We start from the raw sequence: 1153433 nt of genomic DNA on the forward strand, positions 1-1153433 counted from the left end.
GCTGGATCTTAGACCTTTGTCAGATGCATACTTTGCAAAAATTTTCTCCCACTCTGCAGGCTGTCTGTTTACTCTTTTGATAGTTTCTTTTGCTGTGCAGAAGCTCTTTAATTTAATTAGATCCCATTTGTCAATTTTTGCTTTTGTTGCAATTGCTTTTTGCATCTTCATCACGAAATCTTTGCCCATTCCTATTTCCAGAAGGGATTGCCTAGGTTTTCTTCCAGGGTTTTTATAGTTTTGGATTTTACATTTAAGTCTTTAATTCATCTTGAGTTAATTTTTGTATGTGGTGTAAGGGAGGGTCCCAGTTTCAATCTTTTGCATATGGCTAGCCAGTTATCCCAGCACCATTTATTGATTATGGAGTGCTTTTCCCATTGCTTGTTTTTGTGAGGTTTGTGGAAGATTAGATAGTTGTAGGTGTGTGGCTTTATTTCTGGGTTCTCTGTTCTGTTTTATTGGTCTATGTGTCTGTTCTTGTACTAGAACCATGCTGTTTTGGTAACTGTAGCCCTGTAAATAGTTTGAAGTCAGATAGTGTGATGCCTCCAGCTTTGTTCTTTTTGCTTAGGATTGCCTTGCCTATTCGAGCTCTTTTTGGTTCCATATGAATTTTAAAATAGTTTTTTCTAGTTCTGTCAACACATATTTAAAATTGACTTTCTCATAGTATAGAGCTCAATTTCTGACACTGAGTTGGCAGAAGGGAGAAGTAGAGATTTTCTTTTTATTAAAATACATATTTACATGACAGAATAAACCATTGGCTTTTAAACAGTGCTCTAGAGTGGCTGAGAGTTTCCAGTGATCTTTGTCAGACAGTGGATAGGGACTTAGTGGCTGGACTTCAGTTTCTCTGTGCTTCTGCCCCTTCTCACCTGCTTTTCCCTATCTCTCACCTCACCTTCTCCAGCTACTTCAGTCAGAAGAGCTTCACTTTCATTTGTGGGGTTTCTCAGCAAGATTCTGTTTTATGAAAAAAGTTTGAAAATTGCTGGCCTCAACAACATGTAAATGTTATATTAACTGTTAGCATAGCTGTTTGATTTATTACACCAGTATCTTCTTAGTCCTAACACCAGATAACGGAACATGTCTATCTAGGCAATCTCATCTTCTTGATTAAAAAAAAAATGTTTGAACCAATCTGGAATAAACAAATAGAGAATGCTCACTGTGGATGAGGCTCTGTATGCTACATTGTTTGAGGGAATAATAAAACAGATAAAATACAGCTCCTTAGCTTCACTTAGTTGGAAAGATAAAACAAACATATACAATAATGAAAAGTCAACAGAAGAACTGTTTCACTAGGCAGTATCCTATAATCGTGAACTAGATCACTGCATGCCAGTCTAGAAGGAGTTAGAGGAGAGAAAGTTCATGTCTGATCCATCCTCTAGAAGGCAGAGAGGGCCTTCTAGCTGATGGCACATTATGTTTGGGTTTCAAGTTCTATGAGTCTAAGGATTAAAAAAAAGTCAAAAAGTCCTTTTATGTTACGAATTATTTCTCCATCTTTGAATTATCCAAATTCCTAAGTGCCTTTGTAGAACTTCTGGGAAAATACAAAAAGAGTTTTAAAAATAATCTCATATTCTTTTTCCTCTTTTAATCTGATATCACCAGGTCTGAAACGAAAAGCAAAGTCACAGAATTTTATTTTTGTATGTGGAGGGTAAAATGCTTTTATTTGGACTGTTGCACTAAGCAGATGCACTGTTAAATTAATACATAACAAGTTGCACAGAAAACTGGAGTTTTTGTGTCTACGTGTTTTACTTTGATTTTGGTCCCTGTGATTGCCTGCTAGGTAAAGTTTGATTCTATGTTTTTTCATTATGTCTGGTTTGAAGGCCTTAGTTCTATTCTTCCTTCATGTAAAACACTCTTAAAGCCATTTTGCAGTGAAATCCCACCTGGTGAATGGACTCACATAGAAAGGAATTCCAGAAATAAGAATAGACGTGCCCTTTCTGTCATTGATGTAATGGTGTTTTTCAGCATCCTTTAATAGTCATGAGTGGTGTTTTGGAAATCCTAGATATCTGACTGCGTTGCGGACCGCTACCTTCTAAGGGGGACTCAGGGGAAAGAATATTATTTTAGGAATATTATTTATTTTTTAACTTGAGAATGTTATTTGTTACCACAATGGTAATTTAAAAAGTTTAAGATTTTTAAAAGAGTGTTTCTGAGGAATATAACAAAATATATTCAACACACTCGTTCTAAAACAGATTCCTTAAAGTAGACTGGTATAAGCTTTTTGATAACTCTTCAGCTCATCTTTTTACAGTAGCTTAAAATTGAGGGATTATTAAAATAGTTACCATCTAAAGTGGCAGTGTTAACTTGAAGATCTGCACTTACAAATCCGCCTTGCTTTTATGTAATTTTTTTCTAGAAATTATTTCTTCCTACAAATTGAGCTAAAACTCTTAATTTTGTTTTGTTTCACATTACAGATGATTTGTATAGCTCTCTCTCTCTCTTCATTTTGCATACTTTGGAATTCTTCCTAGGAACTCTTTTTATCTAGATGTTTCTTCTAGGTGACATGAAACTAAGTATCTTAGGTTATAAACTTACCTATGTTCAGCTCAGTTAATTAACTTAGCTTCTTCCTTAGGCAAAAACTGTCCCTTAGCCTAGAAGTTCAGTAAGCTTCACACGTGGTTGCACGTGAATTGGGTTTGTGTAAAACCAGATTGTTTTAGTTAAAGTAATCAGTGTACTCAGTGTTCTACCTGGATGTTTGGCAGAATTGGCAAGACAGTCCCCAACATTCCATTCAGAGGCAGAGTCTATGAAGCTGTCAGGGTTTGTTTTGTTTTGTTTTGCCTGTTTGCCTTTGCCACAGTTCTAAATTTCTCTTCATTATTAGGAAATCAACTCTAGTCTTCTAGTTTCATATTTTATGCTAGTTTTAGTTTTAAAATTAGTCTTTTTTGGAAAGTTTTTTTTTTTCAAGAGAAACAGACATTAATTATAACTATGTTTCATTACAATTGATTAAAAGGTGAATAATCCCATTTTTGGTCAGTGTCTAAGCTAAAGTGCTCTACATATTTTATCAGCCATAAAAACTGAAATACTTGCCCTAGAGGCAGGCAGCAAGTATCTGACCGAGAGTTAAAAGATAGTAATCATCTGAGCAGTAATTACCATAAGGAATGTTAGACTACCTGAAAATAGTCCATTGTCTTGATCAAAAACAAATTACAAGCTCGTTCATAATAGGTCATTGTCAGCTGTTTTTAATGGAGCATAGTGTTTAAAAGCAGAAACTCTGGAGGCAGAAAATTCTGGATCAAATCTCATACTGCCCCTGACTGGCCATGTGATACTGAAATAGATACTTCAGCTTTTAAAAACCCCAGCTTCCTCATCTAAAATATAATGATACCTACTTCATAGATGGATTAAAGTATTTAGTGTTATACCTGGTTCGAATCAGAGTTCATTAAATGTCAGCTCTTATTATGACTACATTCAGTTTATTTTGCATTATTATATAAACGTATTTCACCATCTAAAAACCTTTTGTTCAAAAATGCTTTGTCTAATGATCGCATCAGTTAAGAACATGGTGGCCATTGCCAGCTGAATATTTTGATATATTAGGAGTTATCCATAAAATGGCTTCTAATTCTATAATCAGAAGTAATCACCATTAACATATTTGCAAATTTCATCTTATTTTTTTCTATGAATATATTATGGATTTATTGTTTGAAGAGGGTGGCTTATATTAGTTTTCAGTGTTATGTTGTGAAAATGATTTCTTTAAATGGTCTTCAAAAACACAATTTTAAGTGACTAAATAATGTTCTATTATATAGAATAATAAGAATGTAACTGATTTAAATATTTCCCTATTGTTGGATATTTAAATTGCTTGCAATTTTATTCATTATGAATAACATTGCCATGAACATCCTTCTACATATGTATTTAAAAGTATAATAAATACATTCTAATATATGAATATTTTAAAGGAATTTGACATATCCTAAAGTGCTTTGCTGGAAATTTGTAGCAATTTACCTGCTCTTTAGTACTGCCTCGTAGATTTGTGAACCCCAAATGATGAATATCTTTTTTTCTTTTTCATTTTGATTTGTTACTCCTACGTAATAAATGAGTGAATTTTTGCTAATTTTCCCCAGAGTTAATGCACACACAAAATCTGCCCTAGCTTATTTGACGTTTAGCTGCATATCTCAAATCACGTGGAAGTTTCAATAGTTATAATTCATTTCTGAAGGAATTTTAAGTGCAACGGAAAAAGGTATCGAGAAGAGAATTATATTACTGAGTCTAAGAGATACAGGGATTTAAAAATGGCTAATCATTACAAAGAACAGAAAGGCTGGGCTACAGTTATTTGTATTTTCTGTCCCATTTTCAAAGGTGAAAGGCAACCAGAACGAGAAAACGGATGATCATTATTGGTCCAACTGCTTTGTCCTTTGTGTGAGGTATATTTTCTTTGCATTGTAATTCAAAACTATCTTTTCAGCCAAAGTATGTTTACTGGATGTCAGATTTAATGGGCATATGGTCAATGGAGTTTATATGAGAGTGCACATTACACATATAGCCTGTGTGTGGGATTCAATCATTTATTCTTCAAATATTCACTGAGTACCAAATGGGTGCTGGGCCCCACTGTGAGCACATCCATGAAATAAAAAGAAAAAACCTTTGTTCCCCTGGAATTTATATTTTGGTGGAAGAAGACAATAATACACAAAATCAATACATTCTGTAGTATGTTTGGAAGTAGTAAGTGCCACAGAGTGAACTAAGACAGAGAAGAGCAATCAGAATCTTGGGGTAGGAGTGGGGGTTAACACTCTTGAATGGGTGGTCAGAAAAGGCTTCCCCGACAAGGTGGTTTTTTGAGCTAAACTTGAAGGAGGTGACGAAATGAGCTATGCAGATGCCTGGGGCAAGTGTTTCCACTGTGTTCACTGCTGGGGGTCCAGGCATGTTTGGTTGGCTGGGGTACTGGCCTCACAAAAGCCTTTCTGAAGCAGGTCCAAGAAATCTGAAAGAAAATGGCTGCTAAGAGAAGAAATCTTTACGTAAAATGAGGTTGATCCATGTGCCACTGAAGAGGTGGATGAGAAATCCTGATGGTGGCTCTTATTTAAATCTGGTTCTGGATATGTCCAGAAATAACTTTGCTGCCCATGCACCATTAGTGCAGAGTGTATCACAATAGAAGAAGACTCATGTGGCACTTGAACTGTGGATACTGGTGGGGCTTGATGGATCTTGGGGGATAAGGACCACCACCAGTGAAGAACTACTTCTCTGCATGAAGAAAGATGGAGCAGCCAAGTGATTATGGTGGCAGGAATCCTGAGCTAAAGATAGCACATGGCAGAGCACAGTAGGCTCCAAAGGAAGGGAGGACATAGGAAATACCCTTTGGGAACTTGCAGAGATGCATGGGTGTGGGGGCTTCATAGGCATAGAGGTTCTGTCAGAGTAATTTGCATATGAAATTTACTTACACCTAATATGTCTGCAAATGCAAATACATAGATTATCGGATAATGTCTTAGCCTATTTCAATGTTGAACCAACATTTCGATAATAATAATAATATTTTTTTCTTTCTTTAGCCCAAGGGTATTGAAGACCAGCTCACCAAGTTGGCAACAGGAAAGATCAACAGTAAAAACCAGTACTAATCTCCATAGCAGAGGAGTGGTGACTAACAGCACAAATCTGTAACTTAGCAAACTCACTTAGAAAAACTGAATGTGAATGATCACAGCTCTTATACACTGCAGTTTTTACCTAGTTTTTGAAGACAAGTTCATCAAGAGAGACCTAGTTCAGGGGCAAAAGACTTCGTTGCTAACAAGAGCAAACAGCTGGAGCATTAGCATATTTGATGTCCTATCTCCTCACTCTTCCTGGGTCACCAGGTGATACCTGCATATGCAGTAAGCTGTGTTGCAGGATAGAAATCCTGCGCTTAGGGGACCTGAAGATTTCATACAGGACAAGAAGCATGTAAGCCCATTGTCTGAGAGAGAGACTCTATCTTCCATGACTGTTCACAACACAAACATCCCCCATGACTGCTTACTATGCAAACATCCTTGCAAAGGTAGTTTGGAACAAAAGCAGTTGATGAGTCTACTTGCAAGATATGCAGAAAAGTGAGAGACAACAATATACCCCACTGATTTTAAGAAAATCAGTCAATTGTGCACAACAAACTTTAAAATTTTCTTCTTTTCAAGATTACACCTTGCCTGGAAGAAACTCTGCCACAACAAGTTGCCACATGGCAAATTCTCAATTTGGCATGCCCTTGGGACTGTTAGCCACATATATCAGGGCATTGTGTCTTTTCTGAGACAGCCCCTGTGAGCAAGTATTGCCAAAGTTCTTCAGCTACAGTCATTATAGCTGAACAACTTCTCCTTGTTTATTACTTTCTTTCATATACTCTGCTTCATATTCTGTAGGACTGAAGGCATTTGATCCTAAATAAGTAGATCTAGCTATCTGGTTACCCAGTGTTCTGGGGTAGAGCCTGAGATGAGGAAGAAGAGATTGCTGGAAAGGGCGTCTGACACAATGGCCAAATCATAAACCATAACTCCATTATGTCCTATTTTCATATTGAATAGGCAATGAAATTGTATTACCTGTCTCTACAATGGAAAGAAAAATCAATATTTGCTGTTTTTTCATTTAATGAATGTTCTTCTTGATCCTCCCTGTTGATGCTACCCCCAACACTTTACATTAGCATGATAGGAAACAGTGGAAATTGTGAGATAGGCCTGGGTCTTTAGAAGGTGATTTCTCATATCAGTCAGTGAATATAGTTTTTAAACCAGTCATTTGTCATTATGGCTAAAAAAAAGTGCATCATCAGGTTAAAGCAACATATGTTATTGAACAAAGATTTCTTCTACCACCTCCAAGGTTTCTGGGAGTTGTAGTTAAGCACGTATTGTGTAATGGAAAAAGTGCTAGATCTGGAATTCACTTCAGCTCTGCTTGAATTACTTACATGGTCTTGATTAAGCCACTTAATGTCTCTGACTGGCAGATGTTGATATTTTAAATAAGGGAAATAATCTTTGTTCTGTTAACCTCACAAATTCATGATGATTGTTAAAATGAACAATAACCTTCTTATATACATAAGAAGGTGCTTTGGTAATCAAGCCTGATATAATTGTAAAATGATATTACAATTACAGTCATATTTAAACAAAGTAGGACCTTTTCTTAATATTAATATTGAGGAACAGGTTTAATATGTCCTCAAATTTCAGTCTTTTGCAACATAGGAAGCATAATCTGATCCATAAAAGACAAAATCCATGTAAGAATGAGTAGCATTCTAGAGTATGCTAGGAGAATCTAAGTAACAACTGGACAATGTTGCTCTCACTTTTCAATAACATGTTTTTCTTAGTTGCATAATCCCCAAATGTAACCAAGAGTGGTGACTGAATAGTCTATTCAAATTTCCTGGAATGTCCTCTGCAGTCTCTTCATCTGAACCTTCTGAGATAATATCACCCCTCAGTTTATGACTCCAATCATAACACTAATGTTTTTTCTTTTTAACAATTGGAAAAGCTTAATAGGAATCAACAAATATACTTGGGGTGGGTTGTAGAAAAAAGGGCTTTGTCTCTCTACATGCAACTAGAACAATTCATGGAAACCATGACCTGCAAAGCAACCTACAATATCTGCTTTTGTTTTAAACTTAAAGATAAAACATACATCCACAGTTGATTCCTTGGATTCTAGTAACTAACACGGAGAATTGGTACTATATACACAAGTACTGATTTTTAAAAAGTAATTAATTCACCACTTACTTATGTAAGTTCTCATCTTGAAACTAGTGATGGCTGACACAGACATATTTCTAGGACCAAAACTGAAAGCAGGTAGATGCCGTGGTTGTGTAACTAAGAATATCAAATCTGCTTGAGTTGAAGATGTGTTGAGGTTGCTGAGATTTGGTTCATTGAACAACTGGGTGAAGTAAATATAGTTTAGATATGACTTCACACTTGGAATTTCTTTCAGCAGCTCAATGGGTGCTGTGTGTGTGTATGTGTGTGTGTGTGTGTGTGTGTGTGTGTGCTACATGCCTATTTTATAACTCAGGTGTTAGTTCTTTCCTTGGACACCAGGAACCAGTGGTCTCACTAGAATGGTATTAACTAAATTTGAGGGAACAAGTGAGAATGATACAGAAGGTAAAAGGAAGCTCAGTGAAGCAAATACATTGAGTCCTGTTTCCTGGATAAACTTAGATCAGTCAAAGCATCTCAGCATATCTGGAATGCTGGCTAATATCCAACTTGGGGAGGTCAGAGTCACCTTTTGGACATTATTCAATGCCTAGACTAAGTATTCCCAAGGCCACTAGCTTTCCTGAGTGATGCAAACCCATGATGGAACAGGCATAACTCATTTTATCGTACTCTGATTTATTGTGCCTCACAGATAATGCTTTTTCAAAAAAAAGAAAAAACAAATTGAAGGTTTGTGGCAACCCTGTGTCACGCAAGCCTATTGGTGCCATTTTCCCAATAGCACATGCTCAGTTTGTGTCTCTGTCACATTTTGGTAACTCTCACACCATTTCAAACTTTTTCATGATTATCATATCTGTTACAGTGATCTGTAATCAGTGATTTTTGATGTTACTATTTTAATTGTTTTGGGGTACCAAAAATCGCAAACTGAATTGATAAATTTTGTATGTGTTCTGATTGCTCCACTGATTGGTTGTTCCACTATCTTACTCCCTCCCTTCGGGCCTCCCTTTACCCTGAGACACAACAATTTTGAAATTAGGCCAATTAATAACCCTACAATGTCCTCCAGGTGTTCAAGTAAAAGCAAGAGTTGTAAGTCTCTCATTTTAAATCAAAAGCTAAAAATGATTAAGCTCAATGAGGAAGGCATTTCAAAAGCCAAGATAGGCCAAAAGCTACGGCTCTAGCAGTAAACAGACAAGTTGTAAATGTAAAGGATAAGTTCTTTAAGGATATTAAAAGTCCTACTCAAGTGAACACACAAATGATAAGAAAGTGAAACAGTCTTCTTGCTGATATGGAGAAAGTCTGAGTGGTCTGGATAGAAGATCAAACCAGCCACAACATTCCCTTAAGCCAAAACCTAATCCAGAGCAAAGTCCTAATGCTCTTCAATTCTATGAAGGCTGAGAGAGGAGAGGAAGCTTCAGAAGAAAAGTTGAAAGCTAGCAGATGTTGGTTCATGAGGTTTAAGGAATGCAGCCATTTCCCTAACATAAAAGTACAAAGTCCAGCAACAAGTGCTAATGTAGAAGCTTCAGAAAATTTTCAAGAAGATTTAGCTGAGATAATTGATGAAGGTGGCTAAACAATAGATTTTCAGTGTAGGCAAAACAGCCTTCTGTTGGAAGAAGAGGACCTTTAGGACTTCCACAGCTAGAGAAGAGAAGTCAATGCCTGGCTTCAAAGCTTCAAAGGACAGGCTGACTCTTTTGTTAGGGACTAATACAGCTGGAGTGAATGCTCATTTACCATTTTAAAAATCTTAGGGCCCTTAAGAATTATGCTAAATCTACTCTGCCTGTACTGTATGAATGGAGCAACAAGGCCTGGATGACAGCTCATCTGTTTACAGCATGGTTTACTAAATATTTTAAGCCTGCTATAGAGACCTACTGCTCAGAAAAAAAAAAAAAGAAAGCATTACTGCTCATTGACAATATACCTAGTCACCCAAGAGCTCTGATGAAGAAATACAGGAAATTAAAGTTGATTTTTATGCCTAACACAGCATCCATTTTGCAGCCCATGAATCAAAGATGAATTTGAATTCCAAGTCTTATTATTTAAGAAATATTAATACATTTCATAAGGCTATACCTGCCATTGATATTGATTCTTCTCATGGATCTGGACAGAGTAAGTTGGAAACCTTCTGGAAAAAATTCACAATTCTAGTTGCCATTAAGAATATTTGTGATTCATCAGATGAAGTCAAAGTATCAACATTAATGAGAGTTTTTGGAAGAAGTTAATTCCAATCCTCACATATGACTATGAGGGATTCAAAACTCCAGTGGAGTTTTGAAAACTTGAAAAGGTGAGGAGTTGCTTCTTATGGATGAGAATATAAAGTAGTTTCTTGAGATGGAAACTACTCCTGGTGATGATGTTGTGAACATTGTTGAAGCGAAAAGAAAGGATTTAGAATATTATGTAAACTTAGTTGGTAAAGCAGTGGCAGGATTTGGGAGGACTGACTGTAATTTTGAAAGAAGTTCTACTGTGGGTAAAATGCTATCAAACAGCGTCATGTGTTACAGAGAAATCTTACGTAAGAGGAAGAGTCAATCAATGTGGCAAACTTCATTGTTGTCTTATTTTAAGAAATTGCCACAGCCACTCCAAACTTCAGCAAGCACCACTCTGCCCAGTAGCCATCAGCATCCAAGAAAGACCCTCCACTAATAAGCTTATGACTTGCTAATAGCATTTTTTTCAGCAACAAAGTATTTTCTTTCTTCATTTTTTAAATTATGCTTTACATTCTGGAATACATGTGTAGAATGTGCAGGTTTGTTACATAGGTATACACATGCCATGGTGGTTTGCTGCACCCATCAACCCATCATCTACATTAGGTATTTCTCCTAATGCAATCCCTCCCCTAGCCTCCCACTTTCTGACAGGCCCCAGTGTGTGATGTTCCCCTCCCTGTGTCCATGTGTTCTCATTGTTCAACTCCCACTTATGAGTGAGAACATGCGGTGTTTGGTTTTCTGTCCCTGTGTTAGTTTGCTGAGAATGATGGTTTCCAGCTTCATCCATGTCCCTGCAAAGGACGTTAACTAATCCTTTTTTATGGCTGCATAGTATTCCATGGTGTATATGTGCCACATTCTCTTTATCCAGTCTGTCACTGATGGGCATTCCGGTTGGTTCCAAGTCTTTGCTATTGTGAATAGTGCTGCAATAAACATATGGTTGCATGTGTCTTTATAGTAGAATAATTTATAATCCTTTGGGTACATACCCAGTAATGGGAGTGCTGGGTCAAATGGTATTTCTAGTTCTAGATCCTTGAGGAATAGCCACACTATCTTCCACAATGGCTGAACTAATTTACACTCCCACTAAGAGTATAAAGGCGTTCCTATTTCTCCACATCTTCTCCAGCATCTGTTGTTTCCTGACTTTTTAATGATCACCATTCTAACTGGCATGAGTTGGTATCTCATTGTGGTTTTGATTTGCATTTCTCTAATGACCAGTGATGATGAGCTTTTGTTCATATGTTTGTTGGCCACATAAATGTCTTCTTTTGAGAAGCATCTGTTCATATCTTTCACCCACTTTTTGATGGGTTTTTTTTTTTCTTGTAAATTTGTTTAAGTTCCTTGTAGATTCTGGATATTAGCCCTTTGTCAGATGGATAGATTACAAAAATTTTCTCCCATTCTGTAGGTTACCTGTTCACTCTGATGATAGTTTCTTTTGCTGTGCAGAAGCTCTTTAATTAGATCCCATTTGTCTATTTTGGCTTTTATTGCCATTGCTTTTGGTGTTTTAGTCATGAAGTCTTTGCCCATGCCTATGTCCTGAATGGTATCACCTAGGTTTTCTTCTAGGGTGTTATAGTTTTAGGTCTTGTGTTTAAGTCTTTAAACCATCTTGAGTTAATTTTTGTATAAGGTGTAAGGAAGGGGTCCGGTTTCAGTTTTCTGCATATGTCTAGCCAGTTTTCCAAACACCACTTATTAAATAGGGAATCCTCTCCCCATTGCTTGTTTTTGCCAGGTTTGTCAAAGATCAGATTGTTGTAGATATGTGGAGATTTTGGGCTAAGACGATGGGGTTTTCTAATTATACAATCATGTCATCTGCAAACAGATACAATTTAGCTTTCTCTCTTCCTATTTGAATATGCTTTATTTCTTTCTGTTGCATGATTGCCCTGGCCAGAACTTCCAATACAATGTTGAAAAGGAGTGGTGATAGAGGGCATCCTTTTCTTGTGCTGGTTTTCAAAGGGAATGCTTCCAGCTTTTTCCCATTCAATATGATATTGGCTGTGGGTTTGTCATAAATAGCTCTTATTATTTTGAGATATGTTCCATCAATACCTGGTTTATTGAGAGTTTTTAGCACGAAGGAGTGTTGAATTTTATTGAAGGCCTTTTCTGCATCTATTGAGATAATCATGTGGCTTTTGTCATTGGTTCTGTTTATTTGATGGATTACGTTTATTGATTTGCATATGTTGAACCAGCCTTGCATACCAGGGATGAAGCTGACTTGATCATGGTGGAAAAGCTTTTTGATATGCTGCTGGATTCAGTTTGCCAGTAATTTATTGAGGATTTTCACATCGATGTTCATCAGGAATATTGGCCTGAAATTTTTTTTTTGTTGTGTCTCTTGCAGGTTTTGGTATCAGGATGATGCTGGCCTCTTAAACGAGTTGGGGAGGAGTCCCTCTTTTTCTGTTGGTTAGAATAGTTTCAGAAGGAATGGTATCAGCTCCTCTTTATACCTCTGGTAGAATTTGTCTATGAATCTGTCTGGTCCTGGGCGTTTTTTGGTTGGTAGGCTATTAATTACTGCCTCAATTTCAGACCTTGTTATTGGTCTGTTCAGGGATTTGACTTCTTCCTGGTTTAGTCTTGGGAGGGTGTATGTGTCCAGGAATTTATCTATTTCTTCTAGATTTTCTAGTTTATTTGCATAGAGGAGTTTATAATATTCTCTGATGGTAGTTTGTATTTCTGTGGGATCAGTGGTGGTATCTGCTTTGTCATTTTTTATTGTGTCTACTTGATTCTTCTCTCCTTTCTTCTTTATTAGTCTGGCTAGCAGTCTGTCTATTTTGTTAATCTTCAAAAAACCAGCTCCTGGATTCATTGATTTTTTGAAGGGTTTTTCATGTCTCTATCTCCTTCAGTTCTGCTCTGATCTTAGTTATTTCTTGTCTTCTGCTAGCTTTTGAGTGTGTTTGCTCTTGCTTCTCTAGTTCTTTTAATTGTGATGTTGGGGTGTCAATTTTAGATCTTTCCTGCTTTCTCCTGTGGGCATTTAGTGCTGTAAATTTCCCTCTAAACACTGCTTTAGCTGTGTCTCACAGATTCTGGTAGTTTTATCTTTGTTCTCATTGGTTTCAAAGAACTTACTTATTTCTGACTTAATTTCATTATTTATCCAGTAGTCATTCAGGAGCAGGTTATTCAGTTTCCATGTAGTTGTGCAGTTTTGATTGCGTTTCTTAATCCTGAGTTCTAATTCGATTGCACTGTGGTCTGAGAGAATGTTTGTTATGATTTCTGTTCTTTGCATTTGCTGAGAAGTGTTCCACTTCCAATTATGTGGTCAATTTTAGATAAGTGCAATGTGGTGCTGAGAAGAATGTATATTCTGTTGATTTGAGGTGGAGAGTTCTGTACATGTCTATTAGGTCCGCTTGGTCAAAGGCTGAGTTCAAGTCCTGAATATCTTTGTTAATTTTGTGTCTTGTTGATCTGTCTAATATTGACAGTGTGGTGTTAACATTTCCCACTATTATTGTGTGGGAGTCTAAGTCTCTTTGTAGGTCTCTAAGAACTTGCTTTATGAATCTGGGTGCTCCTGTAGTTGGTGCATATATATTTAGGATAGTTAACTCTTCTTGTTGCACTGATTCCTTTACCATTATGTAATGCCCTTCTTTGTCTTCTTTGATCTTTGTTGGTTTAAAGTCTGTTTTTATCAGAGACTAGGATTGCAACCCCTGCTTTTTTTTTTTTTTTTGCATTTCATTTGTCTGGTAAATATTCCTCCATCCCTTTATTTCGAGCCTATGTATGTCTTTGCATGTGAGATGGGTCTCCTGAATACAGCACACCAATGGGTCTTGACTCTTTATCCAATTTGCCAGTCTCTGTCTTTTAATTGGGGCATTTAGCCCATTTACATTTAAGGTTAATATTGTTATGTGTAAATTTTATCCTGTCATGATGGTGTTAGCTGGTTATTTTGCCCATTAGTTGATGCAGTTTCTTCATAGTGTCAATGGTCTTGAGAATTTGGTATGTTTTTGCAGTGGTTAGTTCTGGTTTTTCCTTTCCAGATTTATTATTTCCTTCAGGAGTTCTTGTAAGGCAGGCCTTGTGGTGACAAAAATCTCTCAGCATTTGCTTTTCTATTAAGGATTTTATTTCTTCTTCACTTATGAAGCTTAGTTTGGCTGGATATGAAATTCTGGGTTGAAAATTCTTTTCTTTAAGAATGTTGAATATTGGTCCCCACTCTCTTCTGTGAGAGAAGAAGAGAGGCTTGTAGGGTTTCCACTGTTAGTCTGATGGGTTTCCCTTTGTGGTTAACCTGACTTTTCTCTCTTTCTGCCCTTAACACTTTTTTTCCTTCATTTCAACCTTGGTGAATTTGATGATTATGTGTCTTGGGGTTTCTCTTCTCGAGGTGTATCTTTGTGGTGTTCTCTGTATTTCCTGAGTTTGAATATTGGCCTGTTTTGCTAGGTTGGGGAAGTTCTCCTGGATAATATCCTGAAGAGTGTTTTCCAACTTGGTTCCATTCTCCCTGTCCCTTTCAGGTACACCAATCAAATGTTGGTTTGGTCTGTTCACATAGTCCCATATTTCTTGGGGGCTTTGTTTGTTTCTTTTCATTCTTTTTTCTCTAATCTTGTCTTCACACTTATTTCATTAAGTTGATCTTCAATCTCTGATATCCTTTCTTTTGTTTGATTGATTCAGTTATTGGTACTTGGGTATGCTTCATGAAGTTCTCATGCTGTGTTTTTCAGCTCCATCAGGTCATTTATGTTCTTCTCTAAACTGGTTATTGTAGTTAGTAAGTCCTCTAACCTTTTATCAATGTTCTTAGCTTCCTTGCATTGGGTTAGAACATGCTCCTTTAGCTCAGAGGTGTTTGTTATTACCCACTTTCCGAAGCCTACTTCTGTCAATATGTCAAACACATTCTCTGTGCAGTCCTGTTCTCTTGCTGGTGAGGAGTTGTGATCCTTTGGAGGAGAAGAGGCGTTCTGGGTTTTGGAATATTTAGCCTTTTTGTGCTGGTTTTTTCTCATCTGCCTGAATTATCTACCTTTGGTCTTTGATGTTGGTGACCTTTGGATGGGGTTGTTGCATGGACGTTCTTTTTGTTGATGTTGATGCTACTCCTTTCTGTTTGTTAGTTTTCCTTCTAACAGTCAGGCCCCTCTGCTGCAGGTCTCCTGGAGTTTGCTGGAGGTCCACTCCAGAGATTGTTTGCCTGGGCATCACCAGTGGAGGCTGCAGAATAGCAAAGATTGCTGCCTGTTCCTTCCTCTGGAAGTTTTGCCCCAGAGGGACACCTGCCAGATGCCAGCCAGAGCTCTCCTGATTGAGGTGTCTGTTGACACCTGCTGGGAGATGTCTCCCAGTGAGGAGTCATGGGGGTCAGGGACCCACTTGAGGAGGCAATCTGTCTCTTAGCAGAGCTCAAGTGTTGTGCTGGGAGATTTCCTGGTCTTTTCAGAGTTGGCAGGAAGGATCATTTAAGTCTGCTGAAGCTTGCCCACAGCCACCCCTTCCCCCAGGTGCTCTGTCCCAGGGAGATGGGAGTTCTATCTTAGGCCCCTGACTGGGTCCACTATCTTTCTTTCAGAGATGCCCTGCCCAGAGAGGAGGAATTTAGAGAGGCAGTCTGGCTGCAGTGGCTTTGAGGAGCTGTGGTGTGCTCCACCCAGTCCGAACTTCCCGTCAGCTTTGTTTACACTGTGAGGGGAAAACCACCTAGTCAAGCCTCAGTTATGATGGACACCCCTCCCCCCACCACCTTGAGCATCCCAGATCAACTTCAGACTGCTGTCCTGGCGGTGAGAATTTCAAGCCAGTGGATCTTAGCTTGCTGGACTCTGTGGGGGTGGGATCCACAGAGCAGACCATTTGGCTGCCTGGCTTCAGCCCCCTTTTCAGGAGAGTGAATGGTTCTGTCTCACTGGCATTCCAGGCACCACTGGGGTATGAAAAAAAAAAAAACAAAACTCCTGCAGCTAGCTCTGTGTCTGCCCAAATAGCCACCCAGTTTAGTGCTTGAAACCATGGGCCCTGGTGGTATAGGCACCAGAGGGAATCTCCTGGTCTGAGGGTTGTGAATACCATGGGAAAAGCATAGTATCTGGGCTGGAATGAACCATTCCTCAAGGCAGAGTCCCTCACGGCTTTCTTTGTCTAGAGGAGGGAGTTCCCGACCCCTTGTACTTCCCGGGTGAGGCAACACCCCACCCTGCTTCTGCTTGCCCTACTTGGACTGCACCCACTGTCTAACCAGTCTCAATGAGATAAGCTGGTACCTCAGTTGGAAATGCAGAAATCACCTGCCTTCTGCATTGATCTTGCTGGGAGCTGCAGACTAGAGCTGTTCCTATTCAGCCATCTTGCTAGCCACTTCAGCATTTTCAATTTTACTTTTAATTTGTTTATTTTTAGAAAATGGCATGAGTATTTTTTTTCACTTTTAATGAAGCCCAATTTACACAGAGCAAAATTCACCCATTTTGATATACAGACCTGCAAGTTTTGGCAAGGGAATACAGTTGTTTAACCACCACCACTTCGTTCAAGATATAGTACAGTTCCATCACCCCCAAATATTTCTCATGCCCCTCTTTGTAGTCAATCCTTCCTCCCAACCCTAGACCCTGATAACAACTGATCCTTTTTCTGCTTCAGTAGTTTCATCTCTTCCAGAATGCCGTATGAATGAAGTTACTCAGTATACGTAGACTTTTGAATATAGCATGTTTCACTTAACATGATGCGTCTAAGATTCTGTTGCATGTATCAGCAGTTGCTTTCTTTCTGTTGCTGAACAGAATTTCATTGAATGGAGGTGCCATAATATTTCTGTTCATTCCCCAGTTAAAGGACATATGATTTTTTTCAAGATTTTAGCAATTTTGAATAAAGATACCATAAATATTCACATATAGGTTTTTGTGTGAACATAAATTTTCATTTCACACAGTTAAATATCTAGGAGTTGAATTGCTGAGTCATATGGTTAGTTCATGTTTAATTTTACAAGAAGCTTCCAAACATCTTCCAGTGAGATTTATCAATTTGCATTCCCACCAATAATGGATGAAGGATTCCAGTTTCTCTGCATTCTCGCCAGCAACTGGTAATGTTAGTTTTTTAAAAAGCCATTTTAATGCCTGTAATCCCAACACTTTGGGAGGCTGAGGTGGGTGGATCACTTGGGGTCAGGAGTATGAGATCACCCTCGCCAACATGGTACAACCCTGTCTCCACTAAAAAAATACAAAAAATTAGCTGGGCCTGGTGGTGCATGTCTGTAATCCCAGCTACCTGGGAGGCTGAGACAGGAGAATTGCTTGAACCTGGGAGGCGGAGGTTGCAGTGAGCCGAGATCACCCCATTGCACTCCAGGCTGAGCAACAGAGCAAGACTCTGTCTCAAAAAAAGAAAAAAAAAAAAAAAGCCATTTTAATAGGTGTGTAGCAGTATCTCATTATAAGAGAACTAGACTTTGCAACAAAGTGTTTTTGCAACAAAGTATTTTAAAATTAAAGTATGTACATTATTGTTTTAGACAAAATACTATTGCATATTTAATAGACCATAGTATAGTGCGAACATAAGTCTTACATACACCAGAAAACCAAAAAGCAAACCAAAACAAACTACAAAACTGCATGACTCTCTTTATTGCATTGGTCTGGATTAGAACCTGCAATATCTCTGAGGTATGCCTGTATATGTGAATGTTCTGATTTAGCATGTATTAGAACCACCTGGAGAGCCTTTAAAACACAGATTGCTTGGCCCATCCAAAGATTTTCTGTTCAGAAGGTCAGGGGCAGGGCCTGAGAATTTGTATTTGTAACAGGTTCCCAGGTGATGCATGTATTGCTGATTGGGGGAATCACACTTTGAGATGGAGAGCCCTGAGGCAAGAGTTGGTTGGAGTGGGGAGAAGGAACCAAAATCTCTCTTTCGTTGTATGCAAATTTTGAAACATTTATTTGACATACAAGTGGAGACATCAAGTAACAGTTGAGTCTAGAATTGTGGGGAATGGTCAGGTTTAGGAGAGAGATTTGGGATTTGTTAGCATCTGGATGGTGCTCTTTTTCCAACAGTGGATGAGCTCACTAGTGAGAGGGCTTAGATAGAGAAGAAGGCTAGGAATGAGCTGGGCACTACCAGGTTTGGAAGCCTGTTAAAAGGAAGAGTCAGCAAAAGAGAGTGAACATAGGACATGACAGCCTTGTGTTAGAGAAGCAAAGAGGGGTGTTTTGAAAAAAAAAAAAAAAGCAATCAGTTTTGCTGAATGGTTCTGAGAAGTTGAGAAAAATAGGAATAAAGAAGAGAATATTGAATTTGGCAACATGAAAGTCAGCAGTGACTGGTCAGAGCAGTACCTAAATGTTGGGAATGGATGCCTTTAAGAGTACAGAGAAGATTTTGAGGTGAGTACAGACAATGCTTACAGACAAATTTTTCAGCTTCTGGGAGGTAATATAGTTTGGCTTATTTGATTTATGCTCAGAAACCAATGATCTCTCTTGATTTCTCCTTCTGCCATAGCCAAATTCCTATCTCTGTCCTTCCAGATACTTGGAGTACAACATACAAAAGCTCCTAGCCATTGTCTTTGAGAAGGTCATAATCTAATGACAGAGAGATTCACATAAATAATTACAATGTTCTGATAACTCTATATTAGAATTACAGGGGATTATAGATTGAGAAGAGAGTTAACATTTTTGCTTATGTTATGCTAGGCACATTGCATATGCTACCTGAGTTAATCGTCATTGCATTCCTGAGGTTATCTCAATTTTTCTGATGGGGAAATGGAAGCTCAGGACTCATTGTTGTCAGAACTAGTAAATAATGAAGCTAGAATTTGATCCCATGTTTGCTGACCCCTGTGTCATAACCTTCACTATACTGTAACATTGCTTTTCATGGTTGAAGAGGGGATAAAAATTATGCTTGCTAGACTGCGATTGATACTTCACAAATTGCAATATAATTCCTTACTGTATTAATACAGTAGAGTTGTATCTTATTCAGTGTTTAGATTCTAAAGCCAGTTTACAGGTGTAACATTTCAATTGGTGAAAATTATCCTAAAAATTCTGTCATATCACTCGTACATCCCTGAGAAATTTTCACACAATTGAGCCATGTAGGAGCTGAGGCCCAAAGAAGAAATGTCAGACTTGTGTCTCCCCTCTCATTCAGGGAAATACAATCATTAAGGGGACTCATCTGCAATACTGTCATTACTATTATTATTTGCTGTGTACATATGGTTTAGTTAACATGTTAAATCAACAGAGCATGCAAATCTAATAATAGCTAACATCAACTGAAAACTTACTGTGTATAGTCAGTGTACCAGGGACATTACATTCATGGCTTTATTCAAATTTTAATCCCTACACTAACCCTGTGAGGCAGGTATTTTTATCCCCATTTTGCTGATGGGAAGCCTGACTCGTCTAAGCTCACAGACCTGGTAAGCTGGAGAATTGCTTTCCCAGTTCCAAATGACTCCACCGTGGGCACTGCCTTTCACTAAGCACAGGGTCTTCCTGGCTTGCAATCTCAGGACCAGCCAAGCAGATCCTTCCTGTTAGTTAACTCTCAGGGTTCCTTAACCCTGTGGACTGCCCATTCTTCATCATCACAGCTTTCTCCTTAATCTCTGTCTCATACTTTCCCTCCTTCCTTTACTAAGGCTCCCTGAGGCTTACTTTCCTTCCTAAGACCCTGCTGGAGCTCATCAGTATCTGTGGATCAGCTAGGGAATTTGCATAACTGTAAATAGGAAACTAATTCCTACCTCAGAAGCCATTTAGGACCCTGTGACCTGTTTTAATGTAAACACAATAAATACATCTCTGTCAAAGTAAAAATTAGCTCTTTACCATTCAAAGTTGTCAGAGCAACTATTTAAAGAGTTTTAATATTTGCAAGTACTACCTAAAAGGCTCAATAAACATACTGCTTAGCTCAAGTCAGATATAATTTGACATTTTTATTAACATATGCCCCCTTTAAAGGTTATTTACCACTTTTTTTGGGTTGTTTTCAATCCTCCTAAATGACTCTGGATAGTGCCCTATTTCTGTAGATGGCTAATGGGCATTTGCTCCTGTGCCTGCTTGGATAATGCAAATCTGAATTTTAGGGTTTTATCGATGGGATTTTCCCCACTCTTTGACTCTGGTCTGCTTTTGAATGTTAATTCTCTCTTTCTGGAAAATGTCTTGAGCATTATGAGCAACCATTGTCTTCCAAGTCTCTCTCTTGGTGGAAAAGAACAGCCTGTGATATTACTTAATTCACTTCTTTCAAGATTACAGTATAAGACTCAAGGGAGTCAATGATGAAGAGCAAAATCAGAGCTTGGCCGGCAGTCTGGAGTGACTTCTGCATCTTCATTGGCTCCCTGGAAGAAGGCAGTAATGACAATTATATATGGGTGTCCATCTAATGAGATTTGGATTGGAAATTAATTCTCTCTTTTTCTTTTTTTGAGACGGGGTTTTGCTTTGTCACCCCAGCTGGAGTGCAGTGGCACGATCATAGCTCACTGCAGCCTTGAACTCCTGGGTTCAAGTGATCCTCCTGCCTCAGCCTCCTGAGTACTAGGCTAGGACTACAGGCATGAGCCACCATGCCCAGCTAATTTTTTCATTTTTTGTAGAGAGACAGGGTTTCATTATGTTGCCTAGGTCTCGAACTCCTAGCCTCAAGTGATCTCCCTGCCTTGGCCTCTTAAAGCGCTGGGATTACAGGAGTAAACTATCATTCCCTACCCTGGAAATCGATTCTGAGACACTGTGTTATATCAGATAGGCTAACTAATGTTGTACTAACAAAAAACATGAACATCTCCATGGTTAACCGAAACAGTATATTTTTAGTCATGCAAAGCTTCTGCTGGCCCAGGAATCTCTCCAGGGGTTCTCTGTGTGGGGATCCAGCATTCCAGTTGCTTCCGTCTCATGGCACTTTTCTCTCAGCATGGGGCTTCAGGGTTTGTCTGAGCAGAGCAGGAGCGCATCGAGGATTACATATTGGCTCTTAAGTACTTCCTCACGAAAATGCCCCAATCCACTGGTCAGACTTAGTCATAGTCTCACCCAACTATGAAGGGGTCTGGGAAATATAGTTTTCTGTGTGTGTAGGAGGGGTTGGAAAACCAAGGTGGGCATTAGTAATGTCTATTACAGACACCTTTGGAAAGTGTTCCTTCCAGCCGTATGTTATTGGACATTCAGATGCCTGGGGTGCATGGTGTATGACCGGAGGTGGAGGAGTATCTAGGGAGAAATGTGAGGCATTTGTTCCATCTTGAAGACAACAACTAATGTCTTTATCTACAAGCCTAGATGATAAACTTCTAAAATGTTTCTTGTATGCCACCTTGGCACAGAGACAACTAAAGGAAAACAGACTAATCTTCTTATAGGCCTGAGTAAATAACTACACTTTTACGAGATATTTTATAAGGTAGCCAAGGACTTTATATTAAGGGCTTAGTTAGATCTGGATACTACTACTAGGTACAAAATAGACAAGTGAAGATTTATATATATTGAAATTCTGCTTCATCCAAGGTTTGTTTTAGGAATTAAAAATTAAAATGGAGTTCAGGCAGCGATGATGAATCAGAAAGGGAATGTAGAAAGCTTGGACGCATATGTGATGGATAAACTGTAAATCTGTGAGCCTTCTCTAAGAGACAGGAATGGAATCGTTCATTTAACAGTTTGTTATCCTAGGAGCAAGTTTGGTATCAGTTTCTCATTATGGGAATGGCGATCAGGCCCTACTGGCTTACAAACATCATATATGTGTGTATACAGTCTCACCTCTAAATTTTCAAGGTAGTAGAAAGTAATCTAATTATGTGGATAATTAAAAACAACCAAAGTACAAGTTTAAAACTTGTACTTTTATGACTGCAAAGCAGGCTATCAAAATGACAGGGTGTCTGGATGGGATCGTAGCGCGCACCCAGATTAAATGAGTGCATTAGTTGATTGTTTCTGGTATGAAGATAAGCAGAGAAAAGTATAATAATGCTGGCATTTAAGTGGACCTAATTAGGCTTCAAGTTTAACACTCCATTAAGATGAATGGGAAAGGGTCACCCCCATTCAAGCTGTGGCACTGTCTTAGTGTGTCTGGATATTGCCTCTGAAGACAACAGTCTGTCAGCGCACATTCTCACAGTCACCCCTGTAAAGCAGACTGGAAATTTAATTCTTTTAAAATTAAATCTCAGGTTCTGGAGGCCACAGTAAAATCCATGGGGAGATCTTAAATCCTCAAGTTCTGCAGCTGTATTAGTCAGAAACAACAACAATAATAAGAATAATACATTCCCACGTCCACAGGAACTTTCAAGTACAGACTTCAGTGTTTTTTGAATATGATCTGGTGAAACTAACAACCGCCAGTTTACCACTGAAAGTCCTTGTTCATAGAGGGTGAATGACTTGACTACAGTTACAGAGCATGTCACTGGGAAAGCCAGAAATAACATGGAGGGACTATTCAGTTTTTGTTGCAGTAGTCTGTCATCCCTCAGGGAAAGAGAGTAAAGAATAATGATCTCATCTACTAAACAGAGTGCACATGCATTTGAAAGAAAATCCAAGAATCAAAGGCAGCATGATATAGTAGACATGTTTGCAGAGAGATGACTGGGTAAATCCTGCCATCCTGCCATATGGAAATGTAGCTCAGTAGTGTGTGAGTGGGAAAAGAGTTTAGTTGTGCCAATGGCCAAGGTGCATGGATGTGGCCTTAAAGTTATGTGACTCTGGAACCACATTGACAGTCGTCACCCAAAGAGCCACAGGGTCATCCTATGCCTTTTAGGATGAGATTCAGAAACTAGATGTCTGGAGATTGCATAAGGAGACATTTGGTGACTGCATATTGAGAAACCACAAACGGCTTGAAATGAGTGTTTGGATGATGGTTGTCATGATTTTCTGACTCTTTGGAAGGTAATATGGCTACATCTCCAATTGCAGTCTTGGGACTAGTAACTTCTCCAGTTGCTTATTTTTAAAATTAATAAGGTGAAATATGGTATGCTTATCAAAATCCTAGGTTTTGTGACTGTGTTATTCGGCAAGATTGCAGAAAGAAAGTTTTGGTGTACAACTGGTGCCGACAGACTCATTACGATGTCTTGTCCAACTCCTTCCTAAATAGCTCTACTTGTAAAATTATTACAAATTTTAGAACTCTTTGAGTGAGTCCAATTTTGATAAGATAATGCCAGTATTTTTCTTTATTAAAAATAGACCATGGATGAAATCACTGATCTTAGGATTTTGGAGTTAGATGGAAGAAAATGTAGTTCTTGGAGCCAACTTCCTACCAAGTGCTGGGATTCTTATTACAGATCCCTAACTCATGATATACCATAGCTTTTGGAGCATTTCTGATAATGGAGAGTTGAGAATGCGATATTCTTTCTCAGTATGGGTCATATTGGGTTGTTGGTTCTTTTCATTCTGTCTTGTAATATTCTATACCAATTGATATTAAATCTTGATTCTGAGCATAGAATGTCTATTCCTTCTGCTATTTGATAGCCTTTAGATATCTTAAGCAAGTGGTAATGCTAATCCCTTTGTTTTCTGTTTTTCATTCATTATAGGGCATACAGAAGTTTTCAGAAACTTCACTGCTTCAAAGGCTTCCCTCAGGCTTTAAAATTACATGAGAATTCAATTTATCTTTACAAATGTCCTGTGTCATATCATTTTTATTTACTTATTCCCATTAATTGAGAACAAATAAGTTAGTATTTGGAATGTGTTCTTTTTCACCGTATATTTCACCTTTTAAATTATTTTTGTCTTAGGAAAATCTCAAATTAATTTGGGTTTATTCTAATTAATTTTAATATTTATTTATAGCTTGCTTTATTCTAGAATCAGTCATTGAATGCTACTTTCAATAATACATGGACAAGATAAAAAATATGGAAATGGCAAAGGAAAAAAGAGGAAGAAAAGATTAAGCTGGGTAAAGTTCATTACATAAAATACATTTATGAGGTTATTACATAGTTATTTGTGGTAAGTCTCAAATTCAATTTGAACTTGCTAGCAGCCAACTCAAAGAGAGAAACAAGATCAGTTACATGTCTAATAGCATCTAAAACATTTTTAAAACCCAATTAATTGGAAGAAATTCAATAATTTTTAATCCTGAGTCCTGAGAGTATTTTTTTCCATAAGTTCTCATAGTGAGGACACTGTATGACAAAATAAAGAATATCTTCAGTAATATTCTCTATTTAAAATTTTTTATTATTACTGGCTGGGTGTGGTGGCTCATGCCTGTTATCCCAGCACTTTGGGAGGCCAAGGCAGGCAGATCACTTGAGGTCAGTAGTTTAAGACCAGCCTGGCCAACATGGTGAAACCCCGTCTCTACTAAAAATAGGAAAAAAAAAATTAGTGGGTGGTGGTGGAAGCCTGTAATCCCAGCTACTCTGGGGGCTGAGGCACAAATCCCTTGAACCCGAGAGGCAGAGGTTGCAGTGAGCCGAGACAGTGCCATTGCACTCCAGCCTAAGCGATGGAGTGAGACTCTGTCTCAAAAAAAAAAAACCAAAAACAAAAACAAAAAATTATTATTACTTACTTATATTTTTAAAAAATTGATAGATAAGTTCAGCAACATTCTTGTAGTGAATTCCACAACAGACTTTATGGGATTTCTTTTAAATGAAAAAATGCCCAAGTACAAGTGGCTGATACTTAGTAAGTGCTTGTTGTGAGTTTGTGTCCACCCAAAAGATGTTGGAGTCCTGACCCCTGGTACCTGTGAATGTGACTTAATTCAAAAATCAGGTAATTGCATATGTAATCAGGTTAAGATGAGGTCATAATGAATTAGGGCATACCCTAATCCAATGTGACTAGTGTCTTTATAAAAAGAGGAGACACAGGCAGACACACAGGGAAGACAGGAGACGATGAAGGCCGAGATTGGAGTTATGCTGCCACATGCTAAGGAATTCCTGGGGCTATCAGAGGCTGGAAGAGACAAGAACATGTCCTCCCTTAGAGGTTTTGGAGGGAACGGAGACCTGCCAACACACTGATTTTGAATTTCTAGCTTCTGGTAGTGTGAGAGGATACATTTTTGTCATTTTAAGCCACTCAATTTGTGGTACTTCATTATGGCAGCCCTAGGAAACATATATCGCTCAATAAATATCTATTAAGTATATGGATGAATTTTATATACCAATTGACTGGTGAGAAGGGGCTCCTCAGAAATTTACAGACAATGCTGTGATCACTCAAGAAAACAATTGGACATAAATAATCCCACTAGATATATTTATATCCATTTCTATTTTTACTGAAGTCAGTATTTCTGTATGGAAGATTGATTTATTGTGGAGTTTGTAATTACTAACCCATGATCAGGAGGTCTGGTGTGTAGATTCAGCCACTACTATGAACTATTTCCAGTGAAATTCAACTCTTCTAAGAACCTAGTGTAGTAACTAGCCTTTAAGTAGATGTTCAGTAAATGTTTATAGAAATAAGATGTATGGTAAATTCTATTATTACATGATTCATTTATCATGAAGGTAGGGGATGGTCCTGTCTCAAAATGCCGTCAGTATAAAGGGGGCACATTACTCTTAACAGATTTTAATTTGCTGTGCCACAGGACTGCCATAATCTCCCCTTGTGAATGTTACATATGAATGTTCCTGCTTCTTTTGCATGAGTCTGGTTCTCAAATACATACCATGACTTCAATCCTGATCATCGGTACTCTCCTTCAATGACTCCTTGAACATGGAGAAGGAGAGAAAACCAAAAACGAGTCAAGAGGAAAAACAATGTTCTGATTCTGCTTGGAACACAGTCTACCAATGTTGTGGCAAGACCAGTTTCAGCCTCTTCAGTACCGGCTTCCTCTCCTACTCTATCCTCAAGGCAGTCAATTGGTTATGATAAGATAAAGGCAGCAAGTCATGGGTTATATACCCACCACAAATTAGGAAAACCCGAAGAGTCTCCAAACAGATAAATAATCATGCATGATGAGCTGGTTTGGAAAAAAAAATTCATGTTCTTCTCAATAACCTAATATTTTATTTGAACTAATAAAACTTTCAATAATCATTTAACTACTACGAAAGATGAGGCCTTCAATTTAAAAAACAGAAATGAAGTCTCTCAGGTATCATTCTGGACCAGAAACGAAAAAGAAAAAAAACCCCAAACTTAAGCAAACAAATTAAACAAACAAAAACCCCGAAGCATGGCCAGCACTCTCTAGCGGACCCACGGAAATATGGAAGGCCTCAGTGTTCACATGTCTGCAAGAAGTTCTGCTCTATTCATCTTTCTTTCCTAGATTCAACCCACCGGCAGTTCTACCCCTGTCAGAAATATAATGGCTCACAGTTGCGAAGCTGCCCTGTGCTTGTAGGTTCTCTCTCTCCCAAAATTTGAGCTGTGGCACTTTTCCTTTCTAAAGAGCAGCATCTGGCCTCTTCGTGCGCTCATTTGCATGCCAATACTCGATTGCTCTCCCAGCGCACAGCTATTTAATAGTGGTGCTGGTGTCCGAGCTCTGGGAACAAACCAAATGGTTTGGGTGTGCTTTTGTGTGCAGTGCGGGTCGTTGCTACAGTGTGCTTATTTAGAATAGTACACATTCATTATAACAAGATTGCTCTTTTGCTCAGGGGCCATCACAGCGCATTCTGTAAATGAATTAACAGTAGCATGCATTTGTGTATTATGGGCCCAGAAGATGCATTTGTTTATTAAATAAATCTGCAACACAGAAGTATAGCTGAAAAAATATCTAGAAAATAATCACAGTGCGCATGTACAGTAGGTATTTTTTTTCTCTGAAACCTCAACGTCTTGGCGAGTTTTCCTCCTTTGTTTCTTTTAAAATAACCAGAGATCACAGGCCACATTATAGACTAACAGCCTCCAGAAACTGATGTAAAAAAAAAAAAAAATAGAAACTGAATTTAAGTTACAGAAGCACAAAACATTTCCAGAAGTGGTATTGTAAATAATCCCATACCTTTAAAATAATTTAATATTATGATTCTTTTGCTTTTCTTTAAATTCTTTTGTTTTTCTTAAAATACTTTTTCCCTAAAAACTGTTCTTATTTTTTTAAATTTAATTTTATTTTTAGCTAAAATTCAGTTTGCATCATATACGTAATTTTTCCCATTGAACTTTGTTTTCTTTTGAAATGCAAGCTTTGCTTTGGGGGCATTCAGCTAATATTGATTCATTTATTTCTAACCTTTTTGTCCAGATATGGCTGGTATGAGAATATTAATAAATGTGAGTCAGTCTGTTGGATTTTATTCTAGTTAACTAATGACTTTTTTAAAGCCCAATGGCAGTTCACAAGTGTACTGAGAACTCAGAACGTGTTTTTAATGTGCCTGTTGTCTATTTCTCTCCATTTATATTTTGTATCTTGCCGTCTTTACGTGTAATCTACTATGTTGAAAACAAAGTGTAATGGAAAAAAATGGAATATTTTAAAACAGGAAATGCTGAAAGAGTCTAAAGCCATACCAGGGATAGTAGGAAGTCTATTAAAATGAACCAAGGAAACAAGGAAAGAAGAAATAGCACAAAATTTTTGAAATTCTTATGTTATTAACAGAACGAATGATTTTTAAAAAGATAAATTGATTTTGTATTTGATTTCCTGAAATCTTTCTATGAGATCCCGGGGCACTAAGTGAAATCTGCTGAAATATTTTAAAAGAGAAAGCCTGGTAGAACGAGGGGATTAGGACTTCATAGATTTCTAGCTTAGAAAAGATCTATGACACTATTAAAAAATACTCAGCTAATTAGTACGTATACAATATGGAAAAATATGTTTTATAAGAAACATAGCAGGACTTATAAAGATATTCCATATGCAGTAAAAACACGTAACTAATCGAAGCAGGATTACACTTTTCTCCCACATAGAATCTCAAATACTCACTGTTTTGTTTTTAAAGAAGTAATATTCAGCTCTGCTATTTATTAAAAAAAATCACCATACTACTATTGATTTAATAATTATGGAAAGGAAAAGAAAATATTTAAAATCCCTTTCTTTTCTTTCATCTCTTTTTTTTTTTTTTGTAAAAAGCTCTATTTTTTTCAGAGCATTTTATTTATTCCGCTGCAGCTTTTAGAGAGGCCAGCCAATCAGAAAGTCTGTGAAGGCCCAGGCCCAGGCTCAGTGTTGAGCTCCAAATGCGATTCCAGTCCTGACAGGGGGATTATAGGAAACAGATGACTTACGCTTCTAATTTGTGGCCTTAAATTGCAAACAGAATTTCAGGAGTCGAGCAGAGTAATAAATGGCAATAGAAAAAGCCACACACAGCCAAATCAGTATGTGGTGGTTGTAGGTTAAACTAAATGGGAAGAGACAGGTTATGATGGTTCAGTGTATTACAGAGAAGAAAGTCTTAAATTACTAGTGCTGAGAGGTATTGCTCCATGGCAGACAGTATTGCATTGTGTAGTCCACGGACATCACAAGCAGAACAATAAAAAAGCAGGTTTAACATAGAACCTGTTGCTAGAGGAATTGTGTTTTTTTTCTCTCTGTCTTTTAGAAATGGAAGCGGTGTTTTATGTTTGTTTTGACCTCTGCTGTATACTTGGCCCCTTAACATCTGTTTTCTACCGTTGCAGTTTTTCACACCAAATTAAATGTCGAGGAGTCAGATAAAATAAGTTCAAAATATGTCCAAATTATTTTTGTTGACTTCCAACAAATGTCTCAGTAACTCTTCTCACACGGAATGATACCATTTAAATGCCAACTTGGAAAATTATTTTCCTTTCAAGATCTTAAGAGCTAAAGAAAGGAATTTTGAGGTGTACTTAAACTTGGGAAATATTGTATTGGCCTTTTTGGTAACTTGTATGACTGTTTCAGACTTGCTTTAAGGCTATTCCATTATATAAAGTTATGTGTATTTGTTAGATAAAACTTCCAGAAAAATTTAACAACCGTATATAAAAAAGCCATTATTCAGAGCTGCTTCATACCATAAATACCAGGTAGACTCAAAAGAGATCCACTGTTTATCGGGTGGAATCCAATATGTATTTCTTTTCCTTTCTAATCTTTATATGCATGTGTTTCTGTGTGCCTGTGTGTGTGTGAAACACACTATAATTAAGAGATAAGATGATAATGACACAAATTTCCACTGCCATAAGAAATCTAGCCATCATAAGTGTGTGGTATGAAAATTTAAACATGGCATTGCATTTTCAACTTCCTATGCAATAAATGTTTTAGTAAAAACAGTCTTTCCTTGAGAAGAATACTGCCTTCTTTTAAGAGCCAACAGATTTGTTTATCTGGGATTGACAACTAATTCATGATAAAGAGTGACTAAAAAATAATTACCCCATCCTGTATTATTTATTGCCAGTATACCAAAATAACACTTTCTTAGCAAATGATAGAAACAGGGCTAACTTTAGTCCAGAATGCTGTGCTTGAAGTGGGGCCATCTAGAATCTCCAGTTTTTCTTCCCCTTTCTTTATGAAGAAGAAATCTCTCACACTAAAATTCAGATCTTCTAAACTACTATGTTAACTTTAAACTTGAACCTTTTGTTTTACACGTTGAGGAAAACCTATTATGTGATTGATAATGCGGGGAAAAATAAATGATTTTCATTGTGATATTAAGCAAGTCTGTTGATAATCATTGAAGATGACTGGCTAAATAGATTTTGATTAATCACTTGCAAAAATTATGCTTGTTAGAACCACTTTATATTCTGTGTCAAGGTGATATCAATGTAGGTTATAGCTATTCCTTTGTAGATGGTGTGTTTTTTGTTTTTAAATCACCTGGCAAAAAGAGAAAACAAACCTTAGTTGAAAGCTTTTGTCTCTAACACAGAAACCTCTTTTCATGCCTGTCTTTTTTTTTTTTTTTAAAAAGAAATGCTCAATTATTATTTGTGTCATAGTGGGAAGACTGGGTCTCTATAGGGCCTGAACCTTTTCAAAGAGGAGATAGCTTTTGTTTTTGTACCCCATCAACACCGATCACCTAATTAAATCTGATATCTCTGGCTGAAGCAAAATGATTTGTAATAGTTCTTTGGAGTTTACTTAATTAGTTTCGATGTCTTTTGTGTGGTAAACACGGTGATATTTTGTAAAATGGGGCTGAAAAAAGAGAAGGAAAAATGTAGTCTTGCAAGGGATGGGAGAGAGGAGAGGTGACAGGGAGGCCAAGCCAGTTTGACCAAACCTTAAAGCAAGGTGTAGTTCCAACGCAAGGGTTTGCAGACCGGAGTCATTCATTAGTTGAGATCATCAAGCAGATCTGAACTGGAAAAAGGCTTCCTGTCAAATGTAGGCCTGGGCGTCTCTCAGGGCCCCAGATTCTACACCTTGATCAGCCCAAGACACTGACACCATTTTCTTTAACAAACACCAACAGCCTTTTTTCTCCTTCATTTTAACATTTCTCAGGGGTTGGATTCCCTTTCTTCTCCCTCTCTGTAGAGAGTAAAGGGAGCTTGTTAACTTGCTTAGATATTTTGACTGTGGATGCTCTTTGGCCACTTGCCTGTGGTAACAATGTCAAAGCATAACTTGGTATAATTGCTATATTTGCAGTCAGAAGAGTGTTCTGTCTTTATGTTCAAGCTGCTGAATAAAAAGGAAGTGTCATTTTGGAAAATTCTGTAAATTATCCTCAAAGTTCAGGCAACATACAATGCAAGACATACCTGGTATGTCTTGTGTTCGTTGCCAAGACATGGAAGAGTACAATAATGTGATTTTAACTACGTCAATTAAAACCTGGTAAATTTCTGTGTTTCTTATGCGGAGATTGAATAACAATAAAATAAAATTAAACTTAAAACGAAAGCAACAGAACTGGGCTCTTTATAATTTAAAAAGTAACTGGAAAGCATTAAAATGTTTAATTATCCATTGTGTCACAATTTATATAAAATATGGATCAGAAATGACCATTTTTGATGGACTTCCATATAACTGAGACATGCATAATTTACAGACATTAGTAATACCCATTCTGCAAGTGGAAATTAAGATTGTAATGGAACTTTATCTTATTGATAGATAATAATATATAGCAACCTAAAATCATGTTTTTTATAAAATGCACATTTAATGTGATAGAGTTGTTTCACTGCGTATTTAGTATATTTTCAAAGAATTGTTATAGCAGGAAAAATCTGCAAAATGGAACTTGTGGCTTTTTTCCCCCTTAATATATAGCAATATGAAATTTGAGGTGATGAATGACAGAAAACTATGGATATTCCTCTGGCCTTTCCCATGCAAGATGCATGTGTGCACATCCTCAAGAATGATTTTGACAGAGGGAGTACCAGCTACACGCTACATCACACTGGTGGGCACAGAGCTGCCAATGCTGGCATTCTTTAGTGTGAGAAAAATGATCCTTCCAGTTAAGTAGAGCCTCCCTGTGTCTCACAAACTGTACAAAACTGTGTGCTGCTGGCAGGTAATGACTTGCAATTAGCATGGCAGGCAGGTAATGACTTCAAAGCACCTGCCAATTGTTTCTGAGTGTTTGCTGTGTTTCAAAACTCTGGATGAGGAGGAAAGTCATAAGGGGCAGGGGCTATAAAGATGCAAGCAGAGAAAAGGGCAGGGACACAACCCAGGAATCTCTCAACAGAATGTCTCCCTACTTAGTTCTTATTTTACTCCCAGGTCTTTCCTGAGCAGCTCCAAAGAGGCATGGAGAATTGGCAGGTTGCTTTACCTGCCTGCCGCTCCTACTGGGAGAGATGGTGCCTGTTGAGAAATTCTGCATTGTTTTGGAATCAAACCAACCTCCTTAGAGTCAGCCTCTACACTAGGAAATTGGGATTGAGAGAGCAATCACGGTTCAGCTTATTTTTAAAAAAACCCACGAAAAGCTTAAAGCCAGATTTTACTTCCCTGTTACGACCTACTTCTTTCTCTTTCATGAGCATGCCCCAACTTCAAGCAAAGCTGTTGGTGTTGAAGCAAGAAAAATTGGGCAAAAAACCTGTTCAAAACTGAGGCTGGACCGCTTCTCTGAAGATCCCCACAAATGTTTTAGAGTAGTATTCACACACAAATAGGCATATAGGGGCCAAGTAACATTGAACATACAGACGGTCCCTGACTTTCTATGGTTTGACTTAAGATGTTTCGACTTTACAGTGGTGCAAAGGCGATCCACATTCCGTAGAAGCCATACTTCGGGGTTTGGAACTTGATCTTTTCCTAGGCTAGTGATAGGCAGTGTGACAATACCTCGAGATGCTAGGTGGCGGCCATGAGCCCCAACTCCCTGTCAGTCAGCCATGCGATCACTAGGGTAAATAACTAATACTCGAGAGTGTACCCAGGCAACCGTTTTGTTTTTCACTTTCAATACAGTATTTGATAAATTACATGAGACATTCAACACTTTGCTATAAAATAGGCTTTGCGTTAGATGATTTTGCCCAACTGTAGGCTAATGTAAGCCTGTTCTGGATATGTTTAATAGGCTAGGCTAAGCTATGAGGTTTGGTAGGTTAGGTGTATTAAATACATTGTTTGACTCGTGATATTTTCAATTTATGGGTTTTTTCAGGCCACAGCTCTTTTGTAAGTCAAGGAGCACCTGTATGGGAGGTGGGTAGGGAGGGTGGAAGTAGTGGCCAGCTGGACGGTAGGTGGCCTTTCTAAACTTGAACGACATCTATTCTGCTCCAGGCAATTGCTAGAATATAGGTATAGGGTGGCCAGATTTCCTAAATTCTTAAAATGAACTATAAATCTGGAATTTTATGTAAAAATATTCTGATTAGCATTGAAAACTGATTGAAAAAACATTAAATCTTAGTGTGGGTGAAACAAAACCAGTGGCTTGATTTAGGCTACAGTCTGCTAGAGGATGACAATCTCTCTTTTAAATTGTATTGTTCTATTTTCTCTCACCTTTTCTTTTTGTAACCTTTTTAGACCAGTAAAGAGAAAACAAAAACAAAACCAGAAAAACAAACAAAACAGAGAAAGACTTACACATGTAACAAGTGTTACTGGGCCTTTATGCTTCTTGAGATTGTTATGTCCAAAAGCTTGGAAAAAGATCTCTTAGGAAATTGTCCTCCATAATGTCTGCTTGGCTTTAAGTTTTCCCTAAATACTGAGGGCTTTCTTGGGCCAATATTGTGGGGTCCTTTCAAAACCTACTTTTAAAGAAGAACCTCTCCGGACAGGGACTGATTGAGTCTAACAGGTCATTGTTCAGGGGAATCAACTGACCTGGGCTTCTCTTAGATTAGCAGTCCCATAGGCTCCAAGGAACACAGTTTAGGAGCCAGAAAGGCCTGGATTTCATTCAATTTGGGTTCTGCCTACTTACTACCACTGTGACCTTGGGCAAGACACTCCATCCAACTAAACCTCCATTTCCTCACTGGTAAAATAAGAGCAATGTACCCATCTTGTAGGTCTGTGACCAGAATTAGAGAAAAATGCTTAAGTTATGTCTTTTATTCATCTTCCATATAACACAGAAGAATAGATTGCCGTCATGGGACTCAATACTCAGATATATACTTTACATTGGTTAAAATCCAAATCATAAATACATTTTATGTTTATGTGAATTCAAACCCTCCTATGCTTTTCCAGAATTATTTAAAAAGTTAGTAAGCCTTCTTTGTAAAGCTCATTTTCAGTTTAAACAGTGTCAAATAAAATCGTATTTTGACATCTGGAACACTAACACAACTAGACGATAAGTTTTTAAAAAGATGTTCAAAATTTAAATAGAGAAAAATAAATCTAGCACCTCAATGTAAAATCTGAAGGGAAAACTTTGCCATCCTCTGATTTTTGGGCTTGGTCTATTGGACAAAATGATGAGAGTAATTTTTTAAATAATCAGGTTATTATTTTTTCACATACAGATAAGAAATCATTTAGCAGATGAAGGTTAGTAGGGGTTAGTCATGCATAAAGGAAATTTCTTAGGTTTGTATGGGAGTGGCAGCAATAAGTGAGGCTGGTCATTCTGGATGTGCCAAGGACTGGAACAAAAAGAATAGATGTCTTCCAGTAAGAGGGCCAAATTTCTAAGGTGGCTTCAATGCATTCTAAAAAATAATTATGGCTACACTTTAGATTGTCTTTCTATGCAATTACAGCAATTTTAGAGGAGAGGTTTCTAGTTACATTACATCAAACTGAAAAGTTTTTTTTTTTCTTTTTTCTTTTTTTGAGACAGAGTTTCACTCTTGTCATCCAGGCTGGAGTGCAATGGTGCAATCTTGGCTCATTGCAGTGCAACCTCCGCCTCCCAGGTTCAAGCGATTCTCCTGCCTCAGCTTCCTAAGTAGCTGGGATTACAGGCTCTCGCCACCATGCCCGGCTAATTTTTGTATTTTTAGTAGAGATGGGGTTTTGCCATGTTGGTCAGACTGGTCTCGAACTTCTGATCTCAGGTGATCTGCCCACCTCAGCCTCCCAAAGTGCTGGGATTATAGGTGTGAGCCACCAGGCCCAGTCCATAATTATTTGTTTTTCCTTAGTTGGCTCACCTCAACCCTCCTCCCCCACCACAGAAGGCAGGTAGTAGAAAAATCAAAAACTGTTCTCTCAAACTGACAGAGAAAATTGAATCTATACGAAGGCAAAGGTGCAACTGGCCAAATTTGTCCTTCTTTCCAAATAAATTTTATGTATAGATGATTAAGCAGTGTATGGACACCTTTATCCTCTTTCTACCTGCCATCAATTTTGTATAATAAATTCTCTCTAAAAATAAGGATATTAAAATCAGTGTTACATTCAGCTGCTGGCTTTCAGTTTTCAGACTTTGATTGTTCAGTTGTATGCTAATTAAGACAAACTTCTAGCCATAAAGTTCTTTGACATATCTTTTCTCAGGGTAAAATGAATGTGGCACCTAAATAGTTTGAAGATCCAGTTTAATTTAGAAAAGGCAAAACCAAACCATAGGTATAGAGACCTATAAGTATTATCTAGATTTATCAGTTGAATTACTTGTGCTATTTAAAGACCAGAGAAGTTCCGTTTTTAATACATTATTGTTATTTTTCTGAAATATCTGACTGTAACAGAAGGGACTTATAATAATATATTATGATTTGCTCATAGTCTGATGGCTACAGATCCTGAGATATTACTCATCTTCTTCATCTGTTTGCTTTTATGTGTGTTCATCTCAGTATTAAATAGAATATTAAATGATAGATTTTTCATAAAGTAGGACTCTAATAGAATTTAAACAGGGAAATCCAAACATACCTTATGAATAATTGCATATAAAAATTGCAATTCTTATGTAGTTTATCAGGATGAAAATGAAATAATAGCTCATCATCACTGTGTAAAGCCATCAGGTTTATGTGATGTTAGGAAAAATCCTCTTAAGGTCAGATAATTATTTTGTGAAATAAGCAGAATTCCCTATTATAATTTGTGAAAACTTTAAAACTAGATGAATTGATATTATGCTTCTAAAATATTTTTTTAAATTATTTGCACCCAGAGTCTTATGACTCCTTAGTCAGATTTTGTGCATTTTCTCCAAGTACATTATTTTCTTTTAAAAAGCTAGCCTCAGTGGGGCTGAGAGAACTCAGGAGGCACATACATAAATTGTCTTAATTTCTGAGAAGTGTGGGTCTGACAATCACTTAAAACAATACAGTTGATATGGCTGTCAGGACAGACTCTTTTCAAAAGAATGTTTTTATAGAATATCATCATGACACTTTGCTCAGATGGATGTCTTTAGCAGTATTTGATTAATGTAACGTAATAAAAGAGATGCACACCAAAGTGTCTGTACATGTCTTGTTAAGTATGTTTGATTCATTATATGTGGTTCTCAGTTCTTTCCTCTTTCCACAGTTCATTTTTTATCATTTCAATAATATATCTATAAATATGAAAAAGTTGGCCCTTTCAAAGTCTTTGACATATATAGCTATTAATTCATAACTCTAAAAAATTGTATCTTTCAACCTGTCATTTTAAAGCTTGTAGAGTTTATTACAGCAAGTAACCTGTGTTAGAAATTAGATTTTGAACTTTAGCAAGAAGATAAATAAGCTCATGTACCTAAATGTTAAAGAAAAGATACCTAGACATAGTTCTAGGTTAGAATGATATGAAAAGATCACTTATTAAAGATTATAATTTTAAACTCCCTGAAGATAATATTAAAGTTTATATTGTTTACCAGTTTCCCACTTATTTTGTTTTCCATCTCCAGATATCAATCATTGAGCAAGTTTGTTATAAACAAAGCTCTCCAATTACAGTTCCATGATCATCTTTGTTGCAATGAGTTGATGAGTTCAACTTCATGGTTTATATACCAATGACATAGAAGGTTTTAAGTAAAAGTATTCTGATGGCATACTAATAGCAGTACAATTGAGTATCCCTAATTTGAATGTCTGAAATCTGAAATGCTCCAGATTTTGAAACTTTTGAGCACTGATAGGACATTGAAAGGAAATGCTCATTGAAACATTTCAGATTTTCAATTTTTGGATTAGGGATGCTGAACAAGCATAATGCAATAAAGGGGAAAAAAAAAGGTCCAAAATCTGAAACTCTTCTGGTTCTAAGCATTTTGGGTAAGGGATGCTCAACGTGCCTTTATTTATATACACATTTTAGGTGTTACTGTTTTAACAGGGGTAAGCCCTATATGGTAGATGCTCTTTTACTTGCATTTCACTGACGAGGAAGCTGAGGCAGAAATCACATGCCCCAGATCATACGGATGCTAAGGGGCAGAGCTGGGCTTAAAATTCAGCAGTCTGGCTCTGAAGCTCTTGACCTCCTTGAGAGAGCGCTAAACTTGGAATGTTTTCTTCGTGGTGCCTTTGGTCCTGCTTCATATTCTTTAATGCATAGGTAACAGCTTGGCTCCCTTACTTCCCATGCTCCTTTTCTTGGTTCAATTAAGCAAATCATGGCCCAACATCAGGATAGCAAGCCTGCAGTGTTCCATGTAATGAGCTGTGACTCATGGATGATTTGGGGGTTTTGGGTGCCAGGCTAGCACATCATGTGTGAATAAGCTTGTGGCAGGGGCTGAGGGTGAGGCCTGAGGACATGGTTTATGTTGGAGCCTCACGGTATTCTGGGTGACTCATGTACACTCAACCGCAGAGTCATGAACCGCTTACACACACCCAATGTCAGGTTCACTCCGAGGCTGTTCTCCCACAGCCATTTTACAACTCTGTCTGTGAAAAGCACAGAATGTATTTTGACCTTTTCACCGTGGGATCCTGAAGGGGACTTAAAGAACAGCCTTCAGGTCCTGCTGGTCCCTTCCTGGGAAGACTTTTATTCCCTCGGAGCTAAGAAAGACACCTAGATGGTGCCTTCCTCTCTCTTGTGCTGCTTGGAAGGCATGGGCTTTGGGGTCAGCTAGACCCTGGGCTAGCTCTTGGTTATGTTCCCAACACCTCTGAGACCTTGGGCAACTGACTTATTGTTCTTGGACATGCCTTTCTTTGAAAACCATAAAACTTATAGAATGGGATGGGAGCATTTTGAAATACATTTATGGGAAATTAACACAGAAGACCTTGTTTAAACATTATTTTTAGTGGTCACTCAGCCAATGGCTTCAGCTTAGGAATGACTGAGGCAAAAGCACTAATTAAGGATGGTAATTTTCTTCATCTTTGTATCTGTTTAGTGTCAAGTTGAAGGAAGAGAGGGTTTAAAATATGAGCTAGTAACCCCCCCCACACCCCGAGACTTTTTAAAACTATGAATAAAGTTAAGAAAACTATGCAAGAACTAAGAGAAGGTCAAAGGAAAAGAAATGATGGACATTGTAGGTTCGAAGCACACCAGGCACCTTCCAGGAGAGGAGAAAGTTCAGGAATGTGGCCCTCCCTGCACTGCAAATCCCTTTGTGGCCCCTTCAAGCCTCTAAGCTCTTTTACCTCAGCTCATTATTAATGCTGATCTCCCCAGGTAGGGGAGAGGAGGTGGACATAGGAGGCTTAACTATATTGCTTAGGATTGTATATTTCAGAGACACTGACTGATGTGAGTCATACAATTATAGTTCTGAGTCCTCCTCTGTTCTTGAATACAGAGATTGGAGAGGAAAGCTGTGTTTGTGATTTTAGAGTGCCCAGGTCAGACACTTCCTTTTTGTATGTGTTTTGGGCAAGCCCCTTACCTTTTGGAGCCTAACTTACCACCCCTGGGAAGTGAGGGAACTGAACTTAGTGCTCTCTAAGGCCCTGTTTGAGTTTGCATGCCATTGACTCTGGACTTTTTTAAATAAACAAGTAAACTTACAGTTACCATGGAGAATGTCTGTGTCCTTGCTGATCATTGTAAATGTCCCTGATGTCAAAATGCAGGATGATAAAAAGTGAAGTTGAAAAATGAGGAAGGGGTGTGACAGGGAGTGATCTTAATCGTTTTGCAGGGTGTGCACTTTTTAGGCTGCCTAAGGGCAGAATTGAAATATATGCCTTCTGCTAGCATATTTCAGAGTCAGCCGAACTACATTTTGGTTAGGAACTACCTTGTCCAGAAAGAGAGGGGATGATAATCAAAGCAAGGGCAGTCCCAGAGCTCAGACGATCCCTTTTTCCTGGTGAAGGATATCCTTGGATGGTTGTTTTTCTATTGAGCCTTTAAAAGAGAACGCTAGGCTTAACAAAGGGTCAAGAGTCCACAACTGAGGAGGCCGAGAGGAGCCAGGGAAAGGAAGTGGTTTAAAAGACTTACTGCTATTATATTAGTAATAAATTTTGTCGAATTTATTATTGAAATTTATATATATATTTCAAAAATATACCAAAATAGAGTGAAGTGTATAATGGATCTCTACATTCCTATCAAGAGTCAACCATCAATTCATGGCCAATCTAGTCTAACCTGTATCTTCATTTAATTTTGTTTTAACAAAATTCTTTTGAGACAAATCTTGTTCAATTTCATCTGCAAATATTTCCAAAGGTATTTCTAAAATTAAGGGCCTTTTTAATTTAAAAGGCAAATGCAATAATGTTAAAACACCTAAAAATTAACAAAAAATTTTTAATTGTATTCACCAGCAAGTCAATGTTTAGATTTCTCCAATTGCCTCATATACATATTTTTTTAAAAATTTGTCTGAATCTCGATCCTAATAAGGTCCATAGAAAGCTATTGGGGAATATGTGTCTTAAGTCTCTTTTACTCTACAGGTTTCCTTCCATCTTTCGTTCTTTCTTTCTTTCTTTCTTTCTTTCTTGTGAAGAAACTAGGCCATTTTTTCCTGTGAATTTTCTGATTTTGATGATTAAATTTCTGTGTTATCTTTTGATATGTTCCTCAGTCTTTTCTATCTCCTGTAAATTGATATCTAAATGTATGATTAGATTCAATGAGTTTTTTTTGGCAAATATATTTCATACATGTGTCATGTATTCTATTAGGAGACAAACAATGCTTGATAGTCTCTTTTTTGTGGTATCAGTAGCCATTATTAATCATTGTCCAGATCCCTTAATTCATTAGAGGCTGCAATACAATATATTCACTCTATGAATATAATTCCTTTTAATCTAGTAGTTGTAATGTTTCTAGAAGAAACTTTTCCTGTTTGATTACACTGAGGAAATATATGTTCATTATATTATCTGTATATAAAACCCAGGCTAAATACTGGATTTAACCCCTCATTTCCAGTTTCAGCCTATTTTGCAGCCTTCTTCAGAAGTGACCAATGATAGCTGTGTGTGTTTTAAATTGCATTTTTTTGAATGCATGGACTTAAAAATATTTAGCCTGGAAACTTTCGAGTCAGATGAATATAGGTTTGAGCTCTGGCCCTGCCTGTTACCTCAGACAGTCTTTCCCTTTCTTCTCATGGCTAAAGCCTAGTCACTTTGGGCTCTCATGGGTCTTCTGTAGGGAAGCTTTCCTTAACTTTCCTGAGAAGGGCAAATGAATCTCTCTGAGACTCAGTTTTCTCATCTATAAAATAGGGGCCATACTACTGATGCCATCTGACATAGTTGTGAAGATTAAGTGAGATAGTGAGTACAGAACCATCCATTATAGGCATTCAAAGTTCTCCACTTTTATTGTTATTTTGTATCTAACAACTTTGGACACTTAACTCCTGTGGTGAATTGTTTTGCTATTATCTCTATCTTGAAAGTATTGTTGGAGAAACAATCATGAAAAAATATTTTTCTACTTCTGTTTATGAAGATGCAAAGTCACATGGCAAATTATCAATATTTTTTATGAAGATGCAAAGTCACATGGCAAATTATCAATATCTAAAATGTTCTGAAAGGTGGAAGAGAAAGAAACAGTATTCAAGAGTCTTGTCCCAAGGTGTTGTGGGGGAGACAAGGTAATAATTGAGAACTATATATGAAAATAAGTACAAAGCATTGTATGAAGCAATTAAATCTGATGGGCTGGATGGACTTACTTACGTTAGGGAAGGGTGTCTAGGTACATTGGATTCAAAAGCGGAGGAAGAACCTACTTTGGAGGAGTCTTTGTGAGTGGAAGGGAAATCCTGAAGTTAGGGTTGGTCTCCTTCTCAAAAAAAGGAAGTTGTTGCTTTAGGAGGGTTGACTAAATACCCTGACAATACTCACTTGACTAAAAATATCTCTTCCATGGGCTTGAAGTCCTAAAGCCAGAACCAGAAGCGTAGCTTGTTCCTGCTGCACACCGTTCTGTGTTCCACCTCCGGAATCTTGCCCAGGCTTATCCTTCCTCGGGAATGTCCTTCTTGTTTGCCTTCTTCACCTGCTTACTCCCACTTATTTTACATGATGCCAGGAGTCAGGGCTTTAGAGGGTCTTTCTCAGCCCCTTCCTTTACTGCACCATTGGGGTAGGGCCTCAGTGACGTTTTCCCATCTTATCCTGTACACGTTCCCATCACAGCATTCATCATACTGCTTATATCCACTGACTTCTCTGGACTCCAAGCACCACAAGGGTAGAGACTCTCTTAATCTTCTCTGTAACCTCAGCACAGTGGCCAGCACATATGTGTGCTTAAGAAATAATAAATACAATAAATTTGTAGCTGGGTGCAGTGGCTCTTGCCTATAATCCCAGAACTTTGGGAGACTGAGGCAGGAGGAGTGCTTGAGCTCAGAAGTTTGAGAGCAGCCTGGGCAACATAGCAGGACCCCATCTCTACTAAAAATAAAAAAAAAATCAGCTAGGCATTGTAGCCCGTGCCTGTAGTCCCAGCTACTCGGGAGGCTGAGGCAGGAGGATCACTTGAGTCCAGGAGTTGAAGGCTGCAGTGAGCTATGATTGTGACACTGTACTGCCCCTGAGCAGCAGAGGGAGACCCTGTCTAAAAAAAGAAAGAAAGAAAGAAAGAAAGAAAGAAAGAAAGAAAGAAAGAAAGAAAGAAAGAAACAGAAAGAATGAATGGGTGATTGAAGTTTTACCTGTTTATTTGTAAACTTAAATTTGGACAAGTTACCCGGAAGTGTAGACCAGTAATGTGTTAACACATGAACCTAAATGAGTTATCTGGTTGACTCCTTTATAGGAGCAGGAACAGGGTGGTGGTGAGTTAGCATGGCCCAGCAAGCTGGTTTGGGGGCAGGTAGGCAGAACAGGCTGGCTGGCTTTCAGCCCTGGCTGAGGCAGGTTTGAAAGAGCAAAGGTGAATGGCCTAGATTGTATTATTCTTATTCTTATTTTCCCAGTACTGCCCTTGGGTGAAAAGTGGGAGAAAGTAAGAAGTGTTTAGGGAACAGCAATTAGCCTTTTGGATTTTCTTGACTAGATTGTGGAAATTGAGCAGATGCAAACCATATAGAGGTTAGATGGGCCTGGATGATTGCTGGGGAGCTTTGGAAACACAGCCATGTGACAAGGTTACATGTAGACATGTCCATCTTAGGAACGCATAGTAGTCTGTCCAAGAAAAAGCCATTTGATATTAGTGGGGTGTTTTGTATATTTGCACAGAAAACTTGCTCATTTATCGAGGTTCTTAAAGCACTCAGTTATTTGCCTAAGGAAGATGCCTTTTCACATAAACAACGGTCTACCTGGTGTCAGAATTTCTCAACAGATAAGACACCCTTGTGCTCAGGAAGTAACTTCTGCAGGCAGATAGCACACCAAACTTTTATTGTTAATATGGGAAGAAAGGCATGCATCAGAATAACAGGAAAACCTGCTCTTGTGTGTTGGCACCTGAGGAGGGGGAGGGGACACCATTTTTATCAGGCACACTGAAAGCAGCCGTTCATTCTTGCAAGATGGACTGTTCTAGATTTTGTTGCTTTCATGTGAAATTTTTGGTACACAATTTAAGTAAGTTTTTGGCACAATTTAAGTAAAACCCAGGATTATTTCAGACAGTTAGAAATGAACAATAACATGTTTATCATTAGAATCAGACTCTCTTTGTCATATTTCATAGGGTTTAGCACTCGTCTGTTAATACCCATCTCACTAAATGTCTCCATTCATAACATAGGTTTTCTTCCCCTGGGTGAAGGGATGGGGAGGAGTGAATCTTTTTCTAATTTCTTTTTCTTCCATCATGTTTATATGTATAAAATTTCACAGACCAACATTTTCTAGAACCTCTGTATTCGCGGAACAAGTTCCTTTAAATACAAAGATTTCTAAGTGACATTTTGACTTCTGATTTACATGGAATCTTAATAAGTTATGCCAAATAAACTCTTAAATTATACTGAGTAAGAAGTCTGATTAAGAAGTTTTTCTTCTCAAAAGGAAAATAAGTATTTTCAATTCTTTTTAAAATATGTTTTTGTGTTTGGCAGTGCCTTGGTCTCACGGCAGTAAAGAGATTAAGTAAAATGCTAACTTGTAGTAACTCTGTATTTGTAAATTTCTTACCCTAAAAACTAATACAGAGATAATTCCTGAGAAACCTCATTTCCCTGGCAAGTCAATAGCTTACTTTGCTTCTTGTTATTTGCTTTTAACAGTGACAGGGATTTTTATTCTTTTTTTTCCTTTTCTTTAATTTGCAGAGTCAATTAAACTGCTTAACCAAATAGATCTTAATAGTGTTGATAGATTCTTATTATATTCCTGTCATAATTATTTTTTAAAACTGGCAGGAAGACTTCAGTATTCAACATCATTTACGACCTCAGTGAATGGTCATGTAAATGGACAATTTGCAGAAATTCCAGCTGGGGTTAACCTTAGAACAGGGTTGTTCCAATATAAAGCTGCTGGCTTCATTTACATTATTATGGATTTCTGTTTGTTTTCTTTTTACTTTTGGGCAGGCTTCCCCTGAGAAGTTTAGATGGACGATTTAAGGGAGGTGTGTTTTTAGGAGGACTTAGTGGTGATATTGGAAAAGTCTTAGTGAAATGACGGCCGAGGTCATTATAACATGGCCTTGAGTCTCATAACTCGGGAGGAAGTAGGTAGGAGGTGGTGGCAGAAAGGCAAAGATACTGAGGTGTTTCTAACACGAGCACAGGAATATGAGGCAATAATAGAACATTACTAAAGTTCTCCTCTAGAATGAGTCATTGACAAATATAATTTGAGGCTTTAGGCAGCCCCAAGAAAATATCAATTTCTATGATTTTTATAAACTTACACTTTGGAACGGTTGGCAAATTGATAGACAATGAATAAACGCATTTAGAATTCAAAGTTGACATTCATATTATGGCCTCAATTTAGCTAGGTGAGATATTTAGTGACACTTGGATGTCTTTCCAAGGGTCAGATTTGTTAAAACATTATGCTAAAACAATTTGAGAGATAACTTTAAGTATTCTAGGCTTAACTAGAAAGCAAATTTTGCATTACAGTTCAGGAGTAGATAGTAACTTTGCAAACCCAAATCAAGAAGTCTAACCACATTAAAGAAATGGATTTTGTTGTAAAACTAAAATGATTACATACTGTATTTCTTAACTTAATGAGGGAGAAATGTACCTCTGGTCTAATAAGCTCCATATTGTTAAATGTCAATGTTAGCATCTCTCTTCATCAGTGTTATCCAAAATTTAATGCTAATATTATTTTACTGAATCTGTGAAGAGATTGTACTATTTTTCTTTTCTTTCTTTCTATTTTTGGAGGTTGGGGTGTGTGGAGGGATGGTGTTTCAAAGTTTGGTGTTGAGATTGTATGTATTTCCAAAGAGTAATACTGAAATAGGTTGTGAAATTATAACCAGAGTTCTACATCCTCAACTCTTTATATTCAAGAAGTTTTGCCATTTCAAAGAAAGATGAGAAGTTTAAAAAAAAAATTATGACAGGACTGTAGTAAGAGTCTATCAACACTATTAATATCTATTTGGGTAAACAGAGAGGCAGATACCTTTTCCCACTTGAACTATTTTTTGATCAGTATAAAGTATGATAAAATATGAAAAAAAGCAAAATTCAGGATACTTTTGTAGGTAGACACATCAGATATTATATAAAATTAGCTTAAATATTCAAACACTGTAAAATGAGAGGCAGATAGGATATCATCTCCAAAGAGGACATAGTGAAAACGATACTTTGAAATGACAAATAGTGAAATATGGGCATAACTTTTTCATATTAGAGAAACCTTATTGCCTAGACAAATGTAGTAGTAGTGTGTATTTTACTTCTAAGAATTTAGTGACTAAAGTACAGTGCCTTCCCCATCATGTTCTCATAATAAAAGCTCATATTCTGTGAACATTTTACACTTTTTTTGAGATGGAGTCTCCCTCTGGCACCCAGGCTGGAGTGCAGTTGCGCCATCTCGGCTCGCTGTAACCTCTGCCTGCTGAGTTCAAGCAATTCTCCTGCCTCAGCCTCCTGAGCAGCTGGGATTACAGGCACCTGCCACCACGCCCGGCTAATTTTTGTATTTTTAATAGAGACAGGCTTTCACCATGTTGGCCAGGCTGGTCTCAAACTCCTGACCTCAAGTAATCTGCTGGCCTCGGCCTCTCAAAGTGTTGAGATTACAGGCGTGAGCCACTGCGTCTGGCCCACACTTTTTAATTCTCTGATTTCGTGAAGAGTTCTTAACTCCCCCCAGCTAATGCTAAAAATGTGTCCTGGTTCTTACACAGGCACTGCTAGTAACGTGGCAACCTGAGCCTGTTCCCAGGCTCAATTCACAGGAGCCCATGTTCAGTGGTTATTTAATAGCTTTGAAATGCCATTCACCTGTGGCCCATTTCAAGTTTCCCATGATTCTTAGGAAGACCCTGGCCTCCATCTTGAAAACGGAAAATAAAAACAGCAGACCTCTGAAGGTCGAAGGGGAAGAAAAGCTGTATCGATTGTTGAGATCTGGCGACTTGTTTAAATTTCATCAGCCTCACTTCTATGAACTCTCAGGTAAGCACTCTATTGATTTGTAATTTTCCTGCAAACTTTATAAAGCAGAGGAAAATGGCCGACATAGCGAAGTGCTTGGTTAGAGTCCAAGCTGCAGTGTTGGTAATTAGCTCAGGGAGGGGGGAAAAAGGAGAGTCAGGCAGTTTGCTGGAAGCTTGAGTGCAAATTTGACAAGGCAAGGAAAATGGATTGCACTCCAGTGAGAGCTAGCTTAATACTTGAATTCAGAAAACTCCAGAGTTCCTCCTTGTTGAGTCCTGCAAATAAAGAGGAGGGTAAGAAAGAAGCGATTCTGAAAGGGGGGTCGGAGAGTAAACTGAAAATTTCCATGGAGATAGCCGTTTTTTTTTTTTTTTATGACTTTTTAAAGCCACTTTTAAGCTATTGCTTTCAGTTTACTTCAATGCACTCACTGAAGTAAGCTGAGAAAGAAATCTTTGATATGCCAGATCAACCAAAAGTTTTAAAATATTCTTTTGTGTCTCCATTTATAATGCAAATAGTAAGTTGGTGTTTTGGGTCCATTTCACCATGATCTCTGAAGTGGGTTAACATACACAGAATAAGGAAGTGGAGGGAGTCCCAAAGAGAGCACATCTTTGATAGTTCAATAATAATAAAAAAATGTATTTAGGTCTTTTCTAAATACCTTTCACCTCCTAAGAATATAAAACATGAGAGGAAGATCTAAGAAGAATAAATTGTGGTTTCCCTCTATGTTAGCTGAGTGACTAAAGATATCGTATTGTTCTATGAATTATCCACTACTTAAATATTCCTTAAGTCTAGCCTTTATGAGCTCATAAAAAAGACTTTGCTTATGTGTCTAGGAAAGCCAGTATCTTTATATGCTGTCAGAACTGAATTTAACATACTGTTTCAATATAACTTTGAAAACCAGCAGATATTTTGTTATAGGAAAGCAAGCTAGGCAAGCACCTTAAACCCATGTTTACATTTTAGTTTTATCAAACATAAACATTTCCTAGTTGGAATAGTTTTAAAAAGTGGTAATCTATGCTTGAGAATGATGGAAGGAGATGGAATTCTGGTTGAAATAGTATTGCCACTGTAGTGTTTTATTCATGAGAATCTCCAATCTTTTTTCATATATGCTAAAAAAGCCAAAATTAATTAATGTCAGAAACACAAATGAGGATTGGCAATGATCATCCATCCATGCTGGGGGAGGGAAGGCTGGGCATTCTGTATGGTATAAACTCCAGATTCCGCTTCCTCACTGAGCACCTCTGTAAAGCCTCCCGTGCATTTGGAAGCTTCAGAATTTCTTCTGGGCAACTAAAGTCAAATATAATTTTTGACAAATACCAACTCCTCCCTCAATGCAACCAAGAGCAATAATGTTTCAGGAAGCTCCAGCTGAAGTGTTAGTAATAACCATCAAATAAACAGAAGTTTTACCATCTTCTGTTTCATGATTGAGCTTTTTCAAATGTAAACAATTTATAGGGAAAAAAGTGGGCCATGTCGGATATGAGAAACAGAGAAAAGTTTGGTGGGAAAAATCAGAGGCATTCTTTATCAGGAGATAGAGTTAGGACATGCCTATGATTGCACACTGTTTGGGTAGATTCTTGTATTCATCCTTCCTCTCGGGTTATAAGTATCACTTTTTCTTCCCCTTCCTTCCCTTCTCATTCTCCCTTGGGCATGGGCATGACTTCTCTTACCTTTGCCTTTCTCTGGGACCTCAGTTGACAGCTCTGTCACACTCACCTTCTCTTCTGCCCAAGCTGCTCCCCCTACCCTTCTCCCACTTGGGCTTGCTGAGGAAACCACTGCTCCCCAGGCGCCCTGAGTGCCTCAGCTTTACCTAGGTACCTCCGGTGTATATTTCTTAATGGCTGTATTTTAGGAGCGAAAAAGTCTCCCAGTGACCCCCTTTCATTTGTTGTCTGACCTGAATTAAGCTGCAGAACTCTGATTAGAGACAAATCTTTCTTTTTCCACACTGTTGCTCTTTCTGCTGTCTCGTTTAACACAGCTGGTATAAAATGCTAGAACTATTTAGCATAACAAGACCTATTTGCAAAAATGATGAGAAAATACCATAAAAAAGGCCAGAAATATATCTCCTGTAGGAGATGCTATTGTTACCCTGCTTAGATACGCTTCAGTGGCTGGTACTTGCTTCCCCACTGCCTCCTGCCCAAGCTGCTTTGAGTGTGGCTGGTGACCTCATAGCTGCCTTCTTCCCTGGAGACTTGTCCTGTGGCCAATGACTGACAGGGATAGGGGTCAAGGTAGGGGGGAGCTGACAAAATGCCAGCCTCTTTACCTCAAGGTAGACCTAATGCTGTGGTGTGATTTGTGCTCCAGAACTTCCAGATCAACTGATGCTAGCCTCCAGCTGAGCCCACACTTGGTCAACATTCTTTCCCTCTCATCTCCTCCCCTTCTCCTTAGAACACTCCCTCAGTAAATCACTTGAACCAAAATTTTTACCTCGGGCCCTGTTTCTAAGGAATCTCACCCAAGACATATATATTTTTTTTAAATTAAAAACAAAACCTTGGAATTATTTGGCTAAATCTTAATATACATGAAGTGACCAAAGATGGAATTGGTGTTGATCCAAAACATTAGATTTGGCAAAAACGGCACAAAAACTTAAGATATTTCATAGCAAAACTTAACAACTAAAGAGATATTATCTTTTGCCTCATTAGAAAGGAATACTTTTTGAGGAGTTGCAAATATTTAAAATGTTATTAGCCTGGAGAAAATCCATGAGTAGGACTGCAGCAGTCTCCTTGTTACTTACATTATGACTGGTTTTATAGTTTCCAAAGTAAGTTTCAATTTCATGACCCTGAGTCAATCTCATGACAATAATGACAAACAGGGATACTTATTAGCTGCATTTTCCACATATCAAGATTTTGTCCCAGAAAGCTTAAATGGCTTGATTATGTCTCACAGTTATTAAGTACCTAGCCCGTAGTTGGTGCTCAAACCCAGGTTTCTGTGAGAAATATGAGGGAAGATTTGCTGATTAATTTAAACCAAATTCTTACCTTTATCATAGATGGAGTTTTCATAATTCTGTTATTAAGTCTATTAGGGTTGCACTTGTGATATACCTACTGATCTAGACTTAATCTTGGTCAAAGTTGTCATTTTCCTATTAAATGTGTGTATTAGTTATCCATTGTTGCATAACAAATTATCTTAAAACTTAGCAGTTTAAGACAACGAGCACTTATTATCTTATAATTTCTGTGGGTCCAGAATCAATAGGTAGTTTAAGTGCCTCTATCTCAAGGACTCTCACACAGCTACAATCAAGGTGTTGGCCAGGGCTGTGGTCTCATTTAAAGCCTTAGCTGAGGAGAGACTAGCTTCTAGCTCAGTCAGTCAGTTGTTAGAAGGATTTGATTCCCTGGGAGCTTTTGGACTGCAGGCTCCATTTCCTCACTGGTTACTGGCCAGAGGCCTTCCTCAGTTCCCTGGCATGTGACTCTTTCCATAGGACAGCTCACAGTATGGCAGCTGACATTCTACAGAGTGAGCAGGTGAAGGAAAGAAAGAAAAGGTAAGGTGGAATTCAAAGCGTTTTTGTTACTTGATCTTGGAAGTGGGAGCCCATCAATTTTGCTGTATTCTCTTGGTAAGAAGTGAGTCACTAGGTCCAGCCCACACTCAATGGGAGGGTATTACACATGGACATGCATACCAGGAGCCAGGGTGTCCTGGGAGCCATTTTAGAGGCTGCCTATTGCAGTGTGTCTCTTGGCTTCCTCATCTACAGGGCCCTGCAACTTGATCCAACCACTGTTTTCTGTATAAGGAAGTACTGGATTATTTTCAATATGTTAATTTCATGGGTTTAGGCATATGTGCTGTAGTTTAATGCGCTTCTCACTTGTTCTTCCTCCCACCCACTCTTCAATTTCTCTTCTCCTTTTGCTCTTCCTTTCTTGCTTCCTCTGTCCTCCTGCTTCTAACTCTACTCACTTCTCTTTCAAGCTCCCTGTTTTCTCTCTCCTCCCTTCTCATGCTCTCACGGTCACCTTCCTTTCAGAATCCAAATTCTCTGTGTCTGTTCCTGCTACCATGGCCCTTGTTGCTCCTCCATCTGCTCACAGGGACCATGGCCAACCGGCAATTTTAGATGCTGGCTCTTAAGTTTCTAAAGAAAATGATTCAATTCAACTCTTGGGTCTAGTCTTTCTACCAAGTTCCTCTAGGAAGATGACACCATGATGAAGTGAGACAAAGTGTTTTTTATAGAACATTGAAAATCCTGTTTTAGAAGGTGGGGGGAGGATTTTTTTTCTGTATTTCTCTATGCATAATGTCAGATCTGAATTATATCTAGTGTTGTCTTGTGTGTTTTATGTTAAATTATTTTAAAAGATAAGATGATGAGAATGATGATGATGATGCAGGCTAAAGTACACCATCATATCACTTATCTAAAATTAGTTGTTTAATCCTGATGGTAGTGACTGCAACTTTTATCTCTATTTCCAGTATCTAGAATCATCTGAATGAATAAATGAATGAATGAATGAAGCACTATAGCAGAACTAAGTAGATTGGATAGGTTGGCTATTTTAGCCATTGAAGGTAGAGTAGAAATGGTTTTCCCATATCTTATGTGAAATCCAGGGAAAATATTACTAGTATCTCTATTTGTATTTTTCAGCAATAGAAGATGCTGTCAAAGAAAGAAGACAAATTTGACCCAGCAGAGAGCACATTTCATATGTGGGATTAATGTGCAGTAATTAGCCTGTTTTGGTCTAGGATGACTGATAGTGATTCCATGGCCCATTTTCCTGATATTAGGCAAACGTTCTTGGGGCAAAAATGTGATGAGAATATGTTCAACTTGATGACATGTATGTTAAAGCTATTGGCACATACCAACCAATTTTATTGCATGACCTATTGCTAGAAAACATCAAAAGTGGAGGTCAAATCATTTGAAGAATAGTTGTTTAGTGAGTTAGAATGAATTAAGTCTTTAGTGAATGCTGGCATCAAATTCTGTCCTAGTTTGTTGCTTGTCATGCCCTATTCTCCATCTGGGATGCCCCAGGCACTCTTTTTGGGGACACTTGACCTACCAGTCATATTTCAGAAACTACTGATTTGGTGCTTGCTGATTGAGTTTAGACTCCAAGGAGTCCGATTGCTGGATTACATACAGACTAATGACCCATCAGTCGCTAAAGGCAAAAGCTTAAAGTGCACTAGTGAATTAAGCCATAGCATTGTCGGAAAGGAAGAATTTATTATGTCATTAAACTTGATTCAGTAAGTTTTGCTTCTTTAGATACACTTCACTGAGGGAAACGTAAGAAATTAATTAGAAACAAGTGTTATCGTTTTTCTTCCACTTTCTCAGGTAAAGGATATTCACGTGAAATTAAGAGACAGAGTATTTCATTGGGATGAAAAGAGAGCCATTAAAAGGAATAATAAATTGTGAAAACTGGGCATAACTGCCTAGCCAGCCATGTACTTGTAAGTTCAGAAACTGTGCGTCAGCTGGTAAACACAGAGGAAAACCAGGCTTGCCTAATTTGATGACACCCTGGGTGAAGTTTTCAGGACTTTGCATACAATCTCAGAGACTCATTGATATAAAGATGTCAGCAGTAATCATGGTTGATGCTTAGAATTTAATGTGAAACTTAGAATGGGCACAAAGTGGAGATCACAATAGAGATTTTCTGCTTCAAATTTAGGAATTATAATGATACACAGAATATTCTCTTAATGTGAAGATTACCATAAGACATAAAAATGTAAGCCATTTGTTGTTGAATCTTTCTACACATACCTCATGGTTGCTTTATAGCAATAGATAAAATGTTTATAAATGGTAACTTGAGGATAATTGAGAAAATTGTGGAGTGTACGTTTTGTAATTTATCAATCAGAGTACTCTGACAATCCTCTCAGGCATTCTAAAATGAATCTCTCTTATAGAGGTAAATGGTAAAAAAAAAAAAAAAAAAAGAATACATCATATCTATAGTGTCAGTTCTGATAATGGAGGTACTTTTAGTATTTATATTCTAGGGAACAAAGTATACTTTCTGTTAGTAATTATGCAGTGGGATTAAAGAACAGATACTGGTCATTGTTTTAACTGAATACATTCCATAGCATATGACTTATGTCAAATAAAAGAAAATGAACTACAAGGGAGGTCTGTGTCCAAGGGACTATTTTAGTTTCATTAGAATTCTGTCCTATCACAGGATATGCAATATTCTATGCTCCAGATGAACATAGAAACAAGAAGCAAAGCAGATTTTTTTTCTTTCATTCACTCCTAAAAGGTGATGGCTTTTTACAATTTTACAAAGTAAGGATTTTAAAGTCCATGTGATTTGGAATTTTCTCTTTTTTTCCTTCTTTCCTGCCTCCCTCTCACCCCATTTTCCTTTCTCCCTCCCACTCTCTTTCCTCCCCCCTCTTGCTTGCTCTCTCATGATGGAGTCACAAAGGTTATTTTTATTTTATTAGTAAAATTATTTTAATCTTGAACCATTACCAAGAATAACAGACCAAAACGTCTCCCCTTCTAGTTATTCAATATTCTTAGTAATACAAAGAATATATATAATATTAGCTTTTCCTTAGGATGTTCCCAAATTTAAGGTAAGACATAATTTGGGAGGAAAGAAAAGCTGAGGCGGAAAATTTGTCTGCTCTTGGTAGAGCTCCAATCTCCCCCAGAGATACTCCTTCACCCTCTCCCCAACCCCCCGCCCTGTGCCATAATTCCAGGATGAACATCTGGCTTGATTTCTGTGTCAACTGCTTCTTTGCCAAGAATAGAAGGTTATAAAAAGAGGTTACAGACCAAAGTTACCATGGCTGCCCACAGAGATTTCCTAAAGAACCACTAGGGCCTACTAGGGAGTGTCAAAAAGGAAAACAATTTCCACTCATAAATACCATTTAAACATCTTAATGTATTAGAGAAACTAGGTTTTAATTCATATGTTTACACTTGTGGTCTTTATACCTACCTCGCTGAATTTATCGTGGGGGTTAATTGCATAAATGCATATAAGCTCTTAGAAGAGTGCAGGGAAAACCACTCTATATTCTCTTTCTTTTTTCCCTTCTCCTTCCCTCCCTTCCTTCCTTTATTCTAAGTTCAGTGCTTCTCAAATTTTAATGTTCATAAGACTGATCTGGGGATCTTGTTAAAATGCGGATATTAAGCCAGTAGGTCTGGGGTGGGCTCCGAGATGCTGGATTTCTAACAAGCACCCAGGACACCTCACCCATGAATGGCAACCATTTAGGTAGTGACTTACCTGGTGGTTTAGTTACAACAGTGTCATTAAGTCTGTAAGGTTTCAGTTATGATTGGGTTATGGTTGTCTTTTACTAATGGTCTAGAGGCCTATGTACGAAAAGTTTCACAATATTATTTTATATGTTTCTTGACCGTAAACTCATTTGCAATCTTAAGGATTATGTGATGCAGCATAGGAATAACTGTAAGTGTAATCCATGATCTAAAGTCTACTCCATAACTCCTCCAACCCTCCAGGTGATTCTTATTATCCTTTGGGAACCATTGAGGTACTTGGGAGAAATGGGTGCTCTGTGAGAGTAAAAGTTTGTTTTGTAAATTCAAAAAACATATTCGGTTTTGGCAAATTCAAAAACATATCTGGTTTTATTAAAAGAAAGTGTTCACAGTGAAGCCTAATTGGTACCCCTCTGAGAAACCTCTTAAGGATTTTACTGCAGGGAAGGTATTTAGTGAGATCCAGGTGCTCTCCCTGATCAGCAATAGGTAGCTGCTGGAACATTGATTGCACTGTTATTCATCCTGGCACAAGCTGTGACCTGCCAACCAGTGTTGCCTGTACTGTTTATTTCAGGTACTTGGTTGTGAATATTATGCACAAGCCTTTTCCCGCTACAAGATTTTCATCCATTTTTCTTACTGTGTTGCACATATCCTTAGATATTAGTAGGAACTTATCACTCTGATTTAGCATCTTTTCTTGCATTGTACTTTGTCTTTCACTTGATTCTCTGTAGCCCCAGCTTGACTGTACTGGTTGCTAATATAGGGACAACTTAATTTGGAAAAGCAAACCAAATAAAACTTGTGAAACAACAGCATTTTTTGGTCTGATCCTGCCTCTCTAATGATCAATGACTATAGAGAAAATCCAGGTGGAAATTAAGATTTTAGAATGATTCCCTTCTGGAAAAACAAACAAGCAAACAAACTAGCATTGCAAAGATAAAGAGAAAAAAATCCAGCAGCTCTACTACCTTTTTTCTGAGTGTCATATCCTTAAATTTGCCTTAAGTATATTATTCTATGGCCATTCCCCCTACCAGCTAATTATTTCAAGTGACCATGATGGAGATACGGATTTTCTATCACCTGTGTATTTTTCACTATGCTAACAGCTCACTTATCCCGGGATGTGGATCAAATATAATCAGAAGATTGTCGTAAATAAGGAAGCAGCTACAATACATACGTCTCGTGCATGTAATAGACTTACGTACCTCATTCATTGACAGCAACCATAGACCTTCACTCATTAAGAGTTTAGTTTTCTAGCTTGGGTATCTGGTTTCCTGGCTAACATTATCGTAGCAGCAACAAGTTGGAAGAGAATAAAGATTGCTTTTAGAATAGCTTGCTTTATGAGTAACATGGCAGCTTCTGGGAAGGGAGAAGATTTTTTGAAAAGCCTGCAAAAAGACACAAAAATGGAAAAAGAAATTGTAATCTTAAGTATTTGCTCTGGAGGCAAATGGCTGGCTATATATCGGGGCTATATTACAATGCAGTTCAATCATTAATGGCCATAATAGTGTTCTAGAATAATTAAGACAGGCTAAACTTGTCCATGATTTATTCCTATTTTGGGAACTAGGACATTTACTATATAGTCTTAAAACACTTCTATACAAATTGTTTTTAAAATGTGATAGAGGATTTATTTTTTAAAGAAATAGATCTTTTTTTGATGCTGCCAGATAAATCAAGCATTAATGTGTTTTTAATTTAAATCTTTTTCAATATAAAGAATAGAATGGATTATGAGTGAAAGAAAGACGGTTAGAAGATTCAGTTCCATGAGCGTTTCAGTTTTTTATTTATATTCAAACTTTTGTGGAAAAGTAAATCTTATTCTTATTCTGGGAATGGAGTAAAATGGAATTAGGGAGGAATTCTGACTCAAAGTTGGAGTTTTCAAACCCACACATCAGCAAACCTGACAGGATTTGTGAGTTAATATTTATCCTGCACCTTGATACCTTCGGATGAAAAGTACTACGCAAATACCAAGCCCTGTAGACTCTGTGGAATTCTCAATCCTTACAATTTTCTAACAGCAAACCACCCAAGGGCTTGTTGGAGAGGTGGCTTCTTGTGCAGAATCACAACAGCATTGGTTTATGCTGGTGACAGTTCTTACCTGTTTTCTTTCTCAGACTATAGCTGAAGTTTTAGATCACCAGTGATGTAAACTATTTTTTTTCTTCAGAATATTTTGGCAGAAACTTCAGGTATGAATAGCCTGAGTAAAAAATTATTTGTAGTCAAGTCCCATGAATTCTATAAATAGAGTCTATACCACCTGGCATTGGTTACATAAAACTCAAGGTTTGGTCTTGCCGCTAGTGCCTGACTCTAGCAGTAGCTGCCTCTCTGCGGTGGGTCTCCGAGATGTGCACCAGGCCTTTCTTTACCTGTCGAGCTCAGGCAAGGGGAGGCTGCTCTAAAGAATCTTTATAAGCTGGTGCTATTATGGAAAGAGGTGTTTATTTATTTACTTTTTTTTTTGTTTAACTGGAAGATAATCCATAATATACAAACACAGCTCAGAAGGCAAAATAGTACAGAAGAAATCTTTCTTACTTCTGCAACAGTTGCATTAGTTATGGTCTATTATATGTTTTCAGAAATCCAGCATTTTAATGACCACAGTTCAACAGTTTAGGAAGTAGCCCGTCAAACACTGAAGCAGTGAATTTTGTTAGCTCTCTCATAGAAATAGGATGTAGAATTACCCACTTCAGTAAGTAAAAAATAAACTAATAACATTCTCTCTCTGTCTCTCTCTCACACACACACAGTCTTACACATTCACAAACATACTGGTTCTTGCCCCAAACTTCACGTAGAAAACAAAGTTTAAAATTCTTATGAGAAGGGACTAATTTTTTAAAAGTTAGATTAAGACAATAATGAGCTGATATTAATAAGTAATTGATAAGTTAATAGTGCTTGCATAGATACAGAGGTTTAAAGACTTTCCCAAAAATGTAAATACCAATTCCAACTGTGTCCCTGTTTCAGGCATTGTACTCTTCTCCCCACCCCATGTCAGAAACAGAATTATTTTCTCCTTCAGACAAAAAGAGTTTCTATACATGTGGTCAAAATACAAGAAACAGATATTGGGAAGCTTCAGGAAACCAGGAAGAATAATTGTTATAACAGTTAACCTAATGTGCAGTATATGGCAAATACTGCCCCAGTCTCCCCCTCACACCTCCTCATCCTGTCCCTCACCCCACCTGGAATCATAAACACAAATGCAGAGTATTTTTGTTGTCTTTGCTTTAGGGTACCCACAGATCATGATCCTTTTTCTGACTACAACTTTTGAAGTGTTTTACTTTCTCCCTGAAGATTTTTTTCCCCCAACACTATTTGCTTATAGAGCAGTTGGTCTTTCAGGCTGTACTCTATATTGTTGTCTCTGAATCTTTCTAACATTGCAGTGCTAGTTGCTGAAGCTTGGAGTTGCCCAGGTGGTAGTTATTAACTGACGTGTCATGGTTCACGGTGAACAAGCTAGGTCAACAAACTTGTTTTTCATCATGGCTGGTTTTAATTTGAAAGGAAGCTTGTTACCTATTTGATAATGCTTCACTGAAGTTCACCTATTTCAGGTAGATTAATAGCTTGTTCAGGGATGAGGAGCCCAGGGGCCCTGTTGTAACCATGTGCTGTAGGTTCAAGGTTCAAGCTTCAGAAAGTATAAAAGTCCTTGTTTTTCATCTACCTATTTGCCAGTGCATGCCTCAGTGAACTTTTATACTTGGTAACACTTGAACAATCACAGGTTTGGTACCTTATAGTCATATTAGAAGCTGTGTTATATAATTAAGAAAGAGATGTGCCCTGTTAGTACTTTCCAGATTGGAAGACTTTTCAATTTTGAAGAACATGGAGTTGGTGGGGGTTTAAAAATTATATATATATTCCTGATCATTCACTAGGAAAAAGATTAAACTCTCTCTAAGGTGAAATGTTAAATTCCAGACAAATTTATAAACACTATAGGTAAGTATTAGATTGAAGTAAATAGATGAGAAAAGGCTGTTCATGTCTGGGCCAATTCACAATGGTGACAGATCAATAATTCCTAAAAATGAATGTCTATAAAACACATTTATACTACATTTTAAAATTTGTAGTATTTACTGAAAAATTTTCTTCTTTTTAGAAAGGGGAGTTTTATCACATTTGTTTCCTTTAAGTCATTGATGCAATAGATCAGTGGGCATGAAAGGCATATCATCTGGCTCTATCCATCTGAAGAAGAAAAAAATTCAACCTTATAATGTGATTCTTATGAATTTCAATGTAGCTGAAGTTCCCACTCAGATTTTGCTCCTGAAGCATTTAAATTCAACTCTACTATTTGAAGATTAGACCACAATGGAAATATGATGTCTCTGTACTGAGAGCAGGTTGGCAGTCTTTTAAATTGATAGGTTTCTAAAGAAACTCTCCATTTAAAATAAGGAGCTGATATTTGGATCTCCTAACCAGTCTGAAATGTAGTTTACCTACATAGATTGGCTATCTAGGAGCTTGTAAACAAATTCATAAATTTGTCATGCTGATTATAGTGTTGGCAAACACAATGGCTGATCATGTTATAAATGTTTATCAACACCCGCACTCACCCACCTGCTAAGAGGTGCTACGCTTTAATGAAATTGTTTGAATATCAAGGCTGGTTGCTAAGATACAATGTTCTTGTTACCAGGGATGTGATGCTTGCAGATTTCTGTTATCAAATAATGATTAGAGATGTGCTAACCTCAAGGTGCTCAGTGCAGTGAAAGGTTTACTGAGCTACAAATTAGTAAACTGTCTGCTTGAGCAGGCACTGGCAGAAGAAACATGTGCCTCATCCATACACGACTGGCATTTTAAAAGAAGACAAGAGAGGACAGGGAGTGCGGCCATAAACGATGGATCCTTGAAAGTTTGCCATGGAAAGGTTTTACCTACTCCATTGCCCAGCATGATATATCTTTAGCCAGCTGGGGAATTTGTTGAAATCCATTGCAAATAACTCCTTTCTTATGAAAAATCTCTTCTTCACATTTCTGTTAATTGGTTGTTATGGAATTATTAACATTAAACGTGTCACATCTTTTCGTAAGAAATAAAAGTAAATAAAAGTATAATCCCACAGACTGGAAATGTATTTTAACACAAACACATTTTCAAAGATGACACCAGGTTTAAAAGACCTGTTGGTATAACTGTCATCTTTTGTGTGATGAATTCTGCCAATAATGATCATAAAATGTCATGTAATTTTTTATGTTGAGAATTTAGTCCTCCAGAAGATTTAATATATCAAATATCAATATGTGAGTGTTGGAATGTTTCTTTTTTGTTTTCATCTTATCTCAAATAGTACAATGGTGATGACTAAAGCCATATTGCCACGTTGGTCTGATAGTTCATCTCATTGAATTAGGACCTGAATTGCAGTATTACACTTATACTGGGAGACTTTGAACACAACACTTTCACAATGAAAAAAATCTATGTGATTTTATGACAGTCCCTGTAATTCCTGAGTGTTCTACTCATAACCAGTAATATTTCAGAAATGTGTGGGTAGCTATACTTCTAGTGTCATGTATAACTTTTGTTACTTTGTAAGAAATTTCAATTACTAGGATCACAGATCTAATGGTTAGTAAATTGACTCTTGAAAGTTCCCCTAATAAAAATGGAAATTGTAGGTATATTTTAAAAATGAAAGTGTTAAAATCGAATGATTTCTGCTGTAACATCTGGCCTTCCAGTAGATCATGAATCTTGGGAAGAGCGGAGACTGAGTCTGTTTTTGCTCATCACTGTCTGGTCATTCCCCAGAAGAATGCCTGCACAAAAGAGATGTCCTGTGAATGACTGAATGATACCTACCTCTAGGAAAATTTCACTGATATCCATAGCACATACTTGGGAGTTTTGTCAGCTAAACTCTCCTGCCTTTTTGTAGAGTATGAAAAGATCTGAAGGAAAATATGACACTGTTTTATCTTTATGAAATAGATTTTATATATGTCAATTTTATAGATAAGGAAATTGAAAGAATAAGCTAATGAATTTCACAATAGCACACAACCAAAGTAAGGCAAAGCTGGATGCAAAACTCAGGTCTTTTGCAAGTCTAGTCCTGTTTTCAGGAACCCCACCTGCCTTTCTGTTATTGTCAGAGCTGAGTGGAGAAGATGGGGCTAACAATTATGTAGCCATGGATGAGAACACATTTAAATTCAGCAAACATTGTGTATCTACTTGGTATCAAACATATAGGTAGTCATGTAAAAATTAAAAAGAAATAATTTATAAAGTCTTTGTCCATAAGAGGTTTTCAGTTTATTTGTGGAGATATCATAGGTTGACTTTAAAAGAACCAGTGGACCAAATATGAGTGCCAGGGAAAATACGTTTAGCCTGAACTCAGTGTGGGTGAGGTTAGGTGAAACCAGTTTAAAGGATAGGTATTTGGTTGAAAGATGTGACTCTGTTACCAGTGAGATCTAGCTTTGAATTCTTGTTCTCCCACACACTGGCTATGTAAATTCAGCCAAATTTCTTAACCCCTGAAAGCTTTTCTCTTTTTGTTACAGTTTTCTCATGGATCACATTAGGTCAGGCAGGTAACGTGCTTCACACATAGTAAGCAGTCAATACACGTAATTCATTTCTAAGACACACTCATTGTTTGTGCCTTACAGAATTGAGCTTTCTTACACTTTCTCTAGCCCCAAAATGACTTCTGAAGCTTAAGTTTCTCCTCTTTAATGAGATACTTCATTTGTTTTTATACTGTCGAAAATTGAGTTCGATGGAACAGATTCATATTTATTGATGAATACAAAAGAGACATTGTAAAAATATTCCCATGTTCTTCTTATCATATGACATTTACACTTCAAATAGATTTATGAGCTAGTGCGTGGTTAATTATAGCTATGCAGAGATGGATATGTAAGCATTGCCTGGGCGGGTTTGTGCTGTCATGGTGGGAATGACCAGAGCTGGGTGGGGTTATCTGAGAGAGACTTGTTCTTTGCCTACTCATGGAACACTTCTGAGGCTTTAATGAGAAGCTAGATCTAAATGTCAGAAGTGGATCCAAAGTCAAGATAATTCAAGTTACAATGTGACACCCTATTTCAAGGAAGAAGGAGTAAGCAAACAAACAACCCAACAAACATCTTAAAGTTTTCAGGACTATTGTGCTTGCCAGTGATGCCACATGTACTGACTTGTCTTGGAAATTAACCATTGTTGATTTTAGCAGCACATTTCTCTACTTTCTCTGATTTCTTGTTTTATCATAATTCAATGGTGTTTTCTTTCTTCTGGGCCTTCTCAGTGCTGTACTTGCAGAGTATTTTATCTTTTGTCTAAATAAGAACACTAAATATTTGGCCCACTGGCTCAGAAGCCAGTTTCTCTAAGCCAAAAATTGTCTCTACTGTCTAATTTTTAAGGCTATATTTTAAAATGCTTCTTATTCACTAGTGAGAAAATTACAAAATGCACTATTAAAAAAACATGAGGTTTGTGCCACTTAGAGAATGTATTCTATGCACCAAAACACCCATTGTTCATATTTAGAGATGCCCCTAAATATAGATGTACTGAACTACCTACATATAATTCAGATCATGTCAAAGCACAAACCCCTCTCAGTGTGGGGTAGTGTGGGCATTTTGTTATCTACAGCAGCTGTTGCCTCTTTTTGAGGGTAAAAAACCTACTCCTGTTTAAATTTATATTGCATTGAGCAAGTTGTATTGCTTGCGATTATATGTGGCTCAGCTGTGTCACGTGGCATGACCTGCTATAACCTGCCTTAATGCAGTCCACATGTTGTACTGAATGACACACATTAAAACATTCCACTTCTCCACGGAACTGTGTGAGCAGGTGATTTCTCTAAATGGCAGACACTCGCATGCTTGTATTTTAAACCTCCACCAGTTTAGCTAAAAATATCTTCAAAAGCCCACCCAAAACATTTCCCATGGTTATTTTTGCAAATCGTTGGGTGACTTACAAAGAGCAGGGAGGGATGCATAAGAGGAAGTTTTAAATTATTTACATAATTTGATAGAACGGTGCCTCCTTTAAAAAATCTACTTTGTGGAAGTCACAGAAAAGAACTTTACTTCACATAATCAGAGTCCTAGGGAGGGGACCCAGTCATATGATTATTAGCTTGCTGCTGCTTGGATTCCAGCAAGTTGATGATTATATTTCTCATCAAGCTAAATGTAAAAATAATGAAAAATTACTGTGTCCCAGCAAACAACCCTCATAGGAATGCACACTATTTTTACCAATATTTTTATCCCTCCTGTGTGAGAACAGAGGGCACCATTTGTCCTGAATTCACCTTGAAGTGTTTGGTCATCAGTGATAAAATTTTGTATTGAGCCACTGGTTCATTCGGTGACCAAAGGAACACATTGGTAGCACAATTTGGAGCAGAATTCTTCTTTGTTATTAAGCAAACTAACCTAAACGAGATCTAACATATATATAGTCCCGGTTTCTCCAGCATCATGCTCTTACCAAGTGAGGCAATTAGCCAGTTGTATGGCATGGAAAAGAGATCTGAGCACCGTAAGCAAGCATAAGTCTGGGAGTTGAGCATACTGCTCAAATCCCAGTTGTAGTTCCAGCATGTAGTAGCTGGGCAACCCGGTGCAAATCACTTAACCTCTCTGAGCTTTCTCCTCTTCTAAAAAATGAAACGATAACATTATGCATACTGTAGGATGGCTGTAAAGAGGAAGTTAGCTAAATTATGTGAAATGCCCTGTAGAATGCTTGATATATAGGAGGCATTCAAAGTGAGTTGCCATTAGCTTTGTTAAGTTCAAATACAGAAAGATAAAACCAACAACTCCTCTCAAGTAATCTGAGTAAAATAAATCTGCACATTTACAAGAGACTCCAAGATCTCCTTTGCTTCTTTTTTTCTAGACATGTTTGAGGCCCCAGTGTATCATTTAAGTCAGTTCTGGGCACTTATTTTCTGAGAAATCTTGTTTTGGGTTTTAGAGCCTTTGTTTTCATTTTCCTTTATTTTTATCTAAAGTATTTGAAAATGTGAAAGACCAGAAGACAAAGTGCTGCAGCAAAGAGAAGAAATAAAGCATTTGCTTACTTGAGACATTAATTTTCACGATGTAATGTATACAGTTTTAGCCTAGTGTTGCCAAGATCTCCAATACTGTTTGGCTCACTGAAGACAAAATACTAGGTTAATTGAGCCTATCAAGAAAGGTAATTATTTCTCAGTAGAGTACCTATTAATGATTAAGTAATTATCATTTGGAAAGTGCATTTGTACCAAGATATGTCCATATTGGGTGGGGCATAGATGTAACACAGCAAAAACACAAATCTGGTGGGTTGGATTTGGTTGATATTTAACATAAAGTTGAATGGGAAAATGGTTGCTGTATTGGAAAATTTACTCTTTGCCCCCCCAAAAAAATAAGATATAACTAACTTAACAGTTATGGTTCTTTCCTTCTAATAAGAGTATAAGAGTAAAGGTGATATAGAATGTTTTTCAGTCATTTCTGAGGCTGTAACTTTATCTTTATTACCAACCATTATTTTCTTGTGTGCAGATGAAGTTCACATCTTCTCTGCTCTTAGTAGTTTTCTTTTTTCCCTTTGACTTTTGGGGGACTTTTCTCAAGTTAAATATAAGGTTTTTCTGCTTTCTCTCCATATTTACATTTTCTTTGAGCTGCTTTTTGTTTTTTTTTTTTTGTTTGTTTGTTTGTTTTACCTTTTATATAGTATGTTTTAGAAACAAAATAGTTTACTGCACTTCATCTAATATGACAAAATTGGAACTAAGCAGCTGGCTTGGTAGCTGATTCATAGTAGATATTCAGTAACTTCATATTGAATGGATGAATGGATGAGAAAATGAAGCAGTGAATTAAGGAAAGCAGTATGAAAGAAAAATATGGTTTGTAATGAATGCTGTATGCCATTGTAATTGTTATATTTCTCACAGTTATTGTTATGCTGCTTTTTGAGTTTTTCTTGTGACATGCAGCCTTCCATTAATATATGTATTTCCTAGATTAATAATAAACCTGATAAAAGCCTTCACTTAAAAAATTTGAATTTTGCCGGGCATGGGAGCTCACTCCTGTAATCCCAGCACTTTGGGAGGCCGAGGAGAGTGGATTGCTTGAGCCCAGGAGTTCAAGACTAGCCTGGGCAACATGGTGAAACCCTGTCTCTATAAAAAATTAGCTGGCCCAGCACTTTGGGGGGACGAGGTGGGAGGATCACGAGGTCAGGAGTTCGAGACCAGTCTGGCTAACATGGTGAAACCCTGTCTCTACTAAAAGTACAAAAATTAGCCGGATATGGTGGCAGGCGGCTGTAATCCCACCTACATGGGAGGCTGAGGCAGGAAAATTGCTTGAACCCGGGAGGCGGAGGTTGCAGTGAGCCAAGATCACACCTCTGCACTCCAGCCTGTGCAGACAGGGCAAGACTCCATCTTGGGGGGGGGGGAAGGGGCGGAGAAATTAGCTGGGCATGGTGGTGCATGCCTGTAGTCCCAGCTACCTGGGAGGCTGAGGTGGGAGGATCACCTGAGCCCAGGAAGTCGAGTCTGCAGTGAGCCATGATCGTGCCACTGCATTGCAGATGGAGCAAGACCATATCTCAAAACAAACAAAACAAGAAGGAAAAGGAAAGACAGGATAGTTGGTGAGATGGAAGTGACTGGCCTGAGTTTTACAAGTAAACATGTTATTGTACTCCTGGAATGTTATGCACAGGTGGTAGTCTGAGTTTCATAATAGGGAACACTACGATTTTCACTAATAAATCACCTTTACAGAAGCACATGTGTTAAATATATGAGGGTAGGAGGTTGACAGTTTGGTTTGGGAAACTGGCTGTAATTTGAAAAGAGCTTCCTGTTAATGTCTATGTTTTATATAATACATCTACTAGACCTTATCAATGAAGTGGGAGACACAGAGGGGAGAATTGTTTTTGAAGGGGGAAACTTTGGTAAACCTGGCTACAAAAGTGCATGGCTACAATTATAATTTCTTTTTTTCAGAAATGCAATTTAAAATAAATAAGGATAAGCATTCTGTTTATGTATCATCTAGTCTGAGCCCTTTCTTTTACAGGTGAGGAGAGTGAGATGTAAGGATGTTCTACTACTTGCCCAAAATAGCACTAATAGTTTACGGCATAAAATGTCAACTGAGGTCTTTTGACTCCCAGTCCAGTGCAACTTTCAGTATGTGACATTTCCTCTCAGTTTATTATGAAATAGTCAAATGATAGCATTCTCAATAGCAAGGTAGCCTTTGTGCTATACTTATTACTTGTCAACACTGTGAAGAAGGAGGACTGGGAAATTAAAGGAAAACTAAAATAAAAGAATTTATAATGTGACTGAGATTGAAATAATACTCCAGTTAGAAAGCAGTACAAGAAAGGACGTACTCCAAACTAACTTATGTTCACAGAAACCAAATTGTGCAATTCACATTGAGAAAGGAAAGGGCTGGTGGGGAAGTGAGACTTAATGTAGAAAATGGCTTTTGAAGGGACAGTAATGTTTGCATAGTTGGGGAGGAAGAAGGATATCCAATTAGGGGGAAAAACCTGATGTGAAAGTATGTATACTGTAAATGGGCCTGTTGCACTGCTGGCTGGGCAGTAGCCAGGGGTTCGGAAAAGGGAAAACAGGTTTTGATGTGTAGAGACAAGTGAGATTGACCTGTGTGGTGTGTTGGGAAGATCATAGACTTCAGAGCCAGATACACCTGAGTTTAAAGCTGCATCCATCATTTAACAATTTGGCAACTTTGCACAAGTTACTAAACACTCTGAGCTTTGGTTTCCTCTTCTGTATAATGAACATAATACCCACAGAGCTGTGTCAAGATAACATATAAAGTGTTCAGAGGGCCTCCCGCATAATAGGGGAACAGTAAACATGCCTCTTTACCTTCTCCCTTCCATTGGTTTCTCTCTAATGCATGGCATACAGTTCTAAGAAATATATATCAAATATGAAATATATATTGAATAATATATATGAGATATATTAACAAATATATGTCAACTATATAAGATGAGACAGTCACTATATTGGTTCTGGGACTATTACAGAAACAGTGCAGAGAACTGTCCAAGATCAGAAGTATATTCTGTAGCAGCACTAAAGAGTGAGAATGACTGGGCCATCTAGCTAGAAGTATACAAGCTTCACCAAGTTAATTTTTGGTCCAAAGAACTAGACTAAGTGTTGTGGAGAGAGATGTTTGATTGATCTTTTATTTTAGCCAAAAATTATTTGCAGAGCATGACACAAGTACTTAGCCAAGATCTATCTGCAGAGCATGCCATAAGTACTACATTATGTATCCAGAAGGTGAAATTTAATGATTCCAAGTACATGGATTACTTTTATAGAATAGTCAGCTTTATGAGCACTTAACGTCTATGAAGTATATGTATGAGTATTCTGTGGTTGATATGCTAATTCTTGCTTCTTGCTAATTGGAAAAGTGTGCATAAGGACATATGAATTGTGGGAAGGGTCCTATTTACTCTCAAACTTTAAGGAACTTGTATAGAAAAACACTGATTCAATTCAAATGGATTATGGTAATGGGAACAGTTTTGGGTGAATTTTAGGTTTTCCATAATTCCACAAATTAGCCCAGTCTCTCTTTTTTGGCTGATCAATATCAGTCTGTATTTTATTGTCGACAGCAATTCTGTGGGAACAATCACTGCAAATACGCATTGGCCACATCATACCTAATTATAGGACAGTTTAAAGATTTTAAATGACACCTGTGGCTTGTTCATATATATAAAACAGTTTTCCCATGGATCTTGAAAATAGTAGGTTTTAGGTACTTTCACTCATTCTCATCCATGGCTGTGAACCTAGGATTTTTTATAAACCAGGGGCTATTATGGAATCCTCCCCCTATTTGGAATAATGAAAATATTTGAATGAATGTCATCAAATAGGTATCAGTGCAATTCTGCCTAACTGACTTCTTATATCAAAAGGCCTACATTTAACAAAGGTATAAATGCAACTTACTTAAAAAATATGAGAATTAAGCATTGTAAGAAAAGTAAATTAAAACAAGTTAAAATAATTTCAGTTTAGAAAACCTTAACATGGCGAGTTTCTTTTGTCCCTATAATTCAGTTTTCCCAACATTTTCTGTAACACATGAGTCCCTGAGGGTGAGGCATACCTGTCTGGAGTTCTTTTGGCTCTGTTCTGTGTATACATATTCCATACTTTCCAGAAGTTACAATGTGATTCTGTGTTTGATAATCTGGTATAATAGGCATTGTTGTGGTAAAGAGCTTTCCCTTTATGGAAAGTAATGAGACCACATTTGTTCCTTTTTCACTTTTTCATTTCGACGATGTAAATGCAGGTGGTGCCTGGTGTTCTTGGGGCCATCTCCCTCTGGCTTTATATGTCAAAGAAGTCATATCGGATTTCAGTGTCAACTTTTCAATTTTAATCAAATATTTTGACATTCAGGCACATGGCAGACATATCTTGTCTTTGCAGAGGTTGTTTTTTAAAATAGGGAAGAGGTGAACTGATGAGAAAAAGTGTAAAGAAAAAACATGTTAATAGAGGCACTATTGAAATTTATAATTTTTTTCTTTTAAGATTGTGCATGGTGATAATTCCTGATCATGAGGCAGAGAAGAAGTTTACCATTTTTTTGATTGCATACACTTTTTTTTTGCTCAGTAGTGTTTTTAAGATACACATTTTTCATGTTTTTTTCTTTTTCTCAAAACCCTCTGTATATATTTTCTCTTCGCTTTCTAATATATTTTCTACCAGACACCATATGGTTACTTCCCAGACTGTGGGCTTCACAATTTTATTTAGTTTACCTTTACTGCAAAATCATTATAATTAAGAAAAAAAAAAAAAAACTTAGGGATTTCCTGTGTCCCAGTAAAAGAAGGATCAGCTAGGCTGTGCTGTTTAGCAAAAACCTTCACAGTTCTCATGTCTTAAATTAAAAGGTTGGCTGGGCGTGGCGACTCATGCTTGTAATCCCAGCACTTTGGGAGGCCGAGGCAGACAGATCACGAGGTTAGGAGTTCGAGAGTAGCCTGGTCAACATGGTGCAACCCTGTCTCTACTAAAAATACAAAAATTAGCTAGGCGTGGTGGCGTGCCTGTAGTCCCAGCTACTCGGAGACTGAGGCAGAAGAATCGCTTGAACCCGGGAGGCAGAGGTTGCAGTGAGCTGAGATCATGCCACTGCACTCCAGCCTGGGCGACAGAGCGAGACTCTGTCTCAAAAAAGAAAAAGAAGAAGAAAAACAAAAACAAAAAACAAGGTTTTGTTGTCACTTACGCTCCTTGCCAGTCATAGATCAGCAGAGGTGTTCTGCTCATTGTAATCACTCAGGATCCCATACTCATCCTGAACATTTTCAGGCTTCCTACAAGAGGAAAAAAGAGAATTCTGAGAGGTTCTGAACTAGAAATTATATGGTCCACCCTATAAGTGGCACAGCTCATATTTACAACACGTTACACAGAACTACTCACATATTCCTGTATAACTCAGGAGATCCAGGAAGTACAGTTCTGCCATGTGCTTGGATCGAGGTGGGCTGGAACTGCATGAAGTGCTATAGCAGGGAGATTGCTGTGGTACCTTGATGTTAGTTAGAGGTCCTGAGTCTCAGATGGAAGCCTAGCGAGAGTCTTGGCTCTGTTCGGCAGCTCTGAAGATGACTGGCATCTGATAGAGTCTACCCTATAGCCAGTGAAGCTCCACCATGCCTTGCACTTGTGGTTTGAACTCCAAGCATGCAGTAGTGTTTTGGCACCATTCTAAGAGTGGAGATAGCATCACCTAATGATGTTAAACACAGGCTTTTGAGCTAGAGAGTCCTGGATTTGAAGCCTCAAATCTACCATTTACTGTCCAAGTCTTCTTTGGAGGGTTATCTAATTCTTTGAATATTAATTTCTTCATCTTTAAATTGGGGATAATTATAATATCAATAAATTATCATGTTTATTGTTCACTCCTTTCTCCATATTTACAAAAGTGTAAGCTTTATGAAGGCAGGGCTTTTTGTCTATTTTTGCCACTGATTAATTGCTAAGTTGTTAGAACATTGCCTAATACATAAAAGGTACTTAATTTTTGTTGAATAAATAAATAAAAGCAGAGGGTTTTTATGAGCATCAAATGAGGTCATATATCTGAAATCCATTACAGTGACTGGTACATATTTAGGGATCAATAGATAGTAGCTATTAGTTTTTACAATTCTGGAAGAAAATGAAGAGATAGGTTGAGGTTTGCAGATAATAGGAGAAATCTTTCCTAGGTCTGTTTATGGCAACATATATTGCAGGGAAAAGCCAAAGTTAAGTAAACTGTGTGGTGTGTTTGGAGGTCCAATTTGATTTCAAATTCAAGAAATATATTTGTATCCTAGAGAACTTCCAGAAATCTGGGACATTCTTGTGACTGGCATTGTTTTGCAACTGTCCGGCATAATTTGTTGCTTTTCTTGCTGTCAAGACAAACTGCAATAGAGTCGCATCGAGTTGAGACTTCTCCAAGGGCCATGGGGTTGACATCTGTATTCTCAGGTTTGATAACTTCTTCTTAAATCATCTGACCATCCATCTATCCATCCATTGAATTCAATATTCAGTAAATATTTATCAAATACCTACATTGTTCCAGGGAGTGAAACTTTCCTCCAAAGTTTCTTCTTCTTGTGATTTTATTTTCTGGTAGGATAACAGAGATTTTAACTTTAGTATTTGAAGTAATGACAAAGATCCATAGTTCAGATTACCATAGAACCCTTCTGGCAACCCAAGTGCCCTATTATATGACAGTGCGTTCTTTCCCATAGAATGATTATGTATTTTGCACAGCTTTGTGGGTGAACTAAACTGAACTAGAAATCCAGCGAATATTCTAGCAGATTGAGTGATTATGATGCTCACCCTTCTGTTGTCATCACTTGTGGACAAGGGCTCTGCCCTGATTAGCACCACCACTACATTTTTGGTGCTAAGTGTAGTTAAATGTCACATCAAGAGTTTAAAACTTGAGAAATTGTTGGAACACATTTTTATTTTGAATATTTGTAAATGATTCAGCATAAATACGAGAAAAATTTATCTGCTGTATTTATTTATGATACTTCTCTGTTGAGAAACAATAATCTTTCTGCTTCTTAATCTAAATTGAACTGCAGTGTACCAATAAAACAAGTCACAACATAAAAGTAAATTTTCTCCGTATAAATAATTAACTCTTGAAGATTTATTGGCCTTTCTCTATTTCCCCTTTTCTCTGAGTGGTGTAATCCAAATAAAATGTTGCATTTATTCTTGTCTGATAAAATATTCATAAAAGAAACCACTACCTTTGAATTTGGATTAAGAAACTATGAAGAAAACATGATTATGAAAGTTGACCCTTGTGGTAACTACTACCTAAAGCCCATTAGCTGAAATCAACTGTCTGCAGGGAATCAACTTTTACCTTTATTTTTGTTCTTTGGTTCTTATTAAACTTTTTATTGCCTTTAAACTACTACATGATTTTGAAACAAACAAAAGCAAGTGATTAGTTTGTGTTTTCATCATATATAGGCTATAATAAGTAAGCCAGGACTTTGCTAAAAAATCATCTTGAATGATCTGAGTGACTTTGGAAATAATGAAGACAATCAGGAAAGATTTCTCGTCCCTCATAAGCAGATTTTGCTGCTGTTTAAGTAATACTTAGAGTTGAGATTTTGATATTTTATGGTTGTTTGGTGCTCTTTGTCATATGGAGGAAAATGTATCTGAATCGATGCTCAAGGCACACTCGCTGCCCTGCCCCTTGTTTCTTCATGGGTTCATGTTCATGTGTAGAACAGCAGGTTTATCTTGGCTTTAGCTCTTATCCAGGCTAGATGATTCCAGCAAGACTAATAATATTCTGGTGCCCAGTTAGGAAACTGAGTTTACTGTGAGAAAAGTTCTATTGTTAGCATTCTAAAAACCCCAAAGTCTGTAATGATGGACAGAACACAGTAAGTGTTCTTAAGAAAGGTAGATCTTGATCTATGATGCTATTTTTGCCCTTTACAAAAGATCTAAAATGGATGATTGTATAACCAATCGCTTGATTGTTCTTTGGAGTATGTCGGTTGGAGGAACAAATAATCCTTTGTGCTTTGGCTCGTTTTATAATAAGTTTTTAATTTTATGATAATCCTCAGTTCAAAAATGAAACCACCTTTCACCTGCAAGGGAAAGCCTAGCAGAAGAATCACTGGGTCGCCTCTGTTTGCTGATAACATTTTCAGTGGATAGTGTTACGCCTACGTTTTAGTGTGTGGTTGACACATTATTTTTCTTGAGAAGCTGAATATTTTGCTTTGAGATCATGCTCTTTTTAATTTTTTTCATATAACAATGTGGTTTCTTTTATAAAATAATGATGAGAATAGAAGGTGGCAAAGTAAAGTTTTTTGCCATGTAGGTCCCTTATTTTTTGCTTGAAATAGGTCAATTCACAAAATTTTAAAGTCTGGGAACCAGTGAACTGAACAACATTAAACCTGGAAAGAGGCCTTCTATTCCAAGTGCAGCCAGATTCCTCCCTTCTAATTTCGGGGGTTGATTGTCTTGGTGAGGCTAAGTATCATCATCTGTCCTATCCCAGCCTAGTCAAATGGTATTGCAAGGGTTAGGGTTCATATGTAGTATTTTAAAGGAAAAAAAGAAAAGAGTTAAATTTGACCAGAACAGCAAGCCCAAAGAGGATCTGAACCAACAGGAACTGACATGGCTTTTGTAGGTGAAGTGTCAGCATTTGACTGCCTTGTTGTAGGGTAGACACATTTTAGTGTTAGTGTCAGGGTTTTGAGTAATTCTTATTTCCTGACGTGAATGAGTCCCTGAGTATTTCAAGACAGTTTTCCTTTACGTATTATCCTGTGGTTGAGTATTATTGGAGGAGTTATTTCATTTTACTTATGAAATGATTACACTTACTGCTTAGACTTAATAAACCCTGGAGAAAGATGTAAAACTCTGCATATGTATTTGCATTACATATTTTAAATTAGATGTCTAATGAGAAAATTTAGAAACAAGTGAAAAATAAAATGAAGAGTTTACACTCCTATTCCAAGAAATGACAACTGTTAATGTTTTGTTACACACTCTTCTGGTCTACTTTATGTATCTGTTTAAACACTTGGGATCATACTGTATATAACATTTTGTAATCTGATCTATTTTTGCTATTTAACAACATGTAGTGAATATTGCTTTATATCCTTTATCGATCTCCAGCAACAAGAGTTTTAATGGTTGCATAATATTCTTTCTTGTGTTTCCATCTTTTTGGATATTTAGTTTGTTTCCAGTGTTTCATACTAGCAAATAATGCTTTAATGAGTATCCTCATATTCACACTTGATTTTTTTTTTCTTAGAATGGCTTCCAAGAAGTGTAATGAATATCCTACTTCTGGGTTGAAGGGTATGCATGTTTTAAAGAGCTAGAGAAATCTTTAAACATTTTATGAGAGGGAACAATAAAATTAAGATCCTGTTTTTGAGGCATACATCACAATCCAGATTAAATGGATGGCCAGAAAACATTTATATTTTCTGCTGGAAATCTTAGGAGTCCAAGAAAAGGAATTATGTGGGGGAAAGAATAAAAAAACTGAGCTGTAACATCAGTGTGACGAGATAGGAATGTGGGAGAGCAGAAGAATATTGACTTGCTAGTGCTTGCAGTGAGGTTGGAAAATGTTGATATACACGATCACACTTGGTGGTACTATCTATATTTACAGGATTAAGAACTACTCCAGAAAAATAGAGTAGTCCAACAAAGTGGACACAAGATTAGTTACATAGTATTAATTACATGGCATTAAATTTATCTATGCCTAAGAAATTTCAGGTTGCACCTGCTGAGTTTTTGTGTGTTTCACAGAAAATATGAAGTTTTGTGGTGTTGGTGGAGGCAGTTTTTCACTCTGAGTTCAGTTGATGAGGAAGGCTCTATTAAAAGAGTGGGGATGAAATGCATGTCAAGTATCAGGTTTCAAGTAATTTATGTCTTATTTTGTTGTGTGATTTTGACCTGCAGTTTTTCTACTTACACCTTTGCTGGTGAAACATGATGAGTCAAACATGCTGTGTAAGCATCATTCCACCATTTACTGCTCCATGTGCAATCCGATCACACCTCCAGCTCTGTAAGATGTAGCCATGGCTTTCAATTAAATTACCACACTGACATAAATCTGATTTTGGACTGGATTTCATGTGTTTAAAATATTAAAGCACTATTTACCAATCCCTAATGAGAAGTAATCAAAGAATTCAAACAGCAGTACAAATACTTATATTTAACTATAGATAGAGCCAAATTAAATAGAAGTACATCTTTATGAGAAAATATGTTCAAACATACCTCAGAAATACTCACTCTGTTCTATTCAGTTAAAAAGAGGAAAAGTTATAATTTATTTTAGACACCTTTATTTGGGACATTGTCCAATTTGAAAACTAAAGTTATCACTTACATGATACAAACTCCCCCGGAAGAGCGTGTTCTTTTGATGGTTTCCTACATCACAAGGAATAGATAGTCATTCACTTCTCCATCTGGCCTCAGTACCCTATGTGTAGCATTAGCGCTGTTTATCATTTGTTTACTGTCTGCAGGTATTCCTTTCCAATGAGGTTGTGGACTTGGCAAAGTCTGGCTCTGAGTCTTAGCTGTCCCTGTTTTCTAAGCTCTTGGTACAAATAGATATTTGAAACTTGCTTATTTAATGCATGCTACATACAGAGGTTTGCAATTTAGTAAACTGTCAAGCTATCTAAATGCACCTGATTTCCAAAAAAATGCTCTGTGGTTATTTAGTTTTTATTTTTAATTTCTTGTCTATTTTCAAAGACGGCAAATACAATACCCCATTTCTCAAAATTTCAATAAGATGCACTACAATTTGTAGGTTAAATGAGAATGTTCCATGCCTGGAACTGAGGAAAGAAAATAATGAATACTACCATTAATAATACTTACTGGAACCTTTTGATGGTGCAGTGCAGTTTGCTCTCCCCTTAACATACAAGTAAGAGAACAGCCCTTAAGGAATGAAGAGTCTAAGAGAAAAAAGTACAGCATTTCCTAAATTATGTTAAGGGATTGTGCTGTTTTATCTGGTAGCCACATCAACAGCATTATATGTCTTTGGGGGTTGCTGGGGCACAAAAAGGTAGAGCATGGAGATATCAAATAAAGTCTTAACACCCTCATCCTGAAAGTGACATGTTACTTCCACTCATAGCTCATTGCCCAGAAGTGGTCACATGGCTTCAACCAGAGTTAAGTGAGAATGAGAAGTCTTTCATGTGCCAAAGAAGGACGAGTCCTGAAGTTGGTGAACATTAATAACTTCAAAGACTAAAAATGAAAAAATAACTTTAAATGAATTAACAATTTAAATTATGAAAGTGATAAATGGATAAATGATGATGTTAAAAAATTCAAACAGTATAAAAGAGTATAAAGTGATTCATAAAAATCCTTCCCCTAATTCAGATATCCCGAATATAGCTACTTTTAACAGTTTTTATGTATCATTCTGGAAATTTTCTATTTTAATTATGTATAAACACGTATTATGCACACATGTATAATCATACTATGGATGATACAAAAATAGAATTATACCATAGATTTTTTCCGGAACATTCTCTATTCAAATAAAGTATAATGAGCATCTTTCTCTATTAGCATATATTGATATGTCTTATTATTTTTTTATGACTCCTAACTGCATGATTTTCCATTTTTAAAGACATAAAATTATATAGAGAGTATTGGTCTAAAAGTGATGATGATGATGATGATGATGATGAGGAGGAGGAGCAGTTGGAGAAGAAGAAAGCAGGTGATGTCTGATATCAGACCAGTGCTATTGCTGTGGGCCAGGCTCTGTACTAAGCACTTTATGAGCAGTATCCTTTTCACTCCTCACAACTTTAGGATGTGCAAGTTAGGTACTATTATTATCACCATTTCCCAGAGAAGGAAACTGAGGCATAGTGAGGTTAAAAAAATTGCTCAAAATTGCATAGCAAGGAGGTGACAGAACAGGATATGAAAGATATGTTTCCTCTCCAGGGTATGAGACTTAAGTTTAAAAAAAGCTTTCTTTATTTCTAAATATAATTTCAACTTTTATTTTAGATTTAGGGGGTACACATACAGGCTTGTTACATGTATTTCATTCTTATTTATGGCTGTGTAGTAGTCCATGGTATATATACACCAAATTTTCTTTTTCCAGTTCACCACGGATGGGCATCTAAATTGATACCATGTCTTTGCTACTGTAAATGGTGCTATGATGATCATGCAAGTGTACGTGTCTTTTTGGTAGAATGATTTGTCTTCTTTTGGATATATATCGAATAAAACATGTCACATAGTATATTGTGTGGTGCTGAGCTTTGGGGTATGATTGATTCCGTCACCCAAGTAGTGGGCATAGTACCCAATAGGTAGTTTTTCAGCCCTTGCTCCCTTCCCTCCCTCTTGCCTCTAGCAGTTCCCAGTGTCTGTCATCGCCATCTTTATGTCCATGAGTACCCAGTATTTAGCTCTCACTTATAAGTGAGAACATGTGGTATTTGGTTTTCTGTTCCTGTATTAATTTACCTAGGATAATTACCTCCAGCAGCATCCATGTTGCTGCAAAGAACGTGATTTCACTCTTATTCATGGCTGTGTAGTATTCCATGGTGTATATGTAATGTACTACATTTTCTTTATCTAATCCACCATTGATGGGCACCTAGATTGATTCCATGTCTTTGCTATTGTGAATAGTGCTGCAGTGACCGTGCAAGTGCATGTGTCTTTTTGGTAGAATGATTTGCTTTCTTTTGAATACATATCCAGTAATGGGATTGCTGGATCAAATGGCAGTTCCATTTTAATGTCTTCGAGGAATGTCCGAACTGCTTTCCACAATGGCTGCACTAATTTACATTCCCACCAACAGTGTATAAACATTCCCTTGTTTTCCCCCAGCCTCACCAGCATCTATTATTTTTTGACTTTTTAGTTAATAGCCGTTCTGATTGGTGTGAGATGGTATCTCATTGTAGTTTTGATGTGTATTTCTCTGATGATTAGTGATGTTGAGCATTTTTTTCATATTTCTTAGCTCCTTACATGCCTTCTTTTGAGTAGTGAGACTTTAAATTTTGATGCATATTTCAAAAGTCCTCTCCAAAATGTTGACACCATAATATGATGAAGAGTGCCTATTTCCCTACACCTTAATCAAACTTGAGGTGGTTTAAACTCTGTCATCTTGACGTGTGAAAAATTCTCCTTTTAAATGCTGTGTTGGTTTGTGAATACCTCCAGAGCTATGAATTGGAACGTGAAGCAAGAAAGATGCTAGACACTTCTGGTACATTCTACTTGTTTTACAAGAATTGCTTACATTCATACTAAGGGAAAGGATTTGACAAGGTGATTAATTTGTCTTTTCTCTTACCTAATTGCTCATTTACCACTCATTTGAAGCAGAGTTCCTTTCCAGTGTCAGCATCAACACCATTGTTGACCATTTGGTTATATTTCGCTTTGAAGATTTAGCAAGGAATAAGAAATATCATTTCCCTGGATTCTGAAAAGTGTTAATTATGAAAGTAGATATTCAGGGTTATGGGTTGCTCTGTGCTGTGGGCTGTGTATCCTGAAAGCCACACGGCAAAGGCATGATCTATTCATTTCTTTGTGTGTGTGCGGGTGGTTGAGTGGGTGGGTGGATGGTATGGAGGGAGCATTTAAAGAAGAGGATCATGGCAAGGGCCCATCTTAACCAAGTCTGAGGGCAGTGCTGAAGTTAACAATTATTTATTGAGCAACTACTGTATACCAGATCCTATGCTGAACACTAGAAATACAATGAGAACTAAAAGAAGCACTGTCTCTACTCTCACAGAGCTTATAGTTTGATGCAAGGGACAGAACATAATTAAATTAACGTAGAAGCAAGTGTCAGCTGAGCCAAGAGACAAGCGGGAGTAGTACATGATATTGTAAGAGCCTATGGATAGTCATACATTTCTTCCACAAGGGAATGATATTTGCATTAAGGCCTGAATGATGAGGAATCCTTAAAAAATTTCCTTTCAGAGAGGATCACATTTGTTCCCTATAGACGACCTGCCTGAAGACATGACAAATAGTGCTGGGAGTGTTATTGTCATGGTCTAGAGAGAGACAGTAATTGCTGAGGTTCAGGTGTTGGTAATAGAAATAAAGGGGAACACAGTCAAGATATGTTTAGGAGAGTAAGTCAACAGGACTTATTGATGGCATTGATTTGGGTGGTAAGGAAAGGAGCAGTGTCAAAGATGACTCCAGGTCCCTGGCCTATATTCTTGGTGGTGCCATTCTCAGTTACAGGATAGAACTGCATTTGGGCGATGGGCATTATGAGTTTGGTTTTGGACAAATTTAACTCTCAGTGTCTTTGAGACACCAAGAAGACAGGAACCTTATCTTGTCACTCAATGCCTAGAGTGGTGTCCTGCATTTCAATAGGTACTAAATTAACACATTTTAAAAGTAATTAAATGAAGATCTTTCTTAATAGCATTTGACATTTTACTCAAGTAGGTTTTACACAGTTCATAATTTTTTTCTATATTGTTTCATCTCTTTTGTTGTTCAAATGGGATTCCACTCCTCATCACATTCTCTAATGGGTTATTATTCATTATTTATTTTAAATTACTGCAATCAGCTACTTAATATTCATATTTTTCTAATGGATTTTCAATCAATTCTCTAGAATCTTACAGATTTCATTATTTGAAAATAAAGATAAACTTGCCTCATTATTTTTTATTAAAAATACTTTTGAACATATATCATTTAATCATTCCCATGACTAAAGTTCAAACATTCTGATGAACTTCTTTCCCTAGGTAAACCAGCATATAACTTTGTAGTAGAACAAAGTTACATTCCATTTCGTTATAAATTCCTTTAGAAAGACAAGTTTCAAAAATTATTTCTCTCCAAGTGTATCAGTGTGACACCACATTAAGAAAAATCAAAGATAAATAATAGGACTATGGATCCTGCAAATTTTGCCAATGCCTGAAGACATATTCATACATTCATTCATTCATAAATATTTATTGAGGGCCTGGTACATACCAGGAACTATTTTCTATGTTCTGGGGATATAACAGTAAAACAACAACAACAAAAAAACCTATAAACTCTCTGCCATGATGGAACTTATATTTTAGTGCGGAAGAACAGAAAATAACTAAGACAAATAAAGAAAACGTATGATTTGTTAGATACTGATAGTTGCTAAGGATAAAAAGATAGTAGGGGAGGGGAATATAAATTGTCAGGGAGGAATGACAACATTTTAGATGGGATGGCAAGTGAAGGCCTCAATGAAAAGATAACAGTTTATCTGTTATCTTTGATAACAATGAAAAGATAACAGGTTAGACAAGATGAGGGACACACCATCTGGCCTTCTGGGAGGCAATTCCAGGTAAGGGGGCATGTTCAATGCAATGGCAAGAAGGATCTGGTCTGTTCTAGGAATGTGCTGTGGTCTGTGTGCTTGGAACAGAGAGATGGGTGAGTAATCAAAGAACTCAGAGATGTAATGAATATGGGTGGTGAGGTTGGGGACAGATAATTCAAGGCCTTGGGTCATAGTAAGGACATTGGCCTTTCCTCTGAGTGATATCAAAAGCCATAAGTAGAATTGAAGGAATAATAGGATGTAACTTATGACTGAAGAGGGTCACTCTACCTGCTGTATGAAGAATGGACTGCAGGAGGGCAAGGATATCTGTTAAGACCTGTTTTAGTAGACCAAACAAGAGATAATGGTGGCTCAGGTCAAGTTGGTAGCAGTGGACATGATGAGAAGTGGTTAGACTATATATGTATTTTGAAGGTGGAATCAACAGGATTTCCTAAATGATTAAATATGAAATATGAGAAAAGAAGTTCAGTTAATGATGCACCAAGGTTTTTGGCTTGAGTAACAAAGGATAGAACTGCCCTTAAGCAAGATGGGGTAGGCAGTGGGAGAAATGGTGTTTTTATTTTGGATGGAGGGGTTGGTTATTAAGAGCTCAGTAGTACAATTAGAGCAGTAGAACTTTAAGGATGGGCAGATGAGTCTTACAGGGGTTTACCACTCCATTCGTTCCTCAGTCCTTACCCTTAAGACCCCCATGATGGCAATCCACTGATGACTGGGTAACATTGAAGGAAAATGTCAAAATGGTCAGGGGAAAGGAAAGACAGCCTGGCCATCTGCTTCTGTGTAAAAGATTTAGCTAAATTTACTTATCATGATGGCATTTGTTGCCGAATTGCAGAATGTGTTATTATTCACAGATAAACCCTTTATAAAGACTAAGCTTTAGTCACCATTTTATTTATTTATACAATAAACGCTTACCAACTATCTAATCTGGGCCAATTTCTGTGCCAGGAATTGGGGTTAACAGAGAAGTATAAGATTTGGTCCTTGGCCTAAAGCAGTTCACAGCCTGGAGGGCAGAGATACATAAATAAAAGATGAGAGGTATTATTACAAGAGCATGGTCCCAAACTATAAGATTAGAGAATAGAGGGCAATGAACTATCAGGTGGGCTGGGCTGTGTATTTCTCCTTTTCTATTTAATTCTGAGATTCTGTTTTATTGGTATTCTTATTTTTCTTTGTGAATCAGAGGTTTAAGTACTAAGAGTTTGCAGGGTAATGTATCATAAGACTCTATGTTGCCTGAGCTGAATTTCCTTCAGGACTTGCAAAATCTTGGGTCATGGGATTCCAACCTAAGATTAAAAAAAAGTCCAAAGTTTCTGTTCCTTGTTTGTAATTCTCTTAAATACGATTATCTAACTTCTTCTCTAAGTGCCATGACAAGGCAAACTTTTCTAAAAAAGGGGTACCTATGTGTAACTTGAAGGTACTGTTTGTGTTCTTTGTAATTGGGTACTTGAGAAGTATGACTAGTAATTTGCAGCAGTGAGCAGTTACAAGAACTTTTTCTGATGGTGAAGAGTTGAAGATACCTGCATATATTGTATTTTGTTGTTTATCATTTTGAAGGGCTCCATAAGCACCATCATTCATTCTGTGGAGCATGCACTTTGTACCTGTAGCAATTTCCTTTTCTGTTTTTGGTGTAGACTAGACATCCAACAAGGTTCAGCAGACTTGACTGTTGGTTGTTATAGGGTGGTAATAAGCTTCTTCGGTTTGGTAGTAAAAGATTCACTGAAAGAGACAGTCCGTCTTTCTGCCTTTAAATTTATACAGCTATAGCAATTGCTTCTGATTCATAAAGAACAGCTTGTAAATTGTCTACTGAGCCTAAGATTGTCTCATCTTTGAGCTATTTTCTTTTCAGAGTCTTCTGATTTCTGAAAAATAGAGTGTAAGGAAAAGAAGGAAATTCATGGGAAAATAAAATGATAAGTGATATTTATTAATTTATTTGTATGATTTTTAAGTAGCTATGCGAGTCATTTTTCATGGTTGATTTGTGGGGACCAACAATTAGGTTTGTGTCTGGGGCAGGTTAAAAGGAGATTTCACCCCACTGAGTTTGTGTTTGGGGAAGTGTGACTTTGCTTCAGTGCTCCACCACCCTTACCAAGCCCACACCCCTGCAGCTACCAAGAATTATAGAAGTAGTGGCTTAGTGTTCTTCCTATCCAAAGTTCTCCTCCCACCACCTCCCCATCTGGAGCTACCCTATGACTTCTGCTCCATTATCCACTCAATCTACCTAGTTTGGCTAGAGTCACATACTTAAGATTTGTTTGTGATGACTTCTAATGAAATAATTTTGCATTGATAACAAAGAAGCTTCTTTAAACACTGAAGAGAGCAAGAAAAGGTTAGATCAAGAAATCAGGTATTTAAAAATATGTCATGATATCCTTTTTTTTTTCCTGATTGCTTGTGAACCTGGGGTATAGTATAAATTAAACCAGATCATGCTTGCCCCTGGACTATTTTTATAATAAACTCAAATTAAAATCTTCAACTTTTTATTTCCAATTTTGAATTTTAGTTGTATTCAGCAAGATGACATGATTGAAACATGGCACTTGTCCTGCAGGAACTCATGCTTCAGTGAAGCACATTGGTGTGCAATGGTAACAACTATCATAGAAGTCACCATGTTTTAGGTTTTCATTAAGTGCCAGGCACTCTGTTTGAGTTTTTTTTTTTTTTTTGACTTTTACCCGCTCCTCACAATACTTGTGCAAGGTTGTAAATGGTTTTCAGATTTAAGATGAGAAAACTGAGGTTCATGGAGGTCTAGTCACTGGCTCAAGATGACAGGCAGTAAGTGGCAAATTAGGGTCTAATATTCAGATTATCACATTCCATGTCTTGTGCTCTTGTGACACATTGCTTTCAAATACAAAGAAAATCCATATTTCTGGAGCAATGTGAAATGGGTTGATGTGCTTTTGTGTTTATTTGGGTGCCATAAATTAGGAAAAAAATTTCTACACAGTATCCTGATTATATTGTTTTGATTGTTGTTTAACACGGGATAAAATAAGTTGAGTTCAGTTTTCTAGGAAACTGAAATAGGAGGGCAAATAATATTATATAATTTTAGCAAGCATCTGAAACTTACCAAAAGATGTCATCTTCTCCAGGGTAGTCATATTGGGAAAACTACATTTAACCCAGTGATATTTGCCACTGTTCAAAACTTTTTTGTCCCTTTTTATTGTAATTTTCTTTGGATTTATTCTTTTATTCTTCACATAACTAAATTTTATTGTTTTGTGATCCAAATTATTTTTTATTTAAAAGAAGACTTGGTCGATTTAACATCAAACTTGGCTCTGAATAAACTTTGGATGTTTACAAAAATAAAATCCACCATTTAAAGAGGACTAGTGGCTATATTTGACATTTAAAACAACATGAGGAAGGCTCTGATGGCAATTCCATAAAAATTCTTGAGCAATCAGTAGAATCAATTAAGGTTTTCCAAAGTCACTACTTGGAAGTGGGCAACACTTGCTTATTGGTTTGCGTTCTTATATTTTCAATGAGTGATTGATTATATTATGTATCATCCAGGCAGATTTCCTGCAAGGCGGTAACAACTTGAAGTGTTCACAACTGAAGTGTTCTGGTGTGTGTATGTGTGCGTGTATGTGTGTGCTTCTTTCAGTGTCAGCTCTCGTAATCCTGGTCCAGTAGCACCTTCCAAAAGATCAGGACTCATTACCAAAAAAAAAAAAAAAAAAAGAAAAAAAGGCAGCAAGTGAGAGCAAGAGCAAGAGAGGGAGAAAGAGAAATCATCAAAATGAGGAAGTAATTCCTCTAATTATCAGAAACAGGAGCAAAGTAACAATGGCTGCAAGTTACCTCCCCACGGGGGAATGAATCATCAAAATAACTGGTGGAAAACAAGGTTGTGCAACCTTGACTAGTGTGTGTCACCGGCTGGTGGAATTTTTAGAAAGGAGCAGTTTGGGTTCATCACTGTGGTTCGTGATTGCACACACCTGTTTGGGGCATGGATTTTGCAACCCCCCAAAAAGGGGAAACTGAACTTGCTGCTCCTCCTGAGCTGTGTAAAAAAGCAGAAAACCACAGCTGCTTGAGCAGTTAACAGATATCAGTAAAATACCCATGTTACATAATTAAGGATAACGTTCTTGAAGCATATGGGCCGGAGGTATTATACTCTCATTAAAACTTTAGGTAACAAACAATTTAGCATATTCTCACACATTTCTAGGGTTGAATTCTATAATAAATGTTTGTAATTAGATATGCTTTAAGCAGTTTATTAAATAATACATGAAGAAAATGGTTGATGAAATATAGACGATTCTGAGGTCTGTGTACAAGTGACATAGAGGCATTGAGATGAGACATAAAAAATTTCTTCTCAATGACTTGATAACTAGTCACTTTGGGCAGCTTAAGTAAGACTCATTCTTCAGGCCAGCCTGTCTGTAATGTTAAATAAATAGGAATTAATGACTTTGGATTTTTTCTTTTCTTTTAAAGTACATTATATGTAGCAGTCTTCTTTGAACTGCTACTCCTAAATAGGAGGAGGTGCTTTTGACCAGAGCATTACAAAAATCTCATGCACTTTATTCTGGCAGGAATAGATCAGCTTGATAGGGAATAAAAGGGATGGATACAACCAAACATGACCTAAATCGACATTTAAAAAATCATACCTTAGCCAACAGGTTCTGTTATTTATAAGTTTGAGAGGAATAAGGAAGAGAAGTCTCTTGAGAAAAACCAAGGCAGGTGTTTGCTCCCTGGGGAAGTGATAGGAAACAGGCCTCTAAGATGATATTACATGCAGGAAAGAAATTCTTTCAGTTCTGTGTCTCTGTTTGATATTCAAGACAGCTAATAAATGATCAACAATTCTACCTGCATGAGGAGCGTGTGATCTATGGAAAATAAACTTGGATAATCCTAGAAAGTACCCAAGGAAAGAACGCCCATTTCCTTAAGCCATTGAGGCCATCTAGATATTTTGTTTTTCAATGCACACAAATAAAAAAGCCGGTAACAGAACAAACATGAAATTTGGAATGCCTTCTAGAACATACATGGGGAAACTGGCAAGGTTGACATAGCTTTTACTGATTTGTCTGTTTAGTAGGTAAATGGGGCTGCCAGTCTGGCAGTTTGCATTGGCAATAAATCACCACTAGACATTTTATTTAAAAATTGGCACTGGCTTGGCGGAGGTAAGGGATTGTCAATTTGTTTTTATTTTGAGGCCAGGCACAATCATAACATACACAGGCCACCTGGAAACTTCAGCCCACATGGAGAAGCATGGCTCATGTCTCTGTGGCTATATTTTTGCATGCTTGGAGAGTGCAGAGTTAAATCAGAGTCTGAAGTCTAACCAGAAAGATCCTGGCAGACTGGTACAGCCTGGAGACATCCCTGTTGGAAACCAGGTTTGTTCTAGAATTACTATGTAGGAAGGGTATCATAGATATGATATTGGAGAGAACATTTGGTGGTTTTCTCTTTTATTGAGTGTGGAGGGAGACCCACAGAGCTCATGCAGAGCACACAATGTGTGCATTCCAAAAATCACTCGAATATTAAAGAATTGGGTAGCTTGTTCTTTTTTTTTTTCCTGACTTATTTTGCTTGGAAGTTCAGATTCAAACTTGTGATAAATTGAGTCATGGTTTTGAGAGGAAAAAATATACTGAAGTAGGGGATGATGCAACCACTGTCCTCATGTAAGCAATGATAGATGTTCTTTCTTTGAAAATCAGTGTAATTAAAAGATAGTAAGATGGAGAGAAGAAAAAGATTACCTTAGACGCTTGTAACTACTCCAGTGGAAATAGTTGGGAGGAATCCCCTTGTTTTCCTCTGATTCTTGATTTTCTGAATATCCTTCAAGGCTTCACAATATTGTTGAACAATTTTTTTTGTTTATCCATTTTGAAAATATGAGAATTATTGCATCAGGAAAATTATTTTGCAAATATATTGATTTACCGAATTACCAATCTTTTTGTCTCTGTTGACATATATTTATAAATCTTAATTGTACTTTATATTGTTACTATGCAAACTGCTAGAAAGGATCTGGTTAAGATAGAGATGTGCTGACTTAACCAGAGCCTCATGAATAATTAAATTTGCTCACTTTCTGGAAATACCCGATTTGCTCTTGATACACAAATATTTGAATTGGATTCAACTTGTCTCTCAGATTTTTCCCCCTCCTGGATTTCGTATATATAATTTTGATGCCACTGTCTATCAAAAAAATAGGAAAAATATACGCTACGGTTTCTGCTTGGTAAAGTCATTCAAAGTGATATAAAATGTCAATAGCAAACAAGGACACCATTCCAATGATATGTCGAAAGACCTGGCAGATTTCCTGGTATTTGGGACATGGGAGTATTTAAAGATATGTGGCATTAATTACTCACAAACAGTTGAAGCATCAAATATCTAACTTAATAAGATTTTTCTTTGTTTGTTTTCAAATATGTAATGTTAGACTCTTTAGCAAATATTTCCAAATTTCTATTGTGAATGCAGTGAGATCTGCATATCTTACACCACAATGTCCCACCAGTTGCCTGCCTGTAATTGACAACATTCATGAAATTAAAAAAAGAAAAGTAGAAAACTGAGAAATCCCCCAAAGCAGTCACTTGAAAAAAATCCCACAATTCTGCCAGTTTGAGCACATTCAATGCCTGTACTAAATGTCGTATCGGCAAATCTTCACTCAAAGAGATCAAGATGCAGCGTATACAAGACTGAGGATGAAGCAAAGTGTTGAAATAGCTTGGGTAGCCTCCAAAGCAATGTAGGTAATTAGCAGGTGTTTATATTTTTCATGTTGATTTGCCCACAGATAATGTTTTGAAAATAGTAATGTAGGGCTGGGCATGGTGGCTCATGCCTGTAATCCTAGCACTTTGGGAAGCTGAGGCGGGCAGATCACGAGGTCAGGAGTTTGAGACCAGCCTGGCCAACATGGTGAAACCCTGTCTCTACTAAAAATACAAAAATTAGCCAGGTGTGGTGGCGCACACTTGTAGTCCCAGCTATTTGGGAGGCTGAGGCAGGAGAATCGCTTGAACCTGGGAAATGGAGGTTGCAGTGAGCTGAGATCGCGCCATTGCACTCTAGCCTGGGCGACAGAGCAACACTTTGTCTCAAAAAAAAAAAAAAAGTGATGTAAAAGTTTTCATCTTGGCTTGTATTTCTAACATTTGCTTGGATTTAATATACACATTAACTTGGATTGAAGTGTTCTGATCTGGATTTTTCAAACTTGATAGCCTTTAAAGCTAATATGTGAACATTTACAGGGTCTTGGGGTTTTCAGGTTAACCTGTTGATTTCAGGATATTAAGCTTCTAGTCTTTACCTTGATCTTTTTCTCTTCCTGTGTTATTGTGGGGCAGAAATTGCATGTGTGTGTGTATGTGTGAAGAAAGTGTTAACTCACTTTGTGACTTGTAGTTCTAATCCTATTTTCACTGTTTAGTTAAAAAAAAAATCCCTTTCTTTCTTCCTCCAGAAGTTTTGAAGTGGATAATATAGTTTGTTTAAATGAAATTAATGAGATATGAGATATACTAGGGATAAAAATGATTCAGAGGAAAGTAATATATTTTTAAAAAGATATCTTATTCTGCAAGAAAATAAAATGTCACTAACATTCATTGAGTTTTTTAAACACAAAAGGGCACATCCATGCACATACATTCTCGCACTCGCTTGCTCGCTAACTTAAGCAAAAATAGTCTCTGAGGGAAAGAACTGCAAGAATGGTGCCAACTTCCCCAACATACCCAAGACTTACTTTATTTAGAACCTCCCATGTGCTATTTTTTTTTTTTAAATCTCTGGAATCTCAGGGATTTTCCCATCCCTGTACATGCTTGAGACGTTTCAGAGCATGGTAACCCCCTGTTGGAATCTAACTCTAACTCTTCTGTTTTATTTTTAAAATGTGGGCAGTATTAGTATACAGGGAAGTGACTGTTCCTATGACAAAGGAGGGTAAGATTCCTAGCGTGCATGGGAATACCGCTAAAGATCACTGTCGGGTAGAGAAGCTGACACCGTGACTCACCAAGGCCTTCAAAATCAAGAGATTTTAATCGAGATTTTAAGTCAAGAGCTTTCTGAGAAGGTGGGCAGAGCCATATATCACAGCATCAATAGAAAAACTTAGTTCTATTTCATAGAATATTCATAAGTAACAGTAGATCTTTGCCAAGAGCCCAAGATACAATAGATGTCTAGTCTTTTTCTGTCTTTCAAGTTTTAATAGATTCAGCAGACCTGAATTTTGATAATATATTTGTTTTTAACATGAGTAATAGCAACTTGGCTCTTTTTGTGCCAATCTGTGATAATCTCTGAAGCAATTATCCTCGTATTGTTCCTTTGCATTGTATGCATGAAACCAGTAATATATATTTAAAAGTATATCATATTTACATATTGTGTTTCTGATATAGCACACTGCTGCCTTTACAATAAAGCCCAATGTGCAATTGCAGAAAACTCCTTTTCACTTATGAACGTCTGAGTCTGAGATTCACACAAACCACACTTTTGTTAGACTCCAAAATGTGGGTGCCAAATGAATCTACTGCACTAGGCTTATGAACACTACTGCAACTGTGCAGCCACTATTTCTCTACTGGGAGAATTGTTTCAGCAGATAAACCATCTGGCTTGAAACACAGCCCTCTTTGAAAATATTCCCCATTATGTTAGCTCCGAAACAATGTGTACAACTATGCTCCAGTGGAGGACATGGTTAACAGAGATTCAATGTCAAACAATATCTGCTCTGTAATCTCTTGCTAAATGTAAAAAAGGAGGTAATCAAAATGCAAGATTTTAATTCTTTAAAGAGTCATTGTGAATGTGGCATAAGATGAAAAAATTCAGGAAAATATTTAATAAGAAACTATAATAGAGTGTTTAATATAGCAACTTTTTCCTTTAAGGATCATCCATGGAAAATGTGGTTCCTTTTGCTATAAATATCATGAAGAAGGCACATTAATGCTTGTGTTCATTAATTTCCTTTTTAGTAAGGGTTTTCAAATATGAGTTGATTTTGTATGATGAGAGAATTGTTGGGAGCTGGTATTTGTAGTTAGAGATCCTAAGTGAGCTTGGGTGACTTAGTTTGACTTATGAGTCAGGAACATTATTAAAAAACTGAAACAAATGATATCAGGTAGAGAAAATTAGTATGCAGTGGCAACAGGTAATATCTGTAAACCAGCTGAAGACAGTTTGCTAGAATAGATTTTAAGAATCCAAGCCAACAATGTTACTGTTTGGGAAAGGGAAAAAGAGAAAAAGGGGTTTAAAAAATACATTATCTAGATTTGAATCTATTTAGAGTGATATTAAAAGAGATTGCTGAATTAAGTCATAAGAAAGTTATTGCAAAATTGAGCACATCTGAATCTATCAAACCAGAAAAATCCATGGGGGGAGTGTTTGAGCCATTGGCTGGGGTGATTATAGGGAGTAGCATATTACTGAAATGAAATGAAATTTGATTAAATCCTGGAAATTACTACAAAGTATATATAGTGAGAAAAAGCTAAGAAACTGAGCTACTTAGTCAATTGATGGGAAAGATTGATGCCATATGATGATAATTCCCATGAGGCAAAAAAGAAAGTGGTAGTACATGGAGAGGAAACACTGAGTTTTTCCTTCATCTCAGAATTGCCTTGTGCATCAACGATTTTCAGTGTTTTGTCTTAATTTTTATTAGATGGAATTTAGTCTTGATTACTTTGTCATTTCTTCACTCTGGGCTTAGCTATGCAAACACACATTTCATAACAAACATCTCAACTTTAGACTTACAAGGAACTATGCTGTTACTTTTTAGTAGTACTTTTGCAGATGAGAGAACTGAAGTCCATAGAGTTAAATCACTTTTTCTTTCCTTTTATAATTTTATTGTACTGCATAACCAAGAACTTGTATTAATCAAAGGCCTCATTGCACATGCTGTGATTTCTGAGTAATGATGATTCCTGAGTAATGGTTTCCAATATAGGGGCCTGGTGAGCCATGTGAGTTTACTAAAGGACCCAGGAAGATTTCTGTGGAGGCCTCACCTATAAGATGTTGTGTATACAGGGAGGAGAACAGAGGTCTGTCCCTGAGTGGAAGAAAGGCTCTTTTGAGGGTTAGGATAGCAAGCAGGGAAAAACACAAATATTGGGTCCTCATAATATAATTAAGTGGTGCATAGTGAGTGGAGTAAATGTTAATCTGTTATTATTTATTTCTCACCACAATAACTTTAGAAAAATTTTCAACTGCCTACCACATTGGTACCAACTCAGTGACCTACAGAAAACAGAACCCACAGAAACTTAGTCCAGTCCGGTTCTACCATTGTTTCCTTGTTGAAGAGGAGGGATACATAGAGTCTCTCTGTATCCTGGGAAGTACACTATACAGTCCTAGAAGCTCTGGGATTTTCAGTGCATTGACGGCCATTAGCCAGAGCAGGCACTCTATTAAGTTATATTGTGTCTATGTTTATGACTAGGAAGTGAACTCTGGATTATGTCTCTAGCAGGAAAAGAACAATCAGCAAATTAATGTATTGGACTTCTATGAAGTCTTCTTTGGTAAAGGTTAATTATCACTCTGATACTGTAAGGTCTGCTGCCGTGAGGAGAGTACTTAACACATGAGCTGTGTTTGCATGTCCCAGTTTTTTTTTCCTCACCAGTGAGCGAGACATACTGCCACATGGAAAGGACAGATCTTTGTTGGAGAGGAAATTGAGTTATTGTTAGACATTAAGAGCCATTTAAATTTTTAAAAAATGTCTAACCCTTCTCCTGAAATTTTATAGATTATCTCTGTGTATGTGTTTATTAAATGGCCAAGGCTCTGACAAGTTTTAAAGGTTCACCAAAAATATTTAGATATCAAATAGGATTAATCTTTACTTTTTAAAAGATAAACTCCAAGTAATTTTCATTGTAAAACAGAAAGAATGGAGGATGACTGGAATCTGGAGAGACAAATATTTGATGCTACATACATAAAATTGAACTTCTCTATGTTTTGGGTTAGCATTTTGATTGCACAACTTTTAGAATGGACAAGACAGTTATGCCCACTGATCACAGAACCAAGCATGGGATTCTGAAAAAATCTGAGTTCTTTTCCCCATAGAGCTAGGTAAGGGGGCAATGGTGAATGATGTACTTCTTGCTGCCTTGTATATTTCTTCAGGTAGATGGTGTCTCCTGACCCTTCTAAACATGACAAAAGTCAGTGCTGCAGATTCCAGTAGATTACCTCCTATCTTAGATGAAAGAACACGAAACTCCCTGTAATCCAAAACAGACTGTATAATCTGATGGTTATCACTGTTTATCCAAATAAATTAAGCAATTGTTGAAGTAAAAAAAAAAAAAAAAGAAACAAAAACCGGCCCCACTAACTGCACTGAGGTGCCAGTGTTCAGGGCAGGTAAAGTAGATTAATAACAGGCCACTCCTGAGAAGGTTTAGGCTCTTACTGTCAGAGAGTAATAATTAATGATCAACTGTTAATGGAGATACTGGGCTGTTGATGTCATTAATTCAGCTCAGTGGAGCCAGTTCTGCCCAGGACCTGCCACAGCTGTCACTGCATTTGCTTAATTATTCCAGTGCCTTCAGGCTCTTTTTCTTTCATTTTTTTTCCTTTACGCTTTTTTCCCTTACTAACTATAGGACATTATGTTTTCACTGACGCAGAATTATGAAGAGCATGCTGCTTTCTGGGCAGTGCCAAGCCTAAAATACGTGAAAACCCAAAGGCAACAGAGGAGACCGTCACTTTTTACTTAGATGAAAAGATGGAAAATGCTGAAGAAAGGCCATCTTTAAATAGCTTGATTGTGCTGATATAATTTTTGAGTTCTTTAAGGATTTGGATGTCGAAAGTGAACTCTGAGCTGTGTAAAATGTCAAAGTGCTCACCCTCTCCCACAATCAAACAAAGAGAATATAGAAAAAGTGGCGCAAGAGTGTTGGTAAAACACAAGGCTGTACAATCATTCATCCAAGAGGGAACCAGAAAGTTAGCTTTGCTGGGAAGATTGAGGCAAGGAAAACCATGGTGAGGGAAATGCCACTACTGTTAAAATTCAGCTGTAGGAGTACATGAATTTGCCTGCTGTGCTTTCAGAACCTTCTTGCATTTCTTTAGCTTTGTGTCTCTTTTATCTATCACACTGCTTTTAGTTTTAAGAAAACCACTCTTTGCTTTGTAAACATCATTTGAATCTTTCTCCCCTGGCTTGACCTGGTAATCACTATACTGTTTTCTAATTGGAATGAGGTGTTTATTTGGCTTTTCAAAGACCACCCCCCCCCCAACCCCTGCAGCCCCGCCACCTTTCAAGAACTTAATTTTTAAAAACTAGTTCCTTGGTTTTTAGGTATATATTTCTAGTTCTGATGTGTTAAACTAGTCCAATGTGTCTTGAGCTTCCATGCTGGAATGCTGCTTGACTCTCTTCCAAACTGAAGTGCTTAAAAAATGTGAGGCACTACAACTATTTTAAATCTCTCTCTACGCTGCACATGGTGATTTAAAATAATTGAAGCTCTTCAAATTTTTACATGCTCTCAAATTTGGAAGTGATTGGTTCTGAGCATGTGCAGTACACAATGATTTAAGGTTATTAGAGTCTCTCAAATTTATCATGAGTGCTTCAGCTTGTGAGTGATAGGGGAACCTGGACTTTGGCAGCTAAAAATAATTTAAAAATTATCATTACACTCTGATGTTATAGAGGTGATCAGAATTCTGGACACTTGTGTACATTTTAAAGCTCACTGTTAAAATGACTCCTTTTTTAGATGGAAAAGATAGTATTAGCTCACCAGAAGATGCATTTAAATAAACCACCTAAAATGCACCATAACAGAATTTTACTTTCACTGGGGAAATGACATATTCCCCATTGATGACCTGAATAGGAACATGATTTTAAAGCCAAATGCTCAAATTTGGCAAGAAAAAGAACTGTTGTCTTCTAGCCCAATCATAAAAAAGATATGTATTCAGTAAAAATACCTGACACGTTCTGGTGACAACATGTAGAACCTATAGTCTGTCCTCATAAATTATACCATTTTTTGCTTTAAAGGACAAGGGGCTTTTGAACTACTACATAAATGATCACTTCTAATACATGGCTAAATTAGTTTTTTATTTAAATATTCCAAATAAAGTGCTTTTATTAAAGGTTATTAAACTTAAAAATGTGTATTTTATCCTCTCTTAGATGAAATATATGTGTTCATTTCTTAAGCCTTCTGTTTGCTTTGGTGGATGTTGAACCAAGCACAAAGGTACTTACTTATGAAATGTACAAGATAGAATACTCAGATGATTTACTTGGTCACTTGATGGTCACTTAACATTCCTTAGATCTTTTACCAAAGGATATTCTCTGAGCGGGAGCAGGAACTTTTGCTGAGTGCCCTGATGCCAAGATTCTAACATGTAAGGTAGATTTATGGTTCAAAGTTAATATTATATAAGAAGAAATCCAGTCATTAAGAAGTCAGCTAAAATTCTTAACATGTTTTGTTTGTACCTTTGAAAGCCACATGGATGCTCTTTTACTTGATTTAAATGAAAGTGACAAAGGTGAAATTCCAGCACATTTCTCAGTCACTTCCCTTCCTCAGTAAATGTTTTCATTTTGATAAAAATTAGGATAAGTTGATTATGGATTTTATTTTTTTAACCAAAACCTGGAGTTGGATTTTGAAGTATTCTGGCACATGAAAACCATCTGATCTTATAAACTAGCTTTATAAATCTCCATATTTTTAATAGGGCAGAAATTTAACAGGATTAGAAATAGAAAATGCTAATAATAGAAACTATGTTGTATTTGGGATTTCTGTAACCCTGGGGATTTAGGGCTGTGAACTATGTAAAGTTCCACATTTGGCATAGCAGTCAACCTTTGCCCTCCAATTTATTATTAGTTTTTAAAGTTTGAAAAATTTTCTTATGTTTATGTATTTTTAGTCTCCAGTATTACTTTGCTCGTTTGTGCTGAATTTTGACAGGCAGAAAAACAATCTAGGCGAGCTTGTTCAATTATTTGTGGCTGTGCTAAATTAAGAACATGTCAGTGGACTAGTGTTATGCTATTAAATAATTGAATTAATCTTTATTTAGGTCACAGGTAGAATGAGTATAATCTTTGCCGAACACGGAAGAATGCCTGGAAATTGCCTACTCCCAAAACATAGTTACACCAAAATGAAGTTTGTGCTTTTAGCTCTATCAGTTTGGAAGTCCTTGGAAATGGGAAAGATTACTTGGAAAGACTAACCTACTGTTTGTGCTTAAACTCGAAATCTTTCAGGAGAGTTAGTTCAGTAGACCAATTCAAGTAAACATCTTGTATGTATTGATATGACTTTAAAAATAAAGAATGCCATTATTCCGTATTTTAGTATTGCCTGCAGGGATAGCTGTTATAGTTTCTGAAACAATAAGAACATGAGTTACCATTAAAAAAAAATAGCACACAGAATACACAACCCTTGGCCTTGAGAGACTGTTAAGGAGGTTTCTCAGGTTAAAACTCACTGTCCTTTTCAATTGCTTTGCAGTTTTATAGAAAGATCAGCTTAGTAAATCTTTTTCTATCACATATAAAATAGATCCCAGGAAGAACAAAAGGGATAATTAAAAACACCCTGAAACATAAAACTCGAAGCATGATATATGTGTTGTTGTGTAGGTGTAGAAATATTTTTAATTTAAAAATTCTAAGGGAAATGATCAATACATTTGATTTCAAAGCAGTGAAGAGAAAAAGCCACTTCTGTACATCAAAAATAGCAAAATTGAAATACAAACAATAAGTAAGAAATATTTCTATAGATTTCACAGCTGAGTTAATATCTATAATACAAAAATATCTAAATATATATAAAAGAATTAACACCTTAGTAGATAAAGAGGAAGGGGTAAAAAATGGACGGTGAAAATAAAAATAGTTAAATTTATGAAAATAAGATATAATGAAATGGACTGTATTTAATATAAAATGAATAGGTTGAGATTAATATAATTATAAAATTTCTTAATTACGAGCTGTAAACATTTAAAGAAGGCCGTCATTTATTAGGTACATGTTTTTGAGTCTCTGCCAGGTACTATACTAGGTTCTGAGGATATAGCTGTGAGCAAGATGTAGATAGTATACAGCCTGGAGAAGCTTGAATCTCTGGTTGGATTACAGAAAGTTAACAGGCAAATACAGGATGGTGTGATGATCACTTTACACCCAATCCAGACTTGGGGAGTCAGAAAAAGCCTCTCAAGGGAAGGAAGACATGGGTCCAAATGATTAGCATCATCCTTGTCTCTGCTTTTTCCCACAACCCTCATCCAAATCCCTCAGCAGACTTCTCATAACTACTTTTGAGATACACCGAGAGTCTGACCACTTTTGCATTCTTTAGTCCTATTATTCTGCCCAAGCTGCCGTCACCCCTCTCCTGGATTATTGTTATAGCTTCCCACTTGGTCTCCTGCTTCCATTCTCCCAAACTATTCTGTTTTTGACACAGCCACCACTTCTGCCTTCTTTAGTCCTATTATTCTGCCCAAACTGCCCTCACTCTTCTCCTGGAACATTGTTATAGCTTCCCATTTGGTCTCCCTGCTTCCATTCTCCCAAACTATTCTGTTTTTGACACAGCCACCAGGCACTTATAACCTGTGCCTTCTCACAATCCTGCAGAATTTCACAAGAAGACCCAGAGCCTTCTCTGATCTTCTCAACCCTTCATGGTCCACCCCAGGAGCTTGTCTTATCTGAACCATGCTATTATCATCCTCTTTCTTCTCTTCCCCAAATGCACTAACTTATTTTACCACTTCATGAGTTTGTACTTGCTGTCCTCTAGACTAGGAATGCTTTTCTCTCAAATACGTGTATGACATTGCTTACTCACTCTGTCCATGTTTCTGCCCAAAGATTACATCATCAGACGCCTTCCTTGACACCCTGTGTAAAATGGCGGTCCGTGTCTTGCTCTGTGCTTTCACTTTACTTAGCTTTTCCTTATATTATTTATCACGTCTTGACATATTTACTATTCATTATCTGTCCCTAATGTAAGATTATTGAGATCAGGGACTATCTCACTGAGGGTTCAACCAAAGAAACAGAATCAATAGGAGTCTGCCTATGTATGTATATATGTATGTATGTATGTATGTATGTATCTATCTATCTATCTATCTATCTAGGAACTGAATTGTATGATTGAGGAAGCTAGTTAAGCAAGTCTAAAATCCAAAGGGCAGCCCTTCTGAAAGAGAAGATTATGGTCTGGCTGAAACTCACAGGCACAGGCCTATGCTGCTGCCCACAGGCAGAATTTTTTTTCCAGGAAGCTCAGTTTTGCTTTTAAGGCTTTCCGATGAACCACATTGGCCACCCAGATTATCTGAGATGTTTTTTCTTACCTAAATTAAGTGATTATGGATTTTACTTATATCTGCAAACTCCCTTTACATCAGCATCTAAATTAGTGTTAGATCTAGATTAGTGTTGGTTAAATAACTGGAGACTCTATGCTTGCCAAACTGACCCATCAGAAAAACCATCAGATTGGAAAAACTTTATCTGGGAATCAATAGAACCCTAGACACACAGAGGGAATTTAACTTATTCAGAAGCATTTCTGCATAGGTCTCTGCTAGGTGCTCAGAGAATATTTGGGAAAAAGGAAGAGAACTGGAGAGAGTCCCCTCAATGCTTTAGGTGTGAAGGAGGTGATTGGCTGCCAGGAGTAGGGAGATATAAATCTCCTTTCCTGGACACTTTTCTGCTATGAAGAAAAGAACCTGTCAAGGGAAAAGCAGTAAAGCCCCTCTTTCAGGTTCAAGTATTTCTTCTGAGGAGAAGAGGAAGCAAAATTTGTCTGCTTCTTGGGGAGGGGACAGGAAAAGGGAGGGATAGGAGATGATCTCTTAGGAAACAAGCAAAATTCCATTGCTGTTAGAAATGATGAGATAGTGGAAACAAACAAACATAAAACATCCTATCCCCAGGAGAGCAGCAGAAACCCGCCTTGGGCTCAGAATCCAGTATATATAACAATCAGAGATCTGCTACTTTTAGGGGAGAGATGGAAAACTCCCACCCAACTACAGATAAAAGGTGGAGTATTGCTGCCATGAATAGGTGGGGCAGTAATGCTGAGAGGGCCCAGGCATGGGCCTAAGACTGAGGCTGGACTGGGACAAGAGAGAACTTCCTTATCCTCATCACAGCTTGGTGCTGAATAACAAGGGACAAAACAGTTTACTACTGAGGGAGGGAACAAGGGCAGGGAGAGAAACCCATATGTGGTGTAGGTCTTCACCATAGGCTGAAAGTTAATGAGAGAACAGAGTCACCCAAACTCTAGTCACATCTTGACTAGATTGGCCGAAATTCCCCACACTAATCACTTTGTAGCAGAAGGAGGATGCATGCTTCCAAACATAAACCTTATTAACTACACTCTTTACTATTATTCGTGATACAATGTTTGACATTCAATAAAAAAAATTACAGGACACACACAAAAAAGCAAGAAAAAGCAACCCATTGTCAAGAGAGAAAACAATTGACAGAACTGGAATTAGGTATAACACAGATGTTTGAACTATCAGAAAGGGATTTTAAAATAATGACAATATGTCAGAAGCCTTGTAGAAAACATGGAGAATATGCATGAATAGTTGAGAACTTTAGCAGAGAAAATGAAACTATCGAAAATAAGGTGAAATGAGAATGCTAAAAAAAGAGAGCAAAAGAAAACAAAAAAACAAACCAGACACATGGTATTCAAGATGAAAAGTGGCTTTGATGGACTTATCTTTAGACTGGACCTAGCTAAGGGAGGACACACTGAAGTTGAAGAAGGGACAACAGAAGGTATTCAAAATGAAGCATAAAGAGAAAAAGGAATGAATAATAAACTTAGCATCTAAAGTCTGCACAACATCAAGTGGTATAATGTATGTGTAATTGTAATCTTGGAGAACAGAGAAGGAATGAGGAAGGAGGTATATTTGAAAAGATAAGGGCTAAGAATTCTTTTTTAAAAAAGTAAGAGATCAAACCACAAATAGAAAAGCTTAAATAATGCCTAGGAGGTTACATACCAAAACAGAATGAAACTAAACCAAACCACATCCAGACACATTATAGTGAATGTGCCTAAAGCCAAAGAGTAAATCTTGATAGAAGCTAGAGAGAAAAGAAATATTACATTCAGAGGAACAAAGATAAGGATTACACCAGAATATCTGTCAGAAACTATAGAAACCAAAAGCCAATGGATTAACATCTTTAAAGTACTAATTTAAAAACTCCCCACAAAACTGTCAACCCAGAATTTTATACCCAGAGAAGATATCATTCAAAAATGGACGTGAAATAAAGACACTTTCAGATAAGATGAAGTTCAGGAATTTATTGCCAACATGCCAGTACTACCAGAAATGTATAGAAGTTCTCTAAGAGTATGATACCAAATGGAACCTTGTGTCCACACAAAAAAATAACAGAAGCAATGATAGAAACCAAGGTAAATTAAAAGATTTTAAAAATATCTGTTCACTTTAGAAGATAATTGCCTACAGTAATGATTTAAAAATGTATTGTGGATGCATAAGTTATGTAAAAATCAAGTGTCTGACAAATGTAACACAAAGAATGGGAAGGAGGAATTGAAAGTATATTGCTGTAAGTTTCTTACACTAAAAATAAAATGGTATGTTATTACTTAGAAGTAGATAGTGATGAGTTTGAAATTTATATTGATATTCTATGGCAACTCCTAAAAAAGGCATGATAAATAATTTGAGATTAAAGAAAATTATGAAAAATAATTTGCTAATACAAAAAAGCAGGAAGAGAGAGAAAAGGGAAACAAAGAACAATTTGGACAAACAATGCAACTAACAAAATGACACTTTTTAAACTAACCATATCAATAATTACATCAAAAGAAAATCCTCTAAGCACTCCATTAAAAGACATTGTTAAAACAGCAGGACTCAGTTTTATGCTATCTATTAGAAACTCACTTTAATTATAAAGACACAAATAATTTAAAAGTTAAAGAATTGAAAAATACTATGAAAAACCCAATCAAAAGAAAGCTGCAGTGGCTATGATAATATCAGATAAAGTATTTTTCTTTTATTTTGTGGTTTTGAACTTCCGTTTATATCTTTTATTTTATTTTATTTTATTATTATTATACTTTAAGTTTTAGGGTACATGTGCACAATGTGCAGGTTAGTTACATATGTATTCATGTGCCATGCTGGTGTGCTGCACCCATTAACTCATCATTTAGCATTAGGTATATCTCCTAAAGCTATCCCTCCTCCCTCCCCCAACCCCACAACAGTCCCCAGAATGTGATGTTCCCCTTCCTGTATCCATGTGTTATTGTTCAATTCCCACCTATGAGTGAGAATATGCGGTGTTTGGTTTTTTGTTCTTGCGATAGTTTACTGAGAATGATGATTTCCAATTTCATCCATGTCCCTACAAAGGACAGGAACTCATCATTTTTTATGGCTGCATAGTATTCCATGGTGTATATGTGCCACAATGTCTTAATCCAGTCTATCATTGTTGGACATTTGGGTTGGTTCCAAGTCTTTGCTATTGTGAATAGTGCCGCAATAAACATACGTGTGCATGTGTCTTTATAGCAGCATGATTTATAGTCCTTTGGGTATACACCCAGTGATGGGATGGCTGGGTCAAATGGTATTTCTAGTTCTAGATCCCTGAGGAATCGCCACACTGACTTCCACATGGGTTGAACTAGTTTACAGTCCCACCAACAGTGTAAAAGCATTCCTATTTCTCCACATCCTCTCCAGCACCTGTTGTTTCCTGACTTTTTAATGATTGCCATTCTTACTGGTGTGAGATGATATCTCATTGTGGTTTTGATTTGCATTTCTCTGATGGCCAGTGAAGATGAGGATTTTTTCATGTGTCTTTTGGCTGCATAAATGTCTTCTTTTGAGAAGTGTCTGTTCATATCCTTTGCCCACTTTTTGGTGGGGTTGTTTTTTTCTTGTAAATTTGAGTTCATTGTAGATTCTGGATATTAGCCCTTTGTCAGATGAGTAGGTTGTGAAAATTTTCTCCCATTTTGTAGGTTGCCTGTTCATTCTGATGGTAGTTTCTTTTGCTGTGCAGAAGCTCTTTAGTTTAATTAGATCCCATTTGTCAATTTTGGCTTTTGTTGCCATTGCTTTTGGTGTTTTAGACATGAAGTCCTTGCTCATGCCTATGTCCTGAATGGTAATGCCTAGGTTTTCTTCTAGGGTTTTTGTGGTTTTAGGTCTAACATTTAAGTCTTTAATCCATCTTGAATTAATTTTTGTATAAGGTGTAAGGAAGGGATCCAGTTTCAGCTTTCTACATATGGCTAGCCAGTTTTCCCAGCACCATTTATTAAATAGGGAATCCTTTCCCCATTGCTTGTTTTTCTCAGGTTTGTCAAAGAGCAGATAGTTGTAGATATGTGGCGTTATTTCTGAGGGCTCTGTTCTGTTCCATTGGTCTATATCTCTGTTTCGGTACCAGTACCATGCTGTTTTGGTTACTGTAGCCTTGTAGTATAGTTTGAAGTCAGGTAGCATGATGCCTCCAGCTTTGTTCTTTTGGCTTAGGATTGACTTGGCAATGCGGGCTCTTTTTTGGTTCCATATGAACTTTAAAGTAGTTTTTTCCAATTCTGTGAAGAAAGTCCTTGGTAGCTTGATGGGGATGGCATTGAATCTATAAATTACTTTGGGCAGTATGGCCATTTTCATGATATTGATTCTTCCTACCCATGAGCATGGAATGTTCTTCCATTTGTTTGTATCCTCTTTTATTTCCTTGAGCAGTGGTTTGTAGTTCTCTTTGAAGAGGTCCTTCATGTCCCTTGTCAGTTGGATTCCTAGCTATTTTATTCTCTTTGAAGTAATTGTGAATGGGAATTCACTCATGATTTGGCTCTCTGTTTGTCTGTTATTGGTGTATAAGAATGCTTGTGATTTTTGTACATTGATTTTGTATCCTGAGACTTTGCTGAAGTTGCTTATCAGCTTAAGGAGATTTTGGGCTGAGACGACGGGGTTTTCTAGATATACAGTCATGTCATCTGCAAACAGGGACAATTTGACGTCCTCTTTTCCTAATTGAATACCCTTTATTTCCTTCTCCTGCCTAATTGCCCTGGCCAGAACTTCCAACACTATGTTGAATAGGAGTGGTGAGAGAAGGCATCCCTGTCTTGTGCCAGTTTTCAAAGGGAATGCTTCCAGTTTTTGCCCATTCAGTATGATATTGGCTGTGGGTTTGTCATAGATAGCTCTTATTATTTTGAGATATGTCTCATCAATACATGGAGGAAGATCTACCAAGCAAATGGAAAATAAAAAAAGGCAGGGGTTGCAATCCTAGTCTCTGATAAAACAGACTTTAAACCAACAAAGATCAAAAGAGACAAAGAAGGCCATTACATAATGGTAAAGGGATCAATTCAACAAGAAGAGCTAACTATCCTAAATATATATGCACCCAATACAGGAACACCCAGATTCATAAAGCAAGTCCTGAGTGACCTACAAAGAGACTTAGACTCCCACACAATAATAATGGGAGACTTTAACACCCCAATGTCAACATTAGACGGATCAACGAGACAGAACGTTAACAAGGATACCCAGGAATTGAACTCAGCTCTGCACTAAGTGGACCTAATAAGACATCTACAGAACTCTCCACCCCAAATCAACAGAATGTACATTTTTTTCAGCACCACACCACATCTATTCCAAAATTGACCACATAGTTGGAAGTAAAGCTCTCCTCAGCAAATGTGAAAGAACAGAAATTATAACAAACTATCTCTCAGACCACAGTGCAATCAAACTAGAACTCAGGATTAAGAATCTCACTCCAAACCGCTCAACTACGTGGAAACTGAACAACCTGCTCCCAAATGACTACTGGGTACATAACGAAATGAAGGCAGAAATAAAGATGTTCTTTGAAACCAACGAGAACAAAGACACAACATATCAGAATCTCTGGGACACATTCAAAGCAGTGTGTAGAGGGAAATTTATAGCACTAAATGCCCACAAGAGAAAGCAGGAAAGATCCAAAATTGACACCCTAACATAACAATTAAAAGAACTAGAAAAGCAAGAGCAAACACATTCAAAAGCTAGCAGAAGGCAAGAAATAACTAAGATCAGAGCAGAACTGAAGGAAATAGAGACACAAAAAACCCTTCAAAAAATTAATGAATCCAGGAGCTGGTTTTTTGAAAGGATCAACAAAATTGATAGACCACTAGCAAGACTAATAAAGAAGAAAAGACAGAAGAATCAAATAGACGCAATAAAAAATGATAAAGGGGATATCACCACTGATCCCACAGAAATACAAACTACCATCAGAGAATACTACAAACACCTCTATGCAAATAAACTAGAAAATCTAGAAGAAATGGATAAATTCCTCGACACATACACCCTCCCAAGACTAAACCAGGAAGAAGTTGACTCTCTGAATAGACCAGTAACGGGCTCTGAAATTGTGGCAATAATCAATAGCTTACCAACCAAAAAGAGTCCAGGACCAGATGGATTCATAGCCGAATTCTACCAGAGGTACAAGAAGGAACTGGCACCATTCCTTCTGAAACTATTCCAATCAATAGAAAAAGAGGGAATCCTCCCTAACTCATTTTATGAGGCCAGCATCATCCTGATACCAAAGCCGGGCAGAGACACAACCAAAAAAGAGAATTTTAGACCAATATCCTTGATGAACATTGATGCAAAAATCCTCAATAAAATGCTGGCAAACCGAATCCAGCAGCACATCAAAAAGCTTATCCACCATGATCAAGTGGGCTTCATCCCTGGGATGCAAGGCTGGTTCAATATATGCAAATCAATAAATGTAATCCAGCATATAAACAGAACCAAAGACAAAAACCACATGATTACCTCAATAGATGCAGAAAAGGCCTTTGACAAAATTCAACAACACTTCATGCTAAAAACTCTCGATAAATATTTTTCAAGGCAGGGAATATTATCAGGGATTAAAAGAAACATTGTATAATGGTGAAGGGATCAATTCATTAAGAAGACATCACCATTCTTTATATACGTTTACCTAATAGTAGAGCTTCTAAACATATGAAGGAAAAACTGATAGACTGGAAAGGAGAAATAAAAAAATACTCAATTCATTTGGAGATGTCAATACTCTTTCCCCAATAATTGGTAGAAAAATAGGGTATCAATAAAGAGAAGACATTAGGAACACTATCAACCAATTTGGCTTAATAGTCATTTTTGAACGTTGTACCTAATAACAGCAGAATATGCATTATTTACAACTGGATGTATAGACCATATTATGGGCCATAAAACAAATTTTAATCCATTTAAAAGAGCTGAAATTACACAGAGTAGATTCTGTGACCACAGTGGAATTAAACTAGAAATCAGCAAGAGAATGTTAGATAGAACATTCCCCTAGTATTTGAAAATTAAACACCACATGTCTAAATAAATGTCTTAAAGAGGAACTCACAAGGGAAATTAGAAAATATTATGAATTGAATGAAAATTAAAACAGAACATGTCAAAATCTGTGGGACAGAACCAAAGCAGTGATAAGAAGGAAACATGGTTTTTAAAGGCTTGGATTAGAGACTAGGAGAAGTGTCATAACAAAAATGTAAGCTTGACTTAAAGAAACTAGGAAGAGAAGAGCAGATTAAACCTAAAGTTAGCAGAAGAAAGAAAATAATAAAGATAAGAACAGAAAAGTAATAAAGAATGCCAATAAACTGAAGAGCTGGTTTTCTGAAAAGGTGAACAAATGTTATAAACCTGTAGGCAGACTTATCAGGAAATATAGAGACAAGACAAAAATTACCAATAATAGGAATGAGAGAATATCACTATAGATAATTTAGACTTTAAGAGGACAGCAAGGGATATTATGAACAATTTTATGTCAAGAAGTTTGTTAATTTAAATAAAATGATAAAATGTACAAATTTTTCAAAGACGTTAACTGCCAAAGTTTACTTGAGAAGAAAGAGATAATTTTGATGTGTCTGTAACTATTAAATAAATTAAATTTATTGCTAAAACTGCCCCCAAAATAAAATGTCAATTTCTGATAGTTTTGTTGGTGAAGTCTACTGTATTAGTCCATTTTTATTCTGCTATGAAGAAATACCCAAGACTGGGTAATTTACAAAGAAAAAGAGGTTTAATGGACTCAGTTCCACGTGGCTGGGGAGGCCTCATAATCATGGTGGAAGACAAAGGAGGAGCAAAGGCACATCTTACATGGTGGGAGGCAAGATAGAATGTGCAGGGGAACTCCCCTTTATAAAGCATCAGATCTCATGAGACTTAATCACTATCACGAAAACAGCATGGGAAAAACCTGCCTCCATGATTCAATTCAAATACCTCCCACTGTGTCCCTCCCATGACATGTGGGGATTATGGGAGCTGCAGTTCAAGATGAGATTTGGGTGTGGACACAGCCAAACTATCATCTTCTAAACATTTTAGGAAGACATAATACAATGTTTACTTAAAAATTTTGAGAAAATTTAAGAATGGGAAGACTTCCCAACTCATTTTGTGGGGCCAGCATTATCTTTGACAATAATACTTGAAAAGGACGAAACAAGAAAACACACGGCTACAGAATATATCATATATCAACATAAACACAGAAGTCCTTAACAAAACTTGGAAATTAAATCTAGCCACATATAAAAAAGATAATATATCGTGATCCAGTAGGAAGCAAGTTCATTTCACAATTCAAACATCAATCAATTTACCATATCAACAGCCTGAAAAATAGAAACAGTCTGATCATCTCAATAGATACAGATACTTAGATCTCAATAGATACTAAGTTCAACATTTCACACATTATAAAACCCTCAGGAAACTGGGAATAGAATGGCATGTCTTCAATCTCTTAATGGACATCTATGAAAAACTACAGTTAATATAATACCTAATAATGAAAGACTGAATTCTTTACCCTTAAGTTCAGAAATAAGTTAAGGATGCCCATTTTTATTACTCATATTCAACATGGTACTGTAATTCCTAGCCAGTGCAATAAATCAAGTAAAAGAAATAACATGTAGATTAAATAAGAAGAAATACTGTTCAAATAAAAAAACTCAGTTCTCAATTAGTCTACCAAAAACACTCCCAACCATGAAAACTAATCTGTGAGTTTAGCAAGGTGTCAGAATAGAAAAATTTATTGTATTTCTTTATACTCTCAAGAAAAAGTTAGAAATTACAAATTTTAAAAAGCAGTACCATTTACAGTAATGTTGACAACCATGAAAATTTATGGATAAAACTAAAACACATTTATTTGCATGCTGAAAATTACAATACAGGTGAGAAAATTTAAACAAGATAGAAATAAATGGAGAGTTATAGCATGCTCATAGATGGAAGGCTTCATATTGTTATCATGTCATTCTCCCCAACTTGCTCTAATGGCTCAATGCAATCCTAATAAAAACCTTAACAGGAATTTGTATAAAGATAACAGGTTGATTCTAAAATGTATATGAAAAGGTAAAGGACTTAGAATAGTCAAAGCAGTTTTGAATAAGTTATGAATTGAATGAAAATGAAAACAACATATCAGAATTTATGGGACAGAACCAAAGCAGTGATAAGAGGGAAATATGTAGCCTTAAATGCTTGGATTAGAAATCAAGAGACATTTCAAAACAAAAATGTAAGCTTCACCTAAAGGAACTAGGAAAAGAAGAGCAAATCAAACCCAAGTTAACAGAAGAAATAGTAAAGATAAGAACAGAGAAACAATAAAGAAAGTCAATAAACCTAAAAGCTGAATAACTCTTACTTCCTCACTTAAAATCTAACTATAATGCTATAGAAATTAGCAAGTATGGTTTTGTAGAAAAGTCAGACATATAGATCAATTGAACACTATGGAGACTCCAGAAATAGGCTCATATATATATATATATATGACCATATATATGTGTGTGTATGTATATATATACACATATATATATGGTCATATATATATATACACACATATATATATGGTCATATATATATATATATATATATATATATAGTCAATTGTTTGTAGACATAGGTGTCAAGATAATGCAATGGAGAAAGGATAGTCTTTTTAATACATGGCACTGGAACACCCCATAAAGTGCTGGAAATTAATGTTAACCCATTCCTTACCTCATTCATAGAAATTAACTAAACATGATTCTAGACCTAAGAGCATAATCCAAATTTCTAGAAGAAAACATAGAAAAAAAATCTTTGTGATGCTGGGCAAAGTAAATGTATCTTTTGTACATATATATACTATATATATATATGTATATTTTATATTTATAAATGGGGTCTCGCTATGTTGCCCAGGCTGGTCTTGAACTCCTTCCACCTTGGTCTCCCAAAGTGCTTGGGATTACAGACATGAACCACTGCACCCAACCAAATATTTCTTAGACAATACCCACAAGGCAGAAATCATAAAAGCTAAAAACTTTTGCTGTTCAAAAAATGATGTTAAGGCAGAGGTTTAACATTATAAGAAAATGGAAAAATTTTATAAGAAGCTCCAAAGTGGGTATATGTTAAATGGGTATATGTTAAAATGATGTTAAGAAAATGAAAAGACAAGTCACACATTGAGAAAAAGGTACTTGTAAAACTCTTATTTAGTAATGGGTTTGTATCCAGAACTCTCATGTACAAGAACTCTCACAACTCAATAATTTAAAAATCAACCAAATAAAAAAAAACAGGCAAATGATTTGAACAATTCACCAAAGAAGCAATACAGATGGTAAAGGCACATATGAATAGATGTTCAGCATCATTAGTCAATAGGCAAATGCAAAATAAGACCACAGAGATATACCACTATATGCCTATTAAAGAAGGATAAGAGTTAAAAAATATTATACTGATGCTTACAAGGATGTAGAACAATTGGAACTCTAATACATAGCTTGTAGGAATGCAAAATGTTATACCCAATTTGGAGCTTCTTGTAAAATTTTTGCATTTCTTTATAATGTTAAACCTCTGCCTGTTACTTGACTTAGCATTCCCACTCCAAGGTATTTACCCCAAAGAAACAGAAATATATGTTTACACAAAACTCTATGTGAATATTTAGAGTAGCTTCATTCATAACTCTCCCAAACTGTAAACTACCTAAATGTCTATTAACTGCTGAAGTATGAATAAACTGTGGTACAACCATACAAGGAAATATTGCACAGCGAAAAAGAGAACAAACTGCCAATTCATGCAACAACGTGGATGAATCTCAAAAGCATCATGTCCAGTGAAAAAAGCCAGATCCAAAAGCAAACATACTGTATTATTACACTAACATAATATTCAGGAAAGAAAAATCTGTTGAGACAAATATCACTGAGGGGTATGCTTGGGGTTGGGAACAGAGGAAGACGTTGATTATGAAGGAGTCACAAGGAAACTTATGGGGTAGTGGAAATATTTTATATTTTCAATTCTGTTATAGTTAACATAAGTGTAACTCATAAAAGTTACACCTGAAAACCTTGTTGAAAAACACAACACAGTTGCAAATTTTAAAACCACATGAACCTAAGCAAATTTTAAGGCACTGTCATATCTACAATAACATCTCTTCTCTCTCTTCTCTTCCTTGAAATTCAGATGGTAATGAACTGCCAGTTTTGTAAGAGACAACTTTAGTATGCCTTTCTGATAGATGTTGACACATAGAGAAATCCATATTTTCCATTTAAATTTTTTGGAGGACAATCACACTGGTTTCTGAAACACTGACAGAACTAGGGGTTTAGCTGTGTGCATTTCAGGTAAAAGTAAAGATCTGTGTACTAACTGTTGAAGGATTGGTCCACCCACAAAATGGGAGCTCAGAGCTCTCCAACAATAAAGATTAGCTTGAACTTGACTTTTTAGTAGGCTGTTTTCTGTATGTGGTTCACAGCCTACTTTCATGAACATAAAGAATTTAGTGATAGCAGAAAAGCAACAGTATCTGTTATCTTTATAAGAAATACATAAAACAGCAAGAATACCTGGAGTTCAAGCAAAAACTAATCAATTTTAGAAACTTAGTTTTCTTCAATTGTCAGTGTCCAGATGTCCTTGAAATTGCATCTGTTTGGTTCATTCTGCCAACTTCTCACTTTCTTTGCAGCCATTGATTTGAAAGGGGTAACAAGAGAACAGAAAATAATGTGCATTTTTGCAAGTGACAATTAAAAGAATTCATCAAATGGGACCCCATAATTCAGTTCTTTCTACTGGAGTATACCTGTTAGAGTCAGCAAAAGAGGATCATTACAATCACTTCTGGCCAAGATGGGAAATTAAAAAAAACCCACATTTTGTTAATCTATAGACTATTAATAATAAAACTCTATTATTTCTTGTCAGGTGCTTCATTCACATTATCTTATTTCTCACAACTACTCTACATAGTAGGTATTTCTAGCCTGTTTTACAGATGAGGAAATAAAGACTTCAAAGGGATGATGTGACTTTTAACTGAATCCACAATTTATGATTTTTTCCATTATATAATGCTTTGATCACTCCCTGTTAGTTGACTATGTTGACCTTTGACACTCTAGTGACATGTCCTGCTCCACTGGCTTTGGTGACTGCTAGCATACCATCCCAGTTCCTAATCACCTTATGCTTGTAATTCTACAATAACACCCTAGTTCATTATCCTTCTTCAGGTGTTTCTTTACTGTAATCTGTTCCACATACTTGTACCTCTACACTATTCTAAAACATCATTCCATCATAACATTTCTGAACTCAAAACGTGTCATCTTCTTCTGTTACCTTATTTCGTACCTTTTCTACTCAGCTTTCTTTTCTGTAATTTAAGCTTTTATTTTAGATTCAGGGGGTACATGTGCAACTTTGCTACATGAGTATATTGCATGGTGCTGAGATTAGGGGTATAAGTGATTCTATCAGGTGGTGAGTATAACACCCAATAGGTCGTTTTTCAGTCCTTGCTCTCCTCTCTCTCTTCTCCCTCTAGTTGTCCCAAGTATCTGTTGTGCCCATCTTTATGTCCCTGTGTACCCAGTGTTTAGCTCCCACTTGTAAGTGAGAACACATGGTATTTGGTTTTCTGTTTCTGCATTAATTCGCTTAGGATAATGGCCTCTAGCTGCATCCATGTTGTTGCAAGGGACATGATTTCATTTTTTAAGTGGCTACATAGTATTCCATGGTGTATGTGTACTACTACTACATTTTCTCTGTCCAGTCTACTGTTAATGGCTACCTAGGTTGACTTCATATCTTTGCTATTGTGAATAGTGCTCTGATGATCATATGTGTGCATATACCTTTTTAGTAGAAGGACTTTATTTTCCTTTGGTTATATACCCAGTAATGGGATTGCTAGGTCAAATGGTAGTTCTGTTTTAAGTTCTTTGATAAATCTGGCAACTACTTTCCTCAGTGGCTGAACTAATTTACATTCCCACCAACAGCGAGTAATCCACTCAGCTTCAAAGACCTTATATAGTCTGCTTACAATTTATTCATCCTTATATCTCACAGATTCCCCAAAAGCACCCTTCACCCTGGTCAGGTTAATCTCTCTCCCCACAGCAAGCTCAATCTTGTGCTTTGATTCTTGTCTTCACGCTTTGTCCTGTGTCTTATTTTCTTTTTCATCTTTTTGCCTCTCCAAATCCTACCCATCTCTCAAGGCCTACTCTTCTTGCTGTACATCTTCCTAATCCCACTTGCACTGACCCTTTACTTTATCAACTACAAATGCATTTAGTATTTGTTTTGGGATTTGACAGTTAGTTGTTTTAAAATATTTTAATGGTGTCAGATTAGGTAAAATGCCAAATTATTTCTAAGGGTTACCCCAAACAATTATTATTGCAGACATACCTTCTGACCTACAAAATGCTTTTTGTGCATGGAAAATTTGATATCCAAGTGTGTTCTAAGTGAAGGTTTGTATTACTGGTCTTTTGTCCTGGGAAGTTATTATATTTTATTTGGTTATTGTTTTTTAAATCAGTTTTTGCTGGGTAAACTCTTTGGACCCCATGTTCACGAAAAGAATTCCTGCAGTCACAAGCATTTTGTAGAATGATTGGCACAGAAGTAGGCAAGAGTCCGTGGCCTTTTGTTTCTGTATCACTGTTTTTAAACTCCTGAAACTATTTTCTAATAATTAAAGATTATTCTAGCAGGATAGGTACATTTAAAATCATTTGGAACACTAGAGAAAGAATTTAACTTTGATTGTAAGTCCGAAGTTCAAAGTCATTTCTGTCATACTGACTATTTCTAAGGGCAAGTCAACTCATAAGAAAAACCATATCTTTATATTAAGATGCTTTTGCTATGATCATTTATTCCTGCAACTCCTGTATTCCCAGGATTTCCCAGTACCTAAGGACATTGTGGATGCAGTCCATGGTTGATCCCAGAGTTCTTTCTTGAATCATAGTGACACTAGATCTGAGGAATGTATACCCACCAGGCTCTAGTAATGAACAGTTTATTAATCCAAAAGGAAGATGTGCCAACACACCCACGTTTTAAGCTCATTAAGAATCTCCAGTTATTTTACAAACGGTTTGTTTTCAATAAAATCCCAAATGCTTTCTATCTCAAGTATTTCTCCTCCCTTAATTATTTTTAAATGATGTCAAGTAAATTTTATCCATATGTACTTGCTTTCAATATATTTATTGGGTCAATTATTATTTGTAAAGTTCATATAATATTGTCCCTTTTCAAAAGCAGGGCCCCAAATATGCTTTTAAAATGTATTTTCCCCTGTTAAATGGGAAGTTAATTTCTATTCGGGGTAATCTCCCTTGTAAACCAAAGTTTGGGTTATAGTCAAAACTAGCACGTCTGAATTAGCTTTGAGTTTCTTCTTTATTCCTCTGTGTTCCTCTGTGTCACTTCCATCTGGATATATATAAGTATAAAACTAGAAACATGTTCAGATTAGGAATGGCCTTAAGTAACCCACTCCTGATTATTTCACTCTTTCACAGACCAGTTACGAGGTCAATTACAACTGGAGTAAACATTCTCCTAATGTACTCCTTCTATTGTCCTTATTCCTGTGCCTTTAAGTTCCCTGAAAATCCCTATGCACAGTTAGGCCAATATATTGTATAGAATGCATGAGAATGTAAGTAAATTATTTAAAGTTGTTACTCTAGACTTGGAACTCTAAAATATTCTTTTATTTGAACTGTTAAACTATATCTATTAAGTAGTTATTGTGTGAAATGTAAAAAGGAAGAGGTTTTTACTGTGAAATATGTCTATTTAAAATTATAAATTTATTTAAATATGTCAAAGGAGAAAAAGTTAAGTAGTTCATGTTCATGATAGATAAGGCTTAGTTATCCACTTAAATTATTCTAGGTAAATGAAATCATTTTTATCTTTTTCATCTTCTAAATATTGAAAATGCATTTTTCTTTTGACATTTATATTAATATAATAAAAGGCCTGAAATTATATGTGTAGTGGTTTTTGCGTTTCAAGATTGTGGAACTTGTTAAACTTGGTCAAAACTTGCTCTTTAAGCTCAAAACTATCTCAGAAGACAACTGACAGCTGACTAGTGGCCTATAGGGAGACCTTTTATTTAGAACTTTTCCAAGGAAGAGAGCATCCCAGACGTTTTTGCCATGAATGACTAGTGACCTGGTACTATAGAAAATTAGAGAATATCTAAAGGTGCTAAATATGATGATGGGTCACTAAAGGTATATCTGATTTTGAAATTGCAATTTGATTTCTGCCTGCACTGAGGAAGGGCTTTGCATAAAGATTTTGTTATGCCAAAATTTCAAAATATATTCTAAATATCTATACACAAATTATACAGATATTTAGATTGGTGAAATCATTATAACCTACTAGGTAAATAGCATTACTTAGAATATCCAATTTGTATTTTAAAGGCAGATTCTAATATTCCAAAATAAAATATGTAAGTATATTTTAAGTACAAACAATTGGATCAATAATATGTTCCAAAGTCCTTGATGAGTATTTGTATGATCTGGATTTCAAAAAGTCCACAAATAAGTATTTACACATCTTTAGAACCTTTACAGTCTATCATCCCATCTTCTTTACACTTCTATGAGGAATTTCTTCCATTAAAAAAAATCTGTTATAAAAGGAAATTAACAACTTCTAAATAATACTCTTAGAGAAACCTCCAAAGCTGGGAAACTAAAAGTGAAGGCTAACACTTAATTCCTCACTTTTTCTGCTTATTACTATGTGTTGGAGGGATCTCAGATCAGTATGGTACAAGCCATATGTGCTGTAATAACGAGATACAATGGAACAAGTTGTGTATGGATTGTGTCAGCTTGCCATCTCCCCTCCCCAGATTCCTCCCTTTCCTCCATTTAGTGCAAACACAGAAGGAAAAGTGCTTCTGAGGTGTATATCTTTTGTATTTTCTGGTGCATTACAATCCCAGTTGCCATAGTCATAGTATCAGATGACTTAAAAAGCTCTGCCTACAAAATAAAATACAGCTCATTCATCTGAGGAGTTAGCATGCGATTGCATTACCTGGTTAAACATGTTCAGCTGAAATATTAATTTTATGTCTTGTTAAGTACTGGATTCATGGCTGGAAGTGAAAATGCATGCAATGTAAAAATATGCTGGAAAACAGTTGTAAAACCATCATTAGGTCTCAGTATTGCATGACTTCTTGTGAGACAGAGTGACACATTTCTTAAAACAGGATCAGCTGTCATTTTCACAAGTTTATCCAAATAGTTTATATGGTAAATTATATATTCTAAAAATGTAGGTGACAGAAGGTAAGATAATTATATACCTGAGCCTAATATCTCAGAGAAATGAATATTATAATGGACTATTGGTCAGAGTTGGAGAAATCTTTTCTGACATGGAAAAAGCGTAATAACCATTAGAGTTTATTTTATATCAAGAAATCATGGCTTCAGTTTATTAGTACTTATACAGCTTTACTGTATGGTAGCTCTGCCATAGAAAGTTTAAGAGGTCTATGAAGGTGAGTGTATAAGAAAATAATAATTATTATTTGTGGTGGTTTATTTTATTGGTACGTTCTATATTGTTGCAGGATGTTTTGCATTTATATTTTTAGTTTATTTTGGAATAAATATGAAAACATTTATTAGAGTTATATAAAATAGTCATGATAAATTCACCTTTCCTTTGTAGAAGATCTGTTATGAAAGTTTGTGCAGTCCTATTTTCTACACCAGGAGTACAATTTCTATTTTAATGTTGTTAAAAAATTAAACCTCTTTTATTTGCTGTTGTTGTTTTTCATTTTTTGTTTTGTTTAACCTGAGCAAGAAGTTAGTAATGTTTTTAGAGAGAACACTGTAGCAAGGAAGCAAAAATTTAAGTCAACTGACTACTTTAGTTTTCTGGACACATTACATTCTAAATTAATACGTTTGCAATTCCAAAAAAGCAAAGTTTCACTTACTGATTATGAGCAACAATGGACTTAACTTATGGAAGTGTTTGTTAATAAGCTTGTTGTTATAAAGCTGGCAATTTTCCCCAAGGGCATTAAATATATAAAGTTTGGCATTATTGGATTGAAAGAAAGTTAGAAATACATTTCTACCTCACAGATAAAAATAATAAAAACATACTTGAGAGGGTCATTACATTTTAATGATAGTAATTGCACACATCACCTTCATCTCTGAATTTTAAAGGGGACAGAAATATTTACTTTTTAGGCTATTATGAGGATTACACTGACACTTAGTCCATGTGTCAAGCAAAGCTCATTGAGTATTAGCTAATATCACCATTATCGTAAGCATTATCATTGTCCCTATCTTCACTTTAATTGTTATCAACGTCATTAGCCTCATTGTTTATGAATGTCAGGGTCTATGGTCATCTAAGTAGTAGTTCTTTGGCTGATCAATATTTTCAGTGAGTATCTACATTTATTAAGAGTTTCCAGAATATGCCATTAATTAATTAATTCATTCATTCTACTGTTGATTTAACACCTATAATAAACTGAAGCAGGAATACCATGGTGAGTAAAATAGACCCTTCAGTGGAACTTATTGCTTGGGTACACAAATCTGATGACTGCATAGATAACTTTCATATTATAACTGTAATAAGTGCCACAAATTAGAGGTACAGGGAGTTATGAGATCATGTTATGGGGAATTCGGCCTAGTCAGAAAATTCACAGAAGGCTTCTCTGAGGAAGTGACATTGGAGGTGAGATTAGGAAGAACTGATAGAGGCAGGAGGGAAAAACTGTTCAACAGAGGGAGCATCATGTGAAGCAAGAGGGAACATGGCATGTTAGAGGAACTAAAAAAAAGGCAGGCATGGCAGAAGCAGACAGTAGGAGAGGAAACATGCAGGAGACATACTAATGAAGTGTGTAGAGGAGAAACCATGAAGAACCTTGGTCTTCATCTAAGACCCAGACTGCTGAAGTGTTTTATGCACTGGGTGATATTAGCGCATTTATTTATTTATTTACTTATTTACTTACTTTACTGTGGTTTTAGTGGGGCTTTAGTTTGGATGTTGCAAGTTTCGAAGTGAAAAGCTCAATTTTGAGACTATTTTAATGGTCCGTATACGATAAAATAGTAGCTTGAATGAGGGTAGTGACATCAGAGATGAACTGAAATGGATGAATTCAGTGAAAAATTGGGGGAAATCTTATAGGAGTTTCTGATAGATTGATTAAGTAGGGAAAAACTGGTGAAGAGAATGGTTAAAAATGGCTCCGACATTTCTTGCTTGCACGACTGGGTCAATGTGGTGCCATCAGGAAGCATTTGGAGAAAACCAAATTCAGGATTGAGAAAATGAGATCAGTTCTGCATATCTTAAACATGTAATTCTGTAAGATAGCCAAGTGAAAATTTCAAGGCAGTTGGTGACCTGAAATGGGAGGTCTGGACTGAACAGTAAAGTTTGTGATTTATCTTTTTAAAAATTGCAAGAGGTTTGAAGAGATTGTCTAGGAAGAGAATATATAGTAAAAAGAGAAAGTGATGTAACTTTGACACTAATGCCCAGGGAGAAGAGAATCAGCCAGCAAAGAGTGGCCAGAGTAGAAGGGAAACCAAGAAAGTGACATGTTAGGGAATCCAAGGGAAGTGAATGTTTCAAGAAGAGAATAGTAAAAAGTTGCCTACGGTGTTTTTAGAGGCCAAGTAAGATGAGGACTAAAAATGTGCCAATTATATTTAGTGTCATTTTTCTCATTGGTAACCTCAGTGGAAACTGCTTCCACATACTATGTGTGTTTGTGTGTGTGTTGGGGAGGGGAAGAGGGGCTGCAAAAGACAGACTGGGCTGGGCTGATGGCTGAGGAGAGTGAGGTGAGAAGAAAGAAATTACTATTTTATACAATGGTTTAGAGAAATTTAGAGCTGCCTTCAACGTGTATAAGGTTTTGTTTCTTTACTGTTGAGATTTAAAAAAAAATTTGAGTTGGAATTTGATTAGTTTTTCTCCCTCTTTTCAAAGACTTTCCTATTGTGAAGCCTACTGTAATAATTTACACTTTAATATTACACTGTAATATTATACTGTAATAATTTGGCAGGATTTTCATTTTTTAAAATTGTGATTGTCTCTAATAATAGATGTCTCTAGGGTTGCCACTGTACTGGCAATGTAATGACTGGCCCAGGGTAATGACTTGGAATTGGTCAAATCAATTACAGTATCTTTACTGGGTACTTTCGTTTAGACACACACAAGAGACTTTCTTACATGTTGATATAGTTTTTATATTTTGCAAAAATCAAACAACAAACAAAAATTATAGAAACACTTGAAATGAATGATGAATGTTTCTTAAAACTTCTATAACCTATTTTTTTTTCAAATTTTGGGCTTTATGAAATTGAGATTTCTATATTTTCAAGTTCATAACACATTTCTCCTCCTAAACTGAGTCGTTGTTTTTCAAGAGACATTTAATTTACAAATAGGTTTCTCCCTTGACTAAATAGAAACCTAGGTTGTATAAACAATTCATGTTCTTGTTTAAAAGTAATTAATGTTCTGCTTCTGGTCTACCAGGCCTACAAGAGGAATAAAATACAAGAACAATGATTTGCTGCTCAAACTTCTGTGGTGCCCAGAGCAAACAGAATGGCAGAGTTTAAACTTAAGAGTAGAACCCATTTTTGAATGGGTTCTCTCCAGCTCCTTCCCCTCCCTGGCAGTGCTAAAATATGATGATGCAGTCTCCAACACTGTTAAATCAGCAGGGATAATCTGTAGCTAATGGTTAAGCTTTCTTCTTCTACATTTTGCCTAAGTAAATGGGTTGTACTGTCAGTTCTAATGAGTTTGGAAAAGACAGGCAAGCTCTTAGTCCTCTCATGAAGTGTTATGTTAGATCTCACCATATGAAACAAATATCTTGATCTGTACTTCAAACCGTGGCAATGCATGCTTGCACAATTCCAGCAGAACACCAAAATGTCCCACATATTGTGGCAAATTTCCCATAATGTCCTGCAAATTGCAACAGAGCCATGGGAAAAGTAGGAGGAAATTATCTTCTTGCATAGGGATAGCTCATGTGGGAAGGCTAATCCACAGGTTCCACAAGAATGGAGGAATACATCTGGTACATTTTTGAAGCACATCACGGAATGGTTATTTTGTATCAGTGTTACACATTGGGAGAAGTATTTGGAACAAATGAATTTCTAATAGATGACTCTAGATTATGTGTTTATACATTGCACCTTTTTGCTATTAAAAAAGTTGCTTCCCAAAAGAATGGATATGGCCTCTGCAATACAGAAATATGGTCATTTTTTCCAAACTTTAGGTTCTTAAAGCAATTAGCATTGACATCACAAGTAGATGGCAAGCAAGCCCTGAATGCATCAGCTTTTAAAAGGGCATTTCCCAACAACTTAATTGGAAAGTATTAGTGTAAATTAAAGCATGTGGAGAGGCAGTATGTTTACACTTTCTTCCAAGGCAATAGAGAGTCAAGTATGCTAGCGAGTAAGTGAATTTTCTATGGAATTTTATTATTCCTCCGTATACTTCTTTCATACCAGGTGGAAATCAGGTTTCTACGAGTAGTTTTATTTCTATGCCTCTATAAGAACTTTATCATTTTACAAGTAGAATAAATATGATAAGTAATCATTTATCCTTTTTGTGCTTTTCCTTCTCAACAAGGGCAACTGCTCTCCACTGAACATTTTACCCTCCCAAGCTGAGTTTGACATAATTACCACACTGGAGCTAAGATTCATAAGCTGATTGCCAATGTCAATGGAAATGAAAGCTTTCATGAAAAACAAAACCTGTTAAGTATACTCAAGGCTCAGCGTCAGTCCCACTCATGAGTAATTAAAATATCAATTTATGATGCATTTGTCTTTTACTGGTTAATCTGGAAATCCTGTGGATTTTTTTTTTCTTCAGACATAGATGCTTGAAGGAGAATAAATTCCAAGGACAGTTAATACAGCTTCAAACTTTGGATCAGAATCCAATTCCAGAAATAATACTTTGGAGTACCTACTATGTGTGAGATAGTCTAAATTAAACTGAAATCATTTTACAGTATTTTAGATTTTCTTAGTCCTAAGTAAACAGGAATCTTTGCAATTTACACTGGTTGAATTTTTGTTGATTTTTTTTAACTGTATCTGGGAATATGGTTCAAAGTTTTCCTTAAAGGGGGTAAAAAGCTAGTTTCTTTCATCCTAGGCTGTGTGCTGTTAACTGTCTACTTACATTGCCTATTTATTCTCTGCATCAACACTATGGGTAGACATTATTATCTTCATTTTAAAGAAGAACCTCAAAAACATGGAGTGACTTGTCCAAAGCCACACAGTCATTCAGTAATAGAATGGGGTACACAGGAAAGTGCAGACAGGGTCTGTACAATACCTGGTTAGGAAGGAAATAGACTGTACTCAAAGAAATTCATGACCTTGCCAGGTTTTACCAGTAGGAGATTATGTAGCACATATAAGTAGCTTCAAAAAGTATTGAGTCAAGGAGGAAAAATATAAGATTATATTGGGATAAATTTATCTATATGTTGCATTTACTTGAGTTTTAGATATAATGTGTTGGGTCAACCATCTGGGAATGATGTAAAAATAGTGAGTAGAAGACTAGACTCAATGGTCATCTAGAGTCAATGATGAATAAATGCTGGAGCCTCCCTGGAATATTTTAGTGAAAGAAGTCCTAAGATCAGAGAAATATAAACGTTGGGATGCATCTATTACATATAATTCATTCAGCCACCCACTACACATGTCCCTGAGAAGAAACTCCCTTCACCTGAGCGTTCAGAAATGTATTGGTTGGGAAAAACAACAGCATTTGCAATGGCTGTTCTTTGCATGCTGAGATGATAGTGGGAGATAATGCATTGGCACTGGAGTCCTAGATTTCAATGGAATAATGGGATCACAGAGTGGTAGAGGCCACATGTCACTGCTTAACCAGCAGAAACAAGATGAGTGCAATTATCTTAATAAGCTGCAATGATGGAGTGGTAATCAGAGTGTTTGACCCACAGGGACTTGTGGCAATGACTCATTGATCATGGAATCCCTACAGATGAAAATGGATGTGCAGTTTAGTGAGGTGTTGCTTCTCATGTGTGGAAAAAGTCTATGTTTAGTGGGCAGAAATCTGACTTGAGTTGCCAAAGTGAGCATTAACGGCCTCATATTCAATTCCTAGACCTAATCCAACTCACAGATCCAGAGTCCCTTATTGAGAGTGGGGCAGCAGATCCCTTGAGGAAGTAACCTGCAATACTGATATAAGGATGTATGGTGAATCTGCCTCTGTATTTTCTTTACTCTGGGAAGTGGGAGTGCTATACTACAACATGTGGCATATGCTTAAATGTTTCAATGAATATGTGGTGCTGTCTTTCTCATAGCCAAAATGTGTGCTTCCAGGAGCCAAGGAGCAGAAGTGGAAATGGTTTTTCTCTCTCTCTCTCTCTCATACCTAATAAAGTCATTTGAAAAATTTTTGTTCATGATCCATAAACTTGAGCTAGGTAGCTTTGGAAGTCCCAATCCTTATGAAATAAATACTTCTTCCAGGCACCACAGTCATGGTTTCGTTAAGTTAGGAAAAGATTTCTCACTGGCATTTTGGCAAAGAGTGTTCACTTTAGTATCAGGGAAGATTGGTCCCGGTTACCCAGAGAAAATCAGGTTGCTGCTTCACAAGAGAGGGAAAAGAGCATCATGTCTGCAACTTAGATGATTCACTGGGATACTTCATGATCCTTCCATGTCCAATAATACTGTTCAATGGGAAATTGTGGCAATTCAGTAAAGAAAACAATACTAAGAACACAGATCATGTCGGAGTTAAGGGTTGGGTCCTCCATCAGGAAAATTCTGGAGTAGTCCAGTTGCTGGCAGAAGGAACAATGGTGGCAAATGAAGGAAGCCGTGATTATCAACTTTGTCACAAGGCTCTGACAGCAGCTATATTTTTTACAATTTATTTTTTAGTTTTTAGTTTTTAAAATTTAATTTAATTTAATTTTAAGTTCCAGGATACACTTGCAGGACGTGCAGGTGTGTTACATGGGTAGATGTATGCCTTGGTGGTTTGCTGCACCTATCAACCCGTCACTTAGGTATTAAGCCCTGCATGCATTAGCTATTTATCCTGGTGCTCTCCCTCTCCCCACAACCCTCCCACCCTGACAGGACCCAGTGTGTGTTGTTCCCCTCCCTGTGTCCATGTCTTCTCATTGTTCAGTTCCCACTTGTAAGTGAGAATATGCAGTGTTTGGTTTTCTGTTCTTGCATTAGTTTGCTGAGGATAATGGCTTCCAGCTCCATCCATGTCCCTGCAAAGGATGTGATCTCATTCCTTTTTATGGCTGGATAGTATTCCATGTGTATGTGTACCACATTTTCTTTATCCAGTCTATCATTGTTGGGCATTTGGGTTGATTCCATGTCTTTGCTATTGTGAATAGTGCCAGCAGCTATATTTTATATTAATTATTTATTTATCCCCAACTTTTTCCTCTACTGCTATATAAGTTTTAGGTTTTCGTTGGGCATATGGCTGAATTGACATAATCCTCTAATAGTATGGCAATAGATAGGACTTTGTGTGTGGGTCCCCTATGTTAATGAAATGTTTTTCATTGGCACAAAGGACAATAGTGGATGGTGAAGGTCAAACAAGAAGACCTATCCAGTAGGATATTATTTGTTTGTCCCTTCATACTCGCTCTTCACCCTTTTTCACCCGCCTTTGTGTCCCAGAAGGCTAAACTCAGTGGGTTGCATGAATAAGGCTCACTCTCTTGCTATGTGACTTCTGGTTGGATTCAGCCAATTTATGGCCAGGAGGAGAGAGGCTGGGAAAATATTCACTTGCCCTGTTCCTTCCTTGCTGATAGTGAACAATGGATATATTCCTCTCTACGGTGTCATGTAGAGGGAGAACTTCTCTTAAAGCAATTGTTCTTTTGGAATTCTAGTAGCCACTTCTTTCTTTTAACGATTTAGTCTCAGGGCTTTGGACTATTATGACTCTACAAATGTTTCTCTATCCTTTGTGGGAAACTTGCTCATATATTTGTAAATAATCCCTGTCAAACTCTCTTCAGTTACTCTTTGTAATGTAACTGATGCATACAACTAGAATCAATCTTAATTAAACTTTTCAGAATTTTTCTGGTAAAGGGTACACATAATAAAGTTCTCCAAATATGCTGATGATAGGAACTTTTTTATTTTATTTAATTTTATTTGAGACAGAGTCTTGCTCTGTCACCCAGGCTAGAGTGCAGTGGTGTGATCTTGGCTCACTGCAAGCTCTGCCTCCTGGCTTCACGCCATTCTCCTGCCTCAGCCTCCCAAGTAGCTGGGACTACAGGTGCTTGCCAGCATGCCTGGCTAATTTTTTGTATTTTTAGTAGAGATGGGGTTTCACTGTGTTAGCCAGGACGGTCTCAATCTCCTGATCTCGTGATCCGCCTGCCTCGGACTCCCAAAGTGCTGGGATTACAGTTGTGAGCCACCACACCTAGCCGATAGGAACCTTTTAAACTATAGCAGGCTGACTAATGGCCCCCCCAAAGATGTTCACATCCTAATTATTGGAACCTGTGAATATGTTACATTATATGCAAAGGAAGGATGATTGAGTTAAAAATCTTGAGACAGGGATATTATCTTGGAATATCTGGTGGACCCAATGTAATCACGAGGTTTCTTGTAGAAAGAAGGCAGAAGGGAAGAAAAGATGAGTCTGTGGAAGCAGAAATTAGGGTGATGTACTTTGAAGATGGAGGTACGGCCCATGAATCAAGGAGTGCAGGCAGCCTCTAGAAGTGAGAAAAAGAAAGGAAATGGGGTTCCCCCTGGAGCTTCCAGAAGGAACCAACCAACCCTGATGACATTTTGATTTTAGCCCAGTGAGGCTGATTTTGGACTTCTGACCTCCAGAACTTTAAGATAACAAATTGGCATTATGTGAAGCCATTAAGGGTGTAGCAGTTTGTTACAGGAGCAGTAGGACCACACAATGGCAAAATGCAAAGCTGTAAAGGAAATGGGTGAGAGGCCTTGCTTGGCTGTTTAAGTTGGCAGAAAAGTGACCAATTAATTTCACTGCCAACAAATACAAGGGTGTACATATCATTTAAAACTACAAAATCTCTACCTTAAAAGATGAAATTTAAGCATTCAGTTATAATTAAGGATAGGAATTGAGAATTGCTCTATTGCCACTTCTCTGAAAGATGAGTGTAAGCTGTCTGTGCTATAAAAAGCTTAAAAAGGCTGCACGCGGTAGCTCATGCCTGTAATCCCAGCACTTTGGGAGGCTGAGGTGGGCAGATCATGAGGTCAGGAGATTGAGACCATCCTGGCTAACATGGTGAAACCCCATCTCTACTAAAAAATACAAAAAAATTAGCTGGGCGTGGTGGCGGGTGCTTGTAGTCCCAGCTACTTGGGAGGCTGAGGCAGGAGAATGGTGTGAACCCAGGAGGTAGAGCTTGTAGTGAGCCAAGATCGCGCCACTGCACTCAAACCTGGGTGATAGAACAAGACTCCGTCTCGGGGAAAAAAAAAAAAAAAAAAAAGCTTAAAAAAAGGGCTGCTTTGATTCATAGAAAATAGTGTGGTCCACTAGGGTAAGGGTGTCCTCTTTTTTGCTTTTTTAATTTTTTATTTATTTTATATTTTTTTAAATCAATCCTTACTTCTCCCAAAAGATTAGTCAGTTTCAGGAAGTCAAAACTGATTCTAAGACAGAACCCTAAGGCCATCCCTGGGCAAATATCTGTCATTTTACTTCTCCCATTTTGCAGCTGTTTTTGCAGTTGGAAACCTTCTTTTCTTCCACAAAACAGACAGCTCCCTGGATTTTGTCTTGGCCTAGGAATATTTAGGTGGGTGGCTAAATCTTGGGACAAATACTCTCACTTTTGCTTTCAGAAAAGAAAGCGGGGCTCTGAACCAGCTGGTGTACTCAGGGGTAAAATCTGAGATGTTAGTATGGGTTTAGAAAAAATTGTAGGTCACTCAGTATGCTTTGTTTATGCCTCTATTTTGCTTTTAACTAGGACAAAGGAGTTTTTTTTACTGGTCCAGTCAACTACAGTTCTGGTTCTGCTTAGGTATTGCGACCAAAATCCAAGTTAATAATGATGGTTAATTTGCCTTACTCTGACATTTTTATTTATACTGATATTTCCACGGGGATTTTGTGGAGTTGAGACGTGGCTTGGCCAAGACAAGATGTATGTATACTGTCTCTTAATACTGTCTCTTGAAAGCCCTCCTCTCCACAACATCTAGAGATGGTATACACAATAAAAGTTTTACTTTATCCTTAGTATCTAACGGGAGTACTATGGACTTGATTCTAGCTTGCCCATTTTAAGAAAGAGATAATGAAAGAGAAACCATACGCACAAACATGGGATAACTTTCAAATTTGCAAATCGAGTCATTTATTGAAAATAGTCCCATAGACGTGAATGGGGCTTTAGTTGGTTTACCACTTAAATATGCTTCTAAGATTAATTCATAATGAATAGGTATTTCTAATCATTATTTCCTTTATATAAAATTATGAGATGTAGATATATAAACATCTAGATACATTTGATAGCTTCTCATTCATATTTAGGTCAAAACTTTTTTTTTCTTTTTCTTTTTTATTTGTTTGAGACAGAGTCTTGCTCTGTTACCCAGGCTGGAGTGCAGTGGCGCGATCTCGGCTCACTGCAAGCTCCACCTCCCGGGTTCACGCCATTCTCCTGCCTCAGCCTCCCAAGTAGCTGGGACTAGAGGCGCCTGCCACCGCACCTGGCTAATTTTTTGTATTTTTAGTAGAGATGGGGTTTCACCGTGTTAGCCAGGATGGTCTCGATCTGCTGACCTCGTGATCTGCCTGCCTCGGCCTCCCAAAGTGCTGGGATTATAGGCGCGAGCCCAGCAAAACTTTTCTTAAAGTTAAAACTCCTCTGCTCTCAGCCTATTGGAATTGAACACAAAAATCTAGGGTGACATTTAATAAATGCAAGCCGCACCCTTGCCCCAAGGTTATGTTTTGCTTTGTTATTCAATTTAGTAACCCCTGATAATTTCTTTCTTTTAGTTTTTGTGGGCACATAGCAGCTCTATATATTTATGGGATTGAGGTATCAAAATAATCACATCAAAATATCAAAATAATCACATCAGGGTAAATGGGGTATCCATTACTTCAAGCATTTATCCTTTTTGTTACAAACAATCCAATTATACTCTTTTACTTATTTTAAAATGTACAATTAAATTATCATTGACTATAGTCACCCTGTTGTACTATCAAATACTAGATCTCATTCTTTCTTTCTGTGTTTTTGTATGCATTAACCATCCCTACTCCCTGCCCTCACTACCCTTCCCAGCCTCTGGTAACCATCCTTCTACTCTCTTATGTTTGTGAGTTCAATTGTTTTCATTTTTAGCTCCCACAAATAAGTGAGAACATGTGAAGCTTGTCTTTCTGTGCCTGGCTTATTTCACTTAACATAATGGCCTCTAGTTCCATTCATGTTGTTGCAAATAACAGGGTGTTGTTCTTTTGTATGGTGGAATAGTACTCCATTGTGTATATGTACCACATTTTCTTTATCTGTTTGTCTGTTGATGGACACTTAGGTTGTTTACAAATCTTGGCTATTGTGAATAGTGCTGCAGTAGACATGGGAGGGCAAATATGTCTTTGATATACTGATTTATTTGGGTATATACCTAGCACTGGGATTACTGGATTGTATAGTGGTTCTATTTTTAGTTTTTTGAGAAACCTCCAAACTATCCTCCATAGTGTTTGTGCTAATTTACATTTCCACCAACAGTGGACAAGGTTTCCCTTTTCTCCACATCCTCACCAGCATTTGTTATTGCCTATCTGTTGGATAAAGACCATTTTAACTGGGGTGAGATGATATCTCACTGTAGTTTTGATTTGCATTTGAAATTTACTTCTCGAAAACTTTTTCAAGGAAGGATTTTCCCACCCCAAACCTCAGGGTTTTCAGCATAAACATTTCATTAAATTTTAGCCTTTTTATTTTTTAAAAACGAAAGTTATATTTCTGCAATACTTGGTGGCGGAAACTATGGTGAAGATTGTGACTTCTACATGTGAACTTAGGAGTACCTTTTCTTCTCCACTTGGTGGCAAAAGTTATGTGAAGAGGAAATGACTTCTACATTTTGGCTTGCTCACAATGGTCTTTTTCCCAGACAAAGGAAACAATTTGTCAAATTTAAAGAAGGTGACTTTGATATGAGAGTGCTGAGGGGAATAGCGTGGTCCCTTTAAATGATGTGGAAGGAGGGGAGAGAAGTGCTGGGTAGAGGAAGGCATAGTTTTTGGCTAGGGCTCCATACCCATGGACCTAGGTGAGGACAGGCACTTCTGCCTTTGCTCCCAAATGTTGCATTTTCCAAGACCACCCTGGCCCATCACACCCTCACCCTCTGCCTATAAAAACCCAAGACCCTAGCAGGCACACACACACAAGTGGCTGGACGTCGTGAGAAACACATCAGTGGAAGAAGACACAAGTGGCTGGTCATCCAGAGCTTGTGGGAGGAAGAGCACGCTGACAGGCACCAACAGACACTGGCGTGCTGGCAGGCTGTCTGTTGGGATGAGGCAGACTTTGGTGGGGCAGTTGGAGGAGAGCCGGAGCCTCCAAGTAGCCCAACTCCAGGGGAAAACCATCTCACTTCTGGCTCCCCCATCAGCAGAGAGCTACTTTCCACTCAATAAAACTTTGCACTCATTCCCAAAGCCCACGTGTGGTCTGATTCTTTTTAGCTGGTTATCACAAGCTGCTAATAGATGGCAAACTAACAGCACACTCTGTAACTCATGCCCACTAGGGCTTCAGAAGCTGTAAACATTCACCCCTAGACACTGACATGGAGTTGGAGCCCCACAGCCTGCCTGTCTGTATGCTTCCTTAGAGGTTTGAGCAGGGGGGCATGGAGGAAGTGAGCCACACCCCCATCACACACCCTGTGAGGGGGACAATGGAACCTTTCCTGTTTCAACTTTATCTCCCTTCAGTCAGGTGTTTGATATTAATGTCTTATTTTCTATTATTTCTCTCTTCTTCTCTCCCTCTTGGATCATTTCTTCCTTTTTTCCTACCTTCCTTCCTTCCTTTGCAGTTTCGTCATCTTTCTTGTTTTTTTCACTCTTTCGTTTTTCTTTTTCACCTCTTTCCTTCTCTCTCTTTCTTCCCTTTCTTTCTTGATTCCTTCCTTTTCTGTCTTCCTTCTTTTCTTTTCATTTTTAGAGGCAGAGTGTCACTTTGCCACCCACCTGGCATGCAGTGGTGTGAACACAGCTTACTGCAGCCTCCACCTCCTGGGCTCAAGCAATCCTCCCACCTCAGCCTCCTGAGTGGCTGGGACTATAGGCAGAAGCCACCATGCCCAGCTAATTTTTGTATTTTTTGTAGAGATTGGGTTTTGCCATGTTGCCCAGGCTGGTCTCAAACTCCTGGGTTCAAGTGATCCATCTGCTTCAGCCTCCCAGAGTGCTGGGACTACAGGCCTGAGACAAAGCACCCAGCCCCTTCTTATTTTTTAGTACTCTTTCTTTATTTCTCTTTCACCTCTCTCCTCTCCTTCTTCCTTTCTTTTCTCTTCTTCCTTTTTTCTTCTTTCCTTTCTCTCTTTCCTTCTTTCTCTCCTTCATTCCATCCCTTTCTTCCTTTCTCTTTTCTTCTTTTCTTTATTCATCTGTTTTTAGCACTTATCCAGACAAGCTTTTTATGTAGACTAATTATAAAGTAACAGTGCTATTTATAAGCTTAATTAAAAAAAAAACCCACTCAAAGATTCCAGTTCTGGGTAAAATGGGGTAAGTACACTCCAATCTGTCATTCTCACTGAATGCATCTATAAAACCTAATCAGAATGATGGAACAGTTATTTGAGGACTCTGAGTAGAATTTGAAGTATCACTGAATGAACAGCACATTTACCATTTTCTGGTGTCTACCCCAGCCTGGGTTCAAGTAGTGCAAAATATGGAAGTAAGCATCAACACAGAGAGACAACTTGGAGAAAAGCCTTTTAGTTCTTGTTCCATGAGCTGTTGCAGGAAGTCAGGGACCCCGAACGGAGGGACCGGCTGAAGCCATGGCAGAAGAACATAAATTGTGAAGATTTCGTGGACATTTATTAGTTCCCCAAATTAATACTTTTATAATATCTTATGCCTGTCTTTACTGCAGTCTCTGAACATAAATTATGAAGATTTCATGGACACTTATTACTTCCCCAATCAATACTCTTGTGATTTCCTATGCCTGTCTTTACTTTAATCTCTTAATCCCGTCATCTTCGTAAGCTGAGGATGAATGTTGCCTCAGGACCCTGTGATGATTGCGTTAACTGCACAAATTGTTTAAACAATATGAAATCTGGACACCTTGAAAAAAGAACAGGATAACCGCGATGTTCAGGGAACAAGGGAGATAAGCTTAAAGTCTGGCTGCCTGTGGGTCGGGCGGAACAGAGCCATACTTCTCTTCTTTCAGAAGCAAATAGGAGAAATATCGCTGAATTCTTTTTCTCAGCAAGGAATGTCACTGAGAAGGAGAATGCATTCCCAAGGGGAGGTCTCTAAAATGGCCGCTTAGGGCCATTTATGGTTGTAGATAAGGGATGAAACAAACCCTGGTCTCCCGTAGGGCTCCCAGGCTTATTAGGATGAGGAAATTCCTGCCTGATAAATTTTGGTCAGACCGGTTGTCTGCTCTCAAACCCTGTCTCCTGATAAGACATTATCAATGACAATGCGTGCCTGAAGTTCATTAGCAATTTTAATTTCATCCTGGTCCTGTGATCTCGCCCTGCTTCCATTTGCCTTGTGATATTTTATTACTGTGTGAAGCATGTGATCTCTGTGACCCACACCCTATTCATACATTCCCCTTTTGAAAATCCCTAATTAAAAACTTGCCGGTTTTGCAGCTTGGGGGGGTATCACGGAACCTGCCTACATGTGACGTCTCCCCTGGACACCCAGCTTTAAAATTTCTCTTTTGTACTCTTTCCCTTTATTTCTCAGACTGGCCAACACTTAGGGAAAATAGAAAAGGACCCATGTTGAATATTGGGGGCTGGTTTCCCCCGATAATGAGCAGTAGTATACAGAACTTCTGGTAGCAACAGTTGTGGCAGCAGGAACCTATAATGTGCTTTAAATTTTGAGAAATAAGGACATCTAATGGTTTTTTTTTTTCTTTCTATGTACTCCTTTTGCTTGGTCCTGGATGCATATGCATTCATGGGAAGTGTGTGTCAGGATAGCATAGCTAAAGACCATGCTTTCTGGGGAACTGAAAAGGAAACCAGAAAGGGAGATAATGGAGGCATAGGAATTTGAGAAACCAATTCCATAAAATTGTTTATAAACTCCTGGATTCACCCTTGAGCTGCAAGTGCATGGATCTAATCCTAAACATATACCATGTATTTTGAGAATGAAACTTTGAGATGGGCTTCAGCCCACTTCCTGGACTACCCACTGGGTGACAAACACACAAGGCAGATGTGAATAGCACTGTAAAGGCATTGAATACTGAAATGTACATCGAAACCACAACCACAGAAGGCTGGTCAGGATGCGGGGATGGAATCCAACTGGGCTGATTGCTAAAGCAAAATATCAACATTTTCTATAGGGTTTAAACAGGACTCATTGTCTCATAAGAAAGTATTCAAAACATCCAGAAGACAATACATAGTTAATTGACAAGCAAGAACCAAGGAAAACCTCAACTCATATTGGTAAAGACAAAAAATAAACTCCGATATTCAAATGTTGGAATTATCTGACAAAGACTTAAAGCAGTTATTGTAAAAATGTTCGAAGTATGCACACTCTTGAAACAAACGTAAAGAAAATCTAAGCAAATAATTAAAAGATATAAAGAAGTATTAAGTGGAAATTCTATAACTAAAAATATAACTTCTACACTCTCCAAAAATAAGCAAACAAAAAGAAAAACTCTAAGCAAACAAACACAACCTTTACTACTGGATGGACGCAGTAGTATATTGGAGATGAAAGAGAAAAGAGTCAATGAATCTGAGGATAAATTAATGGAAGTTAATCCAAAGAACAGAGAAAAAAGAGACAAAATAAACAGCTTTAGAAACTTCTTGGGCTATACCAACAGGTCTAATTTTCATGGCATGGGAGTCCCAGAAGGTCACAATAAGAGTGTAGTACAGAAAAAAAAAAAATGAAGAAATAATAGCTGAAAATTTCTCAAATATGATGAAAGATATAAACCTACAAATTCAAGAAGTTTGGTAGGCCCTAAAAGGATAAACACTTAAATCCCAACTCAGAAATGTCATAATCAAATTACAAACACTAGCAACAAAGAAACAAACCTTAAAAACAACCAGAAAAAAATAAGTTTTTAATAGGATATTCAAATAACTGCAGTTTTCTCACCCAAAATCATGGGGGCCAAGTGGTAAAATATTGAGTCTAAGCAGTTAAAAGTTAAATATGTATTATAATGCCTAGAGCAACCACTAAACACCAAACAAGCAAAACATACAAAGAGTAATAGTTCAAGAAATCAATTTCAGTGAAATACTAAAAAATCAAATAATAATTAAGAAAACAGAAAAAGGACAACTGAGAATTAAAAAAACAGAGGGAAGAAAACAGAAAGCAAATAATATAATGGTAGAACCTAAACCTAAATATATCAATAACAAATGTAAAAGCTCTCATATCACTTAAAAGACAGATTTTCAGAATTAATTAAAAAACGACACAAATATGTGTTGCATATGAAAAACTCATGTCAAATATAATAATATTGGTATGAGAAAAATAAGAGGGTAAAAACAGATACACTATGCAAACACTAATCAAAAGAGAGAAACCAGGAGTTACTATGTTAATGTCACAAAAAGTAGACTTCAGGGCAAAAAAAATTATCTAGAATAAAGAGGCACAGTGCATGATTATAGAGGGGTAAATCAACACAGAAGACACAACCATCTTAAAATGTATCGACAAACAACAGCACTTCAAAAGATAAAATAAAATTGACAGAACTGAAAGAGAGATAGACAGATCCACACTTGTAGTGGAGTCTCCAACACTCCTTTCTTAGAATCAGAAGTAGTGATAGAATCAGCAACACTAATAGAATCAGCAAGGATTTTTATCATGAATTAACTGGATCTAATTGACATAAACAGAGCACTCCCCCAAACAACAGAAGAGCACAGTTTCTCTTCAAGTATAACATGCAAAATTCACAAAGATAGGCATATCCCGTGTCATAAAACAAACTTTAACAAATTTGAACTAATTGAAATCACATGAAGTATGTTCTCTGAAAACAATGGAATTAAATTAGAAAATTAATAACATAAAAATAAGAAAATCTCAACACTTGGAAATTAAACACTACATGCCCATAAAATCTTTATGTTGAAGAGAAAGTCTCAAGAGAAATTTGTAAATATTTTGAACTCAAGGAAAATAAATATATAATGTTGAAATGTGTGGGATGCACTTAATGCAATGCTCAGAGGAAGATTTATAGCATTAAATGCTTATATTGGAAAACAAAGGTTTCAAATCAACAACATGAGTTTCCATCTTAAGAAAATAGAAAAAGTACAAAGTAGACTGAACCAAATAGAAATAAAAAGCAATAAATATAAGAGCACAAATCAATGAAACTGAAAACAGAAAACAGAGAGAAAAATCAATAAAACCAAAAGGCAAAATTATCAAAATGATAAGTAAAATTGATATGGCAGAAAAAGAGGGCAGATACAGTGATCAATATCAAGGATAAAAAATGGGTATCACCCCATTCTCTGTAGATATAAAAAGGATAAAATGGATATTATGAATACATCTATGAATAATACATAATTCAGTAGGTTAGGTGAAATGAACGATTATTCCAAAACCAAAAACCTCTAAAAACTCTTTTAGGGTGAAATAGATAACCTTAATAGTTTAGTAATGATTAAACTTCCTAACCCATTATTGAAATCTTGTGAAAAAGCGATTTCCGGGACTAGATGACCTTAGTGCTAAAATTTACCATACATGTAAAGAAGAAATAAACTCAAGTCTACACCATCTGTTGAAAAGGAGAGAACATTTCCTACATCATTTTATGAGATGAGCATTACTGTGACAAGAAGAAAATACCCCAAAACTTCAGATCAATATCACTCATGAACATAAATGCAGAATCATTAAAATACTAGCAAATTGAATATGGCAATGTATGAAAGAATAGTATAATGTGACCAAGTAGTATTCATCTAATGAGTGAAAGGTTGGCTTAGTATTTGACAATCAATCAATAAAATATAACTGATAGTCTAAAGAATAAAAATTATATAATCATATCTATTAATACAAAAACAAAAAGTATTTAAAAATATTTAATATTCATACATAATGAAAACTCTCAGCAAATTAGGAATTGAAGGAAAGTTCTTCAGCCTGATAAAGGACATCTACAAGCTAATATAATACTTAATAGTGAAAGATAGTAATATACATTTATTAGAATGGCTATATTGACAATATCAAGTGCTGACAAGGAAGTGGAGCAACTGGAATGCTCATACATCACTGATGGCAATACCAAATATGACAGCCATTTTGAAAACAGTTTGGCAGTTTATTGTAAAGCTAAACATGTCCTTATTACATGACCCAGCAATCCCTCTCATGGTATTTTTTTTTTTTTTTTTTTTTTTTAGTAAAGTGAAAACCTGTGTTTTCACAAAACCTGTACGTGAATGTTTATAGCATCTTTAATTACATTGGCCCCAAACTGGAAATAACCCAGTGTTTTTCAGTAAGTGAATGGAAAAGCAAATCATGGTATAACTATACAGTGAAATATTATTCAGTAACACAAAGAAATAAATTATTGATAACAGAACAATTTGGATAATTCTCATAAATATTATGCCATGTTAAAAAATTCAGTCTCAACAGTTTACATATGGTTTGATTCCGTCTACATGACATTCTCAAAAAGCAAAAGAATAATAACAAAGAACAGAACTGTGTGACATTCTCAAAAAGCAAAAGAATAACAAGAACAGAACTGCAGTTATCAGGGATTAGGAGTCAAGGGGAGGGGACTACAAAGAGGAAGCATGGGAGTTTTTTTTAAGAGTTGGAACTGTTCTGTATCCTGATTATGATGGTGTTTACACTAATCTGTTCATGTCTTAATAATCATAGCAATATATATCTCCAAAAAGTCCATTTTAATTTATATTAATTTAAAAAATGAAATAGAGCCAAAAATAAGCACACAATGTAATAGTCTTAAAAATCAAATGATAGATTGATTTTTTCATCAAGTTGCTGAAATCATAGCATTGGTAGGCAACTCTTCAAATGAAAGTAAAATTTTACACAATTTTAAGTGGAACAATAAAAATAAAAAGGGGATTTGACCAAATTGAAAAAAATAATTTATCAAATCCCAGTATATGAGACACAATGGAGTACTATTCCACCATTAAAAAAAAAAAGTTAGAGTTGTTTCCAGAATTCATTGTGCTCTTTGTTAGTGTTTTTGTGTACTTTTGCTACTAAAAAATTTCTTCAGGTTTTCCTTGTGAATCCATTAAACATTTCCATTTTATCTTGCTTAAAGTCTACTATATTTTTGGAAGCATATAAATATACTAGTTAACATATGAAATAAAGCAGTTGGCAGTGTTTCCTTGACTAATTTGTTGTTTTCTATTAAAAAAGAGAAAATGAGCGAAACAATGCAACAAGATATGCAATTACATGACCCTTGTCCTCCTGTCTCTAGCAAAGAAAAATATTAAGTTTTTTGCATTTTATTTTCTGTAAAGGTATTAGGCCTTTGCCTCAAAGGTGTACGGTCAGAATAACAAGACATCCTCTTTTGACTTAGCTCTGACCTTCTCTGCATTCTACTCATCCTTTATGGCAAGTCAGCTAAATACACTGCTGGATATTGTTCCCCTTTAGGAAAATCTTCCTGGAATCCTGTAGTAAACTTTCAGAGGAAAAAGGCAAATAAAGTTAAATTTCCTTGAGGAATGCTGAATATAAAAAAAAAAAGGTAGTATCACTTTTGACTTTTTTTCCAGAAGTTTATCATCAACTGATTATGCTGTCTTGATTTAAATTGTCAATTGTCTTCAATTATTCCTAGTTTGAGCTGAATAGTTTTAACCAGACTCCTTTAAAACAGAAAGAATGCTCTTATCTCGAGAAGAACTAATTCTAATACCCTTTTAGTTTATTGTCTTTATAACTGAATTATCAAAGTAATTAGTGATCATAAGTGATTTGATAGTTTAACATGTGATGTTAATAAAAAATAAGCAGAAATGTGAGAGAATAACTTATCTGCCATTGAGTAGCAATATTTTTGTGCTGTGGTTACAATGTTAAGCAAACTAAAATAAGCAAATCTTCATGCCAGGGTCTTAGTTAATGTCATTTTGCTTGGCTGAGAAAATCTGAAACTTCTCTGAGCAGACATATTTTAAGAGAGCATTAGGACATGCATATTTTAGGATGCTAATAGAGCCTCTCACCCTTTTTGGTTTTAGCTGCCAGAAATTATGATTCATAGTTCTTGATAGCATAGAATAGAAAACATTGTAAAGGGAAAGAAATTCTAACAGATTGCTCAGGAATGATTTCGGAGTGTCAGTTAATCAAACATTTCTCTTTCATCCCTTTAGGAAAATGCACACTTCTGTTTTGAAAAATGGATCTAGAAAAATCTTTACTTTTGCTTTGGAATGGCCCACAATTATTGATGAACTCTTACTGGTATTAGAAAACTGATTGGTGAAAGAATATATAGCATAATAATAACTTATAACAGCAAAAATGACACAGCTGAAAAGTTGCCTGTGCAGAATGTTTCAAAAGAACAAAGGATGTGCTTTGTCATTGCTGTTTTTAAGATTCTGAAGAATATAGTGATATTATTGTATTGTATTACTCTATTTGTGCTATTGTTCTGGAAAGAAAGTTTAGCCACTTAAAGAAGTACCTTTAATAGATTTTTAAAAATTATTAGAACATAGAATTTTAAAATTCACGGTAACATTCTGAAGCAGTTGTATTATTCTAGAAAGCTCTGGCATAATTTAGATTTAAGGTTGAATAGGAGTTACTTTTTATCATTATAGTTAATGGGCAAAGTATTCTGCACTGAATAACAACTCTTGTAGAAATCCAAACTTATACATGGCTTTGATTGTGATAATACATTTTCTGATGATGCTGGTTCTTGATTAATGTTGACTTTCCCACTTGTGACATGGTTTTTTCTCAAATTCTAGTTGTCTCAGCTACAATTACCTGTTTAGCTCAATAGATTTCTACATCCTGTTTTTCATTAATAATATTTATTTTAAAGATCACTTTTAATTGTAACAAATATAAAGTCATCAGTGTTTTCCGAATTGTCAATAATGCTTTAAGTAAAAAATACATTAGTAAAATGTAAGTTATATTGTATTATAATATCTGCTACAGTTAATACCATGAACATACACACCATATACCAGAAAAGCTTATGCATTATTGGAAGTGAAAAGAAATGTGATATAACTGCTATATTGTCTGATTATAAATTCATGCTTTGGTCAGTTCTCTTCTTCAGGGATGACATTTACTTGTACTTTGTTGTTGAGGAACCTGAATTGGATGTCACAAATTCTGCTGCATTTGCGTGTTAGTGCTCTCATGGTTGTCTGTGTACAGGGAAGGTATGATTTCACCAGTTACAAGTGAGACACAGGAAGTGTTGATAGGGGCCATGATGTCTTTCTACTCTTGGATGTGTCTTGAAGCTCCTTGGCAAATTTCTGAATAGCACTGTGACAGACCAGTTGGATGTCTGATGTTTGCATGTTTGTCTTTTCTACTCCTTTCTGTCAACAGTGCATGATGTAAGGAAGTACCAGAAAGAGGACCAGTAGCTACTGCTGAGGACACAGCCAGTATAATTAAGAAATCCATGTACTTGTCTGCTTTTCAGACAGTCATTTTGAAAAGAGTTTGTACTCTCCATCATCACTAAAATTCCCCCTCCACGAATCCCTTCTGGATAGGTGGCCACTTGCTTTGTTTTATCAACCAAATGAATTTTTGCACCAGTCAATGTAAAATGGAATATAAAATTTTTTAGCACATGTTATTACAGGCTCCATTTCTTGACTGCATCTCAATTAATTCTGTGGATTTTCAACATCTTGTAATCAAGAAGAAAATGGGACATCGGCACCAATCCTGATGAAAATGCCCCCCTTTGGGCCATTAATAGGAAGCAGAACCATGCTGCTTCCTATCTAGGGCCAATGTGATGTTTATGTCATTCAGTCCTCTGGCCACAGCACATTTTTCTCCACCCTGACAAAGTTCCCAAGAACCTTCCTGGCCAATATTTCTTACACATTTATATTTTGAATGAAGATTTCTGCTTGATATGGCAACAGGAAGTCCTCTGTTGACATTATATTATCCAATTATGCCTTGCAATCTCAAAGGTGCACCTATTATAGGCAATTATATCAATGGTAGTTGGTTTCTCCACATTTTCAGTTGTTGGAGAGCCATAAGGACTCTCTCACTATATGGTGTTCTTTGGATGAATAGGAGCCATCCAGGTCTTTCTGAATAACCCTTTCAATTTGTTTTAAATGCTTTGGGATCATCACTAATCTCACCAGGTTTTGGTGAGGTGGAAATTTCTCCTAAAATACTCGTTCCAAAGCATACACCAAAAGGACACTTACAGATGTGTATGCATTCTGATCAGAGTGCACCTTAGAGAAAATAATGAATACTGTCATCAAGAATGTGACAACCATCACAGGCTCATCCCGCGTGTCCCCTGAACTTGTCCTATGCAAGCACAGGGGTCTTCAGGATACCATCACCAGGTCAATTGCATTATTGGGCTGACGAGGCCAGTAGTCCTCAAATCTCCCCTCCCCTCCCTTTCTTCTTTCCTCGCAGCTTGGCTAGTTCTACTCTTTTCTTATTAGAGCACATTTTGTTGTACAGAGAAATGCAAAGAGAACACAGTTGCCACTGAGAGCTTTGTAGTGTGATGCTTATTTAGCTTTTGAATGGGCTTTCACACAAAAATTCCTGCTTTGTGGAAATTTTCAGGTATGAGAAAATATCTTACAAAGTAATCCCCTGTTATCCAACTGATCAGTCAGTATTAAAAAAATGCATGTGGAGGATATTGCAGATTGAAGTGTGCAAAGCATTTGTGTTTTAATTAAAATCTTAGAGGAAAAACTCATTCACATGAATTAATAGCAGCATTTTTAGCAGGTTGCATAAATGGTGACAAAATTTACATCTTTGTATTCAAGAAGAGTATAGAGTTACTTGGTGAAGATCACTACATATGTTAAATCCTTTCAACATGTGCTATAAATATTAAAGATCTATGGCTATTAAATTACGTGAGAGCAAATGACTCATGAGTAATTACAAATACCTGTTCTGCTTCTACTTATCACTTATTTTCTAAAAAGCAGCATGGAAATGAAATGCAAATATAACATAAAAGAGTATAACTTCCTGTGAAATGATGCTTTATCATATAATGGAATATTACAGCCTAATTCAATGCAGGACTAAACGAAGATTGGAAGAAAATGAGAACTCTGGAAGCCAGAAGCCTCAGTCTTCAGAAAGCTCCATACTCTGCATGCTGTTTACATATCTCTTTGTGTTTATGTGGGTTCTTTTCCTAACTATTCCTGTGAAATAGCAAAAGACTTTAGATTAAAATGGATTTTACTAATCATGGAAGTCAAAAAAGCAAGTAAATATGAAAAAAATAGCGCAAAGTTGTACAGAAACCATCCATATAACTAAGGAATGAAATGAAGCAAGTTTAGCTCTGTTAGAGCTTTTATTATCAATCAAATATATCCTTGATAGTCCTCATCTTTTTGTCTTTTGGGGGCTTCCCCTCCCCCCACCTGTTTGCATTTTGACTTTTTCACCTGACATGGATGAACAATGGGTGTGTTCCTTCTAATACCCTGTCAAAGGGAAAAACCACCATCTAGGTCTTTGGGCACACAGTCACTTTGTTCCCCAGAAGTGATTGTGTAGCAGCCACAGCGTCTTACAATGTTGGAAAGGAAGAGACTGTGTTGCTTGGAGTCTTAAGATACTCTCTGAGGGTCCTTGGAACTCCAGGCTTCCCAATAGGTATCTCGGTGTGAGTGGGTTTTACATATTGACCTTCCAACTCAGATAGCATCTGGAGAAAGGATGTCACTTCTGAGAAAAAGACTGAAGATATCTAACTGAAATAGTGCCTGGAAGTTTGAATGACCTAGGGAAGGGCAGCAAGATGCTCAAGTGCCTCAGACTTCCCAAGGTACACAAAGTGGGAAGCAGCACTGGTAAACTCTTTAGGAAGAATACAACTCACACCTTTTACAGTTTCCATCACATTTCCTTTTAATGATCATTCGTGATCCCTAGCAGGGATTCAGCCATTCCCCAGAATCACACAGCACATGAGTGGTGGGACCAGAAGAGATTTCTCGTCATTTTAGTTTAATTTAATTTTTAACTTTTATTTTTGGTTCAGGGGTACATGTGCAGGTGCAAGTTTGTTATATAAGTAAATTACCTGCCATGGGGGTTTGATGTGTAGATTATTTTACCATCAGGTAATAAACACAGTACCTGATAGGTAGTTTTTTGATAATCACCCTCCTTCCCCACACCCTGAAGTCGGCTCTGGTGTCTGTTGTTCCCTTCATTGTGTCCATATATACTTAATGTTTGCTCCCACTTATGAGTGAGAACATGTGGTATTTGGTTTTCTGTTCCTGTGTCAGTTCACTTAGGATAATGGCCTCCAGCTCTATCCACATTGCTGCAAAGGACAGCTCTCATTCTTGTTTATGGCTGCATAGTATTCCGTGGTGTATATGTACCACGTTTTCTTTATCCAGTCTACTGTTGATGGGCATTTAGGTTGATTCTATGTCTTTGCTATTGTGAATAGTGCTGCGATGAAGCTATGTCTTGTGCGCCTGTGTCTTTATGATAGAATGATTTGTATTCCTTTGGGTATATACCCAGTAATGGGATTGCTGGGTTGAATGGAAATTTTGCTGTGAGTTCTTTGAGAAATCGCCAAACTGCTTTCCACAGTGACTGAACCAATTTACATTCCCACCAGCAGTGTATAAGCATTCTCTTTTCTCCACAACCTCTCCAGCATCTGTTATTTTTTGAGTTTTTAGTAATGGCCATTCTGACTGGTGTGAGATGGTATTTCATTGTGGTTTTGGTTTGCATTTATTTAATGATTAGTGATGTTGAGCATTTTTCCATATGCTTGTTGGCCACATGTATGTCTTCTTTTGAAAAGTGTCTGTACATGTCCTTTGTCCACTTTTTAATGGGACTGTATCTTTTTTTGCTTGTGTATTTGCTTAAGTTCCTTATAGACTCTGGATATTAGGCCTTTGTCAGATGCATAGTTTGCAAATATTTTCTCCCATTCTGTAGGTTGTCTGTTTACTTTGTTGATAGTTTTATTTTGCTGTGCAGAAGTTCTGTAGTTGAATTAGGTCCCATTTGTCAATTTTCATTGCTATTGCAGTTGCTTTTGGGATCTTCATCATGAAATCTTTGCCAGGCCATATGTCCAGATGATATTTCATAAGTTATCTTCCAGGGTTTTTGTTGTTTTAGGTTTTACATTTAAGTCTTTAATCCATCTTGAGTTAGGGTTAGGGTTAGAGTTATTTTGAATCTTGGTTCTCATTCATTGCTGCTCCCAGTAAGCAGAGTGCAGCATATTCACAACTATCGCTGGAGCAGGAGCAAGCTCCCTTCTGTGATGTCACAAGGATCTGACCTTCATTGGTACTTTTCTCCCAACTGAATGGAACAAAATTCTAAGATGATCAGCAGCGGGAATTCTCTGCTTCCTTGTTCCCCTTGGGCTAGTACAAGAATCCTGGGTAGGCTGGTCTCATTTTAAAACCTATACTTTTCCTCCACTGGACTTTGCTAAGGCTAGAATGGGGGAGGCAAGAAAGGTAGTGGGTAGGGTATGTTAGGTAGCCTTTGACCACAGATCTGAGGCCTTGTTTTCAAATCAACCTTACCTATTCCTGGATAGCTGTCTTTTTTGGGAGGTGGTGGTCGTGGTGCTGGGGTTTATTTTTTAATTGGTTCTAAACCAAGGGGGAGAAAGAGCAACTGCTTATTTAACTGTATAGAAACCTCAAATTAATATTATTTCAGCATGATAAGAATGGGAAAGAGTCCTTAAAAAACTAGGCAATGCCAGTACTACCCCAATCTGCTCTTCAAGTTTATGGCCTATTTATGGCCTATTTCTGAAGGTGACAGGAACTCAAACTAGGAATATTTCTATTAAGAGAAACCAGCTTTTTACTGGTTTGCCCAATCAAGTACAATGTGTTTGGGTCTACCTAAGCGAAGACCTGCAGGTGTCCCTTCAACCCTTGCATGGTTCATATCTGATACCTGGGGGGGGGGGGGGGGGTCATTCCTGCCATTGCTGACTTCCTCATCCTTACACCTAATTGAATAACCAACTCCTGTTAATTCTGTCTTCAAAAGAGCTTTGGAACCCATCTGTATCTCTCCATCATCACCACTCTTACTCTATGCTAATCAGTTATCTTTTTTTTTTTTTTTCTCCTGTGGAGTTTATCACCACTGGGATAAATTCCTATTGGTCTTCCTGTTTATTGTCTCCTCATAAATTCATTCCTCACATAGCAGCCACAGTGATTAAATCATTTTCATCTCCTGCTTAAATTCTTTCAGTGGTTTCTTATCACGCAGACAGTAAAATCTAAGCCCCTTGCCATGGCCCATATGGCCTTTTATGCTGTGACACCTATCCATATCCTCGTACTGCATCTTGACCACTCTCATCAGTGACTACACCTCATCCATCCTGCTTGTCTTTTAATTCCCTGATGGCCTATACGAAGTTCCTTGACTGGGCTGAGTTTTTGCCTGCGTTAGAACCTTCCTGCATCTCTCCTGTCTATAATTTTTTTTCCTCCTGCTCTTCCTTTGAGCTTTTATTAAAGACCAACTCTGTTCTAGGCACCATGTGATAGGCATTAAAATATAATGCTGATCCAAGAAAAGTGAAACAAAACATGTCTCCTTGGCAGAAGGAGAGAGTTGAGCTTTACTTTTTAGTAAAAATTTTTCTATCTTTGTAAAAGTTGTATTAAAACCTTATATCACTAAAAGTTTCAAAATGAGAAAAATAATGCTTATGATTAATAGTGTCTTTTTCCCCAAGTTGTCTCAACAATAAGTAAGTCCTTGGTGAATTGAACATAGTCTAGCTGGGTCCTCATCTTCCCGCCCTCAGAAGTTTGATTTCAATTGTATACCAAGAGCGAATCCATTTTTCAGTGTGACTGATGTGGACAGTCATAATGCCATTTTATTAATTTAGAGTAAAAAATGCAACTCATAGTCTGATAAACACATTCACTCACTCTGGCCAGATCATACACAGGCACCTAATTTATTAACAGAAGTATGCTTGGTGATCCTAGAATAAGAAGAGGAATATGATGAATCAAATAGTAAATGGGTTGAGGTTGTTGTATCCACCTTCACAATGGAAATGTGATCACCACATAAACAGAATTAAAAACAAAAATCACATTATCATCTCAATAGATGCAGAAAAAGCATTCAACAAAATCCAGCGTTCCTTTATGATTAAAACTCTCAGCAAAATAGGCATACAAGGGACATACCTTAATGTAATAAAAGCCATCTATGACAAACCCATAGCCAAAATTATACTGAATGGGGAAAAGTTGAAAGAATTCCCTCTGAGAACTGGAACAAGACAAGGATGCCCACTCTCACCACTCCCCTTCAACATAATACTGGAACTCCTAGCCAGAGCAATCAGACAAGAGAAAGAAATGAGGGGCATCCAAAACAGTAGGAAGTGAAACTGTCACTGCTGGCTGACAATATGATCATTTACCTTGAAAACCCTAAGGACTCCTCTAGAAAGCTCCTAGAGCTGATAAAATAATTCAGCAAAGTTTCCAAATGCAAGATTAATGTACACAAATCAGTAGCTCTTCTATACATCAACAGCAACCAAGCAGAGAATCAAATCAAGAACTCAACCTCTTTTACAATAGCTGCAAAAAAATAAAATACTTAGAAATATATCAAACAAAGGAATCTACAAGGAAAACTACAAAGCACTGCTGAAAGAAGTCATAGATGACACAAACAAATGGAAGCACATCTCATGCTCATGGATGGGTAGAATCAGTATTGTGAAAATGACCATACTGCCAAAAGCAACCTACAAATTCAATACTATCCCCATCAGAATCCATCAGAATACCACCGTCATTCTTCATAGAATAAGAAAAAAGTTCTAAAATTCATATGGAGCCAAAAAAGACTAGCATAGACAAAGCAAGACCAAGCAAAAACAACAAACCTGGAGGCACCACTTTACCTGATTTCAAACTATGCTATAAGGTCATAGTCACCAAAACAATGTGGTATTGATATAAAAATAGGCACATAGACCAATGGAACACAGTAGAGAACCCAGAAATAAACCCAAATACTTACAGCCAACTGATCTTCAACAAAGCAAACAAAAACATAAAGTGGGGAAAGGACACCCTTTTCAAAAAATGGTACTGGGGTAATTGGCTAGCCACATGTAGGAGAATGAAACTGGATCCTCATCCCTCACCTTATACAAAAGTCAACTCAAGATGAATTAAGGACTTAAACCTAAGACCTGAAACTATAAAAATTCTAGAAGATTACATTGGAAAAACTTTTTTTGACATTGCCTTAGGCAAGGATTTCATGACCAAGAACCCAAAAGCAAATGCAGTAAAAACAAAGATAAGATTGTGGTTCCAAGATGGCTGAATAGGAACAGCTCCAGTCTACAGCTCCCAGCGTGAGTGACGCAGAAGACGGGTGATTTCTCTATTTCCAGCTGAGCTTTGAAGAGAGTAGTGATTCTCCCAGCATGGAGTTTGAGATCTGAGAACCGACAGACTGCCTCCTCAAGTGGGTCCCTGACCCCCGAGTAGCCTAACTGGGAGGCACCCTCCAGTAGGGGCAGAGTCGGTTAGCTCTACTAATATGTGTCTTTGTGACTTTTTTCTTTAAATCATTCAATGGCTCATTTTTGAATGCACGCATGTTTTTTTAAATTTATTTCTGTTAATACAGTTATTTCAAGACAAATCTTGCAGAACTTGGAAGAACATTTCTTCTTTTAGGTGACTATATATGTCTTCTCTGATACACTGTGTGATTAATTAAATTTCTCAAAACGAAATCTGCATTTCAAATATTGAAAATAATTTGCTTAAAAATACTGCATGAATCAACATTCAATTATTCTTTGTAGGCTAGCTCGCTAAAATTGCTTTTCAGCCAATCACAGAAGTAAGGAATGTTGGGAGTAACAACTGGGATAGAAGAAAAAGAGCAGAGAGAACTCTAAACATAAATACCATTCTGAAGGTGCCTCTATTTGAGGCACATTGATGCTTGTTGGCTTGATTCCTATTTAGTGTGGACAGTAGAGAGGGTCTGCAATTATTTGAACGTTTATGCCCTATCCAAAATTCACAATAAAACTTAAATCCCCTATGCAGTAGTATTAAGAGGTGGGGTCTTTGGGAAATAATTAGACCCTGAGGGCTCTGCCCTCATGGATGGAATTGGTGCCTTATAAAAGGGTTAGAGGGAATTAGCCCTTTTTGCCCTTCCAACTTTCCACAAGATATGGAGCAGAGTTTGTCCCTTCCAGAGGACCCAGTAACAAGGTGCCATTGTGGAAGCAGACAGCAAGCCCTTACCAGACTCCAAACCTGCTGGTACCTTGATCTTGGATTTCCTAGCCTTCAGAACTGTGAAAAATAAAGTTTTGTTTTTCATAAATTACCCAGTCTCAGATACTTTTTTATAGCAGCACGAATGGGCAAAGACAAGGTCTTTGTTTACTAAAAAATTTTAAACCTGGGCTACTCTTTTTCCAGGTGAAGTATCTTACTACAAAGCCTTTGATTTGGATTTCAAATAAAAAATTTTAAATTGACTGATTCAATTTTAATTTTAATTAGTATTTATTCATAATTTTTGTGTTGTAGCTAGCTAAAGCACCTTAAATTCAAATATTATTTATTTTTGATTGCATAGTTCTTTCTTTTGCCTATTCAGGGTCCTCGTAAGAACTTCCATTTTATGTTCTTGTCTTCTCATCAGTTTGAGTTGTGTCTTTAACATGGGAGAGAAAAACAACTTGCAAGATTTTCTTTCGGTATGAACCATTCTGAGGTCCTTCAGTTCTTTGTAAGTGGTTTCAGAGAAGTTAAAGTTCAAGATCACCATGAATATGGGGCATTGAAAATTTGGGGACATTCTCTTGTGTGTTTGCACCGTCATCCCCTGAAATGCATCTATGGGTTTGTGATTATGATTGAAAAAGAGCAGAAAGAGATCAATTAAGAAAGAAATATTTAGTAACAGACCAATAAAGCTATATTTTCTCTTTACCAAAGATGAGAGTACTGTTAATAAAAAATGGAAATAAATTAAAAAAGGAAATAAATGAAAAACTAAAAAAGTTGATTTATAATTAAGTTAGTTAATTTACAGTTAACTTAAAATCTGTAGTTGGATGTTCTCAATTTTTTAAATGAAATCAGATGACTGGTTTCCAGACTTTTGAAATAAAGTATTTGCTTTGGAATAAACAATCTGGATGTCATTGTAATAACAGAAAACAGGATCATTGGGTAATTTTACGGATATCCTGCCCAGTTTGGGAAGAAAATTTCTTTATGTAGTACTAAATTTATCTCAATCGTGGTAGATCAGTCTTACAGTGTAGTGACTTTAGAAAATGAGTAAGATAATTTTTATTCCTATTGTCCTGAATATCGAGTAATAAATGTTTTTATAAGATAAAAGCATTTTGCCATACTTTAGCTAAATCTATAAAATCACATACGATCTGGAAAACTGTAAGCTTACAAGACTGGCAGGATGTAAGTTCTTTTTCTGATTCACAGGAATCAGGTTCTTTGAGTTGCTGCCTAAGCTTTTACTTGAAACAAAGGAACATAACTGTGACTTCGTATACATTGTAATATTTGAGAAAAGCAACTGTTTTACTGTTTGCCAGTGTTATTGCAAGCTCTGGTAGAACTGTGAGTTCTAAACTGGATGGAGAAATACTCCTTCCAGATTTGTCATGAATATGCTAGTTGCCCTTTAAAAGGACCAGAAGGGAACCTCTGCCCAGGTATGAATGAGATTACAGGCAGAATTTTTCAGGAAACTAGGCAAGAGTCTAGATGAATACCCTCGGAACAGTGGCTCCAGAGTACCAGTCAGTGGACACAGGCCGATCTGTGATGACATTTTCACTGGATTGAAGTGAAGTGAGATATTCAAGAAAATGATAAAAATTTCATTAAGTATACTATTTTTACTGAATTATCCTTTATTGACAGATTCTATACTTCCTACTCTTTTAGTGTTATATGATATAATGATGTAATGGCAACAGTGGATCTGGTTTTATTCTTACCATTTAATGTCCTTCCTTGGCAATTTTTTTTTAAATGGTAACTTTTGTTTTACTTTCTAACATTTTTGGAGATGTTTTACTGGTTCGTAAAATCCCAAAGCATAGAGAGTCCGGGATTAAAAGAATGTTAGCCTACAGTATACACAGGTTCTTATTCATCTTTTTGCTTAATGTGACATTATGATCATTAAAATTGATAACTCTGGCCTGATTTAATCTGAGATTAGAAACCAGATACAAGGGAAGTTATAAAGCTATTTAACGTTACCCGAAGCTTCAGATTTTTTCTTTTTTTTGGAAAATTTGGCCAATATAGTTATGGCCTAAATATTGTTAACAGAGGGCCACTGTCAGATTCTGGAAGTGTCTCATAAACAAGTATTACATTTTATACTGGCACAATTTGTTTGTTTGTACATTGTTTATGCTTAACTCTGACAAGTGATAGAAACAAAGTGGATTCTGCACCTTTAGAAAACATGTTGCCCAGTTAACAAGAACATTTTTGTAGTTTATATGCCAGAGCTAATCTGGGTTTCCATACCTTGTAAGCATACCTCTGAAGACTAAGCCCAGCCCTTCCTTCTTTCGGTAGCTGTCCTGCATACAGCACAAGCCTAGCTTAGCCACTGCTGCCTAAATTGTGTGAATGCACTCAAAAACAGTGACTTGTGCTGCTTACTAAAATGGCTGAAAGGGAAACATAGTTATGAAATTATTGACAATTTAGGTGAAGGAGACTTTAGAGTTCCTTTAAGTCAACATTGCTTGTATTTCAAATTCCTAGACTATCTAAGTTCTCTACAATAGACCCCAAGCATGGGCTAGAAGAGAAAAAAGAGGATGTGGGTGGGAGGGAGAAGCTGGAATAAAAATTTTGCCTCATTATTCTGATCCAAGCTCTGTCTGTCTATAAAGACCTTGCTGTATTTCTAGGTGGCTCATTGTATTATTAAGCATTAAAAAATCTTCTATATTTTATTCAAAAATAGATATTATCAAACCCTAAATATCTACCTTTATTTTTAAAAGACTTTAAAGCTATAGCTATAGACTATTATAATAAATTATTGACAATGATTTATCGAAAACAAAACATTGCTGAGAATTTTTTTTTTACTAAGGGATGATTGGCACATAACTCATAATCATATGTCTAAATATATATTTATTACTTATGACCATGGCTGCATGTTAGTATCAAATGGGGAGTTTGAAACCATACTGATGCTTGGGCTCACCCCAGAGGTTTTAGTTTAATTGGTCTGCTTTGGGCCTGTACCTGACGGTTTTTTTAAAGCTCCCCAGGTGATTCTAATGACCCCGCAAATATACATGTTCTATCTTAAAGCAGGTGCTTTGGAAAAAAAGTAACTTTACAATGAAACAGCTTTCTTATGTATTATTTGCCCTTATGAAATTTCATTCTAAAGATTAAATTTTAGGTGTGTTTGTTTCTAGAGGATTGAGTTTTAGTGAAAGAAATATTAGAAAGAAGATAACTTTGAAGGGAATCTTGTTCCTTAGTTTTTACCACATCTTTACAATTTTGTCTTCGTATATCATCTTTTATTTACTTCCTTCCATCTCTTCTAGAGCTGATTACCAACTCCTACCACTGTTAACCCTCATCCAGGAACAAGCTTATGTCTTTAACATTCTGAGTGGGCTTCAGCATCCTTGCATATGTTCAATTCTCAAAAACCTGTTGAAATAAAAGATCAGGAGACATAGGAAGGATGCCAGAAGAGAGCGTGGTAAGTGGGGGAGAATCTTTCCCCAAGGGATTGGAGGTATTTCAGGATTAGACTATGTATATCTATAAGCATGCATATATATTTATGCCTATGGTACACATGCATACCATGTATGTTCTGTTGTGTTCCAGGAATGTGGAAAAAACACTGCACTGCGTGCTGCTGAAGATTAGGGATCTTGATGTCTTGTTTTGTATACTCATCTTCACACAATGGCAGCATATTGATGCTCAGTAAATGTCAATAAAACAAATGCATGTTAAAAAGAGTAAAGGATGAAGAAAGGTAGAAAGATGTAATTAAGTTGGTTTTCCACATGACAGGACAGAGAGGAGGTAGTTTAGATGTTTTCAGTTGTGCTAGTAACTATCCTCTGCCCAGGTAGTGGAATGCTTGGCAGGGTCAGGAAGGTGAGAAAGGAAGCAGTTCAGCAGAAACTGGCCCTTGAGGTTGCATACATAAAGCCTATCTCTATATGACCCATGACCTGGGATCCCTTGTGTCTCCAAAGGAGCCTCGCCCATTGACATAGGAGGCAAGGAAGGCTGAATCATGAATGGATAATAGAAATCTAGATCTCAGCCTCACTGTTGGGGAAATAGGTTTTCAGTGTCTCTCATTCCCCACCAACTAGAAAATGGTACTTCTATATTTCTAGGCGTCGTCTTCCTAAGATTGTTTAGAAGGTAGGGTGAGAAATAGCAGTTTGTCCGAAGAAAAAGGCTTTGTCTCTAAAATGGTCCAGAGAGCGGTTAGATTCAGGGGATCCATGGATTCCAGCTTCTAAGGGTTAACACATTTTCCAGGGCTCCATCGCAGAGTACAATAGGAAAATAAAAAAAACCGTGCCTCAATCCTTTTTTTCCCCTTGGTTACCTGTCTCTCCTCTCCCCCTCTCCCCCTTTTTTCCTCCTCATTCTCTTACTTTTCCTCATATATTGTAATACCTTAACTGGATACGTTCTATTTCTCAATAGTAGAGAAATTGAGGCTGATTGCACAGTGTTCAAAGTTATCTATAATTTTATATATTCTTATATTTTATTATAATTTTGTATATCTTAATAGTTTTATAATTTGATTTCTATTTTTCTTTTGAAAATAATTCAGTATATGGGTGTATACATATGCATTTTTTAAAATGCCAGAGTATTGTCAAATGTTCTATCTGAAAAATACACCTTTTTTGTTTGTTTGTTTGTTTGTTTTCTGATAAGGTTATTAACATTTTATAAAATGTTAATCAGTGTGTCTTCTCCACTATTAAATATTAAAAGCTCTGTACTGGTTATCTTATGACTGCACTTCCAGTCCGCTCTCTGCCAGGGAGACTGATTTCAGGTGCTGCCCTCTGCTTTCTGATTGGTCTCTGTCAAGACTGACAATGGTAGAGCAGAGGGTTCTGTGAAGAGAGTGGGATTGGGATGTTGATTCCTCGATTCTCTCTCTGGTGAGTGGCTGTGGGGTGGCTGGGGTGCTCTAGCAAAGCCACAGTCCCTATTGAGTAAGTCATCCTCTGCACACACACTCTCAGGGATGTGGTAACAATTCTTTCCTTTGACCCTTCAGGCCTCACGTGTACCAGCACTCTGCTCTCCTTTGCCTTGGGACGTTCCATCCCTGGAAGTTTCCCTGCCCACATCTTTGTAGAGAGTCCATTCTCCAAGCTTCAGTGTGTCATCTGTGAGGACTGTGACCTACCTGGTACATCGCCTCAGGGCATTCATTTCAGGCTCCTTCTAAATGGTCAAGGTACAGTTGACTAAATACCGTACTCCATTTCTGGTATGTTTGGAGAGACATCTGTTTTTTGCATTTGGTCTTTCACTCTTTGTTTTTCTCCGGGAGGATTATACTTTGTTTGTTCCTCTCAAACTTTACCCAACTGAGAGTGCTATAGAGTGCTGTGATTTAAATATCAACAGATTTCTAGGGACATATGCACTCTCAGAAATATGTGCGTTCTCAGACCTGAGTACCCTGGTGTGGGCTTCGTGGTATTTTAGGAAGCATGAATTGAGATCTGAGGGCACTAGGTTTATCCTGAAAGCAGATGTAGGTAAATTGTCTCGGTTCTGCTGTGATCTCTAAGATTATGAAGGTATCTGGAACTCAGGGGAAAAAACACCTATTTTATCACATCATTGAAAGTAGTTTCTTATCATTTATTAAACATTGGCTTAAAATAATGATTTTGCCATTTTTTTCCTGTCACATTGCAAATGCTTATCTATTGCTTTGACTAAGTTTGCATGCCTGCATTTCACCCTTGAAAAAGTAAAGTGTTCAGTTTTTTCTTTTTGTAGATAGTATTTAGATCACCTTTATCAATCTTAAAATAAGAAACCTAATAAAAATAACTCCAAATTGCAAGGCATCTCTTTAATACATAGATACTTTGTATCTTCATTTTAGTTGAAAAGTTAAAATTATCTGTAGAGAAAGCATAAGACTAGATGATACCTTTTAATCTATTGTGAGAGATATGTAACATGTCAGAAGATGAAGAAAGTAGGAACTGTTTTATAAACCTCCAATCATCAAATAAGTTACATGTTTGAGTCAATTTAAGAGGTTCCCAGTCCGCTGATGAAACCATTTGAAGAAAATGTGCTGTTTGATGTTACAGAAGCCAAAAGCTGTATAAATGTGTCATCTGCTGTTCATTTTAATTCACTGTTTCAGAAGTATTTACTGTGTATTAAAAAATCTTTTTACCCTTTCAAATCTTTTGGACAACCTGGAAAAATTGAGAACAGTTTAACATCTATCCATAAAAGCACATTCTCAGCTGAGTTATCTTGTTCCTATGTGGTGATATTAATCATATTACATATGAACTTTTAAAATCAAGTAAGAAGGCTGTCATTTGACTAAGTAGCTGCTGATTTTTAAACAGAATCTGTAAATATGTATCTATATGCTGAAAGCTTTTAGTTCAATCAAAAATTAAAGGTTTTTTTAATACAGTATAAATCTGAAAGGTATTTCTAGGTTCAGACAAAAATATCTGGAAGGATGTTGCCTTTAAAAATAAAGCCTTTTTTATAGGACAATCTCTGTTTTAAGAAATGAGATTATTTCATATTGTTGTCCATGAGAAAATATTACTAGACTGAGAGATTCTTCTTATTTAATTCTCCCTCCAACGCCATCCTTCCCTTGCAATGAACGCCCAATCACCGTTACTTTTTTTCTCACTATTTAAAAACCTCTCTCTTGCCCACAGAGTTGCTTTTTTAAAAGATCCCTCTCTTTTCCTAGATGCTCTTCTTTCCTCTTTTCTCTGCCCTCACCCTGGCCACCCCCTCCTGCCTGGGTCCATCCGGTCCTACCTCTTGACAATGCTAATTTCCTCTTCTCAGTTTGGCTACTAAATTTTACACTATGCTGTGAACAGGCTACTTGTGATGCCTCTGGTTATTCGTAATGCATAGCCAAAAATACGCTAAGTGCCACCACTCCTTAATTCACTGATTTCTAGCCAGAAGCAGGGAGAGAGTAAAAATATCAGTGCTTTACTTTAAAGCCATTGTCTTCCATTGGTTTTCATTAAAGGGACAGAAGAATTATATGTAAAATGTAATAATCTTCAGGTTTTCCTGAGTGTTTTAACAAGCCACGTTCAGGCAGTAGGGTTGGAAAGTGATGAGGGAAAACGACAAGGGTGTTGAAAGTCCCTAAACGGGATCCTGTAATTTCTAGAAAAGAAATGGTTCTGCAAACAGGAGACATGATTACATAGGCTTAATTAACAGTTCAAAGTATTGGGGAGGACTTATCATGGTAGCATGCATGTTTCTCGTTCTTTAATGAGTAAATGACCCATTTGAGTGCATGAGCACATATCAGAAGCACATGGCGATGAAGAAGTGTGGTGGTGGTAGATCTGATCAAAGGTTTTCAAAACTGACTCCAAGTATTTGATGAAGAAGATTAACATGGAGACAATTTACCAAACAAATACAGCATAAAGAGCCAAGAGACCTTCTAAGGGACTTCAAGGCTCCAGCTTGCCCACATAAAGAATATCATTAAACAGAAAGAAAACAAAGACTAGAATAAATATCTCGTATGCTGAGTTCATAGAGTAACAGAACTGTCGATTGATGATTTTTTTTTGCTTTATTTTTTAATATACACACCAGAGGATGTTTTCAGTTTTTAAATGCAAAACAAAGCAATGCAGTTGACCTGGGTTCTAACTGGGTAACTCTCTTAAGTGTTCTAAAAGATTTCTGGACCAGAATTGGTTAATTAGTGCTTTGTGTTGCACTGTGTTACATATGACCTAACCAGAGATAAAAAGGTTTAAAGGTCTCTTGTAACCCTGCAATGCCATTTGTAACACAAAAATAACCCCCTTTCATTACTGGCATGCCACTGTAGCACGCAGGTTATTTTTTCCCTTCACTGCAATAAGGGCAGCTTTCGCATCAGAAGAATTCTTGGCAAATTAATGCGCTACCTCTTGGGCTAATTAAATTAGAAAGGATCAAAAATACAGAGCGGCTTTTGTGGTGGACACAATGTCGTGCTTCATGCATCTTGCTCAGAGAGGAATTTCTGCCATTTAGCCCCCTTTTGCCTCTAGCAGTGTTCTGGACTCTCTAACACAGTCAAGTTCCTAATTTGCCTCAATGAGAGAGAATTATTAACTGATAATAAGAAAAGGAGCATTCACAGCTTCAGGCTTGGCTATGTGGAAAAGGGTGATCTACCCAGCACCTGAAGCACATGCAATTTTTATTAATTCCTGCCTAAAACAATGCATTCAGGAGTAAAATTGCTGTGCAGATGACAAAAACAATTACGCCTTTGATTCGTTCATTCTAAAAATGTGAACTACTTTAGCTCAAATATAACCAGATTAAACAACTAAAGTAGTTGCTCACCTCTCCTTAAATCCAGTTTGGATTGCAGCAAGTGTGTTTTATGTTGAGAAGTTGCCACTGCCACTTAAACTGATTGTTCCTATTGAAATCGCTGAGTGCACAAGTGATTTTGACAATAATTAATATTGTTCTCTCTATACTGTGGTCCTTTGTTTGAAGATGACACTGATGATGGTGTTGCTATCTTTATGGGCATTAATCCCAGAAAGAGAGATGGAAGCTCCTGCAGTAAATCCTTGCATGACTATTTGCTTCCGTAGACTTTCTGTGATTTGCTGCTGTTTATAGAGTTTTTAGTTTACAGGTCTGTCTCTTTGCGTTTTAGATATCATGGTAGCTTTGATCAAAACAAGATACCTTCATTTCTACATTCTGCAACATCACTAATGGCCTGTTGCTTCCCAGATAGTGTTAGTTCACAACAACTAGAGATTCTTTGGTTGTTGTTTGCTGAGTTTCTTCTACTGTTATTTTGGGGGGGATAACTATAGTTATCCCAAATTAGTGAATTAGTTGGTTATGCCGTTTTCCAAGTTCCATATGTTCGCAGTTAATAGAGTTTGGACTAACTTATATCTGTAACAATGTGAAGTTGAGTGTATTTATTGATGTATTAATATGAGTGACAAATATGTGTTTCTAAAAAAAGATGTAAAAAGTGTTGTCGATTGTACTATGTCAAGCTTCTTATGTAGATCATCAAGTTGGTCATAATTTTTATTTTGCATTTCAAAATGAAAAAACCTCATAATGTGGTTGTTTTTGTGTGTGTTTTTATTAATTTCTGAGTTTCCTTTCAATGTAATAGGAATTAGTGGTTGTTTTGGATATTCTGTTAGGATCTTTGTTTTTTTCTGAGATTTTCATAGTATATACAAATGCATGACCTTGATCTGCTTTGAAACTTCCAGGTTGAATTTCAATCTTTGCACTATGATCAGAAATCCTTTCCCTGTGTATAGGTTGGACTAGAACCCAATTCACTGGTGAAAAATTCAAGGGCCATTGTTGATATATGCAAAGTGTCAAACCAGTGGTTTCCCTGAAAGCTCTCTGGAGTCTAATGTCATTTTCAAAATGTCCTGTTTGAATTCCAAAACATAATGGACATCCAATTTGTTATATTTGAATATGTCACTCTGCTTTTTAAAAATCATTATTTGGGTACTAAACATTGTTCTAAGCTAGGATTGTCTATTTTGCGCTCATTGGTCGTTTAACCATGCAGCTGTAACTTTAACCTGAAACTTCATTCATTCTATGTAATCCATACCTCCTCTTTAAATATTCATCTCAAGCACCACCCACATGAATTTTTCTCAGATTATTTCATATCACACTCATAAGATTTTCCCTTCATCCTTCTAGAATTTGATTCATGGAATAGAAAGATTCATGATTGTTATGTACTAAAAAATCTTGGTCTGGTCTCTGCAATTTTATTCATGCATGATCTTTTAATTACTTGAGGATTGATATCATGTAGTTAGTTTTCTTTTATTGCCCATAGCATCTAGCTTGGCATACTGTAGATACTCATTAAAGTCTTTTTGTTTTGCCAATTGCTTTCTTTAATGGGTACCAGGGATCGGTTCTCTTGGCAATGTTAAATGTTTGTGTAAAAAAAAAAGATGTATAGAGGCACTTATATTATATATGGCTGGGACCTAATTTCTAAAGTCTGGATACAAGAAGAAAATTGTATTTAGACAAAATTACCTTAAGAATCCTTCCTTAGAAAGCTGTCACATTGGAGACCATGGATTCTATTTCCTTAATATGCTCAAAGCAGCAAGGTTTTCTCCCAATATTGGAATAGATTGGTGTTTTTTGCTTTAATGTAAATAAAGTAATTAGGCTTGCAGTTAGGGTCATGCGGTAGAAAAGAATGGTTACCTCTATACACTAGACTCATCCTCAGTGCTGGAAGCTGTTTAATATATGAGAGGTACATGAGAACTGGGACTGACTTAATGAAGAGTGCCTTCATGTCTCTTATTTCAGGCTAATTCTGTAGAAATATCTGGCAGAATTGCCTTGGTACATACATAGGTTTTTTCTGTTTATTTATCTTTTTTGGCCAAGTTATGTATAGTTGTGATCATATAACTTAAATGTACATTATGACATGTCTTCATTGTGCAATTGCTTCTTGTTCCAGGAAAATTCTCTCTGCTACATTTTGAACAAGATGTATTCAGTGCATGAACTTCACTTGTAAATGCAGCCTTGGGGCTCTTCTTTTAACCTGGCACCTACTTTGCACTCTTTTGTCTTCATTATGACTGTTTCATGTGTTGGTCAAGACACATCTGACATATAATCCTTTATATGGAAAGGATGTCACTCCTTTAAATTCCAATGTTGTCAAGGAAAGCACACTTTAGGGAGATGGATATCTGCCAGGTTGGAAAAAAACCATTAATAAGCTTTCTTGCTGCCCCCACTGAATCCTGTAGGATTTTCTCATTGTTCTGCAGGACACACACACACACACACACACACACACACACACACACACACGAGCCAGGTATGTGCTCAACCTCCTTGTTGCATGCTGAAGTTTCAGCTTTGCTGTTATGATTTGCCTGAACTTTTCATTAGAAAGCTGACATCTTAAAAGTTTGGAAAAGACTTGCTGTGGGAGGGGCTATTAGTCCTTACTTGGCAGTTTCTTATCTTTAGAAAACGGACTTTCAGGTTAGATTTGCAGGATTTATGGCAGTCTTTACCTTGAAGATCATTTCCTATAACTTAGGGTTGGCTTAAACATAAGATTATATTGATATTAATAAACAGGTCAAACTATTCAGTACTTTTTTTTGAAAAAGGGGATTTTTTTATCATAATATAGTTTTAGATGGTTGAGATTTGTCTACAACCTCTCATCCTCACATAGTGAGGATGTGAAACATCCAATCCACTTTTAACAATGGAATGCACATGCTGTCATAAACTTTCATATTAGGAAGGACTTTCATATTAGGAAGGACTGCATAAAAGAAATAACATATTTCTTTTCTAAATGACAGTTGCAACACCTTAAAGTAGTTCTACAATCTCTTCTTGGTCCTCACTACTTTTAAGCTTGTATTTTCCCTGAAAGTGTATTGGACCCAGAGAAACAGAACATGCCTGACTACTTTCCTTCTGGTATGAGAATGCTGTGCTTAAAAATATCATCTGTATGTGCTTTATTTTTATTTCAACCATACGTGCTTTTATAAGTATTTGAAAAGAAAATATTTTAAAGATTTGAAATAGAAGGAAGGGCTATATGTGAATTACAGCAGCCTCAGGGTAACAGTATCTCACATACTAATGATTCACATGGAGTTTATGTGTCTATTTATGTTGTCATTTATTTAGGGGAGGGGTGGCTAGAGAAAGAAAGCAGTATATAGCATATTACCTAAATACCAGTGGTTTCTGAAAAAAGTAAAAAGAACACCCTGAACATTATCCTCATTTAATTAGAAGCAATCATTACATAATTATTCATATTAATTCAGTTTCTTACAACAGTGTTACATTTATTGGCACTTCCTCTTTTTTTTCCTTCTTTGTTCTAAAAGAAGGGAGAATTGTTCTTTATTATTTGAAAGGGAAAAGGAAAGTGGTTTTATTTCCTGATAAAGCATTTACAAAAATGTCCACATTTGATGTGGCTCCTGGGGTCACATGGTTTCTGAATGTTCAACATGATCTTGGATCTTTCTGTAATTATTTCAGACTCATTAATAATGGTATCTTTATAGGAACCAGGAAACTTGAACTCATATCTTTGTCATGAATGCAGGATTTATGTTACCAGAGTCTAGTTTCTGACCTTGAGGAAAGGGCTGAAGCATCTAAGCTGTAAGTGATGACATAAAATTAAAAGTGCATAGGGGAACATAGTTAGTGTAGCCTATTATTGATGAGCAAAAGGTGGTATAAATGGGTGAAATATTATTGTCAGCATACCAGGGAGATATTTTTCCCAGATTACTTATTCACATAGTTTGTCCAAAAACTTAGCTTCCTCAGAGAAGTTATAGGAAATAAAAGAGTTGTCTTCATTTTCATGTGTCTTAATACAGTCCAGGTAATTATTATTGCTTAGTGTTAAGCACATAGATTCATTTTTGCCATCATCACAAGCCTGAAAGAAAGGGCAGATGAGTCTGAACAAATTTTCTGAGGTCACTTGTGTGTGTGTATGAATGTGAGATATCAAAAGGAGTAAAGAGTAAAAGTTGGGGAAATTAATTGAAAAATTATTAGTTCTTAAAATGCAGAGGCAAGAATAAATTAAAGCAGATGCACATTGGGAACTTTCCTTTCTGCTTTACCCACACATCCATTTTTTGTGTGTGTTTTGCAAATGAATAGAAAAGAAGGAGAAAACTATTTCCAGGTGTCTTCACTCAGTCTCTCAGTTTCAGAAATATTGATATATGACTACTACTGACAGGGAATAGAGAAAGAGAAGCTCATCTCTTTGACTGCTGTGTTACAAATATAGTTACAAAATGTTGTAGAATAGTCCTTTTGAGTTTCAGATTTGCAACTACAAAAATTAGGCATTTCTTTCTTTCTCCCTTTGCTTGAAAATCAAGTCCACCCTGTCTTGACCACATAAATAGAACAATTTTCCTCTGTGAACTGCTTGATGAGGCTGTGGCCAGATTCATATAAATGTCATAAAAACAGAGTACAGAATGGATTATTTTATGATTAAGATCTGTATGGATCTTTGTATGAATGCAACGTGCTTTGGCAGGGTTCTGCTGCACGCACACTAGTTTTAGTGTGTGTGGTGGAAAAAATGGCCTGCCACATTGTCACTTTAATATCTTTCTGAAAAGCAACAAAAATCACTGGGCTCCATCAAAGGTTACAGCATCGTACCAAGGTTTGGTCTGCTAACCAGTACAGTGTGTGTTCTATTTCTCATTGAAATAATAACGAGAGTAAGATTCAGTAAAATGCCACAATATTTCTCAGCACTGTCATTAAATGACATGTTGATATCTAATTGTAATCATAAGGTGAAACTTTCCTGTTCTCTAATTTATGTAATAAGATTCAATTTTCTTTCTGTATCTTTGATTGTGTCTATGAGCTGAAATCTTTCTCCTTATGTATCTTTCTCTTTCTTTCTTCGGTTCAGGTCTTTTGGGGGAAGGAGATGCTTCATTTAGATTTATTTTTTTGAGACACCAGACAAGCTGCTATCAGTACATGGATGCCAAGATGGTCTTTTAATAAAGAATTGTGGTTTAAGAATTTCAACCAAAGGATTAATGTATTAAACTGAATAATAGCATCCAGACAGTAGCAAAGATGATGATCAGAGTTGGTGAAAGAAAGATTATTGATCATCTGGCTCTATCAGTCACAAACAGGGAAGAAGAAAACAAAAAGGAGGAAAAGGAGATTAAAGAAACAAAAAATAGTTTAGTAATGCCAGCTGATTCTGTTGCTAATTATAAATCTTTGGCAAGAAGCCTTAGCTATACAGTAACTCTCCAGTTATCTGGTGGTCAGATTTCCAGCAATCTTTACCGCTCAGAACACAGATGAGATCCTGGAATTGTATCTCTCATAGCCCTGGCTGCATAGGAACAACTTTCTTTTCTGGATGCATTCAGCTATTCCCTGGAAGGTTTATTAAATTGATTATGCATATACATTTAAGATTGCTTATTTAATATATCTGTTTGTCTAGATTTTTAAAGCCCCTTTAAGTTTTTCTCCAGGTTATGGAGGGAAGTGGAAATAGGGAGGGGGTAAAATGCACTGGGGATGGGGGAAGGACGTGTAGGTTAGCAGGCTATAAAATAAATAAAACAGACATGAATAACTATTATTTTGCAGACAATGAATATTCAAGAGAGAGATTGCTCAATTGTCTTGATACTTAGAAGAAGGAAAGATAGCTCTTAGCTTTGGAATCCAAGAAAGTCTTCATGGAGAGGGGACATTGTTGTCAGGCCTAGGGGTTATCTAGGATTGAAAAAGGTGGGAACTGGGAGATGGACATTCGAGAAGCCTTGAGGTAATGACCCGGGGATAATAATATTAGGAATCATTAATGAAGTGCTGAAAATTTGGTTGAAGCATAAGGTGAATCTATGAGAGTCATGGAAAATATGGCTGAAGTAGAAATAAAGACCAGGCTATGGAGACTTTTGAACGCCAAACTCAAGTTTTCAGACTTCATTGTAGGCCATTAGAGCTACTGAAAGCATTTGATCAGGGGAGTTGGGATGCTAGGGTTGTTTTGCCAGGGTTGGGACAAGCATATTGGGAGAGTGGAGACAGTAGAGTGGGCAATGTACTACTTGAACTTAGGAGCATTCAGCAGATGACTAGCCCATTGTGGGGGATCACAAGAGAGGCTGGAGAGAGATTTGGAGTCAACTAAGTAGGGGCTAAAAGCAATAGTTAAATTCAAAGATCAGATGAGATTATTGAGGGAAAGAATGTAAATAATGAAAGAACAAGGAATGACAGATCCTTGGAATCTCTATTAGAACAGTACTGGAGGAGTCTGAGAAGTTATATATAGAGAGTATAACAATTAAGAAGGAGGAACATAGACTGCAGTGTTGTAGAAAAGGAAGAGTAGAAGAGGAAGGAGCAAAGAACTAACACACATTGAGTATCAACTCTATATCCAGATCCAGCTGTATGCAATGTTATTTAATCCTTCCATGCATCCTATTAGAGATATATTCTTACCCTAATTTTACAAAGGAAGAAATTGATGTTCAGAGGGGTTAGGTTACATGTCCAAAGCCACCAAATAGCAAGTAGCTGAACTGCGATTTATGCTCAAGTTTATTTGATTCCAAAGCATATGCTTTTGCACTGTTAAATGCTGCCAACAGGTTGAAGCATCTAAGAGAAGAGAAAGGGTTGTTTGACTGGTTTACCTCAGGAGAGTTGTGAGAGCAGAAGCCATATTTCACAATAATAAGAGATAAATGGGTGATGGATTCAATTTAGTTCACATACTGTTTATTGGGCATCTGATGTGTAATGAGGAAATTTTCCAGCTACTGGAAATCCAAAAACCAATAGAGCTGAATCCTCGCTCTCAAGGAGTATGAAATTTGGGAGGGACAAAACACACACATAGATCATTTCAATATAATATGGTGTCTGCTTTGAGAACCCAGTTTGTCCTTTCAAGAAACAGAATAAAAATTTAATAAAAAGAGCAGAATAAAGAGTTTTTACATTTTTAAGATAATGTGAACTTGAAGATGTTTGTAGATTGATTGGATGGTGCATTGGTGAAGGGGCCAGTGAAGATGTTAAAATAAGAGCAGATAAGAGGAGAATGGCAGACATATGGGATTGGGAGGGTGGGCAGTAGACTTGAGAAAAAAAGAGAATAATCTGATAATATTCATGGATATATTTAATAGATGCCCATTACTATCTTTGCATATTCTATGGAAAAGTAACTGACCTGAGAACATTAACTTAATATTTTGTTTTGGATCACTATTGTTTGTTAGACAGGCTACTCTGCCACCTTTGGCCACTCTTGGTGTTCCATTTATAGCGGGCATAAACTCTGAGCAGTCAAGTTCAAGGTCGAAAAAGTCCTTTAAATGTATTTGTGCTTAGGAAACAAAAATTGAAAACCACATCTGGGGCAGATAGAAGAGTCTAAAGATGATTATATGAGTTTCAAATTCTGGCCAATTTTTAAACATAAGGCAAACAAACAGATACACAAATTATATAGAAGTATCTATTTTGTTTAATCATTCTAATTTTAAAGGGTAAATAATTAAAGTACATTTCAATACTGTGATTAGAGGCCACAAAAACTTTGTCCAAAAAACAGTGCTCCTTTCTCATCAGAAACATCTAAGAGGAAAAGAAAATGTTGTGTTCTTATATTAGAACAGCTTTGCTTAAATGATATGGTTGTCATCTCATTGTTTAATGGGAATAGAAAGTAACCAGAAATCTTGTGTCCATAGTGTTCCCTATAAGCTATTTGCCTTTTTGAGTTGTACTGTCTTTTCCCTATGTTCCTATGTATTTACAATTTTTCTTGCAGAATTCAGGATATGATCTATGATGATGTAGCCTCTCCCTGCCCCCACCCCTCATCTCTCTCTTTCTCTCTATATATTTTCATACATTATTATTTCTTATTAGCAACTGTAGTTCTGAAAATAAAATTTAATAATGTATTTTGCTAGAGCAATAAATGCCATTATGTGCTTAAAATGGAAAGATGGATGTGAAACTCAATGATACCCTAGTATTAATACAAAAAAGGCACCTAGAAAGAATGATCTGTGTCTGCTAATGTTTGACACAGCAGATATTAAATAAATCATTTCTGCTTCTCAAGAGTAAAAGTTTTTTAAATCATTTCAATTCTAGTAACAATGCAAAAATACTTGAACAGTTCTTTTTTTAAAACCATACAATAATAGTCATATGGTCTGTAATAACAATAATCACAAGTTTGTTAATTTACTAGAAACAATTATGACTTTCTTTAGAGCAATGTTAAGTGGAGTAAGCTCTGGACTTGATGAGCGTAATTTAGTTGTTCAACTGTCAGTAGCACTACTGGGACTCTGTGATGGAAGATTCCCTCATGGAATTGAGACGAAAAGCATCCATCAATCTGGTGTCAAGAGAAAAGTCTGCTATTGTGTAAGAGATATAACAGTATCTTTGTCACCTCAGGATTATGAAGATTATAATCTTTGGTCATTCATGTTATTGTCTTTATCACCAGCAGTGTCTTAACTATATCAACCAATGCTATATGGGTTTGCTTCTGGATATATGGAAAAAAGAGATTAAGAGACCACCACTGATTTTCAAAAGCAACAATAATCTAACAGCAAATTTCAAAAATAGCAATAACATTTTATTTAGTTTTTGAGATGTATGTTTTATAATGCTCTCTATTTCAATTTCTAATAAGGTTAAAACCCTCACCCAGCCCAAAATGACCTACAGCCCACAAGTTTTATCTCATGTTTTGAGAATCTCATAATGACTTTGGTCTTTTTTACTGAATCGTAAAACTGTGGTCCACTCACATTTTATCCTAGTATTATAATGCTATAATTCAACAGGATGCTATAATATTTTATAATCTTATATCATATATAATAGTTTTCTTCCTTCCTTTTCAGTTTCAGGGTTGTTTATCTAATTGGGATGTTTTTCTCTCATTTTCTTTTTTTCAGTTTTCTCCACAGTCTTATCAAATTACGTCTTTTTAAGTCTCTTTTTCTTTTTTTTTTAAAAAAACTATATCTTTCACCCCTATTTACTCATATTATGTTCTTTAATGACATTTTATTTTATACTGATCTAGGAATACCGTAATCATGGGGCAGTTCTCAAAGGGATTCGAGAGAATACGCATAAAAAATCACTTGTCTACTACTGTATTGGTTGCTGGTGCTAAAATTTTTACCCTCATTGTTTATAAGTATCTGTTCCTAGGTGAAGACAAATATCTCAAAATAAACTATTTCTTTTCAGAGGTGATTAGAACTCTAACAAATGTTTCAGGACCATACTAAGAGGCTGTAACCATTGACTGTGGTGGACGTATCAGATTGAAGCCCTGGGGCATGGCCACATCATTATGACAACAGTTTAAGTTGTTAAGAAGCTCAAGGACCAACAAGTGAGAATGGAATTCTCTATCAAGATTGCCAGCTGTTTTTAAGTGTTTGGAGACCAAGATGAAGACCACAAGAATCAGTGGCAGATTGTCAAAGCAATGATGCAGAAGCCTACCATTACCATTATGAGCCACAAGAGGTACAATTGTGTTTTCTGCGATGATGAAATCCTCGTTGAGCTCATTGAAAGCCTGGGTATAATTAGTTTGTAAACATTTCTGGAATTCAAAACTTTTTTTTTTTTAAGGAAAAGAATGATCTGAATATATAGCAAATGAAATAGTGCCTATGTTTGTGAGAGGAAACTGGGAAAGAAAGTCATTTGCACAGTTATTTTACTGACTTAAACATTCTTAATTAGATTTGTGGATTTTATATGAGAATGTGTAAAGGGGCATACTGCTAAACTTTTGCTCTAAAAGCTTTTTTTGGAGCTCAATGTAGATATGTGCTTTTCTACTGGCAAAATGTAACAAGAGAGAAACATCTATCAGAATTCTTATATTTAAATCTACCTCCATTCAAGACAGTTTCAAAGATTATGACAATAATCTGGAACTTGAAATATATGCAAATCTAGGTTTGGAATAGTTATGCTAATTCTGGGAGGGAGATAATATCACTTTTATTCATCTTCCTTTTAGTGTCTTTTAGTGAATTAGTCCCCTTTTATTAAATAATAAAACTCTTACTTTCAACATGACAGATAGAATCCTGGCTTCAAGGTGATGGCTATTAAAATAACCCACGCCTAAACCCAGAATTACACATATTCCTTCCTACTTTATGCTTTGAAAATAGCCTTTCTGTATGCTAGTAGAGGACCCAATATATGGCCTCAACAGGTGTGTTATACATAAGGCAGTATTTAAGACTATAGATTTAGACAGAAATTGGATCAAATAATGAGACCTTAAAAAAAAGTGTATGGTCATCTTCTCATGCAAAATATGAGTAATGTTATCTAATATCTAGGATTATTGAGAAAATTACACATGATAATACCCATACATTTATTGACACACTACCTGACATTTCCTAAATATTCAACAAATAATAGCTATCACAGTTAGAATTGTCTTAAATTATCCTGGCCCCCCATGGTTCACACAAAGTCTTTTTTTTAACCACACATTTACCACTTAGTGAGGTCGAGGCAATTTGGTATACCTCTATTTGAAGTGGTTGGTTAAATTTACCATGAATAGTTAAACATAGTAGGTTTAAAATGGCTATCATTGTGCAACATTAGATAGTGATCCATTTAGAATGTGTAATTATGTTTTTCATATGGTATAATCCTTTTTTAGATTTTTTTAATAAGCTGTTTGCAGTCAACGTTTACTGTATTTGGTAGTCAGTGTTTACCGTAGTTTGGAAAGCATATTTTACGTGGTAGAAAGACATACTGGTGTAAGAATAGGATTGAATATAAGTGATGAGTTGGATGTTTTCACTTGGGACATACAGGATCAGCTTGTACAAACTTCTTGTTTAGTAGGTGATATAACTGAGGTTCAGGGGAGTAAAATGATTTGCTAAAATGGCTAGAGCCATAACTGGAACCCAAGGCTCTTGACTTCTGGTACTGTGGTACACTGCTTCTCTTTACAATTCTTACTTATTTGAAGAATGCTTAGCACATCTATTTAAATATGCCCCGTATAAGATTTTTCTTATATCAAATACTATTTTCAAATAGTGTATGCGCTCTAGTCTCATTTGAGGCCCTTTAGAAAATGTTCACAGGTATTAGAAACAAGTTTTAGACTCTATAAATTCATATCCAGATGAGGTTTAATGCTTAGTAATGAATAATAATGAAGAGTCTTTCCCACAGCCTTGATGCTGCTATCTCAATTTTTCATGACTTATTTGTCTCGTTTCAGCTTACCTTTTAAATAATTCTTGGTTACCCATTACTTAGGGCATGGTAAATGTCTTGAGGGTACCATTCAAGTATGGTTCCAGAAGTATATCTACAGGTGGTCCAAAACCCCAGCTCACTATGAAAATACCATTACATTATCGCCCAGGCTCTATCTCCCTAGCATAAATAGTGAACTTCAGTTTCTGTTACTGGATGTGTGGGGCCTAAGATGAATTAAGACACCTTTCTTATTCCTAGAGTTGAAAAGTGATGGAAAAAAACATTAAGTTGTCAGATGCTGAAAACAAGAGGTCTATACTTAGGGTGGATACACATTTCTGGAATTTTGCTAGAAGTTATGCAATCAATTTTGGCTTCAGTTATATTCTTTCATGGTGATGTGATATCAAAAAGATTGGGTTGATTAAGTGAAAAATATAAATCAGTGTACCTGGCTATTTACACAGGGAATATAACTGTGAGTAGCATGCTGAATGGTTATGTAATACGAAACTGTTGAAACCACACAGATGATTTAAGTTGGATTAATATCTTGAAACTGCATTTTTTGGTCACTATTGGGAACATGAATTATTTTGCGCATCTTAGTGATCTACAAGATTATCAGCAACTATGACAGTAAAATGGGAACATTTCTTTGTTAAGATTGTAGAAAATGAGATAAATTATTTTAGTTCTATTGATGTCAATAACTTTTGAGTCTTTATGTATATTGTCAAGCAGGTTTGCATTACTTCATATTAGCTGAGTTTTTTGGAATGTTTTCAGTGCTGCACAGGTTTCACATGGCACATTGCATTCAATGAAAATGTGTCTCTCCATTTCAGGACCAAGAAGTCGACATAAAAGCTCCATTATTCATATAAAAAACTGTTGTAAGCAGTCTCACAGTGGCTTAGGTATTATTCATGATACTGAGTTTTATTATTTGAGGCCCTTCAAGTCCTTACTTCTTCCAGGAAAAGGCACTGTCATATATTGTCATCAACACTTCAGATATAGGCATACTTTTTAGAGCTATTGCTTGTTTGGTTCCAGACCACTGCAATAAAGCAAATTTCACAATAAAGCCAGTCATGAATGTTTTGGTTTCTCAATGCATATAAAAGTTGTGTTTACACTATACTGTAGTCTATTAAGTGTGCAACAGCATTGTGTCTAAAAACAATGTACATACCTTAATTAAAAGATACTTTACTGCCAAAAAAACTGCTAATAATCATCCAAGCCTTCAGTGAGTAATAATCTTTTTTTTGCTGGTGGAGGGTCTTGCCTTGATGTAGATGGCTGCTGACTGATCAGGGTAGTGGTTGCTGAAGGTTAGGATGGCTGTGGCAACTTCTTAAAATAAGACAATGAAGTTTGCACATCAGTTGACTCTTCCTTTCACCAAAGATGTCTCTGTAGTACATGATGCAGCTTGCCAGTATTTTACTCACAGTAGAACTTCTTTCAAAACTGTAGTCAATCCTTTGAAACCCTGCTCTGCTTTATCAACTAAGTGTATGAAATATTCTAAATCCTTTATTGTCATTTTAACAGTGTGCACAGCATCTTCACTTGGAATAGATTCCATCTCAAGAAACCACTTTCTTTGCTCATCAATAAGAAGTAACCCCTAATCTGTTCAAGTTTGATTATGAGATTACAGCAATGCAGTCACATCTTCAGGCTGCACTTCTAATTCTATTTCTCCTACTGTTTCTACCACATATGCAATTACTTCCCCCACTGAGGACTTGAACCCCCCAAGTCATTCATGAGTATTGGAATCAACTTCTTCCAAGCTCCTGTTAATGTTGACATCTTGACCTACTACCACAAATTACAAATGTTCTTAATGGCATCTAGAATGGTGAATTCTTTCGAGAAGATTTTCAATTGAGTTTGCTCAGATCCATCAGAGGAATCACTATTTATGGTTGCTATAGCCTTATAAAATATATTTCTTAAATAATAAGACTTGAGGAGGTGGCTGATAAGATGGCTAAATAGGAACAGCTTGGGTCTGCAGCTCCTAGAGAGATCAATGCAGAAGGTGGGTGATTTCTGCATTTCTAGCTGAGGTACCCAGCTCATCTTATTGGGACTGGTTAGACAGTGGGTGCAGCCCAGGGAGAGTAAGCTGAAGCAGGGTGGGATGTCGCCTCACCCTGGAAGCACAAGGGGTCAGGGAACTCCCTCCCCTAGCCAAGGGAAGCCATGAGGGATGGTGCTGTGAGGAATGGTGCATTCTGGACCAGATAATATGTTTTTTCCACGGTCTTCACAACCTCCAGACCAGGAGATACCCTTGGGTGCCTATGGCACCAGGGCACTGGGTTTCAAGCATAAAACTGGGCGGCCATTTGGGCAAACACCAAGCTAGCTGCAGGAGTTTTTGTTCATACCCCAGTGGTGCCTGGAATGCCAGTGAGACAGAACTGTTTGCTCCCCTGGAAAGGGGGCTGAAGCCAGGGAGCCAAGTGGTCTAGCTCAGCAGATCCAATCCCCACGGAGCCCAGCAGGCTAAAATCCACTGGCTTGAAATTCTTGGTGCCAGCACAGCAGTCTGAAGTTGACCTGGGATGCTCAGGCTTGCTGGAGGGAGGGGCGTCCACCATTACTGAGGCTTGAGTAGGCAGTTTTCCCCTCACAGTGTAAACAAAGCTGCTGGGAAGTTTGAACTGGACAGAGCCCACCAAAACTCCGCAAAGCCATTGTACCCAGACTTCCTCTCTAGATTCCTCCTCTCTGGGCAGGGCATCTCTGAAAGAAAGGCAGCAGCCCCAATCCGGGGCTTATAAATAAAACTCCCATCTCCCTAGGACAGAGCACCTGGTGAAAGGGTCAGCATGTGGCGCAGCTTCAGCAGACTTAAACATTTCTGTATGCCAGCTCTGAACAGAGCCATGGATCTCCCAGCATGTGCTCGAGCACTGCTAAGGGACAGACTGCCTCCCCAAGTGGGTCCTGGACTCCCATGCTTCCTGACTGGGAGACACCTCCCAGCAAGGGTTGACAGACACCTCATACAGGAGAGCTCTGGTTGGCATCTGGCAAGTGCCCCTCTGGGATGAAGCTTCCAGAGGAAGGAATAGGCAGCAATCTTTGCTGTTCTGCAGCAACCGCTGGTGATACCCAGGCAAACAGGGTCTGGAGTGGACCTCCAGCAAACTCCAGGAGATGTGCAGCAGAGGGGCCTGACTGTTACAAGGAAAACTAACAAACAGGAATAGCATCAACATCAACAAAAAGGATGTCCACACAACAACCCCATCTGAGGTCACCAACATCAAAGACCAAAGGTAGGTAAATCCACAAAGATGAGGAAAAACCAGCACAAAAAGGCTGAAAGTTACAAAAACCAGAATGCCTCTTCTCCAAAGGATCACAACTCCTTGCCAGCAAGGGAACAAAACTGGATGGAGAATGAGTTTGACGAATTGACAGAAGTAGGCTTCAGAAGGTGGGTAATAACAAACTCCTCTGAGCTAGAGGAACATGTCCTAACCACTGCAAGGAAGCTAAGAACCTTGAAAAAAGCTTAGAGGAATTGCTAACTAGAATAACCAGTTTAGAGAAGAACATAAATGACCTGATGGAGCCGAAAAACATAGCACAAGAACTTCGTGAAGCATACACAAGTATCAATAGCTGGATCGATCAAGTGGAAGAAAGGATATCAGAGGTTGAAGATCAACTTAATGAAATAAAGTGTGAAGACAAGATTAGAGAAAAAAGAATGAGAAGGAACAAACAGAGCCTCCAAGAAATATGGGATTGTGTGAAAAGACCAAATCTATGTTTGATTGGTGTACCTGAAAGTGATGGGGAGAATGGAACTAAGTTGGAAAACACTCTTCAGGATATTATCCAGGAGAACTTCCCCAACCTAGCATGACAGGCCAACATTCAAATTCAGGAAATACAGAGAACACCACAAATATACTCCTCAAGAAGAGCAACCCCAAGACACATAACTGTCAGATTCACCAAGGTTGAAATGAAGGAAAACATGTTAAGGGCAGAAAGAGAGAAAGGTCGAGTTACCCACAAAGGGAAGCCCATCAGACTAACAGTGGATCTCTCCGCAGAAACCCTATAAGCCAGAAGAGAGTGGGGGCCAATATCCAACATTCTTAAAGAATTTTCAACCCAGAATTTCATATCCAGCCAAACTAAACTTCGTAAGTGAAGGAGAAATAAAATCCTTTACAGACAAGCAAATGCTGAGAGATTTTGTCACCACCAGTCCTGCCTTACAAGAGCTCCTGAAGGAAGCACTAAACATGGAAAGAAACAACCAGTACCAGCCACTACAAAAACATACCAAATTGTATAGGCCATCGACACTATGAAGAAACTGCATCAACTAATGGACAAAATAACCAGCTATTATCATAATGACAGGATCGAATTCCCACATAACAATATTAACCTTAAATGTAAATGGGCTAAGTGGCCCAATTAAAAGACACAGACTGGAAAATTGGATAAAGAGTCAAGACCCATCAGTGTGCTGTATTCAGGAGACCCATCTTACATGCAAAGACACACATAGGCTCAAAATAAAGGGATGGAGGAATATTTACCAAGCAAATTGAAAGCAGAAAAAAAAAAGCAGGGGTTGCAATCCTAGTCTCGGATAAAACAGACTTTAAACCAATAAAGATCAAAAGAGACAAAGAAGGGCATTACATAATGGTAAAGGGATCAATGCAACAAGAGCTAACTATCCTAAATATGTATGCAACCACTACAGGAGCACCCAGATTCATAAAGCAAGTTCTTAGAGACCTACAAAGAGACTTAGACTCCCACACAATAGTAGTGGGAGACTTTCACACCCAACTGTCAATATTAGATCAACAAGACAGAAGGTTAACAAGGATATTCAGGACTTGAACTCAGCTCTTGACCAAGCAGACATCTACAGAACTCTCTACCCCAGATCAACAGAATATACATTTTTCTCAGCACCACATTGCACTCATTCTAAAATTGACCACATAATTGGAAGTAAAACACTACTCAGCAAATGCAAATTAATGTAAATCATAAAAAATAGTCTCCCAGACCACAGTGCAATCAAATTAGAACTCAGGATTAAAAAACTCAATCAAAACCACACAACTACATGGAAACTGAACAACCTGCTCCGGAATGACTACTGGGTAAATAACAAAATTAAGGGAGAAATAAACAAGTTCTTTGAAACCTGTGAGAACAAAGACACAATGTACCAGACACAGCTAAAGCCCTGTTTAAAGGGAAACCTATAGCACTAAATGCCCACAGGAGAAAGCAGAAAAGATGTAAAATTGACACCCTAACATCACAATTAAAAGAATTAGAGAAGCAAGAGCAAACAAATTCAAAAGCAAGCAGAAGGTAAGAAATAACTAAAATCAGAGCAGAACTGAATGAGATAGAGACACAAAAAACCCTTAAAAAATCAGTGAATCCAGGAGCTGCTTTTTGAAAAGATTAACAAAATATATAGACCACTAGGCAGACTAATAAAGAAGAAAAGAGAGAAGAATCAAATAGACACAATGAAAAATGACAAAGGGAATATCACCACTGATCCCACAGAAATATAAACTACCATCAGAGACTACTATAAACACCTCTATGCAAATAAACTAGAAAATTCAGAAGAAATGTATAAATTCCTGGACACATGCACTCACCTGAGACTAAACCAGGAAGAAGCTGAATCCCTGAATAGACCAATAACAAGTTCTGAAATTGAGGCAGTAATTAATAGTCTAACAACCAAAAAAAGCCTGGGACCAGATGGATTCACAGCCAAATTCTACCAGAGGTACAAAGAGGAGCTGGTACCATTCCTTCTGAAACTATTCAAACAATAGAAAAAGAGGGACTCCTCCCTAACTCATCTTATGAGCCCAGCATCATCCTGAAACCAAAAGCTGGCAGAGATACAACAAAAAAAGAAAATTTCAGGTCAATATCCCTGATGAACATCAGTGCAAAAATCCTCAATAAAATACTGGCAAACTGAATCCAGCAGCACATCAAAAAGTTTATCCACCACGATCAAGTCAGCTTCATCCCCGGGATGCAAGGCTGGTTCAACATATGCAAATCAATAAACATAATCTATCATATAAACAGAACCAATGACAAAAATCACATGATTATCTCAATAGATACAGAAAAGACCTTCGATAAAATTCAGCACCCCCTTCATGCTAAAAACTCTCAATAGACTAGGTATTGATGGAACATATCTCAAAATAATAAGAGCCGTTTATGACAAACCCACAGCCAATATCATACTGAATGGGCAAAATCTGGAAGCATTCCCTTTGACAACTGGCACAAGACAAGGATGCCCTATCTCACCCCTCCAATTCAACATAGTATTGGAAGTTCTGGCCAGGACAATCAGGCAAGAGAAAAAAATAAAGGGTATTCAAATAGGAAGAAAGGAAGTCAAATTGTCTCTGTTTGCAGATGACATTATTGTGTATTTAGAAAACCCCATCATCTCAGCCCCAAAACTCCTTAAGCTGATAAGCAGCTTCAGCAAAGTCTCAGGATACAAAATCAATGTGCAAAAATTACAAGTACTCCTCTACACCAATAACAGACAAACAGAGAGCCAAATCATGAGTGAACTGCCATTCATAATTGCTACAAAGAGAATAAAATACCTAGGAATACAACTTACAAGGGATGTGAAGGACCTCTTCAAGGAGAACTACACACCACTTCTCAAGGAAATAAAAGACACAAACAAATTGAAAAACATTCCATGATCATATATAGGAAGAATCAATATTGTGAAAATGGCCATATTGCCCAAGGTAATTTATAGATTCAATGCTATCCCCATCAAGCTACCATTGACTTTCTTCACAGAATTAGAAAAATCTACTTTAAATTTCATATGGAACCAAAAAAAGCCTGTATAGCCAAGACAATCCTAAGCAAAAGAGCAAAGCTGGAAGCATCATGCTACTTTGCTTCAAACTACACTACAAGGCTACAGTAATCAAAACAGCATGGCACTGGTACCAAAACAGATATATAGACCAATGGAACAGGGCAGAGGCCTCAAAAATAATGCCACACGTCTACAACCATCTGACCTTTCACAAACCTGACAAAAACTAGCAACGAGGAAAGGATTCCCTATTTAATAAATGGCATTGAGTAATTGGCTAGCCTTATGCAGAAAACTGAAACTGGACCCCTTCCTTACACCTTATGCAAAAATTGACTCAAGATGGATTAAAGACTTAAATGTAAGACCTAAAACCATAAAATCTCTAGAAGAAAACCTAGGCAATACCATTCAGGACATAGGCATGGGCAAAGACTTCATGACTAAAACACCAAAAGCAATGGCAACAAAAGCCAAAATTGACAAATGGGATCTAATTAAACTAAAGAGCTTCTGCACAGCAAAATAAACTATCATCTGAGTGAACAGGCAACCTACAGAATGGGAGAAAGTTTTTGTAATCTATCCATCTGACAAAGGGTTAATATCCAGAATCTACAAGGAACTTAAACAAATTTACAAGAAAAAAACAACACCATCAAAAAGTAGGCGAAGGATATGAACAGACTCTTATCAAAAGAAGACATTTATGTGGCCAGCAAACATATGAATAAAAGCTCATCATCACTGGTCATTAGAGAAATGCCAATCAAAATCACAATGAGCTATCAATTTACACCAGTTACTAGAGAGGATGTGGGGACATAGGAACGCTTTTACATTGTTGGTAGGAGAGTCTAGCTATGAAAGTCCTAGATGACATCTTCTAATAGAAGGCTATTTAATCTACATTGGAAATCTGTTGTTTAGGGTAACCACCTTCATCAGTAATCTTAGCTAGATCTTCTGGATAACTTCTCCATCAGCTCTTGCTGCTTCACCTTGCACTTTTATGTTATAGAGACTGCTTCTTTCCTTCAACCTCATGAACCAACCTCTGATAGGTACTGACTTTTCTTCTGCTGTTTCTTTGAGAGCCTCATAGAATTGAAGAGTGTTAGGGGCTGCTCTAGCTTATGAGTATGTTGTGGCTGGTTTAATCTTCCCAGATCACTAAAACTTTCACCATATCACCAATAAGGCTGTTTTGCTTTTTTTGTAATTCTCCTGTTTACTGGAATAGCACTTTAGTTGCCTTTAAGAGCTTTACCTTTAAATACACAACTTGGCTGTTTGGTGCAAGAAGCCCGTTTAGCCTCTCTCAGCTTTCGACATACCTTTCTCACTAAGCTTAAACATTTGTAGCTTTTGATTTAAAGTGAGAAATATGTGACTCTTCCTTTCACTTGAACACTTAGAGGCAATTGTAGAATTATTAATTGGCCTAATTTTAATAATGTTGTGTCTCGGGGAATAGGGAGGCCCAAGGAGAGGGAGAGAGGTGGGGGAATGGCTGTTTAGTAGACCAGTCAGAACATACACAAAATTTGTGGATTAAGTTTGCCGTCTTACATTGGTGTGGTTCATGGTGCCCCACGACAATTAAAATAGTAACTTTAGAGATCACTGATACCAGATCACCATACCAGATATCATAATGAAAAATTTGAAATATTGTGAGAACTACCAAAATATGACACAGAGACAAGAGCTCATGCTATTGAAAAAAATGGCTCTGATAGACTTGGCTTGATGCAGGGTTGCACAAAACCTTCAATTTGTAAGAGACGTGGTTATCTGTGAAGCTTAATAAAGCACAATACAATAAAACCAGGTATGCCTGTGTGAATTCCTTTAATATAATCCTCATAATAATCTAACAAGGTAGACATTATGCCCATTTGATAGAACTAGGAAATTGAGGCATAACAAGGTTAAGCAAATTGCACAAAATCACTTGCTTTGTAAACGGCATGATCAGGAACCAAACTAGGCCAGCCTGATGCCAAAACTTGTTCTTAATGCACTAAATTGATTGGTTTCAAGACTTAACTCCTGCTGCATTTAAAAGTCTTCCTATCTCATTGGTTCCCTTTATTCTCACTTCTAATGGGCATTTTGGGTAAACTTTCACGATTTAGCTTCTTTGAAATAGCAGGTAGATTTCTTACCTTTGAGCCTCGCTCTGACCCCTTCCCGGTAGAAGACTCATGAACCATAGGTTGAAGGTGCCTTCTACTTGCAGGGTATTTTGGTTTAGCTGGATGGGGGAGGGATGTTGATCCCTTTTTTGATTGATTTACATTTGGTGGCTCAGCACGATAAAGTAGAAAGAATATTGATGGAGTAAGATTCAGTAGATCCAAATCCCAGATCCAGTGCTTGCAGCAGCATCACTTCAGGAAAACTTGAAGAGTTTTTCTGAGTCTTCCTATCACAGATTATAGGATTTCTATAAATATTTAGTTGGAATATGTAACAAAATAATTAGGAAAGTTAGTTTTCTTTCTACTTAATTGGCTTAAAGCAATTCTGTAATTTTATTCTTATCAGTTTAAAAATATTATCTCCTCCGCTATTTAACATCTGATATTATATTACTTCTAGCACTAGATGCATAATCAATGTTGTGGTGTGTTTGAACCAGGGAATTTATCAGTTTCTGAGGATGTTAGAAATTTAAGTGCCTAATGTAAGAACCATGCCCAGTTTGGCAGAGAAATTTTCAGTTCAGAGACAATTCAAGTACCCTCCCACATTTCCCACTCCTCTAGAAGTTAGGCAATCCTGTCTAACTACTTCTGGCCAGTGGGCTGAGATGGGAAGTAATGTGAGTCTCTTCCAGGCAAAATGCATTTATGAGCTGGTGTGTGGTGCTTCAGCTCTCTTTTTCCCTAATGCAGCAACCTTGAAGTTGAATATTCCTGTTGACATAGTTAGAAGGTGTAAGTAGTCTGAATCCCTGTGACATCACTTGGAAGCCAGCAAACCCACAGAGGACTTTGCATGAGCAATCACTAAATCTTTATGAATTATACTGTGATTTGGGGGATTTGTTTGTTATTGTATTATAGCCTAATCTAACTTTACTAATATACATAGCCTTTGGAGGTGTGTGGTTTTTGCTTGGTAAGGATATAGGTAACTAAAAAATACTAAGAAGGGTTGCAGCAGACACCCAAATCTAAGTAGACTCCTAATCAAAAGGTCATTGTTACCAATAACTAGTTCTGTGGTTCTATAGATAGAGAAAAAATTTTTTTGGTAACATTTTCAAAGCAAACATTTTGTCACACACAATTTTCCTGGAGAATTAGACGTTTATTCAGACCAGCCTATGCACAATATAAAACCCTTCAATATGAATGACAACAACAAAAACAAAAAACTAATCATGAAATACCAGGTTAAATTAATGCTATCTTAGCTAAGATTTACCTCTCTTGTATCAAAAATAAATATTTTGAAGCAAGAGTGGAAACTCCAGAGTAGAACTGTTCACTATATGACAATTGTCTATAAAGATAATTCAATTTATTAAAAAACTATAGAAGTTTCACAATTCACTTATTTTACTTAATATAATGACAAAATCAGATCATTGACCCTGCAATCCAATCAGCATCACAGTATCTTAGTAAATGTTCTGTAATTGGTTGGATAACTTGCATGGCTATTATGACAAATAGGCCAGTTACAGACTGGAATGCCTTTACCTCCACAGACTTCATTTACTGATCTGCTGAAAATATTTGTATTTGGCACTTTGGAGACACAGAAGTGAACTGAAGTTTTGATTTCATGATCTGTATGACTTGATTTAGCATTTTGGTTAATGAGCAGTTGATATTTAAAATATATATATGAGATCCTTATTGATTATGGTAAATTGATAAAGTTTTTGTTTTAACTGGAAAGGCAAAAAAATGATATTTCAAAAATGATTCTTTAATCATGCATTGCTATGCCTGGAGCTGTAGTTGTTGTTTTGTTAGTGATTACATGATAAATGAGTGGATCATGGCAAGACTGGCCAGAATGCCTGTTTGGCTGGAAATCAGGAGTTCTGTGGTTGTCTCAAGGTTTTATTACAAATGCATTGGTTACCTGAGTGACCTTGGGCTGGTCACAGAACTATTTAGGGCTTTACTTTTCTTACCTGTAGAGTGAAGATACCAATACCTTTCAGTGGTTAAAGCATTGGTATAAGAATCAGATGAGCTAAAAAGCATGTGAAAATGGCTTAATGACACACAATGTTATATATATTTATTTAAACTTATGGATAGATATGTGAACAAATAATGTTTTATTTGGCCAAGCCTATTCTCTTGGTTCTTTGTCTTCCAACTTGAAACACTAAGTCTGTCCCCAGTCTCCTGTGGAGACATTTCCTGACCTTTCACCCTATGCCTAAATCTTGGCCAAATGCTCCTTATCTATGTTCCAGAGAACCTCTGCATAACTGCATTATAGTGCTTACCAAATTACATTGACAGAATTTGTCTCTGCCTGTCTCCTCCATTAGACAGTGAGCTTCTTGAGAGCAGTGGCAATATAGTTTTTATTTTTGTATCTGCCATTTCCAGCATAATGCTTGGCATATTGTAGATGCTCCTAAATGTTTACCAAACTGATCATAAAGCTTGGAGACACTATGGTGACTACTGTATTTTAAAACAAATATCCCCATTTAAAAATATTCCACTTGGCTGGGTTGACAATATACAATAAATATGACTTTGCAATTTCTAATCGCAAACCTTTTAATTTCTTAATTAGCTGCCGATAATTTGTTACATCCAATAGAAAGCAATAAGAGAGTAATTATTTTTTCTGCTTCTAATATTACTAGGAATATTTTTGCAAAACACAAAAATTCTTTGCAACTTTTTCCCTTTAAAGTTCTACTGAGCAGTTTACGGAATGGCACCCTGCCAAATGGTGATCCATTTTCTCAAAACATCGTTTGAGACCACGTTAACCATGCACACTAAGCTTATCTACTGCATCATAGTACAGTCACATACTTCATGCAAAATTATGTTTGACATTAAATTATAAACCCTTAACGTAATAATAAAAAAATAAATAACCCTAAAAGCAAATTAAAAATATGTTTTCACTGGAGCAGGTTATTAGCGCACTGGAAACTTGATCTGTAGTAGTCAATCCTTGGGCATGCTTCCATTTCTGGAGGGGTTTGAAATTTCTCTCTGTGCAGAGAAAAATCCCTAATTCATGAAAGGAAAATTAGCTAATAAAATAATTTTTTCCTCCTGAACTGCTCTGTTGATGAAAACATGTCCACTGCAATCATAGAAATGAGTGACTTTTCAAATAAAGTAGTTAGTGTTGCCATAAACAGAAGGATGGTAAGCCATTGCTTTTCTTTGCCAAGGGAAAGAGTAGCCAGCTGTGTCCAGCTTTTTTTTTTCTACTGCAGTATTTATATAAATAGGCATTTTTTGGGACTGGAGTAGTCCAAATGAGAGCCCATCTAAGAGAGTCTGAGTTTCCTCTGAGTTTGTGCATTCTGAAGCCTCAGTCCTTAGTAAAAAATTTTCTAAAAATCCAGAAAAACAAAGAAGAAAACCCTTAAAATGATGAAAAAAAAAGCCTTCTACTTGATTACACCTGGTATTTCAACCATTGTGACTATTATCATGTCCCAAGTAGTTTTCTCATTTGTTGACACACCTGCAAATTATAGAGTTAGATTTTGATGGTGTTTAGTGAGTCCTACGTTCTGATATGCAAATCCAGAAATTTATATTCTGGTTAAAGCACATTAATTCATTGCAGTCCTGGCTTCCCTTAAGCTGAGATTAAATTATTGCATAGGTATCTCCCATGATGAACCACAGTAACAACCATGCAATAATGACAAAATTTACGTCCAACTTATTTATTTACATGATTTTTCATTCGTTTTCATATGAGCAAAATGTTTGTCCTAGCTTATTTGTAGTAAAAATTAGTATTACTGTTCTCATAGTTAAAATATATTTTAATATCTATATAAATGTTGTATTCTTTTATAATGTGTATATTTTCTTTAATGTAATGATAAGTAAAGTCCACGAATCAGACAGACTGGGCCTGTGAGGCAGATACAAGAGTACATTTTACCCAAGATAACATTTCAAAATGATTGCCAGATAACCTGCAAAATTGTAATGTGTTGTGCTGCCAAATTCATTTTAGCATTGGGAATTAATTTTCTAACGTGTTTTTGGTGAATTAATTATTGCAGGCAATGTGATATCTTTGGAAGTCTGAAGTTAGACAGTGATTCAGATGAACATGGAATCAGTAATATAATTGGACTCAGTTCCTTTATCTTTCAAGGGCTCTTTTACATGACAACACAATATACACACTGCTCCAAGGGATACCTTTGGCACTTCTACAATTCCAATTTCTTTCCACACTCTCATTCATTGTTGATTCTTGGAACCTATGCAGGATAGAGGGGGATGGAGCACAGCTCTGTGTCCGTCTGCCTTCTTCAAGCAAGCTTCAAAGTCTCTTGTTTGTTCGAAGAGCATTTGGAGAAGTTTTTCCAGAGAGAGCAATTGCTCTTCTTAGCTGGGAATGAAAAGCTTTGCTAGGCGTTTCAGTGGGATTCCTGGCCCAAAAGGGGTCTGAAGGTGAACGGTACTCACCGGCGTGCTGGGATTGATCACGCACAGTCTCGTGGAGGAGTTGCACATTTAGGCTTGCAATGTGCCACAACATTCAACCAGGAGCTTGAGGCAGAATCAGGGGGTTTAAATCTGCTCCCACAGATGAGTTTAGAATGCTGTCAAGTAATACATGTTTGCTCTTGATATCAGAGATCCAAAAGACTATTTCAGCGGTGGAAAGAAGTCTCAGGCCCCTAGAAAAGAATAAAATGACATTAGCTTGTAAGGGAGTGTTAATCTGTCTCTGCTGGCAGTTACATTTCCTCAGTGTTTCCCTCCTTGCCTCAGTTTTTTCGTGTTTTTTTTCCCATTAACAAATTATTTTCAGAGCAGAACTAGATCAGTAAACATATCGTATTAAAGTTTATCTGGTAATAATTGCTAAGAGGTTCACATTCTGTCATAAGTTTCTTTTTGTTTCCTCCTCTTTTCATATTAATGGGTGTAAAAGGAACTTCAGCTGGTAAGGCAGTGATCACAAAAAAAAAGTAGTAGCTTAAATAGTGCAGATGGTTTTTTTTGGGGGGGGTCAACAGGCTTCCTCAGCTGCAAGTCCACCCTGTCAAAGGCTCATTGGTTATGAGTTAGCTGCGCTTATATTTTGGCCTTGGAGTTCCAGATTGAACATCTCTCCTCTGGCTGAGTTTTATTACCATGTAATAAAATAAAATCCAAGGTACTTAAACTCTTTTTAATGAGGACTACCAAAATATTTTTAAAGTTATCCTGTGGCTCTCCCTTTGTCCTGTCCATATTTTAATGAGACATGGAGAAAAAAAAGAAAGAACGTTTCGACAAAGTCTATGTAACATTAATATAATGATGGGGGCATAAAAATTCCAGTGGACAGTCATTTTGTTTGTTTGAATGTGAAAGAAAATGACCAGGATTTTCTTTTTTCCTGCTGAATTAATTAGATTAACTAGGAAACACCTAGGCAAACAGCCTCAGAATTAAGGCAGTTACAGAGAAAACAAGATGACTTGTGTGCCACTTCTCTAGTTGCCCTTTTCTTTTCATTTACCTTAACTGTTTGTTTATTTTAATCTTGAATGTGGACCCCAACATTCTGTTAAAACAATAAGCAAACAACAAACCCAAATTGGCACTTCTATTATAGTATTTTTTTAAAGATTGTTTTTTTTCAAACTGAGGAACTGACATTTTAAAGTTTAAGACTAAATTTATCTAGAACACAAGGTTCGAATGCGTTCTTTGCTGATATACTGACAAAACTATTGAATATATGTACAGAGAACCATAATGCTCATTTAAAAAGGACTGTAAGCAGCAAGTTTCTTTTTTGTTTATATCACTTTGACTATTTGACTACATGGTTAATATTCTGTTGTAGTCTTCCTTTCTGCTATGAAAATAAAATAGACAACTAGAGCAATACCATAGCTAAATCACGGTAAAATTACTGCAACTGAATTGTTGAAGTGAATTTTTTTTTAATGACTTACTCTTGACTTTTTCAATGAGAAGCAATATGGTCTTCTCTTCAGGCATTCTGCATGTAGTTATTTGAAGTTGCACTAATTCTGTATCAGATAAAGAAAATTACACATATCTTCCCTAACCAACACACACAGCAGAGCACACTGGCTATGTCTCTTGCTAGCATATGGTGTTCATCATTAGCAGTAGCGGCAGCAGCCACCTCTTTTAGTTCACTGGTGGAAAATAGAGCTCCAACTCAAATCTCTGTCTGCTCGCCATAGCTCTTTCCAGTTAAATTGGTACCACAATCTGTATGGTTTCACCACTCCATTGGCAGTTTAATATAAACATCTGTTTCCAGTCTTTTATATCCTATCTGAGATTTATTCAGTCCCTCTGAGTTATCTGTCCTTTTCTCCTTCCCCATTTATTTCCCTTGACTTAGAAATGATGTTATATTTTCCAATATTTCCTTGATCTTTTGCTCAGATGTGTGAATCATTAAATGTATTTAATTATCTTTTTTCTTTTCTTCTAAGCCTGTGCTGTTTGTTTATAATCTCTTCTAGCCTTATGCATTATTAAGCTCTTTACCCTCACAGCTCAACTTTCCTTGAAAAAAGTAATGCGACTCCAGGTTTCTACGATGGAGGTCATTATTTCATTGTGATTGGCATCAAGATCAAACTGTGAAGAATCTTATTCAAGTTAATTGATTTTGTCTACTCTCCATCCATATTTTGCATTTACCGCTGTAAAATGCAAAGATCTGAAGATTCTGGTGCTCGGGATTCATATTATTCTACTTTCTCTTTCATTAAATTTGTAATGTTGGAAAGTAAGGGTATTTCCTGAGAGGTAATAATCTCTGGTAGAAGCAGAGACCCTGAATCAAAGACAGTTGAGTCTTTTAATTCAACTGTTGGTTAAATGTCAGGAAATGTCCGGCCCAGAGGTCATTATTATTAAGTCAAATAGAACACTTTTATTTTCCTATCTCCTTTTTATTTTGGAAGCTGTTCATAAAGATTGATGCTGTGTAAGTCGCTAACTACAGGGAAATGGTGGAATTCTGTAAACAATTGGCAAGCAGAACTTTGTTCTTATTGTCCCATTAAGCTTAATATGAGGTGTTAAATTTAATGAAATGTGGTGAGTGAAGTGTTATTTTCCTATTGGTTACTGTAACAGTCATTAACAAGTAGGACACGACTAGTACTGAAAATAGAATACTGTATCCATGACAACATAGAGTTCAGCTTTTCCGTTTTCAGCAAATGGGGCAGCAATTACTTAATATTTCCTTGATTTATTAATTTCCTTATAAGTGGGAGTAACAAGAAGACTCTTGAACTGGGGATTTAATAATCCAAATTAGCCAAAGTTTTTTTGCTACATCATGTATGTAATTAGTCAATCATTTACATGTTCCCATGAACATTTGTTGAGATTCTAGTGTATGGTAGACACTAAACATACAGAAATAAGTGAGACGTAGTTCCTGCCTACAAGTTGTTCATGGTCTAATTTATGCTGTGGTTTGCAAAGTGGTATCACCAGACAAGCAGCATGGGCATCACTGGGAGCTTGAAAGAAGTGCAGGTTTTCTGAGCCCATTCTGGACCTGCTCCATCAGACACATCGGGATGAGGCCCACTGACCTGTGTTTGAGAACCACCAGTTGAGTGGAGAAATTAAACTCTTTTCAACTAATATCTTGCTTAATGTTCAAAATGAATATAAAAGAAGATACTTTCATTTAAGAGAGTTGTAATTCTTTCAGAGGTTCCACAAATATTTATTCTTTAGGTTTTTGGGCAAGAAACATAGGCCATGGACTAACTACACATGATTTACTAAAGCTTAAGGAAATAAAAATATTCCTAATGGAACCCTTACAAATTCCATGTCTTTGTTTTATCTCCTTAGTGAACCCATCGTCTCATGAATAGTAAAGAACCATCCTTAAAATAGAATTGCATAAGATGCTTGAAGGAAGGACCACTGTTCTATTTATTTTACAGTCCTCAGTCTACCACAATGCTAGACAGATAAATGTTCCATAAATGCCCAGCCCACATATGGATTTAAACCCTGAAAAAGATTATTTAACCTCTCCACTTATATTTTTTCTTTTACAAAATGAGAGTGGAATTAAACATTGGGAGATAGGATGCTCTCTCATGTCTCTTCCAATCTGAATATTTTATTATTCTATCTTTGGAAGTCTGTGTTTATTAATAAAGGAGCTCTCTCTCTCTCTCTCACACACAGGTGTATATAACTGATTTTACCTCGTGTATTTATTCCCCCTATTGCTTATTAAATCTTGATTCTTAGTACAATTATATCTTGGTTTTTCAGTACACTCATGGCCTTGAATCTTCATCCACTCAGAGCTCCGTGTGCATTCTTCCAAGCCATTGCTCTATACCCGGAACCGCCTTTTCTTGAACACACCACAGGATACCTCACCCATCTGTTCTGTGAAGCATTCCAATGACAATAACCACCTACCATTTTGTGCTATTATACAGTTATCTCCTCCCCCTTCATCCTGTTGGTATTGTGTATATTACTTAAGATGAGCACTCTAGTTCTTTATTTGCTTGTAAATTATAAGTGGTGGTGTGGTTTATAAACTCATGAAAATTATATTTCACTTGGGATGAAACTGGTAGAACCATTTATAATAACATCATGTTGTTATATGGTATATATATTATATATAGGTATATATATACACCAATATGAAGAGTGAATTACATTGTAGGTAGGGTAATAGATTAGCTCAATTGTTTAGTGTAACGTCAAGCTATTTGTGGTTCAGGTGTGAGCCCCATAGGACTAGTTACCTTACTATTTGCTATAGTTGAAAACTATAGCTCTACAATAAGCGGCTGTTTTAAGATGAAGATGGTGTTACACGTAGTATGGCAGAGACAGAGTGATATACTCTAAGGAACATTGTTCAGCCAATCAGACCTGGGTTCAAATTCCATCACCACTGTTTACTTGCTATGTGCTTCCAAACAAACCCTGTAAATCTGTTTTCTAAAATAAAAAGTTATGAACACATAATCTCATGTTTTGGGATTGCTATGAAGGTTAAATAAAGTGAGGAATATTTGGGACAATCTATCACAGGGCCTGACACAAACTAGTTCAACATATGTCTGTATCTGTAATCTAAATCTCTACCAAGAAATTTAAAAACTTGAATTGCTCCATGTGAATTTTACCCCAAGCTCTTGGTTTCAACATGCTGAAAAATTAACTCATTTTCCTCCCAAACCTCTTTCTCCTGTATTCTATCATTGGATGAATGGCATTTCTACTCACACATTACGTATCCAACCAAGCATTAATACCAAATGGTTTTTGCCTCTCATATTCATCCCTACAGTTAATTCCTTAATGAAGACTCAAAACACCTGCTTGGATCACAGTATAGTCTCTAAATCAGCCTCCCAGTTCTCACTCTAGGATGACGCAATTCATATTTCTTACACTGCTACCAGGGGTTGTTTTAAAATAAGAATCTTGATTGTATTATTCTCCTGTTTTAAACCATTCAGTGGTTATAACATTTTTAGATAAAATGCGAACTTTCTGGCATGATATTATACACAATGCTCTCTTTAGTTTCAAAGATAACTATGCTTTCTCATACACTCTGACCTCTCTTGTTACTACCAAGCATTTTACTATAGTTACCCTGAATAAATTACGTTTTGTCTTAATTTGGATTCTACTGAAAGCAGAGCCTGAGGCAAGGACTTGGTGGCAGGGAGTACATTTGGGTGGGTATATAAGGAAGTAGTACTAGAGATACAGGATGTGTTTTTGTTAGCATGTGTTTTTGAAGTCCCTATAATGGGCAATAAGCCGTCATTCCTTGAAACATCTGAGAAACCTATAATACTCCCAGAATTGTCAGAAGGACAGAAGGCTGAGTCATTGATCCACCATTTCCTGTGCCTCACTGGTTGGTTGAAGAATGCCTTTGGCTGCATTTGTGCAGGAGCTAAATGGGCTTCCTGAGAAGTCCTTGAAATGGGAAATGCTTGAAGGGGATGCTAGCTCTGAGTTTGCACAGTACTGTGCAGCTATAGGAGAAATCACAGATAAGCCAAGGAGACACAACACTGGGGGTCAGAGAGGGGGCTCCATTGTGCTCTGCTGCTGTGTTTTTGCATGAATAATTCTCATGTACCTAAAAAGTCTTCATTGCTGCTGCTTTTTCAAGTTTATATCGTTTACTCATACTTATCCTTCTCCTGGGATTTTTTTCCCCTGATCACAAGCATTATCTGAAAGTAATTCTTCTCTACATCCACATTATTTAGGATGCAGTGCTGCACCATCCACATATCACAATAAATGGCACTTGTTGTCTTACTTTTGTCCCTAGAATAAAAGCACATTGAGTATGGGAAATGCTTGCCTTTCCTCTGGTTCATAAGACAATCAATGCCTGGATATTCTAGGACTCGAATCAGTGTTTGTTGGATAAATGAGGGCATACATGAATAGGAGAAAAATCTCCCAGTAATCATTTTAAAATGACATTTTTTATCATGTCATCTCTCTCATCAAAATTGTCACTGACTCTACCCTCTCTACATGTAATGGCTAAATTATTTAACTTGGCTTCTCATGTCTATGATATAATCCCAAACTGCTTTTCTAACCTGACTGACCATTTCTCTCATTTTTTAATCTTTCACTCCAGCCATGCCACTCATTGTCCTTTATGTAGTCTCCTAAGTCTCCATCCTCATGTCTTGGCCACACTCTTCTGTATTTTAAAAAAATGTATATCTGATTCTTACACATATTTTGAGGTGTAGTTGTTAAATCATCTTTTCCTAAAAGGAAAAAAAAACATTTCTCTGACAATTAGCTTGTAGTGGTCATTTTGTCTTCTTTGAATTCCTGCATATTTTGTTGTTTCAATGGGTATGAATGGCAGTGCCATGTGTATGTTTTCTGCATGCATTACCTCTCTTCAATTAGACTCTTATGTTCTTTGAGATCAGGTTCTCTGTCTTGTACATACTTTCGGATGAGGTTGTAATTCTTAGTGTCTAATCTAGTGCCCAGATGGATTCTGGCATACATTGCAAGCTCAGTGTTTTTTCTTTATGGACAAACTGTTTAGATGTTTACTTTCATATCAGTGATTTCAACACCACCTGTGATTCTGGATACCTGAGTAGAACTGCATGTTATAAAGAACAACAGCATTGACCTGACTGATTGGGGCAAAGCAGATAAACATTTGCTTAAAACTTGAGCAAGGGGAGAGGAAGAATTGTTTAGAAGTGGAAGTGTTAAAAAAAAAAAAAGGAAATTATAGAGAGGGATTATCTAACAAAGCAATTCAAGAATATCTACTAGAACAATGGAAATTTGCCAAATATAAAAATAACCAGAGAATGTAAGTTCACTTTTGAAACAATTAAAACCACACTGATATTCCTATTCTGATCTTTATTTTTTATAAACATTTGTTTGACTTTATAATGTTTTAGTGAGGGAAAGTGAGGTACGGTTGAATGATCTTAAATATACCTAGCTATTAATTATGACTATTTCATTTTATAAATTACTAATATTTAAAAGATGTGGCTGTTCTTTTCCATTTATTTATCAAAAGTCTTGAGCTTCAAGAGATATGGCCTTTTAATTTGGGAAAAATTTAAAAATTGGAAAGAGGGACTTTTTTATTTTTGTTTTTTGTAGAGGAGAACTGGGAGGCTGAGGATTGGAGATGGGATACAGATTTTCACTGTAGTACCTTTTCTAAAAAACATTAAAAACCCACTACTATGTATTATTTAATAAAAAATACAAAATATTGAAAAATATTTCCTTGATTTTAATTCTTTCAAGAAATGAAGCATGAATATGGAGCATGACAATATTGGCAAGTTAACTTTTTGCTCTGTGTGAGTATCATTTAATATTGGACCAATTACAAAATACGGAAATTATACACGTTTAAATAGACATTGGTTAAATCAATCAATGAAGCTGAACTAAGAGACTACATTGAATGATAGGAAAATCATTCGTTAATATTTAATGAATTGAACAGATAGACCTTTGTTTAAGTGATATTTATAAGCTTTGATTATAATAGAATTCAGACTTCCCAGCACAATATTGTTTTCAGGTTAATTCTGTGGGTTTACTTTTTAAAAATGTGATTAATTTAAGCAAGAGGTTTGCTTATTGTGTGATAGAAAAAGAAAAAAGAAAGGATTAAGAACAGTCTCTCCCTCCCCCCACTTGGCTACCTTCCTTCTAATTCTTCCAACATTAATACAATGTTGCTGACGATGTTATGTTGTTACTAGGTTGTGTCAAATCAAGAGAATAATTGGACATTAAGATTCATCTCTGAATACATTAATTAGATGATTTCTTTATTTCTGTCTTAAGTTACTAATGATTTCCTCTCCATAACTGGGGAAACTCTGTAAGAACTCATTATCCTTTTGGGATTCTATAGCTACTTCAAGATGATTTTTGGTAACAGTAGACTGTATATTAAGTTCCCAAAATTAAAATTTCAAAAAGCAAGGGTACTATTTAGATCTAAAATGTGTGCCCTTCAGGGAGTTATTTCTTTTCAAATGAAATATGTTCTATGACAATGGTACCTATGGAGAGACATGAGGACCCCATGAATACTAATATGTTCATCAAGATGATTGTTGATAAGTCACATTTTCTCTAAATGCTGAGATTCTGCAAATATCTCCTCTACAAGTGGAAATCATGGCCATAGTTCTCAGCTCAGAGATGATGTGCCTTACTGCACTAGCAACTCACTGCGAGTAGGTTATCAATTTTTCTGTGTTCCTAGTGCCTTGCCTAGTGCAGATTATAAGAGACACTCAGTAAATATGTTATTAGCTAATTAATAAAATAACCAAACCTCTCAGAGTACACAGATGCTAAGCTAGAAATTATCTGAGGATTACTCCTGTTGTAATATTCTGTGAACTTTGCATAGGTATGATTTTGTAGGTGGTAAAACTTTACAAAAAATTTATTTCATCAAAATATCTCAAATTGTTATAATTTGATGACATATTCCATAAAGTTTCACTTCAAAATGATAAGAAATTAATCAGATACTTTATATTCTTCAATACATCAATACATATGGCTAAAACTCACCAAATCTTAATGCCAGGGAACATGAATGGGGGTGATGAGTTAAAGAATTACCAATATGGAGTTCAGGGCTGGTAATGCCGGGGAGGAACTCCAAAGAAAAACTCAGCTTCATTCACTATTTAGTCCTTAAAGCACTATTTTTCCCTGCCACCTTTTGCCCAGTATGCTTCGGTGCCATCTTCTCTTTGACACAATGGATATTATTCCAAAATCTTTAGTGTAAATCAAATTTTTATAAATTAGACCACAGCATTCAGTAGAGTTGCTGTACTATGGCACATACTGTGTTCCAGGCTATTCAGGTAGGGCCAGATGTTGTCCTCACAGATCTATAATCCAGTGAGAGAAACACACAGACACATAAATGATAATAACATGAGACAGAGTACCACTGAGAGGAAGAGAAGAAGCATTCTGCCTGGGCCTAGCATGGAATGCTGTAGGTAAAGGTGCCCTGTGAAATGCCCTAGGGCTCAACAACAAAATGAAGTAGGTTACGAATGCTCTTCAAAGTTCTTTTGTTTTCAAATAATACACCCTGAAATGTATCAGTAATATATTTAAGTTTTCTATATGCTTACTTTTTTTTTGGGTGATAGGTTTTGCCAAAGAACTGAAATCAAATGACTCTTTAAAATTTGTAACACAGTAAGTTCTTTTACTGCCTCCACTGGCTGCTGCCCATATAGAATTGTTTATGCTCCTGAAAGCTGCCAAATGTACTTTCAATTTTTATATAACTGTTATAGGTAAAGGCAGGATTATGGATTTCTTTCAGTACCTTCCTTGAATTGACAATCAGGATCCCTCTTTGGCAAGGAGATGGAGTTGTTGCTTTTCTGTTCATTGTAAGTTACAATCTTATAAGTGTTACAGTGATTTGTTAACAAGCAGAAGCGATTCTAATATTTTGATTTTTTAATCTTGCCCCATTCTGTTGTTTTACCTGCTTAGTTTGGCTAATGAAAATGACATGCTACAATAACTCAAGGCAGGCTAAAATTGAACTACTGGATGAATTCTTCTGACAAAATTATTGACTATATATTATATTCTAGGCCTTATGTAGAACTCTGAAAATAGAGATAAGGACCAAAACAAACTCAGTTCCTGCTCTAAGAATGAGGTTTAAGGTCTGTTAGGGAAGACACACGTTAATCAGATAATCACACAATAAATGTATACTGACAGATTTACGTAGTAATAATAATAGCACTAGAGCCATAAAACTCAATTGAATAGTTTTAGGTGTGTGTGTGTGTTCTCATGTGATCATATTAACTTTTATGAAGAATTCTGTCTGCAGTGTAATTGGCATTGCCAACAGTGGATACGAGCAAACCAGTCGGGAAGTCCAGAAAAGACAGCAATGCTATTTTATACTAAACAGTAGTGACGATGAGAGAAGTAGACAGATGACCCAATTACTACTTCAGTAAAGGATTTAGAGGAATTTAAGCATTAATATTTATCAAGTGCCTATAATGTGTCAAATATTCTTTTAGGTACTAAGCATACAAAAATGAATACATTAAAAATCCCTTTCCTTAGGAAGCTCTCTGTCTACTCTGACATTCCCAAGAATGGTCAACTATGCATTCATGTAAGAGAAAAGTAACACAAAGCAACTGATGTCAGGGGATTCGTATTCACTTACCCTTTTGACTTTGGGGTATAATATGTGACTTTTTGCTTTTAGAAATCCTTAAGAATCAACAGAAACAATGCATTTGAAAATACTCAAAATATAAACACAAATAGAATGTCATATTAATTTTCTTCTTTATAGCTTTCCAATTATACCTAGCATAGGCTAATATTTAAATAGATTTTTGTTACTTGAGCACACAGAAATTGAGGAAGCCTCCAGAGCATGCTAACCAGTGACAAAACGATGTCCATTGAAATTTGCGTTTGGTAACAAGAAGGTGATAGAAAAACATTTGGATTACCAAATAACTTGTAGCGGTATCACCACTGCGGTACCTGCACTGCCTCTGTCCCCATCCCTCACAACTGAAATCAAACTAAAATGGATATATTAGATTAGTAGATTGCATCAACTAAGTTAGAAACAAATTAGAGTTGCTATTATTTTATGTGTTTGAATTCAGGATTTTTGAAACCATCGAATCATTATTTATTGTTTATTATAAAAAATTTTAAACATAAACAAATGTGGGCAGAATAGTAATAATAATGATTGCCCTATTCCCATAATCACTTTCAACAATGATCAGGAGTTTAACCATCTGATTTCATTTATTTCACACTTTTTTATTTTTTGGTTTTACTGCAGTATTTTTAAACAATTCCAGGTAAAATAATGTCATTTCATCCATTAAACTTCATTATGAATTTTACCCAATAAGGATTTTTTTTTGACAGTGTCTGGCTCTGTTGCCCAGGCTGGAGTGCAGTCGCATGATCTTGGCTCACTGCAGCCCGGACCTACCTCCTGGGGTCAAGCCATCCTCCCACCTCTGCCTCCTGAGTAGCTGGACTACAGACCTGCACCCCCACATACACCTAATTTTGTAATGTTTTGTAGATATGGGGTCTCCCTGTGTTGCCCAGGCTGGTCTCAAGCACTTGGGCTCAAGTGATCCTCCCATCTCTGCCTCCCGAAGTGCTGGGATTACAGGCATGAGCCACTGTGCCCGGCCTAGTTTCAGGTTTTTGCTTTAAATTTTTCAGGTTAGAACATTTCAGAAGTGATTCTGTGTATGCTTTTTGTACGAGGCATGCTCGAATGGTGATGTCAGCGTTTAATGTTCCCTAACAAATTTTCAACTACTGACTTTACATTCATTTCATGTCTATGTTCATCATTTCTTTCAGGGTTACAAAATGGTGATTTTTTTTCTAATTCCACCATTCTTTATGTATTTACTAGTTGGAATTCTTCTGAAAGAAAATTTTTCTTTCATTAACTACTTAGTTGGCTTAAAATGTAGTTTATATGGAACTGACAGGATAAATTCTTGATACTTTTCTCTCTAACTCCTTTAAAACTCAATTTTCAGGATAATGAATTGCTGCCTTGACCACCTCCAAGGCAATTCATGGAATCTTACTAGCTTCTTCTAAACAATAGGACGGCATTACCATACTATTAAAAATAGTGGTGGGATGGGGAATATTTTTGTTGTTGTTGATGTTCACATTATTAACAAATTATCAGGCTCTCATATTAGTAAAGGGGAATATTGGCAGAGCAGGACGAGTAGATAATTCAGCAGCAGGCAAGAGACAAAGCAAAAATCAGCTTCTGATTGTAGTGCAAAGTGGGTCAATGGAGTATGGCAGGTGATGGTCTCTATATTGGCAAAATCACAAAAGAGTTACTTGCATAGATTAAGAGATTTGAAACCCCAGATTTATGCTACATAGGTGCATTTTAGAGCTCTTAATTTTCAAAATAGGAACCTGGTCCTTTTTAGTCCTATTTTCCAAAAATGTGTTATTAAAAATGTTTAAGCCTGTGGTGCCAAATTAAATTGCAAGCTAACCAGCTAATTTATCTCACAGCTAACTAGTGGGACCTGCCCACTCCAATTAGCCTGGGACTTTCCAGTTTGAATACTAACAGTCCTGAATCCTGGGAACCCCTTCAAGTCTTGAGCAAAATGAATGATTGATCGCCTTAGCTAAGAGAAATTTTTTTACTTACAAGATACTCATACCCAATGTTCAGTTCTACAATTGAAAAGCATATGTACAATTTGCTTTGTTTGCTGGCCCATCCAGTCATTTTTCCCTTTCATTCCCGTTTGTGACCACCTGCCCATGTTTACAAGAGGCTATGAAGGAAAGGCTACATTCAAGGAACTGAGAAAGTGAGGTCACCAGGCCATATGAGAATCCAAACGTTGCTGTTAGTTTTACTAACACCTGTTTTAAGTTTATCTGAAAATGAGGGTTGGAAATAATGATTTCTGCGTAATTGTTTTGTAATTTTGTTAGTTACATCTTGCTTGGAAAAAGTAATCTTCTGAAAAATTATTATTACTATTTTTGTAGTTTTGAAATGGAATTGCCAGCATGCTAAAGATACACCATTCAGTTCTCATCCCACTTTGCATAGCTTGGAATCTATGATCCTGCAAATATCTTTCAACTGCATTTTGGTAAATATTTTATACTATAATATTTTTATATAATTAGGTAGCCCCAATTGGTGAGGGTCAATTATTCATGCGTATACAAATTTTTATCTCACCCTCTGAATACCTATTTATGGGATCAAAGTTCCATTTCATATTCTCAAAATACATTTTATCTAGTTATTCTCCTCTATGCTGTTGTCCTACTCCAATATAGTGTAACCAGACAGATGTATTGCTATCCATTGAAACTAGCCAAATGTTGGGATTTTATTCCCATCAGATCAAGCATATCCACAGATGGGATGAAGAGAATGATTCAGCTGCTTCTCAAAATCCCTACCTCATTGGCAAGGACTTTTCAACTGTGGCTGTGCCTAAGACAATTTTAGCAAAAACCATGTGGGAAAAATGTAGGAAATTGTTAGTGCCCAATATACAGACGATAGCAGTACAAGGTGCAATCTAAAAAGGAAGATAATTAACAGCCATATGGGTAACTTCAGTTCATATTTTTGCAGAGAACTTTGGGAATATTGACTCATGGAAATGGAGCCTGTGTAAGACACAAATGATACTTTTGAACATCTGCCAGCAAGTATGTCAGCTACCTGTCCAAGAAAATAAAGAACTATTGTTGCTCCAGCTCAAGTCTTTGTCTTCATTTGTATTTCTTTTTTGATGGCACAAATATAAATAATGCCGTTTAAAAATATCAGAGTTGTTTCCAATTTGGACTAAGGAGAGTTTAGATTCTTAGCCTGGGGAGCCAGGGGCAAAACAAAAAACAAAAAACACTCCTCTGAACCTGGGCATCCTCATCTTTAAATGGGTGACAGCGATGGCTCTTCAGTCTACCTCACAATCTCCTTATCAGAATAAAAGGAGATAATGTAGGAAAAAGTGATTTTAAAATAATATACCCCAGTTAAATGTTAGTTATAATTATAGAACTATGTTTTACTAGTATTTGAGAGGGTACTTTCTATTTATTGATATATTTCTTATAAAAATGTCAAAAGTTAAAACATGCTCAACAGCATATTATGTAATGATTGGTACCTACTAGACATTCATAAATATATTCTTTCTTAATTTATTGGATCAGACAGCGTCATGTGTATTTCATTCTAGAAAGAAACTTATTAAGATTTGTCTCGCGTTTTTCCTCATCTGCACTTCAACTCTGGCTGGGGTTTTCAAATGCTCTATCTATAGATAGATATTCTCTTATTTCATACTCAGCTATTTTAGGAGAGAAAAGAGACCTTGTTTATTTCTAATAATACAAGTTTTACTGCATAAAATATATCCCAGTTACTTTCTTTACTGTTTTAAACATTTTCCCAGGGAAAAAATTTTCATCGTGTATTAAACTAGATGTCTAACTGGATTGATTCTCACCCTGAAGTCACTGAAACAACATTTTATTGCCACTTTCAAAATATAAATTTTGATGTGGTTTTCAAAGGCGAAATGAATAAAAATTTTGAAGCTAAAAATAAATAAAAGAATGTGACAGTCATCTTACCACCAAAAATACAGGCATCAGCACTCCATTTGCTCTTTTCTAGTTTAAATAATTAGAAAAGACATCAACAATATATTTTTGTCAGGTTTTATTGTGCAGAAGACAATTATCAGACTCTTTTGGAATGGCCATTTAAGGCCTTCTGATATATCTCTTTAAATTTGCTGTAAGTGCTCCCAGTCATATTTGATTTCTTTAATTTTACAGGATCAGAGGGAAACAGACCATTTTCTATTGTGACAAAGAGAGAACCCAGGAAAGGGGCAGTGTTTTTCACCTCACAGGTGATGGAGTTTGTATAAAGAATGCAGCGGATAATGGCAGGCTTGTCCTCTGAACAGATGGTGATGGTCTTGTTGCTAGGATGAGGCCTCAAGAATTTAGTTTTTAATTCCACATTATTTGCCTCAGTGCCATGAATATCCCTAGGTTTCCTGAGGCAAAAATACGAAAAAAAAATCCACAGAAAGAGTGACACACAGAGAGAGAAAGAGCAAGAGATGGGGCAACTGAGCAGAGACTGGAGCCCGGTCAAGAGAGGCTTTGGGGAAAATGCCTGCTCAGCTGTCTGCAATCACCTGGGTTTAAAGCAGGCAGGAAGGAAGATTGGTTTGGCAGGAGAACTGGCCCTTTGATGCCTTCGATACCACAGAGAAAAATTCCCATTTCTTCCCATTAGAAGTCTGTTTACTTTCCTAATTAAGATAAACATGTTTCTGAAGGAGTTAGCTCTTATAGCATGACATTTATAAAATCAACTATATATACACACAAGAATGTTTGCCAGGAATTTGGGCTGATGGTGATTGTATGAAGCATTTTATAGAAATATTTTTAAATAGTTGCCTTATTTAAAAGTGAGCGACTTTCATTCCCTCCAGTCAATTAAATATCTAATTTCAACTCTCGGAGATAATAACTGAAGTAGTTTTTTTAATAAATGAATGAACAGTTAGAAAACTGTTAAACACATAGCCCTGAAGCATGAAAAATATATTTGTTGAACAGCTTTATTCTTTTATTGTTAATTTACTTCAGAGAATATCCACGCGTGTAATTTTCAATAAAGTACTCTTATTTTGAAGTCTCCTTTATTGAATATAAGAGTGATGTATGTGATTATAGGCCAGTAGGCTAAAGAAGTTAGAGATTCTGAACACAAGGGTGAATGAGGGTGTAACTAGGTATCAGAACAGGATTACCTACCAGAATTGTCAGACCACCTGCCTGAATTAGTCACTTCAGTCAAACAGTTACGTTCCATGCCACCCCTCCAACACATACACCGTAACTGACATTAATCACTTGTCTCAGAATTATCTGAATGCAACTTTAATAATTCAGTAATTGACCACCTGAATTTTTTGGCATAATGTGACTGATGGCATTGTACACAAGTCTCACACTTAAGCTGTGTCTCACTGTAAAATGTTCACGTGTGTTTGCCGAGTCTTACACTATGGTTCAGACGAAGATCAGGTACCTGCTAGTGATGAGAAATCTATCCCTCGCTCAAAATGGTTATTAGTAATTCACAGTGGAGAGCTGTCACTGAAGCCTGTATTATTTAGCCTAGAAGCATAAATCACCTACTATTACTGTGTTTCAAAAGCTGTCAGTCACACTCAGGTTTTATATTAGTTGGTTTGGAGGGAAATGATGCCATAGGTTTTCATTCCTCCATGTCTCCTCTAACCGTATATGGATGACTCTCCACAATTCTTCCTCCCGTGACTAACTGTCCAGTGTTTTAGGGGTCCTTCTTGCAAAATGACCCAACATTTGTGTTTTTTAAATGCTTACTGTCATCAAAATTACCTGTTTGCTATTATACACACCTTGGGCTCTTAAGAAAACTGTTTGTATGGTCTGATTGATTTAATTCCAGGTAAGGTGCTAATGACTTATTAATGGCTTCCTAGGTAACATGTTTGTTTTTTGGTAAAGATTTTTAATGATGTGAAAAAAAATAATGACTAGTGATTAGAATTCTAAATGCTACAAGAAAAATGATAATACACACCTGGGGAATGTCATGGGGAGTGGGACAGATATTTTTGGCAAAGACACTCTCCAGTGTTTCTCAATGCACATCTACTAAATATCTATTAAATATCTGACCAACCCTGTTTTAGAGAATTTTTGCCATATTCAACTGTGTATGCATCTGAAGATGTGACAGACGCTATAATCTGGCTCTTTATTTCTACTGAAACATGCTATAAAATGTGTCCTCCAAAAAAGTAGACTTGGTTTATAAGCAATTATTTAAAAAATGCCCAATTACTAAACTATTCACTTAGCCAAATTTATTTTAAAACATTATTTCCAAACTTAATTTGCAAGGATATTCAGTCATATTTTATCTTAAATTAATTCAAGCTTTCTACCATAAAATATTGGATAAGCATTCGTTGAAAAAATGCATGCATGAGTTTTACCTAATTGTGTAAGTCACAAGTGATTTTGATATATTCCTCTGCTTTTTGGTATTGTGTCCAACTTTAATAAATTGACAAGCATTACTTTATAATTTTATATAGAGAAAACCTCAAATATTTTCAGATAAAAATACTGTACTTATATGTCTTTTAAATTTAAATGGTTTACATTTTAGGATATTTTACTTTGAAAGTATCTCACTTTATGTTTGTTATTGCCAATATTTAAGGGCATATATGTATATCTGCATCTGCTTTATATTTGGATGGCCAGATTAAAAAACAAACAAACAAACAAACAAAACACACCATATTTCAGAGTTACCAGATCACCAGAGAGCTGAATTTAATAACTGTGAAGCCCTGTTGAGTGTGGTCTTAAATTCTGCGCCCCCCACCTCCTTTTAAATATGGAGTGTTCATGCTGGTAGCAGACTTTAAAATGATGACTTATGACTACTCCCACTTAACACTTTCATGATTTGAATGACCATTCAGTCAGCTTTGAAACCAAAAAGAAAAAGTGAAAGGTCATGGCTGAGTTAAGAAATCATATTGGGTTTTGTAGGTCCCGTTACTTCTGACTGAGACATTTTCACTGGCCAAGCTCATCAGAGACCATTAGGTGATGAATTTTGTTAAGAGATCTGGGAGGAAGAGGAAAAATATTACGGATGGAAAAAATAATCATGTGCTTTTTAAAAACAAAACAAAACCTTGTTTTCTTCACATGAACCCCCTGTATTTCTTGATTTTTAGTGTTGTGTATTTATTTCCTGACAAATCACAAAAGCTATGTGATAAGGAGAGAAATGCAATTGTATTATTGGTTGATTTCCTGTGGTAGCACCTCAGGGGCTCCGGGCATTTACTACAAAGTTCAGTAATTGTACTATCTAGCTTGGTGGGTAAGTTATACAAAAGGGAACAAACTGAGAAAATGGTGTGTGCTATTTTTCAGTGAGGATGTTATCAATCTGTTTAAGTAAACTTTGGTATTACCCAGAAGATTGTTCTCTGCTTATTACATTGCTTATGCTGTGTTCAAATTGTGTGATTGTTCTGTCTTAAATGAACTCCACTGCATGTAGATTTTGCAGGGATCTCTAAACAGTGGGTAGTTTCATTACACACGACAGCTATGGATATTTTACATGCAGCTAAATGCGTTAAAGACAAAAGTTATTTTTTAGCATTATTTATTTGCTCAGAGGCCATTACAGTTTAACGAAAGGAGTATATTTGTATACAAATGTGAAATGTATAGAGAAAAAGTGAGGTATTGTATGGTTTTATATCTGAATGTAAAATCACCCTGGTGCTTTATGTCTTGGCAGTCCCAAAAGAGCTTACCCTGTGTAGAGTAGACTCGATATTTGCCGAATAAAATAAATGAATGATTGATATGATGGATAGTAGTGAGTTACATACAATTACAGTCCAACTCTATGTTTCAAGTGTGAAAAATAAAGGGAGTAGGTTTAGGAAAATTGTTTGCGAAGAATTTGGGATTAGAATAAAAGCAGGAAGCCCAATTAAGAAAGCATTTTATTCCACATCAAAATTCCAATTTGTGGGAGGTGGACTAGCTGAAGAGAAAGAATGAACAGAGATAAGGTGAAGGAACATGTTGTTTGTTTCTGGAGTCTGGAATTCATTGACTTAGATAGGATTTGAGAGTAATTGAGAGAGTCATTTGCACCTAAGCAGAACTTTTGAGATTATAAATAAGTAAGCTGGATTCTGTATTTGAAGCTTCTCCCTGAAGTTGTGAAAAAGGAGTAGTTCTTCCAATTGTCCAAATTGACAATTTCTTTGGTACATAGGGAATCTGACTCAATACAGTACAGGCAGTACACGCCCTTCCTGAAACGTTATCTGAACTATATGTTCCCTACTATTCTTGGTACTATTTTTGAAGGTTACAGAGATTGATTCACCCTCTATCTTGTAATGCTTTTATCTTATTTTTGGAAAAATTCATGTATTGCTAAGTATATATGTTACTATATTCTGCATGTAAAAATATAAGATCATTTTTAATGCTTTAAGAGGATGGATTATTTTTATTTCAATATCTGCAGACCATTTTTTGTGACATGCTCTTTCTATTTCATTTCAACAAATGATTTTGCTCTTCACCCTGAGTTCAATACCATAGAGTTAAGAATGAGGGAAGTGGCAAAATAGAAAGGAAATACACACATATGTACCTTCTAGAAGAATACACTTAAGATTCTAAATGTATTATCCATGTTGATGTAAAGCCTGATTTACTCAAATGAGAGCCAGCCTTATTCAGTGCTCTTTCTCTAAGTCTTAGAATTTGGCTATGAAGATTACGATATTTGGTAACTCATTTCAATAATACCCAAAGGGGCTTTTTATACTTCGTTCTTTTTGCAGAGAGCAAAGGTGGACAAATGTGAGAAGGAAATAACATTTAGCACATAGTTATTTGCCAGGCACTGTCATAAGTACTTTTTAATGTCTTTTCTTTTTCTGTAAAATTTAATTTTTACAGAAGCTATCCAAAATAGCTATCATGATCCTGATTTATCATGTAAGAAAACAGATTCAGGGATAATAAATAACCTGCCCAAGCTGACAAATGGCAGGGACATGTCTGTCTTTTCTCTCTCTCTCTCTCTCTGTCACTGCTCTCCTCTCCCTCTCTCACTCCTCTTCTCTCCCTCTCTCACTCCTCCCCTCTGTGTGCCTAGCAGGGGCTGGCACTTCACTAGTGCTCATTAAGCATATGTTTCAGTTGACATTGAATCTGGTTCCAAAGCCAATGCTTTTCTCACTATTATTACAGCATCCATACTATGAAATAAACTAAAAGCAATTACTGAATTGTGTTAGCTTTGGCTGTATATTATGTATAGTTGGTGCTATATGTTCGTATACTTCAGTTAGCCAATGTGGTTTTGGTGATAGCTATAAGACATTCCTCATTAGAAAATTGATGAAACCTTTATCCAATAATTGTCTCTGTAGCTCATATCCAAGTTCCATTCCATCTGTTCAAAATAAACCACCATCCAAGCCTAGGCTACCCCTCAACACCACAGGATCAAGAGAATATGGTCAGCAGATCAGAAAATACTTTGGCTGGCCACTTTGACACCCATTCTCAATATTTCCCCCACATCTCCATTACTCAACACAGGTCAGTATGAGTGTCAGTTCCCCAAATTTTCCTAAGAAGGAGCTAGGCTACCCAGCTATTCTCCATATTCTGAGATCTCTTATGTACACAAAGTTTATTCATTTTTTCCTTTTCATTAGCCTCTGAATTTCTTACCAGCAACAATCATATTAGAATTGTTTGTTACTGATGGGCAGCATCTAACACAGCACCCAGTCTGTAGTGTTCTGGATGAATGGGTAAATGCCTTTCTCACTGGCTACTGTTTACTGATGGAAAATTCTGAGTATGTCCTGTTACTTCATTTAAACTTAACAATTATATGTTACCACTCTTCTCATATGTATTTGTTTGCTTGGGCTGCCATAACAAAATACCACAGGTAGCTTAAACAACAGAAATTTATTTTCTTCCAGTTTTAGAGGCTAGAAGTCCAAGATCAAGGACTTGGTTTGTTTTTTTCTGAAGGCTTTCTCTTTGGCTTGCTTTCTCACTGTGGATAGCTGCTTTCTCACCGTGTATTCACATGGTCATCCCTTGGTCTGTGGCCTAATCTCCTTTTCCTAAGGCTTCCAGTCATAGTGGATTAGGGTCCATCCATATGACCTCACTTTACCTTAATTACCTGTATTTCTAAATGTAGTCAAATGCTGAGGTACTGGGAGTTAGGGCTTCAACATATGATTTTTTGTGGGACATGACTTAGCTCATAACATCATAGGACAGTGTGAAGAGCAGAGAGAACTGAAAATGCCCTCTCCCCTATTAATTTTCTTTTCTAGGGAGTGGAGTGGAAATTCCTCCCCATGTAAAAATATGAGAATTGAGGAACCAGTATATGCTCCCCCAAATCTTACCTCTCACAAATGTATGAAATGCAAAGCCTCCAGCAAATGAATCTCCCTTTTAATGTTAGTATGTTCTATAAATGCCCCTCACAACATACCTGCAACTTCCCTATGAAAAGATGTTATTAGTCAAATAATGATTTGTCCCTGCAAATGCCCACAAAATCTATAAATCTAAGATGAAGAGCTTTTATGGACATTCCTACTTTTAAGTACAACAAAAATATATTCTAAGTTGTTTGTTGCATGAATTATATCCTGGATGTCACTCATAAAGTAAACTTTTTTGAATTTTGTATTAGGTTGGGCATGAGTACCCTGCTAATTTGATCACTGGCCGGTAATATCATATGAGCAAGAAATAAAATTTAATTGGATTTATTTGTTTTTACTGTCTGCCTCACCTAATTAAAATTGAAATAAGTATCTTGAAGTATATTGCTTTCACATCAAAAATTTAAAATGTGGGGCATTGACTTCTAGTGGTTGGCAGGAGGAAGCAAGAAAACAAATATTGGGGGGGGTGAAAATATATTGGAGATCTATATTATATAGTGATAAAGATTTGGTAAAACTATTGTGTACAACAACCTGAACGGCGATAATACTGAGCCTGCCAGTCTAGGAAAAGTTGTTAGAAAGAGCCAGAATAACTTGGAACCAACCCAAATGCTTGTCAATGATAGACTGTATAAAGAAAATGTGGCAGATATACACCATGGAATACTATGCCGCCACAAAAAAGAATGAGTTCATGTCCTTTGCAGGGACATGGATGAAGCTGGAAGCCATCATTCTCAGCAAACCAACACAGGAACAGAAAACCAGACACCACATGTTCTCACTCATAAGTGGGAGTTGAACAGTGAGAACACATGGACACAGGGAGGGGAACATCACACACTGGGGCCTGTCGGAGGGTGGGAGGCAAGGGGAGGGAAAGCATTAGGATAAATGCCTAATGCATGCGGGGCTTGAAAGCCAGATGATGGGTTGATAGGTGCAGTAAACCACTGTGGCACATGTATACCTATGTAACAAAGCTGCACGTTCTGAACATGTATCCCAGAACTTAAAGTAAAATAGAAAAAGAAAAGAAAGAACCAGAATATTCGTTTGTTGCTCTCTGTTGCAATTAGCCAGATATTACAAGAATGAGATAATTTCAAGAAAGAATATGATGATTTGTGAGTACGAATTCCTTTCTAGAAATGTAAAGGCTATTGCTTCTGTACACCAAAGAGTAGGCAAAAAGGCTGAAAAAACCTTTGACTGCCAAAGTCCCAAGAAAACTCCTCAATTAAAGAAACTAACTCAACAATATAGCAAAGATAAAATTAAGGGAATTGGGAGTTCTACTTCTGGAGTGATAGTATGAGGAGTTCTGCAGGCCTCCTCCTCATTTAAACTGGTAAACTTTTTTTTTTTTTAAAGTAAGGTCTCTGAAAGAAGCCCTATGGACATACAGCACAAGAATAAATATTTAAACATCTACTAAAATTAGGCAAGGAATGGGAAAGTCTGTGGTATTTGAACCTCAGTTCAATAGAGACCTGGATTCTCCCTCTCCCTCTTAGCTTAGGGAGACAGAAATTCCACTCCAAATGAGCTTAACCAAAAACACAGGGCTCCGTTTTTCTTTCAGCTGCCAGTTGGTGGGCTCTCTTCCTGGTAGGGGCAGGACATCAGTATTCCTCATCCTGTCTCAGCTACTTATTGTCGAGTCTAAATTCTGGGGAAGTATGGCTAATTGAGTCTTCTTCTACTCAGCTCCCACTCATGGGAAAGAGCTCTGCCTTGAGTGTGGCATTGCTGAGAGTACTGGGGCCTTGGTTGCCCTTGCTCCAGATCAAGGGCTAGGAATTCCACACTGAGAGAAGCAAAATGAGGAGACCTGGGGCTAATGACCTCCTTGCTCCTTCCACAATCTACTGAGGGCTAAGCTTCTGAAGTGGGGTTATCACTCAGGGAGAAATGTGCCATTGTCCTTGCCTCTCCTAGCTATGGCTCAGAGATTTTTCTGGGGTTGGCAGCAGAAAGAGAAGAGGAAGTAGGCCAGTGGACTAATATGAACCTATATATCCAAATTTCTCCTCAGAGTAACTTATTTTATTTGCAAGAGTGTGAAGAAGTTCAAGGCTAAGGGCACTCTCAAAAAGAGTAGCAGTTGTGGTGAAAGGAATTTGATAGAGAAGTGAAAATGGACACAGTTGGAAAGAGACCTCCTGGAGTCAGGGCAAATCTCAAATACTTCTCTAGAAACTGTTCCTGAAGAAGCCTGACCTTGATTGGATTAGTCTGTGAAGCAAATTATGCCCCAAGGTATTGGTGAAAACAGCAGAGCCAAAAAAGCCCTGTCCAAACCACTGTCATCCCATGGGTATACACAATATACACAAGGCTGTACCTCCTGAAGAGCAACAATAGAGGGTTTACGCTGTGGGGGTGGGGGTAGGAGAATAGACTTCACTAAAATAATCCAGCCAGTCACTAAACAAGTAAATAAGAAACAACAACAAGAGTTTCTGGAATATATTATCTAAAATGTACAGTTACTGACAAAAATGATAAGTAAGACATGCAAAGAAACAAGAAACTATGATGCATACAACATAAAAAAGCAGGTGATAGAAACTGTAAGAACAAAATGTTGAATTTAATAGACAAATATTTCAAAATAGTTATTAAAAATATGTTCAAAGAATTAAGGAAACTTTAAAAAGTAAAAGATGCTGCATCAAATACAGAATATAAATAAAGAGAAATGATGAAAAGGACCAAATTTAAATTCTGGAGTTGAAAAGTGTAATAACTGAAAAATTAAAAAAATTATTAGAGGGACTCAATAGTAGATTTGAACTGGCAGAAGAAATAATTTGCAAACTTTAAGATACATTGATAGAGATTATGCAATCCAAAGAATAGTAAAATATCAAAAAATAAAAAAAGTAGTGCCTCAGAGAAGTGTAAAACACCATTAGTGCAACAGCATAAACCAGTGGAAGCATCAGATGGAGCAGGGAAGGAGATGGAGAGAGAAGCAGAAAAATATTCAAAGAAATACTGGCTGAAAACTTCCAAAATTTATTGGCAGATATGAACCTAATGATGAAGGAAGTTCAAAGAACTCTAATTATGATAAACACAGAGAAATAACTACTAGCAGACACATTACACTAAAAATGCCAAAAGGCAAAGACAAGGAAAACATCTTGTAAGCTTCAAGACAAAAATGACTCATGACTTACAGAGAACACCATTAAGATTTACAGCTGACTTCTCATAAGAAAATATAGATGCCAAAAACGGTGAGACAACATATTTTAAGTGCTCAACCTCCTGAGTAGCTGCGATTACAGGCACCCACCACCACGCCTGGCTAATTTTTGTATTTTTAGTAGAGATGGGGTGTCACCATGTTGGCCAGGCTGGTCTCAAACTGACCACAGGTGATCTGTCCGCCTTGGCCTCCCAAAATGCTGAGATTACAGGCGTGAGCCACTGCACCTGGCCTTATTTGTCTGTTTTCATGTCAGTACCATGCTGTTTTGGTTACTACAGCTTTGTGGTATAATTGACGTCAGATAATGTGATGCCTCCAGCTTTGTTCTTTTCTATCAGGATTGCTTTGGCTATTCTGAGTCTTTTGTGGTTCCATACAAATTTTAGGATTTTTTTTTCTACTTCTGTGAGGAATGTCATTGATATTTTGATAGTGATTACATTGAATCTGAAGATCACTTAAATAAGACATAAAAATGGTCAACAGTTATATAAAAATGGTCAATCACTATCAGAGAATGCAGTTATATAAAAATGGTGCAATCAGAGAAATGCACATCAAAACCATAGCGTGATATCAACTCAATCTAGTTGAAATGGCTTTTACCAAAGAAACAAAAATTAATGGATGCTGGCAAGATTGTGGAGAAAGGGAAATGCTCATGCACTATTTGTAGGAATGTAGATTAGTACAGCCACTATGGAAAATGGTATGAAGGTTCCTCAAAACACTAAAAATAGAATTATTATATAACCCAGCAATCCCATTGTTTAGTATATATACAAAAGAAAGGAAATCACTATATTGAAGGGATAGCTGCACTCCCATATTTATTGCAGCACTATTCACAGTAGCCAAGGTATGGAATCGATATGTGTTCATCAATAAATGAATGGATAAAGAAAATGAGGTATGTATACACAATGGAATATTATTCAGCTATGAAAAAGAATGGAATTCCGTCATTTGCAACAACACGGATGGAACAAGAGGACATTATGTAAAGTGAAATGATCCAGGCACAAAAAGACAAACATTGCATGTTCCCATTCATATGTGAGAGCTAAAAAGGTTGATCTCATGGAGATAGAGAGTAGCATGATGGTTACCAAAGGCTTGGAAGGATAGTAGAAGGGGTGATAAAGAGGTGTTAATGGGTACAAAGATGCAGTTAGATAGAAGGAATAAGATCTAGTGTTTAGTGGCATAATAGGGCAACTATAGTTAACAGTGAATATTGTATATTTCAGAATAACCAGAGGCATGAAATTTGAATATTCCTAACACAAAGAAATGATAAATGTTTGAGGTGATATACCAATTACCCTGATTTGATCATTACACATTATGTGCTTATATCAAAACATCACATGTATCCCATACATATGTACAACTATTGTGTATCCATAAAAATTAATACAAAAAGAAACAATATTTGGGAAACTTAAAAATATGTAAAAATTAAACACTCACACTCCTAAGTAATCACAGGGTTAAAAAAGAAATAAAAAGGAAAATTAGAAAATATTTAAAGATGAATGACTATTAGACACAAAATACCAAAACTTATGGATTGCAGGTAATGCAGTCCTTAGAGGGAACTTTATAGCTTGTAAGTGCCTATATTTCTATAGAAGTAAGTTCTCAAATTAAGCATGTAACCTTGTACCATAAGACAATGGAAAAAGAAGAGCAACTACACAAGGATAATAAAGACTCAAGTGGAAATTAATAGAAAAGAGATTATCGATAGAGAAAATCAGTAAAATGAAAACCTGGTTATTGGAAAAGACTAAAAAATTGGCAAACCTTTGCTAGATCAAGAGGAAAAAAAGAGCAAAATTACATGAATCACAAATGAAAGAGGGCACATTACTACTGACCTTAGAGAAATAAAAAGGATTATAAAGGAATACTATGAACAATTGAATGCCAACAAATTATACAACTTTGATGAAATGGACAAATTCCAAGGAAAACCCAAACTACCAAAGCAACTCAAAAAGAAATAGATAATCTGAACAGACCCATTAGCAGGAAGAGAGATTGAATGTTTACATAAGAATACCAAATCTTCACAAATTCATTAAAAACATAAAAAAGTGGGAACAATTTTCAGCTCATTCCATGAGGCCAATATTACCCTGCTAACAAAACTAAACAAAGCCATAACAAGAAAACTACAGACCAATATCTCTTATGAACATCAATACAAAAATCTTCAACAAAAAACTAGCAAACTGAATCCAGCAGTGTATAAAAGAATTATAACATAAACAAGTGAGACATTGTAGGAACAATGTTGGTTTAACATCTGAAAATCAATTAATGTATTATGTCATATCAATTTAATAAAAAACCAAAAAGCCCCACATGAAGATCTCAATAGATGCAGGAAAATCATTTGACAAATTCAACACCATTTCATGGTAAACACACTCAACCTACTAGAAATAGAATGAAACTTCCTTAATCTGATGAAGGGCATCTGTAAAAAATTCACAGCTGACATCATACTTTATGGAGAAAGACAATACTTTCCCTCTAAAATCAGGAACAACACAAAGATACCCACTCTCACTATTTTTATTTAACAGGTTTTAGCTAGGGCAATTAGTCAACAAATAAAAGGTATCCAAATTGGAAAGGAAGAAGTAAAACTGTATTCACAGAATACATGATCTTATATGTAGAAAATCTTAAAGAGTTGACTAAAAAACTATTAGAATGAAGAAATGCATTCAACAAAGTTGTGAAAACACAAAATCAATACTCAAATATTGTATTTCTATACACTGTCCATAAATAGTATAAAATAAAAATTTAAAAAATTTTTATTTACAATAGCATCAAAAAGAATGAAGTATTTACGAATAAACACAACAAAGTACAAAACTTACACTCTTAAACCTAAAATACATTACTTAAAGAAATTAAAGAACATACAAGTAAATTGAAGAATACTCATGTTTTGCGTCGGTAGACTTAATATTGTTAAGATACCTGTAATCTCCTAATCGCTCTACAGATTCAATGCAATCCCTGTCAGAATAGCAGCTGGCTTCTTTGTAGAAATTAAAAGTCTGATCCTAAAATCTGTATTGAATTTTGAAACACCAATATAAAACAATCTTTAAAAAGAAGAACAAAGTTGGAGGACTCACACTTCCCAATTTTGAAACAGATTATAAAACAAAAGTAATCAAGAAAGTGTGATACTGGCATCAAGATAGACATATGCATATATGGGGCAGAATAAAGAGTCCAGAAATAAACACATGGCTTCTGTGGTTTACTGACTTTTGGCAAGGGTATTGAGGCTATCCAATGGGAAAAGAATACTTTGTTTAACAAATCGTGGTGGAACAACTGGATAACCATAGGCAATACAATAAAATTACACTTTTACTTCATACTTTATTCAAAAATTAACTCAAAATTAGTCAAACATCTAACTGCTAAAACCATAAAACTCTTAGAAGAAAGCATAGCGGTAAATGGCCATGACTTAGATTTAGCAATGAATTTTTAGATATGACACCAAAAGCATAAGCAAAGGCAAAAATAATTGATAAATTAGACTTCATAAAAATTCACATTCAAGAAAGTGAAAAGACAAAGCCCAGAATAGGAAAAAATATTTGTAAATCATATATTTGTTAAGGGACTCATATCCAGAATATATAAAGAATCCTTACAACTCAATAATAAAAAGACCCAATTGACAAATGGTTAAAGAGGCTTAATAGATATTTCTCCAAAGAAGATATACAAATGGCCAATAAGCACATGAAACTTTCTTGACATCATTTGTCATCAGGGAAGTGAAAATCAAAACCACAATGAAATATTACTTCACACCCAGTAGGATGGCTATAATAAAAAAGTCAGATAATGGCATTGGTTGGTGAGGATGTGCAGAAACTGGAATTCTCATACACTGCTGGCAGTAATGTAAATTAGTGCCGCTAGTATGAAAAACAGTCTGGTGATTCTTCAAATGATTAAACATATAGTTACCATATAACTCAACAATTTCACATTTAGATATGTATCCAAGACAAATGGAAACATGTTTCTAGAAAAAAATGGGTATGAATGTTTACAGTAGCATTATTCATAATAGCCAAAAGGTAGAAAAGTCTCAAATACTTATTGTCTGATGAATGGAGAAACAAAATGTGGTATATCGATGCAATGGAATATGATTCAGCCATTGAAAGCAATGAATGCAGTGCTGATACATGCTTTAACATGAATGAACTTTGAAAACATGCTGAGTGACAGAAGTCAGTTACAAAAGATCACTTGTTATATGATTCAATTTTTCTGAAGTGTCCAGAAAAGGCAACTCTGTAGAGATGGAAAGTAGTAGATTGCCCACGTTGGGAGGATGGAGAAGTAGATATGTGGTAGGTAAAGGTCGCAGGGTTTCCTTGTGATGTGATGAAAATGTTCTAAAATTGACTGTGATGGTGACTGCAAATATCTGTAAATGTACTAAAAACCATTGAATTGCGGACTTTAAATGGGTGAATTGTATGTTATGTAAGTTATATCCCAAAGTCAATACAAAAAATGAAGTGGGTTACCTTCCCACCCAAGTCTATTGTTTTAGATGACCTAAAGTAGCTACCGTTAGGTTGAGAGAGGTACATGAGCTCTAGAAAGCAAAAGATAATAAGCAGACAATTAAACAAGCCAATGCAAGAGGTGTAAGTTTTAAATCTGAAAAAAGAATTTAGTAGATGATTACTGACTCGAGGAACTGAGTGGAAACAAATAGATCAGAAGCTATGCGTTTAAGGGAAGCACATTTCCAGTAAAACAATAATTGCAGCTTTACAAAACTCCGTGATTATGAAACACCCCTTGGTTCCCCAAACTTACATAGGCAGAAAATGGACAGCAATGGTTTTGATATCTGAAAGTTGTCGCTGAAAGTGTGCTCACTGAAAAATGTACTTATTTCAGATATGGTCATGTAGGATAATGGACAAGAAAAAAAAAAAAACCTTTTAACCAAAACAGCATCCCAGAGGGTAGAGTCAGAGCAATGGAGAAGAATGGACACAGTAGATTCTCCTGAAGAGTTGAATCAGGGACTTAGAACTTGCTGAACTCTCATGAATTGGGGTTTCACTCTTCCTGCCTAGCAGGATTTCATAATTGGAATGGATCTATGATTGCTGTATGTCTACCCTTTTCCTCTTTTCACAGTTGGAAACTTTGTGAGAGTTATCTTGTTTCTGCTTTACCATTGATGTAGAAGTATACATAGAGGAGGGAAAGAACTTGTCTTCTTAGTTCACAGGTCATGGGATCACAAGAAGCCACCTCAAACTTGAATAGAAAGAAATAGAATAACTCTGTGACCCATGGTCTTTGAGCCAGATGCAATAAGTAGACTGTCTCTTTTTAGGATATTCTTAAATGTGTTCTATGTGTGGGAAGAAATAACATGATTATGGTGACCAATAGGGCAGACAGTGGCAGAGACTGATACCCATTAAAAAAAGAATCCAGTCTTGTCTTCTTCATGATCACACAACTACATTTCCCAGCCTCTCTCACATTTACTTGTGGTCATGTGACAAGGTCCAACTAATAGAATGTGAGAAGAGATGTATATCACATCCAGGCCTGGCTCATTAAAACCCACTGCAAGCACTTCTCCATTTTCTTCTCTCTTACTTGCTGTCTTGGAAAGAGCCAATCTCCATGGTGACTCTGAAAGCCATGTGTTGAATATGGCAGAGCCTGCATTAGCCTCACTCGAGTGACTACATGGAGGAAGGTCTATCAACATGTTTATCCACTCAGTACCATTATTTAAATAGCAAAAATTCTCTTGCATTTGCACCATTACCCATTATTTTCAGTCTGGTATTTTTTTAAAAAGCAATTAGCCACCCCTAACTAATATAACTCTTATCATTGAATGCCTTTCTTGCATTGAGTTTAATAAATTGTTCTCACTGGGTATTTTTATCTTTTTTTCCTCTGATTTATGTACACTCTAGGAGGTGGTTTCAATGACTACTTAGGCTACTTACATTCTCTATAAAGTGATTTTTTCCCCTCTTGAGTTTTATATCTTTCTCCTTGTTAGTAGTTTCCTTCCTATAATTTCTAGTTTTATGCATGATATATCTGTAATATGATTTGAAATAAAATGGGAAACATAAGGAATTTTACCCCAGAAAATTAAAACAGAGTGAATATAGACTGGATAAACACATATTATGGCCTTTCCACTTGTCTTCCCCACTCTGTACACCGGAAAGATAAGATTTTAAAAAATATTACATTGGGGTAAAATAGTTTTGGGGTGTGAAGGAGATAAATGTAGGTCTGGAACAATCAGTCTAGACTTTTAGACCTTTTTAACAGCTAATTTGGATTACTATTCAATAAATTTGGTTGATGACTGTGCAAGCAATATATACTATGACCCAACAGTTTGGATGGACTATGATTGTGCTATACACAACTTTTAATTTGGTTCTTGTTTCATCTTGATAGTATACTATGTTTTTTTCATCCTTTTCAACTTGCAATGCTGAAAAAAATTTCTAGAAAGTAGCATATTAAAAAAAGCCAGAGTGTTACTCATTTAAATAATTTATTTTTCAATCAGGGACATCAGTTTGATGATTAATACTCTGCATTCATTTTCTCCTTTTAAGAAACCTGAAACAAACAGGCTTGCGCAGTGTATATATAATTCATTTAGGTGTTGAAGTCTGAGCCTACATTTGTAAGAGAAAATTTCAAACGAGCCATAATTAATATGTCACTTTAGGAGGAGCAGTGGGATGAGGGGGTGGAAGTAAATGGATCTACCTGATGTTCTTGCAGTGTATGCGTGGAAAGGAGAAACTAAAGTTAATGCACAAAGAAAGGATCAGCTTTGCAAGCTCATTTCTTTGAGTTCATGCCAAAGTAAATAGGTATATCTGTGGTATCTCCTTCTGGAGGTGTGGAAAGTGTAGGTTAAGTGTGATGGACTGCAGCACATTTCAGGAGAGGAAGCTTGAACAGTGTATTAATCTAGAAGGCCAACCTTGTTTTTTTCTCAGCTCCACTGCCATTTACTGGGTGAAATGTAAAAAAGCTATTTAGCAACTCCAGCTCCCAATTCTTTCTTGAATAAAGAAAACCAACAGATCTTTTTTTACCTCATCTGTTAATATGAAGTGAAAAATTGAAGCAGAAATGCATTATAAACATATATCACACTATTTGCTTATGTACATCTTCCTTGAAATTTTGATTCCGTCATCACTGGGATAGAAATTTGGTATGTCAATCCAGGTAAAAAGATTCTCTGGCAGTCCTTTAAGATGAATCTTCAAGTATTTCCAGTGAAATTTGGTGAATTCAGTTCTTTTCCCCATACATAGGGTGAGGAAGGGCTTCTGTTCTATCACTGTGATGAAATTTGTCTGGGCCACTCCAGACAGAAAACACCACTTCTTTCTTTATTTCTGGTTGATTTCAAGACCATCACTCAAGGATTGTGAATATGGAAAGTGATACATCTTCTAGCTATTCTTAGAATGTGACTGACATGTCTTTACACATAATGTTAGAACTTTGAGATGAAAGAGATTGGAGCTAAGAATCAGGAGACTTACTATTCTTGGTGATCAAATCCTTATGGAGGGTTGTGCCTAGTTAAGATCCTCTTGGAAGAGATCTCCTTCCTTAAGAAATCTCTTAAAGTCCCCTTAAAGAGATCCTTGGAAGGCCAGTGGGCCCAGGGGAAGAAGAAAAGACAGTGAGAGAACTTTCAAGAACAGTGAGTCCCCTGTTTTTTGAGGAACTGTGGTTGGAAGTGAGGATGTTTAGTCTGGAAATGAGATGCTTTATGGGAGCCATGATAGTACAGTTATAGTGTATTCTTCCAGAGAAGAAAAACAAAAATCAGAAGATGAAGAAAACCAACACGGAACTGGTGGTATACATTACAGAATTAAAATTCAGTTGAATGTAATGGAAATAAACATTCTAATAACTGTTGTTGTTAAATAATGGTAGTGAGGTTCATATCACTGACATTGTTTTAATAGATATTAGTACTACATTTATTAAATATGTTTGCAAACTTTGGGAAATAAGTTATATCATTTGAATTTCAAAGTATAGGGTTAGGATAAGAGTGTAGACACAGAAATCAGATGAATTGAAATTTCATCCTGGATTCTGTCATTTACTATGTGGATGTCTTTGATATTTTATATCTTCAAGCCTAATTTTCTCTTCTATGAAATACAAATGATCACAGTATTTATCTGATTGGGTTGCTGTCAGTATTAAATAAGACAATATATTTAAAGCATTCAATACAGTTCTGGAATACAGGAGGTGATCAACAAATGAATAGTATTTATTCATTATTATTATTACTGCTCTATGACTTTCAACCTGAAGAATTGTGTATGATGTGTTCTTAAATCATTGTAACAGATATTTTTCTGTGGAAGAATATCTTAATATAGCTAATACTTCAATTTTTTACCCATAGTTAGAAATATTGCAAAAAGTGTTATTAAGAAATCATTAAAATTTGCGTCTTATTCATAAGATTGCTGTTAATATTATGCCGCATTCTGTGTTTGTGTGGAAAGTCCATACAACCCTTCCTTAATAAAAAGGACATTCACAAAGTAAGTGCTACTGATGAGCAAAATGGAGACTCTCTGGAGGAAAATCAAGTAACTTTTCTACCTTTTTATAATATATCTGATATTTGCATATAGATTGAGATTTCCCTTACCCTACACTCCAAGTTTCTCTCTGCTGTTGTAGGAAAATTTTATGACAGTGGCTTTTTGGAAATTAATGATGTCATCAGTTACTTGTTCATTAATAAGTCATGGAGAGTTTGAGGAAGAAATGAAATGAACACAGGCTTTTGTTGTTGTCTTTGGGGTTGTGAAGGTTTATATCCCATCTTGCCAAAAATTAGAACAAGTAGCTAGAGAATTTAGACAAAAAATTATCCAGGGGAAATTCACATTAATAGCCTTAAGTGTCTAATTAATTTAATGCTATTTCTTGCATTTACATAAACAGGTTTAATTTTATAGGAGTTTGCAATCTGTGATATAGGAGTCACAATTTCTGTGAGCTCCTTGAAAACTCTTTCTATGTTCTCATCTATTCTCCTCTCCTTTCATAAATTTTGGTGTTAGAAAACTGTGTCATAAAAAGGCATTTATAGTTCAATATAATTTTCCTTCTTTTTCTTTTATTTTCTTTAAAATGCAGTTTTAGAAGTAATAAAATCCTTCCTTCTGTAAATATTCAATCTTTTTTCCCTAAGGGAAGATTAATTTGTAAATATGCTAATGGATTTGTATAATATTAAACTTTCCCAAGAAAAATTACATTACTTCATATGAATGAACACATCTATCTTATTCAATTTATAAACTAATGGCTGAAAACCCCAAAACTGTTTCCTACTATGTGTCTTATAACTAAAATGACTGCAGGCACAGCCACAAACTTGGCATTTCACAGCAAATTTATTGGATGAATTTTTTTTTCAGCCCCTTTATTGAGTTTTCCTCATTTAGCTGTATTTGGATTGTAACTAATAAAATGCAATTCCCCTTACAAAAAGGTGAAAAAGTAAACATGCCGCTTAAAATAGAAGCGATTTCTAAACAGGAAGTAGACTAAAAAGAACAAATGTGTAGTTTAAAAGTGCTATCAGGAGTCGGGATGCTGTGATGGAGATGTTCCCACAGCTAACTTTCATTAAAACAGCAGGGTGACTGCCTAGGTTAGGCAGTGAGCTAAGGACCTGGTGGTTCAGTTAGGTAGCTCTTCAGATATTGTGCATGAGAAACTTAACCCCTCCTCATCTTGGTTGTTTCTTTATTACTTATTTTCACCGGCTAGATCCTTCCATTGCATAAATTATTTCCTGGAGTCAGGAATTAATACCTTGGTGCCCTGCTAGTATCCTGAGATGACCTTAAGAGTGATGTTGGCTAATGTCCCCAGGCGATACTCCAAATTCTGAGGTGACGTTTGCATTACTTATGCGTCTCCCTCTGAGGGACACAATGAGAGCTGGCTGGACTCATAGGAGAAATATGCAGGAGGAGAAGGGGCTCTAAATTGAGAATTAACACGAATAGTTCCATAGCAGATCTAGAAAGGAACTTCTTGGAATTCTGAGAATTCTTCCCAATAATTAGATACTCTGTTTTCATAAAGGCTCTTTGCTAGTCACTTGAAATAATCCTCATTCGAGGGAAGATTGCAGTGAAGGGCAATTATGACGGTCATCTCACTTCTTGTATTTTACAGAAGAGCATATTAGGAGGCTCCCGTGCAATGGTGAAGAGAAACAGGATCTGGTGAGCAGTCCCCACAAAGGTCAAGGAATAGTTGTAGAAAATAATTTATAATGATGTGACTCTTTAACTTATTTTTTTCTTTAAAACTGGGCCTTTGCTTTCTGTATTTTTGTTGACTTTCGTGACATGATTTAGGGAACGTGATTTAAGTTCTTCTTGCGTGGGTTTTGTTAAATGGGACCCACTGACTTCCTCCATGCATGCCAGTGGTGTGGATTGCATTTGCCAGGTTGTTCTGATTGCTTATAATAGAAATCCAACTTAAACTAGTTTAAGCTGGGTGGTGGGTGGAAAGGAAGAATGTATTGGCTTGGCTAATTGAAAGTCTCAGGAATATAGCTAGAATCAGACATCGTTGCATCCTGGGGCTCACATTATGCCACTAGGGGCTGGTTGGCTTCCATCTCTCAATTCAACTTCCCTTGGTTTGGTTTTATTTTTAGTCAATTACCTGTGGCCACCAACTTGTCCAGTCATACATTTTCTCTTTTGCATCGATCCTAGAAAATCCTAGGGCTGTCACTATCCATCTTCAACCATGTGCCCACCCTTGAAGCTAGCCTGTGAGGGTCAGTTTCTCTCTACTCACAAAGAGTCTGAGTGGGAGAATAATTCTTCAGAGCAAAGTAGAACAACTCATTCTAGATACAGGAGGAATGTGTGCTGTGCAGTCAAAAAGGACATGTCTCTACCACCGTTATGAATGAATGAAGAGGCATGACATAATAAACAGCTAGGAAAAGGGACCCAAATGACAAGACCATAACAAAAGGGACATCTTGCTATCACATGAAGACTGCCTAGGTCATTCTTTGTTGGGCTCATGCCATTCAAAGTGATGTGGTTGATTGAAATGTTATCTAAGCGGGTCTAGATGTAGCTGGGAAATAAGGCATATCCTTGGCTTATGAGCAGCTTTATAATGTTCTGTGTTTTGTGTCTTCCAACTAGAATACAACTTTTCCAAAAACAGGCACTGTATTATACTCTACTGTACTTCTCTAAGAACATAGCACAGTGCTGGCCACAGAGCAAACATTAAGTACAGACTTCTGATGGATTCATTTCAGCTGTTTGTAATGCTTATCACACAAGGATTTCTCTCAAAAACCATCCTCACTGACAGCTACATTTGCTTCCCATTTTTCCATATTACTTGAGGAGTCTGAATATGTCCTTTTAATGTGCCTCCAGGTTTCTGTGCTTTCTCTCACACCACCAACGCTCTGTCTGGCAGAAGCTGAGACCACGGCTGCTGTCTTTCTTCCCCTACTGAAAGGCTGTGCTGCACTAAGTATTGCTTCATGCTGCTTTCCTGATCCGCTTTGCATAACTGCCTGGAAGAAAGTACTTTTATGGATAATCCAAAGAGGGAAATATATTGAACATTACTTTACTTTAGCATATTTTATGGGTTAAATCCATTAAAAATACTATTACAGTGAAATTCTCTATAGAGCAAGCATTTCTCCAATTCTAACAGTGTTCAACTAGTTTTAAAGCATATTTCATACCTTGTAATTAGAAAACAACCAAATCATTAAGATAGTTTCCTAAGAACATAGATTGTAGAGGTCTGTCAGAGTTCTTGATTCAGTTTATGGAAGGGGCCTTAGAGATAATATAATCCTGGATAAGAAATAGATTCATCTTGTGTGCCAGATTTGATCAGTTGATGGTGGCTGCCTGGAGAGCTGTGTTAAGAAATAATATATGGCTAAGTCCAGACTCAGTGGAAAAAAGTGCCGGGGTTGATTTTTTTAAATGTCTACCACGATTAAAGAAGGGAAGAGTAGCACCATATGTACCACCTATTTGCCGACTGGGCACAGTCTCTTATTTTACAAAATTAGAGAAATTAGTCCAAGATTACATTACTAGTTAGTAGCAGAGCCCAGTCTTTTTAGCTCAGTCTCTCAATATTCCCTCAAAGGCTCTTTTCAAATGTGTTAACTGAGAGAGGCCTGCAAAAGTAGTCAAATGGAGCTTGGTATATCATCTTACTCCTGTAACTATTAGCTAAATGTGACATTTAATTAAATTATACATTCCTTTATTAACCAAAGAATTAACAAATATTTATTGACCACATACTATGTACAAAGCAGACATGGTGCTTGGCACAGTTGATGAAGATGACATCTCAATTTGTTCTTCAGTGGCTGATCATTTTTTATACCAGAAAGGAGGAGCTAGATTGTGTCATGATTCATCTCTGGCTATGTTGTTTTGCTTTCATTCAGTACTAATTTGGTTCCCTCTTTGAATCTTATAGTCTACCACCCATAGATAAAGGAGAAGTGTTTCACTAATATCCTGTGTATATTGTCTACTTTGCTAAAAAAGTACTACCCTTTGGACTCTATGATAAATCTTGTAAAAATGGAATTATATTCAAGGGAATTAGCAGCACATTGTGGACCTAGTTTTTAATAACAGGTGTCTAATGTGTGCATGTGACATGCAAAATACGCTGATGCAAATGGATGATTGCATGTGCAAAAATATGCAGATTAATGTGCAAACAGATGTTCAAATAATTTCCCATTATTGCATGCCATTACCCTTTTTGAATGCACAACTGCATATTTTGTATACAGATATGTTTGCATTGTTTATATTTCATGTGTGCAATTTATACACATCTTTTCAAGGACTAGTCTCCATCATGTCCCTAATTGGGAAGCCTTAACCTTCCAATGCATTTTCCATTCCCTGAGAGAGTTCTCCGCACAAAAAGGAAAATACTATCACTTACCATTAGAAAGCTCAATATTACCAGAAGATAAATGCTAATTTTTATCTGTCTCTCTTTGTTAGAAATGTGGTCCTTTCCTATCAATACAGCTTTTGATGTCAGTGTAATAAAATGTAAAATCTGTGCAGATTCTCAAACTGTCAAAACAACAGTATGCACTTAACGAAACTTATCTAGCTCTTGGTAAGTATTTAATTTTTTTTGTTTTGTTGGTTTTTCTTACATCTTCATTCCTGCAGTTATCAGTGCTCAGAGATAGCCCCATGAAATATATCTTTGATTTTGAGGTAAAAGAAATCTTGGCTTACGATGGACTCTTTTAGGGCTTATTTTTCTGGACAATTTTAGATATCAGATCAAAAAATGGAAAATAAAATAAAGTTATAATCTCATTTTTATACCAAGCATTTTAGATGATTGGCTGTAAATTGCTATATTTCATTACTAAGTTGGTTTAGTGCAATTCATATACATCATTTGAAAACTAAAATCACAGAGGCTTTATATCTTTCTCTGGTAGTTGTTCCTAACATGATATTTTCAAATACTCCAAAGTATATATTTCTAGAATATTTCACCATATCACCGTTTTCTTCAAGCTGAGTTTTGGCATTAATTGATTCAACATTTTCATGTATTACTTCATTAATAGGACACTTTATTCTGCTATCATTTTTTTTCAAATTATCCCCTCCTCAAAACGCTGAAACGCATACTGCCCCACCCCCACCAGAATGGCGAGGTATCCATATCTATGTTTAAATAGCACTTAAATAATAGTGCAGGCAGGTTGGGGGAGGTAGTGGTGGGGGAGTGGAAAGAAGAAAACACTGATGATTCTATAGAGAATTACTCCTCTGTTTTATAAAGAAAAATTATGGTGAATCATCTATTATTATGCAACTGGTAAGGTAACTATTAAAATACAGTCTCATATATTGCTACAATTTAAAAAAGTAAATGTGGTGGGGGAATTCAGTGTGGTTGTTATTACTCTAAATATAGACATAGAGGTTGTGTTGGAAAGTAATATTTAAGATATAGCATCTCATTCGTGATCTCTGAAGAAAAAGTTGAACATGTTTTCCACCCTGAAACCCGAAGCAAAGTGGAGACAAGAGTTAAATGTTTGTTGGCTTTTGAGGTGCCCCTCCTCTGATGCCACTTATTATTATGAGTTCTGAGGCATTAAATCTAAAGGCCCATCAACTCACATCTTCCAGCCCTGACTGTCTGTGGACAGGACCCTGTCTGTCTGTTTCCTCTATTGCACTATTTTGTTTGTACTACTGTAATCATTTTGCTGGCCCAGATCTGTGTGGGTGTGCTGGCAGCTTTACAACAAAGTTACATGGGAACAGAGTTAAGGTTGAATATTTATTAGAAGAAGCCATCTGGCGTCAGGCTGTCTGTACAGGGGGGCTCGTTTCTTTAGTAGGCTCTCCTCTTTCTCTAGAGCTCTTCCTCCCTTTCTCTGTCCTGTGCTCTCTCCCCCTGCTCCTCATTTCACAGTTCTGAAGAAGTTGAATGTGCCTCTCTAACCCATTAATTTTGTCCTTTGCATTTATGCTCTTACAAAAAAATCGCCAGATCGTTCTGTTTCTTTTAAATTTGTTCTTTTTTCTTGGAGGCAGCTTGTTGCTTGTTTCCATGCTGACAGTGCCCACAGAGGGACACCAATAGAAGGCAGCAGGTCCCCCACAGCAGAACAGTGGCTTCACAGGTGGGCTTACAAGTTGCCCTAAACATCCATTTTCTGTTTCTGGTTTTCTTTTCCTTTTTTCTTTTTCTTTCTTTTCTTTTTTTTTTCCTTTTTTCCTCAAGTGGGCAAACTGTATAAAAGCATCTCTCTCTGGAGCCAGGTTAATGTCCACACAGGCAATAAGATGCATTCCTAGAGGATAAGTCATTTCCTCAGCCTTTGCCATCTTGCTGCACCTCAGCATCTTAATTGATTACCAACTTGTCTTTGAGGTGTTTAGTTTCTTCATTTACCATTTTTGTATGAGTCAGTTGTTTGTTTTCCTTTTCTGTGAATGTTCCTTTCTTTCCTTTTTTTTTTGTTGTAGCTACAACTCCCTCTGCCTCTGTGTGTTCTTCACCACTCCCCCAACAGCATCTGCTGAGAGCCTTCCTCAGCTCATGTAGCTTGTCCCATAGCTGTAAGTGTGCTTCACAAGATGCCATTATCACCAACTTGATTGAGCGATGCCTATTTTAAAATACACAGGGTATGTAACTCATGCAGCCAGACAGAGGGAGGCTCATGAGCCCAGCATCACCACTACACTTGAAAATCCATTCAGATGTGGCAATAAGTATTTTGTGAATGCAAGGGGGGCCTGTCATTCCTGTTTTGCTTCTTGTGGGATGACAGCCAAATTCTAGGTTAGCTTCAGTTACGTCCCCATAAGTGAACTTCTCCCCCCTTACTCTGCATTGTGCGAAACCGCCCAGAGAGAGATTCCATGGGGAGACTGCACTATGGAAAAGACGATTTCTGTAAGATCTGGTAAATCTGTAGTAATGCATTTATTCTGGTATTGGAAGAGTGGCGATTTGTTTACTCAGTTCTTTATCTTTTCCAGAGTATAGGAGTTATCACAGCAATCAGAGGGGAGAAATTAAAAGATTAGTGCAGCACTGAAAACCTCCAGTGCGGATGGGCTATTAGGAATCTAAAGAGTTCAACAAGCCTAAATCTAAGTCAGCTTCGTAACTGCTGTCTCTGCTTCATTGTAGGGCTGGATTTTTTTTTTTCTTTTCCTGAGCACAGTTTTTCATCATTTTCTCAGGTGGGCTATGGACTAGCCAGTCATTTTAGTAGAGAGCCCTTATTTCAGGCAGCTTCAAATGCCTCATCATTTCTCAATGAGTTCCAGCTCCAGGAGATTTCAGTGCTGGAAGAATTGCAATAAGCTATGAAACTTTATCCCTTCTCAAGACTCTTCCGAGTCACTGGGGAACTCTGGCTTCCACGGGTAATGGTAATCGCTCCACTCACTTAGAGAAGGAAGGTACCACCTCGGGGGTCACATGACAATACCAAAGAGGTTAAATCAACTTCCAGCTGAGGTTTTACAGATACTTTTGGGATCTTGGAATGATATTACCATATTATTGTGCTTTTACTCTTGTTTCTTTTGGCTCAGGACTGAGGGAATAGTCTTGTGTAATAGATTTACCCAGGGAAGGCTTCACCTGATGCAGGCAGGACTGGGCTCTGGCGTCACCCCGTTTTGGTTTAACGAATCAGAAAGGTCTCAAAGAGAGATGTTGTTGGTACTCTGAGACTTGTATTTATCTTTAATTTCTGGAAGACTTAGGATAAGAATGCAACACAGTATCTCTGGGGAGATGAGTAGGGGATGAGAGTAATAGCTATTAAAATAAGAGAGGCGTTCAGGGAAATGACTCGTCATTTGATGCTTTTTTTTTTCCCTTCAAAAATCTGCCTAAAAGAGTTACCTGATTCATATACCACTGGGATATCTAATTGTGCCTATTTTTAAGAACTTATGCATCTACCTATGTTTTCCTGCAAAGACTTAATTGGATAAAGAAATAGCTTTAACCCTAATGGTCACACTAATCATCAAGATTGAATTATGGGTTAATCACTGACAACCATAAGGAAAAAATAACTTTTTAAAAATTCTGTATACCTCCTTCTAAAGAAAACAAGGCAAGGGTATAATACCTGGTGAAATTTTTTTCTATATAGCAGATTTTCTAGACTTTCTTAAAGAATGGATTATCTATTATTAAGGATGAATAAGATTCCTGTTCTGAAGGATTTAACAATCTTACACAGGAGACCAGCAAACCAATTACTAGCAGAAATACATAAATACAATAATGACCAAAAAGTATTAGTTTTCTGCCTGTAAATTTATCGATGCATTCTTCAGTATCTGGATATTGGAAATATGCCACATACTATCTTGTGTATTCTAAGCTAATTTAATACAGCCTTTCTCCTCCAGGACCTTACAGTATAGCTTGGGAGAAGGGCATTTTCATTCCTTTTAACCAATAGAATAGAGTAATTGCCATAAAGGTGAGGAAAATAAGAAGCTAGAGGGCATGGCCAGGGAAGGCTGCACTGTTAGGTGATAATTACTCCGGGTGTTTTAGGAAGGCTTTTTTTTTTTTAATCAGTTTCCAAAAGGGCAGCCCATATATAGAACATGGTCCATCTTAGAGCATAAGACACCTTACAGTAGTAGAAAAAAAAAGAAGGCCAGGACTGGATTGCAGAGGATCTCGAATGCTAAGGTAAAGAGCATTTACTTAATTTGAGGGTTATTGGGCATATTTGAGTAGATAGTGATGAAATCATAGTAGTGTTGCACCACTAGTGGCCAGGATTTGGGCATCAGGATAGTGTGAAAGAAGTTAAACCAGAGTTTTATGTCTTTAGAAGCAGATTAAGGTAGGGGTAGTTATATAGGAGTTGGAAAGAATGAGAAAGGAAATGAAAGCCCATGTATAAAAAAAAGATTGACCAACCTCAGACAGCTTACTGGATGAGGAGGGAAAATACAAAAATGCAGTCTAGAATTCTGAGTCTGGCAAGCATTAAAACTTTGGGAAAATTAAATAGATATCAGGAAGTCACATGAGGAAAGAAATTGCAAGGGTAAGTTGAATATTTTGATTTTAGAAGTATTGAGCTTGAGATGTCTGGCCATTATTCAGGTGGCCAGACATCCCAAGCAAACTCAACCCACACAGCTGAAGAAAAGGAGGGGATATAGTTCAAGAGAGAATCAGCCTGAAAACTAGAGATTTATGAGTTAAATGCATCCAGGTAATAGTTAAAGATGTGAAAGTATGTGAAAGTTTCAAGGAAAAGAATATAGGACATCAGAAGAGAGGGTGGCTCAGGATAGTATATGCAGAAAAACATTGATTTAAAGAATGAGAGGGAAAAAAACAACAACAAACAAAGTAAGTATTGATTAAAAAATGATGAAAAGATGATCAAAGTCAAACAACACAGACAAAGCAAGAGTATAGCAAGGATGAAGAAAATCGAAAATAAATGAATTTATCACTCATCTGAGATAGAGCAGGCTCAGTCATTGGTGAAAAGTATTCAAGTAAAAAGCCATTCTGAAAAAGATGCATGGATGGTGACAAAGTGAGAAAGGAAAGGTTGACTGTTTTTTCAAGAAATCTGGCAGCAACAACAGGTAGGAAATATATGCCCAGCTCAAGGGAACAGGAGAAAGTAATTTTTAAATTGGAGAAACCTAAGCCAATTTGTTAGTAGAAGAAAGATTAAAAATCCAAGAGAGAAGATATAATGATAGAGCAATGTCCAAAAGCTGCCTTTGAGGCCTTTGCATATTTTCAGGGGAATAATGTCTTTCCTTATTATTTCATAGGATTTAAAAATAGTATTTCTTTTGATGGTAAAAGTAACACATTTCTCAGTGAAAGCAATACAGAAAAGAAAATAAGAACAACTTTTTATTTTCCATCCAGTGATAACCCATCTTAATCTTTGAGGGGTGTGTGTGTGTGTGTGTGTGTGTGTGTGTGTATCACAAAATTATGATTATACTATATGCAGTATGCAATCCCATTATTTTCAGGTTCTTAAAATTTATTGAAACATTTGATTTTCATGAAGAATGTATATACAATGAATCTATGTAGAGATAAACATTTATTTAGTCATTCTTAATTTGGGGCTTTTAGGTGAGTCTGAACTTTGTGGTATTAAAATTATGATAAATATCTTTTTACATGTATATTTTTGCTCACCATTGCTTATTTCTTTAGGATAATAATTGGTAGAAGTAATTTCAGGAATAAAAAAGATAAACATTTAAAAAACGTTTGATATAAAATTTTCAGTTAAAAAACTTCTTACAAAACGTAAACGCTCATAAAATATTTGCCAAATGGATAGATAAGTGAACAAATAAGAACATGTACTAACTTAACCTCTAAACAGCAGCGTATTCATTTAAACCCCAACAAACATGGAATATTATGTTACACTATTTCTTTCTAATTTTGACAGAGTATCTTACAGTTCTTTTTCTTTTGTAATTAATAAATCTGCACATTGTTTTTCACATTCTTATTACCACTTTGTACTCCTATTGTAACTTGATTATGTAATTAGGCTTTTAGGCTTTACTTAGTGATTTGTGTGAGGAATTTACATGCTAGGACTATAATAAATCTGTAAAATATTTTCATGGCCTATTGCTTGCATTTTAATTGTGTTATTTGATGTGAGAATTTCCTTTTAATATTTTGCAGTCAATTCTTTATAGGATAAACATGTAATTTAGTTTTAAAAGTTCTAAATAGTGAATTAATTATTAACTAATATTTCCCACTAATAGATTAGGTCACTTTTCTTACATTTGATACTTTTATGTATGAATTATGATTTGTTCCTGAGGTATTTATTGTATTCCATTTTCTGTCTGCTGATTTGAGGAAAGTTCCATGCTATTTTAATTATTGCGCTTCTGTGATGCCTTTTAATATGTGATAGGAAAAGTTTCCCATCACATGCTTGTACTTTTCAGACTTCCACATCTATTCTCACCTATATATTCTTTCAGATACATTGTGTCATTGTTTTTAAGTTCAAAACAAATCCCATTGGGGATTTGTTCTGAATTCAGTATATTCTGGATATTACAATATTCAGGAAAAGGGCCTACATTTTAATTTATTCTAAACTTTATACCCTTTGGCAAACCTTAATTTCTTTCTTTATATACATTCAATATTTTCCTTGTCAAATTTTTCCTTTGTGTTTTATATTTTTTTGGTGATTATGAATGAAATCTCTTTATCTCTAAATCGTCATTACATAACATAGAAACACTGGATTTTTGTAAATATAATTGTACTTAGGCTATCAGTTTCTATTAATTATAATTTAAAATTTATTATAAAACTGGACTTTCCAGTTATACAATAATAAAATCTGCATGAAGGGATAAATATTACTCTTCAATTAAAATAGTTTATACCACTTATTTTTATTCCATATTATGTTGCATTAATTGAACCTTCAGGAAGTTTATATATATATATTTATATATACGTATGTATATGTGTTTATATATATATATTTATATATACGTATGTATATGTATGTATATATACTTCATAACAACACTTTTCAGCTATATACCTTTAGAACCTGCCATTTTGCTAGCCGTAAAGCTTATTATATACTTAAGCACAGTGTTAGATGCTTAATCTGCCATTTCTTATTTCATCTTCAAACTAGTACATGAAGAAGGTATTCCTCATTTTACAGCTGAGCAAACTGAATGGCAGAAAGATTAAGAAACTTGACTGTGCTTGGGTAGCTAGAAAATGACAGATCAGGTATTATAACCTACCTCTCGCTTTAAACTACATGTAATACATGTATACTCAGTAAGTATTTGTTGACTGACCAAGCAAGCAAATGACTGAATGAATGGACAACTGAATGAACAAAAGATGTGGGATCAAATAGGAAAAAGCACAAGAGATAGAAGTAAATTTTAGAAAATCTCTTATACTTTTTCCCCTAAAAATGAAGGGATGGAAGCAAGAGAGAAAATTTGTCCTAGCAGTAGTTTTGAGATGGAGGAAATGGAATTTAAGGACAAATATCACATGACTTTATTCTTCTCAGTGAACAAAGAAATGAAGTTGGAGTAAGGAGAATGAAGTGATTTGATGAGGGGTTGAAGACTAAAGACAGGAGAGATTGTTTGGAAAGCTACCATGGGAATGTTATTAGCAGTAAAGAAGAGATTAATAGAAGGATATCTGAATAGATGTGAGGATCCAGCAGGTGAAGTTTCAGAGTCTTATTCAGTCTGGGGATCAGTTGGTGGTGCTTTGTCAATGAGCCAAAAATCACATGTTGACTAAGGAGCTAGGCAAAGGTTCAAAGATATTAAGAGGAGAAAATAACATGAAATATGGAGTGCCCTATATTATACATCCCTGAATCTGGGAACATATGGTTTACTCCATTTTAAGCCCTATTTATCTTTTTCTTTTCTTTTTTCTTTTTAAGAAAGGAATAGAAAAATTTGCCTAATGGATCATAAACAGTATAAAACAATCTGTACCCTTAGTTATTTAATATATATGACAAATAACTAGATATATATATTTATACATATGATATATAAAAAACATATCTTCCCTTGTTTACCCTTTTCAGGGAAAAGTAATATATAACTTTTCCCCATAGTCAATATGATATCTCAATCATTGGCTAGTTACCTTTCAACAGGATTATTACTTATCTTGTCTGTCAGTCATTACTTAATATGTCTGCTAGTTATTTAAGTTAGATTATAATCCAGTAACATGGAAAACATTTTAAAATTAAGTAGTGGTATAAAATTTTATTAGTATCAATTTACATTTTAATAGCAGTGATAATCTATAATGCCTATATTATTTTAATCATTAGTATAAATGTATATCTAGTTTTTTATTCAATCTTTTTATTCTCTCTCCCTTGATTTCAGTTTTTGTCTTAAAGCAGGCTATTATGTTCTGCAAACAACAGAAAGGGTAATAGCAAAACCTCAAATTAAGAAAAGTTAAAGCAGATGACTAGGTTTTATGAAGCAGCCCCACATAGGCTATTGTTAGGACGGAAGCCACATGCCCAATGACACAATATGGCAGGATAAAGAATCATTGGTTGGGCGATACGGACACTGAGAATGTTCTGATATTTCTGAGCGCATAGCATAGTGTCTGTTTAGAAAATTCTGGGAATGTGTCAATTAAGTGAATTAGCCACTTACTCAATTTTCTCCCCTGATGTATGCCTAGGAAAGATGATTCTGAAGCTGTCAGCGTGATGACTATCCAATGGTCAATTGGGAAGACTACCATGAAACTGCAGTTGCAAAATTTAATACCAATTGACTCTTTCTTGTTTCAGGAGGTTAAAATGTGTCAATCAAAGAGTGTGATGAGTGGCTCCTGTGTGTATGTTGTGCTATTATTTTTGGTCCTCAGTTCACAACAGAGATTATAATTTGCTTCTTGGTTTCATTAGAATTTTGCACATATACTAACTTCTAATGCATGTACATGTTATACAAACCATCTATATTTTGAGGTATTTCATGTTAACTAGCATTGTTCTTTACCAGTTGTTTTATAAAATATTCACCAGTATTGCCAAAAATGGCATGTTGAAGATATGACGCATGCATTAGAAGGATTTAAGTTGATTCCTCAACTACTCAGAAAAATATTCCAGCTGTTTAAATCAGACAGAATCAAACCTAATTTACAAATTAGTGCATCATTTAAACCAAACCATTTTTGGTGCTTTTTACTCAAACAAAATATTTTGTTTTTCTTGACTTTTTCTTCTAAGCACTAATTTCTTCAGGCTGTTGTTAGTTCACCCAGAAGGCAAACAACTTGCTTTAGCAGGAATTTCAGTAAACAATGAGCAGATACTTTAATGTCTAATGATAAAAATGCTCAAGTATTTTATAATGATATTATGTGTGATTAAGATCATTGGAATAAAGTAAATAATACTTATATTATGATGCATTTAAAATTATTAAATGGGCTTAAGCATTAAGAATTGAGAACTAATTTGATACTTATATCAGTTATTCTGTAGAAATTGCATCTATATTCATTTTTCACAAAATATGGCTGTATTTTAATAAAATATGGATGCCTTGCTGTTTTAGGTTTATGTTCGGAAATTATGAATATTTCCTATTTCTTTTGAGGCTGTTACTAGCACTTAGAAACATAATAAATTATCAATTATTTGGAAGTAATAATTTAAGAAAAAAGTCTTATAAAGCTATAATTAGCTAAGATAAAAATATGTTACTTTTGTTTTTGAATAATATAAAATGGACTTAAATTTGATAATAAAAGCTTGATTCTGTACCATTTGTATATTGAGAGTATATTTGGTTCAAACTGATAATGATGATCTTCCATATCTTTGAAAATACATTGTTACATTTTCATAATATAGCAATTTTGTTACTCTTCAATAAGAGAAAAAATATCTCCTTCAATAATTTTTCAAGATAATATAGGTTTTTGTCCGTTTGGATCATATAAAGCAAAAAAAAAAAAAAGGAAAAAAGGATGGGGGTGGAGGATTTCTTTGACTTTGAATTTGAAAATAAATAGGGCAATACTTGATTAAAGACAAAATTTTAGTGATTCAGAATGTCCCAGGAATGATACCATGATGTTTGTGGGCTTTATCATTTGCATACGATGTGTGCTCTGGTTGGGCTTCATGGCCTGTTTTTACTTTTAGCTTTTGCATTCCACAGGACTAAAACGTCAGCAGGGACAGTGCTAATTAATTTATAATGTTGTTTTGTGTTTCTGAACAAGGTACCTCAGTAATTAAGTGAAATATTTATGATGAATGTAAAACAAAGCAAATTTATTTGTTTGCCTGAAAGCTAACTTGTTATTTATTTAGATTGATCTTTTGAAGGATTCTTTAAATTGAATCATAGAATGAGGATGCATGATATTTAAAACAGAGATGGAGATAATGCTATGGATTAATGCATTAGAATATGTTACACTGTAAGTCAGACAAAGGGTAATCACAAAAACTTTGAGCAAATTGATAAGTTCTTAGTTTCGCTTGAGGAAGAGAATAAACTATAGTGAGAGTGGATCAATAATAAATTGCAAAAGGAAAATGTATAACTTACATATACTCTATAGTGCTCAGCACAGTCCCGTGGTTTAAAATTGTGTGTGTGACATTATAGAAGTATAGAAAAGTCATAGCTCTATGTGCTGTTTTGTAATAAACTGTGTGACCATTTTTCTTTATACAATATATACTTAATCTGGACTTATCTCAGTCTATATTAAATGACAAGACTGCTCTACTTTTAATGACAGCAACTAAACTATACTTATTCTCCCAGAGGGGAAGGATACAGTTTATGCTGTAGTTCATGCAAATAAAATATCTTCATAATCACAGGTAGAGGATTGAAACACTTACTTTCCTTGGAAACAAGGCCACATTTTTCTCATCTTTCAAGAAACAACTTTAAATGAACATTTGCAAACTTAAAAAATTTAGTTAATACCACTCTTTTTTTATGATAATGATCATCAAAGTTGCAATGGAAATATTGCAAAACCAAAAGAAAACAATAAAAACTTTTATGTCAAACTGGAGGAAGAAAAAGTTGTTCCAGCCAATGGGTTGCCTGTTTTCAAAGAAAAAAAAAAATCCTCTGGAGCTGCTAGGTGGGAAATGCACTAGTCATACTGACTACATTATTCTTCGTTATGGGATTATTATACAGTTTCTCACATTATGATACCTGGTATTGGAGACTGTATGTTGACAATGAATAGCATGGTATTAGAGATTATATGCTCACAAATAATAATTACAGCTAACATTTATTATGTGTCAGGCATAAATCCTCATCATAATCCTATAGGAGTAACTACTTTAACTTTGCCAATGGGAAAATTGAGGCAAAGAAAAGTTAAGTACAAAGTCCAATCTCAAATCCCTTCCAAATGAAGAAGCCAGATATATTAGTCTATTCTCATGATGCCAATAAAGACATACCAGAGAGTAGGTAATTTAGAAAGAAAAGAGGTTTAATGGACTCACAGTTCCACATGGCTGGGGAGGCCTCACAATCATGGTGGAAAACAAAGAAGGAACAAAGTCATGTCTCACATGGAGGCAAGCAAAGAGAGCACATGCAGGGGAACTCTATTTTATAATACCATCAGATCTCTTGACACTTATTCACCATCATGAGAACAGCGTGGGAAAGACCTGCCCCCATGATTCGATTACCTCCTACTGGTTCCCTCCCATGACATGTAGGAATTATGGGAGCTACAATTCAAGATGAGATTTGGGTGGGGACATAGCCAAACCATACCTCCAGATTAGAATCCAGGTAATATGCCCCATAGCTTTATTATTTGTCACAAGACATCATTTGAAAAAATAAATCTGTTTCAGGACTATATCAAAACAAAGTAATGGGACAATTGCTAGCCTAGGCCTATCTCGTAACCTCTAGCCACACAAGGCTATTTAAGCTTAAATTTGGGTTAATTAAAATGAAATAAAATTAAACAGTTGTTTTCTTAATCACACTAGCCAAAGTTCAAGTTCTTAATAGCCACATATGAGTAATGACTACTCTTTTGGATAATACAGATATAGAACATTTCTAACAACGCAGAAATTTCTACTGGACAGCACTAACTGAGGCTAAGGACTTTGAAGTTTACTTAAAAAGTATGTTTTCTTTGGTGAGATGTAAAAGAGTTCATGAAACTTTCTAAGACTGATTGTTGAACAATTAATCACATCTTTTGAGACTTTTAGCTTGTTAAATATTAAAACAACCCATTATTAATCCATTCCTATTAAAATTATTTGTTATTATGAGAAATCTGATCCTGTTTGACCGTGAAGAATATCAAGATAGTATTAGTCTCCCATTTAGTCAGTGGTTGAATTGACAATTTTCTATTGTATAACTCCATTGTATAAGTACATTTTCTGCTGTATATAGCCCGTTTTCAATATGCCTCCCAATACCCCACTCCTGGTATTGATACCTTTGTACATACCACTCTCCCATTGTACCAGTATTGGTCTGACCAATAGAATACCGCAGAAGTGATGGAAGTGACTTTCGAAATTAAGTTAAAAACACATTGGAGTTTCTATCTTGATCTCTCTCAGAGAATCTGTTTTCTCTCTTGGGCCACTCACTCTGGGAGAAATAATTTTCTAAGTTACGGGATGCTATACAGCAAGGCCCACAGAGAAACTAACTGAGGTCTCCAGTGAAAAGCCAACAAGAAACTCAAGGTTCCACAAGCATCCAGGTAGATAAACTTGGCAGCAGATCCTTTAGGCCTCCTCACACCTTCCAAAGACTGTAGTCCTGCCCACAGTTTTCATGAGTGATGGAATCAGAAATACTAGTTAAGTTGCTCCCATAATTCGTATCCTCAGAAATTTTATGAGATAAGACATTTTTGTGGTTTAAAGTCTGAGTTTTGGGGTAATTTGCTATATAGAAATAGATAACCAATAAAATTCCTGATCAGAAGTTATAATGTAATAAATTATAATTTTTCAGATACATTATTGGTAACTTGCAGAGGGTATGATAATGGGGAAAAACAGCCCCTGTCATCAAGGTACTTACCAATGATTATAGTACAAGTATAATAAGGTAAGTAACGTAAGTGAAGGGAAAGATTTTTGAGTATTTCCAGTATGTATGTGGGATAGGGGATTGTATCTAGAGGAGTGGAGAAAGAAAGCCATCCTTAGGTGGGTAGTCACTAAGTCTTGAAGGAAGAGTAGGATATTTCCAGGTGGTGTAAGAATATAAGATGCAAGCATTCCGCTCGTTGGGGACAGTGTTTAAAAAGGTCTGAGCTGAGAAATTACAGGTGTGTTTGGTAACAGCACATGGTTCAAATGGATGAATAAAAGTGAAATTGATCCAAAGAAGGTGGCTGAGACCATTTTGGAGAACACTTAGAATATTAGGTGAGGAGTTAATTTTAACCAGAGTCCGCTGGGGATTTCAAACTCATCTAGTAGGAAGCTGGGCTTCTAGCCTCAGCAATAGGCAGGTTCTTTTCCTGCCTTGTTTTCTTTATGGGCATCTCATGACTAGAACTTCTTCTCTCTCTCTCTCTCTCTCTCTCTCTCTCACACACACACACACACACACACACACACAAAATTGACAGTTCAAGTCCTGGGAGTCATCAATGTTTAAACTTTGACTGGCCCCTGTGCAAATAATGGATTCAAGGAAGAGAGATGAGTATCCAAGTGATCTATCAGAAGATTATGCTAGACATCCAGAGAGAGAAAGCCTGAACTAATGCCAGTATTAACAATATGACAGAGAGAGAGAAAGAGAGAAAATGGGAGAGGGAGAGGGAGGGTGAGGGGAGAGGGAGGGGAAAGAGGAGGGGGACAGGAAGGGAGAGAGGGAGAGGGAGGGGAGGGGGAGGGGGAGAGAGAGAAGGAGAAGGAGAGGATCCAATATTAAGGACCTTGCAGAGGAAAAGTGTGACTTAGCATCATCATTAAATTGAATGATGTTCGGGGGGAAAACACAGCCTTCTAAAGCAGAGATATGGTTCTATCAATTTTTTACTTAAACAGTTGTCATCCATCACCTTAAACATGGTCAAAATTCCTTTGCATTTCCTGCAAGAGCCTTCACCCCATCCCTATCTTTCTGGCCTTGACTTCATTCTCTCTGTTCTGAATATAGCGGGATATTTTACAATTTCTGGGACTTGCCAAGCTTTCTCATACTCTGCTTTTAGTTCTTCCACTTAGATTTTTCTTTTCTGCCTGGCAGACTCTTCCTCTGCTTGAAGACCCGCCTAAAATGTGACCTTCTATTCATAGTCATATTTATTGCATCTTTATTTGTCGCACACTGTATTCATATTTTCTCTGTCAAATTTTGTGTTGGTTTGCAATTGTTATTTTATTAAGGTTTATTGTCTCTTTCCCTTGCCCGACTGTGAAGAGCTGAGAGATCTTAGTGCTTAGCACAAAGTAAGCACTCAAATATTGTTCAATTGCACTGAAACAGGAATAAAAAATACCTGAGAATTGAAACCTGCAGAGTGAAGAACAAAGTTGACAATGAATCCTGTTGCTGATGTTCCCTGATGCTACCTCTTTTATTGCCCTTCCATGAAATACCTCTGTCTGTCTGAGGGCTCCATCCTTAATCTCCCTCTGTGTTTTATTGTTAAGTGCCACATGAGATAAGCCAGGGACCGCAGGCTTGTCTGAGTTCAAAGCCAGGGTTTGTAACCACTGGACTCCACCACCGTATCTCTAGCTTGCCACCACTTGACTTGAACTTGGTTGGAACTGACCTATTCTAAGTCTGCTCACCAACCTATCAGCTATGCACATTAAGGGGTGAATGCTGGTGATTAAAATGAGGTTACATTGTGGTTCTGTAGCCACTGCTCATTTGTCTTCTACTTTCTCCCCTGAGATCTTGAATTATAAAAGTCATTTTGTTTGACTTGACAGTAGCCCTTGGTCATAAAAATGACATTGTGCGTCTAAAGCACTGTCCCATTTAGGTGAGACACTGGGTTGGGTTTGTAATACTGAGAACAGGAAAAAAAATCCACAGGATAAATCATTTTAAGATTATAGTTTATTTAGGAAACACTTTTACAGAGAAGGATTTCTGGAAACGTTTTACAGACTTAGGAAGGAACAATTAAGAAGATTTTTTGGGCGGTAGGTATAGGTTAATGAACTAAAATGCCTAATCTACTTAGAACTCTGAATATGGTGTTGGGTAGAAGTCTTTGCTTTTGCTATATATTTTTTTCTTTTCTTATTGTTGTTCTCATGTCAGATATAGCTAAAAAGAAATGAGAACCTCTTGATGCAAAGCTGAGAGTAGCTTCACAATTCACCAGCTTCTTTGAGCAGGAACTAGGTACCAAGCTCTAGTCCAAGTGCTATTGAGAGGGACCTCCAAATAGGAGTAAAATAAGATTCCTGCTTTGGCTAAACTTACAGCCTGTTGAGGGAGCCGTTCTTTCCCTGAATCTTAAACAACAAATAATTGTGAGGGCATGCATATAGCTTAAATAAAACCAATATTTACTCTTTAACTTTAGTCTTTACCATATGCTAAAATTTTAAAGAGGAGGTCACACTGTGGGGATGTGGCTAAAAGAACTAGAAACAGGACTTAATACTTGCAAGGACTCTCACCAGAGAAGAGAATGCTAATTGAGAATGGCACAGGGTATTCTATTCTCTTTTTGTTTGTTCATTTTATTTTTAACCGAGATTCTCTTGCCAGCACCCCACATGTTTAGACGTAGGGAGCAGGTAAAAAGATGACTGTGAATTTGGGGATGGCAGTTTTACATGTGCAATGCTCCAAAAAAGCTTTTATTCCCTTGCTTTATGCTTACAGATATGAATGTCCATCAGTTTTCAATTAGTCAATATGCAAACCTCTGCCAAGTGGACCAAAGTTCACAGTGTGCTCTGATGTAGTGTTACTAGGCAGGCCAGATTCCGCCCATCATGGGCAAAGGTGCCCCACATCTCAGGAGCAAGAGCAGCAAAATAGCACTGTGTATTCTGGGAAAGGTTGCAGCCTGCTTTGCATTCAGAAATTGAAGCTTTGCACTTGGGGGAAAAGATTCAAAGGAAACAAAACAGAATGAAATGGAAGCAAAATGTTGGCAAAACTCAAATTGCATTGGATTTATACTTATTGGATTTTTGAAGTAAGCTGACAAGAAAAATTACCTTCATTGCAAATCACTGAAGGGCTTTTCTATAGAATAAACACACTCACAGAGAAGAGCTAATTCAAAGGAAGCTTCAATATGTTAATATAATAATTAAGCAGTAAGGCACAACAGGCGGCCCATTTCCAAGGAGCGCAGCCTGCCTCAGGTGGAGTATAAGGTACCAGGCTGAAGGCTAAATGACTTTAACCACCTGAGATTGCCTATAATCATTTTAAAATATGATATGAGGTGTTGGAAGGTATTTACCCATGCAAATAAGGGGAAAGAACCAAATTCTCTGTATATTGTGGGCAGTCTTTAGGAGTTGAATTATTGGAATCAGCCTGAAAACTTGGAAACTTAAGTGCCTTTAATTGGAGTCTACATTTTCCCATGTTCTTGGTGGTCTTTTTTCTTTTCTGTGTATCTCATTCTCTCATCCTTTTATTTGAAACTTCCTCAGGCCAAAATTATATTTTGTTTGAAAAACTTGTGTAACGCCATTTGGTTTATTAGTTGTGTGTGTGCATTTAAAGTGTTTTTTTTTTTTCCTTAAGTAGCTAATCAGCCTAGTACTTGGGTAGCTTCCTTTATCATGAAGCAGATTAGAACCGTCTTTCACAAACTTTACTAGGCACAGAATCGTCTGGGATCTTGTTAAGACGCAGACTGATTCAGTAAGTCTGGGGTGGAGCCTGAGATCTTGCATTTCTAAAAAGCTCCCGGGAGATTACAACGTAAACAGCAAAGTCTATTATGTCTTTTAAATATCAGGGAGCCCTGTAATGATAGGAATAGGGCTGTTAGATAGGAACAGAAGGGAGGTGAAAAGACCAATGTTTTCAAGCAGTCGACTTTATTTTCTGCTTTTTGGTGATTGATCTTATAAGGAAGAAATGACAGCACATGAACCATGAGCTTGCTGGGGATTTATAGATAAACATATTTGTCTTATTTTGGGTCTAGTTGATATAGTTGAAGACAAGGGAATTCCATTTTGATACACATGTCACCAGAGTGTCATAAGCCAGTGGTGTATTATTGCTTTGGAGCTTTGTTGGCAGTTCAAGTTTTGCTCAGGTAAGTGTTGACTAGAAATAGATCAAGAGAAAGTGAAACCTCTGGTTTTAACTAAATGGGCAGAATGGATTTTGTGCATGGCTGGTGTCTGTAGACACCTGATGCTCTCCTCCTGCATTGTGGTGCTCTGTTATACCTGTGGATTTCTTTGGACTCTAAAGGTAATGTGAACGTGAGTTCTAGAAATCCATAGTAAATGAAACTGGTAAGAAAAACAAGACAAACGCTGCTTTCCTGAATTGCTCGTAAATGGAAACAAATGATGTTTCCCTTTGTCAGTTTATTTTGTCTTGCTTTTGTTTTTCCAAATAAGAAATGTCCAGGAGGGGAAGTGCTAAGTATCCTGAGCACTCAATGGGAAGCACACTGCATCTCCAGCTTCTTACTGCAGCAATATGGAATCCTGAATATTTAGCACTAATAATGGGCTTGTCAGCGTAAAGTCCTAAGGAGGAATGATTCTTTCCTGAGATGCTTTTAAAAATTTAATTGGCTTCTATTTTCAAGTTGACTCCAATTCAATTGTGTTTCCTTAAAGCAGCAACAAGTATCTGAGAAACTAAAGTGTGGTCTCCCATAAATTTGCTAACTGACTCTCAGAAATATTTCTAGGTGCTGGTACCTGCTCTTCATCCTCTTTGCATCTGCTTGGTTAAGTTCCTTGTTATTTTTCCTCCTGTGGGCTATTGTCCTCGCAAGTGGTGGAGAATTCCATGGAATGTTGTTCCCACAGTAGTCCATGAAAATGGCACTCTCATGGAATTGTGCAGTGCACAGCCTCTGTAGCCCTACACAAGGGCACTCTCTCTAATGGTGGCCTTTGCCCCTTTAGGAGTGACCCTTGAACACTTTCCACAAAGTTGTTATTATAAAAATTACATAAATTAATGCTTAATTAGCTCTCCATTCCCTTCAGGCCAAAACCTTCACATCACAGGCCATCCTAGTCCTAATTACACCTGCAGTTTCATCTTCTGTCACCCTACCCAAGTCTAAGGCACTGGATGTCTAACCTGGCCCACACCTCTTCGTTTGCAAGTCGTTTCTCCTGCCTGGAACTTTAATCAGGTGTCTCTTCCTCTAGGATCCTTCTCTAATGTTGTTGAACAAATTTAGTTGCCCATTTTGTTAGTTCTTCCATACTCTCACCTGTTTATACCTATATGTCTGATTACATTGTGTTGAAGTTATATTTGTGGCTATTGTCTCTACAAAACAGTTCTATCTTTGATTTCTTATTTGTATAGCCCCAGAAGACAATTTGGCTTTGATATCTGACTTCTGAAGGTTGACTTCACTAATCATGCCAGTTAGGGTGGGGTCCCCTTCCTTACTTGACACTTCTGCATGTGACATTCTCTTATCCTGCATGATGGGGTGCTGATGGCAGCTTTCTCAGAGAGAGGACAAAAAACAGGATATAGGACTGCTGTGACCCATTAACACAGCCTCCCCCCAAATCTTTCAAATCCTCAAGTGTCATGTGACTTGGTACATTCCACATAATCACTATTACTGATTATTTTTACAAGAATAAAAATGCTAACACTTACTGAAGATAAGTTGTTAATACCAGGTATTAAGTATTTTTATGCATGATCTTCTTTAATCCTCATCCATCCCCAGAGGCAGATATACCATGAAGGTAATGAAGTTTAAATTTCAAGGCTATTCACTTACAAGGACCCCTCCCAATGCTGTTTTTTAAGTTCTCATTAAGAAAAAAAGAAGTGTAATTCTGTTTCTCATTCTAAATGAGCATTCTCTTCCATACCTAATTTCCTATTAATAATTTTGTATATACCTGTATTTTTTTCCTAAAAAGGCCCCCCAAATTGCATAAACCCCAAGTCCTATAAAACCAGATTTACCTTGCTTGGCTCTGTATACAGAGGTCCCCAAATCCCAGGCCATGGGCTAGTACCAGTCTGTGGCCTGGTAGGAAGCAGGCTGCACAGCAGGAGGTGACCAGAGGTGGGTAGGCATTAGCGCCTGAGCTCCACCTCATGTCAGACCGCGGCTGCATTAGATTCTCATAGAAGTGCAAACCCTGTTGTGAACTGCGCATGTGAGGAATCTAGGGTACACATTCCTTATGAGAATCTAATGTCTGATGATCTTCTGAGGTGGAACAGTGTCATCCTGAAATCATCCTCCCTGGTCCATGGAAAAATCATCTTCTACAAAACTGGTCCCTGGTGCCAAAATGGTTGGGGACCACTGCTCTATGAGGTAGGTACTGTAAAACACCTCTAAAATACCAAAAGTGTGTCTAGAAAAATTAATCACAGAAAATGCAGGGTTGTATTATTGCAAAATTAATGAAAATAATGTTTTTTACTTGGCCTATTCTATCACAAAAAGCACAAAACTTGAGATGTTGAGATTTATATTAGAACAAGTGACCATATACTGACCTGAAAGAGTCCCACATGACGACAAGCAATCACTTATGCAACCCCAATCCTGTTTGGCCAGCCTTCATTTGAGGATGGGAACTGGGTGAAGACTGATAGCTAGTCACCTACAAACGTAATCAAATATGATTTTTCATTTTACCAGGGTTTTACTTAGTATGTGTGCTTATTTCATATATAATAACTAAGAATCAGAGAAGTTAACTAACTTATCAAAAATTACATAGTGATTGAGCTCAGATAAACACATATCTCTGGCATCCAAATTGAAGTCTATCTCTATGTTTGCAGGTTGATTTAATATCTAAAATACAAGTGAATAGAGAACATAATGATTGACTTCCTTCCAATCCCTTTTGTTGCTCCCTCTAGAATGTCCTTATTCGAACTTTTTCCCCATGGCCCCAGAGAGGAGTGAGGCCTGTTGAAGGTCGTGATGAAAAGGTTGAGGCCTGTCCTGCTTCTTTTTTTACTCCTGAAATCCTGTTTCAGACTGCCATTAAGGCTTTGGAATTGGTCTGGCTCATTTATTTAATTATTGTAAGTCGAATTTCCAAAATTTCTTAAAAATAAGACTTTGACCCATCTGGACTCTGGCCTCCCCTGTTCTGACTCTTGATTATTTTGCTTTCTATTGTTTAGTTTGGGACCTTTGGTCCTTTCTGTTTCCCTCTTCTACTTTTCACCCTAGCTTGGCTTTGTAGGTTCTTTCCACAACTAATTTATTTGAGCTGGGCTCTGGAATATGACCCTGAAACCTCTTCTTACCCAGACACACATCACTCTCTGGTATCCTCATGGACATCCCTTAACAGGCAGGAACTAGCAGAATTCATTTTATACAAGATCTGTGACACAAATTAGGCACACATCATAATATATAGGATTTTACCAGGGATAAGGCATTCCCTTTATGGGTTTCTTTTCTAAACTATAAATGAAGCAGCCACCAGTGAAATAAAATATTCCTACTCAACCTTGTCTTGGAAAATCTAACATGTATGTCAGCACAGAGGCATTTTTTCAGACAAACATTAGTTGTCTTGAATTTGGAAAATTTAATCTTTTGATGGAAATAATCCTCAAATGTTATTTCTTTTCTGTCTTCTTTGATGTGCTACACTGAAGAAACTCTTCTAACGATTTCCTGGTGACTCGGGATCATCATAGTCAACATCAGCTATCTTGTTTGGCAAAAACTTCGTGATACCCTCACTAAAGGCATCTCTATTTAATGCAGAACAAAATATTTGTCACTCATATTTATTGTAGTGGTGTTCACACTTAGGCTAGTGATTGAAGCTCCTACACTAAATGACCCTAGAATGCTATGCAACCGGTTGTTATCACTATTTTGTTTCATTTCTTCGTCTTTTCTGAAGCTGTCAGCTGTTGTTTCTTGCTTTCCTCTGTAAGCCTGCCTTTAACAAAGGTTAGTGCTCTGCATCCAGAACAACAGTTAACAGGAGCAATTTTGCCCCTTAGGGCACACTTCGTAAGTATGGAGACATTTTTAATTGTCACTATTTAACGGCGGGGAGGACATTACTGGCATCTAGTGGGTGGAGGTCAGGAATGTTGCTAAACCTCTTATAATGCACAAGATAGACCTCCACAACAAAGATTATCTGGGTCAAAATGACAGTATTGTCCAGGTTGAGAAATACTGTTCTAGGATTGTGGAAAAGTAAGTAAGTTGTAAAGGCAGACCCAAGAGGTTTGTTTAATGCTATATTTAAAAAGTGTATAATGGTGGCCCATGGTCATTGTTAAGGTCAGGGTCTAGCTTCATTTACTTCTTAAGAACAAACATGTTCTTGTGGATTGAGGTCCTTTGACCTCCAGCTGAGTGAACCATAAGTATTTGCCCTTAAGTTAACATATTCAATACCTGTGTGCACACACAAACTACTTTCCTTTAAAGAAGAGTAGTTTGCTTTTTTTTTTTTCTCTTCTGTAGTTAGGTGGCTCAAATGTCATTGCTACATTAAAAAATATATCATTCCAGTTTAAACACCATAGTGTGTATATAGTATATTTCAAATATCTATTTAAAACTACTTTTATGCTGACAGCAACCTAATTGTTTAAATCATAAGTTTTTTTTTTTCTGCTGTGATTTGATAGTATTAGAAAAATTGGTGGACTACTGACCAAATCCTCCCTACTTTTTTATTTTTTACTTTATTTATTTATTTATTTATTTGGAGATGGGGTCTCGCTCTGTCGTCCAGGCTGGAATGCAGCGGCGCGATCTTGGTTCACTGTGAGCTCTACTTCCCAGGTTCATGCCATTCTCCTGCCTCAGCCTCCCGAGTAGATGGGACTACAGGCGCCCGCCACCACGCCCAGCTAATTTTTTGTATTTTTAGTAGAGACGGGGTTTCACCGTGTTAGCCAGGATGGTCTCGATCTCCTGACCTCGTGATCCACCCGCCTTGGCCTCACAAAGTGCTGGGATTACAGGCGTAAGCCACTGTGTCCGGCCAATCCTCCCTACTTTTTTAAACCACATTCTTTGGGAAACATTATTTTGACCCACAAAAGTGTAAAATGTCTATAGTGACATAGCTATTTTTAAAGTTTATTCAAATGAAAGTTAATTGGTTGTAATCTTTTTATTCTTCATCCTTTCTCATAGCTTTTCCAATAGTTAGAGGTCACTGACCCCAAGGAGAATCTTGCCACCTAGGGTTTGGGCCTGCCTGAACCCTACAAAGTGCACGAGTTCTGACCTGCTCACTTAATGGTGCTCAACTTAGGACATCATTTTTTTCTTTTCAGTTGTAGAATAAAGACAAATTGCATTTTCTCAACTCCAGTCTAAACTCAGTGAAGGTTTATTCTGCTTTACTAGATTGGGAAGTATAATTATTTTATTTAAATTATTTTACACAGATATGTAAATCATTTTCTATAATAATATATAGCATATATCTTACCAGATATCAATATATAGCAACGCATAAGATAGGGAAATACTTTTTTTAACAATGCATATTTGGCTAATTTGACTTAATTCCCATGCATTTTATCAATTATGTACATTTATTTAGTGCATGAAAAGTGTAACAATTAATATTGAAGTGTAAATGAGTATGCATGTTCTTCCACTGTTTTATTCAAATGTGATGTGTCAAAATCAATTTGATATGAAAATCAGAGTGATAGATGAGAGTGATAAATTTAAGGGATGCACAGTACAATATGGAATTTTGTCAATCTCTAAGTAGCATTTCAAAAGAAAAAGTGTACTACTTTTAATTATAGCGATTTCTTTCTGATCTTGATGCACATGAAATTGATCAGATATATAAATGGGGGTGATACATTCAGAGAGAAAACTTAACCTATATAAACTGTGACTTTTGTGCAAATATTCATGCCATTTTTCTTGTTCATATAAAATTTAAAGAAATTCTGAAAGTAAAGTGATCCAATAAAACTTCAAATAATTTTTAAGAATTCTTGCTAGTTTTTAAAAGTTGCTGTTTCATAAGCATATTTTCTAAGTTTTTATTTTCCTTTGGAAAGTTACCATAAAATTTTGCTCATATTTAAGATTTTTAAAGGCTGCCTCAGTATTTTTGCATATTGTTTATTGTCATTTTTAAATGAAAAGTATTCTTTATGTGTCTGTTGTGACATTTGTAATTTTAAAATAAGAAAAAAATTATGTTTCTTGAGGTCTCAGAAATCATACTGTTAAATATAATAATCCCATTGTTGAGTCCTCCAAGAACTAAGCAAAAGTAGGGAAAGGGCACAACATCGTTCAGTATGATCTGTCCTCTGCTTAATATGTCAACTTGCAGTTGCATATTAATACAGTATTTTTAACTTAGAAAATATAAAGGTTTTACTTAAAAAGAAAAATGTCATTTTTGTCTGCTGAAAATATTTCTGAAGATGAAGTTTTCAGAAAAGATTAAAGAAGGATAAAAATAATTGATGATTCTCTTATTCATTTTTGGAGAAAAAATACATAGTTATTGTCTCACATAAAAGTTTTTCTTAGAAAACTGCACTTATATCTCAAAAATTATTGTCGTATGGAAACATTAACATATAAAGTATTAATACATGTAAAGTTTTCTTGTAGTTGGAAAACCAAGTCTATTTTAAATAACTTTTCTTAACATCCCTCCCATCTTTATATATACATTTTTAAACAGTCATAAACAAGGCAATATTTCCTGGAACAAAGCTAGAATACAGCTAGTTAAACACACCTCATATTGTGAATTAGACTTCTTCCTAAAGTGTCAAAATACAAAGTGCTGATATTTTAATGTGATGGTCAAAACCTTCAATAATCATTTGGCTTTTATATTCCCTTTTTCCTGATACATGTCTCTTTAACCACATATTTTACCAGTTTTTACACAGAAAAAGAAAGTTGTTTTTACTAACCCTTCACTGTCACCAAGAAAGATGTACCTAAATTTAACATAGCTAGAAAATATTGATATGAAATTAAAATACCATATTCTCTATGCATTCAAGTGATTTAGAACTTTCTCATTTTCTCGTTACGCTTAGATTTCATATCAGATCGATGGAGAAGTCAATCTCTTTTAATTGTTCCCTTCAGTACTATGAGACGCAGATTCTCTGAGATAAGTTTTGAGCATGTGTTTTCACACAGGGCTTACCAAAAGTTTAAGACTCAGCCTAAAGAGTATAAATTTAGATGCCCTTATTCACTATAGCTGCAAATTGCACTATGTAAAGTGAGTGCATTGCACATCTAGAAAAATCTGCTCTGAGCTTCCCTAAGACGATGCTGAAATGCTGCATTATAAATTCTAAAATGAATTAATGAAGAACAACACTGGAGATGAAATGTATATGTGTGTGTATCACAGCTAACATGGCAACTGGAATACAAAGCCTTTTTTTCTCACATTTTGCCAGCCATAGCATAAGCTTCCCACAGAGGATGGGGATTAACAGCCTGTCTCCTCTGAGGTGGGGGAAGTTTTGAGTCGAATAAAATGTAGAATCTGCAAATGGAGCTCTGAAATGATGTAGTTAACGTTACATATGTAGTCTATTATGGTAACTGGGAACATGTGTGTCATAATGTTGGGAAAACCTATTCTAAAAATGGCAGAGAACAGAACAAAAACTGACCCCCAAATTCTGCTCAAGACCCATCATCCAAATGAGACACACTTTTAGGAAAGATTTGATGGAGCACCATTTTCCCCCTGTCCACCAAGCTTATCCCTACCTTTTCTACCCATCCTCACTTACCCCTCCTATTTTTTAGATATATTTTTCATTTTTCAATTTGAATGACTAATTTTCCCTATCATGCTGGAGTGCCAGTGTGTCTTTAAGTACTAGGCTTTTCTGAACCCACGGATATCTTTAAATATCATGAACTTGAAATATCTCCCAAGAAAAAATAAAGGAAATGCTCTGACACAAGGACCTGAAAGAATCTAGGGGACTGGCAGACGTCAAGGCTTTTAGACTTAAGGAGACCCCGACCATGCATTTGGCACCTTGATCACTTATATCACTGGTTAAAACCTCTGATGCTGTTTGTGCTCAGGTATTTGTAGGCCTTTCTGAAATCATTTGAAAGAGAACATAATGAGAAAAGGGGAGTAAGTACAAATGTGGAAATGATAGCTCGATTGCATCTAAGGAATGAGTAAGTGCAGAGTAGAAAATAAGTGCTGAAAAATTAGAGCACATAAAATAATTAGACCAAGTACCAAGAAAAGGAAAGAAGCAAACATTTTAAAGTGTGAGTGGGATAAAACATGGCAGATTATACAGATTCTGAGTACAGATGCATTGATGTAATAAAGTTAATTTGAAATTTGTCCAAATTTTTTTATTCTTTTGGGGTCTTCTATTTTTTCTTCTCATTGTTTTGATGACTTTTGCTTGTTTAGACTTTTGTTGATTTCTATTTATTATTCATCCTAGGATGTGAACATGTCTTGATACAATATACTTAAAAAAATTGTCAGTAACCTCTTATTGGTGCTTTTGTAAACAGCTGTGTTTTAACCTCGGTTTTTGGGCACACCACCCCTATTCATTTTCTAGGGATTCCAGAATGCTGGCTCATCAGCAGAGATGTTTTTGAATTGAGAGGAGTGGGGTGGCAAAAATATAATCTGTAGTCAGTGTATAGGTAGAAATTTAGGTGGAGGGTGAGCACATGATACTCGGGGATTGTTCACTCTGTCACATGCTCCTCAAAAAGATAGAGAAGAATAGGCAAATCACTACCTCCCCTCCTTCCTTACATTGCTACCCCAATAGTTCTAACAGACATGGAAATTTACAGGATAAATGCCAGGTAATACTTGCCAAGGGAAAAAATAGAATTTCTAACTTTAAATCCAACTGGTTACTATGCCTTGCCAATCGTTTCTCTGAAATATCTTTACAGCATTCTTTATCTCTGTCATTCTTGTAGCTAAGTGCAGTCCTCCTTTCTACTTGCCATTTCCACTGCTTCTTTCTGCTACGTTTTCTTTGCTGCTTTTGTCCCTTCTCATTTCAATTCACTTTATGAACATTTGCCAATTTAATATTCCCATGAAACCTCTCCTGCAATGTAAAATGTCATATCCTTTCTCAAAAATTTCAGAAACTTTAACCAAACATCTTTAGTGGATACTCTCAATGCACTCTCCTGATATGGTTCTACTTTTTCTTTTTCTTTTTTTTTTAAACAAACTTGCCTCCTAATGCGTAGTTTTAGGCTCCCTTCCTCTAGTCAAATGGCCCCACTCTTGTCCAAACTCAATTCATAGTGTGCCTCTCTCCCGCCTTTGCTTTTTCTGGTCCTGGGCCTAATAAACCTGCCTCCTCCACTGTCTTGCATTCCGTGGGGCCATGATGTTCCAAGACTGTTTATTCCATGAAGTCTTCCCTGATCCTTCCACTGAAATAATATTGAAATTTTTATATTTGCACTTTTTTTTTTTTTTTTGAGGCAAGATCTCACTCTGTCATCCAGGCTGAAGTGCAGTGGTGCGATTATGGCTCACTGCATTCCCGACCTACAGGGCTCCAGTCATCCTCCCACGTAGCTGAGACCACAGTGTTGTGCTACCATGCCTGGCTAATTTTTAAATTTTGTTTAGAGATAAGGTCTTCCTATATTGCTCAGGCTAGTCTCAAACTCATGGATTCAAGCATTCCTCCCACCTCGGCCTCTCAAAGTGATGGGATTTCAGGATGAGCCTCTGTGCCCAGCCTGAACTCCTATCTTATAGCATAGTTCACATATACAGCTATGTGTGAGTCTGCATCTTTATCTGCATCTATATCTGATGCGTCTTTCTTAGCTCCGTTATTCAATCCGTGATCCTTAAGTGCATGGTCTGGCTAATATTTGTCCTTATATTCATATAGCTCCTAGCACACCATGTGACTCATAAAAACACTCAAATATCTGTAGCATGGATTAATAAATATGCTCAAGGGTTTTCATCAATTGTTAGAGGTGAAATTAATTTGTTACTTGCAGTTGTATGTAAGAATAAGAGAAACAACTTGTCATTTTGATATCATGTAGATGAAAAAATTAAAAAAGTAAAGAAAATATTTATACCATGTAATCACACAAGATATTTATAGCTAGTAGGTACTCAAATAATTGTGGACCAATGAATTTTGGCTTGAGTTAGCTGACTTAACACCACTCTTCTCTTCTTATATAAACTGAGACTAAAATTTTCATTCATAATTTTTATAAATTGTAATCATTTTGTCCTATTGAAAACATATTTGAGTCTATGCTTGTCAAAATGAATGTTTGAAAAATGTTTTTAAAAATGAGGCAATGATGTCTTTTTTTTTTTTTTTTTTTTTTTTTTTTTTTGAGATGGAGTCTTGCTCTGTCACCCAGGCTGGAGTGCAGTGGTGCAATCTTGGCTCACTGCAACCTCCTCCTCCAGGTTTCAAGTGATTCTCCTGCCTCAGCCTCCCGAGTAGCTGGGATTACAGGTGCCCGCCACCAAGCCCAGCTAATTTTTGTATTTTTAGTAGAGACAGCGTTTCTCCATATTAGCCGGGATGGTCTCCATCTCCTGACCTCATGATCCACCCGCCTCGGCCTCCCAAAGTGCTGGGATTACAAGCGTGAACCACTGTGCTCGGCCCGGCAATGATATCTTTCACATAAATACATGTCAAAAAACTGATTTGGCCAATTTTGTGATCTATTTCATAACTTCAAAACTATTTTCATGTACATTTGTTGATTAATTTTTTCAATTAACCCTATGAGATGAGTGAAATTAATTTATTTTACAAGCCGAGTACAGTGGCTCACACCTGTAATCCCAGCACTTTGGGAGGCTGAGGTGGGTAGATCACCTGAGGTCAGGAGTTTGAGACTAGCCTGGCCAACATGGTGAAACCCTGTCTCTACTAAAAATACAAAAAATTAGCCAGGCGTGGTGGTAGGCACCTGTAATCCCAGCTACTCAAGAGACTGAGGCAGGAGAATCACTGGGACTCGGGAGGCGGAGGTGAGTATAATCTTTTAGAAAGTGGATATATCTAGCACAGAGTTATATTTCATGAGTGAATAGCAGTAGACTAAATTATGTTATGATTATGTAGACTCTGACTCTCAAAATAAAATGTAGAATTACCTAAAGGTTTTTCTTCATACAAATCTTGTATTCTGTATGACATTCTTTTGAATGATTCTGATACAGGTCCCTATTGGACCCGATAATCTTTATAGATCTGTTTACTTCTAATATTGAGAATATACTACTGAAATGATGGTTAGAGTTTTTATAGGTATATGACTGATAAATTCATAAATTTTCTAAGATAAATTTGAACGATAACACTGCAGCGGTAACACTCTAACGGCAACACTGAAGTAATTAATGATTCCTGATTTGCTGTCAATTATGTGATAATTTGTTAATCTTCATATCTAAATGATTCCCTTACTCTTTTGTATATGTTTAATTTTAAAATAGCAGTGAAAACACTCTGGGCTATGCATTTCGGCATGTTTATTACACCTCACAGGTGGTTAAATCTACTTTAACTGCCTTTATCTCTGGATTCCATAGCTCACCCACAGTTTTGACCGTGTTAACTTTTAAATTCAGGGGTTTTATTGAATTTTAATTAAGGGCAATGTTAAGATATTGCTGCTTTAAATTTAGCAAACTAGAATGACATTCATGTTTTAACAAAATAATTAAAAAGATCTCTGGAGGGTAGCACAGAATGCAGGTCACAAACTGAACATTTATTTACAAATATTGATTAAATTTCTAGTATGTTTCAGGAGCTGAACTCTGAGTGGAAAGCCAAGAAGCAGTTTTCAGTTATGTGTATGATTTTATTTTCTCTTAAAACCAGGAAAAATAGTCATTCAGCGTCTTGGATTTCAAATTTACAAAAGGGAAATAACTAAGTAGGTGAGTTTTAAGCACATGGCGTATTTTATAGGTGTTGTAACACTTTTCTATTAATAGGCATATATAACTACTTTTTCCCTTGCTTAGAAGTACATTTCATTCATTAAGTTTGTGAAAACTCTCTAGTTTTATAGGTATTAGCATTTTTAAGAATGAAGCTCTCTTTCCAATATAACAAAATTTTCTAGGTCATAACATGTTGATAGTTGTACTTCTGTTATCTGTTGATTGAAATAATCCATAGTAGTAAAAGACGATTATCATTTACTAGTAGTGAATTTATATTTTATCAAACCTAACACATTCTGCATATATTTGAAAAATAGCTAATATGTATGAGTGCTATACCATTTATTTTATCCATAGTGTTTTGTTCCCAGCAGCCCACTGAAATAATGGGCTTTTCAATGGAGGTGAATATGCTGATTGTCACTACTGTAGGAAATATAGTTCATTGTCTCACTTTTTGGGAGGATTAAAGCTCTTTTGGTTGAAAACAGTTTGGCCTGAAGGTCACATCAGAATCGCACAAACCTGGGTTCTGGTTTCGGTCAAGCAGTTACTGGCTGCATAATAAATGACAAGTAATTTAACTTCCCTAAGTCTCAATGTTCTCATCTGTAAATTGGGAATATTGACAACACCTACTTCAGAGGGTTGATGCGAAGGTCAAGTTATGTTATAAATGTGTAAAATAATGTGTATGCTTCCCGGCGCAGACTATGCATTTGGGGATGTTCTTGTTATTATTATTATTGCTGTTCTTGTGTTATTCAAGACATAAACTCCACTGTACAATAGTGTTGTCCTACTATGATAAGGGTTGGTATATATACTAGTTATTCAATGAGATAGTATGCCTATAATATGCTGAAAACATGAAAAGGTGTATAATTCAGTTAGTTAAAATGTTTACTGAGCTCCCTTTATGCTTTTTTTATTATGCAGTTTTCAAGATTGTTTTGGCTGTAGCAAAACAAGTTGGAACATTCACATCATCCAGTAAGTTAGAATTCATTCAACATTTTTAAGCATATGCCATATGATAATTTTAGGAAAGAACAATAGTGCATCTAAAATTAACCTAGCAGTGAAAGACTGAAGTCTTTTCTGAGAACATTAGAGAGTGCATATTTAAGAGATATTAACCAACCTATAGATTATTTTCCCTCACTGAATTGATACATTTCTCAAAGGCTACTGCTTATAGAGTTATAAGGTTTATACTTTTAAATTATATTAAGTTGGTCTAAAGTAGTATCTGTGCCTTTTTATATATATGCCTAGCTTGCCATGGAGCTGGATGAGCCAAATAGGGCTCAGATGGAAACAATTAGTTCTACAAATAACTGTGGAAGTGGCCTAATTAACTCTGGACCAATGTCCTTCATTTTACAATTGATGAAACTCAGTGTATACAGTGTCCGTAGGATAACTTTAATGGTGGTTTTGAAGGAGAGCTGATATTTCTGGGTCTATAGCATGTTTTGGCCATGCTTTCAAGTGTAGGAAATAAGGGGGCTTGTATGCTGTCTGCTGTGGCTGTGCTGACATAAACCCATCAGGAGAACACAGGAAAGCACCAAGTCCAGCATTAGGAAACATGTTGATTTGATAAATTAATAATGGTGACCACAAAAATTGGAATTCTCATACACTGCTGGTGGGAATGCGAAATGGGACAGCCACTTTGGAAACTGGCTGGTAGTTTCTCAAAAGGTTTAACATAGAGCTACCATAGGACCCAGCAATTATCTATGTAACACTCTTAGGTGTATACACAAAAGAAATGGAAACATATGTCTGCAGAAAAACTAGTGCACAAATGTTCATGGCAGCATTATTCATCATAGCCAAAAATGGAAACAACACAAATGTTCATCAAACGATGAATGAATGAATTAAATGTGATATATTCATACAGTGGATATTATATAGTCCTAAAAACAAATGAAGTGATGATACATACTACCATGTAGATAAACCTTAAAATATTATTCCAAGTGAAAGAAGCCAGTCACAAGAGACCATATACTGTATGGTTCCATTTATGTGAAATATCCAGAATAAGTAAACTCATAAAGACAGAAAACAAATTAGACATTACCTAGGGCTGGGATAGGATGAGGTGGGAGGAAATGGAGAATGACTTCTGGTGGATACAAAGTTTCTTTTTGGTATGATGGAAAAGTTCTAAAACTGATTATAGTGCTGGTTTCACAACTCTGTGAATATACTAAAAAACATTGAATTATGTGCTTTAAATGGCTAAATTGTATGATAAGTAAATTGGATTTCAATAAGGCTGTTATATGAGAAGACAGTGAGTATCCCATCTTGTTTGCCCACAAATCTTATGATCAGTTTCATAAACCAGACTCTCCTGAGTATTTTTCAGGTTTCAAGTTCAGAATAGTCGAAACAGGCCTTTTCAAGAACAGTATTCATTGAAATGCATCAAAGCATAAGTGCAGTCCCTGAAGAAACACTTTAACTCATGAGCTTAAATAATAACCAAATTTAATTCATTCCAGGTACAGTCTCATTAAAGAAACTGCTGGCCAAAATGTTGAAATAAACATTTAGCTACTAAGTGAACAAATTAAACTCCTTTATGATTTAATTGCACCAGTGAGTATTTCTTTTTGGAATGTGTTTCTGCTTTGATACATTGCAATACACATCATGAATTATGTTGAATGATGGCATTTCAGAATGTGTGTGAGTATGTATATGCATATGTATTTTCAAAATGCATCTAAAATGTTATTTAAAATATGTATGCATGTGTACATATGAACATTCCAATTTCTATGTTTATGTGTATGTATACAATACAGAAAGACATATTCCCGTAAGTCCCAAGCAATGTAGTCATATTGTGGGGTATATATTTGCCAACTAGTTGCAAGCATTAACAGAAATATTCTCTCTGCCTCCTCTTCTCTCTACTCTCTCTATATACATATGTGAATGTACAAATATTTGATAATGTTTATTTATCATGTGATAGACCCACAGTATTTATAGGTGGATATTTTGATCATCATGCATATTTTGAACCACTGGAGCTATTTCGAGGAATTTTTAGAGCTTTGAAAATATACAGCATTTCACTGCTAGATGCATGCAGATTCATGGCAGTGATTATAGAAAGGAATGACTATAAAAAAAAACAAAACAAAACAGAATTCAACCCAAATCTTTTCATACTCCTTCAAATCTCAGTGCTATGCTTTTCAGCTAGTAGCTTCTTTCTCACTGAATTCTTTCATAGTGTTAATTTGAAAAGTCAAACATTTCTCCTCTCCTGTTGATAATCTAATGAGAAATGAGAATTTTCCTTCCAAAAGAGTATTTACTTGAAAAGTATCTGAAGTATTAAAAATTTATTTTCTTTGTGGACTCACACACACACAGAATAGTACCTCTATATTTTTTTTTCTTAGCTGATTTTAGCCCTAACCAACCTGGCTGTATATTTATTAACTATATTAAAAATGGTCTGAAGACTCATATCGCCACCTCTTTTTCCTATAGTTGAAAATCACCATTTTGATTATTTTCCTCTCTTACCTCTCCTGAAACAGCCACTTACCTCTGCTACTCACAAACCACTCAGAGATAATTATTGTAATTATTCACTTTCCCACAAACGTGTGCATGCATCACTTTCCTATACCTTTGAGTAGGACATGACTATAATTGTGAAATGGTAAAAGATGCTGCTGAAATATGCAGTGAGGTAGGATTTTTTAAATAGCGTTTAAGCAGAAATGTGGTGGCAGTCCTCTTTCTGGCTCATAGGAGTTCTGTTTTCAGCTCAGTTTGTGCCATACAGAGCACAAAGAGACAAAATGCAGATTAGAAAAAAAGAGAGTCTACCTTGTCAAAGGGAGGCACAGAAAGTCAGCCTGAGCACGTAGGTACATTACACAGACTCCAAGCTGAGGAGCCACAGGTGGTTCAAAGAGAAGGACGCTGTCCTGCGAGCCAATTAATTTACAGAATGTATTGGAGGAAAGTTGAGCTCATTAAATATACCATGGTGGACTTGGTATTTAATAAAATGTGACCACTAGAAAGTATACAAATTTCCTATAAATAACAACAAATGATACACAAGAACAATGCATACTAGTGAGGGTCAAGAATAGTAGCCAGTGGCAGGGTGCAGTGGCTCATGCCTGTAATCACAGCACTTTGGGAGGCTGAGGTGCTGAGGTGGGCGGATCACTTGAGGCCAGGAGTTCGAGACCAGCCTGACCAACATGGTGAAACCCTGTCTCTACTAAAAATACAAAAATTAGCCAGGTATGGCAGCACAGGCCTGTAGTCCCAGCTACTCGGGAGGCTGAGGAAGGAGAATTGCTTGAACCCAGGAGTTGGAGGTTGCCATGAGCTGAGATTGCACCATGCCACTGCACTCCAGCCTGGGTGACATAGGGAGACTCTGTCTTTAAAAAAAAAAAATGTAGCAGGCTCATAGAGGAGGATCCACAATGGTTGAATCTGGAGAAGCAGAGATGTCCAGCTTGGAAGAGCAATGAGTCTCACCGCATTCATGCCCAACACTCAGACTATCACTTAGAGATTGCTGAATAGAACTATGATTGGGAGAATTGTATATATTTTTCTGGTTACATAGGGTTGCTTCAGTCTTTTTCATCTGCTATGTTATGGTCTTCATAAAGTGCTGCAACTCCTCATGGATTGATATCGGGCCTTAAATTGGCCGTATATAATTATCTCTTGTTAAGTTTTTGGTTCCTGGGGTGAACAAAATCAGAAAACATGATACTACCAAATATTGTTTGTGCTACACCATTTGTAGTACAATAGGATGTCTTTTTGCACTTCTCCTACCTGAAAAACTTGTATTCATTTCCTTAAGCTCAAGTGAAATGCCACTTCCTTTATGAAGTCTTCTTTGATGTTTTAGCTGAATTAAGTTTGTCTTCCACCATGAACCTGTAACTCTATGTAATTCTCTGAAAGCAGTTAACACTTTCATAGATATTTACTAGGACCTGAGATTCATTAAAGGGGCCTCATAGTATTTAGTTTGATATCTATAGTCATTAGTGAACTTCCTGAACATGGTACATAAACATGGAACCAATAAGTAGAATCTGCTGATTGTTCTGTTTGAGCTTAGGATACAGTGTTCCTTGAAAAATTGCCTAGATTTGCCCAATTCATTTAGTCCCAACTAGTGCTCATTTTGCCATCACTTCTGATCTTTACTTAGAATAGAATATGAGGACATAGCACCTGAAAGTCTAAGGATTCATCCAATAACAAATATTGATATCTTAGAGAAAACTAATAATGTCAGAACTCCCTTTCACTTTTAACATAGGTCAGAGAGAATTACTTACACGTCCCTTGTTGTGACCCTTGCTGCTTCCTAGTCTTCTCCATTCACAGGGGAGTTCTCTCATATCTTAAAATCAGGGGTTGTGAGGCATATTTAGCTCATACTTACCTTTTTGTGGTACATTCTTCATGACATTGCCTATGAGATACCCGTCAACCGACAACTTTTCCAGAAATTTCCCTCCACTCACTCCCTCTCTTCCACATGGCTGCAGCTTAATAGTGGACTATCCAGGGATAAGAACTTGTAGTAAGAAATCCCCATCTGGAGATTTGGATTTGGAGCCTCGGGTGGCTGGACCACTATGGCATACGATTCCTCCATTGTCATAAAGGTAGACCATATGGTCTAGGAAACAGAGGACAGCTCAGAAACAGAGAAGAGCTGAACATATGTGCAAAGAAGAGAGGTGAGATGGGACAGAGAAGACAGACCTCATCTTTGTAAGTTCTTGATTGCATCTTTTCCCTGAGACCTGGCCACATCCCTAGCCCTAGATTTCATGAGACAGCCCAGTATCTTTACAATAAATTTTCTTTCTGCACAACGTCGCTAAGTTTATATTTCTAGTAGTTGATTATAATGATTTAACTAATTTGCCTTTGTGTAACTTAATGAAATGGTTAGGAAATGATCATACCTTTCCTTTTCAATCTATCCAGTATGCATATCCCATACTTCTGTGACTGTTTTCTTAGTATAGTCACTCAAAACCTCTGAGAAATCGGGTCACCACTGCTCAGTGTGCCTGGTCTCTTGATGTCTTATAGGAGACTTAGATTTGTGACCAATGTCCAGAAGCAGATGAACATCTAACTGGCATATACCATGAGCTGACAGCATTATTTCAGTGTTAAAGGGAGTGAGCAATAGATGTATCATGTATATAAATGTCATCCTCTTTATTCTAAGACAAATAGCAGTTGGGGTAATTAGTGATATCTTCACTACTGGCACATACCATGGAAGTGTTACCTTAGGGAGTTGGAGACGTTATTTAGGCCCAGAAGAGCTATGGAAGTACCTGAAGACAGAAGTGGGGAAAGAAAGCCAGTGAAGTAATATGGGCTCCGGTTAAGGAAGGTGACATATGATACAGGTGTAGCAAAAGGTCAAAATCACAGGAGCGAGTAGTTGAGCAGAAGCTGGTAAGTGTGTGCTTGAGAGGAGAAGACCTTGGACTAAAGCAGAGACATTTATCAAGTGTTTTCCTAGCACTGTGATATGTACAGGATAAGAAGTGCATTTTTATTTCCTGTTATAAGTAAACAACTGTGAACATTTGTCATTTTAACTATTTATTTGTTCAGGGTGTTCTATGAGTACCTGCTGTATACTGGGCCCTGTCTTACACTATTGTAGAAACAGACACAATCCTAACTCCTGTGAGGCTCAGTCTAGCAGGTGATAAATAACAAGTAGAAGAACTGGAGGAAACAAATATTTGATCACACATTATGATGACTGCTGTGAGCACGTGTCTTGAGTCCCCCACATCATAATGCCATCCACCGTTTCCTTTTGGAGTCAAGTATTTTCAGTTCAGAGATGAGATTAAATACTTTGTAAAGAACACCCGGTATCAGTTCACAAAGTTCAAAAGATAACTTCTAAAATAATGTGCATCACTTTTCCTAATAAGTAAACCCAATACGACTTCATATATTCACTTGCTTCTGAGTGATTCAGGTTGAAGGGGATGAGAGATACCCTCTAGGTGCAGGAGTGAGCTGGTCTGGCCAATATGAAGAGGATCAGGGACTTGACTCCTGCCTTCTAGAAGTTCAGGCAACTCAGCAATGTCAGAAAGAGGAGAGGGTATTGTGCCTGTCAGGACTGGCCATTTTAAGAAACCCATATTAGAATGTGATGTCATAAGTTATGTCAAGTCTTATGGCTTAATTTTCCCAGTGGGGATTAATGGGAATGGAGAGATGAATTGTTCTGAAATTAGGGGTTTCAGGTGGGAGGCAAGGACAAAGTGTGTCACTTCCACCATTGCCCCAGTCCCGACGCTCACCTTTGGCACCAGCACAGTCCTGCAATTACCATCCTAGATTCACCAGGATGGACTTCACGTCCTGCAAGATGCTTTCTCAGAAAATTTTTTCTGTAAAGGGCCAGATAATAAATGTTTTAGTTTTTTCAAGCCGTATAATCTTTGTGCCAATGACTCAACTTTGCTGTTGGGATACAAAAAAAGTCAAAGATAATATGTAAATAAATGGGTGTGGCTGTCTCCAATAAAACTTTATTTATGGTTACTAAAATTTGAATTTCAAATAATTTTTATGTTTCACAGAATGTTAGTCTTCTTTTGATTTTTTGCAACCATTTTAAAACATAAAAAACTGTTCTTGGTTCACAAGCCATATAAAAATAGTCAGTGGGCCAGATTTGGCTAGTGGGCCATAGTCTGCTGATCTCTGCCCTAAGCAGTCAATACACATAGTTGTCTGGTTGACTGGCTAGATAATTGTGAGAAATTAGTTGCTATTTAGGCTGAACACATGATGAGGGTATGCATGTGATAAAATAAAAGCCTGTGTAATGACATTCAATTTCCAATATAGAAATAATTATAAAGGACAGAAAAAGTACTTCTAAGGTAGTAATTAATAGGCAAAGCCAAAATGACGCAGAACTACATAATTAATATCAAACTAAAAGATTTCTGAATAAATTCATAGTGCGTGTAGACTCACACAATATGAACCATAGCAGTCTGTCCTCACCAAATGGCAGGGACTTTGGTGGCCTGTTAGCTGCTTCTGTGATATCTTGCCCTCCATCCTGATTGATCTGGCTTTGGGAAACAAGTAGCTTCTATTCCCATGTCTGGTTCTCACTCTCTGCTCCCCCACCCAGGCTCATATCCAATTATTTAATTATTTGAGCACATTGGCTGCTATGCTTTCATGTGACTCTTTAGGCAGATGGGATGTCTTTTGCAAATAATTGTATTGTGCTCTGGCATTTTTCATGTTACTATTTTAGGGTTGAAAGAAATTTTTAGCTTGTGATGAGAAAGCATCTTGCAGGACGTGAAGTCCATCCTGGTGAATCTAGGATGGTAATTGCAGGACTGTGCTGGTGCCAAAGGTGAGCGTCGGGACTGGGGCAATGGTGGAAGTGACACACTTTGTCCTTGCCTCCCACCTGAAACCCCTAATTTCAGAACAAATCATCTCTCCATTCCCATTAATCCCCACTGAGAAAATTAAGCCATAAGACTTGACATAACTTATGACATCACATTCTAATATGGGTTTCTTAAAATGGCCAGTCCTGACAGGCACAATACCCTCTCCTCTTTCTGACATTGCTGAGATGCCTGAACTTCTAGAAGGCAAGAGTCAAGTCCCTGATCCTCTTCATATTGGCCAGACCAGCTCACTCCTGCACCTAGAGGGTATCTCTTGTCCCCTTCAACCTGAATCACTCAGAAGCAAGTGAATATATGAAGTTGTATTGGGTTTACTTATAGGAAAAGTGATGCACATTATTTTAGAAGTTATCTTTTGAACTTTGTGAACTGATACCGGGTGTTCTTTACAAAGTATTTAATCTCATCTCTGAACTGAAAATACTTGACTCCAAAAGGAAACGGTGGATGGCATTATGATATGGGGGACTCAAGACACGTGCTCACAGCAGTCATCATAATGTGTGATCAAATATTTGTTTCCTCCAGTTCTTCTACTTGTTATTTATCACCTGCTAGACTGAGCCTCACAGGAGTTAGGATTGTGTCTGTTTCTACAATAGTGTAAGACAGGGCCCAGTATACAGCAGGTACTCATAAAACACCCTGAACAAATAAATAGTTAAAATGACAAATGTTCACAGTTGTTTACTTATAACAGGAAATAAAAATGCACTTCTTATCCTGTACATATCACAGTGCTAGGAAAACACTTGATAAATGTCTTTGCCTTAGTCCAAGGTCTTCTCCTCTCAAGCACACACTTACCAGCTTCTGCTCAACTACTCGCTCCTGTGATTTTGACGTTTTGTTACACCTGTATCATATGTCACCTTCCTTAGCAGAGCCCATATTACTTCACTGGCTTTCTTTCCTCACTTCTGTCTTCAGGTACTTCCATAGCTCTTCTGGGCCTAAATAATGTCTCCAGTTCCCTAAGGTAATGCTCAGAACGATATGCTTATATCTGGGGATAGAGAGAAAAATGGCAGAAACCTTGCCACTCAGCAACTCACAGATTAGTACTCTGAATGGCATGATCTCAAAGCACTACGGGATCCAAAACCCAAATTCGAAAGATCATGGAAAACTCTCAGGATCAAAGGACATATCTGAAAGATGCACAATTCATTGATACCCATTTGGAAGTGCATTTGTTTGTTTCCCAGAAAAAAAAATCTTTTAAACTTCCCCAAATGTATCTTTGGTCATATCTTGGTAGAGTTTTAATATAGTCTTGGATTAGTAGTTGAAAGATTGAACATAAAAATTTTTTTTGTTCTCACTGATCTACTATTTAAATGTTTTAATACTGATGCTTGTGGAAAGTGGCAGCAATGGAAAAGCTTGTTCTGATGCCATTCGATCAGTGTTGGGTGGTTCATTTTGAATCAAAATGGAATCAAACCAATAATGATACTAATGAGGGGGATATCAATAGTTCAGATCATATAATTCCTAGTGGTGTTAATACTTTATTTGGGTAGCCAACATGAAAAGGTTTTCAAAACATGTGCAGCTCCCTTTCTGTTTGAATCTTCTATATAGAGCAGTGGTTAGAAAAGTGACCTTTAGAGTCACACAGACCTAGATTCTAGTTCTTACTTGTTCATCACTTGCTGTCTGACCATTGTACATTACTCCCTAACAAAAAATGTCTTCATCTCTGAAGAGGAAAGAATACATTTTCTTCTGCTTTGTAGGATTGTTGGGATACAAGCGTACAAGGTGGTTAGCTTAGTGCCTGGCATACAGTAACATTGAGTATATATTAGCCATGGTTATTAATAAAAATAGCCAACATTAAAAAAAGACAAAGATGTAAATGAAATATAAAGAATACTTACGTATCCTAATGTCCAGTCCCCCAACAGGAACTTTCTGCATAAAGTCCACTAATCTGCAGTTTCCCTCAAATCTGGCTGCTTATAGAAACCAACTAGACATTTAAAAAAAAACACAGATTCTCTACCTTTATTCTGATCTTTTGAATACGAAACCTTGGCAGTGGCTCTGGGAATTTTCATTAAAAAAAAACCACCAACAACAAAGAAATACCTCCCCAGGTGTGGAAATCACTGAAGTCCTTAGAAATGAGACGATGGTGAAATCTCTCAAAGCATATATAAAACATTTGTCCTTCAGAACATAACACTATTTTGGAAAATGTGGGAAATATATAATATGAACAGAATAAATAAAGGTATTCATGGTAAGGCAACACTTCAGAAAATAGTCTTGTGGTGCCTCTATGTAATTTATGTAAGGCAAAGCCTCTCAGTACATATTCTATATTATCTTTCTTCTGATTAAAACCAGAATTAACCTTTCAACATATTATAATAGGGTTTTGTTTTAGTCAAAATTGTAATTTCTTTTTATGCTTTTCTCAAGTGTTCTATTTTTCCCTCATCAAAGCATCCGCTTTTATTTTACTTTAGACTAAGTCCCAATGTTTCATAGACATGAGCTAAGAACAGTCTTATTGAGAAGAGAGAAACATTGAGAATAATAAGAGTTGTTACACACACAGTAACAAATGAAATACATCTTTTGTAAATAACTCCCACCAGAAATCTTATATTTCCAGGCATCTATGCATATACCTTCATATAACAACTTTTGCGTTCGTAAAACATTCATTGAAGGCAGCTCTGCAGTTTTATAGAAAAACAACGTGCCAGGGATGCAAGAATCTTGCCAGTTCTGTGAAAAATGACACCAATTAAAGCTTAAATTGCTTGTTTTCTCATAAGGTACATATTTTCATAACTTTGAAATCAAATAATTGCTGCTTTTATATTAAATACAATAAAACAAAAAGGATGCTAGTTTAGAGGAACTGCTACAAGCATTTTAATATAATTTTCCCACCATTTAAAGTCACAAAATATGGAAAACAAGTCAAGTATGCAAAGTTCCAAGGAGATAGAGAAACTCCTTCAGATTATTACATCATTTGTCTTTTGTGTCAGGAAATGTGTATATGATTTCATTGTTTGATTAAATGCCAAAAAAAGGCACATTGCTCTTATCTAACTGATTACAGATTTTATTCATATGAAAAAGTATTTGTTAATGCTTTACCATTAGAAGATGTTTTTATTTTTTTTTCTTTCTTAAGTTCTAAACATGCATTTCCAAAAAAAATAATCTTCTAACTTCCCAGGCTTTATTTCTTTATTTTGCATTAACAGTACATGATACTCAAATTTCCCGTAGTGAAATCCAGTCCCTAATGATTTCATATCTGCAAACTGAACAAACAGTTCCTTTCTGACTGGGTAGAGTGAGTGTGTCTGCATGTATGTGTGTGTGTGTGTGTGTGTGTGTGTGTGTGTGTGTGCAAGCTCTGAAATATGTCAATTTTAAAAAACATTAGAGAAAATAGTTTTAACATATTGAGCTACCTAAAAATAAAAGGTTTTTGATATGTGTGTCTGGAACATTACTCTGGGGCATAATCAGAGAGACAAATACAATTTAAAATCTAAATCAAGTGTTGTAATATGTTTTAATACTTTTATATAGTAATTTTTAAATATACATATGTAAAGCTGCCATTGAGCAGATGAATTATAATTTTCTTAGGCAACATAAAATACTGATTAATAAACTTGTGATATTTAGTAAAAATATGTAAAAGTGTAAAACTGTTGTCACATTGATGGCTTTTATTTGAATCTGCGGGTGCCTGAGTGACAGCTATGGTTTTGGAGAGAGAGATACCATGTGCTTTTCATGGTATAAACTAGCTGTCTGCATTAATAATAAGCTTGTGCTGAAGCCAATTTGAGGCTACATCGAGGGATTTCAAGGTCATTTGCCAATGGCCTGGCCTCCATTAACTTCTTCAGTAAAAGTCCCAATGATCCTTATTTTGGCCTTGAGTGTGGGTTATCAAAATCATCCCTCTTAATATTTCCACATAAATAGCTTGTTTCCTTAAATAGTCATTATGTTCAGTGGGGACAGTTTCTGAAAGCTTCTCAGTTCAATAGAAAAATGCATTTGGAAAAATCTGTTATATTAAAGTATATCTGTATTTGGAGAAAGAAGACTTTAAGAATGCTTTGTGTATTTAATTAGAAGACATTAAAGACAGCTAAATGTTCCCCTTGTCATGGAGAGCATGAAGTGATATAAAACAGTGAGATTTCCAAAATACTGGGACTGTCAGTTTGCTAAAAGACAAGAAAGTGGGGTAAGTAATTATGTAACATTTACATACATATGGTTTTTTTTTAAAAAAGTATTTCGATTGCTTAACATGTTAAGTACTGAATTTTGATATTAACCCCTTGAGCTTCTTCCTTTACCATGCTCTTTTGGGAGTCTCTGCACCCCTCCAAAAAAGTTGTCATTTACATTAGAATGTGTAGACAATGAAGCACTTTAACAAAGAGGTCTTGGAAGAGATTAGTAAGAAAGACTAAAGAGAAATCGAGTTCTTATTTATTGTGTTATTTAAACCTGAGTTACATTACACCATCTTCCATTTAAGAGGCAGCCTGCTAATGCAAGCAAGGGTGTCTCCTGCAACGAGACAAAGATTAATGCCATGTGTACTGATGATGCTCTACCACAATTCAGAATTCTGTGGCGCCATGACGCCCCTGTTTTATATGGTGGTTTGCCAAGAGAAAATTACTTAAACCAATTGTGAATGCATTCCTTTTTTACTTTTTATACAACCACATTTATGTAAGTAAATAGTATAATGAATATTTTTGAAATGATCCATCATTTTGAATTCACCTAGTTTGTATAAAATGCAATGTACAGTTTTTTTTTCTCTTGAAAGAAAGACTTTCACATGGGAATGTTCAGTTTTTCCCCCTATGAAAAAGATTTCTCATAGACAACCAACCACAACTGGAATAGATTCTTTTAAACATATTGTAATGTGAGAATTTTCTTCAGCTGGAGGGTGTTTTATTCTTTAAATTGAAAGCCGTTGTTCCTCAGAACTAGTATGACATGGTAATGCATGATGTGCTAGTCACTCTTTATATGCAGAAATTGATATGCTTAGAATACATATTAAATATTGAAATGTTATGTGATATTTGAAACTCCTTCAGTGTTTCAGGTTTGTGGACTCTGTAACTGGAGTTACCTGTTGCACATAAATGTGGGGATTGCAAAGTGTGTACAGCACTGCACATTGAGAATCATATCTGTTTCTTCTAGATTCAGCCTAACCTGTTGGTTAAAGATGATGAATTTAACAACTAATAATTTTGGGGCAGTAATATATATATCATAAAATCATCACTTCTCACATTCAACAATTAGCCCAATTTATTCATGAACAGCACCAAAAGACAGTGAATGTTGAAAGTAAAGCTTATTTCATTTCTCCTTGGAGAGTAGTTTCTTCCAAAACAGAACTGAGATCATTTATAGGAGGTTTTGGTGAAACAATTTTCTGGATTCGTTCATTATATTTTTCCAAAGGGGGATTTAGTTTTATCATCCAATGGAAATGTGTATACATGTGCAAACATGCACGCACATTCCTAAAGTAAGCACGTTGCTGGTTGTGATTTCTGGTGAAAGTGTTAAATTAATATGTCAACATTTGAAGGAGAATTTAATTTCTGGTGCTTTTTATCTCTGACCCAAGCAACACTTTGTTTCACTTTTTTCTGTTTCTTTTGAATGATTTGCTTTTTACACTTACTGCTCTGTTTTCTTATCTGTAGAATAAATACTAGTATCTAATTTATAGGGTTGTTTGTAGAATCAAATAAGACTTTTGTATAAAGGACCTAGTGCAGTGCTTAACATAGTAAGTCCTCCATGAAGTTATTGTTTTCACTCATTTTATTCTTCTTCATCACTCACCCCTTGTTCTAGATATATAAATGGTGAATGATGACTTCATATTGGGTCTGAGCCATATGGATTATGCTATTCCTCTCATGGGTTATGGCCAAACTACCTGATATTCGAGGTCCTTTGTACTTACCATTTTGCCATAGAGAGAAACTAACAACTAATTCATTAACCCATTAGACAGATATTTAAAGGGTGCTATGTGTACTCATGATTCTAGGTCCTGGAGACAGTGGTGTGCATAGAGACATAGCTCAGGATTTTTGCCCTTCCATTTCTTAGTTTTCAAAGAGTTTTTTGTTGATTTTCCAAAACTTCAAGCATATTTCAAATAAGAAATGAGTAAGAAAAAGGTTACATTTCACTACCCTGTGGTTTTCAGTTTCTAAAGACTTAATTCCAAAATTAGAAACAAAGATTAAAAAGACATTTAGTTACTGATACACAGTGACCCCAAATGAAGCTACCTATTCTGTTCACGGGACATAATTTTAAAGTTTTCAAGAGTATAATTATTTAGGAAGAAACCTGAATACTTCCTGAGCACTAGGTTATCATATGGTCTACCCGGTGTCAGAGGCATCCAAATGTATGGCGAGTTACTGTGATTCTCCGACAGCCTCTGCATCCTGAAAGACTCAACGCTGAATCAGCGAATAGTACTGCAGAGGAAATGAGAAAGAGAGCAGTACTAAATATTTTTTTCGTGGCCCTTCTGTATCTGCCCTCCATCTTTTAAAATTCCGCTCTGTGCCTTGGGAAGTGACCAGTGTGAATGGTGTCAACAAACTCCTTGGCTTCACAGCTTCTGATTGAATTTACCAGCAGAGTATATCAAAGACCAGAGAGTGAGACTAAGGTATTTATTCCTGTATCCACTGCGTGATTCCAGATGGCTGATCATTGATTGTGTTCTTCTACTGCACACATCTCTGGTGTCTACAAATATGCTTGGGACATAGTAGGCTCTCAATAATTATATGTATCCACTTGTCAATCACTCCCCACTTCTTCCTTCTCTTTATCCACACAAATGTATGCCCCCATTCATACCTTCTTCACCACGCATATACATCTTTCAGATTATTGATAACCCCTTTTTAATATCTATTTTTTTACAGGCTGCTTGGGGTGCTTTTTAATTGGATGACATATAGAAACAATTGTTGGCATGGGACTTTGGGCACACTGTCTGATTGCCCTATTACCTAGGCCCTTCAGGTTCCCTTGAAATATTCATTGACTAAGGCAATGCATCAATAAATTATGTCACTAACATGAAGTGCTTCATTCCCAAGGAGGGAACTGGGCATTGGGGAGAAATGGTCTCAATCACTGATTTATTCAGCCTATTTTTATGTCTTCAAATAAAAAGGGGTACATCAATAGAAAGTTTAGGGCTAATGATAGAACAGTTAATATTAAGTGAAAGAAAAACCAAGGAGATGTGGATGAGATTTGAAATGCTTTGAAGTCCGGATGAGGCGGGATTTGGTCTTTTGCCTTCTACCTAGAATACATAATTAAGATGACTTTGGCTCCAGTGGGACACATGGGGACTGTGGATGGATTGAGCATTTTAAGGATTTAGAACATGTCTGCAGTTGTCTCTGCCTTAATTACATCAGGGGAAAGCTTTTATTTTAACTTTGGCCAAGGAAACCCTAGTCTTGAAACTGTTTTCATTTGACGAAATGTTTATTCTCACAGGAAAGAGGCAGGGCTGTGCACAGTTGATGAGCCAACACTGATGTGGTTATAAATGAGGGGAGGGAGAGATCCAAGGAATGGGCATGGAAAAGTTGCCAAAATTATCATGACATTGGGGTCATAGATCTAACCCATGACCTTCTTGCAAATCTTGGGAAATTTGTGTTTTCAAAATGCATGGCACCATCATGAAACTTCTAAAGACATTCTTCAAACAGTCATGTATTCCAAATTGCTAAATTGTATATCACCATGAATAAAATGTTAATATTTCAAAGACTTTAAAAGCAAACATTCTCATATATGCAAATTTCAGTTATAGAGAAACCCTTTTTCTAAATCAACTGTGCATACCTTTTCTTTGCACAAATATAGCCAAACTGCCAGGCAGCTGAAAGATAAAGACAAACACTGAGAACAAAGCACAACACTAGAGTTAAGAGAGATTTGATTCATGTTCTAAGGGTCCATGCTACTTCTGACTGCTGTGAGATGTTTACTGCTCATTGATTATGAGCTCACTTGAAAGTCTCTCATACCCAGTAAACTGTGTTGCATTTAGGAGGTCTGGTAAGGAATGGCTGAGACCACCCCGTCAGAACGACTGATCTGGAAGTTCTGACATAATCCTGCCTAGCCCCAGAGATTATTACTTGATCAATAAAAACTTCATTTTGCAATGCTAGAATGATGAAGATAAATAATACATGCACAATTAATAACTGTGGCAGGGGTCTGGAATTCAGCAGCCTTGAAGACTAGTCTCAGTCCCTCCACTGTTTTACTGTGAAATCAAGGGGATTGAGCTCTTCTTCCTTCTCTGACTCAATTCCATTTACCTACTATGTACAAGCCACTCTACTAGAAGATGGGAGATCCCAAGATGAATAAGAAATTTTACATGCAATAAAGATTCTAGCCTGGTCACAGTAAGATAAATTAATACCTACAGCATGGAAGACATTAGGATTAAAAAGTCATGAATGTAAAGAGTCACAAAGTAGAGCTGTGTGAAGACAATTCATATATACAAATCTGTGTTGAGCTCATGGATGATAGTATAAATTAGAATATATATTATTTTACTATTGATTTGTATTTGTTGATTGCTCACATACGCTTGACACTTTAGTGAAGGCTCAGTTTTCATCATTATACCAATTTAATTCTAACTAGGACTCAACTTGGATTTTGATGACATGCAAACTACACCAATTCTGCAGAAAAAAAATGGTTCAGGGACAAAATTATGAAATTGTATAGCAAACAGCATTCTTATGCAACCTTGTCAATTGCTACCATGGCATGGCAGTCAGAGATTTACATTGATGTATTAAGAATGTCTAGGCTGGGTGCGGTGGCTCACGCCTGTAATCCCAGCACTTTGGGAGGCTGAGGTGGGTGGCTTACGGGGTCAGGAGTTCAAGACCAGCCTGGCCAAAATGGTGAAACCCCGTCTCTACTAAAAATACAAAAATTAGCCTGGTGTGATGGCGGGCACCTGTAATCCCAGCTACTCTGGAGGCTGAGGCAGGAGAATTACTTGAACCCGAGAGGCGGAGGTTGCAGTGAGCTGAGATTGCACCACTATACTCTAGCCTGGGTGACAGAGCAAGACTCCGTTTCAAAAAAAAAAAAAAAAAAAAAATGTCTAGCAGTGAAAACCAAACATGCTGGATGCTCAGAAAACCTTTTCATCATTGTTGGATTCTCCTATGAACCTACATCCACCAGTGTAATATCTGGTTAAAATGAAAGCAAGAAAAGGTGTTAAATTAAGTCAAAAGAATATTGATGAACAGGGAAGGGGAAATTAATTAAATTAAGACATTATTTTCTTCTCAGATTCCATTTTGGATTGAGCCTCATGGGTAAGTCCAGTCATTTAATAATGCTCTGATGCCTACTCAGCAGCAAAACAAACAAAGGAAGAGTGGATTAATCTGATCAGGCTGCCATAGCAAAATACCACAGACCAGTGGCTTAAACAATAGAAATTTGTTTTCTCACAGTTCTGGAGGCTAGAAGTCCAAGATCGTGATACTGTCAGAATTTGGTTCTGGTAAAGCTTCTCTTCCTGACTCTTCCTGACTTGTGGAAGGCCACCTTCTGGCTGTAATTTCAAAGGGACTTTCCTCAGTGAGTATGGAGAGATAGAGATGAGAAAGAGAGGGAAGAGTCACTCTGGTGACTCTTCCTCTTCTTATAAGGACACCAGTGCTATCCAATGATTGGGGCCCCATGCTATATGATTTCATTTCACCTTAGTTACCTCCCCAAAGGCTGTGTCTCCACATTGGGGGTTAGGTCTTCAGCATAAGAATTTCAGGGAGATGCGTTTCAGTCTCCAACAAAAAAGAATCCTGTTTTAGTTAACACTAGGGCTAAGTAACTAGGGCTTAGGACTGTCATAACAAAACACTGCAGAGTGAGTGACTTAAACAACAAAATTATTTTCTCGCAGTTCCAGAGGCTGGAAGTCCAAAATCAAGCTGTCCAAAGGATTGCTTCTTCTGAGGCCTGTCTCCTTGATCTGTAAATAGCTGTTTTCTTTCAGTGTTTTCACATGGTGCCTCTTTATGTTGTCTATATTCTCATTTCCTATTCTTGTAAGAACACTAGTCATATTAGATTATTAGATTAGGGCCCACCTTAATAATCCCATTGTAATGTAACTATTTCTATAAAGGTCTTATCTCCAGATGGTCACATTTTCAGGTATGGGGTGTTAAGGCTTCAATATATGATTTTGGGGCTATAGAACTCAGTCTGTAGCAAACACTGTAGGACACATCTGTTGAAAGAATATTTCAAATTGGAATTTGAGAAGGATCATGATTTTGACCATCCCACCACCATATTTGTTGAAAGCCACAGGCAAGGAAAGGAAGTGAGGTACAGAAAAAAAGAACCCACTTGGCACCAACATTCCACCTACGCTGTTGCTCCAGAGCAACAGCTTCTAATTCCTTGATCATTGAACAGCAGCAGTCCAGCTTCTCCACCTTCCCACCCTCCACACTTTCAACTTTGTGCAACTTACTATTTCAACTTTTGGTTTGCTGTGAACAATAAAACATGGAAAATGGTTACACTATGAGACTTTCTCATATCTGGCTGGGCTCACTCAGCCATTTGACTTCAGCCTCAGCAAAGTACCACTAAATCTTGGTGATGTTAGTGCACTGAGGGAGGTTTAAAAACCAACCAACCAAATAATTCACTACAAAAAAGGTTGGACTTAATTTGTGTCAGGAAGAAATGTGACTACTTTTCAAGAATGGGTTCCCAGTGGTGCCATTAAATGGTTACATAGTTAACAGTTCAAGGCTTATTTTGGGAAGGTATGGTGTTATACCTGATGGAGCATGCTTTCTACATTTTGGTAGGAAGGGGCACTCATTTTCAGTATTTATTGTGATTGAATGCAAATCTTCCTGCCAAAATGTGTTTAAAGAACCATTTATCACAACTGGTCAGAGAACAGTGTGAAGTATGTTGGAAAATGACTAACAACTGGCTCTCTTGTGGGGGAGGGGGTGATTTTTAGCTTTTGCCAATTTCCGTGGTGTAAATACTCCTGTCATGGATGATTTCTATGTAGAAGTCCTATGTAGAATTTTGCTGATGACTACTGCAATAATGCAATTGATAAAAGCCATTCATTGAGCAAATGAATGAAGGCAGGAGAAGGATTTTTTTTTTTTTAAATTAACAATGCTAACTTAAGGAAAGGAGCAAATTATGTGGTGTGAAAACTGAGCAACATAGTGAAAGGATTCATACTAGTCTGGTCAAAAATGTTTTGCTAGTCACAAAATATGTTTTTCTTCTTTCTTTTTTGGAGAGGCAGGGGAAGAGGCATTGGTTTTTAAATTTTTTTTTGTGAACAGCCAATGGGATCAGAACCCACTCTGTGTTCTTTGAAGTGTGTAAGTATGTATAGTTAACTATGTACCTTTCTCATTACAGGGGTGGGCCTGATTATTCCCAGCAAGCCATTTTCTTATCTAGATATAAAGAGTCCATCTGGATGATGTTGAATAAGGCTACTTGGATCAAATTGACTCTGCCTGCCTGCAAAGGCAAAGCAAAACTAAAGCCACTCCCCGACTCCTAGTAGCCTTATTTGAAATGCTTTTTTCTTGTCAGCTTGTATTACATATAGTATTGGAAAGTCCCGTCCTCTGAGTTACTAAATATCGGAAGCCATCATTTTCCAGTTTATTATGAGCATGACCCTTTGGAAGTTCTTGATGGAGAGGCTTGGATACAGCGGTGGTGGTTCTGCATGGGAGGAGAGATGGCTGCTCTCGGTACTTCTTTTGCAGCTCAAGCCCCCCTCCCACGTGTCTATTGTGTGCTCTGCCACGTGGACTGGCTTCAGTGATGAGCTTCAAGGATATGCCTCTGCCTCGATTTCTCATAGTACCTGCTGCTGCCTCTACCCACTGACTTCTAGCAGATGACAATTTGCCATCTAGAGTAATTATTTTTATTCATTTATTCAGTTCCATTTTAAATAAGATTCAAATCAGTAAAGTAAGTGTCATAGACAGTAATAAACATGTTTTAACTTCCGCTCTATAAATCCCAAACTGCTAGGATGCTATATAATATCTTCAGAAACTTGATTAAACTGAATTTCTCGTTAAAATAGGTATATACTTTTTGTGCTGAAACATATATATATAACTATGTTTGTATAGTTTTTACAGATCATAAAGTATTTGCAGATATGTTAGATTATTTTATCAAAACAATAACCTGGGGATATTGATAGAGATCTTTCCATTAATCCCATTTGTTGATTAAAAAATTAAATTTCAGAAAAATTAAGTAATTTTTCTAAGTAAGTGAGAGAATAGAAACTTGAACCTGTATCTTCTGACTGTAAATCATGGTAATCCGTGTTATTTTTAAAATATACAAGGGATTAACATATTTGACTTGAAACATCTCTCAGAATTTTAATTTAGTATTTTAGTCAGAGACCCTTTAAAATCTCATTTATTCTCTGTGTTTATCGTCTTCTGATGTTTTTTATGTATATCTATCTACTAGGAAGAAAGTTGATTATTTCTCAAAAATGTCTGCTTAAGCCTTGACCCAGGCTGGTATTCTTTTCAAGAAAAAAAAAAAAGTCTTGAAGTGTTAGAATTGTACAAAACACTTAAAAAACACTAAAATGGTTATTTGCTTCTTAGTTAGAAGTTTTTATCATTTTCAGATTATGAAAGATCACCTACAATGTGTTTTTAGTGCTTTACTCCCTTCTTTCTCCCTCTCTTCCTACCTTTTTTAGGATTATTGATCCATTTTGAATTATCTGGTACTTGCTGTACCTGAAGTATGGATCTAGTATTTTGTTTTAGATGGTTATTCAGGGGTCCCAAGATGTTTAGAAAATAATTTACCTTTCTCCACTGATTTGGGATGACATCCTTATTGTAAACAAAATTTCTGTTTCTATTAGACACACTTTTGGATTTGTTATAATATTTTATTAGTCTATTGGTATTAATGTGATATTAACATACTATTAATTATTAAGAATTTAGAATAAATTTTAATATGTTAGAGCCAATCTACCTCTATTGCTTTTCTATATCAGGGTTTTCTTGGATATTATTGTAGGTATGGTTTTTTTCCATACAAATTTTTCAATTATCTTGTCTAGTTCTTAAAATGAGAAAAAGCAAAATAAACAAAAACAACACAAAAACTCATTGTAATTTTTGGGAGGGCTGTATAAAAAATGTATGAGATAATTTCAAACAAATTGGCCTCTTTATGATGTTGGGTCTTCTAGTCCGAGGTAGGTTTTCCCATTAATTCAAGTCTTCATTTTTGCCTTCAGTAGCATTTACAATAGTTTCTTCACATAGGTCTTGCACTTTTTTTTTTTTGTTTTAGTTATGCCTAGGTACGTTTTTAACTCTCATTTTCATTCTCTTATATTTCTCTTGGTTAGTACCTTTTATATAATGTTAACAATAGTGTTGGTATTGGACATTCTTCTTTTTTCTTACATCCAGTGTATTCCAAATAAGTATGATGCTAGATCTGGGAATGAGAGAGATATTTTTTCATCATATTGAGGTGCTCATATGTTTTTATTTTATTGATCTTTTAAAAGCCAAAACCATATTAATGAATTTGACTCATGAAAAGCTAAGAAAAAATTGTGTATGGCCAAAAACTATATAAAAGTCAAAAGATAAACCAAAATCTGGGAAAATTCCTCACAACTCATACTTTATAAGAAGTTCTAATGTAATAAAAATCTTCTAGAAATCAATAATTTAAAAAGACCGATAATTAAAAATATATAGACAAAAGTTTTAAAAAGATAACATACGTTTGGCTCTTAAATACATGAAAACAGGCACAGTAATACCCTTAGTAAGAGAAACATTAATTGAACTATATCATAATACCATAGTTTTTTACTTAAAGATTGCGAAAAGTCAAGAAGTTGAATAAAATTCTTAGGCTGTGGGGAAGTAGAAATTATTATGACACTATGAAAGCCATTTAGATATATCCATTAAAATTACAAATGCAGTACATTCTACTTCATCAATTTAACTTCTGGCAATTTTTCCTACATATATACTGCATATGTGCAAAATGGAATATTACCAGGTTATTCATTGCCACATTATTTGTAACAGTAAAAGACTCAAAACAACCTAAGTGTCTATGTTAAATGACTGGTTAAATAAGTTAAGTACACATATGCAATGGAATACTATTCAACTCTAAAAGACAGGAGAAATCTCTGCACATAGTTAGATGGGAAAATACAGGGTTCAGAGCAGTGTGCTACATTTTGCTTAAAAAGGGAGAAATGAGAACATATTTCTGTGTGTGCTTATATGCTCATTATAAAATTCTGAAGGAATGGCAAGAAATTGATGACAATAATTACATTCATGGGTTGTGGGTGTGGTACTAAACTGAAGTGGGACTGACCTAGGAATGAAAGTTTCACTGTTTGCTTTTGAAATATACTTTTAAAATTGTTGAGCCATGTTAATGATGTATGCTCTATTTAAAATTATATTTAAAGAGATAAATCTACTTTTGCTACATTTATTTCTGATACTATAGCTTTAGTAAAGGTTTCCTTTCTTACCTAGGTTGTTCTTAGGCTCTTCTGGCTACATGAAAGATACAAAGAAAAAAATCTACACATTATTATCAAAGTTTTTCGGAAGAGGATAAATGAAGGAAGACATTGTAAGATATTATAGGAAAGCATTCAAGATAGAATTCAGGATTTTTTATTTTTAAGATTCTTTGAGATAAATCTAATTGAATTTGAAGTTATTAGATTTTCTCATTGATTTTAATTGAATGTAACAATTATTTCTATACATCTAGGAATTTTAATAAATGCATAAATAGTACATACAGTTTTATTTAAGTCATCACTTGGGAGTTAATATGCTTTCAATGGGATTCTTGTTGTGTTTTCCAAAGCAAAGGTCCTATAAAGGCAGAGGAAATCCTCAGGTTTCCCATTCCTACCTTGTAGACTGTGTTCCTCTGGGAGTGCAAGCCCATGGGCAGAGAATGCCTCTGAAGGACGCAGGGCCTGGGGGAGGACCTTGGGTTCAGCAGCAGTTCTGGGGCTTGTTCTGATGTGCTAATCCTGTGACTGATTCTTGGCTTTGCCCATGGCCTTGGCTCCAACTCTTGGCTTAGATCTTGAGCCTTGGCTTGGTTAACTCTGTGACTTCTGGTTCTGAACACTGGCTGTGACCCCAGAATAAATACTTGCAGCAAACTCATTAGAACTTCTGGTCTGCGGTTCGATCCTGGTTTCCTGGCCCTAGGCTGCTTCTCTAAAGCCAGCTCACAAACTGAAGACTTTGTCCAGAGCTGTATGAAAAAGAGTTTTAAGTAAACTATGATGAGCTATATAAATGTTTAAGATTAGTAATATTATTTTAATATTACATTAATAATATTATTCAACCTTCTGGCAAAGGCAGTAATAAGGAATGCTAGTGTACAGTGATAAGGGGAAAAGACATGCAAAGCCTTTGATTATACATATCAAAGACTGAACTAGAGACTCTTTAGTCCTGGGTTCATATTTGAAAGAATTAGCTTCATATATGTACAATGTATTCATCCCATTGAGGAAAATATTATCTCTGAAATTAATCTACTGTAATTGCTTCTCTCTTGTGTTTCAGACCCATATAGCCAACTTCCCTCTGGGCCCCTCCCTGTGGGTGCCCAGCAGGCAACACAGGTAAAGCATGGGTAGAACTGAGCTCATCCTATTCTTTCTCTAGCTCTGGTTCCTCAGCCTGCTCCTTCTTCTGTGCCTCCCAGCTCAAGGAATGGTAACACCATGTCCGAGGTGGATACCTTGGCAGCAGCCTCAGTTCTCCTGGCCTCATTCCTAACTAACAATAATTCTGTTCATCTCTTTAGATTTCTTCTGTTTCTCCTCTATTGTGGCCAACATCACCTCTTGAAGGTACAACTGCTATTGTCTTCTGGTTGGTCTCCTTGCTTCTAACCCTGCCCTCACTGAAGTACTTTATGAAAAAGAGTGGTATTTTGAAAACACACATCTGATCGTGTTGCTTTTTGGATGCTATTTCTTTGAATAATCATTCTTCCATATCCCAGTAAGTTGATAGCTCCTCGCTCTTCACATTCAAGCCTAGATATCAAAACCTCCAGGAGTGTTTCCTCAAGAACCAACTCTTTTAGGACTAACTTACATGTCTCTTCTCTTTATTCTCACAGAACTCTTCTGTGATCAAAGCATTTATCACATTCTATTATCATTGGCAGGTTACCTGTCTATCTTCTCCAAAAACTATAAGGCATGTGGGGTAGGGGCAGCATATGTTTTGTTAATTGTCGTATTCTTAGTACCTTACATGATCCAGGAATACAGTAAGTATTCAGTATTTGTATTTTAAGTAATTAATTGAATGCATGAACATTTAACATGAAATGTAAAATAATTCAATTACTAAAGCCAGAAAAATACCTGTTTAGTTATTCAGAATGGCCAATTGAGTGAAAGAGACAGCTAAAGAACAACAAGAAAATACTCAGAGTAAAACACAAAGAGATTAACAAATATAAAGACAAAGATGAGAACTTTGCTAGTTCTACTAGGTAATGCAGAAAATGAGATACAGAGAGAAGGATGTGACCTCCACCTATATTCTCCGAGACACAAGGTGGGGGCGGGGGGAGGGAAGAGAGAGAGAGAGAGAGAGAGAGAGAGAGAGAGAGAGAGAGACAGATACCAATACACAAAGATAAATAGATTTTTTAGACTTACCAACTCCCAGATGGCAAAGAGGATGCAATAGATATCCTTGAAACTTATTACTATAATTCTTTGAATCTCTGATAGGCACAAAGAATGAATGTTTTACTAAAGTTTTGCAGTACTTTTCATAAGTGGAGTGTTGACTTTTAGCACTTCCTCCATGGGTTACCTACAATTAGGTTGTTCATGGGAGGTTTCCCAAACACTAGCCCTCTAATAAAGGAGATTTTACCATCAAACAAATGCTAGCTTGTATTAAACTACTGAGCACGGCATTTTCAAACTAAACCTTGGAATACTGGCAAGAAGGCTAGGATGCAAACTTTCAATAATTCTGCTTTATTATGATTCATCTTTATCTGGTTAAAAATTCTTGTACATGAACTGGATATTTTTTATTTATTTGAAATATATTATAAATTTACTATGTACAAAGTTATTGGATATTATTTTTCTACTCAAGACCCTTGAGCAAAGAGAATTTTGGTCTTAGCCAGTCTTAACTGATCTCAAGCTGTGAAGTAGCCATGGTAGTTATTGGGGTTTCAGAAATGCCATGGCGGTATAAATATAGCTTTTCTAAACTTAACCTCACCTACTATTATATTCTTTATTTCTTTTAATGAGGAAGTTGTTAATTCTACTCTAAGAAAATAATGGAAACAACTATTTATACCTTCATCCACAAAAGTATGCTCAACAACAAAAGTCTTTCAACAACTCCCTTATGTAGTTTTTGTCCTATGTCTACATCTAAAGTCATATTGTTTAGTTAGATACAAATAGTGAAACTGTTGCCTTTCAAAACAGTGGGAAAGAAAAAAACCACTATTAAGAAATTTGTATTAAAATTCACTCTCTGACTCACGCACTACTGTGTAGGGCAGGGTCTCTCAGTCCAGGCATGATCGATGTTTGAGACTGGATAATTCTTTGTGGTGGAGGCTGTCCTGTGTGTTATAAGATGTTTAGCATCATTCTTTGCCTCTACCCAGTAGATACCAGCAGCGCCTTGCCACCCCCCCCACCCCCCCCGGCCCCGCCAACTATGACAAACAAAACTGTGTTTAGACTTTGCTAAATGTCCCCTGGGAGGTGAAATTGACCCACATTGAGGACCACTGCCCTAGGTTTTGTAGTTTGTTTCTGTTTTATACATACAGTCCAGGCTATATTGTGGCTACTCAAAACTGTCTTTTTAAATGAATAAATAAAAGCCGTCTATCCTCCTTCTGTTCTAAATAGGTGTCGACCACAACAACAAAAGTTTCAGGAGACTTACTATGTGCTCAACATTGTATTAGGTATTATGGTTGACCCTAAAGAAGCATCAGCTTGGCTTTGCACCAAAGAAGTTTTTAGTCAAGTTGGAGAGAGATCACTACTCAAAGAACGTGAGAGACTAATGGAAGACAGAATATATTGGCAACAGACTAAAAGGCAGAATGGTCACACTTCAAAATGTTTGGTACAAGCTATGGTGATGTTATTGATCTTCTGATCTGATGTTCCTGTGAAGGTTCTATGACCTATTTTGATATGTAGACAGTGGTAAAATGCTCAAAGCTCTTTGCTACGATATGTAATAACAAAGGGAACAGTAAAAAATATTCTGTTTCAATAAGCCAGATCACTTTTACATGTGATGGCCAAGCCATGCAGGGGAGGAGGTGCTGAGCCTGGTTCTGTTAGTAACTGAGTGGTAACTGAAGAAGACAAATCTAACCAGGCATGGCAAGTCTGTGGATGCCATGAGAGCCTGTGCATTTAGAACTAGGGCACACTAACAGAGATCAAACTAAGTTTTTCCACTAACATCAGACCTTTGCAATTTAATGATTATAAAACTTTCCTAACATTTGCAAGTTTCTAAACATTTATTTTCTTTTATTCTGTGCAATTCCTATTACCATTGAAATTATTTAGGTCACATATTTTTGTGTTATTTAAGTAACACTCAAAGACAAAACCAAGAAATTCTTTTTCTACTTTTAACCATCCTGATTGGATAGTTTATATTTATATCAAGTTCTAATCTCCTAAAATTTTTAGTGTGTTTAATAATGAATCTTTGAAGAATATGATACACTTGTATAATAGCTTTTTCATGTGATAAAATTTTCCAAAGTAAATAACCTGACAAATTAAAAAAAACTCATACATTAAATGCAAAGTACTATTTTGTTATAATCATAGAATTTAATAAATTAAAAGGATTTTAGAGAATATTAAGTTGATGGAAGTTACTATAACTCACAAATATTTTGGTACTCCCACCTTCTGGGCTTATAGCAGAATTGCACTTCTATACTGACTTGAAGCCAGGTGTGGACATATGACATGCTTTAGCCAATTAAACATGATCATGTGTTATTACTGGGCAAAAGCTTTAAGAAGCAGTGGGTGGTTTTCCTGTGTCATTGTGACCAGTGATGTTCCAGGCAGTGGTAGCTCTGTTATCTTGAATCTTGGAGTGAGGATGATGACAAAGCAGAAACATGATCCCAGCTGACCTGCATAGAACATCTAGAGGGAAGGAGAAATAAAATTTTTGGTTTAAACTACAAATACAGTGAGCAAACACAAATGCAGTCAGTAAGATTTGGTGATTGTTTGTAACCTCAGCCTAACTTAGATCACCCTGTTTGATACAAAATCCACATTCCCCATTGTCAAAAAGTTATTTAAGGCACAGAGAAATTGCAGCACTTGACTGTGGTTGCCAATGAGGTTGACAAAATCTTTTCCAGAATCAATATCTGCTGCCTAGAGTAGTATATTTTTCCACTGTACCAATGTTCTTCCAAATTTGGCATGTGTACCAACATTGAATATGAGGTGATTTTGTGATATAAATGTTACTTTAAATGATAATGTATCACATGGGCAGAAAGTTAATGTCTTTTCAGTTGTCTTTCACTCTTTCTGACTAATGAAAGGAAGAATTCTCTGTTTGGTGTTAGCATGTCTATAACTGTGGATATTTAGCTGCCTTCCTTTAAAAAAAAAAAAAAGAATGAGAGAACAGGACTCAGGCTCTGAGCCTTCCTTAGGCATCAGACAGAATTCAATAAGTGTTTGATTTTCACTGAGATAAATTTTACAGTTACTTTTTGTTGTTGTTGTTGTGGAGACAGAATCTCTCTCTGTCGCCCAGGCTGGAGTGCAGTGGCGTGATCTCGGCTCACTGCAAGCTTCACCTCCCAGGATCAAGTGATTCTCCTGTCTCAGCCTCCTGAGTAGCTGGGACTACAGGCACATGCCACCACACCCAGCTAATTTTTGTATTTTTAGTAAAGACAGGTTTTCTCCATGCTGGCCCGACTGGTCTCAAACTCCTGACCTCAGGTGATCCGCCCACCTTGGCCTCCCAAAGTTCTGGGATTATAGGCATGAGCCCCTGTTCCTGGCCACAGTCACTTCTTTTATAAGGTTTTCCATTTTCATAGTGACATAACATTTACTTTAAAGATATATTTGTTCAAGAACCAAAAGTTAAAGAAAAATATTAGCTAAATTACAAGGCAGGTGCTATGCAGATATGGCAGAAATTGCAAGAGTAATTAATACACAGTGGTGAGTGGTGAGATGAAAATAACTGGTGCTGGGTAAAGAAATTCTACCATGTTGAAGTACTGACATCAGATCCTCTCTTTTCATGAAAAACAGAAAAATAGGGAAATATATATTCATTTATTCTATGAGTTTCTATTCAATTCTGTTGGCAAAACCCATTCCTTTGACATCTACCAAAGAGAATTTGCTAGGTCCCTGGTGGCGCAAAGATGTGTACAGTCTTGTCTCTAATCTTCAAAGGCTGAATGTCACATATAACTGGGAAAAAACTCTTTTAATATAAGAAAACAAAAAAATCAGCAATTTTACTGACCTTCTGTGATCTCATTTGAACCTTGTCTACACTCGTAGGCTTAATAATCTATTTAAATAATGCTTGTATAAATTGATTTCGAAAGTATTTTCTATTGTTATTGTTTTTTAATTTCAGATCTCTAAATAGTGTCCCTAACTGACATTTCTTTTGTATGTGGGTAGGTAAAATTGATTTTGTCTCAATTAGATAGCACCTATCTCTTTGTTGGCCTGGTCAGGGTGAGGAGCAAGTGAATGCTTTCTATATTTAGAATAACAGTGGAGAATGACATAATTAACTAAAAGTAAGCAACATAGAAGGAAGAGCAGGTTTCAAAACAGTATACTGGGTACAGTTTTGAACAGTGATTCCATTAAACTTAACAGCGAGCAGAGAAGCCACAATATTGAGCTACATTAATCAACTTTCAACAGAATCTCAAAATTAAGATTTAGCAAATTTCAATATCATGTAGGACCATGGGAATCACCTATTTTTTACTAGATGCATGGCTGTGGTATAATTTATTAGACGCATATGTGTGCATATCAGTTTTTAGTATCCAGGATCAAACTCCATTTAAAGCCACAATGGCCTTATAATGTCTTTGTTTTATACTGTTCTACACTTTACTCTCTGCTACCTTAGCAGTCAAAGACTATATTATCAGAGTGGTATATTGCAATGGCTCTTCTGGCATTTTCACCGGACAACATGTGTTGAATGCTATTATATTAAATGCGGTTGGAGAAAGGGCTTCCAGATATGCTACTCAATAGTCGTTGCTCTTAAGAAATTTAAATTTAGATAAAACAGATTTTTTTAAGGGTATAAGAATCATGCAGACTGTACCAGGATGATTCTGTATTGATCAGCCTGAGATTTATATTGTATTTCTATTTCATTGTGTTGGAAGATGATAGAGACAGTCTTGCTGTGATGCTCACATTGAAAATATGAATTTGTTCCAATGTGACTATCAGGGAGCAATTTGCATAACATAAATTTTGCACTTGTTTATGTACAATTGTGTCTGTGAGAAATGCAAGATGAACATACAAAACTGCACTCAATAGAACTGCACTACCTAGGAATATACAAAATGCACACGTGCACATACTTCAAACATCTACCAGCTACCCTGTTCACGGTATGTGTTATGAGCCACACCTATCCACATCTGGTATTACAGCTTGCTGTATAATTTCATGTAGCCCTCCATCCACCCCTGCACATTAACTTAAGAGCTTTTATCTTTCTGAGGCTCACTTCCACAAGCACACTTCAGGTCTTTTTCAAGGTAAGGTGACACATTCTGTAGCATTTATGCAATTCTTAACCATTTATCGTTATGTAAAACTATGCTATCATTTTTATTAGGTATCTATCTTTTTTTAATGAGTCACTGACAAAGTTTTTGAGTGTTGCATCCCAACACCATTTTTTTCCCACAAGCCCTGTTGTTTTATTGCATGATTTTGCATATCTAATTATTGCAGATATATATGCAATATGTATCTGCATACTGACTGTACATATGTCTGCTTATTTTGGTCCAGTATTAATAGAGCTAATACTGGCAGTGTTAAATCTATGACACTGTGGGAGTTGTATAGAAACTTAAAACTATAGCAGGATCCTGTATTTCAATCTGGTACAGAAATCTCTAGAATTTTTGAAACATTGCACTTGCCTCATATAAAAAAAATTTAGACACATCTGTAACTATGATAGTATCTGTTGCAAGAAGCAATTGTTTCCCAAATATATGGCAACTATCTCATCTGGCAAAGATAGGTCTTCTTGGATAATCAGTAAGTTCTCAGTTTAACAGGGCCAATTATTTCCCTTTCAGCAAACAGGGGAATAGGGAATGAGGTCCAGTTTCCCAATGTATTCCTTTATCGATATTTTTGGCAAAATTTTATTGAGCAACTACTGTGTATTAGACATAGTGGATATTGTGGTAAGATAAACCAAATCCTTGCCCTCAACTTACATTTGCTATCAAAATTATAGATATGCAATCACATGAGTAATCAAAGAGAATTAATAGTAGCTTTCTTCTGTTTTTAGTTTTAAAATGAGTTTGTGAGTAGCAATCCTTCAGATTAATTTTTAGTTTCAACCGGTCTCTGACAAATTAGATTTAGGTAGTCATTCTCTCAGAAGGGAAGGCTAAAGACAAATATTCTAGAAAACATGCTCTCCAAAGAAAATTGCTTGCTATTAGAATGATCAACAACCTTGAACAGGCCAGGTTGTGAATGTGTGGCCTGGTGCTATGTCCCAGGGGTGGGTATGTGGTAGAAAGTTGCAAGAAAGACTGGTTTGGCTTCCAGTGGTTTCTAAATTGAATTAGCCAAGCAAACATTTCAACTATTCACTACCAGTTGGAAACATTAACTATTCAAATTAGACTATTACAATTTTTGACTGTGTTTTAGTTTTGAATATAAAATTTAGTAGAACTCATTTAGTCTCATAGGAAGAGGGTTAACTTCTCTGGTTTCTTCTAAATATAAACTTGCTTCCTTAGTCCAGGACCCTTCCCAGTTCTTCTGGCTCGCCCTCTCTTTTCCTGATCGCCTTTTGTTTTGCAGAGGACTCCCTGCCTTGGGTGAGGCTCTGAACTACAATGCTGGAGGATGGGGGCCTTTGTGGTCTGTTTTGAGCCCTGCGAAAATGCATCGGATAAGTTTTACTTTCTTAGAGTGCTATACAATGATTTTTTAAAAATGTGTCTAAGAAATGGAAACATTTTGTCTCATATAAAAAAGAAATATTTTTATACTGTGCTCCACTCACAGACCACATCAGAGGTATTCTAAGAATAGAATAGATCAAATATATTTTATGGAAATATAATGAGAAAAGGATGTGTTCCCAAAACTCACTCTGAACAAAGGAATGCAGCATAGTCAGGAATACTTTAATGCTCCTAACAATTTTCTCATGTGAAAGGCTGAGGAACGGCACTGGTTTGAAGAAATCTCCCACTTCTCCCCAGGCTCCCTGAACTTGAAATCAGAACTAGGAAATCTATACATTGCAAAAAAGAAAACGTGTGGAAAAAGTGACTTAGGGCATTAACCAAAAAGGCATTTTTGAAAGAAGAAAACATCAGTATGAAACATTTTGTCATATTTCATTTCATTGATCATATATTTATTTTATGTATTCCAGAGTACTGAAGCTTAGAAGTAACTGAATTTCTGGGGATTCGTATTAGATTTGTCAGTCTGTGTTTGAGGGAACTTACTGGGAAACAAAATATATTGCAATCATTCACTTTTATCATGCTGTTCTGTCATGTATACAAAGAGCAGTAAGACTAAATACACTGAACGTATATCTTTTCTGAAAAACAAAGTACATCAGGGACTGAATATATCATCAAATAATATTCTTTTCACAATTATAACTTACAGGTATTCAAAACACTGCATGTGCTGGCTTATTGAAATCACTTGACTAGAGGTAGATTTTCTTCTAATCGTATTACATAATGCATCTTAGCAATATGTTAGTTTGCTTTTTTGACTTTTAAATTTTAGCTGTTACACGAATGCATAAGTGTGATTTTCTTGCTTTTTCAAGACTCTGTGTTCCAGTTTATATACTCATGTTGATTCTTCTGCTGGATTCAGTGTTGCCACCAAATGTCTGATTGTCTTTCTGAGTGTATTTGGCTTAATAATTTTACATTTTGAAATATTCTACATTAGGCAATAATATTCAGCTCCCTTCAATTCTATTTTGTGTTTTCTCAAAAAAATATATGCATTCTCAATAGATTACTGTTTATTTACTGTATATGCTGTAATAAAGTCTGAAGGGACTACAGAGTCCCATGAAAGGAAAATCATCATAATATTTATGCATTAAACACACATATTCATGTACATATATCTATTTTTTGAAAAACCCAAAATGCATATGCTATCATGGCCCCCAAGGTAGCAATAACATATGCAGAGAAAATTTATGCAGTTCCAGGCTGTGAACAGGATTTCTAAGAGCTACTTCCAGAAAACATTACCCCCCTCCTCGTTCTTCAATCTGTCCACTTGCTTCACTCTGAAGACCTCCTTCTTTTTCTAAATTGACTAGTGAGCTGGGTGAGTTAGTCTAATCATTTAGGTTTGCTGTTTTGTGACTTTTGCAGGGTAACAAAAACATTTTTAGATGTGTGTGTTTGTGTGTGTGTATGTGTGTGTGTGTATGTTACCATGTTTTTTCCCCCTTATAGAGAATTTGCAGGATAGATAGGCTCCTTAAACATAGGGAATAGTTTTATTTTAAAAAGTCAAAATAGTATTGAGGTTGCATTTTTGTCAGCTCAAATTCTCCTACGTATTTTCAACTAGAAAAACGGATAGTAATTGTGTGGCTCTTAAAAATAATTTTTAAACTTTTCAGTAGATAAATCTAAAAATGTTTACATTTAAAAATTCCCTCAATGAGGAATGAATATATGCCCTGGAAATCTTACTGCTTTCACTATTTAACAGGAAATGTTGATGGAGGGTTAAAAACTGTCAAAAGCAAAATCATGCTCAGTTTTGAATGACATACATTCACAATGTCTGTGATATAACATTTAAAATACTATGTTTTGTATTCATTTACTTTATACTTTTGAATATGTAGTCTATAGTTTATATGTTACACTTGCTATAATATAATTCTGTATTTTTAATAAATTAAAACATATTATGTATCATAAACGTGAACTATAACTACAATTTTGTTATTTGGAAACTGTTTCTCTAGGTTTTGACAGGACATGAGGCTTATCATTAGAATTCTGTATTAGAATATAATAAAATGAAAAGGACTTATGAAATCTTGAAATCTCATTTCATTTGCATTTTTTGTTTTCTGCCTCTCTTTTTCTATAAAGAAATTGGACATGGCTTATGGATGTATATTCAAGGTCCCTTTCATAGTTATAAATTAGGATCAGGTGGCCCATTCTATATTTCAGTTGATGTTAATCCCTGGTAATATTATTAATATAGAGTCAAATTTTGCCTCTTAAAATATTCTTTTTTTTTTTCTGCATCAAATGAGCATCTTCTTTTTTTTTATTATTATACTTTAAGTTTTATGGTACATGTGCACATTGTGCAGGTTAGTTACATGCTGTCCCTCCCCCCTCCCCCCACCCCACAACAGTCCCCAGAGTGTGATATTCCCCTTCCTGTGTCCATGTGATCTCATTGTTCAATTCCCACCTATGAGTGAGAATATGCGGTGTTTGGTTTTTTGTTCTTGCGATAGTTTACTGAGAATGATGTTTTCCAATTTCATCCATGTCCCTACAAAGGACATGAACTCATCATTTTTTATGGCTGCATAGTATTCCATGGTGTATATGTGCCACATTTTCTTAATCCAGTCTATCATTGTTGGACATTTGGGTTGGTTCCAAGTCTTTGCTATTGTGAATAATGCCGCAATAAACATACATGTGCATGTGTCTTTATAGCAGCATGATTTATAGTCATTTGGGTATATACCCAGTAATGGGATGGCTGGGTCAAATGGTATTTCCAGTTCTAGATCCCTGAGGAATCGCCACACCGACTTCCACAATGGTTGGACTAGTTTACAGTCCCACCAACAGTGTAAAAGTGTTCCTATTTCTCCACATCCTCTCCAGCACCTGTTTTTTCCTGACTTTTTAATGATTGCCATTCTTACTGGTGTGAGATGGTATCTCATTGTGGTTTTGATTTGCATTTCTCTGATGGCCAGTGATGATGAGCATTTTTTCATGTGTTTTTTGGCTGCATAAATGTCTTCTTTTGAGAAGTGTCTGTTCATGTCCTTCGCCCACTTTTTGATGGGGTTGTTTGTTTTTCTCTTGTAAATTTGTTTGAGTTCATTGTAGATTCTGGATATTAGCCCTTTGTCAGATGAGTAGGTTGTGAAAATTTTCTCCCATTTTGTAGGTTGCCTGTTCATTCTGATGGTAGTTTCTTTTGCTGTGCAGAAGCTCTTTAGTTTAATTAGATCCCATTTGTCAATTTTGGCTTTTGTTGCCATTGCTTTTGGTGTTTTAGACATGAAGTCCTTGCCCATGCCTATGTCCTGAATGCTAATGCCTAGGTTTTCTTCTAGGGTTTTTGTGGTTTTAGGTCTAACGTTTAAGTCGTTAATCCATCTTGAATTGATTTTTGTGTAAGGTGTAAGGAAGGGATCCAGTTTCAGCTTTCTACATATGGCTAGCCAGTTTTCCCAGCACCATTTATTAAATAGGGAATCCTTTCCCCATTGCTTGTTTTTCTCAGGTTTGTCAAAGAGCAGATAGTTGTAGATATGCGGCATTATTTCTGAGGGCTCTGTTCTGTTCCATTGATCTATATCTCTGTTTTGGTACCAGTACCATGCTGTTTTGGTTACTGTAGCCTTGTAGTATAGTTTGAAGTCAGGTAGTGTGATGCCTCCAGCTTTGTTCTTTTGGCTTAGGATTGACTTGGCGATGCAGGCTCTTTTTTGGTTCCATATGAACTTTAAAGTAGTTTTTGCCAATTCTGTGAAAAAAGTCCTTGGTAGCTTGATGGGGATGGCATTGAATCTGTAAATTACCTTGGGCAGTATGGCCATTTTCACGATATTGATTCTTCCTACCCATGAGCATGGAATGTTCTTCCATTTGTTTGTATCCTCTTTTATTTCCTTGAGCAGTGGTTTGTAGTTCTCCTTGAAGAGGTCCTTCACATCCCTTGTAAGTTGGATTCCTAGGTATTTTATTCTCTTCGAAGCAATTGTGACTGGGAGTTCACTCATGATTTGGCTCTCTGTTTGTCTGTTGCTGGTGTATAAGAATGCTTGTGATTTTTGTACATTGATTTTGTATCCTGAGACTTTGCTGAAGTTGCTTATCAGCTTAAGGAGATTTTGGGCTGAGACAATGGGGTTTTCTAGATATACAATCATGTTGTCTGCAAACAGGGACAATTTGACGTCCTCTTTTCCTAATTGAATACCCTTTATTTCCTTCTCCTGCCTAATTGCCCTGGCCAGAACTTCCAACACTATGTTGAATAGGAGTGGTGACAGAGGGCATCCCTGTCTTGTGCCAGTTTTCAAAGGGAATGCTTCTAGTTTTTGCCCATTTAGTATGATATTGGCTGTGTAAGCCCTTATTATTTTGAAATACGTCCCATCAATACCTAATTTATTGAGAGTTTTTAGCATGAAGGGTTGTTGAATTTTGTCAAAGGCTTTTTCTGCATCTATTGAGATAATCACGTGGTTTTTGACTTTGGTTCTGTTTATATGCTGGATTACATTTATTGATTTGCGTATATTGCACCAGCCTTGCATCCCAGGGATGAAGCCCACTTGATCATGGTGGATAAGCTTTTTGAAGTGCTGTTGGATTCGTTTTGCCAGTATTTTATTGAGGATTTTTGCATCAATGTTCATCAAGGATATTGGTCTAAAATTCTCTTTTTTGGTTGTGTCTCTGCCTAGCTTTGGTATCAGGATGATGCTGGCCTCATAAAATGAGTTAGGGAGGATTCCCTCTTTTTCTATTGATTGGAATAGTTTCAGAAGGAATGGTACCAGTTCCTCCTTGTACCTCTGGTAGAATTCAGCTGTGAATCCATCTGGTCCTGGACTCTTTTTGGTTGGTAAGCTATTGATTATTGCCACAATTTCAGCTCCTGTTATTGGTCTATTCAGAGATTCAACTTCTTCCTGGTTTAGTCTTGGGAGAGTGTATGTGTCGAGGAATTTATCCATTTCTTCTAGATTTTCTAGTTTATTTGTGTAGAGGTGTTTGTAGTATTCTCTGATGGTAGTTTGTATTTCTGTGGGATCAGTGGTGATATCCCCTTTATCATTTTTTATTGCGTCTATTTGATTCTTCTCTCTTTTCTTCTTTATTAGTCTTGCTAGTGGTCTATCAATTTTGTTGATCCTTTCAAAAAACCAGCTCCTGGATTCGTTAATTTTTTGAAGGGTTTTTTGTGTCTCTATTTCCTTCAGTTCTGCTCTGATTTTAGTTATTTCTTGCCTTCTGCTAGCTTTTGAATGTGTTTGCTCTTGCTTTTCTAGTTCTTTTTATTGTTATGTTAGGGTGTCAATTTTGGATCTTTCCTGCTTTCTCTTGTGGGCATTTAGTGCTATAAATTTCCCTCTACACACTGCTTTGAATGCATCCCAGAGATTCTGATATGTTGTGTCTTTGTTCTCGTTGGTTTCAAAGAACATCTTTATTTCTGCCTTCATTTCGTTATGTACCCAGTAGTCATTCAGGAGCAGGTTGTTCAGTTTCCATGTAGTTGAGCGGTTTTGAGTGAGATTCTCAATCCTGAGTTCTAGTTTGATTGCACTGTGGTCTGAGAGATAGTTTGTTATAATTTCTGTTCTTTTACGTTTGCTGAGGAGAGCTTTACTTCCAGTATGTGGTCAATTTTGGAATAGGTGTGGTGTGGTGCTGAAAAAAATGTATATTCTGTTGATTTGGGGTGGAGAGTTCTGTAGATGTCTATTAGGTCTGCTTGGTGCAGAGCTGAGTTCAATTCCTGGGTATCCTTGTTGACTTTCTGTGTCGTTGATCTGTCTAATGTTGACAGTGGGGTGTTAAAGTCTCCCATTATTAATGTGTGGGAGTCTAAGTTTCTTTGTAGGTCACTCAGGACTTGCTTTATGAATCTTGGTGCTCCTGTATTGGGTGCATATATATTTAGGATAGTTAGCTCTTCTTGTTGAATTGATCCCTTTACCATTATGTAATGGCCTTCTTTGTCTCTTTTGATCTTTGTTGGTTTAAAGTCTGTTTTATCAGAGACTAGGATTGCAACCCCTGCCTTTTTTTTTTTCCATTTGCTTGGTAGATCTTCCTCCATCCTTTTATTTTGAGCCTATGTGTCTCTGCCCGTGAGATGGGTTTCCTGAATACAGCACACTGATGGGTCTTGACTGTTTATCCAATTTGCCAGTCTGTGTCTTTTAATTGGAGCATTTAGTCTATTTACATTTAACGTTAATATTGTTATGTGTGAATTTGATCCTGTCGTTATGATGTTAGCTGGTTATTTTGCTCATTAGTTGATGCAGTTTCTTCCTAGTCTAGATGGTCTTTACATTTTGGCATGATTTTGCAGCGGCTGGTACCGGTTGTTCCTTTCCATGTTTAGCGTTTCCTTCAGGAGCTCTTTTAGGGTAGGCCTGGTGGTGACAAAATCTCTCAGCATTTGCTTGTCTGTAAAGTATTTTATTTCTCCTTCGCTTATGAAGATTAGTTTGGCTGGATATGAAATTCTGGGTTGAAAATTCTTGTCTTTAAGAATGTTGAATATTGGCCCCCACTCTCTTCTGGCTCGTGGGGTTTCTGCGGAGAGATCCGCTGTTAGTCTGATGGGCTTCCCTTTGAGGGTAACCCGACTTTTCTCTCTGGCTGCCCTTAACATTTTTTCCTTCATTTCAACTTTGCTGTATCTGACAATTATGTGTCTTGGAGTTGCTCTTCTCTAGGAGTATCTTTGTGGCGTTCTCTATATTTCCTGAATCTGAACATTGGCCTGCCTTGCTAGATTGGGGAAGTTCTCCTGGATAATATCCTGCAGAGTGTTTTCCAACTTGTTTCCATTCTCTCCATCACTTTCAGGTACACCAATCAGACGTAGATTTGGTCTTTTCACATAGTCCCATATTTCTTGGAGGCTTTTCTCATTTCTTTTTGTTCTTTTTTCTCTAAACTTCCGTTCTCGCTTCATTTCATTCATTTTATCTTCCATCGCTGATACCCTTTCTTCCAGTTGATCGTACCGGCTCCTGAGGCTTCTGCATTCTTCACGTAGTTCTCGAGCCTTGGTTTTCAGCTCCATCAGCTCCTTTAAGCACTTCTCTGTATTGGTTATTCTAGTTATACATTCTTCTAAATTTTTTTCAAAGTTTTCAACTTCTTTGCCTTTGGTTTGAATGTCCTCCCGTAGCTCAGAGTAATTTGATTTTCTGAAGCCTTCTCTCAGCTCCTCAAAGTCATTCTCCATCCAGCTTTGTTCCATTGCTGGTGAGGACCTGCGTTCCTTTGGAGGAGGAGAGGCGCTTTGCTTTTTAGAGTTTCCAGTTTTTCTGTTCTGTTTTTTCCCCATCTTTGTGGTTTTATCTACTTTTGGTTTTTGATGATGGTGATGTACAGATGGGTTTTTGGTGTGGATGTCCTTTCTGTTTGTTAGTTTTCCTTCTAACAGACAGGACCCTCAGCTGCAGGTCTGTTGGAATTCCCTGCCATGTGAGGTGTCAGTGTGCCCCTGCTGGGGGGTGCCTCCCAGTTAGGCTGCTCGGGGGTCAGGGGTCAGGCACCCACTTGAGGAGGCAGTGTGCTGGTTCTCAGATCTCCAGCTGTGTGCTGGGAGAACCACTGCTCTCTTCAAAGCTGTCAGACAGGGATGTTTAAGTCTGCAGAGGTTACTGCTGTCTTTTTGTTTGTCTGTGCCCGGCCCCCAGAGGTGGAGCCTACAGAGGCAGGCAGGCCTCCTTGAGCTGTGGTGGGCTCCGCCCAGTTGGAGCTTCCTGGCTGCTTTGTTTACCTAATCAAGCCTGGGCAATGGCGGGCGCCCCTCCCCCAACCTCGCTGCCGCCTTGCAGTTTGATCTCAGACTGCTGTGCTAGCAATCAGGGAGACTCCGTGGGCATAGGACCCTCCAAGCCAGGTGCGGGATATAATCTTGTGGTGCGCCGTTTTTTAAGCCCGTCGGAAAAGCGCAGTATTTGGGTGGGAGTGACCCGATTTTCCAGGTGCCGTCCGTCACCCCTTTCTTTGACTCGGAAAGGGAACTCCCTGACCCCTTGCGCTTCCCAAGTGAGGCAATGCCTCGCCCTGCTTCCGCTCACGCACGGTGCGCGCACCCACTGACCTGCGCCCACTGTCTGGCACTCCCTAGTGAGATGAACCCGGTACCTCGGATGGAAATGCAGAAATCACTGTCTTCTGGGTCGCTCACGCCGGGAGCTGTAGACCGGAGCTGTTCCTATTCGGCCGTCTTGGCCAATTTTCTACTCTTTGGATCATACCGATTTTAATCCAGCCTCATCTACTTACTCATTTTAGAGAAAACACCAACATTTTTGTAATGGCCTGCAAGGCCTTCCGAGATCTGCCTCCTACAACTCAGCTTCTCCTGTGCTCTCCTTCTGGACTCACTCTGCCTCAGCAACACTGGTCCCTGTTGCTCCACCAATATGCCAGGTAATCTGTGTCCTGTGGTAGTGTATTTGCTTGAGTGTTTTCTCTGCCTAGAACATTCTTCTCCTGTTATCCAGTTGATTGATTCCCTTATTCCCTTCCATTCTTTGATCCCTTCAATAAGGTCAACCTCATCACAGTATTAACTGTGCAACTTATCACCTTACCCTCTTCCCAGCACCCCAGATCCTCTTTTGATTGTTCAACATTTTTTTCCATATTTATTATTTATTATTACCTTCTAATGTTCTACATGATTTACTTACTTATTATAATATTATCTGTTATTCTTTAAACATGAGACAGGTATCATTGTCTATTTTATTTGCTGATATTCCCAAGTGTCCACGTTTGTGCCAGGTATAATACACTCAATCATACTCAATAAATGGATTGAATGTGTGAATGAATGAATACAATATAGCTGTTTTCTGTGATTGTAATGGTTTACCAATGCCCCTCATTCTAATATCTGTTCTCTGAGTATTCTCCAATGTATTGGCATTCCTGTAAAAGTAGTATCCCACAGTTTTCTTGATATAGTTGGATCAATTTGAAGTATAAAGGGGAAGGCATTGCAGTGATTTGGGGCACTATACTCAAGTGTTTCTGTCTTGAGGCAGTCATGCTGTTGACTCACCTGGAAATTGTAATTAACTAAAATTCTGAAGTACACTTTTATATGAGGTGCCCTTAAGCTTCATGCTCCCCATTCTGCACATGGGTAGTTGGTTTTATGGATATAAATGTTGGAATTTGCACTTATTCATTTTACATTAGATTTTGTTATATTTGACATAATTATTACAGGTTATTGAGATCTTCACCCTTTCATTCATTTAGACGTTGAGTATTACTTAAATGTCTACCATACACTAGGCATGGATGTGGAATGATGAATAAGAAAACAAGTATGCTGGCAGCTCTTCTGTAACTTACAACCTTGGAGGAGGGGATAGACATTAACACATAATCACAACACACATTAGGAGCTGCCACAGGAGGCTCTCCCACCATAAGAACTTGTAACAGGGGACTTGATCTGTCTCTAAGAAATGACATCTGTGTTGAGAGCTGAAAGATGATTTCACTAATAAAAAGGTGAAGGCAGAAGTTTCCAACAGAGATAACAGAGTAGAGAAAGTGCTTGTGCATAAAGCGGCATGATACACATAAGTGTCTGAAAGAACACCAAGGTGTCAAAGTCAAGGACGTGTAGGGAAATGGGGTGAAGTGGGATGCAGGTAAGTAGGGGCCTGATCTCGTAGGGTCAGGAAGCTTGGGTCTCTTAGCTGCCTGATATTTAGAGGTTCTCAGATGCAAAAGAGATTTTGTCCACTCTATCAAAGAATTGTACTAATGTGGAGTGGTTGTGTTTTAGCTACCTTGGAGAACTACAATATTCCATAAAAGATTTATTTCAGTTAAGATGCAATCACAGTCTTCAAGTATATGGAGCCAGGGGAATAAGAATATGGAGGTTGAGGAAAGTTTGGTAATAAACAGTTCTTCTTTATCACCTCTGAGGATAGCACAGTTGGGAGTAGTTTTAAAATACAGCACAAAGTTGTGTAGAGCCTGGAGGCAGCACATGGATTCCTTGCTGTCTTGGCTTAGATTTATAGGGTCAGGGAGAAGACTTGTTACGAACCTTCTTCTATTTAGAATTGGTTTATCAAATGTATTGGATAAATCTTTGTAAATTCAGAGTTCTAGCATCTTTTAAAAAAATCTCATCCTGAACATAAAGGGCAAATATAAAAATTGTTAAACAAATGACAAAATACTAACTAGATATTCGTTTAATGCAACCTGAAAGTCCTTCTTTAATATCTCAGAGTACAAAGCTGGCAATAATTTCCTTATTTCAGTCATCACTCCACCCACACATTTGCTTATTAGCAGGAAGTCTACTACAGGGAGAAGTCTCCTCCTTACTCTAGAATTGTTCTGGGAGCCCAGAAGCTTGGCTAATATGAACGTAGTGTAGGCAGGTGTACTGCTTTCCAGAGTTTGTTGTTCAGAGAACTGGAAATTCTAAGGCTTTTCCCTGCCATTTCTTGAGCCCCCTGTTTGTCCGAGCCCTGCACAGCTCACAGAGGGGCTGAATGCTGGGATTCAGAGCTATAGCTATCTTACTTCACATGTGTGTATACAGCCATTGCTCCCCAAGGCAAAACTCCATATTATGGGAGCTGGAACGTGAAGAGCTTTGTTTGCTCTACACACTCTGTCAGAATCAGTTCTTCCCACAATACTGGTGGTCTTCTCACAGAGATTCAAATCCAGTTGACCCAAACTTCTACATTGTTCCTGGTGACATCACTCTTGTTTACTGATGTCACTTTCTGTCTGTAAACTTTGGTCCTGGCCACCTTGTTCTCACTGCCAAATTTCTTTAGCCCTAAGCCTTTAGTAACTAGAGTCAGGGTTTTTCATTCAGAAGACCGTTGATCTCCTTCTGCCACTCACTCCACTCCTCCAGTAGACAGGGATCTACTGTCTTTAAGTCACTTGAAGAAAGCAAGTGCTTTCTTATACATTTCTCATACATTTCAGAATGAAGAGAAGCCCTTTAAATGACCTTGAAAAGCTTAAAATCCACTTCATGATGACACTGTTCTACTAACTGGAAGTGAGAATTTTTGGCTTGCTTATTTGACCAACGCAGAGGAAATAATTGCCAATCAGAAATTGGGTTGCAGGATGGCAGGATTTATATCTGTTCCATATACTGCTATATCTTCAGAACCTAAGCATGGTATACAGAAGGTGTACATGTACTTATGGAATTAATAACTGAATGGTTATCATTTCTGGTACAGTTGATAAGTTTATGATAGAACTGTGGGCACAAAGTGCCTCACCAGGAACAATGTGGATATGACTGTCTGAAAGTTAAAATTTAAATCTATTTTATACATATTTGGAATAGGAAATAAATGGAGATGATATGATGATAAGGCTGGGGTGTGAGACTGCATAAAATGACTAAACTGTTTTTCAGAAGCATATTGCAATAAAAATTTTACCTTTATAAATTATTTAATTCTGTAATAATGTCATGTAAGTAAGGAAATAAAGTTTTCATGTTAACATGAAGCAAATAGTTTTTTTCTCAATTCTTCATACCCATGCAAACATTCTTATTACACAAACACACACCACCCCTATTACATGTCTTTCATATTAAAATATATTCTTAAATTAAATTAGATTAAAATTAATAATAAAAAGTAAAATTTGATAAAACCACACCCCGAATGTTACTATTTATCCTTTTATGAAAAATAAAGCAGGAATATTCAGGATAACCACTTATGTACTCCATAGGTTTTATATATGTGATTTTATTACACAAAGTGTATGACTTATTAGGTAATTTGTATCCTAACCTCCAAAGAAGGCATTCTGGTTTCTTGGCTAAATAAGGGAGGATTAAAAATCAAAAAACAAAAAAACAAACAAACAAAAAACAAAAAAAAAAACTCTTCCTAATCATGTAATTATCTATCAAACCAACATGTTGGGAACTTAATATAAACCACTAAGATTTCTCATTTAAATGATTGCATCCTCCAATATTACATTCTAATACCTTTGTTTCCTTCAGTTGAAAGCCATATTTACTTATGGAATAAAGGGGGAAGGTACAAACATGTAAATTCACTTATGTCTGTCACCTAAACTTAAATTCCATCATGTAATTAACTTAGGAAAAGATTGAATGAGATGACACTGTTTTTTGGTTGTTTGTTTGTTTGTTTGGAGATGGAGTCTTGCTCTGTCTCCCAGTCTGGAGTACAGTGGCACCATCTCAGCTCACTGCAAGCTCTGCCTCCCAGGTTCACGCCAGTCTCCTGCCTCAGCCTCCAGAGTAGCTGGGAGCCTGCCACCATGCCTGGTTAATTTTTGTATTTTTAGCAGAGACGAGGTTTCACCGTGTTTGTCAGGATGGTCTCAATCTCCTGACTTTGTGATCTGCCTGCCTCAGCCTCCCAAAGTGCTGGGATTACAGGCATGAGCCACCATGCCCGGCCGAGATGACACTGTTTTAAAATTCAATATACATCTGACATTCCTTTATCTCAGATCATTCATTCTTTGTTTTCTTCCTGAAGTAATATCTAATGTCTACATTAACTTTGAATTTCATGTTTTGTAGTCTCATTAAAATAATCTGCTCTTAAATTAATTTTTATTTACATAATTTAAAGTCACTTTTTTTCAAAGAACAATTCTTGTTCTAATTCCCAGTTAAAATGTCTGATTTTCTCTTGTTTGAATGACAACTTTAACTTCAGTTCTGCATAATTTCTAGGAGTTTCTTCTCATCTAAGTGATTCCCAAGGATGAACTGTGATGTTTCTTAGTAGGAAAAGAATTACAATTATGATGTTTTTCTTAGGAAATTTATAATGTAGAAACACCATAATCTACTGGATTACAAGTTAGGATTATCTTGAAATGAAATTCTGAAAATATAATACCATTTGATCCAGAACAGCAGAGGAAATTAAAAATTATATTAGCCCATATGCAGTTTTTACTTGCAGGCATTTGGGAAAAAAGTGTTCTAGATCAAGTAAGATACTTGTTGAAAAGCTACCTGAAAGCCAAGAAAATAAGGTAGCATTGGCATGGCGTGGTGGCTCATGCCTGTAATTCCAGCACTTTCGGAGGCCGAAGTGGGCGGATCACCTGAGGTCAGGAGACCAGCCTGGCCAACATGATGAAACCCTGTCTCTACTAAAAATACAAAAATTAGCTGGGCATGGTGGTGGGCGCCTGTAATCCCAGCTATTCTGGAGGCTGAGGCAGGAGAATCACTTGAATCTGGAAGGCGGAGGTAGCAGTGAGTCAAGATCGCACCATCGCACTCCAGCCTCGGCGACAGAACAACTCTGTCTCAAAAAAAAAAAAAAAAAAAAAAAAAGAAAAAGAAAGTAGCATTTTTTTTAAATACCCAAAAGTTATTTATTTTTTGTTATAGATAGACAAGTTATAATTGTATAAAGTTATGGGGTAAAAAGTGATGTTATAATTTGTGTACATAATACGAAATAATTACATAAAGCTCATTAACGTATCTATCACTTCAAATACTTAACTTTTTTGAGGGGGAAACATTTGAAATTTGCTCTCTTTCCAATTTTGAAATGTATAATCCTCTATTATTGACTGTATTCACATACTGTGTAATAGAACTAAATCCCGTATTACTCCTAAGATTTTGTAACTTTGGACCATTATCTCTTCATTCCCCCACTTTCCAGTCTTTGTAACCCTCATTCTACTCTCTGCTCCTATGAGTTTGATTGTTCTCATTTCTGCAGATAAGACAGAATATACAATATTTGTCTTTCTGTGCCTGACTTATTTTAGCATAATGTTCTCCAGTTCCATCTATGTTGTCGCAAATGACAGAATTTCTTTCTTTTTAAAGGCTGAATAGTATTCCATTGTGTGCATATACTATATCTGTCAGAATGGCTTTTATCAAAAAGACAAAAGGTGACAAGTGTTGGCAAGATGTGGAGAAAAGGGAGCCATTGTACACTATTGGTAGGAATGTAAATTAGTGCAGCCATATGCAGAATACTATGAAGGCTTCTCAAAAAACTAAAAATAGAACTACCATATGATCCGGAAATCTCACTTCTGGGGATGTACCCAAAAATCTTGAAATTTGTTTGTCAGAGGGCTATCTGCACCCCCATATTTATTGCAGCAGTTTTCACGATAGCCACATTATAAAATCAACCTGTGTACATCAACAGATAAATGGATAAAGAATGTTCTTTAGAAGTATTTATGGACAACTTTCTTGATTGCATATACATGGTTCATCAAAGTAACCAATCTATTTGGCTTATTAAGTGCCATTTAGCACAGTAGCCAGTATGGCGTTGCTCTTGTCTAAAGATGATCAGAACCACCATGATTGGTTGAAAATATTGGCTAAATTTTGACTCAGAGGAAATCAGAATATTTAAATCTCAAGGGGCTTTCTCAATTTTTACTTTGGAACAGTAATTAGAGACTCAAATTCCAGCCATTGCCTGAGTTATCTTTTAAGGATAATTTGCTTAATCTGCTCAAATAAATTGTGAGCATTTTGGTAGCAGGTTTTGCACATTGTATATCTTTGGATCCCTTAATAGCAGTAAATACTGTGATTAAGAACATCTGTATTAAAGCAGATGAAAATAGACTTAACTCCTGACCTTGTCTCTTACTAGCTTTGGGACTGTGGGCAAGTTCCTCAACCTCTCTAAGCCTCTAAAATGGAAATACTAGCAGTGTGCGGTTGTAGGTAGGATTAAATGAGATAATAAACTTATGAAAGTGCCTGGCATATTGTAAGTAGCAGATGTTATTAGTAAAAAAAAATTAGGTATTGATATAATAATTATTGTTTTCTACTTAATAGAATACCATGTTTTGCTGGCACTCTATAAATGTTTGAATGGTTGGTTATGATGCTTACTCAGGCAAATACAAGATTTGGAATGTAAAGTGAGAAAGGAACCACAGTCATCATTACACTAAATTATTTTATTCCTATATCCTGGAAATAAGAGATACTGGCAGGATATTATATAAATAGTATATCGATGTGGCTGAACCATTCAGTTCTTGTCCTATTCCCATTTTGAAGGAGGCTTCAGCCCATCACTGCATCCATCCCAAACTAAGTTATATTCTACAGTGCTTTGGGATGAAATATGGAATTTTACTGATGATTTCATGGTGGGTGGGGGGGTTGGAAAGATGATTTTTATCTGACAGCATCAGGCAGCGTGTGAAAAAAAAATGCACAGTAGACATGTATGTTCTTCCCAGAAAGATAGCTTCCCTGTCTCCTTTCAGCATTGAACCTCCATTTCTCTCAAATCTCCTTTCTCGTGAGAAATTCATCTCTTTCTTCAAGTTTGCTTGCCTGCCACCCACAAAGCCTGCAATGAAAAGAACCTACCCGCCTTAGAAAGCAGTTTATAGATTATCTGTTGCTTTTCCAAATATGCCCCCTTGTGGGTCTCACAATTCTCTTATGGACGCCTCATCCCAATTAGCTCAGCAAAGTATTCCCTCCACAAAGATTGGGCTCTTCTTGTAAGGGGATTCTGATATTAAGAAAATTGAAATTTCCTCCACGTCATTACTTATTCAGGATATTAAGTCTGAAAATATTTAATTCATTTCAATTTATCTAATATTTATTGAGCACTTACTCTGTAACAAGCACTGGGTAGGTGAAGTGGGAGGACAGGAAGAGGACCAACGTCTGTGTCCTTCTGTCTGAGGAGAGACAGACACATGACTAAGTAGTAACACCGACAAAGGGTAGATTTCACTAACTACATTAACAGAACTTTGGGCTGATATGTGGATGCAGAAGACAGAGAAATGAATTTTAACTGGGTGGTACCACAGTAATTCTGATGGAAATTTTATCTCTATCTTTACAAGATGGATCAAATTTTGATTGGTGAATATTAAAATAAAAGTTTATTAAAATAACTAATAACGAGAGTGCTATTTAAGAAAAGGCAAGGTGTGGGTAAGGAGTTGTGTCAGAGGAACTGCAGGGGTATTGGCTTGTGGCTGGTAGACTGGAGAAATGAGAGAGGGTAAAATGGGAAAGTAGATGTGGAAAAAACTTGAAATGAACTCATGGAAGCTTGAGGAAACTGAGTCCTTAAGAGAAGTCATGAAAAGTTTTTGAACAGGGACTGCTTTATAGCAAATGGTTGGGGAAGAATCTAGGGTCAAAAATTCAGCTTAATAATATAATAATCACTTTTTTGCTGAATAATTACTGTGTTATTTAAACTTTTTGTAGATTTTGGGGGTACAAGTACCATTTTATTGCTTGGATGTATCACGTAGTGGTGAAGTCTGGACTTTTCATGTACCCATTGCCCAAACAGTCAATGTCTTACCTGATGGATACTTTTTCAACCCTCACTCCCCTTCTACCCTCCCACCTTTTGGAGTCTCCAGTGTCTATTCATCCACTCTGTATGCCCACGTGTTCCCATTGTTTCTAAGTGAGAACATGCAGTACTTGACTTTCTGTTTTTGAGTTATTTCACTTAGGATAATGGCCTTTAGTTCCATCCACTGCTGCAAAAAACATGATTTCATTTTTTTAAATGAGTAGTATTTATGTGTGTGTGTGTGTGTTATATGCATGTGATATATATGTATATATAACACATTTTTAATCCAATCATCTGTTTATGGACACTTAGGTTGATTCCATGACTTTGCTACTGTGAATAGTGCTGCAATAATCATACAGGTACAGATGTCTTTTTCATATAGTGATTTCTTTTCCTTTGGGTACATACCCAGTAGTTGGACTGCTGGGTCACATGGTAGCTCTACTTTTAGTTCTTTGAGAAACCTCCACACTGTTTTCCATAGAGGTTGTACAAATTACATTTCCATCAATGGTGTATACGTGTTTCCTTTTCTCCACATCCTCTCCAACATCTGTTGGTTTTGGATTTTTTTGGTAGTAGCCAATGAGATAGTATCTCATTGTGGTTTTATTTGCATTTCTCTAATGCTTGGTGATGTTAAGCATTTTTTTCATGTTTCTTGATCACTTGTGTGTGTTCTTTTGAAAAATGTCTGTTCATGTCCTTTGTCCACTTTTTAATAAGGTTATTTGTCTTTTTTTCTTGTTGAGTTTCTTGTAGATTCCAGATATTAGCCTTTTGTTGGATGCATAGTTGGCAAATATTTTCTCCCATTCTGTGGGTTGTGTGTTTACCCTGTTGATTATTTCTTTTGCTATGCAGAAGTATTTTAGTTCAAGTCCCATTTGTTAATTTTAATTTTTGTTGCATTTGCTTTTGAGGACTTAGTTATAAACTATTTGCCTGGGCCAATGTCCAGAAGAAATTTTTCTAGGTTTTCTTCTAGGATTTTTATAGTTTCAGGTCTCAAGTTTAAATCTTTAATATACCTTGAGTTAATTTTTGTATATGGTGAGAGACATGGGTCTGGTTTTATTCTTTTGCATATGGCTGTTTAATTTTCCCAGCACCATTTATTGAATAGGCAATATTCGCCTATTTATAGGGGAATTCCCCTTTCTGCACTTTATATTTTTGTTGACTTTGTCAAAGATCAGTGGCTTGTCAGTATGTGGCTTTATTTCTGGGTTCTCTATTCTGTTCCATTGATCTATGTATTTATTTATATACCAGTACCATACTGTAGCCTTGTAACATAATTTGAAGTCAGGAAATGTGATGCCGCCAGCTTTGTTCTTTTTGTTTAGGATTACTTTTGCTATCTGGGCTCTTTTTTGGTTCCATATAAATATAAGGACAGTTTTTTCTAATTCTGTGAAAAATGTTCTTGGTATTCTGATAGGAATTGCATCGAACCTGTAGATTGCTTTGGGCAGTATGGCCATTTAAACAATATTGATTCTTCCAATCCATGAGCATGGGATGTTTTTCCATTTGTTTGTGTCATCAGTGATTTTTATTATCAGTGTTTTGTAGTTCTCGTTGTAGAGATCTTTCGCCTCCTTGGTTAAATATGTTTCAAGGTATTTTATTTGTAGTTTTTTTTTATGCTATTATAAATTGGATTGAGTTCCTGGTTTGGCATTATGGTGTTACTATACCATACCTATGATTTTATTTCATCTTCACAATAGCACTGTATTATTTTCACATTACTGAAAAGAAAAATGAGGTGTAGGAAGATAAAGTAATTTGCTCCGGAGCACATGGTAAGTGCCTGAGCTATAGTTCAAATTTGGGGCCTTCTAACTCTAATTTCTGTGTTATTAATTTTTCCCTTATTGCAAAGGAATTGCAATTAATGAGGCAGAAGTAATTTGATTCTTCATTTGGACAACTGAAATCAGAAAGGACAGGGAGAACGATTTTTAAAATAGCGTAAAAGGGAATTCTATGTTTTCACAAGATTGGCTAGATGGAAAGGGCACGAGAAAGACAGAGGTCTATGGACAGAAGGGACAAGCGGTAGGGCTACATTTCCATGTGTGCCCCAAATCAGGAGGAACATCTGGGCTAGAAATATAAACCTGGAATTCATCCTTAGCAGGGGAAGATTTAAATGACTTGAGTGAATAATGTCATAGAGAGGATGAAACTACATGAGAAGAATGCATGGAGGAAGAGAATTAACAGAAGGAGAAGGAGACAGCACCTCTTAGAGCTAGAAACAAAACCAAGTAAGATAGGCAGAGGCAAGAACACATCTAGGAAGAAATGAAAATAGAAAATATACAAAATGCTGCAAGGTGGCCAGTTCTTACTAACTGGACAACCACAGGAAAATCATTTCTTGAACCTGCGATTTCTTTTAAGTTGCTGTTAAAAAATTGTTGTTAAAGGAAAATGTTGTGAGAATGAATGTGCTAACACATGCAAAATGCTTGGCCCAATGCCAGGCATATAGTTTGTGCTCAGTAAAGTCAGCTATCAGAATGATTGCTATTATTATCATCATCATCATCATCATTGGTAAGCATTGAAAGAGGCCCTTGGATTTGATGACTCATAGGTGTTTATTGACATTTATGTAGTTAGTTACAATACTTTTGTGGGGCAGGAACAGATGACAAGAGAGTGAGAGATGTCAAAGAAGTAGGGAAAGGTAACCTAAAATATTTTTCAAAAAGCTTGGCAGTACTTGGAAGGACAGAGGGCAGTAATTCAAGAAGGATTAGTCTGGGGTTGAGTATATTTTTACTCTGAGAGGACAGAGGTGGTAGAAAGGGAGAAGGTGGGAATGACTGGCAGAGGAATAGTTTTCAAATGGATGTGCAGGAAGTGGTCCAGGAATATGCTTTCAAATGAACATGCAGGAAGTGGTTCTTTTGAAGGCCTGTCAAATTTAGCAACCTCATAATAAAATTATCTGACAATATGTGTTTTTCATGCACAGGTGGAATGAGTTACAGAGAGGATTATGGTGGGGTGTAGCCTCATTCAATGATTCATTTGTACAACTCAATTCTCATCGTGAAAATTATTTGAGAGTAAGTTCCACAACTAAAGCTGTGACTGCAGTTTTTCCATTCTTTAAATATTAGTGATGCTGAGGCTAGATCTCAAGGAATGCAATTTAGACTCCTGATGGATCTTGCAGGAGCATCACTGATTTTACTGTTAGAGAGAAAGTGAGTGAGAGAGAGAGAGAGAGAGAGAGAGAGAGAGAGAGAAGAAACATCTCATTTTTCCTTTTGTGCCAAAGGACATAAGAATGAGTAAATCTTCACAGGGTATGAGATTGCAATAAAGATGTGTGCAAATTTAGATGGAAATTAGGCATGTTCCCAGGGCTCCTGGAAAATTGCCAGCATAGTGCTCAAGACATTGCCTTTATAGACTATGTATATATTTATTTCTTTGTAAATCCAGTCTATAGAGTTTTCTGTTTATTATTGTTCCCAAGGACATTCTTTCTCCAAGCATTTCTCTCAGCAGAAACTAACTCAAAGCCAGTTTTTCAACCCTATCAAATGTAACCAGCATTTTCTGTGAAATTCTCTCTCATTGATATTACTGTTCTGCTCCTTACAATTTCTGTTGTGAAACAATCATAGTGAAAACTTATCAAAGATGCATAGGGGTGTGTGTGTGTATGAAGGACAGTCCCAAACATGGGGAATTAACAGTATTAATTATTATTTCTCATGCCCTTTAAACACACTTTGAATATATATTTGAAATATTTTCTGTTTTATAATACAGTTTAATTCCTAAAAGTCCTCCACAGCTTGTTTTTGTAAATCATAATATGATAGTGTAAGTTGAAAAGTAGGATATCAATTGCTGAAAAAAATTAAAGCTATTATTTTGAAATATCTGATTGGTGCAAAGTAATGTGGTTTTTACTATTATAGCAAAAACCGCATTACTTTTGCACCAACCTAATACTTAATCATGTCTATTTTTCTTATGTTTTCATTTTACTAATTTCAAAAAGCATGTGCTAAGGTAAAGAATATGAAACCATTCTGAGTTAAAGAAGTCTAACATGAATTATAGTTTCCGTGAAAGACACACATATGCTTAAATCAGTGGCTTATGTGCTTTTCTATCTTTATGCATAATTCTAAGTTTCTTTAAAGTAATGCAGTTCTGAATATAAAGATTTATTATCCAGAAAAGAAATAAATCATTCAAAGACTCAATAGTTGTAAAATGAGAAAATATATATTATTGGACGTATATTTAAACTCTCATAACTTTACTAAATAAATGAAGTGAAATACAGGACCCACTTAATCGATGATTTTTTTTCTTCTTTGCACTTCGATAATACTCAGAATGAAATCTGAGTGGAAATGGTACAGTTATTTACTAATTTTTATTTCGTGTTGATTTTGTTAATATTTATACCACTATTAATCTTATAGCTTTTCATAAAATAAAACAGATGTCCTTCACAAGCATTTTATTTTTATTTTTAGAATTAATCTATTAATTGTATTAACTGACACACTTCAATTGTACCTATTTATGGGGTACAGTCTGATGTTTTGATACATACATGTTGCTTAATGACCAATCAGAGTATTTAGTGTATCCATCACCCCATGCATTTACCATTTCTTGGTGGTGAGAACATTCAAAAGCCTCTCTTCTAGCAATTTTTAAATACACAATACCTTTATGTTAACCAATGTCACCCTACTGTGCAATAGAACACCAGAACTTATTCCTCCTATCTAACTTTGTACCTGTTGACCAACCTCTCCCCATCCTCCTCACCTCAACCTCTGGTAACGTCTGTTCTACTCTGAGCAAATGTTTTATATTGCTGTTTTCTGAGCTTGCAGCACACTTTTGAGAATAAAGAAAGAATCGTGGTTGAAGATTTGGAGAAAGGCCTATTTTTGATCCAGAGGATCTATTTTGGGATGGAAGTCAGACTGTTGGTTCTTCATCTGGCTCCCATGACCAGCCAAGGGCCTCAGGCAAGGCTGGGAAACCATCTCGAGGTGGGCAGAGGAATGTCTGATCCTATCCTCAATTTCAAAGGATTGCCCTCGGAACTCAGCAAGACTTGACAAAAGTAATACATACATTTCTTTTTTACTCAAATAACATTTTCTTGTGTTTTTCTAATTATGCTTTTGAAATAGTGCCATTACTTCAATTTTCTAGATATTTTTAAGTGAAGATTAGGCCCACCTACACTGAAGAAAACAAACCACTTCCAGCTTCTGAGATATTAGAGCTACCTTGTTCTCTCAAGAACAAGGTTTGAGGCTTTTTAGATCCAAACTGTAATGAGCTGGATTTCTATTTCACTATTTTTTGGTATGAATTTAACCAAGCAATTTGTTAGCCATTATATGCAGTTTAAAGGCAGAGAATTCAGTAAGAGTTGTAATAATAGATATTTTAAATGGATGCCTTAGAACCTGTTCATGGTTCCCATTGTAGCACATGGAGGTACGTTGAGAGGACTCCTGATGTTAAAGTTACGTTGTTAAGAGATTTAGAAGGTGGCTGGCGACAAAATTTGGCTTAATAAAAAACCTAAAACTGAAGAAAATAGGGGTTATTGAAAAAGCAAACAGAAGTAAAGACTTAGATTAGCATTTTGGCAGTTGGGTTGGTGCATCTCTGCTGGCATGACTTTCTTTCTTCTGTTCCTCAGGGGTACTCTTTCTCTTCCTTGAAAACTCAAGTCAACAACGTTCTTCCTGAGGGTGGCTTTCCTTTCCCATGTCTTTTACTCTCTGATTTTTATTTCCATTTGTGATACATAGGTGTATATAATTTAAAGCATCAAATAGTTCAAATTTGCTAAGGATGCTTTGGCCCACTTTTCTAATTTCTTCTAGAAGCAATGACTTTCAACTCTATCATCTCTCTATTCTAAACATGGATGTATTTCTATCTTGAAAATGTTTAGCTCTAGGTGCTAGCTCTTCAGTGACTTCTGGAAATGGGATTTAGTTCTCTTTCTGACCTGTCTTTTCTTTCCTGTCACACAAAAACCTTGGTCCTTCCTAGCTCCTTATTCTCGAATTTTATAATATTTTGAGTCAGCTCAATATATATTATAGTGTTTATATGATTATGGTTATGCAAACACTACCCACATCTGAGCCTCATTTTTATATTATATCTTTTATGTATACATATATATGATAAGTTTTCATTTTCTGCACAGATTATATTTTCTTTTTCTTCTGCTTAGTTATTTATTTTTCTAATAAGTGTTTATCACTTTTTCTATCCAAACTTACCTCCAGTTGATGAAATCTCTTCCCAATATATTGGAAGAATCAGGTGTATTATTAGTGTCATTTCTTAGAGGCTTCTAACCTTTTCCAGTCTGGACAGGTTGCCCTCTGTGCCTGGTGCAGAGGTGTTAGTCTTTGCTCATCTCATTGTGTCTATTTTCTCTTTTCAGTGCCCATGTCATTTTTTTGTGTTTTGAGATAGGGTCTCACTCTGTCGCCCAGACCGGAGTGTGGTGGCAGGAACATGGCTCACTGCAGCCTTGACCTCCTGAGCCCAAGCGATCCTCCTGCCTCAGCCTTCCATGCAGCTGAGACCACAGTTGCATGCTACCACATCGGGCTAATTATTTTACTTTTTGGTAGAGACAGGGTCTCACTTTGTTGCTCAGGCTGGTCTCAAACTCCTGAGCTCAAGCAATCCTCCTGCCTTAGCTTTCCAAAGTGCTAGAATTACAGGCATGAGCCACCACACCTGGCCTACCCATGTCTTTCTCTGTCAATGTATTTCTTCATTTTGTTGGAGCCAGCCACTAAGAACTTTCTGAGAAAAAAATGCAAGGGAGGAGATGGTGTTTGAGACTAATCATGTATAAAAATGTCTTTATGTGAGTAATATTTTGATATAAAATTCCGCCTTGGAAAGTCATTTTCTTCTATCTTCTAGTGTCGCTATTGATCCAAAGTCATTTTAAGCTGCTTTGTTTTTTCCTTTTAGAAGCTTGTAAGAACTCCCTTTGCTCTCCATATGCTGATACTTCACAGTGGTTTGCCTTACTGTATATTTAATGACATTCACTATAGTGGGTGCTTAGTGGATTCTTTCAACTTGGAAGTTCATGTCTTCCATTGCTGAAAATTTTCTTAAGTTATTTTGTAAATGATTTCCTTTTCTTTATTCTAGTCCCCCCACTCCCCCGCATCTGTCGCCGAAGATACTTGGATAGTGGACATCCTGGACTGACTCTCTAGTTTTCTTATTTTTCTCTCCTATTTTCTGTTTTTTATTTTTCTCTATTTTTCTGAGAAATTTTCTCAACATTATCTTCTAAATTATTTTGAGTTTGTATTTCTGTTAGCATATTTTTAATTTTCAAGAGAACTGTTTTTCTCTGAATGTTCCTTTATAATAGTTACTTATTCTTGTTTAATGAATATAATGTCTACTTTTATCTCTTTAAAAATATTTATTAGCTCTTCTTTCTTTGGATGTTTTTCCCCCTCCTTCATGAAATCTGTTTCCTCAAGTATTTCCACCTACCTCCTCTTCAGTTATTTTGGACTTTATTTCTCATGTTAGACTCTTTCTTTACATGCTCAAATATCCTTAATTATCTGCTACCATCTAAGTGTGGGGCACTAAAAAGTTTCTAGGAGACTGTGAGCACATGAATAGGACTTGTTGACTGTGGTACCCTCTGTAACATTATCTAACAAGGATATTTCATTGGATAACCTTTGAGTCTTCTGATGGGTTGGCATATTTCCCAGAGATATAATTTCTAGTCTCCTGCCTGGAGATTCTAGGAGTGACTGCCAGCATTTAGGGAAGCAAAAAACCTACAAAAAGTAAAAGAAAAAGCAGTTGGTCATTTTACTCAAATCACCTCTTTTTCTCTGTTGTCCCTTAATAGCATTATAATTCTCCCAATCATCCAGGCTAAAAACCTTGAATCACTCTTAAAATATGTATTAATCTTTTATTCATAAATCCAAATTAATAGCCACATCTTATCTTCCTACTATACTGCAAGATATTTGTTCATGGGACCCAAGAGTCAAAGCAACATGGTAGAATGGTTCAGTGCGTAGAATGCAGGCCTGAGCTTGAATCTTGATTCTGTCATTTGCAAGCTGAATGACATTTGCATTTACAAGGCTCAGGTTTCAGTAACTCCCAGGATTTCTTCAAACCCCAAATTAACATCACAGTATTTTTCTGCACAGGGAACTTTTTCGCTATAATATTACAATTTTTTATATATCTGATTCCTATTTATATTTTAAAATGTAGTCAGATTTTTTTGTGTGTGTGTGACGGAGTTTCACTTGTCACCTAGGCTAGAGTGCAATGGCACAATCTTGGCCCATTGCAACCCCTGCCTCCTGAGTTCAAGCAATTCTCCTGCCTCAGCCTCCCGAGCAGCTGGGATTACAGGCGTGTGCCACCGCACCGAGCTAATTTTTGTATTATTAGTAGAGATGGGGTTTCAAAGCCAGGCTGGTCTCAAACTCCTGACCTCAGGTGATCCACCTGCCTTGACCTCCCAAAGTGCTGGGATTATAGGCACGAGCCACCGTGCCGAGCCAAAATCTAGTCAGTTTTATAAACAAAGCATAATTTAGAAATTTATCTTCCATTTTGATGTGCCACAAATTGTTTTTCCTCCTCAGTACTTGCACTTAACCATACTTTTTTAAAAAAAATTTGGAATTTACAGTCTGTCTCCCTTCATGAATTACTCAGCCTTTGCTTATATATATCCTAATCACTGATGGATATTTCTCTGAGTTTCCAGGGTCTTTATGAACTACTCATCTTTCCATTCACTTTGAAAATGTTTTTCTTTGGGCTGCATTTATCTCCTAGAACTTTTCTTTTATTAGTGACCTACATAATGGAGTTTTTTACATGGTCAATACTTATTCATTTTACTCTTCCTTAACAACTCTGAAAACCTCCCTGATGAATGGATGTGTAGGAAGTGGTGTCTAGTATGCATATAAATTTTAGCTGTTCCATTCATCAGCAGTGTAAAGTAACAGTAATTAGAGTGAAATTGCAGGCTATGGGAAAGTGTTAGGTGTGGCCCGTCATTAATGAAGGCAGTATGATGTAGTGTCAAGTGTGAGGGAGGCTGTGTAGAGAGAATGTTTTGTGTCTGAGAAAGATTGAAGAATTGGTTACCATGCTCTATTTCTATTGTAAATAGGCCATATTGAAAGAAGATAGCATAATGTAAAAGCATTTAAGAGCAGACTGCTCAAGAATGAATTGAGGCTGAGGGATTGCTTCCACAATAGCACAAGTAAAAAGGCCCTTTTCATTTGACTAAATGGGAGTTTGAAATATGTTAAGACAAATCTTCCTTTTTAATGGCAAGTTGGACACTATAATATTTGTTTCTTGGTGTTTTACAGCATTATGGGAGTTGGTGGTTTTAAAAGCCTCTTTCCAAAGATAGCTAAGATGATCTGGATTTGACTGTGGTCAGGGAAAGTTTTCTGAGGTTACATTACTATTTAAAAATATCCTTTCAGCTTTATTTAAAAAAACTTCCACATGCTTTGTAAATAAGTTTTTGGAATTATATCTTAAGTGCTTTAAAATTCCTTTGCTAATTGACACTCTCTATGGAAACATAGGACTTTAGCTCTTTTTTACTTATGGTTAAAATGTGAAGAGCTTATGCTCAATAGTACAGATAATTTGGTTCCTCTTACCTGTGATTTCAAAACATTTTGCTTTTCCAGAGACAAAGCAACAATCACATATTTGAAAGCTCTTCATTTTGTGTTATCATTTCTTGTTTGCCTAAGCATACATTTTCTAGCTCTAGCAATTTTCCTATGCATCAAATGTGCTTTACTCTAAAAATCATATTGACATAAAATGACAGAGGCTATCAGTTCATAAACCAAAACACATTGGAGTGATTTAGCATAAATAAATACAAGAAATTGTGGGGAACAATTGTCTGGCAAAAGTGTAACGTGCTCAGTTGTGCCACAGGTCTCTCACCCGTATTACTTGGAGATGATTCTGTCCCTCAGTAAGTTCTAGCCTCAATGCCATGCACTCATGGGATTTATGGTTTGTGTCTTTCTGTTTAAGATAGTTCCTCACTAGGAATAGCTGCAGGACTGACAAGAGTGGTAGGAACAGTGACTTTTTTTATTTTAGGTTCAGGAGGCTTATCATAATACGTTTTTGTTTTATTTTGGTCCATCTTTTCATATATCTCTAAGTGTGTATACATATGGACACAAATAAATATAGGTAGACATAGGCAGGTAAATGTCTCTATGTAACTACTTATATCTACATATTGAAAATGATATCCATGTCTCTCCATTTTTTACAGGCACACTTTGTTTACTGCATTAAGTAGTGCATTTTTTTTTTTTTTTTAGCAAATTGAAGGTTTGTGCCAATCCTGTACCAAATGGGTCTATTCGTGCCAACAGCATGTGCTCACATGTCACATTCTGGTGATTCTTGCAACATTTCAAACTTTTCACTATTCTAATATCTGTTGTGGTGATCCGTGATCAGTCAATTATTGTAATTGTTTTGGGGCCCCACAAACCACACCCATAATTAATAAATTTTGTGTATGTTCTGACTGTTCCACCGACCATTCCCAAATCTCTCTCACTCTTCTTGGGAATACCTATTCCCTTAAAAAGAACAATATTGAAATTAGGTCAATCAGTAACCTTACAATGGCTGTTAAGTTCTCAAGTGAAATGAAGAGTCACATATCTTTCACTTTAAATCAAAAGCTAGAAATGATGAAGCTCAGCGAGGAAGGCTTGTCAAAAGCCAAGACAGGCCAAAAGCTAAGCTTCTTGCATCAAGCAGTTAGTCAAATTGTGAATACAAAGGAAAAGTTCTGGAAGGAAATTAAAAGTGCTACTTCAGTGAAAACACAGATGATCAGAAACAAAAACAGCCTTCTTGGTCATATGGGCAAAGTTTTAGTGGTCTGCATAAAAGATCAAACCAGCCACAACATTCACTTAAGCCAAAGCCTAGTTGAGAGCAAAGCCCTAACTTTCTTTAATTCTATGAAGGCTGAGAGAGGTGAAGGAGCTGCAGAAAAAGGTTTGAAGCTAGCAGAAGTTGGTTCATGAAGTTGTGGAAAAGAAGCTCTCTCTATAACATAAAAGTGCAAGATGAAGCAGGAAGTGCTGATGGGGAAGTTGCAGTAAGTTACTCAGAAGATCTAGCTAAGATCATTGATGAAGGTAGCTACACTAAACAATAGATTTTTAATGTAGACAGAACACCGTTATATAGGAAGAAGATGTCATCTGGAACTTCCATAGCTAAAGAGGAGAAGTCATTTCTTGAATTAAAACTTCAAAGGACAGGCTGACTCTCTTATTAGGGGCTAATGCAGCTGGTGACTTGAAGTTGAAGCCAGTGCTCATTTACCATTTTGAAAATTCCAGGTACCTTCCCGATTATAGTATATCTACTTAGCCTGTGCTCTGTAAGTGTAACAGCAAAGCCTGGATAACAACATGTCTAATTACAGCATCATTCACTAAATATTTTAAGCCTGTTTTTGAGACCTACTGCATAGAAAAAGAAATTTCTTTCAAAATACTCCTACTTGTTGACAATGTCCCTTGTCACCCAAGAATTCTGGAAGAAATGTACAAGGAGATTCATGTTGTTTTCATGCCTGACAACACAACATCCATTTTGCAGCCCATGGATTAAAGAAAAATTTTGACTTTCTAGCCTTATTATTTAAAAAAATACATTTTGTAAGGTTATCACTGTCATAGATAGTGATTCATCTGATGGATCTTGACAAAGTCAATTGAAAACCTTCTGGAAAGGATTCACCATTCTAGATGCCATGAAGAACATTCATGATTCATGGGAGGAGGTCAAAATATCAATACTAAAAGGAGTTTGGAAGAAGTTAATTCCACACCTCATAACTTGAAGGGGTTCAAGATTTTAGTGGATGAAGTAACCGCACATAGGGTGGAAAGAGAACTAGAATTAGAAGGGGAGCCTGAGGATGTGACTGAATTGCTAAAACCTCATGATCATACTTAAATGAACGAGGAGCTGCTTCTTATGAAAGAGTAAAGAAAGTGGTCTCTTGAGATGGAATCTATTCCTGGTTAAGATGTTATGAACATTGTTGGAGTGACTGCATAGGATTTAGAATACTTTATAAACTTAGTTAATAAAGCAGAGTCAAGTTTTGAGAGGATCAACTCCAATTTTGAAAGAAGTTCTACTCTGGGTAAATTGCTATGAAAACAGCATTGCTACAGAGAAATCTTTTCTAAAAGGAAGAGTCAATCAATATGACAAACTTCATTGTTTTATTTTAAGGGATTGCCCCAGCCACCCAACCTTCAGCAACCACCACCCTGATCAGTTAGTGGCCATCAACATCAAGACCCTCCATCAGTAAATACATTATTACTTGCTGAAGACTCAGATTAACATTAGCATTTTTAAGCAATTAAGTGTTTTTAAATTAAGGTATATGTACTTTTTTTTTCGACATAATGCTATTGCACACTTAATAGACTATTTGAAAAACCAAAAGATTTATGACTTACTTTATTCTGCTATATGCTTTATTATGATGCTCTGGAACCAGGCCCACAATATCTCTGAGGTATGGTTCAGGCATATCTTGTTTTATTGTGTTTCACTTTATCGCACTTTGCAAATATTGTGTATTATTATTATTATTTACAAATTGAAGGTTTGTGGCAACTCTGTGTCCAGCAAGTCTATTGGCACCATTTTTCTTATAGCATGTGCTTACTTTGTGTCTCTGTGTTAGCATTTTTAACGTCTTTGACATTAATTTATATACATGGTTTTCTAGATATAATGCCATTGCACACTTAATAAACTACGGTATATTGTAAACATAACTTTTGTATGAGCTGGGAAGCAAAAAAAAGTGACTTTATTGTAATGCTTGCTTTCTTGTGATGGTGTGGAACTGAACCCACAATATCTCTGAGGTATGCCTGTACAGACATGATGGGATGTTACATCTGAGATTAGGTTACAAAAAGGCTCAGGTTTTCTACTTGGGTGCCCTCTCTTGCTCACTGGTATTGTTCACCCTGTGAGCAGTCAGCTGCAGTGTCATGAGGCAGCTCTGTGAAGAGGCCCATGAATGAGGAATTGAAGCCTGCCAAAATCCATGTGAGTGAACTTGGAAGTAGATCTCCCATCCCTAATTGAGACTTCCTGAGTCTGTGGAGGATGACAGATTTATTGCAATTTTATGAGAGATCTAGAGCAAGAGAAACCTAGCCAAGGCACTCCTGAATACCTGACCCACAGAAATTGTGAGAAAATATATGTTTGTTATTATAATCTTCTAAATTTTGGGGATAAAGTTGCATTGTCTTAAAGCAATAGATAATTACTGCATATAGGGTTCTTAGATTTTTCTCATCAGTTTGTGACTGCTACATTGTGATTCTCTACCTACTAACTTTCATATTCTTGGCAGCTATTTTTCCAACTCTAATATTTTAATAATGACTTTACAATAACTTCTGCAATGTAATTCACAATAAGTTTGTACAGTCAAATATTTTATTTTTTTTCCATTTCAAAACTTTCAGCTTAACACTAGATAAAAGACATAATTTTCTAAATTTTTTTTATTTTTATTGTTTCATATTTTATACTTAACTCTCTAATTCATACGGAATTCACTTTATAAGGCATTATTAGTATGTTTTACCTTCTGAAGAAGTCCTCTAGTTTTTTCACTTTTTCTTTCTGATTTCCATGTGTGCCTTTTTGCTCTGTGTTTTGAGATATTTCTTCTACTTAATCTCTCAGGATATTTATTCAGATCTCATCAGCAATATACTTGCTTTCAAGTTCTATATTGAACTTTGAAACTCAATAGCTATGTTTCCTAGTTAGATTTTTTTTTTTTCCTAGTTAGGTATTTTTTTTAACCAATGTTGTCATTGAAAAATTTTCAATGCCACTTCAAGTTCGGTTTTTGGTAGATAAAGTCATTAGTCTCCATATGCAATTCTGCTTTACAAGGAGCTGAATACTCTGAGTGTTCTGCTTGCTCTCTTCTTCTAGCTGCCGATTTCTAAGGAGCTCTTCCCTGCTCCCAACCCCCCATCCCCTTATCTTATTGTTCTCTTAACTTTTTGGTGCCAGCTAAACTTCTGTCTGGCTGTGCAATGAAAATTCCCCACGTGGTGGAAGACATCATGGTTCACATCTGCAAGCTTATGGTATTCTGCTGGTGAATGCTGGTCTCCTTTAGGGCAGTGAATGGAAGCCTCTCCATTCCTAGTGTTCTATGTAGCGAAAGTTTGAACTTTTAATCTCAGTGGTAGGGAGAACTTAGTTTACCAACTCTTGGCTTCTGTTTGTCATGGACAATGACCAGCTTGCCATAAAGGACTTTTTTTCCCTAGAGTACAAGATCTCGTATACCTGCAGAAGTGATATGCCTGCTGGGCCCAGCAGCTACTCAGCTCCAGAGAAGTAGTTGATAATTTGATTAGAGTTGGGGAAAGACCACAACAAAAATGCATGCTGTGTGTCTTCAGCTTTTCTCCCCACCTCAGTTCTAATTCACATAATATAATTCTCATGTAGTTTTAGATGTATAGTCAGTATTAATTACTGAGGTGTCCAAAGTTCTAAAACAGATGTTTAAGATAAGCATAAAAACTAATGAAGACATGTAATTTGCCAGCCATTGAATGTGGAAAACTAAAATGCCAAGTGTATGGTCTATTGAACTGGAGAAGGAAGCCCAGATTTGGTAATTAGAACTAAAAAACATAGCCTTCTTTCACAAATGTAAATTATGATATCAACTGAAAGAATGTTTTGTGTGTGTTTTTTTTGTTTGGTTCTTATTGGTTTTAATTTATTGATTAGTTTTAGTCATTGGGAAGAGCTTTTAGTGAGTATGCTTAAAGAGAAGAAACAGTGAAACCACATGTAAGGTAATTTTTCCAAGAAGTTTAAGGAAAATCCAATAGAACGTGAACAAGTCTATTAAAGATGACAATGAATAATAAAGCAAATTTAACTGCATAAAGCAAAATTTAACTGAAGGTGAACTTCACTGAAAATAATTTTTACTTATCCTCTCAACTGGCAATTCATCTGAATTGGAATTTTTCAGCAACAACCGAATTTTATCTTCTATTTTATTTATATTTGATTCATATTAATCTACTTGTTTGAATTCTGCTAACAAGTATAGGATGATGCCTAACTAATGATACTCAATATTTGTATGTAGGTTTATGATTATCAATGCAATTAAGTGTAAAAAGATCATAATTAATAAATGTAACAAATTTTATGGCATGTTTTCCACTTGAAACACTTTTGAAACAACCCAGGAACATCATGAATCAAAAAAATCCAGGTCGTCAAAGTCAATCTGCGTTTTGGATGTATTTACTTACCCAATTCGTAATACTCTAGGATAGAAACTTATGTGGGGCTGGGTGATGTCTCTGTCTGTGGAAAAAATTGGGACTTGAGACTCAACAAACAAAAAACAAAACAAAACAGAGATGCTGCTATTTAGTCTTCCTTTTGCAGAACTACACAGAAGCATAGCCACCTGAGCTCTCTTTTGATTACTATTTGTATAGAATATCTTTTTTCATCCTGTTACTTTCAACCTATTGGTGTCTTTGTATTTAAAGTGAATCTCTTAGAAGATAACTGGAACATGCTTTTAAAAAATTCATTATGCCAACCTCTGCCTTTTAATTGGTTAGTTTAATCCATTTACATTTAAAGTAATTATATGAAAGGATTTGCTTCTGCCATTTTGCTGTTTTCTACATGTCTTGTATCTTTTTTCTTCCTCAATTCCTACATTACTGCTTTCTTTTCTGTTTAGTGGGTTTTTTCTAGTATAGTGTTTGATTCCCTCCTCACTTCCTTTTCTGTATTTCTTTTCGTTATGGTCTTAGCAGTTACCCTTGGGATTACAGTTAACATTTTAAATGTATAACAATCTGTTTGAATTGATACCAACTTAGCTTCAATAGTATACAAAAACTCTGTTTCTATACAGTCATTTCCCCCATCCTTTTATGTTACTGTTGTCATCACAAAGTATATCTTTATGTATTATGTGTTCATTAATATAGATTTATAATAATTGTTTTATATATTTTTCTTTTAAGTCATATATGAAAAAAGGAGGTATTAGAAACCAAAAATGTAATAATACTGGCTTTTATATTTACTTATACAGTTAGATTTACTGACATTTTTACAGTTGTATTTACTGGTATTTTTGCTGCTTTGAGTTTTTGTCTAATGTTCTTTAATTTCAGCCTGAGGGACCTCCTTTAGTGTTTCTTATAGTGAATATATACTAGTGAACAGCTCTTTCAGTTTCTGTCTACCTGAGAATATCTTAATTTCTTCTTCAGTTTTGAAGAATTGTTTTGCTATACAGAGAATTCTTGGTTGATAGACTTTTTTTTTCATCCCTTTGCCCTCTGACCTCCATGGTTTTTGATGAGAAATTAACTGTTAATCTTATTAAAGATTCCTTGTACATTATACATTACATCTCTCTTGCTGCTTTGAAGATCCTTTGTCTTTAAATAGTTTGATTAGAATGTGTTTCAAGGCATAGATCTCTTTGAGTTTCTTTTATTTCGAGTTAGTGGAGCTTTTTGGATGTTAAGATTCATGTTTTTCATCAAACTAGAGATATTTTCAACCATTATTTCCTTAAATATTCTTTCTGCCTCTTTATTTCCTTCTCTTTCTCAGGCTTCTATATTGGATATATCAATATGCTTTATGGTAACCCACTGCAATTTAGAATCTGATAAATTTCCTTCATTTCTTTTTCTTTCTGTTTCTAAGACTGTATAATTTCAATGGACATATCTTTAATTTCATATCTTCAATTTGAGCAGGATGAAATTCTTTATCCTGCTTAAATCTGTATTGAACCCCTCTAGTGAATTTTCATTTTTGTGATTTTACTTTTCAGCTCTAAAATTTCTATTTGGATTCTATGATCTCGATCATCAATTTACTGATACTCTCTATTTGTTGAGGCTTCTTTCACCTGATTTCCTTTAGCCATTTGTTTTTGAGTTCCTTTAGCTTTTTGAGCATATTTAATGTGGTTGATTTAAAATGTTTGTCTAGTATTTCTAATGGCTGGACTCTCTTGGGTATAATTTCTGTCATTTTTTTCCCTATAAATATGCCATACTTTCATGTTTCTTTCTTTTTTTTTTTTTTTTTTTTGGTGGAGTCTCACTCTGTCACCCAGGCTAGAGCTCAGTGGCACAATGTCGGCTCACTCACTGCAACCTCCGCCTCCCGGGTTCAAGTGATTCTTCTGCCTCGGCCTCCTGAGTAGCTGGGACTACAGGCATGCGCCACCACGCCTGGCTAATTTTTTATATTTTTAGTAGAGACAGGGTTTCACCACGTTGGCCAGGATGGTCTCAAACTCCTGACCTCGTGATCCACCCTCCTCAGCCTCCCAAAGTGCTGGGATTACAGGCGTGAGCCATTGCACCCAGTGTCACTCTGTTGCCCAGGCTGGAGTGCAGTGGTGCGATCTCAGCTCACTGCAACCTTCTGCCTCCCGGGTTCAAGTGATTCTCCTGCCTCAGCCGCCTGAGTAGCTGAGATTACAGGCCCGTACCACCACACCCAGCTAGTTTTTGTATTTTTAGTAGAGATGGGGTTTCACCATGTTGGTCAGGCTGGTCTCGAACTCCTGAACTCGTGACCCTCCTGCCTCGGCCTCCCAAAGTGCTGGGATTACAGGTGTGAGCCACTGCGCCCGGCCCTCCTGTTTCTTTTCATGTCTCATATTTTTTGTTGAAAACTGAACATTTCGATTATTATATTATGATAACTCTGGAAACCAAATATGTCACCTTCCCCAAACTTTGCTGTTGCCACTTTTTGTGGTTGCAGTTGTCTATATGTTTGTGACTTTTCCAAATTATTCTTATAGACTGTAATTTTTGTCATGCATGGCCACTGAAGTCTCTGTTGAATTCTACCAGCAGTCAGCCAGTGGCCTGACAGATTTTCTTAAAAATGCCAAAATTTAGCAGACTATTTTCTTATTAAACATTCCCCTGTTGGTGTTAAGCTATTGATTAGTTTCCAGAGTTCCAAAACAGTTGATTTTGCCAGCTTAATGGTTGCTTCAGCAGAGAGACCAGATCTATGAAGCTCCCTGCTCTGCCATTTTGTTGATGTCACTCCTTGTCAATAGTTATTTTTATTCACTTTGTGGGAAAATAAATTAGGTGCAGGGATTTTTTTTTTTTTTTTTTACTCGTATCTATCTATCTGTGTATCTATCTACCTACCTACCAGTTTTTTTGAGATGGAGTTTCACTCTTGTTGCCCAGGCTAGAGTGCATTGGTGCGATCTCAGCTCACTGCTACCTCCGCCTCCCAGGTTCAAACAATTCTCCTGCCTCAGCCTCCTGAGTAGCTGGGATTAGAGGTGCCTGCCATCACGCCTGGCTAATTTTTTGTATTTTTATTTTTTATTTTTTTTAGTAGAGACGGGGTTTCATCATGTTGGCCAGGCTGGTTTCAAACTCCCGACCTCAGGTGATCCACTCACCTCGGCCTCCCAAGTGCTGGGATTATAGGCGTGAGCCACCACACCTGGCCTACTTCTATATTTTTTTGTTTCTTCCTGTATAAGTCTTCAGAAACTTTGTCTCTTATGATTTCCATAAACATAGGCTCAGAACCAACATTTAGATGATAAATACATACTTTGAATTCTGTAAAGTTATTGTTCTTTCTAAAGACTCTATATTTAAGTGTGTTAGAAATGAGGTAGCAGAAACTGACTCAAGGTTAAAAGTGTTTTGTCTTCCATTAACAAAGACATAATTTGGAATCATATATGGGAAAAGATCTTAGGATCAATTTTTTTCTGCTTATTGTTTTGAAAAATTTATAGTCTTATAGTTTTAGGCTAGTTTTATTGAACTCTTCATTTACCTATCAAATTGGTTTATTTACAATAATTGAGCTTAGTAATGTAAATTTTGTTGTTGATGTTTCAATAGTCTTAATAATTATGTAGTTAAATATTTTCTATACACTGTAGTTCTATAATTTATGAAACTAAAGAAATTGACTAACATGATTGTCAAAATTAAAGGAAGAGCTTTGCAAAATGTCTCGTAAATTGTGAGGTTTATGATATAATAGTTCTTTTTCTAAAAATGCTCAAATATAATACATAATATGCACATTTGTTAGTGCATAAAAACTGATGACAAACTTATTTTTAAACAAAAATCTATCAAATTATTTTATAATATTTAAAATTAAAATAAGGAACACTTTTTATATGTATTTTCCCAGCTTTATTGAAATGTATACTTGACAAATAAAAATAGTATATATTTAAGGTATACAATGTAATGTTTTGATATATGTGTACATTGTGAACTTATTACCCCAAGCTAATTATTACCCCAAGATAATTAACATATATACATAACCTCACAAAGTCATGATTTTTTGTGTATGCTGAGAGCACTTAAGATTAATCTTCTTAGGAAATTTTAAGTATATGGCACAGTATTAGTAACTTTAGTCACCATGTTATATATTAGATCTCCAGCAGTTATTCATCCCACATAACTGAACCCTCAGACACTTTGACCAACATCTCCCTATATCCACCCCTAACCTCAGCCCCTGGCAATCACTATTCCATTCTCTGCTTTTGGGAGTGGCTGCTTTAGATTTCACATATAAGTGAGATCATGCAGTATTTCTCTGTGTCTGGCTTATTTTGCATAGCTTAATGTCTTCCGCATTCATCTACATTGTTGCAAATGGTAGGATTTCCTTCTTTTTAAAGGCTGAATAATATTCTGTTGTATATCTGTATCCATTTATCCACCAATGAACACATAGGTTGTTCTCATACCTTGGTTATTGTAAATAATGCTGCAGTGAATATGGTATTATGGATATCTCTTGAAAAAATGTTGTAATATTTATAAAAAGTGAGTTTAAATCTGTAAAAGAAAATAAAGAAATCTTTTTGTTTATTGTCTACCATAAAATCCCTTAGGGGAAGTTAATTTAATTTCAAATAGTTGAATTTATTTTATTATTATACACATCAATGATGTTATAGTTAAATATGGAAATATGGTAATGATGAATAAACTGGCATGAAATACTCTGCCTGTGCTTCTGAGTAGTATGTCTTTAATGTGGCTACTCTTAACAGTTAAAGAAACTTTGACAGTTAAGTAATCCCTTCCCCACTTAAGTACAACAGGATTTTATTATTAAGTACACTGCCTGGAAATGGTGTGCTTTTTTCATTCACACTATAAACAGTTTTGTTAGATTGGTAATCCTGCTTGTCAGATTTGTTCACTGTTTGATATTAATCAGTAGGTTTATAAAAGGTGCAGCACTGGACAGAAATGAACAGAAAATACATTATAAATAAGGTTTCCATAAATCACAGAGGGCCATGCATCTCCAACTCTGAGGTGTACAGAATATTTTGACATTCTGTGGGTGGTTTGATAGCTTGCTACTAGCCCAAAAGTTTAACAGCAGAAGCTACTGTCCATTTCATTACATGTACATAGAATTGGCTCTCCCAGTATAAATTTGTTAAAAGTTCATGGAACTTTTTTTTTTTTTGGTATTTTAATACTTAATTTTTTTTAAAGACTTCATTTTTTTTTAAAGAGCAGTTTTGGGTTCAGAGCAATCTCCTCACACATATGCATGGCCTCCTCAATTGTCGACACCCCCCACCAGAGTGGTACATTTGTTCAATTTTATGAATGTGCACTGACACATTATCACCCAAAGTCCATAATTTACATTAGGGTTCATTCTTGGTGTTGCACATTCTATGGGTTTAAGCAAATGTATAATGACACGTATCCACCATTATAGTATCACACCCAGTATTTTCACCGCCCTAAAAATCCTCTGTGCTCTGCCTATTCATCTCTTCCCTCTTCCGAACCCCTGGCAACCACTGATCTCTTTATTGTCTCCTCAGCTTTATCTTTTTTGAGTGTCATATAATTGGAATCATACAGTATGTAGCCTTTTCAGACTGGCTTTCTTCACTTAGTAATGTGCATCTAAGTTTCCATCATGTCTTTTTCTGGCTTGATAGTTTACTTGTTTTTAGCACTGAATAATATCCCATTGTCTGGATGTACCGGTCTTTTTTATCCATTCACCTACTGAAGGACATCTTGGTTGCCTCCAAGTTTTGGCAATTATGAATAAAGCTGCTATAAACATCTATGTGTAGCTTTTTGTGTGGACATAAGTTTTCAATTCCTTTGCATAAATACCAAGGAATACGATTTCTGGATTGTATGGCGAAAGTATGTTTAGTTTTGTACAAAATTGCCAAATTGTCTTCCAAAGTGACTAGCATTTTGCATTCCCACCAGCATGAATGTGCATTCCTGTTGTTGCACATCCTCTCAGCATTCGTTGTTGTCAGTGTTCTGAATTATGGGCACTCTAATAGGTGTATAGTGGTATCTTACTGTTAATGCTTAAATTGTAAGTCTTGCATTCTTCTAGAATATGCACAAAAAATGCTGCGATTACACCATGAATTATAGAATTCAAAGTCATGAGCAATTGTGTTGCATGTGTCTTCATCTTCTTTACAGATGCTCCTATATTTTGGAAAACATTCATGTATTGCTTTACTTAAATACTCCATTATGTAATCAGCAGTTTATCCACCCAAATATGAATTGTTTCTCTAACTTGGAAATGTTGGAATTGATTTGGAAGTGGGTTTTAAATTATTTTAGAAACTCTAGGGTTTACAATATGTATCCAAGGATCTGTTACATAAGTCATTAAAGTAACAACTAGGTTAGCATAGGATGTTGTAAAGTGACTCGTGATCATCAGGTGTAATTCCTGGATGAACATATAGGTATCTTTGTTAGTTTTGTGAATAGTTGTTCATCTTCAAAATGTATGATTACAGAAATGAATATGTAGGTATTGTCCAAAAGCGATTCAGCCTAAAATGTGTTACCCTAACAGTGTTCAATGGGCTGTTTCCAAGTCTTTCCGCTTTCAGTTTTAAGGTGATGGTAAATTTTAAACATTTTGCATGCTAAGTCAGTGTTTTCAAATTGTACATGAATATTTTTCTCTCCTATTCACTCCCTTGCTGTTTCCTTCTTTGGCCCCTACATCTTGATATTTTCCTTTCTTGATTATTTTCCTCCCTGATGAGGCTTTGCTGTGCATTGGCCACATCTCAGAAATTGCCAGAGGGTTGTGGGAAACCCAGAGAGACAAGGAGAACAAGATAAGAAATAATTCTGTCCTTTTATAACAGGAGAAGAAAGTGGTTAGTCCTGAATCTACAGCAGGACTGAATTCCTTCAAATCTATTGTTTAATGTTCATTATAATCCTTACGTTACTAGCATATAGGTAGGAATGAAACATAGCCTTTCAGGACTTCCATATTCCAACCATTTCATTACCTGCTGACAGACAACTGAAGACATTTTTTAAATAAACCGGTTTTCATTGTATTTTCCTTGGCTTTTCTTTTTATGAGTGTATAATTACTCATAAAAATGCAGCCAAGCAACAGGTATTTCAGTCTGTTCAGAAAAGGCAGTTGCACAAAGATGTGAACTCAAGAGTCAGGGGTGGAGAGGCCTGCATTGCAGGGTGCACTGGGCCATGACAGCAGTTTACATCCTCACATTCATTGTGGAGCCATCACATATATGATGAACTGTGGGCCACAGCACCTGTCTTCTAGTCATGGTTGCACCATTACTTACCTACAGGACTCCACAAGTTTCTAAAACCTCTGAGCTTCAATTTCTTTATTATTAAAAAATGGTTGCACTCCATCGTTTCTCAAGTCCCTTTCTTCTTTAATAGCTATGATGATACTGAATGTGGTATGTCTTCATGGTAGATGCCAATAAAAGGAAAAGTTAAACTGAAATGAGGAGAGGAGGAGGGAAGCAACTATTCTTTTATCGAAAAAACATATCGCGTATTATGCATAATGATAGGGGAATAAAGAAAATAATAGGGCAATTACTTTTCTTAGTGAACAAACGTTTGCAGTTTTTAAGTTTATTCCTGAGTAAAATAAAGAAGTAAAATTCCAGGACTTCTTTTATAGGCTTTATGCATGACATGAAACTCTTTTAGAAATTTGATGATTTAGTTTGCCTTTCCTTGGGGATTTTTTTTTTTTAAGATCAAGACTGTTATTGATATTAATCCATTACTGGACATTTTTATTCAAAGGTTTAAAAAGTATACTGAAGCATTATCTGGGGTAGACTTGTTTTTAGGAGAAAACATAAACACGGAGAAACCATAATCCTGGTGTAATGTAGGAATCTAATTGAGACTAATGAGGCAACATTAAATTTAATGTATGATGCATTTTATATGTCTCACCATTAGAGCTGCAGCAAGCTGTTCGTCAGAGTCATCTTTGGTGACTATCTGCCTACAGGCATTCCTTTGCACTCTGGGTGTAGCCCTCAGTGCTGGGCTTACAAAGAAGACAACACAAAAGCAACCATGAAAAGTAAGTAGAGTTGCAGTCATTTACTGGCGAACTCAGCTGGCCAATAAACCCAAACATGTTTATGCAGCAGAAAAGTTTCTCTTAGATTACAAAGCCTGGCTTTTGAATTTAGGGACACCAAGGCTGATAGTCAGTGACCAAAGAAATTAGTCCCATTGAGAAGAGAAACAGGACAGAGCAAGTAGCAGAGAGATGAACAGGAGATGATGGCTTTACTGGATTACTAAAAAGATTTAGGGCCATTATGATGAGGAGGAATTAGGGAAGACCTGAAGAAATAAAACTCATACTGGAATTTGTAACAGAGTTTAGCTGATGTGCGTATAGGCACAAGAAAAGAGGAACTGGTCACTAGGAATCAGGAATTAAGAAAGCTACACATGACATGATAAACCTCTGCAATGATATCTACCACAACAAATTACAACAGTTAATGTTTATTGTGGGTTTTGTGTGTGCTATCAGTGATTTAGAGACTCAATGCTTACTATCTCACTTAGTCCTTAAAATAACCCCATGAGGTAATTGAGATTATTATCCCCATTTCACATGAAAGAAACGGAAGCACAGAAAGATAAACTAAGCAGTTGCACAGTTAGCCAGCGGTACAGTAGAATTAGAACACAGAAATCTGAATTGCAGCTAGCACCCCTAAGACTAGAGAGATGGGCTTATATTTTCTCAGGAGTCTGAGAGGCTGTGAATCCACATGGACTAAAATCAGACCTATACCCTATGTTGCAAAAATGACAACTGCTTTGCTTATTTTAAATTTTAAAATTAATGATGGGTTGATAGGTGCAGCAAACCACCATGGCACACGTTTACCTATATAACAAGCCTGCACGTCATGCACATGTATCCCGGAACGTAAAATAAGATAAAAATTTAAATTAAATGTCTATTGTGATTTGGTGCTTTAAATAGAAACCTGAAGTCCTCTGAGCTTGGGTCATGCTGCCCCAAAACTTTTATAAATGGCTTCTAAAATTACAACCTTTCTAGATGTGGAATGTTCCTGCTTTAAAGAGTGATGTGATGGTTCATCCTTGCTAATTATTTCTGTTTGTTGACATACACGCTTTGTGCAAAGTTTCTGAAAGTTTGAATTCACAGTCTCCTGGATCTTGCTGTTCCTAGGAGACAGTGATTCAGATTTGATGGTTCAGGGAGAGGACAAGCCATGTATGTCCATAGGAGGCCACCGCCAAAACTCACTCATTCACGAACTAAATAACTCACTCATGAACTAAATAACTCACTCACTAACTAACTCGAGTTCAGCATTGCGGGAATTATAGGGTTGGCACCCAAAGGAGGAAGAGAAAACACTTCTTGTTGCTTTCAATCATTCCTTGTCTATATGCTTTATTTTTCTCTTGCCTTAGTCTAGTCACAAAAACTACAACTTTGAATTAGTAAGGAGCAGAGCTGTGAGTTAAACCTATGCAGTGTGGCTTACGGTACCCACATTCTTAACTACTCACTCTAGTGCCTGTGAACCTGAGAGAGTTACTTTCTTTTGGTAAACTTCAAAAAAATTCCATCTCAATTGCTTCGGCAGCTATTAACCTGAAACTTTCTTACATGCAAGGCAAGTTGAAAAATGTGGTTAGCTTTAAGGTAAAGGGATCTTTTCAGGACAAAACTACACATTGATGGAGTTCTAGGTCACAGTTTTCAATGATATGCATATATACAGATACGATCCAACCCTTAAGTGGCGGTGAATTATGGATTAGCTCAAGCATGTGCAATTCTATTTAAGATCTATAACAAAAGATCTTTTCTTTATGACTTATGTAGCTGGAGGCATTTGCACACTGTATTGAGACAGTGTGGAATCAGTTGGTCCAAATCAGTTGGTCAATTCACTTTGAGCATGCTAATGCAGAACTAGAAAGATGCACCACTTTGCTTAAAAAAACACAATGTCTAAAGCATCTCTTGACAATTAGGGGTGGGTTACCTGCCTGCCCTTTCAAAGCAGTGCTTACGTAAGTGACTGTCCAGTGATTATACAAAGGTTTCTTAGATGACATCTATCTCCCTCCTTTCTTGGATTGATAATTTCATTAAAAACCATTCTACTATTGTCATTTTGCTATCTCCACTTTAATGTGGTCTGTGGTGTTCATTAGATCCAGCATGTTAATGGCATCAGCTGGGTTTAGGTTTGATTGCAGCTGAACCTCACCCTTGCTAATCACTTAGCTAACATATGCCAATATCATGGTACCTAATGACTCCTTCAGCAGAGACTCCTTTGTATTCCTGTATCTGCCCCTCTAAAAGACCAGAGTAACATTGATTTTCCGTGTGAACTGCAGGATGGGGAGAGTACCAATGGCTTTCTCTCTTTTGGATAACAACATGTGTACTGGGTTCAGAATCTTTTAGCTTGGTTGGCCTTTTTCAGGGATCCTTTTAAATCTCTTCCTTTTCCTTAATGAGGTTGTCACATGCGGCAAAAATCACGGGCTTGCAAGTCCAAAAGAGGAGAGACTTTTACATTTTGCTGCTTAATTTGTGAATCCATTTCTAGGCCTTAAAGTGGAATATCTCAGAGTAATCTTCGTTTGCTTTCTGCAATCTCATTGTTCCCTGGGGACACAGAGTGAGTCCAAGAGCCAGTGGGAAAACATTGCAGATCTACTGAGAACAGTACACTGCTCTTTCGAATCGTTGGTATTCTGAGATAATTTTGAGTTTTATATCTTGTTTTTGGTTTCCTTTGATATCTGAGACCCGAATAAAAGGCACTGTTCGATCTCTTTCTTTCTCCCTTTTCCCCAAATGTCATTACAGAGGGAAAGATGAGGGCCTAATATTGAGGGGCTGCTGGCTTGGGGAGTGTGGGGGAACAGCAGAATGTGATGGCAGAGAGTAATTCTGCTTCAGGGAGGATACTGCCCAATTTTTTAAACTTAATAGGATTAGTCATGGGAACTATTTTTAGCAGAAGTTCAACTTTATCCATGTATTTTAATGTGGGAAAATTGTGTCCTTTTCCCTCTGCTAATGTTTGATGTATTCCAGCCCTCCTGTGAGCGTGTTTGAGTATCTTAGGGGATCTGGAGTGGAGGAGAACTTCCTCTCGGATTCTCTCTGTTTTCTTTCGTGAAAATGACATTCCAAAGCTGTTTCACTTTCTGACAGGAAATGGAGCCTTGCCAAAAATGATTAAAGTCCAAGAAAGCATAACAGTTCCAAAGCTACAGCAGTTCTTTAGGAGTCCTGAGTTTGACATTGTGTCAAACAAATGTGAAATATTGTTTAATAAATTTGAATAATACAGAGATAGGAAAAAATCATTCTTGGCTTATAGCAGTAGTGGTTTGTATTAAGTATGGAAAAGACTACCTACATCTAATAAGTTGAAATACATATGTAAATATACTTGTGTAAGGTTAACTCAGCTTATGACTTTATTCCACTGTATACCAGTTATATGTGTGAGACAAAAGTCTTATTTGAAATACATGTAAGTTTAAAAATATGTGTGTTTCTCGAATGTTGAAGGTAAACAACCTCTGGTTATGTGATCTAACCCATTCATAATAGATTACTATTTTTAAATATTTCACAATGAATTCAATAAATTCATCAATAAAGTCACTTAGACCCAAATAGTTTTATTTAAAAGGGTGAAACAATAATTGAAAACTTTAGTCAATACTGAAATCATAAGCTTAAAAGGCTTTTTATATGAAAAGAGTCTCAATTATTTCGCTGACAAACCCAGTTAAGTTGTTTTTATTTTTCCACCAGAGAATTATGCATTTATGTAGATAATTATGTACCCTTCAGCAAAATAAAACTGGACAAGAAAAAAATCTCTCTCCAATCAATAAAATATAGCACTTCTCTGAAAAAAAATCTTTGTGTGAAACACTTTTAAAATTTTGTTTTTAAAACACCTTTAAAAATTATTTAAACAAACCAATTTCATCACTCATTTCTCTCACTTTTTTGGTCTATATTTGGAATATATGTTTTTAGTACAAGAAGTTCAATCTTTTTTGTATTCACTGACATTTGATGAATACCACAATTCATGACCACTTTTTAGACAAGTTAAATTGATTAGAGAAGTCATTCAATGTCACTGAGTACCATTTGTCACTTCATAAACAGCTACAATCTGCTGCCTACAAATGCAGAGAGACCGCCAAATAAATCACATCAAATGGTGGGAGTAGATGCTATCCCTTCATCGGTAATTGGTACAGCCCTCTCCTGTCACATTTGTTCATTCTTGTGATTCTGGTGTGGATTGACACTGACACAGACCGGGCAGCCACTGTCTCAGACGATAGAGAGTCTGTGCTTTGGTGATGTACATGCTAATAGATACCCATCAGAATATTACATTAACATCACCAATGTATCAAACGTACAACTTAACCATCTAGATATCTGATGAGATGCCCATATAGACCTATTCTAACAGGAGATAAGCTCTGTGGCTTTGAAAAGAAATTGATAGATGCCAAAGGAAACACACGATTAACAGATATGCAAGAAAACAAACAAGCGTAGTTTGCATGTCTGTTTCATTGGACAAAATTGTCAAGCTCTAAAGTTTAATTTCAGTCACATTTTTATAAAATATGATAAATATATACACTGTGGTTTTGCTAATTTCAGAACATCTTTCATTTTAAGAATTATTTTTATTTCCATATCGAACAAAAATGGCACTGTTACAGTTAACACTTGATATTATCTTCTAGATTGAAGCTTTAATGAAAATCTGCTTTCTTAGGGTCAGGACTCTTTCACCCTGCATATTTGTGTTTGTGAACGTGTGTGTGTTTACACAGGTTTCCGTATATATTATACCATATGCCACACTAACATTAAAAATTAACATAAATTAATGAAGACAATATACTTCCATAATGTCAAATCTTTAAACACTGTAGACTCCAGGGAAATGGAAACGGACTTCAGTTGTTGCTGAAACATCTCTAATATATTGTATTCCACTCTGCAGAGATAATGGCCATGTCTACATGACAAACTGCAAAATTCAGTATCATATCAGATCTAGATTTTTTAATGGATTTTTTACTAGTTGCCAGAAATTTTGCATATATTATCTCATTCAACTTTTGCAGCAAGTGAGAGAGGTGGGTATTTTATTCCCAATTCATAGATGAGGAAATAAGGCACCAAGAAGATAAATGATGTGCACAGTATCACCCAGAAAGAAAAAGAACTAAGATCCTGAGCTCAGGACTGTCTGGCTCTAAACCCCTTTATGTTATGATATGTTCTCAAAACAAATATTTGAGAAGTGAACACAAGAATAATGACAACCAAGCCAATAATAGGTCCTCTGAAAATGTTTCCCCTTCTCTGAAATATGGTATTACAGGATCTTGGAAGCAGAGGGGTCTGCAGAAGTGCTTGCAACACTTTCAGCCTCAACCAACATCAGAGACAAAAATCCTTTCTGGAATGAGGTGAGTAGGCATGGGACTGTTGGAGGGGCACATGAAGATTCTATTCACCACAGGTACACAAACAAGTCAGTCATGGAGATGAAAGGTTCAAATCTTACTATTTAGCCAAAATCTACCATAATTTTTTGACCTTTGTGTCAGTCCATTCTCATGCTGCTATAAGGGCATACCCAAACTGGGTAATTCATAAAGGAAAGAAGTTTAATTGACTCACAGTTCCGCAGGGCTAGGGAGGCCTTAGGAAACTTATAATCATGGTAGAAAGGGAAGCAAACACATCCTTCTTCACGTGATGTCAGCAAGGAGAAGAATGAGTACTCAGTGAAGGGGGACGTCCCTGATAAAACCATCAGATCTCCTGAGAACTAACTCACTATTATGAGAACAGGATGGGGGAAAACGCCCTGATTCTATTATCTCCACCTGGTCCCTTCCATGACCTGTCGGGATTATGGGGACTACAATTCAAGATGAGATTTGGGTGGGGACACAGCCAAACCATATCACCTTCTATAAAGAAAATAAGCCCTAGGAAAAAATGCAGGAATATTTCTTTTACTGATGAATGGAACTTATAAACAACATTTAGAAGAACTTTTCAAAGAGTCTGCTACACCCTTCTTGGGATCTTATTCCCTAGAAAAAGTCGGATACAACTGGGGATATGGAGATGTGCAAAGCATTAGAAACAAGTGACTGCAACTTTTTCCAAAAGATTCATAAATAGTAAATGACATTTTTTTCTGTAGGTTGACTCATTTAAGTTCTACCTGATATGTGTTTGTTAACATGGAGTATGCTTTAAAAAGGTACAGTAAACCTATTGTTCTTTCCTGTTAGATAGTTAAAAGGAAACATACATGAATTCATTTGAAAATAGGTTTAGGTAAATACATGGCACAAAGTAATTCTAGTTATTTGATCTAAGTTATGAAAAATGGTATGCTCCTACTGACAACACAGAATTGACCAATATCCAAAGCAGGCAGCTTTCATGGGACTGTGCTCATTGTCAACAAATGTTGGGAAAAGGTCAATGGTTAATTAAATAATCCATCACCTCAGGATAGAGAGTAGTTCTCAACTCTGACAATCAGTGACAGAAATATTAAAAGGTCAAAATATGAGTTACAATATATTCTTGTTTGTTATTATGTATTATAAAGATGTGGCTCGATGCAAGAAGTAGAGGATACCAAAGGTTCACATCATTCTAGAAACAGGCTTCCAAATAAATGCATTTTGGATTATTTACTGGTATGAACAGCGTGAATTCCTCTGGAGCCATAGGCTTCTTTTGATTTGCACACTTTTTGAATAATATGCTTATGGACAAAGAACGTTTTGTCTCCATACTTGAGAAACCACGAGATGAGGGTGGAGTGGGGGTTCAGGGGAGAAGCTTCTTTTTTTGAGAATTGCTTTCCCTGGGGTCTGGTGATTTCAAGTTGCTATTTGCACTGTAAAAGAAGGTCTTTGCAAACGTGGTAGCTTTCAACTGCTGAGTGTACTTTCTTCTTATACTGTATAACTCTATCATTCTCAGAGCATAGTAACATCTCCAGTTTCCTTACATCAAGTCCAGAATAACCCTTCTGTGAATTAAAAGTGCCATGCAAACTTGATATATTGATTTGACCTAATTTCCTTTTCCCAGCATTGGTTTATTCATTATGCTTTCCAGACTTTAGCTTTTGTTTTGTTTTTTATTCAATGGGAATTATTATTTAATTTGGGCTGCCTTATCTAGCAAAAATTCTTTCTCTATTACCCTCCCTCATTCCTTCTTCCTGCCCCAGAGTGCCGGTGATTCATTCTGAGTTTTTCAGTCTCAAGTGGAAGCATTTTTTTTCTTCTGTGCTATAGGTTGACTAAAAGAAATACCACTCACTTTGGGCTTCCTACTCTCCTTTCTCTTTTACCTTTTGGGTCCAAAATATGGAACACAGTCAATGAAAAGAGGTGGCCCAGAATAACTGCTTTCCAGGAAGCCATAAATCATGTGTGATTAAAGTAATTGGCAACAATAGAAAGAAAACATGTTCCTGCTTTGACTCTTTCATTTGCACATGAGAGGAAGCTGGTCACCAGTTGAGATCACCATAGGTTTATGAGAGACAATGCTTTATTTGAATAGAAAAATGAAGCCTCTTACTTGTCCCTTGAGAATGTGGGGCTCAGCAAGTGATATTATATGGCCGCGTCACCCTGCTGAAATGTTCATTTATATGGCTTCTAAACGAGGGGTGCTTCGCCAGGGACTTTGACCCATGACTGTGCACATAGCTTTACCCCCTTGCCGTCTGGGTGATTGTGGCTATTTCCAATATGGGCAAGTGTTATATGATTATTTTATCTCTTACTGTAAAGCGTTTTGAGAGCCTTTGTATGAGAGGCAATATAAAAATAAATTGAATTGAACTATGGCTTCACCTCCTCACTTTTTAGTGCAGAAACCTTTAGAGCAAAAAGTGCAGAGCTGTGACAAAGGACAAGATTAAGACGATGTCAGGAAAATGGTTAGCTCTGGAGAGCCCTGACCCTGCAGGAGGAGTTTGAGACAGAGAGAGACAGAGAGAGACAGACAGAGAGAGAGAGAGAGTGAGAGAGTGTGTTTGTGTGTTTGTCACACTTTGGCTATGTGTTATTTAATGTCTCTGCACAACTAGAGAAAATCACATTTGTATTTTTATTAAGTTAGTCATTTTGAATCATAAGAGACACAGAATCTACCTGAAGCTAATGCATTTCTACTAAGACAAGGCTTGTTAATTATACAAATATATCTTTTACATAACATATTACGGTGCATTAAAAGCTGCCTGGTTAGTCTCTGAAGGGCCAAGGTCGGAACCACATCATCTAACTTTCAGAATCGACAACTGTAATAATTTTTCTTTTAAAATAAAATAATCTTGGCTTAGGGTAATAGGTTTTTCCTGCAGAAATATGATTTTGTGTTTTATGACACTGCATCAATACATTATTTTAATAAATGGCTCTTGGTTCACCAGAAGTGCTGTATTTTGACAATATCAGCCAACCTTTTCATTTGTTTAAGCAGGAAAAGTAGGGTGCCAAAATAAAGCTACTCCAGAAGAACATCTCAAGAATGTTTATGAAAACTGTTACAGCTACATTTATTAGAGTTAAAGCATAGTTCTAATTTGTCATGCAGAATTCCAGGGAAGTGAGTAATATCTATATTTCTCTAAATGCCAGTGTTTCATATTTTGAGGTAACAATTTTGCTTGTAAATATGAAACTAGCAACATAGACTGCAATGTGACAAAATATATCAGAGATTCGTCATTATCTGGCAATAGTTGTTGGATGTGTTTGCTGCCATGCCACGAGGTTTCTTAGGAAAGTAAGTTGGGGAATGGAAAGATTTATCACCCCAAGTTATCTGACAATAGGCTTAATTTTAAAACATTATTCAAATTATAATATTTCCCAGTGGTTAGGTCTTTGGGGGATGGCTTCCCCCACCCACTCCTCACAACCCAGAGCCTTCTCTAGCCTTCCTTGTTCCTGTCTCCATGGAGGCATTCTGAGACTCTGTAGCATTTTCATCCATGGAAGTTCAGGCTGATTTCAAGATTGTAACCACACTGACTGTTAAATTACCAAAATACAGAGAGAAAATCTCTTCCTGTACCCGGAGTCTTGCTTACAACATTGCAAGGGTGCTTTCCTCTGTAGATTTGTTGTTTATTACTCCTTTTTATCTAAAGCTCTCATCAATATTTTTGCATAGTGAGTCAGATTCTCCCAGGTATCCTGGGGATACATGGGAACATTATTATCTCCAGGCAGTAAATGGTCCCTCTGGGGCCTGAAACAATGAATACCCCTTCAAAGGTGCTTATTATCTTAGGATGGCATGGAGACACTAACAGTCATGCATTTATGTGTCCATTCTGCTTTGTGGAACAATATGCTCTGGTTCAGAGAAGGGATGCTTCCCCACCCCAGAAAAAGGACAACAGATGAGTGTGTGTATATAATAGAATATATATATATATATATATATGCATTTCTTTTTCAAGTGACTCATTTTTATACAGAATGCAGTTTAAACACAGAAGCAGGCAAAGAGCTCAGGAATGAGATGAGACGGGGGAGCGGCGTATTTTGCAATTTACTAAGTTATAGGTCCTAACACAGCATTTGTATTTCCTCCCCCAGAATTGTATTTATTTCCTCTGTAGACCATGACTCCATTTCTTTTTTTTTTTTTTTTTTTGAGACAGAGTTCTTGCTCTGTCGCCCAGACTAGGGTGCAGTGGTGCGAACTCTGCTCACTGCAACCTCTGCTTCCCAGGTTCAAGCGATTCTCCTGCATCAACCTCCCAAATAGCTGGGATTACGCATCACCACACCTGGCTAATTTTTGTGTTTTTAGTAGAGACAGAGTTTCACCGTGTTAGCCAGGATGGTCTCGAGCTCCTGACCTTGTGATCCGCCTGCCTTGGCCTCCCAAAGTGCTGGTATTACAGGTGAGAGCCACCGCACCCGGCCCATGACTCCATTTCTAAATGCATTGATCCACAGGTAAAGTTATAGTCTGAGGCTTTGCTCTATCACCTTTGTTCTCTTTCCTCCTCCTCTGCACTCACCCAGTGACTTCCTACTACCATGCTCACACCTCCTAGGTACCAGGCACATGACCATTTACTTTTGCTCAAATATGCCAGGTGTTTTCATGCCTTTGGGTCTCTGTTCATGCTGATCTTTAGGACTGAAATCACTTTAATCATCTCCGAGTATTGAAAACTCACTCATCTTCAAGTCTTTCCCCATTCAAAGTAGCAGAAATGAGCCTCAGGTTTCCATTTGCAAAATGGGAAATATATAATATCCCCTTCCTACAGTGGCTATGACAATAAAATGAAAGTGTGTGTTTGACACTGTCTAGTAAAATGTCCTGGTGTTCTTTTAATAAATCACTGCTTCCCTGAGAACCGGGAGCACTTTGTACTTAAAATGCTTTTCCTCCGCTTACACAGACAGATGGAAATATCTTTTTCTATCCCTTGTAGGCCTCGAGGAAACACTAGCATTATTTATCTATAAGTAAATAATACTTATATATTTGAGCATATAGACCTGTGGGAACTTAGTAAATATTTGATAAAATGTTCAGTGTCACAACTATCCCAAATGTTCCAGTGTATATTCTTGGGCAATTTAAATCAGTACCAATTGAACTTGAAGTTAGTCCAAGTCACTAAGTTTGTTCTTACCCCAATGACAGTTCTTTGAACAGACTCTGACGGAGAGGCATGGTATATGACATACACCTGTGCAATTTTTTGTTGCTGCATGATTTTCTCACAGCAACACAGCTCAATGATGAATTGTTGTATGCCTAGAAATGGAACTTCACTTACAGGGTCTTCTGGTATTGTGGGCCCCACCTTTACTGCTTCATTTGTGGCAGTCTTTGAGCTGGTCTGACTATATTTTCAGATAGCAGTGCCATGAGCAAAAGGTTAAAGCTGCATAGTGTGAGTGGCCCTTTACTTCAAATAGCTTCCCTGCATGTAATAATTACGACACAGAGGAAGAAGGCAGCAATTAAAACAGGTCACTTTAGTATTGCCACATGGCAGCTGGCTGAGCATAACATGATATGCACACACGCACAAGACTTCCAGAGGTGTAGTGGGCTCCTTTAACAGAATTTCAAGACTGGTCAGGATAACTGTCTTTGCTCATTAATGGAGCCATCTGATCCATTCACAAAGATGAGGCCCAGAGACTCAGGTTTTTCTCCATGTTACTTAAGCATCCTGTGTGATATCAACTGACCAGCTGGTGGAACACAAAAAACAAAACAAAACAAAAAAAAGATTTCTGTCTTTCAAAAATCTGTCTAAAAACACCTCTTGATTTGTTTTCTAAATTTTGCATATTTATAAACACCCTTGTTCTTCCCCCCTCAGGGGAGCTGACTTCTTCAAAATGTGTGTGGAAAGCTCAATTTTTGTATTGGCAGCTTCATGTCCAGCCCAAAAACCACATCCCACAAACCATTGAGAGAGGCAGGATAACCCTCAGGATGCCGTCTTTAGATTGAGATCACCTGGCTCTGAAAAAGCCTGCTCTGGACCTAGTCATTTTAGGTTTAAACCTTGCGAAACTCAGTTTCCCCAAATTGCACATACCCGTATCTCTCACCTCTGCCGATCAAACCCACAAATTTAAAAAGGGTTTGAAGGAAGGAAAAGACCACCAAATCCTTCCAAAGATCCATGGGAGTGAGTCTTTCTTTTCTTTCTTTCTTTCCTTCTTTCTTTCTTTCTTTCTTTCTTTCTTTCTTTCTTTCCTCCCTCCTTTCCTTTCCTTTCTTTCCTTCCTTCCTTCCTTTCTTTCTTTCCTTCCTTCCTTCCTTCCTTCTTTCCTTCTTTCCTTTCCTTTCCTTTCCCTTCCTTTCCTTTCCTTTTCCTTCCTTCCTTCCCTCCTTCCTTCCTTCCTTCCTTCCTTCCTCCTTTCCTTCCTTCTTTCTTTTTTCTTTCTCTCTCTCTCTTTCTTTCTTTCTTTCTTTTCTTTCTTTCTCTCTTTTCTTTCTTTCTTTCTTTCAAAATAAAACAAAACAAACATTGAATTACAGTTAGATTCCCAGGCCAGGGGTTTTCAAGTTCTCACATGTCTCAATGAAAGTCAGACTAATTAGTATAAATCGGACTTTTGTAATATAGATACCCAAGTATGATGAGTTATATTATGATAGATTTCAGTGAGTCAGATACACTCTATTCAATGGTATGTTTAAGAAAAAAATAAACATGCTTCATTTCTTCATTAGAGGATGCTTATTTATAGTGCAATATATATCTACCTCCACTGTAACATTAAGGTTTTGACTGCTTTTTAACTATAAAATTTGATATTGTTGTGGCAGCTGCACTATTCAAATGATAGCTGTAGTACAGCTGTTATCAGTGAGGGAAATTTATAGCTTCCTTACACAGATAAAGATATGTGCATATTTACTTTTAGTTTTACTGCTGGTGTCCTATATTTTAATGACACGAGGTGAGATAAAAGAATATTATAATAAAGAAGTTCTTTAATTCTGCAAATACAAACTCCACACTTCATATGAAACCCTGTTGTAACTTTCTATAAATTCCCAGTCTTTTCCTTCAGTGAAACAACCTATATCCATAAAGATCTTATATCCCATAAGTTTCCAAAGTTTGTTTTTGGCATTTCTTTTACATCAAAGGCTGGATAGAAGAAAAAGGGAAGGAGAAGGAGAGAAAAAAGTGGAGAGAGAAAGAGGGAAATGAGTGAGTAACCTAAAAGCAGTTACAACAGTTTTTAAATTTTGGTACCTAATTCCTCAAGGAGGTTAGTTGATTTGAAATTTTAGATTCAACTTCAAGTCAGTTTGGAAGCATACAGCTTGCCATTCAGTAGACAGTAAAGAAAAGGAGCAGAAAGTTGAAAACATTGTTTTCTCCAACTGACTATGTCTCTTGTTCTGTGTCTTAATATTGTCTTGAACCAATAACCTCATGACAGATGGGCAGAATCAAGAGCTCTTGGCAGTTTGGATCAGATCTGATAAGCATTCAGGTCTGTTTGGTATTGAAACAGAGTTGGAAATCACATGAAGACAGGCGTTCTCAGAAAAGTCCCATTACTGGGTATTTTCTGAAGGGTTGAAAGTATTGCTAGAAGAGTCTTTGGAGTATCTGGGGTTTCATGATTGATATCAGGCAATACATAGGTGCCCAGTGCACTTTCAAAAGTATTAATCACACTCTTTAAAACAGAGGAAAGTTTGATCTGTTCTTTCATTATCTCAAAGCCCAGAACTATCGCATATACTCATACCCTCCTCTCAGTTTTTTGTTCAGACTTGTGGCTTTAAAATGCATTATTTCTATTTACATACGAATAAACCTGTGAACTTAGCAAACACAAGTGCCCTATAGCATATGGGGTTTAAGGGAACATATCTAAATCTCCCAATTACCAGATAAGTGTTTTACAGCTCTCAAAATTTCATCACATACATATTAGAAAATAAACTGGCAATTCAAAAGTTATTCAGTAAGCAGATCAGGTAATTTTACCTGTATTTATAGAAAATGAAAGCAGAAATCCTCATTGTCTGTTCCTTCTATGGCTCAGTAATTGGATGGAAGCTTTGTTAGTATTTTAAGCTAATTTAATGTAGTAGGGATTGACTTTTGCACTAGAGTCTTATCTAGTTATTGTTCTTCATTCTTCAGTCATATGCAAACCACATTTCTACTAAATATGTATCAAACTGCAACTTCTAAAAAGTTCATAGGTGTCTTCTTAATAAAGTCCAAATTGCTGCCTTTCTGAATTAGACAGACAGTTCTGGTATATGAATTATCGTTCCTGTAATAATTGCCTGAAACTGAGTAACACATGGAGACCATCTTCAGTAAATATAGAAATATCTGAGTTTGCTAAATAGTCTTTGCACTGTTTCATGATAAAGCTATGCCAGTCAATTAATTCAGCTCTCAGGGATGTGAACACACAGTACAGCATATACTGAAACGAGGGAACTGGGATCTGCAACTTAGAACAAATTAGACATCTTTAGGAGTCAAGCAGATATTCAATTGCCATCTTATTTCTCCATGCAATAAATGTCTTGGTTTAAAAATATTTATCAAGAATATGAATAAAACTTCAAGATAAGTATTTTTTACCACCCCAAACCCCACCATCTTGCTTCACCATTCCCTGCTTCCCACCAATACGGCCTGGCAACCTGTGTCGAAGGTTTTTTTTTTTTTTGTTTTTGAGACAGAGTCTCGCTCTGTCACCCAGGCTGGAGTGCGGTGACATGATCTCTGCTCACCACAAGCTCCGCCTCCCGGGTTCACACCATTCTCCTGCCTCAGCCTCCCTAGTAGCTGGGACCCGCCACCAAGCCTGGCTAATTTTTGTATTTTTAGTAGAGACAGGGTTTCATCATGTTAACCAGGATGGTCTCAATCTCCTGACCTCGTGATCCGCCCGCCTCGGCCTCCCAAAGGGGTTTTTGGTTTTAGTTACTATTTTACCAGAGTCCATTTTAAAGACTATGGACATATGGGTTCTATTTTCAGGTGTTTTCTAAATAAATTTTCAGTGTGTATGTGTGCTTATGGTAATTTAGTTTTCTTGTTTATGTGAAAAAACCCTATAAAAATGCAGAATATCACACATTTCTATCCCAAATTTTAATACCAAACATTAGAACTGACAGCACTTATCAAAAGTATGAAATTTTCCTTAGAGTAATACAGATGAGAAAACTTCTGGTGAAGAAAAAATCACCACATGAATAAGATCATAAATATATTTAAATTATTTTTGTCAGGTGCTTAACTGTATTTCATCCTAAAATGAGTCCTGTCAATGGATTAAAAGTAATGACATCTTTGCTGTTATAAATCCAACATGAAACATATAATCATGTAGGTTTATTTAGAATTTGAGTGCTAATTTATTTGCTTTTATTTTTATTTATTTGTTTATTTTTTTGAGATGGAGTTTTGCTTTTGTTGCCTAGGCTGGAGTGGCACGATCTCAGCTCACTGCAACCTCTGCCTCCTGGGTTCAAGCGATTCTCCCACATCAGCCTCTCGAGTAGCTGGGATTACAGGCATGCGCCACCACGCCCAGCTAGTTTTGTATTTTTAGTAGAAATGGGGTTTCTCCATGCTGGTCAGGCTGGTCTCAAACTCCTGACCTCAGGTGATCTGCCCGCGTCAGCCTCCCAAAGTGCTGGGGTAATAGGTGTGAGCCACCGTGCTCGGCCTTGTTTTTATTTTCTAGAAATTCTACTGCCTAAAGTTCTGCAAGTACTTGATTGATTGATTGATTTCAATGTAATCTATACTTTCTCCACTCAGTTGGTTCAATCTTTTTTTTTTTCTTTTTTTTTTTTTTGAGACGGAGTCTCAATCTGTTGCCCAGTCTGGAGTGCAGTGGTGCAATCTTGGCTACTGCAACCTCCACCTCCTGGGTTCTAGCCATTCGCCTGTCTCAGCCTCCTGAGTAGCTGGGATTACAGGTGCCCACCACCATGCCTGGCTAATTTTTGTATTTTTAGTAGAGACATGGTTTCACCATGTTGGCCAGACTGGTTTGGAACACCTGACCTCAGGCAATCTGCCTGCCTCAACCTTCCAAAGTGCTGGGGTTACAGGCATGAGCCACTATGCCCGGCCAATCATTTTTAATTGGATCATCTGATCACTGGCTATTTATTAACTGCAACTTGAGTAAACTTGCATTTATCCAATTTCAATGTTTGAAGGAGTTTGTAAATGGTCTCCATATAAAGGAGGCAGGAAAAGTTGAAGGACTGACATTTTTTCAAATGCATTTTCAGTTACAGTGAGCTGTCTCTTTTCTCACAAAGAATGGCTGCATTATTCTTTGCTTCCAGGTTGTGACTGCATTTGAGGATGAGTCAGTGGGGAGTGGTGGTGTGAAAAGATCATTGAGAAACCCTGGTTCTCTCCTGGGAATTTGAAAGCATCATAGTATGCAATTCCTACAGCAAGCCTAGAAAATAGTAGAATTGGGCATGCTGGGTAACTAAAGATTAGAGAAGCTAGGTAATTTTATGTGTTGCTATCTAGCTTATAAGATACACAGTGAAAATTCAGGAGCTACCAGAGATTCATTGAGACTTTAGAGAAATGCTCTCTGGCAGACAGATGTCAGCCACAAATACAAGCGAGCCAAATATGTAATGTTAAGTTTTCTGTCACATTCAAAAGAGTAAAGGGAATCAGGTGAAATTAAATTTGATACTATACTTTATTGAATATACCTACTTTTAATTTCAACATATAAGAATAAAAATTATTAATGAGATAATTTCTATTATTTTTTCATGCTAAGTCTTCATAGTTCAGTGTGTATTTTCACTTATAGCATATCTTGGTTTCGAGCCAGTCACATGTCAAGTGCTCAATGTGGCTAGTGGCCCTCGTATCAGACAGCATAACATTAGAGTACTTGAGAGGCCAAAAGTAGCACAGATAGTATTGTTATTGATTGACTAGTGATCATTGTACTAAATAGCCAAGAATTCCAGAGAAAAATGGACCTACTGGCATAGGCATTCCCTTTGGGCTATGTGGTGAAGGGCTGGTCTTATTAGGGAAGAAAATAAGTGTTCTAAGGGAACATGCTACTTAAACAAATCGGAGCAAGGTAAGCACAGAAAGAGTATACAAGTTTGCTGGCTGCTGGTGCTTGGGAGACATAGTTTCCCAGCTTCATAATCTTATTAATGTATTCAACAAACATTGTTAAGTGTTATTGTGTCTGAACTGTACTATATACTGGAAATAAAAATATAGTGCCTGTCTAGCCCATTGGCCCAAGAGACCTGTCTCCTAGTCCATAATGTACCATCATGCACATTCAGAGATAGAATGACAAGTTCCTATAAAACTGGAAATCAACAACTATTCTTTGGGACTGATAGACCATACCAGCTATACAAGCTAGCTTTATTCCAGAGATACTACATATACATATGTTACATGTATATATCACATACATACACACACACACACACACACACACACACACACACACACACACACACACAGCATTCAATTCAGCAAGGAAAAGAAAAACAGTAAAAATATTGACCAGGACCACTTGGCTTCCATGGCTGGGGAGATTTCAGACACCGAGAAGAGGGACTGACAGTAAAATATGTTCACACTTGTGGAGGATATAGGTATTTTATGGCTAGTGTAATTAATTAGTAACTCTGCATATAATTTAACCATAGTGGTTTTTAACTTCTCTTCCAATAATTTGTTTTTGAAGGCTTTCCTCACCAATAAAATGAAATAATATGCACCTACCTCCTAGGGTTGCTGTAAAAATAAATGAATTTAGAGCACACCTCTGGTGTCTAACAGCCAGGGTTCAAACCCTGGATCTGCCTCTTATTCTCTATCTCATTTGGGTCAAGTTACTGGGGGTTCAAATCCTGAATCTGCCTCTTATTCTCTATGTTATTTGGGTCAAGTTACTGGCCCTCTGTGTTCTTGAGTTACATCTACTATGAAACGAGGATAATGATGCTTCTTACTCACAGGTTTTAGTGAGGATTAAATTAATGGATATTTTCAGAGGGATTAGAACATTGCCTAGCTCTTAGTTTCAATGGATATTAGTTATTATCATTAAAGTTACCTGGGGGAACTTTTAAATAATACACACCTTAACTCTTTCTTATATCTCCTGAATTAGCCCCTCAGGAACCTCTAGTGTTTGTGAAGTTCCTCAGGAAATCTGAGGACAAGTAAGTTTGGAAATGACACTGAGGGATGGGGAAACAGGACTGCTGATGAAGCTGACCATCCTCAAGGTGAGCTGTCAATCATAACAGCAGTGACTCTCATTTGAGCCCCACACTAGTATCATCTGGGAATTTTAAACATCTGGTTGCCCAGGCAGCACCCGGACCAATTAAATCAGAATAGTTGGAGGTGGCTCCCAGGCATCAGTATTTTAAAAACTCTCCACGTGGTAGCTGTGTGTAAATAAGGTAGAACACCTCTGATCTGAAGTATATTTAAATTCTACATCCTAACATTTTTTTTTTTAAAGAAAAATGCTTCTAAGGTTTTAGATGATGGCAAATTGACATAAAAATAGCACATTAAGAAGAACATTGTGAAAAGGGTGCTTAACTGACCCAGTGTTATCTTTCCCTGCCCTTTTTTATATGGATGAATAAAGACAGATAGTAGTTAATTGCTCTTCAGCTAGACCAAGGTCAGTCTTTTGTACTGCAGTCTTAGAACTAGGTTAAACAGGAAGGTATTACTTGTATCACTGTACTTAACCTTGACTTGGGTCATTTAATGCAGTTTTCTAAACTTGCGCATCAGAATCACCTGGAGAGCAATTTAAAACAGATTTCTCAGCCTTGCCTCCGAAGATTTTGATTTGGTGAGTTTAAGATGGGATCCGGAAATCTGAGTCACTTGAAAACTTTTCAAGTAATCCTAATGGCATACTTATAATTTGCTATTTGCATCTAGTCAAGGTACTAATTGTGGCAAAACTGATGCTAATGTTAGTAATCAGAAAATATTGACATAATAAAATAAAAACAATGGTTAATTGTTTCATTTCTGGCGTGTAATAAGCTAAATAGACTTGCCCAGTCCATGACTTACATAGAAGATGACTTTATCCTATAGCATTTGGTGCTTAGTAACCAGTGGCATTAAATATCATGAATGACGTATTAACGACAAAGATAGTCTTTTATTGAGCAATTTCTAGGCACCTTGATGGAGAATTAATCCTCCTAACAATCCTGTGGGATAAAAATTATTACTTCTGTCTTACAAATTAGGAAACAGAAGCCTCGAGTGGTTAAATAACTTAGTTACATTCACACAACGGGCAAAAATAATGGGAGCTGAATTAGAAGCCAGGTCTATGCCACTTCAAATCTAAGCTCATACCATTAGCAACCCTCAAAATTCCAGTGAATGCTGCTTTTAGCAAGAATCAGTCGCAGACAAAAACACCTTGACCAAGTGCAAATGTCTTGATATGTGTTTATTTTAAGAAATGACACGTCATTTTCCTATTATGTATGAACTCTGAGTGGTAAAAAAAAATAATTAAAACAATTTTTTTCTAAGTAGTTTGGTTTGAGAAGCTCTTTAGACTGATTCCCATAATTTCATGCATGTATAATGAATAGGATCATCACAGGAAACCAAGACAAACCTCTGTGGTGAAGATCTGACTTCTTTAATAAGGTGCTCCAAATGACTATTGTATAAGTCCTTGAGGAACAGTCATTTAAACCCTCAGGCCAGTTGGCATTAATCTTAGAGAACACAGAAGGAAAATATCTAAAAGACCCTTAACATGCCTGTAAACTTAAGACAACCTAGACCAACTTTGATGTACCAATGAAGTTCAAAGGGCAAAATGTTCTCCAAGTGACAGTGAGAAGGAATGGTATTGAAAGTTTTGTGATGTGAATTTTTTTCTTTTTACTTAATGTTTGTTTCTTTGGACACTTTGAGTCTAATTAGGCACAAATTTGGTTTGTGGCCCCGGGATTCACTCTTCCTGTGGTGCGTCAGATCCTTCTTTTTGTGCCCCAAACAGAAACTTGTACATTGGCTGGTTGTGACACTCACTACTTTCTACCATCAGTGTTGGCCTGTAATTGTGCATTTTCTGTCTAGGCCTGGTCATTTTCATCTGTGTCTAGATCAGAAGCTGACATCTGGTTGGTTCTCAGTAAGTGTTTCTTAGAATAATTAATTGATAGAATTAGTGGAATGAGGAGCTTGGATGTATGAAACTGAGCCATTAGTTTAAAATATAATTATTTACTCAGCATAAAAGGAGTTATTTGAATCTTGCTTCCAATCACCTAGTAGCTCATGGAATTACTACAACCTATCATAATACCTCTTTTTTTTCCCCCCCCTCAGAAGTGTATTCAAATGCTCTCAGGTGAATGAAATTATGGCTAGGCCTGAAAATACTTTCAATCAAAAATATATATCTATTACTCTGGCTTTTGATAAGAAGTTAAAAACATACCAAAACAGAATACTGCAGTTGAAGTCACCGTAAACAGTTTAAGTAGGGAAATGCAGGATTTTGCATCAGAGCACAGCATTGCTGCTTCATGGGCTAAAAATTGAAGAGCAATAGTGGCATATGATATATTAAAAAAGGTTTAAAAATTGTATTTTTTCCACTAAATGGTATAAATTAAAGTAAGCTGTCAAACTGACAGTACAATAATGCTGTCTTCACAGTAGCACATACTGTACCACAATGAAAATTGTATCAGTTTCATAGAAAAATTAGATATGAGATCTGAGGAAAAATAGCTCAAAATGCTATTCTTTGCAATTTAGAATCATCATTACTTGCTAGAATCCACTCCAAACATAACCACAAGAATAACCATAATAAATCATGATAATTTATATCACAGCTTATTTTGGGGAAGTAGAATCAGATACACTTCATCCTGCTCAAACTATAATTATTTTCATTAAACTATAAAATTGCTTACAGCAGATTTACTCTAAACACATAAAATCATATCCTTAACAATGAGCACAACTAGACCACAAGTGTTCAAAATAACTGAAGTCAAGTATAAAATAGCAGTCCTTGATTTATACTTTTTAAAATTACATATCTTTGTAGACACAATCAATGTACTTTTGTGGGTTTATAATATATTCCTTTTTATTTTGTCGAAACATCCGACAGGCTTATTCAGGCTCTATCCTGTTGATTAAAAGGTAGTGTCAAAAGAAACTTGTGAAAATGATGTCAGGTGCCTATTAACACAAACTCCCAAGTAGTTGGTGTCTGTCAAGAGTAAAGATTATTCCACAAATGAGGGATCTGGGAGAAAAGTTAATGGGTTTTGTGTTTTTTGAAATGGGAGGTGATAAGAAAGGTGGCCGAATAATCATAAAGAATAGAGGATACCTAAATTATTGATCTGCAATGAGTGATATATTTCACACTACGTGGGAAAAAAGGTAGGATACTGAAAGCAGTCCATTTGAAATTGTATACTTTCCAGTATTTTTGCTATTACCAAACAAATGTTTAACAAATATCTCAATGTCTTTATTTTTTTGTTTACTTCTACCTTTGCCTATCCAAAAAATGTTTATCTTTGAATACTTGGTGCCACACTAGGATATCCAAGAATTTCATTTAAGGAATGTAGAACTGGAATCCATGTATTATTTCAACACTTCAGGGGTCTTCACAAAGCTTGTGACTATTGACAACACCAAACATGTATCTGTTTTCCTAGTTGAATATGGTTTTATTGTCTTAAATGCAGATGTGAGATTGTTTACAAATATAACAAATTATTTATTTAAATATTTGGAACATGAAAGAAGATTTTAATCTTGTAATGGTTATAGGTTTTAGTGAGATTCTTACTAATACTTTGGTTAGTTACCTGTGTATACATCCTCCAGAAATGTAGAGAACAAACTTTTAAAAAATTTTACTCAGATTTAATTATTTAGTTTGGCTGTATTTTAAAATTCATATTAATGTAGCAAATCTCCACTTATCTCGTTTCTATATAGATACTACCCAAATCCAAATCAGTGTAGCATTAGAAAAACCTATCATGATATAGTAATTAAGGAAATACTAGTCCAGTTTTTATTTTTTTTTAAATTCAGGAAAAGAAGTGTCTCTCATATCCAAACACTGAATGAAAATCTTTTATTTTTTATTTTATTTATTTATTTATATATTTTTTAAGATGGAGTCTCGCACTGTCACCCAGGCTGGTGTGCAGTGGCATGGTCTCGGCTAACTGCAACCTCCACCTCCCGGGTACAAGCAATTCTCCTGCCTCAGCTTCCTGAGTAGCTGGCATTACAGGTGCATGCCACCACACCTGACTAATTTTTTGTATTTTTAGTAGAGACAGGGTTTCTCCATGTTGGCCAGGCTGGTCTCCAACTCCTGACCTCATGATCCACCCGCCTCAGCCTCCCAAAGTGCTGGGATTACAGGCGTGAGCCGCTGTGTCTGGCCAAAAATCTTAAGTTTACTCCGATTGAATCAAGCAAGACACCTGCCCCCAGTAACAGGTCACTGGGAGCAGAGAAGTCTGCATCCTTGAATGGCTGAGATGGGTTCCAGTGACTTCTGAGCTCTACCTGTGGGAAGCAGGGAGAGTTGTTTCAGTTATACTACTGGGTTCAGGCTAATCAGGACCCACCGCTAGAATTGAGGTTCGGTATGCTGGCATCCAAATTGCATAACTGGAAAATTCTGAATCTTAGAAAACAAGACAGTTATTGTTGTTTGATAATCTTAACACAGAGGCTATAAGCAAAAGCGTTTAATTATAACAGGAAAGCTAATCTACTCATTTAAAGTGTTCAAAATTACCTGTGGTGTGTTTTTTGACTTGAGAAGAATAATAATTAATGGCAAGAAAAATGATGTTTCTTGGAGAAATGCTTATGTCAGTTGGCTATTTTTGCTGAGAATCCTACTCATTGCTTTGTACTTTGATATATATATTGATTCTCAATTTAAAAGAGTATCAGGCTTATTAGAATAATTTTAAATCATTCATGTTAAATTGGTTTGTTCCTTGGTCACAATGTGTCCCTTATTTGAAAGCTACGATTTCCAGTGCATTCTTTCTAAGGAATGGACATCAAATTCAGAAAAAAAACTCTGTTAGTGCAACTCTAATGGATGCATAAAAATTAACATTAATGTAGCTTAAATATCACAGGGCACAGCAATTTTCTTCACTAATGGTGGTGATGAAATCTATGCACGTTAAGTATGAATAAGAAACAGTAGTACATTTATATACATTTGGTAAATTTTGGGGAGAATTTGATGGTATGTCTAGCCTTTTTGGACAGATATTGGCTATTTTGACATTTTAGATTATATTTTACATAATATAATAATTCCAGTTTATTTTATATTATTTAATCTAATTTAATTTGGATTTGTATGACTTTAACGTGACTCGTTGTGTATAATTTTATCTTGAAAGATACAAAAGGTCAGTCTGGATCATGACTGACTTTCCAATCATACCCATGAAATCAGTATCAGATTATAATGCTTAACATGTCTCAGATTAGCCAGATAAGTTGATTTTCAGAAAGAACAATTGTGATATTTGAGTATTCTGATTACAACTCTCACTTGAAAATTTAGAGATTTTTTAAAAAGGCATTACTACTCTATCCCTGTATGTGAGCTTCATTTGCTGGAGTGTAAAATTCAGAGAAATAACTATTTGAATAAAATTTTGCTTTCTGCCCCTTCGCCCACTTATGTTATTCTCACTCTTAATAGAATAAAGGGAACAGTGCTGCATGGATGTGACACAGGTATTAAATTCATCTGAGTCAGATGTTTTCAGGTATTTGGGTAAAATAGAATGTCTCAGTCTAAAATTTTGCCAGAAATGCATTATCATAAGAGTACAATAAATTCCCACTATAGATAGCAATGATATTGTAGGCCCTAGGAGTGACTATAGAGTGACTATAGAGACTTAGTCAATCAGTAGTATCTTTTTATGTAGTCACCTGGAGATGTACATGAGTAAAACTCTTTCTGCAAGTGGCAGAGTGGAATCCATTTACTCTCATAACCAAAAAGTCTGGAGTACATTTGGCTTCAAGTTTTATTTTGATCTGGGTGTTCAAACCAATTTCTAGGACCTACTATCTCTTAATCCCTTAGTTAGCCCTTGCTAGTCTCTGTGTTATGATTTCATGTACAGGTTCCATTTTGCAGCAAGCTGGTGCTTCCAGCCATAATCTCACTACCTCACAATTCCGTGTTCTGTGAAAACAGCATCTCTTGTCTGAAAGTGCTTACAAGAGTACCAAGGCTGATTCACTCTGGTTGGACAAGCTTTAGTCATGTGTCCATCTCTGAACCAGTCACTGTGGCCATCGAATGAGTGCGTCAGTCACTTAGTGCTTGGTCGCATGCCCATCACATGGTCCTAGCAAGAGCTTCACTCAGATCACATCAAGCTCGGTGTCCCTAAGAGAAAACAGAGCATGTTGCTGGAAGAAAAAAAAGGAAATGCTTAGGAAGGGAATGTTTGCTATGGGAGTCTATTTAGGCATTATGGGATGTTAACTCAAGATGTTTTGGGAACTTTTGCCTTAGTATGGAAAGCTTATGACTCACTCCCCACAAAATAGTCTTATTATTTTATATCTCCAGTAAACTTTTTATTGGATATGGTTTTACAAAATTTACTTAGCCATCTTACTTAGCCCTGCAATAACTGACTTTTGACTGGTTCCAAAACAGAAATTGTCTTCATAGGAAAAGGATTTGCTCTTGTTGTGAATATTTCAAAGAGTGCTCTAGATATGCTCATGTAAATTCCAGAACCTCAGGTCTAAAAATATTCTGGAAAAATACCCGATCATTGGCATAAATGTGTAATATCCTAAGATGACTGATTTGAAAGAGTGTACACTCATTTGGGTATATAAATTCTGGTTTATTTGTGCACAAAACATCCCTCTACAAGAAGGTAATTATGATCGTAAGCTTTGGAGCTTGACTACCTGGGCTTGAATCTCAGGTAGTCACCATGCTACCTTGAAAAAGTTATTTAAGTCTTTTCTGTCTCAGAAACTTAATATGTAAAATTATAATGATGGTTGTAATAGTACCTATTTCATTGGATTGAGATGCAAGTGTATTAATATACATTTCCTAATAAATGATAGTTCTTATTAATATTATTTAAAAATGCATCTAAAATTACTATTTTATATGTGAGGAAATAAGTACACTATAAGTCAGCTTGAGAGAACTATCAAGCCTATGGTTAATCAAAAGTACGAAATATGATATAGGTACAGGTAGCACGGAAACAAATGGAGAGCCAGGGAAACTAGGTTTTGACCCTGATTTTTCCCCAAGTAATGATAATCATGGGCATATATACATCTGTGGGCCTTTTATAGCAATGAAATTAAATAATTCTATAGGTAAACATGAAATCCACAATAAAAGAGTAATCAGAATTGGCTTGGAGTTAATTATGTCTTGCTTAATTAATACTTCAAAACTATGTTGCAAATATATGTCTACTAGGACAGCAATATATGTCTACTGGGATAGTGGACATATATTTGCAACACAGTTTCAAAGTATATTAGAGGACAAGATTAGCGGAGAAAAAAGAAAATAATAAGAGGCCTTATTTGGGTGAGGGTAAGTAGAGGACTGCAGCAGTTGAAGCATAGAGGTAGAGCTTATCAAACAATTTGGAAGGACTATAATTTGCTTTGGTTAGTGTGTAGGAGCACATGGGTGAAATAATAATAGTTAAATACACAGAGGCAAGAAGCAGTCATTTAATACACAGTATTTAGGGCTAAGCTTAAGTTTTTTAAGCATTAAGAAGTTATCTTAAATTCCTGAGTAGGGAAGCATGTGGTATTTGAGAAAATGACAAACATTTTGAAACAAGGCCTAGTGCAGCAAGTTACACATAGTAGTATTTCAAGAAATGTGTGTTGCTTTGAAATTCACTGACAGCTTAAAAATAGACACTTCTGGTTGGAGCACTAAGCTACATGGTCCTCATGGTGTTCTCTTTATAAAAAATTTTATTTTAATCATACAAATCTGCAAAAGTTGTCCATCTCCCATACTTGAACTGAATCCTAGGAGGCACATGTACTTCTCTTAAAGTGTTATCAACTTATTCTCTTTTAGAAGATGTTGTCTTCTATTGGAGAAGGACAGACTTAGACACAATTTAATTACCAATAGGCCCTAGCATAATAAGATAGCTCAGTAAATATCCAGGGAATTAAGGGGACCCTTTATTATACTATGCTCTCATCTATAGGATTCACAAGAGATGAGATTGCTTCTAGCTGAACAGAGGTTTTCCCTGGATATTAACATTTTTCTTTCAGAATCCTTTTTGTTTGTTTTCTTTTAATCTCTTCTCAAGGAAGTAGGTGCCCATTACTTATTCCAATGCAAATTCCTCTATTCGATTTGTTACCGTCTATATCAAGTGAGATCTATGAACTTAAGAGTCCAACTTCTGCTGTGCCTCTCCACCAGTCTCTTAAAGAAAGATCACCTTCCTTAAAGAAAACCAACATTTCTATCAGACAGTAATTGATATTAAGACATGATGGTAATTCCAGTTAAGACGTTAATTGTATAAGATATATAACTGAAAATTCAGGCAAATTGCAGCAAGTTTTTAACTAGTCAGTAGAATATAAAAGAGGAAATCTAATTCCTGTGAGCAGCAGAGGATAGTAGGTAGTGGAGAGAAGTTTAAGAAACACAGAAAATACTAACTGTAGTGCCCTACTTGGCTCTATAGTGTAAAATATTTATATACTCGTATTAGTAAGGAGGTAGGTGATGCTATAGTAACAAATACACCCCAAATTTCAGAGGGTGGAAAGAAGTTTTCTTTCTCACTCACACTGAATATGATTTCCAAAGTTGGTGGAACCTCAGCTCTGTGTGGTCCTCACTCTGGTGGCCCAGATAAGAGAGAACAGCCATTCTCTGAAACAGGCTTGTTAGGGAGAAATATGGAGAACACATTACTTATCTTGCTCTGGCTCTTAAAGCTTCCACATGTTACTTCCATTCTCATTTTGTAGTTCAAAGAAACTGACGTGGCCATGTCAATTCCAAGGTGGGAGAGAAATGCAACTTTACTTTCTGCCTAGAAAGGCACTGCAAGTATTTGGTGAAAAACAACAATGTAACAAGTTCATAAAAAAGCAAAATAATTTTCAAAACTTTTTTAAAATTACTTTTCAGCTCTAAGAATCGACTTATAAGTAAAGCATGGAAGACAATTTTGGAATGTAAATGTTAGCATTGCCAAAAATGCTAAATCAAAAAACCTTTGTTTCTATCCCATAGCCTCTTAAATAAGATTCCATTTCCATAGAAACTGGCACCTCCCTACAGCCTTTTTGTCACTACCCTCCTATACAAATATTATCGTAAAATGGTGCTGAATGGAACTTCTCTCAACGCTTCAGAATTTTGACTGAAGATCCAAAGCTGAGGGGAACAGGCAACAGGTGGCTTATATTCCATAAAAAGACATGCTCCCCCACCTCATCCAGCTGATGTAAGCAGAAAACTAGAACATATTTGAATGCATTGAATGAGTGAGCTGCAGGCATAGAGGGAGAGTGTTTTGCATCCTTTCTTCTCTCTCCTTTCAAGCCTACCAAGAAGGACTGTCAGAGAATTATTCATATACCTTGGAGTATCTATTGAAAAGGAAGACTGGCATCTTCCTATACTGAGGAAATCTTACTGAGCCATAGGAGTTCATTAGCCCCATGCTGGTCCAGGCAGCAGAGTAGAAGAAGATAGGACAGCTGTAGGGAGAGTTTCACATATATCTCAAGGAGTTCGTTTGGAGTTATTCAAACGTGGGGACTGGTCCCTCTTCTCTCTGAGTGAGAAATAGCTGGAGCATCTGCAACACAGAGCAAGATGACACAGTAGTAGTGGCACAGCCTACAACATCCACATTTTGTATGACAAAGATGTGTGAGTGTTTTGTGGATCAAATGGAAGCCTTGGAAGCCTCCCGTGTCATGGGAACTGCACTCCTAAGAAACTGTTGAGTAGTCAGCCAGGGGTGGGAGATGAGAGAGAGGAGAGGTCAGCTATAGAATGCACCATCCATCTCAGAAAGCCTCTGGGAGATGGGGGCCTCTGAGGAGCCCATAAAAAGTGAAGAATCAGCATTTGGATGACTGCCACACAGACTTTCACCCCACCCTAGTCCCTTTGAGAGCCCAAAAATGCTGAGACCCAAGGGAAACTCAGAATAGCAGAAAGAAAGGCAGAGAGGGAGTGACAGGGCAAAAGAAAGAAAAAGGAATAAATAAAGCAAAGCATGCCTCACTTCCACATTGCAGGACCCAAGCCACAAGCCAAGGTTCAGATGGAAAAAGAGGAGATACTTTAATTTTCATGTGAAATTAATGTTTTGTTCTAGACTAGATTTTAAATGCTGAGGATAAAAAAACCTGTGGAATTTGTCTTCAAAGAACAGGGAAAGGAAGAATTGCAGAGTACATTAGATGAGCCAATTAATGCAACAAAATAAAGAATGTTCACGTTGGGACCATTCCTAAATACATTTGTCTATTTCTCATGTCCTTCTTTCTCCTATAATGTTTGAAGAACATGGATCTGGGCAGAGGGGCTGAGCAACATGGGCCTGACATGAATGGCACTGAGCTGACCTTCAGGCAAGGAGCCCAGACTCCAGGTGATCTAATAGACTATTTTCATGGATGGAACCAAAATTGAAAGCCTGGCAAGCAGTCTAATGGAAGCGTCAATCCAAAGGAGACAGAGACAGAGTCTAACTGGAGGGCACAGGATAAGAAATGGGAACATTGATCTGGCAGAAGTTCAGAGAGAAGACGTGAGATAGGTCATGGAGATATTTCTGGTTATTGGAGCGCTGTTTCAGGCACATTTTACACTGAGTCCAACTGGCTTTACTGTTCTGAACCATGTTAGATACCACCTAGAAAACCTTCTTTCTATTTCTGGCATTGAAATTCTACCCATTCTGCTAGGATACCTATAAAGCCACCATCTTCACAAGATATGCTTACCTGCCCTTTCTGTACTACCTAGCTGGAAATCATCTCCCTGCCCCTAGATTCCAATATAATGGTGATATTTTCTCTTACATATAATTGTGTCCCTGTGTCTACCAATACTGGATGTGAAAATCAGGCAAGATATCAGTTATTTATACACAGGACATATTTAGGAAGTATTTGTTAGATGAATGTTGCTGTGAAAATAAATTCACAACTTAAAATAAATTTGAGCCTTAATAAGGTTTGGCTGTGTCCCCACTAAAATCTCATCTTGAATTGTAGTTCCCATAATCCCCAGGTGTCAAGGGCAGGACTAGGTGGAGATAGCTGAATCATTGTGGTGGTTATCTCCATGCTGTTATCATGATAGTGAGTGAGTTCTCAGGGGATCTGATGGATTTATAAAGGGCTTTTCCCCTTTTGCTCATTCTTCTCCTTCCTGCTGCCATGTGAAGAAAGACATGTTTGCTTCCCCTTCTTGCATGTTTTTAAGTTTCCTGAACCTGCCCCAGCCAGGCTGTACTGTGAGTCAATTAAATCTCTTTCCTTTACAAATTACCCAGTCTCAGGTATGTTTTTATTAGCAGCGTGAGAACAGACAAATTCAGTAAATTGGTACCAGATAGTGGGGTGCTGTTGTAAAGATACCCTAGAGTGTGGAAGCAACTTTGGAACTGGGAAATAGGCAGAAGTTGAAACAGCTTGGAAGGCTCAGAAGAAGATAGGAAACGTGGGAAAGTTTGAAACTTCCTAGAGACTTGGAGGGTTCAGAGACAGGAAGATGTAAGAAAATTTGGAACTTCCCAAAGACTTGTTAAATGGCTTTGACCAAAATGCTAATAGTGATAGGGACAATAAAGTCCAGGCTGAGGTGGCCTCAGATGGAGAAAAGGAACTTTTTGGGAACTGGAATAAAGGTCACTCTTGCTATACAGAGACTGGTGGCATTTTGCCCCTGCCCTAGAGATATGTGGAACTTTGTACTTGAGAGAGATGATTTAGGTTACCTGGTAGAAGAAATTTCTAAGTGGAAAAGCATTCAAGAGGAAGCAGAGCATAAAAGTTTGGAAAATTTGCAGCCTGATCATGTGATAGAAAAGAAATTCACATTTTCTGGGAGGAATTCAAGCCTGCTGCAGCAATTTGCATAAGTAACAAGGAGCCAAATGTTAATCACAAAGACAATGAGGGGAGTGTCTCCAGGGCACGTCAGAGGCTTTCACGGCAGCCCCTCCCATCACAGGCCTGGAGGCCTAGGAAGCAAAAATGGTTTTCTGAGCTGGGCTGAGGGCCCCCCTGCTCTACATAGCCTTTGGACAAGGTGCCCTGCATCCCAGCTGCTTCAGCTCCAGCTGTGGCTAAAAGGGGCCAATATACAGCTCAGGCCATTGCTTCAGAGAGAACAAGCCCCAAGCCTTGGTGGCTTTCATGTGGTATTGGGCCTACAGGGGCACAGAAGTTAAGAATTGATGTTTGGAAACCTTCGCCTAGATTTTAGAGGATGTATGGAAATGTCTGGATGTCCAGACAGAAGTATGCTTTAGGGGCAGACCCTTCATGGATAACCTCTGCTAGGGCAGCGCAGAAGGGAAATGTGGGGACAGACCTCCACACAGTGCCTCTCTGGGACACTGCTTAGTGGAGCTGTGAGAAGAGGGCCACTGTCCTCCAGACCCCAGAATGGTAGATCCACCGATAGTTTGCTCCATGCACCTGGGAAAGCCATACACACTCAATGCCAGCCCCCAAAAGCAGCTGGGATGGGGTCTGTACCCTGAAAAGCCACAGCCACAGGGGCTGAGCTGCCCAATGCTGTAGGTGCCCACTTCTTACAGCAACATAACCTGGATATGAGACATGGAGTCAAGGAATATTATTTTGCAGCTTTAAGATTACTGCCTTGTTGGATTTCTTGCATGGGGCCTGTAGCCTCCCTTTTTTGGCCAATTTCTCCCATTTAAAACAGGTGTATTTACCCCGTGCCTGTACTCCCATTGTATCTAGGATGTAACCAACTTGCTTTTGATTTTACAGGCTCATAGGCAAAAGGGACTTGCCTTGTCTTAGATGAGACTTTGGACTTGGACTTTGGGTTAATGCTGGAATGAATTAAGACTTTGGAAGACGTTGGAAAGGCATGATTGTATTTTGAAATGTGAGGACATGAGATTTGGGAGGGGCCTGGGTGGAATGATATGGTTAGCCTTTGGGTCCCCACTCAAATCTCAACTTGAATTGTAGTTCCCATAATCCCCATGTGTCATGGATGAGACCTGGTGGGAGGTAATTGAGTCATGTGGGTGGTTACCTCCATGCTGTTCTCATGATAGTGAGTGAGTTCTTAGGCAATCTGATGGTTTTATAAGGGGCTTTTCCCCCTTTTGCTCATTCTTCTCCTTCCTGCTACCATGTGAAGAAAGACATGTTTGCTTCCCTTTCTGCCATAATTGTAAGTTTTCTGAGGCCTTCCCAGCCATGCTGGACTGTGAGTCAATTAAATCCCTTTCCTTTATAAATTACTCAGTCTCAGGTATGTCTTTATTAGCAGCAGAAGAAAGGACTAATACAAGCCTGATTTTTAAGTTGCAAAGGAAGTTGCAGATGAAGTCAACATCAATAAGTGGTATTTTTTAAGCAATCACATTTACATATTGATGTGATAAGCAGCATGCCAAATCAATTAAATAAATTGATCTCTACTTTCTGAGAGCAACTTACAACCTTATGATTTTGTGACATCTGCAAAAGTCTTGACTAGAAAGACGTGGAATTCTGTGAAGCCAAAAAAATAGTTTACAAGAGGAGCAGAATATTTGATGTGTCCAACAGTTAGGGGAAGATAAGATGATGGGTAGTAATAAAATAATTGATGGGATTATACATAAAAAATTATCATTTTTTCTTTTGGAACTACCACAAAACAGATAGTATTGAACTTGCAGGTAGAAGACATACTAGTCTTTTTCATGTTCTAATCTTATGAGTGTTGAATTTAGGCAAGTCCGTAACTTCTTTGAGTTTTCTTTTTTTCCTGGAAAATGAAAGTATTGAACTAGATGAGTGGGCTTCAATTATTTTTAAAATCAGTAAACATTTTTCCCAAATGGTTGTAGAGAATTGCAATGTAAAAAAGTATTTGGATTCTGTATTTTGCAATGGAAATTTTCTTACCTGCAGAGAGGAAAATATACTTCTCAATGAATTTTCTCAGTTAATGATTTTTTTTTTTAAAAGAAGAAGATTAAGGCAAGTGTAATTCCTGGTCTAAAGATATAGAAACCAAGGCATGGAAAGGTTCAGGATATAAGCTGGCACATTCACCATCCTGGATTTGTAAATAACCATACTACCTTACATTCCAGGGTTCATTTTGCCTGCTGAAACTTCCTGAGGATTTTATAAACTTTTCTTTTCCTTTTGGCTATATATTTATATAATGCTGAAACCTTAGAGACTTAGTGTTTAAAAATGGAAACATATAAGCCTTATGAGTATATATGCATTCTCAGGGATTCATATAAGCTATAAGAACAGCCAACAACTGTGTGTAGATCTACAATATAGAGGAGAAAATGAGCAAATACTATTTAAAGTTAAGACACTGGGGTTCATTAGAGAAACTGAAGTGACCTCCTAGCTTACTCTCAAGAACTTTTGTACTGGAATGTAATAAGATTTTTACACAGGGCCTTTCATGCTCCAAAATGTTTGTTCCACTGTAAAACACCTAGTTATTCAAAAGAAAGGGCAAATAATGTGAGAAAAAGTCTGATTTGAAAAGATGGGCCCATGCCTCCATTTGCTCAGGCTCTCAGGGAGAAGAATTTTAGAGTCTTTAGAGCAGAAGAATGAACATGGACATTAATGCACTTCTCCCAAAGCAACCATTTGGAAAATCCTCAGTTTCGATTGACTACCACCAAAGACCATGCTTCTTCCTTCATGTTATTTTTCAAACACGATAGATAACAGCTTTATGAAACCAAACACAGAAGAATAATACTTGTTCTCAAGCCAATTGGAGGAGGGTGTTCAAGTCATCACAAGTATTATCATAAACAGAAAAATAACACCATTTGCAACATCATTTGATCTTGTGCCAAGGGTGAAATTGATGTCATATGCTCACCCTGATGGATCACTGAAAGTAAGTTTGCACAAAACATGCCTAAAAGCAATGGTATCTTCTTCTACTTATATTTTCCCTTATGACAAGTTGAGCAGCCCTCATAAACATGCCTGTCTCCTTGAGGATTGAGAATAGAAGTCAGGAAGCTAAAAAATTAGTTTCATCTAGACATATTTTGTTCTTCCTTGAAAAACAAAGAGAGGAGAAAATATAAACAAAACCTTTCAGAGATACCAATATTTTCAGTAGGCAAAAGCTTCTCTCATTCTCCCTGTATTAGTCTGTTTTCATGCTGCTGATAAAGACATACCTGAGACTGGACAATTTACAAAAGAAAGAGGTTTAATGGACTTACAGTTCCTCATAGCTGAGGAGGCTTCACAATCATGGTGGAAGGCAAGCAGGAGCAAGTCACATCTTACATGGAGCAGCAGGGAAAGAGACAGGATGAGTGCCAAGTGAAAGGGGTTTCCCCCTATAAAACCATCAAATCTCCTGAGACTTATTCGCTACCTACCACTCGAACATTATGGGAGAAACTGCCCCCATGATTCAATTATCTCTCATTGGATCCCTCCCACAACACATGGGAATTATAGGAGTAGAATCCGAGATTTGGTGGGGACATAGAGCCAAACCATTTCATTTTGCCCCTGGCCCCTTCCAAATCTCATTTCCTCACATTTCAAAACACAGTCATGCCTTCTCAATAGTCTCCCAAAGTCTTAACTCATTTTAGCATTATCTCAAAAGTCCACAGTTCAAAGTCTCATATGAGACAAGGCAAGTCCCTTTTGCCTATGAGCCTGTAAAAACAAAAGCAAGTTAGTTACTTCCTAGATATAATGGGGGTATGGACTTTGGATAAATACAGCCATTCCAAATGGGAGAAATCACCCAAAACAAAGGGGCTACAGGGCCCCATGCAAGTCCAAAATCCAGCAGGGCAGTCAAATCTTAAAGCTCGAAAATGATCTCCTTTGACTCCATGTCTCACATCCGGGACATGCTGATGCAAGAGGTAGGTTCCCATGGTCTTGGGCAGCTCGGCTCCTGTGGCTTTGCAGGGTACAGCTTCCTCCCAGCTACTTTCACAGGCTGGCATTGAGTGTCCATGGCTTTTTCAGGCATACAGTACAAGCAGTTAGTGGATCTACCATTCTGGGATAAGGAAGATGGTGGCCCTCTTCTCACAGCTCCACTAGGTGGTGCCCCAGTAGGGACTCTGTGTGGGAGCTCCAAGCCCACATTTCCCTTCTGCACTCCTCTATCAGAGGTTCTCCATGAGGGCCCCACCCCTGCAGCAAACATCTGCTTGGGCATCCAGGTGTTTCCGTACAACCTCTGAAATCTAGGTGGAGGTTCCCAAACCCCAATTTTTGACTTCTGTGCACACACAGGCTCAACACCACATGGAAGCTGCCAAGGCTTGGGCTTGTACCTTCTGAAGCCACAGCCTGAGCTCTATGTTGACCCCCTTCAGCCACAGCTGGAGCGACTGGGACACAGGACACCAAGTCCCTAGGCTGCAAACAGCACAGGGACCCTGGGCCTTGCCCATGAAACCATTTTTTCCTCCTAGGGCTCTGGGCCTATGATGAGAGGGGCTGCCATGTTGACCTCTGACATGCCCTGGAGACATTTTCCCCATTGTCTTGGGGATTAACATTTGGCTCCTTGTTACTTATGCAAATTTCTGCAGCCAGTTGAATTTCTCCTCAGAAAATTGGATTTTCTTTTCTATCACATTGTCAGGCTGCAAATTTTCCAAACTTTTATGCTCTTCTTCTCTTATAAAACTGAATGCCTTTAACAGCACCCAAGTCACCTCTTGAATACTTTGCTGCTTAGAAATTTCTTCTGCCAGAAACCCTAAATCATCTCTCTCAGGTTCAAAATTCCACAAATCTCTAGGGCAGGGGCAAAATGTCACCAGTTTCTTTGCTAAAACATAACAAGAGTCACCTTTGCTCCAGTTCCCAATAAGTTCCTCATCTCCATCTGAGACCACCTCAGCCTGGACCTCATTGTCCATATTGCTGTCAGCATTTTGGGCAAAGCCATTCAACAAGTCTCTAGGAAGTTCCAAACTTTCCCATATTTTCCTGTCTTCTTCTGAGCCCTCCAAACTGTTCCAACCCCTGCCTGCTACCTAGTTCCAAAGTTGCTTCCACATTTTCGAGTATCTTTTCAGCAATGCCCCACTCTACTGGTACCAATTTGCTGTATTAGTCCATTTTCATGCTGCTGATAAAGACATACTTGAGACTGGGAATAAAAATAGGTTTAATGGACTTAAAGTTTCACATGACTAGGGAGGCATCATGATCATGGCAGAAGGCAAGGAGGAGCAAGTCACGTCTTACATGGATGGCAGCAGACAAAGAGAGAGAATGAGTGCCAAGTGAAAGGGGTGTCCTCTAATAAAACCATCAGATCTCGTGAGACTTACTCACTACCATGAGAACAGTATGGGAGAAACTGCTCCCATTATTCCATTATCTCCCACCAGGACGCTCCCACAACACATGGAAATTATGGGAGTATAATTCAAGATGAGATTTGGGTGGGGACACAGAGCCAAACCATATCACTCCAATCTCATGTGTCTCTCCCAACATCTACATGAACTTATTTCATGTAGATGCTGGGAAAATATATTATGAGATGGGTCCTCAGAGGTTGGTCAGATCCAATACTGGAAAATGCTTACTGTTCTCAATCTGGGTGACTGTGCATTCATTATTGTCTTAGTGAAACTTCTCTACTTTTGGCTTTTTGGTTTGTTGTCCTTTAATACACAGTTTAGTACCAAATTAACATACATACTTTTCCAGGTTATCCATCTCCCCTTTAACTTGCATCTCATCAGCTCACCCAAAGACAAATAAAAGAGGTATCGTGCGCTCCCAGGTTGGTTCAGCAAAGGCACACATACAGCTAAGTAAGATTTGCACATGTGAGCTTTTGATTTCATGTTTGCTTCCTGGCCAGGTAGAAGCCAAATTTGAGAGAGGAATCATTCATATTTCCATTTGAGAGACCATGAGAAAAAGGAGGTGCTACACAATTTTATGGAGGTGTTGAGACTGTCAATGGAAGAATATATACCTGGGAATTTGTAAGAACCAGTGCTGATCAATCAAAAGGATGATTTATAGTGATTCATTATTGAGTTGGGTGGAAAGAGTTTTCTTCCAAGAGGCTTCGGTTATTTGTTTATTTGAAAACTAATCAGCCTGAATTTGAAAAATCGAGTGCCACTTTATGTCTAGCTATGGTGAATGTAAACTGATGAATTACATGACTGGGCTTGCATTTTACTTGTACTATGCATTAAAATAAGACTCCTTACCTTTTTGAAGCATTTTATTAACTAATTCTAAAGTTATAAATTTTGTCATTTAAAAAATTTAATTGGTCACATTATTACAAAGGTGGTCTTTAGAAAAAAACAACAAATACCACTTTGGCAGTCCATGAGTTAGGACTGATAACCAAAGTTCTTTAATATGGCTCTCCATAAACATTGGCAGAGATTAGGAAGTTGTTGGAGTTGGAGGAATATCACTGGAGGCTTTGGGAGTTTCTTCTGAAGTCATTCTGAATTAGCAGCTAATGGGGAGCTTTCTTTGATAGTGCTATTATAATTAAATGCAGCTGGATGAAAATCAACCACAAAGGGAACTCGTTTGTTTATCATTACTTCTGACTTTGTTAGCAGATGTTTTTGAAGCACCATAGTAGCCAGCTTAATTTGTCTCTGTGTAATGTGAAGCAGGTAAACTTTGATTAATAAACTGACAAGTACACTCCTAATTTCTTTTCTGAAGTTTCCTTCTGTGACTCTTATATAGCACATATGTCAAATCCGGAAAGCACACGAATAAACATTCAGTTTCTTTCTATATATGTCAGGCCAGCTGAAATGGAGGTGTCAGTCGGCGGTGAGCTGGCTTGTCAAATGTTCATCTTGAAAGCTGCTGTAGTAGTATCGCATGGAAGTAGGCTAGTGAAAAAGATAAACACATATGGCATATAAGTCCCAGACTGTAGAACAACAGCTCTTTAAGTTGTAATCACTATTGGTTTTCCATAAGGGACTCAATAATTTTCAGTAAATTGGATCCTTTATGAGTTTAAACATTAATTCAGCTATTTAAAAAGGGTAATTTTGACATATCCTTTGCTTATAATAAATGCCTCCTCCACTTCTTAACAGGCAGACTTCCTCACCACCCACTTTGTTCAATACACTCTAACTCCCGCCTGCATCTTCCTTCAGACTGCACTTTCTACCTGTCTTCCTTTCCAGTATTCCACCGTGTACCTCTCCCATCATTTGAAGAACTCTGGAAAATCACCACCGCCCCCACTCCCACCAAATCATTCCCGCATACCTGGAAAGAATGTGTTGTTGTTGTTGTTTTAAGTTGGCTCAACCAAGTTTAAGTATGCAGCATCCACAATTCACACTGCATCCATCAGTAATATACAAAATCCTGTGTCCTGTGAGTCTTTGTACCTTCAAAAACAGTATTTGCTCAAGATAAAGTTGCACATGTGTCTGTATGTCCTTTTACTTTTGTGCCCATGTCTGTTACCAGTTTCACATTGTGATATCTACATCTGTTTTTAATTGCCATAATGCCTAGCACAGTCCTGAATACTTATTATGCACTCGAAACTCAGATTTTGATTTTTGATGCTATCACATTGGCTATTTAGTTATTTAGTACTTCTGCAAATTTATTTCTAGACATATGTGTTGGAATGTGTGTATTTATGTCTACGTTAGTGGTCTCACCTGTTTGCTGCACAGAATTCAACTGGGCTCAAGTTGGCAAAATATATGAAAAAAAAAAAAACTATGGTGAACTCTTAAGGTCTCTGTAGATAAGCCTGGGGAAATGTAATCTTTGGCACCATCCTACTTTCCTTTCTTTAAAGGTCTAATGGACTTTTTAAAGTGTTCTTCATGTAAGCAGAGGGAAATAGGAGGAGTGTGAGCTTTGTGATTTCACAGATCTGGGTCTGGAAAGCAGTGCTCTTTAGCCTCAAGTTTCTCATCTGTAAAATTAGGGACAATAATACCACCTTTTGAGAATTAGAGAGAATACATCTAAAGATCCTGGTACGTTATAGATCCTCCATATATATCAGCTAATATGCTATTTTAGTAAATGAGAAAAAACTCAAAAATGGTCACTCTTCTATGGAACAGTATAAGTGGCCCTCTGTGCTGGTCTTCATGGATGATGTTCACAGTATGTACTAGCACAACAATTTAGGCATTATTACATGCCAAACTAACTTAAAACATTAAACTATAATGAAAAAGGTGATTGAAATTCATTAATGCCTATAGAGTATTTCTTATAAAAAAAGAGGACACCTACCTGTGACCAGTTCCCAACTATCAATTGTCATTCGATTAAAAATAATCCATCTCTAGCAGGTCCTCTTCTAATTGGGGAGCTATGCAAGGAAGCTTCATTAAATGCCTACTTTCTGAAAAATATTTGGAAATAATTGCCCATGTTAGAAGTGTCAGGATAATTAGTGAAATCACAATGTTACACTGCTATGTAGTGAGGACCAACCGTATGTCACTTTAGAATATTGGAGAATTTTGCCTGGACTTTTCTAGCCTTTTAAGCTTTTTCTCTAATGGGAATCTATCTTTACTTTCTTTCTTTTGGGGTAAAGAGAGCAGGGTGAGAGTCGTGGTGTTTTAATAGAACTGCAGATTAGCTAATTTTGAAAAAAAATGCTTGTTAAGATGATTGCCCTTGAGGAAAATCCTTCATGTGTGAGTAACTATTCTTACTATTTCATCTACTTTGCTGCAGAATAGAATTACCTGATGTGTTATTCTGTTCTCATGCTGTTATGATGAGATACCTGAGACTGGATAATTTATAAAGAAAAGAGTTTTGATTGACTCGCAGTTCCACATGGTTGGGAGGGCCTCAGGCAACTTACAGTCATGGTGGAAAGGGAAGCAAACACATCCTTCTTCACAAAGCGGCAGGAGAGGAAAGTGCTGAGCAAAGGGGGAAAAGCCCCTTATAAAATCATCAGATCTCATGAGAACTCACTCCCTATCATGAGAACAGCAGGATGGGGGTAACCACCCCCATGATTAATTACTTTCCACTGGGTCCCTCCCTCGACACATGGGGATTATGGAAGCTACAATTCAAAATGAGATTTGAGTGGGGACACAGCCAAACCATATCACATGACAACATTTCAAAGGAGGATACCAGCTATGAAGAAGTGTGGCTCACAAACAATGTGTCATCTGCTTTCTAAGAAAGTCTGCATGATGAGAGGTCAGAGACAAACATAGTGGTCAATCCATGTTATCCTTCTGCATTTTATCTCTTAAGATGACCACATTCGTAGACTACATAAAAATAATATATCCAGTATCCACTTTATAGAATGCGGATAAGGAGTCCACAAGGTATTTTCCTTCACTTGAAAATAGCTGAGATTAAATCACTTGTGTCTTTCATGGACATCTATTTTGCTAGGGTGTGGGCTTTTTCTGAAATCTAGGGAAATCATGCCACATCTTGAAAACATTTACAAATAGTTTTCCATGTTCATTTGGATAGTGTGGGAGAAAATAAGACTCTATGATGTCAGGTAATTTGTGGGTATGATTGCTGAAATAATGCTACTTGAGCAGTTGAAGATAAAGTAGCATTATTTAAGCTGGATTACTGTTTTACCGTCACTGGATTGCTCCTTGATGAATTGTGAGATTAAGAATAGATATTACAGTTTCAGAGACCGTGTCATTTTTATGTTGTGTGTTGAGTCGCTCAGGATAGTGTTACTTGGAATGTGCTTAGGGAGGCTTTGTAAGTAAAAGAAGTGAGATATCTAAAAATGTTGGTATAAGGAGAGCTAAGGCCAGGCATACAGTAGATTTCAAGGATCTTAGGAAAAGTCATATGCTATTTGTAATTAAGAAGAAGGTCTACCAGGCATAAGACGTAAGAAGTAGATATCTTATGTCCATGATGTTTATTGTAATGTCTAGAATATGATGGGCTACTGGGCATGAATTAAGGAGAATTAGGGCAAGATGAGTAGCAGTGTAGAAGTTGAGGTCTGCAAAGATGATAGGGATTCTGAGGAAGGTATTTGTTCAGTTTAGGCAAATCTGGCTGCAGGATGCTGTTGGAATGTGTACAACTCATTTTTTGTGTTCAAGAGTGGAAAAAAAAAAAGTGTCCAAATGTAAGGAGACCAATACAAAAACATATGTGAGTAGTGCTAGCTGTAATACTTCTGGTGATATGTGTCGGCTTTTATGTTTCCAGAAGCCCTGACCCTGACTTCAGTCCTAGCAGCTTATCTCTTAAGCTGTTTCGGGGTCTTCATTCTTTTGCTCTGAGCCTGCAGCACTCCAGGATACTCAGGCTGTGGTGAATCTGGCAGTGACCTTGTTGATACCTGAGAGTCCCACCTCTCTGCTGCTGAATAATCTGTCAAAGGACAGACCCTCCTAAGAACTACATCCCTTCTTGCAATTAAAAGGAGAGAAGGAGCTAATTTGAAGGATTGTTTCCCAGACTTTTAACTATTTCTGATTTTTACCCAGCATCTTTTGTGAAAAGTTCTATAGCAAGAGTCTGCAAAAGAAATAGAACAGATGATGGAAACTGATGACTAAAGTCAGCTGTTCCCTAAAAGCAGCAATAATGTCAGAGTGCTAACTGGATAATCTGTTCTGTTTTGTGCTGTCTCTATTTTTCTTCTATCTGAATTGTCACTGGTTGTCTCTTGTTTATACTGCAATGAATGGTTCACAATGTGTGTGTGTGGAGATGTGAAAAGTAGCTGTATTGTAATATTTATCATTAAAGAGCTGCCTTTGTTTCATCTTACAAGCATCACATTGATGATTTGAATAATAAAGCTGACTAGCTTACTCACCGAAGGTTGCTTCCATAATGGAACAAATTTATGTACCGAGGTTCTCGTTTTCTTTATTAGGTAATTGGACAAAATGCTGAGAAACTGCTACTAATTGAGCACTCATTCCAGCTTTTGTCTATATTGAGGCTGGGCAGGTTTTCTGATGTTTGAAAAAGAATTAAATAGCCCCCAAACCTTGCAACAGCTTCTCTTATCCTGATATGTTTTCATTAACTTTAACTGAGTCCCTGGGCTTAAATGTGGTTTATCCCCGAATTTTAACATTCACCTTTTATAAGAATCACATATTGGAGGATGTTTTCATTTTAGGAAAAAAGTGTGATCAAAGACAGGTCATGTGTTTCCTGCTTTGAGGCAGCAGGGGCAAATGGGCAAGGTTCAGATCAAATGTTTTTGCTAGCATGACATTCAATAGGTAACAGTTGCCCTGAAGCAGGGCATGAAAGAGTTAGGGGAAAGAATAATAGAAACTGAAAAACCTTTGAAAATCCATATAGTATTAGGTATTTTGAGAATCAGAAGTTGAAAAAATTTCATTTATAGGAACGCACAGTAAGGCATAAAATATGCTATTTCAATTGACCCCTTCCTTCCCCCTCCCACTGCTGCTGCTGCTCTGCTTTGAGTCCTAATAGTAGCTGTGTTTTAGGGTCGCTCCTTTAAATGATTCCGCCTCCACAAACTCTCACACTTCAAGTCCACCTTTCAGAGGACTTTCAGGTCAGTTAGCTTGAAGTACATTTCTGTTCCTGTTACTGTTATGTTAGAAAAATCAACAATTCACCAAATCTAAAATAATAAAGCTCTAACTTGTCAGCATAACGTTGTTGAAACCTGACCTACTTCAAAGACTTGTTTTCTGATATTTGTTATGCATTCATGTTTCCGCCAGGCTGGAGTAACTTCTTGCTCTTCTCAAGCAAACCTCTATGTTTCTTTCCTCACTTCTGCGTATAGGCTTATTCTTTTCCTGAAACCTGCACCCTCCAACTCTTTGTATTTCTATCAGCTGAGATTCTACCTACCCTTCAAGACAAACTGTGGGGCGTGGCCTCTGAGATGGCCCCAGTGATCTTACCTCTTGGTATTCATACCTTGTGTAATCCCTGCTCTTTGTCTGTAGGCTTTACAGAGTGCTCCTTCCTAATATATGCTGTACATAGTATGGCAAAAGGGATGGATGTCACTCCTGAGATTAGATGCCATAAAGACTGTGACTTAGATCTTGTTCATGCGCACTTTCTTCTTCCTCTCTGAGGGAAGCCAGCTGCCATGTTGGGAGCCATCCTTCAGAAAGGCCTACTTGGCCAGCAACTGAGGGAAGCTTCAAGCCAGTGGCCAATGAGAAACTAAGGCCCTCATGCCAACAGCTTGAGGATAATTGAATCCTGCCAGCCACCATATGAGAAACTTAGAAGTGGATCCTTCCCCGTAGTGCCTTCAGAAGACACTGCAACCTTGTGGGAAATCTCAGGCAGAGACATCCATCTAAGCTGCACCTGGATATGCATGTGACAGAAGATAATATGACAAATGTTGTTAAAGCCACTAAAATTTTAGAGTTATTTGTTGTGCAATAATAGATAACTTATACAGCTGTGGTGCCAGGAGTTGGGTTTGAAACCCCTGAAACTTTCTATATTTTCTACATTAAGAAGTAATATCTCTTACATGAGTTGAGAGTGCTTATTTGTTCCTATAATGCATTCTGTGTACTACTGTTTTGACACTTTTCAAATTCTGCATTCTTTTATATCCACTTGTAGATAGCTTTTCTCCCCTATAAAATTGCAAAGTTCCCTGAGGTCAGATGCTATACCATATTAGACTTTGAACCCTTTCCCTGCCTCCAGGGTAGTTGATGATAGAATTTTTTTTTTTTTTTTTTTTTGAGATGGTGTCTCACTCTATTGCCAGGCTGGAGTGCAGTGGCACAATCTAAGCTTACTGCAACCTCTGCCTCCCTGGTTCAAGCCATTCTCCTGCCTCAGCCTCCTGAGTAGCTGGGATTACAGGCACGTGCCACCATGCCCAGCTAATTTTTGTATTTTTAGTAGAGACAGCGTTTCACCATGTTGGCAAAGATGGTCTCGATCTCTTGACCATGGCCTCCCAAAGTGCTGGGATTACAGGGCATGAGCCACCATGCCTGTCCTGGTGATAGGTTTTATGTAATAGGTGCTCAATACATATTTGTTGAATGAATTCACTAAATATATTTAATCATACTTCAATAAAACAAAGGTTGGTAAATGAGAACAATAGGCCAATCATGTCTAAAGATTGTACGGTTCTTCAGTTTTGTCAAGAATTACTGGGTACAAACTCTGGCAATATTTTGAGGGATATCTTACCAAATGTTTCATGATACCTAACATTATTTCTTATTTGGGGAGGAAGGGAATTAAAGGAAAAACTGACTTTGATGACCTTCCTATTGATTTAAGTAATATTTCCCAAGGTTAAAATTTGATTAATCTTGAATTTTGTTATATGGTAGCAACTATTGGCATATCATAATTGTGAGGGTGTCTTAGACTGAAACATGACAGCCAGCTGAGTAACTTCCAGAATCCATTTCTCTTTAGGAGTTCTGTGTTCTTTACTAAATGGTCCAGTGTGGACATTGGCTGGCTACTCTATATAGTCATTGAGAACTCACAAATTCTTTGGAAATTTGGTACTGCCATACAGTAAAAGGAGAGATCGTTTTGGTTTGAAATTAGATTTTGGCTGAGCAACTTATTTGCTCTTTGACCTGGGGCAAGTTACTTCATCTCTCTGAGTATTTCATTTGTGTTTAATGGAACAGTAAACCTCAGATTATGGGTTTTGAGAAATATTTAAAATTATATATATAGTTTACTACAGTGTATGACAATTAGAAATTATTAAGTAAATGGTAGCTGAGTACTAGGCTATCTAGTTAATAATATCAAATAATTTCCTCCATCTATAATTTATATTCTCATGGAATTCAGGCATTCCTTCTCCTGCCTTTTGGTTAAGCTGACCCAAAGACTGAGGAAAGTCTCTGTCATCATATCTGTGATTTTACTAACTTACCATTGTTGTGAATGCATTTAATCCTTCCCTTTGTTTGGTCATTAATTCAACAAATATTATTGGGTTTCTACAAGAATGAAGGGACCCAGTATTATCATTTTCTCTGAATTCCTGGTGGATTTAATTACTTGAAGCAATCGCTCAGTATGTGCCATCTACTAGCCTTTACTCTTAGATATCACTTAAGGTGGAGGAAGATTGGCTATAAGCAGTCACTTTGTAGCTATACAATCACTTTGTAGCTATAAAATCTTGATTCAGTTTCCTGCTCCTTCCCTTGCTAGCTATGTGAGATTGGGTGAGTGACTTAATTTGATTAATTATCAGTTTCCTCAACCGTAAAACGGGGAAATAATGGTACTTCCTTGGGCTGCTGTATTGGTTAGATATAATCCATGGAACACACTGAGCACATTGTCTGGCATAGAGTGTTCATCAAAATTTAGCTAGAATACAAGTATCTTATGTATATATCCAGTTTTACCAGTTTCACATATTGAAAATAACATATATAAATATGCACCATAAATTTCAAATCTCTTTACAAGTGTGAGTGGTTATTTTTAATAGCATTTAGGATGGTCACTTTTTCTAATTCACAGGTCTAGGAAAAAAGCTGTGTAATCAATAGGCGATCAATGAAGGTTTGCTGTTGCATATGATAACGTGTTGATAAGACACCAGGCAAACCTCATTTAGCACTGAACAAGGTAATTTCTTAAGGTATGAGTCAGCCAATAAAATACTCAATTACCCTCTTGGCCAATGAGCACTAGCCTCCCATAGCATTTGCTTTCCTTTGTTTATTTCTTCATGGCCTCTTGTTATACCAATAACATCCAATTTTGCCACCCAAGATCTTTTGATTTCCAACAAAGAGTTTTATTTTTTTCAGAAGGACAAACAAACACAAGATCCGTTTTATGATTAAAACATATATCAGACATTAAAGCAGATCAAGAGATCTAGCCTTAGATGGACGGGAGGATCATGGTGTAGGCCTACTCACTTCCAATTAGGGGAACTATAAAGTATGCTAAGACACTGTAAAGATATCATTCCACAGACCCTTGTCTCATGTTGATTTTATTATTTATTTATTTATTTATTTATTTAAGAGATGATGTCTCTCTCTGTTGCCTAGGCTGGAGTGCAGAGGCAAAATCATGGCTCATTTCAGCCTTTTACTCCTGGGTTAAAGCTATCTTCTCCACTCATCCTCCATAGTAGCTGAGACTACAGGTATGCACCACCATGCCTGGCCATGTTGATTTTAGATGTGACAGCCATGGAGATGCACAGTTCAGATCTCTTTCAGGGGAACCTGGAGCAGTCCAGCTGGTTCCTCTGTGAACTTCCAGGCCACACTTCCCCTGGCTGCTCCCTGAATGCCTGAGATGGTGAGGGAACTAGAGTCAACCTGCTTCTGTAAGACTCATGACTGCTCCCTTTAGCCTGACTGAGGATTTCTCAGAACTGCACCATGGTCTGAAGTTCTTCCTTCCCAAATCTCCTTTTTCTCTATCTTCTTACAGGTATCAGACCAGACTTGTGATCTGAAAGCTGTTTCTTCCTACTCCTGTTCCCTTCCCTTTTACCCATAGAAAAGTTTAGCTCCCCAGATCTCACATGTCAAACCCTGGTTTGGCATCTGCTTCTCAAAGTCTGTGCTGACACACTTGGTATTAGGTTACCATATTGGAAGTACAGCTCCATTCAGAAAAGATGCCCAATATGATGCTATTCTATGCCATGCCCTTATGTCCAGGATTCCATGCCCTTGTATGGAACAGAATATGCCTGTAGTGTCTTTGGTGGAAGAACCTATACATTTACAGAGGAAGGAAGATGAACTTCTCACATTTCTTGATATAATCATGTACCATTTTATATGCTCAATTCAGACTTATAATTTGTATATTTGCATATGTTTATTTAATATGTCTACATGTTTGTATATACTAATTCTCTAATTAGCCTATTATCTCTCTGAAGGTAGTAGCTGTCTCCAATTTGTATCAATTTTTGTACTTTCATCTCTGACATTAAATGTCTCTGGCTAGGTGCGGTGGCTCATGCCTGTAATCCCCAGCACTTTGGGAGGCCAAGGCGGGTGGATCACCTGAAGTCAGGAGTTAGAGACCAGCCTGGCCAACATGGTGAAACCCTGTCTGTACTAAAAGTACAAAAATTAGCCAGGCACAGTGGTGGGCACCTGTAATCCCAGCTACTAGGGAGGCTGAGGCAGGAGAATCACCTGAACCTGAGAGGCAGAGGTTCCAGTGAGCCAAGATCATGCCACTGCACTCCAGCCTGGGCAACAGAGTGAGACTCCGTCTCAAAATAAAATACAATAGAATAGAATAGAATAGAACAAAATAAAATCTTCAATACATGTCAAGTAATATGTACAAAATTAATAATTCCATAATGGATCCAATAATGATCTTTCAACACTCAGATTTAGGTTTAAATCCCAAGTGTGCTGCATCTCAAGTGACACCTTGGCCATGTTACTTTTAACCTTTTTGAGCCTCAATTTTCTCATCTGCACAATGACTTTTGTGTAGATAAAGTGAGAAAGGATTGTGAATTTAGTTTTTTAATGCATAATTAACCACCTATACATGGTGTCAAGAGTTAATACACCTCATAGAAAATCAGTGCTATTTCTGTACATTGCAAGTTCTCCCGTAAGTATAGTGAACGATTCAAATTTATCAAATACAAATTTATTTAAATAACTTTTCAGAATTACAACTTTTAGGAAAACTAACCTCTGTACTGGACTCTGCCCCCTAGGTGCTTAATTTACATGGTTATCCTACTAGAATAATATCAAAAGGAATTAGCATGATCTTGGATTATTTCAAAATACAAACAAGGTATAAGAAAGCTGTGTTCTCAGTTAAGTTTCTATAATATCAACATACATCTTTATAAATGCTTGCTTATCTTGATAGTCTTTGTAGACTTGGGTTAACCTGAGTGAAGAGTTCACAGTGATTTTCCCAAGGTCTGTTCTTGTGACTGTTACGAATCAGGAGGCAAAGCTTTTCCTTGGCTTACCTATCCCCATATCTTATCTTCTCAAGGCTGTGCCTCTCTGCCTTCCAAGGCTACAAATGGCTGATTGGAATATGTTATCCATGCTGATACGTTAAAGGATAAGATTGAAGGCAGTTCCCAAGGTCTTTGTTGACTTACAGGGTAACATACAGTTTAGCAATGACCTCCAGAAGACGAGGACCTTGCTTTTGTTTTCTAACCAAAATATCCTAGGTAGCGAGAATTTTCACTCATGTAAGAGAAAACCTTTGGGGAATGTATTTGGGGTGTGCGACTACTTTTGTTAGCCCTGAATCATAGCAGAGGCAGCTACCTCTGCTAGTCAGAACAGAGTGAGCCTGTAGTTTCTACCCTGATGATATCAAAGCATTTAATATTGCTAGGAAACATATCCAAACTCCTACAGAAACTGGGGCTTTTGATAACTGGATCGAAAGGTATGTGTGATTTCTGCCAAATATCCAGTCCTCTATTCTGCAATAGTGAAAATATGTTCTTCCTAAGTATCTATCATCTTGAACTTCTTCTGGTATATAAGCCTGAATTATCAAATAATTAATTAAGATGTCCATGAGTGATAAGCCATAGCAAGGAAGATTCTGATTTAGGGGGTATTAAACCTACCATGTAAACATTTTGACAGCTGAGAAAAACACCAAACCAAGAGAAGTTGTTCCTGTGTGTTCCCTGCATGGACACAGGATGAACCTTTAAACTACAGCAAACACAAATGATGACCTTCTCTGTTAACACATAGTTTTTAACAGCAACCATTAACAAAGTTCTTTCTGTTAGCTAACCTAACTACTTTATGGTACAGTTCAAGACCATTTTTCCTGTTTCAATACATTTTAAAGTACTTTTGATTTACAGCAGAAAGTATTTCATGATCTTTTACCAGCTGCTTTTAATTTGCTACTAGAATCTCTCTGCCTTCCGCTGATCGAATTCCACTCTCACAGAGCTGCTTTCCTCTGCCTCACCTCATAACCCTAGATTAACTTGTAGCTTTGCTTTCTGATACAGAAATGTTCATATGCATATGCTTGATAACTCTAACCATTCTGTCCAAACAACCATCAAACATTGATGATATAAACTCCTAGGTATTTTAAAATTCTGTCTGTATTTCTCCATCAGCAAAATCATTGCCCTAGAAGATAGTTTTGTCACTCTTACCCAGAACAGTGGGATTTTTTTAGATTTTGTCAGTATCTGCATTGATAAACATTTATAAATGAACTGCTGTATTAGTTTGCTTTTTATTTATTTATTTATTTATTTATTTATTTATTTTTTTGAGATTAGGTCTCACTCTGTCACCCAGGCTGGAGTGCAGTGGTGTGATCTCTGCTCACTGCAACCTTTGCTTCCCAGCCTCAAACGATCCTCCCACCTCAGCCTCCAGAGTATCTGGGACCACTGGCATGCTCCACCATAGCCAGCTAATTTTTTTGTATTTTTGGTAGAGATGGGGTTTGCCGTGTTGCCCAGGATAGTCTCGAACTCCTGAGCTCAGATGATCCACCTGCCTTGGCCTCCCAAAGTGCTGGGATTACAGGCATGAGCTGCCGTGCTTGGCCTGCGGTGTTAATTGATTATGTATATTATAAAAGGCATGGCAAAAGTTGAGAATTTTTGAAAGATGATATTAAACTAACTAGAAAGAGAATTTCAATTCCTTTTCTCTCCAAGTGAATTCCTTCTATTCTCCTTGGGAGAAATATATCCTATGCACCCTCTGAGGCAATAAAATATAATACTATTGCCACAGATACGGCAACAATATTTTAACTCATTTCCTTTCCTTTTAATTTGTTTCCTTAAATTCATCTGCACTTAGCTGCCAAGGTGATTTATATAAAATGTGTACTTGATTCTGCTACTCCCATGAATAAAATGATGCAAGAGTGGCCCCTCCCAGGATTAAGTTGCAGCCCTCCCATACAAAGCTTTTCACATCCTTTCCTCTAGCTGCCTTTTCTTCTTCATTTCTATTTTTTGCCTCATACATTCCATTTTTATAACACAAAATAGCTTGTAGTATAGCTGTGGACATCTTGCTTTTGCATCACTTTATGCCTTTGCTCATTCTGTTCCTTTTGCATGGAATAACTCTTGCTCTTCTTGACTTGCTGTGTAGTGACTAATCTTTCAAAAGCCATGCAAAACAGGTTCTCTAAAAATCCTTCCCTAAATATGTGTCACATATTTATTACATGCTTTACATCATGAGATCCCTATCCAAATATGTGTTACATATTTTATTTAAAAAATAAACCTCAACAAAAAAATGTATGTAATACATTTCAACTACATTTATAAACATATTATAAAGCACTAAGTAGAACTTATTCATAAAACCTCAAGCATTATATACATCCTTACTCCAGTATAGCATACTAGATTTGATATAACAAAGTAGTATTTTAAAATAACATAAAATATACAAATAAAAAAAATTTAATGACACTATGAATAGTTATATGATCTTTTAAAAATAATCACTCTTACAGGATAAGATGTGTCATTCCTTGAGTTGCAAGTGTGTTTTTGTAAAAATTTTTTCAGTGGCTGAAAAAATTTTTCTGAATCTATACCAGTTGGAAAAATACGGAAGAAGTTGAAATAAACTAAAACCAATATATTCCTCTGATTATTTCATTTCCAAATAATATCATTTCTTGTTTGATAAATTTAAGAGAACACTATGAACATTTTTTTTTCCTGGAACTTCATCCAATTCTTTCATTGTTGGCTATGTGTATTTTTGTTTCAAAGAAAGCATTTATAGTTCATCTTTATTTTCAATGTTTTCATCACATACAAGTGGAGAATTCAATGTAGGGTTTCTTTATCAATGTCTATACTGGCATGCCCAAGTTTCATTCATTAAAGAAATTTTTTGTGTTAGAATAAGAATTATTTTGCATTAGCAGCTTTGCTTTGCCAACTCTCGTTTTCTGCCTCCTATGGAGTTTATGAGAGTTTAGAAGAATAGGTTTAAGTGAGAGCACCTTTATATGATTTGTAAAATTATATGCTGTATATAACCTCTGGGTAGTGATGATATTCATTCAGCAAGTGGTTTCATTGCACACTTGCAAGTTGTCATTGATTTTTATCTCAAGAGGGTTTTTTATTTGTACACTTAACTACTAGAGAACTTTATATTTTTGTATGGCTTTGAATTACTGTGTAGCATCCTTTCATTTCAACTTGAAGGACTCCCTTTAGTGTTTATTGTAGGATTGGTCTAGTGATAATGAACTCTCTCAACTTTTGTGCATCTGGAAACATCTTAATTTCTCCCTCACTTTTGAAAGACAGTTTTGCCAGATGTAGAATTCTTGGTTCACATTTTTTTTCCAACACTTTAAATATGTCATCTCATTGTCTTCTGGCATGTGAGGTTTCTGCTGAGAAATCTGCTAACAGTTTTATTGAGGATCACTTTTATGCGATGAGTTGTTTTTGTCTTGCTGCTTTCAAGGTTCTCTCTTTGTCATTGTCTTTTGAAATAGAATACATTTTTGTGTAGTCTCCTTAAATTATCCTACTTGGAGTCCATTGAAGTTCTTGTATTTGTATATCAATATTTTTCCACAAATTTGGGAAGTTTTTGTCCATTATTTCTTTAAACAAATTTTCTTTCCCTTTCTTCTCCTTCTAGAATTCCACAACTTCTATATTGGTTAGCTTGAGGATGTCCCATAAGTCCTTTGTCTCTGTTTACTTTTCTTCATCTTTTTTTTTTTTCTTTTCGCTCTCAGGCTTATCTCAAATGGCATGTCTTTGCATGCAGTGATTCTTTCTTCTGCCTGTTTGAGTCTGCTGTTGAACCCCTATCATGAATTTTTCAATTAAGTTATTCTATTTTTCAGATCCAGAATTTCTGTTTGGTGTTTTTAAAAAAGATGTAATTTCTGTCTCATTATTTTTTTTCTCATTTTGTTCAAATATCATTTCCCTGATTCCCTTTAGTTTTTTCTGGTGTTTTCCTTTACATGTTTCAACATATTTAAGAAATTTTTAAAAGGTATTTGTCTAGTAGGTCTGAAGCCTGTGTTTCTTCAGGGGCAGTTTCTGAAGGTTTAGTTTGATCCTTCAAGTGGACAATATTTACTGTTTCTTTGTATGGCTTGTGGTCTTTTGTAGAAATTTGAGCATTTGAAAAAACATCCACTTCTCCCAATGTTTGCAGACTGGCTCCATGTTGAAGGAAAGACCTCACTAATAAGCTCAGAGTGAAGACTGAAAACCTTCTTAGGCATTTTCTTGATATGCATTTTCTTTGGGCTTGTCCTAGTGCTTTCTTCCCAATTTCCCAGTATACATGGATGCTTTCAAATGTCTTAATTTCACAAGCAGTCTCATCTCTGCTTCTTCTTAGAGCTTTAACTGTTCTATTGTATTCTCTTGTGCTTAATCTCTTGCACCCAGGCATCTTTGGGTCTTTAGTGCCCTTGTAGTTTTCACAGGCTGTGCCCACTACTTTCCACAGTTTTTTCTAGTTTCAGGTCTGAGCCACTTTGGTCTATCTGAGCTCTGGGTTGTGTGATACATAGACTAGACCCTCGGGTAGTCCACAGACAGATAAGCAAATGGAAAATTTGACCCGCCCTGTTCTCCTTAGTTCATGAAAGGGACCTGGAGACTGACCAGACTCCTGCTTCCCCTAAACTGAGTGAGGCAAGGGTAACTAAAAATGCATGAAATTTCCCACCATTTCAGATGTGGTTTTGTCTTGGTTGTTTGCTTGATTGTTATAGATCTTTCATTGATTTTCAGAGCTCCTATAGGATTATTTCAGTCAGGTTCTAGTTATTTATTTAGTGTTTCCATAGGAGAATGAGGGCCCAGAGCTTCCTAGTCTGCCATCCTGCTGGTGTTTCTGCTTTCAGAATTAAATAAAATAACTTAATAGAGACTTCCTTGGCATACCACTGGTCTGGTTTTTCTGGCCTCTACTGGTATAGCTGCTTCCTTGATCTTGAATATCTTTTAGACCACTGCATGGCTGACTTCTTTGCTGTGGATTTTGATCCTGACTGAGTGAGGATTCAATAACTTCCTTCCATGCTTGACTCCTCTAAGAGAAAATTTCAGGACAATTAAATTTTGGAACCTCCTCTCCTCTGACCAGAGTCTGTCTTGAGGCATTTTTATTTATCTTTTTGCAAAATGGAGAATGATGAACCTGTTCAAGCAGAAATCCACCTGCTTCAGATAATTCTTCCCTCCTGTTTGCCTCTTTTCTTTTGGAGTGGGGGTTAAGTGGGAGGAGTTGGGTGGGTGACAAAGTGAGGGGAGGAATTGCAGGAACAGAATAGGAAAAGTGTCCAAGTGGTCTTTAGTTGAAAGTTTTAGGGGTGGGGAATTGGGAAGAGTAGGGAAAAAGAAAAGATGAGCAAAGTCATTGATTTATGTTCAAAGTAATGTTATTTCCCCTATTCTCATCTCGTATTAATATATAAAATAATCTGTTCTACCAAAATTACTGGACATTACTATGACATTTCTATGACTAGTACTGAACATGACTATTGATATTAGTATGACTGCACATTTCTGATACTAGATGGCTAGTATCTAATTTATATTTGTAGTCCAAGCATCCAACAGTGTAATCAAGCACATAATTGGTGCTGAATACATTTTGTACTGATGCAACAATTACCTAGTCTTAAAAGAATGATTCTGAATGTAGATCTTATAAAAAACTAGAGTTTTTAATTCCCAAATAGTGTCACATGAGGTGTCCATACAAAAAAATGACAACTATTTAAAGTTGAAGCATATAAAAATATTTAATCATATATGTTACTTTTAGCTCTGTGAAGTCTTGAAGGAGTTTATGCAGGTAATGAATAAAATTTTTTCCTTGATATAAAATTTTCTAATTCTTCTCCTATTTTCTTTCTCTTTTTCTCAACCAATCAACTGGTTGTATTCATGATGTGTTGTTTGCTGAGGACTTTGCAAGGTGCTATAAGACATATTTTAAGATGTCATAGTTTCTGGTTTTAGAAGAGCAATACAATACATCTGCTCTCCTCTTTCCACTCTCATTTGGCATTGAGTTCACTTCTTCTGTGCAGGGCTTTCTATTTTCTTCTATGTTCTGCCCGATTTTATTTCAGCTCTTTCTGAGTGAGCTGTGGAAGGAGATGGAACAATAAGTTAATTTAATTTTCTTTTGAGAAATAGTGTTGTATATGGGAATACACCTTGGACTTGGCAGCAGATGTGAGTTCTAGGCTTCACTCTTTCACCTTTTACTAATGAGCCATTCATTGTTTAAAGAAATTTAACCTTTATTTCCTTCTCTATAAAATGAGGATACCATAGTGGCCTTACGTAACCAACAGGATTTCCTTGGTGGGGGTGGGGAGGTCCATATGGGGCATGTGAGAAGCTGCTAGAAAATGTGAACTGTATTAGTGTTCTTTCCTTTGACCCTCTCTATTGTAGCACTGTCTTTGTTGGAGGAAATGGCACTTCAAGGACTGGAGGGTAGAAATTGGCAGTAACAAATGCTCACGGAGAGAATGGGCTGCCAAACATCTTTGTGTTTTGGAAACAGGAACACAGGCATGTTTGGGGAGCATATGTGCATATGTGTGTGTGTGTGTGTGTGTATGTGAGATTAGATCATGTCCTTTCCCTGCTCACAATCCCCCAGGGGCTTAACATAAAATTTAGCATAACATTTGATGTTCTTCCTATGGCTTTCCAAGACCCTTTTCCTTGCTTCAAACTTATTTCCTTTCACACCTTTCTATTCCTACATCTTTGCTTTCTCACAAACACTCCAAGCCCATATCCTGCTCAGGAACTATGTATGTCTGTTTCTTTTCCTATAAGGCTCTCAATCCTAATAATTGCATGACTCCTACTCGCTCTTTATCCGGGTTTCTACTAAAAGGCCACTTCTTCTCAGAGGTCTTCCTTGATCATCTATTTAAAATAGTATTCTCTGTATCTCCTAGTCCCACAACTCCACCTTATTTTTTTCACCATACTTACTGCTACCTATCTTTGTTTTTTATATGCAATTTTAATTATGTGTACCCACCATGCCCCACTAGAGTATAAACTCCAGGAAGGCAGGGGCTTGGCCTATTATATTTCCAGCTATCTGTTTAGTGACTAGCACAATATAGATTCTCAATAAATACTTATCGAAATAATAAATGACTGACTGAGTAAATGAATAAACACAAGTATACATTCCATGAATTCTAAATAAAAATTGTAGCCAAGTCTATATCTGGGAATGTGTTATCTGTTGTAGATTAAACACCTGATCACAGTTAATAGCACTTAGCTTTTCTCACTTTTTATAGTAGCCCACTCTTTTGCTCTTACTTCAAAAGCTTGAATGGATCCTTTTAAGCCATTGCTTTGAAGGCATTTGTATATTTTTCTAAAGATGTTTAATGAGTTGGAAATAACCATGCATGAAGCACTCTTAGTGTAACCTTTACAAAGTTAGCTTTTGCAATTTAGAATTCTTGTGAGATAACTTGCTGGAGGAAAGTGTATTCATTTCTATTAGATTGTTTCTGTCTCAGATGATTTCGAGGCTACTTTACAAGTAATTTAAAATATGAGGTTGTAGCAAAGTGATGAGACACAGACCCTGGAAGACAGAAATCCAAACCGGGCTCATATGGAACTCTACGGACAGTTTTGCTGGCAACATCAGCAGGAGGCAGTTCAAGGCAGCTCTGGCTAAATATGCAAACCAGTGGCTTGGCTGCTGGCACAGCTGCTTAGGTTGAGGAAAGCAAAACTAATTATAATTAGTGAGATTTCAAATTTTAATGTCCTAAACACTTATGAGGGTAGCTGCCCTATAAGCAGAGAAAAAAATAGAGAAAATAGGGAATTACAGAGACCTTAGCACAGTTGTGTTAACTCTGACTTTGCTACCACAGCGGTGCTGAGTTTTGTATTACTGCAGTAATTTTTAGCTATAGGATGTGGCAAAGTGCTGAGATGCAAGGGTGAGGAGCAAAGGAGATAAGTTTGTAATTCTCTAGTAGGTAGAGACTGAGTGTTCATAAAAATGCAGTTAAACAGATGCAACTGTGTTTGTTCCTTAGTTAAAAGTAAAACTATAGCACTGGCATCTGGAGCTTTTATAAAGGGTGAAATCACCTTCAAAATTATATTAAAATAGTGTGCAGAGTAAAAGCAGATGTATCATGCAAATATATTTCTTTGTAATCTCTTTTACCATCTTCTTATAATTGACAAGTACAGTTTTCTCCCAGGTTTGGCTAGGAAAACATTTTACCCTAATTTTCTTTATTTCCTTATTTTAAAAAGGACAAAAAACTTGAAAAGGAACGTTGGCCTGATACGCTAGGAAGTTACTTGCTGAGCACTGGTATGACAATGGAGAGCTTTGCTGTGAGCCAGTCAGGTGCTGCCTGTGGAGATGTTTTTGTTTGCAGCATTTTCACACATATTTATTCAATAAAGCTTTTGTTTTACTGACATTGGAAAACAGCATACTGCATTATGCTGTGATTTTGAAGTGACAGTGCCAGTGGGACTAGGCTAAAAGATTTGAAGTGAATTGAGGCTGAAAACTAAAGCTTTGTTTTTGTTTAGTTAAGAAGGAAAGTTAAATTTAAGATTTTTTTTCAACTCCTGCTCCCATCACTGGAAAAACAATAACAGCAAAAACAGCAAGAACAATAATAAGAACAACAACTAAACCAAACCTGTAACATCCTTGTGCTATTATTAGTGCGAGAATGTCATTCCAAATATATTTCTCTGTATTTCTGGGGGGAAATACAATTGTTACAATTTCTTCTTATAGGCAATACATATTTAATACTCATTAAGTAATACAACTTTAGTTATAACTTGGCCTTCTGAAAAGTGTCTGTTAAGGATAAAATGATGATGTATTCATCTGTTTTCACACTGCTATAAAGAAATACCCAAGACTGGGTAATTTATAAAGGAAAGAGGTTTAATTGACTCACAGATCTGCATGGCTGAGGAGGTCTCAGGAAACTTACAATCATGGTGGAAGGGGAAGCAGGCATGTCTTACAGGGTGGCAGGTGAGAAAGAGCCCGTGAAGGAGGAAACCATCAGATCTTGTGAGAACTCACTATCCTGAGAACAGCATGAGGGAACACCCCCTTCCAACTGTGATCCAATCACCTCGCACTAGGTTCCTCCCTCAGCATGTGGGGATTATGGAGATTACAATTAGAGCTGAGATTTGGGTGGGGACACAGAGGTAAACCGTATCAGATACATATTAGTGAAAACTGTGTCTGTTATCAGGGTTCCTGCAAAAAATGCAAATCATAATAGATTTCTTTCTCACAGCTGAATTTGATACTTAAAACTTAGATGTTGAAAGAGTATGATGACAAACCAATTGTCGTGCAAATGTGCTCTATCTCTGCCCCCAGTGTTCTGATTGACTTTGGTATTCCAGGGAACCTCTTCAGGCCTTTAATTTCTTCATCTAATAGGATGATGTCAATTGCAATATTTCTTGTATGTTCTAATACCTCCATAATCACTTTGTTTCAGATAATATGTAATGAAATTTTGTTTCTCATGTTTTGTTTTTGTGCAGATAGACTATAACCTGAAAGTTATTATTCAGTAAATTTGAGTGAAAACATTACTGACTTTTGTATTCATGGAAGGATGAATGAAGGTAGTTTTAACAATGCTTCCATAGTTCTGTGTTTTCCTATCATAACACTCATGTTATCTGCTGATCATTTTATATGCTGTTGTCCTTCTCTAAATTCTACTGATCACTTCTATTAACAATATGTTAAAGTTTCTTCAATCTTTATAAATAATTGACACACAATAATCATCATCTTCTTTCACTATTTCCTTTCAAATCCAAGAGTAATATTTCATAGTGCTGCTTCACTTACCTTTCATATTTTTCTAATTATTAATCAATAGTCACTATTCATTTTCCAAAAATACTTCTTAATGGCATTTGACCTTGTCAACTATAACCTCCTACCTTCTTGAAATTTGCTCTCCATCATTTCATTCTCAATATTCTTTGTTGGCTCCTCATCTTCCACTAAACATAAGACTTCAGTGTTTTAAGGAGTTGAGGCTGGTCCTATATGCTTTCTCCCAGGCTTCTCATTCATACACTTGAGTTCCATAACTATCAGGTAACTTATAAGGCCCAAATCATTACCTGTAATCAAATCATTGCTCCTAAGTCGTATCTGTCTTCTAGTCAACTCTTCTCAGACCCCACACTGGCGCTTCAGTCTTAACATATTTAAAACAGAACCCATAGTATCTCTTCCCCAACTTTCCAAGTTAGATATCTATAAGCTTCTCAAACTTTTGTCTCCATATTACATGCCTAACCAAGTCACTAGCTGCTACTCTATTTCAACTCTTAGAATTTACCCTTTTCCCTCTCTTAACTTATTGATATTGCTTTAGTGTAGACTGATCACTCCTCACTGGAACTATTATATGGGCGTTTAATCAGGTTTCTGTATACAATTTTTCTCCTTTTATCTCTTTATCACAATGCAGTGGGAGAAATTATTAAAAACTACAGATCTGATCATGTATTTTCTCTACTTAACTAAAACCTTTTAATGTTTCCTGTTACCTTCCAGGTAAGTCCAAAAAACAGGTCATGAAAGATCTTTTTCTCTCCCTACCTACTTTTCTAAATTTATCTATTGAACTTCCCCCACCTGCCCATAGAAGCATCACTGCAAGCCTACACAATATTTATAACTCTCTGGTCAGTAGGCATCCTGTTTTAGATCTCTATCCCTACACTGTTTCCTTTACCTTTAGTATTCTTCATCCATGATCAGCCCAATTAACTCCTATTCATCCTGCAAGCCCCAACTACATGAATCTTTTAATAATACTCCCATAAGCACAAATCGTTGTTTTTTCTTTGCATTTCCAGTGCCTGTTCCATGCTACCTTGTTTAGAACTCGTTTATCTTCTGTTATCAAACATCTTTTATTTCTGCCTCAATCCTCAGTGCCAAATACTGTTCCTGATAAACAGTAGCTATTCAGTACATGTTGGGTAATCAATGTACCACAGAAGCATTCCAGCAAATAGTTGAGAAGTATGATTATTAATGCCACAATGTTTGCTGAGGATTTTGTGATCTTACCTTGTGGCCCTTTCTTCCTATAAAAACAATCTGTGAAGAAAATAAAATAGAAATAGATTGGTATTAAAATCCTGAGGGATGGCTGGGCGCAGTGGCTCATGCTTGTAATCCCAGCACTTTGGGAGGCTGAGGCGGGCAGATTACGAGGTCAGGAGTGCGAAACCAGCCTGACCAACATGGTGAAACCCTGTCTGTACTAAAAATACAAAAAAATTGCCGGGCATGGTGGCATACACCTGTAATCCCAGCTACTCAGGAGGCTGAGGCAGGAGAATTGTTTGAACCCGGAAGGTGGAGGTTGCAGTGAGCCGAGATCATGTCACTGCACTCCAGCCTGGGCGATGGAATGAGACTCCGTCTCAAAAAAAAAAAAAAAAAAAAAAAAAATCCTGAGGGATAACGTGGCTGTTGATGGGAAAAGATCAAGAGGAGGAAGCTGGAGTATTTTGGGTACTTCTAAAGGGGAGATGGAGACCATCTGGAGAGGAGGATGCGCAGGAATGAGTGCCAGGACAGAGATAAAAGTGAATGGAAAGGAAATGGTGGCTGAACAACATCAAAGAGGCATCCCTACTGCAAAACTGAGCAAATAACTGTGTAGTTGCTCTGGCAGAGATACAAGTAGGTGGCATTGGATAATCTATTCTGATGGGTGTGACAAGGACTAAACAAAGAGGTCATAATTTGATATAAGACAGCTTCCTTCAGTGTAGCAGGGCTTATGTGCTTAGGAAAAGGTAACATAAAACAACAGGTTATTTTCTGAGTTTCAGTTTTTCTTTATGTGCAAACGTATTGAAGTTTGAGTTTCCTAGCTTAAAAAACACTAACAAACTATTAATGTAAAATAGCCCTCCCTGATTAACAAGTTTCACTCTTTACTTTTTCAGAAAGATCTGTCTAACTAATACAAGGACACCAAGAGCATTATCTAGGTGATATTTCCCCCTTTCTGAAAGCAATCATTTTTGTCTTCTGCCACAGATTTTTCTTAGCAAAGCTCAGGTAGACCTGTGTGTGGACAGGAAATTCATGTGATCAAAACAAGATACTGTATTTGTTCGGCTCAGGGAAAAAAAACCATACATACAAACATGCTCTTCAACCATTTGTTTATAATTAATTGCTAATGATAAGTTGAAAGCTTTGAGAGCAACAGGAAGTGTAAATAATATAGGAAGAAAAAAGAGAAAAGAATAGTGTTAATAATAACAGTTGCAGATGGTTAGAGTTTTCCTTGGAAAAGTATTGGTTTAAATTTCTGTTAAATCTTGCCAGATTTTGGGAGATTGTTTGATCTTAAGTAGAACATGTTGCCACTATTTCAATGATAGTAAATGCTGCTGAAACATTTGCAAAATAAAGATCAATACGCTGGAAATGTATGAGCTTATATGTTTAGGTGATAAATCCCTAAATGCCATAAAGAAGTCACTTTTGTGTGGCTACATTTTCAGAAAATTAAGTTGCATCCTTCAAAGTATTCATACAACATCCATGGTTTAAACTGTAAATCTTCTTGAATGGAATAAGCCTTAGGAATAAAGATTTTCAAAATGCATGTAGACATGTGTATTTTCTCTTACATACCTGCAACTAATTCTTTCCCTTATTCTTTGGTTTTCTTTTTGTTTTTGGAGACAGAGTCTTGCTCTGTCACCCAGGCTGGAGTGCAGTGGTGCGATCTCGGCTCACTGCAACCTCCGCCTCCCAGGTTCACGCCATCCTCCTGCCTCAGCCTCCCGAGTAGCTGGGACTACAGGCGCACGCCGCCACGCCTGGCTAATTTTTTGTATTTTTTGTAGAGACGGGGTTTCACTGTGTTAGCCAGGATGGTCTTGATCTCCTGACCTTGTGATCTGCCCACCTCGCCCTCCCAAAGTGCTGGGATTACAGGCATGAGCCACCGCACCCGGCCTTTTCCCCTTATTCTTTAAACAATAAAAACAAAACCACAAAATGCAAGTCAGTAATTAATATTGGTAGTGATCTAGATAATGAGAGTTTTTTAGTATAGTTACAAACGAAATATTTGAGTATGTTCTGTAGATGCTTCGTTGGTTTATAGCTTGTTGTTTCACATAATTGTGAAATAGTGAAACATTTATCATTGTTTTAAAGTTAGAGCTATTTGGCTTTTTAAGAAATTTTAGAAAATGATGAAATAACTATTTCATTCCAACTTGAGAAGCAGTTACTCAATGAGAATATGATACTGAAACCAATGAAAGTTAATGTGTGAGTGGTGAGATAACAAAAAAAAGAAAAAGAAAAAACACAAGCTGAACAACAACAAAATATTATCCAATAATGTTTTAGCTACCAATATAGATTTTTCTATTGCTATGAGTAGAGGGTGGGCATTTAAAGTCACTTTCACTTTCAGATCAATCCTATTTTGGTTTATTTCCAAATCCAAATAAAAACAATAAGGTTCACCTATTGGCCAGTGATTTATTAAAGAATCTGACGATGTATCTAGAACAACTTAGAAGGCTGTTTTATAGGGAGTTATTCTAAAGAAATTATTTGGAAGTTGTCCCTCTTGAATTTACAGCCACAAATTTATATTCCCTTTGTGATCTAAGTGGAATAGATCCATCTTCTGCTCCAATTACTGGTCAATATGTCAGTCAGATCAAATGCCACTAATAAGATGCTAAAAAGTGCTTTTGAGGAACATAAGGATTTCTTTAATAAGGCATAAAGTGTTTTTTAATCCGATTCTTCCTTGTTAAAAGCCTATGATTCTCACAGATTGTTCTATCATGATGTGGTTTTGATCCTTTATGAGAAGGAAAAACACATGGTGGAATTCTGAAATATAAAGTTAAAAATTGAGTCCAGGTAGCCTCCTCAATAGCAGCACTACTTGAAATCTTGCATAATAACACGATCCCTTCTGGAAGTACTGTGACGAGCAAAATGGGGAAGATTTTTAAGGAAGCCTGTGAAAATATGTGGAAAACTCTTTTCTTTATGAATTAACTTTTCAATACTTGCTTTTGACTTCTAAAGAATTAGGTTTCTCATATTCTGAATAAAGTCCACAAACTCCAGAATACCAAACCAATGAGTAATCATGGGAACTCTATAAAAAAACAAAGATAATGTTGCCCTGGAGAAGAAACTGCCTTTTTTAAAAAAATTTATTTAATGTGAAATTTCATTGCTTCAGGGCATAAGAGCAAAATGACCAATCTCTGAATATTTCCAGTTCCCTCATTTATCTCATTATTTGTTTATCAGTCTTTCTTCCCATCTGAGCACAGCAATTAAAATAAATTTTATTCCATTCATAGCTAAATGGAATAGGTACAACAGTGAGAAACATCCTAAGAGCAATAGCAAGGGATAGAGAGATAGGTAGTGGGTGGTGACAAGATCATAGCCATCTGCCCGCTGCATGGAAAATGAATTGGAGAAGGGTTGGGGTGGGGGGGTGAAACTAGAACTAGAACTATCATGGGCCTCTACATGTGGCACAGTGGTGGCTTAGATTAGGGTGGTAGAATTGGTGATAGAATTGAGATTGAAAAATACTTCATGAGTAAAGGTGTAAGGCATTATGTTGGGTTGGATATAGGGCCGGAAGTCATGAGCATTGCTTTATATTCTTCAGTAGATGGGAGATAATATTGGAAGCAGGTCAGGTTGGAGTGAAGAAGATATAGGGATAATAATAACAAATTGGTTTGGGACATTTGGAGCATACTAAATCTTTTTCTCCTTTCTGTTCCATATTCCATCCACATTGTCATGTGCCAATAAAAGATAAATAAAGAACCACCGAGGGTGTGACCCATATCACTTTATTTAATCTCAGACTGGCAGAAATATTAAAATTATATTTCCTTTATGTGTGTATGTGTCTATAACACACAGATAGACACACCTAGCTATGTACATTCCTAATCTGTCTGTATAGCATCATGATGAAAACAAAACAAAACAAAATTCCACATTTCTCAACATCCCATCACTGTTATGTTCATTGAAAAATTTCATCGTGGAGCTTTTCTCAATTAATATTTATAGAGTTGATTTTATGACTCTCTCAACAAAGTGACCAAAATATTAGTTATATTTACAATAGTTATAAATAAGTGCTTAGATCCAAAATCACACAGGAAAAGTCTTTGTCTTATTTTGTGTCATATTCTTCTTCCTCCTTGTCATTAAATAAAAATCTCATTAACTGTCATTTAACTAATGGTTTATATAGGGAGCCTTCTTCTTAGAATTGCCAATAGTCAAATAGATCTTGATAGCACTTAATTTTGAGTATTTGGGTGCAAGAAGTTCCACAAATGGCTTTTCTACTCATATTTTTAAGGTTTTCCTTCTCTCTTCCAGAGACTGTTTCTTCTGCGTGAACTGTAAAAGGACCTATTATGCTTTATCTTCAAGCCCAGCAATGAATGTAAGGTTCAGAAAATTTGACAGACATCCCCCTCCACGACTTATCTTTTAAATGAAAAATAAATTTAAGAGCAATACCAAATGATTTTGACCAAGTTTGGAAAAAAAATGTACTTCTTTAGATCTGTCTTTGCTGGCAAAATGATTGAAATTTGTGGTAAATATTTGAATACCATTAAGCAAACCTAATTTGAAAATTCAGGCTCTCATTGTCTACTATATGATGTGCCTGCTCCTTGGCAGAGCATTTAAAGTGTTCCATAGCATACCACCAGGCTACTGTTCTATCTTTATCCTTGTCTATGAGACAAATGAAACTGCTTGTCATTCTCTACTTTTCCTAATTATGTTCTCTAGACCTGAAATCTTTTGCTGTCTTACCAGATCACTTTCTTTCTCACCTTTCGTTCAAAACTCTCGTATTCAACACTCTCAAAATTTTGATGACTTTTCTTTCAAGGCCTGTCTCAAATGCTATTTCCACCATAACAGTGTTTTGCTATTTTTCTTAAGGCATTTTTCATAATTTGCTACTTTAACCTTGTAAAACTCATGCTTATCCCTGTATTTGTTACTCTGCTTATTGTAGTGACTTGCACATGTCATGCAATCAGTAAATATTTTTTGAATTAAGTTGAATCACCCCCGCTGACAACTCCTATTTACGTAAGACATTGGGAAATTATTCAAATCACAGAATCATCTTGTTTGCATCGACAAAGGTAGTGTACCGGGCTCTCTCCATTATATTGCCTCATTAGGCCTCATTCACCAAACATGAGTTGAACACCTACTAATTGCAGCATGCTGTGTTGCTCTGTCCTGTAAACAGGACCATGTATAATTACATAATCATACATCAGGAAAAATATATAATTATGTGCATCTCACATATTCAAAATAACTTTCTAAAATAAAATAATTAGACTAACTCGATATCAATTAAATCTTGTCCAAATAAAGACCGAATATTCAGCTTTGTTCAATCTCTTGTAAATGCTGATAAAGAGAGTCAATCTTTCCACTTGAGAAAAACAATTATCACATATCTAACCCAGGCACTCATTTATTCAATAATTTTCTCTACCAAAATTCATACGTAAAGAAAAATGTGTTTAATCTCAGCACCTTGGTTGGTTTTCAAAGACGCTTATTAGGATTTGGTTTCAGAGTCTCTGATTTTAGATAGGTCTCTTAGGATTGGTTATAAGAGCTGAAGCCTCGGAGGCAGCAAACAATTGTGGAAAATCTGTGAAGTAATGTTGTCCTTGCAACATTTTCCGGCCTACTTTTCAGGACCCATGGGATTCAGATAAGCACTAAGTGTGTGTCCAAAAAAAACCACTGAGGTTTTTAAGCCACTGTCCATCCTTGGTATAACTTTTTCATGAAAAATTAACTTAATAGAATACACTCTTTTTCCATGATTAAAAAACTTAAGAGATCAGGGACTACCTGGGCGTGTGTGATCTGACAATTCACTGTTTTAATTTAAAATGTCCAGGCAGTATTGCATTCATAAAATGACCGCACTGATATGTAAGCCAAAAAGCATAAGAAGTGCATTATGGGTAAGGAGTTTATTTTTGTTATTCTTTTGAAATCTTCAGCTGGTATTAAAAACAGATCTTTTGAGCTAGAACAACAGTCGTACAGGTAGACTTCCTACTTTTGGAAAAGATCTGGTCTTTAGCTTATGGGAACCGAGCCGAAGCAGATGTGAAAAGTTCAACTAAAGGAAGAACAGATTAAACGCACTTTTGTGGTTGAAAAACCAAAACAGATGTTATTATTAAACCACAAAAACCTGGGTGCATTTAAGTAACACTAGGTGTCTGAATTTTACATTTGTATTTAAAATAATTAAGGCATTTTCAAGCCACAGAGGCTATTGTGTGCTATCAAACTCTTAATCTTCAAATCAAAAAGTTTGCATATTAAAAAACTCTCAGAAATATTGAGTGTCTGCCATTGTGTTTGTCATCATCTGAAAATGAGAAAGAAAGCATCTGACAATTAAAAACAAAACCTTTTGGTGATGTTTACATTATTTTTCAAAAGCATTTTGAAACCATTCATTTGTGTACTTTTGTTTTTTACATCTTTAGATAGCAAGCAACCCTGAAATATCTAGATTACTGTTTTTACAATGTAAATCTTAGAGAGATTAAGTCACAGAACAGAATTAAGATGTTGCCAATATATGAATTCACAGGCCATTGGTCCACTAACTGGAATACTTCCCTACTCATGACAACCTCTACCATGGGATACAAAATGGTGTGGGAAAGCAAATACAAATCAAAATTGTCCCACATATTCATGCCTGCACTTTGATATTTAATTTTGAATTTCTCCATAAATTTTGTTCTAATATGCCCTCTCTCTACTTCAATCCAAAGAGGTTAAAAGTCCAAATCAAAAGCTGTTGTCCTGTGAAAAATCCTGTACTAGAGAAAAGCCAACAGAGAGAGAGAGGGAGTAGAAAAAGGAAAGGTAATAGTGATTCATTTCATAGTTAGATGCCCTCAATCATTAATCTAGATACGTTCTACACACTGGGCCAAAAGGGATGTATTTAGATAAAATGGACCTTAAGGATGTAATCTTTTACCTCTATTTGGAAAAATAAGTGTTGCATAATGTGGGATGATTTACGAAAGAGCTGGGAGGATGCCAAGCTTCTATATTATGTAGTCTTTGAGTGTTGGAAGTGGAAGAATTTTTATTAATTATCCATTCCCATTGGAAGAATTCTCTTTTCCACTCTGGATCTCAAATTAGGAAGGAAATGAGGGTGACTTATAAATTGTTTTGGATTTTTTTTTTTTCAAATCACACATGCTTTTTATCTCTACATGCTCTTTTAAAAAGTTCTCTGAGATGATCCTGACTCCCACCCCTGGTTCTCTCATTCTGCCACCCCCTCCTTGAGAATCCCAGCTTTTTAACATTCAAGGTGGGACTGACTGCTTCTTCAGCTGATCACTCTAAGCTATTCATGATATGGCCAGACTGCTACAACCCCCATAATTTATACAAGACTTTGTATCATCATTTTGGTTACATGTTGAACTCATAATATTTTAGATAAAATTTTTTTAATTAAATGTGCTCTCATAATTTCATGTTTCTTTTACATTTTAAAAATGTGACTACTAGAAAATTTAAAATGACTTATTTGGCCTACATTTGTGGCTTGTATCATATTTCTGTTGGACACCTCTGCTGTATCTGGTAAAGAAAAAGATACTGAGAGAAATATGTGACTTCTAGGGGAAAATGATATAATGCATCACTTTACTCTGAGCCACACTCCACCATTGGTGGCAACAGTTTTTAATATGTGTGGAAAGCATTTAAAAACAAGTTAGGTAGTTAGCAATTCTTGGAAGAAATAATGGGCAAGATCCCAGAGCAAGCATCTTTCAGTTGGTCGGGCTAATCGTGATGGAGAGGAGAGATGGCAGTTCAGCAGGGATGCTGTGAGGGGAAGCCCCTGCCGGGTATCAGCACTGTGTGTAGGGACTAGTTACCTATGCATGGAGTAAGCTGCACCCCCTAAGGAAGGTGCATTCTAGTTAAGACTTAGATGTGGATAATCCAGTGTATGGAGTTCTTTTGAGAAACTGTAAAAGGGAGAAACAAGAATACAGGGGAGGGGTGAAACTTTCTAACAATTAGAAATCATTTATTAATGTTTAAATTTCATAAATATCCATTTAACCTCTTTTGAGGTCTATTTAAGCATTTTTCTAGTCAGTGGGGAGGGAACAAGAGGGAAAATAAAAACTTCTCTCTGTATCCATGATGTTTGCATTTAAAGAAAATAGAAAGATGGTAACAAGCAGACAAATTATGTCAGGTTTTTTTTTGTTTGTTTTGTTTTTGTAAAGAAAATAGAACAAAAAGATAAAGAGTGAGGGTATGTTGATTTGGAAAAGGTGGTTAGGAACCCCTTTTTGAGGCAGTGACCGTTAAGCACAGACCTGATGGAAGTGATAGAACAAATCAAGCAGATAACTGTGGAAGATATTCCTGGCAGGAGAGCAGCCACTCAAAGCCCCTGAAGCAGGAAACTTCCCTGAGTGTGTTTGAGGAATAACAAGGGACCAGTGATGCTATAGAGCAGTGAGTGACTGAGAGAGTGCCAGGAGGTGAGACTGCAGAGAGAATTGGGAATCTAACTTATCCTTGGAGAGATCGGGTCTCCAAGGATAAGTGATGGCCAGCCTCTGTAGGGCTTTGAGCATAGTACTGATATTATCTGGCTATGTTTGAAAGGATCCCTCTGACATTTAAGTGGAAACACAGATTCTAGGGAAGCAAGGGGGAAGAAGGACTGGTGAGGAAGCTGTTTGAATAGGCTCGGTGAAAGCTGGTCATAGTTTAGAGGGCTAGGAGTGGAGATGGTTTGAAGTGGTTAAATTTAAAATGAAGGTGTTTCCCGACTTACCATTGTTTGACTTACAATTTGCAAACTTTACGATGGTGTAAAAGTGATACACATTCAGTAGAAACAGTATTTTTGAATTTTGATCTTCTCCCAGGCTAGAGAATGCAGTACTACACTCTCTTGCAAACCCACAGTTCCCAGTAAGCCATGTGATCACCAGGGGAAACAACTGATACTCTATAATGTAGAGATGCTTCTCAACTTACAATGGGGTTACATCCCAATAAACCCATCCTAAGTTGAAAATATCATAAGTTGAAAATGCATTTGATAAACCTAACCTACCGAGCATCACAGCTTAGCCTAGCCTACCTTAAATGTGCTCAGAACACTTATATTAGCCTATAGTTGGGCAAAACCATCAGGCAACACAGTGCACTTTAGAGTATCTGTTATTTACCCTAGTGGCCACATGGCTAGGAGCTGTGGCTCCCTGTTGCTGCCCAGCATCATGACAGAGTATTGTACTGAATTTTGCTAGTCTTGAAAAAGATCAAAATTCAAAATTTAAAGTTCAGTTTCTGTTGAATGCCTATTGCTTTTGTACCACCATAATGTTGAAAAACCATTATAAGTCATGGACCATCTCTACTGCCAGATGATTTTTCCCAACTATAGGCTAATGTAAGTGTTCTGAGCACTTTTAAGGTAGGTTAGGCTAAGCTATGATAGTTTAGGTATACTAGGTACATTGTTGACTTACAATATTTTCAACTTAAGATGGATATCAAGACATAACCCCACTGTAAGTCAAGGAGCATCTGTATTTCATGAATTTGAGCCAAAGGCTTTTCTTGATGGGTTGCATTTATAGATGAGGGAATGAAAATAATCAAGAATAACCCCCAAATTTGGGCCTCTGTAGCTATAATAATGGAATCACCATTTATGAAGATAGAGCAATATGCAATAGATAGTAATAAACCAAAGATGCATATTGTAAATCACAGGATATTTGCTAAAGGGATAGCTAAAGAATGAATAGCTAAGAAGTTACTAAAGGAGAATACCAAATGATGAAAAATATTTGATTAATCAAAAAGAAAAAGCAAAAATGAGAAGAAGTCTAAAACAGGTAGATTAAATACAATAGAAAACAATATGGTACAGACTTAAATCCAAATATATGCAATTCCTTTAAATGGACAAAATACTCCATTTTAAAAATCTAAGCTGACAGAATGACTTCAAAATATAAATTGAGAAGGAAACTGTGGAGTAGGAACAGGTATAGATGAATGAAAACGAGTGTTCAGTTTGGAATGTATTAAGTGGAGAGGATTCCTTGACTGTGGAATATTGAATTCTGGAGTTCAAAAGAGAGGTCAAGGTTAAAAATGTCAATTTGAATCCCCAGAATTTTTGAACAGTTAAGAGTCAGCCTCTCGAATTTGTGTTTAGATAAACAGTGACTAGGTGACAAGTTAAATAACTATTTGGAAGACATGTTTCAAAACATTACTATTACTCGTATTAGCAAACTTGTCCAATTTCTTTCATTTTAAGATTCTATAAACGATCAAACAAGTATTTCACTGAGAGAGAATTCAGACCAGCTGGTGACTCCAGTTGTTGCCAAATTTGTAGTCTACCATTATAAGATGAGTCCATGATCCTTCCCAGTGAACTATTTCATTTCTTCAGAATAAAAAGTTCTTTATTTTGTTTCATCTAAATCATATGAAACAACTCTAAAGCCTACTAGCCTTCAGCTCCTTTCAAGGGGCTCCAAATTGCCCTCAGACTCATTCATTTACTTTACTAAATGCCACTGAGACAGTCACTGATAAATTTTATTTTGTTAAGATTTTACTTTTGTTAAAAATATTTTAAGAGTTTTAAATATATATTATATATAAATATATAGTGTGTGTTTGTGTGTGAATAAACAAGGGGATTCAAATTTTTTAATCCCTGTCTTTTGTTTCTTCCTGATCACTATCTTTCTAAATGTATCATTAAAAATAAAATGTGAAAATATTTTCCTACTGTGAAGTTGTTTTTGATTAGCATATGGATTATTATTATTATTCTAACATAGAGTTCTCACCACTATAGCTCTTGCTTTTAATTCATATCCAACAGGTAGTCTTTTATAAAAGAATTATTTAGGTATTTGCCACTCTGAATGAACTAATATTTCAGACCTAATTCTGCAACTTTTTACTTGACTCTATTAAATGTCATCTTCATTTGCAGCCACAATTCTAGATTGTCGAGATGTTTGTATATTAACTCTATATTCTGAAGCAATAGCTCTCTTTTAAGCTTTATGTTATGAAAAATAAATATGCTTCCTTCTGCATCTCTTAATCCAAGCCATTTACAAAAACTCTGTGCAGAAATGAGAGAACGGAAGCCCACATAATACCATATCAAGTATGCTTCTTCTCTAATACACATTGATCAAATGGCTCTAGGTGCATTTCATTGGAGACACATTTATCTTACATGAATCACATCATGTATTCTCTGCAAATAGGAGCTAGGAGAATTGAGAGAGGTAGAGAATAGGAGAGGACACTGTAAATAATAGAGGCTATTCTTCCCTACATTCTATTCAATTGATGCTTAACTTGTGATTTGGTTCTCATGAAATTACTATTTTTATATCGTTCTTAGTTTGATCATTTTGTCAAGCTGAGTGTGATTTTAGTTAAAATTTTTTTTGATATGCAATATAGCTCATAAACATGAGCCAAACTTCTTCATATATTGCTCAGTCATAGAAAAAATGATTAGTTTCATAGCTGGAGGAAAAACTGCCTGTATTGTTCTTATTGGGACACATTAAAAACAATTTCAAGGGCAATTTTGACTGCACATTACTACTATGCTACAAATAAGATATGAAACCTTTAAGATATGACTCGTCTTAACTGTCCCATAATTTAACCTACAATCTCTATCTTATCAATAAAGATAGGATGTGTAATTTCTGATGGGAATCAAGAACTATTATTTTGCTTTTTCTTAATCTCCCAAACTAGAAACATTCCTTTAAAATGAAGTTAGTGAAATGTTACTTGTTATCTGTAGTAACAGATAACCTATCCTTTTCTATTTCTATGTGATCACAAATTTTATTTCGTAACCCATCTATCTTTTAATATATTCTAGAATTCCCTTAACATTGTGTAGATTTTCCCATGTTCAGATATTCTGGCTTGAATTCAGGGGGCAATAATAGATACTCTCTAAGTGTAGTTTTAGTTCTCATCCTGCAAAGTGCTTAGCACCAGTCTTTTCAATTTCTGCTCCTGCAGCTTCTCCTCTTCATAAACCAAATTTCATAGTGCCTTCAAGGCCCAGGCAAAGATTCAGCATTTTCATAACGTTTTCTCTGAATAGTAATGCCCTATGGTAAGAATTTCCTCTCATAATGTACTCATCATGTGTAAAATAATCATTCACTATTAAAACAAATGTTGTTTTATAATTGTTTCTGTATTTATTCAGTAAATATGCAGTGAACATTTACTATACTCCAAGCATGTTAGGTACTGTGATAGAACAGTAGCAAAATAAAGTCTCTTACAGTCTAGGCTAATTGTAATGGTAGTACATTTAAAATGTATCCACAGTCAAGTAAAGTGTGGTTTAATATAGAGAAGGCCTGGATTCCATAAGAGCATGCATATTGTTTTCTTTGATTCTACATTGGAATCACCCTAAAACCTTTTAAAACACACCAGTGCCTTGGTCTAATGTCTGTATTCTTATTTACTTGGTGTAGAACAGACCTGAGACATGAGTATGATGAAGGTGCCCTAGGTAATTCTAATGTACAGCTAGAGTTGAGAGCTACTGGGCCTCACTTCTGCTGAAGCCTGCTGCAGAGGCTTAGTTTACTGGATGCTCACACGTGCCCCTCTGGCCAACCATCAGTACCTTATTGGGCTTATTGGGCTTTTCCACCTTTCAGCAAAAATGGTAATAGTCAACGCCTTTTTTTTTTTTTTTTTTTTTTTTTTTTTTTTTTTTTAAGATGGCTTGCTTTTATCCTCATTTTTTTGGTAGGATCTTTGGTACTACCAGTAAGGAATAAACCTGTGGATGCTCTGCTTCGTGGCTGCCAGGAATAGCAGCCTTTGGAATTCTTCATTTATAAGTCATCTAATCAATTGAAGATCAGGCATCTGTAATCTTCATCCTCAGATAATGAATAACATCCATTTTATTTCTTTTACCAGCCCCTTTCAGTGTGATATGTTGGCCGTTAAGCTTTGTCTCCAGCTTTTCTCTAATTTTAAAGATGGTTTTCTGGGTCCAGCAATAATTTTTAATTTTTTTGAGTAAAAAATGAGAAATTCTGTGTGTATGATAGATAGAAAAGGATGAATAGTGTTGCTAATTAACCAGATCCACGCTACCAAAGAAAAAATTGGAGGCATTTATGCCAAGTCAGGCCAAAAATAATATTGTTTAAGGTACACAAGTAATTGAAGAATCAAGTTTTTCCTCCATCTGCCATGTATCTGGGTAATTGCCTTATTTCCCCACCATTTATCACACTTTCCTTTTAATTTTGCTGCATAAACATCATGGCCTTACCTTTTGTAGTATTGTTTTTTTCTTTAACTACATACTGATCAAAGGTTTAAAAAAACATGACTATAATCAGCATCATTACTTAAAAGGTAAAATTATTAAAATATAGTAATTCACTAGATAGGACAACGCAATTCAAAGCACCAAAAAGATAACAGGTTTAGCAAAACGGGCATATGTTAGTGATTATGCAATCATTTATTTCCCACAGATTTCTTTTTATAGGAAACTTCGGAAAATCCCAGAAGAACTGACCGAGTCATTTAAACCACAACAGGTTTCTTTCAACATCAAAACCATGGGTACGAGTGGGCGAGGAATTTTTTTTTTTTTAAGGCAGGGACAGCCTGGTTCTGACCGTGCAAAGCTGTGGCTTTGCCTCCTATGGGTGCCTTGTGAGCAGCAGATCCGACTTCCTCCTCAAACCAAGTTATCCTGAAAACACCCAAGCAGAGGAAGCATTTTTTCATCATGACATGGGAAAGGGCCACAGGGATCCAAATGGAAACGGACATTTCATGTGAGTGACTGTGTCTACCCCACCTTGGCTTCTTGCCTAATGCAACAGACACTTAGGTGGCTGAAGAGGGAAATTTTTGTTAAAGTGAATCCAGCTCTGAGTTGGACACACAGCTTTTTGACTGGTGGCCGAGTTCCTTGTGCTAGCTGGCAAAATTAGCAAATTTTTCTTTTAGTTGTTGTTACTGGGTTTTTGAAAATGCCTCATTTCCTGGTAACAGTTTTCTTTCTCTAGGAGATAAAGGGAAAGATCTCTTCTATCTACACCACATTAACACTTCTATCATCTTATAAACTATTTTCTCAACCAGGCATCCCCTGAAGACTCACTCTGGCTGTCCATGGCCTCTTGACAGCTGGCTTATAGCCATATGGTCTCAGAAAAGTCCTCCCTTCCTTGAGTGTGTGTGTTGATGGGAGTCTGTTTGCCATCATCAGAAGGTTCATTGTATGTGTATGACTATGGGGCTGTATGTGTGTGTATGTGTGTGTGGTGTGCATAAGGGGTGTGCAGAGTGCCTAGTTTTAAGCTTTAAAGCATTCTCAAATAATGCAATAGAGAAAACTAGACACTACAGTGACACTACTTCCCCTATTGCTTCCTAGGGAGTAACATGTAATCTCTTGTGATGGGCCAACTATTATATTGATGTCATACACATCACTGTGTTAATATGAAATAGGCAGTCTTTTACACTGGTGGCAGAGTGAATTTACACAATCTTTCTGGATGGCATTGTAGTACTACAAGTCAAGAGCTTTAAAATTGTCATATTAGGAATTGATTTTAAGGTCATGTTCATAGGTGTACACTAAGATTTATTAGGTAAGATTTTTGTTGCCAGAGAAAAAGTGAAAACAACTTAAATGTCCAACAGCAGGAGAACAGTTAATCAGCTACAGCATGTTCATCTAATTAAAGATTTTGCAGTTGTGTTTTTAAAGAATATCCAATGATATGGGGATAAGGTTTTAACTAATGTAGAGTGAAGGGAAAAAAGAATAAGAAACTAACACAGTTTTGTGACAACTTCCTTTAAATATATATGTATTCTTCTATAGAGTAAATCACTAACAGCAAATATACTAAAGTTGTAGCAGTGATTTTCTCTATAGATTGGCATTCCATGTAGGATGGACGGATAGATAGATAGATGACAGATAGGCTAGATAGATAGATATTATATAGAGAAAACTTTTTCTTGTAATGAGGAAAATGCAATTTATTAGACATATAAAAGAAAAATGTTTACCCAATCTATAAATATTTCAAAGTATGAACATATCTAATGTTAAAATATATTTAATAAAACATTTTTCTTTCATAGGTCTAACCACCACAGAAGAGAAATTGTTTAAACCCCAATAAGAAATCCTAGATAGGGCAGGCCAGGCACGGTGGCTCACGCCTGTAATCCCAGCACTTTGGGAGGCTGAGGCGGTTGGATCACGAGGTCAGGAGATCGAGACCATCCTGGCTAACATGGTGAAACCTCGTCTCTACTAAAAATACAAAAAATTAGCCTGGTGTGGTGGTGGGCGCCTGTAGTCCCAGCTACTCGGGAGGCTGAGTCAGGAGAGTGGCGTGAACCCGGGAGGCGGAGCTTGCAGTGAGCCGAGATCACGCCACTGCACTCCAGCTTGGGCTACAGAGTGAGACTCCATCTCAAAAAAAAAAAAAAAAAAAGAAATCCTAGGCAGGGCAGAGGTTTAGAGACCAACTAGTCACACTCACTACTTTCACAGTAAAGAAACAAGAAGCACAGAGAGGTGATATTTCGTCTATTGTAGTTGTAGCTGGTTTATGATAAAGTCAGAACATGTCCTAGCACAAGCCCATTCCAAGAAACTGAATGCATATAATTCTTAATGTTCTTTGTTTACATTAAATCATTGATTTTGACTTGAGTTTTGATAATTTGGTTGGCATATTTACCCACCAAATGCTCAACTGTCTCTTGTATTGTGGTTCATTTAATCTTCTGAATTCAAAAAGATTAACACAACATTGACAGTAGCCTTACACTTTATGCGGACAATGTCTGACCAGCCTTGATATGTAGCAGGAGTTTCTGTGTTTGAACCTGTAGCTATTTATGCATGTGAGTTTTAACATGGATGATGTTGAATTACAGACTGCTTAATCAAAAATGCAAGGAAAATAAACCAAAATAAATGATTTTCGATCCAGTAAGACAAGTTCTTTTAGTAAGGTATTTTTTTTTCCTACACGAAGTACAGAACCTTGTAAGAATTCAGTAAATACTTGTTGACTGCATTAATAAATGCATGATGTTTGGAAGCACTTCCCTGGTGGTATAGAATTATAATAGTTAAAATTGGTTGCAATATTTAAATAATTCTTTAAATTGATGGAATTGAGATGTCCTGAATTACAAGAATAGATTATTTTGGTTTAAACTCTTCTATTTCACAATATGTAGGTCTTATGTTACAAATATTAACTATGAAAACATTACATAATATTACCTGGTATTCCAACCTTCTCACAATTGAGACAGTGAATATTTACAATTTCTAAGTAGAGAATATTTAAGGTAATAAGTTCTGAATAATATTTATTAACTATATTTAAATGATCCATCTGTTTATTAAAAACTTAAGTCTTTTGGAAATCACTTTATAAATGCAATTTTAATTCTTTACCATATCCATAGACCACTGCTTTCTTAAGAAAAGAGATTAAATGATTCAGGTTTAGAGAAACAAATTACTGTGCTAATCTTCAGGTATTTCTCTTCTTGATGCAGCCACTAATGTCTAATCGGAGCAGCACAGGCCCTATCACAGTAGTTTTTTCATTAGTGCTCCACTGACTTATTTGTCAGGAATTTCAAATCTGGTGTAAGAAACATACTAACCTTTAGCATTCATACAAAGCTTTCAGAAACCCACTGGCTCTTCTAAAATAACCCACAGAATCGGCCTTCTGCAAAGTTAGGTGGTGCCACCATTCAGAAAGACTCCAAATGTAATACTGGAGCGAATGATGGCATTTATAGACTTGTTTTTAAGGTTCCTAGAAATAAAGAGCCAGGTTTCCCTATGACATTAACTATTGAGAAGCCTGGAGGAGGATGGGTGGATCTGTCCCACAGTGGTAAGGTGTTTAGTTCGACCTGATTTTTTTTCCTTACAAAATTGGTAAGTATAACTTAAAAGCCAGGTTTCCAGCTTTCTTTGATAGTTGGAGATCTGACAAAACTGGGTTCTCTTCCTCTCTTGGCACTAACCTGCTCGTGCTGGGTAGAGGCTGCCTCTAGGTGAAGCAGGTGCCCTTTAATTTTCCACACTCTGCCTCTGCCCTTGCCTGCTTCATGCATTTATTAATACATTTCCTGCTCTGTCAGTATGGACATTATTTTTTAACCTCTGTCAAAGAATGAAAGCATTGTTGGTGCTTCCTTCTGCTCTAGGTGTGTTTCATAACTTGACTCAACATTTAATTCCATATTGCATTAGAAAGTACACTGAAATTTCAATAGGTAAATTTCTTTTATATCTTTTTAAGTCTGAATTATTATAAATTTTCTGCATTTATTTTATGTATTTTTTCTGCTTTTAAGGAAACGATGAAAGTCTTCCTAACCAGTCTTTCTCGCTATTGCAGTCTTCGTTGCTCTCCCTATTTTCTGAACTCTTATAGCATTTATTCTCTCTACCTAATAATTTAGCTCTTAAGATTGGCTCTATGATGTTCTAAAATTCTATTGAATGTGTTAAACCTTTTTCTCCATGAAGGGCAGAGATAATGCCTTTTACTTTCCTGCTGTCGTAGAGCCTAGCAAAGTTCTGATACACAGCAGATCTGAAGTGTGCTTATTGGTTAAGTATTTTCCAATTTCATACGATTTAACCTAAAACATTAATTTTCTTTAGCACAAAAATCGTGTATATGGCAAGTCAAATAATACCAATTTCTTTTTCATGTCTTTAAAAAAGAAGTATTTCTAACAAATGCATAATGTAAAAATCTAAGTTCTTGCCCTGAATTTCTATTGCCTTATACATTTCTTCTTACCACTACTGAGGCAGTGTTGTCCTCTTTTAATTTCTCTATTAACTTTAATTAGGCTCATGAGTTTGCTGGCCAGGTGGGTTTTCCCCAAACAGTCACAACTCCGTATTCCAGGCTAGCAATAGACTTACATTAAGCTGCAGATTTGAAGCAGAATCTAACATTATAAGCTGTAGAAGGTGCCAGGGCCACCACAACTCATTTTGTCCACTGAGGATTTCAGCAGGCAGCACTTTTAATAAGCCAGGCTCGGCATTTTTCAAGGAACACTTTGGGATCCATTTTTGAAAGCAATATTGGTTATGATTCCATTGCTGGAAGATTTCCGGGAAAATAACGTTTGTCCTCTTGAAAGTATGCTTGGTTCATACAGCATAAAGAACACAAACAATTCTGAGCAATGGGTTCTAAATTTTACCATAACATATCTCTCACAGGTTATTTTCCAACCGCATTGTAATGGGAGCATGATAGAGTAGTAAGAATTAGTTCCATTTTAATCTTTTATTTTATTTTATTTTGTCTTTTAAGAAACATATACTTGCCTACGTCACTTATATATTTTAGTGCATTAACATAGATGTTGTTTGTAAGTTTCTTATGAAAAATATTTACAAAGAAACAAAACAGAACTGAAAAGCTTCCTGTGATTCTAGAGGGCATTAGATCGTCTCAGGTACTGGCTGCTGGTTTAATAAAAGGATAGGATTTCCATTTACTCCAGGCAGGCTTAATGTATTGTTCTCGGAGTGAGACAGTCAGAATGAGTCAGGAGCCAAAGAATACACTTTATAGACACAAATAATCGTAAATTCAGAATGTCACCTTTAGGCAGAGGCATTTTTATTATTGTTAGTGGAGCTGCTGAGTAGGTTTGATGTTTTATTCTCTTGAGGACTCAATGTTCCCGAGTCCTGGAGCCCTGTCTTTATCAGGCTCGCAAGGAGGGAGCCCAGCCAAACTTGCTTCCTATACTTCTCTATGATTGATAGCAGATGGCATGCTTTAAAATAAACCTATCCATTAGCAGTCCTCAGTGTTTTTACTCAAGGCATTTACAACTGTCTCAAGCAGAAAACACATTCACTCCATGAGCTAGTTTCAGTCCACAACAGCTGTACAGGTGCAAATCTCTCATTAACTCTTAAATAGTAGTAAAATAAACAATGGCTTTTCTCTTACTTTCTTTAAGGGAGTATACTTCAAAGCTGCCGTGGAATTACTCTCCTCCACAATGGAGCTTCAACGGATGGAGGTTTATTAAAACTGAGCTATATTATGCAATGATATGCTTGTCCCAGGAATGCATATCTTATGTGCGTGTTACAGTTTAAAAGTTTCTTTCTATGCTCACAGATTTAGTGGTAAATTACCATTCTCACACGGGTGTTTCTGAAGAGGCAGAAAAGAAAGGAAAACTCAGCAAGTGTCCCCAGCAGGGCTCAGGTGCCTGGTTTCATGCCTCTGAACTCAACATGTCATGGTGTCATCCTCCTCACCTCCCTCTTCCTGCTCGCAAAGGGAGTGTTCATGCTGAGCTTTTACCAGTATGATGAGTTAATGGTTTATTTTTAGGCAGCCAGTGGATTTCCTTGCATATTGGTAATTAGACAAAAGCAAAGTCATTTTCAAAATTAATTTTTTACCGATTCTGAACACAGGTGACAGGGTTGGCCTCAGGACTTTGATTTGCACTCAAGGGGAGGAAAAAAAGCTTTGTCATTTGAAGAGTATAATTGTTCAAACAGAACTTACCTTGTGCCAGGTGTTGTTCTACAGGTTTACAAAAGTTAACTTATTTAATTTTATCAATAACTCTTGAAGAAACTAGTGATAATCCTAGTTTTACAGTTGAGTAAGCCACTATGTGCTGTTATCTTTGTTATAATAAAAAGTGAGACCCTAATCAGAGTATTTCCTGAAAGGGGGACTTGAGAGACTGGATTCAGAGGCTTTAGTGCTGGTTTTCAAATTCTTGCTTCAGCAGTTACTCCGTATGACTGTGACATAATAGCATAATATTGGACTGCCCGCTCTCTCAGGGTCCTCAGTTATTATTTTATAACCTTACTTTGGCCTAGAATTGGCCCTAATATGGCTGTTGTGATGATTGGATAAATTAGTGTTTGTATAATGCTTAGAACAGTGCCTGGTACTCAGAATGTGCTATGTAAGTTTTAGCTTTTGTGTCATCATCACCATTATTATTCAAGATATTAGATTGACATTAAACACTTGGTGTAAATTAGTCTTGTCTGAAATTATCTTCTATGTCTGGGACTGTATGTTTTGAAAAAAATTAATGTCCAAACAAAACAATTCATTTGTTTTTATTTCACACTTTATTAATCAGACACATACATAGTTGCCAATCAGAGACTCTGATCAGCATGAGGTAATAAGAGTTTTCATAGGAAATTGATAAGATTTTGCCCCAAAGCAAAGTAATTTGACATTCTAGCTTTAGTAGCCTTATTACTGGTGAATGTGCTATTCCCTTAGGCCTTCTGAAATAATGAAACTGGTTAATGGAACCCCTCATTACAGTCTTCCATGGGTCCCCATGGGCCCATGCTGCCATGATAGGTAAACCTGAGCCAAAATATCTCTTCAATGGGCAGCTGGAGAGGCAAAGCCATAAAAGTCATAAAATATGTCTCATGACTGCCCTTCCCCATGCTATTTTTTAAAAGGTAGTCTGTGTTAAAACATTTTCAACAAAGACTCACATAATAGAGGCATGCCATTGATTTCCCAATGAAGAGTATAAATAGTTCTGGGAAATATGATGGAAGAATCCAAGTATGCATGAGGTACTTCCGTTGTAATGATTGTCATGGTTCTCATGTGTTTCCTCATCAGAAACCTTTTTGTAGATGCAGTTGCTTTCTTATCTTGCAAATAAGTTTCAGAATAAATATATCTGAATAAAAGGTGAAAAAGGGTTAAGTGACAAGGGGAAATAATAGGTAAAGAATAACATCTATTAGGACTGGGATATTTTATATTGGATATCTAGTATAGATACTAGATATCCAGTGATTACAATTGCAACAACTACTTGGTTACCCGAAATATGTCATTTGGATTTCTAAAAAGTAATTCTATATTGGGTGTGGTTATAGAAGGTAAATGCTGGGCCAATGGATATTCCATACTTCTTCTTGTAAGCTTCAAGGGAATGTGGCTAGTGATTTGAGATTACTCAAGGGCATTTTGTTGTGCAGTTTTAGGGGAAGTCGGTATATTAATGGTTCCTCTACACTTCATTACTAGTTTTAGTATTACACTGAATGGGATTAAGTCAGTTAGATTTATAAACTCTCTAAACAGAAAGAGAGAAGCCTAAGGAAGGGGGCCTACGAAAAAGAGTATACTTGCAGAAGTAAATGTCCTACAGAGATAAATTAAGTTTTAAGAAATTTTTTTTTTTCCAGAAAGGTAGATATTAGAAGCTTGCATCGATTTATGAATATGTTTAAACACTAAGAGGGTTTTGGTAGAATGAATTGATTCATTCCATCTAGGACCATATTATTGTCAAAGTGAACTGTGTTTTCATTACATTCATTAGTTACACAGTTAGTTTTATTTTGTAAAATTTAAAATAATTAGTATTTGGAGAGCAATGGGGGAAAGAAAATGCAGGGAACTGAGTATCAAGATACCCGCATTCTACAAAAAAAGCAACTTTGCGTCTGTCTACTCTTCAGCCAAGTCCTCTCTCTCTTTATTTCTAAGAGTAAGCTCCCTATGTCTCAATTCCTCAACTGTAGACTGAGAAAGATGGACTGAATCAGAAAATCAAGTGACTGGCAGTTGGGCTTATACCCCTCTCCCTCCCTCTACCCTGGTCATGACAGGCAGCAATCACAGACCACAGACTCTCCCTGCTGAGCCAGTGTGAGGCCTCCAAATTCCCACTGCAGTGACCCAAGCAGCCTTCCTGTGGTCCTCATCACTCAAACTGAACTTGAAATGAGACATGTTGGCTTGCCCCTAGTCTCTAAAATTCAAATGTTCTAAATAGTCCCACTTTGAGGTGATAGCTAGGTTTAATTGGGCAGATGTGTTAAATGGAGAAATAGATAAATAGATAATTCATACTCTGGTAAATATGGCATAAATGTTGGTGTCTTTATATTGCCTTCAGTGACTGCATTCCTAGGAGGAATGCTTCCTAGTAGGAAAATTTTGACATTTTTCCGCATGAGTTGACGTATTTACTATTACATCTTTAGAAATGCTGAGCCTATTGTTTTCTTTGTGTTAGTCACTTGGCCTCTTATCCAAAATAACCTTAAAATACTTTCCGCTGGTTTGTACCCAGTCTATGTTCTTCAAGTTTGATCAAAAAATTGTGTTGTCAATGTTCTCTTCAATAACTATTTATCCCTTGAGCCCCTTTCTAGAAATCATTTGTTCTAGTTTTGTTAAAAACTTGAAATTACACATTTCTGAGTAGTGCATATCTGTCTCTATTCCTTTCCGGGCCCTGTTTCATTGGAAAGTTTTAGAAGTTGCAGTTTATTCCCGACTATGGGCCACAGTTGGGTTCCTGTGCATTGTTAGTCCTATGTCAGTATAGGCAAGAGTTACCCAGAGCTTTCTAATGTGAACAGCAGCCTTTTTAAAATCATAAAATTATATTTAGCTTATGAAATGTCACTGATAAATGTGTAACCTATTGAATTATCTAAAATGATAGCAATTTCTTAAGCACATATTGAGTTTAGCACCACTCCTTGCAATCATCCCTTTTAAATAGAGGAGCAGATGGAGAAAACCAACAAATCCACTTCTTCTTCTTCTTTTTTTTCAGACAGAGTCCTGCTCTGTCACCCAGGCTGGAGTGCAGTGGCGTGATCCTGGCTCATTGCAACCTCTGCCTCCCGGATTCAAGTGATTCTCGTGCGTCAGCCTCCCAAGTAGCTGGGATTACAGGCGTGAGCCCCTGTGCCCGCCCCCCCACTTCTGGTATACCTTTGAATAACACTTTACATTTTGTGGGGTGCTTTTCTGTTCCAGTTGCCAGCATTAAGAAAATGTGGTCTTGTGAATATGATTGTGAGTTGGAACTTAGTAGACAGATTTTGGCTCTTCCCTGATTCTATCTCTATGACTTGAGTAACAATGACCAGTGGCCACAATCAGGGTTTCAACTCTGTAAAACAGGTGTGATGTTGCTAATTTTGTTTGTGTGTGTGGTAAAAATCAGTATTATCTCAGGCTATTTGCCTCAAGCTTTTTACAAGAAGAAAGCCATAAGTAGCATGCAAGAAGCTACTGGTGATGATCATCTAGGACGTTTGTTTCTCACTCCCATGTTCCCTAACAAAGAAATAATGAAGTTGTCCTTGAGCCAGAGGAATGGCTGGATGGTGGCCAAGGATTTGGGTTGAATCCCCAGTCATGTTTGACATTTGTGTTAATCAGTTGGGTTTCTTGTCACCTAGAGTAATGTTGACTTGGATATGTATTGTTCAGCACAATGAAACAAGTAAACATTTTTAAAATGTTGAACATTTAGCAAACTGACAGTTATAGGTCTTCATATCCAAAGGCAATGAAGCATTGTTATGTGATTAAAAATAAACATAATTTACATTGACAATAAATAAATATATACTTTAACTCATGGGAAATGTGAGTAAATCGATTAGCAGTAATTAACACATAGTACTTTAAATAATATTTTGATTGTTTAAAAAGCTGATTTTTCTATTGGACATTTACAGTGGGGCAACCAGGGCATTAATGAACCAGGTTCTGGATGGCTATCAGTTTTGATAAAAATCAGGTCAAAAGGCTTGCTCATACAATTTCCTCTTTGAGAAATTTCCTTGTGACTAATCCCAGGAAGATTAAAAAGGAAAAAAAAAACTTTTATAATAAACAAAATAGCAATATAACTTTATATGGAACCTTTATTTTCAAGGGATCCCAGAATGCTTATAAACTGTTATTCAAACCATGCACAGGAACCACTGAAGCACGACCACACTTTGGAGCCAGAAGAGGAGCTGAAATGTCAATTGGAGAGGACTTTCCTGCTCTAAAAGGGGTGTGGTCTGCATGACCTAGTAGGGCTTTCCTGGCTCTGATTTCGGCATGGATGTGTGGGTAGAATGCCTCTGCTTTGGAGCTGCACAGGGCTAGGCTGTATTCCTGTGGAAGATGAAAAGTGAAGCAGAATATAATAGTGGAAAGAGGAGGCATGGAATAAGGACTGTTGATGTTCCAGTCACCAAATGGCAGTGACTACATCATAGTCAACAGTGGTTTGGGCTCCTTGCCCCTGAGGTAGAACAACTCTGGGCCAGGTGCTATTTGAGCCAATTTCTCTTACGGAAATTTTTGCAGGAAAAAATGTAATGCCTGTAATAACAGATTAGACTAGTTCACGCATAGGACCCTAGAATGTTAGAGAGGATGGAGCTTAGAGATTATTCAGTCAAAAACCTTCATTTTGTCTTTGAGTAAATTAGAACGCTCTGAGGGAAAGTGAGAGCTACCTTAGATCAGTATCAGAATCTTCTACAAAAAATTAGCTGGGCATGGTGGCACGCACCTGTAGTCCTAGCTACTTGGGAAGCAGAGGCAGGAGAATCGCTTGAACCTGGGAGGCGGAGGTTGCAGTGAGCCGAGATCATGCCACTGTACTCCAGGCTGGGCGACAGAGCGAGACTCTGTCTCAAAAATAAAAATTAAAAAAAAAAAAAAGAACTTAGTGAGTCACTAGTTACATCTCCTGTGCAATTGGAGAATGAATTCTAAAATCTTTCTAAGAGTTCTTTGAGCAATTCTGTTGACTATGAGAGATTTATGCCCTCAAAAAGCAACTTGTCTTATTGTTGGAGGTCTCCCCTTAGGAACATTCTTCAGACTATTTATTCTTTCATTGCTTTAATATACATTTATTGAGTGCCAATTATTTGCCAGGAATTAAGCAAGGTGTTGAAACACAAAGGAGAATAAAAATAAAACAATAGCACCTCACAGTTATTGACATCACATACACGTCAGTTAGTAGGTGCTTTACATATATTAATTCATTTACTCCTACAAGAAGTCTATGAAGTGGAAACTATTGTTTTTCCCATTACAGGTGAGGAAGACAGCACAAGTAACTTGCCAAAGATAAGTGGCTAATAAGTGGCAGAGCGAGGGTTTAAAGCAGGCATGATGGTGCTGCAGCCCATGCACTTAGCCCCAACATCATGCTGCTCTCTGACTCACCAGCTAACCAAGTAAATAAACGACAGTGATGAGGTAAATAAACAGGATTCTGTAAGAGGCTTACACAGCACTCTAAAAGGATGCTTTGAAGGAAGGGAAGATCCCAAGGAACCAGCCATGAGAAGAACCCTTTACAGAGGGAATAACAAGTGGCAAAGCTTCCCAAGTGAGGGTGGGGAAGAACCTGATGGGTTTTGGAGCTCAAAGTTTCTTCCTCTAACGTTCACCAATTTAATCTTTCCCTACATAAAGTAAATTGAGTTCCCCTGCTATTTACATTTGTTTTGTGGATAAGTTAGTCTTTTTCTTTTTAAGAGTATTATTTAAACCATTGATCACTAATTTTATAAGCAAACCTTTGCCTTTTAATAAAGCCTTTTGTAAAGACTATGAGTTTCGTCCTTCATCTCTGCTTCTTTTATTTTATTTTCTATCACCTCAACTGATGCCTTCCTCTTTCAAATAATCATGTTTACTAAAAATTATCACCACTGATTCTTGGCAAATTAAAGGAGAGAATGAAAATATATTTAGTGTCTACTATGTGTCAAGCATCATGGAGAACATTCTAATACTTTATCTCATTTAATTCTCACACTTAAGTAAGTTGTATCACTAAATCATTTTACACATGGAGGCCCTGAGGCCCAGGGAGCTTAAATTTACCTGAGGCCACCCAGCTGGTTAGTAGCTAACCCAAGATTTGAAAAATAGGGGTCAGGTCCAGTGGCTCACAACTGTAGTCCCAGCACTTTGGGAGGCCAAGGCAGGCAGATCACCAGGTTAAGAGATCGAGACCATTCTGGACAACATGGTGAAACCCCGTATCTACTAAAAATACAAAACTTAGCTGGGTGTGGTGGCGTGTGCCTGTAGTCCTAGCTACTCAAGACACTGAGGCAGGAGAATTGCTTGAAACCGAGAGGTGGAGGTTGCAGTGAGCCGAGATTGCACCATTGTACTCCAGTCTGGCTACGGAGTGAGACTCTGTCTTTAAAAAAGAAAAAAAAAAAATTTGTTTGCTTGATTGCAAAAATTGCTCAATTCTTTTCTATCTATAACTCACCTGAGACAATGTGTGATCTTACCTATGGCAGTGGTTTCCTAAGACAGGGCAGGATCATCAGTGGAGTTGAGGGCCTGAGGAAGAGGCACACTTCTTCCTCAAGGACAATCCGTACGAAAAAACAGAGAATAGAAGTTTGAAAAGGTACCCCACTTTTCACAATCCCTGTCTCTTTTTCCAGTTGCGAATCACTGAACGCTACCGCATTTCCTTATGATACTCAGTGTTTAAGGATTTATAACAGTAACAGCAAAAATTATATAGCTGCTAATATTTATTGAGGACCTCATGTGTGTCTGGTGTGTTGGTTTTATTCAGTTATCCCAGAAACTCTATACCAGATGTTATTATATTCCTTAATTTACCAATAAACAATAAAGCACATAGGAGTTGGTTGAATTTTATGGTTCCTGCTTTTTCTCCCCGTATCTATATCTATATATCTATATCTATCTATCTTTCTATCTATCTATCTATCTATCTATCTATCTATCTATCTATCTATCTATCTCTATATCTATCTATCTATCTGTCTGTCTGTCTGTCTGTCTGTCTGTCTGTCTGTCTATCTATCTATCTATGTATCTGTCTATCTACCTATCTATCCATCCATCCATCCATCCATCTCTGATATCAGGATATTTCCTACAATTAATGGCATCTTATAATCTCAGTCATAGCTTAGTTGTCATTGCCTATAGGTGCATGCACTTGGTCGTAGGTGATTGCAACATTTTACTTCAATTGTGTTATACATGCGTTGTTAGAACTATGTATGTTGAGTGTAATTACCTTTTAAAATATTTTTCTAATTGTTGTTTCAAAATTTTGTTGACTCATTGTGATCAAAAAACGTAAAATCAAAACTTACAGAATAAATTTCTAATAATTTGGCTAAAAAAACTAACCTAGAGCCAATGCATAGTACTCAAAGAAATGAAATGGCATCAGTGTTCTTGTTGGCACGCAGAATTATATTGTGTTAAAGAAAGCGAAGTGATAAGCAAGCATCATGTTATTATTTAATTAGCATTGCTTTTACTTCCTTACAAGTACATCAAATAAGCCTCAATGTTAGGATCGATGACATCTTAAATCTGATGAAATATGATGAACAACTTGATCAAATAAACATAGAAGATAACTGGTAATGCCTACAATCACAAGACTTGTGAAGGGTACACTAAGAGTTTAAACCTTGGTGATTCATGTCTCAGGCTCTTGATTACTGAACTATCCTGACTTTTAGTAGAGCAGTGAGAATTTTTTTTCTGTCACACATACCACAGATGGACCAACTTATTAAAATTATCAAAAATAAAAATATTTATCATGCATTACACCTAGACAAATACTATATAACTTAGAATATGGCATAATAAAAATACAAATTTTATCACAGTTGATTATGGTCTCAGAATAAGATAATATGCTTTCAGATAGTAATATTGATTTGACCTATTGTTAGTCTTCAAGGACAGTGATTAAAGATGGTTGCCATTTAAAAACAAAACAATGTGTCCATTCTACATGCTAGGTTCCCCTAACATTGTATTTCTTTTCCTAAGGGATGAAACTGGTGGTCCATCAGGTAGACATACCTAGGTTTGGCACATAAAAAGTAAGCCAAAATACTCCATTATCTTATAACAAGAACAAAGAATAACAAACAAAACTACTTAAGGAAGAGATAAAGAGTTTTCTGATGGAGGACTAGCCTTGAAATTAAATATTTCCCTATGCAAGTTGACATTTAAGATGTATGACTTAAGAGAGATAAGAAGAAATTGTGTGAAACATAACCTTAAATATTTTGGATCACATTTTCGTGAATTATGCAGCATTTGGCACAAGTTTTAGGAAATAGAAACACTCTGGGGTAATGATGAGTATTTGCACACACTTTATGTGAACATGTATGCACACTAACACGGTTATATTTATGGCATAATGCACCAGATATACAGAATATGTCTATGTAAAATTGTTTTATTTGTAACATTTCCATCCTGGGACTAAATGTTGGCTCTTTAAAATTTGTTTTTATGTATGCTTCCATGCCGAACTTACAGAATATAGTTGTTGTATAGCACAAATGTTCTAACTTTTCATGGGCACTCAAAAATGTCCTTTGAGAAGTCACCCTAGAGCATCCTTGGAAATGGCATGTTGTAGTCTGGACAGAACAAAGCAGCAAAAAGAAATAAGATGAAACTATGTTATCATTGGCTATCCTTTAAACATACGAAAAACTCTCAGAAGAGATAATGTGCTGTAGGGAAAAGCTCTGTGTGGGCACAGGGTGTGCACAGTGACCTAATGGGCCTTTTCCATCTCTAATTCCTGTGATACTGCAGATCTAAGAGATGGAGCTGGTAATTGCTTACAACATAACAGATATGTAGAGATATGTACATATATTTTTTCCTCTTCCTCTCCTTCCCCCCGCCTTCCCTGGAGTTCAGCTGAGAGTCTCTTTAAACAAACAAAAACTGTGAGAAACTAAGAGAAGTCAAGAGACTGGCCTGTTTTTTAGAGGCAGAATGTGGAAAGTATGAAGATGCTAATTTGACTGCAAAGGCTGGAAAGCAAAGGGACCTGAGCCGTTTATACTACAGGCAGTAGTTAAAAAGAGGGAAAAAAAAACCTTGAAAAAATGGGTGTAACCCTGGGCTTTGATACAAATGGCCTTTCGGCCCCCACTTGAGATTTGCACATCCCCAAGGGAAGCTGTGGTTTGGAATAAGATGGTGCATTTAATTTCACTCAGAGAACTTATTGGACTTGGCACCAAAAGAAAGAATTTGAAGTATATTTTTTATCATGATTAGTGGCCCCCTCACCACAACATTTGATTATTTTGGAAAGGGAAAAGTTAAATCCTTGTAAAGTTGTGATTTACAATTTGCAAGCATCCAGGTAGGGAGTTTGACTTCTGCCAGCTTGATCATGGGATCCACATTTGATTCTAGCTCATTGATGTTTACAAAACAGTTCTGTGGGGGGAAATAGAGTTGGAAATATATCCCTTGATTATCCTGGGTGATTTTCTCTCCACACTACATCTTCTCTCATTCACGATGATTTTGGTCTCTTCTGGAACTCATTGCAAGAAACTGGCATGTGGCTGGTTTGCTTTTTGTTTCTAATCTGCAGTATCTGGTATTTTTATCATGTGATTCCTTTGCCCTCACAGTTATGTAAATCTTGAGGCAAAGGAGTTAAAAGGAGTTTCTAATTTTATACCTGAAAATAGCTTTCACTGGATGTTTTTTCTCAAGCTTTATAATTAAGATTGGAGATCTCGTGGGTATTTTAATACGTACTCAAATATGTCCAAACAGCCAGAGGGGAAGTGAATGACCAACTGGGTAGGCTGATGAATATTTTCCTGGTAAATGCATAACTTTCCCCACAACTGTGATGCTTTATCCTTTGACATTAAGAATGCTGTTTGCAGAAGTAACATTCCTTTGAACACTCAGCTTTCTGAAATGGTGTCCCACCGCAAGGACTGGAGAAGGGTGAGTTTGAGCTCAATGCTGGAGTAACAGCCAGGCAAATTAGGTTCTGTCCTAATGTCTAACATGGAAGTATGGTCAGTCAGGTCTTGAAATAAATCTTAAAGTAGACTTAAAATAATAAATTCCACCTTTTCTACTACTTTTGAATTTTTTGGGTCTATTTCTAGTTGAATTTGGGCTTGTTGGAAAACTGTCTCGAGTATTTGGGCAGTGAGTTTTCACCACGCTTCCTAAGTGAAAGCAGTTTGCTGAATAATGTCAATATAGCAATGTTAGTGGTATTGCTGGCAGAGGAAAAATGCTTTTTACTCTCATTCTGGATTTGAGCAGGAGATAAAGATAAATTCAAAAGTTTTATTGGTACTTCGGAAGTGCTATACTTGTCTTGATTTGAGCATGGTGGTCAGGCATGGATGATTGATGGCAAAGAGCCTAGGTTCCAGTCCCAGCTGGTGGTGAAACCTTGGGCAAATGATTGATCTTCCCTAAGCCTCAGTTTTATCATCTGTAAGATGGAGTAAGTCTTCTGCAAGATGGAGTAAGTACTTCATTTAGTTGTTGAGGGGATGTAAATATATTATTAATGGTTGGCACATAGTACAGATTCAATAATTATTAGCTATTATTGCTGTTTGTTATTGACCTCATCAGCAGCATGTTTCCTGGCTATCTGTTCTGGTAAATTTAGATTCATATTCTCTGTGGAGGTGAAATATGAAATCAGCTTTCTCTTTCTACTCTCACTGAGTTAATGACAGTAAATCAACGACAGCTTTCTTATTCAACCCTACCTTTGCAAAGCTATTGAAAAATTTGAATTAAAAGCCAATTAATCCTGTATTAATGAGGTCTCTTTCAATTGACGGAGATAAAAAGTCAACTCAATCTCTCTTTTATATTTTCTTATGTTTCCAGGAATTCTGTCCTGTGGACTCTTTTCTTCCCTTGCCACATCTCCCCTCCCCTTGCTCATTTTCCTCTCTCTGTCTCTCTCTCTCTCTCTCTCACACACACACACACACACACACACACATTTTTAATCTCTCTCCCTCCCTTTTCCAGGACTTACTTTCCTGTATGATGGATTCATTTTAAACAAGCTGTCTCCACATGATGGCAAATATCATGATGGCAAATATGACGCTGAATATCTGTAATGGATATACATTAACAGGTTACTACTGTGCCCTATTTTTTTCTACATGTACTATTCTTTATATGGGAATAATTTTTTTCCAGTGAATATCTTTATTACTATTTTTCTTTATTTCTTGTAAAAAATGGGATACATGTGCAGAACATGCAGGTTTGTTACATAGGTATACGTGTGCCATGGTGGCTTGCTGCACCTATTGACCCGTCCTCTAAGTTCCCTCCCCTCATCCCCCATCCCCCTGGTGTGTGATGTTCCCTTCCCTGTGTCCATGTGTTCTCAATGTTCAACTCCCACTTATGAGTGAGAACATGCAGTGTTCAGTTTTCTATTTGTGTGTTAGATTACTGAGGATAATGGCTCCCAGCTTCATCCATGTCCCTGCAAAGGAAATGATCTCATTCATTTTTATCGCTGCATGGTATTCCATGGAGTATATGTACCACATTTTCTTCATTCAATCTATCATTGATGGGCATTTGGGTTGGTTCCATGTCTTTGCTATTGTAAATAGTGCTGCAATAAATATACGTGTGCATGTGTCTTTATAGTAGAATGATTTATAATCCTTTGGGTATATACCCAGTAATGGGATTGCTGGGTCAAATGGTATTTCAGGTTCTAGATCCTTGAGGAATCACCATACTGTCTTCCACAGTGGTTGAAGTAATTTACATTTTATATGGGAATAATTTTGTAATGCACTTGCCTAAAATAATGTGACACTCCTGTCTCCTATAAACATATTTACCCCTTCCAAAGGAGAAATAAAGCTAAATCTTGCCCTGTTACTTCTTCTCAGGTGTATCTTCAGGATCTTTGAGGGGTATATATTTGTCTTGAGTTTGATTCTGATGTGGAAATTCCATGGTTCACTCACTGAATGCTTAATGGTATTTTCTAGTATCCCCTCCATAGATGATAGAGCAGGAAGGAGAGGATAAATTTATTAAAACTACCATTTAGAAAAAGAGAGAAAGGGAAACAACTTACAATGGTCTGGAGTTTTTGGCATATATCATATTCTTTTGGACTGGAGTAGCAGTACTGCTCTCTTCTGGTAGTAGAGAGCTTTCCATGGTCCCCCAGTCTGGCTGCCCTAAGATCTGCTTTCTGAAAGATGTCTCTTGTCCATTGTGTCATAGCCTCATCTGAGAGGGACAAAGGTCCTTGTGCCATGACAAAGTGGCTTTAGCAGCTCATGTCATCCTCATAGGGGCCAGTAACTAGGGGACTGACTCAGGGGTTGGCAATTCCTAGCTCTTTGCCAATTTTGAGTTTCTTTGATAAATACCTTTAAAAACCTAAGGAGTCTTCCTGCCTATTTTTTTTTAACTTTAAGGGCTTCTACATATTATTGATTCTAAGATGCACATTTTCTTTTTTAAAAATTTATTTTTTATTCCAATAGGATTTTAGGGAGAAGGTGGTGTTTGGTTATATGCGTAAGTTCTCTAGCGGTGATTTCTGAGATTTTGGTGCACCCATCACCCAAGCAGTGTACACTGTACCCAAGTAGTGCTTTATTTCTCACCCACCTCCCACCCTTTGTCACGAGTCCCCAAAGTCCGTTGTATAAGATGTACATTTTCTTTTCACCTTTTAACATTTCTGAACTTGGGAAGTGTGTTACAATCAGTAGTGGCTTACATAAGAAAAAAATAAATTAGTTCCTAAATCTAGTGAATGCTGGTGTCAAGGGCTAGATTCTAGACCCTGGTCTAGGTGTACCTTCTTTCAGTAAGAGCCTTGACATTTTGCTCACACCTTCCCTACCACCCGTGCTGGCAATGAATGCACTGAAAAGGGCAAAAGCCACTTGTATAAAATTCATTGGTTAGAGTGGCTAAGAAGTGGGTGGGACATGATAGGCAAAGTGAAACACATTAATGTACCTATGAATTACCTTCATGATATTTCATATTTAACTATTTACTGTTGTAAGTATTTCTGATATTCATCAATATCATTTACATTAGTATTGACATCATGTAGGATATTGGCTACATTCTCTTTCAAAACATCTCTTGATACCGCTCACACAAATACAATGAAGCTTGTATTCGATTCACGTGGTTATGATGGAACCTGGCATTTGAAAAATTTCCATGTGCTAATAAATTCACCAGTGTGGTCTCTCTTTATTTATAATCTCTATGGAAGTATTGTCATTTCTGTGTTTTTTAATTGTGTGTGCATTTGTTTTTGTTTTCTTTTAGTTAACATCAGCAAAATCCATGTAGTCTTTTGCAGATTCAGTCTATTCTCAGATGACTGTTGGATTTAGTATATCTCCAAAGCGCAGAGTTTAGACTCATTGCTGACAAAGGCAACATCACATCAGTCTTCTTTTCATCCAGCCCTCTCAGTTCTGTATCTATTTACTGTGCCCACTTCCTTTCCAGTCTGCACTTCAGTAACTCAGTACCTTTCCATTCCTTAAAGGACACCGCTATCAAAACCCTCATCAAGAAGTAGGCCTGGCACTCATTACTGTCACTTTGAAATGAATTAATGTCAAGTCTAGTTGTGCTTTCATTTTACACTAAGACATTTAGGAAAACTATTTCTCAGTGAACAGATTGAAGGAGTAGACTTCACCCTTTTCCCCAGAAGTATGTCTAGTGAAAATACTACTTACACCGATTAAAAATAAAGTTGATCTTAGAAGATGGGTTAGGTGAAGATCTAGATCAGTGCTTAGCAAGCTTAATCGTGAAAATTATCTTGAGCATTTAAAAAATGTAGTTTCCTGGGCCCAGTTCCAGACTCATCGGGTCAGCCTCTCAGGAATAAGGTCTTGAGAATGGTATTTTTAATGAGCTCCCCAGGCAGTTCTTGTGACCAGGCAAGTTGTTATAAAATAAGCCAATAACAGGAGAGGATGTAAACATAAGAGAACACAGTGGATGTCACAAGATACGACATGGCATGCAAAAGGGTAAAATTTTGATCTGTGTTTTTCAAGCACATATATAGTTCGTATAATCACTGAAATTGTATTGCTTCTCTTAGAATTTATCTTTCCTATATCGTAAAACTTTAATACATCCAAGAGGTAGAAGGTTGCATGCTTTTGAAACCAGGGAGAATAAATAAGACTAAATCCCACAAGCTACAAATACAGAGATTCTATGGAATCCAGATATGCTGCTACATCCAGATACATAAACAAAATCCATTGACCTTGTTTTTCTCCTGCATAGTAACTTGACTCCAAATTTAGCATTTCTTTCCTTTCTTCATTTACTTTGGTATTTCTAATATGAAGTTATTCCACAAGTGATTTTATTACTTTAGGGAAGGGCACTTTTATAGGTAAAATGATGAAAATCATAATCTCTAATAACTTTGTACTATTTAATATTTCTGTATTTAGGAACTAAATTAAAAGTGTTCCAACATCAATTTTTAAATTAAATTACCACCTATCCAGGTGATATTGAAATGATTAAAATGTATTTCTTTACACAATTTAGACAGTGCTGAGTTGCAAATATCTTGGCAGAGGGATAAAACTAGGATAATCAAAGGTGTTGACAAAAGATTTATTCTAAAGTATGATGGTCCCTTTTTAAACGAAACCTTTTTATGGCAAGTATTCATAACACTTGTCATTCATTCAACATTTCTGATGTAATTACTTAATTTGTTTTTAAATGTACACTAAGCTTAGGTACATAAATTTTATATTCCATTTAGTCTCTGGTTTATAAATCTGTGGCCAGTTACTAGTGGCATTTTTGTTAGCCTGAAAAAAGAGACTGAACTGCTCAAGGTCTGAGATCATCTGTCCTATGGTTTTCCAGATCTCCTCGTGTAAGGATTTCTGAACCCAGCAAAGAGAAAGAGTTAAGCCTATTCTCCTAGTTGGCAGAAACTTTGTAGTTTAAAATTACATACTGACTCTGGTGTAGAGACACAAGAAATTATAGAGCAGACACTGTCCAGGACAACGTATAATTTAAAATGTACTAAGGAATGTATGCCGCATGGCAAAGTAAGTGAAGTGCTTCTTCAGATATAAGTGTTTTGCATAGAAAGGCAGTAATTATCCACTCCTAGGGAAATGTTTGCATTCATTCTAAATCAATATTTACTATTCATTTCTTGTGTTCAACAAAACAGGGATTTAACTTTTTTTAAATTTTAATGAAGCACTAAGACTGCAATAATTCTACAATGTAATTGTCTTGATATGAAATATTGCTAAATGGTGTTGCTATTTCGGGAAAGAGCAGTGTGAAATGGAAGGGTATCCCTATTTGTGAAATGTTACTTTAGGAACATTCAATTCAAACTCAGCCGAGCAGGGCGACTCACCCGTTTTCAAAGATAACTTAAGCTGTCTCCTTGGTAAGGCCCTAAACTAGGTTCATTTAGATGAGTCTTTGCCTTTATATATATATTTTTTCTCCTAACACACTCCTTCCTCGTAATGATTCTGTTTCAGTTCAACTGTTCCCTTTTGGGCGTGTGTGTGTGTGAGAGAGAAACTCCTCTATAAATTGGAACTTTTATTTTTTTTTCCTGCAGAAAGAAAAGATTTCTTGCCCCCTTCCCCTCCAAATTCCCCCTGGCTTTTTAGTTCAAAAGGACCTTAAAGAAAATGTTGGAGGAAAATATAAGAAAATAGGGCACATGAATACATATTCTGAGACAAGACTCAAGGTCTCCAGCACATTTTTATTTATGGAGCTTATGATCTGATCATTCTATGACTTTTCCTTAGAAAATGACTATAATTTTTTATTATGGAGTCCGAAAAAGAACTGGACAATATAACAATATGTTATATTACAACATGAATACTCCTTTTCTTGGCCACAGAAACAATAACGGCTTTGCCACTGAGTTTCAGTCAGGACAGAGCCCATCGTGCACGCTATTACATTACCAAATGCCACATAAATGCTCAAGTTTCTGTGAGCAAATATTTTTGCCTTCTACTTTTATGTGTAATTTTGAACTCATCATTTTCTGTTCTTTTTCCTTTGCTTTTTCATTCCTGTTTTGGGTAAGGTCAAGGAAACGTCTCTTTGAAAATCTCACCATTCCCATGAGGTTTTTCAGATTTTTATATTGGTCATCTATTTGATATTACAATTTAATACAAATTATATATTTTCAGATTCACAGATTCTATAGTGTCTCAATGTTAAAATGAGATTGAGAGTAGAGAAGGAGCCAAAAGTAAATGATATACCTTTACAATTTTATCACATAGTTCCTTTGGCTGCTCTGACTTTAAAATATTCGTAGAACAGCAGTGCAGATGGGTCTGCACTAACATTCCCTCTCTTTGCCTTCCTGCCATTCATAATTCATGTGAGCTCTTTGAGTGAATTACTCTTTGGTATGCACTCTGGGGACAAATAGTATCATTTATGTATTGTGATTGCTACTCTATTTTATCTTCCTTTTTATTGACAAGAAACAAGGGTGTTGCTTGTAGTTATGAAAGTAAATTGGGTGCAGAAATTGTCCTTCTCTTTCTGAGAGAGGCACCTTCTTTCTGCAGGAAGTGCTATTGTAAACTGTACTGTTATAAATGGTGTGTTAGTTCTCAAGATATTCCTGTCTCAATGTATGAAGCAACAAAGTGTTGCTTTAGCATTCAGTAGAGAGAGCCAATGGAAAAGCAGGCCGTTAAGGACACGTTCCTAAAGTCTGGAAAATCAATGGGACACTAAAAAGGGAGCTGAAGTGGACCGGAAGGAACCTCTTGAGGGTCATTTAAAGAACCAGAAACTGATTATGAACACAGCTTTTAACCAGGGAACTGGAGGGGGCCAGCAAACCCATTCTTCTGCACTCCAGTTAAATATCTAATAGTTGAGATGTTTTCTGCACAGCCCATAAAGGATAATGAGGAAGGCTTTGATAGCCTTAAAGAAAGTCACTCTGTGGCCTCTCACAAAAACATGATCTGAGTATGAGTGGCAAATGCATGCAGACCCCAAAATAAAGAGAGGCAATACCAGCTAGGTAAGATAGTTACTTTGTTGATTTCATAGGAGAGGGGTCCTAATAGAACTTTGTGCCTGAAGAAAAATAAAAGTAAGGAATGTCAGAATGTAAAATCTGAGATCTCACTTACTTAAGCAGAGACCTTCTAGAGACCTTGAAATTTTCTGTAATTTTACCTCTACATGGTGACTATTTCATGTAGGTTAAATTAAGGATTAACCTGCATTCTTTATTTTATTATACTGTATTTTTGGGGTGAAGAATTATCCCTTATATTAAGGGATTAAATAATATTGGGGTTAAAATATTTTTATATTAGTCCTCTCAAATTGCAATCAGTTCTGAGTTAATCTTCTATAATTCCTATCTTTACCCTCTAGTTCCAGCAAAGATAGACTTCGTGAATAATTTTTTAAAAAGAAGAACATTTGTGTTGACATATTTATATTCTTTGATAATGAAAAAAATAGTTTTGTTAACTGTTCTTTTTATGATGCCTTTGCTACTCTTAGCAAAAGTCTATTAAAAAGAGAAACCTTAACATCCTCTCCTATGACACTGAAGACACTTGCACTGACCTTGAATTCACTCTTTCAGAATGAGACATTTACATTGAATAAGAAAATAGTTGAATACTTTCATTCACAGATATAGTTTGTTACATTGTTCGTAGGCTAGTCTACCTAGAATGAAGCAATGCTGTCTCCTGGACTCCAGGCCATAATTGATCAATCAGTCAATTACTTAACAGACATTGCACACCTTCTTGGCATGGCATTCCAAACAACTATTGAGAGTTAGCTGAAGCAAGACAGCTTCAAACAGAATAGAGAACGATCCATGCTCCAAGACTCTCCTTATTTAACTCACACTTGACCAAAATCTACTGCATTATAGTGTTATGTCTGAAAATGTGGCCTTCCATAAGAATCAAATAATTATACTCTTTGAATAGATTCTGTAAGAAAGAAAAGGGCTCTGAAAGTGCAAGGAGTATCCTCAACTAATCATCGAAAGCCTAGTGCTTACATTTACATGAGTATACAGGCTGTGTATCCTGGCGCTGCAATCCTGGAAGACTGACACGCATATGGCAGGGAGGGTTACCAAATCAAACCTGGTAATCACTCACACCTGGGCATGTTTCAGTCCCCAGTGGGGTCCAGTGCAGTATCATTCATGGTTAGGTGCCTCCTTTTACAATTACTTCACTGTTTATGTCAGCACTTCTCAAACTTTTTGCTTTCAAGATCCTGTTACACTAAAAAGTTATTGAGAACATGTAATAATTATGTGTTATAGCTATCAATATTACCCTACCAGAAATTAAAACTGACATTGTAAACATTTACTTATTAATATGTTCTCAAAATATCTCTTCCATGTTAACATAAATGTGGTTTTATTTGATTAAAAAATAACCACATTTTTTCCAAGCCAAAAATATTTAGTGAGAAGAGTAGCACTGTATTTATATAGTACTATTTTATAATGAGATTTTAGTAAATCTTATTAATTGTCTGGGTTCTTATATCTGCTTCTTCATTCAATTTATTGTCATATTGAATAGTATCTTGTGTCTGGAAAAACCTCCTTTGTACACCCATGGGAAAGTGAGGATGAAATAAACAAAATCATCTTAATATTACTATGCAAATAATTCTGATCCTGCAGAATCTCTACAATGCTAATTTTATAAAACATTGAATCCACGTGCCTATCTACACTCCCCTGTGTGATGGGTTCAGCATAACCTGACACTTAATAGGTACTTTCATGTACACCTGTGTGATTATGGAGAACATTCTGTCACCCTGGATCTCTTCTCAGAACCACTTCTCTTTACCTTCAAAGAAGTTTAAGAAAGAAAAGAAGATAATAAAAATAAAAATAAATAGACTCGTGGGATCCTTATGAGGAACAAAATTATATTCCTGGGACTCTGGATTTCTGTAATCCTTCTGAAGTAGTCAACCTTAGTAGGTTCTAAAATGATTTCAGAAACATGTTAGTTTCAAAGAAAATAGGATATTGAAAGTGTGTTGTGTGGCATGGATGGGGCACGGCTAAACAACGTATCTAGATCCTGCTGCTGTTTTATCATATGATCATGGATGCAATATAGCACAGCTTATTAACATAAGTGCCATAATTTTCAGATAGGTATAACTATCTGTGAATAGCCAAATTAATCTATTCAAAGTATTGTAAGCCTTGAAAAAGCAACAGAAGTATTTTCACAGTTTGAAATTGATTTTTTGATAATGCGAGTTTAAGATCGACATTTCTCATCTATTTGTTTAGCTAATGCTTGTTGATCACCTACTATGTAGTGTGGAAAAAACATACAAGGAGATATATCTTCTGCCTTCAAATATCTTACAGTCTAGTGAAATCTACCAGTAAAACACAACAGTTAATAATACAGAGTAATAAATGTTAGGGAGACCAAGATGACTTAAGAATGCATAAAAGAGGATATGGCCCAGTCTTGTAGGAAGAGTGAGGCTTCCTAGGAAAAGTAAAGGCATCTTAAGAATGAATGGAATTGGTCTGGTTGGAATTCATATGGAACAGGGAAGATATGCCGAGTAGCAGGCAAGTTGAGAGAGCACGCAATTTGTTTGCTGATGTGAGAGAATTTCTGATGGCTAGAGTGAGGAGCATGTGGGTCAATAAGAGAGAGATTAAAATGTGAAAAAAGAGAAGGGAAGTGACTTGAAAAAAGTTTGGACTTCTTTTTGAGATAATTATGGAGTCCTCGAAGGGTTTTAATGAAAAGATAATCACAAATAAGCTTGCATTTTATCAAATTCACTTTGGCTTCAATTTAGACATAGAAGCCAAGACTAGTTAACAGACTGTTGTGCTGACCCTAGAAAAAGGGGTTGGAGGCCTACTTAGGGAAGCAGTTGAACTGATCATGGAAAGTGGAAAAATTCTAAATATATTGAGAAAGGTGAATAAACAGGCTTTAATGATTGGTACAGATGTGAGGACAGGGTGAAGAGCAATACTTAGTGTTTTCAGTAGGTTGCTGACGTAGCAATTGAATACTTTCACTGAAATAGGGAGTCCAGTAGGAGGAATATACTGGTGCAGGTATGGGAGATAGGAAATGAATTCAGTACTTTTGAGATATCCAAGTTGATATCTCATGTTGAGTATTGCATGGCATCTGTGGAGTCCACTAGAATATGAAATCCATCAGATTGATGATTCATGACATTATGGAGTTCACAAAATTATGGAATCCACTTGACTAACTTCCATAAAATGGAAAACCTTATCACTTTGCTTCTTATTCTTATCTGTGTGTGTGTGTGTGTGTGTGTGTGTGTGTGTGTGTATCTGTATGTGTATCCTACTGTATTAGTCCATTCATGCTGCTATAAAGACATACACAAGACTGGGAAGGAAAAGAGGTTTACTTGGACTTACAGTTCCTATGGCTGGGGAGGCCTCAGAATCATGGCAGGAGGCAAAAGGCACTTCTTACATGGCGGCAGCAAGAGAAAATGAGAAAGATGCAAAAGCGGAAACCCCTGATAAAACCATCAGATCTCGTGAGGCTTATTCACTACCACGAGAACAGTATGGGGGACACTAGCCCCATGATTCAAATTATCTCCCACCAGGTCCCTCCCACAACACATGGGAATTCTGTGTACAATTCAAGGTGATATTTCAGTGGGGACACAGCCAAACCATATCTCCTACTATATATCTGATGAATAGTTAAAATTCAATAAATATTTATATAATAAATTAATTTAAAATAGCATGAATAAAAAATCTGAAGATCAGAGGAGAGATTTAGAATGGCTTTATAGATTTGGAAGTCGTTAGCATATGGATGAGATTGAGGTCAAGGGAGTAGCTGCAATAAGCACAGGTAGATAATGTAGAGTGAAATGAGAAAGGACATTAAAAAGTATCTGGGGGAGTTGCAACTTATTAGTAGATAAGGAATAGAGGAAACTTAAAAGTAACTTAAGAAACAGAGGAAAATGAACCTATAAACACTACAGAAAACAAGAGCCAGAAATAAATTATATCAATCAATGTTTTTATAAGAAACAGTGGCTATCTTATACAAATATAACTTTACTGAAGAATATCCGGAGATAACAGAAATGATGAGGATATGGAGAACTAGGTTTAGAAAATGGGTGTGAACAAACCAAGCTCCGGAGAACTGGATAGCATAAAAGACAATAAATGCAATGCAGAAGGAATTGGGAGATGGGTTGTCACTGCCAGTAAATGAAAAAGGTCTCTAACTATCCCTACATCTGGACTTGATCAAGCTTCAAGCCCTAGAAGAAAGTATCTGATTAACCGAGCCTTGCTTACAGCACTGCACCTTGTTCTAGGGAAAAGAGAAGGTTTTCTCCCTTCAATTTCCATAAATGAGAAGCAACTATCACCCACCAAAACTCCATACCAATGGAGCATTCCCCAAAAGGTAAGTAGAAATGACAATAGGAGGGGGAGGGTAGAGGTTGAGTTGAACAACAACAACAAAATGACAAAGGTCATTATGAGACAAAAGATAGAAAACTGTGGCAATCTGGTAAATACAGATAAATTTGGATAAGAGATAAAAGCAAATACTTATTCATTGGCAGTAGCAACAAGAGGATTATCGGTAACTTGGGTAAGTGCAGTACCAGTAGAGTGCTGGAAACCAGTAGTGCTAGAAACCAGGAAAGAATAAGTTGAGGTGTGAGAGTTGAGTAAGAGAGTAGAAATAAGGTAGACAACTCTTTTAAGAATTTTAGTTTGCAGTAAAACAAAACTTAATTTGTTTTATGTTTTGGAAAATTCAGAATGGTAGGGAAAACATTCACTCTTAGGTAGGGATTTTTTAATTCTGATGGTCAGGGTAGGAGTTTTAAAGCTTGCAGGACCATAGATGGATACATTTCTGTATCTGGGCATTTGTCTATACACTGGAATCCTTTGCTCTTTTTGTAGGACACCAATAAGTTGCAGAACTCTTTAAGTGCCTTTGCCTTTGCCTCTTAAGGTCTTGGCTAATGATTTACCACTTTAATGCCTTAATGTACAGTGCTGTTATGCTTAATATTGGTGTCTTCATAGTTAGAACCTACTAGCTTTGGCTACTTAAGAAGAATTAAAGAAGTCCAGAGCTCCAGCTACATAATTTTGTTTCTCATAAGGATCCCAAGAACTAGGATTTCAAGCACATTGAGGACAGGAGCTATTCCTCACAGTACTGACCACAATATTGAGCACAAAATAGTGCCCATGCTTAGGAAATACTGATTGATTAGTTTATTGATTTTTGAGAACATTGACTAAAGTGACATTTACCTACAAATTTTCACAAAAGTTATTTTTGTTTTCTTTTTTGAAGTTTCATTTGATATATTTTTTACTCCCTTTATCAGTTCCCCTATGCAAAGCTGTTATGAAAAAGCATGATAAAATGTGCATTTTTGCATTTTAAGAAAGAATAAATTTTTAGATTGGAAACATTGAAAACAAACTGAAACCAATGAAAAGTGTATTTTACTGACTTATATCTAAAAATGGCACTGCCCAATTTAAGCTATTTTTAAAACCTGTATATTCATGCAGCTTGCATACCAAAATGAAAATTGGTGAGCTATAAACCCTTGAAAAACAGGGTTTATAATGGAAACAGTAATTGACCCTTAAGTACAACATCAAAAATACAATACTATATAATACAAAGCCCAGGGCTTGGGATCCCATCTCTGTTCTAACCTCAGACTGGCACACTAACCCAACACCACAAAGCCAACTAATAGTTATATTTTGAGATGTTTTCTTCTTACATGGCAGAGAAAATGGGTAAGTGATCCAATAGCCACATGCAGCTAAGTTTCACAGAACCAGCACCCTAAATATCTTTAATAAACTCACAACTCTTTTTCAGAGCCAATACCCAGTAAAATAATTGGACTTGCTTGGAAAAACAATTTATTTATTGTTTTTAAATGGAAACTCCTACTCCTGAAGTCGTGCCATGTTGCATCATGGTCTTTGGGTATGTGACATTATACCACAGGATGCGGTGAGGCTAGAATGACCAGTTGTCAGGAAAGCTCATGGAATCACGGAACATACTCAGAATATTTAGAGTTGTCTTCAACTTTGCTCTAGTTCATAGTTGGTCCAGTTTTCCCATTTTCTAAACCACAACTACCCATTTTTATCATGAGAAAATGTGATCTAAACTAAAGAGAAAAATGCAACTATTAAACTTGATTAATGAGATCTGAAGGGTGTATTCTGATTCCGGGTTTCAATTTCAACTTGGCTCTAGGCAAAGAGGGGTGTGTGCATACATACAAAGAATCTTAGCCGATACTCTTTTGTTGTTGCTGTTATGGTGTGGAGGGGAAGGGGTTAAGGGAGTTTATTGCTAAAGAAGGAAAGTTCAGAGATTCCTTTCATTTTAAGATTGAAATATGTGAGCATTGCCAGCTTATTTTTTTTAAGAAGCTTCCAAAGAATTTGTCAGCTGAAAATAGTCAAGATTTTGCCTTCTAAAATGTCATCTATTTACACAAATCGAGCAGGACTATTTGGTGTTTCCTTCTTGGGCATTCTGTTTCTGTTGCATGTATAACTTATGAACTTGTAAAATGAGTGAAATATTATTGATTTGATTTATCTACATAAAACCTCTTCCTCTATTCTGTGACCAAGACACTAACTGAGCTTTGGAGTAAGGACCGTGGGAGAGGTTGGAACTGGGACAGAGAAGGGTATTTTCTTTGTGAGAGTGTTCAGAGGATTTTAGAAGCGATGGTGTCTTTTCTAGGATTTAGCAATTTTGCTAATTGTAATTAAAATGTTGTCTTTGTATGGGGATATGAATAGCTAATATGCATCTTAAAATTTCAGTGCTTAAAAATAAATACAAATCAATTCTGATGTTACAACAGAGCACTTTTATGGCATTTTTCATGTCTTTCTTTAAGTACTAAGATCTGTCTCAGATAACTTTAGGATATTATGAATTCTATTATTTACTGAATGTTAGATTTTTTAAGTGCCCTCCACACACATATTTGAACACAAATACATACCTTCTTCCCTATTTTCTCTCTTATTCCCTCTGCCCTTCCTTATAATTCATTCATATACTGTATTTGCTTCATCCTAATTTCTACTCTTTGTGAATTCTGTATTTTCTTTCAAGGCTTATTACAACTACACATAAATAATTATGTAGTGGGTTACGGTTTTGAAATGTTAGCTGACACATTACCTTTTATATCCTTATACCCTTAGTTCTTCCCCTAAAATGCAGGAAAGTAATAACGTGGTAAAATGCTAAGTAAAAATTGGTAAAGTCTTAGCTTTTGAGTTTCGAAAGCCTATTTTTCTGGGGAAGTAGAAAGAACTCAGGGCATAGACAAAACATTTGAAAAACTACCCAATACATTCAGAGCCAAGCTGCCTTATTGCCATTAGTTAAAACCTTCTCAGCCTGGGGAGGTGTACAGAAAATTGGAAAATAAACGTTGAAAATTTAGAATGGGTGGGTCCCTGAGAAAAGAACAAGACCCTGCGTCCTTCTCTTTGGTTAGTCCTAGATGGGTGGGAAGAAGGATGTGTAAGGGAGAGGGAAAGTGGGGCAACAGTCACCCAAAACAGGATATGTCAAAGCACCAGGGCTCACGCAGAGCCAAGGCTTCAGGCAAGGACATCAAGTGTCAAGGTCACAGCCTGAATGGGCACCTCTGAGATGTCTGGTGTCCTGGTCTTCACCCACTAGTCCACACGGGCTGCTTCTGGATCCTGCCTGGCAAAACGGTTCAGGACTGGTGGTTTTCTCTTTTTCTCTTCCTTTTCAGGCCCCCTCTTGCATCTCTGAGCAAAATTCTGCCAGTCTCATGGTCTGCTGGGGTCACAGGAATCTCTGAGAGGCCTTTTGTCATATTTTTGGCTACGCTTAAGCACATGGGCATTATGCTACTGTCATGAGATGCAAACACTCTCTGAGCCAACTCAGATCCACCAGGCCTGACAGCCTGCAGCCTGCTGCTCCCACCCGCAAGTCTCCACGTGGGAAAGGAGCACCAGTCTCCTCACACTCAGCCAGCCAATCTAAGATTTCTATTTTTCCCTTGCCTGAACCTGACTAGGTAGAAGAGGAAGCAGATAGCCAGACATCTTTCTTCAGGACTCACTCAACATGTACCCTATCATCCTCTAGGAAACTGAATACTTTATCTTGAAATATGATATCTTGGTTCTAACTCACTAATTAATACATTTTTTACAACCTGAGGTTTATTTCTTTGCTTCCTTTTGAGGACTAAGCTAAGAATAGACTTGTTTGTTTGAATTTTTTTTTTTTAATTTGTGGCATATTCCTTTCCTGAGGCAAAAGCATAGAAGATATTAATTGGCTAAATAAAGAAAGTCTAAGAAAATATATAGAAAATATATGAATTCACATTTCAAATTATCACCCTACCACAATTATTTGTGCAGTTATTCATTTAATACACATCTCTCCTGCTAAAATATAAGCTCTTTTGAAGACAGTATCATTTTTGTGTTCATCACTCTATGCTCAGCAACTTGTACCATTGCCTGAAACATAGTAAGTGCTCAATAAATATTTATTGAATAAATGAATAATAACATAGTAATAAAATGCCTAAAGCAATTCTTGTTACTACTAGGTGTTACTTCATCCATCCATAATGCAAAATTAGAATTAGGTAAGATACAGTGAGCCTTTTTGTTTTTTAACCATTATTGATCTGAGTGAGATTTGAATAATCTGTTGAGAGAAAAATCATCATTTAGATTAATGTAGAATTTCTAGCAAATTGATTAACTTAGAGTAGTTAAAAATTCTTTTTAAGTATAACTCTGCAAGGTACACAAGGTTATAATGAGGAACACAAGACTCATGAAAACTTTGTTCCTAGTTCTGAGTATTAGTTATAAAGTAATTTTCCTTTTTAAGAAGAATGCTGTAAGGTTTTTATTTTATTCTTGGCTCAAAGCAAAATTTCAGGTGAATTCATCTTTGATTCTTTTTTGAGGTGCTCTCTAAAACTCTATTTCAATAACAATTACCTGCTAAAAATTCCTACTCCCTAGGCTGTTGTATCTGAATGTAGTTCTCATTGACCTAAATGGAGAGGAAAAGTGTGTTGCCGAAGGGAGATACTCCAGAGATTCTGTGTGTCACAGAAGTGTGTGTGTGTATTTGTGCACATATGTGCTCAAGAGTCACTAACCTACATGTTTTCATCCATGCAAGAGAAAAGAATTCAATTCTGGGAATTAAAAACTAGACTTAATGTATACTTCCAACTGTATAGAACATACAGATTAACAGAGGAAAATATTCCTATTCTACTCAATGATTCCATAGAGATAGACCTGGAAGTTTCTTAAACATTGGTGTGTATGTGTTTGTGTGTGTTTGTGTGTGTGTGTGTGTGCGCTAATATGTGGGCAATGTGCATGATTAGAATGAATCAAAATATTATAGATAGTAGCAAAATGGAGAGGTCCATTTCCCATAGATCATCTATTGATGGATGGCTGTTTGCTCTGCTTTACTCTGCATCTAATTCATACATTCTTCCCTAGTCATTCAAGCCAACCTTCATTCAATAATGTAAAATGCAACTTTGAAAACACACAATACATATAGAACACACAATAGATAAAACTATAGCTAGTCAGCATGTATTAAGTTCTTATGAACGCAGCATATTCTCACTTTTCTTTTTGACAGTTCCTTCATTTAGTTAAAAGTTTTTGTTCTAGAGAGAGAATCAGGTGGAATATGGGAAAGTTAGCTAATAAATTTAATTGGTTGAGGAAATCAATCAAGATGATTTGTCATTTGTAAAATAATTAATGTCTTCACTTCAGCCTAAGGAGATCAACAGAATTACCTTTCTAAATCTTTCTATTGATGTTTATATGTTAAAGATAATTTCGGAGTCTTCTTCTTGGTGTTGAGAAAAGTCCATTTTGTTTGTTTTAAATTTTGTATTTTTTTTCACATTGATCACTCAAAAGGGAAAAAGATACTAAATATTCATTCATATTTGGAATTTTTTAAATTGTAGAAGCAATCAGCAGTAGTTTAGTAAAAGAAATAAAAATGGATCTACGAATACCACTTCAGTCTTGTGCAATAGAGGAAAGTTTGAGTGATAAAGTTTCAGTCTGTTGTGGACTGACATTTCTAAAGCAGTCACCATGAAGCATGACTCAAAAAGCAGATTTTAGCATAGACCACAAAATACATATTTATATTGTAGTTTTTTAAAAAACTATTTCTTATTGTTATGGGAACTTGTCCTGCCTTTGAAATTTTGAAAGAGAAAAAGTAGGAAGAAAGCAATCTTTTTTGAGGCATGTATTTTAGGTGTATGCAGAATTTTTTTTTTAAATAAGGCTTGTTCCTTTCCTTCTTATATTTATTTCATTTTAATGTCTATAAGAGTCTTATTATTTCAGGAGTACAACAGAAACTTTTATTTTTTATTTTTAATTAATATATTTTTTTAAATTTTTATCTTTGAGACAGAGTCTTGCTCTGTCCCCCAGGCTGGAGTGCAGTGGTATGATCTTGGCTCACTACAACCTCTGCCTCCTGGGTTCAAGAGACTCTTCTGCCCCAGCCTCCCGAGTAGCTAGGACTGCAGGTGCACACCACCACACTGGGCTAATTTTTATTTGTTTATTTTTTTAATAAAAACGGGTTTTCACCATGTTGGCTAGGCTGGTCTTGAACTCCTGACCTCAAATCATCTCTCCACCTCGGCCTCCCAGAGTGCTGGGGTTACAGGCATGAGCTACCATGCCAAGCCCAATGGCAACTTTTATCACGACCTGAAAATTGTCACACTGTGGACTGGCTTTGTGAAAAATTAAGAAGATAGTGAATGAACTGGGCTCCTAGTCGTTCCCTTTTTCAGGACATGGGCCTTATCTCTGGAGGGGAACCTTGTCCAATGTTGCCATCAAGATCTGGTATGTCCAATGCTGCTAGTGGATTGAAATCTTGACCAGATTATTCATTACCTTGTTTTTTTCTTTCTACAACTTTTCCTTCTTCTTTCTTTCCTCATCTCTCCCCACCACACTTTCCTCTCCGATTCTGCAGGTCTGCAACAACCAGAAACTTAGTCTTCACTAATTATGGCTCCAGGATTCTTGTGATTATTTTACTTTCCATTTAAATAGGATGTAATTAATACCATTGAATATTCTGAGCATGTGGCTACTAATGGGTTTCTTTTTGCTCTTAAGAGAGAAACAAATATTGAAACCAGAAGCTGTTGGAGAGATTTGATCTTTTGAAAAAGATATAAAATTTGCTTACTCATATTTATAATTGTGACAAGACCTCTAGGAATCCATGCATTATGTCTTTTATGTGCGGAAAGCAGAGAATGTTTGTTTTGACTGCATTATAACCAAACACTATTAAACAAAGTTGAGTATATTCCTAGCTTCCCTATGTCAGACTAGGTAGTATCTTGTGGCCACTTGAAGGAATTTGGCCTTCACTTGAATGCAGTGGAAGTCAGTGACATTTTACTGAGGAGAAGGGGGAAAAGACACACGTGGTGAATATAGCTAGAATTTTCATTTTGGAAAGAGCAATCTGGATATGGTATGGAAAACCACATTGAATGTGAATGGCTACCTTTGATAGGAGGTTGCTGCAGTAGTCTAAGACAGAGAGGATGAGAGCTTGGACTGGGATGTCGGTAGAGGAAAGAAAATAACAGAAAGGTGTCAATAAATGTTTATCTATTATGGAATGGATATGGAGGAGTTTAAGAGAAGGCATGTGCAGAATGCCCCTGGCAACTGACTTGTGCATTGGTGTCCTGAGATGCCCTTCAATGGCGAAGGAGAGCGTTGCTGAGGAAGAAGGCCAGGATAGAAGGAAAACTGTGTGTTTCATTTTGACCTATTGCTTTTGAAATATCCAAGTGAAAGTATCCAGAGAGAAGTGGGATACAAGGCCTGGTGCTCAGAGGAGAGATCTAGACCACAGATATACAACAGTGAAACTTTGTGTGTGGTTCGTCATGGGGAATGAATAAGGCTGCCTAAGAAGAAGATAAAAGGAGAAGAAAAAAGCAACACAACCTGCCCAGGAAAATACAACATTGAAATGACGAAGAAGAAACAAATGTTGAAAAACGAAACCAATGGTCAGGGAGGCGGGAGGAAAAGAAGAAAGTATAATAGTATAAAAGTGGAGGAAAGAGAAGTTACAAGATGGAGGAAAATGAAAATAAAATGTATTACAGGCTCTGCTATCCTGAGGCAAAACTGATTTATCTTTTTTTTTCTTTGCGGGCTTTGTTAGAAGGACTTGCATATGCTAAAAAAGCAAAAACAAAAAGCGAAAAAACTAAAATAAAAAAAACTAATGACATTATTCTAACGAGACAGATAAACAGAAATTGGTAGTGGAATCAAATGAGTAAGGCTTGTTCAGTGATTATTAGGTAATTGTGTCACAAATTAGCACCATGGATTTTTCCTTCAAAGCATTTAACATCAGTTGTAACTATAAATTTGCCTTCCTTTCTTCTTTCTCTCTTTTCCCCCTTCCCCTCCCCATGTTTTCTTTCATTGCAGGGACCTTGTCTGGTTTCTACCACTGTGTCCCCAGCATCTAGCATAGTGCCTGCAAAAGTATCCAGAAGGCATTCAATATTTGTAGAGAAACACACAAATGAATCTCAAATATGCAATAAAAAGATAGAAGCTCTGGATTAGGGGGGAGAAAAACAAAACCAAAAAACAAAAACCTTATGCTTCATCCTGCTCCGGATCATTTGGTTTTAAAATATCTAGGGCTTCTCTTTCTTAATACATAAAAGCATATATCTTGACCAGAAGTATTCCAAGATAACTTCTGGATCCAAAGTTCCATGAGTCTATTTACCTAACTCTGCTGAAATGTTGGGGCAGATCTCTCTGAAAAAAGCTTCTTCTAAAAACATGTTGCCATCCAGGTTGGCTTTATGCTGTGCCAGCGATATTTGAAGAAGGCCAACCCCTTAGGGACATTGCATGATCTCATCCTCTGGCAGCTCACCTATTGGCCATTGCCCTGCCTTGAAGCCAGGAGCAGGTGAGCCTGATAATGTCCCACATCAGCTGTCTTGTTTCCTTTGCTTTTTGCCCCAGGCTTCTGTGCAGCTGCAGAATAAAAGGCCGGGCATGTGCCCCACTGGAAGTGTCTGGAATCCATGGCTTCAATAGACCTTTGACGAGTGGGAAGTTGGAACCATGATGAAATACTGCCCTCTAGACTGATCTCAGGAGGACAATTCTGGGGCGAATTCTATACGGTTTCTCAGAGGGTCCCCGGTAGCACTGAGCCCCCATTTCCACAGTCATATTCAGTTCAATAATATTTTTCCTCCTTTCCTGTTTTGCTTTCTCCAGCGCCCATCGCTAGTTGCTTCCTGGAGGAATTTCCCAAAATAAAAGTGCCTATCCACAAATCCGTCTCCTGAGGCTGCTTTTTTGGAGAATTCAAGTTAAGGAAGATTTCTATTGGATCAATATATGTACATGAAGTTCACTTTACTCTTCATTTCCAGTGAAAATGCTTTGGCAATTTTGAGTACAATTTAAATATTTTCTTCATTATTTTGCAATTCAGTTTTAGACATGCTTTATCTTTATTCTGTTATAAAACTTTAAGACTTCCAACTCTTATATACCACCTCAGATATCTTCTAGCTTTTATACCAGACAGATGATAATCTGTAAATAAATATTTAAATGTACTAGAAATTCAGTTATTAAAGGACTATTATGAAGATGTAATCCTTTTGCTGGTAAAAGCAAACTTACTTACTGGCTAGTATATGTATTTTCATGTATTTTAACTCAGATTTTATTTGTGTTATTTCAGGTTTGTATGGATTTTAATCCCTATTGCTGGTGCACTTCACTTGGGCTTGGAAACTTTTTTCCCATTTTCGTAGTAATGATCCATAAATACTTTGAATAGTATGTACACATAGATATTTCTCTTTTTATTGGGAAAAAAGAAAGTATTTTTCTTGCTGTTCCTGCAACTCATTAATCACAATGCTATATATGCTATTAATTATGCTTAAATGTAGTTTGCTTGTATAATTTGTGAACCTCCAATAACTCAAGACTTTCAAATTATTTGTCTTCCATGTTGACATTTTGATTACTAAAACATTCCTAAAGCTAGAAGGAGGACTAATAACGTAGGATTAAAACTGTGAATCACCTTTTGATTAAACACTCAGCAATCTTTGTTGCTAAATCTTCACTCAGAGACTAACTGTAAGTCTCATTTGAACTTATAGATGTTAATTCCATATTGATCACCATAGCCTGGTAGATGCAATGCATATTCGCTCAGCTCATAGTTTTAATTTAAAGTGGATATTGATGCTTTGTAATGAGAACAGTGGTCTCTAATCATGCAGCTTCAATAAATAAAGCTGAGGGAACAGTGGGCAGCATTGGTGACAGTGGCATTTGGTGACAATCTGTTCTAAATGTTGAATGTAACATATCTCTTGAGTTCACATATTCACTCAACTCCATCTCTACTGAGGTAACCTAGACTTCCGTTTATATAGTCTTGATAGTGGTAATAATATATGTGTAAATATAAAGATGTTTATTTTGTAAAATAACTCACACATCTCATCTAATTTGACTTGAAAAATTATCTTTTGATGTGTATGAAACAGTTATAGATATTTCCATTTAGCATCAGATAAATTGTGTTACTGGTGACCAAATTACAATAACTAACAAATGGGGAATGCAGAAACCAGGTGCTCTGGTTCCTGGCCCAGCGATATTCTAGATTTCCACTGTTCTCTGCTTTATGTTCTCACTACGCATTATCTCCTCAACTAGTGTCTTCCATACACAAACTCACTCTCTCTCTCACATTCTTCCCTCCTCCACCTGTTTCAATAAATAGTGAGATACACACTGGGAACTAGAACAGCTGAATCTTTTGTAGTTTTAGTCAACCTGAGTTTTGGATATAATCTTGCTGTGATGGTTAATTTTATGTGTCAGCTTGGTGAGGCTGTAGGACCCAGTTATTTAATCAAACGTGGAGTGAGGCATTGTCAGATCATGGGGAACATCTATAATCAGTCAACTTTAAGTAAAGGAGACTACCGTGCATAACATGGTTGGGTCTCATCCAATCATCTGAAGGCCCTAAAAAACCAAACACCACATGTTCTCACTCATAGGTAGGAATTGAACAATGAGAACACATGGACACAGGAAGGGGAACATCACACACCGGGGCCTGTTGTGGGGTGGGGGGAGGTGGGGAGGGATAGCATTAGGAGATATACCTAATGCTAAATGACAAGTTAATAGGTGCAGCACATCAACATGGCACATGTATACATATGTAACAAACCTGCACATTGTGCATGTGTACCCTAAAACTTAAAGTATAATATTAAATAAAAAAGAGCAAAAACTGAAGTTTTCCAAAGAAGAAGACATTCTGCCGCAAGACAGTAACAGCAACTTGTGCCTGACTTTCCAGCCTGTCAGCCTGCCCTATGGCTTTCAGACTTGCCGGCCTGCCAGCCTCTGCAATCCTGTGAGCCAATTCCTTAAAATAAAGCTCCTGATATAACGTAGGGTATATATATCCTATTGGTTCTGTTTCCCTGGAGAACTCTGACTGATGCACTTGCCTTACGTTTTCTGAGAATATCAATATAATACAATTTGTACACCACTGACATTGTTATGTTCCTTAAAGGATCTCTGTACATCTGCTCTTGCCCCTTTCTACTGTCCTTACTCCTTGCCAAAATTTCAATTTTCAATTGTAGTTTTGATACTATAAATTCTCTTCATTTCTTGCATCCTGTCTTAGCAATATTTTCTGTCTTGAAAGTCTTTCTATTTTCTCTATTTTATCTCTAAATTAGTGAGCATGATCTTAATGGATAGAACAAAAAAAAAACTGCCATCAACCGACTCCCTTCAATCTTCCTATTAATAAACTAAGTAGCACTTTACTTTATACTCAAAATATCTTACATTAGTCACACACACATACACACACACACAAATACACATAAATGCACATACACACTGAATTCTAAGGAATATATCTTATTTTTTCAATTGTATAGTGCAACCTATTTATAGTTTCACAGCAGAAGGCTGAGGAGCAAGGAATCACCTACTATAAACTCAATCACAAATACTGATGTTCATAATTAGGGTTTGAATACTTTGATACTTATGGCATTTGCCTGCTAGTAATGAGGTAGTGAGGCATTTTGGTTGCCTACTGGAATTCTCCTGGATATTCTACATAGAACTGAAATTAAACCTGGTCAAAATTAACTCCCAACTTCTTTTTCCAAACTCTTTTTCTCTTTTATTGTATTCCCCATTGGGTTATTGGTAATATCATCCACTGTTTTCAGTGACTCTTGATTGTACATTTTTCTTCACTATATGTCTCCAATGGGACCCCAAATTCTGCTAATTCCATTCCCTGCTAAATGCACCATGATCTGTTCAGCTTCTATAACTTTTCACACTGATTCATTCATTTAATAAATGTTTATTGAACGTGTAATTTATGTCAGGCATGGTTGTAGGTGCCCACGATACATTAGGGAATAAGGCAAGGAAGTGTACCTTTGTGGAGTTTACGTGTCAAAAGGGTAAGACAGACAATTGACAGTTAATATAATTAATTAATTATGTATGATAGAAGATTTTTTTTTTCATTAAAGAAAACAGAACAGGGCAGACACCCTGTGAACTGGCTGACTCAATATGTATTTAATAAACATTTTAAAAGTAACGGATTGACTGAAAGCATAGTGTGTTAACCTCTAGGTGTCTTGTGTTCAGTGTCCTAGAAGAAACAAGTTATACTTAAATAAGAACTTAAGTTCATTTATTTGCTTTGGGTGGGTGAAAGTTTTGTTTTGATTTGTTTGCTTTTTGTTTGTCTTTGGTAGAATAGATGAGCAGTCTCAGAAGATGCTGAAAGCGTAAAATACCAACTGAGTTGTCTAAATAAGCACAATATTTTGCTTTAATCCTCCCTTCCTTCCTTCCTTCCTTCCTTCCTTCCTTCCTTCCTTCCTTCCTTCCTTCCTTCCTTCCTTCCCTCCAATTTAGCAAGACTATGTAATTCCTACTGTGATACAGGAACTGTGCCTGGCACTGGAGATACAAGGCTTATGAATAAAGAGCCACTGAACTTTAGGCTTTCACAGTCAGGTGGGGAAGCATGCATGTTAAGTCAATGGAAGTCATTAGAGCTCAGTGAGTGAGAGCTAGGGCCCTGGAACTATATTCTCAGGCTTAATTCTAAGTTACTCTGTTTCTGTGGGCCTCATGCTACTTTTCTGCACAAAAGAAATAATAATAGAACCTACATTCGATGGTTGTGTTAGGAATAAATTAGTTACAATTTATCAACTGCATAGAAAATACCTGGCATACAGTAATTATTTAATAAATTTTTCAATCTTTTTATTATAAATATAATAATGAGGAATGTTCAGAGAGAGAAAAACATGCTTGGAGAATATGGAAGCCTATATATGGTTGAACTAAAAGTTAAAAGGTGATTTTATATTATCTTTAAAGGAAGAAGTGAAATCAGATTTCCAGAGTTGAGATGGGGATCAGGTTATTTATGGACTCAAAGATACAGTGAGTTTGGGAAGAGCCCTTGGTGATGAATAGAAGCAAGATATGTTGAAGAGCAAGAACTATGTTTGAAATTTCAAGATAAAACATATTAGAGAATAGAGACAAGGTGGAACTACCTGGGAAATATACATGGCAGGAAAACCAACTCTTTGTAAAGCCATAGAAAGATAGTTGAGTTTGGGCCAGGTGTGGTGGCTCATGCCTGTAATCCCAGCGCTTTGGGAGGCTGAGGGAGGTGGATCCACTTGAGGCCAGGAGTTCAGGATCAGCCTGGCCAACATGGCAAAACCCCATCTCTACTAAAGGTACAAAACATTAGCCAAGCATGGTGGCACACACCTGTCGTCTTAGCTACTCAGGAGGCTGAGGCAGGAGAATTGCTTGAACCTAGGAGGTGGAGGTTGCGGTGAGCCGAGATTGCACCACTTAACTCCTGCCTAGGTGACAGAGCAAGACTCTGTCTTAAAAAAAAGAAAGAAAGAAAAAAAAAAGTCGAGTTTTTACTTTAGTAGTTAAGCTAGAGCTTCATTATTAGTGGATTATTTTTGGCAAATAGTTGTTGTTTGCATCTTAAATTGTAACTGTTAACTTCAAAGTGCTAGTCATTGTTTGGGACTTGAGAAACTTGAAACTTTGTAATTTCAAAATTACACCATCCTTAGCAGATTTTTATGTTTATTCTATGTCCTATGTTTCCCTAAATATAAAATGAACTTGAGTACTATGAAATCATTTATATTCTCATCATTTTAATCTTCTTTCTAGTTAATATTTTAAACTACAGAATTTCATATGTTATGATTTTTGCTTGGCAGATTTTTTTTCAGGTTATACCTAAATATGAGTTCATGAACACTTTTATGTGATGTATACATGTTAACACTAATTTCAATTAGATAATATATTACATTGCTTCTCATTGTTAATGTGTAATGGAAAGATAATATTTTTTCCTAAAAATAAAAAGAATAGCAATTTACTTCCTGACATAAAGTAATCTTAATATATATACTCATACACAAAGTCCATGAAGGTGTGTATTTATCTTCAAAGAGAAAAATGACTTAGAAAAAAGGGCAAACTTGCTTTAAAATATTGATTTTAAATCAATATTGCATGACATCTTTTTATCTACTGTCTGGAAGAAATAACACATTAAACTTTTTATTAAAAGTAAGTTAGAGTAACTGAGAACATTTTCAATTGCATAATAAAGATTTGTGTCAGACATAAACAATGACTTTCTGTGAGCTCTGCTCTGACATTGAACAAATTTAGAATGACATTCACTATCCAACAAGGTTTTTCCTTCTGAAAACACAGCCCACTAAGAATCTCCAAACCACTCCGCCTCCTTGGTTTCTGTATAAAGCACCAGGCAAACTTGAAAAAAATAAACTGACTGGCTAGGGCTTGGTAAGGAAGCCTGAACAATGGGGAGGCTTAAGCAGAATTTTCCGAGAAGCCTATAGCTGCCAAACCAGGCCTTCAGAACCTGCCCTTTTCTGGCCAGGATGGAGTAGCAGAGGAAGAGGATAATCGTAGAGCAAGCAGACCACATCCCCAAGCTCTACATAGTAGTGTATCAACATTCATTCATTCATTCATTCCACTTATGCAACAAATCTTTGCATGCTAGGCATTGTTCTTGGTGCTAGAATACAATGGTGTTCCTGCCCTCAGTCTAGCTCAGAAGACAGATAAAATAACTAATAAATATGTGACAAGTCAGGTAGCAATGTATCCTGTGGAAAAAGCTAAAATAGAAGGAGAAAAGGGAACATTGGGGTGGGTTTAGACTTGCCAGGTAAAATACAGGACACCCAGTTAAATCTGAATTCCAAATAAATCCAGGTAATTTTTTTAGTGTAAGTATGTCCAAAGCATTATTTGGAGCATTCTTATATAAAAAAATGGCATATTTGTTGTCCATCTGAAATTCAAATATAACTGGGCACCCTTCCTCCCACCCAGGACCCTACATCTGTGAATCTTATTTGGGTTAGAAGAGGGAGAAGGATTTTTATCTTTATATTGAGTAGTCAATGAGGTCTTCTGATGATATGATCAAAAGAAGATACCTAAAATAAGTAAGGGAGTGATCCATGCAAATATTTGGAGGAGGAGTATTCAGTAGAGGGAAAAGCATGCGAGTGAAAAGACCCTGAAGCCTTGCAAGTTACAATTATAATTTAAGTTGTATTCACAGTTGTGTTCCCAAACAAAGCATCCATAAAGTCCGATTGTCAAACATCTAGTGTGGAGTCTAGATGTGGCTAGAGAGTTGATTATTAGACCCATCAAGTCACCCAGAAATCCCCTTCTGATTCTGCAGAGTGTCTGTTCTTTAGCGAGAGGAACCACTGATGCTTGCAACTGACTTCTGAGTAACTACTCAGAGAAACTACTCAATGGAGTAGTTCTCAATGGAGTCCAGGCAAAAGGACTTTGCGAACTGTAAAAATACCACCTGTGTTGAGCCTGAAGACCTTTAGTGTCTGGGTTTTATTTTTTTAAAAAAAGTCTGATGCTGAGTTGCTTATCTGTTTCTTTCCAAATGCCCAGAACCTCACAAGTTAGTCGGCAAAATTGGACGGAAAATTTGGCCAGAATTCTAGAACATCCAATCCTGGTTCTTGCCAGAAATATCAAAAGAGTAGTCTTTCTTGTGGTACTTAGGATCTTCTGACTTCAGGTCCAGTTAAATACCAGGCACTTTCTTTTTCCTTTCTGGGTGGGAGAGTATGAAAGGGTATGAAAAAACGAAATACCTAAGGTAGGGTCTGAGAAGAAAATATATCTCAGCATTTAAAATTTTTCCTATTTTTAGATCCTTGATTGAAAGTAATGTAAACTAATGAGTTTGAATGTTTTTCTTTTGAAGTAAAAAGAGCTGCATAGAAAAGAAAGTGGTGCCTATCTCTGTGCCAAGACCAAAGAGTAATTTTGTGTCCTGGCCATTCAAGTTGTGGGTTGCTTTTCCACAACTATGCCTCCACTGCTATTACTTAGTCTGCTCAGAGCTCTATGCTGACTGGTGCCCACATAATCTAATAATGAGCCAGATGCTCCTGCCGTGTATGTACTCTTAGATGGTGACTTTGGAGGAGATTTAACTCTTTCATGATCCTAGGAGGCAATGGCATGGAAAAGACTAGACAGTTACCTAACATCCGGAAATTAATTCAGCTTGCAAACTACTCTATGTGCAAAAAGGAACGGAGTTAACAGTAACAGAACACCAAGAAAGAGTAGTGGCTTAGAAAGATTTCTTTTTTTAATGTTTTGGGGTACTGAAAATTATATTCAAATTATCAGGGATTTATTGGAGACTGTTAATTAAATAAAGACAACACAGTTTGTCAGAGATAAGATATCTCCATGTTGTGTGGAGTGATATGTATTCAGAGTTCAGTATCTAGTAGGAAATGTCACTTGGCTAGATGATGGCCCCAGGAACAAGGTTTTGCCTTTCGATTTTGAAGAATCTAAAAGGTATCTAAAATGATGTGTAACTAGACAATTCCTCTTTAACCAGACATCTGTGGACACCTCAGGAATAATAAGTATTCCAGAAATATAGAGAATGAATTATGCTTCAGGATTTTGCTCCAGATATGTCTTCTTAGGGTGTCAATGTTGGTTGAGCTGGTTTAATCATCACTCTTTGTGGAATCCAACTCATAATTATAGAAGGGAGAGTAGAAAGCTTCACTGTGAAAGATGGCAGATCCTTAGTTTGACAGTTTACTTATTTGCTTATTTAAAATAGATTTTTATAATTTTAACAAAATATATGGAAATATTAGTGAGTATCCCTAAAATATATAGAATAAAATAAAAATTTATTCCCATTAACTATAGGTGACAACATTACTGATGTTTTTTAAGTTTTTTCTATCTTTTCAAAAAAACTGTACCTATATATTAATTAGTGCTTCATTTTCCTATAAAATTGCATAATCCTCTATATATAGTTTTGCTTTCTGCTCTTTGGCACTTCACGTTATACTTTGCATGGATTTCATGCTATTAAGTGTTCTTAAAAACATGTTTTTCAGAGGTTACACATTATTCTGTTATATGATAAACCATAATTTATTAAATCATTTTATATTTCAGGTAGTAATGATGACTCCAAATTTCTACTAAAATGATTATTCAGCAAACAACATTATACATAAAATTTTACATAAATGTCTTGAAATTTATTTTAGAAGTTTTTTTTCTGATGTAATTCTCAGATCAAAATATATAGTCAATTTTAAGATTTGTGCTACATATTGACAAATTGCTTTCCAGGAACATTTGTTCATTGCAAGATTTTATAGCAAGTAATCGTGTGTGTGCATTTTAAGCCTTTTTTCTAGTCTGTTTTCTTTGCTTTTTTCTTGTTGGGACTTTGATGTTTTATAAGGTTTGTATTTGTCTTCCAGTGATTAGCTTTGAAGTTATACCTCACTGTAAGACCCTTAGTCCCCTGTTCTTTTAGATGACATAGTGTGTACATATTTTTTATATACATTACTATGGATGCTCTGTTGTCCATTGATGCCTAAAAAGCGATCCTAAAACTTAGCGTCATAGAACAACAATATTTTATACCTCACAATTTAGGGAGTAAGAATTCAGATAGGGCTCAGCTGGGCAATTCTTCAGCTCCCTATTTCATTAACTTATCACTTGTTGGTGTTCAGCTGCTAGCTTGACTGGTCCAAAGGTTTCAAAATAGTTTAACTTGTGTGTTGGTGGCTTGGTGGAGGTGGGCCAATAAATTAAGCTCAGCTGGGACCCTCTTCCTTCCCATGTGGTCTCAGGGCCTTTCCAGGTGATATCTTCAGCAGGGTATTCAACCTTACCATATGGCAGCTCATGGCTCAAATAGGGGTATTACAAGGAGACTGGGTGAGCTCTAAGGGGCTTCTTATGACCTAGCCTCAGCCTCAGAAGTAGTTGAATTTACTTGCATTTGATTCAGTAAGCAAACACTAGGGTCAGCCCTGATTTAAGTGGAGAGGAATTATACTTGAAAGAGAAGTCTAGAAAATAATTTGTGGCTATCTTTAATCTACACCTTCCATCTTCTGGCCATGAATTGTTTACTTTCTCTAACATATAAAATACTTTCATCTCCTCCCAAGGTCTGCAAAAGTTTCATTCTCTTATGGCATCAGCTGGTAGTCCAGAATTTTGTCAATTAAATCAGGACCATGTACTCTCTGCACTCTTGCTTCCCCCTGCCACAATATGCAGGGTTGGGATAGAGTCATTACAACAAATAATCCAGTTGTATAAGGTTCACAGCAATTTCTGAAATCCAGCATGGTTTGGGGCTTGTTGACTCCCTAAAAATGATTCTCCATGAGTCTTGGCTATAATACCCTCTGGGTTCGTGATTCTTCCCTTTGAGTTATCCTTTCTTTTCCAATAGAAATTACCAATATTTACATCTACATATTAATAGCTTTCTCAACCAGCTCTGTAGCTGTAGAAGTTTTGAGGTTCAAAGCCCTCTTATTTTGTACAATTTGTGTCCATTTTAGTCTAACCCAATGTAATTAATTTAAAAAGTTTTTGATTTTTTTTCTTTTTTAATTTTTTTGAAACAGGGTCTTGCCATATTGCCCAGGCTGGTCTTGAACTTGTGGCCTCAAGCAATTCTCCCACCTCAGCTTCCTGAGTAGCTGGGATTACAGGCCTCAGCTCCTGTTCCTGGCTCAGTTTTTGGTTTCTTAGTTATCAATGAATAATATACTCCTTTAGAGAAAAGCCATGTCTACAAATCTCTTTGAGATTAACCCTTTATCTTAGGCTCCCTATGAGACTGCTGAGTGAAAACACCCTAAAAACTCTTAGAAACTTCACTGTCTACTGATGAACATTTTCTTAGTATGACCCCTTCTGTAGCCCATGCTTTCCTCAGAACCTAATCCACTACATCAGTGCTTTTACATTCATTCCCATGCTCTGTAGTGTCCTCATGGCCACTATCACCAAAGAATACATAGTTCCTATATAGAAGGTGTACATTTTTTTTCTGGCACTTGCTAAGTTTCCCTACCACTAGCTATAACCCCCAACATGCCACCCCATTTTTCATAGTCTACTGCTGCTTCTGTTGCCTCTTTCCACAGGGATTTCTGAAAGGCTTTGTCAGCCTCAGCTGCTTTAATCAACACTTACACAATTGGAAATTTATCTTGCGATTTCCCTGGAAATGGAGTTCACGAATTTTGTTGTTGCTGTTTTCCTTACTGCGTAGAGTCCAAGAAAGGAGAGAAGAATCAGATCTAACCTGCTTACCATCTTACTACCAGAATTAAAATGAAATTATTTTAATATTCTTATATATTTTTTAAAATGATCCCTCTTAGGGATGTGTGTCAGAATGATAAGGGGTAAAAAAGAACATTTTGAAACAGCCGATTTGATATTACCTTAATTTGTATGAACACAATTTATTGAGGCCACTTGGGTATCACAATTTTTATTAACAAGTAATATGTCAAATGAGACACCCCATCGTTCATTTCAGTAATGAGTTCAGATGGGGGTGAGAGTTAGAGATAAGATGAGAAAGTATATTGCATATATTAATGAGTAAAGTGGAAAGGAGGAAAAGGAGATTGGCTAAGAGGAGGGGAACAATGTCTAACAGCTAGTTTATAAGAAGTGACAAAATGAACTGAAGTCAAAGCAACTAAATGGAGAAGGCTGTCTGAATGGACTTCTCAGTGAATATGACATTAATCTCGGAGGAAAAGTCCACAGTGTATTTACACTGAAAGAAGCATGCATGTATTATAAAATCCAACATAAAAGTTAAATAAAGTTTTAAGTCAAAATAAAATATTCTATCTGGAATTCTCTTCAACCTGATCACATAGCTGGCTCTCATCATTCAGTTCTCAGGTTAAATGTCACCTGTTGAAGAAAGACTCTGAATTCCCAACCCAAAGTACTCCCTAAATCTCCACCTCATTAGCCCATTTTATTCATAATAGCACATTTCACTCCGTTTTCAGTTTATTTACTTTTCATTTTTATGATCCTTTGTTCCATTCATCCCAATCAATTATCAGCTCCATTACAATGATATCTTCCAGATCTTTTCAACGCTATTTTCTCTACATCTGGACAGATCCTGGTGCCTAGTAGGACCACAATAACATTTTGTTTGTGAATAATAGAGACGGCATGGAAATTTCAGCCTGTCAACAGCATGCCACAGGGGTTTCCACTTGCAGGGATCTAGTCCTTCTTTTCTGCTCTTAGGCATACTTAGATGCAGGTGGGAGTTTGTTCCAACAAATTGGTTATTTATAATATATAAGAAGCTAAAGACTGTATCATTTTTCTGTTGCATTGGATCATCTCATCAGCAAATTTTGAGTTTGTAAGGTATGTATTTTGTTTCCAGTGTGGTCTAGTCATAGAGAGTTTTATCTCCTACTTTCCAAATGTTGTTTGTTTCTTATAAATGGTTTCACTGGCTGTTTAATTAGCCAGGGCCTTCCTAACATTATTATGCAATGATAATGGTGAAAGAGAATTCTTTCACCATTGGTGATGAGAATGGTGATGAGAATTCTTCCCTTGTTCCTGAATTTAATGAGAATATCTCTAGTAATTTCACAATAAGGTGAGGCTGATGAATGATTTAAGAGCTCTTCTATATCATGGTTAATGAGTAATGGGATTTCGTTTTATCCAATCAGATGTTTTCATAATAGTGCTGGTATTTGGTGATTTCACATCTATGTAACTGAGATAAATGCATAATTTCCTTATTTTCTTGTTATCCTTATCAAATTTTGATACCATATATTTAATTTTTAAAATTAAAAAACTAGCCAGGCGGGTTGTTAAAGCCTGTAATCCCAGCACTTTGAGGCTAAGGTGGGCAGATGGATTGAGCCCAAGAGTTTGAGACCAACCTGGACAACATGGCAAAACTCCATCTTTACAAAAAACACAAAAATTAGCTGGGCTTGGGGGCACATGCCTGCAGCCCCAGCTACTTGGGAGGCTAAGGTGAGACCACCGATTGAGCTCAGGAATTTGAGGCTGCAGTGAGCCATGGTTGCACCACTGCACTCCAGCCTGGGCAACAAAGAACCACCCTGTCTCAAAGAATGAATAAGTAAAAATTCACTTTAATTTAATTTAAAAACTACTGTTTATTATTTTTAGATCCTAGAATAAGTAATATAAGGCCGGCAATTTTGTTCTTTGAACACTTAAAAGCAAAAGCTCATTAGTTAAAATAAAATACCATTTTGGCTTAGAGCCATGTTTGGAGATAATTTTTTTTGTAACATATCCAATTAATTCAATGTTTACTTGTATATATGGATTGTCTAATTACACTTGGTACAATTGATAAATGTATATTTTATCAGAAAATTGCCCAATTCATCCAACTTATCAAACTAATTAGAATTAGGCTTTTTAATCTTCCATGACCATCTTTATCAAATGATTATGTTAAAAAGTGTAGTTGTTAGGAGCACAGGTTTTGGAGTAAGGGTGAGAGGATTCTTCTTTGAAATTCCATCACTGATACATAAGAAACTTTGCTATAATGGCAAGTGAAACCCCCAATTTCAGTGACCACATTTATTAAAATAAACAAAACAGAAATAAACACTTTAGAGTTTTGTTTTAAGGATTAACTGAAATAATAGGCAACGCTTAAGTGTAGTGTCTGCTACAGAAAAAGTACACAATACATCACAGGTATTTATCATTATAATTTCAATCATTGTTTCTTTCTGGGTTTTATTTGCCGGGAATTTTTCTCTTCTTTTATACTTCTTGAATTTATTTAATATTTACATTATCTTTTTCTTTTATAATAAATCATTTTCTGCTTTTATCTTCACTATTATCTTTCTTCTATTTCCCTTAAGTGGGTTTTCTTTTTCTAACTTCTTGAATTGAACTCTTGGTTTATTTTCATTTTTTTCTTATTTAATTGCAAAAATATTACAAGGCTGTGATTTTGTCTCTTCATACCACCTTGGCTGCATCTCATAAAAGTTAAAATGCAATATACTAATTTTTATTATTTTCTAAATTATCTTTAACTGTTAACTTTTATTTCTTTTTGGTCTGAACAAAGTTATTTAGAAAAATTATAGCAACTTTTCTAATGGTTAGAGTTTTTGCTTGTTTTGTTTCTTTAGCCTTTTATTATTATTTCTTATATTATTTTACATTAGTCAGACAATGTACCCTAAATAATTTCTGCATTGTGGAATATACTAAAATATTTTCCGAAACTCTACATGCCTATTTTTTCTGCATGTTTTATAAATATGATATATTCTATATTCCTTGTAGAGTTTATAGTGAAAGTATATTTTTAAATTTAATTTAATTTTATATATATATATATATATATTTTCTTGAGACAGGGTCTTCCTCTGCCACCCAGGCTGGAGTGTGCAGCAGCATGACCATGGCTCACTGCAGCTTCAACCTCTCAGGATTAGGTAATCCTCTTACTTTGGCCTCCCAAGTAGCAGGGACTACAGATGTGCATTACCATGCACGGCTAATTTTTTGCATTTTTTGTAGATATAGGATACGGCCATGTTGTTCGGCTGCTCTCAAACTCCTGGGTGCAAGCAATCCATTTACCTTGGCCTCCCAAAGTGCTGAGATTACAGGTGTGAGCCACTGTGCCCAGTTGAAAATATATTTGTTAATTTAACTGTATTAGTTAATTTTCAAACGGTCTCCATTTTTCTCTTGATCTACTAGAGGCATCAATAACAGAACAGTGTTAGTCCTCTATAAAAACTGTTTCTGTACATTTTTAACATTATGTATTTGGTTCCATTTTCTTAGCCTATAAAGATTCGTGGTGACCTTTTCACTACTTTATTTGAAAGTATACTTTTTCTGTATAAATGGCTTTTTGTAATTGGATTGCTTTTCCTGCAATATGCTTTTGGTTTAAATTAATATTTTCATCTCTACAATTGAACAAATGGACAACTTTTTCTGGGTAAAAATAAAAGATATCTGAAGAGACTGGAAAGGTCAAAGTCCATCATGATACCTTTAGGGCAGAGTAACTGCCCTTGTTCTCTTCTGAAGGGAACATCTTTGCCTAAAGAATTTTCTGCTGACATGCAGGTGATAACATGCAACATTAGCATGAAAAGTTGTGAGAAGGAAGGATTTGCTCTTGACTAGTTAAGAAATAGGCTTAACAATTCACAAATTTCTTATGAGATTAGACTTTAATACCTAATAATCACCTTTGTCAAGGAAAATATATTTGACACTGTGGGAAATAATTGCAATTTATGGAAATGTTTTGAACCAAGGAAAGAAAAAAGATTGCTAATCAGAGAATGGTTAATATGAAGTTGACTCACTGTACTGGAGGGAAGAGGGATCTTGACCAGCTCATCCTCTGGTCTTTCTCTCAGACAAGACTTTGTTTGGCTCCCTAAAGTCATACTTCATCATCACAATTAAAATTCTTTTTACATAACACTTTAAAGGAGAGACTGCAGTTCATCCCACAGATACCTTTTCACAACTATCATTTTTAGACATCTAACTACATTTACGAATCCTTGCTTAATGCTTTTTTATTTGTTCCTATCTTCTTTTTCCAGTCATAGATGGTAGAGGACAGGACTGTCTTGAGTTTAGTTTGCTGTGTAGTAGGCTTAGCACAGAAACATGCTGTAAAGTCTATCATGATGTGTTGCTGTCTCCTTTTACAAATATTATCCTTCCATAACTCTTCTCACTTTTCCTCCCAAAATGAGCAGAATAATTGATGGTAGTCCAAGTGTTAGGTAAAAAGGTAACCTATAAAGGACAGAGAAGTTTTCACTTTTCCTTTAAATCTTCAATCCTGGGCCAAAATTATTTAAAAACTGTATTTGACAAGGCCATAATATAAATATAGTTTGAAATATTTTCATAAAATTTGCAATTGCATAGTTAATTGGGCGAGAGGGAGTAGCAGACAGTTAGGTTAGATGTAAGTTGCTGTATCATCTCATCAAAGGAATCTAAGTAGCCTCTTTGTCTCAATGTATCCATTAATTTTCAAATACATTTCAACCACTTCAGAATCTACTGATTACTGAATGAGCTATTATCTATGTAGTCTGATTTTGGTGGGGGTGGGGAGGGCGCTTAAAAGGAAAATTGTCTTGAACATGCAGTACCTGTTAGAGGTTTGAATAAAACAATGCCAAAATATACTGGCTCTATCTCAGGACATCCAGGATCCCTGAATAGTCTGTAATTAAGGAGGAGTTGGAGGAGTGGTGCTTGCATTATGTAAAGGAGGGATACATAATTGAATTAAGCAGTGGAGGAAGGGGAAGAAAACAAAGATCAAAGCCAAGTAACATCAGTTCCTGTTCTTGGCAATGACATTTATGATGAAAAAATTTCTTTTGTTCTTTTGCATATTATACCACTCTTCTTCAAATGAATACACTACTGCAAAATGTGTAATTTACACAAAGTTCTTTTGAATATTTGAATGTTAAAGGAAAGCTTTACCAGGTTTAGCTTTAGGAGGTCTAGAAATCTCTCCTAATACTTCCTGTGTGGGCCTTTATGTTGGAACATGAAAGCAGCTGACAGTGTAAAGAGAAGGAAAACCCTTAAGATTGAACATAGTTACTGGTGTCCCACACATAAACTGTGCAGTTGGGAGTAGCCTCAGGAGGCCATTTCCAGGGAAAGCCTCACCTGGAGAGGTCAGAACCTCAGGATTTTAAAAGCAAGGGGCATGCTTCATTACAATGTGGGCTGGAGGTGAACAAACATCCCATCACTCTGTAGAGAGGCTGTTTCAAGGCTCACCCAAGTGTTCAGACATAAATACACAAGCAGGAGGCCCTTTAGAAAGAGTTCAGACAAGTTATATACTACCTGAATGTGAGCCAGGCCAAACTGCTCAGGCCTGAATTAAAAGGAAATAGTTTATAGGCTGTAGGGCCGCTTACCAATCCATCTTTTTCACTGGGGAGAAAAAAAATCCCTTTTGCAGAGGTGATGAAAACCTGTATTAAAAGGTGACACAGAAAGAAAAAAAAGGGCTAAGCCAATTGGTTGAGTATTTCAAAAAATGAGAAAAACAACAACAACAACAACATGATTTTTAAACTATTTAAGTGGAAAGGGCAAAAAGGGAAGAATAATTATGGTATATTCTGTGATTAGTAGTTCCAGGCCAAATAATAATGACAGCAAAGAACACTTAGAAAAATTTAAAAATTATGTTATTTTTAAGTAAACATCTGTTTTTATGATAGCTACATATATGAATATGTTGATGAACACTTTACAATAGCGTGAGATGTGAGGTTTGTAAAATTCAAACACAGCCAATTAAGTATGCCCATAGCTAAAGCCAATGCTCTTGAAAAGTCTAGAAAGGAGAAGTCTAGCCAGAGCACAATTTATGAATTGGTAATTGCTCTGTTCTATTATGGATATTAGTCTGTAAATGACCTTTGACATACTTCAGGCTCTCTTATGCACACAAGCCCATGGGCACTTGCAGATACATGTACACCTCAATGTAGATCATAAATGTTTATTACCATTGCCCATTATAGATTGAAAATAGAATGCACAGTAATACACATAGAGTATCATATTAGTGGTCTTTGAAAAGTGCCCATAAAGGACATATCTTATTCTTTTGCATTAATGTAAAACATATAAGAGGAATTGCTACATGGTGCTGTGACCAGAAGGGATGGAAATGTGTCACCCTGATCCCCCTACAAGATAGGACTTGTTGACACAATTGCTGGAAGACAGCCTCCATTAGTCAGCTCCTCCAGGGTTTCCAAAGTTTTATGTGAGCTGCCTGTTCCAAGACATGTTCTTGCCCCACCCTACTCCTTGCCCTGATACAATGATTGATTGAGGCAGATGTAAATATCCATCATATTCTGCCTAAGGCAGGAGAACTCTGAAGGGCTCTATATGCACCTGAACTTTTGGCCAAGGTTTTATTAGACCTCCATGGGTGTTCAATTTCTCCCTCTCACCAATGCTACCTCTTATTCTGACATACTTGACTTATCAAAATCATTCTTAGTGCCTTCTTCCAAGAAACCTGGAATATGGTCCTGGAAATAAGACCATATTAAAAGGATTTCAGTAAGTGTTTTGTGCATCAAACTTATTTTATAAGTTGGGCAATGAAATTACAAAAGGAAGACAACCTGCTTAGGTTGAATAGTGTGTGACACATTAGGTGTCCGGGCTATTTTCTAGTCTTTTGATTACCACTCACTCTTTTGATTGTGAGACTTATCAGGGACATTCGATGAGAATGCATAACATTGTAAGTTGTATTCAATTAGCAAGTGAAAATCTAGGCTATCAAGTAACTATAGTTGCATATTAAAATTATAGACAGGGTAACTAATAAACTAGAACATAGAGGCATATTAAATAACTTGAGTCACCACTGGCTCTATCTTTCTCTACATTTTCAGTAGAATTATGTAGCTAGAAGGGATCTTGGAGAACATGTAGCTCAAGTCTTTCAATGGTACACAAGCAGAACCTGAAAGTGTATGATCTCAGAGTTAAACATGAAAAGTAGACAAGATACTTTGATAAGAAGTAGATAAACCCAAAGACAGTCAATGCATTACCTGGTATTTGGGGGATAGGTATGGAGTTAAGGACAATACAAGGTATTACCTTCAGGTGGGTTCATCAGTTTTTTAGATAACGACTGAATACACATTTACTTCCCTTAACATGGAAAAAGGGCAGATGAAACTACATGACATGTCCTATTGTTATCTTAGTTTCATGTATTTCAAACCTTTAAATTGAGTCAAATATAATCATTGAGATCATGGATGTTTATTTGGTATCTAGCATGTGCTAGGAAATGTTCTAGGTGCTGGGAATACAGTGATAAGTAAACTCCTAAAGTCTCTGACCTCATGGAGCTTATATTCTGATAGAAGATACATGATAATTAAGTAAGCAAGTAAGTAAATAAATGTAGCTCATATATATTAAAATGTCAAGTATGTTTTAGCAATAAAAATGAAGTAAGGTAAAAGGATAGTGTATTAGTGAAGGTTCTCTAGAGAAGCAGAACCAATGGGAAATGTAGATAGATGGATAAATGGATACATAGATGGATAGATGGATGGAAGGATGGGTGGATGGATGGATAGACAGATAGATGATAGATAAATGGATGGATGTACACACACAGATATATAGAAAGAGATTTATTATCAATGAAGGATTAGCTCAGAAGCCTATAGAGGCTGAGAAATCCTATGATCTACTGTCTGCAAGCTGGAGGCCCAGGAAAGCCAGTGGTGCAGTTCCAGTTCAAGCCTAGAGGCCTGAGAACCGAGAGAGCCAAGAGATATAGGTTCCAGTCTAAATTCAAAGGCCTGAGAACTGGGGGCCAATGATGTAAGTCCCAGTCAGGTTCTGAAGGCCCAAGAACCAGGGTTGCTAATATCCAAGGGCAGAAGGAAATGGATGTCCCAGTTTGAGCAAAGAGAAAAAATTTGTCCTGTCTCCACTTTTTTGTTCTACTGGGGCCCTCCACAGAATGGACGATGCCCATACCCATTGGTGAGGGTGATCTTCCTTACATCAAAGGCCACTCTCTTTGGGAAACACCCTCAAAGACACACCCAGAATTAATGTTTTATGAGCTTCTTGGCATCCATTAGATCACTCAAGTTGATACATGCAATTTACCATTACAGCCAGGTGTGGTGGCTCACACCTGTAATCCCAGCACTTTGGGAGGCCAAGGCAGGAGGATTGCTGAAACCCAGGAGGTTGAGGCTGCAATGAACCAGGATCGTGCCAAGGCACTCCAGCCTGAGTGACAGAGCAAGACTCTGTCTCCACCTCCAAAAAAATACTTAACCATTACAGACATTGACATGGCAGAATATTCTAGGTGGGATTGTTAAAAGTTATACTCTGGAAGATTAAATTTGGGTAGAAAGGTGGTTGAGGAAAGAAAGTGAGCCATGCAAATATCTGGAATACAAGTATTCCAAACAGAAAGTAAAAGCCCTGATATAGGAAGGGTTTTGGGGTGTAGAGGAATTTGAAGACAAGGGTTGTTGGAGTGCAGTGAGTGAGTTGAAGTATGATAGGAAATTAAGTCAGAGTGGTTGTCAGAATCTCATGACTTAGAAGCCATGATAAGGATTTCAAATTTTATTCTAAGTATAATGGGAAGGCATTGGAAGGTTGAGGGTAGGAACATGATATAATATATCTTTTAGAAAGATCACAGATAACTGTGTGGAGGCCAAATTATAGAGAGTAAAAATATCATAGAAGCAAGTAGTATGAGGAGTACTGAGAGACTATTGCAGTAGCACAGAAAAATGATGGTACTGGCTTTGCTTATGGTGATAGCCACGGAGATGATAAGTTGTTGAATTTTAAATATGTTTTGATTAGGAACTGACAGTTTTGCTGTTGATTTGGATTTGGGGTGTGAGAGAAGGAGAGCAGTCAACGATGACTCTCAGGTTTTTTTTTTTTTTTTTTTCTGAGCAACTGAGTAGATGATTGTTCATTTACTTAGATGGTGGCCACTATGGGAAGAAATAAATTGGTGCCATAAGTAAGCATTGAACTATTGCCAGTGGTTCATCTGTGGCATGATTAGGTTTTCAGATCTCTCCTGATCCAGTTATGGCTCTACTTTTGCTTATTAGTGCTCCATCATTTAGTTGGGGTCAAAACAAGTACAAAACAAGAATCTGACATGCTACAGTGCCAAAAGAGAGAGAGAAAAAAGGAGAACTGGAAAGCATAAGATTGTAGGATTGAGAAGCAATGATTATGGTGTTTGTCTTTTTTTTTTCTGGAATAGTTGCAACAAAGCATACAAGATGTTCTGCCCTTCTATAAGGAATGTAGAAAATATAATACAAGGGTTCTTTTAAATTCTATAATGTTCCCCATTTTTATTGATATTTTCCTAAAATAAAATAGAAATGAATAATGCAAATAACTCTTCTGATTGCAATTTTCATTTCTATTCCTCAAAATACAGTGCTTCACCCACAGCTGTATAATATTCATTGGCAAAATAAACAAATATAAGAAAATGTTCTGATTACCCTCTTCTCCTCACAGCATTTCCCTGATGTCTTTGGTAAAGGACTGCTTTATCTATGGCTTCATGTATGTTTGTGAGAAGGAATGTTGGTTGCAAGTATTTGAAAGATGTGTGTTTACATTTAAATTTCCTTCGAAATTTCAGTCACACTACTTATGTTAGTTTATCTCAAAAAATACTCATAAGGTCACAGATATTGCCTCAGCTAAGATACTCTGAGAATTTGAAGCCTCACTGGGTCTCAATGCCAAGAGAGTAATATTTGAATAGTTAATGTTGACTAATTCTACTACCTACCATACCATCTTTCATCCAACCAGCAACAAATTCCTAAAAAATACATTCTTTGCCAGTTCTGCCAAGATAAATATGCATTTGCCTTAGGAAAGTTTTGCCAAAAGCAGGACATGTTGGTGAGAAGCCCTTATCAAAATCATCATCCCATTATTATAATCATTACCATCATCACATTATCATTGTCATCATGTCATTATCTTGGGGTGGGAGGCAAGAAAAGCTTGTGATAAGATGATACATTTCTTAGACACACAGAGTATTTCTACTCTGTTTTCCACATGTCTCATAGACTCTGTGCCTTGAGATCTTTTAATATGCATGTTCAGAGACTAGTGGTTATAATAAAGCAAAACTTAATTGATGTGCTGCAGTAATATGTAGCTCCAACTAACTCTTATAAAGTGACAACCCATCTACAGAGAAAAATTCCAATCCTTAATTATTATTAATGTAGCTATCTACGTGATTTAGCTCTGAAGCCATTTCAATGGGCATTGCATTTTCAATATAGGTCAATTAATTTCATATTAATTGCTGTTATTATGTTGCCCCAATTGACCTATTTCATATTTGCAAGGCTCCACTGTAGAGGAGAAAAAGACAACAGAGAAAACCTTTCCTTTTAAGCTGCTGTAATGTCCCATCTTTCTGGAATTGCATTCAGAGTAAGGATTTTGCATGAAAGGGCTTCAGGAAGTTACAAAACTCCTTTACATGGCCTGTTGGATCTGTGTACAATTTCTAGCATTACCCAGAATAAATACCAGGAGACTGGTGTGGTTTATAGAAGAGTTTATAGAGAAAAAAAATCCACCCACCAGCTCCCATGCTGAGGATTACAACCAGGTCCCTGCTGCCAAGTTCTGTGTTTAGGTAAAGCATGAGAAAATCTGCCATTTTTTTTTAAATCACAAAAGGGTTTCTATAGATGGAGCGGTAAGAAGCTGACAGCTTTTTATGCATAAAAGGCAGCTGTTCCTTCTCAGGTAATATTATTAATAAACCCTAAGGTAATGTTTGCTCTGAAATATGTCTAATTGAAATAATTTACTCTGACCCTTGGAGGATTATGAAACTGTTTTCATCATGTTCACACACAGCAAAATAATTATGAGATGCCATATGGAAAAGCCATCATGTGGTAGATGTCTTTCTGAATCTATATTTTTGAAATGTTTCTCACAGATAAATCATATAGCTAATTTACAAAGTAGAGGTGAGCAGTCCCTTTTCCATGTGGAGATCTGATGTGAAATGTTTGCAGACCCAGAATATTAACAGGGGCGTTGACATCAGTAATTACTATAGTTATGAGACATTTTTCACAAAGTATTATGAGAGCAATACTTAGTTATAGAGGGAGAAAAAAGCATGGGACTTTTTACATCGTGTATGAAATATGTAGGTACCGACAGTCTCAGAAAACAGTGTGGGCACATTGGTGACTGAGGTGCTTTTTGCCTGTAGCATAAAATCTGTCTGGAAAGTTCCAGCAATTTCCACTGAGATAGCACATTTGGCAAGATGAGGCTGAGTGTGGTATGTAAGGACTTTCGGGAAAACTTGTCAGCTTTCACAGGGAAAGGTCCAAGTGTTTATGGGAACTATGAAGTGGTGTTGGGTGGCTCTCAAAGGGATCTGTGGGGTCACTGGGGACAGACGTTTGAAAGCTTTTTGATGGAAGCTCTTCTGAACTTATCAAAATGGTTAAAAGTCTGGCAGTGAGTCTCATGAGAGCAGACTTTCTTGTGAAATTTCTGGTATGGTACTTTCCTGCCGGAGTGAGAACATCTTAGGAGGACAGACTTTCTCATCATATTTTAATTCTTGGGATCTGTGTCCCTGCTAAACCCAGGAAATGGAGAATCACAGGAAACGGCATTACTTTTCAACCTCTGGGAAGTTAAGATCAGATTTCTCTAGAGTTTCAACTGTTTAAGTAAATCAACTTGCCTAACTTCCTGGCCATCCCCCCTCCCACCAACATAAAAAAGGTGGGGCACAAGAAAAAAAGGGAAAGACAAAAAAGAGGATTTTTGAAAAGTGTAATTTACTTTTCCATAAGTTCCCAGTTTCTACAGACTTCCATCAAGCAAGAAAATCAACAAGGTAGTAAATTATAGCTTGTTAACCCTGTTGTACTTAAAACAGAGTTAACCCTGTCTGCTTTTTCTTACCTCTCCCTCAGGGGTATCAGAAGCCTCTTTGACCCTTTGTGTTATCAGTTATGTGAGGGATCTCCAGCTGCCCATTATTGGATTTCAGAGAACTTGGTCACAGTTGCAACAAATGAGCATTTTCTTCTTCTAACAGCTCTTTTGAGGCAGACACTGGGATGTGGATCATGAGTCCGGTCAGTCAGTGTCATCTCACAATTAGCTAATAGTTGGCACATGGAAAGCCTAGTTCCAATCCCCATGGGTCCTTGCGGGAGCCTCCCATTTGTTTACAGCCTCATTTTACTTCCATTCTCAGCATTCAGTTATCCTTAAACTTTCAAAGAAAAACAAATTTACATAAAAGCTCATGTATGTGTATATGATCTACAAATATTTACAAGGTTATTTTAGAAATGCATGACAGAAATTTTTTCAGTTTTCCAAAATTGCAGTCTACCTTCCAAAACAGAACATGGGATTTAAAAAAGAAATAGTGAAATGCAAAACTGGAAACCTGACAAAACTATGAAACTGCTGCTATTTTCTAATATATTTCAGGTCAAATCCTTGTACTTCCCATTTTTAAACAACTGCCAAACCTTCATTTTTGTATCTACTAGACATCTGTGCTATTGGTTAGCACTATTTCTAGCTATTGTCTGTCCTAAATTAAAGGTAACATATTTTCTGTGATTTATAGTCTATCATTATTATAGTGCAGCCTCTGAATGCATGAACTAGAGATTTATTGCACACTCATGTCTTATACCAGACTCATGTAATAGAGGAAAGGTAAAATGTCTTGGCTTGTTGAGGGCTCCCTTCTTCAAGTAGTTGTCTTTTTGGTGAGGTGTGTGCAGCTTGATTAAACTACGTCAAGAAGGTCATTGACCAAACGTTGTCTTTAATAGTTTCCCATAACGTGTATTCCTCCTAGGGAGCTTTTCTCAGCTCAGGTTATTTCCACCAATGTTCTCAAACCAAAAGAATGGTCTTTGCAGTAAAGCGACAAATTCCCACATTTCCTCCTTTATCTCACATGTAAGTGATGACAGCATTTATATTTCTTCTGCTGTCTGGGCCAAGAACAACTGGATTAATGAGCCTATCTCTTTTTCATAAGTGCATTATACTCTCTCTTTGACCTTTTAAGCATGGGAATTTTTGATTTTATAAGACTGATTAAAGAGGAGAATTCCCCATCCCCATGCCACTGTTCTTCTCTTCACATTTCCCCCCTAAATGGCCAGCCATCAACGAGGATGTATTCAGTAAATATACACACAGACATATACACTCTACGCACACTTTCACATCAACTGGAATGTAGTGTCTATAGCAAAGGTATAAAGCAAAATTTGCTGTAGGATTGCTTTCTTATGTTATAGCACACTCCACAACACTTTTTGAAAGACACTATCACAAAAAGATAAACTGCACAAGTATTTCAAGAAATATATTAGCTAACACTAAATGTATAAAATTTAGGAAAGATAATCTGACACCCAATTTCCTTTTCAGAAATATATTGGTGATATTTTCATGTGTTCTTACCCATTATTGTTTATTAATATTGTAGTTCCTGAATCCTGATTATATTTTTATATGTGAATGGCTGATAACTATGTAGGAATAGAAACATGAGAACATGGCTAAATTCACAAAGCCAGAAGCAAACTACTGCTTCTTTCATATCCTTCATTCAGGCACCACAGTGCTTATAAATTTTTATTTTGGACTCAAGAATCTCATTATGAGGTCAGTATATTCCTCCTATTTTTATTCCAGTGAAATTTAGCTGATGCTAAGGCAATGAATTGATTATGTCCTAAAAGAGAATGTTGACAGAGGGCAGTTTCTTAAGACATTGCTAAGTGCACTTGGCTGTTGAGTAATTAGGCTTCCTGTTCTCAGAGCATCAGAACAAGCAAATGAGAGTTGCCTTAAGGTTTCCTTGTTTAGAACATCACTTATTTTTGCCATTTCAGAATCAGGTAGAATCCTTTCTGGTAAAACTTAAACAGTCAGGCAAATTCGTTTATTCTATTAGAGTATCATTTAAATGAAAATATCCCTAGAAATTTCATTTTTCCTCATTTTTTCTCCATTTGACAAGAACAGAAAAAGGAGCTGGTATCTAACCACTCATAAGTTAATTGCAAATGAAAAAGAGGACTTGGAACTGAAGTATCAAGAAGGAGGCTGGGTCTTTTCCCAAATCCCTAGTTTTACTAAGAATCTGTCAAATAGGGAAATCCCATTTTGCTATCCTACAGGGATCTCATAATGAACACATATAAAGAGGAATTTTAAAATTCTTATCTCCAAACTGTTTCTTCCTTTATCTAGTACATTTCAATAAATTATGCCATTATCTATGAAGTTGCTTAAAATAAAAAAAAAAACAAGTATTCTCCTTGATTCCTCCCTTTCTTCAACACCTACAATATATATAGCACGTCCTCTACTCTGTTTAAATCTCTTGGTACCTACTGCTAACACCCTAGCACCTCAATTTAAATCACCATTATCTTTCACCTAAACTACTGAAATAACTGTGATCAGTCAGGGTCAAATGAGAAAACAGAGTCAATGCTTGGGAGTATGTAAGAAGCCTAAAATATATGACAAAGTAATTAGAAGGCTGAAAAGCCAACCAAGGATGGTGTGCCAACCCACACAAGTGTTGCCATTCCTGCACCTGGAGGGCAGAGGGAGAATATGATATTACCAGAGCCTAGGAACCAGGGCCAGTCAGCTGGAGGTGAAACCACAGTGAGAAGGGCTGTTTAGATCCCTGATTAGAATTAGAACCATGAGGAGATGAGGCCATTACTAGAGATTCTACCAGAAGCAGTGGGAGGGTTGGAATTGGGGGCTTAATTTTTCCCTTCCTTCAGCCTAAACTCATAATTAGGGCTTCCCATTTACCCCACCTAGCTAGAAAGCAGTTGATAAAAAACCTTGAACATGTTTGTAAAAGCCAATTTCTGGCAAGCAGAATAAGCATGGGAAATGAATCTGTGAGCAGTAAGGAAATAGGAAGTAAGGAAGTAGCACAGTCCACCCCTTTTTCTGTGCAGCATGCATTTTTGCTAACTATATATCATTTATTCCCATGAAACAATGACTTCATTCTTCTACCTAATAAAATGCAACCCAAAACACAAATGAAGATGCCGTCACACCTCTCCACAAAAGGGACACAAAAAGTCTCATCTTCACTTTTCATTCTCAAAGTTGAAGGTGGTCAAGTGATACAATGTCCTCTTCATCAGGTCTTGATGCAGTTTCTCAGAGTGCAGTGATTTGTGAATTAAAATGAAAATCTATGCATCATGAACACTCCCTCATAGATCATATGAATAGAGAAAGAGGAAAGGGCAAAATAGAAATAATTTGTTAATATATACATAACAAAAGCAGGCACCTCATCTCTGTCTCTAATCATGAGTGTGCTGCCTTCCTTCATTCTTTTATGTTCCTCTTGCCCTCAACCAGAACCTCAATTGGTCAGGGTTATTTATGTGGCTGGTGAACCAAGACTTCCTTCCTGAAGGGTTGGAACCCTTAGTGATTTTGGCTTTACTGGATAGTTGCCTTTTGATTTTTACTACTAAGCTTGAAAGTATTAAGGGAAGATGAGAGTAAATCCCATCATGTTTCAGCAAAACAATTTTCAGTTGTTAGGATCAATCCCCACAACCCCTTTCTTTGGCTGACGGTTCAATGGCAGGAGAAGCCCAAAGTATATCAAGGTGGGGGTTTCAATTATATTTCAGAGGGACAATTCTTGTGTTATTAATGTAAGTATTTCTTTTTTGGGAACTAAGATCTCTAAATCTGCTGAGTATGAAGTTATAAAGACAGCAAAAATGATACAAGTATAGTTATTTAGAGTATTAACAAAAATGGTAATTCCATTTACCCATTTGTTCCAAACCTTTATATTCAGGCCATGAGAGAAGCAGTACCTTATAATGGTTCCTTGTTCAAAGCACTCAATATTCCTAGGATGTGGTCTCCCAGCTGACTTCATAACTGAATCATCAGTAATTAATTTCATTGTTCTATTAGGTAAGTTTTCTTCAGACAATAGGGTACACTGCAAGACAAGTAAATTTCATGGGTATAAATTCCTTGCTGCACATTTTGCTGTGAAATGAGCTTCAACATGTCGTGGGATTCTATGAAGATTAACAGTATATTTTCATAAGTTCATGAAATGATAGTACTGGCAAGAAGCATAGCAAATCCATGCATAGAATAGATATCCATCTAATGAAGCCAAATTTCTGCCCCTTCCAAAATGGTTCACTGTTGATTACAGAGGACCACTGTAATCAACCTGCCACCTGAAAGCTGCTAATCCCTTTGATAATGATGCTCTGTCAGGTATTAAATATTGGTCACTGAGGTTGTACTCAGAAACCATGTTATGGTGATAAAGTGGAGGTGAAGACCATGCAGTTGAGGCCTTGCATTGCCTCTGTCTGTCATGATGGCATCTTTGTACAGGGACCCGTTGGATAAGCACTGGTTAGAGATGCTGCCTGATAGCCTTTGTATGAATTATTTTGACAACATGATTGCTGAGAACTTCCTCAAGAGTGGATGTTCTCAACAATCATAGAGCATTTTGCACAGGATACAAACATCTTCATGCTTTGTGCCCAGTTTTGGTACATTCACATAACTTTTTTCCCAGACAGTGCTCACCAATCTTCTCACACTCTTCTTCCATTTCCTGGCCAACTAGCCACCCAACAGTGACTGCCTCTAAATCAGTCTGAACCTCAGGCCATTTCTCTTCCCGGGCATACTAAATAGCAAGACTTCCTGCTCCAAGTTTTGCCCACCAGAGAGGCTATCTCTTCATCACTTTTCTTTAGGTCCACCTTTGGGTGAGGCTGCAGTAGAATAGCAATCCATGGCTGGCCAGTACCAGCATATGATGTGACCCAGGTCAGTTTTTCTTTCTCAGCCAAATGGTCATAGGAACTCCCTTGTAGGTCACATGGGTGAATTGAGAGAGGCAGTGATAGTGCCAGCTATTTCACCTGAAAATGAAATCAATTATATTGCACCCTTTCAAAAGGCTGCCTCTCTCTTCTAGTCCCTGGAATTATCTACTTGTCACTGTTCTCAGTCATCACATCTTAGGGGGTGTTAGGAAATCCTCCATTTGGAATATATTTAGCCCTTCACATGGGTGCTATTTGCAGGGGCTGGGAATTGCTTTACTAAGTTTCCACTTTGAACTCCTCAGTAGGCCTGCATTTTTTTTTTTTTTTTTTGACTGCACAGACTTGTAACTTGTGGAGTCCTAATTTTTGAATCTGGATCTTCACCTTGAAATATAATTTCTCTGAAGAGTTCTTTTCCATGGGGATAATTGTTACCCTCACTGGTCAAAGCACACATAGGCACGCGTCTGGAGGTGGGACCTGGGAAATCCAGCCTCCAGCAGTTTCCTCATTTCTTCCTTATTTCCACTTTTATCACAGTAAACTTCCAGTGTCTCTGCTATTGCTCAAAAATTTATCTTGGGGAAGAGAATTTGTATTTGATAATTCCAGAAATCATGAGAATAACTGATGCTGGACATTTTTCTACAGATGACCTCAACCTCTTGGCCATTTGCTCTGTGTTTCACACAGGACTTTACTGAAGACTCTAAGGAGGACCTGTATCTGTTGGGATCCTTAGGGCAAGCCACAGAAACAAGCTTTGGATACTAGAAGCAGAAAATGGAGTTATTGAAGACTATTGTGGAGTATACTGTGAGCCAGAGAACCAGGCTGGGGGGCTGTACCACTTAGAATGAGATCCAAACTCACACCATAGTTCCATCCTTGAGGTCACCATGTTGCTGCCACCCCTCCTGCCACCCCACCACTGAAGCTTTGGATGCTGGATTCTGGGCACAGCAGGGAGAAGTGTTGGTTATTACCATTTTAATATGTTTTCTTTCAAGACCTTTTCAAAATATACATATGTATTTTTATTTCTATTCAAAATGGGATACATTTTTGAAGGTTAGCAATATATTGTGAACATTTTCTTTCCATGCTCAGAAACATTTTTCTATAATATAATTTATAGTGATATAAACTATCTCATAGACCTACCATAGTTTACCTAACAAATCCCAAATCATTTGTGCCATTTCTAAATTTTTATTATCTTATGTAATGCTTTAATGAACATCCTTGCATTTATATTTTATACGATTTTAGAAGTGGAATTACTGGTTCAAAATACATGGTGATTTTTAATTCTTCTGTTGAATATTGACAAATTGCAATCCTGAGAGTTATCTTGAAGGATAGAGTATATGCCCAGGGTTCTTTTTTAAGAAATAATTTGTAATGTGAAACAGAATAGGCTAAATGTTTTTTATTCTCTTAGTCCTACTCTGTCATTCTGCAGAGTTTCACTTATTTGGATTCAAATTCTAATTCCAGCCTACCTCTCTTTTTATATAATTGCTAGGAGGATTAAATTAGATGCATAAAATTGCTGCTTACTACACACATTGCACAAACTAAAACTTTTCAAAGGTTAACTGTTTTTCTGGTTTATTTTTAAGAGACAGGTTCTTGCTCTGTTGCCCAGGCTGGAGTGCAATGGTGTGATCACGGCTCACTATAGCCTCATCCTGCTGCGCTAAAGTGATCCTCTTGCCTCAGCCTCCTGAGTAGCTAGGACTACAGGCACGTGCCACCGTACCCAGCTATTTTTTTAAAAATACATTTTTGTTGAAGCTGGGTCCCCTTTGTTGTCCAGGCTGGTCTTAAGCTCCTGGCCTCAAGCAATCCTTCCACTTCTACCTCCCAAAGTGTTGAGATTAGAGGTGTGAGCCACTCCACCTGACCCAAAGGTTAACTATTATTATTGTTATTATTAATCTGTTTTTTTCCATTCATTTCCTCATTAGTCAACTTTTATTGTTTCAATGTTATTTTATTGTTTTTCAAAGACTCCTTATAGTCACAATATGTACATAATAAATTTTACCCTTTAAGGACACTGAGGTTCCAAATGAAAATGATATTTTTAAGGTGAAACAATTATAGATAGAAAAACAACTTTTTTTTCTGTGAGTACTAGATTTCATATTATCCTTAATGTCTTTCTAGGTAGTAACCAAGTGATTTCTCATAAACTGGAAAACATTATTCCCACTGATATTCTTAAAAACATTTAGGATTAAAAAATGTATTTTAAATTCTTCTTGACAGAAATCATTTATTGCAATTACATTGCCAATTCATATATATATTACATATATGTCACCTTGACTTATAGTAACCTGAAGGGGAAATTTGTAGGTTTAGCAAATCCCTTCGAGTAACACCCACAGAACTGAAATCTTATTCCATTTCTTGGTGGTCTTCTACCAATCCAGTCCTCCTGAGGACCATAAAAACTATTGGTTCCTCTCCTAAACTGCTGTAAAATATATCCTGTGAGACCCAGGGGAAAATCTTTCTGAGGTTGAGCATTCCATGGAGACTCAATATTCCAGATTTTGAAATGTAGCTAGAAGTGGAAATGGATTTATTTCTCAGGATCTCTTTGTTCATAGTTAAGGATATAAAAAATAGAGTTCAGAATGTGAGTGAAATGTAATTGAAAAGGAAAGCCTTGATTTTACATATAAAATATCTTTACCAGATGGGTGAAGTAAGGTAACTTAAGACAATACTTAAAATTCAATAACAATGATGAAACTATGAAATACAAAACTTCTGGCACCCATAAGCTAGTTCCTAGAAAGAAGGTTATCATATATTGTTAATGTGTTCACACACTTAACAAATATGAATGTGTTCATTACATTTAAGGCATGAGAACTTACACATCATTCAATGGTGGTATTAATAACAATTCAGTAATCATTAATGATGTATATGCTGTTAATAACCACAGGGCAAGTTTATTTTTCTGTTTTCTCTGAGTTCACTTGACTTTCCCTAATTTCTGAAGAATTCATTCTTTTCTTTGTGTGCTAAGAAAGAAAGGCATTAATATTTATTTAATTTTAGTCATTCATTTAAATATAGTCTATCTTGTTCTAAAATGTATTTATGGCCAACGTGTTTCTATTTGTTGTCAAGAATTCTTTAATAATTTGTGTATTTTTCTAGCGTATTGTCTTCCATTTTTCCCTCCACTCATTGGGAAAAATTGCTGATTTCTTTCTTTCCCTTCCTCAAAGTCATCAAATATAGAACACAATCCCTTGTGTGCTCAATAAAATATCCCTATGGAATTCAAAGTCTTTGATAACATTTAATTTTGGTCTTGGGTCACAGTGACATACACTTAGTTATCACATTGGCACTCGCTTAATTAAACCTTTCTGCATGATTGAAAAACCTGGTTCCAATGTCTTGAGTTCTGAGATCTGTTTCAGCAGAAAAAGCCCATTTTTTTGTTATGCATTCAAGGCTTGTGTTCTTTAACTGTATTCTGGAGAGAAGGGAAGGCATTCACAGTTTTTGAGTATCTACCATATGAATTATTTTTTTTCTTAGTAATCCTCACAGTCACCTTTTGTTTTATTACCTTGTCCATTTTAAGAATGTGTAAAAAAGTGTAATGCTAATTAGTAAAGCTGAGATTCAAATCCAGCTTTGCCTTCATTTTTTCAAACAGCAAACATGTATCATATGCCTTATTGTATAAGAAAAGTTGTCCTAAGTTGTCCTAAGTTATAGAAGTGCTATAGTGGTAGAAGTGGTTGCAAAGTTGCTTCATATTCTGCAATACTGTTGCTGAAACTATTTTAGGTATGTCCTTGGTATTTCTCAAATATTAGAATTCTAATGTAGTAAAATCAAATTTAATTTGCAACTGAATCATGCACAAACTAAACAGCAGCAAACAAAAATACACTGATCATGTCTACACTGGCATGGTCATTAACAGTGACAAGGTTTTCATGTAGTCTGGTTTAGTCTGAGAATCTGCAGCCTGGAATATTCATCTGGACTCAAAGCAAATACTCAGCTGGTATGTTCCAGTACACCCATAGCCAGAGGTAGATTTTCATGAAACTGATCATATGAAACTTATTTATACTTAGGATCCTGGGAGAGGCCCTAGTAATACTCTTTTTTCCTGTTTTTTTTCTTTTCTTTATTTGTGAAAGTGAGACAATTTGTATTTATTTTCTTCATGGACATATTCCAAATTGTATAAATGTTAGTCTGAACAAATCATTTATCCATGTCTAGTTGTATTAATTTTAAAAATATTGACCTACTTATATAACTGGTTAATTAGTCCTCAGGCATTATCCCTACACTCTAGCTCCAAGGGCTTCTCCTTAGAAATCATCTGGATATCTTTATGATCCAGCAACGGAAAGATTATATCAGCACAGCAGGGAGGCTGCAGGACTGTGCCCCAGGCCCAAGGGTGGCATCTGTTTGGATTGGTTGTTACATGTGCTGTATCAGTGGTTAAATATTTTGAATATCACCCCAAGTAAACCTGAAAATCTAACTAAATTTCAAAACTCTCACAACTATTGAAGGACACTCTTAAAGCAACTCCAACTATTTTGTCAGGATATCTTATTCATATGTAGAATAGCTGTATATGTGTGCATATATACAGCATGTTTGTGTGTGTGCATGTGTGTGTGTGTGTATGAGTAGAATAGTCCTAAAGGAATGTTCAACATTAAACATAAAATGCCAAGGAATCTTCTGAGGTATTGGTATTGTCTGTTTCTTATCTGTGTGCTGATTATAGAGGTATGTTAAGTTTGTGAAAATTCAGAGAGCTATACAATTATGTGCAATTTTGGCATTACATTATCATTAAATACGAAGTTTAAAAAAATGGAGTAATAGTTTTCCAAAGAGATTGTGCTAATTTATATTCCCACCAGCAATGTATTTAACGTAGGCCTTTAAAGGAAATTCTAAAAGAAAATACAAACACATCCATAATTTTACCAACCAAATACATCTCTTTTTAATTTTTATGTATCCCTTACCATTTTGGCAATTTTTAAAAATAATCCTTTTTTGAGCTAAGAAGAGAGAATGAGGACAAGTTAGATACAATCGCAGCTCATTGTCCTGTGTCTACAAATACTATTTACTAATAGAATACTAGATTAAATTTTGCCTGTTTGTTAACCATATCATATACAAATGACTGGGTACATTTTTACAAAACTTGGAGTCTACGTTTAAGATGGCTTGACCTAAAAGCCTAGTTTACCTAGCATACAAAGAATTCCTCTTGTAAGTCACGCAATTTTGCAAAGACATATGTAATTATTATCCAGAGCAGCTCATGTAAGGCTAATTGGGAGAAAAAAAGACGTATGAAAGCAGGTGCTCCTGACAGAAAGAACAAGCTGTGTTTTCAGCACAACCTCCAACTGGAACGACCGAAGGTGGACACTTAGAATGGAAGGCTGCTCCTCACAATGGCATCGACAACTAGGACGTCGTTCCTGACTCTTCCCTTGAGTCCTTGAGTTTCTTCACACTCCGCTGCTTTCCTCCTACCTCATCTTTCTTTCTTTCTTTCTTTCTTTTGGTTTGTTTTTCTGTCTCCTTCTTGTCCTATTTTTAATTCTCCCCTGTTCCTCTGTGCTGTTCTGGGCTTCTTCTCTTCTTCCTACCTTCTCCTTCTCTAAGCGAACTTTTTCAGTCCTGTTTTTCAAATGCTCTTTTTGGGGGATGACTCCCAAATCACCTTCTTCCAACAAATCTCTCCTGAGCTCCAGAACTTCTACCAGCTGCTGATCTGACACCTCCACTTTCACACCTCAGGAGCAGTTGAAACTTAAAATCTATTGATTCCTACTCTTCCTCAATCAAGTCCTGCTTTTTTTTTTTTTTTTTTTATGTTTTGGTAAGTGATACCATCGTCCACCTAGTTGTTTATTCTATTTATTTATTTATTTAGAGACAGAGTCTCACTCTGTTGCCCAGGCTGGAGTGCAGTGGCATGATCTCAGCTCACTGCAGCCTCCGCCTCCTGGGTTCAAGCCATTTTCCGGCCTCAGCCTCCTGAGTAGCTGGCACTACAGGTGTGTACCACCAGGCCCGATGTATTTTTAGTAGAGATGAGCTTTTGCCATGTTGGCCAGGCTGGTCTTAAGCTCCTGACCTCAAGTGATCTGCCCACCTCAGTCTCCCAAAGTGCTGGGATTACAGAAATGAGCCACTGCGCCCAGCCTACCTAGTTCAAGCCAGAAGCTGCCATATTACTTTTGATTTTTTTCTGTCTCAAGCTCCATATCAAATCCACCATAACGTCCTAAAGATTTAATTTTGCAAATGTACCTCAGGCTTGCCCATTTCTTTCCATGTCCTCTGTTGTCATCTGCCCTAGTTCATGATTGGGTCATTTTTGGCCTGGATTAATAAAATATGTTTCTCCCTGGTCTCCTTACTTCTTCATTTGTTCTTTCTAATCCATTATTCACCCTGCAGCTAGAATGGTTCTTTTAAAGGGGAAATCTGATCATGCCACTTCCTGGTTCAAAACCCTAGACGGCCTGCTAGTTCATGCAGCATAGAAGTTCAAAATCCTCATTATGAACCATAGGGATCTACATGATCAGGCTGCTGCTACACTTTCCAGCGTCTCCTTCCATCTCTCACATATTTATTACTGTCCTATCACACTGGTCTTATTTCAGTTCTTCAAACTAGCCTGCATTTTCATCTTCCCAAGATGTTTTTATTCGCTCTTCTTTAGATAGTTCTAACTCACTCTTTGGGCCTAAAAGGAAGTGTCAGTTTCCCAGAAAACTTTTCCTCACCTCATTCCCTCATCTACATCAAATCCCCTGACAGACTGTCTTACAGTGTCTTGTGCTTTTCCTTCACAGCACCCAACACTGGTTGTAGTTATACTCATATTTCTGGGATTATTGTCTTAATGTCACTTTCTCTTGGGACATTAAGAAAACATTTTGGAAATATACATGCTACTTGAGGGCAAGGGACAGTGACATTTTTTCAACCTGGCCTGGACTAGATGTTTATGAAAATTTACTGAATAAATGAATGCGTTAATTAAATATTTATTGGGTATCTTCTGTTCAGCATACTAATTTTCTTGAAGGATGAAAAAATAGATTCACTCAAAATAAGTTGAAACTTCTAAACTACCAGACCTCTAAACAATTAGAGGATAAAGGATGACAGTAGGCAATTAAGTGCTAAAATGTGTGGTACAGAGTGAAACTGCGAGAGGAATGCTAGGAAGGAAGAGATCATCTGGGGTTCCATCCACTAGGCGAGTCTTCCCTGAATAGGTGGGGCTTCCATGCACATAGAATTTGGTCACTTCAAACAACAAATATAATTTTTTACTCTCCCATAGCCAAGCCTTAATTATAACAATTATTGATTTTTTTTACAGCAGTTCTTTTGTGGTTGTAAAAGGCTTCATAAATATGTTATTATTTAAAATTCCTTTTTCATCTTGACATAGTCATATGTTTCTTTGCTTTTTGTACCACTGGTTTGAGTGACATCAGGAAATACTGCTTTTGCTCTAGAGAGACTGTCCTAAATTGGAGCCTTCAGAAGGAATGGCGTTCATGGCACCAAAGTGACACCCCCTTCCCACCCCCAGCAGCAGATGAAATATTTCAAAGGGGACATCTGCCACCACCACTGAGATTTTATGGAGTACCCACACATGTAGACTCACTAAAGTGGGCATGACAGCTGAAAAATATTAAAAGTGTGTGTGTTTTTAAAAACAACTTATGGTTAGGAATTAAGAAATGACTTTTAAATAAGAACAGAATTTTTTTTTGCAAGTGTATACTTTTTTTTTCTTTTTTCTTTTTTTCTTTTTTTTTTTTTTTTGTTGAAGACCCCACACTTGCAAAACCTTTTAGGTCATGTGTTTGCTTTACGAAACATTTGGCAAGTAATAGGTGCCATGGGAATATATCCACTCCATCTGGAATCAGCAGATCCTCCTGGTTTCACTGTACCTGAATTACCACCAGTCCCCATGGCTTACAAATGTTTTTGTTTTCTGTCTTTAATAAATTTTGGATGCAATAATTAAATGGAGGAGTCTTAGTAAAGTCAGTTCTTCCTTAACATTTTGTAAGGCAAATCTTAGGGAAGAAAGCAAATGCGTATTTGCCAATTTGATGTTTACAAAAATTAAACCTGCATGGAATGGAATTATTATTTTCTCAGAAGAGCATTTCCTTTCATAAAATGAAGCCCAGTGAATACACGTTATTTTTGACTTAGTTCCCCCCCCACCCCACCCTAGTAGAAAACTTTTTAAAGGCATTTAATTTTATTTGGATAATCACAAGTTATGGGTCATGTTGTCCTAACTTTTATGTTCCTTTTAAAAATTGAACAGATATTGAAACTGGAAAAAGGATTTTGTTATCTGATCCATTTATGGTCAGAGCAAGATTGTTTCTTGCTATATATTTTTGGATTTTTAATTTTTGTCATCAACTGAGGATGGTTATATCACTTCACAAATAGCTTTCTAGATTTCCACTGCTTTAATCATTTTGTTTTGCTTTGCCTTGCTTTATTTTGCTTTATTTTATTTTATTTTATTTTATTTTAAGGGGGAGGTCATGTACAAAATCAGGCTTATAATCTCACAAATACAGCGTCCCTTGTTTGATATTTGGATCTTTCTTCTTTCATTTTGGCAAGAAATACTGTGGGAATAAGTGTTTCTGCCAAGTATCAGTTATTTAAATATTTCATTACCTCACAAAATAAAAAAGAAGATGGAAAAAAATAGCTTCTTTAAGACAATTGGACAAAGACAAATTCCTGATCTATCTGAAGCCCGAGTTCTTGCCCTTTCTTTAGAACACTAGACTTTTTAAAAAGTCCCTTTTAAAAGTTTTGGAAGTATTCATACTATTAAATCCAGTTATGACAATTGAAGATAGTTTTCTAAGAAAGAAATCTTGGTGTCAGAGAAAGAGCTTTCTTCCTACGTAAGCAAAAGCAAAACAAAATGCAATAGCAACAACCAAGAAAAATATAATAATAAAGTATTAACCTTAATACATTATTATGAGGAAGAAAACCACACACACACACACACACACACACACACAGGCACAATTTTTCATTGATCTTCAATAGCTCCTCTTTCCTATTACACATATCTTATTATACTTATGTGTCTAATTGAAAAGACTCAAAAGACCAATAGTGATAAGAGGAACTGGGATTGTGTGTGTGTGAGAGAGAGAGAGAAAGAGAGAGCAAGCAAGAGAGAGAGAAAGCAGACTGCACAAAACCAAATATCCCGTATGGAAATTAACTATTTTTATGTGCTAAAACTTTTTGCTTAATTGCTACAAAATACAACTTTGTATTTGGTGATGAGCTTATAAACCTGGAGATTTTGACTGCTAAAGGTAGTAAAAATCTAAGTATATCTAAATAGGTCTAGTTTTACTATTAACAATATATTATCTGATGTATCTGGCAAGAAACATTTCAGCCAGTTGTGGTGGCTCAGCCCAGAAATCCCAGCACTTTGGGAGGCCGAGTTGGGCAGATCGCCTGAGGTCAGGAGTTTGAGACCAACCTAGCCAACATAGTGAAACCCTGTCTATACTAAAAATGCAAAAATTAGCTGGGCGTGGTGGCGGGCACCTGTAATCCCTACTACTCAGGAGGTTGAGGTAGGAGAATTGTTGAACCCAGGAGACGGAGGTTGCAGCGAGCCAAGAATGCGCCACTGCACTCCAGCCTGGGCAACAGGGCAAGACTCCATCTCAAAAAAAAAAAAAAAATCAAATCATTTTTAATAAAACACATTTATAGTTTGTATTTATTTCATGTACCACTTTACAATTGTGGCGTCTATATCTTTATCTACAGGCTTGCCAAAACATAACTTAAAAAAAAAAGTAAAAGAAAGAATACATTTTGCAAATGGAATCTTATAAGAATATTGCCTATAATGGTGAGGCATTTAAGACTGCTTCTTTTGGATCGAATTCCAGGGACTAATTATTGATAGTTTCAGAATGTCCTTGCTTTTAATCCATGTCAGCCATCTGACAAATCCTTAACGTGTATATAAAGGAAGCATATTGTCAATTTCCAGTATATTATTATTTAATTATATTTTAATTTCCTAATGACAGATGGAATCCCTTTATATGCCAGCCTGTTGCTCTATGCTTCAGCTTAAATTCCTATGTTAAAATAAAGTGAATTCTTCTATTTCAGTCTAGAACAATAGTTTTCTGAACGAAAGGGATTGAGCCTGAGAAGCTGGAAATATTCAAAACACTTCTGCACAAAATTCTGTATATGCCATTGGATATAATTTGAATATCAGTAACTTACACATCAGAGCTATGTCAAATATAAAGCTCTAATTTTAGGCCAGGTTCGGTGGCTTATGCCTGTAATCCCAGCACTTTGGGAGGCCAAGGCAGGAGGATTACCCGAGGTCAGGAGTTCAAGACCAGCCTGGCCAAGATGGTGAAACCCTGTCTCTACTAAAAATACAAAAATCAGCCAGGCATGGTGGTGGGTGCCTGTGATCCCAGCTACTTGAGAGGCTGAGGCAGAGAATTGCTTGAACCCAGGAGGCAGTGGCTGCAGTGAGCCAAGATCACACCACTGCACTCTAGCCTGGGGGACAGAGCTAGACTTCATCTCAAAAAAAAAAAAAAAAAAGAAAAAAAAAAGGTCTGATTTTAGTGGATGGAAAATCATATTTTAGACATTGTTTTTTAGACATTTTTATTTAAAAGCTTTCAATAGCTTACCCTTTCAATAGCTTACCCTTTTACTTTTTATATAACATGTCTCTGTTTTTAAAATATCAAAGGAATACTCTTTTTTCTTGTCTTTGAAAACAAATTAAGGAATAAAAGATTCCTTTCGGCATAAATACACATTATTAGACTTAGGAGAAAAATGTAAGCTTAAGTATAGTACCAAATTTTTAGTTCAAGATGTTTTGTTTGTTTGAGACAGGATCTCGCTTTGTTGCCGAGGCTGGAGTGCAGTGGTGTGATCACAGCTCACTGCAGCCTCGACCTCCTGGGCTCAAGTGATCCTCCGGCCTTAGCCCAGCAAGTAGCTGAAACAAGAGGTGTGTACCACCATGCCTGGTTAATTTTTATAGAGACAGTTTCACCGTGTTGTCCAGGCTGGTCTTGAATTCCTGGTCTCAAGCAATCTACCCTCCTCGACTTCCTAAAGTGCTGGGACTGCAAGAGTCAGCCACCATGATCACTTTTCATACCTGAAAAGATTTTGCTTATTAGACTGACTGTTATGCATATAACTTTATTCAGTAGCAATTTTTTGCTTTTATTGTTATTTTTAGTGGACTTATAATGATTCTATGTATTTATGGGGTACAGTGTGATATTTCAATACATGTATGCAATATGTAAGCTCAAATCAGGGTAATTAGCATAGCCATCACCTCAAACATTATTATTTCTTTGTTTTCTTGGAAACACTTGAAACCTACTCTTCTAGGTATTTGAAAATATACAATAAATTGTTGATTATAGTGACCCGATAGTCCCATAAAACATTAGCACTTATTCCTCCTGTCCAGCTGGAGTTCCTCATCTGTTAACCAATCTCCGGCTATCCCTCTCTTTCCTTTACTTTTGCCTGCCTCTGATAACTACTATTCTACTGTCTACTTCTATGGAATCTACATTTTTAGCTTCTGCATATGAGTGAGAACATGTGTTGCTTCTAAAGATGAAAAAAATGCGAGTATATTAGAGATTATAGAACAGACTCAACACTTATAATACCTGTGACTTTAGCTTATACTTACAGGATTTTCTTCTCAACAATTATTTATGGGGCCAATCCTATGAAACCCAGTTATGGTAAAACTCCGGTTTGTACATTTTCATATGCTAAGGATCAGGGGAAACCTTGGGCAAGATTACACTCCACAAATCTTAGATGACACAAAATATTAAGTTATGAAAATTATATATATATAGTTATATATATATAAGTGCATCTGACTTTATTCATAAAACAGGTTTAGTTATTTGTAAATCTTTAAAAATAGCTTATTCTCTGGTATTATGACCCAGAAGATCTTCCATGAAATAAGTAAATTTTGAGACATTCTCCTTCTATGAGTTATGGTTTTAGTAACTAATGAATTATCTCCTTGTCTGGGATGTCCTAGTTTAGTCACACACACACACAGACACACACACACACACACAAACTTGGTATCTTTTTAAAAAAATTTATGTTGGTCAAGGCATTTAAAATGTGGGATATGGGAAGAGATGGATATAACATTTTGAGGCCTGAAAAGTGTGAAGTTTTGGAACCTCCCCCTCCCCTGAGAAGAAGAATGCAAAATTATAAATATAAAAATAGGTACAGGATCTTGGAGGCTATCTTTGCTAGTGAGGTGCCAAGATGCTGAAGCTTAAAGATTAAGGCCTTTCCGTGAAGCTTCAGGTTCTTTTCTCATCTCCTTTTTTCCTCCTGCACTTTATTCCCAAGGGGAAGAATTAACGTTGATGGTCAAAGACATTTATAATGCTAATGTGTTAATATACTAGTCTATCTATCTGTCTCTCACTCCCTCTCTCTCATCATTTCTCACTCACTCTCTTGCTCTCCCTCAAACTCAGTTGTCTTTTTGCAGGTTTTTAAAAATCATACCTTCCTTTTCCTGCAGTTTTAGGTTGGGATATATCTTGAGAAGACCTGGGGTGGGACAACTATGGTTTTTATTGAGTAAGAAACTTTTACTTTCCCCTTTCTCCCTTGAGGTACTTTTCTTTGTACTCATTATTCCTTGTCATTGGGGTTTTTAGATATAGAAGACTAAGACTCTTTTAGGTATAGAGTTTAGGTCAAATGTCTCAAACCCAAAGCCAGGAGTGTGATGAGAATGCAGAAAATAGACCTGGAGTAAGAGAAAAAATGAGCGACAGAGGCTGGAATGTTTGCCTTGTGGTCAGAGCAGCCCAGATGTTCCCCGATAGGCAGTTGATTCTAGCGGTGCCGATCTTCTTTGTTTTCTGTCCCCAGAAAAAGAAGCAGTGAGGCTTTGAAAATAAGAGACCAGCTAATTTTTAATGTTTGCAAGCAATTTAGTATGTCTAACAATACCCTGACAGCCAAAACCTATATGAGCCTGTTGCAGTGAATGGTCATCAATTTGTAATCTAAGATCTATAGGCAAAGGGGAAAATGGGATTGTCAGTGGATTTGGGCTGCTTAATTCTGTCTATGGCTTAGGGAAAAGGAATCTCCTTCTGGCCAGCATAGGTGTTCAGGGCTTTTGTCTACTACTTCTGAGGAATGAAGAACATATATTCGCTTAGCCACAGCCACTGCACATATATATCTTCTGGAGAGATCTCAGGTGAAGTGAAGATGGAGATAGGACTGAGAGGAAGTGGCTGGTGGTAGGACAATATTCAGGCATTCATGATCTTAGATTTCTAATAAAATACCATTTCAATTCTACCTTACTGGGTATTAACTGCCTGTACTTTCTTTTTAGGAGATTTCTGCAGCTTATTCTTGGGCTTTAATTTATAGAAACTATTTCTTCACCCTGTAGCTGAGGGATTTTGTGGTTTCCAGTACATCCAGGACTGCCATGCTATTGAGGATTTTCATATTCCCACATTAAATGTAGAGAGGAGCCCGATTATACAGAATGCTTTTCCTGTCATTTGGCCTCTTGACATTTCCCGTATGTTCTATAACTGAGCCTGGCAGGGATTTTGTACGTAGTTTAAAATCACTTAAAAAAAAAGCAGGTCTGGAATCTCATTTCCTTTTTTCTCTAGGGAACATCCATGTTCTAAATTGACATCAACACATGATAGAAATTGGTCACTCCCTGATATAGTCTTTCAGGAATTTTTGCTATTTTAAGGCCTATTATTGTTTCCAGCAGTTGCTACTTCATAATTCAGCAAAATACAGTCATCCAGAACTGTCTGACATATCAGTAGTTCTGTTCCTGGCCTTAACTCCCTGGTAGCTAGCCCTGCCACTTAACACAGACATGATAGGGGGCAAGAGTTTATGGGCTTTGAGTCTAAGAAAAAATGTAGTCCAATCTGTTTCCACTCCTCTCTCTTTACTTTTCCTAGGAATCTAGGTTTGTTTGGTAACTCTCAGCAGCCTTATCTGAATGGAGTCAATCAAGTTTTTAGACTGCATCCTGCCTCTGCCAGTCTAACTGCATCTGCAACAATTTTTTTGTGTGTGCAAAATGAGGGGTGAGAAGAGTGAAGACAGTGAAGAAGAGAACAGACAAAGAAAACTCACAGGGTTTTTTGCAAGATACAAAATAATAAAGAACGGAGAATATAGGCAAGAGAAACATATGAGACTATAAGAAGAAATCAATAGGGAGGAGTTAGAAAAAAATGTATGCTCAGTTACAATATTTTTGCTCCTTCCTAACTTCTAAAGAGCATTTGAGTGTTTTGCAGAATTTCTTCAATTCTACATGAGGGTACTTAGTGGAATAAGTTTTGTTTGTTTGTTTGTTTGTTTTTGAGATGGAGTGTGGCTCTTGTTGCCCAGGCTGGAGTGCAATGGCACGATCTCGGCTCACTGTAACCTCCGTCTCCTGGGTTCAAGCAATTCTTCTGCCTCAGCCTCCTGAGTAGCTGGAATTACAGGTGCCCACCATCACCTTTCTTTAGAAAGAATTTAAATTTTTAAATTCTTAAAATTTTGTATTTTTAGTGGAGACTGAGTTTTGCCATGTTGGCCAGGCTGGTCTGGAACCCCTAACTTTACATGATCTGCCTGCCTCGGCCTCCCAAAGCGCTGGGATTACAGACATGAGCCACTGCGCCCCGCCTGAGTATTTTTTTATTACTTATTTATGTTCATTATGCTAGTTCACTATAAGATTTTACATCCACCTGGTTGCTAAATTAATGCTTCATGGGACAGAATACTCACTGACAACCCAATCTTACATTCTTCCTATAAATGCTTTTGTTTTGTTTTCGAGATTTTTGAATCTCTGAGGTTTCAAAACATGGATAACTGAAGATTCATTAACTTAGGCACTAATGGGTTTCTAAATAAAGGTTTGCATGGATGCAGCCTTATGTACTTAAAAATTTAGCCAACTTCAGAGAATAAATCAACCGAGCATGGCAGGAAAGAGCATGCGAGGACTCTGCAGCTGCAAGGACTTTTTTAAAAAGTAATTGAAAAGAGGTCATTTTCAACCATAGTTTATAGCATATCAGTTTGTAGTAGGTGGTGGGGACTGATTCTGAGCTGTTGTTTGCTTAGATGACTAAGTTGTCATTTTTAATTAGCTTTATGCTTTTCTTAAAGGCTAATTGCTTTTTTAAAAAAATCAGGATTGCTTGATTTCTAATGACAAGGGTGCTATGGTTACATGTTTTTTACAGAAAATTCTCCAACCTACCAGGTTGTACAGAACTATATGTCTTTTGGGTTTCTTTTACAATAATGTACATGTTTTTAAAACCAGAAAAATACATATTTACTAATAATATTAGTAAAATAAAACATCTTGTTTTTGGCAAGAGGATCACTGCTAACATATTTAACAAAACATAAGCAAACATTCATGGTCCTATTTGGAGTTAAAATATATTTTATATCTCCATTTCCTTACAACTAGCATAATTTTCTGGACAAATACACTGCAACAGCCAAATAAATATGCTGAATATAAAAGTCATTTTACTGATACCCCTGTTGGGAGGTATATGCTATAGGGGGTTTTCTTATCCAACTCCTATTCTGAATCATACTGTGTCATCCACATTTTCTTATTGCTGTGACTTACCGTATACAAGGTTTAGGTGAAAGGATAGCATCAGAGTGTTGTTTTTGACTGTAGGAGAGAGATTTTACTTCTGCAGAGCTAATTGGTTCCTCAATTAACAGGTAATGTTGTTTGTTACCTCTCTAGGAAGCAGCCAGGTGAGTTAAACACCTCAGATTAATAATGTTCAAATTTTCATGGAGTACTCTCAGGTTGCACATTTTCTGATCACCTACTACATGGCAGGCACTGTTCATGACACTGAACAAAACAGATGAAAACCCCTGTCCACAGGGAACTTAGAATCTTGTGGGAGAAAACAGATGATAAATAAAATGAATACGTAAATGAAGTGGAATATGAGAAGGCAATAAGTGTTATGAGGAAAAAAATGACATAGGGAAGGGAGAGGTGCCGGTGAGAGTAGGAGAATTGCAATGTCAACGGGGAGGCCAAAGATGGATTCATTTAGAAGGTGATATTTAAACACAGATTTGAAGGAAGTGAGCTCAGGGATATGTGGGAGAGCAGTGCAGATAAAGACAACTGCACGTGCAGAAGCCCATGGGTGGGAGTGCCTGGTATGTTCATGGAAGAGCAAGGTTGCTGTAGCATGAGAGAGCAACAAGGAAGATACACAGGAGATTAGGTGAGAGTGATAAGGTGGGATGAATCTTACGCAGCCTCAGAGACCCTCAGAAGGATTTTGGGTTTCATGGTTCAGGAGAGGGGAAGGAGGGTGCTAAGTGAGGGAATGCCAGGATCTCATTTAGGATCTAACAAGAGTACTCTCCTGAAGAGAGAACAAATGGAGGACGACAAGGCTATAGGCTGAGGGATCATTTCTGAAGCTAGTGCAATAGTCCAGGCACAGAAAGTGAATTTCGTTCTATCTTTAATGTTTCTCCAGTTATCACAGTGGAAAACATTAGTTCATTACCCTCACAGAGAAAATTGTGGTGAAGCATTGAGAAGTCACTAGAAGCTCTGAACGTGACTCCATTCTTCACACTTTCTCCAGTCATAGAATTCACCACAGGGAAAGCCTTCCATCGAACCTGTGATATTTTGGTAAATATGTAATTATACATGCAGCATCTTCGTATGTTCTTTTCAGCAAACAATTAATATAAACCAGATGTGTGGTGAGTCAGAATCCTCTCTGGAGGCTGTCCTGAGAAAGTAAAGACATATTGATTTAGAGGCCACACCTGCAGTTCTTGCTGCTGTTTGCTGCTTCTGCTGCAGCTTTGACATCAGCTGCTTAAGGAAAGCCTCTGCTTCCAAAATCCTCTCTTCTTGATTAAGTGGAGGAACTCTGGGTCAAGAAGATTCTTTAATCACTTCATTGCAAAGCACAGAGCATCAAGAAATGACATCGTCTTATAGGAGCTCACTAAACCCCACCTGATATTTAACATGATCTGCTTGCTTTATAGTGAGCTCAAAGCAATCACTTCTAAAGTTATCTGTGAAAATAAAGACTCAGAAAATGTAAGAACAGGTAGGAGTATTTGAAATGTTTCGAGTAAATATAAAACCTTGCACTGTTTTCCTGATAAACCAAGAAATACAGACTTTCACTGTAAGCAAGACTGTACACTTAAGATATTTAAAAGAGGGGGGGAAATGGCTTTATTAAGTGGACAAGTAGTCAAGGAAAAGGTTGGGAATATTGGGAGTTAAATTATTTATTATAGTAATCCAAAATCATAGCCAAACAAAGCTCTAGACATGACTCAGATGTAAACATTTTTTTCTTTTAATTTGTCTTTTTGGTCATTTAAGTGATGAGTGAGACTTTAAGGTTGATGAAAAGTACACTGTTATAATAGTTTTCATAAAGAGTAAAAGTCTGATAATTTTTCAGGGTAATGGCAGTAACCATCCCACTTTGGGCATTGATTTTTTTTTTCAGATTTTAGTTATGTTGACCCAAATCATCACATCCAGATTATAATATGAAGTCTCTACTTGTAATAATATTTTATTAATAAAGGTTATTAACCCATCACTAAATTTTTATCATGATTGGATCTTCACCTTTACAAAGAAATCCTGATTTCTTATTAACCATTCATGTTCAAGGTGGAGTAATTTGTGTACCTACTAAGGTAGGCAATTTGGATTGTTTTTCTCTTGGTCCAGATGAACTTACACTTCCTCTTTTAATCAGTAGTCCAAGAATATTTTGTCAATGGAAGTGATAGGTCCAAGCAAGAGCTTAGTATTTCAGGCTAGGGGAGCAAATGTACTAATATGGGAAAAAGTTATAAATGGGGATTATAAAATAAGCACTCTCTTAGGGCTATCATCTGAATATTGGTATCCATCCCCAAATTCATATGTTGAACTCCTACCTACCAAAGTAATGGTATGAGGACGTGGGGTGTTTGGGGGATGATTAGATCATGAGAACTGAAACCTCATGATTTGGATTAGTGCTCTTATACAAGAGACCCCAGAGAGCTAATTGGCCCCTTTAACCATGTGAGGACACAGTAAGATGATTTCATCTGTAAGCCCGAGATCAGGGTCTTACCAGACACTGTATCTACCAATGCCTTGATATTGGACTTCTCAGCCTCCAGAATGATAAGAAATAAATTTCTGTTGTTTATAAACTACCCAGTTTATGGTATTTTATAATAGCAGCCCAAACAGACTAAGACCAAGAAAAAAAACCAAACTGGTATTTAGAAATTGATGTGCTGTGGTAACAAATACATAAATTGTAGAAGCGACCTTGAAACTGGGTAATGGGTAGAGGCTGGGAGAATTTGGAGGAGCATGCCAATACAAACCTTTATTGCTATGAGTGGACTTTTAAGGGTGGTTCTAGTGAGGACTCGAACCTAGTGGTTCTAGTGAGGAGCTGCAGAGAAAGCCTTAGTCCCCTTAGAGAATACCTAAGTGGTGGTTGTTCAGAATGTTGATGGAAATATGGGAAGTAATGGCCATTCTGATAAGGTGTCAGATGGAAATGAAGAACATGTTTTTGGAAACTGGAGGAAAAAAGATCCTTGTTATAAGAGGCAAAGAACTTGACTGAATTGTGTTTTTGTCCTAGTATTTTGCAGAAGGTAGAACTTGTGAACAATGTGGCTGTTTAGCTGAAGCTATTTTCAAGCAAAGTGTTGAAGGTGAGGCTTTGCTTCTCTTGACTGCCTGTTGTAAAATGCAAGAGAGAGAAATGACATAAAGACAGAAGTGTTAATCAAAGAGGAAGCAGAACTTAAACACTTGAAAAATTCTCAGCCTGTCTGCATCATCAAAATGAAAACAAAAACAAAAACAAAAATCTGTTCAGGAGAGAAAACGGGTGTGGCTAAAGCAGATTAGGGTGAATCAGCCATCTTAATGGAAGCTAGGACCTATTGTTTTAAATATTGGAAAGTTGGACATCTCTTCAGTGTTGTCCTCTACGACTTGTGGTGTAGCACTAGGGTCTGAGAATACTCAGCACTGCCAAATTTCTCTACTTCCCCTACAAATTACTTGAACTTTTTGTTCTTCCATTTTCTCTCCCAATAAAAATTTATAATAGATTATTCCACAAATATGAAGGGTGATAGAAATGATAATGCTTTCTTTTTTTAATCTCTGGACAAGATAAATGACTCAAGGGTAAGGAAATGCCTATTTGTTCTTCTTCTTCATTTTTTTTTTTAGGAAAGAAGAATAAATTAATTTCATTTGAAGAAACCCAGATGTCCTTAAAATAAGCTGTGTCTGCCAAAAGAGTTCTTTAGAAATTCTCTGATGAGTCAAAATTCCAAGGTTCTTTCCCATGTTGGCTTGTGTGGTTCCCTAATATTGCTTTGGGTTAGGTCAGACTGATAAGGGATCTCTCACTAAAATGTTCCTACAATCCTCTCAGTTGTCAACTGGTTTTTTGAATTCAGGATTTCTCCAAAATCTTATCCCATCAGGTCATTTTTCATTTCTCACTGATCCCTGAGCTGAGCTGCACGTTAAACAATAAAGGGAACAGTATTTATACAAATGTTGATTGATTCAAATACTAATTGGCAATATATGTGTGCAGTAGTTTCCTTCAATATATGTTATAATATTCATAACTAGTCTCATGTCTAGGATATCAGACATTATGTATTTGGATACTATTTGTTATACTTCATTTAATTATCTCTCATATATTATCAATAGAGCATTTAAAAAAAATGAATAAGTGCATGCAGAGTGCTTCTCCATAACCAAATGGGTGTGTATAATTTTTCTTTGGTAAAATTTCCCAGAGACCCTTCTCTGAAGTAGTCATTTAAATGATAGTGATCTTTGGATGATTTTGTTAGGATTAGATAATAAGGGTATGACTCATAAACATGTCATTTCAATCTGGGAACAAGTAACTATAACCCACTCTCTCTAGCCAAAAACCTCTCATTTTCATGGCTTTCCCACCCCCACATAAATGGCATACACCTCCAGTCTTTACACTGGCAGGTTTTCTTAGAAAAATGACCCATTCCATGATGAAGAATACCTAAATCCCACAAGTAAAAGAAGCAGCCTGTTATTACTCTTCCTGTTCAGTACATGAAAAGCAAAGTATGTGAGAACCAGGCACAACCTGTAATTTGGTAGCCAAACAACAGATCTGTGCTGTAACAGGAAAAATAAAAATATAGTTCTACTTTGGTATTCTTGGATGGCCTGCCCTGGAGGAGTGAAACTGCTTGATTTTCTCACTTTCAGAACAATGTTCTTGTCTGCCACTAGATCCAACTAAAGAAGATCCTGCACATGGGAAGTTCTGTGTTTGTTTCCATTCCAAGGACTGAGATTCAGGAATATATGCTTTTTATTTCCTCTGCCACATATAAGGCCTTCCTCTACTGACACACATACTTTTCTCCTAAATGCATTTTAGGGTTGAACTGTTTTAGGCTGCATTTTCTTCTCTTTAAGCAAGGAACACTGTTGTCTCACTATCGGAGTGATCAGAATTCCTTCTATCTATGATTGACTGTAACTTGCCCTTGGCAGAACGGTTCTTCCTGCTTCAGTCTATAAAGCAATACAAAAAGATTGATAATGGGCCTTGTTTTATCAATATCAATGACATATGTTGACCTTTTTTGACATATGTTGACCTACATATTTAGATCTATAATTTTTAAACACATGCATGTACATATATACCTATACATATATATATATACACACATACACGCAAATATATACTTGTGTATATACACACATGAATATGGATATATACATATACTGTATTAGTCAGGGTTCTCTAGAGAAACAGAACTAATAGGACATACATATATATAAAGGGGAGTTTATTAAGGAGCATCAACTCACACGATCACAAGATCCCACAATAGACCATCTGCAAGCTGAAGAGCAAGGTCCCAAAGCTGTAGAACTTGGAGTCCAATGCTCGAGGGCAGGAAGCATCCAGCACAAAAGAAAGATGTAGGCTGGGAGGCTAAGCCAGGCTAGTCTTTTCACGTTTTTCTGCCAGCTTTATATTCTGGCCGTGCTGGCAGCTGATAGATGGTGCCCATCCAGATTAAGGGTGGGTCATATGTTGACCTACATATTTAGATCTATAGTTTTTAAACACATGCATGTACATACATACCTATACCTATGCCTTTACTGGGGATGGGGAAGCTATTTCTCCTGGCAAAGAAAGGTTCATTAGATTTACAAACTCAGTGTCCTCAGCTTCATCAGTGTCCTCCCACACATCCCCATTCCAAGTTGCAGGGTCCCATTCTTTCCCAATCAATGCCCTTACTTTAACAGTGGACACCTGGCAAGGCTGTGCATGCAGCTGTCATTGGAGGTCAGCTACTGGCATTATAAGAACTCATGTCTGATTTTGCACCATATCAGCTCTTTCTCTGTGCGTGATAAGACTCTCACTCAGGGCAATCTTAGCAGATTTGAGGCTCAATATCTGCTTCTGAAGCTGGGAGTTAGAATCTCTGAGTTCATCATTTTCTTTCATCACTTTTTCCAGTGATTTTAGGAGCAACCAACCAACTTCATTATGTTCTTTGGTTCTCCACATATGGTCAGGGTATTATGTATAGAGTCACTAAACTCCTCGCCTCTCATGAGTGGTGAATCAGGAGTGTCAAACGGATTTATTGTGTATAACTCTCTAAACAGTTCATGCCAAGGACTATCAGTGTTCTCCATGCCATTAGAAGTAGAGTCCTTAGCATTTTGGGGTTTAATAATATTAAGCAGCCAACTCCAGAAACCCCAAAACCAACGAAAGAACTCCATCCTTAATATTCTCCATCCTCTAGAACCACTCCTGGTACCAAAATCTGTATTAGTTAGGGTTCTCTGAAAGGACAGAATATAACACACACACACACACACACACACACACACACACAGACACATATATGAGTTATTAGGGAGTATTAACTCCCATGATCCCAGCCCACTGACTCAAATATTAATCTCTTTTGGCAACACCCTCACAGACACACCCAGGAGCAATACTTTGCATCCTTCAATCCAATCAAGTTGACACTCAGTATTAAACATCATATATGCCTATATAGTTTAATTGGGAAAATTCGTATTTGTCTTGGTTCTTATAATAGCAACAAAAATGATGAAAACATTGTTATTATTGTATAACTCTCACTGAAGACAATATTTTTTAAAATAGATAATGGGAATTTGACACAGTTGCAAGAGAAATAGCTTTTAATCCAAGGAATCCCCAAAGCACAAATCATTCTATGAAAATGTTAGGAATCTGAGGCTCAAAGAAGAGACTTGAAGCCTTGCCAATAGTCCTTTATCTAGAAAGCAATCTGGAGCCTAACCAGGGATTTGACTTTCAGACCAGTGAGTTTCTTTTTCCAGGTTGCTTTTAACCTGAAGTGTTTAGATCACAAGTGTTACCGGTTCTTTACTTCCTTAGCATTCAGTCCCACTGAACCTTTTATTGAGTAGTGTGTATATCATAACAAAATCTCAGCACTCTAAAAAATTGCAAAATTCTTTCTATTGTTAAACAGAATTGTATCAGCATCATGATACAATTTGATGGGGGAGTATGCATTCATAAGACAGTATCACGAGACAGATAATAAAGTATTTTCCTGGTAGATGGAAAATCTAAAGAATCTTCTGGTGGGTTGATATGTCATGGGAAGAAATAAAATGTAACTAATTCCAGCAAACCTTTGTATTAACACATGTAACAAGAGGAGACAAAAACTAGGTTTGTCCATCATTTCGCTTGGCTTTATTCTAAATTGGTGCAATTAACCTCTGTGTTTCTGAAGGGCTAAATTGCTGTTACTTCTCCTATTCCCTCTGGGCCTAGGAAAGGCAGATCAATGAGGACAAAAAATACTTTTGTGTTTCAGGAACACGAGGGGGATCAATTAAGGTGCCAAAGCTGAGCTAATGCTTTGAATTGAGGAGGCTGTATTATAAGGGCGTTTAGAGAAGAGAGGTGTTCTGAAAGTGTTGTAGGTCTTCTGAGGCTAGAAGGGACCATCAGTCTCTCCAGTGGGAGATATTCTTGACACTAAGATGCCAATATCATTCATGAGGTAGTCTAGGGATTCTAGAGGTGGGGACTTAACATTAGTAACTATGGCCATAAGGGTCGCAGTGAACAATATCCATCCCGGCAAAGAAGACTCCTGAGGGCCCCATCTGAGAAATAGTAACAGCAAAGTCCTGTGTGCACCAATGACCAGAGTGCCCTGCTCCAAATGTTCTGGAGTGACCCAAGAAGAACTCGAGCCTAAACAAAACTTCCTTCCAGAAATATAGGAGGGAACTCGGAGCAGATTCATGATTAAGATACATTTAAAAAGAACTTGGGAACTCAATTTCATTCAACTAACCAAAAGCCTTGCCCACTCAGATCAATTCTATTTTCCTTTTTTTGTCTTCGTGCATATCCTCCATCTAAACTTTGTTTGAGGTGAGAAAGATAGGTTGAGGAAAAAACCATGAAAGTTATTTTGTGGCATCTCACCCAGGAATGAGTGATGAACAGAGCCTGGAAACAACTTTAAAAGCCATTTTCTTTGCTCATATGAGGTCATGAGGTTGCTCTTTGCAACTCTCTGGGCACCAGAATGAATGAAAGTGGCACAAAACACACCCAAGGTTTATCATTGATTTACAGTGATTGATGGCTGGTCTTGTCTGATTGTGCTACATTGTCAAACCATCCATCATCCCAAACAAACTCTGTACTCCATAGTCCAATATACAGTTACATGTGGCCAAAGGGTTTAGGATTTTTCTTTCTCTTTCTTTCTTTCTTCTTCTTTTTTTTTCCCCCAGAGAGCAGTTGGTGGTGGGGTGGGAGGAGAAAGGGAACAAGTTGCTTCCTTTTACAAAACTGCAAAGTAGTTGTCTGTTAAGAAGAAAGTACTCTGATGACACATGCTGCATTCCTTTTAAGTTTATGTAGGAGTTTATTCATTTCCATTAAGCAAACCACATTTTCGACATTTCCCACACTTTCCTTAGGCTGGGTCTTCCTCAAGATTTTTTTTATAAGGTCTAATATTTGTCCTTCTCAGAGAATCAGTCATTCCTAATTCCCAGACCAATCGTGGATGGAGACAGGAAGTTCATTTTTGTAAGATACCTAGAAATTATTATTGAAGTACTCATTACTCAAAACATAGAAGATAACATATAAGGAAAGAGATGTAACACGCAATCCCTTCTTAACTTTAAGATCCCTACATCTCAAAGAGTAACCTCACTCTTTCCTTCCCCTATGTTTCCTAGGAGTTGGTATTCATAAGTCGTTAGCTGTAATTACATCTTTTACCCATTTTATATAAAAGTAAGATCATGCTGTGTATGAGGTTGCCCATTTTTCCCCACATACGGTTATATTTTGAGTGTTTCAGCCAGGTCATTGCAAAATCTTCAAATGCCTGATTCTTCAGGATGACCAGGAATGTATTAGCACCTTCTGACTGACTCAGCTGGGTTAAGTGGACTGCTTGGGGTGTGCCACTGCAGCACTGAGGGTGAGTCCACCCATTCTGAATCACCAGTGCTGTTATCTCACCCATGACATGACTTCTCCTGCTCACCTCTGAGCTCCAGGGGTCAGTTCAGGATCTAGCTCACTCCTCACACCCTGCAGTGCCTCTAGTCACAGAATCTCAGGTCCAACTTTGCTGCAGGTGCCATAGTTCCTAGAACTTGGCTTTTTCCTGAGTCATCATTCAGGCCCCTGTTTTTAGACAGTCATGAGGACCAGGCTTTGCTCTGTCCATGTGTGGTACCTCTCCACATCTCTTTTCTATACATCCATCCTTTTAGAATGCCAAGAGAGATGCTGTTCTGGCTTGACATCTGAGTATCACTTTCTTAGATCTCCCCTTATTCTTCCTCGCCTCCCCGATGCTGCATTCTGACAATCTCTTAGCAAGTTCCACTGTGCCCTGGACCCCTGGACCCTGGTATTATGCCAGTGTCATGATTGTGTGTAGCTCTATTACATGGATACACTCCTTTTTCCTAGCTATTAACCTCAGTCATGCCTTCTACCATCATCAACTCCTAATTCCTACATAAACAAATTTACTGTGGCTTCAGTAGCTGTAAGCTAGTTGGTTGAAGGAATTGCACCAGGTTCGTTGATACCCACATTCTCCCTCTTTGGGTAGTTCTATCAAAGTGACATGTCATCTGGATGCCTTTTATGACTTCTAGTGTTAACATCTCCCCAGAGGCTTCCTCTTGGCTCATTGACTTAAACTACGGGAATTTTTCCCCACTGGGGACATTTGGCAATGTCTGGAGACATTTTTGGTTGTCACACCTAGAGGAACACTGCTGGAATCTGGTGAGTAGAGGCCAATGATGCTGCTAAACATTATACAAGGCACAGAACTAGCCCGCACAATGAAGAATTAAGTGGCCCAAAATGTTGGTGGATATAGTTAGCTAGATTATGTTGAGTTTTTTCATTTATATTTATAAGAGATGTTGTTCTGTATCTTTCTTCACTTGTGATGTCTGTGTCTGGTTTTGGCATCAGGTAATACTGGCTTCTTAGAATGAGTTGGGAAGTAGTTGGTAAGTGTTCTCTCCTATTTTAATTTTTGGAAGAGTGCATAAAAGTTGGTACTGATTCTTCTTTATATGTTAGGTAGAATTTATTAGTGATGCCGTCTGGGGTGGGGATTATATTTGTGAGAAGTCTTTAAATTCCAAACTCAATCTCTTTACTTGTTATATGTTGTCCCAAACTGTATTTTTGTAGTTCTAAAAGTGGATGCATTTCCCTCTTATTTGAGAAAGCCAAAACTCATTGAAATATTATCTTTGGTATCTTGGTGAGGGAGAGGAAATAGAATAATTTCTCCAAATGCAGAAATCCTGCCTTAAGCTGTACACACCATAGCCCATGAGCATATGATGCCACACTTACCTCTGGCTCAAGGCACACTGTACCTCCCCTTTCTCTGTGATTCTCAGGGACACATTCAACATTCCTTCCTCCACCTGCCTAACTCAATAATAGTGGATAGATGTACTACCACACCTTGGATCCTCTTTATTAAAAATGAATGGCGAGGCCTCACCAAAGAATCTTGAACTTTGTATCACTCTATGAATGGCACTCAGCAAGGCACTGTGAATAAGATACCAGATCCTTCATGCTCTGGTACTTTTAGGCTAACATGGAAAATAAAATATGTTCACATATGACTTCTTAATATCCATATCAGTGCACTCTGACATGAATCTGTCCAAGTAATTAATTTCATGGAATGTGGCTACTCCTGGCCTCTTCCCACCCTCCTAAGTCCCAGTCTTCAATTCTGGATAGGCACTCTAACAAAAAAAAAATCTGAATAAAACTAAATTAACATCCAAAAATAATGTATAAAATACACCAAGCCAGTAATTTCATAAGGAAGCCAAATTCCTTGTGCTGCCAAAATTCTTATCTGGTGATATCCTTCACTTCACCTAATAATTTATATGTTCTAATGAATGAGAAAATGAAACAATTTGGTTCCTTTTTAGTGAAATATATTTTTACTCTCCATTACCATGAGCTTCCTCTCTGCTCTTGGTTTTTCCTTTGCTTTTCTACGTAGCTGAAATCAGAGACACTTGTCTTCCCAGTTAGTTCTCAGCTTGTCTCTCTATTTTCCCTGATATCCTTTTAATCTCACCTCTCTCTGTTATTTTTTCTATATTGAGTAGAATGATGGAAGTTGTTAGCTGGTTATATACAAGCTACAATGAGAGGAGGGAGGAGGGGATTTCACATCCATCTGGGATTTAGTGTACCTATGGAGGAGGTGGCACTGGGCAGAAGGACTCTCTAGTACAAGGGACAAGCATGGGGAAAGGCATCCTTGCAAGGAAATCCACGACATGCTCTCAAACAGAAAAGGATAAGTTTTGATTGGAATGTAGTGGGTGTGAGAAGGATCAGTGAGTAGAAAGGCTAGAAATGTAGATCTGAGACAGATAATTGCAGGCTTTGAATTCTAAGCCTGAGAATTTAGACATTATAAGCAATAAGGACTCACTGAAGAGAGTGTGTTATAATCTAAGCTGCACTACAGCAGGGTTATTTTAGCAGCAGCTTGAAAGATAAGGGGCAGCATGGACTTCAGACTCAGAAGACTAAATCTGTATGCTAGAACTGCCATGTACTAGCTGAGTGAACCAGGAGAGGTCACCAAAATGGGGTTGGCAATACATACCCAGCAGTGCTTTGCCATGGAGTGGAGAGAATGGGTTTCAAAAACCAGAGCTGAGCCTGGCAGGTGTAAGCACTCAGTAAGTGTTCGCTGGGAAAAGGCAATATTGGAGGCAGAAATATTTAAGAATGTTTCTCAATAGTATGAGTAAAAGCTGTGAGGGACTGAGGAAAAAGGAAGGATTGTGAAAGATAATGTAAAGGAAGAATCTCTAGATCTTGAAAAAAGTGAAAAGGAAAAAAAATAGATGATGACTGATGTGTTGATAATTGGTGACAGGAAGATGTAATTATCAGAGATAGAAACAGCAGATAAGGAAAATATTTGGTAATTTTAATAAGAATCATACATGACAGAATTTGGTTTCTTGGCTAGTTATTTCTGGAAATAATATCAATTATAATAGTAGCTAAAGAGTAAATAGCACTTAATTCTCATATAAATCTTCATGGTAGGCACTACATTAGGTATTATATATTGACCCTACTTTAAAAAATTAAGCAGCTGAGGTGCAGATAGGCTAAATAAATTGCTCATGCTCAAATAACTGTCTGAATCAGGCGTTAATCACAGGCACTCTGATTTCAGAATCAGGAAGCTTAATCTCTGCTTAATCTCTATGTTACACTGAAAAGGATTGAAAGCCTAGAATAAGTTCTAGAATACTCAGCTTTTCTGAAGGAGTGGTCAGGCCTCCCTGGCCTACTATGGAGAACTATGTAAGTTGTACCATGTTATTGACTTTTCAATGAAACAGATATAAATTATAATTAACAAACGAAGATTTTAAGAATTACTCTGTATCTTTATTTTATTGAAATGAATTCAAATCCAACCAAGACTCCATTCTATTAAGATGGAAAGAGACTTTCAGATGTTAGTGCTACTCTTGACAGAGCTGTGGTAAAATCATTGGTCTTAGGTAGAGCAAGACCTAAGACTCTGTTGAGGAACTTCTATAGTCATTAGTCGTAAATCCACATTACATACTGCTGAGGCTCCATTTGTATCAGCCTACATAGACATGTTCAGGCCTGGTTTATCTGCAGTTCCCAGGGTCCCTACTGGCAGGGAAAAGCTGGAGATCATGGGAATCCAAACATTATGTCCATTGACCTTTTTTGCATCACATCCCTTCTATAACATCCTTGTCTCTTCCACAGAACTATGCCAGTGACTGATACACCTTATATCTCTCCAGTGCAGAAAAGTCTCTCCTTCTCCTTTCTTGTTGATGCATTTGGAGATATTCTCCTTTTTATCCTCTGCATCACCAAGACATCAAAGATAATATTTCAATGAGTTTTGGCTTTTTCAAATAAGAGGGAAAAGCATCTGCTTTTAGAACTACAAAAATACAGTTTGGAACAACATGTAACAAGTAAAGAGATTGAGTTGGGAATTTAAAGACTTCCCACAAATATAATCCCCACCCCAGATGGCATTTCTGATGAATTCTACCTAACATATAAAGAAGAATCAGTACCAACTCTTGATGCATTCTTCCAAAAATCAGAATAGGAGAGAACATTTTGTAACTAATTTTAAGAGGCATAGTATTACTCTGATACCAAAACCAGACAAAGACACCACAAGTCAAGAAAGCGAACAATATCTCATATAGACCAAAAAACCCTGAATATAATACTAGCTAACCATATCCACCAACCTATACCAAGGATCATACACCACAACCAAGTGAGATTTATCCCAGGAATACCAGGTTGGTTTAGCATCTGAAAATTAATTAATGGAATAGATGCAGAAAAAGCATTTGTCAAAATCCAATACCATTTCATAGCAAAAGCACTCAATAAATTGAGGATTGAAGGGAACTTTATCAACCTGCTAAAGGTCATCCACAAAAAAACCCACAGCTAACCTCATATGTAATGGTGAATGACTGAAAGCTTTACCCCCAAGATCAGGAAGAAGACAAGGACATCACTCTCGCCACTTACATTCAACATTTTACTGGTGGTTCTAGCAAGAGTAATTAGGCAAGAAAAATAAATAAAAGACATCCTGATTGGAAAAATAAAATTAAACTGTTTGTATTTGTAGAAGTCATGGTTTTGTACACAGAAAATCCTAAAGAATCTATGAAAACCTTAGAGAAAATAAATGAGTTCAGTATGCAGGACACAATAACATCATACAAAGGTCAATTATATTTCCATATACTAGCAATGAATGACCTGATAATGAAATTTAAAAAAAAAGTCATGAAAAAGACTAAAATGCTTAGGAATAAAGTGAACAAAAGAAGTATAAAATATGTACCTTAAAATTACAAAGTATTGTTGAAAAAAGCTAACAAGACAATTTTAATAATTGGAAAGGCATCTGATATTCATGGATCAGAAGATTTAATATTGTTAAGGTGGCAGTGCTCTCCAAAGTATCTACAGAGTCAATACAATCCTTATCAATATCTCACTTGGGTTTTGTGCAGAATTTCACAAGCTGGTCCTAAAACTCATAAGAAAATCCAAGGAACCAAGAGCATTCAAAATAATCTTGAAAAGGAACAAAGTTGAGGGGTTCATACTTCTCTATTTAAAAACTTACCACAGAGCTATATGAATCAAGACATTTTGCTACTGACATAAAAACAGATTCATAATGTGTTAGTCCATTTGCATTCCTATGAAGAAATATGAAGAAAAGATGTTTAACTGGCTCATAGTTCTGCAGGCTGTACAAGCATGGCACTGGTAACTGCTTGGCTTCTGGTGGGGCCTCAGGGAGATTTTAATTATGATGAAAGTTGAAGCAGGAACAGGAGCATCACATGGTGAGAGAAGGAACGAGAGAGAGAGAGGGAGGAGGTGCCACACTCTTTTAAACAACCAGCTCTTGCGTTAATTCAGAATGAGAACTCACTCATTACAAGGAGGATGGTACCAAATCATTCATGAGGGACCCACTCCCATGACCCAAATACCTCTCACCAGGCCTTGCTTCCAATACTGAGGATTACATTTCAATATGAGATTTGGAGAGGACAAACATCCAAACTATATGATCTAGATAAATGGGATACAATGGAAATTCTAGAAATAAATCTTTATGTTTATAATTAATTGATTTTCAATAAGGATGCTAAGACAATTCAATAAGGAAACATAGTCTTTCAACTGCGACCACTGAAGATCCACATTCAAAAGAAAGAAGTTGCACTCTGCCTCCCATCGCATACAAAAATTAACTCAAAATGGATCACAGTTGTAAATGTAAGAACTAAGATTATAGAAATCTTTGGAAAAAGTATAGAAACACACCTTAATTGTCTTGAATTAGGCAAAGGCTTCTTAGAGATGAGACTAACAACACAAGTGAAAAAAGAAAAATGGTTTGGGCTTCATCAAAACTGAAAACTTTTGAACTTCAAAGGATGCAATCAAGAAAGTGAAAGGCAGCCTAGAATATGGAAGCAAATATTTACAAATCACATATCTGAAAAGGAACTTGTATCTAGACTATGTAAATATTTATTACAACTTAATGATATAAATGCAAATATTCCAACTGAAATTTGGCAAAGGGTGTGAATAGAAGCTCCTTCAAAGAAGACATGCAAAGGACCCATAAGCTCATGAAAAGGTGCTCCACATCATTAGCCATGAAGGAGGTGAATATCAAAACATGAGATACCACTTCACATCCACAGGACAATGGTAATAAGGAAGACAGATAACAACAAGTGTGGGCAAGAAAGTGGGAAAATTGAAACCCTCCTATAGTACTGGTGGGAATGTAAAATGGTGCAGACATTTTGAAAAACAGGTGGCAATTTCTCAGAGGCTAAACATAGACTTTTCATATGACCAGCAATTCCACTCCTAGGTATATACCCAAGAAAAATAAAAGACATCTGTTCTCACAAAAAAAATCCTTGCACATGATGTTTATAGCAGCATTAATAATAATAGCTAGAAAGTGTGAAGTCAAATGTACATTAACTAATGAATGGATAAATAAAACGTGGTGTAGCAATATAATGGAATATTATTCAACCATAAAAAGGAACTACATATTTGACACACACTACAACATGTATAAAGCTTGAAAACATTATGCTAAGTAAAAGAAGCTATTCACAAAAGGCCACATATCATAGAATACCAGTATAGATATGTCTATAAAGACAGAAAGTAAATTAATGGTTGCCTAGGGCAGGGGTGTTTGGGGGGTGATGAAAATATTCTAAAATTGATTATTGGGTTTAGATGCACACTCTGTGATTCTACTAAAAGTCATTGAACAGTACACTTAAAATGGGCGAATGATGAATGGTACATGAGTTACAGCTCAATAAAGCTGTTATATAAAATAATACTTGATGCAACAAAAATGCTAGCAGCTTTGGGAAGAAGGATGAGGGAAAAACAGAGTAAAACCCAAATTTATATCTTCAGAGAAATAACTGAATATACATTATCTGTCTCTCCTGCCATAATATTTTTTTCATGATCCCCTATGAAATTATTTTGGAATGAATGGTATCGAATGGAATAAATATATTCCAACTGAACTTTGGCAATAGAATGCTCTTGTCACTGCAGAGAAAACAATCAGGATTTCTCTTCTCCACTCCGCTGGATCATTCCCCATCCAGCTCCCCCACCCCCAGGCCCATGGTTGGCCACCTGGTCAGCTCTCTGGAAAGGACAAACACTAGCTGATTTAAATATACATTGAGGTATAAACTATTCGTATTTCAAACTTTTCCTGAAGCTCATAGGTCCTTGGAAGTTTAGTGTGCCAGAGTATCCCAAAGGAATATCTGCAACCTCTGAAGACAGATCCAGCCAACTTACCATGTTACCCAGGATTAGAATTTAGGGCAAGCGGGGCAATTTGGTAAGAGAAACTGCCTAAGCTTTAATAATAAAAGCGTGGCTGGGCCATTAAAATTACTATAAAGTAGCAACTGTTTTAAATTGTCTTTTGAACTAGAACCAGAGATTACTATTGTAGGAGAGTTGGGAGGATTTAGTTAAGGTTTAGGAAGATGTGTGGAATGTTCAGAGGTATCAAATTGGAGAGAATATTAATAAGAAAAAAATGGCCTTTTTAAAGAAATTATCAGTAGGAAAATGAGGTGGATTGCTGCTGTTTTAGAGGGGACAAGGAGGGGACAAAACGAAACCAATAATTAATCTTATATGAGACTGAAGGAAATTGAAGTATAATGGATATGAGTGACTTGAGTTTGTTTTGGACTAGAGAACCTATTTAATAATGAGGCAACTGCCCAGACTGAAAAGAAATGTTTGGGAAGAGATGAAGACAAGCTTATGAAGACCAAATTTACTGAGCTCTTAAAATATGATCATGTTGGAGTGAATTTCAAAAGTTATGATTATTAAAACTACTTACTACTTCTCTTCATTTTTATCCTGCCAAATCCTACCAGTTAAAGAGCACACAATTTAAAACTGCTGCAATGGAACTGAGAGAATTCGCAAAACTTCATTAAAGGTCCCGAATAAACATGCAGAATCTAACAAAAATCAGCTTGTCTTGTCTTTCAAATGTTGCTTTCCTCTCAAAGTGTCCATAAACCATACATAAAGTTGTAATGGAAGAAATGCTGGTAAGTTGCAAATGTTCTGGAAATATTGTGATATTTATCTGCTATCAGCATGTATTTCTCACTATGCTTCTCTCTCCCCTCAATAATATAGCAAATACAGGTGATATGTGCTATGGGACTAGAAAGTCCCAATAAAACCGTGATTTAAATATCTAATCATAACTCTTTTAAAAAGCAAAGTCCAAAACAGTTATGTTTCCTCTTTAAAGAAAAAAAATGCAAGCAGATGAATTTTAGATTCTGGATATAAACATTAATGAGACTATCCAAGCTGGGTGGTAAGAGTTGGGGTGAGAGAGAAGGAAAGATAGAAGGAGGAGGCAGTGTCACTGGAAATACATTGATGGATTAACAATGAAAAGCGCAACCAGAAGGAAACTGCCTACACATTTTTACGAGAGAAGGTTAATCTAAAATGACACCAGTCCTGAAAAGGTTAGCTGTCACATTTAACAGCAGGGGCATACAATGGTCACTGGCTACCTAAGGGAAGAAGTTGGTAAATGACTTTCTTCAGTTCACATACTTTCTGGAGTGAGCAGCTCTGCATTGACTTTGGCTGGCCTGCATTAGGAAGGCTTGCCATTCCGTGCAACGTTTTGTTAACCTAGCTCAGCAGCAGGTCCTGATTGGTCATGGGAGAATCTGGGCTAAATGGTATACATTTCCGATGATGTAAAAGTAAATTAGAGAACAGGGCAAGTTATTACACCAGAGAATGTGGGGCAATGGGGAATAATAAAAATCAGGCTACTCTAATTTCCTTTGAACAACTAAATATATACAGGTCATTATTTCCTGTAATCCGCAGGCCTCCCAATGCAAGTCCCGGCCTTGTGTTAAAGCCTCTGAGACAAAAACAACAAAATGCAGTGTGGAGAGAAATGAAAAAGGCTGTAATGCTATTTAAAGAATGGATTAAATACAGTTTACAGATGCTGGTTTTCTTCCCATTTTGGAATGTTAAATTAGACAACCAAGGAGGAAAACTCACCTGGTTTGAAAAATTCAGATGTTTTCCTAACAGTAATTTCATTCATGTTCCCTGCAGTGTTTGTTCCACTACATCGCGGAGGTGGCTGAGCCACAGTTTAACCACATTTTCTTTGCCAAGGCTGGATCATAAAGGGAATCACAGATTCTTCTTGAATGGGTTTAGGCTGCACTTAACATTATTTCTCTGGAGACTGATCTTAGTCCTTAATTTCAAGTCTATGCCAAACTCGGTCTATTTTTACGACACATACAGCATGCCACTTTTATAAGAATGAGGAAGCCTCTTGTCCAATAGGTACGTAGGTCTGTACACCCCTCCCAACCTCCCAACATATGACAACTTCTAGGCACTAAGAAAAGGTTGCATATATGCCTATGACATCCTCTGTGTTGCCAAGAGAATGACTAAGAATGACTCAGTAAGATGAAGCTTTTACCTGTGTTTTTGGTTGCATAAACCTCTTAAATTCAAATGGCCAGATGCACCTATTAAGCATTCTGATTCTTGCGCATCTAATCAAGCTTGCTGAGGGGTAGAACTTAAAGTCCATTTTAAATAAGGGCCCCAGAGATTCCTATACATACTAAAGTTTGAAAACCATTGCTAGCCATTTTTCACCTTTTCACAAAACTTCTCCAAAGGAGTGCTAGGGATCTTTTTTATTATTATTTTGTGTCTGGGGACCTGTAGAACGATTAATAAATTCATCATGGCTGTACCAGATTTTTGCTCTATACACTGCAATATTGTGGAGAATTGGATTTTCTTCCTATGATACTAAATACTTGTACTACTAAGTCAGCTTATGATAAAGTCCTGTTGCATTTTCACATGTACTTATTGTTTTACCCATGGAACGATGCATAATTGACAATGCTTTCCTTGTGTGGGGAGTCTTGGCTCTCTGGTAGCTAGACCAGGACAGGGAAGCTGAGGAATGGAAGAGAGCCCTCTCTTTTGGACACTAGACTAGAGACACTAAATTCTTACCTGGTCCCAGTACATCAATCTGGAAAGGCTGGAAAATATCTGGTGATGGCAAGGGTTAAAATAAGACCCTAGGAATCTGGGAATGTGGATCCAGCAGGTAAGGCTGAAGGGATGGGAGCTGTATGTGAAAGATACAAAGGGTAGTTGCCTGGAAAAATGACAAGACACTGCCATCTCATGTATGTCTGAACATGAATTTCTTTACTATCAAGCATTATCCCATTTTATTTGGAATATTTCTGACTTAGGCTTCTTGTCTCATTGAAATCATTAATTTCTCCTCTTTCACTCTCAAAGGTATTCCGGTTTAGACTAAAAATGATATGCACATACACAGGAACATCTAGTCCTCCCATTATCTTTGCTGATCTTAAAAATGTGCCACATATCCACATTCTATTATTAAAAGATTATCAATTCCCTTTAAGCCCCTGTCATTTCTTAGCCTTAGAGTAAGTGTTAATCAGGTGATTTGAGATTGAGAAGACAGTAATATTGAGTGAGATAAATAATACTAATAGGTCCCACCGGTACTAGATGTGCAGTGCAGGAAGGGTGGCATCAAAGAGAATGGTACAGAAAGGGAAGACTGGAAACGGGAAAGGCAAGTCATATCAACTTTACAAGTTCACTTGAGGTCATCCCTGGTACTACCCAAAATCCTGTTACTTCTAATTGTTATTTTTCTTAAAAATAGTTATGTTTGTAATTTAGAGCACCTAAACTAAAATGTTTAGAAATTATCTTTTTATCCAGCCATTGAATGTATTTATTTTTCTAACTTTGCTTAATTATTAATTTGACAAATCTATTTTAAAATTATACTTTTACTCTGATTTACCAACTATCAACATTTCTAGCAACTTTTTTTCAGGTTTTCCCCCATCACCATCTCTGGTAATAGTCTAAATATTATTAATGATATTTTAGGGGAAAAAACACGATTCCAGATGTTGGTGTTCTAGAATCATAGAAAATTGGACATCTCTATTTAAAGACAGAAATTGCCATAGGTTTTATTAGGTTTGAAAGGCAGAGAAAAAAGTCAAGAAAAACCGGGGGCTGATATTTAGAATTTAAACATTTTGAGGAAAAAAAAGTCACTTTCATAGAACTAAGTTCCGTTGCCATTACCAGAGAGTGTCCCTGAGAAAATAAACATATGCACCCCCTCCAAAAAGGAAAAAAAAAAGTGAGAACAGGATTTTTTTTTTTTTTCACTTAATTTGCTGTTTGTTTCTAAAAAAAAAATCCACCCCCACATAGGTCACTTGGAATTCATTTTGTCTACATCCTGGACTGCACGTAGGGAGGCAAAAAAAAAAAAAAAAAAGGGAAAAAATGCCTGGGATCTGAAAAGAGGAATGTGGTAGGGCATGGGAATTGCAATGTCGCGGTGGTCACCAGAGCATATTTTGGCTTGTCTTAAAACAAGCAAGCACCGTTGGACCTCTGGAATACTAGCAAATTAGTCCTGCTATCAGGCTACCTATCGGAGACTGGATGCCTGAGAAAAAGTGTGTGGGTTTGTAGCTGCAGCCCCAGGCGTTGGCAGGCCCTTCTGTCAGCCCCTGCCCGCTTTCTCACTTCCAGTCGTGCTCAGTGACCTTTGCCCCTATCCGGTGTACCGTTACAGTTCATTTCAATAATTAAACAGTTCGAAGATGGCAAGACTTTTTGTGATGTCAAGAGAAAATCAGGGCAGTGGCTTTTTCTTAATACTGAAATCAGGAGTGTTTGGGTTTAATTATATTAGCTAGTGCCTGTTCATTAATTTTCCCAATCATTGGGCGACATGTTTGCTGGAAAGATTGGCAATGGGTTAGAGCGGTTATTAAGGCAGGGCATTTCAAAGGAAAGGTATCCGAACTCTGACAAAATCAGATGTCTGAAATTTCAATCAAGGGCCCCGGGTTTCAGTGGCAGCTTACTCCACGAAATAAGGCAGCTACTCTCCCATCTGGAGTCCCAAGTTGTTCAGGCAACCCAGCTAAGGTATTGGACGTCAGCTCCAAATATGCTGATTTTCCAATGCCAGAAAAATAAACCACTCCTTCTGAACTCCAAGTAATTGGCTGCTGTGCCACTTTTGAAAAGTCTCTTACATCCTCACTCACTACGGCTCAGTGAAGCCTTACCACCTCCCCACTTCAAGAGAAGAAAAAAAAGGCAATATAATGCACTTAGTGAAACCAGCAAATTTGCCATTTTTGCTGCTTTAGCAAAAATGTTAATACTTCAAATTTGTTAGGGATGCCTTGGAAATTCTGCTTATTTTTCCCTCTTTGGAGAGTTTAATGTGTACCTTAATGCCCCCTTTCATTATCGGCCTGGCCTTCTTCCTAGCTCTTCCCTGCTGACTCCGGACCTATCCTGGTTATTTTGTGGTTGTGGCTGGCTCTTGGTCATTCAGACATGTTTGTGGCTTATAATGTATCAAATTAGATGCTACAGTCTCCTAGGTCTCCTCCCTATTCCCTGACAAAATTTGTCTTGCTCACAAATCTCCACTGGCCTCCCTGTACTCCTTAATCGACTATCTGCTTTGTGAACCTGAGAAATACCCAACGCCTGTCTGTACTCACAATGAAAATGGCCAAATCATAATAATTCAAAGGTGTCCTAATAAAGTTTTTTAATCCTTAAGGATACAGTTCACCAATGAGTGTCCTTAATGTTTAAACGTTCAACCAGTCATGTTGTTTACAGTGAGGCTCTAGCGAATGAAGTTATGGCTATCATAATCCTGTGATACCAGTCATAGGTAAATCCTATTTACCAAGTGAAGTAATCGGTGGGATAATAGCAAATTAGTCCTGCTGTCAGGCTACCTATCAGAGGTTGGACACCTGAGGTGAACAGCTATATTTCTTTCTTGACTAGCCAAAAATTCAAACATAGATGACTATTAAAATCTGGTGATAGGTTAGCTATGACAGCTGTGGGTTCTTGAGTCAGGAAAATGGGTTTTGGAGCTAGGAAATTAGGCTTACATTCTAATCCTGTTTATCTCTATCTGCAGAATTTTGGGCAAGTTACTTATGGTCTATCACCATTTCCTCCTCTGTAAAATGGACCTGATAATAGTACCTACCTCAGAGCATTGCTGGAAGGATTACATAAATAAATATACCTATGGAACAATGTCTTATCTCAAAGTAATAAATGTCAGTCTTGCTATTGTAGCACCACAAGCTGATTTCTATTATAGCATTTAAGACCCAGATTTATAAATTTTATTTACCTGCTTTCATTTCTTTGTAAGCTCTTTGAGAATAAACACTTGAGCACCCTTCATCTCTGTGTCCTTAGTGTATCACTGCAGTGCATTGTACAAAACTACTCAATAAACATTTGTTAAATGAATGAATAAATAGATGACGAATGGATGGGTGGAAGGATAGCTGGATATATGGATGGATATATGCATATATAGCACTGTGTTTGATCATAAGCAATCATTTTAAGATCATGAAGTTATCCCTAGTGACATCTCTCTTTTTATCAGTTCCTTCAGATTGTGTTGCCTTTCCAAGCTTGGACAAGCTCCTTGCCTTGTTTTCCTCCCATTTTCTATCAGTTTTTTCTCTCTTTAATCCTTCTAAATGACTGCTTATCTAATTTGATCTATTAGTGAAATGGGCTTTATGTACTACAACTTTTGGATAGCTTGCATATTTTATCAGATTTTTTTCCCCTCACTACTTCATTCCAAGGAAGTGACTAATGTGGGAATTTCAGTAAGGCTATTAGGAAAAGTATTTTCTGTAAAAGACTGTGGACTTTCTTTAAATCATACCCCATGAACATCAGCCTTCTCTACCTGGGGCTAAACCTGACCCTGAACAGCACTTGTTCCAATACATAAACAGTTAAATAAACTAATTTTGGGTGAAAAGATAGGGAGTAAATATTGCAAGACTAAGATGCCACAGTAAACCCCTTATAGCATATACTGAGTTACAGTTTAGTGATAGGTTGAACACATGCAGTTCAGCCTGCCTCCCCCACCCCTGAGGAAGTGAAGCCAGAGTGTCAACATGAAATATTCACGTCTCACATTTTCCAGGTGTACACAAGCCAAATCTCGCAATGATGCTGGCGACTTCTCAGAGTTGCAAAATAATGGAGAAATTTTCAAGTGAATGATTCTCTGGCTATCTTAAGAATATCCTTTATTCCTACTTGTTCTTTCAAATTTGATATTTCAACAGCAGTGCAGGGTCAAAGTAGAATTCAGAGAAGTGTAACGTATCTTGCTGAGGTAACAGGTGTATAATGAAGAATTTCTAAAGCTAGAAAATACAATAGATGAAGAATCAATAAAAACTCTAAAGTTTAATATTTACACTGAAGGGGCATTTATTAATAAAGTTGGAAATATGTCTTAAGCAGTTTTCCAAATGCCTGGTTAATAGCTGTTAGTTACTGAAAGCATATATGGAGCACAGTTGAAAGAGTCCTTAAACTGCAGAGGAAGAAAATGTAGGAGGAACAAGGATGCCACTGGCATCACCTTTCTTTATAAGCAAACCCTATTCATTGTGGGTGCTCTGAAAAAAAGCTTGTAAAAGATGTAAAGGAGAAGACCTCAAGTTTACACGTGATGAAAGAGAAAGGACAATAGTGTAGGGGAAAATTAGCATAGGAGAAAAGAAAAGAACAACCACAGAGGAGAGAGAAAACTCCACGAATTTAATTCTACAGATGCAGGGGACAGAAAGAATGATCAGTGGAGAGTATAACTTGCAGAAAGATGCAACAGTGTGAGAAATAAGGAACGGAGGGAGAATGTGTTTGTTATTCACAACTATATATTCTCAGCAGAGCTAGGCCCTGTTTTATCATACCAAGAATCCTTGAATACAGGTATTTTTGGTCCCCATTGCATAAAAGAAGAATATGGGGCTCACAGAGGGAAAGCCACATGCCTCAGGTCAATGTTAAGTAAAAACAGGTCCAGGATTCCAATGCCGTTGTCTGTCCCCATCTACATTTTCCTCTATGCCTTCGGCACTTTTTCTCTGCACTGTCTGTCTCTCAGTATGGGCAATTGATTTCATGTTCCTTCATTTCCTAGGAAAGAATGGAGACTCCAGAGAGAGTAGTATGGTCTGGTGAAAAGGAAGCTGTCATAGGAGGGATGGATCCCTTAGTTTCAGTACAAGCTTTGTCACTAACTAGCTATGTGCTTTTTAACTGCTGGTCTAAGCTCCTTTCCTCCTTATCTGTGAAATGAGGGGCTAGGGACTCAATGTTGTCTTAAGGTAGCTTTTGGCTCCAGTATTATATGGTTCAATTGAATTAAATGAATGTGAACATAAGTAGTGAGGGCTGGGTTCTAGAGATGATACGGAAATATACTCCCAGCAAGTAAGAGTTGTTAAGGTCATTAGGAGAAATGCTTTAAATTTATATTGCATCAAGTCAATGAAAAAAGAAACTATGTGGGGATACTGAACAAATGTGAAAATCAGAAGACAGATATTTCAAAACTTTCTGGAGAGCATCTGAAGGGAATACAGGAGGGAAGTCAGTAGGAAAAAGGTTGAATCAAAGTTGTCCCCCCTTTGGGGAAACAGCTGCACTGCTGATGTCCCTTGCCTTGTAACAGAGTTGTATACTGATTTCAGAATATGGAAGCACTTGTAGTATTTTTTCTCTCTACTGATTCCAATGAGTATATTATATTCCTAGATAGGTAATTTTGTGTTCTCTCTTTATTTTATAACTTGCTGCCAGTTAGCTCTGGGTGCTAATGTAAACTTCACTATTCATTTAACGTCTTTGAAACTTTTTCTTCATTTGTAAAATGTGGTTGGTTACCTATAACTTGAAAGGCGGTTGTTCAAAAGAAATAAGCTTATCTCTTTGAAAATAAATTTAAAATTATATAGTATATACATACTATTTATCTTATTATGAATATAGAGCCAAATCTTCAATTATCTATATTTTTGTCATATAGCAATAGAACAAATAATTTATAAAATCTCAAATTTATTCATGATTTATTTTAATTTTAATATATTTTACTTTAAGTAATTAGAGATATAATAAGCCATAATATCATAAGGAAAATACACATTTTAAAATTAATCCTGCCTCTTTGTTTCTAGATCTTGCTTTCTTTTGTATGTTTGCAAAGAATATATAGTACACTTCCTTGATCTGTGGTTCCTAAAGTATGATTCCCAACAAGCAGCATCAGGATCACCTGGAAACTTGATAGAAATGTAAATTCTACAGTCCCTCCTTGGAGCTACAGATTCAGAAATTCTGAAGTTTAAGTCCAGCAATTGGTTATAATAAGCTCTCTAGGTGATTCTGACTCGCACCAAAGTTGGTGGACCAATGCTTTAGATTAGTAAAAAGCACTGTCATAGGGTAAGCACTGCCAAACCCACAGATATTCATTGAATCGCTACCAGACATAAGATACTATGTACACTGATTAGAAAAGTAAATACATAAAGCAGATCTCATGATGCTTGCTTCTGCTTTTCACTGTGTTTAAGAGAGAAATAGGGAAGGAGAAAGGACCATGTCAAGTTGTACAAACATTAACAAACATTAAGTTTAAATCCAGCACATCTGGGTGAGAAATGGCAAATGATTCAATTCAGGACAGAAGAATTTCTTTGTTATATACTATCTGAGACATATCCCATATCCCCTGCCCAGACATACTAAAAATTGCTTTAATTTCTCCTAAAGAGAGAAAAGGAAAGGGGAATGGGGGAGGGAGGGAGGGAGAGAGTTGGGGGGAGAGAGGGGGAGAGAGAGAGAGAGAGAGAGAGAGAGAGAGAGAGAGAGAGAGAGAGAATAGTGCCAAGCTTTCTCTCTGAAGTGAAAGAGATATGTTCTGCTTAGCACCCTGAACAAAGATAAGTTTGAAGAGACATTGTGGAAGAAAGGGAAAGGCCACAAGAAGGAGATAGAAATATTTGTACTACCTGCAAAGTAGATTTAAAAATCTAATAACAACCCTCAATCACTGCTCAGGGCAGTGGCATTACTTTGGGGATGAGGAGTCAATAACTGTGGAGGAGGAGTCAATTACTGTGGAGAGGAGAAAGCTGTCACTCTCTTGGGCACATTCCCCAAATGTATGTTATCAGACAGCTGTTTAGTTGGAGACTTCCAACTATTTTCAAGCCATAAAATAAGTAGGTCACACCCTCACAGTATCTATTTATTTATGTGTTTTTAATAACTCTCATAAATGTACAATAAATAAAACCCAGACAATAATATTTAGAGGATAAAAACAAATAAATACCATTTTTAGTAGTTCGTTAGCACAAATCACTGGTCTGCTTTTCTCACCCACTTTGAAAATCATTAGTTGAGACTAAGGTGTAAAGGCATTTGAGTTGCAGTGGGAGAGGAAATATAGATCTGTGTTTTATATCCTCAAGCATCATTGACTCAGATAGACAAGTAAAGACAGCGGTTTTTGATGGTGAATGTATATTTTAATCTGCTGGATCCTCCATCAACTAATAAGCACAAGACCCATTCTTCTCCTCTCCCACAAACTTGACTCTAACACTTTCTCATCAGGTTCCTTCAGAACCCAGCAAAGCTTCTCTGAGTGGTAGAGTGGTCACCACGGCTTACAAGGAGAGGAATATCCAAAGAGTAATTTAAACTTAATTTGGCTGCACACAATCTCCTTTTCCCATGACTCATAAACCCACAGTTCTCTAATTAAACAAAACACAAAATTAGCAATGTGTTTGTGGGTGCTTTGGGCAGGTGGAAGGCTAAAGGGAAAAGAGTTTGAAGAGCCCAAGGCAGGTTTAAAGATATAGCTTTAAACAGCAATTCAATGAGCACGAATTCAGAAGATGCCAGAAATTGGAGGGAGAAATGACTCATAATAATTTGAAAAGAAGTTGGGCAGGCCAGGCTTTTGGATTAAGTTTTGTTTCTGTTAAATGATGTTTTCGCGCGCGCGCGTGCGCGCGCGTGTGTGTGTGTGTGTGTGTGTGTGTGTGTGTGTGTGTGTGTGTGTGTGTGTGTTTAGCATAGGTCAGAAACATTGAGGAGGTGGTTTTGTTGGAGAGAAAACAATGGGAGAAATGTTAACTTATTTTGATCTAGATAAAAAGAGCCAGGAACCCTAGACTGACCTCTTAGTTTCTTTAGGCTGGGAACCTGACCTACCAGGGAGAGCGTATAGCTCAACAATACTGTATTTAAAATCATGAAACACAAGTTAGCAAATTAAGAGCCTTTCCTAGGTATTTATTTTCAGACTGGAGTGATCTCTTCAAATAATAAATTGCTTCAATTAACTACCTGTTATATATCTTCGTTTATGGCCAGGATCAAGACATTAAAATTCTTCAACCCATGCTCTCCCACACATACCTTGCACAGACTCACCTTAATTTGACAAACATTGTCATATTGATTGTGAGTCTGTGGCCAAGATCAGGATCACTAAGTCCTTGAATTTAACTACCTATCTCCATTGCATGATTTCAAGGAGTATATGTGGAAGAGAGAATACACTAGATAAATATACCCTTATTAGTGATTTCATAGGGAAACCAATGTGCAATGTAGCCCGTTAATGGTAAAGAAAACTGGCCCATATGTGGGCCCCTAGGATTCCTAGTGACTGTGTTAAATTAGAAGGAAGAAGACCTCAAATCCCACTAGGATTATGGGAGGGAAGAGTGAAACAAGATGTGAGTCAATAGACAAGCCACCCAAAAGAGTACTTTCTAGATAGAAGTAACAGCTTTTAAAAATGTCTTACCTCTCAGAAAGATGAAACCAAACTCTCCAGTTAACACTAGTGCAGGCAGTGAGGCTGGAATGAGAGTTTGGAGAAGAAAGGGCAAATGCAATGATTATATTCCATTCTATAGTTTACAAATGAATATAGTGCATTTTAAAAATTTGTCTGAAAATGACTTTAAAAAATCAGTGGGAATTCTCAAATACTAAATCTCTGTGTATCTGGTGACTAAAAGCTAAGCCTAATGGAAGATAAAATGTTGCCTTCTACAATTATTTGGAACTGAGAATCAATTTTACCATTACTATTGGACCAAACATAGATATATATATTCTTCCCCAAATTCATGATCAAAGAAGTATTTTGGGAGCCCTCCCAATTCCTAAGTTTTCACATTCCTGAGCCAGGATGCGAAAATTTATTTCATCTTACTTTTCAACTCTGCTCTCATGATGATGACTTCCTGGAACGCATATTAAAAATGATTCATATACCTTAAGATTTCCATGATTAATTTGCAATGTCTCACATTGGTATGGGGAAAAGCAGTGGTAGTATGTATTCTCTCTTTTTTTTTCCTTAAGTTGGAGTCTCGCTCTTGTCCCCAGGCTGGAGTCCAATGGTGCGATGTCTGCTTACTGCAACCTCTGCCTCCCGGGTTCAAGCGATTCTCCTGTCTCAGCCTCCTGAGGAGATGGGACTACAGGTGTGCACCACCATGCACAGCGAATTTTTGTATTTTTAGTAGAGTTGGGGTTTCACTATGTTGGCCAGGATGGTCTCGATTCCTTGACCTCGTGATCCACCTGCCTCAGCCTCCCAAAGTGTTGAGATTACAGGCGTGAGCCACTATGCCCGGCCAGTAGTATGTATTCTTGTATTTGACATTCAAGAATAATAGGAAAATATGTATAGAAAGTGAAAAGGAAAGAGAATATTTGGATATCTGTGGTGTATACCGAAAGTATAATGAGGCAAGAATACCATATGAAGAAATGGAAGATTCTCAAGGACAGGGCAAGGCTTATGTCTCAAGATAACACGACAAGATTGTATCAGACATTTGATACATATCGGACATTTGATATGTACCTGATACATTCTAAAACAATTTTAATATTTTAGTACCAAAAAAAAAAAAACCCCTCCAAATCTATGCATACTTGGAAGGCACAAAGCACGAGCTCAAACAAGAACAATCTTGGTTCTCTGATGGAGGGGACGTTCCAGAAGGAGCCACTGAGCCTTATGAGTGCATTTTCCCAAAGGATTATAAAAGCACACAGTGCTGGGCCAGTGCACATTCCTTCTGATGTTCTCGTTTACCTTTTCCCTACTTCTTTTCTCATTTCTCTTGTTATTCCTAAATGCTTAACATTTAGGAGTTCTTCCTTTTAACAAGTTCTTTAGCCTTTGACTTGCCTGTCACCGTGGAGTTTTATGCTTTTGTTATAAGGCAGTGAGCTTGCTCCACACACAGTCCAAACTGAGCAAAAAACCCTTCAAAAGCCCCCCAAATGATGGCATTGTCTTTTTTAATGTATACTCAAAAAAATGAAACAATCTGCTTGATTCCTCATGTTAGAACAGCTGGAATGAAATGAATAGAGGGGGGTGAGCAGTTCTGCAAAATCTTTGATAATAGAGAAATGCAAGTGTTCCCCGTCAGCAGTAGGATGACAATTTCTCTGGTATGAATGATGTAACCAAATGGTTGTATATCGCTGCCCCATTCTTTCTTGTCCCAAGGCACCCTTGGAAATGCAATGCTACGTCTCAATGGGATTTTCCAGTACAAAGATTCTTTTCAAATAACATAATTGTGGATACACACCACTCCTACAGTGGTAAGTATACTGAAGATGTGCCAAAACATTAGGGCAAAAATTCAGTTCCCATGGCATACAAGCGGGAATCCAACCATTTGCAGCAATAAATAAAATTTTTGTAGACTACGAGATTATAAAGTATGCATTCTCTGTAAGACTCAAATTGCCTGTCTGTTTTGGAGTAAAACAACCTGATAAATGAAAGAAGAAAGAAAAGCATATATGAACGCAGAATTTGCGAATATTTTTGTTTCATAGCTGAAACTGGTATATTTTATTGCTCTCAAATATGAAGCCAATAGATGATAAGTGATCATATAAAGAGATAACAATTCTTTACTTAATATTGGTTGAACTCTTACTTCCTTGACTTCCTGAGACTGTGTAAACAAAATGAACAGGTAAACAAATTAAAAACAACAATGAAAAATCTTGCCATCTAAGGTTCAACCAAAATAGAGTTCAGGTATAAAGAATAGCATAACAGAGGGAGGAAAAAAACGAGCATAAATAAATCATTGGGCATCACATTTCTGGAAGCCATGACATATTCACAGTAGTTGAATAAACTTTCCTTTAAAAATGTGAAGATGTGTGTAGAACACATAATAGACAGATTTGGATGGCTTCATTGGATGAATTAGAACCAATGGGTAAACTATAGAAGGGCAAATCAGATACCAGCTAAAAATAAGAAAGAAAATCTTAGCTACATTTACTGTATTAGTCCATTCTCACACTGCTAATAAAAAGATACCCAAGACTGGGTAATTTATAAAGAAAAGAGGTTTAATTGAGCCACAGATCAGCATGGCTGGGGAGGCCTCAGGAAACTTACAACCATGGCGGAAGGGAAAGCACACACGTGCTTCTTTACATGGTGGCAGCAAGGAGAAGTGCCAAGCAAAGGGGGGAAATGCCCCTTATAAAACCATCAGATCTCATGAGAACTCCCTCAAAATCATGAGAACAGCATGAGGGTAACCGCCACCATTATTAAATTACCTCCCACTCGGTCCCTCCCATGACACATGGGGATTATGGGAACCACAATTCAAGATGAAATTTGGGTGGGGACACAGCCAAATTATACCCAACAGTAATAACAGTAATAACAAACACTATGACTGGAAACTTTTGAGATGAAATTGCAGTGAATAAGACCAGGGACTCCTTGCCATAATTCCAGAATTTCCCAGGCTATGATAGTGAAGCAATGACAGGTACAGTGCATACCTGAGGAAGTTTATTCCTTTAGGAGCGTCTTGAAGAACAAAACATAAGACTCTTGTGTTAGGGAGTAGGAGGTAAGAAAGGGTCTGGACTGTGAGTCACTGCTCAAAACTGTAGGCTTCACTAGACACTCATTTTAATCTAGCATTCATTCTCTCTCTCTCTCTTTTTTTTTTTCTGAAGTCACTCTAATTTTCCTAGGAAAACCAATTCTTCCCTACTCATAACTCATTTAGTTGAGGTTCACATCACCCAGTTAGTTCTAAGGAAAATATTGTGACTTGCATCTGCTAAAAAAAAAACATTACATCCCATGGCCACAGTGATTCGTTAAACAAGTGTGTGACCCACAATCAGCCAGTTGGAGCCAAAGAAACCCAGTGAGAAGGAGTCTTCATGCTAGTGTTGTTGCGTGGTCTCAACAAAAGCCTAGAGCTTTTGGAGGTCATCTTGTCATCATAAAAGAAGAGCCTATGTGAAATAAAGTTAACCCAGAATAAAGCAGAACTGAGAAAGGGTGCCGAGTAAAAAGGAGTATGAATTTATGTGTGCTTGCAACCAGTCATACATAAAACTAACCTAAACTTTTCACTCTTTGAGCCTCCCTCACCTCAATCATTGTTTCATTATGTCTGTTTGAGTTGATTTTCTGTCACACGCAACCAAAATGTTCTGATTAATATATGAATGTCAAGTGAAACCATGGTGTGAAGTTCCTGGACAGTCAGCAGTTCCCAAGAGCCAGGAGAAAGGCAATGGAAAATGTAGCTGCCCCATGACTTTTTTAGAAGCTAGCGCTGAGTACTACACACCATTGACCTTAACCACATTCTCTATTCATATCATTGATTGAATCTTAATTTTATTTTCTCTCAACCTCTGCTAAATAATTTCATTTCCTCATAGCCTTTTCAAACCCATCCCATCTTATTTCAGGCATTCTAGACTTCAGACCACCATAATTTTTACATGCCCAAATACACAGGTATAATTTGGTGCAATGGGAAAAAAATGACAACTAAATTGATTTAAATGCTCGCCTGTTATTGTCGTACTGGGTTCTACCCTTCTTAATTCCTTTATTCTTGTATTGTGTTGTATATTGTTATTTATTGAGTTATGTATTGTCTTTGTGTTTCATTTGAATGCTCTAGAGAGGGAATAAATTTATAAATGCTTAGAATGATGTAGTTTTTATACAATTATTTTATTTCTGTTGTGAAATTGTATTTGTAATTTTAAATGTTTCCTTAAAATACTTTAGTCAGGTTCCTGGCACACATTGTTTTTATTCGCAGATAAATTTAATACAATTTGATGAGAAGCAATGTTTAGTACATAATGAATCCTTAAGCAATTGTTTTTCAATTTTGTTTATGATAGATTATGCCTTGCAATGACAGAAGATAGCATGTTAATAAACTTAGGAGAAGTACAAAAAGTTGAATAGGATGCCGGCATCTTAAGATAGGAATTTTTTTAATCTCTTATTTTAATTGTTGAAAAAAATTAAGCTTAGGAACTCCTACTTTTAGAAAAAAAAGGAGACCAGTACTTCCTTCCCACCAATTGCAGTGCTTTTTAATTTTTTAGATGATAAGATATATATATCTTATCATATATATGTGTATATATATATATATATATATAAAAGTAGTACACCTGGAGCTTAAAGAACAAATTTCTGGCAAGGTGAGGTGACTGGCCCAGTGTCGCAGCTCCTCTAGTCTCATCTGACTACTGTTCCAGCAGAAGGCAGCGATGTCCTGAGCTTACCTGTAGCTTATAACCTTCACCAAAGCTAATCATTCTGAAGCATGGTCACTTCTACAAGCAAATTTAACCAGCAAATGGCTCCAAAGGGAAAAGAGCTGTTACTTTTTTTTTTTTCATTTACTCAATTCCATTTAGAAGCCTTTGAATAAAAAAGGAGAGAACATCATTTTAGTTATTCTAGCCTGCTTTCTGAGATAAGCATAGGTTTGTTCATATGGGATTATATCATTTATGGTTTTTTTTTTATTCCTTTAAGGATAGCTACCCCATATAATTCAATGGTTTAGATTCTTGTTTCCAAAAACTTTGAACATGAGTCTCTTCTTGCCTTATGTAATCTTCTGTCAAATACAAACTCAGCTAGTAGGACCTCTAACTTTGTATAAGAATGCACTAAGCCGAGAAGTTAATAATTGAGGGATATGACTGCAAGAATATAAAGGTGTTTCTTTTATTTCAGGAATTATACAGATTATGTACATGAAAGCTATAAATAAACAAGCAGAAATCTTTCCCTTGTGGTCTTACCCAGGGTATTTCACCCATTCTCCAACAATATTTTACAAAACCAAAGAGCCGAAATAAAATTCAAATTGTGGTTTCAATAGTAGAATTACTTACATTTATGTAAATTTAGAATTCACAGGCCATGGATTTAGTCCCTGCTCTGCCGCTATACACTATTCTCTGACAATAGGCAGCCTAGACCAAGGATTCTTACACTTGAGTGAGTGTTGGAATCATGGGTAGAGCTTCTTTAAAATGCAGATTCCTAGGTGGACCCTACCAGCAGAGATTCTGATTCTGCAGGTCCAGGGTGAGGCTCATGCATTTGCATTCTAAGTGAGGCTGATGCAATGATGATCTTTGAAAAATCAGTAGTTTAGACCTTAATTATTCTGTTTACAATGTAGCTATCCAATTAGGCCCATCAATTATAAACCTAAAAAGGAAAGTATGACAAAAATTTTTACCACCAAATGAAAAGGTATTTGTTTAAAAAATCCATACTTTAAAATATTAATGAAAGAGTAACAGACTCACAAACACATTGTGGAAAATGTGGAATGTATATTGGCACCATAGTCCAGGTGTGGGAATAGAAGCAGCAGATATCTGTGAGTCTAAAATTATTCACCTGGATAACAAAAGAGTGTTAAGACGAATCTTCTCTCTCCACTTCAGAGTCCAATTTTCTTTTGTTTATCCTTCACAGTTTTTAAATAAGTGAACAATAGCCCCCATATAGCCTGTAAAGATTTATGGTATTTAGGAAAGAGATTCTGTCTTCCCTAGGTCACACATGTGTCTTGAACCTGGTTTTGTAGCACAGGCCAGTAATAGTTTAAAAAACAAAGAAAAAATAAAAAAATAGTGTTTTCTGGAACAAGTCACATTTCATTTTTGAAGGTATCAAGAGTACTAACAAGACTCTGGACTTGTAACAGTCTGGACTCTTATGCAAGAAGCCTCAACCTTTATACACTCTTGCAGTGTAATCTTTTTCCCACTAATTGAGATGAGACACTAGTTAAGAACAGATTTAGTTAACACTGCAGTTCTGTACCTTCTATCTGAACCTAATTACTGTCCCACACCACCAAATGTTTGCTCACACCTCACCTTCAGTATTTCAGCTGCTGAAAAGTAAATCCCCAAACATTCCCTGATTAAGTCTTGTTTCATGCTTGTAAGTTAATATTGAGATGCTAAGCCAGAAGGTGGAGGCATTGTTAGTGACAACTAAAATTAAAAACAAAGTGAGAATTAGTTTGTTTCTATAGCTGTCAATGGGGGCTCTGAGGGAATGCCGGTGTGTAACTCCAGTTGCTGTAGTATGCTTAGAAGGATTGTATTCAGTCACTCACTTTCAATAAATACCAGACATTTGACATATAATGGGATTTCAGGCCATCCAACAGGTTGGGTCTCATGATTACTTTGTTTTATTTTTTGTTTCAGATATATTTTTATATGCTTTCACATAGTAGTTATATACTTTCACATAGTAGTTTTGCTTCTCTTAATTGTGAAAACAACTCACAAATGATATTACTTGACTTGTATTTTCTCAGCTGTATCTTTTAGTCGATTGTCTTTCATCTTGAATTTGGCAAATGAATTTTGAAATATGTCTCTAAACATTATACAAGGCCAAATAAATGGCAATGCATATTTTGCAAAGTAGTTCCCCGACTTGTATTTTATGGACCAGCAAAATCACACAAAACAATGGAGACTGACATAGAGTTAACAATTTTCTATTTAATAAAAAGAGCATTGAAAATATAATACCTCCTATTATACTTTCCTCATTTATCAATAGTTTAGGTTTTTGAAAAGTAAGAAAATAGACAATAATGTCAGAATTTTTAAAAATTAGCTTAAAAAATACAATACAATATCTTGCCTGTTTTTTTTTTTTCAAGATGCACCCCTGAAAATGTTATTGACAGCCTAGAAATACTAAGAACCACTGTGGGAAAGAGAGAGAGTTAATTATCTGCTCAGTTGTGGAGAGGGGTACATGATGGGCATACTGAAGGAGTGATTTTCTGACTAAGCACACAGTCCTTTAGAGAACATGGGAAAAAATAATACGCACAGGGACTAAGGCTACTAGAAATCTCAGTGCTACTCTTGACCCTAGCTAACTAGTGTGTGTGGGTCTGGCTAATAGCTCTATCCTTTCCTCATCAATACTTGAAAGGGTTGTAAGTATTTCATTAACATGAGTATTTTGAGGACTTCCTGCCCGTTTTATTATCATAATATCAGTAGGAAAACAAGACTCGTTTTAAAGAAATTTACTTTGCTGCACATGTTTACTAGTGTTCTGTCATGCAAGATGTATCAGAAGAGAAGATGGCATGTTTCTTATTGTGTATAGATTTTGGCATAAAAATTTACATAATCTGGTCAAAATCTAAATGGACAGTGCAACATAAACTGTTGGTTAGCCTCAGTCTGGGCAGGCTCAGAGTAGCTGGACTTCCTGGACAGTTGCCCCCAAGCCAACATCATAGACCTTAAGCTGCTATGTCAAGCTGGGTCTGACAGTGACGCCTTGCAGATGGCCTGCCGGATGAGTAATGCCTAGTATTTGCTGCTTTACTAATGATGCTCCAGGCTCTGCCATGAAGGGGATGGAAAACTGCTTTAGTGGCCAGGTGCAGAATTCATTGTGTTCATTTTGAACAAAGATCTTTTAGAGCTTCTGGAGGAGGAGTCCTTTTTCAGGGTATCAGAGAGAAGGCTGTGAGGTCTAAATTGTGATTTTGCCTGGGGTGGGAATTGGGTGGGTTGAGTGGCAACAAGGTGGACATCCTAAGTAGACAGAGCCATGCAGGTGGACCTACATCATTACTTTACGTATACCAAGATCAACTATCTTATGTAGACTGTGATGGTTAATACTGAGTGTCAACTTGATTGGATTGAAGGATGCAAAGTATTGTTCCTGGGTGTGTCTGCGAGGGTGTTGCCAAAGGAGATTAACGTTTGAGTCAGTGGATTGGGAGAGGCAGGCCCACCCTCAATCTGGTTGGACACCGTTTAATCAGCTACCAACACAGCTTGATAAATAGCATATACAAGAAGCCTAAAGATAATTTTATACTTAGGGAACAATTGAATGCCTTTCCCTGATATTGAAAACAAGGCAAAGGCTATCTGCCCTCACCACTCTTATTCAATATGGTGCTAGAATTCCTATCCTGTGTAATAAGAAAAGGAGAAATAAACACCAAACAGATTAGAAAGGAAGAAGTAAAACTGTCCCTATTTGAAGATGACATGATTGTATACATAGAAAATCCTAAGGATTCAACCAAAAACTACTAGAACTAAGTGAATTTAACAAGCTTTTAGGATACAAAAATGAATGCCCAAAATAAATTGTATTTCTACAGGCTAACAACGAATACATGGTCAGCAAAATTTAAAATCAATACAATATCATTTAAAATTTCTCAAAAAAGATAAATACTTAAGCACAAACCTCAAACAATGTATACAGGACTTATATGCTGAAAACATGTTGCTGAAAAAATCAAAGAAGATCTAAATAAACAGACATACTGTGTTCATATGTTGGAAGACTCAACATAGTAAAGATATCTATTTTCACCAGATTGATACACAAGTTTAATGCAATTCCTACGAAAATGCCAACAAAATTCTTTGGTAGATATAGAGAACATTATTGTAAAATTTATATGGAACAGCAGAGAAACTAAAATAGCTAGCACAATTTTGAGAAAGAGAAATGGAAGAGGAGAAATAGGTATACCTAATTTTAAAACTTATTATTATAACTACTGTATTCAAGATTGTGTGACAGTGGTGGTGAGACAGGTACATAGATTAATAGAACACGATGGAGAGCCCATTATTAGATGAACACAAATATACTCAACTAATTTTTGACAAAGATGCAAAAGCAATTCAATAAAATAGCCTTTTTCCCCAAAAGATGCTGTAACAATTGGATATCCATAGGCAAAAAATAAATAAATAAATAAAACTTGACCTAAGTCTCACACCTTAAATTAAAAAAAAAATGCATCGTGGACTTAAATGTAAAACACAGAATTATGAAACATTTAGAAAAAATAATAGTAGAAAATCTTTGAGATCTGAAAGCATAATTCATAGAAGAAAAATAGATTAATTGGACTTCATCACAATTAAAAACTTTTGCTTTGTAAAAGATGCTATTAAAAATATGAAAAGAGGAGCTACAGACTTGGAGAAAATATTTGCAAACCATATATCTTCCAAGAGAGTAGTATTTAGAACATATAAAGAACTCTCAGAATTCAACAATAAAAAGCAAAGCAATGCAATTTTACTGAAGAGACATTTTACTGAAGGGATATATTGGCAACCACACAACTTCAGTGATATTCAACCTAATTATCCATTAGAAAAACACAAACTAAAATGAGGAAATGTAACTACATACCTATCAGAATGGCTAAAATAAAAAAAATAGTGCTAATACCAAATGCTTGCAACAATTAGTAGAAAGTGGATCCCTTCTACATTGCTGGTGAAAATTTAAAATAGTATAGGCACTTTGGAAAATAGTTGGGCAGTTTCTTAAAGAAATGAAACATGCAGACATCATATAACCCAGTAATTGCACTTCTGGGCATTTATATCAGAGAAATAAAAAACTTACACCCACACAAAAACCTGCATGTAAGTGTTTATAGAATCTTTATTCACAATAACCAGATACTGGGACTAATCTAGGTGTCCTTTGGTGTATGAATGGCTAAAAAATCTGTAGTACATGGAATATATTCAGCAATAAAAAGAACTAAACTATCGATACACATGACCACTGGATGAATTTCCAGGGAATTACCCTGAGTGAAAAGAAAAGGCAATCTCCAAAAGTTACACGCTGTATGATTTTATTTATATATCATTGGCAAAATGACAAAATTGTACAAATGGAGAACAGATTAGTGATTGCCATAGCTTAAGAATGGGTGGGGAGGCCGGGCGCGGTGGCTCATGCCTGTAATCCCAGCACTTTGGGAGGCCGAGGCGGGCGGATCACGAGGTCAGGAGATCGAGACCATCCTGGCTAACATGGTGAAACCCCGTCTCTACTAAAAATACAAAAAATTAGCCGGGCGTGGTGGCGGGCGCCTGTAGTCCCAGCTACTCGGGAGGCTGAGGCAGGAGAATGGCGTGAACCCGGGAGGCGGAGCTTGCAGTGAGCTGAGATTGCGCCACTGCACTCCAGCCTGGGCGACAGAGCCAGACTCCGTCTCAAAAAAAAAAAAAAAAAAAAAAAAAAAAAAGAATGGGTGGGGAGCCTATGAAAGGAAACGTGTGATTCTTACAGTGATGGAAATGTCACCTTGGCTATATCAATGTCAATATTCTGGTCATGATCATGGTATCACATGATCACATGGTATCACATGATACAGTTTTGCAAAGTGATACTATAAAAGATAACTGGGCAAAGGAAACATGATCATTATGTATTTTTCTTATAATTTCACATTATCTACAATTTTCTTAAAATCAAAAAACTTATTTTTAAAAGTTATAGAAGCAAACTCAACTCTTTATAAATCTTGTATAAGATTTTATTTAAAAGTTTAAAATGACTATTATTTACTAAATCTCCTAATATTTTTGATTTGCTCTTATCACAGGCAAATAACAAAGAAAAATGATTCAATATTTTCACCAGTATAGATTCCCTCCAGGTCCGTTTCAGTTTATCCCATTGTATGTTTCAAAGTAATTCACCTTGTCATCATAAGAGGGAAACATTCCGTACGAAAAAAATAGAATATTTAAAGTCACTTTTTTGCAACCTTCAATAAGATAATTACCTATGTAATATCTACATCAAAACTTACATGAATATATTGATAAGGAATTTTGTAATGGTTGTGTCAGGCTGACAACACCTGGGTCCATTGATAATTTCAGTAAACATCAATTTCAAAAAGCCAGTTCAAATGGATAATCAGATATTACGTAGATCCTGATGTAGTACAACAAGGAACACATAGCAGCAGCCATGAAGTGTCTTTCCTCCACAAACACCTCCCAAATATACTACTCTGAATGAACTCAAAACTCTAACTCTGTCTACTAGTTTACAAGAAACCTAGAGGATGGAGACAGGTCAATGACAATATAGTGAAGAGTGAGAGAAATTCAACTTGAAAAAGGACCTAACTCATTCAACAAAAAAAGGGTCAATTGTTAAAGGTTAAATAAAATTTAAGAAATGTATAAATCGAATCAAAGTGTGGATTTTGTTTGTATTCTGATTTGAGCACACCATCTAAGAAAAAGTTAATGGAAATTTAAGTGTGGGCTGGACAATGATGATGTTAAGTATTTGCTTAATGATTTAGATGTTTGATGACATTGTGGTTATGCTTAAAATGGCCCTTACTTTTTAGAAATACATATTGAATCACTTATGGGTAAAATGATATGATGTCTGGAATTTGCTTTAAAACACTCCAGCTAAATAAAATTATTGATGACAAAAGTGGGAGAATAGAGATTTATGGAATAATATTGACTCATATTTGGGAATTGTTAAATTTGGACAATGGCTATATATAAATTAGTATATCACCCTATTTACTTTAGCATTTGTTTGAAAAATTTTCACTAAAATAAACAAACAATTTTTGCTAAGCGAAAACAAGTAGAGATTTCACAGATGATTGTCAGCTTTTCATATAGTATTTTGAAAGACCTCAAGCAATGTATTCTTGGATCATTATATTATTCAGACTCTGGATCAGATTGTATCAATAACTGGAATTGAATGCCCCTCTATGTGTTCTAATAGTCTTTTATAATGGCATTACTCATTCAGTGGCCAAGATTTTAACATACCTTTAGATTTCTCACTGTAGCAGCCCTTGAGCACTCTAATGCATACCTACCCTGTGCAAGATCCTGCCCTAAGTTTAGTTTTTAGTTTTGTGTGTGTGTGTGGTTTTTTTTTTTTTTTTTTTTTTTTTTTTTTTGGTTTGGTTTAGGGGTAACACAGTTTAAGGTATTGCTACAAAGGTCCTTATGGCCAAAACATGATAAGTAAATGCAAGGGAGGAGAAACATTCTTTGCTTTGGCTTTCTCCTTCCTGCCCCCCGCCTCGTTTTTCTCATTCATTCATTCATTCATTATCTTTTCTTTATTTCTGTCTTTATCTTTATTCATTCCTCTTTTATTTTTACCTTTTTCTTAGGGATTCCCTTGCTATTAGTTGTATGATGTACTTTTGGAAGATGGTGGTTACTCACGAAAAATACCTTTTACCCTTGAGAAAAACAAAACAGTTTCTTTTAAGTACAATACATTATCCTGCTGAGCTATCATATGAGAACAGAAAAGTATTCTTGTTCAAACTCATGAAGTTGGAAAAAAACATGCAAATTAAGTGTGAAGCATAAATTGTTCTGAAAACAAACAAAAACAACAACATTAAAAAGAACAAAGTCATCAAGGGAAATTCAAATTCAGGACACAGCTGTGCACAACCTTACAAAGCAGAGAGTGGCAAAGCTCACATAAAGAAAGGAAAGATTGCATTAAAGGAGAATGCTCAGTGAAACAAGACACGGGCTAAGTCTACTTTTATTTAGAGGAGATCATTGTAAGATATTTTAATTACTGCTTAGAAACACCTTTAAGGAACAATTTCCTTTTATATTAATAACGAAATTAACTTTTGTTTCAATTTTGTTTGGTTTTCTTCATAGCAGTGGGACTTATAAAGTGAATAGGTTGTCATCAAACATGCTTAAGAGATCACTCGTTCACTTGTTTACTAATTCAGTAATCTTTTATTGCTCCCCTCCTATGTGATGGGCATTCATGTTTCACAATTAGGAGATACAGTCCTGAAGTTTCATGTACTTTAACATCCTGCACAGGATACTCAATGTCAAATATAAACACAACGATTACAGTAAAATGTGTTGATGGAGGTATATCCAGAGTTCAAAGTGGCACACAAAAAGACCCTTCAGTCATACTAGGGGCATAAAGGTTAAGTTGTGTGTGCATGTGTGTTGTTGGCTCACTGTAACCTCTGCTCATGGTTTTAAGCGATCCTTTCACCTCGGCCTCTCCAGTAGCTGAGACTACAGGCACACACCACCACACCCGGCTAATTTTTGCATTTTGGGGAAAGATGGGGTTTTGGCATGTTGCCCAGGCTGGTCTTGAACTCCTGAGATCAAGCAATCCACCCACATTGGCCTCCCAAAGTGCTGGGATTACAGATGTGAGCCACCATGCCTGGTGGTTGCTGTAATAGGGTGAGCAAGGGGAGGTTTCTGGCATTTCAAGCAAAGAGGCCCATGTGAGACACAGTGGTCTACAATAGTTTGAAGCAATCTAAAGCTACAGGTGGTTAACTGATGGTGGAGCAGAGGGTATATCTTGACACCAGAGGGAGGTGCTAGAGACTTCTGTGATGAACTCAAGATTTACAATCCACACTTGAACAACATGGGCTTGAACTGCCTGGGTTTACTTATATGCATATTTTTTCAATAAAAGTTACTCCGAGTGTGCCTGCCTCTCCTGCTTCCCCTCCAACCTCCTCCACCTCTGCCACCTCTGAGACAGCAAGACCAACCCTTCCTCTGCCTCCTCCTCCTCAGCCTGCTCAACGTGAAGATGATGGGGATGAAGACCTTTATGATCCGCTTCCACTTAATGAAGAGTAAAAATATTTTCTTACTAACATTTTCTTTTCTCTAGTTTACATTGTTGTAAGAATATAGTATATAATACATATAACCTAAAAATATGTGTTAACCGTTTATGTTATCAGTAAGGCTTCTGGTCAACTATAGGCTATCAGTGGCTAAGTTTTGGGGGAGTCCAAAGTTATACATAGATTTTGGGCTGTTTGGTGTCCCTAACCACTGCATTGTTCAAGGTTCAACTGCACAATATAAAGAATGAGAATGAATTGAAGGATGTTGCAATGGGAAAGATGGCATGATCCGATCTGCATTTCAGAACAATATCCCTGGTATCACGCAGGATGGTGAGTGGGCCTTAAAGTGCCAAACAGATGGTAAGGAAATCAGTGAAGATGTTATTTCAGTAATATTCTTTTGTGTTCAATACCTGTGGCTAACAAAAAGTTAACTTTTTAACCAAATTGTACCAGTCCTTCTCCTATCCATTTTGTGCCTTTCTTCTGCTCTGCCTTATAGTCAAAGTGGCCAATCTCTGCAAACTACATTTCCCAAGTCCCTGTGTCCACAGGGCTTCCATCAAGGTTTGGCCAATGGAGTTATTGGTGGAAGATTGGAGGACAGGAAAAGGGGAGAAGCTAGGGTATTTCTCCAAATGCCCTAGATTTAATTTTACCATAGTTTAAAGCCAACATGCTTCTTTACATGCTTCTTCTTCTTCTTTTTTTTTTTTAAAGTAGGGTTCCAATAATAGTTAAGTAGTGGATAAGAAATCTTCAAAAATAGCCATACGGACAGGATAGAATTTGGTAAGTTTTCAAATAAAAGTACAAAATATTCTTAGAGCTCAGGTAGAGAGATAGAGCTACCAGCTAATCAGAAAAAAAAGAAATGGGTTTTATACACTGCTTGGTTGGAATTCTCTAAAATCATAATCTAGTCTATTTTGAGGGCTACACCAGAAAGCACCTCTGAGTTATGTACTCATCAAATCACTGACTATCTTGAGATTGCTAGTCTCCTGGTATTTCCCTCTGTATGTCTACTATGGCACCAATTTTTGTGCTTCTGGTTTGGGCCCTTATCTGATAGAAAAGGAGCTTATAGTGTAGCTGTTTGGACAATGGCATGCAGGTATCAGGTGACAAGAGAGGCAGCCAGGGGACTTGATATTTATGTGGATTGAGGGCAGCATAATATCTTTGGGATTAGGGGCTACTTATTAATTTCTAGATCCAGAAAACAAAGCACTTAGACAGCATATTGCCAACATATATGAATTAGAAAACCACAGACCCCATATAGACGGGGAAGAGAAAGAGCTTTTAGGAGATGGAACTGAGGAAGGCATGTGCAATAATTCCTTGTCAAATTATAATATTTTTAAAAAATTAGTCTTCTGTTAAGTATCTATGTAATTGCTTTTTGTTCTGTTTTGTTTTTGATTTTGGATTATGCTCAATTATGAGTGTCAGAAAAATACTATAACAATCAGATGTAACAGAGGTAAAGGACCTGGACAGAGTACCCATTTCGGCTACCTGGGCAAAAAGAAAATCAACTATTTGACTGAAACAATAACACCAGCAACAATGAAAACAGCACCTGGAACAACACAACCCTCCTTCTTTTTAAAACTTGGAGACTCTTAGTGCCTGGCACTTGCAATGAATATTAGTGCTCAATAAACAATAGATTAATGAATGAATGGTTATAAAAATGACAAAGAACTTTTTTTACAGCCTTTAGATGAAAACATGATTATTAAGACTTGCTGCTGGAACAAAATAAAGCATTCTTTTATTTATCTTCAAATCCAAGTAGTTTCCAACATGTACACCCAAACCAAAATTATGAGTATTATTTTTAATAGATTCTTTTTTCTTCTTGAGTTTAAACAATGAGTCAAATTTCATAGGCACCCCAAAGCTATCCAAAAAAAAAATTGCCCTTGAAATGCTGAAGACCTTCAGTGTGAACTACCAGTCAAATTGCAATCGTATTTTGAAATCTTAATTTCCTTCCCAAGATAGGACTTTAAGCCTTTTTCTATTTTGATGATGAAATATTGGATTTATAGTATAGAAGGGTAAACTTGAATTTTCTTAATAGTAAAAAAAATACAAAGTATCATTGGCAAAACCACTATACCCTCACAAAAAATGAAGCACTATAAATAGAATATTCCAATGGGCAGATGTTAGCTTAAAGTGCGCATTGTTTGGAAAAGGAGTTAATTAACAACTTATTAATTGGATAGAAAATCTGAAACTGTTGTACTTCTAGCAAATACATAATTTTCTTCAAGTATTATTAAAGCGTTTTTGTTGTACCTATTAAAGATTCTTGTCTCTAAGTTAATTTCATTATGCTAATAAGCTATCATCGTTACAGAACCTAAGCTTTGATCCATGTTAATTGTCGTGATCTTCAAAGACAAAGTCACCACTTACTTTAAATGAATTTTACATCTTTTTAAAGAATCACACGGAAATTAGGGGAAGTAATTAATTTTTTATTATGTGTCTCAATATTTTTAAGGGAGGAAGTCAATGGTATTGGCTAGAATTCATTTTAACATTTAACTAGGGAAAACAGCATGAGGCAAAAAAAACTGTTGAGATGCAAAAGATTAAAGAAAATTTGAAACTGGGACCTAATTTGTCTTGATAAACTTTGGTGTTTAATATGCTTCTTTTGTTCTCAGTGTGAAACTGCAGGGTTTTGATTTGTGAAAACTTTTTGAAGAATTAATTCTTTCTAATTTTTCTTCATTTCTTTGCCTTTCTTTTACAGTAAGACAGACAAGTTGACCTTCAAACCATAACTCTTCTAAATATCTATGAACTTACAAGGTTAAATATATTAGTGGTTTGATATAGCTATTGTATGCTAACAGAGTAGTGTCTTCTGAAACAGATAAGACTTATTTGTTCCTATATAACAACTGGTTGTTTGAACCTTAACAGGTATAAGCAAATAATGTTATTAAACTATTTGCATGTCTCATTGTAAAACAGACAAGGTTAAGTATAAAAATATTAACTCTATTTTATGAAGTTAATATTTTATGAAATTTTTTTTTGTATGAAGATAAAATATACTTTAAGGACATACCTGAAGTGGATAATTGTTGGTTGTATATTCGTTATAAGCAGAGTGACATGCAGGTTAAAGGCATTCTTTAAACCCCCCATCAAAGTAGATCAAACACGAGATCATAAATGAGAAAGGCAGAAGCATCATATGGTATATTTTTTCTTAAACATTCAGAGACAGGGGGTTAACAGCCAAAATTATAATTTTGTAATTATTTATACTGTATTAAGCTTTCTGAATGGTTTTTTTGGAACGATATGGCATATGAAAGAGATATTACAGTTAAACGTACATTAAAAACAGGAAATCACTAACTGTGGTAAATAAATGCTTCACAGGAAATGGAGATGTATCAAATAGATTTTTAGAGAAAATCTGGTGGCTGTAATATAATTGTTAGCAAATAAGAACATCTTCATACAGCAAACAACCTAATAGTGAAATTCCACTTTACTGTGAAGAATTTCTAAGACCCACTGGAGAAGTGTTGAACTCATTATAATGATTTCTTTATATGTAAACTGTTAGTTCTCAATTCTTTGTCTATAAGAAAATAACCTGGTGATAATAAAAATGAATTTTAGCATGGTGCCCAAGGGTTTATGTTTTTAACAAATATTGCCAGTTGCTTTTAATGCAGATGATTAATGGACTATAGGCCTTAAATGTTGATAACATCAGTAACAAACTCAAATTTTGTCTGTCCTTCAACTTCATGCATTTCACTTGTTATAATTCTTTACCAGCCAAACAAGCTAATAGTAAAATCCACTGATGTATCAAGAAAATAGCCATAGAAATGAATATATTGGATTAATAATTGTAGTATTAGCATTGTTCGTGTTATATTAGAATGACTAAAAGCAATCAAATGAACTAATTTCATTAATTAAGGTATGATGAAACATAATACATTTTCAAATTAATAGTGTTCTTTTCAAAACTGTGAACCTATATACCTTCTATGGTTTGGTTGTCATTTTGGATTGTTTCCTTTGCATTAGATAGGCACTTAATGCATGTCTGTTACATGAAAATACTAGATTTTAGTCTTTTATTTTGTAACTCAGTGTATGGCCCAATTTAAGGTTATCTGTTTTGTTCACCAGGTGTGGGTATTTTTTTTAATCATAACTATAGACATAAGATAAGCATTTTCTGCTATTGAGATTATTTGAAAAGGTGTACTGGGGTTTCTGAAATATTTACATGAGTTTTTTTCTTTTAAAACTTTAAGTTCTGTAATAGCATATGAACATTTATTGTATGTGCCATCTTACAAATTTTTATAGACAAAATCACACATTTTCATGTGTATGAATGTGTAATTTCTCTCAGAACTGCCTGGTGGCAGTGGGGGGCTGGAGGCTGTCTACATTATATTTTGAGATTGAATGTAATTCAATTATATTCACCTAAATTATATTTCCCATTATATTTTGAGATTGTTTCAATTGTATTTTGTTTTGTATTTTGAGATTGTTTCAATACTGTTTTAATCTCAAAATACAATGGGAACAATCTCAAAATATAATGGGAAATATAACTTAGGGTGAAAAGACTCATAAAAGGAAATTATTTACATTAAAAAATATATAACTCCCAAATCCTAAGCAACTCTTATCCATAACATCTCCCTCAAACATATTAAATCATACTTCAAATGTATTATAGAGATAATAGTAATACATTTGTGAAATTATTCTCTTATTGAAAATGTTCACTTTAGGCTACAGGAAAAAATCTGGGGACATGATAAAAGTGACAAAGAACTCAAAGTTTACCCTTGAGAGGATTGTGTTAGACTTGGGTTGAGCAGGGAAGAGGAGTACCATTCACATCCAGCTCTACCAGTTTCTTCCTAAGCTGTCAGAGGGCCCTGCTGTAGGTAGGAGGGAGAAGAAAAACTTGTAGAAAGTGGATGAACAACAGCCTTTTGTTTTTCCACTTTTGTGATTGTAAGGAAAGAATGAAGTGTGGACTGCTTTCCTTGACAGATCTTAACACAGAAATTCATAGATTCACATACCTCCTTTTGTCCCAAGCAAAGCCATCTGGTCACTAAGCTAAGAGGTCACTGCTAGATATGACTGTTTAGAGCAACATGTGCCATGTGCAAGTGGCAAATCCTATAGAGGCTCAAACCCTCTATGTATAGCTTTAATCAATTTAAAGTTTTAGACCAGCTGACATATGATGAAAATTATGAATAAACAACTTTAAGGTTAGGAGATAAGAGGTTTATGAAGCTAAAATTGTTAGATAGTTTAATCAAAGGTGGAATTTATTGAATATAAAACTTTGTTTTAAGACTTTTTATTAAACTATTAGAACAACACTGCAATGGCTTCAAATAAGTTTACAATCAAAGGTGTAGCAAATCCTATGTTTAGGAACCATAGCCCAGACTTTGTCAAATGCTATAAGCATTGAAGAGCAATAACTTTTAATAACATCTGATTTATTTTAAAAGAGGCATGACTTTCCATTCAAAGAAATATAATATTTATTCAAGGAATAGTTATTTTCCTTGATTGTACTTGAATTAGCCAATTATTAATATTTTTTATTTATTGTACTTTATGCACAGGCTGCATACTGGCACTCTAGCCCTAATTCGTGGCCTGCACAATATTTTATACATTTCAAAGTTAGTTTTTAACACCTAAAATACAAGTATCTGGATTTCTAGCTTAAATTTTAAAAACATTCACTCTCTGAAAATATCGGGCATTTTGATCTACATAGCAAAGATGAGATCAAGGCAAGCAGAAATTTCCTTTTTTACAGATGAGCACTGTGTTCACCTCAGCACTTGGCTAGCTGCCTTCACTTATGTAAATAACTTGTCCAAACCCAAAAGACACTTGGGTTTGCCCCAATTGATGAAAACATCGTGGTCTACTAGAAATGAATGTCAACCCTATATCCATGATTGCGGAGCCATCTATGTGAAAATCACTGGGATACGTTGAAATTCAAAACAATAATACTAAGGAAAACATTATAAGGAATGAAAAGTGAAAACACAAGAGCAGGGTGAACTGTTATCTTAAGAGACACAAGACAGATGGGTTCATGCTCCAAACTACCATTCTCAGCACTTTAGGGAGCCTTAGGTGAATCATTGAGTATTTGGCAAGTCTAAGATTGAGAAGTAAAATGTTAGAATTTGGTGGAAATTACCTTAGTTTCCATGTACAGTAAGTAATATTCTAACTTAAAAATGCTAAAATACCTCTGACTGAAGATGGTTATAAGATGCTCAGGGTTAACTGTGTTAGATGCTTTCCTCTTCTAAAAACCTTTGCTTTTAACTAAATGCTTGCTTATCTTTCTAATTTAACATAGTCCCACATTCTTCTTTGTAGTAATTTTGGGCTATCAGATAACATATAATGGAAAACATGTTTATGTCTTCCACCAGTTCTTGTTGCATATTTCAAATGCTTAGAACAACAATTTTCAGAAGCTTTCATTAAGGTTAATTTAAAAACTACATTAAATACAAACAGATTTTCTCACAAACAAAATGCAATGTGTACTTAACAGACTTCTGTATGTTATATTTGATAAACTACCTCATATAAATGCAAATTTTGACTTTCTGCCAGAACCAGGTGGTATGGAAAATATTTCTATTAAACAAATAATGCTGGAAGAGCAAACTTCAAGCACTGGTATGTTACATAAGGAAAGAGGATGTTTCATTCAAGTTTGATGTATATTTCAGGTTGACCTTTATGCATACAAAATAAAAGAAACATACTGAAGAATAATATGTGGTGAGCGGTTGTCTTTGGCGTGCAAGAGGATTCAGGAAAATATACCTGGGGAGGGATTTTTACATATTCAGAAAAATAGGCTAAAAATATTGTGTTCTGTTTTGCATGGTTATTTGCTTGCGTTATCTTACCCACTGTGGTAGTTATCTGGATAGCTTTCATCTTAATCACTAAGTAAAATTGAACAAGGAGAGCTAAATAAATCAGGATGATCCCATATATCGCCTCACACAGAAAGGCTTCTTTGAACACTCAGCTAGACAAAATACAATAAGAACACTCATGTAAACAGGAGACCTCCTCAAAAATAATAACCTTAATGTAACTATGAAAAAAACATTAGACAAGCCTAAATTAAAGGATATCCTACAAAATGTATGATCAGTACACCTCAAAATTGTCAAGGTCATCAAAAGCAAAGAATGTCTTGAACACTCATACATCAGAAGACACTAAGAAGATGTGATAACTACATGTAATGTAGTATTCTGGATGAGATCTTGAAACAGGAAAAGGACATGAAAAAACTGGTGACATTCAAATACAGCATGTAGTTTAGTTTAGTTAATAGTTATATACCAGTGTTGACTCAATTCTGACAAATACACCACAGTAATGTAAGTTGTTAACAATAGGGGAAACTGATACAATGTACACTGGAACTCTCTGTAAAATCTTTGTAACTTTTCTGTAAATCTAAAATCATTCTCCCAAAAGTTTATTTAAATTAAAAGAATAAACAGAAGATAAATGGAGAAAATAGTATTTGGCCCGAAGGTATATGTTCAGGCTTATGAGGATACTTCTATTCATTCCTAATAGGATAACTCCTTGGAATTGCTATGTCGGAGGTGGTGATGATTATATTCAAATTATATCCGCTTTCTTGCTTAGTCACTGTGATGAATCATGCATGGTGTCCACCTGATGACTAGGTGTTCATTCCAAAGACAGTTGTTGCCTACATGAAGTGCAATGGGAAAACCTGTGACCTTGAACGCATTGGTACTGGGTCCTAAAAATTAGGACTAACAAACTTGATCCTCGCTGTAGACATAGGCTATATTTGTGAGGTGTTTTTATGAGACAGGCTGAAGACTCCAGAGAAATGTTTGATTTAGGACATGGTGGTCATATTTAAGAATGTTGCAAATCGTTACAAAATACTATAATGATAATTTGCAATATGGGAATAATGCCTAATATAAAAATATACAAAATTGGGAATAACTATTAGGTTTGAGGTGATAGGTTAATTATCTAAAAGTAAAACCCCAACTTTAAAGAAAAAATATTTTATACATAAACACACACACAAACACACACACAGAAAACCCCACGAAGATGCTGATGATAATGATAGCTTCTTCATGGGGACTTCTGTTCTAACCACTGCACTTAGAGCTTTATATACTCTCTCCAAGGTTGCTATCACCACTTCTGTTTTATAGTAAAGTCAATAAGACTCAGAAAGAATAAGTAACTTGCCAAAGTACCCACATCTTGTAAGTAATACAGTAACTTTCCTCTAATCAATTTCTCACGACAGCACCTATTACCATCCTTGCCAAACTTTCTCTCCTATCAAGTCTCTCAGGTCTTTATCTGCTTGGCATTATTTCTTGACTGTCTTTTTAGATTAATGACTCATGTTCATGTCTCAGAGACCATAAATGATAAGGCTGGCATTCTAACCCAAGTCCATCTAACCCCAAAGTCTATGTACTTGAAACAGTGAATTAACATGCCCGCAATACAATATTGTCTACATAATGCTCTTGATCTCAAATAATTCTAGAATGGCTGGTAGGCTCAATTATTCAACTATTTGAATTATTATATTTACCTTTGGGGTATGAATAAATTAACACATTTTATGTACATTTGAAAATGTTAAAAAAAACCTCTCTGATCAAAATATTCACTACCAAAAATATAGTTGTAAAAAGAATATGGAATTACACTTTTCTCTTTGCAAAATATCTGTTAACTTCAATATGTAAATGTTATGTATATTAAAGTCACAATGTAAAACTGTATAGGAATTATAAAAGTGAATTGAGAATAAAGGAGAAAGCCTGGGGTTGGAACACTGAGAAACTTTGTAGGGTCTTAATGAAAAGTTTCTAGAGAGAGAAGAGTAGACTTTATTGATGTTGTTCTTGCTTAATATAAGACCTTAGGTTTTCATCCCTTTATGTAGGGATGCTAGAGAAGATGGAGTGGGCTAGCTGAGATTTCTGGAGATCTGTTTAGACTTCTGATCTAATGTGTTATTTCTGCTAATCTGAGAGTAACATTACTGACTCATAGGAAACAATTTAATTGTCTCTAATGATAATATCTGACTGAGCCTATAACTCTTAAGAGCCAACTAGTTTTACTAAAATAATTTTCATTTATATCGTAACATACTTAAATTTCTTTTGTTTTAGCATCAAAATGTAGCCAAGGCTTTAGAGTTCATGAACTTTCAAAAAGAGATCTTTTCTTTCCCGTTGAAATGGGAATAGCAGTCATTGTGTGCTTCCTAAGAAATCCTTGTCTTTACAGAGCTAATAAGTTATAGTATACATATATTCAGCACAACCAGTATTCTATTCCAAAGGGAAGTAAAATTGGAAAATTATAGTTGTTTTTATTAATTCTATATAATAAACGTTTTTCTGAATCCTTGAGAGAATTCAAAAGTCAGAAAAAAATTGATTATATAAAGTATGATTTTAGTAGCGGGTTAATAAAATCATGTGTACTCTTAACATATTTAATGTGAGGAAGCCTGACAAATGGCATTGACTTTTTGACAAAATCAATATTTGTTTTGCTATGCTGGGTAAATTTATTTCTCATAGCATCAAAAGAACAAAATTCAAAGAATATGCAAAACCAGAGACTTCCAAAATTGAATATGAAGTGAAATATTATCAAAACCTATATTAAGCTGCTCTAGATTAGTTATTATTTAAAGCAGATAGTCAAAAGTATTCAACTTTTAAAGTGAAACTCTGATGTATTTAAATATGAGTGACTTCAATTTAATACTATTATTATTTCTTTATACATTTTTTCCAGGGAAAATTTCAGATTTTGAGCCAAGTATAGAATTATATGGTTGGAGGTTACATAATGCAGACCTACAGTGTTTTATATTATGTCTAGGAGATAGAGCATTAGATTTCACAGAGAAAGTCATAGAGATGTCACACTGTTGAAATTTCTGATCTAGTTGCGATGCATAGGTTTGAATGACAAACCCAAGGGCCAAATTCACAAAACAATTGCATTTGCTTTTTGCACCCTTGATGCCCAAAATACTGGGATTTGCACTTTTAAACAGACAAAATAAATTATCTCTTTCCTCCTTATAAAACTTTAAATTTACCAATGTTTCTTACCTAACTTTAAGAACTCTTCTTAGGGGCTTAGCAGACCTGGAAAAAAACAGGACAACCAAAAAAGGTGTTCCCAGCTCAGCCATCCTGTTTATCTATCTGTTTAGCTCTAGTTCATTGTAAACCACAGGCACATAAAGATTTCTTCCCAGGGCATCTCTAAAATATGTAGCATCACTTTAAAAAGTAGTTTATGTCATTTTTTAACATATTACATTTATTTCCAAAAGAAAAGAATAATGTCACCAATCAGCCCCTATTTCTCTTTACTGTTGAATAGCAGATTCTGTCCCTTTAAAGCTCGCTTCTTGCCATCATTGTCAGAAAGATAAATACACAAATTATATATAATTTATGCACGTTAAGTGTATATCAAAATTCCTAGGTATTTAAAAAAATTCTTGATATTATGACTTTTTAAATGTTGGAAATCTACTTATTATCCAAATAAAAGTTATTAATTGGCAATATGAAAAAATGGATTTTCATTTTAATCAAAAATAAACAAAAATACCCTTAGAACTGTTACAATACTGATATTTATCAGTGCAGATGGATACACTTAAAGATTCTCTTTTTTGTCGGCCCACAGCCACTTACTGTAAGTACTACAATAACCTTCCTTTCATTGATTGCTCCTGACAACACCTAGTACCATGTCAAACTTTGCCACTTGTGTAGTTTCCCAAGGCTTCATCCTCTTTGCATTGTTTCCTGACTCCTTCTTTATGGTGAGGACTCAAGTTCATGGTCTCCCGGACATTTACTTGTGCTTGTCCCAAGAAAGTTCTTCAGATTGAATCTGATGCTGCAAAACACTTCTGCCTTGATGAAGGAATCTTCCATGATTCGAATAACTTTGTATTAGTTACGGCCTTTAAGTATTCCAGTGCTTAAATTAACAATACGTAGGGCAACTCCACATCCTGGTTTGCCCAGACAGTTCTGTTTTCTGCCTGTTATCTTCAGTTAATTATTAGCAGCACTCACTCATACTCTTAAAATTGTTCCTATTTGATCACCATTTCAATAGCCAATTTTTAAAAGACAAGTTGAATGAGAATAAATTCATGAGACACGAGTGGCAGAATTGCTACTTTAGGAAGGAACACTATTTGAATTATGTATAATGAATATTACTGTACTTCTGATGATAAATGCATAAAAATCAAGCTGTAGTGCAAAGGGTCTTTTATTAAAATTCTAGAACCAGGCCTCAGAGAAGGTAAATAATGGAGAGTTTTCTACCCAAAGGCTTAGTGACCATGTGCAAGAAATTATCATTTGTAAGTTTATACACACATACCAATTTAGTCTTAGTAATAAGATTTGATTAACAGTGAATAATAAAAGACCCAGGTATTTTTAAATAATATAATATAATATAAAATAATATAATAAATTGTATTATTCATAGTATTCTTGTGAGTTACCTCAAATAGCAGCCTGGATTGAAAAAGGAAAATAGCACCTACTGAGGGACTACAATGTGTCAGGCATTGAGATGGGTATTATAATTAGGCAATGGGATTGTAAATACAGATATGTTAACACACATGGTCAGAGGGCCTCCTGGAAGATCATGGTAATGAAAGACAAGTTAATCTCTTGGGATAAATAAAAAACTAGGGGAGAAAAAGATAAATGAGACAGATATTAATAGGATACAATAGCTTGCCCTTCTACATGGACAATGGAGAGGTTCAACTAGGTTGTTGTCTCAGGTGATGGCTATTGTGGAAAGCTCATATTATCTTTGAAGGTGGGAAGGGAAATGTCTGCAAGCAAGGATCAGGGATCAGCACTGGGAGTGCAGAGAGACAACGATTTCCGGAAGACCTGAGAAGGAATTTCTGGCCATTCCTAAGTAGTAATACATGCTGGAGAACTGAGGACTGAACCCAGCCATAAGGGGACTCTCAGCACATACACAGCTGAAAGCAGAAAGAAAGAGTGTGGATTTGAAAAAGGTTTTGCAGATTGAGGATATCCTCAAATTCTCAGGGTAAAAAGTGTATTGATTTAATACTAATGTGCATTTTCTCTTATTTTTTTGGTCTGTATAACTTTGTGGCAAGAGTTAATATGTGAATAGCAGTGTACTCTAAACTTACTATTTGAGGTAGTCCATGAACAATTGCATGAATGTAGGGGTGAATGTACCTCACACATGCTATTACATTTTTTTCTCACCACAACTTTGGGAAGTAGATATTATCATCCCCACGTGACAGATGGGGACACAGTATACACAGATTGAGTAACATCCAAGATTATACAATTAGTGGCAGAGCAGCTCTAACTCCAAAGTCCATTTATTTTCCAGCATATTATTAAGATTGTAAAGCACTGCTTTTCAAAGTTAAATGTTTGTAGTGATCATCTGGTTTTTGTTTTTATTTTTTAATGCATACTCTGAATCAGGTGGTCTAGGATGGGTCTGAGATGTCACATTTCTAACAAATTCCTAGGTAAGTGATGACAATGCTGTGGGTCCACAGACCACACTTTGAGTAACATGAGTATATTGCCTTTATTCTTGAGTTTTCAGGATTATAGATGCACCATTTGTTAAAAGTTATTTACATACTTATTTGCAGCAATTTCTTTTGCATTTACTTATTGTTTGAAAAATTCAAAATTATGATGTATGTCATTGATCACCATTTGTAATTTCTAATCAAGTGAAATATTCTGTGGGATAGATAATTGCGGATGCACTTTTTGTGAGTTAATGATATGTTCTCATAATGAAACAGGATCATGAGGCTAGGTTGATGTGATATCATATTTCTCTGCAGTCTACAGTATGCTTCCACGGTTACTGTCATATCTCCTATTAGCAACATTTTGTTCCTCTACAGGTAATATACAAAAATATCTCCTACCTATGAAAATTTAAATTTTAGCTCAACTGTTTCATGTTTATTATAAAAGAAAATAAAAAATAAGTAAATACATACAAAGTAGTAAAACAATAACAAATACCCCCAAATTAAAGAAGTTCAACCTGCTATCACCAATATGGTTTCAGGAGACTGTTTTCATGATATGGAGACTGAGCTGAAAGGATTTCCTCCTCTATGTTCATCATAGCTTTTAATTTAATTTTACTCACCTTACTTTGGCTCGAGACCCTCAGTCACCTCTGTTCAGGAGGCAGAGCAGTTCTTTACCATCAATTGTGATAGGCACGGGGAACTAGGCTGAGAGAATGAAGTGCCTCCTACAGCTACTTTGAAAAGTAAGTATCTTAGAACTTGATTATTTAAAATAATAGTAATTTTAAATACTTTGATGTTGATTTTAATATCCCTTTCTTACAATATAATATGTTCCAATATTTTATTATCTAAATATTCATATTATATAAATTATACTTATAATTACTGTATAAATAATTAATGTTCCTTAACAGCAAACTTTTTATTATGGCAAAATCTAATAACGACTCTTGCCAATACATTAAGTTGTAGTCATTCTATTTTTAAGTAGCTATTAAATTCTTTAAAAAGATTTTTTAATAAAGGAGAGCTCTAAAAGTTTATATTAACTTAATTTTAACCAATACAAAAGATAACTTTGTAAAAAAAGAAAAAGTCCTCTAAAAAGAAAACAATCTGGCAAACTGACTCTAAAGTTCATATGAAGAGGAAAAAGACCCAGAATATCCAACACAATATTGAAGGAGAAGGATTACATGAATTTGAAAAATTCACACTGACATCAAGACTTACTATACAGCTACAATAATCAAGAGAGTGTGTTACTGGCAAACTGATAAACGAATAGATAAATGGAAAAAGATAGAGATCCCAGAAATAGACCCACACAAATATAGTCAACTGATATTTAACAAAGTAGCAAAGGCATTTCAATAAAGAACAGATAGCCTTTGCAACAAATGGCGCAGGAACTACTGGACATCTACATGCAAAAAAAAAAAATTAATCGAGATATTAACCTTATACCCTTTGCCAAAATTAACTCAAATAGATTACAGACATAAAATGCAAAACTATAAACCTCATAGAAGATAGCACAGCAGAAAATATAGATGAAATCTTGGGTTTGGTGCTGACATTTTAAATTAAAAGCGACAATTCATAAAAAAAGGATTGATACAATGGACTTCATTAAAATTAAAACTTCTCCTCTGTAAAAAGGGCTATCAAAATTTGAGCACTTTGGGAGGCTGAGGCGAGAGGATTGCTTGAGGCCAAGAGTTTGAGACTAGCCTGGACAAGGTAGTAAAACACTGTTTATAAAAACAAAAATTTAAAACTGGGCATGGTGGCACATGCCTGTAATCCCAGCTACTAGGAGACTGAGGCAAGAGCTGAGCTCAGGAGACTGACACTGTAGTAAGCTATGACTGCGTCACTGCACTCAGTCCTGGTGACAGAGTGAGACTCTGTCTCTCAGAGAAAAAAAAAAATGTCAAGAGAATGAGAATACAAGTAACAGTCTAGTAGAAAATATTTGCAGAGACATACCTAACAAAGAACTGTTATTCAAAATAGACAAGAACTTTTAAACTCGGCAATTAAGAAATGAGCAACTCAATTAAAAAAGGAACAAGAGAGCTGAACAGACACCTCACCAAAGATGATATACAGATGGCAAATAAACATATGAAAAGAAGCTTGACATCATAGTCATTAGGGAATTGCAAATTAAAATAACAATGAGATATCATTATACAGCATTTTAAATGGGTAAAATCCAAAACATTGACAACATCAAATGCTGATGAGGGGGCAGAGCAATAGGAACTCTCATTCACTGTTGGTGGGAAGGCAAAATGGTAAAGCAACTTTGAAAGACAGTTTTGGGAATTTCTTACAAAACTAAACATACTCTTACTATCTGATCCATCAATTCTACTCCTCGGTGTTTACTCAAAAGAGTTAAAAACACGTCCACACAACAACTTGCACACAAATGTTTATGCCAGATTTATAATTGCCAAAACGTGGAAGCAACTAAGATGTCCTGCAGCAAGTGCATATATAGACAATGGAATATTATTCAGTGTTAAAAAGAAATGAGCTATCAAACCATGCAAAGATAGGAAGACATTTTGAATGAATATTATGTGAAAGAAACCAATATGAAAAGTCTCCACACTGTAAGATTTCAAATATATAACATTCTAGAAAAGGCAAAACTGTGGAGACTAAAAAAATCAGTGGCTGTCAGAGATTTGCAGACAGAAAGGGGTGAATAGGTGAAACAGGTAATGTTTAGGGCAGAATAACTGTTCTGTATGATACTACAATGGTGGCTACATGTCTGTATACATTTGTCAATATCCATAGATTGTACCACACTAAGAGTGAATACTAATGTAAATTAAGGGCTTTAGTTGATAACGTCAATGTGGTTCTTCTGTTGTAACAAACATACTGCAATGGTTAGGTAGGTTTATGGTGGGGGTGTCAATGTGTGTGAGAGCAGGGAGGGAGCAAATGGGAATTCCCTATACTTTGTGCTCAATTTTGTTGTAAAGCTGAAACTGTTCTTAAAAAAACACTATTAATTAAAACAAAGAAAGTTATCAATTTAATGTTACATTATGCAGTCACTCAAGGAATGTATAATATTAATATTTCATTTTTGTTTTTATTGTCCTTATACAAGAGAGTTCTTCTAACCTCCATCCCCAATACACACACACACAAACACACATTTCCTGTATATGTTTAAAGCTTATCTCACAAAAGATTATTTTTCTTTACTTGGTAGATGATATTATGGAATGATGTCTTATGTCAAATTGTTATAAATTTCAGGTCTAAGGCATTGACATTTTATGGCCTGAGGCAGGCCAGTGGATGTGATGACATAGAGTAGAATTGGACTATCTTAATGAGTGAATCAATTAGGGGATCAAACATATTTTAAATCTTATTATGGACCCATAATCTAGAAGGGATTTCATAGTAAAATTTCTTAAGTATTAAAAACTAAACTGATGTGACAGTTACTTAAGATCAAATAATAAGCCTTTGCTTTCACAGTATTTGTCAAATAATTTTTTAATTAAAATAAGAAGGTGATGAAAATAAGAAGGCTATGGTAAAGAGAATACCTTGAGCTATTGAGTTCACTTAGAGTACACTTGTGAGGATGTGGATGGATTCTTGGGCACCGAAGCTTCAGATTTATTTTAAAAGCTCATTAATAAATCAAAGTTTTGTGATTTTCTGCAGCGATGTGTATGCATTAACCTTTTACAAAGAAAATGCAACAGCAATGTTTTTATTTCTTACATTATTTTCTGCAAACTTTAAAATTTAACATTTGTGTTAGTTATATTTGTAAGATTATAAGCTTGTATTTCAGGCATATTTTTTAAAACACAGGGATATATGCAATATGTACGAAGTCATCTCTGGTGCTTTGCACTTTAACCAATTCATTCACCATTTAAAAACAATTAAAAAATTAATTAAGCTGGATTCTGCCCTTGGATACACACAACAAAACCCCCATTGAAGTCAATGGAAATTGTGCATGCATATCCAGGGGCAGAATTTGGCCTGCTGTGTTTAATTCACTCTGATCATTCCTATTAATTCAATATTAATATTTCCGTTCATTTATTCAATTAGTTCTGTGGTATTCAAAATTCCTTGTATGTAATACATTGCGATCAGTCAATCATTACGTTTCCAGTCCACTTTCTAACAATCAATATTTGAAGTTAGTCAAGGCAAAATGCACTTAAAAACCAAACAGAAAAAGAATTAGTCCCTCTGCAGAGATATCTCCCACTTTGTTGCCTGGTTTCTTGGGCCCAACCTCTCCCTGTGGATTTAGTCAGTGTGAGAGACATTAATAAATGTGGGGCAGAGTTGGCCCTTAGATCAAATGCTACTTTGTAGGGTAGCCAAGTAGGGCTATCTAATAACAACCAGATGTGAAAGACTAAGCTCATGAAATACCCACCACTTAATTAGGTCACACAATACCATTTGGATTCTAACCAAATTTGGGTTACCTCTTTTCTGAGTGGAGGGATCTCTTCTGTCTTCCAAAGACAGATCAAAACCAACACAGTATGTTAATATTGCAGTATAAACATTGCATGCATGAATAAGTAGGGCTAAATTCAAGAAGTGCAATGATCCCCATGCTCCAAATTCATTAAAATATGACTTCTGTAGGCAGGAAAATGTAACCTTCTTATATAATTTTTACATCTGTTACAGGTATCCAGAGTATGCAAGATTATCTGCAAATTTATAGAGGGAAAGTCTGTGGAAATTTACAGTTCATATTTAAGTATTCATTGAACATTCTAAAAATAATTATATTTTGTTTCTTAATAGCTTTATTGAGTTCTAATTGTAATATAATAAACCACATGTTTAAAATCTACAATTTGATAAATTTTGATGTACATATACACCTGTGATATTGACATTACACTCAAGATATTGAACCTATTTATCACTCCAGAAAGTTTCTTCATGTCTCTTTTGTAATCCCTACCTTTGGTTCCCTACGCATGTCTCCCTTCAGGTAACCACTAATTTACTTTGTGTTATTAGAGATTAGTTTGAATATTTCACAATTTTAAATAATAAGAAATATACTATTTTGTGTCTGGCTTTTTCACTCAGCAAAAATAATCTGAGATTAAATCATGTTGTGTGTATCAATAGTTCATTCCTCTCTATTGCTGAGTAGTATTCCATTGTATAGATATATAGTAATTGATTTATGCATTGCCCTGAGGGTGGACATTTGGGTTGTTTCTGGTTTGAGGTTACTAAAAGTAAAGCTGCTGTGAACATTGTTGTACCAATCTTTGTATACATGTACCTTTTCTTCTCCCTTAAGTAACTAAGTAGAAGTGGAATGGCTGGGTAATATCATATGTGTATATTTAACTTTTCAAGAAACTGCCACATTATTTCCAAAGTGGTGTGCCATTTTATATTTACATCAGTATCATCACATGAGAGTTCTAGTTCCTCCAAATCCTTATCAACATTTGGTATGGTCAGTCTTTTTAATTTTAGCCATTCTCATAAGTGTGTAATAATATCTATCATTGATTTATTTTGCATTTCTCTAGTAATTATGTTTAATATCTTTGTATGTGCTTATATGCCATCTGCTTATCTCCTTTGTTGAAGTGTCTATTCAAATCTTTTGTCCATTTTTAATTGGGCCATTTGTTTTCTTTTCCTTTTTTTTTTTTTTTTTTTTGAGACAAGAGTCTCACTCTGTCACCCTGTCACCTAGACTGGAGTGCAGTGGCATGATCTCAGCTCACTGCAACCTCCACCTCCCAGGCTCAATCAATTCTCCTGCCTCATCCTCCTGAGTAGCTGGGATTACAGGTGTGTGCCACCAGGCCTGGCTAATTTTTGTATTTTTACTAGAGACGGAGTTTCACCATTTTGGCCAGGCTGGTCACAAACTCCTGACCTCAAATGATCCACCTGCCTTGGCCTCCCCAAGTGCTGGCATTACATGTGTGAGCCACCATGCCTGGCCTGTTTGTTTTTTTATTGCTGAGCTTTAAGAGATATTTATTTTTTTCTGAATAAAAGTCTTATCTCAGATATATGTTTGATACATATTTTCCCTCAGTCTACACATTGCCTTCAATTATCTTAACACTGTTTATTTAAAGTACTGATTTTTAATGATAGTCAATAGGTTTATTTTTTAAAAATTTTACTTTTAGAAAAATGCTATTAGTGTTATATTTTAAAAGTATTTATGCCTAGTCAAATGTCACAAAGATTTTCTTTTAGAAGTTTTATGGTATTATATTTTGCATTTAAGTCTGTATTATCCAGTTGAATTAATTTTCAAATATGGTTCAAGGTAAGGATCAAAGTTTGTTTTTCTTTGAATATTAATATTCAATTGTTTCAGAACCATTTGTTAAATAGCATAAGCTTTCTCCACTGAATGAGCTTCACACTTGTCAAAAGTAAGTTATCCATATCTATTCGTCTGTCTTTATGCCAATACCATTCTTTCTTGATTGTTGTCACATTATGCTAGTCTTGAAATCAAGTAGTTTCAGCCCTCAAATATGTTCTTCTTTCATAATATTGTTTTGGCTATTCTAGATCCTTTCCATTTCCATATAATTTTTGGAATCAACTTGTCTTTCTCCAGACACCCTTCTGGGATTTTGTTTGAGACTGTATTAAATCTGTAGAAAAATTTGGAGAAAATTGGTAAATTAACTCTATTGACTTTTCCCAACCAATGGGCATGGTGAATTTTAGATTTGTTTATTTTTTCTTTAATTTATTTCACCAATATTTTATAGTTCCCAGTGTGCAAATATTGAGGATTTTTTTATCATACTTATTTCTAAGAATTTTATTTTTTATACTATTGTGGATAGTATTTTTAAAATATCAATTGCAGATTGTTTGTTGGTAGCAGACGATAATTTTATATCAGAATTATATTCTGCAGTCTTAACCAACGAACTTATTAGGGTTAGGAGGTTTTTCTGTAAGTTCTATGGGATTTTCTGCATAGAAAATCATGTCATCTGAGATTAGGACAGTTTTAGTTCCTTGCTTCTAATTTGAATTTTTTTTCCTATTGGTTTATTGAAATGTCTAAAATCTCCAGTACATTGTAGAACAAAAGTGGTGAGCGCAAAAATTTTTGTCTTTTTCTTGATCTAAGAGAGAAAAACTTCAGTCTTTCATCACCATAAGTATGATATCAGCTGTATGTTTTCCCTTGATGGACTTTGTCAGGCTTTGGAAATTGCCATCTATTTCTTGTTTACTAAGATTTCTATCAAGAATGAATATTGAATTTTGCCACATACTTGCGTGTGTGTGTATTTGTATTAACATGATCATATGGTTCTCCTTTAATAGTTTATTAATATAGTGAATTACATGGTTTGATTTTTGAAAACTGAATCAGCCATGCATCACTCAGATAAACCCCAGTTTGTCAGGATGAAGTATTACCCTGCTTGTATATTGTTGTATTTGACTTCCTTATATTTCACTGAGAATTTCTGTATGCGTGGCATGAGGGAGACAGGTCTGTAGTTTTCTTGCAGTGAGGTAGTTTGGTGTTCATATCAGGCTAATGTTTTCCTTATAGTATGCGTAGGGACATTTTTCCTCTTCCTGAATTTCTGAATGAATTCGCATAAAATTGGTACAATTTTTTTTCTTAAATGTATGGTAGAATTCACTACTGAAACCATCTGGGATGAAAGAATTTTTTGGAATGTTTTTAAATTAAAAATTCAACTTATTTAAAATAGATAGGGCTATTCATATGATCTCTTAAGTGATCATTCAGTTGTTTCTCTGCTATTTCCATAATTTCTGCTCTGTCTTTTATGATTTTATTTTCTTATTACTTTAGATTTATTTTGTGCTCCTATTACTAGTATTTTATCGAAGACCCCAAAGTCATTGCTTTAAGACTTAAAACATTTATTTAACTAGTCATTTGGTGGTATAACTTTTCCTGCTTATCATGGTTTGTACTGCGTTGGCAGCATCCTACACATTTTGATATGCTGTGTTTTCATTTGCATTTCTAATGACTTTCTAATTACTCTTTTGATTTATTTTTCTGACCAGTGGATTACTTAGAAATGTGTTCTACAATTTCTAAATATTTGTAGATTTTCCAGAGATTTTTCTGTTATTTGTTTCTAATTTAGTTTCATTGTAGTCAGAGACCATGTCTGTTTTGCTTTGTGAATATATTGGGACTTGTTTTGTGGACAAAAAATAGGATATATTAATAAATGTTTCCTGTGCACTTAAAATAATGTATATTCTATTGTTGAGTGGCATGTTCAATGAGTCAAACTGGTTGATAGTACTTTTTTTTTTTAGTTGTTCTATATCCTTATTTTCTATTTCTTCTATCAATTATTGAAATGGGGTACTGAAACCTCCGACTGTAATAATGCATTTATTTTTTTCTTGTGGTTCTGTCAGTTCTTACTTTATGTTTTGAAACCTTCTTTTTAAAAACATCAAAGTTTAGGAATGCCATATCCTCTTGCCAAATTTATGCAATTATTACTATGAAATGACCAGCTTATCCTTTGATTAGTGTTAGTATGGTAAATCTTTTGTCCTTTTAATGTTAAACAATTTTTCTATATTTAACATGCATTTCTTGTAGGCAGTCTGTAGTAAGATCTTGCTTTTTAATCTAATCTGATAATCTCTGACTTTTAATTGGAATTTATAGCTTATTTCTGTTTAATATGATGTTGATATTATTAGGTTCAATCCTATCATCTACTATTTATTTTATATTTGATCTTTGTTCCCATTCTGCTGTATTTTTCTGCCTTTTTTGAGTTAGTATTAGGTTAGTGCAAATGTAATTATAGCTTTTGCATTGTTAGAATTTGCTGTTTGACATTGGAATACGTTCTTAAATAAATGTGGTTAGGTTATACATCATTTTAATGGGCATTTCTTGCTTTATGGTTTTTTTTTTTACTAATGACTTATTATTTGCTGTTTATTTTTGACTATGGAAATGATGTTAGACACAAAGCAAATTCGAGCGATTTTCTTATTTGAGTTCAAAATGGGCCGTAAAGCAGTGGAGACAACTCGCAACATCAACAATCCATTTGGCCCAGGAACTGCTAATGAATGTACCGTGGAGTGGTGGTTCAAGAAGTCTGGCAAAGGAGATGAGAGCCTTGAAGATAAGGAGTGTAGTGGCTGACCATTGGAAATTGACAACAACCAATTAAGAGTGGTCATCAAAGCTGATCCTCTTACAATGACACAAGAAGTTGCCAAAGAACTCAATGTTGACCATTCTTTGGTCATTCAGCATTTGAAGCAAATTGGGAAGGTGAAAAAGCTTGATGAGTGGGTGCCTCATGAGCTGAGCGAAAATTTTTTTAAAAATCATTGTTTTGAAGTGTTGTCTTCTCTTATTCTACGCAACAACAGTGAACCATTTCTCTATCAGATTGTGATGTGCAAGGAAAAGTGGATTTTATATGACAATTGGTGATGACCAGCTCAGTGGTTGGACAGAGAAGAAACTCCAAAGCACTTCCCAAAACCAAACTTGCACCAAAAAAAGGTCATGGTCACCATTTCGTGGTCTGCTGCCGGTGTGATCCACTACAGCTTTCTGAACCCCAGCAAATCATTACGTCTGAAAAGTATGCTCAGCAAATTGGTGAGATGTACTGAAAACTGCAATGCCTGCAGCCGGCATTGGTCAACAGAAAGGGCCCAACTCTTTACAACAACTCTCGACCACATGTCGCACAACCAACACTTCAAAAGTTGAATGAATTGGGCTACGAAGTTTTGACTCATCTGTCATTCACCTGACCTCCTGCCAACTGACTACCACATCTTCAATCATCTCGACAGATTTTTGCAGGGAAAAAGCTTCTACGATCAGCAGGATGCAGAAAATGCTTTCCAAGAATTCATCAAATCCCAAAGCACGGATTTTTATGTTACAGGAATAAACAAACTTATTTCTCATTGGCAAAAATGTGTTGATTGTAATGGTTCCTATTTTGATTAATAAAGATGTGTTTGAGCCTAATAATGATTTAAAATTCATAGTCCAAAATCTCAATTACTTTCCCACCAACCTAATATATTCTATTATTCCATTTTATGTTTTGTTGGTGTATTCACTATTAGTCCTTGATTTATTACTTTAATGATTATCTTATAGTTCATAGCATATATCTTTAACTTATCACAGTCCTGTATAAGAACTTTACCATAGTATTCTTCTGTCACCATTCTCCTAGAAATGAACTGCTGCTGTTTTAAATTCTACTTACATGTATGCTACAAACCCCACAACATATTTTTATCGTTTTTGTTTAAACAGTCCATTATGTTTTAAAGAGATTTAATACTAAGAAAACAATGTTTACTCATGTAATTACCTTTTCTGATGTCATTTATTCGTGTAGATGCATATTTTCATTTATTATTACTCAGCCTGAAGGAATTCTTTTAACATTTCTTATATTACCTACCTGTTAGTAACAAATTCTGTCAGCTTTTGTATACATGCAAAAGTTTTAGTTTACTTTGGCTTTTGAAAGATGTCTTTGCTGGGTATAGAATTCTAATTCAACAGATTTATTCGTTCAGTGCTTCAGAAATGATACTCCATTGTCTTCCTGTTTTTATTGGTTTAACAGGAAATCTGTCATACCTTTTTCTTTGCTTCTTTATCCTTATCTTTGCTTCTTTTTTTTTTTTTTCTGGGCACTTTTAAGAGTTTCTCTTTATCCCTCGTTTTGAGCAATGTGATTATAATGTAATCTGGTGAGGTTTTCTTTATATTTTTGTGCTTAAGTTTGTTTGAATTTCCTGGATCTATAGGTTTACAGTTTTCATCAAATTAAGAAAGTTGCCAGTCATAATTTCTCCAAATTGTTTTTATGTCCATCCTCTTTCAACTCTTTCAGGGACACCAATGACACAAATATTATGCCATTTAAAGTGGTTCCACAACTCCCTAATTCTCTGTTTACTTTTTTTAAATAAATATTTTAAAAAATATTTTCTGTTCATTTTAAAAGATAAATATTTTATTTTTTTTCTATTGCTATGTCTTCAAATTTATTAATTTTTTTCTGCAGCATCTTACCTGCAACTTATCTCATCCAATGTATTTCATCTTCAACATTGTAGATTTCATCTTCACAAGTTTGATTTTGGTATTAAAAACATTATCTCTTTCTTTACCTCTTACAATGCAATTATAAATTCTATCTTAACATCCTTATCTGCTAATTCTAACATCTGTGGAAGTTCTATGTGGATTTGCTTGATTTTTATTCTTATCATGGGTTGTATTTTCCTACTTCTTGTCATGTCTGGTAATATTTGATTAGGTGACGGTACCATACATTTTATTTTATTGAGTGTATAAATAGTCTAGAGCTATATTCTGGCACACAGTTAAATCATATGAACATAGTTTGATTCTTTTGGATCTTCCTTTTAAGATTTGTAAGTTGGGTCTGGAGCAAAGCTCAGTCTAGGACTAATTATTCCCTACCACCCAGGCAAGATTCTGTTGAGTACTTTACCCAGTGCTCCATTAATCATGAGGTTTTCCAATCTGGCTGGTAAGGATAGACACTACTCCCACTGTGGGTGATCACTGGAAATTGTAACATCTAACATTTTTGGATCCTTCTTTCCCTGGTTTGGGGTAGTTCCTTAATGATCTTCAGCGTTACTTCTCAGTTGAAAGTGGAAGTCTTAAGTTCATCAGGTAATCATAATTTTTGTGCCATGGCCTCATCATTGCATCTCAAACAGGGCATAGAAAAGGGCAGGTTATGGTACTCTTCCACAATAAGCCATCTAAATTTTCACAACATGAAGAACTTGGAGAACTGGCAATTATCTGGTTAACTGACTAACTGTAGATCATAGGCATCATTTGTTGTAAACATTATTTAGGGTTCAGAAAAATTCAGTTTGGGGAAATAAAATCTAGTTTGAATTCAATGACAGATTTTCATGTGACTCTGCTCTTTGTGTCACTGGGTAGATGCATGTGATTCCAATCATCACATAGTAGCTTAACAGAATGGAGCCTAGTAATTAGCTCATTCAATTTAGCCTTCTCTTTGGGGGTATTACGGCCTACTGAGTACAGAGTGAATGAATGATTCTGATGATTATAAAGGCCATTGAAGATCTCTACTAGTCAATTTTTCATTTGCCTTTTAAAAAATTGTAGTTTCAGCTTTACTTTTATAGCTCCAGGAACATCCAGATACATTTTTCTTTATTATTTTTTCTTTAAAGATGATAAGATCATCAATAAGACGATTGTCTTGCTCATTTAAAAATATTCTTTTTCTCTTCCCACATCCCAAAAATTACATAAACTTTTCCATTCTTAATTCAATGACTTAAACAACTGTTGTGAATTCATAAATGGAAGCATTTGACTACAGGTGGGGATTAATTTGGAAGGGCAGGAAAACTGTTGAAAACAAAGAGCTAGTGTCCAAGTAAATATCTCTTGAGAAATTAGGAAGTACAAGTTACACTGCATGAGAAGAATTGTTACTGAGTGTAATGGTTTAAAGAATTCCAGGTGGTCTGCGTGGGTCATAATGCTAGCATTTCATCTTGGAATAATCTTTATTCTTTTCTTTCCTTTCCTTTTTTTTTTTTTTTTTTTTTTTTTAAGAACTAGGGCTGCTCCTGCAAAGTGCTAGAAAGTTTGTTCATATAGGCTCTTTAAGTCTGTAGCTACATTAATACAAAATAAAATGTGAAAGAGTAATCTGTTAGGAAAGTGTTTCTTTTGTACTAACTATAGAGATAAAAAAAGGCAAGATAATTTTTGAGGTGATGATGGGTGAAGGAGGTATGCATAATCTGGATCGATGCCTAATTCACCACTTCACTTTTCTCGTGGGAGTATAGCTCTAGTGTCCACAGGTTGAAACATCAAGGATTTTCTATTTTGTTGTTGTTGTTGTTGTTGGAGGAGAGAGATAGAGATTAAAGTCTTTTTTCTTTGGTAGATAAGGAGATCTATGCTGGTAAATCATGAACAGAAGGGAAGGTGGGGTAGATGGTAAGGAATGATGAAGCAGAAACAATTGGCTTGGACCTCATGAGCTGCCATCTTTTCCTCACTGCCAAGATGGCCCTTATAATTCACTCTACAACACAATGTAGCAATTCCCACTGAAAATAGCCTGTTCTTGTCTTCAAGGCAAATGAGCAAGTTTTACTTATCTATTTATAGCCAATTATTTCACACTCTATATTAATCCTTCATTCTTCTCATTGCCTTAAGAGTAAACTCCTTGGCATGGCTTCTTCTACAATCTAGTCCCAACTTATCACTGCATTCGTATCTCATGTCACATACCTCCAGTCACACCATACAGTGACATTTCCCCCAAGCATCATGCAGTTTTAAGCCTCTTCACAAAGATCTTTTCTCTACCTGGAATGCTTTACTTCTTTCTTACTCACCAAGTGCATCCTGTTCCTTTTTCAAGACCCACCTCAAATGTCTTATCCTCTTTGAAGCCGTTTTCAACTTCCTTAGGAAGAGTCATGGCTTCCCCTATTCGTATAACACTTATCATTAACTATCACCCCTAGAAGCAATACACTGTATCTCCATCCTAATAATTAACTCATCACTGCCACAAGGTAGGCCTTAAGTAAATTAGTATATGAAAAAAATTAATTTAAATGAATGAGCAAATCGATAGTTTATTCACACATAGGGATGTCATTCAGAGCCCACAGTGTTCAGTTTTCTCTTCTCTTTTCACATGCATAAGTGATGCACTGACCTCATCAGTGGGAATTGTTCTAGTTTATTTTTAAAAGGATTTTGCTGCATCGGGCAGTCAGTGCCATCAAAGAAACCTTGATATGCTTGTGCCTTTTGGGGTTGGATAGGGAAAGTGAAACCAAAGGAAGCAGAGGCCACTGATGGCTGGATAATGAATGGCCACTGACTTGATACTACAAACAGAAGAAAAAAGTGGCAAAGCAATGGAACTGTCAGGAACAAGGTAGTCATGAGCCTATTTATTGACTTGATCCTTAGTCAAAAACTTTGTAAAATTGTTTTAGCAGTAATCTCCCAGTTTTTAGTACCGGGACTGCAGCTAAAACAATTTCACTTAATAGCAGTTAGATATTATAACTACAACCACCTGGAACTGTAATTCTCTCACTACCTTCCTTCAATATTTCCACTGTCACAGCTCCTCAACGAAAATAATCTCTTCTTATAGTGGAATTACTGAAATTGATCTATCAGTTTATATCCATGAATCAGCAACAAATACATTTTTAAGAAATAATTTCTGTTCTCAACTTAATAGTTTGTTTAAATAACTGACATCTACTTTTGTTGTTATGGGTATTAGTACATCAAAATCGTGCTTGTTTAGCCTAGTAAGTAAATTATACAATCGTGGTTCATATTTGTTTGTTTCCAAGGATAAAAGAAACAAATACAGTAAGTTTGGAACGTACTAGGCCCACAGTTGATGGAGTGGCCAAATGAATAAAGGTCTGCTTCCTTCTTTTACTTATGTCTGCACTCTAGCTGAAACAAAGGGTGAATTTAAGGTAAATCGCATGACTTAGTAAAGCTCCTTAGCCCTTTAAAGGCACCTTACAGATCCATGCTCTAACTTCTGGCTTGGCCCTTTTAGACTATAGCCACCTCTCACATGCCCCCTTTAAGTAGAAAAAAAGAGCAAAAAAATGCCTGAGACAACTGTGAAATATTTTGCAAGATTTTAATATTAACTAAAGCAAACTTTCATTCCCTTTGTTTAGCAGCCAGCTGTAGCTGACACAAATGTACATTGCTAGCTGTGAGCCTGCCCTGAGCATGAGATTTTATAGAAGGGTTTATTTATGGCTAATTTCTTTATCTTTATATTGAATATAATACTTGCTAGTATCTTTCAGCTTGTAATTATTTTGCTTCACATCAAAGAACAACATTAGAAATTAAAGTCCATTCACTGTCATGTATGATTCATAGCCTATGTTATAGATCTTATGAAAGAGGCTCATTTTTCTTTCTTTCCCAGACCTCCTCCCCTCTTCCCTCTGTTCTCTGCAGCCTAATACCCCCACTTCACATTGTTCAGTTCTTTGGGGATTAGTAAGATATACTAATATTTATTTATCACCAATATATAAATGTCAAGGAAAGAAACTTTTTCCTGCCCACTAGCCTGATCCATAATCCAAGGGAACCTTAGTGTCTTTGGCCTCAGCATAATCTTTTACTATGAGATTGTTTATGTTGACTTCCTGAGGCCCTTGCTGAATAAGAACAACATACTTGGTACCAAGATGTTTCACTTTCTTCTCCTTAGAGTGGAATCCTATAGCACTGTGGAACTTAGAAATAATTGAGTTATTTTTAAACCACTGGATGTTTTCCAGTCACTCTATTTCACACTGGATTAATTATGTAAGAAAACTGAATTGTTCCTCATCAGTGTTACAACTTTTAAAAACAACATGCTGTTTAAATTCGGGTTTGGCAACTCTGGCCTGAGCCCCCTCAAATTTATGGCACCACACCCATAACATAATAAAACCTTTAGTGGTCCTTTGTCTTTTAGCTTTCCTTGTATTTTTTCTCAAGGGTGTTTTATGCTGGAAGATGCAAACAAAAGTTGTCCAGATGTTATTTGTATCAGAGTAGGATTTCAGTCCAGCTATCTGCGGTTGCAAATGTTTATTTTAATGGGTTATTGTGCAATCCTTGCTGTGTAGACCTTCATGGCCTTATATGCATGTTCTCAGCAATGCCAGGACATTGTTTTTTAAAATATATCATTTTAGTCCAATTGAATGATTAGTAGTCACTAGGGGAGCAAAAAATATAACACCTGTAGAAACACAGATAATATTTTTGTCAATGCCCCTATGTTGACATTGTGCAAAACTGCCTGATTATGAAATCATGACCAATGGGCTTTAGGTAAGCAGGAGGAAGGTGTGGTCCAAGCCCTAGCAACAGTCCCAGCCCTCTGAGACTAAGTTACATGGCTGCAGTAAACATGCCAAGGGTGTCGGAAAGAAGCCCAGCTGCTGCCCCATGCAGTTTGATGGAATGAAGGAAGAGCTTAGCTAAGTCACCATGGTGTGAGCAGCAAGTTTATTTTAGCTATTACAACAAGCACAGGGCTGGGCTTATTATTCATTTTTAGAATTCTAATAAAATCTTAACAATGTTTCCTTGATACTAAAGTAAATTGTTTACTCTGTATCTAAAAACAAATATTATACCCAATGTACCAATTAGTGGTGAAGAATTTCTAGTCCTTAAAATTAATTTTGAAAAGAAATTACATCATGTAGAAATGGATTTGATTTTTAAGAAAGTGCTAAATTTTAGAGTTATTAGTTTTCTTTGAGAACTTATTTAAAATCAAAGGTTGCTTAGAGTAATCATGTAGTGGACTCATTTATTGCTGTAAAAAAAAAAACAACAAAACAACAAAAAGGCAAATCTAAAAGCCCTTAAAATTTAAACTTGCAGTTAGAAAGGATCCCTAAGAAGAAGATTATTCTAGACATTTAACATCAAGGACTAATAAAGCCACACACTAAAAGTTTTATTAAGCATTTTTGATAGACATGGTAAGCGGATGCTAAAATATTTAGTTCAAAATACATGTTGGAGACAGTCTTTTATTAATCAGTTTTGAAGTCAATTAAATATTGGTATAGTTTTCATAGGTATAAGCAGCCCTAATAAGATTTGGTGATTCAGAAATTAGAGTTTATTATGAGAAAAAGTTTTTTTTTCATATTTTAGAAACAGATTTTAGGTTATTTCATATGATATGTGTATGTCATTCATCATTATAATAATAGCACTGTCCTATATTTGTCTAATAGTTTATAGTGTAGAAAGTATTTTAAAATTAACTCATGTCTTTATAGCATTGCATATCTTATGGTGTCACACTTTTATCACTCCCCAGAGTTAGAAATATCCTCGAACCATACTTGTTCTTCACAGGTGTGGATACAATGCTATTTCTGTGAGATTTTCCCCCATGCACTCACATTGTTTATTGCTCCTACAGATCAAGGGCTAGAACAGAGCCAACACATAAGCTACTCATATGTTGCATTCATATTCCAAATTATAGGACTTGTGTAAACTATTAAATAATCTCTTTAATTTGTCTACTAAGATTGCATGTAAAAACAGTTAAATATGGCAAATTTGGCTAAAGAGAACACCAGAAGAGAAGAAATGCATGCCGTCGCTTTCTCTTTCTGCCTAGGAGGATCTATCACTGTAGTTGAAGCCCTGTGAATGCAAATGCTTGGTGTCTTAGTTTGGGTTTCCCCAGAAGCTGAACTAGACATAAGGGCATGAGGGCAAGCAGTTTATTTGGGAGGTGCAGGAAACACTAGTTGAGGGTGGTAGGGGAGAGGCCCAGGGAAGTGAAGTCATCCATTAAAGAGTGCTTTATTAAGCTAGCTATCACTGTGTGTGGCTGGAGCTTAATCCTGCAGGGGACCTCTGGAATATAGTAGAAAACACACACCTCAGAATGACCCCATCTGAGAGGTAAGAAAGTTGAGATATTTACATACCACCTCCTGAGACTCACTGTATGAAGACTTATTGGATAGGGGTGGGGGAAGAGAGTGGCAGTGGTGATGGTGTGTTCATGTTTGGTATTTCTGAGCTGACATGTGTGCACAGAGTAGCTTTCTTTGGTCCAGAAATGAAAACCTCAGGCACATAGATGCAAATGATGGCAGGTGGACACCAGTCAGATCACAGAACCAACTCTGCAGAATAAGGGTAGGGCACTGAACGGCATTTGCTGTGTTTGAGAAATAAGATATTCCAGGATTTAGAGTTTCTAAAGATTCAACAAAATGTGTGCTTTGATTCATGTTGCTAAAATTATTCAAAATATTATTTTTTAAAATGTTCTCAAGTGAATTGTCTGGGGAATATAAAATATATCCTTCTCTGCAAGTTCAAGGTCAAATGATCCTTTGGTCCTCATTGTAACCATAATTTCTCAAGGAAGAATATCACCCATATAGATGGCCAAAGATGATGCACTAACCTCAGAGAAATATTTTAGCACTTTGTTCAATTTCGACAGAAAATGTAAAGTCAAACCTGTTTCTTGGGATTTGCTGCATTCCATTACAAGTAAATTATAGTAAAAAATGAAAAATATAATCAGTTGAAGGTTGTGTTATATTAATTTTTGTTAGTCAAGGTTTTATTGTGGCTGCCTAAAAGAAAGCAGAGCCATTATTCAAGCAATAATTTATTTAACCAACAAGTTTTATATACTATTTACCTTTTATTAGACGACTATGAAATAAATAACATGAAGGTGACCCAGGCCAATGGTGAAGGTCTTTGGAGTAGTGGAGAGCTGATTCTGAAAATCAGCTCTGCCACTTTCTAGCTAGGAGGCCTCAAGCAGGTTACCTCAGTTTCACAAGTCTCAATTTCCTCATCTAGAAAATATGAGTAGGGGACTTAAGGGATTTAATGAGATTATAAATGAAAAGCACTTAAGTGCCTGGCATGTATTAAGCACTAATTATATGTCATTTTTATAATGGTGGTGATAGGAATGCTAACATGGCTACCATTAAAGTCTTTGCAATCTGCTAAAGGGGGCAGCTAGAAACACATACATAATGCAGAGCAAATCATGCCTTGCTCTCTGTGATCAGAGGATGAGCGTGATTAAAGACGTATTCTTTGAGGAGGTGGAATGGATAGGTGAATCTTGGAAGAGAGAAAGGTTTCCGATAGGCGGTGATAGTGTTCAGTACAAGAGGGGTAGGTAAATCAAGGCATAGAGTTCTAAATACAGCTGGTGGACCTGGAACAGTTGACTACCAAGTGCCCGAGACAGAGCACATATAGCTGATCTCTTAGTATTGAATATTCCCATGTCTCTGCCCTTGGATTCTTCCCTTCCTATCTACCCTTACATAGAAAGTTAGGTAAACTTATCTAAGTTCCACGTTCCATGGCTTTAATACTAGCAATTCACCATTGTACCCAAAATTTAGTTTGAAGAACCCAAACTGAGGTTTCCAGGTAAGCTCTTGTCAATGGACTTCAGTCTGCATTTATATGTATCTACTTGGATATCTAATGAGTATCTTTTGCAGTTGACATGTACATAAATCAATTATTTATATTTCCTTCTAAAAGTTATCTATTTCCCCATAGTCTTCCCCAGCTCAGTTACTCGCAACTCCGTCTTTCCAATTTCTCAAGCCCCAGATTGTCTGTTCTCCTTCATTATTCTCTGTCTCTCAAACCTCACATCCATTTCCTCATCAGATCTGTTATTTCAGATTTCAAAATATGTCCACTATCTCTATTGTTACCATCCTGGTGTACTTCCTGGATTACTGCAATAACCTCCAAATATGTCTCATGGCTTCCACTTGAGAACATGAAAAGTCTCTTCCTGTATTAGTTCATTCTCATGCTGCTAATAAAGACATACCCGAGACTGGATAATTTATAAAATAAAGAGGTTTAATTGACTTACAGTTCAGCATGGCCGGGGAGGCCTCAGGAAATTTACAATCATGACAGAAGCGGAAACAAACAAGTCCTTCTTCACATGGTGGCAGGAAGAAGAATGAGCCAAACAGAGAAAAGCCCCCTATAAAACCATCATATCTCGTGAGAGCTTACTATCATGAGAATAGAACAATGGTAACTGCCCCCATGATTAAATTACTTCCCACCAGGTCCCTCCCATGATACACGGGGATTATGGGAACTACAATTCAAAATCAGATTTGGGTGGGGACACAGCCAAACCACATCACTTCATAAGCAGCAGCCAGCTTAATTTTATTTGAGTAAGTTGTAGCATACTACTCCTCTTCAAAACACTGTAGGCCCCACCCTGCCCTGCTATTGCATCCAGAGTAAAAGCCAAGTTCTCATAATGTCTAGAAAGCCACCCACAATCTCACCTATTGCCTAGGACCTCACTTCTTTACTTATTTCCTTCTTGATTATGTCATTTTAGTCATACCGAGTTCTTTGTCATTCAACAGATGTGGCTTCACACTCCCGACCTAATGCCTTTCTTCTGCCTATTTCCTCTCCCAGGAACATTACACATCCACACATTTTACTTACCATCTTAAGTCCTTGCTTAAAATTCATCTTTCTCTGTCACATCCTGGTCACAATGACTCTACTATTTCTTTTTCCATATCTCTTACTTCCCAGTAATACAATATAATATTAGTAATTTTATTTCATGTTTATCTCTTCCCGAACCCACTAGGGTATAGCTCCATGAGGGCTGGTGTCATTGTATGTTCTGCTCATATGTTTACTGAAGGAGTGATCAGCACTTGTAGATGCTCAATACATAAAGAACAAGATAATTAATGTTCTTTCCTCTTTCTCTTGAAATTTGCTCTTACTCTATTGGCAGAAATAGCCCTCTGAATCCACAGTGCCCAGGATTCCTTATTATTTGAAGGGTTTTGTATACAATTTCCATATTCTTTGAAGGTTCTCTCCATTGAGAAATGGAGTGTGGTATGAAATCAAGAATTGTTATTTAGTCTACACTTTGAAAGACACCTTTTATTTCTGGAAAATTACTAAAGTTAGACCCATATTCAAAAAAAAAATCTAATAACATTGAGTAACTCCAATATGGCAAGCATTGTATGTATTATTTCATTCAAATTTACAGCAATACTGAGTGAGCATCATATCTGCTTTAATGATTTGAAAATTAGAGACCAGAGAAGTTTGGTGATTTGCCAAAATTCACACAGAAAATGAACTGTTCTGGAGTTGGAGCCTAGGTTTTTTCTGACTCCATATCACCTATTGATCAGCCACCTTGATAAGATAAATTATTAATAGTATATACTATGTGGATATGTATCATGTGGATGTGAGAAAAATTAAAAATGCACAAAGTCTCTGAATCTAACGAGTAAAGAATAAATACTATTTAAAGAAAATATACCTTTATCTAAGACACTTTATCATGTTTCTAACTTACCTTGCTTGTAGGCCACCCCACACGGAATATCTTCATAGCTGTAGAGGAGGCTTTGTTAAAGATAAATGAGATCATGGGAATTGAACATTCATATGCAAAAAACCAATTAGTGAATTATACTTTCTAATTTATGCCAAAGATGTATGGACTATAACAACTTTAGAGTTCAATATACCAACATTTTCAAAGTGCTGTTCAAAGTAGCATCTCATGATGTTTGCTGTCTGAAAGTAATCTTTGGAATATTTTATTGCTGGTTTAGATGCTTATTTAAAATTCATTCAAAACTTTGATTTGAACTTCCCAAGAACATTTTATTCCTGTGCCCTTTTTTAAAACCAAATATTGGCTTTTTTTGTGTGATGCCTTTCCCATTCTCTTGTAACTAACAATGATGTTCTTAAAAGTTTCTTTCACTCCTTTCTTCATGCATATCAGCTGGATTAGGAGGAAGATGCATCTGCTTACACTTCTATCAACTAATTTTATGTTATATACTTCAAGTCCAGATTACCAACTTGTGTCATTTCCTTTCTTCTTTCCCAGAGAAGTCTCATTTTCCTTTTTCGATGCAATTAAGTAATTTTTCAGGAGGGGGAATTTCAAGTTCACTTAAGAAAAATACATTTTGTTTCTTCACTTCTTTTTTCCCCAGTCTTCTGTCAGCCTAACAAGCATAGCAAGAAGATATAGCCCCACAACTACTTTATGCACAAAGTTAGAAGCATAAAATCTCATGGAAAGAGAGCGATTATCCACAGAAGAGGTTGCCTTGCCATTTCTCTCATGTTAGAGGTGAGAAAGTGAGATCCAAAGAGTTTAAAGGGCTTTCCTAAAGGCATACCACTAGAAAGTGACCGAGCCAGATGAGTAGATTGCAAAAATTTTCTCCCAACCTGCACGTTGTGCACATGTACCTTAAAACTTGAAGTATTGTAATAATAATAATAATAATAATAATAAAAGAAAGTGACTGAGCCAAGATGAGCAACTCTCCATTCTCATGCATTCTATCTTATGAGTTAGGTTATTTTATTTTTAGAAATTAGGGAACTGATGCGACTTGACTTCTTACTACTACTATGCCCACAGAAGTGTAGGGGTATCGATTATTATTAAGGGCTTATTGATGTTTCCCCACATGGGCATGTTAGCACATTACAATTTGGAGAGGCAAAAATATTTGCCTCTGAAACTTCAGATTTATTTGAGAAAGCTAACATCTGAAAAGAGAAATCCATGTCTCAATTTCCAAGAGTCAATGTAACACTCTCTGTGGGTTTTCTTGTCTCTTTAAAAAAATCCGTGTATGTAGTAAACAAAACCGAGAGTTAGCTTCATATGCTTTCCTTTTTAAACCATACTGTAGAAAATAGGTTAGAAAAATCAAATTAGATAGCAAGATTTCCAGTGAGATACCTTTGCTCATCTTTAGTTTATCTTCTGCAACTCAGCGTGCATGAAACAGTTCACCCACTGCTCTAGCTGTCATGGTTTAGTGCAGTTCCACGGAGTGATCCTGTTTTAACCTAACCTTCAATTTGCTGGGGTTTGAACTCTGAATAATAGCTTGTGAACATAGTTTAACAGCCAGTACAAGGGCTTCCTTTGAATTTTTAATCATATGAATTAAATATTGCTAGAGATGCTTTTTAAGATGTTCTTCTAAAAATGATCTAATGTATAGAAAGTCAAGTATGGATCAGCCTAAGGAGACTGAAACACAAAGGTAGCAGGACTGGGGACACCCATAGGCTACACACTTTGCTCATCAAATTGAGATAGCAACTGCAAAGCATTCATTAAAAATTACATCTTAAGCAATCTTCACATTATATACTATTATACTGTTCAAATGTATAACATATATTGTATAGTCGTCTTCAAATTGTCATTACTCAAATAGAGGTAAGCGTAGCTTCAAAAGATCCATTATGTCAAAACCTTAAATTGGCACAGAAACAAATCAGATGGCAAGTAACATACTAAAGGACTATTTGATAATGACTATAGAGTTTCTTAAAAACTGCAAGTTCTCTTAATGCAGTGTTTTTCAAATGATAACATTTTTGTGAAATTTAGTGAATGCTGAAATTAATTTAATAGAATTCAACCAACACTTTTTAAGTGACAAAACAGAATAGAATAGAAAATGTCAGAATGTGTCTGATATCATACAGTTAAATTATTGTGTGGAATTTTGTTTTAGCTGTATATGTGTGTGTTTTTGTCCTGGGTAATGTTGCATTTTTTTTTCAAATTCTGTTTAGAAATAGTTTGAAAAATATTGGCTCAGAATATATGAATTACATTTGTATTACCAAAATTGTTACTATTCTAATTTATCTTCTTAGGTATATATCTAGCACATATAATGAGGCATGTGGAGAATAATAATATTGACACATAGCAAAGTTCAGTTTTTTAACAACTTCCAGAAAAATTCCCAGACTAGGTAAAGTGCTTTGTAGTGAGAAAATATATTTTGCCTTAGCATTGGTTGGTTTTTCAACTATAAACATGTGTGAGTATGAGCATTTTACTAAAACCTTTTCTTTATTATTTATTCTAGCATGAGTTTTCTTACATACTAAAATTTATGGGGAACAAATTCAGTACACCTGGATATATTCTTGCTTTACCATGTGAGCAGACTGCTGCTTTGGGGTGTAGGATGATGCTTTTTTTTTTTTTTAACTTATATCTGGCTTAACACACTTCATACAGTATAAAAACAACTATTAACTAGTTAGAATCATTTGACCAAAAAACAGAGAAAAGAGAAGTTAAACAAGAAACACACACACAAAATCGGGGCATTTGGTGCAATAAGTCATGAGCCTCTCTAATTTATAATTCTGTGACTTCTCTAATGGGTTAATCCCCTAGTATACATGATGCAGTGTACTGCTGGTTGTCTGGATTTGCACAGTCAAGCTTTCTTCTCATAAACAGAAAGATGCATGTGTTCCTTTTGCCCCCCTCCACCTCCTCTTTCTAAGGATGAATATCTGTGAGTAGTGTGGATCATGTACTAATGATTTCAAAGGTTGAAGAAAAAAATAGTGATATATTTAATTCTTAAGAAATAGTACAGCTCTTCATTCCATAAATACATGACTTACTTATTCCCCTTTCTGACATTGAATCTTAACAAGACTATTGAGAACAAAACTTTACCTTTGTTTGTGGCTCAGTATAGGCTGTATTTGTTTTAATTTTTAAAAACAATTTGATTAACTGCATAAAACCAGGTAAGTACAGAGAAAGAAATGAAGACAGTTCCATTCATTGAAAGGGCTCTGGACTGGTCATAGGACAAGAAAATGCACTGAGACAATGGATTCAATAGACTGATATGGCTCATTGTGGTGAGGCAATAAGGCAAGAAGTAACAGAGGAGAACAGATTTTGGATAGCTTTTGAGTACTTTTCTTGCCATGTGATGAAATGGTTGCTTAAAGCAGCTGGCTGCATTTAATTATTTTTATTTCAATTTTATTTTTTAAAATGTGGTTACTTCATAGACACATTTATTTTCCAACATCAGCTCCTTAGTAGTATAATATAGAATGCCTCATTAGCAATGGAAAATGGGCTTAAGTTTGTAGCAGGAATGTTCTGAATAATGTTTTTAGATGTGGAAGAAGTTAGCAAGGGAGATTATAGAACCTCTCACTTCCCCCTGGAGATCTTTAAAACAAGTAAAAACTTTTTATTTAATCCACAAATTTTACATCAGATCTATCCTCATTTACTGGTGCTGCCTTTGCTTTACTAAGTTCTCTTCCTTTGTTCTTCCTCATGCTGCCTTTGCTTGGAGAAGCTTCATGAAAGAACAGAAATAAGCCTTGGCTTGAAGGAGGCTATGGGTATTGCTCTAGCAAATAGAATGCCTACATTGCAACCCATTTCTCTCTAGGTTCCAATCTAGTTTTGTCATTTATCGTTTAAGGGAGTTGGATTAGTGCATCAGTTTTCAAAATGTGGTTTCTGGACCAGCAGTATTAGAAGCACCTGAGAGCTTGTTAAAAATAGAAATGTTCAGGTCCCATACCAAATTAACTGAATGAGAAACCATGGGAGTTCAAGGGAATGTTGAACTGCTGTACACTCAGATATGGCATGTTCTATCACAATTGAAAGACCTGAGCCATTCAATCAAATACGTGAAAAACACAGTGAAAACAACAATAAAATACTACATGAGCAGACAAAATTCCTTACCTGGCAGTGTCCACTGCCCAGTAAGACCCAAATGTTTGCACGTTGAGTGTTTGCTCACACTTATTTAAACCAAAAGGATTATTTGTCCTAGATGGCTCAGACACAGTTCATCTATGGTCAACAAATTCAGTCAAAAATATTCATTGAGTACCTTGCATGTGCTGTGCACTGTGCTGGGCACAGAGGATACACTGTGAAGATGGTAGGCACCGGACAACTTCACCCTGTCCTCTGCAGAGATGAAAAAAAAAGCATTTCAAGAGCTGAATCAGGCACTTTGGCTGCTGATGCCACCAAAAAAGACAACAACAAGAACAAAAAAACTTTTTTATTTTTCCAGTAGTTTCTACCCTGCAGGTGGAAGAGCCTTTCCTACCAGAGAGGATGCTTATATCCCCCCGATGAAATTTCCTCAGCCTAACAGTATGTTTACTAAGAATGCTATCTTTAGGGCATTCTAAAGAAAGGCAAACTACAGTACCAGAAAGTGCCGCAGCTGAGATGTTTGCATGCGCCTCTAACTCAAGTCTGAAGGGTGAAGCTGAAGCATCGGCCGCAGCTGGAAGAATGGGGAGCAGAACACTGGCAGTGGGCAAAATGGTTATTCATTTCCTCTCTTGTGATCTTTCATCTTTCATTTTTGTGAATCTCAATGCATAGTTGAGACTTTTCCCAGATTCACAATCAACTCTGATTATCTGCCTCCTCTCTCCACTTTTCCCTTTTTAGTTTCTTGGATGCTGTTAGAGGAAAAAGATAAAAACTATCTGGCATGGAACATTCTTGCCTTTCTTCCTTTTTTTTTTAGGTCACTTAGTATTTGTCTAAGATTTGAGAAAAAGAAGACAGTGAGACCAAAGGATAAAGAGAGGCAGAAAGTGTTGTTTCTCTTCAAATATGTTTTTCGTCTCTGACCTCATATAAAAACTTTGTAGTGCTTCCAGACATAATATTTACATAATTTTAAGCAGGTAGTGATTCTTTTGGTGACAAAATTATTATACAGTGTATATCCCTGCGTATGCTCTCATGGTTTCATAGCTTTTTATTTTCCTTAAGATTTAATATATGTGGACAATTTGGTCTGAGTGAACAGCCTAGCAACAGTTTGATTGCTTTAAGCTACTCATAAATTTTTGCTTACCTGAGCATCAACTCTTAAAGTCTCCATAATTATTCTAATCCTCTGTACGAAACAACAAGATTCACATAGTTGTTGAGGATTTCCTAAGTGCAGTATACTGAGAGGCACAGCTTGGGCTGCGGCCTCAGAGCTCCATAATCCTTGAGGCTAGTTTCTTCTTCATCCTGCACAGAGGTTTCCGGTGGTCTGCTTCAAGTCTTACTCAGGGAAGAGATTTACCAATAAATGAAATATACATGGAAAGTTATGTGGCTAGATTTTGAAAAAAATAGAAAGCTTCAAATTAGAGGGAGAGTGGATATATAAAATGATAGAATCACAATCCCTGCTGCCTTCAGCCCCCCAACTACAGATACTAAAATGTACTGAGAAATGATAAACCACAGGAAGACCAGGCTAGCTCTAATATAAATACATGTGATGGGAATAATGTAAGATCCTACACCTGAATTCAAAACCAAAATACACAAAGAACTGGGGGGGGGATATGACTTAGCAACAGCCTGTGTGAAAGTGTCTTAGGCATTTAGTTGACAATCAACTCAGTGGGAGTTAACAGTAATGTGGCTGCCAAAAAAGGCTGATGGGCCCCCAGGCTGCATTAATAGAAGTGTTGTGCAAGAATAAGGGAGATAATGGTGCCACTCTGCCTGATGCTTTACACACAACACTTGAAGGGTGCAGTCAGCCCTATGGGCTCCACATGGACCCATTTGCAAGGAATAGTGACAGTTAAAGACAGTGTGCCCTATAGCACAGCACGTAAGGAACAGTTGTGGGAATTGAGAAGGCTTACCTTTAGAAAAGTCTTGAGAAGGACATGGTGCCTTGAATAACAGACTTGGCAAAAAAAAAAAAAAAGAGTTAGAGTTACTCTGCATGATCAAGAAGAAAGAGAACCACACTGTAGAATCCTTGGAGGGATAAACTAGAAAAATAATATAGGCATGGATGTCAGACAGATCTAACATGGAACTCTGGCTTATAAAGCTACTCTGTGAGTTTGAATAAGTTTATTTTCCTCTTCTTCACCTCTATTTTCATTTTAATAATATGAGGAAGATCTCTATAGATTTGATATCAGGATTAGAAAAATGCACTAAAAATACATAGCTTAGTGCTTGTTGGAGTACATACTCAGAATCTACAACAGCTGTGATAAGAATCAGAGATATCTAGAGCATAATGGACAACATTGGGAAGAAATGAATGAAATTATCCTTACTAGAAATGTTGGTAATACTAATGGACCAAAGGACATATACATTGTTAGAGGTGGATAGGTGATTAAATAGATGATGTATAGGGTTTTTTGTTGTTGTTTTGTTTCTGTATCCTGAGAACTGTGATGAACATTTATTATGTAGTTGGATACATAGAAAAAGAACACATTAAAAGTAAAATGAAAACAAAGAGCAGTCAATCTATGAAGAAAATTATTTTTCCTCTTACATGTTTTGTAAATATTTAGAAAGATGATGATATTTTCTTTTAAAAACAGAAATCTTCGCTGGGCATGGTGGCTCACGCCTGTAATCCCAGCACTTTGAGAGGCTGAGGCAGGTGGATCACGAGGTCAGGAGATTGAGACCATCCTGGCTAACATGGTGAAACCACATCTCTACTAAAAATACAAAAGTTAGCCAGGTGTGGTGGCTGGTGCCTGTAGTCCCAGCTACTTGGGAGGCTGAGGCAGGAGAATGGCTTGAACCAGGGAGGTGGAGGTTGAAGTGAGCCGAGATCATGCCACTGCACTCCAGTCTAGGCTACAGAGAGAGATTCCATCTCAAAAAATAAATAAATAAATGTAAATAAATTAATAAAAATTAAAAAAAAAAACAAATTTCTTGAAAGGACCGCGTTAGAAGGTATTAAAAGCATCATTGAGTAGGGAATGGTGTGGAGAGAGATGGGTTAAAATTATCCTGAATATTACAAAAGATTTTTTCTAAATTACCTGAATAGGCAATTTATTTTATAGTTCAAAAATGAGCTGGTCATCTAGTTGGAATCCTAATTATTTAATACTGAGGATAGAATTCTTTGAGCTATGCTGAGAAGATTGTAAACATTGTTTTCTTTCATATAGCCTTGAGTCAGGTGACATGTAATAGGGCTTACACCATCACTGTCTACTGTATCTGGAGTAAAGTATATTTCAAGTACAGTCTCTTAAATTATGATTAAACACTACTTGTGGTATTAAAATTTTCTCAGTTGATTTGTTGCAATTCTGATTACATCAAAATAAACTGTCCCACCAAACCCACTGCTATTCAGGAACACAATCTAGGGTCTGCAAATGACCTTCCTCAATGTTGAAGGCTAGTCATTAGATAGAAACTGAAAATCTGAACCTAAGTCCTAATCACGGGCTCTCCTTCTTCTTCTTCTTCTTTTTTTTTTTTTTTTTTTTTTTTTTTTTGTGAGACAGTGTCTTGCTCTGTTGCCCAGGCTGGAGTGCAGTGGCGTGACCTCATCTCACTGCAGCCTCCCCTTCCTGGGCTCAAGCGATCCTCCCATCTCAGCCTCCTGAGTAGCTGGGATTACAGGCATGTGCCACCATGGTTGGCTAATTTTTCTTCTTCTTCTTTTTTTAAATTGTTGTAAAGACGGGGTTTTGCCATGTTGCCCAGGCTGGTCTGAAACCCCTGGGCTCAAGCAATCCTGCCAAAGTGCTGTGATTACAGGTGTGAGCCACCGCACCCAGCCTGGGCTCTCTATTTTTTTATGGTTTCTTTAAATATTAAAGAAATGTACATTCATAAGGACATATTTTATATCTCTTTTGGTCATAAGTATATCCTAATAAATATTCATAGTAGGGCACATTAAATCTTCGTTTAATGTACCTAATCTTCCTTCCCCCGAAACAACTGTTTTGAAGTTAGGCTAAAGTGGTATAAGTACTGGTGTTGGGGAACACTCAATCTAGATGACCTCACCTTTGGGTAGCTGAATACTCAGCCTTTGTGCTGTGTCAGTGAAGGAACCAGCGAAGATGAGGGGTCATACCAGAGCAATGAGTGCTGTAATGTGTCCATCACTGTGAGTATTGATTACCATTTCCTTTTCTTGATTTCAGGTAAACCTCAGGTTCTCCTCCTGCCTTTTGCTAAGCATATGTCTTGATGACAAGCCTTCTGCTGATGAGCTGTGTTTCTGGACCGATCATGGTAGAAGTCAATTAACATGTCCCTCACTTGGAGTTTCTCAAGGGTATGTTACCACAAAGACTCTCATACACCCTTTTTTCTGATCTCCCTTTCCCATTCTACACTTGTGTGCTGAATCTGTTTAGCATTATAGTTAGTACACTTACACGTCCGCTAAAAAGTGGAAATTAATTTAATTACCAATGAAGTAACAAGAATTTAGTTTGGCAACGGATTTCTTCTATAATCCAAAGCCAAGTTACCTTTCCACTCATGGTTCTAAAGATTACTCAACTGTGTAAATCATCTGTGCCACATGGAATAACTCAAAGTAAGTTCTTTCACCCCCTACTCATTCTAAGTACACCAAATAAAACTCTGCCTCTTTTGGAGAGTTCATACACTGTTCAGAGAAGGCTGTGAGGTATTTATGATATCTAATCCAGAAGGAACTCAAGTGATGTTTGTTTTAGAAATAGAAAGCGAAGAATGATTATGTTGCAAATATTATCATGAAGACATTTATAAATATATTACAAATGCATGTTTCCCACCAAATAATTGACAAAACACTATTACTTGCCTTAAAAATAATGCACAATTAATGAATGCAAGAAATTAAACCTCCGTACCATGATTTTTATATTCAAATAATTTGCTTTTACCTGAAAATGAACATATTTGATGAATTACTGTAGAGGTGATGGAATCACTGTATAAACTTACTGCAAAAAGAAGATACTTCTCTCCTTCCATCTTTAAACTCTTAAAAAAATTCCTCTGGTACAATGATTATAACATAAAATGAAACACTAATGAAAGCAAAAGAGCAGAAACCTAAACCAAGCAAGTTAATTCAAATATTTGCTTCACTTCAGTAACATAACATATCATTTATTGGGTCATGGTTTCACTTATGTAAAATGATGAGCATAGTGAAGATATATGTATGTGTATATATATATATATACACACACAATTATTTAATATATGTATATATGTACTTATTTAATAAATAATGAGATAAATTTTAAAAATGTTGCAATAAAATAATATATAATGTATTTTAATTATATCTTTTTGGTTTTTAAATAAAACTGCAGATCTTTCAATATATTTTTTGATGTAAAATGTGAATAGAAATGTTCAAAAGATCATATCTGTATCTCCAGTGTGGGCAAGTTTCACTACTGGAAATGAGATTGTTGACTGAGAAAAAAAGAATGCTATTTCCCTTTCGGTAAACATATGATGCTGATATTTGATCATTACATTTTATTATTTTATAATAAAATAAAAATATTGAGTGATAATGATTTTTGTTATATTTTAAACTGATATATTCAGGTTTCATTCAAAGTAATGCACAAACATATTGCTACCATTTTTATTTAAACCCAATCTTTGAGCAGAATATATATATTGTTTTTCAAAGGCATTTGTTAATAGAGAGTAGAAAGACGATGTTATATATTGTTAAAAGTTTTTCCTAAGCTTGATTTTTAGAAAGGAGGAAGAAGAGAGGAGAAAAAAAAGGAGGAAAACAAACAGAAGAAGAAAATGAAGGCCGTAATTCTGCAGCCTTGTACTACCCACACATTTGCTAAATTTTTTTGTTTCTGTTTCATGTGCTTTCCTCTTTGCTAATGGTCACATGCATTCATTGAACCCTTCAAAACTGCCATAAATATGATCTCAAGTTAAAGGAAATTTAAGTGCCTATTGGCTAATGAGTAGGGTTGAATTTTGTATGATGTCGCCATGTGTCTGGTATTCTGATGTGCCATAGTGAAATCTGATCCAGGTTGTTGCCTTTTAAATCAACATATTGGACAATGACTGTTATATCCTCAAGGAACAGGAGTGTTAATGGCTAAGTACCACGGTAATTGCAGCACATATGGATAGAAGTTAGGCCTGGTGGAATTTAGGACTCATGGAATAGTGCTTTTACTACGACTTAAAGTACAACTTGGAATATGGGAAGAACATATTCTATATTGTACATTGCAAATAATTAGGGATAAAGAGTATCATACTGCCGAACCCATTTTATCTTTAATTTTTTTTTTAATTTTTTACAAAAAATTAGCCGGGTGTGGTGGCGGGCGCCTGTAGTCTCAGCTACTCAGAGACTGAGGCAGGAGAATGGCGTGAACCCGGGAGGAGGAGCTAGCAGTAAGCGGAGATCGCGCCACTGCACTACAGCCTGGGCGACAGAGTGAGACTCCGTCTCAAAAAAAAAAAAAAAATTGTAATTTTTATGGGTATATAGTAGATGTATATATTTCTGGGGTATATGAGATATTTTCATACAGGCATGCAATGCATAACAATTACATCAGGATAAATGGGGTATTTATCACCTCGAGCGTTTATCATTTTCTGTGTTACAAATATTCCAGTTATACTCTTTTAGTTATTTTTATATGTACAGTAAGTTATTGTTGATTGTAGTCTCCCTGTTTTGCTATCAAATATTAGATCTTATTTATTCTAAGTGGTTTTTTTTTGTACCCATTGACTGTACCCATTCTCCTTCTCACCCTCCGTCTCCGACTATCTTTCCCAGCCTCGGCTAACCATAATTCTACTCTCTATGTCCAAGAGTTCAATTGTTTTAATTTCTAGCTCCTACAAGTTAAGAACATGCGAAGTTTGTTTTCTGTGCGTGGCTTATTTCACTTATCATGTCTTCTACTTTTATCCATGTTGTTACAAATAACAGAATCTCATTCCTTTTTTTTTTTTTTTTTTTTTTGGCTGAATAGTACTCTATCGTGTATATGTACTGTATTTTTTTTTTTTTTTTTTTTTTTTTTTTTTTTTTTTTTGAGAAGGAGTCTCACTCTGTCGTCCAGGCTGGAGTACAGTGGCACAATCTCGGCTCACTGCAAGCTCTGCCTCCCAGGTTCACGCCATTCTCCTGCCTCAGTCTCCCAAGTAGGTGGGTAGGTGGGATTACAGGCACACGCCACTACGCCCGGCTAATTTTTTTTTTTTTTTTTTTTAGTGGAGACGGGGCTTCATCGTGTTAGCCAGGATGGTCTCGATCTCCTGACCTTGTGATCCACCCGCCTTGGCCTCCCAAAGTGCTGGTATTACAGGCGTGAGTCACCGCGCCCGGCCTGTATTTTCTTTATCCATTTGCCTGTTGATGGACACTTAGGTTGTTTCTAAATCTTGGCTATTTTGAGTAGTGCTGCAATAAACATGGGAGTGCAGATATCTCTTTGATGCACTAATTTCCTTTCTTTTGGGGTATATATCTAGCAGTGGGATTGCTGGATCATGTGGTAGTTTTATTTTTAGTTTTTTGAGAACCTTCTGTACTGTTGTCTATGGTGGCTGTTGTAATTTGGATTCCCACCAACAGTGTATGAGAGTTCCATTTTTCCACATCCTTGCCAGTATTCATTATTGTCTGTCTTTTGGACCAAAGCCATTTTACCTTGAGTGAGATGATATCTTCTTGTTTTGATTTGCGTTTCTCTGATGATCAATGAGGTTGAGCACTTTTTCATGTATCTTTTTGCCATTTGTATGTCTTCTTCTGAAAACTCTCTTTTCAAATCTTTTGCCCATATTTAAATAGGATTATTATAATTTTTTCCTATTGAGTTGTTTGAGCTCCTTATATATTCTGATTATTAATCCCTGGTCAGACGGATAGTTTGCAAACATTTTCTCCCATTCTATGGATTGTCTCTTTTTGTTGATTGTTTCCATTGCTGTGCATAAGATTTTTAACTTGATGTGATCCCATTTGTCTATTTTTGCTTTGGTTGCCTGTGCTTGTGAAGTATTACTTAAGAAATGTTTTCCCAATCCAATGTCCTAGAGAGTTTCTCCAATGTTTTCTTTTCATAGTTTCCTAGTTTATGATTTCAGATTAAGTCTTTTAATCCATTTTGATTTGATTTATGTAGATGGGAAAGATAGGGGTCTTAGTTTCATTCTTCTGCATATGGATATCCACTTTTCCCAGTATCATTCATTGAAGAGACTGTCCTTCCCCAATGTGTTTCTTGGCGTATTTGTTGAAAATGAGTTTGTTGTAGTTGTATGGATTTATTTCTGGTTTCTCTATTCTGTTCCATTGGTGCTCAGCCCTTTTTCTTATAAATAAATGCCTTAAAACCCATCAAACGAAAAAGAAACCCTTTAAGTGTATACAACTATCTATCAACCATATAAGGAGCATAGCTGGAGAGGAAGACAAATCATGACACAATCCCTCTCCACAAAAGGTTTACAGTTTACTAGGGAAAAAGAATGAAAAAAGAAACTCTCTGCCTCTCTCTCTCTCTCTGTATATATATATTAAATATATGATATATATATGTGTGTGCATATATGTATATACATAAATATGTGTGCATATATGTATATACATAAATATGTGTGTATATATACATATATGTATATATGTATATGTACATCTCTATATATACAATATACACATGTAAAATCAGTTTATGTGATATGATATAGGCAATATGTTTTATTAGAACTTAACATTGAATCATGTGCAGTGAAATACAGGTGATCCCTAACATTAAATCATGTGCATTGAAATGCAGATGATCCCTAATTTATGATGATTTGACACACCATTTTTCAACTTTATGATGGTGCAAAAGCCATATACATCTAGTAGAAATCATAATTCGGTACAGTATTCAATATATTTCATAAGATATTCAATACTTTATTATAAAATAGGCTTTGTGTTATATTATTTTGGCCAACTGTAGGCTAATGCTCATGTTCTGAGCACATTTAAAATAGGGTAGGCTATGATGTTAGGTAGACTAGCTGTATTAAATGCATTTTTAACTTATGCTATTTTCAATTTATTATGGGTTTTTTGGGACATAGCCCTATTGTAAGTCAAGGAGCAACTGCAGTTCTGTTGAAGAGGTAGATTTGCAACCAGATCTTTGGAGAGGAGTAGAATTCGAATAGGAGAAAGAGGAAGAGAAGGAAAGTAATAAACATTACTATCGGAGCACCACCAATATGGTATAAAATAGAGCCATAGGCCTTTGTGGAAAAGGATGAAGCATAGATCTGGCCATGATTACCTATGGAACTATGCTTGGCAGGAGGGTAACAGGGAGGATTTATGCTGGTGGAATTAAGAGGGATAAAGACAGAATTCTGAAAAAAACATCCCTGAATACACTCTAGCCCTTGATCAGGAATAGTAGGTATAGATCCTACTCTGTTTTCCCATCTTTTTAGTACGGGAAGGCAAAGTAATATTTTCCTATCCAAGAACAACTGCATTCACATTTAAAAGTGCTTCTTGTTTAGGTATCATCTTACCTTTATGAGATTTCACATCGTTATGGTAGATTTTGGATAATGAAGTTAGGAAAAGAGATGTCATTTTAAAGTAGAAGTGTTTATGTCAGTCAGCGCTGCACATACTGTATTATTACATGTGTATAACAAAGTTCTCAGTAGCAACTGTAACAGTTCAGGTTGCTATTCATAGATACATTCACTTTATTTCACCAGCTTTTAGCTTTCTTCAAATGTTTACATGAAGGTGGGGTAGGAGAGAGGAGAATAATGTGGCTGTGATTATGAGGCTTTCTGCAACATAATAAACCAAAACAGTAATGCAGAAATGATTTGAAAACAAATCCCTGGGTTTAAACCTACCCACCAGAAGAAAGAAGAGGGTCTGGTGATCTGAAAACAAAAATACCCAGAATAGAAATATAGACCACAGACATATCCCCTAAAGCAAAGAACTCAAGAGGACATTTGCTTGGTGGTTACTGCTTTGGAGCCAAACCGCCTGGATGTAGATCCTGGGGTCATCATTTGCTATCTGTGCAACTTGGGAAAATTGCTTCACTTCTACAGGCCCCAATTTTCCCATCATAACCTGCCTCATAAAGTTGAAATGAGGGATGAAAGAGTTACCATTTGTTAAAATCTGAGAACAGTGCTCAGCAGGTGTCACTCAAATAGTGTGAGCATGTACAGATGCTCCTTGACTTACGATGGGGTTATGCACCAATAGACCCATTGTGAGTTGAAAATATGGTAAGTCAAAATGCACTTAATAACACCTAATGTACCACCTAATGTATCACAGCTTAACCTAGTCTACCTCAAACCTGCTCAGAACACTTACATTAGCTTGCAGTTAAACAAAATTATCTAACACAAAGCCTATTTTATAATAAAGTGTTGAATATCTCATGTAATTTTAAAAATACTGAGCTGAAGGTGAAAAATTGAATGATTATATGGTACTTAAAGTATGTGTATCACAAAAGTGATGCATGTTCAGTAGAAATGAATGTGTGAAGTCATAGAAATCATAAAGTCGAAAAATTATGCATCAAACCGTCATACATATGGGACTGTCTGTAATGTATCATCCAAAGCAGAACACTTTTAATAGAAAAAGGGGGTGCTAAAAGCATTAAAGTTTATATGATATTTTGAAATGTTTATTTATTGATCACAAAAGGTCTATGTATAAACTAATGTTAGCTTATTCAAAAAATATTTTCAAAAGGAAAATTTTTAAATATAATATATATTCATAACCATTGAAACAAAATATTTTATTTATTGAATATTATGAAGAAATAAAAATAGAACAATTATTTCTGGTATATTTTCATGAACCTTAGTCCATTTTCTTTTTTAAACTTTTATTTTAGTCTCTCTCTGTCACTCAGGCTGGAGTGCAATCACACAATCATGGCTCATTGCAGCCTCAAACTCTTGGGCTCAAGCAATCCTTGCTCTTCAGCCTCTAAGCAGCTGGGACTATAAGCATGCACCACCACGCCTGGCTAAGTTGTTTTATTATTTTTGTACAGACAAGGTCTTATTATGTTGCCCAGACTAGTCTCCAACTCCTGGCCTCAAGTGATCTCCCTGTCTCAGCCTCCCAAACTGCTGGGATTAAAGGTGTGAGCCACCATGCCTGGCTAATTTTTTTGTTTGTTTGTTTGTTTGTTCGTGTCTGTGTCTAATATTGTGTTACTGGTTTTGGTCCCTAAAACAAAAAACTCTGTTTCTCAGTGTTTTTATTTTAAATTTTTTTGAAACAACTTTATTAGGGTATAATTTATGTGCCCTAAAATTTACCCATTTTAGTATACAAATTAATGTTTTTAAATAGATTTACAAAGTCGTGCTAACATCTTCATAAAGGCTTTCATTTTTTTAAGTTTTTCATAAAAGTACCTGCAAAGTTCTTCCAAGTTTCTTTTCATGGTTAGTTAACTTGAACATATTAATACCTTTAATTGACTCTTCTTTATGGACCATAATATTTTAAATGAGGAAATTATCAGTTAACAGGTAATGAAGTACTTGGTAAGTAGAATTTAGTAGCAAATTCTGCTAAAGAGTGGATATTCTGACTTCTAATTTTCTTAAGTATAAAAATATGCACGTAAAAGCAGGACAAAGAGTGAGTAGTGAATTGTGGGGTTGGCAGGCAGGATGTAGTATTAAAGTAGTATCAATTTTAAAAATCAAGTAACACATAACCACTAAACTGGTTCTATGTCAGCATCAGTTTATAACACTGTAATGCCACATATCTAATTTTAAATTTTTTAGTAGCCACATTAAAAATATAAAATTAAACAAGCAAAAAATAGTAAAAATATGAATGTGATTCCACCTAAATATTTTCACAGGTACTGACTTTTTGCTTCATTTGCATTCACTTTTGCCAATGCATAACTATTTTTATAAGATGCCACTTTTCAGGAAAACAAAGTTGTCATGATTAAATTTTCAAGATCTTTTACAGGACAATTTTAGAATTTAAAAGGTAAATATTGAACACTATTTGAGCATTCATTGTTTAAATTTCTCAGTTTTCCCTTTGTCATTACAAGTATAAATTTTAATTCTTTTTTGTTTGCAAGGCTTGTTTTTCATTATCCTATATTACAAAACTGATCATTCAAAATGACAATTTCTGGGGCCTCATTTAAAAAAATACTTTGGGGAGGCCTTCCAAATGATTACTAAGAGTAATATAAAATTATAAAAGTTTTAATACTATTTTAGAATATTTAGGTTTGCTTATAAAGCAGCTTTTCAAAGGCTCAAACATTTTTAAAATCTATTTGTTGATGGACAATGAAAAAATATGTATTGCTATTTTTTATATAAAATTATCATTAGTCATCTGCTTCATCCAAAAAATTCTGTATTTTAGTTAGTCCTGAGGTGTAGAAATTTTTTAAAATTATAAATTCTGACTACAGATACTTCTATTTCAATTGGAGATTTTCATAGTTTGGAAACAAAATTATAAATTATGTATGCACCGTAGCCAATTCAAGTGTATTTCTGTTCCAAATGTTTCTTAATTTAGTAAGAGTATTTTTTAAATGATAATTTCCTTTACCAATATTTATATTTATGTTATAATTACAGAACAATTTTATTTTTAATTTTAACTTTTAATTTTAATTTTTAATTTTGATTCATTTTAGCAAAGCGAACTACTCTAAACTTCCCTTTGATTTTATAAATTGGATGAAAATACTGATTATGGGAATTAACTTGTCCTTTTGAAGGATCTTTCTTCATATATATATATATATATATATATACACACACATAATGTTTTCCTACTGTAGTGCTTGTTGAATTCATTACCAATGTACTATATTTAAGGCATTCTAAAAATGCTTGTCCCAAAGGCAGTCAAAGATGGCTTTCCAGAGGATGCAATGCCTAAGCTAAGTCTTTTTTTGTTTGTTTTTTGTTTCTCTGAGGATCTAATCAAAAGAATACAAAACTACCATCATTTCACCATTTACAAAGTTCTTCTGTTAATAGAGCCAATACATCGTTTCCACTTTTGTATGTACATAAGAAAATTTGGTCTGAAACCTGAGCAAAATTAATGAAAAATATTAATTTGAACTAAATGGAAATCATTGCTTTTACAATGGTATGCAAACCTATCTTCTTTAGTTATATTTGTTAAATTTTTGTCTTTGGCACAGTCATCTATGAAATGACTCTGTCTCAAAAGAAAAAGAAAAAAAAGAAAGAATGAAAAAGAAACTAGGACATGGCTAACAGGAATGGGGACAAAGAATGTAAGTTTGGCATCCCCAAGCAAATCTGATAATATAATCCCCCCTACATAAAAGTCACTATTTTTTCTTACTGTCGGTGCATAGATTAACTGAAACATGCATGGGTCAATCTAAGGAAAGAAAGAGCACAGTCTGGGTGCGGTAGCACACGCCTGTAATCCCAGCACTTTGGGAGGCTGAGGTGAGACAAGAGGATTTCTTGAACCCAGGAGTTTGAGACCAGCCTGGGCAACATAGGATGACCCCATCTCTTAAAAAAAAAAAAAAAAGAAAGAAAGAAAAAGAAAAAAAGAAATTATCCAGTCATGTTAGTGTGGCCCTGTGGTTCTATGTACTCGATGGGGTGAGGTGGGAGAATCACTTTAGCCTGTAGGCTGAGGCTGCAGTGAGCTATGATCACACCACTGTACTCCAGCCTGGGTGACAGAGCAAGACTACCTAGAAAAAAGAAAAAAGAATGATCACAAATTACATTAGTCATGCATGCATTTTCATGTAACATATTTTAATGCTGGTTTGCCTGTGTGTGGGCAAATACCAAATTTGGGGCTGCCATGACTCTCTCCACATAGTCTAACCTGTCTCCTTCCCTAGCCACTTACTCTTCTTCATTGCATTAGCTGAGAATGCAATTAAGCATTAAGTCTGAATATTTTGTGGTTTTTAAGCATGCCTATTTAGAAGAGACCTAAGAGCTCTACCTTTTTGCTATCTGATGCTACATATAGGGGAAAACAAGCAGATGTTGCTGACAGTGTCAATTAAGGAGTTAATAAGCAAGGAAAGTCCGTCTGTGGCAAATCTGGGTTGAACATCATAGGATCACATTAAGTAATATTTGTTGAGCACTGCTATAAATGAGGCATTATCCAGTTGTTCTGATACAGTGGCCCTGGGTCAGTCCTGTCATGTCTTCAACTGCATTTTCTCTTCTCTTAGACATGCAAGGTCCTCATGATTGTCTCAAAACTATATAGAATTGAGAAGGTGAGCAGACATGAGTACATTTAGAGAAAAACATGGCTTGGTCCTAATAAATGTTTAGTGAGCTTGACCATTAATATCTTTAACATTTTTTTCTTTCTTTTTATTCCCAGCTGCACTGATGAGGAAACTGAAACAGAAAATCCAGAGTAAATTCCACCAGGCCACACAGCAAGGTCTGATAGAGCCAGGAGAGACTTTATGAAATCCAGACTCTCACACTAATGCTCTATCAGCTAGACCTCCATGTGAGTCTCCCCATTGTAGGTAGGAAGTGCTTTCCCTAAAATGCTCATAAAGCAAATCAGAGCAATGCTGCATTCCATGTGATTTCTAATTTGAAATGCAAACAATTGCCAATTTGTTTGACTTGTATTTATAATTATTTCCTTGTGAATTACTCATCACTAAATGCTTTATAAATATTTTCTCTTTTTTTTCTCAATGTCTATGGAATGATCACAGCATAGAAAATGTTGGCTTTCAAGGATTTATTAATATCTCCTTTTGAAATAACATGTATTTGTAAGACAGAATAAAATCACTTTAAAGTAACAAATCTTGAATTTGATTTCCCGTTCAGACAATGACTTATTTGATGTCCTTAATAAGATGAACTACATAGTGACTTTTATTTAAAGGATCCATTATATAAGAAGTAGAAAAGTAAATATGCACACTTAGATGAGCACGGCCTTGCCAACAGCTCCTTCTGATAGATTTTTAGACTTTACTAAGTTTGTGTAAGCCGAAGGCATCACACTGTATGCATTACTGAATCTAATTTCACTTTTGCCAATAACAAAAAAAAAGCTAGTGGCATAATATGGCAGTATGCATCATATGCTTACCATAATCTCAAAATTTAACTCTTTGTAAAGAACTGAGCCAATTATTTCTGTCTTTTTGAGCATGAAACCTAATTTAAAGCATTTTTCTAGATGATAAAATAAATACTCCTTTACTCAGAAACTTAACAAATCCGGAATAGAATACAGAACTCAGTAGCTAGATTCAGAATATTGTTCATACTATTTGCTTGGAATCACATCAATATCACATGATTTTCAAGGAAGAAAAATAAACAGTAGTTCCCCCCTTTTTTGGTCCTGGTTGCTCCCAACTGGCAATAGCGTATGTGTGTTTTGGTCTGTGCTTTGCAAAACTTGATGTGAATTCAAACCAGCACAAATATTAAAAAGTGCAATTTCCACTTTTGAAAACAAAATTTAGAAATTGTTAAATATTAGCAATTTGTTTAAGCAAGGGAGGAAAAGGAACCATTAGAAGAAATTCAGAGAAGAGCATTAAAAGGGTCACAAGGATTGACTTATGAGATCAAAGAAAAAAAAAAAACACAATGCTAGATCTGTTGCTGGACAAAACCATGGTAAGCCAAAGCTCTAATAGTGATATATACAGTCTGGGGAAAGCAACTTCACATTTTGGTGTAATTGAGGGAGGAAAATGACCCAGTTCTATTTGTTAATAATAAGTATCATTAGGTAAAGGATATAGTAATTGAAAGGCAACTCCTCAGATTTAAATATTATTTAAAGTATCTTTAAGCAAGTAGGTAAGTATAGCAACAATCAAAAATGCTTATTCAACTCAATTCCTACTTTCCCTTCCCAAATCTTAAAATTGATAAAAAACAAACACACAAACAAAAACAAAACAAAACAAAAACAAAAACCAGAGAAAGAGAGAGCTAGGTGGATACCAATGTCTGAACTCCATACCCCAACAGGGACCTCGTTTTGTATGACTGCCACAGAAACGAGCACAGGGAGGGGCAAGATAATGTAAGGAACACGGTAGGGGAGAAAAAAATGGTCGTTTTAAAAGGAATGACAAGGTTGGGTGAAACGTAAAAAGCCACTCCATAGCCAAGAGAGATTAAAAAGAGCTCAAGAGGGTCATGTTGCTTCCCATTTCCCCTTACCTGATTCTTGCTGCCACTCCATTGGTTAAGTTTTACAGGTTGCAGTAACTGGCAAGGAAGAGGTGTGCCTCTCAGCCGTTCACAATGCAGAATCTTGAAAAGGTCAACATAGTAGCAGTATGACAGGCCATGTAAGTCATTATGTGCTTTATAATTCATTTGTAAGTAGAATGAGAACTGGAGCAAATTAAATGTAAACTCTGCCGTAGGACCTCTAAAAACATGTTAGTCATATGGAAAGCTAGGTTTTGTTTTCTATCTAGAAAGACAAACAAATATTTCTTCACAAATGTGTTACTTTCCTGAGGAGAGCAGAAATGGGAGACAAGTCCATTTGCTGCAAAGTGGTTTAAAGAAAATATATTGGCAGCAGAAGGAAGGTGGTTTAGGGAGATGACATGTAATAGAATACATATACAAGTACTATGAGCGTTGAGATTCAGGTTAGTGCTAATTAGACATTTCCTGATCAGTGAAAATCGTAAGACTTTCAAAGTCCTGTATTTTAAGAAATAGTAAAATTTATCAGGTAAGATAATATATTTATGACTTACCGCAGTATTTTTGTGATGGTTCTGTTCTTTGTGAAGCCTTATTTTGCATTGAAATTGGCACAATTTTACACCATTAACCAAATTTTCTTTTAATGGAAACTCACACACACATAGCACATTCTTTAGTACTAAGATGCTAAAGTTGCTGAACATGCTACAGGTGAGATTATGAGGCAGCAGTGAAAGAGTTAATTATCCATCATTCCTCCCCCCTACCCTAGACGTCCCACTGTGCCTCTGTTATAGACTTAGGCACAGTTCCTAATGGCAAAATCTATTAGAATGCACAATATTCTCCCAAGGGAGCTGGTGGAAGTTCTGTCACTTGAGACATTTAAAACTACACTGGATAAAGCACTAGAGAGCTGTGAGTGCATGTGTTCCAACCCTCAGGACAGAAATCATGACCTAATGGGTGATTTCTATCCCTTAATGTCTCTGATTCGCTGGGTGTTTTAATAGCTCCCTCATATTTAAGTAGATGACCAACGGTCTATTTTTTTTTAATGGAACTTGAGTTTGGTCTGTAGAGTGTCAAGACAGAGGTGACAAAACAAATCACAGGGGAATGGAGGAAGCCTCGTGGAAATTTAGTTGGTTTGAAGGAGGGTTGAGCAAACACAACAGTGTATTCGGGTTTAGCAAATGCCTTGACTTCTTTTTTTTTTTTTTTTTTTTTTCAAATGTTTTCAGTTCAACGAAACCCAAAACACATTTGGCTAAACACTTTTTCCTTAATTTTCAAACCCATGTGTATTTCAAGGGAAATTTAATCCATGTGTTTCTGATTCATTTACACTTAGCTCATCAAAATGTGGTTTCATAAGACCCATTTGATGTCTAAGAAGCCTTGTGAGCTTTTTTTTTTACAAGCTTTTTTTCTTTGAACCAGGAAGTTACATTTTGCCAAGAGTCAATGGAACTTCAACCAGAAAAGAATCAGTTTTGTTTGGGATCTTGGAATCCTCAAAGTTGGTGGGAGCTAATGAGCCGGGAGGGGAGGGGAGGAGAAGCTGATTCAGAGAGCAGGAACCTTCCCATTTCTAATATGTTATCTGTTCAGATAAATTGAAAATCTAATTTTCTCTCAGTTTATAGTAGAAAATTCATCTTCAATTTTTGAAAATCTTGTGGAAAACATGAGGATGAATTTTATTACAGGGTCCAATGCTGTCATATGATCTGATAATCGTCCACTAGTGAGTCTGTGGGTGATGAGTATCAGGGCAGTAATGACATACTTATCTTAGAGGCAATTATTAAGAAGTGACTCACAAAAGTGTTTAGATTGGCCATTTTTTAATATTTAAAAAAGCTTCCTCTGCCTGGTTATTGTCGCTCTGTGCACAACACTACTGGTTATTTAAGAAATAAGACAAATAAGACTCAGTGAATGTGCTGATTCAGGTGCACACAATCCCCTATCTCATTGCTGGTGTTGCTAAAGAGCATCTGGGGTAAGGAAACATGCATCCGGTCCATCCGTCAAGAGTCCATGAGAAAGCCAACAATGTTTGCACCTGCAGGATGAATTACATCTTTGGTGAGTGTGGGAAGCTACATAATGAGACAGCTGAGTGGCTGACATTTCTTTTTTCTTGCTCCTTCTGCACCTTCTTTTTGCACTACCTTCATTTTTCCCGCTTCCTCTCCCTTTTCCCCACCTTTATACAATCACCACTAGATAATGGAGCAAATGTGGCACATCCATCCGAGGATGGGTTGACATGGTTTACACATTGCTTTCATTTGGTTGTTCTTTGGATGAATTCTTCCTTGAGAACAAGATAATGAAAACCATACGGTCATTGAGCACACAATCTGCCTTCACTTTGGCTGTTCCCTCGCAGCCCGTTTCATTTTATAAAGCCTGGTCCCTGAGTTTACGCCAGTAGAAGATCCCAAGCAGGTGGAATCCTGCCCCCTATGGGCTTGCAGAATTCAGCAAACACTGTCAGTTTAGCCCTTGCCTGTCACCCATATATCAGAGAACTTATTTGAATGGAACATCTCTTGCTAGTCTGGTAAAGGTTTAGAAACTTGGCCTTCTAAGTATTCATGTAAGTTCTGTTCTGGGACCTTCATTGTAGGAACTGAAAATGAAAGAACCAAAATAGATATCAACAGATAATTAAAAGAACATTTGGAAGTTTTTTACTTCATGCAAACCTCAAACTCTGAACCACTGCCTAAAGGAAATAAATACTGTGTTATGGTGAATGAAGGTAAATGTGTACTTTATTTCTTGGATGAGTTTTGAAAGTGTAAAACAAGATGATAAGTTTTTAACTATGGCAGCAAGTTCAGACAACAGGTGTGAGGGAAAAGAATTATTCATTGATTCAAAGTCCCATACAAGTGAGTGAAATGGCTAAAAGCAATAAAATTACAGATGAGGTCTTTGGAATTTAAACAAAAGAAGTTTATTTTCACTTTCTAATTTGTAGCTTGCTTTTATAGACACCAAAGAAACATCACAGAAATATTAAATTATTCTCTGAAAATACAAAGGTAAAAACTATTGAGGTTTAAGATAGAAGATATTTTCTCTTAAAATTGGCTATGATACTTCTACACTGATAGAACTTATGAAAATAGCCAATCTATTATGGCTAATTTAATTTTCTTTCCCAAAGATACATAATTCAGAATAAAAACCGTAATCAATGCCAAAAACACAAATCTCATACATCTTGCTAATGCTGGAGAAATAGTGTCAAGTTCTTTTTCAGTACAAATATATGCAGTACTTTTACTATGTTTTGTTTTTAATTCTCAGAAATCCTTATTATTAATCAAGCAAAACATGCTTTTTATAATATAGAATTATCCTTCCTCTGTAAGAGTAGAAGCAAAGTAATTAAAAGTAAAATATGAAAAGTGCTATAATTTAGTAAGAGATGGAAAGAAATTTAGAATAATTTTGTTCAAACTCATAATTTTATGATTGAAGAAACAAAAATCCAGAGTGTTTAGGAGTTTGTTTAAAGTTCAAAACCTGGAATCTGTAAGGTTGGATATCAGAAGTCAGCTCTAAATACAAGTTCAGTGCTATTTTAACAATCAGTAAAATTTCTAAGAGCAATATATTCCTGAGATGGAACACGTCAGAAAAGACTATAGGGATTCTTTGAATTTGGAAAGTTCTCACTAGGTAGAAATTCCAATAAATAGAACAGATTAAAATGGAACTCATTCACTGAGGTGGAGTTGGAAACCCTAGGGTCTCATTTGTTAGCTCCTCTCACCCACTCCTTCTGAGGGCCCTCTGAATACCTTGTAAAAACTCCAAGAGTTTCTTAGGACACTGTCTTAAAACCACCAATAATATTCCCAGTTGTGGTGAGTAGACTCAAAAGTGACCCCAATGACCCTACAAAGTACCACAGACTGGGTGGCTGAAACAACAGACATTTATTTTCTCATAAGTCTGGAGGTTGGAAGTTTGAGATCAAGGTGTCAGCAGGGTTGGCTTCTGAGGCCTCTCTCCTTGGCTTGTTGATGGCTATCTTCTCTCTGTGTCTTCACATGGTCTTCCTTCTGCACTTGTCTGTCTCTTAATTTCTTCTTGTAAGAACACCCATCATTGCATTAAGGCCTGCCCTAGTGACCCCATTTTAACTTAATTATCTGTTTAAAGACTTTATGTCTGAGTTTAATTAAGCTAATATAACAAAATACCTTAGACTGGGTAATTTATAAACATCAGAAACTTATTGCTCATAATTCTAGACACTGGGAAGTCCAAAATGAAGGCACCAGCAGAGTCAGTGTCTGGTGATGGCTCACTCTGCTTCAAAGATGATGCCTTCTCAAGTGTCCTCACAAGCTGAAAGGGTGAGGCACCTCTCTGGGGTCTCTTTTATCAGGACAGCAATCTCATTCACAACAGCAGAGCCCTCATGACCTAATCATCTCCCAAAGGTCCCACCCCCTAATATCATCACCTTGGTGAGTAGGTTTCAATATATGAATGTTGTGGGTATGCAAACATTCAGACGATAGTACCTTATCTCTAAATACAGTTACATGCTAAGGTACGTGGGCTTTGACATATAAATTTGTGGGTTGTGGGGAAGCGGGCATTTTTCAGCTCCTAACACTCACCTTTCTATATTATCCCTTTGTATCTTACCCTCCCCTTGGGTGGGAAATTTGACTTGATTCTAATCTATAGAATATGACAAAGGTGATAGGAGTCACTTTGTCACTTCATGATTATGTCACATGATAAAATAACCTGTCTTGTTCTAGAGATTTTCTGTCTCTCTTATTGACTTTGAAAAAGTGAAGTGGCCATATTAGGAGGCCCAGATGGTAAGGAGCTGAGGGAGGCCTCCAGGAAATGGCCAGCAAGAAGCCAGCTCCCTCAGCCTTGTAGCTACAAGAAAATGAATTCTGCCAGCAATCTGAGTGAACTTGGAAGCTGATTCTTCCTCTGTCAAGCCTCCAGATGAGAATCTCAGTCACAGCCAACACCTTGACTGCAGTCCTTAGCAGAGGACTCTGCCAAGCTGTGCCAGGACTCCTGACCTGCAGAAATTGTGAGGTAAGACATATGCATTGTTTTAGGACACTAAGGTTGTGATAATTTGTTACATAGTATGGAAAACTAATACTTAAACTCTCAGAGTGGTTTTGGAACCAGGCAGTGGGTGCAGGCAGGGGAAATTTTGAGAAACACGATAGAAAATGCCTAGATAGGGCTGGGCGCGGTGGCTCACGACTGTAATCCCAGCACTTTAGGAGGCAGAGGTGGGCGGATTGCCTGAGCTCAGGAATTCGAGACCAGCCTGACCAACCCAGTGAAACCCCGTTTCTACTAAAATACAAAAAATTAGCCGGGAGTGGCAGTGTGCGCCTCTAGTCCCAGCTACTCGGGAGGCTGCAGCAGGAGAATTGCTTGAACCCTGGAGGCGGAGGTTGCAGTGAGCCGAGATTGCACCACTGCACTCCAGCCTGGGAGACAGAGCAAGACTCTGTCTCAAAAAAAAAAAAAAAAAAAAGATAATAATAGTAAAATAAATAATAAATAAAAATAAAAAAATAAAGTAAAAAGAAAATGCCTAGTCTTGATAAGATTGTTAGCAGAAACCTGGATATTAAGGACACTGTCAATGAGAGCTGAAAAATGAAGTGATGAGCATGTTATTGAAAATTGGAGGAAGAAGGATCTTTGTCATAGAGTGGCAGAAAAATTAGCAAAATTGTCTCCTACGGTTACACGGAAAGCAGAACTTGTTAGTGATGCATGTGGTCATATAGCTGATTTCCAAGCTAAGTGTTGAAGGTGCTGCCTTGTTTATTCTTGCTGATTATAGTAAAATGTGAGAGAAGAGAGATAAATTGAGGACAGAACTACTAAAAAAAGGAACCAGGACTTGATGATTTTGAAAATTCTCAGTCTCTCCAGATGGCAAAAAAAAAAAAAAAAAATTAAAATTAAGGGATTTGCTGTCAAGAAAGCTTGCTCTGGAGAGAAAGCAGAGGATGTGACTCTACAGTCTTTTACTAAAGCCTTGGAAAGATTAAAAGGTTAGGGTATTCAGTAACGCAAAGGGCTCTTTCAAGAGATTAAGGCTGTGCCTCACAGATTCTCCCAGTCAAACCGTAAAGGTTCCACTGAGTAAATGGTGGTGTGCTTTAGTCATTTTAGCAGGATGCCAAAGAAGAGAAGGGATTTACTCAAAAAGATCTGTGGGCCTGGCTTTTGTCTAATGGAATGAACCCCTTTAAAATCCACAGGAGACCCACAAAGTACTTAAGATAATTGTTTCAATGAAGGTGCTACCAGCTTGGACTAAAAAGGACAGAGTACATGTGAAAGGAGGCTGTCAAACTCCCAAAATTCTACTGGCAGGAAATACTGATAAAACTACTCAGCTGCTACCTTTTATGAAAAAGGAAGGGTGACTCAGAAAGCAGAACCAAGAACTAAGAAGGCGGAGCCTAGAGCCGCATGGAATTATCCTTATGTCTGGAAACCTCTTCCAGAAATCAAACCTTTGCCTGGCTGGATATCACGGCTGCCATGGAGCAGTGACTTCCTTTTATCTTTCATTTCCCCCCTTTTTGAACTGGACTGTCTATAGATGTTATTTTTGGTCTGTCCCACGAATTTATATTGAGTTTGTTGAAGGCAGATAACTTGTGTCTTTAGTTTCACAGGATCACAGATGGAGAGGAATCGTGCCTCAGGAGCTAGCTATACTTAACAGATTATCGCCAGAAACCTCATTTTTACCTAGACCTGATTTAAATGATGAGATTTTGAATGTTGAGCTGGTTCTATAATGGGATGAGACTCGGAAATTTGGGAGGGGGTGAATTTATTTTGCATGTGAGAGAGACATTAATCGTTGGTGGCTGGAGGGTAGACTGCAGTAGACAGAAGCTAAAATGGCCCTGAAGGCCTTCACTTTCATGCCCCTGTATAATCCCTTCCCTTAGAGTGTGGGTAGGGCCTGTAATTTGCTTCTAATTAATAGAATATATACAAGGTTATAGAACATCACTCCCAAGATAATGTTACATTATATAGGAACTGTCGTGCTGGAAATCTCTCTATGATGCTGATTTTGCATAAACACGCTGCCATGAGTCTTAGAGTCACATGAAAATGAATTCTTTCAACATCTTCAGTCAAGTTCTACGTGGGCCTGTCCTCAGGCAAGCCTCTAGATTAGAAATACCTGTTTGTTTGTTAATCTCTTTTTGTGTCCTCTCACCTATATATGGACATGTTGTCTTCAAGGTCAAGAGTTTGTAAGCTTCTGAAATTAGAGGTTATGGCAGTCATCTCTACTGTCTCCTGACACTTCATGGGGTAGGACTGGTACTCAGATGCATGAGTAAATGAAAGTCAGGGTTAACTTCTTCAAAAACCCAAATCTTTTTTCTCTACTAAGCAAGTTAGTTTATTCTTTACACTGGCTCTTTTCATGCTTATAAGATGGGTGCCCTAGATCCAGATATACAATAAAGATAAAATGATGTAGAGCACAAAATGAGAAACTATTTCTTTTTACTGTTTCTTTTTATCAGTAAGGAAACATTTCCCAGAGACCCCTAAGATAATCCTTTCATATATCTCATTGGCCAGTCCTGGGTCACATGCCCACCATATAATTATTTCCTGGCAAGCAGACTGATAAAACAATCGCAACCTGCTAAGACCAGCTGTGATTTTTCTGAGTTGCTGGGGAAGAAGTGGACACACGTTAACAAAATTTAGATCTAACAACATGAGGAAAAAGGGGAATTTGCTGTTGCTTGGACAAACAATAGTATCTTCTTCAAGAACATAGCACAATTTTACAAATAATTGTATTATAAAAATCACTGAAAAATCCATAAATATTTATTGAGCACCTCCTATGGGTAGTATTCTGGGAGCTAGAGGTGCAATAGTGAAAAGTAGAGTTTCTTTTTCCTACTTCAAATAAGTAATGTCACATGCTGATAGTATAAAAGATAAAATTCGTAATGGTAAAGAGTGACTTGGTGAGGGTGTGGCAGGGCTGTTTTATGTACCCTGGCTATGTGTACATCCATGGAAGAATTGCAGGTAACACAACTGACCTGAATTCACACTTAACTAAATAAAGAGATACCCCATTGTGCCCCTGCGGCCAATCCCTTGTTACACTAGTTCTGAATCTCTCTTTCTTTCCCTGTATCTCTAACCTTTTTTGGCCACTTTGCATAAGGACTTAAACATACCAAAGTTCTCTTTCAAAGTTTCATTATTTTGAAAATGAATAAATAATAGCAGTGCCACCTTATAAAGTTCCACTGTCTGTGCACTGCACAACTCCAGAGACAGCCAGACACAGACTATGCTGTAAGTAGTTGTAGCGTGGTGTCCCTGAACACTTGCCTCCATCCACCTCAGATCTCTGTTCTAGCTACAGCCTTATCTCTCTGCTCTCCCCCTCACTGCAAAAACTCTTTAAAATAATTCTCTGCCCTGGTTGCCTTTTCATTTTCTTCTTCTATTTATTTCTAAAGTCACTGCAATCTGGCTCCCACTCTACCAGGCCTGCAGCATCAACAATGACATCTTTTTACTCAACCAAAGCCTCTTTTTAGTTGACATTTGTTTGACATTTTGACAGCCTTGGATTCTCTTTCTCGAAATATTCTCTTCCCTTTTCACATTCTCCTGAGTTCATTCAACCTCGCTGACTCTTCCCTCTCAGTCTTTATGGGGATTCTTACAATTCTGTGCTGCTCTATATTCTGCATTAGGCTACCTTCTGTTCTCACTCATAAGATGCAGATAAATCAATAGAGACTTGGACAACCAAAATCCTGTTGGCCATTTTGTATTGGTATAAAGTTATGGGCATCTTTTGGATATTTTAATGCATCTAAACCATGTACAGGTATAATCCAATTGTAGACTTTGATGTTATATTTTTGAAATGAGATAGATATAGCTCTATGTACCAACCAAGGGATATCTCACCTAAAACACTGTGATATGTTGTCTACCTGATACATATTAGGTGTTCAATAAGTAATTGTTGAATACATTACTGAATATAATTTTTAAAGGAAGAGTAAATATAAAATCATGGTAACAAATTCTAAAAGATAGATATATAAAATAAAATGTCTATGAAGTGTGACTCAATGATTTATATTCCACTCAGAAATATTTAATTAAGTTTGGAAGACTAAAATTTTATATCCAATATGATACAGATTATTTATCTGGTTCAGACTTGAGGTCAGAGGCCAAATACTTTTAGTATTTTGTGGCATGTCCATAGTCACAATAATAAGAAGGAAAATGTAAAAGCAAATAAAATAGGGGGGTTTGATTATCTGGGCATATGAATATAACATTTTAAGTCAATATAAGATACAAATTACTTAAAGATAAATGTAGATTATTTGGTTTATGATTTATGAGTGAGAATGATAATTCAAATTTACCAAAATATCAAAAAATATGAAACTGAAGAAATTACATTCTTATAGTATTTTAGTATAAAGAAGAAGAAAAATGATTCAGACTTCTAAACTTCCAGCCAAGCTTCCCAAGGGTCAGTTAGACATTTTTATTAAAAGGAAAAAAAATACAATATAATAAATCCATTATTCTTTCATTTTGCAAAATGTCAAACTCCATGTGATCCTTTTCATTTCTCTGGGTGTTCTAAACAGATCGTATTTAGAGATGGAGCTAATACACAGCATGGCAAGTATAGATCAGAATATGCGTAAAAGGCATCACAACTTGCACACACACCCCACACACACACACTCACACGGAGTATCAAAAACCCTTTAATCTGACAGATGTAATAAAGCAAAAGTTCTCTGTTAAATTTCCCCTAACATCTATTTATGACCCACTTTTGTCTCATGAAAATGATTTTTTTGTCTAAAGGATATGGACATCATGATGCATCTATGCTACTCTTTCACCTCCTGGAGCTGAGTAAAGGTCATGAACAGTGCACTACTTATTTCCTGAGTAACCAAATTGGTATTACTTTCTCAAGTTGTTTATGGGAATAAGACAAGATGATGGCAAGATTGGATAATTTCATACGAAACATGCAGTTTCCTTTCTCTCCCTCTCTGTTTGCCCAATTCTGAAAGTCACTTATTTATGTTCACCCTAACATTTGAGAATTTGAGCAATTATTAGATGCAGGAAGTAGACTAATCAAAGGTATGTGTTTAAAAGCAAATAAACTTTATTCCACCTCTGTAGAAGATAAAGCTAATGACTTATATGTGCAAAAGCCGTTTTTTCTTCTTTGCTTATCAAAAAACCGGATGAACTTCCTGTTCTATCATTCTTTAAGTCTACCTAGAGTGGTCTTAAGGTGAAATGCCTACATATTAAACCATAATCAATCATTGCACTCACACAAATTACTTTCTGTCCTCCCCTTTCCTTGTCATCGTGGTCCAAAGCAGGTTTTTGAGACAGAGTACATTCATCTGAGCTGTTAGCTGCTTCACGCCGCTGCATCCTTGTGTATGATCTGCCTGGTCCCAGACCCCTGGAGAAAATTTGTGTGTGCATACTGTATGTGAACTTTAGATAAATAAATAAACACGCGAAACAGCTTCCAGATAATTGAAAGCGAATGAAGGAGGGAGCAAAAAGAAAACAATTTCTCTGGGGGCAAGCAGCTAAGGTGGCAGGTATGATTAAAATCCATATGATTTATGGGTAGGTGGATTACTAACATGACAACCCTGTTAGTGTTTGTTTGTTTGGGAGCATTTGACAATAAAGTTTTCTTGTTGTTGTTGTGCTTGCTGTGGGTTTTGCTCCGGACTTAGCCACTCAGGAATTCCTGGTGCCTGACTGAGCAGTAATTTAGCAAGCTCTCTTGTGCTCTTTTCCTGTCAGCATTAACATGTCAATTCATTTTAATAGTCTGGGCATGCTCAGTGGGCATGCATTTTCTCAGTAGGTATCCCATGAGCCCACCCCGTGGTGCAGAAATGTGTTATATCTTGTTTCAGACCTCAGAGACTTCAGCAGGTTTATTTTCATTATGGCCAAGTGTATTTGTTAAAACGAAGCCAAAATAATATATAAAATCAAGACCCTAACAAATGAAATAGGTTATGTATATTTGATTGGTAATTTAAGCTCTTTCAAAGATTAGGTTGTACCATATTTCGTTACACAAAATTATTACCATAGTGGAGCTTAAAAAAATGTGTGCTGTTACTGCCTCTAGTTTTTGGAAGTTAAATGATATTCTGTCACAATGGGAGTTTTCTGGAATCATGATTAATAGTTGAAGTGGCTTTTATATTAAAGGAGAATTTGCTCACCATCTTTCTCATTAAAGTATTTTCAAATGGATTTTTATCTAATGTTCTATCCATAAGTAAATGAATAAATGAAGAAATAAGTAAATAAGTACATAAATAAATAAACACTCAAATCAAACTACCAATTAGGAGTATTGGTGGTTCATAAATCTGTCTCTCAATTGTCACACTAGGTCTCAATTTACATCCAAAATTTAGATGTGTTAGGGAATACCTTGTCAGACAGAAAGGAAGTAAAAGAAGAAAAGACAGAGAAGGAACCTAAATTTCACAACCAAAACAAAATTTGGTTCAAGATCACAGAAGGGTTGACAATTTATGCCATGTATACAAATTACTGCTTTAAAAAAGGAAGCTTTTGAGGGTGTACTTTAAAGCAGCTTAATAAAGTATGTTATATTGTTGACACATTTGGGATCTCAGAATTTCTAAAATGGCTGAGTAGTTCTGTAATATCACAAGTAAAGGTAAAAGTTTAGAGAAAGGTATCAGAGTTGTGAATTACATCAGCTTTTCCTTTGACTGCTCCATTTTCTTTTTTCCTTTTCATCTATTTTTTTAAAACCTTTAGTGACGAGCTTTGTCTATTTGCTTATGTTGACTGTGTATAGGCTCATACAATTTTTCTGCAGTACACAGTTGTTGGAAATGATCAGGCATTTGTGATTCATTATATGATAGAGCACAGTTCTGGTTAAAATTTGGCATTTGATGGAATGATATACCTCAAGTATACACTTGTATCCCACTACACTTTCTTTAGAATAATTTTAAAAGGATTTTTTTTCTAAATTATTTCATACACAGAACATTTTATAAATTCTTGGCACAAACTGTTAGAATACCCTACAGCGTCATAGTTTTTGTTTTACCTCCTTGTAGCTTTAATCATATGTATTTACTAGTTATCTATTGGTAAGAGTTCTCTCTTAATGCTTTAAATCATCAGTGATTGGAAATATAGACCTGAGATATGTAAGTAGTAGGAACTTAGTCCTAAATAATTTTGATAATATTTTAACTAATATCATCATTCATAGTCAGAAAGTTACAATAACAGTGCTTTTAAAGGTCTAAAAATATTCACTGACCTCAGGAAGTAGCTTCTCGTGAATGCTTATTCAGGTCAGGGAAAATGTTTTCCATACTCTGTATCTAAAGGGTAAAGTGGAAAGATAGAGGATAATAGGAAGGGATACAGAAGAGATTAGATGGGTGTGAAGGCAGAGGTCAGAAAAGATGGAGTGGCTCCCCGTCCTGACAAGATATCCTGTGGGTTTTCTCTCACTTTGCCCAGTTCAGCAACCTCTGGAGCCTTCCAGCCTCTCCTCATCTGACTCTGCACAGGAGCATATCTCTGGGCGTGCACCTATCCGTATGCCTGCACATTCGCCTTAAGGGGAGTAGAGAATGGAGAAATGAAGGGGCAAAAAGTCTTGTCCTTTGAATCTCAAATTACACTACCCTTGAGATTCTTCTGCAGTTTGCACATTGGGAAAAATTGAGTAGCCTTTATTCTTTTTGCTGAAATGAAAAATAATACTTTTGTCCTAAAATAGTGAATATATCTTAATTCATGAAAACTTTGCTCATGTAAAATACAGCAGAAAAAAAGCGCTTCATCTATAAAGTGCTTTCAGATCTTCAGTGAGAAGTACTCTATTTTTATGATCTAGTCTCCTTACACATTCATTAATATTATTATGGGAAAATAATTATCATTTTCATAAAACAAATTATAGAATATATTCTGTCATCTACCCTATGTGTTCAATATACAATGAATTACCTGCCAGCAATATTTTTTCTGGCTTGAGTTTCTACTCAGATATAGCACATTCAATGTTTTCTTAAATGATATTTTTGCATAGTATGATTTACATAATCTGTGATTAATAATGTTTATTAATAGAACACCAAATCTCTCTCTCTTGTCTCTCTGACATACACATAAACTCACACACACAATATACCCACAAACACACACAAACGATACACACATACACACTCTCTCTCTCCCTTCAGGGCTCATTCCTATCTTATAAGGATTATTTTTAGGGCATTCCAATGTAATGTTTCAAATTTGTATTCTAGACTCCTTGTTCTTCTCTTGCAGATAAAGGAGAGTTCCAAGAACAATTATGGAAGTCTTTTTTACTTAAATATTAAAACAATAGAAAAAGAATTAGATGTGAAATATTCAGGACAATTTCTTGGAGTTCTGAATGAATCCTCCTAACATTCACAGTGTTTACATAATTTGTGCGTGACTAGAATAATGGAAGCTATAGAGAATATCACATTTTAATCAATTTTTGGAATTATTTTGAATAGCAATTTAACTTTAGAACTAATAAAAATTCAGCCCATAAATGTTCAGTAGCCAAAATATACTACCTAATCATTTGCTTTTTATGGAGGTAGGGGTGGGAATGGTAAAATTATTATTTCATTTAAATATCTTTGTCAATTTCTTTTAATCTTTGGATTTATGGCTAGCTTTTTACAGTGAATCTACTTTTCAAAGAATTACTTATTCCTGAAAAACTTTATAAAGGCATCCAACATGATTCATTTTCATAGTATTTATACCAAACGTGTAAATCAAGTACCAATGATAGTAGCATCTTTGTAGTTCTTCTTAAATATGGATGAAAGATGAGTTTTCTTCCAAGGTACAAAACATCATTATGGGCTCAGGTGGTTAAAATCAACATGAAAAATACATGCTGCATTTTCTTCCCTTAAATGCGATAATGTAATCAGATTTCAAGTCATCCTACCTACCTCACTTACAGCTTTATGGAGATTAATTAGTTTTTAGATCCGCGTCACATGATCTTTTCTGACTGTCATTTAGCTGGCTGACTAGACCTGTAAGCTGTCTCCTGCCCCAAAGGAGAGATTAAATTTTAGTATTGTTTGTCTTCATTCTTTGATTTAAAGGTGGATTTTTAAAGTTATAGTTTAATTGTATTTCGCTTTAATTAGAAATATATTGTAAACTTGTTTGTTAGGAAGGTAAATATTTAAATAAATAAGTAAAATGAGGTGTTTCGCCTAGTTTTCTAAAAAGACTGTTACTATACTGACACCTACAAGCTAATTTTTAAAATTATTTATGATATAGATGCTACATTCATTAAAATGAATTCCCTACAATAAAGCTTTATTGCAGAGGAGTTTACACAGGTGCCCCAAGTTAAGATCACTGGTAATTGGTGGTTCAAGGACAAGTTTTCAAGATCAAAATGAATGTGGAATTAAAAAAGATCTGGAAATTTACTAACAAATAAAAAAGGGTATAATTTGTTTCAGTGGCATGATTTCTGTTAAAAAAACATAAAAACACAGAAACAAAAGACAATAAAAAACAATTATGAAATTGCTGATTCCTAATAACATATTTTCTATAATAACTGTTACCATTTATTTTTCTGACTGAGAATTGCTGACTGAGCTAAGGATTAAAACTGAAAAACCACAGCGTTAGTGTTTATGTTAATCTATTTGGCTATAGATTCTCAATCGGGAGAAAAACAAAAGAAGAAAACATTGATAAACTACTTCAATCTGCTTTACAATATGCGATTAAAGAAAGAAAAGAAACCTTGTGTGCTACAGTTGTTCAAACACTGATATTTCTAGCTGGGGTCCTAATTAAGGTGTAATGAGAGATTTGAAGTGCACTAAATTCCCTTCATTCACGTCACTAAACCAGTGAACCACAACTACACGTAGAATTTCAGGGAGACATAGGACCCAGTGAATTAGTTATCATATAACTCCTGAGCAGTTGGTTCAGAGCTGGAGCCACTGGGGCATAGATCCACGGTGATCGTGTGACTGCTTGGCTGCTATTTGACTGCAGCTTTCTGTTCATGGATACTTAACAATAAACAGTCGCTCCACTTAGGAGAGAACTTGATTCCACAAACACGTGGAATTTCCTGGCTCTTGAATGAAGACGCCACAGGATTTTCACTGCTCAGGTGTTACTGGATGCAATGCTGATTCAGGAACCGAAATAGATTATCTGTTTCCCTTGCCTGTGTAGTTGGATCATTGCCCTTGGCAGTAACCCCAGACTCCTGCAAATGATGAAGACATCCCTCTATGCCTATGTAGAAAATAGGGCCAACATAGATGCCATTAGAGAGGTTCAACTGAGTTTATGCTGGGAAAATTGTGGCATCCATACCTTGCATAAGGAGGGAATGTTGAGAACACCAGAATAGGTTGAAGCCCATTCCCTTGAATGGGAATCACTGGGTTGTTCAAAATCTCACTGATACAGTATTCCCTGGCTCTTTTTCCTTCCAACACACTGTTCATGAACTGGTGCTTCCTGGCTGACTTTGGCAATGAGAAAGTAATCACTTGACTCTCTGCCTACCTTCAAAGGTTCTTTAATAATTAGTGCAGAGATAAATTATATGAAAGAATTCAATACTCATCCTTGAGAATTTGTATAAATCATAGATTTGGTAAGCTCTATATTCATTTTCTTTATAATGACCTTTGGAGAATAAACTCCATTTCAAATTCTCAATTTGTAACGAACAAAAACCCAAGGCATGAGATGAGTAACAGGATAACCAAAATCTTCTATATGGATCCCATCAGTCTCTTGGTTTCTCTTAGGAAATGTGTCACTTATTTTTGGGGTTCATTGCCAGAAAGCATCAATTCCATACTCCATGGCATTCTTTTAGTCTTGTGCAGAGATTTTGTGCATACCATTACCCTATGTTTAGTTAAGAATGCTAGAAAAAATTTTCTCTCATTCCAAGGTAAATAATACACTTCTAATTGGTTTTACAACTTTAGAGTTATAACTGCATAATTAGGTTCTTTATTGGCATTTGGGAGTTGCCCCTCTTTACATCCACAAAACAAGCCAATTCCAGTGCTGGGCGGGAGTAGACGGTAAGCACCCTCCCCTCATACGCAGAAATTATCATAAATAAACAAATGCCTGAATATATCCATTTCTGTCACCAGTAGGCAGCATTCCAAGCCAGGCATGTTGATCCTGGGTTTCTGTTCCATTGATAAAAGGGAATATGCCATTTTTGTTCCAGCCCAGAGCTGTCCAATGTGCCCTTGTAAGGCAAGTTTCCATGTTAAGTGAATAAGGATCATTGTTTCCTTTATAATGAGCCTCCCCCTCCTTTGGCTCTCAGTGAAAGGCTGCCACCACACTGGCTAAGAAATAGTTCTGTTTAACCGCCAAGTGTCTGCTGAACACAGTGCGGTAATGGGAATGATTTTCTTATCCATCATTACATGACTGGCACGTGAATAATTTTGCCCACCAGGTCATCATGTCACATCAGCCATGGCAACTTGGCTCAGTCAAATGTAAAAACTATATTACTCCCACAAAATGATCATTTTCATAAGGAAAGTAAAGAACATTCTTTATTTCTACTCCCCTCCTTTTCTATATATTGAAGATACTCATTTCAAAGAAACCCTGGTTAAGAAAAGCCAACAAAGTACATTGACTAAATTCATATTATAATTTAGAATACATATGTTTTCAAGTGGTACATCTGTTTTGTACCTGTTTCTGGCTGGCATAGTCAAACTAAGGATCTAGACATTAATAGTAGATCCAGTTCACTAATATTTATTGCTCCAAATCCAATCTATATTAGCATGTCAGCCCTGTATCAAAGCAGAAGACAGCAGTATTTATGATTATTAGTACAATATTGAATCATCCTGAACCAATTACTGATCCAATTACTGTGTCATTATTATCTTCTGAATAGGGCTTGATTTGTCTGTGATAAATATGATGCAATTAAACCACCTTTTTACATAATAAAACACTGCAGGTGTTTATTCTTAAGAGTTCACAGATACTAACAACCAATAGATTTAATTTAAAAAAAATCCTTGATAAAATGTGAATTTCATTAAATTATTCTAACTTTAATATATATTTAAAGTGTATCTTATTGAGTGATACAATTGTATAATCTTTTATCTGGCTATTGTTTAGAAACTACACTGTCAAACCAAACAAAAATTAACAGGGTCGTTTAATATTCTGATTTAAAATGTCATTTGTTTAAAGCATACAAACATTAACTGAATTACAAAAAATAAGTTTCTGAAAGTAGGTACATTACAAAAAGACTGATAATTACAAAAATTATATGTATACAATTTTAAAATCTTTTTGTCACTACATATTTTAAGAGCCCATATTATTTGAATAATCCATGCTTCAAGCAATCTGAGCGTTAATAACTCTAAAAATTATCATAAAAACAAAAATAACAGAGAGCAATGTTTAGTTAGTATGGTGTTTAACTTTAAAGATAACCCAGGAAATTGCTTTAGTTCTTGATATATGTCTTCTCTTTACCTCCTCCACCCCCAAATTTAAAATCAACATTATAATTAAAGGACTGGAAAGGAATAATAAATATCAGTTTTATACTTTTTATTTTACAAAAAATATCTTGACTATTGTAATAATCAATCTGTTTGATTATTATATTTTAAAGCCCCAAAATTCAAGTTAAATTGGAGATTTTTTAAAGAGATAAACAACATTGACTAGTCAGCTTTCTGAGACATTAACATAAATACAAAGAAATTTCATGATTTTATAAAAATGTTTTATTAAAAATAGATTCCTAAACAAACTGACTTTAACAGTTTCAATTTGTTGTCACATGGAACTATTATAATATTTCTATTCTGCCTTTTTATTGATATCTTTTAGGGGAAATAAATTTGATATAAATCTTAATCTACCACTCAGGCTAGTATTTGTTTAACTAATTTCACTCAGCATTGAAACAGTGGTTGGACACCAACACTTTTCATAATGTTTTTTGTAGGTGTGGCTATATAACACCTATCAGCATTCACTGACAATTATTGCAGTCGGCCAAGGATTTCAAAATGGTTGATAACATATAGCATTTATCACACACCTTGCTGTTGGCCTGTCCAGGTAATTAAGGAAAGTTTGTTTTGCTTTAAGGCTGTAACTGTAAATACAAATTACAGTTTTTATCTGTTTTCATTCTCTCTCTTCTTTTTCTCTCTCCTCCTCTCTTATTCTCTCTCTTTCTCCTTTCTCTCTCTCCCTCTCTCCCTTTTCAATGAGTTCTGAATAGGAAGGACTTTCTTTTTCTTTTCTTTCTTTTTATTATTATTATTATTATTTTTTTTTCAGACGGAGTTTTTCTCTTGTTGCTCAGGCTGGAGTACAATGGCATGATCTCGGCTTACCACAACCTCTGCCTCCCGGGTTCAAGTGATTCTCCTTCCTCAGCCTCCCCAGTAGGTGAGATTACAGGCATGCACCACCATGCCTGGCTAATTTTTTATATTTTTAGTAGAGACGGGATTTCTCCATTTTGGTCAGGCTGGTCTCAAACTCCCGACCTCAAGTGATGTGCCTGCCTCGGCCTCCCAAAATGCTGAGATACAGGCATGAACCACCACGCCCTGCTGGACTTTCCATTTTTATTGCCAGCATTTCAAAAATTATAGATGTGTTCTTGTAGAAATCAATTGATAATTCTGAACACATACCAACATGCAATTTTCTTCATATTTTTAAAAGGCAAGAATAAACTCAAATCCATTCCAAGTAGATTAAGGAAAATGTACTCTGTTTTTTCATCCATGTTGTATACAGCAGGGGTGAGGGGAGGAGGCTATTGTGCTTCATGTAAAGGAGTAGTAAAGATGAAAATGAACATTTTCATTGGTGCAGACTAAAATTTACTCTCTTAACCACAGAAATTCAATATAAATTCAGAGTTTGTGAAAAATTGAAAATGGGTACTAGATTCCAGACAATATTTAATTTAAACTAAGTGTTAAAAGCAATAACACTGAGAATAAATTAATAAACTACAATTAATTATATTTACCATAAGTGGTTTGGGTTTGAAACACCTACTCTCTACACCGATAAAATAAAACCTGCATCCTGCAGCAGCTAAAGTAAGTTAAATGAAGATGCTTTTAACAAGGTTATTACTTAAGCAATGACAGGTTTACAGATTTTAGCACCACTGGGTTTTCACAGGAGCCACAGCAAGTGCTAAAATAACACACACCTTCAGGTTCATTAAATTCACCAGTGTGATGGAATAACTGATATTTTGCTATATTACTGTAGTCCTTCAAAGAACCATCTATAAATAAGATACACTAATAACAACTGTTTGTGCTGGTAAAACAATGAAATAATTCTTCTGAGTTTATCTGCAAGGGAAAAATTGTGTTTAAGCAAAACCATTCACATAGTTAGCTCTTGTCATTTGGATTTCTTTGGCGTCACATATTTATTTATTTACTTAAAATAGGTGCATTCTGTAAAGGGTTTTGCCATGAGGCTGCACTCAGAAGGAAACTTGTAAAAAGGTGGTGTATATTAAAAGGAAATAAACTGAATCTCACCCCCAAATATTTACTTTATTGTCTGATGTTTACTAGGATATTTATGGAGGCTGTTTTATTTAAAGAACTTATAAAATTCTAATAACTGACAGAAACAGCAGCATCTCTGATAAATCCTTTACTGTAGTCTGCTGTGAGATGAGCCAAAAGCATAAATAGTGGGTTTCTAATAAATCAATGGAGTCTGGCCTTTGGAGACCTGGAAGACATATGGACAGTAATAGAGTATCTCAGGTTGTCTCATGAGTGATTCCATCTGGATGAAGTCTTGGTGTTATTCACAGCCTACTTCTCCCCTAAAACACCTTCAATCTTATCCACAGCCTCCATCTCAAATGTCAGACCACCTGGGATATGCAGCTGTCAGGCTGAAAGGGGAGCTGCCTGGGACTGGCCCCAGCCTGCTCATCAAGGAGACGCTGTCACTAGCCAGCAGGCAATGCTAGGTGCACAGGGGTGACAGCACTACCAAAAGCCAGGACATGCGCCAGGCTCTGGATCTAAGATTTTAAGGAAAATATAAAGAACTTAGCTGGAACTATGAATATCTCCACAATAGACCTGCCTCTGATGTGATATTCTCCTTCAAGATATTTACATTTTTCTTCTCAATATTCATGCACACATCTACATATTTTGATTATTAATAAGTAAAAAGTGTACAACATTCCTTACACAAGAATATTTCTATATACTTCGTAGCATTCTCATGTTTTTTGACATATGTTCTCTTACATTGGTGTTTATATTTTCTATTATTAAACAAATTTAGCTTGATCAGTACAAGTCCTCTGAGAGAAACATTTCTTTGTTATAACTGAGCTTGTTGGTTTCTTTTCTCTTCTCTTCTGCCTCCTGACCTCCTTCCAAGTGTGCTGATGTTTGTGGCGCACACTGAAGATAGCAGCACCCTCTTATAAATAGATAGCAGCACCCTATTATAGAGAGTCATTTTAGTCTGACAGATGAATAATAAGAATCCAGTACATTTCATATTTACTGTTCTCATCTTCCTTTTTTTTTTTTTTTTTTTTGAGATGGAGTATCACTCTGTTGCCCAGGCTAGAATGCAGTGGTGTGATCTCGGCTCACTGCAGTCTCTGCCCCCCAGGTTCCAGTGATTCTCCTGCCTCAGCCTCCTGGGTAGCTTGGATTACAGGTGCCCGCCATCACGCCCAGCTAATTTTTGTATTTTTAGTAGAGACGGGTTTTCACCATGTTGGCCCGGCTGGTCTCGAACTTCTGACCTCAGGTGATCTGCCTGCCTTGGCCCCCCAAAGTACCAGGATTACAGGCGTGAGCCACCGCACCTGACCTCTCTTCTTCATTTTTGTAAACCCCCATTAAAAATTAGCAGACACAAAATTTGGGATTGAATTATATTTCTGTAATTTTGAATCATTTCCTAGAAATACAGAAGGTCTCGGCCGGACGGGGTGGCTCATACCTGTAATCCCAGCACTTTGGGAGGCCAAGGCAGGCTGATCATGAGGTCAGGAGATTGAGACCATCATAGCTAACACGGTGAAACTCCATCTCTACTAAAAATACAAAAGTTAGCTGGGCATGGTGGCAGGCGCCTGTAGTCCCAGCTACTTGGGCAAGACTCCGCCTCAAAAAAAAAAAAAAAAAAAAAGAAAAAAGAAATACAGAGGTCTCTTAACCCCGCTGAAAATAGTCCTGGTTAATCAGAGTGTGATTGTAATTGGTTAATCACAATCACAAAGGATGGGTTCTCCAAGAGGGCAGATGCCTTATCTACCTTAGTCTCATATATTTCTAGTTTTAACAGTGGTTGTTGGCACTCTTAAAATATTTCTCGAATGAGTGAATTCGTATTTTTCCATCTTCCTATGTAGCAGAAGTTGTTTTCATGGATAATCAAAATTCTCTGTGAGATTTTGTCTTAAATTTTTTCCCTAAATTTCTTGCCCATGTACACTTGTTACCATGTTCATATTCCACCTTTAGTTTCTTGTCCAATATAATGTTGTGCTTAGTTCACGCTTTTTGCTTCTCTTTTCTAAGATTTAAATTCCTAGGCCTGAAATCCACTATATCTGACTTTAAGATAGTGTCTGATAGGTAAATAAGTTATTTGTTGGTTGGTTGTCTGTTTTTATGATAAATGAAGTATACTTTTTTTCAGACAGGCAACATGGCATAGTGGTTAAAAGCATGGAGTTGGATGGAAACAGTTTCAGAAGCAGTCCTGCAAGGTATGGCCAGCATGGTACTGGGCAGCACTGCAGGGTGTACTCAGGTTCTTCCTCACAAGACCATGGGTTGGGGGGTAGAATTCATGGGGATAAGTGTATGAGTACATACAGCCAGGCGTGTCACGTCAGGCAGTGCTACCATTGAATGCCTGTTCTTTGCTCAACAACTTGCTCTGCAAATTATAATCCCCACTTGACTCCGAGAAAACTAAGTCATGGAAGAGTTATGTAATTTGCTTGATATCACATCAAGACGGGGTTGAAGTCTTCCAGTGTCTTTACTTATTCTTGCCAGTTGCTCAGCAGCTAACCTTCAGGCCTCTTTTTTGTTTCATACCCCTTATACAATTGGTCAGGAAAGATGACTGGCTGCCTTTTCAAAACAGGTCCAGAATCTGACATCTTCATTCCACCTCCACTGCTACCATCCCAGTCTCAGTCTCTATCATCTCTTGCCTGGAATTTTCTATCGGCCCCTTATCAGGTCTTTCTATTTTGATCCTTACTCCATACACTCTCCTGTCAACATAGCAGCCTGTATTAGTCTGTTCACACGCTGCTAATAAAGACATATCCAAGACTGAGTAATTTATACAGGAAAGAGGTTTAATTGACTCATGGTTCAGCATGGCTGGGGCGGCCTCAGGAAACTTACAATCATGGCAGAAGGGGAAGCAAACGTGTCCTTTTTTACAGAGCAGCAGGAGAGAGAAGAATGAGTGTCCAGCAAAGAGGGAAGCCCCTTATAAAACCATCAGATCTCATGAGAACTAACTCACTATCATGAGAACAGGAAGTGGGAAACTGCCTCGTGATTCAATTACCTCCACCTGGTCCCTCCCAGGACATGTGGGGATTATGGGAACTACAATTCAAGATGAGATTTAGGTGGGATACAGCCAAACCATATCACAGCCCAAGCAATCTTTTGAAAGTATATGATCTATCATGCTTTCTTCTGCTGAAAATCCCAGACTGAAACTTCATTTCACTGAAACTAAGAACCAAAGTTCTTGCAATGCCTAACGATTTCTTATACCAAGTGTCAGCATATTGTCTCCCGATCATGATTTAATAGCCCATGAGCTAAGGAAGACATTGCATTTTTAAATGGTTGAAAAAGAATTTTGTAAATGTATGATATGTGAAAATTATATGAAATTTAACTTTCAGTGTCCATAAATAAAGTTAATTGGAACATAGCCACTCACATTCATTTGTGCATTATTACCTATGGCTACTTTCACACTACGTAGGCAATTGAATAGTAACTACAAACATCTTGTGTGTTGCAAAGCCTAAAACAGTTACTACTGGACTCTTCTCAGAAAAGTGTATTGAACTGTAACCTAAAATATCTGGTTCCTGTGACATCTGTGACCTCATCTATTGCTCCCTTCCTCTCACTCTGCTGCAGCTGCCTTGGCTTTGGTGCTCCTGTTTTGGGGCCTTTGCACTAACTCTTCTCCCTAGATTGCCCTTTTCCTAGATCTCCACATTGCTAATTCTCTTTACTTCTTTCAGATGTCACCTGCTGAATGGGGTGACCTACACTGAGTATGTCATACTGTAATACACACCCTACACTTCATAGTCTCATTCCCTCCTAACTTGCTCTTCTTTTTCTCCTTTATTCATAGCACAACTTTCTAACAGATTATACAATTTGCTGACTTTTAACGTTAAATAAAATTTTCTTTTTTTGCTGTAAAGCAAATTCCCTGTGTTCTGGCTACCACTTCATCCCATGCTTCATGGGCTGCAATTTATGCTACTTGCATGAGTCTGGTGAGACAGAACAATCACATGACAAGTTAAGCAACGCAACTTTATCACTCATCAATAGGCAGCAAGGGACTGTGGAAGCCTAGGATTCATGGCAGGCTGGTTTCCAGGGCTCAGGAAAGCTGCCTCATTTAATGGAATCTCATCTGTATATGCCCTACATCACACCACAGCTGAGGTACCCCAAAAGCAGTCCACCCTGGGCTTTCGACCTAGGGGGTCAAATGACATGTGGCTAAAGCAGGGAAGGATATCCTGTTCTAGGAGGGACAGGAATAGAGCCCCAGATGTTCTGGTCAGTTTTGCCTTATCTCAGGATGCAGCATTCTCAGCACATTCTATAGTTTTCCTTGAGAAAGACAAGTGAGAAATGGGGGAGAACTGGTTTGGTCCAAGGCCACTCAGATGACTGTCCTGTACTTGCTAGTATATAAATCCCATGAGGTCAGAGATTTTTGTCTGTTTTGTGCCCCAAAAGCAATTGCATTCAATACATATTACTTCACTGTTGAACGTGATACAGGTTGGACATCCCAAATCTGAAATTCTGAAACTTTTTGAGTGCTAACATGACACTCAATGGAAATGCTCAGTGGAGGGTTTTGGATTTTGGATTTTCAGATTTGGGACACTCAACTGGTAACTATAATGTAAATATTTCAAAATTTGCAAAAAAATGTGATACATGAAATCCTAAATACTTCCATCTCAAGCATTTTGGATAAGGGATACTCAGCATGTATTATATTGCTTCTAACGAAATAAAGTATTTTAATATTTGATCTTTGGTACCTCACTAGAGCTGCTATTTTGATTTATTATTTTTCCTCAAGGTCGTTAAACACAAAGAAAAATGTACTTCATTATGTAGTTACTGAGTAATTTGGTTATGGTATTATTAAACACCATTCTCACTGTCCCAAGAATAAACTCATCTACCCATTGCCTTACTCCAAAAAAGCAATTAAACAATGTTGAATTATTAAAAATACAAATGTGCCTGATAATAAGTGCCTATTATAATTTTGAGTTGTAGGCTGGGCATGGTGACTCATGCCTGTAATACCGGCACTTTGAGAGGCCAAGACAGGAGGATCACCTGAGGGTAGGAGTTTGAGACCGGCCTGGCCAAGATAGTGAAACTCCATCTCTACTAAAAATACAAAATTAGCTGTGTGTGGTGGCACACGCCTGTAGCCCCAATTACTCAGGAGGCTGAGGCAGGAGAATGGATTGAATCTGGGAGGTGGAGGTTGCAGTGAGCCGACATTGCGCCACTGCACTCTAGCCTGGGTGACAGAGTGAGACTCTGTCTTAAAAAAAAAAATTAAATAAATAAAATAAAAAATAATATTTTTGAGTTGTGTATACAGTTACTTAACTGTTTTTATATGAGAAATAAGTGTGTCTCAAATGTTTAAATAATAAAAGTATTTATAGGAATATTATTAAAAATTATGTATGTATATTTTTGAATAGTATTGTAGGTACCCATATTTAAACTTGTTTTGAAAAACTCTGATGAATAATGGCAAAATAATGTATGACTAATTTTTTTATTATACTTTAAGTTCTGGGATACGTGTGCGGAATGTGCAAGTTTGTTACATAGGTATACACGAGCCATGGTGATTTGCTGCACCCATCAAACCATCATCTACATTAGGTGTTTCTCCTCATGCTGTCCCTCCCCTAGCTCTCCACACACTGACAGGCCTCGGTGTGTGATATTCCCCTCCTTGTGTCAATGTGTTCTCATTGTTCAACTCCCACTTATGGATGAGAACATGCGGTGTTTGATTTTCTGTTCCTGTTTTAGTTTGCTGAGAATGATGGTTTCCAGCTTCATTCATGTCCCTGCAAAGGACATGAACTCATCCATTTTTATGGCTGCATATTATTCTATGGTGTATGTGTGCCACATTTTCTTTATCCAGTCTATCATTGATGGGCATGTGACTTGGTGCCATGTCTTTACTATTGCGAATAGTGCTGCAATAAACATACGTGAGCATGTGTCTTTATAGTAGAATGATTTATAATCCTTTGAGTATATACCCAGTAATGCGATTGCTGGGTCAAATGGTATTTCTGGTTCTAGATCCTTGAGGAATTGCCACACTGTCTTCCACAATGGTTGAACTAATTTACACTCCCACTAACAGTGTAAAATCATTCCTATTTGTCCACATCCTCTCCAGGATCTGTTTCCTGACTGTTTAATGATCGCCATTCTAACTGGCATGAGATGGTATTTCACTGTGGTTTTGATTTGCATTTCTCTAATGACCAGTGATGATGAGCTTTTTTTCATGTGTTTCTTGGCCACATAAATGTCTTCTTTTCAGAAGTGTCTGTTCATCTTCTTCGCCCACTTTTTGACATGGTTGTTTTTTTTCTTGTAAATTTGTTTAAGTTCCATGTAGATTCTCAATATTAGCCCTTTGTCAGATGGATAGATGGAAAAAAATTTCTCCCATTCTGCAGGTTGCCTGTTCACTCTGATGATAGTTTCTTTTCTGTGAAGAAGCTCTTTAGTTTAATTAGATACTATTTGTCAATTTTGGCTTTTGTTGCCATTGCTTATGGTGTTATAGTCATGAAGTCTTCGCCCATGCCTATGTCTTGAATGGTATTGCCTAGGTTTTTTTCCAGGGTTTTTATGGTTTTAGGACTTATGTGTAAGTCTTTAATCCATCTTGAGTTAATTTTTGTATAAAGATGTAAGGAAGGGGTCCAGTTTCAGTTTTCTGCATATGGCTACCCAGTTTTCCCAACACCATTTATTAAATAGGGAATCCTTTCCCCATTGCTTGTTTTTGTCAGGTTTGCCAAAGATCAGGTGGTTGTAGATGTGTGACATTACTTCTGAGGCCTCTGTTCTGTTCCATAGATCTATATATCTGTTTTGGTACCAGTACCATACTGTTTTGGTTACCGTAGCCTTGTAGTATAGTTTGAAGTCAGGTAGTGTGATGCCTCCAGCTTTGTTCTTTTTCCTTAGGATTGTCTTGGCTATATGGGCTCTTTTTTTAAAGTAGTAGTCTAATTCTGTGAAGAAAGCCACTGGTAACTTGATGTGAATAGCGTTGAATCTATAAATTATATTGAGCAGGATGGCCATTTTCATGATATTGATTATTTCTATCCATGAGCATAGAATGTTTTTGCATTCACTTGTGTCCTCTCTTATTTCCTTGAGCAGGGATTTGTAGTGCTCCTTGAAGAAGTCCTTCACATCCCTTGTGAGTTGTATTCCTATGTATTTTATTCTTTTTGTAGCAATTGTGAATGGAAGTTCACTCATGATTTGGCTCTCTGTTTGTCCATTATTGGTGTGTAGGAATGCTTGTGATTTTTGCACATTGATTTTGTATCCTGAGACTTTGCTGAAGTTGCTTATCAGCTTGAGGAGATTTGGGGCTGAGATGATGGGGGTTTCTAAATATACAATCATGTAATCTGCAAACAGAGACAATTTGACTTCCTCTCTTACTATTTGAATACCATTTATTTCTTTCTCTTCCCTGATTGCCCCAGCCAGAACTCCCAATACCACATTGAATAGAAGTGGTGAGAGAGGGCATCCTTTTCTTGTGCTGGTTTTCAAAGGGAAATGCTCCCAGCTTTTGCCCATTCAGTGTGATATTGGCTGTGGGTTTGTCATAAATAGCTCTTATTATTTTGAGCTCATCAATATCTAGTTTGTTGAGAGTTTTTACCATGAAGTGGTGCTGAATTTTATTGAAGGCCTTTTCTGCATCTATTGAGATAATCATGTGGTTTTTGTCATTGGTTCTGTTTATGTGATGAATTACATTTATTGATTTGCAGATGTTGAACCAGCCTTGCATCCCAGGGATGAAGCCAACTCGATCGTGGTGGATAAGCTTTTTGATATGCTGCTGGATTCAGTTTCCCAGTATTTCATTGAGGATTTTCGCATTGATGTTCATCAGGAATATAGGCCTGAAATTGTCTTTTTGTTGTTGTTGTTGTTGTGTCTCTGCCAGGTTTTGGTATCAGGATGATGCTGGCCTCATAAAATGAGTTATGTGTGAATTTGATCCTGTCATTATGATGCTAGCTGGATATTTTGCCCGATAGTTGATGCAGTTTCTTCATAGTGTCGACGGTCTTTACAATTTGGTGTGTTTTTGCAGTAGCTGGAACCGGTTTTTTCTTTTCATATTTAATGCTTCCTTCAGGAGCTCTTGTAAGGCAGGCCTGGTGGTGACAAAATCTCTCAGCATTTGCTTGCCTGTAAAGCATTTTATTTATCCTTCACTTATGAAACTTAGTTTGGCTGGATATGAAATTCCAGGTTGAAAATTCTTTTCTTTAAGGATGTAGAACATTGGCCCCCACTTTCTTCTGGTTTGTAGGGTTTCTGCAGAGAGATCCACTGTGAGTCTGATGGGCTTCCTTTTGTGGGTAACCTGACCTTTCTCTGGCTGCCCTTAACATTTTGTCCTTCATTTCAGCCTTGGTGAATCTGACAATTATATATCTTGGGGTTGCTCTTCTCAAGGAGTATCTTTGTGGTGTTCTCTGTATTTCTTGAATTTGAATGTTGGCCTGTTATGCTAGGTTGGGGAAGTTCTCCTGGATAACATCCTGGAGAGTGTTTTCCAACTTGGTTCCATTCTCCCATTAACTTTCAGGTACACCAATCAAAGGTAGGTTTGGTGTTTTCCCATAGTCCCATATTTCTTGGAGGTTTTGTTCATTCCTTTTCATTCTTTCTTCTCTAATCTTGTCTTCACACTTAATTTCATTAAGTTGATCTTCAATCTCTGATATCCTTTCTCCCACTTGATCAATTCGGCTATTGATACTTGTGTATGCTTCACGAAGTTCTCGTGCTGTGTTTTTTCAGCTCCATCAGGTCATTTATATTCTTCTCTAAACTAGTTATTCAAGTTAGCAATTCGTCTAACCTTTTTCAAGGTTCTTAGCTTCCTTGCACTGTGTTAGAACATGCTCCTTTAGCTCAGAGGAGCTTGTTATTTATTACCCACCTTCTGAAGCCTACTTCTGTCAACTCGTCAAACTCATTCTCCATCCAGTTTTGTCCCCTTGCTGGCTAGGAGTTGTGATGCTTTGGAAGAGAAGAGACGTTCTGGTTTTTGGAATTTTCAGGCTTTTTGCGCTGGTTTGTCCTCATCTTCGTGGATTTGTCTACCTTTGGTCTTTGATGTTGGTGACCTTCGGACGGGGTTTTTGTGTGGAGGTCCTTTTGGTTGATGTTGATGCTATTCCTTTCTGTTTGTTAGTTTTGCTTCAAACAGGCCCCTCTGCTGCAGGTCTGCTGGAGTTTGCTGCAGGTCCCCTCCAGACTTTGTTTGCTTGAGTATCACCAGTGGAGGCTGCAGAACAGCAAAGATTGCTGCCTGTTCCTTCCTCTGGAAGGTTCATCCCAGAGGGGCACCCACCAGATGCCAGCCGGAGCTCTCTTGTACGAGGTGTCTGTCGACCTCTGCTGGGAAGTGTCTCCCAGTCAGGAGGCACGGGGGCCAGGGACCACTTGAGGAGGTAGTCTGTCCCTTAGCAGAACTCGAGCAGTGTGCTGGGAGTTCTGCTGCTCTCTTCAGAGCTGGCAGGCAGGAATGTTTTAAGTCTGCTGAAGCTGCACCACAACTGCCCCTTCCTCCAGGTGCTCTGTTCCAGGGAGATGAGAGTTTTATCTATAAACCCCTGACTGGGGCTGCTGCCTTTCTTTCAGATATGCCCTGCCAAGAGAGGAGGGATCTAGAGAGGCAGTCTTGCTCCAGCAGCTTTGCGGAGTTGTGGGCTCTGCCCAGTTCGAACTTCCTGGCAGCTTTGTTTCCACTGTGACGGGAAAACTCCCTACTCAACCCCAGTAATGGTGGACCCCCTTTCCCCCACCAAGCTCAAGCATCCCAGGTTGACTTCAGACTGCTGTGCCGGCAGCAAGAATTTGAAGGCAGTGGATCTTACTTTGCTGGACTCCGTCGGGGTGGTATCTGCTGAGCTGGACTACTTGGTTCCCTGGCTTTAGCCCCCTTCCCAGGGGAGTGTCTCGCTTGTGTTTCAGGCATCACTGGGGTATGAAAACTACACTCCTGCAGCTAGCTCAGTGTCTGCCCAAAGGCTGCCCAGTTTTGTGCTTGAAACCTAGGGCCCTGGTGGTGTAGGCACCCATGGGAATCTCCTGGTCTGTGGGTTGTGAAGACCTTGGGAAAAGCACAGTACCTGGGCCAGAGTGCACCATTCCTCAAGGCACAGTCACTCACGGCTTCCCTTGGCTAGGGGAGGGAGTTCCGTGACCCCTTGCGCTTCCCAGGCGAGGCAATGCCACACACTGCTTCTGCCTGCCCTCCGTGGGCTGCACCCACTGTCTAACCAGTCCCAATGAGATGAGCCAGGTATCTCAGTTGGAAATGCAGAAATCACCCACCTTCTGCGCTGATCTCACTGGGAGCTGCAGACTAGAGTTGTTCCTATTTGACCATTTGGCCAGCCATCCCACAATAAGAGGATTTATGATTAATATTAAATGAAACTTTAAAAAGCCCTTTGGTAAAAGAAAGATTTCCCAAAATAACATTGTGTTTATTGCCTCTACAAATAAATATTTTAAATTTAATTTTGGCCTGATTGACTTTAAAATGATGCAATAAAAAAGAAGTGAATTTAAGTAAAAATCTTAGCTTTTTTTTATAAATTTAATTCGTTTGACTAATTTTTATTGGATGCTGCCAAATGTAATCCAATATGAGCAGAGAAGTTACATGTACCTATAGCAAAAATGAGTAACTGCTAATGAAAACATGTTTTATTTAATAACTTGAACAATTTTTTGAGCAAGGAATCTTTGGACAGAATATACAAATTATACTCCTGTAATTATTTTCTAAAATGTTAAAAGCAGAAAAGTATAATTATGGCATTCTACCAAGTGAAAAATTTCTTTAACCTCATATCTGCCCATATGTAATACAATGAGATTTGATATTCAAAATGATAACTCTGAAGAATTTCAAAACCTTAAAAGACCATATGAATCAACTTGTTAAACTTCATTTTCGTCATGTTGGTAAATTTCATTTTATTCTCTTCAGTTGAAAATTCGCCATCTACTTTGAAATAAATATAAATGCTTTAGGCAAAATCTCTATTAATATGAGTGTATTAGACCATTCTCACATGGCTATAAATAAATACCTTAGACTGGGTAATTTATTTAAAAAAAAAGAGAGAGAGAGAAATTTAATTGGCTCATGGTTCTGCAGGCTGTACAGGAAACATGGCTGGGGAGGCCTCAGGAAACTAACAGTCCTGACAGAAGATGAAGGGGAAGCAGGCATGTCTTACTTACATGACCAGAGCAGGAGGAAGAGAGAGAAGGGGGAGGTGCTACATACTTTTTTTTTTTTTTTGAGATGGAGTCTCACTCTGTCACCCAGGCTGGAGTGCAGTAGCGTGATCTCAGCTCACTGAAACTTCTGCCTCCCGGGTTCAAGTGATTCTTCTGCCTCAACCTCCCATGTTGCTTGGATTACAGGTGTCCACCACCACACCAGGCTAATTTTTGTATTTTTAGTAGAGATGGGGTTTCACCATGTTGGCCAGGTTGGTCTTGAACTCCTGACCTCAAGTGATCTGCCTGCCTCGGCCTCCCAAAGTGCTGGGATAACAGGTGTGAGCCACCGCACCCAGCCCTGCTACACACTTTTATATAGCCAGATCTCACAATAATTCACTCACTCACTGTCATGGGAACAGCACCAAAGGGATGGTGATAACCATGGGGGAACTCCGCCCCCATGATCCAATCACCTCCCATCAGGCTGCACCTTCCAACATTGGGGATTATATTTCAACATGACATTTGGGTGGGGACAGTGGTCCAAACCATATCAATGAGTAAAATAAAGAATTTGTTCATATTACACTGATTCTATCAAACTGTTACCACTTGCTTGTGGGTTGATAATAATTTATTCTTGCTTCCACTCAAATGGTCCATTGTAAGTGATCAAATTACCTGTGAAGAGTAAACTGGTACCTTACATCTAGGTATTATGTAAATGACAGATAGGGGAAGGAGAGTGAGGCATTCAGTAAATTGGACAGAAATTGGAACTTTGAAGAAATGGACCAGATAACTAAATACTGTAGTTAGTGTGCATTTAACTGCAAACATTAGTTATAATTTGAGTTGATATGTTGTCCTAGGTCATTGGCTTTCTGGTTAATGCTGAAAATCTGTGGTCTGGAGTTTATTTTGGTTTACAGATAGGTTTTTGCCAGTCCCTTAACCTGAAGAAAGTAAACTTCTCCAAAAAGTTGGAAAATTGATTTACTCAGAACTTAAAGGGGCTAAAAATAGGTTTTAAGAGATACTAATTCTTATGAAAATAAATAAAAGAAAAATGGCAGAAAAATGTTGATTTTGTTTAGCAGTCCAAGATATTTTTGTATGTCTAATATAGAAAAGACCATGACCCTACATCTGTAAGACAAAATCAAAAACTGTAGCACGTATAAATAAAAGAAATAACTCAGTTTCAGCAGTACAACTTAATGGATACCCATTCTATACAATTCTAAAGCTCCTAAGTTTGGGGAAACTGAGTCATGGGGGAGGTAATAGGAAATGCCATATGTGGAAATGACAGAATTAATGAAACAGGAACTCTGTGAAAGCTTAGCCTCACAGCCTGGTAGCAGAGGGGAGGCATTCTCAACTTTGGAAGCTCATGGAATCTATGTTGGTTTACAAGGGGAAGAAGTCAGAAATGAACCCAATGTTACAACTGCCATGAGTTAAAGAGACACTTCATGTCTTGAGAAAGGGTAACCATGTAAGTAATAAGAAGGACATCAACAGCTCATCTCTATATCAATCCAGGCACTATCACCAACTTCTATTTCCCCAAAATGTGTTTAATTATAAAATACTCCCTTTAATATCATTTTATAAAGAACAGCTATACTTCATAATTTTGTTTCCAAATATTGTATGCACTTTCTAGTGGGCTTGTAAGAAAATTTTACTTGGTGGCAGAGTTCTATGAAAATCAAGATAGTTCTTGCTGTTAACAAAGGTCTCCTTTGGGAACAGACCTCTTGATAAACGGTGATATGGTTTGGTGATATGTCCCCACCCAAATCTCATCTCGAATTGTAATCCCCAGGTGTTGAGGGAGAGACCCAGTGGAGGTGATTGGATGATGGGAGTGGTTTTACCCATGCTGTTCTCATGATAGTGAATGAGTTCTAACGAGATTTAATGGTTTTATAAGGGTCTCTTCCCACTTCACTCTCTTTCTTTCCTGCCACCTTGTGAAGAAGTCGCTTGCTTCCCTTTGCCTTCTGCCATGATTGTAAATTTCCTGAGGCCTTCCCTGCCATGTAGCACTGTGAGTAAATTTGTTCATAAATTACCAATCTCAGGTATTCTTTATAGCCATGTGAAAGTGGACTAATACAGATGGATTTTGGGAAAAGTTGTTTTTATGTAATTTGCTGACATATTTTGGCTCTAGAGTGTGTGATTGAGTTGAGATTAAAATTGTATTATTTCCCTATGTCTATGCGTATTTATCTTATTTCGTCCAATACTCTGTCTATAGTATTTTTTAGAAAAAGAAAGTCATATAATTTTCTAAGCTGAGACTTACATTTGAATACTAGTTTTCTTCTAATGAAACAGAGATTGATGTCTATTACATCGATATTCACTTCTCAAGATCATTTGGCTCTTTCTTCCTCCTGTCACTTTTTACTTCCATGGAGGCAGGTATCCTTGAGACTCCTTAAGGTAGGCTAGCAGGAAAGGAAATGTAGCAAACAGGGTACTATTTTGCAAGTTATTTTTAATTTCTGATAAAAAGGGTGATTAGTGGAGGATGGAAATTACCTTCCAATCTTTGAAGACTAGGTATTTTGTGGGAGCTGCTAACCACAATCCTTCCTGTCTCCAAATAGATTCTGGGACATTAATTTTTTTGAAAATGAAACAGATCATTAGTGTTTCATTATAATGTTTCACTTATTTATCTGTTCCAGCTAATACCATGCAATGTCTAATAAAAAAAAAATTCATCCCTGAGCTTCTATTCTTTTGTTTTGCTCTCAGTGTAGTTTCTTTTCTGTATATTTGGCAGAATTCAGTAAGAACTCAGTCAACTGCCCTGGAGAGGACTCAGTCTTGATATGTCTGCACAGATTCATTCTGAACATATATATGTTTGTATATATATGAATGTAAATGATAGAATGATGAAATGATTATAGAGTAGAAAACTTCAGGACAAATTCAGGGAACAGGTAAATGAAGTTATACTGCAAAACTTGCAAAAAATACCAGTAATGAACTGTTGTTAAGATCATAGTGTAGCTATTTGTTGGTGGTGACATTTTTATCTTGTGTTGTATTGAATTTCCATTTTACTGAAGCTCCATTTTCTCATAAGCTTCTTTGACTTGTTTTATCTATTCTACTTTGCTTCTGAGTAAATTTTACAATTTTATAAGTTAAAAAATCCTTGCATTTTACATTATTATTGTAGATTTTTTAAAATTATATAATAATGAATGCTTGCATTTCATTTTTTTCCACTTGTATTGCTACCAACTATAAGTCATATGCAATGTTATTTATATTTATATTAAAATGTATGTTACTCCAGAGAAAGCATACTCTGGTGTTCTTACATTGAGGTAGCAAAACACTAAATATATATTTTCATGTTAAAGAACAAAAATGGATTATTGATAAGGATGTAGTATAGATAGATAAACTTGAATACATATACATAAATACACATGTATTTAAGGATAGAGTGGTTCTGTATCTAGGGTGATATTTGCTTTGACAACTTAATTGGAAATGCTTTTTTAAATGCCTTGTTTAGAACCAGCTTGTGTTTCTTCTATCAGTGACCACATCGGGATATTATGGAGTGTTATATCAAATTTATATCCTACTCCACAGCTCCTGAAGAGTTAAAAACTCTAACAAGCTAAAGTGGGCTGACCTGGGAAAGAACTTGAAACCAAGTTTAACAATAGATTTTATATTATCAGCCTTTGGTAGGTCTACATTTTGTAACATACTCAAATAATAAAAATGGTAAAGGTAACAATAGTGCATGTAATATTTGTGTGGGTGTGTGGTACAATATTAAAAAAATGTGTAAAGCATTTAATGATTTAATGCCATTTTTGGCCCATGATAGGCACTTAAGAAATGGTGGTAATAGTGATTTGTTATGATTATTATTCACAGATGGTGATAGATCTTAATTAACATACAACTAATAGTTGAAATAATTTCTAATGAGAAAATATCAGTAACTAATATATAAGTAGGATAAATATAATAGATATGAAAAAATCGGATTGATTTGTTTAATATAGACTGCAACATACATTTCATTCTCGCTGTACTTGTGATATAGGTAAAACTCAAGAGAAAGTTATGACTATCCATACAGCAAATCATCAGTAATAAGGTGAAAATACAAGAAAACACAAAGGGTTAATTTTTTGACTTTAAAAATCTATTGCAGTAGCTTAAATAATGTAAATACTTTAGCTAGTAAAATAAACGTAATAGAATTTTTCCTTCACTAATTTCAGGATATTTTCATTGGAAAGAATATCACATGTCTAATCTAAATAATGGCCATGTCTACATAGAGCCAACTACCTTTAGAATAGGAGAAAGCCATCTTCCAGGTCTTTGTTGTACATGAATAATGCAAGGTGTCTGGATACTTGAAAGAGATAAATACAATATTTGTATGATGGAAAACATTGTTCTCTTTACCAAGATGTATTTGGACATTTTAGAGTTTACCCATATTATCTATGATATAATGTAGCATGTCAAAAATATCCATTGTTGTTGGTGTGATCCAGAGTTTGTTTGCCTGGTATGGCAGTCACTAAAGTATTTGAGATATATGCGTGCCCAAACCTTCAACTATGTCAGCAGAATGGACTTCTAATTTTACTCTGGCAGCCTAACTCACTGTCAACCCATGGCTAAAAGAGTCACAAGGATTTGTAGAGAAGGATAGCATTGATGGGATGCCATAGAAATTCATGCTGCACCTGTTCTCAAAAATAGAGCTTCCTGTCTTTGCAGCTTTCAATATAGCACCTTCTACTGATAACTAAATTTGTTGATTATTAAAAAAATGAAGAACTATACAAACAGACAGGGAAATAAGGTGCCTGTAACACCCCCTGTTGAAAGCTGCATTACTTATTCCGCTTGAATGAATTTATATTGGATAAATCTAGTACGAAGTGAAAACCCTATTTCCAGCTGAGACTTAAAGATGTTTTACTAAAACATGCTTAAGCAAATGCATTTTGATGCCTCACAAGGAGGATACACACAGAGCTATCTTTGGGGAAGTTCAATAAAGTGTGTATCGGCAGCTGAAGAAAGATGTTCTCTATCTGATTTGCACTCATAGATTTGCATCAACTTAATTTAAAATTCCTTGTATGCACAGGAGAAATGGTTAAATATGACTTTTGGATGATACCTAACAAGGGAAAGTAACTTTTCCATTTCTGTTCAGTAGTTAGTCATGCTGCTGAAACCCCGAATGCTCACCCAGAAGAGTTCCTTTGCAGTGAAAGTCTAAGTGGGATTGCACCTTCAACTGGCATCACTCCACCTTACAGGATCCTGAAAGCTTTCAAATCCACCTCAAGCCCAGGCAGTGTCAAAGAAGGAGAGGAATTGAAGAAGCAAAAATAAATATTAAAGTACATAAGAATTAAATATTACCTTTTTAAATAGCAATTATGCAGTTGAAAACAAGATCATCACACCTGTACAAGAAAAGGCATGCAAGCCCAAAACATCTGCTTGGATCCACCTGCCAGGCACCTGTTTTGCTGTTTCAATGCCATTTGATTGCTGGAGATGTAGAGGCTCTTGTGAGGTAATGAGTGATTTTACATTATGCATGATTGAAAACAGGTGTTCTAATGCTGCACAATTCTATGCATGAATAATTCAGTTTGTTTAGAGCAAGATCTTTAAAAGAAGTACTGCATGGGCTTTATTATTTCTATAAACACGAAGGTTATTTTTTTTAATGTATGACGATTGTTCCTTTGCAGCCAGCTTGTTTATGGCAATTTTTGTGTAATTTTATGGATGAGGAATAATATCCTGAAAGGTAAAATTGATCACACTTAAAATATGTAAGAAGTAAATTTGAAAGGTCTGTTAGCAAGAGGAAAACAGTATTAAAATTCAATGTTATAAGTAAAAATGCCTGATTATTTCCTTCCTGCTTTGCCTGCTTTCTGATGGTAACAAAACATTCGTCTGAGGGCTATAATTAGGGAGGGGTGAACTATTTGGGAAAATAGAGAAATTGTTTTGTATCTCAGCCCTAACACTAAGCAGAGCCCAGACTTCCTTAAAGATAGAACTGATCTTAGCCAGCAGCCTTTCTCTCCTTAGTTATCATGAGTTCACACCCTCTTGTAATCCACTATCAGGACATCACTGATGGAGACAATCCCTTTTGCTCTGATTCCCACTTAACGTTTTGTCTACCCTGGCTTCATAGGGTCAGAAGTGTTATTATCAGAATGTTGTGTTTCAAATAACATGTAATGTCCATAAATTCTCAATGTTAATAGCTAGAACCTCACTTAAAAGACAAAAGGAGTTATCTTAGAGACCAAAGACACTACTGTCTTGAAACACATATGATTAAATATTTAAAATGTCTAAGGTGTGAGAGATAGAAAACTTGTGTAGTTCAATTAATACTGTTTAAGTAATAGAAGACAAAGGAGAGCTATAGTCATGTTGCTGTTACTAGTTTATATTTGTTGAGTGTTTCATACCACATAAACCATAGTATGAGAGAGTTATTGACACATACTAATCCCTTCCTAAAATATACCAACTCAGCAAGTAGTCAGCTCTGAGCTTTGAGGTTTGGCTACCTTCCCTCACTTTAAGAGTTGTGGGTTCCTTCACAGGGGTTCTATTATTGAAAAGCTTTCCAGTTAGAAGTAAATTGTAAGACAGGTCCTTCATGTGGGGAGCAACACTGGGAAAGTCACAAAGAAAAATAGAAGATTTGGTAAGAAGGAGAGCGCTTTTATTGCTATTGACACAGTGAATTGACCTTATTCCCTCCCAAGGGGATAAGGTTGGAGAGAAGGCCTTTACAAGTCTTCGCCAAATCCAAGCATTGGCCTCATTAACTCAGAGAATCAATGCCAGGAAGGGATTCAGGAATCTGGACTAAGGGACATAAGTAACCAGAAGATAGACATGTTGGTCTGGCAATCCTGACCTAGCATAAAATGTTCACTTTTTCTCAAAGTTAAAATTTCAAAGCTTTCTTTCTGAATTTGCTAAACATTAATATAAAATATTTTTAAAATATACATCTCAATGCTGATGGATACGTGAAGTATTAAGTTGAATCATACAAAACTGAAAATCATCCTACAAATTTTTGTTAGTCAATGATGGTTAAATATTAGACCTTTCATATGGTTCAATCTCTCTCTGCTAAGAGTTCCTTAATTTGAAGAATCATGTTTTCTTGAATACTATAAACCATACCCTTTCATTGCATGAAATACATAACTAGTAAGAAAAGCAATGCTTTCTGATAGAATTAAATGCAGTGACAGAGTGAAGCACATGTTCAGCAACCACTTATAAAGAGAAGGCTTAGCAACCATGCTAGAGTTTGGAAAATACTTCACCTCATATTAGGAGGTGGAATTAATTACTATCCCCATGAATCTAACCTGTTCTTAATGAATTGTGTCACCAATAGATTGAAGCAGAGCTTTGCAACTTCTGAGTGGGTCTCTCATAAGGATCCTGTTAGGACCATTTCGCTAAGAACCCAGCCATCATGATGTAGGAATCTACATGGTGAGATTGTGTATAGGGTAGGCACCCTGGTCAACAGCCTCATCTGTGCTCTCAGCTAATTGCCAACATCAGCTTTCAGTCCTATGAGGGAGCCAATTCAGATTGTCCCTCCCAGTCTTTGAATGACTCCAGTCCTACCCACCTTCTGAGTGCCAATGCTTGGTTGGTTAAATATGGCTGCAAATACTTTGACACTCTTCCCATTGAGAGATGGGGTCTATTTTCCCTCTTGGTGAATTTTGTATGGGCTTTGACTTTTTGGACCATAGAATATGGCAGAAGTGGTGCTGTGCTAGCTGTAGGTATACCTTCAAAGGACTGTCAGTTTCTGTTCCTTTTATTTATAAATAGTTGTTCTTAAAGGTAAACTTCCATGTAAGAAGTGAGAACATCTTAAATTCACTGTGCTGTAAGGAGCCCATCCACTCTAAGATGCTCTAAAGAAGGGGTGTCCAATCTTTTGCTTTTCTGGACCACAATGGAAGAATTGTCTTGGGCCACAAGTAAAATACACTAACAGTAACGATAGCTTATGGGCTAAAATAAAAATCACACAAAAACGCATGTTTTAAAAAAGTTTATGAATTTGTGTTGGGCCACATTCAAAGCCATCCTGGGACCCATGTGGCCCATGGGCTATGGGTTGGACAAGCTTGCTCTAGATAATGAGACACAAAGTGGAGAGTGGGTAAGGGAAATGTGAAAGGGAGGGATATGAAATTTGGAAGAGGCCAGGGGCAGAATGATATGGTTAGGCTTTGTGTTCCCACCCAAACCTCATCTTGAACTGTAATCCCCATAATCCCCATAATCTCTGCATGTCAAAGGAGAGAGCAGGTAGAGGTAATTTATTCATGGGGATGGTTCCCCCATGCTGTTCTCATGATAGTGAGTGCGTTCTCACAAGATCTGATGGTTTTATATAGGGCTGTTCCCCCTTCGCTTAGCACTCCTCCTTCCTGCTGCCTTGTGAAGAAGATACCTTGCCTTCTCTTCACTTTTAGTCATGATTGTAAGTTTCCTGAGGCCTTCCTTAGCTATGCTGAACTGTGAGTCAATTAAAGATCTTTCCTTTATAAATTACCCCATCTCAGGCAGTTCTTTTAAGCAATTATTTATGTAAACGGACTAATACAGTAAAGAAGCCATCTTGGAAGTAGATTCTCCAGCCCCTGCAGCTCCAGTTGATGCCATGTGGATCAGAGATGATCCATTCAATCAAGCCTTTTGAGTTCCTGACTCATCAATCTATGAGTAAAATAAAATGGTTGTCTGAGATCAATAAGTTTTATGGACATTTGTCATGAAGCAATAGATAGAAGAAACAGAATAAAACTTTAAGATATAATCAAGCTTCAGTTACTAAATATGTTTGCGGATTTGAAAAATTAGTTAACATTTCAGCCTTAATTTTATCATCTCAAAAATGGAATAGTGATCTCATCCATATCTAAGGATTGTTGGGAAAATGAAAACATGTTGATATGGTTTGGTTCTATGTCCCCACCCAAATCTCACCTTGAATTGTACTCTCGTGATTCCCATGTGTTCTGGGAGGGACCCGGTGGGAGATAATTGAATCATGGGAGCAGTTTATCCCATAGTGTTCTAGTGGTAGTGAATAAGTCCCATGAGATCTTATAGTTTGTTGAGGGGAAACCCATTTCACTTGGCTTTCATTCTCTGTCTTTGCTTCCTGTCATCCATGTAAGACTTGACTTGCTCCGCCTTGCCTTCTGCCATGATTGTGAGGCTTCCCCAGCCACATGGAATTATAAGTCCAGTTAAAACTCTTTATTTTGTAAACTTCCCAGTCTTGGGTATATCTTTTTTTTTTTTTTTTTTTTTTTTTTTTTTTTTTTAACTTCGGAGTCTCACTCTGTCGCCCAGGCTAGAGTGCAGTGGCACGATCTTGGCTCACTGCAAGCTCCGCCTTCTGGGTTCATGCCATTCTCCTGCCTCAGCCTCCTGAGTAGCTGGGACTACAGGGGCCCACCACCATGCCCGGCTAACTTTTTGTATTTTTAGTAGAGAGGGGTTTCACCATATTAGCCAGGATGGTCTCGATCTCCTGCCCTTGAGATCCACCAGCCTCGGCCTCCCAAAGTGCTGGGATTACAGGCGTGAGCCACCTCATCAGGCCTACTTAATCCCTTTTGCCTTTATTTTTCTTTATCTAGTACCAACTCACTGAGCTTTTATGAGGATGAACCGAATTAATATCTGCAAAGTGCTTAGAATACAACCTGGCACACAGCAAATACCATGTAAGTGTTTGCAAAATAAATATTCTAGTTATAACTTTTAATATAAATATTAGTTTGTTTTGAAGATGACAAAATTTGAGTCTAAACAAGTTAAATGTCTTAAAGACTCTTCAGAGCTAGGTCACAATAGGACAACATTTAGAAGAGAAAAGAAAAATACAAAAATTATTCAAATAATCATATGGATATAATAAAAATGAAGTTTTATATGAGGAGTTAAGGATTACATATAAGTTTTTAAGGTCATTAAAATTGCCATCCTACTTTGGAATAGATTAGTATATAAAAAGGTAAGATTCAGAAAATTTAGAGCTGTACAAAGTTACGGTTATTTGAAATAATGATTCAAATTAGGTTGGATCCTCGATATTGGCACAAATGATACTGTTTCTGGAATTTCAAACCTAATCAAACTACCTGACAATTATTTCCAAGTTTAGAAAACTTAAATGAAGTAAACAAAATGGAAAGCTGCAAATAAATATTATTGAATTGAATTATATTAGAAGAGGTTTTATAGTAATGTGTGAGGCACTGCAAATAGTTAAGAAGAAGTTAAGCAAAATGCTGGCTTCTGAAATCTCAGGGTTCAGTTAAGGAATGAAGATCTGAATAATTTAATCACCCAAGGATAGGAGAGGCTGACCAGTCCAAGTGAGAAGTGGAATAATTGTCTGGAGAAAACAAATGGAAAGAAAAGAGTGTCCAGTAGTCATACACAGAGAGAAGGGGTGACAAATAAACAAGCGCATTTGTTTGCAGATTAATTTGAAAAACAAATGTGAGTACAGAGGTATAAAATTACTATTGTCCACCTATGAGAAATACCTGTGCAACTGGTAAGACTTGGTCTTGCCCTCCAGGTCGGTCTTACTAACTGCTTCTGACCTAATAGCTTCACCTACTCTCCTTCCATTAGTTGCTTTCCTTAAAATCTATCTCAGAGTATACTTTTTTGATTTGCTCATACATTGCAGACAGGAAAAACTAACAAAACAATAACACTTAGATGTCAACTAGGCATGAATGCCAAGTCGTAAATTTAGGTACAAAGGACATTAATTTTATATTCATATAACTGAATTTATTTTATCTTTTGAGCTTCCTTTTGCCATGTATTGAAAATTAAATTGCTGCTGAATGGTCGCTCATCCCTAAACTCAGTCCTTGAGAAAGGAGGGCCTAGTGTTAAAATTATATGGGCAAGAGATAGGTGGAGGTCGGGCAGGGCAAAAGGAATCTGGTCCAGGTTGACAGCATTCATCCACACTGACACCTGTTGAGACTTAGATCATACCACCTGATCTCTACTTCTGAATGTGTGCACATCACCACTATTTTTTCTTTATTGCAAACTCATGGTCTCTCCAGGTCAGCTCTCTCATAGGAAATACTGTTCTTTCCTCAGGCAGCAAGACAAGTTTACCTGCTTCCACCCTAACATTCTTGGAAATGTGCTGCAACTAGTCTTTTTATCTAGATGATCCATGATACGATTTGTATGCTGCTACCCTTTCCAGTGCTGAATAATGAGAAACTCCAGATCTTGCTCTGGACTTTATCTGGATTTGGGGGTACATTTCCTTTTTCTCTTAGACATCCCACCCTATCCAAGGTTTCTGTCATCCTTGCTTTTTTCCCTGCCCTTCCCATCAACCTGTGGAATTATTTTGTATTATCTGTGGAGACCTTCTCTTATTTATGAGGAATTAATCTAAGCCTTTTCTTTTATGTCACAAGTAATTTAATGGTTAGAAACACAATAATCTGAGAGTTCTTGCAATTCCAAATCCTTTTTAAAGCTCAAGATATTTTCTGCTTCCGATTTATCAAGCTTTCTTGAGACAACTGATGGATCATGGACCAGAAGATAAAAGAAAGGTCATTGAATAACAGGAGATAACAGGGAAAATTTATATCAGTTAATATTAATGCTTACCCAGCTTTTTATAAATCAGCAAATCATATTTCTGTACCTGGTTATAGCCAACTTCAAAAATTTCTCCTATGTGTTTCCTCATACGTTTAAGTCTCTGAAGACAAATCTTCTTTTAGGCCTTTGTGCATTCACTCACATGGCTTCTTCTGCCTCAATCTGCCACTTTCTTCCTCTTTCCTGGGTAATTCCACATTGTAGTAGATCATCTTGGGAAAGATGGTGGTGTCTGGGTTTAGACCTTGTTGGTTCAGCTCTACCACTTACTCCATGGGAGGTATCGGGCAAATTATTTAAACTCACTCTGCCCCTACTTTCATCATCTGCAAAATGGGAATAGTCAGAGTCCATTCCTCAAGGGTTTATCATGAGGATTAAATAAAATAATATGGATAAAGTACTTAAATGGTGTCTGGTGAGTAGAAAGGACTCAATAAGCATTATCTATTTTCACTCACCTTTAAAGGCTCACTCAATTCTGCTGTTTCCAGATAATAGCCTTTCTTTCCTTTTTTCTTTTTTTTTTTTGTTGTTGTTGTTTTGTTTTTTTGAGATGGAGTCTCGCTCTGTCACCCAGGCTGGAGTGCAGTGATACAATCTTGGCTCATCGCAACCTCTGCCTCTCAAGTTCAAACGATTCTCCTACCTCGGCCTCCCGAGTAGCTGGGATTACAGGCATGTGCCCCCATGCCAAGCTAAATTTTGTATTTTTAGTAGAGACAGGTTTTCACCATGTTGGTCAGGCTGGTCTCAAACTCCTGACCTCAGGTAATCTGCCTGCCTTGGCCTCCCAAAGTGCTGGTATTACAGGCGTGAGCCACTGCCTGGCCCAGATAGCCCTTCTAAATAACCTTGGCTTTGGGCTCAGGGTCTGTATTCTCAGGTCCCACAGCTTCTCACGCTTACCCCAATCCTCTACCCCCATTCTGCTGCCCCAGGTGGCCATCAGAGTCAGAGGCCAAAAGTATCTGTGAGGGTGGAGAAAGAAGGGGGCAAAGACACTGACTGGAATGGCTTAGAGTGCATTTTCTCCAGGGAGAGCAGGCTTTTACACTTGGGGAGTAATGTCTTGCTAATATATTTCCCGCAGCTTTTAATGTTTTCTTTTCCAACCCTCTGTAATATTATGAACCCCTCTTTTGCACCCAAGAGGTGTGGTGGGGGAGAAAATATGGAAGGAAGAAGAGAATATTTGTACCAAAATATTGGTAAAACTAGTATTCCTAGCCCTACTTTTTCAGATAAAGAAAAGAAGGTTAATGGAGACAGAGTGACATACGCAAGGTCACAGGTCACACGGTGTATAGTTAAATAATGACTCAGATCAACTCCTAAGACTTCGATCATCTTGGTGTTTAGAAAAGGTAATTATATTTCTTATCAGAGCGAGCCATTTCTGAGGAATACATTATAAGTGATATCTGGACACCAAATACAGCAAAGATATTGGCTCTAGAAAGTCAACTCTGGTTTCTCATTGCTCTGCAGGACCCGCCTGGCTTGTTTGGGTTGTAATCCCAGTTTCTTAAAGCCTTACTATTAAACTTATTGACTTGACTCTTGTTCCAGTGTCTCAAGTTTCTTGCCACAGATCACAAATACAGTTTTTTTGTTTTTATTTTTTTAAACAAATCCTTCATTTTCTTCGTCTGGACAGAGTTCCAGGGCCTGGATATCATCTAGTCTTTGGGTAACATCTTCCAGATTTGTTTTAAGCTGATTACATGTTGCTGAACAATCAGATTTTCTGCCCTAAGCAGCACAAAACCAAGTGATGACAGTCCTGGCTCCTGGCCACCGGCAATGTGATGAGGCAGCATCAGTCTTTGATAGCCATGATTTGATCTTGGGTGTTCTCAAATGGCTACACACCCTGAAAAAATGGGAAGGGAGTCTCACGGTGTGACTAACAGAGATGAGGAAGCTTCTCTGTGTCAAGGCCTGTTCCGCCCTCTTTTTCATACTCAGTCTCCCTTTTCGCATTCTTCATGCACAAGCCCTTACATTTTAATACACGTTCATATTTCTAATTGAGGCACATTAAGTGATTTAAAGAGACTATTGTAAGAAGTGGAATGGCAGCAAAGGGCATATTCTGTTTGGAAGTGTAGGCGGAACTTGGCATATCTGTTTAAGAATCAATCCTAATGTGAAAAATCTTGAGCCGGACTTTTGTTTTTCTGTTTAAATGTCTCATTCAAGTTTTTCTGTCAGTTATGTTGCTAGCCTCTCATCTCCTGAGCTGCAGTTACTGATACCCTGGATCCCAGATGCTAATGCATGATGGTGATTCCTGTAATTTGGTTTTGTCTTTTGACCTGCCACAACAGAGGGTATCTGTTGAGGCAGAAATATGTACCTAGGACACACGATCTGATTTATTTAGCGTTTCTGTACCTGAATGCTGCAAGCAGAATTCCGGGAATGTCACAATGGCTTTGACCTTTATAGGACAGAGCACTACAAACTTGAAGAAAACACAGGGGATGAGAAAATGACAATTAAGCAAAGAGGTCACTTAGGTTTTCTAAATGCTTACCAGGAGTAGAGTTCTGGGCTAGAAAATGCAAAGGATACCAAATACAAAACAAAGCCCCTGACTTTCACAATTTCGATCAACTTGAGGAAAGTGGCATAATGAATATTAACTGGCAATACTGAGTGGGACATTCAAAGTATCCACTTAGATCTAGAGGAAACCAGTTCTTTGGAAGAGTAGAAAAGAAGATGAGCATCATTGTGGCTTGAAGTGATCAGGGGATGGTTAAAATTTTTGGAACCTAAACTGGTCTATGAAGAGACAGTAGAAACCATATTTCAGAATCAGGAAGATGGGCATTCCAGGTAGGAGAGAGATTTAAGCAAGATTTCCAGTTAGGGAAGATTAAGGCATGAGTGTGGGGAAATTGAGATTAAGTTTGGCTAAAGGGCTCGCATGGTTGTAAAGCAGGATGGCTGGGCTGGCTACCCGGAAGAAATTCAAGAAACATTTGCGAATCACATAAGAAAAAATTAAAATGATAAGTTGATACCAAATTATGGTACATGGCTTTTTTTCTTTTTTCTTTTTTTTTTTTTAATCTAGTTGGTAAAAGGATATAGGTAATAATGTGATTAAGGTCAAAGGTAGACTCTTAATTGAGGCCTCCTAATAATGTAGGCTAAACCTGGATCTTCAGCAAGCATCTACAGAAAATGTGTTAAAATCACAATGGGAACTGAGTAAGACAAGGCAAATGGGTGAGATTAGAGGCATCTGCGTTGTTGGAAAAGAACCCAAGGTGTGTAACATCTAGAACATCTGCCTTTAAATGAACCCTGAAACTGAGCCCTCTGGGAGTGGCACCTTTTTGCAGTTTAGCTAATGGGTATGCCCGTGTTTTGACTGCAAGAGTCAGTGGGGGCACCCTGCATTCTTCTGGCCTGCTTATTTGATGTGTTCTCCATCAGATTATAGACTCTCCAGGGTAGGAACTGGCCTCTTTAACATTCATTGCTTACTTGGTATCGATTGCCTGAACTCATTGATGAAAACATCTGAAGTGTTTTTTTAATTCAAAATTTCATCAACTTAATAAAAAGATGAACTGAAATGAATTGAATGTATACAATGAATATAGATAGATTACATATAACATAAATGTAGCTATAAACAACTGTAATTGGATGATTGACAGTTGTCACCAATTCCTCTTCAGTGTAATTAAGAGAATGGTACCTAGTTTGGGTAGATCTGAATTCCTCCACTTAGTGCATTTTTCAGGGATTGCTGATTCTCAGTTTCTGGTTCAGGAAGTGGTTACTCCCCAACGTTCACAAATTTTCCAGAGATTTGTAATTGCACAAAGTTTATTTTTACAACCATCCTGAAATTCCAGGGCATTTTGTTCTCTCCAATGCTCTATAATGAGATTTTTATTAATCCCTTATTGCCTGGGAAATGACAACTTTGTTCCTGCAGAACTACAGCCTCCACCTGGAATCTGTGTAATTATATCATTCCTGTTTTTGCTGTAGTACTGGGAAGGATTAGTTATATCTTGATCCTTTTCGTGACAAAACAATTTCCTGATTGGAGTTTTAAAAATGAAATTTAACCTATTTTGGCAATTGTCTAAGTGTGCTATAAAAAGTGTGTAAAAAATTGAATGAGTGAAACAAAAAAAACCCCTGCAAATATATTTTTATATTTAAGATGTGTCCATTATTTTGAAAAAATGATACATATTATAATAAATTCAGAAAACAAAGAAGAATAAGAAAAGAAAAGCATACCTAAAATCAACATCCAGAAGTGGCCATTATTAGATAAAAAGGAACATTTTTTTCCACAGAAATATAAGTAGGTTAAATTAGAAACAAAATTTAAAAGAAGGAAGAATATTACAAACATGAAAGTTTATATCTATATATCCACAAAAGTGCAAATGTAATTTTACTCATGTTTAAAAAAAGAAAAAAAACTTGAAATAATGTTAAAGAAATTACTGACATCCAAATACATTTTAAATAACTTCTAGACATGGTTACTAAAACAATTTCTCTGAATTCAAGAAAAAAGATTATTACAAAAGTTAAAAGGCTAAGGTCAATATGTTTTAGCTATACTATTAAATGAAGAAAATGAAGAGACATTTTTCCATCTATGTTTTCTGAGTCTTAATATTTTAAAATAATAAAGAATTATATGATGTCAAGATTTTTAACAAGTTCATAATAAAATTCTCATAGTTATTTAAAACTAAGTTTATATTTAAACTTACTAAGTACTTACTCCTTGTTCTTTTACCACGGTCTCTGTACTTCAGGGTTATTTATTTGGAGTTACCTCTTGGTTTGCTAGAACCAAGAAGAGTTCACAGATTCTGTATTTCCTAAGCATTTTCATGTTTAAAAATGTCTGTTCTTTCATGTTATATTTAAACAGCATTGGGTCTGCATTTAATATTCTCAGGTCTTTTACACATTTTTCCATTGTCTTCTGGCATTGAATTAATGAGAAGGCAAACTCCATGAGGGAAGTGCTTTGTCTGTTTTTTTCTGTTGTTATTGTTGCAGCTGACACGAAGACTTGGACATAAGGGGTGCCCTTAAAACATTTGTGGAATGATCAAATGAATATTGTATAAACAATCCTAATACTAGCCTGGATTTACTCCTGTTGAGGTGATGAAAAAAATTCTTTCATAATCCTCAAGATTCAATAGTTTAACCAGGATATGAACTGGCATTGACTTTTCTTTTCTTTTCTTTTTTTTTTTGAGATGGAGTCTCGCTCTGTCACCCAGGCTGGAGTGCGGTGGCGCCATCTTGGCTCACTGCACGCTCAGCCTCCGGGAGACTCACGCCATTCTCCTGCCTCAGCCTCCCAAGTAGCTGGGACTACAGGCGCCTGCCACCGAGCCCGGCTAATTTTTTGTATTTTTAGTAGAGATGGGGTCTCACCATGTTAGCCAGGATGGTCTCAATCTCCTGACCTCATGATCCACCCGTCTTGGCCTCCCAAAGTGCTGGGATTACAGGTGTGAGCCACTGCGCCAGCCTACACTGACTTTTCTTACACAATTATTATTGCAGCATAAATCGGTCTTGCTGTATGTAGACTTATTTTTTTAAATATTCTATTTTTTGTTAAAAATATCTAAGTTAGACCAGTTCCCCTGTAAAAATGCATATAGTAATGGTGTCTACTGTAACTTTTCGTATAAAACAAGTTACACATTACACAGACATATTAAGCGTCAAATAAGTGTTGATGTTGCCATCATTGTTATTTAATCTGACTTGCCCTCTCGATATGGTTTTATCTCAGATTTTGTATTCATTTTACTATGTAAATGTTACTTACAAAAGATCCATGAGGAGACTATAATTACTTTTCCTATCTTGAACAACTTGTACTTTACTCTGGAGTTATTATCTTGCTATTTCTTTGCTTAGTTATACTTGTACTAATTACTAATTCTCTAAAACCTTACTTAATGGGAGCTTCATTTCAATATTTCCAAATACATCAGTGGTCCACCAATTGTATAATCCTGGGGACCTGCCTCTCTGAGCCTGCTCACCTGGTCTAATCTGGACTGGATGTTGTGTATACCTGTTACACAGCTGTCATGTCAATGTCCCCTTCACCATCTGCCTTTGTTTTCAATGTGCTTCTATTTTTTTCTTAGATTATATGTCTATGTTTTTCTTGGATCATTCTTATTTGCTCACCTTCTAGTAACTTCCTGAGAAGGGTGAACAGTACTTTAATAATTTGAGAGTTTATATGTCTGGGAAATATATTAAATTTATTTTCCTATTGTTCTAATACATTTTCCTTTCTGTTATATGTCTAATTTCTAAAATCTTGAGGTTATGTTTGTCTGCTTGTTCTTTCAATATTTATTTTTAAATAGCATATTGTTCTTGTTTCATGGATGTAATACCTGCTGTGACTGTTCAAATGGCCTTTTTTTACCTTATGATTCCTTTTTTTCTGTTTGTCCTCAATGTTTTATGCTTGTAAATGTTTTAGTTGTAGCTGTGTATAGTTATATATAATCTATGGGAGTGGTAAGCTACCTATATCCATTTAATGCATTTAATTTGTCTCAGTTCATCTTTTCATTGAGTTGATAAAACTGAGAACATGAGGTGTATCCCTATGTATCAACACAGAAGCTTCTATCAAGTGATTGATCACTTTTGTCAATATGTTCGGATCTTTACTTTGATAATACCAAATATTGTTATATTGTCTATATGTTCCTGATTTTGTCATCATTAATTTCTTTAATATCTTTATCACTTTTATTTGCAGTCACTAAGATTTAGCCAAGCCTATCTCACTGCCTTAATCTGTTTATGCTGCTATGACAGAATACCACAGACCAGGTAATTTACAATGAACAGGAATTTGTCGGCTCACAGTTCTGGAGGCTACACAGTCCTAGATCTAGAGGCTGGCATCTTGTAAGGGCCATCTTGGTGCCTCATAACATGGTGGAGGGCATAATGTGGCGGGAGGGCAAAGAGAGGACTAGAGAGAATTTAAGCCCACTCCTAAGATAACAGCAATAATCCATTAATGAGTGTGCTGCCCTTATGACCCAAGAACCTCCCATAAGGCCCCACCTTCCACCACCATCACAACTGCAATTAAATTCCAACAAGTTTTGAAGGGGACAGACATTGGAACCATAGCACTCACTGTTGGCAATATGGTTCTTGTACATATTATTTTTTTCATGTGTATTTGTAGTGATGTTCTTTTAGCTAGGCAATCTCCATTTTCAACTAAATCTTTGTTTTTAATCACTTATCTCTGAGCCTTAATGCTATTGCAATTTAAATTCCTGCATAGTGTGAATCGCTTTTAGAAAATATTTTGATCCCTGGGTTACATTTTCTTTCTGACTGTGGTCTTCATCTGCTTTTTGCATGCTTTATTCCTTTTCTGTTTTTCTCTAAAGTATGTCTGTATGCTTTTCTTTTTATTTTTGCTTGAGCATAATGTGGGGTCTGTATTTAAACTTTCGTTTTGTTCTAGTACAATATGGGTGAATTATCCTGTACTCTTTTTCTACCTTCTTAAAGATAAGTTGTCTTCACCTCAGAAGGGCAAAGTGAGTGTTGTGATCTGCTTTCTCTATAGTCTGAGGTAGTGGGAAGAGCTCCGTGTGTGTGTATGTGTGTGTGTGTAGCAGGGTCAGCAGGGAAGTGAAGGGCAAAGGGGAGAGATCCATTGGCAAATTTGCTGTCTTTGCTGGAGACTGTGAATTCTGATCTCTTTTCTGAAATTTTGGCACAGCAATAGTTGGGAGCATGAAAGCAATGATCTAGGACTCTTTATCAATTGAATAATTTTTCTCTCTCTTTTTCTGGCAAATCTAAAATCTATTTTTCTATCATGGAGTCAGATCCACTTGTTAATTTCTTCTCTTTCCTTGCTCCTCAAAGTATTTTGTGGACCAGCAGTACAAGCATTGCATGGGAGCCTCTTAGAAATGCAAAATCTCAGGCCTCACCCCAGAGTCCCTGGATCAGAATCTGCATTAAACTAGGGGACATATTAAGCCACCTGTGGCCCCAGTGTTGATACTTGGGAAGGAACCGTTATGTGTCCTTCTGCTTGTTTTTCTTCTGAAGACATTGTCTTGTTTACTTTCTCTTTGTATTCAATTCTAATAAGTTCCATTTTATTACCTGAGATATTTAACTACATTTGATTTTGATTATTGGCCCCTACCTCTCTGTTTTTACCACCTCTTCCCAAACTGAGTCTTTATAATGGGGACAGCCCAGGTGGTTCTATCTTTTCCCTTAGACCTTGCCACAGTAGATATAACCTTCTCCCAATAGCCTTTCTGCAATTCACCCCCCAGGCAATTATTCACTTCCTCAGTATGCTTCTCTCTCAGTCAATGGTTTTCTTTAAATTATGCTCATTCACATTACATCTCCAGCAATCTACCTATGTGTATTAGGCTGTTCTTGCATTGCTATAAAGAAATACCTGGCTTTAGGTAATTTATAAAGAAAAAAGGTTTAACTGGTTCATGGTACTGCTGGCTGCACAGGAAGTGTAGTGCCAACATCGCTGGGCTTCTGGGGAGGACTCCAGGAGTTTTACTCATGTCAGAAGGTGAAAAGGGAACTTGCACATCACATGGCAAAAGCAGGAGGAAGAGAGAGAGGAACAAGGCATGTGTATGGCAGGGGTGTGCAGGGGGAGGTGCCACACACTTTTAAACAACCAGATCTCACAAGAACTCAGAGCAAGAGCTCTCTCATCACCAAGGGGAGGGCCCAAGCTATTCATGAGGGATCCTCCGCCCCCAGGATCCAACACCTCCCTTCAGGCCCCAACTCTGACACTGGGGATTACATCTCAACATGAGATCTGGGTAGGGACAAATACACAAGCTATATCACTAGGTAAAGAGAAGGAAGGCTTAGCACCCTAGAAAAATACAAACCACACCAGACTCTTCTGTTTCTGTTCTTGGCCACCATGTTGCTGCTTACCTGTTTATATTACTGTTGAGGTAGTCGTGGTGGCTGTGTTTTTCTTCTTTCTTTCTTGGGGCAAGAGGGAGGTATAAAACAGATACTGTATTTTACTTTTACTCTGCTGTCTTTACCTCAGGTCCTATCTAAACTTATTTTAGAATTAATGAGGTTTTTAGGAAAGCACAATCTTATTAAGAAAAATGAATGTTTGTAAATGTTCTCTTTCCAAGGAACGTTGAAATATAAGCAAGAAAAGACGCATTCTGATTTTTAAATCTAAGTGGTTAATCTTACAATACTTTAGCGATTGGATAATGCTTGCATTTTTAAGGCCTATTATGGCACTTCCTCAGTATGGGTTTTACAGGCAAGCATTTTTTTACTTACATCTGCTTACTAGCTTCCTTTCAGTCTACTCCTCAAAAATGCCCATCAATTTGCCTTTATTGAAGATGTGTTGTATTCACAGTCTGGTAAGCTGTGAGGAGCATTATTAGTGTGAGCTTCCATGTATTTATTTCAACCTTTACAAGGAAGGGCAAGCCTCCCAGGTTGAGAGATAATTCTGTTTTTATGATCACTCCTGCTGAATTGTGCTGTGTTGTGTGTGATCTGACTGGAATGGTGCAAGTCAGTAATTTGCCAATATACTTCTAATATGAAGTAACAGAGAACATAAGAACAAACAAAAAATTAATGTTATTGATAGAATGAAAGACCCAGGGGCTGTACACTGTAGACCTAGCATATATGCAGAACTGTAGCAATTCAGGATAACATCACATAGTTAGTAGATTTCATGTTTCTAGTCAACCAATTAGGAATACAAGACACATCAAAATATAAATTAAAAAAAGGATGACAGGAAAGGGGGCTCTATATAAAAGGAAATTAGCAAAGGAAGCCTTGCATTTTTCAAAGCTGATTTGATTGAAATGATCATAGTCTATTTGAGACTGGCAATAAACTTATGCAAAATTTACATTCTGGAATCAGAAAATGTTTTTATACTTGTTACCTCTATGGAATAAGTTCAATTTATCAAACACTGAGTTTTAATTCTAAAATTACAAGAGACATTTTGATAACATTGATCCCTCTCAAGAATATTTGAAATCAAAAGTACTTCCTCACTTTGTCAGAATGGATATTTAGGCATTAAATAGTTTGGATCTTTCTTCATGTTATAAACTTCCTAATAAAATAGTATCTTTCAAGTAGAAGAGTCATAAATTTTCCTACATATCTAATAAAGCAGGCAAAAAGTGGAGGTACACAGAAGAGCCTTTTAGTAGATTTTATGTAAAGTCAGAAACTGTTTAGATTTAACCTTGACTTTCCCTTTGCACTCATCTTCCAAATTCTTTTCCTCCCTAAACTGAAGAGTAACTATCTATTGACAGACTATATAACTCAATTTTACCAAGCCACTTTTACTAAAAAGATAGGTCATTCAAGAAAAAAAAATATCATGGGAGCAGTGATTTTACTGACCAACCTTCCCCAATTACCAATATTTTAGAGCTGAGCTTACAGTCAAATAACTCTACTTGCTTAGGAAAATGGTGGAGTTGAAGAAAAGGAACTTCCCTCATGTCTCAGAAAAAACAGCACTGCATCACCTAGAAATAAACATAGAAGGTAGTCCCCCCAAAGCAGTGGGAAGTATTTTATTCTTTCACATTACAAACATTTACTAAACACCTTTTAGCTATTTTGTATTTGCCTTTATTTTTTTTTTCTCCCATTTTGTGGATTTCTGTTTTCTTTTTTTTTTTTTTTTTAAGTAAAAAATAATCTTGCAATGCAAGAGGTGGAAAGAGCCATGGTGATTATGTGATCTAGCCTCTTCACATTACAAACTGACAAATAGACCGAAAGTGGTTAAAAGATGATACCACCTAGGGAGACAGGAGTGGAAAAGGCTTCCTTGAGCCCTGGAGCATTCTAGGAATCAGTCAATCAGAGAAGAAAGTGCTAGAAGGTGAAACTGACAAGGAGTAGCCAGTGAGAAGGTAAGAAGACAGTCCGTAGACTATTCAGGTTTCATTTGTTAAATCTGCAAGCTCTGTTTGCTGTCTTTTCTCAGCCTTGCTGGCTTACTTATAATACTTATCTATGCCTCTAACTTAGGGTTTCTCAATCGCAAAGCTATTGACAATTTGGACTAATTCTTTGTTATGAGGGGGATTGTTCCATGCACTGTAGGATAGGATATTTAGCAGCATCCCTTGTTTCTACCCACTAGATGCCAGCAACAACTCCCAGTTGTGATAACCAAAAATGTCTCCCAATATTGCCAAATATCCCCTGGGAACAAAATCACCCTGGTTAAGAATCGCTGTTCTTAATTTAAATAATCTGTAGAAGTTTCATTTTCTACTACCTAAAGGGATGTAAGAACCTGGAAATAGGTGTGCAGTCTCGTAACAAATTTTACTGAATTATTATGGAAATATTTTATAGCTTATTATTACTGTTTTTATCAACAATGTGACACATATTTTCTATAGCATAAGCATCTGCATTAGTGAAAAATTCTATCAGCTCATGCAGGATTTTTGGAACACAGCAAAATAAAACTCTCTCTCTCTTTTTTTTTTTTTTTTTGGCTGCAACTGTTTTTTTTTTTTAAAAAAAACTTATTTAGTCAGAGAAAGTATTTCTCAGTTACTAGAGGAAGCACCAGCAGGCCCATTTCCTTTCTGGGCATTCACTGGTAATGAGAGTCCTCTGGTAGCTTCAATTTACAAGCCCAGTCTCAATTCGGAAAATAGAACATTGCTTGTAATGATCCTGATTCCTAACTTGATCTAGCTTTAAATCTTCTCCCTTTCCCTAGGCCAGGGTCTACTAGGGCAGTAGGAGAAAGCAGAGCAGTGGGAGAGGGCAGGGCAGTATGGACTTCCTTGTAGATTTCATCTGCTGTCCATTTCTTCTTCTCCATACGACATGTGGAAAGTACCAGTATATATCGGCATTAAGACCCTCTGGCTGGCAGACTTATAAAGCCGACTAATCTCACAGGCACTGTTATGAATTCTTCCTGCCCTGATGAGTCCTTCTGACACAATTCCATGGCATGGATGCCGCTACTCCTCAGTCCCTGGTTTTGCTGTGGTCGAATCCTCCCAGGCTCTTTTTATTGGAGTCCATTTTGCCCTGTCAGGAAGTCGTCTTCAGCATGAATCCAAAAGGTTGCAGGTGGGCTGCCTTCATTTGGCCCACATCTGGCACATGGGGCTTAGTTACATCCTTTATCCAGTCAACCCTAGAAGTATGGGTCCAATCCCAAACAGCCACCCCTTCTTATGGCTGAAAGTGAATGCAATTACTCAGCAGACATAACGTTCTTTCCTGGGGTCACAGCCCTCTTTAATGTCATCAGCAATGGGCCAGGCATCAGTGTCTGGGTCTTCCAAAGGAATAATCTTCATTTAAATAAGCTCTTCTTACTAGGCATGAGGCAGCACATTCAACCCAATTCCTGTAACAGAGTAAGAGCAGTTCAGTAGCTCTCTTAATAAAAGCACTGTAAAATACTCTCTAAATTTTGAACTCCTGTTTTAAATCTCAATGAGAAGGTGAGTAAGGTAATTGGGTCCTGGATATCCACTTTAAAGGTTTTTCCAGAGTGGCCAATCTCACATTCAATTTGGTACTTGATATCATTATGTCTATGTGTCTTCCACCAAACTGTTCTTTTAAATTCCTGATCTGGCCATGAAACTAAAGTTTTTGTTTTAATCTGAATTATTATACTAAAATATAGACCATTTACTCCATAAAAATAATGTGTGAATGTACTAATTCCCCAGGATTTTCAACAATCCACTAAACCTGTCTGGGGCCCTCTGTTTACAAAACAATTGAGTGGCACCAGATTATATTTAGGTTCAAGTAAGATTTTAAAATTCTGAGATGCTATATGCTGTAATTCCTAGAATAAGCCTGTATGAAAAAACATCTGATTTCATTTTTCTTACTTTTCATTAATTTATATTCCTTATTTTTTAGGACAGGAATTGCATTTTCTTGATATTAGGCCCCTTGAGGCATTTGAAAGCATGGGTGATAGTTCACTTAATCAATCAGTACTTACTGGGTACCTACCATGGACCATGACCTGTGCTGTTAGATCATGTGCATGGCCTTGGACAGCTTAATTTACCTCTGTCAATCTTCCTTTAAAAATCTATCAATTTCTACAACATTTCGCTATATGTAGCAGAATAAATTGCCCTAATCTTAAAGCACCTTGCACCAGTAGGAGACATCCCAGTGAAAGCACCATGATCATGTTGCCAAAATCCTCTATAAATCTTTAGGACACACATACAGTTGCATTCTTTATTAACTAGAGCTGTCACTGGTTGTTGCTGATTCCTTCTTTAGCTGTCTCTTGGATTTATAAGTTTCCTATGAACTTACAAGGATTTTTCACCAACTCAAAGGCTATCTCTAGGAAGTACTTTTCTAATTTCCCCAATTTTATTTTAATGCTCCATATTTTTCTTGCAATGATACACAATAAGGTGAACCTAATGATGAAACTAATGGCTTGAATGGATTTATCCAGAGTTTGCTGAAAATGAATTCTATCTCTAATCTCATCCCAGGAATATGACTAATTCAGACATCTTATCTTCTAAAACAGCGTATACCAGTTAAATTCACCTCTTTCTTTCGACTTACAAAGCAAGCTAAAGAGAATATGACCATTTTATGACATTTCAAACATTCTCAATTTACCATTCTGATGTATTTTTGGAAGATAGAGAAAAATGGGTTGCCTATGGGAGAGAAAAAGAAGAAAGCACATGTTTTAAAATTTTAACATACTAATCCACATGAAATTCCTACTACCATGTAGCTATGTCTACACATTTCACAAATAAAATCTGTAACGACAGCTAATCTGTATTAAATGCTTAATGCTTTATGTGTTAATTCTTACAATAACATTTTAAGGTAAGTATTGCTCTAAGTTTAATTCCATATTGTCTTTCATCTTTAACTCATTCACGTTTTATTATTTTCATGTCACATTTACACAACCCGACCAGTATGTTTGGCAAAGCAATCAGCATAGCATTAGGCTGTAAGACTGTAACTAATCTTATCGTCACTGAAAAATTGCTTCTATGGATTCTGTTGGGTTTTCTAGATTGAAGCAAATTGTGGCAGCCAGGAACTGTTGATCAAGAAATATGTAAAAAGATATGTGATACAGCAGGAGATAGGACTATTGAAGCCTCTGTTGGCCCCGTGGAATCCTATACATGGAGAGAACCTAAAATAGATGCATAAAGAAAACAATAATCTCACATTTGCTAGATTTGGCTTGTTATTTTATATTAAAATCCTTGTTTTGACCTCAGATGGAATTATAGTTACAAAGGACAAGGAGACCCAAATAACAAAAGTATCTACTTATTTGTATAACTTTGTTGATAGTTTAGACATTCACTGATTGCACAGGGACTTGCTTGGTCTACCCTTCATGTGGTTGGGTTATAAGTATTATTTTTTTCATTGCCATTTGTTGTCTATTGTACAATGGCATTGACCTAACGGTGATGCTGTCATGCCACATCCACCAAGCCTGAGTTATAGGCTGGGAGATTACATGAGAACCCTGTCAGTAAAGGAGTGCCTATACTTTATTTCCATGAAAAAATAAGGGAAAGGGGTAGGATGTCGATTGGAGAGAAAGAGAAAGAAAAGACAACCCTGGGTTCATGACAATTTAATTTTGGCATGCTGATCATCAGAATTTCCCCAGTTTTCATCTCACAACCTGTTCCTCCTCCATCCTTTCAGCTTTATTATTATGACTCACTTTTGTTTTCACCTAGATTTTTCTTCTTTTTCCATTAAGCCTCTTCTCTTCCCTGCTCCCATTTTTCTAATACAGACAGTATAATTTATTTGTACATGTTCTCTCCCCCGCCATTTTCTTTCTAAACTCTCCCTCTGCAATAGATGGAGTCCCTTTCCTTAAAGAGTAGGCCAGCTTTAAGCGGACATGGAGAAGAGTGGCTCTACTCTTTGAGGGCAGGTAAGCTGCTTAACTTGGCTGCTGAATAATTAGTCACTCATGATCTTCTTTGCTCTGAATAGGGCTTTCTTCCAGGAATTTGGGGTAGAGAACTCTCCCCCACCATTCCATCGAAGTAATCATTCAGATACGTGAATGATAAATACACTTTTTTTTGTTTGTTTGGTTGAGACCTGGTCTTGTTCTGTCGCCTAGGCTGCAGTGCAGTGGTGCAATCTCAGTTCACTGCAGCCTCGACCTCCCTGGCTTAGGCGATCCTCCCACTTCAGCCTCCCAAGTAGTTGAAACTATAGGTGAGTGCCACCACGCATGGCTAATTTTTATATTTTTAGTAGAGACAAACCAGGCTGGTCTTAAACTCCTGGGCTCAACCAATCTGCCCACCTTGGACTTCCAAATTGTTGAAATTACAGGCATGAGCCACCATGCCTGGCTGATAAATACATTTCTTAACTTATTGGTTATGAAATAAATAAACAAAAGCTTTCTGCAGCAGAGATTTTGGTTCCTCTTTAGTACAGCTTTAATGCCTGTGGCAGAGGTATTCATTCTCCATCCTGGGTTCAGTGGCGAGATTAATACTTAAATGTAAATTGTTAGAAAACTAGACCACATGTAAGAAACAAGTTAAAAAACATTTGCAAAGCAACAAAGCAGCATATTGAAATCAATCTGACATAGTACAAATTGAGTACAAAACTGCCCCTTACTTGCATTATTCAACACTAAATGGTTATTTTGAATCAGTATAGTAAGGATTGCAACAGTTGCATTGGTTAGGGTTAATGTTTACTGAATTTGGCAACATAAGTGTTGTGATCAAATCCTGTTTCTCTATGACAACTTTGCTAAATTACTTAAATTCCAATCTTATAATCTGTGAAATGAGACTAATAACATGGTGATACAAATAATGTAAACTTTGTGATATTTGTTAATGCATGATATGGAATGTAGTAAGTAACTTTAAAACATTGGCTCAAGGACTGAGAAGTAAATGGACATCAACTAAGAGCAATACCAAACTTTCATTCTTTACTTATTTGATGTATATTTAAGATATTTTAATGTTAATCGCCTTTAAAAATAACTTTGCAAAAATTCGAGATGTATATTTACCCACATCATATAGAAAAACTTACCTAAAAATGTGGTTAAATATTTGTTTGATTCTGTGAAGTAAAAAAGTTACATTCACCAGGAATTAATATTTTATAATAAAGAATCCTATGGTGAGATAGACTAAAAGTGCCTACTGTTTATTTCTTTCTTATGCTTTTGTTTTTATGGATCAACTTTTCTCCAAGTCATTGCAGAGCTAATATTGCAACACCTATAAACAGCGTTCACAATAATAAAAAAGTAACTACCAATTTGCCACAGCATAGGCTCTTGTTTTAAAGGAAATGGGTTAAGTAATTTTAAATAGCATAAAAAGATAGCCATGTATCATAACTCTTTCCAACATTTCTATTCCATTGGCTTCATATCTTTCCAGAGAATGTTCAGACTTGAAGATAACGAATAAAATTGGCATGTTGGCTGGGCGCGGTGTCTCATGCCTGTAATCCCAGCATTTTGGGAGGCTGAGGTGGGTGGATCACAAGGTCAGGAGTTCCAGACCAGCCTGGCCAATATGGTGAAACACCGTCTCTACTAAAAAAAAAAAAAAAAAAAAAAAAAATTAGCCAGACGTGGTGGCGCATGCATGTAATCACAGCTACTCTGGAGGCTGAGGCAGGAGAATTGCTTGAACCCGGGAGGCGAAGGTTACAGTGAGCTGAGATCGTGCCACTGCACTCCAGCTTGGGTGACAGAGAGACTCCATTTCAAAAAAAAAAAAAAAAAAAGACATCTTACATGAGAAAAGGGGGGGAAAAGTCTACTTAAAATAATTGTCGAACACTGGGAGAAGGGCATGAATGCAAATCTTCAGATAACCGTGTTTAAATGTAGCTAAAATGATCACTGCATATTTAGGGTGAAGGTGGCTTCCACTAGATCTGTAGCAACACAATACTATACTGTAGTGGCAAATAACAACTTGATCTAGTTTCTTTCTTAAGCATCTCAACTTAAAATAGTACCATATGTTGCATGCACAATTCCTACACCCAGTGTCTTTTCTTGATGCAGTGCTCAGGGAAACCGGAAATTTTTTAAATATATTTTTTAGGAAGACAGAATAAAGTTGTGGTTATAAGGAAAGGAGGTGTATCAAGGCCTTTACAATTATAGATACTGAGTTTGTATTCTGCACTGTGTGGAAAGTATCTTGTAGCATTTCTTCTCAATAGTATAATTTCCTTTGAGATCTAGTTTAAGAGCCATAAAAAAGGCTTGTAATTGAGGAACTATGAGGATGTCATTTGTAACTAAGACATTCGTGTTTATAACAACATGTGTCCTTTTAAATGTTGCCAGGTGTTGAAGCTATTATGCATGGTAGACTATAATTTTTAGTATGTAAGTTTTCAGAAAAAATGCTGATATAAATCTCTTTTTAAAAAGTTTAATGAAATAAATAGTTACAGTCAGGCAATCTGCTTAGAACATTTTTGTGCTAATCCTGAAAAGGGGTTGTATTTTTCATGAGATTAGTACTATCACATTGGTAGTATGAGTTGTCCAAGATTACATGATGTCAATTCATGTTTCTTACGTTTCAAGGTGCTTTGCCTATGTAGAATGAAGTCCCTGGTGCAATACATTCTGGAAAGATTATAATACACAATAAACGGGGAACATTTTGATCTAGAATGCATCACCTTTATATTTCTTGTAATCCCCTGAGCATTTTTACATGATCAATGTTCTGGCCTTTAAGTTAGGTGCGGGGAAAATTATATGACCAAAATAGACTTTACAGCACATGTCACTGTGTCTGCTTTATTGTAACAAGTTAACAGAATAGGGTCATTTGCTGTTTGCCTTTGAGGACCTCTGTCCATCTGGGTCTTTTGCACTCTCACGGAAACTCGTTCCAAAGGGTCAGATGCTCAGCACTCAGACCGATGGCATGAACCAGGTGTTAAAAATGGAGGCTGCATGTGTAGTTGAGCGCTTGACACGAAGGCTATTTCTGTCAGCTTCTATGATTAACTATGCTGCTTGTTTAAGTTGTTCTTTCCCAGAAGGCTCCTTGAGGATTACTTTGTGGTCCTTATTGACACCTTTAAACTTTCAATAGCCATTATACTTACACTTTTTTTATCCTGTCATAATATTTTCCATCAGAATTATATTGATTTCCTTTTGTGAAAAATATAATAATCCTCATAGTGACTGAATTTTTCTATTTTTGCCAGAAAGAAAACTATTAAAATGCTTGCACGTCTCCCTCAAACTGATACTATGCATTTAAAATACTTTTGTAACAATAAATACCACACAGGCATATGTATCCAGTAAAGGGTTTCCATTTTTATGACACTTGCTTCTCAAGAACAGACATATTCTTTAAAGGAAAAAAAAAGTTGCCAGCTCTGAATTGATTGACATTTGTTTACTTAACTCTCTCCTTTTGAAAGCCTGCACACCTATTTCAACCTTGAACAGTTTCCAACTGTGGTATACTGGAACATTTTTTCATTTATTAAGTTCAGTGTTGCCAACCCAAACAAAGTATAATCAGCGATGATCCGAGCAGACCAAGCTGTCTAGCACCATACAATGTATCTGCATACTAATTTCCAAATTCCCTCACATTTCCAGAGAACTAATGGGATCATTTTCATTCTGTTACAGCAACTCAACAGTTACTGAATCACCATCTGTGTTTTCGTTAACCTGAATCAGATATGAATTCTGTTATTGCAAGGTAGAGCAGCTTGTTTAATGATTCTTAATCTTTTCTTTAATTAAATCATGCAGCCAACCTGAAAAATCTATCTTAATGCAAATTAGGAGCTTTTTTGGCATTCGCTTACAGTAATGCACTAATAAGGTTAATTTATGAAGGTTCTCTTCCAGTCTGTACAGATGATATTTGTTCACTGCATATTTTTAGCATATTGTCCCTTTTTGTAATATTTTAAGTAATAAAAACATAGTTATTTTTCACTTACACAAATGAGAGATACTGTAAGCAGCACTCTCTGTTAACCAAAACTAAGTACAAAAAATATAAAGAATTCTAAGTAAGAGGGGAATTCATTTTACTGAATTTCAAATGCCATTTCTCTGGAAATAACTGTCTCTCTCTCTAACGATGTTTAGGTTCTTAGATGTATGAGAGAGAAGGCTGAATAATTAGATGAAGCATATCCTTGGACTATTTTTAGCCCTTTGGACATGAGGTAGTAGTACGAAAGGTAAACCGAATATCATAAAGTCCAATCAGAATTTATCAATACATAATTATTATGAAATGCATTTTGATCATCTCAAAATACCTTGTTTTCTAAATAAATTCTTTATTTCAGGTAGGCGCATTATGATAAATATTTCTTGTGGTGCTAAATTCAGTGATAAACACACAATCATGGAGCTTGAATAGATAACGAATAGTATGGGCTAAGAAGAAATGGCAAGTTGTGAGAATAGTGGGATTAAAATTTAATGAACAAAAAAAAAAAACGATTCTAACCTTATAATTCTAATACTTACTTATATGGGCTCTTCATTATGAGCCTGATTTCCCATATTATGTTGCAAAAAATGTCATTTCATGATCAAGACATAGTTAACTACTGTATTTACTAAGACTCTTTAATCTAGAGTTAATATTTGATTAAATAACACCAAGTTAAGGTAGAAGAAAAATCATTGGCATAAATTTGTTATGGTAAGCATAAGAATTTATTGAGAGCCACATATATGTGAGGCATATTACTCATGCCCATGTGTAAGTATGTGAATATAAACAATATATGAGATCCGCCCTTTAAATCTTTAGAATTTATTGGAAGGATTATCAGCTTTGCACCCATAAGGTTTGCTAATGTGATTTCAAGTGAGGTGTCAGTATTTCCTTAAGTATTTGTGTCTTCCTTGTATGGTTTGGCCAATTTGCACAATTTGTCTACACCTAGGTTAGATTCAGCTAACCTAGGCAAAGATAAAACATTTAATAAGATTATTGATAACATGTGTCTCACATTATACTTTGAAATGTACTATAGTAGGATGCTTTTAACTGGTGAAAAAAGTGAATAACTTTTTATTTTTATTTTGAGCTCATCGGCTATTCTCATGATATTTACACTCAATCTCTAAACAGCTATCTGATTAAATACACTTTAATATTAACATTACAATCAATTTCTTTAGACCATAACTGCATATCAGTTATTTTCAAAACTCATTTTCCAAACACAATTTTTATTTGTTACTTACATGTAAAATCTAGGTTTTTAAAAAAGCATTTTGCAAAATTTTATTATGGAGCTCTGAAGTATGAGTATTTCATCTATCCCCGAAAGCACTGGGAAATAGTATAAGTAAAAAATGAGTGCTGTGGCCTTAAAAAAGTAATAAATTGTAGAGCATATTGCATTGGTTATGACTAGGCCCCTAAGCCTACCTCGTTTATCCATAGTACAAATATATGCAATCTTGACCTATGGTTTTATATCTACTAGACTTTGAAAAGATAAAAACAAGCTAATAAGTGAAGTAACAAATGTATTATTGCCTTTAACTTCTCAAGTCCAGTATAGCTGTTGACTATATTTATTATATCTCCAGGTAAAATTCAGTCCAAGGGGAACTAAGCCCAACAGAAAGCATCAGTCATTTAGAACATAATTATGTAGCTTAATTATAATTAGAATCAAAGCAAGAGACTAGTGTTCAATTGCCACCAGCAAATGGAATAAAGTATTTCAAATACTTTGCGTCAGAGATTAGAAGATATATAGGCATTAAAGTAGTGATGTTCTTTGGCATGAGTAGAATCCTTATATTTGAATCCAAATGGCACAGAAATAGTTTTATCTAATTGACAAGTTGCATTGCCTTTTTATTTCTTTGAGGCAGAAACTATAAAATACTGAATTATTACCTTACAGCAAAACTGCTATTTTAAGAATTTTAAACTAATATTGGCTGCTCTCAGATCAGTTTCTAGATTTATTGAATTAAGAAGTAGATATAAACTGAGGTGAAGGCAAGGTCATGTCAATATTTATCTTGTGAATCAATACATGTTGATACTAACAAAAAGTAAAGCTCAATGAATGTATATGGTTGATAGGACGAGGTAAAATCTAATCAAAACGTTTGTAATTTTCAAATTTCCCTAGCAAATTTAATGTATCAGTTTCAAATATTTTTTGATAATATTTACCCTAAGGGTATGAAGGAAAATATTTTTAAATAATATTCCTAAGAACATAGGCTATGTAATATACATATACATTGTCCCTGTCTTCAAAAGACAAATGTTTTTCAATCGCATTGCATTATTCCTTATTAAGATTCTTTCCTCATTTTAGCTTTTATTTATCTGCCTCAGAAGGGAGAGAAACAAATTAGAGAATATTTGGTGCTGAATTGGAATCTTGCTCAATTTTCAATCCAATGTCACTGGAAATGTAGTTCCTGAGAACGAACTATAATTACTTGGCTTACATGTGTGTTATTCATCTTTAAAGCTCCCGTGTGAAACAAGGTACCTGACATGCTATAGACATCCACTTATTTTATTAAGGAAAAAATTTGTTTTCCCATAGTTCCTGATTTCAGATTCTTGAGACTCCTTCATCCCTCAAGTCACTTCCAGATAATTGAAAGTTGGTCAGCTATGGGTAGGGAAGTATATAAGAAGGCCAGCTATGGGTAGGGAAATACATTAAGGCCAGTTATGAAGGCCTTGATGGGTCCAGCTATGAAGGCCAGCTATGGATAGGGAAATATACAAGAAAAATCCACAAAATCCGTGGTCTGTGTTACCCACATTTTTGCTTCATCTAATATGAGATGACAGAACACATCTGACACTAAATAGTGTTTAGAAAGCATTATGTAGGTAAATAGAAATTGGCATATTGGAAAATACATGCATGAAACCTAGAGATAGAAACTGTGGTCACATCTGAGGAGGTTTCTGAAATCCTGAGTAAAATGTATTCCTGAATAGGGGGTTCCTATGTTTCAGTCTGTCAAATTAACAAACAACCCAAGAAGACAGAGAAGAGAAGAACACGTTCTTCGTCAGAACACTTCTAAGAGTAAATATTTTGAACAGAAAATTGATGGTCACATAAAAATATATGCAGATAAATCTATAGGCTTTTATTTTTAAAGTTTAAGCTAGAATATGATTACCAATATTATAGTATGTCACACTTATCTTTTCCCAGCCAATAGGAAAATTGCCTTTGTCTCAAATCTTACATCATATGTAAAAACTGTTCTTTTTACATATGCCGCTTTCTACCTTCTATATTATATACCATATCTCTAGGTTTCTGAGGGCAGGAAGCATAATTTATGTGATCTTTCTACTCTCTTCATTGCCAAGAAAAGTGGTTTGCACATAGTAGGTCCTCATTCAACAAATGTGGGTTGAATGAAACATTTGTATAATACATCACTACAGTCTTTAACTGGAATGGGTTGTTAATGTATTCTTTGATAAGATGTTCCATCACCTAGATATTTATGAAAAAAGACACTACTTCATTTGTTAGAATGAAAATTAAATGAGTTAACAATCTTCTTGTGTGTTCTCATAGCATTTTGCCTATTATTCTATTATAATGTGCATTACAATTTAAATAAATGTTTATCTGTCTATGTCTTATACTAAATTATGGTCTTCTCAAGCAAATAGACCATGTTTTCTTTTCTTTGTTTCTTCAGAGCCCAACATTTACCTTCCATGTAGTGAGGACTCAATGGTTGATAAAATAGAATCCTCACAAATCTGTGACAAATGAGTTATTGTAATGAAACATTCTATTCAATGAGAAAGGAAAACATTTAGGACTGCTTCCCTTTGCTGGGAAGACACCTACTTAATTTGTGAAAAGTGGGAGGGAAAGATAGAAGACTACAAATTCTCTGCTTTTAATATGTCCTCTTTTATTTTGCTCCCATTGACAGACTTATCAGAGTCTTTTGCACATAGCTGATTCACTTTGCAGTAAACAAATTTCTATAGGTTTACAGGTTCAGTGAAAAACTGTACTTTAGTGTGAATGCTAGGAACTTTGAAGTACACATTTGAATAATCCAAATGCAAACTAATAGGGTTTGAATACATTTAAAATAAAAAAGAATGCAGCAAACTTGACACTTGTATCACCATGGGAAGGGGAGGAGAGGAAGAAGACAACCATTTCATAGTGCAAAAGTTTATTGTTAACCTGACAACCAGTTCTAGTACACACATCAAAACACTTCTTTCAAACTCTGGTTTTATGCTTCACTGAGAAGCAAAGATTATGTGTTCTTCAAAGTGTGGTCTATGAGTAAAGCAACCATGTTATTTATCATCTAAACTAAAACACTTTCAAGAGTTAAAGGGGGCACTCTTACTAACAGTATATTTACTATTGGTATTAGAAGCAATGCTGGGACTATCTAGTCAAGCCAGGACAGTTGATAACCCCGTGTGGACCACTCGTGTTAAAATTGTCTGGGTGCTTATTTGGAAATGTGAATTTGGGGCTCCACACTAGTCTCACTGAATCAGAATCTCTAAAATTGGACTGGGACTTTGCATTTGAACAAGCACCTCAGGTGGTACTAATGTACACTGATATTGGGGAAGCTGGAGTTAAAACAACAGACCAAAAAAGAGTACCCACAGGCCTGGCATGGTAGCTCGTGCTTATAATTTCCAGTTCTTTGCGAGGCTAAGGCAAGAGGATTGCTTGAGGTCAGGTGTTCAAGACCACTGGGCAACATAGTGAGACCCTGTCTCAAAAAGAGAAAATTAGCCAGGCATAATAGCGTACACATGTAGTCCTAACTATGCGGGAGGATCCCTTGAGCCTGGAAGTTTGAAGTTACAGTGAGCTATGATCACACTACTGCACTCCAGCCTGAGTGAAAGAGTAAGACCCTTTCTCTCAACATAAAAATAAAAATAAAAATAAAAATAAGTGAACTCAGAATGAAGAGGCAGATTGTAACATTTCATACTTATCCATAAAACACACTTGTACTTCTTACCATACCTGAATATGTTGGACTTATGATTCAGGAAGATTTGCCAGATTTATGATATAGAATGTTATGGTGGGACCTTGAATATCCTTTGATATATTACAAATTCCCTATTTTATACAGGTTGTTCATAAACTCAGGCTGAGTGAAGATGAGAACTTGGGCCTTAATATAAGCAGCAATGCTTTGCTCTATACTACCATAATCTCCTGCTAACTCACCCAAGAAAAAATTATGGGAATGAAACAGGAAGGATTTAAATAAATGGGTTTATTATAACTCCCACTCCCAATCCTGGGACCCCAAAAACAATATCTATAATTAAAGAGACAAAGATTCTGTCAAAGAATGAAGAAAAATATAAAGACTTTTGAAAGCAGGTGTTTTAAGCTCACATTTTTAAAACTGAAAATAAACACTTAAGAACACATTATTTTAACTTAAAATATATTTAAATGAATTCAAGGAAATATATTATTCAGAAAAAAAATGTTCCGCGTCTCTGACTATTGTATCCATCAGTCCGATGACATACTTACAATGAATTGTAGCCTAGAAAAGGTGCAAGTATAACATCAGCCAGAATGAAAGGCATCATTTCATTTATATTAAACTTTTCCAAAACATGACTTTTCTTGTTTTTTCTGAAGAAGGCTTATCTGCCAAGGAATGAGCAAGGGTAAGAACAATCTACTGTAACAAAAAGAAGGTTGTTTTCTTAGCATCAATTGTGATGTATGCATATTTTTATATTTAAAATGAAAGCATTAAAATTATAGCTTAAATGATTAAATATTAGTTGACCCAAAATAAAAGAAACAAATTCACCAATTGTAGTTTCTCAAAGCTGAGAGGACTATTTCTCATCCAGAACAAAAAAAGGCACCATTTGTTTGATATCATTTTGATGAATTATTAATTTTATCACAGCTAAGATGACAGCTAATATTAGAACATTGAATTATTAATTTTCAAATGTGCAATAAAAAAGCAGAATAAACATAAACTGAGATGTGTTTTACGTAAGGGTTACATTGCTTACTTATTCTATTTAAGAAAAATATCAAAGGAAACCGATGAATTAAAAATCTTGTCAACACTTCTGATGAATTCTTTTACTCATTACTTTACTTGCCATTTTAAAATATGAAGCACAAATAACATTATGTATTACCTGATAATAAATGTGATTATTGAGCATTAAAGATATATATTATCCATATTACAAATCATCTTTGTGTGGTTGCTAGTATGATAGTTGAATTACAGAGCCATAATAATAGTGAGAAACATCTGTGGCCTTAAAGGATTCACCTCTAATCCTCTCAGGATTATTTTATTGAGAGAGGCAAACTATTTCTTCAGAATAGCTTTGAGTTATTTTTTAGCAATTTTTTTTATCATGACAGTTATTTCTGTTACCTCACAGTCTAATGCTCAGAGAGGTCCCAGTCTTCTTCAAATGTATAGTGTTGGTGAAGTTTCAGTCCTAAAATAAGGACAGACTCTCTACAGTTCCATTGCACTAGGGGCCATTGCTGATTGTTCTGTCAAATAGCGCCTCATAAACATCCCCTAGACTCTTGAGCCTTCAAAGCCTTTACACTTGATTCCTAAATATGAAAATATTTCCATAGCGTTGGCATCATAAGCACTCAAGCAATGCAGAACAGAGCCACTGCTCAGAGCACAGGGACAGTTAGAAGAGATGGAGAGGAGGCTGTAAGGCAAACAGACTGGTGGATAATTTTAGGACATAATTCCCTGGTGGGAGAAATAAAGCTCTCATTCATCCCAGAGTTCACAAGGATTTAATCCAGATATAAGGTGAATTCACTTCCATCAAAAAAATGTATTCCCTTATTACGACATTTTCTACTTAGGTAGAAGGATCAGAGAGTATGAAAAAGAGGGAGTTTCACGGTAGAAAGATTTTTTTTTTCTTTTCACTGGAGCAAGACCCCAAACAGGAAATGATATGATTTATACCTCATCTAATTTAGACAAGAATGATTTGAGCCATAAATGAATTTGTGATAATAATATTTAAGGCAATGATGTTTAGTCACTAGTTTTACACACCACCATTGCCACATGTGCCCTCACTGAGGGTTCTGTGTAAGCTGTCATAAGACTTATTAATAAATTATATTATGCTATTTAATAATTAAAACATATGTTTTATATGTTAAAATACCCATCAAGTAACAAATTTCCTAATAAGCCAACTCACAAATGAAACAAGAAGATCTGGCCTTTTATTCTAGGTCCTTCTATTTCCATGAGTTCTGTAAAATAGATTTTATATATGTAACTATTTTTTGAGAGATTAAGTAACTTGCCCAATATTACATCACTAGTAAGAATTCAGATGCATTTCTGTGTTAATACAAATCTCATTTTTCAGATAATACACCTCCTTCTTGAAAATATACAATGTATTTTAGGCCATTAAAATGTCTGAGAACTTTTATGATATTGTATATATTTATATAACTAACTAATAGAGTTCTCCCAACAGTCCTATGTGCTATGTACTATTATTATCTCACTTTTACTTGCATGAAGGCTGAGACATAAGAAGTTAAATACATTTCTGGTTACTAAAAGGGCTAGGCTTTGGACTCAAGGTATTTGACTCTCTCAAACAAGGTGTTGTATTACATTTGTGTAATGGAGTAGATTATGTTAATATAGGTATGTATAACCCAACACACTAAACCGAAAGTGTTGAAAAATTAGAAGCAAAAGAGACAAACCGGTTCTGTGACTCCTGGATTCATCAGGAAGAAGAGATTTGAGTTGCTTTCTTTAAACAAAGAGTTGAGTCAGCTTTCTTTTAGAATGTGGTGGGTTCTCTCTACTTCTCTTATGCTTAATTTCCATTAACTGGCTCCCAACCTGTCCTCCTCTTCCTGGCCTTCCACAGAATGGAGTCTATAAGTAGCCCAGAACACTGAGCGCTCCTGGAAAGATGTGCAGCCCTTCATTACCCTCACGCTGATAGGCTCAACACAACTTTATGCCTTGAGACCATGAGGATCAATCTACTCATGCTCTTTATTGATGTTTATGTCCGTTACCATGATAAACCCTATTTCTAATTCCCTGCCTTCTATTCCACACATCTCTGTGTGTCTGCTCCTATTTCTACCCCTTCCTGACGCCTAAACACTCTTCCACCTTGCCCTCTTTGACTCATAGCCAGTCTTCCGTGCACCTCCCCATAGATCAATCCTAATCTTCTTCTTTGAATATTCCCCTCACCTTATTGTTCTAAAAAATATTCCCTTTATAATTCTCACCTGTAGGTACTTTCTTCTCTTCAGCCCTCTCAATTGGTGCCTGATTTTGCTCCCACTCTTCTCCTATTACTGAGTAGGAAGGTTGAGTACATGTTTTCCTTGCTCAACTACTACATCATTTTCCTCCGAGAAAACACCCAGCTTTCAGCTTCAAATCATCAGACAACCCCACCCACTCCTCCAACTCGCAGCCCTTTACAGATGTGCTGGGCCACTCTCATTGCTTAAAGGTTTAATTTCTAAGTTTTCTGATATTTTCTCCAGCAATACTCCTAACATAATTCCTGAGGAATTTCATATCCGCAGAGTCATAGATGATCTTTCTGATTCCCTGGACTCTTCATTCCTTGGCCTCTGCCTTTCCTCAGACACTCACTCTCAAGGTAATACCCTAGACCTTACCGTTACTAGTAACTCAATTTCTTCCAGAATATCATTTTAAGCCTTTCACTCTTGCAGAACCATGGCCTATCCTTACAACTGGTTTCTCAGTATCAGCAGTGCCTCAGATATGCACACACACATACATATTCCACTCTTTGTCTCACTTTATAGAGGCAGAACCTCAGCTTCCTTCCTTTGATGCAGAGCTTCTCTTCCATTATCTATCATGCTCTGCTCATCTTATCATAGCAGTTTCCATGCAGTGTTATACAATAGCCTGTTTATATTCCCAGCTATACTTACTTTCAATAAGAGAAGGGGGCATTCCTGTATTTTTCATTCTTGAATCTCTACAATCACAGTTTGCAGTCCATACAGTAATAATTAATGAAACTTTTTTGGGTTCACAGATTTCAAGAACACTTTTGCTTTAGATTGGCAACTTTGTGATTTTTGACAGTCATATGGATTACAGTTTCACAGTAAGAGGATTGAAGGGAAAAAGCCAGAAATTATTCAGAGAAGAGAAGAAACTGTTCCCTTTATATGTATATGGCTTGAGGCATGAACCAAGGATGTTTTTCTGGCACTTAGTGTTTATAGAGGGGTGAGGAGAATATGGGCCAAGGACCTTATGGAGAGATGATACTCCCCTTTTCTACCTAAACAAAACAACCCTAAGTATATGTATCTATACCTCTTAAAGGCAAATTGAACCAATATCAAGCCGCTGGAAACAATCATCTTGGTACTTTTACTTTGGAAATTCAGTTAGTTATCCATGGGTTTGTTCATCTAGTTATTCAAATTCATTTTCAGCATGTATTCACTCCTTACTTATCAATACCACCCTTCTTCCACCCCTAACTTATTTCCATAGTCTCATGGTAAGCAGAATGTACTTTCCCAATCTTTGACTTGTTTTGAAAAATTAGATATTTGGCGAATGTATGGGAGCCTTGAGACCGGGCTTGCATTGTTGGGCTTGTATTCTTACCCCTCTGCATTTTGGTATGAGAAAAACATGTCTTAAGTATATATCTACTTTTGGTCCAAAGAGGATCAGAGACATGTGGAACAGAGCTGAGCCAGACATACCCTTGAAACCAAATCACACCAAGTCTAGCCAAGATCAGCCCAGCCATAAAGACCTGTAGGCTGTGCCTGAGAAATAGCTGTCATAAGACATTGTGTTTGGGGATGGTTTTAATACACAATTATTGTTAAGAGAACTAACTGCCCTTTGTCCCTCTCTCCTTCTCAAAAATTTTGAAAAGAATTGGGGCTTGGTCAGAGAAGGAATTTTATTACTTCTATGTTCCTAATGTATACCCTAAAAGTAGTACTGTCCTTATTGCTATACAACTACAAAATGGGAAAATATTGGGATAAGACACCTATTGAGTCTTTAGTTTGTGTACAACCCTATTAGATATTCCTTCTGTGAAATTATAATCTGTACATAGGTTAAAACAGCCAATGAGGCTTCCACTTCAAACAGAGACTCAAATTATTCCACTTGTCACCAAACTCCACATGGATCCTTTGGAACTGGAGATCAAGGGAGTGAAAACACTCAGTTGGGGCTTATAAACATTGCCAGTTCCTGAAGCTGCTTGCTGCACTCTGGGAGTTCAGGAATGCTTCAGGATAATAGCTAACTGCATAGAAATCTAAAGGTAAAGACTAAACTCCTCTGGAACATCATGCAGACTTTGCAAGGGCAGCCTATCATGTATTTCCTCAAACACATTTAGTACAACTTTCTTGAAGCCGTGCAACCTTTGGCCATGCAAAGCAGGATGTTATTTTTTTTTTTTTTTTTTGTATCTGCTGCCAGAGGACTGGAAGACCAACAGCCTTAAAGGAAGTGTAAACATTTTTTATTTAGCTAAATAAAGTGTGAACTAAAGTTGCTGTATTAAAGACAGAGCCAAGATAGGCACACATACAAAAACACCCAGCCATCCTCTGGTGCTCTGAGCTTGAAAGCTTAGAAGACTTAAGTTGACAATTGCATCAGCCTGTCTTATTGTACCATATAAGGCATACGTTACTGGAATTTACTGTTGCTATGTGACTATTGTATTTTTAAATAGCAAACACACATTTACATAGCTCTTGTTCTATGTGAGATACTGTTCTAAGCATTTTATTAAGATAAATTCCTTTTCAAAACTGCTCTATAATATCCCCCCAACAACAATTAAATATGCATTCTATCAAGCGTACATAAAACATTCTCCAGAATGGATCACATGTGAGGCCCCTAAACAAGTTTTAATACATTTAAGGAAGTCAAAGTAATTTCACATATCTTTTTCAGTCACAATGGTAAAAAGCTAGACATTAATAACAGGAGGAATCTTGGAAACTTCAAAATAACACCCAGGGAAGTGATCTTATTATCCTCATGTAACTTATGAGGTAACTGAGATCCAAAGAACTTAAGTGATTTGCCCCACATCATGCAGTAAGTGGTGAAAGCAAGATTTGATTCCACAATCTGTATTCAAGAAACTGAAAATCTTTGCACAATATATCAATGCAAAAATAAAGCTGTAATTTTTAAAATGTGATTTACTTCAGAATTATGATTTTAGATCTCACTGTGTACGCAGCTTGGTAAAAACAAAATAATTAAAATGTTAGGATTATTTTATCCATCTTCATTGATTATTCAGTCTTATTTAAGCCTAATTAGAGAAACCATTTACCTTTTACCATGCATATCTTAGTTACCTATTATGCATTCATCATACACATATAGAATGCTTTCATGTATGAAGAGGAGTTAGTGTAAGGCAGGGGAGAGAAGAAGAGTTAGTGTAAAGCAGGGGAGTAAAGAGGAAAAAAATGCTACTCCAATTAAGAAAACTAAATTATACCATTGTTATTTTAAAAATAGATCAATTTTTAACTACTATAAAGTCACATGGAAGATGGGAGACAAGGTGAATTCAGTTAGGCTTCAGCAATAATTGCTATTATCTTCAGGTCATTTTGGAGGCTTAGCTCTATATAGTACAAGAGCATCCTGTAAATAATCCATTTATAGGTGGTGGAACATTCAGTATTTCAGAAGTTTTAACTATTTGTCACATGATAGGCAGTTCAAAGAAAAAGCTACATAGTTTGGAATATTCCGGATGTATTTATTTCTTTGAGGTCTGATCTCCCATCCCATATTGGATGAATAGATAGCTATTAAAATGCCATGATGATTTGAGGAATGTCAGAAAACAATAATTAATAGCTAAGATTTATTGAAAGCTATTTTGTACTGAGCACTGTTGCCAGCATGTTGCCTGTATTTTCTCACTCTTTACAACCACCCAACAAGGTAAGTGCTGTTATTATTGTACCCATTTTATAGATAAGAAGGTTGAGGTCAGATGGAAGATAACATGATCCTACAGTTAGTAAGGATATATACCCAACCAATCTTGTTCCAGAAACTGTGGTATTAAGCTTTTACTTCCTTGTTCCTTTCCCCAAACTTTTTTAACCCCCTGTTCCTTGCTAGAGGAGCTTCATTTTTCAGTGACATTGCTTTAAAACTATGGCAAAGAGGTCTATGTGAGATGCAAATATTTCAGCTGGGAGAAGGATGAATAAGAAGCGGGACATGCTATAGTAGAGGACTGACTTGGTGTAAGGCACCAGGGCCACCAGAACCATGGAGCAGGCAGAAAAATCATAGTAAACCCAGGGCCCAGCTGAGAAAGAAATGAGGCGCAAATGAGAACAATTGATAAAGGCAACTCTATCTATAATTCCTTCCATGCTATCCTTAACAGCACTGAAGTCCTTTCAGGCAATATGCTTTGGCTTAACGGGGTTCTAAGCCACAGTTCTCAGCTAGTCTGGTAGTTGATTGTAGCCTCATCTCTATTACCTGAGGTGGACAGGAGTTTTCAGCCTGTAGCACATTAGTTACACCTGTGGGGAATTCAGGACACCTGTCAGCCAATGGAACTGGTTGTTCACCTGAAACTACTCTCTGACCAGGCTTACACATTCTTTATGACACTACATTTCGCCCGATTCACAACCATATTCCAGCAAGCTCCTCCCTGTGGAAATGAAGCATTGCTTTGAACACTACATTGCTTAGTTGAGCCAGACATCTTTCAAAGAGTAACACTGTCTTTGTTTGCTGTCTCATCTCTTTGCACAGCTAAGCAGCTACCAGAAATCTGCTCTGATCTTCCTCCAAACAAACCACCTCAAAACATGAGATCACCTCACACCTAAAATTCTGAGCACTGCTACTACTTAACAAATATTATTGTCTTGCTTTACCTACCAGATCACTCCCCTTGGAAAATAAACTACCTAGCATGTCATCTGGGTTCTTCAAGAATATCTGAACATGTGTTACAGGGAACGGCCATGTGGGTTGTCCTATTTTCTGGATACTGATTGCTCTATTCCATTTTCATTTCCCATACCTCTCCTAGGCCTTTGTTTGGGTCACAGAGTATCTTGAATGCAGAGCTCACACAGGTTGTGATAGGCTTTACTTCTATCACTAACTGGAAACAAAGAAAATCTACACTGAAGGAAACCTTTTCAAGTCGAACTTCTGTCAAGCAATTGGAGGAGCATGTGGTTTTGTGGTAAGATTTGTCAGAGAGAGCTGTGGAAGTGGCTAAGTGTTGCAAGTGGTAAATGACTACTTCAATGCCCACATACTGTGTGAGTGGTGCCTGCTCTTTACCCCATCAGTTTCTGATCTCCGCTGAAGCTCAGAAAGAGATCGTCACTTGTTAAACACAACCATATCACAAGCCATTTTTAATTTTTTAAAAATTTATTGCTACATGTGGAATAAATATGCCATGAGCTATTAAAAACTTTAATTTTCCATTAAAAAGTATTGAAGAAAAGCTTATTCATTTGACCAGCCCAGAAATTTTTAGTATAGGATCTCAAGTGCAATTATTCTTTCTCTTACAGGTGCATTCAATAAATATGGACCAGTTCTGTGCTAGGAGTTTAGGAACACGTTGGCTTATATCTAGCTGGGACAAAAAAAAAAAAAACCCCACACAGTAAGTTTTCTGATAAGCAAGTTAAATCACACATGACAAGCAGGCAGAGGAGAAAACCTGTGTGAGAAAGTCTGGCAAATCGGAACAATTGAAAGAAATTCAATATGGCGGTGGAAGAGTGGCGAGTGATGACATGATGATCCGAGAGAGAGAGAGAGAGAGAGAGAGGTCAGATGACACAAGTCCATAATAAGCTCTAAATATTTTCCTTGTCATTAAGAAATTATTGTAAGACTTCAAGCAGTAGCATGAAATTATAACATTTATGTTTATTTTCAAAGGATTATACTGTTTCAGTAAGAGAATAAATAGGAGAAATTAGGAGATATAGTAGTTTTGATTAGGTTAGTGACGGGGGTAGAGAGAGACTTAAATAGCGTGAACTGGAAAATTGGACAGAATTGGCAACTGTTCAGGAAGTTAAATATCTTAAATACAATAGCTCTCCATTCTCATTATCTGACTAAACATACCTCACCAGCTTCAGCTAAAAGCCATGTGCCCCCTCACTCTTCATGCTTCAACCACAATGACCTACAGTTCCTCAACCTCAAAAACCCTTTGCTATGTCTTTTTTAATACATACTCCTTTTGGCTAAGAATGCCCTCTCCACTGGTCCCTACAATTTCAGGTCTTCCTTCAGGACCTATCCTGAGCCCCTAATCTAGGGGCTGTTATATCTAGGGGCTCTTCTTGTTATGTATTCCCATTGCCTACTGCTTTCTTTTTTGGGGTGGTGGTGGGGTGGTGGGGAGGGTAGTAGTCCCTTCAATCACACTAGAATACTTTGGTATGAGGTGGAATAATCTCTCTTTTATTATAATAGGGACTTTGACTAACTTTCTCTTTGCGTATTCCCATTGCCAGGACACTGCCTACACCTACACATACTAGGCACTCAATATATATTTGCTAAAAAAATTAGCAGACTCAGATGATGAATCTTACTAAGTCTGCCTTAAAAATATGCGCATCCTTGTAGAGTCAGTATGACTAAAATATTTAGTCTCCTTACGTTTCTGCTGGAAACCCAACGATGACTATCTACTGCTTATAGGTGACACTTATGACCACCAAATTGTTAGCATAGACAATTCGGTCTAATTCCAGTGGTATACACAGTACCATAATTTGGGTAGCTTTTAAGAGTACTGATGCCCACCTCCTATCCTAGAACAATTGAATCAGAATCTCTGAGGTTTTAGGTAGGCACTGGTATTTTTAGATTATCCAAATGACTAAAATATGCATGAGAGATTATTACTGTGTGATGTTTACTCAGCTCTACCAGCTAAAATACCGTAGATGTACAGATCTGATGTTCAAATACGTTTCTATAATCTATTAAACTCACTAAACCAGGGACTGCATCATTATGAACTTTGCAATTCATTTGTTCAATTTCCCAGAAGCATTTATTGCGTACCTGTTATGTGCCATTTTTACATTAAGTGACAGAGATGCAGACATTTTTAGTACTGAGGGTCTTTAGAAATAGTATTTATTTCCTACCTGAAAAAAAACTATGGCTCCCAGATCCATAAAATATCTGACTTGTGTGTACAAAATCACTTGTTATCAATATTTTCATTGACTTGACTTTGAAAACCCTTGTTTTTATGTTTTATCTTCTAAATCAGTTATGCTCGTGTTTATTTTTTCTGCTTACATATGTTCTGCCACATTTCCACTGAGCAGTAGAAGATACTACTTTTTAAATATTATTACAGCTTTTTAAGTGTTATATTAGACATAGTCATGGAATAAAAGAATGTCTGCTAAGATTCATCAGCCTGCTCCTATGAATTTTCTCCTTATTCGTATTACAGTGGATGATACATATTAATTAGTAGACACAGGTGTTTTACAGGAGGAAAAAATGTTTTATGCTTCTTCACAGAAACTGTGTCTATTAGAATGTGAAGAAGAAACAATTTACCATCATTTTGGATGTCTTTCTTGCACTGCTATGTAGAATTGAGAGGCACTTCCTCACCTTTCCCAATTATTTGCTTATGATTTCACCCTGTTGGAGAAATTCTCAGGTCTGTTTATCATTCAAAATCTAAGTCTCATTTCTTCAAACCTTTTTTTCTTCTTCAGGTCATGTGGATTCGCTATATGGAATATGATTGAAGGATGATTATAATTACAGAAATTATAGGTACTAACTTTCCATATTTTTGGGCTTTATACAAATTTCTGCAAAATTCCAGAGAATTGCCTTTACCAACGAATGTTTCCTAAAATGTGTTATCTATTCATTATCTCTTCCTTTCTTCTCTACATCTACTATTAGTAAGAGTTCTAATATAAGAGTGCTGCAATGATGATATATAAATGACAACTCAATTGAACAAAACTATTCAATAAAATGAATTTGCATTTAAATATCATATTTTAAGAGATAAAAAAGTTTATGATAATAAAAAGGAATGCAGTCTACTACAGGGAAAATAACTAGGACTTAGAATCTGTAACAACCAGAGACTGAATCCTGCCAATTACTTTATCAGAGGCTTTGGGCTAATTACCTCAACTTTCTTTCCTGAACCTCAGGTTAGTCATCTGTAAAAAAAAAATAAAAAATTTTTAATAACGACATGCAATATTTTCAATACGCAAAATTATAAGTTTAGGAAAAATTGATTTGAATTGTTTAGGAAGATCTATTTTTTCTACAATTGTGGTAAAATAATTTAAATAGGACAAGAGCATATGTATGACATAAGTGTAACAATGCGTATCCCAAAAATTCATTTGAAAAATATTTAATGAACCATTTGTATGTATAACACACTCTTCTTAAAATCTAGAGACATGACAGAGCAAGATATGGTCCCTGACTCATGGATCTTACATTAATATTGGAAAGAAGCCTATTAAACTCTCCATCCTATCAGCTTCAATTTCAGCTATTAGCTTTACTTTCTACTGTCTTTTTCAAGTCAAGATCAAATGGAGAGCAAAGGGAGTGCACCTTTCCTCTGCAGTTCCATCACTGTTCAACATAATCATCTCTACCTACATTTCAGAACAATTCTGAATATTAATAAGACAATGTCTATGAGATGAACTCATCTGGGAAAGCATAATATAAGTGTAAGCCATTATAATTTATTGCTTCTCAAATGTTATATACGATATTCAACTGGATATGTTATTAATAAAAAAATATAATAAAGAGAAATTTAGAATGAGAAAACATTTGGAATCCTTTGATACTTGATATGAATAGTCTGTAATCTTTATAAGTCATTCTGGCTTTATGAGGCACCCTGTGCCTCATAGATAGATGGAGCGTCTAGAAAGGAAAAACTTTGACATGCATTTTGAGGCTCTTTTGAAGCAAAAGAAGAACAGAAAGTCTTTTGAGGTTTTTGGATGTACTAGATTGAACCATATGTAATTACTGAGACAATATTTTTTGTTCTCCAAAATGACATTCCATATGATTCACTGTAGTTTGTACTTTAAAAATTGTTTCCTTGATTTGCCTTTTTGTTCATTGAGAAAAAATTATTGAGCCAACCTGATATTGTGTCATAAAGAATTTGTATTAGTTGTAAGAAATAACAACTTACTTTTGCATTTGTTTTTTTCTTTTTCTATTTGGTTTATAGGTAAAGTTATTTTTATAAATTGGTGTGGATTCCCGAAATATATTATGAAACTATCCATTTCTGAAAGGTGTTAACTTGAATACATCCTTAGTTCATAGTGTTCATGGATTTCATTCTAAGTTTATGTCAAAGTGTAGTATCTGAGAAGACCAAACCAAGGTAAGGAGGTCTGCTTGAGAAGAGAGGCTTCACTGACCATCCTGTGAAGTCAGTGACAGAAAGTGCAAATTTCTTTAAAATATTTATGAATCTAAGTTCCATAACTACAGAAAGTTCACAATTGAAATTCTTACCATATCTGAATACAGTGACTAAAAGGAATAGATGATTTCAGGAGATTTTTCAAATTAGATGCTGGGTGTCAGAATTGAGTGGATCAGAACTTCAGTTAGCACACTTAAATTCCAATTATATATATATTTTAAAACAATGATATCCCTGGAACATGTAATAAGTAGTCCAGAAATTGGTGCAGCTAATTAGCAAGAGGTTGTGGTCTTCTGTTGAGACCACTGCCAAGAATGAAGACATAATCTTGGATTCTTCTGAGATACCTCACAGAGAAGATAAATTATTAAGAGATAAAAAAGTTTTCTAGAATTTTTAGCTTATAGTTGAATAATAAGGACATTTTTATGACAACTGGAACTAAATTCTCAAAATTAACTTTTAAAGAAGTTACTTCATGTTCTTTATCTTTGTAATAGCCATAGGAGATAAGACCACATATCACTGTTTTATAGAGAGGACAATCATGACTGAAAGGAAGATTTTCCCTGCAATTGACAGACTGCAAATAGCAAATTCAGATATTCATATTCTTGTATATAAATATCAAACCTAGTGGTTATTACTGTCTATCACATTTTATTTCTGTATTTCACAGCATTTGCTATAATGAGTACTTGGACATCAAAAATATTTTCTTATTCAACCACTATTCAAAATCTCATAAAAAGGAATAAAAAATTGTCTGCATCTTTCTTAATCCACGACCTCACAGTAAGATCATTATCTTTTCACTGCTTTTTCCTTTACCTATTTTACATGATCATTAACCTAAGATTATCATACGAACTAAAGCCCTGTGTTGTCACAATAGAGAAATCTTTTGCTATTTTCTGTTTTCCTCGTTGTTGCTTTTGCCATTTTACAGCATTTCGTGTAAGGGGAAAGCCTTCCCTGTCTATACTCTACAGCGTCTTTCAAATTTTAATCAATATTGTGCACATTTAGTTCTTGGTACCATATTTAAAGAGGAGAGAATAAGGATAACCAAAATTTGTCCTGAATAAAGTAGGTCAGCTGATTAGAGGGCCAGAAACAGTGTCATATAAAATTTGTCATTGTATCCCATATAACACAGCACCTAGGAAAACTCAGCACTGGGAAGGAAACAGGAACTTAGCCCCTATGCTGGATCTGAGAAGGTCAATGGTACCTCCTTAAGTTCTGCCTATTCCCAGGGCCTTGGGTTCTCATGATTACCTTTGGATTGAATCCAGTCGTGAAAACTGTCAACTCTCATTTTCCTACACATGTCCATTCCCATAGTTTATCTCCATTGTCTACCAGATGCTACAATCTAAGCATGGAATTTAGCCCCCTTTGCTGGATTTTCCTTTATACAATCCACACTGATCATTCGTATATAAAGAAGCCTTTATTAAAGGTTTTGGAAGATGGTGGAGAGAAATATAAGTCACAAAAATGCAAAATATATATATATATTTTTAAGTCTTTTGACTCCACACCAACACCACTGACTACATTTCTTTATGAACTTTAGATTCTGATATTATTGCCATCTTCCCCCTCTCATTTATCTCCTGCTATTTTCCATCCCGAATTTCTCTTCCAACACAGGCAATATAACCTCTCTCTTTCTTCTCACAAACCATGACATTTGGGTATCACTTTCTGAAACAAAGTAATATGCATTCTCCCTCTAAAAGGCACCATGGTACAATAACATGTTTTCACTGGCTATTTAAGTTTGGCCTACAAAGTGTGTGTGTGTGTGCATGCATGCATGCATGTGTGTGTGTGCGTGTGTGTGTGTGCACGTGCATGCGTGTGTGTGTGTGTGTGTAAATTTTTAAATAAATTATCAATCTATGAGCTATGGAGATTTTTATTAAAATCTAGATTTTTATGAAATCTCGATTTTTAACTTCTTTTGAAAATAGGAGCTCTGGAAACACTAATCTCCCATATTTGTATGAAGAGTTAAATTAAGCTGAATCATCGTGGCCGCTGTGAGATGGGGCTGAAGCCCCACCTTTTTCTGTCTTCCAGAAGGAATCCATATTCTCAGTTATACACTTGGCCTTTATACGCTTATCAATTTGCATCTCCTGGTTTATGACCACTAAGAAAATGGACACACCTATAAAAAGTTTGTAATATATGCTATCAATAAATTCTCTAACAAATATGGCAAACACTTTGAATAGAAAATAAACGAGAAAATGAGTGATGCTAGATAAAACTTCAGATACTTCTTATATCAAGAACACAATCTATACGATTGAAAGGCAGAAGCAGAATGATCTGGGAAGCTTTTAAGATATACCAGCTTCTTAAATTGAACCTGTAGAAATGCCACATTTAGAACGTTTTGACTGAAACCTTAGAATTAGACTTTCAAAAATGCTCATCAGCTGATTCATTGACATGTAGCCCAGAAACAGAGCACAGACCATAGGCTTATAGTACCAAAGGTTTCAAGTATCTATTAAGCATTGTCCCTGATATCAGTCTTAACTATGCTGTCTGCTAAGTCCGCAGATTCTTCTAAATAAAGCTTCCACATCCAAATGCCATACTAAATAATGATTCTGCCCTGTGATCCACAGGCAGTGGGTCAATAGAATGGTAGAAATCTCACGGTGATCTGGTGCAAGATGATTAACTAGATCAATTAGATTCTTCACTCTGGCATAAAAATTATCAAATGTGGAGAGAATGATGGGAGAGATTCAGCAGTGGTAAAAGTTGAAATGTCATAAGGGAGACACTGGAGTGGCTCTGATGAGGCCACATGCAGTTGGAATTTATGAGAGAATGGAAATTACAATTAAGTTCAAAAAGCTATTAGGTGAAGGAGGAAACACACACATACACGCACATGCACACGCACAAAGCATCAGGTAAGGAAATAAATAGAAGAATGATTTGAAGAGCAGACACAAACATACAAATAGTTACAGAGTAATTGGAGGTAGTTGGGGTCCTAGAGAGAAGATCCAGGATCCCTAATGGCTGAGGCTTCTAGTGCTGGTTTTAATTCAGAACGACACTCATATTTCTGGTCTGAGCATTTGGTTTTTAGCTTTCATTTGGATCCTACATATATGTATCCTTGGAATAAACAATATAGTGTAAGTGTGTCGTTGTTCTTTACAACCGATTATCACTAACATGTGTTCCTTATCTACACAGATAAGAAAACGGTGAAAGTTTTAGGATAAATAGCTTATCATTCACATTAGACCCTCAGCAATTTTATTATTTCTTAACACCTATACAACCTTATAGCTGAGAATACTTTCCAGGTGATGGGTGAAAATTAATAATGCATTCTTTGTTTTTTGCCTGTGTAATTATGCAATTAAATTTAGTAAATTAGTTTTGAGTGGTAATAAAATACCTGGCATTATGCTAATATTTACTGGAGTTGTCTCACTTTATTCCAGAGTTCCATCATGGGTGAAGGTATGAAATGGCATGGGCGATGATGTCCTGAGAATTCAGTAAAGGAGGGGACAGACTTGGAATTGGAATAAGACCCAGGAATAAGCTTAGTTTAAGGAGAGGAGAAGATGAGCCATGGGGTTAGATTCCTTGTTAGGTATGTTGCTTGCAAAGACCTTTTGGAAATATTCTAATGGCCCCTTCCCAGCTAGTTTAACCAAAATGACCATATTGAAATGTCATGTACTCAAAGTATTTAAAAAGCCAACATCCAAGGATATGTTCAACTAGAGAAGAGAAATGTCCACTTTTCTCTCATCACCTCCCTTTTCCTTCACAGCTAAATTTTAAAAATCATGCTTTACATTTACCACCTCCTTTTTGTACCTGTTGGTCTCTTTGTCCTCTCTCTGCTCCTTACTCCAGAAAACAGTTCTTAGTAAAGGTAATAGTAATCTCACAGTCACTCAATGCAGTGTACATTTTTTAGCATTCCTTTTCCTTGACACTTGTAGTTCTGGAAACATATTTTTGCTTTGACTTCATGACCCAATCTTTCTGACAGATTCTCTCAGTGTGTTTTTCAGATTCACTCAGCCATGAAAATTTGAAGTTCTTCCTGGTTTAGTACCAGACCTCCTTATCCTTTTTCTTTTTATCTTCTCCTATAGTATCTCTTCCCTGCCTATGGTTCCGCTGACCATCTCCATATACTGATGCTTCTCAGTATATCAGCCTGATCTCTCCTCTTACACGAAATGTCACAGTACTTCAAATTCAACATGTCTAATTGCTAAGTCGTGAATGTTCCTCCACCTCCCCCACTTCAACACACATTTTTCTCAAACCTGGTAAACTTCAGGATATCTCAGTAAGAACTACCATCCTATATTTTGTTGCTCTAGCCAGAAACCCTGGAGTCATTTACAATATCAGCCTTTCCTTTATTTCTATACAAAAATCATTACCAAGTCCTTTTGATTCTTCTAAATATCTTTTCGTTCCCCCTTTCATACTACAAGGTCTAAGTGGAAACCAGCATCACTGTTTGACTGGCAGGGTACTATAATTGCCAACTAGTTTGTCCACCACATCCAATCTGGTACCTTACCAATTCCTTCTCAACACTACAGCCAGAATAATATCTTCAAAATACTAAACTGATTAGGTGACACCAAGTCACTAATTAAAATTCTTCTATGATATGCCATCATTCTTAAGATAAAATCCAAATTTTCGAAAACACTGGGTGATCTCTACAGTGATAGCTTGCATTGTCTGTGCTTATTCTTTTGCTCAAGGCTGTTTTGCCTGTCCTTAGTTCCCATATCATTCAGATTTCCTTACGCCATAGGAAATTTTGTATGAGCTTCCCTTTTTTTCTTAAAACATGTCGAAGCTCCTGCCCTTCTCTAAAAATCCATGCTTACTCTTTCTTAACATCTCAGCTAAAGTGTCATTTACTCTTGGAGGCCTTTCCTGATCCTAGTTCTACATCAATTTTCTCTGTATAAACACTCACAAAAAGATGCTCTCTTTTTGGAGACCTTATCTCCATTCAATATTATATATTAATATACTAGAATACATTTGTAAGACTCTCCTCACTAAATTTCAACTTCAAAAGATAAGGAACTGGCTTTTTTTGGTCAACATTATTATCTTAGGTTTGGAAGTATGCCTTGCACCCAGTAGGGACTCATTTAAAATACTATTGAATGAATGCTCAGTGAATGTAAGTAATTATTGAAAGTGTTATGGTAACAGTAAACATGGAAACAAGAGTACAGGCAAGAGAAATATGAGGAGAGATTTTCTAACAATGCCCTTAGTCAGTGCCTTAAACTGTGAGGAACAGTACCTGGCTACAAATATAAACCAGCTCAATCAACAAGGCTGGGGAGAGTTAGCACATATAACAGGATTACATGGAGTCTAAGACCAGGAAGCATATCTGGGTTCTCCAAGGTACTTAAACAGAGACTGGAAAGTTAGAAATAGAAACCGACCTCTCCGTCTTTCTGGGGTTGCATAATTTCACATGTCTTTTTGTCTCTGTGCTTCTGTTTTGTCTCTGTACTTCTCTTTCACTCTTATTTTAAACAATATTGGCTATTTCTTCTTTAGGCTCAATTTGGATATCTGGCAAAGTGTAATATCTCCTCATTCCAGCGAGGACACTGATTGATGGAACTTCTATATGGGTTACTTCGCATTCTTAAGAAAATTTTTATTGATGGAGCTTGAGTGTTGTAACTATACCTGGTCCAATAAGCTATTGCCAGAGGGCTAAGATCACAAACATGGCTATTTCTCCACCTTCCAGAAAAGACTGGAATAATTCTCAAAGAGTTGTGGATTTGGCAAGTAACACCCAGGAATCTGCTATGCTATCACTGGCAACAGAATGGGTATGAGAGATGCTAGATAGTTGAGAAGTAGAAGATGAGTCTAGCATCAACAGGCTCAGTGGTTAGCAAAATTATAATGGTATTGGTGGAACTAGGGAGTTAATTAGAAGAACTAGATTGGAAAAAAAAAGGTTGAGAATAAGATATTGCTGTTGTATTATTAGAGATACTTTGTGGATGTAGTTTGAAGAAAATTGAGACATTTGTCAGTGGGTGGTGAGGGTTTTTCCCTTGATGCATGAGAAATGAACACGAATAAGGCTTTCTCTAAATAAAATACCCCTCATATCATGATTCCTCAATCTAACAGACCAACCCCTTTCCTTTTCTCCAGGATTTATGTGTACAAACTAGATAAACATTTTTTCAGGCTATTCCCTTAGGCATAATTTCTGAAGTTCACTGATTGGCATTTGAAATTGAACAACAGATATTGTTGTGGATATTTAAATATAATATGAATAGTGTTAAAGCAATTCTCTGAGAAAGAAAATGATAACTTAATAAACTCAGTACTTATGGTAAGATTATGCCTATGCATCACACTTCTAAACTTATGATGGTCTCGACAATTCACTCTGAATTGAGGACAATTGAACTATAGTATGAAACATATACTTTTTACTTGAAAACATTTTTCACTAGTAATTTATAGATAGGTGCCAAAAATGTTTCACTTGGCAGTCAAACTGTATATACTATGGACAGCTGGACTGAATGGCTCCTGCTTGCAGTTATATGAAATTTAAATAATATTTTTTATAAGTGTGATGGCAATTGACTTTGAGAAAAAGGGAGACAATATATGATAGGGAAGTACCAAATATTACTGTCAAACACTTTTTACTTTCTATGGGGCTGCTTAACAGTATGCAGTATTTATATTCAAAATAAGAGAGCTTCAGTTGTATTTATGTTTTAAAACTACCAAGGCAAAAAACAAATCAAAGAATTTATCACAGAATTCAATAATATGACAAAGTATATCAAAATTTGAGATATGAGAATTATACACAATAGCATGTTTTGTGGGCAGTGATAGCCCACAGAAATCTAATTTAATCAAATATTTAAAGAGGTAATAATTAATTTTTAACGAATTGAAGTGAACCATAACTAGGAATAAATGTTATTGTTTATTTTTAATGCCAGAAGAGTACTCCTGATACAATTTTAATATTTCATTAAGGCAGTAACTTTCATATTGTGGGTTTCATCCCAGGTTTTTATGTTTGATGATATATTTTCTCCTCTTGAAAAAAAGTTGGAATTTTATTGCCTAGCAGTAGTGGATAATGGGAAGTGCTCTTTTTCTGTCAATTCGATTATGTTCTATCCTCACTACATTGCTAGGGATTAATCAAACAAATTATGGAATGTATATTGGCTTATGTTAGAACCAGAACTTATTACCATGCACAGTGCTTTATATTTTATGGAAATTATGCAGAAATATTTCACTAGATGCTTTTCTTCAAAAGTTTTCCTATGCTGGATAGCTCTTAGAATATGTTACAATGTATAAGGTCTTTTCAAATTTGTCTTGCATTTTTCATTAATTTAAAAACAGTGTATTTTTTATACTTAGATTATTTGTCTCTGAATTTGGGGAAAGTCATTTAAATCTTTCTCACTTCAGTCATAGTTTAAAGTGTGAATTACTAAAATTGAAAGGATATATACACATTAACATGGCTGTAAGAACAGTATTTGGCAGAAGGATGTATGGTAAATGAATGTATGAAAAAAAGCATTTAAGATAAAAAAGTAGAAAAAAATAAAGAAAAAAGACTCAAGTTTGATAGATGAAAGACAATATATGTTCAGTTTTAATTTGTGAGATGCAAAAGGTTGTGTACACAGAATTGTGCTCATTTTAAAGATTTAGCTTTTTTTTTTTAATATTCTACCCTGACTCCAACTTGTGGTTTTTCATCAGTGAGTAGAACATTTATATTCTGTCAGACTTGAATATTTAGTCATCTGTGACTCTTCTTGCTGCTTTGAATTCTGTTACCAATAAATTGTGAATCTCCTTATTTTATTCAAAGAGATGTTCTTTTTTCATAGGGTTTTGGTGGAATTCTGAGAATAGTCTTGCCTCAGTAGTGGGGCATAGTTAGTCCTAGACTGAATACTGTTTTGGTCCTGAAAAACAAACCTTAAACAGAAAACTAAAAAGCTTCAAGCTATGTCTAAGAAATCTAACTGTATATCAGAATGTATTTCAAGAATATTTGTGGGAATATAACAAATATCTGGCATCCAGAAAATTAAATTACTATGTACAGCATCCAATTTAAAAAACAGATATGCAAAGAATAAGGAATATACAAATCACATGGTGATAAACCAATCAATTGAAACTTATGCAAAGCTCACACAGATGGTAAATTAGCAAAGACATTACAACCATTCTTACAAATGTATTCAAATGTTTAAAAAGTTGAATTGACACATAAAGGAATGAAAGATATAAAGCAGACCCAAATTGGATTTCTGTATGAAAACTACAATGTCTGAGGTGGAAAACACAATGGATACAATTGAATATATATTATACATAGCCAGAGAAAAAGTTAGTAAAAGAAGGTATAGCAATAGAAAATCTAAAATGAAATAGACAGAAAGAAATAATTAGAAAAAATAAAGCATCAGAAATCTGTGGTATTTAAAGTGGGCTAATCTATAATTTATTGGAATTCCTGAAGGAGAGTATGAAAGTATATTTGAAGAAAAATTGGCGAAATGTTTTCAAATATTCATATGATATAAGAGTACTCTACAGATCCAAGAAGTTCAATGAACATCATACACACAGGAAACAACATAAAACATCACAGCCAAACTGCTCAAAAATAAAGAAAATATCTTAGAATAAATAGAAAGAAAAAATATGGACAAATTTAAGTGTAGAATATTTCTCATCAGCACAAGGCAAGTGAAAAGACAGCAGAACAAAATGATTAAAATATGAAAAACAAAAACCCCTATCAACTTAGAATTCTATACCCAGCAAAAGCAACTTTCAAAAACAATGGCAAATATCTATTTCAATTCATAAAAATTTATTACCAGCAAATCCACATTCTAAGAAATATTAAAGAATGTTTATCTGACAGAATGAAAGGAATACAAGATGGAATCTGTATCCATAGAAAAGAAATAAGAGCACCAAGAATGGTAACTAGGAAAGATCCATAATATAAACCTTAAAACCACCATTAAATACCAAAACAGAGTATAGCTAATAAGCCAAATAAAAATAAAATAAAATCATAAAAAAATCAGTTAATCATAAAACGGTTTGTTAAATCAATACATATTCTTTAATATATTCATCACAAGGGCTTACTCAAAGACTTAATTAAATAAAACAGAAACAAAACAAAAGCAATACCACTGCTTACCATAGCGTCCTATAGAGAAATTAATAAAAGGAAACAAACAGACAGCACAAGGAGGGGAGTGTCGGTCAGGAATCTTGGCTGGAGATCTACTTTTATTTTTATTTATTTATTTTTTGAGACAGGGTCTTGCTCTGTCACCTATCCTGGAGTGCAGTGATGCAAACATGGCTCACTGCAGCCCTGACCTCTCAGGCTCAAGCGATCCTTGTACCTCAGCTTCCCATGTGGCTGGGGCCATAGGTACACACCACATGCCCAGCTAATTTTTAAAAATATTTTGTAGAGGAAGGATCTCCCTATGTTGCCCAAGTTGTTCTTGAACTCCTGGGCTCAAGTGATCCTCCCACCTGTGCCTCCAAATGTACTGGGATTACAGGGATAAGCCACTGCACTCAACCTGAGTAGGTTTCTTGAAGGCACTTCTTAAAGTTTGTGGGGTTGGTTGGTTTGTTTCATATATCAGATAGGAATGGCAGAAAACACATCAACAAGATGTTTATGTCAATATCATATTAAATATAAATGATCCTATATCCCAATAACAAGCCATATATGGCAAACAAACAAACAAACAAACAAAAAAAAACCCTAAAATGCAAGTACATGTTGCCCATAAGAAATACACCTTAAACACAGTGTCAAGCCTAGGATAAAAATAATGCAAAAATACATGCTAAAATAATACTAAGATATTTGGAGTAACTGTTAGACCAAGTAGATTTAAAAACTGGTTTGAATACTCTAACTTAATAATAAAGGAGTCAGTTGGTGAAGAGACATAACAAATATTTATGTACCTTTATTACTCTGTATTGTAATTTATAAGGAAATACCCAAGGCTAGGAAATCTATAAAGAAAAGAGGCTTATTGGGCTCACAGTTCTTCAGGCTATACAAGAAGTATGGTGTCAGCATCTGTTTCTAGTGAGGCCTCAGGAAGCTTATACTCATGGCAGAAGGCAAAGGGGAGCCAGTATGCCACATCAAAAGAGAGGGAGGAAGAGAGGGGAAGCAAGAGAGAGGGGAGAAGGCACCTAGCTGTCTAAACAACCAGCTCTCACATGAACTAATAGAGTGAGAACTCACTCATTACCACCAGTGATGACACCAAGATGACTCATTAAGATAACAAGCCATTCATGAGGGATCTGCCCACATGACCCAAACACCTTCCACTAGGCCCCACCTCCAACACTGGAAGTCACATTTCAATATGAGATTTGGAGATAAGAAACAACTGATCCAGGATATTTTCCAAGATAAAACAATATTCAATCATTTTTAAAAGATTTTTGCCATACAAACTATGTTTTCTCTTATCTCAATGAAATTAAATTTTTAAAAGTCAGTACAGAAATTTGGGGATTTTTGAGGCATCTATTTGTAAACAAAGTTATATGTGATTAAATAATCTCTTAGTCTTAGAGGAAATCAAAAAATAAAATTACAAAGTATTAAATCTAAACAAAAATGAAAATGCTATATATTCAAATGTATGGGATGCTGCAAAAGCAGTACTTAGGGGCGCATTTATAACATTAGAAAGAAGAATGTTTGTGAATAATTATGTTCCATATTAAGAAACTAGATTAAACCCAATGTAAATAAAAAAGGAAATGATAAAGACCACACCAGAAATCAACAAAATAGAAAACAGAACCATAGAGTAAGTAAATAGAACCAAAAACTGTATCTCATATAAGTTCCATAAGATTGATAAAACTTTAGCCAAATGGACAGGAAACAAAGGAAGAAGACACAAACTACCAATATCAGAAGTGAGAGAGATGGCATCACTATGTATTCTATAACTTTTAAAAATGTAAATAAATATTATGGACAACTTTATGTCAATAAATTCAACAAGTTAGATAAAATGTAAAATTCCTTAATAGACACATATATCAGATCTCACATGAAGAAACAAACAACCTGTATATCATGTCTATTAAATAAGTAGAATTTTTAGTTAAATACCTTCTCACAAAGAAAATTTTAGGCCCAAATGTCTTTGCTGGAAATAAAACTTTCAAACATTAAAAAAAGACACTAATTATCCATAAATTCTTTCACACAATTGAAAAGAATGAAGTGCTTTTCAACTCATTTTTGAGATTAATACTACTCTGATACCAAAACAAATATAGTATTAAAAATTAAAAAGAAAACTACAGACCACTATCCTTTTGATAACAAATATAAAAGTTCTAAACAAATTTTTAATACGTCCAACTTAACATTAAAGGAAAGAAGAATGCCTCATGGCCAGTTTACCTTCATCTCAGCAATGCAAGGGAAGCTCAATACTGAAAATATGTCAACGTAATTCATCATATTAATGAACTAAAAAGAGAAAAAGGATATGATATAGTTGGAGTCTCTGTCTCCTCCCAAATCTGATGTCAAATTGTAATCCCCCATGTTGGAGGTGGGGCCTGGTGGAAGGTGATTAGATCATGGGGGCGGATTTTCCCTTTGGTGCTGTTCTCATTATAGTGAGTGAATTATTGTGATATTTGGTTGTTTAAAAGTGTGTAGCACCTCCCCCTTCTCTCTCTTCCTCCTGTTCTGGCCACGTAAGAAAGACTACCTGCTTCCCCTTTGCCTTCTGCCATGATGTAAGCTTTCTGAGACCTTTCCAGCCATGCTTCCTATACACTCTGCAGAAGCATGAGCCAATTAAACCACTTTTCTTTATAAATTACCCAGTTTCAGGTACTTCTTTATGTAAGTGTGAGAATGGACTAATACAGGATGTTATCAATAGATGCAAAAAAATTAAATAAATTATCTATTCCTAAGTAAAATTTTAAGCAAGCTAGGAATAGAGGGAAACTGCCTCAACCTGACAGCAAATCTAAATGACATCTACATAAAATCTACAGTTAACATTAGTGATGAATGACTATATGCTTTCCCCATAAAATCAGAAAAACAAAAACAAACCAAACAAACCAAGAATGTCCATTTTCACTACTTTCATTCTATGTGGTATGGTATTGGAGGTTTTATCTAACATGGTAATACAGCAAGTGTACAATATCCAGATTAGAAAGAAAAAAGTAAAATGAACTTATTGACAGATTACATGAATCTCTATGAAGACATGGAATCAATCTAAATGTACATCAGTGGTGGACTGGGTAAAGTAAATGTGTTGCATATACACCATGAAATACTACGCCACCATAAAATTGAGATTACATCCTTTGCAGCAAGATGGATGGAACTAGAGGCCATTATCCTAAGTGAATTAACATACGAACAGAAAAGCAAGGAAAGGGAAAAAAAAACATATGTTCATACAAAGTTTTTTAGGAATGTTAATATCTACCTATTCATAATAACCAAAACCTGAAAACAACCCCTAAAATCCACCAGTAGGTGAATGGATAAACCAGCAACAAAAAGTAAACTATTAAAGCATACTACTACACGGGTGACTCTCTAAAGAATTACGATGAATAAAAGAATCCAGACAAAAAAAGTACCTAATTTATGATACCATGTATTAAAAAAGTATAGAACATGCAACCTGATGTATACTGACTGGAAGTACAGCAGTGTTTGCCAAATTTGGTGTGCATTTGAGAGGGGAATGGGAGGAGTAGGAGGGAGGGATTAGGAAAGGCTAAAGTGAAAATTTGATGTGTAGTGGAATATATTCATTATCTTGACTGTGGTGATGATTTCATGGTGCTACATGCACATGTCCAAACTTAAAAAGTTATACACTTTATAAATGTGAAGTGTACTGTATATCAATTATACCTCAATAATACTGTTAAACAGTAGAAAACTTACTTGAAATAGACATACTGTACTCGAAGTCTCCAGGGAAATAGATAAGCTCCAAAGTATTCCTATCCTATCCTTGTCCCTCTTCTTTTGATTCAAACTCAGGGAGAGAGGGAGAGGGAGAGAGGGAGGGAGGGAGAGAGAGAGAGAGAGAGAGAGAGAGAGAGAGAGAGAGAGAGAGAGACCAACCTGTTGTTCTTACTTGAGTCACATTCCTACCATTTATGTAGGTTTGAAGTCTGTGCACACTGAAGATAATTTCTCAGAAAAGTTTGAGATGCTATTCTGAAAAGAAAGAGAAAAAATTACCAAACTAAACGTATTATCTTAAGTATATTTATTCCAATTCACTTAACATTCAAGAAATATTTAGTTATTGCCTACTACATCCATGACTGACATGGTGCCAGGATTTGATATTTCACTGGTGAAAAGACAGAGCCATCCTTGGAAAGTGGTACAATGGGAGAAATACAAAGAAATAATGAGAGTAGTGATACAGATTCTTATTCTCTGAGTCTCCGGTCCTGCTCAAATCCATGAAATTATCTCACAGTTCAATCTAGCACACAGACATAAGGAGCAAATGAAACGTTTTAGGGCCATTAAAAAGAAAAAGAATAGTTGTTCCAGGAGTGATGAATAACAAGTAGCAGGCATTTGGCGAAGAGGATTGGAGAAAAGCAAACTCCTTTAAGTGCAGTTTGAAAACAAAAGCGTGAGCAAGTGCAAACCAGAAGTTTATAAACTTGCAGCAAATAGTAAAAGAGAGAAAACAAACAAAGCCTTCCTACAGCTAAAGCAGACTAGCCAGGTGAATTCAAGATCAGCAGAAACTGTGCAGCACTATTGCAACAGATCAGAGCTCATGTCAAGAGTTTCTACCAGTTCACTGAATAGTAAGAACTGTGAAATCGACCAGCACATAATATCTGTAGGTGGAAAGACCTAAGCTGACAAACTCCTCTACTGCTTATGGATGAAAATTCATCCTGACAGTTAAGTTCTTTTTCGTATTCTGATCTGTTCAAAGTTGATAATATTAGTTGATAATATCTGTTCAAAGTAGCCACCTCATATGTGCATTAGGAAGCATACATGAGAGAATGTGCTTAAATTCCTTAACAGAATACCTGCTTCAAGGTATGGTAGAAATGGTTTAGAAATTTTTGGAGATTCACGCTATATTGCCTATAATTTATTAATTCTAATTATATTCATATTAGCTATGTAGTATCTTGTATATATTCTTTTCTTCTATTCATTGAAATCTCTAAAGAATCTCCCTAGTTACAGTCATTGCTAGGTATCTATTCTATACACAACAGAGTATCTCATTTATTCACTCCTTACTTCTTCTCTTCAGTACCCAGCAGAATGAGTAACACATATTTGATGAATTACAGGAATGAATTGGGAGAATTCTGTCTAAATATAGTAGTCAAAGGTGTTGTGGTCAGATTAACAAAAGAAATTAGTTCTACAGCAGCAGAGAGAATATTACCTACTTACCTGAACCACTTGCTTCTAATTGAATTTAATACTGAGAAAGGCCTCTAGGATCTCTAATATTTGAAGTCTACAGGATTAAAGTTGCTCTTCCTGGTTTCAGATATGATGTTGCCCCCTTTGCTTTAATAATGTGTTTTTGAAGAACAGTTTTCCTCCTATGCCTTATAATTGTAGGTAGAAATGTATAATTGCATATATATATACATATATAAATATATATTTCAATTTATCTTACAATGAGTCAGTAAAAAAAAAAAAAATGAACCAGCCAATCACCAATTTGTTTTTCTTTAACCCTGAAAGTTTTCTCCCCATGACAGATACAAGAAACTAAAATTTGTCTTTGTGCAAGCAAATGTGCATGCAATTCAGGATATGCTCATTAATAATTAAGTAAATGCCACTCATATTTATTAAAAATTTCTTTATATATGTATTTTTGGAAAATTATTTTTTACAAAATCATATACCAAGTTAATGTTCTGATTATTGCTTATTAGCAACATAGTATCTTATATATATTTGTATTAATTGTACATAATATTAATTGCAGTTTCAAATGTAATGATGCAAACATTGAAGAAAAGGCCTTACTGGCTAACATTTTTCTCCATAGATTTTATGAAGGACTGACTCTCTAATCAGGATTTTGAGCTCTTCGATTGCTGAACTAGCAAACAGTTTGTAAGTTACATACGGTGCTAGCCGAAAATGCAGACTTTGCAAGACTTTCTAAGAATTTCAGAAATGGCACAAAAGGAAATATTAAGTGTACACAGTAGTAAAGGTATGATGAGGAAGACACATTCAATGACAAAGTAAATTCGTTCAGAAAAAGAGCAGCACAGGCAATCAAGATAACCAGTTTTGCCACATCGCCCTTGAGAAAGGTATTGAGAATTCTGGCCTCCATCTTTGCTAGAGATAAACTCATCACTTTACAGCTGAAGCTATCCAAAATAGAAAATGCTTTATTCTTACTCTCTTATAAATTGGTGAAATGACAAACCAAGCAAAGGAAATATTTTTCAATGATCAGAAAAGCCACCTTATACCTTCTCTTGCCCGCTTCTCTCAGAAATCCCTCAAACCAATCCATGTGCCATATGAAATTAGTTGCATTAAATTTATTTTACAAGATCCTAATAGCTTTGGACCAACAACTTAGCAAACTAATGAAAGCAACTTCTGACTTGGAAACATTTCTTTCCATTTGGAAATACTGCAGCCAAGGAAAAATTTTTTGAAAAAAATATAGAAGGCAAATAATAATCTGTAATAATAGAACTGAATTGTGAATAAAATAGCATACTGATGAAGAAGAAAGATGCATGACTGCCCTCTCCAAGGCCTATGTAGCGGGGCCTTTTTGGAAGTTAGGATTGATTGGGTTGGCCAGAGTCTGTTTTGTTGTGCATAGAGCTTCCTGTTGGCTGGCCTGATACAACACGCTATTAACTAATTTGGGCTGGAGCATCATTATTCTCCATGAAGAATTTAAAGAAGATCTTGACTTGAGCTGATTGCAAGAGAAGTCATGCTGCGCCATGCAGTATAAAAATATCATCAGTCTTATGCCACTGGCACATTCAGACACCTAGTGGGATAAGCCAGGCATCAATGTTCAAGGTTTTATATAAGGTAACAGCTGCTTTGGTCAGACAGTTAATTAAATATGTTAATTTCCCATACAACCAACAGTAGCGACAGCAGATCAAAGAGGGATTTTATGACATTTCTGGGTTCTCTCCTATGCCCAGGACGATGGATTGTACCCACATCATCTCCCAATGTCTTTTGTGAAATGGTGCTGCCTTTCCCCTTTGGAAATGGCCCTGTTCTATGACATTGCAAATATCGTACATGTTTTGGTACTACATTAACCACTGCCAATTGTCACCACTCCAGTCTTAAAAGGCTATTTGGGTCTGATCCCATTTGTAGTGTTTGGTTAGTCAGTAAATATCACAAATCATGCTGAAGGCAGGGAATGGGATCTTTCTCCATTTGCTTCATTCTAGGTTGGCATTTATGTTTTATCTTCATGGAACTGATAGGACACAGACTGTAAATCACTGTATGAACAATGACAAGATTCCATCCTAGGCATGCAGAAGCATCAAAAGATTGTTCTAGATTGTGTTCCAAGTTAATCACATGGAGTACACAGAACTCAGAATACATGTTTACACATAATACTCAAATGTGCTTTGTGGCAATATATGACACTATGTGAGGAGGAAAATGTTCTCAATTCATGAGAAATGCTAATCATACTATCTAGCAGTTATAAATATAACAGTGACGTGGAGCCATTTATAACACTTTTTGGATCATACAAGACTCTGAGGATGGCTAGGGAGATTGTACTCTCTTTGTGATGACAATTGCTTCTCTTGCCTTAAACAAAAGGCTCAGAGAAACTGTACCCTCAAAGAGTAATTGGAGCTGGTCCGGATTTGGTAATTAGCATTTTGATAGAAAAATTTATTAGACTACAAATTTCTTGGGGAACTTCAAAATGCTCATAGTTGCTGATTAGGTAATCACCACTATAATGCATATATTCTCAGGACTAATGTAACTTTTTAAAGAGGGGTGATGATTATATAGCACATGTATTAGTGACATTGCTTAAAAATGTCTATACTCCATGCCATTATATCTGAAAGCAAAGTGATGTGGTACAAAAGAATAATGAAACAGCATTTCTGTCATAATTGCCATCATGTCTCTATTTTCTCATTTGGAAAATAAGAGACTTGAGGAAATAAACTTTGAGATGACACCCATGTCTAATTTTCTTTTGAAGGCAATGTGATAATATAAAAACATTCTGGCCCATCACTAATCAGCTGGCAATCATATAAAATGCTCAATTAACACCACAAAAGGCAGAAGAAGAGTGGAAGACAAAAATAGGAACTAAGAACAAGGGCAACAAACAGAAAACAGTAACAAATTTAGTAAATATTAATCCAACTGTACCGGTATTCACTTTTAACATCAATGGTCTAAATACACTAACTAAAAGACAGAGATTGTCAGAGTGGATCAAGAAACAAGACCCAACTATATATTGTCTATGAGAAACCCACTTTAAATTTAAAGACACATACAGATAAAAAGCAGATGCATGGTGAAAGATATCAGGCTAACACTAATCAAAAGAAAGCAGGAGTAGCTGTGTTAATTTCAGATGAAACAGACTTCAGACCAAGTTGTTTACCCCTGTATCAGGGACAAAGAGAGGCATTACGTATTGATAAAGGGGTCACTTCTCTGAGAAGACATATCCTTGATGTGTACATACCCAATAGCACAGCATTAAATAACTGGAGCAAAAACTGATAGAACTTCAAGGAGAAATAGATGCAGCTATTATTGTAGTTGGATGCTTTAACATACCTCTATCAGAAACGAACAGGTTAATCAGACAGGAAATCAGTAAGGATGTAGTTGAATTCTACAATACCAATCAGCTGAATAAAACGGACATCTATAGATTGCTTTATCCAACAATAACAGGGTATACATTCTTTTCAAGCTCACATGGAACACTCACCAAAATCAACCAAATTCTAGGTTAAGAAACACAACAAATGTAAAAGAATAGAAGTCATAAAATGTCTGCTCTCAGACCACAGTATAATTAAACTAGAAATCAATAACAGAAAGATAGCTGAGAATAATGAAAATAATTACAGATTAAACAACACATGAGTCAAAGAAGAAATGAAGATAAATTTTAAAATACTTTCAACTAATTGAAAATGAAAATAAAACTTATCAAAATCTGTGGAATAAAGCAAAAGCAGTTCTTAGCCAGATATTTATGGCATTGAATGCATCTACTAGAAAAGAAAAAATATAAAATAATGACTTATACTTCTATCCCAGGAAACTAGAAAGAGAGCAAATTAAATCCAAACTAAGCAGAAGAAAAAGAATAGTAAGTTTTAGAGCAGAAAACAATAAAATTGCAAACAGGAAATCAATAAATCCAAAAGCTGTTTATTTTTTAAATATCAAAGGTCTTTTCCTTTGAAAAATCCAGAGGTCAATACACCTTTAACCATGCTAAGGAAAAGAGAGAACACAAATTACTAATATCAAAAATGAAAGAGGGGACATCACTACAGATCTCATGGACATTAAAAAGATAAAGTATTTGACATATAGCAAGTTTTCTAATACGAACAATTCATAAAGGACATTTTAAAAAGATAGTTGTAAACATATAATCAAAGATGGATACCAAAGCCTAGCACAGGTGTATAAAACTTGCTGAAGAAAAAAAAAAGCCATTTTTGGAATAAAAACGTGATTTAATTAGGAAAAGGACATCTGTCTGTCAGAAAATGAGACACTAACATGTAGCATAGATGAGGCATCACTATTAACTTATCTTACTTCAAGTACTGTCATCTAGGAAATTAGTGAGAATTCAACCAGGAGAGAGCAGAATCAATATCACAAGGAGGAGGAAGATTTTCAGAGCAAGAGAAAAGAGAAATCCAGTAGACAGTGGTTTTATTTCATTTCAGATCTCTAGGTCCATTGGAGTTTCCTCCTGAGGGAACAAATGTAGATTCTAACTATGACTGCAGAACACATGAAATACCTTAGAGGTTGAGAGAGTGAGAGTGGGGTGATTACTGAAATTATAAAATTATAATCTTAGAGTCAATGTTCAGCATATTAAATATGAATTGTAAGTCATTTAAAAAATAACAGTGATAGTTTATATGAAACTGTCCGCTCTTCCCTGAATGGGCAGTTGGAGGATGGAAGTGATGTGCAGACAGCAGTTTCCCAGGGCCTCAGTTAGGCAATATGAATCCAGGGCACAATGACCAAAACAAGCATCTTGGGATTCCAGGTCAGTGACAAGATAACCAATGATGAGCTAGCTGGTTTTCCAAATGCAAAGATATCTAATGAAATAAAGGTTACAAAATAAAAAAGGACAAAGATTGCACAGCTGCCAAATCATGAGATTTCAGTTCATGAGTAAGAATTTGCACAGATGTCAAACATTTGCTCTGATTTATATGCAGTGACTGCTACCTCCGCTGTAGATCTCTAAGGCAAGAGTTAAAAGAACAGATGAAACTTGTGGATTTCCTTAGAAGCAGCATGATCTACTCACCTCATTTGCATATTGAGATATTTATTGTTAGAAAAATAATGCCACACAAAGCATTCCCTGATTTTACTCTGACACTGCACATTATCTCACAGAATTGAAATTAGCATAATCTTTCTTGAAAGAGAGTTGAAGTTTTATTATTTTCTTATCCCTTTTCTTTCTGCTTTCTTTACATTTCCATTTTTTAAAGTTATCATGTACCTGGCACTGGTCTACATACTAACGTTATCTCTGAGAAACTTTACACCAATTCCATAAGGAAAGTACCTTTCCTTGTGAGGGAGGAGTATTTTACACATGATAATAAAGTAACTTGCCCAAGTCTGTCAGCCAAATAGTGGCTGAGGATTCCAACCCATATTTATTTGGCTTTTCAGTCTGAGTTCTTAATGTTCCACCTCTCAGCTTCCTAAGGTAGAAGCTGGAGTACTCAAAAGGGTACCTGGAAGAAAAGGAGGTTACATAAAATTATTATAACATTAGGCTGGAACCTTAGATATAATGAATCCAACAGTCTCTTATTGCTCTTGTAAAACACGAGAGAAATATGGCAGGGCTATCCAGAGAACAACTCACCCAAAGATAATGGTGTAATGAATATCAAGAGAGGTCTCTAGTGAGAAGTTAAAGAACTCAGTCTTTTGTCCCAATTTACTCATTAAAAAAAAGCGGGGTATTGATTAGTTGTAATTCCACATTATAGTTGAATATTGTTTTATAGCTTATAGAGCACTTTAAAATAAGTTATCTCATGCAATTTGATCTTTACAGAAGCTCTATTACCTATAGCAAGGGGGGAATGTTATAATCTTAATTTTATAAATAAGAAAGCTAAGATTTGAGTTACAAAACTATCTTGAAATTGTGTAACTAGCAGATCTATATCAAAAGACAAGCTTTTCTTGTTGGGTGGGTTGTAATGATTTTTAGCTGCAAATGTGTTGTTCTATCACATTATCCTTTCTGAAATGACATAGTCACCAAATTTTGTGTTTTGTAACAAATACAAAAAGTTCGATAGATTAATAATTATCCTAAAAGTGTTGAACTCAGGTCTGACACAATGGCAATTAATTTCAATTAAAATAAATAAATGTAAAGGCTGTATTTATATTTTAAAAAGAACTGCCCCGAATTAAGAGAACTTCCTTGTCACGAGCCTGTTGTGAATCAATATTGCAATAAAATTTTTCATGAAAACAAGACGGAATTAGGAGAAATACATTCTTCTAGGGAACAGGAGTGACAGCTTTGTCTTTTCTGCATCAGTCAGAACGCAACCAGAGTTTTAAATTCAGTAATTGATAGCACATTTAAGAGTGATGTTGGCAAGCTGAAGTCCAGAGGAGGTGACTAAGTGGTGAGATGAAGTTGGAAAAGGGCCTGGCTCATGGGTCGGGCATTGCCCAGTGCCACAGGCAGAGTTCTAAAGATCTGAAATCTATCATTTCCTTTTATCGTCATAACAAACTTAGACAATAGAAACTAGTATGATTCCTATCCCACAGTTAAATGAACAGTCATCTTTCTAATACTGAGAATAATCATTGTTAAACATTCATTTTGCGAAAGACTTATCAAGGAGCACAATTAGAATGATGCAGTTATGCTAGATAAACTCTAACATCCTATAAGGTTCTAGATTTATTTACTCTTTGATGTTCTTCTAATCTTCATCCCCCTAGACCCCTTGGGTCTCAAAATTCAATTAAAGTTAAAGTTTACTTATGTTGGTGAGCATAAACATGAATAATGATGTTAACATAAACTTTACCTACACCATAACCTTATCTATACCATTATATATAATATAGGTCAAATGTAGATAACTATAAATTTATATTGACTCTCACTTCACCATACACTTTATATATGCCATGAAATTAAAAAAAAACTAAATATTTCAGCACCTTAATAAAGTGTTGTTTTACTTTGTTACTTTAAATAACTGAATCCCTTCTTAGCTATTCCTCTATATTTTTTCTATTTTTTCCAATGTTTAATTATTTACTTAAAAAAATTGAACCAGTAGGTAAACAAAGACAGGGGACAAATAAAGAAAAATTTCCATCTATCACTGCTCTGACACCAATTCTGTGACATCAATTAGATGTCCTGAATTTAACTGAATTCCAACACTCACTACCTGGTGTCAGCACCTGATTCCACAAGTCAAAAGCAAAGTTCCCCCAAAGCCTATCCTTACTTCAGACGTCAGTCACAAACGTTGGGGGCCACTTCTGACAGACCAACTATACATTTGGGGATTCCCACCACACTCTCAAGTTTGATAATTTGTGAGAACAACTCACAGAACTCACTGAAAGCGTTTTCCTTGATTGAGGTTTTGTTATAAAGGATACAAATCAGGAGCAACCCAAGCAGAGACACGTAGTGTCAGGTCTGAGTGTGAGCTCTTCATGCACAGCTTCTGCACACTCCCCTCCTGGAAGGTGGGCACAGCACCTCCCCAGCACTGCAACATATTTGCCAACCAAAAGATCCACTGAACCTCACATTCCAGAATTTTCAATGGGTTGTCATTAGACAGACATGGTTGAGTAAATCACTGGCAACCTGATGGAACTCAGTCTCCAGCCTCCCTCTTCTCTTCTAGCTGACTCAAAATGCCAACCCTCTAATTACATGATAGGTCTTTCTGGTTAGAAACCCCCTTCCTGAAACTATCTCCACCCCTACCTACTCACCAGTAGTCACTTCATTAGCACAACAAAGATACTCCTAAAACTTGAAAATGCCAAGGGGTTTGTCAGGACCCAGGAACAAAGACTAAATATATGTTTTATTATACCATGTTATCTATTTACCTACCTAGCTGCTTAATGTAGTTTACTATAAAAATGACAAATCCTTTCTATACAACCACATTTAAACTTTGAGAAAATATCTAGTTGATTTGAATGAGTTATATTCAAACATCAGAAAAATTCATGTTTTAAGAACATTTGCCACTTTGGTAATGAGTAATGAGGAAATGCAGAGGGAGATTTTATTGATTAGCCATACCCAGAATGATTCTGACGACCACTCACATTCTGCTCTTTAAAGTAGTTATCCTAGGTTAAGGATCAACCTGGTCATGTTGGAGTGAATCTAAATTGCATGACTGGAAAGAGTTTGCAATGTTTTCCCCTACCCTTTTGTCAATGAAGCACTGGCTTTAAACTTTCTCTTTACCATGGAGCATTCACAGTGATATTTTAATTAAGTCGCCCTCTTTCGCCAACAACTCAATCTGATGCTTTTCATGGGAGGTTTCTGGGTCTCAATATATCTCTAAGAGCAAAGGTGTATTATCATTTATGTCAGAAAGTGACATGATCTTCATACTTGTTAATCCATAAATAGTGACATGTCTATCAAAGGCAGAGAAAATGAAGGGGTGGGAAAAGAAACAATGGGTAGCAGCAGCGTTTCTGTGCGTGTCTAGCAGAGCATGAGAAAATGAGGATGATGCTGGTTTAGTTTCCATTCTATTCATCCCTGAAGTTGTGTAGATAACATAATAAATGAATACTGTAGTTCCTTTAATTCAACATAATGCACATGCACTCTGTGAGGTTTATAGCTTTCCTAAGGTTTTGTGGCAATGTTTGTAGAAACTTTAGAACGACTGTGAGGTCTACAGGGGATAAAGTCCCTGAAAAATGGAGTGCTCTGTTAGATGGAGTGGAGACGAAGGGCATACATCCTGCTTATTATGCACACTCAAGGCTTGATGCAAATGCTGACTTGACAGGTAGAGAGCAGAGAATTACCGTGTCTGTTCACAGTCCCTGAAATGACATCCTCTGGATACAGCTTCCTGCCAGGGGAGAAACAGACTATCTGGTATTTTGACAAAGAAGAGTTTATAAACACTTGGACCTTTGGCAAAAGAGAGATTATGGGAGGGGGCAGGGATGCAGCGTCAAATCAAGAATGTCTGGATGAAAGTCAGCCAGTACTAAACAACATTGCTGAAGAATCTAATGATGTGTGTTTTAGTTGCAGAGAAGGCTGAGTAGCAGTTTGGGACATCTATTACTTATTTTTCTTATTGTTCCATAAAACATATAAACTTCTAATAAAAATCATTCTGAATAATTTCTAATTAAGTTGGGGCAGAAGAAGAGTGTGAGACTTAAATGTAGATCTTTATATCTTGGGAATGAAATATTTTCACACCCACAAGATGGATTTGAGTGATTTAAGCTGCCCTCCTAGTTATAGAATTTCTATAACTGTTGCTCATCAGGTGAGAGAGGAATATGACAAGGTTTCTGTTTGAGCCTTAGGAAGGCTACAAAAGAGGCAAAGCTACCTTGGTTACAGTTGCAGCTTTTTATATTGACAAATTCTTATTTAATTAGCTGCATGTCTTTCTGTCACTATAGCTACTGCAAAGGTTTCATTATTCATTAAATAAGCAATGAATATAGACAAAAATTGCAGCCACATGGGCTGCACAAATGCATTTTCATATTATTAACATGTTGCCAACTTGCAACTCTTCGAAGTCTGAGTAAATGTTTTGACAAGAAGAGACAGCAAGGACAAATAAGAAGTAGCGGTCTTGAAGAAATTCAGCCCCAGTTCTAACAGCTTTAAAGTCTTAAGAGTGTTTTTGCTGGGGCAGTACCAGATAAATTGCTCTTATATGTGCATGCAAGAGACTAAAATTCCTTTGAAAGTTTATAATTTCTCATGGGAAAACACAACATAAAAGTAACTTTTACTCATAGAAAAACAAAACCATATTTTCCTGTCAACCTCTGCTGTTGGGAATTTCAAACTTTTTGCATTTTTTTCCTGTGATTCTTAGCTGGCCCAAGGGACAGGCGTTTACAACATAATTTACTTTCAACGTGTCTCTGTAAATCATTGTAATACTCTCTATTGCTTGTGGAGAGAAGAAAGAAAAAAAAAACCAACAGGGTTTTATGTCCCACTTTCCCTAGACTCCAACAGCCTAAACTCAAGCAGAAACTTTCCCTTTTAATGGCCACATGCAAAGACACACACACACACACACACACACACACACACACACACACACAAGAAATACGTACAATGAGTACAGGTAAACTTAGAACTATTGGCAGGCTCCAAGGGAAAATTTGTATTTTAGGGTTAATTGGGAGAGGTGAGAGTTGTCTTAGGTGATGTGAAAATTGCAGAACTATTCAAATCGTTGCAGAGTAGGTGGGTCGCCTTCAGCCAAATGACTTAAAATCTTTTTTTCATAAAAATCCTAAGGACCTGTTAACACACTTTTGCCAAGCTATTAATATCAAGGATCATTCAGTTTTATATGAGAATTTGATGACTATACACTGGTTGAACCTTCACCTTTTACAACCTTAATGGGGATTTATTAGCTATTTCACAGTGTGTAAATTTGAATCTAGGTCAGATGAGGAAGAAAAATAGGGCATATCGAGACCTAAAGAGTAACCTGAAAAATAACACATCAGAGAAAAAAAAAAAAAGAAAGAAAGAAAAGGTGCAAAATTAAACAGATGACTAGAAGTTTCTTAAGCAATCTGAGATTTGAAGACAGAACCTGCTAAATTAGGATTCAGTGTAGGCCATTTGAGCTCAAATGCAGGTGACTAGTGAATTTGGTTCCTAAACAGTGCTGCAGATTAAGGAGTTAAAATAGCTTATTAACCTGCTTCGGCTAACTGTCTATAACAGGAAATGTGAGCCAGGTGGGTTTGATATTCACAAGATTAAAGCTTATGTCTACCATCAAATGGTGACCACATTAAAGCTGTTTTAATGAGGCCAGGGGAGATAATGAATGAATGTTGCTTATTCACTGCGGAGGAGACAGCCTGACCTTATTCTAACCTCTTTGCTGCCAGGTATCTAAAGCAACATGTTAGTTCTGCTTAAAGCCAAAATGGGATGGTCCAGAAGATAAAAACAAGCCAAATGCTTAGGAGAATGATTTTTCTGGTGTTAAAGCCAAAAAAAAAAAAAAAAAAGTATTCTCCCTAGAATCCTTATAAAAAGGACAGTGTGTAACAGGATGGTAATCATCCTCACTGTCACCTTTATCACAGACACAGCCATCAGTTTCATCAGGCAGTTTCCTATGGTGCCCCTCAATATTGTCCAGTTGCAACACCCAAGGAAAATAACCTATGTAAAGGAATGGGTGGAGGACTCTTATTTAAGGATCTAACTCCCTGCTGGTTTAACTTAATCCTGAGTAAATTTTGGAGGATTTAGAGGGACTGCTTATCTTTCAGGTAAGCCTTCATAAATACCAAACATTTGATAGATTTAAGACAGCAGTGTATTAGAGATTGCACTTGCTAGAAAATAGGCAGAGTATAGCAAATTCTACTGCCAATTTATTGTGTTTCCACTTGTTTTGCCAGTCAGCAGGAGTAGGGGGTAGGTCTTTGTGGAAACTGAGGGCCTAGTGATGGTTTTTCCCAAATAAAATGTAATTTGTCTTCTGCTAAAAGGTGAACTAAAGCTACCATAATTAGAAAAGGTGGGAAAGGCATGAAATACTCTGTCACATATTTTGGTCATTGAGTACAAAAACTATCAAGTAAGGGAAAATTAATACAAGTGAGAATATATTTTAAGACTTGATCAACATATATACAGTAAGTAATTTAAGTTACAATAGCTTCAAAATCTTTTTGGAAAGAAAAGAAATGCATTAGATGTAAATGATGGAGTTTACATGAACTTTGTATTGGAATGCTCTTTCTCTTCAATAAGTTTATCAAGAAAGTTAATAGATGTGATAAATGAATACTGTAATTGTCTACACGTGCACAGCCTCGGCTTCTTAAGGATGGATATCGTTAGCTTAAAATACTGAAGAAAACTTAAGCCAGAGGGGGAAATCCTTAAAATTACTTTCCAGGCCAGATTTATTTTGGCAGTCACATTCAGGAAGCTATGCAGTGTACCAAGTTTTGAGTATTGTATTTGGACACTGATCCGTAATTTCAGTCATCAGTTTACTGGCAACCATCTGCTTGGACATTACTCCCACCTTCTAATAAGTAACGTTAAATTAAAATGGTAACCCCCAACAAATCGCAACAGACAATTTTGGCAACAAAAGTAAAAATGATAATAGGACCCTTAAACTCACACAAAATTGTGTCAAGTAGTGATCCCATTTCATCATTATGTAAACACATTTAGATAAAGTTATTAATGCTTTTCATCACAATCAAGATCCTTGAAAAGATGATCTGCATCTATCTTTGCTTCTTTATCTGTCACTTCTCTACCCACAACAATGAGTCCTAGTAGTCAAGTCCAATGGAAAGTTGTCTGTTATCTTACATTAACTGAGCCATTTAATGTTATGGAAGTAAGATAATGGTTCAATAAGTGTTGGATGACTCTACCTTTGTTGGTGTTTTCTTAGCATAGCTACCATATATATCCTGATGGCTCTCCAATATCCATATCTACTCATCTTGCAGCAGGTTCAAAAGCTATATAATTAATGACTTACAAGGTGTTTCTGTTTAAGTGTTTCACAGACATATTCAAATAAAAATGCTTGATTAAAACAAACAAAGACTGCAGGTGGGGTTTTTAAAAAATAAATAAAAATTTAAAAAGAGAAAAAAGTGTTCAAAACCAAACATGGTTTTCCACTCCTCTTACCTCCGATGCAACATTCACCAAACCTGCCCTTCTATCTCAAGTTTTGTCAAAATCTCAGGGAAAAAAATCACTCAAAAACCTAGAGTCATCACTGATTTCTTCTTCTCCCTTCTTTTTCATAAACCAGTTAGTCACAATGTCCTGCAGATTAGGCTGTAAATAAATGGTAATAAATAAAGATTTGCCTAAAACAAAACAAAATCATTGTCTTATTTACCTGCAAACTTCAGGCTTAATTGGTTCTCTGGCTGAAATTCTGCCTCTGGACCATCTGCATTGTTTTGATTGTTGGTAGATTTCCAATCATGGTGGCCAGATGGCTGCCAATAGTTCATATTCCGTCTTCCAGAAAATCCAGCTGAAAGAAAGAACTCCTTCCACACAAGTTTCAAACAACATCTGTAAATCTAATCGTATTGTCTATGCTTGGCCTGAATTAGATCAAGTGCTTATCCCTGATCTAAGCAGTGCAGGTAAGAAGAGGCAGCCACCTGACTGGTCAGGTCTGAATTGCCCATCCACACCTCTCTAGACCCAGGCTAATGTCACCTAAGACACAAGATTTAGAATGGTGGTAGGTTTAAAGTCCAGAAATTAGGAGAGAAGTTAGTAGTATATTTCAAGAATGTATTTTTTATCTTTTTTTCCTAAAAATGAGGGAGACAAATATAGAAACAAAAATAAAAATGTGAATATTTTAAAGCGTACCCATGCTATAACTTTATGAATTAGGAATTGGGTAAAAGTAGGCGTATTTTGGAAGTCATCTGGGTAGGTCTGGTTACTAGGAGGTCCCCTTGGAAAGCTTCTGTCTATCTTCTAAGCAGGCAACAATGTTTATACATAGTAAGTCTTAATGCTTTTATTCTTTCAAAACAAGTTCTGTATTTTAAAAAAGTAATTAATTTGGCTTTTTCTAACTTGAATAGTAGAATAATAGTTCAAGGGACAGAATGGAAATACGAAGAGAAAGTTTTTTTTTGTTTTTTTTTTTTTGGTTTGAGGAAAACTCAGGAATGACTTAAATCATGGAGATTAAGTACATAAAGATATTTCATACTAATTTTATCCACAAGCTGTTTCTTTCCACTGCAAATTAAACAAAGGGAAAAGCTTAATTTGCAGAAAGAGGATTTAGATTAGGCATAGGAATCTAATGTTTCCATGCATATTGAATGCACCTGTAGCAAGAGCAGACTGACCCTCAGGTAGCTTTGGCATGAAGTTGTGCTTCATCTTGCTCCAACAGCATAATGATGGTTTCTCCCCTCCCTCCGCCGCCCCCACCCCCATGCTCCTCTCTGATCCTTTCTGATTAAGGAAGCAGAAAAGCTCTCAGGGTTGGTGGGTACTAAAATACATTCACCATGGGAAGGAGGTCTATGTCTTTCTCTTCTGCTACATTTCTAATAAGCTGTGAGAGATGCTATCTGCCCAGAATGGTTTATACCTGTGATTCACCTAGAGCGCTTGTTAAAACACAAATGGCTGGGCCCCTCCTTCCAGAGATTCTAACTCAGCAGGTCTAGGGTGTGTCTGGGAATTTTCATTTCTAAAAAGTTTTCCAGGTGATACTGAAGCTGCTGCTCTGGACAGCCTACTTTAAGAATCAATAGTTTCAATATTACCTTGTTGTAGCAAAAAAAAAATTGGGGATTATTTTATAATTAGGTGACTGAAATGCAGGTTCCCAGGTAGTTTCATGTATTTAATAAATTAATTGTAAGCCTCTATAAGTAGTATTTTCCTAGAATCCCTTTTATCAAATAGGGCTCATATGGAAATTTTCTCAATATTCCTTAAAATTTAAGAGGACTGAAAATCTTACTTTTAGAGAACTCTGGCTTGTGACCTCCCCAAGTTATTGAACATTTTCCTATAGGCCCAGGTCCACTCTATTTCCTACCCAGTCTTCAGCCAGCGTATTTTCCAGCCTCAACTAAAGAACAGAGATTAAATCAGAACTGAGAGAATAAGGTCTGGGTCTTTATATTTTTACACGACCCTCCACCCAGTGGAAATGAAATGCCCAGCTGTCCTCATGTTTTTCCACTGGGTTTTTGCAGTTTAGTATAAATACCTTGTAACAGTATTATACACAGATTCAAAAGTGCTGCAACTGAAGCAACTTAGATTGCAGTGGAGATCGGATGCTTTGGAAAACTTAGTTTATTTGAAAAGTGATTCATGTTATGAAGAAGGCACTGCTATCAAAAAATCACATGGGGAATCTGAATAAAATTGTCAAACTTGTGAGTATGGAATAAAACCAATATTTTTAAGTGAACAAATTTTATAGAAAAGGTGATGTAGGTATGCCTGAATAATAATATTATAAATAAATTAGATGTCACAATGAGAGGACAAATTTCTCTATGTGATCTTTCCTTTTCTGTTGAATGAACTGGCCCTTTGACTACCTAGAGTAGCTCACTCATGAACTACTCAAGCCAGGACATGAATCTCAAGGCACAGTTTATATTCCAGATGGGTTTGAGAAAAAACTAAATCATTATAATTTTTCCTTTCCTTTTTTTGTTTGATATGGAAAATTAAGGGTACAGAGGACAGAAGCTCCTTGAGAGATTTATTTTTTTTCTCTTCTATTCCCTAACCTTGGAAGTTCCAGGGACCTGGTTTTATTGATAACACTTTAGTGTCATCAGAAAAATCTGCCATCATTATAAAATTAGTCCATTTAAACTGGCAGAAAGAGATGTCTTACCACCCATTTTATGTATGTATGAAATTACGACTGAGAAAAATCATTGAGATAATGCACAAAAAAACAAGGCTCTCTTACAGAGATTTAGTTATGAATTATTAATACTTTGAATCTGTTGTTTTACAAGCTTCCTTTACCCAACCCCTGAATCTTTTAGGGACGTGGGGGTAGGCAGATACTAGTTTTGATCCTACCTTCCACCAAGTGATTCAGCCTGAAATATCTCTTTCAGTGAATGCTTAGAGCTTCCAGTGAGGAGAAATGAAGACATCCTCCAGAGCATCCCAGCCTAAAATGGAGCATAGGCGCTGTCCTTTAGGAAGTGGTATAGTTTACCAATTCCTTTTACTCTACAAATTGTATCCATTATGTGGGCATTCCTGATTCTCACTGTGGTCAAAAACACATTTTGAAAGAAAAAAAAAAACCCCAACTTCAGATTTTTTTTTTTTGCATATAATTCTCTCAAATTCATTTTTAAAAGAAAAGAAAAGGAAAGGCAACTATTGGGTGAGAGATGAATCCAGTAATCATAAATCTTTTCAATGGTGAGTTTTGAAGACTCAAGAGGATGATACATTTTGGAAGGGATCACAATTGACTTATGGAACACCTTTATGTTTTAACTCCATATGAACACCCATTGAGGACAGACCTTCGGGGAAAGTTGGTCCTTGAGGAGTCCTCATTCTGGCTGGTCTCACATAGGGTGAATGTATTAAGGCTCCCTTTAGTTTGCTTGTTCATGGTTTCATGTCTGTTGTTTGCTATGCAGAACCCTTTGAAGGCTTTGAATAATTCTGAAGAAATTAGATATTCTATAAATTGTTGTTAAGATCTATCTTGAATTGAGTGTGTGGTTCAAATGCCACCATGAAATAAAAATGGGAAAAATTATTTTCATAGAAGTATGTTTTCTGTAATTCTGGAGACTTGGATAAAGAAACTCATAAGTAGATGTAAGTGATAGGATTAACTGAAGTCTTCATATTTATGTCATGGTGATGTTTGTGGTAGTATTTCCAAAATGAATAATAGATTTAAGATGTGTTAAAGCTCAGTAATATCCCATTAATGTCTCATCAAATCAGTATAATTTTTTCTTCCCCATTCATGGAGCATATCTGTCAGTGGTTTATCTCTGTCAGTTAGCTGATTAAGTTTCACAGACAGAACCATTGATATTATGTGATATATGTGTATATATGAAGGATATGAATTAACTTTATATTAGTCTGGGTTCTCCAGAGAAACATATGTGTTTCTTCATATATATATATATATGTATATATATATATATGTATATATATATATATATGTATATGTATAAATATGTTCACTTGTTATAACGTGTATATATATATGAATAACAATGTGTGTATGTGTCTCTGTGTGTGTATATACATATTATATAAGGACTATGTTATGTCACAATGGAAGACAAACTTCTCTATGTGATCTTTCCTTTTCTGCTGAATGAACTGTTATAATATATAACATATTATATGTTATAAGCAATCAACTCACATGGATATGAGGGCTGAGAAGCCCCAATATCTACAATAGGCATGCTGGAGACCCAGGAAAGGTGATGGTAGAGTTCCAGTCTTGAATCTCAGCTTGAAGGCGGGAGGAGAGCATGATCAATATCTCAGCTTGAAGATAGGCAGAGAGAGCAAATTCTCCCCTACTCTGCCTTTTGTTCTATTTAAACCTTCAACAGGTTGGATGAAGTCTACCCCTATTAGGGAAACGCAACCTGTTTTACTCAGTCTACTGATTCAAATGTTAATCATACCCAGAAACACCCTCACAGACATGCCCAAAATAATGTTTAACCAAATATTTGGACACCTTGTGGCCCGGTCAGGGTTAGCCCTTTTCTCCTTATTTTCTTGGTTTTTTTTTTTTTTAATAACTTAAATGTGTGTCTTTATTGGTACACGAGCACTGTTTTAACCCAACTAAAATCTGAAGTGAAATGACATTCTTCTGGCTTTTGTCTGAACTTTATACGTTTCGATTTTTTTGCCTAATGATCATATACTTTCTAAGTTTTAAAATACAGAAATACTCTTGTGTGTATTTTGCATTAAATGACAAAGATCTTTTACATAGGTCATACTCTAAGCCTGAGAGTTGACCATCAGTTACTAAGCAATAATATTTACACCATATATCATTTATTTATAATACATAAATGTTTTATATTGTGTGGAGCTGTGTGTATAGCTGTTTCCTGGTTTATCTCTATGATTAAATTTTCTGCATGGAATTGTAGAGTATGGAGTATGGCACAACTCACATGAGTAAAAACAGTTATCTAAGTCATGAATCCTATCCCACCTCAACCCACTTATTGTAATATTTCTCTTCAAGAAACTCCTTGTATATCATTAAATGATTAAAGAGAAGAGTTGATTTATTTTGCTTTCCTTTATCTATAATGACCTTAAAAGAGGAAGGCGAGAAGGGAAACAGAATGTTGATGCCGTTAATAACTATATGTAATGTTTTACCATGGTTTGCTGGAGTAAGAGAACGAGCAAGCTCAATTGTCTTCTTCCTTAGCAGGCCCCTTGGGGTGGGGATAGCACTCCAGATTGGTCCTATAAAGGATCCTCTTGTTCTCAGCAGGTGCCAGACTGTTCTGGCATGTTGCCCATGTCCATATATATGGATACGTGTGTGTGTGTGTGCATGTGTCATATATAAATCATATGTCTCCATAGAGAAACCAAAGATCAGGTAAGCCTTGGAAGGGAAGTCAGATCACACCACCCTATCTTGAAAGGTAAACACTCTTTTTTCGGAGAGCACATAATTACACACATCCTACCTGTCTCATATTATTCTAGTATTAAGAATCTCTCTAATATTCAAAACCATTATGTATTCTGAGTTATTATATGTTATAAAATTTAAAAATAATTAACAGCATATAATTAGGTTACAGTATGACTATTGATAACATATTTCATAACTTGTGTATTATCACTTGGTTCCAAAGATTGTAAAATTGTTTTAAACATTTTTTTTCCTACTCAGAGTTTTACACAATCACCATGTTTGGAGAAATGTTATTTTTCTTTGATTTGGCCTTGTGCAAAAATGAGCTGTTATTCATGACAAAGGGTATCCAAAATTCTACCTCCTCTCTGAAATGTTATTGGATTTCACTTGTTCATTCACTTGTTCATTTGGCAAGTATTTATGAAGTATTCTAGCACGTCCTCTGTCTGTTCTCGGTGAAGAGCTTGGACTTCTGCTTCCTTCTTCTTCCCTTGGTGTGTATTATCATCCTTGCCCCTTTTATCAGCAGAAGCACTGGAAAAAAGCAAACAGACAAACAAAGAAAAGCTCAACATTCCATTTGTTGATTTTTATACCATTACCCTACAAAGCAATGTCGCTGTCTGCTTCTACCCCAAATTATGGTTCTTAAATTGCTCCTTTGGATGTCTCCCACACTATTAACATATGCCGCTCAAAGCTCATGGATGCGGTCCATTTTAAAGCCTTAGGTTACCAGTTTGCACTGCTTTTTAATGCCTGTCTCTCTGGAAAGTGGACCCAGAAGCCCGTAATGATGAAAACCTTCTGTATTTATTTACTAGGGCTGCCCTAATAAAGTACCACAAACTGGGTGGGTTAAAACAATAGAAATGTATTGTCTCACAGTCCAGAGGCTAGAAGTCTGAGATCAAGGTGTTGGCAGGGTTGGGTTCTTCTGAGGACTACGAGAGATAATCTGTTCCATGCCTTCCCCCAAGCTTCTGGTGGTTTGTTGGCAAGCATTGTCATTTTGTGGCTTGTGGACACATCATACCATCTCTGCCTTCAGGTTTACATGGCATTCTTCCTGTGTGTATATCTTTCTCCAAATTTCACCCGTTTATAAGGACACCAGTCATATTGGATTCGGGGCTCACGTTACTCCAGTATGACTTTATCTTAATAAATTACTTCTGCAACTACATTATTTCTAAATAAAGTAAAATTCTGAGGTTCTAAGAGTTAGGACTTCAACGTATAACTTTTGGGAGTGGCACAACTCAACTCATGATACCACATTATCTACTAGGAATTACAGAAAATGGAGGAGGGAAGTGATTGAGAAGATGACATCTGTGTTTGCTATTTATCATCTCTTCCCAATCATCTTCTATAACCAACTGGGTCTTGTCAGGAATAAAGTTTCTTCACAATTTTGAAGAGAGGCACAAGAATATACTCCATTAGGAAGGAAGGTGATTTGAGATTATATTTTGTTTGAAGGGAGATAGTGCTGCTTGGGAAATATTGTAATATTACTATATGTGTGTCACTTTTATAATTTATGTTTTAATGACTGAAATTTCTGTCATAAAATTTTTATTGTTTTGATTGCTCAAGTGGTTACATATAGAAGCTTCCAGAAATTTGGTAGTAGTCCTCAAATTCCATGCTTATAGGGTCATTATTTTTGCCTAATGCGTGTGATCCTAGAAGCTGCAGGATGGGGAGGAATATTTAGAAACTCGAGGTCACCTCTGCCTTAGTGGCTTTTTGGAATTACTATTTGGAATTGGAGCTATTTGGAATTACTTATTGAGACAACAAAAACAATTACAAATCATTACTTTCTGTTTTTCTTAACATTATGTGAAAACTGAATTATATTGTGCATTACTATCCAATTAAGTTTAGATATTTATTTTCTTTGAGTTCCTTGTGGATTCTACACTCTAAAATAAGCAGTAAATAAAAAATTACCTTTATTTTATTCATATAGGCACTTGTATCCCCATTGCCTCCACTATCAGCTGAATATATAATACCAGCTGATTTTTAAGAGACAGCCTCTAAGAAGTGGAAATAATTTTACACGACTTTTAAAAGTTTGGACTTATATGGATCACCACAGACTGTGTGTACATGTGTGGTGTCTGTGTGTGTGTGTGTGTGAGAGAGAGAGAGACAGAGAGAGATAGGGAGAGAGAGAAAGAGAACGATTTTACATGGCTCTTCTTTGAGACATACTAACATCCTAAAGGAGGATGCTTCTGTATAGATTCTTTTGCACACATTTTAAGTTCAGTGGATTTGGGAATCCTGGATTACCTGTGTCCACCCACGACTACACAATGTCTAGTTGTGCCAGTCTTTACCTTCATCATGATCTTCCCATAAAAAGAAAAAGAAATACACTGTACTCACACGAATGAAGTTACAGTATGGGGAATTGTTTCTTGCTTTTCTGTAAACCAATGGTTGAAAATCTGTCTGACTGGAAACATTTCAATGGAAAACCAGACTGTGGGTTTTTGGAAACAAGTCCACACGCAGTACCTGATGCTTGGTGGGTAAAATAGTGTGTTAGGTGAGTGTGTTAGAAGGTGTGTATGTTTCTGTAAGCAGTTGGACAGTTCTTTCAAAATCTTCCAGACAGATTGGCTTCACTATGTTTTTAGAGTTCGAACGATTTTTTTCAAGATAAGACGGTACCACAGTCTAATACCTTTTTGGCAGTCAGTTATACATGTCTTTTCAAGGGCTTTGGAATCTGTTATTGTGTACCTTAAGTTGGATTAACATGGAGTGCAAGAATTAGGAGAACTAGGGAATACATTTTCCAATATTTCAAAAGGTCTCCTGGAAGCCTAAGAAGGCTAAGAAAATAGTCTTGTTAAACTTGTCCCTTCTGACCCAAAACTCCCTATCCCTTCCCAAGTAAGATAAACAATAGATTCTGAACTAAGCCTGAGATTTCCCATTATATTTTCAGCTTTTAAGATTTGCATAGTAAAATCTCGATTCGAACAGTGGAAATACACTCTTGATATCTTTATTTCTTTGTTTGTTTGCTGGATTTATATAGCACTTCTGACCCAAGGTCCAGGGCACTTTCTTAGGTCAGCTCCGTCCTCACCTTTTTAAAATTGATAACTAGAGATGTAATCTGTGAATCACCCCGGTGACTTCCCGTAAGCTACCACTGGCAGCACGCACTGGCTGCTCATGTCAGAACCACAGAAAACTACAGCGTGTCAGATCCATGCAACGCCAGCTCTCCGCAGAGGAAGACATTCGTCAATGTCTTATTGCAACTGATGCCCACTTTGGGAATTCTGTTGTTGTAAAACTGTGGCCACGAGACTAATAAAAAAAAAACCTGCACATATACAAAAAAGTGCAATTGGTTGTTATTTTTGTTCCTTTTATTTCCATCAAACCATAATATCTTAACAGAATATGTGCATTGTGTTACCTCTCAAATGCTAGTGCTAAAAGCCACACAAATCTTCAAGGAGAAAGCAGATCCAGCTGAAAGCAAGTGAGAAGAGACAAATCAAGGCTCTGGGAAGAGGAGCACAATGGCAAAGCGAGAGCAGGTCTCCTTTTCGGTGCAAAGCTACTTTTCTGATGATGAGGCTTTTCTCCGAAGCCCCTCAGTTTAAAAAAGGGAGGATGATGGAAAATGCCTTAGTTAATTGTCAGCTCACACCTTTCTCTAATGAGTTTCCTGGAAGTTTATGGTTAAGTTACCCTGGCGACTCAGGTGGGGTTTCCTTCAACTCCAGCTGAGACTGTCAGAATAGGAAAATGGGGTTCCATTTTCTGATTAATGAAAATAATAATTATGTACAGATGAAAGCAAAGAGCTTCCATGTTACTTTAAACAAAGAAGAGTTAAGGCCTTATCTTAACTATGCATTGGCACCGCAATGCGAAATGGTCATGCAAAATTAATTTTTAATGTGTTCAATTTATATTAAAAATTTCTGCAAGTGTGTGAATTTTTTTTCCAAGGCTGGAGTGCTACTTCATTTACAATATTCCCTGAAGGTGTTTTTTTTTAAAGAGACTCTTAAACTGAAGCCATTTTAAGGGTTTTATGAGACATTATGTGAGCTTTCATATGCAAGTTAGTCGTTAAGTACCAGATATTATATTCTGTAATATGCTTAAGTGATATTAGAGGCTGTATATAGCCTGCAGTAATGGCTATTGCTGCTTTTTTAATTTATCAAGAAAATGTTGCTTAAATAAGGAGCAAATCAATGCTGGGTTGTACAAAATATAAATGTAAGGAAGTAACAATATTTTTTATAAACTTGCTTCTTCTAGCTTCACTGGAAGGGAAAAATACAGCTTAAATTTATGACCTGTATTGACAGAAATTGTAAGAAAGATAAATAAAATGTAAAATAAAATGGTATTTCCATTCGAGAACTGCTAAGACTACCCAGAATGACATTGAACAAAGGGTACTCATTGTTTCACAGTGCGTCTTGGAGAGTATAAAGATGAATTTTATGCCCTTGATAATTATTTTTTTGTATGCTTTCTGACATTTAGACAAAGTAAAATCTCTTACTTGGACTTAAACCAGTTAAGGCTTTGACTATTCTGCCTACAAAGAGAAATATTTGTACTAAGCTAGATTCATTGGTCAAGCTTTGAAAAACATGAATAAAGCCCCCACCTGGTGAATGAAATTGACTTAAAAACGTAAAGAGAGATTCTTTTTCTTCTTCCTCTTTTTTTTAAATTTCCAACTTTTATTTTAAGTTCAGGGGCACAAGTGTATGATGTTCAGGTTTGTTAAATATGTAAACGTGTGCCATGGTGGTTTGCTGCACAGATCATCCCATCACCTAGATATTGAGCCCTGCCATCCATTAGCTATTTTTCCTGATGCTCTCTCCCCTCCCACACCCCCCGACAGGCCCCAGTGTGTGTGTTTTCCCCCCACTCTGGCCATGTGTTCTTCTTGTGAAATGATCCTCCCAACCTGCAACCCAACCATCACCACCACTAACTATTTCATAATGTGAATAATTGTGCAGTGCTCAGTTTTTTTAACATGGTTTCCAATTAAAGTTTGGCAAGAAATAAGACATGACTAGTTATTGATAAGTTATATATTGTATTCAGGGGATTGTCATTATTAACACAGGTGTTGGGCCTAAAACTAATCCATTTCTCATTTTAAAAAATTATCTTAAAGCAATAAATAACCCTAAGCAAAATGAATTTGACAGTATGAAATTTAGTTATTTCTTACTTACATTTTCATGTTAAAAGCAAATGATGCTTTAGCTGCAATTATGACTTAAATTTAGATTTGAGGTATAAATTACTTCATAAAAATATTGGCTGATTTTGGCTTCCCATTCTGAAAAATACGATGTAAGAAATCCATCCATGTTTTGTTTATTAGTGATTACAAGATCTGGGATCTGTAATCAAGTTTCAAACTTTAGGCTGGGTACAGAGGCTCATGCCTGTAATCCCAGCACTTTGGGGATACTAAGGCAGGAGGCTCTCTATAAATAAAAAAAGTCAAACTTTAAAATAAACAAACAATTAACTTTCTCAATGGAAGAGTAGAAAGAGTTGCAATCCATTATTTGGTAGCCATCTTTTCTCCACTATGGGCATCATCAACATACACACGTATATATCTATATATGTGTGCATACATATACACGCACACATAAATGCACATATATAGGTACATATGTATGCACATATGTATACACACATATATATGCACATATATAATTGTTTTTCTTGGTGGGGGTTTAAGGGGAGACTTCTTAAATAGCATCTTAAATATCAACAATGGCTTGTGGGAGGTTCACACGTTAAAATCACATTTACTCAGAAGACGAAAAAAGAAAGTTTAATTGGATTTTTCTTGACACTGTGTTTTGTGAGACAAATAACAAGAAAATAAGCCAATATACAAAGCAACTTTCAGAGTATATTATAGGCTCAATACATGTTTAGAACCTCCATATCTAAAATGAGTTAATAATTGTTTATTGATTAATTTTTATGTTTATTCCACAAACATTTACCAAGCTCAAAGTATATTTCTGACATAATGTTCTCAGATTCTGTGAGCTCCTAAATTGCCTTCAAAATCACCAACAAAAAAGTAAATTATGTTCACTACCATTTTAATGGCCAATATATTTTTGGTTTCCTAATTCTTAAAGGATGATCATAAAAATCTTTCATGTAATAGAGATAACTATCAGATAACCAAAGTGCTTGTTTATATTAGACCACTCTATCAACAACACTTTTCAGAGTTTTTGCTGCTATTTTCAATCTTGGAAAGAATTCCACTCTAGGAACTATCCTTATTATCATTACTATTTTTTTACATCAACACTAGCAGACAGAGTTTTCTATACGCAATCACCAAACTGTAGGAATTCTATGAACAACACTTTTCTGAGTTTTCTGCTGTTATTTTCAATCTTGGAAAGAATTCTGCTCTAGGAACTATCCTTATTATCATTACTATTTTTTTTGTGTCAACACTAGCAGACAGTTTTCTATATGCAACCCCCGAACTGTAGGATCTTTCTATGTATTCACAAGTTTCTGGTCCCCCTGGGTCCCAGGAATCCAAAGCTGCATATGTAAGATGAAGACAATATTCCAACCTAGAATCTCGCCTTCCTAAGGCCAGCTGCAGATCCCTCTCTCTCCTTCATTCTCTATTCTGCATTATGATTAAATACATTTAAAATCAAAATCATCTTTTCCACTTGCCTCCCTCTCCCAGCTGCTGATTCCCACCCGATTCTTCTTTTGGAGTCAGATTTAATACGAATATTTAAAATCAAAATCATCTTCTGTTTCTTTGCCCTAGCTGAGCAGCTGCAGATTTCTACTCCCGGTACTGTTCTCAGCCCGTAGCTCACCAAACATTTCTCAGAAAAAGAATATGACATTTTATTTCTTCCAAAACTGCTAGTATTTTCATGGCCCTCCTTTTGACCTATTTTCTTTTATAAGGATCATGAACATGACCATGCCAGAAGTTAAGTGTGTCAAATAGTGGTATGTATGTTGGGGGTTAAGATTGCTTTAAATTAATTAACATTGGTATAAAATTGCATGTCGGGTCGGCTGTACCATTTATTCCTATAGAACATATTCAAACAAATATGTACTTATTGTATTTTTTTTTTGTTAATACAGGAAAATAAAACTGAATAGAACTCAGCTCTACCAGATTTTAAAATAAACATTCAGAAGAAATAAGGAGAAATAAGCAAATAAAGTTTTTTTGGCAGAGAGTTTATTTATTTAGCAACAGCGATACAGTTGCTTACACTTTCTACAAATGTTTTATCTCTTTTTTCCGTAGCACCTGTCCCTGAGTGAATAGACCCACATCTGTCTCATCTTGGCATAACAAGTACACATCTACATCTGTGAATGATGATTCCATTTTTGAAGGAAACAGTGTACACTTTTGCACTCCTGCAGTCTGGTGAAAAAAAATGCACAATGGGTTTTGTGTCTTGCAGGAAGGCTTCTAAATAGTAAATAGAAAGTTTGGAACTAGTACAAAAATATTGAATTTGCAATTTTGGAAAGCTATGAATTTTATCTCTATCTGTGTATGCATATTGTACATGTAAATGTATATATTTTTATTAACACAAATTATCAGATAAAGAAAAGATTTAAGTGAATCCTTAATAGAAGGTATCATTTAGAAAAGAAAATGCTGTAGCGAATATTATTTTACAAACTCATATGATACTAGTAATTTGCATATTTTTCAGAAATATTTCCTAAAGGAACAAGATTAATTTTAGGTAAGGAAGAATTTGGGACCTAATTGATAGCAATTAGAGTTACTGATGGTGATAATTTAGGGCATTTTGTATTTTGCACACATCGATTTTAATGCCAATAACCAGTGTCTATTGCAGAATCCTCTAATTAATGTACAGCATGAGGGGAGGTGGTGGATCTTGGAAGCCATAACTTGGGATCCAAAGCAGAAGATACAGTCCTGAAAATACAAACATTTTTCTTTCCTCCAAACTTATACTAGCTGCGGTGGTCTCTATTTGAAACTAGAAATGTGGACATCATCCTTTCTTTTTTTTCCCCCCTCTCTGTTCCTCACGTTCTAATCTCTTCATTCTAGTTCATTTTGCTCCATTATTCTACAGTCTTGTTGGAATTCACCATTATCTCCTATCTGAATTTTGCAAATGCCTCCGAACTGACCTGCCAGCCCCAAGACTAGATTTTTCTCTAACATCTCCTCCCACTGCAACCAGGAAGAACATTCTTGAGCTCACCTTTGACCTCAGATTTCCCTGCTTAAAACTCTTCAATGGCTTCCTATTGCCCCCAGGAGAAAGCCCAAACTCAACCCCTCATTGTTCTTTAAAAGGGGGCTCAAGAATTGAACTGTCTTTGTGAGGTGAGGCAGTTTCACTTGTTTTCACCTCCCTCTGTCCCTCCACAATGCCTCCAGCCACTGATGGATTATTTCAGTTCTTGAAACACTTCCCGTTATTGCTCTCTCTCTCTCTCACACACACACACACACACACGCATGCGTGCGCGCACACACACACAAAACTCTGAGCTTTTTAATATATTATTTCTTGTACCTGAAACAGTTTCCCATTCCACCGCTTCCGTGGCAGCCCTCCACATTACTTTACCGCATAGTAGCAAATAGGGATGGATGAAGCTACATAACAAAAGTGAAGCAAGTGGCTGCAGGAATTATGAACTCAAACTTCATGGCCTTCTTATTTTTTTCTAGATGCCTGTTTATTATGTGTAGAAGACCATGGTCTTAGGCACTGTGAGATTATTTTCTAAATGCTGCTCAAAAGTTTGGCAATGCTCTTAGGAAAACCGCACTGATACAAGCAGAATGTGCTGACCGATATACAAGATAGGAGTGGCACAAGGGTGTACAAGAAACAGAAAATTATTTTGATGTTCAATGCAAAGGGTGAAGACAATTCCTTTGACATATTATTATTCTTTGATATGCCATTATCTCATATTAATTTATGTCTACAAATAAAATAGCTAAGTTTTTGATAATGCTGATATAATGATTTGAAGCTTTCCGAGATAATCCTTTAGGTGATTCCATAATCTCCCTCGATATGATTCCCAGAACTTCACTGGTCTTGCATTTATGATCTCTGCTTTATTCCTTTATTCTTTATTCTGGAAGTCAATTTATTTTTTCTTGATCACTCCATAGTGAGAAGGAAGAGCAGCTGCTTTCCAAGGCTGTGTCTGTTCGTATTGCTAAAGAGTTCTGTATCTCACCTGTCTTTCAAATAGCACTAGGTTCTCCAAGGCAAAACTGTGGCTGCAAACTTAGCTGAGTTTTGATTTTATTTCAGGGACACTGGTGGTCTCAGGGCGCTAGCTGCACTGTTGCATTACCCTCTCCTAACTTCCCATGAGAACCTTCCAACTACTCTCAAATCTATACTTACTTTGTTCCTTGGGTTAGAACTGCCTTCACATGGCTGCAGTGCTGACCATTGGCAGGCATCTTCCTACATACTTTTTTTTCTTTCTTTTTTTTTTTTTCATCTGAAGGTGAGAAGAGCAAACTGCATAATTTACCCACACTTCCTGGGTGGTCACACCTTCCTTTTCTCTCCTGCTTGGTCTAACCCAGCTGCCATCTGTTCTCCTAAGCACCCCAGGCTGTCCTGGGCTTGACAATACACTGTGGTGTTACAGGCAGAAAAATGAGCTGTGACACAAATCTGAAATTCTTTCTCCATCTACAGTGTGTCCAATTTCCTGTGTTTTGTTAGTTGCAACCAGTTTGTATATATACACTTACAAATTTTCTTTTGCTTATTTTTATTCCAAAGAAAGATTTTTTTTTTTTAATCAACCAAGAGGGTTATTGGTGCATAATATTTAGTGACAACACTCTGGACTTTTAGATAAATATGTAAATATGTAAGTAGTCAGTTTTTGCTGGTTTTTTTTTTTTTTTTTTTTTGAAAGGAGTCTCACTCTCACCCAGGCTGGAGTGCAATGGTGATGTCTCAGCTCACTGCAAGCTCCAGCTCCAAGGTTCAAGTGATTCTCCTGCTTCAGCCTCCTAAGTAGCTGGGATTACAGGTGTGTGCCACCACAGCCGGCTAATTTTTATGTTTTAGTAGAGATGGGGTTTCACCATGTTGGCCAGGCTGGTCTCGAACTCCTGACCTGGTGATCTGCCCACCTCAGCTTCCCAAAGTGCTGGGATTACAGGCATGAGCCACCACGCCCAGCCTAGCAGTCAGTTTTTTAAAAACATATATTATACACCCAAGAGAATAAAAGGAGTTGTTTCAGTCTAGTGAGAAAATTATATACATATTTTTCAAAATATATTACTTCATCAGTTTTACTGCTTAATTTGGGTGTGAATTTATATATTTTTAAAACATACATTTAAAAGAATATAGACACAAAGGATTTTTATCTGCCAGATATAAATTTTTTTCTAATTTTAGACATGCCTATCATTTACAAATTCCTCAGATTTCTCAGCTAATCCTTGCTATTATGTTCAGAGTTAACATTACTATTTAAAAAATAAATCTTCAATAAAATACTCAGTGAACAATGAACATTTAAGAGTTGGAATAGAAACTTTGGCTTATTTTCTTAATGGTCAGTATAATTGTACTTCTGAGGAGAAAAGAAGCATTGGTGCCAGTAGACACCACATAAATGTCTACCCTGCTTAGTGATTTTTGACCCCAAGTACACTTACTTCAATTGCTGTAACTCAAAATTACCATTTATCTTCAAACAAAATTGTTCTATCAAATTTTATTCAATAAATCTTAAGTTTAGTAGATATCTTTCTTTCTTGACGATTTGAAAAACCGGTAAAAATTTGGAGTAATTGCCATTCAAGATCTAGATTCAAAAATGTAACAAAAACATAATATTTGGCCCAGCATGTTTTTCCTTTTCAGTGAAGCTAAGATTGTAATTTTGAAAGTTTAAATATATATTTACATTAGTTGTCTCTAACCTGAGGAATAGAAAATAATGAGAATGAGAATTAGCATTCTTAAAGCTTGAAAATATTAAAAATCACTAAAAATAATGTAAGTAAAATCCATCTAATTACCTGTGGCCATGAAATCATCTTCATTTAATATTATATCTGCCAGGTGGAAATAGTATATATCTATGAGTATATCCAATAAGGCATTTATAAAGTAGTTGACACTACAGTGATATTTCCAGTTAGAGGTAAGTATGTAACATTTATTAGAAATTGTCTATATTTATCTCCTGTTAACGTTGATTCTCAGATTTACCTGCAATTAGTTTACTCCTGGTTAACTAGTGTCAACATGGTTAGCTGAAGTCCCCTGACTCTAGGTGTGTAAGTTGGGCAGATTTTCCTAACTTCTCTTAGTTTCCTCCTCTGAACATGGAAATTATACTAGTTCTACTTTTATCAAATTAAGGGTCAGCAAACTATAGCCCAAATGCCAAATCCAGTCTGCAGCCTGTTTTGGGGCAGGACAGAAGCTAAGAATAGTTTTACATTTATAATGGGCTATAAAAACAAAACAAATCAACAGCAACAAAAGCCAAGAAGACTACACAAGAGAGCACTTCTATGGCCTGCAAACCTAAATATTCAGATTCTGGCCATTATAGATCCGTTTTCCAACCCCTAAAGTATATCGTAACATAATGTTAAAGACTAAATGAGATAATACATACAAAGTGGTTGATAATAAGCCAGGAATATGGGAAGGGCTCAATGAATGTCACTTCTTATTGCTTTTGGTAATACCAGGAAGATAATAATATTACTATTCTGAAGTGGGTCCATCAATTGGTGATATCCCAATTAATGTATTATCTCATATTCTGTCTTATTGTACATACAGCCATTCATCTCATAGTGATTTTCCAGTTTACATTCAACCACATATGTGATGGCGGTCTCATAATATTATAATGGAGCTGAATCCCTACCACCCAGAGATGTCATAGTTGGTATAAAGTTGTAGTGAAACACATTACAAACGTGCTTATAGGTGATGCTTGTATAAATAAATCTACTGTATTGCCAGTTGTATAAAAGTAAATAGTACAGTTATGACTGTCACTGGTTTATGTATTTATTATACATATATTTTTTTTTTTGAGACAGAGTCTTGCTCTGTTGCCCAGGCCGCAGTGCAGTGGTGCAATCTCGGCTCACTGCAGCCTCTGCCTCTTGGGTTCAAGTGAGTCTCCTGCCTCAGCCTCCTGAGTAGCTGGGATTACAAGTGTGTGTCACCACACCTGGCTAATTTTGTATTTTTAGTAGACACAGGCTTTCACCATGTTGGCCAGGCTTGTCTTGAACTCCTGACCTCAAGTGATCTGCCTGCCTCTGCCTCCCAAAGTGCTGGGATTACAGTCACGAGCCACTGCACCTGGCCCTATGCTATACTTTTAAATTGTTATTTTAGAATGTACTCCTACTTATGTTAAAAAAAAAAAAGTTAACTGTAAAACAGCCTCAGGCAGGTCCTTCAGGCATTGCTATCATAGGAGATGACAGCTCCCTGCGTGTTATTGCCCCTGAAGATTGGCCAGTAGGACAAGATGTGGAGGTGGAATATAGTGATATTTTGATGATATTGATGTTGTGCATGCCTGGGCTAATGTGTGTGTTTGTGTTTTAGTTTTTAATGAAGAAGTTTAAAAAGTAAAAAAATAAAATAAAAACACACACACAAAACTTATAGAATGAGGAGGTAAAGAAAAAAGATATTGTATAGCTATACAATGTGTTTGTGCTTTAAACTGTTATTATGAATGTTTAAAAGTTAAAAAGAATTAGATATTGTTTGGCTGTGTCTCCAACCAAATTTCATCTTGAATTCCCATGTGTTGTGAGAGGCATCCCATGGGAGGTGACTGAATCATGGGGCAGGTCCTTCCTGTGCTATTCTCTTTATAGTGAATAAGTCTCATGAGATCTGATGGTTCAAAAAAGGGGAGTTTCCCTGCACAAGCTCCCTTCTCTTGTCTGCCACCATGTGAGATGTGCCTTTCACCTTCCGCCATGATTATGAGGGCTCCCCAGCCATGTGGAACTGTAAGTCCAATAAACCTCTTTCTTTTGTAAATTGCCCAATCTCGGATATGTCTTTATCAGCAGCATGAAAATGGACTAATACATAGTTAAAAATTTATAAAGCAAAACAGAGTGAGCTAAGGTTGTTATTTGTTATTGAGGAAAGAAAATATTTATTATAAATTTATTGTAGTTTAAACATGCAGTATTTATAAAGTTTACAGTAGTGTACAATAATGTCTAGCCCTTCACATTCACTTACCACTCACTGACTCAACCAAAGCAACTTCCAGTCCTGTGAACTCCATTTATGGTAAGTGCCTTACACAGGTGTACCTTTCTTTTGTCTTTTATACTGTATTTTTACTGTGCCTTTTCTATGTTTAGATACACAAATACTTACCTTTGTGTTACAATTGCCTATAGTATTCAGTACAGTAATATATTGTAGCCTAGGAGTGATAGACTATACCGTATAGCCTAGGCATGTAAATGGCTAGACCATCTAGGTTTGTGGAAGTACACTCTATGATGTTTGCACAACAATGAAGTTGCCAAAGATGCATTTTTCAGAATATATCACTGTCACTAAGTGACACACTACTGTAACCATCTTGTACTAGAAAAATTAAAAGGCATTCTTTATTTGGAAGGATGCTAAAGATTCTACTTTTTAAAGAAAGCTTAATAATGTACACTTCCTGATTTATTTGTATTAGTTAATTAATTAATTTGTTAGATTTTTAATACAACTCTAATGTAAGAATCTGTCTTGGGAGAAGGAAAGTCTGAAGATAAGTTCATAAAATCATGTCAAAGACCACTGGAAAGGAAATAACTCGGTGTTCTTTCTCTTTGTGTGTGTTATTTTTATTTCTCTTGCAAAAGAAAGAATTTTAGTCACTTGACTTTTTTCTTTCCTTTTTTGAAGAGAGGCTTCAATTTGGAAAGAGTGATTTTTCTTCCCAAAGGAGGAAGAGTGCCGAAGAGAAGATATGAAAGGAAAATAAGTTGGTTGTTTTGTTTTGTTTTACGAATGTGTTCGGAGAACACAGAACATTAAATCTCATGCTTTCTGAATGACCTGGCAATCTTAAATAAGCCTACCATACAGGCAAACATCACTCCCTTCTTTAAGTGTTAGATTTAAATGAATTTTTAAAATAAGCCTTTGTTAGAAGTCCTGGTGGTAGAATCCTGTGGATTCCAGCCAGTGGGTCCATGGGAATGCTATAGTGAGGGGCTCAGCCAGCTGGGGAACAGAGCAGTGGAAACTGCTCAGGTCACAGTCCTGTTTGAACTCAACCTTGAATCCAGTTAAATGCATGGGAAGAAAAAGCTAAGGATCCACTCCTTCTATCCTCCCACAACTGCACACATACAATTAAATAAACAAAGTAGGAAAACCAGCAGTGGTTCAAGTTAAAAGGAACAGCCTTAAAAACAGACCTGATTCGCTGCTTTGGTCAAGCAGTAGCGGGATTTGTGAGGGGTATGGCTGGGTAGAAATGAAATAGGACATGAGTTCCCCACCAAATTCCTTTGCAAATAGGATTTCAGCATTCTTGCTAGGGCCTTCCCTGTTCCTCTGCATCCTGATGGCCAAGCCACATGATCCTAAAGCCCTTACTTAAAAAAGTGTCACAAATCTGTTAATACACTGAACCTATGCTTAATACTAAAAGGCATCAGTCAGACCACTTTTAAAGCATTAATCCATAAACACTTTTGTTACAAGCTGTATTAGTCTGTTTTCATGCTGCTGATAAAGACATACCCAAGACTGGGCAATTTATAAAATAAAGAGGTTTATTGGACTTACAGTTCCATGTGGCTGGGGAGGCCTCATAATCATGATGGAAGGTGAAAGGCAAGGGGGAGCAAGTCACATCTTACATGTATGGTGGCAGGCAAAGAGAGAGCTTGTGCAGAGAATCTCTCATTTTTAAAACCATCAGTTTCGTGAGACTCATTCACCATCATGAGAACAGCACAGGAAAGATCTGCTTCCATGATTCAGTCATCTCCCACCGTTTTCCTCCCATGACATGTGGGAATTGTGGAAGCTACAATTCAAGATGAGATTTGGGTGGAGACAGAGGAAAACCATATCATTTCACCCCGACCCCTCCCAAATCTCATGTCCTTACATTTCAAAACCAATCATGCCTTCCCAACAGTCCCCCAAAATCATAACTCATTTCAGCACTAACTCAAAAGTCCACAGTCCAACATCTCATCTGAGACAAGGCAAGTCCCTTCTCCCTATGAGTTGTAAAATCAAAAGCAGGTTAGTTACCTCCTAGCTACAATGGGGGTACAGACACTGGGTAAATACAGCCATTCCAAATGGGAGAAAGTGGCCAAACAAAGGGGATACAGGCTCCATGCAAGGCCAAAATTCAGCAAAGCAGTCAAATCTTTAAGTTTCAAAATGATCTCCTTTGACTCCATGTCTCACATCCGGGTCACATGGATGCAAGAGATGGGTTCCCATGGTCTTCAGAAGATCCACCCCTGTGGCTTTGAAGGGTTCACCCTCCCTCCTGGCTGCTTTCACAGGCTGGGGTTGAGTGTCTGTGGCTTTACCAGGTACATGGTGCAAGCTCTCAGTGGATCTACCATTCTGTGGTCTGGAGGACGGTTGCCCTCTTCTTAAGCTTCACTAGGTGGTGACCCAGTAGGGACTCTGCGTGGCGGTTCCAACACCACATTTTCCTTCTGAACTGCCCTAGCAGAGGTTCTCCATGATAGCCCAGCCCCTACACCAAACTTCTGCCTGGACATCCAGGCATTTGCATACATCTTCTGAAATCTAGGCAGAGGTTCCCAAACCTTGACTCTTGACTTCTGTACACTTGCAGGTTCAACACCACATAGAAGCTGCCAAGGCTTGAGGATTTCATCCTCTGAAGTCACAGCCCAAGCTCTATGTTGGCCCCTTTCAGCCACAGCTGGAGCAACTGGGATGCAGAGCAGCAAATCCCTAGACTTCCCCTAGCACAGGTACCCTGGGCCTGACCCACGAAACCATTTTTCCCTCCTAGGCCTCCAAGCCTAGGGAAGGGCAGCTGCAAAAATCTCTTTCATGCCTTGGAGACATTTTCTCCATTGCCTTGGTGATTAACATTCGGCTTTTTGTTGATTACGCAAATTTCTGCAGCCAGCTTCAATTTCTCCTCAGAAAATGAGATTTTCTTTTCTATCAGATTGTCAGGCTGCAACTTTTCCAAACTTTTATGTTCTGTTTCCTTTTTAAAACTGAACGCCTTTAGCAGCACCCAAGTCACCTCTTGAATGTTTTGCTGCTTAGAAATTTCTTCCACCACATACCCTAAATCATCTCTCTGAAGTTCAAAGTTCCACAAATCTCTAAGGCAGGGGCATAATACTGCCAGTCTCTTTGCTAAAACATAGTAAGAGTCACCTTTGCTCCAGTTCCCAACAAGTTCTTGATCTCCATCTGAGACCACCTCAGACTGGACTTTATTGTCCATATGTCTGTCAACATTTTGGTCAAAGCCATTCAACAAGTCTCTAGGAAGTTCCAAACTTTCCCACATTTTCCTGTCTTCTTCTGAGCCTTCCAAACAGTTTTAACTTTTGCCTCTTAACCAGTTCCAAAGTCACTTCCACATTTTTGGGTATCATTTCAGCAACACCCTACTCTCGGTATGAATTTATTGTATTATAGTCCCTTTTCATGCTGCTGATAAACACATACCTGAGACTGGGCAATTTCCAAAAAAAAGAAAAAAAGAGTTTTATTGCACTTACAGTTCCACCTGGCTGGGGAGACCTCACAGTCATGGTGGAAAGTGAAAGGCAAGGAGGAACAAGTCATATCTTACATGGATGGCAGCAGGCAAACAAAGCTTGTGCAGGGGAACTCCCATTTTTAAAGCCATCAGATCTCACGAGACTCATTCACTGTCATGAGAACAAGGCAGGAAACACCTGCCCCCATAATTCAGTCACCTCCCACTGGGTTCCACCCACAAAAGTTGGAAATTGTGGGAGTTACAATTCAAGATGAGATTTGGGTGGGGACACAGCCAAACCATATCACAAGCTTTCTCACAGAAAGAAAGAAAAAATGATGATGGATTATCTAAGTTCTCAATAAGATGGAAAAAAATAATCCATACCTTTCCATGATTTGGCTATTTGACCATTTTGGAAAATGTAACATGACCAGTCTCTTTAAGGTCAACCTTAGGTGGAGGACAAACAAGATGACATCAGATTGAGTCACATCAGTAAAGACCAAGTCCCAGAAGAAGGGAAGCAGACAGAAGACTGAGATGATTATGGTGGGGTATACAGAGTTTCTACCAGAAGTACTGTGGGAAGATCTTCGGCTAATAACCTTGCTAGATAAGGTCAGTCTTCATCTTTAACATCTGACTTTGAAATGACAAACAGATATTCCTCAAATTGCTGCTGCACCTATACCATTAGCTGCACCCTAGCTACTGGCACTGTGACGTAACCTAAACTTAAGAACAGGTGTGAATTTCAAGACTTTGGTGAGGACGTTGCTCATCACTGAATCTGACTTGAGCTTATAGGATGATTCTCAAAAACTCTTCTCATTCAAAACTAGCACTCTTAGAAATATTTTAAGATAGCTTTGCTGGTCAACTTGGAAACAGTTTTACTTAGTTTTTGAACAATGAAGTTGGTAGATCAGCTAAAGTGCAATTGCAGGTGAAACACTGTTCTGTGCTCTTACTTTGCATCCTGAATCCTAACTTTTAACTTTATTTTGCAATTCCAGCTATGCTGGACCCACCCCATGACATGGCGATTCTTACCCTAGGGTTTCACATTTTAGGACACACGAGCTGCTTCTCTTGTTATAAACATGCGAATGGGTGCAGAGTATGGGCCCTGAGGAGAAATTGGCAAGTCTCCCCACCCTAAAACTGGAAGCTGTGCCCTTTGAAGTGGGAGCATTCAAGATTCATTCCAAACCTACTGGTGATCACTAAAGGCATCTATGTATGTCATCGCTATATAAAGAGAATTCCAGAGAGAGGCTAGATGCATGTCAAGTAAGTAGCACAACATATTTCCTACTAATCCCCTCCTTGAGAGTCTGAACTGTGCCTCCAGAAAAACATAAGAGCCTTTTCCGTAGGAAATACAATCCTCGGGATACATCCCTGAATTGTTTTTATAAGTATATGAATGCTGAAATATAACCAAACTGTGAAATGCTAAATACTGTGGAGTTTTTTGTTTTCTGGGGTTTTTTGGTTTGCTTGTTTTTGCTTTTAAATGTCCACATTTCCTACCACCTCAAAGAGGGAAAAAAGGTAAGGCACTGTGAAACGGTCATATTGGCCAAAACACTTGAGAAATAGTTGCTAATTTCTGATGAAAGTCCTTGAGCTGCAACAACACACAGAGCTAGCAGCAGGCACTGTCCCAAAGCAGTCAACAAGGCTCGTCAATGTTCAGAGCTGCCTTTGTGTACTGTGTGTGTAGTTAGTAAATGCCAGGCCAGGTCTGGTGCAGTCTGTCAGCATCTTTTTTTCTGTTTTTTCTTTTCTTTTTCCTTTTTTCTCTTTTTCACTTTCTCCCATGCTTCCTGCTTCTCTCTGTAACCTTTATCTTCTTGATAAAATTTTCTGGGATTTGGAAGTTTAAAATAAGCCTTAGAGATTTGAAACTGGGCAAAGATTGCATTTTGTTGACTTTGATTTTCTAATACGTTTGGTGTGATGTACTACTGGTCTATGAGTGTGTAAGGGAGTGTTGAAGTAGGTGAGAAACAAATGAAGAGAGGAAATGAACGTTTATTACTCATTGGCTGTGTGCCAGGAATTGAGTATATCATTCCATACACATTATCACACTTAATGATCATACTGATTCTGTGAAGTATCATTTTACTTATTAAATAAAAGAGAAGTTTTAAAATTACAAATAAGCCCAAGATCAGGCAGTTTGTAAGTAGCAGAACTGGACATGAATCCAAGACTGTCCAACTCCAAACTCCAAAGTTTATGCTCTTTCAGGTAAAAATTCATAGAAAATTTAGGCTTGCAGACAAAAATATTGTAGGGAAATTCCATGAAATATATTACTTATTTCTTAGTATAATAAACATCTGAAATGGCTGCTATTTGCCAGGCTCTGTGCTAAATATTATGAATGCGATGTAGGATAAGACAAAGTCCCTGTTCTCTAGCAGCTTATGTTCTAGTAGGGTAGGTAAAGAATGAATAATTAGGTAATAAATAAATTAGACAAAGTGAGATGCTAGACAGTAACTAGGAGAAGGGGATAATCTACTTACATTAAGTGGCCCAGGGAAGGCCTCTCTAAGGAAGTAACATTTGTGGAAGGTTGAAAAGGAAGTGAACTTGCCAAGAGTTGATAGATGGGTGTTCCAGGCAGACAGAACAGAAGGGCAGGGTAAAACGAATATAGGGAATGGGGAAAAAGTTAATTGGTGGGAGCCTGACGATGCTGAAATGAATGTGTCCCTTAGTATATTGGTATTTATTTTAAGTGCAGTGGAAAGCTATTGAAGGGTTTGATGCAGAGGAGTGATACGATATTATCTGAACTTAAAAAAAAAATCGTATCTGGTTGTTGAATGCCTCTCTCCATCTAGTATTCTAGGAGGTAAAAATGTGCCTTACAGCTCCGTGTTATGACATCTGAGAGAACTGAAGCCGATTCAGTGTTAGTGTTCTTTCCTTATTCCAAATAGGTTATCTGGTTTAAATGCCATTGCTTTTCTCTTATCTGTATGACAATAGATAAGCAAGTTATGACATCTGAGATTACAAAACAAATATTTAGCTCAAAACACCATTGCCTCTGCCTTACCAGTGTCTTACCTCTGTCCTTATGTGTGAGGGAATGGATGAACAACAGTGATCACCTTCCCATTGGTCAGCGCCTCTGCATGATCTATGTGAAAGGACCATTGGGGTTGTTTAGTGCCATGGTACTGCCAATGGCATCTTTTGCTGATTAAAGCATGATATGGCATAGCTGGTAGGAGAATGCTTCTGGAACCACACTTATATGTTGAATCCTGGCTTTGTCAATTACCAGTCTGGAATCCCTGGGTGAGTTATTTCTCTCTGTCTTAGGTTTCTCACCTTTCATGTGGAGATGATAATAATGTCTACCTCATGTGATTATTGTGAGAACTAAATGAATTAAAACTTATGTAATGCTTGGAACAGAGCCTGGAACATAGTAATCAATGAATAAGTGCTAGTTGTATCTCAAATTGTTGGATTAGGCTACTCTTTGAATAGCATGCCAAAACGAATAAGTGCTAGTTGTATCTCAAATTGTTGGATTAGGCTACTCTTTGAATAGCATGCCAAAACTTGTTGTATCCATCCCTTTGCAGGGAAACAGGAAGGTACTCACTCCTTTTCCAATAACAAGGTGTTTGTAGGTCAATGAGTTTGGATATTGGGAAAACCACTGGAAAGAAAGAGAATGGAAAACAATAACCACAGGACTATAGAGAACATCAATATTTAAGAAAAGGAAGGAGGGAAGTAAAAATAGGTCAGCAGAAAGAATGTTCTAAAAAGGTAGAAGGACAACCAGATGAAAGTAGGGTTAGAGTAACAAGTGGTAACAGACCACGGGTGGTAAACGCAAAGAGATCAGTAGAATGGCAGGTAAAAATAGATCACATTGATTGTACCATTAGGAAAATTTGACTTTGTTTAGATGGTGTTAGGGCATACTTGGGACAATAAGTTGATTTTTAGCCAGTGGTTAAAACCTAAATATGAGGTGAAGAGTTACAAACAACGATTCTGATGGGAAAATGGAAAGCGAGGGAAGAAGTGGTTGCTTTGCAAGGAAGTTGGAATTATGTGTGAGGGAGTGTGTGTGTATACATTAAAAATATACTGGGAAAATAAGAACATGTTTATAAGATGGGAATGTATTGCAATGGAAAAGATAATGTAAACATCTAAAATTAAAGATAATGGGTTTTTTCAAGGAAGATGTATTAGACCCTGGGTGGAAAAGGGGCAATTACGAGCACTCTGCATGGGTTTGGATCCTATCTTCAGCGCTTGCTAGCTGTGGCCATTGGCATGTTCTCAAAGATTTCTGTGCCTCAGTTTCCATATCTGTAAAACTGGAATAATAGTAGGACCTATCTCAGAGGGTGGTGACAGGATGTTATGCTGAGGCAGGCCTCAAGTGTACATCAAGCTACTGATGTACAGAAAGGGAAATGACATTTGCAGTAGGGAGGTATGTCAGCAAAGGAGTAACTTAGTTGTGAAACATAGAGGATGGAATTTGAGAAAATTCTTAACTAAAACTCTCTGCTTTCTCAACAAATAAGAGGACATTTTTCTGACAATAAGGAGGGCAAACATGGAGTCTGAAATTTAGAGAAAGTATAAGATTTGGGCATGGGATCTGGAAATGACAAAGAGAGAAGAAATAGAGGATTAAGATGGACCAACAGCCCAGCCGAGGGTGATATGAGCACACTTACTTAAAAGCCAACGTGCATGCTTGTGAGATTTTTTCTCTACCAGATTTTTTCAGTTAAGGAGCCTCAGAGAATGATACAGGGTGGTGTATTAGCCAGGATATGTGATGTTATGCTGCAGTGACCACCCTATTAAGTCTATGCAGATCTGAAGGAGAGGTAGGAGTGGGATTGGTGAGGTATCTGCTTCTCACAGTCATTTAGGAAACCATTCTCTCAGGGATGCTACAACTTTTTTAAACTTTCATTTTTAAACATTTTTCTTGTGTTAAGATTTATAAACATATAATTTAACTATTATCAAGTGTACAATTCAGTGGCGTGAACTACATTGATATTGTTGTGCTACGATCACTACTAAGCATTTCTGGAACTTTTTGATTATACCAAACTGACACTCTGTATCATTAAACAATAACTTCTCATTATACCCTCCTCTAGGCCTTGGTAACCACTGTTGTACTTTCTGTCTGTATGAATTTAAGTATTCTATGTATGTCACATAAGTGAAATCATACAATAGCTTTTTTTCCCCTTTTTTTGTCTAGCTTATCTCACTTAGCATACTGTTTTCAAGATTCATCCTGGTTGTAGTATGTGTCAGAATTTCATTTTTAAGGCTGAATAATACTCCACTGTACATACACACAATATTTTATCTATTCATCTGTCCATGAACATATGGATTTTTTCCACCTTTTGGTTATTGTGAATAATGCTACTATGAATACTGGTGAACAGACATTTCTTTCAGTCCCTGCTTTCAATTCTTTTGACTATCTACCAAGAAGTGGAATTGCTGGGTCATATGGTATTTCTGTATTTAAAATGTTAAGGAACTATCAGAACCATGATACCGTTTTTTACAAAAAAAAATGCAGTACTTACATTCCCACCAGCAGTGATTTTGTATATGTGTGTACATACATACACACACACACAAACACACACACATCCATCCATCAAGACTAAGTGGGCTTTATTTTAGGAATGCAAGTTTGGTTTAGTAGCCAAAAATCAATCAAGTCATTTCATCATGTTGACACACTATAAAAACAAACGAAAGAGTATGATCCTCTCAAAAGATGCAGAAAACACATTTGACAAAATTTATAACCCATTTATGATTTAAAAAGTAAGTCTCAGGAAACTAGGAACAGAAAGAAACTTCTTCAACTGAATAAATAGCATACATCTAAAAGCCACCAAAATATTTTTTATTGGTAAAGTATTGAATGCTTTTCTGCTAAAATGTGTAACAATAAGGCAATGATCTTAAATGAACAATTTCTATTCGGTAATTTATTAGATATTCTAAGTGCACCAGGTCAAGATGTGCAGGTCTAAGTGCACCGGGCACGGTGGCTCATACCTGTAATCCTAGCACTTTGGGAGGCCAAGGCGGGCAGATCACCTAAGATCGGGAGTTCCAGACCAGCCTGACCAACATGGAGAAAAGCTGTCCCTACTAAAAATACAAAATTAGCCGGTCATGGTGGCACATACCTGTAATCCCAGCAACTCGGTAGGCTGAGACAGAAGAATCGCTTGAACCCGGGAGGTGGAGGTTGCAGTGAGCCAAGATCACGCCATTGCACTCCAGCCTGGGCAACAAGAGCTAAACTCCATCTCAAACAAACAGACAAATACACACCACAAAAAATACAACAACAACAAAAAAACCAGTGTGATGATTTCAAGGGAAAAGTAAAACTGCCTTTCTGTGCAGATAATGACTATGTATGTCACCAAAAATGTTGGTTCTATAAAATACTACTAGAAATAATAATTGATTTTAACAAGGCTAATGATACAAGGTCCTAAGATAAACCAATTGTATTTTTACAAGAAATGTAATTTTAAAATTGTAACACATAATTGTAAAAACATAGTTTTTGTTAGCAATAATAAACTTGGTAATAAAATTATCAAAACATATGTAAAACCTTTACACTAAGGTCTCCAAAATGTTGCTGGGAAATTTAAAAGTACTGAAAATATGAAAAGATATCCTGTGTTTGTGGATTAGAAAACTCAATGTTATTAAGAAGCTGCTTTTCCTCAAATGATTTATAGATTTGATGCAATGCCAATCAAAATTTCAGCAGGCTATTTTGTAGAAATTAACTAGATGATTCTAAATTTTGTGGGGAAATACAAAAGACCTAATTAGATTAAACAATTTCGAAAAAGCAGAACAACGTGGTACCTTTTATACTAACTGATCTTAAAAATTATTTTAAAGCTAAGCTAATGAAGATTATGTGGAATTGGCATGAAAAGAGATATATAAATCAATTGAACAATATACAGAGTGCAGGAATAAATCTGTTTATACATGGTCAATTGATTTTAGACAAAGGTGTAAAGGCAATTCAATGGAGAAAAAGATACTCTTTTTCAACAAATGGCTCTATAGCTATTGCATTAACATGTGAAGTATTAATGGAATTATCCCCAACCCCTACCTCACAATATGCACAAAAACTTAGAGACGGATCATAGACCTAAACGTAAAAGCTAAAACCATACATTTCAAAAAAGTAATTATTAGAGAATTTCTTTATGACCTTTTGATATGGAAAGATATTTTAGCAAAAAACAAACAGCAACAACCATAAGAAAAATTAAGTTTAGAAAGTGGACCTCACCAAAGTGATTTTTTAAAAAACTGCCCATCAAAAGTTATTATTAAGAAAATAAAAAGGCAAGACACAGAATGAAGAAAATATAATACCTAAATTTGAAAAAGGAGCTATATCCAGAATACGCAAAGAATCTACAAATCATGAATGAAGAGTAAACTAGTCAATACAAATGGCAAGATAATTGAACAGCCACTTATCAAAATATATGGCAGGCCAGTAAGTCCACTGAACAGTCCTTCATTAGGACCAAGTACTGACTCTATGCCCATTTGAAGAACAAAATTAAGACTGACAACACTAAATATTTTTGATGATATGGGAGCCACTAGAACTTTCATTCATTACTTATGGGGCTACAAATTATTACAGCCCCTTTGAAAGACTCCCTGTCTATTTCTTCAAAGTTAAACAAACTCCATCAATCTACCGCCCAGGTATTTACAAGAGAAATGTATCATATGCCCACAAATAGCAATTTACCAAAATGTTTATAGCAACTTACTCACAGTAGTCCCTAACTGGAAGTAACTCATATAGCCTTAAGAGAAAAACAGAAATTCTAATATATTCATATGATGTAGTACTACTCAGCATTAGGCAAGAATAAACTATTGGAAGATGAACAGAAATATTGAATAATTAAATAAAAACATTTGATTAAATTAAAGAATCAAAACAAAAGAGTACTTACTGTGTGATACAGTATGTGTATGCTTCAAATACAGTCAAAGTTAGTCTCTATTGATTAAGGTCAGAGTATTGGCTGCCTAAGGAATCTGTGGAATTCCTGTATGGAAACAGAAGGGAAACTTTGTAGCACGATGGAAATATCCTGTATGTTGGGTACATGGGTATGTATATTTGTCAAAATCATTAAATTGTACACTTAAAATATGCATATTTCATTGTATATAAATTAGTTTAAAAATTGTGCAAGCTTGGCTAATAAGTAACAACAACACGTAGAGGAAGAAGTGGTACTGATTTCAGTCATGTTGGCTTTTTGGTGTTTCTTTTACACTGACCTCTTTCACACTCCTTTCTATCCTCTTCTCAGCTCTAAATGTCTCTTGACAACATTTGACCTCCCCACTTTTGCATGCATCTCCTTTCATGACAGTCTCTCCTCTTCATTTTTTCCTTCAAATACCTCTCATTCTTTCCTTTCTCATATCCCTTATTCCAATTCCTTTGTCACTGAGAGTGATGAACAATATGCTAAACTGTTGCGTTTTATCAATAAAATAAAATCAAATATTGATAGAGACAGGGTCTCACTCTGTTGCCCAGGCTGGAGTGCAATGGTGTGATCACAGATCACTGCAGTCTTGACGTCTCAGGCTCTAGCACTCCTCCCACTTTAGCCTCCTGAGTAGCTGGGACTGCAAATGCATGCCACCACGCCTGGCTAATTAAAAAACTTTTTTTTTTTGTTTTGTTTTTCAGACAGACAGGGCCTCACTATGTTGCCCAGGCTGTTTCAAACTCCTGGGCTCAAGTGATCCTCTCACCTCGGCCTCTCAAAGTGTTGGGATTACAGTCGTGAGCTACTGTGCCTGACCCATTTTTTAAATATGTATAAAATTTTAGAGCTCACAGAGAATCAATTAGCTTAAAAATACTTTGTGTTATCAAAATTGGAAAATTTTAATTTTACCTTGTATTTTAAAAATCAGTTTCACAGCTAATACTTCAGAGAGTTTCATGGGCCTGAAGATACATTGAAGAGCTTTTAATCTGGGGTGACAGGGGTAGACCTTAATTAAATAATGATGTAATGAATGTATGTAAACAAAATGACTTCTATCTCTGAGGGGAGGCAAGTCTTCTAAAGACTCTTTCCTCTCCCTTTTTATTTAAATCTCCCACACATTTTACCATGTATTCTATCCTTGAAAAGTCACTTCAGTGTGTCTCCTCAATTCCATACCTTGTCCATTGATCCTGCTGCAGTGCCTCCTGTTTCTCACTTGCACCGAGATGGCTCTTTACCTGTCTCTGTGATTCCAACTGGGTCCCTCTCTTCTCTTGCCACTTTTCCTTTCCATTTGCATCTTCACCTTTTGACTGATTCTCTCCTAACCTTTTGTGTATACACTTTTATGTTTCCGTATCTTAACACCGGCTATGCCCTTCTTCAGGAAAGGCTATACCCAGGCCCTAACTCCATCAATATCCAGTGGTTACTGAACTAGTAATTTTTGGGAAGCCTTATCTGCTGTCTCCTGTCCATGCTTCCCTTTGATTACTTTTGTTTATTATTATATGTACCATTTTGTCTTTTTACCTGCTGGATTGTAAACTCTTTGAAAAAGAGATTCTATCTTATAACCTAAGTATTTCCAGCCCAATGCCTGACCCATTGTAAGCATTTAATAAATATTAGTTGATTGAATGTTTCATGAGAAATATTTTAAAAGGTAACCAACCTTAACTCCAAGGAATTTTTTTGTATATGTGTGTTTGCCTCATTTTTATTTATTTATTTTTAAGTTTTTGATCTCATTCCTTTGTTTACAAACATATTCACACATGGAAAATGATAAAATTTATTGCAGGAAAGTGCAAAAAGAAATAACATATCTAGGTGCTTTCTCTAAAGCTGAACATTTTTGCCTCTTATTTTTTATGAAATAGATTTTGAAACAACAGTCTTCATTGTTAAGAAATTAACAAAGTAAAAACTGGCTTTAAAATCATCTTCTAAAAAAGTATATTAACACTTCTTTCTATTTTTCTTATTTTTAAAGAAAAGTAGAAAGAGGAGTTAATATTCTTTTAAGAAGATGATTTTCTTTATTCAGTAGATGAGTGTGCACATCACTGGCCCACTTTTAACATGATGAGGATAATAGGTAGGTTTAGGTTGGCGATCACAATTAAAGTCTGAAATCTGCATCTAAATTATGAGTTGCTTGCTTGTGAGAAATTTCCTAACTGGGACTGCTTCCAAAAGCACTTCACTGAAGCTTCATGGAATTTTCTCAACTGCTTTATTTGTTCCTTCTCCACACTTCTTTGCTGGTGCATAGAGGTACATCTGTCTGTTTTCTGCCTTATCAAGCACGAATCTACATCTGAGGGGATAACTCCACTTCCTTAGCTAAAAACCTGTATCTGATTGTGGTGATAAAGCTCTACTTCCTCAGTTCAAAACATACATCAGACAAGACCAATTACTCCAAATGACTCACAGTAACAGGCACAGCAATAGTCATCTTTTCACAGCCTTTGAACTTCTACTGCTTCAAAGGTGTACTAAAATGTGGTTATGAGGCGATTGTCTAAAATTGCCAAATTACCAGTTTCCAAGCTTTGACATTTGTTATTTTGCATAACTTGACAAAGGAAATCAGCAAGATTACCTACCAGGAGGAAAAGAGACAAAAAATAAAATAAAATAAAATAAAAGACGGACCAAAAAAGTCTCTATGACATAGGTGGGACTGGTGGTATGATGCCTCTTAGGTAAAGTGGAGAAAAAGGCTTCAATTATTGTTATAATTAGGATATGAAGATAAACAAGCAGACATTTTTTATTCTTATTCTTGCTCTGAAAAGTATAAACAATACATTACTCTCTGAATGGTCAACCAATAAAATTTTTCTTTAAAGGAAGTTGCTGTCTGGAAGCACTGCCTGATTCTTTGAATTCTGTCAAAGAAGTTGCTGAAGTTCACGTGTGTATCCAAAGGGCCAACAGTGGTGAACAGTCGCCAAAACTCGTAATTGCCTCCCAGCTGTTTAGAAACTTGCGTCAATTAAATTTGTGGTCATACCTGTTTCTGTCCTTTCTCCAAGAGTAAATTTAGCAGTGACTGTCTTCGAGGGAAATATTTTCTGTACGTTTATCACATTTCTGCCATACTTGTTCATTAGCATAAAAGGCTTTTAATTTTATCTCTTATAAACATCTTTAAAATAACTACCTTCTTTATAAAACCTCTTTCTAAGAACTGTAGGTTATACGGAGAAGGGGCAACAGAGTGCTGCCTTTGTAAGCACGTTCTGTAGAGCCCAATGCCTAGATTCAAATCCTGGCCCATCCATGTGTCCCGCTAGATGACTTCAGGCAAATTACTTAATTTCTGTCTTAGTTTCTGCAGATAGGAAATGTGAATAAAATGATGCTACTTACCTCATGGGTGGCTGTGAACATTAAATACATTAATATTCATAAAGCATTTCAAATGGTACCTGGCACCTTGTAAGCAGTATGTGTTTTGTAAATTTTTAAAAAAGATGAAGAGTATGTACATTTAAAATGTACTTTTTAGAGCTTGATTACATTGGTGGCAAAATGTTCTGTGTTTAAAAAAGGAAGAAAAACTAATGAGGAAAAATTTTGAAGCCCATTTCCTGAGTCTGAGGTGAAGTAGTTGGTAACCCACATTAGCCAGCTTCTTCTGTAATGTACACCACACTGAGCCACTAAAGGTTTCCCATAGCGGAAAGTCCAGAGAGCTTTACTAAATCTACTAAACTAAACTTTCCTCAAAATGCCTTTGCTTACTTTCTTAGACTGTCAGTCCTGTTAAAAGGAGCAAAAAAATCCCAGCCCTTGAAAATATACTCTTTCTCACCAGTAAATGAGCCATTGTAATAGAGTGATATTATTCACACTTTACAAGTACCTAGCACACAGTCCTGGTGCTACCACCGACTGGTGAAAATTTAGATCAGGAGAGACACTTTAGGCTATTTGGTTCAAACTTTTCAGTTTACAGAAGAAAGAGACTTCAATGAAACAGATGTCAGATGAGTATTCTAGGATTACAGTCAGTTAGCAATGGATTTGGGCCACACCGGTGAAGAGCATGCCTTGTGGAGTCAGACAGCAACAAGTTCAATTTCCAGTTCTCTTAATTTCTTACCTCTGAACACGTCTTAATCTTAGTTTCCTCACCCTTAAAAAAGATAATTAGTTAATATTTATAGATGAGATAATAATTGTAAAACAATTAGCACATTGGCTGGCTTGTAACAAACTCTCAATAAAGGGTACCTTCAAAGTCTGTACACCATGATGTGGTTCGAAACGTATAGTTGGCACCTTAATTTGTTGGGCAAATGATGACTGAGTCTAACGTTCATACTCATATTTAAATATAGCTCATATCCTGTAAACAAACCTGCAGAGTCAAGTTTTATCTTGTCCACTCTGTTACCCAGATCTTGTACAGGAAATGGAGTGTATTTAATATTGATGACTCTGTATGTGTCATTTAATCGTCTCTATTGATTGGATTTCATCAGAGTGTGGGGCTTGGACAGAGCTTTGATTAGACTGTAAGGATTCTTTGCCGTTTTCTTTTACCCGACACCATATCAATGTACCTTCTGGTGTGATATCACTTTCACAATCAATATCTGAAAAAAGCTCTGCACACAGGCCTGCAGGAAAAGAGAGAAGGCACTGCCTGTAAGTCCCCTTATACACATAGATTAAACCTCTCCAATTGAAAAAGGTTTATTGCATGTTTTAGAGCAGGATGGAGTGGGAAAAAAGACCTGAAGGAGTCTCCATAGATTTCTTGTGTAATTTGCACATCATTTTTTATTTAAAAGTGTCAAATTCTCCCTTTTAATGTTGGTTGACATTTGAGAATGGATCATTTTTATCAGTGAAATTTTACAGTTTCAATCTAGCGGGTTTTTTTCCTACATGTAATAATAGTCTATAAATATATTATTTGGGCAAATTGATATCTTAGACAGACTATTCTTGTCCAAATTCATTTTGCATGGATTTTACTGCTGTGAAATGTCCGCTGGGCCTCCCTGACTAATCTTCCACTGAGGCAAAGTTTATTTTTCTATTTGCCAAAGTTGTTTCACCAAGAATCCACAGAGCTCAGGCTCCAGATTTAAATAACACAAACTCAGTGGCGTTATGCAAAAATGTGTATTTTTATACTAGGTTCATGAAGTTTGTGGTGGTGTCTTAATGCTGACTGGGAAAGGGGCTGGGAAAAATGCTTATTTATCTCTCCTCTGAAACATGGAATTTTCTCCAAGGTCAGTTGCTGGGATCTTGTTGGTCAGAATTGCACTGAAACTTTTGGAAATAGATGAGGCAAGTCCAATAATGTTAGACTATTTTAAGTATCAAACTCTGGGGTTTGGAAAGAATATATCCTATCATATAAAATGTAAATCTCCAATAAAACAATTGTCTAGCATCAACGTAGTTAGTGTTATCTCCTGAAATGGAAGTTTTCTGCCATAGAGTGGTAGGAACAAATGGGTAAAGAACAGGAAATCTATTCTTTACTCCAACTGTCCTCTTTTTTGCAGTACTTCTCACTTTCTGTAACTTTGGCATCTCCTCCTGCAGGTTCTTTTATCCTTGTGTTGTGTTCTTCCTTTTGTCATATGTTACTTTAGAAAGTGCTTGGCAAACCAAGGACCATGAGCCAAATTCTGCTGTCTGTTGTGAAAATAAAGCTTTACTGGAATACAGCCACACCCATTTGTTTGAGTATTGTCTATGGTTGCTTTCCAAGTACAATGGCAGAAATGAATAGTTGTGACAGGAACCATGTGGCAGGCAAAGTCTAAAACATTTGCTCTCTGGCCCTTTACAGAAAAAGTTTGTAGACCCTTGCTTTAGAACAAGTTTACATTGTGAAAGAACAAGTTTTGTGTGAGAAAAGTTGGAGGAGAACTGGAGCTAAGTGCTCCACAAAATACCAACCTGCTTTCTGGCAATAATTATAATTTCTGCATATTTTCTATATCCCATTTTAAAAGATACAAGTATTTGAGTGTCATTTCTATGTACATTTTTACGCAACATTCTTAATACAAGGAGGTATTAAGTTGCTGAAGATGCAGGTCTACACAGTTTGCTGTTGCACATTCCCTGATGACATTATAAACTAATCTTTTAAAAATATCTCTTCTGACTTATCTCACCTCCATAAAAATAGTTTAAATGTGTGGTTGCCCCTGAAGAATGAGAGCATATATATATTTTATTACTTTATTGATATTTGAATTAAAAAAATCATGGGCACAAATATATTTATTTAAAATTAATATTTCCCAAAGAGTTTATTACATATCTGGTAATTATATTATACAATGAATAGGCATTTTTTCATTTAATAAGATAGAATGTCATGTAAAAATAAGTTTGTAACACAGTATTTTTCACATTGCATTAGCCTATTTTGTGTTGATCTAAAGGAATACCCAAGGCTGGGTAATTTATGAAGAAAAGATGTTTATTTGGCTCACTGTTCTGCAGGCTATACATGAAGCATGGTAGCAACATCTGCTTCTGGTGAGGACCTCAGGAAGGTTTTCCTCATGGTGGAAGGGGAAGGGGAAGCAGGAGTGTCACACGGTGAGAGAGGGAGCAAGAGATGGTCCGGGCTGTTTTAAGCAATCAGCTCTTGCATGAACTAGGAGTGCAAACTCACTCATAACCACAGGGAGGGCACCAAGCCCTTCATGAGGGATCTGCCACCAAGACCCAAACACCTTCCACCTGACCCCACCTCCAATAGTAGGGATCACATTTCAATATCAGATTTGGAGGGGACAAATATCCAAAATACATCACACATAAATTTTATTTAAATTTTTCTATACTTATAATCAATGAACTTTAGGTAAGAAAATTATAGCTCTGTTTAACTAAAGTGAAGATTCTCAAGCATGACCTTTCCAAACTGTTCTAAAACATAACAGAAGTAACTACTATTTATCGAGTACTTAGTAAGTATCAATTTTTTTAGGTTAAACATTTTAGTGATACTCTCTAACAGCTCTGGAGGAGGTTATAGGTGAAGTGATAGAGGCTCAGAATTTAGCCCACTAGGGAAGCATAGGAAGGTAGGTGTGTCTGGGTCTGTAGCTCAGGTTTTTTACAATACCAGTTGCTTCTGACTAAAGGCAGTTCTCTGTGGCATGCAGACTTTAAATGCACTTGGCGGCCAGTTTCAGTAGAGACCCTGGGACAAGTGAGACTTGAGGTGGGAAATAAGTTCTTGCTTGGATATATTGGGTCTCAAGCTCACTCTTGTTTATGTACTAATCAAATGCATCACCATTTTTAGGTACAGGTTAGTGGGGCCTGGTGCATGTACAGTCAAATCAAATGAACAGTAAATATACCATCCTACATTTCCCGTCACTGAGCCTTTGCTCCCGCATTCCCTCCTTCTTGCTTATCATCTGATCTTCTTCCATTTTTCTGCATCTGATGAAAACAACCTGTCCTAAGAAGTCTGGCTCAACTGATCATAAAATCTGAAAACCTTCCCAGACTTCCTCAGTCATAAATAGTCTTTCTTTTTGAAGCATTTTGTCTTTACTTCTCTTTATGGCTCTTCACTGTAATCACCTAGAAGTGTATCTTCCTTCATAGGCATCTAGACTAGCCTCTTTTGTCTAAGTAGATGAGGAAGTCACTCAGGTTATTGTAAATCTTGTGGGTTTCCGTTTGCTTATTAGTGTTTTATAAGGGCAAAAGTGCACATGTAAGTCTCAAGAGAAGCGAGACACAGCCCTATAACTGAGCTTCCCAGATGGAAAGCATATTGGGAAACTAAAGGAACCCATGCAGCTTGTGGGTACAGCAGTCATCCTCCTTGGCCTTCCCAGCCTAACATCATACAGACCCTGCATGAAGGAACCATGGCCCATTCATCTTTGCATGGTAGCAAGTGTACTACCTCATATATTGGAAGCATTGAGCTCCTGGAGGACAGAGGGATGGAGGTTTGCCGGGGTCGTGGAATGAATATTTTCCTTGGAGGAGGATCCCATTCCAATAGCAGACTGAGTGAACTTGATTATCCATATATTAATAATTTCTTTTTTCCTCTGCATTCTTCTCTCCATAGCCAAAATCCTTCTGCTGAAACTCTCATTATGCACCATGACAATGCTCAGTTTCCAGACTGTCATACTCCAATTTCCATCTCACTCTCTGTGAGTTCATTACAGCAAGGCCATGACACATAGAAGACTTTCAATAAATGTTGACTGAATAGGTGGCTAGCAACCAGCCATAATATCATTCTGTGCACACATCATGTGTGAGATACAAGGGTCTGAGGAATTCTCCCCACATAGTTTGTATTTTCACTAAGAGGAGGGAGTTATTATATTTAGATGCACAAGTTCTTCATTTTGTATACAGGCTAATTGCCTGTTCAGAAAAACAACTACATACTTGTAGTGAAAATGCAACTCTCTGGCTTATGAGAGCTACTTTATTATTTAATGAAATTTATTTATGCAGAAGAAAGTAAAGATTAAAAATATATATTCAAATACTAAATAAATACTTTAAATTATATCAAAGTTGAGGGAAAAATATGAAAGCTCTGCATCTGGGATCTGGATAAGGGTTGAGAGAAGGCTTGTTATCTTTAGCCGAGGAAATGGATAAAAATAGGGAGAATGTGATAAGTTGTAAGGAATAATTCTGAATTGGCACAAGCAGGAAAGGTAGGATTTGCCTGCTACTTTGAGCATATCCTTCATGTTCATTATACGGTAGACCATTAAGCTATTTTATGGGCAAGAGAGAAGTTCAAGTACAGCACAAGTTGCCAAAACGATTATGAAGTTCATTTTGATTGATCAATAATTAACTGTACCTTGTGAACTTATAGGCTTGACTAACTGTGGAATGTATTGTAGTGAACAGCCCAAGCTGGCAGAAAGAACAGAGAAGACAGAAGAAAAAGCAATGGAAACTGGAACATCTGTCCCCTTCATGCTGCAAAAGCTAGTAACCAAGATCTCACTGTTTCCTTCTCTATCTGAAGGACAAACAGCATAAAGCAGGGATTGGATTGATATGGGACACTACAGAAGATGTTTGCTTATAATTATTTCTAGCACTTTTTCTGAAGCTCAGGGATAAAACATTTCCAATTATTCATCAAGCTCTTGGAACTCATAGGCATCTGTAATAGGGATTTAGCAGAACAACAAATAGCATGCAAGAATACAGGTGAAAGGAAGGAATGTGAAGAGATTATTACCATATAAAGCAAATGACTATTTGTTGAAATTGCAACAGTACAGAGAGTCATAGAGATACAGAAAAGTAATGCTAATTAATAAATATATAGTTGTTTAGCATTGATTTGAATTATGTCATAACTATGAAATGAGTATTACCTGTCACTTTCTTTTCACAGGTGAATATCAAAGGAAGACAGACGGACCTTCTGAAAGATAATTATTGTAGACTTTGTATTATTTCAGTAGCTGTCTTGGAAAAGCTGCCTACCTGAGACCACTGACAGCTCAAATTTTTAAAATATTTGTGTAAATACCTTTTAATAGTATCTGACAGCCTTAGTCTACCCAAATACATGATGATTTTTGTTATTTATTTGTGGATTACACCCTGTCTACTTCTAAACAGATTTTGAGCATTGTTTAACATAGACTATCTTAAATCTAAAACAAAGCGTGAGGGCTGACTATCTCTGCTCCTGTTCTATAATTCCTCTGCATCCTGTTCCTCCTTTGCTAGTACGGAGAAAAGTTAAATTATCTATAGATAATGACAATTATAGCAGAGATATGCTTTAAAAACTTGCATTTGGCAGATTTTTAAATACTGAGTGCTGTCAAAGTGGAAGGGAGGGAAGGCAAAATTGCTTTCTAGCCACATATAGCTGGGCCATCCTTCCAACAGTATACGTCAGTCCAGGAAATAGATTGCTGTTCAAAAATACATTGAATTTAGTTTTTTCAGTTACCTTTGAGTAGATGACACATTTCTATTTATTTTTAAATAAAATACAATATTTTAAGGAAAAGGTAACAAAGAAATTCAAATTAAGTGGCAGGATGGTATCTCAAAGTCTCTTCTATTGTCCCAAACTGTAAGAAGCTGCCATTGGCTAAACCTTTCAGTAACGACACTGAAGAGCTCAGTGGTCCATTCTGTCATGAGCCCTGTTAGCCCCAGCACCTCCTTCAGAGGGCACAGAGCTGTTTAGGGGACTTGGCAGTTAAGGTCTTTGAGGTTTTGTGTAGTTTGTATTTTTTTTTCTGTAAACAACTAAAATTTCTGTTTTATAGGCATAAAATACTTGTTGGAGTAACCAAGCATGTGACTCACGATGGCATAGCCTAATAAAGTAAATCAATTTGCTACCTGTTAATGTTGTGCTTTAAAGGAATTAGGAAGTTAAATTTGCAGTTTGGAAAGGTTCACATTTATAAATTAAGCTACATCTGCCACCTATATAACGTTAATAACTATTAGCTCTACAAACCTGCATAATTGCAGTTCTAAACAGAAGATCACTTCCTGGTCAGCTTGTGGGTGAAGAGGTAATAAAAGAAGTCAAATGTTCTAGGACCTTTAAAGAACTAGAACTTCAACAATACCAGTTAGGCAAATAAATACATGTGTATGAAATAGGATTCCACTTATTTTTGAACAGGAAGGGAATTTACAGAGAAGGGGAGAAATAAAGAAAGAAAAGGTATCTAGTCATTTTCTATGCATAGTCTCCTGAAATTGAGAATAGGAAAAATATTTCAGCTTTATACTGATTTTCTTATAGCTTTTGGAAGTTATTTATTTACATGACACTAAAATACCACAATAAAATTTTTGTTTACTATGATTTAAAGTAAAGTAAATGTTTTATGACCAGGATTTAAAGTTACATTTGTGACTGCAAGTAATTCTTTGGAATGAATATTTCCCAGTTTTACTCTTATGCTAAACAAATCTGCAGCATGTTACTTTAAAAATGAAATAAAGCTTGTGTTCATAGTGACAGTCAATAACACTACAGCACAATAATCAATTGCTATTTGTAGCAGCAGGACTAGCAGTGGGGGCAGATCAGTGCAAATTACCATCACTGTGTGCTGTCAGTATGCAGCCAGCCTGTAGAACCCAAGACAAATGATGCCCTACGCAATAGAAAGAGACAGTACTTAGTCATACCTGCACAACAGCAAAGCCACGCATGCCGGCATCAAATGTAACAGGAAAGTGGATATAAATTTGAAACATTGATGGGTAGGAAAAATAAATTAATCCAGCTAAGAGTTCTGGTCCCAAGATTTAAAGTTAAATGCTTATCCTTTTTTTTCTATGAGCTGGAAATAGGTGGATTACAGGTGTCTGGGGATCCACAAAAAGGTTAGATGGCTTTTTAGTGAACATCAGAGAATTCTGCGCTGTACTTTACTCCAGTGTTGCAGAGATGACTCTAAAACCAGATATTGAGTGTAAATCACTTGCTATGGCCCATTCTAGTGACAAATCGGAATCATCATTTATTTCACATACAAATAAGAAACAACCTGTAAGAGGAGAAAAAACCATGGTTATCAGTATCTTTAATCATTAAACTATTTTTAAAAATTGTTTTCAGTTTTATATTTAATTTGAAGAAAGAAAGAATGCCTCTGGTCTGACTTTGGGAAACCCTTAGATCTTTTAACAAACCAAGCAGGTTATTTTGAAGCTACACCTGATGACTCTCTACCTGGGTCTCTTTGCCTAATGAATCTGGCCAGATTGTCTGCTCTTTGCAGGGAGGTAATACAGAGTAATGGGAAGGAAACAAACCTGGTTTCCTCATTCAAATCCACACATGCCTATATTTACAAAAACCAAGTTCAGCAAATTGATGGTACACTAATCCCTCTATTTCTAACATTCCTCAGTAGTTAATTAAATCTGAAGAGAAGTATATTAACTCATTCAGGAGAAACATGCTTCAAATGTTAGCTTGAACAGGATCAGAACTGGCTATGTAATTTACTCCACAGTCTGCAAAATAAATCTATTTTGAACCTTTGTTCAAAAATAGTAAAGAATTTCAACATGGCAACAACAGAACATTAAGCCAAACATAGGGCCTTTCTATGTCAGGAACCCCTTATGACTGCACGGGTTGTACCTCCATGAAGCCAACCCTCAATAGGAGAGTTTATCTTTCTTCTCTTCAACCTCATAGCAAACATTGGCCTGGTTTGGCTTAGGTTACTTAATCAACCCTTGACAGACTGATTCTGAAGACAGGGGTTGCAGACTCATAGGCTTCAGGCTGAAGTTGGCCCAGAGACATATTTTGTTTAACCTGATGGGTGAAAATTATGGGTGAAGACTAAGTAACAGCTGTTCTCTTTGGATGAGACTTGCTCACTTCAGGTTTTCACAGTCCCTATTATTCTTTATTGATTTACAATGAGCCGTTTTTGCGCTTTACCTGCTTAGCCTCTGTTGACTCTTGAGTTTGCCACCTATTACATGGAAATGAAAATCTTTGGCCAGCATTTTATGCTCCTAAAACCAGCACAAATAATAGCAGTAAAAGCTTCATGCTGATAAAACTATATATACATATATTTGCTGAAGCAGAAGTGAGGTAATAGTATTGATGAAATATATACTCAGTAAACTATTCTCTCAGTAAAAATGACACTAATTCAGTACCCTATCTAATAGAAACCTGTTGGGACCAAATGTCATTTTCTATTTCGCCCTGTTTACTTCACTGATCTAAATGGAAAAACTTCAAGAATTCATTTACCAATATGCTGAGCCATTTACAATTCTGAAATCATATTATAAACAACTAACAAACACCAAGGGTAGAGGTGGGGGGACACTTAAGTATAATTAAAATAAATTGAAGTGACCCTCAAAAGGAAACTGCAATCAATTAAAAATATCAACTCTCTTCCAAAGTATAATGACTGTATCAAACATGTCTAAGATATATACATTATTGGAAATGTGACAGTTCATCTCATTACTAAACATCTTGGTGACAAACTGTAATTTCTCAAAAGGGAACAAATAACCTGAAAATTAATGCACCTAAGATTAAAAACAATCCTGCCAAATATGACAATGCCTTGAGTTCAATATGGTGGTTTCCTCATTGATAGTTCATGTTATTAACGTCTTAAAAGAATGACCCCATCTTATAACTCCATCACTGGTTGACTCCAACTGCAAACCCAATTCAAATTTCTACTGGTTTCAATTTCCTAGATTTATTCCAAGACAGAAAGTTTATGCCAATTTAATTGTGATTAGTCTTAACTTTTGGCCTAAGCTCACATATGGGAAGATGAACAAATTCCAGAACACTTTTTTTAATTTTTGCAAATGATCACATTTGAGTACACTTTCAGGCTCCCAAGTAATAAAATGAAGAATTTAGCATAAACTTCTGGTCTTTGCTGTATTTTACTGATAAAATCTTCTGCCTTGTTTGAAAAATAAGGCATTTGAAAAATAAAAAAGAATGCAAGTGATAATACACTTGAATCAACATCGTGCCATGGTCAGCCACTCTGTCTATGATGTCATGTTTATATAACTTCATATTATAGGATTTTTTCTTTGTTCTGCTTCCATATCCCAAATTATAATTTCATTCAAAGAAATATTTGTCATGTAACTCAGCATGGATTAGAACTATCTTCAGGAGACTGATTTAAAAATATTATTGATGCTTACCTGGTAGAGAAAAGACATGACTACTGCTAACATTACTACAATTTTCCTAAAGATGTCCCTTTTAATGCTGGAGATTATCTAAAGGCTTTCAATCTTTCTGTTTAAAATATTCACCACCGAGCTTAAACTAGGTGTATAGGAAATTATTTGTTTAGAACAAAGTCAAGGTGGAGTAACATGTGTTACAGAAAATGTTTTCCATGCAAGAATCTATCTCATGAGGGTGTGAGTTATTTGAACCAGGGAGGCTACAAAGCTAGCACCACTAGCCCATACTTCTGGGCTGTTTGCTTTTCATGAGGTAGTCTAGGTATATCTACTTTCCTCTCTTGATTGTCTTTCTACATTAATCTCCTTTTACAATTGGCAAATTCCATTTCATGTTTTGTGTAATATCTACATTTCGTGAGTAAGAAAGCTGGCTCACAGGAACATGAATAAAACTTTGACTTGATAAGAATGAAATAGCACTAAATGGAAACGTGCTTTGCACGTGTTGTTTTTATTGTATAGAACCATCTGGAACCAAATGGTCCAGGGATGAGGCTGACTTTGCAACTCTGTGGTTGATTTAACCTGCACAAATTCACATGTCTAATAAATGTCACAACAAAGATCTGCACCTATGCTCAGAGGCCCCAGCTCTTTCCGTTCTGCCATGTTGTCTTTCTGGAGGCCTTGTGGGTGCTAGGGCTCGGTCCCTTAAAAGCCTCATCAGTAAATGACCCGGATGATACCTTTGAGTGTTTGTTAGCTTTTGTTGGTTACAAAGTTTATAGAACTGAAAATTCAAAAGAAAAATGTTTCCCCTTCCCTCATGACTCCAAAACAAATTTAAAACTGGTATTATTGAATTATAGATTCTCAAGAAAGACACAATAACATATTTTTTTGTTTGTTTGCTTTAGAGACTGGTTTTGCTGTATTGCCCAAGCTGGTCTGGAGTTCCCAGCCTCAAGTGATCCTCCTGCATCAGCCTTCTGAGTAGCTGGGATTCGATACTCAAGCCACTACTCCCAGCAGGAGATTTTTTTTGAAGTGCTTTTCTCAAGGTATCAAAGAATCTGTGCAGATTGCATGTAATTGCCTAAAATGAAAATTTAGTAGAATCTTCTAAATTATAAGACAAATTTATTAATCTCTATTCTTTATATATTCAGTGTTAAGTGTAATTATTTGAAAATCTGTTTTCATTCATCAAATTTTTGTTGAAGGGATAGTATACATGCAACAATGAATGACACATTGTCCTCTCCTTAGTTTGCTTATAGTGATCGATAAAGTACCTGTGTAACTTTTTTCAGTTAACCAAAATACTAATTATATCTTTCTTCTGGATACATGGTAGCATATAGCATGTAAGAGACCACATATAGAGAAAAAAGACTCAGACATTCAGGTATTGCAGGTACAAATATCAGTCTCATGACTATCTCATATATGTAGATCCTTTTTGTGTATGTACTTAAAAAGTAAAATGCAAACTCAGTGTTATAATAACTTTGTCAATTAACTAATTTTACAATCTGTAATTTCATCACAAACTTTCAAAGTACTATAAACACTAGTTATTTTTGATGCCCTTTCTGTTTTCTGCAAACTCCCATGTGAAATAAATAGCAGTGCATTCAACTCCATCACTCATTGGTAATCCTGTTCTTTATAAATAGAGAGAAAAAAGGAATCCTAGAAAAGCCCATTTATTTTATGTAGCATGTATATGATAAAGATCGTATCAAGATTTTTATTAAAATAGAAAGTCACATTGACTGTTTGCTTGCAATGCTGACAGTATGCTCACAACTGTTGGTTCCAAAAAACATTGTGAAGAATTTTAATGATCTAAATTGTAAGAAATGCATTAACATTAAGTAAAGGTGGTGAAGAATCTCTAGTTCTAATTTGCAAACTCCTTTTTTTATCACATCCTTTTCTTACTTTGGGTTTTGTCATATGAATAGGTATAGCCGTATGGGAAGATATAAGATTGATTGGATAGCAGCAACTTAAAATAATGTGAATGGATCTAAAATTCAAGATTTTGTTGAATAAAATATGTTTAACTTGTATTTTTTACTCAGAAGAAAAAAATCTTGAAAGTTATTTTATTAGTATAGTATAATACTATTTAAATTTCTAATTATTCACATTTACAAGAAGAAAGGAAAAAGACACAAAAGTGTATTGTGTTTCACATCTTGCAAGATGCTGGTGAAAAGGCCGAGAAACCAGGCACTAAGAAAAAGAAACCTGAAGTAAAGAAAGATGCTGCCAGTGGCAAGGTGAAGAAAAAGCACCCCAGGGCCAAAATGCCCAATAAGGGAAAGCCACTCTGCAGCTGAAACCCTGTCTTGGAAGGATCAACAGATATTCCTAATCCGAGGAGTGCCCTGTGGAAGAGGAAGGGCACTAAATGCAGGATTGAAAAGAAGAAAGGAGATGGTTCTTGCCACTTTCGCAAAGCCAGTTGGTGGTAACAAGAATGGTGATCCCCCAGTGTGTAAGCTTGGCCGTATGCCTACTTATTATCCTACTGAACATGTGCCTCAAAAGCCATTGAGCCTTTACAAGAAACTGTTTCATCAGCATGTGAGAAAACAGAGATTGTGTCACTTCCAGGTCCCCTCTGTTTTCCCTCATTTGTCACCAAAGAAGCCAAAGGATAGCTTTCCTGAGGCAACTGAGCCACTTGTTCATTGTGATTGGACCTCTGGTCCTCAATTGAGCTTCTCTGTGTTGAACACAACAGAAATTTGTCACTGCTACCTCCAGCAAAATTAGTGTAAAAATCCCAATGTTTCTCACCGATGCCTACTTGAAGAAGAAGCTGCATAAAGCCAGAGACCAAGAAGGTGAGATCTCTGACATAGAGAAAGGGAAATACAAGGTTACAGAGCAGCGCACGATCCATCAGAGCATGCTGGGCTCTCAACTGATGCCAAAACTCAAAGCTGTTCCTCAGCTCCATGGCTGTCCGTGTTCCATGTTCTTTCTCGCGAGTGGAGATTATCCTTACAAATTGGTGCTCTAAATTTCTAACAAAGAACTCTAATTAAAACAAATGAAACGTTTTTAAAAAGCACAGTAATCCTTCATTATCTGTTAGTTACAATTTGCATATAGAATCAAACTTGTCAATGACAAAAATGTTATCTAATTTTAAAAGAAAAGATTTTGAAAAAATTGGCTATTGTGAATATTTTATTTTTGGTTAAATGTAAATTTGCTGTATGTACCAGAATCTCAAGAAAAAAGAATTGAACTGAAAATAAATGCTTGCATGCATGGCTTTTAAAGAGATAGAGTATTACTTTTACTATTCAATACAAATAAACACTATTTGTTTTATCAGAAATAAGGTTGAAATTTACTTTTAGTAAAATGCTACCTAGTTAAAATCATAATTCTGTTGGCATACATGAAGTTTTGGATAAACCTGGATTTTTATTTATTTCTCACATTATATGATCTATTTATAGATTATAAGAATAGACACCGATAGATAAAATCTATATGTTCCACATAGGAGATTCATATTATGTTATTTAATGAATAATAATGAATATCAAATTTTGCTTAGTTTGGGGAAAAACCTAAATTTCATAGAACACAGATATAGTACTTGAAGAAAGAGTAATGCCTGGCTAACAAAGGACCCTGAGAGAGAAGGACCTGTCTGATATCTAGAAAGTTATTGGAACTAGCACATGGTTAGTTTATCAGTGTTGCAATTTTAAAAATTAACAACTCGGTATAAAACTCAGCAAAATTGACAACCGATAATACTACCACTAGAAATGTCATTTGTTTTTTCAAAGGTGTCCAGTGAGATATTTTGCAGCACTTAGGATTCATCAAAGTGTAGCATATGTAATATGGGAAAGTAGCTTTCAATAATTGCCCAACCCTTAAAATGGTGGCAATTGCTGAGGGCCTAATATGATTTGGCAAAAAGTGCCTATGTCCTTCAATCAAGAGCTGATTTAATCTTACTACAAAAACGATAGTGGTTTTATTTAAGTCCTATCTAGTCTCTATTGGTCTAGTCATGTAGATGGAAAATTACTTCCTATCTTTGTTCTTTTAACTTAAGATATTTTGGAAAAGGAAATTAAACTTTAAGTTATCAAGGTAATGTTGTAGTTGATGCTAACAGCAAAAAAGCTTTGAAATTCAAGGAGATTAGTTGGGGGAATGAAATGAGGCTTCTGTGGAGTGCTTAGATGCTTCATGCCAGTTATAATGGGGACACCTTTTACCCAGAGATAGGAAAATAGTATTTGCTTTATATTATCTTTGAAATCTCCAGAAAGCTACTCTTCTGCTCACAATAGCATAATTCATATAGCACCACGGTGCCACATAAGTTGTACAGACCTATTTGAGAGGTTGGCAAGCAAAAATAAATAACTTTGATACACATTTATATTCTAAGCTGAAAAATATGTTAATTAAAGTCTACATATAATGCATATGGAGAGAAAGATTTAGAGATAAAATACAAAGTTAATTGTAGTTGAATGTCAAGAGAGGGGGAGTTAAAAGATTTCCATGAGTGGTTATTTCTTAGCTATTATCCCTTTGTGCAATAAGAGGCACTGGAGAAATTACTGAACAATAGAAAAGATCCTGGTGAGGTTAGACGACCCTGAACACAGTCTTTCGATCCTCAGGGTTGCCTTGCTCAGCTCCCAACATCAGTCACAAAACTGGCCTAGTGTCTGGAACAAATCTGGCTCCTAGGAGGAAAAATATAATGCCTCAACATCAAATAAGTCTTGTTTATATTCAGAATATTTAGCTCCCATGACTAGGCTCAAAACTTTTCCTTAAAATTAGGTCCATGTGTTATATTACACTTTTAAGGAACTTAGAACTTGCAAGAGTTCCCAGGGCCATATTCCCTCTGTGACAGAAATCATTTTCTCCTTTGCCCAAATCTCTTATCTTAGAGACATGTTTTTAAATATTAGTCTTTGTGACTGGATATCTGTTACTCATCCTTGGCTCTATTAATTCTAACAAGATCTTTACCTGGAATTCTGTCTATTTCATGAGAAATCCTCTGGCTTTTATCATGGAATCACTCAAACACTATTAACCACCTAAAATTTATTTATTTATTGAATACTGAATAGGTTCCAGGAATTTTGTTAAGTGTAGGGATTGAGTAGTGGAAAACAAAAAGTGTTTTGTGTATTTTCCTGGTGTTTACAAGCTGATGGGGAGGGCTGGCATTACATTTTTGAACAAAAGAGTGATGGGTGTTTTTAAGGACCATGAAAAGGGGTGTGGAAGTGTATATCCAGCTATCTCTCCTGGGCTGGATGATCAAGGAATTGCTTCTGGTGAAAGAATATTTAAACTGAGACCAGAAATAGGAATTAGCCAGGTGAACATGGGCAGAAGAACATTTAAGTAGCAGGAAACCTATATGAAAATCTGGCATCAAAAAAATAATGGTAGATTAATTAAAGAAAATAAAAATTAAGAAGACAGGACTGTAAATGGGGTATGTGTCTGAATTTTTTTCTATTGCGCAGAACTTGCCATGATCACCTGTCCTGCCTTGTTTCCAGTTACACCCAATCCACTCTTTCCTCTTACAGTGGTGTCTGAGATCCTGATCTGAATATAAAGTAACTTTGAGGATAAACAGCAGAGAAACTGCAGAAAAAAGCAGAGTCTGGTGAGAGTCTAAATTAGATGTTCAGAGTAAACATGGTTCAGTGGGTTAGCTGTGCTATGGGATATACAGTATGGAAGACTTAGCAGTGGCCCCTTACTTGGAGGGACACAAAGAGGAATAATAAGGCCCTTGGGAGATTTGGCCACTCATGAGTTGAAGCCCTACCAGCTGAAGCAGTTAGAAAAATAAAACGACAAGTAAAAATAGCTATTTCCAGTCACATCTACATTGGAATAGAATGTTCATATTTAAGTTTAATATTTAAATTTCAAAAACTATTCTTATGTCACATATATATGTGACATATATATGTATACACATGACATGATAATAATTTTAGAAATTTAACTACCTAAAATTAATTTATTTATTGAATACTGAATAGGTTCCAGGAACTTGGCTTAGTGTAAGGATCCAGTAGTGAAAAACTAAAAGTGTTTTCTCTATCTTCCTGGGGTTTACAAGCTAATGGAGAGGGCTGGCATTAAACTTGTGAACAGAAGAGTGATGGGTGTTTTCATTTCAGATGACTCTCCAGAGAATTATGCTATAATTATTTTATATGTAGAGAGAGATAAATAAAATATATAGATGTAAAATAATTACAGCATATATATGAATCTCCAGAGAATTATAATTCTCTATATAATTCTGCAATCATTTTATATATATATATATAAATGTATAGATGTCATCATGTTAGGCTTGACCACATAATACTATTTGGGCATTCCTTCTTTTATGATCGTTGATATTTGTGGTTGAAATTTCCTTCAGATTTTTGTTATCATATTTAGATTAACACTTAGGCTGTACTTAGTACAGTTGACACTAATTTGACTCAATTTTTACTCGTCTTCCTTGTCTAGGAAGCACAAAACATCACTATGTGCTTATACATTTACTGGCTTCAAATCACCAAAAAATACACGTGGGAGGCAAGTGTGAAACTGCTGTTTCATGTCCTCTCCAGGATTAGCTAGGATGGGGCAGATCTGCCTAAGGCAGATGGTGTGATTCAAAGTGTTACCCAGGACAAAGAGAGTTGAGATAGGCTGGAAGAAGAGTCATAATAAGAAGGGGGAGTAAATTTGTCTCTGCCAAAGCCAATCTCCCATTTTGAAGGCTTCGTGGCAATTTGATGTGTGTGATCATTTCAGCCTGGCTCAGATGTGTCCTATATTTAAATAGACCCAACTTCAGCGTTCAAATCAGAAAGTTTAAGAGTGAGGTCAAATACCACATTCAGGAATGTTGAATTCATCAAAGTATTTCCAAAAAAAATGGATTTTTTCAATAACAGAACCAATCTGGTCCTGCTGGATTACATTTTAGGGCTGTTTTATGAAAGGTTGCATATCTGAGAGAAATACAGATACAACTTCATGTACCTTGAAAGGGTAGCAAGGAGATGTCTTAGCCTCTAAAATGACCCCCAATGATTCCTGCCTTTGCCATGCATGCCATATATACTCCTTTGTAAGAAACTATCTTGGAGTGTAGGTTAGACCTAGTGACTCATTTCTAACAAAAAGAATATTGCAAAAATGTTGGGAGGTTTCTTATAAGACTAAACATGCAATTATTCAGCAATTGCACTGCTGTGCATTTTTCCCAGGGAAACAAGAACTTATGATCACCCCAAAACTTGTGCATAAATGTTCATAGCAACTTCATTCATAATAGTTAAAAATTGACATCACCCCAGATGTCCTTCAACAGGTAAATGATTAAATAAACAGTGCCACATACCTGCTATGGAAAACAACTCAGCAATAAACAGGAATTTTTGATACACACAACTTAGATGAATCTCCAGAGATCTATGCTAAGTGAAAAAGTCAGTCCAAAAAGTTGCATACTGTATGATTCCATTTATATAATATTTTGAAATAACATTTACAGAAATGAAAGGATTGGTGGTTACCAGAAGTTATGGGCAGGAGAGGATGGAGAGGAAGAAGTGGTTGTGATTATCAAAGTGGAAGGTGAGAAATAATTGTGTTGATGAAACAATTAGGTACCTTGACTCTGGTAGTGGACACACAAACTTACACATGCGATAATATTGTAAGGGATTAAATACACACATGTATACAACAAAGTAAAAGTGAAACTGAAGAAATTGGAATAAGATGGATGGAATGTATCAATGGCAATATTCTGGATGTGATATTTTACTACTGTTTTGCAAGATATTACCATTGGTGGAAACTGGGTAAAAGGCACATGGGATTTCTTTGTATAGTTTCTTACAACTGCAGATGACTGTATAATTGTCTCAGTAACAAAGTCAACAATTTGATATAGCCTGGCTCTGTGTCCCCCCCCCAAATCTCATCTTGAATTTTAATCCCCACGTGTTTGGGGAGAGACCTTGTGGGAGGTGATTAGGTCATGGGGGTGGTTCCCCCATGCTATTCTTATGATAATGAATAAGTTCTCATGAGATCTGAAGGTTTTATAAGGGGCTTTTCCCCCTTCACTCTACACTTCTCTCTCCTGCTGCCATGTGAAGATGGACATGTTTGCTTCCCATTCCATTATGATTGTAAGTTTCCTGAGGCATCCCCAGCCATGTTGAACTGTGAGTCAATTAAACCTATTTTCTTTACAAATTACTCAGTCTTGCCCCTTTCTTTCCCCTGCTCTGGGGGAAAACCTGCTGCCATGTTGTAAGTAGCACTATTTCAAGGCTCAGGTATTAAACAAACAAACAAACAAAAAACATAAACCAAGCCAAAACAAAACTAAAAAAAAAAACTGATGTCATCAAACAATAGCCAGCAAGCAACAGGAGTCTCATGGTTAGCTATGTGAATTGTCTTAGAAATGGTATCTTTAGCCACTGGGTGAGCTTGAAGGCAGATTCTCCCCTAGTCAAGTCTTCAGATGACTGCAGCTATGCCCATGCCTTGTGGGAGGCCCTGAGCTAGAGGTGCCCCGATAAGCCAGACTAGAATTCATGACCTCCAGAATCTGTGAGATAGTAAATATTTGCTATTTTAAGTTGCTGAGTTTTGAGGTAATTTGTAAGGCAGCAGTAGATGACTTTCAGAAGGATCACACAACTGACGATGATACAACCTAAAAAACGTCTCCATTCAGTGCCTCACAGGGCCTCACGGGGTGGCAGTGTCCCCATTCTCTCTCCTTCTTTTAACCTTTCCCTGTTCAAACAAACAAACAAACAAAGTTCCAGTCTCATGGCCTATCTGTATGCCCCTGTCATACTCTGCCTGCTGTAAGGTGCAAGGCTGAAAGCTGTAGCTAAAATGGGTGTGGACATGTGTGGATCTCCCATTTTCTGGCTTCTTTTGGGTTGGATGAATGGGAAATGATCTTGGAGAACAGTGAAGTTAAGATTTACATTTCCTGGCTATCTTCTTGTAAGGTCACCAGAAGGAAGCTGTATGACTGTATCCATTGAGAGAAGGTTCTGACCCTCTCAAAGCAGCTTGTGGCCCTGGACTCCAGACTCTCATTCTTCTGTTCATCTCCTCAGGTCCAGGGCTAGACAACATCTCTAACATTCTTAGCTCTGAGTTCTCTGAGTCACTGTGGTTCCTCTACACTCCAACCACAGTTTGCAGAGTCTCTGGAAAATTACCCCACTATGCTTCCTATTCAGATTCAATGATTTTAAATCTTACTCCTCTCTTCTCTCACACTTTTTCTAACTTCACACCTTTTCCTTCCACCAACACAACTAACTTGCTTACCTTCCATCCCTACCTTCCCTTCCTTCCTTCCTTCTTTCCTTCCTTCCTTCTTCCTTTTCTTTCTTGCTCCCTTCCTTCTTCCTTTTCTTTTCTTTATCTCTATTTCCTTCCTTCCTTCCTTCCTTCCTTCCTTTCTTTCTCTCTTTCTTTCTTTTTCTTTCATTTCTTCTCTTCCCTTTCTTTCTCTCTTTCTTTTTCTTAGGTCACCTTGATGCCCTTTCTAATGATAATAAATTTAGCTCTTCTAATTCTCTCTCAGGACCTATAACTGAGCACCACAAACAGTGTTACTTAGAAGACAGAAATTGGACGCTGTTGTGAAGATGTTGCTATTTTGGTTCATGACTATTTTGATCATGCTATTTTGGTTCACTGTGTAAAGTTGTGCAGGTTTTGCGTGTGACAACAACTTTCAATCAGAGGGAGCAAATGAAGGCTGAAGTCCAGATGAGACCATACTCCACTTGTCACACATTGGAGCTGCGCATAGGACAGACACTGAATCAATAAAACAGCGCATGTATTTTCTTTTATAGGCCCCTTCTGCTAACCAAGTCATGCTCCTAGAAGGGTTCCTCTGCTGCCTGGAGGGGACCCTCTTTCTAAGTAGTACCAAGGGCATTCTCTTCTCTCTGAGGTTTTGTTTTTTGTCTGTCACATTAGGATTATTATTTATATTGTCCTCTAAAAGTGCACTAGTACAGAAACCCTTCAAACAAACAGGAAGAATTTTTGGACCATAATGTGTAATTTTAGTGTAGAAAATTACAGAGGACATCTGTAGTCTGCTTAGGTAACCAGAACCATCGTGTTTCCCTTTATTTGGCAAAGTTTCCTTCATTTATCATTTATCAGATTTCTGTAGCCCATTGAATGGTAGTCAACATGACTGGGCTTCAATGAAAACACAAAATTAAGCCATAATGTAAGATATTTTTGAAGCTACTTTGGCATCTCAGTTTCACCAAAGCCCTATGTGTTCTGAGATCCTCTCAGCCTATGATGCATCCTCACGAGTTATCTATAGAGCAAAATTTAAATGCAAGTGACAAACACACACACAGTCTAAGCATAAGCATGGGATACCGTTTTTTAAAAGTGTTCAGGAATTTGGATAAAAGCTGATCTGTGAATTATCTGAAAACTGAACATGTCTTATTCACGAATTATTTAATTTAATCATGGGATGGTCTCTGTGCCTTAGGGTGTCCTGTGCTTTGAGGTTCCTGGGTCTATATAAAGGAATCTAGTTACTTCTGCACTGGATTTGCAGTGCATTGCATAGAATAATGACAGTCATTCTCAGGAAACAAAGCCTTACTTCCATGAAATGGCACTTCCTAAAGCTGCCCTGTGGTATGACTCTCTTACTGGAGCTGAACCTTTTCCTATGCAGCTTAACAAAAAGGTATTGCTAAAAGTTCTGGGCAGTAATTTAATTTGGTATGATAGTGTGATGATTAAATGGATCTATGTCACCTTTCCTTTATTTAATGTATGGAACAGTTTTAATTTTAATAAATATTTTCTATGTAAACATTTAATTCATTGGAGTTCTTAATGCTAAATGTTGAACTCATTCTCATTAAAATTGCACTTTAAAATCATCTCCACTATGTCCTAATAAATCTGTTATTAAAATATTGGGTTTTGTGAAGATTGTTTTCCTCTGTGATGCATATTACTTCAAAGATTTCACTTGTAAATCAGGTAATGAGAAGATGCTCTTTTGGATTTTACTGTAATTTAAGTAACTCTTTTTATTAAAAAGAAAGGTAAATACAAATGGGAAATGGGATAAACATTGAGAGCAAAATGTTTCTCAGACATGACAGAATATAATAAAGCTCCTTCCAAATATGTGGTTTTATGCTCCTAAGCTAAAAAACATATTCTGTCTTATAAACATCTAGCTTTTTAAAATAAAATAATATAGTAGGCAGAAAAAAAGAATTTTGTGCCCATAGAGCTTTCAAGGTTTTTATGAGCATATATTAATAAATATATGCACATATTCTTTTTTCTATATTTTCTCCTTGTTGGCCAACTGCAAACTGATCACTTACAATTGTACTTGAGTGTTTAGTGACCAGAAAATTTACAAATGCTGCTGCCGCTAGAGAAACTGAAAGTGCACAAGCAGATTGAAGGAAATACTACAGGCAAAAATTAGCCATCGTTAGTTACCGCTGCTAATATTGCAGAAAATTGAAATGCTTGCCTCACTGAGAATTGGAAAACATTTCTGAAGTTATTTGGAACAATCCAAAAGACTCTTATATATACATAGATATAATCATTCTATGACATTGTGTTGTTATATTTTGCAACTATATTTTAAAATTCATTTGTACTTAATTAGATCTAAGAAATTTTTAAAAATATAATTCCAAGCTCTTCATTTGCATTTTATGACTGTATATTTAAAAATCTCATAAGAAGACAAAACTTTTAGGATATGCAAGCTGTAATTTATTATTAGTTTTTTCCACTAGTTCTTCACTAATATAACTGTCATATTGATATTCCAGGGTTACTTTTACAAAATTACCTCACATTAAGATTTTTTCCTCAGAACATGTCCTTACTAAATCACCATTAAACCATTAGCTAATCAGTGTTTTCTTGGCTGACTGACAGGACTTGAAATTACAATTTAAGATTCAGTTGGAAAATATATTCATTGAAGACATACTATGTTCAATGACACTCATTTAGATCTTACAAAAAATTCAGAAATAAGTAAGAAGAATTATATTATTTAGTGAGGAAGACATATATATCAACAATCAAAATACCAGGCAGAATGTTCTAAATGTTCTAGTAGAGGTAAATGCATGCTACCCCATTAAGAAAACAATTATTTTTCACTGCTACATGTATTTCCTTTGTTTTTACAGGCTTTATTTATTTATTTATTTTTGCCATGTAATGACCTCTCTCTGTCTCTCTCTGTCTTAAATACATTGGCATATTCAAGAGCTCTTAGTCTTTCTCTATATTTCAGAAAGAATGAGGAGTTAACAGAGAGAGAGAGTGAGAGAGAGAGAAAGAAAGAATTGTGAGGTAAAATTTTAGGATACTTTAAAAATACATATTCATATGTATGTGTTTAGTTTTTGCTTTTAAGGGACATCGTAATTGATTTCTCCTTTATATAGCCTTTTTCCCCTCTCATGCAACTAATGGCTATTGATATTTTCAATGTTAATGCTCACAGATGACCTTACTGTGAATATCTCTGTCAAGTACATTTCCCTGACACCTGTTATAAACTGCTACAGGCTTCCATGCACATGTGACACCATATTGGAATGATCCAGTTCATTTGGCATAATGCAAATAGGTAGAGTACATGTTGCCTAACATATTTAAGCAGCATTATATTTTGATCAAGGGAGACTTTGGGAAGATTTTAGATGGTGTAATGTATAAAGATTCTTTCAGAGTGCTTATTATTAAAACCAACCAACCAAATAAATGCCATTGAAAAACATGCCATTCTTGGTTAAAGATAATGCTGAGACATATGATAAAATATGTGTAATTAAATTAGAATTTTCACGAAGTCATCATACATATGGCCATAAGTAAAAGTGTGTAGGCATATTATTTTTTAAAGCATTTGCACTTTTATTTGACTGTAAATCTTTCCTGAAGGATTTTTTGACTCGTAAGTTTTCTTAAATGGATTAAAATGATCAAATGGAAGAAGTTCTGTGGGAATTCTCGGTTTTGAAGCACGTCGTATATACTGAGGAACCATGAAGCATTTACCACCATTAGTATGGAACTGATAAAAAGTTATATCTGCCATTGATTTCTCACTCTGTTAGTGTGGAACAGGGTTAGCACAATACAGAATAAAAATAAATTTTAAGATTAACTAAACGACTTCTTTTATTTAATAAAATTTTTTTATGTGCCTACTAGGTGCAATGTCTTTGTGCTTGGTTTATTGATTTATAACTGAATACAATCCAATTCCTGTCTTCAAAGAATTTTTATTACCCACACACACACAGATTCTCAGACATGGTGTGTACAGCCTAGCAAAGATTTTCTCTCAGTTCAGGCATAAAGTGGTGGCCTGAAGGAGGACATAGTTATTTGATAATACAAAGTTACAAACCAAGCAAGAAACTGCAAAGTAATGTCATTTTTCGTTTCTTTTAGGACCGTAACTGCAGATCCCTTTTCCTTAAGAGGAATGAAAGTCCAGGAGACAGGTGAGATGGTCACGTACAGAGGAAGATGTGTCCAATACAAGGGGCAGGCAATGAGAATCAGACTGGTAGGTATACAAATGTCTATTTTTTTTTGGCAAGCTACTAAGGTAAGTACTTAGCACCCTATCACTGTCAGATAGACAGTGAAGGTAATGATCGCCAACCTTAAGAAAGACCATATGACAAACATATGCTTCACCATAAATGTTATAAGTTTCCTGAGTGTAAAGTCATGATTCTTTTACTTCCCTTTAAAGCCATAATGTATGCATTCTATTATGGTATAGTAAGTGTTTACTTTGTATGTGACTAGATTTTATTTTATTTTCTTCATCTTCTTCCTGGAATAGCCTAACTTTCATTTTGTGTTCCTAAAACTTATGCCTTCATTTTGTGATATATTACTTCTAATTGCTATTTAAAAAATAAAATTTAAAAATTTACTTAGTTTAATAAATGTTTCTACCTCTATAACTTATTTCTTAAATTATAGGTTTCTGGTGTCAAGAATTTCTCATTTTCTTATTCGCAGGAGTCAACCCAAGTAGATAGTCAATACATGTTTGTTTCCAAATTATTTTTGAATAAGTGTGTCATACAACCAAGTAATTAGAAGGAAAAGGAAACCCAAAATCTACTAGAAATGCACAGCTCCACTGTAATATGACACGTTTCCAAAGCATGGTTAGTCTTAGTTCTTTAGTCTTTAGGACTTAGTAAAAATGCAATCATAAACTTAATACACATCAAATAACAAATTGAGTAGACAGAAACATAAATAATATTGGATTCATAAGCTGCACTGCTATAGTTGTTTATACACAGGGCTTAGGTTTGATTAGGTGGCATGGGATGATGCAAATGGCATTACAAATCTCTATTAATTGGGAAAGATTTCCCAAAGGATGTAGATTTTAAATTTCCCTCTAAAGGAGTTGAGTAAAACAGAATGTTAGAGAAGGGACTATTCTATGTGTGATAGCTTGTTTCCATTAATAGGTAAGAAAATATTAGGTATATTGGAGAGGAAATGCACTTTGGTAGTTTTGTGGGAGACCCTGAAATTCATAAGCATGATTGCTATGTACGTACTGTGGTCAGTGATGGATTAAGTTAGGGTTGGGGACAGACAAGGTGACTGCTTTGAGGGCAGCATTATGTAGGGGGAGCAATTTGAAACAGAAAGCCCAATGAGATGATGATAAAGATCATCATGAAGATGATAAATACACACCTCCATACATATATTTGGGGGTGTGTGGCTATTTGTGATAGATCTCAGTTTATAAAATTTTTCCTATCTTTTTTGCTTTTAATGTTCACAAAATTGTTTAAGGCAAGTGTAATACCTTTAAAGGATGAAGAAATATGAAGTGACTTATGTCAAAAGTTCAGAAATATGGAATAGAGAAGGGAACTGAATCCAGGTTTTTCTATATCCAGTCCAAAGCTCTTTGGAGAGGAAGTAGCAGTGTTTGCTGAGGCGGCCGGGTAAGAGGACTTTTCCAAGGGTGGTGATTCATTCATTCCTGGATAATGTGACTCTATCAGCCACAAAAGGCCTTGCTCTCTTTCAGGCTGCTTCGTATTTCAAATTTGTCTATTTAGAAATATGACTAGAGAGGAACAAGGAATATTTTCACTATTTTCTTGAAAGGAAACCCTGGTAATTACCAAGTTTTTTACTTTATGAAGTTGTTTTTGCCCACTGATATAAGAACTACTACAAATTTCCACATTGTATGGTTTTCACCAATGAAAGCTTCTTAAATAGTATAATAACCACCTAATTTTGTTAAGCATTGCTGCCAATGGGAAAGATGCATGAGCAAAGACTGGAGGATCAGACCTAAGCTCTTGGGTGCAGTGGCCATAATAGCTCAGGAGTGGCAGGGAATTATTGATGGCTTCAGAGTCCTAAATATATCACCATTTTCAATAAATTGAAAAAATATACCTTGAGTTGTAGTTAAATATATGGTCACTTGATACTGTCTATATGTAGCTTCATTGGGTATATAAAAAAGATTGCCATTGAAAATATGCTAACCAACAGTTCTTACCCAGAGCAGTCTTATTTTTATTTTTAGCTCATGATTTTATCATCAGAATAACTGATAACTGTGTTTGTAGACCCATCCATTCAAGAGAATAATGTTCTTACTGATTAGGATGGTTGTATAGAGGAGATTCGTTGTTGTCTATTCTGTGAGTGTGAGCTATGCTAATCTTGAAATATTTGGTGTAGCAAGAACAGTGCATAGTTTATGGGCTCATTCTAATGGTAGGTTCCTGCATCCCTCATTTTTCATTGATGGTTATACTATTAAAGAATCAGTTCACAAGCACCAAATTAAAAGAAGTCAACTTGAATCCACAGCGCATATAAACTGCTTTGGTTCCAACTACAGTGCACTCGAATGGCTAAAAATCAAGTTTAATTTGATAACTGGTAGAGGAAATGCTATCTCAGAACTTTAGTCCAGTAAATATCATCTTGGAAATGTTATCTCAGAACTTTAGTCCAGTAAATATCATCTTCACTTTTTGGCAGACACTGTCTGCAACAATGTCCAAATGAGAAAAATTCCCCTAGTCAATCACACATTTACCAAAGATATTATAGCAAGTGAGGAGTTCTTAGTATGGTTTCACCTTCAGAAGTCCAAAATAAGACTGAGATTTGTGCTGAGAAATAAAAAATGAACTAATTATTCAGCATAGAATGACCAAAAATATTGCAGAAGCATTTCTTGCAATTCCAGAATTTAATAGGGCGTATTGTTTATTATAAAAGATCATTGTTCTGAGTAACTTTTCCCAAGTTGTATAAGCTTGAGGATATTTGTGTTCAAAATCACAGTCCTTCTGTGGCCACCATGAGTTTAATTTTATGCCACTGTTTTGGAACTTTGTCATTTATCACGAAGTAATCAGTTAATAATTTATATGTTGGTGTATTAGATCCTAAAACCCCTTTTTGCTGATTATGCAAGCGATATTTAGGAGAAATAGAAAGGGAAATAGAATGCGAGCTGAACAAAAGACAATTCAAAAAATAAGCTGATGTAAATGATAGCATTTTTTAATCCATCTCATTGATATTGTTTAAAGATATTTCTGTAATTACTCAGATGCTTGCGTGTCCTTATGCATAGTCAAAGCTGTTTATTTCACACTAAAGTATGAGCTCAGATGATTTTTCAAGTTGTTTTTTTCCCCTAGACATTTAACAAAACCTGGTCACAAATAAGCTTTGGAGGAGAGTATTTTTCTTATTGGTGATTTAGATTGGATCTGAGGAAACAAAGGGTAATTTATAACTTTAATTTACTAAAAGCATGTGAATTGAATATGCTAGGATTCAATATCGGTACTGTGATGCTTAACTCCAGCTGTATCTGTCTTTGTGAATGGTGATTAAAAAAGGCAAATTTGCTTACATCTTTCCTTGCTGACACTGAGGTCATTGCTTTATGGGTTTGCTTTCATTTGCTCATCCATAGTAATTTCTATTTTTGGCTACTCTTGCAAAAAATTAGATGCCCTGGATCAAAATAGATATTCTCACAGTGCAATTGTAGCACCAGGCAAAAGCTACTGTATATGGAAAAAAAAGAAGAGGAAGAGGAATATGGCTGATTTCATCATAAAATATAACCAATAACATTATCATACTTAACATGGAGAAAACATTTCACACGCTGCTCTTTGTCACCACATAAAAATGCCTTCATAATGGTTGTTCCTTGACACAAGGTCTTTATAAAAGAAATAATTTATTGTCCTACCTGTGACTGAAATAATGACTAAATCATTAAAGGAAAAGTCTAGTAGCTCTTTCAGAGTAAATCTTCCACAACTTGCTATAGTGCTAATCGTAAGCATGTTATACAGTAAGTTAGCCCGAAGCTAAGTTAAGCAGACAGATTAGGACTGTAATATAGTATCAGGACTCATAAATCAAGCTTGCTTGCAGATTTCCTTTCACTTACTGCTCCTTCTTACAGTTCAGACAAGTCATAATTACACATCAGTAGGCATTGTGAACCGAGGAATGAGCTACAACATAACGCACAATAAACCCTGTCATATAAAAGCAAACTGGATAAAATAACAGAAGCAATACTCCATTTTACAACATCACACTAAAGAATTACACCGTGCCATTGTGTATTATTCTGATCAATCATGAATCCATCCACAATTGACAGCTCAGTGGGATAAAATTTACCATTGAAGAATGGTTCCCAGTTTTATTATTTTCTTGTTTGATTATACACATTAAGCACAAGACTGTGTGTGATTCTGAAAAGCCACAGGTACATAATATAACACTGCCCTGCACACACTGCAATTAAATAAATTCTGCTAATGCTCTTTTAAAGCTTTCTTTTATTAGACATGCTTAAAATAATTCATACCGGATGAACTGTAAGTGGTTCTTTATTCATGTTTTATTAGTATTATAATTTTGAGTAATTATTCAGGTATTCTTGTTACCTTAGACCAAAGAGATGTTGACTCTGAAGTCTTTTCTGTTATTTTCAGGCTTAGATGATATTACCACTAAGCTCAAAGGACCCTCCTTTATCATTAGGTTTGAGCTGAACATTGAAAATGGGATTTAATGAAACATGAGCAAATATTGGTTGTTTCGATTCTAATAAAACATTTAAAAGAACTAATAAATGTTAGGTAATTGTTGAATGCTAATCTAAAATTGCTACTACCAGTTTTATTTTATAGTTGGAACTCAGCAGGTGGGGGTATATATTTTTTACATTATTTATCAAATATTGTTTTGAGAGGCATAAAGGTGTTTTACCTACTGCACATTCATAAGAATGTAATTATAGTTAATATATTAATGATACTAGAAATATAGAGAAAATAATTTTAGAGCCAGAGAGCAAATTATACGGTACTCTGGAATTTCCTTCCAGATGTTACTGGCTTCACATTTTAACTATTATTCCTATGTACATGAAGGAAACCCTATTGAGAAATGAGAAGCTCACATAATGACTTTTATTTTAATTCTGATTCTTTTAATTTTTCCCCCATAGGATACTGTTTTGTAGATATTAGGATTTAGAGAGAATTGGGGAAATATAAGATTGCAAAGGCTAATGGGGTGAGTGTGACCCAGTCCTATTTTATGCAAACAGTGACTTTGGAACCAAAAGACCTAAGTTAACGCTTGAATTGGTCTAAATTCTACCATGTCCTTAAGAATCAGGGCCATGTTTTTGATGTCTGTCCACAAAACTTAATACTGTGTTTGGGGCATAGTTTTTATTTCATCCAGAAAAGAATGCCCTGATACCTCTCTGCTTCCAGAAGATTCTGCTCTAATCTCTAATGCAGCAATTAATTTGCTGCATATACTCATAATTAAAGGATGGAGTAGACTAGCATAGAGTTGAAGCTCAAATATTTGTTGTTTAGGCTTGGCTCAATGATAATGATATTCATATATGTTGCTGGTATAGTGAATATGTTATATAATGGATTAAGTCTCATTTAATCTTCAGAAAAAGTGAACATATGTGTGTGTACATATATATATATATATATATATATAAACTATTATTATTCCAATTCTTATATTGGCAATTGCTTAAGGTCACACAGCTAGTAAATGGAGAGCCCAGGATCTGAAGCCAGGCAGTACAAGTAAGTCTGTAGGTCCCTGTAGTCACCATGGCCCACTGCCTGTTATCTTGGGTCAACCCTTTGACCCTTCCCAGTCATAGTAAAAGTAATTTTCCTCTCCATGAAGAAGTTCCTGTCTAAATGGTTGAGGTCAAAGTCTGATGCCAGGCTAAGTCTCACACTGGCCAGGGTAGAATGCCATGGGACCTTAAACTGAGAACATTCTCCTAGAGGGACTTGGCCAGAGAGATCTGCTGGAGTATCTCTTTTAGGATTTGCTTGCATTTGTCCTTCCTGGTACTGTGACTTTATGGGTTTGCTTTCATTTGCTCATAATTTGGATTTTTTTTAAATGTGTTTGGTTTTTTGTTTGCTTGTTTTGTTTTGTTTTTGTCCAAACCTTTTGAAAATCAGAGCTAGCCTTTTAAAAGGCTATTAACTATTTCTCCATTACAGAGGGATGAGTGCTTTCTGAATACCATAGTTGAAGACTACAATATTTTTTGATAGAATTAGGCCAGAATAATTTCCTACATTATGGCTTGCTTTATTGAAAACATGGACATGCTTGTGCGCTTTCTCTTTTATGGCTACCCCAAATAATATTTAATTGAGATTGAATCAACTAGTCTATTTAGGCTCCATCACTCCAATATGTGAAGATAATGGTGAAAAATTGGTGACGTGGCACTGTGTCTAAATTAAAATACCTGGTTGATCAAATATTTGACATTCTATCTCTTAGTGTCTTATTGTTGCAGTGTGACCTTAAGAAACTGAGGGAAGTCTATGAAAGCAAAGGACAGTCCTAGCTTCAGGAGAGGTAGAAGCCTTCATACAATTCTGAATAGAAACTGTTTGTATAGAACCAAAATTATTTAGAGTCCTAACATTTTATTCTAGCAAAGAAATTTTATCTCTCTCCTGTTGTGAAGCTTTGATGTCAGCTGCTAGTAAATACTGCAAGCAACTGTTAACTTTGTTACAATAAATGAAAGGTTTTTTTTTCTGTTATTCATTGCCTTAGTGAATTTAACAAAAGGTGAGTAGAAAATGGCAATAAAGGGAGGGACAAAAAGGCCAATGGCCTAAAAACTGAGAGGACAACACCTAAATAGTTAAGATGCCTCTGTCTCTCTTGAGACCCATGCCCACAGTTAATTTATTAGAAATTGCACTTAATACCAGGATTGGCAGCTTAAGTTGTGAACTCTTTAACTCCTCTCCAGTAAAGTGTAAATCAAGTCAACAATTCATGAAATAGTTCCTTTAAAATGACAGCAGATAAGGTTTTTCCTAATAATGAAATAGAGAATGTTAAGAAGTTCTAAAAAGTTTCAAATGGAGAAGCTAAGTAAAAAAGGATTAGTGGCTCTGTCAATCTGAGAGGTAGTGGAGGGTAATTTTGTCTTAAGCTGGAAATGTTGCTAACATCAGGAAAATTGGTATACAAAATACTATATGAGACATCTGTTAACTTGGTCAGCCAAATTAGAAAAAAAAATCTTTAAAATTTCTAAATAGTCATCGCTTTTCAATGGGTATCTGTGTGGACAGCAAAATTCTATAAAATACAGTTGAAGTTCAACTGTATGAAAAAGACATTTTGGCAATAGAAAATATCTGTTGGAAAATATGGATTCTGAAATAATGAGTAATTCATAGTTGATTTGCAGTTTGGAGATTATATAAGTATATGCAGCCGTAGGGTTAAAAAGGCTTTTTCTTCCTCATTTATTTTCTTAGAAAGTGTTATTATCCAGCCTGTTGAAATAGCAACTATGCAAATTTCTCATGCTTTATAAATGTTTTACCAAAGAATTCTCAACCAATCAATTAATTCTATTTATTTATTTTTCCTGATTGTCAGCAGATGAGTATCTAGTGAGAATGGTTCTTTTCTTCTAAGTTGGTTTGTAAAGACTGTAAATTCATTTCCTGTAGAAGTCTTTTGGAAAGGGAGAAAATAGTGAATCACATAAAAGGAATTGTTTTCTCCCCCCAAAAAGTTCTTTCTCTTCTTCATAGCTGGAATCTGGAGGAGAGAAAAATATAGAATAGCTTTGGAATGAAAATTTATTTAATACAAATTGCTTAGTAGGTATTGAAAGTATTTAGCATGCATTTGTGTTAATATTCATCTTAAACTGTCTCCAACTTTTTTGTGTGTGTGTGTGAGATGGAGTTAAGCTCTTCTTACCCAGGCTGGAGTGCAGTGGCACGATCTTGGCTCACTGGAGCCTCTGCCTCCTAGGTTCAAGCAATTCTCCTGCCTCAGCCTCCCGAGTAGCTGCGATTACAGGCATCTGCCACCAGGCCTGGCTAATTTTTTGTATTTTTAATAGAGATGGGGTTTCACCATGTTGGCCAGGCTGGTCTTGAACTCCTGACCTCAGGTGATCCACCCGCCTCGGCCTCCCAAAATGCTGGGATTACAGGCATGAGCCACCGTGCCCGGCCCTCCAACTTTTATTTATATAAATATCTGCAGGTGTAGGAAGCTGAGATAAAGTCTTTGAAACATAGAATCTCAATTTTAGAAGGAACATTTGAGAGTCATCAACATATAGATGACCTTTAAAGTTAAGGAAAATGGATGTATGTAGCAAAAATAACACACTCAAAGTTCTATGGCATCCACCACTACAAGGTTGGGAAGAGGAAGAACAGCTAAAAAAGCATCTGAAAAAAGCAAGTAAGGAGGTGGGAGGAAACTGAAAACAGCGTGGCATCCTGGAAGCTAAGTGAGAAAAGTGCTCTCAGATCAAACATGATAGAAACTGAGAGTTCGGCACTGGATTTAGCAATATGGAGATGATGGGTGATTCGAAGAAAGGCAGCGTCAGCGATGTTTCTAGTAAAATGTCCATCCAAGTAGGCTTGAGAGAGAATGAGAGTAGAAAAATTGGTGACAGGAAATTCGAACAACCCTTATGAGGAACGTTGCTGGAAAAGGGAGTGGAGTGAGGTGGCAGTAGATGGAAAGGGAAGGAGAGTATATAGAGAGATTAAGATGGAATAAATAGCATGTTTATACAAAGGCAGGAGTGAGCAGAGAGAAAAACAGATGTTGTAAGGAAAGGATAATTGATGGGATGATACATGAGTGTGAGAGAAGACTGAGTCTAGTATATAAATGGAGAGGTTGGATTTAGACAGAAACATTGGTTTAAAATACAGCTATGCCTATGCCTATCTGTATCTCTATCACTCTAACTATCTACATATTAACGTCCATCACACATACATATATTATTAGTAACTAAGGGCAAACTATATGATTTCAGTTGTTGGTAGGTGAGTGGATGTGATAATCGGAATTTGTCTCTTCTCACTGCTTCAGGTTTCTCAATGAAACGGGAAGCCCAACGATTAGCTAAATGTAGGATCAGGGAATAAATGTTGGAGTATTGTATAGAGAGAAGGATGCAATAATCTGGGAGGGTGGGATGAGATAAACAGAACGCGTTTGCCTGATAACATTAAGGTTAGATGTGTTGTTTATGAACTTAAGGCAAGAACAAGTAGCAGGTTATATGTTTCTCTCAAGCCCTAGGAAGGCATAGAGTAGGAAAAGAATTGGATTGATGCACTCTTGTGGTTTTCCAGAGAGTATAATACAGCAGCAAGTGGGGCAAGGGAGTTGGGATTGTAAACAAGGAAATGATTACACTGATTGACCTCGGAAATCAAGCTGGTAAGGACTGATGTGATCTCCTGAAACATTTTCCAAAGTGGTCTCCTTGACTGCTTCCTCCTCTTCCTCTCTATCCTCTATGCTGCCATAAATTATCTGTTCTATATAGTGCAGAATATATCATCCCTGTCTTTTTCTTAGGAGATACTGTAAACTTCTTAGCATTACATTAAACTCCAGCTTCAGCTCGCACCTTGCTTGTATCTCAGTCTAGTCTCATCGTTACCCAATCATGGCATGTCCTTTTAAACATGTTATTTTGTTATATTGTTCTCTTTACTGAAAAGTTTCTAGCCCATATTCATCCTGAAAAATCCAAAAGGAATTTATCACTTTGAACAAATTTTCTCGATTTTTTTTCAAGGCACAGATTATTCTTCTTCCTTTACGCCCATTGCATCTGGTAAATATATTTTAAGACACTTTAACACTGCGTAGTAACCATCTATTGACATGTCTGAATCATTAGATTTAAAGCTGCAGACTGGATATTATTCATATGTTTTATTCCTGTGACTCCAAAAATTCTTGGCTTATAATTATCAGTAGGTATTTTTAATGAATAAATACTTAAAGAAGCAGACTAAAATGGAGCCATATGGTGTTGTCTAGTGACCTTCAGCCTTGGGTAAAAAATGGAGGAGTTCTGATTTAATATGATAGATATAGATCTTAACTCAAAAAAGAAAATATGAAATATAAGGTACAAATATGGCAGCTCTGTTTTGGAAGTATTGTGCCATACTGTCTAACAGGGAAAAGTAGGAGGGTGTCAATTCTAAAGGCAACTGCAATAGACCTGAGAAGTTATTGGAGAACTATGCCTGTGGCCTAACGAATACAAACACACACATCATCCTTGCAGCTATGATCACTGTAAGTTGCTGTCATCCCCTCATTCAATGGAATTTGTGCTTTTCCCTAGATCGCATTAGCATTAGGGTACGTTGTTGCCCTTTAGCATTTGTGTATATGATTGTCTGCTTACTTGGTGAAATGCACAGTTTCTTTTGGTGAAGTGTCTCCCGTCTACTGTGCCTCAGTTTCCCTTGACAAAAAGTGGTGGTGATGATTTTTTCTTCTGTCTACTTACAAATGCTGGGAAATATAAGTCAACAGATGGGTATGAATGTCTTTGAAAGTGCCAAAAATACAAGGAATTATTGTCTGAAACAAGAAAGAGAATCTGAAAAATTCGTTGTGTTGTGAGAAACGGAGAGTTAGGAACACACTGCCTTCATCTACTTAATAAATAAATGCTAATTTAATAAACAAAGCAAATAGTTATGTCAAATCTTTTACATTAGTCCAAAAAATACACTCAAAGGGAAAATGAATAACTTTAAGCTTTAGCTATTGAATAACTGTGGAGAATCTGGCAACAGCACTAATGATTGGAATGTTCCCACAATATCAGTCATGGTGTTTTTATTTTTAATTTAATTTTTTCATGGTATATGAAGCAGTGAGCTAACAACATAGTGAAGGTTTTTCTCAAATAAGGGAGAGTTTTTAGGCTTTGAAAGAAATTAGATTACCACGCAGAGTTTAAATAACCTAGGCAAAACTTAAATCAGAGAGAAAGGAAGCGAAGTGCAGAGAGGGTAAATGGATGTTTTCAAAAGCTGGAGAATTGATAAGAAAAGAGAGTAACACAAATGCGCTAAATTACCCAAGCAAATTCATTCAGCATTCTAGGCCTGAAAGGTCTAAAAGAAAACATAGCTATCTGAAAAGCAACCAGTGTGTCCGGGTGGCTTCTGTCACTAGGCTCATCATTAGGGTGTTATGTGTGGTAATTGCAGGCTAAACTTTTGTGTGCTAGTTGAAAGAGCTGTGACCAACTATAGTTTTCAACCTATAGTATAGTTGTGTGGGGACTTCTCACTATGTCTGACATGTATTTGAGTGAAGTCCTTGATTATGTGTCTGGCATGTTGCATTTTCAATCTCGTCTTCTAATTCGCCTTTTATATTGGTATATATCTGAAAAAAGTAAGAGGTAAAGCAAGGAAGAGGAAGGAGTGCTTTCTTCTCTAAACTGAATAAAATGTTTAATACAGATAAGAAAAGACACCTAGCAAAATAAATATCTAAGGGGGTTGGTTCTAATTAGGAAATGATGTTTGGAGGTTATTGTAAATAAAAACATTAAGTTGGAAATCATATAGACACATGATTTAAAAAATACACTCATTTTCCTGTGTAAAAGCTTCAGAGAATTTGATGTCATTTGATGTAAGAGGAGGGAGAATTTATAAACTGCAGGGATTTTCAATTACAAACCTGAGGAGTTCTACCTCCCGCATGCTGTAACTCTATATCATAAAAGAGATTACGCCTAAATTACTAACTAAATGCTCGTGTGCCAAAGATGGCCTACAAGCATGGCACATTTGATAATTACAGTGTCTTAAAAAATGTTAAGTGGATTGCCAAGACTTAAAAGTTGAGAGATTTTACATTTAAAACAAATCTAAATTTCCAGAAAAAAAAAAAAAAAAGAAATCTCAAGAGCTGGCAACACCGACCACACATTGCTCCCGGGCAGCAAGTAAGTGGATTTCATAATAGTTGATCCTTTACATGAGGCATCCATTTCCTTGATCTCTTAGATTGTCCTCATTCCCTCTTTGTCTTATAACGTGCTGACTTCGCTCATTTAAGTTCCCAGACTGGCACCTGTTAGCATCTGAGATTGAAACCTTGCCCTTAATGGGATCGTGACCTCCTTTGACAAAACTTGACTTTAAATCACATGCTGCTATGTTAAAACTTGTAGCATATAATGAGGGGCCTGTGCAGCTGCAGAAATAAAAGCAAGATATTATGTGTCAATTGTAATTGACACCTGCCAAAAAAGTGTGACTTAGTTTTTTAATCATATCAATTGAGTTATTCCTTAGGTAGGAATGAGGAGGTTAATACAGATTATTTAATGAAAAACTATTTGTATTGATTAAAACAAAGGCTAACTTTGAAAGTAGGTCAGCATTTTGTAGTAAGAAAGAGGATCGTTTAGACATAAGGATTGGGAAGCTAATAGAAATGGTTATATGTAAACAAAGAAAACAGAAAAATAAATTTTTAAAAGCACCTACATCAAAACCTAGACACAATGGTTTCAAACAAATGACATAGATTTAAAAACTGCCACAATACCATTTCTAAATAAAATCAAGCCGATTTTTAGAAATATAAAATGATCATATGTTATTTTTCCCATTTGAACCAGATTTCTCGGATTAAATTGCTATTTAAGTTGAATTTGATAAAGATAAAATCCATAAATGCATGCAGAATATATTCATAACAATATTGCACCTTGAGGATAAAGTAGATGAAGTAGATAATATGATATTTTTTATTGGACCAATAAATAAAAGGCAATTCTCGAGCCCCAAAGTCTCAAGTACATTTTCACTTTAAATGAACACACTCATGAAGCATTTTATTGCAACAATTTCTTGTGGGAATATATAGGTAAATGGCTGCAAGAATGTGAAAGTGCATTGTAAATTGTAAAGCTCTATTTAAACATTCTTCATGTTTTTAGCATAGAACTGGACCTTGTTATGTCTTCTCTGTGCCCAGATTAACCTCTATTTTACAGAATTAAAATAAACTGCAACAGAAATGACTGGTAAATACTCCATCACATGGAGATTAGACTTACAGTATGACAAAATCGTTGATTTAGCAGCAATATGAATAAATATAATTATATACTCATAATGGCAATTTGCATAATTATTATACAGTTATACTTTCAATTACATGATTGTAATACTAATAGCTAACATGTACTGAGTGCTTACTATGTGCCAGTAAGGACTTTGCCTGTATTAACTAATTTAATCTTCACACCAATCCTAAGAGTTTGAAACCATTATTATTTGCATTTAAAGAAGGGGAAATTGAGACAGGGAGGTTAAGTAAATTCTTTGAGATCACACAGTTAGAAGTTGGCAGAGTTGGGATTTGAACCTAACCAATCTGGTTCCAGAGCCTGTGCTCAATTAGATGGAAAATTTCAGGGCAGGGGGCAAAGACTTAACACTATGATAAATTTGTGTTCAGTCTCACTCAAGGATTATAACTTTGAAAAACTCCTTAATTTATCTGCATCAGGGTTGTGTCTTCGGTGATAATAAAAGCAAGTTCTTAGGTATGCAATAAATGTTAATTAAATTACATAGAAAACATGTAACTCTATATATGAATCTGTATGTCCAAGAATAGGGGGTCAGATATTGTTACTATTATAGCTTATTAATAATGTTCACATGGTTATTAATAATAATAATTGGTTGGCATCTAGCATAGTGATTTACAAATGAAAATGTAATTAACTTTCACAAAAAATTGTAGGAAAGGATAGGTTAAATGTCCTTCTTATCTGTAAGATCTGGCCAAAAGTTATCATAGTGTTATAGAGTCTAAATAAAATGCTGGCTAACACCTTTTATGGTAGTTGGGCAAAATGTGGTTACTTGCCCAACTGTACATGAAGGTAATGGCCTTGCAGATTTTGCCCATGCCACAAAAGTAGCAGAGCAGCACAGTGTGGATCACTTGGTGGATACTGTGGGTAGAAGTGTCTGGTGACATCCACAGAGAATAGGGCAATCTTCCCCATGTCCCCATACAGGTATAGAAATTGAAGGAGGCATGGAGGGAGAGAGAAAGACACAGACACACAGAGAGAGAGAGAGAGAGCCTTAGCCCAAAGACATATCAAATTTATCATGAGAGAAGGCACACACAGTTTTGTAGTATGCACCAAGTGATCAAGGACAAAGGGAGTATGGAACATTTGAGTAAAAACTAGAGCACCAGTGAATGAGGAATGGGGATTTCAAAAGGTGTCAGCAGAAAACAAATGCCTCAGCCCAAGGTCTGCCCACTAATTGATGCCATATGAGACCCTCTGAACAATACGTGCTATAGTAGAGGAAGGGGAATACAACATGATTTGGATGCATTCTAACCTAAATGAAAAGAGAACGAACACTGACGTTATTGGATTTACCAGAAACTGATTAAGTTACAGGGTCTGTCATCAGGTTTCATGGAATCTTAAAAATTTTATTCTTGACATACGTAATGGTAAATCTCTTGGAAATTATAGATATGGTAGGTATAATAGTATAGGTCTAATTAGAAAATCTGAGTAAATCAGCATGAAATGATTAGATCTAAAGATAAGAATGTTGTGCATGACACATTATAAAAGTAAATATAATTTGTAGAAAGCAAGGAAAAATATAGAAACACATTAATATTAACAAAAATATATAACATATATATGTTATATATCCATAGGTATAACATATCCCTAGGGATATATATGTTATAAAACTAATCAAGAACACAGGATCCATATGAAGATAACTACTGCATTTTTATTGAGAGATTGAAAATTAAATATATGAAAAAGATGTCTATGCTTTTATATGGAAAGACCATGATATCAAATCTTGTTAGTTTTGAATCAATTCCTTTAAATTAAAAATAATTTATATTGGCCAGGTGTGGTGGCTCACACTTATAATCCCAGCACTTTGGGAAGCCAAGACAGAAGGATCGTTTGAGGCCAGGAATTTGAGACCATTCTGGGCAACATGGCAAAACCTTGTCTCTACAAAAAATACAAAAAAATTAGCCAGATGTGGTGGCACGTTCCTGTACTTCCAGGTACTGGAGAGCTGAGGTGGGAGGATCACCTGAGCCCAGGGAGGTTGAGGCTGCAGTGAGCCATGACTATGCCACTGCACTGCAGCCTGGGTGACAGAGTGAGACCCTGTCTAAAATAAACAAACAAACAAACAAACAAACACTTTTATCTATTGGCGAAAATGTCCCCAATTTTATTTAAAAATAATGGGTAGGCCGGACATGGTGGCTCACACCTGTAATCCCAGCACTTTGGGAGGCTGAGGCCGGGGGATCACCTGAGGTCAGGAGTTCAAGATCAGCCTGGCCAACATGGTAAAATACAAAAGTTAGCCGGGCGTGGTGGCGGGCACCTGTAATCTCAGCTACTCGGGACGTTGAGGCCGGAGAATGGCTTGGGCCAGGGAGGCAGAGGTTTCAGTGAGCTGAGATCCAGCCAGTGCACTCCAACTTGGGAGACTGGGCGAGGCTCTGTCTCAAAAATAAATAAATAAATAAATGTAAAAATAATTGGGTAATATAAACAATGGAATTCTGAAGATAAAAGATAATTAGTACAGGAATCTTATTACAAACTACTAAAATATATACTAAATGATAACAGTAATTATCACAGTGAAGAAGTGGTTCTGGAACAAAAAAAAAGAATGTCTATAGAATAGAGAAGAAAGGTCAGAAACACAAACTCACGTACGTGTGTGTGCATATGTGTGTGTGGGTATGTGGGTATACACCATTTATATACATAATATATGTCTGTATTCGTAGATGACAATATTATTCCAAAGTAGTGGTACAAAAATATATTTCATAAATAGTACTGAGATAATGATTAATTATCTGAAAAAATTGGATCCTTACTTTATTCCTTGAATCACAGTAATTTTGAGTTGGTTACAGAGTTAAATATCAAAGAGTAATGCCCAGAAGAAGTAAAAAAAAAAAAATAGGTTGGTGTTTTTGAAGGTAAAAAGATTATCTTATAGTATGGTATTACAAATGAATAGATTGATTTATTTGACCATATAAAAATTTTTCTTGTTCTGATGAACAAAGGAAAATTTCCACCATGAACAAAGAGAAAGGCAAATGACCTAATGGGGGAAATATTTGCTATGTATGTATTGTATTTGGATGATATCTTTAATGTATAAGGAAGTTCTGCAACTAAGTAATGACAAAATGAATGCAATAATAGAAAAGTAGGAAAATGTATAGGAAAAAAGTTTAACTTTCTTAGTAAGCAATATACTGGTTTTTGCTTTATCAAATTAACAATATCTTATGATAACATCTATTTTGGCTAAGGATAAGAAAGGTCACTCTAATACATTGCCAGGAGCAAGGTAAATTAATACATGCTTTCTAGAAGATAATGTGGTAATATTTTTCATAAGGCCAAAAAGAACATAGTCATTGACCCAATAATTCCATTATTTTTAAGGAACTAATCAGTTATATAAATGATTTTCATTAAAATGTTGTTTATAATAGTAAGAAAACATAAAACAGTCTAAACGTCCAGTAATAGTAAAACAAATTATAGGAAAATTTGCACAATGGAATATCAGCAAAATGGATATTGATCTTTTGACATGGAAATAAGTGTACGTGTGTGAGTGTGCAAATGTATGTGTGTGGTATAGATGTAACTTTGTTAAGTTGATTTTAAGTAATATTGTATCACACACATACACACACATACATCCACATACAGAAACACACAGAGAATATAAATACACATATACATGTGTTCATTTGCATATAATTTACATATATCACATACGAGACATTTAAATATCACAAAGACAAATCACTATATATAAATATACATATATACACATATACATATATACATACATATACATGTGTATACACATACATACTATAGCTGTACACACAAACATACTTTATCTGTACTCTTTTATTTGCCATGTATCCATATATTGGTAGCTATGCATATATATATATGCATATATATATATGCATATATATCCTCAAATGATATAATCCATAGATATTAACCATGATTATGCCTGTGTAAGAGGAACAGTTATGATTTTTACATTTTCTTTATGCTTATTTATGTCTTTAAACTTTTCTATGATATGCTATGTAGAATATTCCTATATAATTAAATAAATAATGTGAATAATTTTTTTATAATGAGTTAGTAAGTAACATCTTGGCTCTTTCACATGTGTGATCAGTGCAATTCTGATTACATTTTGTGCCTGGATGAAAATAAAAACTTCATTTCTCATTTTAATCAACCCCTGCATTAATCTCTGGCGGTAGTTGGGTATACTGAACTGTTCTTTCAATGATAACCTTGTGAAAGGTAACTGTTTTCCCAAAAATGCATCACCCTAATGAACCACCCATTGATACCGGACTGTTACTCATTAGCCGCCTTCTATACACTAAGATTTGAAAACCAGGGAAGGAGAGTTTAAAACTGACACAAAGTCCCAGTAATGAAGTGCACTAAGATTTCTTTCCCCCAAATTACAATGAGGAAATCTCTTTGGATTTATTGAAAATTCTCAGTGAATATTCTCCATTAACAACATACCATTTTTCTTTGACTGCAGTGCATGTCATCCTTGCCTAGTGGGAACCCTAATTTGCTTTAAATTGCCAAAGTGCTCATTATGGAATGCTTAGTAGCTAGAGTTTGTACATAATATTTGAAAATCAACCTTAATTTTTCTGCCTGAGATGAACACTTGGATTCCACAGTAAACATAATCAGAGATTTACAGAAACCTAGTGAACTCTGTTTATTATACTTGTCTGGAATAGCTACAGAAAAGGTCAGAGGTCCAACATCTTCATGCAGAGACAGATCATGTTCTAGCTGGTTCTGAGGAGAAAAAAACAGTAGGTGATGCTTTAATGAATGGCTTATCATGTGAAACACACTATGTGATAATAGCAGTGTTGGTAAGACAAGAAGGAAGTTTTTTTCTTTCCTTCTTTGTAAGGGCTTAGTTTTACATTGCTTTAATGCTAACATTTCAATAGTACCATATAAGACAGTTCACTGAGAAACTTAAATTCTGCAATGAGTCAAGTGATTGATTTCATAAACTAAATTAGAAACTTTTAAATTTTATTTTATTTTGGCAAAAGCTGGCCTTTTATAAAATGTAAGCATCTGGGCTGGAAACTTTGATTTCTTGAACTTATGATTTTGTTTTATTCTTCCCTAGGCCTTAAGTGAAGAAAACAGGAAAGAGGCCTCCCAGAGGTGGAAGTTGTATTGTAAAAAGTGGTCTGATGTTTTAAGATAACTTGTGGGAATGATAGGAAGGATGTGAATAGGCATCCCTTGTTTTTGTGAGTTCGTTCTTCAGAATGCAATGAACCAATTAGGACATTTAGCTTACCAGATTCTCCTGACTTCAAACTACTCTCCTCCCCTCATTCAGCCAGCAAAACAAGAATAGGCTCAATGTCTATAAGAAATTGTTGCATACCAATCAGTTCCTCTCTAACTTTTATTTTATTTATTTTTATTTTAAATTCCGGGTACATGTGCAGGTTTGTTACATAGGTAAACATGTGCCATAGTGGTTGCTGCACCTATCAACCCATCACCTAGGTATTAAGCCCAGCATAAATTAGCTATTTTTCCTAATTCTCTGCCTCCCCGCTGCCAAACTCCCCAACAGGCCCCAATGTGTGTTGTTCCCCTCCCTGTGTCCATGTGTTCTCATTGTTCAGCTTCCACTTATACATGAGAACATGCGGTGTTTGGTTTTCTGTTCCTGTGTTAGTTTTCTGAGAATAATGGCTTCCAACTCCATCCATGTCCCTGCAAAGTATGTGATCTCATTCCTTTTCATGGCTGCATAGTATTCCATGGCGTATACGTACCACATTTTCTTTACCCAGCCTATTATTGATGGGTATTTGGGTTGTTTCCATGTCTTTGCTACTGTGAATAGTGTTGCAATGAACATATGCATGCATGTATTTAACTTTGATATGCATAGGAATAATGTAGAGACCATTATTGTGCAGGTCTGCAATTGATTCTTCATTTCTAACATGCTTCTGTGAGGGTGATGCTGCCTGTCAGCAAACCATTCTTTGTGTAGCAAGGTTGTACACAGGTTAACGAAAAAAACCAGTAATTGAAAGGATAATTCCATGTGCCAATAGATCAATAGAACAGAATGGAGTGATGAAAAAGGGGTCCTAATATAATGAGAACTTAGTAAATAATAAAAGTAGATATTTTCATCAATGAGGAAAGAAGGATTTAGCCCATGATTAGTGTTGAGGAAATGGATCAGATCTTTGATGCAAAGAATATCATCTTCCTCTCTCACATGAATACTAAAGTCATTGCCAGGCGTATTGCAAAATCTTGTGTAAAGTTCAATACTATAAAAAAGTCAAATTATAAAACTATAAAATAAGCATAAACTCAGAATGGGGTGTAATTTAAAGTATAAAACAAAGGCAAAACTACAAAGGATAACAATTGATATATCTGACAAAATACACGTAAAACTTTTTTATGTTAAAATAATTGTGAGGTAAATAAGTTATGAACATATTTACAGAGTGTAACATTTCTAGTAAAAAATTGATTATTGAAAGTTTCTATCATATGACTCAGTAATTCTACTTATTTTAGCAAAATATTCCAAGATGTGTATAAAGGTATTTTCATATAGACATGAACCATAGCATAAATGAGTATATTAAAAGCAGAAAATATCCAAATTAAATAATTGGGAATGAGCTAAAATGTCTAGACTGTGAAATACTAGGAAAATATATTGAGTGATAGTTTAAACGAGTATTTAAAATTATATGGAATTTTCATGGTTATTTTTAAGTGTGAAGTAGATTATCAAATTATATTAAATGTCTGTATATATACAAGTATGCATATAATACATATAAGATATAATGCATATGCATGTGTTTACATATACCAATGATGATTAATGGATTGATAGATAGATAGATAATAGTAGGTAGATAGATATACCCATATATATATATCCACACAGAGGAGAAAACATTAGGAAAAGACAGATTTTAACAAATATTTGCTCTGTTTAGTGGGATTACAGGTGATGCTATTTTATTCTTTACATTGTTCTATATATCCAAATTTTCTGTAACAAAATGCATTATTTTTATAATCATAATATGGACTACAGTAGTTCTTTTTTAATAAGTAAGAACTACGAGCCTAGAAAATATATGTTTTTCATAACGCAACAATTTTAGTCTGGTTAAAACCAAAATCAAAGAAGGCCCAGAGCATTCTCTGCCCTAATAGTAGAACCTCTTACCCCTAAATAATGCAAAAGGGACTCCAAGGGACAAGAATCCAGATTTTCCTTAATTTTTAGTTTGTCAGTCATAAGCCATTATTAAACATCTACGATATGTCTAGCACTCTGTTAATGCATCTGTTTGTAAGACTATTCTAATGAGTTAGCATGACAAAATATACATACTTGGAAATCAAAAGATTTTTTTGTTACAGTTAAGGACACATTTCCACTTTGAGATTTTTCTGATTTGCCTATTTTAAAATACAGTTGTGTCAGGAAAAGAAATACCTTTGATTTAGTGAGACCACAGATGTGATGACCACTGTGCATATGTTATATATAAATACGTAATCTTTTGCAAAGTAGATATTATCATCCGTCATGTTGCAGATTCAGTAATTGAGATTTGTTTAAGATCTAAGAAGAAAGAACCCCATCCATCTAGGACTATAGCCAGTGTTCTTTCCTTTATGCTATGTTGCCTATTGTTAGAATTTTTACTTAATGAACAAGGAAAAGCAAGGGAAAAAAAAAAGAAGAAACGTCCTATGCTATTGAGTGTTATGGATTTGCTACCAGGTGCTAGGTCTGTACAGCTTCCGGGGATAGTCTGCCCTGATTTCTTAGCCTAACAGTCCTCCGTCTGTCCAGGAGCAGGGATCAGGCATTAATTGAGTTATTTCGAGTCTGTTTTGTGACTGTAGATGTCCTCTAGGGAAAGTGCCGAATGTGTTCTTTGAGGATCAGTCATTTATTAAACTTCTCACACACTTTAGAGAACTAGTAAACAAATAGGAGCAAATTGTGACTAAAGAGACAAATCCTTACGGTGTCTTAATTATTAATATTTAAAAAGAGGCTAAAGAGATCATGGAAATGTCTTCTCTGATGGACCAGTACTTCTGCTCCAGGTTATAAGGGAACAGGTGTGTGGCAGTAGCTCAAATATCTTGAACATATTTTTCTCCCTGCTGCCAAATACTTTTCACCAAAAAATAGGAAATTAATTTTTAACATGTTGCTTAATAAAAGAACCAACATGTATTTTAACGTGGAAAAAAGTCACCCTTGAAAACTGGCACTGAAAGAGTTAAGATGGGTCTAACGCAGGCCCTCCAGCGACCTACGGGAGAGTAACTTTGCCACTTCCTTCAGTGCACACTCAGAACAATTGGGTGTCCTTTGTTGCTGTTCTGGAATCATATGACCAGTCTTGGTTCTGCCCAACTGCTTCAGCAAGAACATGTTCTGTGGGTCTAGGGTGCTCTTAGGCCACTTATGTGCTTTATTTTCAATCTCAACCTTTATTTTCAAGCTCAATCTAAACCCGCAAATTCCACTTGTTTTCACTGATTTATGACTAACTTCTCTGAATTCATTAAACCCTTCCACCCAGTTCCACTCATTTACACAAAGAACATGTTTTGACACACTGATTTGGATATCTTGCACATGGAAGGGAAAATTATCTTTCCGAGAACATTCTAGTTTTGCAGTTTTCTTATTTCAAAAAACATTAAAGTGAATATTTTACTAAATTGTATTACTATTAACAATATATTATAAATAGATGCATAATAAAGATTTATAAGGTGTATAATAATATATATTATATAATATATAACATACTATAGATTAATTTAATACTGTCTAATATATTTTATTAATATTAAAGTAATTTATATCATGCCCAGAATGGGACAGTAGGTATAAGCTTAGGGAAATTAGTATAGTTTGGTGGATAAGATGGTGAGTTCTGGAGCTAGAAACATAATTTTAAAATTCTAATCTGCCATTTATTTGTCAGCGTGACTTGGGCAAATTACCTAACTTCCTCTATTGCTTTGTTTACTTAACTTATAAATGGACATAATGATGGTACCTATCTCAAAGTTTTGATAGAAGGATTAAATAAAAATAATGCAGTGCTTGGAATATAATAGTCTCTCAAGCAAGTTAGCTACTATTAATATTCTCTGAATTCTCATGGATTATACTACATTTTGGAGGATACACACATAAACACAGAAAGACATGGTCTCCTACTTAGGAAAACTTAAATTCTATCCGAGGACACAAAAAGATAAACAAATCGCTTCATCACAACATGGCAAGTGCTATGCTAGATGCACGACCTGGGTCTATGGGAGCACAGAGAATTCACATTGGCCCTGACTCTGGTCGGGGGAGGATTCCTAGAGGGGACAGCATTTCCCAAGTCTTGAAGGAAAACCAGGCGTTATTGAGGTAAGTAAAATACTTTGGAACATAAAAAGGCATATGAATGAAATGTACAGGATTTGGGAATTGATGTGGGACAGTTTCTGGATTTGCCTATCATGTGGTCCTGACAGTGCCATTGCCAGATGTAGGGCTACTGGAGGATATTTATGACGGGGAAATTAAATCTATCTACAGTTTGGGACATGTTAATTTAGTTCCGCTTGTGACACAGTCAATTAAATGTATCTGGTGGGCATTTAGAGTCAAAATATCAGGGTCAGTACTGTCACAGTAAATTTGAAAATCTTCAGAATATAGGTGGTAGTTGAAACCATAGAGCACATGAGATTTTTTTGTTGTTGTTGTTAGGTAAAAGAAATGGATGAGGAATAAAATTTTGGGTAGAAATCAGCTTCAGATATCAAATAGAGGAGAATTTCTCAACCTCACGCCTAATGATGTCTTGCACTGAATAACGTTTTGTTGTTGTTGTTGCGGGAGGCTGTCCTATGCAATACAGGATATCTGGCAGTTTCCTTGGGCCTCTTCTCACTAGAATCTAGGATCGTTCCCTGCCTTCTCTGGTTATAGGCATGTGTCTCCACACATTGCCAAATATCCCCCAGAGGACAAAGTCACCTCTAGTTTGGAACTGATGAAACAGAAGAAGGGAAATTGTGAAGTAGAAGAAGAGGGATTTTCAGCATGGTAGGAAGAAAACAGCATTTTAATATTCTTGAAAACCACAAGGACAAATACTTTCAAAACACTGAGAGAATATTTATTGGTTTTTAAAGACAGGTAGTTTTAATCTTGGACAGTGAAAACCGTTACTTAGATGTGTCAATATGAATGTCTGTGATTGAATTTGCCAGAGTAAATTCAGATGCATATGGAAGCCAGTTTATAATGGGTCAAGAGACGGCTGGATTGAAAGACAGAACATAGAGACAACAAAAGTAGAAGAATCTTTTATGAAGTGTAGCTGAGATGGAACAGTAGAAAATAAGGCACTTGTGAGTGAGGTTACACGCACAGAGTGCAATTCATTTTGGTAAGAGAGGGAATGGGGAAGTTGAGAGTGAAAAGGAAAGAGAAGAAAACTGATGCAGCAAATCAGGCAAGGTGTGAGATCAAGAGATTAGGGGAGAGGTTGATTGGGAGCACTTCATTCTTTCAGCCTAGAGGAAAGAATAGCTTAAGCTTAGTTATCTTTTGCTTCATAATAAATTATCCCCAAACTTAATGGTTTGAAGTGACAATACTACTATCTCTCAGCTTCAGCACATCGAGAATTCAGATGCATCTTTGCTGAGTTCTCTGCTTCAGTTCTCTCACAGGCTCTAGCAAAGTTGTGGGCTAGGACCTAAGCCATCAAAGATCTACCTGAAAGGATATCCTTTCAAGATCACACAGCTGGTTCCTGGCACGGTTTAGTTCCCTGTGAGATCTTGGACCCAAAACTTTAATTCATTGCTGGTTACTGGAGGCTACCCTCAGTCCTTTGCCCTGCTGGTCTCTCTAGGCAGCTTATAACATGGCAATGTTCTTCATTGAAGTGAGCAAGCCTAGGAGAGTGACATAGAGAGACAAAGACAGCGAGAGCAAAACAGAATTCTGTTTTCTATAATCTAATATTCAAAAAGATATCCCATCACTTTTGTCATATTCTGTTCCTTAGAGGCAAGTCACTAGGTCCATGCCATACAGGAGAGGTAGGGATTACACAAGGGCCTGAAGACCAGCCATTGTTAGACTCCGTTTCAGGAATGGTATCCCACAGTACGGAAACAGGAGCATATTTGTAAAAGAGGGGCACATAAAGCTGAGAGATTTCACACAGGATGGCCTTAAATTTCTCAAATATGTCTCTCTGAAGGTGAAGGGGAAAGTGCTGACTAGAAGGCTGAGGAATAACATGAAGATTTGTAATATCTGCTGAATGAAACAGAAAAACTCTACCAACAGCAAGAACAAATAAAGAGTCTTGAAAGAGCTAACAGATCAGATATGGTCAAGGTCAATTAAGATTTTTGACATCAATTTATAATTTGGGGGTTTCCTGTAGCAGGAATCACCATCCAGGTACAGAAAGAAGAAAATGCTGATTTTTGGAACTCATTTATGACTGGAATTTATTCAGTGGTCACAGTAGAAGAATAGGTAGCCAGCATATTGAAAGACAGTGAGAGGCTATTCGCAGTTTGGCATCATAAACTCTAGGCAGGAAAAGAGTGGAGGAGAGGAATGAAATGACAGAAACCAGAGACTTTAGGGCTCTATATAATAAAAAAGAGATTATTGGAGAAATTGGAATGAGAGAGAACATAGTGGGTGAAAGTTCATGGTCAAAGATAAAAATGCAGGATTTCCAGACATTTGAAATGGAGCAACTCTAGGTTACAGCAAGGCCCCTCTGCCACCACAGCTAAAATCTGCAGTAAAATGGTACTGAAAATCAGTGGTGGGTGGAGGCCCAGGAAATGTGATTGCATCGAAAGAATCAGATTGATCGAAATACAAGATGTCAGAGTAGAGAACATCTTAGGAAACTTGGGAAATACAGATTATTTTTGTAACTGAGAATCAATATGATAAAGTGGAAGGTATCAAACAGACCGATTGATGTGTTCTTAAGAAAGATGTTGATAACTGGGGCTGATATTTTTACTAACAACTGGGAGTTAGTTAGCATAGGAGTCACCATACATTTCTGGAGCCTATTCTGGTTTCATGTCTTACCAAACCCGATTTTGCTAAGTCGTGTAACCTAACACCCATTCTACTTAGCTATATAATGGGAATTGTACTTATTTCATAGAATGATGGTGATCACATGAGATCGTGCCTGTAAATCACCTAGAAGATGGTAGACAATCAACTCATGGTAAGATCATCCTTCTTATTTATTTACTGGCCATTTTGAGTTAGGGTAAAAAATCCCAAGCATAGAGTTGGAAATCTACTTGAATATAAAATAATATATTACAAAAAATAATGTAGTCTTGTGTGATGTTACTACTTCTCTCTGTTGGATGTAGAAATGAGCACTCCTTGTCTCAAGTCTTCTAAGTGTTTATAGACTGTCAGTTTGCTCGTTCAGGTTGAAGTGCCCTTAGACTTCAACCAGCTGCCTGTGGATCCAGTTAACAAACTGAGGAAGACTGAGTGGTGAAGGAAGGAAATTGCTCATGCTGACAATCTGAAGTAGTATACACCCTTACCCTTCAGTATCAAACCTATCTCAGATAAATTTACTGCCTTTGGTCAGCTTTGCTTTTTGAAAGATAAAGCACTGTATGAAGCCCTGATTTTTTTTCAGCTTTTAATATTTTCCTCTGCACAAAGCTATGCAGATCTATGATCTGCATATGGAGGATCAATCTTTCAAATACAGGCTTACTTGGAGGAGGGTAGAAAGTAATAAGACAAAACTACTAGAGTTATTTTTATCATTCTTTTTTATTTACACTCATCTGGCTCATTAAAAAAAAGTTATTGAAAAGAGCTAACATCAGTATACAAAGTTATCTATGATGACACACCCAAAGGAAAAAAAATAGATCACTTGGAATGGTCCACAACTGAACTGATGCATCTGTCATCAGCATTACTTTAGAGTTGATAAACTTGCCACATTTTTTAATTCATTTGGGAAAACAGGGTCATACACAAAGAGGATTCCTTTATTAACAACATGTACAGATATGCTTTCCAAATGTGTTCATCTTAGCTCATTTATATGAAAAGTGGGAATATACTAATTAAGATAAAGACTTAGCTGGCGTAAAAAATAAACTCAAAATTACAATAACTTTATAGACAAAATTTTCGCCACTTACATAATAACATCTGCATGAAAAGTTCCGTTTGGTGGCATAGCTCTGATCCACACTGCCTTTCAAAGCCCAGGGTTTCTTACATCTTCCTGTTCATCCACCTCTAATTATTTTCCTCATCTGCCTAACTCAAGCTGGCATGAGTTTGTTAGTGTTTGTGGGAAAGGTGAAAAGAGTGTGTAGAGGATATATAGTTACTGTTTCTAGGCCCACACCTGGAAGTGGCACACATTACTTCTCACATTCTGTTTATGAGGACTTCATCTTATGGATACATAGAGCTGCAAGGGTGTCTGGAAATGTAATAATCCCTATCTGGGGAGGTAGGGGATGTGTTTCTAATACTGTGAAGAAGGAAAAGGGACTTTAGTAAACAAGTAGCAATCTGTGTCAAAAGGAGTAAATTAAACAAAATCAATATTATCCAGATAGCAATTCCAAATAAATGCAGTTATTCCTTTACAAAGTATACAAATAAAAGGCTATTTCTTAGGCTCTTCTAGGCTGCATAATGAAAAGCATAGTTATCAAAAATGTAAAGCCAAGAAATATTTTATTTTCCTTTTTTGGAAGAAATTTCTGATTTTATTTGGTTCAAACTGTTCTGTAGCATTTCCTAAGGAGATATATTAAAGTTAGAAGAAAACCAAGCAAGCTCATTAGGAGAACATACGGAAGACTATTGCAATTATTTTGAGTCATCAATTTTATCCATGCTTAACATGCAAGTGATGCCAGCTCAAGTGTAATACCAAAGATAACTGGACAACTAAGAGTTGTTGCCAAAGTCTTCTCTGTATTTTTAAACAAGGTATTAGTTGTAAAAATAATATTTATAAAATGAATGAATGACTTGCTTGCACTTTTACTATGTATAAAAATTAAACTTTTAATTTTAAGAGGGATATAAGATTAATAGGAGGGAGACGCACAGCTATGAAAGGATCCTTTTCTCTCAATGTTTCACACAGATAATATAATCTATGTTTTCATACTAAAGTTGAGGGTGTCAAACCGAATAGAGAGAGAGTTAGTGATATGTGAATATAGAGATCTGTAAGTATATCTCCAGTGTAACTCACTTCACCAGCTTCAGGAATAATTAAAGACTCGTTTCTTTTCAATATTTAAATAAATTTTCCAAGTAACTGGAAAGGCACCCATTACATTTTAGTGCCTTTCCTCTCTTAAATAGTTCATGAACACCTAGAGCTTATTTAGTCTGAAGAAACCTGTCCTGCTTTCATATGTGAAGGAGAAAGACAACTGGAGAAACTGATCTGCCACCCATGGGCCCAGTTTTCTGTGTTCTGCTATGTCTATTTTGATCATAACATACACATCCCTAATGAAAACTGGTCCAACAAAATTTGAAGTGCCCTTGTTCACCGCTATAGTGATGCTTTACCAGACGTAGGGAGGTTGATTCCACCACCTCATGATTTCTGCACTTTGGATTAATCAAGAAATATCCAGATTTGGGATTCCAAGCTTATAGAAGTTTACAAATGTTAGCTGACTTCTGTTGCCCTTTCATCGTTTCCGTAGTTGACTTCTGGCTTCAGCTGTATACTAGATGGTAACATCTGAATCTACAGGTGGATTCTGATTGGCCTATAAAGTGTTAGTGTATAGAGTGGACACCGTTTAAAAAATCAAAAGAGTTGGCTGGGTGCAGTGGCTCACACCTGTAATCCCAGCACTTTGGGAGGCCAAGGCGGGCGGATCACCTGAGGTCAGGAGTTTGAGACCAGCCTGACCAACATAGAAAAACCCCATCTATGCTAAAAATACAAAATTAGCCAGGCATGGTGGTGCATGCCTGTAATCCCAGATACTCGGAAGGCTGAGGCAGGAGAATCTCTTGAACCCGGGAGGCGGAGTTTGAGGTGAGCTGAGATTGTGCCATTGCACTCCAGCTTGGGCAACCAGAGCCAAACTCCATTCAAAAAAAAAAAAAATCCAAAGAGTTCACATAAAAATCCAAGTTTCTGGTTTATCTTTAAAAGGGAGATCAGACAACCTTTGATCTACATTCCTGCAAGGGGGTGGGGGAGCAGCTGCTTTCTCGCCAGGGTCTTGCCACACTCACTCCCTTCACTTGTTTTTGTTACCTAGGCACTTGTGATTGCAACTCATCTGGCGCTTGGTGTTGAATGTGGGTCTTTAAGTCATGCTGTCCTTTCCCTCACGTTAGTAATTCTCAAAGTGTGACTGGGGAGTTTGGAAATCCTAAGATTCTTTCAGAGATATCTATGAGATCAAAAGTATTTTCATGATAATAATAAAAGATATTACTCAACTTTTTCATTTTCATTCTCTCACAAAAAAACACAGTTTGAATTTCGTACTGTGCATTTGAAGGATCTGCATAATTCAGTGGAACAATATTTTTCAAATGATCAACCCATGATTTTACAAAATCATGCATGGTTAAAAGATTTATTCAAAATGTGTGATAGACTAATTGGTATTGATGCAAGTGAGTATAACAAATCCATCAATATTGTTTTAGGTTCCATATTGGAATCTAACTCATCTTAAAGAAACTACCACTTGTCAAGTTTTGGTATATTAAATAATATAAAAACTATGTTGAAGAAAGTTTAAACTATCCCTCCATTTTTCAACTACCTATCTGTGTGAGATTGAGTTTTCTTTACATACTTCACCCAAAATAACACATCTTAACAGATTGAATGCAGAAACAGATATAAGAATCCAGTCTTTTTTTACTCTCAGATGTTAATTTGTAAAATGTAAAGAATATTTTTTACTTTAAACAATATAGCCTTAATAAAATATGCAATTTATGTAAATAAGGATTAAGGATAAGCATTATTTTATTTAGTACATATTTTAAAAATATCTATATTTTTATTATTAATGTGATAAATGTTGAAAGATATAATTCATACAATCAACAGCTCTTGAGGAGGCATTGATAATTTTAAGAGTGTAAATGGGTCCTGAGGCCACATATGTGAGAATCGGTGCCAGAACGCCTTCGGAATTCAGTCATCGTCACTGCGTTTAATCAGGAGGATGGAGCCAGAGCCCCACGGAACACCTTCTCTCAGGAATCCTGGATTTACACAAATACGTCCACTTTTGATGGACTGGCTCTGTGAGTGGTATTAGGATCCAGTCACAAATGGCTCTTTTATGACATATCTTTCCCGCCTGGGGGTGCCTGCTTAATGTGCTTTTATTTGCATAAGGAAGATGTCACAAGTAAGAGAGTGATCTTTGGAGACAAAAATATCGTGTCCTAAATAGAAAATACTTAAAAGGTAGCTTCTTTCCATGAAGTTCCACCTGACTGGGCTCCCTGCTGCTCATCAAACTTGCTAATGGCAACATAAGCTACTAAGAAAAACTGAACCAAAATCAAAATTACTGACTTCAGGTCAGCAAAGAAAATATCGCTTACAGCTGGCAATGTTAATGCCTATGTGGGCAAATACTAATTTCTCAAATATATATTGATGAATTGTCAACTATTAACTCAAGGCAATCATTTGTACTATGCAAATTATAGATATGTTCACATTTCTATTTATGCAAATATATCTAAAATTACATATATGAATATTTCTCATAATTTACAGAACTACTTAGGAAGATAAAATTTTTTGTGTATTTGGTTATATGATTTTTATTATTTGACAGTATAAATTATATATATTTAACTTATGTGTTTATATATAACATTTTATAAAACTGACTTTAAATATCATAAACTTTCTTATTGCTCTCACTTAAGATATAGCATTAAAAAATACTTGCCAAACAAAAAGCTTTATATTTTATTGATACATCACAATTATATACCCAGAGTTCTGATTGAAAGGGAATCTTAAAACTTGTTTTCACAAAGCAAAAATTGGGTAAAGAAAATATAATCTGCTGTTAATAGTTATAACTTTGCCCTAAGCACTAGCTAATTTTTGTGTCATATGTATGATTTAAGGTTAGATTGCAAGTTTAGTTGCTTGTGAAGTTCCCTGTGTTCAGAATCTCTTTCTAGTTTGTTTATTACTTTACATATCTGTTCATTTAGATAATTATCTGACACCTGCTCATGGCAGATTGTTTTGACAGATTTTATTGGCTGAGATCAGTTTGTCACCTGCCATCTGTCCAGTAAAGGTGAGTTCAACAAGCTGGTAATTTTTGGACCATTGTAAAATATCATTTCTTATGAGTTATATTTTATAATTTTTCCTATTCTTAAGAAGGTGTTGAACAGAAAAAAAGTTATTGACACATATTATGAGACACAGTATATTTAGTCTTTATCAGATATATTTCTTTATCAGAAATGACGACTTCAACATTATTTGGATTTAATCAGGAATATTTGATATTGAAAGAAAATGTTGTTTTAAATTAGGTATTTAATTTGGTTTGGCATCTTGAACAGTTTTAAATAGCATTATTCCCTTTTCCCTTTTGGTTGTATTTTTGACACTTTAGCAATCTATAAATACCTCAAATTAAAGTGAATCTTTTAAAGCACATATACAATATTGTTTATGTAATAGTGGAATTAGAGTATCTCTATTATTATAGAACTTTTGAATCCATACAAAGCAAACAACATTCAATGAGAGGAAGGAGAATAAGTAACTCAGTGTCTGATTGCATAATAAAGAAAACAGTTTTTAAGCAGCAGTGATAATTATTTGAGGTTATTTTTGAAATGAGAATTTAAAGAAAACTTGAAAGCCAATTATAAAATTCATGTAAAATAAATAAAAAAAATCAATAGGTTCTGTTTCTTAGAGTGGACCAATATTCCTATTTTTTTAATCAAAGGAGTAATTAATTCTAGTGGAAGAAACAATGGTAAATTTACTTTCTTTTTTTTTCTACTTTTGTAATTATTTAACTACCATTACCTGAACACTTACCATATGTCAGGCGCTGAGGATATGGTATTCAGCAAGATAGATCTAGCCTTAGCCCTTCTCAGACTGTGTAAGGTCTAGCTTTTATAGTTGTCCTAAAGTAGCCTGGCTATGTATGTCCTCTCACCCACGCCTCTAAGGATTGCTATTTGAAAATGCACCTTCTTTGTAACCACATGAATTGACCAACAACAATGTGAAACCCGTGTTGAAAGCAAAATTAGAACATCTTGAGACACTTAAAAATGTATCCAGTGGCTTGCGAAGTGACCTGTACTTTGGATGTATATTTATTAGAGGGGAGAGGGCCAGGGTTCTTGCTACCCTTGTAAATTCTCTCTAGTTATCTGGCATGATAGGAATTTTTAACAGACTGCTCTGAGAAATGAGTCCAACACTGGTTTAGAATATGCTATTGGACTTTGGGGAGTTCAAAAAAAAAAAAAAAAAAAAGGAAGGAACAGGGCAAGGCAGGTCCTTACGGACCTTCTGGGATAATGGGAAGACAGCACCAACATAAATATATGGATAGAAACACAAGTGACTCCAAGAAATAAATATACACAATCAACCGCTGGACCAAAGGCTCTCTCAAGGGCCTCTTTGTGCTATACGATCTCATGATTTGTTGAAGCATTGCTTTCTAGAGGAATATACAAAAATCTTAGAGTTCCAAGAGGCATGAAGTTTGAATAACTGGGAATCCTCAGAGCCTCTGTGGAAAGGCTTCATCAAAGAATTAAGCCTTAGGTCATACGTATCAGACACACAGCATCACACTCATCAGAAGCACAGCCAAATTGCCACCATGTCGACATGCTGCCAAAGTATTTAGCCGAAGAATGAGAAATACAACCAACTGGGCCATTGTCTACATGGCATGGAAGAATTGCTTAACTAATTTTTTTGATTGATGTGACCAGTTGTTTTGGCACCATGTCAAGACTGCATCATACACAAGTGCCCTGCATGAGTCATTGCAGATTCCAAAGATGCTCAGATTCCAATCTGGCTACATTCTGAAAACTAGGATTAGAGATATTTTTCCAATAAATCTGTTAACTTATTTCTGATCTAGCCAATAACAAGAATTTTGTTTCTTTATTTTAAGAGATGATTTATCTTTAAAATGTAAGCTGCAACCTCATTGCTTATTTTACAACTATATATGGAAGAAAAATTGCAGAAAATTTTGTGCTGTACACTAAAAAGTAATTTTATCAGAATAAACTGTTATTTTTTCTAATAAACAACATGATATAAAATAAGTTGAATGATGGTAAATTCTCCTTGAAGTAACACTTGGGGACCATGAGGGGAACTGAGTGTGGGAATAGCTATGCCACATGAAACAGAGGTGATAAATACAAGTACATACCATAAATAACTTCAGTTCACTTTAAATGGCACACATTTGAAGTAAACTCAGAAAACAAAGGTAATTTTAATCTTCATGTCTAAAGAGTTCAAATAGAAAGAAATAAGTAGATACAAACGTGAGAATCATGCCTGTTAGGAAAGCCAGACAAGTTAGAGTAAGAGAATTCAAGTGCAGGAACAGAAGATGATTTGCAGAGGAAGGCAGCCTCAGTTGGTCACGTTTATCTTGGCCTTAGGTGAGGGTAGAGGTGTTAACCACACCAAACTGACTTAGAAGGAAAGGAGTATATTTGGTATGTACTAAACATAGTCTTTAATTGGAGGGGAGCACGTTCTTCTGATCTCCAATAATTGCTCCATAAAAAAGATATTGGTGATAAAGAAAACATATTAATCAGCGGTATACATGCTAAAATTTTTAACATAGTAGACTATCTATGGAAATGAGATTAGGAAATCGGACTTAATGTCAGATTTGTCCGTTGAGGAACCTAAGTTGATCATTCAGTGCACTTCTGTCATTGTTTACCTGGGGAAACTGAGGCTCAGGGAGACCAATGGTCTTATCTACCTTCACATGATGGCAGAGGGAGGAAAGGGCATAAGACTCTAGGGATCTGGCCAAGTGCTCTTTCTGTTAGTTACATGCAAACATGCTAACAGTCAAAGTGGACTTTCAACTGTTGATTTTTGGCATTAGAATAACAGAGAATTTTAGGTTCAGTATTCTGTATGTAAGGCACCACTTTCTTTGGTCATTCTTTGCTATTAATTTTAAACACTCTTGGAATTTCTGGGTTTCTTGTATAAACTTGGAAGTTTATATTAGACAGGATTTGAAAATAGGTGTAAAGAAGATCTTTCAAAATGAAGCATAGCATCTCTTTATTTAGACTGACACTGGTTCTAGCACTAACAACGGGTTCTTAGTAGTGAATTACCTAGTTCTCCCTTCTTTCAGTTAATTTCTAAAAGGCTTTCTCTTGTCCACTGTTTTTTCCTCATTCAGATTTCTGTTCTTCCAATGCCTTCCCCTCTTTGCCATACATAAGTTCAAACAGCAGGCTGGCTAAATTTTAATGATGGTACAGCCACCAATCTACAAAAAGAGGATATATGACCTCTTTTTGTAGCTCTCTTCATTAACTTCTGAAAACATCAAAGCCATAGTTTAATAGTTTATTTTTCCAGTTTGAAGGCAAAAAACTGATAAAGACAGAGGCATTCCTTCCTATAAGTAACTATTTTGTAAATGGAGATGATAACACTGAACTATCCTAATGCCTATAGGTGGATGAAAATTCTGCCAGGTTCAATAATATAAGACAATCTGAAGTGATCAAGAAAGGTAGTTCCACAGTAGTGGAAATAGCTGGATTTTGTACTAATGCCAGATATTTTCTGATTTTTTTCTTGAGAATAAAAGTATAAATGACCTAAAACACCTTAATATTAATTATTCAGAACATATCTAATATAATTACCAGAGTTGGGTTTTTATACTGCATGATCCATGGAGAGTTACATCTTTTTTTCTGCCTGGGACTCCTCTTTTCTCACTTTTAGTTACTGCTCTGCCAATTGTTACTTCTTTGGGTGCAATATAAAGACCTGATTTTCAACGTTTCCACTCAATCCTTGACTTAGGGAATTGAAGTATTTTAAATTGTGTTGGTTTCTTTGCTTTTTGCTTTTAATATTTCCTTACAAAGTGACAAATTCTCTACATTGGAAATGCAAATATGTATTTTAAAATAATATGTTACATAAACATCTTGTGACTAAAAACTAAAAATAATGCATTATGGTAACGTTTGTTTAGTAGGAAACATAATCGGTAGGAAGAGGGAAGTCATGTACATGGTAAATATCAAGTAAATGATATTTAAGAGTTTGTGTTAGTATATATATACACACATATTATATATATATACACACATATTATATATATATATATATATATATATATATATATATATATATATATATACTGGTAAAAAAAGAATTGGTTTTGTTTTTAATTAAAGTTTCAAAAACCTGATTTCACTATATTTTATGTTCCCATTATGACCATTACTTTTATTCCATTTATTCAGAAGCATTTGGGATACCTCGTGGGCACAGGGTGCTATACTGGGTGCTATAAGGATATGTCATTGAAATTAACTTACTGTTTACTCAAGACCAGAATAAGACAGACAGGGCAAGTGCTGCATGTAAAGGGCAGATTTTCATCATTCAGTCGGATAAAAACTTGGCCTCTTGACTCACATTCTTCCCTAGGTGAAGAGAGTTGATTTATATCAATAGTGAATTGGAAATTGGAAAGAAGCTACAACATACCTTAATTCCAATTGTTTCTTTATTTATTTTGGAATTTAGGCATTTCACTGGAGAAAGCACCTACTGGGAGAAGGGTGGTGGGGGAGGAAAAAGCTTGTAAATGTGATACAGTGAATTTAATACAGAGGTGAAGTAATAAGCCCACCAGCATTGTTCTCTGCAATCAGCTGTAATTAGTAATATAGATGACAATTTCAGGTTTATTTGGCTGAACCCCCAAAATTATAAAAATAATATAAAATAAGAGGGAAAGTTATTAGTGAGGTTAAAGGAACTTAAATAAAAGATTATAGTGACAGGAAAAGACAGTGTACTTCTGATGGAGATGCTCATAAGAACTTCATGGAAGGAGTAGCCTATGACTTGAACTTGGAAGAGTCAATGAAATTTAGACATGAAGATTAGAGAATGATAAGGGTGAAAATACAGAAGTGAGGAAGTATGAAAAGTATGCAGGAAATACCAGAAAAACAAGCAAAGAAATTTGACAAGTGCACTGTGTTTGTAAAATTATTTGAACAAACTTCAGCAGTTTTGGTCTCTTAGGAAATGGCAACTCCATCCTTCCCGTTGCTCAGGTCAAAAAAAAAGGAGTCATCTTTGACTTCTTTTTTTCTCATATAACCCACATCCAACCTGTCAGCAAATCTGTTCATTCTAACTTCGAAACAGACCCAGAATCCAATTTTTTCTCAGTCTCTCTATTGGCCTACAACCCAAAGGCTTCTCTTTTCAATCAGAGAAAAAGCTGAAGGCCTTTTAATGATCTCTCAAACTCTGTACAATCTGGATCCTGTTTTTAGCTTCATTTCATCTTTGGCAAATCTCCACCCCTGTTTGAATTCTGTCCACACTGTCCTCTTTCTTTATGTCAACTGGGATATGGCCTAGGGAACTTTACATTGTGGCTCTCTCTGCTTATAACACTCTTCCTCCAGGTGTCTCCATGACTGCTGTCTTAGCCACTTTAGGCTTGTGCTCAGAGAACACCTTACCAGTGAGGTTGTCTCTGACAACCCTATTTAAATCAGCAGCTCTGGCCCCCATCCCAACTCCAGATTCCTTTATTCCTCTTTCCACTTAGCTTGATAGCACTTACCACTAGCTGTTTCAAACAGGTTAAATTGAGTTCTGCTGGGGCAGTTAGTGACCCTCAAACCCCAGCCTCTTATAACATTCTATATATCCAGATGGGTCAGATGTGGCTCAGCTGTATATAAGTTTCTCCCTTGGTCCCAGGACAATAAGTAACCTCTATATGGAACACCACTGGTTGTTTCCACAAAGAAAAATAAAACATTGTTGAACCACAAGCTGGCTCTTAAAGCTTTTTCCTAGAAGTGACAAATATCTTTTCCACATACACTTTGTAGTGTTCAAAATGAGAAATACAGTTTGACCTGATGTCAATCAAGTGGTAAAATAGAATTCTTATGCACCATAGTGAGGGGTATTGAAATATTTGGCAACCAGTAATAAAATCCACCACTTTATATGACATAAAATAGTTATTATTTACTTGGATATTATCTGTCTTGCTTTATATCTTGGATAAGCTTCCTGGAAACATACTCTGAGATAGAGGTTGTGTGCAGAAAGAGAGTGCCCTTTGGAAATTCACATGTATGGAAGTGAGGAAGACAGGATTAGACAGAGGGAGATACTGACTTTTAATGTGGTTGCAAACAAAGACTCAATCTACCCTACAGAAAGCTCTGGAGCTTGGCGGACCTTCAGAGTTGTCCAAAATTGAGGTCAGTAAGGCAGGCCTTTGTATTTTCATATCTAATAGCCATTGGTTCCAAGCATCTTCCTAAAACAGGGTGGAAATTTGCCCAGGGAGTTCCCTGCTGTAGAGGACACCGCCATTAAGGGTAGAGGAATGAACAGTTAGCCATCCAAAAGTCTCAGCAACTGGGGAGGGCAGGGGTAAGTTGAGTGTGTGTGCTTGGACCAGAATATCTTGGCAGAGCATCAGAGCACCAATTGCCTCCACCAGAATGAGATGCCCAAGAAGGTTGGGGCTTGCACTTACTTGGCTTATTGCTATAGCCACCATGCCTTGAAAAGCTCCTGACAAGAGATATGTTCAATATTTGTTGAATGAATAAACGATTAAATGAATAGTTTGGGTGAAATTTTAGGTTAGAAAGGGAGAAACAATAAAAGCAAAGAGGGTCTTCAATAACTACAGAGTTTAAACTTGCAAGTAATTTAAATGCTTTGAAATATGTTTCAGGAGTATGGATCAAATGGAAGTGTGAGCAGTGGACTGAATGTAAGGAGGGATGCTAGGAATGGCTATCAGAAAGCTAGTGTCATACTTCAGGTGGAGGAAATGTGATGCTCAAGGCATGAGATTGAAGGTGGGCAAGGGTGGCCCATGACAGCAGAAGAATGTCTAACAGGAAGACAAATTTGGCAATATGGGAGAGCAGAAAAAGAGAACAAAAGTTGAAAGATGTCTTGGAAGGTTATGGTCTAGGAAATGAAACAAACAAAGCAAACAAACAAAAAATATGGAAAAAAGTCCTCCGAGAGGGGAAATGAAGGGCATACTCTAGTTAACTCTTGGGAAAAAGACACTTGGCAACAGACTTGAGGACAAACACAAGGTTTGGGGGCAGAAATGCATACAATATTGGGGACAGAAATATGTCCTTTGATTTATGTAGCAGGTAATTTCATATTTTTCTGATTAACAGTATAAGAAATGAATTGTTTTCATCATTTGATTTGTTTGTAGAAAACTAGCTGTCTTAATTATACCAGTCTTTGGTATCAGATACATACTGCAGAATTTGATTGTGATACGGACAGGAGGCAGTGAAAACTAGGCAGGAAAGGGTGGGGTTCCTGCTGAAGTGCCACTTTCAGGCCTGGACGCACAGTCTAAAGTGGGAACATGCATTCCTGTTTTCCTACCCAAATGTTGCCTTTTCCAAAACCACCCTGTTCCCCCCTGCCCCCGCCCCCATCCTATACCCTTAAAAACCCCAGGCCCTACCAGTGGAGAGGCAGAGTGGCAGAGAAGGAGAGAATAAGCAGCTGAATGTCAGAGAGAAGCAGCTTAACTTCAGGGGGATGGCTTGATAGTGGGACTTCAGAGAAGAGTTTGGCTGGTAACGGCCGAACTCCAGGGCAAGACCACCTTCCCATTCTATCCTCTTTCCAGCTCCCCATCCTGCTGAGAGCCACTTCTATTGCTCAATAAAATCCTCCACATTCATCACTCTTCAATTCATTCATGTGACCTGACTCTTCCTGGATGCCAGACAAGAACTTGGGTACCAAGAGGGTGGGTGCAAAAGGCTGTCACCCTGACCTTCCACTGAGCTGTTAAACACTTAAGCTGTCCATAGACAGCAAAGCTAAAAGAATACACTGTAACCCTTGCCCTCTGGGGCTCCAGGGGTCATGGGTACCCCCCAGCCCAGACACTGGCATGAGGCCACGTGGAGTTCTCCTGCCAGCAGCCAGAAGCCCTTGTCCCGGCCCCTGCACCTACTCACCTGCATGCTCCCCATCCCATGAGGGGTTGAGAGCTGTGGGCAGAGTAAGCAAGCCGCCTCTTCACGAGTACCATGAAGGGGTCAAGGGAACTAACTATTCCATTTCATTTGTTTGAAATATAAATACATGAAGCATCTCGATTACTTAGAAATTATCAGTTACCACCGGCTGGCAATCTAATGAGACAGAACATATTGTTGAGGGGATCTGACCATGGCTTTCGTATATAAAATCAATTCTTTTTTTTTCTTTTCTTTTGCTTTTGAAAACTTTATTTCAACTTAACTGTGCTTACTAGAAATGCCCTCATATTGGTTAATAGAATGTGATTTAAGTTTAATTTATCTTACACAATTTGAACCAAAAACTTGGTACGTGGTGTAGGATTTTTAAAAAGGATTTGCAATCTGGTTTATTTTTATCTATTACAAATGTATAAAAGATCCTTCCTCAAATGCTGCTAAAGAAGGCAGCAAGAACCTTGAGAAATTTACCGCTGGTTTGCCTCAGAAAACTAATACATGTTGCACTGCGTAAGTTTATAAAATTGGTGCAACAAAACATTGTTGTAATGTTTCAATGCCAGTTTAGAAAGTTTAATAACTGATGGATATGGAAGCGGCTGAGAAGGAGCCTATGTACACATGTGAAACTATAAAAGTTATGTGATTTAATGTTGCATGTAGATTGTACATTCATACAAACCAAGATTCAGATAATTTTTTATATCTGAATTAACACTATTTGTTCACTTCACCTGCTGAGGTCAATGAGGAAACTGGACATACTAGCTATAAGTTTTTCGGACTTATGCAAAAAAGAAAAGTTAGTTTCTTTCTTAGTCTTTCAGTCCAGAAGTGACAGTCCACTACAGGCAAGGTATTCCTTCCATTGTCGATATGTATAGGGTGACATGCAATGAGGTTTACTTGTGTTTTAATTTGTATCTATACTCATATGCAAAACAGTCTCCAAAGTTAATGACCACATGACTTAATATTTATTTGTTTATTTATTTATATTGAGATGGAGTCTCCTTTTGTTACCCAGGCTGGAGTGCAATGGTGCCATCTTGGCTCACTGCAACCTCCACCACCTGGGTTCCAGCGATTCTCCTGCCTCAGCCTCCTGAGTAGCTGGGATTACAGGTGCCTGCCGCCAGGCCCAGCTAAATTTTGTATTTTTAGTAGAGATGGGGTTTCACCATATTGACCAGGCTGGTCTCGAACCCCTGACCCCAAGTGATCTGCCCACCTTGGCTTCCCAAAGTGCTGGGATTACAGGTGTGAGCCCCTGTGCCCGGCCAATGACCACATGACTTAAGAAGTGACTCTGAAAAGTAAAATGGCCCTTTTTAGAAGACTGGAGTGAAATATCCAGTCATAGGTATAAGCCTTGTCAAAAAAAAAAATGCAGCCCATTTCTAAGTGTTATTTAAGGATTCAATGAAGTGTTATATGATAAGTCCATTATCTAGCTAAGATATAGTGCCTTTTCCATCAAACTAGATGACTGAGAAGAAATTTACTATAGATGTTCTCTATAGTCAGTGAATGATGCATATGCAATAAACAAACTATAATAAAGGAATTTTTAAATATGAGACTTGTATTTTAATATTTGCATTCTCGTTCCTTTTTTTTAACTTTTAAGTTCAGTGGCACATGTGTAGGTTTCTTACATAGGTAACTGTGTGTCGAGGGGGAGTTGTTGTACATATTATTTTATCACTAAGGTGTTAAACCTAGTACTCATTAGTTATTTTTCCTGATCATCTCCCTCCTCCCACCCTCCATTCCCAATAGGCCTCAGTGTGTTGCTCCCCTCCATGTGTCCATGTGTTCTCATCATTTAGCTCCCACTCATAAGTGAGAAAATACAGTATTTGGTTTTCTGTTCCTGCGTTAGTTTACTAAGGAAAATGGCTTCTAGCTCCATTCATGTCCCTTCAAGGACATAATCTCATTCTTTTTTTATGGTTGCATATTATTCTGTGGTGTATATGTACCACATTTTTTTAATCCACTTTATCATTGATGGACATTAGGTTGATTTCATGTCTTTGCTATTGTGAATAGTGCTGCAATGAACATACAAATGCATGCATCTTTATATTAGAGTGATTTATATTCCTTTGGGTATATACCCAGTAATGGGATTGCTGTGCTGAATGGTATTTCTGTCTTTAGGTCTTTGAGGAATCGCCACACTGTCTCCTACAACAGTTGAACTAATTTACACTGCCACCAACAGTGTACAAGCATTCTTTTTTCTTTACAACCTCACCAGCATCTGTTATTTTTTAACTTTTAATACCAGCCATCCTGACTGGTATGAGGTGGTATCTCATTGTGGTTTTGATTTGCATTTCTCTAATGACCAGTGATGTTGAGCTTTTTTTTCATATGATTGTTAGCCGCATATATGTCTTCTTTTGAGAATTGTCTGTTCAAGTCCTTTGCTTACATTTTAATGGAGTTGCTTGTTATTTGCTTATTGATCGGTTTAGTTTCTTATAGATGCTGGATATTAGACCTTTGCCAGATGCCTAGTTTGCGAATATTTTCTCCCATTCTATAGCTTGTCTGTTTACTTTGTTTATAGTTTCTTTTGCTGTGCAAAAGCTCCTTAGCTTAATTACATCCTATTCATCAATTTTTGCTTTTGTTGCAATTGCTTTTGGCGTCTATATAATGAAATCTTTGTCCTTACCTATGTCCTGAATGGTATTGCCTAGGTTGTCTTCCAGGGTTCTTATAGTTTTAGGTTTTACATTTATGTCTTTAATCCATCTTGAGTTAATTTTTGTATATGGTGTGAGGAAGGGGTCCAGTTTCAATTTTCTGCATATGGCTAGCCAGAAAATTTAATAAATGTTCAGAATAATACTTACTGTATTATTTCTCTACTGGCCAGAAGATACTAATGTCAAATGTGGTACAAAGATATACAAAAATATGAACAGTGTTTGCCATATAGTGGGTACTCAACAAATGGTAGAAATACTGCTTTAGTCCATTTTAATCTATGATAATTTAGAAAAGCATGCTTGACTAAATATTTCTGTTATTCTATATAACCTATATGGCTTACCAATTATATGGCTTACCAAATTCCCATGACTAGAATACAATAAAAATGCTTAACACTATAATTAAGAGTTTGATTAATTAGTTTCTATATTTTCAAATAAAAATTACATGTTCATTATTTTAAGTTTTAAGTAAAGTCATCTCATTCTCAATCCTCAGGTATTATGTCTCATAGGATCTATCAAATAATAAAATACCAAGATTATTAGGACTTAATCTCACGTGAAAAGCACATATTTCTGGTACTAGCATAGAACCTTATGCAAAAGATATTCAAAAATGGTTGGATTAATTAATTAACTATGCATGCACATAGGCACTTCAGTAAATATGCAGGTGGGCAAGATTTGGAGGTGACCAACATATGCTCTGTTTTATTTCATTTAAAATATTTGTTTCTAAATATATATTTGCAGCATAAAATAGCATTTATTTATTGCTACCAACACTAATGCCATATCTTACATTGATTTTTTTTTAGGGCTAAACAAATAATTTCAAGTTCTTTCTAGCCTATGGCTGTATCAGAATATGATGCATTTCAAAACATCCACATACCTTTAATGTATGGCTAAGGAATCTCTCAAGGCACTGAAACAAAAATAAATAAAAAATAAAGAATTATTTTAAAAGTATTTTGCTCACCTTTCTTTAAAACAATGGGAGGGACTAAGAAACTTGGGGCTTATCGAATTAAGCAAAGCCTCAATCCCATAGTAACTTATTCAGGGGTGATATTGATCAATAGAGTCAAAGACATAAGAATCTAACTAAATAAACACTATCTTTCTTATTCTCAATGGGTTCTTCCTGAGTTTCCTGTAAGTAAGAACACAAATGATTTTCCTTTAGAGATATTCTGTTTATTCCTATTAAACATGCCTCAGGAATTCTCTAACACCAGTAAAGTCCACAGTGCATTCAATGTATTGTTGCTTTTCCTAAGAATTGTTGAGGGTATGGCAGTTTCAGGAAACCAATTGGCTAGAAGTCTAAATAATTAGTAGCAACTTTTTGATAGAAAAATATTAAACATATTTATGTGCATTTCTTTTAATAAAGATTTAACAGATACTTTTAAAATGTAATTTTTATTTTAAAACTTCAATCATAAGGACTATTCATGATTATATGATGTTTGTCTATATTAGAAGTTATTTGACCTCAGCAATTACATACAACATTCGATGATTTTAACTTTGTGTATCATTTGTAAATGCAGTAGTAAAGATTCTATAGTTTCTTTGAATTTAATCTTTTTTTGGAATCATGTGCCTATTACCTGCTTGTCTTGCTCTTTTGGAGCTTGGTATATTTTTGTTCTTCTTTCGTCTTTTCTAATTTCCTCACTCTCCTTGTATTCTGTTTCATATTTTCAAATTTTTCCTGCTTAAGTTTTTCTGTGAAGACTATGGAACTCTTTGGTGGCAAAGAGACACAGGCATTAGAAAAAATATATGTTTGGGCATCATCAGGCCCATATTTAACTTGAATCTTCGTCTAGTATCCCAGAGTCAATATAAATATGGAAATCAGAAAACACAAAACAGTTCAGAACAGTTTGGCTTCACATAATTAAAAATAAAATAAAACTAATTTTTGAGAATTCAGAGTTTTTTTGTGGTATAGGTGCTACCTTCTGTAGGTCTCTTGACCTGTAGGCCAGCATTAATGTTTGATCTAGCAAAGAAGTCAAAATTAGTCCCCAAAGCCTTCCTCCCAATACATGGTTAATGTTTCCTTCTTCCACTTCAATTATGCCATCTTCATTATGCTTCCTTCCTCACTATCACAGTTGTTAAAATGAAGAGCCTCTTTCTGAGTGCCACAGCTCCATTATGCAGGCCTATACCTGTGCTGGCAGCAGGCTCTTCTTCTCACCTCATATTGCCTTTTGCTTGGGGAGGAGATCCCTGCCGTGCATCTCAAACTGAAAACTGAAAGAAAATTAAGTTGCTGTTTGGAGTTTGAGTGAATTATGGAAAACGGGCCCTTTTTTTGTCTACCAGGCATGCTGGTATAAGCTATTACCCACCTTCTCCCCCAGTCCCTACAGTGGTAGCTGTCAGTGTGGAAATCTCATCTAAACTTCTTACCCGTTTATACCTTGGGCAAGGACACACACATCCAAACTTGGCATAGCCACCAAATGGTTGATCTGGCTACTTTAGCCATCTTAAGAGCTGACTTGAGGCTCTGAGTTGATTGAATTCTAAAGCCAGACAATGCAATAATAACCAGTTTCTAATCCAGAAAAATTAAGAAACAAAATCAATTATTCAATAGCAAAACGTGAGCAGAGACTAAATATGAACCTGCCTTCAAATAATCCAGGGTCCATTGTAGAAAAAGCACATTATTTGATCATTCACATTGTGTTTGTATATTTTATTCTTTGAATTTCTGATATCTTTATAGATTTGTGAGAGAATATCAAAATATACACACACTTAGACACAGTCGAAGCTGTAGGTCTTAAGCAGTAAGGACCTAAGCCAGTTGGGAAGCTGAGATGCCTTTAATTCTGGTGGCAACCAAAATCAAAGCAAGTAGGGACATGAATGGGTGAATTCTGGTCTTTGGGAAAGTTAGCTTGGTGGTGTAAACTACCAAAAACAATAGATAATCCCAGAACAATCTTATGGCTGATGTGTTTGCTTAAAGTAGTATTACAGTGGTATTATTTGCAATGTGAAGTAGGTAGAAAAACGCTATCTATGTATTATGTTTTAAAAATCTTCAATTAAGGAAAATCCCTCCAAAGGCATTCCCAAAATTTTTATGCCTGAGGCCAAGGCAATGAGAGCCTCTGTTAAGATAAAAATATTATTGGGGAGGACAGCACATCAAGCCATTTTTCACCATGAACATCTAATTTGATCTAGTTGCTGGAAGCTCTGCCTCAGAATTGCAAGCTCAGGAGAATTAAATTTCAATATCTTTGATGAGGAAATTGGGAATCTGAAAAGTTACACAACTGGTGCATTGCTATAGAGTATTACAATTATTCTTTACTAAATCATTAGGGTACTTTCAGGAAATAGGAATCTGAAACATTGGGACTAAGCAGAAAAAATGGGCAAAATCAAAAAAGAAATGTATTCAATTTACTACACCAGGGTTATCCAAACTGTTTCATCTCATGGCAACATATACTCAAATAATTAAATATTTAAAATAATGTGCATAATTTAGGATACAATGTAATAACTGATTTTATATTTACATTTTTAATTTTAGATCAATATATTTTTAAGAAGCATTTTAAATATAACTTAAAGACCAATTTTAATTATATTTATGATATATTAAAGACATTTTAAATCATTCTACAAACTAACATGTGCCATACACAATTAAATTAATTTTAAATTAATCTTATAACTAGATGCATGATTGCTGGAAACTATATTAAAATGATGTATTGGTCTGGTTTTAGGACTGAATAGTAGAGTAAAATGTAGACTGAAATTTAACTCTGTGTTACATCTTTGTCAAAAACAAAAGCCTTTAATGAGCAGATATTCGGAATTCTGACTTGCTTTAAAATTAATGACTTATTTAATTGCTTTAAGTATAATAATCATGTTTTATATGGTTAAATATATATTTGAAGGATTTCACAGATTATAAGTGTGTAATTCAATGAGTTAATGATGTACTCAATTGTACAACTCAGAGGGTTAGTGGACGAATGTATCTACCCACTTAGCCATCACTCCAATCAAGACAGAGAATTTTTCAACACCCCAGGGTATTCTCTCATGCCTCTTCCCGTCAATTCCCATCTCCTAAGCAACAATCATTCTGACTTCTCTCACCATAAATTAGCTTTGCTTATCCTTGAACTTTATATAGATGAAAAAATATAGTATGTTGTCTAATCTATGACTCTTTTCACTTAACTTATATTTGAAATCCACTCATGTTATTGTGCACATAAACATATGTTATTTTTATTGCAGAGTAGTAGTATTTGATTGCATGAATTTACCCTGATTTGTGTATCTCTTCTCCTCTTGGTGGGCATTTTCATTGCTTTCAGTTTGGATCTATTAGAAAGCTGCTATAAACCATTCTTGTAGACATTTATTAGAAGGCGTATGCTTATATTTCTCTTGGTAAATGTAAGAGGACTTGTTGGTTCATAGAGCAGATACACGTTTAATTTTATGAGAAACTGCACACACATTTTCTAACTGGTTGTACCATTTCACTCTCTAATTAATAACATGAAAGCTTCAATCCTTACCAGTCCTTACCAATCTTCAGTGTCGTCAGTCTTTTATATTTTAACCATTCTAGCCAGTATGAAATGGTATTGCATTTCTACTTTTAGTAACATTGTTTTGCTGAAGTATGAAAGATGGCATTAATGTGCTAGAGGAATTTTAATCAAATTAGTGTAAATAGCAAATATGGAATAGAAAGTTTTAGGCATTTTAAGAGTATCAGAATATATATTCCCTTTATCATTAGAAAAATTTCAACTTAATGTTTCCTTTTTTATTTAGGAGTTTCCTATAGTTCTGAATTAGATAATAAATCACCAAGATTAAAAACAATTTTAACTATATATTCAGGCAAAACCATCATGCCACTAGTGATACTGTACCAAGCAATGTGAAACTGAACATTATTTTCAGCTTGTTCAAATCCTTAAATCAAGAACACATTAATATTAGAGCTAGTATTTGATAGCATAACAAGGTGACTTATAGTTAAAAATAATTAAATTCTACATTTAAAAATAACTAAAAGTGTATAATTGGACTGTTCGTAACACAAAGGATAAATGCTTGAGGGGATGGGTACCCCATTTTACATGATGTGATTATTACACATTGCATGCCTGTATCAAAACATCCCACATTCCTCATAAATATATACACCTACTATTTAAAAATGAATACAAAAATTAAAATAAAATAAAAAATTGAAAAAATATAAAGAAGACATTAATATTGATGCTAGTCAGAAGATCTAAAGGCAGTGGTATGAAATATATAATTATCAGTATACCTTCTGGTTTCTGTATTCTGTGCTTTTAGGCTGAGTGCAGTGGCTCATGCCTATAATTCCAGCTACTCAAGAGGCTGAGGCAGAATGATTGCTTAAGTCTAGGAGTTTGAGACCAACCTGGGCAACACAGTGAGACCCTGTATCTAAAAATAAAAATAAAGAATAAAAAATTAACTGCTCTCGTATTAAATAATGTGCCATTTTACTATTAATGATGATGCCAACTTTTTAATACTATAATGAATGAAGTATACAACAAAAAAAGAAGAAAGAGAATAGACAATTACATGGTAATTAATGTTAATTTTTTTAAAGCGGTAGTCCCTCCAAGTAGTCATTTTTATCTCAGACCTGGAATTATGTCCTAATTCTAATCCTTTCAGAACACTATCTCTAATGTTAGACTTTCTGAGTACCTTGGTAAGCTGCCACTGTTTAAGACAAGTCTATCAAAATTATTTCAAAAGTGAAATATTCAGTCAGAAGATAGTACAGGTATCAATGTGGCCACATAGTTATAAACAACCAATTTAACTGTTTTTTTTTTCTGTTGAAATGAATGGTTAGAATAATTGTTTGGTTGTTTGTTTGGGTATAGCTACATCTTCTAAGAACTTTACCTACTAATTAGGTCTGAGTTGACATCTGACTCTGGAGATTTTAAAGATTATAAGTTATTTCCCCACTGGTACCAGAAGAATTAAGTCCAATTTAGGAAGACTTTGACTTTGTATGGAGAAGTTAAGAGATTTCAGTAGAAATTATAAAACTGTGTAAAAATAATAAAGCAGTAACCACAGGACATAAAAGTCTATCTGAATTCTTTAAACCGTTGTGAGTAATTTCCCTTGAATAAACAAGTTATTCTGAAAGGGTTCTAAAGTAATTTAGAGGGAAAGCCGGGAGAGCATATGAAAACCCACATGGCAAGCAGGATCGCTTTTTTAAAAAGTTTGTCAATCTAATGAGCACTTAATTAAAGTCAACAGAGTCTCTAAGTCTCCAAGTAATTTTCAAAAAGAGCTTTTGGGAAAGGGAAAATTTTTCTCCCTGCTTGTCCTCCTTTTCGCTCATTCTCTATTTGTCTGATAACCGTGGAAAGCCTTTATAATATTATCTTTGGGGTTTTATTCATATTAACTCTTTCTTCTCATTCTGCAGCTCAGTTGGAGACCATCAAATATAACCCTCCCTTTTTTTTGCTCCTATTAAAACAACAATACAGTGGTTTTAGAAAAAAATATGGTTTTATCATATTGTTTGGTTGGTCTCTAAATTTTGAGTCTGTTGATGATGCATATATATTGATATGTGTATGTGCACACATACATCTGCACATACACATATATATGGAAAATCTCAGTTTAGCTATTTCAGACACAGTTTTGATCTGCTCACTTCTCATCAAAAATGGCCAAGAGAAGTAAAAGGAATAAGGAGAGGCAGAGGCATCCAGATGTTAGAGGAATGGAAAGATAATATTAATCATTTAATACCTTGTTAGGAAAAAAATAAATTATTAGCCAACTATATGACCATTTTAGGAGGCTTGGGGAATATAAAAATGCCTAATCTCTAATAATCTCATAATAAAGAAAGAATTGCTGTTTTCTCTTTGAACTATTTGTTCAGTTCCTCTTCTGTGTATCAACCAGGATTATAGTTGTGAGCCTAGAAATGACTCCTTCTCTTCCTTCTGCCCCTTGGCTCTCTTCCTCTTCCTCAACCTATTGACATTGGCTGGTTTAAAAGGGGAGTTAAGAAGTCTCCTGAGAAAATAATTAAAACATTTTTTAATTTCTGAGGCTCGGATATATATCTGTATCTCTAATGAAATTGTGGAAACCAAGATGAATGGATGAAAAGATTATGGGATCACTAAGAGAAAATCCATCCTGAAACTGGGGGAGGGAAGCAATCAGGCCTGAGGAATGGAGAAAAATGAAGTTGCCAGGTAAGCTGTGGCTGTTACTAGAACGGCACAAAATTAGGCACACTAGACATTTGTGTAGAAAATGAATACGAGCATAAAGAAAAAGTATGTAGAATATTTGGTGCTATCAATGATTTTCTAAAATTAATTGCAGCTTTTATTACTTTCAGCTGATAACTGTGTCTTACAATGATGAAATACTAGGAGGATGGAGGGTATAACTATAATTGTTACTTGTACCTCTCTTTCACTACATAGGCAGTTAGAGGAGTTAAGAATCATCAGATTGATCCAGGACCAGAATTTGGACCTAAGATGTCTGACTTCCAAAGTCCTTACTTTTAATCACTATATGATTTTGCCCCTCATAAAAAAAGCAATAGGCAAACCATTAAATATTATTGGTTGTAGTTGTCCTTACTTATTATTTCAATTTATTTTATATTTAATTAGAAGAAAATTATAAAATTATTAATTTTAGAACACTTCAAATATTTTATTTTTTCTTTTGTTTTATTTTTGTTCAGGAACTAAGACTACAAGACCACACACAGGACAATTTTCTTTCAATGTTTATGATAAAAGTCTATATGCTTACAAGGAGAGGTTCATCAGGGCCTTTACAAAAACAAGTAGAAAAGAATTGTTCTTTATTACCAGTGTATGCACTGACAATCCATAGAGGAAAATGCTCTCCAAAGGTTCTAATGTAATTGTGTTTACACTGTGTTTGTTTTCATACAACCTGTAAAAAGTTAAGCTTTAGTCCAACCCTGCCTAACTATTATTAATTTTGCATTAACACCCACCCAAATTTAGTGGTCATACTGTACAAAAATTAATATTCCGAAATTCCTCCTTGTTGATCTTGAGAAGAGAGTTAGTGCAAATTAACTTGTTCCTATTTACCACAGATTTAGTGAGTCAAATTCTTCTTTCAAAGACTGACTACATAATAGCACAGACTATCTCTTCTAATGAAGAAATATTAGGAAGATTGAGGGTACAACTGTAATGGTTACTTGCACCTATCCGTCACTACTTGGGTACTTAGGGGAGTTAGAAATCATCAGTTTGAGCCAGGATGTCATCTGTTGGCCTGTATCCATCCTCTCTTAATTACCAGTAGAAACCAAAAGGGTGGAGTGTGCCACTTTTTTGGTCCCAAAACAGAATTTGTTACCTAGGGTAAACCCAAAAGGCTTAGAGTAGGGCCCTGCGAATGAATGCCTTATAGATAACTCTACATCAAGAAATAGCAGAAAACTAATTTCCACTGCTAAGGAAAATACACCAAGGACAAAGCCAGAATAAAACAGCACAAGGCCACTGTCTGCATGTGGCTATATTCAGTACAACAAAGATACTTAGTTAAAATAAAAAAGAACCACTGGGAATCTCCCATCGCTCAGTAGCTCATGGGTCTAAGTCTCCAAGAAATAAGGAAAATTATGACAAAAACTGCAATCTTCAAACTTTTTTACTTAGGTACCTCATAAAATAAATTTGAAATTTATGTATTCCTCTTTGCATATTCACAAGCTGACACGTGAAAGATTTTGTTATAGGTTTAAATAAGGCTATTTTTGGATAATAGAAAGTTAAAATATTGCACAATTTTGGAAAATGAAATATGATGAGGTTTGACTATAATTAGAACAAAAATTTTATATGTTGACAAAATAGATTTTAACTATCTTATTAAATAAAGTACACTAAGTCTGAAAGAAATCATATAAAACTTTTATATCTTTGGCTCTATTCAATATTACCTGGAAAAAAATTGTTTTGGAAAACACTCTGGTTACATTTGGAATAATCAATATCGCTAACTTACATTACTTGGGAAGTTTGAATTTGGGACATTCCAACACTGGCCAATCTTTTTTTAATGCCAATCTTCATTTTTAGTGGAAATATGTGTAAGACAAGGAAAGGCAGAAAGTCTTGATTAATCTGTAAAGGAAGGTGCCTCACACCCAGTGTTTTGATTTTCCCTTTGACTAGTACTAGAAGATTTTTATATATCTGGAAAATGCACCATCTTAAAATTTGGGATAGATGAGAGATGATTATTTCCTCTGTAAAATGGGTAAAGGGACTATTTTGAAGAGGGTCATTCTCAGGCAATTTGATTTTCTGGAAGAAACTTTAGATGAAATTTGAATAGCTAGAAGTTGATCCCCTAAAACTACCTATGTCTGTGTGCTACTAAAAAATCCCATAACCTAAAAGGTAGTCATACCTCTTCTTGAACTGCTGGGTTGAGAGAGCGCTTCCATCTTAAAGTTATCAACCTTCCCATAAGAGGAATAACCTAAGGCATCTGTTGGTGGCAGTGTGTGAGACAGCAGGGGACAAAGCAAGTGAAGGGAAGGCAAATACAAGCTTCTTGGTTTGGATATTCCAGAATCCTGGGGAGGGCAGATTACTTACTCGAAGTGTAGAATAAATGAGTGTTCTACTCGGAGTTAAGGGCAGAGGTCTAAAATTCCCTGAATTCAGTTATCAATAAGAGATGAATTCATTGTTCTTTCTAACTGAAGGGGATGTTGAAATCATATGTCTTGTATTTTCTCTTGAAATCTTTATCCCTGCACTACACATATTTTAGATATCTCTGCCCAGGACCATTGACAAGGGGGTGCTTAGGATTAGTGGCCACTGTGGTCAGCAGGACCTGTACTGGACAGGGTGTTGCTAAGATCTCAGAGTCAAGGCCTCCTACAACACTCTGAGCCTCTCAGCCAGCCCCTGCACAGCAGTTTAAATGTGTATACGGGCACTCATGTGCATGCACGCATGTGCACGCACACATGTGCACACACATACATGCACTCACGTGTGCATGAATATATGGATGTCATTGGATATCAGCAATGGATGTCAGCTGACACCCTCTGGAAGTCTAGACAATTTATTTAGATAGACACACTCCTTCCAGGCTCTGGTAGACTCTGAAGAAGAAATCCAAGTGCCTTCCCTCACTCACATCCATCAGGGGCTTCTTTACAGGCAACTAAGTGGCCAGTTCAAACACATTACCTTTCATTCAGCTATCGACTTGGATATTTACCATCTATCCCCCAGCTTTCTGCTCTCCATCCACACAACATCATCCTATTCCTTCTCCTAAAACTTTACTTATGTCTGCCAGACTCCCCATTTAAGAATCAACAAGCACAGCTCCAACCTCAGTCTCCCCATGCAACAGTCTCCCATGTTCTCTCATATCAGAAATCTGGTACTCCTCCAAGAAAACTCTCTACTTCTCTTGAGTAAAACCTTCTCATCCTTCTGAATTCCATGTGCATTCATGTAGTGTTCTTTCTCCCAAGGTGACCTTCAGAGCACAAAAAAGGATAAAAATGTGTCGTAACCAAGGGGATCTGGGCGGAAAATCCATGTTACACACTACAGCTGTTAATCCTTTTGCTTCATGAAGTCTCTTCTCAGTCCCTTCTGCCTTTCCTCACTGAGGTGGGTTAAAGATGGCAGCGCATTTCTTTGTCACTCCTCCCAACCAGAGGATTCCACATCCTCTCTATTTGAATCATGGCAGGTTCAGTGACTGCTTGACCAAAAGAATAAAGCAAAAATGATACCATGTCACTATCTGGGCTCAGGCCTTAAGAGCCCATCCACTTTCACCTCCTGCCTCTTGAGATAGGTGTTTCTGGAGCCAGCCAGCATGCTCCAAGAAAGCCCAAAGCAGCTCCTTGAGGGACCCATATGGAGGAAAATTGGGCTGCTTCTTGTCAGCTCCAGCAAAGCTCCCAGGTAGCAGCCAGCACTGACTTCTCAGCACTACCTTGTAAGTGAGCTATCTTACAAGTGGATTCTTCAGTTCCAATAGATTCTCCAGGTGATGACCTGTGAAACTGATGAACTCTTTCAAACTCCAGATTTGTGAACATGTTGTTTTAAGCTGCTAACTATTGGGATAGTATATTACACAGCGATATATATAAAACCAGAATATTTGCTTACCTATCTAGCATAAAGTGGCATATTCCATTACTTCAATTCTTACAAATAGTCCTATCTTCAAGTCTCACTCATCTTTTCCTGACCCCTCTGGAAAAAATGTTTACCATGAATCAACTCATCTGTCTGACTGCACCCTATCTACCTCATGTTGCTGATCACAACTGTAATTCCACAGTTTCCAAGTTCAGATGGTCTTACATGCTGCTTAGAAATCAAGGATTTCCTTATCCACTCTCTCTTATTTTCCACAAATGTTTTAAGCCTACTCTCCTCTTCTCAATCCTTTGACTGAGAAACCTAATCCCTCTTTCAGCAGATCAACTTGACTACCAGTTCAGAGCAAAAATAGAAGCCACCAGATGGAAACTCCTCCCACACCCTGCCAATTATTCTAGCGGCTTCCCTCCCCTCTTTCCTTCATCTTTAGCTCCTTCTCCTTTTCTGTGTTCTTCCAAGTAGCACTTAACTATGGTCAAACATTTCCCGTATTAAAATAAAATCCAAAGACACTTTATTCCCCCATTATCCTGCAGCCTTGATTCGTAGATCTCCTAACAACCCAAACATCACCAAAGCACTCTTAGATGCACTGCTTCCATTGCTTCCCATTTTATTTCCTCTGTACCCACTCTAGCTCTTACCTTCCCCATGGCTAAAATTGATCACAGTGTGGTGGCTACATATTCCCTTATTAATGCATCCTCCAGATAACCTTTACCCCTTATTCAACTTGATTTCTCAGCAACCCTTGATTTTATTGCCCACTACTCTTCTGAAATGTTCTGTTCCTTTGGCCACTGTTATTTATTCTCCAAATTATTTTCCTAGCTTTCTGGATGCTCCTTGAAGCCCCCTTTGCTGCATCCTATACCTTTCCTTGCTCATTAAACTTGGTATCATTACCAGTTATATAGAGGCAGGAAGACCTATTTCACATATTTTTACTGGGTGACCTCACGTGATCACATAATTTCAAAATTTGTACTGCCAGCTCAGATGTTTTTCATGAGATCTACGTATATATATCAATATGCCTACATACTACTAACAGATTTAACCCCAAAAAACTTGCCAGAAGAAAATATATCATCTTGAACACTAAATATACTTATTTTCCTGTTTTCTCAAGTAAATGGTAAGACCATTCTCTCAATCACTACAGAAACCCAGGCATCATTTTGACTCTTCTCTCTTCCCTCATCCTACACACCTGACCAATGACTAGTCTTATGAGTTATACATTTGAACTGTTTTTTAAATCCCTAAATTTCTTTCCATCCCTAGTTTAGTGAGGAATTACCCGTTTAAATTAATATCATAGCTTGCAAGTTTTTTTCTACACTGTTACATTGTATTTCTAAAATCAAAATATGATCATGTAATTCTCTCCATTAGGAAAACTTTTCTTAGTGACTCTTCCTTTCAAGGACTTGCTTATCTCTCCTGCTTCATCCTGTAGGTCATCAGTACTACCTCCCCAGCATTCAAGCAGTGTTTGTCCCAGCCATGTTAATGAACCTTTACACAATTTTTCATTATATGACATGAATCACATAATATGACTAACGCTAACAATCGTGTTCCCCTTACTCACCCACCAGAGCAATCCTGGTTACCTCTTTGGCCTCAGATTAAACTTCACTTCTTCCAGGAAGCTTTTCTTAAACTCTGAAGTCCAGGTTGTACACCCATCATATGTGATCTTCTAACACATGGCTTGCCACTCCAGATAGTACTGATGACATCATCTTGCAATTTCCTACCTTATCCTCAGTAGATCCCACTAGACTGTAAGCTCTGTGAGAACAGACAGTGTGTTACTCTTGTTTTGAGTTGTATCCTCAGTGCATGGCCTAATACCTGGCACATATTCAACAAATATTTTTGAATAAATAAATGAATGACCTTCCCATTTCTTTTCTGATGTAAAAATTAAGGCCATCAGAGCAAATTAAAAGATATTACACAGTAGATTTTAGGTGTCCTTCCTCTGTCAGTAATTCAAAGCCTCATTTGATGAGGGTTGTTCTGAATGTAAAGTTTTGCACTTACACAGAGTACAGGCATTGCTAAACTTTCACCAGAGTGTGGGATCCAGGCCCCATTTTCTAACCTGTATCTCAGATTCCTAATACTTTATACACAGTCAGGGCCAGAAGACAAGCATTCTCTTTCTTACTTTTTAAAAAATGCTGTTCATGCAATAAGCTATTTTCTTTGGTATTTAAATAATTAAATATAGATTACAATTTTTTTGGTGAATATTACACCATCTATATGAACTGTTCATCGGTTCTTTGAAACATCTCTGAGGCTGTAGTTGCTGCAGTAGCTACTTCTTGACAACTGAAATAAGTGAAAATTAGAACATTTGTTCAGTTCTGTTGATAGTGTTAATCATTGAACCTCAATACAACCCATCCACTAGAATTTGATCTCCTGGTGGACCATGACTGTTTGTTATTAATCTTTGCAATTCTAGCAAATGTAGTATTTAGTTAAAGGAGGGTAGTTAATACCTGTAAGATGTGTGCATAGTTTTAAAGCTGCTCAATTTATTGTGAAAGTAGTAAATAAAAAAGAAAAATTAAATCCATTATTTTACAATCTGCTTATATAATTCAGGCCTACTTTCTAGATATACTAGGAGTATGAAAGCTGGTTAACTTTTCTGAAAAATAGAAAGATACCATGAGGAATTAAGGAAAGATGTTTTTTCTGTTTGCAAATATATTCTATACATAAAACTTACCATTATTATTCCTGTAAAAGAAACATCATCAGAAACATAAACTCAGAGGTTGTTCAGTCTGCATTTTATTACTGTAAAGATGTCTATTCACACAACTGCCAATTGCTTCGCTTTTGATAAAGCTACTGTAATTACTTTTAATTCCAATATAAATTCCCTTTGTTGCAAGAAAACACTTAACCTTAGTTATGTTAGAAAGGCAAACAACATAAAAACTGACTATATACATATTTAAAATCATAAGCATAAAAATACTAATTAAGATAGAACATTATACCACAGCCCCTATAATAAACACAAATTAATAATCCAATCAGGAATGTGAGAACGTTCAGAAAATTATGACATGACTCATATAATTTTACAAAAAATTAAGCAAAATGATGTGGAATTTGGTTAATGACCTAGTTAATTTTTGACACCTTTGAGGATTTCTTTTCAGACTACAAAAACAAAATCTTCATCTGTTAATAAAGTAGGTTAAAAAAATTAGTTCTATACTTTGTGGTTCCCAAAACAATCAAGATATGGAGGGATTTATTTAAAAACTGTCAACCAGAAGAAACTAGAGAATACAAACAAAATTACACTGACTATTCTTTAAATAAAATTCTGAGATAAAGACAGACATGAGGCATTTCTGACAGACTCTTGGAGATTTAAAAAGAGAAAATGTAGTTACCACAGTAGTGGCTCCACTATAATGAATGCTGTGTGGTGCTACCCACAGGACTAAGGCATTGATTTCTCCAGCTGCAAAGTGTTGGTGGCTGACAGCTCTCAGATGAGTCCCTCTTCTGGAATGGCTTTTGCTGTGACTACATCAAATTCCTCTTTTCCCTGTGCCTAGTTCTATGTCCTTCAACCCACCCCACAAGGTTGATCTAGAGAGCATCCCAGATGAACAAGCTGCACACAAATCTCAGACTCAGAATCTGTTTCCTAGAGAGCTCAACCTAGGATGGACACTCAGACTGAAAAACAAAACAAAATCAATACGTAGGCTGTGTGTTTTATAAGGGTAATACAATTATTTGAAAGTAATAAATCTGCCTCAACCTTGTTTACACCTTGGAAGGTACCCGGCCATCTGCAGATGGATTTGCTTGCATGATTTTACTAGGTATTCTCTATGTAGACAAAGCATTAAAGACACACATAAGTACATACACAATCTGCCTCATGCTTTTCATTATTTCATCATACCAATGTTACCATTTTCCTATTTCTTCTTATTCCTTATATTTGGCATTTACTTATTTTGCAACAACTAAATATACTCAAAATTTACAAAAACAAAAACAAAAACAAAAACACTATATTGTATGTAAACTGACTTTTTTTTTTTTTTTTTTTACATCACAAACATGTGGAGTCAGCCCTTGCCTGATTGCCCAAATCAGCAACTTCCCAAACTTACATAGTCATGAGAAACTGGGACATTTTTAAAAACACAGATATTCTGATTAAGTCAGTCTGAGACAGGTCTGATAGGCTTAACAGTCCCAGGTGAATCTAATAATATGAACTGGAAAAAAACAATAGTATGGAGAGTAACCAATAGCTTAATATTCCATTTTCTAGTGCTTCTCTACATTAATGTGTATATGAATCAATGGTTATCATATTAAAATGCAAGTTTTAACTCATGAGCTTTGGACTAGAGCTTGAGACTCTGCATTTCAAGCAAGCACCTAGGTAATACTGATTGCCCATAAATGCTTTTGAGTAATAAAAGTGTAGCCTATTCAGAGCAGCTGGAAGAGAAAATATTTCACAGGTGTGTCTTAGGTGTGTTGGAAAATCTTTTTTCTTTGAAAAAAGGATTCTATGAATATTTAGTGCTTTACGTAGGAGCTGACCTACTTTCCCATTCTCTTTGTTATTGTCTTGGGATTTATACCTGCAGAAGGGATAGTTCACATGAACATAGAACTATGCTTTGGTTTGATGACGATCACTCTCTAGATGTTGGAGATGTCTGTGACTCTCACTCTGTAAGCACAGCTTCCTGACTCAAACTCTCTGTCTTGACTCAAATATTCCCAAATTGATCATCTGCTTTTCATGTCCTTTAGTTCAGTGTGATGAACGGATTTTTAAGGGACTCAGGAAGTATCCTCCAGGAAAAGATTTCTGTAACATGTTGGATGACATATAGCGTAAAACTAGCCAGTCGATTGGTTTGTTGTCTTTCAATTTAAAGAAAAAATGACTATTTCGCTAGTATATGAATTGGTAGCTCAAGGTTGGTGATAAACATTAAATGAATGTTGTGAAAGTTCATTTATTGAAACCAGGTTCTTGTCCAGTTTTGCTGTATTGTCTGGTCCTTTTACTTTGGGTGGTTGCAAATGTAAAATGGCTGCATTTCAGACAGCAAAGCCCTTTATGTTGAAATTGAGCTTGGTGGTCATATTGTGCCTATATATATATATATATATATATATATGTAGTTACCTATCTATCTATCATCTATCTATCTATCTATCTATCTATCTATCTATCTATCTATCCATCTGTCATCTATCTATCATTCCTGATTAAAACACTATGCTGTGACTACTTAATGTCTTTATTTTGGGGACTATCTACAGTTAAAACTAATTCCAATATAATTTAATTAAATCAAATAACAACTAAGGTGTCAGATAGCTTTAGTCAAGGTCTCCATAGAGTAGGGTAAGTGTCTTCTTGAGATTTTCTTGTTCTCACTTTGATTGCACTCATTTGAATTGGGTGAAATTTTCTTTCAAAGCTTCATGATGATTGCTAGTCTTTTTCTCCAATTTCAAGACACTGATTAATATTTTTGCAAGACTTTCCCTCTTGTGGTTAATTCCCTTACTTTTGGACATGGATTTGAGAAATGATTTAGTTGCAAAAATGTCCGTATATTTTAAAATAATTTTCAAACAATTCTTACACTATAGGGTTTTAATGTTCATTTTTAAGAAACATAAAATACCTCCAAAGCCCAGATGAGTTGGCTTGTTCATTTTCACATTAGTATAATGGAGTTTTCCTTAATGAGAACTAGTTTACCACCCTTTCATTAGATGTTATTGTTAATTACTACAAGTCTCCCATATAGCTTCTAGGACTGCATTACAGATGGACAATTCAGAGTCTAAGTCGGAACTGGTCACTGAGCTACTTAAAGCAAAAGTACGAATCAATACTAAAGACGATTTTCAAAATTTATCTTCATAAAACTTGCTCTCACCTTTTTGCAATCTGAAGAGTTCTAAGAGAAGCAGGAGAGGCAAGCAAACACATTTTCATCTTCCGTGGCTGCCATATCCTTTTAAGTAAAATTTACTCTTTGTCTACGCCTTCTCCTAGTTATCTGTTCTCAAGCTTTAATATGCTTTAGAATTCCCTGGAGGCCTTATTTTACAAAACTAAAACAACAGTAACAACAAAAAAACAAAACAGGTTCCTGGTATCTACCTCCTGAGTTTGTAATTCATTCAGCCTGGGGTGAGACCCAAGAATGTACCTCTCTAACAAGTTTTCAGTGGTGTTGATGCTGATGCTCCTGGTCCAGAGTACCTCTTTTGAGATCCACCATGCATCTCTGTTTTCAAATTTCCCCTCTATACTCTTCATGTCTTCTCTTCCCACATCAAACGCTATCTGAGTACTCAACGATTAAAAAATAGTGACAAACTACCTTTACATGCAATCATGTTAACAAATCTCAGAAGTGTTATGCTGAGCTAAAGCCAGACACAAGCATGCATGTACTATACAATTATGTTTATATACAGGCAGAGCTAACCCAGAAAGATTGAAATTTGAATAGGGGTTATTCCTGAACGTGTGGGAAAAGCAAAGAGAAGGGCACACAGGGGAAGGTTATGAGGTGATGTAAACGTTCTGTACCTTGGTTTGATTAGCAGTAAGGTGGTATACATTTTTAAGACTTAGCCAGTTATACAACAATGATCTGTAGTATTTTATACACGTAAATTTTACCTCAATGAATAAAAAATTATGATTACAAAAAAAAAGTATGGCTGTTGGTTGAAAAAATGTCTGTTAAGCCAATTCAGACTAACGTTAAGAAGACTGACTTAATACGGTTCTTCACCTCAAGGGCATTTGAATTTTAGTGGAATAACAAAACAGAAAAAAAAATTCGTTTAATAGTGGATTTCGAGATATTTGCTAGACTCAGGATAGACTGTTCTGGGAGCAGGGATGATTCCTTGAGACTGCTCTCAGCACCATTTCTCCATTTCCTGATTGGATAATCAAGACATGTTGAATTTTGATTTATTTTTATTTTGTTAGAAAGGTTAAGCATCCTTACAGAGGACTTTCTCACCCTCCACAATAATGTAGGCCTCTCTACAACCCAATAAGTGTTTATCACATTATCACATTTTATAGCGTCTTTCCACTCTGAAATTGTCTTGTTTATTCATGCTTCTTTGGCTATTTTTTTATTCCACTCAACCACAATGTTCACAGTATATCTCTAGCACCTAAAATAGTACATTGAACATATTAAAAACTCAATAAATATTTATGGGATGAATAAAAGAATGGATGAGTCTGTTTCTTAACACTTCATAGAGTAAAGTAAACATTCTGGCCAATTCTATATCTGTCTCACTTTTATTTGGCCTCTAAGACCAAAGATGAATTATGTCAGGCCACTTCCAAGATTCTAGGGAGGCTCACTGAGAGAGGTGGACAACACATGCTAATACAATCCCACATGTTATGAATTGCTTAAAAGCAATCTTTGATCCAAGGATATGGATATCTACCCAAGGATCATCGTCGAATATAATTCAGACACAGATATCCAGCTGCGTTGTCCAAGAGTTCACAATGCTGAACTGTGGGTGGCAATGGGGAAGAGCAGGTTGGTTGCTGGGCAATGATAACATGAAAGGCATTTTATAACATTGTCTTTTGTTATTTTTTGGCATTTTCATACATACTAAAATTTAAATATGCAGCTTTTTTTTCTGTTTCTAAATTTATGTAAAGTAAAAGGCATCTCTGTGTTAAAAGAAGTACTACCTTCCCTCTGGAAATTTTCAATGACTACATACACATATGTTCACCTTGGAAACTAGGAAAAACATAGTCATGACTCATGAGAAATGTAGAGGCAGAAAATGCCATAAAGGCACCTCTTGGCCACCTCTTGATGATGGCAGAAAGTGAATGAACTGCTCAAAATGATAGCTCTTTAAATTTCCTTTGTCAGGACTGCTATCTGAAAGATACATTGGTATACAAATTACACATAGAGACTGTGGTTCTCAAAGTTCAAAAAATTTCCTATTTCTAGGTTTTGCCACTAAAATCTTGCATGTCCTTGGACACAAGTGACCTTTAAAATGGGAATAATTATTTTGGACCCATCAACCATATAAAGCTAGTCTGTGCAATATTGGGTGTAAAATACTGTTAAAAAATCAAAATATGTTATTTGAATGTGAAGTAATTGTTCATTTTTATTAAAATTAAACAATGTTTTCTTATATGAGTAGTGGCAGTAATAATATTATGAACATACAAGTAACACAAAAAGTATTTTAAGCATAATTTAAAAGTAAAGTACATACTTTTAAACTCTGGAAGTGTATTTTTCAGTATGTGCTATGAAATTATTTTCAAATGATGCAATAATACAATTTAGTGAAAAGATCTCAGGATTATTTTATTATCTCTTCATTGTACAATTAAGAAAAGTTGGAGGTATAAAAACTAAGTGACTTACTCTAGATGTCAAAATTGCTTATTTACAAGATTGAGACCAGAATCCAGAGATCTTTACACGCCATCCAAGGAGTAAAAATGATTCAGATAGTGAATTTTTCCTGCTTATTTGGTATGTAAAGACTAGTATTTTAAATATTAAATTTCATGTCATGACCTCCTTAGCACATCACTCTCCTAGAGTAACTTACCATGGACAACGGATTGTAAAAATCAATGAAAAACATGAAGATAACTGGTAGAACACAGGTTACACAGCCATTGTTACACAAGTGAAAATGATTTGTTTATAGCTTACTCCTTGGTTTCTTGGAATTTTCTTTTTAAAAAGGCAACAAGTATTTGTACTATCAGTTAGACTTAAAAAAATATTGTTCAGAAAGAGAAAATGTATTTGTGAAATCCATTTAGTAAAGTTGAGTGTTTTGAAAGATGTTGCTGTCATCACTATGGGCCATTTGCTAATTCCCAAGAACGTGTATATAGCAAAAGGTCTCTGCCTGAGGCAGTCCCTCCTAATGTTGGAGCCAAATCAGTGGAATGGATTGGATACACATAAATGTTTTGTCACCTTTCTAGTACCGGAGAGCTTAAATTGCTGAATCTTTCATTCCCTTTCGTGGCTGAGAAATGCGTGTTCTTTATTATGAAGGGTTTAGGGATTGCATGCTGTGTAATAGCTCAGATGAGTGAAAACAAATTTAAATATCAGCAATGCACTGACTTATACTTTACATGTTGCAAATACTTTTAGAAACAGTATGGGGCCTTATTAAGTTTGAACCTCAGGTCTTTCAACTTCCCTGAGAAAAGAGAACAAATGGTAACTGCATGAGAAAATAAGTAACTAACGTTTGTGATTTCCCACTTCAGCTCAAGCCCAGATATTTTTGTCAGTTGTTAATTACAGTCATATTTCTCTAAAGCATTTTCTTTTTTAAGGATTAAAAAAAGGAGGGAAGAATTTCAAGGAGAAAGGCTACACCATGCGATACAGGTTCACATTTCTCTGAGTGGAGAGGAACGCATTGGGGTGAAGGTGATAGGCAGGGCCACTTGCTGGAGAACGGGGAGCTGGCACTTAGATAGAGTTGATAGAAGTGGAAATCAGACTGGGATAAAGTCAAGAGGTAGGGCTAGATCAAGATTCAAAGCAGAAAATGGCAAGAACTCTGGCTTGACAGTAGGGATGTCACAGGGGAGAGATGAGATGAAAACATGGTGGGATGCAATTATGTTCATTAGGCCAAGAAAACGTGTTCAATATCACATTCAGTGCTCTTCTCTTTTTCCAGATACTTGTATACGATTGTTTATTAATTCCCTGTGTCTCTAATATTGTGGATCTTCTTCCTGTAACTCATACAACTAGCAGATTTCTGGTTAAAGACAGAAAGGAAGGGTAGCATTTTTACATGAGGAGGGATTAAGGCAGAGAGAAGTAAATTAATTGAAGTTCCTATAATTAAATTACTAATGGTATCTGCATTAGGGTCACATTTCCTACCCCTTCATCCTGTATTATTTCTAGAATCTTTACACTGGAATTGACCACAGAGCATTGCACTGGATTTGACCACAGAGGTCATTTAGTCCAGATTTTTATCATTTGGTCCACCTTTCCTTGGAGATTAAACTAATGAGCTGGCATTGCACCCACCCACCTTGGCTTTATCCTGATAATTCCTCTCAGGGTGAGTGGTAGTTCCCATGGAGAACACTAAGCAGGTGGTTTTGTTGCACAGTGAGCCCTGGGCTTCCCTGAAATGCCCTGAAGTGTCAGTTACTGTTTTGATTGCTTTTTTATTTTTCTATCCAGACACTTGTTGACAGGAAACTCTGTGGCCACCATTCATTGCATTTAAGAAATCAAACAACCACAAACTGTCACTGTCACTTTCATTTCCTGTCATCATTCATTTTCTTGAGCTGCTGCTAGTTTATCAGTGTAGCTGGATGTCCCGTGCTCCTGGGCATTGGGGAGGAAAGACTGTAGGTATGTGCACGTGCTGAAAAAAGATGTGAGAGGAACGCAGTAAACACTTGCAACCTCGCTCCTGGCTTTCCGTTTATGTCATTCACCTGTGGGTTTAGAAACGTTTTCTGTTTCTAGGATCAAATGGAAATCCTAGCCTTATTGCTGTAGGATTTTCTTAATCCTCCCACAGTAGTTAAAGACTCTCCCTAGCTTCACTTTGTTTGTTGTAGCTTGTGTAGGAGTGATGCAAGGCAGGCTTAACTGCTTCCATCAGCAGCTCCAGGAGGAAGTTTTGTGATGGTAAGAATTGGATTTTGTTGTCCTTCACAAGGACCTTTCTCCCAGCTGTTTCTATATAAATGTATGTCTCTATAGCTCAGAGAACTATCAGGAAACAGGTGTTTTTCCATTAATAGCCAAGATGCATCAAAGGAAGGAGAAGGTACAGCAGTATGTGAAAATCAGGTGGTCCACGGTTGAATACTTTGTACACAATAACTAATCACTCAAAGCTTATATCTATTTATAATAAAGTCTATAATTACAAGCCAGGTGGCTGTGGTTAGGAGATTGTGGGGTTTTTGAACAGGTTACTTGACTCGCCATTACAGCTTTAGAGGAGATATGTCCACCTGGGTAGTGGGTGATGTGGCACGTGTTTGCCTATAAACAGCACACATGTGCTCTGCCTTAGCTTCTTTTCAGCTGTCTTCTGAGTCTGTGTGCATCAAAGTTGTATTCTACAAATCTCCTTGCTTACTGGCAAATATAATAGCCAGAAAATTTTACAAAAGTTCTATGGGCTTTGAGTTCAGAAGTTTTGCTATACTTTTTCCTGAAGAATATTATGTACAATTGATATAAATTGGAGTTTGCTGATGCAGTATTTTGAAGTCTAAGATGTCATCTGGCCAGTTGACTCTGTAACTATGGAGTCTTCATTTTTTCCTTACCATGTGCTTCAGAATTCATAAGAGATGATTTGAATAGTGATATAATGACCATGACATATTGTAAAAGTGAAGTTATGAGTAATTTGTTAATTATTGAGTATCTCTTATAACTAGTGACACTTTTAAGGGCTGTGGGGTATATAAATAAGTGTAGGAGATGGTTCCTCTACTGAAAGAACTCTTTTCTCAACTGGGAAGATATGATTCAAAGAGAAAACATTGCCGCTACTACGTATTCTATCACTTGCTCAGACAAGATGTGCTAAAGGTAGTAAGATATGTGGGATTACTATGCAAAGGAGATTGTATTTAAAGCTTCATGAAGAAGGTGAGATTAGAAAGATGAAATTAACAGGTAAAAAGAACAATAAAGGGCATTTGGGTGTGGTGATTGTCTTAGTTTTTTATGGCTGCATAAACAAATTATCACAAACTTTGCTGATTAAGATAACACATATTTATTCCTTCTCATTTCTTTAGGTCTGGAGTCTGGCTTCACCGGGGCCTCTCCTCCATGCCTCCCAAGGCTGCAAACAAAGTGTCATTTAGGCAGCATTACTCTTTGTAACTCAGGATTCTCTTCCAAACTCACATGGTTGTTGGCAGAATTCAACTCCTTGCAGCTCTATGACCGAAGCTCCTGTTTTCTTGCCAGCTGATGTCCAGGGAGCACTCTCAGCTGCCAGAGGCCTCTCTCAGGTCCTTGCCATATGGCACCCTCCATAGACCTCTTACAACATGGCAACTTCCGTCTTTCAGGCAAGCAGGAGAGTGTCTGCTGCTTTAAACCTTCCTCTTCAGGAAGGACCTAGTCTCTCTTTTAAAGGCTTACCATATTTAAGTCCAGTCCACCTATGGTAATTGTTCTTTCAATTAACACAAATTCGACAGATTAGTCAACCCAATTAGTATTGGGAGTAAAATTCAATCATTTTTACAAATTATGCACACATTCAATTGGATGGGATTGCACAGGGGGTGCGTGTACAAAAGGAAGTAGAAATCTCAGGGACCATCTTAGAATTTGCATATCATAGTGACAGAAACAATGCAACATGGAGTGGTTTCACATAGTGTGTTGGGAACATGGTTAGTTGAACAACATAACTGAAGAAATCAATTGTGAAATAATTTTGGAAATGCCAGTTTGGAAAACACAGACACACACACACACACACACACACACACACACATACACACACAAAGATAAGTACCTCAAATCTTTAAGCCATTGTAATGGGTTATATTGTCTTAGCATTTAAAATGAGAGTGCAAGGGACCTACTGTCCAATAGACTTAATAATCTTGAGACATCTTGTCAACTCTTCCTAAAAACTCTGATAATGACTATAGTTTACCTGTAGCTAGGAATTTTTCATTATATTGTAAAGGGTTGTGAAAAACAAAAAAGAAAAGAAGAAGAAGAAAAGAGGAAGGAGAAGAAGAAAATGGGAAGAAGAAGAAGAAGAAGAAGAAGAAGAAGAAGAAGAAGAAGAAGAAGAAGAAGAAGAAGAAGAAGAAGAAGAAGAAGAAGGGGAAGAAGAAGAAGAAGATAAAGAGGAGGATGCAGTGTGGTGAAAAGATGAGGAGGAGACGGAGGACAAAGTAACTATGCATGATCCTCCAAACCTAAAATATTTATTATGTGGCTGTTTATGGAAAAAGATGCTGTCGCCTGACTCTAACTTCTAGGCACAAAACCCAAAGGCAGTCTTCAACTTGGACATTTTAGAGGATGAGTGCTAAAGAAATTACCTCAAAGTTTGTGTTAAAATGCAAAATTTATGTATTGAAAGTTTGTATTAAAATCCTCAGGTCTCACTTTAAACTACAGCACTCCGAAGGGTCTTGGAAACTGTGTATGTATGAGGAAGGATGTGTGTGGCAGAACTAATGAATTCTCACTTCTCTGGATAGATATTTAACTACCCAAGCACTAGTCTGAGGCTTAATGTATGACTTGGTCATTGTTTCACCTCCTCTGGCAAAATTCTGTGGTCCAAAATGATAGCTGATATTACTTTGTCTGAACTGAAATTTTACAACAATTGCTTTGTTGTGTTTATATTTGTATTTATTTATTTAGAATTCACTGGGTCTTTTTTATCTGAATATGTATGTTTTCCCAGTTCTGAGAAATTATCTTCTATTAGTGTTTTGATAATTTCAATTCTTCTGTTTTCTTTATTCTCCTTTTTAAAAATTCCACTTATTGGTACACATTTATCTTTGATATTGTGTATATTTTTATTTTTCTTTACTTTATGTGCCATATCTGTGACTCAAATGTCTCCAGATGTTGGTAAGAATCATCACCCATCTTAGCTACATCCTTCTTCCTGTGACCCAGAGTTTCCTCCTTCCTAATTTATCACTTATCGTTTCTCCACTAACTTTTCATTTTCTAATACATTGCCAAATGTCTTTGTTTCTCTAATGAACCTTTTCTTAGCCTGTCTGTTGTAGTGTATTTATGTTCTTTATATTCCTTTGCATTATTTTATTTAATTTGCAGGAGGGAGAAGTGATAAACATGTGTAGCCAATCAGACTTAACTGAAAGCCAAAATTATGCTTTTGTGAATATTTTGGTTGTGTGGACTCTTCTTTTAGCATTTGAAAGTAAGTCATTCCATGGTCTTCTGGCTTTCATTACTCCAGAAGAGCAGTCTGTGGAATTCTTACCTTCATCCTTCAGGATGTAATGTCCCTTTTTTCTCTGGCTGCCATCAAGATGTTTTCTTTGTATTTTTTTTTTCAGCATGTTGAATTTGACATGGCTAGACTTTTAAAAACTCTTTTTGTATTCTTCTTGGTATCTCTGAGCTTCTTGGACATGTGACTCGACAACTTAGTATGGTATCATAACTCTTAAAGGCTCTGTTCTGTATGTTTTTGTGTGTGTGTTTTTCCATTATACTTCTCTTTGTTTTTCCATCTGTAATTTCTATGCAATTATTTTCTGGTTTGCTTATTATTTTCACAACCATGCCACATCTATTGATGAGTTCCTCAAAAGTATTCATCTTTGTTACTGTGTTTATCATTTCTGGCATGATAATTTGATTCTCTTGTTAGTTTCGATTGCTCTGCTGAAATTACCCATTACATATTGCACATTGTCAGACTTTCCCATTAGATTGTGGACACATTAGTCAGAGTTACTTTAAATTATATGTCTGATAATTTAACATCTATATCATATCCGAGTCTAGTTATAATGATGGCTTTGTCTCTTAGAAGCTTGCCCAATCACCGCTGGACTTTTTATATGTTATATTTTGTTTAAAGATAGACATTTTATATAGGATAGTAGAGACTGAGGTAGTAGGTTTTATGTACATGTTCATTCTGTTAGGCCTTGGGTGAGAGAGTGAGTTGAGTTAATCTAATTGAAAGTGGAGCTGAGTATGAGTTTTATAGTTGTTGTGGTTACCTCAGGACAGCAAAAGCTTCAACATCCTCTTTTCTAGCAATATGTTGCATTCATGATGGAGGCTGGTGTGTCAGAATGCTTTTTTTTTCTTCAGTTTTTACTCTACCAACAACTTTATTGTTATCTTTTTTCTCTAAATGTCAGACAGGGTTTCAGTCTTTCAGGTTACTTGTGACATGATACATACCAGCTTGGTAGTGGACTGTGGGGGAGTATTCACTGTTATTCCAATTAAGCCTCAGTGTTAGACATCTTACACAATCATTGTCTTTGAGTTCCATAAATGTTGCCTTTTCAGTATTCCTTCTTTCCCCGAAATCTGTGTTCTGACCCTGGCATATGTTCTTGCTCCCTCCTCAGAGATACAAGGTTTTGTTCTTGTTTCTTTTCCAAGTTTCAATAAGTTTCCATAGGTACTCAAAAGGGGGTAGTGTCATTGCCCTTGCCCCACAAATTAAGTCATGGTCTTATAGACGAGATAAGGAAAAAGATCTCAGCGGAGTTTGATGCCGCTTTCTTAATAGCTATAGCTTTCTCCCTCAGTTACCAGCCATGAGAGGGACTTTCTCAGTTCTCTTCCAGTATCTTCTATGAGCACGAAGTGGGGCGTGTGAAGGAAAATCTCAAAATAAGATAGAAATTTGAGGCTCTCAAGTACCTGACCCTCTTTTCCCTCCACCAACTCATGAGTCATCACAGTTGAACTCTACAGCTCATGTCTTATCTTTCCCTTCAGGCACTTGGCTCTGACTTTGGGCCAGTTGGTTACCCTAAAACCTGAGGACTTCAGTGTGTTTAAGAAAAAAAGCACATGTTTTCTATTTGCCCTAATTTTTTTTTGTAAGATTTTATGGGATGCTCTTTCCAGCTCTCTACATTTCTAAGGAGAAGCAATGTCAAGATTCTTCTAATATTAGCTGCACTTATGTAAATTGCATTGCTGCATTAGATTTATCATCTGTATGTAACTACTTATGTTACATATTTTTCAAGGTATATTTATTTACCCCTTAGAATTCATTCAGGTATATAGAAACTATCATTTTCAGTTCAGTGATTAGAAAAAGTGGCAAAGAAATATATTCAATAAAACAAATCAATTTAAGAACAATGCTAGAACTAATATCCATTCTCTTCCTGTCTGATATGCCTTTATTGTCACTGAAACAATTTAATTTTTCCTTTTCATAAAGTGGGGGACCTTAATAGTTCTTTAGTCACCTGCAGAATGCCCACCACTGATTGCTGCCCAATTCAGGCCTTTGGTATTTTCAGCACTTCAAACAAATTTTATTATGGAATAGTTATTTCAAAACAGGTTAAAATTTAACCAGAAGAAACCCTGTTTTCCTGGAAAGCTTAAAAGTATTACTACATTTTTCTGGATGGACAGTCTAGAGAATTTAATGCAAATACCTATGACAAATGGCAGGTCTCATTCACCTTTCATTTTGAGGCAGCAACCTAGCTGCAAAAAAGATATAAAGAACCTTAAAGTGTTAAGCAATAAAATATTACTTAAATCTGTAAGTTGTGCTATGCCTTTTCCTTTATCGTTTAAATTTCTCTAACTTTATTTTCTTTGGTAGGCTTACTGATGTCATAAATATACTTTATAATTATAAAATATATGTTACACAAGTAGTGATTTTGTAAATATTTAGTGGTTTAGCTTAACTGAACATTAATTGAATTTTGTAGGGGCAGATTCCATTTTTCAGTAGTTTCTTATTTCTTCCTCAAGTAGGTATTAGAAAAAAATATATTTTTGAATGGTTTGCTCTTTGCATTTTGTAGTTGCTTTTATGCCTTTTTGTGTTTAAATTTCTCAAGTTATGGGTTCCTCATGAGAGCTGACACAACATAGTAAAAGACCTAGATGGATTGGTAATAAATTCGTGGGTAGTTTTCTTTTTAATAAAGTCTTTGTAAGGTTTGTAAATGCCTCAGGCAACTTATTCTTCTTCTTCACCCTTGTCATAAGGGCAGGTTATGAACAAAAAAGAACAAATATTTCTTACGAGAGTAGTTTATGTGTGAACAAAGCAGTGCATTTCAAGTAGCCTTTTGTTGAAAAAAAACACTTAAACTTTTTTTCTGCTTCTAGTTACTGTATATTAAAGAAAATAAAAAACCAAGACCCATAGTATACCCTTATGGGTTTATACACTTCCGAATGTTATGAAACATAGAGAAATTTAGCCACAGAATCTGAAGCAAAGTTCATCAATGATGTCCTGGGATTTGATCATTTTCTAATATTTTATATGGTCTGAGCAAGCAGTGTACCAGTTAAAAAATAAAAGTGTGTGCTAATATTGGCATTATGGCGTCTCTTCCAAAAGCATCACTCTACAGTGCCAATGATGCCTTAATATTTCCTATCTTTGAAAGAATTTATGTGATTTCTTTTTTAAAGCTACAGCCACTTTGGCAAATTACTTGCTCCTCCTGCTCCAAATACTAACCTATAGCAACGGATGTTTCACTGGTAAATATAAAGACATAGCCATTGTATGCTGTTTTAATTATTTTAATGTCTGAAATTTTGAACTTTAAGGTATTTGTTTAAGAAGCCTTCTCTAAATTCTAACCCATCCTAGTCTGCAGCTATTCATTGACATAACAAGCTAATTATGTAAATTAAAAATAAAAATAAAAATTTAAAAAAATTCACTCATTTCCAATGGTCATAATAGGCCACAGGCCTCTGTAATTTGGTTTCAGGAATACAGAGCACCTTCCACTCAAAGGAAAGGATCAAACAGTGTCTGGAATCCTACCATTCTATTTAATTTAACTCTTCCCATTTTGTTTTGATCTGTTTAAAAATACAAACATCCCAGAAGAAGAGGGCAAAAGCACAGGCTGGTATAATTACTCCAGTCTTTCCTATGAAATAAGAAATATGCAAAAAGGAAGATAATCTCACGCAGCATCCTGGAACAAGTGACATCAGCAAGATGGTGGATAAGAGTTTTCTGTCATGATCTCCAAAGTGCGCTGATTTTGACAATGACCCATGGACCAGAATACATTTGTAGGAATATGCAGGTTTAGCAAAGAAGATTCAGCACACCACTGAAGCAGAAATTCCACCAGCAAACACGCAAAAGAGGATAAAAATAATAGTTTTACTTTGCCCATTTTGCCACTCCTGCAAGTCTACACAGCTGAGTGCCAAGAGAGACCCCTTGGCCCGTGATTTTTCTTACAGGAAAAAATGAGAGCATAATGAACTGGTGCTCAGGTCCCCCAGTGTATTAGCCTGTTTTCACACTGCTATAAAGAACTTCCCAAGACTGGGTACTTTATAAAAGAAAGACGTTTAATTGATTCACAGTTCTGCATGGCTGGCAAGGCCTCAGAAAGCTTACAATCATGGCAGAAGGTGAAGGGAAAGCAAGGCACCTTCTTCACAAGGAGGCAGGAAACAGAATAATTGCAGGAGGAACTACCGAACACTTATAAAAGCATCAGACCTCAAGGGAACTCACCCACTGTCACGAGAACAGTGTGAGGGAAACCACCACCGTGATTCAATTACCTCCACCTGGTCTCCCTTTTGACACGTGGGAATTAGAAACACTACAATCCAAGATAAAACTTTGGGTGGCGACACAGCCACACCATGTTATTCTGCCCCTGGCTCATCCCAAATCTCATGTCCTCACATTACAAAATACAATCATGCCTTTCCAACAGTTACCCCAAAGTCTTAACTTATTGCAGCATTAACTCAAAGGTCCACAGTCCAATGTCTCATTGGAGACAAGGGAAGTCTCTTCCACCTAGGAGCCTGTAAAATCAAAACAAGTTAGTTACTTCCAAGGTACAATGAGGGTGAAGGCATTGGGCAAATGTTCCCATTCCAAGTGGGAACAATTAACCAAAACAAAGGCTACAGGTCTCACACAATTCAAAATCTGGCTGCACAGTCATTAAATCTTAAAGTTCCAAAATGATCTCCTTTGACTCTATGTCTCACATCCAGGTCATGCTGATACAAGAGGTGGGTTCCCACAGCCTTAGGAAGCTCCACTGATGTGGCTTTGCAAGGTCTGGTCCCACTCCCAGTTGCTTTCATGGACTGGCATTGACTGTCTGCAGCTTTTCCAGGAAAACTGTGCAAGTTGTTGGTGGATCTACCTTTCTGGGGTCTGGAGGATGGTGGCCTTCTTTTGACAACTCCACTAGGAAGTGCCCCAGTGGGGACTTGTATGTGTCTCCAACCCCACATTTCCCTTACACACTGCCCTAGCAGAGGTTCTCCATGAAGGCTCTACCCCTGCAGCAAACTTATGCCTGAACATCCAGGCATTTCCACACATCCTCTGAAATCCAGGTGGAGGTTCCCAGACCTCAGTTCTTCACTTCTGTGCACCCACAAGCCCAAAACCATGTGTAAGCCACCAAGGCTTGAGGCTTTAACCCTCTGAATCAAAGGCTTCAGCTGCATGTTGGCCTCTTTTAGCTGTGGCTAGGACACAGAGCACCAAGTCCCAAGACTGTGAAGCAGCAAGGCCCTGGGCCCAGCCCATGAAACCATGTCTCTCTTCTAGGCCTCTGGGCCTGTGATGGGAGGAGCTGCTGGTAAGACCTCTGACATGCCTTGGAGACATTTTCCCCCATAGTCGTGGTAATTAACATTTAGCTGCTCAATACTTACGTAAATTTCTGCAGCAGGCTTGAATTTCTCCCCAGAAAATGGGTTTTTCTTTTCAATCACATCATCAGGCTGCAAATTTTCCAAACTTTTATGCCATGCTTCCCTTTTAAACATAAGTTCCAATTTCAAGCCATCTCTTTGTGAATGCATAAAACCAAACATTTTTAGGAGCACCCAGGTCACATGTTGAGCACTTTGCTATTTAGAAATTTCTTCTACCAGATACCCTAAATCATCTCTCTCAAGTTGAATGTTCCACAGATCTCTAAGACAGGGCCAAAATGCTGCCAGTCTCTTTGCTAAAGCATAGCAAGAGTCACCTTTGCTCCAGTTCCCAAGAAGTTCCTCACCTCCATCTGAGACCATCTCAGTGTGGACTTCGTTGTCCATATCAATATCAGCATTTTGGTCAAAACCATTCAACAAGTCTCTAGGAAGTTCCAAACTTTCCCATACATTTGTATCTTCTTCTGATCTCTCCAAACTGTTCCAACCTCTGCCCATTATCCAGTTCTAAAGTCACTTCCACATTTTCAGGTATCTTTATAGCAGTGACCCACTCCCAGTACCAATTTACTATATTAGTTCATTTTCACACTGGTATAAAGAACTGCCCAAGACTGGACAATTTATAAAGGAAAGAAGTTTAATTGAATCACCATTCTCCGTGGCTGGGGAGGCTTCAGGAAATTTACAATCATGGTGGAAGGCAAAAGGGAAGCAAGGAACCATCTTCACAAGGTGACAGGAAGGAGAATGAGCATGGGAGGAACCACCAATCACTTATAAAACCACCAGATTTTGTGAGAACTCATTATTATGAGAACAGTATAGGGGAAACCGACTCCGTGATTCAATTGCCTCCACCTGGTCTCTCCCTTGACATATGGGGATTATGAAGATTATGGGGATTACAATTCAAGATGAGATTTTGGGGTGGGAGACAGCCAAACCATATCACCCATCTATGTGGGAAGCTGCCTAAGAGGCTCACTTCTTTCTTTTACCACCAAGAATATTGTGGGTATTAACACAGCTAAATGTCTAGGAGAGGCTGAGAGCAGGGGAGAGAGTCAGATTTTTATAGCAGCCAAAATTTGAAACTCAATAGAGGACTACATATACTGCTAACCTCTTCTTAGACTTCATCAGAGGTCCAACCATGAGTCACATGGGACTCCTTGTCTGTGGGCTCCAGCCAATTGGCCTGTGGGTTCCCCCAGCATTCCAAGGGCATTATCCACAACCCTCTACCATCCCACGGCTGGCTCTCCACATCCACATGTGCACCCTAGATGGTGAGTACAAGCCTTTGTAGACAGATAGTGAGCCTGTGCAGACAATTAGCTAGATTCAGTGGGATTGGGAAAAGGCATACAAACTTTATCATTTCAGGTCACCACCTGAGGCAAAATGAACAGAAGACTGTCAGCACGCAGCCTTGTTTTGGGATATTGAGAGAAGGCATATAATTTTAAGAATCCCACCCAAGAGGGAACAAAAAAGGTAGAGTGGACAAATATATAGAAAGCACTGAGAGAGTCTCAGATTCTTTAGCCGTGTTGAGTGGTAAAGGTGTTTCTCTTCTGAGCCAATCAGTAAAGACTGGAAGAGGTGAATGTTTCTTTAAATGTGAAGGCAGCAATGAAAAATGTCAAGAAACATTAAAAAAGAAAAGGAAACATGTTACCATCAAACAAACAAACAAACAAACAAACAAAACAAACACACAAATTTCCAGAAACTAATCCCAAAGAAATGGAGATCTGGGAACTGCCTGACAGAGAATACAAAATAATTGTTTTAAGAAAGATCAATGAGCTAAAAGAGAATACAGACAGACAACTCAATGAAATGAAGAAAAAAAAATCACATGAACAAAATTAGAATTTCAACAAAGAGATAGAAATTATTTCTTAAAATAGTAGGAAAGTTTGGAGCTAAAGAATACAATGAATGAAATATAAAATGCAATAGAGAGCTCCAACAGCTGACTTGACAAGCAGGATAAAATAATCTGCAAACTCAAACACAGGTCATTTGAAATCATCCAGTCAGGGGAGAAAAAAAAAAGGAAAAATAAAATCTTATGGGATTTATGGGAACCATCAAGGACTACCATATGTACATTATGGGAGTTCCACAAGCAGAAGAGAGACAGATAAAATAAGTTTATTTAAAAAATGGCTACAATGTTTCCCTATCTTGGGAAAGATATTGTCATCCAGGAGCACAAGGTTCAAAGGTTTCTAAATAAGATCAACCAAAAGAGGACTTTACTAAGATGCCTTATAATCAAATTGTCAAAAATTAAAGACAAAGAAAATTTTTGAAAGCAGAAAGAGACATGTCACATATAAAGGACCCACCCCCTCCAAATTCAACGACAATGATTTCTCAGTAGAAAATTTGCAGGCCATGAGGGAGCAGAATAATATATTCAAAACACTGAAAAAGAAAGATGCCATCAAATAATATGTTACCCAGAGAAACTATCCTTCAGAAATGGAGGGAGAAAGATACTTTCCAGAAAAACAGTAGCTAAAAGAGTTTATTGCCGCTAGACTTGACTTATAAAAAATGCTAAAGAGAGGTCTTCAAGATGAAATAAAAGAATGTTAATTGGCCACATGAACACATATGAAAGTACAAAATGCACTTGTCAAGTATATAGTCAACTTCAGAATATTTTAATACTGTAATGGTGGTATATAATATATATTTAACTCTAGTATAAAAGTTAAAAGATAAAAGTATTAAAAATAACTATAGCTACAATGATTTATCAAATTATGTACAATATAAAAAGAAGTAAACTATGACAAAGTAAATATAAAATATTGGGAGAGGAAGTAAAAGTTTACAGCTTTCATATGTGATCAAAATTAAGTTATTGTCATCCTGGAATAGGCTGCTATAGCAATAAGATATTTTACATCAGGTTCACGGTAAGAATAAAGCAGCAAGCTGTAACAGCTACACAAAAGATAAGGTATACTACCATAGTAGATCATCAAATCACAAAGAAAGATAGCCAGAGAGAAAGGGTCAAAAGAAATAGAAAGTAGCCAAAAAACAATTAACAACATGTCAATAGTAAGTCCTTACGTATCAAATGTAAATGGAAATAAACTAAACTTTCCAATAAAAAATAGGGTGGCTAAAGGATATAAAAAATAAGACAACTATATGCTGACTACAAGAAATTCACTTTCACTTTAAGGACGCATAAACTAAAAATTAAGGGAAGGAAATAAGTAATCCATGCAAGTAGAAACAAAAAGAGAACAGGGATAGCTTCACTTATATCAGAAAAATGGATTTTAAGCAAAAAGCTGTCAGTGAGACAAAGAGAGTCACTAGACAGTGACTAAACTAGACAGTGATAAATGGGTCAGTGCATCAAGAGGATATAACTATATGTATATATATGTATACAGACGTAAAGGGAGAAATAGACAGCAATACAGTAATAGTAGGGGAATTCAATATGACACTGGCAACAATGGATCATCCAGAAAAAATTAATAAGAAAATATTGGACATTAACCACACTTTAAACCAAATGGACTTAACTGATATATACAGAACATTACCTCTATTGCAGTGAAATACACATTCTTCTCAAGCACACACAAAACATTCCCCAGGATGCAACATATATTAGACCACAGAGCAAGTCTTATCAACTTTAAGAAGACTGAAGTCATAACAAGTATCTTTTCAAACCACAATGGCATAAAACTAGATGTCAATAACAGGAAGAAATCTGGACAATTCAAAAATATGTTGAAATTATGCAATATACTTCTGAACAGCCAATAGATCAAAAATAAATCAAAAGGAAAATAAAAAAAATCTTGGGGAAAATGAAAATGGAAATACAATATAATAAAACTTACGTGATGCAGCAAAGCAGTTCTAAGCAGGAAGTTTATAGCAATAAATACCTATGCGAAGAAAAAAGAAAAGATCTCAAATTTTAAAACGTAACTTTAAACCTCAAGGAGCTAGAAAAAGAAGAATAAACTAAACACAAATTTAGGAGAAGGAAAGAAATAAGAAAGATTAGAGCAGAGATAATAAAATAGAAACTAGGGAAAAAAATTAAATCTCCAACATGGTGAAACCCCATCTCTAGCAAAAAATACAAAATTAGGCCGGCCCAGTGGCACACACCTGTAGTCCCAGCTACTCGGGAGGCTGAGGCAGGAGAATTGCTTAAGCCTGGGAGGGGGAAGTAGAAGTGAGCAGAGATTGTGCCACTGAACTCCAGCCTGGGGGACAAAGCAAGACTCCATCTCAAACAAACAAACAAATAACAATTTAAAAATCCACAAAATTAAGATTTGTTTGGTTGAGAAGATAAAATTAACAAACATTTAGCTAGACTAATAAAGAAAAAAATGCAAATAAGCAAACTCCTAAATAAGAGAGAAACATTACAACTGATACCATAGAAATAAAGAAATATAAAAGACTATGAACTATTAACAACTATGCACAAGCAAATTGAATAACCTAGAAGAAATGGATAAATTCTTAGGAATAAATTATCTGATGAAGTAAAAGATTTGTATACTAAAAACTATAAAACATTGATGAAAGAAATTGAAGAAGACACAAACAAATGGAAAGATAGCCTGTGTTAATGATTGAAATAATTAATGTTGCTCAAATATTCACCTTACCTGAAGTGATCTGCAAATTCAAAGCATGGCATTTTTTTACTTAAATAAGAAAAAATAATCCTAAAATTTGTAGAGAACCACAAAAGACCCCAAATAGCTAAAACAATCTGGAACAAAATAATTAAAGCCAGAGGCATCATATTTCCTTATTTTAAATTATCCTAATATGCTATAGTAATCAAAACAGTATAGTATTGGCGTATAGATAAACATATAGACCAATGGAACAGAATAGAGTGTAGAAATAAACCCACACATATAGTCAACTAAACTTTGACAAAAGCAGCAATGATACACCATGGGGAAAGGATGATCTCTTTATTAAATGGTGCTGGGAAAACATGCGAAATAATACATTTTGACCCTTATCTTACCCCATACGCAATAATCAACTCAAAACGAACTAAAGGCTTAAATGTAAGACCTTAAACCATAAAACTCCTGTAAGAAAACATAGGGGAAAAGCTCCTTCAAATTGCTTTGGCAATAATTTTGTGGATAAGACACCAAAATCCCAGACAACAAAAGCACAGACAAACAAGTGGGACATCAAATTTGAATGCTTCTGCACAGCAAAGGAAACAATCAACAAAATGAAAAGGCAACCTATGGAATGGGAGAAAATATTTGTGAACATATGTCATATGAGTGATTAATATTCAAAATATATAAGGAACTCATGCAACTCAATAGCAAAAAACAAACAAGAACAAAAACAACACACAAAAAAACAAATAATCCAACTTAAAAATGGGCAAAAGACCTGATTGGACATTTTCCCAAAGAATACATATGAAGAGGTATATGAAAAGCTACTCAACATCACTAATCATCAAAGCTACAAGAAGATATCACCTCACACCTTGAGGAAAGCCTACTATAAAAAAGGCAAATGATAACAAGTGTTGAAAAGGAGATGGAGAAAAGAGAATTCTTACATGTTATTGGTGGGAAAGTAAAATGGTGCAGCCATTACGGAAAACAGTTTGGAAGTTTCTTAAGCAATAAAAAATACAACACCATATGATCCAGCAATCCCACTTTAGGGTATATATTCCAAAGAAATGAAATCAGTTATGTCAAAAAGATATCTGCCGTTCCATGTTCGTTGCAGCATTATTCACAATAGTTAAGATATGGAAACAATCTCAGTGCCCACTGATGGATGAATGGATAAGGAAAATGTGGTATATAGGTATAGATATGCATACAGACATAGGAACACTATATGTATGTGTGTGTGTGTTCATATACATATACCCATACACACAGTGGAACATTATTCAGACTTAAAGAAAGGAATCCTGCCATTTGCAACACCATGGATGAAGGACATTATTTTAAGTTAAATAAGTCAGGCACAGAAAGACAAATACTGCATGATATTAAAAAGTTAAACTCATGCAAACATAGCAAAATAACGGATACCAGAAGCCTGGTTATAGTGGTGTTGGGGAGATACTGGCCAAAGTTTGCAAACATAAGTTTATAAGATGCACTTTGGAAGGTCTAATGTACAGCATGGTAACTATAGTTAATAATACTGTATTGTATACTTGAATTTGCTAAGGCAATAGATCATAATAGTCTCACAAAAAAGGGGGGCGTGACTATGTGAGGTGATGGGTATGTTAATTAGGTAATTATTTCACAATGTCCATGTGTGCCACATCATCCAGCTGTACATCTGAAACATGTACAATTGAGATTTGTCAATCTTACTCAATAAAGCTGGAAAAAATAAATATAAAAATCAGGCATTTCTCTTAGTTTTCTGAGTGTTCAGGTCTTACTTGTGAATCTTAAGACCGATATTTTACTGAAAAATGAAGTCATATATAGAAGTAGGTAAATGCAATCATACAAAATGTATTTCACAGCCATGGTCTCTCCATGTCTACCCATGATGATTGACTAACTCAAGTTCAGAAGTAATTTCCCTGGAAGGAGCAAATGGCTACTAGGGCAAGCCAAGATTCAGTATATTTGTTGTTTGCTTAATGTTTTCCACTCAACCAGAGGTAGCAAACTCCCATGTTTATAGAGGTCAGGCAGGTCACATCAACCAGTGAGGCTGGCTGAGGGGACTATGACTGACTGGAAGTGACTGCTCTGCCTAATGGGTCAGCTGTGCTTCATCTCCAACTGACTTGTCCATGCTGAAACATGGCCTCAGTTATGTCTAATTTTCCAGTTTTTCAACAAAAGCCAGAAGTCCAGATTTTAAAAAATCCGATATTTCATATATCAATTTTTATTATTACTACGGTTTGTGGTGAGAAAATTGACAACATCAAGGCCAGACTTACCCTTCCCTATCAGTCTGTAAACATTGCACAAGTCTATGCACGCAGTGAAAATGGAGCTTCATCTGCAGTTCACTGTGTGTCCACAGTGAAAACTGACTGATGCATGATAGACCCTCCATTGTTACTGAAAGAATGAAAAGTTTTAGTAACTTATTAAATATATTCTGTTTCTCCTAATCTTATGCTTAGCATGAATTCAAAAGTGAGACTCAAACAGTGGGAAAAACAACAATGAACGGATGAATTCAATAAAGTCATGGGCTTCAGAAAGTTAATACCAGAGCTGTTTGATTATATGAAGTTTTTTAAAAGTAGCCCAAGGTTTAAAAAGTTGTGCTGTAGTCCAATTTTATTTGGCTGTCACAATATTTTAAAACACGCAGGCATAAATATAAAATATATAAATGAGAAAGTATCATATAAATTCCTAGATATCAGAATTTTCTTCAAAATAGACAGATCTGAAATAATTGGGTCTATATTTACACATTGCAAGGCTTTCTGTATCTGGGAAGTGACTTCTTCCTGGGACACATGCTTTTCAATTAGGACAGTACCCACTAATACTTATTGTTCCATCACACCAAGTGTCACTTGCCAGTTTTTGTGGTGTTCATGTTGTTTATTTTTAATAGTAAAGATATTTTTTTCTGAGTCTCTGTCTCTACCAAAATTGAGAAAAAGAAAATTGAAAGTTTCTATTAACACAAACACCCGTACACAAATGTTTATAGTAGCTTAATTTGTGGTAGCCAAACACTAAAACAACACAGCCCTTCGATTAATGGATGGTTAAGCAAACTGCTACACCATGGAATACTACTAAACAATAAAAAGGAATAATCCTTGGTCCACACAACAACTTCGACGAATTTCAAAAGACTTATATTAAGTAAAATAAAGCTCAGTACCAAAAGGTTATATACTGCATAATTCCTTTTGTATAGCATTCTTGTAATCACAAAATTATAGAGATAAACAACAGATTAGTGGTTGCTAGAAATTAGGGAAAAAAGGAAAAGGTGGGGTATAGGATCCAGACAGATGTGGTTATAAGGGGGCAACATGAGGGATTTTTTTTTAAAACTTTTAAGTTCAGAGGTACAAGTGCAGGCTTGTTATATAGATAAACTTGTGTCATGGGGGTTTGTTGTACAGGTTATTTCATCACCCAGGTATTGAGCCTCGTACCCATTAGTTGTTTTTCCTGATCCTCTCCCTCCTCCCATCCTCCACCCTCCAATTGGTCCCAGTGTATGTTTTTCCCCTCTATGGGTCCATGTGTTCTTATCATTTAGTTCTGATTTATAAGTGAGAACATGCAGTATTTGGTTTTCTGTTCCTGTGTTAGTTAGCTAAGGATAATGGCCTCCAGCTCCATCCATGTCCCTGCAAAGAACATGATCTCATTCTTTTTTATGGCCACATGGTATTCCATGGTGTATATGTACCACATTTGCTTTATCCAGTCTATCACTGATAGACATTTAGGTTGATTCTGTCTTTGCTATTGTGAACAGTGCTACCATGAACATATGCGTGTATGTGTCTTCATAATATAGTGATTTATATTCCTTTGGGTATATACCCAGTAATGGAATTGCTGGGTCAAATGGTATTTCTGTTTGTGGGTCTTTGAGGAATCACCACAGTGTCTTCCACAATGGCTGAACTGATTTACACTCTTACCTACAGTGTATAAGCATTCCTTTTTCTCCTCAGCCTAGCCAGCGTCTGTTATTTTTTGACATTTTAATAGTATTTATTCTGACTGGTGTTAGATGGTGTCTCATTGTAATTTTGATTTGCACCTCTCTAAAGATCAGTGATGTTGAGCCCTTTTTCTTCATATGATTGTTGGCTGCATGTATATCTTCTTTTGAAAAGTGTCTGTTTTGTCCTTTGCTCACTTTTTAATAGGGCTGTTTGTTTTTCTCTTGTACATTTGTTTAAGTTCCTTATAGATGCTGGATATTAGACCTTTGTTGGATGCATAGTTTGCAAAAATTTTCTCCCTTTCTATAGGTTATCTGTTTACTCTGTTGATAGTTTCTTCTGTTATGCAGAAATGCTTTCATTTAATTATATGTCAAGATAAGAGATATTTGGGTTTTGTGAACAGTTTTGCGTCTTAACTGTGGTTGTAGATACACACATCTACACATGTGATAAAATTGCATAGACATACAGTTACATAGAAACTGGGGAAATGTGAATAAGGATGACAGACTTTCAACCTCAATGTGCTGGTTATGTTATTATAATACAGTTTTGCAATATGTTACTGCTGGGGAAAAGTGGTGAAAAGGTACATGTGATTTCTCTGGATTACTTCTTATATCTGCATGAGAATCAACAAATATGTCAAAAATTTTAATTTAAAAAAGTGGGAAAATTGCCTTTACAAGATTACACAATGATGCCACAACTTGCCTACTTTACCTACCCATGTCACCTGCCTGGTGCTTGTAGGATTTTGAGCGTGTAACTTCTGATTTATGTGTCCATGCCTATGGTTTACAAGGGATCCTTTCAGAGAGAGTGCTGAAGATTTGGAGCTGGACATGGAACAGAATCAAAGGAAGCACAAACCAGTGGTCAAAATAAAGCACATAAAAGTGGACTACAGGCCAGGCATTATGGCTCACTCCTGTAATCCCAGCACTTTGGGAGGCTGAGGCAGACGGACCATGAGGTCAGGAGGGTCAAGACCATCCTGGCTAACACGGTGAAACCCCGTCTCTACTAAAAATACAAAAACTTATCCAGGCGTGGTGGCACGTGCCTGTAGTCCCAGCTACTTGGGAGGCTGAGGCAGGAGAATCGCTTGAAACCAGGAGGCGGAGGTTGCAGTGAGCTGAGATCGCACCACTGCACTCCAGCTTGGGCGACAGAGTGAGACTCCGTCTCAAAACAAAAAACAAAACAAAACAAAACAAAAAAATCAGACTACAAAATTTCTCCAGAGATAAATGTCTTTGATGTTTTCTAATGACAAAAGAGTTGGCAAAGCCAGAACACACAATAATATTGCTAATTGTTGTTATCTTTGCAGGTGCATTCCTGCCCAAAGAATACAGTGGACCCACACATTTTCTGCTCAGATTCTTCTTTCCCCGGTGAACTTGGAGAATGATGTTCAGGGTAAAATCTGGTTTGGTCTGGCCTCACAGAAGTGCATCGTAATAGAATATGCTCTGTAAGTATCCTACCATCTACTAAAATATATTTGCCCTGTAATTAGCACATATACTAAGCAATGAGGTTGCCCAAACAATGAATATGATAGAGAAGTAGTAAATACCTTTAAAGCACCCATTTTGATCCACGGTCTTAATTTTTATGATATTAAAAATATGCCAAATAATTAAATAAAATACTAATTTGAACGGCAAAAAAAAAAAAAAACCCAACCCCACCCATTTATCTTCTCAAATTTGAACAAATGCCAAATGAAGGCCAGATCCTGCTGTCTACTTGTGCTTCCTTTGCTCCCTGAATCCAGGAAGGAGAAAAGCGAAGTCAGGAATGTGATGTGTCTTCCACGCCTCAGGTCTGCCTCCATGTGTCAGCGACGTGTAGGCTTCCAAAGTCTCAGCATTTAAAAGGGTTGACTTTAGAGCTCTGAGGGAGGGGACAAAGCTCTATTTGTTTATAGTCTTTAGCTCTAATTACATAATTACATTGGAAGGGGGACTGACTTCTGAGGAATAGCAACAAAGCAAACAAGGTAAAATTGTAATAGGTCAGTCCAGTTATTATCTTTCTAGCCCTCCAGTGTGTGTGTGTGTGAGCATGCGCATGTGTGTGTCACACACGTGCACACCGGCATATGGTATTAACAGATAAAGCCAGCCAGGGGTGTATGCAAGGCTATTATTTTACCTTTAGTGCACTGTGACACCCTGATTATCTCATTGAAATTGGAAGGTAAACGGGATGTTGTAGAAACAGAGGCTCTCATGGCAGGTAATAGAGCAGATCTAATTAGCCTCAAGTACCTGTAATCCTAGGAGATATACTTGGAGATAAAAGCTAGGGAGAGTCCCTCAGGTATGACTAATAGGTCCCCAGCCAGGTTGGCTCTGGATCAGGTGTAGTGTGTCAGCTGTGCTGAATGTGCCCTATTGATCTGAGAAAGGCTGCACTTTCTGCCACAAATTGAATTCAAATTGCTTAAGAGAGGAAGGCATCAGATGCTACTTGCTTCATATTTCAAAATAATTTTCTTCCATACCAGTTTGGTAGTAGATTGTTTAGTCTTCTGTAAAAATCTGTCTTTTAAAACATATCCTCTGAAATCTTATATACGATTTCCTTTAAAACCATTTTTTAATGCCATGGACAAGTGCATTCTAGACACGTTTCATATTTTTGAAAACGGAAGAGTTTACTTAAAGATTATGGCCCATGCCTACTAGGTGATATTTTATAAAAGGAAATTTTGTTATTCACTTTAAGGAGAAGAAAGATATGTTTCCCTGTTTATTAACTAATTATAAGAACTTAATTAGAAACACAGAAAACAAAACACAGGATTTTAAGCAGGGGATAATCTAAAATAATGTTTTCCAAGTACCTGTCATCCTAGAAGATGTACTTGGTTTGAATACAAGTAACATTTTTTACTTAAAGAAAATGTTATGTTAACCCCGCCCCCCAACACACACAGACACACACACACACACACACACACACACTTCCCTGGGCCCCCAACAACATAATCAGAAGCTGATAAAAGGAGGACCCTTGGCATGAAGCCAGGGTAAAACCCAAGCCCCATCCATTTGCTCCTCCCCAGGCATTTTGCCCCTTATTGAGGTCTTTGAGGCCTTGGAGCCTCTCAAAAGAATCTAAAAATCACTGAACTGGGCAATGTTTGGTTTTTAAGTGGGGCCATATTTAAACAATTTCAGAAGAATGACAATCGAAGTTGTTTTAAAAATCTATTTCTGAATGAGATATCATAATATCTCCTAAGTCAATTAAGTATACATCACAGCCAGAAAATTCTTCCTAAGCACTGTAGCTTGTTATTGCGTTCAGACATTGGTGATTATCTCATTCATTCAACAAATATTCATTGATTATCTACTATATACCAGGCACATTTCTAGATACTGAAGAGACGTAAGTGAACAAAACAGAAAAAAACTACACTTAATAAGGAGTTTATGCATTCCAGTGGAAAAGACATAGACAGTATGTAATTAGCAACATAAAAAAAAATTTCGGTAATTGAAGACACAAGTGTGATGAAAATAATACAAGCATCATAAGAGGAGTTGAAAGTACTGAAAGGGCTAGAAGAAATTTTAAATGGGATACTTAAGGTAAGCTTAATTTAGAAAGTTATATTTGAATAGAGACATTGATGAGGGGAAAGAGATAGCCACATAGATCTCTAGAGACAAATACATATTTAACAGTATTTTGCATATAGTAAACACTCAAATGCTGTAGATTATGTTTATTCTTGAGTTAGCCAAAAAATTCTGGATCATACTTCAGGGAGCCAATACAAGGTTACTATCCTCAAACATAAAGAGGGGCAATATAATAAATGTAAAAATATTTGTAAAATGTAAAAAATACAAATAAAATAAATTTAAAATAAAATGTGTTGTAGCTGTCGTTTAGCTACGTAGTGTAGGGTAAAAGAGAAGGCAAGCCAGCATTTCATAGCATTTTTCATTTAAGGTTTTCCATGTGTTTCACAGTGCTGCATTCCCATTTCTCAGTATAAACCTGGAGTTGGAAAGTTAAGTTGGCAAGTTAACTAGTGGTGAATTACAACCAGTGCATATCAGTGCACAAAAGCTGATGGTGTGCATCTCTTCCTGATGCCCCTTAGTAACTTCATGTTGACAGATAAAAATCAGCCATGAGTAGGTACACTCATACCATAGAATTTGAAAAACACCACAAATCTGGCCTGTCCTCATCCCAAGAGCTGGCTATTAAACATTCAGCAGCACATCGCAGAAAATAACTTACCGAGTCAATTTTAAATATCCTCAACCTACTGCTTTTGTCTTAAAATGTATGCCAATTTTCTCGAGAATTCTTCATTAACAGTCTTATTAGATCAGTTGCCAGGTTTTTTTTAATACAATGTGCATATGTATGTGTATGTTTACTCTAAGAAATTTGACCCACTTAGTGCCCTGTTTATTCCTAGTCAGCATGACCAGAAGAAACTACCCCTGATTATATAAAGTTAGAGCACAACACTTCTTGTAATGTTCATTTTAAATGAGGACTTGATCTATCGTTTGGAATTCTTCTGTTGTATGTGGAGGACAATTAGAATATTAAATGGAAGTAAAAGTGACACATTGAAGCATAAAAATAGTCTGATTACAAAAATTACACAGTGCAAAACAGAACAAATTTTAAGAGGAATGGTGCAGTTTGTAGAAGACAAAATATTTTGCAGACAATGTGTGAAACTTACAAATAATCAAAATAACTGAAGAAATACCAGTTGGAGGGGTATGAATTGTCTACTTTACCTATATTTACCTTTGACTCAGCAATTCAGAGTTCACAACTAATTCATATGAGCATTTTCTGTCATCCAAAAATACATCTGTTTCCAATCCACTTTCAGGATTTAGAAGACATTTTTGAGCCTGAGCATATAGGAAAGATTGATAATATATCAGAGAATTTCTCAAATTCTCAAGATTTGATGCTTCAATGTTTGATCTTCCTTAGTGAATGATTGTCATTAAATCAACAATGTTTCTAAGATAAGTTGAAAGTCTGTTAGGCTTATTACTATAATACACCTACAGGGGCTTAAAATTGGATCAGGTTTGTTTGAAAAGGATGCAAGATAAAAACTAGACAGCTACTTTTTTCTCACTCATTTCACTCTATTACTGGTTAACTTAGTAGAAAAGTGTAAATTTTTCAGGGGTTTTAGGTTGAAGGTATCTCAGCCAATGTAGATGTGTGCTTGACTTGAGGTCTGATTTAACTCCCATGTAGTATTGATCGGTGTAGACCACCGAGGACACTTACAATCTTCCTTTGCCAAAGGTAGGCAATGGTGTAAGAGTAAAGTGTAATAAATGCCCCTGTCCAGTTCTGTGTCGATATCCAGCTGCCTTTTGTGTGAGTGTGTGTGCCATTTTGAGTGCATCAGTATTTCACGTTTATTGTAGTGTGATGAAACACCTTTCAAAATGGCCAGAGGGACATTCAGCAGTAAGCATTTAGGCAGTACAAATTGGAGTGAACAGGAGGACAGTTAGCAGGGAATATTTCTGAGGTCAAAGTAGTCTGGGTAGGAGCTGAATCAGCTAAATGCAGAGTTAAGAGCTACAGTACCTGTCGCAAAGTAAATATAGATTACCTTCTTGATGACAAATTGATTCACTAGACAAGGATCTTTCAGACAAAGAGACAAGTGCAAAAAACTAAGTGATTCACACTGACCAATTTTTTTTAACCCTTTTCTCTACAACCATCCTATCTCCCGGTAACTTTCTACTTCAGATCATTTCAGTCTAATCTTTTGAACAAGTACATACCTATGTAAACTTAAAATTCTAACCTATTGAGAGCTGAGTTGTTAACCCATTTATACTGGAGGTTGCAATTTTTTGAATTTTTGCAATCAGACCTTGGCAATGACCTTGAGCAGTAGGATATAAATAACTGCCACACGCTTAGCATTCCAATAATGGAACACTAGGCATAAATGGGTTAATTCCTCCTCATTTAACTTATGATTCTATACAATCACTACATCAATGGTAACTTCTAAATATCAAGAATTTAGTGAGCCTTATTATGCAATTGTTCTGAGAATCACATCTGAAAAACTTATACGTGGGTAGAAAATCAGCCTAATGGAGAAGTTCCATTATGAATTAATTCACCAAGTATTGTTGAGCCTCTACTATGTGCCTGCCTGCTGTAAGTTTATTTAGATAGTGGCTACCTTCAAAAGTTCTGTTTTTCCGATTTATTAAGATGGACAAAATTTCATTGGAAAGGAATTGGGCAACAAGGTGGATAATGCCTTCATTCACTTAGTTAGCTAACATTTATTGAATGACTATTCCAAACAAGGATCAATGGCAGATGATGGGATATTAGCCTTAAATACTTAGTTTCTTCCTACAAGGAGTTCTAGGTTTATTTGGGGAAAATAAGCTGTCAAATATTCAAAATAGAGTATGGTAGATGATACAAAAAGGATCTTAGAAAGAAAGTAGGTGGTCAAGTTACCCAAAATGATGGGTGAGATCACAGAAGGTTTTCTAGAAAAGATCGTAAAATGAGAAAGTAGAAGCTGATAGGGTTAAGAAGGGAAAAGACAGAGTTAAGAAGGGAGGATGAGGTAAGGGGAAAATATTCAGAGAAAGCGGTGGCACATATAATGCATCAACAGGGCACGTTCAGGAATGTAGAAATCGTTTGGCATTGCTACAAACAAGCACAAATAAACAATAGCAACTAAGGGTGGGTGAAGGGGAGCACATGAAAGAGTAGTATAACCAACTGATATCCCTACTGGAAGTTGGCAGCATAGAAATTATATAAAATTAAAAACAACAAGCTAATGAAATCACTCCCTGTCTTAAGGAAGGTTAAGATCTAACATCGCACTGTGGTAATTGAGATGACTTTAAAAAGAAATAAACGTGAGCTGGACAACTTGCAGAAAGTTTCTCCACAAACTATTAGAAATGTAAATGTTCCACTGCATCTAAAAAACCATAGTGGTAAGGTTTTAAATAGACCCATACTGGGAAGTACAATTTTTCAGATAGTTTCTTAAAGTCAAATTGTGAATATCACTGATACAATTTTACTTTTCATTTGGAAATGAATTCACTGTAAGTAACATTTTTCAGATGCTAACTGTTGTTGGATGTTGACGGTCACCTGTATGGAATCAAATATGCCAAGGGAATTGAAAGAACAGTCCAAAGAATGAATCCTCTATGTTTTACAAACACGGATTCCTAGTAGATCCAAAGATACATCCAAGAAGATGCAGAATTTCCTCTTCAGACAGTACAGATTCTATTAAATGTGTGTTAGTTGCTCACTGTGATGACAAACCTAGTATTTCATAGGCTACACTTACAAGAGAATACAGACTTACATTGGAGATACCATGGGTTCAGTTCCAAACCACCACAATAAGGTGAATATAGCAATAAAATGAGTTGCCCAAATTTTTTGGCTTCCAGGTGGATACAAAAGTTATGCTTGCACTATACTGTAGTCTATTAAGTGCACAATAGCACTATGTTTAAATTCACAATGTACATGTCTTAATTAAAAATACTTTATTGTGGCCATGTGTGGTGGCTCACACCTGTAATCCCAGAACTTTGGGAAGCCGAGGCAGGAAGATTACCTGAGCTCAGGAGTTTGAGACCAGCTTGGCCAACATGGTGAAACCCTATCTCTACTAAAAATACAAAAATTAGCCAGACGTGGTGGCACACGCCTGTAATCCCAGCTACTAGGGAGTCTGAGGCAGGAGAATCACTTGAACCCAGGAGGCAGAGGCTGTAGTGAGCCCAGATCATGCCACTATGCCACTGCACTCCAGCCTGGGCAACAGAACAAGACTCCATCTCAAAAAGAAAAAAAAAAAGAAAAAAAAAACTTTATTGCTAAAAAATGCCAACAATCACCTGAGCCTTTGGAGTCCTAATTTTATCACTGGTGGAAGGCTTTACTTCAATGTTGATGGCTGCTGACTGATCAGGTTGGTGGTTGCTGAAGGTTGAAGTGGCTGCGGCAATTTCTTAAAATAAGACAACTATGAAGTTTGCCACGTAACTGACTATCTTTTCACTAAAGATTTATCTGTAGTATATGATGCTATTTGATAGCATTTTACCCACTAAATAAAACTTCTTTCAAAATTGGAATGAATCCTCTCAAACCCTGTTGCTCCTTTATCAACTAAGTTTATGAAATATTCTAAATCCTTTGTTGTCACTTCAAAAATGTTCATAGCATCTTCACCAGGAGTAGATTCCATTTCAAGAAATCACTTTTCTTTGTAGCTCCTCATTTCTTCATTTAATCACGAGACTGCAACAATCCATTCGTGTTCAGGCTCGACTTCGAATTCCAGTTCGCTTGCTGTTTCTACCACATTTGCAGTTACATTCTCTACTGCAGTCTTGAATCCCCTAAGTCATCCATGAGGATTGGAATCAACTTCTTCTAAACTCTTGTTAACATTGATATTGTGACCTCCTCTCATAAATCATGAATGTTCTTTATGGCATTTAGAATGATGAATTCTTTCCAGAAGATTTTCAGGTGACTGCCCAGATTCATGAGAGGAACCACTATCTATTGCAGCCAGACCTTTACAAAATGTTTTTCTTAAACAATAAGACTTGAAATTAGAAATTACTGTTTGATTCCTGGGCTGCAGAATGGATGTTGTTTTAGCAGGCATGAAAACATTAACCTCATTGTACATCACAATCAGAGCTCTTGGGTGATCAGGCGCATTGACGATGAGCACTAATATTTGAAAGAAATCTCTTTTTTTGAGTAGTAGATTTCAACGGTGGACATAAAATACTCAGTAAACCATGTTTTATACAGAAGTGCTGTTCTCCAAGATTTGTTCATTCATTTATAGAGCACAGGCAGAGTAGATTTATCATAATTCTTAAGGGTCCTAACATCTTTGGAATGGTAAACAAACATTACCTTCAACTTAAAACCACTAGCTGCATTAGCCTCTAACCAGAAAATCAGACTGTCGTTTGAGCTTTGAAGCCAGGCGTTGACTTCTCCTTTCTAGCTGTGACTGCCCTAGATGGCATCTTTTTCCAATATAAGGCTGGTTTTTTTTTTTCTACAGTAAAAATCTGTTGTTTAGATAGCCACCTTTATCAATGATCTCAGCTAGATCCTCTGGATAACAAGCTGCAGCTTCTCCATCAGTATTTGCGGTTTCACCTTGCACTTTTATGTTATGGAGATGGCTTCTTTCCTTCATCCTCAAGAACCCATCTCTGATAGCTGCAAACTCTTCTGCAGCTTCCTCCCCTCTCTCAGTCTTCATAGAATCAGAAAGAATTAGGGCTTTGCTTTGGATTAGGCTTTGGCTAATGGGTACCTTGTGGCTAATCTGATCTTCTATCCAGATCATTAAAACTTTCAGCAATAAGGCTGTTTGACTTTCTTATCATTTGTGTGTTCATTGGAGTAACACTTTTAACATTGTTCAGTAACTTTTCCTTTGCCTCCACAACTTGGGTACCTGGTGCAAGAGGCCTAGCTTTTGGCCTATCTCAGCTTTCAACTTGCCTTCCTCACTAAACTTAATCTTTTCTAACTTTTGATTTAAAATGAGAGACTTGCAACTCTTCCTGTCACTTGAACACTTAGAAGCCATAGTAATATTATTAATTGGCATAATTTTAACATTGTTCTATTTCAGGGAATAGAGAGACTGGAAGAGAGGGAAGGAGGGGAATGGACAGTCGGTGGAGAAGTCAGAACATACAATATTTATTGATTAAATTCACCATGTGGGTGCTGTTTGTGGTGCCCTAAAATAGTTACAAAGTAACATCAAAGATTACTGATCGCAGATCACAATGAAAATACAATATTAACGACAAAATTTGAAATATTTTGAAAACTACCAAAATGTGACACAGAGACACAAAGTAAGCTCATGCTGTTGGAAAAAAATGACACTCATAGATTTGCTTGATGCAGGGCTGCCAGAAATCTTCCATTTGTAAAAAAAATAAAATATCTTTTCAAAAAACCAGCTCCTGGATTCATTGATTTTTTGAAGGGTTTTTTTATGTCTCTATCTCCTTCAGTTCTTCTCTGATCTTAGTTATTTCTTGCCTTCTGCTAGCTTTTGAATGTGTTTGTTCTTGCTTCTCTAGTTCTTTTAATTGTGATGTTGGGGTGTCAATTTTAGATCGTTCCTGCTTTCTCTTGTGGGCATTTAGTGCTATAAATTTCCCTCTACATACAGATCAACAAAACTGATAGACCACTAGCAAGACTAATGAAGAAAAGAGAGAAGAATCAAATAGATGCAGTAAAAAATGATAAAGGGGATATCACCACTGATCCTACAGAAATACAAACTACCGTCAGAGAATACTATAAACACCTCTACGCAAATAAACTAGAAAATCTAGAAGAAATGGATAAATTCCTGGACACATACACACTGCCAAGACTAAACCAGGAAGAAGTTGAATCCCTGAATAGACTAATAACAGGCAATGAAATTGAGGCAATAATTAGTGGCCTACCAAACAAAAAAGTCCAGAACCAGATGGATTCACAGCCAAATTCTACCAGAGGTACAAGGAGGAGCTGGTACCATTCCTTCTGAAACTATTCCAATCAATAGAAAAAGAAGGAATCCTCCCTAACTCATTTTATGAGGCCAGCATCATCCGGATACCAAAGCCTGGCAGAGACACAACAAAAAAAGAGAATTTTAGACCAATATCCCTGATGAACATAGATGCAAAAATCCTCAATAAAATACTGGCAAACCGAATCCAGCAGCAAATCAAAAAGCTTATCCACCATCATCAAGTGGGCTTCATCCCTGGGATGCAAGGCTGGTTCAACACATGCAAATCAATAAACGTAATCCAGCATATAAACAGAACCAAAGACAAAAACTACATGATTATCTCAATAGATGCAGAAAAGGCTTTTGACAAAATACAACAGCACTTCATGCTAAAAACTCTCAATAAATTAGGTATTGAAGGGACGTATCTCAAAATAATAAGAGCTGTTTATGACAAACCCATAGCAAATATCATACTGAATGGGCAAAAACTGGAAGCATTCCCTTTGAAAACTGGCACAAGACAGGGATGCCCTCTCTCACCACTCGTATTCAACATAGTGTTGGAAGTTCTGGCCAGGGCAATCAGGCAGGAGAAAGAAATAAAGGATATTCAAACAGGAAAAGAGGAAGTCAAATTGTCCCTGTTTGCAGATGACATGATTGTGTATCTAGAAAACCCCATCGTCTCAGCCCAAAATCTCCTTAAGCTGATAAGCAACTTCAGCAAAATCTCAGGATACAAAATCAACGTGCAAAAATCACAAGCATTCTTATGCACCAATAACAAACAGAGAGCCAAATCATGAGTGAACTCCCATTCACAATTGCTTCAAAGAGAATAAAATACCTAGGAATCCAACTTACAAGGGATGTGAAGGACCTCTTCAAGGAGAACTACAAACCACTGCTCAATGAAATAAAAGAAGATACAAACAAATGGGAGAACATCCCATGCTCATGGATAGGAAGAATCAATATCGTGAAAATGGCCATATGGCCCAAGGTAATTTATAGATTCAATGTCATCCCCATCAAGCTACCAATGACTTTCTTCACAGAATTGGAAAAAACTACTTTAAAGTTCATATGGAACCAAAAAAGAGCCCGCATTGCCAAGACAATCTTAAGCCAAAAGAACAAAGCTGGAGGCATCACACTACCTGACTTCAAACTATACTACAAGGCTACAGTAACCAAAACAGAATGGTGCTGGTACCAAAACAGAGATATAGACCAATGGAACAGAACAGAGCCCTCAGAAATAATACCACACATCTACAACCATCCGATCTTTAACAAACCTGCCAAAAACAAGAAATGAGGAAGGGATTCCCTATTTAATAAATGGTGCTGTGAAAACTGGCTAGCCATATGTAGAAAGCTGACACTGGATCCCTTCCTTACACCTTGTGCAAAAATTAGTTCGAGATGAATTAAAGACTTACATATTAGACCTAAGACCATAAAAACCCTAGAAGAAAACCTAGGCAATACCATTCAGGACATAGGCATGGGCAAAGACTTCATGTCTAAAACACTAAAAGCAATGGCAACAAAAGCCAAAATTGACAAATGGGATCTAATTAAACTAAAGAGCTTCTGCACAGCAAAAGAAACTACCATCAGAGTGAACAGGCAACCTACAGAATGGGAGAAAATTTTTGCAACCTACCCATCTGACAAAGGGCTAATATCCAGAATCGACAATGAACTCAAACAAATTTACAAGAAATAAACAAACAACCCCATCAGAAAGTGGGTGAAGGATATGAACAGACACTTCTCAAAAGAAGACATTTATGCAGCCAAAAGACAAGAAAAAATGCTCATCATCACTGGCCATCAGAGAAATGCAAATCAAAACCACAATGAAATACCATCTCACACCAATTAGAATGGTGATCATTAAAAAGTCAGGAAACAACAGGTGCTGGAGAGGATGTGGAGAAATAGGAACACTTTTACACTGTTGGTGGGACTGTAAACTAGTTCAACCATGGTGGAAGACAGTGTGGTGATTCCTCAAGGATCTAGAACTAGAAATACCATTTGACCCAGCCATCCCATTACTGGGTATATACCCAAAGGATTATAAATCATGCTGCTATAAAGGCACATGCACAAGTATGTTTATTGTGGCACTATTCACAATAGCAAAGACTTGGAACCAACCCAAATGTCCATCAATGATAGACTGGATTAAAAAAATGTGGTACCTATACACCATGGAATACTATGCAGCAATGAAAAATGGTGAGTTCATGTACTTTGTAGGGACATGGAGCTGGAAACTATCATTCTCAGCAAACTATTGCAAGCACAAAAAACCAAACACCACATGTTCTCACTCACAGGTGGGAATTGAACAATGGGAACACAGGGACACAGGAAGGGGAACATCACACACCGGGGCCTGTTGTGGAGGTGGGGGGAGGGGGGAGGGAAAGCATTAGGAGATATACCCAATGCTAAATGATGAGTTAATGGGTGCAGCACACCCACATGACACATGTATACATATGTAACAAACCTGCAGGTTGTGCACATGTACCCTAGAACTTAAAGTATATTAAAAAAAATCTGCAAAGCACAAGGAAGCAAAGTGCAATAACACAAGGTATGCTTGTATCCACTTTGATTAAATAAACTAAGATAACAAGAATTTACTTATTTGCCTAAAATTGATTTCTCTGTTTTAAGGCTAGTTACCCTTGTTTAGGGGACACATCTAATATACCACACATAGCAGGTGACCACCCCCTTCAAACTCATCAAATTAGAAATATTCAAATTTATTCTGATGGGACTCTGTCCTAGCTACTTTTTGTCAATGCTCAAGTAGGAAAAGAAAATGAAGAGAACCACTGAAGTCAGAACACAGTCCTGGATTTTCTTCATGAACTGAAGATGGAATTTGTATCTTGTAATCAGCCAGAGCCTAGAGACATTTTGGAATTATGTCCTAGGAGTTAACGGCATGCTCAATATTTTAGCCAATCAAGCAATTAAATGATTAAAGTTATTGCATATCATAAAGTAATATTTTTAATTAATATTTTAAATATTAGCAAGAAATGTGTAAATAAATACATGATATGAATGAAAAAATCAATTAAAAACTTTGCCAATAGAAGGGGCTCAAATATATCCACATAAACAACTTATTTTTAAGTAGAATGCCAAAATTTGTGAACTTAGAAGTATGATCTCAGTATCTGAAATATCACTTCAAATTCTCTGTTACTTTAATCTTATACTAACTTGCAGAGAAATTTGAGGATAATAAAATTTCCTTCTGTTGGTAAGAAAGGAGCGAGAGAGAGGGAGAAAGAGAGAGAGAGAAATGAAAGGGACATGGAGAGAGAGATGATGAGAGAGAGGGACAGAGTGGGAGAGTCGTTGCTAAGAAAAAGATAGCTACCCATCCATTTTATGTCAATGAAAGAAATATTACAAGCTGCCTGGCTCTAATTTCTACTAATAAGCAAAATATCAGAAGAATTAGCTGCATGCTTTTTTTTAAAAATCATGTTTTCATGTACGTAATCACATCTGTGAACATATTAGGGGGATAGAGTTACTAGCATATGTTTCCAAGTGTGTTCCATTATATTCCTACTGCAATTTTCTGAACACTAATTTACAACTGTACTTCAAGCTTCCTCTAGCTACACTGATGTAAATACTGTATATATTTCAGGAATTCTGTACTAAATTATATATTTGATAGCAGAGTGACTGCTAGCTCAGTAAACATTGCATAGCTGCATTGTATTCATCGTGGTGCCCCATGATTTCTGCACAGCAGGCACACAGAGGAGGGGAATTTGTACACATTAATATTTTGAAGTCAAATCCTTGAATACCCTGTCAATCATTTCACATCCTAATTGGAGAAGCTCCAGCATCCCCTACTATCATGGGTACGGGGAGAAAGGCCCATTTTAGAGATGAACTGATTGAGGTAATGATAAATAGAAATGATTTATTAAAATAACATCAAATCAAGAGCATGAAGAGGAAGGGAAGATAAATCGCAGCTTATTGATTGTAGTAGCTTCAACCCAGGCCTCCCAGTGAGTGTCAAAGGTATAGAGCCTCCTAGAGAAAATGGCTGCTAACTAGGAGGCAATGACTAAGCCGGTATGAGGCAATACCAGAGCCATCTCACCTCTGAGCATCCTATCCTTCACCTTTGATGCCAGAGATGCTCATTTCTTCCCACTCTATTTTCTTTGCTCCAGGCAATGGCTAAAGAAAAAAGAGCTGTTCACAGGTCTCTAACGTATCTGGGCATCTGTGTACACTGATGGAAAGTATTTTCAGTTCAATCACTTTGAAAGCCTGGATTATAGAAGAGCAGGAGGACTTGTAGCATTGACAACAAAGTTTGTTGTTGTTGTTTTCTTTTATCAACATGAAGCTCAGTTAGCAATTGCACCAAGCATTGATTTCACTGGCCTGTTTGTTGGCACTACAGGGGTCTTTTTAGCTGTACAACACATACATATGCTGAACAGCCTTTGATTTTTTTTTCTTAGAAGTTTGTTTTACAGGATAGGCCATTGCCAGCATGTGTTGCTCCAGTCATTATATAAGATCTATATTATCACTTCGTATTTAAAAATCACCTGTTCCTACCCTTTCGTTTATCTCATCTTCTGCCAATCCTTGGGCATTTGCTGGTTTTTCCCAACACCAGTCTTAGAAGTTCTGAGTTTCATGCGCAGAGCTACTATAAAAACATATCAGTAAACAATACTCCTGGGAACTCTCCTCTCACTGCTTCTTGGGCATGCTGTGGAACACTCATTATTGTGAAGGGAGTTATGCACGTGCTTCAAGCAGAGAACAGAACCCTTAGTGTAAACTTTTTGACAGGAGTCTCTGAAACAACTTTTCGAAACCCGCGTCTCGTTTATTTTCCTCTTTTTTCCTCCTGGTTTGATGTCAGTCATCAATCGAGCAGGAGACAACTCATTTCATTTCTGTGACACACCATGATGGACTTGTGTTGCAACCCTGACTTATTTTGAGAACTTCAATTTCTCAAGCTGAAAGCTTGAATGTCCCATGGTTGGAAGAGCTATTGATCCGATGTAGATGGACGGCTCAAGAGGAACTGATACATTCCTTACAGCACTTTCTTTTTCCCTTGCCTCTCTGGCTGCTACATAACATAGTCTTTCTCAGAGTTTGTTGTCATCTACAAACTTTGATTCTAGTATCACGTATATATTCTCTTTTTACACCATTTTTTTTCACTATAAGCTTGTCTTCCTGTGGTAATGCTCCATTTCATTTCAGATGAATTGTCTATTAACTTATGAGTTAGTTATTCTTGGTCTCTTTTACAACTTGCTGTAGAAAATCTAGGCATCAAGACTAAGCGATATTTTCAATGTGCTTTCCTAGTCATTTTAGAAGAATGTATAATATTTCTCTCAAGTACAATATGCTAATATGCCAATAAAAATTTAAAAAATTTAAGCTATTATTTAAAACAGCAACTAAAAAATCTGAAAATAACCCCAAATGGGTATGAAGAAGTAGATTTTTTTTTTTTTTTTTAGATGGAGTCTCTCTCTGTTGCCCAGGCTGGAGTGCAGTGGCATGATCTACGCTCACTGCAACCTCTACCGCCCAGGTTCATGCCATTCTCCTGCCTCAGCCTCCCGAGTAGCTGGGACTACAGGTGCCCATCACCACGCCTGGCTAATTTTTTTTTTTATTTTGTATTTTTAGTAGAGACGGGATTTCACCATGTTAGCCAGGATGTTCTCCATCTCCTGACCTTGTGATCCACCCGCCTCGGCCTCCCAAAGTGCCGGGATTACAGGCATGAGCCACTGCGCCCAGCCAAGAAGTAGATTTTTTAAAACGTGATATACAAAATTACTGGTAGAAATATTATGCTTCATGCTCTTTTTGATAGGGGAAGGTGGCTACACTCTGCCTGAAATTCCAGAGAATTGGACTACCTTAGCCTGAAATTTCTTTCTTCAGTTAAAAACAACATTGGTTTAGTGCTGGATGATAGTATTAGCACTCAATCTGTACCCACTTGTGACAACAAAAGAGAATATAAGCATTTTACTTAGCAGACTTCATGGAAATTAATTTTCTTCCTAACATTTATTGCAATGACAATGAAGTGCTAAGCTCTGTGCAAAGAATTTTGATGCATTTGTTCATCTAGTCTTCATAGGTCCTCTATAAAGTACATCTCATTATGATATATATTTTATAGGTGGAGACACTTGAATTCATAACTTATTCAAGCTCCATAGATAATGGGGTAAAGCAACTATTGAAATGAACTCTATCTGACTTTGGAACATATAGGGTCCCATAAGGAAACAGGATTCATCTCAAGTAAAGATTTTGATAAAGGAACCATCTATATACCTGTGGCCAAGTTTAAGAGAACCACAAAGATATGGAGGTGTGTAGAGTTGATCAAGAATGCATGTCATTAACATCCCTGGGGCTAAGTGGGTAAGAGGATCAAAGATCATAGTTACTGGAGAGTAGTAAGAGCTGGAGCTAGGAGAAGCATCCAGAAAGATCTCCTTCAGAGACAGAGGCATGGCACCTAGACCTCTCTCTTTCTCCACCCTCTCACCTCCTCCTGCCTGCATTCTCCATGGGCTGCACCCTACTAGAAGCCAGCCCACAAAGGAGCCTGGGTGGTGCAATTTCCAGAACCAGTATTTTAGATCTCAAAATAGGGCAAAGAAGGGAAGAGCAAGAATGGGGGCAGGTGGCAGAGGTGACAAACAAATACATACACTAACCAATTGGCTCTCTGCATAGCAAGAATGTCCCAGCTTTCAAATGGAGGTTCAGCCTTTGTGTCCTGTGGTCCATTTCTGGGAGATAATTCACCTTGCAAAGAAAAGGCAATATCCCCATAAAATATCTGACAAACCCTATTAAAAAATAAAATATTTTCATGTGCATGCACCCCAGTTTTGCGGTGTTTTTTTTTTATTTCTTCTTGAAATGAACTAAGCACATATTATATAACATTTCATTTAAATAGGGTTTAACTTAACGTGTTCCTGGGAACTTTAGTTTTATTATGTATAAAATGTGTTTAAAAAGTACAAATAATTTTGAACTATAACTATATAACTAATGACTAACTCTAATTCACACATTAAAATATGTGCCTGGAAACTTTTTATTTCTTTATTTTTTCAAAACTAGTAACTTACAATGTTCTCTCAATTGATCATATTATAATATGTTGTCATGGTCTTAATTTAGTTATTGGTCTCTCTTAAGCTATGGATAAACAATGATTAAACTACATAAAGATAAGGAACAATCACTGAATGACTTAACCTGTCATTCCCAACTCTTTGTATTCACACTCTAGCCTTTCCTTTCACCCTTGTCCTTTAGGATTCTTCACCATCCTATGTGTGAGCCAGCTTTAGTTCCTCCTGCACGAGGCCAGGGATGTGTATTCTGTGCTTTTGCACCCTCGTTGCTCCAGTTTGAATGCCTATTCTGCATAGTCAGAACTGCTTTCCAACTAGTTTTCCTGTAAATAGTCTCCCTATATTTAATACTGCCTACCCCCCACTGCTGACAGGGTTATCTTAATAAAAAGCAAATATGATTACACTGTTTGTCCTCCTAATAGCCTACTCTGACTCTCAAATGCCCACAGGATAAAAAGTCTAAGCTTCTTAACTTGGCAAACAACTAATTTGCAGTCATTTTCAAACTCACTTCTCTGGCCTCATTTTCTCCAGCATTGTGTCCCACACACTCTATGCCCATCCAAAGCAAGGCCATAGGCTATTATTTCCTCCTGGCTTTGTCTATAATGTGCCTGGAGGTCTCTTCTTTTCCTTAATCCCTTTGACAAACTCCATTCACCCATCTATCCATTTATACATCCATCCATCCACCCATCCATCTATCCATTTCCTTATCCATCTGTCTTTCTATTCATCTATTAATCCATTCAGTCTCTGATAAATTCATTCATTCCCCCAATTTAATTATCAATTAACCCATAATTTTGATCAGGGAATCTTCTAGGAGCTGGAGATTCAATGGTGAACAGAGCCAGACAGCCCTTGTCAGCATGAGGTTTGGTCTAGTTGATGGTGATAGATATATATTAAACAACCTCATCACTGTGATTACAAACAAAGATAAATATAGTTATGAAGAAAAAAAAAAGTCCCATGAGAGGACTTAGCAAGGCCATCTGCCTTTGACTAATGCTGATAGTTAGAGGGGTCCACACAAGAAATCTCTCCTGAGAAAATGATTCTTAAGCTAAGATATGAAGATGGGAAGGAGATAACTTGGCTAGAATGGGAAGAGAAAAGAGAAACATATCAAGTAGAGAGAATGCATAGGCAAAAACTTCGTAGCAGACAAGAACATGACACATTTGAGAAGAAGAGTAAACAATGAACCAGAGACAGCTAAAAGGGAAGATGTACAAGAATTAAATGAAGAGAAGAGATAAACAGATATGAGACCATGCAAGACATCGTGAACTCTGGGGAGGACGCTTTGGCTTTATCCAAATACCCATGTAAAGCTATTGTCTGTGGAAGGAAGAAAGGTGAGGTGATCAGGTTTCCACTTTATCACTTTGGCTACCATCAGAAAACTGGAGAAGCATCAGGGTGGAAGCAAGACAAACAGTGAGAGGTTATTTCCATAGTCCAGTGAGAGAGGACAGTGACTTGAACATTGATGGGGTAGTAGAAATAGAGAAAAGAGAGCAGAATTATAAGATAATTGGGAAGAAATAGGCAAGATAAGATGAAGAAGATAGACTCAAGGACTACTTCAGGGTTTTGGACTTGGGCAGCTGGTAGATCCATTCACTGAGGCAAATATTTATTACGTGGCCCCAGCTTAAATGTCATCTACATAAAATTTTCCTTGATTTTAATAGAGCAAATTTAAATGTTTTAATAGAGCAAATTTAATGTTTCTTCCCTATTCCCTGTGGCTACCACAAAGAGTTATCCATAACTTATTGCTTATATGCTTCTTCCTTTTACTTGCACCTAGTATACAGTAGGGGCTCAATAATAATGAATGGATGCATAAACTTCTTTTATAGTTTGTATAAAGAAGCTACTCTTCTAAAGTAAAGATACACACATTCAAATTACTGAATATGGGTGAAATCTAAGAGATTCTTTGGGCTAAACTTGTTCTTTCTAAATAAAGTAATGGATGCCCTGGGATCTTAATTAATTTGTTTAGTTTTAAATATTTAGAAAATGTAGAGCTAGTCTAGGGCCCTTCTTCCCCTCTTCTTGTATGATGACTATTCTGCTTCTGTACTTGTCTCCTCTGGTGTTTCTTCCTGATGGTAAAGATAAGTCTACCTCCTTTGACTTTAGTTATGGTTTTCCCCTAGGGTTAGTGACTTCTGTGCATTCTGGCTTGAGCATGACTGAACCACAGCAGTTATACCTTATCTATAATTGTTTACAGATCAAGTCAACAAATAGGTACAGAAAAATAAAGGAGAATAAAATAGATATATTTTAAGAAGCATAACGAGGAGTGAATTGATTTCTGTTACTGGGTATTTTATTAATTATAATTTAATATATAATGACAATCACAATTACATAGTGATGTCTATTTGAAGTGACTTTACAGATTACATTTTGAAGATATGTTATGGGCATGATCTGGCAACTTTATTGCAATCTAAATTGAATTTTCTCTGCTGTCTCCTTCCCTCTATTCATCCCTGCCCCATTTAACAGGTCTGGAATAGGATATCTGAAGCACAGTGACACATAAAAAGAGAAGAGAAGAAAGGTTACATACTTTCTTGCATTTGAACTAACCTTCATATTAGTCCTTTTTGTCTCCATATTCATGTTTGTAGATATAAAAATGTGCATTTCTCAATAGTGTGACAAAATATTTCTAAATGTTATATATATATATGTTATATATATATAGACTTGTGTATATATGTATGTCTTAGCCAATCAAAGGCACAAAAAGTGTTATCCTCTCTCTAATTTTCTTACATCACCAAAAAATAAACAAATCTTTCTTCTTGAAATCTAACATAATCAGAGGAAACACTGAGTACAGAAAGCAAGCCCTGCTCTAAGAGGGTAGTTGTTTGATAAAGGTGTGAGAACATGGAAGCTGTGTCTTGTAGCTTTTTCACAAGGTATTACACTGATGACAATAATGGTTATGAATATCACAGTTACTGTTTATAAATTTTTTTACATATCTGGCATATGCCTCATTTTATTAATCCTCACTTAGGTGTACATATGATTTGTATCCTTGTTTAATGTATGAGGTAACTAAGATCTAAAAGAGAGAATCAAGTTACTTACTCAAGTTTTACAATCTAGAAGAGGTTGAATATTGATTTGGAAACCTCTCTCTAAGCTCCCAGAATCTGAAATCTTAGCAAGTCAGTTCTCTATTAGTTATTCTTCAAATTCCAACTTAATGATCCCAAGTAGTTTTCTGTTCACTTTTGTTTGATTTTCTTACTTGAAAAAATGTAAGGGTTTAAAATAACAAAGTCGTGACCATCTTTAGCTTGTCCACACAGCACCTGATTCTCTGTGAATTGCCCTTCAGGGCTTCAGTGAACATGATCTCTGTGTTCTGTTTCTACAGTGGGCCCTTGCCTTCTAGGTGCAGGGCTGAACATTTGCTCCAAGACTGGTCAGCACATCTCCTTCCAAGGAATTTGAGAGAGAGAAAGAGCAGTATCTCTCTGATGCTGAAACATATGTCATGCAAAATTTGTCCATGCCCTTCCTCTGCCACCTGAAGAAGTAGCGAGTAGAGCACAGACTATAAGGGGGGGCTCTGTTCCAGTTATGACTGAATTCACAAAAACTTCTGTCCTACTTTATTTTATTTTTTGAGACATCTCAAGATCCTTATGATAAATTGCCTTTTCATTTTAGCTACTTCAAATTCGGTATCTGTAACTTTGAACCCAAGGGAAAATCTCAGCATACCTACTGTAGTCCTGAGCTAGTCTTCAAATTTTTGACTCTCATCATAATTAAATAAAAAGTCCTCTATCATCCATTATTAATTCATTATCAAATATGATCAAATATCTACTCTTTGACAGCATACTAAATATCAGGAATATAAATATAAAGAAAAAACAGTCCCTGCCTGAAAGAAATTGCCAGGAGATTGGGCTGGGTTGGGGGTTAGATTTTCTTACCTGACTCAGACCAGTCTTATTTGGGGAGCAGGCAGTCACTCTATTTGCTGGCATAGCGGCCTTTCTTTCTTTTGTGAAACAAGTTCACAATTAAGGCTGGCCTTAGACAGAGTCATGAAGCAGGCAAAATTTTAGGGTCTTTCAACATCCACTTTACAGTAATTTTTTTTCAACTGACCCCAAGGCTATGATTGCAAGGCCCTTATGGTTTTCTTTGAATACCAAGTCCACTCAGTTGATATCTCCAGGAGGCCTCTATGTTCCTAATAATCTGTACTTCCAGTAGCAAAAGATTCCAGGTCTGGGTCTCATTCAGTTGGTGTTTGATTTTAACTTGATGAAGGCTAGCTAATATGATGAACCAACACATGGAAAAGTATCAGTGGAAATGATTGAATCGATGTAGTTTTTGGTAAGCTATAAATCAGAAGAACAAATAATGTTGGGGGTTTGGACTCACAGACAAGCTATTTGTTAAGGCACTTTTTAGTAGATGAGAGCAGTGAGGCTTTTCAAGCATAGCTAAAGACATGCATTTATACATTGAAACTTCTTTCAGTAAATAGAGATGTTTACAGTTTGTATGTAATAAATCCTTGATCCTATAAAGTCTGTGTTATCTATGCTGTTAACAATTAGATCTCTTTAGAGACTAGCATTTCTGACAATATCCAGGACAAACCTTCAGTTCAAACATGGATTAATTATAGGGTTAAAAAGTTTGAAAGAATTTTTTTAAAGCTAGAAGCTTTAAAATGTTTCTGTTGCTATTAGCTATGCAATATATCAAGAAGAAAAAGAAAATAACTCCTCCAAATTCCACTTATTGAAAAGCAGAAAGCTTCAGACAGATGTTCCAAATGACAGGAGTTTCCTTTCAAAAGTGTAGTCTGATTAGGAATATAAGAAGTTAGAGGTGATAGGAGAGCAGTAACGATGTATTTGCACATAAAAGAGCAGAGATAAAATCTTACAAATCTGAAATTACCTCTAGGTCACTTGGCTAAGAGACAAAACTTGACAATATACTACTGTATATCCAAATTGTACTTTTAGAGTTTTATTTTTTTTAAAAAAAGTTTATGATGTTTTTGAGAAACCATAGTTAAATATTTTAAAGCCTTAGTATTTTGTATTTCTACTCTTTAGCCCTTTTTCTCCAAAGTTCATCCATGATGTATTGGCTCCTGTATCTCCATCCTAGGAACAGGAAGGATTTTGACACTCTTCCTAATTCAACAAGTAATCCGCTTCAACTTGAAACTAGTATTTTTAGAATCGACCTCTCTAAACGTGACTACTTTAAGTACTACTTTTCAATTGCCTTATGATACTACTTTTCAATTGCCTTATGATAATTCATGTAGGAAATGACATTCAATTGGTAAATATAATTCTTAGTCAACCAAAATTGTTGACTAATTTGCATGTAGCTCACCCACCGTGCAAGATCTATTATGCTGTTTTCTTTTGAGATACAGTAAAAAAAAAAAAAAAAAAAAAAAAAAAAAAAAAGTCACAGTTTTCAACTGGTGCACGCAAGCCTTATTATCCTGATCATTAGTTTGAGTACAAAGTGAGCTAAAAGTGAGTACCTATTGACATCTTACCTTCCTCATGATTGGCTCATTGTCTTACTTTTTTTTTAAATGAGTCATATTCTAGGTTACAAATGGGCTTGCATTTATCATTCATTTGCATTTTAATTTATATTCATTTTTTAAGTGGGAAGCAAATCAACAACTTCAAGTTCCATTGATATGATTGACAATATAGCAATATCCTGTTTTTATTTAGTGACCATCTGTTTTCAGATTGTCAAGAATCCAATTAATTGAATCTTCATATGATTCCTTAAATGTACATAAGGGACAGGTTGTCTTTTGGTTTCATTTGGAGAACTGATCAGTTTTACTTTTTTGTTTAAGGTTAGAGAGAAATGGAATGAAATAGAGATGAAGAGAGGCAGAGACAGAGTTCAGTTGCTCTATTACCCATGCGGAACACTGTGAATGAAGCAGAACATTTGCCATTGAGGTAGAGAATTAGAAAGCATGCCACTTAAGACAGAATGAACATCAGGTTACTGTTTTTCATGAGAAGTTAAGAAATGTTAACTCAGTTTGAAAAGAGAAATGTGATAAATATGCATTTTGACTTCTAACATAATATCCTACTTTCTGTGTTTCTATAACTGTCCAAAAAGGCCAGGCCACTGCATACTTGGCATATCTGATACCCAGATGGATACAACTCCCTCTTCTCTGTAATAAAATTGATTTCAGTGATACTAATGGAACAATAGGTAATAATCATTATTTCCTTTATTCATCTTTAGGTTTGAAACAATTGACATTTAAAAGAAGATAGATATTGACCGTAACAATGTCATCCTAGTTGTGATAGTATACGGTTTTGCAAGGTATTATCGTTGAGGGAACTTGGTAAGATATACAGAGGATCTCTCTGTATTATTTCTTATGGCATGTGAACCTGCAATAATCACGAAATAATATTTTTAATTACAAAATAGATAAACTGCAAACATATGTGACACAAGCATTGACTTCATGTTTTTTTATTTCCCTCTCATTCATATACATAACCATATACAGTATATGTTTACTCATTTGCCATCACTGTGTACAATTTTACACTGTTTACTTTTTTATCATTAATAAATGACCTCTTTTACCTATTACATAGTCCTAATAGTAGTAATTATTATTGATGAGCACACAGTCATGCTGATAGACCATAATTACCCCTTTTTGAAATCAAAATGTCCACCTTTCATTCTAGAGTAGAATTTGAATGATAATTGATATAGTTTGGGTGCTGTCTCCTCTAAATCTCATATTGAAATATAATCCCCAATGTTGGAGTTGGTACCTGGTGGAAAGTATTTGGGTCATGAGGTGGATCCCTTAATAGCTTGGTACTGTCCTAGCGATCGTGAATGAGTTCTCTTGCAATCTGGTTGTTCAAAAGTGTGTGGAGTCTTCTCCCCACCAACCTCCCCCCACGACTCTTTCTGTTGCTCCTGCTTTTGCCATGTGAGGTGCCTGCTTTGGTTGCCTTCTGCCATGAGTAAAAGCTCTCTGAGGCCTCCCCAGAAGCCAAGTAGATGCCTGCCATACGTGTGCACCCTGTAGAACCATGAGCCAATTAAACCTCCTTTTTTTAAAAACTACCCAGTCTCAGGTAATTCTTTATAGCAATGCAAGAATGGCCTAACACAATAGTAAAATAAATAAATTATAAAAGAAAAGTACATTAAAGACCTAAACTTCCTTAAGGCAGGAGGTAACAAAGGCCAGGGAATTTTATTGTCTAAAAGCTATGAAATCTTATAATTTGATTTTTCAACAGACTTCTATCAAATATGCTATAGTTAATATATTTATTTTTAAATTTATGAAGATTAAAAAGAATTTGCCTGTGATGAGCACATGGAATTTCATTATACTATTATATACTTCTGTTTATATTTAAACTTCCAATATTCAAAAGATTTTTTTAAATAAAGAATTTGCTGTAAAAGATTTTTTCAATATCCTTGGGAAGAGATTGAAATATCTCTTGGTCAGCAGGCCACCATTAGTCCACACAGCCACATTTGTGATAATTTTTTGACAGTATCTTTTCCTGATGGTCATAGGCAAGGATACAGGAGGACTAAAGGTAATGCTCTGTTTTGGATGGGACCCTGGAACAAAAAAGGACCTTAGGTAAAAATCAAGAAAATCTGAATAAACTATAAGTTTAGTTAATAATAATGTGTTGGTATTGGTTAATTAATTGTAATAAACATACCATTATAATGTAAGATGTTAGTAATAAGAGAAACCATAAATTTATTTTAAAAAGAAAGGGAAATGTCATATGAATGATGTCTAAATTCAGTAATGTATTTCATGGATAAATTAAAATTTGCACTTACCAAATGAAAGTATTGCATCCCACGGTTCAAATTTTTTCTGTCTTAAATACTAAACACACATAAAAATCCCAAGTGGCCACATACAATGGCAGAAGTAAAGTCACTAAGGTTCTGTTTCCATTTTTTTTTTAATAACCACTTTTCAAATGCAGGAATATAAAGCAGCCCTGACTTTGGTGACAGAAACGGAATCTGAAGGAAACTTCATTAATTCTAAACCTTAGTAAGCTTGCTGTCTTAATTAAACACATGTAGCTGGTCCTCATTTTTTTTTTCTTTCGAGTCATGAGCCAACTGGAACCAGGAATTCTGAGAATTATCTTCAATTATATAAGTTATATGATATTTAATTTAAATAATACTATATTTATTAAACAAAAAATAAAATAATGAAGTAAAAAAGCAAACTTTTAGCTATGCGAAATACTTAATAGCAACAATTCTTTAGAACTTACACCAAAATAGTTTTTAGAGGATGATTTTAGAGGCTATTTTATTATTCAAATCACTTACTATTGCTGGTATATGGTGAAAAGCAAATCTACTTGTAGGTAGTTTATTTTTTGTTTAAAATTCTCTTATGGTTTCCCTTCCTTTCTTGCATCCTGGGCTCATGGTTTCTTCCACCCTACCCTTCGTATGCCATTGAGCCAGACATAATTTTAGATACTGGAGATACAGCAATTTTCTTCTCTCCTGAAGCTTACATTTAAGTGAAAGATTTATATGATAAGTAAGCAAATTATTAAATAAAGAGATAATTTCACATATTGATAAGTTCTTGATGGAATATGCTAACACAAGAATCCCAAAAAGGCTGCCAGGCACTGTGCCTTCTTCTTTGTAGTTGAGGATATGAGATGCATCAATTTTTCTTTCACTCTAGGAGGAATATCCAAGCACATCCTTTGCCCATAAGCACCTTAAAACCATTCCTGAACCAACAGGTTCCTAAGTCCTCTTAGGATCTGTCTCCTACTCTTTGGAGTGATTGTGTTCTTACCAAATCATCCCGGTCATCTGCTAGTTACCTCTTGCTTGCCTTGTCCAATCAACATGATGCCACTAATGTAATGGGTCAGTGTAAGTCATCAGTCAAAGGGATGATCAGGATGGCCAGATTTTTTCAGATTCTATCATGACAGAAGGAAGAAAGCTAAAGTATTCCTAATGTAAAATTGCAAGTGGTTTTTTTTTTTGTTTGTTTCTGATCCTTCTTTTTCATTGGGATTGAAAAGAATGCATTTTCTAGCTCAAAGGCCTTATGCCAGATACTTGAAGCTTTATTTATCTGGTTTAGTAATGATACCACATCCAGCTCAGTAGGTGGAAAGGACTCCTACATGGTTAGGCCTGAGACCATAAGTACTTTTTCTCCAGTTTCTACAGGGGCCAGAACAGTGACCTAAGTGGAAATATGATAGATCTACCACATCTTCATCCTCTGGGTCTTCGATGGTGATTCTAATTTCTGCCATCTCCTACCTGTCTACACTGAGAATGCAGTATGTTTTGAATTACATTACTATCTTGGCCAGGAGTGGGAGGCAGTTTCGGAGGTTTCCACTCAACCTTTCCCATAGGAAGGATCCAACATGGAATTTTTTCTCATTGCCAATATATCTGTTCCAGTTTTATTGGGAATAAGACCACTGGGGTCCACTCTAAGCTGAACTTTAGTCAGGATTTCATTTACTACTCAGCCCCTATAAGACTCTAGTCTAACGAGGGAAGCCATGATGATATTTTGTCTCTGGGTATCAGTGTCAACTTAGACACTGTGTCCTGGAGTTTTCCTAATGCCTGGGTATTTCCTTTCCTCAGTGTATGGTCATCTTAATAAAAATGGATCAGTGCAATGTTGAGGGGGAATGATTATGCCCCTATGGAAGAGCAATGAGGGAAATCATCATAATCTATAATGCTGCTAGTTGTCCTAAGGGCTTCTGCTTCAGTCAGTGGCTTCTGAATCTGAAAATTGACTTGGATCTGGAACTGGACAATATATCATGACTTTTTATTGAGTGACTATACACTTCCAGTTGTCTGATTATAGATATTAAACAGCAACTTGTTGGCTACTCTCTTGGAAATTTTGGCCCTAGGAACACTATGGTCTATTAATCATCTCCAAAACTCCCCATAGGCCTTGGCCAAACCCCTGCTTTACCACCTGTTATGGTAGTCATATCCCCTGACACCTGAAAGTTAAGTATGACCACCTGGCCTCTTTCACTTGGCATCCCTTCATACCGATGGATATTATGAGCTATCCCTGACTCTCCAATCTCCAGCTCCGGCTGGTGGAACAGGGCCACCAGTGAAATTAGGGTGGCCCTCTCATCAGTGCATTCCTGTCGGCCTTGGTTAAAGGCCTGTCCTTCTGTGGGACATAATCTTCTGGTGGATTTCCTGGTCTCATATTATAGATATGTATATATATTCTAGCATGCCAACTTTATTCAGTCTCTTTACTCTTTCCTCTACCATCTTCTAGGCCAGCTTGGGTATCTCTACTGCATTAATCATTGGCCATCACTTTTCACAGTCCTCTAAATGTCACCCTAAGAGAGTTTTCCCTATCCTAGTGGTAGATGCCAGAATATTAAATCTTATATCCTGAGAAAGTATCCCTAAGTCGTTGAAGTTACGCTTTTCAAGTCTTATATTCCAGCTTCCTTCATCAAGCACTCTCAAAAGCCAGTCCCGGTGTTGCTCCTCTGACTCCTGCCAGGTGATGCTTGCTAATATTTGCGGTTCTACATCTCTTTTCTCCCTTTCAAGGCCCAGAACATCTTAAGGATGGAATTTAACCTTAGTCTCTGTCTTGCAGTCAGGTGAGGAGGTGAGAATGTCTGAGCAGACAACCTGTTGCCTTGCAGAGGAGGGGTTTCAGAGCTTTTTTCCAGCATATAATAAGTGCTAATTCTGAAAAAGCTTGGATAATTTCTGCAAATTCTGAGGCTTCTAGAAAGTCTCAGAAGCCAACATCATCATAGGCATCCATGTAATTTTCCCTATCTCATTTTTCATGTTCCAAGGATTTCCAGCCATGGATCCATGCATAGCAGATCTGCTTTGACTAAGTACTTAGACATTTGGGGGGCTCTGCATCTCTAAGTATTAAATCATCTGTGTCTGTTCTTCTACTTAGTCTTTGCTTATTAACTTCCCTCAGTTTCTCATCATCCTTCTGCAGGGCATCGATAAAACCTAGTAGAAAGCAGCCATCTCTCCTGTTTTTATAGGCATTGTTCCCTTGTAATTTTCATATTTTTGAATCATTATACCTGCAAGAGCTTTCTCCTCCACTGGGATATTTTTCACCCAGGTCACCTCAGTGAAATATTTGGAAATTGGAACATTACTGTGTACAATGTGAACTTAGAATTAAAGTCTTCCTCTTTGCCAACCAGTTGGTGGGTGAGCCTGTTCCAATATAAGTACAATACTACTTATATCAGTTTGAGTTTTCCAAGAAGCAGACAACGAGATGGGATTAGAAGTTCAACAGGTTTATTGGACAGAGTATGGAGGAAGTTGTTTCTCTTAAAAGGCCAAGTGAGATTTAAAGGCAGACATTCCAGGATCCTGTGGTAGAGACCGATAATCAGTGGAGCTGGTGAGAACAAGGGTAGCAAAAAAAAAAAAAAAAAAAGAGGGGCTTTTTCCAAAAGAAGCAACACTGTCCCCCCGCCATGACAAGTAGGAGCATAGGGAGAATAGGCAGAATTTGTGTCAGTGGCCAAGCTAAAATGTGGACAGCTGTGGCAATCAGTGAGGCTTAACTGGAATTGACAGAGCCTCTCTTGAAGGCAGCATGATCACATGTAGGCTTTCTTAATAAGCTGATTAGTATGTGCCTTGGTTTGCAGAAAAGCAGGGATACATAGAAACAGAAAGGAAAAAAAAATGTTTTGAAACAGATAGTTGGGGAAAAAATCATGTTAAGTGGAAAATCATAACTGTTCAAATTCCTTAGTCTTAGTATGAGGTTCAGTCTATTTTAAATTACATATGGTGGGAAAGGGAGGATGTCCATTGTAGTTATTGCTTAATAGCATGATTCTGGAATCTTAGTCAAAGGAATAAGATAAGAAAAAATATAATATTAGAAATAAAATATCTTGTTTCACATAATTATCCACTAAAACAACTCAAAATGAGCAATGGGAAATATAACTAAATTCAATTTCAAAATGCTTAGTATTTATATATAAATACATATTACCAAAAATCGTTACAATAATTGGATTACATGAATATGTTCCTGAATATATAATTTCCATAGTACTACTATAGGCATTTTTCTCAAATTAAGTTGTACATTCCATGAAATTCAAATTTCTATTTTAATGCAGTATTTTTAATAATTTGTCAACATATTTTGAAATTCATATAAAAATAAAGGAACAAACATAGCATATTAAAAGTAAAAATAAGAGGGATACTTCTATTCCTACATATTACAGCATATTATAAAGTCAGAGGTACTCAGGAAGTACAGTCTTATTCCAAATGCAGGCTTATAGATAAATGAATGAGAATAGATAGCATAAAACTGGTCTTTAGGTTTATTATTTATTTTTCTTTGCTAATAAAGATGGCATCCAAAATTAGTGGGGAAAATATAACATCAATGAATCATACTGTGAAACACAACTTTATGGACTTAGGAACAATTGTTATTCAGAGTATCATTTAAAATGACTTAACATGACTATCATGCTAAGAGTGTAATTAATATCCTTATTCTAGGAGTATCCTGTTTTCTGAGAGCTGAAGATGTTGCTGGGATGTGGGACTTTCTGGTTTAAAAGTGGGACAATTTTGGTCATCCTAGATAATGCCAAAGTAGGAATTTGAAGGTCATGGTGTAAAGAACTGATGAGATAGTTTATAAGATAATCAGTAGATAAGAGCAGAATTTCCTGTTAAAGTTCTAGGGTCAGAGGGTGAGTAGGCAGTTAAATTATGCAGGACCTTGTGGGATGAGAAAAGAATATTAGAGTTTGATTCAAGTGATTGGCCCCCAGCGAGGGTTTTTCAATGGGGAGTGACTCATGTGTTTCCATATGGTACCAAGAATTTTTCCAGCTGTCATGAAGAGAATAGAGGTGCCCACTTCTTCCTAGACAACAGATTGGGAGGAACTGCACCAAAACATTTCTATGGCTATTTTTGAATGGTGAGACTTGTTTTCTTTGTTTTTAAATATTACTTTTTTGAATGAATATTTTTACTGTCATGCATTACTGTTTTTAACAATTCTTTTACTTAAAAGTAAGTTTTGTAATATGATCTGAAGATAGAAAAAGATAATACATGAACACATGTTCCCATTTAATTAAATATGTCTAATAAAATGGGACTTTTTATCAAAGTTTATAATTCACTTAAGCCAACTGAATAAAGTTCAAAACCACCCTCCCTTCCCCACACATTTTTCCTAAGAGGCCAAACTCCAGACTTTGATCTGGAATTCAAAGTCAATTCATCTGAATATAATGAAAAAGGACAATTTAGATGTAAAAGCAACAAAAATCAATTTGCCTGTATCAGCAAAGAAATGGTAGCTATATAGTTTTACTTCAAAGGTTTAGAAATATGTCAGTAATGCTGAGATTAAAATTACATAGACCTGGACAAATAACAGATTCGACTCTTCTCTACTGTGGACATTAACAAATTGTAAAGTTCTAATTCAGATTAAAAATAAAAATGAAACAATATCCTTTCTCAAGAACAGCAGTACAGCCTTCTTATCCTTTTGCTAATGTCTCATGGAGACTCATGAAGACTATCATAGATTCAGTATTTTGAAGTAATATTATTAAACATTTAATCTAATGACATATTTGATATTTCTAACGAGGTACTTTGTAGGGTTCAGCATTGGAACATCAATAGCAATGATTACATACACACGCATGCACACACACAGTTAATTTGTGAAATTTACTACATCGAAAAGAGCTTCTCAGTAAAAACGAACCATAAGTGTTTTCAATGTTAATGACCACTGAGTTTTTTCTTTTTTTTTTTTTCTTATCCTTACTCATGGATAATGATAGTGTCAGTTATATCACTTGAAATTATGAAAGATAATGGCTAGGTAATTACTTGTTTTTCTGCACGCCCATGTCATTACAAATTAGTGAAGTCCACCTCAAATTGTCAGCATCCAGCTCCATTGATCTCTTAGTTAGTTTCTAAAAGCAGGAAGTTACAGCGATGTGCAGTTAATGCTGGCGGCTGCAAATAGACTGCCTACAGGTCTGTTTTTGTAAAGAAAATTTTCAATTAGTGAAAGCCACGGGCATCAGCTTTCAAAAAAAGGAAAAAGAACTTCCCTATACATCTTTGATCTTTTCTGCTACATCATGTTTTTTCATGAAAGAGAGTTACAGTGCTCCTGCTTTAAAAGCTTCTACAAAATAATTTCGTTTTCCAGCCAGCAAGATTAAAGACTCAGAACCCTTTATTTAAATAATGGTGCAGGAACAAAATGTTAAATTTAGATCGTGTTTCTAAGAGATTCACTAGATTAAAATTAGCTAAGAAGTAATAAAGTAAGCGAAAGAACTTATTCACTTTTTTAAATTGATAGTATCAATATTTCATAGATTGGCTGATTGTTTCTTCCTGATATTTCTCTGCCTTGCCATCACTTTATGAAACTATTGTTGCTTTTAGAGGTTTCCTTGATTCATGAAATCTCCTTTAAAAATATTGTTTTCAATCTCTGTTCTTTATCTAATGGGGGAAAAATTTGTGACAGCAGAGAAGAGACTCTGGATCTTGTCCCTGTTTCCATCAGCCATGCATTCCCATATACTCTTATATTTCGTTTTTCACTTCCTCATTAAGGAAAATGCAGTGGTTTCTGTCAGGTGTAGGTTGTACAGAATGTAGACACTTAGAAGGTCCAAACTTAGATGTTAGACTCTCAGGAGAGAAAAGTAATCTCAGCTGAATCATAGCCCTGACAAGGTATCAAAAGGACATGGACATAGCCTGGAATTGGGGGAAAATGTTTTTTTTAATTATTTAATATTAAGTTCTGGGATACATGTGCAGGATGCGCAGGTTTGTTATATAAGTATACATGTGCCATGGTGGTTTGCTGAACCTATCAAACCATCACATAGGTATTAAGCCCCACATGCATTAGCTATTTATCCTGATGCTCTTCCTCCTCTTGGCCCCCTAACAGGTCCCAGTGTGTTTTGTTCCCTTCCATGTGTCCATGCGTTCTCATTGTTTAGCTCCCACTTATAAGTGAGAATGTGCAGTTTTTGATTTTCTGTTCCTGTTGTAGTTTGCTGAGGATAATGGCTTCCAGCTCCATCCATGTCCCTGCAAAGGACATGATCTTGTTCTTTTTATGGCTGCATAGTATTCCATGGTGTATATGTACCACATTTCCTTTATCCTGTCTATCACTGAAGGGCATTTAGAGATTTCTTAGAGCACTTTGAGTTGTAAGTTTCTAGCACAGAGCTCTGTGAAGAAGAGGCACTCTGTATGGGTGATTGTATTAGGTTGTATAAGAGAGTTTTACTATCTATTAAAGATAAATATCATCTTTATTAAAAATGAAAAGCAGTCAATATCTCTATCCATCACAGGCTTTTAATAATAAGTTCCATCCTCCCTGGTGTCTAAACAATAGTTTAGTTCCTCAGTCAATCCTTCACATGGAGATTATTAGGATGGGTAGTCTTGCAGGACTCACTATGTATGCAGTATCCTAGGGAAATAAATGAATGTCAATAGATTTACTTTGTACAAGGGTGAGAAAATTTACAAATGCAAATAGTTAATAATGGTTAGGAAAATCTACTAGTAACATTTTTATAAGTAATGGATAATAAGGAGAAAAGAAAGCTTTAGAATTTGGAGGATAATGTAATGGTAATTTTAATTAAGTGATTAAAATTGTGTATAATTTATGCTGAATTCTGAAGAATAATAATTATTATTACTTAAATTTCAAATTAGCATTGTTCAGTTTTCTTTGATTTGAACAATATATTACCTGTACAGGTTCAGTATTTCTGCTTTGTCTTTCTGTAATGTGATTGAATCATATATTATAAACAATTATAGAAAATATTGGCTCAGAAAATGTCTATGGAAAGACAATAAGAAAAAGTCTATATGGTTTTCATGCAAAAATAAACTATGATTTAATGCGCTTTCATGTCTACTCTTTGTATTCTCTATTTTCACCTGTTCAAACAAAAAAAAAATCTTGGATAAGCTTTGTTATATAACACAAAAAAGATGGAAAAGAAAATTTTCTTGAAGTTCAAATTAAGAGCAAATTACATCCTAAATGCAGGAGCTTTAGGCTTAGCCAACATCTCTCTGTGTGCATTCTGCAGAAGAGAGTCTGCTACAAGTAACTGTTAAAAGCCTTCCATGGTCAAATACATGAAGGAAATTTCACTCTTAATATAGTTAAATATGTTTATGTTAATATTCTAATCTGAAAGTCTAAAAAAGGGATATATCTTGCAGAATTTCCCAAACTTACTTAAATGTAGTAGCTTTTTCTATTGTATGGCATCCTTGGTTGTTCTGTGCAACAAAATTGTGAAACATTTTTTCAGGTAATAATAGGTAATGCAGAAGTAAAAATGCAAGATTAGAATTATTTTTGTTTTCTCTTGTTTTTTAACATCCTATCCATCTTATACCTGAATTGCTTTTTTTGTCTAACGCTTTTGTTTAACTTACTAATGTTTTAGGACATTTTGTTCCAGTTATTGCTTCAAGGAAAGAAACAAGGTTATCTAAATGCTTTTTTAATAATTGTGTGGGTCCCTAAAAGCTTGTCTTCATTGTCTTGTCTGGATCCTGTCTTGCCACATCAAATATTTTATTGTGCGTCACAATAAGTCACCTTAATTTAAAATAACTTAATCTTTATATTTTAAATTTATGTTTAGATTAACCATTTTATAAGGACCTGTTCTTGAGAGTTTAAGGTTATGTTTCTAATGTTGTTTGATCATTTAACATATAGAAAACTTTTACCTGAAAAAATAAGTGATTAAAAAATAAGTGATTTGATATTTTTCCTCTATGTAGGAAACCTGATTAAATGCTAAGTCTTTCCAGTTCTACTGTTTTATGAATTGATCAAATGTTATAATCTTTAACAGGTTTTCTAATGATATTAGCTATTTATTCATCTCAGCTATAGAAATATTTACTAGTTATTCTTTTTATTTGAGGATCTATCCTTTAGCCTCTATTTTTATTCATCTTTAAAATGGAGTGCATCCTTACTCTGTTAACCTTTAAAATGTATGGCTCTAAGTGAAAATACAAAAGTAATTATATTGTTGATAAAATATAAAAACGTTTCTGTAGCAAACTACACATTTTTTTCACAAAACACTTGCATTTTGAAAGAATTTTTGACAGAGTTCCACATCAGCAGTTAATGGCAGAGTACTTGGTGTGGGAGTCTTTGGAGAAGGGGAAAATTGGCTCTACAAATTAGAGACCGAGAGCAAGAAACCAAAAAATACAGTCATAGATGGGTGACACTACATTGGCAGCAAAGGTGAATATGTGGAGACTGACAGCCAGAAGTATATAGATTTAGATCATCTTAAGACGACTAGATAAAAAAAGAAAATAGTCAAGACAGTTACATTAGAGTTGTATCACACTAGCTGTCTGTTGGCATTCCTATTACAGAACATTCTTTCATTTTCTGGGTATACCGATGACTGACAAAATGAACTAACTACAAGCCAATACTTGGTGGGCTAGGCCTCAAGCCAGTAGCAATGTTTATTTTTCAAACCATGAAATGCATTTGGCCTTCTTTAGTTACCAGGAAAAGAAGAAGAAAGAAGGAAAACTCGATTGGCACAAAGTGGCTTCATTTAGAAAATACAAATAATTATTCTGCCAAAACCTCATCCTACTGAGTTGGGGCCTCAGTAAGGGGAGAATTCTTAAAGAACACTTTTGGGTACCTGTATTAATTTGTGTGCTTCATGTAAAATCATATTTCCAACAGTATAGCACACAATGCTTTCCATGTGAAATCAGATAATGGGTGTTATGTATTTTTTAGAATTGATAAGGCCCATTGCAATTCACTTTTTATAAAATGTGAATGTTGAGTTCTATACTATTAGGGATATAATATGCCTCGACCAAGAAACTTTCCAAATACAGTTTGAGCCAATATACCAGGATTGTAGCAAAGACTTGCTGGATTTATAATATATTTTCTCAAAAACAGTTTAACCACGTATATGGAAATTCTCCTTTGAAGCTATTCTCTATTCATTACTAAATATTTCATTATTGTAGTTGCTCTCAGTACATATAAAAAGATGGGCAGTCCAGAAACATGACAAACATAATGCTCTTTAGTAATTTTAAAAAGCTAATGAAGGGCTGGGCACCGTGGCTCACGCTCGTAATCCCAGCACATTGGGAGGCCGAGGTGGGAGGATCATTTGACGTCAGGAGTTTGAGACCAGCCTGGTCAACATAGTGAAGCCCCGTCTCTACTAAAAATACAAAAATATTAGCCGGGCATGGTGACACACGCCTGTAATCCCAGCTATGCAGGAGAATGAGGCAGGAGAATCACTTGAGCCCGGAAGGAGGAGGTTGCACTGAGCCAAGATTGCTCCATTGCACTCCAGCCTGGGTGACAGAGCAAGACTCCATCAAATAAATAAATAAACAAATAAATAAATAAATAAATAAATACCAAAAAGCTAATGAAGATATTCCTTACAAAATATTTTACTTCATTTACTTCTAGCCCTTCCCAAATACATGAGTTTTAACAACGAACAATGATTGCAGGCTGTAAAAAAGTAAACTGCATTCAGAAACATTTTCATTAAAGTTGGCAAATACTCTTTAGTCTTAAAATTATACAATTCATATTTGATATATCATATCTAAGCCACTAAATGATTTCTCAAACATTTCAAATGTCTAGATAGTACCCAGAATAAAATTAATTTTATAGAAGTACATATTTATTTTACACTTTTAGAAATATCCAGATATTGACTAAATTAGTTAGATGTGAGGGGCCTGGTGAATATGGTATTCTAGGAGATATTTCTTCTGATCCTAAAGTATTTTTTAAACTATGTTAACTGCATTTTTTTCAGTAGCCATGTGATCATAAGTTGTGCTCATGTTATTTAATAAATTACAAATAAAAACATAATTTTATTTTTTAAGCACAATGTTTTTATTTAGTGGATGACTATTAGGAACCTGCAATGTGGTAAGTGCTTTTATGTGCATCTCCAAGGCTTGACAATCACCCTGGAAAATGAGCAGCCTCGTACCATAGAAATGAAGAGTGGAAATTTTTTACTTAGCTGTAGAATACAAATTTAAATTTAGTACCTGCTGATTCTAAAGTCTACATTACTCATTTTGTATACTATCTTGCAATTTTATTAAAATACTAATAAAGAAATATACTTCTTATGGAACCATGTAGCAAAAGTGGTGGCTATGTGACTGGTACTAGACTTTTTACTACATGTTTCATTGGTTTGCCCTCCTCTTTCTTTCCCTTATCCCTGCATGATTTGGACAATGGTTCATACATCTAATACTTAAGGTTGTCTACATTTTATTTTGTTATCAGTATTGGTTAATTTGAACTTTATAAAGTTAACTGAGAATAAATGATCTAACACTATAGAATAACATCTACATAGGGCTAGACACAGTGGCTCATGTCTGTTATTCCAACACTTTGGAAGGTTGAGGCAGGCAGATCGCCTGACGTTAGGAGTTCGAGACCAGCATGGCCAACATGGTGGAACCCCGTCTCTACTAAAAACACACAAAAAAATCGCTGGGCATGGTGGTGCATGCCTGTAATCCCAGCTACTTAGGAGGCTGAGGCATGAGAATCGCTTGAACCTGGGAGGTGGAGACTGCAGTGAGCCAAGATCACCCCACTGCACTCCAGCCTGGGCGACAGAGAAAGACTCCATCTCAGAAAAAAAAAATTATAGAATAATTATACACTTATGATATGCATAATTATGAACAAAGAATCTAGAAGTGCCAGAGAGTTATCTTTCAATGTTAACTTTCAAGCCTTCCAACCATGGGTATAGCAAATGATAAAATAAAACTAAAAATCCAAACCATTATCTCTGCCTAGACTCAGCGTTCTGAAGTTTTATGACCTATATTCCGCTAATCTTACACACTGGAAGAATCCTGATCTTGTCTATACTATGATGCTAAGTTTTTAAAATCAAGGTAGTCCGTGTTAATTGAAAAGAATTACATATTCTCTGAATTGTGACTGTCCAAAGGAATTCATTTTCTTAAGTGCAGATGCTCCTTTATTTATGATAAAGTTAAATCTTTATTCACAAAAGTTAATCTGTTTTTGAATGGAATCTTGTACTCTCTAATTGTTTAGAGAACAGTTAGAGAATTCTGTCATCTCAGAGAATCTCTGAGTTTCTTTCAAAAAGTTTACCAAGGCCCTAACATCAATCTGTGGAAGGTGCCAGACAGTGTTTGGCCTTAGGTGGTGGATCAGATGTAAATGCCCCAGGGCCTCTTTGACAGTTCATTTCATTTCAAAGTGGTCAGGAATTTGGATCCCACATTCATACAAATAATTGTCTTTCTTTTCAGTTTTTTAAAGTCCTCAATATTTTAGTGGAAAGACAAGAAAAAATAAGAGTTCCAGGTGAAGCCATCCTCTAGTCGCTCCTGCAGAGGTGACAGACTAGAAGGTATCCTGACTCAAGGTTGTGATAGAATGACTTAAGATGAGCTTCGCTGGCCTTGTTTCTTATTCCTTCTGCAACCTGCCTGCTCTACCAGTGCATGTTTGATTTAAAGATATGGATGCTAGCCAACTGGCCCATGATCAATCTACACAGGAAAAAGGTGATATTGCAATTTAAAAGGAGAGGCAGATGTGATTTAGGAACCCTTGAAGAGAATTGTTTGCCCTTAAACCACAGAGGTTCTTAATCTTGAGATGTTACTAAATCATCAGTACCTAGAATCAGATTTAGGAAAATTTTAGCTATGAGTTATAGGACAACACTGAATTAAAAATGGGACCATCAATGTGTGTTATATTAAACCATGATGACATGAGCATATGAGCAAATTCATTAATCTTTTAGGAAGTAAACAAATCCAGTATGAAGAATTTTATTCAAATCATTTCATAATATAGAACAAAAAAGCTTGATCTAAGGACTGGGGAGATTTCCCTTCAATAACAAGCAAAGTATATCTATCTATCTATCTATCTATCTATCTATCTATCTATCTATCTATCTATCTATCTATCTATATATTGGCATCTACTAGAAAGTGGCTTTTAATGCTGAGCAAATGGGTATTGACTCTACTTTCACACCGAATAGAATCAAGGCCTACACTATCCAATAGAACTTTCTGCAGTGACGAAATGCTTTGTATTTGCAGTGTCCGATACAGTCATAAGTAGTCAATGTGGCTATTGAACACTTGAAAAGTGGATAGATTGACTGAAGAACAAATTTTTTTAAATGTGTAAGTAAATTTATATAGCCTTATGTGACTACTGGCTACTTTATTGACCAGCATAAATCTGGACAGCCAATCTAACAACCAACAAAGTATTTAACTACTAATTATAACTGTTCTGAAAGAAAAATAATGTGAATGATAAAGCTAAGCTGGGGGACCTTACTAGCCTGGGACATAATGGTCAGAAACAAGTTTCCTGAGGAAGTCATACCTCAGCTAATATCTGAAAAGTGAGTAGGAATTACTGGAGGAGGAAGATGAGGGTGGGGTGGAAGCAAAGGGAGCAACTTACACCCAACAATGAGGAAAGCGGAGTGTTCTCCACGTAGAAACAAAGGTATTACTTTGCCTGAATCACCTGGACATCTGAATTCAAAAGAGAGAGGAATCAGCAGAAAAATAGGCACAGTTAAGTTCATGCAGAACCTTCTGGACCATGATAAATATTTTTGTCTTGGTAATTAAAACAATTAAAAGCTATTGAGTTTTGAATAGAAAAATGATCATACTTGCATTTTTGCAAGATCATGCTAGCTGCAGTGGTGAGAGAGGATTAGAGGATAAGGGTGGATATGGAGACGAAAATCTGAAGGCTGTGGAAGCAGTCCAAGCAGGATTGATAGTAGCTGCATGTGATGGTTAATACTGAGTGTCAACTTGATCAGATTAAAGAATGCAAAATATCGTTCCTGGGTGTGTCTGTGAGGGTGTTGCCAAAGGAGATTAACATTTGAGTCAGTGGACTGGGGGAGGCAGACCCACCCTCAACCTGGGTGGGTGCCATTCAATCAGCTGCCAGGTAGGCAAGAATAAAGCAGGCAGGATAAGATGAAAGAGCAGAATTGCTGAGTCTTCTGGCCTTCCTCTTTCTCCGATGCTGGATGCTTCCTGCCCTCGAACATCAGACTCCAAGTTCTTGAACTTTTGGATTCTTGGACTTATACCAGTGGTTTACCAGGGGCTCTTGGGCCTTTGGCCACAGAGTGAAGTTTGCACTGTCAGCTTCCCTACTTTTGAGGCTTTGGGACTTGGACTGATCCACCATTGGCTTCCTTGCTCCTCAACTTGCAGACAGCCTGTTGTGGGACTTTACCTTGGGATCATGTGAGTCAATTCTTAATAAACTCCCTCTCCTATATGCAAAGATCCTATTAGTTCTGTCCTTCTAGAAACCCTTGATAATACACTGCACTAGGAAAATGGCAATGGAGAGGGAGAGAAGTGGATGTTTGCAGAGGTTTTGGTGCATAAAACAGATAGGACCTTATAAATATCAGATCTAGAGTGAAGAAATATTAAGTGTCACAAATAACTCCTGGATTTCTCAGTCATAGAACTGGATGGATGGCTGGGACATTTGCCAATAAAGGAAAGTGGAAGGAAATCCAATCTTGCTGAGAAAATCATCATTCAATTATGGACTCAGTGAGAATTCAGTGTCTTTGTGACATTTAAAAGTGACATAGTCAAGTGAATATACAGGTACAGAAATAAAAAGATTTCTGGCTAAGAATATAAACCTGAGGGTTAGTGGCATGTCAATTAAACATGGGCAAGAAAGTGGTTTCATGGAGTGAGAGAAGAGAGTAAGAAAAAAGAGGGCCTACAACTGAGCCATCCATAATTCCAATGTTTTATTTATTTTCAGTATTGACTTCATGTTTTATATCTGTAATCTCCAGGTCATCTCAATTTATCTTAGATGATACATTTCAAATATCCAGTTTTATGGGTTCTATTTACTATGACTCATTTACTCCTAAGTAGGAACATATAGGAAGTGTTTAACCTAGGGTATCTTTACTTATGTAGATACAATGTTTCCACATATTTGTCTCTCCTGTCTTCTCCCTAAACTTCTAGTCAAAATTTCCATTTTCTCAAATTGCAGAATGTAGCAATTTTAATTAAAGAATTTTAGAGAGAGAGATGTAGCAAAGTTGTTTTTTTTTTCAAAAAATACTTAAGCCAAATACATCTGAAGCTATTTCAATACATGGAAGCACATTCTTCCCACTAACTCATCTAGAAGGAGAAATGTCAACCTGAGCATCTCTAAGGGCTCTGCTCCTCCCACCACCCCAACATTTTTCCCCACTGTGTTATTCTTTTCATAGCCATGTAGCACATTGTGCATCATCTGGAGCTCTGAGAGCAACAGTGACCAACCCCTGGGTACCTCCTTTAAACAGTCCATTCTCCACGCACCAACACATCCAATAGCAGTTTCACATAGTCAGCAAAAGAAATACTCGTCATTTATCTCTTCTATTTTGGGAGTCGGGGTGTTTGGAAGAAACTTTTCCTGGTAAGTTGCTAGAAGAAAGTAAATGGAGAACTCTGGGCTCATGTTAAAATTCACAGCTGGGTACAGTGGCTCACGTCTGTAATCCCAGCACTTTGGGAGGCCCAGGCAGGCAGATCACTTGAAGTCAGGACTTCAACACCAGCCTGACCAACATGGTGAAACCCCATCTCTACAAAAATACAAAAATTGGCTGGGCGTGGTGGCAGGTGCCTGTAATCCCAGCTACACGGGAGGCTGAGGCAAGAGAATCACTTGAACCCGGGAGGCAGAGATTGCAGTGAGCCGAGATCATGCCACTGCACTCCAGCCTGGCAGCAGAGCAAGACTCAGTCTCAAAAAAAAAAAAGAAACAACAAAAAAAAAGACCTACATGGCTATATACATGTACGTTCATATAAGATAATGAATATATAAAACCTATAATGGACCCACATGAACATATATATTTCAATAAAAATATAATTATATATGTATATACATACTTATATGTGTATGGATTTATATAGAATCCAGTTTGCTTTTTAAAGAAATGTTTTATTTTTAATTTTTATAGGGACATAATAGGTGTATATATTTATGGACTACATGAGATATTCCAATACAAGCACGCAGCACATAATAATCATATCATGGATACTGGAATATCTGTCCCCTCAAGCATTTATCTCTTGTATTATAAACAATCCAATTATACATTTTCTGTCATTTTTAAATGTCCAATTAATTTATTATTGACCATAATCATACTGTGGTGCTATCAAATACTGGGTCTTATTCATTTTTCTACTTTTTCGTACCCCTTAACCATCCCAACCTCCCTCTTCCCACTCACTACCCTACCCAGCCTCTGGGAACCATTCTTCTACTCTCTACATGAGTTCAATTGTTTTGATTTTCAGATCCCACAAGTGTGTGAGAACATGTGTTGTCTTTCTTTGCCTGGCTTATTTCATTTCATATAATGACCTCCTGTTTCATCCATATTGTTGCATACGACAGAATCTCATTTTTTCTTATGGGTGAATAGTACTTCATTGTGTACATGTACCACATTTTATTTATCCATCCGTTTGTCGATGGACTTTTAGGTTGCTTTCAAGTCTTGACTATTGTGAACAGTGCTGCAACAAACATGGGAGTGAAGATATTTCTTCAATGTGCTGATTTCCTCTCTTTTGGATATATATCTAGAAGTGGGATAGCTGAATCATATGGAAGCTCTATTTTCAGTTTTTTGAGGAACCTCCAAACTGTTCTCCATAGTGGTTGAATTAATTTACATTCCTACCAACAGTGAACAAGGATTCCCTTTTCTCCACATCCTCACCAGCATTTGTTATTGCCTGTCTTTTGGATAAAAGCCATTTTAACTAAGGTGAGAAGATATCTCCTTGTAGTTTTGATTTGCATTTCTCTGATGATCAGTGATGTGCACATTTTCATATGCCTATTTACCATTTGTATGTTTTCTTTCGAGAAATATTTGTTCAAATCTTTTGCCCATTTTTAAATTGGATTATTATGTTTTTTTCTATAGAGTTGTTTGGGCTTCTGATATATTCTGGCTATTAATTCTTTTCAGATGGGTAATTGGCAAATATTTTATACAATTCTGTGGGTTCTCTCTTCTTTTTTTATTGTTTCCTTTGTTGTACAGAAGGTTTCTAACTTGATGTGATCTGATTTATCCATTTTTGCTTTGGTTACCTGTGCTTGTGGTGTATTACTAAAAATTTTTATGCCCAGACAAATGATCTGGATAATTTCCCCACTGTTTTCTTGTAGTAATTTCATAGCTTGAGGTCTTAAAATTAAGACTTTAACCCATTTTTGGTTTGATTTTTGTATATGGCAAGAGATAAGGGTCTAGTTTCATTGTTCTGCATATGAATATCCAGTTTTCCCAGCACTATTTATTGGAAAGACTATTTTTTCCTCAATGGATGTTCTTGGCACCCTTTTCAAAAATGAATTTACTGTAGATATGTGAATGTATTTCTGGGTTCTCTATTCTGTTCCATTGGTTTATGTGTCTATTTTTATGCCAGTACCATGCTTTTTTGGTTATTATAGCTCTGTAATATAATTTGAAGTTAGGTAATGTTATTCCTCCTGTTTTGTTCTTTCTGCTTAGGATAGCTTTGGCTACTATGGGTCTTTTGTGGTTCCATATAAATTTTAGGGTTTTTTTTTTCTATTTCTGTGAATAATGTCATTGGTATTTTGACAGAGATTGCATTCAATCTGTAGATTGCTTTGGATTGTATGGATTAACAATATTGATTTAATGAATATGAAATATCTTTCATTTTTGTGTCATCTTCAATTTCTTTCATCAGTGTTTTATACTTTTCATTATAGAGATCTTTCACTTTTTTGGTTAATTCCTAGGTATTTAATTTTATTTGTGGCTACTGTAAATTAGGTTACTTAAAAATTTTTTTCTCCAAAAGGTTACTATTAGTATATAACAATGCTATTAAATTTTGCATGTTAATTTTGTATCCTGCAACTTTACTGAATTTATAAATTCTAATACATTTCTGGTGGAATCTGTAGGTTTTTCCAAATATAGGATCTTATCACCTGAAAATAACAATAATTTGGCATCTTCCTTTCCAATTTGGATGCCCTTTATTTTTTTCTTTTGTCTAGTTGCTCTAGTTAGGACTTTAGTACTATGTTGAGTAACAGTGGTGACCGTGGGCATTCTTGTCATATTCCAGGCCTTAGAGGAAAGGCTTTCAGTTTTTCCCCATTCAGTAAGATACTAGTTGTATGTCTGTTATATATAGCTTTTTGTTATGTTGAGATATGTTCCTTCTATACCCAGTTTTTTGAGAGTTTTTGTCATGAAGGGATGTTGAGTTTCATCAAATGCTTTCTCAGCATCAATTGAAAAAATCATATGATTTTTGTCTGTCATTCTGTTGATATGATATATCACATTGATTGATTTGCATATGTTGAACCAGCCTTGCTTCCCAGGGTAAATCCCACTTGATTAACATGAATGATCTTTGTAATGTATTGTTGAATTTGGTTTGCAAGCATTTCGTTGAGGACTTTGCATCAATATTTATCAGTGATACTGACCTGTAGTTTTCATTTTTTGATGTGTCTTTGTCTGGTTTTGGTATTGGTGTAACAGTGGCTTTATTGAATAAGTTTGGAAATATTCCCTCTTCCTCTATTTTTCAGAATAGTTTGAGTAAGATTGGTTTTAGCTCTTCTTTAAACGTTTGTTAGAATTCAGCAGTGAAGCCATCATGTACCAGTCTTTCTTGGACTGAGAGACTTTTTATTATGGCTTCAATCTCATTACTTGTTATTGGACTTGTTCAAGTTTTGGATTTCTTCATGGTTCAATCTTGGTACGTTTATGTGTCTAGGAATTTATCCATTTCTTCTAGATTTTCCAATTTACTGGCATATAGTTGTTCTCAGTAGCCACTAGGGACCTTGAATTTCTGTGGTATCAGTTGTAATGTCTCCTTTATATCTTTGACTTTATTTATTTGGGTCTTCTCTCTTTTCTTCCTGTAACTGTTGCATGAAATGTTCCATACATATCTATTGGGTTTATTTGGTCTGTTATACAGATTTAGTCTTATGTTTCTTTGTTGATTTTTTCCTCTGGGAGATCTGTCCAGTGCAGAAAGTGCAGTGTTGAAGTCTCCAGCCGTTATTGTATTGGGATCTATCTCTCTCTTTAGCTCTAATAATATTTGCTTTATATATCTGAGTGCTCCTGTGTTGGGTGCATATATATTTATGATCATTATATCCTTTTGTTGAATTGACCTTTTTCTCATTAGATAATTACCTCCTTTGTTTCTTCTTAGAGTTTTTGTTTTGAAATATATTTTGTCTGATATAAGTATTGCTATTCTTGCTGTTTTTTTTTTATTTCCTCTGGCATGGAATATCTTTTTCTATCCCATTATTTTCAGTATTTATAGGTGTAGTTTATTTATTGTAGGCAACAGATCATTGGATCTTGCTTTTTTATGTCCGTTTGGACAGTCTATGTCATTTGATTGAAGAGTTTAGTTTGTTTACATTAAATGTTATTAATGATAAGTAGGGAGTTACTGCCATTTTGTTATTTGTTTTCTGGTTGTTTTCTGGTTGTTTTGATCTCTTCCTTCCTGTCTTCCTTTCAGTGAAGGTGTTGTTTTATTTTATTTTATTTTTTTTCTGGTGGTATGCTTTAATTTCTTGATTTTTAATTTTTGTGTATTTGTTGTATGTTTTTTGCTTTGGGGTGACCATAAGGCTTGAAAGCACTACCTTATAACCCATTATTTTAAAGTGATGTAAACTTAATACTGATTGCATAAACAAACACATAAAAACAAAACTAATAAAAACTCTACACTTTAACTTTGTCCCCTCACATTTTTTTTTCTTTTTTTTGAGATGGAGTTTCACTCTTGTTGCCCAGGCTGGAGTAAAATGGCACGATCTTGGCTCACTGCAACCTCCGCCTCCTGGTTCAAGCAATTCTCCTGCCTCAGCCTCCAGAGTAGCAGGAATTACAGGCATGTGCCACTGCACCCGGCTAATTTTGTATTTTTAGTAGAGATGGGGTTTCTCCATATTGGTCAGGCTGGTCTTGAAATCCTGACTTCAGGTGATCCACTTGCCTCAGCCTCCCAAAATGCTGGGATTACAGGCATGGGCCACTGCACCCGGCCTGCCCCCCAACTTTTTAACTTTTTGTTGTTTCTCTTCATGTCTTATTCTGCCTATGTCTTGAAAAGTTCTTGTAGTTGTTATTTTTGCTTGGTTCATTACTAAGTCTTTCTACTTAAGATAACAGTAGTTTACACACTACAATTGCAGTGTCATGCAATTCTGGGATTTTCTGCGTGCTTACATTACCAGTGATTTTCTTTTTTTTCTTTTTTTTTTTTTACCATCAGATGATTTATTCTTCCATGTTAACATCCTTTTCTTTCAACTGAAGATGTCCCTTTAACATTTCTTATAGGACTGGTCTGGTGTTAACGAAATCCCTCAGCTTTCGTTTGTCTGAAAAGGTCTTTATTTCTTCTTCATACTTCGAAGGAAATTTTGGTTGGATACAGTATTTTAGGGTAGAAGTTTTTTCCTTCAGGACTTAAAATATGTCATGCCACTTTCTCTTGGCCTATAAGATTTCCACTGAAAAGTCTGTTGCCAGACATATTGGAGCTCCATTGTATGTTATTTGTTTCTTTTTTCTTGCTGTTTTTTTGGATCCTTTCTTTATCCTTGTCCTTTGGGAGTCTGATTATTAAATGCCTTGAGGTAGTCTTCTTTGAGTTAAATCTGCTTGGTGTTCTATCACCTTCTTGTACTTGAAAGTTAATATCATTCTTCAGGTTTGGGAAGTTCTCTGATCTTATTCTTTTGAATAAACTTTTTATCCCTATCTCTTCCTCTGACTCCTCTTCAAGGCCAATAACTTACTATTTGCCCTTTTGGGGCTATTTTCTAGATCTTGTAGGCATGCTTCATTACTTTTTTATTCTTTTCTCTTTTGTCTCCTCTGACTGTGTATTTTCAAATAGCTTGTCTTCAGGCTTACTAATTCTTTCTTCTGGTTGATAAATTCTGTCATTAAGGGACTCTGATGCATTCTTGAGTATATAAATTGTATTTTTCAACTGTAGAATTTCTTCTTGATTCTTTTTAATTATTTTAATCTCTTTGTTACATTTCTCTGATATAATTCTGAATTCCTTCTCTGTGTTACCTTGAATTTCTTTGGGTTTTCTCAAAACAGCTATTTTCAGTTCTCTGTCTGAAAGGCCACAGATCTGTTTCTTCAAGACTTGTTCCTTGTGTCTTATTTAGTTTATTTGGTGAGGTCATGTTTTCTCAGATGATCTTGATGATTGTTTATGTTTGTTGGTGTCGTGGCATTGAAAAATTAAATTTTTATTGTAGTCTTCACAGGCGTAGCTTATTGTGCCCATCCTTTTTGTGAAGGTTTGCCACATATTCCAAGGGACTTGGGTCTAAAGCCCAAAAATGGTGTAGTCTTTGCAGACTCATGGAGGTACTACCGTGGTGGTATTATATAAGATCTGGAAGAATTCTCTGAATTACCAGGCAGAGACTTGTTCTTTTCACTTACTTTCTCCCAAGCAAATGGAATCTCTTACTCTGTGCTGAGCTGCCTGGAACTAGGGGCATGCAAGCACCTCTGTGAACACCACCACTGGGACTGCACTGGGTTGGACCTGAAACCAGCTCAGTACTGGGTCCCACCCAAGGACTACTGTCATCACTACTTGGCTACCACCTATGTTAACTCAAGTCTCTAGGGCTGTACAGTCAACAGGTGGTGAAGCCAACCTGGTTTGTGTCCTTCTTTTTAGGGCAACAAGTTCTCTCTGGCCTTGGGTTGATCTGGATATGCTGTCTGGAAGTCAGAGATTAGAGTCAAAATTCTTAGACGTTTAATAGATGTTCTATTCTACTGTGGCTAAGTTGGCACTCAAACCACAATCTGAAGTCCTTTCCACTTGTATCTCCCCTTTTCATAGGCAGCAGAGCCTCTCCCTGTGGCCACCACCACTGCCAGCCCATGAATTCAAGAAGGAAACTAGTCAAACAAACTTTTTGGCAAAATGTGATAGTTTAATGAAGAAGTAGCATCATATGTATTTATCCAGAGAATCTTATTCTATAATGGAAACCACTGTATAAGTCTTTGGAAATGTTTTAAAGCATTGGCCTGGTAGCTTTTTCAGAGCCTTGTATGTATAGACTTTCATTTTATTAAAAAATAAGATGTCATGATATTACTTGGAAGGCTGGTGGGTAGATCAGCTAAATATTGTACAGTCCGACTTTTTAAATTTCATTTTAAGGAAATTTTACCAATTATCCTAATAAACAAAATGTCAACATGGGTTATATTACTTTAGGCAAGAAACTACCTATGGAAGTATATATTTAAACATAAACTCAACATACAGTATGTGACTGCACTTCGTTTGTTTTTTTGCCTTTGGTACGAACCACTGGGGCTCACCATTACTATCACATGCCAGAATTCTGCCCGACCACCACCAGTGTTTACAAAGAGCCCAAGGGCTGTCAGTCAGCTTGTGTTGAATCCTGCCAGGCCTGAGTCTCAACCTTCAGGAAAATGGGCTCTCCTCTGTCCCAGAGCAGGTCCAGAAATGCTGTCCAAGAGCCTAGGCCTGGACTCAGGGACCAGAAGAGCCTACTTGTTTCTCTATGCCACTATGGCTAAGCTAACACCTAAGCTGCAAGACAAATCCCCTTTACTTTTACCTCTGCATTTCTGAAATAAGATTTCTTTCACCATAGCCACCATAGCTAAGAATGTCCTGATTCACACCTGAAGTTAGCATGTCTCAGAGCCCAAGGCCTGTGGCATACTACCTGGGTATCGCTGCTGGTTATTCAGGGCCCAAGAGCTCTTCAGTCAGGAGGTGATGCATCCTGCCAGGACCTTCCCTTTAAGGCAGTGGGTTCTCTATGGCCCAGAGTGTGTCTAGAAATGTCATCCATGAGCTAGGGCCTGGAATGGGGGCCTCATGACTCTGCCCTACACTATTATGGCTGAGCTGGTATCAAAGATGCAAGACAAAGACCTCTTTGCTTTTCACTTTCCTCTCCTAAGCAGAAGGAAGGATGCACTTTTGTTTCTGCGAGCTGCACTGCCTGTAGTTGGGGTGGGAGTGGCACAAGCACTCCCTTAGCCACCCTATCTGGTGTCTCCCTAGGTCACGTGCTACGCTAGTCCACTGGCTCTGAGCCTAGCCCCGCACTAGGAGTCGCCCAGGAATTGTAGTCTTTGTGTCTTAGACCACCTTTCAAGTTTACGTAGGACCCCAGAGCACATTGGCCCATGGAAGCAAGGCTTGCTGAGAAACTTGAGTTCCAACCATGGGGATGGATGATTCCCCCCTGGCTAGGTCTGGTCCAAATGCTCTCTCCATGCATGAGTGCTAGTTGAACTCAGCATGGCTTTGCTCTTCGCTGTGACAGGACTGGACTGAGTACAGTGTAAAGACTCTTAGTCACTGCAGTCTTCCTCTCCTATGTGCACAGTCTCTCTATGCCATATGGCTGCTGCCAGGGGATAGGTGAGGGGTAGCATCGGCAATTCAAGACTGTCTCTCCTACCCTCTTCAATGCTCTTTCAGCAATATAAACTTAAAGCCAGGGACTGTGATCACTCACCTGATTTTTGGTTCTTGTGATGGTGCATTTATGCTGAGTTTTGCTGGATATTTGTACTGAGTTTTGCTGGATATTTTTCTAGTCTCTTCAGGGCTCACTCATGCCTCTGCCATAAGGCTGCAATTTGGATGATTGTCAGCTTGGGCAACGTGGCTCTCCTGTTTTATCAGACAAGAGGATATCCCTGGCTTGTTCACTTGGTTGCAATATTAGGGGTCCCCAGAGCAGGAGGAAGCATGCAAGGTTTCTCAAAGCTCACTTACAACTTGTACAACTTTGGTTCCCCAACATTATGTTCTTCATAGAGTCACTAGGCTAACTCAAATTCAATGAGTGGAAAAATACAGGAGAAAAGGAAGAAACTGTCCATTTTCTAAAATGAACACATTTTAAAAATATTTGTACATTTTAAAAATAAATATTTTTAATGGTTGCTTCCTAACATTTTTTTATATATTCATTTCATTGTGGTTTCTGTTCTCTCCCTTCAACCCTTATGTAAGTTAAATGTTACTTCCATGAGGGAGAGACCATATCTGTGTAGTTCTCATTACATGATTAGCAGAATACATATATGTCATGGGCTATTGCCTTCAAAAACTTCCATAATATGCTGTATGAATTTTTAACATTATTATCATACACCTGTTTCACTGTTTGTTATAGACTCTCTTGGTCTTCTGTAACTTTTTGAGGGCAATGACTTTATCTTACTCATATTTGTAACCCTTGCACTGGGAACTGTGCCTAAATATAGTAAACTATTAATAATTCTTAATGATTGCATGAATGATTGAATAAATTAATGTTCTCAAGCTTAATAAATACTTATAAATAGGGAATCAAATTTAAACTCAAGGAATGAACTCACCTATTTCACTAGAAATTTTAAGATTTTATTGCTTTCTTTAATTCAAAGGCAACATTTTAAAAGAGAAAAAGCATAAATGTAACCTATTTTCTCATCTATGTCTCTCCCCTAAGGCCTGGTGAACTTATGTTGACCCACCTAGTTTTTCCCCTGAACTGTGCATATTTTTCAGTAATTAAACTAGCTTTTAGTTGAAACCATGGAACTTTCTTTGGTAGAATCATGAGATAATTAAGTGACCATATACCCAATTTGCCTGAGACATACCCAGTTTTGTGCTTGCTTTTTTGGTGTATTAATAATGCCCTCTTCTACTGCCAAAATTGTTGTGGCCAGGACCATAAATTATATGATTACCCTAAATACAGTCCATGCTTTGGATGTGATGCCAATGGTAGCCTGAAGTTTAAAAATGCCTATCGTACTGTGAGTATACATAACTATTTCAACTGGACCAAGTCACCTAATCTTACTGTACCATTTTTTCACTGCTATTCAACATTTTTGCATTACAGACATCAGACAGAACTAGAAAGTACACCTCAACTAAAGGTCACCAGCGAATGGCTTGTGTATAAACAAATTCTTTTGTGCTGTAGTTACCATAACCAATAAATAATTTATTAAGTAAATGGGAAGATTCCCCAGAGATTATGACAAAGTCATTGGGTTAAAATGCATGATTAAAATGGCACTGAACCTTTTACCTAGGGAGAGGAGACTTCCTTAGCCTTTCTGCACTTGTGCCTTCTTCTCTTTCACAGCTGACCTAGAGTGACAAAGAGTCTATGTGTTCTAATGGAGTTGGGCTCTGGGAATACGCTACTTAATTCTGTCCTGTGATAGCAATTGTGAGTCCCAGTGGTTCATACTAAAGGCAGAAGAATAAATGAAGTGCAGTCACATAGTGTGTGTTGAGTTCATGTTTAAATATATATTTCTATAGGTCGTTTCTTTTCTAAAGTAATATAACCCATGTTGCTATTTTATAGAGTAATTACTAAAATTTCCTCAAAATAAAATTTAAAAAGTCAGACTGTACAACATTTAGCTGATGCACCCATCAGCCTTCCAAGTAAAATCATGATATCTTATTTTTTAATAAAATGAAAGTCTGTACATACAGGGCTCTGAAAGAGCTACCAGGCCAATGCTTTATAACATTTCCAAAGACTCATGCAGTGGATTCCATTATAGACTAAGATTCTCTGGATAAAAACATATGATGCTACTTCTTCATTAAAGTATCATATTTTGCCAAAAAGTTTGTTTGACTAGTTTCCTTCATGAACTCATGGCTTTTATGGTTGCTAATTTTTAAACCAACCTTCCTCCCTCCCTCCCTCCCTCCCTCCCTCCCTCCCTTCCTTCCTTCCTTCCTTCCTTCCTTCCTTCCTTCCTTTTTTCTGTCTCCCCCCCTATATTTTGCTCTCTCTCTCCCCTATCTCCCTGTCTTTCTCTCCTTCCTCCTCCAGATTTTAAGTGAATCTATTCAGGAAACAAACTCACAGTGCCAGAGTAAGATATAGCTACAGATTCTCTGTGAGGAAAAATATGCTATGTGAGGATTTATATCCCATAATAATGAAATGCAGCACTGTAGCATGGCATGCTTTCACACAAAACCTTCACCATAAAATGCATGACTTTGGCGTTCAGAAAAATATGCAGATATCCATAGCCTATAGGTAGGGTAGCATATCAATATTTTAGCTTCTCTAATGCTTTTGAATAAAGAATTTATCTTCGCTATTTTCATTCCAAGCTTTTTCTCTTTATTTATTTTTGCTTTTCCCAGGAGAAGCACCATGAAGGGACTTCATGGCCTCATGCCTCTGGACTAGATATCATTTAAAGCTAAAGGTAAAGAAAAAATAAGAACTGAACAACACGAAAAAGAATGAATTGATTTTTTCCTCAGCCATAATAATTACTCCTTACTTTTTAAAACACAAAAAATAATTTTCCTTGTGTTTGTGATGGCCTTGATAATGAGCTTTTCACCACAATGGTTTAAAAAGTGACATTCATAGATAATACTTGGAAACTTTAAAAAAAAGAAACTGTCGAGAACTGAAAAGAAGGATAGAGTTTCATTCTGCTCCTGATCTTTGCTTTTTTTTTTCCATTTCTATCAATGCCTGTCCAGTGATACTTACCCGTCTTATCTAATGGCTGAGTCACTATCAGAAATAATAAAATCCACTCACACAAGGAAATATAAAAATGTGCGTTGTCATATTTGCTATTTTATAAATTTGAACTGCATGGCGCCCTTGTATTTGGTAACTGTCACTTGTCTCTAGACTCTGCTTTGAGTCAAAGAAAATTCAAGTCTCCATAATTTAGAATGGAAAAGGTAGCATAGCTTTGAAAATAGTTCAAAAACAATCATCTTAGGGAGCTATCCATCACCTGTCATTTTCCTCTGAAATACCTGTATTTCCTCCTTGCTCTTGTGTCTGTTTGCCAGTAGGAGAACAATACAGTAGCCTGTATATTTACTTATCAATAAATGTGAAACTGGATGCACATGATGTCTGTGTATTTTTCCCCTTTCATTTTTAATATCAGTTAACAAACTCTATGTGAGTGTTTAGTTGGAGAAGGATTGAAGAACATGGCAGTTAGGTAACATAACATTGAACACTAGATTTAGTTCTTCATTATATTTTAAACTAAGCTTCCTTAGTCCCCCACTTATTTGTAATAAAGCCCTAAGAAGTGGGGGAATAAAGGATACTTTTCTTTTCCTTCCCACAGGCAAACGACTATTTTCTTATAGCCATCAGAAAGGAGAAAAGCTGAATGAGATGAATCGAATGCCACTGTCTTCATTTATGTATTTATTATTTTAATCCCTCATTCATTGAATCACATATTTATTTAATAAATATGTTCTAACCATGGTAGACTAATTTTTATTTTTTTAATTTTATTTATATATTTATTTTTGAGACAGAGTCTCTCTCTGTCGCCCAGGCCAGAGTGCAGTGGCGCGGTCTCAGCTCACTGCAAGCTCCACCTCCCGGGTTCACACCATTCTCCTGCCTCAGCCTCCGGAGTAGCTGGGACTACAGGCGCCACGCCCGGCCATTTTTTTTTGTATTTTTAGTAGAGACGGGGTTTCACCGTGTTAGCCAGGATGGTCTCGATCTCCCTACCTCGTGATCCGCCAGTCTCAGCCTCCCAAAGTGCTAGGATTACAGGCGTGAGCCACCGCGCCCAGCCCTAGACTAATTTTTAAAAAATTAGTTTAAAAAATTATGATAAGCTAAATTGTCTAGTGTTCAATGTTATGTTATGCACTGAAAAAGAGACATAGGACTTACCATTTGGGGTGACGGACAATAAACACTTAATCGAATATACCTGGAGTAGGTACTATTAGAACAAAGATTTGTGGACCAGCAGGGCAGGAGCAGGCAGAATTGGCATTGCTTTAGATAAGATGACTGAGAAAGCACACTTTGTGGAGGTAGCTTTGAGTTAATGCTTGATAAAGAAAGAGCAGGTGGTGGCTACATAAAGACTTGGAGAAAATGCCTTTTGAGAAGCAGGGAGAGCTGAGGTGATGGCACTTAGACTGGATGAAGCTTGGTCTGTTCAAGAAAGTGCAAGGATGCTGTGTGACTGGAAAATTGTCACTTCGGGGTCATGGAGGGAATGGAGACAAATGTTGAACAGGGGCTTTCTTGTGTAGCATCTTAAAGCTGTGACACTTCACTGGAAGCTATTACAGGATTTTATTAGCACAATGACAAGAAAACTCATCTATAGTTTAAAAGAATATTCTAGCTGTCAACTGGAGAGAGCCTGTGCAGAGGCAAAGGTTTCTTAAAGGAAGAATTCAGTCATAATGGTTTACTTATTTCACTTGAGATATGACTATAATTTGACAGATTTTTAAAAAACATATGTGAAATGTATATATTCAAAGATGCGTGGTGTTGTGAATCACAACCCTAAGAATATATTCTTATAACTCTAACAATATCACTTTTGAAAATAACAGATTTAAACATACTTTTGGGAGGAGTTCAGAGCCTATACCTTTACCTAGAATGACGGCATGTTTTGTAACTTTGATTAGTGAATCTGATTTTTAAGAACAGAATAAAAACATTTGGAGTCTCATCCAGTGAACAGCATGGGCTAATAAAAAGGGTGATGTGTACTTTGGTGCGAACATGACTAACATTTTGTTTTTATTGTAAAAACATTTTCAAAGTTCAAGTTGCAAAAAAGTTTTAAGCAATTGCAATATCTTTGGAATAGGTGATCTCTTCTGCCCCCAGATGGTGATGGTTTTTCTCACCTCTAAGCTTCCAGTACAATTTAACCTTTATCTCCCATAAGAAATGAATCACTTGGGTGTGGTGTCTTACAAGCACTCTCATATTGTCTTCCCGGCAACACTGGAAACTATTGAGAGTGGAATCATGCTTTTTGCATTATTTATCTTGCTTGGTCCAGTGCGACTGGTACTTAGATGATCATCTTTACCTACCCAAGTCCCAACTCAGCTAACCTGAATAACTGTGCCATTTTCAAACTCAACCTTGCCCAGCCTTAGAATTCAGCAAAGCCTGGTCTGGTGACACTAGGACTCTCTGTTCACTAACCAGTGGAACTTGGAGAAAATCTCCATTGGAATGTGCAAGTTGATGGGACTAGAAAGACTAGAAGTAATTTCTTTGCCTTTCCTCTATATGTATTACTTTCTTTTACACATTTCTAATTTATTTTGTTTTCATTCTCTTGATTGCTTTTGTTTTTCAAAGTCTCTTGCCATAACTATATTTTCAGTCAAATCTAATTTTCCATGGGCACCTAATAATCTGATCTATGTTTCTGAGATAATTATGTCTTTTTCTTGGAATTTTTCATGATTTTAGTCAACTCTTATACATTTAGTTTTATCATTATTTATCTTCTGATTTGGCATGGACTTTCATATCTGCCAAATAATGTTTGTTTAATTTATATTGTAGTATTGAGTTGCAGTTTTATTCTGTTTTCCAGTTTAGGTTTCTGTTAACACCTTAATCAATTGAATAATTTTGATTGCCACTTTCTGTTTTGTTTAGTTTTTTATGTGTCACTTTGCATGAGTTGTTCCTGCCATTTTGTTGTTATTCATTTTTAAATGTGGTAGAGTTTTCAGGGCAAGCAATAAAAGGTGAAATATGGAAGGAAATAACAGTCTTGGGTAGTTACTAGACTTCTGAGTTTAGTAGAATTCTCTTTTATTGATAGAGAGCAGTTTGATTTCTTTAACTAACTCTACATATTGGGAATGGTTTGGTGCATCTTCTGATTCTACAATCTATTTTTGTGTTGTTTTGTTTTCTGGACCACTAAAGGATTGCTTGCTTTCTTCTTTTCTCTTCTTCCCAAATCTTCAAACTATTCCATTTCCTTCCAAATTGCTTCAATCTGCTCTAGAGTTTTACCTTCTCAGAATTGCCACCTCTAATCCCATGCACTTTCAAGCCAATTCCTTTTGAAGCCGTTAGAGTTCTAATCCATAAGGTGTCAAACCTGTTCCTGCTTTCCGTACTTTTTCCCATCAGGATGGGATTGAATAATTCTGAGGGTTAGGTTTACTGAGTTGCATGACCTGCTGGTAATCTCCTCTTTTTTTGTGGAAGCTAAGACTGACTCAGCTTTCTGCCAGGGTGTCAGAGATTACTGCTCATTTCAGGTGTTTGTTCTTGCACTTACATACAAATAGAAGTTTTTGTATTGTTTTCCCTGCTATGCTGTATTTGTGGGTTATAGGTGGATTTATTTGATATCCTTATTAAACAGTATTCTTTTTGGAAGATTTGTGGCTATGTGTGCTGTTACTTGGATTCAATTATCATGAAGAGCAGCAGTACAGTAACTTTTAGAGCCATGTTATGAACTATTCTATTATTTATTTCATATTCACTTTAGAATGCCTAACTTGACTATTTCACATGCTTGGACATCCAGAAGATTTCCTTAGTTTTTTCCCTTTATTTGCAAAATACCTGATTCTATACTTATACACAGGTATTAATTTAACAATCACCTTCAAGAGGGCACTGATTATTTCAGCTAATTTTTTCGTGGCTCAATACACGTGTTAGATCCCAGCACAAAATGTACTCTAATAGATTTTGGACACAAAAGTCATGCATTTGAGCCAATTATCTATGTTAGAAAACTCTTCTAAGTGGGTTTAAGCCAATGATACCTACTGAAAAATAACTTCATTGGGTCATGTGCCATCACCATTACTAAGCAACTATAAGAACCAACTATAATAACATTGTAATGCAGAAATTCACGGTCTAAGAAGGCAACCACTGTGTGGCAGACAGAACATGAACTTTGACATCAAATTGAATTATTTCATTTTAGATTTGCCATTTATTAGGCCCGTTCAAAATTAGTTATTCTGTCTCAGTTTTAAATTTTAATTGTAAAGCAGATGTAATAATATCTGCCTCACAGAATCCTTGTTATATATGAATGAGATAATATATTGAAAACACTTAGCAAATTATTAGGTAGAAAATATACATTCAAAATTTTTTGTATCTTCCCCCTTGGAGAAATTGTAACTGCGTAAAAGATCATGGTTCTGCCATCACTTTCTGGTTCTTACTATCTTTTAATTTATAGAATTATTAATTTCTCTGATAAGAGAATAAGTGATCACCATGTTTTAAGTGGTTTATTAATAATTCACAAACAAGAATATTGTAGTAATTGACTATTTGATGTTAAGGATTCTAATTGTTACAAATTATGCATATGATATCCAATATCTACAAGGAACTCAAACTAATAAAAAAACATTAAAAAGTGGGCAGAGGACATGAATAGACATTTCTAAAAAGAAGATATACAATGGCCAATAAATATATGAAAAAATGCCCAACATCACTAATCATCAGGGAAATGCTAATTAAAACTGCAATGAGATACCACCCTACCCCTGCCAGAATGGCCATTATTAAAAAGTCAAAAACGGTAGATATTGGTGTGGGTATGGTGTACACTGCTAGTGGGAAGGTAAATTAGTGCCACCTCTTTGGAAAACAGCATGGAGATTTCTCAGAGAACTAAAAGTAGATCTACTATTCAATCTAGCAATCTGAATACTGGTATCTTCTCAAAGGAAAAAAGTCACGATATCAAAAAACACCTGCGCGCATATGTTTATCACAGCACAGTTCACAAATGCAAAGATATATAATCAACCTAAGTGCCCATTAACCAGAATGGATAAAGAAACTGTGGTATATATACACCATGGAATACTATTCAGCCTCAGAAAACAAAGTAACTTTTTTTTTTTGCAGCAACTTGGATGGAACTGGTGGCCATTATTCTAAATGAAGTAACTCTGGAATCAAACACCAGATATTGCATCTTCTCTTATAAGTGGGAGCTAAATTATGGGTGCATAAAGGCATACAGAGTACTATAATGGACATTGGACATGTAGAAGGGGGAGAGTGGGAAGGGGGTGAGCAATGAAAAACTACCTAGTAGGTACAATGTACTCTACTCAGGTGATGGGTACCATAACACAATTCATCCGTGTAATCAAAAACAACTTGTACCCCTAAAGCTATTGAAATTAAATAGTAATAAAATAAAATAAAAAGGATTGTGATTTCCAACTTCAAACTGGGGAAACAGTAAAAAGGATTTGCTCCCAACTCTGGTTGCTGGGGGAATTCCAATTACTTTGCTCTCTACCAATTAAATCTTTATACATCAAAAAGGTATTTTCTAAAAGCTTCTCATCACATGTGCAAAGGTATAATACCTTAAATGAAGTAATTTTGAATTAAACAAATGAATAGAGCTGTTAGTGGGATTTATAGTACCCAAGAATCATATCAGAATGTACTTCACAGATTGCTTCCTTATATTACAGAATGAATACGATTTTATATCTGAAGAAACAAATCTGCACATTAAGCAATCAATGTTTCTCATGATACACACTTGGTATTATTTCTGGGAATACTAAAGCTGGCATAACCTAGTTAAAATAGTACAATTTATTTAACTACATGCAAGTCCTTTTGGAGTAAAAACTGCTGCTTACTACATGTGAAGAGAAACAATGACCTTCTTGCTTTGGGAATTCTCAAAGGTATTTAACAAAATTTTTATTTAAAATTACTTTTTGCTCTACTCCCTCTCAAAGCCATGATACATAATTCCTCTGTCTACTTGAATGCCTCTTAGATTTGAAAAACAAAAAGTGGGGAAAGGGTGAAAGGAGAAGAGGGATATAAAGGCACATTCAGTCACAGAATCTGTACAGAAAAATCCTCAACAAGCAGAATGGATTGAAAAATTCAAGCATGACTAAAAAGTACATTCCCCACTAGTCAGTAGATTTTGCTTCCTATTTGTCACTGCCACCTTGGAGAGCGGGGAGCATTAATAATGCATGGGTGCTAGGAATGTATTAGCAACTAACCTTGCGAAGAAAATCAGCTGGGGACCCAGTGTGTGTGTGTGAAAGAGAGAGACAGAGAGAGAAAGGCAGAGTGAATGTGCACACATGCTCTAGAGTATCCTTCTTATTTATTGAAAAGATCTGGAGAGCAGTGTCAGGTTCATACGCAACTATGTATCATTGTAAAGGAAAGCTGGAAATCCTTGGAATGGGGCCATAATTGAGTTCATTGATCACACTCATGAATTTCTCCACACCTATCAGGACACTGTATTGCCTACTCTTTATGTAACACAAAGAAATTTCCCCGGGAAGGTAAATGTATTTATACATTTAGGCAAATACAAAGTTTTAGTACATTATGTCTTATACATCTGTCTTACAGAAACCTGAGCAAGTGTATTTCTTAAATATGTTCTGTGTGATTTGAAATCTACTTTAGGATGTAGTATCTACCACAGATATATTTATTGTGATATGTGGATGTCAATTCTGATTCCAGAATTCCCACTTAAAAAAAATAAACAAGAAAATGAACAAACATCCAAAAACTTACTAGCTCAGAATAGTGAGGTTGCTCCTGCCTTAAAATAAACCTTATTTTTTTAAAATGCATTTGAAAATCTTTTTCTAGCTACTTTGAACTGAAACCAACTCAGTTTCTGTGAAGTTACAACTTGTCTGTGAAGATGCCACCATATGACTGCTTAGCCCTGCTGACTCTGGGCTTCAGCCTAATGTGGGGCTTCTCCCCAGAGAATGAGCCATGCTCTGTCCCTAGCACTCCCCCTTAACCGCATCATCCCACCCAGTATCAATGACTTATCAAATTATTGAATTGATTGTGGAAGAATATAGATAATAATGAACCAAAGGAATACATTTGTAAAATATTTATATTTTAAGCCAACAGCCTTCAATTCAAAATATTAAATTATTACCAGGGATTTGAATTTTCATATCTAAAGATTTTTTACTAAAAATATTTGTTAATATGAAAATATGTGAACATGGAATGTTTTAATTTATTTACTTTTGGGTTTTTATTATGATTTTTTGAAACTTTATGACAAAATGTCAAACATACTGAAAAGTTGAAATATTTTTCATGTATTTCAATATATTTCATATATTCATTGGGTAGTTTATACAATTAACATGTTACTCTACTTGCTTAATCACATGTCTAATCATCCCTTTCCCAGTAATCTATCTTAATATTTTTTTACATGTCAAAGTAAGTAGCAGATACTACTGTACTTCCTCCTGGATTGTTTGGCATTCACATCATTTGTTAGAATTCAATATTTGTTTATACTTCTTTTGATAAAAAATTTACATACAGTGAAATACCCAAGTCATAAACATATAAGTCAATAGGCTCTATGAAATGCATACAATTGTGTAACATAAATCTCTTCCAAGATAGAGTATTATCAACTGACTATTTTTTTTACCTTCTTGACACTATTTAATTTTGAAGAAAAGGTTAAGTCCAAATACTACAGCTAATAGATTTGCCCACAAAAAGTTCTTATTCAATATTTAAGAAGACCGGATTTTGGCATCCTAAGAGGATCATGTGATTAAGATATGAAGATTGGAAAAGAATTGCTTCCCTACCACTTTCTCATATTCATTGCAATTGCTCTCTTGAGATATGAGCAATTTCACCCTATTATTTTCTTAACAGTTTCTGTTGAACTTAAATAAAGTTTTATCAATTCTTCTTTAATTATTATCATTATCATTATTATTATTCTTTCCCTTAATTTCTCATTTGGGAAAGCATCCCAGAATAATTTCATTTTTTTTTAACCAACTTCCCCTCAACTATTTTTCCTCCTCCCTCCCCTTAACCCTATATGCACATATACATTCAAAGAAAGCCTAATGGAATAGTTACCAAATTAATTCATGTTGCTTAAAGCATACACAATACATACAAAATAAATCTTTTTACACAAAGAAGTTCTGAGATAAATGAATAAATGGTACAGAAATTACTTGAGTCACACTTATTTGTGTTAGTTGATATTCTTTGAAGCAAATTACAAAATACTAGATCGAGCCGTGTTTTCAGAAATGCATTTCAAGATTTACTATCAACTGTTTCATGTGGGAAAATATGTATATTTCCCTAAGGAAAAAAAAATTAATAAAAAAATTCCTGAAAGCATTGATAGGCACCCACTCTAAAGACACATAAACACACAATATTGAGACTTCTTATTCCTCAGAAAAGAACATTTTAAAGACTTAGAAAACATCTAATATGTATCCATTGAAACAAATGATCTTTATTAAAACCTCCATCATGTGGCCATTCAAACCGGATTCTCTACAACGTAGCTAACGTGTTTTTTGAAAAGAAAGTAACCATTGGAAATAACTGATAGCCTGCACATTTTGTTAACATCTTCCAATATTTTAACAGAAATTCAATTTCTTGGACTTTAAGTGAGAAATTGTAATTAATTCATTCTTCCCATGGGGGACAGAAATGTATGGAACCTGGCCTTACTTTCCCACCTAGGTGATTTTAGCTGATAGGTTGAGATTTCTTTATTGCTAACTTAAAAATATGAATACTTTGGGGTTTTCCATGTAATCCCATTAGGATATTATCCAATTTCTCTTCACATATTTTTTTTTTAATTGCTGAACTGATGTAATCCCAGTATTTCTTTTTGGGATACATTTCAGAAATTTATTTAAACAAGAAAACTAGCATCCAAAGGAAGTATTAACCAGAAAAGTTCAATTCAAAAAATCATTATGGCAAAGTCATGAGCCAACAGGAAGCTGAAAGATGTGCAATTAATAGGAACAAGAGCTACAGTTCTCCTAGCAGCTAAATTCCAAGGTGTTCCACTTATTCCCTCCTTAGAGTGTGCTACTGTGCAAAGGTCCTAACAAGTTTTCTTGCTTCACAAAATTGTGGGTTAATAAGCTGTTGGTTTTTCATTAAAATTATTCTAGTAGTAAAATTGGTAGCTAAGACATTTGTCAGTCCATTAAAATGTATATTAATTCAAAAATGTAAAAAATCAAATTCATTTTGCAAAAGATGGTGCATAAAATATAAAATTTAAGCAGAACAAGAGGAATATGGAGTGCTGGGTAGGGATATGGGTTGCAGTTTTAAAGAAGGTAGAATATTATCTTGATTGAAAAGCTAACATCTGAGTAACAACCAGAAGGAAGTAAGGGACTGAACTATATTGATATTGGGGAAAGTTCTTCTGAACAAAATCTCTAAGCATCTCTGGTCCCCAAATTAATGGGACTGCCAGCGGGCTTACAAGTGATATATGGGGGTTAATTAGGTAAACTCTACTTGGCAATATCCCCACAATAACACTTTCTCCTTAATATGCACACACACATTCACAAAAACACACAGAGAGAGTGAAAGTGTCGCAGGCTATAATATATATCCAGGCAAACAACTAAATATTTATCTTTGAAACGAATTAGACAAGAATTCCAGGGATAGCCAAAAAATTCTCTACTCCATTTCAATGCCTTAAAATAAAGCCCCTTTTATTTTGACACATGTTGGATTGCAGCCCCAAAGCCTGCACAAAAGACCACTGCTGAACACAAAGCAAAAAATGGAGAGTGAATCCATTCATGGCTTCCACTCAGAATCACTACCAAGAGAAGAGACCTAGCAAAAATCAAATGCATTAACAGAGTATTGGGGCTATAGTGCATTCAGAAAACACAAATGTAATTGTAGAAAGAAATGTTATTAGACAAATAAAACCTCTTAGAGATTTTTTTAAAAGGGCTGTTAAAAAATTCAACATGATTATAAATAGAAAAATAATTCAAAAACAAAAGAATTACAAAATATGAAACACAAACACATGAAACTAGATGTTTATTTGTTCCACAAATGAAAAAAGAGATGTGAGAAGACATGTTCAGCAACATAAAAGGTCTCCATGATTACTCTGCTCAATGAGGATGAAAGGATTAATGAATATATATATTATGGCAAAATGTCAAAACATTAACAATAAACAGAATACCTTAAAAACTTGTAGAGAATAAAAAAGTTATAAAAAACAAAATACATATAAAAAATAAAATTATTCTAGCATAATAAATTTTTTCAAAGCCAATGGATGCTCGATGAAAACGGTACAATGCTTTTAAAATTTTATACCCAGAAAAACTGTCATTCAAGTAAAATAAAATCATGAAGATTTTCAACATGCAAGGCCACATAACATTTATCGTTCATGCATTTCTCTTAGGGGAATACTGGAAGATAAATTACAGTCAAAGGAGAGAATAAATCCCAAAACAGGAAGGCAAGTAGTCCAGGAAACAATGACTACAAGTCTGCAAACTTTGAAGAATAGCCTGAAAGAAGCCTCTGTAACACATTAGAAGGCAATTGTTCCCAATTGGAGAAGGCTTATAGCCTTCAGTGAAAAGGTTGCTAAGGAAAAGGGAGCCTTGAAGAAGGAGAAATTGTGGTTGAAAGGTTAGGATAATTTGTGAATAGGAAAATGTCAGATGACAGATAAAAAGAAAATTAGAAAAGCCCAGGTAAACAACACGCAGTAAAAATATATAAGAAAGTCATGGTCCAAGTATAAAGCAAATTAAAATGAAGTATGCTTTAAAACAATTGAGAGCTAAAATAAGAAGAACACATTTTAATTTTAAATATGGGTTCATTTATATCTAATTGGCCCAAGAAAATAACACTGTGCATGTAACAAATGAGAAGTATCTTAATAGAGAACTTAGCCCCTTGTTTAACAATATTTACTACTTCCTATTATTGAAAGTGCTATTTATAGGTAAGAGAGCCAATCTACTGTCAAGGTATGGGAGACTAGGTTGTGATTGCAAGATGAAAATAATATGTTTCAACTTATACCTTCTATACCTAACACAGAGTCCATAATAAATGTGACTCCTCATTAATATCTGAAGAATAAATAAATACATAAACTTCAACGGTGGAGAAGTACAACTGAGAGAAGATAAGATGTAACAAAATGGAAGAAAGGAAGAGGTAAATGTAATCTGAATACCCTCAATTTACAAAATGTGGAGTCAGAAACTATTGAAAGAGGAACAAAAAATATGGCTTTTAATATATCATTTAAATTACAATAGCAACTAATGAAAAACTAAGAATAATAAAGTCACTCAAACAATAGAATGTGAAGGGGAAATTGTCAATATAGAGTAAATACTCTTATTCCATATCATGAAGTCAATAGATATTTTTCTGGAAGAGGTGTAAATATATTATCAAAAATTATAAGAATTCCTTTCAGAAAAATGAAAGTTATAAGTATTAGATTACACCAAGTGAAAGAAGCTAGGCACAGAGTGCCAAATATTGTATGATTCCATTTATATAAAATATCCTGAATAGGTAAATCTATAGAGACAGAATGTGATTTGGTGGTTGCCAGGACTGGAGTAAGGGACAGTGTGAGCAGCAGTTTAATGGGTGTGGGGCTTCATTTAGGAGTGATGAAATTTTGGGGGGATCTAGAGGGAGGTGGTGATTGCACAATACTGAGAAGGTATTAAATGCCACCAACTCGTTCATTTGAAAATGGTGAGTTTTATGTTATATGAATTTCACCTCAAAAAAATTCTAACTACTAAAAAAAAAAAAAAGAGTGTAGGACTGGGGAGGTAAGCAAAGAAGCCAGAGACTGTTGATTTTCACCATGTATTTATTTATACTATGGAATGTTATCTTATGCATGCATTATTTTAATAATTTTTTTTAAAAAATGTTTTAAATAATACAAATCCAGCCCAGAACAGGGGGATAAAGTTTTCTTTCTTAAGAGAATAGAGGAAATGAAACAGTAAAATGTTGTCCAGTTTATTGGATTGTAAATTGATGCAAATATGCTTGCAAGATAATCTTTTTACTTTCAGAAGATATAAATGGATTTCAGCTATTTTTTTCAATTATATGCTTATGGAATTAAATGAATGCATATATATTTCAGATAAGTGTGATAAGAAATCTATAAAATGAGCATCAAATGTACTTCTTTAATTCACCATAATCCAACTGTAATCTGCACTCAAAGCTTTGTGTGTTAATTATGAAAGGATATGAATCTCTGCATTTCCTTTATACTTGCCTTTTAGTAGTGACTTGGTAATATCTGCTAATGGGCTTTGTTGTCTGATGAACTGAATTACTGTGTTCTCTGCAAAGGACTCTGCTAAATGGTCCAAGATATTTGTGAAATTAACCTCCATTTAAACATTAGAATTGGGGAAAAAGCATGAAAAGATTACCTCTGTTGGCAAAGAAAAATCAATTTTTTATAATTTTCAAGAAAATAAAGCAGTTCTAAGTTTTTCATTCCTTATTTTATTTGCACTTAAAGCAAAACTAGAAAAGCAATTTCATGATTTTAAAAAAGAAAAAAATAGTATTATCTGACTCTAACTCTTTGAATCTAGTTATTTCTTTTAAAATTAAAATTTTGCCTTCAAACTGTCGCTATTTCAACCTGTGCAAGTTAAGTTACTCATAAACACACTGTAGAATATTATTTCTTTCAAGGAAACAAATTTTGTCCTAATTTACAGTAGTGAAATCATCTAAATATGCACATTTCCAAATTCTTAAGATTCGTAAGAGGAACTTAATGAAATGGAAATCTCGTTGGTAATTATACTCAGCTCAGCCTGGGAGTTCATGGTGCTGTCAGCCTGTGTGGTCATGGGTAGCTAAGCAACACAGCCAACTAGCACCTTTGTGGAGGATATTTTTAGCTTCATTGCACATTTTTCATTTATCTATTGGAGATTGATTTGTTTTGCAATTTATTTTGAAATTCCATTGCTTAAAATGAAAAGTATCCCATTGCACCAGAAGGAAACATACAAGTGGGAATAAAAAAAGACAAATAATCTCCATGATTTGATATACAAACAATATAAACACTGTAGGAGAGTCAAACATTATACTAAAAAAATACTTTTGAGGCTTTGGAAATACTTTCTTATCAATAAATAAGAGTTGAGTTTTCCATTCATGGGTGAAGGCACTGACATCAAGAGCTAGATAGCTTAATTTATTTCTAAACTCAAATTAATATCTTAGTGACAAGTCCATGATTGCTTAGTAAATAGAGTATGAATGAGACTTTAGGATTATGTTCCTTTGGCAAACAGCATTTCCAGGGGAGACAAGAAAGGTAACAAGTTGTCACAAATCTTAAATGTCAGAGTAGCAATGGGCAGAAAGCTTTTTGGAGTAGTTAATGGCATTTCCAGACCCTTGTGTTCCTGTGCAGCACCTGGAAGAGTGCTGATGGCCACAAAGCACTTTTACTCCATCAGGTCACACTTGTCCATTTCCACCCACTAGGTCTGATTGGGAGAGTTCTCCTTAAGGTAACCTGTTATTCACATAACCCTGATAGGAAACTGCATGGCTTAGAGAGAAAACAAACACCCAAGCCATCAATCAGCCAGACCTGATATCTAGAATTGACAATAATGGAGAGTTCAAGTACCAGCTCCATGGATGAATATCCCTATGTTCCTGAATTAGATGCTTACTGTCTCTCTAGTTTGAATCTTCACCGGTAATGGAATGATATTTTTACCCTTTAGAGAGCTTTGAGAAATTAATGAAGTGCCTAAAATATCCAGCACACATTAAGCAACTTAATATGGTCCAACTTTGTCCCCACCCTTTGTAACCACACATAGTAATTGAGTACTAATGATTTAGATATTTGTTATGTCTTACCTGTTTTCATTAATCCAACCTCGGGTGCTACCAACTCTTGAGCATTAGCTATATTTTCTTAAGAGGAACAATACATTTTCCAGTAGGAAAACTTGCTATTTCTATATAAAATTGAAAGTTGACTTGGGCTACTGAATATAAGTAAGGGTTTTATAAGCTTCTATCTCTCATCATTTAAAATCTATTGATCATTTTAAATTTTAAAATATTTCTAAAATACGTTCCCTGTTTCATTTAAATATGATTATCATTTGCTTGATAGAGTAAAATACTCTTTTAAAGGATCCCATTTATAAGGATTTCCTATGTGTTTGATTTGAAGGCCTAGAATCATGACCCATTTTCCTGGGTTGTGTTCTTGGTAGTATTCAGTTTGCTCTTTGCATAATATCTTAATGGGTGGGAGATGTTCCCTACATAAATTGGACAACTCCATGGTTCTCTGTGTGAATTGATAGTGGAGACAGTGATTTTCCACCAGCATTTGTGGCTGGTGAATGTGAGCATGTAGGAACCCTGGGATGGTCATGTAAAGTCTCTGGCCTCTATTAGCATATAAGTGAAGTGAAGTGAAGTGAAGTGAAGTGGGAAAAGCCTGGTTGAACTGGAAGCAGTGAAATGAGGAGGCAATGAGTATTTTTAGCTTGATTTACTCTTGTTCGTGCTCCTTTCCAGTGTATGCTGAATAAAGTAGAATTTGACCCCTGCTATTGGAGGACAACAAAGGAAGGAAGTAAAATAATACACTCCCTTTAATTCTGGAGTGGAGATAAGATTACACAATAGTAATGCTTCTACTACTGACATAAAAATAAATTAAAAACATTAGGGGGAATGCCACCAATTCAGAGCTTCCCAATCACACTCCCTATAGAGATGCCCGTTTCCTGGTACAATGGAGACTTTTGAATGAAAGGGTCAACATACAAGGATGTAACTATTATTCCTATAGAATGAGTTGTAGGTGGAGGAAAAGCTGGCAGAACATCAATTTATACAAAAAAATATTGATGATATTGGGAAATTAGAAACATTTAAAATCTATAATTTTTTCCTATTATTTTTTCATATTTTAATGTTTTATATTAGTTAATAATGGTTCTCAATGTATATGAATATGATTATATGCTAAATACACACAGAACAGAATCGGAGAAAGGTCATATAACTTTGAGAGGCTGTCCACAAAATGTATCAGCATATAGCATATAGAAAATATAAACATTGGTATCAAACATATGCAGGGATTATGAACACCTTACTATTATGTACACACTCTTCATATTTATTATTGAGTTTATACTACTCTCTTTAAGATAACACCTTTATCTTTGATTTCTTTTAGAGTCTATTCAGTTTTATTTGTGTTTATTATTTATTATTTTCCCATGACATATTACTGGGCTTAAAGACCATCTTCTAATTTCAAAAATTTTTTTTTGGGTCATCTTCCACTACTCTATTTATTTGTTCTTGATGTGTTTTCTTTTAAAAATCACTTTATTCTTTTAAAAGCTTAAATTTTGACCCATAAAATAATGCACAAATAATCCTCTAATCATTTTAAAAGGACCTGTTGTTTACTTTGAAATGATATTAATGCTTTTAAAATTTTAAGTCAATTTTTTCCCTTCACTTCAGAATGCTATTCATGTTTAGATAGCTAATCTTACACAAATAAGATAAAGAGTCTGCCCTGACAGGAACCTGTTTTACTTCATTTTTTCTTTTTCTTTTCTTTCTTTCCTTTTTTCTTTTCTTCTCTCTCTCTCTTTTTCTTTCTTTCTTTCTTTTTTTCTTTCTTCTTAGCAGGATTTACTTTATTAAAACAATTATACACTTATTCTCTAATATCTCTATATATAGCTAATTATTTTCTTTCTTCTCTATTTTTGACAGATTTTAATGGCTAACTTAAATATTAGCCATACTGTCTGTCAGTAATCTAAATTATGATTGACAAAATTTCTGAAGAAAGCCTAAGATTTTATTTTAAATTTATCTATTGTTTATGTTTTAGAATTGACTCTAGGAAACTGTTTTTACCCCTACCTTCTGTTTTACAGCTTTAAAAACAAATAAATAAACCCATGCTCTAGTGTAGTTAGGCATTTGTTATTTAATAGGTTATATTATATGAGAATACTTTTCCATGTTAAATATAACATGATTTGAGGCAACATGAGTAGAGTGAGATTATGTGATTTGATATTCAGAATGTAAAGTCTGACAAGATACTAAATACCACTGGACCTCAGTTTCTTATCTCTGAATGGACATAACTGTATAAACTCTTGAGAGTTGTGAGACATAAATGAATATTGCATGTAAATGGCCTAAGATATGGTTTGGTATACCATGGATATTCAAGAAATAGTAGCTATTATCATTAAATATATGCTGGACTTGACTCTACATTTTTTATTATTTGCCAATAGAAGGCTTTTCAGGAAATAAAAGCAAAGATGTTTATAGTGTATCACTAACAGCTTGTTCTTTATTTTTTTCTAAGATATTTTACAACTTAATAAAATTATAAAGTTTAGAGTTTAAAACAGGTATGCAGCTTTTTTCTAAAATGGATTAATTAAATTTTGTTATTTCAAACTCTGTGGTTATCTTCACAAAATCTTGATTTTGGAAAAATATGCATGTGGTTTTTAAATATTTGACTATTTCCTTCACTAAATGCGGGTGGCCTCAGCTTAAAGATTTATACACGGAAGCGGGAGACATGATCCAGAATATATATCGAGGGATTTAAATAGGGATATCCAATTAATTAACATCTGTGTTCATTTATGCCTAGCTTTACATTGGATAGATTCTATAGTCTATATCCTGCCATGGTTCAGAGCACGAAACTCTAACTAGAGAAATGTATGTAAAATAATCAGTGCAAGAAAGATTGTTCACTTTACCTCCAAAAAAACCTTTTGGCTTTTTAAATGTTGAACAATAGACATTTACTTAATTGGCACTTGTAAAGTCCATAAATAACTTAACGGGATAAGGGCAAATCTATAAACATTGTAAAATATTCTAGGTTAGGAAAGAACTTTTGATACTTCAATGTTGCCATATGATATGTATGATCTCATGAATGTGAGGCAAAAGGAAACAATTGAAATTAGTAACCTCACTGCCTTTTTTCCTATCTGAGTGATGCTGTGATGTAGCCACTGAATCACATTGAGAGAAATTTGGGCTTGGGGCTGTATTTTTTAATACATGGAAATGTCATAATTTAATAGTACTCTAATACTAATTACCTCTCGTGATTTTTTTTTCCGGAAGTCTCCTTACACAGACCTAAATTGAACTAGATTACTTCCCTTTCTCTCTTTTCTTGTAAGGAAACCTCATTTAAACTTGAACCAGGTATGAGATGAAAGTGCCTAGTTTCCTCATTGATGCTCTATAATGAATATACTATTCCAGGAACCTTCTTGGCTTACCTTTTGCTGTTGAATAACACCACATTTTATTAAAGATCTGTGAAATGTTCCCTGAGATGTTATATAGCCTGTTCTCTTTAGACAGTAAGTTTTGCAAAATCTTCTTGGCTTTGTGTAGGTGATAACAGGAAAAAAGAATAATGAGATAAAACCTCTTCTTTCAGGTTTTTTAATTGAGGAACAAATTATTTCATCGTTTCTCATTAGTTATTCCCATGGATTCTAATGACAAGGTGCCAACTTTCACACTTTAAACAGGTTAATTAATCAGGTAGTAATGAAGTTGGGTGATACCTGAGTGTTGGTGTGCAGAATAATCACAGTTCCTAATAATGTGCTTAAATGTCTGTAAACCTGAGAGGATAAGTTGAAATTCAGATTTTCTGAGTTCTGCATAAATAAACATATGCTGGCTAATGTGAAAACTAATTTTAATTTATTACACTAGGTATAATCTTTAATTCAGAGATACATATATATATAAATGAATATACAAATTGGATATGCATATTTATACTCACAATTATATATATTGTTCTTTTCATTTGAGAGCGTAAGCATGATGATGTTTCAACCTTCATATCTGCACTATTCTTACTTTGTTTAGCCAGTCCATACAATTATATATTTTAAATCTTATTGTCCGATTGTAGTTTTAGTTACAAAACCAGGTAAGAGTGAAATAATAGGCGGAATTCCACTATATGACAACAGCACGTGAGTATGTCAAAGGAGAGATCATTACCAAGAAGAAATCACTATGATGTAAATCATCTTGGGTATCCTTGGCATCCACTCAGCAGGACATGCTGGAGAGGTCTCAGGTTTTTGTTAGTCAAACTTCCTTCCTCAAAAACTAGAGGAAAAATCAAGTGAACAAATACATATCTGATACGTTGAATATTACCACATTTATAATCATGGAAGGAAATTATAATAAATGTTTAAGGAACAGACATATTATTTCTATTTTTGATAAAGGTATTGCAAAGAAGTCTATCACTAAGAAAACAGGAAGCTTGGGATACAAAGCATTATGCTTTGTATCACCAGCAAGCACTTCATCCCTGTGAAATCAGCAATAAAGAATCAGAAACCTGCTTCATATGTGCAGTATGTGGAGCATCTCCACTGCTCTGGTAACAAGGAAAATACCAATGGGATGGTAACATGTAAAATTAACTATTGACTAATTAGGATTTAAAAATTGAGGGTGGGTCAGGGAAGAAAGAGTGTATTCAAATCAATATGAAAACAATTCTATTGACTGGGCACGGTGGCTGGTGGCTCAGACCTGTAATCCCAACACTTTGGGAGGCTGAGGTGGGAGGATCACTTGAGTCCAGGAGTCTGAGAGCAGCCTGGACAACATAAGGAGACCTCCTCTCTACAAAAAGTAAAATATTAGATGAGTTAGTGGTATATGCCTGTCGTCCCAGCTACTTAGGAGCCTGAGGTGGGAGGATCACTGGAGCCTGGAAGGTCTAGGCTGCAGTGAGCCGTGATCACGCCACCGCAGTCCAGCCTGGGAGACAGGGCCAGACCCTGGTCTCAAAAACACAAAAGCACATACACAAAAACAAAACAAAACAAAAAAATAATTCTACTGTCAAATTCTGATTATCAAAAATGAATTAATTATGGTTAGGAAGCAGTAAGGAACTTGAAATATCTGACACTTGAAATATCAGGATAATGGATGCTCCATAACAGACAGTTAAGGATGAGGACATGATCACTGCACCCTCAGAGTTGGAGCCAAGCAGCCACCCCACCATGCTGGGTCACTAAGATTGGGGGCAGGCTGTCAGGAAGAGACAGACATGGGAGATGGGACACGCGGCTCCCACTGGCAAATCATGAGGAGGCTGGAGACCTGGGATCACACCTGTGCCTCATGGAGATGTGGCAATCCAAACCTCAATGGGTACTTTCCTAAGACCTTCTTCTGGGAGGGAGGCAGTTGGCTTGCTCCCGCTGCTATCTTAAGTTCAATCTCTAAGCCAGTTAGATGGCTGCCTTTGAATAATTCAAAATTCTCACATTCTACATACTCATCTACACCTGTGTACATATCTATTTTTAGGTCGATAAGTATATATATATATATATATATATATATATACACACACACACATATATGCAGGCTGAAGGTGTGCATATGTAGTGAATACATCTGCATACTTACCTATACTAAGCTGTTTTACTTGAAGTGTTTTGTTTTTGTTTTTACTTTGTTTGTGGGTTTGTTTTGTGGAGGGAGTGGTTTTTATTTGTTCTTTTTGTGCTCCCCTCCTCTAAATGGCTGCATCTCTCAATCACTCCCTGTCTAATCTTGCAATACAATCTTGGGAAGAGGGTCTGGTTACCCACTTCCCAAGAGTGCAGCATAAACCAATTAATTAACCTTTAATTTAAATGATGCAGCAGGTGAAATTTAGCAAATTAGTACAATTAATTTATTGCATTTGTGAGTATTAATTGTAATGATATATAATCATGCACCTCAGGATTTCAAAATTCTTCTATTTTAAAACACGAAAACAGTGATAGTTTTTTTTTTAATTAAACTGAAGTTTATACCAAAGTTTTCTAGACCCTATGTGGTCTAACAATTAGATTTTACTCTGCTGGGATATAATGAATGGTGTTTCAACTACTTAAGTACCTACCTACATATTTTTCTTCTTATTTACACATTACAATTACAAGCCATGATCTTTATTCACAGTTTATTATGGGTGAGTATCAATAATACTCATTGATGGAAGGATAATATGAAGAAAACAAAACAAAATCTTTCATGATATTTGAAAGTCATATAATGTTATGCACTTTACCTTCTTCTCCTCGAAGCTGACTATGGACAAACCAAAACCTCAAAATACCCTTAAAGCTTTTGTTTCAAAATGACATGGTTTTGCTAAGTTGTTGTTGAAAAGGAGAAAAAAATACAGAAGTGTGTGTATCATTAGCACAACTGCATTCCATTATTTTCTTTTTCAAAATAAATTACATAAATGGGGTTTGTATTGTTTGCTGTACTTCACCCAGAGATTGGAATAATTAAGCTTCAAGAACTGAGATGCTTTAAAACACATTTAATTTAGTAAAACTGGTAAGGAAGCTACTGCAATTAAAAAAATAAACAAAAAAGGACAAAAGTTTTCTTATGTCTTACTGGGTAATTTGGAGTGAATTTAGACTACGGCATTAGAAGTACAAAAGGTAACTAAAAATGCCTTTAAATGAAATGTTCCAAGTACAAGCAATTTCCTTCTTAACAGAAAGTAAAATGCAAACAGAGATTACAAAAACCCTGCTGTGTTTAATTTAAGTGTATGTAAGCCTTTTACTCACAGTCATTTTGTCTGGAGATAATCACGGCCATCCACAGTGGTCAGGGCTGGGAAGCATGGGTTGTGAAAAGTTGCTCACTCTTTCATTCCACCTTGCTTGTGTCAGCCATGGCTCAGATGAGGCAAGTCCAGCTTATTCATCTTCTGTCAGGGTGGGATTCTCCTACTTCTACATCCACCAATTTGTTCTTGTCACTTCCAGACCACTTGCAGCAACATGAAGTGATATGTGTAACTGCATGTCTGCCATTGCAAAGTGACATGACATTATTTATTTGTGGATTATTTATATATATGCATGGTTTATTTAATATAAAATTTCAAATGATAAAGTTTGTAAATATCAAGTGAAGATTTTTACAGTATTCAAACTGCTAGAAGTATTTTGTATGGAATCCATTTTGAAAAGTAAGGAAAATCTTGGTAGCGTTTCTTAGTGGTAAAGAAGAAGGTCTGGATAATGACTATTTCTATTAGAATAGTAATTTTTTATAATATTTTAAATATATATTATATAATTTGGGATAGGACTATTTTGAAGACCAAAGGATGCCTTTTAGGGGATAGATGGCAATAGTGTTTTTTTCTTTCATATTCAATTTTGGTTGCTAGAAATTTCTAGGAAGAGGAGAAAATTTGCCATTATTTTAATTTCAAAACTGAACATTTGGTATTTATTGAGCATCTAAGTGTGCATGAATCCCTGATGCAAGATTATATGTGCAAATAAAAAGGCCATGAATAAAAAAAATGTATTTTCTGTCTCCGAGGTAGAACATGAAGAATCATAAAATTTCCAGAATATATATAAAAGAATTATAAAACCACCAGAATATATATATATATATACACACACACACACACACACACACACACATATATATATATAGTCCAACTTTTAATGGAAATAGGAATGATTCTTAGACATTAGTATAAGTCCTTTCTTAACATGTGCAGCACTTGTGAGATGTCACAATGAGCTAAAAACCACATGATTATCTCAATAGACGCAGAAAAGGCCTTTGACAAAATTCAACACCCCTTCAAGCTAAAAACTCTCAATAAATTAGGTATTGATGGTCTGTATCTCAAAATAACAGGAGCTATCTATGACAAACCCACAGCCAATATCATACTGAATGGACAAAAACTGCAAGCATTCCCTTTGAAAACTGGCACAAGACAGGGATGCCCTCTCTCACCACTCCTATTCGACATAGTGTTGGAAGTTCTGGCCAGGGCAATCAGTCAGGAGAAGGAAATAAAGGGCATTCAATTAGGAAAAGAGGAAGTCAGATTGCCCCTGTTTGCAGATGACATGATTGTGTATCTAGAAAACCCCATCGTCTCAGCCCCAAATCGCCTTAAGTTGATAAACAACTTCAGCAAAGTCTCAGGTTACAAAATCAATGTGCAAAAATCACAAGCATTCTTATACACCAATAACAGACAAACAGAGAGCCAAATCATGAGTGAACTCCCATTCACAATTGCTTCAAAGAGAATAAAATACCTAGGAATCCAACTTACAAGGGATGTGAAAGACCTCTTCAAGGAGAACTACAAACCACTGCTCAATGAAATAAAAGAGGACACAAATAAATGGAAGAACATTCCATGCTCATGGGTAGGAAGAATCAATATCGTGAAAATGGCCATACTGCCCAAGGTAATTTATAGATTCAATGCAATCCCCATCAAGCTACCAATGACTGTCTTCACAGAATTGGAAAAAAACTACTTTAAAGTTCATATGGAACCAAAAAAGAGCCCGCATTGCCAAGTCAATCCTAAGCCAAAAGAACAAAGCTGGAGGCATCATGCTACCTGACTCCAAACTATATACAAGGCTACAGTAACCAAAACAGCATGGTACTGGTACCAAAACAGAGATATAGACCAATGGAACAGAACAGAGCCCTCAGAAATAATGCTGCATATCTACAACTGTCTGATCTTTGATGAACCTGACAAAAACAAGCAATGGGGAAAGGATTCCCTATTTAACAAATGGTGCTGGGAAAACTGGCTAGCCATATGTAGAAAGCTGAAAGTGGATCCCTTCCTTACACCTTATACAAAAATTAATTCAAGATGGATTAAAGACTTACATGTTAGACCTAAAACCATAAAAACCCTAGAAGAAAACCTAGGCAATACCATTCAGGACATAGGCATGGACAAGGACTTCATGTCTAAAGTGTTTTAGACTTTATTTTAACTATTTAAAAAGCAATGGCAACAAAAGCCAAAATTGAAGAATGGGATCTGATTAAACTAAAGAGCTTCTGCACATCAAAAGAAACCACCATCAGAGTGAACAGGCAACCTACAGAATGGGAGAAAATTTTTGCAACCTCCTCATCTGACAAAGGGCTAATATCCAGAATCTACAATGAACTCAAACAAATTTACAAGAAAAAAACAAACAACCTCATCAAAAAGTGGGCAAAGGAAATGAACAGACACTTCTCAAAAGAAGAAATTTATGCAGCCAAAAAACACATGAAGAAATGCTCACCATCACTGGCCATCAGAGAAATGCAAATCAAAACCACAATGAGATAACATCTCACACCAGTTAGAATGGCGATCATTAAAAAGTCAGGAAACAACAGGTGCTGGGGAGGATGTGGAGAAATAGGAACACTTTTACACTGTTGGTGGGATGGTAAACTAGTTCAACTATTGTGGAAGTCAGTGTGGTGATTCCTCAGGGATCTAGAACTAGAAATACCATTTGACCCAGCCATCCCATTACTGTATATATACCCAAAGGATTATAAATCATGCTGCTATAAAGACACATGCACACGTATGTTTATTGCAGCACTATTCATAATAGCAAAGACTTGGGACCAACCCAAATGTCCAACAATGATAGACTGGATTAAGAAAATGTGGCACATATACACCATGGAATACTATGCAGCCATAAAAAAGGATGAGTTAATGTCCTTTGTAGGGACATGGATGAAGCTGGGAACCATCATTCTCTGCAAACTATTGCAAGGACAAAAAACCAAACACCGCATGTTCTCACTCATAGGTGGGAATTGAACAAAGAGAACACACGGACACAGGAAGGGGAACATCACACACCAGGGACTGTCGTGGGGTGGGGGGAGGGGGGAGGGACAGCATTAGGAGATTTACCTAATGCTAAATGACGAGTTAATGGGTGCAGCACACGAACATGGCACATGTATACATATATAACAAATCTGCACGTTGTGCACATGTACCCTAAAACTTAAAGTATAATAATAATAAAATAAAATAAATTAAAAATTTTCATGATGGCATAACTATTGGCCTCTAAAACATTCACTATGAGCCAGAGCTGGTGTAAAGGAATTCTGGAAAAGTTATTAAACAACGTAATCCAACAGGTATGAACCAGATAGTATGGTCACCTGAATATACAATGCAGAACTGTGGGACTAGTCTTTGCCACGTAACAGACAACAGTACCAAATGGAATGTTGAATGATCTTTGAACTTACAACAGCGTAGGATGTTATCAGCAAGCCTGGGCTGTGGCCGATAATAAGCAGTTTACGTATGATATTCACTATATATATAAACATATGATATGCATTATATACCATTTATATTATAATGCTGTTACATTATAAATCTATACCTATATATGTGTGAGTGTGTGTTTGTACATACATATATATATATATATTTGTAACTCCTGTATTCTTTTTTAAAATTTTTATGGGTACAAAGTAGGTATGTATATTTATGGAGTACATGAAATGTTTTGATACAGGTGTAAATGCATAATAATTACATTATGGAAACTTGGGTATCCATCCCGTACAGCATTTATCCTCCATGTTACAAACAATCCAATTATACTGTTTTAGTTATTTTAAAGTGTACAATTAAATTATTATTGACTACAGTCACCTTGTTGTGCTATCAAATTCTAAGCCTCATTCATTCTTTCTAATTATGTATCTTTTGTACTCATTAATCATCTCCCTCACCCCCAACCACCACTATACTTCCCACCTTCTGATAACCATCCTCCTACTCTCTATGTCCATAGGTTCAATTGTTTTGATTTTTTAGATCCCATAAATGGGAGCATGTTTTGTTTGTCTTCCTTTGCCTGGCTTATTTTACTTAACATAATGACCTCCAGTTCCAACCATGTTGTTGCAAATGTCAAGATCTCATTTTCTTTAATGGCTGAATAGTACTCATTGTATCACATTTCTTTATCCACTGATCTGTTGATTAACTCCTAGGTTGCTTCCAAATCTTGGGTACTGTGCACAGTGCTGCAACAAACAATGCAAGTGCAGATATCTCTTCAATACACTGATTTATTTTCTTTTGGGTATATACCAAGCAGTGGGATTGCTGGATCATATGGTAGCTCTGTTTTTAGTGAGGAACCTCCAAACTATTGTTTGTGGTTATACTAGTTTACACTTCCACCAATAATGTATGAGGGTTACCTTTTCTCCACATCCTCTCCAGTATTTGTTATTACCTATATATTAGATAAAAGCAATTTTAACTGGGGTAAGATGATATCTCATTGCAGTTTTGATTTGCATTTCTCTGATGATCAGTGATGTTGAACACCTTTTCATAGCCCATGTGCCTTTTTTATGTCTTCTTTTGAGAAATTTATATTCAAATATTTTGCCCATTTTTAATAGGATTGTTAGATTTTTTTTCTATAGAGTTGTTTGAGCTCCTTGTATATTCTAATTATTAATCCTTGTCAAATGGGTAGTTGGCAAATATTTTCTCATATTCTGTGGGTTGTCTCTTTATTTTTTAAATTGTTTCCTTTGCTGTGCAGAAGACCTGATATGATCCCAATCATCCATTTTTACTTTGGTTGCCTAAGCTTGTGGGGAATTACTCAAGAAACATTTGTCCAGACCAATGTTCTGGAAAGTTTCCCCCATGTTTTCTTGTAGTAGCTTTATAGTCTGAGGTCTTATATTTGAGTCTTTAATTCATTTTGATTTAATTTTTGTATATGGTGAAAGATAGGGTTCTAGCCTTCTTCTTTTGCATATGGATATCCAGTTTTTACAACACCAGTTATTGAAAGAGACTGTCTTTTCCCAGTGTGTGTTCTTTAGATGTTTGTGAAAAATGAATTTACTGTATGTGCGTGAATTTATTTCCGGGTTCTCTATTCTGTTACATTGGTCTATGCATCAATATTTATACCAGTACTATGCTGTTTTCATTACTGCAGCTTTGTAGTATAGTTTGAAGTCTCACCTGAAGCCAGCAAGTCAGAATCTTACCCAAGGCCCTATAACCTGGGTATCGCTGCTGGTTATTCAGGGCCTAAGGATTCCTCAGTTAGCAAGTGATGAAGCCTGCTAAGACTGGGTTCTTCCCTTCAAGGCATCATATCACTGATAGAGGCACTGAGGAGATAGAAAAAACAGTCTTGAATTGCTGTCACCACCCTTCCCCTATCCCCCAGGGAATCATCTTAGGAAGTTCCACAAAATTCCACTGGTGCATTATCACAGTGATTGACATACAGAGCACTAGATGGGAGGGGTGTCATGGTATAGGTAGGGGCTGTCTATTATATATTATATTATCTCATATTATGTTCCAGAGATTGGCACTTGATATTTCTGGGTCCCCTACTGCCCCAGAGTGTGTGAGAGCTAAAGCCTTGAAAGGAGGCCTCATGATTCTGACCAGCACCCAATCCTGCTGTGGCTGAGCTGATATCCAAGATGCAAGACAAAGTCCTTTCCACTTTCCCTCTGCTCTCCTCAAGTGGAAGGAAGGGGTGTCTTTTGGAACTACAAGCTGTGCAGTCTGAGGTCAGAGGAGGGGTATATCAGCACTCACATAGCTGTCCTGCCTGGTGTCTCAGTAGATCTTGCATCCCCCTAGTCCTCTGGCTCTGGGCCCAGTTCAGCACTAGGATTTACCTAGGAGTTCCCATCCTTGGGGCCTAAACTGCATTTCAAGTATATTTAGGTCTCCAGAACCTTTATCCTGTGGTGGCAAGAGTTGCAGGAACTCAAGTTCTGACCTCTGAGCTTGCTGATTCCCTCCTGACTAGGCCTGGTTTAAATGTTCTCTCCATGGGTGGGCATCAGCTGAGTTTGGTGTGGTTTTTCTTTCTGCTATTACAGGGCAGCAATGAGTTGAGTGCCTCACAATTGTTGAGTTCTCCCTCTCCCCAATGCCCAGGAACAGTCTTTGAACCATGCCACTACTGCTGGAATATAAGGGAAGGGTGGTGTCAGCAATTCAAGACTGTTTTTTCTATTTCTTCAGTGCCTCTATCAGTGATATAAAGTTAAAACGAGGTACTATGAGTGCTCACCTGATTTTTGGTTCGTATGAAGGTGCTTTTGTTGTGTAGATAGCTGTTAAATTGTTGTCCTTCACACGGGGATGATCAGTGGAGCCTTCTATTCAGTCATCTTGATCTACTTTAATCGTAACTCCTATATTCTTTTGCATCTTTTGCTTCTTACTAACCAATATGTTATTATATTCATTTACTGTTACAGGTAATCATTTTTCTATTTAACTTTCTCTGTTGAAAATAGTGTATGCCTTTTCTTTCCTCATTTAACCTAGATTGTTATAAAGTTTTACTGTTATAATTTACAGCCCCAAAAGCAATATATGATTTTTTGTGTTCTCTTATTCTTGTGACTGTTGAGTATTATGTTTTAAATATTTTATGCTTTAATCATTTTGATAAAGTGAAAATATAGTATTTAGCTTTTCTAATTAAAGCTTTAAATGCTGGTAAAATTAAATAATTTTATTTATCATTGACCATTTTTATTGTGTGTGTGTGGTGAACTATTTGTTAATTGCATTATTCCCTTTCTATTGTAGTTAAATTATATTTTAAAAATTGTGATAATTCTTTATATATTTAAAACACATGTCCTGTATCTGTTATATGTTGCAACTATTTATTTCTTTAGTTATCCAACTCTCATGTTTCTTTTGGCTTTATATATAAATATATAAATACATATATATGCTATCTGTTTCATATGTGTATATATAAATGTGTAGATGTGTATATATAAATATATACACATAAGTTTTAACACTTTAAAATTTTCAAGTTATGTTTTTATTTCAACATAATTTCTACCTTTCGTATTTTGTATGAAAACTCATTTCCAACTTCACGTTTTATATAAATAATCACCTCTAATTTTAAATTTATATTATTCAAAGTTTGTATTGCATTTAACTCTTTAATCCCATGGAATTAAGTAAGTTTATTGTGTAATCAAGGCGTACTTTTTCCACAAATTGGCTAGACAGTCAATGTCCTCTGTAGTATATATTGAAAAATTCATTTTTTTTAATTAATTAAAATTCCACATTCATTAAATTCTAAATTATTTGCATTCTTTATATTTCATTAACTGTTCATATATTTCTGGGCCAATTCACCTGTCTTTGATTACTATAAGTATCTCCATAATAAAATAAAATATACATTAAAATGTAATATTTGTTATGATGAGGGTTCTTTGTATAGATCTTTAAATTTGCTAGAAAGTTTTGTTAAAATTTGTTATCATCTGTTTTTTTTCCAGATGAACATCAGTGCCATGATCTAAGATTTGCTTCTATTTTATCTTTACTGTAAATTGTAATTTCATCAAAATAAAACTTTTTTGTTATTTTGATATGTTCCTCTTAAATCTTTTATAAATTCAAGCATGCTATTGAACATGGTTTACCAGTCAATTTAATATTCGTGTTTTGATAATATGATTGATATTTCTATGTATTGTTATAATGAATAAGGTTGGACCTAGACCTGCCATAAGTGTTTTATGATTTCAATATTTTTTCTACTTGTTTCTTTATAGTTTATTTTCTGCTACATGGAATCAGTTTTTAAAATTGTTTTTAATTTTCTTTTCTTTTCACTTATATGTCTTGTTTTTATTATTATTATTTTTAATTTACTTTAACACATATGTCTTAAAATATTTATTTATAGTTTTCTAAATTCTGCTGCTGGTTTCACTGAAATTTCTCAAAGCATTTTAACCCAGTAATTCTTATATGGACCCACTACTCAGTAAAGTGCACATGCCCTCACATTTTGCATATCATTTTAGGAGAGATAAAGGCCTTTGATACAATCCAGTCTTAGAAATTTAAGATTTTTTCTTTTTGAGGATATTTACTTACGTAGTTTACTAAGGTAATGAGTAACATGAGGTCATGTCTCCTAACGGATAAACTAGAAAAAACAAAAACAGGTTGTACTAAAAAAAAAAAAAAAAAAAGGTTTTTAAAGCATCATAGGGATGCAGAAGCAAAGGGAACTATACAAAATGTCCTGAGAAGGAGGAACCTCTTTGGGAGTTTTTTACCCTGAAGGGATTTGCTGCTATGTCTAGGCCAAAGACTCTACTATGGGAAAGTAAAAACAGAGGAGCCTTTGATGATCACATGTGATGGCATGACATGCTAAAATGTTGAACGCTCCAAATGTAGAGCCAAATTTGCTCATGGGGCATTTACTGAAAGCTGTATTGACACAGAAATATGGAAGTGTATGCAAGAAAGGAAGAGTGAAATCACTGACTTAGAGCTTCTACGGTTCTTTAATACACAATATATGTTGTATAATATACAATGCATACAATGAAATATTATAGGACAAGTGTGAAGTGGCAGGTAAATGTGATAAGTAGTAAAGGGGAAAATCGAGAATCAGATAATCCTAATGTTGAAATTAGAATACAGGAGTTTAAAATGCCTATTCAACCCCAAATCTTGGCATTGCACAACATTCCCAGGTAACAAACCTGCAAAGTTGCTCATGTATCCCCTCATTCTAAAATAAAAGTTGAAAAAATCCCTTAGACTGTGAAAATAAAATAAAATATCTCTTCATATATTAAATATACTTGAAAATGAATAAAAGTTGAATATGTCTATAAAAATTAATTTTAAAAATTAAATAGACATTAGGATTAACTTTAAATATATCAATAGAAAATAAAAATACATCAAAACTGAAGCTGAGAAGCAAGAGTAAAATAAACAACAAGACAGAACTTAAGAGACATGGACCATGGTTGAATAGCCTAGACTAAGTGTAATTGGAGTACCAAAAGGAGAAAAATAAGAGAATGAGAAAAACAATATTTGAAGAGATAATTATCAAACATTTTCCATAATTGATTAAAAATATGTAAACCTAAGTTTTAAGAAACTTGGTTTATAATAGCCATCTTTACTCTAGTCTAAATTTATTTCCTTTCTCTCTTTTAAATAAAGTATTAGAAGAACTTCTTAAAGTTCTTCTACTTTAAAAGTAAGAAATTTTAAAGATATGATCCTCCACATTGAACAATGTCTACACTGAAAACTGTCAATGATGAAAAGTGAAAAGAAATCTGAAGACTAAGACAGATTTGATTTCAGGAATTGCCAAATCACATTAGTTAAAATGTCCAATTTAAAGCAAACGAAAACGAGTATAAAGAAACAGGCAATATAGTCCCGTATACAAGAAGAAAAAAAGCTAATAAAAACTGTCTCTGAGGAAGCCCAGATGATGGGCTTACTATACAAAGACTTGAATAAGCTCTTAAAAATATGTTCAAGAATTGTCCAAAAAGTATGAGAATGATGTCTCACCAAATTAAGAATATCAATAAAGTGATAGAAATTTTAAAAATCAAATAGAAATTCTAAAATGGAAGGGGTTAATCTGGTAGGAGAAATAATTAGCAAACTCTAAGATAGTTCATTTATATTATTCAGTTCAAGAAACAAAGAGGAAATAAATGAAGAAAAGTCTATAAAGCTTCAGAAACCAATGGAACTCCATAAACTTTATGAATAATGGGGGTCTCAGAAAAGGAAAGAAAAGGTAAAAAGAATATTTGAAAAAATAGTAGATGATAACTTCCCAAATTGGATAAAACACATTTATCTACACATCTAATTAACTCAACAAACTATGTAGGATAAACTAAAAGTATTGCACACATAGGTAAAACTCAAACTGTCAAAATCCAAAGTCAAAGAGAGAATCTTGAAAACAGCAAGAAGAAAACAATTTGCTGCATACAAGGGCTCTTCAAGTTAAATAGCTTACTCCTCAACAGGAGCCACCAAGGCCAATGGGCCATGGAATAACATGTCCAAAGTGGTGAAAGCAAAATAAACCTTTCACTCAAGAAGTCTATGTCCAGCAAATTATATATCTACATCTTTCAAAAGCTGAAGAAATTAAAAGATTTCCAGATAAAGAAAACTGAGAGAATCTTTATCAGATCTTCCCTAAAAGAAATGCTAAAGGGAGATATTTGAGCTGAAATGAAAGGATATTAAATGACAATTTGAATTCCTATGAAAGCACTAAAAATAGATGATGCCATAGGTCAATATAAAATCAGTCTAAATATGGTTGTTTATAATTCTTTCTTTCATTATATAATTTAAAAGACAATGACAATGCAATATTTGGAAAGTTGTATTGATGGGTGTATAATGAAGAAGGTTTAATTTGTATGACAACAGGAGCACAGAGGAGAAGGGAAATGGAACTGTTCAGACACAATGTTTGTGTACATCACAAATTAAATTTACTACAAATTAAATTATTTTAAGTTAACATGCATATCTAAGTCTCAGAGAAACCATTAGAAAAATAAAATGAAATGAAATATAAATAGCAAAATAATTTAAAAAGTACACTGAAAATTATTTAAGACAATAATAAGGCAGTAATGGAGAAAGAATCACAGAGTATATATGACACATTAAAATAGCAAAATGACAAATGTGCATCTTGTTTTACCAGAGCAACACTAAATATGAATAGACTAAGTACCTGCAATCAAAGGCAGATATTGACAGAATTGATGAAGAAAATATTATTTTACTATACACTGTCTACAAGAGACACATTTTATTTGATGACGAAAATAGGTTTGAAGTGAGGAAATGGAAGTAGATACATTATGCAGCAAAGAGAGCTGGAGTAGCTATATTATTATTAGACAAAATAGATGCTAAGATAAAAATTGTATTAGATATAAACGATACTTTATAATGGCAAAAAGATCAATGCATCAGGATGTTATCTCAAATAGATAAAGCAAAAGCTGACAGAAATAAAGATAAAAATAGACAATTCAACAATAGAAGTTAGAGAATTGAATACTCCTGACCTTACAGAAATAAAAGGATTATAAAAATACTATTAATAATTGTATACCAACTAATTAAATAAACGAGATGAAGTGGACAATTCCCTAGAGAAACAAACACTACTTAAAATGACCCAAGAAGAAATAGAATATATAAATTAGCTTGTAACAAGTAAAAAGATTGAATTAGTAATTAATTAAAAAGCCCAGGATGAGATAGCTTCACTGGCGAATCCTACTAAAACTTCATAAAGACTTAATATGAATTCTTCACGAATTCTTTCAAATAATAGAAGACAACAGTAATTCCCAACTCATTCTATCCTAATACCGTATCACTCTGACACCAAACTCAGACTAAGATGTCATAAGAAAACTATAGACATGTTATTCTTATGAACATTAATGTAAAAATTATTAATACTAGCAAATTGGACCCAGTAACATATAAAAAAAAAAGCTTATAAAGCGTGACTAGTTGGGATTTACCCCAGCAATGCAAGTTTGGCTCTACATATGAAAATCAATCAATGTGATACACTGTATTAATACAATAAAAGAAAAAAATTCAAATAATCATATCAATGGATACAGAAAAAGTATTTAAAAGATCCAAAACCTTTTCTGATTAAAAAAAGACCAACAAACTAGAAATAGAAGGTATTTTTTTCAACCTGATAAAAGACATCTACAAAAATCCCATAGCTTAATACTGAAAGACTTAATGCTTGCCACTTTTATTCAACATTGCATTGACAATTCTGGCCAGAGCAATTAGGCAAGAAAATGGAATAATAGGCATTCAGACTAGAAAGGAAAAAGTAAGCCTATTTCTACTTTCAGGCTGTATGTAATCTTTTTTTTTAGACGGAGTCTCGCTCTGTTGCCGGGCTGGACTGCAGTGACGCGACCTAGGCTCACTGCAACTTCCACCTCCTGGGCTCTTGGGTTCAAGTGATTCTCCTGCCTCAGCCTCCTGAGTAGCTAGCACTACAGGTGTGTGTCACCATGCCAAGCTAAATTTTTTTTTGGATTTTTAGTGGAGATGGCATTTCACTCTGTTGGCCAGGATGGTCTCGATCTCTTGACCTAGTGATCTGCCCGCCTGGGCCTCCCAAAGTGCTGGGATTACAGGCGTGAGCCTCCACACCTGGCCTGTAATGTTATATAGAGAAAAATCTAAGGAATTCACAAAAAGAAGTATAAGAACTAGTAAATGGGTTCAACACACTTGCAGTATGTAAGATCAAAATACAAAATCAATTGTATTTTTATGTGCTAACAGTAAGTGTGCAAAAATAAAATTAAGGAAATAATTTAATTGTATTTTTATACACTAAAAATAGCATACAAAAATAAAATAAGGAAAATAATTTAATTTATAATAACATAGAAATAAAATACTTAGGAATAAATTTATTTAAGGAAATGCAAGGCTGGGCACGGTGGTTCACACCAGTAATCCCAGCACTTTGGGAGGCTGAGGCAGGCGGATCACAAGGTGAGGAGTTCGAGACCAGCGTGGCCAACATAGTGAAACCTGGTCTCTACTAAAAATACAAAAATTAGCCGGGCATGGTGGCGCACACCTGTAGTCCCAGGCTCTCAGGAGGCTGAGGCAGGAGAATCACTTGAACCCGGCAGGCAGAGGTTGTGGTGAGCCAGGATTGTGCCACTGCACTCAAGCCTGGGCAACAGAGTGAGACTCTGTCAAAAAAAAAAAAAATGAAGAAATGCAAAACTTATACTTTGAAAACTATGAGATATTTGCGAGATAAAGAATATCTAAATAAATGGAAAAACACCCCATGTTCATGGGTAATTAGACTTAGTATTGTTAAGATGGCAATAATATCAGAATTTATTTATAAATTTAATGTAATTCCTTTCAAAATCCCAGCTGATTTTTTACAGAAATTAACAAATGGATCCTAAAATTCATATAAAAATATAAGAAACTCAGAATAGCCAAAACAACTTTACAAAGGAAAAAAAAATGTTGGAAGACTCATATTTTTAGATTTCAGGATTTACCAAGGCTTACACTTCCAGATTTCAAGACTTATTACAAAGCTATAGTAACCAATATAAGGTAATACTTCATAAAAACACACATATACATCAAGAACATGAAACCACAAGTCCCAGAAATAAATCTTCATATTTATCATCAATTTACTCTTGACAATGATGCTGAGGCCATTCAATAGTGAAAGAATAGTCCTTTTAATAAATGGTGCTGGAATTGGATATCCATATGAATCCATATGCAAAAGAAGACAGCTGAAGCACTACCTCACACCAAATACAAAATGTAACTCCAGCTGCATCATAGATCTAATATTCTAGCTAAAACTATGAAGATGTTCGAAGACATACTTAAATTTTTATAACCTTGGGTTTTCAATGGTTTCTTAGAGATGATATCAAAAGCATAAGTGACAAAGAAAAAAACAAGTAAATTAATTTGATCAAAATTGTTCTTCAAAGGAAAGCATCAAGCAAAGAAAAAGGCAACTGATAAGATAAAAGATTCTCAAATTATATATCTGATAAGAAAATTTTACACAGACTATATAAGGAATTTGTACAACTCAACAATAAAACTCAATCGATTTAACAATGGGCAATGTTTAATCGCTATTTCTCCAAAGAAGATATATGAGTGGTCAGTAAACACACGAATATATGCTTAACATCATGAGCCATTAGGAAATGCAAAACAAAAGCAAAATGAGCTGTTGCTTTATGCTCACTAGAATGGTTAAAATAAAAAAAGATAGTCAACAACAAATGCTGATGAGAATGCAGAAATTTTGAAATCCTCATTCATTGCTGTTGAGATTGTAAAATGGTGCAGTCACTTTAGAAAAGTGTTTCAAAACCTCAAAGTGTTAAACATAAACCATATGTCACTGCAATTATACTTCTAGGTACATACCCAAGAGAAATGAAGCCATGTATCTCTGCAAAAAAATTGTTCAAAAATGTTCATCATGCATTGTAGCCAAAAGTGGAAAAAAAAGTTCATCAGCTGATAAACGGATAAACAAAAATGTATATTCATATAAGAAATATTATTTGACGATAAAAATAAATGAAGTACTAATACATCCTACAGAATAAATGAAATGTAAAAGTACTACACTAAGTGAAAGAGGCCAGTCACAGAAGAATGTATATTATATGAATGCACTGATATAAAATTTCCAGAATAGGCAGTTCCATAGGGAGAGAAAGCAGATTAGCAATTGCCAGGGAGTGGAGGGAAGACAGAGTGGGGGTGTCTGCCAATGAGTATGGGACTCCTTTGTGGGGTGATGAAAATATTCTAAACTTTGATAGTGGCAATGGATGATTGCATAACTCTGTGAATATACTAAAAACCACTGAGTTATACATTTTTAAATGGCAGATTTTATGATACGAAAATCATGCTGCAAAAAGCCATTATAAAAGTGTTACAAAAAATAAAAAGAGTGGAATGCTAAAAAAAAAATATAGTGCAAGAACCTTTTATTTACCCTCATGTTATTTGCCCCAACTTCTTTGATCTAAAAATTACAAGACGGTGTTATGAATTCAGAATATTATTAATAATTTTATTCTTAACAATAAGTGCTTATATTTCTATTAAAATATTTGTAAATTTAATGTATTTTATAATCAGATTTCTCCAGCTCAAGTTTTCTAAAAAGCAGGAACTAAGACAAGGATTATGATAGCGGCATATTATTTGAGTAGCATAAGCTCTGGTGTGCAAGGGTAAGGAATACGTAAGAAAGATGCAAATCAAAACAATAGCATATCCTAATGCAGTTGGGGTTTGGAATTATCTGCTAGATAATCGCAAATGGAGCTTGACCTTACCTTTGTGAAGGTGTATTTAATGGTTGTATTGGTGGAATTTGGATTAAAATTGGAGAGAAAACAGAGATAAAATTCAGGGCTGCCATAAAGTCAAATGTGCATATTGCAATAGGATGAGCACACAGAAAGAATCCATCATAAATTATATGTTAAACAAATTTTTAAAAATATTTATTTTGTTTGAATATATAGAAATTGTCTGGTGGTATGAGGAACTTGCTTATACTGGTTCAAGGTTACATTTGCATATTTTCAGGAATTTTGCAAGACATCTGTTCAAACATTGGTAATTTGAAGTAAGCCATAGCAGGAGCATTTACACCATAAAAATTATCAAGCCACACATCAAAGCTCTTCCTTTCCCCATGAAAGTCAGTTGCTAAATATATTTTTTTTTAATTATACTTTAAGTTCTATGGTACATGTGCACAATGTGCAGGTTTCATACATAGGTATACACGTGCCATGTTAGTTTGCTGTGCCCATCAACTCGTCATTTACATTAGGTATTTCTCCTAATGCTATCCCTCCCCCAGCCTCCCACTCCCAGACAGGCCCCAGTGTGTGATGTTCCCCGTGCTGTGTCAAAGTGATCTTGTTGTTCATTTCCCAACTATGAGTGAGAACATGCAGTGTTTGGTTTTCTGTCCTTGTGATAGTTTACTAAGAATGACGGTTTTCAGCTTCATCCATGTCCCTACAAAGGACATGAACACATCCCTTTTCATGGCTGCACAGTATTCCATGGTGTATGTGTGCCACATTGTCTTTATCCAGTCTATCATTGATGGACTTTTGGGTTGGTTCCAAGTCTTTGCTATTGTGAATAGTGCCACAATAAACATACGTGTGCATGTGTCTTTATAACAGCATGATTTATAATCCTTTGGGTATATACACAGTAATGGGATGGCTGGGTCAAATGGTATTTCTAGTTCTAGATCCTTGAGGAATCACCACACTGTCTTCCACAATGGTTGAACTAGTTTACAGTCCCACCAACAGTGTAAAAGTGTTCCTATTTCTCCACATCCTCCCCAGCACCTGTTGTTTCCTGACTTTTTAATGATCACCATTCTAACTGGTGTGAGATGGTATCTCATTGTGGTTTTGATTTGCATTTATCTGATGACCAGTGATGAGCATTTTTTCATGTGTCTGTTGGCTGCATGGATATCTTCTACTGAGAAGTGTCTGTTCATATCCTTTGCCCACTTTTTGATGGGGTTGTTTGTTTTTTCTTGTAAATTTGTTTGAGTTCTTTGTAGATTCTGGGTATTAGCCCTTTGTCAGATGGGTAGATTGCAAAAGTTTTCTCCCATTCTGTAGGTTGCCTGTTCACTCTGATGATAGTTTCTTTTGCTGTGCAGAAGCTGTTTGATTTAATTAGATTCCATTTGTCTATTTTGGCTTTTATTGCCATTGCTTTTGGTGTTTTAGTCATGAAATCCTTGCCCATGCCTATGTCCTGAATGGTATTGCTTAGGTTTTCTTCTAGGGTTTTTATGGTTTTAGATAGAACATTTAAGTCTTTAATCCATCTTCAATTAATTTTTGTATAAGGTGTAAGGAAGGGATCCAGTTTCAGCTTTCGACAAGTGGCTAGTCAGTTGTCCCAGTACTATTTATTAAATAGGGGATCCTTTCCCCATTTCCTGTTTTTATTTTTTATTTTTTTATTTTTATTTATTTATTTTTTTTGAGACGGAGTCTTGCTCTGTCGCCCAGGCTGGAGTGCAGTGGCGTGATCTCGGCTCACTGTAAGCTCCGCCTCCCAGGTTCACGCCATTCTCATGCCTCAGCCCCCCGAGCAGCTGGGACTACAGGCGCCCACCACCATGCCCAGCTAATTTGTTGTATTTTTAGTAGAGACTGGGTTTCACCATGTTAGCCAGGATGGTCTCAATCTCCTGACCTTGTGATCCGCCCGCCTTGGCCTCCCAAAGTGCTGGGATTACAGGCTTTAGCCACCATGCCCGGCCTCCCATTTCTTGTTTTTGTCAGGTTTGTCAAAGATCAGATGGTTGTAGATGTGTGGTGCTATTTCTGAGGCCTCTGTTCTGTTCCATTTGTCTATATATCTGTTTTGGTACCAGTACCATGCTGTTTTGGTTACTGTAGCCAGGTAGTATAGTTTTAAGTCAGGTAGCATGATGCCTCCAGCTTTGTTCTTTTTGCTTAAGATTGTCTTGGCAATGTGTGCTCTTTTTTGGTCCCGTATGAACTTTAAAGTAGTTTTCTCCAGTTCTGAGAAGAAAGTCATTGGTAGCTTGATGGGGATGGCATTGAATCTATAAATTACCTTGGGCAGTATGGCCATTTTCACAATATTGATTCTTCCTATCCATGAGCATGGCATGTTCTTCCATTTATTTGTGTCCTCTTTTATCTCGTTGAGCAGTGGTTTGTAGTTCTCCTTGAAGAGGTCCTTCACATCCCTTGTAAGTTGGATTCCTAGGTATTTTATTCCCTTTGTAGCAATTGTGAATGGGAGTTCACTCATGATTTGGCTCTCTGTTTGTCTGTTATTGGTGTATAGGAATGCTTGCGACTTTTGCACGTCGATTTTGTATCCTGAGACTTTGCTGAAGTTGCTTATCAGAACTCAGGATTAAGAAACTCACTCAAAAACACACAATTACATGGAAACTGAACAATTTGCTCCTGAATGACTACTGGGTAAATAACATAATGAAGGGAGAAATAAAGATGTTCTTTGAAACCAATGAGAACAAAGACACAAAGTTCCAGAATCTCTGGGACACTTTTAAAGCAGTGTGTAGAGGGAAATTTATAGCACTAAATGCCCACAAGAGAAAGCAGGAAAGATCTAAAATCAACACCCTAACATCACAATTAAAAGAACTAGAGAAGCAAGAGCAAACAAATTCAAAAGCTGGCAGAAGGCAAGAAATAACTAAGATCAGAGCAGAACTAAAAGAGATAGAGACACACAAAAAAAACCCTTCAAAAAATCAATGAATCCAGGAGCTGGTTTTCCGAAAAGACCAGCAAAATTGATAGACCGCTAGCAAGACTAATAAAGAAGAAAAGAGAGAAGAATCAAATTGATGCAATGAAAAAATGATAAAGGGAATATCATCACCAATCCCATAGAAATACAAACTACCATCAGAGAAAACCATAAACATCTGTACGCAAATAAACAAGAAAATCTAGAAGAGATGGATAAATTCCTGGACACATACACCCTCCGAAGACTAAACCAGGAAGAAGTTGAATCTCTCAATAGACCAATAACAGGATCTGAAATTGAGGCAATAATTAATAGCCTACCAACCAAAAAAAATCCGGGACCAGACGGATTCACAGCTGAATTCCACCAGAGGTACAAAGAAGAGCTCATACGATTACTTCTGAAACTATTCCAATCAACAGAAAAAGAGGGAATCCTCCTTAACTCATGTTATGAGGCCAGCATCATCCTGATACCAAAGCCTGGCAGAGACACAACAAAAATAGAGAATTTTAGACCAATATCCCTGATGAACCCAATGCAAAAATCCTCAATAAAATACTGGCAAACTGAATCCAGCAGCACGTCAAAAAGCTTATCCACAACAATCAGGCAGGCTTCGTCCCTGGGATGCAAGGCTGGTTCAACATATGCAAATCAATAAACATAATCTATCACATAAACAGAAGCAACGACAAAAATCACATGATTATCTCAGTAGATGCAGAAAAGGCCTTCGACAAAATTCAACAGCTCTTCATGCTGAAAACTCTCAATAAACTAGGTATTGATGGAATGTGTCTCAAAATAATAAGAGCTATTTATGACAAGCCCACAGCCAATAGCACACCTAATGGGCAAAAACTGGAAGCATTCCCTTTGAAAACTGGCACAAGACAAGGATACCCTCTCTCACCACTCCTATTCAACATAGTGTTGGAAGTTCTGGCCAGGGCAATCAGGCAAGAGAAAGAAATAAAGGGTATTCAAATAGGAAAAGAGGAAGTCAAATTGTCCCTGTTTGCAGATGACATGATTGTATATTTAGGAAACCCCATCGTCTCAGTTGCTAAATATTTACTAGCAAACCACAAATAGTAATTTTCCAAGTGAAATGTAAATAAATAATATTTAAGATGTATTTTCTTAAAAGAGTGGCTGACAGTGAAAATTTATTGACTGATTTATAGGCCAAGATTAATGATGAGATTGATACTAAATGATGGCAAATTACTAAAATAGCATTAGAAGTTTTTATTATATGGGTATTTTCATTACATGCGCAGGTGTTAATATTTTTTCATCATACCTATTTGTGAAAATTTACTAGGTATAAAAGAAAAAATAGATTTTATCTGTAAATCTTGTTTACAGTGTCTCCCTTATCCTTTATATCCATTTTTAGAAAGGCAGTGGTATAGAAATTACAATGTTAGTCAAATTATGTTATTACCTGATATGCAGAATGACTTATGTATTTTGTCCCCCCCAAACAGTAATTATTGTAAATCTTCACTGTTTACCCTGCCAACAATCATCTCATTAGATGGTGCAAAATGTTCCAGGCCTTTTCTAACTCAAAATAAAGTCACACCAGAGTTATCACAGCAATCTTATCCATCCATTGATTTCTCGTCAGCTGAAGGATTGACTTCAAGGCATCTTCTAGTTCTTCGGGGTTTTATTTGGATTATAAGATTGAAGGCTTTGTTTCTTTGTATTTCATGAAAGTAATTACTACCGATTCTTCATTCTTGGGACATAGTGTTACTAGAGTTGTCAAATTTCAGCTGGTGATCATGCGAATAAAAGTGCTTTTGTTATATGGTTCTATCTTCAGGAATCCATTAATAAATCTTTTTCTATTTTCAATATTTTATCTAAAATCTGTTTTAAAATCATTTAAACATTGCTTTTTACATTATCGAGTTTTCCTTTTAGGTGGTTGGTATATTTCACTTAAAAATTACGATGAATATTAAGTGTATTGGAAAGTGCCTACATAAAAGTGCTTTGTAAAATATATGTTGTTACACTCTTAACAACTTCCAGCAAACAATCGGGAATAAATGATTTTTAAAGACTGTGTCAGCTATATATGGGATAGAAAATAATATTTTTTATGTTAATGCAGTTTCATTAAGTGGAAACTAAAAAATATTTCATGTTTTATATGAAATAAAGGTAACAATAGCTGCTTTAATCTTATATATGAAAATCTTTTGGAATCTTTATCTTTTAAAAACAAGGAACTCTAAATGTTAAAATATAATTTATTATTATTATTATTTGAGATGGGGTCTTGTTTTGTTGCCCAGGCTGAAATGCAGTGGCGCATCGCAGCTCACTACAGCCTCAATCTCCCAGGCTCAAGCAAATCTCTTACTTTAGGCTCCGAAGTAGCCGGGATTGCAGGCACATGCCACCACACCTGGCTATTTTATTAAATCAAAAAATTGTTAAGTCTCATTATGTTGTCCAGGATGGTCTTTAATTCTTGGGCTAAAGCAGTCTTCCTGCCTCGGCCTCCCAAAATGCTGGGATTATAGGCATTAGCTACTGCACCCAGCTAAAATCTAACAGATTTTATTATAGCACTGGAAACCTAGTTGAAATTGAGTATTTGTGACTTTATCAGATTACTATGTTTTTGCATATATCGTGTTTTTTTTCCAGTTAAGCTTGAGAGTTATGAATTTTGTTTATTTTTGGAAGACAAATACGTGAGTAATAGGGAATAAAGTATTCCCCTCCTTCGAAAGTGTTTTCTGCCACTTCACCATGAGTGTGTATAAATGTACTGTATAAACATATAGGAGATCTTGAAACTGCCAGGTCCCTTCTGAACTTAATATAATTTTGTTTAATAGAGGCACTTGTTGCTGAGATACTTTGAATCCTGGAGAGAGAAACAAAACGAAACTGAAGGCGATGAAATCATAACCAAATTTAAATGTAGAAAGTAGAATCCCTCATTAAGGAGAGTCCCATATATGCCTTAGCCTCACTCTTACAAAAGTGGACAAAATTTCCTCTCAGAGCTGAAGAGAAATCACTGGTACCAGTTTTAAAGAGACAGAAACCTTTCTCAGGGCTAAAACGCAGCAGGAGTAGTAATAATATCAGTTGGAACCTTGATACACATCAAAGGAAATGAAGCCCTATGGCTGAAAAAATTACATGGATACCATAGACCAATAATTTTAAATATTAAAAGGCTCTTTTTAAGCTAAGGACAATTTGTAGTTATAAGCAGACAGCCCAAGGTTAGCTAGTACTGTGAAAAAATCAGTCCCTTGAATCCAAGATTTTGTTTTTAACCTTCAAGCCTCCTAAGAATTAAAATGACTCATCTAATCCTTACTGATTAGTGTAATATTTTTCTACCATTTTCCTGTATGCGTGTGCTTTCACATCAACTTGTGTACATACATTTAAAATAAAATTTCATCCATCCATTTTTATATTATATATTAGAGAGCAGTGCCAATTTTTTAATAGAAATAGAAATGCATTGTTGATTAGAGGTGTCTCTAGCCTATTTCAAACCTCATATTTAAGTTGATATTCAAATTTGAAGTCTCATTTTCTTTCTTAATAAATGCTATCTCATTTAGCTACCAGTCTATGCTTTTGTTGTGTCAACCTGATAATATAAGCAGATAGTTAGAGGTTCTGATTTATGATGGTTCTTCTTGAAAGATGGCTTGCATGTAACTCCTCAGTCTAGAACATTTGCTTGCTTGGTTTCTAACAAAGGCTCATTAAAATGAGTGAAACTAATATAAAACTTACCTTGATACAGTTCCCTGGCTGAACTCTACTCTCAAAGGATTTTCTAATTTGCAATTTTTATTTAAGACTTTGACCAAGATATTAAAAAGAAATAACACGTAGTACTCTCTGCAAATATTTGATACACTTTCAAAAGTGGAATAGATTCATGGTACTTGGATTATTAAGACATTCGTGTTTATTTAATTTATTCATAAAAGAAAATAATTCGGATAGGCGCAGTGGCTCACGCCTGTAATCCCAGCACTTTGGGAGGCCAAGATGGGCGGATCACCTGAGGTCGGGAGTTCAAGACCAGCCTGACCAACATGGAGAAACCCCATCTCTCCTAAAAATACAAAATTAGCAGGGCATGGTGGCGCATGCCTATAATCCCAGCTACTCAGGAGGCTGAGGCAGGAGAATCGCTTGAACCCAGGAGGCGGAGGTTGTGGTGAGCCTAGATCACGCCATTGCACTCCAGCCTGGGCAACAAGTGAGAAACTCTGACTCAAAAAAAAAAAAAAAAAAAAATAAGAGAAAAGAAAAAGAATTCAACACGTTTTATCACTAATTAAATGGCATTCTGAAAATTATGATTCAGTAAATATTTGCTACTTCCTAATATTGGGGCAATCTGATACATAGATTTGAATAATAAACTAGATTTTGAAACCAGGTGATGTTTGGACATATGCATAAAACTTTGCAAGTTTCCCTTTTCTAATATGATTGTTTGATGTGAACAAATTAAGCTCCTTGACTATGTTTTTGGCTTCTATTTTCTCTCATTTTTACATAGAGTACAGTTTAAGCATATATTTATTATTTTCTTCTGTCTGAGGTTTAAGAAATGAAGTGAAATCCCAGTAAACACACTTCTTAGTATCTGAGTTATATTTCAATTAACTGAGTTTCTGATCAAATTAGGGTGATGATAAGAATAGATTTTAATTTGTAAAAATGTTTCTAAAATATGTTTGTCATTTTTTCTATCTTAATATACTGAATTTAACATTTTTGTGTAAATTATTGTTTTTTACTGTACCTCAGGGTCGTCAACTTGAACATGAATTATAATTTTTCAAAGCTAGATGAAAAATATTAGGCTATTAATGCTGTAACTTCAGGATGTACATGAGAAGCTGCCTCATGAACAAATTACTGAATCAGCTTGTTTTCCTGGATTATTGGCTTCCTCCTCAGAAATAGTATAGAAAAGTTTTCTTTAAATCTTATTGTTTAAGGAGGATTTCTATTGATTGGAATTCACTTAAAGTTTTATTAAAAAATATAGGTAACCCCAAAAAGAATACATTATGGTTAAAAACAGTGACTCTCTGGGTTCTTGACTTAACTTTTTTAAAAGACAAGAGATGTGGCTCATTTCACCGTGTCTTAGGAAAACAGGCGACTAGAGGTTTTGCAATAGCTTGTTATTGCCAACTCCATCTGATTACGGATCCATAAGTGATTTGACACACCAAGGGAGTCACCTAAATCACATTTTGATAATGGACCTATGTACAATAAACTGTTTCCCACTTTTACTTTTGTGTGCTGGTTAATAGGGAAATCTGTGTGTAAACTGAGTATGTAAGTGACCCTGCTCAGCTACCTAAGTACGTACCTATGGCTGAACTGTCCTAAGTAGAGTTCACCAATGCTTTAACCAAAAAAATCTAATATGACTAGGTCGCCACTGCACTAACAGAAGTTTTATCTTGGGGTAGCTCAGACCACACGTGTAGTATAGCAAAAGTGCCATCTGGAAGTAATTCACTGTTATTGCTTCTTATCAGGACTGCTGAGAACTTTCTTAAAAATTCAAGTATAAATGAATCATATAATAGACTGATGTATGCTCATTAAACTATAAAAACTTGTCAGGTGATCATCTTCACCATGCAAAATAGAAGTCTAATAGAAGTAAGCTAGATCATGTGAGCCCATAGGATGAGCGTGACATGTGATGGGAGAAATCGACTGAAATCTGTCTGCGTTATACCAGGAAATTACATATTCTACTTAAAGTAAAATAAACACTTGACAAAGCTGTTAATCATCCCTAGTGGAAAGGATTTATAGATTCAATATTAAGATGATGAGCTTCCCACTGGTCTTAGAAGCACTGTAGTCAAATGAATCCATTTTCCTCTGAAATCATTTAGATAAAAATTATATTCGCATTGAAGAATATGAATGACTTGAATGCTAAAATGTCACTTTAAAAACGCATTGTCCCTTCTGTGGGCTCCTATTGGATTTCAGTTAATATTTGGTTAAGAAAGAAAGGAGTCTAAAATCAATCTACTTTCTTGAGTGGAGAAATAACCAGCCTATATATTTTCTGTGAAAAAGAGAATGATACTAGGACTGACAACAGAGGCAAGTACATACATAGCTCAAATTCACTTCATATTTATGCGTGTAACTCAGCCATAAAAGAATACACAGTTTCATCTTTAGATTACTTCATAAAGCCTCCCTCTTACATTTTAGGGTAAATTGAAATAATCTTTCACTGATAACATATTTGGAAATTTACCTGCAGTGATACTGTAGCTGGTAACTCTTATAAAAACAAACAATCTTTAGAAGTTATCCATTCACAAAGAGATTATAGAATTTAGTGATTAAGGATGTGTGCAGTGCAGTATAAGTGCATTTGTTTCCTAGGAAACAAACTAGTACTGTGCCACTGAAGAAATTTGTAAGCATTAAAATATTCTGTAATCAGGCCCCAGGAGAACATATTAAATTTTTTGAAAGGAATAAATATTTGATGTCCTAACCATTTTTAAATATAATTGTAGATGAGGCCTGCTGTCAAGGGGCCATGTTTTTAGGGTGGGAAAAAATAACATTTTTTAGGTGAGTCAAGAACATGCTTTGACATGGCTAATCCAAGTGACAGGATTAATCCAGGTACAGCCTGAAAGATTAAAGTCATTCAAAAACCATACAGTGGGAATGACAACTACAATAAAGCAAAGGTAAACTAATTTGGGAATAAACACTCAGAGGCAGGGATGGAAGGATATCAATTTAAAACACACCTTCTTTAAATCAAGAGGGAGCAATGAAAGAAAAAATTAACCTATTATCAGGAGGTGCTATTACAAGTGGCCATTCTAAGCAAGGAGACATCTAAATGATACTATCTGCTGCGTAACAAAAGACAAAACAGTTCCAAAATACTTTTGCATGCCTATCATGGTGCCTGAAATCTTTACTACCCAGTGATAGCTACGAGAGGTCTTCTGGATCTTTTTAACTTTGATGAATGAGGCTAAAATAGCTTCATAGGGGGTCATATTATAGAGGAACAGAGAAGACCAAAGATTTGGATGTAGCCTCAGTGTTTTCATCTGTAAAATAGAGATTATGATATCTACCTCACAGGGTTGTTGAAGGATATGTTATTTTAAGATCCGATAGATGATATAAAATAAATGTCTTGTACATCATAGGCACTCAATACATGGTAATAACTTTTATCTTTATCACTGAAAAAAGAGCCAAACATTATTAAGAATTACTTACATTTAAGAAATTACTATGCATGCTGTCTTCATTCTAAAAGTGAGCTTTTGAAAAGATTAGATGGAAAATATAAACAAATGCATATATGGTATATAACACATCTGATAATTTTTCCTCTGAAGAAAAGAATAGAAAAAAATCGGGGAGAGATAGAAGATTCCACTTTATATATGATGAACAGACAAAGACATTATCTTCATACAATATTTGAGAAGAGACCTAAAAGTGAAGGGGTAAGCATTCCAATGATAGGCAGAAGAGTATTACAGGTAGAAAAAGCCAGTGCAAAGCCATTGAGGGTTGAGCATGGTTGCTTGAGCAAGAAGCAAAAGGAACAATGCATGGTTAAAAACAAAAGTAGAGATAAAACCAGAAGGAAACAAAGCTAGGAGGTACTTAGAAGCCAGCAACTATTAGGGTTTTGAGTCCATAGTAAGGTCTTTGGATGATGTTTTATGTGTGAGGAGAGGTTATTAGAAGATTTTGTTCAGATAATAATGTTACCTGACTTGTCTTTGATCCATGGGGTATAGAGTAGGATGTTTAATTAATGAATGGAGTTGTAAAGCCAAGGAAAGGATTTTACCACTGTCTACATGCAGATAGTCAGGAAATGGAATAAGTAGCTGGTGTGAGAAGCTGTATGCCTTTTACTGCTTGAGGATACTGGGTACTTCTGAGTAGCAGACATTGAAAGGGACTGGAAGAGTTTTTTAAATCCTGAGTGTTACATTTTATGGACAATATATGTATCTTCAGGACACAACCTCTAGATATGACAATAGCATTATGTATAAAGGTGGATCTTACATCTATTTCACGTAGATTTTGCACCACTGCTGGAAATACCATTTGCCTTTTTCCCCAATAATCTTGTGTGGCCACAAACACTGGTAGTCACACATGCTCCTCATTAAAGAAAAAGAAATATTCAGAGGTCAACTTTTGTCGTTATCATCTCTGCAACATACAGATGGAGAACAGCATGGTGTATGTGGGGAAACAAAATATTTAAAATTTGAGACTAGAGCAGGAATTGGGGTTTGTTTTCATTTGGGAAATTGTGAGATATTTTGTTTTATAATCTTGCCTTGTTGAGAAGGCCTCTCAGCCAAGAGAGAAAATTATTAAAATTGATCTAAGCAAATACTTTCCAGTGGCAAAGCCCCATGAATATTCAGACACAAGTACTTGTTTATTTAATAAGCAAGATATAAAAATATATAATCACAGCTCAAAAAGAGACTGTATATATCAGAGAATCAAGCTGAGTAGGATAGTATAAGAAAAAGATTTAAAAATAGACGGCAGATATAAAATACATGTATTTACACGGAAAATCAAAGAAAATAGGTGGCCATTTCATCATTAAATGATATATAAATACCTACCTCAGGCAAGTTAGAACTGTAAATATCATGAAGAAAAATTTTGAATTATTTTTGAAAACTCAAATGTAATTTCTGGTCATCTCATCTACATAAAATACCTAGAGTTTGCAGAGCATCTCTATTGGATCTTCAGCATTCACTTTGGCATCATACCTTGTTTTTGGCAGTCTACTCAGGAGAGGTCAAGGAATGGCACTAAGGCTGGTGGCATGTTAAGCTCTAGCTGTTCTAGCAGAAATGCATGGTGAGGTTGGAACAGCACCTGATGACTCAGATCCTCTGGCCCCTGATCAGTGAGTTTCATCAAATATATTTATGAAGACAAACACCCTGAAGAATAAAGAAAGAAAAAAATCATAGTTACAAATTGAAAGTAAAAGTCCCAGCAGGTGTTAGAACTGCACTGTCCAACAGTAGCCACTAGTCACAGGTGACCATGCCATGCTTGAAATGTGGCTGGTCTGAATTGAGATGTTTTGTAAGTGCAAAATACACAGTTGATATAGAAGATTGAGTGCAAAAAAAAGAATGTAATATATCTCATTAATAATTTTATATTGATTACACGTGAAATGATAATATGAAAACTTTTATTTCAGCAAAATATGATTTTAAAATTAAATTCAACTGTTTCTGTTTACTTTTTAAAAATAACTACTGGAAAATTTAACATTGCGTTATAGCTAGTACTTGTGGCTTGCATCATACTTCTACTGGACAATGTTGTATTACAACTTTATTGGTTTTGGCCAGGCATGGTGGCTCACGTCTGTAATCCTAGGACTTAGGGAGGCCGAGGTGGGTAGGTTACTTGAGGTCAGAGTTCAAGACCAGCCTGGCCAACATGGTGAAACCCCGTCTCTACTAAAAGTACAAAAAATTAGCCAGGCGTGTTAGTGGGCACCTGTAATCCCAGCTACTCTGGAAGCCGAGGCAGGAGAATTGCTTGAACCTGGGGGCAGAGGTTGCTTTGAGCCGAGATTGTGCCATTGCACTCTAGCCTGGTAGAAAGAGTGAGGCTCTGTCTCAAAAAAATAAAAAATAAAAAAAGAACTTAATTGAGCTGGGCTTTAGTTTGGCTGATGAAGTATACAGGGGGACAAAAAAGTGTGTTAGCTAGGATGAAAGAAGTATTACTTTGGTGTCAAATCTGAGTCTAAGTGTATAAAAGCTGTATACAGACAGTCCTTGACTTAATGATGGTTTGATTTAACGATTTTCTGACTTTACATGGTGCAAAACGAATCACATTCAGTAGAATTTGTGCTTTGAGTACTCATAAAAACTTCTGTTTTTCACTTTAAGTAGTGTTTAATACATTACATGAGCTATTCACTGCTATTTTAAACTAGGTTTTTTGTTAGATGATTTTGCCCAATTGTGGGCTAACTTAAGTGTTCTGAGAATATTTAAGGTGGGGTAGGCTGAGTTATGATGTTCTGTAGACTAAGTGTACTACATGCATTTTTGACTTATGATATTTTCAACTTATGATTTCCTTATCAGGAGATAACTCCATCTTTAAGTTAAGGAGCAATTGTACTTTAATACTTATGTCATCATGGATCTTTTATTTAATTTATCTGATGCTCAGGGACTTTCAATCTATGAATGAAATTAATAATATTGGAGGCTTAAGGTTATGAAAATGTACATAGCACAGTCCCTGTTTCATCATAAGGCAATTTTGTTTCTTCTTGTAAGACTAGCAAAGAGAAAACGAAACTCAGAACATCCTCCCTCTAATAGCTAGTATTATGTTGGCAGACATATCTGTTAGTTTCTCTTGGCTTCAATTAATTACGATGTAAGAGGGGGATAATAATCTTATAATTGTTTTGAATATAGATGTCTTTGCACATGGATTTTCTGAGTTCTTTGTACTCCAAATGTTCAAATATCAATTATTATATTTCAAATGACTCAAATATTTAAAATATTACAAAAAATTTCCCAGGAATCCTGGGATTATCTTCAGGATACGAACTTTTAAAAATGTAAGTAAAATCTGGCAAAAATTATCTACTCGATAAGAATGATATACATTTGACATCATTAAAATAGTGACTAGCATATTTTATCTTCAATCTTTTTTATTAAAATTAAAAGATCTACTGCTCTTTAATTTTTATAGCTTTTGTGATATGGCAAATTTTCTCTGCATTTGGGAAAAATTTTGCGAAATGTTTCCTCTCATAAAGCCATAGATACGTCTCTTTGAGAAGCTGTTTTTCTCCTTTTTAAAAGTAAATTTTTTTTCATTAAATACATTTAACGCTTTCATAGCAACACTGGCTCTAATTTGAAGAGCAAAATTTTCCTGATGCCAAAGGAACTTACTTAGCGGACACTAGTGCTAACAATTTAAAGGTGAATTCTCCCCTTTATTTTTAAATAAGAAGATAAATGGTTATTTCCAAAATATGTATAGATTGTTCTCCCTTCTTTCCTTTGTAAAGCATTGTTACCTAAATATGGAGAGGAAGAAGTTTGGGCAGCTGACCTATGTTCCGTTTTATCCCCATTTATGGAGGTAAAGGGAGAGTTCACAGGCTAAAAGAAAAAAGAAGGAACGTGACCTGGACCCATGGGCAAATAGACTAATAGCATCTACTAGAAAAAAATCCTTACCTATTAAACGCTTTGAGTAGGATGTTCCTGGTTGAGGGCTGTGTAGGCTGCGTATGGCAAAAACAACAGCAGTAACAATCAGCCTAAATCTACGTAATTATGGCTCCCTAAATGTTGTATAAGCTATATAATATTAAGGTATACAACAGAATTAAGATGAAGATGTTTCATAACTTAAATATTCCCTGCTGTGTAAGGTATCCAGTATCTATTACAGACATCATATTATATATATATATATATATATGTGTGTGTGTGTGTGTGTGTGTGTGCATATATATATATATATATATATATATACATATGTTATTTGTACAGGGACCTCAGATATCATTCTGAGACAGAGAGTGCATTCCAATGTAGATAGAAAGACCCTTAAATAGCCACACTGGTTGTCCCAGATCTCTCCTCACTTTGCTTGTGCTTCTTTATTAATTAATTATTTTATTTTTTTTTATAAAGATGAGATCTTACTACATTGCATAGGCTGGCCTTGAACTCCTGAGCTCAAGTGATCCTCTCACCTCAGCCTCCCAAAGTGCTAGGATTACAGCCATGAGACATAGCACCCAGCCTATTAATTAAATTTTAAAATCATTAGTAACATTTGATACTGGCTAATATTCAGGTTTCAGGTAACATTGATTTAATAATCCCCTCCTTTGTTTAGTTCAGAATACATCATGAAGAAGGCCTTACTTCCATTATGACTGCTTTTTGTATATGAGTTAAAAAGAGAAAAGTGAATCCTTTCAGTGGGCTAAATCAGATCAGCATTGGATATTAATGATGCTTAATTTCTATTTTTCTATCTACACAACATGTAAGCAATTAGTACTCACTTTGTGCCGTCATTCAAATCTGATATGTGGAAGCCCTTAGTATTTAAATATTAGATAAGCAAATGTATGTAATTCAATAATTTTTCAGATTTTCAATGTAAAAGAATTTGTAACTAGAATTTTAGATAATAACAATTACAAAGGTAATGTGATGAACTAATCCACATCTAGGGAACCACCAGTTTCCCTACTAGTTCTCTTTCACCTATATAGACTGGTAAAGTAGTGACCTTGCTATTCTTAAAACATCTCCCTGTTCTTAAATGGCTATGAGTGCATACCTGGAGTATATATACCTTTCTAGAGCATATTAATAGCTTTTATAGATAAAAATAAGATCTATAATTTGTATATAGAGCTGCACTGCTTGGATACTAAGCAAGGAAATATTTAGGGTTAGTGGGGAAGGAGGAAAGGATAGGACTCATCAACATGAAACATGACTAACACCTAAGAAGACTAGAGAGGCAATGAGCATAGTGGTTCTTTCTTTTTACCTTTTTTCCTTAATTCCTTCCTAAGTTAATAACTTGTAAAAACAGGCTTTGGAAACTATTGAATTTTTATCTCATTTATAGTTTATTTATGATGGTCAAGCTCATTGCTATCAAGTGTTTTGTTTAAATCTGTACAGCCTTTGTATTTCTTCTCAAATATATTTTGAATAACAATTAAATGTTCTCATATTAATTTTTAAGAGCTTCACTTTGCTTATAAACACTACATACAGCTCCATCTCTGAGTCTCATCTGTCCCATTCTCTGCTTATTGTTCCCCTTAACTTGAAATATTTTCTTCCATTCCTTATCCAAATCCTATGCTTTCTTTAAAGCTTAACTCTTATGCTACTAGCATGGAGTTTTCCCTGACCACTTAGCCTATATATATATATATATATATATATTCATATATATATACATATAAATATATACATAGTAAATATATATATGTATACACATATGTACACACACGAAAGGCTTTATTGAAAATGACATCTCACAATCTGTTATGAGAACTCAATTTAGTTTGCTGTAAGTAACACATGCAAAACTGTATACATCATCAATACAGGTATTTTTACTATCTTTTTCATCTCTCTATTCCCAGTACCCAAAACAATCCTAGCATATAGAAGAGGCTTAAAAATGTTGTTTATTTATTTAAAATAAATAAGGAATGAAGAACTAAAATTAATTAAAGAGATTATAGAGATGATTCCTATATTCACCTGTCTGTCTTATGCTGTACATTGGAGAAATGGTTGGTGGTGATATTTAACCCACATTACTATAAAAGAATAGCAACTATTTTCAGAATCCTTTTCTTATAGTGCCATTTTATTCTTTTGCTATTTGGAGATACCATGCTATGATGTCAGCTCTTTGCTTTGGAGCCTCTCATTACTAGGCTTAGATTTTATAGTAGCAATTGCTTGAAATGTGCTTTATTGCTGCCTTTCAGGAAAAGCTTTGCTCCCATTTCATATGACATTCAAATTGATCATGTAATGCTATAATTCTAATTTTTCAGAGTAAGAAATTACCTGCAACAGCATTTGTGTTATCATCAGATCCAGAATTATTTTGTACCCTGGGAAAGAGAACACTTTAGAAACAAGAACCACTTCCTTCTTGGAGTGATTCTTGAAAATAGACCTTTCCTTAAACAGCACATGCCACTTCTGGTTCAACTCCATGAAACGCGGGTTCTGAGTCAATGGTGTTACATAAACCCAGACACATGTGCCTGTCATGCCACACATTATATATGATCATACTATATCATATATGAACATAGAAAGCACAGAAAAAGTGCCGATGAACTGGCTGATTTTCAATCTGAAAATGTAAATCTGATCATATCACTCCCTTGCTTAAAATCTTTCATGATCTGCCCCTCCCCTTCCATCAAAAGTAAAACTCATTACCTGGCCTTTCAAGGCCCTACATGGCCCCCTCCAGAGCCTGTTTCTTGCTCACCTGTCCATGCTCAGCTCCTCCAAGTACCCCCTGCCTTGCTGAGTCTGCAACAGTCATGTTGGGCTTCTCTACACAGAACTTTGAAAATGCCTGATAATTTCCACCTCAGGATCTCAGCCTTTACATTTTTTATTTATCGGCTTGTAATTCTCTTTGAAAGATTGTCTTTTTCTCCTCATTTACACCAAACTTTGCTCTTTGAAGAGGACTTTCTCTGCATCAATCTACATGGCATTTCTATGATTACTTCTAATACTGTTTTGGTTTTCCTTACTTTATAGAATTTATGTCTGATATTATCTTTGTTTGCTTTTTAATTACCTGTATTCCTCATTAAAATAGAAGTGCCATTCAGTTAGACACTTTAACTTTAAAAATCATATCCAGCTCTGCTCCAAGACTGAATCCAGTGATATTTATGCATTAATCATTAAACTATTGTCTCTCAGCATGACATCTCCCTTCTACGTTCTGCTTTCTGATCCTGGGAGCCAGCAAATCAGATGTCTGCTTTGCTGGGTGGATGTACATTAGAGGCTGCCAATAGAGAGAGAGTGAGAAGCCAGAGGTGTTGATGGCACCTAACACTCAGGTAGGCTCCTGGTTGGCTCCCCCTCTGCCTTCTTCCTATGGGAGGATCCTGGAAACACTTGTTCACTATGATACAGCAGCTTCTTCCCATAGCAGCAGCTGAATCTGCAGGGTTTATTTTATTTTTGGCACTTGCAAAATTAGCATTACCACATCCCCTTAGAGACACCAGCAACCACTAGACAGCGAACCCTCCGGAATTCTAGTTTCCAGGACCACAGGAACCATCCTCCTGGCTAGAGACTCAAATGCCAGGCAGCTAACCACTCCTCTCAGGTGTCTGAAGCCAGTTCAAAGAAGTCGCTATCCAAGCTCCCAAGATTTAAAAAGTACATCCTTTTTCCTTGTCCTTCATTCCTCCAGGACTGCAGGTGGTAGCTCCTCCAGTTGTTGCCATCTTCGTACCTTCATGTTCTTCTTTTGGAATTTTCAATTATCTGGTTAACTTTATGGCTAGTTAACAATTCTTTATATACAAAATTATTAAAATAATTGATGTAATTTCTGTCTCACAACTGGACTCTGACTAATTTATATAGAGATATATAAAATTCCATGGATGTTTATATAAATTCCCTAGCTGGATTACTTGACATCTAGCTCTTCCCTAGAATGTTTTATTATTTTTAAGGCATCTTCAGCTTTGATTAGTTAATGGTATTCTATTGTAAGTTAGTTTCCTTATAGGAGAGGAATGATACTGGTTTTTCAAATACTCTGTTGCCTTTAGAATTCCCAAATGTGACTACTGACTTAAGATCTATAAAGAGCAATATTCACGTTTTATACAGTGTCTTGTTCTGGAAAAATCACTATGACAGTAGCAATAGGCTGAATGTAGTTGACTAGCTGACCTCACTGAGAGGGCTAATATACTTTTGACATTGAAAATATGATGTTGGAGCGTATGATTCTGGGATTTAAATTGTTCCCTTGTAATTGGGTTGCTTTAATATCTAAATATTAAATTCCTGCCTTCAGAAAACATACCCAGACACCGAAACACATGCTTGCAAGGAGAGAGCAAACAGACTGCTGTAGTCCAAGGAGATTTTCCACTAGTTCTATTTCAATTCCATTTTAAGAGAAAACTCTCTAGAGAAAGAATTGCTAGAGAATTACAAGATAGAAAGGGGGCTATCTGGCAACAGAGGGTGTGGAATAAAAACAGCATAGGGAAATACTTGAAGTCATGATGAAGAGAAGTAAATGGTGCCAGAAAAGAAAGTATCATTTTGACCCCCCAAAAAAATCATAAGAAAAAGGAAAAAGAGAGAAAGAAAATTATAAGAATGAACTTAGTTCTTCCTCAAATTTATTTAACAGAAATAAAAGGGAGAATTCTAGTGAAAGTACAACTCATATGTGTACACTTTAGTATTTTTTGGTAGTTCGGTTTGCTTTCTTTTTGCTAACTGATATTAATTCTCTAAGTCTGTAAAGTACTTTCTTGTGCCTTTGGCTATTTTCCTAATTCAGAGTTATTTTAAGTGAGTGTACTGAGGTTTTGGAACAGTTATTTAAGGTAAAAGTTCAACCCAACTTTCTCTAGGGAAAACATGTTAGATAGATCACTTGGTAATTCAGGAGGAAAAGATCCATTTTCTTGCTAATATTTTAGATTTGATTCCCTATGTGGGTTTAAGAGTTTAGCAGAACAAACAAATGCAGTTCAATGTTACTCAAAAAAGTACCTTTACCGTGATGATAAAGTACTCAAAAAAGCACCTTTACCATGATGATAAAGTACCTTTACCATGATGATATAGTACCTTTACTATGATGATAAAGTACCATGATGATAAAGTACTCAAAAAAGTACCTTTACCATGATGATAAAGAAATTTAAAGGAGCTGGGGAAGGCTTTTTGAGAGATGAAAGGCTCATGGAAAAAAAATTGTATTATTCCATGAGCTTTTCAATATTGCTTTGTTTCTGACTATTGTACTTTTTTTAAAAAAATCAAAGAAAAATGAGTCAAATTCAATATTTTTTTCAAAATAGAAAATAAGTATATCACCTCCTTGGATGCCCAGGGTATGGCTGGATATTAAATTAATCATTCTCACAAAAATTTTAAAATAACCTATCCGCCATGGATATTTCATTTCTACATCTCTCATTTAGGACACTGATTTGTGTTTTTAAATGTTCTTAATGACACTTTATTTAACTTTTCATAGCTAAACTAAATATATCCTTTTTAAAAGATGAAAATAACAAAATTTCTTCTAAGAAAGTCATCAGTGTTCAAATTCCAGAGTGTAATGTATCTACCCCATAGTATAATTATTTCACCAGAGGATTTAAGCCAGCAATCAAAGTTGTATTGTGTGTAGAGAAGGAATGGCAATGTAACTATTGGGGAAAAGTGGAAGTTGAGAAATTGCCCTCTGGACAAAATGTAAGTGGGGAAACTGCATGATTTATTGCCATGTACGTGGTATTAGCATGTATGTGGTATAACAAATTAAACTTATGTTTCTACTAATAAGTAAACCAACGAATGACAGTATCCAGAGAACAAGTCTCCAAGAAAATGTACCTGATAGTTTGGTGGTTTCTAAATTAGCTTTTTAAATTTTAATGATGGTGTCATGGAAGGAGCATCATATTTCATAGCTTTGGAAACACAATGCAACTTTAGAAATACCACAGGCTTTCTAAGAAATCCTTTGCTCTCTGTAAATAAGTATTTCAAAAGTATTGTTACGAAAGGATTTTTGAGATTTCTACTTCTTGGCAGAGTATATATTGCTGTATTTCCTCAAAGGGGTCATGTATTCCAAACACATTTAAATACAAACTATTGGATTTGAATTCAAATTTGTTTGATGTTTTTGTTGTGAAATACTCTCAACCTACTTTAAAGTTATTTTTTTCTTTCAGTTTAAAATATCACGTCTTTGGAAAAGAATGTTTTCTACCTTTTAAATCAAAACCTTGGATTGCATTACAGGAAAAACAAATCTTGTAACGGAGGAAAAGTAAGGTTGAATAGCAAATAAATTAGATTCAGACTTGAGATAACAGAAATATCTGTAATCAGAAGATATGTTTTATTATTACAGATGGAGATAATGGTGAGAAAAGTGTGGGAGAATGCCTAAGGCTTATTTTAAGACAAATGTAACAATATATTACCTACATGGTTTATTTTCACATATGTGTTTTTAAGAAGTGCCTTTTCTGGAAAGCAAATTTATTACAATCTTTCATATGGAAGATTAAAACTGACAAGCATTTATTGAGTATTTTCAATACACAATAACTATGGGTCATGTTGTATAGAGTGATAACCAAATTAAATACAGTATAATTCCTGTCTTTTAGGAGCTTACAATCTCTTTTCAAAAAAATTATAAACTTGAGAAAAAATTTAGGTACATTTAGTATCAAATGTGCCAGATTTTCAAATTCAAGAAAGACAAATATCAGAAGAAACAATAAGCATATTTGCTCATCAGACTTTGAGGAATCAGGTCTGTGAAGTAGCTTAGAGGGAAATAATAGTATTTTATTTATTTATTTTTTCTTCTTTTTTTATTATTATACTTTAAGTTCTAGGGTACATGTGAACAACGTGCAGGTTTGTTACATATGTATACATGTGCCATGTTGGTATGCTGTACCCATTAACTCGTCATTTACTTTAGGTATATCTCCTGATTCTATCCCTCCCCCTTCCCCCCAACGCCACAACAGGCCCTGGTGTGTGATGTTCCCCGCCTTGTGTCCAAGTGTTCTCATTGTTCAATTCCCACCTATGAGTGGGAACATGCAGTGTTGAAAAAATGCTCATCATCACTGGCCATCAGATAAATGCAAATCAAAACCACAATGAGATACCATCTCACACCAGTTAGAATGGCGATCATTAAAAAGTCAGGAAACAACAGGTGCTGGAGAGGATGTGGAGAAATAGGAACATTTTTACACTGTTGGTGGGGAAATAATAGTATTTTAATAGAAAATTGGTTGGGATTAGTTATAGAATAAACCAAAGAAGAAAAAAAATCATTGAAATTTTTTGATTCTGGGTCAGAGTGTTTAAATTTGGAAATAATCTGAAGTCATGGTCTAATTAAAAAAAAATTCTTAACTTTTACGGACTGCATTTTCCTCATATATTAAGTGAAAGTTAGATTAGACCATTTTAATACATTTCCTAGGGCTAGAATTTCGGTGGCCCAAAGTGGTATACAGGAAGCTCTTGTAAGTAATCAAACTGACACCCAGTATAAGAATTTACTAATTATTGGTAACCAAATACAATTGTTATATTCTTTAGGAGTAGGACATTTTAAAGAAGACTACAGCAACTGCATGGACTCTTCAAAATGTTATTACAAGATTTCTGATAGAACGATAGAACACAGATAAAAAATGAACACATATATATTCACTGAACTTTACCATATAATATACAGGATTCCTATTTGCTAAATCAGACAACAATAACTGAGCTAGACTTTTCTTCATTTATTTCCCTGGACTATATAAAGGGCCTATGTTTGAAATCTTACCAGGCCTTGTGAAATTATGTTCATAACTCTTAATTTTACCTTTAAAAAATTCCTAAAGTGAGAAATGATTTGAATGAAGTTATGGACAGCAAGACCATAGCAAAGAATTTTTGCTGAAAAGTGTGTAGAGGAGATAGAGGAGATGGTACGGTCTATGCATCTATCAATGATATTAGTTGCATGGCTCTTTCAGTTAGTACTGATGAAAATGCCAACATCCAGAACCATAGGATTTTTATTTTATTTTGTTTTGTTTTATTTAATTTATTTTATTTTATTTTATTTTATTTTATTTTATTTTATTTTATTTTTGAGACAGAATCCTGATCTGTCGCCCATGCTGGAATGCAGTGTCACGATCTCTGCTCATTGCAAACTTTGCCTCCTGGGTTCAAGCAATTCTTGTGCCTCAGCCTCCCAAGTAGCTGGGACTAAAGGTGTGCCACCGTGCCTGGCTAATTTTTTGTATTTTTAGTAGAGACGGTGTTTCACCATGTTAACCAGACTGGCCTTGAACTCCTGACCTGAAGCAATCCATCCACTTCAGCTTCCCAAAGGGCTGGAATTACAGACATGAGCCACTGGGCCCAACCAGAACCATAGGATTTTTATATGATTAACCCTGTATGCTTATTTATGTGCGTGGGTCTCCATTTAACGGTGGAGATCTCAATGTTGTGACTACAAAATGTGTTTGTGACTTAACATCTATTTATCACCTGGACCTGAAACTCATGTTGAAATCTCCAAGGAACACATTTTTTTTTTTGGTGGGGGGGTGGTTGGGGATGGGGGATGGAGACGGAGGGATGGAGACACAATCAGGAGACAGAGCAGTTTGATCAGCCCCCCAAATGCCACCATTCTTGCTTTTATAGTCTCATTCTAACCCCAACCCTTTACACTGGTAACCACTCATTTATTCTCTCTCTTTCACTATGGTTTTGTCTGTTCATGAATGGAATTGTATGTATCTATGTATGTAACGTTTTGAGGCTAGCTTTTCTCACTCAGCATATTGTCTTTCAGAATCATCCCAGTTATTTTATGTATCAGTAGTATGTCCCTTTATATTACATGACTATGCTATAGTTTGTTTATCCATTCACTAATTGAAACACATTTTTTTCTTTCCCAGGTTTTGGTCATTATGAATACTTTATTCATATATATTTGCCACGTATATTTGTGAACAGGTTTTTCTGGGAAACCTACCTTTTTTTTTTTCTCTTGGATAAGTACCCAGGAGTAGAATTGGTGGGTCATATAAGTGAATGTTTAATTTTCAAACTATTATCCAGAGTGTTATAGCATTTTGTTGTCTCACTAGCAAAGTATGAGTTCCAGTTGCTCTGCATCATTGTTTGCACTTGGTATTATCAGTAGTTTTTCAGTCGTTCATTTTAATAGGTGTGTTGTATCTCACTGTGGTTTTAATTTACATTTTCTAATGACCCATAATTGTGAGCATCATTTCATGAGTTTATTTATCACTCACATGTCCTCTTTGCTAAAGCACCTGTTCAACTATCTTGCCCAGTTTTTAATTGGGTTGTTTCCTTTCCTACTGTTGAGTTTTAGTATTGTGGATAAAAGTCCTTTGGAGGATATGTGACTTGTAAATATTTTCTCCTAGTTTGTTGGATTATATTTTCATTCAATTAACAATGTCTTTCACAGCACAAAAGTTTTCCTTTTGATAGGGATATTTATCCATATCTTCTTTGGTGTATTACGTTTTTGAAGTTATGTCTGGGAACTCGGAGAGAGGAGCTGTTATGGGTTTGATTGTGTTCCACCAAAATTCTGTGTTGAATTCCCAAATCTCAATACCACAGAACGTGATATTATTTGGAAATAGGGTCATTGCATATGTAATTAGTCAGGATGAAGTCATAGTGGAGTAGGGTTGGCCCCTAATCCAATATGACTAGTGTCCTTATAAAGAGAGTAAATCTGGATACAGACATACTCACAGGGAGGATGCCTTATGAAGATGAGGGCAGCAATTGGGATGATACAGCAGAAGCCAAGGATTGCCAAAGACTCGGATCAAGACCCCAGAAACTAAGAAAGCAGGATGGAAGACTCTCCTTCACAACCAAGAGAAGGAAGTAACCCTGACAACACCTTGATCTCAGATTTCTAGGCTCCTACATCTGTGAGATAATAAATTCCTGTTGTTTACACAGCTCAGTTTATTGTACTTTATTATGGCAATCCTAGGAAATTAATACGGAAATGCTGATGTCCCAACTATAATTGTAGATTTTTTTTCAGTTCTAAAAGTTGTCTAATATGTTTTAAAAGTCTGTTGTTAACATACATACTCATTTAGAGTTGTTATTTCTTAGTAAATTAATATTTGTATCATTATACAATGTCCCTTTTTATTCCCTTTAAATTACTTTGAAGTCTGCTTTTTTAGATATTAATATAACAAATCCAACATCTTCCCTCGTCTCCTTCCTTCCTTCCTTCCTTCCTTCCTTCCTTCCTTCCTTCCTTCCTTCCTTCCTTCCCAGTGAATTAACATTTTTGGCAATAAAATTAACATACCATATAATTTACCTTTTAAAAGAGTATTTTTTAAAAGCTATATTTGCAAAGTTTTGCAACCATCATCTTTGTCTTGTTCTAGAAGACGTCACCACTGCAGAAAGTATGGCCCCTACCCACTGGCTTTTGACATGCCCTAATCTCCTACCTCCTGGCTTTTGACATGCTCTAATCTTCCTGTTTCTGGATATTTGCCTATTTTGAGAATTTCATATAAATGATATCATAGAATATGTGGTCTTTTGTTTCTGGCTTCCTTCTCTTAGCATAATGTTTTAAATATTCATCCATGTTATAGCAAGAATCAGTATTTCAATCACATAATCAATAATATTTTATTATATTTATTTCATATTTCTTCTAATTTAATTTCTCCTTCATTTTTGAAGTATAGTTTTGCTAAATATAGAATTCTTCGTTCATAGTCTTTTTTTTCATCTATTTGAATATGTGATCCCACTGCCTCTGACATTCACAGTTTGATAAAAAAATTAGTCCATAACCTTACTGATCATCACTTGTAAGTGTTAACTCAGTTCTGTCTTGTTGCTTTAAAAATTATCTCTTTGTTTTTGTCTTTCAACAATCATTTCTTGCTTGCACAGAGCTTCAAAATTAACCGAAGCTGAAGGTTTAGGACGTTTTCAGGTTTGTATTGTCTATGCATATAGTCCTGGGGATGTTCTCCTATGTTCGCAGGTGATCTTCTAGATTCCCAGGAATATAATGGAGCTTCAAAACCTCTCTAGTCATCTCATTCTCCAGTTTTTCCTTTAAAACTTTTTTGGTTAGCCTATTGTTCACTCCAGTGATTAACCACTTCTTCAGGTAGCCATATATTTCATGAATTGTGTCTAATTGCTTTCAATAAACGCCCTTGGAGACAAGACTGTTCATAGTGGGAGACCCTCAATTCAGATCTAATAAAAACAGCTTCGCAAGTAGAGATTTCCAGGTTACCACTAGCGAAATCAAATAATAATTTTCTTTGGGAATAAAAGTGCTCTAGTTCTATTCTGCTTCCTTCGGTAGTTGCCACAGTGTTGGTTTTCATTATGATTGAAGTTATTGGTTCTCAAGATAACTACCAAGCTGAACAGAGGTGGGAATAGGGTAAATTAAAATATCACCAAGCTTGCTGTTCATGCTGAGTTTTTGCATTTTTTTTCCTTGAAAAGAACATCCCCTGGATTGCTGCAAGTTTTTGGTTAATTTTCAGCATTCTGAAAAGTTAAATATTATACTTTGCCACTTTTCTCATTGCTTTTATGGAGAAAAAAAAATTATAGGTCTTTATTTTGCTGTTTTCACTGATGTTCATCCTTTTATGTTTATCCCACCTGTATCATTATATTTAAATTAAGTTTTATGTATATATCATGTAATTAACCCATGTATTTTAATTCATTCTGACAATCTACATCTTTTAGTTGATTTGCTTGGACCATTTAGACTTATTATCTTTAATGTGTTTACAATTAGCTCTTTCATTTTATTGTTTGTTTTCCATATATTCAAAATTTTTAACTTTTGTTTTTTAACAGATTTATTTTGATGTTTCCGTACATATATTTACTTGACTTTTTCCTGGTCAGGGTTTGATCAGCTTCTAGTATCTGTAGGTTTAGATCTTTTACCAAATTTTAGACTATTTTGACTATTGTTTATTTCAATTTTTTTAATTGTCACATCTTGTTTTCTTTTCCTGTACTCTGATGACATGAATATTAGACACTTCAAGGCTTTAACTATTTTCCAAAGATTTTTATCAATTGTTCCCACTAGATAATTTCTATTTATGTATCACCAAGTTCACTAACTTTCATCTGTAATCAATCTAATATTTATATCTTCTACTTATACATGTGTTTATTTATTTATTGCTGAGTTTTCCTATTTTTCCATTGACTTCAAGATATTTACAATTGTTTGTTAAAGTATTTTTATGGGAGCTTCATTAAAACATTTGTGGGATAATTCTGCAATTTGTTTTATCTCAGAATTAGCATCTGTTGATTGTATTTTTTCACGAGTTGAGATTGTTCTGGTTCTCAACTTGCTAAGTGATTTTGATTACACCCTGACACTTATGTATTATCTTTCAAGTCTTTAAGCCTTGCTTAAATCCTGGGGAGAATCATGATTATTTTTAAAGGAAATTGACACAGTTGGTTTAAGGTTATAAGTTCCAACCTGCCTTCTGTGGGCTGCGGGTCCAATGTCAATGTAGTTTTCAAATCTGTTTGGATTTGTCCCAAGTATCGGCCATCTGCTGGTCAGTCTGAGACTTGGGCTCTGGTCTAACTGTTAGTTGACTTCTCACATATTTTGTTATGCTCACTGGAATAAAACTGCTTGTGCACAGCTTGGAGCTCATCCCAGGAACTTATAAACAACTTTGTAGGATTGCTTTGCTTTCATCACGGTCTTTCTGATACTGTCTATGTCTCAGATTCCTCTTTGGTCCTCTGACCTGTAATCTGGGGATTCAATGGCCCTTCCCTGCTGTGCTCTTCTGTGGCTATGCCCACATCTGAGCCCCACAGGAAGGAGAACAGACAGATAGAAATATTGAAAGCAACGGAGACTTGCCCCACCTTTCTGGGATCACAGCTTCCTTCATCAGAGGGAAAGATTTACCTCCTTCTCAGCTGTGGCCCTACTGGGCCTCTGTTGCTATTAATATTGCTTTCATTACTGGATTGTTATGGGGCTGGCACACAATAGAATGATGATTTAAAAAAAAAGTAAGAAAGAAAACAAAAAGCAAAACAAAAAGTGGGGATATTATTACTGCTCTGAGTGTTAGGACTTCCCTCTCCTCCTTAAGCCAGAACTAGAATCCTTCTCCTGAAGGACCACAAGGTGTCCACAGCCTTGCGTCCACTTCTGACTTTTGGGTGTCATTGAGATCAAATTGGAGGATACCAGAGGAAAAATAAAATTATAAACTCACTGCCATCTCATTCATATTTCATGGTCCCCCCTTCTACATGGCACTATTTACTTTTTAGAGTCATTGAATAGTCATCCCATAGATGCTGTACATATTTCATGGATGCATTTCATATGATAAACCACATGGCAAGTGCTTACACCATCTTACCTAAAACAAGAACTACAATAGATTCTTTTTAAAATGCGATTGTATCCCTGTATAATCCTTAAATATTTACTGAGAGGCAGCAGAGTGGTATTTACGTAGATTAGCTTCTGAGCCAGACTGCCTTAGTTCTATTGCTAACGCTACTACTTAGAAGATGTAGGGTATGTACAGATTGTTTGAACACCTTCTGCCTGTCTTCTCATATTTTAAAGGGAACAACAATAATGATAGTATCTTATTTTCAGTAGGTTACTTAGTTAATGTATATAAGTTCTCCTCTTAGTAGTTGACACTCAGGGAATCTGTATAAACTTTGTTGTTCTCATAGTTTTAAATAAAAAAGTATTTTTTTTTTACCATCTTAACTGTATAATCTGAAAAATATCCACTATACAGAGTAGACATGTTAAAATATATCTGAGATCACTTTGTTCATTAAGACTTTGTAAAAATGCAGATGATCTCTTTCTAGTTTAGGTTACCACTTTCCCTTTTATCCTCACTACTTCCTTCAGTACATTATATAAGATCGTCCTGTGAAGATGCAGTGCGAGTGACCCGGTCTCACCACCGTAGCAATTAAATCACATAATCAGAAAGCTAATTTCATAGCACTTTGAGAGGGTTATTAATCGTTGATGTACATATTTCAGAGAAAGTCAAACATTGGGCAGAGGGCAGATGCTGATAGTCATGCATCAGCCAGGATTCAAAGGAAACTTAAAACCAAGCTTCCTCAGGATGAAGATAACAATCAGAAGACTGATGCTATAATGTGGAAAAAAGAGCAGACCATCTCTCACTCTTCCTCCTTCACTGAGGGTAGGTCACAAAGAGTACACTTTGGAGGTTGCAGAGAATTATTAACTAGAATTTTTTTCCAGTAATGTCCCCAAAATTTAAGCAGAAAATCAAATGGAACATACTTTTATACTTGCTGCCTGGACAAAACAAGAACATAACATAATTTTGTTTGAAGGAAATTCTTAATGATATCTAGCCTAGAGGAAAGAATATAGTGGTCTGAAAAGAGTTTATGAACTCTGATCAAAAGTTAGGACCATGTAGGGGTGTGTGTGTGTGTGTGCCTGTGTGTGTATGTGTGTGTGTGTATCTATATATGCTCACACATATATGTATGAATGTATGTATAGATACACAATACACATATGTGTATACATATATATGAAGAACAGTATTAGTTTAGTGTATCCTCTTGGTTTTGAGTACTTTGTTATTTAGTGAGATAAAGAGGGATACAAATAACTATTTCATTTACTTAGTATCTTAAGCCTAAAGAAAGCTTTCATATACAAAATCATTAATGTGCCAGACAGTAGCTGAGCAGAACATTTCTAATGAAAATCATCATCATGGGTTCTATACCAATGCCATATTTCCAGTAACTGCTATGTATAAACACCCTATAATGGGATTATGAGCAGTTGACAATCGTTGAAATGTATAATGTATTGATAAGTTTGACAGTTGAACATTTTTATTCCAAATAAAAACAAAAAAAATCTTTGAATTAAAATGTTAGAAAACTGGACCTAAACTGGCTTGAGCACAAAGGCAATTCTGGTTCTTACGCAACAGAATGTTGACAGGCAGGGCTTGGTTTTGGCATGGCCAGAATCAGAGCTCCGTGTTATCATCAAGACAAGATTATTCTATTTGTTGCCTTTGTCTGGAAATTTCAGCCTCTATGTGGAAGCAACGGGTACTAAGGAGTTGATTGGGGGTTTGGGGGAAGTGCCACGGAGCAGTCTACCCTCAACAGGAAGACTATTTTATCATTGTATTGTTTAGCATTGCCAATGAATAGTGATAATACAAGGCACTCTTTTTGCAGTTTTTAGTATTGTTTTAAAGGTCTCTATGTACAATGCATATGCTATTGCCTGGACGTAGAATATACAACCCCTGCTCTTACAATTCCCACATTGAGTGGAAGGAGCATGATGACAGCGATTCCACCCTCTATATTCTTTCAGGAAGAAAGATACCTGCTTTTCACTCAGACATCTCAGTAAAACTCTTATTGTGTCTTGATCTCTCTGACATGGGCCCCACGTTTTTCTGAACCCATGCCTTGGCCTAGAAGATTGTTCTCTACTGAGTGGCTTAAGCCAAGCAGGGCTAAGTCTACCCATGCCATAGAAGATAAGAGAAGGAAAGAAGTGGCTTCCCAAAAGAATTTTTTTTTTTTTTTACTATAAGAAGGGTGGAGGTGAATGGATGCTGCACAATTTAGTCAATTTACCTTAAAATTCTTTATGCATTTTGTCTAAATGATGTATCGTAAGGATGAAAGTGTTAATTATTACATGTGACCTATAGATAAGAAGTACGTAGAGCTAGCATTCCAGGTCCAGAGAGTTGCAAGTGTGGAATTGCTAACTTCTTAACCTTTAACTTTATTACCACCATGTACATTAGAGAGCCACATGTTTGAATCATACATCTTTCAACAGAAACAGACAAAACAACACAGTACTCAGAGAACATGTGCCACTTATTACATCTATCTATTCTAACTCTGTGACCAACAACATGCATGGAATTTTCAGTGAGGTCCGTGGTTGCATGTGTATTTGGTTAAACATGTGAACTTCTGTTTATTGTTTATTTGTCTTGACAGGTTGAATCACAACCATAAAATCCAATTAAATGGATCTTTGAGATGTAATGACACAAATGATTTCAACCGTGTAATATACGTCCTGTCAAGGTATATTTTTCCATGTAAGTGTGGATTCTATAGAAAAAAAAGTATGGGAATTGATGGTATTATACCACTCTACCACTTGGTTAATTATAGCAAACCTCATCTGACGGTTATGGACTATATCAGAAATTGACACTTGGTCCATGGGTCAAATCCAACCCACTTCTTGTTTTTGTAAATGAGGCTTTGTTGAAACACAGCCACACCCATTGAATTGTGTATTTTCTATTGCTGCTTTTGGCCTGCAATGGCTCAAAAATAATATCTACAATCTTTCCTTCTATGAAAAAGGGTTTTTCAATACCTGGGCTATATGATTGGCTGACATTTATCAAGCGCTTACTATTTGCCAGGCACTGAGGTAAATACACTAAATGCATGATATAATTTTATTCTTGTAACAAACTTACAATGAATTACTATAATATTTCTAGAAATGAAAAAAAAGAAATCAAGAGATAAAATAAGTAGCCCAATGTCACATAATCAGCATGCATAGAGATCCAACTGAAAAGTAGATTTATTTTTGAAATTTAAAACCAATTCACTTAACCACTACTTCCTCACATTCTGGAAGTTTTCTAATTTCTACTAGGTGCAAAAATAAGAAGTTTAAATTAAGCAATATAGAGCAACGTAAAGCACTTTTGAATTGGGAAACAGAAATCAAGACTCTAGGCCTGATTTTGCTGTTAGTTAGATGTGAGAATAAAGAAATCACTCTAAATTTCCTGACATCAACTTTACCGTAAAATTAGGCATTACTCTGAGATGACCACTGAAGCCTTTTTCAATTCTAAGTAGTGAAGATGCTCAACTACCTGAAAAAAAGAAAACAAAATCCTGTTTCTAAATAGTAAACTTAATATAATCTTAATAAAGTTTGTTTTAACTAATCTATATGAGAGTAGTTTCATGACAAGAAGAAATATTAACTAAACTTGAAATGGTCCTGATTTGTGTGTTATTTGGCAACTTAGCTGTATAAAAACTAGTCCAAAAAACTAATTTGGGTACAACTCTAGAGACAATGTTAAGCTATATGGAGAAAATTATATATCAAGAATAATTTGTTATTCTCACTCATACTCCTCTACCCTCACTAGATTTGATATGCTATCATAGATATTTATTTACATTTTAAATTATATAACATGAAAAACGTAGTTCTTTGTTCACAGAGTTAAATTATTGAGCTATGCTCCTTCTTAAGATAATGGTATGTGATTCCTGTGGATATCATTCAGAACAGAAAACTCTGCTAACCCCCTAAATTTGAGTTTGCAACTGTTGAGGGTACACTTCATATTATCTTTATCTGGTCGTTTGAGGAGGATCAAGAAGTTTGTTCTCACAACATTCAAATTTCCTGTCAATACTTCTTATACCCTATAGCAGCTAATTTCCGTGAATCTTAACTAGAATCGTCTTCTTAGCGAGCAACCAGCTAATACTGAGGGACACAGACAAATTGGAACAGTTTGACATATATATTTGTTCTTATTTGTCAGACTGTAAACAGCTGAGAGAAACAATAGAGATATAGAAAGATGAGTCTGTGTCATAAAGAAATCTATCAGTTAATCAGATTGGAAAAACCATCCCTGTGTCCACCACATAATGCAGAGATACTACCTGTCAACTTTAAAGACAGTGACAAAGTTTGATTAGGGAACCAGTCCTCCTGCTGCTTCCATGCAGAATGAACACTCTGCACAACCACACAGAGCTTCTTCGGTGGAGTTTTGTTGGAGGTACATATGTGCAAGGAAGTAACACATGGTTTCTAAGACATGCACCTGTGTGTGGATGTGCGTGTGCAGGTGTACGCGCCATCCATTTTCCTAAAACATAAGAATCAAGAGATGCAAGTTTTATAAATCTGGAAAGGTAAAGCTGAAAAACGTTTACACAACTTAGCTATTCTCCTGAACTGGGCTTAACTTTACCATACACATAAAGCATCCTGGAAACTCCAAGTGAGAAAATGCCCCCAAGCCATATTCTTTGGCAAAAGCAGGCTCCTAATGTCTAATCGGCCTGTATAATTATACGGCTGACATTGGATTTATTCAAATGCTAATCTTGCTGTCACTATGGCAGTGGTGGTATGTTTGTATGGTGTGTTTAGTGTGTGTGTGAGTGTGTATGTATTTCCAAGGGTTATTTGGAACCATAGCACAATGGCTGAGGTCAGATCAGCCTACTCAGTAGAGCCCTAATGACGTGACTGGAAATAAATGAAAATATCCAAAATAATTTATTTGTTATTCTCGGATTCAGTGTGCTCATTTATCCAGTTTCTTAGTTTATATTATATTATCAGTATACTATTAATTCTACTTTAATAATAATAATACTATCTCTGAGCACCTTTTTTCAAAAGAAGCATTTCTTCCTGGGACTTTGAATGAACATTCATTCTTAGCAAGGATTTTATTTCAAACTTATAAAACAGTTATACAATAAATCATCTGTAGATGTAAAATTACATCATCTGGTTATATTTATATTCATGACTATAATGTGTCTTTTTTCACTTCACATAGGTCTGTGCCGCTGTCAACCTCAACCTTTCCAAGCGACATTTTCATTTAGAATCTTATCATTTTATAATTATTACTTTTCAGAACTCCCAGGGAGTGAACAAAAGCTTCCTCTTTGTATTTCCATTGTTATGTTTCTTTGAAGAGCAAATTAAATTTCAATCCCAGCCAAAATAAACTTTTAAATGGCAAAATAAATCTAGAATTATGTGAAAAAAAATCTAGGGAAAGCCTGACTCTGGCTATCACAAGTTCAGGTGTATTTAAGATAATTTACTACCATGTTTTCTTTTCTTTGTGTGAGGCTGTGGCACCACATGCTCCCTTTGTAGTAGCAAAGGGAGGAATGAACTAAGGTCTGAAAAATATTACTACAAAATGAGCTGAGGAAAGTAGTTAGTATATCATTCTATCCTGTCCTGAAAACAAAGACACAGAGCTGAATTTTCTTTCCCAGCTTACCTTCCATCTCTATCTCTTACATATACTCGTTTTCTATTAGCGTTAGTGATCTGATGGTATGTAGACGTCTATAGTCTGAATCTATAAGGTGAACTTCATTGGCTCAATATACTGATAAAAAAGTAACAAATCTCCTTGGTGTATGGGGCTATTTACCTAATCTTCTCTGGATGCTATTTACTTAATCTCTTCCCAAGTATCTTGAGTCTATGGAAGCAAAACAGACAATTTCATTTACTATACTTACCTGATATACCAAATGGGTTTCAGTGCTCTACATTTATTAAAGTTATTATTTAACTTTCACATAAAATGACTTAATAAGCTCACTTGGATCTGTCCCTGCAAGCTGCCGTATTATAGAACCGTTTTCCCCACTCATTTCATATTGCTAAAACAAATTTCTTTCTTTCTCTCTTTGTTTTGGCTTCCCCCGTGTTTTCCTTTGATTTTCCTGTTCATTTCATCTATCCTTGTGCTTGCTTCTGAATTCTTACCTTTCCTCCTGCTGAGTGTAAACACACCTTCAGGCTGTACTGCTGGTCAATTAAACAGAGAAATAAAAGCCAAGCTATTTAAGTAAAGAAGCTATTGCATCTTGACTCTAAGAGTAATGGAAATGAAATATCATGAACATATGCATTCACAGGAGCTCAAAATATTGTAAACGAAGTCAGTAAGTGCATTGTGAAGGATGTTTGAAACAACATTTGGCAAATTCTTCTCTAAAGGGGCCTGTGTGTTCCCTAATTTGGTAAAATTTCTCTTATCCCAGGCCTACCGCAGTGTTTACATAGTATTGTTTTTGTTTTTAAATTGGCTCCTTGTTTTACTGAACATGAACATTTTATTAGTTTTATGATATTTATTGCTTTTTAAAGGTTTTTGTTTTTGTTTTTGCTTTGTTTTGACCTTTAATTACTTTACCCATTTAGTCCTATTCTTCCATTTCCTAGTTCCCTTTCATAACTTTTTAAATCCTCAATTTTAACTTATTACATAAATATATTTATACACACACAAACTGATCTAATTTTTTTTAACTGTTGGTGCTATCCCAGAACTGCTATGCTGATAAAAATGTTCTGAGGATCTTTGTGTCAATATTAGCAAATGAAAAGGGATTATGTTTATGCTGGGTGCTAGAACTAAGGTCTTCTGATGGAAGAGTTATTTTAATGTTCAATATCCCAAGACATTTTGTGGTCAGTGGGAGAAACAGCCCAAGATATGAATTCTTATCTTGAAAATAAGAAAATAAAATGATGCTTTATTTTTTGTATGTTGACATATTTTTATCTCTCTGTCAAGATTTTTGGCAGCTTTTTTTTCTTCTATTTATAAATAGAGAATCTGGAGCTAAAAGAGGGAAGTGAGTTTTTAAAAGATATGTGGTTGGTAGATTTTTAAACTTGACTTAAACTTTGGAATCTTGACATCAAGTCCCTGTCTACTTTGCTGTCTTTCGGGGTAGCATGGCACTGAATTTCAAAATAGTTTAGTGACCAAGCGCCAGCTCTCTGAGATCAGATACATTTGGGTTAATATTCTATTTCTGCCATTTTGTAGTTGTGTAACATGGATTCGGTAAGTTATTCAATACTCTAATATTTCAGGTTTTTACCTGTAAAGTGGGAAAATAATAGCATCTGCCTCGATAAGTTCTTGTTTTGCAGTGAAATAACAGAGATATACCTGACCTATGGTCAGAATTCATTATCTGTTAGTCATAATTATCATCATTATTATTGATGATGATATTAAGAGGCAGAACCACTAAGTCAACTACTTTTGGGGTTTAATTATGTCATTCCACATGTTCTCATTTTTTATTATTATATACATGGGTAGCATAAAACTGACTATAATGATGATATTTCAGTGTATGAGGCTAATATAAATGTTATATAAAGAACAATGCTTGACATTCCACTGAGGCTAGCAGAGCTCACCTTGCAGAATTTACCTATATCATGGTACCAGTCAGGGTTCTCCAAGTAAAGGAATTAATTATATACTATATACCATATATCATATATTGTTTATATATATCTTATATCATATATAGTTGATCCTTTGACAATAGGAGTTTGAACTGCACAGATCCACTTATATGTGGATTTTCTTCCACCTCTACCACCTCTGAGACAGCAAGAACAACCCGTCTTCTGCCTCCTCCTCCTCAGCCTGCTCAACATGAAGACAATGAGGATGAAGAACTTTATGATGATCCACTTCCACTTAATGAAAAATAAATATATTTTCTCTTTCTTATGATTTTCTGAATAACATTTTATTCTCTCTAGCATCTTTTACCTTAAGAATACAACATACAATACATATGACATATAAAATATGTGTTAATCAACTGTTTATGTTACTAGTAAGGATTTCAGTCAACAGAGGGCTATTCATAGTTGTTTGGAAAGTCAAAAGTTATACACAAATTTTCTACAGTACCAGAAGTTGGTGCCCTAACCCCTGCATTCTTCAAGGGTCAACTGTATATATAAAACCTATTGAAGTTTTATCTCTATATGTAATAAAATCAATCTTTTATTTATTCATTTTAGAAAATATTTAAGAAGTTGGCTTCCATGATTACGGGGCTGGCAAGTCTAAAATCAATAGGGCAGGATGTCCATGTTACATTCCTGAGTCAGAATTTCTTATTTTGGAAACCTCAGCTTTTGTTCTTAAGACCTTTAACTGATTAGATAAGGCCCACCCAAGCTAAAGGGGTTAATATCCTCTTCTGAAAGTCAATTGATCATAAAATTTAATCACATCTACAGTGATATCTTGATAGATAACCAAACAACTGGACACTGTAGCCTAGCCAAGCCATAAAATTCATCATCCAATGTTTTGGTGTAGACAACTAGTAAAGGTGTTGGGGAATTAGAGCACTTTGGTGGCAGAAACTGGAGACAATTTTGTTGTTGTTGTTGTTGTTATATTTGAGCAAAATAAAATTTAATTTTAGTTCATTTGCACACTATGGGTTAATTTCAAAGTCTTTCAGAAAAGGGTCAATAATTTGTTTATGAAAAACTGTAGTAGAAATTATTTTAATATTCTGAATGTAAAGGGAATACATTTTCAGTTATAAAGTCTTATACAGAAAAGTATGTTGATTTTACTTTGAGGGAGATAGTTTAATAAGATTGTTAAATAGCCCACGCTACTAAAAGGTTAAAAATCATTAATCTGAAGATTGTCTGTTAGTAGAGTTTTCATCCATTTTATTTTTTGTTAATATTTTTGTTTTTTAGATCTTTTAACTTTTATTTTAGATTCAGGGGTTCATGCAGGTTTGTTATATAGGTAAACTTGTGTTATGGGGCTTTGTTGTACAGATTATTTTGTCACCCAGTTACTAAGTCTAGTACCCAATAGTTATTTTTTCTGATTGTATTAGTCTATTCTCATATTGCTATAAAGAACTACCTGAGACTGGTAATTTATGAAGAAAGAGGTTTAACTGACTCACAGTTCTGCAGGCTTAACAGGAAGCATGACTGGGAGGCCTCAGGAAACTTACAATTCTGGCAGAAAGTGAAGGAGAAGCAAGTACCTTCTTCACATGGTGGCAGGAGAGAGAGGAGAGAGAGAGAGAGAAGGTGGAAGCATCATACACTTTCAAACAACTAGATCTTGTGAGAACTTACTATCAGAACAGCAAGGGGTATGTCTGCCCCCGTGATTCAATCGTCTCCCACCAGGCCTCTCCCCTGAAATATGGGGATTACAATTATAGATGACATTTGGGTGAGAACACAAAGCCAAACCATATCATTGATCCTCTTCTTCCACCTACCCTCCCACCTCAGGTAGGCCCCAATGTCTGTTGTTCCCCTCTTTGTGTCCATGTGTTCTCATCACTTAGCTCCCACTTACAAGTGAGAACATGCAGTATTTGGTTTTCTGTTCCTGCATTAGTTTGCTAAGGCTGACAGTCTCTATATGCGAGGGCAGGGGTCTAGATCCACTCACATTAGTTAGACACAGTGTAGTTTGTTGAGTGGTTAAGGGCCTCTGCTTTTCACCTGTTCTGCCCAACCATGTGGGCTTTGGCAAGTTTCTAATTCCTATGTGCATCAGATCCCTTATCAAAGTGGTGCTAACGATACTTTCTCCATAGTGGAAGGGGGTTTCTAGGAGCAAGTAAAGTAATAATTTAAATCCCACAGGACAATGCCTGGCCTATATTAGTAGTAGATACAAGTTAGCTATTTTTATTATTTTATCTGGTCTTTAATCTTTATGTAATTAGGTCAAAACTGGGACATATTTAATAGTGAAAGAGACATTTGTAAATATTTACGCTGATAAATGAAACACAGAGCAGAGTGTCTAGGGCAAGTCAGGCCATATGGTTTACCTAGCCATACTGATAATTTGCTGTGAGTTTCCTTTTACAGTTAGAGGTGCTTAACAAATTAAGTTTCTTAATTCTTTGAAGTTGTTTTTTTCTTCTTCACAAGTAGTTACTCATCACATATAGTTTGATTCTGGCAGCTAGGATGGACACGACTGCCTTAGGCAGACTCTATTCATTTATTGTAGGTAGGGTAGGTGGTGTTAGATAAAATTTAATTTGTCCTGAGGGTCCCTGCAGATGGAATTTAGCTAATTTAATGACATCAAATTCATTTTTTTGCTGCTTTTATTTAATGTGTAGGTACCCCCACTTGGAGGCAAAGTCGCCCAGCCAGGTTCAAATCACTGAGGAAATAATACTTATCTCTATTTTTGCATGAGCAAGATAATTTCTGTCTTGGAAATTCCATGTTGTTGTGATGAAATTATGGCATGTTTAAATTATACGGCATGTGAAGACAGAATGAGAGAAGCAGAACCCATTCTCTAAATGCCATGCGATGCATTTTATTTAATTGTTCATATATTGTATGCCCTTTGTTCTGGCTGCACTCTTATCTTCCTACTCCCAATTTTAAAGAAGTAGTGCATTTTTTTCTCGCCTTTGCCTTTTGCACCATGATAGGCTATCACTGATAGCATTTTAGCCCCAAATTCCAAAAGTTTGCTAAGAGCAATTTTAAGGCATGAGTGGTGCCCTAGTCAAGGTTCAATTAGAGAAGCAGCTCCACGATAAGTGATATAGAATAAGAAACTTGGTAGTGACTAGACCTTATATAACTCCAGTTAGGCAGTCTATGTAAGCCTGTTATACCTGCATCTGGTGACAAGCCTAAAGTCAGGAAGGACATATCTGGGAAGGGCCAGTAGATGTAAAGTAGAGGAGACCAAAGAATAATAAGGACCCTATAAGTGAAACTGGAACCATGTTTTTCTCTCACTGCCTCCAGGATCAATGATGCAGGTGATCTTCAAGTAAGCCAGCTCCTTCTGCACATATCTTAGCCCAGGATTCTGCACAGTTGAAGAAAGAGATCCAATAAGCCTGGCTGCTGTCCCCACTCACAAGATGAGTTAGAACATTGGCAACTACATAAGCGAGTGGCAACAGGGCCTTCCTGACAATGTCTTAGACCATAAAAATGCCTTCTCCTTCACTTGCGCCTAACTAATTTCATGAAATTTATCTTGTGACCAACTCACCCAGGCACCTGTTGGAAAACGAATTTTGGGAAATGTAGTTCTAGCTAAGCTAAGCTGACATACTATAAAGCCACTGCAAATGGTTTTAATAAGATTCACGTGGCTGATGTAGACTGAAAAGTGCTTAACTGTTCGCTTTTCTTAACTATTCTTGTCGAGGATCCAATGAAGCCTCTTGTGGCTAACCTCAGTGACCTACTTATTGTTCGAGATCTACCTTCTGCCAAAATTTAGTGGTGCCACAGCAGACCACCATGTAACTTTAAGACATCATTCTTCCCTCTCTCCCCCACTTCAGGAGTAATATGTAAATCAAAATAGTAAAGAAATGATTTGGGTCACTATCTGTTTAGGAGGGAGAGTGTGATCAATAGTGAAAAATGCTGACTCCTGAGATTAGCCCAGGTTTACACCATAGCTCATCTTCCTTCTAGTTATCTCCCGTGAGACAAGTTACTCAACTTCTCTACTTCAACTTCCTCATCTATCAATGGGGACAATAATCATTGTCAGGTATGGGTATCAAGTGTTTCAAACATAGTACTTAGATCGCTGCTATGCTTAATAAATCTTGGCTAATGTAATTACACTAGAAATTTACTCAAAAACATTTAGTTGTACAGAATTCATCAAAGTCCTCTTGATTAGGAAAATTAATCTTTCTTGCCTTTTTAAGATAGCTTGATATTTAAAAGAAAATGCTATCTTGGCTATGAGTCACTGTTTCCATACCACAGTTACCATTTCTTTTCCTATGGGATAATTTTTTCTTAAACTGATTTTGTTATTAAAGAAGCTGGCCTTGCCTATCTGCTTTAACCAGCATGACAATGAACAAAATTAAGATGTTCATTATCTTCTTCCCTTCCCTTATTTCATGGATTTGGATAAGTGGGTTTGGCCCTGAGAAATTGAGAGGTCAGTCCGTATATTACCAGTTGATTAAGGCTTTTTAAAAATCACATCTCCTTGGCTGGGCACAGTGGTCCATGCTCGTAATTCCAGTGCTTTGGGAGGCTGAGGCAGGAGGATCCCTTGAGCCCAGGAATTTGAGACTAGCTTGAGCAACATAGCAAGACCCTGTGTCTAAAAAAAAAAAAAAAAAAATTGGCCAGTCATGTTGTCATGTGCCTGTAGTTCCAGCTACTTGGTAGTTTGAGGCAAGAGGATTGCTTGAGCCCAGGAGAAGTTACAGGGAGGTTAGAGGGAACTATGATAGCATCACTGCACTCCAGCCTGGGCAGCAGAGTGAGACCCTGTCTCAAAAAGAAAAAAAAAAAAAAGACCACGTCTACTTCTAAAAAAAAAATTTTTGCTGTGTTGAATACAAACACACCCACATACAGAAATTTTCCACTGATTTTAGGAACAACCAATAGCCCCTAAATGTCGATTTCTTGATGTGTGAATAGAGCCGGCTTGAAACTCATTCTAGGGAGCACTACTCTGTACTCACACTTTAAAGTGTACCCACACTTTATTGATATGTGTTAACGAGATGTGGCTAGAAAACTAGGCAGCTGTCTTGCTGAGCTTTCAAAGGAGCAGATTGAAACTTGGAGCCAAGCTTGTCCATATTTGACCATTTTCACCTTGTGAAGTTGTGATGGAATTTACTACCATGCATTAGGTGGAAAATATGAGTAACTGCATTTGCTTCAGTGAGTAAAATATATATTTTATTATTATTCTTAAAGTTGGGGAAATTTATGTTTTCTAGCTTTGTTGTACATAGATCAAAGAAGAGACCCTCATTTATGCCAGATTTCATGATATATTAAATGAGCTATTTTTGCCTAGGTTATGAGGTAACCAAAACTCTTTTTAGTTTAATTTTACGTTTAACTGGATTCAGATTGCTTCAACTGAAGAGTCAAAGGGCCTGACCTCTAATTCATTAACATAATCAGAAGCACATGTAAGCTACTGGCTGCCAATCTGTTTGCAAGTCAGTGACTACGGGGTACACACAGCAGTCTTAGATGTTTTCCTCAGTGACATTCTGGGGATATTCTTAGGTGCACAGGCAGGAAAAATAAATAGAGAAAGAAACAAAGAGAAAGGAAGAAATTCCACGATGTAAACCAAAGTTTTCATACAAACTGGAATCGAACTTTCTGTAAGACTTAAGTCAGTTGTTTCTTTAGGTGGAGGAATCATAGACATAATTCTCTCCTTGCTGTCACAAATATTCTTCCTTGGGTTTTATTTATTCTACAATTTGTAAAAATTCTAGTGGCAGGTGATCATAATAGCTCCTCATGAGACAAGATCTCTTGTGAAGTACTAGTTCTCCAAGCAAATTAACTTTTGGTAAGAATTTAAATAGGAGAGAAGGAAAATATAGGACTTCAAATATGTCTCCTGATACACATGGAGAGTTTAGAAGAGCAGAAAGAAAATCCTTTGTTGAGATGAAACAAGAGCACATTAAAGTGGGTGACGGCTGAGCCCCATCTGTTCCTTAGAGACTCTGCCCTGCAAGGACTTTCCTGAATACACTCCTTTCTAGCTTACATTTTACTTTGTAAAGCAAGTTTCATTCTTGTAGAGGATAAAAAAAGTGGATAAAAAAAGTATCAATCAAAACCTTAGAGAAATAAATTAGATATAGTACAAGTCCGACTTTTATTTTCTTTCCCTGCCATCGGGCAAAAAGAACCAAAATATATGAGATACCATTAATGTTGCAAACACTGTACAGAAATGAAGAGAGAAGGACATTGAAACCACTGACTCCGCAACATACTAATGGCAAGCTGCTATGGTAGCATTCTTTATTCAGCAATATTATTCAATATTTACTGAAGTGTCATAAAGAGGAATAGTTTGCATTTGTCTGTTTGGTTTTGGTGTTGCAACTCCTCCTCCCCATTATATGACAGCATCCTTATTGCTGATCCTCTCCAATTATTAAGTGCCTTATTGCCTTGCTTATATCTGTAACTAAACAAAGAGAGATTTGTCCCTGTAGACAAATTTCATGTAGGATCTCTTAGTCATTCTCTTATTTACATTGCTTTCCCTTTGCACTGTAATTCTCCAAATCATAGTTATGTATTGTACATAAAATGTATGTCTTTGTCTCACAAGTCAAGGGCAAGAGAAATTTTGATGTATTTGTGATCCAGAAACACTCTTCATTCTTAAAATGATCTAAGAGAATAATTCAACTACTTCACCTGTAAGCATTCTTTGTGAAGTTATTTTAATATTACCCAGAATCTATTTGCCAACCTTATTTTCTCCCAGATACATGTAGGTGAGCCATATAGAGTTCTATTAACACACTCCCTGATTCAGCAACTGGTAAATAGTAATTATTCAATATTTTGAATGCACTGGTCTGTTATTTTATATAAAGCAGCTGAGATTGAATGGGAGCATACCTAATGGCCCATTTCTGAAAAGCCAGTGCCAAACTTGCATAATTAATTCTCAGGAACCAGCACGTGTTGCCCACTTCACAGAATATTTATCATTCATTCTATGCTCGTCTCCCTCTACTAATCACTTACTGCATTTTCACCTTCCTTTCCCATTACATTCCTCAAGTGGACTTTTTCTATCACTTCCCAAAACTCTCAAGTTGCTTAATTTCTCAGTTTTCCTGGGAGCACTGTTGTTATTAGCTGTGTCTTTAGCCCGTACAAAATCCTTTCATCCGTCCTATTTCTGAGAGTCAGACCTAGGGCCAATAGAGGGAAGACTTTATAGTCAGCAGGAATCAGGTTTAAATGCCTGCCAGCTATTACCTGTGTTAACATTAAAAAGCTGATAAATCCTATAGGGACTTACTGTCCTCATCTATGAAATAAAGTGATACTTGCCTTGTAAAATTCTTATTTGTAGAACAGTCAATTTTCAATACATATCCTTTTTTATACTCTTATTTATGTTGCCTCCCTCATTCCTGACTTTATTATTTGCAGGCTTCTTTTGTTTCTTTGCCCATGAATATCGCATTCTTTCATTTAACCCCGTTGTTACTGCCCAGATGTGGCAAGCACTCCCCTTGCAGGTGATTTCCCCCGCAGCTCCCCAGTTATCATTATTATGAACTATGAACTTGAAAGGTATAAAGTGGTTTGTCATGTTTATGTCTTATTTATATTTTTGGATGATCTGGCATTGAATGTATGAAAATGTTTGTCTTTAACCTTTAGTTCTCTACTGTAAATAGTAGAACTTTGTACTAATTCTTGATAACCCTGTTTCCCATCATTGTTTTGCCTAATGGTTGGACAACAAATAGTTGTCTCCATTCTCGTATAGCTGGAAAAGAAAACGGCCTTTAAAGTGAAGACTAGTATTTGGTAGTGCTTTAGTGCCTTGTTATTCTAGGCATGGTCCTGGGATCATCAGCATCAGTGTTTGCATGGGAGCTTGTTAGAAATGCTGAGTCTCAGGCCCTAGCTAGACCTGGTGAATCTGAATGTTATATGATCCCCAGGTCATTGCTATGTGCAGCAGATTTTGAGAACTGCTTTACAGCCCACTGATTAAAAGAAGTGAAAGCGATTTTTGAACTGGAAAAAAGTCAGAAAGATAGAGGCAATATTTAAATGTCATTCATGAACTAGGGAATGTTGGGAGTAGCGGAGAACTGAAAAGAAGTCTGAATTTTGAAACCTCCCATAAGGTAAATGATAAACTGATTGCCAATATAAGGGACAACTGATGAAATCTAAAGGTAGATTTTTCTGCTTAGAGCTGAACTGAAGCCATGAAAAATGTTGTTAGTAACTAGCCTGATGTTTTAAAAAAAGAATTACCAAGTGACATATTTCTAGATTAAAAGGAAATATTAAAACTGGCTTTCAATATTTAAAGCTTACTTAACTAGTAACACTTGCTTGACACTGACTCATGTCATTTTATTTCATTCTTCTTTTGATCCATGCAAATAGTTACAAGATTTAAAATATACTATCATGTCACCTTTTTGAATAGATTAGATAAAAGAATTTTTTAATACTGGGTGATAAACCCTATGGCCAAGGCTTCATGATACTTGCAATAAAGCAGTGAATCTAGGCAAGAAGAAAGCCATATTTTCCTTTTTAAAATAATGAAAATGCATTATTTATACCTACTATTTCAATATTGTTCTCACTGATAATTAATGAGAAGTCTTGTGGCCACTTATTTGAGGTATTTCCCTGCATGTAGGAGTTGTCCATATTGATTTTATTTACAGGATCAAAAAGTGACAAACCATCAGTATTGCTTCCCCTTTGATTATTAAGATGCGAAGGATATCATGAGAAGTATTAACATAAAATCAAAGTAGTCCTTTTCTGCTTTATTTTAAATTTGCTCAGGTTTTTTTTTTTTCTTTTTCTTTGCTTTACATTTAAAGAACTAGGTTCCTTTCCCATACTTGGTATGTAGTACATCTTTTTTCTCCGAGTTAATTCTCCAAGTCTGGTCTGTCAGCCAGTATAAACAACACTTGATGAATGAGACTCAAGGTGTTTAGTCACCTGAAGCAGCTGTTTGAAGTAACTCTACACACAGCCTGAGGCCTGTGTTTTCACAGCTGTGAGAACTCTTCAAAAGCTTTCCCTCTTGGCCTAGCTCTTTGCTGTGGCTTTAAACTCTTAGTGCAAAATCTGGACTATTTCAAAAGAGCAGAATGAAACTAGAGACAGTAATTTTGCATGATTTCAAGCCAAAAATGGCCTAAAATAAATAAATGAAGTACATTCAAAAGTGCTTTACCTAGGTGGGCTATATATCTGAGAATTGTTCTCCTTCCTACGTACCCATATACTCTCTTAACAGGGAGATGTGTGGCTGAAACACTATGCTCTGTTTATATGGCAGTATTTTCATTTTCTTTTCTGATTCTATGACACTGAGGCTAAAATCTTATGAGCTTGGAACTATATGTACCTGAATTAAGCTCAGGGAATTGCTGGATGTTTGATAGAGTTCCAGGCTCATAAATCGACCTAAGGTGATTAAAAAATGGCATTCTTTGCCAGCCTGCTTAGGTGATTCACGCTTTTGAAGTTCCTCTGATGTCTTCTATTGGCCTGGCAGACTTAACTCATGGAGCAAACTTAATGTGACCACTGTATTTGTTATAAGGCTTCAGATTTGCTTGAGCTTATTTCAACAACAGCTGTTTTTCACCATTTTATATATAATAAAAAAGACATAGTTGCTTCTCACAAAGAATCATGAACTTCTCTACTAGAAATATGTAAGGACCATTTTTATTCAGAATGACAATCATGTTTTTTGTTCGTTTTAATTTAGGGATTTTATTTCTGAATTTGGAAAATGACTATTTCCTTTTTGGAGCTACTTGGCACCATGTCAAGTGAATAAAACTTGCCTTTTATACAATTTTCATGGGATGAAAATATTCTTCCAACTAGTCTCCTCTACTTAATTCAGGAGAATCATATGTATAGTTTATTCATTCACCTACAAATATGTATTGTGTCTGACAGATGCCAAGAACTAGATTACTGAGAATATAGAAGATATACATGGTACTTTCCACCACATGGGTTAATATCTAATGGAAAAAGGAAGACGCATTACATAAGTAACAAAATAAATGAGTGTCTTACAATCAAGAGAAGTTCTACAAAGGAAGGATCAGGATACCCGGAGAGCAAATAATTCCCAATGTCATCTATCTTAATTTGTCTGAGGTCTTTGATTTTAAGATCACATTAAAATCAAAATAGAAAATAAACTTTTATTATATTATCATCTTAGTGCATTGGTTATTAGAAGAAACTCTACTTTTAATCATTGTGGTTTTCATACTGACACATATGGTACTTTGACTCTTACGTGTTTTTTAATCATGTTAAAATTTAAATTCATTTTTATTATCCTCAAATACATATATAAAATATTCAGAGTACCTGACATAGAATTGAGACTCTATGAAATTTATGCCACTTTGTTTAGCCATAGCTCCTGCTCTGAATGAGTTCCTAAGACACAGGTGGAGGTAGGTTAAATTCATCCATTCGTTTCTTTATTTGTTCATTGCTCAATTATGGACTGCCTACTCTATGCCGTAATTGTTTCTGGGAATACAAAAATGAATAAATTACAGATCTTGTATTTGTGACCTAATAACAATTTCTGTAACTGATGAACCCTAAAGTTCTGATGGCCTTACAGGAGTGGACACATTATAGCTTAAGCGTCACTGCCTGGTTTTGTTCACCACTTGCCCTAAGAATGATTGTTTCTTTTTTTAAATTATTGAAAAAATAATCAAAACAAGAATACTATTTCATGATGAATGAAAATTATATGAGCTCCAAATTTCAGTGCTGTGAATAGTTTTATTGGCCCACAACCACATCAATTCATTTACATATTGTCTTTAGCTACAATGGCAGAGATGTGTAGTTGCAACAGAGGCCACAAAACCCACACAGCTGAAAATATGATCTAGTTATTTGTAGAAAAAATTTCTTGAGTCCTGACCTAACATAAGAAAAGTTTATTTCTTATTTACAAAGCAGTTGTCCCGAGCCACAAGTGTTCCTCCTCAAAATAGTGATTCAGGGACCAAGAGTTTGTCTACTTCTGGTGTCTGGTAGCTGTCTTTAACATGTTGTCTCACAATTGCTGTGCTTATTTGCAACAGGCTATAGGGAAAAGAACATAGAGAATGATGTATGAGCAATTTTTTTGAACCAGGCCTGGAAATGGTACACATTGATTCAGCTCACAATGTTTTAGCTGGAACTCAATCCTGTAGCCACACTTAACTGGAGGTGAGACTGGGAAAAACAATCTAGCTATATGACAAGGAATAAGAGGAAAAAAAGATTTAGGCATCAGCTACCAGCCTCTGCTATAATCTTTTCCCTAAAATGTCTTAACAATTAGAGACAAACAAATATGTAAACAAATTATATTATCCTGTTGATTTACTTAGTAGAGTTATGCTACAGGAAGGGTAGAGGCAGGGAAAGGGAATTATTTAAAGATTTCTAAGAGTGGTGAAATCAAGAAATTTACTGCAGAGGAAAGATAGAATATCATGTAAAAAACATAACATGATAATATAAGTTCCATCATAGAAGTTTATATAGAGTGCTAAAGAAACTTGGAAATGCTAGCAGGAATGTCTAATTTTGCAAGGGTGAATCAAGGAAGTATTTACAGAGGGGCTGTTATTTTTATGATGAAAACAGGCAATTACTGTTTATTGAACACACATTAAGTTTAAGACATAACAGAAAATTTCCATGTACTAAATACCTTGTCAATCACCACAGATTTATAAGGTAGTTTCTATCCTCTATTTTATCAATTAAAATACTAAGATGAATTAAATTATTTCTGAGTTTATATTTCTAACAAATTGGGACTTTAAGCCATATCTTTCTGAGTCCAAAATTTACGTCCTTGACTAAATTCTTATATTGTATGTAGAGGAAGACAAATAGGAAGGGGTCACTCCTTGGGGAAGGTAATTTGTATATGTATAATGGGGTTTGGTAAAATAGAATACTGAAGAACAGTAGATAATTACAGGTGACTGGAATATGTGATACAATCTTGGGAGAGGGAGATGATGAAGATATTAAAGGCTGGTTGGGCTTTAGTTGTGGAGATTCAGGAAATATTTTTATGTAGGAGAGTGTCATGATCAGATCTGGGTTTCAGATAAATAACTTAGCTGTCCAAGTAAAGGACATATTTGACTGGAGAAATTACTGAATTTTGAAGGGGTGGATAAATAAGCATATTTTGGAGAAGGGGTAATTTTTCTTAAAAATATTCATGAAACAGAACGTTGATTATAATATTCCTAAACAACAAATATTTTAATGTATTTCATTTCAGGATAGAAATAACAAAGTAGTAGGAGCTTTTGGAAGTCACTTCATGTTTTTTTCTTAGTATGTTATTTATTTCGTTAGAGTACCAAAGTTACTGTGGACAAACTTATGAAGTAGGTCGGATGCACAAAACACTTCGGGAAGACTAAGATCTTGATTATTTTCTTAGGTGGAACTTTTATGGAGACGAAAACAGCAAAAATGAAATCCCTCATGGACACTAATGCAAACATTACCTGGCATTTGTACAAAAATTTTATGAGCTCTTTCTCACCATAAAGGGCAGTGTTTTTTTATTACTCAATTTAATTAAAACTTGTTCCAGAGACCACCTATGCAACAACCAATTCTTAGTTTCACAGTTCTAGCAGAGATTCTTACATCCCTAGTCTGAGGATCTTCAACATTTTCCCTCACGCTCTTTCACAGGCTAGTGGAACAGACTACTGGTCTTCTTGAGAATGTTGTATCTTTACACCAACATTTTTTCACCTGGTCAATTAATATTTTGGCTTATGGATTTCATGTTTTTAAGACCTGCTATTTCTTTGTGCAATTGATTAGCTTACAACTACATGGTTTTAAATAGAGCTTGAATTTTATATTTGCCATATTTTTCAAGCATAAACACACCTTAGATATTAAATCAATAATATAAAATTTGAATGTGTTTTGCTCTAAAGCTATTCTATGACAATAGGACCCTAGGGTATGTGTATGTTTTCTGAGCTACACGTAGTTGTATTTTCTACTTTTCCATGCTTCTGTCAGAACCATGCGTTCTCTTAAAATGGTCTCTTAAGAGCAAGAAATTGCCTAAGATCTATCTTTTGTTACTGCCATTGTTATTGATCAATGTAATGCCTGATATATAATCATCAAAAAGTAAATTTTAGCTAATATTTTTTAGGATGATAATAATGTCATGCTTTTTGAAATAGGAACCATGAAGGTTTGGATGGGAATGATGGTTTGAGGAGGATAAAGATTACCACCTTTCCTTAGCACTATAGAAATCAATGCTAATATTAGCAAAGTTTATATGTCTATATGTGTGAATATATAAACACATCAATATGTATATGAGGTATAAATATATACATATATCATGTATATTTAAAGAATGGAACTCCAATAAGCATTAATATTAATATCTATAATAAGAATTGATACCCAATCATCACCATCTGTCTTAGGTCAGGTTTTCAACAAAACAGGTTTTGAGTCAAAAATTTGAATCCAGGAAGGATGTATGAAGTTTCATCTTGGATAAACACCTTAGAGAAAGTATGGACAAAGGGATTGGGTAGAAGGAGATGTTGAATTTTTATGCTGTCATAACAGAGGCCTTGGCAGGTCCCACAGGGAACTCAGATGCTTGCATGGCCTTGCAGACCTATCCTAAATTGACACAAAGGGGCTGAACTTTTGTAGGCTAATTAAGTGGTTATTGCTACAGTTACTGAATGTGGCCCAATCCCCAAGACAGGGTGATGACCTTGGGTGAGGCAGCTCCCTTCAATTTAGGGTAATCCTGAGAGAGAGATTCAGCTGTGGACTATCAGTAGCCAATATTCCTAGGATATGAGAGAACATGTACTTCAATTTCCAAGGGTTTATCTGGGCCTTACACTACAAAATCCACTAAAGTTGATCTTTTGTATCACTCAGACCCACTTACTTATTATAGTAAGTTTATCTAAACTGGATCTAGCTCTTTCATAATTCTAGTTGGTCATTTTTCCTGTAAGCATTTACCAAAAATAACATTAGTAAGATGAAATACAGTCTTCACTAATGCAGCTGCTCTCAGGGCTACAATGATAACATTACCCTCCTCAAACACCCATTCTAGATTCCACACACCTTCGCCAGCACCTCTCCTCATCTCAATGACTTCCCTAGTAGGAGACACAGACTCTTATCTTGAGAGGTATGAGCCCCTGATAATCACACACGTATCAGACAAAGGTTGCTGCACTCATCCTTTTATTGTCTGAACAAATGACCCAGCAGATCACTAAGTAAAACACGTATATTTCCTTGACTCCTCTGAGCAATACAGCTCTATCACCTCCTGATGATCAGAGTCAGTGACTCTTGCCAGAATGGTGATTCCTTTCTTCATCCCTGGTCTGTTGGCAAGTAGAGCTCAAAGTAACTGGATGGCAGTCATAGATTAAAGTTTAATGGGACTCTTTCTTTGTCCCCTAATAGTAGCATTCTTATTCTGAGAAACAGGTTCTCTAAACTCACAAATCTCAGAGTTACAGGGATAGTGCACACAGATTCCTCCAATGGGTTACAAGGTATAATGACAAGTGAAATAACTCCTATGTTTATCTGGTTCTTGGACCCATGCATTAAATATATTGGAGAATTCACACCATACAATGATAATTAGTTTCGAATATAGTATGGTGCCCCATTCTTTACATTATTATCACCAGACTGGTCTTCATCTGTACCTGCAGGAGACTATTTCATTATTCTTACAGGCAGACAGTTTCTGGGTTACAGTATGTGATTGATTGGCTAATCCCATGACCTTGGTCTGATGTAATGTTATATGAGACTCTGTGTCTATGGACCACCTATTATGAGAGCCTTCAGTAGGTTCTGGCCAAGGACCTGTAGGCAGAAAAGGCAAATTACACACAGAATAAATATTGTCTCTAATCTGAAGAATTTGCTTCTGTTACCTCTACTGAAGAATCAATGGGAAGTTTCTGCCAGCTACCAAATGTGTCTACTCCAGTTAGATACCCAGAGTTTGGAGATATGATCACTAGGTGCATCTATTTGTGCAAAGGACCCACAGTAAACTTGACCTAGACCAGGACTTCATTTATTACCTGCCTTCCATATACCCTCACTTAAACAGGCCTCTGGCTTTCAACATCAACTCAGACCCTTTGTCAAGCAATCCCTGAAAACTTTGGGTAGTCCCTTTTCACCAGCATAGAGAAAGGGAGATAGGAATGCATTCTGAGTGACGACGTGTTGTCTTGCAAGACAGAACTGTCTATATCATCTTCAAGCAAAGGGGTTAATATTAGATAATAGGAAGTGAGAGAGATCCATTTCTGTTCATGCAAGATTTCAGGGGACTGGGAATTCAAGATTATCAAGGGCATCCATCCAGGTATTCTAATATAAAGTCTTACAGTCCTCCTCTTTTCCAGTCAGCACCCTGACTTTTGTGTGTCAGATGTATCAGCATTGAGAATTGAACTTTTCTGGAATTCTGCTGTTTTAATGATTAAGTGCCGAATAAGATCTTCAGCTTTTCCTTTGCTCTAGCTGCAGGAGATCAGAACCTCTTTAGACACAGCTAAGAATATCCTCAGATTTTCTCGGATTTTTACAATTATCCTTAAATTGGTGCCTAGTCACCCTCAGCCTTTTATCATTTTTCTAAAATTCATCAATAGTGCCCAGAAACAATTTTCTGATTCTAAAGTCTTCATAAGTAATACATCTTCTGACCTTCACAATCACCTGGGATATTGAACCCATCAATGCATTCACTTCCACTGATATCCCATATCAGTGTAGCTCTGGTGAGGGTTTTAACACTTGTACCAAACCACATGCCAGGGATTACCACTACTTCACCATGGCCAATAATGAGGTCCTTCCTGTCAGGCTGATGGCTGGTGTTCCAGATCCAAATCCCTTCTGAGAGTGTGTTTCCTTGGACTCACGTCTGGCACTAACTGTCATGGTCATGTTCTTAGAAAACAGACTCTGAGGTAAAGATTTGTGTGCAAGAAATTTGTTGGTAAGTATCCTCAAGTCAACACAGTAGGGGAGTGAAGAAAGCAGTGCTGGACAAAAGGAGAAAATAAACTGTGGACCACATCCAAAATCCTCCACCAATCCTAAGGAGCCTGGGGCTAGGGTCCTAAATAGAAAAAAATAAGAGGGCCCAAATAGAAGAGAAAAGCCTGAGTGTTTGTAGTCCCCTCCTTACTTCATTGCCTAGTCATTGGCTGTCAGTGGCTCTTGAGAATAAGACATACATGTGGACAGGGCAGCCTCCTGACCTAGGATAATTCTCAGGAAGGGTTTCAGCTTTGAGCCAACAGCAGCCAACACTCCTGGCATCCTGGGAAATGAGTACAAAGTCTTGAAGTAAGGAGAGAGATGTGAGTGGTGTACCCCAAAATCATTAGCCTAAAACATTTTATCTACTAAATATGACCCAAATAAATTAACTCTTAAATTGCATTAAGTCATTATAAAAGAGTTTGAATAATCGTTCTTATGTTAAGAAATGTTGTCTATGACATTGATTGAAGAAGTAAAGGAATAACTACACTGTTATTCCACCAAAGGCACTAATCATGAAAGCATATTCCCATAGACAGAATGATATAAACAGAGGCTAGGAAGAAAAGACTACCCCCATCCATAGTTATTGACTTCCATCCACATCTAGGAACATACATATAAGTACAAAATTGTATGTTGCAGGTCCTTGAGGGCTTGGTGGTCCTCTTTTCCCTCATTTTTCAAAATAGTGATGAAGGAATAGTGTCCACTATTTTGACTATGAGAAATCAATAATTATCCAGCTTTAATAGTTTTAATCCAATTTTCTAGGCCCATGTCAACCATGTAGCTCTAAAATATGACAAGTTATAGCAAAATGAAGAGAAACAGATAGTAAATAACATAAATTAAGTATAAAACATGATTCTATGATAATGAGTTCTATAATAAGAAAGTAGAGGCCGGGCATGGTGGCTCACACCTGTAATTGCAGCACTTTGAGAGGCTGAGGTGGGCAGATCACTTGAGGTCAGGAGTTCAAGACCAGCCTGGTCAACCTGGTGAAACCCCGTCTCTACTAAAAATACAAACTTAATTGGGTGTGGTGGCACGTGCCTGTAATCCCAGCCTGGGCAACAGAGCAATACTATCTCAAAAAAAAAAAAAAGTGGAATAAAGGCATAGTGAAGGTTAGCATAATGAAATTTTAGATGGTGAGCATGTTACCCAAAGAATGTACCATGTCTGTATAGACCTGAAGGAGGTGAGAATAATCCATGCAAATATCAAGAGGAAGAGTACCCCAGGAAGACAGTATAGCCAGTGTAAAAACCTTTGGTGAGTGTTCAAGGAATAGTAAAGAGTGGAGTGGGGGAGAGATGGAAGAGAGTATGATGTATAGTAGGAGTCGATGTGAAAGAGGTAAGAGGAACCAGATCCTTTAGAGCATAGTGTCTTTTAAGCCATTGTAAGGACCTTGGCTTTAACTTTTAGTGAGATAAGAAGTCATTTTGAGCAGAGGGGTAACATGATCTGATTTTGTTGTAAAAGAATCACTCTTCTTATTGTGCTAAGAACAGAATAGACTAGAAAGGCAAGGGTAGGAGTTGGAAGATCAGGCTAGTGTAATAATTCAAGCAGAGATAATCGGGAGAAGATGACTGTAGCTGTAGAATTTGCGAAAATTTGTCAGATTTTGTAGGTATTCTGGAGGGAGAGAGTGGCCAGAATATTTTGCAGTGTGAGTGAAAAAGAGTCAGGAATGACTCCAAATCTTTTGGATTGAGGTACTTAAAGGGTAGCGATGCCATTCCCTGAGATTGAGGAGATTGCGAAAGGGGAAAATTTGGTATTGAGACAAGACCAGGAGCTCGGTTTTGGCATGTTAAGTTTGACATTACTCTTAGATATCCAATTGCAGGTGATAATATCAGGAGCTGAATACATCAGCCTAGACTTTGAGGGAGAGGTCTAAGATGATATATATGTTTAGGTGCCTTATTACATTAAAAAATTCTGAGGATGTAGAAAAACAAGAAACAGAACTAAGAAAGAGCCAGTCTGAGAGGTAGGAGAAAAACCAGGAAAGTGTTATGTCTTGGAAGACAGTGAAGAAAATGTTTTGAGAAGAATTTTTTTTCACTGTAATATGCAGTATATTCTTTAAATCCTATATCTAGGCAACCAATCTTGAAGAAGTATTTGGCTGAATGTCAGTAATCCAATAAGCCAAAAAGCATTTTCTCAATATATTAGGTGCAAGTAAATAGACATTACCTAGTCCTTAGCCGCTAAATTTGAGATGGTTCTATGCGTTCATTCTTGCTGAGAGTTCAGGTTCCTGGAATAATGTGAGTATATCATTATATTAATAATATTCGTATGGAAGTGGTTTCATTTATTTTTCAACTTCTGTATAAAATGTTCATATTTATATTGCTTTTCATACTGAAGAAATAATGAAAGAAAATATATAAACCACCGATTCTCTATCATATGAAACTTAATACTTGATTTTTTAACACCTAGAATACAGAATAGATGATGGTCTCTAGAATTTAAGCTTTTCTTATATAAGCAAAGATTGTTTTCATTTTGTACTAAACAATATAGTGTCTTTCAAATCTCCTGATGAATTTGTGCACTGTCTCACAGCTCTCATTCCTCTCATTTTTTTGCTTTCACATTGTTAAGCTATAATGCCGTTAACATCTATTTCAAGTCGTCTCCCCTCTCTGGTGATTGATGGTAGATACAACAATTATGATGCCAATGCTGGGGATAATTCTTCACAGATGTTGTCAAATTACAGGTTAAATGGGGAAAAGAGTTTCTTTCTTCCGGCCACCCACTCTTCATTCCCTTGAAATAGGTGCGTGGTGCTGTGTATCCTGTGCTGTAGGTATGCCAATTCTCCAGCCTGTCGCTCATCTGGTGTAAATGACTTCTATTTGCTATTTCGAAGAATGACAGAATGTTATGTTCAGAGTGCTTTGCAGGTACCAAAAATGCAGAAATTCAGCCTCGAATTTTAACTGGCAAAGGGAAGTCCGTTGGGTCTAGCACAGCCATTATGATATTTCTTTTATCATAAATCACATTTGCCATTGCTAATTAAAAAAATAAAATAATAGGATGACTGTGATTTGCTTCAAAATTACATGGAAGAAAAAAGTAGCCTTCAATTGATAATTGTTAGAACTGGGCTGTTGATACATTGCGTCTATTTCTTTCTCTGTTTAACTTTCCATTAAAAACACACACACACAAAAAGGGTTTTGTTATTTTAACCCTTCATTAAACTATATGTTATCCTAAGGAGGAAATATAGAAATTCCATAGGTAATTCTTCTTTCAGTTATTTAAAATAATGAAGTCATATTTTCTTGGTCATTTAGTTTGGACCAATGGATTATGGTACAGCATTCCGTGAGTTTTGCATTTATTTTTCTAAGTGAGTTCATTGCAATTCTCAGCAGGGAAAGGGGAAAGGATTTGGGATAAGGGACAGAGCAAAGACAAGGAAACTTGGGTTGCCAAGTAAACAAGTAAGGTTAGAAAAAAAGGTTTGGGGATTTAGGTTTTAGCCTCACCCAACAGCTGACGTATTGTAAGCCAAGAAAATTTGATCTAAGTTTTAGTTGAAATTCCTCCACCTGGATAAACCAGGGGTAATTATTTGAGCTATTCCCATAGAGGTGACAGGAAGTTCTATTAATAAATATGGGTCCAGAATGTAAAACTAAAGATGCTCCCTATCTCCCACTGGAGTAGGAATAATGAGGATTTTTTTGTTTTATGGCATAATTTGTTTTAAATACAGTCTTGCTACTCAAAGTGGAAATATTGTAAATGGCCATTTTTTTCTTTCTTTGAACTATAGGTCATCAAATGTTCATCTGATGTAACCCAATATAATTTGGCAAGGTTTCATTAAAGGCATTCCACCAATAAAGTGGTCTATTTTTTTTTTAAATCTCTAGAGAAACCATTGCCTTCCTTTAAATCACTTGCCAATACCTCAAACTATAATAATCAGGAAGTACTTCCAAGTGTCTAATTTAAATCCTTACCACTGTAATTTAATATAATTAACCTTGAATTTTCAAGGTATTTTCATCGATCTTATTTCATAATTCTTATTATTTTCTTAATGACTTAGATATAATTTAGGTTGTAATAGCATGGATGAGTTCAACTGTAAGACTTTCCAGAAAGAGGCTGAAAGAAAAAGAGAAAAAATGGAAATGGAAAAACCCAGGAATATGAAACCTACTCAGTAGCTTGACTATTATCTGATGGATTGTGCACAACCCGGGTTTAGCTCATACTAGATAAGGATTCAGAAGAACTCAACAAAATTTTGGTAGATCAATTACAAACATGTCCACAATTCTTCGTTTTCCCCTTTATTCATGCTCATTATGATATAGCTCTATAGCCTTTTTTTTTTTTTCCTCCACCAAACAGTCTGTTGTTTCTATTCTTGAATCTGGGTTGAAATGCCACTTGTTTAGGCTAATGGAAAGGACACTTTATTGGTCTCTCTGAGACCTCTACCAATCGTATGTAAACAAGGCTAGGTTAGTCTGCATGAGGATTTAGGAAAAAATGGAGGAAATATGAGGTGCCCAAATGACAGTCAACCAATCCCAGAAACAGAGTCACTGGCCAACCGTAACCAAAAGAGCCAGCAGAGACAAGAATAACTTCATTCAGCCCAGCCCAAACTGTAGACCTGTAAAATTCTAAGTTAAATAAATAGGTATTGTTTTAAGTCACTAAATTTTGGATTCGTTTCTATCACTGCAACATATAACAGATACAGAGATGCTAAAATCATTGGCAAAAAAGTTTGAGTTCTAGGTGAAACTCCTTTTCTAGTGGAGATGGTACAGTCCAAATCAGGAAACACAGTCACATAAATTTGAAAATATTGATAAAGTAGAGTGAATGGTTGCAACTCTGGCTGTGTAGTTGACCCCAACTTTTGAAGCTATTAGCCACCCTGCTTAATTTAGTGTTATTGACAAATAGCAAACTTTCTTCTAGTGTTTCTCACAGGAAAGAGGGCTGCCATTTGCATGCTGTACTTGACAATTGTATGTTAGAAATTGAAGATTAAGGTGTTTGGGGTCCTAAGCATTAAGTGTCAGTAGGACTTTATAAACCAAATCATTCCCAGATGTTTACAAAGTTCAGTAAGATAATGCAAAACCCCAACAAAATAAAAATAAATGTTAATGTCTTATTGATGAGGGAAATTGTGTTTGTTTACCTATGTGACTTTGAAAAGTGAATGGCTGTTGTTCTGATTGTGGATATGAAAAACTGAAAAGTAGGAACTGCATATTCTGTTGTTCACTCTAAACAGCCAGTACCTTTCACAGTCCCTGGCACATAGTCAGCATTGAATAAGTCCTTTTAGATTGGCTAACTGGAAGGAGAAATTTAACGGTTCTTGTATTGAAGCATTCATTCAAATCTATTTCAAGTACTACTTTCAGAGTTTACAGAGGCCAAGAAAATTATCTAGGCAGCCAATGTGATCTCATTTAAAGTGAATGTTTTTACTATCTAAATAAGGGAATTGGAAACGGATTATGGGAACTCAAGTTACTATGGGTTCTAATCTCTACACAAGTATTTTCTTATTTGATTCTCTGAATAACCAATAGTACATTATTATCTTTATCTTTATTACATGACAACAACAAAAAAGAATAAGGCCAAGGCACTGAGGAAATACTAGCTTAACTAAAACTTATCAACATACTTCTTTTTAAATCAGTTGAGCTAATTCTGTTCTCTGTTCCTAAGTCAGATTTTTACTCACTGATATAACAATGATAAATTTTTTAAAAATGGGTGTTTTAGAGAGTCATCTGTTAAAGAAAAAGGTAAAGTCTCACCTTCAGATAGTTTATATACTGGTAGAAAACTCAGATCATATATAATAACAGTGAATAACATAAATTCAGGTTAAAAAAAGTGGTTCAAACACAGTGTTACATGATGGAGTTAGGAGCTCTTTGAGATAAGAGTATTGGAAAAGGCCTCTCTGAGGTTTACATTTGAGCAGAAATTTAAATTATGTGGAGTCACTAACAAAAAGTAGCAGGGAAATAAGTCAGTAGAATACCTAGATAAAGTGGACAGCCCAATGGTGAGCACCCGATAAATACTCTGCCTGTATGTAGCTTTTATTAAACTATTATTGTGTTTTTGAATTACCACATCAAATATATCCGTCTGCACCGAAAAATAAAAATTAATATACATTTAAACATCTGCTGATATGCCATGTGTTTACAAAATTAAAGTTTTAAATATATTAAATAATATTAAATATATTAGTTAAATATTAAACTTATCATTCATTAATAAAACAGATTCAGATCTATCATTGTTATCTCAAGTTAGAAAGCATATAATTTTATTTTTTATTGTATAAACTCAAACACATACAATTTAGGAAGACAAAGATGAGGGATATAAGAACCAAATTTGCAATTTGGCTGGGGTTGGATGAGACAGGTAGTAAACCGGCAATTAGAGTATAACATGTAGTCTCTTCAAAGATAAAGACATGGTTTTCTCAGAGCCAAGAGGAAGGATGTTTCAGATAGTTAATATCAGTAATGGTTTTACATTCAAAGTGCCTTCTGAACTGTCTAGATAAATTATTTTTTTAATAGAGGTTAAAAAATTAGCTGGGTGTGGTGGCACATACCTGTAATCCCATCTACTCCAGGGGGCTAAGGTGGGAAGACTGCTTGAGCCTGGGCAGGTCTAGGCTGCACTGAGCTATCATCACACTACTAGACTCCAGGCTGGGTGACAAAGTGAGACCCTGTCTTGAGGAAAAAAAAAAATTTTTGAGGTGAAATTGTTGTAACATAAAATTCACCATTTAAAATGTACAATTCAGCAGGATTAGTACATTCACAATGTAGTGTGATAGTGACCTCCATGTAGTTCCAAAGCATTTTTGCCACCCCCAAAGGAAACCTGGTACCCATTAAGCAGACACTTCCTATCCCGTCCCACCTCCAGCCCCTGGTAACCACTAATATGCTTTCTGTCTCTTTGGATTTAGCAATTTTAGATATTTTTTATAAATGGAAATATATTATATGTGACCTTTTGTGCCTGCCTTCTTTCACTTAGCAAGTTTTTGGGGTTTATCCATGTTGTAGCATGTGTCAGTACTTCATTTTTTACATAGCTTAATAATATCCCATTGTATAGATACACCACATTTTATTTAACCATTTATACGTTAATGGACATTTGGGTTGTTTCAACATTTTGACTATTGTAAATAACACTGCTTTGAACAGGTGGATGAGTATTTGAGTACCTGTTTTCAATTTTAGGGGGTGTATACCTAGGAGAAGACATGCTGAGTCATATGGTAATTCTATGTCCTTGATAAATCCCTAATTTAGGAGTCCATAAGGTAAAGAAGATGCAGAAAGGACATTCTAGGTAGAAGGAATGAGGGAATATGAGAAGGCATGACAAAATGCCACTTTTGGGGGCATGTACTATCAGACATAGCAGCAGCAAAGGGCAAGCGTAAGGGAACACTAGGGAATAGCCCAGCTGCTTTCTCACAAAGGATGCTATGTATTAAAGAGCTTGTACTTTACTCTATGGAGAACTTTCATGATAAAAATTCCAACTTTCAGACTTAGATACACCTAGTCCATGAGTTAATCCCAGCAAAAGCAGGCAGCATATATCAACCACAAGTGTCTAGATTGATTTCTGTTTCTAAGCCTGAATGTAAAAACATATTAAACTATTGGCCAGGCGTGGTGGCTCACGCCTGTGATCCCAGCACTTTGGGAGGCCGAAGCAGCTGGATCACCTGAGGTCGGGAGTTTGAGACCAGCCTGACCAACATGGAGAAACCCCATCTCTATTAAAAACAAAATTAGCCGGGGTTGGTGGTGCATGCCTGTAATCCCAGCTACTCAGGAGGCTGAGGCAGGAGAATCGCTTGAACCCATGAGGCAGAGGTTGCGGTGAACCGAGGTCGTGCCATTGCACCCCAGCCTGACCAACAAGAGTGAAACTCCATCTAAAAATAGATAAATAAATCAATAAATAAACTATCACCTGTAGTGGAGATCACATGGCAACCAGTACAGAGAGATACATGATAAGTTTTGTGGTTTTGTGGGGTGGAGGAGTCACTATTGGTAACAATAAGGATGATAGATCATGGGACCGTGATGAGGATGATGTTACATTTAAAGGCAAGTGGAAAGTAAGTTGGTCAGGTAAATGTGCTGACAGCGTGAACCAAGGCAGTGCTGGTGGAAATTATGTGGAAAAATCGTATTGTAAAGATCTTAGGGGTTAGAAATCAGTATTTTTTGCCTGGTTGGATTTGGTGTTTGGACACGTAATGAATGTCAGAGATGATTTCTTGATTTAGATATGACAAGGACTAGAGGGAAAATTTATGAGTAGCTCTTAGTATCCCCGATTGTGTGAGCCAATATAAAGATTTACCCAAAGAAGGCAAATGTTGTTTTGTTTAAATTACCTCATGATAAGCTAGCAAACCAACAGCTTCTTTTTTCCTAGTACACAACTTGGAAAACCCGTCCACAAATTGCTAGAGATGCTTTGTGGAAAGCCTATACCATTCTCACTTGATAAACTAAAACTGAATCATTTTCATTGTGAAAATATAAGTGATATATATGACAATATTACAGTCAACGTTCTTTGGTATCATTCCGTGCGCATCCAAAATCTTAAGGTTTTTAAGTTTATTGCTTACGTGAATGGAGGTAGGTGAAATAAACATTAGAGTCCAGAGAAATACTGAAGAAATAAAGCAATGTCTTTCAAATTATCTATGAGTCTATGGTTTAACTAGAGTCTCTCCAGTTTGGCATGATTGACATGTTGGAACAGGTAATTCTTTGTTGTAGGGGACTAACCTACTGTGCACTGGGGCATGCTTAGAAATATCTCAGATCTCTACTCACTAGAAACTCCCTCCAGTTGTGGCATTCAAAAACGTCTTAGATATTGCCAAGTGTCTCATGGGAAGTAAATTCATTTTAGGTTGAGACCCTCTAATCAACCACAAATGGTGGAAATGTCAAGTGTTCATTTAACCAAAATGTTTTCCTTGTGATATACAATACTGATCAATTAATTTGCAAGATTTGTTTTGCTTATTTTCTCTCTGATTGAATGCTTCAAGTTTACCAGTTGACATTGTAACCATAGTCAGTTTAAATAATGACAATGTCTAGTATCATGACACATGATATAGTCATTCAACAATTCATTCAACAAGTTTTGATTATTGATTGCCATCTGCTTACATTGAATAGTGTTAAATTTTTGAAGGAAACAATATGTGCCAGTTAATCAAATAGTTAATAATGGCTGTGAGTTGGGCTCTGGTGGTCCCCAAATATCTATATAGGATTTTTTGTTTGTTTGTTTGTTGTTTTTTGTTTTTTGAGATGGAGTCTTGCTCTGCCACCTAAGCTGGAGTACAAAGGCGTGACCTTGGCTCACTGCAACCTCTGCCTCCTGGGTTCTAGCAATTCTCCTCCCTCAGCCTCCTGAGTACCTGGGACTACAGGTGCACGCCCCCATGCCCAGCTAATTGTTTGTATTTTAGTAGAAACGGGGTTTCACCATGTTGCCCAGGCTGGTCTCGAACTCCTGAGCTCAGGCAATCCACCCACCTTGGCCTCCCAGAGTGCTAGGATTACAGGCATGAGCCACCATGCCTGGCCAGGAATTTTTGAATGAAGATTTTATTGATAGATAGAAATAAAAGATTTAGTATAAAATTACTGATAGCAAGCAAAGTGTCTTTGTTGTTTAAGTTGGACTGTACATTGATCCTTGAACAATTCAGGGATTAGGGGAACCAACCCCCTGCATGGTTGAAAAATTCCTGTATAACATTTGACCTCCCAAGAATTTAACTAATAATAGCCTCCTGTTGACTGGAAGCCTTACCAATAATAAACAATTTATTAATATATATTTTGTACATTATATGTATTATATACTGTATCCTACAGTAAACTAGAGAAAAGAAAATGTTAAGAAAATCATAACGAAGAGAAAATACATTTATCATTTATTAAGTGGAAGTGGATCATTGTAAAGGTCTTCATCTCAAATCATCTTCACATTGAGTAGGCTGAGAAGGAGGATGATGAGGACTGGTTTTATTGTTGAAGGCTCCATTGTGTTTTTTATTTGTAAAGACTTATGAGAAAAAAGCTGACAGCATCTCTGGGGGGCGGGGAGGTCTGAATTCATCTCCCATTCATGACTCTACTGGAGCTGAAGATAATGCAGAACAAGCACTTAAAATGTAGTCCTAATGACAATCAAAATGAGAATGAAAAGCAAGAACAGGTTTTACTGGAGAATATCCGTTGAAAAGGTTGAGTCTGGAAAAAGATATAGCTATTGATTGGATGGCAGCATCTCTTTCTTAGGATGACCTAGAAGAAACATCTTCTTAAGTGACAGTATGTGACTGAAAATGACAGAGGTTCTGTATAAGAGAGTTTAAAGAAATTAGATTGACTTGGCTGATAGAACTTCTTTGGCATGGTACTGCTTGACCAAACAACTCAAATTCTGAACTATGAAGTTTATATTTGAATTTCTACATGACAATATATTTTACATTCACACACAAGCCTACCTCATTGTACTTTCATTGTATCATTAATTCATTGAAAATAATTTAGCTCACCAAGACAAAGATTGAGATTGATTCACTTTTTAGCTTTGCATATAGCAGATTCTATGCTAGAGGCTTTGAATCAATGGAGAATATCACAAAATCCATAGTCTTTAGAAGCTTCCAATCTTGGGGAAGGGATTAAAAAATAAGCTATGAATCACAGGTATAGGTAAATGATATAAATAGAGAAATGTTTAAGCTATAAGGAGAAAAACACTAAATCTACTTGAAATAAAAAGTTTATTTAAATTTAAGATTTTAGTTGTCTTAAAGTATGAGTAGTACTTCCCAATATGGAACAAAAAGGAAAAGGCTTTAGATGAAATAAGAAAACATCTGGAGGCAGGTGAGTACGCAGCATGTTTAGAAAAGTTTAAGTAGCTTGATGTAATTGAAATGAAATACAGAGATTGGCAGAAGACAAATATGGAAAAATATAAAAGAGCCAGATCATGATGGGCACCCAATGCCAAGGTAGTGATTTAAGTCTACCTTGTAGGCGGTTAAGAGTGGTTGAAGCAGGGAATGATTTCATGATATTTGTGTTTTAAAATGCAAGCCTTTATGTGTAGCATACATGGAAAATGGAGGAAGATAAGATGTAGTTTAATTAGCTAGGAGTCTGTTGTAAAACCTCAGAAAACATATGAAGAGGACCTGCACAAAAGCAATGGCGCTTAGGATGGAGGCACAATCATGAATGGACTTGATGGATAAAGTGATCATCTAGAAAAGGCATGAAGAAAATAAATGTGTTATGCCACTGCAAGGGCGTGCAGAATAGAACTGTAGCAAAGACTATCTGTTTGCAAAACCTATTTCCTCCCTTTCTGGGCATAGGATTAGACTAAATATTACAGCTTCCCTTTCGGTATGTGGTGGCCATGTAACTGATTTCTGGCTAATGGAATGTAATGAAAATCTCTTCCAGACCAGACCCATGTTGTTTCCTCTTCCACAGGGCAGGGCTATCATGGTGGCATTGGACGCCATCTTTTGAAGATGGATAAAACTTACAGGATGGACAGATCCAATGTCCCTGAAGTACTACTGCTTGAAAAAAAGGTGCCCCAAATCAAGAACATTTAATTTTTACTTTACATCAATGAAACATAAACTTTGGGGTTTGTTTATTTGGGCAACTAACAATATCTTAACTGATGTAAGGCCTTAATTCAAGAAAGTCCACCATGAAAATGAGGTTTTTTTTTTCTGTATTTATCGTGGTATCTCTCCATAACTGTAGATACCTATAAGTAGAATACATATATATAGTATACAACACATACATTTACATTATTGTTACTACAAATTTTTATTTAAAAACATTCAACGCTGACTTTCTATGACAATAGGGTCGGGTGAGGTGGCTCACCCCTGTAATCCTAGCACTTTGGGAGGCCGAGGCGGGCAGATCACCTGAGGTGAGGAGTTGGAGACAAGCCTGGCCAACATGGAGAAACCCCTTCTCTACTAAAAACACAAAAAATTAGTGGGGCGTGGTGGCGTGTGCCTGTAATCCCAGCTACCTGGGAGGTTGAGGCAGAAGAATTGCTTGAACCAAGGAGGCGGAGATTGCAGTGAGCCAAGATTGTGCCACTGCACTCCAGCCTGGGTGACAGAGTGAGACTCCGTCTCAGAAAAAAAAAAAAAAAATAGAGAGAGACCCCCGCCCAAAAAACAAATTTAAGCTCACTTGTACCTAATATAACAAGTAGGCTATGCCCCATAACAATAGAGCAATCCCCCAAAACTGTTTAGATAAAGTCATTTACTTATTTGGATTTATGGCAGGATTTATATTGCTATCTACAAATAGATAACAATTGTTAAAGAGATTTTATAGCTTTTTGACATTCAATATATTATGCAGGTTTAAAAGGCTCTGGAAAATGAATGAACTATCTAAGCTGAATAACTTTCCACTTGTAAAAACGTTTCTTAAAGTACAGAGTCCTCAAATTTAATACTTAGTCTTCCTTGTTTAAACACATGGTAAAATGAGGACAGGTTTTTCATTTGACAGAACAATCCTGATGGAACAATGCAGTCTCCACAGGGCTAAAGCCAAAATGAAAGAAATGACAGATTCATCTTATTAGGGGAAATAATTGAAGGAATGCTTAGTTTTAATGTTTCTCTTAGGCAATATTATTTTATTTCTATTTTGATATGAAGCCTTTTTCCTTACCCATAGGGAGCTCATTTGTTATATGATCTAGATATATTCTATTGAGATGATTTTGGGCCAGTCCAAGTGCCTGAAATACTGCAGAAGCTCTCTTATGTTACTTTGCACATACAATAGCTTGTTTTATTTTGCATTATGGTCTTACCAGGGTAATTTCAATTTACCAGTTAACAGTTTAGATAAAGGCCTGAAATACTGTGGCCAACTGGGTCTCCAAGTCAGGCATTAGCGATTTGATAAAACTATTAAAAACACAGAGGATGTACATCTTTGATTAATACAAATAATAGAAAATTTCCTAAATAATGTTTTGTCGTGGGCTGCTTCCAAAATAGTAATTCACAAAATATGACTTTTTTTTTTAATTGGGGAGGTTATAAAAATTTGTTTGTTGGAGGTAGAGAAGGAAATGTAATTAAAGGCTAAATTCAGACTCACATTTCATTTTAACAAAAAGAATATGTGTGATTTGGACACCAGTCACCTAGGCACTTCCTATTTAGGGCAGTGCACATTGTCAGTAAATCAAATTATCCAATAGCAAAACTACATCTGGCAGAGCTATCTGTGCCAGGTAACCTTAAATAGAAGCTCGGGGGTAGTTAGCTATGTTGCAACACTGGGCTTTGCTGGTAAGAATTATCTAAAGTTCCTCTTTGTAGCATTGCAACTAAAAGAATAAAATGGGAAGAGGTGACATGAAAACATTAAGCTTGTGGGTATATGTGTGTGATTTAATGTCCCCTTTACATTTGAAAGTGCTAACAATAGCGTATTTAAAATAAAGCAACTCTGGGGTTTCATTTTATGTATTTTTTTATTTTTTAAATGTTTTCCTTTTGCATATGGTCTTTATAAAGTAGAGCTTTAGATAATATATGCTTTAATAAAGGCCTATTATAAATAATTTACATTTTGGAAATCAAGAAGCTTTGAATTTGGATTGACTTGAGGTACCAATCTAATCTGAAAATGCCCAATTAAATTATTTTTGTTGTCATTAATCTGAGGAAAAAAACTTTAATTTTTAATCTCATCAAAGGAGTATGTGGAGGTCTGTTTACAATAATTTTTAAAAATGTATTATACTTTTGTAAGGCTGTTTCAAATCCACATTTATGGAGTGCACAACACACACCCACACAGACAAACAGACACACACAGATGTACACACATTCCTAGCCTGGTCAATTTAGATCTGATAATATTCTTTTTCCTCTTATGGACAAGGATAGTTATACATGAAATCCAAAGTGGGCCTGGAGTCTCCAATAGGGTTGTGCATCTACTGTTTGTTTTACTGCAAACATTAAGCAAGAAACACACTCTTTCCTATCTGCAATGTTCGAAGCAAATTCGTCCATGTTTATGACATTGAAAGTGTGTCATTGGCTCTGCAACAGTCATATTTCAGGAGGAGGCATGATGTTTCTTTTAAAAAGAGAAGTAGAAAAAAATCTTCTGTGATAATCTTTGGAGATATATGAGTTCAGAATTTAAGAATTTCCTAGGCTGTTCAGGATCAGCAAGAACAAACCAAGCCTTTCTCTTAATAAGTTAAATCAGTGTTGTCCAAAGAATGAGTTGGCATGAGAGATTTGAGGTATTTAACCCTTATCCTAAATATTCTGAGAACAGGTATAATTTATTCAAATGTATTTGTTCCCTGAAATGTAATAATTGTTTTCCCTTTAGCCAAAAACTAGGAACAAGGTTGAAAATGGCAAAGTGCAGAGCATGGGATTCAGAAATCCATAAAGTCGTGAATAAACTTCTAAATAACCTACATGTGATATCCAACTATACTAGTTTATTCACCTTAAGATTGTCCATCCTGTAACTCAAAACCCTTTGTCAGGTCTGAGAAATGGTTTGTTTTCTTAACCTGATGTTGTTTTAAAAGGCAATACCCAGATGTTCTGGGTTTGTGATAAAGAGAGAATTAATGAGTCTGTCTGTCCAACTGGAGCCTATTTATGAATCTGTATGGATGCCAATTACAGGTTAAAGTGTGATGTTCCTGGTGCACAGAGGACTTAAAAACATTTTAGAGAAAATAAAAGGTTTCAATTAATCTTTCCTTTAAACACTTTTCTTTTTCACAGTCTACCAACAAATAGATTCAGGCATGTTCTGGGATCACTTTAAAACCCTGATCTGTTATTTCTTCTTTTTCTTCTTCTCCATTTATAAAACCTTAAAGCAATTGCCTCTGTTGATGTGAGTCAGGCTTTGCTCTGTTTTGTTACTTTAACCTTAAGCTTTACTGTAAGCTGTGTAAACTAAAATTATAGATCTCTCTTCATTTCCCAAGTTGTTTCCCTCTAAGAAATCCCTTCTGTCTTTTTCCTAAGTAAAAAAGACTAAAAATATGTTTGAATAGAAACCGTAGCAATAATGACCTTAGCTGACGCTTTGGCTGAGCATACCCTGCATGAACCAAGAGCAAAATTCTACCTACGGTAAGCTGAAGGTCACCAGGGCCTTCTCAGAGTATTTTCAATAAAGCTATTTCATTTCATTTCTTTCCTTCTATTTTTTTCTAAGCATTTAACATAGGAAATCATGATACAAATAGGTTCTATATCCATCGTCTCTTGACAAGTGAAATATTGAACTTCTCTAGCTCAGGGTAGTTTGATCCCTGATTTCTGCCTAAAAACTTGAAATAATCTTATTGAGTTAGGTTCTCCTTTAACTACTGAAGGGAGTTGGTATGTAAATCCTATTTATACTAATGAGATTGTGTGTGTAAATTACTGTATATGGAGGCGGGACTGTGCCCCATGAAATTGATGTGTTTGTTTAGAAATTACAATGTGTAACACATCTCTTATCCTGTAGATCATAATAATTTCATAGTGCAATTAGCTAATCACAATTCAGTGACTATTCAGTTGAAGATGTTATCTTTTATTCATATCCAACTATCTACTTTAGAAAATAACAAATGTCCATATGTTTAACCATTTAAAGACCAGCCTTCTTTAGGCCTATAACTTTTGCTAAAATGCTCATAAATGTATTCAGCAAAAATCATTATAAGAATGATAGATTTTTAACATAGAGTATTAAAAAATGAGGCTTGAAACTACCTTGCATCAAAGAGAAATAAACTATGGGTTTCATTACTTTTCCTGATATTTTTATTATAAGAATTTGTTGGTCAGGCATGGTGGCTCACACCTGTAATACCAGCACTTTGGGAGGCCAAGGTGGGTAGATCACTTGAGCTCAGGAGTTCGAAACCAGCCTGGCCAACATGGTGAAACCCTGTTTATACTAAAATCACAAAAATTATCCGCGTGTGGTGGCGGGCACCTGTAATCACAGCTACTTGGGAGGCTGAGGCAGGAGAATTGCTTGAACCCGGGAGGAGGAGGTTGCAGTGAGCTGAGACGGTGCCACTACACGCCAACCTGGGCAACAGAGCGAGACTCCATCTCAAAAATAATAATAATAATAATTTGTTTAAAATAATTTCTTTTTCTGAAATATAGCAGATTTCAATTATTACTCAATAAGCATTTTTAACCTAAATGTTTTAGTGATTTCAAGAACTTATTGGATTTTATTTATTTACTTGTCATGGACCTGACAGTGCTTGTAGACTAAAACTTTAAGGATTACTGGGGGCCTAGTGTTCATCTATAATTGAAATATTTCACTGTTTTATCTTTATAGTTTTTAATCAAAAAGTTTATAGCATAACATTGTGAAAATGTTAAGAAAAAGTTAATATTTTTCTTTTCTTAGTTTAATGTTAATTTAATTAAACTTTGCACAGTTTATTGACCCCAGTTGTAGTAATAAGGTGTAACTGTAATATCACCTATGTATATATATATATGTTTGACATTCCAGTCTAAATGAAATAATTAAACCGTATCATAACTTTTAAGCTAATGTATTAGTCCGTTTTCATGCTGCTGATAAAGACATACCCGAGACTGAACATTTACCAAAGAAAGGGGTTTATTGGACTTACAGTCCCACATGGCTGGGGAGGCCTCAAAATCATGGCAGAAGGCAAGGAGGAGCAAATCACATCTTATGTGGATGGCAGCAGGCAAAGAGAGATTGGGCAGGAAAACTCCCTCTTATAATACCATCAGGTCTTGTAAGACTTACTCACTATCAGGAGAACAGCATGGGAGAGACCTGCCCCCATGATTTAGTTACCTCCCACTGAGTCCCTCCCACAACATGTGGGTATTCGAGATGAGATCTGGGTGGGGACACAGCCAAACCATATCACTAACCCTGTGGAGAAATTAGATTTGCCCTCTTGCTTTGGATGTTATAACTAACTTGCAACTTTAATCTATACAATTTAATCTGTTTAAAATTTATATCCCTACCTCCTTGCAAAAAGAATTTGATGAATACTGCATAGAACTGACCATTTTTTCCATTATGATGGTCCTTTTTATATAATTTTCTTCATCCATATTTCTCAATTTCCTGCTTTGAGTAGAAAAAAAGTGAGATTATTTCAAAATTTATATTGTCACTGGATTGCCAATCCAATTTCCTTTGTCCAGAAGCTTGAGTCATTTCAAAAGTATCTAAAAATATAAGCTGAAAGCCAAAATTCTAATTGTTAAAAGAGTTTACAAAGAGACAAGAAAGTAGAGAATATAAAATAGAAGCGAAAATGATACCATTTGAAGATTCCACTGTGAAAAGATCAGTGTCCACAGGTACAGTTGATATGTGATCTTCCTCGAGGATCAGGTGTCAGTCATTTATATCTATTCAGGAAGCTTTGCATCTTACACGATTCCTCCTGTCCTGGACTGTACTTCAGCGACACTGGCTTTCTTTTCTTTCTTCAAACCTGTTAAGCTCTTTCCGACCTCAGGACCTTTGCCTGGGACATTTCCTCTGCCCAGAAAGCTCTTTCTATGGCTAGCTCCTTTTCATCTTTATTAAAGTTAAATATCATCTCCTCTGAGGTATCTTCTGACAACCCAATCTAAAGTAGTTACTATCTCCAACATCATCCCTTTCTGTTACCTTTAGAGCACTGATCACAGGATATAATTGATCCTTATTTGTTCACCTGCTGGTTTAATGCCATATTTTGTCACTATCCTGCAGCTCTATGAGTACCTGATCTTTTTTTCATGGCCGCTCTGTGCCCAGAAGTGATCACAGTCTCTGGTACATAAACAATAATTAAGAAATATTTTTAAAAATTAAAGAATAACTGAAAGCTGTGGGATAATCAAAGAAGTAAAATCCTGTCTCAAGAACCTCTGATCTGAGTGAAACAAAATATAGACATGTGCAAATTGAAAACAGTATTACAAGATAGCATATCGCTGATTACCATAGTAAATGTTCAAAAGAATGAGAATGAGAAATTATAGGGGTCTGGAGTGGTCAAGAAAGTCTTAACACAGTTGAGAAGACTTGAGTTGGCCGGCTGTGATGGCTCACACCTGTAATCCCAGCACTTTGACAGGCTGAGGCAGGTGGATCACTTGAGGTTAGGAGTTCGAGAGCAGCCTGGCCAATATGGCAAAACCCCGTCTCTACTAAAAGTACAAAAATTAGCCGGGCCTGGTGGCGGGTGCCTATAATCTCAACTACTTGGGATGCTGAGGCAGGAGAATCGATTGAACCCAGGAGGTGGAGGCTTCAGTGAGCTGAGATGGCACCACTGCACTCCAGCCTGGGTGACAGAGTAAGGCTGTTTCTCAAAAAAAAAAAAAAAAAGAAAGAAAGAAAGAAAGAAAGAAAAAAAAGACCTGAGTTTTGGTGAAAATCAGTTTGAACGTAGACATTCAATTTTGAGATAAGCTAAGCCAATCTTATGATGGGGATGAGGCCACCATTCATTCAGTCATTCAACAGTTATTTTTGAATACTTATCACATTTGGAAGCTGGAGTTATAGCAGCAAGCAAAGCAGACAAGTCCTTGCCCTCAGGAAGGAGCATCACTTATTGGCTGACTTTTGAAGAATTATTAATACTTACTCCCCCTAAGTCTCAGTTTCCTCATATGTAATGCTGGAATAAAAACAGTCCTTTGTAGCGAACACTATGTGTGTCACACTCAGATCTTCTTGGTTTTCTTTTACTGACTCTCTGTGACACCCACCCCCACCAACCCCAATTCTACATACTTTGCTGCTAAGGGCTCTCAACTTTTTCAAGTTTCGTCGTCCACATTATTGGTCTTGGTTGCCTGATTGGAGCATTACATTGAAAATTGTTCTGTAACTGCTATCCAGATCTATAGCAAAGAAAGTTTTAACTAATTTGGGATATTTTACTTAGGCACAGGAAGGAGTTCCAGTATGAAGTTATATCTCTCCACTTATGCCAGCTAGAGGCAAGGAGCCTTCTCTGAGGCTTTTATAATGATGCAAATTCAAGTGTTAGTTCTGGACTGGGTTGAACACTGTTTGCAATGAAGAGCAGAGAATGGATCCAATTATGTTATTAAAAAAGAATCAGCATGCTTTGTTAGCTAACCAAATGAGTGTGGTTGGCAAATGTAGGAGAGGGAGGGGTAACAAGATAAAGGAACCAAGTTAATGGGAACATTTGCAGCCCTTTGGCCAGAAAAAATGCTATAATTGACAGAAATATGCAGGTAAATATATTGAACATTGGAAGCCAGTTTGAGAAAAAAGATGACACATTTAGTTTAAGCAAATCTGATGAGGTGAACTTGAGGAATGTGCTGGCAGTTGGAGGTGGTGTTCAGAGTCAAGAAGAGGATATAAATATTTTGGGCAACGATGGTAGGAATAAGGTTCTAAATGCGTAGCCGGGGATTCAGTAGATGCAAGCCCTAGCTTGGTTCACTCCTCTTTCCTCTTCCCAAGGCATATATTCAGGAAGCTAAACAATAACTTTTGTAACAATCATCTCAAAATGGCTAGGTCTTGATTAATAAGTGACAATTTTTCTAATTTTTGTCCCAGTTTCCAAATTAGAACCAACGGGAGAAAGCCAAGTATGTACCCTTAACCAATCACATAGCATGCCCCGATTCTAGTTCACCGCCTGTAGCTTTCCCACACCAACAGCATCCAATCAGGGTGTGCCTAAAACCTTCCCTTTTTTCCACTACTATAAAAGCTTCCCTACCCTCTGCTTGTTTTGGAGTCTCTGCCAAAACACAGATGATGGGCGACTGACTCCCTTGCTATAGCAAGCTCTGAATAAATAGCCTTTGATTTTTTTCATTTGGTAGTTCTTCATTTATTTCCGTATCTGCCTTTTACTAAAAATAGATAAGTTAATTAGAATATAAGCCCATGTTTGGGTAAATAGTTAATTTTAAGGACTTTGTATGTTTGAGAAGATGCAGAAGTCAAGAAGAAAAGATTGGATGAACTACTAATTGTGAATATATACCGTGAGATAGGCTACTGATAGGGAGCGAGGGAGACAGCTAGAAATAGAGAATGCTTGACAAGGCTAGGAAGTAGAAGTGAAGAGTGGGGATAGTACTAAGAAAATGAAGGGGGTTATCTTTTTCCTTCCTCATCCTTAATGCTTGATCTCTAGCACACGCTGAAGGCCCCTGAAGCAAAGCTCCTTGCATTTTATCCAAAACAGAGCAGCAAATAGGCTAAATCTAAAAGCCTGGCCTTTTAATTTTTTTGTAGTTGCTTTGAATTGTCAACCAATTACATGACCACACAATAATTTGTGTTTCCTCAACAATAAAAATAACAATAATGACTTGGAATTCAGGAAAAATGATTCACATGGAACAGTTTCAGCCTCTCTATTAGATTACTTTAAGGTCAGCATGAATCAGAGGAACCTGTTCTTAATGTAATGGTAATTAGGACTCTCCACCCTGTTTCTCTGTTATTTTCTTCTCCTCCCAGTTCTCCTTTGCCAAGAAATCTTCCACATCTCCACCTCTGCTGTTGATAAGCCTAAATCAGTCTCTCAACAACTTCCCAGCAAAAGTATTCTCTCACAATCTCCTTGGATTTGGGGTCATTCTTGTTCTTTCCAATACAGGACTGAATTTTAAAAAATATATAATGCTCTCACACTGGTCAAATGAGGTGAATGTTTGAAACCAACCAACATATTTTCCTGGCACTTGGAGTTCATTGAACTCACCCAGGATTTTCTTAGGCAAGCAAATCATCAAATCCTATCCGAGACCTGCAGTATCAGAAACCCTGGCTGGGAGGAACAGTAATCTGTATTGTAACACACTCTTCAGGTGAATTTTAAATTTTGAGAAACGTTTGAAGACAATGATTGGGAAACTGCCGCTGATATGCTAATTTTGCCCACTGTTTATTTTGGTACAGCCTGGTAAGCTAAGAATGATCTTTACATTTTTTAATTATTTCAAAAATCAAAAAAGGATGAGTAATTTGTTGTATGTAAAAATTTTACAAAATTCAAATTTTACTGTCAGAGTTTCATTAGAACACAGCTATACCCGTATGTTTACATATCATACATGGCTGCTTTTGCAAAAACTGAATAACTGTGGCCATGATCAAATGGCTCACAAAGCCTAAAGTAGTTTACTATCTGTATCTTTACATAAAAAGTTGGTCCCCTACTCCTAGGGCATAAGCTTTCTAGGATCAATAATACGTGTTGGTGACAAGCTCTGAAAGTTTGCTTTTCCTTGTGGTGTTTCTCCTTCAGATGCTTTATTCCATAGGTCTGGAAATCCAGTGGCATTTCCTCTCAGTCAGACTCCTTTCATTCCCAAAAGGCAGCCTCATCAGGGTTGCTTCACAGCAAGGGAAATGTTATAACAAAGGGATTTCTCTACCTTAGATGTGATCATTAGAGTTACTTCTCTGAGAATGGAAATATAGTTGAAGACATACTCTGGAAATATCTTACTGCTGGTTTAGCAGAGGTTCTCAAATTTGGCTGTGCATAAAACTGCCTCTGACGCCTGAAAAGTTGTAGATCCCCGAGACAAATCTGAATGGGAAGCTCTGAGTTGGGCATTGGGAATCTGCATTTTTGTAGGCACCTGAGAAGATTCTGAGTCTGGTAGTCTGAAGGACAAACTTTCCAGAAACACTAACTTACAGAAATGCTCCAAGGAAAACATTGCTGGTATTAGAGAAGAGGCTGATGGCGGCTTACATAGTCTTCACTCAGAATAACTGGCTTCTGTACTAGTTCTCTATTGCCAATGATTAGGCACAAACTGGCTTTTAGACTGAGGCCTGGGATTTGGGGTTAGAAAGTACAAGGGAAGAAATGTTCTAAAAGTATGGAAAATGTAAAAACGCATTTGGATTACAGTGTGATCTAAGGCAGGATAGATTTCTAACCACTCTAAGTAGAGATGTCTCTCTGAACTCAGTGAGATACCCAGTACATCTTTTTATTTTGTGTCGCCATCTACGATTTCTCTGTAATTTAGCCATTTTTAGTATTTTACTTCTTAATGCATTTAAGGTTTCTCCACAAAAGAAAAAAAATCAGTCAACTTATTTGTGGTGTTAGCTACAATTTGACCAAAACCAGTGGACCATACATTGCTCTCTTCCCTGTCAACATCATTAACTCTTTTCTATTTTATATCTTATTTCTCTAAATTTGGTAGAAGAGGGACTTTTTGTGTACTTTCTGCATGAGGCCTTTCATACGAAGAGTGAAAATTGCAAATTAAAGAAACATAAACCTAAAAAAGAAGCACAGGCCTTAAAATACTTCTTTTCTCACTTCTCTATATTTCTAATTATATTTACTTTCTACAAATATTAGTAGTATGACTCGAACTTCAAGATACCATCTAGTGGAAATCCTGCTATTAAATAAATCAACTTGCAACATCTATCTCTTTGTGTATCATTTAATTGTAGAAAGAAATGACATTTATAAAAGTATTCTCTCCTTTTCCGATGTTTGTTTGATAATATCATGTGGCATTCTGCTTTTTCTGTTTTCATCATTGACTGAACTCTTTAGTAACCACCACAATAAAAATACAAACTAATTCATGTTCATTTCATCTAAATCACACAAGTAACTCTACAGGATAAGTGAGTAAATATTTTCAGTTCTAGATAAGAATCTCTAGCCAGAGATTTAAGGAATATTTAGTTCAGCAAAGTACTAAGTAAATAAAAGGGTGACCCACAACTATCCAATCTTGGGGCCAGCAAACCTGATGCTGTGAAATAAAGAAGTAATTGTCCCTCCTCAGCTAGGAGAGCTTTCAACATATCACACAAGTCCCACCCAGGAGGGTGAATGTTCTTTTCCTTGCTTCTCTCATATTCTCCTGCTCACCCCGCTGACAGCAAGTCTAAGGGAGATGATGAATCATGCCAGAAAGTTGGGGCCTATCAGTTATTTCTATGAGCCCAGCTTACACTGACTCATTTCTAAGGAAGCAGTATGCTTCTATGGCAGATGCTGGCTATTTATTTATTTATTTATTTCGTGCATGTGCTTTTCCAGACTTATAACATACACCAGCAGCTTCCTGAGTGGGTTCCAGAAGTGAAAAAAATCATAAATTGAATGCACATGGAGAAAGCATGTCCCCATCCAAGACCTCACAGGCTCCCACCCTAGCCATCCAAGTCCACACCCTCATGGTTTACATAGCACCTTTCTTCCAAGGATCCCAGAGAGCTGCTCCAGCACAAAGGAATTAGACTAAGGGAAGAATATGTTTGGCTTTCCTCTTGACTAGTAAAAGGAACTATTGGGCCCTCTAGAGTCCAAGGCCTCACAGGCAGGCTCTGTATATACCTTGGAATCAAATTAGATCTAAAGTCCCTAGGTGTTCAATTTTACATTTTAGAATCTAAATCACTTTTGATTATTTTTATGCAGATTGAAAGAAGTATGAAGTAAGAAGATTTTGCTTTAGGAAATGCATTCCCTTGAACCCCACTTCCATTCCATTTTTTTCCTAGTTATCACACTCTTTTCCCAAACATCAGGCACTCTCATGCTGTCTTCCCAGGAGAGCAATCTGATCAAATCAGTCATATTAAGGTGCTACGATATGACTGCTTATCCCATGTATATTCATGTTTTTAGAAAGGAACATACCCAAAGAAATGAAGAAATCACTGAAAATGAAGGAATTTGATTTAAGATAAAAATTTTGATGTATATGAGTCTTTCCAACAATCTGTATGTATGTAATCTACAGTTTCTCTGCCTAAGTTAAAGACACGCTTGGCTCAAAACAGGGCTAAGAACATACAGTAAAACATAGCTTGTCAGGGCCAGCCTGTTGAAAGCTGCTGTGTTTCCCTATGCACAGTCTGCAAAGTTAGCCATTGCTTTAGATTACTGGCCTAAGAGACTTGAGTATTTAGTCTGAACCTCGAATGTTAACCGAAAATATATAAAAATGTAAGACCTGAGAGAAGTTCAACTCAGAATCCAGTCGAGGCTAAGTTATTCTTGATCCATCATACCTCTCAGTCATTTTATTGTGACTTGTGGCAACTGCTGGCTTCATTTTCCTTTGCTTCTGTACCTGGATTTAATTCACTAAGTTCTGGACATCGTGACTGTTATCTGTGCCCATTCTGATGCCTGGTTTCCTTGCTGTACATCTTACTGCTGTAAGAACTATAGGGCTGGACTCCTTTTTCCCAGCCTGGTATTTTTACCCTTCATTCAGTTTGCTTCTTCCCACAGTCTAGAATGACTCAGCATCATGTGGAGAGCATCCAGTGTGTGCCCGCTAGAATACAGAACATTAAATCTCCAATATCTGGAAACCACTGGCCTAGAACCCTTGAACAACCAGTCTCTCCATCCCTCCTTGCAATCTCACTACCCTAAGGCAATTGGCTTGGTGGAAGAGGCAAATGCCAAGAGAACAAGTTAATGTTCTTAGGGGTTTATAAAGATCATTTGATGAACGAATCCTAGATGTGTAAAAATATGGGCTCCTGAAATAGGATCTTAGACACCCTAAATTCTTTTTCCTACTCAAGGATACTGAAACTCCAAAAGGTGTAATTATATTGCCCAGCACCACAAACTCACTGACAAACTGAATCAGGACTAGACTTTGGCCTCTTGAGACTCGAGACAATGTTCTTTCTATTATACTATCCACCGTGCTCCTTTCTTATAATACTAATTTTTTAAAAATACGCAGCATGGGAAGCCGCTTTAATGTTGGCCTCCCAGCTCCTCAAAACCATTCTCAGCAGGATTTACAGATCCTGGCCACATGTCTGCAAAAGGGCCTCTGAACACATACTTGAGATTTTCATATGTGTTAGGTAAACAGAGCTAAGCCCATCAAAATTAAGATTTTCTCATTCCCTCCCACTTCTGCTGATATTTTGGTCATAGTGGACATTAAAAATATTTTTCATGCCATAATCTCAAGTTTTCTAAAATTCTGATTGCTGTTCCTGTACCTCATATTCATTCTACTTCAAGTAATTATGCTTCTAGCAGGAAAGTATTCTCTTATTTACTGTAGATATGTCTCTATTTATAAAAAGCACCAGGGCCAGTATACACTCATCCTAATGTCTCGCATGCTCTACTCTCGACATCACACCAGCACCACAAGGAAATTGATTCTCCTGATAATGGTACATACAACAGTCAAGGTGAAAACTTGCTAGGGAACGTTCTATATTCTTCAGAAGACTTCCATAGTAAAGTACATCCATGGTTTGCTCTCATTGCTGAAATATTAAAGCTCACCTTGTTGTCACCCTTTATTTTACAGAAGAAGCAGTTCTAGTTGATTTATCTGATTGGCTAAAAACAGGCACAGTCTAGAACACAGACTCCTGCCTAAACTAGCTAGTGAAAGATACTTTGAGGAGAATTTTAAGGAACCGAAAGAAAAAGTGTTTGGAGATTAACATCAGAATTCAAATCCTACAGACTCCCTTTATTCTCTGAGCATTTCAATCATTTCTTCTTAGGCCAAGCAAATTTACGCAGTGGCAAAACTTTCAGGTTCAGCAAAGAAAGCACCACTTTAGATTCAGCAAAGCACCCTTTGCCCTCAGGAATATCAGTCCCTATTTGCCAGAGCAAAACATGAATAGGAACACAATTTGCAGACCAAATCATTACATATTTTATTATTGTTGGGATATCCTCTGTAGAAAGCAAAATATGGCTTATATGAGATGTAACATTAAAATTTTATAATATTAAAATATTGTTATTTTCCTTCAGGGGGAACGTAATTGTTTCTGTCACTTGGAGAATAAAATTTTTGCAAATGGCATGCATTATCTTGTCATGGTCAACAACAATCAGTTATTTATCTGTACGTTTCTTAGATGCCTCCTTAAAATTGCATGCTGGCCATTTTCTTCCTTCTGCTCATACCACAGGTTTACTGTTTACCACCCACACAAATACTGATATGCAAGCCACATGTACAGACACACTTTTTGTTTTGCTTCTTCTTTTTTAATGTGTTAAGGCTGAGTAACAAGTAAGGATTTTGCCATGGAATGAAAACAAGGATTCAGCTTTCATGTAAATATCATTTATCTCCTTTTACCTGTGAACAAAATAATAAATAAGGCATGTCTTTTTTTCTTGCCATGCACAGATACTGTTCTATCTTGCTGTCTAAAGTCTAGGGACAGCAGATACTACCACTGCATTCTTTTACAGGACTGATGCTGCTTATCAAATGTTTTCTGTAGAAGCAATCCAACTACTAAACAAGCAGAGATGAATCTCTGCTTTTTCTTGCAAGGCACCCAGGAGGCAAAAATTTGCAATAGTCCTAAATAAAAATATAATAAGAAAAGAAAATGAAAAGTTCTTTTGAAATGTATTTTTGGTTGTGAAATTAGAGTGAAAAATAGCATACTGGATGTTATTCAATTTCTCAAAATATTTCATATTCTAAACAGTGTCTCCCTTTATAGAAAGAGTTAATCTATTTAAACTAGTTTAGAGGTTTTTAAAAATAACAACAAAAACAACAACGAAAAGAAAATACACCACCAACAAGCTTTTCTATTCTTTTAGTAATAAAGACCTTTTACTTAGAATGGATTATGTATTAAACTTTTTCCACATCTTTGCTAGCTCAGCAAACCTTTGTTCTGAATGCTTTGTGACCATTGGTGCCTTTGATTATAGATTGCACCACAATTTGATTTATTTTTTTCTCATGGGCAACATATTTCTTTCATTGAGCAACATTCTGAAACTTGGAAATCTAACCTGTGTTTTAGTCTTAGGAAAGGAACATTCATATGGTAAATCCTCCCCAGTTGGACTTGGTATTCATTCAACTCTTATATGGTTGATTTCAGGCCAGCTTTAATTATGCAATCACCCTCAACTCAAAGAGGATAGTAGAATACAAAAGCACTTTCTAACGCTTGTATTTAATAGAGTGCCAGTTTTCTGGAAGAAGCAAAAAATTGAGAAATGTTAATATTTAACAATGAAGTAATGATCTCTAAATGCAAGTCTAGAGGACGACAAGAGCAATTTATTGTATAAATTAGAGATCATTTAGGACTGAAATCCAGGTACACTCCCGTATGTGTCTCTGCCAGTATTAAGAAATATGTATATATGTGTATGTGTACGTATTTTTTAATTCTTCTTTTTTATCAAGAAGAAAAAAAAATCAGTCACTTGACCTGTTTTATGAATTATAAAAAAATTAAATGTACCAGTATCACCTCTGAATTCATTTTTTTTTTCATCCAGAAAATGTGGTTGCTTTAAACACAGTTTCCAGGGAAGTATTTTTTACACATTCTGAATTACTTGTTCAGTCATTTTCTTATATTACATTACTCACATCCCCTTGCTGGAGGAAATTCCCTCTTACAAATGCTGTATCACTGGGATCTATGTATATTTATGTAACCCCGGTGATTCTGTTTCTTCTTAGACAAACTCAGTGGCACTATTTCCTAAACAGAACTCCGTTGTCTCCATTAATATTAATTTCGCACTCAAGAAAAGCAAAATGCACTCAGATCTCCCAGGTCTTTTCTTCAGAATCTTTATAGCTAACATGTTCTGCCCTGATTCAGGGGTTTACTAGAGAGTCCTTAAACTTCCTAGAAAGCTAATCATTGTAACGCTTTGGTTGAATGCTTGCAGGACAACTGTTCCCTTCCATATTGGCATGTATTTTCTCTCTGTTAATGATCCAGAACAAGGATAAATCAAAGATCCTTAGCTCTAGCTAAAAGAAATGTATTCTCCAAATAATAAACAAGCAGGAAAGTTGATCACTCCAGACAGCTGAGACTCCCACAATTGTCTGGCTCATTTGAATGACCCAGAGAAGTTATACAGACTTCTTGTCTTACATGAGCCTAAAAGGCCTCCTGGGAACAGCTATGGGCTCAATGGAGTGGCATGCTTGCCATAATAGAGTAGTACAACCCTGAAACTTGCCCTTTAGATGACAATATTGTGATAACTCCCATGTTACATGTCCATAACCAGGAGCCTGGAGGCCTTGGATTATAATACATGGATCTCATGGTGACATGAACCCTACCTCTGTTTAATGCTAAATGTGGAGGATATTGAGAGAAGGCTGAAGGGTAAATAATGGACCCTAGTAGCTAGGTCCACATTCTCTATGTTACTAGACTCTGAGACAGAAAGTAAGTCAATGTTTGCATATACCTGAGCATTGCTTTGGCCTTTAAATAAATTGGAAGGGTAGTAAACCCTTAAGTAATGCTTGTTGGAAAACACTGAGGCCTGTATCCAGATTAAATAACATGACTGCTGAATTTCCTTGCCCTTTGCTGCAACCTTGGATATAGATTCTTGCCCTAACCACTTCTTTTAAGATTTTTCTGAATGGTTCATTTAATTTGTATGTGAGCTAAACAGGACATTTGGTGGGGAAAAAAAAACTTTACAAGTGTCCCTCTCCTAATTACTGTCTAAATGTTACCTCATTCATGCTTTGACATAAGTTTTTGTGGGCATACAAGTACAACATTTTCCTAAATATTTAAGTGAGAAGGGCTCATGCTGTTACTCTTCACCAAGCATTTTCTTAGAAATGCTTTCTTTAAAGGTATTGAGTTGATTCTTCAGTTTTCTCTAAATTTGTGATCTCACTGCTGAAAAAATCCTTCTGAATCCCTTTTCATTACTCACACATAGTTGATCATGTTAAGAGGCTTAGAACTATTTGGCAAATGTTCCATGTCTTATGATTTCATGCAAAGCAGCAGAAAAGCAATTATTGGGGTATTTCTTTTAAAAAATAGAAAGTTCTCATCTGATTTGAGGATTGGGTGGAGCCCAGGGTGTGTCTTTTCTATCTCTTCTGGTTTCTGGTGGAGTCAATTTTTTTCAGAGGAAGTCTATTTATTAGCTATAGAAAAGGATAAAAGTACTGAGGAGATTATGAGTGTATTGTGATTTTCTTTCCTGGGTGATCATAAATTCATTTTTGTCACATAATATATTGTGGAAATAATAAATTTCCACAACTTATTATTATGGATGAATAATAAGTATATATATATATATATATATATATATATATATATATATATAGCAAAATTGCAACACTATAAAAAATTATAAAATTGAAATTTTTTCTATGCCAAGGATCAAAACTTTATTTGGAAGTCATATTTTTATCGGTCTAAAAGGAGACACTATCTTCATTTAATTACTATCATTATGTATTCTTCCTATTCTTTATTGTTTCTCCCTAAGAGGTAGCACAATTATGATTCATCCCACTGTGAGGTTCAGGCCTTAAACAGACATCTGAGATAGTCTCTTAACCTAAAACTGCTTTTTCAGTGCATCCCAGTAAGTGGAACTGGATCACTGATCTCCCCAAATGAAAGCTGTTTATTCAAGAGAAAGCAGGCTCTCTTTGGCCCTCCACCCTGGCATACTGTAGCCCCTTTCTCTCCCTGGCCCCGTCCCTTATGCCTGGCTAGAAACCCTCATCGTTGCCACGATAGGTCTAAGGGACATCCTGTGCAGTTCATTTATCTCTCAATTACTTATGATAATTAGCAGATCTAAAAGCCCAGATCATTAAATATACAGATAATTCAAACTCTTCATTGCAAGCATAATCTTCAATCTCCGATCTCCATAATTTTATAAAAGAGGCAAACAAATAATACCATTTGAGAGATTTAAATTTCCTGTTTGTCTGTTTCCTTCTTTGTACCTCTGGCAAAAGCCCTAAAGAATCTTGGAATGGTCAAAATGCATAAGCTAGGAATAAAAGAAAAAGAACAGAATCCTAGATAATCCACCAATGGAGTAATTGGTGAATGCTGTAAAAAAAATCTATCACATATTTATAACTCTGTGAGGAGAAATTTTTCCTACACTTTGAGTGCTTTCTTATGCATTTAAACAAAACCAATCATCTCATTTAGTTAAAAACAGTGACATTCCAATAAAAAAATTCTTTTCCAAACACATACAAAACACACAGATACACTCTCACATATACAGTTCTCCAGTACTTTTGTGCATAACATCTATTAGCACAGTTCCACAGTTACAGCTACCACTGTATATGACCCTTCATTCATGAAAGCTCCTGGTGCTTAGCCTTAAGCTATTGGGCTCCTGTCATTTCCCACTGAGCACACTGGGGTGGATTTGGGTGTCTTGCCCTCATTTACAATCTGAACAAAAGAAACCTAAGCCAAGAAAGCAGCTGGCACCATAAAAACAGTAAAAACTCTAGCTGGCATCTCTGGTTGCCACTGACTAGCCAAATATCCACAGGGAATGGTGCCAATATAGATTTCTGGGACAAAACAACAAAATAGATTTTTGTCAATAAACATTGATTTCACAAGAAGTCAGACAAATCCATCCATACCAAATGACACATACATCCACAGAGTTCCAAACCAATGAGTACATTTTGGACAAATTGAAAACCTGCCTAAGCTGGATTCATACATGGCACATGCTCTCCAAGGTCTTCATCTGCCAAGTATGGTTACATGTTAGGTGTCAATGTTGCAGTCTGATTCTGCTATCAGCTGACAACATAAACCGTGGACACTGACAAAGAAAACACATACCATCACTCCAGGGGTGATATTTTTTAAACTTTTTTGACTGCAATGGATTGAAAGAACTATGTTTTGTGGTGCAGCCTAGTACATACGCAGACATACAAAGAACAAATAAAATAAAATGTCATGGATCAATACTTATCCCTGCTATGTGTGATGCACCCAGTTTTATTCTTCCTTTTCTATTTCATTTTTACATTCTATGTTATATTTTTAACATTGTTTAGCTATTGTAACAACCCCTGAAATTGCTTACAATTCATTAATGAGTCATGACAATGAGTTTAAATATATTGGCTCAGAGTAATATAAACATCCTAATCCTTCAAACTTTACTTGCATTTCTTAATAATTTTTTGGGGGGCAGGCAAATGGCTTTCTTTTTTTCATAGTTACATACAGACACATCACAATGACGCTAATAATCTCCATCAGGAATGTGGCTCAAAAAAATAAATTCCATTAAATTTGACATATATTGACTGAGTACTTATTATGCATAGGACTCAGGATGAGTTTCCAAGGGTTGTAAAGATCAACCCAAAATTATTCGTAACAACATCCATTACATCTAAATTACTTATATTTATATTTAGGGAATTAAAATACACTAAGTAACATTTTTAGAGTTGATTGTTCATCTAGAGTTGACCTACTTAAGGAATTCTTTAAAAGATATTGATGAGCAAAGTATAAACCCAGCACTGTCAGGTCAAATATTGTTTTTTTTTTTCTCTTTAGCATGAAAATTCAACTGAAGTATCCTCTAAACTTAGGGATATAAGCAGCAGTTGGGCTAGATGATCAGTTTTGCAAATAACAAAATACAAGAAGATCATTGGGAACAACCAGTCTCTTTTTCTCAGTTTACGTATTTATTGTAGAAAAGTCTCACTTCCTGGTTCCCAAAATGGACATTTGAGCCTAGCCCAGGCAATTAGGATATGCCAATGACCTGGCCACTCTAATGAGCTCAGTATTGGGCACATGACACAAACCAGCCAGTGAGAGTCACTCTTGAGAGTCTAACCTAAACTATCTGGAAAAAGCCACACTTTTAAAACTTATTTGTTTGTTTTGTTACCTGTGTTACAATATAAGCCTTAAACAAAAAGTGACCTTGGTCTCTTTTCTTGTGGTAGACTACAGTGGGGGTTCAAGACAGCAAGAATAGTTGAGTCAAAGAAAAAGTGTAAAAACGTACATGTCATGCCCCTTTTGGAGAACCCACACCCCTGACTTTGTTGTCCTCCATCAGGATGTTCACCTAAGAAAGGGAAATATCTTTTGTAGGGTAGAATGGCTGTAAGTTAATAGACTTCTCCCAGTTGCATTTGTATTTTAAGTCTCACCTCTGATAGTTGAAAGTGCTGCTCCTATTAAACAGCTTTAGGTGTGAGAAAGTGGTCAAAGAAAGTGTTAAGAGTGCACTCCAAATTTGGGAAGACCAATGAAGGTGTCCTTGAGTCAATGAAATCATCTCAAGTTTGACATCATTTCTGTAGGTAACCTGGAAATCCAAATTTAAGAGATTTGAACAAGAGCAAGACTCTCCTGTGTCTGCTTCAACCTCTTGCAGACATTGATTCCAGCTTAGCTATGCAGGGCAGGTCTTACTGGAGGAGAAAGATATTTTGCTTTGTTCTATTTTGGCATGCGATTCATTTGTGCCAGTATATTCAGGATTCCAGTATGTTCTAAATCAGACTCTGTAATCTTGATGTCCCAGAAGAAGTTTCTTTTATGTGGCTATCTGGGAAACAATTAGCTTTCAATCACATTTTTCAAAAATGTGTGCAGCATGCTGTACAGGTTGTGGGAAGATTATAAACTAGAAGACAGTACCATGCTGTTTTGGTTACTGTAGCCTTGTAGAATACTTTGAAGTCAGGTAGCATGATGCCTCCAGTTTTGTTCTTTTTGCTTAGGATTGTCTTGGTTATATTGGCTCTTTTTGGTTCCACATGAAATTTAGAGTATTTTTTTCTAATTCTGTGAAGAAAGTCAATGGTAGCTTGATGGGCATAGCATTGAATGTGTAAATGACTTTGGGCAGTATGGCCATTTAAACAATATTGATTCTTGCTATCCATGAACATGGAATGTTTTTCAATTTGTTTGTGTCCTCTCTTATTTTCTTGAGCGGTGGTTTGTAGTTCTACTTAAAGAGGTCCTTCACATCTCTTGTAAGTTGTATTCTTAGGTATTTTATTCACTTTGTAGCAATCGTGGATGGGAGTTTACTCAAGATTTGACTCTCTGTTTGTCTATTATCGGTGCATAGGAATGCTTGTGATTTTTGTACATTGATTTTGTATCCTGAGACTTTGCTGAAGTTGCTTATCAACTTAAGGAGATTTTGGGCTGAGATGATGGGGTTTTCTAAATATACAATCACGTCATCTGCAAACAGAGACAATTTGACTTCCTCTCTTCCTATTTGAATACCCTTTATTTCGTTCTCTTGACTGATTGCCCTGGCCAGAACTTCCAATATTATGTTGATTAAGAGTGGTGAGAGAGGGCATCCTTGTCCTATGCCAGTTTTCAAAGGGAGTGCTTCCAGTTTTTGCCCATTCTGTATGATATTGGCTGTGGGTTTGTCATAAATAGCTCTTATTATTTTGAGATATGTTCCATCAATACCTAGTTTATTGAGAGTTTTTAACATGAAGCAGTTTTGAATTTCATTGAAGGCCTTTTCTGCATCTATTGAAATAATCATGTGGTTTTTACCATTGGTTCTGTTTATGTGATGGATTATGTTTCTTGATTTGCATATGTTGAACCAGCCTTGCATCCCAGGGATGAAGCTGACTTGATAGAGGAGGATCAACTTTTTGATGTTCTGCTGGATTTGGTTTGCCAGTATTTTATTGAAGATTTTCACATCGATGTTCATCAGGGACATTGGCCTGAAATTTTCTTTTTTTCTGTATGTGTGTCTCTGCCAGGTTTTGGCATCAGGATGATGCTGGCCTCATAAAATGAGTTAGGGAGGAGTCCCTCTTTTTCTATTGTTTGGAATAGTTTCAGAAGGAATGGTATCAGCTCCTCTTTGTACCTCTGGTAGAATTCGGCTGTGAATCCATGTGGTCCTGAACTTTTTTTGGTTGGTAAGCTATTAATTATTGCCTCAATTTCAGAGCCTGTTATTGGTCTGTTCAGAGATTCAACTTCTTCCTGCTTTAGTCTTGGGAGGGTGTATGTGTCGCGGAATTTATTCCCTTCTTCTAGATTTTCTAGTTTATTTGCATAGAGGTGTTTATAGTATTCTCTGATGGTAGTTTGTATTTCTGTGGGATCAGTGGTGATATCCCCTTTATCATTTTTTATTGCGTCTATTTGATTCTTCTCTCTTTTCTTCTTTATTAGTCTTGCTAGCGGTCTATCAATTTTGTTGATCTTTTCCAAAAAACCAGCTTCTGGATTCATTGATTTTTTGAAGGGTTTTTTGTGTCTCTATCTCCTTCAGTTCTGCTCTGATCTTAGTGATTTCTTGCCTTCTGCTAGCTTTTGAATGTGTTTGCTCTTGCCTCTGAAGCAGTAACGATCATGAGGAGGCTTTCCATATTTGTGTGTAAAAGCATCTTTTTAGACAGATGTTGGATCCCTTACAGTTATTTGTATTTCATATTATATAGGAATTACTCATTCTTTTCTACATATGTTTATTGGTATGTATATGTATATATAGATGTGCTATATATGTATACACGTGTGTGTGTGTGTGTATGTGTGTGTGTGTGTGAGTGTGTGTGTATTTGAGCTCAAGATGACATTTCAGGAAGATTAAAAGAAACTGAAACAAAACACTTATTATTAAAATGTCTGAACTTTGGACCCAGAATAAATTAAATATTGGAGTCTCCTATGTATCTGTCTATCTGTCTATCTATCCATCTAATTGCTAGTTGTACTAGAGAGTAAATAAATCAAGAAATTTTATAGAATATTTTGTAACTGCATATCACCAGCATAATAGGCCCCATTCATAAATGGAATTTGTGGAGTTGGACTAAACATCTGTTCGTTCCTTGTCACATTCGTTTCGCTACTTGTGGGTGCTACAAAGGCGACTTATAATGGAATGAGGAAGACCTGAAGGGTATGAGAAAATAAAGCATAATTAAATAAATGATAAAAATGAACAAAGTAGAGGGGTGGGCACCCCATTTTCACAATACTGTGTAAGTTGAACTTTTTGAGGAGGAGAGCATTTTGAGGAGAAGAAGAGCAAGAGGTCATCATGAAGATCTTTACACCCAAATACTTTTCTCTTTAGTTTACAATTTCTGTGTGGAAAAGGGAAGCACCATCATCTGTCTGAGGATGTTGCATGGAAGTAGAATGTCAAGAAACATAAAAGGCTTTCGCCTCATTTTTTTCCATGTAATTTTTTCTCCAAATGTTAAAAGACAAATCTCCATACTAATACATGCAAACAGGCAATTGGAAGTTATTTCTTTCTCTGATTTTCTTTTATTAAGTCCATTTTGACCATCTTTAAGCTGAAAAATGAAAAAGAAGCAGGTAATAGTTTAATTTATTATTAGAAGGAATTGCTCTCTGGTCTTTCAAGGTTACTTCTATGTAAGTTGTAAGTAGAAGACCATCTAACATATATTTTACTTGGTAAGCTATTCTAAATGATCAGCAAATACCTTCTCATCGTCTAAAAGAAGCCATTTAAAACATTCTTATTCTGATAAAAGAAAATTATAACCTATGAGACCATAGAAACTAAAGTGGTGCTTAAGTTGCAATAGACACATATAATAAAGAAAGACATATTTAATTAGCACATGTTTCTTTGATTTTCCTCTTTTGATTATTAATAGATACAGATTCTGTTTTTGTACATTGCTATAAACCCAAGTCCTAGTCAACTAATAAAAGAAAAAGGTAGACTGTAAACTGTATGAAAGATTTGAATTCAAATACTTTTTTGATATCTTTTGATTTGAATCATTAATGTGCATAAATCAAACGCTTACTCAGAACTTAGAAGAGGGTTTGTTCTGTTGTTTTTGTTAAAGAAACATAATGTTATCTATATATTTTTTAGCTTATTTATTTATTTCTATTAAATAAAAATATTTACTGTGTTTCTCATATGCCAACCACTATTTTAACTGCTGGGGACATAAACAAAACAGATAGTTATTGACATCATGAATTTAACTTCTGGAATGGCTAGATAGACAATAAAAAACAACAAATCATAAATATATACTTGGTTGGTTGGGTGGATTTTAATAAATCCAATGGGGAAAAGTAAAGTGAAATAAGAAAAGGAAGTTCCAGGTTCAGGGTCAGGTAGTCATTGGGCCACTTTATAAGGATCATTAAGCAGGACCTCATTGAGGTGACATTTAAACAGAGAACTGTAGAAAACAAGGGAGGGAACCAGATAGATGTCTGGGGGCAAAATTGCAGGAGAAAGAACAATAAGTAAAAGGGCATTGAAGTGGAGATTTCTGGGAAGATCAAGAAACAGGAAAGAGACAAGTGTTTCTGGAGCAGGCTCAGAGTCCACATAGCAAGTGAAATCAGAATTATAATAGTATAAAACCACATAGGACATTGTAAGGGTGTTGGATATTACTCTGATTGAGAAGTATACTACTGAAAATTTTAAAACAATAAGTAACATTATCTGATTAATTTTCATCCTGACTACTTTCAAACTAGGCTATAGGGAACAATGGTTGCAATAAGCTGAATTTAGAAGACCTTTGCAAATATGTAGGCAAAGAATAATGATGGCTTAGACCAAGGTGGTATAGTAATGGACATAATGAGAAATGGTTGGCCTTTGACTATTTAAAGTTAAAGAGAATAGGATTTGCTGCTGGATGAGTGTTGAATGTGAGAGAAAGAAAGGGTTAGGAAAACATGCATATATTTTAGCCTAAGCAACTGAAAAATAAAAATGAATTGCCCTTTACTAAGTTGAGAACCACTATAGAGAGAGCAACTTTGAGATAGGTGAATAGGGATTAGAAGTCTGACTTTATTTATGTTAGATTTGAGATGCCTTGTCAAAACTCATATGAGCATGTTAGGCAGAGAGTTGAATATATAAGACTGAAGTTCAGAACAGCTATTACTCGTGGAGTTTTCAGCTCCTTATGAAGTATTTAAGGCCATAGGATTAGATAAAATCACGTGTAAAAAGTGGGTAGATAAAAGCAAAAAAAAAAAAAAAAAAGAGAAGAGTCTAAGGTTTGAGTCTTGGATACTTTGTTGAGTTTGAGTAGACGAGAAAGAATTAGCAAAGGAGACTGAGAAGATGTAAACGTCAGACAAGATGACCTCAAGAAGACATAATGTCCTGGAAGCCATGTGTGGAGGGTATTGTTAAATTGAGGCAATAATTGGCCATGTGTCAAAATACTGTTGATAGTTCTGTTCAAGTTAGGAACAGAGAACTAATCATCGGATTTAGTAATATGGAAAGTCAAAGTAAACTACTTAGAAGTTTGTTTACAGGAAGAGTATCTAAAATGCATTTATTCCATATAATATAAATGTGGAAGAAATATAAATACATAGATTATGTATATAATTTATACATTTCCTAATAAATTCTGAGCACTTAGATCAGTGTCTGGCATATAGGAGATGTTCAATAAACATTTGGCTTTTTTATTTTAATGTATCAGATTAGGAAGAATTGCTAAAAGAAAATAAAGGTAGGGAAAAGAATAAAATTATCTTCACTGTGTTTTTATATAAAGCCAGTATTGGCTTTAAATAAATGGGCGTACTTTAGGTATACATATATACTCTGCTTTTTCATTTTTATAGAAATAAGTAATTGATTTTTCAGAAAAAGAAAAATATGTTCTATGGGAAGTCATAGAATCCTAGAAACTAATATTACTATGCAAAATTCTTGAGTGACTGTTTTTTAGATATATGACAATGTCAATGCTTTGATCATTTGTCATTGAATGATAAAAATGGATTCCTTCAATAAAAAGTTTGAAATTAATATTTGTAGTTAAGGTTGCACAGGTAATTTATTTATTCAAAGTCTTCACTTTGCAATGTTAAAAAAGAAAGAAGGCTAAAAAGAGGAAAATGCCTGTTATCTTACTCAAATTCTGTAAAAATGAAGAATATCCAGAAACTATTACTTAAACACTATGAACTCTTGGTGTAAAGCACACATACGCTTAGAGGAAGATTAAATTAGAAAGCTTGTAGTTTTAAAAACCAGACTTGGTCATTCTGTCTTTCATTTATTTAATAATCATTGAGCACCTAGGATGTGACAAGTATAATTCAGGATATCAAAGGCAAAGTCTCAGTAGCAAAGTCTACAAGTTGCCTGTATCATCTGCTGTTCTTCCTTGCTACAAAAACCTTTAATTTCTTAAGGGGGAAAATATGTCCAGTCTGCAATACTCACCATTCCAAACTCTTGCAATAAAGGTGAGATATGCCATGTAATTCTCATGGTAATGTAAGTGGAGGTAAGATGTAAGTGAAGTTTTCTAGGTATTTTAGAGAAATCTGTTGCCAAGCCCAAAACCTTCTTCCTTTTCCTCCTTTCTTTCTTTCTTTTTTTTTTTTTAAGTCAGGTCTGTCAATGTGATACCTGGAGGTGGATGGGAGATCTGGAGGGGAAGAAGTGGCTGGCTGAGCAATCAGGATGAGGATGGAGACCTACACACAGGAGGAGTGGGTCAATTGCCTGTTGGGGTTGGGCTGTAGTACTCACCCTGGACTCCCTACTCCTGGAATTCTGGTTTCCTGAGAAAAATAAACCTTTACCTGTATCAGTTTTCATTTACTAGATTTAATGATTTAAGCATATTATGTCCCAAACACTGTCACAATGTAGTGGGGGAAAATGCAGGTGAATATGTAATTATGCTTCAAGGTTATAATATGAATAAAAGAAGTCAGCACAAACATGAAATAGCACAGAAGGAGTGAACAACCGTGCCTGGTGGGCACGAAAAAACATGTAACTTAATTGTCATTTAAACAAAGCCTTACAGCATGAGTATCATTAACCTGAAAAAGGCAGGAAAGGGCATTCTTGGCACGGAAAACAGCAAAACACAAAAGGATGGAGTTTTAAAACGAAAAGGTGTGTTGCATACTTTATTCTGGTGTGTCTGTGATTGGAGTAAAAGTTGGATATTATTAAGAATTCAGGCAAGAAGGGAGGCAAAGGCAGGAAGACCAGGGGTCTTAGTTGGCCTATGTTATGGTGGTTGGGCTTTGGAGGAAGTGGGAAATCATGAGAAGATTGTAAGCAGGGACTGACATTATCAATTTGTGTTTTAGATAGAGCTGGCAGCAATGTGGAGTATGAAACATAAGTGCCATCTCCCTTTCTTCCACACCAACCAAAAAGATATTGAATAAAATCCAAATATGCGGAAATGAAGGGATAAATACTGTCGTCAAGTATATGAAACATTTATGAGAAGGATGCTCAGCAGTTGTTCTGAGTGTCTGTGACAGACCAAACACAAAGGAATACACTCGAATAAAAGCAATAGAGAGTTGAGTTGGACCTTTAGCAAAAACATCTCAGTTGAGGGCTGCCCTGGAAAGGGATACTACCAGAATGGGCTGATATGGGCAACTGGAAAGTTTCCCTCCTTATAAAGCTGAGAGAAATAAAAAGAGCTATCAACTCTGAAGGATTTTTAGATATTCACTTCCCTGAGAGTAAGGAGCATGGTAAACTATGCTTTGGATGCACTTCAGCTTAATTGTGTTATGGTCCCTAAAGTCTCGACGGGAAATATCCTATCTATCACCACCCCCAACAAAAACCCTCAGGTACTTAGAATTTAGGGAAATAAAATGCTGATTGGTTGCATTCATGACTACTTACGAATATCACTAAATGTTTATTTATACTAAGAGAAATCAACATTTATCAACAAAAATATATCCCAAATTACTATGGGAACTATTGTGAGGAATAAGTCCCACAATAGTTCCCATAGTAATTTGGGATACGTATTTTTTCTTCCTGCATTATGCCTTTCTATTATACTCGCTAAAAGAGTTCTATGCTCTAATAGATTTGGTAAATAGGGTGACAAAAAGTTAAACAAATTTGTTCATTGCAAAACACCTAAAAGTCTTCAATGTTCATTATGAATGTGTAATAATTGTATCCAATATTTTATTTAAGCGGATGATAAAATATTCTCTGATCCAAATGTATTTGACCATGGAACTCCATTTTTATAAATGCAGCTATAAGCTATTTAGAAAAATATGCTTTATGTAAAATGATATTTACAGATCTGAAAAATACTTGATAATAGGAACTTTAGTTTCTTTAGTTATGAAAAAAGGCACAAAACTAACATATGTTGAGTAATGTTCTATACATTTTTCACTTAATTCCATCTATATTATAGTATATTATCTCATTAAAATAAGGGAGATTATTTTCTCATTATCTTACTTCTAATAAATAACTATAAATTACTTTGCTGCTGGGGTTATTATGGAATTTATCTTTCAAGCTAAGATCTATTTATGAGCAAAATGGGGTGCTAAAGGTATAAAATTATAATTTTATAAATACTAATTCATTAAAATTAATTTCTATATTTGGTAGACTTATACGTGGTTCCATTTAAAACTATTAAGGGAATAATATTTTCAAATGGCAAATCAGATATGATGCTGGGAAAGCAGGTATAAAATGGGACAATCATTGGCGAGATGGAATATCTAGTGAAATTAATTCAATGCCTTTGACAAATGAGTTCAATCCTCCTATCAACTTTGCCTTTCATTCTTCCATACAACATTCTTCCACATCAGTTAAACTGGATTCCTTGGGCTCCCCAATGGAGATCACTGGTCTTCTCACTTTCATTAATGTCTTTCTCTCTGCCTGATTTTTTTTTAACAAAACAAAACTCTAATTCTTTCATGCACAATGCAAATGCTACCTTCTTGACATCTTTCCTTTACCCATAGCCCCTACTAGTAATTGAGATCTCTTCTAAAATTTGCTGCTATTAGTTTTAGCAACTAACAGGACTCATCCTATTGGCATTCTACTGCAGGTATTAATGGAATTATTTTAAGTTCTATGTTAAATCAAGCACTGCTTGAGAATAAAAACATTTATGCATTTGGTATATCAAGGTATTTTGTATCACATATGTTCTTTTGTATTCTAGGTGCTAGATAAATATTTGATTTTGAAAGTTTGTGGATGAATGAATGAATGAATTCTGGAGTTCATATGAATATTATAACTAGATTTTGCCTTATTATTGATTTTTACTATTTACATTCTTTAGGTGTTAGCTCATAGCTGAGGTAAAGAATGGACAAGTTAAGAAACAGTTTAAAAAAAAGATGAACTGAATAAGAGATATATGTTATAGACCATTGCCATATTTATGTAAGTCCAAACATTCATGACAAAATTAAAAAATAAAAATCCACTCTCTGGACATTGGCTTTACGTAAAATGCCTATCATAAGAGATCTATTTCTTCTCATTTTTTGGTTTGCTTGTTTCCTTTTGTATTATTGCTGTTAAATTGACTCAATCTAGAGTTTAAAACCCAGCAGCATTCATAAGATCTACAGTTTGTAGATACAACCTGGTGGTTTTGCATCTACATATTCTCTAAACACATACTTCTTCAGTGATCACTATGTCTACATGGATCTTTCAAACCAGTCATGGAGACAGACATTAACCAAATGATCACAGTAATACATGTAAAAGAGCTACTATGTTTAAAATAAAAATTTGTGTAGTAAAGTGAGAGCATATCAGAACACATTTAACCTAGTGAGAGAGGACAAGTCAAATTTTCCTCAAGCAATTATAAACATTTAAGATCTGAAGAAATAGCAAGCATTAACAAGCAGAGATTTAAGAAAGAGTATCCTGTCTGGGGAAACAGCATGTGCTCTATGATGATTGGGAGTGTTCAGAGTTTAAAAAACTGACAAAAGCGAAATAAGGATGGGACGTTAGAAGAGGCTTCAGGGCCATAGTACTTTTTTGGGCCTCTCAAAGCGGTGAAGTCAACCATTCAAGTCAAGAATATAAAAGGGTCAAGCTTAGGGTAGTGTTTCTATAACATCACACTTTCTGAAGAGTGAAGTCATGTGTCATCCTTCAGTCCAAAATGGTGCCTTGCACTTAATAAGAACTATTTTTACACATGAAAATGAGGAAATAAATTTATGAAGTTGATTATATGAAATGTACAAATGAATTGACATTTTTCCCCCTTTTCTCTCCATGGCAAACCCAATGGATTTCAGGAGCATAAAGAAAACACCTGCCATTTGTAATTTGCTTAAATGCTGAAATGTTGTAGGTTAGAAAGTACATAATGAGCATTTTTGGTGTTGACTTCTATTGAATAGATGATATTTTTCTGATGAACTCTCAATGTTTCTCCCTTTCACTCACTCCCATTCGCTTTTTCCACTCATAATGACCTCACTAAGGGCATAGCAAATACCCATTTCATTTAGTTTCCTGCCAGAAGCTTTCAGATTAAGTAGTAGAATGCAATCTTACCTTATATGTGTCTACCATAGGCTGGGCACTGTGCTAGATGCCAGGGATATAGCAGAAAATGCAATGATTTCCTTGTTTTCAAAAAGTGTTTTTTAAAGATGACAGAAACTGGCTTTAAACAAGTTAATAACAACAAAGGTACTTTCCGACCATAAAAATGCTGTGGAGATAAAAATATAATAAAAACAAGGGTTTACTTCTTTGCGGGGATGGCTTCCATAATTACAATGATTAGGGTCAAATAACAAGTGCAGTACTGAGACATCTTCTTCTTGCCTCTGTTGAAAGAACATAGCTCCAGACTTGCATTTCAATGTTCAGTGTAGGTTTTTAATTATTTTTATTTGGTTTGTGTTTTAGTGCTATTTATTCAAAATATGTAAGAGGCATGAAATCCTCTAACATATAACCAAATAATATTAAAACTTTTTACTAGAAATGTGATGTTTTCCCAATGAGGAGCACATGTTTCTAAAATGTCAAGTTTAAGTTAGACTATCTAGCTGGCTCGTCAGCCCCTGACAGTGCAGCTTTCAGGGTCACTTGGTCCTCTCATTATGCTGCATTTTTGAGGAATTATACTACTGCTGGATGAACTTCACAGTCAGGATGGATTAATTAGATCAGAGAAAGTAAGACTCACTCTAAATGCTAACTGAAATTGAAACTTTTCTCTGGGAGAAAGGAGAGGGTGAAAAAGAATGAGCAGGGGGAAAGAGAAAAAGTGGGAGGAGAAGAGACAGAAGACGAGCAAAAATAATTGAGAAAAGCAAGAGAGAGAAAGGAGAGAAGAAAAGCCAATGAGAGAACAGAGAGCGAGAACAAAGAAGAGAACACAGAGAGACAGCAAATGAAAGAACAAAGACAGGAGAGAGAGTATACTTTCATTTGAGAGGCAGCTAGCTGTGAGGAGCATGGAAGGTGTGTTGGGCTACTGCCCAGGGAGGACAGGTGCTTCTTCTCAGCATGATTGCCCAAAGGTTTCAGGACCTTACTCCCTCTACTTGTATTATCATGCTTCATGCAAAATGGAGGAAAAACATTCTTTTGTGATTATTTATAACTCAAGTGAGGGACTTTTACCAACAAAGCCATACTTAAGGGCAGGTTAAAGTCACAATGTTCTTTGTAGAGTGCACACTCAATCCGCGCCCTTGAGTGATCGACTAAACTGAAGATAGGGTCTAGAATTTTAACTATAGTCACCTCCACATCTACTGTGTTCATTGAGAGTGGCTGGGATTTTACCAAAAATCTCATTTTGATTCTTCTTTCCTCCAGTCAAAAGTGAATAAATAAATAAATGAACAAACAAACAAAATAACAAATGAAACTGCTTTATAATATGGTTTGACAAACAACAGTATCACCCTTCTCCTCAGGAACATTATTTAGTTCCTCTTCACGAATCAATCTAGAGCCATTTCATCTTTCCATACTAAGCATACCTCTGGGGCTGTGCTGTTTAGAGTGATACAGATGAAGATTATAGTACATGCAAGTTAGTCAACCTTTCTGGAACTCAATTTATTCAGCTATACAATGAGAATAATATAAGTACCTACCTCATAGGACTATTAGAAATATTAAATAAGATTGTCTGTATGAAAATATCATATCACATATATATAGTCAACGAATATTAGTCTCTAGGCAATTCTGGATTGGGCAGGCCACGGGGGTGTAGGAAGAAGTCAATAGAGTAAGAGCAAACATACAGTTGAGTTGGGCAGGTCAGTCTTAAATAGAAAATAAAATGTGTATCTTTTGTATGCCAAGTTTATGGAATATGTCATTTCATATATGGGCACCCAAGCGAATCAAGAGACTAAAAATATTTATGGATGAAAAGAAGAGACATCCATAATGAAGATTGAGAAGGAGCTGAAAGAAAAGATAGTAGAAACATTAAGAAAGTCAAGAAAAAAAAGCATTTCAAGCAAGATATGTTAATAATGGCCAATGCTATCATATAAGAACTGAATGATGTCCCTTTGGTACACTGACAAGAACAGGATCATAGTAAACTTTGACAGAAGCTGTTGGAGTGGAGTGGTGAGGTGATAGTCTGCATTGCTTTGTTTTTAGAAATGGATAGGAAAAAAATGAATTGAAGATCATGAATAGAGAAAACATTTCAAAAGTTTGGCCATAAAGGAAAGGAGGAAAACAATCCATGTTTGGAGAGAAAGTTGAAGTGATTTGTGGTCTACACAATGCAATGTGTGCTCCAAACCTGTGGTAAGCTGCAAAACAGACCACCAAGGAGGTCCATGCCCTAATCTCCTGGAACCTGTAAATATGTTACCTTACAGGAAAAAAGGGATTTCACAGGTGTGATTAAAGTTACAGGCCTTGAAAGGGGAGATTATCCTGGATTATCCAAGTGGATACATTCTAATTACATGAGTTCTTGAAAGCCGACTTTTCCTAGCTGCGGTCAGCAAGAGAAGGCTCAGAGAGATTCAGTGTCTCACTTTGAAGATGGAGAAAGGGAACCATAAACAAAGGAATACAGGTTGCCTCTAGAGGCTGGAAAAGGAAAGGTCATGGATTCTTACCTAAAGCATCCAGAAAATAACTCAACCCTGCCGACACGCTGATTTTAGACTAGTAAGACTCATGTTGGACGTCTGACTTACAAAGCAGGTATATAATTAAATTTGTGTTGTTTTAAGCCACTAAACCTGTAGTAATGTGTCATGGCAACCAGAGAAAACTAGTCCACAATCTATCTTTGCCTCTTGGCTCACACCGTCTCTTCTAGTTAGGTGGTTCCATGTGACTACATTCTAGCAAATCCATAAAAAAGTGAGATCAGGGTGGGGCGCGGTGGCTCACGCCTGTAATCCCAGCACCTTGGAGGCCAAGGTGGGCGGATCACCTAAGGTAAGAAGTTTGGGACCAGCCTGACCAATATGGTGAAACCCTGTCTCTACTAAAAAAAAATAAAAATTAGCTGGGCCTTGTGGCGGGTGCCCGTAGTCCCAGCTACTTGGGAGGCTGAGGCAGGAGAATGGCGTGAACCCAGGAGGCGGAGCTTGCAGTGAGCTGAGATCGCGCCACTGCAGTCCAGCCTAGGCGACAGAGCGAGACTCCGTCTCAAAAAAAGAAAAAAGTGAAATCAGTACCTCAGGACTGGCCCCTAAAATATCTCATGAGCTTCTTCACAGTCTTTCTTTTTCCTCGCTTGCTTCCAGTTGCGGAGAATTAAATGGTGTTCTTCCCAGCCCTATGAAGTGACATAATCACAGGATGGAAAGATCTCTGTGTAGAACTTTCTTGAGCTGAACTCTGTCATAATGAAAAATTAAACTTTATTGTGTTAAGTACCCATATGGTGAAATTTGGGGGATATTTTTACAATCGGTATTATGCCTCTGAATAATACAATCTTTGTACTTTTAAAATGATTAGTAAGATTTGCTACATTTGAATGCTAATGAAATGAAGCCAGTGAAAAGGGCAACATTCAAAATAAAGACAGAGAGTGAGTGAGAAGGAGAAGGCAGTAAAGTATTAAAAGTAATGGCAAAAACCGCAGTTACTTTTGCACCAACCTAATAGTAGAGCTAGGATCTATAGCACAAGCAATGGGAATACTTTGGTAGGGGAAGCAAGAAAAAATTAAGTGTAAATGAGGGTAACTCTTAAAGTTGCAGTGTTAGAAAGTTTAGAAATAGTCTATTACATCTGATAACTTTCAATTTTTCTCTGAAGTGGTAAAAGCATTTGTTGGTGAGATGGAGAGCAGTTTGGTCAGAGATGGCACCGGAGTTTTTCTTTATAGGTTTTAATGGATTGTAAAGTGACAAAACATAATGTTTGGCATAAGAATTACTAAGCTGATGAGCCATGTGCCAGTTACCCATTCCAGAACATTTTCCAGCTTTCTCTGCAATGCTCTGAGCCTCAGGAGGTTGATGTCTATGGACTGCCTTATGTAGGCTCCAATAACCTTGATTTGAGTTTCCCAAATGAAGGCACCATAAGAGAAAGAAAGAGAGAAAGAAAGAAAGAAAGAAAGAAAGAAAGAAAGAAAGAAAGAAAGAAAGAAAGAAAGAAAGGAGGGAGGGAGGGAGGGGGGAGGGAAGGAGGGAGGGAGGGAAGGAGAGAGACAGAGAGAGAAGAAAGAAAGAAAGAAAGAAAGAAAGAAAGAAAGAAAGAAAGAAAGAAAGAAAGAAAGAAAGAAAGGAAGGGAGGGAAGGAGAGAGAGAAAGAGAAGAAAGAAAGAAAGAAAGAAAGAAAGAAAGAAAGAAAGAAAGAAAGAAAGAAGGAAAGAAAGAAAAGAAAGAAAGAAACAAAGAAAGAAACAAAGAAACAAAGAAAAAAGAAAGAAAGAGAAAGAATAGTATCCCCAACCCCACCTCTGCTTCTTCCCTGCTTTGCCTTGATTCTATCAGTGATTGTGTTCCAGTTACCTCTTCTGTTAGATGGCCCTTCACCCATGGCCCCAAGCTCTCTATAAACTCTAGCAAGAAGTTTCATTCTTTTTTCCTCTTCACATCTAGGAGGCACAGTAGCTTCTCATTATTGTTATTCCTAAGATGCTTTCCTTCCATCATTGGCTTCTTTAAACCTACCCACACCTCTGTTAGTAGATCCATTATTAAATGATCCTTAGTTAAATTCCTGGCGCACCATCAATTTCCTGCTAGGGCCCTGACTGGCACTGCATTGGAGGCCATTGTAAACATGTTTTTATCTTGAGTTAGATGTGAAGACTTGAGAATATTTTGAGCTCTGCGACTAATTATATGTGTGACTTTGAACAAGTCATATAGCTTTCTCTGTTTCAATGTATTCATCTGTAAATAAGATAATTGCACACTTGAATCATTTCAAAGGTCCTCAGTATTTTGAAAAGTATTTAGTGTGTTAGTCATTTTTACATTGGTTATTTCAGTTCTTTATTAACTGGGTGAGTCAAGGATGTTTTCTTTTCTTACATCACAGAATACTTTTATGCCAAGCAATTCTTAAAAATTCATTCCCTGTAGATTATTTTTTACTCTCTTTTAAATGCACTTCTCTCTATATATATATATATAGAGAGAGATAGATAGATATAGATATACACATGTATACATATAGATATAGATATATACATATATAGATGGATAGATATCATTGTAGGTAAACTTCCTTTGTTTCAATGACTTTAATTTTTATATTTTAGAACTGGATATTTGCTACCATTTTTTAAAGAAAACATTTCAGTTGTATAGAAGTACCAAGATTTTTCTCTAGCACAGTAGATTAGATATTGCATGAGCAACAATCACGAACTTTAAAATGATCATATTTACTTACTTACTTTTAATACATAAAATATTTACTACAAAACAAAAAGACAAAGAAGAGATTCTGAATATGCTCTCACAAATCTATTTTGTTTTATGTGTATCAAACATTTGTAAAGTATTCATTGTTTACCAGCTAGTCATTTTTCAGCAATTGGAAATAAGTGTTTAATTTTAAATGTCTTTTTTCTATAATTTTGTTTGTTAAAAAACAGCCAGTTGGATACTGTCATTTATTACTCTATATGTTCACTCTTTACTTGGCTTGAGAAATTGTGAGTACATAAAGTAAAGCAACTTTTCGAAGAAAATGTATTATTCCTCCAAACCTTAACTTAGTATTAGCGTAACTTATTATATTACAAGTTACTTTTTACTTTCTAATTTTTAGTCTTCGATATTTCTGTGATTGACCTAGAAAGCAAAAGTCCTTAAAAATCATACTCAATCCACTGCCATTCCCTGCCTTCTTAACATTTTAATATATGTTTATTTCAACATCAATAATATCATTGCAAAGAAAGAAAAAATAATCCACAGCAGATCACATTATGCCTAGAATATGTTAATGGCAGGGGAATGGAAGAGTAGCAGCCACTATTTTCCTATAATGGTAGGAAGGTTTTAGGGGCTAATTCAAAAAAATTTTAATGTGAATGAATCATGCCATTTCTATCACTAATATGTTGAGCCTCTAATGGCCTCATTGTTGAATCTTGAACTATTTCTCTGATCTAGAACTTAATGGCCCACAATCATTAAGATCATGAGAATTTTACACATACCTTGTATCATCATCAATATAAATGTAGATCATTCCACAAGGGCAGGGGCCATCTACCGTAAGATGTTCACTACATAAACTAATCTCAGTAGTGCTTATTTTCTTATCTTTTGTCCTATAAGATTGTATGTACTTTGAAGGCAGAGATAATTTCATACTCACTCTTGAATACTTAACAAAATCATTTCACCTACTATTATTGAAATCAATAATTATGAAGATATTTCTCCCTTCAAAGAATAAGAAAATAAGGTCCAAGAAATCAGATAACCTTTCTAACTCTTACAAGTAATTAGTAGCATAGCAGACTCTGGGTCTCCTGACTTACAGACTGATTTATTCCTTGGCTCTCTTTTTACTTTCCTGAAACTTCTCTATGAACTTCCTACATCCTTTCTCTTGCCTTGAATCCACTTCAATTAATGACTAATGAATATATATATGTGTGTGTATATATAAAATATAATTCCAATAACTGATGAATATATGTATATACAGACACATATGCAATAAACATATGTGTATATGTTTATTATGTATATGTATATACACATATAATGTATGTATATACACATATAATGTATGTATATACATATATAATGTATGTACGAATATATATAATGTATGTATATTCATATGTATATGTATATACTTATAATGAATATATGTGTATACATACATACATATATTTATTATTTATTAGGTAGAATGTAGGAAGTTTATAGACAAGTTCCAAGAAAGTGACAGAGGCAAGGAATAAATCAGTCTGTAAGTCAGGAGACCTGGAGTCAGCTATGCTACTAATACATACATATATATATACATACATACACACAAAACACACACACAGGTACTTTTTAACTTCAGTAGCAATTTCTAGAAATCTCAGTGCAAAATTTTGCCAAAAAACTTTTCCACTTCTATTACCATTGTCAGGAGAAAACAGTCACAGGCCTTTATGTTCTTGTTCAATCCTTGTCTGAAGGAAATATTGGACTTGTAATGCTGCACATATGTTATGTAAATTATCGTAGCACTTTGTATTGCTTTGACCTTTATAACACCCTATAATTTGATTGGCTGACTAGTCAAGTTGATAGTGTTTACAGTCTTGCCCTTACTTGGATGGACATGATAAGATATTCCAATCTAGCCAATCAAAAAATAGAATATCAAAAAGGTCAGAGTAGTATAATGTTTTCTTAAACTACAGTCTTCTCTTTCCTGGTCAAATAATGCATTCTCATAAGAAAATAGAGAAGTCATGTGAAATGAAACATATCTGAGAATAAAAAATGTAATGAATATTTTATTTGATTACATTGATGTCAACTTTCCTGTTTTTAAACTTGATTGTCCTAGGGGAACTGCTTAGATTTTTACCAAGGCTGTGTTGTCACAGATTGTGTTTTACTTTTCTTTGAATCTCTAGAACCTATAGTAATATCATAATACAGTGCTTAGTATATATTGATTAAATAAATAAATTTGAATATCAAAACTGTCTCACTCTCTTCCCCTTTCCTGTATAAGGTAACACATAAGCAGAGGTTTACCTTCTTCTGGGTGTCGTTGGTAGTCTTATCTCTTTCTTTCTGAAGTTCCTCAAGGCTCAATGCCAGGCCCTCTTCTCACCATATTGTTTTTCCTGGGGAATTTTATTGAACATAGTTCAATTATCATTCATAAGCTCATGACTTTCAAATGTGCATTTCTATTACTCTCACCTGAGTTCTTGATTCTTATATCTTATTGCCTATTTTAAATTTTCAATTGAGTCCCAGAAGGAACTCAATTTTATTATGTACAAAAACAAACTCAAACTTGCTTTCCTCCAAGTGTCCTTATCTCAGTCAATGGCACCATCATCTAGGGGTTATCCTTGACACTGTCCTTACTCCTGCACAACATATTACTAAGAACAGTAGCTTTTACCTCTTTAATATCTTCTTAATGTATTTACCTTTATTTTTCATCACTGGGACTTTCCTAGTCAAAGGTGCCATCATGTATTACCTTGGCCATTAGGTACTCACCTGTTGTTCTGCCTGCCATCACTTTCATAGAGAATCCAGAGTTGCAATTTAAAAATAAATTCTTGACAATGCCATTACCTCTCCCATTTTCTTCCTCTTTAATATTCCATTTTTCTTAGTTTACAGATAAAATCTCTTAAATTGTCTATAGGACTAATATCTGTCGCACCTGAAGACACACTCTCTCTCCCCCTCTATGCTGCAACTACGCATTCTGGTTCTTATAATGTTCTCTCTTGCTACAGAGGCTTTTGCTTCTGTATCTTAGTCTGGCTGAAGTCTTTTTTTCTAGTTATGAATGGAACTAAGAACAGATATTTTTGTCCACTAAATAAGTGGATACTTAACACCTTTGAAAAGACAGGAAAACAATGGGCAGACGTGCTCCTGGAGAATATAGACTCATCAACTGGGAAGAAAGCAAAAACAAGGATAATATGTTTCCCAGTCTTCTCTGAATCCACTGGGAAATATCAGAGAAAACCTTTAATCCAAGCAAAGAGTAAAATTATTCCAGGCAGATATGAGACATACTTTTGCAGTTAAATGTATGTTCTATAGTAATTATTGTATGATAAATCTGGTCATCAGCAAAGAACAGAAATAAAAGTCAGAATATCAATCCATCTATGTCTGTGCCCTTGGCTTCAGGACAAGGCTGATTTGACTTTCACTCTGCGACTCTCCTTCTTCCTAAGTCAGGTGGATTAGAGAAGAAGTGAGTTTAGCTAACTTTTTTGTCTTCCTCAATGTCTGTCAAATATTTAGTATTTGTAATTCCTAGATTTTTAAATTTTTCCGTTCTTACACGTAATGTTTTACTCATTTATTAATTTATAGTTCATTTGTTTATGCATATGCTCAAAAGAATTTTATTGAGATGTTTTGCTAGAAACAGGGATATACAAGACAAACAATAGCAAAGTTCATAACTTCACGAAGCTCAGAGTCCAATAGAGAAGAGAGATTTAATAAAACAAGCAGACAAAGAAAGTAAATGTTGTAATTTTGGCAAAATGCAATTGAGGAAAGTATCTCAGTGTCATGAAGGGATCTAACAAAGGATCCTAGTTGACTAAAGAATGCCTCCTGGAGGAAGTGATATTGGGACAGAGATCTGACTGATGAGTAGGAGTTAGCTAGTATAAACCTGGTCATGTATGTCACTCCACCACCTGAAATACTCCAGAAGCTTCCCCCTTCTTAAAGTGAAATTCAAACTCCTGACCACGGTCTTAAAGGCCTTTTCTGGAAATTCTCCCTCTCAGACTTTCATATACTGTGCTTCCCTTTGTCATTCCATTGTTAGCTTAAATTTTACCTTCACAAATTCCAGTCTAAAGAAACAGAGCTTTGCCCAACTAATTTTAATGTTTTTTTGCGAATCTTATTTTTCTCTGAAATTGCATATTTGTAGTTGTGGTTGTTGTTGTTGATCACCTGCCTCTCTCAGTAGAATATAAACTCCATAAGAGAATAATCCTTCTGTCTTTTGCTCCTCCCTATATCTAAATCACCTAGTGCGGCACTGTCACATAGAAGAAGCTTACTAAATACTTCTTCAATGAATGAATACTGTTTAGATTAGGAGCATCCCTAAGTGAATTATAGCACCTTTTCGAATCAGTGTGGCCTTTTGCTTTGGAACTTTGTTAAATTTAATTTTCAAACTTTGGATTTCATCTTGATTTGAATGCGAAACTTAAATACACCAAAGTGACTAATTAAATAAAAAGAAAGTATATATTTAGTATAACCAAGACAATATAGGTAATGCATCGCTTTTCCTTACTCCTATACCCTTCTTAACCATGCAAGAATAGCTATAGATATAAGTGAATTGAATTCCATTCACATTTTAAATTTCCTTCTCAAAGTACCAAGGGTAAGGTCAAACTTGATTTTCTGGAAATATTTGCCTTTTTTTTGTCCCTTAGTCAAGCCAGAGTCATCTGGCATCCTTACAAGGACCTTTCCTGCTTCTGTGGGTTATAAACTATGTGTGGGACAGACCAGGAATTATTCACTCAGGCGTTGGTATATTGTTTGATGAAACAGTCAGCAGAATGGTCAAAGGAGAAACAATTTAGGGGTTAAATGAGAAGTAAGTTGTATTTTTTTCCCGCTTTTTTCCTATAGGCTCAATGTAAAAACTGCGGTTTTCTCTGCTTGAGAAAAACATAATAAATTACTAAGTTTCTTGTTTTCAGCAATAGTAGAGGATATATCTAAAAACCTAGGCAATGTGTTTTAATGAAAAACCACCAGTTTTAATGCGAAATATGAATGAGACAAACAAATCAAATGAAGTTAACCAAACAATATTTACCAACTAACATCGTACAGTTATCTTAACGACAAAGAAATTGGACATTTGGGGATTTGTGGTTAAAACCCAAAACGACCTACCATAATCAAACAAGTTCTGTAAAATTCCACAGTTCATCATAAAATTCATGGAGAGTCTGCTTCGTCTACCAGAAAATTTCCTTCTGCACTCTCACATAACTAATTCTCCCAATCTATGAGTAAGATTATGCTTCAGGGAAATGTAATCCTTAATTGCTAGTCTAAGTCATTGGTAGTTTGAGAGGTACTGATTCAGATGTTGCTAGAAAATTGAATAGCAGAATGTTGGAAGTGGAAGAAAATTAGAGACCATGGGCCCACCCTTTTGTATTAGAGAGGGTGTGTGATGGTTCAACAAAATGTCTTGTAGTTTATTAGCAACTAAATCAGATTTTGCTTGAATTCTCATGTCTTGCCACAGCATCTAGTCAACTGCTCAGTAGCTGGATGCTGCTTGGGCCACTACTTGTTACTGCATTGCTGCTCAATAGAATTTCATTTCTATGTGGTTTATTTAATAACCACACAACATAGAATCACCTAAATGTACCATCAGGTAAAGCTTATTGTAAACTCATGATAGATTTCAAGAGATAGGGGCTCACATTATCATTATTATTATTATCATTATTATTAGAGTCAGGGTCTCCCTCTGCCACACAGGCTGGAGTGCAGTGACATTACCTTGGCTCACTGCCGCCTCGACCTCCCAGGCCCAAACTATTAGGAGCTCATATTAAATAATCATTGGAACACCTTTCAGCTCTCTCTAATAAGAAGCTGGATGATATGAGAACTATATTAAGATCGTATATAATTTTTTAAAATCACAAAAGTGAATGGGCTTTGGAAAATAAATAAAATAGTAAAGTCTCTCTACTCCAGAAGATTTTAAGTACTGTGCTTATACTCTTGCTAGAAAATCATGAAAACTTTCTCCATTATCATCATCTATTCTGATCAGCCCGGTAGTCAACATTGTCAATGTTGTGCACTATAATTGAAGGGGAAAAAAAATTATTTCTGACTTATCTCATTTCAAATTCACACTTGCATGATGATGTATTACACAAAGCCATTATCACAATTAAGTTAAAGCAAAGCTTGTGACCACCTAAAATGTTTGATTTTTCTCTTAACAAAAATAATAAAGAGATTTAGTCCAAAATAAGGAAATCAACTGTATAAAAAGAGATAAAGCATGATTTTACAGGAAGAAGGATTTCAATGTAGAAAATTCCTTTGTCAATATATTTTAAAAATTCTACTTTGGACCCACTATCACATATTCAATATTTTAGCAAGAAGGGAATTACCTCCCTCCCCTCCACTGTGTATATTTCCTCTCTCCCCTCCTCCTCTGTATATTTGGTATACAGATACCAGATCCTTGCTTTATAACCCATGGAAACCTACCCAAAGATCAGAGGCATATGAGATTAAAATCTGGGGCATAATCTTCTAAACAGTATGTGTTGGGTCTTTTTGGAAATTTATTGGTCAAAACATTTTTTGTAAAATGGAAAGAAGATTCTAGTAGAGGAGAAACATTTCTATCAAGAGAACCTAAACAGTAGTTTCCTCAGATTTTGATGCCACTCCCCCAACACGTGATTCTTCTCTAAATCCCTGGCTGAGCAAGGAACCATTTTAATTAGACTCTGAGGCAAGCAACATTGTGTCCATGGTAACAGGTATAAAAAGAACTTAAAAAAAAAGAAAAAAATAAGAAAAAAATGTGATAACTGAAAATGTGTTTAAATCATGATAAAAGGATTTAAACAGATGTTATTTTTTTCAAAGTGTTATTTTAAAAAAGAATTTTAAAGGGCTCTTGATATGAGAAAAAATCATTTTTGGATGTATCTTTAGGGAAGGTTTCTCACTCCTAAATTCTGTAGTTCATGATTGCTATGGGTGAGTTGGATGCCTGTTAAGTGAAAGGGGCGCCCAAGGGGAGAAATCAGAAAGTAAAACCAAGGTACCTTCAGGTAGATGCTTCAGATCAGGTGAGCTAAAGTCTCTGCAGTGTTGTTTAGTAGGCTGCATGTGTTACGGTCCTTTTTTACTAAAGTTTGTGTTCAGAAAAGAGAAAGTACAGGACTTGAGTTTTGGAGACTGATAGGGGTGTGGATAAACCTGGATATATTGCTTAGAAAATGACAAAAAATGAAGAAGCATAGAGCAGTGTATCCTTAAATGGTAGATGCACTTGCTTCCACAGCTTTAGTCAAGCCTGAACTTATGTGAAATAATTTTCTTACACTATGAATTTGACCACCTCTTTATTATGTGCATTCTCTCTCTCTCTATATATATATAGATATATAATTCATTTTATATATGATGTATATAATTCATTCACTTTAGATATATATAATGTATTACATATATTATTTATGTATATATATATATATATGTAGAGAGAGAGAGAGAGAGAGAGAGTGAGACAGAGACAGAGAGAGGGAGACAGAGAGAGGCAGTCATAGTCAAGAGGTTATCCCTAGCAACCCACATTTTCAGAATCAGTAGAAAGTCATTATGAACAAGGCCAAGGTAAGAAGAGGGGCTTGTCCTCATGTTGATTTTTTGTTTTTCTGCCAATTACTTTCTCCAGGAATAGTGATTCTGCAACTTTGTTAGAAATATACAAATGACTCCCTAAAGTTAATTGTCCCTCAGAAAGCCCAGGCAAATTCCATGGAACTAAGTGAAGGGTAAGTTATAAGAGGAAACCCAGAGAGAGTAGGAGGAAAGGAGACTTTGGGCCTGGCAGAAGGATGGCTTATTTTGGCTGGATTCCTCCTGAAGCTTAAATACCCACTGATTGAAAGCAAATTGGACGTTAAGGAAGGCTGGAGTGCCCATGTGAAGGAAAACAAACAAGCAGTGACCCTAAGTTGGTCTTGGAGGAAGTCAAATCTCTTGTTGCTTTGCCTCAAATGTTGAAAGAACTTAAATACAGCTTTGTGTACAACATAATTTTCAGTTATTTCGATTCTTGTAAATAAACTGGTTATCTGAGAAAATACCAGCCAGTAGAGGTGAACTCTGAAGAGTAGGAAAGAATGTGGGAAAATAGATTAAAGTATTTTATTTTAAATTTGTTCTTAGATTTGATATTTAAATTAATAGGCTTTCTAAGAGTAGTAAGTCTAGATTTATCATATAAGATAAAGAGTATAACAGCATAGCACTGATTATAAATCATTTTTTATTGAACGGGGAATTACATTTCATACATCATTCACAAATTGATATAGTAATTACAAAAAAATTCCTGATTCTACATACACATACAAACGAACTCACACACGTGAAGACATACTCATATAAACATACACACATAGATATTCACACTTACATGCAAACAGGAAAAAATCAGCTGTACATGGAATCTCATATTATAGATGGATTTCACTTCTGCTACTCTATTACAATGTGAGTATAATACCTACTTATAATTAAATTGTACGCTCTGAAGTTTCATTTTACACTCTGTCAATTTGCCTAAGTGCAAAATTGTATGTGTTTTTGAAGACATTTGTAATAAAAGGAGAATCTTTTCCCAAAGTTTTTATTTTTGGATATCATTTCGATGATATTAATAGGTGTCCCATAAGGAAAAGGTCTCCATAGCTACATGTGTTTATAGAAATTATGGTTTAAACTCATTTTTTTCATGAAAAACTTCAAGATTTTTAACTTATTTATTATGAATCTCTCAATGAGAGTTATTCTATATTGGCCAAACAAATTTGTTCATAGAAAGTTATTTTCGCAGCATCTTCTAAGAAAAATAAAACATAAGATGAGATACATTGACAAATAGAAAGTCACTGTGGTTCAAACAGTTATTGTTCAAAGTCTACATCCTTTTAAAATGAATGCTAGTTGCATATCTACTAGGCCAAACACTGTACAACAGCTTGTTTTGTCCTTGGGATAACCCCATGAGATACATGTGAATATCTGCCTTTAATGAACAAACAAGCTAAGACCCAAGAAGGCTAAATATTTTTTCTCAAGTCCATGCGGCTAACAAAGATGAAGATAACACTTGAAATAATGTGTTCTGTAGACTATGTTCTACCAGAAATGATAAGCAGCCTACTGACTTATTTTTCAAATCAGCATCCATGCATGCGCTATGCAAGTAAGAGTACAGTTTTGAGAAAGGAGAGTATTTCTCTTTACGTCATGATTTAGAGGTGCCAGGAAACCTGCCCCCCTCCTCAAAATGCCTTCTCAAACCATCTACATAATGCAAAACTTCTGAGTAGAAATGCTTCTTTTAAAAGATTTATTTTCTCCTCTGAAAAATGCAAATATTCTTGCAAATTCTTTAACACTGTCTCAATACTTTAAAGAATTTCCCAAATCTGGCTGAGCAGCAGCAATTACTTAGAAAAAACTTTAAAAATATATAGACACCTTACAAAACCCTAGATCTTTTCAAACATAGTAGCTAAAGCTGGAGTTGAGAAATCTTTATTAATATTTTGAAGTTCCCAGGTAATTTTAGTAATTATTACTTAAATCTCTATCAATCTTTTCCCTTCTCAGTGTGAATGGACTAATTAGAGTGACATTACAACAGTACGGAACTGTAAATTTGGAGTCACAGGATTTGAATTGAAATCTCAGTTTCACCACTTAATCTCTATAAGAGGCTGGACAAAATAAATCGTCCCTTTTTGACTTAAATGTATTCATTTTATAATGAGAATACTAATATTTCTCAAATATTGTTATTATTATTAAAATATATAATGACGGCAAAGAGCTTTTTGTATGCTATATACTTGTTGTTTCATCTTCTTTCTTAAGAGTACAGTTTTATTCCTGGTGCCACATGGAAGAATTAAGACACTGTTTCAGCATTGAAAAAGACAGGCTGATACAGAAAAGAAAAGGACACAGCCAGGAATAGGGGCCTCCAGCGTTTCTCCTTGGCCTTTCCATATTTGTGCTTCTTCCCTGGGTCTTTTTCATCAGAATGAAACTGAAGGACACTTTGGCCCCAGAGGTGTCGTCATGACTGAGTCTGGATCAGATTCGGCTTACCTGAGCCTTTCTTATTGGCAGCTATTGTGGCTTTAAATAAGGTCGCGTCTATGAAAAAGCAGACCAGACTAGGCTCAAAGGAGCATCCCCATTCTTGATGACACTGTTATCTGAGTATACCACTTCTAGAATATGATACTGACCAAAAAGGGGATTCATATGATCTATTTCCAGAGTTTAGGGTGCAGTCTTAAGAAACAGTTTCTTGCAGCAGAGTGAGACCACATCTCAAAAAAAAAAAAAAATTAGCTAGGCATGGTGGCATGTGCCTGTGGTCCCTGCTACTTGGGAGGCTGAGGTGAGAGGATTGCTTGAGCCTGGGAAAGAAATAATTTTGTTTTGCTTTGAGGCAGAGTTTTGCTCTGTCACCCAGGCTGGAGTGCAGTGGTATGATCTCGGCTGACTGCAACCCCTACCTCCCGAGTTCAAGCAGTTCTCCTGCCTTAGCCACTCAAATAGCTGGAATCACAGACAAGCCACCATGCCTGGCTAATTTTTGTCTTTTTAGTAGAGATGGGATTTCATCATGTTGGCCAGGCTGGTCTTGAACAACTGACTTCAGGTCATCTGCCCACCACAATCTCCCAAAGTGCTGGGAGAGAGCTACCGTGCCCAGCCAGAAATAGTTTCTTAAAGCAAATTCTTGTTAATACTAACAAAGTTTCAAAGTTGAATCACTAAAAAATAATCTTTGAATATATAAATAGAGCTTTTGTGTTTTTATTCAGTGACTTTTTTTTTTCACTAAATGAGTGAAATGTAATACAGGGCCTTAAATCTGTGTTATTGTTTTTGTTTTGATTGGTTGATTCTCTGGACACCTTGACTTGACACAACATAGAAACCCCAAATATTTACATCATAATAAGTGGCTAGCTTATGGAGATTCACATTCACAGTCTATTTTTGAACATATTTTTCTTCTTGCATATTAAATATTTTCCAATTTTCAAGTACAAAATCTCTTTTTTATATTAATAGTATAAGATAGCATTAAAGTGCTATTAAAGGGAAACAATGCGTTTCTACATAAAATGGAAGGGTCTAAATTATTGTCATATTTTTAAACCAAAATTAATTGTGTTATGCTTCTCCAATGGCTGAAATGCTTTTTAAAATGTGTCTAGGCATACTTATTGATATCACAAGTTTGGAATTGTAAGGACACAATAAGTGAATAATTTTCATAAGATTCTTTTTTATTTGACTTATTTTTATGAATCTCCTACTGCTACAAGCTACACAATATACATGTGTTGCAAGAAAATAAAAGAATCTTCATCAAGTGAATAATGTTGCCAATTACCTTTGAAGAAAGCTGTTTAGCCATGATATTACAAGGTACTACAGCTCCAAATAGTTGTCAGCCAGCTCTCATTTTGCTCATTATCCAATTCTTCCCTCTTACCAGAAAACCGTGCCACCTAGAAGTTAGTTGATCTATATGAAATTGCAAAGGTTTAACCATTTTTTATCTGGAAAGGAATGAACATTTCTTACAGTTCCATTAAACATTGAATCAGTTACATGTCAGAAGATAGTCAAATTAGTATTACCAAGTCTAGCAAAAAGCACATTCTTCCTCAAATAAAAACAAAAAGAAAAAAATTCCAAGGCACAGACAAATTCAAATAGATAGGTAAGCTTATTCATAGTTCAAACAATTTTCTCAATTCAATAAATGATAGACCATTTTTTGTTTCATAGGGTGTTAACAAGAATGAGCTTTACTATAATAACTGCCTCCGATTTGCAATTTATTATATAAACTTCTTCCAATTGCGCCATTAAAATAGTGCAAGAACAATTTTTTATGACACGAGAAGTCTTCTGGACACTGATTACGGTACATAGTGCTAATGCTTACAATATAGCTCTTATAGGATTCTGCAGTTTGTTCATTCATCAGAAATAGATAAGAAAAAAAGGCTTGAATCAATCTCACACAAGCTGGTATGAAAATATACATGTTTTAATGAACAGTAATATCAATATAATTCTTTCATCGTATCATTTGTTATCAAAACATTTTGAGATATGGAATATTGAGAAAATTCTAAGAGAATATCTCCAAGACTGGAAATTGCAAAATTAAAAGCAATACTTACAGAAAATTGGCACAATCTCATAGTGGAAATGGATTATTACAATATTTAAAAAAACAGCCAGAGTAAATTCAATATGTAGGTAAAATGTATTACAACTATGCATATTATAATTGTTCACTAAGGCAGCCCATTATACCTGATAGAAATTTTAAAATAGGAATTTGGGAAAGGTTAGTCAATGAGATTCTGGACCCAAGCCCAGATCTCTTTATTCTCCTTTAAAGTTTCCTCTAACTAATTAAACTGCTTCACTGTGTCCTAAAACAGAATATTTATATCATATATTACTTTTGTGTACCATAGATTTTATTCCACAGATTAAGGCCTGTTACCTGTCAAAATAAGAATCTGAATTGGAATAAAATAATATTGCCATTTTTCATTGTCTCAGTCCCCACTTCCTTTCTTCTTTTTGTTCTCCGCTATATTTTTAAAGCTGGTGCTGTCTGTGACATGCACTATTACTATTGGCATTTTATTGTGGCACAGGGTGGAGATGAGAGAGATCTCCCTAAAGTAAGCTTTATGTTTCTTAATGTATCCGTCAGTATAAACATTGTTTTAATTAGTAAATTCACTGGCAATAAGCCTAAATTAACAATAGTGGCCTGGCCACATAGCCTTAAATAATAGTAGTGCCCTCGTCCTCAAAACTAAATAAAAGAAAACAAAAACAACACCTAACAACGAAACAATGCTTATTCTCAGCTGATGAGACCAAATGCCGGTTTGAAGCCCTTAGTGTGTGGTTGCACCTACAAGCTCTTCCTATGGCCAGCCTGGGATGAAAAGGGATGCTCTAAGGGTGTGCACTATATATTTACCAAGTGCTGTGTCTGGTTTTGCTGTGTGTTCATCTTTGTCCTTCATATTCTAACTGTAGATGCTGAGTCAGATGATGCTCACCAGGGAATACATTCTTTCAAGTGATGTCTTCAATTACTAAACATGCATCCTCTTGTCTTAGGATTTCTGATTATCTAGTTACCTGAAAATGTATTGTACAGAAGTATTTAAGAAGTGTTCACCATGAAGTGTGCCTAGATATGCCTATTAAGCCTAAATAGCACTTTTTAAACAAATCACAAATTTAGCCATCTATATCCTTGTTCTGTTTTGTTTTAACAAAAAAAAAATTCCACTCTATTTTATTTCTGGATGTTTGGTTTAAGTAAAATATAAGTCCAAACTTTTGCAAATATAGAAAAAAATCATGTTGATTAAGGATGTAAAAAATGCAGTCTCTTCCTAGTTATAATACACCATGGTGGTGGTTTAAAACTAGAAAGTTTCCATTTAATGTAACCCAATGTTGCTTTTCTAAATGTTAGAAATTGTTACCCTTATTATTTTTTGGTTTATCTGAACACCAATCGCAGAGAACTTGAGATTTCAAGTCAAAGTTGCTCTTTCACGGTAATTCCATTTAAAGTCTTGTTATATTTCTTGCTCTTGTCAAAAAGCTTGTATCTAAACTTAAATGGAAGTCACATATGTAGCTTTGTGAGATCCCTAGTATCCTTTAAATGTTCCATGGGGCTCAGCCAAATGAGTAATTGTCCATCAGCTTATGGTTCATTAGGAACCACAAATCAGTTGAGTGGGAGGTGTTTCATAGGAAACTATTCAAACCTAAGTTTTGCTAGATTTCTGATGAATAGAATAGCCTAGGATAAGAAACTTTCATCTAGGAGCTCCAAGGTAGTTAGGCTGGTGGTAGCTAAGGCCTCTAAAGCTAATTGGGCAGATAAGAAAAAGGGGTAGCAATATGGTCAGGACATAGAAAGGAGACATTCCTCGGTGCTTATTGGCGAGTAAACGGCTGAGCTGGAAGGGTGATCTGTAAATGAAATTCACTAAAGAATTAAACTTCAAGAGGCATTCTCCACAATGAAAAATACAGCAATAAACCTTACAATTGTGATTTTTGTTTCTTTCTAAGGGGAAGACTATTTTCTTGTATGTATCAATTGTAAATCATTTTATTATAAGTGGTGTTTAGCTTCATAAGCAATCTCTTAAAATTGATTTTTACAAAAATATTTTCAATTATTATTTTCAGTTAGACTACTATTTTAAGGGGAATGAAACTGTAGCATACTTCTAAATAGATGATTTCCCTTGATCATTTCTCCACCATGTTTTTACCCTATGTGCATATGGCAAGAATCATTTAGTAGTGGATTTTTTCCTTAGTCCTATGGAAAGATAAATATATATTCCAAGTTTCAGAAATGCATGAAGAAAACCAGGTACCCGTGTTAAGGTTATTTGATATTAAGAAAAACTTTGAAGTTACTGAATCTTACTGAAACGAACACAAACCAAAAATAGCTTTATGCAGCATTCCAAGAAAGATTGGAGAGATGCAGAAATAGTCTGCAAAGTTTTTTCAGATTCCAGTGATTTTGATACTTGAAAAGTGAACGGCAACCTATGCAGTAATTCAAATGATAAGCTAGCCTTTTAGAATCTTATACTATATTGTTAATTAAAACATACTTTAATTGAGTAGATTAATTGGATAACTGTAACACAAACCATCTAGGCTTGCTTTATGCATATTAGAAAATTTCGTTAACCCAAAGAAGTATATTGTCCTACATGTCCTTTGGAAGAACTCTAAAAGGCACATCTTACCTGGGGGAGAAAAAAAGGGAGTGGTCTGGGAAATCTGTTAAAACACAGGTTACTTAATGAAAGAAGCTAATTATGATTTTAGAGCTTAAAAGGAAAGGTGTCTCTGAGGGCATAAGAAATGGGACAGAAAATTGCACGTGAAAGAGGAGAGGGGGTCGTGCATGGTGGCTCACGCCTGTCATGCTAACATTTTGGGAGGCTGAGGTGGGCACATCACTTGAGGTTAGAGACCAGGATGGCCAACATGGTGAAACCCTGTCTCTATTAAAAAATACAAAAGAAAAAACAAACAAACAAAATTAGCTGGGCTTGGTGGTGCACATCTGTAATCCCAGCTACTCAGAAGGCTGAGATAGGAGAATTGCTTGAACCCAGGAGGCGGAAGTTGAAGTGAGCTGAGATCGCACCACTGCACTTCAGCCTGGGCGACAGAGTGAGAGGGAGACAACGTCTCAATATAAAGAAGCAGGACCAGGATGAAGCAATCAGCATTCCTTCACAGTAGCTCATCTGGGCAGGCATCACCTTGGGAAGGACAGCAAAGACAATCCAAACATTTTATGCTTTTCAGAAGAGACCATAAAGAGAAGGAACATGGCAGTTACAGTATCACATTGACTAGAAAGAGAGTACTACCACAAGAATAAAGAAAAAGCAAACAGGTCTTCCTATTCTCTGTTTACCACTCAATACTTCTGTGACCTCTGATCACTAAGAAATGACTGAGTATTTTCCCCACCAGATGTGTCCACAATTCTGACTCTGTCTGCCTGAAGATAGCATCAGGTCTCACAGGCTGAGGACTCAGTCCCAAGACTGCCCTCTAATTCACATGCGAATTGCAAGCCCCAGGTTGTGAACTGTACTTCTCATTAACCAGATATAAATCCAGGTTCCCACACCCTACTCCTTGGGTTTGATTAATTTGCTAGAGCAGCTTATGGAACTCAGAGAAATACTTTACTTACATTTACCCATTTATTATGAAGGATATTATAAAAGATATGGATGAACAGCCAGATGGAAGAGTTATACAGGGCAAGGCACGGAAGAAGGAGCATGGGATCTCCTCTCTTGTGCACCACCCTCCAGGAACCTCTACATGTTTAGCGATCCAAAAGCTGTCTGGACTCAGTCCTTTTGAGTTTTATGTAAGCTTTATTACCTAAGCACAACTGATTAAATCACTGACCCTTGCTGATCAACTCAACCTTCAGCCCATCTCCCCTCCCTGGAGGTTAGAGGGTGGGGCTGAAAGTCCCAAACCTCTAAACATGGCTTTGTGTTTCCTATGATCAGCCACCATATTGAAACTATTTAGAACCTTCCAGCTACCAGTCATCTCTTAGCTCACAAGGGACACTAATCACCTCAGAGATTCCAAGGCTTTCAGGAGCTGTATGTCAGGAAACCAGGCTAAAGACCAAATACAACTGACCCTTGAACAACACAGGTTTGAACTTCAAGGATCCACTTATATGCACTTTTTTTTTTTTTTTTTTTTTTGAGATGGAGTCTCACCTTGTTCCCCAGGCTGCAGTGCAGTGGCAGATCTCAGCTTGCTGCAACGTCTGCCTCCTGGGTTCAAGTGATTCTCCTGCCTCAGCCTCCCAAGTAGCTGGGATTACAGGCTCCTGCTATCACTCCTGGCTAATTTTTGTATTTTTAGTAGAGACCAGGTTTTATCATGTTGGCCAGGCTGGTCTCGAACTACTGACCTCAGGTGATCCACCTGCCTCGGCCTCCCAACATGCCTCAGCCTCCCAACATGCTGGGATTACAGGTGTGAGCCACTGTGCCCAGCCTATAAGCAGATTTTTTCCGCCTGTGCCACCCTTGAGACAGCAAGACCAACCCCTTCTCTTCCTCTTCCTTCTGAGCCTAATCAATGTGAAGACAATGATAAAGGCCTTATGATGATTCACCTGGATTTAATGAATATATATTCTCTTTTTTATAAATTTTCTAATAACATTTTCTTTCGTATAGCTTACTTTATTGGAAGGATATAGTATAGAATACATAAAACTTACAAAATATGTGTTAATCAATCAGTATGGCTTCCAGTCAACAGAAGGCTATTTGTAGTTATATTTTGGAGGAGTCAAAAGTTATACCTGGATTTTTTTTTCCTGCATGGGGGTTGGCACCCTTAACCCTCACAGTGTTCAAGGATAAACAGTATATATAGTCATGTGCTGCATAACAACGTTTCAGTCAACAGCAGACGACATATATGACGGTGGTCTCATAAGATTATAATGCAGCTAAAAAATTTCTGTCATCTAATGAAACCATAGCCATCGTAAGGTCATAGTGTGATTACTTTTTTAAAATAAATGAAGTGTAGCCTAAGTTTACAGTGTTTATAAAGTGTACAGTAATGTCCCAGGCCTTCACATTCACTCACCACTCATTCACTGACTCAGTCAGAGCAACTTGAATCCTGCAAGCTCCATTCATGGTAAGTGCCCTATACGGGTATACCATTTTTTAAATCTTTTATATCATATTTTTACTGTATATGTTCTATGTTAACATATGTTTAGGTGAATACTTACCATTGTGTTACAGTTGTCTACATTATTCAGTACATAACATGCTGTACAAGATTATAGCATAAAAGCAACACCCTATGATGTTCACATGGGACAAAATTGCCTAACAATGCATTTCTCAGAATGTATCCTCAACATTATGTGACACATGACTATATTTCACAATAACATAATTATTTTATTTCCTTTTTCCTGAACAATTAATTAATCTTATCTAGCTTCAAGACTGTATACTTAGGCTGGATGCAGTGGCTCACACCTGTAATCCCAGAGCCCTGGGATTACAAAAAATTTATAAATTAACCAAGCATGGTGGCACACACCTGTGGTTCAAGCTACTTGAGAGGCACAGGTGGGAGGATTACTTAAGCCTGGGTAGCAATGATTACAGTGAGCTGAGATTGCACCACTGAACTCCAGCCTGGGCGACAGGATGAAACCCTGTCTAAAAAAACAAACTAACAAACAAACAAACAAACAAAAAACTGAATACCTTGTATACCTTCACTCTGAAGTTTAAAAAAGTATATTATTCAGATATTATTCAGTTAAGTAACTTGGAGTTTTTATTGTTATTTATTTGTACTTAGTAAATTGATTTGATTTTATATGGTATCTGAATGTAATTTTGCATATATAAGATTGCAAATATAATAATTGCATGCATAAGACAGCAGGACTTTTGGTCTCTTATTACAAGTCATAAAAGCGTGAATGATTTTTAAACTACCTACTCTCCATATCTGTAATTTTACATATAATATACTCCTAAATAAAAGAATTATACTACATTAATACAGAGCTTTTCACCAGATGAAAGCTTAATACAAAATTGGGACTACTGTTTATCTTAATATTTGAACTATGAAAAAAAATATTTCATTGAATTACATAGCAGAACTTTGAGTTATTGTTGAAAGTAATTGTTCACCTTGCCATCTTTGGCATCAAAATGCATAGATCTCAAAATTTCTTGGAGTATTCACACATCTAGGGGGAAAAACAAACTACACAGAACAGTTCTTCCACTGTGAAAAATAGCAAAATTCCACACCTACAACAAATTGCAAATTTTCACATATTTGCTCCAGGCAAACATTTGCAATTTTCACAGCAAATAAGGCTTTTGGCTCCAATACACACTTTTTTTTTTTTTTTTTTTGTCTTCTCCCCTCTTGGAAAAAAGTCACTGTCCCTATTTTCAGAAATACAGAATAACACTTGAAATGAAATTACTGATAATATCATGTTTATTCTAGGTATTTTAATTTTGGTTCTACCCATTCAGATAAAAAATATTACTTTAACTTGACTGTACTTGATTCAGGAATCCATGAGTTTGGATAGAGACCCTGAAAATGAAACTTAACTGTTTTTGTGACCTGGGATACCCAGTTCCACTCTGATCAGAGAGACCGCTCCTAAAATGTTGCCTAGTGCTTTCAGGAAATACAGAATTTTTTTTTTTTTCAGTAATCAAATAAAAAGAGAAGTTGGATTTTCCTTAAAAATATATATTTTTTTAAATTTAGTACTATAAAGCAATGGTTCTCGGGCAAGGAACAATGATATTTCCCAAACAGCTATGTAGCATTATTACAATAAGGACATTAAAAATTGTATATAAACCAATGAGACAGTCTTCGCTACAACGCTGTCCACAGAATTTTCTCCTATGTTAAAACAACAATGACAACAACAATAAAAATAGGAAAGTTGTTTTTGTTATAGAAAGCATGTCATTTTACTAATGTTGATTTGCTATAGAAAGTCAACACTAAGGTTGACTTCATTATAGAAAGCATGTCATTTAACTAATGTTATTGACTTGTGTTTTCAAACCCATGAATTCTCTTCTATTCTATTCAGTTGATTTGCTAACGAACTGCTTTAAAAAAATTTAGTAAGTTAGGTGTGGTGTGTGGTATGCAGTGATGTGTGTGTGTGCATGCATGCGTGTGTGTGTGTGTGTGTGTGTGTATGTGTTGCATGCTGGAGGACTTTCCATTGCACAACCATCTATATTATATTGCTCCTGTTTTCTGGTTTCTGAGGAAAGTCATCTCAAACTATGGTACACATTAGGCTCTGCTCTTCTTTAAAACATAGCCCTGCTTTGACAGGAGAAAAAAGCCCAATCTCTTCTGCATAGTTTTTAAAGACCAACCACAATTGATCTCTGTCTACATTACTAGGTTACTCTTCTGTATCTTTCTTTCATATCTTTGTGCTACTGGCACCTGAACATTATGCCATCTTTGACCCATTTGGATATCTTTGCTTATGCAAGACTGGTATTCTCTGCTTACCCACTTCGCCTACTGAAATTTTTATCCACCAAAACTCAGCTAGCATGCCACTTCTTTAGCAAAACTTTCATAATCTTACTATTTGGAGCTTTTTCTTATCTTCAGTACCTTTATGATATTATTTTACTCATTCATTTATAATTATTCACTTATCAAATATTTATTGAGTATCTAATATTGCCAAATAGAAACAAATACAAAAGTTTTAGACATAGTTTTTGCCCTTTAAAAGTTCACAGTGAGGGAAATTGTCCCAATCCAATCACAAAGAAAATTAAAAGAACAGAGATTATCTGCTTGTCACTCTTATCAGTGCTTTAAAATGGCAAATAGTTACAATATGTTTTGACTAAATTGCAAGTGCTTCCCCATATGATGAATAAACATAGTTAATTTGTTCAAAATTTGATTTGTGGAAAAAATGAGAGCAAAAAGAACCCAGAAGATGGGAAGTACTTATATAAATATAGTTTTAAAAAGAGCAATTCCCTGCAGCACAATTGAAGGTACAGGAAATTTACAGAGGGAAATACCCTGCTGGCGTGTTTGGGGAACTTCCCCCTTGACATCAGCTGCACAGTAGCTGTAGTTCCTATCGCAGCCTCCTATTGTTAGTAACTTTGTCAACAGATATATTAAAAAATGCTCAATATTGCTAATCATTAAAGAAATACGAATAAAAAATACAATAAACTTTCATTTCACAATTTGTCAGAATGGCTATTATAGAAAAGATTAAACATAACAAGTGCTGCAGAGGATGTGAGAAAAAGGGAACCCTAGTACATTGTTGGTGGTAATGTAAATTAGAAAACAGTATGGAAGATCTTTAAAAACCTTAAAACAGAATTATCATGTGATCCAGCAATTCCAGTTCTGGTGATTTACCCGAAAGACTAGAAACCAGTTAATTTATGAGATGTCTGCATGCCTATATTCATTGCAGTTCCATTCATAATAGCTAAGTTATGAAATCAACCTGTGTTCAACAAATAAATGGGTAAAGAACATGTGGTATATATATACACAATGAAATACTAGTCAGACTTTACAAAGAATGAAATTTTGTCATATGCAACAACATGGATTGTACTGGTGAGCATTATGCTAAGTGAAATAAATCAGGCACAGAAAGACAAACACGCCATGTTCTCACACATATATGGGAATCTAAAACAAATGAATTCATAGAAGTAAAGAGTAGAATAGTGATTACAGAGACTGGAGGGTGGCTGGAATGGGGAGATGATGGTCAAAAGGTGCCAAATCTCAATTAGAAGGGAGAAATACGGTTTCTTTTCTTTTTTTCTTTCTTTCTTTCTTTTTTTTTTTTTTTTTTAGTTCTATTGCACTGGATAGTGAATATAGTTAAAAATAGAGTGTTGTACATTTTGAAATTTCTCAAAATAAATGTTAAATGTACTCACCACAGAAAATGTTACTATTTGAGATGACAGACATGTAAACTAACTTTATTGAATTATTCTACACTGTGTTCATTAATTATAACATTAATTTGTACTCCATAATTTTTATAAAATTATAAGTTGTCAATTTACAATTTAAAAAAAAGAGCAAAGAAAGGGTTTAACTGAATAAGCGTAAGGTTTTTTGCTAATGCTATTAATCTAGTGCATATCTTAGAGGTACCATACAAAGTTTAAATATTCTTTCTAAATCTCCTTTTCCTGCACCTTTTAAGTCTCAGCCTAATTATCTTAAATGGAGTTGGACCACAACTTTCAAATGCCAGCACAACCAGTCAATCTTATAGAGGAAAAAAAAGTTGATAATTTTTTTTTCTTTGCCTAGTTATAGGACAATTGTGTAGTTATTCTTTAATTAGAATGAAACACTAATTGTATGTTTAAATCTATGATGTAAGATTTCTATATACCTAATTCTATATCTATTACACATTATTCAACATAAATGGAATTTCTATTCAGTGCCAGATATTTTCATCCATCATTGCACTCTCAGGCCTTTATCTCTTATCTGAACTGCTATGATCACCTCTTAACTGACTGAACGAACACCTTCTCTACTGGCTTAAAAATGATGGAATAGGATTTATTGCGTGTTTACTATGTGCCAGGTTTATATATATTATTTATATATACACAATTAACAGCTTGCAGGTTCATTACCACTGAATACTTAGCTGCACTTTTGTGGCTGTGTTATTGCTGCATATTCAGTATAGAAAACCCTACAGGTCTTCATTATGATAACTGGAAGTATTAGTCAGCAACTCAATACAGTTGTCATTTTTTTGGAACATTCCTAATCACAAAAGCTAAGTGAAATGCTACCCTACCCTGCCTGACATGTTTAACACCCTGTGCAATAAACAATTTTAGCATGTACTTTATTGAGATTATTATTATTATTTTTGAAACGGAGTTTCCCTCTGTTGCCCAAGCTGGAGTGCAGTGGTGCCATCTCGGCTCACTGCAACCTCCACCTCCCGGGTTCAAGCTATTCTTCTGCCTCAGCCTCCCAAGTAGCTGGGATTACAGGCGCCTGCCACCACAACTGGCTGATTTTTGTAGTTTCTAGTAGAGATGAGGTTTCACCATGTTGGCCTTTTATGTGTCTCTCTTCTACTAGACTTTGTGCAGTAGTGGGAAAATATTGTTTGCTTTTCATTTCTAATATCTACCATATTGCTTGACACATAATACACATTCAATAACTGCTTATTTTTAAACTGAAACAAACTTGGGTGCAGGAGGAGACAGAGATGGACAGGAGACTGTCTAAGGTGTGTGGTCTCATTGATTTTTGACTTACGTACTTTGTCATATCAAATATGAAAATAACTGGCAAAACTATACTCTGTTCAACACTTGGGTAGCTCTTTCTGGCTTGCCTCTTTCATGCATGATTTTATTGATCCTCACAGTGTAAGTATGAGGTAGGTATTGTTATTATCCCCACATTAGAGAAGAGGAAATTCAAATTTAGAGAACTTGAATGACTTCCCTAAGATCACACTACCGGCAGTCAAGGAATTGAAACCAGACCATCAGACCCTGAAATTCTTTCTTTAATTAAGATTATTAAAAAATAATAAAAGGAAAAAGAATAAAAAATCAATATATTCATTGAGCCCTTCTAACGCACTATTGATACTCCGTGGTAACATGCATTTGAGGAACAGTGACAGTATGTGTTTCATCACTGTGTGACAGAGGAAAGCCTTAATTTGGGAATTAATATATCTATGTGATTGTTTTATACCAAGATATATATGTTTAATAAAACGATACTCAATGACTATTCAGTAATTTTATTTCCATCATTTATGGAGCATGTATAGGTATATAAAATCTGGAAAATTAATGAACTTCTTCAATATAACTGCCAAATTGGTTTTTCTGTATACCTTCAGGTGTTATATTTTAGTAGAAATATTTAATTTAAAGCTCAAGACTATGTAAGGTTTTCATTTTTATATGCTCCTCTAATAGCTTTATGTGAAGTTGGTTTCAACTACAGTGTTCAGAAACTATTATATAATAGAGCATATTGTATAAAACTTGTTCATTAAATAAGTCCTAGTTCATATCCATAAATATTAATTGTTTCTTGTGTTGAACTTAGCATAGCCCAAGAGCTATGTTCTATTTTATGATGGGATAAAAAAAGATGAAGAAGCCATATCGTTTCATATTTGCATTTCAATGGTTCTGCAATTGAATAGGGTTGGAAGTCATATTTGGGGAGGCTGTACATTTTGGATAAGAAATTAAGAGATATTTGGTAGATAGTATAAAGCAGGAAGGTAAAATTGACATTCCTATGCTATTAAACCATGTTGGAGTCTCAGACTGTCTACAATCTAATGGTATAAAATAACCAGAAAGCTATTAAGTCAATATATATATTTACCATACACACACACACACACATATATATATATATTTACAAAACAGAATATATGTATTTCCAAAACAGAATAAAATCCTGACCAAAAACACCAATAGTGGAAACTGAAAAAAAAGACAGATATAGTTTTTTTAAAAAGAATAATAAGAAACAGTTGGTAATTGAAAGAACTGATTTGTAAAAATGAGCCTATCCAATAAAGTAGAAAAATCTGCATTTGCTACTTCACACTTGTATTCAAATAAAAATTTGTAGCTAAAAAAAAAAAAAAATGACTGATGACAGAGATACTGCCTCAGTGAGACCAATAGAGCTTGTTCAGTTCTAAGGTGGATGGATATGGTGAGGATAAACCAGGAGGTGAGGATGAGATGGAGGTTTAGAGACTGCTGAGTAGATATGGTAGCACCACAGTCTCAGAGAAAAGGCCAAAAATAAATATAGGTTAGTAGAAAAGTCATTAGTTGAGTTTAGAACAAGTATTTGAAGGTGCTTCATGTCTAAATAGAAATATTCAAAAGTTGTCAACTGGAAATATGTTATCTAATAGTTACACATAGCTATGCCCTGAAACCCACACATGTAGCCGTCCCCTTCCCCTTCTCAAGGACTAGTATGTTCCTACAATAATTACTTCTTATTTTACGAGAAATAACCACCGTGTCCAAAAACCCCTGATTTTTGCTACATGACAATTAGTGTTTCCAATATATGAAATGCTAAAATTAACATTATGAGACTTAAATGAAATATGCATGTCTTTGTAGGACAAAAGGGATGGAAACACTTTGTATAAGTAAAATGTTGTCATTACAATGCTAAATGAAAAAATTTAAAATGTAGATTTCAAAGAAATGCCAAAAGTTCACACTTAAATAGCCAAATTTGGATATGTTTATGAATAATAATAATCCATTATTCTTTTTTACCACTGTTATTTCTGACACACTTTCAGATATAATTTTTGAAAGATGTGATCTTACCATATGTGAAAAGGTTGCTTAAGTTTTACTTCAGTCAGAACCCTATTGTCATGGAGTTCAAATGCCAACATACAGTTTTGTTGACATTGTTACGTGTATCTCCTCAGATGATAACTGACAAATCAATGCAGCATTCTGTTTTAATTATCCTTCTCTACACACTATTTCATCACCTCTTGGGGAGGTATTTACTGAGCATTTCCTATGGACAAAGCATCCAAGTAAGTGCTGATGGCCATATATAAAATAAGTACTCGAGCTCCAAAATCTCAGAAGTCATCCTTTTCACAAATACCCCACTTGTCTACTACATTTCATACTGTTGTACTTTCCACCTTTTTATCTATTTGATTTATGTTCCACTTAGCTAACAATTAATTTTTATTTTTTTATTCCAAAAACCCTGATAAAGACACTGTACGTGAGTACGCTGGTTGATGAATGCTTTTATGACCTGCTGCTTTATAAATTTTACGATGCTCTCATTCACCTGAGGTGGACTGAGGTCATATTAGCTACATGATGGTCAATGGGCAACTACTTACAATCCTTTGAAAATGGCACTGGTGTCATCAAATGGTAGTTAATCCTGTGGAATAAAGCTTCATAGTCAATTTTTCGAAACCTTTGAAATGTAAAGGTAAAAAGCCTTAAGACTATGCAGTCAATCTTAAATTGTATTCCTTAAATGTTATTTTCTCACCAACGTTTTTGAAAAGAAGCGGATATCCTTTTGGAATCCACATCTTTTAGAATGCGAAGACTTCAAGCTTTTTATGTTGTTTATAAAGGGCAGAGACCTATGATTTAGAAGTCAGATAAACTGGTCACATTGAGTGGTCGTTCTTTTGTACAATTTAAAGAGCCTTTCTTTCTGAGAAATACGATTTTTGTAAATTTGATCCTCTACCTTCCTCTTTTGAGAGACCCATGGGAGTGGCTAGGAGAATATAAAATGGAGGGAAACCCTCATTGGTGATAAAAATAGGAAAAATAATAGTCTCATGCCCTCAACTTCAAAGGATTTTTTTTTTTTTTTTTTTTTTTTTTTTTTTGAGATGGAGTCTTGCTCTGTCACCCAGGCTGGAGTGCAATGGCGCGATCTCGGCTCTCTGCAACCTCCACCTCTGGGGTTCAAGTGATTCTCCTGCCTCAGCCTCCCGAGTAGCTGGGCTTACAGCCGCCTGCCACCACACCCAGCTAATTTTTGTATTTTTTAGTACGGGCGGGGTTTCACCAGGTTGGCCAGGCTGGTCTGGGACTCCTGACCTCAGGTGATCCACCCACCTTGGCCTCCCAAAGTGCTGGGATTACAAGCATGAGCCACCACACCCAGCCCAAAGGATTTTAATTAAATAATAAACCAAAGGAAATGATGTATTTGGTAAGAACCTAAGTTTGGTCTGGATTCTTCACTCAATAGCTGCTTGGTCTTACAGGAAAATTAAAAATCCCTATCCCTCAATTTTCTTACATGTAAAATGTAAAGAGAATGCACTTGTATCTATATCCTAGAGTTGTGAGATTTAATTAACATGGCAAGTCCTCAGCCAGGTGTCTGTTCAGTGAGAGGTTAGCAGTAGTCACCTCCCTATCTTCCTCTCCATTGCTATGCAAGAGGGAATCAGAGTCAGAAGTAGGATTTCTGACCCTCCCCCACTGCCTGCAGGAACAATGTGGCCAGGATCTGAGTGGAGCTAATGATGAAAAAACCCCTTTCACCGTCTCTGAGGAAAAAGGACAGGATGTGGTCTCAAAGATCGTTTTAGAAACCCAATATGGCAGGGTTTCTCCCTTCTCTGGCAGCCAGAACAAATAAAGTTTCTTTTTAAGTGAGTATCAGAATAAAAAAATAAAAAATAATAAAAAATAAAAAAGCTAATAGCTGTATAAAAAGATGCATTATGTCAAAACAAGAGGACATTCCTGAATGCTTAGAAGAATTGATTCAAAAAAGTAGATATACTGTAAAACAAAACAAGATAAAAGCCACAAAACAGAATTGAAACAACAAAAAAAAATTAGAAGCTTTCTGGTTTATAATCTCATTAATATTTGAGAGAATATTTTATATATTTACATGGAAGAAGAAAATATGAAACAGAAACAATGTAAAATCAGAAAATATTGCATAAGAAGGAAAATGTGATTGCTTAATTGAACGTAAGATAGGGCTCAAAAGCAACAAAAAGGATACAATAGAAAAGGGATTTGTGGGAATTAAGCTCAAGAAATTCAAGTAGGACTCAGAGAAAAACTGTCCAAAAAAAAAGAAAGAAAAGGAAAAAAAAGGAGAAAGATCGAGTACAGATAAAAGAAAGAAAACACAAGACAAAAGCCCAAAACAATAACAAATGTAAGGAAAAATAATCAAAAATATTTTGTTTTTAAGAAAAAACTGTATTGGGATGATGGAAAATCCAGTTACAGATTGATACAGCTTAGCAAATATCAAGAGCAAAAAAACTGAAGAATCCATTGCCAACAAATATTTTAATAAAAATTTTCAATCTTAATGATAAAAATTTTACTAGGAGCCAGAATAAGTAAACAACAGGAAAATGATTAAGTTTTTGTGAATGAACTACATTTTGTAAATGATAATTTAACAATTACCCAACTGGATCGAAAAAAGACAGATTTATCAACAAATATTGGAACTATTTAAGTTAGATAACTAGGAGTGCTGTTGATATAATTTAGTTCTTGTCCAAAGGTCTGAGAACCAGAGGAACAGAGGGTACAATTCGCAATTCTAGTCCAAAGCCTGGTGACCAGGGAGGGCAGCAGGACAGTAATATAAGTCCCAGAGTTGGAAGGCCAGAGAACCAGGAGCTCCAAAGTCCAAGGGCGGAAGAATATGGATGTCCCAGCTCAAGAACAGAAAGAGAGAATTAGCCCTTCCTTATCTGTTTGTTCTATTCAGGCTCTTAATAGATTGTATGATGTCCATCAATATTGGTGAGAGCAGATCTTCTTTACTCATTCTATTGATCCAAATACACACCTCTTCCAGAATCACCCTCTAGATACACACACTCAGAAAGAATGTTGTATCAGCTATATGGGAATCCCTTAGCCTAGTCAAGTTGACATAAAATTAACCATCACAAGTTTACCCCTTGCCAACTTGGCATCCATACACATCTCCTTAAACCAGTTAATCTTCAAATAAAGACAATAACAAGGTCAGAGAGGAAGTCTTGACCTGTATTTTTCTTCTATGAGATGACTCACATGGCTCTTTCACTAGTTTTTCTATCTGCTAAATGTGATTTCATCAGAAAGACATACCCTAATTGTTCTATCTAAATTAACATACCTCACCCTTTCTCTATACTTCTTTATTCTTTAGCTGTTTTAGTTTTCTTCATAACATCACTTGACTGATTACATATTTAGTCATTTGAATGTGTGTGTGCACTGATATAGCTCCATTCTAGAACAGCATCTGATGTATAATATGCAGTTGATTAATATTCTTTGACAATATTAGCAAGACTAGGGTTTGCATAAGGAATCAGTTTTCAATCTGCTCCAAAATGGACCAAATTTTTCTATTAAAAGGCTACTTCATAGTGTTTTAGAATATCATGACATATTTTAACCTAAACATTAAGGAAGGTGAAAGAACTCTTTAGCATCTTTTTTTAATAGACTCTCACCCAAATATTTGGTTGATTTAGGAATATTCATAGGACTAGTCATAAGAATATTCCCAATTTTATTCATAGCTTATAGCCATAGAAATATGTTTTAAATGGACAGATGGAATGAAATAATTTTGTATTGATCAAATAATTGTTGAAAATTATCTATCAATTATACAAAATATACTTTTGAAGGAGAGGAGTTGTTTTTGCTGTGGTTTACCATAAGCTCTGATTCTTTATATTGGCTACCAATCAGTATTATTCAGTATTATTATACTAAAACTACTCACTCTTAGTTCTTGATAACCAAATGGTGTTATAAGTGCTTATTATATTATCTCTATTTTCCATGGTATGCTGCAAGTATCCATTTTATTCATATATCAGAATAGTTAATAGTAAAACTTGACATCGCTTCTTCATTTATAAAATGATGAACTGAAAGACCAAAATCTGCAACTTGTTAATAAGAAATAAAAAGTCACAATTTATACTTCACCTTAGTTAAAAGGCCAAGAAGTGATTCACATACAATTCCAAGGAGTAAGAAATGTAAAAATAATTGCATGAACTGTACTTTGAATCCATACAGAGGAATCATTTCTGAGGAAACAGTAAGCTAATTTGGCAAAAACAGGGCTCACCGTTAGAAAAAAAAAACCCTTTAAATAATCTGTTCAGTATGTCATCTTTACCCATACTTTATATAACATGAAGGAAAAATTAAGTAAGTTTTGATAAAATGAAAGTTTATGATGAATAGTGGTATGTAGAGGTTCAGTATTTAGTAAAAATTTCTTGAGTATAGAGCTATTGTCACAAGTCTATCCTGATTCACTCAGCCCTCTACAATACTCCCCTGAAATAATATTAGTAAAAATATTACTTGTAATAATAAATTTGATATTATAATCAAAATGTTTGGTGGTTTTAAGCCATATCCATAGCTTATTTAACTCTTCTCCCATGGAGAGGTAGGTTCCATGTCTCTTCCCTTTAACCAGGACTGACCTTGGTGATTTACTTGTGATAAATAAAATGCAACAGATGTTGTCCTATGTGACTTCTAACTCTAGGTAATAATAGGCCATGCTTCTTCCTCCATTTTGAGATGTTAAATTTGGAGAAAGTCTCTCCAAGAAAACTGACCACTCTGACACCACCATGCTCAAGACACCCATGTAAGTACTCCAGATAACAGCTCAGCTGAGGTCCCTGTCAACAACCAGAATTAATTGCCAGCCAAGTGAGTGAACCATCATGGATGTTAAACCCAGTTGAGCCTTCAAATGATGGCATGCTCAGTCGTCATCTGACTAGAGTCACAGAAGAGACCCAAACAAGAACGACCCAGTTAGTGCCTCTCAAATTCCTAATCCATATTCACAAAATCATGAGCAAAGTAAAATTATTGTTTTAAGAGGAAATTTGGGGTAATTCATTTTGCTGGTATATGAACTGGTACAGATTAGAGAACTATATTTCGGCAACCTTTCTGACCAAAAATTACGGCATGAATTAATTTATCCAATTGTTTATTCTAAGCAGCAAAGCTTCTCAGAGGCATATTTTAGGCTGGCATTTTTTTTTTTTTCAAATTTGAAATTTCTTGTAAGGGACTAGGTTTAATTAATTCTAATTTTCAGATAATTCCTTTGATATTCTACTTCATGTCAGACAACTGTCAGCTGTGCTTTTTTTCCCTTACTTTTTGATATTCTTTTCCCTCCATGGTATCCCAGGGAAAACATCCCTCAGGTTTTCTTCAACTAATATTGGTTAACTTTTATGAAATTAATAAAATTTTCACATGGATTTCTCTCTTAAACCAAAATTTATAGGTGTTAAATAACGATGTTATTAAATTTGGCCAACAGTTTTTCATCTTGGATTTAGCTAAACATCTTTAGAGGTGAGGAAAATGCCTCGTATATAATTAAATATATAATTATTGTTATAGCTACAAATATAACTATATAATAACCTGGGTGTGCAGATAAACTTTTGGCAATGATGCTACAAATCCTTTCCATTAGATTTCAGAACAACATATGCCAACTACTTTCTATGTAAACATAAAAGGAACAGAAGGCTGTCCAAACTTTAAAAATGCATACAATCTATATTTTCTTAAGCAGGGAGCAAACAGCTTTAAGCCATGCTAAATACATCTAATTAAGAGATGGATTAAACAGGTAAATCACATTCCTATTACAGAAGGTTTAATAGGGTGCTAAGAATTAGGCTCTGGAGCCATTCAGACTGGGTTCAAACCCAGCCTAGTCCCTGTGGTACAGAATGCAAACTATGTAACAAAAATATGTATTTTCTTTCTCCATAAGCATATTTGTCTGCATTCTTTGCTATTAGGATGAGGATATGTCTGAGTTCTTGACAATGAAATGTGAGCAGAAGTAAATATGAGGCAACTATCTGTTGCATAAACTCTTCTCCTTCTGTCATCTTAATGTGCCTTTTATGATGATGGTGAAAACCAGGTTTTTAAGTTTCGCAGAACTTTTATTAGCCTAGTTCCATGAATATTGTGTGAAAGTGAATTTCTCCACTGTCCATTCATTCCCAACCTGAGACTGCAATGGAATATTATAAAAATAAAAATACTCATCTATTATAGAAATCCTTTCAAAATCTAGGGTTTATACATCACAGTTGCCACAGAATCCTAATGTAAGCATTTACTAGCGGTGTGACCTTAAAAAAATGTAAACCTTCAGTGCCTCAGCCTTCTCATGTATAAAATGACTATAATAAACACTTTATTACAGGGTGGTGAAAGGATTAAATGAAGTAATGTATGTTAAGTACTTTGAATAAAGCCAAATTCACAACAAGCACTATGAAGTCTTGGCCATTATTATCATTACCATTATGAGAATTCAGTATGTATAATGTTTAATTGCTAAGCATGGCCTTACATTGCACAAATAAACATTAAAGATTAATTTCTATATTTGACCTATTTCATATGAAAAATGTTAATACTTATTTTATTTATTCACACATTAAAATACCAAATACGTACTATTTATGAAGCATAAGCTATGAATTACAGATATAAAACTGAATATGGCAGACATTTTTCCAGCCCTCACAAAGCATGTCATTTAATGGAGAAAACAAAAAGCAAGAAATTGCTCTGCAATAACAATACAATAAGATAAGTCTTATATTCAAAGTAGATAAGAATGAAATGGAAGCAAGCAAGTTGGGCACCTAACAAAATGTTGATGAACCCAGGGCTCTAAGACAAGGCTTTGGTCATAAGTGGGAGTTGTTGGGGGGCTTATCTAATTGAACTGGGTGGATATGGGGGCTAGACAGGAAAGAGAATAGAAGTCCACACAGAAGGAAAAGCACATACTGAGGCTAGGAGGGAAGAAAAACATGGTAGAATCTTAAGAATCACTGGAGCAACAGGATCAGGGGAAGGGACAGAGGGATATGGAGAAAGATGTGGTTGGATAGGGAAGCAGTAACAAGACCATGAAGGGACTTCAAGACTGCACTGAGGCCTTTAGATTTTTTTCAAAGGTCATGAGTTATATGTAGGAGGTGACATGACACAATTAGTGTCTTACAAATATGACTATGTCTACAATGTGAGACTAGCTTGTCAAATAAGTCTGGAGACCCTGAATATTAGAACTATTAGGGAGCTGTTGGAGCAATCTAGATGAGAAAGCATGGTAGGCTGAACTAGGATCATGGAGCAAATGACTGAGACCAATGAATGGTGTCAGTAATTTACAAGACTGAATTGTTATTTGTAAGACTAGAAAGGGTGTGTCACAAATAATACCGAGGTTTGTGATGAAGATACTGAGCGGCAGCATTTGAAGTGGCTCAGGAAGAGAGTTTTGGTCATTCAATTTTGTAACGTGGTGGATTTCAAAATGGAGAGAATGAGTAGGCACTCGAGTACCAATGTTCACAGGTCAGGTCTGCAAGTATCCTTGCCTTTTCACTCTAAAGGGTAGTGTAAAGGCAAAATGGAGCCAGTTCTTAGTCAACTCTATAGCCCTGAGTTGACCTGAAGCAGATTTAAGGTCAGGAAAGGTTGCTAATATGGTGTCTATCTAGCTGACAGTGCCACACAAAATAATGGGGATTTGAATGAATATTCATTGGGATGATTTAATAAAGGAGAAGATCCCTGTCTTCCAAAACCTATTCTAGGGATAATTCCAGTGCTGGAAAATCTTTCCTTAGTTCTCATCATCACTACAGAGGAATGGGAAGCACTAAGAGGACTCCTTAATAAAACTCTGCTTTAAACAAAAGAAAATCAATTAAATTCTTTTGAAGAGGAATAGAAAAGCGATTCCAGTAGACTCAAGAGTTTTTTATTACTACTTTATTGGATGTGTCTTTCAATTTTTTTATTTAGAAAGTATTTAGGATAAATCTAAATACAATAATACTTGTATAATATATGAAAAATACTAGAAAGTTCATAAAAAAACAAATACATGAAGATACTATTAATAACTTCATGTATTTTCTTCTAATTCTTTTATATTGACATATATATTTTCTACAAAATTCACAACACAATTTTTTACCTTGTTCCTGTTTATTTTCTGTTTTAAAATATTGCCCCAAGTCATTAGATATTCTTTGAAAATTTCAAGTATTATCATTGATGGCAATACTTTAAAAGTGTATCCATTCCCCTGTTGTTGGACACAATATAGGTGCTAATTTTTATTCATTACAAAAAACTCAAAGGGCCTTCTTTACAAGTGGTATAATAATCATGTGTCCTTAGAAGTAAAAGTATTTCATTAAAAGGTATGCTTAAGGGATGTTTAAGAACAATTTATTATTTATTAGAGTTATGGCTGAGAAATCACATTTCAGAAAGTAAACCTAACGTAACATTTGTACTATCTCTGGTTCCTGTAGTCAATTACTGTTTAAGGTAGATATCATGGAGTATTTATGCAGCTCACATTGTACATTTTCTTTAAAGTTTGCTTTGAGTACAGATCTAACACGTGTGAAATGGTACTGTTGATTCCACCCAATGCACAGACCTATGTGGAAACCTTGAAGCCATAGTTTTCTCTGTAACTTTAATGTGCTTCATTCTACATGACATTGAAGGCCTGCGTCAACTATGAAAAACTGTGACGCTCACAATGGATGATACATTTAAAGCCAATTCATTTGTCTCTTTGAGCATGTAAATGCATTGGTATTCACCAAGCCTGCCATGATAGGACATAATCGCTACTTTGGAGTCATTTCATTGTACACTTACATATCAGTACAGCTGCCACTAATGTTTACAAGCCCATGTGCTACATATCCTCTTGATATTTTTGCAGAGCTTAATGTTTATGCACAGTAGATATATTTATTACGCAGGCAATAACAGACCCACAGGAGCCATTAGAGCTCTTAAGAGATTAGTGTCTATGATCTCTCCCATTTTATTCTATCTCCTTCTTACTCTGTTTACTTCTTACTCTGGTGAGCTTTTTTTAAAAAAAAAATTTCCACTCATACTGAAACAATTTATACATTCTAATAGTAAAATTAGTCTTATACCTGTCTGTTATAGATTTTAGAATATATTTTATTGGTGTGTAAATGAAAATCTATTTCTAGAATTGCCAGTACTTGCTTTTTGACTTTGAGGTTGTGTCCCTATTCTTGCTAATTCACCCTTGATAATGGTCTAGACAATAATCTACAGTTATGTAGAAAATATTTCACTTCTAGCAAAGGATTTGGCTATCTTGAAATAGTAAGCGATAGCAAGGCATAAAATGTTATGCCTTAGATCCAGCGCCTTGCAACATAACTTACAGAGGCTTTCTCTTCAAGAAAAATTCTCACTTGCGATTCATGTTTAGTCTGTTTTTCCTATCTTATCCTTAACAGCTGGGTTATATCTACTTCCAGGGAAATGTGTTATGTATGTTTAATACCAATAGCTAAAAAGAACGTTGAAAACTGAAAATAGCTTTGCATTTAAGTTTAAAACAATCTGCTGAAGAATTTTTAAGTTGATCACCAAATTAGTGATCATGACATTAATCATTAAAAAAGATAATTATGAACTTAAGTTCCAGTCTACAGAAACACAGGAAACGTAAGCAAAGATAATCATTTTTGTTTAAATTACAGCTTAATCCCTAGCTTTACTTTCTATGTTTCGAGAAGCCTCTGGCTTAGGGCCAATTTACTTCAAGCAGAGACAGTATTTAATCCAAATTTTCTGGGGCCAGCCTGTGAAGACAGGAGTTCTGTTCTTCCTATGGCCTTGTCAATTTTACTCTTTCAGCCTTGTCTGATTACATGCTTTGCACTTCACACACTTAGTCAGGAAGATTGTCATAATACTAAACCATTTTCATTCCCTCAAAGCCACATCATTTTTGTTCAAACCGGAAGAAGTGTTGGCCAATGGGGGCATTACTCACAGAATATTTGTCAGGCCAGATGTATTGGTGTTCATCCTCTACCTATGAGGCAATGTCTCTGGATACTGAGTCACAGGGGAGGGTTGAACAATTTCAGCAATTATAAACCTGCAGATGTTAGCAAGGGAGGTTTCATTTACCCCATCTGTTTGGGATTTTTTTTCCTTTCATTTATATGTTTTTTCTTTTTTTTTAACTTTCTGAAAATACATTCTACAATTTTAAAATAAATCTCATAGCTTTCACTAGAGTAATTTTCACCCACTCAGACTCATAGAGCATTTGGTTACAAGGGTTAATATCAATAAAAATAGAGATGCAAGTAAGTCTTGAGTTGTGTGAGTGTAATGAAAGATGGTATATATAACTATTGCTCTACCCAATGACTGCAATATGGAACAGGGATGTTAATGTGAAAATGGTTTTATCACTTCCCTTCAGTGTTAGCTATCAATGATGAGTGAACAAGGTTTCCTGAGTCACCCTATTTAAAGAACCATGAGAGCCCCAACAAATTTGTTTCTCAGGCCATGGGGAACATTCAATGATGGCATAGTCTAGCATAAACTCAGAACTGACTTTAAGTTACTTATTTTGTAAAAGATATTTAAAAGGCTTTTGTATCAAATGACTATTTGAACTTTCAGTTAATGATACCCAGGCTGAATTTGACTATAAATGTATTAATAGATTTTATTACCAGAAAAGTAAGCACCTGGGTGTAATCATGTCAGTATACTTTTATCAAAAAGAAATTATTCTTACTTATATTATTTTGTGCTAAAATACAATAGTTTACTCTTGCGATACTTTTAAACCCACTGTTATTTTGAAACCAACTTATGAAAGAAAAACCCATAAATTACATTATATTTTGCACTAACGATGCACTTATATTTGTGAGACTATTTTATTCATAACAAGAATAGTTTCCTTTCCAAAGGACACCCATTCCTTTCTCTGAGCTTAAAGGAATACTATACAGGTAGCAGTGCTGTAAAAGACAAAAGGCCCTTTCAAATCCCAAGGATTTAGGACTATAAGCATTCTGTCATGTGGAGGGACTGTTTCATAATACATGATACTAATAAACAGCACTGATTTTAGTTTAGAGTATAGAAAACCTACAAGATATGACAGGAGGATTTCTAAATAATTGATTTGTCGTAAACCTAAGTTCATCGAATAACAAAGGTAGATTTTCCTCTGGGGAAGTGGTTGGAGAGTCCTCTGATGTTACTAATGTAATTCCTGAGGAGACAAACAAATTAGTCATTCAAAAAAAAATAGTGTCATTACTATTTTTTGAGACATGGTGAAAGGCAGAATTTATGATGCTTGATGCCAGAAATGGTATTTATTTTCATGTACTATCTACAGTATAGGTGACTGAGGCATAATAACTTTCAAAAAAATCCATGTGGAAAAAAATGTGTTTTTTTTTTTTTCTTGGGCGATATGAAGAGGATGGGAGACAAGCAAATTATAATCCTAGTATGAGAATAAGCTATTTTATCTCATTTTAAAATATATACGACTTTCAAACGGCTTCCAAATTGGGATACTGCATCATTAAGCATTTGACATTTGTCCAGTTAAAACTATTGACTCATGCTTTCATGGCTTCCCCCTCAAATTACTACAGTGCCACAGCTGATCTGACAATATTTTCCATTTCTTATAAATAGCCACAAGAAAAGTATTAATTATCCTTGTACGATTTAATGCACCAACTGCCTTAACCTTTCAGGTTTTCTTAAACGCCAGCATAACAAGGCATATCCATGGCAGCAAATGTGATTTATGACAGGAATCTTTAATTTCTGTTTTTAAATATGTTACCCACCGATCTGCATACATTTAAATTCGCCTGCAACACTTTTCTCTGTCTTGAGGCTGTTGTTTAATATTCAAGGATGATTTTTGTCCACATACATTTTGGTCTATGTCACCTCAGATTAAATTATTACTGTTTGCAGCCTTTTCGGAGCAGGCCTCAGGCCCTTATTTACAAGAATCAATGAAACAGTAATGAAAATCCATTTTTCATACTATCAGCTCTGGCCTGCTTTTATTTAGTTAGCTGTGTCTAAGCAAGCAATTCATTTTGTGCAAATGTCATGTAGAGAAAAAAGGATACGCTGTGAAAGGGTTAATCATGAAATAAGACCTAAGCTTTCCCCCACAGTAAAAAGCATCCGTAATGTTGAAATTTTTTTAAAAAGCCTTTCTTAATATATGCAAAGTAATGTATATTGACACATAAGCAAGGCTTTTCATGATGAATATTGAAATATATATGCAAAGCACAGGAAATGTGTAACATGTTATAGATCTTTCAGTGTACATTTAGAGGAAATGAACCATTTATATTCTACAATTTAGTGAATACCTACTGTTTATTGGTACAGAGCACATAGGAGTATATTTGTCTTAGTAATTTATTTAGGTAAATATATTTATTCTTCTAGGGGTTCTTGTGCTTTTCTTGGTTCTATAGTACTAGACATAAATATTTAACAATGCATTGTCTCAAATGTTATTCATGTAATTTATCAGAGAAAACAGTGGAGTTGTAATAACTTTTAAGCCTGAACCTTCTCTTAAACCTGAGATTGATTTAAAATGCAGGAAACTGAGCGAGATTTTCTTCATGCTGCTGCTGAAATTATTTACCAGTTCTAACCGAGATGAGCTAAACTAGTCCAGCTACCAAACGAACAAGGTTCATTGATCCCTTTTTGAATCAGCGTTCTTAAGCTAATACTTTGGCTATATAATAAAATGAATTAGTATGAGAAGAAGCATTTAATTATTATGAATATATTTCATAATATATTTGCTGACCTACCTACTTTCCTTTATACATATATGTATACACAGAAATATACATTTATATTACCCCATGTGAGTGTTCCTCTTGGGAATTTCTGCTAAATTTTAATGCACTTGGCTATAAGGATGTCAGTTCAAATTATAGCTAAGATCTTGTAGAAGTGACTGTCCACTTTTTAATATCACAAAAGAAATGAATAGAGAGTGAAAGCATTTGGAATCTCCGTCTTTGCTTGGAAATGACTTTCCAAGTCATTTCTTGGAAATGAATGTTAAAGGCTCAAAATGTGGATTTTTCTGTCTGTACATTTTTTCTATTACATTTGATTTTTAAAAATCTGTTTCCTCTGTTTGGGGATAGAATCTGTAATACTGGTGAAATGTGCAGATCTGAAAGCTAGCTGATCTGATGGTTTCAGCTATCTTTTAAAAGCTAATTGCAACTTCTGTGGAGCCACAGCAGAAAATTTCTGCATCATAATCCTGAAACTGCATCAGAACATTGGGCTCAATACTGTCATTGCTCATGAGGCCTGCAACATATAGATCAAGGCAAGGTCTTGTAATTGAACAATTTATTGTAAACCAATCAGACATGAAACCAAAACATCTAGTCAACCTCAGTTACCAAAATCGTATTTACCTCCTCAGGTGCAGTATCTATCACAATGTGAATATAAAACAGTTTTTATTCAAATCCTGAAGTCCTACATGTTGAAATTTTAAAGCTTGGGAACAGTACAACCATCTAAATTAACAAAATCTGGGCTGCAGTGAGCTGAGATCGCGCCACTGCACTCCAGCCTGAGTAACAGTGCGAGACTCCCTCTCAAAAAAAAAAAAAAATCTGAATTATTTCTGGAAAGTGATCATTAAAATTATTTATTGTTGAAAAAATGTTGTTACCTCAAGTCTGATAAAAAAGAAAATTAATAAGTGGCTGGTAGAAAATAAGTTGCTATTTTTTGATATCATTTCTCATAGAATTAGCCCACCATTAGCTTGCTTTCACATACTGACATTTATAAAAGGTGCCAAGGATTGAAAGATATATATATATATATATATATATATAGAGAGAGAGAGAGAGAGAGAGAGAGAGAGAGAGAGAGAGAAAATAATAGTACTGTGCTTTCAAAACTGCTTTTAATTTCTCAAAACGTTTAAGCTTGGCTTAAAAAAATAATACATATTTATGCACACACATATATAAAGCTTTACTTTTGAAGTTCAAAAGCAATCAATTTGAGTTTATTTTGGTTTTATTTATTCCAGCAATCCACACTGCCTTTCAGTAACCCCTTCAAGTCATGTTCCGTACAGTTGACTGAATATTACTTACCTTGAGACATCAACTTTCTCACTTCCACATTTTTCATATAATGATATATATAATAAACATCTAGTCAACCTCAGTTATATATAATATATAATATATAAATTGTGTAACAGATTCCAAATGTTCCAAGACAAAGAGCTAAAGATCATGTCTGAGAACGATTCCCTAAATTATAAACCCCTCTTTACAAGCGACCAGTAGGTCTAAGATCTTTGTGGCATGTTCCCCATTCAGAGTATATGATGAGATATAACTCAATCATTTTACACTTTATCTACAAAAGTTTGGTGAAAACTTGACAAAGGGCCAATGTTACATATTAAGTTTAAAATAGAAAAAATTCTGGTACTAAGGTCTCTCAACTCTGTATCTCTCTAAGAAATATGGGGAAAAGAGTATTAGAGAAAAGTGCATAAAAAGTTAACATTACATTTTTCTGCTGGGTCAGACTTAGAATGGATTATTTTTAAATCTTTCTATGTTTTTATTTTCTAAATTTCATATAATGACTAGACACTAGAGGGTATTTTTATTGTGGAAAGATTTTTTTTTTTTTTTTTTTTGAGACGGAGTTTCACTCTGTCGCCAGTGCAGTGGCGTGATCTCAGCTCGTTGGCAACCTCCGCCTCCCGGGTTCAAACGATTCTCCTGCCTCAGCCTCCCGAGTAGCTGGGACTCCAGGCGCATGCCACCACTTCCAGCTAATTTTTGTATTTTTAGTAGAGACGGGGTTTCACCATGTTGGCCAGGATGGTCTCTAGCTCTTGACCTCGTGATCCGTCCGCCTCGGCCTCCCAAAGTGCTGGGATTAGAGGCGTGAGCCACCATGCCAGGCCCAGAATTTTTTTTTTTTTTTTTTTAAGGAATGAGTTAAGGAAGGTAAACCCCTGTGAGAAGGAGGAAAGCATCTTAAAGGGGGACAAGAATCTCTTCCATCCAGGTTGTTATCCTTTCTTTCACTTTTTTTTTTCCCAGTGGAAATTATCCCCATAAGGTATTTATCTGAGTTCAGAAGGGCGTGTGTGTGTGTGTGTGTGTGTGTGTGTGTGTGTGTGTGTGTGTGTGTAGAGAAGGGGGCTTACGTTGCCCAGGCTGGCCTCAAATTCCCAGGCTCAAGCAATCCTCCCACCTCAGCCTCCCAAGGAGCTGGGATTACAGGTGTGCAGCACCACACCTGGCTAATATTTTAGATTATTATTTACAGAGATGTGGGTCTTGTTATGTTGCCCAGGATGGTCTCAAACTCCTGCCCTCATGCAATTCTCTCGCCTGGGATTATAGTCGTGAGCCATTGCACCTGGCCTGAAAGGGTTTTCCTTTTAAATCTCTCTGAGATGGTTTGGAAGAGAAAGTATTAATTAGATTAAAAAACGTGTTGCTTTCTTCCTGAGACCTGGCTTAGCCCAGCCGAGTGAATGAATGAGGAGTTAGGTGATGAGGCTATCACAGGGAGAGAAGGCTGCGCACTGTGATGGGTAGGCTTCAGTGTGGGGTCACAGTGGACTGGGATAGGAAATGGGATAAATCTATGGGAACCTGGCACAGCCATTTTTTCGTTATGAAAGAAATCAGTGAATCCTACTTCTCCTGTTTCCTTACCTATAAAATAGTGATAATTTTAGCACCCATGTCACAGAGTTTATGGCTAGAATAAAATAAAATAATAAACAATAAAATACACATAATGCATTTATAACAAGAACATTGAAAGAGCTAAAAACAAATTTATTTATGGAATGTATTTTGGGGAGGCTGAGATGAGAGGATTGCTTGAGGCCAGGAGTTAAAGACTAGCCTAGCAGCATAGCGTGACCTCGTCTCTACAAAAGTTTTTTTAGAAAATTTGCCTGGCATCGTGGCAAATACTGTAGTCCTAGCTACTCAGGAAGCTGAGGTGGAAGAAATGAGCTCAGGAGTTTGAGGCTACAGTGAGCTATGATTGTGCCGCTTCACACCAGCTTGGGTGACAGAGCAAGACCCGGCCTGTAAAAGATTAAAATAAAATAAAATAAATATTTTCAATGTTTAGAAATCATTAGATGGGGTAATTTTTAATTCAAAGATAGATGCAGAAAGGGAAGCATAAGGGTGTATTTTTAAAATTTTAATATTTCAAAAGCGTGCTGAGGCCTGAATCCAAAAGTGAAGGGAGGATAGAAAAGTATTTATCTTTATTATCCTTTTCTTTCTTCTCTTTTCTAAAGTGGCAGGGCCCCTGCTATCAAGAACTGAGGCTAATATGATTAACATTGAGTTAAATGGTGTGATTTATATTTGGGCTAGCCTAGGAACCAAAAATTCATACTTCTAAGAAAAATACGTTACTAGTTGCAGACAGGTGATCTAAACATTCACATTTGTTATTTGTAATAAATTTGTAATATATTTATTTCTAAATTAGCTGTCATATTTTATTATATTTTATTTGTCATTTTACTCAACAAGTACATTTTTACATTCTATTGATATGTATTCAATTGTAGGCTAGAGAATCAATAAGGAATAAGAAAACAAGAACTGGAGCATATACTGTAAAAAAAAAAAAGAGTCTAAAATAGATCAAAATTGTGGTTAACAAATGTTCTCAGTGAGCAAAGAGACCAGGAATAATTTATTTGACTTTTACTGTTTTATTTTGTCAGCGATAGCTTACACTGTAAAAAATTACTTAAATAAGTGAATATTTTCTGTTGCATTGTCTTCATCTCAGATAAACTTTGAAATTAGGAAAATACATTATAGATAGGACACCTATCTGCTAGATACCTGCAAATGAATCAGTGTCTCATTGATGCACATAGACAAAACTGGAGAAAATATTACAGTGTACGTATCTGGTAACTATAGAAAGTTTTAAACATTTTTTAAAAAGTGTTTATACCTTTGTTTTTTCTGAGTACGCTGTCATAGTACAGAATGTTACAAATACGAACAACAAAAGTAGCTATGCTTCTAAAAGAACCAGAAAAAGAATTGATTCATCCTGAGCATATTCAGATTCCATCAATGATTTATGACCATTTATGAAGAAAAAGAAAATATCAATTTCTAAATTTATATTTAATATTTACAAATATGTAAATTAGGCTGTCTCAGAAAAGTGTAGCAGATGTCCCTATCTGCTTGATGCTGATGGACTGCTTAGGTATTACTTTAAAATGATAGATTGGCAATGAGAATATAATTTTCTACTCTATTTCATCTTATTCATTTGGAAGCATTAATTTTTTTAAAGCAGATTATACATGCAATCCAATCTTGACAGCCTGGCTGTATGTAATGGGATGTTCTATTTAAATGTGAGGACATATTGATCTCATTCTGAAGTATCTATCTAGTATCTATCAAGAAGATAAAGTTTGAACATTTTCCATGGTGGGTCCTGTTCCAAAATTTTTGAATATGAATATGTTGTAAAGAAAAAAAATAGTAACTTTTCACTTCTTGATTTAGAGACATTTTAAGCAAAGAAAAGAACATTGAAGGAAGTTGTGATATTTCTTTACACAAGGTCTTTTAGCAGGAGGATAGAAAACTTACTTCAGGGAGAAAGGGAGCCAAAGGGCTTGATTCTCCTATATTTTGAAAAGTGGATCATTTTGCTCTGGGGCTCTGGGCCATAAACCATTACAATCTCTACAATGTTCTAATTTATGGGAGTGTTCTTTTACGTATAGCATTTTTAAGCTCCCATGAAAATGAATTGAACTAAGTAAATTAATATATGTTATGATCTTGGATTTGTCTTGACTGTTTCAAATGTGAGTTGCAAAAGTGTTCTCACTCTATTATTTTTATTTTCTATATCTATGTGTAAAAACATGGCAAACATCTATGTAGTATTTGTTTCAATGAAGAGGCCCTTTGGTATGGAAAGAAAGTGGTATATTTGAGCAAAATAAAAATGGACCATAACCAATGGTTGAAATAAAGAGTGACTGTCATTTCGTGGTGTGTGTGTGTGTGTGTGTGTGTGTAAATATATATAATACATTATATATTCCAAACCAAAAACTAAGGCAAATTAAGAGTGCTATAAAAAGCATAAACAATACTGAATAATAACTGTTTATTTACATTTTCTGCATTAACATATTTTAGCTTAGTGGAATTCTCCTAGTAAAGTTTAGATTACCTTTTACATACGACTATCAAGTGAAATGGTTGGTGAGCATAAAATATTATATGTGGTTAATTGAAAATATTTTCATTTCAAAAGAAAAACAGTGACTAATATGTACCAATTTCTCTTTATTTTTAATATAAATGAATTCAAATAAGATTTTGAGCATTGATGATATATGGTGAACAATTACCAAAAAAAATTTACTAAGCATTTTCTGTTTGGGCTACACTAATGGTCATATTAAAGTGTTAGGCTTATCCTTAAAATTATAGTGTGATTACATTAACATTGTCCATATACCATGTTAGTGAAGATTCCATGAAATTTGAGTCATAATCTCATACTTTAGAAGGCTAGAATATAAATCTGGGATATCTAGTGTCCAGAATTGTCATATTTTCTTAGAGCTCCCACCCAAATTTCTATAAACCAAGTAATGTATAATACTTTGTTTATAATATATATTAACCAAGTAATACATAAAAACCAATGATTAAAAGCATAAAAGTTACAAATTTTTAAAAAATATATGTGATATATAGAAATTATATAGCTAATATTGACTTTTAGTAGTAAAAAACAATAAATTGGGATGCAATTATTCAGACTACCAGGACTACAATAGATTTAGTGCAAATACACAGAAAGATGAAAAAACAAAACTCTTTTAGAAATATGTTTATATCCCTTTAATATTCACAGAAATTCAAATATTTTTCTAAAAGATGCTTCTGCTTATTTTTATATTACTTTTCATTATGTAGGAATTAAATTACCTCTTCCTGACAAACTCATGACTTTCTACACACGATATAGTTTTCTTAAAATGTATTTACTATTCTTTGCTTCTAAGAAAAAGAGTTAGCCTTTTCTATTCATTACTTTCTAACTGGCACCAAAAAGTCAAAGGGATCTAATTACTAAATAGTAGAAATTAGAAATGGGACAAATTTTCACTTATCTGCCTTAACAACGAAGAACAGATAGTTCAAAATATATGCCCACATAATAATCATTTCTATTTGTATTTGAAATGCACTATTAAAATCAATTTGTATCACAAAGCTAATGGCTGAATGAGTTGGCGCAAATCCATTCTGAATGATAGTGGGAAATCATCCTGGTAGTCAATTTGCAAAATATTCTCTATCATTCAAGGGAGTGTTTCTGTAGAAAGGTTGAAAGTTGCAAAATGTTCTTGGTGAATTGCTCTAAGCAATTAAAGGTCAAAATAATTTCAGAATCTCTTTTCAATCACCTATACAAATAAGAACACGGGACTATTTTACTAGTTGATGATTACAGATGTTTTCAAAATAATGTTTTATAATAAAATATTCATAAATTGTGTCTTGTGTCACTTTTTTTTTTTTTCAGACGGAGTCTCACTCTGTTGCCAAGCTGGAGTGCAGTGGTGTGATCTTGGCTCACTGCAACCTCCAACTCCCTGGTTCAAGTGATTCTCCTGCCTCAGCCTCCCAAGTAGCTGGGATTACAGGCACACACCACGACACTCGGCTAATTTTTGTATTTTTAGTAGAGATGGGGTTTTACCATGTTGGCCAGGATGATCTTGATCTCCTGACCTTGTGATCTGCCTGCCTCGGCCTCCCAAAATGCTGGGATTACAGGTGTGAGCCACCACACCCGGCCACCTTTTCTTTATATTTTGAACAAAATTAAAAGGGAAGGAGGGTTGACTCATATCCACCCTCACCCTCACCTATGCTAAACTGCTTTCAAATCTGCACTGTTTCTCTTTGCTGTTAATATATCTCCATCTTCACTTATTTTTGCCCTGTGGTGGGTTACCATCTGGAATTCCAGGTTTCATAGCCTTCCTTGATTCATGATGGTCCCTGCTATGTGTGCCTCGGCAGACTCATCATTTAGATAAAATTATCCTTTCTATACTGAAGCCCCCTTTCATTTTGGCCAATAGTAGAAGGAAAGAAAAATGCTGTATTGAACAATTAGGAGAAGCTACAGGAAATGACAATGTTGAAAACTTTCTGTTAAAGACTCAAAGATAAAAGGAAACCTACTGCTTCATCTTTCTATTTCTCTCTCTCTCACACTCACACACATACACACAAACACACACACACACACACACACACACACACACGTAGTTGCTTTGTTACACATTTTCTGCCCTTCCAGGTTCATTCTCTACCTTTCTACATCCTACTCTGCTTTGTGCTCTGGGAGGTTGAGTTGTGAGGACTCTGTCTCTACAAGATCGTTTGCCCTTTGACTTCTGGTTCAGTTCAGCCAATGGGAGACAATGAGATACGTTGGAAAAGTGGAAGGAAAGTGAGGTGGGGATATTTATTTCACTGGATCCCAATGCAGGTCAACCCTCTCACAAAGTACACTGATGCTATTTGCTGGCTCTCTCCACTGAGTGACAATCTCAGAGTACCCTAATCATTCCTACCACTTGCCCCTTGAACCTATGGTGGTAATGCCTGCTTGCTTTTGTTAATCTTAGTTAAATGTGCCTAGTGTTGTTGTTGTTTTCTCCTTAGTCCCTACTCACCACCTTAAAAATAATCCTTTTATTAAACCTGACTCACTGATAAGCCAGAAACCTGACTCAGTAGTTCTCTTATTAGCCACTCCCTGTCCCTGACCTTGTTTTCCATCTGGAGTTTTTACTTTTAATTCCTCTCAAGGAACTGATACCAAAAGAATTGAGTTACCTCCAAACCTGGGTGATCCACAGCACACAGTAATTCTCAGTTGCATATTTCTGAATGGCTGCTTTAGTCTAGAATATGGTCCCCCTTTGCTTTTGCTAACTTTTAGATTCTCTAGGTTAATTTTTGAACATAACAGCATCTCTCAAGGGCAAACAATGATTCTCAGAGAGTATAATCAAATTTTTTTAAAAGAAGATCAATAACTTTTTGAAGACGAAGTATTGACAAAAGAACTTGTTTTTCATAGATCTGGCTCTATATACTATTTTCCAGAATGGTGTCCATCTCCTTCACTCATCTTCCAGTTTCCAGACAGGGCTGAAAGGACTAAAAGACATAAGAAATATCCATCATACTGCTTTTCTAAACAACATAATATCCACCCCTTAATACATTATTTTTTTCCTTGGGCAAAAGTAAATTCAAGCAATTAAACATTGCAGGGCAAAACATAAGTCTAGAAGCGCATCTCACAGTGTTTATAAAAATTAACTCAAAATGAATTGTAGACCTACATTTAAAATGCCAAACTGTAAATGTCCTGGAAGATAACATAGGAAAATAATCTAGGTGATCTTGTATATCTCAATGATTTTTTAGATGCAACACCAAAGACATGATACGTGAAAGAAATTATCGATAAGCTGGACTTCATTAAAATTTAAAAAAAATCTGCACTACAAAAGTTACTGTCAAGGAAAAAGTAAGACAAGCCACAGACTAGAAGAAAATATTTGCAAAACACATTTGTTAAAACCCAGAGACTTTTCCAACACCGAGAGTAAATCCAGACGTAAGCTATACATTTTGGGTAATAATAAATGTTGTGTCAAGGTTAGTTCACAATGTTAGTGTCACAAGTTAGTGTAAATGTTAGTTAGTTGATTGTAACTAATATACCATTCTGATTGGGGCAGGGAACATAGGGAAATTTTCTGTACTTTCTGTTCAATTTTTCTGTAAACCTAAAACTGCCTTAAAAAATAAAGTCTACTTGAACAATAACAAAAATAAATCCCTAGTTTTAATTATATTTCCATCTTTATCCACATAAAAACATAAAATGAATCAAGGAACTATGGAGGAGATATCTTCTGTTTTGCAGAGTGATTGTCCCTCCATTCCCACTCCTACACCACCTCATAGCTCCCTAACTCAGGAGTTGAGCATCATGCATTTGTTATTTCTGTTAATTAAACTCAAAAACATGTAGAATAATATCAAGTAGCTCACATTGGATCCAGGAATTCTTTGGGCCATAGTGTATGGGAAGCTGATAAACAGTTTTACTATAGTTTCACTGTTGGAGGAGCTATGGGGCCTATATATATATATAGGCTGTGAAGACTAATGTGCAAAGTTGAGCCAGAGATAGAATAAGTCTTTAGAATTCCAGATTTTTTCAATATGTGAAAAAAAATCCAGTTTTGCAAAATCAAGTCATTCTTCCTGAAATTTCGTTGAATAGCATATGGAGCTCTCTACATTCCAGTGATAACATCTTTCAAGCTATTAATTTGAAGAGATACACGTTAATCCAAATGAAGACATACATTTGGATTAATGTGAGCCTCTTTAGAAATCTCTACTATGACTTTCCTTAATGTGACCTTTTTAAATTAACAATTTACCAAAATATTTTTATGTACACAATTCCATCCACCTTCAATCTGGTGACGTAGAAATGACCACCGATGTTTTCTTATCACCTACACTTAGTCAGCAAAGTGTATTGAAATGACTCCCAACCCTTTCCCTTTTTGTTTTCCTTTGTTAACCAGTTTTCCTTTCCTGGTCACTACCTATATCCCTGATACTAAATTTGCCTGTGAAATAATGAATCTCGATCTCTCTCTCTCTCTCTCTGTCTTTCTGTGTGTGTGTGTTTGTGTGTGTGTGTGTGTGTGTGTGTGTGTGTGTACCATTTCCATGTTAAAAGCAGACAAAGATAAAACTGGTAGCCTATTTCCCCACAAGAAAAAATTCCAAATTCTTCAGCATGTTTTTCAGAGCCTTCAAAATTTAGTCTCAGCTTTCTTTTCCTTTTACATTTCCCAGTATTATCTTCATTCCTTAACCAATAAACTTAATTTTCAAGTCCACAAAATTTATCAGACTTAAAATACTATGCATTTCATTGCTTCCAAGTTTTATGTATACTCCCCCTTCTTGCTAAAATTTCCTTCCTCTTCCTCCTGATAAATGTATATTCATCACCTAAGACCTGGCTAATGTCATTTGATCTGTAAAGTCTTACCAACTTTGACATCACTGAAGAGAATTGGTAACTCCAATTCTCCTAGGTCTTTATACATACCTATCAAATTTAAGTCAGTCTACTCCACTAGACTGGAATTTCCTAGAGGAATTATTCATTTATGCAAAGCGCATAGTATACAGCTGATAAATACTTTCTGGAAGAATGAAAGGATAAATGAATGGATCTCCATCTTTCAAACTGAGGCTTAGAGAGGATAAGTGATTAGCTAACACAGCTAGAAAATGAGTTAGCTGGGAAGATGAGACAGCTGTTTCAGAATTCCACTATTCTTTCTATACAATCACTTGGGAAGCGTTTTCAAAATATAGATGCCATGCCTCCGGCCAGATCCAACAAATCAGAGTCTCTGAGTCCTGTGACAGGGGATACACATTTCTAAGCCTGCACACGTGGTTAGTCTTAGCAGTGAGAGCTGAGAACTCTTAATTGTGCCACATCACACTTACATCTGAGTGTGGAAACATAGTTGCTGGCACCTAAGGCACTCAAAGTCCTGTGCCTATATTTCTAGAATTCCAGACTCTAGTTGAGGAAGAGCAGGGAGAGGAGAGTGGAACTGGAGTGGGGAGAACAACAGCAAATGTGACAAAAGAGAAGGCAGACTCAAACCAAGCCTGCCAAGAGGAGACAGCTTGTGGCCAATCACCCTTTGCAGGGAAGCTAGACTACTGAATTTTGGTGTGACAAAAGCAATAAGCAAGGCTACTGGCTTATTGTAGAGTTGCTGATATAGGATGCAGAAACTTCAAGATAAATAAAAACTTGCCTAGAAATTACACATAAGATTAGCTGCCATTTAATTATGTTGAGGTAACTTTTGATACTTCTCCACCCATCACCTTTTTCAAAGGGCATATAATCTCACTGGGCCAGGGATATAAAATCATCCAAAACTCTACTACATCTTCATTTTTTAACTTTTACCACTCACCCCTTAAAAATAATTTTCTGTGCCTTCAGGATGGTGGGAGAATCATATTTAGACAGAAAGTCAGGATATCAATCTGTTTGTTTGATCTGAGGGTTTATTTTATTTTTATTTTTTTGGCTGTGTTTTTGTTTTGCCCCCAAAGACTTAATAACAGGGCATTCAATAATTTCTTTGAGAATCAACCCAAATCCCACATCATTGTCTGATCCTTGTTGTGTTGTTATTGATTACATATGAATTTCCTAGTATATCAAGCGAAAAACAAGTTTACCTACTGTTTCCTTGCCCTTAGCTGTTAGGTGCTTCATTCTGTGTGGTGCTAAAGGCAAATCATTTATGTGGAAGGGCGGTGCTTTGTCCCTTATTGGCCTGCAATAATGATGATCTCTGTGATTCTCCTGTTTTTCCCAGGTCCTCCAGTTTTCTTCACCCTACAGGCAATTTCTGGTAGTGAGCTAAGACCCCAAAATAGATTCAATAGCAGTGCTGCATGATCTTTTCATTATCTCAGGGTTGTCTTTTCAGAGGCTCTGTTTCATTTCTATGTTGTTGAGAAGTTAGAAAGCTCCTAAGTCTAATGAGGATTAAAATCCTCAGGAGTAACTCTTCTCTTCCCATCAGCTATTTTTATGTTCTTGCAGAGTTCACTTCCCCTTTAATCTTGGGGCCTCATTAGTTACTTTTATACTGGGACAAAGGGTTGAATTTTATGGAATGGGAGCTCACACTCTGAAAACAATGACATTTCATCTGTCGTTGTGACTGCATATGGTGGTTGCTGTTACTGACATTTGTCCAGAGATTTGCTACCAAGATAAACTTATTTTTCTTAGGTGCATCAAGCTGATCTTTTTTGTTCCATAAATATTCATGCAAAAGATTCAAGAGTCAGGGAGAGCCTCAGATAACCATATTAAAGTTTGTAGGAATAATTAACGGGAGTTTAAAGACCTGAGTAGAGCTCAGGGTTTTGTACATGGTAGGTAGGCAATAAATATTTGTTTGCATATACTGCATGTGATACATATAAAAGAAAGAGACAGAGACAGAGAGATAGGGAAGGAGAAAGAATGAGGGTCTAGGTTAGGGCAACTCTCAATGTCTATTTCATTTATCCACTGAAGAAACAGTGCATTAGAATTTCAGCAATGTATACAGAGCCTAATGTGAGACCTTTGGGAAGGATGCTTTAAAGGCAGTAAAAGATTATCTCTGACGTTGAAAATGCCTGGTCTCTTGTCCTTGCCTTTCAGACTCTCTGTGTTCAAAGGCGTCGCCTCTAGAAGGACTGGCTGCAGTGATATGCTTATAGCTCCATTTGCAGACTTTCTTATAGGTTCATAAATGGAGACTAGAAGGAGGAGGGAAAGAAATAAAATTTAATAACTGAATAAAAATGTAAATAAAGATTTGCCTAAAATTACTTGTCCAAGAAATAATTCTCCCTCCCCCTTAAGCTAATACTTTGATAAGCTCAGTACAGTGATCCTGATTTGGAGCGTGACCTTTGAAAATGCTCTCCAGCTTGATTAAAGATGTATTAAATTTGTTTAAATAAACCTCGTTGTAATGGCACATCATTTGTAAGAAGCTATTAGGGGGCTGGAAACTGTGCTGCTGTATTTGCATGAAAATGTGCCCTGCTCGAATTGAGGATCTCTCCTGAATTAACTGCAAAGGGAAAGTGACACTTTCATAATTTTTTCTGACAAAAAAAAAAAGAAAAACTTTATGCAAAGCTCTAGGAGAGAGGGGAGAGCTGCATGTCAATAACAGAGCCATAGATCAAGTCAGTGCTCTTAGTCCAACCAGCATTCTTGATGTTCTCAAGGTATTTGGATAAGTGCAATCAATAATATTTATCTGTCAATTACTTTGCTCCTAGAATGGCTTCATCTTTGAGTTTGTGTGCGAGCACATGAATTGTTTGAGAGTAACCAGATCCACTAGGATGTTCAAAGGAAAGTTGCATTATCATATGTCTTGAAATTTCACGACTGGAGTTCTCTCCCTGGCTTCAATTTTCATGTGGTCTCTGCTGCCTGGGTTTGTGGAGAAGCTTAAGCACCCAAATGCCTCCACCCATCACTCCTAAACAAAGTATATAGCTGCCAGATGTACTTAATTCCTGCCAGTGGCTCCCAAATGAGCTGCCACTCTAATGAAAAAAGTGCTTCTCCTTTAAATCAAATATGATATTGAAACCAATTGCATCTTTCTAGAGGAGTGAGGAATCTGGGCCACCTGCCGTCTGTAGGAACTCCATTCTCTCTCCAGTTACCATTTCACCATCTTGTCAGGCACAAAGAAGTCTATTTTTATTTTAGCTTCTTCCTGATCTGTTCTTCTATTTAACTAATAAAAATTTCCAATTTTATGTTTCCTAAAAATCACCATGGTCTATCCAGTATACGGAGTCTTTTTGTTGAGGTGCGAGTAAAGACCAGTTCTCTATTATGCATATGAAGGTTATTAGGAAATGCAATATGGTTTCCTGTGGTACTCAGGCAGCTGCTGTGTTCCAGACATTGTGCTATGAGTTTCATTTTTTTATTCTTAAAATAGCCTCAAGATTAGATAATATTCCCACAATTATAAGTTGACAAACCGAGGCTCAATCAGTGGTCTGAAATCTCATAATTAGCAAGCGATTGAAGCTGTGTTTTCAGCTTAACTGTGTCTGAATCTAATACTCATGCGATATTATAGTAACTTTGACTCAAATTTACCATCTAGAGATAAACTGAAGGACCCAGCTATGAGACATGACTGATAATACTGAATAACAGTCCTAGATTCAGAGATGAGCATGTCCCCAACAAGATAGACTATTTACCTAGGAAGACAATTCTATCCTAAATAATAATGTTTAGGGAGAAAGAATTGTTTGTTGTGAATCATTTGGAATACTTTCTTTTTCTTTTTTAAATTTTCTTTACAGGCTGTGACACTTTCTGTTAAGTATTAATAGTTTTAGATAGCACATTTCCAACACTGAAAATAATTTTCATTTTATTTTTTCTAAAAGAGCCTGAAGTAAATTGAGGTTAAATATGGTTATCAAATATAATTATATACCTTTTTTTGACATGACTTGTGACTTACAAGTAATGTCTTTCTGCTGTCCAAATTTTCATGAAGGGAGTTTTAAAAAGTTTAGAGCAATGGAAGCATGTTTAGAGCCAGAACATCATTTTCTTAGGTAATTACTTTGAAGGTAGTAATACACTTTGATATAGATAGTATTTTCATAACAAAATGAAAGGAAGAAAATAACTCAGGGAGAATTTGCCAGAAGACTAGAAAATGCATGGATGAACATTCTGCTTCTGAGAGAATATGAAAGCATATTTGAAAAAAAAATCTCTTGTCCTGGTATTGATTTCTTAAGTTATTATTTTCCTACCAAAATCCATATGAAATATTAAAAGGAACATTTTTGGATTAGAAATTATTTAGCACATTGTATAAGTCCAAGCCTCTCATTCAACAAAACAACAACAAAACAAACAAAAAACAGACTCTAAGTTATGAAAACAGAATTGATAACTGCAACATGATTAGTGAATGACATAGTTACAAGTAGTTTCCTGATCTATAGGTTCTCCATGTTTTCTTTCTACTACATTCCTCAGTCTTATTAAAAGTTCTAAGATTTGGTATCTTAAAATTTAAGGTCTCCAGAAAAAGTGTCACGTCAACCTTATAAAATTATTTTCTTTTGTTTTTCCTCATAATCTTCTTCAATTTTTTCCCTCCATATTTGATATAGAAAAAGGACTAGATACTTTCATATTCGATGTAGAAAAAGAGATATTTCACTAAATAATGAAAGCACAAGAAAATCAGGAAGTAGTAAGGGTATCATTTCTGGATAGGCTATTTGTTAAATTTCTATTACGTTATCTTGGCTCCAAATGAGCCTCTTGTTCTATTCCAAATCTTCATCAGCTACAGCTCTGATGTTGTACCTTCACCTTAATTTAAGGTATTTTCCAGAAGCAGAATTTAATGTTAAAAGAGCAAACCAAAGCACTTCTTTCTTATTATCTGATTAGATGGGGAACAAGTACTGTATGTGCTACTCCAAAGTGGGTGGAGGCCCACACAGGAGTACCTGCTCTTTGCCAGAAATTTGGGTACATGTTTGTTTGCTTGTTTAACTATAAAAAAGGAAAAATGGTCTCCCTCTGAAATTGTTGCATAGGGATCCAGAACTTAAACTAATGCTCCTGTCTTCTACTCCTTTTTTCCTCCTCATTTCCTTTTAGTTTTTAATTTACCATTCCCAGCTGAGATACTTGAGCAGATAGAATCAAGCCAGCTCCAGGCTAATTGGTTCATCATGCACTTTATGATAATTTTCATTCTGGATTTTGATTAGGTCAGTATGTTGACTGCTTTGGTCAAACCTTCTAATGATCTGCCTATTAACTCTGAAATAGGGTCTTTGACTGTACTCATCTTATTAGATATCTCAGCTGCCTTTAACTCTGCTAACCATGAAATATTACTGGACTGTATAATGTCCTATGCTGGAGAATAATATTTTCCATATTAGTTTTAGTTCTATTTGACTCTATTGTTACCTTCATTGGAAGTTCAAATGTTGTTGATGGGAGATGACATACTATTTCCCCTTTAACTATCATTTGTAGGATCAGCTCTTTACATCTTGCTAATGTAGTGAAGTGTGTCACTATCCCTGGAGTCAGCCATGTATGGTACCATCTGTAGCTCCACCACTTAATAAATTAACTAACTGGTGGCTAAATCACTTACTCCCTTTTTGCCTCTGTTTCTTCAGTGTAATCCTGTAAAGCAGTTGATATGATACATCTGTAGAGCATAGCACAAGGCTTTGCATATAAAACAAGTTTATTTAATGCTGTTCCTACTATTATTATTCTTTCAGGGTTATCAAGGCAGATTTCAAACATGGTAATTCATTAAAATGTAGATTTAAACAGAATACAACATGGAGAATATAACAATTATTAGGAGTTTATATTAATTTTAGGAATATTAATATAACAATTATCAGGAATCAAACTAGAACAACTTTGCTTCAGTTTTCTTGATTTTTAGGCAGTCACATTTAGGGAAGTGAAAGTATTTGAAAAGTTGATTTTATACTTATTCTCTTTGTATGTCTGACATCCTATTAAGTTTGGTTAATTCTATCAAGACCTTGATTGATATTGATTTCTATGAAACATTACAGAGGAGTGACACTTTCTTTACTCACATTTTGTTGATTCAGATTGTTTTACAATCTGTTAGCATTTTTAAGTTCATTTTTGATTACAAGTTTTGTAATCCATGTCCATCCATCTCTTTCATTCCAAGTTTTTACTTTCCTCCTCCTGAATATTCAATTCAATTAGAAATTTTGTTTTTAAGTCCTGATGTAATTCAATTTGTGATTTCTGATAGTATTATCCCTTTACTTTCTATGATTTAATAATTAGATATAGTGGCTTTTATTCTCAAAAGGTTAAGAACTGCTAACACAAATTGCTTTTATAAAACCGAAGTGAAAATTTGAGATACAATTTTCCAAAAATAGATGTTTCCAGGAGAAAAAAAAGTAATTGTTTTTCACATATATGTACATATATGTGTGTAAAATTTTGATCTCAACTCAACTTTCTACCATACCACATTATGTTTTAGTTTGTACTATACAACTTATACAGCTGTAACTGGAAGATATTGCAGGTTTGGTTTCAGACCAATGAAATAAAAACATCACAGTAAAGCAAGTCACATACGTTTTTGGTTTCCTCAAGCATATAATAATTATGTTTATGCTATACTATTGTCTATTTAGTGTTCAATAGCTCTATGTCTAAAATAATAACGCATATAGCGTAATTTTAAAAATAATTTATTGCTAAAGTACGCTAACAATCATCAGAGCCTTCAACAGCTCATAATCTTATTGCAATTGGAGGGTCTTGCCTTGATGTTGATAGCTGCTGACTGATTGGGGTGGTGGTTGCTGAAGGCTGGGGTAGCTGTGGAAATTTCTTAAAATAAGGTAGCAATGAAGTTTACCACATCAATCTTTCTTTCAGAAAATATTTTTCTGTAGTATGTGTTGCTGCTTAATAGCATTTTACCCACAGTAGAACTTTCAAAATTGAAGTCAGTCCTCTTAAACCCTGCCCCTGCTTTATCAACCCAGCTTATCTAATATTGCCTAAATCCTTTGTTGTCATTTCAACAGTGTTCACAGCATCTTCACCAGGAGTGGATTCTATCTCAAGAAACTACTTCCTTTGATCATTCCAAAGAAGCAAAATTTTATCATGAGATTGCAACAATTCAGTCGCATCTTCAGGCTCCACTTCTCATTCTAGTTCTCTTACTCTTTTCACCACATCTGCAGTTACTTCCTTCACTAGAGTCCTGAACCCCTCAAAGTTACCAATGAGGGTTGGAATCAACTTCTTCCAAACTCCTGTTAAAGTTGTTTTTTGGACCCTTTCCCATGAATCACTAGTGTTCTTAATGGTATCTAGAATGGTGAATCCTTCCCAGAGGGTTTTCAACTTCCTGTGCCCAGACCCATCAGGGAAATCATTATCCATGGCAGCTATAGCCTTACAAGATGTATGTCTTACATAATAGGACAGGAATATTTGAATTATTCCTTGATGCATGGGCTGCAGAATGGATGTTGTGTTAGCAGGCATAAAAAACAACATTAATCTCCTTGTACATTTCCATCGGAGCTCTTGGTTGACTAGGTGCATTGTCAAGATTTCAAAGATTTCAAACATTTTGAAAGGGATCTTTATTTCTGAGCAGCAGATCTCTCCAGGGGGCTTAAAATATTCAGTAAATCATGCTGTAAGCAGATTCTTTAGGACCCTAGGATTTTTGGAATGGTAAATTAGCATTAGCTCCGACTTAGTCATCAGCTGCATTAGCCCCTAATAACAAGAGGCCTGGGCTGTCTTTTGATGCTTTGAAGCTATGCATTGACTCCCCTTTCTAGCTATGAAAGTCTCAGATGACGTCTTCTTTCAATACAAAGCTGTCTCACCTATGTTGAAAATCCGTTGTTTATTGTAGCCACCTTCATCAGTGATCTTAGTTAGATCTTCTGGATAACTTGCTGCAGCTTCTACTTCAGTGCTTGTTGCTTCACCTTGCGCTTTATGTTATGAAGACGCCTTCTTTCCTTAAACATCATTAACCAACCTGCTCTACTACCTTCAACCTTTACTTCTTCAGCTTCTTCACCTCTCTCAAGCTTCGTAGAACTGAAAAAAGTTAGGCCCTTGCTCTGGATTAGGCTCTGGTTTAAGGGAATGTTGTAGCTGGTTTAATCTTCTTTCTGTTTGGCTTTCTGATCATTTGTGTGTTCACTGGAGTAGCACTTTTACTTTTTTTCAAAAACTTTCTTTTGCATTGGCCACTTGGCTAGTTATTTGACCCCAAAGGCCTGGCTTTTGGACTATCTTGGCTTTTGGCATGACTTCCTTACTAAGCTTAATCATTTCTAGCTTTTTATTTCAAATGAGAGATGTGCAACTCTTCCTTTCACTTAAACAATTAAAAATACATTGCATTGTTATTAATTGACCTGATTTCATTATTGTTGTCTCCCGGAATTGGGAGGCCCCCCAAAGAGGGAGACAGACTGGGGAAAACCCAGTCAGTGGAGCAGTCAGAACACATACAGCATTGATCAATTAAGTTTGCCATCTTAAATGGGCACGGTTTGTGGCACCTCAAAACAATTACAACAGTAACATAAAAGATAAATGATTACAGATAATAACAAATATGATAAAAATTTAAAAGATTGAAATATTATAAGAATTACCAAAATATGACACAGAGACCTGAAGTACATGCTATTAGAAACATTGTAGGAGTAGAATTGCTTAATGCAGATTTGCTACAATCCTTCAATTTATAAAAAATGCAATATCCGTGAAGCATAATAAAGTGGAAAAAAAGAATGCAAGCCTATATATAAAGGTATATAGAGGTATAGATACATATAGATATGCTATCTACAGCCGTATATATGTGTGCGTATATAAATATATTGTTAACATATATATTAATAGTTCTGGTGTTTCTGCATGTATTCTTTACCTAAAAAAAAAGAACAAAGATTTCCAGCTGCATACTAATGTCGCAAGTAAAGATTTAATGTATTTAGTGTGCATTTATTGTTTTCAATTAAAAACAAATTGATTCTTCAATCATTTATTAACTAAGATTTATTGAGATTTATTAACTATATAATGAGCACTCTATAGTTGTTTAGGTCACTTTTCTATAAAAACTAAGTAGATAACCATCTAAAACCTGCTCTCAATCTACAACAAAATCTAAGCCATAAATTGTCAAACTGGATATTCTTTTCTTCTCAAGGTCATTTACTTTTTACATAAAGATAATTTACCACTGACTGATTTTTGTTAATTTAGAAGAATTATAGGCCACAAGTTAGATATCTTTTTTCCCCAATGTAGAAAACTGTTATTTTCTGAATTGTGGCAAGTTGTATTTTAGTCTCTTTTTAAGATAAAATTTCTAAAAAATATATTTATAATATTTTATTGTGGAAGCACTCAGTTACAAAAGAGTTTTAATTTTTTGATATTCAGAGACCACACGCATATGGGACTTAGGTAAGTTAAATCTGCTGCAGTCTGAGGGCAGGTAGAAGTTCTGCCTGCTCAACATTGCCAGTTCTGCAGTTTGAGGAAGATACTGCAGCACTGTGGGAGTGGGAGGCTTCCTCACTTTCGGGCAGTTCTTATAGGTAGGGTCAGCACATGTAAGGGTACTGTGCTCTTTTTGATAGACTTAAAAACTTTGGTTACATCTTAAAGTAATCTACCTCATTAGGCTATCTAACTAAAACTTACCCAACTGATATATAAATAAGTTCAAATTTATTTGTTGACACCATTGGCTCTTCCCCTTCTTGGGCTAGAACAATCATGCTTACTCCTAGAAAGGCCCCTTGGTATCAGAATAATTATGAAACCAACACCATTCTCATATTTGCATTGTATATCTCTAGTGGAGACCTTTCCACTAAACTCCAAGATAAGCCCATCTTCCATCTCCCCTTGGAAATCTTAGGAACACCTCATACTCCAGATCTTTAAAACTGATCTCATCACCTTTTCCTTTAGACTTGCTACTTTTCTTGTATTTCCTATTTCAAACTGCATTGTTACTGAAAACAGAAATCTGAAGATCTTGCGGGTTCTCCCCCACAACTTTAGAATTATTCTGCATATGGCCGGGCGCGGTGGTTTACGCCTGTAATCCCAGCACTTTGGGAGGCCAAGGCGGGTGGATCACCTGAGGTTAGGAGTTCGAGACCAGCCTGGCCAACATGGCGAAACCCCCTCTCTACTAAAAATCCAAAAAATTAGCCAGGCATGGTGGTGGGCACCAGTAATCCCAGCAACTTGGGAGGCAGAGGCAGGAGAATCACTTGAACCCGGGAGGCAGAGGTTGCAGTGAGCCGAGATCACGCTATTGCACTCCAACCTGGGGAACAAGAGCAAAACTCCGTCTCAAAAAGAAAAAAAAAAAGGAATTATTCTGCATCAATTCGAGTACATTGAAAGTACTTAATATCTCTTGAATTCCTTCCCTCACCTTCCGCTAGCCAGCTTAGTTCATTCTCTCCTGGTCACTCAGTGATCTGTAACTAATGCTGATTAGTGGGCAATAGTTGTTTGACTCTCTTGCAGCCCTTTCTCCCCTTCCTCCTACAGCAGACCTTTGTTTTCTTGTGTTTGTTTGTTTGTTTTCATTTTGGCTTTGGGATTTTGTTTATTTTTTTTTTTTTTTTGAGGATTTACCACGTTCTACCCTTATTGCAGGTTTCCTGTCTAGTGCCTTTCTCCTGGGGTGAAAAAATAACCTAAGCAAGTCCATTAAGAGGAATAGCTGGATTCTTGCAGGAAAACCAGAAAAAAGGCTCCCTCTTCTTGCTGAATTTAAGTCTGGAAAATGTATGACTGAAAGTGGCAGCCATTGGCCACCATAAGCCTGAGAACAAAGCCAGCATAGACAAGGAAGAACTGAGAGAAGAAATTGCTTCTTGATGACATTGCATTTTCATTTTCATTTTCATTACAATATTATTAAAAGAGATAATGCATTTACTTTTTTAAAATTAGGTAATTTTTGAATTATTATTTCCTAAAATGCATTTAATTGGAGTAGTTCTTAATGGCTTCTCGTCTTCTCAGTCTACCTGAAGATTCACTGAATCTAAGGCAAAAATACATATGTAGGCTCACAGTTTGTCTAAGTACTTAAAAATTACAAATCAAGCTAAAAGCTGTCAAATAAAATTTCCCCCCATATTTGCCAAATATGCCTTCATAAAGATGAAATTAAAAACATAAAGCTGTTTTTAAATGACTGAAAATAATTGAAATATCAGACAGAATTTAAGTATTATTTTAAAAGTATGGCTATTCTTCTGATGGGCTGGTGAAATTTGGACAGTTAACAAAAGAGATATATATTAATTACTAAAGTATTATTTCTTTATTCAATATAATTTACTTTTTATTTTCTAATTTTAGCAAAATTACTAAGTTACTATAGTTGTATTTGTACATAATTTTAATTCTAATAGCAGAGCTGAGGTAAAGGATTAAAATAAAATGCAATCATAATCACAATGTATTAAATGTATATTATTTCATAAAATTCTTAAAAAGAAGATGCAAAATAGAAAAATTATGATATTCTATGTTTTCAAATACATTTTTATATTAGGCAGGCAAACATATATATTAAAGTTAAGAGTCAGGTCTGGCACGGTGGCTCATGCCTATAATCCCGGCACTTTGGGAGGCCAAGGAGGGTACTTACCTGTAAGTAAGGAGTTGGAGACCAGCCTGGCAAACATGGAGAAACCCCCTCTCTACTAAAAATTAAAGAATTAGCCTTGTGTGTTGGTACATGCCTGGAATCCCAGCTACTCCAGAGGCTGAGGCACGAGAATTGCTCGAATCCAGAACAACGAGGCGGCAGTGAGCGGAGATCACGCCACTGCACTCCAGCCTGGGCAACAGAATGAGACTACACTTCAAAAACAAATTAAGAGTCAAAAATAAATTATAAATTCAAATACTTAAATAAAAATTTAAATTCATATTTTGAAAGATTTATAAAATTTTAATAAATTCTGTTATTAAAAATAAAACTATTGCAGTTCTTATGTGTTCTAACCCAGATGTAAAGAATTGATCCCTTGGCTGGGTGTGTTGGTTCATGCCTGTAATCCCAGAACTTTGGGAGGCCAAGGCAGGAAGATTGCTTGAGCCCGGGAGTTTGAGACCACCCTGGGAAACATGGTGAAACCTATCTCTACAAAAAGTACAAAAATAAGCCTGGTGTGGTGGTGCACACCTGTAGGCCCAGCTACTCAGGAGGCTAAGGCCAGAGGATCAGCTGAGCACAGGAAGGTCAAAGCTGCAGTAAGCCATGATCATGCCACTGCACTCCACCTAGGGCAATAGAGACTTTGTCTCAAAAAGAAAAAAAAAAAAAAATTCGTACCTTGCATCGCCATGTTACATCTAGACCTACAGTGAAAAAAAGTTAACCATTAAATTTTTCACATTGAAAAATATTCCGTAGCCAATAAGAGCAACTATTGTAAAAACTGTGCTAATTCATGAGTGTCTCCGGAACTTCAAATTAGAACAGGAAAAGAGGAAATAAAATGGAAGCTTGACATTCTTGGGAAATGGTACTATTTCATAAAAATGCATTGCATGCATGCTTTCTGAGAGGAAGAATTTGACCAAAAAAAAGTCTTTTCTCTTACCAAGTACTTCCACTGCTTAAATGTCCCATGCTCTCTGAAGCATTGTCTCCCTCTGGTATCAGCAGGAGTACAACTCTTACATCTTCATGGAATGTGGATGCAAGTGTCTTGTCTTTTTTTTTCTCTCTCTCTCTTTTTTTTTTTTTTTTTTTTTGTAAGGACTTTGGACAAGAGATGTGGAGAGTATTTTCTTAAGGACAGATTGGGATGAACAACAAAGTGAACCTTCAGGGTTATGAATTTTATTAATTTTATTGACCACTGCTGAGTGCCAGATCCTGAATTCCAGATAACCTCATCTGTAATGTACAACACTCGTTTTGTGTATTTCTGATATGCGAGGTCATCTAAAGCAGGAATTCCATTTTCCGTAAGACAATCTCTACCTTTAGTGAACAATCTCTCCCATCGTCTACTGGAAAACAATCTTTAGATGGCATTCAAATTGAAAGCCCTGACCCAAACATTGCCTACTTCTCTAAGTTTATGTCTTACCACTGCCAGCCCTTGCATTGATTCTCCTCCCTTAATTTTCCTCTTTCCATAATGTTTATTCCATCCATAAATGGTAGAGTTGGGACTTGTACACAAAGTCTAAATCCAGGACTTGTGTCCTAAAGACCATACTCAATTGTTCATTCTACTGTTGTTCATCTAGTGCTTCACTTTTCTTCACAACAGAATTTAGTGGCTCCTATCACCTAAAGGGAAATGTTTATACACAGTGTTGTGGCACCAGATATTAAAACTTACCTCAAGTGCTCACCAAAATGAATTGTTTCCTCCCTTTCATGTTACACCACATTTACCTCCAAGTAGATTACAGACTCGTTGAAGGCAGAAATTATGCTTTATACCGCTTGATGTGCCTCTTATTACTAAACACAATGATGTGATGTGTGGCAGTAAAAAGTTACTTTCTTAAAGAATCCATTTTCATTTGAAAAAAATACCTATAGTTCAGAGATGCCTTGTGTATAATGAATCATGGTGTTATTTGTTTTCCCTCTCCAATTAATTTGGTGCAATCTCCAGCTAGAACATCATGTCTGGCTAATTTATTGCAGGGCCATCCCTCCTCTCCACTGGGACACCTTCTTCTTGTTCTGTATCTGTGTGTGCTTGGGGTGGACACCTGGTGGAAGGTCTGTTCACAGGCTTGCAGATGGGTGCAGGGGAGCACACCGCCCCCTCGTGAAAACTGGCTTGCCACTGAGAGAATTACCTTATGTCCTCTAATCCAAAACCATTCTGCATGTTTTCCTTACTAGGATTTAAAGAACATACTCTGTTCCCATCCAAATGTGAGAAGTTTAATTTCAAAATAAAATGTGTCACAATAGCAAAGAAACAAAAAGTGGAAAGATTCCTTATTTCATTATCAGTGAGCATGTCTTACTTTTAGTGGTTCTATACATAGTATAAATCCTTCAAAATTGCTCTTAATAAAAAGATTAACACACTTTTTATTCTTGTGAATCTGAATCATTTAGAAAGAAATGTCAAAGAAATATTTTCCTCACACAGTCCAGTCTAGACATGACAGTTTAACAACTACTCATCTTTACCTCTCAAACATGTGTAAATTCTCTTTTCTTCTGCCATGAAAAGAAGAACATTCCATTAGCCTTTTTGTAAACCAGCACTGATAACCCTATAGATGGGACAGATATACAACCAGTAGTTATGATTCAAAGGAACTTATAGTGACTTCTGTTGCAATTATCTATCTCTACTGGAGAACAACCACTCTTTAATTCATTAAAAAGCACAGGCTGGCGCGGTGGCTCACGCCTGTAATCCCAGCACTTTGGAAGGCTGAGGTGGGCAGATCACGTGAGGTCGGGAGTTCGAGACCAGCCTGACCAACATGGAGAAACCCTGTCTCCATTTAAAAAATACATATATACAAAAGTAGCCAGGTGTGGTGGTACATGCCTGTAATCCCAGCTACTCAGGAAGCTGAGGCAAGAGAATCAACAAAAATTAGCTGGACGTGGTGGCGCGTGCCTGTAATCTCAGCTATTTGGGAGGCTGAGGCATGAGAATCACTTGAACCCACAGGGTGGAGGTTGCAGTGAGCCAAGATCACACCATTGCACTCCAGCCTGGACAACAAGAGTGAAACTCTGTCTCAAAACAAGACAAACAAAACAAAACAAAGAATAATTAAGCACTGGCTATGAATCTATGAATCAGGCATTTTGTCCAGAGGTTAGTCAAGCAAGCATCAAGTGAACTTCCTGCCATCCAGGAGAACTGATACTCCCTATCAAAATACAAATGTTATCTAAATAAGCTAACACATCAATCCACTTAAACACAAACGGTTTGTCAAATTACTAGTTAGTCACCCACTAGGGTACTGACCTAATGGAATGAAATTTGTTACAGGTACTTGTAGTAGAAATAACACAGATCAAGATGTCTGTACATGGGATGATGCCTAAACAAAACTTTCAGAAGAACAGTTGGTAGATCATTTGGGTTTGTCAAAAGAAGTTAAATAATAAAACAAAATTATGTTAAGAAGTTTTAAAGGCACGGTTGTTTCAATTTGTGTTTTATCCTATGACTAACCCAGCATAATGTCCATATCAAAACACTTAAAGTTGTGATATTTTCCTTCCATTAAGGTAAATCTGGTCAGAATGCCTTTGTGGCCTTGTGCCTTGTGGTCAGAACGCCATATGCTTTATGTGGACAAGAGCATGGACTACAGTTTTCCAAATAGAAAAGCAGAGTTTCCCAGTCCTCTTCACAGCATTAAAAATCAAATGAGATTTGCGTGACAGACTGGGGTAAAGCAGAAGGGTGTCTACGGCCAAAGGCATCTGACTCCAGGGGCTCCACAAGACCCAGGTCCCACGCGTTTTCCCTAAGGGGGAGCCATGCACAGCTCCACACACCTGCATCCCATGTGCAGCACATGATAATCTTGAGGCACATTTATGAAGAAACTCTTCATAGAAGCTAGAGTATATATCTTATAAGACACCAATTTGTAGTATTATAATATAGGAAGGGGAAAATAAGTACCCTCTGAGAAGGAAAAATATGCCATTTTCTATTGCAGAAATTGTTATTTTGAAGAGGACAAAAAGCTGATCATTGGGAAGTGGAGGGGTTTACATGTAGAAAACATCATTTTAAAAGCAGAGTGGCTTTAATAATAAAAGCACTATTCCAAATTGCATAGAACAAAAATTAATATATACAAATGAATATAACTTTTTCTCCTTTTGTATTTTGCTTGATGTTCCACATTTCCTATGATGAGAGCTATATACTTCCATGATTAGAGAAGATTATGTTGATTTAAAGATTAGTGAAGAATGTGTCATTGGGAGGAACTTGGTTAAGCCTTTCCAATTTCCCCTGACAGTGCACTATTGTGTTTAGGGAACCTGGAATGTGCCATCTCATGGCTCCATGTAATTACCATGCAGTAACAGATCCTTTAAATATAAATTCAATGCATATTTAGGAGCTAAAGCATACTTAATTGAAAGTGCTACAAGTTGTCTATTCTAAAGAGCTGCTAGCAAATTGGAGAGTGTCAGTGGATTGTCTGTCCTTCACTTTGAAACCCTTAAATAATGTGACAAAGAGAAGTGGAAGTGGGACTCAAAAAACAGTTGCACAATATTACAGTTGTGAGTCTTACCTCCTCTCTCAGCAAAGCTCTTCCTGTCACTTCAGTTGTTTATCTTTCCAGATTCTTGATGTTTGTTCTGATGAGAACAGTATTGTTATCAAAGTGTGCCTACTCTCCTCCATTTAACATGCTATTTATTATTCAAGAACTTAGTTTCTAGCTCATTTCTGGTTTGTTTCCATTTTGGTTTTAAAAATATGTAATACCGACTTTCTAGATTTTGTTTACTGCATTTCAAATGCTTGTTATCTTTTTCAACTCCTGTGACCACAAAGAGCTGAGTCTACCTTAAACAATGAGTGATTATCACTTAATTCCTACAAATAATCCTGAATATTGTAGTCTATCTTCATTGTAAAGGTTAAAATTATATGTCCCCAGTTGTTACATGCAAATCTTCTCTCATTGTCTGAAGAGAGCTCAGGCTTTGTTTGAATTCTTCATCAATGTCGTATGTTGATGAGTTGTTCCTTCTCAGATTGATAGTAGCTAGAGAGAAAATCTGAGAAGAGATGATATTCAACCAAAATCCTTAGAAATTATTTTGACCCATAACTTTGATATTTGATTATAAATCTGGAATGAGGTAAAAAATGTATGAAAATATCATTTACTGAATATGTTATTGGACATACGGATCCCAAGTCCCTATTTTTATTTTGTAAAAATAAGCCATAGACTTAAGTATGGGAGAAAACTTGAGACTTGATAGAAGAGTAATTGGTATATTTGCCAAGTAGTAGTATTAGCAAGCAGTATTTAGCAAGTAGTAGTGCCTCCCAATCCACTGGTGAAAATATCTCCTATGAGTGAGAAAGAAATAATCTTCCTCTTCACTAACCTCCTCACCTCCATATTACTTCTTCAAACAAGATTATAGTCAGTTTAGTTAACGTAAGATGGTTCTTAGTCAGTTCAGTCTGCCATAAAAAACATATCATAGAATGAACGGTTTAAACAACAGAAATTTATTTCTCAAAGTTCTGGAGGCTGGAAAGTCCAAGATCAAAGTGCTGGCAAGGCAGGTTTCATTCTGAGGCCTTTTCTCTCGGCTTTTTGGAAGCTGCATCCTTGCTGTATGCTCACGTGACCCCTTCTTTATATGGGCATGGAGTGGAGAAAGAATGAGAATGAGAGAGAGAGAGACCTCTTATCTCTTCTTACAAGGGCACTAATACTATTACGAGTGCCTCATATTCATGACCTCTTCTTACCTTCCAAAGGCCCCATCTCTAGATACTATCACGTTGTGGGTTAGGGCTCCAGAATATGAATTCACAGGGCAGTAATAACACAAATATTTAGTCCATAGCAAATAATAAGATAACTTTAATAATAATTAATAATAATTCTTAAGCCTTAGATCTTGTGAGAGCCAAGAAGAACTGTGTTTTAAATGACTTCTGTGATTTTCATTAGTTTCCTTTTCATGTAATGGGAAGAGTACTGGCCTGATGATACATGCCAAGTGAGTTTAAACTTTAGTTGTATATGTTTCTAACTGTGCTTGACTTTGGATGTTTAGTCTCTTCAAGGATAAACGTTCATGAACAATTATTTTTTACTTCTATGTCTTATTATGCAGTGCAATACAAACAATCATTACTTCTATGTCTTATTATGCAGTGCAATACAAACAGCATACATGGATATGCTTTGAATATAGTAGAACTCAATACATGTTTCAAAAATACTTTTTAATGAAACTTACCTTGCCTATTATTAGACAAAGGAAACACACTATACAATTAAGCAGACATTTTAAGAAAATAACTACAGTTGACCCTTGAACAACATGGGTTTGAACTAGGCTGGTCCACTTATATATGGATGTTTCTCAACCTATTGCAAATCAAAAATACAATATTCCTGGATGTGAAATCCATTTATATGGAGAGGTGACTCTTCATATACACAGGCTGGGCAGGACTTATTGCAAGACTTGAGTATGCATGGGTTTGGGAATATGAGGGGCTTCTGGAAACAATCCTCCACCTATATACGAAGGAACAACTATACATTTGGCCATGATCACCCAAAATTCAATATGAAGCGTGTCCTATCTTCTAATCTTCATATTATTTTGTTAAATTCTAATTCATTACATAAATTACGACCAAAAACTTGGCACAGAAAGAATTCTCTAAAAGTATTATTTTGTATTTATGTCATGTATTAAGTCAGATCAGTAGTTTTACCAGTAAGAACAAAATAATATGTTCTGCAGATATGACCTATAGGCTGGTAGTATGATCTTTTAAGGAAAACCATTTTTCTTGAGATTTCTAATATTTTTGTTGTTATTAATGGTTTCTTTCAAGTTCTTAACCATCTCGAATCAGGTTTGTTGTATTTATCTTTCTCTCTGGTTGCAAATTTCCTTTAATAGTCAATGGGACAATTAGTAAAATACATTCCAAATACTCTGGTATAGAATAGGTCCTGGATTTCAGCATTTGAGCAGACACACATCTACATGTTCATGTCTAGACTTCTGTTCAGTACAAAGATAATAGCTTCAGCTCAGAAAGTATTTCACCACATTTATCTCTTGCCTTATTAAAAGTAATTCCCAGAAGAAAACTTCATGAGTAACTATTAATGAGTCATTTACAGTTACTCCATAGACCAGATTAACCAAGATAAAATTTTGGTAATGAGTATTACCTAGTAGGAAGGTAGGTTGTAAAAACAGTTTTGGTTGAAACGTGAGTCAATTTAGTTGTATCAATGAACCTATCAAAATACAACTTAAGAAATAGTTGAATTCTTCAACTTTGAATGACCTTTCAGAGTCTATTTGCAAGGCGTTATTTTCTGTCTTCTATTTCTTTTCCGCATGCTTGTTCACTTTACATTCCTATACTGCTTTCACTTATTGATTACTTGAGTAAAACAAGGCCACACCCTCTGTAGACTCTCGGTAAACTGAAGAGGATGAGGTTGACAGACTAGAAGGTAGGAAGAATGTCTAAGTACAGAAATGGGTGTGTCAACTGCCCTCTGAATTGTGAATTCCAACATCATGTAGCTGAGGATCTCTGGAGAAATAAGCCAGTCAGCCAACTGACAAAAGAGGCTTCAGGTTTTTGACACAAGGTGTAATGACACTTGGGCAATATGACCTGTTCCATGGCATTTTACATTATGTCGTGATAATATCACAAAACATAAAGTTCTTCAGGCGATCTGCTACATCATATTCCACCATGAGTTCATAAAGAATTTAAATAGCTGATTATCAACTTGAATTAGTGTAACTGCTGCCAGACAGTTGCAAATAACAACAATAATATATTCAAAGAGTGCCCTTAGTTAAAAATACAGTAGGCAAAGAATCAGAATCAGCATTAAATGTCACACAGAAAATTCTGAGTTAAAGATTTGGGGCAGCAGTCTACCTTGCACTTGACTTAGAGGTGATTTTAATAGACTGGGTGGAATCAACAGACTTGCAGCACATATTCATGTTGAATGACTCTAGATGAGTGAAACAAAATACACAAAAGGAGACTAGGTGATAATTCTAAGAACCTATATTCTGGGAATAATATTATTAACAACTGTATTCAAATTTATCCTTACTTGTTCGCCGTTCTTTAATTTTCTCTTACTGAGGAGTTTGGAAATTGAATGTATTCATTCCCCAAAATTATGCCTGTGTGATGAGTTGAACTAATGTTTTTAGAAGTGAGCAGCTCAAATAATGAGAGTTTGGGGACTACTATATTGCACAACTCCAGCGGGCACTATTTACATTGTATTCTCTACTGTAAGTATGACATATGGTTACACTGAATTTTATCTAAAAAATAAAAGAACTTCCTGACATAAACTATTACAGTTTATACCAACAGTCTACTCTATAATTGGGCCCCTCTGCAGGCTTTTAAACATAAATTGACCTCATACTCATCTTCAGAATGGCTTATTAAGGCAGGACTCACTAAAAGTCATAATGCCTTTATAGGGGGAGTAGAGAGAAATGGAAGTTGTTGATTAAAAGAAAAACAAAAGGTAGACTACTTGATTTAAACATCTCTTATAAGCTATCTTATTTAAATATTTAATCTTCCTTTCTCCAGAGCAGAGAAGTATTTTTTTTATTTTATTGCTTACATAAAATTTTCTACTACACTTGCAATTAAATGTAATGTTCTCCTACTTTCTTTGTTTTTTCTTTCCTTCCTTACTGTTAAGAGTCATAACCACTTTAGTCCTGCAATGAGATTAACATCCCTGGAAATATGAAAAATAAGAGACCTTAAGAAATACTTGACATGAAGGGTGTAAGATGTGATCGACTTTCACCTGCCTCTGCACAAAGACTCCTTGGCAAAAGAAAGTCAACGAGAGAGAGAGAGAAAAAATAAAAGGCATGAACTAGAACTATAGGTTTTTAACCTTTCCAATTTTTATCATAGGTAAAAGCAGATCTATGAAACTACTCTATTCTCTACAAACCTGAAGAGAGCCAGGCAAGTTGGGCTCCACATGTCTTGTTATCATTCCAGTAGTACTATCTTGGGAAGAGATTATTTCAGTTCTGGAAATGCTAATAGGTTGGCAACATTCCCCCAAGTCTTTCTAGCTTGAAGGAAGGAATGAGGGCAGAGAGCAGCAAGTTACTTGGAGTACTTGCATTTATGAAGTCCTCCAAATGGCTTACCTACTATTTCCCCAGCACTTTGCTGGGTCTGTGAAACAACTTCTATTCCGGGGAATTTGAAACTTCCTAAATGGTTGAGGTGGTGCTGGGGACACGTTGTTACCTGTGTGTGTGCTTAAAACTCACTTACATGCTCACCCCAAATCAAACATTTGTTTTCCAACCAGTAAAGAGGAAGTAAATTCAGAGTCAAGTTTCTTTAGGAACGAGACCATGCTGAGAGGCAAATGAATGGCCACTGTGGGGAATTTATTTCTCCTGCTGAAAAAGCAAAGGCTAATAATAATTGAGGTTGATTTGCAAAATGCACAGCTTTACAATAATCATATGATACCTAGTAATTTTGAAATTGAGGTAAAAAAAGGAAGCACTTCAGAAGTCGGAATTATGAAAATCGAGAAGTTGCTTAAAATATTTGAGGGTGTGCTTAGATAATCAAATGCCATATGCTTTATTTGCTTCTGATGAGAGATCATGTTTTCCCTTGGAACAAATTACACACACAGGTGTTTGACACAGGGTTTATAAACTACCAAGAGGAGCCAGAATGTTTGGGGTTGGGGTAGGAGGTGTTAATTTGGGGAAGGTGATACTTGGTGGGGACGGTGGGGATGGGGTGGAAAGAATAGGCAGTAGGAAAAAACAAGTGTTTTAGCCATATTTGCAAACTAGGTAGAGTTGTTAGAATTAGAATTTACCACCTAAGTGTAAACCCACCCTGATTTACGCAGTCAGATTCAGACTTTACTTCTCAACTACTTTGCTTATGAGTCACTCCTGTAAGAGAAATGAGAAATAATAGAATTAATATACAAATTTGCTTGTGTTATATATATATATATGTATATTTATTTATGCCTGCTATATGGAAACTATATACATAAGCTAGGTTAATAATTGTTTTTTTCCTACTCACAGATTCAAAAGGAAATAATTATCACTCATGGTGCAGACGAGCAAACTGAGACTAATTTTAGTTCTTCTCATACTGACAGATGCTTGATAGAGAAGATACTTTTTGCCTGAAATATAAGACATCACTATCATAATTTCTATAAGGAAATACACAATATTGTTTTTGAGTTGGAGTCTATAATGAAACATTGCCATTGAAAATTGACCCAGGTCTGTAAAGTAAGATGGACAGTTTGACATTTCATAGATATTGTTTTCGGATATAAAAAATAACAAATAAAAAAAGAAGTGTTAACTAGACAGAATTAGGCCCACTACACAGATTTTATGATATTACATTAACTGTTCTGACTAGTATGTAGACTGTGATAGTTTGTTCTATGTGACAGCCAAACATCCTGATGGAAACAGTAAATTCAGTAATATTCAATAATATACCTTATAGAAGTAGGTTTTAAAAAATTATCAGAATGATTCATTTCAGGGGAGACTCTCTCAACTGGTCCACATGAATTAGGGTGTGTTTAAACTCTCTTAAGTCTGTCTTCGAGTCAGGAATGTTTCAGAAACAAAAATTAATGAAGATGGAAAGGTAACCTTTTATTTATTTTATTATTTTTTAAAATTATGCTTTAAGTTTTGGGATACAAGTGCAGAATGTGCAGGTTTGTTACATAGGTATACATGTGCCATGGTGGTTTGCTGCACCCATCAACCTGTCATATACATTGGTATTTCTCCTAATGCTATCCCTCCCCTAGCCCCCCATCCCCTAATAGGTCCTGATATGTGATGTTCCCCTCCCTGTGCCCATATGTTCTCATTGTTCAACTCCCACTTCTGAGTGAGAACATGTGGTATTTGGTTTTCTGTTCCTGTGTTAGAATGATGGTTTCCAGCTTCATCCATGTCCCTGCAAAGGACATGAACTCATCCTTTTTTGTGGTTGCATAGTATTCCATGGTGTATATGTGACACATTTTCTTTATGCAGTGTATAATTGATGGGTTTTTGGGTTCATTCCAAGTCTTTAATCTTTTGAAAGCTCTGAAAGCATATTTTATAAAAACACATTCAAAGCAATTGAATATTATAGCAAAGGAATTAACTACAACCGACAGAAATTAGCCATTTTAATTCTCACAGTTATTTTAATTCTGACAATTTTTTTTAAATTCCAAAACATTATTTCAAAATATAGAATGCTTGAATATTTATTATTTCTCTTTGAATACATATTACTTAAGGTAATTTCCATTATGTGTGATTTTCTGAAATTAATTACAAAAACTCATGTTTTGTGTTTTATTAAATTTTAAAATAATTTTAAAACAATAATAATTGAGCACTAGAACATTTTTAATAGTTTCTAGCTGAAGTCAACTAACGACCCAAATAGGATGTTAAAATTGTAAAACAATCAACCACTTTTGTTAGATGATAACTTGCACCAAAACCAAGTTAAATGTGAAAATATTTCTTTCTTCTCAGTGTACTCAATAATAAACTCATGGGTAGGTTTTGAAAGGCAGCACTCACAATTAGTCTGACTTATCTGGAAATGCTGTTTTTTGGTAAACAGGATTTGACTTACATTATATCCATTTTTGATAGAATATTATAATTACACAAGTCAAATGTGTTGAAAATCATTTAGGAAAGGTAATATGCTTTTTTGCAACCAGGTTATTAGTGATGTTTGAATCTTGAACAAACCTAGAACTGTAAGGTTTCTTTTTTCATTGTTGTTCTGACTGTAACTACTTAAAAATATGTGTGGAGGTGGCAAAGAGGTTGAACTGTAGTGATTTATAACCGGTAAATTTCCAAACTGGATGACTCAGCCGTATATAGCCAGCCCAATCTGTACTGATTTTACCAACATAAGGCCTGCAGATAAATGGTAATAACAATGAAAAGAGATATTTTAAAACAATAATTTTAGCTCCCCTGTGTAATTTCTTATCTTTGCTTTCTTCCAATGTTTTATTTACTCCAGTGCAAATGGATAGAGTTTCCTTATCCTTCCTCAGACTTGCGACTTCATTTATAAGATTTTAAGGTGTAGTTAAACTGATAAGGGGGAAACATTGCTTAATCTGGACAATTTGGAAATGTTAGTTGTAACAAAGTACGAAGAATTTAAAAGTTGTAGAACTAACATTTTTTTTCCTTATAACAAGATCTTTTACTTAAAGATAATTGACTTAAGGTCATAATGGATTACTACCTTGTTCATCTTATATTTCTATTAAGATGGGGAGGCAGGGTGGGATTGGAAAAGATTTTCTCTTTTCAAACTAGCGCTTTTCAGATAAACAATAATAGGCAAAAATTCTTCATTACTATTGAGTTTCTACTTTTAATTTATTATTTTTAATGGAAATGTTAAGTATGTACCTTTAAGATACTCCATAACTTCAAAAAATTCCAAAGTGGGTTATATATAGTGTTTTATTTTTAGTACTGAATGGAATTATCCCCCTTTTTTTGTTCTTGTTTTATTTATCTTTTAAGAAAATAATCAAGCAATCCTCAAAGGTAAGGAGTTTTACTGCCTAGCTCAATTTCATAAGATAATTGTGTGCTACTTAAAACTAAGTTCCAAATCGAAGGTGAACAATTATAGATGTACTTCAAAGGGACAAAATAGATTTTTTACCAAAAGGAATTCTGAAAACATGAAATGGGAAATGCACTTAGTGTTTTATTTAACAGTTATGTACTAATAAAAAATCAATATAGGTATATAAGTAGGAGTTATACATCCAGTAGTTTCACTCATCCTGGTGAGCTCTTTCCTCTAACATCTTTAGTGAGGTTTGTGAAATATTAGTTGTACATATCGTTCCAGTCTGGAATTACCTACTTGAGTTATTTTTTTCTTTTACTGGTTAAAATAGCTTGAAATTTTGGAAAACTTAATGTCTTTCTTTTCTCCCTCTGCCTTTACTGGTAATTATTTTCTGGCAACTGATTAACTATACAAGTATAGTTCTCATGTAAGATTGCATACTGGAAAAGTTGTCATAAGTAGGATATTAGCTATGTTACTTTTAAAGGGTAAAACCTGTTCTATTTGAGGTTGATTTTCACAATTTTTAGTCATTATCCAGATAATATTCTCATCAGAGAGTAGCTGATAATTAAGGTAATTAGAACTGAAGGCATTAATCTTTTCGCAAAGAACACCATTTCCAAACGGTGTGGGTTTAAGTTAGAAGAACAGGAACCAGACCAATATGGGGCCAAGTTTGGCTGACTCAATATAACAACACTGAGATGTGATGGTGTTGGCATAATGACATCATGACTCCTTTGGGACCAATGTTTTGGAGTGCAGGTGGCAGCGCTAGACTGATCTCATCGGAAAATAGCTAACCCATACAAACCAACTTTTTCAGGGTCTAGAACTGCTTTTTCCTGTCCATCCTCACCACTAGAGGAAAGGACGTATGTAAGTGGCATTTCAATATTAACTTTGAGATGTTATAGGTTATTGAGAACCAAATGTCCTACTTGACCATTAAAGCACCTATTCAGCTATTAATTAAAACTTTTAATATCAATGGGCCAAGGTATTGAGGAAGTCTAACAATCAATATGTATCTATCACCATTACTTTTCTGGCATTTATTGATTCCTCCTGTGGACTACATAGTATCAAAATTTAATCATATAAACTACTAAAAGGTAAAAAGAATTGTGTAAATTGAATTACACAGAATAATTTCCCATCCTTGTGACTTCACCTCATTTAGTAAATATATTACAAGTATAAAGATATAGCTGTATCTATATTTGATTTTAAGGTTTCAAAATATTTAATTTTTAAATTTGTACAAATTTTCTGATACTTTTTAAATTTACATCCAAAAACAAAACCACCAAAGTCAAAAATTGTCATTAAGATCCTGTCTGGGCTATTAGTTCAGAGCTGTTTGGATGATGCCAGACCCAAATATGTATCATTAAAGAAGTAAACCTAATTCAAACCTGATTCAAGGCATGCCCAACTAATAATGTTTTATCACCTCTAGAGATCTTATTTCTTGATATCTTTGATTTGCATGTAATGTAAATATCTATGGATGTTTAATGCAGCAAGACAGAAAGCCTCGAAATCTAGAAGGAAGAATAAATTATATAACTGATTAATACTCATTGTTGATTATTTAGTAAGTATTCTTAAGTTTTCAAGGAAATGTTGCTATTATTCACACACAGCAAAAACACAGATGGACGGTCTTTTGCAGCAACATTTATGTTCATAAGAACTTTACTTTATAAAGCAAAGAGCTAAATATTTTATGAAAAGGGCAGTAATCTGTTTATGGAAAGATGCAGGAGCATCTCTTTAGGAAAGTAGTTTGTTCTGAGTTCATAAGTTGACAATCTATTTGTAGCTATCATTTGAAATTCATACCATTTCCTTCTCACAGCCATTCACTACCACTCACCATGCAAGGTTCTATAAGTTCTCCCATTTGGATGCCCTTAAGAGAGCCTTGCAATGACAGATGGTTTGGTTAATTACAAAATTAAACTCTGTGCTATTGAGACATGATTTCAGTGAATAATATTTTCCAGACAGAGTTTAATAAGCAGCTTGTGGTTGAGTAGCCTTTAGCCCAAAAAAGGGAACCAGGTCTCTGTGACTACCTTCTACATTCAGAGAGCATGAGCTTAGAGGATGTTAACTTGACCACCCCAGGAACTCAGTTCCAGTAACCTTATCAGGGTCTACCAGAGTGACCCCACCCTAAGCATTGTGAAAGAAGGACTGTTGAAATAGCACCTGGCATTTCACGCTGAACTCCTGTAACACTTGCTGATTCACTGACCACAGTGAAGGGAAAGTACACTGGATATTCAGCCGGCCTTTATGGGTGAGCCCTGCTGGTAAACATGAACTCATCTGAGAAGTCACAGGTTTTAACATTCACATGCAGCAACTTTGAATTTTTTTTTGAAATATGGTAAAACAAATCAATTTTTAAAATATGAAATTTAAATAGATTAAAACTAGAAATCTGAATATTTTTAAAAGGAATAACTTTTACAATCACAGATCCTTTTGTTGTCGTTGATGATATATTTCCTCCTGGAAAGTAATTAAAATAATTGACATCTGATATGACCAGACATCTGATTTTTGGTGAACAGATTTTCTCAAGGTAATTTGGGATGACTATGCTTGACTATGTTTGACTAACTTGAATAGGTTTAAGGGAGGAAGTTTCTAGATCTGGCCACTAGTTCTGATATTTATTAGTTTTAGAAACAATATCTGATTTAAGTAGAACCAAACAAGACTTGTAATTGGATTTGTAATAAGTCAGAAAACTGATAATGCATGCAATGATCTCCAAGATTTTATTTTTACTTCTTGTATATATACTTGGAAAATACTACTAAATTCAACAGATTTTTTTCCTCTAATAAATTGATCACTGCTTTTACTAAGTCAAAGGTATAAAAAATATCAGAAGCAACCAGATGATAAGTTAATTACCATCCAGAAAATATTTAAACAACTATGCTCCCATGAAAATTCTCCTGCTCAGTTTTCTTAGTTATATCTTCAATACTTTTTTTGAGATGTTAGTTACATGATGCTGTGATCTGTCTTTTTCATTTTTCTATCACTACAGAAAATTTACAATGATGTATAGCATATATTTAATAAGAAGTTTTAAAATAAAAAAATGACTAGCCTCAGACTATTTAGAATACGAGTACCAAAATTTAAATCAATTCAGCAAATATCTGCTTCTTATATAAAATATTGTTTAGCTGACAGAACTGGCAGATTACGTAGGTACTCTCTGAATGAAAGACGGCAACTCTATATTTTAACAATGATAGCACACACTGTGGTCTAATGACCTAGGGGCAGAGTTGTAACAAAATGAATGGTAAAATTTATTAGAAAAGCATAACAAAAGTAAAGAAGCCACAATTTTTCAATTAGAATATTTCTATAAGTTACTAGAGTATTTCTATAAGTGGGAAATAGGATGAGAAAAACAAATAAACATTTATTGTGCCCTTTTCACATGCATTACACATTATTGCTTTTCATCTTAATGAAACTGATAAGGACTTGGGAAACTTAGGATCAGAGAAATTGTTTAATTGTTGAGGGCAGACAGAAAGATACTAAGTCATAAATTTAGTAAAGACTTTCTTTATAACCCAGTATGTGCTTAATTTTTAAAATCAACCCTATTGAAGTATAATATGCCTTCAACAAAATGTACCTATTTTAAACTATTGAAAACGTGTGCACGTAGAACCACACCACAATCCATATAGAATCTTTCCAACATCCCCCAAAGTTTCTTTGTGTCCTAAACTAGACAACCCCTTTCTCCCAACTGACCCAGAAAACCACTAATTTGCTTTCTGTCACCATATGATTCTTGTTTCATTTAGACTTGAGCTTATACGACATATAATTTTTAGTGTCTGGCTAATTTCACTCAGCATAGAGGTTTTAAGTTTCATCCATGTTATGATCTGTACTGTTGTCTTTCTTTTCCCCGAGTTCCAAGGAATTCCATTGTATTCCACTGTATGTTTATGACAAATTATCATTTCTTCATTAATGGTTAGTGATTTTACTATTAAATAAATATTTATTAAGTAAATATTTGCTTATCCTAATGTTGTTAAAATATTTTTTCATATTTCTACCAAAGTTTTATAATTTTAGCTTTTACGTTATTATTTGATCTATTTTGGTTTGTATGTGTGTGTGTGTGTATGTGTGTGTGTGTGTGTATGTGTGTGTGTGTGTGTGTATGTGTGTGTGTGTGGTTGGGTCAGGGGGAGTTGAGAGATACTTTATTCCATGTGGATAAATAGCCAGGTTCCAGCATCATGTTTTTTAGAAGACCATGTTCCCTCCATTGAGCTACCTTGGCATCATTGTCAGAAATCAATAGACCCTACAGATACTCTGTAATTGATTAATATCTATTGCCAATATTATGCTATCTTGATTACCTTAGCTTTTCAGTTAAGTTTATACACCAGAATGTACAAGTTCTCCAAATTCTTTCTTTTTTTTGAAATCGTTTGGGCTGTTCTATGTTCTTTGCCTTTAGAACCAGCTTTTCAATTTACACACACACAGACAAAGACACAAAATTTCTGTGGGGACTTTTATTGAGATTGCATTGAATCAGTAGACTAACTTGGAGACAGCTGGCATGTTAACAACAGTTATTCTTTCAGTGCATTGATTGGAGAGAGTTGAGACCTTAACAGTCTTTATTCTTCCAGTGCATGAATATTTATGTATTTAAATAACTTTAGGAGTAAAGTTTTTGACACATTTTATTATATTTATTTCTATTTTTATATTTTTGATATTATTTTAGTTTTTAAAATATATTTTAAAAAATTATTTATTGCTACACTGCAGAAATACAACTGATTTTTTTCATATTGACCTTGTAGCTTGTGAACTCTGTAAGTAATTAATTTTAGTGGCATTTTTGTAGATTTCTAAGATTTTACATGCACAAGATTATGTCTTTTTATAATAAATAGAGCTTTACTTTTCTAACTCCAGTGTATATGCCTTTTATTTATTTTGCTTATCTTAATGCTGAGGCTAACACTGCTAGTACAACAGTCAAAAGCAGTAAGAGAAGGCATTCTTAGTTTTTACAGTATTAGAGAATAATATATATTCTTTATACTCACTTTGTGTAACATAAATCCAATCAAATTTATTGAAATTTGTTTTTTGGCCTATCACATACACTATTTTGGTGAATGTTCCATGTGCACCTAAAAAGAATATTCATTCTGCTGTTGATGGTAAAATTAATGGTGCTTCATAAGTGTCAATTAAGTCAAATTGATTTTTAATATTATTCATGTCTTCTTTATACTAATTTTTTTGGTCTACTTAAACTGCTAATTACTGAGACATGAGTATTGAAATTTCTAAGTATGACAGCTTTTGTTTCTTCTTTCATTTACATCATTTGCACCATTTATTTTGAAGGTCTATTAATAGGTGGGTACAGTCATTTATTATTATGACATATCTTTTTATTTCTGGTACTCGTCCTTGTCCTGAACCCTATCCTACATGATATTAATATAGTCACTTCAGCTTTTATAAAAGTAGTTTTAACAGTACATATCTTTTCATAGTTTCTTATTTAACATGTCTGTGTTTGCATAATTGAAATGTGTGTATAATAAAAAACATGTCATTTGTTCTTTTTTTAATACATTTTTCTAATTTGTGTGTTTAATTGCAATTCTGAGACCATTTACATTTTGTTACTTTCTAATTTGAAACATGAAAATATATATTAGAAAATATGTTTCTAATTGACCTACCTATACTTCATTTTTCTTTTTTCTCCCTTATTTTGGATTACTTGAGTATTTTTTATTATTCTGTTTCATCTCCATTCTTGGCTTATTAGCTTGATTTCCTTGTATCTGTTCTCTTTTAATTGATCTAGAGTTACAATTCACATCTTAAACTTATCCCAATCCACCTAAGAACAAAATGATAACACTTGAAGTAGAACAAAAGAATTTTTTAAGCATATATGACCATCTCTGCTGCTTTCTTATTTTCCTGTTTTTGTATATTTTACTTTTACATATTTATACACCCCATAATATAGTGGTGTTATTTTTGCTTTAAAGAATTGATTATCTTTAACGCATCTTCAATTTTTAAAATATTTTTAATTTTTAAAATTTTTCCTGTGGGTCAGAAAAGAATGTATTTTAGGCAATGTTTGGTATACGACCAATAAGTCAAAATAATAGTTATGTTAAAAATTTTACTGCCTTTTATAACTTGCTGGATGTAACAGGGTGATGTTTATGAGAGCAAAATATTCACATTTTCTAATATGTTTGCAAAATTGTCAATTTTTTTTGCAGTCTTTTCAATTTTCAAGTTGTGTTTTGGCTGTGTATGTATTTAGAATTGTCTTAATTTTCTGGTGAATTTAATCTGATACTAACATAGCTATTAATATAACCTTTGCAGGTAGAAAATTAAGGCTCATCATGCTACTATAAAGACACATGCACATGTATGTTTATTGTGGCACTATTCACAATAGCAAAGACTTGGAACTAACCCAAATGTCCATCAATGACTGGATTAAGAAAATGTGGCACATATACACCATGGAAGATTATGCAGCCATAAAAAAGGTTGAGTTCATATCCTTTGTAGCGACATGGATGAAGCTGGAAGCCATCATTCTGAGCAAACTATCACAAGGACAGAAAATCAAACACCGCATGTTCTCACTCATAGGTGGGAACTGAACAATGAGAACACAGGGACACAGGAAGGGGAACATCACACACTGGGGCCTATTGTGGGGTGGGGGGATGGGGGAGGGATAGCATTAGGAGAAATACCTAATGTAAATGACTAGTTAATGGGTGCAGCAAACCAACATGGCACATGTATACATATGTAACAAACCTGCATGTTGTGCACATGTACCCTAGAACTTAAAGTATAATAATAAAAAAAAGAAAATTAAGACTATTTGTAATAGGTCAAAAATAATTAAGAAAGTACCCATCTTTAGGAAAGGTAAATATTGATGTCACAGTTTGCCCATAGGAACATATCACAATCTCTGGTGACTTGGAGTGTGAGGATATTGGTTCACAAGGTTAAATAAGAATGGAAAAAAGAGGGAGAAATTTCAAAACACATCTAACCAGATTTCCAGACATGTTAAGGAGAAATTGGAGGGAAGAAGAATTTAAAACAATGCCGGGTAAGAATTATCCTGACAATGAAATCTAGCCATTCTTGGGTTTAGGAAGTCATTAAATACTGAGTTGAAAAGAAATGAAGGCTCTATACAAGTACAAATCACTGAGCTGCAGAACAGTAATGAAGGGAAAAAAAAATCTTAAAAGCAGCCAGAGGAAAAAAATACAGATAATTTAAAAATTAATGGCAAGCAGAACAAAGAGCTGACTTTTTAACAGCAATAGTGAAAGGAAGCAGTTGACTTTATCTTCAAGGTATGGTGAAGAAACAACAGACCATCAGAATGCTATGCCCAGTGTTAAGAATTAAATTGTCTCCCAAAATGTATTTATAGGTGGGCATGGCTTGACAGTGTAGAAAATCAATTAGGAAAGGGTAGGTTTATGTAAAATAGGTGAGGGGTGGAGGTCAATCAGAGGAAAACGCGCCAAATGGGAAGACAAGTTATCAATTGTTGCTTGGCTTTCAGGCTTTAAACTGTCTTTGGCTTGGAGGGGTTTCCCTGGGAGCCCACCCCTATCTACCTAGGCATTTAGCTGCCTTCTGCCACTCTCAGTACCACAAACTGAGTTGCCTAAAACAACAAAATTTATTTCTTTCACAATTTTGTTATCTAAAAGTTTGAAATCAATGTGTCAGCAGGACCATGCTCCTTCTAAAACCTGCAGTAGAGAATCCTTTCCTGCTTCTTTCGAGTTTCTGGTGTTTTATTGGCGATTCTTTGCATACCTTGCCGTGTAGCTACCACACTTCAACCTCTACCTCCATTGTCACATGATATTATCTCTTGTGTCTCTTTGTCTCTTTTCCTCTTTTTACAAAGGCACCAGTCATATTGGATTAAGGGCTCATCCTACTTCACTATGACTTTATCTTAACTTAAATAGTTACATCTGTAAGGACCCAATTTCCAAATAAAGTCACAATCTGAGATACTGTGTGTTAGGACTTCAACATATGCCCGGCATTTGGGTTTTTAAAAATAATCTTTTATTATTACTGAAATCATAAATATTTATTGTATAAATTAATGACATTTAGACTGGCAAAAAGAAAATAAGATAAAATGTCACATTGTCACTATCTATAAATTATTGTTAATATTTTAGATTATATTTCTGTACCATTTATATGCAAACTACACAAATACAAAACAAACATGTGCCATTATTTTTACTGACTTAAAAATAAATGTATTAGTTAACATTTTAATAAACTATTTTGTAATAGTTGATTTACAAAAAAAGCTGAAATGATATCTTTTTATAATCTTGATTTTTCAATAATTGATCTCCATTATTTCATTTCAGAAACTTACCAATACATAGATGATATTAACGTTTTCTGAAATCTCTATACAAACAGAATATATGTCACACCTCTGAGTGTTGTTCTCTTAAATCACATTTAATCTAATAAAACCCAGTTTTTCATGAGGTTTGGCTAATTTTCTCACAGAATGTTCCAACTTCTGGATTTCTCTGCTTGCTTGTTTTGCTTTCTTTTGGTAGGTTATGATTGATTCACTTTTTATTGACATTTCATAGTAAGTCATAAATAAAATGTTTTTTCTGGAGTACCTAGTTTTTATTTATTTTAAATTTTTGGGTGTATATAGTATGTGTATATATTTATGAGATACATGAGATTTTTTTTATAGGCATGAGATGCGTAACAAACACATCATGGAAAATTGGGTATCCATCCACTCAATCATTTATCCTTTGTGTTACAAACAATTCAATTATAATCTATTAATTATTTTAAAGTGCACAATGAAATTGTTATTGACTATAGTCCCCCCGTTGTGCTATCACATACTATGTCTTATTCATTCTTTCTAACTATATTTTTTTCCCCATTAACCATCCCCATCTTGCTGCTCCCCTCTACCCCCGCCTACATTTCCCAGACTTTGGTAACCATCCTTCTTTTCTCTTTCTCCATAAGTTCAATTGTTTTTATTTTTAGATCTCACAAATAAGTAAGAATATGTAATGTTTGTCTTTCTGTGCCTGACTTATTTTACTTAATGTAATAACCTGCAGTTCCATCCATGTCATTGCAAATGATAGTATCTCCTTTTTAATTTCAGAATAGTACTACATTGTATGTAAGTACAACTTTTTAAAATCCATTTATCTGTTAATGGTCACGTAGTTTGCTTCCAAATCTTGACTATTGTGAACAGTGCTGCAGCAAACATGGGAGTGCAGATGCTTCTTCTTTACACTTATTTCCTTTCTTTTGGGTATACACTCAGCCGCGGGATTGCTGGATCATATGCTAGTTCTGTTTTTAGTTTTTGAGGAACCTCCAAACTGTTCTCTATAATGGTTGTACTAATTTACATTCCCAACAACAGCGTATGAGGGTTCTCTTTTCTCCACATCCTCACCAGCCTGTGTCATTGCCTGACTTTTGAATAAAAGTCATTTTAATTGGAAGGAGATAATATCTTATTGTAGTATTGGTTTGCATTTCTCTGATGATCAATGATGCTGACCATTTTTTCATACTATTGTTTGCCATATGTATGCCTTCTCTTGAGAAGTGTCTCTTTAAATCTTTTCCCCTTTTTTAATTAGGATTATTAGATTTTTTTCTTATAGAGTTGTTTGAGCTCCACATAAATTCTGGTTATTAATTCCTTGTCAGATGAGTAGTTGGCAAATATTTTCTCCCATTCTGTGGGTTGTCTCTTCACTTCACTTATTGTTTCCTTTGCTGGGAAGAAACTTTATAGCTTGATGTGATCCCATTTATCCATTTATGCTTTGGTTGCCTGTAGAAGATGAGAGATAGTGATCAAGTTTTATTCTTCTGCATATGGATATCCAGTTTTCCCAGTACCATTTATTGAAGAGACTGTCTTTTCCCCAGTGTATGCTCTTGGCACTTTGGTCAAAAATGAGTTCACTATAGGTATGTGGATTTGTTTCTGGGTTCTCTATTCTGTTCTGTTTTTATGCCAGTATCATGTTATTTTGGTTATCATACTTCTGTAGTAAAATGTGAAGTCAGGTAAAGTGATTCCTCCAGTTTGCTCTTTTTGCTCAGGATAGCATTGGCTATTCGGGGTCTTTTGTGAGTCCATATAAATTTTGGAATTTTTTATTTCCATGAAGAATATCATTGGTACTTTGATAGGGATTGCACTGAATCTGTAGATTGCTTTGGGTAGTATGGACATTTTAGCAATATTGATCCTTCCAATCCATGAACATGCTGAATTGAACCCTTTATCATTATATAATGACCTTCTTTATCTCTTCTTATACTTTTGTCTTGTAATCTATTTTGTCTAACATAAGTATAACAACTCCTGCTCTTGTGTGGTTTCCATTGGCATGGAAAAGCTCTTCCGTTCCATTATTTTCAGTCTACGTGTATCTTTATAAGTGAAGTGTGTTTCTTTTGGATAACAGATCATTGGTTCTTGCTTGGTAGAGAGCAATTTACTATTTTATTTCATTTATTTATTTTTTAGAAACTAATTTGTGATGAGTGACTGTCACATATAACACAGGTTTTGATACAAAATATGGTGTTGAATTAGATAAACTTTACAATTTAGTATTCTTATTATGTTTCTATATTCTAAGGTTACACACACAAAAAAAGAAAAAGGTTCCAAACTTTGAGCAATGACATTATATGCCTACAAACTTATTTTTTGAAAGCTAGCACTTCTTTGGACAAATACATTTTGAATGTTTACTTAAGAAAATAAGTGATCAAAATTACTTAATAGTTGCATCTTGAATTCTGACTTTTAATTTTTTAATGAATTTTTAAAAATTTCTTTGTTTTGAAATGATTTTAGATTTAAAGATGAGTTCTGGAAACAGTAGAGAGTTCTCATATACCTTTCCCTCGGCTTCTTAGTGTTATGATCTTACATAAACAGAGTACATTCATCAAAACTTTGATATGGACGTTGAAACAATACTGTTAGCAAAACTATTGACTCTATTCAGATCTCCACAATTTTTCCATGGTGTAATTTTCCCATATCCAACTAGGATCAAACACTGCACTTAGTTGTCATGTCTCTGTAATCTTCTCAAGCCTGTCCAAGTTTGTTAGTTTTTATCTCAGACCTTGTTGCTAATTTAGAGTAGTTGTCAGGTGTTTTGTAGAATATCCCTCCATTTGGACTTTTCTGATGTTTTCTCATGATTAAACTGAGATTAGAAATACTGGGATATAATTGCATCATATCAAGTGGTACATAAGAACAACATGATTTATCAATAGTGACGTCACACTTGATCACTTGGTTAAGGTGATATTTACCAGATTCCTCCATTATAAAGTTACTATTTTTCATGTTCACACTCTAGTGGTTTTGGCATCAAAGTAATTCAGGATGCATAAAATGAGCTGGAAAAAGTTTCATCCTTTTTCTATTTTCTGCAAACTTTTATACAGAATTGGTATTATTACCTGATTAACTGTGTGATAGAATTTACATTCTGGGCCAAGAGCTTTATTTTTTGTAAGATTTTAAACTGTAATTCTATTTATAAAATAGACATAGAGCTATTCATTTTATCTATATCTTCTTGTGTGAGTTTCTGTAGTTTCTGGCTCTCAGGGAATTTGTCAATTTTATCTAAGTTGTTGAATTCATGGGCATGAACTTATTCATAGTGTTTCTTTATTGTCCTTTTAATATTTTGTCTCACTGTTGAGGCCTCCTTTTCTACTCCTCATATGGATAACTTGAATCTCCCATATTTTCTTTCTTTTTTTTCCCTACTCCGTTGCCTAGGCTGGCATGAAATGGCACCATCTTGCATCACTCCATCCATAACCTCCTGGGCTTAAGTGATCTTTCCACCTCAGCCTCTAGAGTAGGTGGGACCACCATACCTGACTAATGGTGGCATGTGCCACCACACCGGGCTACTTCCTTTTTTTTTTGGAGAATCAGGGTTTTGCCATGTTGTCTAGGCTGCTCTTGAAATCCTGGGCTCAAGCAATTCTCACACCTTGACTTCCCAAAGTTTTGGGATTACAGGTATGAGCCATAGCACCTGGCATTTTATTTTATTTTTAGAAAGGGTCTTGCTCAATCATCCAGGCTGGAGTGCAGCGGCACAGTCATGGTTCACTGCAGCCTCAACTGCGTTGGTTCAATCCGTCCTCCAGCTTCAGCCTACAGAGTAGCTGGGACTACAGGCACACACCACCATGCCTGGCTAATTCTTTGTTTTTGGTAGAGATAGGGTCTCACTATGTTGCCCAGGCTGTCCTCTAACCCCTGAGCTCAAGCAATACTCCTGCCTCAGACTCTCAAAGTGTTGAGATTACAGGCATGAGCCACTGCACCCCGCCCATATTTTCCTTTTTGATTGATGTTCTTAGATATCTATCAAGCCCATTGATATTTTCAAGTAATAAGATTTTAAATTTATTATTATATTTATATTTTAAATATCATGATTTCTATTCTAATGCTTTATTTCCTTCCTTCTGCTTGTTTGACTTTTAATTTAAAAGTGGAAGCTTAGATTATTAATATTCATCTTTCTTTGTTTCTAATAAAAGTATTTAACGCTATATATTTCCTATAAGCAAAGCTGCATCTATCAAATTTTAATGTGATCTATTTTTTCATTCAATTCAAAGTTAAATTTCCTTTGAGGCTTTCTCTTTGATTTGTGGGTTATTCAGAAATATGTTTAATTTCAAAATTTTGAAGATATTCCAGATAAATTTCTGTTACTGAATCCTAGGTTAATTGTACCATGGTCCATATGTCTGCTATTCTTATAAATGTGTTCAGATTATTTATGGTCCAGATTATTGTCTTCCTTGGTAAATGTTCCTACTGTATTTAAAAAAAAGTGTGTGTGCTTTTTTGTTGTTGGATGATGTTTTCAATACATATCAATTTAGACTAACTGTTTTATGATATTTTCAGTTTTGCTATGCATTTGCTGATTTTTCTATAAGCAATTACTATGTGTTATATCAATTACTGATAAGAAATATTGAAGTGTCTAATCATCATTATTAATTTGTCTAGTTATAACTTCGGCTCACCCAGTTTTTCCTTTATATATTTTCAAGCTCTCTTGTTAGAAATATTAATATTTACAATTTTTATGACTCCTTGAAGATTTTATCTTTTTAATTAAAGAATGTCTCCTCCTATCCTGATAACCTTCCTTGTTGTGAAGTTATCTTTCTCTGAAAGTAATATGGTTACTTCAGGTGTATTTTGGTTACTGTGTTCATAGTATGTCTATTTACATCCTTTTAGCTTTAACTTGTCTATATATTTCCATTTTAAGTGGTTTATTGTAGACAGCATATAGATGCACCTTGCTTTTTCTCCAAACTGACTATCTTGATATATTAGCTTGTGTGTTTAAATCATTCATATTTAATGAGATTATTGATCTGGTTGGCATAAAATTTGCCATATTGTTAATTGTTTACATTTTTTTCATTTTATTTTTGTGTCTTTTCATGTGTTTCTGAATTCTTTTGAGACAATTTTACATTTTTAAAGATTTCTTTTTGCCTCTTATTAACATATTGTTTATTCACTTTTTTGCATTTTTCCAGTTGTTTCCCTTGTGCTTATGATATATGTTTTAAATTAATCAAAGTCTATCTCTCTCCCATCTTTGTGCTATTTTTATTACATCTTCTATTTTAATTATGCTATAAAAACTCAATAAATTGCTACTGCTTTATTTTGCATGGTCAGATGTATTTCAAAGCAAGTAAAATTTAGAAAAATTTAATTTAATATTGCCTTCATTCATCTTATGTTACCTACTTTTTATTTCCTTATCTAGATCCATGTTTTCAATCTCATAGTTTTTCTCTCCAACTAGCTTCCTTTAAAAAATCTTATACAAGATTTCTGGCAATTAACTACTTTAGCTTTCATTGGTCTGAGAGTATTAATTCTTCAGTTTTAAAACATAGTTTTGCTGGGTATAGAATTCTGGGTTGAATTTCTCTCCTTTTTCCCCCTGCTTTATTGAGGTATAGTTTATATTGTATATATTTAAGATGTACAACATGTTTTTATATATGTATACAATGTGAAATTATTACTACAATCAAGCTAATTAAAAAGTGCACCTCACATAATTACTTTGTTTTTGAGAACACTTAAGATTTACTCTTTTAGTAAGTTTCAATTATCTAATATGGTTATTATTAACTATGTTTACCATGCTGTAAATTACATCTTCAGAACTAATTTATCCTGCATAATTAAAACTTAGAACCCTTGACCAGCATCTTCCCATTTACCTCACACCCCAGGCCTCTGAAAACCACTATTCTACTTTATGCTCTTATGAATGCAAATTTAAGGTTCCACATATCAATGAGATTTTGCAGTATTTGTTTTTCTGTGTCTGGCTTATTACTTATTTCACTCAGCATAATGTCCTGCAGGTTTATCCGTGTTGTCACAAGTGGAAGTTTTTTATTTTATTTTATTTTATTTTTTTTGCTTTCCAAGGCTGAATATCATTTCATTTTAGATAGATAGATTGATAGATGGATAGATAGATATAATGATAAAATATTAGTTTTATATAATTCGATTTTTCTTTATCCATTCATTCATCAACTTAGGTTGTTTACATATGTTGGCTATTGTGGATAATGCTATAATGAACAAGGGAGTGCAGATATCTCTTTGGCATAATGATTCTATTTCCTTTGAATATATACCCAGAAGTAGGATTGCTGGATCATATGGCAGTTCTACTTTTAACTTTCTGTGGAACTTCCTTTTTTCATAGTGGTTCATAAATTGGTTTTACCAATTTATACTTCCACCAACAGTGTACAAGGGTCACCTTTACTCCACTTCCTTGCCATTAGTTGTCTTTCTTTTTTTTGATAAGAGTGATAATAGCCATTCTAACAAGAGTGACAATATGGCTTTAATTTGTGTTTTTTTCTGATGATCAGTGATGTTGAGGACGTTTTCATAGAGGTATTTGATATTTGAGCATCTTCTTTGAAGAAATGTCTATTCAGGTGTTTTGTATAATTTTAAATTTAATTATTTCAGATATATTTGTTATAAAATTGTTTGAATTTCTTGTATATTTTGTATATCAACCTTTTACCAGTAGTATGTTTGCATATATTATCTTTTACTGCATATATTTTCTCTTCACTCTGTTGATTGTTTCCACTGATGTTCAGGAGATTTTTAATTTGATGCAACTCTATTTGTTTATTTTTGCTTTTGTTGCCTGTATTTTTGGATCTTATCCAAAATTTCATTGCTCAGATAAATGTCAGAAGCTTTTTCTATATGTTTTCTTCTAGTTGTTTTACAGTTTGAAATTTTATATTTAATCCTTTAATCTATTTTGAGTTGATATTTTATATGATGTGAAAAAATAGTACAATTTCACTTTTCTGCAGGTGGATATTCAGTTTTACCAACACCATTTATTGAACACCATTAACCTTCCCCATTTTGTGTTCCTGGCACCATTAGCAAAGATCATTAGGCTGTAATGGATTTCTACGCTCTCCATTCTGTTCCAATTTTCTAAGTGTTTTTTTTTTATAGCAGTACCACGTAATTTTGATTACTATAGCTTTCTAATATATTTTGAAACCAGAAGATATGATGCCTCTATCTTTTTTTTTCTTTTGTTTAAGATTGCTTTGCTTTCTCTTTAGGAGTTACATATGAAGTTTAAAATAGTTTTTTTTTCTATTCTTGTGAAAAATGCCATTGGGATTTTGACAGAGTTGGCATTGACTATGTAGACTGGTTTGAGCAGTATGGGCATTTAAACAATATTAATTTTTCTAATCTATCGACGTGGGATATCTTTACATTTATTTTGGTCTTCTTAAATTTCTTTCATCAGTGTTTTATAGTTTTTCGTGTACAGGTATTTTACTTCCTTAGTTAAATTTATTTGTAAGTATTTTTCCATTTTGATGTTATTGTAAGAACGTTTTCTGGATTTAATTTTTGGACATCATATTGTTAGTGTGTAGAAGCACAACTGGTCTATGCATGTTAATATTGTATCCTGCAAATTTATTGAATTTGTTTATCAATTCTAATATTTTTGTAGTGAAACCTTTAAGGTTTTCTATATGTAAGATCTCATCACCTGCAAACAGAGAAAATTTTACTGTTTTTTCCTTTGCATACTTTTCATTTTGTTTCTTGCCTATTTGCTCCACTAGGACTTCCAGTACAATGTTAAATAGAAATTTTGACAGTGAACATTCTTGCATTATTGCTGATCTTAGAGAAAGAGCTCTCAGCTTTACACTATTGAGTGTGATGTCAGCTGTGAGCCTGTCATATATGGCCTTTATCATTTTGAAGTACATTCCTTTTACATATAACATTTTGAGAGTATTTATCTTGAAAAAAATGCTGGATTTTGTCAAACAATTCTGCATTTATAGAGATAATCATATGATTTTTATCCTTAATTTTACTAAAGTAATGTATCATATTTGTTGATTTTCTTTTGTTGACTCATCCTTGAAATTCAAGGAAAAATCCCACTTGATCTGGTGTGTGACTCTTTTGATGTGCTGTTTAATTCAGCTTACTACTATTTTGATGAGAACTTTTGCAACTATTTTCTTCAAAAATATTGGCATGTAATTTTCTTTACTTGCAGTGTCCTTGTTTGGCTTTGGTATCAGGATAATGACGGCCTTGTAAGAAAATTGAAGTGTTTCTTCCTATTCGATTTTTAGGGCAACTTTGAGAAAGATTGGAATTAATTCTTCTTTAAATGTTTGGTAGAATACACCAGTGAAGCCATCTGGTCCTGGCTTTTCTTTATTAGGAGGTTTTTTGATTACTGATTCAATATTCTTATTTGTCATTTGTCTCTTCAGATTTTCTAGTTTTTTTTACTGATTCAGTTTTGGTAGGTTGTATGCTTCTGGAAATTTATCAATTTTTTCTAAGATTTCCAATTTATTGACATCTAAGCATTCATAGTAGTCTCCTGCGATCTTTGTAATTCTGTGGTATCACTTGTAATGTCATCTCTTTCAGTTTTGATTTTGTTTACATGTGTCTTCCCTCCTTTTAAAAAATTAGTGTAACTAAACTCTTCTCAATTTTATATTCCAAAATACCAACTGTTAGTTTGTTGATCTTTTCCATTGTTTTGCTCACATCTATTCCATTTATTTCTGTTCTAATATTTATGATTTTCTTCTTTCAGCTAACTTGGGGCTCAGTTGGTTCTTTCTCAACTTCCTTGAGATGTAATGTTAGGTTGCTTATTTAAGGTCTTTAAAAAAAAGGTGTTTATTATTATGAACTCAACTCTCAAAACTGTTTTTGCTGCATTCCATAAGTTTTTTTTTTTTCTTTTTCTTTTTCTGAGATAGAATCTTACTTTGTCACCCAGGCTGGAGTGCAGTGGCGCAATCTTGGCTCACTGCAACCTCCACCTGCTGGGTTCAAGCAACTCTCATGCCTCAGCCTCCGAGTAGCTAGAATTAGAGGCACATACCACCAAGCCCCCCCTAATTTTTGTATTTTTAGGAGATGTGAGGTTTCACCATGTTGGGCCGTCTGGTCTTGAACTCCTGACCTCAAGTGATCTGCTCACCTCAGCCTCTCAAAGTGCTGGGATTACAGGCGGGAGCCACCATGCCTGGCCTCGTAAATTTTGTTAGTTGTTTTTCTATTTTCATTTCTTTCAGGATTTTTTGTTTCGTTTTGTTTTGCTTTGAGTTCTCCTTTAATTCATTGGTTATTCAAAAATGTGCTGTTTAATTTCTACAAATTTGTGAATTTTCCAATATTGTTTTTGTTTTTGATTTCTAGCTTCACAAATTGTCATAAAAGATAATTGATATTATTTCAATATTCTTAAATATGTTGATAATTGTGTCGTGTCTCAACATATGATCTACCTTGGAGAATGTTCTGTGTGCATTTGAAAAAAAATGTGCATTCTGCTGCTGTTGGATAGAATATTCAGTATATGTCTGACAAGCCCACTTGGTCTGTGGAATTGTTAATTATTGTTTCCTTATTGCTTTTGTGTCCAGATGATCTATATATTGTCTAAGTGGGTTATTGAAGTCCCCTACTGTATTGTATTATTGTCTATTTTTCCCTTCAGTTCTATTAATATTATCTTTACATATTTAAGTGATTTGCTGTGAGGTGCATATATATTTACAATGGCTATATCTGCTTGGTGAACTGATGCCTTTATCATTATTTAATGACTTTCTTCATTTCTTTTTAGTTTTTGACCTGACATCTATTGTGTCTAGGTATAGCCACCCATATCTTCCCTCTCTTTTGGTTACAATTTGTCTGGAATACCTTTTCCCATTTTTTTTCTTTCCTTTTCCTTTTAGCCTTTCTGCGTCCTTAAAACTAATGTAAGTCTTTTATAGGCAGCATATTGTTGAATGTTTTCTTTTGTTTAATCTATTCAGCCGCTGTATGTTTTTTGGTCAAAAAATTCAAACTATTTCCATTTACAGTAATTATTGAATGTAAGGACTTACTCTGGTTCTTTAATTGTTTTTGAATGTTTTACAGTTTTCTGTTACTTTTTCTCCTTTCTGTCTTCCTTTGTGGCTTGATAATTTTTTTGTACTAATATGCTTTGATTCATTTTACTTTTTCTTTGTGTATCTACGTCAGGATTTTCTTTGTGTAAGCCCGGTAGTAATATGGGGCTTACACATAGAACATCTTATAGTTTCACACACAAAACTCAGCACTTTAACTTGTCTTACCCTTACATTTCATGTTGTTGATGTCACATTTTACAAATTTTTATACTGTATATCCTTTAACAAATTATTGTTGCTGTACTTATTGTTAATGTTTTGTTTTTAAACTTTTACATCAAGTTCAAAAGTATTTTACACATCACCATTATAATATTATTTTGTATTTGACAACATTCTTACCTTTATGGTGAGTTTATTTCATTGACGTTTTCATATTGTACTTAACATTTGTTTATTTAAACTTGAAGAACTCCCTTTAGCATTTCTTATGAAAGGTCTGGTGGTGAACTTTTTTAGCTTTTATTTGTCTGGGAAAATCTTTCTCTCTCCTTAAATTCTGAAGAACAGCCTTGTTAAGCAAAATATTCTTAGCTGGAAAATTTTTCCCCCTCTTCTTTTAGTTCTTTGACTATGCTTTCCTGGCATACAAGGTTTTGGTGGAGAAAAATGCATATAGCCTTATGGAGATGCTCTTGTATGTTATACGTTTTTCTCTTGCTGTTTTAAAAATTCTCTTTGTCTTTGACATTTTATAATTTGGTTATAATATATCTCAGTGTAATCTTTATAACCTTGATCCCATGAGGGATATTTTGTACTTCATGAACTTATATGTCCACATCCTTTCCAAGATTTGGGATGTCTTCAGACATTTTTTTGAAAAATGCTTTCCATTCTCTTAACCGACTTTCTCCTTCTGGGAATTTACAATGTACAGAGAGGTTTGATGTCTCTTATCCGAAATGCTTGGGACCAGAATGTTTGAAATTACTTTTTCTTTTCATATTTTGAAATATTTTCATTATATTAACTGGTTGAGCATGCCAAATCTGAAAATGCAAAATCTGAAATGCTTTAAAGAGCATTTTCTTTCAGTGTCATGATGGTGTTCGAAAAGTTTCAGAATTTGGAGCATTTCAAATTTCGATTTTCAGATTTGGGATGTTCAACCTGTAGTGGTATACTTGGTGATGTCCTGTAAATCTCTTGGGCTTTCTTTACTCCTTTTAATTTATTTTTCCTTCTTACTATTATGATTAGATAATTTCCATCTTTAAGATCATAGGTTCTTTTTCCAGTTTGTTTGAGTGTGTTTTATACTGTACTGCACTTTTTATTTATTTCAGCACCACAATTTCTGCTGGTTCTGTTTTATGATTCCTGTCTCTTTTTAAAACTTTTTGTATTGTTTGTGAATTGTAATACTAATACTGTTGAAGTTACTATTTTGGTCTAGTATAGTTCACTGAGCTCTCTTAAAACAATTGTTTTGAATTCTTTGTTGGGCAATTTGTAAATCTCCATTTCTTTGAGATTGGTTACAAAATTTATAGTTTTCTTTTTCAGTGGTGTTGTGTTTCCTTAATTTTTCATGTTCTTTGAAGTCTTCTATTGCTATCTTCACATTTAAAGGATCAGACACCTTTTTTCAGTCTTACGGATTAGCTTCAGGAAAAAAAGACCTTCACCATTCATCCAGGCTAGGGATTATTAGGACTCCTAGACCTGTTCTATGGATGCATCTGCTTCACTTCTCTTATTTCCCTTTTTGGGGGAGGAAACAGTCTTAGGGCTGTATGTATTCTCTCAATTCTGCAAAGCCAGGCAGTGTGTGAGAACACTGTATGTTTCCTAGGGCCACTGTGCCCTGAAATGTTGAAGGATAAACACCATCTCTCAATCTTGCAGAGATAAATCAGCTATCTGCATGTGCTTGTGCACAATCTTCAGGCAGTCACATACACTATATGCAGGGTGGCACACTGGGCACCAGCTACAGGGGCCAGGGAGAGGTACATGGAGTGCTAGTGCTAACAGCATGAATGGGCTAGTTGGCGGGTAGAGGGTATAAAGGTGTTATATTCTGCAAGATCTATGGGCACACTTCTTGGTGTAGTTCGTGAGGAGGTTTATAGAAACTATGGCCCTTTACTGAGTTCTGCACCCCAGTGCTGTGATTCCCCAACCCTCTTCCCTGCTCCTAGCCATACCACATTTCTGGGGAAGTTGGGTGCTCACTGTGTTCTCACTTCTCCCATGGAGGAAGTCAAGAGCCAAAGGGGTCTCACTGAGCTGTGCCACATTGGTAAAGAGGGGATGTGGGTAAAGTAAAACTTTTCTTCTTATCCTTTTCAATACATCTATTCCTGAATTTGTTTTTACTCCAACAGGTGGTGGGGCTTCTTCATTAGATTCCCAGTCTTCTACAAAGGTGTTCTCCTCTGAGAGTGGTTGTCAAAATTATTTCCTCTGTGGGAGGATAAGAACAGAAAACTCGTATTCCTTTGACTGATAATGTTCAGCACTTTAATTATGTCAATATATTGTCTTCTGGCTTGTGTGTTTCTAAAGAGAAAACTGTTGTAATTATTATTTTTTTCTTCTATGTGTAATAACCCTCTCCCATACTAGCTGACTTTAATATTTTTGTTTGTTTGGTGTATTCAGTAATTTCAATATGACAAGTTGAGGAGTGGTTATGTTTTGGGAATCATCATTGTAGGTATTCTCCGAGCTTCTTTGATGTGTGGTTTTGTTTCTGTATATTTTGAATATCCCAGCCCATTTAAAATATTTCTTACCTCTTTCTCCTTCTTTTTTATCTTTCTGGAATCAATTGCTTACATATTAAAGTATATGATAACATCCCACTGATCTTGGATATTGTGTTTCAATTTTATTTTCACCTTTTTCTCATTCTTCTCTTTTTATTTTTGTTTGAGTAATTTCTATTGAACTATGTTCAAGTTCACTTATTCTTTACTTAGATATTTTAATTCTACTTATTAGCTGATTGGGTAAATTTTATATCTCTTTTTCTGTATTTTTATTTAGAGCATTTCCATGTAATTTTCTACCAGAGTCTTCATGTTTCTATTGAGATTACCCTTCAAATTTTGCCTTTTATTTAACTTTTAGAGTGTTTAATATATTAATCATAGTTATTTTAAATTACCTTGGCCATATCTTATGGTTAACATAATTTGAAAAGACAACTAGGTGATCTTTCATAAACATGGTATGCAATTAAAAATTAAATGTGTAAAGCTGAATAAGCAAAGTTGTTTCTAGTGTTTTAAAATATAGTTTAAGAATCAATAATGTGCCCCAATGTAGCACGATCAATAGAAAGACATAAGGAATGTGAAGAATATGTCTTACAATAGAAATGATGTCCAAAGAAAGAAAAGATGAACATTTAGTTGGACTCTATCTTAGCTGGTTCAGCAGTAAATTTAACACCTTCACCGTGACTAATTCACTAATTCCTTATAGCTTTCTATCGTTTTGAAATGTACAATAAACTTCATAGCCATGTGAGGTAAATTAGACAGGTTATAGTTCATATTCAATCTGTCTGCTACTCTGTGGAGAGATTCTAGGCATGGACAATTCCAAAATTAAGTTTCTTACATCCTACTATTTCCTGAAACATCCATTGTGTTTCTTCCCATATTATCAATTTATTAAAAGAGTAGGCTATATTTAGTTCTTCATTTCAATGCATTTTTTAAATTTTAAAGCTATCTGTTTAGCACACATGCATACACACACACAAACGCATATTTTCTAGATATGCTTGTAGGTTCTATACTGATGAGCAAAACAGAAGAAGGTCTTATCATCATGTTGTTATGGTCCAGAAATAAACAACAACAACAACAAAAAACCCAGCAAAATTTAGCATATTGCTGATAGGAGCCATAATAGATGTAGCTAAGTATGTATACCTCTACCACTCTAATCTGGGCTTGGCTCACCACTTTGGTAAAGGTGTTTTTCAGTAGGTCATCAACAATCACCCTCTAAGTAAACCAATTAAACATTTTACCTTGATTTTGTTATGGCACTCACAGTATTTAATTGTTTTCATCATCTTTCCTGAAGCCCTCAAATAATTCACTAGTTTATGATTAAAATACATGTAGCATGCATGATACAAATATTTAATCAATATACAAAAGTGTTTACTCATGTTTGTGCACACATATATGCTTTTGACTTACACAATTGCTGAACTCAGCCCTTTATTTCTATTATTCCTTTTTTCTCATTCTGTTTATTTTTGCCATTACATTAATTAATTTTGCTATTAACTATTAGCAATGCAGAAAAAGCAGGAAGCATAACTCTCTTTTACAACTGCCTTCAGTACTAAGAAATGACTTCAGGGAGATGTATAGAGCTATAATCTTATGACTATATTATGACTTTTATAAATCTTATATATATATAACATTGTATGTACATATATGCTTAAATACTGCCCATTAGATGCATCCTTAAAACTATTGCATCCTTTTATCTATCTATGAAGTTTTAGTATAATTTCCTTAAAAATATTTTCTTTACCAAGAAGATTGTACAAAAAGGTTAATACTTTGTAGGTTATTATTTAATGTTCCATGCCTTAGGCTGACATGCTATATAATATACACGTATAATTGTAGTTACATGATATAACTTGGAAATTTGATTATAAAACTAACATTTGTCTTTGTATTGGGAAAAATAAGGACTTGACCTGTCTATAAAAGTGTTTCTTAAACTTATTTTTTATTTTATCCCCCAAAGAAACTCTTTAAAATATTTTTTCCCAATCCCCATCTCATACAAATTTAATATCAGAAAATACTCCATATCCGTTTGTGTAGTGTGGCCCTTTGGAGGGCCACAAAGCTTTGAAATATCCATACTTTTTTTTTATAGCCCAAGTGTTCATTTTTGGCCCCTTGGGGGTTATAATTCCCATATAGAGAAATCATGGCTTATAAGGTCAACTCATCATGGTTGACCATGGTACTACATTTTTTGCTCTATTTCATTCAGAAAATCAAATTTAAAACAATTAAGAAAGCTTTGGTTACAAATTAAATGAATTTTTAAAATAAACTGCTTCAGATTTTAGTTTGTCTGAATTTTTTATTGTATCATTCTCATTATATAGTCATAATAATTTAGTTCTATAATAAGTACTTTTTTAGTTATATAATCTTGTGCCATAAATCTGTGACACTAAATTATATATACATACAATTATATGTTAGTGTGTATATATACACATATATACACGAATGTGTGTATATATACACATATATACACGAATGTGTGTATATACACATATATACACGAATGTGTGTATATACACATATATACACGAATGTGTGTATATACACATATATACACGAATGTGTGTATATACACATATATACACGAATGTGTGTATATACACATATATACACGAATGTGTGTATATACACATATATACACGAATGTGTGTATATACACATATATACACGAATGTGTGTATATACACATATATACACGAATGTGTGTATATACACATATATACACGAATGTGTGTATATACACATATATACACGAATGTGTGTATATACACATATATACACGAATGTGTGTATATACACATATATACACGAATGTGTGTATATACACATATATACACGAATGTGTGTATATACACATATATACACGAATGTGTGTATATACACATATATACACGAATATATACAAATGTATGTATATACATATATATATATATAGTTACTTATTCCCTTACACAGTAGTTTGAGATTTCATTACAGCCCTAATTTGTGAAGAAATTAATTAGACAGCATGGAAACAGATTACGCAAAAAAGAAAGTTTTAATATAAGTGGAAATAGAGGAGGTATTCAATAAGGCAGGAAAAACAAATAAGTTAGGGCAACAATGTAACTTTGGGAATTGTCCCGACATTGACACTCAATAATAAACTCATTTTGTTGAAATGATTACAGTGCATTTGAGAAAAGGTATATTCTCGATATAATCTTAAAATTGTAATAATATGTTCAGTGCATCTGGAAAATAACAGTGAAAATTAAACTGAACTTCGTCTGGATACTGCAATTTTTACATGGCTCTGTCAAATGTCAGGCTTCCCTCTCCCTCACCAATTTCAAAAATGTTTCACCATGATTTCAAACAGTGAATCATCCCACCCCGTGCCAACCATCTGTTTTGTCTGCCCCCTCATTGACTCAAATTAGATGATGGAGGGCGGGGCAGGTTCTCAAGAGCAGCCATTAACACTGGAGGAGAAAGGTTCTGGCAGCAGACTTTCCATTGGAAATTATGGACCACTAAAACTGGCAAGAAGAAACTTACAGACAGAGCACTGAATAGTAAAATAAAACTATGAACAAGAAGGGTGTGGAAAAAATTAAAATATAAAAAGATCAGCTAATCAATAGAAAAAGAAATTACAAGACAAAATTCAAAAAGTATCCGATACCAAAGAAGCTAAAAAGGGTAAAACATGTCTGAAAAATATGATAAGAAACATTAGAAAAGAAGCCATATATGACAGAAAATCTCGTGCTTATGAAATGTCTTGCCATATTTTATATTTAAATATGCTCTCTGGATTAGCATTTATATTTGTGAAAAGATATGTGAGAAAAATAATTTACTACCAATTTCTTTTGTATTGGCGCATGTTTGAAGAAAAAGAGAACATCAAATGGAATTATGTACGTGGAATAACGGACATACTTCAGGAAAATTCTTATGGATACCACAACAGAATGAAACTTAGCAGGACATGGTAACACTTGATTAATTTTTCTGATAAAAAACTAATATTCATTTCGTTTGAAGGAATGAATGTTTTAAAATCCAAATGAAGACAGTGAAGCAACTAGAAAAATATTTTCTATCCTCTGAAATCATGCAGAAAGTTGCTAAAGCCAGCCCATATTCTAGGGCAGGGAACTTAGATTTTGCATCTTGATAGGAGATGTGTAAAATCATTTGTAGACCTGTTGTACAAGCGCCACAATGATAAGCACATTTTCAATATAAAATTATGTAATGGGCATCAAGCTTAACAAGAGTTTGGCCAACCAGAACAGTTTTCCTGGGACTGAGGGGCTTCCTAGGATGTTAGAATTTCAGTACTAAAACTGGGAAAGTCTTAGATAAACTCCAGAGAGTTGGCTATGCTACAATTATTCTGACAACACTAAAAATGGGAACGTGAGGTAGAGAAGTATTAAAGTCCTCACAGTTAAAGTACTCATAAGTCCTAACAAAGTATACTTCATGGAAAACTACAAAAAAGATACACTTTATAAAATGATTGATTTCTTGTCAAATAAACTGAAGAAACTTTAGTCACATTATTTCTCCCTAGAGACTTAGATAATTAAGCCTGGCATCATACAAATATCTTTGATTGACAAATATTTCTTTTCCACATAAAACTTGTTAAATAGACCATATTTTGGAAAATGATAAATGAAATACAAGCAAACAATGCCATGAAATGTCTATTTGTGCAAATACAAAGTCATTAATATGGAGACATACTCAAAGATCAGAAAATGTGAGAGATTTAAAAGCACAATGTTGTTGAATATGCATGCTTTGTGAGTTTCCTACCTGACTACTTTGATTTTAGGTATATAAGGATTGTATTCGTTCAGGTAAAGATTGAAATACATAGTTAAGTCAAGAATTTCCAGAAATAGAGCCAATTTTGTTTTAAATAAAATAAAGTAACAGACACCCAAGCTTAAATTATCTGGCTAAATGTCTGTGTGGGGAAGTTCTCACATCCTCCTCACTTTCTGCTTCACTCTAATCAGAACCATTAGTGTTCTCATCTTTTGAATATCAAATTCACCTGCAGTGGAAAAATACAGGAATATTAAAGTTTCTTTTGTCAAAACATAAAGTACAGATTGAAAATCATACTATAGCTCTCTTGAAGGCCATTTTATTCATTGAAGAACAAAATCAGGTTTAATAATTTTCTAGATCAATCTTTCTGAAATTTATTAATAGGACTTAAGAATCATTTAAATCAAAATATGAAACGAAGTTTTGAGGGAAAATAGCTAAAAGATTCATGGTTTTTCTTTCTGTTTTAATTCAGGAGAATTGTAGCATTAAAGTCCTTCAATGAACCAAAATACGTAACTTAGTAATTCTAAAACTGGAATGCAATATGATGTCATAACAAATATCCAAGAATGGAGAGTTAGAACATCTGATTTTGGGATCTTTTGCTGCAGTGACTGTGTGGAATGATTTTAGGAAATATAAGTCTCTCATAACCTCAGATTTCTCATCTACAAACTAAAGAATGATTTATTGGCCAGGTGCGGTGGCTCATGCCTGTAGTCGTAGCACTTTGGGAGGCCGAGGCGGGCGGATTGCCTGAGCTCAAGAGTTTGAGACCAGCCTGGGCAACATGGTGAAACCCCGTCTCTACTAAAATACAAAAAAAAAAAAAAAAAAAAAGTAGCCAGGCGTGGTGGTGGGCGCCTGTAGTCCCAGCTGCTAAGGAGGCTGAGGCAGGAGAATCACATGAACCCAGGAGGCAGAAGTTGCAGTGAGCCTAGATGGAGCCACTGCACTCCAGCCTGGCAATACAGCTAGACTCCGTCTCCAAAAAAAAAAAAAAAAAAAAAGATTTCCTTCATGCAAATTCTTGAAGTTACTGTATGTATAAAATGAGATAGTATTTGTGAAATAATATTTAAAAAAAGCCTGATTTACAATACTGCTATAACTAGGGATCAATTTGTACTGAGAGCACATCATTCATTCTGATAATGATTATCACCATTTATGGAATAGTTTGGCATTACCTGATTTTATGCTAAGCACTCCATTGTTTAATGCTGACAGCAGTTTTGTTGAGAGAGGGATTACTTTCATTTTACAGTTGAGGAAACTGCGGATCAGAGTTAGAAAGGCATTTCCCAAGATCACACATCTATCTAGTCAGGAGGAAGCAAATATGCATGTTCTGGTCCCACTATGTTACATAGCATCTCAAACATCCCAGTTAACAGATTTTGCCCTTGGTATTAAGAAGTTCTTGAAGATCTATTGTAACAGGCCTAAAAAATATCCTTACGCAATACTGGTAGTTACTTATATTAAGTTGCATTATTTAAGAAGGCGTTTTTTAAATTGAGCTGGAGTATCTGTCATCCTTGTGTTTGACACTTTTCATGCATTATTAAATTTATTTCATTCAACAATTCAGCTAAGGAATTTCATGGTGTAGATGAGGAGACTGAAACTCAGACTGGCTAAAACTTTGCCTAAAGACATGATAATTATTTCATGTCAAAACTAATTTTCTTTTCTTTTTTTTTTTTTTTTTTGAGACAGAGTCTCGCTCTGTTGCCCAGGCTGGAGTGCAGTGGCACTATCTCGGCTCACTGAAAGCTCTGCCTCCCAGGTTCACGCCATTCTCTGCCTCAGCCTCCTGAGTAGCTGGGATTACAGGCACCCACGACCACACCCGGCTAATTTTTGTTTCTGTATTTTTAGTAGAGATAGGTTTCACCGTGTTAGCCAGGATGGTCTCGATCTCCTGACCTTGTGATCCGCCCACCTCAGCCTCCCAAAGTGCTGGGATTACAGGCGTGAGCCACTGTGCCTGGCCGTCAGAACTAATTATTAAACCTAAGTTCCTGTATTATTGATTTTATGTGATACACTGCCTTCTACTTTCTACACTATATTTGAGGTAAATATTTCAGGTAAGTTACTGAAATTCTGGATAAAAGTTATTTCAGTGACCAGAGCTAAAGAGATATTATTGCTGAAGCAAGTGTTGTAAATCTAAAATCTCGAAAAGCTAAGTCCTTTAGTACTTTCATAGCAGTTTACCTGAAGGCCCGTCAGGTGCTGACAATCCATTGATAATCATCCCATAAGATCAATAAAGATTAAAAAGGAGACAAACTCCATCCAAAACAGCTGCTTCAAATTTCCATGCCTAAATGTAATGGTAAGACTCATCTTTCTAATGACTGCAATTCTGCAACTTTTACTTTGTCTTCTATCGACACAGGTTCTACTTGGAGCCAAGGGATTTATTCATAAAATGGAAGAGGTAGGAAGTTTCACAGTGAAATATTTTCAAGCTTTAATTTTTTTTCCAATACAATTTTCCATTGTATTGGTCTCCCTAAGAATTTGCCTTAGTTTATCCTGGTATCACAAAATACCTGAGACTAGAAAATTTATAAGTAATAGAAATTTGTTTCTCATACTTCCAGAAGTTTTAAGTCCAAGATCAAGCTACTGGCAGGTGGTGTCTGGTGAGGACCTTCTTGCTGTGTCCTTACATGGCGGGAAAGAGGAAGAGAATGAATGACCCATTTCCTCAGATCATTTATATGAGCCCTAATTCCATCTATGAGGGTTCTGCCCTCATGCCGTTATCACTTCTGAAGTCTCCATCCACCTCTGAGTACTCTCACATCAGTAATTATGCTTCAATGTATAAATTGTTGGGGGCACATTCAGACCATCGCATTCGCTTCTCATTCATATTGCTCTTTTGGTGTGGCTTGCCAGAAATTCAGTGAAAATTGAATTTTGATTAATCTGTGGATTAATTTTCTGGAAAGCACAAGTTTGGTTAATATTAAGGTAAGTCAAAATGGAAAAGTAGTTTTTCAAAAGAAAAAATAAGAAAAAGGAAAAAGAGACAAAACTTGTCTGTTTAACTCAATTCTCATGTCTTGAATGTGGCCAGGTATAATCATAATGTGACACCACAGTTAGTGTGCCTACAATTGCATTGTATTCAAGAGAAGAAATATATAACTTGATTTGTGTGTGCCCAATGAAGCTATAGGACTATGTGACACAGTAACCAGAGCAGAGCCTTCCAAAGTATATCCCATGGAAAACAAGAAAGGAATGTCCATTTGGGAGAAAGTTGGGCTGGAGGTGGTAACAATTCAAAGTTTCATTTTTCTAGTTTATGTGGTTTTTTTTTCTGGCTTTTATTTTTGAGACAGGGTCTTGCTCTGTTGCCCAGGCTGGAGTGCCGTGGTGCAAACACAGCTCACTGTAGCTTTCACCTCCCAGACTTAAGCAATTCTCACACCTCAGCCTCCCAAGTAGCTAGGACCACAGGAGCACATAGTTTATGTAGTTTTGCTGATTCAATTTTTTCCTTCGACTCAAAGAAAGGTAAAAAATATTCCAGTGTATCCATGGAAAGTCTACTATATGCCAGAGACTTCTCTCTCAGTTAATCACTAGAACAACTCTCGTCAGTTTGGCAATATTATTTAATTGTACCAGTTTTACTGAAAAACAAAAATAAAGCTCAGAACTCAGAAAAATAAAAAGAAGCTTTCCAAGGTCACACAGCTAATCATGTCAATTCTGGGACTTGGAATTTTTATCTAGCATTGATTTTTCTACTGAACATTTCAAAAGAAAGTCAGGCAGTATAAATTAAATTAGCAACAACTGCTCTTAGAATGCTCCAACTGCCTATATGCATGCAAATAGGAATTATATGTGTGTTTGTGTGGGGTTGTATACACACTGTGTGTGTGTATGTGTGTGTGTGTTCTATATTTTCTATTTTTTTTAATATATCAAGGAGCAGAAATATCCTGTGCTTTTCTTTTAGGGAATCATGGTTTCACAGAAACAGGGGATTATGTGCTCCGCATCACAGCCAAGCTTTTGGAAGAAATATTACAAGCATAAGAGTGGGCAGTGGCAACCACTGAGAAAAGAAAGCAAAATGTACCCATGGGAGCTACACTACAAAGAGAAAAGGAGCCACAGGGAGTCTTTGTGGATATGAAAATGGGCCCTGAGCTTGAGGGTAGCAAGCTCTCTGCTAATAGCTTGTACTTACTAGTACTTCCTACAGTTTGAACATGTATATTAATAAAATAATTCAAAAGGCTAAATATTTATCAACCCAATTAGAGAGAGATGTCTATAAATTTGTCAAAATAAATTTAATGGAATGGTAAATTTCTGGAAACAATGGTCACATAGTGCCAAAATGGGAGTCTGTCTTTATCAGTTTCAATTCTTAAAGTTTCCTCAATGAAAAAACCCCACGAACATCACCAAATGTAACCTATAAGTTTAATAAGCATCACTTCTGATACAATCAAAGCATAACTTTTGTATATTTGTTTATTACGGTCTCTCATTATTTATTTAAAATGTATGTAATTGGTCCCTGTTATCCTTCTCTTTCCTCTAGTTAAAAACTAAACATGTCCATTTTCTTGTTTTGTTTTTCACATGACTCGTTTAAAAACATTCTTAAAGCCCCTTGAAGTGAAACTATCATTAAACTTAATTCAGTGCAGGTAGAGAATGGTATGGCCTTTTCTCCCTCTCCCTTTTTACTTCCTTTCTAACTCTTAGCTTCCTGTTTTACAAAAACATTGAGTCTAAGCTGGTACCAGGAACAGAGGAAATTGATAAATCAGGAAAAGATTTTATTTGGCTGATGATGTATACTCTTGTAAGGTAACTTCATTATCTCAGCCATGAGGGTATAAGAGTGGACCCATTCTCTAATGCCAAATTCATAGACTGTCCAGTTCCCTGGGGGCATCTCTGTTTATGACCCTCCTCTGTTCATTTTACACATATGCTTGCTCTGGAAGTCTCATGACATTCTTTGGCAGAACTTAAAAAGGCTCTAGCCTAGCAATCTCTCTTCCCTGTGGCTCACATTTAGTCCATTGGAAATATTTTTTGCCCTAGTAAACTCTGAGATCCAAGCATATTCTAAGTCTCTATTCTGTGGTCAATAGTTGCTACTGCTATTTTAGGTATAAGCGAGTACCCTGTGCCATCCAGCACCAGGGAAAGCATTTTTTTTTTTTTTTTTTTTTTTTGAGACAGAGTCTTGCTCTGTCGCCCAGGCTGGAGTGCAGTGGCTTGATCTCAGCTCACTGCAAGCTCCGCCTCCCGGGTTCACTCCATTCTCCTACCTCAGCCTGCTGAGTAGCTGGGACTGCAGGCGCCCGCCACCACGCCCAGCTAATTTTTTGTATTTTTAGTAGAGATGGGGTTTCACTGTGTTAGCCAGGATGGTCTCGATCTCCTGACCTCGTGATTCGCCGGCCTCGGCCTCCCAAAGTGCTGGAATTACAGGCTTGAGCCACCGCGCCCAGCCAGGGAAAGTATTTTGTGGTTTCAGGGAAAGCATTTTGTGGTTTCAGGGATCCCACTAAGCTCTCTCCCCTAGATTTGTGAGGTAAGATTCAAATACTGCTTGAGAAGGTAAGATTCAACTGCCACTTTGGGAAGTGTTAATGAAAATCACAGGACGGCAAAGGCTCTCTAAAGTAATCCGTTTGTGTTCAGATGCCTCTAAGGGTCTAAGAATAGTGGAACAATATTTTGATTATTTTCCTTTCACAATTTTTTTGTTGGGATTTGCACACACTATCTAATATTAATATCTATTTTGTGGGTGACAACCTTGTACCTAAAGTCAAAATAGTTTAAATTTTACAGTAAGTTACATAATAATACATATTTCCACATGATCAACACGACTTTTAAACTGTTCGTGGTGTACTTCGTCCACTTGAATATTTCCAAGAAATTCAAGTCAATTGGGCTGACACAGGCTAAAGTGGGTTGACCTCCCAATAGAAGACACCAAAGTCATCTCAGGACAGCTTTGTTTTCTGAAGTATTATAATTGTTTATTTCAGCATCTGTTTTTATCCACTGTTCTGAAAGCTCTTTGAAGACAGGAAATATGATTTTTAAATGTCTATATCACATGGCTTATCACTATATCTGTTGCATAGAAAGTTTAACACATAGTTGTTGAAAAAATTAAACTTAAAAATCCTCACCAGTTCAGAAACAAGAATAATCATTTATTGACTGTGAGCCCAGTTAAAATCTAACATAGCATACAGTGTAATATAATGGTCAGAAGTGAGAGTAAATCTTCTTATGCTAAATCTGCCAATGGTTGGGGCAAACAACTAACAGTGAACAACTCCTGGTGTATTTTATTTAAATTCTCCATAAATCCTCCTTACACTATTTCACCACCAAAACTTTCTATACAACTCAGCCTTCTTATGATATAGACAGAAAGGTACAAGAATACAGAGAAACCTATCAGATTATTGTTTTAAGTTTCTTTGTAGACATTAGTTAACTTATAACTTATACCTTGCAAGAGCTAGGCTAAAGATGGGGGGTAAAGAGTTATTTTATAATAGTAGTATTTTAATTTAACATTAAAAATCGGGAAATAGAGTTTAAATCAGAAACCACAGAGGAAAAGGAGACTACAGAAGAAATAAGAGTATAACAGAACCTTTCTGGACACTATAAAAAGAGACAAAAATTTGACCAGATGGCAGGGGAGGAAAAATTGGAGAGGGTACATATAGGGAGAGAAGGAGGCTCAGTGTCTAAGAGGGTGTGCAAAACCCCATCCTTCTGGGCCAAGCCCCGGAGATATGTGCCAACATATATCCCAGGAGGAGTTGGGGGATGCCAAAACACGAGCATTGGCTGGCTTCCCATGTTAAATCCTAGGTAGCTTGGTGCCTCAGAGAGACATAATGATGGGGGAGATGGCTGAGTCTAGGATCCCAAAGGGCAGCACAGCAGGATCCCACAACCTGCAATGTGGTGCAGAAAAAGCACAGTCTCTGAGTCCCTAGACAGCAGGCAGGAGACTCCAAGGGAAGCAGCATTTTTAGAGTAGTCCTTAAAGTTCAGGCATAGACGACTCTGAGAGACTAGCGAGGCTCTAACCACTGAGGAATATAGAGGACTAGCTATTAACTCGGCAACTGCAATGGAGACAGAGGCTCATGCTCGAAGACTGCAGGACAGCTAGCATATCAAAGAGCACCCTGAAAAGGTACCCTTTCACAATGCCAGAATGATACCTCTGTCTTCCAGGAAATTGGGTCATTTCTGGTAGAAACAGCAGACGGGAAAGATAAGGAACCCTCAACTGATTGTACACCTACCCAGTTTTAAACTGAAAGTGGCTCAGTTCCAGATTTAACTTTTTTTATTACTACTAGTCCTTAAGAACCAAGCTAAGTGCTGTATAGAAAAAATAAATTAATTAAAATGTTTTAAACCTGAATTTTGTAAACTGCTAAAAATGTGAAATCAGTATGCCCATTGCACTGGCTATGAAAATTTTTGCAAACTCTCTGTTTTTATTTCTGCATAGTTAGAAGAGGACACAACTAGAGTTACCACACACATTTTTCTTTCACTCTTTGAAATGTCCCAGTTATGGTTATCTTAACATTAATAACAAAACAACTCATAGAACAATGTTTAGCTCTGAAAATGCAGATAAGCTTTTAATGTAATACCATTGTTTTCTAAGCACTCAAAAATTATTATTGTTTTCTTTTTCTTCCCTTTTTTTTTTTTTTTTGAGACAGGGTCTCACTTTGTCACCCAGGCTGGAGTACAGTGGTGTGATTTCAGCTCACTGCAACCTCAACCTCCCAGATCAAGTGATTCTTCCACTTCAGCTTTCTGAGTAACTGAGACCACAGGCATGTGCCACCACCCCAGTGAATTTTTGCATTTTTTTATAGAGACAACGTTTTGCTGTGTTGCCCAGGATGGTCATGACCTTCTGGGTTCAAGTGATCTGCTCACCTCTCCCTCCCAAAATGCTGGGATTACAGGCATGAGCCACTGTGCCTGACCCCCATTATTACCATTTTTAAGCAACATATTGAGGTAAAGAAAAAAGGTTTAAAAATGCATCAAATTTCTTCAATAGTGGCAAACTCTTGATTTCTTACATGAACTTTGAGCAGCATGAAACCAATCAACTTCTCTCCTGAAGATAGCTCTAAGCAAACTTGGGAGGGGGGGGCATTTCTACCTTAATTTAAGAAAATATTAGATAATATAAGACCTAGAATATTCTGATTTCGTATTTGAGAACATTTTCCTATAGCTGAATCATGATTGCAAGCAGTAAGTTTATCGTTTAACCATCAGTATGAGGAAATGCAATAATTAATATGTACTTTAAACTAAAGATAATCTGGATTGACTTGAGGTGTCCTGCTATCATAGTTAAAAAGATGTATCATAGTTGCGTAAGGAATTAGGAAAACAATCTGTACACCGTCTCTACAAGCTTTCTCATCTAGATTTCCTTTCTCGCAGTGCATCATTTTCTTAGCTAACGAATGAAAATGGGTTGAAAGCAAAGGCTCTTTCAATGAAAGGAAAGCCATTATGAATCAGAAAATTGTAAAAAGGAGAGAAAATGAACGATTCTGAGAGCCCATACAATTTTAGGAGACAAGTGTAGAATTTCTCTTCTGGTGAGGCAGGGTGGTAGAGTGAAATTAGGCAAATAGGCATCCAATTAACCATCAACAAATATGTGTGCCAAAATGCCAGGCAAGGAGCACAGTCACATGCAAAACCCAGGCTCAGTGCCTAATTCTATCCACTTCACAGAATAAAAATTACTCTATTTCTGTAGTCCGCACTGACCTTCACATAAGGATTTCATCCTGGAAATCTATTGCTCTATATAAGCCTTTGGCAATTTCATCTAGACCCAGCTTCAATTATCACCTCTGTGGGAATGACTCCTGCTGCTACTCATTCTTCCTTTGTGTTTATATAAAATCTTAGGTTCTTTTGAAGATCACCCCCTCCAGTCATGCCACTATCGCCATCTTTTTGTCTTTGTCATCTGTAGGACTTCTTGGTCTCCTTGAAGACATTACCTGCCCAGTTTTTATCTCTATCCTGACTCATACAATCATCTTATGTGTCTTTATTGCCCAGTGTCACATCATTTAATAACATTCACCTCTCAGCTGATCCAGTCTTTAACACAAGCCCACTACTTGTAACAGTCTCAAATCCTACTCTCAAACCACAGCCTGTAAGATTACTGAGAGCAGAATCCATGTTGAAACCACTTTTGCAACAATTATAACTGAGGAAATTATGACACTGAAGGAGATCACACCTACTGACTCCATCTTCTTTCTGACCTTTCAGCTGCCCTTGTTCATTCCTGGGCATAGGCTGAACTAACCTAGAGAAGGAACTTAGTTTATGGGTGACTCTGAAACAAAATTGATAATAGCCCTTTCCTGAAAAGACCCCCTTCTTGCTTTGGGTCCAGTTTGCCTTTGTGAGACTAACAAATTAACTACAAGATTAGAAATTATGATTTAGGGGTCATGTAGCCTCTGGCTGTAGGAGTCTGAACCTCCCCAAAGTGCTCCTGGAGATAACATCACTATTGTAAAACCTAAGATGAGTGCTTGAGATATTTTGCAGACCCTGCAGTCAGTGGATAAACTGACACCACCCAGACTAGTAATCTGACTCAATCAGTTCTGCAATCCCACCCAGGAAGAGAAGACAGCAAGAAAACCTCACTTCAACTCCCCTGTGATTGATTCCATCTCCAACCTGGCCAATCAGCACTCCCCACTTCCGAAGCCCCTACCTGCCAAATTATCTTTAAAAACTCCATTTCTGGAATGCTCTAGGAGACTGATTTGAGTAATAATAAAACTCTGGTCTCCTGTAGAGCTGGCTCTGCCTGAATTACTCTTTTTCCATTGCAATTCCCCTGTCTTGATAAATTGGTTCTGTTTAGGCAGCAGGCAAGGTGAACCCACTGGACGGTTACAAATTTGGGAGCTCATCCAGGATTGTTCTTGGGGATACCTGCCTGTGGTTTGGTAGCACAATTCCAGCAATGGATTCAGAGGGCCAGCCTAAGTGGCGGCCTTGTTTTCTTGGACTGGAGGCTGACTCTAACAATGTCTCTACCAGTGGGGCCTTGCCAACCCAATGTGCATGGATTTAATTGTCATGGAGAAATAGCCCTGGGGAGACACCCCATAACTGTAGCCCTATCACAGGGTATTTGTCTGTAGCCAGAGGGTGCAGTGTCTTTCAGTAGTTCCATTATGGGGTGACCCATTCTGTGAGTATCCTAGGCACTGCCAATGACTCCTTCCCTCTCCTGATTAGTTCCGTAGCCCCATTCATTGTAGGGTGTCTGTCTCAGTTCAGCTCCTTTAGGGGTTTCAGCTGAACCTGCCCAAATTGCTCCTGGGGATAACAACATTACTGTAAAATCTAAGAGTAGTACTTGAAATATTTTGCAGACCCTGCTCTCAATGGATAAGTGGACACCACCCAGACCAGTAATCTGACTCAACCAGTTCTGTGATCTCACCCAGGAACAGAAGACAGCAAGAAAACCTCACTTCAACTCCCACTATGATTCCATCCCCAACCTGACCAATCAGCACTCCCCATTTCCTGAACCTCTCTATTCACCAAATTATCTTTAAAAACTCCAATCCCTGAATGCTTGGGGAGACTGATTTGAGTAATAATAAATCTCCGGTCTCCTGTACAGCTGACTCTGCCTCAATTGCACTTTCTCTATTGCAGCTCCCCTGTCTTGATAAATAGGCTCTGTCTAGGCAGGGTACAAGGTGAACCCATTGGACTGTTACAAATTCTAACCTTTCATTGTAGTTTTCAAAAGATTTTTTTCCAAAAGCATAATTTTAGAATGAAACTCTTCCCACCCCCAAATAGCACTTAACTTTTCTTTATTTTAACTCTCTGTGCAGATTTTGATGCCCCCTTTCCTTACTTCTTGTCCTTGTCATCTTTTGAACTGATTTCCCAAATGCTCTACTGTTAGTGTCTCATTCAAGTCTGTGTTTCTAATATAAGGCTCAATTCTAGGCCATTTATTCAGTTCTGTAACGATCAATTCAGTTGTTTCTACTTTATAGGAATTGTGCCCATAGCAATAGCATTATTCTGGGCATTATGTAATTCTCTGTGGATTTAATATTAGTTTGGAGAAAGATTCATCCTTGCCACACACATCAATATCAGAAAGGAACTGATGCCTGGTAAGAGCCTGCTCTGCCAACACTGGGCAATGCACATATATTAAGCCATTTAGTTCTCCTGAAAACCATCCCAGATTGATATTATTATCCACACTTCAAAGAAGTGGAAACTGAAAAGTTAAGTGTTTTTCACATAAATACAGAGTTAGTAAGGGATAGAATTGGAATTTGATCAATGCTGTATAAAACAATTCTGTCCTCCAAAGTTAAAAAAAATAAAAAATGATGTGGTGATTCTCTGTGGAAAGGTAAGTACAAATGTTTTTATTTCTCAAGTTAGGAAATGAAAGTACATAGAGGATGTAACCTGACACAGCCATGCAGTCAAATATATATTCCAGTGTGTGCTTCTACTCATTTATTTCAAATTAAGCCAGTTAAATGAATTATGTTAAATCACATACATAAGTAAATAAAAGACGTAAGTTGGAAGTCCATGGATTTTCTAAGAAAAATCTCACAGTTGTACTGTATAGGCTTCCATGGACTATTGTCTACTGAGAGTGATCTAGTCACTGAAATTTCTCAATGGCCTAACATCATGTAAACAAAAACTCTGGGCTTTATGCTGCCTCTGATTCATTTTTGATAATATTTATTTAGAACATTCAATGTTTTCTTTCTCCTTGGAGACATCTGGCTTCAGACCCAGTAGTTCTTCCCCTAGGCAGAGTCAGGAAATCTATAGGATACTCTGTAAAGCATTGTACACAAGAGACATAACTTCAGGCAAATGATTTTAGGAAACCAGATCATCAAATGAGCACACAAAAAATAAATCATCCCAACACTTCAAAATTCTTCCTGAAGATTAATCCTCCGGCTTCACAGTTGTAAGTCAATTTCCAAAGGTAAATGCTCCTGGATAAGATATAAGATCTAGCTTACAACCTTGGGATAAAACTGAGAAAGGTTGAAAACACGGGGATAGTCTCTGGTCCCTGATTTAAAACAAGATAGGCAATTGGGAAGAACAGAAGAAGTGCTAATTGTACCAGTGATCAAATTTGCTCACTTAATAATTTTTCTTAAAGTGGGCCCAATTCCCAGATACTGAAAATAAACTAGTCAGTCATCTTCCCTCCAGAAAAATGACTTAGTTAGATACCCACTTGCCAGGGCTTAAAATACAACAAGCAGGAAATTTTATAAACTATCCTTTCAGTCTATTGTGTTAGCTTTCACTCTACTGGGTTTATAACGGTGTGTGTCAGGGGCGAGTTTGCATAGCTATAGTCACCTGCTTTTGAGAATTTACTTTGATGACATAGGAGTCAATGATGAAAAGCAGGCTTGAAGAGAGATGTGGAATCTTGGATAAATGTGGAAAGATCCAATGCAAATTGGTGCGTCCCGAGGGTTAAAAAAAATCATGAACACATATTGTTTAATAATTTTGAGTGTCTTATTGATAGTAAAAATGAATGAGTGAGAAAGTAAGAAAAACAATGGGGTACCAAGTAAAATATGAACTTACAGTTTATTCCAGAAAACTTTTAAAGCTGAGTATATTTACCACTCTGTCTAAACAGGAGGAAAGGGCTTAAGTATGTTGTAATACACCAAACACTTCAGCGAAATGGAAAATACCATATCAGACAAGGGAACACAGGTAAATTGTTTCCTCTGGTGAGCTGTAGCCTTTGAAAGCTCATTTGTGTTCTCACAAAGGTGAAACGTAGGTTTTAGAGAAATATAAATATCTATGTATACGTACCACACTTCCAATCAGAAAAAAGACCCAGTCCGTGTGTGTGAGATGAATTATACTGGTCTGTTATAAATCCCTAACATAGCTCATGAGATCAATTAAGATGTTCAAGCAGCTACAAAAAGGATGATTGAGGCAAATGGTAACATCAGGATGACCATATGGTAAGGGGAAACTAGAACTGTTTGGATGTAAAATGAGAGCCATCGGAATTCCAGTTACAAACATGCACTACACAGCGAGGAGATAGCAGAATGAGGCAGCCAAGAAAAATACTAGATGAAGAACAGTTTGCGCAGTGATAAAGACAAACTAGCTTGTGTTTTCGAATCAATAAGCAGGTGGTAGGGACAGAGGGTGACATCATCTGTGCCTGCTCTCTTTCCCTCTTGTAGGCCAAGAGCCTCATGGTTTACTGCAGGGCCAGGTATTTGTCAGACAAGTCACTTTTGGATTTTTAAGTAATGAAAGAGGCTTGTTGGGGAGTGTTTAGCAGAGGGGAAAACTATTTCTTAAATGAGACCATCAAAGGTTGTATTTCCCTTGCTTTTCTCAGGAACAGAGCACATTAATTGTGTGGTTCTATATATGTTCTAGGACAATTTCTCTCAGTGGTGCCCAGTGGGCTGTGCAATGACAAGCCATCATCACCACAGGATACAATGGCCTTTGGAAAACGTAGCTCACCTAGAAATGCATTATCAGGTGATAACAGCCTTGCCAGCTCATGTCACCCCAGTAGTAAAGTTGAAAAGGCTTTCAATGTTGAGGTTTTCTTCAAACTGCTAAACTGTGATAGGCAATTTAGCCTAACTTTTCACAGCAGTCCTAAATCTATATTTACTAATGATTTCATCATGTGTTGAAAGGAATATACTTTGAAAATCTTCATCAATTAGGGATATTGAAACATAAGAGCTTAACCCAGACCTCTAGATGGAATGTCTTTCGAAAAATACACTAATCTTTTGATTCACAAATAATGAAGGCAACATGAATATATTTTAGCTGTCTGAGGCTAAATGAAAATCTCACACCAGAGAACACTTCATGATAAACTAAGAGAAAAACAGTAAATCTTCATAAGATGCTGAGCCAGAAAAGCACTGTGTTTAGGAACACAAGTTGTAAAGCAAGATCTGGAACTTTATATGTGACATGAGGCAAAGGACTTACCCTCTCTGTACATGGATTCACAGATCTTCAAAAGAAGTATAATTATTGAATCTCTCTTAAGTTGGTTATGAGGATTAAGTGATATAAAGCATACAATGTTCTTAATGCAATATTTGCTATATAACAAATGTTTAGTAAATATTACTCATCATTAACATTATTATGAAAATTAAACAAGTGAGAAGAGATAGGAGAGTTCTGCTTTATTGCAAGTGGAAAAATGCAAGAAAGACAGTGGCTTTCAGTATTAGTGTGCTTCAGAATCACGCAGCATGGTGTGGTGGCTCACGCCTATAATCCCAGCACTTTGGGAGGCCGAGGAAAGTGGATTGCTGGAGCCCAGAAGTTCAAGACAAGCCTGGGCAATACAGAGGAACCCTGCCTCTACTTTTTGAAGACTTTTGGGGATACTTGAATGTTTTGGAGCAAAGAGTTAATACCTTCTTGGCCTTAGAAAGATGATATTGCAAAGTATGCATTGGGACAGACAGTAACTAGAGAGAAAAACTAGTTTGGAGATCATTGTGGTTAGACAGGCAAAAGATGATGAATTTAGGTCTCCATAAAGTAGACAGACAGAAAGAGATAGATGGAAGAAACACTACAGAAAACTAAGCAACTATAAAAGGGGGTAGGAAGAAAAATTACGTTTTTAGCCTAGAAGACTTTATAAAAGATGACGTAATAATTGAAACAGAAAACCCCCAAGGAAGAAGCATTGTCAGTGTGGAGGCGGAAATGTAATTGCCAATGAATTCTGTTCACATGTCCGTGGCACATCTATGCAAAAATGTTCAATAGGCAATGGGAAGTACAAATCACAAACTTAAGAAAGATTGTCTTCCAGCTGGTAAGTGTAATTTTTGCTAAACCACATAGATGTCAAACCATGGAAAGAGAAAAACACATACACGCATACGACTTTTGAGCATGGAATTTAAGCCAATAGTACATAAAAATGTGTGTTGGGAAAGAGAAATGAGGCTATGAGAGAGCGATCAGGAAGATTCTGTAACAATAATAAGAAGAAGGCAGCGCTTTCGAAGCTGTGGAGGAATTACATGCAGGATATTTGAACAGAAAGTCATCAGAAAAGAGGTCATTGTGGCCAGATGCAGTGGCTCATACCTGTAATCCCAGCACTTTGGGAGGCAGAGGCGGGAGGATCATTTGAGATCAGGAGTTTGAGACCAGCTCAGGCAACATGGTGAAACTCCATCTGCACTAAAAATACAAAAATATTAGCTGGGTGTGGTGTGCAGACCTGTAATCTCAGCTACAAGGGAGGCTGAGGCAGGAGAATCACTTGAACCCGGGAGATGGAGGATGCAGTGAGCCTGCATCACGCCACTGCACTCCAGTCTGGGTGACAGAGTGAGACTTCGTTAAAAAATAAAAGAAAATAAAAAAGAAAATAAAAGAAAGGAAAAAGGTCATTGTGTTTGGGTATTTGGAATGTTACTTGACCAATAGCAATGCAGAACTTATAACATGAATTAACTTCCTAATAACCTCAGCTTTTAATTTTTATTAAAGAAATGAATACTATTTGGGGAATATGAGAACTAATTTATTATCCTCATTGTCATAGTTATAAGTTTAAACCTTTTTTATTTTAAAAATTCCTTGAATATAATGTTCTGTATAGGACAATTCATAAACACTGCTTTCCAGTTTTCAATTTTCAGAATCATTATATTTAACAAGCACAGAAGACGTTACTGGCTTAAAAAGATGCAAGAGTTACCAATTTTGTGATTTAAACATTATGGAATGATGAGAGTAGTTGGGATAAAGTAGGGAGGGAAAAAACTGGAGCAAAGCATAGGTATGCTAATTTCCTCATTTTACATGCTTGGTAATTCAGGAGATACCATCTACAATTTTGAAAACAGTGTAAATGTATCATTTGACATTATAAAAAGGCATGTCCCACTTCAAGATGACTGAACAGATATGTTTGCTTCTCATCCTTCAGATCCAATGAAAGGCAAGGCCTAAAGTATAAAAATGTGATAACCCATAAGAGTAAAGAGAATAGGTAAGAGGTATTCATGAGTAGATGAGGGTGTTCAATTTATTCTTGGACAAGTTAAAGTGGGTAGGTCAGAAGAAGTTACAACCCAGAGCATACTTTGATAAGCTTACATTTCTGTCAGAATCCCAGGAGGACTTTAAATAAAAGTTTGTAGATCTGATGAAGAACAGAAGTGAAAAGTGGAGCTGAGAAGAAGATTAGCTTAAAATCTATATAGGGAAAAATTAGTGTCTTCCTACTCTGCTATCTCTATGCAAAGAAGGAAGCAGGTTGGCTTCATCCCATAGGCAAATTATAAATGAGTAAATATATAAATAAATTTATTATTTGGGTAGTTTCAAATAACTTGGAGAGCTTTAGTGTAGGTGCTGTTTCCCCAGGACAAAGCCTTCTGCAAATTGGAATATAAGTGTTCCAGGCTGAAAGCCAGCTCCTTCCTCATCCAACTCCAAACAAAACCTGAGACTCTATTGTTACTTCCAGCCATATTTCTCTCACATGGGTGATGACTATTATGGAATTTATCTACTTGCAAAATAGCAGAGGAAACTCACATTTCATAAATCTTAAATATAAATGGACTGTCAAGAATCTCCAGATACACACAAAAGATCCAACAAAATGGAGGAGAATACAAAGAAAAATAAATAGAAAAACTGATCTTTGAAAAAAATAATTCATAACTAAGAAACAGAAAAGAGCTTTAAAAATCACTTTATGAGATATCAAAATAGTTTTTTAAAAAAATCATATACTTAGACCAAAAATAATACCATAAGAGGCATAATTGTAGAACAGAAAGAGGTCTTTTTGCAAGCTAAAGAACATACCTTCAGTTTAGAGAGGCCCAAGGCATGCCCACCAAAATGAATGAAAGAAAAGATTCATACTTAGACATATTCACTTACTAAAGAAAGAAAACTTTAACTTCCAAAAAATAAATTTAAAAAATTACCAGTTTTTCAATTACAGCTTTGGATTCTAGGAGATTGTGATGCAAACTCTACAAAATTTTAAAGGGAAATTAATTTGAATATTTTATTCAGTACCCAGCATTTTGTGAGAGGACAGAACACTTTTAGATACGTGAAAATAGAATTTTTTCCTTTCAGGTAATTTAAACAGTTTGTTGAGCTATACTAAATTAAACAAGGAAGCATATGAAGAGATTGGAAAATATATAATGTAGGAAAGAGTAGACTTCCAGCATGTCACGCGTGTGGCAGGCCTAGAGAAAAAAAAAAAAAGTCCAGATTGAAACAGGAAGACTGAAAAATTCATGGGAAACTTTTCACATAAGCGGAGAAGATGCAAAAGCTAGAATAATTGAGAAGCTGGAACCACAAAGTTAAAGACACAAGTTAAATTAAAAGGTCACCCCACTGTGGGGAAAAATAAAAATTTTAGGGGAAGATCTATGTAAGAAAGAAGTAAAATCATTATCCAAACACCAGGTGAAATATATGGTATAATTGTGAGCAATTGTTTAAGAAAATGGAATTCACTCAACTTGGTAAGCTTGAACCACGAATATTCTCCTTGGAGAAGAAAATGGATCTATAGCAATAGAAATATATTAGTATTTCTCACTACTTCCCCCAACAAGGAACATCATATGGAGTGTCAAAATAATGTAAATGCTACTTAGTGACTTTAACTTTTTGGTCAATTTTTGCACACAGAACAAATGGCCTGGTTATGTTTCAAGTAACATAACTTAAATGCTAAAATCATAATAAATTTGTTGACCAAGAAAGTAGAGTTAAGTATGCTATCTGGTATAACCTTAATAAATATTTGGTAGTTTGGAAATATTTTATTATAATAGAAATATAACTCTTTTGTGAATGCTGTTATTCATACATATTTATATTAAAAGAAAAGTAAGCCAATAAAATTATAAGTAACTTTGACCTCTAGGCATCTCAGTGGCGTAAAGATCACATAAGCAGTTAATAAAAGCATATATATATAGCATGTAGTTTATATGATTAATTACCCTATACACTAAACTAGCATATATTATATGATGGACTTGTAAGGATTACAAATTCTATGATTGTATATATATTCATATATATACATATATGAATGACAATATTTTGGTTTACATTTTAATAAGCACCTTGTCACATTTAATCCTCAATCTGTCCATGTTATAATGCTGGAAAGATTTTACATGTGAAATCTTGCTTTTCTATATATTGTAAATCAAAGAAAATTACTGAGGTGAGTCTCAATCATTTTAGAGGTTTATTTTACCAAGGTTGAAGATGCACCAAGGAAAACGTAACAAAAAATCACAGAAACATCCGTGATTCCTGCTTTTTCCAAAGAGGGTTTGAGGACTTCAATATTTAAAGAGAAAAAAGGGGGGCAGTAGGGGAAAGAAGAAAGAAAAAAGCATGGGGAGGGTAGATAAAAGGAGAAAGTTGTTGCATTCTTTTAAGGTTTTGATCAGCCTTCACTGAAGCCACATGTTACAAATGAAAGGAGGGCGTCGAGGAATAGTCAATTATGCTCAGTGAATTTGTAGTTTTACATAAGATAAAGTAAACATAGAGTGGAGGAAGCAGTCGAACATACATTTGTCTCAGGTGAATGGAGTAATGACTCCTAGTCCTGTCCTTGTCCCATACCTGTGAAGATAAGTTATTAATGTATATTGTCAGGGTAAAAGTCAACAGGACTGTTTCAGGGAATCTTGGGAACCACAAGAAATTATTTTTTGAGCAAATTGTAAGGGAGGCCCCTTGGGGAAGTATGTAGCCTTTTATCTTTGTAGCTATCTATTTAGGAACAAAATGGGAGGCAGTTTTACTTTATTCGTTTCCCAAGCTTGACTATTCTCTTTGGCATAGTGAGTTTGGAGTTGTAAGATATTTATTTTCTTTTCACAATGCATATGTAATATATCACTTACAGTACATCTTACATACTGTCTATGCTATAGTGGGAAGCACAGGACTTGGGGTAATGCACACAGGATTTGGAATGAGATAACATTAGGTATGGATCCTGATTACACTGCCTTTTAACTCTATGAACTTACTTCACTTTTCTGAGTGTTATCTTTCACACCTGTAAAATAAAGATAATAGCACCTATCTTAAAGTTTCATTGTAAGAATTAGACTGGGTTTGGCTAATGAGAAGGTAAAATCAATCAATCAACCAATCAATATCAAAAAGTAAAAGAAATAGAGAAAAATACAAAGTGCCGAAGTTTTAATACCTATTTTCTAAAAGGTGTCTATTGTTATTTTTATTAACAATGCATATTTGCATATTCTATTGACATCACAAAAATATGCTGAAGGTTATGTTGCTAATGGTTTTACTTTTAATTTTTAGTATTCATGTTATTCTGAAATAGCATAAAGCACATGAATAATAAATTTACTAAGACTATCATTTACGAATCCTAATTTTATAAACGAAACACGTCACCATCTACACAATCTAAGAATTTTAATGTGATTATTAAACTAGGGTTTGATGGGATCACCGCAACTCATCTCACAAAAAACTCAGAGACAAAGCTAAAAATAAGTCCTGATAATAAACTAGTGTTGCCTCTGACTAGCAATAAGAATCGGGAGTCAAGCAAAGCCCAAGACATTTCGTCAATACTAAGTAATAGTTTGTACAAACATAATATTATTAAAACTTTAGGCCTCTTAGAGTTGATCGTGTTAATTTCTACTACTTTCTGTATCCTATTTCCTGAAACAAAGCAACAAAAAATATGCCTCCAATTTTTTTCTAATTTAAGACACAAAGTGGAAGAACTTGCAAATGAGTTACTGCTACCCAATTTTCTTATGGATAATTGTCAGTCACAAGAGATTGGTAGAGATAAACGGATCCTGATTTCCCAGCAATGTGAAGCTCCATGTTTCAATGTAGTATTGGGGAAGAGAGTGCATGAATCATGCAGGTGGCAGCATCATTGGAGGCTCTCATGACAGTGTGGATCTGAAAACTGAATTATTAACATTGTTGTAAATGTCAGTTGTCAGATTCTCAAGGTAATCTGAGAATTTATTCCTGTATTTTTTCTATATCTGCCATTGCCACAAGGGTCATAGATGCTGCGTTGTTTAAGAATTCATCATGAAGTTTGCTATTCTTTGATGTCTTTCGAAAGAGAACATGGCCATTGTATCTCAATGCAAGCCACTTGGTATGTAGAATAGTCTGTACTGGAGGAACCAAATAATCCTGGGGCAAGACACATTGAATGGATAAGAATGTAATGATAACATATAGTTTGGATTTATTTATTCTGCTCCAGCTGACAGGGTCTCTTAATTGTAGACTTTGATGTTAAAATTTTCTATATTAATATAATATTAATATAACAGGATATATTACAGTGTCGAATGTATACTACATGACATTATATGTTAATAGTTATATGCAAATACAGTATTATCATATTATGTTAATATTAGTATAACACTATGGATTGCAAAGAAACATTTTCTAAAAGCACACAATTCTTTAGATGACAAGTACTTTGGCGGCTGTCTTATAGATGCCTTCATTCATTTTCTCTTGTTACTAGAAAGCATACTGGACTTTTACCAAATAATAAGTGACAAATCTCATGTAAATTATTATTGAATGAATTAATAACTAACCTCTCAATATCCATTTATAGGCTATAGAAAATGACAGTTTGGGTTGGTAGACAAATAACCAACTCTCAGCTATTATTCATTAAAATATTAATCATCCTTAAGGTAACACTCACTAAAATACTTGGTACAGACAAGATGCTCAATAAATATTGGAAGAGGAATTGTTCCAAATTACCTATATATTTATCTAAAATATATATTTGATATGTGCCAAGTAGTTATTTCAAGGTTTTGACTATCTGATGCAAAGCTTTCAAAATAAAAATAACCACAGCATTAACAAAAAAGGGTTTAGTTTTAGATAAATACCTGGGAATATACAAATCTTTACAAATTTGAATATGAAGAACCTGATTGTTTAGCTTTTTTCATCTCATTCTATTCTGCTTATCATTGGAAAGATCAAAGTGGCTAACAAAGAAGTCGAATGTGAAATTATCCAAATTGAAAGGGAGGTGAAGCTCGTCATAAGTGGTTCTTGTGATTACAGCACACTATGTTTGAATGCACCTTTCTTTTTTGTTCTGATACACTTTTTCCTTTCTGAATTCTAAATATCCTCACGCAGTCCAGACTACCAATAAATCTATAGTCTCTTATTTAATAGTGACTCTGAGATATTTGGAAAGATATGTTGAATGTGCAGATTTGGCACCGAAATTGATAGACATATGTGAACCCAAGGAACAAACTCTAATGGTGGAGAGAGAGCATTGTAACAGGAGGGTAGAGATAAGTATCTATTTCCCTGTTCAGATGGTATCATGGAGAATGAATTTACCTACATTTCTAATCAGCTTTGCCCATTCTTTAAATATTCCATCAGGAAGAGACACTAAAACAATTAGATACAAAAACAATATCTTCTAACACTAGACAATCTACTGCAGGTCTCATTTTCTTAAGCAGTGTAAATTGACTCATTTCTGAGTTGATTTAAACAAAATCATTTTTTGCACCACATGCCCTAAGCTTTGTTCAGTTCATTTTGTTTGGAAAGACTTGTCGTTCCCGATGGTGCTATTCTTACTGTCATGCACACACACAGAGTTATTTCTCCCAGAATGCCCTCCCAGATGTGCTGCTCACATAGCACAGGGGATCAACACAGAGGCTTTGGAGGCAGGTCACCTTGCTATGCAAGATTCAATACAGAATTCTGTAAAATGGCATAATATTAATTTAATAAAAGAGTTTTTAGATATGTAAAGCAAGTGACTCAGCACCAAATATTCAGTGAATGGCAACACCATCAAATACTGGTAGAGTATAATCTATAGTCCAAGAAAATTGCAGTAATTTTGTTTTCTAAATAAACCTGTGATATAGGCTGATATAGGCAGATTAGCCAATTTGTACAGATGAGAAAACTAAAACTTGGAAAGGTCCAAAATTGTCACAAAGTTGTCACTAACTGGTCCCTCTAGTGACAGAGTTTAAAATGCAACTTTTCTGGTTTTATCTTTCCTCTAAACTGAAATTACCTGTAACCTATTCTAGAATCATTCTCTGACCAAAACTTATCAGGGTTGTGTTACACATTGACTTAAGGTTTCTACTTGATCTAGAATATTTGTCTATATATAATAGTGTTTCCAAATCAACAAAAATGATTACCCAATATTTATGATTACGCTTATATGTTATCTTTTCTTATCTCATGAAACATATTTACATTATTTATTTTAAAGATATGTATGATAATTCTGAATTGTGGGTCATTTTGGAATTTTCGCCCGTGAGATTTGGACACATTTTTATTGTTATTTGTATGCCAGGTAATTTTGAATAATATTCTGGATATTGCAAATGTTATATTGTGCAAACTCTGAGTCTTGTTATAATCCTGTAGAGACTGTAAATTTGTTTTTACCACAAACCAACCTCATTGTGTTCAGATTGTAAATTTTGTCCCTTGTCGTCTGAGCTATCTCAGTTCAAATCTCAGTTCATTCTCACAGTTTTTGCTATGCTGATTTGGATCTATGCATTGTATTTGTAGTTCAGGGTTATTGTAAGATTTGTGAAGGAGGTTCAAACCTCAGTTCAGCTCTCAAAACCTATGAGACAGGTTCATTGCTGTTCCAAAAATGCATAGTTCATGGGTTAAATTGAGAATTGTGTATGGTTGTCTCCGGAATTAGCATATCCCCTTCTTTGGGTCTCATGTCTCAGGGATTCACCTATGCCTTCTAACCCACTGGGTCCTCTTTTCTGCTTTTTGTGGTTCAAGAAGATTTGTTTCATTGGAGTTTCAGTTATGAGTAAAAAGAAGAGTAAGAGGAAACTCATGCTCATGTGAGTTGCTTCTATAATTTTGGTCTCCCATGCAAAAGTTTTATACTTTTGTTTAGTTACCGGTATCCTAAGATAATTGTTTTTGTTGTTTTTTAAAATAATTTGTGTAGAGTTTTCTGTTATTGTCAATGGAATTGATGGGCTACTCCACCAAGCCAGAAATGGAACTGTAAAATGTCACTTTTGATATAAATAATTAGTGCATATAGTATTTGCTTCTGATTGTACGTGTTATTTTGAATGTTATATCTCTCTGTGAACATTATATAATAAAAGACTCATAATCATCACCTGATTCCACTGAAAAAAAAATAACCTCAAATCATCTATTCAAATTGTTGCCTCTAATGACTATCTTGTTGTAATTTTCTATTTCACTATCAAAGGTGCCATTTCATAAAAAAGTGATGAATCACTCAAAATATCTAGCTTTCATTGAAAGTTAGTGTATTAGTCCATTTTCACAAGCTGTAAATAACTACCTGAGACTTAACTGACTCACAGTTCCACAGGCTTCACAGGAAGCATGAGTAGGAGGCCTCAGGAAACTTACAATCATGGCAGAAGGCAAAGGGAAAGCAAATACCTTCCTCACATGGTGGCAGGAGAGAGAGAGAGAGCACAAGGGAGAAGTGCCACCCTTTTCAAACATCAGATCTCATGAGAGCACACTCACTATTATGAGAACAGCAAAGGGGAAATCCGCCCCCATGATCCAATCATCTCCTACCAGGTCCATTCCCTGACACGTGGGGATTACAATTTGATATGAGATTTTGGTGGGAACACAGGAGCCAAACCATATCAGTTAATAATAATAAATTTATCTTATACATTTCAGTAATATTACATTCTTAAGAAAGGCTTACTACTCTAAATGTGACCTAGCTTCTTGCTTTTACTGAGAAATGGGCTTTACCAGATGAGAATTTATTCCTAGATATCTAGGTTCATGGAGGTATTCAGTGGAAACCACTGAAAAACATAAGAAACATGCATGAGGAAAATGGCCATTCTTAGATACAGAAAAAGGTAGAGTAATAATCCCAAATAATCTTAACTAGATAGATATCAAATGTCTTTCTTTTTAAAAAATTTACATATCATACATATATGCATACGTATCTGTGATGCTTGGGGACATCAAAATCTTGGCTTCTGGTTTGAGGGTTAATTTTAATAAAGTTCTGTGGGTACCTGGCCCAATGTCAATTTGCATGGCTGAGTATATCTTCCAATATCTATCTCTTGATCAACAATTTTAGGGTTGCTCATTCTGCATAGCCACAATAATTAACCTAAAATTTCTGTTTTCACATAGCTCCATATTAGCTAAGACGACAGGGAAACATGTGGACTCCATCATCTATAAGATAACTCTTCATATGATGAAATTTCTATTGTTTCCCTCAAACCATTTCTCCTCTAGATTAAGCAATGTCAGTTTCTTTCTTCGTGGTTTCTATTTTCCAATACTTTTCTCACATTCATTTTTTCCACGGCCGGATCCCTTTTATTGATTGGTGGAGCTCCCTATTGTTCTGGATTTGTGTCATTCTGACAAGTTTAATCTTTCAAATTAGTCCCAACTAACACTTCACATGTTCTAAACTTTGATTATCTCCATCCAGTTTTTACAGGTTATGTCCCTGTTTATATATTCACTAAAATGTTATCTTCCCATTTTCTTCTTTTCAAAGAGCAAACTACATTGCTCTTAAAAATATTATAGAATAGAAACCAACTTGTGACTAAAAAGAAAGAAGAAAAGGAGTAGTCACTATAGAAAATAACTCTACACTTAAAGTAGTGTTAAATGTGTGCCAAGCTGACTGACATGTATGACTTGTGAATATATGCCTTGAGTTCCCTTCTGTCTGTGTAAGGAAACTTTTAAATTTAGCAAGAGTTCTTCATATGGAGATCTACTGCTAAGAGGAAGGAATGAGAATTGAGCTGTTTATGAATAGTTATTAGATAGATGCAGCTTAAGAGCAGCTATTCACAGGAAAAGAAAAAAAAATAATTCTGAATAGCTACCCATTCTGGCTAATGGCTGTGCTGCAACATATGCAAAGGTTGTGGAGGATTGAGGCCATTAGCTCAACAATGCAGGCCAACAGAATATTTTTTGCCTAAAACATATACACAATCATGGCAAAGGTTTTATTCAAACATACGGCTTAGACATTTTTTTTTTTTATTAATCTGAAGGCACAGCCTAAGGTGAGATTTAGTGTTAACAGGGTTAGTGCTTTCATGAAAGTCCAATATTAATATCTGCATTATGACAGACTCCAGGTTGCCATAATCAGGAAAAGAAAAATGTTTCAAAAATATAAGAATCTTTAAACCTACAAAAACCTGAAATCCTAGGCTGTCGTTGCCATCTTAATTGACCTCTTCCATGGAAGGAAAAAAAAAAAGAGTCAAGTGGAAATGTGAGCCTAGATTTACAGTTTTAACTGTAAGTTGCTTATTTTAGTTATACAGGGACAATTTCACTACTTCATTTTGTACATGTCATTTTTCCTCACAATTATATTCTGTACCTTGATTGAACAAGTCGACATAACATAATGCATGGCAAAAAAAAATTTGTTTTAAATTATAGTAACATGATACATAGTTTTACAATTGGAAAAGTTTTGTGTTTCTTTCTCTCAGAAGTAGAAATTGCCAGAGATAAATTTATAGGTTTTCAATTTATTAAGGCATCATAACAATTACTTCAGCCTATTAATTATTTGACTACAGTATAATTTGTATGACTTAGATTCAAAATCCAAAACAATATTTCTAAAACATTAGTAAGTTTTTATTGTCAGTGAGTTTCTCGAGATCAGGGGCTGTGTATTTTTCCCTTGTAAATTTCCAGGGCCTACCATGGTACCCTGAACAATATAGAAGATACAACATTTATAATTTTTAAGTCAATATAGAGCAGTGACAAATTTTTCTACTGCAAAATATAACGGTATTTTGGAATTCAGAGTTAAATCTAAAAGTAGCAATTAGAAATAGGAAAGACCTTATGTACACATTTAAGGTTCTGTCCAAAATAATTTATTTTCTTTCCACAGTATAACATATTGTTATTTTTTCTAGTTCAGTTTGAACTCAGTGCAATGGTTGTAGCTCTCGCTGTTTTATTTTGCCCACAATGAGTAATTTCTAATGCAGCATAACTTTGACAGAAGTGTACTGAGGATGAATGTCAACAGGGACCTAAATAATCCAGCTGAATGGAGAAGTTATTCCCATGAGAGGGCAGCTTCTTTCAGTTCCTCTTCATTTCCTTCCTCACTCCTGCCTGGGTATTTCCTTAGATGATACCTTTTATGTGTACGACAAACTCAAACCGGCCAGCCAAAAATTCATTTACTGCAATTATTTTGCCTTCTCAGGCAGCACCATGTAACAATAACAACAACAACAACCAAAAAAAAAAAAAAACCCAAAAAGAAAAACAAAAAAACTTCTCTATCAGTTTCACTTGACATGGAACATTTTTAAGAAAGAAAGAGGAAGGAAAATCCCAAATAGTAAACAAATACAACATTAAAAACTACATCTTTTTTTCTTCTGGGAAATCTAAACCTGTGGAAGAACATCATGACACCTTCAAACAGAATGCCCCTAGTGCAGTTAGAAACAGTAAGAACTTCAAAATTATTTAACCTATATCATATTTTTAAACTGATACAAACTCTAACACCAATTCTTATTGGCTCTCTGACATCATGAGAAGGATAAATGATTTTTTAATTAGATGTAGACACCACTGTGCCTAGCATAGTGCTGAAAACAGAAGGTGGTACATAAATTGTTACTGAATAAACAGATAAAGATCTAGCTTTGAAGAAGTTTATGGAGAGAAAGGAGAAGCAAACATGTTTATGATTTTAGGTCTCATTGGGGACATGAAAGAAAAGAAAATGTGTCAATCAAGATAAATTACTATAACATGAGTCTTTCTTCCTCATAGATTTCCCTTCTGTCATTCCAAAATTTCTGTTTTAGTAACCTGTTTAGACCCTTTATCACAGAATGTAAGGTGAGGACTGTCATGATAGGAACAAGGTATGATAAAGTTTCTGAGAATCTGCCTTTTAGCATCACTTATTTGGGAAGTCTCTTCACTTTTTTTCTCTAAGACATATAGTTGGGAAATGCTCTTGAAGTATGCTTTACATTGCAGAATATTGATATCATAATTAACCGTTCTTTTTTTTTTTTTTTTTTGAGACAGAGTTTTGTTCTTGTTGCCCAGGATGGGGTGCAATGGTGCAATTTCGGCTCATCGCAACCTCTGCCTCAAGTGATTGTCCTGTCTCAGCTTCCCAAGAAGCTGGGATTACAGGCACCCGCCACCACACCCAGCTAATTTTTTGGTATTTTTAGTAGAGATGGGATTTCACCTTGTTGGCCAGGCTGGTCTTGAACTCCTGGCCTCAAGTGATATGCCCGTCTCAGCCTCCCAAAGTGCTGGGATTATAGGTGTGAACCACCATGCCCGGCCCATAATTAATCATTCTTATCTGAGCATCTCAAATATTATTTTTGAGGATGCAGCCATGTCGTTAACTAGTGCCTTCTTCCAAAATGAGAATAATATGGAATTCCAACCATTATGTGTTCACATCTAGCTTTGTTGTACATTTCTTATCTCCCCCGGGAGCATGAAGAAATGATGATCACATGAGGTGATCTGGTTCAGACTTTCCAGCAGAGATTAAGCATTCTAGGAGAACATGACTCCTTGAATGAGAGCAGTTACTTAACTGCTCTCCCCATCCAGCAAGTGATGTACCACAAAACCGAAAAATAATGTAAGCTGACATCACAGAATGCTTATTGCATATCAGGCTCTTTGCTAAATTCTTAGTGCAAATGTTCTCATTTAACCTCAAGAAACTCATACCACAACCTAAAAAGGATACACTAGCATTATCCTCATTTTACTCATGAGGACGCTGAGGCTAACTAAGGGCTAGTAAGTTTCAGAGACAATTTCAAACACAGGCCTCCTGTGTGATTCCAGAGCATAAACTCTTCTAAATACTGTATGTACCTTCTGTCTCATCTCTCCACCTACACCTTGCGATGCTGCCACTCCATGAGATCCTGCAGTTTATTTTTCTTTTCCTTCATTATTACAAGTCTCCTAACTTGTTCCTCTTCTCTGTCTACTCCTTTCTAGAACTAAGCCACTCTCCTTGATCTTCCTAAAATGCAAACACAGTCAATTCACTCTCCTCTTTAAAATCTCATTATGAATCCCTATCGTCCACAGTCCACAGAGGAAATGTCAAACTCTTTATCATTCTATTCAAGGATGCTTCAGTCATACCATGGCTAGAATTTCTGAGCAATGCTGCTGCTTGTGGTTTCTAAACCCCAGCCTCTCATATTAGTGTTCTGAGTCTCTGATTAATATAGTTTTTTATCAACAGGACCATACTTGAGCTTCAAATGGCCTGAGATCTCTAATAGCTAGAAGCACTGATGATGCAGAGCATTGACCAATCCAGGCAGATTATTGGAGTTATCTGGAGATAACTGCAGATTATCTGGAGTGCAGTGGTGCAATCTCGGCTCACTGCAACATCTGCCTCCTGGTTCAAATGATTCTCCTGCTTCAGCCTCCCGAGTAGCTGGATTACAGGCACCAGCCACCATGCCAGGCTAATTTTTTGTATTTTTAGTAGAGATGGGGTTTCGCTATGTTAGCCAAGCTGGTCTTGAACTCCTGACCTCAGGTGATTCACCTGTCTGGGCCTCTCAAAGTGCTGGAATTACAGGCATGAGCCATCACACCCAGCCTATTAATGTACTCTTTTTTCTTTCTTTCTTTCTTTTTTTTTTTTTTTTGTTTTTTGTTTTGTTTGTTTGTGTGTTTGTCTGAGATGAAGTTTCCTTCTTGTTGCCGAGGCTGGTGTCCAATGGTGCAATCTCAGCTCACCACAACCTCCGCCTCCCGGGTTCAAGCAATTCTCCTGCCTCAGGGTCCCGAGTAGCTGGGATTACAGGCATGCACCACCATGCCTAGCGAATTTTGTATTTTCAGTAGAGACAGAATTTCTCCGTGTTGGTCAGGCTGGTCTCATTCTCCCAACCTCAGGTGATCCACCCACCTCAGCCTCCCAAAGTGCTGGAATTACAGGTGTGAGCCACCCCACCCAGCCCATGTATTCTTAATAGAAACCACAATCACCTAATACTTTTGCTGGGATTCTGTCACCTATCTTTAATAATTAGACTCATGCTTAACTGTCCAGACTTAACCATGGCTACTCTCCTCAGTCACCAATGTTCCACTTTTACCTTGAGAATTTGCCTGAACACACTATGCTGGCTTGTGATTTCTACTGTTCAACTGTCCATTACACTCCCTCCATTCATCTTTGAAAAAATTTTCAAACATTTATTCCTCCTCTTGTCGTCACCTTATATACTTAGGTCTTCCTCCTGTTGTGTACCAGAAATACACCTGACTTTGTCTCTGGACTGTGAACACTTTGAGAATAAGAACTATGTCTTCTTCATAAGTGTATATTTAGAAACCAATGCATTTCTTATATAATGGATTCTTAATCAATATTTGATGAAGGAAGGCAAGCAGGCAAGCAAAGAAGGAGGAAGGAAGAGGGAAGGCAACCAGAAAGAAAGGAAAGAAGGAAGGATGGTAGAAGAGATGAAGGGAGGGAGAAAATGATATTAGGAAACACTACACAGTTATTCTATCTGTGATACATAAAAATGCCTGAATCTCAGTTTTCCTCTCCTGTTTGATTAAGCTGAAGTAAAAGAAGCAGAGCCTCAAGTATGCTCGACTATATAAAAGTAAATAGAGTATATCATAAAGGCCAAGTAAACTTCTCAAACAAAGAGAAATAGAATTAAAAGTCAAGTGCATGCCGTTATGTTTTCTGATTCCCACTGTGATTTAAGTTTAATCTCTGGGTTCCTAAACAAAAATTTCAGATAACTATCCACTTAACATTTTTCTAAGGATCTAGACTTGCAGTAAAGATACTTACTTACTTACATAGACCTACTGTATGAGACAATACTATTAAAAGAAAATGTACTAGTACTTTTGTGTATGCCTGAAGAAATCAGTTTGCTAATTTTAGGACTTTGCCAGGTGGACTGACACTGATTTCCAAGATTGTCTGGCCCTATGTCTTTCTTGACATACTAGAAAGGATATCTGATGTACACACTGTGATATGTACAGGGAAACCATAGCCCTTGTCCTGAAATGACTTAGGAAATAAACTTGTCTATCCCCACTGCCTTTGATCTTATTAAAAGTCATCGAGGCTTATTCCTAGCACTGAGAACATGGAAACAGGCATTTGATTATGCGCACATCACATGGTGATACGATGGTCTTGCCACGAACTGGAAGCATTTTGATCAAATTAGAACATTGATTTCAATTAGTCTTTGTAAACAATAGTTACTGATCAACTGTTCTAAAATAAAATATTATTTTTGCCCTCATGGAGTATAAAATCTGGAAAATAAATGAGGTAAAAAGCAACATCAGTTAATGCTAAGTATTCTGAAAACCAATAAAACATGATAAGAGAAAAAACTGTTGTTGTCAGGGGAGGTGAGCACTCAATTATGGACTTTCTGAGAACGTAGCTTTGGATCAGAGATCTATAGCAAGGTCATGAGATTTTCTAGGGGAAGAATGTGCCAAGTAGACAGAAGAATAAGTGCAAAGGCCCTGAGGTGAGATTGTGCTTGGCATGTTCAAAAAATGGCAAAGAAGTCACCATTGCAATCACAAGATCAGCTTAGGGATAAGGTTGCAGAAAACAGGGAAGGCGCTATTACGTAGGGCTATGTAAGCCCTGGGGGGAAGAAAAACCCTGTTTTTTACTGAAAATTGAGTGAAAAGGCAAATTAAATTTTTAAGAAAGGTAATGAAATGATCAGAGTTATTTACTAAATGAATCACCTTGACTAATAGGCAGAGAATAGATACAATGATTGAAAAGTAGAAATGTTCTTGAAGAGAGGCAATGCTGCCTCGGTCCTGGGGTATGGCAATGACAGTAGCAAGAAGTGGTCCAATGTAAGACATCTTGAAGAAAGGACTAACAGAAATTATCAATGTGCAGTATGAAAAAAATGAGGCAGAAAGGATAATTGTAAAGTTCGGGGCCTTAATACCTGAAGTAATGGAGTTACATTTTATTTGGAAAGGTGAACTTGGGGAAGAAGCAGATTTGGGGGATAAAACTATATTTTACTTTTGTTAAATTAAGTTTGAGATGCTTATTGAGCATCTCAATGGAAATCTTGAGTCTGGAGCTCAAGGGAGAAGCCTGTGATAGATACATTTTAGGGTCGTCCATATAAAGATAATATTTTACATTTGCAATCTGAATGAGACCATCAAAGGGATGAGAAAATAGACAGAGAGGGGGAGTTTCAAGGGCTGAGTCCTTTGAAGAGTATCTAGCAATCAGTCAGAGAATGGAGTGATTATATTGTAAGAATGTTGAGACTATGTCCAGTTGTTCTTAGGAACTTGTGCTGGAGAATTATACTATTGGTAGGCATTGGTTACATTTTCTGCCCTCTTTTTGAGGCCTCATGAAAGAAAGTTCTTTCTAGTCCTAGAACTATGCATAATTACGTTCCTCCTGAAAAACTATTTTATTATATTATGACACTATGAATTATAAAATAGTTTGTAACTTTTTTTTATTTACAGTTGCTTCTGAAAGCATACAGTCTAATTGGTTAGACACTCCTAGCAAGTGTAAAATCCCTTAGGGAACAAATTTTATGTACTAACCTCGCTTGTGACTCTTTCTTATCTTTCCTACTGTTATTTTACCTTTGTTCTGTTCCCTAAACACACTTAATCTTTAATTTTACTTTATTATGTTGCAATTTTACATACTTATGTAAGTTACTGTATATCATTTCTGGAATTAATAAGAGCATTAATAGGTTTATAGACAGTAGAGGATAGACAGATGATAGATGATACATAGATTAGATAGATTGGTAGATAGATAGATACATTGATTGATAAGGCATCGATAGTTTTAAACACGGTAAGAGTCACATATTTTGGTTTCAGTGGCATTTTGAAGAAAGTGTGCTGTTGTTGGGCAGTGTCTTGTGATAGAATGTCAACAGGTCTGTATCTGACTGATAAAGAAACTCAGTCGGTTTCTATTCTGTGCATCATATCAAGACAAATGCAAGTTACAAGATGTAGCCCTCTTCCCTATACTTTCTCCACTTGCATTTATTTTCCCTACACATATTGAAATCTGAAAACTAGGCTGAAATAAACATTAGAGAAGCTTCTATAGTGAGTTTAGCTTCCCTTGAGCCATGTGCAAATGAGCTTATCTTATACACATATATTTATATAAAATCTGCTCTCATAATACACATTGGTCAAAATGCCTTTGTCTGGTTTAAAAAAATAATATGTGCACTCCACCAAAAAAGTTCTAACAGCTATTTTTCACTGTATGTTCAAACAAACAAAGGAGACAAAAAGAGAAACTAAAGACTATTTTTAATGATAACAAGCCAAAACTTCACCTCGAAATTACACATGCACACTGAATTCTGCACATGTCCAATGGAAGCTCTCACTTAAAATCAAATTATTTTTCAAACTAAAGCTGTGAAGACTTAAACTGGGAGAATCTGAGATCTGGCCCTTTTTATAATACTTTGAAGTACAGCTGGGAAGTTAGGATTTCTGGAAACCTATCTTTGATTTCCACTAAATTTGTTGCATCACACATTTCAATTTTGCCTCCATTGTGCATCCATTAAACCATTAAAAAGTATACAGTTCTTGCAAGGGGTAGGATTGGGAGAAGTGGGGTTGGGATTATATTTAAGTCTTCACTGTGGGAAAATTCCTGAGTTCCTCATACCCTGTTAATATTCAAAGGTAGCTGTTGATCAGTTATCTGACAGGTAGAGAATAATTCACATTGCCACAAAATTACTGTAACGTTTTTGGAAATGTCTTGTGGTTGAACATTTTTATTCCTTGGTCAGGCAAATAAGATCACCATTATATTCAGAGAGGATGCTTGAGTCTGCGCCTCCTGTTTAGGAGAAGTAATATATTCTTAGGACAACTGTCACACTACACAAACCCTGTGCTATCTGCAAACAGCTTGGGGAAAATATTTCCTTAGGTCTGACATGAACTAGGCACTTCTTTTATGATACTTTTTTGGCAGAGAGAACCAGCCTCAACAAACCAGCTTCTTTCCAGTCATACTGCGTACACATCCACCACCTCTGGCCTTATTTTTAAACCCAATGATGATAATAATTTTAAGGGCTGGGAATTATGAAGGCTTACTTGGCAGAGTCTTCCTATTGTGAATGATAAATCAAACTTGGGGTGCTTGCCAGCAAAAAAGTTCTTTCTTATCTCAGTAAATAAGTGAGGGTGGGCCTGATAAAGGCAAGACAATTTGGTAAGAATATTGTGATAGGGGCAACGGGTGGGCTTTGATATGGTTTTATTGCCTGCCTCATTTCAGTTTTTGGCTCACACACATTTGTACACAAGCAGTGTCAGTTGGCTTTTTCCTTTCACAGCAGATTTTCTTACCTTGTAAGTAGAAACCTACGTTAACCCTCTGCCAGTAAAAATAAGAGAAACATTTTCTAAGCATATTTCTAATCAGCCATTCCTCTCAATAAGTGGATCTGTAAGACTGCAAACATAAAACATTGTTTTCTAGTCACCCCGATTTCCTAAGTGTGTAAATCCCCACATCTCTTCCCCTTTACAGCGCGCTCTCACTTGCATGCTACTAGTTTGCATTCTAAAATGCCACCTGTTGAAAATAAAAGTCTCATGATATTTGCAAATTTTGGTTCATCCTGGTTTAGCTTTACACAGCAGTCTAATTTCACCATGCTTAGCAATTACTTTAATTAGTTACTCCACCCAACAATCCCATGATGTCAGAAACTTCATCTATTTCCCTGTCTTTATCTCTCCCTCTCATTCATTTCTTTCTCTTTTTTCTCACATACTAACACACATACACCCAGTTATTATCACTCAAATCGTTTTAGCAGATCTCTACATGTGTCTCAAAATATTCCATATAACTCAAAATAGCAAGTACTTGAAAAGATAGTTATCATCCCTCTGAACAGGCAAGAGCAACTGAGACATAGAGATATTTCTCTGATTAGAGATTTGTTGTTTTAGAAATAAGTTACATAAAATGTCCTACTGCTTTTAGTTGTATCTGTTGCAACTTTGAGCAACTCAGTTTCTTCATTGGTTAATATGAGGGCAGTGGATGAGGTCCACAGTGTCTCTCAGGGATATCGTTGTACAGTTCTATTTCCTGCAGGGCACATGTGAAATAAGTGAGGGATCTTTACGTAGACACAGCTTATCAGTCCCAAAACAGTGTCCCTCCTGTAGATCACACATTTTCTGATAATAACCTGAGGGGAAGAGGGGCAAGGTTGCCTGTTTCCTGACATCCTGCTTTGCATACTCAAGACACCTACTTTATTAAAAAGTTAACTTTGCTCCAAAAAAATTTTTCCCTAAGTTTTTCAAGATTGATTGTTTCCTGTTATTGTTGGAGGTTTGCTTTCTATGGTCATTTGGTAAATAAATAGCTTTATAGGGGAAAACAAATGGCCTTGTTTTGTTTTTCTACTGCAGGGTTTATGTGTTAAATTTCAGCTACGTCGTGTACTCACAGCTTAGTGCTTCAGATAGTTATGGGGAACTAGGAATTCTTAAAGGGGTAGGACAGGATGTCCTTTTCTATCGCTCAATGAGTCATGGAGGATGAATGCCGTTTCAGGGGTGCTGCAGTTGTGATTTCAGTCAAGTTCCAGTGGCTTTCAACCACTTCTCTAAATCTGAATGAAGAAGCAGCCACAGGGACTGTGTGAATTATGCTAAGATGCATTCCCGTTAAGTGCTGAAGTGGCCTTTGCAGTGAATCCTTAAACTTTACAATGCCAGCAACAGCCTATCCAGAGACAGGGCAGAACCCCCACATATACCCTCTTCCATGCCCACATAAGACATTTGTATTTATCTCCATTCTTATTGCATTGAGCATCTCTGTCTCCTGGTCAGCAACCTCTGTGTCTTTGGAAAGTCAGGCCTCACTCAGAGCATGCTCCCTTCTCAGGCACTGTGACAAGATTGTGTTTCGGTTCCAAAGGGTTAATCCCAAAGTGAATTCTTTGCATGTGTAATTCAATACTTCATAACTGCTGAAAATTGGAGTCCACATAATTTATTTTCTTTGGTCGGGCACATTTGCCTCATGCTTGGCCGGGGCTGACTTCAGAGAGACACACCTAAAACTCTCAAGTGTCCCAAGTGGCCCGTGTCAGTTGTACAGAGAGATTGTGGTACTTGGACAGAGCCCAAGGATTAGGTGTTCCTGAGAAGGTTTTTTTGGCTCTACAAAGCCTTAGGATGTCATGGGAATAGGCTGCACTCCCTTTTCCCCCTTGAAGGCCACATATCAACGGGGTATCTAACCACTCAGAGACAGGCTCTACACAAAGATATACATTAAAATAAATAGAACATGCAAGCAGAAAGAACTGAAAGAGAGGGAGGAATTGCTAAGTGGAGACAGGAAACAATTGCTTCATTGTTGAGGCAGTGATCTTAGAATTGCAGAGTACAGCTCCATCTACAGGACAGTTTGTAAAGTTGGAGCTTTTGGCTTAAAACACGAGACAGAACTTTACATGCAGTTTTTAATCCAGCTCACTTTGCATGGGCTTCACCTCACTGACAAAAATCCCACATTTTTACTGAAAACTAATTGTCCCTCTTTGATGAGAGGGATTCAGAGAGTGACAGAGAGATAAGAAGTGAGGGAGAACGCGGCTCAAGGGTGCTTTCATTTAGCTCCTTTTCTTATTTTGGCAGTAAATATTCTTGTCCTCGCAATACTCATTTAATCTCTTTCTTTGCTTTTCAACAACTTCCTCTCATTTGGTTTTCTCTCATTATTCCTTGATTTGGGAGGGGGCATGTGTATTTTCACCATTCAAACAAAATAAAAAGCTGTGCTTGTTTGAACACCATTTTTGTGCTGGCTGGCAAGCATGTGATTTTAAAGAAGGTTCAGGTTTTTAGGTTGAAAGGAGCTGAAAAACTTTAAAGTAATAATTAAAGCCAACTCCCTACGTTCACATTCCCGCCCCTCCCTTTATTTTAAAAACCTTGCCTGCCAACGCAGTGGCTGCTGTCTTAATGCTATTTCAACAGGAGACCTGGGTTTCAGGACAAGATCCAGGCCATAGGGGAGACTTGATGGCTCGGGGAATTAGTAATGGGATTTGGAGCCCTTCATTTCTAGGTCACTGGTTTGAATAGAGCCCAGGTCAGTAATGACTGAAAGTTGTTACCACCCGATGCCTGCTCTTCCTTAGCTGATCTGAGCTCGCCTGCCACTCCATCCCTGAGTGCCTGTGGCCCGTCTGCACTAATGGCATTCATTGACAAGTTGGCTAACTTAGGCCTTAAATGTAAGACAGCCCAGTTTCTGCCATGTGCAAACACGGGGTCCACACTGCTGCAGCTGCTCTCCAGGGAATAATGCAGAGAGAGACAGAGTTACAAAGCTATTTTGCCTTTCTGATTACTCTGGGACCTAGCAAATCTATCTCCACTCACCTTAAGTCTCTGAGGCATTATATCTTCAGCCATTTAAAGGTAAGATCCAGGGAGAAGAAGTAACAGGCCTCAGAGGACCAAGTTTTCAAATACTCCAAATGTATGCATTCTGAGAAGACCGATTTAAAAGATCTGAATTAGGAGCTGCCGCTGCTGTTTCTAGTACCAGATAATCATGGCCCTTTTAAAATACCGCTTGCTGGACCCCAAACCTGTGCTTACAAAGTGTAGAAAGAAGGCAGGTGTTTCCAGAACTTATATTAGGAAAGTGTTTGAAAAAATAATTACTGCTTTCTTTTTGTTTGTTTATTTACAAGAGAAGAAATGCTTGCTGTAAAAGGATGGAGATAGAGAAGGAAGGACTGTGGAAACTCAAGAACAATGCACTACATGGGCAGTTCCTGCAACCTGCTACAGCCGGAGGCCAGTCTCTATGTGCAGAGACAAACTTGCTCTGGAGCTGTGGTTAAAGAGGGGGAGGAGCTGGAGTGGGGACTAGGCGCCTCCGGAAAGGATCTGAGGCCTTTCACATAGCTACCTGTCAGTCCCTGGGCCCGGGGCTGCAACCTACACATGCTTCACTCTGTCCAACCAACACCCCTTCCCTAGAGGCAGGTGAAGCCCCTTCCCAATAAAGAATTACATTATGTATCATCAATTAAGAAATACAATTATATAAAGACCCATTTGTATCAGTCTTATATTTAGATTTCCTTTTCAGACAAGGGGGTTTTTAACAGCATTGATTTTCAGTAATAAACCAATTACAGGTTCTTACCACATTGCTAAGATACTGGATGAAAAGTTTTAACTATAGAGTTCGGTTAAAGTGGGTAATGGAAAACACAGCACTATGTTTCCATTTGTTTCTGATTTACTACTTCCAGCTCTACATTTATTCCTCTTAGATTTCCTGGATTTTTGTTTACTTGGTTTTTGTTTTCATTTTTGTGTTTTCATTTCATTTCCAAGACTATTTGCCTGCTTTTTACCTTTGCATTCTCTTATTTTGTTTAGGAAGCACAGTCTTCTACATTTTTGCTGGAAATATGGAAAAGCACTATGGCTAATGGAACGACTTGATGCCAATGATCTACCCTTCAGCTAAGCCATCAGGCTCTGCTCCTCACTCTGACGGCAGTGGACTCAGCCCATGGCACCACCCCCACTTTTTCCGAAGGGACCCAGCCCATGGCACCGCCCCCACTTCCAGCATCACCTGCAGGACCTGGGCCAGTGGTTCTTTGTGTGCCATCCATTTTCTGCCTTTTCTTAGATGAATCCAACTAGTAATTGATTTTGTTATTCTGAGAATCCTAGAATCCTAGTGTTGGATGGAGGCTTACAGATCAGCCTCTTCACAAATTTCTCCTAGCATGGAGCTCTGAGTATTGCTTGAACACGTTTTGAAGAAGCACTCTCTCCTCTTCCAGGCTTTCTATTCCATGTTTGTTTATTGTCTCACACAAGTCAGGAAATGGGGCTACAGCGGCAAACAAAATTGCCTCTGCAGAACTTGGAATTGAGTATAGAAGAAGAATCACCCCGTAATTGCAAAGATGTTAAAAGTTCATCAGCATTGTTCACTACCGTCTTTCCTAAGTTGAATCTGAATCAAACCCACATGTCATGAACACCCACTCATGTCTTCATCTGCCTGCTGAAATTCCAGGTGGTATTCTTCTTCTATATGATGGCTCCTGGACACAGTAAATGAGTTCTTGCCCATTTCAGGGGTTTTATTTCTTTAACTCTCACAGCCCTGAGACCTTGACAGGAGTTGACTGCTCCATAAATGCCTGGCTCTATCAGGAATGTCAGCTTTGGTCATTGTAGCTGGACTTTGGATCTAGCTGAAGTTGCAGAGACTACTGGCACCCAAACTAGCCCTTTAATATGTTGAAGAATAGATGAGACACACTTTGCAAGATTTCAAATGAGAAAAAAATAATGTGAAATACCTGCCACTATGACTGATTTCATATGAAAAACTGTAGTGAGGGACATGAGAACTAAAAGTTTTAAACTTTATGATGGAATAGTTTTTACATAATACTTTTGTTAACACTACGAAGGTACAAAAAACTACACCAAAACTCATAAACGTGATTACAAATAGGGAAAAGAGGGGCCATAGGTAGAAAAAAAAATGTTGTAATGTGCAAATGTTATATTACTTTTATTTTGTACCATTGAATGCATTAACGATTCACAATTCCATGAATTTAAAAAATTGTGTTATCACCATCTAAAATTGGTTTAAAAAAAGTAAAAATAGGAAAAATAACAAGAGAAAAATATTTTTTTTCAGTCTTGAATTTTGAGAGTCATGAAAATATCTGCCAGAGTTTAGCAGAATTTTTAAGCTTTGATTCTTGTATGAAACCCAAATCCCTCCCCTGGGCAAACAAAATTACACAGTTTGTAGCCAAAAAAACCATAAAGAAAATAAAAATAAAAACAAACCACAATAGAAAAATTTCTGAGTCTGCAAGGAGAGACTTCAGGCTCCAGTGTCTTCAGACCTACTATCTTGAGCTAAAGGCAAAGCTCTTACAGAGGAGCAGGCTTATGAGGAAAATATCTTTGTACCGAGATTTTTATGTGTTCACCTTTGACTTGGCATAGAATTGAAGATCTAGAATTACAACTCTGCAAGACTTTTTTTTCAGATGTTTTTTTCATAACATCAGATGTTCAGAGCTGAATGTGTGAGAAATGGAATATTCTGTACATACTGTAGAAGCTAATTAAAAGATGCTGATGCTACACAGTCCTGAGATCTATTCCCACCTTTGTCATAGACAAAGCACTTTGCTTAACTTCTTTAAGCCTTAGTTTATTTATAAAATGAAGATAATAATATATACATACCATATATATATATATATCAGGGTTTGTTTGTTTGTTTTTTTTGACAGAGTTTTGCTCTTGTTGCCCAGGCTGGAGTGCAGTAGTGAGGTCTCGGCTTGCTGCAACCTCTGCCTCCCAGGTTCAAGTGATTCTCTTGCCTCAGCCTCCCGAGTAGCTGGCATTACAGGTGCCCACCACCACACCCAGCTAATTTTTTGTATCTTTAGTATAGACAGGGTGTCATCATGTTGGCCAGGCTGGTCTCGAACTCCTGACCTCAGGTGATCCGCATGCATTGGTCTCCCAAAGTGCTGCGATTACAGCTGTGAGCCACCATGCCTGGCCTCAGGGTTCTTACGTTAATAAAATGACATATTTTAGGTTCTTAGCAAAGTGATTTATCACATACTGAGTGCTGAATAAATGTTGGCTATTATTTTCAGGTTACTGCTCAGAATCTGGTAGTAGTCTTGTTCTAATAGTTCTTGCTATCTCAAGTTATAACTCTTTTATGTAGTCAGGCTGTGTTATTTTCCCCTGCTCAGTGTCTATTGTGTGGCTTGAAGTAGCAGCATAACCACTCAACCACTCTCTGTTTGTAGGGTTCTGTGGTGTTGACCCCAACACCCTGTTCCAGATGTGTCCTCCAAACCAGGACTGCCAAATTAGCATAGTCCAATCCTCTGGCAATAATAATTAGGCCAAGGTTGAGCACTGGACCAAAGTCTGGCCAATAGGATTTAAGTATATGGCTTTGCTTTTAGAACTTTTGTCTGTTAATGTTTTATTGGACTTTCTATTAATTCTTAAAAGTCTGATGGTGCTGGTTACCACGCAGTATTCCTCTTAGATGTGGGTTACTAGGGTCCCCATCCAAGGCATACTCTTGCTCCCCTGCCCTGCCCTTTCCTAAGGAGCAAAGGAGACATGACTACTGGAAACATACCCCTGCCTTGGTACAAAAACACTAGAATTTTCTGCCAAACAGTTGTCAGTTTCCAGGGCCCATAATAGGCCCCTTTTTAGGCTCCATATTCAGGGAGAGGGGAAGGACTTCAAGCCAGGCATCCCTATTTTACACAAGCCTAAAATGTACATTTGCAGGCCCTGAAAGCGTTTGGAGCATACTTAGGGCAAATATTTGTAGTCAGTATGCCTAAAGTGAAACCAAGGATGAGACAAGCAATCAAGGGACTGAGACAGAGTTTTGATGGACTTCTTTGAGTTCTAGATCCAGCTATGTGAGAAGCAAGACTGACCCTTGGATTTTCGAGCTCCTGAGTCAATAGGTTAGTTTAACATGTTTTCTTTCATTTGTAACTCAGAGGGTTCTGTCTGAGACACTTTTCCTTTGTACTCCATCCTGAATTGACATTCCTTTATCTGTAATCATAACACCACTTATAATATTCAGAACTTTATTATATTCTCTAATTATTTAATGCAGGAGAATTTTTCTTTCTCAAGATTTCCAAAGGATGTTTGCAAGCTGTGCAAGAGGATGGAGTTTGGACTCACTCTGATGTGACTAAATGTATGACCTTGAATAAGTTAGTTAACTTCCTTGATACTTAGTTTCTTCATCTTTAAAATGGAAATAAGCCTACTCAAAGTTCTAGGATTGCTTAAGAGATTGAATGTAATCAGCCTTGTATGCAATAGTCATTCAACAAATACCTTGATCATTTCCTTGAGGGCCTCGGCTGTAGAAGGTAAGAAAACCAAATTAACTGATTTAAGTAAAGTGTCTTTTTAATTTAAATATATATTTCTTTTAAACATTTTTGTGGGTACATAGTAAGATGTATAAAATATGATACAAAAAGCGTCTTCTAAAAAATCATTAATGTAATATCTCATGGAGAAACACGTAGATAGGCAAGGGTTAGCTGGTAGCAGGGACACAAAAACCAAGCTATTTTCTTTCAGCTCTCCTCCCTATTCCATTCTTTCCTTTTGGTGCTATCTGGCTTTGTCTCATTCTCAGTATACAGTGAGGTACAAGGCTTCCAACAGACCCTAGGTTTGTTTGCATCTGCTTCATTCAAGAGTGCATCTAAACTGAGCTAGAAAGTTTTATTCTTATGTCAAATTTTTAGGAAGTACTCTGATTTCTTTAACTTGGACCAATCAAATGTGGCTAGGCAAGAGGTTAAAAATTGTATTAACCTTCTGCAGTAACATAAGGTTGAAGTGAGGGGAGGAGAATTCCCAAAAGATAACAGCACTGGTGCCACAAAAAAGGGAGATTAGGCTAGAAAAACATGTGATATTAGACTATAGCAATAGTTTTTAAGAAAACATTCTGAATTTCCTACCTTTCTAACAAAATACTAAGTACATGTTAGTGTACCGTAAACACATGACTAAATATTTTGTGTTTTGAAACTCAAAACTGAACCTACAAACAGAGGGGCTGAGTGGTTTCTTAATCACCACACAGCAGGGGAAATAAATCAGCAATGAGACTTGACCTCTTAGTCCCTTAATATGATCCCAAGAATCTTTAATTCAAGTATTTATCAAGGCTTCTTCTTTTAAAGTGACCATGTAAATCTTTAGTAGATGGCTGTTATAATGTTGATATGGACGCATTATGTATGAAAAATGGTTAGCTGAACACTTGCAGTGACTGATTTCCACGCATTAATAATCTGACCATTTAATTAAAATATAATGCCCGAGGGTCCCAATCCGCAGCACAGAATGACCTAGAGAATGTCCTGTCATTGAGAGGTAGGAAAGGGATAAGAAAGAAGTAACTCAGCGACAGACTGGTCACCTTTGTATCTTTGCGTGACTTACTATAACTAAAGCCTAACTATGTCTGAGCCCAGAACTCCCACCTAGTAGGCTTTCTAGCTCTCTGTATGGTGTTTGGATTTTGTGCATTCCTTGGAGCTCCAAGGCTGTGAGTGCACCACAATGCAACAGAAATGTGCAAATTCCAGTGGAAGTCACTGGCACTTCTTTGGCTCCTGAAAATACACCATCATTGTGATGTCCCAGAAATAGCCACACTCTGAAGGCTGTTTCTTTGGCCAGTGTAAGCCAGAGACTCTACTGCGTAAGTGGGACATGCTAGCTCAGAAACTTATAATGTAAAGTTTTCATGTTCAGCTCACTTCTTAGTTTACAAAAACCCTTATCAAAAGAGCATTCTAAATTGGAATTAGTTAGTGATCCAGGTCTCTAAAGCCCAGAACTGGAAGAAAAGATTTCTTAATTACACCAGCAGGGGCTTGGTTTCTATTCTTAGTGCATCTGGGTAATGTGGTTATGTTCATGATGCGTCTAGTTTCTGCACTGCCAGGGATAGCCTTCGGTTCATTCTATGTTAGGGCGCACAAATGGAGGGTCTCTGAGTTTGCTCTTTTTCCTGGATAGAGGTAATTCAGGATTCTCAAAAGCAACATATCAATGTAATTTTTATTGTGCTATGTCTTAGGCCAATCAGATTGAAGTTTATGTAAAATATAAAATTATTAAAGCAAAGGATCATTTGATAGGAATTTTGAGTTATTTGCATATCCTGTTCAGTGAATCTCACTACTCAGCCCTCACTGAAAGTAGATCAGATTGAAACTTCCAGGCTACCTTGAGGGAGAAGTAAGGGTTACTATTCAGAGAGTATCTATGCTGCAGTTTTCTGCTAGTAGGCCATCTATGAAATGGGAAACTCAGGGTGTCTTTCTTTGCCAATAGAGCACCATCTATGTGCTTCTGTTTCTGAGAGGAAGAGTAAGTGTCAGGAATCAGTTTCCAACAATCACTCTTTTTCTGCCTGAAACTTGAGTTATGTGTTCCGAATTACTGCAAATTTTTATACAAACCTATGTCCTTGTGATATTGTTTGATTTATAACTTTTGGCTACCTTCAAAGTTCTGAAAAGTACAACAAAACACAGCTTAGGGAGAAAATACAGATTTCTTTTTAACAGAAATAGTTGGTGAGTTAAATCAAGGGCCCAAATATTTTTAATTGCTATACTTTTTTATTTAAAAATATACAATAGTCTACCATGAGGTAAAAAATAAATAGCTTGGTGTCATAAAGTTAATAAACACTATTCACAAAGTTGGGTTTAATACCAAGGCGTTTATTTTCGATCATTAAAAATCTACTTCAGATGGCAATACTCTTTTGTACAAAAATTTAACAGAAATTCATTTACATTCTTCTCCATTTTATGTTTATCTGAGGAAAATGATGCCATAAGTTCTTATGAAACAGAACAAGCCAAAAACTTTTCTTTTAACTAATCCTGATGAAGTTTGTCAAAGTAAGATTTAAGGCAAGAAGGTTGCTTCTTGGCAGGAGAATTCTGGAAGGGAAAAGTGGCTGAAACTTTGCATGGTTGCATTTGTTTCTGGTCAAGCTGCCTTATCACAATTCAAACTCTCATGCTGGGAAATTGCTCTTTCTTTGGTACCTTTTCTGCCAGAATTCAACTCTAACAACAAAAGTTTATAAACAATGAAAATTCCAGCTGGTTGACATCAGCGTCACGAAGCTTTCTCTTCACACTGATACAAATATTTACCCTGAGCTCTGGCAAGGCTTTCCTTGCCCATGTCACCCTTAATCATACATTTTTCCTTGATTGAGTTATGCTTTCCAGTATGTGATTTGCTCTGGTTTACTTTTTAACACATCCCAGAGGCTTCGTCAAAATCAACTCTGGGCAGGCCATGTCATTTGGTAGCTGCCAAACATGTTATTGAGAAGAAACTTGGCAAATATCAAACCAGTCCTCTCTAACTGCTCTAAGAAATGTTTGTTCTTTTTGACCACCATTTACTTTTTAGGTCCCTTATATCCATAAAGCTATGAGCCAAGAAAGTAAGCAGAGATGCACTCAATTCCCTATAATCTATTCCCTTGAGATAACGCACCAATTTCTCTTCCAGGTACCTTATTGCAAAGAAGTTGAAAATTTCAAAGGTTTCATCAATGACTCTTTATTTCCTTCAAGAAGACACAAAGGTTATTTTCAAAAGGTTAAAACAACAGATTGATGTACTCTGTTACTGTAGTAAAGTCCACTAGAACAAATATTTGCCACACTAAAGTGACTAGTGGAGGGATTAGCACAAAATATTGCAAATATTTCTACAAAGCTTCCCTTGCCAAAATAAAACATTGGGTTCTCTGCCCTAGGTGCTTGCAAAATCATTGTGAAGTGCATTGATAATGCAGAATTTGGGGAAATTTTTCTCTCAATATTGAAATAATTGTATAAACAGGTGTCCTACCCGATAGAAATATAAATAAATATCTCAGTTACACTAGTTTATACTTATATTGCATTTATGGTTTAGAAAAATCTGGTCATTATACAAAAGCTATATATGGACCATGTGCCACTCTTCTAACTCATTTGAAAATAACATGTAGTAAGCTGTGAGAGTTAAACAACTCTTTATTTTGCCTATACTGGCTTAAAAATTAATCTCAAAAATGAGATGGAACCCCCACCTCTGACGCATTCATCATTCTTGTTGTTATTGTTGTTGTTTCTCTTGTAGTCCTCAGGGAATGCATGTGAGCATGCACACACACACACACACACACACACATTCCTTATACACACAATATACTTTGCTTAGAGGGTCGTATTCTTTCTCTTTGCCAACATACAGCTTCATCTGTGTTGAGGTGTGTACTTTCCAGAGCATATTGAAATGCAGTGATGTGTAACAAAACTTACCTTCTGTGATTATTAATACATAAACATATCTGAAGACCATAGTAAATAATTATTATAATCTAAGGTGTGGCCAACATATTTGAGAAAACAGGAATTTAATAAGATATTCTCTTCAGTTCCATGGAAGAAGTTGTAGCAATTTTTTGTTAATGGAATCCCATTATTCTTTTGTATCAGAAGAAGTAAATGTAGTGTAGAGACGTGAAAGAAATAAGCTCTGAATAGGCCTGAAGGAGTTAGAGCAACTTCGCCAATTCCTAACCTGATCAATTCCCAAGAAAGCAAGAAGAGAAATGCCAAGCACTAGTCTTTATGCTAAAGACCAGGTGGAAACCAGAGTGAAAGGTAGAATTTATTATCCCTACTTTACAGGCCATGGGAAGAAGACCCTGGAAATTTCACTACCTTGCTCCTGGTAATTTAACTGGTGAACGGAGATTAGAGGTTTGAACCTAGTTAGGTTTGACAAATAGGCTTGTGTTTTTTACCTCACTTGGAGTGTCCCAGTGGAGTGACCCAGAGGGCCAGATTTGGCCAAGTGTGCACTTAACTGGCCTAAGGCACTGGGGGATTTAACAAATGGATAGCCAGTTAGGGACTAACCTCACATATCTATAGGGAATCATTATAATATTCAAATTCTGGGGATTTTCTGGGAAATAAAGTTAAAAATGGGACACTCTTTGTTTTCCCTCTGTACCCTGTGGAACTCCGGAGTTCTGCAGAGGGAGGTTAGGAGCTCCTACTGAGACTAACATGGTGGCCAAAGAGGTAGCACTGGGACCCCACCCCTGCTATTGTCTAAACACTCTTATTTTTTTTGATACATTAGGAATCTGCATAAGACTTTATTTATATAATTAAAAAATAATGTTTTAAACCCAAGAATTTTTATGACTCAGATCTTTGAGCATATTAAAGATACTTGAGAAATAGTTTGATCCAGACCATAATTTACATAAAGTTGCAATTTTTGCATGACATCCAAAGGCCCTTAAAGTCAAGATATCAAGTCACTGATGAGACTAGGACTCAATATAAACCTGATTTATGCTCAATTTTTCAAATAGTAAGAATGTATGAATTACTAATTATATACCTTTATGCTCCAGTTAATGTAATAAAAGATAATGTGTATAAGTTTGCTTTCATATACACCATTGAGATTGCTTATTCAAGGGACTGTATTAATGATTCAAAGGGCAGCTTTTTATTCATTTGAATTTTTCTACATTATATGCAAGTTATATCTGATAAGACAGTAGTTCTTTATTTAATTTTAACCTAACAAAGTCTATTGTGAAGCGGAAAACACTGTTTTTGAGATTTTAGTTCTTTTCAGAATTGTTCAGGACAATGCTTATATTATGAGAATATATCTGGTTAGATCCATTGAACTAGAATTTCCAGGAGTAGGGAGCAGAAAACTGTACTGTAAAATCATGCCTAGGAGGTCTTGAATAATCAATCAGATTGGAAACCACTGATGTGCCTTATTTGATTTTCAGATGTGAAAGGCTTCTTTGCAAGGAGATGATTTTATTTTTATATAAAGCTTCCTAATTTTTTAAGATACCATACCTTAGGTCCAGCTCAGTCATGTTTTCCAGACATAAAGTGAAGTGCAGCTGGGAGACAGAAGCAGTATCCGTGGCAGGCCTCCATTTACACAGAGCCCATAAGAGTGGCACAGCACCCAGTGAGTCTGACATGCCTGGGGGCTCTGCTGCTCCTCTTACCCATCCTCACATGAAGATGTCTCATTCATCTTTACATCCCCAGTCCTTAGCACAGTATCTGGCACATTTTAGATACTCAACACGTGTGTGTTGTTTATAAGAAATAATTAATGAGGACATCATTCAAGTTCAGTGGTAAGAAACTGTCATCAAGACTTCAGTTTTTGTCCCCTTTTTATTTAACCCAATTGCTTCTTAATTTTCAGAAATTGTTTTATCTCTCTTTATTTTTAGGTTCCACAATAGCATTTGACTTTCTTCTCCTAACTTTAATTTGATATCTTCCTATAGTTTCCATTTCTCAGATTCCCTCCTTGATCTTCTCTCACAGGCACAGCCAATCAACCATCCATCCTCTCCTCAACCTTCCAGAAGACTGTGAGTCCTGAGAGCATAGAAGCTCTCCTGATGTTGCTCCCAGACCGTGACCCGAGCTGGCAAAGTTTCTATTCCCATGTGGCTGCATGTTTCATAAGGAGAGCTACTAAAATGCAGGAAAGCACAAAGTCTTAATTGCTTGCTAGTGGGCACTCAGCCAACACGCTGTTAGCAGAATGAAATCCAATCTTAGAGAAAAAGGGCTGAACCTCGGCTCTGGATCGCCCAAGCCCCATATGGATTGCGTGTGTTTTGGGGGAAGATTTGGATACGGTGGTCTTTTTTTTCACTCTTTTGAATGGGAATGTCAATCTACGGGTTACTAGAACATTTTATTCTTAATGTAATAATCCTAGCTGCAAAACAACATTAAGAGGGAACACTGCACCTCTTCTCCCCACTTATGACATGGACAATTAATACATTCTCATTTTTTGTGCTTCTCTGAAAATACTACTTTCAATGCAATTTCCAACCAAATTGTTACTTTGAAGAATTCATACATAGTCATTCTGAAACATCCCTGCCTTGTTCTGTTGTTTGCTATTTGATCTTTGATAATTAATCTCCCTAAACCTCAGTTAACTTATCTTTATAATGGGACAAATAAAAATGCTTTCCTGACAGGGATGCTGTGAAGACTCAGTGAGATTCAAAGCTCTTGGCACTGTGTGGCACAAACAATAATGTCCCAATATATGTTAACTCCTAATTTTATTGCTAAAAATAATAGTCTAACAGCTTTCTCACTGTGAGAAATCTCAATATATAGCATAAATATTTGGCCCCATACGTTTTGGTGTTTGGGGCTTTGACAGGTTTTCTTTGATCTGTCACATGATATATTTCTATATTTCACATGATATATTTGATATATTTCTATAGTATCCATTTTTTCTAAAATGATTAAAAACCTCTCTTCACATTAACATTACATGAGAGAAAAAAACAAACAAGCAATATGTAGAGAAATATTGGTCACTACACTTCTTCTGTAAATTTTAATATGAATGCCATGCTCCAAAACATAAGCTCTGGATCTCTCTCTAAATCCTAGAATGCTGAAAATCTCCCATCAGAGTTAGATGATGATGACAGAGTTGAACATGAATTTTATTTGATCCAAAGTACTTCAGAGAATGTGACATTCAGACTAATTACTGAAATTTAAGGGTGTTAGGATAAGATTGCAACCTACTTTTTTTTTTTTTTTTTAACTTATCTGAGACAGAATCTGGCTCTGTCACCCAGTCTGGAGTACAGTGGAAGGATCATGGCTCACTGAAGCCTGGACATCTTGGACTCAAAGGAATCCTCCCACCTCAGCCTACCAAGTAGCTGGAATTACAGGCATGCACCACCAAGCCTGGCTAATTTTTTGTAGAGACAGGGGTTTTCCATATTGCCCAGGCTGGTCTTGAACTCCTGAGCTCAAGTGATCTGCCTGAGTCAGCCTCCCAAAGTGTGGGGATTACAGGTGGGAGCCACAGGGCCCAGCCAAGTTTGCAACCTACTTTGGATAACAGTCCATCCCTGAAGTTTGTAATAATTATTTGTCACACAGGTGTCTGCAAAGGATTGTTCCCGATGATACAGACCCAAACCCATCAATACCAAATCTGTCAGTCCTCTCTCCTAGGAGTTTTAGAATGTTATGCAAATGAGATATCTTTTGCCTCACCTTAATATCCCAGAATTCCCTAAAGAGCATGAAGATTATACTCTTCATGGGATATATTTTATTATTTTTTATTATAGTGATTTAAAACTCCAAAGAAGCAATGTCAGTGGTGTCTGTGGTCAGTTTCTATAATATTAATCTGTTGGTTGATGTAGCAGTTTTTAGCACAGACAGATCTCATCCCAGAACTCTCATTAATATCAGATACTCATCCACATAAGTACTACATCCAACATTAAAAATTACCTTTGTCATTTTCTTGGTAAACAATAAGAGCTAGATTTGATGAAAAAGACATCATCCATATGGTAATTTGATATCTCCAAAAATCAGGGTAGGCCATTCAAATTGCTAAGTTCAATAAAGCGCCATTAAAGATATCTTATTCCCCTGCTCCCCAACCAATTCTGCACCCCAGGAAAGGGTTACCAAGAAAGCCTGAATGCTGTGTCTTCTTTAAGTTTGAATCAGATATGGCTCCATTTATTTCTTCAAAAAATGGTAAGAATTAATTAATATTAATCTCTAATCACATTGATGGAAAAATTAATGGAAATTTTAATAAAAATATAACCTTAACAGGATTTGAAGGTGTCCTTTAGAATATAAAGCTAACACTTTATCCACCAAGCAATGAATCCTCTGGTACCAGTTGATGAAATTATAAAAATTAGCTGCAGGATGGTTCTTATTTTGTTCTCTATGTACCAAAAGTTTTGAGAATTACAAAGAAAAAGACATTAAAAATTAAAGTAAATTTAGAAATTCAACAAGCCTACTCATTATCTCTATTTCTTTAGAACATACGTTTCTGGGGTGAGTTGATGTGGTTGTTTATTCAAACAGACTTAATTTTCTCTCTTAACCTATCAACACTCTGGTTTGTGTTTTTACATTTATAGTTTCATAAAAGACTTGATAAACTTACATGAATAGGTCAATTTTTTTAAATTATTCAAGTTGGGAGAAATATACAATGACAAATAGGTGTTTGGCACATTAAATGTTTTTGCTTAAGGAAAAATGTATATATGCAGAAAATTAGTGCAATATTAAAATCACAATTACCAATGTTAAGCATGCATTTTCTGAAATATCAATAGTCTCATTCCTTTTCTCTGTTTATTATATAATATGTAATATTTAGCAAAGCAACTTATACGTAGTGCTAAGAGCTTACAGAAAAATGAAAATTTGATCTTTTAAAATATTTGTTGAATGTTTATAACATTACATACTGTGAAAAGTACAGAATTACATACACTATTATTTTTGTCATTGTACTTGTTTAGTGCTTATCAATATTTCAATGCCAGTATGGGATGTTGAAAGCTATTTTTCTTGGCATTATGTTAGCCAGAAATCCTTATCAGAAGACACTTCTTCATAGCTATTCTTCATAACTATGGAATAATGATAACTTAGCTTTATAGTGATAACCCTAAAGCAAACAAAATATCCTGAAATCCCTTTTGAATTATCAAAGAAAAAAGATTAAATAATATGAGAAAAGTATAGTAATAAGTAGACTTTTACTATATTCTACTAATTTGAAAATTGATAATTCATATATTTATGGTTACTCTTCGCAAAGCAGAATTTTTGATTAACTAAAATGATGAGTTCCTGACTACACCTAATGACAGAATTGACAGTCTTAGCATGATAATTAGATCCAGTGGTGGACACTCACAAAGATGAAGAAGCAGGGATACTGACTTCTTTTCTGTTTATTATTGCAATTCGAATCATGTTTATAACCAGTGATGTGGTAAATAATCTTGTCCCTTTCTTCCTTCCAACTACTCGATTTCCTAGAACCAGCCTCTTTATTCTAAAAGCGTAAGATGAGAAAAGTAACTTTAAAAAACACAGATACCAGGAGGGAGCAGCTTTTGTCATGAAGTATTCCTTAGTTGAGACATTTTCTTTAACACTGGGCAAAAACGATCTCAAAGCTGCAGACCTGCAGGAGCCCATGACCTAATGGGGACCTGCAGAAGCCAATCCCCCTCCTTAACAAAAGACTTGAGGCCTTTGTCTTAAAGATGTCTCCTTATATCAATATTATTTAACCCTTAATATTTCCCATCTTATTTTCTTGCTGACTACATAAGATGTATAAAATAATATTGTAGATGCAAAATGCTTACCCACTGTAACTGTGCCAGCAAATTAAAACAAACATAAATGAAACACAGGATGAGAAAAAATACATACCTTGTATCTGAAAACTAATAAAAACTGATATATATAAGGACAAAGAATAATTGGTTCAAAGAGTATGTGTACTTTCAAGACTTCATTCCTTTATAACAGTAATTCCCATTTGGGAGGCATTTTTCTGTTGTCACAAATCTGAGAGGCAGGTACTAGCTTGTAGTCAGTAGAGGCTACCAATGCAGCAAAATATCCTACAATGCACAGGACAGCCCGCGCAACAAAGAATGATCCACCATAGAAAGTTCAATATTACTGAGTCCAAGAAATCCTGCTTTATATCCAGTGAAATTGGACTAAATCCCATTTAATGTGACTAATCTCAAATTCTCTGTTTAACTTATTTATCTAATAAATTCAGATAAAAACATATGTATATATACATATATATACACACATAATACAACACATCTTCAAAATGAAAGAGCTTATGTGCTACTTATTTTGAGTGTAATATCGCTCTGCCTCAGAGCACACAAATACACCAGAAACTGTTGTTCTATGTTCTCCACTGTCAGCACTCTACTACAGATACCCCATCTGGTGCGGTCTGATATGGATAATAATGGTGGAGTGTTCTTGCTGTCTTGACCGTAGTCATTACTGTGATGTTATTTTAGGACTAAGTAGTGTTTGCCCATTGGACCATAAAACTGTGTCATGTAAATACAGGTTTTAGAGCACACAATAGTCTGTCCATGTGTAGACATATGCAGAAAAAAAAAAGCCTCATAAAATGCCTTTTAATAGTATTTGTTGGGCATGTGAAGTAATTCCTTTTCAAAGTTAAATCACTTGGAAAAAAAGGAGCTTCTCTTTTCAAAGACCCCGTAAGTAATTATACTGCATTATACATCATTCATATGTCAATGTAAATTTTGTTGTTAAATGGAAGGAGTTTTGAATGACATGGTACCAAGCAAGTGTCTGACATTAACCAAACCTTTTATTTATTTATTTACTCTCACCTGAGTTGCTCTTTGAAATTGAATTGGGGGTAGAGGGTTAGTATTTATGTAGCCAGCAACCTTATATTTGACACTTTATCCTAGAATTAAATTCTGAACACCAAAATAACTCACAGAAATGAAATTCCAAATGAAAACAACTTTCACAAAAGACATCCTTAACAGTGAAGCCAGTTTCTCAGTAGATAGTATGTCTATACTGACAGCAAAAAATAAAATAGAGTGGGTACTATTAAAGGTCACAACAGTATTTTAAAATCTTCTATACATTGAGTCCTACCTAGAAGTGTGTGATTATATTATGGGATGTTTGAAATCTATGTTTGGTTGACATTTTTTTCATTACCTGTAACAGTGATGAATATTTCCCTCAGTTCAGCTTTTGATAATGATAGAGAATGAAATTTATAGTTATATATGAGGTAACTGTCCAAATTGGATGAAGCAACTTGATGCTACACAGAGCGATCAGAGTTACTAAAATGGTGGGTGGGCTGTAGATGCTTAGATGCTTCTCAAAACAAATCACCTTCACAGTCTGAATAAAAATCTCACAAAATGGACTTTATTTTCATCATGGTATTCACAGACATTTTAAGATTGAGAAACAACTCCAGATAATTACTGAAATTTTATTCTTTCAAAAATAAAGCGGGCAAATATTCTTAAGTGTTCATTAAACTCACCTATTATTTGATTCCAACATTTGAAGAAATGTGTGGAAATTTTAGATAGATAGGAAGATTTTTCCTTTCTTTTTCAGATTTTTCTGCATCATTTAAAATATAGCTGAATCCACTTTAGTAAGAGTCAAGTTTACATTTGACTTCATCAACTGATGTTTAGATCAAATCAGCAACTACATCAAAATCATTACTCAATTTTATTCTGTAGGTGTTTAAATAGAAAAGAAAAAGTGATTTGAATATGACTTTATCTGACAATGGTGACATAGTCCTAGTTACAAGAAATACTGACCAGTTTCAAGAGTTTCTGTAATATGCATATTTTTAAAAAATTGTATGTTGTCACACAAGAAAAGATTATGGATGAAAATGTGACCGAATCATTTTTAGGGACCTACTCAACAATATGAGTGTTTACATGCCTCCAAATGGATCTTTTTGCATTAAAAAAAGTACCAATCAGTGAGAGCTGAGATTGTGGATTCTAAAACAAGACTGTCTAATTAAATTCCAGTCTACAACTTATTGCTGTGCATTTTTAGACAAGTTCAGTAACCATCTGTGATTTGGTTTTCTCATCTCTGAAATGGTTATAATAATAGTACCTCCTTCATAGGATGGTTACAAGGATTAAATAAGTTAATATATATAAAGAGTTTCGAACAGTGCCTGGCATATAGCACCACTATATGAGTTCATTGTTTGAAAATATTCCTAACATTTTTTTCTTCATTTGAAGAAGAAATGCATAATCCTTGAATAGAAACATAATTCACTCGTGTACTTGTTATGTGGACCAGAGTCAGTGACCACCAGCAATGTGAGATTTAGCTATAAATGTATTTCCTCTAAGTCAGTGAAAACACAAGCCTTTGCTAAGAGACCTGGAAAATTAAATTTAATGCTAAAATCACAGTGAAGTTTTCCAAAATAAGCCTTAAGTAACCTTAAGTTTTACTTCATAGGATTTCTATGTGATAGGTTTGGTTTGAACATATAATAATACAAACAAGTGCAAGGGTACATAAGAGAAAAAAATCACAAATGATTTTCAGTTTACAAAGTTCCACTCAAGGTATAAGGCCATACATAAATATTAGACTTGTATATATTTGCTTCCATGTGATTTAATACATCGAATACACTTTCTTTTCCGTCACCAACTTTCCTTGTCTAATAGTGCTTTACCACAGATTAGATGTCAATTGGTCTGGCTGTAAAATCATTTGAACAATATTATCTCAATTTTGTCTGATGTGCATGGGTAAGACCTAATACCTAATAATGAATGGATCTCTCATAACAGCTGAGATCCTTTTAGGATTTGATTAGAGTTAAGCTGCAAAATCTCTTGATATCAAATAGCATCCCAGCAGTCAGAACCTAACAGACTCAGCTTTAGCATGACCTGCAACTTTATCTTAAGCCACTTCCTCTTTTGCTTTCTATTCTCCAGCCGCACTGGCCACTGTTCAGTTTCTCAAATGAACTAATTTCCATCTTTCCACAGAGACTTAAAACAAATACCGTTTCAACTGCCTGGCACATTTTTCTTCCATCTTTTCACCCACTCAACATGTCTCCACTGGGATATAATCTGAGTTGCCATTTTTTTAACCCTTTAAAAATGATTGTCTTCTTATTAGGTTGACTTATGCTTTCCTGTACTTTTTTGTGTAGCAGTAATTGAATCTTGTAGTTTATGATTTCTTTCAAATCTTCTTCCCCAGCATATCCTAACTTCCATGGGGACCTAGACCTTTGTATTTCTCATTTCTGCATGCCATTGAAATAACACTGAGGCACTCACCTCAACAAAATGTGTATTGACATCCTTGTCTTTTCTTCTAAGTTCTTGACTAATTTCATATTGTCTGCTCAACAGTTCTACTGAACGTGGCTCAGACTGAACTCTTGACCTGCTCAATCCCACTTGGTTTATCCTCTACTCTCCCTATCTCTTACAAAGGGTCCCTCCATCTACCTATTGGTCAAACCAGAAATCATCTGGAAGCATCTTTGATACCTCCCTTTTTCTCACCCTCCAATTCTAAACCATCACTAGGTCTTGTCTTCTTTATTATCAAATGCATGTAAGTATGTCCACATCTCTTTTCCTCCACAACTGCCACATGTATTATTCAGAGGCCTGCCAGGAAAGAGTAACCTGCTCAAAGTAAGTAACGTGAAGAGGGAGTTTAATAAAAACATATTTAAAAGATATAATTAGATTTGAGGAAAACAAAAAGAAATACTTCAAGACCTCAAGGCTAGGAGCAACAGGGAACTATAACAATTTAGACTAAAGGGACAATGGAAGGGAACAGTTACTGGAAACTAGACAAGATAGCCTGATGGTAAGAACTGTCTGAGATAAGGTGTTGCCTTTGAGAGAGGGACTAGAAAAGTCAAAGCAAGGAAGGGGCAGGGGGAATAAATATCCCAACTCATTCTGCTACCACTCTCCTTTCTCAGGCTGGTATCTCCCACTAGCTCAACAAAATTGGAAGTTGAAAGACAAAAGAGCAGTTTTTATGCCATTCATGATTGTCAGCATTTTGGAGTCTGATTACCTTGACTACTGAAGTTGCCTTATAATTGGATTTCCAGCTTTCTCTCTCACCGAAACCAATCCTTAAATCCACTCTGCACACAGTAGTCAGAGTTCCCTTCTTAGGGTGAAATCTGTATTAAGTTCTTCTGATTAAAGTGTCTTGATTATTATTTATTTCTGTATGTTCCAAACTCCCCATTTTAAAATTGTAAAACTTTTATTGCAAAAATAAATTTTCTTAACTTTTTTTCCTTACTAGAGTGAGCTCTGTGGAGGCAGGCATCATCTATGATCATCTCTGAGTCCCCTATCAATGTGACTAGAATAAGCACTAAATAAATATTGGATGAATTAATGAATTTCAGAAGATAGATTTATAGCTTTAAAAGCTTCCCAGGTAATTCTACTGGTCTAGATTTTCAAAAGGACTATTGGAATGATTAATCTTCAAATGCCCTAGATTATGAAAAAAAAGAATTAGGATAATTAATCCTAAATCATGGAATTCACTTATTATATGTTAATTAAGAACTCAAGATGTGTTCATAAAATGTGTTGCTTTGCCCAAGGCTGACTACGTCTTTTTTTTTTTTTCTTCCTTGAGTTTTTTAATCCTTTTAGATATCAAATTTAACCTTGATTAGGCCAACCAACTATGTCTTCCTTTTTAAAGCTCAAACATGAACGACTTTATGGTGAATCTACTCACATCTAATCTTGCATTTGAGGAGAGGAAATATTTCCCAAGGAAGTGCTTCAGTGTATTCTCATTATTGGATACTATAGAAGAACAAATTATTTTCTACAATTTAAACATTTACTATTTTGTATACTTCAGCAGTTCTATAGGAATATGGTCACTTTAATTGAGTAGTTTAAAGTTAAATTACTTTTCTTTGGCTCATAGGCCTTTGAGATTCTACATACCTGGCTCTGATCTTTTTCTGTTTCATTTCTGATAAAGTTTCTTTAATATCTTGTTTCCATTTCATTTGAAATGAGGCCAATATTTTCTTATTTGTACTCAGATGTTTATATACATTTGATGTGCATCTGCCTGTTGCAGTACTGAAGTAATTCCATTTCTGTGACACATTCTTTTTTTTTTAACACCACTTTTGCCAAATAATTCTCCTATTTTAAAATCTACTATTTTATAGATAAGTAATTAATAATAATAAATTACTCAGCTAAATACTATACCTTTGGGGGCATAAATAACTCTCATGATCTCTTAAGTATTTTTGATGCAATTTTTCAACAAACTGATATGACAATTAAGAATATGCATATGTATGTATGTATGTAAAGATATTTATATATATGGATAAAGATAAAAGTGGCTATATATTTCATTCCTTCATTTTAAAATAAAATGTCGGCATAATTTCTAATTTACTGAAAATGATTGGGTAAAAAGCAATTTGTTAGGGGAATTCCTCTTGAGCATATAATTTTGAAAAGGCACTAGCTCTAACACGTAATCTCCAGCACTTTCATGAGCAGGTTACCCTTCCTTGTGTTTGCTACGTATTAACATCCATCCTACATTAATGCAATCCTATGTATTAACATTCATCATACAATATTTCTATAATTGTTCTTGGCAAAGTTAAAGATGACAAATCATAAGATAAATATGAAGCTGTAATAGCATGTCTCAGTAAATGTATAAAACCTGGGGTATTTCTAGACAGATTCTCCAATAATGTGAGTTCTGTACTTAAATAAATGCCACCAAGGTTTTCAGAAAAATTATAATTCCTAAATCTTGATTCCTAGTTATTCATTTTCTACCTCCTCCCAAATGCAACCAATATTGATTTCTGTTGCTGCCCCCATTTATTTCACTGTCTTTATACTAAAGGTTTCTAATTCAGTTGAAGCATATCCACCTAGTTTTTCCAATATGACTGTATTTTCCCACAAAGGCAAGGCAATGTCTTATGTCCTTTGCATCTTTTATAATTCCTGGCATAGTTCTAGATATGAATAAATATGCAATAATTTTATGCTTTTTTACTCCAAATATTTAGCAATCCCAACTGATCATTAAGAAATATTTTACAGTTAATTTAGCAACGCCGGAGTTGAAAAACTAAAAGCAAAACTCTGGCATTTCATTAAGGAAAAAATTAAGAATCATTTATTTAGAAAAGCTATTTTGCCAGGTCTTCACTTTGTGTTAGATGTGATCAATATATCCTGATTGCTAATGGGAGTAATAAGATTACTACCCTGACTTCCGAAATAAATGGAAGTAGAACCCTGAGTGCAGGTGCGGCAGGAAAGTTTGGGTAAAAGATAAGCACTCAATCTTGTCCTACCACCAGTGGAGGGCAGGTAACAATGAAGGAGAAAGTCAATAGCCTCTAATAAAACACCAAAACTCTAAAACATGGTTTCTTACCTTTACTTTCACTTGTGTTATCATAGACTTAATTATAATTTTAAATCAATAAATACATATTTATCAAGCATTGCTAAATTAGGACACTGTGCTAAAATTGTACAGGATATACTTTTTTTCCCCTCAATTTTAGATCTTTTTGGATCTATAGATATTTGAAGAAGCACTTGTTTTTACCTTCAACTTGATCTTGATAATGACTGAGTAGTGGAAATTGATGATCTGAAGACATATCTATCTACACGGCCTTTCAATGCAAAATCCACTTTATAGTCTTAAGTAGTCTGCTGTGTTTTAAAATGAATCTAAATATTAGGTCCTGGGGGAAGATCAACATTTAGAATAAATTGCTAAAATAACAGTGGCTATGCTAATACTTATTAATACTCACTTATCTACAAATCTTAAAAGGAAAAGGTTTTCCAACAATTATAAGATGTCACCGTGTTAATCTACATTTCAATAAGATATTTAAAGACAATGCTAGAACTGTCAACGACCTGCTCTTAAGCTTGAAAGAAACCTACAAAGGAATGCTGACAGTTTTATTTTATGTGACATGGAAGCATTATTTATCAAGAAAATGTTATTATATCTTTAGACATTTGAGCACGTTTCATTGCAGATTCTCAGGAAGTTCCACAGATAACTTGCAGTATGTGGCGGTAGAATATTACCTATGTAAAATATCCTGAGCTATCAAATTAAGGAAGTGATTTAAATAAGCAAAATTTCCTCTGTTTCTCTTTTTCCACTTGTTTCTATCTAGAAATCATAGCAAAGTCTGAAGCTTTGAATAACAGGCACTCATG

The 1153433-nt window shown here is 36.1% G+C and overlaps 1 protein-coding gene, 1 long non-coding RNA gene and 1 pseudogene across 30 annotated transcripts; 1 reads left to right on the forward strand and 2 right to left on the reverse strand.

Moving 5' to 3' along the window:
• Positions 1-45129: 45129 nt before the first annotated feature.
• LOC109025816 (uncharacterized) lies at positions 45130-559687 on the forward strand. Of its 29 annotated transcripts, none has more exons than XR_008677685.2 (7): positions 45375-45515; positions 140655-140754; positions 143626-143786; positions 145356-145538; positions 158207-158491; positions 186491-186597; positions 187095-187224. XR_008677685.2 is itself a non-coding variant. In XM_055380152.2 (6 exons), the coding sequence occupies exons 1-5, from the start codon at positions 45302-45304 to the stop codon at positions 318621-318623; spliced, it is 564 nt and encodes a 187-aa protein (XP_055236127.1). In that variant the 5' UTR covers positions 45257-45301; the 3' UTR covers positions 318624-318658; positions 374815-374916. The 29 variants fall into 29 exon arrangements, 8 of the variants coding, with proteins under 8 accessions (XP_055236125.1, XP_055236128.1, XP_055236127.1 ...); XR_008677680.2 differs by having other exon boundaries at positions 45378-45515; positions 140655-140786; XR_008677678.1 differs by lacking the exon at positions 45375-45515 and adding an exon at positions 136302-136387 and having other exon boundaries at positions 140655-140786.
• Positions 132027-135172, reverse strand: LOC109025851 (epsilon-sarcoglycan-like; annotated as a pseudogene).
• Positions 559688-997765: 438078 nt separating the features above from the next.
• LOC109025941 (uncharacterized) lies at positions 997766-1008751 on the reverse strand. The gene is made up of 3 exons (XR_008677343.2): positions 1008594-1008751; positions 1006968-1007136; positions 997766-997857 (listed from the first exon to the last, which is right to left on the reverse strand). It is a non-coding gene; the product is annotated as an uncharacterized lncRNA (long non-coding RNA).
• Positions 1008752-1153433: the final 144682 nt, after the last annotated feature.

This window comes from Gorilla gorilla, chromosome 11 (assembly GCF_029281585.2).
Source record: "Gorilla gorilla gorilla isolate KB3781 chromosome 11, NHGRI_mGorGor1-v2.1_pri, whole genome shotgun sequence".
Taxonomy (NCBI): Eukaryota; Metazoa; Chordata; class Mammalia; order Primates; family Hominidae; genus Gorilla; species Gorilla gorilla.

What these genes read in the sequence shown, in the direction of transcription:
- LOC109025816 (XM_055380150.1), top strand. Translation starts at nt 45,302, where the DNA reads ATGTTCAGTGGTTATTTAATAGCTTTGAAATGCCATTCACCTGTGGCC. An exon ending in GCTCCTTCTAAATGGTCAAG is followed by an intron (nt 145,539 to 241,178) that starts GTACAGTTGACT and finishes TTTATTATGCAG; the next exon opens with TTTTCAAGATTGTTTTGGCT. An exon ending in TGGAACATTCACATCATCCA is followed by an intron (nt 241,233 to 317,761) that starts GTAAGTTAGAAT and finishes ATGGTATTACAG; the next exon opens with GATCTTGGAAGCAGAGGGGT.